The sequence below is a fragment of the Schistocerca serialis genome, chromosome 3, assembly GCF_023864345.2.
Source record: "Schistocerca serialis cubense isolate TAMUIC-IGC-003099 chromosome 3, iqSchSeri2.2, whole genome shotgun sequence".
Classification (NCBI taxonomy): Eukaryota; Metazoa; Arthropoda; class Insecta; order Orthoptera; family Acrididae; genus Schistocerca; species Schistocerca serialis.
The window spans coordinates 835690071-836564618 of NC_064640.1; the positions used below are offsets into that span (position 1 = coordinate 835690071).

General features: G+C 41.6%; 1 protein-coding gene and 1 non-coding gene across 9 annotated transcripts; one reads left to right on the plus strand and one right to left on the minus strand.

Annotated features, from left to right (window-relative positions):
* Positions 1 to 156152: 156152 nt before the first annotated feature.
* On the minus strand, positions 156153 to 747426 carry LOC126470878 (inositol hexakisphosphate and diphosphoinositol-pentakisphosphate kinase). 8 transcript variants are annotated; one of them, XM_050098893.1, is made up of 27 exons: positions 747084 to 747420; positions 626553 to 626750; positions 511054 to 511227; positions 496546 to 496686; positions 474928 to 475018; positions 474463 to 474617; positions 474133 to 474234; positions 455475 to 455665; positions 438044 to 438238; positions 432363 to 432449; positions 431976 to 432164; positions 420970 to 421055; positions 410225 to 410347; positions 375412 to 375646; positions 373396 to 373604; positions 347305 to 347531; positions 347077 to 347213; positions 338562 to 338676; positions 332255 to 332382; positions 321524 to 321641; positions 293236 to 293349; positions 293028 to 293125; positions 280475 to 280656; positions 266164 to 266508; positions 262642 to 262848; positions 213944 to 214079; positions 156153 to 159177 (listed from the first exon to the last, which is right to left on the minus strand). In XM_050098893.1, the coding sequence occupies exons 2-27, from the start codon at positions 626715 to 626717 to the stop codon at positions 158172 to 158174; spliced, it is 4956 nt and encodes a 1651-aa protein (XP_049954850.1). In that variant the 5' UTR covers positions 626718 to 626750; positions 747084 to 747420; the 3' UTR covers positions 156153 to 158171. The 8 variants fall into 8 exon arrangements, with proteins under 8 accessions (XP_049954850.1, XP_049954855.1, XP_049954849.1 ...); XM_050098898.1 differs by having other exon boundaries at positions 266164 to 266286; positions 410210 to 410347; positions 747084 to 747419; XM_050098892.1 differs by having other exon boundaries at positions 410210 to 410347; positions 747084 to 747419.
* Positions 747427 to 829689: 82263 nt separating this feature from the next.
* Trnat-ugu (transfer RNA threonine (anticodon UGU)) lies at positions 829690 to 829763 on the plus strand. The gene has a single exon. It is a non-coding gene; the product is annotated as a tRNA-Thr (tRNA).
* Positions 829764 to 874548: the final 44785 nt, after the last annotated feature.

An 874548-nucleotide genomic window follows, 5' to 3' on the forward strand; every position in this document is an offset into this window, starting at 1 on the left:
TAATGTAGCGGAAGTGCAAAAGGTAACATTTTCAAAGAATATTGTGCCTGACATCTTACTGGAAGGAGTAGGATAAGAATATCCCCAACATAACAGCATTTTGAGGGAAAGATACAGTATTACCTGAAGAAGTACAAGATTTGTAGAAAGTATACAACTTCACAGGAGAAAATATACTGCCTATAGCTAAATGCTTATGGTAATTATTTATCCAGTGTTGTTTCACCTTTCTTTGTAGTAAGGTTGTGTTTCTCCTGTGATGGAAGATAAATCATTAGTACAATTAAGTTATCTGTACATGGATTGTGAAATTGGATTTTGATACGTGTGACAAAGAGTCAGAATTTTATCAGAGTGCTGTTGTGCTGCTTACCTACAGAATGGTGTCAATATCTTGTGCTGAGATAGCACAGATCACTCTAGTACTTAGTTGACAGTTTGTTACAACTCCTTTTTTAATATAATTTCTTTTTCAAAACTGATGACAAACATTACCCTTCTCTTACTCACTGATTGCACACATTGACACTGCAGTAATATTAGAATCTATCAGAATAATTCTTGACATTACAGTGACTTAACAAAACCAACACTCAAATTCCATGAGGGACATGAGGTAGATACCACCCACTGACCTTTAGAAGAACTTTCATAGTGTATTGTAATTCTAGAAAGGAGCTGTTTCTTTCGTACCTAAACATGTAACAATGTTATATATATTCTATTCATTTGTGGGATGTATGAGAACACCAAATGCAGGCTGCAGTAAGGTATGTAACCGTAGAGAATTCAGAGTAATAAGTATGAAAATCTTCTCCCAGAGAAAATTAATGGACTTTGAAGTACAATAAATATTTGAGATAAAATACAATGAAAATGAATATAAAAATGCAACTGAATTTTTGCGATAATAGAAATTCCAGATTAGAAACAACAAATACAAATTATGAAGGGCATTCAATCACCTGAAGATAACTGAGGGATATATACTAATGATAAAAAAATCTCTCTCTCTCTCTCTCTCTCTCTCTCTCTCTCTCTCTCTCTCTCTCTCCCCCTCCCTCCCTCCCTCCCCCCCTCTCCCTCCCTGCCCCCTCCTCCTCCCTCAATGCACATTTTCAGATTTTTATATGTATATAATAACCGTGCATCAAAGAAGTTGTATCTGAGTAGTAGCTATTTCTCAAAAGTTATCACTGTTTTCCAAACTGGATTTTGTATAAACACAATTATTCGGCCATGTCTCTCAATCATATCCAGATGTTCAAGTTGAAGAAAGTGTGCTTTTTCATCCATACATATAAGTTGCTCTTTGGCACAAATCTACAAGTCTTATCACATTCGTTAGTCCTTACAGAGTAGATGTGTACACAGATTCAATAAATGTCTTAACCACAAAAGTCAAACAAAGAATTGAAACTGGCTACAGTCTGAAACAATTTAATGATTTAGGATGTAGTACACATTATCATTTTTGTTTATATATGAATGCATTTTCTGTGATACGTTTCTGAATTAACTTATTAGTAACTGCTAGTAAGTAATGAATCTGTGCTGTAAAGCAGTGCTCTTCAACTAAAAGTTACTGTTCTTGAATAGGATTCTTCTATAATAAGCCTCACATCTGTGACATGCTTACCAATTATCAGTCGAATTGTGCCATTGGCAGAAGTTTATTTGAAAGTATTTCAGATCAAGCCCCTTTAGAACTTTTAATGACACAGCTTGCTAAGTTAGTCCAAGAAAAGCATCCAGTACTGGTAACACAAAGAAAACTGTTGTACTTTTTACTGTATTCTACATTAAAACAGTGACCTAGACGAAATTTAATTAATGAATAAACGAAATATGTGAAACACCGAGTTCGGAATGTATTGATGTAATGCACAGAAATAGCATGCAAGGCAAAGGCTTCAGCAAGGATTAACAGCTCGATGAAGCTGATATATGTGCATACTTCATTTACTTGCACATGCTATGTTTTTCCATTGTACATGTAGCCAAGAATGAAGTTTTCCTGCTTTAAGAAAATCTGTCCAAGATACCTCTATGAGAGGATATGATTACTCTCACATTTCTGTGCCTTGTTTTGGATGTGGGTAAATTTCTATGGCAATAGAAAGGATTACCAGATTACCAACGCAATTTCTGAATTCACAGTGGTACTTCCCACATTACTACCACAAACTCATCAAACATCAACAGAGATTATAAGAGTGCAGGTTAAAAGTAATTTGCATTTTTAACACAGTGATCATAGCATAGAGCTTAAATAGTGTCTGTTGGAAGCAACAGTAGCCATAAAATCTCTAATTAAGCAAAATGGCATGAAGTGGCTTAGGATGAATGGTTCAGAGCACTGGACTGGTAGGTGTTGGTCTCAATTTGAGTAGGAGTAGACACTTCCTTTTAGCTCAATTTTTCCCAAATTGCCACAGGACAGTTACTGGGAACCTGATAACCTTCACAGAGTTTGGTGCATGATGTACTGACTCGCTTTAGAGCTTCAAAACTCAACATGCAGCTCTGACTTCTCTTATTCTAGACACTGTCGTGTTAGTGATAATTAAGGAAACCTGAAGGATAGTATGATCACAAAAAGGTATACACCTCTTTTGTAGATAAGAAACTAATCTAGACAGCAGGACATAATCTAGGCGGGGCCTGCATGGTGAACTTTAGTTTTCTCATTCAAGCAATGAATGCAGAATATTGAAATCATAGATGAGACAATATTGGCTATTTTTAAATTTCTTGCATCACTGAAACTGCACTAATTCATAAGAACATCAGAAAAGAAATTAGCATCTGCTAGTGCACAGGGCTCCACATCTGAAATGTACAGTTGACGCATATTTTAGCACTTGAGCACCCAATTAGCATTTAATGACTACCATGTATCCATTTAAATTTTAAGATCAACATACGTTTACATTTTTAGTACGTGTCAGGAACATATTAAGATCCAAGAAAATTCAGGAGGAAGTAAGCTAATAAAAACTACCACAAAACATGTTAAATGAAGCTCATTGTATTACAAATGCTTTGCTGTCTATAACAGTGAGATAGAGAATGAAATTGTAGAGAAATGTGCAGAAACAGCAGAGAAATCAGTTTCCTGACTTTTATCTTCTACAGAAATAAGTATTCTTCTTTTTTATTTCCTGAAGCATTTTTTAAACAATTTATAGCAGAAAATGTGCTACATATTGCACTGAAAGGAGCAGGCTTTTTCACTAACTATGTAGTTCCATTAAATTTGGGTTGTACAGAATATGTGTGTCAGAATTAACAAACAGAAGAAGAGTAAACAATTTTCAAAATGAGCAGCTCAGACAAAAGTGCTGACTGCACAGTAGTGAAAATTGCCAATGTTATGACTGAACAATGAAAAATCCAGATTGGAATATCTACAATTATGGAAAGGATAGATTGCTACTCACAATAACATGGAATATTGAGTTGCAGACAGGCACAATGAAAAGACTGTCACACACTTAAGTTTTTGCCAAAAGCCTTCGCCAGGAAAAAAAAAACAATGCGCGATTTCTATCTCTGGCTGCACAGTGTTTTTTTTTTTTTTTTTTGGGGGGGGGGGGAGGGGCAATGGGTGCTTGCTTGTGTGAATGCGTGTGTATTTTGCTTTCCTGGCTTTGGCTGAGAGTGGAATGTGCAACAGTCTTTTTGTTGTGCCTGTCTGCAGCTCAACATGTCATCTTTACAGTGAGTAGCAACCTATCCTTTCCATAATTGTTAACATGGTGATTAGTCATATTTCATTTCAGATGTGCAGAGCTTTAATGTGTTGAAAAATATACTGTCTCATTAGTGCTGTTTTTGTGGCTTTCTGTTTATTCTGTACACAGCCTCATTAGTTCTCAGGTTTGCAGTTTAATAAATTCTATTGATTAAACTCACACTGACATGTTGTTTACACCTGATCACGCTACTAAAGGACGTTTAATATTCCAAGCTACAAAACAAAAGAAAATGGAACAAAATATTTTTGATACTGATATATGTGTACCTAATTTTGAGTACTGACAACAGCACAGTGTGAGAGCAAACAAACTTTGCCATTTATTAAGTAGTTCATTATTTTCAATAGGTAATGTCTGAAAGCAATCATGTAACCATTGTGAAAGATAAGATTGATTTGTTAAATGTAAAATCCTAGTATTATTCAAAGAAAACCATAAAACAAGTTACTAGTAAAAATATTAACATAATTAGCTATATATATGTTGTGATTAACTGTTGTATTTCTTAGTCTTTCAACAGAAGTGATCTCTGTAGATAGACTATGTACTAAAGAATTTGTGTCTTTCCCTATTAATTCAGTTCTCAAAGCTTCACAAATATATCATTAGTAGTCTTTATTGAATTAAATATTTTGTGATATTCATTCTAGATTCCACAATACTGTACTGGAATATTCCACACCAATGTAGATACTTTTGGTGATGGGTTACTCTGCATAAACAAGGGCATATGAAAATAGTTTCTGTTATTTGTAATGCAAAATAAATAGAAGATTTGAAAAAGAACTCTTGTTTCATGTTTACATGGTAGTATCATTCCTGAGAAATAAACTAGACACACAATAAAAATTGAAATCCAGATTTGTTAATAGTTTACAATGAAAATATTTGCAAAAACCACATAAGAGTATTATTCCTTGCAGCAAACTGGTTTTGTTGTTGACTATTATTTTAGTGGCCATTACTCTTAAGTAAAACTTCATTTAAAAGGCAATGATTTCAATAAATGAATGTGAAACATTCTTAAATAAGCATATCAGAAGTGCAACGGAATTTTCACACAGCTATTCCCAAAAGGAAATAATATGTATTCTTCATAAGTCACAGAACAAAAAATAAATAGGCAAAAGTGAATAAATGCTGGGTCAGGAAAATCAACTTAAAGAAAGAAATGATGAAGTTAGTCCCTTGGCCTATTATCTCTCCTGGTCTAATGTGGAGTTTCCTTTCCTCTGTAAGTTTAGGAAAAGCCATCTGTCTCTCCACAGAAAAACACACTGAATTTATGTCTATCACTTGTCTCTGTATTCAAATTTTTGTGTAACACAGTTATATTCAGAAGACTGAATCACATTTCTGACCCAATCATCTATATGTCAGATGATGGGAGTAAGGTGAGATTTGGCTTGAGAAGATTTCTCATAGACCACATAAACAGAAAATTGCGTGTACCATCATTCCAATGCTAAGTTAGAAACTATACTGTAAGGCAGAACTGTAAAATGCAATACTTGTATTATATATTGCATACTAACTAAAAATGCAATGACCCACCAGGATAGCCGAGCGCGCTAACGCGCTGCTTCGTGGACTTGGGTAGGCGCGGCAGCCCCGGATCGAATCTGCCTGGGAGATTAACGATGAGGACCGGTGTGCCAGCCAGCCTGGATGTGGTTTTTAGGTAGTTTCCCACATTCCGCTAGGTGAATATTGGGCTGGTCCCCACGTTCCGTCTCAGTTACATGCGTCACAGACATTTGCAACACGTCCACACTATTTACGATTTACACTAGAGGCAGACAGTTGGGGTACACTGATTCCATCCTGGGGGTTACGGGGTGGCGGCAAGAAGGGCATCCGGCCAACCCTAACACTAAAATTGCCAACTCCGTTGTAACCACGCTGATCCTGCAATCAATGTGGGACTATGGCATATGCGAAAGAAAGAAAGAACTAACTAAAAATACAATATTTGTCATAAAATAATAAATTTATGCACCTATGTATTTTAAATCTATCAGAAGAAAATGCTGTTAGAGAGGAGTAAGTGGATCTTTAACATTCAGTTTCAGCACATAATAAAAAAAAGATGTAATATCTACAGGAAGAGAGAGTATTACCCTGTTCTTTAGTCTCTGTTTGATCCTACAGTTGTAGATTAGAGTATGTGTATGAGAAAACCTGTTTTGCTGAACGCTTTTTCCACCTCACTCACTTGGTAAAGCTTCCACACCCAAACCCACATTTCCAGATAATGGCTGGCAATAACTTTGACGTACCAGTAAATAATGAAGTATCTAAATTCACTTAGAGACTTCATAATTTATATGACAAACACACTCCTCTAAAAACAGTAAGAGTAAGAAGAAAACCTGCACCATATCTTACAGACCATGTCAAGCACCTTATGAGTGTCAGAGATACAGGTCACAGGACATACAGATATCACCCAACCTCTGATAATTATCTCATCTACAAGCAACTACACAGCTGAGCTAGTCAACCTGTCAGGAATGGAAAACTCAAGTATGCCCATTTGCTAACAGGACTTTAACAGACAGGCTGTACTGAGGAAAAATCTGAGGTTTACGAATAGGCAAACCCAAACTGCAGCTGAAACTCTAGTTCCTACTGAGGATCTAAACAAGTATTTCACCATACCAATATCTTTACTTGACTAATGCATAGGGGTGCAAATTATCGATTCCATTAAAGTATCAGTGGCTGATTAAAAAAAAAAAAAAAAATTCTGCAGCTGGTAATCCCTAACATGGTCAGGAACTCAACTGCATGGATTCATTTGGCAGCTGCATGGTATGATACTATAACAGTGCAAATGATCAGTTTTCTTGCAATCCCTGCTACCTTAAATATGGACATTTTAACCATTCTGTGACCAGCATATTATCAACAGTTTAGAAGCAGGGACTTGTAAAACCATTACCCAAGAAGGAAAATGCCTTACAGCCTTCCAACTATAGGCCTATTTTCATTCTAACAGTGTTACCCAAGGATTTAGATTATGAAGTTCACAAACAGCTTACTAATTATTTAACATCAAGTAACCTACTTCAGCCATCAGCTCAGCCTATCATCTCACTGGCAAAGACCAGAGACAACATGGAAGACCTAAATTACAGAGGCTAGACATTATAAATGCAGATCTAAATCCACAGCAAGTGTTAGACCGTAAGAAGTGGCATGCACTGACCCAAAAAGCAGACCATGCTCCAACAGGGTGGTGGTAAGAAGAGGAACAACAACAACAACAAGAACCTTTTAGATTAATACCAGTCTGGTTACCACCAAAATTGCAGCACAGTAACTGCTCTTATAAAGGTGGTGAGCTGAAGCAAGGAATGGACAAACAACAGGCGATTATTATGTGCATTTTGGTTTGCAGCAAAGTTTTCAACACTGTTGACTTTGACATTCTACTTGCTAAAATAACAAGTCAATTTTTTTCTCCAAGTGCTGTACATATGTCTAACAAACCTAGCACTGGCTTCCAGAAAATGTAGATTTACTTGCCCCGTCAGAGTGGGTGCAGAGCATAGGTTTGAAGCTTAACCCATCTAAAACGCAAGCAATCTTAGTCATTCACAAAAGACTTATTACCCTCAGTTCAGGGAATCTCATCCACCATTAATCCTAAACATCACAGAAATAACCCCTTTTTTTCCTTCTGTAAAGTACCTGGGAATGGTTCTAAACCATCAATTAGACTGAACTGAATACACACCTGAAGTCTACAAGGAGGTGACAGGGCCACTTCACTCATTACAGAAATGTAAAAAGGCATTTTCTTTCAAGCTTAAAAAATAGCTCATAGAGGCACTAGTAATCCCCATACTTGACTTTGGTGACCCATTCAGCAAGACTGTCATACGAAAGCTCATGCAGGCTGGAACTGGTGATGATTGCTTGTGTACAATACCTTTATTATTATTATTATTATACAATTATCATGGCTACATGCCAGTAAGCATACTCCATACGTTACGTTTGCTCTTCTAAATCACTGCACTCCCTCTTATTTGTCTTCAATTCTTACTCTACTAGCTGAACAGTGCAGCAGAAATATTCATTCTTAACAAAGTAAAATTCTCTCTTTACCACCACATAACACTGCTATGTTCTCTAAATAACTTTTTGTATCAGGTACCTGACTTTGGAACCGTCTGCCTCAAATTACCAGAGAAATTAAATTCCTTCCAAAGTTCAAAATACAGCTAATGGTCCACCTTATATCACAATAGGCATCTGTCTCACATTATGTGCAGTTCTTGACTCTCATCAGTCCCGCACACAACTTTTCACTATGCCTTGTTGGCAGAGTTCTCTATTTATATTCTGTTCTTTACTAACAGCTACTGTAACTGTTATTTCAGTCTTTTCCTGTATCCATTCCACTTCTTATAATACTAAACATGTTTTCAAATGTGATAAGCTAATCTATATAATTGCAAAAGCCCTTTACTATTATTACACTGCCTGAAAAAAAAACATTAGAACACCTGGAAAGACAACATCAGTTTTGATCTGATGATGATATATGCCACCTGGGGGTAGAAGATGTACTGACAATGGTTTCGGCATTGTCTGCCATCAGATACATCTGCATCTACATAGATACTCTGCAAGTCACCGTATGGTGCATGCCAGAGTGTACTTTGTACCACTACTAGTCATTTCCTTTCCTGTTCCATTTGTAAATAGTGCAAGGGAAAAATGACCATCAATATGCCTCCGTATGAACCCTAATTTCTTGTATCCTATTTTTGTGCCTTATGTGCAATGTATGTTGGTGGTAGTAGAATCGTTCAGTATTCGGCTTCAGAGGCCGGTTCTTTAAATTTTCTCAGCAGTGTTTCTCGAAAATTGCATCACCTTCCCTCAAGGGAGTCCCATTTGAGATCCCGAAGCATCTCTGTAACACCTACCTGTTATTTCTACTTAACTGATAACAAATATAGCAGCCCACCTCTGAATTGCTTCGATTTCTTCCTTCAATTTCACCTAGTATGATCCCAAACACTCAAACAGTACTGAAGAATAGGTCACACCAGCCTCCTATATGCAGTCTCCTTTATAGGTGAACCACTCTTTCTTAAAATTCTCCCAATAAACCAAAGTCGACCATTCGCCTTCCCTATCAAGAATGTATCAAGTTTGTCAAGGAAATTTGCTGTATGTAAACAAAAATGACAGTAAAAGTGTTTTTTGCTGTTGCTGATGTTTTGTTCTGATTTAGAGGTATAATTACAGAAGAATGAATTACTAATCTGTTTTTAGAGAATTTACATTACCAATATTGTTTGGTTAGGTTTGTAAACATTTATAACTTGGAAAATTTAGGCCTAGATTGCTTCTACATAACTAGCAAACAATATGAAATGTGGTGAGAAATATGATTTACAAACTTTTGATTAGGTACTCTTTTATGACAAGAGTAGATACTACTGAAGCTAGCAGCTGCCTTCTTTAATGTCAGTGAGCTAAAGTGTATGTCCTCAAAGAAAAATTCAAAAATTCATTCATAAAAGTGAATATAATTAAATTACTCTAATTAGGGCCCATTTCACTGCTTCCTAATTTCCCATAATTTTTTGAGGTAGCTTACCACAGAGTATTGAACCACCTGTCTGAAAATGCCTTGTAACAATGGTTCATTCTAGCTTTCATAAAGGAATCTGAGGCTCAGCTTTAGATAAAGCAAATGATAGGCTTCAATTTATTGATAGCATAATGGAAAATCATAATTTTTGTATTAAAAGGACTGCTTACAAAATGCTTGTAGGGCCTACAGCCTACTGTGATTGCTCAAGTGTACAGCATCCATACTGGGTAGGAATATTGTAGTACTTTGACTTCATAAAGAGAATAGTAGCACAACTCCGAGAGAGTTACTTGGCTCATGAGAGAGCATGTACCAAAAAATTTAAGTTAGCAGTGACTAAAAGAAAGATGCCTAATTTCGATTCAGAAAATTCTAATAAGCAGTTTTTAGTGTGGAATCTCTGAGAATTCTTTAGCCCCTTAGATATTGCCATGTTAGAGACAGACTTATAATGCAAACAAAACCGTTTCCAAATAATTGTTCCAGTATTTAGAACCAATTGTGCCATCTGCCGTACACTTCATAGTGATACTCATAACACAGATGTAAATGTAGAATAACAATGCAGGGCTCACTTAGGTATTAGCAGACTTAGAAATACAGGGTGGTCCAAAAGTACAGAAACACACTGATAAAATCCAAATGGAGTAGCAAACAAGGAAACAGAACCCCTACACACGAGGAACGGGAAGGGAGAAACTTTATAGGCTATGCCACCAACATGGCGGCCGTCTTGAAAGCCACCATCTTGGATTCATCTCCAAAATTTCAAATGAGAATGTGGTCATGGTTCAAATGGTTTAAATGGCTCTGAGCACTATGGGACTCAACTGCTGAGGTCATTAGTCCACTATAACTTAGAACTAGTTAAACCTAACTAACCTAAGGACATCACACATATCCATGCCCGAGGCAGGATTCGAACCTGCGACCGTAGCAGTCTCGCCGTTCCAGACTGCAGCGCCAGAACCGCGCGGCCACATCGGCCGGCAATGTGGTCATGCGACACATCAAACAGATAGAGAATTTCACCAGAAAAACAATGCCATTTTTATTTTAAACATAACTTTATTCATTCTTTGGTTATAGCCAATTACTTGTGGCAGCAGTGGGATGCTCGGCAGCGTATTACGTACTGAGAAGTCATAAAATGGAGTCTGAAACGGTGCAAAGTGACTGTCCCATGCCTGATATGTTACATGTGTTTAATCATTGTTTCCTTATTTACAGGTTACAAAATGCCCTTAACACATTAAGAATGCATTGAAATCATCTTGATATCAGAAGAAAGAAGCACACGGGTCATTGCTGAGGATTTCAACAGTCGTCACCCAACCAGACAGCCCATCGCTCACAGCACAGTTGCCAAGCTTTTGGCCAAATTCCGAACAACAGGTTCTGTTGCAGATAAACCTAAGGCTGGATGACCTAAATCTGCTACTGATGAAGCAACAACAGTGAGCATGTTGGCATCATTTAGCAAGAGTCCTCATCGGAGTATTCGTCGCCTGTCACAAGAATGTGGGGTTAGCCGTACCTCCATACTGCGAATTTTATCGCAGCACAAATGGCACCTGTACAAAATTCAGCTGCACCAACACCTGAACAAGGATGACCCAGACCGTCGGGTACAGTTTGCAGAATGGGCGACAGCTGCAGATAAACCCACATTTCCCCTATCAGGTGCTGTTCAGCGATGAAGCCAATTTCTTTATCAATGGTGAAGTGAACAAGCAGAATCACAGAAAATGGTCCGACACAACTCCACACTGGATTAATGCTTCCAAAATGATTGACTAACAAAGAGTGATGGTCTGGTGTGGTGTGTGGGGTACCAAAGTCGTTGGACCTTTTCTTATTGATGGTACCTTAACAGCCAACAGTTATCTGAGGGTATTCGATGAAGAAGTGTTTCCCTCGTTGTTAACAGAGGACAGGACATTTCCGGAATTCTTCCAGCATGATGGAGCCCCACCACATCACGGGCATGATGTGTGAGCATACCTGGATGTGCAGTTCCCTCGAAAGTGGATTGGTCATAGGGGCGCTGTGGAGTGGCCACCACGTTCACCAGATTTGACTCCTTTGGATTTTTATCTTTCATGTCAAAGCACTGGTTTATTCTGTGAAAATACGGGATTTGCATAATCTAAAGCAGCGCATTTTTTGATGCGTGTGGTCAAATTCAGTCAGATGTGTTGGTCAAAGTTCATCAGGACTGGGTTAGGAGGGTAGCATTAACAATCCAACATAATGGACAATATATCGAGCCATTCCTATGACTGTTGGTGGTCTCTCGTGACTGTGTAACATCGGCGTAATGTCTCTTCGGCACATCACACACATGCTGCCGAGCGTCCCACCGCAGCCACATGCAACTGTATATAACCCAAGAATGAATAAAGCTATGTTTAAAATAACAACGCCACTGTTTTTCTGGCGAAATTCTCTATCTGTTTGATATGTCACATGACCACATTCCCATTTGGAATTTTGGAGTTGAATCCAAGATGGTGGCTTTCAAGATGGCCGCCATGTTGGTGGCATAGCCTATAAAGTTTCCCCCTTCCAGTTTCTCGTATGTAGGGACTCTGTTTCCTTGTTTGCTACTCCATTTGAATTTTGTGAGAGTGTTTCCGCACTTTTGGGCCACCCTGTATTACACAAAAAGCCACAAGGAAAACTTACACTTATTTGTATAAATGGAGCAACTGTAGGTCATATTCTCATGAAAACACACAACATAAAATCTAGGGTAAGCTAGAATTTGTAAATCCCTCATCTTTCCCATGGTAAAATTTCCTTTCTTGAAGTAGTGGAAACTCCAGGTTGGAATATCAACAAATTAGGAAAACATAGATTGTTACTCACTGTAAAGGTGACTATTTGAGTTGCAGACAAGCACAATGAAAAGGCACTTACATATAGCTTTCGGCCAAAGCCTTCTTCAGTAAAGGAAACACACAGATGCTCATTCACACAAGCAAGCACACCTCATGGACACACGACCGCCATCTCTGGTAGCTCAGAATGCATTCTGGTCCTAGCTGCTGGACATGGTGGTAATGTGTACAGAAGGTGCGCTTGCTTGTGTGAATGAATGTCTGTGTGTTCCCTTTATTGCAGAAGGCTTTGGCTGAAAGCTACGTGCAAGTGTCTTTTTGTTCTGCCTGTCTGCAAATTCACATGTCACCTTTACAGTGAGTAACAATCTATGTTTTCCTTATATTCTTGCTTTAAGTAGGGAATTGTGTAAATCAGTTATTCTAAATAATAATCTTGAGTATTGAGAACTCAGTGCAAATGTTCTCTAATCACAAGCTTTGTAAGAATGCTTGGCTACAATTGCAAATTTGTAAGTGATATGTTATCTGATCAGAACTGTCTGGACACTTACTAGTGGATATTAATATGGGGTGTACACACCCTTTTCACCTTTATGATGGCACAAGCTTTGCTGGGTACACTTTCAGTGAGGTGTCTGAATGTCTGTGTAGGAATGACAGCCCATTCTTCCCCATGATATGAAACCAGAGGAAGTAGTGATGTTGGATGCTGGCGTCTGGAGTAAAGTTGGTGCTCTACCTCATCTCAAAGGTGTTCCATTGGGTTAAGGTCAGGACTCTGGGCAGGTCAGTCCATCTCAGGAATGCTGTTATCCATAAACTGTTGTCTCACAGATGCTGCTTTGTGACAGGGTGCGTTATCGTGCTTCTGCAAACGTCATCACCTCTGAACTGAACAACTGCTGTATGCACTGCACAACGGTGTAAAAAGTGTTCATATCCTTCCACATTTAGCATTTTCTTAAGCACAATAAGAAGACCACACACTAACCAGAAGAAACATCCCAATACCATAACACCACCACATTTTACTACTACACTGTTAGCACTACACATAATTCCAGGTAATGTTCTCCAGGCAGTCCCTAAACCCAAACCCTCCCATCAGATTGCCACAGGGCATAGCATGATTCATCACTCATTTTGAGTCATCCATTATGTAGTTGTGTCACTCCTTACATCACATCAAGTGTAACTTAGCACTGACTACAGAAATTAGTGGCTTGTGATGATCTGTTCTTTTTAACTCCCTATGCACAGTTATGGTGCTATCTGGACTGCTGATAGCACTTTGCAACTCACAAGTCATACTTTCCATTGTTTTTTTGCAAATTTTTACATCCACTCTCTCCAGTGCTCAATGGTCTCTCTCTGTCAGTACATGAGGTCTGCCTGGGCTTTGTTTAACTGTTGTTCCTTTGCTTTCCACTTCACAATCACATCACCAACAGTCAACTCACGCAGCTGTAGAAGGGCTGAAATGTCCCTGAAGGATTTGTTACTCAGGTAATGTCCAAGGCATCCAAAGGCAGGGGTGAATGTCACAACAGTGGCAGTGGATAATAGCTGACAGAGTATTAGTGATCATATACGATACAGATGGGAAGCTAGAGAGGTTATTGACATCTAGAAATCACTTTGCTTTGAGAAATGGTTTGCAAAATGGACACACTCTTCAGCATGAGAAGTGTTCATGGTGGTGGTAGGGGTTAAATTGCTACAATGTGGGTAACTGGATGTGGACACAAAACTGGCAATTCTATACCATATGCTTAATGATGTCATCAACACAGGCCCTGTAAATGTGATGGCACACTAGTGCCTTTATTCTCTACATACCCCAATGCTCTGTGTGCAGAAGTCTGAATATACAAGAATGTGTATGGGAGGATCACAACCTGAAATTCAGAGTCATCTGTGCATAATATGATGACATCATCAGTTGTGTCACAGTGCATAAGTGTCCACCATGCTGGGTCTCTGACATTAAGTAAGTGCTGCAATAAACCTCACTGCAAAGCAAACAGCATGCTGAAAAATGGCATTTCGCCTCCTGTTTCTGTAGCTTACAGGACAGTGTCTTCCATTACAATATTTATGATTCTTATCCCAGGTCTTTATGCATGCTAAATGTCTTACTTCATTGGTACTGTTGATGAGCTGTTTGATGTTTTCATCATGAGCATCATCACATTCAAACAGAAACAAAGTATCAATTGTTGTGTTGTCCTTTTGTCTGTTGATAAGGAAAAACAAATTTTTATTTCTATTTTACACGTCTAGGTCTGTAGGACCAAATTGAGGAGCAGTTCTCCAAGGTCATCAAATGTGTCAGTACATTAAATTACAACATAAAAGTAATAATAGATAAAATAAAATGTGTATCAACCCAAAAAGGTCAAGCCATAAGTTTAAGTAAACGCAGCTAACAATATAACTTAGGAATCAGCTTACTTTTCAAGGAACTCCTTGACCCATGAGGAAACTCTTCAGTTTTGATTAGAAAGCACATAGATTACTGCAAAGATTTTTGAATTCTTGTGGTAGCTTATTGAAAATGGATGCAGCAGTATACTGCAAACCTTTCTGCACAAGAATCATGGAAGGATGTTCCAAATGCAATGAAACTAAGCAAAGCAGGCTAATTTTTGTGTCACACGATTACTTACTTCAGATACCTTTCGAATAGTAAAAATAGCAGCATTAAGTCTTTGCAAAAGATCCTGAATGTGGGCTTTCTGTGACAGTTTACTATCTATCTGAACACCTAGAAATTTGAACTGTTCAGTTTCACTAATCATATGCTCATTCTGTGAAATTAAAATGTCGGGTTTTGTTGAATTGTGGGTTAGAAACTGTAAAAACTGAATCTTACTGTGATTTAGCATTAGTTTATTTTATACAAGCCATTAACTTACATCTTGAACTGCACTATTTGAAACAGATCCCATGCTGTACACAATATCCTTTCCTACTAAGCTAGTGTCAAACAGAAATATTTTAGAATTACTACCTGTAATTTTGTAATACTAGTGGGCATATCATTTATATAAATAAGGAACAGGATCGGCTCCAATACTGATCCCTGCCCCCCCCCCCCCCCCCCATTTGACCATACTCCACTCAGACCCCACATCACAGCCATTCTCAACACCGTGAATAATGACCTTTTGCTGTCTGTAATTAAAGTAAGAGTGGAACCAATTATGAGCTACTCCCTGCACTCCATAATGGTCCAACTTCTGGAACAATATTTTGTGACCAACGCAATGAAACGGCTTAGCTGAATCAAAAAATATGCTTATCATTTGAAACCTTTTGTTTGATCCATCCAGTATCTCACAGAGAAAAGAGGATATAGCATTTTCATTGTTAAACCACTTCTAAAGCCAAACTGTACATTCAATAACAAATTATGTCCTATAAAATGATCAATTACCCTTACATACACAGCCTTTTCAGTAACTTTAGCAAACACTGATGCCATTGAAATGGGTCTAAAATTGTCTACGTTATCCCTTTCTCCCTTTTTATAAAGCAGCTTTACTGCTGAGTACTTACATCATTCAGGAAACTGACCATTCTGAAAGGAAAAATTACAAATATGACTGAGTACAGGGCTACCATGTGCAACACTGTACTTCAATATTCTGCTAGGCACTCCATCATCTCCATGAGAGTCCTTAGTCTTCAGTGATTTAATTATTGACTCAATCTCCCTCTTGTCAGTATCACAGAGAAGTATTTCAGAGATCAGTCTTGGAAAGGCACTTTCCAAGAGAGTCATATGATTCCCTGTAGAAACTACATTTTTATTTAATTCACCAGCAATGCAATTATATGTTAGTCTCTCCATTTATCATCAATGTAGATTGAGTGCATATCCACCAATGTCTCATTCATTTAGACCATTGAGAATATTATGAAAAGGATATATTGCTACTCACCATATAGACTAGATGATAAGTTGCACACGGTCATAACAAAAAGACTACTAAATGCATAAGCCTTTAACCAGAAGGTCTTGTTTCAAAACAGACAACATACACACACTCATTCATGTAAATACAGCTCACACACACAGAAATTATTTATGTGCTACTTTGGTAAGTACTGGATACTACATAACATGTGTGCCTGTCTGCAACTCAACATCTCCACTATATGGTGAATAGCAATCTGTCCTTTTGATAATACTGGCATGATTCCATCCTGGACTTTTCATTGTTTCATTTACAGGTGGTAGGCAGTTGTCATCATGTGATGTGAATGATGTTAGATCGTTAAATTATTTCTGACACAAGGCTTGACTGAAACATTTTTTCATGAGCAGAGATCATTACATGTTGTGCTCCATGCTTCAGAATTAAGTCTTTGATAAGAAACCTTGCAATTTCTGGAGCTGTGGCAGGTATTACAGCCTTGGTGGCAATGTAGCAAGCCAGGCAGCCATTTGCTCCCATTTATCTACTTGGGATACTTCTCCAAGAAGCCAATTTCAGACTAATGTAATGGAGCCACTGCACAAGGAATTGATATCAGTTGTCCTGGGTGCAACTAAGGCACATGCTTCCATCATTGGCATTCCTTACAGTGGCTTACATAAAGTCTTGGAGATTGATAGAGCCCTAGTGAATGTCTCCTGCTTCTGATCGTACCAGCACTCTTCAACAGTTTCTCTGATAGCTTGACCTTCCATACAGGTGTAGTACTCCATACAAGGTCACCTGGGTTCTAACTTACAGGTCAGTGCTGAACTGCAAAACTGAGATGACCTTATGTTGGAGTATCATGAAAATACTTCAGTATGGCTGGCCGCAAATCAGATGGGACTATGAACAACCACTTTCATCTCATTAGATCATAATTCCTTTTATACAATGTTCCATCGATTAACCTGAATTTTGCTTTGAAGCATCTTCCTTCTCTAAGGTCTCTATGGTCTACAACAATGCTGGGTCTTCCTTTTGTTCAACAGCAATCAGTCAACATCCTTGTGTTTGTGTCCATTTTTCTATAATACTGTTATGTCATATTCCTGAATCTTCAGTGTCCATCTTGCCAATCATCCTGATGGATCCTTCAGTTTGTCAACCAGCATAAAAAATTGGTGGTCAGTCATAACAGTGAATGCCATATAAATAGGGTTGGTTTATCCAATTAACTGCAAGGCACTCACTCTCATTCATAGGGTAGCTCTTCTTGTACTTGGTGAGAATTTGGAGGAGTAAGGAACCACTCTTTCAGCACTTTCATGGATTTGCAATATAACTGCACCACTATCATTAGTGTGTTGTTCTGTCCCTCCATTCTCTTGAAAAATCACCAGGAGAGGTGAAGATGTTAACATCTCCTCAAGGATACAAAAAGAAAATTTTTGTTCCTCAATCCAAGTAAATCAGATGTTCCCCTGTTGCAGTTCTTGTAGTGGCCATGCCATGCAACTGAAATCCTTTACGAATTGTCTGTAGTTGGAGCACATTCTGAGGAAACCTCTCTCATCACAAATGTGTAGGGGAGTTTGAAAATTTATTATGGGTCTTACTTTTTCTGAATCAGGATATACATTTCCATTATCAAAGTACCCCAAAATTTTTATTTTCTGGATGACAAAAAGGCATATTCTCAGACTCAGTCGACCTGCATCACAGACACAGTACAGCTACTAAAGATACATTGTCCATTACATTGTCAAAGCAGGCTGCCATTGTGTGCTCAAAGGCGGTTGGAGCATTGCACAGAACAAGCAGCATATCTTTGAATTATATTATGAGATGCTGAGTCACAGATAGGCACAACAAAAAGATTTTCACAATTAAAGCTTCTGGCCATTGCAAATGCAACTCACACACATGACTGCAGTCTCAGGCAACTGAAACCTCATGCGAGCAGCAGCACCAGTGCATGGTGGGAGTGGTGACTGGGTTGGAGTAGGAAGGAAACTGGGTTGGGGAGGGGTTGGGATAGTATGGTGAGGGTGGTGGACAGTGAAGTGCTGCAGGTTGGGCGGAGGGCAGGGGAGAGGTGGGGAGGAGGGGGGGGGGGGGGTAGTAGCAGGAAAGGAGAGAAGTAAAAAGACTGGGTGTGGTGGTTGAATGACAGCTGTGTAGTGTTGGAATGGGAACATGAAGGGGTTGGGTGGGTGAGGACAGTGTTTAACGAAGGTTGAGGGCATGAGGGTTACAGAAACATAGGATGTATTGCTGGGAAAGTTCCCACTTGCACAGTTCGGAAAAGCTGGTGTTGGTGAGAAGGATCCATATGGCACAGGCTGTGAAGCAGTCATTGAAATGAAAGCTATCATGTTTGGCAGCGTGTTTAGCAACAGGGTGGTCCACGTGTTTCTTGGCCACAGTTTGTCGGTCGCCATTCATGTGGACAAACAGCTTGTTGGTTGTCATGCCTACATAGAATGCAACACAGTGGTTGCAGCTTAGTTTATAGACCACGTGACTGGTTTCACAGGTAGCCCTGCCATGATTGGATAGGCGATGTTAGTCACTGGACTAGAGTAGGTGGCAGTGGGAGGATGTATGGGACAGGTCTTGCATCTAGATCTATTACAGGAGTATGAGCCATGAGGTAAGGGATTGGGAGCAGTGGCTGTGTAAGGAGGGATGAGTATATTGTGTAGGTTCGGTGGGCAGCAGAATACCACTGTGGGAGGGGTGGGAAGGATAGTGGTCAGGACATTTCTCATTTCAGGGCATGACAAGAGGTAACTGAAACCCTGGCAGAGAATGTACTCCAGTTGCTCCAGTCCTAGGTGGTACTGAGCTACAAGGAGAATGCTCCTCTGTGGCCAGATGGTGGGATTTTGGAAGGTGGTGGGACACTGGAAAGATAAGGCACGGGAGATTTGTTTCTGCTGCTTCCTCCCCCCCCCCCCCGCCCCCCCCCCACCCCTTCCCCAACTCTCACCTGCCCTCCGTCTAACCTGCAGCACTTCAGTGTCTGTCACCCACATCATACTATCCCACCCCTTCCCTGCCCCAGCCTTCTCCTTACCCCTACCCAGTCACCACTCCCATCATGCACTGGTGCTGATGCTCGCAGTGTGGTTTCAGTTGCCTGAGACTGCAGCCTGGTGTGTGAGTTGCGTTTGCATGAGTGTGTGTGTGTGTGTGTGTGTGTGTGTGTGTGTGTGTGTGTGTGTGTGTGTGTGTGTGCATGCACGTATATGTGTCTACTGTTGAAAAAGGCCAATGGCCGAAAGTTTTAATTGTGAAAGTCTTTTTGTTGTGCCTATCTGAGATTCAGCATCTCCGCTACATGGTGAATAGCAACTTTCCTTCTCATAACGTTGTTACATTCCATTGTTTGATTCCTTTGAATTCATAGAGACCTGGAGATTCTACAAAAATAGTCTTTTTCCAGTGAACCACACCACCCATGATCTCCCTGTTTCCTGTCTGTATGTTCTTAGTGAAGAAATATTTCATTCCCTTTAATTTGTGGCAGTGGGTACACATATGGTTTGGTTATTTTATGCAGCTCTTTGTAATGGACCTTTCTTCTTCATGAGGACCGAGAACTCTCCAACAGATGATGGCATTTTGCAACATCTTCTCCACTTCGTTCAGAATTACCGATTGTTCAATTGAAGACAACTTATATGAACGCTGACTGATCTGTGAATAATTTATAGTGTTGATATGGTGTTTCAGATTGACTCATCTGATCTGCCTTGCCTACTGTGCCTATTTCAATGTGCTTCCTTAATTAATCTGGAATCTGTTGGTGGCTAGATACTAGATTTCTCCAGTGGGTAGTGGATAAAGCTAGAGTAGGATGATTCTTTATTGTTGGTGCTGAGCAGACATTTCTGCACTGATTTGGCTGCACCTACATATATATCCTTAGAGGTGAGCTGTGAGTGTTAATTGAAATTCATAACCAAGAATTCTCCTTGTTCACTTATGATAGACATACAGATTGGTTTTGTGTGACCAAGTAACTTTTTGCGCTTGGCTATAGCTTCACAATTAAATTGAGCATCTAGACTGTTGATTATAACTCATGCAGTTGATGATGGTAGGCATTGGTGATGGTGTGATAAGTGTGTCTTTTATTATTGTAACTCTTGCTTTATGGTCAGCAAACATTTATTAAACACAATTTAGCATTCTGCAAAAACAAATTAAATTGTTCAATGGTCCAGAAAAACAGACAATAATAGTTCCTAATTGAAATTAATATCCAACTAAACCATACAATGGTGGAAATCACACACACATCACATCATTATGCAGAAATGCTATACCAGCTCGTGGAATGCAGATAACAGGTCCATCACCTGAGTCACCCTGTAAATCAGAAAGCCCTGCCATAGCCAAAGGCAAGTCAAATCTAGTCCAGTTAAACAGCAGTGGCAGTAGAGGAAGAGTCAGATAATAGCAGCTTGTAATGGAGAAACTGAAAACAAGCCAGCCACAGGGCAGCCTTGTATTGACCAGTTACTGAATTTTATGTGGCATGCCTGCAATAACAGCATTTTTCCTGCCAGAGGCACCATTTTTCAAACATGGGCAATGTTACATATATAAATGTAATCATATATTCCATTTGCATGACTATCAGATTTACTAAATCAGTGGTTGATGACTCATCCAGAGTAATTGTTGTGTGGACTTTTTGGAAGGGCTTCATCAATCTAGAGCTCCAATCTTCCACAGGCTCTGACTAAGTGTAATGGCTGCAGGAAATACCACTCAAGAATAATGTTATGGCTGGATTCTGATAAATGAACATATTTGAAAGCCGTGTACTGTCATTGATAGTTAATTCTCAAAAAACAGGTTCTTCTCACATGGATTTATTTTTTATTTGCAGTTTTCAACGCAATGACCTACAAGTCCTGGTAAATAATTTGCTTCAGCTGGCAACAATAAGATCCTCTATCACTGAAAATAATGCCCCAAAATAACTAGTGCCTATACAGGTTGGTCTTAATGATATATTGAGTATCTAGGCTTAATGTTGCTAACCTATATGAAATGGAACAAGCACATAAAGTCAGTTGTAAGGAAGGAAAATCGCTGAATTCAGTTTAATGGGAGAACCAACAAAGGTATAGCTCATCTATAAACGAGAGCTTGTATAGAGCACATGTGCCACCAATTCTTGTGCACTGTTTGTGTGTCTGAGACCCCAACCAAGTCAGATTAAAGGAAGACATTGAAGAAATCCAGAGGCTTGCTAGATTTGTTACTGTTAGGTTTTATTAACACATAAGTATTACATAAATTCTCCAGAACTCAAATGGGAATCCCTTGAGGGAAGACAATGTTCTGTTCATGAAACATTATTGAGAAGATTTAGAGAACTGGCATTTCTGACAGATCTCAGAACAATTCCACTCCTACCAATGTAAACCTCATGTAAATACTGCAAAAAATGATAAGACAAAATTGGGGCTCATACAGAGCTGTATAGGCAGTTGTTTTTCCATCACTCCACTTGTAAGTGAAATGGTAAAGGAAATGACTAGCAGTGGTGCAAGGTACACAGCATCAAACACCATACAGTGCCTTGCAGAGTACATATTCAGATGTAGATGTCGACACGACTTCCTGACATTCTAGCAACTGACACCCGTGTGGGAGTTCCCTCTGCAGCAGCCTCACCTCCATAGATAGTTGTCTCATTTAGTTTTTCTGATTTTGGCCACCTGGAACCTCTGCACAGTGACAGTGGTGCATCGGGTAGTGACCTTGACCAGGGTATGATGACGGATTTCATTGAACAGGTCAGCTATAGTCATCTGCAGTTTGCCTTACATGCATAGAGCAGTCCTGTTGTTTGATGTCTTTCACTGTAATAGTCCAGAACACCTTAGTACATTATTTACTGTAGCATGCAACATGGTCAGGTTGCCCACAATGGAAACATACTGGTGTGTTACCCTCTGTTCTCCTAATGTCCATTTGTCTGTGCTGTCACTGAACAGGCGAGACAGTCAGTTGTAATTATGTCACTGACAACATTTTATGTTTTCTGAAAGCTGCAACATCAGTATGGGGTTTCCAACTCCATTCCACAATGTCAGTCTGTCTTGCAGAGACAGATGTCAAAAATGGAAAAATCTCATCTTGAATTAGCAATGCTACCTCCATGTGGTTGGGTTTGAATTCAGTGATGCTACTTCCAGCCATCTGTGTCCAACATTAAGTCATCATAAACCCTCATATCTCTTCTCTTGCTACTTTCCATGTTAATGATGTGATGTCCTGACATCGTTTTTCATGACTGCTATCAGTATGACACATGGAACTATGCTAAATATTTTTGTGTAGTATTTTCTGTGCACTGCCTAAATATACTGGTAGCATTATATGAAGTCCTCTGCTGTGGTGATGTCCTTCAAAAGCTGTTCTTTCATAGATGTTTCCTGCCGTTCCCTTGGATGTGAAACTTTGTTCGCTGGGCAGTTTGTAGAAGAGGAGTAGAAAAGAAAGTGTGTAGAGTGTGTGTGTGTGTGTATGTGTGTGTGTGTGTGTGTGTGTGTGTGGGTGGGTGGAGGGGGAGTGTAGAGTCTAGCAGAGATTGAGGCCTGGAGGATTGTGAGGCCAAAGGATGTGTTGTAAGGACAATTCCCACCTCTATTTATTCTTTATTCTGTCTGCCTCTCTTATGTATATTGTTCCTATAGCTATTTCACATTATGTATAAGAGGGACCAATATCACATACAAAACAGTGGTTTTTCCACATGTAAATAAATATTCCCATATGAAAGAATATACATAAATACATAAAATGTTGTAATATAATAATAATTTCCTTTGGTCAGAACAGGAAAATAGGTCTATTATAGATTACACTATAAAAAATGAGAAAAATTGGCCATATTTCTGGTATACAAGAGTATTTCTGGGAGCTGAAGCTGATACTGATCATTTGTTACTGAAATTCAAGATTAAACTTCCTGTCAGGTTTCTGTGGGAAAAACCAACAAGTCAGGAAAATAAAAAGCCAGTTTTTAAATTTCAGCTATTATAAAAACCAGAAATCAGGCATCTATATCAGGTGAGAATGCAGAACAAAATCATAGGTAGAACAAGAGATACAGAATAAGACTAGAATAAGTTAAAGGAAATTTTAATTAAGACTGCTAAGGAAATGCTTCAGATACGAAAACGAAACCATTTGGAGTTATGGAATAATGAACTCAAGCAAGCTATAATGGAAGAAAGGAACCATATCTGATTTAGATTAAATGGGAGAAAGTGGAAGATATAATACAGTATAAAAAAACAAAGAGTGATAGTTGGCAAACCTGCTAGACAAGTAAGCAAACAAAACTGGGAAAGAACTGTTACACAATTAGAATATGATTTAACTCCAGTCTGTAAGTTTGGTTTCAAAATATTCAAAAATTTGCATAATGAAATCAACGACAAAGTAAATATGGATACAGTACCAGGAAAGGAATGATTGCAATATTATAAGCAGCTGTTAGTGAAGGTTGATGAGCCCTTCTATACCAACATTGTGAATGTTGGAGAATACAATGTAATCACAGTGACAGACCTAGTAAGTAGTCCAAAGGACTCCAGGAACAGAAAGGCTACAGGTACAGATGAAATAAATCTGGACCTTATAAAATATTCTAGTGTTAACTGGAAAAAGTTGCTGAATGATATTTGGTGCTTCAGAAAAATTCTAGAGGGATGGAAGGTAGCAAGAATTGTAAGCATATACAAGAAAGGAGGTAAAAAATAATGCTCAAATTATAGGAGAATAGACATTTTAAATGCTGCTTATAAACTCTATTCATCTGTCTTTAGAAGGAAACTCCAGCCAATAGTAGAAACATCTTTATGAGAGAAGCAATGCAGCTTTTGTAAAAGCAGACCCTGTGCACATGCAGCATTTGTTTTGTAACAACTGACAGAAATATATTAGCATACAGCTATTAGTGATTTCCTGCTTGACACAGTCACATCATTTAAATATCTGGGCCTAATGTTGCATAGCAATATGAAATGGAATGAGCATGTGAGGGTTGTGGTAGAGAAGGTGAATGGTCAACTTCAATTTATTGGAAGAATTTTGGAAAAGTGAGGCTCATCTGTAAAGGACACCAGTGTGACCTATTCTTGAGTTCTGCTCAAGTGTTTGGGATCTACAACAGGCCAGATTAAAGGAAGTCATCAAAGCAATTCAGAGGCAGACTGCTAGATTTGTTATCAGTAGGTTTGAACAACACACAAGTATTACAGAGACGCTTCTGGATTTGAAATAGGAATCCCTAGAGGGAAGACAATATTCTTTTTGAGGAAAACTTGAGGAAATTTAGAGAACCAGCATTTGAAGTTGACTGCATAATGATTCTACTGCCATCAACATACATTTCACATAAGGACAATGAAGGTAAGATATGGGAAATTAGGACTCATACTGAGGCATATAGATAGTCATTTTCCCTTTTGCTCTGTCTGCAAGTGGAACAGGAAAGGAAATAACTAAAAGTAGTACAAGGTACCCTCTGCCATACACCATGTGGTGGCTTGCAGACTATGCATGTAGATGTAGAGATAGATGTAGAAAAGACAAGAGAGTTCAAGAAACCACTGTTTCTGCTCTTCCTAGACTGTAAGAAGGTTTATGATAAGGCAGGAGGGATGAAATTGTGGGACATATTCACTGGCTACAATGTACCCCTAAATTTGTTGAATATCATCAAATCACTAAACAATTACTCTATAATTAGTGTAAATGAAGAGTTATTGACAGTAAATCCAAGACTAAAACATGAGTGTGGTCTGTCACCTTTCGATATATGTATCAACAAAGTTCTTGAAGAATGGAATTCTAAAAACCCCAGGAAGCTGGACCCTGGAAGGAACAAATTTATTCATGCTAATTTTTTTTTTTTGCAGTCAACCAACTTCTCCTAGCAAAAACAAAGAAAATGTCTTTAAACTGAATAATGTTTTATAAACTTATCAAATGGTTGTATCTATAAATAAAACAGCAAAATGTGATATCAATGGAGGGAAAACATATAATAAAAGCAAAAATAGTGATAAACAACAAAACAACAGAACAGGTAAATTTGTTTAAATTTCTTGGGGCAGAGATATTGATATACAAAAGTAATTCATATATGGTTCTAAACATACAGAAATATAATGCTATAAATGGTTATATAAAGAGGTATCTTGGTAAAACTATGAGAAAAGACTATACAACATGGTTGCTAAACGTAGTCGTATGTAGACAAGTGAAAACTGGTTCCTAAGAAAATGAGCTGAACAAAGAATTGAAGCAGCTAGGGTAACTTTATGGACTACCACTAAGAGACACAGTACAGAGTGAAGATGTAAGACAACAACTAGACATAAAAACAACAATGACTGAAGGTATTAGGCGCTACCAAAAATATGGTATGACCACATCAAAAGGACACTATGAGAGCGTCTGCCATGGCAAGTATTACGTTTCAACCAAACTGAATAATGAGATATAGGATGAGCAAACCAGTGTTGTTAAGTTCCTTTGGTTTTGAAATGGACCAGCAGTCACTTCAGGAAATGGAGTAGGAAGCAGAAGAAGAAAGAGAAGAAGAAAATATAATAACAATCATTTATCTACATCACTGCCTAGTATATGAGCATATAAATTAGGGCAAATGCTGTTTCTTACAATCATTTCTGCCTATGCTCAGAATTCAATCTTTCTTTTTTTTTAACCCGTAGTGGAAGGTCATTCCTGTTTCCATTTTCTTTACTGAATTTTTTGTGGCATGTTTGCCAGTCGACTGATTAACTGTGCACAGATTTGTTGTCGATGGAAGGTGCCTCACTAAAGTTGGCAGCAGCCATTGATAGCACAGACCTTAGTGAAGTCTCGCTCCAATCTGCAGTGACAAAGGGGAGAGCCTCAAGAAGACATACCCTCTGTCTCAGCACAGCAGTACCCTGCATGGAGGTCAATATAGGGCTGAGCATGAAAGTGCTCTGCCCTAGTTCATGAACTAATATTTCATATGTTATAGTTCAGATGAGCCATCTTCTGGAGCAGTCAGACAACCCTCTGTTATGGCCAGATGATTGTGGTTTCATCTGGCCATAACAGAATATATGGTCAGCTTGTGAATGTGTGCCTTTTCCTGGCTGGAATGTTACCCTAAAGGCTGCAAGACTATCCACTATGTTTATGAATACAGGTCTGCAAACTATGTGTACATGAGCATATAAATGACGGGAAATGCAGTTTCTGTGAATTGTTTCTGTCGACACTCAGAAATTCAGCCTTTGTTATTTATCATTTCTTTGATGGAAAGTGTTTACTTTACTTCATTTCTTGTGATTTTCCATTTCTGTCAGTAGACTCACAGACTGTCAGCAGATTTGTCATCAATGGAAGGTATACTCAGCATATGAATTGTGCCTTTACTAGGCTGCAATGTTACCGGTCAGGCTGCAAGCCCATCAACTATGATTGTGAACAAAGGTCTGCAGACTATGTCTATATGAACATATAAATGAGGGGGAAATGTAGTTTCTTCCACTCATTTGCGCATACACTCAGAAATTCTGCGCCTCCCTTAGTGCAGTGTGTTTCCTGTTTCCATCTTCCTTTACTACATATCATGAGGTTTACCAGTTCTGCCAGTGGACTCGCAAACTATTCATAGATTTGTCATCCATGGAAGGTATTGTTGGATGCGAAACTTGTACTCTCAACAGCACAGAAAGTGGGCCACCCCTGAATTGCAATGTGTAGACCACACATGACTGTATGCAACCAACATCACAAGTCCTCTAAACCCTCTGCAGTGTAGTGATTTGAATATACGGAATGGGTACCACAAGAGACTAGAACATTGCTCTTTATGGCAGTCAGTCCAGATGCAAACCAATACCATTACACAATAAATATTAGAAAACATGTTATAAGATATGAGACAGCCTTTAACACTTGTAAATTAAACTTCATTGCAGTAAGTGACACAGTAGAGGTCTTACCACACTCATTAAATGACATGATGAGTTGTTCATGATCTGAATTTGAGCCCACTGTTAATCAAACAAAGTTTGCACGTCTGATCAAGGCTCAACCAGGCATAAAGAGACATAAAATATTGAGGTGTTAAACAGTATCAGTTTACAAGGCTGAATGTCTGAAACTGGAAATAAATGACAATACATTTAGCACTGCACTGGGAACCCCACAAAGCTCACATTGCCCCAGAGAAGCAATCACAAAAGGTATGTCATAAAGTGCAATGTAAAAGTGTGAAATGCCATGAAGGAAAATTGTGGTATTGGCTGGGGAGCAGAAACTAGTACCTATATGAATTTTTAACTAAGCATAATCAGATGTCATATATTAAATACATTCACCAAAAATTGTGATACTGGAACCTAAAACAATGATAGAAATGATTTTTTCATGGCAGGAATTTGAACCTGGCACCTTTTGCTTGTGTATTATAGCTACAAATAGACATGAAATGTATATCATTCCTTCACCAGTGGCGAGATATGCTTATGATCGGCTACAAGTAACCCAATGAATAGTTCTGTGCTGCCTGAGACTCCAACCTGGCGTATCTTTTCGTTGTTGACCCCACACAGAAAGTTGTAAACTATCAAATTCCCTTTTATTAGTAGTTAGGATCGTGCTATTCATAGAGACCTGGAAGGGCTTGGCATTGTGATGAAACAACAAAATGATGAGACAGAACCATATCAAAAGGTTCAAATTCAGAGAAAAATTGAATCCTAGTCCAGTGATAATATTTCAAAATCTCAAGGTCACTTAAAAAAAGAAATGAAGGTACTATGACCTTACATGATGATTGGTTCATGAATTAAAATAACATTACTACAGTAAGAAAGCTTACTAGAGAGAGACTTTCTGCAAGCAGTGACTTCTGCCTCTGACAGCCAAATGTAATACAACTTTGCTCCAATCAGTAGTGAATGGACATGTTTAAAGTTGATTTGGAACCATGGCACAAGTCAATGTCATCCATTTTGAATGCAAAGCTGTGATATCAAACCCATCCTTTTCTTTTCTAAGCTGTATTCTATCTGTCTGCTAAGAACATTAGTCTGACAGAAGGTCAGAGACAGTTTTGTTCATTTTCTAACCAGCCAGTAACAGGACAATGTTGTGGAAATATGTCTGTGAAAGGGCTCATGAGTTTCTGTCATGGTAAGACCAATTTCAGTGCCATCAGCCAACAGCCACTTGATGCAAACCAGCATCCACCCAAGTGATCGTAGCGCAATGGGCATATACCGTTAGTCTATGATCTTCAGCGGATTTTCTTGTGCTCAAATTAGCAGGTATAACATTATGTAACATTGTGTATGATATAATATTATGCTTCAGCATACTCCATGTCGATTTTCTACGGCATACTGGTATAAGCGTATTTAACTATGGTCTTATTTTGTTCAAGTTTGTAGTATAGCTTACGTCATGTCAACTTGAATATTTTTCATTTTTGATGTTATGAGGAGCATTATTTATACATTAGAAAATGGAGCCTTAGACGAGGTAAAGTCTAACATTTGTGAAATTGTGTTCTGTTTGTGTTTAATAAAAGGTTGAAAGCAGTGGAGGCAATTCAAAACACCTAAGCCCTGTATGGAGTGAGAGCTATTGAGAAACTTAAGTTGTACCGTTTCAACTACCATCATTTTCAGATAAATTAATCACCACATACAGGAAGATAAACAGATGATGCTGAAGAACATTTTTGCAATTTATTACCATGGTTAATGGCAGTGTATCCAATAATTGGCAAGTGTGATGACCAATGAACTTTTGTGTGATACTTGCCTTCAGTAGTCATATTGAGGTTAAAAGTAAAGAAGGAAGATTATGGTACACCATCTCATCAAAACTGAGATTCAGTATCTTAAACTGGGAATGATGGGGAAGGAGGTTGTCTGAACCCATTCAAAGGATTTATCCTGGCACTTGCCATAATAGATTTAAAGAAGTCACCATAAATCTAAATCAGTATGGCCTGATGGCAGGTTGAAGAACTGTATGGTAACTTCATAAGGAAAAAATAGTGGGTACAACACAACAAGCATTATCTGAAATGTTTGCCTGTATACATCCACAAAATGTATTGTTATTGATATATTCAGGTGGCACAAAGAAAGTGTTTTGTGTTACAAAGTGCTTCACAGGGATGTGTTCTTCACAGTTGACATTTGTTGCCAACAAATGAGGTGCCTTGCAGTCGCAGAGTAACAAATATGATCTGGAAGACAGCACCAAAGAGCTTGGTTGTCATACATGCCTACTGCATGTCTTCTAAACCGGCACCTCTGTGTGTTTACACTTCTCGCTCTGTATTGATCAACCACCAGGAAAGTTAGTTTTTGTTTTCTTTTGTGTGTTTAGTTTTGGTTGACAATTTCTCTGACATTTGTTTCTATTTTGTTCAATAACCCAATGGCAACCATTATCAATATGCACTAACCTAACACATCCGGTGTCTCATCATAATACCACACAATAAATGGCTATCTTAATTAAATTTATTTATTTATTTATTTATTTAGTACCTGATTATCACAATCATTATATTGGACTTGTCAAGGTACAGAACAGTATAAAATATTACATATTTACATCATGTACAAAATCTTATCATTGGTATCAACACATTTTTGTAACAAAAACATTATTCTGCCTAATTTGATTGTAAAATTATATACATACATACAGATAGAATAAAAGCTAGCAAAACCCATTGGATGATTTTACTAAAACTATTAAATACCAGTACCTTAGTTAGCTGGGCGTAGTACAGAACAAAAGCTACGTGCATAATTAGATACATGTGTGGACGAAAGAAGATTGGTTTTACCTAGGAATGGCTGATAATTATGAATTTTTGTTTAGTGAATTATGAAGCAGACCTACAGATTTGAGCAAAATTCCAGGTATTCATTAATGCTGTAGAAACTGTTATTTATTAGTAGATTTTTTAGTTTTTTTTAATGTATTAATGTTTGGTATTTTTTTGATGCTATCTGGCAATGCGCTGTACAGAATTTTTTGTTTGTAAACAGCGTTTTCCTGATTTTCTGTGCACATCCCTGTGATAGTCATCCCTGTTCCTTGTTTGATAATTGTGGATCTCACTATTCAAAAGCTGAAACTTGTTGGTTTTTAATGAAGAAGATGCTTTCCAATATAAATATAGATGGTGAAGCCTTGATTTTTAATTCCTTAAAGATACCTCTACATGGTGCTCTGTAAGCAGCATCACTTATCAAACTTACAGCTTTCTTTTGGAGCTTAAAAGACTGCTTTGCAAAAGAGGCATTTCCCCAGAACAGTATACCATACTTCAGAAGACTATGCATGTATGCATAATAAGTACTTAACACTGTTTTAGTACTGCAGCAATCTTTAAGCACTCTTAGTATGTAACAGTACTTACTTAATTTTGTGTTAAGCATTTCTACATGTTTTTCCCATCTTAGATGCTCATCCACCCTTAATCCTAAAAATGTTATGTGATTCTTTTGAGTAATTTGGCTGTTTGATAATGTGAATTTTCAATTTGTCCTGTTTTTGTTCCTTATATGGTTAAAGTTCATCCATACAGTTTTCTTGTCATTGAAAAATAGACAGTTATCTTTAAACCATTTTTTTTGCCGCTTCTGCTGTTTTGTCAATTTTTTACTGCATCTCATAATCATTCTTCCCTTTTATAACAAAGCTGTTAACATCAGCAAATAATATGGTATCAGCTGTTGAAAACTGTTGTGGTAGGTCATTAATAAAAATCAAGAATAACAATGGTCCCAATACCGAGCCTTGGAGCACCCCATAATTAACTCTTTTCTATTCAGAATAGTACACATATCTATCCTGGGAAATTTGTACTCTTTGTTTCCTATCAGTTAAATATGACTTGAACCACTCATAGGAAATACCACAGACACCATAATTATACTGTTTTAACACCAGCAGATTATGATTTATAAGATCAGATGCTTTAGAAAGGTCCAAAAACTACCCACAGATCAGTTCTTTGTCCTCAATAGCTTTGTAAACAAGTTTTAGGAAGCCAGAGAGAGCCATTTGTGTAGATTTACCTTTTCTGAAACAATTCTCTGCATTTACAAGAATTTTATTTTTGTTTAGGAAGTCTAGCAATTCTTTCAATTATTTTCGAAAATACAGATAATAATGATAGTGGTCCAAAGTTTTTAATGTCAAACTTGTCACCACTCTCATAAACTGGTATTACTTGAAGTCTTTTGTTATAGTCAAGCAGTTTTTATAAACTAGTATTACTTGAAGTCTTTTGTCATAGTCAAGCAGCTTTGCAGTACTACAATGTAAACATGAGAACTGTGGCTGTGAGGGTAGTTGCTGACTGAAACACATTTAACAGAGTGTTCAGTGATATGATTTCATTAACAGATTTGTGAATTTTCAGTAGAAGTATCCACAGTATTGTATGTTTCTTACCTCTAGATCTACTGGTTACTGAATATAGTGAGACATCTTATGATGACAAATTTCTAGAGATGTCATTCTGAGTTTAGTATAGCTGTTTGTAGCCCTGTTATGTTGTTTGTAAATGAGAGCTACTGCCTCTTACACTTTAGAGTGAGTCAACATTTTTATGGAGCAAGCAACCAGCTGCAGCATTCATCGCTCCTAATTGCCTTGTGATGCAGATACAGATAATTCGCAATGTACACAATATTAGCTGCAGTTGCTGTGTGAAAGTAATTTCCCCTGTCTGTAAACGTATATTTGATAAATCGATGAAACACCAAAGTGGGATTCATTCAGAATCTTTGATTGTTATACCATGAATATATCAAGTGAATCTCGCAAGATAATTCTCTGTCTCTGGTACCGCGTGCCGCAGAATTTGAATCCGCGCCAGACATCACGGACGTCGAAGACCCACAGAGGTCTCTGCACCATCGTGCTGTGGTGGCGTGCGCCTCCTGGCCTGTTTTTAGTATGAGGGTGCCACAGTGGAACACGTGGTTCCAGAGGTCAATAGCGGTACCTCCGATAGCATACTTAATCGCCTGCCTCGCGCTCAGCCAGCAGTCTAACATCGCGTGTGTCTCAGGACATATCGCCTCAGACAGCGTATTGACTTTCGTGTTTCTATTACAGTGGACGTGGTTGTCTTGTTCGGTTCATTACTCCGTTGTCTGTTCTTGTTGTGTCGTAACGTCCTCTGTTAGTCGTGTCCGTCCTCTGCCGTTGTGCTGTTGCTCACAGACCGCTCCGCGAGTCCCGCCGCGTTTTCGCCACTACTACCCCGCGACCATTCCGGTCGCCGTTACAACATTTTTGGCGACGAGGATGGGATGTGGTGGTTCAGCTGGCTTCCGATCCTGAGGTCCATACTGCGACGTTGAAACTAAACAACCCCTCCTTGGAAGAGATTCTCTGCATTGCCCACTCCTGTGAAATTGCTCAAGCGGCTAGCGAGCATCTTATGGCGCGACCGCAGGTGGTGGCGATCACGGCGACACGACGGGTTTCGCCCTTGCGATGTCGACGTAGCCCGGCCAACAGAGGCTGGCGCTGCCGGGACTCCTCGCTGTCCGACGTCTCTATGGCCTTCGGTCGCCCCTCGTCGCCGGTCACGCAGCCCACTTCCATCTTGCCCACAGTGCTTTACTATGCATTTGCGGGCTGATTGTCCCCACCACTGGAAAGCATGCACGCTGTGTCACAAGGAGGGCCACATCCGATCGGTTTGTCATAGCCGCTCGACTCGATCCAGTCCTGCCCGTCCTGGGCCTCAAGATACCGTCCATGCCCTGCTATCAGTCGCCTCACAGGATGACCCATCAGTGCGGAAGCTTCTCCTCAAGCTCCGCATTTTCACAGAGGATGTCATTTTTCAAGTCGACACTGGGGCCACCGTCTCCCTGATTAATATGGCGACATATACGCAGCTGGGCTCTCCTGCATTGTCGCCTCCCTCTCGCCGTTTGGTCGTCTATGGAGAAGGTTCCATTCCCCTTCGTTGGCAGTTCGTCGTCCAGGCGACGTACAAGCGGGTTCCACAGCTCCTTACCCTCTTCGTCGTCGACCATCCGTCGGCTTCGAATATTTTTGGCCTCAATGCGTTTCAACTGTTGACTTTTCAATTTCCGACGATGTTAAGTTCTATTCTACAGCTGTTGCCTTTCAGTACTTGGACGATCTGTGCTCCGCTTTGGCGTCGTTGTTTGCACCGGATCTCGGATGTGCTTTCGGCTTTCAGGCGCACATCACCCTACGGCCGGATGCATAGCCTCGCTTTTCCCGGGCCCGGCCCCTTCCGGTGGTCTTACGGCCAGCGGTCAAGCAGGAACTTGATCGGCTCCAGGCCGCTGGCGTGCTGGAACCTGTAACTTACAGTGCATGGGCGACACCATTGGCGGTTATACGGAAACCCGATGGGTCCCTTCGGCTGTGTGGGGACTTCGGCGCTACAGTCAATGCTCAGTCCCTCATTGACACTTACCCCATTCCCCGACAGGAAGACCTTCTTGCCAAGGTTGCCGGGGGAGAGTATTTTTCTAAGATCGTCCTGGCTGAGGCATACCACCAGTTGCCCTTGAATGCCAAATCTCAGAACATCATGGTTATTAACACGCCTTTCGGATTGTATAAGTACAAGCGCCTTCCCTTTGGCGTCTCTTCGGTGCCGGCGATTTTACAGCGATTCCTGGAGCAGCTTACACAGCCAATCCCTGCATGTGTGAATTATCTGGATGACATCTTAGTCAACGGGCGTTCCCGCCAGGATAATTTGCAAAACCTCAGCGCCTTATTTCATGCTCTGCAGTTTGCTGGTCTCTGCTGACGGCTGGACAAATGTTGTTTTTTTCAACCGGAAGTGGAATACTTAGGTCACTGGCTTAGCAAAGATGGCATTCGCCCTTCAGGTCGTAATGTCACGGCCATTGAGGCCCTTCCTCGTCCCAAGGACTTATCTGAACTGCAGGTGTTTTTGGGCAAGGTTATTTATTACTTTAAGTTCTTGCCCCAAGCTCCCTCTGTTGCTCAACCCCTCAATCACTTGTGTCTCAAAGGGGTACCTTTTGTTCGGACTCCTGTCTGTGACCAGGCTTTTCTCCATTTAAAGGCGATGCTGAAGTCCACCCCTTGCCTTACACCCTTCTCTCCTGACCGCCCCGTGGCTGTGGCAGCTGATGCGTCAGCATACGGCATTGGGGCCATCCTCGTGCACCGGGATGCCAATGGCTCCGAACAGCCCATCGCTTATGCCTCTGAGACGTTGACCCCATCACAATGGAACTACTCCCAGATTGAAAAGGAGGCCATCCAAAAATTTCACACCTATCTCTTTGGGGCAAAGTTCACGCTCCTGACAGACCATAAACGCTTGGTTACACTTTTCGGGCCCCACTCTCATCTTCCCGAGTAGACGGCTCAATGTCTCCAGCACTGGGCATTGTTTTTATGTAATTACGCTTACACCATCCGGTATAAGCCCACCGCCCAGCATGCTAATGCGGACGGTTTGTCACGTCTCTCAGCAGGCCCCGATCCTGCCTTTGACCAACAGGAGGTCCTCTGCTTTCACATTTATTCCGCCCGCCGGGATGCCCTGGAGAGTCTTCCTCTTATGGCTGCTGATGTCGCTGCGGCTACCTGCCGCAACCCTGTCTTGCGGCAGGTACTCAGCTACGTGGTCCACGGATGGCTGTCCTATGTTACTCATCGGATGCAGTCCGACTTTAGCCCCTGGGGCCATCTGTCCCACAGGCTCTCCATGGTTGATGATGTTTTGTTGGCCACAGAGTCGGATGCCCACTGAGTGGTCATCCCTCCGGAATTGCAGCTTCGGGTGCTCAGTTTGTTACACCGCGGGCACTGGGGTATTTCCCGTATGAAAATTTTGGCTCGCCAGCATGTGTATTGGCCCGGCATCGATGGCGATATTGAGCACCTGGTCTGTGGGTGTACTGTCTGTGCTCATCACCAGGAGAGCCCCTCTCAGTCGTTTGCACCCTGGCCTGTGCCTCGACGGTCCTGGGATTGCATCCAGATCGACTTTGCGGGCCTGTTTTTGGGGTCCATGTGGTTACTCATCATTGATGCCCACTCCAAATACCCATATGTTGTCCGCATTGCATCCACCACCACGGAGGCTACACTCACGGCCCTGTCCCAGATTCTCGCCATTGAGGGTCTGCCACACGCATTGGTCTCTGATAATGGTCCCCAATTCACGGTGTCCTCCTTCCACGACTTGGCAATGGCTAAAACATATCTGTAGCCCCCCTTTCCACCCTTCATCCAATGGCGCGGCGGAGAGGCTTGTCCGCACTTTTAAACACCAGCTGACTAAGGCAGTTGACACATCCCCAACCACATCGGCCGTCACCCTATTTTTGGGCACCTATCGCACTACGCCCATTGACGGACACAGTCCGGCAGAGCTCCTTCGTGGGCGTCAGCTGCGCACCCTGCTCCATTTGCTGATACTGTCCTCCTCCAGCTCCCACTCCTGGCCCTCACGGCGGTATGCCCCTGGCACGGCTGTCTGGGCCTGCGAGTATGGGCGCAAGGTGGGTTGGACACCCGCCACAGTCATCGCGGCCTCTTGGCGGCATGTGACGTCGGACCAGGTGTCGAAAGGGTTGGAGCGCCGCCATCATAATCAGCTCTGCCCTCGTGCTGCCTCGGGACTCGCGCCGCCACCTCTTTCTTTGTTTTTAGAGTTCCAAAAATGCTTCTGATATTCCATATAAGTGGCTTACAACCACAGCTGTGCAACTAGATTCATCATTTCCTGTCTGAAAGGTCACAGATTGGAGTAACTGACAGAACATCACCAAGTGAAATGCAAGTGATGAGTGTGATCCTGCAAGTAAAGTGATGTAGACCTTCTCCAATCTCCACACATACCAAAAAAAGTTTTGCATCACCCAGTCCCCAGAACTCCTGAAGACAGATGTTGACTGTGGATATTGTATCACAGACACAGTCCCTTCGACTGTTCAGAGATGTCACTAATCCTGCCCAAAGATGTAAACAACCATGAGCAGCGCCTGTTGGACAGAGGGGGTATGACAGCCTATCAGTTCCAGTAATTCTACCAGAAAGGATGCACACAGCTCGTGTTGTCTGTAATTCAACCATGCCTAGACGGTCAATACCGTGGTTCGATCACGTCCGCATTGTTACTTTGTGCCAGGAAGGGCTCTCAACAAGGGAAGTGTCCAGGTATCTCAGAGTGAACCAAAGCGATGTTGTTCGGACGTGGAAGAGATACAGAGAGACAGGAACTGTCGATGACATGTCTCGCTCAGGCCACCCAAGGGCTACTACTGCAGTGAATGACCACTACCTAAAGATTATGGCTCGGAGGAATCCTGACAGCAACACCACCATGTTGAATAATGCTTTTCGTGCAGCCACAGGACGTCGTGTCACGACCCAAACTGTGCGCAATAGGCTGCATGATGCGCAACTTTACTCCTGACGTCCATGGCAAGGTCCATCTTTGCGACCACGACACCATGCAGCGCAGTACAGATGGGTCCAACAACATGCCGAGTGGACCGCTCAGCATTGGCATGACGTTTTCTTCCCACCCACGTCCATGTGTCAATACTTGGTGCATACGTAAAAATTACAACAGTCACGGGTGTGGTGAGCATGTTTGAGTTCGACGAAAAAAGAACACAAGGTACAAGAACTGACGAAGATGACGTATCTGAAGTTCTACCTTAGCTGGCGACGAAGGAAACCATTCATAATGACGTAACCACCTGTGAAGATTGATCGCCTGCGCAGCAATAGCTATTTCGCATGGTCAATTCGTGTTCGTCCACTGATACAATGTTGTGCGACATGAGATCCCCTTGAACCCGGATTTGGAATATATTAAAAGCAGTTGGACGGTGACAAAAAGAGGAGAAATGAGAGGACCTTGTGTATCATTCTAATGCTGGTTGAAGAGCGCGACCTAGTAACGATTAGCATTCTAAAACTTGCGAAGGAAACGTGGGCAAACTGAAAAGAAAGCACTGCAACAACAGCCTACTTAACAGTATATCAAGATGAGGGACTTAGTAAATATGAAGAAAGAATACAATATGACTATGAACGACTGTGTAACGAAGATACTGGCTGCTAATAGATTAGTGAAATCTATGACAAAACAATTGCTGGCTTCATGCTTCTAGGACTGCCTCTGGAGAAGGTTGGAGGCCTCATTAGAAGTTTAGAAAGAGACGAGGACAGACCTTGTCATCAATGGACTGGAATACGAGAGAAGGGCCCGGAACCAGGTTCAAAGTCCATTAAGATCCGAGAAGAAGCCAAAGCATATGCAACATAAGGTGGAGGTCATAAACAACACAAATTTGGCCGAAGCCACTATAAAAATCATAAACAAAACCAAGAAAGATGAGAAGAATGCAGCCAGCAGAAACAGACTATGTTACCCCTGTGGTGAAGCAGATCAGATTGCCAAGGAGTGCCCATATTTCCATGTAAAACAAGTAGTGGCTGCACCAAGCAAGCAGAATGCTCCCAAGAAATCAGCATACAGGTCACAGTGCTAAGAATTACTCAAACAGTGAAGACTCAAGTGTAAGTGCAAAGGAAGACGATGAAATAGTGACACTAACCAAAAGTGGAAGATGTGCTGATGAAACAATTTGGGGTCTGGATTAAGGAGCATCACGTCATATGACTAGTCGCCAGGAGATACTACAGGACTCAGAGATCGGCAACTTTGAAGAAGTGAAACTGGCTATGTGGAAAGTTACTAAAGTTACTGGTAAGGGCAGTTTTGTCATGAACGCAGAAAAGTTATGTGGGAGTAAATTAATCCAACTAACAGAAGTGCTTCTGGTGAAGAAACTGGATGGGAACTTGTTGTCTGTTAAACAAATAGACAAGAAAAGAATGTGCATTAGATTCAAAAAGTGTTATGTTAATGTGTCTATTGGTGAGAAGGAAGTGTTGTGAGGAAGGACATCAGGCTGTGCTGTCTATTTAGTGCACTATGAATATTACAAAGTGAATAACAATACAGTGACGTCCCACAACGACAAAACACATCAAGCAGTGGAAAATAAAGGAACAGCCAGACGGGCAAGAATTTTGTGGCACTAAAGACTTCGAGACAGAGAAGCCTTACCCAAAGTATGTGGAGTCACAAAGTATAAAGAAAAATGTGAAGTGTGAGTGCAAGGAAAATTGAGAAGACAGCCTTTCAAACCAAGCTAAACTACTACTGAAAACGTTCTAGAACTAGTACATAGTGTGTGGGTTGTATTAAATACGCATCGTTAGGTGGAGCACATTACTGTGTTACTTACCTGGATGATCACGCGAGATATTCGGTGGTGAAAGTGCTAAAGCAGAAATCTGATGTGTTTGACTCATTTGTGGAGTTTTTGCATAGTGTGAAACAGGGAGGAAACTGCAAAGTGCTATTTTGTCAAAAACTGACATATTGAGCCCGTGGCTGTCTTCAAAATATAGGTTGACTTACACAGAAGATTACAGCAACCAGCCACCTTTCACAATGCTATTTATTTAAACAGCGCCGTTGCCGGTTTTGAACCGATAGGGTCATTTTCAGACGTCTAGTTCACGTTTTACATTACATTTTGTGTTTTGGTTCCCCACCTGACGAAACTTCCTTGGGGTCGTGATGCCCTACAACCAAAACAAGATGTGAGACAATGTCTTTTTAATTGTAATTGTGCCTCAAGACGATTTTAAGTGATGTAAACAAATTATTATTAAACTGAAGATGTTTCGGTTACTTAAAATGAGGAATCCGCGCCATTACGTTCCCGTGCAGGTTGCATATCATCGTGCAACACTGAAAACTGTGTTATGCAAAATTTGGAAATTTGTGGTAAGGGCTTATGGGACCAAACTGCTATCGTCATCGGTCCCTCAGCTTACGCACTACTTAATCTAACTTAAACTAGCGGCTGTATAATGCACTTTTGTATATATGTATGCACATAATAATATACACAAATAATATACACAAAAAAGTGCATTATACAGTTTTCGATATTGCAAGATGATAAGCAACCTGCACGGGAACGTAATGGCGCGGATTCTTCATTGTCGAAACATCTTCCGTTTAATAATAACAATAATTCGTTTACATCACTTAAAATCGTCGTGAGGCACAATTACAATTAAAGAGACGTTGTCTCTCATCTTGTTTTGGTTGTAAGGCATCACCACCCCAAGGTAGTTTCGTCAGGTGAGGAAACAAAACACGAAATGTAATGTAAAACGTGAACTAGCCGTCCTAATATGAACCCGTCGGTTCGAAAGCGGTAACAGCGCTGTTTAAATAAATAAATAGCATTGTGAAAAGTAGCTGGTTGCTGTAATCTTCTGTGCAAGAACCAACCTGTAAACTGCAAAGTTTCCAATCGGACAATGGGACTGAGTACATCAACACCCGATTTGAACAGTAGTTCAAGAAAAAGTGCATATTACACCGGGAAAGCACAGTTTACTCTCCCCCATCCAACAGTTTTGGGGAGAAGGTCTGATGTTGGCGTGCTACATCCGAAACGAGGTAATTTCCTAGAATGTCTGCCTATCGAAGCCACGTGCTTCAAACGATAGATATTAAACGTGCGATTCTAAATCGACCACATGACTGCGGTGGTGGGAGTTATGAACAGTGTTTACAGTGATCACTAGAGCGACGATGAAAAAACGTTGACTAAAATACTTCTAATTACAAAGAAAATGACTTACCTCACTCGTCATCACGTTGTCATAAAAAAATCCATTTGATGTGTATGCCATGAGATGCATTCTGTTTTTGCTGTAACCTGGGTAGACTGCCTATGTCATGTAAAAATATGTGTAGAGTGTCACGTGTGTCAACATTTCCACACGTTATGGAAACACAAATATTGACACAAGTGGAGTTGGCTCTCTTTCTCTTGAATGCCCTTCTCAACTAATGGAAGATATCACAGATTTCCACAGCTACTCGATGTTCTGCAAGTGCACAGTGAGATCATCGGAAGACACGAACTCTACACAATGGTTCACGAACTCGTGGTTAAATCCATCTGCTTTTAATGTCTTGTAGGACTGAAAGACGTCTGTAACCACTTTGCTACCAGGCAGTATAAAGTGCTTTATCAAGCTGACTGAAGTTACCTTGTCTCTGGAGAACACACGTACCACAAAGAACTTCCTGGACTCTCGTTCTATGCCACTGAATAACCAAAGGCGTTCGATTTCATTCTTTAAAAACTGTTGCCTCTTGTTTTTGCTTCTTGCTACTTGCGAATCGTCCACTTCAACAACTTTATTTGGTCCACTGATCGGTACACTGTCGTTCGTGACTATACTTAACAGACTTCTCTGCAAAACCCGAAATAGTGGCACACGGTATTGGTAAGATAAGTTAGTTTCTGATACTGTCAGTTGCATGGTCTACTCTCCAATCCAGAAGGATACAAGAATTATGCTGGTCTGGATCGATAATGTCGAATAGTCAAACCATGTTTTTTTTTTCCTGTTATAAGCATTCTTTTACCACAGTTTCCCCAAGGAAAGTCAGAAATCTTAAAAACTTTGATAGACTTTGCCCCACCGCAGTCTACACAATCTCTCCTTTTGTTAGCGAGCGAGGTGGCGCAGTGGTTCGACACTGGACTCGCATTCGGGAGGACGACGGTTCAATCCCGCGTCCGGCCATCCTGATTTAGGTTTTCCCTGATTTCCCTAAATAGCTTCAGGCAAATGCCAGGATGGTTCCTATGACAGTGCATGGCCAACTTCCTTCTCCATCCTTCCCTAATCCGATGAGACCGATGACCTTGCTGTTTAGTCTCTTCCTCCAAATCATCACCCCCTCCCCCCGCCCCCCCCCCAATTCTCCCTCTGAGACACTCAACAACCTCTGGTTCTTTCAACTTATCCAGGTTTCCTTTCGTCATCCAGTATTAATCCACATTTCCCATAAAAATTCAAACGATTCTCTTCATTGCATAAGCACAGAGTTAGATTTTCTATGTCTGGCAATCGGCCAAAGAAACGTCTAAGGCACTAGACATCCCAACTCATTACTGATAAAATCGTATAGGTTTCCATAGCAACGCACAAATAATTTATCATAGCTCCGCCACCACAGTCTCGTGATCGATTTACAATAGCAATTTCGTTACCTACCATTTGGGGCCCACTGCTTCAATAGGCAAACATTCTTGGGAATTACCGAAATAGATGCTGAACAAGATCCCTTGGTGGAAAAATCCAATAGGAAGTCTGGAAGCAGAAAGAACTTATTAAAGAAGACTTGAAAACGCTGAAGGTGTTTGGCTGCAGCGCCTGGACAAGCACATTGACACCTGACAAACAGGCAGAAGAATGTGTTTATCTTGGAGCAGAAGTAGGTTCAAAAGGATATCGTCTGTGGAGTCTTGGACAAAGAAAAATCCTTCTGAGAAGAGATGTCTTTGAAGAGAGAGTATTCCCTCTGGAAGCTATGGTAAATGAAGAATTGTGTCTCCCGGGGGAAGTAATCATGAAGCAGATGGCAACAGCTGATCCACACAGCAATGAGGTTACAGCAGATGATGCCGAGACAGTGTGGTTGAGCTTCCTGATTTATCAACAAATGGTGACAACACACCACCAAGGTGTGCAGACCCAATAGCAGCGATGCGGTTTAGTCAACAGCTGTTCGAGGAGATGGGAGCCAATCCAGGGTTGGACAAGAATATAGATACGATACTGAAGGCAGTGTAGTTACCAGCAGTGGAGATAAAGATGTATGTGAGGAGTGTGATACCACGTTGGAGTGAAATTTCTAGCGCAAATAGTGAACTAAATGTTGTAACTGCAAGCAGAACGGTCGCGGAGTTGCCGAGAACGAAGCGCAGTGGGACCAAATGAGAGCGGCCAGTGAACAAACAAACGAATAGGAATGGATGGACACGAACAATGACGGACGACCGAGCAAGACCTTACGAACAAGAACACGCAAGAAGCAATGGGGTCACAAGAGACAACCGAACGAATTCCCAACGTCCACTCGTACACGGAAGCAATGTAAACATGCTGTCTGTAGCAGAGATGTCGATAGACTCACGCGAATATCAGACTGCGTACCTGAGCTTTTTTTTTTTTTTTCTTTATTGATTTTCAAATCCCCCTGAAGGGGGCGGGCTGGCAGCAGCTTAGTACGCAGCTCTACAGCCTAAAGACTTTTTTAAAAACGGAAGAAGAAAGAAAGAAGAAAAACAGGCGATAAAATGGTGACTTAAAGTGCAAAATGGCGGAAAAATGCGGAAAGTTAAAACAGAAAGCAAAAGGGGTTGGCAATGTTAATAAAATACACAGGAATCAGACAAGTAACATAGTAGACACACAATTAAAAAACATGGCGACAGTCTGGTTTCTGTTCACAAGAGATAAAAAAATCACACCCAGCGACAGTATGATGGCCGTTCACAACACTTCCCAAAAGACACAACACAGAACACTCACTGTAAAACACTGCACGGAAATGGCGGCACAAAGATGACACTCCTGAGCCAAAGGCAGATGGGGGGGTGGCTGAAGGAGGGGTAAAAACAAGGAGGGAGGAGAGGAAAAAACGAAAAGGGGGGGACCAAGGAGGGAGAAAACTCATAAGGGGGGAGAGGGGCAGGGCAGGGCAGACGCAAGAGGGAATGAGAAGAGGCAGAGGAGGGAAATGCAAAAGGACTCGGGGGAGAGAAGGGGGCAGAGAGAGGGGAGGTGGGGAAAAAAGAGGATGGAAGGGGGGGGGGAGATGGAGCCCGGGAAAAGGACAGAGGAAAGGAGGGGGAGTGAGGATCAGAGTGGATAGGAGGGATAAATGGAGGGAGAGAGGGCATCATCTGGGAGGGGGAGTTGGTGGAAGCCAACTTGGGAAAGGAGATGAAGAGTGTAGAGATGGAGGGTAGGGGGGCGTACCTGAGCGAGAGGCAGGCGGTTAAATACAGGATAGGGTACGTTGCTATTGGCTGCTGGGACCACGTGCTCCACCATGGCGCCCTCTCGTTATACGCGGGCCAGGAATGCGCTCAACCACAGCTTACTGCGTGTAGAGAGCCTGTATAGGGAGAGAGTGGCCAACCAGACGATACAGCGGCCATTTTTCTGTCAAACTGCGGGCGGGACTTTTGAATGGCCAGTAATAGAGTAATGAAGTACACACTCACCGAATCAAAAGCACAAGACAATATGGCGAAATCATTCGTTAAATGCCTTTGTTTATAAGAATAATGCGTTATAATAATTTTCCCACAGCCAATTTACAGGTCTGTTTTCAAATTTAACTATGTATATTGCAAGTTGTTTTATATATAGTAAAAAGCAAAAACGACTTACTTCGCATAGATAAGAGTACTTGGTTGGTTTCCACAAGGCTCCTGTTTGATTTATGTCAGCCCTGTTGACTGCAACTGCCCACTGCTTTTGTCTTTCATCATCGCGTGGAAATGCTAACATGCGAAATCCACCTTTGCCTCTATTGGAACAACCAAATGCAGCACAATGTGGCATCGTTTACGAACGTCTGCAGAACGAATTACAGATGTTAAAATCAATATTGTACAATTACTAACGTGTTTACTTCAAACATGTAGGCCTACCGACTTCATCACAAAACGCTTCATTATTTCAACTCGAATTTAAGATCGCAAACGCTAATTACCTACTAAAAACGATATACAACTAAATCGAACATGCTTGCACAACGCATAACAAGTCTCTCAATAATTCAAATACCTTTTAATCGTTTCCAAAAGTCCTCTGAACTTCAATTCAACTCAAAAGCACGGCGAACATAGGAAGCGCGAGAGACGTTTGGCGCCATTTTTCTGCCAAAGCTAATCAACCAATCACGGGCAACTTCACCTGTGGCCACTTTCCCTATACAGGCTCTCTAACTGCGCGACGACTGTAGAGACTACTGGTAATAATGCCGTCTGGCGCGGATTCGAAACCTGCTGCGCTCGGTACCAGACTAAGCTTATGACGGTCTTCACGTCTGGAGAAGCCGAAGATGTCTGGTTTGTGTCTCTTTGCATGTTTTTTACTACCATGGGTCAAGTGAATCCATCTGATCCAACATCAGTAGAGGCTTTAGCGTCAGTTCACAAGGGCAAGTGGCATACAGCCATGGAGTCGGAGATGAGTAGCAGAAAATGCGACAATACATGGCAACTAGTTGACAGATCAAAAGCTGATCGTGTTATAGTAACTAAGTGGGTGTTTACTACAAAGACAACCAGAGAAGGTGAGATTACTAAATTTAAAGCAAGGTTAGTAGCTTTGAGTTACAGCCAAATATTTGGAGTAGATTGCCGGCCGAAGTGGCCGTGCGGTTAACGGCGCTGCAGTCTGGAACCGCAAGACCGCTACGGTCGCAGGTTCGAATCCTGCCTCGGGCATGGATGTTTGTGATGTCCTTAGGTTAGTTAGGTTTAACTAGTTCTAAGTTCTAGGGGACTAATGACCTCAGCAGTTGAGTCCCATAGTGCTCAGAGCCATTTGAACCATTTGGAGTAGATTACAGCCCAGTAATGAGAGAAAGTAGCTTGTGGGTTCTGATAGTAACTGTGGTATTTAGGGGATGGAAAATCAAAAACATTGCTGTAGAATATGCAATCTGAATAGCCCCATAAGTGGCACTATTTTCGTGGAGCAACCAAAATTGTTTAGTGTGGGGAATAAAGTGTGTTTTTTGAATTAAGAGTTTATATGGGCTTCACTAAGCAGGTAAGGATTGGAATGATTTTTTTCTGCTCTGCAATGAAAACGTTAGGTTTGGAACAATGAAAAAAGGATCCTTGTGTATTCATCTCTAAATAATTTGATCACTGGGTTTCATGTTAATGATTTTTATGCAATAAGTGACAAAGAGAGGTTTTAAACATTCAAGAATGTTTTGAAATTTCACTTTAGCATTAAATAAATGGATGAGCTGATGTTTATTTTAAGGCTTAAGACTGAGCAGTCTCAAGGGTAAGTGAATTAAACCAAACTAGTTACATTCAGCAGACACTGCGAGAATTTAAAATGCATGACTACAAGAGCATAGCTACACCATGTCATGACAACCATTTTGGTGAAGATGAGAATGACAAGCCATTTGATCAAAAATTGTACAATAAGGCAGTAGATTGTTTGTTGTATACATTCATATGTACTCGATCAGATATTTCCTTCATTGCAGGATGTTTCTGATTGGGCCAGAGTAAAAAGTGTTTTGTTATATGCAGCAAACTAAAGATTTGAGCTTATATTCAAATGCCGGTTGTTCTGATCATAGCGCATTTAGTGATGCTGACTCGGCAAACGACCCAGCTAATAGTAAATCTGTAACAGGACACACAGTTTTGTTAGCTGGAGCAACAATAAACTGGAAGAGTAAAAGACAATCTGTTGTAGCCACCTCCACAGCAGAAGCTGAATACATGGCAATGTTCGAGACATGTAAAGAGTTGGAATGATTTGTAGATTTCTTACATGAGATCAAGTGTTCTGTATGTCTTAGACTATCCCTACTGGTAAATGCTAACAACACAGGTGCCATTGAGATTACCAAAAAAAAAAGGGTGTATCAGAAAGAACCAAACATTTCAGAGTGCGCCATCTAAATGTCAGGCAGACTTTTGTGGATAGTTTTCTAAAGTTTAAGTATGTGTCGACTGATGATAATGCTGCAGATATATTGACTAAAGATCTTAGCGATGTTAAAATTGAGAGATTCAGAGACATGTTAGGAATATGTTTAATGTTGGACTACCTTCCTGTTAAATTTTGTCTCATTTGTCTTCTTATGTTAAATAGTGTATTTTTGCATTGTGAAACTGGTAAGTTATTCTCTTATGATGCCCACTGAAGGGAAGTGTTGTAATTAGATTTACTTAATGTGGTGACCATCACTGAAATTCAGCGCCATTTACAGAGCAGTTGGAAGCAAAGTCTTTCTAGTTATGCTTCTCTTCTCTTTATGTGCTTCTTTGATGTAGTTCAAATAGGGCGCGAAAAAACATCTCTGTGGGAAGAATGTAGTGTGACGGTAGTGCAATTCTGTATATTGTATGTGTGTTTTCTGTAATATATTTATCAGCAGTGATGATGTATGCATTTTAATTCAACTGCCCAATCAAGTCCATGTGTCAGTACACACCGCATACTTAAAAATTACAACAGTTACTCTGTGGCTGCAAGGCATCTCATTTGTTGGCGGCAAATGTTAACTACATCCCTGTGAAGCAGTACATATCACAAAACACCTTTTTAGTGCCACGAAATGTATACATTTTGTAGAAGTACACCAGCTGTTGTTTGAGATAATGTGTGGTATGGCCAAGGGAAGGATGGGGCTAGTGTGGACTTTTTTATGATTCATGCTTTATCCTGAAACCATTTGAGGCAAATTTTTTAAATTCAGTATCTCTGGATTCACCAGTTTTCACACTGCCAGAATCATTAAAGCAATTTTTTGTATCTACAATAAAAAATTTACAAAAAAAAATAAAGATGTCCGCAATCTGTCCACAATGTGATCATTGACTGAAATTGCATGGGGTAAAAGTGCACAGTATGTTTTTGATATAAATAAAGCCAAGTTTACCAAAAACGTTTTATTTATTCCTTGATAAATGTAAAACATCAATATTAACCTAAAGAAATCTTTTTTATTTTTTAAAACAAATATTGTACTTTTCAAAATTAACGTTACACTGCAGCATCCTCCTGTATCTTTGTGTCCCAGTTGTTTTTGCAGAAGGCCGGAGACAAATTAATATCAGACCTCTCCACTATTGACTCATCTGGTACAAAAGGGGATACAAATCCAGATCCTTTTTTCCACAGATAGGAAACATACACGTCCTCTTTCCAACGATATGCGCAACTTGCCCAACATAATATTTAAAAGTCTCCTGGGTGGCAAAACGAACCGAAGCAAAATCACCAGACCTCACTTCTTTATCATCTGTCAATATTTGTAAGGTTGGACTTCATTGTCGTCTCTTTCACAACATCCCTCATCCTCAGGTTCCAGAATAATGGACGAAAGGGTTTCCAATTCACTATCTGTATCATCACTTATACTATTTTTTGCATCGATCTTCAGATCCTTCTTGCTCTGGAACAAAGTCTTCTTTAAAGCTGATGCCATTTTACCCACCATTGCTGCTTACAATTCGTGTATAATTGGAATACTAGTGTAAATTGTGGATTTCTTTTGCCTCGATTTTCCTTCTTGCCTTGCGGCTTTTGGGAAATGTCGACAGTCTTCGGGAGATGGAGTTTCAGTTAGGACTGCACCTGACGTGGAAGATGAAGCATCACACAAAATTGCAGGTTCCACAAGAGAAGGTGTGCCACAACTTGACATAGAGGCTGCTGGCTGCTCAGTTACTTCCAATGGCCTAAAATCGTCTTCAGCGAATTCCAACCTATTAAGTGGCCACAATCCAGGCACCCTGAAGCCAGATGCGATTTTTTTTTGGGGGGGGGGGGGGAATGAAAGTGGAAATGCTATGCAGAAAACATAGCGATCTCTGAAATAGTGACTGGGTGACCAGGATGCATTCTCATCCAGTAAGCCATCGCTATTCTTAGACGTTCCTTAAATGGCCCAAACACAGTGATATCTAGTGGCTGCATCCTGTGGGTACAATGTGGTGGGAATGTCAGCAGAGTGATTCCGGCATTTCTGGCCATGCTGATGTGACTTGCCCGGAAGTATGAGTAGGCGATTGTCTTTTGAGCAGCTCATCTGCTTAGCTACATGCTTCAAAACTTCAAGGAACAGTTCGCTTGTCATGTTTCCAGATTTGTTGGCGAATCCAATACTACCATTTGGCGCACCATGCAGAAATTTGTCTTTCATATGGACTCGCGGAGAAATGAACACTGACAATATGGCCATCCCTGAGACTGAACAGAAGGCACACACGGTAACATTTTTCCCCTCTCTCTTGTGATGCTACCATTCCCACTTGCTTCTTACCACGTTCTGCAATAACTTTAGGAGGCTGTATTGAGAGGGAACAGCTTGTTCCACCTCACTATAATTAGCTTGTTCCATCGCATTATACTGTATACTATAAATGTTTGAGATACTTTCATAATTTTTCCAAATTTAAGAAATGTTATGACTAGAGTGAAGAAATGGAGTACTTGTTCATTTAGTTCATAATTACATAAATTTACTTCCTTTCCTTAATCTCTCTACTTTGCCTTGGGTTTGTTAACTTTCAGTTTGTATTAATAGTTCGTCTGCTGGTAGTGGCAAGGTAGAGATGAGGTCACTCTGTAGGTTGGTTAGTGCCAACATACACTACTGGCCTTTAAAACTGCTACACCAAGAAGAAATGCACATGATAAACGGGTATTCATTGGACAAATATATTATACTAGAACTCACATGTGAATACATTCTCACGCAATTTGGGTGCATAGATCCCGAGAAATCAGTACCCAGAACAACCACCTCTGACCGTAATAGCGGCCTTGATACGCCTGAGCATTGAGTCAAAAACAGAGTTTGGATGGCGTGTACAGGTACAGCTGCCCATGCAGCTTCAACACAATACCACAGTTCATCAAGAGTAATGACTGGCGTATTGTGACGAGCCAGTTGCTCGGCCACCATTGACCAGACGTTTTCAATCGGTAAGAGATCTGGAGAAAGTGCTGGCCAGGGCAGCAGTCCAACATTTTCTGTATCCAGAAAGGCCCGTACAGGACCTGCAACATGCGGTCGTGCATTATCCTGCTGAAATGTAGGGTTTCGCACGGATCGAATGAAGGGTAGAGCCACGGGTCTTAACATATCTGAAATGTAGCGTCCACTGTTCAAAGTGCCTTCAATGCGAACAAGAGGTGACCGAGTCGTGTAACCAACGGCACCCCATACCATCACGCTAGGTGATACGCCAGTATGGCGATGATGAATACACGCTTCCAATGTGCGTTCACCGCGATGTCGCCAAACACGGATGCGACCATCATGATGCTGTAAACAGAACCTGGATTCATCCGAAAAAATGACGTTTTGCCATTCGTGCACCCAGGTTCGTCGTTGAGTACACCATCGTAGGCGCTCCTGTCTGTGATGCAGCGTCAAGGGTAACCGCAACCATGGTCTCCGAGCTGATAGTCCATGCTGCTGCAAACGTCGTCGACCTTTACGTGCAGATGGCTGTTGTCTTGCAAACGTCCCTATCTGTTGATGGGATCGAGACGTTGCTGCACCATCCGTTACAACCATGCAGATAAGATGTCTGTCATCTCGACAACTAGTGATACGAGGCCGTTGGGATCGAGCACGGCGTTCCGTATTTACTTCCTGAATCGACCGATTCCTTATTCTGCTAACAGTCATTGGATCTCGACCAACGCGAGCAGCAATGTCGCGATACGATAAACCGCAATCGCGTTGGGCTACAATCCGACCTTTATCAACGTCGGAAACGTGATGGTACGCATTTCTGCTACTTACACGAGGTATCACAACAACGTTTCACCAGGCAACTGCTGTTTGTGTATGAGAGATCGGTTGGAAACTTCCCTCATGTTAGCACGTTGTAGGTGTCGCCACCGGCGCCAACCTTGTGTGAGTGCTCTGAAAAGCTAATCGTTTGCATATCACAGCATCTTCTTCCTGTCGGTTAAATTTCGCGTCTGTAGCACATTTTCGTGGTGTAGCAATTTTAATGGCCAGTAGTGTATATTTAGGGTAAAGGCAGTGGTGATGCACCTGTTTGCCAGGGTAGTTCGGTGTTGGCAACAGGTTCCCCTCCCCTGCGGGGCGGAGGAGAATGACCAGAGAGGGCCGCCATGACAGGGACACTCTGGGGGAAGTTGTTGAACTGAGCGGTCGGATTCGAGGGCGATCTCCATCTTTGCCGCCAAATTATTTGTGGGATGAGGTATAATTTATTATATTGTTATTAATCCGCTCTTTTTCAGGATGGAAGTAGTTAGCGTGTCCTTACGACCATTCGTTTTTTGGAGAAATTTTGCCTGTAAAATTAAAATTTTCAGTTAGAATTTCTTTTCCAGAAGTGAGCATGGGGGCTCACATTATCCACTTGTAGTAATGCAATCAGTTAGTGCCTTCAACACACGTGAGCAGCAAAAGTATCAAAAATCGTATAGTTCCACTTTTAGCAGTAGCGTTTTGTAATTTCAAATATCTTACTGGTCTTGCTAAAGTAATATGGGGCCTCACCCAGCCTATTTAGCTTAACACGTGGTCGTAACTGCTGATGAGAAATTTAGACGATGATTCCGTGTGAAACCTGCTAGGATATGCGTGTGTTTTGTGTGAGTTACTTAAGGCTCTAAGCGTGTGACATAATTTTTTGGCAAATGCATAAATTTTGCGCACGGATCTTTGGTTCGTGACTACCCCCATTTGCAATCAGCAACCTAGACGAGGCTCCACGTCCCAACTAACTAGTAAATAATAGGTTGTGCGTTGAATAGTTGTATAGTCTGAAAATAATAATGAACAGTGGGGTGAGTAGAAGAAAAATTAGCCGTTGGTGTCGATCACCCACGTGGTGTCGAATTGCACCGCCAGCGAGCTACTAGTTCATTCTTGAAAACAGTTAAGGTGCAGATGCTTGAGTGTGTCGCAAATTGTTGATTTGCGTGTGCCAAATTTTATAGAATGTTATATTTTCAAAGAAATAGTTTTTTATGTTTGTGTCTGTTTTGTTTTCCCCCATTTTCCTGCTAAGAATCTTTGCTGTAATTTTGACTGAGGGAACGGTGCTGAGAAGTAATGAAGAGAGCGACCATTGAGGAACCGAAGCGCGGTTCATTCATTCATAACGATTCGGTCCAATTAACAACAAGGGGTGCAAATTTCAGTCACTGTCCAAGCAGACGGACTACAGATGCAGCAACGTAGATCCCTCCCCTTTCCCAATGCACAATATCACAAACGGGACCAGATTTCTGTGAGTATAAGCTGTTGAACTGAGCGGACAAGGCCCCGGGAGTAGACAACATTCCATTAGAACTAATGTTGTTGCTAATCTGGTGAGCAAGATGTATGAGACAGGCGAAATACCCTCAGACTTCAGGAAGAATATAATAATTCCAATCCCAAAGAGAGCAGGTGTTGACATGTGAAAATTACCGAACTATCAGTTTAATAAGCCACAGCTGCAAAATACTAACACGAATTTTTTACAGACGAATGGAAAAACTGGTAGAAGCCAACCTCGGAGAAGATCAGTTTGGATTCCATAGAAATGTTGGAACACATGAGGCAATACTGACCCTACGTCTAGGCGCTTCAGACTGGAACCGCGCGACCGCTACGGTCGCAGGTTCGAATCCTGCTTCGGGCATGGATGTGTGTGATGTCCTTAGGTTAGTTAGGTTTAAGTAGTTCTAAGTCCTAGGGGACTGATGACCTCAGATCTTAAGTCCCATAGTGCTCAGAGCCATTTGTACCATTTGACCCTACGACTTATCTTAGAAAATAGATTAAGAAAAGGCAAACCTACGTTTCAAGTATTTGTAGACTTAGAGAAAGCTTTTGATAATGTTGACAGGAATACTCTCTTTCAAATTATGAAGGTGGCAGGGATAAAATACAGAGAGCGAAAGGCTATTTACAATTTGTACAGAAACCAGATGGCAGTTATAAGAGTCGAGTGGCATGAAAGGGCAGCAGTAATTGGGAAGGGAGTGAGACAGGGTTGTAGCCTATCCCAGATGTTATTCCGTCTGTATATTAAGCAAGCAGTAAAGAAAACGAAAGAAAAATTCTATTAGGTATTAAAATCCATGGAGAAAAAATAAAAAGTTTGAGTTTTGCCGATGACATTGTAATTCTGTCGGAAACAGCAAAGGACTTGGAAGAGCAGCTGAACTGAATGGACAGTGTCTTCAGAGGAGGATATAAGGTGAAAATCAACAAAAGCAAAACGAGGATAATGGAATGTAGTCGAATTAAATCGGGTGATGGTTAGGGAATTAGATTAGAAAATGAGACGCTTAAAGTAGTAAATGAGTTCTATTTTGTGAGCAGAATAACTAATGATGGTCGAAGTAGAGAGGATATAAAATGTAGACTGGCAATGGCAAGGAAAGCGTTTCTGAAGAAGAGAAATTTGTTAACATCGAGTATAGATTTAAGTGTTAGGAAGCCGTTTCTGAAAGTATTTGTATGGAATGTAGCGATGTATGGAAGTGAAACGTGAACGATAAATAGTTTAGACAAGAAGATAATAGAAGCTTTCGAAATGTGGTGCTACAGAAGAATGCTGACGGTTAGATGGGTAGATCACATAGCTAATGAGGAGGTATTGAATAGAATTGGGGGAAGAGAAATTTGTGGCACAACTTGACCAGAAGAAGGGATCGGTTGGTCGGACATATTCTGAGGCATCAAGGGATCACCAATTTAGTATTGGAGGGCAGCGTGGAGGGTAAAAATCGTAGAGGGAGACCAAGAGATGAATACACCAAACAGATTCAGATGGATGTAGGTTGCAGTAGGTATTGGGAGATGAAGAAGCTTACACAGGATAAAGTAGTATGGAGAGCTGCATCAACCAGTCTCTGAACTGAAGACTACAACAACAACAACAAGCACCTTCATTGCGAGAGAATGTTGAATAGATTTCTGATCATATGGGCACCTTCAGTGCTAGATAAGATAGAAGTTATTCGTCTTTCTATATCTATATCTACATTTATACTCCGCAAGCCACCCAACGGTGTGTGGCGGAGGGCACTTTACGTGCCACTGTCATTACCTCCCTTTCCTGTTTCAGTCGCGTATGGTTCGCGGGAAGAACGACTGTCTGAAAGCCTCCGTGTGCGCTCGAATCTCTCTAATTTTACATTCGTGATCTCCTCGGGAGGTATAAGTAGGGGGAAGCAATATATTCGATACCTCATCCAGAAACGCACCCTCTCGAAACCTGGCGAGCAAGCTACACCGCGATGCAGAGCGCCTCTCTTGCAGAGTCTGCCACTTGAGTTTATTAAACATCTCCGTAACGTTATCACGGTTACCAAATAACCCTGTGACGAAACGCGCCGCTCTTCTTTGGATCTTCTCTATCTCCTCCGTCAGACCGATCTGGTACGGATCCCACACTGATGAGCAATACTCAAGTATAGGTCGAACGAGTGTTTTGTAAGCCACCTACTTTGTTGATGGACTACATTTTCTAAGCACTCTCCCAATGAATCTCAACCTGGTACCCGCCTTACCAACAATTAATTTTATATGATCATTCCACTTCAAATCGTTCCGCACGCATACTCCCAGATATTTTACAGAAGTTACTGCTACCAGTGTTTGTTCCGCTATCATATAATCATACAATAAAGGATCCTTCTTTCTATGTATTCGCAATACATTACATTTGTCTATGTTAAGGGTCAGTTGCCACTCCCTGCACTAAGTGCCTATCCGCTGCAGATCTTCCTGCATTTCGCTACAATTTTCTAGTGCTGCAACTTCTCTGTATACTACAGCATCATCCGCGAAAAGCCGCATGGAACTTCCGACACTATCTACTATGTCATTTATATACACTCCTGGAAATTGAAATAAGAACACCGTGAATTCATTGTCCCAGGAAGGGGAAACTTTATTGACACATTCCTGGGGTCAGATACATCACATGATCACACTGACAGAACCACAGGCACATAGACACAGGCAACAGAGCATGCACAATGTCGGCACTAGTACAGTGTATATCCACCTTTCGCAACAATGCAGGCTGCTATTCTCCCATGGAGACGATCGTAGAGATGCTGGATGTAGTCCTGTGGAACGGCTTGCCATGCCATTTCCACCTGGCGCCTCAGTTGGACCAGCGTTCGTGCTGGACGTGCAGACCGCGTGAGACGACGCTTCATCCAGTCCCAAACATGCTCAATGGGGGACAGATCCGGAGATCTTGCTGGCCAGGGTAGTTGACTTACACCTTCTAGAGCACGTTGGGTGGCACGGGATACATGCGGACGTGCATTGTCCTGTTGGAACAGCAAGTTCCCTTGCCGGTCTAGGAATGGTAGAACGATGGGTTCGATGACGGTTTGGATGTACCGTGCACTATTCAGTGTCCCCTCGACGATCACCAGTGGTGTACGGCCAGTGTAGGAGATCGCTCCCCACACCATGATGCCGGGTGTTGGCCCTGTGTGCCTCGGTCGTATGCAGTCCTGATTGTGGCGCTCACCTGCACGGCGCCAAACACGCATACGACCATCATTGGCACCAAGGCAGAAGCGACTCTCATCGCTGAAGACGACACGTCTCCATTCGTCCCTCCATTCACGCCTGTCGCGACACCACTGGAGGCGGGCTGCACGATGTTGGGGCGTGAGCCGAAGACGGCCTAACGGTGTGCGGGACCGTAGCCCAGCTTCATGGAGACGGTTGCGAATGGTCCTCGCCGATACCCCAGGAGCAACAGTGTCCCTAATTTGCTGGGAAGTGGCGGTGCGGTCCCCTACGGCACTGCGTAGGATCCTACGGTCTTGGCGTGCATCCGTGCGTCGCTGCGGTCCGGTCCCAGGTCGACGGGCACGTGCACCTTCCGCCGACCACTGGCGACAACATCGATGTACTGTGGAGACCTCAAACCCCACGTGTTGAGCAATTTGGCGGTACGTCCACCCGGCCTCCCGCATGCCCACTATACGCCCTCGCTCAAAGTCCGTCAACTGCACATACGGTTCACGTCCACGCTGTCGCGGCATGCTACCAGTGTTAAAGACTGCGATGGAGCTCCGTATGCCACGGCAAACTGGCTGACACTGACGGCGGCGGTGCACAAATGCTGCGCAGCTAGCGCCATTCGACGGCCAACACCGCGGTTCCTGGTGTGTCCGCTGTGCCGTGCGTGTGATCATTGCTTGTACAGCCCTCTCGCAGTGTCCGGAGCAAGTATGGTGGGTCTGACACACCGGTGTCAATGTGTTCTTTCTTCCATTTCCAGGAGTGTATATTGTGAAAAGCAATGGTCCCATAACACTCCCCTGTGGCACGCCAGAGGTTACTTTAACGTCTGTAGACGTCTCTCTATTGATAACAACATGCTGTGTTCTGTTTGCTAAAAACTCTTCAATCCAGCCACACAGCTGGTCTGATATTCCGTAGGCTCTTACTTTGTTTATCAGGTGACAGTACGGAACTGTATCGAACGCCTTCCGGAAGTCAAGAAAAATAGCATCTACCTGGGAGCCTGTATCTAATATTTTCTGGGTCTCATGAACAAATAAAGCGAGTTGGGTCTCACACGATCGCCGTTTCCGGAATCCATGTTGATTCCTACATAGTAGATTCTGGGTTTCCAAAAACGACATGATACTCGAGCAAAAAACATGTTCTAAAATTCTACAACAGATCGACGTCAGAGATATAGGCCTATAGTTTTGCGCTTCTGCTCGACGACCCTTCTTGAAGACTGGGACTATCTGTGCTCTTTTCCAATCATTTGGAACCCTCCGTTCCTCTAGAGACTTGCGGTACACGGCTGTTAGAAGGGGGGCAAGTTCTTTCGCATACTCTGTGTAGAATCGAATTGGTATCCCGTCAGGTCAACTGCAATTATGAGATCACTTAAGTAGCGAGTAAAAAAATGGTTATAACATTTGTAAAGTTTGTGGGTAAATAATAAAAATTTCATATGAATTTAACTTCATGGATTCAGTGACTGATAATAACACCCCCATCCTGTGTAGAGAACAATGTTAGTACTAAATTGAAGTCATGGTAACAGGCGTGAAAGAAAATTAACAATGATAGAGAATATAGATCATGTTAGAGCGTTGTAATTAGTTACTTGCCCACTTGGTTGCTTGAGCTCTCCCCCGCGTTATCTGTTGCGAAATCTTAATATGATACCCACCTAATCAATCAAACACTTGCTTCGGGCCAGTCCCCTTTCAATAAATCCTTCCGAGCATTGAACCAAGTGGGTAAGCAGTGTGTATATGAGATGCCTTGACACACACATCCGGCATGCTCTAACATAGATTGAGAGAGAGAGAGAAAAGATAACAATGGGGAAGGTAACTGTTTTCTGGCGACCCCGCCTGGATTATTTAGTGAATGCTAGGTATCTAGGAAATGACCTGGAGGGGGTCTCTGTAGACACCACGACACTCTAGCATAAAATGCGGGTGATATGCGATTACAAGAACTCAGCAAGAGAGTTCTCACAGCCTCTGTCACCTCAATTTTTTTTTAATGGTTCAAATGGCTCTCAGCGCTATGGGACTTAATCTCTTTGGTCATCAGTCCCCTAGAACTTAGAACTACTTAAACCTAACTAACCTAAGGACATCACACACATCCATGCCCGAGGCAGGATTCGAACCTGCGACCGTAGCGGTCGCGCGGTTCCCGACTGTAGCGCCTAGAATCGCATGGCCACTGCGGCTGGCTCACCTCAATTCTCCAACTTCCTACCTAAACGTGGTGCCCCTGTTAAGCCGAGCAACTCAGCAGAAGGCTGGGTAACCAACCCCAGTGGGAAACTGAGTCAGTGAGCAGATAGGAGTTGGAGGACAGTGGAAGGCAACAGAAAACCACCACTGAACTATCCCAAGAAAACCCCATGGCTTCGCTCAGCTCAAAATGTTCCGGAGTTTAAAGTTCCCCGATCAGATCTCCGGGGGGAACCAGGTTGAGAGGAGCTTCACAAAGAGTAAGAAGGTGCAAAGAGAAGCACTGCATAGGAACATGGAAAGTAAGATCCATGTATCAAGGGAAACTAGACATAGTGAAAAGAGAAATGGAGAAAATTAACATCGACGTATTGGGAATAAGTGAAATGAGGTGGAGTGGCAAGGGAGAATTTGCTTCGGATGGCCATATGGTGTATTATTCTGGGCACGATAACAACAGAAGTAATGGAGTAGCCTTCATAGTTAGTGATAAAGTGAGAAAAGCTGTAATGGGATGCAAATATAAAAATGATAGAATGTAATTCAAGTTTATGCGCCTACAACCGATGCTGAAAAGGAAATTATTGACCAGTTCTATGGAGATTTACAAGAATTACTACTGTCAACACCAAAAAAGGATATCGTCTTCATAGTTGGAGATTGGAATGCAAAAGTGGGAAATCAAGCTGTAGAAGGTATAACAGGGAAATATGGTCTTGGTATAACAAATGAAGCAGGACAGAGACTCCTAGAATTCTGCCAAGAAAATTCATTGACTAATACACTGTTTCAACTACCAAAACGACGCCTATATACCCGGACTTCGTCAGATGGCCAACACCGGAACCAAATTGATTACATACTTTGTAATCAGAGGTGGAAGAGCGCGGTTCAGTCAGCTACAACAAGACCTGGGGCTGACTGCGGATCAGATCATGAGCTCCTGATTGCAAAATTTCGGCTGAAACTTCAGAATGTAGCAAAAAGTATCCCAACTTGCAGATACGACCTTAACTTTATACCCTCCAACTAAACTGTAGAGGTGCAAAACAGATTTAATGTATTAGAGCTGGAGGACAAAATCTCACAAGAGATGTGGACAGAAGTAGCTAATACTGTCAAGGAGGCCGCAGAGAAACACATTCCCAACAAAAGGAACAGCAAGAAGGTTAGATGGCTATCAGTTGAGGCACTGCAAGTTGCAGAAGAACGAAGGAAAGCAAAAATCAAGGGAGATGGATCAGCTATGTTTGAATTAAATAAAGATTTTCAGAAATCAGCTAGAACAGATAAAAATATATTCTTTAATGAACAGTGCAAGGAAGTTGAAGATAGTAACGGAATGGGGAAGACAAGAGATATTTATAAGAAAATTAGAGGAATTAAAGGAAAATTCCAGGCAAAAATAGGAATAATAAAAGATAGAAACGGGAAAGATCTGAGTGAAGCAGAGGATGTTAAGGAAAGATGGGCAGAATATGTAGAAGACCTACACAAGAAAGAACTGCATAATGACAGGGCTCCTACTGCTGATGTTAATGTTAATTTAGAACTACAGCCAGATATTTTGGAGAGCGAAATGCAGTGGGCCTTTGAAAATATGGCTGATAACAAAACTAGTGGACGTGATGAAATACCAGCAGAACTGTTTAAAGTCACTGAAAGGATGCAGTGAAAGTGCTGTACTCAATATGTCAAAAAATATGGATCACGCAGCAGTGGCCAGAAGACTGGAAAAGATCAGTATTCATCCCCATTCCAAAGAAGAGAAGTCCTAAAGAATGCTCAGATTACCGAACAATCGCACTTATCTCACATGCTAGCAAAGTCATGTTGAAAATCTTACAAAATAGACTTCGCCAATATCTAGATCGAGAGCTACCAGAAGAAGAAGCTGGATTTAGGAAAGGAAGAGGAACTAGAGATCAAATTGCTAATATTCGGTGGATTATGGAAAAAGCAAGAGAATTCCAGAGAGATGTGTACCTCTGCTTTATTGACTACGTCAAAGCCTTTGACTGCGTCGATCACAACAAATTATGGAACGTACTGAAAAACATGGGTGTACCAGATCACCTCATTCATCTGATACGGAGTTTATACCTTGACCAAGAAGCCATGGTGAGAACTATGTATGGAACAACGAAATGGATAAAGATTAAGAAAGGGGTCCGGCAAGGCTGCACACTGTCACCGTACTTATTCAATGTGTATGCAGAACATAATATGAGGAATGCGAGGTTAGATGAAGGAGAAACAGGAATTAAAATAGCTGGAATAAATGTAAACAACCTCAGGTACACGGATGACACGATCCTGTTGGCAGAAAGTGAAGAAGAATTGAGAACACTCTTGCTGAAGGTGAAAGACGAAAGTGAAAAGGCCGGTCTTAGGCTGAATGTGAAGAAAACGAAAATTATGGCAACGACACCTACCAATTCGTGGGATATAGCAGGAGAAACCAGGGAGGTAGTGACCATATTCAGTTATCTCTGTTCCCAGATCTCTGCTGATGGCGAATGCAGCCATGAAATCCGGAGACGCCTGTTGCTCGGTAGACAGGCGATATCAAACCTTGACAAGGTTATATGGTCCAGAGATATAACACTAGCAACAAAGATCCGTATTGTGAGGGCTATGGTCTTTCCAGTTATGATGTATGGATGTGAGACCTTCACCATTAGAAAGGCTGAACGGCGAAGAATTGACTCCTTCGAATTGTGGTGTTGGAGGAAACTTCTTAGAGTTCCATGGACTGCAAAGAGAACCAACAAATCAATATTGGAGCAAGTAAAACCAGATTTCTCCCTGGAAGGTCTAGTGTCAAAACAAAAGCTGACCTACTTTGGACACACAATGCGAAGGCATGCCTCGCTGGAAAAAACATTAATGCGGGGGAAGATTGAAGGAACTAGAAGAAGAGGACGTCAGAGGATGAGATGGATCGATGGCATCAAAGAAGCAATGTGTTCCAACCTGGAAGGTCTACGGGAGAAAGTGTAAGACAGGAAAAGTGGCGTGATTTGGTTCATGGGGTCACGAAGAGTCGGAACCGACTAAACGAATAGAGAGAGAGAGGTATCTTTTAGAGACAGGGACATTACGTTACTACGAGGGTAATCCCAAAAGTAAGGTCTCCTATTTTTTTATAAGTACAGAACTATGTTTGTGTCGCAGTTGGTCACGCTGTTATGAAGAGTGCTTGCTCCACGTGCTGTGTGTAAACATGCGCACGCTGCTCTGAGGTGCTCAGTCTTTGCTTGGCAGCCATTAAGAATGGAGCTCCCATTGGATGTTACCACCAAGTGGGAATTGCGCACAGTTGTTCGGTTTTTGAACGCAAAGGGCACTGCGCCGATTGAAATCCATCGCCAATTGGCACAAGTGTATGGTGAGTCGTGCATGGATGTCAATGGTCGTAAGTGGTGTATTGAGTTTGCAGCTGGTCGGACCGAAATTCACGACGAACAAAGGAGCGGGAGACCTCCAATTTCTGAGGAGGCAGTGTTGAAGGCTGAGGAAAGCATGTGTGAAGATCGGCGGATCACCCTGGATGATCTCTGCATGTTGGTTCCTGAGGTTTCCCGAAGGACCGCTCACAGAATTTTAACGGAAGCATTGAACTACCGGAAGGTGTGCGCATGATGGGTGTCACTCATGATGAGAGGACCACATGCGGCAACGAGTTGATGCTTTCCGCACATTTCTTCACCGCCTTGCAGCCGAATAGGACAACATTCTGGACTCAATCATCACAGTTGACGAAACCTGGGCATACCACTTTACACCTGAGACCAAGCAACAATCACGCCAGTGGCGGCATCCTTCCTCTCCAAAGCTGTGGAAATTCAAACAAACACAGTCTGCCGGTAAAGTCATGACAACCGTTTTGGGGATCGGAAAGGGGTGTTGTTGGTCAACCAAACGCCCACTGGGACCACAATTAACGCTAACAGGTACTGTGAGAGTCTGAAAAACTCAAACGGGCAATTCAGAACCGGAGAAGTGTAATGTTGAGCAAGGGCGTACACATTCTCCATGACAACGCTCGCCCACACATCGCTCGGCAAATCGTTGCTCTCCTGCAACAGTTTCAGTGGAACATAATCACCCACCCACCGTATAGTCCTGACTTGGCGCCCAGTGACTATCACCTGTTCCCTAAGTTAAAAGAACATTTGGCCGGAAAGCGATTCAGCTATGACGACGAGGTGAAAGAAGAGGTTCATAACTTTCTGAACAGCATGGCGGCGAGCTGGTATGACATGGGCCTACAAAAACTGCCACAGCGTCTACAAAAATGCATCAACAGAAATGGTGATTATGTCGAAAAATAGCCAAATGTTCAAGCTGTAAATTGGTGTAAACCATTGTAGAAATAAACAAGTCTATGTAATTATAAAAAAAAATAGGAGACCTTACTTTTGGGATTACCCTCGTAATTGTTGCTCTTCAAAGGAAATTAAGGGACCGATGACCATGGCAGTCTGGTCCCTTTAATCCCCCAAACCAACCAACCAACCAAAGGAAATTATTTGTGAATTTATCTGTCTCCATGATCTTCGGCGTTGTTGTCTTTCTATACTCAGCGTTGTGTTGCTGTGAAATTTTGGAGGATAATTTTTTATTTTTGTATTCAATTAATAGTATGGGATTAATTTTGGTTGTATTCTGCGGAGTGTTTTTACAGGGGTCTAAAATTGGTTCAGTGGCATAAGTGTAATCACAGGGGCAAAAAGTTGTATAAACGTGGCGGAAGAAAATTCGGGTGAGATGTGCGAAGTGTCTGAGCAGGCAGGAGCGAGCGAGTATAACCACAGTCTAACAGTTGCGACACTCAATGCTGCAAAAGTTGTTACCGTTTGACAGGAGGAACGACACTAGCGCTCCAAGTGGTGAGTAAGGTGAACGTCAGACGCGTCGTACGCATAATGTTTGTTTTGAATCAATTTCACACGTAATTTACGAAATATTTGAGTTATTTTCTTGCCTCAAAGGGCTTGTGTAGCATCAGAAGGCATATATGTTTCTAAAAATGATTCTAAAATAAGAGCAAGTATGGACAAAAACTGTGAAGCGAGTGGCAAGCTACCACACATTCGTGAAGAACCACTTGTGACGTTGGATAGAATTGCAGCTTACCACGTTGATATCAAAAGAAAATAAACATAGAGATTCACACATAAGAAGCACAGACATATACCTCTAAATGCAAAAGCGATCGACAGCTCATTTATCGTTCTGTAGGGCTACTGTATTTGTCATTGTCGCCTCTTGCCACAAGTACGACCTTCATCTTTATATTATTCTAGGTGGGACAAGCAACAGCCAAATAGTGAGAGAAATACGTTGAAAACATTATAATGAGCTGATTACATTACATTTCACGCAAAACCAAATATTTGAATAATTTTCAAACAATGTCAGTGAACAAGGTACCAACAAAATAATATTGTGGGGAAGGCGAGCCAAAGGTTCCGTTTCACTGGCAGGACACTTAGAAGATGCAACAAGTCCACTAAAGAGACAGCTTACACTACACTCGTTCGTCCTCTGTTAGAATATTGCTGCGCGGTGTGGGATCCTTAGCAGGTGGGATTGACGGAGGACATCGAAAGGGTGGAGAAAAAGGCAGCTCGTTCTGTATTATCACGTAATAGGGGAGAGAGTGTGGCAGATATGATACGCGAGTTGGGATGGAAGTCATTAAAACAAAGACGTTTTTCGTCGCAGCGAGATCTATTTACGAAATTTCAGTCACCAACTTTCTCTTCCGAATGCGAAAATATTTTGTTGAGCCCAACCTACATAGGTAGGAATGATCATCAAAATAAAATAAGAGAAATCAGAGCTCGAACAGAAAGGTTTAGGTGTTCGTTTTTCCCGCGCGCTGTTCGGGAGTGGAATGGTAGATAGATAGTATGATTGTGGTTCGATGAACCCTCTGCCAAGCACTTTGTTGTGACTTGGCAAGACAGCCAAGCCACTACGAGGTGAAGCCGAAAGGCGAGCGTTTAAACTCACGCGGGATGGCGTGAGGTCTGGAACAGGTCAGGGATATGAGACTAGCAAAAATAGTACGTATCTGTTGGAATACTTAACTTTAATCCATAATTGGTGAACATCAGTCTGACGGTACATGCATCACAAGATAAATAGCAATTGATAATGGCACCTTGCTAGGTCGCAGCAAATGACGTAGCTGAAGGCTATTCTAACTATCGTCTCGGCAAATGAGAGCGTGATTTGTCAGTGAACCATCGCTAGCAAAGTCGGCTGTACAACAGGGGCGAGTGCTAGGAAGTGTCTCTAGACCTGCCGTGCGGCGGCGCTAGGTCTGCAATCACTGACAGTGGCGACACGCGGGTCCGACGTATACTAACGGACCGCGGCCGATTTAAAGGTTACCACCTAGCAAGTGTGGTGTCTGGCGGTGACACCACACACTTAAATGTAAATTGCAGAGTAGTCATGTAGATGTAGATGTAGACCACACAAAGGTAGCAAGGAAAATTAAGTGACTAATAACAGAAATGAATGAAATACATACCAAACATTATGCTTTTGTAACACACGAATACCTGCACTTAATCTAACTGCTTCATCGTCAAAGCAGGTCTGTGTCGACGATTCACATAAATCTGGCACTGATACATGTAGAGTTGAACTGGCTGCTTCTGTATCATAGGAGTGTTTTACAGCTTTAGATGGCTTGTCGAATCTTTGTGGCAGTTTCCTCTTCATCGTCAGTTGAGGTGGATTACTTGGGATGTCAAACAGTGTGGCTACTGCATTCCACACGAGATTATTATTGTCTGCGTTCATGGACTGGTTTTGTTCGAAATGTAGCGAACAAAACCTAATATTATTATACAGGTAAACTAAGTCATTTTTCATTAGGTCTTCTCGTCTATCAACTAGCCATTTTCTGCTCCTAAAACAAAACATTAATCGTCAATACACATGTAGTTTGCGAGTGAATCCTGACGATCCAGTTTAGTTCAAATGGTTCAAATGGCTCTGAGCACTATGGGACTTAATATCTACGGTCATCAGTCCCCTAGAACTACTTAAACCTAACTAACCTAAGGACATCACACAACACCCAGTCATCACGAGGTAGAGAAAATCCCTGACCCCGCCGGGAATCAAACCTGGGAACCCGGGCGTGGGAAGCGAGAACGCTACCGCACGATCCAGTTTAGTAACATGATGTTATATACCTCTCAGGATCCTTAGGAAACCTAAAAAAAAAAGACACCTGTGGTGTCTTCTTCCTGTTGTTGCTGCAATTTATTGCGCTACAAAAGCTTCCGCTTGTAATAACCATTGTAGAAATCAAAATAAACAACTGTTCGCTTTCACAATCGCGCCGAACTCACAGTTTAGCTTACTGGCCGCTTGGGGTGCTGCTGCCGCGGTAGGCAACAAAATCGAGGCGAAGTGTCGCGACTGTTCTGGTATAACCTTGAACCGGGCTCCGAGGGTCGTGTTTGCGAGGCAGTGGCGACGGGTATCCCGCCCGCGCCGCTGAACAATGAATTGGCCTCCACAGCCAGGACAGGCGTTCCGTTATGCGAGGCCGCGCAAGGGCAGGCGGATAAAAACGACCGCTGCTCGGCTGTAGCCGGCGTGGCTATCACCGGAGAAAAGGGCGCAAATCCCAGCAGTAAAACTCCAGATTGTCTTAGTCTAGCTCTAAGTAAACTAACAGAAGCGAACGATAAACTTAATAAACGTTCTGAAGAGCAAAGTACCGCGTTTAATACTCGTTTTGACGAGCAAAGTACCGCATTTAATGCAGTGCATGCCGAGATAAAGAAATACTTGAATGAGGAAGAACAATTGCTTCGTAAGAAGTTCGAGGATCAGGAGAAAGCAATCGGCGCACGATTTGAGGAGGTTGGCAGCCGAATCGATGCCGTAACCGCGGCAAATTGAGGAATGCGACATTCATGAAAATGTACCTGACCTTAGTGAAAGGACAGAGGTTCGAGTAGCTGCACTTGAACACGATATCTCGGCTAAGGAGAATGGAGTCACTGACAGAAATCTAATGAAAGAGGTAATAAATGAAATCTACGAGGGTCATTCCAAAAGAAATGTTCAAATGTGTGTGAAATATTATGGGACTTAACTGCTAAGTTCATCAGTCCCTAAGCTTACATCGTACTTAACTTAAATTATCCTAAGGACAAACACACACACCCATGCCCGAGGGAGGACTCGAACCTACGTCGGGACCAGCCGCACAGTCCATGACTGCAGCGCCTTAGACCGCTCGGCTAACCAAAAGAAATGCACACTATGTTTTTTTTTTAAAATCCATCTTTTATTCTACATGTTTGAAAGTTTTACAGTGTGTAGATACATCCTTTAGGAACAATATTTTCATTTCTCCACATAATTTCGATCCCTCTCAACTGCCTTACGCCATTTTGGAACCAGCGCCTGTATACCCGCACGGTAAAATTCTGGACCAACCTGTTGGAGCCACTGTTTGGTAGCGTGCACAAGGGAGTCATCATCTTCAAACCTTGTTCCACGAAGAGAGTCTTTCAGTTTCCTAAAGAGATGGTAGTCACATGGAGCCAGGTCAGGACTGCAAGCCGGGTGTTTCAGTGTTGTCCATCTGAGTTTTGTGATTGCTTCCATGGTTTCTTGACTGACATGTGGCCGTGCATTGTCATGCCATATCAAAACATCCTGCTTTTGCCGATATGGTCGAACACGACTCACTCGAGCTTGAAGGTTCTTCAGTGTCGTCACATATGCATCAGGATTTATGGTGGTTCCACTTGGCATGATGTCCACAAGCAAGATTACTTCGGAATCGAAAAACACCGTAGCCATAACTTTTCCAGCAGAATGTGTGGTTCTGAATCTTTTTTTTTTTTTTTTTTTTTTTTGGGCGAATTTGCATGATGCCACTTCATTGATTGCCTCTTCATCTCTGGTGAAAAATAATGAAGCCATTTTTCATCACCTGTCACAATTCTTCCAAGAAATTCATCTCCACCATTCTTGTACTGTTCCAAAAGTTCGCTGCATACCGTTTTTCTTGTTTCTTTGTGAGCCACTGTCAACATCCTGGGAACCCACCTGGCACAAACCTTTTTTAACGCCAACACTTTCAGTATTTTGCAAACACTTCCTTCCCCTATCCCAACGCAGCGTGACAATTCGTTCACTGTGATGCGTCTGTCAGCAGTCACTAATTCGTTAACTCTCTGCACATTGTCTGGAGTGTGTGCGGTACGAGACCTGCCGCTGCGAGGACAATCCTCAACATTGTCGTGCCCGCTTTCATCACGTAACCCGCTTGCCCACCGACTAACTGTACTGCTATCGACAGCAGCATCTCCATACACCTTTTTCGAACTCTTGTGGAGGTAGATTTAAAAACAAGCGGGGAGGATGTATCTACACAGTGTAAAACTTTCACACATGCAGAATGAAAACTGTATTTTTACAAAAATAGTGTGCATTTCTTTTGGAGTGATCCTCGTATGGTGAACAGTCGGAACTGCTGGAAAAAGTTTGTGGGCAGGTGGCGCAATAAGAGAATCAGACTGACAAAGCTGTAGGTATGATATATTCTTTAGCCAGAGCAGTCGAGGAAACCATATTGTGAGTAGATGCATTATCCGATGGGACACAGCCAATAGCGATTAGTGACAGCCAAGAGGTGCAATCGCCACTACAATTTAAGCAAGCTCAGGAAGACGTTAATCATAGGAATCGGGATAATTTAGCAAAACTAATGAAACAGGATAATGTGCAAAGGAACAGTGCAGCCACCTCAAGGAGCGACAGTGAAGTAGGTTCGAATCCCTGGCAGGCTAAAATCATTTTTATCATCATTTTAGGTTTCAGGAACACGCTGCTGGTAATCACATTTAATATCTGATGTCTTGTTGTGCTTAGTTAACAATTCACACAGGTACTGGGTTCTACTCCCTGTCCATCACTACAACTTTACTTCATGGCGTTTCACACTTGTGCATTACACTTTATTGCATACCTTTCATGGTTACCTCTCAGAGGCAATATAAGTTTCATGGGGTTCCGGGTACAACGCTAAATGTATCGTCATTTATTTACAGGTTCGGATATTCGGCCTTTTAAACTGATACTGATGAAAACTTCGATATTTGACGTATCTTTATTCCTAGTATGATCAGACTTCTGAAGTGTTACTTATTGTAATGAAGTTTAATTTACAAGGAATTGTCTTATCTCTAATAACGTGTTTTCTAATATTTATTGCATCCCAGTGTTAGTTTACATCTGGACTGACTAACGTAACGAGCAGTGCTCTCTAGTGGTCTCTTGTGGTAACCATTGTGTATAGTCAGATGACTGCACCCCACAGGGTTTCGGCATTTAGAGGACCTGCGACACATCTACATTATGTTGGTTGCATTCAGCAGTGGCCCACTTTTCTTGCTGTCAATTGTACAAGGGAGCTAATGGTTAAAATTTTCAAATGTTCAAATGTGTGTGGATTCATAAGGGACCAAACTGCTTAGGTCATCAGTCCCTAGACTTACACGCTACTTAAACTAACTTATGCTAAGAACAACACACACACCCATGCCCGAGGGAGGACTCGAACCTCCGGCGGGAGGGGCAGCGCAGTCCGTGACAGGACGCCTCAAACCAAGCGGCCACTCCACGTGGCGTTAAAATTTCCGATGTTGTTACTTGATGAAAGAAATCCTATTCCTGCAACAACATGACGAAGAGCTTTTATGAACCAGTTCTATACTATACTAAACTCGTTAAGTAAGCACAGCAGAGTGGGAACTGTTGATACTGTCTAACAGTAAGACCTATGCAGTCATGACAAGTGACGTCTGCTGAACATTAGCCACTAATGCACTCCATAAATACCCCAGCATTTTCGCTTCTAATGCAGTCTTCAGACAGACTGGTGGCATACATAACGTTCACACTTGATTCCCTGATTACAGTAAAGTGGCGTCTGTCGTAAGTCTGTTGTAGACATCCTGCATGGTACTGGAAAAGATGGCTGCATCACCATAATCACCAGTCGCCTGCCACTGTCACAGATGGGTGGACCCAGGAGTCTTCCCTATCATCCTACATAGGGACATCAGCATTCCTGATACACTCCTGGAAATTGAAATAAGAACACCGTGAATTCATTGTCCCAGGAAGGGGAAACTTTATTGACACATTCCTGGGGTCAGATACATCACATGATCACACTGACAGAACCACAGACACATAGACACAGGCAACAGAGCATGCACAATGTCGGCACTACTACAGTGTATATCCACCTTTCGCAGCAATGCAGGCTGCTATTCTCCCATGGAGACGATCGTAGAGATGCTGGATGTAGTCCTGTGGAACGGCTTGCCATGCCATTTCCACCTGGCGCCTCAGTTGGACCAGCGTTCGTGCTGGACGTGCAGACCGCGTGAGACGACGCTTCATCCAGTCCCAAACATGCTCAATGGGGGACAGATCCGGAGATCTTGCTGGCCAGGGTAGTTGACTTACACCTTCTAGAGCACGTTGGGTGGCACGGGATACATGCGGACGTGCATTGACATGTTGGAACAGCAATTTCCCTTGCCGGTCTAGGAATGGTAGAACGATGGGTTCGATGACGGTTTGGATGTACCGTGCACTATTCAGTGTCCCCTCGACGATCACCAGTGGTGTACGGCCAGTGTAGGAGATCGCTCCCCACACCATGATGCCGGGTGTTGGCCCTGTGTGCCTCGGTCGTATGCAGTCCTGATTGTGGCGCTCACCTGCACGGCGCCAAACACGCATACGACCATCATTGGCACCAAGGCAGAAGCGACTCTCATCGCTGAAGACGACACGTCTCCATTCCTCCGTTCCATTCACGCCTGTCGCGACACCACTGGAGGCGGGCTGCACGATGTTGGGGCGTGAGCGGAAGACGGCCTAACGGTGTGCGGGACCGTAGCCCAGCTTCATGGAGACGGTTGCGAATGGTCCTCGCCGATACCCCAGGAGCAACAGTGTCCCTAATTTGCTGGGAAGTGGCGGTACGGTCCCCTACGGCACTGCGTAGGATCCTACGGTCTTGGCGTGCATCCGTGCGTCGCTGCGGTCCGGTCCCAGGTCGACGGGCACGTGCACCTTCCGCCGACCACTGGCGACAACATCGATGTACTGTGGAGACCTCACGCCCCACGTGTTGAGCAATTCGGCGGTACGTCCACCCGGCCTCCCGCATGCCCACTATACGCCCTCGCTCAAAGTCCGTCAACTGCACATACGGTTCACGTCCACGCTGTCGCGGCATGCTACCAGTGTTAAAGACTGCGATGGAGCTCCGTATGCCACGGCAAACTGGCTGACACTGACGGCGGCGGTGCACAAATGCTGCGCAGCTAGCGCCATTCGACGGCCAACACCGCGGTTCCTGGTGTGTCCACTGTGCCGTGCGTGTGATCATTGCTTGTACAGCCCTCTCGCAGTGTCCGGAGCAAGTATGGTGGGTCTGACACACCGGTGTCAATGTGTTCTTTTTTCCATTTCCAGGAGTGTACTCTGGCAAACTGACCAGGGCTTACCTGAATGGCAGGCCAGGATCATTATACCACACAGATACATGACAACTGTCGTCATGGTTCAACAGATGAAGAAGAACAGAGGTGAACAGGAGGGGACAGAGCACCTTCCAAATCGATTTGTGTAAGTCTAACACACGCGCCATCTTCACTTGCAGTCACAGCACCGCAATATGGCCAGTGGCAGATCCTCCACGGGCAGCAAACTCCCATAGCAGAAGCCAACCAAGAATGCAAAATGCGGCATCAGCTACCTCGAGTGGGCTGAAGGCCGTGTATGACGAGAATCCACAACAGGCATCGACAGCCGATGTCAATAGCGAGTCAAGACACTGATTATAACTAATTCTGGATCTTCTTTCGCTGTGCCTGCCAGTGACAACAGGTTACCGCCATACTTCTGAGAAAAACTGGCAAGGAGTGAACTAGGGAGTGCCTCCTGACAAGAACCATCTCTAGTTATGCCCTCCCAACAGGCGCACTCTTTCAAAACTGATGTCAGGAAAAGGTCGTGCTTCTGATGCTTGCAACAGCAGGTTTAGAAGTCTGTATGAAGTGCTTCATCGCAGAGCCACACCAACAGCTACAAAAATTGTTGTGTGAGTCGCTGACATACTTTGTTGTTCACACAAATATGTTTTGGTTGCGATCAAGTCCAGAATAGGTTGCAGTGAGTTAAGAGTTACTTTTACAAAGCGTAGTGAGCCCATCGATGTATCTCAATTTAAGAGGAATTATAGTGAAGTGTATTTAGTACCAGTAGATTGTAAAATTTGTAATTTGTCTAGCCACAGTGTGCCTTGTGATAAGTTTATCCCTGTAATGTATTCTACTTGTGGGAAGTATGGTTATGCAAAAGAGGACTGTGTTACGTGTCATTGAATGTCGATGAGATGAAGTAATAAGTAATTTCTGGTATTCATGATAGTGTACGAGGGTGAGTCAAATGAAAACCTTAAATTTATAATAACAAATCCAAATTTCGCGCCGTTATCCTGTAAGTTGGTAAGCATGCTACAAACAGCGTGTAGAATGGCCTGTAGGTGGCAGCATAGTGCTGATGCACACATACCGTAGCAGTATCAGTATAGAGAAGGCCGCCCCACTTGTGACTTGCACCAGGGAAGAACAGCGTTCTGTTATTCGGTTTTTGCGTAGTAGGTGTGAAACCTAGAGATGGGCAAACTGAAACACGTAAATGTTTCGAAACAAATGAAACAGTACAATGTAATGTTTCGATACGGTGTTTTGAAACAGTGAAACAGTTTGTGTTTTGTAATCTAATAAACCTACACATTTTATCATCTTGAATGTCTACTGTATAAGTATGTCCATATAAACACAAATGAGGTGCGAGAGCGCTAATCATATCGCAAAAAGTATGAAACTATCACTTAGGCGTCTTGGCAGTTTCATATTTCCTGCAGCAAATGCGCTGCTTTTGTGTCATGTGACTATCATACTTTTCAATTGGCTGAGGAAAGCCTTAGCTGAAGGCAGAAGGACCACCACGAACGGAACTGGAGGTGGGAGCAAACTGCAGAAACAACAGATATGCTACTGGGATTCCCACATTCCATTAGTATGGCTAATATACCCATCCTGCTAATTTCCATGCACACAAAGGGAATCATTGTGGATAATAGACACAGTGACTACAGACTCACAAATAACGCCAAATAATTCGAACAAATAATAAAATATAACAGAAAAAATTTTGTGTTTCAAGGTGTTTAGAACCGTTACTATAAATTTACGATGCATCCCGTTCACCATTACACTATCAGTGATATGTTAGACAGATTGCTTGTAATTATACCTACATCAAATTTATGTACATGTCTAATAACTGTCACTCTACGCCTTTTTTTATTTAAAATGTTGTAGTCTTACTTGCGTTTCTTAATATGATTACTGTACATGAACAGAGAAGCGTATGTTGTAAAAAAAGTGTAATTTAACTGAATGATTTTCACATATTTATTATTTTGAATGCGAATAGTATGCGTTGTTTTATTGTTTGGTTAGTGTTTATAAAGCAGATGTTACGCCATTTCGGAATAGGACAGTCAGCTAGAAACGAAGCTTAATTTTCGGATATCTTAAGCTTCATGCTATTGCTTGTCAAAAGATTTCGACACTCTTGAAAGTGTTTCATGAGGTGGTATGTTGTGTTTCAGTACCTGTGCCGAGCCCGAATCTCGTCCGACACAGAGCGGAATGAAACATCGCTGTTTCGATACAATTAGTCCGTTCCAGGCGCAGGTGGACTGAAACAGTCTTATTTTGAAACAACGATACAGTTTCTGTGTCTGGCTCGAGATCCGAGACAGGGGCGGAATGAAACACCACTGTTTCGAAACAGTGAACCATAGCCGTTCCGAAACACTGAAACAGTTCCAGGTATCGATACACTGTATCGAAACATAGAAACAGTGGCCAAGTCTAGTGAAACCTATTGAAACTCACCGACGACTGAAGGTTCAGAACGGTGATGCATGTTTGTCACAACAGCAAGTCTACGGATGGAGTAGGAAGTTCGCAAATGGTGTGACTTTAGTGAAAGATGCTCCTCGTCCAGGTCAGGCACAACGAGTTCTGACTCCACAGAACATTGCAGCAGTTTCACAAAGTGTCTGCAAGATGGGTACCACAGCAGCTGGCTCCTGAAATGAGAGAACGAGATGTTGATGCTTGTGAATACATACTTCGGCGCTTTGAACGAGAAGGTGATGGCTTCCTTGCAAGAATCGTTACTCGGAACAAAACCTGGGTTCACCTCCGTTTTGAGTGTCTTCCTCATCCACCCTACTCACCAGATCTTGCCCCAAGTGATTTCCATATGTTTGGACCACTCAAAGACGAAATGGGAGGAAGGAAGTTCCGTTCTGATGAAGAGGTACGCCACGCCGTGCATGAGTGGTTACACGGACTATCGAAAGAATTTTTTTCTAAAGGAATTTATGCACTTTGTAAGCGCTGGAGGACTTGCATTGAGCGTGAGGGGGATTATGTTGAAAAGTAATGCAGCTTTGTACGACTTCTGCACAATACATAATATTTAAAAAAATATTTATGGTTTTCATTTGACTCACCCTCATATATTGTGTGTGGTGTAATACTATCATAGAAAAGGGACCTGCAAGAATATGGCACAAACATGAGCAACTACTACGGGGGACATGGTATCAGCTCTGATTGAGCAGGTTAAATTATTAAAGGAACAGATTGAGCAAATGGCTCAGCAGCTACGTAGTCAGATGGAAGATCCTTCACTATCAGGTCATAGTGAAGTTAAATCAATATGGCAGAACCTTCCTCTTCCATGAATCCTGTAGCCGCTTGCCTTATTTCCCTTTTCGTGGCAAAACGTTAGAAAAGTCACTGCTTTTATTCAGGACAGGTTATCTGCAGCCAGACTGTGCAACTGGTCAGAACAAACACCACTGAAGATGGCCAAACTGTCTTGTTGGGTGAGGCTAAGATGTCTGTCATGAATCATGAGGTTCTGAATAAGGTAATAGCATTTACAGAGTTGGCAAATGGCTTAAAGCAACAGTACACAAAACAAAGTAGTGCTCATTTCTTTCGAGAAAAGTTATGCAATTTGAGACGAATGCCAAATGAAACCGTAGAAGCATTTTCAGACAGGATACGCAAATTGTACAACAAAACTTTATTCTCACAGAGTCAGAATGGGAAATCCACAAGATGTAGCAGCAATGCTGTATGTAGTGACTTATCTGCAAAAAATAGATAGTGCTACTAACAAGGGGACCTTCCAGTCCCGGGAATTCAGTTCAGGATGAGACTTCACAAGTTAGTAGTATACCTCAAGGGTATCCGCTCGTAGAAGTCTTAAAGCACTCTATACAGAAAATTTAAAAAATTAGGGCTCCAAAGATTTAACCGAATCTCACACACAGATTATATATCCACAACTGGCCATTAAAATTGCTACACCAAGAAGAAATGCAGATGATAAACGGGTATTCATTGGACAAATATATTATACTAGAAATGACATGTGTTTACATTCTCACGCAATTTGGGTGTACAGATCCTGAGAAATCAGTACCCAGAACAACCACCTCTGGCCGTAATAACGGCCTTCATACGCCTGGGCATTGAGTCAAACAGAGCTTGTATGTCGTGTACAGGTACAGCTGCCCATGGAGCTTCAATACGATACAACAGTTCATCGAGAGTAGTGACTGGTGTACTGTGACGAGCCAGTTACTCGGCCACCATTGACCAGACGTTTTCAATCGGTGACAGATCTGGAGAATGTGCTGACCAGGGCAGCAGTCCAACATTTTCTGTATCCAGAAAGGCCCGTACAGGACCTGCAACATGCGGTCGTGCATTATCCTGCTGAAATGTAGGGTTTCGCAGGGATCGAATGAAGGATAGAGCCACGGGTCGTAACACATCTGACATATAACGTCCACTGTTCAAAGTGCCGTCAATGCGAACAAGAGATGACCGATCCGTGTAATCAATGGCACCCCATACCATCACGTCGGGTGATACGCCAGTATGGCGATGACGAATACACGCTTCCAACGTGCATTCACCGCGATTTCGCCAAACACAGATGCGACCATCATGATGCTGTTAACGGAACCTGGATTCATCCGAAAACATGACGTTTGCCATTCGTGCACCCAGGTTCGTCGTTGAGTACACCACCGCAAGCGCTCCTGTCTGTGATGCAGCGTCAAGGGTAACCGCATCCATGGTCTTCGAGCTGATAGTCCATGCTGCTGCAAACGTCGTCGAACTGTTGGTGCAGATGGTTGTTGTCTTGCAAACGTCCCCATCTGTTGACTCAGGGATCGAGACGTGGCTGCACGATCCGTTACAGCCATGCGGATAAGATACCTGCCATCTCGACTGCTAGTGATACGAGGCCGTTGGGATCCAGCACGGCGTTCCGTATTACCCTCCTGAACCCACCAATTCCATATTCTGCTAACAGTCATTGGATCTCGACCAACGCGAGCAACAATGTCGCTGTACGATAAACCGCAATCGCGATAGGCTACAATCCGACATTTATCAAAGTCGGAAACGTAATGGTACGCATTTCTCCTCCTTACACGAGGCATCACAACAACGTTTCACCCGGCAACGCCGGTCAACTGCTGTTTGTGTATGAGAAATCGGTTGGAAACTTTCCTCATGTCAGCACGTTGTAGGTGTCGCCACCGGCTCCAACCTTGTGTGAATGCCCTGAAAAAGCTAATCATTTGCATATCACAGCATCTTCTTTCTGTCGGTCAGATTTCACGTCTGTAGCACGTCATCTTCGTGGTGTAGCAATTTTAATGGCCAGTAGTGTAGGTCGTAAGTAGCCAGGCAGCAGATAAGTGAAGTAGTTCAGTCATTAGAGTGCTAGAATGTCTGTCAAACAATCTGGGTATGATCCTACCTGCATGCCGGTTGGTTTCATTTTTTTAATTGTTTTAAAAATTATAGCAACTGTTAAATAAAGTTAACAACTAAAGTATTATCAATTAAATCATAAACAAGTTTATTTTGTTTATGGAATGGCTGAAACAGATACTTAAAATGCGAATTACAGTCATCAGAATTTTCTTTTTAAAAAGTTGAATAATTTCAAATGCATTTTTAATGGAGTAAATTAGTTACCACTGTCACCAAGTTCTTGGTGGAGTTTAAGTTACATAATTTTGTTTTTACAATATCATATTCATTTGTCAATTTTGTATTTTATGTGCAAGCACCAGAAGAATGAGTGTCATAAAAACATTGAAAACAAAAATTATTTTGGCATCTTGCACAATTTATGAATGATGATTGTTTACAGGAAGAACGTTTTTTAAAAGACGTACTTCGGTGACACTTCTGAAAACTTCTCTTTCATCAGATAGCCTGTAAGAATTCCATTTCCTTAAAAGTTGGCGATGAAATCTGATGATAGACTATTGATTGTATTTTTATACAGTGTTTACAAGAATTTATTTCTCTATTATTTTCAATAAGATAAGCGCAATTCTGTATACGGTCTATCAGATTTTTTTTACTTGTCTATAAAAACAGACGTGACGTGGTTCAAGAAGTGAAGTACATTTCGGAGGAATCACTTTAATTGTATAAGTAGGTGATTTTTCATCATCCTGAAAGATTTCATTGTATTATTAATGCATTGCTTGTCCACTCCAACAGTAAATAATTAACAGAAACCATTCTCGACCCACATAAGACTTCCAACACCACTCAAGAAGGTCAGTGTACAGTTCTTTCGTTAGCTTCCCAGACGTTATTACAATGTTTTTATAGTTTTGCTCATTTTCTTTTACTGTTTTTAGAACTCAGGGACCAAAGTTACCGGTTGCCTCTTGTAAACAATGTTTCCAGACAAGAGTGAGAGCATACTGAGCAGTATATGTATGCATCATTTTATTCATGTCAGTATGTCTACTACTGCTGTCACAGCCGCTAATAATAATAATAATTATAATATTGATAATGATAATGACGATAATAATAATGATAGGTGCACGAAGTATATGCAGAGGGCTTCAAAAAAATATATCCACTGTTTAAAAGTCCAAATGGTCCAATCAAGTCCCAGTAAGACAACCCACATCACACATTTACTACTGGCAAATTCACGGCTTTATCTACATGGACATTCGGATTTTCGGCGGCCCAGTAGATGCAATTGTGGCGATTTACTGTACCACTGAGTTTGAACTGTGCCTCATCTGACCACACAGTGATCTCTGCAAACTCTTCATCGTTGCGCACCATGTTAGTAAACCACTCGCAGTACTCCATTCTACGATCTGGGTCGTCCTCGTTCATTGCGTGTAGCAATCGTGGGATATAGCACTTCCACTTCGCTGTCTTCAAAATTCGCCGAACACTTGAGCGACTCACTCCAGTTTCACGGGCACACTGTCTCACAGACTTTTGTGGTGAGCGAGTGAATTGTTCTAACACACGATGGGAGCTAGCTGGACTTGTTACTGTTACAGGTCGTCCAAATCGTTGTTTGTGTACATCTTTAAAACAGCCTTCAGCTTCAAATTTGTCTCGAATGCGACGAATCGTTAAACGTGTCGGTGGCTCTGTTTGATACTCATTTCGCAATTGCCGTTGAACCTCGTACTTAAAATACCATTTCAAAACTATCTTCCTTTCATCGAATGTAAACCTTGCGCCAGCCATGTTTACTCGAGTAACTAGGTGCAACTAAGAACAAAACACTGACTAGCTGGCGACTTTCATTGGACAAAACAAAACAACGCAACACAACGCTTGTGTGACGATTGCCGGAACTACAAACTGTTACACTATCACAGATGAGACAACTGCGTCAATTAGTTTGCCAGTTATGGACTTTTAAACAGTGGATACATTATTTTGGGTCCCTCTGTATTTTCTGATATAGGATGTTGTGGGTAAAGGAAATTTAAGGAGACTGCACAACCTAAGAATAGCGGGAAATGAGGAAGATCTGGTTGGAAAGAAGGGTGTACAGGAGTAACGAGTGTGTACAGGGACAATGTCCACCGGATCATTTATGTACATAGAAAGTAACAGCGGTCCTGTCTCGCTTCCCTGAGGCACGCCTTACGATACTTTGCTCATCGAAGACAAGGGTATAGCTAGGAGTGCCCCACGTAAGTGTGGTAGGACCTTTTTTTTATCCTATGGGACTTAACTGCTACGGTCATCAGTCCCTAAGCGTACACACTACTTAACCTAAATCATCCTAAGGACAAACACACACAACCATGCTCCAGGGAGGACTCGAACCTCCGCCGGGACCAGCCGCACACGGTAGGACCATTGTTGTTCTCCATACACATAAACGATTTGAGAGACAGGATGGGCAGAAGTCTGCGGTTTTTTTTTTTTTGCTGGTGATGCTGCGGTGTAGGGGAAGATGTCAAAGTTGAGTGACTTTGGGAGAATGCAGAATTACTTAGACAATATTTCTAGTTGTTGTGACGAATGGCTGCCAGTTCTAAATGTAGAAAAAGTCAGTTAATGCAGATAAGTAGGCAAAACAAACCTGTAATATTCGGATACAGCATTACTAGTATCCTATTTGACACAGCCATGTCACTTAAATATCCGTGCAGAACATTTCAAAGCGATATGAAATAAACGAGCCTGTGAGTGTTATGGTACGGAAGGAAAATGGTCGACTTCTGTTTCTTGCAAGAATTATAGGGAAGTGTGGTTCACCTGTAATGGAGACCGCATATAGGATACTAGTGCGAGCTATTCTTGAGTACTGCTCACATGTCTGGGATTCGCGCCTGTTCGGACTAAAGGAAGGCTCACTGCAATTCAGAGGTGGACTGCTAGATTTGTTACCAGTACGTTTGAACAACATGCAGATATTATAGAGATGCTTCAGGAATTCAAATGGCAAGCCATGAAAAGAAGACGACGTTCTTTTCGAAGAACACTGACTGCAGAACGATTCTACTGCCATTAACATACATTTCGTGTTAGGACCATGAAGACAAGATACGAGAAATTAGAGCTCATACAGAGGCAGGGGAGGGAAGGTAACATTGAATATAACAAGAACAATTGCCTTAGCTGTAATCTGACACAGGATGCTGACATCGGAAAAGGTGTTGATATTAGCGATTTTTGAGTGCGAAAAGGTCAAGGTCGTCAATACCAGCAGTGCTACTCTACTAACCTTAATGGCTGTGGGCCTCACCTTACCCAGCTACCGGGACTTCTTCGCCTACCTGCAGCTGTATGGCTGGATGCCATACTGGTTTCATTGTCTTTCGCTGGTTTCGTATTATAACTTCAGCAATGACATTAGTGTTCTTGCTTGCCACAAACATTTGGTCGTTTACTTACGAATATGTCGCGGTTCACGAAGGTGCGGCTAGGCAGGAACCTGAGAAGACAGCTGCTACTTACCTATTGGTTCTACGATTTCCAAGGATCCACTCACTTACAAGAGCAGCTGGTCTCACTATCACACTCGGCTTACTCGAAATGTGCTGTTGGACATGTAGGAGTCATTTTGAGATCCATTCGCGAGCAAGCCGAGGGCGTGAATGCCATTTACCCCCACCCCCACCACCACACACACACACTCATCTAACCCCACTGTACCCTCTGAAGCCGCCCGCACAGGATGTTTGAGTTCAAATTAGTTTGTTCACCATGTGCTGAACGGGGGCTCCCTACTTCTGGATCAGTTGAAGCCTGTAGAAGTCAGGCTTCGGACCGTGAATGGTTATTGTCTGGCTGCTGCCAATATATTATACCTGTGTTTACTGCAACTGTTACGAAGTAATTGCCATGACAAAGCACTAAGCACACGAGTAGCGACAGCACTACATGAGGAAAGCGCAGCTTTTTACCCATGAAGCTGTACACGCGTTGGGTCTTGGTAGACACAGCTCACTTCCTCTGGTATCCGCGACCATCTAAACACTCAGTCATGATGTCGTGAAAAAACTATGGTAATACACTAATGGCCATTAAAATTGCTACACCAAGAAGAAATGCAGATGATAAGCGGGTATTCATTGGACAAATATATTATACTAGAACTGACATGTGATTACATTTTCACATGATTTGGGAGCATAGATCCTGAGAAATCAGTACCCAGAACAACCACCTCTGGGCATAATAACGGTCTTGATACGCCTCGGCATTGAGTCAAACAGAACTTGGATGGCGTGTACAGCTACAGCTGCCCATGCAGCTTCAACACGGTACCACAGTTCACAGTTCATCAAGAGTAGTGACTGGCGTATTGTGAGGAGACAGTTGCTCGGCCACCATTGACCAGACGTTTTCAGTTGGTGAGAGATCTGGAGAATGTGCTGGCCAGGGCAGCAATCCAACATTTTCTGTATCCAGAAAGGCCCGTACAGGAGCTGCAACATGTGGTCGTGCATTATCCCGCTGAAATGTACGGATCGAATGAAGGGTAGAGCCACGGGTCGTAACACATCTGAAATGTAACGTCCACTGTTCAAACTGCCGTCAATGCGAACAAGAGGCGACCGAGACGTGTAACCAATAGCACCCCATACCATCACGCCGGGTCATACGCTAGTATGGCGATGACGAATACAAGCCTCCAATGTGCGTTCACCGCGATGACGCCAAACACGGATGCGACCATCATGATGCTGTAAACAGAACCTGGATTCATCCGAAAACATGACGTTTTGCCATTCGTGCAGCCAGGTTCGTCACTGAGTGCACCATCCCAGGCGCTCCTGTCTGTGATGCAGCGTCAAGGGTAATCGCAGCCATGGTCTCCGAGCTGATAGTCCATGCTGCTGCAAACGTCGTCGAAATGTTCGTGCAGATGGTTGTTGTCGTGCAAACGTCCCCATCTGTTGACTCAGGGATCGAGACGTGGCCGCACGATCCGTTACAGCCATGCAGATAAGATGCCTGTCATCCCGACTGCTAGTAATACGAGGTCATTGGGATCCAGCGCGGCATTCCGTATTACCCTCCTGAACCGACCGATTCCATATTCTGCTAACAGTCATTGGATCTCGACCAACGCGAGCAGCAATGTCGCGATACGATAAACCGCAATCGCGATAGGCTACAATCCGACCTTTTTCAAAGTTTGAAACGTGATGGTACGCATTTCTCCTCCTTACACGAGGCATCACAACAACGTTTCACCAGGCAACGCCGGTCAACTGCTGTTTGTGTATGAGAAATCGGTTGGAAACTTTCCTCATGTCAGCACGTTGTAGGTGTGAATGCTCTGAAAAGCTAATCATTTGCATATCACAGCATCTTCTTCCTGTCGGTTAAATTTCGCGTCTGTAGCATGTCATCTTCGTGGTGTAGCAGTTTTAATGGCGAGTAGTGTATATGTTTGCAGACCAGCACATTTAGGGATAGTCATATGTAAAAGTAAGCGAAACTGAGTTTCTTGTTCAGTTTCTCTATATGTTGACTGTGTTTCAGTTCACTATTCATCTAAATACCAAAGGATCTTATGGGAATATCCCAAAATGAGTCTGTTGATCAGCTTCTCTATAAGTTGATTATGTTTCAGTTCACTATTCACCTAGGCACCAATGGACTTTATGTAAGGAGTTTCTTGTTTTGTGTGGTCATTACTATTTCTGAGAAGTGTAACTAACTGATTTTACATGTGTGAGGTAATGGTTGAAGAGTTGTCACTTTCAGTGAATTTTCTTGTTTGTATTTTTTTATAAGATTTTTTACACTAAATTTGCTCTTGTTTATCTTAGAACATGATTGGCTAATGATCTAGTAAATTTGATGACAGTGCCTGTTTTTATAAAACGAATATGTGTAACTGTTTTATTAATTGTTCGCCCAGTGGGCATACCATAAGGCTGAGCTAACTCACAACGCAGAAGCAGCAAGCTCACATGGTTGTATTTTATTTTCAACATTTATAATGTTTGGTGTGTTCTAGTTATGATTGTTGTCAAATCTTCTTGGCTGTATCAAGAATGTTGCATCTGATCACAATCACCTTGCCACTTGCAAACCTATACCGTTTTTGGACGGTCCTTCCATACTTCTGGAGTGATACTAGAATCTTGAGATTTTTCACATTTTATCTACCACCATTCTCAGCTAAGTTTTGATTCTGTTAAGTGGCCATTAATGTGACCTTTCTTATAATGGAGGCTTTGCTACTAAGGAATGATCAACACAATACATTTTACTTTTACCTAAGACAGATTTATTATGTACACAATCAAAGACCTTGTCAACAGCATGTAAATTTGGTACTTTGGGGTTTGCACAAATTGAAAAATTACATACTTCTAAAACACTGCTACATGTGATGTAAGTTACGTATTATAAGAAATTAGTGTCTTTTGTGTAATACAGATACCGCTGATGGTGGACAATACTCCAAACTAGTCGGGTAAAATAAATATTAACAGGACGCATCTTCTATCAAACAACTGATTATTAACATGACTATTTTCAGCACATACAAAACTAGTTAGCTATGTAGTTCATTTCATGATTAATAAGCTATATGTACAAACTTTTATCAGAAACACTGAAGAGACCATTATTGACTTAGCTTAAGACAAATATTTAAAGCCAGTAACATGGTTGGAAAATAGACATAAGAGAGAAGTCTCACCTGTTGGCCTGAAAGAAGCAAGGGCATCCTAAACACCGTGTGGAACTGTGTTGATTCACATGGTTCTGCATCACTAATGCTTCATCAGAAAAGGGGTACATGAATAGAGTCGCATATGTTTACAGCAGGGCATGTTGTCAAGAAAAATTTATTAACACTGCACTGAAATGAAAGTCAGATTCAAATTAGATTGCTGCTTTGTTTCTGTATACAGTTTGGAGAACATGCTACATTAATGGCAAGTGTGATGACATGAATGTGTCGCATGCCTTATGTATCATTTTTGTTCTATAATGTCATGAGTAGAACATATTCAGAACAACTGTATAGTCGCAGAAAGCGCAAGTCCAAGAAAAGTTTCAAGCAACAAAATTTAGGAGCTGTAAACAATTATTAAATTTCACTGCACAAAAAATGTTGTGAGGCCTTTACCTACAAGGTTGCCACATTTTGTGAAGTTAGTGGCAGTTCTGTACAGTATTTGTTTAGCTAATACATAGTTTTTGACCTGTCAGTGTACTCATGCTCCGAGCACTTCCGTACGTTTTGAGTACCCAACTGAGGATATGGACATTAGCTTCTCACTTTTGTACAAACGAAAATTATTGGAAAGATGCAAGTTAAGTTAAAGATGCTGAAAAATTTAGGTAGTGACACAGTTTGAAAATTATTTGATGATAATGACGAACTTCTGTGTACACGAGGGAGACTTATGTTGTCTTTTGAGAAAGTGATAAATATTCATGGCCTTTCCAATATCTAATACTTATATTTTTCAAAGTTCTCTCATCCAAATATTGGGCATTACTGTATCCTATGCAACCACTTAACTAAAAATACACAATATTACTGCATAGGAATGACCACAAGAACGCTTTATTGGCAAACAGTTGCGTCTGCGGACACAGAATGATGCCCACAGATAGATTCTTTCACTTTAAGAAAGTGACGCTAATCACATAGGCTATAAGGCGAATGTAGAAATGTTTCGTCTCAGACCCCTAAAGAAATGATCAGGTATTGGCCACCCAAAAAGTAGGGGTTTCTAACGTGCAAATGGTTCAAATGGCTCTGAGCACTATGGGACTTAACATCGATGGTCATCAGTCCCCTAGAACTTAGAACTACTTAAACCTAACTAACCTAAGGACATCACACAACACCCAGTCATCACGAGGTAGAGAAAATCCCCGACCCCGCCGGGAATCGAACCCAGGAACCCGGGCGTGGGAAGCGAGAACGCTACCGCACGATCACGAGCTGCGGACGTGCATCACTGGTAGAACAGCACTTCGAAATTGCTTATGACTGCTTCTTCTGGAATTATTCGTTAGTAACCCACCAGATGTGCAAATGGAAGATACGGACGTAATGTCGCGAGGGCGCTTGCAATGGGAGCACTGCTCATATTGCCGGCGGGTGAAGTAAATTTCCGTAATATCGTAATAGACCACCCACTGGTGATTATTGTCATTCGATTACCTCTTCCTGTTGGCTCTGACTGTTCCGGCGCAAGGAAAGCGCCGGCACGAAGATTTAGAACGTAACCGCTGAGAAGGCTGTGGCACTACGTCAGCCAATAGCCCGCTGACGAGGACCGCAACACGACAGAAGCGACCTCTACAAGATGAGAATATAAGCGCCGATCCTGCCATCCCGAACAATACTAGACGGCACAGTTTAAGTTCAGTACTATACTGTCACTAGGAGAGCACTACGATAGCATTTACTAGTGATCCATATCTATTGCTTATATGGACATAGTATATAGAGAAAGACACTATTATCATGTCACCCAACACTTGCGACACGTGCTTGTACGAGGGTCACACCAAAAGAAATGCACACTATTTTTCTAAAAGTACAATTTTCATTCTGCATGTGTGAAAGTTTTACAGTGTGTAGATACATCCTTCCCGCTTGTTTTCAAACTTAGTTCAACCTGTTCCCGTCAGTGGCGCCATCACAGCATGTCTTCAAGATGGCTGCTACAATTGACGTTCGTCAGAAGCAACGTGCTGTCATAGAATTCCTGTGCTGTGAAAACGAGACACTGGGAAACATCCACAAGAGGTTGAAAAAGGTGTATGGAGATGCTGCTGTCGATCGCAGTACAGTTAGTCGGTGGGCAAACAGGTTACGTGATGAAAGTGGGCACGGCAATATTGGGGATTGTCCTCGCAGCAGCAGGCCTCATACTGCCCACACTCTAGACAATGTGCAGAGAGTTAACGAATTGGTGACTGCTGACAGACGCATCTCAGTGAACGAATTGTCACGCTACGTTGGGATAGGGGAAGGAAGTGTTTGCAGAATACTGAAAGTGTTGGCATTAAAAAAGGTTTGTACCAGATGGGTTCCCAGGGTGTTGACAATGGCTCACAAAGAAACAAGAAAAACGGTATGCAGCGAACTTTTGGAACAGTATGAGAATGGCGGAGATGAATTTCTTGGAAGAATTGTGACAGGTGATGAAAAATGGCTTCATCATTTTTCACCAGAGATGAAGAGGCAATCAATGAAGTGGCATCATGCAAATTCGCCCAAAAAAAAAAAAATTCAGAACCACACATTCTGCTGGAAAAGTTATGGCTACGGTGTTTTTCGATTCCGAAGTACTCTTGCTTGTGGACATCATGTCAAGTGGAACCACCATAAATCCTGATGCATATGTGACGACACTGAAGAACCTTCAAGCTCGACTGAGTCGTGTTCGACCACATCGGCAAAAGCAGGATGTTTTGATATGGCACGACAATGCACGGCCACATGTCAGTCAAGAAACCGTGAAAGCGATCACAAAACTCGGATGGGCAACACTGAAACACCCGGCTTACAGTCCTGACCTGGCTCCATGTGACTACCATCTCTTTAGGAAACTGAAAGACTCTCTTCGTGGAACAAGGTTTGAAGATGATGACTCCCTTGTGCACGCTACCAAACAGTGGCTCCAACAGGTTGGTCCAGAATTTTACCGTGCGGGTATACAGGCGCTGGTTCCAAAATGGCGTAAGGCAGTTGAGAGGGATGGAAATTATGTGGAGAAATGAAGATATTGATCCTAAAGGATGTATCTACACACTGTAAAACTTTCAAACATGTAAAATAAAAGATGAATTTAAAAAAAAAATAGAGTGCATTTCTTTTGGAGTGACCCTCGTAAACCTAAAGTTAAGTATTGTCAATCTTCTTATTTGTGATAAAACTATTAATGTGATTTGCTTGAATTTTTGTATAGCATTCCGAGAACGCAGCATCCTTTGGGCACCCTATAAGCAACAAGTGGGCGGGACATCACATTGGTGACGAGGAGTTACAACCAAACCCCACGCCTGACGGCCATGGAGACTTTTTTTTTTGTTGGCACCTAAATTCTCTCTTGTCTCTAGTTTGCATAGGCCCTTATTGTTTTCACAGTTACTTGTCGTTTTTGCTAATTAGTGTTTTTAGGTGGTAGTTGCAGAAATTTTCTTTGCTTGTGTACATATTTTGCTTGCTTGCCTTGTCTATTTGTTGCATTTGTCACTTCCAACATGCCTACCCAACCTATCCCACCCCCTGCTGAGGCGCCACAGCCGTAAGCGTTAGATGCCACACAGCTAATGCAGATGTTTCAGTAAAAAAAATGGCTCTGAGCACTATGGGACTTAACATCTGAGGTCATGAGTCCCCTAGAACTTAGAACTACTTAAACCTAACTAACCTAAGGACATCAGACACATCCATGCCCGAGGCAGGAGTCGAACCTGCGACCGTAGCGTTCGCGCGGTCCCAGACTGTAGCGCCAAGACCCGCTCGGCCACTAAGGCCGGCGATGTTTCAGTCCCAGATGCAACAAATCTCTACATTACTCAACACGGGGCAGTAGCTACTGGCCAACCCTCCGCACCTGATGTAACAAGCACAACCTACAGCAACACCTACTGCCATTCCACCTTCTCGACGGTTTTGTGAACAAGACGAGAAATGGCTCGAGTGGTTGTACCATTTAGAGGCACACCTACTAACAGTGTACCAGGTACTGTGAATTTTTCATATCTATTATCCAAGGTAGGAAGTGCAGTGTTTCGCCTAATAAACAAAGTTTTTCAAAAATGGTTCAAATGGCTCTGAGCACTATGCGACTTAACTTCTGAGGTCATCAGTCGCCTAGAACTAATTAAACCTAACTAACCTAAGGACATCACACACATCCATGCCCGAGGCAGGATTCGAACCTGTGACCGTAGCGGTCATGCGGTTCCACATTGAAGCGCCTAGAACCGCACGGCCACGCCGGCCGGCAAAGTTTTTTCTCACGCCACTCTGAGTGAACTTAGTTATGAACAGGTAGTAGAGGCACTAGCTAACTATTATCACCAACACGTGAATGTGGAAGTAGCTAGGTATGAATTCTTTAATTGCAAAAAAAAAAACGGCCAGAACAAACTTATCACGAGTGGGTAACAGATTTGCAGGGTATGACAAGGTGACAAGGGAATGCAAATTCAAATGTACTTGCAGTTCTTTATATTCAGATGTTATGTTGCGTGATGCGATCATGTTCAATGTATCCGATGTCAAACTCGGAACAAATTTTTAAACAGTCCGATCCATCATTTCAGCTGGTAGTGCAAATACTAGATCAGCTCGATTCAGGTGCCTTGTCGGCTCCTAAATTTGAGTGGCTAGGTATTTGTCGAGTTGAATCCCTTAGTTGCGATCGGCCCATTCGACGACGGCGGCAGCTCACCATGTCGAGTAAACAAACTTCCACGCCGCATAAGCAGTTCGCTACATAGGTGAACAGAATTAAGTCTTGCCCTCGGTGTTATTCACGGCAAAAACGCCAAGACTGCCCCTCCCAACAAGCTCAGTGTTATGCTTGTAGTAGGAAAGGAGATATACAATCTGTATGTTCGCAACAGGTCAAATATAAGAATTCGGCCCAGTCACAAAAATCTCGTCACAAGCTCCATGTCATTAATGCAGTATATTCCAAGTCTGCAACAAAATGGCCTATCGCTTTCGCATCAAAACTATTGTTCTAAGCTCAGAGTAACTATTCACAAATAGAGAAAGAAGCATTGGGTATTGTTTATGGTGTCACCAAATTCTACCACTATTTGTATGGCAGGAAATTCTACTTACAAGGGAACCTCCCCATCGCACCCCCCTCAGATTTAGTTATAAGTTGGCACAGTGAATAGGCCTTAGAAAACTGAACACAGATCAATTGAGAAAACAGGAAGAAGTTGTGTGGAACTGTGAAAAAATAAACCAAATATACAAACGGAGTAGTTCATGCGAAGATATGCAACATCAAGGGGACTGCGAACCCAGGAGCGCTATGGTCTCGTGGTAACGTGAGCAGCTGTGGAAGGAAAGGTCCTTGGTTCAAATCCTCCATCAAGCGAAGGTTTTATATTTTTATTTTCAGTTTATGTGACAAACTCTTATGTTATCATCACTTTTTTGGGAGTGATTATCACATCCACAAGAAAACCTAAATCGGGCAAGGTAGAAGAATCTTTTTACCCATTCGCCAAGTGTACAAGTTTGGTGGGTCGACAACATATTCCTGTCATGTGACGCACATGCCGTCACCAGTGTCGTACAGAATATATCAGATGTGTTTTCCTGTGGAGGAATCGGTTGACCTATGACCTTGCGATCAAATGTTTTCCGTTCCGATTGGAGAGGCACGTCCTTTCGTCTACTAATCGCACGGTTTTGCTATGCGGTCGCAAAACACAGAAACTAAACTTATTACAGCGAACAGAGACGTCAATGAACGAACGGACAGATAACAACTATGCAAAAATAAAGAAAGTAAAATTTTCACTCGAGTGAAGACTTGAACCAAGGACCTCTCGTTCAGCAGCTGCTCACGCTACCACCGGACCACGGCGCTCCTGAGCTCACATTGTCCATGATATTGCTTATGTGGCCCATGACTACTCAGTTTGTATATTTTGTTTATTTTTTCACATTTCCACACAACTTCTTCCTGTTTTCTCAATTGATCTGTGTTCAGTTAATCAAGGCCTATCCACTGTGCCAACTTAAAACTTAATGTGAGGGGGATGCGATGGGGAGGTTCCGTTGTTAGTAACGGATCACAAGCCTTTTCAGTCCTTGTTTCATCCGACGAAATCGGTTCCTATACGAACTGCACAAAAATTGCAAAGATGGGCTTGGTTGTTGTCTCAATACCAGTACGAGATTGTGTATCGTCCGACAGATCATCATGGTAATGCGGACGCGATTTCACGTCTTCCGATTGGCCCTGATACAGACTTTGACGCTCCTGCTTCAACTTGTGACATCGGTGCTCACAATTCTGAATTGCTTCAGTCTTTTCCGCTGAACTATAAGAGAAGTGCACAGGCCAAGGAAGCTGATCCAGATTTGAACATTTTGCTAACAAAAAATGGTTCAAATGCCTCTGAGCAATATGGGACTTAACATCTGAGGCCATCAGTCTCCTAGAACTTAGAACTACTTAAACCCAACTAACCTAAGGACATCACACACATCCATGCCCGAGGCAAGATTCGAACCTGCGACCGTAGCGGTCGCGCGGTTCCAGACTGAAGCCTCTAGAACCGCTCGGCCACATCGGCCGGCTTTTGCTAACATACATTCACACATCTTGGCCTCGTTCCTTGCATAGCAAACAGAATCTTGTAGTGCGCCGATTCTTTGCCCGTCGGCATAGCCTCGCTGTACAAAAGGGTGTGATTCTTGTTCAAAATGACGTGGAGTTGTTTCAGAGAGACCTTTCATGTGGTCTGTCGCTGAAACCATTCATAAACACAAGTGTAAATATTCACCTTTAAGCACGATGTGGGAGTGGTATAATCGACTAATCGATATGTGACATGTGCAATGTGCTTTTAATTTCTCATATTCTTTACTGCTTCCTTTTCTGCTTTGTTCGCTAATGTGTATGCATGTGATTTTCATATCTCTGCACAGTAAAGTGGAGTTTCTTACACAGTTTTCTATGTACATACTTGATACGTAGGAGATGATGCCCCTGCATAACTGGTGACCCGAAGAGGAAACTGGGGTTAGGTTATCTGCTGAGATTCGCATATTTTAGACACGTACCATCATGACCCTCGCACGTAACCTCGTGCACGTCATCAACGACACTATCCAGGACATAAAACATGAGATCGAGTTTCTACAGCGCCTGTCTCCTGTGCTTCAACATCGGACACAGTAATGCTACGTCAGAGGAGCGCTTCGCACAGCCATACAACAGTGTCGTCTGACATCAAACACAGAGCAGACATCCTCCTGTTCCATTCACAAGTACCAGTACTACTTGCGAGAGCAACAGAATTTTCCCTCGTTGGCTCTCGCGGTCCTCCCACGTCGCGTTTGCGAAATCGGGCCTCGCTATTTTCGCCGGATCAACTGGAAATTTAGTTTCCTATATATGAGAACATTGTGGCCGGATGGTTCTAGGCGCTTCAGTCCGGAACTAAGTGGCTGCTATAGTCGCAGGTTCGAATCCAGCCTCGGGCATGAATGTGTGTGATGTCCTTAGGTTAGTTAGGTTTACGTAGTTCTAAGTCTAAGGGACTGATGACCTCAGATGTTAAGTTCCATATTGCTTAGAGCCATTTGAACCATTATCATGCAACAGCAAATTAGAGACAGTAATCTCGTTCAATGTGGTACTTCATTGGTGTCGGATATTACATTACGACCCCCCTGAGGCACACACTGAACATGGCGGTGATTTCGCACTGTACAAAAGTTATTGATCAAAGGCTCATGTAAATCTTGTACCACGAGAGACATGACGACGAGACACTACCTGATTTGTGGAGACGTTTTCACGGAGAGATTGATACCAGTATTATTTCGAAAGCTTTGTTATTACAGATTAGGCAATAACAACCGCTAACACGAGAGATGCTAACCTTAATTGCCCACAAACGGCAGCCATTATGCAAGTTGCTTCAAGTTGCCGATAGAGTGCACACGTTTCCGACTCGCGCGCCGAGGTGGATGCCACAGCAACTTCTGTTCACTCTGAAGACAGCTGAATGATCCCGGACCAGCCGCATGTGCCTCTGCTTCGCTGCAACTCTGCCTCCTCCCGAAGACAACCGAGCATTCCCGAGGGTTAATGAAATCTCCGCGCTACTGTCGAGAGGATGCCTTCGCAGGTGGAAACATTGCACCTACAGACCGCAACAGGTGATGGCGCGTGTGCTCCTGCACATCCCCACCACAGTCTAGTATTCAAGAGACCACTTAGCAAATGTATGCAAATTCCACAGCCATTTTTGTCACCTGTTTACGAAGTACAATGAGACATGTTCGCACCCAAACTCCAAAACGTGATCTGAATCAGGCACAACACAAAATGAGAGCCACGTACAGCGCCTAACACTTAAGAACAGTAAGCACACTACGTCAAAATGGTGCCGTACCGCTTATTGCAGCATGACTCTGGTCCTGCTAATCACTAAACGCTAAATAACAACCGACCTCTTCTCAGGCTTATTGTTTTAATCGACACGGAATCAGACCTCTGTACCCTGCCGCCACGTTCTACCCGGAGTCAGAGTACAGAATACGGCCTCTTTAATGGCTGGTAATGATAGTGCCGTACGAACATAAGGTCACAAGACTGTGGAGTTTGATACGGTCTGGCTGAGAACTGCATTAACCAGCATTGCTCAGTCTACTTTTGGCGCTGGTTTCTTCACGCAGGTCACTTTGACTGTGCATTTACTAAATGACCCACTGATACACACTGAAGACAGTCGTACTATTCCTGGAGAAAAAACAGCATAACATAACGACCACCTTCTTTACTGGAGAATTTATTCTGAGGCCTTATATATTTTGATTGAGTGTTCAGAGCACCAATTTTCTAAATTCACTATATCTCATTTCAAAGCATACACATCAAAAAAAGTTTTGTATCACCTCGGTTCCCAGAACTCCTGAAGATACACGTTGATTGTGGATATTGTATCACAGACGCAGTCCCTTTGACTGTTCACAGATGTCACTAAACCTGCCCAAGGATGTAAACAACCAAACATGGAAGATGGGAAATTTGTAGTAAGTTCCCATGGGACCAAACTGCTGAGGTCATCGGTCCATAGGCTTATACACATCTTAGTCTAACTTAAACTAACTTACGCTAAGGACAACACACACACACCCATGCCCGAGGGAGCCGAGGGAGGACTCGAACCTCCGACGGGGGTAGCCGCCCGAACCGAACCATGCATGAACAGCGCCTATTAGACGGAGGGGGTCCGACGGCCGATCAGTTCCAGTCATTCGGCCAGGAAGGAGGTAGACGGCTCTTGTTGTCTGTAGTTCAACCATTCCTAAACGGTCAATACCGCGGTTCGACCGCATCTACATTGTTACTTTGTGCCAGGAAGGGCTCTGAACATGGGATGTGTCCCGGCACCTCGGAGTGAACCAAAGCAATGTTGTTCGGACATGGAGGAGATACAGAGAGACAGAAACTGTCGAGGACATGTCCCGCTAAGGCCGCCCAAGGGCTACTACTGCAGTGGATGACCGCTACCTATGGATTATGGCTAGGAGGAATCCTAACAGCAACGCCACCACGTTGAATAATTCTTTTCGTACAGCCACAGGACGTCGTGTTACGACTCTAACTGTGCGCAATAGGCTGCATGATGCGCAACTTCACGCCCGACATCCATGGCGAAGTCTATCTTTGCAACCACGACACCATGCAGTGAGGTACAGATGGGCCCAACAACATGCCGAATGGACAGCTCATGATTGGCATGATGATCTCTTCACCAATGAGTGTCGCAAATGCCTTCAACCAGACCTTCGCTGGAGACGTGTTTGGAGGCAACCCGTTCAGGCTGAATACCTTAAACATACTGTCCAACGAGTGCACCAAGGTGGAGGTTCCCTGCTGTTTTGGGGTGGCATTATGTAGGGCCGACGTACGCCACTGGTGGTCATGGGAGGCGCCGTAACGGCTGTACGATACATGAATGCCATCCTCCGACCGATAGTGCAACCATATCGGCAGCATATTGGCGAGGCGTTCATCTTCATGGACGACAATTCGCGCCCCAATCGTGCACGTCTTGTGAATGACTTCCTTCAGGATAACGACATCTCTCGACTAGAGTGGCCAGCAGGTTCTCCAGACATGAACCCTATCGAACATGCCTAGAATAGGATGAAAAGGGCTGTTTACGGACGACGTGACCCACCAACCACTCTGACTGATCTACGCCGAAACGCCGTTGAGGAGTGGGATAATCTGGACCAACAGTGCCTTGATGAACTTGTGGATAGTATGCCACGACGAATACAGGCATGCATCAATGCAAGAGGACGTGCTACTGGGTGTTAGAGGTGCCGGTGTATACAGCAATCTGGACCACCACCTCTGAAGGTCTCTCTGTATGGTGGTACAACATGCAATGTGTGGTTTTCATGAGCCATAAAAAGGGCGGAAATGATGTTTATCTTGATCTCTATTCCAGTTTTCTGTACAGGTTCCGGAACAATCGGAACCGAAGTGGTGCAAAACGTTTTTTGATGTGTTTATAAAAATCACTTCGTTGGCAGTACAGAATATTTAGTTCGCAACTGTTCCTCAAATATGCACGTCGGCGAATTGGTTCCAGAGGTGAGGAAATTCATAAAGATCGGTTTAACCATCTCAGTTTCTACATTACCACAGAAAATTTCTTCTTCAATCTTCCAAGATTTAAAACTTACCTACGCAACATGATGACGCAAGTGAAAACGAACGACAACGTTGTCATGCATGTACTGGTACATAAACAAGATGAAAAAAACTTGAGGCTATTGTGAACATTTCCATCAAACGATCCCCATTCATAGGAACACATTCTTTATGGGTGAGAATTAGAAATTACACACAGATTAAAAAAAATAAAATCATTCTATGTAGATCGCGGATTTCTTTTTGTATTAATTAATTAGTATGGAATAAGAAGACAATAAATAATAGTTTGTTTACCTTTATCAAGTGATAATCATTCAAAAATACCTGAAATTGGATCTTCAGAAGGGTTAGTTTCCATCATTGGTGAATTGTGGTTTAAATCATCCACATTGAATTTCGAAAGTCAGAACCCAGCTCTCAAATTGCGACCGCCGATCTGCCACAGCAGTGCACGCACCGTGTCGCCCTTACGGCATTAACTGCTTTGCCCCCATTATTGACACTGCTATTACTGTTAGTATGCACGCCCATAATTCGTTAGCGTATCCAGACAGTTCGTCGTGAAAGTGTCGAGTTTTTCAGTTTTGTTGGTCATGATAGCAGTTTCAGAAATATCATCTTTCTTCTCTGAAAAACAGAAGACATGTAAGTGGCTTCTTACGTGTTATGTGGACCAGCGTTTCTTGTTCCTGTGTTACTTAATTTATGAATTTAGTAACGTTATTTGGGATTACTTACCACTTTTACACGTTCTCGTTCATAGGTGACTGGTTTTTGCACTGCATCTGTATAGGTACTGTATGAAGTAGAAAGTATTATTGCATTAATTGTTTTACTTGATAAGCAGAAAGGATTTTGTTGGCCATCCATCATCTTCACGTGGTAAATGATTAAACTAATTGATCAAAGTACATTAATTTTATTTGCTTAGGGAGCGAAAACAAAGCTCTCACGGATGGACGTACTTTTTGATGTAATGAGTCCTCTTGACCAGATTATAGCCTATCTTTCCTTCTATATGACCGTACATCGTTTAATACAGCGTACGTATGTGATTCTGTTTGCATAACCGTCATAAACACCGCTTCACTTACTGACGAAAACAGATGTATCTTCATTGAACGTTTCCCTTTTTCTGAGAATTTCCTTTCTTTCCATATCTGTGTGGAAGTTTTTTGGCACACCTGCGTATGGCTACCTGTATTTACATGTGACATCTAGATATGTTATGCCCATGTCACTGTATAGCCATAATAGAGCAAATCTCCTTTTACATTCACATCAGTATTTTGCTAGTAAACTCCCGATTGTTTAATGAACTGAAATTGCCTGTATAAATCAGTATCAACTGTCTGATTACTTTAAAAATGAGTTAATGCGATAAATATTTGTTGCTAAGCATGTAAACGAGAAAAATTTAGAAAAGGTTTTGAAATTATGCTTGAAGTGTGTTGGAAGGCGGACAGCACTCTCATTATGAGACACAAGATGAATATAGGCTGATTAATTTTGCACTCAGATTTAAGCAAAAACAAGCAAGTTTATGTCACCATATCTCCTGAATTATGTGCCGTACAATGATATAATTTTGCAAGTACATTCGGTGGTATACGTGGACACTGTAGATAAACTGTGGAGTGAATGGAGTCGGTAATGAAGAATTACTAAATTAAAAAGTCATATTTGATGCTGAAGTATTACTGCATGAACTTCGAAAATGTATTGAACGTTAAGGGGGAGGGGGGGGGGGGAGAGGTGTCCGCGAGAAAAAATTTCGTAAAGCTTTGAAATTATGTGGTGTAAGGTTTGTACACTGCCTCAAGCCAAACACACATTTTCTAACTGCATTATTTTCTCATTGTGTTAAACTTTTAATTTAAAAGTATGCCTCTTAATGTGTAGATTATGACAGCATTTAAAATCTTTATTCGGTCAACAATTACGCGGAATACTGAAACTTAAATTATTGTTGCACCTAGAAGCCATTAGTTAGGCAACCTGCAAATCGTAATACATTCCGGGTTCGGGGATTGTCGCTTACAACAGAACATTCCTAGCCATAAATAAACGATGTTGATGAAATTTGGCCGGTATCTACGGGGATTAAAATAATGCAATATGTATTTTTTCGTTCTTTCTCAGTTTCACTTCTAAGAGGTGAAACATATCATGAAAGCTAATTTGATACATTAGGTTTAGAGGGAAAATCCTCCAAACCATGATATATAAAAAAAAATCTGTTTCATATAAAGTATTTAACATTATTGGAAACTGTATAACCAACTTCTGTAAAAATTTGATATTTGGCAATATACTGTACCTCTATCAAGAAAACTGAAAACTTTTGTTCCATCATAGATTAAAAAAGAGTTCACGCCACATTCATCCATACATAATAAAACTGGTTTTAGACACACCGTTTTTGGTAAATAAGCTATACACATTGTGGTGCTGGAGTCTTCTCAAGACACTTAAGTAAAATATCTAAACGTTCATTAGTATTCTAATTAATTGTGTTACTTATTTTTGTTTTATTTTTTAAATTTTATATTTAATGTATTAAATTCATGACTTTTTGTTTTTTTTTTTTAGTTTACCGTTTCACATACAAGTATTTTATTAATTGGAAATAATAAGTAACTCATTATTATGATACAAAATCGTTACAGCAACGTTAATCTGTAAAGAAATGGTTAAAACATACCGTTCTCGTGGGTCGTCACTTAAGGCTCCAAATTCAAATGGTTCAAATGGCTCTGAGCACTATGGAACTTAACATCTATGGTCATCAGTTCCCTAGAACCTAGAACTACTTAAACCTAACTAACCTAAGGACAGCACACAACACCCAGTCATCACGAGGCAGAGAAAATCCCTGACCCCGCCGGGAATCGAAACCGGGAACCCGGGCGCGGGAAGCGATAACGCTACCGCACGACCACGAGCTGCGGACGGTTAAGGTTCCTCTGGGCTGCATCACCATCCCAGAACCAGCCGCAGAGCTCTTACATCAGTGATCTTCACGCAGAATTTTTGCCTACAGGCCCACTACCTCTGTCCATTGCAGTCGGCATCATTCACAGTGCTGCCAATGGAGATCAAAGCTGCGCCATCGTCGACACCAACGATGGTCCTGCATCCTGAGCTGATGTCTGTGGAGGTGCAGCCTCTGGACAGCCACCATGATGCCCCTGGAATTCCACTTGCAGTCAGCCTGACCACAGCATCTATATCACTGGATCCGGGTGTGCACGCTGTGGCTAGTTTTTGGCCGGTGTTACTGGTCACTCACAAGGGGTATACTGGGGCGCCAATAGGAAGCTGGCACCAGCCATTGTTACTCTCCCTGTCTCCTCATCTGCGTCTGCACTCAGGCCTCTCCCCCCCCCTCCCCCCCCCCCCCCCCGCCCGCACCATTGTCATGTGACACAGCACTACACGATGATGGTGCAGAAGTTTCAGGGGGAGGTGTCAGCCATTGTTACTCTCCCTGTCTCCTCATCTGCGTCTGCATTCAGGCCTCTCCCCCCCCTCTCCCCCTCCCCCGCCCCGCACCATCGTCATGTGACACAGCACTACACGATGATGGTGCAGAAGTTTCAGGGGGAGGTGTGTGGTGTCTTCCAAAGAACAAAGCCCCATGTCAAAGTTAGTAATGAAAGATGTCGGCGTAGGCGTGCCCTCAAGATGTTCTGTATATCGTTGCTGCTGGAAGGATACTTTTGTCAGTGCAAACTGCTGCTCAGTCCAGCCTGCAATCATTGTCTGCAACATCTTACTTAAGATACAGCAGCGTGAGTTGTTTTAGAAGCCAGAACTGTATGTCAAAGTTTACAGTAAATTGTACAGTGAAGTCAGACTATCACTCCGTATTGTATCATGTGATAAATTATAATGTTCAGTGACAGTAACAAATACAATGACTGTGGTGTCACCGCCAGACACCACACTTGCTAGGTGGTAGCCTTTAAATCGGCCGCGGTCCGTTAGTATACGTCGGACCCGCGTGTCGCCACTGTCAGTGATTGCAGACCGAGCGCCGCCACACGGCAGGTCTAGAGAGACGTCCTAGCACTCGCCCCAGCTGTACAGCCGACTTTGCTAGCGATGGTTCACTGACAAATTACGTTCTCATTTGCCGAGACGATAGTTAGCATAGCCTTCAGCTACGTCATTTGCTATGACCTAGCAAGGCGCCATTATCATTTGCTATTTATCTTGTGATGCATGTACCATCAGACCGATGTTCACCAATTATGGATTAAAGTTAAGTATTGCAGAAGCTACGTACTTTCTTTACTAGACTCAACTCCTTTAACTGTTCCAGACCTCACGCCAGCCTGCGTGAGCTTAAACGCGTGCCTTTCGGCTATCTCATAGTGGCTTGGCTGTCTTGCCAAGTCACAACAAAGACATCCTGTGGAACTGGATTGTTTCCAAGTTAATTGTTTTAGGTTGTTCAAGTTTTAGTACAGTGATCTAATATTCCGTGTGTATTGCAGTACCTTCTTGAACTCCTTCAGAAGGAAATCCAAGCTTACTCAGATGCATTGCAGTACTGACACCAATGTCTCATATGGTTTTATTGTCCAACGCTACAGTGAGCTATGGCGTTAAAAAATTATTTTCTTCTGTTGGTACGCATTTTGGGTAACACTATGCATACCAAAAAAAGCTTAATTACATGCATACTTGGAGACTATGACCGAAAGCGTTGTCATCTCAGATCTTTACTCATAGGTTCTTGCAAACAGATATGGGTAATCCACTAAATTGTGTTTGACTTGTGGGAGCCTTATGCACTATATTCTACATCAGAGTATAATTCTGGATATTTAACGTGAAAATCGATTACACAAATTCATCCTCATATAAAATACTACAGAACTATTTATCAACACGCTTCACAGAGTGTTACTGGTAAAAAAATTAAAGGTTTTTTTATATTTTCTCAAAACACATGTCAGAAGCTGGCAATGGATTGATACAGTCATGTGTCTCCAGATAGCACCAGCAGGGTCGTAGGTGGGCTCTGCACAATTAGCAGCCGTCTAATGTCTCTGGATGGCCTGTAAGGATCTAATGAGCCCTCACTTGCGGAGTAAGAAATTATTCTCACTAGCATCCATTATTATTATTATTATTATTATTATTATTATTATTGTGTAGTTGTTCATGATGTGAGAGCTATCGAACTCTGAGCGATACTTGATGCTTACATCAATGGCTTCCAGGCTGGCACATGCCTGGAAAATACCTGCGTTATTAAAATATGTATGGTATTCTTTGACACTGGCATCTGATGTGTGGGTAATGGGCTGTAGATAATAGTCATGGTATGCAGTGAGACTCAAAAGCGTTAGTAAATTCTTCTTCTCCTTCAACAGCGGAAGCGACATCTGGTAATGGACCAGTGCATGGACCTGCAATAAAATATAATCCACTACATAAGAAGTGGGGTTAATAGCGGCGCCTACATACAGCTGTGAGCAGATGCCATCTTGCCTAAAACCATGTGACTAGAGATTAGAGTACACATTTCCTGTTGGGTGAAATAGGCAAAGGAGTATGGGTTCCAGCTATAGATAGTCGTTTTGGTGCGAGAAGTCATTCCAGTCTGAGACTTGATAGCAGCAACATCAAGAGCGCCGATGGAATCACCAGATATGAAATGCCATAGTGGAAATAGTGTTTCATCAGGGGCTAAAAATGACATTGATTTGTCTACAGTGATCCTACAGGTATGTATTGACGACGATTTTTTTCATGTTTGTGGGTGCTCATTATAGTTGCATTCTGATTATTCATATCTTCTTCTCTTGTTGCAAATGTGATGGATGTGTGTGAACTTGGTAATGCATTTAACAACTACTCCACGACCAGCCAAAATGGTGTCTACGATGTATTCACTGCCTCTGCAGACACCATCACCACAGCATGGCCCATCACCATTGTGGTGTCAGTTGATGGCACCAGATCTTTTGCTAGCGCAGCTGTGCCCTGGACCTTCATTTCTAGATGTACTCAATGATAATATTGCAATGTAACAGCAGGATATGACGTTACATCACTGCAAAAAACAATGTGAAGGGGTGTTCTTGGACTAATTTTGAAGTTGAGTAAACTACTACATACATCTGAATATATCATTCTTTGTACTTATGCATACTTTTTTTATTTCTTTGCAAATTAGATGCAAACCATATACAGACATGGGCTTGCACCTGCAGCTACTCCACCATCTGACCCAGCTATGATACATTCATCGCCGTAGACCAGTTCGTAGGCAATGTATTCACTGCGCCCACAAACATCACTGTCCTCTGAGTCTGGTATCATCATCATCATCATCAGGAGCAGCACCACCATTGTCATCATGGTATGGGCTGATGGCACAAGCTCATTTGCCATTGCAGCCATACTCTGGACCATCGTGCAATCGTTATGGCCCTTCACAGCACAGGACATCTCTTCAACTTCACTCTGGGCCTAGCAGCTGGAGCCCCTGCCCATTCTGTTATGGATCATTAAGTAAGTTCAGAACCTGCGTTGGACTGCACTGTGGATACTAACGCTTTTGAGGACAGGACATCACAAGTCTGCTATGATATCTCGAATGTGGGCTACTCAGATTCTGCCAGTCTTCTGAAAGCCTGCCAAGCCGTTTTAGAAAGTATACTCCCCGAAATCGTTAAGGACTCATGGTATACTGTCATTAAGTATAACAAAGCTCTACACTATGAGCTCACACATCCTCCAAAAGAGAGCAGTGATGGTGGTGAGGAGAAGAGTATCATCCAGATTTGAAGAAGGAGTTATGTTATATCAGAGAGCTATTCAGTGCAAAGTTGTAGAGAAATTTTGTCAAGAGTATAGTACTTGGTCATTTTTCTGAGATGTAGGAAAGAGGGTCAAGTAAGGCACTCAGCCATGTACTCCATTTCGATGTATTCTCACAGGTCTACAATCCACCTAATGAGGGCTCCAGTTTCATCCCTTTTTCTTCACATGGTCGCTTCTGGCTTATGATAGAAATTGCCTGACAGATGAACAGCATGCAATTAAATATGAAACATCTAATGTCCATAGCATTACAATTTCGAAGAAATATCATTTCCCATAAGACTCCAGGACCTACCAAAGTTCAAGAAGCAGAACCTGAATATTCAATTCACATATACACCCTGGATGTTGGCGATAGCACGCCAAACGATGGCCGTGAGCATATTGTGCAGAACAATGAAGTCAAGTATAAAGTAGTTGGACCCCCTCTACTTTTCAAAATTAGCTAGTCATGCCCCAGACATGCAGATTTGTTGCTAGTCTCCAAGGGTGATCAGCAACACTACACGTGGATCAAAATCATGTCCCACCTACTTTACACTGAAGAGTCAAAAAATAAAGGGGCAATGTTTTTTGCCATATATGCCTCAACTCTTTTACCGCAAGTGGAAGTGGGTATCTAGCAAAGCATCTCATTGACTGCTTGAGCCAGTAACTGGTACATGTGGAAATGACTACTAAGGATAAACAATTCTTCAAGTTTAAGAACGCTCACCACCAGGAGTGATGCCACTTAATTCTTTATGCTAACTTCGATTGCTTCCTAGCTTCCGTGGCACGTTGTGAAAGTGACGTCTCTTCCTCCTATACTACATTCATAGAATGGAATGTACTGAATGTGGTATTGTATCACTTGCATGCTCATATGGCTCTAGTCGCAACAAATCTGAATCTTATAATCCTGTAAGGTGGTTGCTCTCTTAGATCAAAAAACTTAGATGGGAAGTTGATGGGATTAATTGCAAAGAAATTCCAGTGAGCAACTCGCAGGCAAATCATGCTTTGTACGAGCAGGCAGTTGAGTGTTATATTTATGGGCTGCTGCTGGATAGCAAAGCTGAAACTCTCATGTAGAGATCATTGTCAGCTAATGGGAAAGTTCTGTGGTGGAGGTCACAACGCATGCAACTTAGGTGCCAACTGCCAAGGCACATACACATCTTCTTACACAATTTGAGTGGGTATGACGCCCATATTCTCGTTCAGCTATTGGGTGATTCTGGGTAGAATGTAATTCCTGGATTCGCTTCACTTCAGAAACTTACTGAGACAGTGTGTTGGAAGGACACGCATATCACCACAGCCGCATATTCCAATGATGCAAAGTTTAAGCTTGTGACGAAGAATGGGGACTTTCCATACAAATACCTGGATACAATGGAGAGACTCTAAGAAACCACACTACCTGATATAACAGCATTCTCCAGAAAACTAACAGGCATTGCCATAATGGATGAAGAGTATGAGCATTAAGTGAATGTTTGGCAGGAGTTTGGCATCCCTGCTTTAGGAGAATATGCGAGATTATACATAAACACCAATGTACACCTGCTCGCAAACATTTTTGAGAATTTATGGAGTGCATCTATAGGCACATACTGTCTGGATCCTGTCTCCTGTTTCAGTGAGTCAGGGTTTTCATAGAACACAATTTTGAGAAGGACACATGTCAGCTTCGAACTGTTGCCTGATGTTGACATACCGTTCTTTGAACGTGAGGTCCATTGTGGACTTTGCTAGTGTGTGCACAAGTATGACAAGGTGAATAACCCATGAGGGACTGAGGAGTACAGGCAATCTGACGATTAAAGTGATATCGTCCATGTGGTTGTAAACAACCTCTACATGTACACCATGCAACCAAGTCTAGTTGGAGCTGATGAGGGATATGCTCTGGAGATAGAACTGACATGCCCCACAAATATGCATGATGAGCATATATACTTGCTGCTATGTGTGGAGTACTGTAGTGTCGCGGAATAGAAAAGAGTTGGAAACGTGGAATATTGTCAAAGTTTCTTTGCCTATGCTTAGAGCCAGAGGCAGTAGGTTAGCCAACAGGTAAGAGGATTGCACATGTACCTGAATGTGTCGTCACGCAGGGGCAATGGCCTGGTTACACACAACAGGCGAGAGAGAATTGCTTAGCACGCGGGTTTGTGTTAGACGGAGAGTTTCGTAGAGTGTAAGACAGAGGTATAGCGTCAGCTGTATTGCATTTCACAACTCCGCGTAAGTCTGCCGTAACAACACGTAACTCTATCGCAAGAACACCTAAGGGGCGAGTACGACAGATGAAGCAGCAGTATGAGTGGAACGAATGCGTTCATTACAAACGAGCATGACGTCAGGACGTCGCTCTTGCTTCCTTTAAATACGCCAGCTTTGATAGCAACAAGGCACTCACAGTTAGACTTGCAGTTAGATGTGTACTGGGACGCTGCGTAGCGCTCAGCTCGGTGATCAACATGTTAATCTTTATTAAGGAGATGTTGCAGTAAGGGCGGCTCATCCAGCAGCAGACGTGAGGGGACAGTACCGGCTCTGGTCCTCTCTGTTGCCGCTGTCAATCATCAACCCAGGATTAGCAGACATCGCGGCAGACTCGCTCGCCACCAATGCTGAGCCGTCTTCGAGATCGTACGGGCCCTAGGACTGTGCATCCGCCGGATTAACCGAGTGAGCTGACGACACTGGGGGACTGCAGCCCGTTCCGCCCGTCCACCGCAGACGAGTCACCAGGAAGTGCAGGGAAGGAGACGGGGTGGGATAGAGTACACTCTGCACTACGAGAACGCTTCTCGTGCCGACAGCGCCGGGACTCCAACCCGGAGCCTCTTATGTGCAGCGGCCTGCTATCTGCCGAACCAGCCGCCAGCCACGCGCGGCCAAAGTAAGGCCATTCCACACTACGTCACTGCACGCGGCGCTGTGCTAGCAAGACTGGTGCTGCCCGGAGCTGGTGTCATCACTTCAAGCCAGTGAGGACTCGGGGAAGGTCATTGATATCACCGAGCTCAGCCAGCCTGTGTTACGCGGGCTACATTGTACTCGGCAGGAATAAAGGTGCCATGAATTAATAATGTTTCTTTGGCGTTTCTGACGCGTTCACAGTCATTTCCTAGCTTCCTGTCAACTGGAGAGGTCACCACTCGGCCTCCAGTCCACCGTAGGCGTCCAGGACCACCGGGGCGCCTACCGTACCCAGTCCCACGATATGGTTCCATTGTGAAGCTGTTCACAACGCTGGAGAACAAACAGTGTTATATTATTCACTACAGAAATCTCCAGCAATACCTCAGTTTGGAGATGGGACTTCTTAGTATCAACCATGGAATCTCCTTCAAGCCACATTGCTGGGTGAAAGAGTACATTAATGTTAGCACCAACTAGAGGACTCTCACAATGTGTAATTTTAAATAAGATTTTTACAAGTTAATGAACAATTCAGTTTGGGAAAAATCACACGAAATATTAGAGAATATAGTGAAATTCATTTAGTTTATCAGTTGTATGAGCATCCCGTAGCTAGGTATTACATCACCAGGCGAAATTTTAAACAGGTCATCGTCTTCAATAAACGACTAGTCACTGTGGGGATTGGCAAAGTTTCAGTACAGTTCATGAAGCCTGTCTATATTGATGTGTGAAGGATGGACCTATCCAGTTTCCACAGGTACCACATATGAGTTTCAATATCAGTTTGCAAAGCTAAATTTCTCTGATCCCGTGTAACTTTATATTGATACAGACAGTTTCATTTAATGGGTGAAAGGCTGTGATACATATGAAGTTCATTTACTGGGTGAAAGGCTGTGATCCATATGAAGTACGAGGGCAGTTCAATAAGTAATGCAACACATTTTTTTTTCTGAAACAGGGGTTGTTTTATTCAGCATTGAAATACACCAGGTTATTCCCCAATCTTTTAGCTACACAACACTATTTTTCAACGTAATCTCCATTCAATGCTACGGCCTTACGCCACCTTGAAATGAGGGCCTGTATGCCTGCACGGTACCATTCCACTGGTCGATGTCGGAGCCAATGTCGTACTGCATCAATAACTTCTTCATCATCCGCGTAGTGCCTCCCACGGATTGCGTCCTTCATTGGGCCAAACATATGGAAATCCGACGGTGCGAGATCGGGGCTGTAGGGTGCATGAGGAAGAACAGTCCACTGAAGTTTTGTGAGCTCCTCTCGGGTGCGAAGACTTGTGTGAGGTCTTGCGTTGTCATGAAGAAGGAAAAGTTCGTTCAGATTTTTGTGCCTACGAACACGCTGAAGTCGTTTCTTCAATTTCTGAAGAGTAGCACAACACACTTCAGAGTTGATCGTTTGACCGTAGGGAAGGACATCGAACAGAATAACCCCTTCAGCGTCCCAGAAGACTGTAACCATGACTTTACCGGCTGAGGGTATGGCTTTAAACTTTTTCTTGGTAGGGGAGTGGGTGTGGCGCCACTCCATTGATTGCCGTTTTGTTTCAGGTTCGAAGTGATGAACCCATGTTTCATCGCCTGTAACAATCTTTGACAAGAAATTGTCACCCTCAGCCACATGACGAGCAAGCAATTCCGCACAGATGGTTCTCCTTTGCTCTTTATGGTGTTCGGTTAGACAACGAGGGACCCAGCGGGAACAAACCTTTGAATATCGCAACTGGTGAACAATTGTGACAGCACTACCAACAGAGATGTCAAGTTGAGCACTGAGTTGTTTGATGGTGATCCGTCGATCATCTCGAACGAGTGTGTTCGCACGCTCCGCCATTGCAGGAGTCACAGCTGTGCACGGCCGGCCCGCACGCGGGACATCAGACAGTCTTGCTTGACCTTGCGGCGATGATGACACACGCTTTGCCCAACGACTCACCGTGCTTTTGTCCACTGCCAGATCACCGTAGACATTCTGCAAGCGCCTATGAATATCTGAGATGCCCTGGTCTTCCGCCAAAAGAAACTCGATCACTGCCCGTTGTTTGCAACGCACATCCGTTACAGACGCCATTTTAACAGCTCCGTACAGCGCTGCCACCTGTCGGAAGTCAATGAAACTATACGAGACGAAGCGGGAATGTTTGAAAATATTCCACAAGAAATTTCCGGTTTTTTCAACTAAAATTGGCCGAGAAAAAAAATGTGTTGCATTACTTATTGAACTGCCCTCGTAGTTAACTGCAATCCCACAACATTTGACGTGTCTGGATATACGACCATTAGTGATATGACTGCACACCATGTGTGCATGTAATGTGTGTATGTGTGTGTGTGTGTGTGTGTGTCTGTGTGTGTGTGGGGGGGGGGGCGCACGTGCGTGTGTGTGTGTGTGTTTTTCATATCCTCCTCCTGCTAGTCCTCGTTTCCCATATACATGAACCAGTCACATAAATGTGACCACTCCTTCTATGTCTGCAAATATTATATATATACACAGGGTGGTCCATTGATCGTGACCGGGCCCACTATCTCACGAAATAAGCGTCAAACGAAAAAAACTACAAAGAACGAAACTTGTCTAGCTTGAAGGGGGAGCCGGCCGGAGTCGCCGAGCGGTTCTAGGCGCTGCAGCCTGGAACCGCGGGACCGCAACGGTCGCAGGTTCGAATTCTGCCTCGGGCATGGATGTGTGTGTGTGTGTGTGTGTGTGTGTGTGTGTGTGTGTGTGTCCTTAGAATAGTTAGGTTTAAGTAGTTCTAAGTTCTAGGGGATTGATGACCTCAGAAATTAAGTCCCATAGTGCTCAGAGCCATTTGAACCATTTGAAGGGGAAGACCAGATGGTGCTATGATTGGCCCACTAGATGGCTCTGCCATATGTCAAACGGATATCAACTGCGTTTTTTCTTTAAATAGGAACCCCCACTTTTATTACATATTCGTGTAGTACATAAGGAAATATGAATGTTTTAGTTGGACCACTTTTTTCGCTTTGTGATAGATGGCGCTGTAATAGTCACAAATTATGGCTCATAATTTTAGACGGACAGCTGGTAACAGATAGGTTTTTTTAAATGAAAACACAGAACGTAGGTACGTTTGAACATTTTATTTCAGTTGTTCCAATGTGATACATGTACCTTTGTGAACTTACCATTTCTGAGAAAGTATGCTGTTACAGCGTGATTATCTGTAAATACCACATTAATATAATAACTGCTCAAAATAATGTCCGTCAACCTCAATGCATTTGGCAATACGTGTAACGACATTCCTCTCAACAGCGAGTAGTTCGCCTTCCGTAATGTTCGCAAATGCATTGACAATGCGCTGACGCATGTTGTCAGGCGTTGTCGGTGGATCACGATAGCGAATATCCTTCAACTTTCCCCACAGAAAGAAATCTGGAGACGTCAGGTCCGTCGAACGTGCGGACCATGGTATGGTGCTTCGACGACCAATCCACCTGTCATGAAATATGCTATTCAATACCACTTCAACCGCGCGCCAGCTATGTGCCGGACATCCATCATGTTGGAAGTACATCGCCTTTCTGTCATGCAGTGAAACATCTTGTAGTAACATCGGTAGAACATTACGTAGTAAATCAGCATACATTGCACCATTTAGATTGCCATCGATAAAATGGGGGCCCAATTATCCTTCCTCCCATAATGCCGCACCATATATTAACCCTCCAAGGTCGCTTATGTTCCACTTGTCGCAGCCATCGTGGATTTTCCGATGCCCAGTAGCGCATATTATGCCGGTTTACGTTACCACTGTTGGTGAATGACGCTTCGTCGCTAAATAGAACGCGTGCAAAAAATCTGTCATCGTCCCGTAATTTATCTTGTGCCCAGTGGCAGAACTGTACATGACGTTCAAAGTCGTCGCCTTGCAATTTTTGGTGCATATAAGTATGGTACGGGTGTAATCGATGTTTATGTAGCATTCTCAACACCGACGTTTTTGAGATTCCGGATTATCGCGCAATTTGTCTGCTACTGATGTTGTGGATTAGCCGCGACTTTTGGGCATCATCATTTGTTGCAGGTCGTGGTTGACGTTTCACATGTGGCTGAACACTTCCTGTTTCCTTAAATAACGTAACTATCCGGCGAACGGTGCGGACACTTGGATGATGTCCAGGATACCGAGTAGCATACATAGCACACGCCCGTTGGGCATTTTGATCACAATAGCCATACATCAATACGATATCGATCTTTTCCGCAATTGGTAAACGGTCCATTTTAACACAAGTAAAGTATCACGAAGCAAATACCGTCCACACTTGCAGAATGTTGTGTGATACGACGTACTTATACGTTTGCGACTATTACAGCGCCATCTATCACAAAGCGAAAAAAGTGGTCCAACTAAAACATACATATTTCCTTACGTACTACACGAATGTGTAATAAAAATGACGATTCCTGTTAAAAAAAAAAACGCAATTGATAGACGTTTGACATATGGCAGCGCCATCTAGCGGGCCAACCATAGCGCCATCTGGTTTCCCCCTTCAAGCTTGACGAGTTTCGTTCTTTGCAGTTTTTTCATTTGATGCTTATTTCGTGAGATATTTGGCCTGGTCACTATCAATGGACTACCCTGTATATATATATATATATATATATATATATATATATATATATATATATATATATATATGTGTGTGTGTGTGTGTGTGTGTGTGTGTGTGTGTGTGTGTGTGTATGTGTGTGTGTGTGTGTGTGTGTGTGTGTGTTTTTCTTCACATGCTGCTGCTAGTTCTTGTTTCCCCTATACACGGTCCAGTCACATTAACGTGGGCACTACCTATGTTCAACGTCAACGTGCAATAACCACCCACAGATGGCAGGTGACAGTACAAGCAGCTGAGGATATATAAAGTGTGTCAGGGAATGCGGAAAACAGTGCAGTCATTGTCGTAATGCAGAAATGGAGTGGTTTATCTGACATCCCGAAGGGCACGGTCATTTGCTTTCAGGTCGAGAGCAGAAGCATTTCCGAAACAACTGTTCGTGTGTCACCGTAGTTAAAGTATACAGTGCTTAGAAAAACTGCGCTATCCGAAACAACTACCGTGGCAAGTGCAGTGCACCAAGGGCCATAAATTACAGGAGTGAACGACGAGTGTGGAGAGGTGTATGGGCGAACAGATGTGGAATTGTTTTGCAACTGATCACCCAGGTCAACCAAGGGGCTTCAACATTGTCTTCTCAATGACCGTTCAATGAACGTTGCTGCATATGGGCCTTTGCAACAGGCAACTGTTTCATGCACCCACACTGCCTGCTGCTCATTGGCGCTTAAGGCTGGAATTTGCACGCCAGTGCCTCTAGCGGATGTCCACTGAGTTACAATAGGCCACCTTTTCAGACAGATCACGTTTTATGATCCATCAGATAGATGGCTTCTGGCATGTATGGCCCTGCAACAATCATCGAAAGTGTCCAGGCTGGAGGAGGGAGCATTAAGGTCTGGGGAATATTCTGTGGCATTTACTGGATGATTTCGTCATTCTGTAAAGGCACAATAGATCAGCACTAGTATGTGCCTATCCTTGGGGGCCATGTCCACACCTACATGCGCCCTGTTTATCCTCGGCACGATGGCATCTACCAGCAGGACAATTCAACATGTGCCGGCCGGAGTGGCTGAGCGGGTCTAGGCACTTCAGCCTGGAACCGAGCGACCGCTACGGTCGCCGGTTCGAATCCTGCCTCGGGCATGGATGTGTGTGATGTCCTTAGGTTAGTTAGGTTTAAGTAGTTCTAAGCTCTAGGGGACTGATGACCTCAGCTGTTAAGTCCCATAGTGCTCAGAGCCATTTTTTTTTAATTCAACATGTCACACAGCTCATAGTGTATGTGTATGGTTTGAATAGCGCCTTGGCCACCAAACCACCCAGATGTAAACCCAATGGGGAGGCTGTGCGACCACCTTGATTGGGCTGTTGGCGACATGGATTTTCAACCATGAAATTTAGTGTGGTTGGCCATGGCGCTGGAGATAGCATTACTCCACATTCCTGTCGGTACCTTCCAGAAACTCAGTGACTCTCTTTCTGGACATTTACACTGCAAAAGGTGGATATATATTTAAAGTCCTCTTCTCTGTACTAGTTTTAGCATGAATAAACGTATCTGACAGTCACAATTCATTAATAAAGAAATAACTTTGAGAGTAAAACCAGTGTATGTACAGGATGTGTCTAATAAGAGTCGCCAGGAGCATTTTCTCTGGTGTTTCTGCAGATATTTGCCATTTTGTTTCTGAAACGTGTAGTTTGAGTCAGCCCAAATAAACGCTACTCCTCTTTTGATGCCTGGCGTCGATGGAAAGTGTCGATTTGTTTGCTTTGCCAATTATTATATATAAGAAAAGAAATACCTTTGTAAAGAAACTATTGTGAGATACGTCACTAGAAACAAATAGCTTTGTAAATTAAAAGCTGTTAATAAACAACCAAAAATTATTATAAAAAATTGTATTTTAGAGACAGAAATGTTAATAATAAACCATAGATTTAATTTGTTATGTTATTGTTATTATTTCCAAACCCTTTCACTACAGAATTATTGTTTGTACGAGGGTGAGTCAAATGAAAACCTTAAATTTGTAATAACAAAGCGAAATTTCGCCCCGTTATCCTGTACGTTGGTAAGCGTGCTACAAACAGCGTGCAGAATGGCCTGTAGGTGGCAGCATAGTGCAGATGCACACATAACGTCGCAGTATCAGTTTAAAGATGGCCGCCCACTTGCGACTTGCATCAGGGAAGAACAGCGTTCTGTTATTCGGTTTTTGCGTAGTGAAGGTGTGAAACCTATTGAAATTCATTGACGTATGAAGGTTCAGCACAGTGATGCATGTTTGTCACAGCAGCACGTCTACGAATGGAGAAGGAAGTTTGCAAATGGTGTGACTTCAATGGAAGATGCTCCTTGTCCAGGTCAGGCACAACGAGTTGTGACTCCACAGAACATTGTGGCAGTTGGAGCCATAGTGAAGGAAAACCACCAAGTAACACTGAATGACATTGCAGCATGTTTACAGATTAGTGATGACTCAGCACACCACATTGTGCATGATGTGCTCCAGTTTCACAAAGTGTCTGCAAGATGGGTGCCATGGCAGCTGACTCCTGAAATGAGAGAACGACATGTTGATGCTTGTGAAGAACTTCTTCGGCGCCTTGAATGAGGAGGTGATGGCCTCCTTGCAAGAATCGTTACTGGGGACGAAACCTGGGTTCACTTCCACCAACCGGAAAAGAAGAGAGCGAGCAAGGAATGGCGCCATTCCTCATCACCAAAACCAAAGAAGTTTCGAACAGAACCATCAGCAGGGAAGGTTATGCTAACTCTCTTTTGAGACGAAAAAGGCGTCATTTTGGAGCATTACATGCCTAGAGAGACCACTGTCACCAGTGCATCATACACAGATCTCCTAAAAATCATCTGCGGCCTGCAATCAAATCAAAGCGACGTGGATTGATGTCAGCAGGTGTCCTTTTGCAACATGACAATGCAAGGCCCCACACTGCCCGTACAACAGTTGAAACAATCACAGACCTGCGTTTTGAGTGTCTTCCTCATCCACCATAGTCACCAGACCTTGCCCCAAGTGATTTCCATATGTTTGGACCACTCAAAGACGCAATGGGAGGAAAGAAGTTCCGTTCTGATGAAGAGGTACGCCACGCAGTGCATGAGTGGTTTGCAAGGACTACCAAAAGAATTTTATTCTAAAGGAATTTATGCACTTTGTAAGGAGGACTTGCATTGAGCGTGTGGGAGATTATGTTGAAAAGTGATACAGCTTTGTACCACTTCTGCACAATAAATAATATTTTATAAATTATTTAAGGTTTTCATTTGACTCACCCACGTAAGAAACGTATACCTCTCCTCATGACGCACAGCTCTCAGCTGAAGAGGCCTACACAACTGAGCTGGTTATAAGGGGGAGATGGAGGAGTTCGAATCTTATTGGTAAATGAGTGTTACCTGTTCTTTCTTCCAACTACTGCGCATGGGTTTTTGTTCAAGTGATGTACGATAGATTATAGTTAAAAGAGGGGCTAACAAATTCGGTATAGAATCCGCTCTGGAGCTTCGTCAGTTTTAATGATTTCAACTGTTCTTCAGCGCCATTGGCACTAACAATTATTTCACCCATCTTTTCAGTGACACAAGGATTCAATTGGGGCACTTCTCCTGGGTTTTCCTTTGTAAAGGGACATTTAAAAACGGAGTTAAGTATTTCTGTTTTTGCTTTGCTACCCTCAGTTTAAGTTCCTATTTCAGTCGTGAATGACTGGAAGCTAACTTAGATGCCAGTATCAGCCTTTACATATGACTAAAATTTATTTGGGTTTTGTGAAATATAATTTGACAATATTCTGCCTTGGCAGTATTTGAAGGTTTCATGCATGGCTCTATTTATGGCTAAATGGATTTCTATTTATAGCCGCAACCATCGTTTAACACCTTGGGAAAGACGGAAAGTCCTTTGGACTCGCCTTTCTTTCACTTCACTTATTCGGTTCATGTCGATGTATGCAATTTCAAGTTAGGATGACACTGTGACCGATAAAATGTTTATCAAAGAAGGTTGACAATGGTTTTGTACTGAGTTTATTGGTAACTAATTGCGCAGAGTAATTTTGAGGTGATTGGACTGAGTTCATGTTTTGTTGGGTAATTACAGCTGCAGCTGGCCGAAGGGAATCTTGCTGGAGATAGATGGTGAAAAGGCCCCTTCCTTTCCGTCAGTTTGGAGACCAAGGAAGGGTTATGGACACAGGTATAGCGACTAGGCCTGGCAGCCTCGGTCACTACTTTCACACAGAAAAACGCACGTGGGCAGACATGTTCTGAGCAGCAGGGTCACGTAACCATCGGCAGAGATGTGCTCTCGGTGGCCCACAGTACAATATCCCAGAGGTTCACAGCGGAGTTTCATACAACTTCTTCAGCCGAGCCTTGAGGGACCACTGTCTCATGATTTTTCTCTCTCGAGGAAAGAGCATTCTTCAGATTCGAAAGTTATCCATGTTACACTACTGTCCATTCAAATTGCTACACCACCAAGATGACGTGCTACAGACGCGAAATTTAACTGACAGGAAGAAGGTGCTGTGATATGCCAATGATTAGCTTTTCAGAGCATTCACACAAGGTTGGCGCCGGTGGCGACACCTAAAACGTGCTGACATGAGGAAAGTTTCCAACCGATTTCTCATACACAAACAGCACCTGACCGGCGGTGCCTGGTGAAACGTTGTTGTGATGCCTCGTGTAAGGAGGAGAAGTGCGTACCATCAAGTTTCCGACTTTCATAAATGTCGGATTATAGCCTATCGCGATTGCGGTTTATCGTATCGCGACATTGCTGCTCGCGTTGGTCGAGATCCAATGACTGTTAGCAGTATATGGAGTCGGTGGGTTCAGGAGGGTAATACGGAACGCCGTGCTGGATCCCAACGGCTTCGTATCACTAGCAGTCGAGATGACAGGCATCTTATCAGCATGGCTGTAACGGATCGTGCAGCCTCGTCTCGATCCCTGAGTCAACAGATGGGGACGTTTGCAAAACGACAACCATCTGCACGAACAGTTCGACGATGTTTGCAACAGCATGGACTATCAGCTCGAAGACCATGTCTGCTGTTACCCTTGACGCTGCATCACAGACAGGAGCGCCTGCGATGTTGTGTTCAACGACGAATCTGCACGAATGCCAAAACGCCATCTTTTCGGATGAATCCAGGTTCTGTTTTCAGCATCATGGTGGTCGCATCTGTGTTTGGCGACATCTCGGTGAACGCACATTGGAAGCGTGTATTCGTCATCGCCATACTGGCGTATCACTAGGCGTGATGGTATGGGGTGCCATTGGTTACACGTCTCGGTCACCTCTTGTTCGCATTGAAGGCACTGTGAACAGTGGACATTACATTTCAGATTTGTTACGACCCGTGGCTCTACTCTTCATTCGATCCCTGCGAAACCCTACATTTCAGCAGGATAATGCACGACCGCATGTTGCAGGTCCTGTACGGGCCTTTCTGGATACAGAAAATGTTCGACTGCTTCCCTGGTCAGCACATTCTCCAGTTCTCTCACCAATTGAAAACGTCTGGTCAATGGTGGCCGAGCAACTGGCTCGTCACAATACGCCAGTCACTTCTCTTGACGAACTGTGGTATTGTGTTGAAGCTGCATGGGCAGCTGTACCTGTACACGCCATCCAAGCTCTGTTTGACTCAATGCCCAGGCGTATCAAGGCCCTTATTACGGCGAGAGGTGGTTGTTCTGGGTACTGATTTCTCAGGATCTATGCACCGAAATTGCGTGAAAATGTAATCACATGTCAGTTCAAGTATAATATATTTGTCCAATGAATACCCCTTTATAATCTGCATTTCTTCTTGGTGTAGCAATTTTAATGGTCAGTAGTGTATGTTTTCTTGCGGACCTTCCTGTATCTCGTATCCGTTAGGATGATAAACATTTTGCAATGGTGGCTGAAATGGGCCAACATGGCAGGAAGCCCGACACAATGTTGCCAGGACAGCCATTGCGCTTTTTTAGAGTCACATAGGCACCCACGCTTCCTGCGCAAGTGGAGAAACAGGGTCTGGATTTGGATGCAGATGGTGACGTTACAATATGCACTGGGGGGAGGGGGGGGGGAGAGGGGCGCCGTCTGGATTTGGATGCAGATGGTGACGTTACAAGATGCACTGGGGGGGGGGGGGGGGGGACGCCTGCTCAATGTCATAAAAGGCGACAGGATTGGAGAAATGGAATTTGCCCATCTTTTGGAGAGAGGCTGTTCTGAGAATGGAGAATTATCCTGTTGGCGTATGGAAGTGCTGCCACATTGTGATTTGTTGTTTTAGCTTTTCAAGAGTACTCCACGTGGATTGTTTTCGGAAATGATAGTGGAAAGGCTGAGACATTAGGCAGACAGATCCGGGCTCTGGCCACAAGTATATCGATTCAGGCACAGGCATGGTGTTTTCATTTGTTCGGGTCTCGGACCCAGTTGCGGATACAGAAAAACCTCAAGGAGGGGCGCTAAAGATATCTCGAGCTACCTTTACTTTTACCGTAATAAAAATTAATCAAGTCACATGCAAAGTTTAAGAAAGTTTTATGTAAATTGATTATACACATATACAAGACAATGTCATCTTATGATATGTAAAAGTTACAGTTGCGGCTCTCTTCCTTAAATTATGAATTCTATGCGACTATTCTTCCTGGCAAATTGGTTAATTACATAGTCAATAGGACAATCAATGTCAGGGTGAGTGTTCAACAGAGCTAAGCCTTTAAGTCGATCCTCCTTTATTGTCGATGTCATCCATGTCTTTGTACGCCGCAGTGTTGAAAAACTTCTTTCTACTGTAGCAATAGATGCAGGTAGACAAGCAAATCTTTTGTACAATGTGTGTAAAGTAGGATAGACAGATCTAGGACAAACAGAAAACGCTTGCATGACGGAATCACGATCATTAAGGGCGTTTATGCTCGTTTGCTTGTATTGAAGAATCTCTCCCATTAGTCTGATTCTTCTTCAAAGAACAGTAGTTCAAGCACTGATTCAATTTACGTGCCAGATCAATACCGTCATGTTTCAGTAGTTGTGAGGGCAAAAGTATGTTGAATTTTAAATGAAAATGCTACATAGAAAAGTACAGCTACTCGATAACTCGATTCAGTCGAGTCGACTGACGAAAGGAACGAACGAATAGCGTGTGGGCTGACTGGCGAGGGCGGCGTGGGTGGCAATGATGGCTGCTCCGCAAAAGGGGGGAGGGCGCCCCGCACGCCCCCCACATGTATCCGCCACTGGTTGGACCGCGAGGCGAGTCTGGTCTTATATTCGGGCTTGATCCAGAGAAATGGTCGTGGATCCTGGGAGGAGAGGAGATAGACGTTCATAGTTCGTGTCGACGCAGAGGTGTACTGGTCACTGCACTGCAAACTCCCAGAAGTGTAAGGTCAGCATTTCACAGCCACGGCACTGTAGGAAGCTTTAAAGTGAAGTTTCACCATCCACGGCGTGCTCTTTAAAACAGCAGCACTCACTGTCTAATGTATGTACGAGGGTGAGTCAATGAAAACCTTAAATTTGTAATAACAAATCGAAATTTCGCGCTGTCATCCTGTAAGTTGGTCAGCGTGCTACAAATAGTGTGCAGAATGGTCTGTAGGTGGCAGCATAGTGCAGATGCACACATATCGTCGCAGTATCAGTGTAAAGATGGCCGCCCCACTTGCGACTTGCACCAGGGAAGAATAGCAGTCTGTTATTCGGTTTTTGCGTAGTGAAGGTGTGAAACCTATTGAAATTCATCGACGAATGAAGGTTCAGTACGGTGATGCATGTTTGTCACAGCAGCAAGTCTACAAATGGAGTAGGAAATTCGCAAATGGCGTGCCTTCAGTGGAAGATGCTCCTCGTCCACGTCAGGCACAACGAGTTGTGACTCCACAGAACATTGGAGCAGTTGAAGCCATAGTGAAGGAAAACCGCCGAGTGACACAGAATGACATTGCAGCATGTTTACAGATTAGTCATGGGTCAGCACACCACATTGTGCATGATGTGCTCCAGTTTCACAAAGTGTCTGCAAGATGGGTGCCACGGCAGCTGACTCCTGAAATGAGAGAACGACGTGTTGATGCTTGTGAAGAACTTCTGTGGCGCTTTGAACGAGGAGGTGATGGCTTCCTTGCAAGAATCGTTACTGGGGACGAACCCTGGGTTCACTTCCGTTTTGAGTGTCTTCCTCACCCACCCTACTCACCAGATCTTGCCCCAAGTGATTTCCATAAAGACGCAATTGGAGGAAAGAAGTTCCGTTCTGACGAAGAGATACGCCACGCTGTGCATGAGTGGTTGCGCGGACTACCAAAAGAATTTTTTTCTAATAGAATTTATGCACTTTGTAAGCGCTGGAGAACTTGCATTGAGCTTGGCGGAGATTGTGTTGAAAAGTGATACAGCTTTGTACCACACATGCACAATAAATAATATTTAAAAAATATTTAAGGTTTTCATTTGACTCACCCTCGTATATCATGGTAGGTTACGAGTTTGCAGTTCACGATCATAGTCAGGCGAAATAGTCGGACTGCATTATCCATAGTTAAATTTGAAGTCGAAGTTAATTTTCCATCACTCTCCAACTTTGTGGGCCATACATAAGTTCATACTTCATTTCATTAAATAGGTGCTTGTATGTAATAAATCTTGTTTTTGCCTATTCATGTCCAATATAATTCTTGTTTTTTTTATCTGCCATTATCTTGAATTTCATCTGTTATTTCAACAAATACCATTCCTTGGGAACTTATTAAATTCATTCAATTATGTGGGAGATAATAGTTACTATTTTGGAATTTTATGCCTTGTGTCAACTTCACTCCTAGCGGCCCGCGCCGGCCGCGGTGGCCGAGCGGTTCTGGGCGCTTACTGCTACGGTCGCAGGTTCGAATCCTGCCTCGGGCATGGGTGTGTGTGATGTCCTTAGGGTGGTTAGGTTTAAGTAGGTGTAAGTTCTAGGGGACTGATGACCTCAGATGTTAAGTCCCATAGTGCTCAGAGCCATTTTTGTGCTAGCAGCCCAAAGTAGTCATTTGCGTGTAAATATCGTGTTGCCTTTAATTTCACAATAGTGTAACTGAAGAGTGCTTCTGTGCTGTAGAATATTCTGGGTCATAAGCTCAGTAGAGGTACCCCATACACCTTCCCACAAAACGAGACATTTTGTAACCTATTTGCAGTAGTCTGTTTCAGAAATATGGTACGGGTGCAGTCGATGTTGATGTAGCATTCTCAACACAGACGTTTTTTGAGAATCCCGATTCTCGCGCAATTTGTCTGCTACTGATGTGCGGATTAGCCGCGACAGCAGCTAAAACACCTACTTGGGCATCATCATTTGTTGCAGGTCGTGGTTGACGTTTCACATGTGGCTGAACACTTCCTGTTTCCTTTAATAACGTTACTATCCGGCGAACGGTGCGGACACATAGATGATGTCGTGATGTCGTCCAGGATACCGAGCAGCATACATAGCACACGCCCGTTGGGCATTTTGATCACAATAGCCATACATCAACACGATGTCGACCTTTTCCGCAATTGGTAAACGGTTCATTTTAACACGGTTAATCTATCACGAAGCAAATACCGTCCGCGCTGGCGGAACGTTACGTGATACCAAGTACTTATACGTTTGTGACTATTACAGCGCCATCTGTCACAAAGCGAAAAAAGTGGTCCAATTAAAACATTCTTATTTCTTTACGTGCTACACGAATATGTAATAAAAAATGGGGGTTCCTATTTAAAAAAAACGCAGTTGATATCCGTTTGACCTATGGCAGCGCCATGTAGCGGGCCAATCATAGCGCCGTCTGGTTTTCCCCTTCAAGCTAGACGAGTTTCGTTCTTTGTAGTTTTTTCGTTTGATGCTTATTTCGTGAGGTATTTGGCCCGGTCACTATCAATGGACCACCCTGTATACACAGCGATTGTGGATGTGGGACTACCCAGCAAACACTACCCATTTGATAGGTGCCCTGACGTCATCGATGACGTGGTTGTCCATTAACCTGAATGCCAGCTTCCGTGCAGAACACGATTGTACAGATATCTGTTGATATATTGTACGATTATTCCTCGAATTAGACACAAAACGGGGAAATAGAGGTTTGTAGCTTTAATTTTGGTCACGAGTGTACTTTGAAAGGGACAATAACGTCGCTTGAAAAAGATGAAAACTTTGGTAGATAAAAAATCAGTCTCATTAATTTTCTCACACACATCGTATTCCTGCATCTCCTCCCCCCCCCCTCTCTGTCCATCGCATGCACCTCCCTCTGCTGTCCACCCCATCCACCCACCACTCTCTCCATCTCCTCCTGTCCCTCTCTCTGTCCATCTGCTTCTCCCCATCTATCTCCTCCTCACCTCCTCTCTCTCTTCCTCCTTCCTCTGTCCATCCCATCCTTGCCTTTCTTTCTCTCCAACTTATCCTCTTCCCTACCTCAGGTCACTTCCCCTCCTCCCTCATATCTGTGTCAGTCTCCTAATAGAAGGTTGCTGGTTCCTAATCCCCAGCATTTCTTTCCATATAGTAAGTAGTGTGTGTACAAAGTTTGACTGAAATCGATGAAGATGTTTTCATCCTCCACTTTGTCCGTATATGAACGTCACATGCATATCACATATATTTCACACATATTTGTTCACATATTTCACTTGCGAATTTTGCCCAACATTGTCGTTTCCATGCAGCTCAGTGTCTATGACGTTGTCTCTCCTGAAATGTGTCGTACACAGATATAATTTTGTAGATACTTTCAGCGGCTTATGTGGATACTGTCTGTGAAATGTGTTTCGAATAGAGGCAATAACAGAGAAGTAATAAATTTGAACTTCTTACATAAGATGACAGTTTTTCACATACGTCTGTGTTTATCAACTCATGTCTGTTGAACTATGAGTCGTCCAGTGATATAATTTTGAAAGTACATTCAGTGATATATGTGAATACCGTCTGAAAAATGTGTTGTGATATAGCTAGTAGGTAGTAAGCGTTAAACATTTTGCCTTTCATAATTTTGTGGGAGTTGTCAGGGAGAAAAAGTTTCACCAAGATGTGAAATTATGTTTATAGTTTGTCGCTAGTCAGTAAGTGCTCTTAGTCTCAAATAGCGGATGAATAAAGTCTGGGAATCCGCACGTCATGAGCTACACTCCTTTTCCTCCCCCACTCCGCCCATTTGATAGATATGTGGTTCTTACCCCCACAGTAGATTAGATTAGATTAGTACATGTTCCATAGATCATGAATACGACACTTCGTAATGATGTGGAACGTGTCAGGTTAATAAAAGGTGTCTATACAAGATATTACATTACACAAAATTTTACATGACACTTAATATTTAATATTTTGAATTTTTTTGTCGGCGTTGGGGAAATTACCCACTTACTATATCCAGAAATTCATCTAATGAGTAGAAAGACTTGCCATTAAGAAATTCTTTTAACTTCCTGTTAAATGATATGGCTGTCTGTCAGACTTTTGATGCTATTAGGTAAGTGACCAAAGACTTTTGTGGCAGCATAATTTACCCCCTTCTGAGCCAAAGTTAGATTTAACCTTGAGTAGAGAAGATCATCCTTTCTCCTAGTGTTGTAGCCATGTACACTGCAATTACTTTCGAATTCGTTCAGATTGTTAATGACAAATTCCATAAGTGAATATATGTATTGTGAGGCTACAATGAAGATTTTTAAATAAGTGTCTGCAGGATGATCTTGGATGAGCTCCAGCAATTATTCTGATTACACGCTTTTCTGCAATGAACACTCTCTTACTCAATGATGAGTTAAATATGATGCCAGACGAAAGCAGAGAATGAAAATAGGCGTGGTAAGCTAATTTACTGAGATGTATATCGCCAAAATTTGCAATGACCCTAATAGCGTAAGTAGTTGAACTCAAAAGTTTCAGCAGATCTTCAGTGTGTTTTTTCCAGTTCAACCCCTTATCAATGCATACACCTAGAAATTTTGAATATTCTACCTTAGCTACCGATTTCTGATAGAAGTCTATATTCATTAATGGTGTCATTAAATTTAATGTGTGGGACTGTATGTACTGCATTTTGTCAAAGTTTAATGAGAGCCCATTTGCAGAGAACCACTTAACGATTTTCTGAAAAACATCGTTTACAATTTCACCAGTTAATTCTTGTCTGTTGGGTGTGACAGCTATACTTGTATCATCGGCAAAAAGTACCAGCTTTGCATCTTCGTGAATATAGAATGGCAAGTCATTAATGTGTATTAAGAGCAGCAGAGGACCCAAGACCGAACCTTACAGCACCCCATTCTTGATTGTTCCCCCGTTCGAGAAATCACCAGTTTTTTGCATATTATGTGAACTGGTTATTTCAACTTTCTGCGCTCTTCCAGTTAGGTATGATTTAAACCATTTGAGCGCTGTCCCATTCATACCACAGTACTTGAGCTTATCGAGAAGTATTCCATGATTTACACAGTCAAAAGCCTTAGAGAGATCACAAAATATCCCAACAGGGGACTTCCGGTTACTCAGAGCATTTAATATTTCATTAGTAAAAGTATGCAGGGTGTTACAAAAAGGTACGGCCATACTTTCAGAAAACATTCCTCACACACAAATAAAGAAAATATGTTATATGGACATGTGTCCGGAAATGCTTACTTTCCATGTTAGAGCTCATTTTATTACTTCTCTTCAAATCACATTAATCATGGAATGGAAACACACAGCAACAGAACATATTAGCGTGACTTCAAACACTTTGTTACAGGAAATGTTCAAAATGTCCTCCGTTAGCGAGGATACATGCATCAACCCTCCATCGCATGGAATCCCTGATACGCTGATGCAGCCCTGGAGAATGGCGTATTGTATCACAGCCGTCCACAATACGAGCACGAAGAGTCTCTACATTTGGTACCGGGGTTGCGTAGACAAGAGCTTTCAAATGCCCCCATAAATGAAAGTCAAGAGGGTTGAGGTCAGGAGAGCGTGGAGGCCATGGAATTGGTCCGCCTCTACCAATCCATCGGTCACCGAATCTGTTGTCGAGAGGCGTACGAACACTTCGACTGAAATGTGCAGGAGCTCCATCGTGTATGAACCACATGTTGTGTCGTACTTGTAAAGGCACATGTTCTAGGAGCACAGGTAGAGTATCCCGTATGAAATCATGATAACGTGTTCCATTGAGCGGAGGTGGAAGAACATGGGGCCCAATCAAGACATCACCAACAATGCCTGCCCAACCGTTCACAGAAAATCTGTGTTGATGACGTGAGTGCACAATTGCGCGCGGATTCTCGTCAGCCCACACATGTTGATTGTGAAAATTTACAATTTGATCAAGTTGGAATGAAGCCTCATCCGTAAAGAGAACATTTCCACTGAAATGAGGATTGATACATTTTTGGATGAACCATTCGCAGAAGTGTACCCGTGGAGGCCAATCAGCTGTTGATAGTGCCTGCACACGCTGTACATGGTACGGAAACAACTGGTTCTCCCGTAGCACTCTCCATACAGTGACGTGGTCAACGTTGCCTTGCACAGCAGCAACTTCTCTGACGCTGACATTAGGGTTATCGTCAACTGCACGAAGAATTGCCTCGTCCATTGCAGGTGTCCTCGTCGTTCTAGGTCTTCCCAGTCGCGAGTCATAGGATGGAATGTTCCGTGCTCCCTAAGACGCCGATCAATTGCTTCGAACGTCTTCCTGTCGGGACACCTTCGTTCTGGAAATCTGTCTCGATACAAACGTACCGCGCCACGGCTATTGCCCCGTGCTAATCCTTACATCAAATGGGTATCTGCCAACTCCGCATTTGTAAACACTTCACTGACTGCAAAACCACGTTCGTGATGAACACTAACCTGTTGATGCTACGTACTGATGTGCTTGATGCTAGTACTGTAGAGCAATGAGTCGCATGTCAACACAGGCACCGAAGTCAATATTACTTTCCTTCAATTGGGCCAACTGGCGGTGAATCGAGGAAGTACAGTACATAGTGACGAAACTAAAATGAGGTCTAACATGGAAATTAAGCGTTTCCGGACACATGTCCTCATAACATCTCTTCTTTATTTGTGTGTGAGGAATGTTTCCTGAAAGTTTGGCCGTACCTTTTTGTAACACCCTGTATATATAGGATTTTCCGTTGAAAAACCTTTCTGGAAACCAAACTGACATTTTGTTAAAACTTCATTTTTACAAAGGTGTGAAGCTACTCTACAATACATTACTTTTTCAAGAATTTTGGATAAGGCAGTCGGAAGGGAGATTGGGCGGTAGTTGTTGACATCAGACGTATCCCCTTTTTTATGCAGTGGTTTAACAATGGCATACTTCAGCCTATCTGGGAAAATACCCTGCTTCAGAGAGCTATTACGTATGTGGCTAAGAGTCCCACTTATCTCTTGGGGACAAGCTTTTATTATACTGCTTCTTTCCAGACAGTAACTGAAATTGGTCCACTGGTCTAGGAGGAGATGTGCAACATACGCTGGTGTCCAAAATTAAAGCAACAAACCGCTAGTTCCCCGTGTTGCGTTTAATTCACGGTTAACCATGCACAATGTCAACAGATATCCGTACAATCATGTTCTTCACAGTCCGGTCTTGCGAGCAGCTGAGCAGGAAGAATGGGCGTTATTGCCTCAACATGAGACTGATGACATCATACGCAGCATGCCCCGTTGTTGTCAGGCCGGTATTGCTCCCAGATGTGGTAACCCCCCTTGCTGAAAACATTAACCAGTTATCGGAATGTGTGTGCGCCACCGTCATCCCTCGTCCACCTCCTCCAGTTTGCCGATGACACCGCCTTCCTTGCCCTTGCCCCCACCCTGCAGGGCTCCCAACACCTTCTCCAATCCCATCTTGACCGGTTCACCGCTTGGTGCAACCAGTGGTTGCTCAAGGTAAATCCCTCCAAAACCCAGGCGATCATTGTAGGCAAAACCACGCCTTCCTTCCGCCTCCTTGATTTCTATCTCACCGTCTGTGGCCGTCCTATCGCCCTCACTCCCACCCTTAAGTACCTTGGCGTCACCCTCGACCGTCGCCTCTCCTGGACTCCCCATCTCCGGACAATACAAGCCAAGCCATGCTCCCGACTCCGTCTCCTCAAGCTCCTTTCCGGCCTTACGTGGGGTCTGGACCCCTCCACCATCCTTCACACATACACTCCTGGAAATGGAAAAAAGAACACATTGACACCGGTGTGTCAGACCCACCATACTTGCTCCGGACACTGCGAGAGGGCTGTACAAGCAATGATCACACGCACGGCACAGCGGACACACCAGGAACCGGGGTGTTGGCCGTCGAATGGCGCTAGCTGCGCAGCATTTGTGCACCGCCGCCGTCAGTGTCAGCCAGTTTGCCTTGGCATACGGAGCTCCATCGCAGTCTTTAACACTGGTAGCATGCCGCGACAGCGTGGACGTGAACCGTATGTGCAGTTGACGGACTTTGAGCGAGGGCGTATAGTGGGCATGCGGGAGGCCGGGTGGACGTACCGCCGAATTGCTCAACACGTGGGGTGTGAGGTCTCCACAGTACATCGATGTTGTCGCCAGTGGTCGGCGGAAGGTGCACGTGCCCGTCGACCTGGGACCGGACCGCAGCGATGCACGTATGCACGCCAAGACCGTAGGATCCTACGCAGTGCCGTAGGGGACCGCACCGCCACTTCCCAGCAAATTAGGGACACTGTTGCTCCTGGGGTATCGGCGAGGACCATTCGCAACCGTCTCCATGAAGCTGGGCTATGGTCCCGCACACCGTTAGGCCGTCTTCCGCTCACGCCCCAACATCGTGCAGCCCGCCTCCAGTGGTGTCGCGACAGGCGTGAATGGAGGGACAAATGGAGACGTGTCGTCTTCAGCGATGAGAGTCGCTTCTGCCTTGGTGCCAATGATGGTCGTATGCGTGTTTGGCGCCGTGCAGGTGAACGCCACAATCAGGACTGCATACGACCGAGGCACACAGGGCCAACACCTGGCATCATGGTGTGGGGAGCGATCTCCTACACTGGCCGTACACCACTGGTGATCGTCGAGGGGACACTGAATAGTGCACGGTACATCCAAACCGTCATCGAACCCATCGTTCTACCATTCCTAGACTGGCAATGGAACTTGCTGTTCCAACAGGACAATGCACATCCGCATGTATCCCGTGCCACCCAACGTGCTCTAGAAGGTGTAAGTCAACTACTCTGGCCAGCAAGATCTCCGGATCTGTCCCCCATTGAGCATGTTTGGGACTGGATGAAGCGTCGTCTCACGCGGTCTGCACGTCCAGCACGAACGCTGGTCCAACTGAGGCGCCAGGTGGAAATGGCATGGCAAGTCGTTCCACAGGACTACATCCAGCATCTCTACGATCGTCTCCATGGGAGAATAGCAGCCTGCATTGCTGCGAAAGGTGGATATACACTGTACTAGTGCCGACATTGTGCATGCTCTGTTGCCTGTGTCTATGTGCCTGTGGTTCTGTCAGTGTGATCATGTGATGTATCTCACCCCAGGAATGTGTCAATAAAGTTTCCCCTTCCTGGGACAATGAATTCACGGTGTTCTTATTTCAATTTCCAGGAGTGTATAAATCCCTCATCCGCCCTATCCTTTGTTACGCACATCCGGCCTGGATCTCCGCCCCCCTACCTTTTATAAATCCCACCAAATCCTTGAACGCCATGCTCTCCGCCTCGCCTATCGCATCCGTCTCCCCTCCCCCACACGGATCCTGTATGATCTCATCCCCTTCCCCCACCTCCTCCTCTTCCTCGAAAGGATACGGATCCTGTACACCTCCTGCAAACTCGATCCTCCTCCTCATCCGCTTGTCTCACCAATCCTCTCCCACCCCCGCCCGCTGCCGCGCCTGTATTCCCACGTCCCACCCGGTCTCCATCTCTCCACCCTCCTTACCCTCTCCCAAGGTGGCTTCCGCCAGCTCCCCCTCCCTGATGATGTCCTCCTCCCCTTCATCTACCCCTCCTATCAACTTTGATCCTCCCCCCCCCCCCACATCCAGTGTCCTTTCCTATAGGCACCCTCCCTCCCTTCTCTTCCCTTCCCTTCTCTTTCCTTTTCCCCCCGTCCCCTCCCTCCTCCCCTCTTCCCCCGGGATTCTCCTCCCCCTTCCTCCCTTCCCCCTATCTCCCCTGCCCGTGGCATCTCTGCTCTCCCCTCTCCCTCTCCCGTTCCCCTTCCTCCTCCTCCTCTCTTGACAGGTCCCCGGACTCGCACACGCTCAGTGAACATTCGCGCGCCGGAGATCATCGCCATCAGTGTCTCGTGTGTGTGCCTTCGTTTTGTGTGTAGTGTTGTTCGTCGTCACGCCACCACGGTTCACGTGCCGTCGCCATCATCCATGTTATGTGCGCCGTGTCACCTAGTGTTAGTGATGTTTCTCATCCAGCGTGAACGGCTCCATGTTTTTTGATTTTTAGTGTCTACATTTTTTACCCACCGTTTTCACTGTCTTCTCTGTGCCACCTTTATGTACTACGTGTTGTCAAACTCAAGGCTGAAGAGCGGCGTATTGTGCTGCTGCCAGCCCGCCTTTGTATAAGGTGTTTAAAATCACAATAAAGAAAAAAAAAATGTGTGTGCAAATCCGTTAAGTTGGGAAAAAAACGAACAACGTTTTTGTCTACCGTTATGCATCGCAGTTGTTTACGTTATGTGTTCTTTACATTGTTTCTGCTTTACTCTCACCTCTTTGCACTGTTTTGTGGCAAAAGAAACGCAGCCTTACAAAATTTCCGTTTCTTGCTTTAATTTTGGACACCAGTGTACAAAATGGTTCAAATGGCTCTGAGCACCATGGGACTTAACTGCTGAGGTCATTAGTCCCCTAGAACTTAGAACTACTTAAACCTAACTAACCTAAGGACGTCAACACATCCATGCCCGAGGCAGGATTCGAACCTACGACCAAAACATACATTCAAATATACATACATACATTTTTTTATAATATGTATGAATATATGGATATACAGCGTGGTCAGAAACTGAATAAAATTTTCTCGGGTTTCCAACCGCGTCAGTTGCTTAAGACTACACGAGCTTTCATCCAAGCACTCCTTGGCCATTGTCTAGTGGTATGACTGCCAGTGGGGTGTTGGTGCGCCCTTATATACGCTAGCTGCCGGCTGTGACGTCACTGGTGCCCGTGACATTGCCATATATGGGCATGTTTTGAGTCGGCGTTCGATATGCCCTCTTCAACCGCGCGATCGCTGGATCCCACGCAGCGCTGAGCTGCAAGCTACCGTATCTATTCAGGGTGTTTGCGGTAATTTTTATTTCAATAGCTTCCTTTATTAAACTGTCCCAGTAGCCGTTAGCGCGAGCCACGACAGAGGTATCGTCAAATTTTATGTGGTGACCGTTTTCTAACGCATGCTCAGCTAATGCAGATTTCTCTGGATAGCGTAGGCAATAATACCTCTCATGTTCTTTCCTGCGTTGTTCCACAGTGCGCACTGTTTGTCCGATGTACTACTGGCCACACTCACAAGGTATTTAGTAGACTACAGGTGTCCTGAGACCTACTGTGTTTTTAACTGGTCTCAGTAATTGACGGATTTTCGTCGGAGGCCTGAAGATTGATTTGATCTTGTGTCTTTTCAACAGGCGGCTTTTCTTGCCCGACACAGACCCAGAGAATGGCAGCAAAGCAAGTTTATTTTCCTGCTCTTCGTCGGTGGTCTTATTCTGATATTTCGCAGGAATCACTTCTTTCACTTGATGGGCGCTGTAGCCGTTATTCCTGAAAACCTTGCGTGGGTGGCTCAGTTTATGAGGCAGGTTATCGTCGTCAGATATTACTCTTGCACGATGCACCGATGTTTGTAATACTGTGCGCTTCTATTCTGGATGATGATGGCTGGTGGCGTGCAGGTACAGGTCTGTGTGGGTGGGTTTTCTGTAGACGTTGTGGCCAAGGCACCCATTTAGTTTACGGTGGACAAGGACGTCGAGGAAGTGCAAAGCATTATCTTTTTCCACCTCCATGGTGAACTGGATATTACTGTTGATGCCATTGAGGTGTTCCAAAAACTCGTCTAGTTTTTCGCGTCCCTGTGACCAAATCGTGTAGTTTTAAGCAGTTGACGCGGTTGGAAACCCGAGAATATTTTATTTAATGTTATCGCCGCGAGACTCTGCATTCATACATTACGTGGTCAGAAACTGTCTGAGAAGCTAGTCGGGTTGTCGCAAGGTAGCCTGTGCTGAGAAATAACTGTTAAGAAAAAATTCGATACGTTGCACCGTTTCCGATTGATTAGCATTGAAGTTAGCCAATCAGACTACTGCACGCGTAAATTCAAGAAGCCTGCAAGAGGCAGTGTCGCCAAACGCGTTCTTCGTTTGATTTCCTAAAACTGAACAAGAGAGCGATACAAAAGGTGGCATCGAACCTGAGCCAAAGACGTAGCAGTTTTGTGCACTATTATCTACGCTATGAGAACAACTAACACTAATAACAGTACCTGGCAGGCCACTTGCATTTGCATGCGCAGTGACTTGACTGGCTAACTTCAATACTAATTAATTTATACACGGCGCAATGTATCGAATTTTCCCTTAACAGTTATTTCTCATCAGAACCACTCTGTAACAACCTTGCAAGCTTTTCATACTGTTTCTGATCACCCTGTATGCTATTCTGTTTGGTTTAGTTGCCCTTTGTACAGCATGACCTTGGTAATCTGGCCTGCTCGGGTCTATCAATACCAGATTATCAAATGTGCCACATTACCACGGTCATTAGATTAGATTAGATTAGATTAGATTAATACTAGTTCCATGGATCATGAATACGATATTTCGTAATGATGTGGAACGAGTCGAATTTTCCAATACATGACATAATTAGGTTAATTTAACAACATACTTAAGTTAATATAACAACTTTATTTTTTTTTGTGTTTTTTATTTTTATTTTTTTATTTTTTTTAATATTATTTTCTTAATTTCTATCTAAAAATTCCTCTATGGAGTAGAAGGAGTTGTCATTCAGAAATTCTTTTAATTTCTTCTTAAATACTTGTTGGTTATCTGTCAGATTTTTGATACTATTTGGTAAGTGACCAAAGACTTTAGTGCCAGTATAATTCACCCCTTTCTGTGCCAAAGTTAGATTTAATCTTGAATAGTGAAGATCGTCCTTTCTCCTAGTATTGTAGTTATGCACACTGCTATTACTTTTGAATTGGGTTTGGTTGTTAATAACAAATTTCATAAGAGAGTATATATACTGAGAAGCTACTGTGAATATCCCTAGATCCTTAAATAAATGTCTGCAGGATGATCTTGGGTGGACTCCAGCTATTATTCTGATTACACGCTTCTGTGCAATGAATACTTTATTCCTCAGTGATGAATTACCCCAAAACATGATGCCATATGAAAGCAATGAGTGAAAATAGGCGTAGTAAGCTAATTTACTAAGATGTTTATCACCAAAATTTGCAATGACCCTTATTGCATAAGTAGCTGAACTCAAACGTTTCAGCAGATCATCAATGTGTTTCTTCCAATTTAATCTCTCATCAATGGACATACCTAAAAATTTGGAATATTCTACCTTAGCTATATGCTTCTGATTAAGGTCTATATTTATTAATGGCGTCATACCATTCACTGTACGGAACTGTACGTACTGTGTCTTATCAAAATTCAGTGAGAGTCCGTTTACAAGGAACCACTTAGTAATTTTCTGAAAGACAGTATTGACAATTTCATCAGTTAATTCTTGTTTCTCAGGTGTGATTACTATACTTGTATAATCAGCAAAGAGAACTAACTTTGCCTCTTCATGAATATAGAATGGCAAGTCATTAATATATAATAAGAACAACAAAGGACCCAAGACTGACCCTTGTGGAACCCCATTCTTGATAGTTCCCCAGTTTGAGGAAAGTGCTGATCTTTGCATGTTACGAGAACTACTTGTTTCAACTTTCTGCACTCTTCCAGTTAGGTACGAATTAAACCATATGTTCACTGTCCCACTCATGCCACAATACTTGAGCTTGTCTAGCAGAATTTCATGATTTACACAATCAAAAGCCTTTGAGAGATCACAAAAAATCCCAATGGGAGGTGTTCGGTTATTCAGATCATTCAAAATTTGACTGGTGAAAGCATATATGGCATTTTCTGTTGAAAAACCTTTCTGGAAACCAAACTGACATTTTGTTAGTACTTCATTTTTACAGATATGTGAAGCTACTCTTGAATACATTACTTTCTCAAAAATTTTGGATAAAGCTGTTAGAAGGGAGATTGGACGGTAATTGTTGACATCAGATCTATCCCCCTTTTTATGCAAAGGTATAACAATAGCATATTTCAGTCTATCAGGGAAAATGCCCTGTTCCAGAGAGCTATTACACAGGTGGCTGAGAATCTTACTTATCTGTCGAGAACAAGCTTTTAGTATTTTGCTGGAAATGCCATCAATTCCATGTGAGTTTTTGCTTTTAAGCAAGTTTATTATTTTCCTAATTTCAGAGGGAGAAGTGGGTGAGATTTCAATTGTATCAAATTGCATAGGTATGGCCTCTTCCATTAACAACCTAGCATCTTCTAATGAACACCTGGATCCTACTATATCCACAACATTTAGAAAATGATTATTAAAAATATTTTCAACTTCTGACTTTTTGTTCGTAAAGTTTTCATTCAATTTGATGGTAATACTGTCTTCCTCTGCTCTTGGTTGACCTGTTTCTCTTTTAATAATATTCCAAATTGTTTTAATTTTATTATCAGAGTTGCTGATTTCAGACATGATACACATACTCCTGGATTTTTTAATAACTTTTCTTAATATAACACAGTAGTTTTTATAATTTTTGATAGTTTCTGGGTCACTACTCTTTCTTGCTGTCAGATACATTTCCCTTTTCCGGTTACAAGATATTTTTATACCCTTAGTAAGCCATGGTTTGTTACAAGGTTTCTTACGAGTATATTTAACTATTTTCTTGGGGAAGCAGTTTTCAAATGCATTTACAAAAATGTCATGAAATAAATTATATTTTAAATTGGCATCAGGTTCACGGTACACCTCATCCCAGTCTAACTGCTGTAGGATTTCCCTGAAATTTGCAATTGTTAAATCGTTGACTGAACGTACTACTTTGGAGGACTGTTTAGTATTGCTGAATGGAGCTATGTCATATATTGTAACTAGCTGTGCACCATAATCAGAAAGACCATTCTCAACAGGCTGAGCATTTATCTGGTTAAACTTATCTTGGTCTATAAAGAAGTTATCTATCAGTGAGCTGCTATCCTTTACCACGCGAGTAGGAAAATCAATAACGGGTGTCAAATTGAAAGAACCGAGTAATACTTTAAGGTCATTTTTCCTATTACCCTCTTTCAGAGAATCTACATTGAAGTCCCCACAAATAATAATTTGCTTCCCCCTGTCTGACAGATAGCACAACAAGGAGTCCAAATTTTTCAGAAATAGATGAAAATTTCCTGATGGGGACCTATATACAGTTACAATTATAAATGTGCCTTTATTTAATTTAAGCTCACAGGCACATGCTTCTATATGTTTCTCTACACAAAACTTTTTTGTTTCTATACTTTTTGCACAATGATAACTTTTGACATATATGGCAACTCCTCCTTTCTCCATATTTTCTGTCATTACATGTGCAGAGAGCTTATAACCACTTACATTTACCTTATCCATATCAGTAACAATGTGATGCTCAGACAGGCATAGTATATCTATTTCATTCTCAGCTTCTAAATCTTCTAAACAAACCAGAAGCTCATCTACTTTATTCTTTAAACTCCCAATATTTTGATGAAATATACTTACATTATTTTTAATTATACTTTTATGAGAACCTTTCCTTATTCTAACATTTGCAGTACTCTCCTGTCTGAGTTTCTCATTGTGCTTAGGCCTAGTTCCTATACCAGTGGTCACATGGTGTTCAGAGAGGCAGATTATGTCAACTGGGTTGGGTGACTTTAATTCATCAATGGAATTACGTAGGACTGAGATACAACTTGGTGGAGATAAAATTTCTGGTGATTGGTGAAAATTTATAATTGGTAGCTGTGATTGGTGATCCAATGTGCTAGAATTGTGCTGTTTAATTTCTTTCCTAAACTGAAGATTTATTTCAATCCTGACCTCTCGTTGAACTTGAACTTGACATCTTTCTGTCTTACCTATCCTAAAAAAGGTGCTGCTCCAACACCTGGAACCACTGGTATTTTACCATTCATGGCAGTGCCTCCCCCCCTTAAATTTCCTGCTATTACCCCAGCCAGTTTCCCCTTCCCTTTCCTGTTGAGATGTAGGCCGTGCCTGGTATAGTCCCACCTACTGAGATAATCAACAGGAACCACACCAATATGAGCCCCCGCACCCGATCCAAGCAGCCGTTCCAACTCCAAATTAACTCTCCCAACAGAAGAGTTCAAATGAGGCCGGTCATGGCGTCTCAAGACAGATACAAATTCAACATTGGTGTGTCTCGATGCCGACGCAATCTTTACCAGGTCACACTCTATACTGTACCCAGCATCTCTGTCGATGCTGTTCCCTGGCCCTCCCACAATAACCTTATTTAGGAAAAGGAATATAAGCGGAACCTAAAGTTGTAACTTTCAAAGACAAATAGGGTAGGTGTGGGTAAAATTACTCATGGGGCAAAATTGCACATCAAGCTTTCAGGCCCATAAAGCAGAAGGTCACCATTCTCCTACAAGGCAACAGATACGTCATCATCTCCTCAGTTCTGTTCCGGAACCTCTTGGTAGTCGGGCGCCTACAGCTGTAGAAAATGTTTTAAATCAGTTTTCAACGATTTCTTTGCAAAATATGTATAATTTTGATTCAGTTTTTGGTGGACCTCAATCTATTTAAGAATTAGATAAACTCCATTCCAAAAATGGCGGCGGTAAACTTCCAGTATCCACCTTGATCTCCATGACTTTAGTTGTATGTGTTGTTCATAGTTTGCTGAACAATAAAATGGGGAAATGCGCTAAAAGTATGCAGATTTAATTGGGTAGAAGTTCGCGGTGTGTACTTTTACACCATTAAAAAACTATGTGCGGACTTATTCCCCATAACCTGTACTTTCTCTTGTGTAATTTTTCGTTTGTGATTATGTACCTTAGATGCCTCATTATTCACCTTAGAGATAATAAATTGACTTTGTTGTAGATAAGTTCTTGTAAAAGATAAATACTGCAGGATTACACAAGACCATTCACTGTAAAGCAAAAGCATTGAGTTGTCAATAGGAACACACAAAAGAAAGAAAACTTGCTATCTTTCGGAATTATCCTTTCACAAGCTAGAGTAAATACACATACACACACAAAACTACACTACTGGCCATTAAAATTGCTACACCACAAAGATGACGTGCTACAGACGCGAAATTTAACCGACAGGAAAAAGATGCTCTGATATGCAAATGATTAGCTTTTCAGAGCATTCACACAAGGCTGGCGCCGGTGGCGACACCAACAACGTGCTGACATGAGGAAAGTTTCCAAACGACTTCTCATACACAAACAGCAGTTGACCGGCGTTGCCTGGTGAAAGGTTGTTGTGATGCCTCGTGTAAGGAGGAGAAATGCGTACCATTACGTTTCCGATTTTGATAAAGGTCGGATTGTAGCCTATCGCGATTGTGGTTTATCGTATCGCGACATTACTGCTCACGTTGTTTGATATCCAATGACTGTTAGCAGAATATGGAATCGGTGGGCTCAGGAGGGTAATACGGAACGTTGTGCTGGATCCCAATGGCCTCATATCACTAGCAGTCGAGATGACAGGCATCTTATCCGCATGGCTGTAACGGATCGTGCAGCCACGTCTCGATTCCTGAGTCAACAGATGGGGACGTTTGCAAGACAACAACCATCTGCACGAACAGTTGGACGACGTTTGCAGCAGCATGGACTATCAGCTCGGAGACCATGGCTGCTGTTACCCTTGATGCTGCATCACAGACAGCATCTGTTTACAGCATCATGATGGTCGCATCCGTGTTTGGCGACATCGTGGTGAACGCACATTGGAAGCGTGTATTCGTCATCGCCATACTGGCGTATCATCTGGCGTGATGGTATGAGGTGCCATTGTCTCGGCCATCTTTGGCAAGATGGCTGCTGTGTTAGTATTCTTGTTGAAGTGCTCTGTGTTAATTTGATTTTTTTGTGATAACTCTGAAGTTATTTCGCGAGTGTGCTGTGTGAAAGTGACCTTCAACTAAAGGTACTGTACTCAGACCGAAAACTTAGAATTTACTGTCCAGAATTAGCTGCAAACTTACATCATGCATGATATCTCAGTGCATTGTACCTAGAGTGTAAAGTTATTTAATACTGCAAGTATTTTCTCTAACTTCCTATTTAAGACTATCTGGACAAAATAGTTATACTCCACAGTGTTTCGTTCTGCTCTCTAAAATTGTGCTTGCTTGGATGGAAGTTTTTAGGTTATGTGTGGTACGTAGATCGAACTTTCGACGTGGTACATAGATCGAACTTTCGGCGTAGTACATAGATCGAACTTTCGGCGTGGTACATAGATCGAACTTTCTCCATGGTACATAGATCGAACTTTCTCCGTGGTACATAGATCGAACTATTGTTCTGGTGTGCAGATAGAACTAATTGTAGTTGAGTGGTTAGGTGTAACTGATTATTGGACAAGAACTTGTGTAATGTCAATTCCGGTACACTTTCCTTGTAACTTCCTAGCATCTACGTAGATAGCGTAGACGCTGGAGAAGACAACTTGGTCTGAATTAGCGGAGGTTGTGGCCAGCCCGATTGTGGGGAGTGCTACACCTATGCTTAAAATGACGACGGTTTCCAAGGGAAAGAGCTCTGTATCTAAGCGTCGTATTTCTGTAGATATGTCGGAAGCAACTAGAACCATGGACGCGACTCAGGAAAAAATTGCTGTGGTTGAAGACTTCATGGGTGAATTGACAAGTGAACTACGGCAGAAGAAAACGTCGACAGTGATATCAGAAAAATTTAAAAATAAGATTTGGACCTTCGTCTTGACTCAGTCCAGGTTAGAAGGCCAAATCGAGGAGCTCAGGTTAGAAAACCAAAGGCTGAGGAATGAGCTTGCCACTGCCAATGCCCCTGATGCACAGGAGAGAATACAACGCCTGGAGACGGAACTGAAAAGTCTTAAGGAGGAGAATACACGATTGAGAGAGAGTAAGCCAGCCACATTGTCATTTGCCGCTGTTACGGCAGCTGTACCAAAAAAGGTAAACACAACTGAAATGAAGATTGAAGAAGTTAGAGCCAAACAGACAAGTGTTCTCTTCTTCAAAGGCACAGCCAATCAGGATTCTAAGACTGTCAGAGAGACAATAACGAAGACCATAAATCCGAAACTAGACAAAGTCAAAATTAGAGCTATCAGATCGACGGCAAATACTGTCATCATGGAAACTGAGACGGCAGAAGACAAGCGCAAGGTTATTGAAAAGACAGCTGCACTGCAGAATATCAAATGTGAAGAGCCAAGGAAGCTGCGACCTCTCTTAGCAGTTTACCAGGTTCCAACGACACTGACAGACGAGGAATTTCTTGACGAACTTTATGAAATAAACCTCACCGAGCATGTTTCCCCTGAGGAGTTTCATGCTGAGGTAGCTGTGAAGTTTAAGACGGGACCTAAAGGTAAACGTACAGTTAACAACATTATTGAAGTCACGCCGAGAATTCGTTGTCTTCTGCTGCAAAAGGATAGAGTTTACATCCAATTTGAAGCCCTAAGAGTTAGAGAATTTGTTGCTGTCCAGAAGTGTTTTAGGTGTTTGGGGTCTGGGACATTCCACCAGGCACTGTGACAGAGAACAAGCAGGTGCAAAATGTGGGAAGACAGGCCATAATAGGTCAGAATGAAAGGGCAGACGGTAGTTGGGTGCATTCCATGCCATCACAGGAAGAGGGTATGTAAAAAAGCTGGGGGTCCAGACTGTCCAACCTTCAGACAACTTTACGAAAGGCAGATCCAACGTACAGACTACGACTTGAGTAATGTTAACTAAGCCTAACTCTCAAGTGTTTACGAACTACACTAACATTCAGCATACTCATCGGAGATATAGGTCACCGTCTACGAGAGCCAGAGCATGGCGACGTGCAGTGGCATGGAGAAGACAAATGAGTATTTTAGCACAGGGAGAAGGAGATACAGCACCGGAATCACTCTTAGTGGCCATTCAAAACAAATACATTCGCATGACCGACATGTTGGATGATGCTTGCATTCATGGAGCAATGGAGTATCATCTTGCGCGAGAAATTAAGCATGAGTTATTTCAATGGGCAATGCTCCCTTCAGCCTCGTTATTTCGCATAGAGGACTTGGAGGCTCAACTTCTCGTCGAGAACAGTGATAATAACCCAGCATCAGCTTCTGACAACTTCTCAACTGCGGAACCCTCACTGCATTCTTCGCAGCAGGCAACGAGTGAGAATGGGTACTTTGTTACTGACTGTCACGAGGGATCATCCACAGTGTCACCTGAATACGATGTGTCTAAATGTGAGTCTTACATCAAACCTGTTCGCTTTATTTATGGAGGTAGCACACATGATGGATCAAACCATGGGTTGGTGTCCAGAAGTAATGATTCAAATTCTCAGGGTCCTACAAACAAGGAAATAGAAAGAGGCAAAGTACGCAATGAAGGACGTCACATCGAAGATAAAGAGAAGAATACTGAAACTCCTCACTCTGTGGACTTAAAGAATGGTACAGATGAGGAACCAAGATCTGAGGAGCAGGAAGTACCTACCGTGCCATCCAAACATACTGTTGACTCAGTTGATTACTGTGACTTAGAGAATAACATTAGACTCAGTAGGTTAGAAAATAAGGACATATTTCAAACTGCACTACGTCTGGTGACGCGATTAACTCACCCTGAGGGAAATACAATTTGTTACCCCACGACTGAACAGACAGATCGTATGATATTAAGGGTAGAAAACTTGCCAACTGATAAAAGGGAACTTTGTAAATTGCTGGCTATGGTATGTACGCGTCGTGGCGAGGGGCTAAACTTGCATAACGTATACAAAGACCTGGTTCGGGCCCATGGCAGAGTGTATTTCGACCCTAAGGAAACTACTCCTAGGTGTTTTGTATTCACCAAATATTCATCGTGAAATTTATGCAACTTAATTGTATGAGAAGTAGACTGGTTATGGCTGAACTGGGTAGATTGATTGATGACGTTGGAGCACAAATTGCCTGTCTTCAGGAGCCTTATATCCACGGCGGTAAGATTCCCGGATTACCAACGCATTGCACGACAATCACAGGAACAAATGATGCTAAGGCGGCAATTGTGATAACAAATAGGAAGATCAAAGTCACACGTATTGCACAACTGTGTTCTGAGCATGTTGTTACGATTGAGGCATTAATAAGGGGAGACGTTTGGATAATCTCCTCAATTTATGCCCAGTACTCCTTGGAAATTGAGCCCTTTCTTGACAATATTAGGAACATAGTAAATTTTTCCAGACGGAGAAAATTACTAATTTTGGCAGATATAAATGCAAAATCCACACTGTGGCATGCAGACAGGACAGATACAAGGGGACTTCTAGTGAATGATCTTCTCAATGAGTGTCAGCTGGTAGTATTGAATAAGGAAGGACATGGGCCCACATATAGGGGCCATGCTGGTGGCACAAGTAATATAGATATATCGCTTGCGAATGAACTAGCTTATCCCCATGTCGCGACCTGGCGGATTTGCGATGGTGCATCACAAAGTGATCACAATATGATTATAATAGAGGTGGATAACTCTTATCGCTCAAATGCGCAGGCAGATTCATCATGTCACCCACGATTGCTGTTTGAGAAGGTCAACCTGGAGACCTTGTTTAATGTAATAGACAGTTTCAACATTAATGAAGTACAAGGAAGTGTGGATTTCAGAGCTCACTTCCTGGTACATGTGCTGCAAGAGGCGCAGGTCAGGGCCATTCCGTCTGTGAGTGGTTGAAGACAATCTCGTTTCCCCTGGTCCCGACAGCTAACAACACTAAGGAAGAAAGCTCGAGATGCTAGACGATATTACCAACTAGCAAAGACATATAGTGAGAGGCATATAAGGCTGCAACTGTATTTGGCTGCCAAAAATAGGTACAAGGATGAACTGCAGAAGACAAGACAGGTCCATTGGGACAAGTTTGTCAAGGCAAATCTGTCTAAAGACATCTGGGGCGAGCCATACAGAGTGCAAACAGAACGGGTCAAATCACCTCTGATTATGTCAACACTGCGGCAGGCAGATGGACGCATGACGGATGGATGGCGGCGTACGGCAGAATTTCTCTTACATAGGCTGCTTCCTGACGATGATGTAATTGAAGATGACGTTTACCATCGTGATCTTCGCAGGCAAATTGGTGAAGAATACGTCAACGACTTAGCTGTAATTCCGTTTGCGCAGGAAGAGGTTGCATTAGCAATTCAAAACTTGAAAAATAAGAAGGCCTCTGGCCCGGATGGCGTACATGCTGAGACCGTGAAGGCTGCTGCCCCTCTCATTATTCCGTACCTGACAAAATTGTTTAACGACTGCCTACTGGAGGGAAGAGTTCCGGCCACCTGGAAGACGGCTAGTGTCATAATTATCAAAATATCAGAGGATAAAGATCCGACAGATGCCAAAACATACAGGCCAATCTGCCTACTAAACATTTTAGGCAAATTGCAGGAGAGACTATTGTGTGATAGACTTCAGACTCACTGGCAGCTGAGGGGCCTATCACCCCATCAGTTTGGCTTTCGCCCTAAGAAATCTATCGAAGACGCAATAAACAGGGCAATCGAAATTACCAAGAATACGGACTGCAGTTATGTTCTGGCAGTGTTCATAGACATCTCAGGCGCCTTTGACAATCTCTGGTGGCCTGCTCTGTTCGCCAGATTGCGGGACTTGGAAATTCCAACTGCATTGTACACAAACTTTCTTGATTATTGTAGACATAGGACGGTAGAATGGAGGGCAGGAAATCAGACAGTTGTCAAAAGAATATCTAAGGGTTGCCCTCAAGGCTCCATCTGTGGTCCCATTTTCTGGGACATTGTAATTGAACCACTGCTGGACATGATAGATAAGGATAGCAGGGCTTCAGGAGTTGTTGCTTATGCTGACGACCTAATGGTGTTAGTATCAGCGAACTCTCGGAAACAACTAGAGACTATGACTTCTGATTTGCTTCGTGACATTACTGATTGGTGTAAGAAAAACAAACTGACTGTGGTGGCGAGTAAGACTGTGTATATGCTCTTAAAGGGTCAGCTGCTACGTAACCCAATTATTAAACTGAATGACGTGTCATTGAAACGACATGAGGTAACGCGGTATTTAGGGCTTTATTTGGATGAGAAGCAGTCTTTCATACCACATGCAAGAACAATGACGGAAAAAGGACTGAGTATTATGCATAAAGTGGCGAGACTGAACAGTGCCTCCTTTAGGCTGCCGCTGAACTTCATGAGAACGTATCACACTGCTCTATTTGAATCTATTACATGCTTTGCAGCTAGTGTCTGGGCACATCGGCTGCACCTAGGTACTCACGTAAACATAGTTAGGCGTGGCCAACGGAGTGTTCTGCTCCGATTGTCAGGGGCGTTCAATACCACTTCCATCGAAGCCTTGTGTGTTGTACTAGGTGTATGCCCAATTGATCTTACCATCAGGCAATGTGCGGCAGCCTACTGGTTGAGGAGAGGGGAAGAAGGGAAGGTGAGAGATATTACAGGGCAAAATCTAAGGAACATGAAGGATTTAAGAGACTGGAAGCTACAGACATGGCAGTCTGAATGGGAAGCGACAGACAAAGGACGACGAGTGTACAACTTTTTTCCCGATGTACGTGAGAGATTAAGATTGCGACACTGTGATCCTACGCGCGGTATGGTCCATTTCCTGACGGGTCATGGACCATATCCTGCGCACTTACAACGAGTGGGATTAAGAGAGACAGATGTATGTGTGTGTGGTCAAGTCGGTACACCGGAACACGTCGTTCTACACTGTCACAGGCTTTCAAGGACACGACAACCAACTGTGAGTGAGGACTTATATAATCTAATAAGACAGCAGGATGAGTGGGTGAGACTGAACAATTTAAGCAATGAAATTTCAAATGTACTCCATGAACAGTTTAGGGAGGATCGTCCTTATGCACGGGTCAGACAGGGTGCACAGGTTAGGCAGCATCAATGGAGTGACACTGACACAGACTCAAATACACAATCAGACCCAGATGAAGTTGTGAATGAAGACATGGAATGAAGGTTCTGGCATCCCAAGAGTGACTGGCTCGAAGTCAATTCTGAGCCCTCGCACTTGGGTGTTAATGTATACAGATAGATGTGTATTGTTGAAATAGAATTGTATAAATATTATGTATTGTCTGAAATTGTTCTTGTTTTCGTAACTAATGTTAATGTGATGATTGGTAACAAATGTAAGGTACTCCTAAGATTATATATTAGGGCACATTTATCATGAACATGGTAGTATGGTTCTTGTTTGCATAGAGTAATGAATGTAGAGGTTCGAATGTACAGGAACCACATCCACTATGACAGGCTCGAGGATTTGCCGAGCCCTCATATGGGTGTGGCTTTCTGTGGAACCAGAGCTTCCAGTTCTTAGTTACATTGCCTTGGCCATCTGCCAAAGAAATAGATATTAAGTTTATATATATCATGTTAATTTCATTCTTCTTTGATGTCATATATTTCTAAATCTTAAATTTTCTAAATTGTCTTAGAGTTTTTTCTGCATTAACAATATAAATAAAAAAAGGGAATAACAAACAGAAGAAGGTTAGTGGCACACCGAGGAAGAAATCTGGTCCACCTCCACGTGGCTAGGGACGGGCAACAGTGTGAGAACTTTTACGACCATCTAGAAGTTCTCACACCGGCTAAGAGACCATGAGTGCCACTAACGCTACATATTGTAGAAGACATACAACCCACCATAGCTACTAGATGGTGGGTTCTTCTGTAAGTTAAATGGAAAAAAAAAAAAAAAAAAAAGTCTCGGTCACCTCTTGTTCGCATTGATGGCACTTTGAACAGTGGACGTTACATTTCAGATGTCTTACGACCTGTGGCTCTACCCTTCATTCGATCCCTGCGAAACCCTATATTTCAGCAGGATAATGCATGACCGCATGTTGAAGGTCCTATACGGGCATTTCTGGATACAGATAATGGTCAATGGTGGCCGAGCAACTGGCGCTTCACAATATGGCAGTTGATGTACTGTGGTATCGTGTTGAAGCTGCGTGGGCAGCTGTACCTGTACACGCCATCCGAGCTCTGTTTGACTCAATGCCCAGGTGTATCAAGGCCGTTATTACAGGCAGAGGTGGTTGTTCTAGGTACTGATTTCTCAGGATCTATGAACCCAAATTACGTGAAAATGTAATCACATGTCAGTTCTAGTAAATACATTTGCCCAATGAATACCCGTTTATCATCTAGGTGGAGTGGTTGGGATGGGGGTAGCATCGGAGGGAATGGGGGGCATGTGAGAGAGAGAGGGTGGCAGGAAGAAGAGAGAGGGACTGGGGCTGGGTCATTAGCGGCTTCAAGGAAGGCAGTCGCTTTGCCAGCTAGGAATGCATGAGACAGTGGTGGCAGGTATACGGGCTGACGCAATTGTAGCGACCAGTGGGAAATGGTACATGATGAAGGGGACATGGGGACATGAATTGGGAGAGAGGTGTGGCTGGAGCCATCAGAGAGGTGGAGGTCAACATCCAAGAAGGTGCCACATTGGGTAGAGAAGGACCTGGAGAAAAGGATGGGAGAAAACATACTGAGCTTGCGAAGGAGTATGGATAGGGTTTCTTGGCCCTGAGCCCACATCACGAAGATATCATCAATGAACCTGAACCAGACTAGAAATTGTGAGTTTTGGGAGACTAGGAAGGTTTCCTCTAGATGGCCCATAAACAGTTTTAGACAGGAAGGAGTCATGCTGGTGCCCATGGCTGCACTGCAGATTTGCCTCTAAACCTTTTCTTCAAAAGAAAGTAGTTGTGGCTCAGGATAAAGCTGGTAAGGTGTATAAGGAATGAGGTGGTGGATTTGGGGTCTGAAAGACATCGGGAGAAGTATTATTCAATAGTGACAACATGAGGATGTTGGTGTATAGGGAGGTGGCATCAACAGTGACAAGTAGGGATCCAAGAAGTAAAGGGGTGGGGATGGTGGAAAGTCAGCGAAGGAAGTAGCTAGTAGCCAGGATTTGGGCAACTGGTTGGAGGTGTTGGTCAACAAGGACGGAAATTGGTTCAGTGGGAGCACAATAGCTAGTTACAATGGGCATAGAGGATTGTTGGGGTTGATTTTGGGCAGCTTGTAGAAGGTGGGTGTGTGGGGTTTTGTTGGGGTGAGGAGTGAGATGGGCTCAAGTGAGAGGTTTTAGCAGGGCATATGGATTTCAATAGGGGTTGGTGGTTATGTTGGACTTCCTGGATGGGATCACTGTGGCACAGCTTGTAGTGGAGGCCTTTGTCAGGTAGTCAATGTGACTCATCACAATGGTGGTGGCACCTTTGTCTGCAGGATTGATTTCTAGGTCTGGATCTGTTCTCAGGCTGTGTACAGCTGTCTTTTCTTCGCATATGTGCAAATTGAGAAAACTCATTTTCTGCTTACTAATGCCACAAAGCTAAGTATCACCAAATTACGCAAGTTTTTTGTACTGAGATTGACATGCCACTAAGCATTAGAGATATGGTATACTCTGAAAAGATAGTCAACCATTTTCCATTTGATATTACCTAAAATACTCAAAATACTTCACTAAGTGTAAAATCTCTAAAAAATATTAACATGTTTTACAATACTTACAAGGGAACCTCCCCATCGCACCCCCCTTAGATTTAGTTATAAGTTGGCACAGTGGATAGGCCTTGAAAAACTGAACACAGATCATTCGAGAAAAAAGGAAGAAGTTGTGTGGAACTGAAGAAAATAAGCAAAATATACAAACTGAGTAGTCCATGCGCAAGATAGGCAACATCTAGGAGAGTGTAAGCGTAGGAGCGCCGTGGTCCCGTGGGTAGCGTGAGCAGATGCGGAACGAGAGGTCCTTGGTTCAAGTCTTCCCTCGAGTGAAAAGTTTACATTTTTTTATTTATGATCTGTCCGTTCGTTCATTGATGTCTCTCTTCACTGTAAGAAGTTTAGTAAGTTCAGTGTCTGTGTTTTGCGACCGCACCGCAAAACCGTGCGATTAGAAGATGAAAGGACGTGCCTCTCCAATGGGAACCGAAAGCATTTGATCGCATGGTCAAAGGTCAACTGATTCCTCCACAGGAAAACACGTCTGATATATTCTATACGACACTGGTGACGGCATATGCGTCACATGACAGGAATATGTTGTCGACCCACCTAACTTGTACACTTGGCGAATGGATAAAAAGATTCTTCTACCTTGCCCGATACTACGGCACAGTTACCTCGTATCAGATGGATGGACGGACAGATAATAATTGTCTGAAAATAAAAAATTAAATTTTTTACTCGAAGGAAGACTTGAACCAAGTACCTCTCGTTCCGCAGCTGCTCACGCTAACCACGGTGCTCCTGAGCTCAGACCAGCCTTCATGTTGCGCGTGGACTACTCAGTTTGTATATTTTGCTTATTTTTTCATAGTTCCACGCAACTTCTTCCTGTTTTCTCGATTGATCTATGTTCAGTTTTTCAAGGCCTATCCACTGTGCCAACTTATAACTAAATCTGAGGGGGGTGCGATGGGGAGGTTCCCTTGTTAGTAGTTTTCTGTACTACATACCAGATAAAACACAGTTAGAGTTTTTCCTCACAGTAATGTCACAAATTATTACACACATTTTTTGAGAAGATTGGAGATGTGCTGCATCTTGTATTATTGCTGCCATGAGTTTTCTATACTGCCCAAAATTAACACAATATATTATCAAAATTACTACACAGCTTTGTGATTTCTGGCCAGTGGCCATTTCTATAGCAGTATGAAAATACTTATTCACTTCAGTAACTACCCTCTCTGGAAATATCACTGGCTACTACAACCTGCAACTGTAGTCCAGAACATAGCACCAACTTCTAGAGTACCTGCAATGGTAGCCTGTTAATTCCCAGAGAACAAGAACTATGAGTGATTATGATAATAGCCACAGAAAAATACTGATGTCCAGCAGTTATTTCCATAGTCATGCAAATCACTTATGGTCACTCCATTTGTGCTACCTGCCCAAACTAAGGGTAAGTTGACACATGGCATGGTGGCTGAGGGGTATGACTGTACATGTGAAATGCCTTTACGGTCACTCCCACCAACCACTGCGCCGCCACCAACTTAGTTTTTACGGACAGTAGTGGAGTGCATGAGAGTCTAGCACACACTTATATTAACAGTAGCTTGCAGTCTCACAGTTATTTCCATTAGCTATAGAACACCTTCTAGATGGCCCGTTCCTCTCCTTTGTGGCCACATTTCACATAACAAGAAAGCATAGTATGATCTTTGGTCAACAGATTGCGCGATGCAATATTGGCAGTTATTAAAATAACTGGTGGTATCAGATGAGCAGTTATTACAGTAAATTCTGCTTCTCAGTAAATGGTTCTATCAGTTATCTTTTGCCAGCTCTACTGGGAAAGGATAGTGAGGCCAAGTTTGGTGGTAACGAATTCCTGGAAGCTGACCAGCTAATGATTAAGTGTGAGGGGGAGGGGTCACAAATGGATGGTGGTATGAACTGGGAGAGGCAAGGTTCAGTGTTGGCTTTGGAGAGATTGGTGGCAAAGAAGTGTTTCTTTGACAAGTCCACCGTGGTTAAATTTGGGGGTAGGGCTGAAAGTTAGGCCAGTGCTCGATGGGAGTGGCGACTGGGTGGGGATAACAAGGAGGCTGGGGCGGGGAGGGGGAGGGATAGTATGTGGAGGTGGCGGACAGTGAAGTGCTGCGGGTTAGACACAGGGTGGGGAGAGGTGGGAGGGGAGTAGCAGAAAAGGAGAGAAATAAAAAGACTAGGTGTGGTGGTGGAATGACAGCTGTGTAGTGCTGGAATGGGAACAGGGAAGGGGCTGGTTGGGTGAGGATAGTGACTAACCAAGGTTGAGGCCACAAGGGTTACGGGAACATAGGATGTATTTCAGGGAAAGGTCCCATCTGTGCAATTCGGAGAATATGGTCTTGGTGGGAAGGATCCATAAGGCACAGGCTGTGAAGCAGTCATTGAAATGAAGGAGATCACGTTTGGCAGCATGTTCAGCAAAAGGGTGGTCCACTTGTTTCTTAGCCACAGTTTGTTGGTGGCCATTCATGTGGACAGAAAGCTTGTTGGTTGTCATACCTAAATAGAATGCAGCTTAGCTTTTAAACCATGACTGGTTTCACACGTAGCCCTGCCTTTTATGGGATAGATGATGTTAGTGACCGGAATGGAGTAGATGGTGGTGAGAGGATGTATGGTACAGGTCTTGCATCTAGGTCTATTACAGGGGTATGAGCCATGAGGTAAGGGATTGGGAGCAGAGGTTGTGTAAGGATGGATGAGTATATTGTGTAGGTTTGGTGGATGTCAGAATACCACTATGGGAGGGGTGGGAAGGATAGTGGACAGGACATTTCTGATTTCAGGGCTTGATGAGAGGCAATCGAAACCCTGGCAGAGAATGTAATTCAGTTGCTCCAGTCCTGGGTGGTACTGAGTTATGAGGGGAATGTTCCTCTGTGGCCAGACGGTGGGACTTTGGGAGGCGGTGGGAGATTGGAAAGATAAGGAATGGGAGATGACCACGGGTGGCTAGGCTGTACGTAAGGGACTTCTTGGTATGGAATGGGTGGCAGCTGTCAAAGTGGAGGTATTTCTGGTGGTTGTAGGTTTGATATGGACGCAGGTACTGATGTAGCCATCTTTGAGGTGGAGGTCAACATCTAGGAAGGTGGCTTGTTGGGTTGAGTAGGTCCAGGTGAAGCAAATGAGGGAGAAGTTGTTGAGGTTCTGGAGGAATGTGGATAGTGTGTCCTCATCTTCGATCCAGATAGCAAAGATGTCATCAATGAATCTGAACCGGATGAGGGGTTTAGGATTCTGGGTTTTTAGAAAGGCCCATGAACAGGTTGGCATAGGATGGAGTCCTCCCTCAGGCATGGGTGTGTGTGTTGTTCTTAGTTTAAGTTAGTTTAAGTAGTGTGTAAGTCTAGGGACCAATGACCTAAGCAGTTTGGTCCCTTACAAATTCACAGACATTTGAACATTTGAGTAGTGACTGGAGATCCTGATTCATTAATGGAATGGGGTCATTGTGGCAAGGTGTGTAGGTGGAAGTATCTGACAGATGGTGGAGTCCTTCCTTGTGGTTCAAGATAACAGTGGTGGAGCCTTTGTCCGTAGGTAGGATTATAAGATCAGGAACAGTTTTTAGATGGTGTACTGTGGTTGTTTCTGCAGATGTAAGGTTAGTCTGCACGTTGAGGGTTTTGGGGAATGATGGGCTGGTTTAGAGGCAGTAGGGTGGATCATGGTTGGATGGAGGAGCGAACTGAGTTAGGCAAGGTTCAATATTGGTCTTTGGTTGAGTCTGATTGGTAGGGTTGGTGGCGAAAAAGTGTTTCCACTGTAAGGACCAGGAGAAGGAGAGAAGGTCTTTGACAAGCCCTCCATGATTGAATTTTGGAGTGGAGCAAAAGGTGAGGCCTTTGGAAAGGACTGATATTTCTGTGGGGCTAAGGCTTCTGGAGCAAAGGTTCATGACTGTGTTGTGGGTCTGTTTAGGCTCTGGATTCTGTGTGGTGGTGGTAGGGAGTTTTGGAGGGTGGGATAAGTGTAGTAGGTCTGCGAGACAGGGATTGTCAGCTATGAGGGGACGTGGAGGTGGTTTGGAGATTGTTGTAGAGGTTGTGGACAGTGGTACTCCAAGGTGGGAGTAGTAAGCGAGCAGGATGGAGAGCTTTTTGAGGTGGCATTGTGCATATTGCTGCCAAACATGATATCCTTCATTTCAATGACTGATTCACAGCCTGTGTATTATGGATCCTTCCCACCATCAGCAGTTTTTCTGAACTGTGCACATGGGAACTTTCCCTGCAATACATCCTATGTTCCCATAACCCTCGTGTCCGCAACCTTCGTTAGTCACTGTCCTCACCCATCCAGCCCCTTCCCTGTTCCCATTCCAGCACTGCATAGCCATCATTCCACCACCACACCCAGTCTTTTTATTTCTCTGCTTTTCTGCTACTACCCCCTCCCCCCCTCCCACCACTCCACCTCTCCCCTGCCTGCGGTCTAAGCTGCAGCACTTCACTGTCCACCACCCCCACCATACTAATCCTCCCCCTCCCCACCCCAGCCTCCTCCTTACCCCCACCCAGTTGCCACTCCCATCATGCACTGGTGCTGCTTCTCACAGTGTGGTTTCAGTTACCTGAGACTGCAGTTGTGTGTGTGAGTTGTGTTTGCTTGTGTGTGTGTGTGTTTATTTGCAACCCTTTTCATTGTCTTCAGTTGGTGGTGAAAGTATGCACTGTGTACTCTTTCCCCAGGTCCATTACTAATACCTCACAGCATAGGCTAAGAGCACGCAAAATTAAATTTTTAGGAACACTTTTATTACTCCTCTAATAATAATTGGATGACAGTAAAATTTTTACACAGTATACCAAGATTTCAAATTAGGTGTTGAATGCATAACTGATTTAATATTGCTGCAAGTTTTTTTTAATATCTAACAAAACCAAAAATGCATTTGTTGACCTCACCTACGCTAACTCTTATTCATTAAAGACAACAGAAGAGGTTACAGTATTTAAAAAATTAAAAGTATGTATTACTTTTCTGTACAAAAACAAAACTGAATTAAAAGGAAAATTCTGTACTAATCTATTAAATCAGTTTAATGGCCAAACTTTTAGAAAAGTTCAATACACATAAATAATTTTTGTAAGCCAGTTGTGAAATGAAATAAGCTTCACTGATGTGGAAAGATCAAGTAAGAAAATACTGTACATTTAGGTCTAGTGAAAGGAGAGTCACTGATACTACCACAGAGCTAACACAGAAATTGACTATCTTGGTGAGAATATAATCGCTGAGTGATGTAGATAATTGTTACTGATGAGGTGATGCACTGAATAGTTAAGATATTTGTAGAAGACACCCTTCTGTATTGCCAACTGTGCTGAGCTAAAAATATGGGAAAATTGCTTATGCATGCCAGAGTATCAGGTGTGCTGGATTATTGAGTGATGTATTATCGTGGTCTTACTGTAGTTTTTTAAACATTGTATCCACAACCACCTCATGATCATTGATACGCTTTTTGATGTGGACATCCTTTAAGGGGTCAGGTCTATTTGTTACTATTAGATCTAATATATTTTCATCTTGAGGGGGGTTCCAAAAAAAACTGTTCTAAGTAGTTTTCAGAGAAGGCATTTAGAGATGTTTCACAGGATGTCTTGTCACATGCACCACTGTCAAAACTGTAATTTTCCCAATTGATTGTTGGATGATTAAAGTCACCACCAATGATTACAGTATGATTGGGAAACTTAACATACAAGCAAACTGAGGTTTTCTCTGAAATTTTCTGTTACACCAGAAGGTAAGTGAAGTGGTTGATGAAAGGATCCAAGTACAATATTATGCCCACCGCTGATACTGAGCCTTTCCCAAACAGTCTTGAATGCAGCTTCATTTCTATCTCAGTGTGTTTGAGTTTCTGGGCTACTGTGACAAATACACCACCTCAGTTTCCCATCATACTGTCATTTCGGTATAGCTTAAATTGTTCTAAAAATCTCACTGCTAACAACTTAGATTTTAACCAACTTTCTGTGTCTAGTCTAGTCTGATTTGAGCTGCTCTGCTTTTTAGTTCTTCAAGAAACTCTTGCACTTTGTTGTGAATGCTTTGACAGTTAACTACTAACATTTTAATACTCTCACCTATGGTGGACGGCGCATTGTGGAGGGGGGGGGGGGGGGAGATCATTTGAATGTGGCTCTTCTTTCAGCCAGTGGTTACTTATTTTAGTCATATCCTCAGTGAAGAGGGGGGGGGGGCCTGGCCCACCACAGGATATGTAGAGGCTATTCAGAGAAAGCCTGCATCTACATACATTGTGGACCTCCAACTATCTCAAGAAAAAATTAATTACTATGTGTGATTTATTCTCAAGAGACCTCTGTACCCCCTCCATTCAACTGACTCCGTAAAACTGGAGCCACTTTCCAATGCTTAAAAGAATACCATCAAGCCCTTAAGAAGTTAAAATTGGCCCTCCAGTCAGCATCCTGCCTTGTGACATGCCAGCCCCACTTACCACTGGTGTTGGCAACATATGAATCCCCACAAGGCATCGGGGCTGTTCTCTCTCAAAGGTTGGAGGTTGGTGAGGAGAGGCCAATCTTGTCAATGTCAAAGCTCCAACTCAGGAACAGTACGCACAGATCAAAAAGGAAATGTTGGCCATCATTACTGATGTGCATAAACTCTGCATTTTTTGTAGGGCCAAATATTTGGTCTAATCACCAATCATTAACTGCTAAATTGCCACAGTGTACAGCTATTCCCCACCATTGACGGGCTCTATATTGGACAAATTTCCAATATTCCATTCACTATCACACTTCTGTTCAACATTATAATGTGGATGTTCTGTCTCACCTTCCAGTAGGTTCATATCCTGAATGTAACGACAAGGAAACAGTTTGTTTTCAGTTACAGAACCAACTGGAACAATTGCTGGAACATTGATACAGCATGATATTCTGAATATGACTACAAGGAAACAGTTTATTTTCAGTTAGAGAACCAACTGGAATGATTCCTGGGACATTGCTACAGCATGAGCTGCTTCTTCAGTGGTCCTGCAATATGTCTGGTCAGACAGGCCTCCCAAGCTCTCCAGTGCCCATCCACCTGCCTTTCAGTATATTCTTCTTTTTCATCAATGGCACTAAATTCAGGTTTGGCAATGGGTGGTGCTCTTTACAGAAACTGACAAACTGTGCCAGGTGATGGTGCCATCCTCCCTGGGTTGTCTGGTGTTTTAGCTCATGCATCAACTAGGGGATTTCCAGGATGAAGCAACTGGCATGCCACTATATCTGCTGGCCTTGTATGGATGACAAAGTTGCACGGATGGTTTAACAGTGCCCCATTTGCGAGGCCCACCAGCTAGTCCCACTGTAGTCATTTTTGCTGTGGCCAACACTGACGCAGACACGGGACCGACTCGATACCAACTTTACGGACCCTTTCTTGATGTCCATGTGGTTAATCATTGTGGACTTTTCCCACTTCCTGTATGTCATCTTTCTTGGAATGTCTCTTCACAATAGAGAGTACTCCCCACATGCTGGTAACTGACAACAGGCCCCAGTTCACAGCAACCAATTTTACAAGGTTTTGTACCCGAACTGGCAGAAAGTTGTGTTCACAATTTCAAATGCTGAAAACTTCGCAGTTGCTGCTAAATTGGCTTCAGTGCTTAACATTTTCCTAGCTTCTTATAGATTCAAGCCTGTCAATGGCCACAGCCTGATGGAGCTCCTTCGTGGGCATCCTCACAGGACACACCTGGACCTACTCCGACCATGCCTGGAACACAAAGCAGATGTAGGTGAACTATTCAGTGTCAGTGGCCTAGTGTGCTCGTGTGCAGCTGGGCAGAATCTGAGGTTGACCTGGGGGACCGTGGCAGAACAGGGGTGCCAGGCTGTGTTTGCAGATACAATGTCTGAGATGCTGCACCAGCACTGGAGCCAACTTCTTTTCCAGCACCTCAGTCAGCAGCCTCCCACCACTGACACATTGTAGCTCTCTCCATTGCCACATCACAAAGGATGGCCACGTGCTCCTCCCTCTCACTAGCTGCAGGACACGGCTGTACAAGTCTCCAGCCATATGCGAGAAGCTCTGAAACCAGCTGCCTTGGACATCATCCAGGAGCCTTCCATCACCCGCCCTCCTATCTTCTCCTGAGGCACTGGCCACCTCAACATCAATTGGGCAGTTTCCAGTCCTATGTACCAGTATAAGAGGGGAGGGATTTAGTAACCCTGCTAGACGTGCAATTTGAAGATACAGACATATCAATATGTGTAATTTCACTTTATTTGGCAAGGGTGCTCACAAGGAAGCAGTACTTATATTGCCAGCCAGTCGGGTGGGCATATATAGGGCTGCCCAGTACCAGTTTCTTCCTCAACTGCTGTTGTCCAACTTGTGCGAACCTGCGAACTCTGACTGCTGCAACTGTTTACTGTGTGCACAGTGCTACAAATTATGAACTTGTGGTTTCCACTACCTAAAGGCTCAATAGAACTTTCACTACTAAACATGCTTATCAGCTAAGTAGTTCTTGAACTTAATTAATCAGGAACTACTTCATATTGTGGTTCAGATGAGTATTTTGTTCGTGGTTTCACAGACAATTTTAATTTTTTGTTATAAGAGCTAACTGTGTTCAATAAATGTTGTTGAACCTAAGTGAGGGCTATGACATTTTCAAAAAGTTTAGGAGTCAATACTTGAGCATACCGTGCAGTTGCTGGTTGTTAACATACCTCCTTCCTGTGTACTTGTGTTGATGTGTCTAATTGCACCAATAAAAGTCCCTGATCAACAGTTGCTCTCTTCACTGTTGTAGAATAAGGAACACCAGGAAATATTCATTGGGTTCAAATCAAAGTTCACCTTCAAGAGAGGATTTTTCATGCCTAAATTTGTAGAAACAATAAGAGACTATGGTAGTGGAGGAAGAAGAATTGCCAAATGCTATTGCTCAAGGCACTGACTGACACAGACCCATTGAAAGGCATATCTTTTAACACTCACTCAGGTATATTGGCATTCAAATACACTTTTAAATCACAGAAAATAATCAGAAAGAAATTGTTATGTATTAGCTTCATGGCTGTCCATGACAGTACGGTGCACAGCATAATGATGGAGATCTTCTCCTAGGTTGTAATACTGTTATGTTTTCCCAATTTGGATGGCAGATTAGACTCAACACTGTTACCTTTCTGGAAGTGCAATAATAGACCACAACCCAGTCATATGTATTAAATATTTTACTTTACCAGTTGTTAACCCTGCGGCAGGCACGTGGCGGCATACAGTGCCGCCAATTTTGTTTTCGTTTAATAATTACGTCACCGCACAGAGTACACAACAGTGGTGCTAGATGTGCTTTGATTATTTGGTCGCGCGCCAAACTGCATTACTGCGCCGTCATTATATCCTCCAAAGAGCTGTGACTCACCTGTGAAGTGGACGACTGCATCGAGACGGCACTGCGTACCGCACGCGCCTGGTAATGTAAGTACATGTACCACTGTCAAATGTTTTGATGATTAGAAGCTTTGTTTTACAACTCTGTGGGTGAATGATGATTTAGTTATCAACATTGCTTTGGAATTAGAATTATATTATTGTCTCCCAGACCCACACAAAGGAAAGGACTAACACCAGTTGAAATTGAGCGTCTTCTTCTGCAATCATCTGATGAAGAAGATTACGCAGATTTCTCTGACAGCGATGAGGAAGCAGAAATAATTGAAACTGCAGATCATTCCAGCAAATCTAAGCAGTCATGTGTTGACGGGAATTAAGTGTTAGGAATGCCACATGATGCCTGCCATTTTTCTCCGGAGGAAGAAAGTGTGTGATTCTTGATACGTGTTAACTGACTGCCTTATTCTTTATTATTACAACAAAGATTTTATACATATTACACGTTTTTGTTAAATTTTCTTTAACAATGGTAAACAATCGAATCATATCTGTGGTTATAATTTATTTAGAATTTGTTGTGGAAGTAGGGCTTAGGAAATATCCTGGAAACATATGTCAGATATTCTGTAACAATTTTAATTTTCCCATGCACCTTGGATATATGTATACAGATCATATTAAAAGTTGCTGTTAAGAATGATGTTATAAACACTAAATAAATTAATTCCACCAAAAAATTAAAAAAAACTGCTTTTTAATGTATTTAAATGTAGGCGGCACACGTGCCCGCTGACGCAAAAATCTTAAGCGCGCCTGCCGCAGGGTTAAAAGCTTTGTGAATTTCATGTTGTTGAATAAGTTACATGGTTTTTGGGCCACTATTATTATCATCTAATGGCATGAAGTGAGTCAGTCTACAGGCTATTTAACATAATTCACCTTTAAATATAGCTGCATATTGGCAAAATTACATTGGAGTTGGCACAACAGTAGCAAAAATTAACCTGATGTTAAAAGTATATCTGTAATTCCTTTGTACAATGTAAGTTAAAAAAATCTTAAAACAAATAGAAGTTGGCCCACAGTAACATTTTCAGCTTTCTAATTAAAGCACCTAACCCTTCAAACAGATGTTTACAATATGATCATTGGTGAGCATTACATATTATTTGACTGTGCGATTCCATGCAATGAAAAGTTTGCACCTTAAAGATGGGTTTCCCCAAGAATATAACTCTATAGGTAATTATTGAATGAAAATAAGCAAAGTAAGCTGAGTTAACAATTTTTTTTTCTTCAAGATTTGTAATGTAATCTTCTTCTTCTTCTTCTTCTACTTGTGCATTTGTCATGCATCGGTCCAGGGTCAGCATTGATATTAATGGATATGGCACAATTAGTTCAAGGGGAAACTCAATGCCCTTCCTATTGCCACAAGACTTGTAATGTCATAAAGGACAGAATTTGATGAGCTGAATTGTTAAATAAAATTCAGAATTTCTGAATTGTTAAATAAAATTCAGAATTTGTTATTTCAAGTTTAGATACTCATCAATCTGTACACAAAAAATTGAAGATTTTGACTTAGTAATTAACTCTTGTCCATGTACTAACTTTACATTGGTGTTTTAGTCTTTCATGTACAGAATTGTTTATTTAGGGCCATTTTGAAGATAGCAATAATTTTTTTCCGATGATGATATTTATCCTGCACGAGTGTGGTGGTTCCACATTATCATACAAAAAAACTCTTACAATTCAGTGTGTGCATCTGAAATTTACATAATATCTATAATAAATCTGAAAGGTGATCAGAACAATGAGTAGATAATTTGATATGGTGTAAATATGTCTTCAGGTATGAATATTCTGATGAAACGCTCCTCATATATACTAATGCACAGTTATTTGTATGTTGATTTGTTGTTGTCGTTGTTTGTTTGGAGGGAAGAGATCAAACAGCGAGGTCATCGGTCTCATCGGATGAGGAAAGGATGGGGAAGGAAGTTGGCCATGCCCTTTCAAAGGTACCATCCCAGCATTTGCTTGGATCGATTTAGGAAAATCACGGAAAACCTAAATCAGGATGGCCGGACGCGGGATTGAACCGTCGTCCTCCCAAATGCGAGTCCAGTGTGCTAACCACTGCGCCACCTCGCTCGGTGTATGTTGATACATTCAACAATTGTCATATGTTGAAGGATAAAAATGCCTCTCTTAGGTCTGTGTAAACTTATAATAAACTTGCCATAGACTACAAATTATTGACAAACTGCTGAACCTAAACAATGATTCATCATTAGATGGACTGCAGATGTTCCAAGTTTATTTAAAATCAGTTACAGTGAACAGTCGTTACTATTAATCATAATATGTCCATTAATTACAGCTGAAGAGAAACTATTTCAGACAAAATACTGGTGTTGTCAATAACATGCCATATCATAATCATCACTAGCAACAGCTATTTAGCATTCACTGCTCGATATAGGCCTCTTCCAGACGTCTCCAACGTTATGACCTTCAGCTTTTAACTTTCTAGTTTATCCTGCTCTTTTCTTTACATTGTTAATTCATTTTCTATTAGATTATCATCTTCACCCCTTCTCATCATGAAGCATCCAACAAGCCCACCTCCACTTCAGTTTCATAACAGTCACCATCCCGCCCTCATTTCCTATCTTTTCTCTTATCCATTTGTTTTATTTTGTGTCTTTCTTAGTACACTCAAATTGAGTATTTTCACTGCTTACTGGGCAACCCTATTTTTAACTGTTCGCAGATTTAATGTCTATTTTATACTTATATAAGTTAGTACTCACAGTGTAAACTGGTTATAGACCTTCTGTTATAGCACAATGGAAGTTTACTTCTGAATACAACACCTAATTTCCCAAATTAACTCCAAGTCATTTTTACTGTGCTGTTTATTTGTTTAAGTGTCCATCCAACTTTTTCTCACCTTAAGTGTACAACTTCATCAAATGTTACTATAACTTCATAGTTAATCTTTGATACATTCCTCTTGGCAAACCATACATTGTTGTAATCTTACCATACTTAATCTTCAGGCCACTGTCAGACCTGCTGTCTTCAGTTCCTCTATTCACTGCTGAGATTCTTCTGGATCCCAACCAAACAAAACAATACTATCTTCAAACTGAAAGTGATTTGTATAAATTTCATTTATGTGTATTCCTTCTTCATCTCAATTTAATGATTTTTAAGACCTCTCCCACGACAGCAAAAAATAGTTTTTGTGAAATGGAGTAATCTTACCTAAATCATTCCCCCATTCTGAACTTTTAATCCTATTGATGTAATGGAACAGAAGCTGTAGTCTTGTATACATTCTTCAACAATCTGATATTGTTGGACTCTATTCCTCAGTTCTCAGGTGCTGTCAACACAAATGTTATGAGTCCAACACTTCCTCATAATTTATAAACTGATATTTCTTGTTTCCTTATATGACGTTGTTGACAACCTTAAGAGGGTCCATTTTATTATACACACTTCCAAAACCAGCTTCTTCTTTTCCTTCAATAAAGATTAAAGCTTTTCTATATGACCTGTTAAGATTTTTTAAAAATCTTTTATATCACTGATAAATAATTAATAGGCTTGCAGTCCTAAACGTTTTCTCTGCTCCCTTTCTTGTGGTTTACAACAATTACATCATTGTTACAGATATCTGGTATCACCTTATAATGCAAACATTCTATGAAAACCAGTACAAGTACATTTCTACTGTTGTCCCATCATTCCCAGATGTTTTCCTCTTTCTATGCATCAAATTGCTTTTCCCATTTCTTCTGGTAGTACTATCAGAATGCACTTATTCTCACAGTCTATTATCTGAGTATTTGTTTCCTTAGATGAACTATACAAATTTTCAAAGATATCTTCAAACAAATTTCATATGTGACTTTACAGGCTCTCACAGTAGACCTGTTCCAAATACAGATCTCTTATTTTCTGCTGAAAAACATTAAGAAAGTCTGACAATATTTTTTCAAATCAACCTTTAGACATTTTGACACAATTATGGCAGTTACTAGTGTGAGACACGTCTGACGATATTCACATGGCAGCATCGAAACCCATCAGGGCCACTAGCAGAAACCATGCACATGTGGAAAAGCTCTTAAAGTCGGCCCAAACTGACACTTGTTGTGGTCTCTTGTCTGTCCAGCATAAATGTCTGTTTTGTCTTATTTACACTTCCACAAAATTTGTAAGCTTTGGGATTAAGTTCAAGCTTTGTGCTATTTTCAACCAATGATAATGTCTGCAGCACAGAACTGTATCAGTACTAGTTTCACTCTGGTTTAGCAGATAATATTTATTTTTAGTTCATAGCATACCTATTGTAATCATCCCATAACACATTTAATATCTCTAAGGAGGTAAAGACAGAAACTATGACCTAACACTTTATGCAGTTTATTAGAAGTATAGAACAGGGTCATTTGTGTATACGGTGTGAGATCAAAAATTAGTGGGAATTTTTATTTTTCTTACAGAATCTTTATTTATCCATCAACATCAATTTTGTATACCCTTCAGAGTAATCCACTTCAGATATAACACATTTGTGCCAGCACTTTTTCCAATCTTGGAAGCACTTCTGGAACTCATTTTTTAGTAAGGTGTCAGTTCCTTCAGCGATTCCGTTTTTATCTCATCATTGGTGGCAAAAACGACTTCCTTTCATTGTTCTCTTCAGCCTCAGGAATAGGCAGAAGTCATGGAGGGCTATGTATAGCAAATACAGTGTCTGAGGTCCGCCCCAGTAGCTGAGTGGTCAGCGTGACGGATTGCCGTCCTCTGGGCCCGGGTTCGATTCCCGGCTGGGTCGGAGATTTTCTCCGCTCAGGGACTGGGTGTTGTGTTGTGTTCATCATCATTTCATCCCCATCCGGCGTGCAGGTCGCCCAATGTGGCGCCGAATGTAATAAGACCTGCGATATGGCGGCCGGACCTGCCCCGCGAGGGGCCTCCCGGCCAATGACGCCAAACGCTCATCATCATCATCACAGTGTCTGAGGCAACATAACGGTTTCGTTTTTTACCAAAAAATCATTAAAAATCACTGAGGTGAGAGTAGGAGCATTATTGTGACACAATTTCCATGAGTGGTTTTGCCACAATTTCATGATTTTCTTTGGACTGCTTCATGCAAATGGTGCCTCACTTCCAGGCTGTATTTCTTATTGAGTGTATGACCATAAGACAGGAACTCATGACGCATGATCCCACTGGAATTGAAGAAAACAGTGACATGAACCTTCACATGTGATCAAACTTGTCAAAGTTTTTTCAGTCTTGGCTCTTCAGGCAGTTCCCATTGGGGCAATCGGGCTTTGGTTTCGAAAAAATGGTTCAAATGGCTCTGAGCACTATGGGACTTAACATCTGACATCATCAGTCCCCTAGAACTTAGAACTACTTAAACCTAACTAACCTAAGGACATCACACACACATCCATGCCCCAGGCAGGATTTGAACCCGCGACCATAGCTGTCGTGCGGTTCCAGACTGAAGCACCTAGAGCCACTCGGCCACACCATTCGGCTTTGGTTTCGACATCACATCCATATACCCACATTTTGTCACCTGTTATAAGCTTCTCTAGAAGTTCTGGATTGTCACTGACTTCATTTAGCAATTCACACAATGTTGTTTCTGGAACAAACTTTTCTGCTAAATGTTTCATGCCCAAAATATCTATAAAAAAATTGCTTGGCATAAGACAAAGGATATGATGACACCATCAGAACCCTATCTGATAGTAGTATTGCAATTTTCCATAACCATTTTCTTTACTTCTTACACATTGTCGTCAGTAATTAAAGTGCTATAGTGTCAAGAATGGTCATTGTCTTTAACATCTTCTTGGACCTCTTTGAAATGTTTATACCCCTTGTAGAATCCTGTCTTACTCATATTAGATTTGCCAAAAGCCACTGTCAACATTTCAAATGCACTGCTGCACTTTGCTCTATTATTCAAGCAAAATTTAATGCAAATTCTTTGATCCATCTTTTTAAAAAGTAAAAATTCATGAAGTACTCATAAACACATACAACCCTTTTGACTGTCAACAATAAACTAAATTTAAAAACAACTGAAAATGCAAAGATACATCAGGGACATGTGTATCAACAAGACAAAAAAAATTAGAAAATTGGATGTATATAGCCCGTAAAATTAAAAAATTCTCATTACTTTTTTTATCACACCTCGCAACTGAAATATAAAAACTGTTAGATAATGCTGTCTGTATGCTTTATTCAAATATCTTGAACAAACAACAGTAACAATCATATATTATTTACATTTCAGAGGAAACTGTCATATAGTACAGGAAAGTTAAAACTAGTTGTCTAACTCCCACCATTAAATAACAACTCTGCACTACTGCACTATTTACTACATTTCACTGAAGCCATTAAATACTGTCAGTTTTTTTTCTGTTCACGAGTCTTTCCTTCTACTAACTCATAGCACCTCTCCGTGAAAATTATACATACCACAGCCCTTTTATCACCAATATTTTCCATAGAAGATTCATAATTATAATCTTAATCTTTGCATCATAAAAATTGTCCCACTTTCAAGAACAAACATGTTCATGACGCCCAAGTGAGTTGTTTTGCAGCTGCAAATATAATAATCTCTCCATTAAATTTCACTGAAATTTTATTCGCACAGAAAACTCAAAGTCAAGCCTTCAATATCTGTCTTAATACTCACTTGATTACATACACACAGTCAAATGCTTCTGTCACTCTCTTTCCTTCTACTAACTGAGAGTGTTTATCCACAAAAATTATATGTCAGATACACACACAGCACTTTTATCACATATATGTTCCATACAACACTTATATATATAATCCGCATCTGCTTACTTAACCAGATTGTAACAAAATTGTTCTCTCTATCCCTCTCCCTCCCTCTTCCATAATATTACAACAATTCTGTGAGCATTAGATAAAATAATCACAAACAACAAAACATTTACACTTTGGCAGGTAGCATCATACATACAAGGTTTTTCCCAAAAAAACAGCCTTACATAAATCATAAACACTTAAAATTAGCAAACCTCTCAATGGAGATTTTTTTCAGTAAGAGAGAGAGAGAGAGAGAGGGGGGGGGGGGGAGGTGACATTAGGGTGAGAGGAAGAAAGAAGAACATGGAAGGAGGATGAAATGGCAGAGAAAGATAGAGCAGAAAGGAGGAGAGCAAGTGAAATGGAAGAAGAATTGAAGTGTGAGGGAAGAGGACAGAATGGAAGATTAGGGGTCAATGATGTCATCAGAGATGGAGCAAGGATGTTGACCACATGTTTTGAAAGAAACCATACCAACATTCATGTTAATCGATTTACGGAAATGACAAGAAACCTAATTCAGGATGGCCAGACAAGGAGTTGAACCCTATTCCTATCCAAAATGAATGTTATGTGTTGAACACAGTTGTCACTGTGCTCAAAGGAGACTGAATGGGAGCAAAGGGAAGAGGCAGGAGAGAGAGAAGAGGGAGAAAGAAGTGGCTCTAAAAACCACCTTTCATGGATTGCTCTTTTACTTTGGGAGAATTCAGTAGCTATTTGACAAACATTCTCTCCCACTGTCCCCCTCTATGAGACCTTTATAAATGAGATGTTGGTTATCCATCTCACATAGGTAATTATTCAAAATAATTGTGAAACATTTTTCACCATACACTCCTGTAGCTCACATAAAAATAAAGCAACTACATGAATCATCAGTCTGTCAATGGTGCCACAGACAAAATTTGTAGAAACATTTTACTTCTAATAATTCTAGCTAAACTATCTCTTGTTAATAACACAATGTTCTTTACTTTCAGTTCCACGTAATAAAATAGAGCTAATCACTATGATTACAATTTCTATTAATGACAGAACACCGAATCAAAAGAGGAGCCTTAAAAAAATCAGCCTGCAAACACACTGTGCTTGTATATATTATTGCACTATTTACATATCATCAATGAAATGAGCAAGAATTGCCAGTATCATTCCAGCCAATGACAGACCGGAATGCATTGAAGACACTAAGAAAACTAACAAAACTTCATCCTGTCAGGTCTCAAGAACTGTATTTTGATTTTTTCTTACTTTTACCATCACACATCATGTATACTTCCTGCTTAAATTCATGGAAGCATAAGAGTTTAATTCATGTATTATCAGTTAGGTTTCACAAAGTGAATATCTCACTCATATTCTTTGCATATCTAATGAAAACTGTGTCATCTAAACAACATCTTGTTTTTCACTTACATCTAAACTATCAGGAAGTGAATGCAACTGTTCACAGTTTGCAGCTGCTTGCTCCACAACAGCCTCGGATAAAGCTGGCTCCGACTTTATTTTCTCACTTGGTACCTCAATGGCTAAAGAAGAGTCCCACACATGAATGTTATTATCTGACTGGGATCTAGAACTGTCTCCACAATCACTAGGCCACACATACAGTCTGGAGTGTATGGAAAATGGACATTTTTTCTCAGTGTTATGTTCTGGCACAGGCTCTCCCCCCGCCATAGCGTCTGATTCTGCCGGATTACATGAAGCTCGTAGTGCATTGTCACCAAACACCTGAAAGATAGTTTTCCTTGCAGGTGAGGTGGAGGTCATAGATGATGTTATTGTCTTGTCTTCTTCATCTGTAACATCAATTTCAGCATCTACCATATTTTCAGCATCCAATGTATACTCCTCAGGTCCCTGCCTCTCACGAGCTTCTGAAACATCAGTCGTTTCAAGCCAAGATAAAAACTTGGCCCCATCAAGTCCTATACTTCTATCTTTCTTGCTTGCAATAGTGTCCTTAACAGTAAAGGTTCCGAGTGAATCTACAACTGACTTTGCAGAGAAACTCACTACAGCATTTTCCTGAGTTTCTTGTACACTATCTTGTCTTACAGTGCTGGGTACATTCTCTATTACAGTAGAATCTGAAGTATCTAATTCAATGTTAGAGAAGTACCCATCAAATTCAAATTCAGAACTTGCAGAGACAGAAACAGGAGTTACTTCACCACTGTCAGCACCATCTCGACTATCGAGGCCAGACAGGCATTCACTCCCACTGAAGGACCCCATATTTCGGCAACTGTAAATTCCACTCACATTAAAAGTGTCCCTCATTATGGCTCTGGAGGTATCTGCATTTCCATGGTCTGATATATTTATATCACACAAATCTTGATCAAATACTGTTGGAAAAATTTGTGCCATTGCAGCAGTGAAGTCATATCTGAAACCAAAAGCAATGCTTAATAACATAAAAGGCATGTAAATGTGAATATCATTATACTACACGTATTCAGAATTCAGGGATAGTTCAGGTTTGTATTTAAAACACTCATTGCAGTATAAATGGCAATGTTTTAAAGGCTCTGCAATAGTTGATAACACAAGTTAAAAAAATCAAATCCAAAAACATCAAAGAGAAACAAAGTTGCCAAATTTGTCAAAATGAAGAGCACAGTTAGCAAGGAATACCCAAATGTAATAAAAATGTATTTTATACTCAAAGATTCCACGATGAGAAGTTGCAGGGACAAGATCAAATGCTGGACGGGATCGTTATGAAAAAGAAATTGGTATTCAGGTTACAGAGTTATGGGGTAGTTCAAGGCAGTACATGCGTACTAATACAGAGAAGTTACTGTAGGATGTGAGAGAAATCAGTGCTCATGTCAGTATGATTTCATCAAAATCACTGACTTAACTTGTCATTGGTTAGATCTGAGAAATTATAAAATCTACTGCAGACTCTAAGTGCACCTAAAGCAAAGACTAATTTTTTTAAAACACTTGCATTGTATTAGTAGCATAAGCAAGAAAACTTCATTCAGGTTCATGTACAAATTAAATGGTTGGTGACTTATATCTGGTAACGCAAAAGAGGACAGACGTTTAAACTTGAGGAATACTCTTTAAAATTATGGTATATGATATGGAGGGAGGCCCCAAGTTGCATACTTGTATCAATTAACAGAAATTTCCTCATGAGAACTAAACAGTATTTAGAGATGCACCATTGATTCAACAAATAAAGTAGTGGAAATGAGTATACGGGCATGGATATTTGTAGGAAAATTGACATAACTGTTTGGAACTGTTGTGCACAGTGTATATGCAATAGTATGAGATACAGTATATTGACAAATGCAGTCAAATGGTATTGCATATGATGTCAGTAATAAAGTATAAAACAAGAAATCAATGAGTCATGTGATAGAGGATGGAACTCAGCATGAAGGCAGTCAGCTCAGATCAGTGGTAGTGTGCCCATACGTGCCTTTACCACATATAGGAAATGGGCACCATTAGTAAAAGTGCATGTTGTCAACATAAACCACAACTGTGACAATGCCACGGGGAAAACAGTTATCATGTGATGAAAAAGTAAAAATGATTGCCGAGAAGTTGAGCAATTTGAGCAAAGTGAATGATAATTTTGTTGGATTGAGCACATGTTATCAAAAGAATGGAAAATATGTGAAGTAGAAAATTATCTGAGGCATTGAAAAGTTACATTTGTGCAAAGTAAGATCCACAAACCATTATTCTTCTCAAATTGCTGCCGATTTGCAACTGCCATTAACTGCCAGATATGGACAATGAATTTTGTCACATGACAAATATGTCGCATTCAAGAAATGACTGTAGAAACTGCTGTAACACCCAAACATAAACAGGCTAGATTGGAGTTTGCTGAAAAGCCTATGTCATCAACTTTAGAATAGGAAAAAGTGATCTTTAGTGATGAGAAGAAGCTTGCTTTATATAGGCCAGATGGATTTCAGTATTATTGGTATGACCTGAGAACAGAGCAGCAGGTAAGAATGATCAGAAATTTTGGTGGTGGAACTTTTATGATTCTGGCTGCCTGTAGGTAAATCAAGCATTGCTTGCCTGAACACTAGAATAAACTCTTAACATGCACACTTAGATGCTACAGACTGAATTGATAAGAAAGTATGAGGACCTAGGGGATGAAGTTCTAATGTTTTGACATGATAATGCATCTGTGCATGTTTCTGCTACAACCAAAAAGTGGTTTGCATACAAAGATATCCCTGTCTTATCCTAGCCTGCATGTAGCCCAGATTTGAACCCCACAGAAAACCTATGGGGAATACTTTCAAGGCATATCACAGAGGAAAGGGGTTTTAGGCATATGAGCATTGAAAAGAAAAATACAAGAAGTGTGGCCTACAATTTCACTGCATGAACTACAAACCCTCAAACATCAATGCAAAAGAGGATTTTTACATAATTAGGAAGAATGGAAGTTGGACAAAGTACTAACAATGCAATAACACAACAGGACAATGACAGTGTTTATACCAATTTCCATCCAGGAAATGCAAATGCCTTATTTTATAACAATGAAAACAATCAATTATTGATAAAATTATTTACTTGGATAAATAAAAAAATCTACTGACCAAGCAATGGCAGAACACACACATAAAAGACTGTTGTAATTGGCAAGCTTCCGGAGCCAGTGGCTCATTCTGCAGGCAGAAGGGTTGAAGGAGAAGGAAGAAGGGTGAAAGAAAAGGACTAGAGAGGTCTAGGAAAAGGGGTAGATTTCATGAAAGTCACCCAGAACCATGGGTCAGGGGAGACTTACCATACAGGATGAGAAGGAATGACTGATTGTTGGGGACTGCATCGGACAAGATTTGAAAACCTGAGAGCTTAAATGTGGAAAACAGGGTAATTTGCAAGACAGAGATTACTACTAAAACATCATGCATGAGTTAGTAAGAGTGAAAAGGTGAGGTTGGAGGGGGGTGGTGAAAAATAGATGGGAAAGAAATGAAAGATGTAGAAAAATAAAGCAAAGTGAAGCAAAGAGTAGTTGCTTCACTCCATTTAAGTTTTCTACATCTTTCATTTCTTTCCCATCTATTTTTCACCCCCCCCCCCCCTCTCCCACCTCTGTTACAAACAATGTACTTACCCTTTCACTCTTACCAACTCATGTGCAATGTTTTCATAGTAATCTTGCATATTACCCTGTCTTCCACCTTTAAGCTCTCAGGTTTTCAAATCTTGTCTGATGCAGTCCCCAATAATCAGTCTTTCCTTCTCATCCCGTACAGTAAGTCTCCCCAGACCTGTGGTTCTGGGTGACTTTCCCAAAATCTACCCCTTTTCCTTGGCCTCTCCAGTCCTTTTCCTTCACCCTTCTTCCTTCCCCTTCAACCCTTCTGCCTGAAGAAGGAGCCTCTGGCTCCGAAAGCTTGCCAATCACAACAGACTTTTATGTGTGTGTTCTGCCGCTGCTTGGTAAGTGGATTTTTTATCTATCCAATTAAATGCCTTATTTTGTTACTCTTGTAATTCTGTCATGAGTGTTTATGTTGTACATGTATTAAATTTGATACATGTATGCTTCAAACATTGTACTATTAATATCATGGAAACCCTGCCTTTATACTGGTTTCCATTACTGTATGTAACTTCTTCAAGAATATGTCTTCATTTACCTCAATAAATAACAGCAAATCCCAAATTGTGTATTCAATTTTTTTAAATTCTATTATGTGGTCAATGGAAGTGTAAATATCTGTATTAATAGCATATTCCTTCTAAAATTCAAAATTTAAACTGCTGAATATGTCAATGCAGCAGAAGAGGTGAATGGATCCTTAAATACATTACTTACGAATATTGACAATAATGTTAGAAGGAAGGCTGTGAAGCAGTAATTATACTTTGCTTAAAGTAACTTTCTGATTAATTTTTCAGTGAGTCAAAGAGTAGGGGCTAGATATCAATCAATCACAGTACTTTCTTCAGCACCAACAGGTCTTTTGGAGGGTTTTCAGATAAAAATGTGGCCAATGAGTACTTTTCATTTAGTATGGTTTAGTTCATTTTGTTGTTGTATATTTAACGTCAATAACAAATTAAAATTCTTTTGGGAGCTGTAGGGAGAGCCATTATCTCACTTCCATTTGGAGTAAATGTATTTTATATAGTGGCAGTAAACCATGTCACATCATGTAGGACGCTGTCCTCTGGCACTATTCTGAATTCAGTGTCTGTTTCGTATTTATCTTTCTCTACAGAATGTTTTTTAAACTCATGCTACACTCATTCAGTTATCAGTTAAGATAAAGAGGAAGCCTATAGCTTACTCACAAAATGGATGCCAGTAACTTGTTGCCACAATATTTCATTGTAAGGAGCTTTGAAATCTGCCGGTTTGTCCAAAATTTCATGGAACCATCTACATGATGGGAAATTTTTAAATTTCACATGCCTATAGCAAAGTTTAGGACTGCCCTAGTGCCAGCAAATAAAATACAATGAACTACAATACAGTACACCACAACGGTACAGCACCTGCGCCACACACCAGTGGATCTTCTCACTGTAGAAGGAACTTGCATGTTATGGGGCTATGCCCACTTCAGGGTAGAAGGGAGAACGCTTGTCACATTTCTGTGGCCAGAAGGAAGGAAGCCAAGCAATGGCTGGATACTATCTTTCACTCAACACTACTGATTGTCCTTTACTTCCACACACTCTTCTCCCCACTGACACACAGTACCTTGCCTCAACAGGGAGGTCTCTGTCTGTAAGGTACCAGTAACTGTAACTGTGCTACTGTAGATATTGTTCAGTCTTCCTCTGCTATTCCATCCACTGCTCTGTCGCATCAAATTCCGACATGTCCGGGTACATCATTTACATGTTGCAGAGAGTTATGAATGGACTATACTTGCCTTTCTGCTGCATACATGCGCTAGGTGACACATTTTTGTATTCAGAGAGTTGGAGCTGATGTGAAATTGAATACATCTCATCTGTTTCACTGCCATAAAGATTGCATACACACTCGTATCATAGACAAGGAACTCGCACATTAAGTGGATCTCGAGGGTACAACTGGGGCACAGCACAGAGCAACCAATGTTATTCCCCTGCTTCAGCCCATCACTGTAGGTTAGGATACAACTTCAATGCTAATATAAAATAATATTTTAAAAACGCAACATTGGGTAAAGTAGCTTTTGTCGTCTGTTAAATTTAAAATAATTCTGGGTCTCCTTAGCAAGCAGGATGGGTGTCAGCTCCAACCCTGACTTAATACAGATATTGGATTCACTTCACATGCTACTAGGTCTGATTGCACATATTCGAAATGTATTTGTTGTTAATGAGAAATCTGAGAATGCCCTTTCCACAGATGGTCACCAAACCTTAGGAAAGGCTGGCAACTGCAGGCTATACTAGCCTGACACATTAGAAGGAGCTGACAGCAGATGGTTAACGACAGCTCAGCAGCCTCAACAATGGGGCTGTGCAAGGAATTGGTTCTGTTAGCAGCTTTGGTCAGATTCATTGTGAACAACATCTCTGTGATCTTCAGATGCCCATCGGCCTAGCTAATCAATAAAGCTAGCAACCATAATTGGACCAGGATTACAAAAGAGCTTTCTAGTATTGGAGCAAACATAATCTGCCTGCTTCCCAAGACCCATGATTAAGATACTTCAAGTTTTTAGTGTAAGAAACCCAGTTCCTAAATCCCTCAGATGGGTTATCCGTGTCAGTTTGTAATTTTGTAGGAGGCCTAGAAACCCAACTGACACATTCATGCTCAGAACAGAACAGGTGGACTATTCACATTTCCCGACTGGTGAAAGCCCACACACACCATTTGTCCTACTGAGAATATTATGCCTCCATGTCGTCTACTCCTCCAACCTCCAAACCTTTGACTGCTGCATATGCATTTGCTACAGGCCATGTTGAGTACCAAGTTGTTATGGCTTACAGTCTGATTAAAACAAGTTGTCACTTGACAGGCAGTGGGCTGAAGCGGTGGGCTGCACACTCCTAGATCACTTTCAAAAAGTATTAGATGTGGTGTGACTATGCACAGTCAGTCACATGACTTTGTGTGTTCCTAGAGGAAATATCTTGAGAGATAGAGCAATGCAGGAGCACCTCTCATTGCTTTGGGCAAATTGGTGGAGCGCACTGCAGCTGCTCTAAAAATCAGGGAACAATCAGTAATATGACTTGGCAAGTAGAAATATACAAAGATGAAATAGGCAAGTCATCTAAATCCGCAATGCCTGGGAGGAAGAGGTGCCTGGAAGGTCACAAGTCTCAATTCCTTTCAAGAAGATGCAATTTGTTGTGAAATATGTGCATATTATTCAAAGACGGAGCGCAGGAATCTTAAAAAGAAACACACCAATACCACCCTTGTAACAGCTGACCTGTTTTGAGGTGATAAGAGTTGAAAAAGAGTTAGGATCCTGCTATAAATCTATTTGTGGATATAAGTTATTACTGGAATACCAAAAAATTATGATCTGGAACCACCGTTTTCTGAGTGAATTAGTAGGGACAAATTCCAATCATATCAACTGACCTAATGAAATGTGGGTTAATGCAGAACACATTTTACAAAAAGGCTGGACAGATGTTACTGTCAGGGCAGCTCCTATCAGCAGAGAGAATAATATAATTGTAGTGCATGCTGGAACTTCAAACAGTTTCATTTCTAACTATCCACTGTTATTCAGTTCGAGTAAGATTTGTGACTAACACAAAGAGATGAACTACAGTACTTCTGTGAAATGATCTGAAGATTCTGTGCTTCGAAACTCGACAAAAAAAAAAAAAAAAAACTTACCAATAACACTCCAAATTCTTGAGTTATAGGCTACAATATGAGGGCCCCACAACAAAGGCATTGAGGGAAAAAAAAGAGACACTGTAACATACCAGCTGACAGTAGCTCGAAAAGGGCAGAATTATTAGTACTTAAGTCACAACACAGGCCAAAGTATCCAGTTTATCTTGCAGATATTGTAATAATTTTGTGTGGCTCACTGGCCTGGTGCAAATCTGGAATCAGTCATTTTACATTCAAACAACAAATTAATTTGTAAATCTGGCTACAGGCTGACCTATACAGATGTGCATTAGTAATTCCTTTCCATCATCTTTTACACATTATAATAGTAGAAAACCTTCTACGGAATAGGGGGAGATGTCAAGGAGCAACATTTTCAATTTGTTTTCAAATTTTACTTTGCAGTCAGATATTTTATATCACTGGATAACTGATCAAAATTTTTAGTTGCAACAGTGTGCTCCCCTTTTTGTGCTAAAGACAACCTTAACGTGGTGTAATACATGTCATCTTTTCTTCTGGTATTGTAATTATGTAAATCAATGGTCCTACTGGACTGCAGTGGATTACTGGCAACAAACGTCATGAGGAAATAAATATACTGTGAAGCAGTAGTCAAAATGCCCAACTCCTTAAACAGATGTCTACAAGACGACTGTGGATGAGCACCACATATTATTCTAACAGCAAGTTTTTGAGCAAAGAAGATGTTCTTCCTTAAAGATGAGTTACTTCAGAATACAGAATTATTCCATAAGAAATTATTGAATGCAAACACATAAATATATGTCAACTTACTTATTTGTCTCTTCTCAAGATTTGCAATGATTCTAAGTGCAAATGTGGCTAAACTAAGTTGTTTTAGGAGTTCCAAAAATGGTCTTTTTCCAGTTTAAATCTTCACCAACATGGACACCATAAAATTTTGATGTTCCCACCCTATTTATTATTTCCTCACTATGTGTCAGATTTATCAGAGACCATCCACAGAAAGCCAGTCAATGACATTTTTAAGAACACTGTTTATCACGTCTTCTGTTGTGTTATGTATGCTTGGATTGATTACAGTATTACTGTTATCCATTAAAAATTAATTCTACTTGTTGTACATTAGACAGAAGATCGTTTAAATATATGAGGAATAATGGTGGATCTAAGAGTGAGCTCTGGGGAGCCCCATGTGAGATTTCTCCCCAGTCAGCAGAATCTCCCCCGATTATATTGGTTGAATTACTGAGTATAATTTTCTGTACTCTTTTGGTTAGATGTGTATTAACCATTGGTTGGCTATACAGTAAATTTTATAAAACCTCAGTTCATCTAGGAGAGCACTGTGATTCACATGGTCAAATGCCTTAGATAGATCACAGAAAATATCATCAGGTGCTATTCTGTTATTCAATGCTTGTAAAATTTGCTGAGTGAATCTGTAAATGACATTCTTAGTACAACAAGTCTTTTGAAATGCAAACTGTTATTTATTGAGGATATTATTGTTGTGCAGGTGGGATACTGTCCCAAAATACATCACTTTCTGAAAAGTTTTGGAAAATGATGTCAGTAGCAAAAAAGATGGCTTGTTACTGGAATCTCTCCTATCACCTTTCTTATAGAGGGGTTTTAGCAGTTGCCTATTTCAATATTCCTGGAAAAATGATAAAAGTTAGTGATTCATTACATATTTCATATAATACAGGACTTATTATATGGGGACAAATCTTTAGTAATTTGTTGGAAACACCATAATATCCAGATGAGATTTTTGAGACAATATACGAGGGTTGGAACTTAAATAGTGGCAATTATTTATTCACAACTGAAACTGATATAGAAGAGTTACATGTTTTCATCTGTCCTTCAAAGTAGTCACCAGCACTGTGTAGAACCTGTTGCCAGTGATGTGGAAGGTGTACTATACAGTCAGCAGAGCCTGTTCTGTTGATGGTGCGAATGGTTATGGTGATTCTCATGTACAACTGTGATGGTGTTATCCTAACACATTACATTCCTCCACAGCAGACCATCAAAGCACAGAATTACTGTTCACTATTGGAGCATCACCTGCGACCAGCTTTGTGAAAGAAGTGGCGACAATTTCTGCACAACCCACCCACCATTTGCACAACAATGCATGGGTGTATACAACACAAGCTGTGGCTGCTCTGTTCGGTCGATGGGACTGGGAAGTACTGTACCATCCACCATGGCTGTTTTTGAAGTAGTTCTGTGCAGAGTTGGGGAGTGCCCACGTACATAAAAAACAGTATTCCATTTGAGTCCATAGATGTAGCAAAGCACTGCACTGAACAGGTATTAGAATGTTGTGCAGGGGCAGTTGAATTATATTTATTTGTAGGTCCCCTAATTTTGTATATTATTGTGCAAGAAAAAGGATGTTGGAAGATCTCCTAAATTCATATGATCTGATGCACACTGTATTTTTTCCTAGCAGGGTGTAGTGGAACAGTAGCACAAGCATAAACAAATTTTTTATTCATTCCTCATTACTAGATGGGCATTCTCTTAGTAAAAGGGTGAATGGCCTTTCAGACCGTGATGCACAAATTTTAATCCTAAAAGGTTTCTGCACACAAACAAATGTTACATATAATTACAAACTATGTAGAAAAGCTAATTCAATGGCAATAGGTAGTTTTTTAAACCTTGTTAAGGAACAACAGTGGGAGTAGGATGTTTGTAGTGCTGATAACATAGATGACAAACATAATGCATTCCTTAACACATTTTTCATCCTCTTCAAAAGCTGCTTTCCACTAGAACATCAAAAACAGAATACTTGGTAGCTAACTAGTGGGATAAGGATATCATGTAGAACAAAGTAGGATTTATATCAAAATGTTGGAAGTAGTCACAAAATGGTTCAAATGGCTCTGAGCACTATGCGACTCAACTGCTGAGGTCATTAGTCAAGTAGTCACAATCTAGTTACAGTAGCCCATTACAAACAGTACTGTAAGGTGCTTAAAAATGTTATTAGAAGGCAAAGAATGTGTGGTATGCAAATAGAATACATAATTCATAGGATAAAATTAAAACTATAGGGTCAGTCATAAGGAAGTATCTGGCCAGCAGCACATGGTCAACAATATGAAGTCTGTACATTGTAAGAATGTTTCTGTTACTGATAAATCATATACATGTATGATATTTGACAATGACTTTCTGAACATAATTGGTGAATTAACCTAAAACTTAGTTTCTACAGAGAATCATATAACTCTCGTCTAAAATGGATTTCTGAGAGTGATATCTGAAATACTCCTCCATGATTCTCACAAGGAGCATTTGTGTATCTGAATGGTGTGTGTTTCTCTTTTGCTGATGAAGGCTGTGGGCAAAAGCTCTGTGCAAGTGTCTTTTAATTGTGCATGTCTGCAACTTAATGTGTCTTCTTTACGGTAAGTAGCTATCTATTTTTCCTACATTCCTGACTAGGGGGACAGTGAGCCAATAATTAAATCACTGAAGGCTTAGGACTCTCATGAATATGATGGAGTACCTAGCACAGTACTAAAGTACTGTGCACATGTTCGCCCTGTACATACCCATATTTGTAATTTTTCCTTTAAGAATGGTCAATTTCCTGAACAATTAAAGTACTCAGTAGTAAAGACACTTTATAAAAAGGGAGAAAAGGGGCAATGTAGACAATTTTAGACTTGCTTCTATGATATCAGTGCTTACTAAAGTTACTGAAAAAACTATGTATGTAGGGATCATTTCATTTCATGTAATTTGCTGTCAAACGTGCAGTTTGGTTTTGGAAGTGGTTTAACAACTGAGAATGCTACATTCTCTTTTCTCTGTGAGGTATTAGATAAATCAAAGAAAACGTTTTGAATGCTAGGCATCTCTTTTGATGTAACTAGGCCATTCAATTATTTTGATCACAAAATATTGCTCCAGAAACTAGACTATAATGGAACATGGGGAGTAGCTCACAACTAGTTCACCTCTTACTTTAACAAACAGCAAAAGGTCATTCTCCACAGTAATGAGAGTGGCTATGATGTGGGGTCCAAGTGGGGCACAGTTGAGGTGGGGGGGGGGGGGGGGGTGCCCCAAGGATCAGTGCTGGGGCCACTACTAGTCATTATTTATATGAATGATATGCCTCCTAGTATTACAGGTGATTCTCAAATATTACTCCCCTTGTGAGTATCGTGGAGTCTTTCAGATATCAATCTCGGAAATCCATTTTCCAAGAGAGTTATTACTAGCTTGGTAGTAATGGATGTTGTGTGCAACATTGGTACTGTTTCAAATAGTGCAGTTCAAGACACAGGTTCATCACTTGTAGAAAATAAAGTAATGCTAAATCACAGTAAGACTCAGTTTTTACAGTTTCTAACACATAATTCAACAAAACCTGACATTCTAATTACACAGAATTTTCAGGATCTTGTTCAAAGACTTAATGCTGCAATTTTCACTATTAGAACAGTATCTGAAGTAAGTGATAGTTCAACACAAACAGTAGTCTACTTTGCTTATTTTCAATCACTTATGACATATGGTATTATATTTTGGGGTAACTCTTCCCATTCTCAAAGGGTATTTTTGGCTCGGTTCTGGCAATAACTGATGTAAAAGTTCACAAACCTCTTGTTGAGCCCTGTTCAGTAGTCTGCGTATACTGACATTGGCCTCTCAATATATTTATATATTCCTTAACATCAATTCTTGTTAACAGTATCAGCTAATTCCCAAGAATTAGTAGTTTTCACTCAGTTAATACTAGGCATAAATCCAATCTGTACTTGGTTCACACCACCTTGACCCTTCTGCAGGAAGGAGTGCAGTATTTTGCTGCATCCAATTTCAACAAGCTACCACAAGAATTCAAAAATCTTAGCAATAATCCATACACTTTCAAATCCGAAAGAAGTGTTTTCTCATGGGTCACTCCTATTCTGCCAATGATTTCCTTGAAACATTAAGCTAATTCCTGTGTGACATTGTTGACTGGATTTATATAAATTTATAGCTTGTCATCTTTTTATGATTCATAAATACATTTTTTTTCTACCACTGTTTTTCTGCTTTAATTTCATGTACTGGCACATTCCAAGACCATGGAGATTTGCTCCTCAATTTGGTCGTATGGAACGCTGTAAAATAAATAAATAAACTGGCTTGTTTTTTTTCCTCTTGAGTTGTTTGTGCCTATACTTCCTACTATATTTCAGAAATTATCATTACATATCTTTGCTACCCACACATCATCATCATTTACAGCTCTTCAATTCACTTCAATAGTGTTGTTATCATGTTATGTAGCAGGTTGTTCTGTCTCTCATTTCACTACATTCCATGTAGCATTAAGTCTGTAGTCAGAACTGCTGATTTCTGCATGATGTACATGTTCCTTGTTTTTTTTTTTTTTCTTTTTTTAACAATTTTTCTTAGTAATTTTGAATAGTTTTTGTAGTGTGCAATTACTTAAGGATCTCTACTTGGTCTTGCCAATGGATACATTTTCCTTTTCCTTTCAGAAGGTACTTTAATCCCTCTAGTGATTTACTGTTTTTATGTGGCTTAACTTGTGTCCATTCCGATTAGTTTATGAGGAAACCTATTTTCAAATAATGATGTGAATTTATCATGGAATAGATTGAATTTTATGTCAGCATTTGGTTCATTACAAATTTAATCCAGGTCAGCTCCTGTAAACTATTCTTAAAAACATTTGGCCTGGAATTATTAATTATTCCAACTGATTTCTACTGAGGAGTGTCCATACTGTAAGGCACTATGTTATTTATCCTGACAAAGTGTGTATCACAATCAGAGAGAGCACTTGTTACTGGGTAAACAGTTATTATTATCAGTTAGGGTACTCCTGTGTTTATCCATCCATGTTGAAAAGTTAATTGCTGAGATTAAGTTTTAGGATACAAATGTTTCCAGCTCTTTTTTCCTATCAGAAAATCTACATTGACATCACCATAATCTACTAATTGCTTGCTGCTGTCTGACAGATAACATAGTAAACAATCCAGATTCTTCATGAACAGTCCAAAATTTCCCATTGGGATAAATATACTGTTACAATTAAAAATGAACTTTTTTTCAATATTAATTCACAAACACACACACTTCCAAGTGCCAATCACTACAAAATCTATTTGTCTCAATGATTCTGAACTTGGTTTCTGTCTTAATATATATAACAACTTTTTTTCCCGTATTAGTTCTAGATGAGTAAAATGCTAGGATGTAGTCTTTTATATTTAACTTCTCTACCGTTGATGCTATTAGTGCTCAGATAGGCAAAGGATGTCTATCTTTCTGGAGCTCTCTAAATTTTCTAAACAGACAAGAAGCTCTTCTACCTTATTACTCAATCTTCTAATATTCTTACAAAACAAGCTGGCCATACTTTCCATGCAGTTTTAAGCCATTTGTAGACGTCTTCTGTTAATTTAACTTCTTTCATAACAAGGTGTGTGAATGATGACTGTTTAAAATGACATACTGCTACAGAGAATAAAAATTTACATTGACTTACAGCTGATGCCTGTTGAAGGAGGCAACTTAAAAATTGACACCAAAAGACTTGCAAAAAGATGTGAAATCAGTGATGCAGGAAGCATGAAATAATGCAGATATGTTACAACAGTGTGTCAAAGATGTAATTATATTTGTTACTACAAGCCGTGCCACCGACAGTTCCACTCCAGAAACCAACTCTGAATTCAGCAGTGTTCCTCCATTGTCTGACTAGTGTATAGTGTGTACTGTTATTCAGTGAACCTCTTACATCCATTAAATCTTGTGTTTGTCAGTTTACATCTATATCTATATTCTGCAAGCCACCTTATGGTGTGTGGTGGAGGGTATTTTGTGTACCACTGTCAGTTCCCACTTTTCCTGTTCCAGTTAGGAATGGTTCATGGGATGAAAGATTGCTGGTAAGCCCCCACCTGAGCTTGAATCTCCCTAATTTTTACCTTCTAGGTCTTTTTGAAAGTTATATTTAGGAGGATGCAATATATATGTTGATTCTTCCAGGCACGTACATTGTCTGTCCAAATAGTTTCGAGATTAATTTTATTTCTGACACATAACTGATGTCAGCACAATACCTATGGTGTCAACTTGAAACAACTGTAAACAACAGATGTGCATTCAACCAGGCAGTTGTGTGCACACAATGTTAAGTAAAGGCAGTGTGTCTGTCATGTGTCGATATCATAGTGTCAAAAATTACAAGGGAGCAACATCTCTAAGTCAAATGTTCAAAGACATTCTCCAGAATTTTTTGAAGAAGAGAAAAGTGTGTGCAAAGTTTGCTCCAGACATCCTCCCTCCTGAACAAGAACAACCATGTGTACATCAGCTGCATCCTGATTGAAATGAAAACTGCATACAATTCCTTTGTGGAAAAAATTATCACGGGTGGCAAGAGTTAGTGTTATCAATACGAACGTATCACAAAATGACAGAGTGCAGAAATTCACACAATAAGTCAATGCTTTGACAACATAACTGACACTTGAGACAATGTGACTTAACAGTGAAGCACACCATAATGCACAACATCTCTCTTGCAGAGTATGCCACTGTAGTTGGCTGAGCACCTCTGTACACTAATGCTTACTAAATTAACCTGTAAGAAAATGCCCTTCACTTCTTTGAATCTTCTCTATTTCCCCTTTCAGTCCTATCTCATACAGATCCCAGACTGACAAACAATATTCAAGTATAATTCAAATGACAGTTCTGTAAGCTACCTCCTTTGTGGGTGGACCTCATTTCCCGAGCATCGTCCTAATGACTCTCAGTCTGGCCTCTGTCTTACTGACAATTAGTTGTGTATGGTCATTCCATTTTAAATCACTTCATAAGCATAGTCCTAGATATTTTATGGCTGTGACTGCTTTCAGTGATAGCTCTGAAATTGTGTAATAACTAGTCTCTCTGCCTATTTATGTGCAATACATGATTTTGCATTGAGGGTCAATTGTCAATTCCTGCACCAAGTGACAAAGGTCTTCCTGTATTTCACTACAATTTTGTAGCATTGCGACTTCTCTGTACACAACAGAATTATCTGCAAGACGTTTCATGGAACTTCCAATGTTTCTTTCCACTGAGAATAACATTCTGTGTTCTGTTTACTAGAAACTCTTCAATCCAGACATACAGCTGGTCTGATTTTCCACACACTCATATTTTGTTCATTACGTGGCAGTGCAGAATTGTATCAAATACCTTCTGGAACTAAGAAACACTGCAGTCAATCTGGGAACCAGTATCTACTGATTTCTGGGGCTTGTCGACAAAGAGAGCGAGCTTGACTTGACACTATCGCTGTTTTTGGAACTAATGTTGATTCCTACAGAGGAGACTTTCAGTCTTAGAAATGTCATAATACATGAGCACAAAAAACACTGGTGGAAAAAAAATCACAACACCAAGAAGGAGTTGGGCAACATAAACAAAAGTTGGTAGGCATGTTTCTACATCTGAAAGATGTCTATCAAATTTTGCAACCGTAATATAATAGTGGTGCTAGTAGCACCACTATGAGGATGAGGATCAGGTTTGCTTTAAATACACACTTTAATGGTCATGGGTGTTAGCTTAGAGATTGGACATTGTGCATTGGTGTTAGTCAAGAATGACTTTATGCCAACAAAGATGCCATTATCAACACCCCAATGCATTTGAATGAGGTTGTGTTATAGGGCTAAGAAAGCTGGATGTCCCTTCTGCAGTACTGCAGAAAGACTTGGCAGGAATGTAGCCACTGCACATGACTGCTGACAGCAGTGGTCATGAGAATGTACAGTCACAAGAAGGCTGGGCTCCAGAGACCACATGGCACTACCGAGAGGGAAGACCATCACGTTCAGCATATAGCTCTGGCACATCATACTGCATCTGCAGCAACAATTTGAGCACAGTTGGCACCACAATGACAATGAATTGTTAAACAGAAGTTACTTCAAGAACAGCTCTGAGGCAGACATCCTGTAGTGCACATTCTACTGACTAAACCACTGCCATCTGCAACTTCAATGGTGTCAAGCGAGAGCTCACTAGACGGCAGGGTGGAGGTCTGTTGTGTTTTCTGATCAAGGCTGGTTCTCCTTCAGCACCAGTGATGGGCATGTGTTGGACAGGAGGAGGCCAGTCGAGGGCTCACAACCAACATGTCTGTGTGCTAGACACGTTGGACCTACATGTGGAGTTATGAACAGAGGTGCAATTTTGTATGACAGCAGAAGCACTCTTGTGGTTATCCCACCCAGACTGACTGCAAATCTGTACATCAGTCTGGTGATTCAACCTGTCATGATGCCATTCATGAATGGTATTCCAGAGGGTGTTTTCTAACAAGATAGTGCTCACTCACATACCGCTGTTGTACCCCAACATGTTCTACAGGGTGTCGACATGTAGTCTTGGCCTGCCCGATAACCAGATCTGTCCCCAATTGAGCACAAATGGCACATCATCAGACAGCAATTCCAGCATCATCGAAAAACAGCATTAACCGTCCCTGTATTGGCTGACCATCAACGGCCTTGCTGCAGTGGTGACACTGGTTCCTGTCAGATCACTGAAGTTAAGTGTTGTTTTGTTGGGCTGGGCTAGCACTTGGATGGGTGACCATCCAATCTGCCAAACGCTGTTGGCAAGCTGGGTACACTCAGCCTTGTGAGGCAAACTGAGGAGCTACTCGATTGAGAAGTAGCGGCTCCAGTCTCGGAAACTGACATTCGGCTGGGAGAGTGGTGTGCTGACCACATGCCCCTCCATATCCACATACGCATCCAGCGACACCTGTGGGCTGAGGATGACACGGTGGTTGGTCAGAACCATTGGGCCTTCGTGGCCTGTTCGGGAGGAATTTTTTGGTTTTATTATTGACTGACCAAGTGCAACAGGCATGGAAATCCCTCCCACAAACTGACACCCAAGACCGGTACAACACAATTTAATGCATTCAACATCCTGGCCATTATCCTGCCTATTAATGTACCAGCATTTCACATTGGCAATGGCTTATCTTGCACTTACATTAACCTGTGATCTTGCATTGTTAAATCACTTAAATATGGTACTTAGACAAACACATTCACCATATTTCATAATTTTACATTAATTATTTTTTTGGTTTTCCATCAGAGTATTACAGTTTTTTTGAAAGATATTTATGAACATGTTAAAAGTTGGATGAAGTATTCATTAGACTATCAGCAGCACGTATTGAGCTGCATATTGAGAAATGTAATTTTGCAGACTCAAGTCAAGTACTTAAGCAATGTTGTTAGTGAAGAGGATGTACAAACAGTTCCCAGTTTGGTGTTAGCAGTTTATGAATTTTCAACCCCTCAAAATTGTCGTTGAAATGTGAGTGTGCCTTTCAGGCATTGAAAAAAGTATTAATTGAATACCTCGTACAGGTTTTTCGTGATTATGACAAAGACTTCCTCCTTTCTGGTGATGCGAGCAGTAGTGCTCTTGGCTACATTTTCAGTCATAATACAGGTGGTAAAGAGCATCCTGTACCATACGCATCTCAACAGCTAAAGAGAGCAGAACAAAATTACTCTACCACAGAGAATGAAATGTTGACAGTCATCTATGGGATCACTTACTTTCGATGTTATCTATATTGGCAGAACTTAAAAGTTGTATCAGGCCATGCCTCACCGCAATGGCTGTTGGGTTTGAAGGATCTCTCTATCAGGTTGACAAGATGGGCTCTTAAGCTGAGTGACTTCGACTAAAAAGCCATTTAGAAACCTGGGAAGAATACACAAAAGCGGATACTTCGAGCCACAAGGTGACAGTGCTACAAGCACTTGGGAAATGGGTGAGTGAATGGCTGAGACTGCAGGCAGATGAACAGATCATCAGGAGTGTAGGTCACAACCACAGTTCACAATGCACAAGGGCTTACTATGCAACTCAGCAAAATGCAGACCACATACAGTGATTCTGTTGTCACTGAGGAATAAAATATTGCAATGGAGGAGGAGGAGGAGGAGGAGGAGGAGGAGGAGGAGGAAGAAGAGGAGATTAACGTTTAATGCTCAGTCAACAGTTAGGTCATTAGAGGTGAAGTGCTAGCTTGAATTAGGGAAGGAAGGAAATTGGCTGTGCCCTTCCAAAGGTACCATCCTGGCATTTGCCTGAAGCAATTTAGGTAAATCATGGAAAACCTAAATCAGAATGGCCGCACGTAGATCTGAACTATCATCCTCCCAAATGCAAATTCAGAGTTCTTAGCAGTGCGGCACCTCACTTCTTGTTACTGAAACAGCATACAACTGTGTGTTCTTAGGTCACAGTGGTCAAAGAGTGATGGATAGAACCGCAGCTGAAAAATTTTGGAGGAGGATGAGAAAACAGGGCGTGGATCAGTATGTATGAAACTGCATACTGTGTGTGCAATGGTCCAAAAAAATTCCTCTTCAAAAGTTGCTAGAGGTGTCAAAATCTTTTCAAACAAAATAGCTTGATATTTTGGGTTCATTTAACAGAACCCCAGCTGGTAATAAGTATATATTAATGATTAATGTTCATTTTACACAATTTATATCTATGACAGCAATTCCTACCCAGAAGGCTGCTAAGGGTGTTTCATCATTAGTGAATAATTGGATTCTTAAATTTGACATACTAGAAATGTTACTGACTGATAAAGGTACAAATTTCTTACCTGATTTGATGAAAAACCCATGCCATGTACTTCCCATTCGCAAATTATGGCCCAGTTCCTTTCAACCACAAGCATACAGGCAAAAGCAACGCATTGGTAGAATAATCTCTACTATGATGAGTCATTATGTTAACAGCCACGTACAGTTTGGGATACACATCTCCATGGTTATACTGGTCTCTCACCATATGAAGTTGTCTACAGAAGGAAAATGCCATCTCCCTTCGACGTGTTACAGCCTAAGTTATGTTTCAATGTTCAGTCATCAAAGGAATTTGCAAAAAGGGTACATGAAGTTTGGCAAAGTGTCATATGAACAAATATGAAAACTCGGGAGAGAAAATAATGTATGAGACAGCATGTAAGTCAACTTCCACATTCCAAAGTTGGCCAACTGGTGTCAGTTACCAATCCTTATGCACTGAAAGGGAAAGCTAGATAATATCTGATGAAATACAATGGTCCATATCAAGTCATAGAAATTAACTCCCCAGTCTATATTAAGATTCAGTTACCAATTAAAACTTCTATTGTACCTATCAGTACAGTAACACTGTTCAATGGTGCAGTCAATGTCTTATCACAAATTCTGGAACCAGTGCCACACCAGAGCAGACACCCAATGAAAGTTAAGCGGAATGTGCTGTCCATCATTTGTGCTGAGCACAAGCCACCATACACACTGAAGTCTTGAAACTAGTAGTTCATAATAACATATTGTTGCAGTGTATTTTCCATATTGGATTAATTTTTCTTCCCTTTGTTGCATACTATTACACTTATACTGTGTGTTAGGGACTAGCATGACATTCATGAAAGTCATTTGCCCATTTATGTTACTGTCTGGGCACTCTTTTTGGGAAGAGGGAGGGAGGGAGGTGATGGGAGTTATTTTCCCCTCAGGTAGGATAGCAGCATGGACACCTCAAAGAATAATTGCAGTCCTGATGCTACCGTGCATCAGGAAAGAAGGAGTAGGAGGTGCAGTTCTGAACCACCTATTGAACTCCAGACTGCTGTTACCAAGCAACCTGATGTCCTGTTGATGTATCACCATTGGGGACTGCGACTAACTTTCGAGATATGCAAAGTTAGGAACTAGATTTGTAGCTGCAAGATAGATTCGCGGGGTTACATGATGAGGTGCAGAAAGAGTCCATTTTCTCTGAAATTAGTGACAAATATCGAGAATTGAGACTGTCTTATGAAAAGCTAAGAGCATACCTGTTGCGGATAACAGATGTAATGCTGCAAACAGCGATATGGAGTAAAAGGGGATGGAGGAGGGAGCTTGTTAAAAACTTGCTTGGGACAGAAAACAAAGAACATGTGCATGAACTGAAAACAATGATAGGTCTGGTGCAATATACAGTAGGAAGTACTAAAACTGCAGTACAGTGGTACACCACAAAACTCATGAATTTTGAGTGAAATGTGTTGAACCATAGTAAAGTAATATGGGAGATGCCTATGGAACCCACGGAGTGTGCATGGAATATGGTAGCAACAGCAAATAATGAGCTGGCAATAATTCAGAAATGATAAAGTGCACTGGACTATTAAAGATACTGGCAGACAGCATTAATGATGCAAGACTTCAAGGAGGGACAACAAGCATTACATCACGTAATACATGGACAGATCAGCATTAATACCACCATGGTAATTTAGAGAATGGTTACACCAAGCACAGAAGAACTTCCCAGCAGAGCTTCAGCATGTAGTTGGGTTAACAGAAGAGGATTTAGCTCTTTTCTATCATGTAGCAACTGTTGTAGTAAAGACGGTTAGAGCAAGTCTGCTTATATCATTCCGAGTCCCAGTAGTAGGTTGAATCACACATTATCAATATTGCACAATCCACCTGTACCTGATGAAATGGAAAACCATGAATAAGAGGGTGCAACTACAGAGTATGCAAGTGTTGGTGATTTCGGAATGAGAAGATGCACATGCTCTTATGACATTAGAGGAACTGCAAGGGTGCAGAACAGGAAATGTTACCATTTGTCTGACAAGAATAGTCTGAACAGATGTACATTCATGCAAAGTTCAGTTCTTAAGACACGAACCTGATGCAATAAAATAATGCAGAGAAGTGCTGGAAATGCAATTACATTTTCAGAAAGTTTGTACCCATTGGATTTACCCTGTCTTTGCACCACAGACTGTACAAAGATGGGAAGCAAGTGGCCTGGAAATGATGGACCTTCAGAAAAGTGGCATCTTGATAACAAACTGTGATATAGCTGGCGCTAACTATCAGTAACCTGCAACCATTACCAGTATGACCATGATAAGAATACTGACACCAATGTTGTACTGACCAGAAAAGCATTTCAGTATTCTACTTATTCAAAATCTAATCTTTCATAGCGACACATTGAATCTGGAAATAGTACAACCAATAGATGATCTAACTGCCTAAGAAAATGGGTGTATTACTACCAAACATATGTTCGAACACTGCCAATGTTTCCAGGAAAAACAGTGTCAGACGATCATTACTATAAGTGCTTCTACTGCTAGCACAGCTGTGTTTCTTATAACAACTTGTATACTCTATTTATGCTTGAGGTGTAAAGCTGCCATTCCTCCAGACCTACCTTTGCACCACAGACCCATAGAATGGCTTGACATCATAACTAAGTAGTAGGAACAGAAACAAACTGTGTCAATACCTGTTACTAAATTATAGAAAAGTAAAATGAGAGATATTTTGACCATATTAGAGAATAAAACTTAGATTTAAGTGGGAACGCATAATGCAACTCACTATCATGAGATGTTAACTGCGACTGCATGGTATAAACTAGTGTCAATGCAATCTATGTAAATTGCAGTTGTTATGGGTAATCCAAAGTGGAGTTTGGGATGATGTTCTTGACGACAGAAGGATTCTTGTACAGCAAATATCTATTTGCACATAGAAATTTTTGAAGTTATAATTTGGCACCGACGGAAGAGAATCAGATCCGGCTCACGTTGTGTGACACAACCAGCATCTGGAGTGCACAAAGTATGCAATGTTGCAGAAGGCAGGACACTGTTCATGATACATTTCCTCCTCAAGCTGAGCTGTGATCAAGATGCACAAATTGCGCAGTATGGCAGTATCTAATGCATCGTTCTGCAAGCCTTGCAAGATGAAGGCATAACATGTAACCTCTTAGCTCAGCCAGTCCAGTGTCCTAGCACTGAAGCAAAGTGTGAAGGCAAGGGGAATTGACACCTCTGGATAATAAGAGCAAAAGATTGCATTGCCGACTGTGATGATATCATGTCTAGTATCAATACAACCTTTTCGAAGCCTCAATCTCAGGGTTTGGTCATCCCGTCTGTCTCTCTGATTCTGATGGAATGACAATTTATCTTGATACAGGATAACTTGACTGGCGAATTGTGATGTGCTGCCTGCTGACGAAAGAAGACTTCGCCTCAGAGGTTGTAGTCAGCTAGCTGCAGTGGGACTTAACTGCTGCAAGCTGCCACTGCTGCAAGGCCGCTGCCGTGTTTGAAGAAGATGTGGATGAGCCTGGTCCTTCCCTTGATGAAGGGCTGTAGCAACTGACTGCAAACTACCACCTCTAGCCTGTTGTGTAAGACACCTGAGTACTGCTTCCCAGGTTGTGTGTAGTACCGCCTCCATGGCTGCACCCTGTGTCACTGACTTGGGTCCTCGCGTTCCACCTTTATGACATCCGCCATCTGTGATAAGCTGCTGGCACCTGATGAAGCATACGTCTCTTTTAAGAGTGCTGAGGCAGGCTGCACTAGCTGCTGGTGAACTGCGGCAGGCTTGCACTTACAGACTCCTGTCCCAGCCATCTGCACAACACCACTGCTGGTCCTGATCCGCACAACAGCCAGAGCTGATTAAGTGCTGTTTCCATATTCCTTGTCACAAAGAAGTGTGCAAATCAGTGTGCTTTCTGCCTTGTTGGGGAAGACAATCCATTATGTAAATTACTTGTAGTAAATATGATTCCAGACAATGGTGTTTCATTCACCCCTTAGGCATATGATAGGCACCCACACAAGCTCCCAAGGTTAGCCTTCTGTGTCACAGCATCACCACCTCAACTGTTCAGCTTTTGTGCCCACTAAAAATCTTGACCTGAGGGGTGACCGATCCAAAGCAAAGGATCACCAGGTTTAAATAATACATTCAGCAAACTACTAAAAGCCTGCTCTGATCAGTAATGCAAAGTTTTAGCCCACATATGTAATGTCTCTATGTATTAATGTCTCTATGTATTAATGTCTCTATGTATTAATGTCTCTATGTATTAATGTATCTTCGTAGATGGAATGGAGCTCACTATTGTGAAGCCAATCCACAAAAGGGATATACACTACTGGCCATTAAATTGCCACACCAAGAAGAAATGCAGATGATAAATGGGTATTCATTGGACAAATATATTATACTAAAACTGACATGTGATTACATTTTCACGCAATTTGGGTGCGTAGATCCCGAGAAATCGGTACCCAGAGAAACCACCTCCAGCCGTAATAATGGCCTTCATATGCCTGGGCATCGAGTCAAACAGAGCCTGGATGGCGTGTACAGGTACATCTGCCCATGCAGCTTCAACATGATACCACAGTTCATCAAGAGTAGTGACTGGCGTATTGTGACGAGTCAGTTGCTCAGCCACCACTGAACAGACATTTTCAATAGGCGAGAGATCTGGAGAATGTGCTGACCAGGGCAGCAGTCGAACATTATCTGTATCCAGAAAGGCCCGTACAGGACCTGCAACATGCGGTAGCGCATTATCCTGCTGAAATGTAGGGTTTCGCAGGGATCGAATGAAGGGTAGAGCCATGGGTCATAACACATCTGAAATGTAATGTCCACTGTTCAATGTGTCGTCAATGCGAACAAGAGGTGACCAAGACATGTAACCAATGGCACCGAATACCATCACACCAGGTGATACGCTAGTATGGCGATGACGAATAGACGCTTCCAATGTGCATTCACCGCGATGTCGCCAAACACGGATGTGACCATCATGATGTTGTAAACAGAACCTGGATTCATCCGAAAAAATGACGTTTTGCCATTCGTGCACCCAGGTTCATTGTTGAGTACACCATCACAGGTGCTCCTGTCTGTGATGCAGCGTCACGAGTAACCACAGCCAAGGTCTCCGAACTGATAGTGCAAGCTGCTGCAAATGTCATCGAACTGTTCGTGCAGATGGTTGTTGTCTTGCAAACGTCCCCATCTGTTGACTCAGGAGTCGAAACGTGGCTGCACGATCCGTTACAGCCACGTGGATAAGATGCCCGTCATCTTGACTGCTAGTGATATGGGGCCATTGGGATCCAGCATGGCGTTCCATATTACCCTCCTGAACCCACCGATTCCATATTCTGCTAACAGTCATTGAATCTCGACCAATGTGAGCAGCAATGTCACGATACGATAAACCACAATCGTGATAGGCTACAATCCAACCTTTATCAAAGTCGGAAACATGATGGTACGCATTTCTCCTCCTTACACGAGGCATCACAACAACGTTTCACCAGGCAACGGCCATCAACTGCTATTTGTGTATGAGTAATCGGTTGGAAACTTTCCTCATGTCAGCACGTTTTAGGTGTCGCCACCAGCGCCAACCTTGTGTGAATGCTCTGAAAAGCTAATCATTTTCATATCACAGCATCTTCTTCCTGTAGTTTAAACTTCGTGTCTGTAGCACGTCATCTTCATGGTGCAGCAGTTTTAATGGCCAGTAGTGTACAATACAAGTCACTAACTACCATTCCACCTCTCTCTTGATCAAATTTGCAAAAGTCCTTGAGAAAGTACTTCATTCCAGGATTACGAAGCACATCGAAGACTTTGACATCATCAGTAGTAGACAGTTGGTTTCCGAAAAGGTATGTCCACAACTGAAGCCATATTTTCATTTACAAACAATGTATTGGAATTCCTAGATTAAAAAAATTAAGCCTATTAGGTTATTTTGTGATCTTTTTAAGGCTTTCAACTGTGTCCATAACAAAATTCTTCTGAACAAAACATGTCACTATGGCATCAGAGGGGTAGTGGGAAACTGGCTAAAATCCTACCTCTAACACAGTTCTCAATGAGAGCTGCAAAGCAATGGGGGTATGGGTGGGAGGGGGTGGAGTCCGACTGGGGCATAATATTCCATAGTGTTCATCAGGGATCTGTCATCATCTGCTGCTGTATCTCATATACATAAATGACTTACCTTTGTTACACATAACATGCAAGTTAAGTATGTTTGCTGACGATACTAGCATTGTGATAAACAACCAACAGCTCAGTGATAGAGAAGCTGATACCAGCAAATTACTTTCATAACTCTTAACCTGATTCAGAGTAAACTCAATGTCTGAGCAAAATTAATTACATCTAATTCAGCTTCGACCATAGATTCCCACAGGAGATTCCTATTGAACATAACAGTCAGCAAATACAAAGTGTATACTGCACCAAATTCTAAGGCACCCACACAGACAGTTGTGTCAACTGGGAGCATCATGTCCTCCAGTCCATAAAAATATTGTCCTCAGCTACTTTTGGCATTAGAACAATCTCACAATTTGCAGATATCAGCATCACAAAGTCTACTTACTTTGGGTACTTGCCTTCTATCATGTACTATGGAATTATCTACTGGGGTAATTCACTCACATGAGAGAAAAGTTTCTTTCTACACAAAACAGTCACTGGAATAATGTGCAGAGTACTCCCGAGAACCTCCTGCCACAATCTCTTTAAGAAAATTGGGATACTTTCTACAACTTCCTAATATGTTTATTTGATTATGAGTTACATGGTTGACAAGCTTATCCACTATAAAACCAATGAAAGTTTCCATGATCACAGCACAAGAAGGAAGGTTAACCTCCTCTGTGATCTCGAAAATCTAACTCAGGTACAGAGATATGTACAGTGCTTCAGTGTTAATTCCCTGACAAACTTGATCGAAGGCCTAGGTAGTAATGGAGTACTATTTAGAAATAAAATAAAGACATATTAACTTGAAAAAGCCTTTTATTCATTACATGAATTTTTCAACAGAGAAGTATAGACTTTGTACGCATATATATTTCCTCCATGTTTATCAAGTTTTGTACATGTGTTGATTCTTGCACGACATCTTTATCACTTTGGTTCTCTTTAGTTCTGGTTTCATATTTTGTATTTTCCCTGTAACTGTTTTGTAAAATGACTACTACGTTCTCAAAAAATGGCTCAAATGGCTCTGAGCACTATGGGACTCAACTGCTGTGGTCATAAGTCCCCTAGAACTTAGAACTACTTAAACCTAACTAACCTAAGGACAGCACACAACACCCAGCCATCACGAGGCAGAGAAAATCCCTGACCCCGCCGGGAATCGAACCCGGGAACCCGGGCGTGGGAAGCGAGAACGCTACCGCACGACCACAAGATGCGGGCGACTACTACGTTCTATGTAATCTACATTTAAGTATAAATTCTGTAAGTTGTTCCAGATCCTAGAGTCTCTCACACATAAAAGGCTCTACAAAATCCATACATGCTGTATGTAGATATCTATCTATGTACCACACCTCCTCCTAAAACAGTGGACCAATTTCAACCAAACTCGTTACACATCACTTACTGCCTGCAAAGAATCACTGTAGTGTAACAGCCTACCTATGGAAGGGGTGTGGAGGATGGAAAAGGAGTGTAGCCCATGACACACTAGTACTCAGATTTTATTCACCCATTATTTGAGAATGGTGATGTGCAACAAAATTTACACGTAATTGCAATGCTTTATAAAACTTCCTCTCATCAACTACCCTCAAAGAATGATGAAAAGGAAATGTTTATCGCTTACCACATTTTCAACGTTCATGCAGTAAAACTGCTGTATGACGCGTGACATTTTAATTTATTACTTCTTTACTAGGGACTGTATTTAAGACATATTTTGCAGACACTATTCAAATACACCACTGAGTGTAACTGCAAAATTATATCATTGTATGACACACAATTCAGAAGATTTGACATCATAAACATTGAGATGTGTGAAAAACTGCTGCATCATACATGACTTTTACTAGGTATCCACATATGCCACTGAATGCACCTACAAAATTATATCATTGTATGACACACAATTCAGAAGATGAGATGTTGTAAACATTGAACTACATGAAAACAAAACTGCAGGGTGAAATTCGCTACAGATACATGTGAACTGTGTTTACAAATATGTTAAATACATATGGAATAGTTACGATCTGGAAAGTCATACTGTGGGGTTAAGAACCACCAGCCTCGTATTAGCATGGAAGTGATAGTGTGGAGAAAGAAAAAGGGAGGAGGGCAGATGTAGGAGATGGAAGGACATAGAATGAGAAGGAGATTGCCACAGATGGGGGGGAGGAGGAAATGGACAGAAAGAGGGAGAGTGGGAAATGGATAGAAAGAGGGAGAGTGAGAAATGCACAGAAAGGAAAGAGGAAGAGTAAGAAATGGACATAGAGGGAGGGCAGTCAGGGAGATGGACAAAGAGAGGGGGAAGGAGAAGATGGACAAAGAGAGGGGGAAGGAGAAGATGGACAGAGAGTGGGGTGGAGGAGAGGGGGGGATGAGATGGGTTAATGGAAGTTTGGAATAAATCCACACTCAGGCATTGCCGGGTGGCCAGCTAGTATGTATATAAATAAATAAAAATAAATAAACTGTATTATCTCGCAACTTTTACTGCTTGTTTTATCTCTGAATGGTCATGTGTGTGTGTGTGTGTGTGTGTGTGTGTGTGTGTGTGTGTGTGTGTGTGTGTGTGTATTTGGCAGGGAGAGGAGGGGCACATGTGTGTCAAATTTGCAACCTTTTTTTTACAATAATTTTTTTTTTTTTGTGTGCTGCTTGGAGTGTTGTTTGCATATCTATAACTGGGGCACACCAACTGTCACCAGCTTTCTGAGGCCTAAGCACTCAGCTCACCCAGAGATTAAGCTTTTCTAGAATCATAATCAAAAAGTAAACATAGTGACCTGCTAATATTTGTTGCAACATACACAGTAATTTCTCAGTAACTTCTCAACATATTCACCATTTGAATTATAGCATGGAACCAAATTTTTTATACCTGAGTCATGAAACTAACAGCTGTTTTGACATCTCTATACCGCAGTTATTTTCATATTCAATGGATAATAAGTGAGACCTCTCACTATTATTTGCAACAAATCCATTTACACTTTTAACATATGGCCACCTGCTGTCATTTCTCCTTCTAATATTATATTTATGAATCCTGTTGTTTTCAAATTGCAGTTGTCGACAAAATACTTAATAAAAGAGTAAACGTACTGTGAGCCTGTCACTATGCTCAACTGCTTCAAGAGCTGTCTACAAGAGTTTCTGTGCAACAAACACTTTTTTTTCCTTCAATGAAGAGTACCCCAAAATATGATGCCATAAGCCATTAGTGAACAGAAATACGAAAGGCAAAGGTGAAAGGCAAATGTCCCGAGTTCGAGTCTCGGTCCGGCACACAGTTTTAATCTGTCAGGAAGTTTCATATCAGCGCACACTCTGCTGCAGATTGAAAATCTCATTCTGGAAACATCCCCTAAGCTGTGGCTAAGCCATGTCTCTGCAATATCCTTTCTTCCAGGAGTGCTAGTTCTGCAAGGTTCGCAGTAGAGCTTCTGTGAAGTTTGGAAGGTAGGAGACTAGGTACTGGCAGAATTGAAGCTGTCAGGACGTGTTGTGAGTTGTGCTTTGGTAGCTCAGTTGGTAGAGCACTTGCTCGCGAAAGGCAAAGGTCCCGAGTTCGAGTCTCGATCTGGCACACAGTTTTAATTTGTCAGAAAGTTTCATATCAGAGCACACTCCACTGCAGAGTGAAAACCTCATTCACGAAAAGTTTAACTTTGACATTTTTATCTCCACAATCAGTTATTACATACACAAAGGTGACAAAAGACATGGGATAGCAATATGCAGATATACAGACAGCAGTAGTATCATGTACACAATCTATAAAAGGGCATTGCGTTGGCAGAGCTGTCATCTGTACACAGGTAAGTCATGTGAACAGTTGCCGATGTGATTATGATTGCACGATGGGAATTAACAGACTCTGAATGCAGGATGGTAGTTAGAGCTGGACACATGGGACATTCCATTTTAGAAATCGTTAGGGAACTGAGCAGTCTGTGATCCAAAGTGTCAACAGAGTGCCGAGAATAACGGATTTCAGGCATAACCTCTCACCACGGATAACACAGTGGCCGATGGCCTTCACTTAACGGATGGTTGTGTAGAGTTGTTAGCGCTAACAGACAAGCAGCAATGCATGAAATAACGGCAGAAATCAATGTGGGATGTACGATGAACATATCCATCAGGACTGTGTGGTGAAATTTGGTGTCAATGGGCTATGAAAGCAGTCAACTGATGTGATTGCCTTTGCTAACAGCATGACATCACCCTGCAGCACGTCTCCTGGGCTCATGAACATGTCATTTGAACTGTAGATGACTGGAAAACCATGGCCTGGTCAGATGAGTTATGATTTCAGTTGCTAAGAGCTGATGTCATGGTGCAGACCTCACAAAGCCATGGACCCAAGTTGTCACTGGAGCACTGTGAAAGCTGATGGTGGCTCCATAATGGTGGGGGCTGTGTTTACATAGAATGGACTGGTACTCTGGACGGTTGATTACTTGGAAGCCATTTGCAACCATTCAACAATGATTGAATTTTTATGGATGACAATGCCGCATGTCACAAGGCCACAAATGTTCGCAGTTGGTTCAAATAACATTATGCACAACTTGAGCAAATGGTTTGGCCATCCAGATTGCCCAATATGAATCCCATCGAACATTTATGGGACATAGTCGAGAGGTCAGTGTGTGCACAAAATCCTGCACTGGCAACAGTTTAACAATTATGGATGGCTATAGTAGCAGCATGGCTCAGTATTTCTGTAGTAGACTTCCAACGACTTGTTGAGTCCATGCCACATCCAGTTGCTGTACTACACCAGGAAAAAGGAAGTCCAACAGGATCTTAGGAGCTATCCCAAGACTTTTGTCACCTCAGTGCATAATGCAAAAAGTCACAGATTTTTGACATTTCAGAAGTTTTGTAACACCTGATTTCCAGTTAATATTCCTGTCAATACAACCACAACAGAATTCAGAATATGGTATTCTGTTTCATTCAATGATCTATCCTAATCCATTACTTCTAATAGTGTGATCATGCCTTGTAGAGTACAGCACTGCATGTACTGTGTTATTTCCAGATTCAGTTAAACTCCATTAGCAGAAAACCCATCATTAATTTTTAAGAAAATTTTATTTAAATTTCCAGGTCTTTACTTTTCTCCATTAGTCTTGATGACAAAACTTGCATTGTCAGCAACAATATCCATTTCTGCTTTTCAGATATCTGACACATAATTTACGAGGCCTGTTCAGAAAGTAAGCTCCGATTGATTGCCAAATTGAAACCACAGTGAACATCAGAAATGTTTTACTTGTAACAATTAGCTACACCTTTCAGCTACTTCTCTACGTAGTCGCCGTTCTGACTTAGACTTTTGTCATAGTGTTGTACCAACTTTTCAATAGCCTCATCATAGAAGGCAGCCGCCAGTGCTTTCCGCCAATTCTCCACGCTGGCCTACACCTCATTGTCTGTGTCAAAATGTTGTCTTCAAAGACAGCGGTTCATGTGACCAGAGATGAAACTCAGGGGGAGACAATTGCGGACTGTATTGTGGGTAATCTAACATTTCCATTTGAAAATGATGCAGGAGCATCTTCATTGCCCCTGCAGAATGCGGCTGAGAATTGTCGTGAAGACGAAACAGCACGACAGTTATGTAATGTTAACTGCATAGCTTCAGGCGAAATTTCTCACCAGGCCCTCGTACTCGGCGGCAGACACTATTTTCTAGACATCTTTACGCACTCACTGCGAGCTCAGAAATGAGAAGAGCGACGTGATGCTAACTGGGGTTATACTAGAGACACTACCCAACACATCTGTGCAAAGCTTTATCGGAGCTTACTTTCTGAACGCCCCTCGTATATAAAACAAAATCTTGTGCAGACACAAAATTGATCCCTGTGGTACACTTATAATGATTATTCCCCACTTTGAAGCTCAAGTTTCATTATGTAGATTGTCCGAGTTACTTAATGTGACACTCTGCATCCTTTCAGTTAAGTAGAATAAAAAGTGGTATGTTCTGTGGAGAGACCCTCACAGAATCCAAATGGAGACTAAATTGCTTATGCTGAGGTAGGTACGGTGGTGCTCTCATGTTCATAATTTTTTCAGGTATGATAATTACAGTACAGTTTGGAAAAAGTGAAACACCAAAACCAAGAGATGTGATCACAATGAAATTTATTCCACTGATTAGGGGCATGACAGTACACAAATGATTAGTATTACAGACCTGTATATGCATTTTCACTGGAAATTCAGTACAGAGTAGTGCCACCATGTGCTGCAATCAGAGCCACTAACATCATGGCATGGAATCATAGAGCATCTGAACATGCTGTTGGGGAATACTCTGCCAGACAGTTTTTAGGTGTGTCCACAAAGCACAACTTGTGGCTCTAGAAGGACCTGAACGAACAAGTCGCCAACTGATCATATACAAGCCATGTTCAATGGCCAACATGTCAGGCAAACGGGCAGGTCAGGAGAGCCGAGGTATACATCATTCTTCAAAGATGGCTTGCACACTCCTTGCCACATGTGGCCAAGTGCTGCTCTGCTGAAATATGGCATGTGAAATGGCCTGCAGGAGGAGCAGCACCCCAGGCTGTAAAATCTCCCTAACATAGCAGTAGCTGTTTAGATGTAGGAGGCGAGATAGCGAGCAGATAATTATACTTCACATTTGTCCACTACGCTGCCTAACAATACAGTCTGTCCGATTGCATTCACCATGGCGGCATCGAACGCATATGCGGCCGTGACTGTAGGACAAGTTGAAGGGACTGACACTATATTTTACCACTCAGCACACCAGTGTTGGCATTCAAATGCCCACTGCAGATATGTCCACAATGCAGATATGTCCACACCTGTTGCAGCTATCCAATGTCGCACCAACACTATGGGCGAAGCTGTTTTACCCATTATGGCCAAGGGGATATTATGGCAGTCATCTTGTGCTGTGGTAACATTGTGTCATCAGCACTGTGTACAGCCCTCTTCTCTGCACTGGTTCCACATACGCTTCACTGTCGAAGCAGGGTGCCTTATACAAGCTGCAGTGTCCTGGAGACCCATCCTTCTGCCCCGTTTGATCACACTCACATGCTCATGTTCCACCTTGTGATGTCAGCAAGGCATAGTGGCATTTGGTTAGACATTTCCACATTGTTTTCTGCTAATGGAGTTTAACTGAATCTGGAAATAACACAGTACATGCAGTGCTGTACTCTACAAGGCATGATCACGCTATTAGAAGTAATGGATTAGGATAGATCATTGAATGAAACAGAATACCATATTCTGAATTCTGTTGTGGTTGTACTGACAGGAATATCATATCATCAACTGAGCATGCATATTACTGACCTGTCCAGTCACACACAAGAGGACGCTGTTTGGCCTATGTACACACCACCTTCCTGCCATTTAAATTACTTATTATGGTTCCACTGTTATACAAATCCTCTTACTGTTGCAGACCACTGCTTCTGAGTGTTTCACTTTTTACAAACAGTACTGTATTATTAGGCATGTGAGACAAAAAATTAGATGAAGTGTTTCTTTAGATATACTGTGAACGATTAGCTACCCAACAGCATATGTGACGACTGTTACATTTCACCCATTGTTCCAAATAGTCCCAGACATTTTCTATAGGATGATGAGTGCACGATTTAGTAGGTCAGCCAATGTGAAATAAAGTGCCTGAGTATTTGTCCAACCCAGAACATATGTACAGAGCCCTATGAACACAACAATTGTCACCTCAGAAGACAGAAGTGTATGCAGTATACTCATTACAGAGGTGTAAAAGAAAGGGTAATCCTCAGTCACTGGGAAAGTTTATTTTAACATCCAAATTCATGTTCATGATAACCCGAATGAGTCAGCCCCAGTCTGTATAAGAAAAACATCACGAAACATTGCACAACCACCTGTCACCTGAATCACACTCTTTATACACAGCAGGTTAAATTATATATTGAGTTGTCTGTGCTATCTACACCTTGCATCACCCAAAAAGGGACAAAATTGGAAATCGTTAGAAAACTACACACCTCCTGTCAGCTGCTGTGTTGTTCGATCAATAGATGTACAGCTTTATGCTGCACAGTGAGCAATTGTCTTTGAATAGGTACCCTGGCACCCCTACTTTACAGGCTGCCATTACCAAAATGGGGCTTGTCTTCAGTCATCCGACAGTATCGTTTTATGTGCACCAATTTTACGCATTGTTACATGGCTGGGAACAGTACACTACTCCTTTAAGACATGATAGGCTGTCTATTTTGATACACCAAGAAATCAGGCAATTTTATTCAGGGTGGGGTCATAGAGACCAATGTGCTCTTTTCAAGGGATGACTAAAATTTTGTCAGTGAGCTATGACAGTAATGTACTACACACGACTGAATACATTGCGCATATGAGCTTGAAGTAAGGAACGAAGAGTAAGTGGAGCTGCCTATTTGCTATCTGCAGTCAATAGTTACCTAGATTGTGGAGAAGTGGGCCACTGAAAACTCTGCTGTTACAAGAATGATACTGCAAGAGAACTCCTGACTTTTTGGTGTCATTCAGAGAAGGAATAAAAGCTACCAAAGATGGGAAATGTCACACTACTCAGTTTGTTTTGTTATAGTTCTATGAGCTGAGTAGTTGTGCCTGACCAGACAGAGTTATGTTTGTTTGAATGTTTGTAGGTCCTGGTTTTTCTTTCATACCTATTGTGTGTCCGACAAATGCAAACAGTACTTTGTATCAAAATACTAGTCTCAATGCACTTGGCATTTGACAGTGTAGTACCACTTCTGAATTGACCCACCTTGGGAAATTCTGACTACCCTGAATCATATTGGAATGGGCCATGGAAGATGGGCAAACACTCTCCACAAGTGAGACAAATCTTTTTCTTCTTCTTCTTTTTCTTCTTCTAACTCAGTATCATCATGTGACTGGGGTCCAGAACGACAGACAGTTTCTCGTGTTGTATCTACAAGTCTGCATGTGTCTGCAAGGGACCTTTCCAAGATTTTCTGACAGTGATGAGTGATGAGGTAAACTATATAAAAGATATTGACATTAAGCTATAGCTATTGTGATATGTGTTACATTATGCCTGAGAGCTGCATTGATATGTTGATATGTAGTAGTTGGTTGGATGGTTGTAGAAGGGACCAAACTACACGGTTTTCAGTCCCTACGACCTGAGATTAACTAAAACTGATAAAATCCCACATTAAAAGAGGGAACGACAATATCCATAAAATGATAAACTATTTACAGAGAAGGAAGGAAAAGGACAGAATATGAGGTGAGGGAAAGAAAGTGGCTAATGACAGGGGCATGAAGGAAGAAGCACAGGAGACAAGAGAGATGCTCAGGACATAACAGACCCCATGAGGAAAGGAGTGGGAAGGCAGAGGGCTGGGGTGAACCACCCCAGTTGAAGCCAATCCAGTCGGGGTGAAGGGGGAGAGCACAAAAGCCTGACATCCCTCCACTCACCGATAAGGTGGAAGGCCTCTCCCTTAAATAAAGCAATAAAAACCCCCATCACAAATAAAACGTAAAACGACATCCGCCGCTGAAGCATCGTAAGCCAACACCATGAGTAGCGGTTCTGGAAAGCGAAAAGTCCATCGTAGGGTGGCTAAGTTGGGGCAGTCCAATATGATGTGAGCCACAGTCAACATCGATCCACAATGCCAGAGAGGGGGGTCCTCATGACGGAGGAGGTAACCACGAGTCAAAAAAGTATGGCCGATGCGGAGATGGCAGAGGACGACAGAGGCCTTATGAGAGGCCCATAAGGAGGACCGCCATAGCGTTGTAGAATCCTTAATTGCCCTGAGCTTGTTCGGCAAAGAAAGAGTGCTCCATTCTGCATCCCAAAGGCCCAAAACCTAATGACGTAATGCCGAGCAAAGGCCTATTTCTGGAATGCCAATAGTGAGAGATGACCTGGTAGTAGCTAATTTAGCCAGTTGATTGGCAAGTTCATTGCCAGGAATCCCAACATGGCCTGGGGTCCAAATGAAAACCACTGAGCATCCACATTGAGCGAGGCGAGAAAGGGAGTCCTGGACAGCGATGACCAATGGGTGGCGAGGGAAGCACTGGCCGATAGTGTGCAAACCACTCAATGAGTCACTACAGATAGTGAAGGATAGTCCTGAGCAGGAGCGGATATGGTCCAGTGCACGCAAGATGGCTACCGATTCTGCAGTAAAAACACTACAGCCATCTGGCAAGGAGTGAAGTTCCGTGCATCACGCATAGGTGTAAGTAAAACCAGTGCAGCCAGCAACCGTGGAGCCATCAGTATAGATCACGTCTGAACCCTGAAAGGAACTAAGGAGACAGGAGAGCTAGTGGTGAAGAGCCATTGGAGGGACAGAATCCTTTGAATCAATTGAGAGATCAAGACAGAGTTGCGGCCGAGAGACGCACCATGGAGAGGTACGTGCATGAGCAGAGAAGAGACGTGGTAAAGGCAATTGCTGGAGCTTAGAAAAGAGCGACTGAATGTGGACAGCCATGGTGGCCGCCGCTGTGACACGGTGATCTCCGTGTCTGGATAAAGGAGACCATAATTAGGGTGCTTTGGGGTGCAGTGAATGCGGAGCACTTAAGATATCAGCTGTTGCTGGCGCAAAACTCACAGTGGCGGAATCCTCGCCTCTGTGAGAAGGCTAAGTACGGGGCTAGTCCGGAAGGCACCAGTTGCAAGTCGGACCCCACAGTGGTGGATGGGGTCTAGTATCTGTAGTGTCAAAGGCGATGCAGAACCGTAGACAGGACTTCCATAGTCTAAACGAAACCGGACCAACGCTTGATACAATCGCAGGAGAACAGAGCGGTCTGCACCCCAGGCGGTATTGCACAGACACTTAAGAACATTGAGATGGGACCAGCACGTCCTCTTCATCTGGCGAAGGTGAGGGAACCATGTCAACCGGGCATCGAAGACCGGACCCAAGAAGATATGTAGTAGTTCAGTAATCTTTGATTATGTACAGTTATTCTTACAATTCAAAAGCTCTTAATGTATGCCACACAATAAATAAATAAGTAAATAAATAAATGTCATAACTACCCCCACTTTGCCCTTTCCTTTTACTTTTCTCCACATTCCCCTGCTCCACCTCAACTGTTCTAGTTCAGTATTTGAGGCCTCATTCTGTGCCTGAAGGGTACCAATCTTCACCTCTTATTCTGCCATCTTCCTGCTTTTTAAGCACACTCTAGATACCCAAGTGAGAACCTCACTGGGAACCCCTTCTTCTGCCCCACTGCACTTACTCCAGTGAAACCATACTGCCCTATCACCACACACCAATCACATGCTGTAGACTAACTTGTGGCGGCATGCACATTTGTCACACAAAGACACACAATACGGAATAATTACAAAGATCCATGTGATTGTACATATTAGTGTAAATGAAGAACATCCCACAACTGTTTCCACTGCTTCCAAAGTGGTATTCCACTGTCCATCTAATGTAAGAAATATCCTGTTCCCGCCTTATGCTACACCTACTTCCAATATTATCTTACATGATTCATACCCCTGTGGAAGATCCAGATGCAAGACCTGTCCCATGCACCTGTGTAACAGGTCTAGGTGAACTCGAGTTAATTATTGGGCTTTTTACTGATAACATGAATCCGCCATGACAATTTTAGAATCATTTAAAGGATGTCTATGACCATTAATGCAGAAAAATTCAGGTCATGCAAGATTAATTGGAGACGACTTTAACCTACCGAATATAAACTGGGATATCTCTGAATTCATTACAGGTGGTACACACAGGCAGTCTCATGAAGCACCAGGTGATTATAATTAAAATGATGGTAACCTGAGTGCTGCAGTGTGGGCTGTATACCTCAGAGGAAGCTGAAACATCACAGACATGTTCATTAATTGATGTGCTTGTGGAGTATGCTGGAAAGATAATAGTTCCACATTCTGCCACCAGGTGAAAATATGGCAGTATAAGCATCAGAATGTGAAATATTTCCTTTTTTGATCTCAGTATGCTGTTTGTTGCTTGGCGATGCATGTTTATTTCTTTTGTGAAGTGACTGTTGGTGGATAGAGTCAACAAGGTTGAAGTTTCCTGTATGAAATGCTATGGCTATTGAGAAACACATGGCTGGTAAAGATTTTGTTATCAGAATGGCAACAACAGCAGCTCTGCAGTGTAGGAATATGGCTAACAAATATGAGAAAGAGATTTGAAGAAACAGAGAGGGAGGTGCCGCATTCCCACAGCAGTTACTGATGAAGTTGCTGTAGCTATAGCCAACCATGCAGCACATGCCTCAAATTCTGCAGCCACTGCTCGAGCTGTGTCACAGGAATTGCCTCTCCCATTGTCAACAGTTCATAAGATTTTTCAGTGTGTTTTACACTGGTATCCCAAGAAGATTCAGAATGTGCACCAAATGGAGCCCCCAAGACAGGCTACAACTCTATGAGTTTGGTCTTCACTTTTTGGCTCACCTGGGAATGGATGAAATGTGACCAAGAAGTATTCTGTGGATATAAGACACACATTTTACTCTGCACGGTGCCATGAATGCACAGAAATGTCACACATGCGGCTCTACTCTGCCACATGTTGTGTAGGAACGTACACTGCAATCAGCTTACCTGATTGTGTGGTGTGGTTTCATGAGCTCTTTCATTCTCGGCCCGATTTTGTTGAAGAAGACAACACCTCATGGGCCTGTCAGGTGTATAGTGACACCTGCACATTATAAGGACCTCCTTGTTAAACACACGAGTCCAGCTTTGCGAGAATGCAACTGTGTTCACATGACTACTTTCATGCAAGATGTGGCGACACCAAATGTCACTTGCCAAGTGAAAGGTTTGATTCGAGAAAACTTCAGTAACAACCACATCATATCAAAGAAATTTCAAGATGTGTGGCTTTCCAGATCCTCACCCTAAACCCACGAGACTTCTGGATGTGACAATATCTGAAAACATGTCTATCAGGGATGTATCTGGACTCTTCCTGATCTGAAGGAGAGCATACAATGACATATCACTCTGATTACATTGGATATGCTGTGAGAAATTTTCAATCATGCTGTGTTATGGATGGACCATGTTGCTGAATCCGGAAATCATATTTAACAATGATGCAGCTTGTGATCATAACCTAATAAACATGGCAGAATCCCAGTTTACCAAGTGCTTGATCATTTCTCCCCTCTTCCTGCACCCACATCACATTGTGACTGCTTACAACACCATACTTTTACCTCGTGGCAGAGAGTGGAACTATATTTTTTTCCAGCATGTTCCATGAGCGCACCAATTAATGAACATACCTATGATGTTTCAGCATCCTGTGATGTATACAGCTTGTATTGCAGCACTCGGAACACTGTCAGTTTAATTATAACCACCCAGTACTTTTGAACACGTTCTCTAAAAACATGTCCTGAGCAGCTAGTTCTAGAGAACAATGGAAATATAGCAGATCTTGTAGCTACAAACATGCCTGACCTTATTGATGGTGCCAGTATAGGGACAGGGACTAGTAACCACAATGACATATGGCAATGATATTAAGTTAATAAATCCATCAAGTAGACTAGAAGAGTATGTATGCTAGAAACAGCATATAAGCAGTTGTTAGCATCCCACTTCAATGATCACTGGACATAATTTAGTACCAATATGATGGGCATACAGGAATCATGGGCAAGGTTTAAAAAGATTGTAAATTACACTCTGGAAATATGTGTTGAGTAAGTGGATTAAGGATGGGAAAGACATACTGTAGTTTAAAAACAAAATCTGGAAAATACTGAGGAAGCAGAAACTGTTGTACTTTTGGTTCAAAATAGAATGCACAAATGTTGACAGGCAAGAGTCAGTAGAAATTCGTGCATATGTAAGAAGATAGAAGCATGAAATCTACAACAAATACCACTGTCATACCTTAGCAAAATATCTTGCCAAGAACCCGAGAAAATTCTGGTTTTGCATAAAATCGCTAAGTAGGTCAAAGACGTCTATTAAGTCACTCACTGAGAGTCTGTTGTGGCAATAGAGGACACAAAAAGGAAAGCTGAAGTTTTAAATTTCACATTTAAGAAATCATTCATGCAGAAGGATTATACAAATATACCACTGCTTGTTCGTTGCACCGACTCCCGTGTGGAGGACATAATAATAGGCACCCCTGGTGAAGAGAAGCAACTGAAAGAGCTGAAAACAAAGAAGTCACCAGATCCAAATGGAGTTTCAATTCAATATTATAGAGAGTACTCTACAAATCTAGCTCCTTACTCAGATTGTATTTATCACAAATCTCTCACCCAGCACAAGGTCTCAGGTGACTGGAAAAAAGCACAGGTGACTCCTGTACATAAGAAGTGTAAGTGAAAATACCCACAAAATTACTGACCAGTATCCATAACATCCATTTACAGCAGACTCTTTGAACACACAATCACTTTAAACATAAAAAAAAATTCCTCGAGATGCAGAAGCTTCTGCCCACAAAGCAGCACAAATTTAGAAAGCATCACCTGTGCGTAACTCAACTTGCTCTCTTTTCGCATGATATCTTGTGAACCAACAGGTAGATGAAAAGCAATAGGCAGATTTAGGGAAAGTGTTTGACATGGTGCCTCACTGCAGACTGCTAATGAAGGTATGAGCCTTCGTAAGTAACAGAACCCAGTGTGCTGTCCTCGATTTTGTGGGTTCATCAGAGACATGGGTATCAGGGAAGTGTGAAAAGACTGCTCTCATTCTCTGTATACATAAATTATCTGATGGACAAAGCCCAGCAATAGATGGCTATTTGCTGATGACACTATGGCGTACAGTGTGGTGTCATCACTGAGTGACTGTAGTAGGACAGAAGATGAATTAGACAGACTTTCTAGTTGGTGTGATGAATGGCAGCTTTTTTTAAATGTACAAAAATCTAAGTTAATGCAGATGTTTAGGAAAAACAATTCCATAATGTTCGAATAAAACATTAGTAGTGTGCTGCCTGACACAATCACATCAATTAAATATCTAGGTGTAATGTTGTGAAGAAACATGAAATGGAATGAGCATTTATGGACAGTAATAGGGAAGGTGAACGGTCAAATTTGGTTTATAGGGAGAAATTCAGAAAAGTGTGATTCATCTGTAAAGGAGACCACATATAGAACACTAGCGCATCCCATTCTTGAGTACTGCTCGAGTTTGGAATCCCCACCAAGGTGGATTAAAGGAAGAAGGCGTTGGAGAAATTCAGGGTGGGCTGCTATGTTCATTACTGGTAGGTTCAATGAACACACAAGTATTGCAGAGATGCTTCGTGAACTCAAATGGGAACTCCAGGAGGGAACAATATGTTCTTTTCACAAAACACTATTGAGAAAGTTTAGAGAACCAGCACTTGAAGCGGGCTGCTGAACTATTCTACTGCCAACGACATATATTTCGTGTGTGGACCACAAAGATAAAAGACAAGAAATTGAGGCTCATAAGGAGTGTGAATGGAACAGGGAAGGAAATGACTAGCAGTGGTAAAAAATACCTGATACCATGCATCATATGGTAGCATGCAGAGTATGTACGTAGATGTAGATATTCCAGTCCATCGCAACTCAGGCATATCCTATCCTATTACAGGCATCTGTGAAGACAGACACAGACACAGACACAGACACAGACACACACACACACACACACACACACACACAAAAATCATTTTAATTCCTCTGAAAGTGGACCTCTTCTACTGCAAGCTCTTTGCTTTCCACATTTTGGTAGGAGTTAGTATGCATAAAAACAGGAAAAAATCTCTAGCAAACATAGGCTCTAAAATGCATTCCTTAAGACCTATGAACACTTGTTCAGGAGAAGAAATGTGTTTCCTGACAACAAAGATGAGCAAGTGCTCATACCTCTTAAGGTATGCACTTTAGAGCTCATATTTCCCCAGACAATTTTTTTTCTTATTTTGGCCCACACTATCTTTTCCCAAAACAGGAAAAGCAAAGAGCTTGCACTAGAAGGTTTTCACTTATAGTTTTTGACTCTTGTCATTTCTGGACCAGGGTGCCTTAGCTGAAATTTATCCATTTACCCTACACTTCTCTATCATCCCCAAAAGTTTGTAACATCAACATGGTCTCATCCTGCATGTAGCAGTTCAACTCTAAGTTCAGCACAGCCTTATGTGTAGAAATGACCATGAACCACCGGTCCACAAGAATGAATGGCTACTGTCAAACTGATCAATGGCTGCTTCATAACCCCTACCACCTGAATCCCCGTCCCCCCTGAATTATATAGATGGGAATTGTGCTTACAACACATCTTTCAATCCTCCTGTGCTCTATGTCTTCTACTCCCTGTGACACTTTAGTCTCTACTGTTCTCCCAATGCCCCCAATTCACTCATCCTACATGCTATTCCCCCCCCCCCCCTCTCTCTCCCCCCCGCAAATCCCATCTTCCACATATCTGTACGCCACATGCAAGTGCCTTTGCCTGTACCATGAACTGCTTGTCAGTGCCATATCCCTATCACGTCTACTTGCTGCCTCCCTCTCCCAGGCATCAGCAGGCACCTTCCCTCCAATCTGCATCTATATCTACATCCAGTCTCTGCAAGTCACTATATAGCGCATGGCAGAGGGTATTCTGCACCAATATTAGTCATCACCTCTGGTGCCCTGATTCTCCCTTCATCCAATCCACTTCACTCTATGCTCCCCTGCACCCAAGTCAAATTACAGCACCACTACAATAGTGTTTGTTGGGGCAATATGGCAGTGTGTGTGTGGGTGGTGGGTGGGGGTGGGGGAGGGGGAGGGAAGGTGTGGCGCGTGTGCATGTACTAGTTAGATCTGGAGGAAGACATCATGCAAAAGCTTAGCAACATTTTCAGCTTGGTCTGTGTGTATTGACTGTTGAACATGCCTCAGCTACACACTGAGTTGTTACCTTTAATCCTTCCATTAATGAATAGCCTTATATAAACTAAACTTAAATCAAACCTACAGTAATTCCTGTAGATAAAGTAGATGAAGTCTAAGTAGTCTCATACTTAGCCTTTTAAATAACATGTAAACCCACACAAGTAAATTCAGAAGATGATTTTCCCATGTTTATTGGAAACAAATTTTAGCTTCAGTGCATTTTCCATTGATGATAACTTTTCACTTTTCAGAAATAACACAAATGGAAATATGGGACTTAGTTAATGTAAATAATTTAGGATTAAAAGAGAACACTCACCAAATATGAATAGTGGATTGTAAACACACAAGAGGAGTGGTAGCTGGCAGCTCAGAGAGAAGCAGCAGGTGTAAGGGATAGGAATGGAACACACGGGCACCGGAGCTGGTGAGTTCATTCCATGCACAATGACGATGACTGGAACATGACGATTGGGAGGTAGTGACATTTGGTGGTCGTGTCCACATACGATGCTGTGGAGAAGTTTCAGCAGAGCTGATATATGACATGGCTGATACTACAGCTGACATAGGAAGTGCTGGGTGGCTGAATCAGGCAGGTATTACACTTGAGTCTTCCACAGGGATATCACCCCTGTGACAAAAGATTGGGAGTGGGAGTGACACAGGGATTGACCAGAATGTTGTATATGTTGGGTGGGCTGCAAAATCCCACTTTAGGAGGGGTGAGAGGGATCATGGCGATGATGCCCCTAATTTCCATGCACAATGATAGAGAGTCAAAGCCAGGGGGTAATGGGGTGAAGATGGTTGAAAGTGAAGGAAGTGGTTTGTATCATTCATATGAGAGACTAGGTTATAGACAGTTGGTTGGAGATTTTGGTTCACAAAAGTGGAGATTATTCCATTGGGAGCACAGTAACCTGCAACTATAGGGTATACAGGATTGTTGGGCTATAAATTTTGGGAAGCATGTAGAAGGTGTGTGTGTGTGGGGGGGGGGGGGGGGGGGGTTCACTTGGGTGATGACAGCAACAGTAAGAATTCACTGTTTCACCTGTATCTTGGGAGTCAATGAGCAGAATGACAAATGTCGTACAACTACCATAATGCAAAATGGGCACTGTGTTAAGCCACAACAATGTTAATACACTTGTGTCTCACATTAACAGACACACTGTGCAGCAATTACTATCTTTTCTCACATGTGAGGAAGTTCCTATCTGTTCAGCATTATCACAATGAGTAAGAGAGGTCAGCAGTTGTCACACATTAAATCCAATCCAAGACAATACAACATTGTGACATAGAAACACTGAATTCTGTTAGTGCACATGTTGCAAAGCAACTCAACAGAAATATATAAAATAGAAAGAAACATCCCACATGGTAAAAATATGAAGCCACCGTGAAGCAACCATGGGTTGCGAAAGCTGAAATTTGTGTAATTTGTGTGTGTGTTTGTGTGTTTTTTATTGTGTCTATCTACTAGCACTTTCTTGTTTGGTAAGTCGCAGCCATCTTTTTATATATATAATTTTTTTCTCCCCCCATGAACCATGGACCTTGCCGTTGGTGGGGAGGCTTGTGTGCCTCAGCGATACAGATAGCCGTACCGTAGGTGCAACCACAACGGAGGGGTATCTGTTGAGAGGCCAGACAAACGTGTGGTTCCTGAAGAGGGGCAGCAGCCTTTTCAGTAGTTGCAAGGGCAACAGTCTGGATGATTGACTGATCTGGCCTTGTAACAATAACCAAAACGGCCTTGCTGTGCTGGTACTGCGAACGGCTGAAAGCAAGGGGAAACTACAGCCGTAATTTTTCCCGAGGGCATGCAGCTTTACTGTATGATTACATGATGATGGCGTCCTCTTGGGTAAAATATTCCGGAGGTAAAATAGTCCCCCATTCGGATCTCCGGGCGGGGACTACTCAAGAGGATGTCGTTATCAGGAGAAAGAAAACTGGCGTTCTACGGATCGGAGCGTGGAATGTCAGATCCCTTAATCGGGCAGGTAGGTTAGAAAATTTAAAAAGGGAAATGGATAGGTTGAAGTTAGATATAGTGGGAATTAGTGAAGTTCGGTGGCAGGAGGAACAAGACTTCTGGTCAGGTGACTACAGGGTTATAAACACAAAATCAAATAGGGGTAATGCAGGAGTAGGTTTAATAATGAATAGGAAAATAGGAATGCGGGTAAGCTACTACAAACAGCATAGTGAACGCATTATTGTGGCCAAGATAGATACGAAGCCCACACCTACTACAGTAGTACAAGTTTATATGCCAACTAGCTCTGCAGATGACGAAGAAATTGAAGAAATGTATGATGAAATAAAAGAAATTATTCAGATTGTGAAGGGAGACGAAAATTTAATAGTCATGGGTGACTGGAATTCGAGTGTAGGAAAAGGGAGAGAAGGAAACATAGTAGGTGAATATGGATTGGGGGACAGAAATGAAAGAGGAAGCCGCCTTGTAGAATTTTGCACAGAGCACAACATAATCATAGCTAACACTTGGTTTAAGAATCATGAAAGAAGGTTGTATACATGGAAAAACCCTGGAGATACTAAAAGGTATCAGATAGATTATATAATGGTAAGGCAGAGATTTAGGAACCAGGTTTTAAATTGTAAGACATTTCCAGGGGCAGATGTGGACTCTGACCACAATCTATTGGTTATGACCTGTAGATTAAAACTGAAGAAACTGCAAAAAGGTGGGAATTTAAGGAGATGGGACCTGGATAAACTAAAGGAACCAGAGGTTGTACAGAGATTCAGGGAGAGCATAAGGGAGCAATTGACAGGAATGGGGGAAATAAATACAGTAGAAGAAGAATGGGTAGCTTTGAGGGATGAAGTAGTGACAGCAGCAGAGGATCAAGTAGGTAAAAAGACGAGGGCTAGTAGAAATCCTTGGGTAACAGAAGAAATATTGAATTTAATTGATGAAAGGAGAAAATATAAAAATGCAGTAAGTGAAACAGGCAAAAAGGAATACAAACGTCTCAAAAATGAGATCGACAGGAAGTGCAAAATGGCTAAGCAGGGATGGCTAGAGGACAAATGTAAGGATGTAGAGGCCTATCTCACTAGGGGTAAGATAGATACCGCCTACAGGAAAATTAAAGAGACCTTTGGAGATAAGAGAACGACTTGTATGAATATCAAGAGCTCAGATGGAAACCCAGTTCTAATCAAAGAAGGGAAAGCAGAAAGGTGGAAGGAGTATATAGAGGGTCTATACAAGGGCGATGTACTTGAGGAGAATATTATGGAAATGGAAGAGGATGTAGATGAAGATGAAATGGGAGATATGATACTGCGTGAAGAGTTTGACAGAGCACTGAAAGACCTGAGTCGAAACAAGGCCCCCGGAGTAGACAATATTCCATTGGAACTACTGACGGCCGTGGGAGAGCCAGTCCTGACAAAACTCTACCATCTGGTGAGCAAGATGTATGAAACAGGCGAAATACCCTCAGACTTCAAGAAGAATATAATAATTCCAATCCCAAAGAAAGCGGGTGTTGATAGATGTGAGAATTACCGAACTATCAGCTTAATAAGTCACAGCTGCAAAATACTAACACGAATTCTTTACAGATGAATGGAAAAACTAGTAGAAGCCAACCTCGGGGAAGATCAGTTTGGATTCCGTAGAAACACTGGAACACGTGAGGCAATACTGACCTTACGACTTATCTTAGAAGAAAGATTAAGGAAAGGCAAACCTACGTTTCTAGCATTTGTAGACTTAGAGAAAGCTTTTGACAATGTTGACTGGAATACTCTCTTTCAAATTCTAAAGGTGGCAGGGGTAAAATACAGGGAGCGAAAGGCTATTTACAATTTGTACAGAAACCAGATGGCAGTTATAAGAGTCGAGGGGCATGAAAGGGAAGCAGTGGTTGGGAAGGGAGTGAGACAGGGTTGTAGCCTCTCCCCGATGTTGTTCAATCTGTATATTGAGCAAGCAGTAAAGGAAACAAAAGAAAAATTCGGAGTAGGTATTAAAATTCATGGAGAAGAAATAAAAACTTTGAGGTTCGCTGATGACATTGTAATTCTGTCAGAGACAGCAAAGGACTTGGAAGAGCAGTTGAATGGAATGGACAGTGTCTTGAAAGGAGGATATAAGATGAACATCAACAAAAGCAAAACAAGGATAATGGAATGTAGTCTAATTAAGTCGGGTGATGCTGAGGGAATTAGATTAGGAAATGAGGCACTTAAAGTAGTAAAGGAGTTTTGCTATTTGGGGAGCAAAATAACTGATGATGGTCGAAGTAGAGAGGATATAAAATGTAGGCTGGCAATGGCGAGGAAAGCGTTTCTGAAGAAGAGAAATTTGTTAACATCCAGTATTGATTTAAGTGTCAGGAAGTCATTTCTGAAAGTATTCGTATGGAGTGTAGCCATGTATGGAAGTGAAACATGGACGATAAATAGTTTGGACAAGAAGAGAATAGAAGCTTTCGAAATGTGGTGCTACAGAAGAATGCTAAAGATTAGATGGGTAGATCACATAACTAATGAGGAAGTATTGAATAGGATTGGGGAGAAGAGAAGTTTGTGGCACAACTTGACCAGAAGAAGGGATCGGTTGGTAGGACATGTTCTGAGGCATCAAGGGATCACCAATTTAGTATTGGAGGGCAGCGTGGAGGGTAAAAATCATAGAGGGAGACCAAGAGATGAATACACTAAGCAGATTCAGAAGGATGTAGGTTGCAGTAGGTACTGGGAGATGAAAAAGCTTGCACAGGATAGAGTAGCATGGAGAGCTGCATCAAACCAGTCTCAGGACTGAAGACCACAACAACAAACAACAATTTTTTTCTGTTGAGCTGCTTTGCAACATGTGTCCCAACAGAATTCACAAGGATGGAATTGACCGGCAAGTGTCACAATGGGATAAATGTGCTAACAGTTTTGGTGACTATTTTTGGGTATGGGTACTATGTATAACTAAATTTTTGGGTTAATAAAATAGTTACCATTACTTTACACTAGTAAAGTTGTGTGTACACACACACACACACACACACACACACACACACACACACCTGGTCGTATGGTGGCACCATCTATTGGTAGAGAGACTGACGCGTGTGCACCGTATGATGATGCGTAGTGCCAGGGTGGTTTAATGCCGAAGAGAAGGTGGTCACACAAGTTATCGTCCACTACTGAACATGCAGGAGAGTAAGCAGGAACAACAAGAAGTGATTTGATTTTTGGCAGTGGAGAGAGTTGGGGCCATGAAACGTATGGATGGATGAAGGTTGTGTATGGTGAGTACAGTCTGAGTCGTTCAAGTGTTGTGGAATGGTGCAAACGATTCCCTGAGGGGTGCAAGTCACTGGAAGATGATGCTCATACTGCACAGGCTCATTGTGTCATCACGCTGGAAATGGTTGCGCAAGTGAATGCTTTAGTTTTGGACAACTGCAGAATCACCATGGACAAGATCCATTGCTTACTGGGTATTAGCATGGGCTCCGTCCACGCCATAATGCATCAACGCTTGAACTTTCGAAAAATGTGTGCACAGTGGGTTCCCCACCAACTGACCGCCAAACAGCGCAATACTCACTCGAATGGCACTGTCTTTGAGTCATCTGCAACATTATAATGAGGAGGAATACAGCTTTCTGTGGCGTATTGTCACAGGTGACGAAACCCTGTGTCACTATTTTGAACCAGAGAGCAAGTGTCAGAGCAAGCAGAGGAAACGTGTGACTTCACCACCTCCAAAGAAGTCAAAGGCCATGCACACCAGTTCTGGTAAGGTTTTCCTTTTGACCACAAGGGCCCACTGCTTGTCAAGTTCCTGGAACAGGAAACCACCATCAATGCCCAAGATTATCACGCCACTTTACGGAATCTTAGACGAGCCATCAAGTCGGAATGCCGAGGCATGTTGTCCAGTGGCGTTATCCTCCTGCATGATAATGTCTGCTCACACAACGCCAATGCGGTGAAGATGACATTGCAGCAGTTTCGGTGGAAAATGCTGGAACATCCAACATACAGTCCTGACCTTTCATCATGTGACTTTCATGTGTTTGGACCTCTAAAACAAGCTACTCGCAGACATCAATTCACAGCAGACGATGAAGTGTGTGATTGGGTCCAGGCCTGGATCTAGCAACAATAAAACCTGTGGAAGACTTCCAAGTTTGCCTCACCCAAGAAAGCTCATCATCAGGTGAAATCAAACATTAAAACAATGCTGATTGGTTTTCTTGATGTGAGAGGAGTTGTCCATTTAGAGTTCATCCTGAAGGGTCAGGCAGCTAACCAGGCTTTCTACTTAGAAGTTTTGAAAAGATTATGCAACACAGTGTGTGGCAGAAGCAGACTGATTGGTAGTAATCAGGTGACTGGTTTTTCCGTCATGACAATCCCCCTGCTAACATAGACCTATGACAATTATTGACCAAAAATGGTATGACCTCTGCGCCCCCCCCCCCCCCCCCCCACCAAATATTCACCCAACCTTGCCCCATGCAATTTTTTTTTGTTTCTTAGAATGAAAAAGAAACATGAAAGGAAAGTGTTTTGCTGATGTTCCTGAGGTGAAGAAAAAAGATGGAGGGGCTGCCAAGCACCAATAAAGATTAATTCAAATGATATTTTGGAAAACCTAATGAAAGATTATACAAGTGTACTAGTGCAAGTGGAGATTACTTTGAAGGGGATTGTAGGATTGTGCTTGAAAAGTGAATAAATAAGTTACAAAAAATAAGTTCAGTTTCTGTTAGGTACCCCCTCACAAATAATTGAGACAAACCAGAAAAGCAGTCAGAGAGAGAGTGTAAGTCTAATCACGATTTAAATCAAATCAAGCTGACTCAAAGACAGTTGAAAGTAACACTGTAAAAGATGACTCATGCTAAGTTGTGCATTGGTTCACATTTAAAGCAACTCTGGACTCATTTCAGTAACATACATGTGACCCTACTGAGTCTGTATAAATAGTTTTGAATTTCAATTTGGTAATGTACAGTCCTTGGTGGAATATAAATTAGTTAAGGAGTAAAGATATTAACACTACCACACTGCTGAAATTTGAAATAATTTCTTCTGTCGGTAAGGTTAGGTTAATATCAGCAATGTAAGTAATGAGTGCATAAACAATTGCTTCCATAAAAATTGTTAGAGATGATACATAACTAATGCACGAAAATTTTGCATGGCAGAGTAAGAAAGGAAAATTTGAACTATTTGCTGTGAACAGTATGTATATGGAGACTGACAGCTGCCAATAATTATTGAACATCTCCCACAAGAATGTTCTCTAGGCTTGAATAGCAGCAACCACATAATCCATATTAAATTCTGGGAAAACTAGTGGTCACAGTAAGATGATGCATTAACTATCTAATGCCTGCAAGTGCTGCAGTGATAACTGCAAACATGTGAAAAGAAATAGTAAGCACATGTATGACAGTTAGTAACGTCATGTTTATCAGCCAACAGTAAAATGCATTTGTGTCTCAGGGGCTCACTGTTTATGGAGAAGAGTATAAATCCAAAGGTCTGGAGTTCAGTCCTAGGTAAATCCTATGACTTTCTTTTTAACATGGAATTTCTTTCTCCTGTGGCAGTATTTATGTTAATGTGCCAAATGCTGAGTTGCACCGTGTTTTGGAGTCAACGTTAACCTGTAGGTCCCCATATATCTGGATGGGTAAGTCTATTCAAAGGTCTTTGGAACATAGGAGCATACCATCTCCAAAAGTGCCATTTCTAGTCATTCACTCTGGTAGTCAAACCAACAATGCAAGTGTGTACCTCTGTTGCTCTCTGCTTTGTCAGAAACAATGGCTTTATACCTGTAAACTATTCAGATTTGCATTCACACGAAAAGTCACCAAAATACATGGCTCATGAGTAATATTTGTGTTTTCACCATCCTCAGCTAATGGCTGAGACCAGATGCAGGGTGACATCACAGTCGTCTATAGTTTGTGTTCAAAGCCAAACTGCTTGAACCACCTAACAGCCAATGCCAGGTGGGCATGAATTATCACCTGACAAATTATGTTTCCTCTAAGGCATTGGTTATAAAGATAATGACTGTTTTGAAACCATACCAGCTGTGTACTTGCTGTTTTCCTACTGTTCTGGGCCACTGCAATGGGTAGAATTCTGTGATCAAAAGACTTAATCTCTGAGAATTATATGGTTTCTTTTCATTTGCTTTACAGTTATGTGACTATTTCAATGTTTTTTGGCTGCAGAGAAGTTTGTTGAAGGAGGTTAAGAACTTATTTTGAATTATTTTCTGCCAGCTTTACAACATGAAACCTTCAATAACAAATTTTTTTTATCTACAATGTACAATTAAAAAATATGGTCATGTATGAAAATCATGCCAATAGCTAATTTAGTAGTCACCAAATGTTTCTCACGCTAATTTAGATCGACACTGATTCTTGTTCAAATGAGAAAAGTTTAGTGTTATACAATGTAGCAAATTAGTGAGCTGTGTTCAGTTTCTTAACTAAAGACAAAATTAATCTTCAGTCAGCAACATTTGTACAATCAACCCTTTGAGTAATAAAGTTTTAGATGTCAAACAATAGAAACTCTGGATTGAAATACCAACAATATTAGGAAAACGATAGATTGTTACACACTGTAAAGATGACTCATTGAGTTGCAGACAGGCACAACAAAAAGACTGTTATATATTATTTCTTCAGTGAAGAAAAAACACACACACACACACACACACACACACACACACACACACACACACACTCTCTCTCTCTCTCTCTCTCTCTCTCTCTCTCTCTCTCTCTCTCTCTCTCTCTCTGCCTGTTTGCAACTCAACAGGTCATCTTTATGGTGAGTCGCAATCTATTCTTTTTCTTTTCCTAATATTGTTGAAGTGTCAGATACATTTTGCTACCTAGTACAGTCTCTCACAAACCCTAAAGTAGTTCTGTGTTCCTAACCATAAGGAACTTTTCCCTCTCCCCTTCACTAATTTAACATTGTGGGAAGAGAACCCCCTGGGTATCAAATCCATACAGAGTGTTTCAGTACTTGGAATCAAAAAAAGTTTTGTAATGTAAAGCAAATTAGACATAATATTAACAGCTAAAATATGATGCATGTAACACATACACCAATACAGTTTTTTAAAATCCAATGGAGTAGCAAATAAAATGTATATAGATTACACATTCTAACATATTAAGTCGTCTCATTACTGGCTCGCGATAATCGCAACATGAAATAGAAACATTTCGAAGTCTATTGTGAAGTAATGAAATCACCCTGTTCACTTGCACTGTAAAGTCTGGTTTGGAGCTGAAAATATCATTGTATTCAGGACTGATGAATATGGAGTTTAGTCCCATAAAACAACAAATTATCATCATCATCATCATCATCATCATTGTAATATAGTTCTGATTGTTGTAACTTCACACATTAATTATTTATTGTTAGTGCATGTGGATAGCACAAAACAGTAAATAAGATACCATGGTTTCTAGGGCACTATTACAATGGGCTTGGTGGTGAAACAGTGAGACATATTTCAGTTCACCACCAAAATAAATTAAAATATTGATAAACTTTGTGTCATGGAGTTTTTTCTGAACACAAAATATGAAAGGATGGATATCCAAAATCATAGTTTTTTTTAGATTAAGTTAAGGTTGTATAAAAGTATAGCATTTTAATATAAAAATGACAGCTTATACAAAATAACTTCAGGAAATTATCCATTTTACACATATTACAACAGTCATACAAAAATAATTTATTTCCAATTCAGTCAATCCTAATACTATAAAGGAAGTTGATCCTTACAATATTTTGAACGATGAAAAAAAATTGGAAATGAACATACAAATTATATTTTCAATATTCTAAATGGATCTCGTCCAGCGTTTACTTTCTGCGAATCTGTGTAAAACCAAGTGCAGCTAAATACTGTGTATATTTGTGTACATAGCTTAATAATGTACATTATAGGAAGAGATCTGACATGGATACCACAAGGCAGTGCACTCACCAGCATTGTATCTAGCTACACTTGGTCAACAACATAATGTTCTTGTAACACCTCCATCTGATGATGAGCCTGAAGTGGCTCAAAAACATGTTCATGGTTGAATAAATTGTAAAAAGGCAACTGGTTGCATATTTATTAGCAGATAAAATGCCAAGGATCTCATATTGCCAACCAACAGTTCACTTCAGATGTTTTCATTCTTAAAGCATTTCGATTTCCACACATTAGGCAGAAATTATTTGACTCTAGTGGGTAGTTCTGAAGAAGTGCAACTTCAACAATCTGTGTGTTGATTGTGACACATCTCACAGCACATTTGGCATAGGTATTTAAATAGTTCTATTTTGAATTTATAGTTCTAAACAATTAATGACCATAAATCTTTTGAGTGAGATGGTAAATATTGTCCCATGCCTAGCTCAATACAACAAGTTGTACAAATTTGAATAAAAATCATTGGAAGCACTGAAACCGAAGCTCTAAGATGAGGACTCATTTGAGAGAAATGTCTCTTCTAATACTCATTTTACTTCAAACCCATATAAGTGATGTGGGTGGGAGATAGGGAGTAAAGAGCTACATCCCATAAGCTGAATACCACAAGAGTTCCACTGTTGGTTTCAGAAAACCTTTCCGTTTAAATTATTCATAAAAGGACAGAAAAATACAATTTACATTTAACAGATATAAGGGGAGGGAGGGTGAAAACAAATTACTGTAATTAGCAAAAAACAGTTCCAAATTTTACACAAACATTTGTAGCATTACAGATAAAATATACAGTTTTATCTAAACAAACTTCAATACTGTTTGCACCATTTTAATTAAATGAAAAAAAAAAATTTAAAAGCACATACCTACAGTTACCATAGTTCTTTTTTAAAAAATCAGTAATATTTTTTCAGCTTAGCTAACAAATGATGCTTTTAAGAATTTATAAAAACACACTTGCTGTAACTTCTCAGAAAATTAAAAACATTAGCCTTTAAATAACTAGTTTCAAACTGTCAACTGAATGTATATCTTATTTTAAACAAAATTTTCCTTTGCACACTGCAGGATAAGATGTCTTTTGCACAGATATTATCAGAAATAACTGAGTCTATGCACACCAAAGTGTTATGAAAACTGCAAGATATACCAATCATAAATTTATGATCCCTGTGCTTCACATCACATCACAATATCACTACTTCACATTCCAGATGTATGATGATTCACAGCAAAAAATTTTTTTGTTCTTTTTAACTGCCCCCACTTTGACACTTTACAATGGACTAACCTAGTTTGAATTTCTTGTTTGGTACAAAATTTGATCTGAAAAAGAGAACAATTAAATCACTGAAATAGGTGTCTCAAAAACTGCATCAAAGTAACCATAAGTTATGTTAAGAATTCCTCACTGTCCATGTGCATCAACCAGCTTCAAACAGAAATACCATCTTTGATGTAAAGACTGAATCATATTGTGTTGATTAAATATGAAACATTGTGGATGGCAACTGTTACAGGATAAGTAATGCTCAAATATTTTTGATGTCATTAGCAAAACCATTCTCAGACAAGAAGACAGAACAAATGCAATTTTTTGTAAAGAAGAGAAACAATGTTATAGCAATTCTAATTATCTTATTCGTGCTTTCAAATTATTGATTTGTAGTACAATGAAAGACATTTATATGCTTTCACCTACAGAAACAAAACTGAACGTAAGAAATATCTTTACAGTAAAGACTGTACCCGAGATATCATAGAGCAACCTTATTAAATTAGGATTATTGGGTCAAGAACAAAGTAGCTCTAATGAAATTTCATATAGTGATGGAATGTGAAACATATCTGAACACACTAACGACCTGTCAAAATTAATCCAAATGTACATGTAAAATTATGGTAAATAGGGTGTAACAAAACAAAAAGGAGCTGCTGTATTCAAAATCTTCCAGAAATGGTGTAAAATGGAGGGAGGCCCACTGAGTGGCGCCCGGGTATCAAAATTTGCTTATAAAGAGTTGCATGTTTTGAGAAGTGTTTCTAGCAATAATTATTTCTGAGAAAACACTGACTTAGCTATCAACAGTTTAAGCATTCTGTATTTCATTGTAAGATATTTTAAACAATTTAGTGTTTTTAACAGTGACAGATTATAATGATGGCATAGTGGTAACAGAAATAATTATATGTTTAATGAAAAGCAGACAAAAACTGTGATACAGTATTTGTACAAACTGGGCAAGAATCATGGAATGAATAGGTTTCCATTTTGTGTTTATGGAAGAAATTTAGTGAAATGACAGAAAACTCAAATCAGGGTTTCATACTGGATTTTAACAAAGATTCTTGCAAATGCAAGTCCAGTCTGTTCAACGTAATACCATCTCACACTGTGTCTGGTGGTAATATACTATACTACACTATACTATACTATACCACCAATACCACCACCACTATTATGTTTATTATATCTCATGCCTTATACAATGGATGTCACAAGATACCTACTTGTGTGTGTGTGTGTGTGTGTGTGTGTGTGTGTGTGTGTGTGTGTGTGTGTGTCCATGTTCCTGTTCCAGCACAGACATTGGGTTGGTTGGTTGGTTAAGTTATGGGAATAATAGTGAGGTCATCAGTCAATAGTTCAAGAGAGAGTTCATCTGGAGTCAGTGACATCAGCCAGAAATTTGACTGAATTGTAATAGCATGTAGGAGTGGTAGAATCAAGGGTGAAAACAGTATTAATGCCAGAGATGAAACAAGAGAGAGAAAAGTATATAGGTTGGACCAGTAGGCAGACCAGAGCTTCCCCAGGATTCACCTGTGGTGAAACATACCTCACCCACATACCGTTCCCCACAAACTTGCAGTAGGCCTAAGACAGTAACAGAATAAATAATTCCTTCTAGCTGGGAGGTTCATGGTAGTACAGTGAGAAGCTAAAAGTGTAAACACAGACTCTGGGATTATAACAGTTCATTCACATCACATCTGCAAGAATTTAGTGACGGTAGCTTTAAATTTTGGACATGCTCCTTTGACTCATTCAAACAAACATCACCATCATTACCATGCTACCCTCACTCTATCTACTCAGCACTGCCGAGCATTAGATTTTAGTGTGAACGTGAGTCCATCTCAAGCAGTTTCATTTTTCTTGGGTCATTAAATAGTAAACAAAGTTATGTACTTCATGAGTGTTTAATTTAATAGTCACATTCTACTAAACACTACTAAAAATTATGCTATTTATACTACAAAATGTGACAAAATATTAGTGGGACATATCTTCTTGACTTTGTGAGGAAAAGAAGCTCAGCAAGAATTAGTATCAAGTATTTTCTACAGGTCTTTATGTCACATCTGTAAGGTGAATAAATGATCTTGAAATACTTACCCTTTAGTAGTAATTACATTCTCAGGTCTATCACGGTTTTCCACAGTCATTGCATCTCGCATGGAAAACTCAGCTCCATTTGGTGAGGAAGCTCCACTGCTGGATACAAATGAAGGTGGACCACTCCACTGTAAACCTGTGGGATTCAAAACAATAAACAACCTACACACGTAAAATGTTAGCAATTACTAAACAAAACAAGTTTTATCTCCAATTATTATCACTACCTGCTTCTACAGATAAATTAAATTTAATATCTTTAGTTTAATCTTATTCCTCATCAATAAACAACCATTCAAAACATGCAAATTGTGTAAAACTGGAAAGGAGGGAATTGATCCAAATATTGTGATTATTCTGTTTACACAATCAACAGTGATATCTACCTCTACATACATATTCTGCAAGCCACCATATGCTGCATGATGGAGGTTACCTAGTACCACTACTAGTAATTTACTTCCTGTTCCACTTGCAAATAGAGCGAGGGATAAATGACTGTCTCTTTCTTTATCTCCATACAAGCCTTAATTCCTCTTTTATTATCTTTGTGGTTCTTAGACAATATGTATGTTAGCAGCAGTAGAATTGTTCTGCACTCATCTTCAAATGCCAGTTCTCTACATTTTCTCAGTAGCATTCCCTGAAAAGAACATCACCTTTCCTCTGTAACACAAATGCCAGTTCTCTACATTTTCTCAGTAGCATTCCCTGAAAAGAACATCACCTTTCCTCTGTAGCACTCGCATCTTAACTGACCCTAGCGCTAACAAATTTAGCAGCCATCCCTGAATTGCTTCAATGCCTTCCTTTAATCCAACCTGGCGGGGATACCAAACAGTCTAGCAGTATTTGAGAGAGGGGTTGCATTTTACAGATGAACAACACATTCTGAAAATTCTCCCAATATGCCAAAGTTGACCATTCACCTTCCCTACTTCTGTCCTTATGTGCTCATTCCCTTTCATGTCACGTTGCAATGTTATGTCTAGATATTTAATTGTTATGACTCTGTCAAGCAGTACACAACTAATGCTGTATTCTAAAATTACAGGACCGAGCGAGGTGGCGCAGTGGTCAGACACTGGACTCGCATTTGGGAGGACGACAGTTCAATCCCGCGTCCGGCCATCCTGATTTAGGTTTTCCGTGATTTCCCTACATCACTCCAGGCAAATGCCGGGATGGCTCCTCTGAAAGGGCACGGCCGACTTCCTTCCCTAATCCAATGAGACCAATGACCACGCTGTCTGGTCTCCTTCCCCAAACCAACCAACCAACCAATCTAACATTACAGGATTGTTTTTCTTACTCGTCTGCATTAATTTACGTCTTTCTACATTTAGAGCAAGCTGCCATAAGTCACACTAGCTACAAATTTTATCCAAGTCATCTTCAATCCTCCTGTTGTCACTCAAATATCACATTTTCCTGGGGCACTCCTGATGATAGTCTCATATCTGATGAATACCTGCCATTGAGGAAAATGTACTGAGTTCTATTACTTAACTCGGTTTTTAGCAATTCACTTATATGACAAATGCTTGTAACTTTGCTAACAATATGCAGTGGGGCACCATGTCAAACACTTTAAGGAAATCTAGGAATACAGAATATACCCCTTCTCCATGCTTTGGTGGCTATCATGTGAGAAAAGTGCAAGTTGAGTTTTGCATGAACAATGCTTTCAAAAACCATGTTTATTTGTGGACAGAAGCTTTTCTGTCTAGAATAAATTTATTATATTCAGACTGAAAATATGTTGAAAATCTCTGCAGCAAACCTATGTTATGGATATTGGTCTGTAATTTTGTGGGTCTGCTTTTTTACCATTCTCATATACATAAGTCACCTGGCCATTTTTCTAGTCATTTGGGGTTTTGCACTCTGTGAGAGATTTACATTAATGCAAGCTGAGTAAGAAAACCAAACTGGGATTCCATCTGGACCTCATGATTTATTTGTTTTCAACTCTTTCAGTTGCCCCTCTATACCAGACCTCCATACACAGTCTGCACTATAGTCATCAAATGATGGTATGTTTGTACATTCATCCTTAAATGTGAGATTTAAAACTTCAGCTTTCCTTTGGCTGTCTTCTATTGCCACACCAGACTGAATAGAAGCCTCTGACTTGCTTAGTGATTTTTCATAGGACCATAATTTTCCTGAGCCGCGAAGGTATGAAAATGAAAGTTGTATGCTTTGTGCACTTATCTTTTTACAGATGCACAAACTTCTACTAACATTTGCCTTTCATCATTTGTGCATTATGTTTTGAACTGAGACTGCAACAGTCTCTGCTTTCTCAGTATTTTCTGGATTGTACTATTAAACACAATGGCTCTTTTCCAACCTTAATCCATTTACTTGGCACATACTTCTCCAGGGCACAATCTACAATCTGTTTAAACTTTCCAGAATGAGATTTTCACTCTACAGTGGAGTGTGAACTGATATCTGCCGGGAAGTGTTTAAACTTCACCCATAAATTTTCTATGTCCATCATACTGGAACTAAATTATGTCCATTCATTTTCTAGGTGGGATGCTATCAACTGCTTATCTGTTCTTTCTAGCAAAAATACAGTAATAGCCTTCGTGATGGATTTATTAACTAACCATTGTAATTATGATGGGATCATGAAGATGAATCACTGACAGTTACTGAACTAGCTGCTCAACACAGTTTTCAGAAAATGCATCCACAACTACTTCACAAGACTGTCTGTCCATACCACCTGCAATTAATCAATCGACATTCCCAGTTTATACTCTGTAGGTTAAAATCATCTCCATATAATATTGCGTTATCTGGGTATTTCTTCATTACTGAGCACGGAATTTTCTTGAATGATTCTAAAACTGTCAAGGCAATTTATTAATTGAGTTCACCTAGATCTGTTATACATGTCAAGTTAACTTCACAGCTGAACTCAGTTCCAAGCCTGATAGATACAATATTTTTGTCGACTGCAATGAACACTACCCCCTCCCATCCTGCATTATCTAATGTGTCTTTTACGATACATGTAACATGCCTCGCTAAATATTTCAGAGCTTTCTATGTCACATTTTGACCAACTGTTGGTTCCAAGAATAATTTGAATACATCATCTTTCCTGGAGGGTAGTAAATTCAAGAACCTTGTTACAAATACTTCAACTATCTACACCTACCCAAAAAACAAAAATGCTCATATGCACTCCAGAAGTATTATGCTACCCGATTAGCCACTTCCTTTGAGTAGTGCACCTGTGGTCTATCAAGGGGAGTGCTGACAGATCAGCAAATGATGGCATATACATTTTGTCTGTGTCCTCCTGGTCCTTTCTGTATAATAGTTAGCAGATTTGGAAGATTCATGAAGTATTTACCCTGTTCAGTTATCTATGTGGATCAGCAAATGAAGAAAAGCACATATTAATTAACTAACACTATATGAGATTTCATATTCAGTCATTTTTACAAACAGATGGACAGATATACATACAAGCACTGTAGCCCATGAATGTGTGTGTGTGTGTGTGTGTGTGTGTGTGTGTGTGTGTGTGTGTGTGTGTGTGTGTGTGTGTGCGCGCGCGCGCGCGCGCGCGCAAATCTTTCTGAAGAGACATCTATTCTTTATATATTGTAAGTTCTGATTGGCTGAGGATACGGCAGGGAATTGGTATCTGATTTTTCAGAAGTAAACATCCCGAAATTTGTTCAATAATTTCAGAAAACCTAAATCTGTGTGGCCAAGGGGAGGTTGAATTCAGCTTCTATCTACTGCAAGCCCAGTATGTTTTTCAAAGAGCCACTGTATTCAGCATGACAGATACGTGTGTATTTCATAATCACAATGGCAAACAAAAGCACTAATGTACACTATTTGAAGCATATACTGCAATTATGCACAGGAGCAGGTGTGTGTTGTGAATGACGGAGGGAAAGAAATGAAGTTCCAAGAAAGGAAACTATTGCAAAGTGCATACAGAATTTTTATACATATGCAAACTAGTGGACAATATAAATAAGTTTAGTTATTTAACAGTGTTTCACCAGAAAAGTAAGTCAATAGAAAACAAAGTGCAACAACTATAAATTGAACTAGATGCCACAGTAGCTTGGTTGTCTGTGTTACTGAACACTGGTACAAAGGAAATGGAATTGAATACCTATTTTTACCTTCTTATGAATTGGCTTGTTACTACAGCAGAACATTTAAAGATGGTTTGAGGCTCATGTATATATGTTGAAAGCGGACTTCAGTTTATAGTTAGGAGTGATACGATTTCTTTGAGTGAAGAAAAACATTCTGAACTCTCAGGAGTAGAGTTAAAAGAACAAAATACACTTAAAAATCTGTTATACTGTGCTTATATTGGTCTCCTAATGGTGAAATTGAAAACTTTTTCATTAAATTAATATAAGTGCAGGACAAGACAGGTAATCTTAAAGGACATATTATTATTTGTGGAGATGTAAATATTAATATGATGAAAGTGGAGAAGTCAGCAATAGATTCTTGAATATCGTGTACAGTTATGGTATCTCGCAATGGGTAGCAAAAGCCGGAAGGATAACTAAACACTCATCTTCAATAAGTAACCATATTCTAACAGATATCAACCATAACTGTTGTAAGGTAGCTGTTAAAAACCTTGGGGTATCAGACCATTTTGGTCAAACTGCAGAAGTTAAAATATCTAAAAAGAGATAATCAAGCTGATTAGCTACAGTAGGGTGTTTTTGAAATAAAAAAGGTGCAAATTTGCAATGTAGATGACCAGCCAGAAGTATATTCCGGAACACATCTAAATGAAAAATTTAACATATTCATAAATATATTCAAATTAAACTTTGGGGAGGCAATTCCTAAGATAGTATATTATGTTGGAGAATCTAACAGAAAGAATTGGGTAACAAAAGGTAAGAAAATAATAGTGACCCAGCCTTCTTACAGTTTTTTTCTCTGATACTAAAGGGTAACAGAAATTACTGCAGGAAGCAAAAAGAATCTAAAATGATAGGACCATACAGAACTCAAATCAATAAAAGCAAAGCCATTTGGAATAGCATAAAAATAGTTTAACAGATAATCCCAAGGACCTGGTCAACTTAGCAAACAACAACTTTAGAAATGTAAAAACCAAACTGCAAGAAAAGCTTCCAAAAATACAACATTTAGCTATAAAAACTATATGCCTTACACAATGCTGCCGGTACCCACCATTGGGGAGGAAACCAGTATGATTCCTCACACATTTAAGAGTAAAATGTCCACAGGTCTATATGAAATTTCAATTGGTCTACAAAAGACTACATTAGCAGCATTAAAGCATCCCTAACAGACGTTATAAATGAGTCATTCTCATCAGGCTGCTTTATGATTACCTAAGGCATGGAAAAGTTCTTCCCAATCACAAAATACATGATACAGATAATATAGGGAATTAAAGACCAGTTTGCTTACTGTCTTCCTATCCAAAAATAATAGAAATTATTCTGAAACACAGTCTTGTGGATTATTCGCATAAATGACAACATCTGTGCAAAGAACAGTTTGGTTTCAGGTCTAAAAAGGGAACAGAAGCTACTACAGCAAAATTTACAAAGCAGGTTTTAGAAGCCCTAGATAAAGGAGAAAAAGTAACAGGCATTTTCCTTGACCTCAGAAAAGAATTTGGCACAGTTGATAATGAAATAATTCTAGGTAAACCTGAAGCTCTAGGAATAGGGGGGGTTGTAAGGGTTGGGTTGGGTTGTTTTTGGGAAGGAGACCAGACAGCGAGGTCATCGGTCTCAACGGATTAGGGAAGGACGGGGAAGGAAGTCGGCCGTGCCCTTTGAAAGGAACCATCCCGGCATTTGCCTGGAGCGATTTAGGGAAATCACGGAAAACCTAAATCAGGATGGCCGGACGCGGGATTTAACTGTCGTCCTCCCGAATGCGAGTCCAGTGTCTAACCACTGCGCCACCTCGCTCGGTGGGGGGTTGTAAATAAATGGTTTAGATCTTACCTAGAAGACAGAATGCAGGGGGTAAAGATATCCCAAATTTCAAGTGGCTCAAATTATGTGGTGAAACATCTTTCAGTTCAAGAATATTTGAACTTTTTAGTCCCTCAAGTGAGCATGTTACATCCAATACTGTTTCTCATAAACACTAAAGACTTCCCAAAATAAGTCACACAAGGAGGAACCCAAGTTATTTGCCGGTGACAGCAATATAATAATTACAGATAAGACAGCAGAAATGTTAGAAGTAAAAGCTGAAAAAGCACTTATGGTGGTCTACAACTGGTCAAATAACAATAAAGTAGCTCTTTATGTAAAGAACAGTTTGGTTTCAGGTCTAAAAAGGGAACAGAAACTACTATAGCAAAATTTACAAAGCAGGTTTTAGAAGGCCTAGATAAAGAAGAAAAAGTAACTTTTACATAAGAAACCTAGTATAATGAAACTTAAAGTACATAATGAAACCACGGAATGTGTAGCTGGCACAAAAGTTTTAGGTATATATGTTAACCAACAATTAAAATGAGATGAAAGTATAAGAATACTTGGAAAAAGAATTAGCACAGCATGTTCTGCCTAAAAGATATATTCTGGGGTGCAAATGCACAGAATGTGGAAAGTGTGTTCAAACTACAAAAATGAGCCATCAGAAAAATGAGCAAGAGTCATAAAAGGGTCCACTGCATTGAGCTGTTCAAAAAAGGGTCTTCTGACAGTTCCAAGTGAACACATCAATATGCAGCAAACAACTCCATACATGATCATCAAATCAGATATAGTAATTGCTTGTACCTAGATAGAATGAACAGGGCACAGACCCAAACCACTATGTTTTACCAAGCAGTTAAGATGTATAATAAACTGTCAAGGGAGATTACAGACATAAAGGAACTCTACAAATTTAAAAAGCATCTTAAAGAATATTTACTAAAATAGTTTACTCCATTAAATAGTTTATGTTACATCAAGTTATTTCAAATAAGTAACCAGGTTGACCAATTACAAAGTAGACAAAGAGGATGGAATAAGCTTGTAAGAAACACAAGGCATTGTAGTTTGTAATTCACTCCATGCAATGTAAAACCCAAGTGTATTATCAGAGGGTGTTATGATTCATTTCTCTTGTTATAAGCAGGCTCTTTCTGCCCCACGTGACTCAGTGATGAATACCTCTGTGTGTGCGTGCGTGTGTGTGTGTGTGTGTGTGTGTGTGTGTGTGTGTGTGTGTGTGTGTGTGTGTCATTCACGCACATGCACCTGTGTGTTATAATTTTATGAATATCTTACTTACATCCTGTTCCATTTTATGCATATCTATCACAAATGATGCAAACACACACATCAAAAAAAGTTTTACATCACCTCGGTTCCAAGAGTTCCGCAACCTGTACAGAAAATTCGAATAGAGATCAACTTAAACATCATGTCTGCCCTTTTTATTGCCCATTAAAACCTCACATTGCATGTTGTAACACCATACAGTGAGACCTTCAGAGTTGGTGGTCCAGATTGCTGTACACACCAGTACCTCTAATACCCAGTAGCACATCCGCTTGCATTGATGCATGCCTGTATTCGTCGTGGCATACTATCCTCAGTTCATCAAGGCACTGTTGGTCCAGATTGTCCCACTCCTCAATGGTGATTCAGTATAGATCAGGCAGAGTGGTTGGTGGGTCACATCGTCCATAAACAACCCTTTTCAATCACGCTGGTCAAGTGATGATGTTATCCTGAAAGAAGTCATTCAAAAGATGTGCATGATGGAGGCGCGAATTGTTGTCCACAAAGACGGATTCCTTGTCAATATGCTACCGATATGTTTGCACTATCGATTGGAGGGTGGCATTCACGTATTGTACAGCCGTTTCAGCACCTTCCATGACCACCAGTGGCGTACATTGGCCCCACACAATGCCACCCCAAAACAGCAGGGAACCTCCACCTTGCTGCACTCACTGGACAGTGTCTCCACGGTGTTCAGCATGACTGGGTTACCTCCAAACACGTCTCCGATGATTGTCTGGTTGAAGGCACATGCAACACTCAGCAGTGAAGAGTACGTGATGCCAATCCTGAGCAGTCCATTCGGCATGTTGTTGGGCCCAAGTGTAGCGCGCTGCATGGTGTAATGGTTGCAAAGATGGACCTCGCCATGGACATCGGGAGTGAAGTTGTGCATCATGCAGCGTATTGCACACAGTTTGAGTTGTAACAGGCGTCCTGTGGCTGCACGAAAAGCATTATTCAACATGGTGGCATTGCTGTCAGGGTTCCTCTGAGCCATAATCTGCAGGTGGCAGTCATCCACTGCAGTGGTAGCCCTTGGGCGGCCTGAGTGAGGCATGTCATTGACACTTCCTGTCTCTCTGTATCTCCTCCATATCCAAACAACATTGCTTTGGTTCACTCCAAGATGCCTGGACACTTCCCTTGTTGAGAGCCTTTCTTGGCACAAAATAATTATCTGGACACAATCAAACCATGGTATTGACTGTCTACGCATGGTTGAACTACAGACAACACGAGCCGTGTACCTCCTTCCTGGTGGAAAGACTGGAACTGATCGGCTGTCGGACCCCCCTTCGTCTAATAGGCACTGCTGATGCATGGTTGTTTACTTCTTTGGGCAGATTTAGTGACAACTCTGAAGAGTCAAAGGTACTGTGTCTGTGATACAGTATCCACAGTCAAAGTCTATCTTCAGGAGTTCTGGGAACCGGGGTGATGCAAAACTTTTTTTGGTGTGTGTGTGTGTGTGTGTGTGTGTGTGTGTGTGTGTGTGTGTGTGTGTCATCCACACAAAGAAATTTTTCTATAGATGAATGAATGAATAAAATTTAAAAAAATAATAATAAATAAAATCAATGTATCATGATGACTGTTAGGTTTTGTGAGTGACACTTGAGACGTTTAAGGCTAAGCACAAACTGAGACATGTACAGCACATTTGAAGTGACAACACTAGAGCAAGACATGCACATTCCGCATGTGTCATGCAGGTCTTGCATATTTTGAGATGCTTAGACATTCCTTGCTCATACCAGGTGGTGATGCACTGCACTGAAAGAATCGAGGTGCATGCCCAGTAATCTCTCTCAAAGAATTCAACAGAAACTATTCAGTAAAAAATTTAATTTTTACATTAGCTGTATGTGTCAGCTTCCTGATGCAGGACATGTCATCTTGTTAATGGTCACAATAATTGTGACATTTGCATTTAAGTAAGACATTGTGCAAATTTCAGAAAGTTTGCATTGAAAAATAGGAGTCATTGTGGTATTGCTTTTGGTGCTTATTACACTACATGTTGCTGCTTATGAAATTTAGGTAACATATTAAATTTCTCATAATTGGATAGATAAGTAATTTACTCACCCAGTAGTGGCAGGGGAACACACACATAAAAGAACTTACTTATGCACGCTTTCAGAGCCAGTGGCTCCTTCTTCTGGCAGAAGGGTTGAAGGGGAAGGAAAAGGGGTGAAGGAAAAGGAGTGGAGAGGTTTGGGAAAAGGGGTAGATCTCAGAAAAGTCAACCAAAACTGCAGGTCAGGGGAGGCTTACCAGACGGGATGAGAAGGAACAACTGATTGATGGGGACTACACTGGACAAAATTTCCAATCCTCAGAGCTTCAAGGCAGAAGACAGAGATTACTGCAAAAACACTGTGCATGAGTTAGTAAGAGTGAAAAGTTAAGTGCATTGTACATGACAGAGGTGGGAGGGGGGTGGCACAAAATAGACAGGTTGGAAAATGAAAGATGTAGAAAACTAAAATAGACTGAGGAAACGAGTAGTTACTGTGAAAAAATGCTGAGACATAAGAAATTAACATTAAGGCCAGATGGGTGGCAAGAACCAAGGACATGTTGCAATGCTAGTTCCCACCCACCGAGTTCTTAGAAACTGATGTCTGGGGGAAGAATCCAGATGGCGTGTGTGGTGAAACAGGCATCGGGGTCACGACTACCATGTTGCAAAGCATGCCTCGGCAACAGGATATTGCTTGTTGCCAGTATGCACCCTCCGCCTGTGCCCATTCATCCTAACTGATAACTCGGGCAGTAGTCATGCCGACGTAAAAGGCTGAACAGTGTTAACATAACAGCTAGTATATGTTCTTCACTTTGTTTTAGTTTTCTACATCTTTCATTTTCTGACCAGTCTATTTTTCTCCATCCCCCTCCCACCTGTGTTAAGTACAATGCACTTAGCTTTTCACTCTTATGAACTCATGCATGATGTTTTAGCAGTAACCTCTATGTTGTGTATTACCCTGCCTTTCACCTTTAAGCTCTCAGGTTTCAATTCTTGTCCAGTGCAGTCTCTGACAATCGGTCTTTCCTTCTCATCCCATCTGGTAAGTGTCCCCTGACCTGAAGTTCTGAGTGACTTTTCTGAAATCTACCCCTTTTCCTAAACCTCTCCAGTCCTCTTCCTTCACTCGCTTCCTTCCCCTTCAATTTTGCATAAATATAACCTCCTTTTACATTTGTGTTCCCCTGCCACCCCTTGATGAGCAGAATTTTATCTATCAAATTAAACTGGCAAAAATTGATTATTTTTGTTGTCATATTGAATTTTTCATTAGACTTGGGAGGAGGTCTCTCTCTGTCTCCAATCTTGAGAAAATGATATTTATGTAGCATGTGTGCTTCTGATCACTTGCATGTGAGAACGAAATATTGAGAACAGCCCTAATATCTCCAAAACTGATCGAGATATTGAAATTAAATTGTGTCAAATGAATGTACGCAAGGAGGAGAGAATTTTACCAGATACATGGTACTTTCTTATCTAAGGTAACACAACAGAAGCTATAGTTTTTATTTTACTTTTTCAATCCAGTACTATAATTTCTAAGAGTCATCGATAGCTACTGAATAGATACTTTCTCAGTACAAAAATAAACATAAAATTTCTTCTCTTACGTTGCTGCAAACCAACACAGTGAGGTTCTGATCACCAACTTCTTGTTTTATGACACACACTATTTCAGGATTCTGTCATAAATAGCTACTGCAAGGAGAGTTTGTGCCAATTATAACGTATTTTGGCAAAAGAAGCACAATTAAATGTGCCAGCAAGAGAAATGTAGCCATTACTCATAAACGATTACACTTCCTCAAATGAAGAATGTTAATAATTCACCCAAAAATAAATCGAAAATTCTGTTGCGATCTTGGCAGAATCTCCATAACTCATTGTATTTTTAACAGTGAATGACTAGAATGGAAACTTACTAAATGATTTTTTTCCTGTACTTCATCTGAGAAGTATGAAAATAATTATGAGTGTGCCCTTCGGATGGGGTGATGTGCACATGCCAGACAATGGTTTGCCAAACTGACAATGTGTGATTCATGAATAAAAGAGTCATTGTTGAGAAAGTAAACAATTGATCCACTACAAAACATGATGGTCAGTGTACTGTCAGTAGCTGGGAATAATGCGCACAGCAGGAATGTGGAAGCTAACCAGGTGTGCTCTGTCATGAATGCAGGACTGTCTTTGTCGGGTAATTCAGGGTGACTCAAAAAGAAAGAACACACTTCAATGGTTTGGTGTATTAGAGAAAATGGATTAAAGACAGAAACACATTGCACATATCACTGGATAGAAGATGGCTCAAAGTTTTATGTTCTCACAGACACTATACCATATACTCGACATAATCACCATACACTGATTGAGAAACATTGAAACAGCAGCCCATTTCATCCTGCACACAAATCAACAGGTCTCTGTTTATTCAATTGACAGCTTCAACAATATGATTTCTCAGTTGTTGAAGAGTAGATGCCATAGGTGGGAGTATGACTCTATTTTATGTATGCCCACAGAGAAAAAATCGTAAGGTGTGAGGTCTGGCAACCTGGTACGCTAAAAGCAGTGAAAAAGATCTTGTTGTCAGTGTCTCCCAATCCAATGTTGTGGGATGGTGGTGTTAACATAATGCCACACCTCCAGGTGAAAGTGAGGTGGGGTGCCATCATGCATAAAAATCAAATCATTGGAACCTTTGTGAAGTTGAGGAAACAGCAAATTTTACAGTTCCCTCCACAAAAAAGAAGGATCCATAGAATATGTGAACAGAAACAGCACAAAACACTTTCAGTTTAGGTGAGTCTCTTATGTTTGATGCTCTCGTGATCCCCAATTTCGTACATTACGGTGTTTTACTTTACACGGCAGATGAAACGTTGATTTGTTTGAAAAGACGAATCATTTGGAAAAAGTGTCCCCTGTCATATACTGGAGAACTTAAACGCAAAATTTGTAACATGACACACCATTGTTTTCAGGGAGTTGAAGTTCCTGGCTTGCTCATTTTGTGGACTTCTGAGGGCTCCGTATGAACACGTCTCGCGTATGATTGACATTTTCATTAGATGTGCATGGCTGATCAGTGCTCTACCATTTGCATATCCAATGAACTTCCACAAATTTTGTATGCCAGTATAAGTCTGATTGTGCAGACCTGGCTTCTTGCTGATCGATGGCAGAATGTATGTCGCACTTGAGCAACGGATTGACTTCACGCTAATTCCAACATGAAAACTGATTTCTCTTGTGGTGTAGTTGCCATGTTGCTACAAACAAACAGCAGTACAGGTGTGTCAAAACTTTGAACCTTCCTCTTTCTAATGCCATGGTCAATGTGTTTCCATCTTTTATAGTTCGTCTGTAATAAACAACTGAAATCTGTTCTTTCTTTTTGAATCACCCAGTACATTTCAACACATTAAATATATCAGATTACCATACTCTTTCATGATACTGACACTTTCAGAATAATACTAAGCACATCCTTATTAGTGTAGCCTGTTTTATGACAAGTATACTGTTGCTTATATCATGTATGCAAACACTGAAGTGCTTTTTCTTGTCACTGTGTCAATCAAAACATTGTCATTCATAGGGGTTTCTCAACTGTTTCTAGCTTACAGTGAGAAGGTGATGTCCACATGCATGTAGGATAGTGTGTCCTCTTAAATCCATATCCAAGAAATCAAAGTGAAACTTACATACTTGATATCTTGGACACTTTTTACCAGGCATAGAGAGAAATTCCGACTTTTTGAATATTTGTATCAGATTGTTCAGATACACCAGCATATTAGGCAGCACGTAGACAATCTTGTTTCACTGTATAATATTTAAAATTTCTTGCCTTGATTCTTGGTCACGATTTTATAATATTCCTTACTAATTTGCTACAATGACAATGAACCATCTATCTCTTCTTGCAATTTCAAGACACTATGGAGGCAGGAGATATAAGCCAGTGGTGAATGGCTCATCAGTCACTGGATTAAACTATAACTAAATGCAGCACCTTTTACTTCAATATCAGTCACCAAAATTTAGGATAACAGCACATTCCAATACATGAATACAGCACACATGGTTCTGCCAAAAAATGAATAAATTGCTTCTAGATGGCAGTAAAATATACAGTTTTGTTGCAGTTTTTGAAATTTATGATTTATGAGAGCACCAATGCAACATGAAACTTGCGAAAACATTAAGAGAAACAATAGCACTTTTGAAGAAAGCTTACCAAGATGATGATCTAGTCAGGATGCAGTGTTATGAAAGTATCTCCTAATTCAAAATTTGTCATCAATCAACTGTAGATGACCCTTAACAAGGAAGGCTTCCCAGCACAAATTTTTGCACTCACATTCATAAAATTGAGAAACATTAACAAACTGGCAATGATCAAACACCAGTGCAAAGGATGATCATGGGGCACTAGGTTTTGGTTTACAACTATAACACCAAGACTGGTGTCTAGGCATCATAGTGGGTCAGGGAAGTATTTTTACATCCCAAAGTAGCACAAAGATAAAGCTAACAACTATATTCCTGATATCAATGGAGTTGTGGATTTGGAATTTTTGCCTCCATATTGAACAGTCAACAATCATTACTACCCAAGCTTTTTGCATACATTGCAAGTGCCAATTCTAAAAAGAGAAAAAGAAAACCTCAATTAAGGCAATAAAGAAGTTCTGCCCCTTTACACAACACTGATGAAATTATAGTGGATTAATCACTGGCATGGAAAGACACTCAAAAAGAAACTTCTGAGCACTGAATGGCAAAGTGGCAAGGCTACTGAGGCACTAGTGTGAATAGATGAGCTGGAGCACTTTGAAGCATGATAATGTAGGTTGGATAAAAATATTATTAAAAAAATTCAAAAAATTTTAACAATCTGTGTTCGATCTATGTCACACATGTTTAACAGCTGGTAACTTAGAAACAAATTCTCCCTGATTCCAAGACATATAGTATGGTATAAACCTGTTGTAAAATAGCTTCAATTTCTTAAACACAATCACTTTCTAGCTTCAAAAACGAGCAATGATATCATTTTAACTCTAACTGAATACTTTAAATACCAGTATCACTTTCAGTGTTAAGTTCTCTATGAATCCATACATGGACCTCAAACTGTGTAGTGTGCCTGTCTTGCTATAGAGCATGCACTGAAAGGTATTCAAACAGGTTATCACACATATTTATCATAAAGAATCAAATAATGAACGTAAAACACACTACAGCCCAGTTACTCACTGTGGCTTCATGAAATCATGCTGTACTGCTGTGACCCAGTCTTTGGTTGTAAAATTATTAGACTTCAACAAAAGTACCGAAAAGTAGTAGGGAAGTGCCATAGAGTGTTGCTTTAAGAGCCACAGGTTGGTAGGTGCAAGTGTAGTGACATGTGGGTAACAATAACAGATGTGCCAGAGGATTGTACAGTGAGGATAGCCGAGCTCTGTGGTAAGTGGAGTTGCACAGCCGTAACTGTGTAGCAAATGGGGTGGTATCACCACACCAGAGCATGTCTCTTGTTTTCACAAAGGTGACAAGGTGCCTGGTTTCAGTGAAACAACATCAGTGCCACCTAACTACTGTCCGAGGATAGCGAGTTGTACCCAGCATACAACTGTCTTCACATTCCATTGCGGTGACACCAGTAGGGTGAGGGGCCACGAGGCCTACGTGATGCCGAGGGAAGCAGTGTATATCAGTATCCTCATGCCGCAAGCTCAGTTGCGTGCGTAGGCAAGGGGCCATACCGTAACCTACACAGGCTGCTGGTCTCAGAAATGCAAGGTGTCAGGCAGAAGCTGCCAACCGTTCATTGTCCCCAGCCAAGATCAACCAGCAGGGGCTTGCCTGCCTCACTGTGCCATGTACTGAGATCAATAAGTTCTTCATAACTGTTAACAGTGTTTGCCCCAGGTGCTACAGTCTCTCACCATCATTCACTCATCCTCCAGTGTGCCCAACATGCTACAATGAATTCCTGATGAAAATATTGCATGAAGAATCACTCCTAAAAGGAAAAGAAATGAGATATAAATAATTGACAATAACATTAAACTATATAATGAGGTATTCTGATTGAATCACCAACTATATAATTGATTTTGAGTCATACCTACACCTTGCACATTAAATGTAATACAATACTCAATGTATTTGGCCCTTTTGACAGGTGACGAAATGCTGGGCTGTGACTGCAGCCACTACCGCTTCCCAGCCAATGGGTCCCAAAGGGTTCTCGTGCATCCATTGTTAAAAGGTAGTCACTTTGCCAACAACTGTGTCACAAAAATGTTATTGGATGGAACTGGTGTTATCAATGTGTCAGAAAGTGAAGTATGTTCTGGCTGTGCAACCCTTACACTCCAGACCTCCATATTCAGACAAAAGGCACTATAAAAATTTATGCAATTAGTGGTCTCACTCGCCAGTTGCACTTAGATGACACATGGATTAGGACTACACCACAGGTCTAGATGTAGCATAAAAGCTCAAACAAAAGACAAAAAACTTCCTTCAGAAACTGCCACAGCCAATAGTGTTGCCAGTCTGTGCAGACAGCCAGACTTAGAGAATTATCAGTGTGCCCATGTTATTTGTCCCACATCACAATTGGAGGTGACAGATTCTGTGGTGGTCAGTCACTGGGAAGGTTTTATGTCAAAGAATGCATCTTTCCTGAGAGAGTCCTATATTTTTCCTTCAGAAAAGGAAGTAGGTTTCTCTCTGACGACCCTTTAACTTATCATTCTTTTGTTGTTAACTGCTGAAGGCAGAGTTTTGTCTTCTTCATGTCATTTTCTACATTTCTGTTACCCATAGTTCGGTCATTAATTCCTAGCTTTTCCACTGTCTCTCGTCCATGATTTCATTTGCGATTTGATGCAGATAATGCTTAAATGTATCCAATTTCATTTTGGGAGGAAGTACAAGTCTCTCATTTTCTCTCTTATCCCGAAATATAAAAAATACTTTAGTACACTTATTTGTGAAGTCTTTGACCCACCCATACAGATGAATACTTAATATACTAGTTCATAACCCAGACCTAGATCAAATCCACATAGCAGCTTAATGATCATTAGTATGGTTTGTCTGTTTGTTTTCTTCACTAATATCAAAAACAATTTACATTGTATGGATTTGGTCATTGAAAACACTGAAAAAATCAATAGCCTAAAATTAATTTCTTACATAACAACTGACAATGAATTTTCTTTTAATCTAATTACATGTGTTTTTTAGTCTTAAATGCTTATGATTTCTGTATATATTATAATAAAGCACTTCTTATATTATGTAACCTGTTTTAATTCAGGTATTACATCACCATATAAAAAGTTTTATTTTGTAAATAATCTTTTAGTTTTATATGTTATGGAAACTTAGTATATAATTCTATGGCACTGTACAATAAATTCTGCTGCGTTTTAACATTATTTTTGTTCTGTCCAGATGAAAATTAAAGCTGTTTCATAATCAAGCACTAAACAATTTTTAACATAGTAGTCAATATATCTTTACATACATAACACCAAAAAATATATTCACAAGGAACAGTTAAGATTTCCAGCAAGTTTGATACAGCGAGCCATACTGCCACTGTGGGTCATTATACACATTGACCTTTTCTGCAGCATTAATATAGCTTGAATATTTTTCCTATTCACTCCCCCAAAAAATATGCCATGGCTAATAACAGAATGAATACAAGCAAAATATAATGATATGTTACATGAAATATTTCATACTGATAAAAGAATTTGGAGGGGAAAGTATGCTATAGAGATTCTGTTACTAAGTATTTTTACATGCTCTACCCACTTTAATTGACAGTCAAACATGCATTCCAAGAAATTTTGTGCTTTCTATACATTGTGAGTATCCATTATTTATTTTCAGGTTATTGTGATCTGGTTTTTTGTTTAAGTAGAAGTTCACAGTACTTGTTTTCTTTACATGAAATGTGACTTTATTGTTTGTTGTCCACTTATATATACTGCTAAGCATTTCTTCAGCTTTCTCTCTTACTACATTTGACGACTTGACAGTGATCAGTATGTTAGAGGCATCTGCAAACAACGCTGTTTGCCCGTGCTTGATACTTTGTGGGAAATAATCAGTGTATATTAGGAGCAGTACTGGACCAAGCACATTACCCTGCAAAATGCCTCTGTTTATATATTTAGGGTCAGAAGTATGTTGTGTATGGTCCACTGTGTCAAACACTTCAGTTAGATTGAGAGATATATCTTTTGTACAGTTCCCTTTATCCAATGATTCTAGGACTTGTTTTGTCAGATACGCTGTTGCTGATCCAGTGCCTTTCCTTGACTGAAAATCAAACTGGTGATTGGAAGGAGTTTATGTTTATTTAAATAGTTCATAAGTCTATCTTTCACAACAGTTTCTATTATTGTTGCAAAATAATTTTTAGTATTTTCAGTGTCATCCTTTGTGAACAGAGGCAGTAATTTAGCATATTTTAAGTAGTCAGGAGAGCAACCCTGACTAACGGTGATATTAGGCTCTCAATACAGTCCTTAATCAGATAACTTGGTACTTCATCCAAACCTGCTGAAATTTTTGGTTTACAAACTGTTTTGTAGACTTCATCCTTTGTTGTAGGAAACTAATGGCACTCAATGTCGTATGCATTTATTTACGTTTTTGACATAAGGGGCTGTTTGAAATACACTCCTGGAAATGGAAAAAAGAACACATTGACACCGGTGTGTCAGACCCACCATACTTGCTCCGGACACTGCGAGAGGGCTGTACAAGCAATGATCACACGCACGGCACAGCGGACACACCAGGAACCACGGTGTTGGCCGTCGAATGGCGCTAGCTGCGCAGCATTTGTGCACCGCCGCCGTCAGTGTCAGCCAGTTTGCCGTGGCATACGGAGCTCCATCGCAGTCTTTAACATTGGTAGCATGCCGCGACAGCGTTGACGTGAACCGTATGTGCAGTTGACGGACTTTGAGCGAGGGCGTATAGTGGGCATGCGGGAGGCCGGGTGGACGTACCGCCTAATTGCTCAACACGTGGGGCATGAGGTCTCCACAGTACATCGATGTTGTCGCCAGTGGTCGGCGGAAGGTGCACGTGCCCGTCGACCTGGGACCGGACCGCAGCGATGCACGGATGCACGCCAAGACCATAGGATCCTACGCAGTGCCGTAGGGGACCGCACCGCCACTTCCCAGCAAATTAGGGACACTGTTGCTCCTGGGGTATCGGCGAGGACCATTCGCAACCGTCTCCATGAAGCTGGGCTACGGTCCCGCACACCGTTAGGCCATCTTCCGCTCACGCCCCAACATCGTGCAGCCCGCCTCCAGTGGTGTCGCGACAGGCGTGAATGGAGGGACGAATGGAGACGTGTCGTCTTCAGCGATGAGAGTCGCTTCGGCCTTGGTGCCAATGATGGTCGTATGCGTGTTTGGCGCCGTGCAGGTGAGCGCCACAATCAGGACTGCATACGACTGAGGCACACAGGGCCAACACCCGGCATCATGGTGTGGGGAGCGATCTCCTACACTGGCCGTACACCACTGGTGATCGTCGAGGGGACACTGAATAGTGCACGGTACATCCAAACCGTCATCGAACCCATCGTTCTACCATTCCTAGACCGGCAAGGGAACTTGCTGTTCCAACAGGACAATGCACGTCCGCATGTATCCCGTGCCACCCAACGTGCTCTAGAAGGTGTAAGTCAACTACCCTGGCCAGCAAGATCTCCGGATCTGTCCCCCATTGAGCATGTTTGGGACTGGATGAAGCGTCGTCTCACGCGGTCTGCACGTCCAGCACGAACGCTGGTCCAACTGAGGCGCCAGGTGGAAATGGCATGGCAAGCCGTTCCACAGGACTACATCCAGCATCTCTACGATCGTCTCCATGGGAGAATAGCAGCCTGCATTGCTGTGAAAGGTGGATATACACTGTACTAGTGCCAACATTGTGCATGCTCTGTTGCCTGTGTCTATGTGCCTGTGGTTCTGTCAGTGTGATCATGTGATGTATCTGACCCCAGGAATGTGTCAATAAAGTTTCCCCTTCCTGGGACAATGAATTCACGGTGTTCTTATTTCAATTTCCAGGAGTGTATTTACAGTAATTTTGTTTTCATGCTGCTAAAGTAGTTGTTTATATAGTTTGCCAAACCTTTTGGTTCAAATGGCTCTGAGCAGTATGGGACTTAACATCTGAGGTCATCAGTCCCCTAGAACTGAGAACTACTTGAACCTAACTAACCTAAGGACATCACACACATCCATGCCCGAGGCACAATTCGAACCTGCGACCGTAGTGGTTGCGCGGTTCCGGACTGAAGCGCCTACAACCGCTCGGCCACTGCGGCCGGCAAACCTTTTGGATTTTTTATTAGAGACCATTTATCTTTTATTTTTATGTTTAACTGATTCATCATTCTGCTACCAATTTCCAGCTTTACAATCTTCCATACTGGTTTGTTTTTGTTTTTTGCAGATAGTATCAGTTTGGAATTATGAGACCACTTTGCTGCAAGCAACACTTTCCTGTATGTTTGCCTATACTGTTTATAGAAGTGTGAGAAAGATGGATTAGACTGGCTGTCTCTTATGAAACTGAGATACTTCAGTGTTTGGGAAGATTTTTTAAAATACCTATGTCACCTATACATTTTGTTCCACTTTGATTATGGACATAATACTTTACAAAAAGTCTCTTCAAATTGTAGTTTGAACAGAGTCATTTATTTTTTTGAATTTTTCATTTGTATCTACCTCTGTGTATACTACTCCCCATGCTTGATGTGCTCTTGACAAACTTGTGCTGTTTTGGTTCAGAAAATATTCATCTGCAGATACGCATTTGCTTTGTTTTCACTGTGGCAACTTTCATATTTACAATTTGACTGAAGTGGTCAGATAATCCTAGATCTGCTATACCCACACTACAGTTTTCTTTGTCTAAATCTATTAATACATAGTCAACAGTTATAATTGACTGGTTTGTTATTTTTGTTGCACTGTTAACTATTGACACTAAATTGAAACTGAGCAATGCTTCTTAATAAGAAGTCACAGGTAGCATTAGAATTCACTGTATTTATATTTAGGTCTCCACATACGAGGATGTTGCCCTTTGGTGTTTCTGTCATGTCAAGAACATTATTTAGTTTAGATAAAAACCATATTCGTATCTCCACTAGGAGATCTATATAAACATAGAATAGTAAGTTTTCTACACTCATATTGGCTCCTTAATTGTACTGCTGCCAACCCAAAATGTTTCTCTTCACTGACTGCACAGAGATTATTTCTGACATTAAATGGGTAATTTTGTTTCTCAAACAATGGAAACTCCAGGCAGTAATATCAACAGTGCAGGGGAAGACAGATTGCTATTTACCACAAAGAAGACATGTCAAGTTGCAGACAGCCACAATTACAAGACACTTACATTCTTTATGGTAAGTAGCAATCTATCTTTTCCTACATTGTTAATTTTGTTTCTCATAATTGTTAACTTTGTTTCTCATAAATACAACCACCTTCACACCTTGTAGATGTTCTGTTGTATGCACATGTTAAATTGTGATACTTTAAGAGCACATGATTAATTTGCAACTCTCTTCACCAATGTTATGTGATACAAAAAGACAGCTATCTATATGCTCTGGATCAACATCTAGCTGTTGCACTTTATTTGTTAAACACTGAATATTTTGGTGAACAACTGTTAATTTACTACTACTAAATTTCGTGTTTCCCCCAAAAGACATTTTTGAGTTATCAACCCCTTCAGACCATATCAGTTTCCCTTATTTTTTATTATTTTACATATTTCCAGAAGAATTTCACTAAAAGTCATTGTATCTAGTCTATTTAAGTGCACACCATCTCTTCCCAGATATTTGTAACTTAGAAATTTATTAGGGTCTATGAATACTGCTCCAAGTTCGTGGCACTGTTCCCAAATGCTATTGTTTATTTCATCTGAGTAAGCATTACTCAATGAATTTGTGTGTAATATTCCACTGATTACCAAACATAAGCTTGTGTACACACTTTTGGCTGAGCAAATTATATTTTGTATTTTGTTTATTATTTCTATCTGGCTCCAGCTTCGGATAGAGTTCGTACCAGCATAAATTATAACCCTATGAAATGTTTCTTAGGGTCATTATTATTATTTTTGAGGTTGGTTTATTTTGTGTTAATGATATACTTAAAATTTTTGCTCACTTGCCGAGATTGGATGCTAGGATGAACATTGATATCACAATTCAGAGTTGCTACATTGCTCAACATGGAGACATAAATAACAAGAAATTAGGCCTGCTTCATTAAATCACTTTCACATTTGTGCTTTTCCTTGTATGTCAACGTTTTCCAACTATATTTATTTACAGACTAGCTTAGGTACCCTGTTTCACTCAGGTAGATGGTATGACATTGTGTGGTAGTTGTAATAAAAGTATAAACTCTTTATAAAGTATAATAGGTAAAAAATTTTATTGAAAACATATTCTAAACATTTATAATACTTGTTACGTGAAATGCTTCATTTGTTAGGTCCACACTTCTCGTAGGGTGATCTTTTCAAGGTGTTTCTCGTAAGGTGATATTTGCGTGGCTTATTTGAGTTCGCAGTCTTTTATTATAAGATAGTGTCACAATTCTTGAGTCTTTAATCTGTTCATTTCATTGTTCTTCAGTTTCTCTGCTTCTAATAGTGTTCATTCTCATTTGTTGGGAACTTAAACGTGCTTCGTGCTCTTTGTCTATTTCATTTTTTCACTATTCTTTTTGTTTTCATCATTTTGCTTCAGAATTGGTAAGGTCTCCTCCTCTTTTATGTTTGGGCACTGTCTAAAATATAAATCAAATCACCTTTTTATTAATAAATACACTAAGTACACTTTACACACTTTCCACGGTTTATTTTTGATTTATATTCAGTCTCTTTATTACTTTGACTACTCACACTTCACTGTTTGTCTTTATTCACTCAATGCACTACTTTCTTGGTTCCTCCCTTTGCGACTGATAGGAAACTGATGTTTGAACCCACAACAGGTATTGCTTTATATACCCCTATCAAAGGGGAGCCCCACCAGTGGAGAATTCCAGAAAGGCTTCGAATAGTCTTTAATGTTCCAGCACATTCCACAACATCTGAGTGTGTTCTGGAATGTTCCACAATGATTTAGAATTTTCCAGGATGTTTCTGAACATTTTCTACTCTTCCTGAATGCTCCAGATTATTCCCAAACATTCCAGAACATCCCAGAACATTCTGGAATGTTATGCAATGCTCTTGAATGATGTGGAATGTTTTTGAATACTCTCAAATGTTCTGGAATGTTCTCGAAATTTCTAGACAGTGAAACATTCCAGCCCTTATATCTTCAAAAGCACACCCTTAATGGGTTGGGGATAGAGAACCACCACACCATATAACTCCCTTGATTGTACGACGATTCACTTCTGAGTTTTAGTGGCATGTGCATTGTACACTTACTTTTATAATATAAATACTGATTTTCTCTGTGTCTTTTTTTGCTGAAATATGCACATGAGAATTTTCACTGGCCTGTGTGAATTAAGAGATTTACTGAGCTTGATCCAAATCTCCAATATATAGTAAATTTTTTGTTCAATTTCAATTGCAAGTCAGCCCCAAGTCACATGTAACTTTTTCTTTATACTGACATGTTTCACTCGACTAATATAAGCAGCTTCAGAAATTATGTAGTCAAAGGACACAAATTACAAATACCAGTCCATGTACAGTGCCACCATCATGCAATAATACACAGTATTATTTTTGTAACATGTGGTTCTCAGCTACTCGATTTCTAAAGATGTTTAGGTCTGTCGAGTGAAACATGCCAAAATAAATAAAAAGTTACATATGATTTGTAGCTGCTCTGCAATTTTCATTTCTAATGGTCATTGTTCCCCCACAGACAATGACTGCACACTCTAAATTTTTCGTATATGTCTGAAGTCTTGGTACACACTGAAATCCAAATGCCACAATACCACAGCTAGAGGAGCCAAAAGCAAATGGTGGAGACCATTGATAAAGTAGGTTATTGTGTGGTAATTTTTTTTTCTACATTTGAAAGGCAACAACACTGCAATAATCAATACTGAGATGATGAAAGTGTATAGCAATAATGCATCGTCCTACAGTACAAAAGATAGATGGTGCAGACGCTTCCAGTGCGGTCAAATGAGTCTGACTAACCAAGGACGTGGCACAACATCTCTCTGTGAAGAAACACGAACTGCAAGACAGCTGTTCTCAAATAGTAGTATAAAAAATAGTAAAAATGTAGAGTACTGCATTCTGGTCCTAGATGGGCCAATCTGACCTGACCTACCACTGTGCAGCACACTACTCTCCCAGTCATCATCAGGTTTCTCAAACTCAAAACTGTTAGTAATCGATCAAATAGCTTCTCAGTTGGCCTCACGAGGATACGTGCACTGTATCAATCCGCTCACCGAGGAAAGAGCCCTGGCAGTACTGGGAATTGAACCCAGGTCCCCTGCACAGCAGTCAAATGCACTGACCACTTAGCTATGAAGGAAGACTAGTGAAACACATTAAAGGTAATAATGGAAAAATTGGAAATCAGTCACAGACCAACTTCCACATATTGCATGACTTTTGAACATTAAACAGGTTGCCGTACACGGATTCCACGAACAGCTCACACGCAATTCGAGAAGCCTACCCACCAAACAATGCTGCAGCTGGCACACCAATCTTGATGATTTTTTTAACTGCTGAATGACAATGGACAAGTACTGACTGTCCCTTTACAACTACAATAGACAGGAGCAAAGTAAGCAGTGGAAGCTTGTGGATAAAACTCTGAGAAAGGATAGAGACCCAACCATCGTTACACAAGGTGATGCAAAGTGTTTCTTGGGACTGATACAGTGTGGCACTAATGGATTATGCTCATAAGGGATAAACAGTCACAGGAGCATACTAGTAAAATTTCCTGACAAGGTTGTTGGAGGTAGAGATGGGACAACCAACTGTTTTTAACAACCGATTGGCCAGTCATTTGTTTTTTCATTCAGTTGGTGTTTTCAGTCAGCTATATGACTGTTTTCACTCACCCACTGTGTTTGAGTGGTTTCATTCAATACGAGACAAATGACTGACTCAGACCTCTGTTGGTTATGGCAGTTATATGAATGTTTCACTCAATCTCCAGTTTTGAGTGATTTTATTTACATATTTCTTCAGCCCTTTCAGTTAAACATGAACCATAACAAGGACTGACAATTTTTTTTACAAACAAATAAAGTTTTGTATCACAAGGAGATGTGAATAAAAAGTATATTTCTAAAAATATTTTCAAAATATGTGTATTTACTTACTTAAATAGGAATTTTTGCACTTGCGGCATTAAATATCAGTTTTTGTTTGGTTTCAGAAGTTTAATATCTGGTGCTGAACTGTAAATTTATGTATATATAAATGAACAATCCTTTTTTAAGACTTTTTGTTATGTCAGTTTTGTGGTGTCACCGCCAGACACCACACTTGCTAGGTGGTAGTTTTAAATCAGCCGTGGTCCACTAGTACATGTCGGACCCGCGTGTCGCCACTGTGTGATCGCAGACCGAGCGCCACTACAAGGCAGGTCTTGAGAGACTGACTAGCACTCGCCCCAGTTGTATGGACGACTTTGCTAGCGACTACACTGATGAAGCCTCGCTCCTTTGCCGAGCAGATAGTTAGAATAGCCTTCAGCTAAGTCAATGGCTACGACCTAGCAAGGCGCCATTAGTAACATTGCATGTATCTAAAGAGTCTCACTTGTATCGCCACAATCTCCAGATGTACCAAAAGGATGGATTAAAGTTAAGTATTCCAGAAGCTATGTACTTTTCTTTATAGCATTCATTACGTATCCTGTTTCAGACCTCACGCACCCTGCTTTGGCTTAGCGCGTGCCTGTCGGCTTCCTCTCATTGTGTCTAGGCTGTCTTGTCTAGACACAACAATTTTCTTGCCTGTTTGTTCGGTACAAATTTTGCAGTTGATTTTAACCTAACTTCTCAATAAGCCAGACACTTGAAGCCTTCAACATAGCTCAGAACTGGATGACACTGAGACTTGGAGTGTGTCGGTGGGTACTTTGTTTTTCGGTCTGTCTGTTCGGTACGAATTTTGCTGGTTTCAAACTTCCCAATAAGGTAAAGACTTGAAACTTCCAACTTACATAAGAACTGAATGACAAAGCAATATTAACTCACTTTTTTTTCTGGTGTGTAGTGGAGAATACTTTGTGTACCACTGCTATTTCCCCGTTTTCTTATTCTAGTTGTGAATGTTCGGCAGTTAAGAACGATTACTTCTAACCTTCCGTGTCAGCTCGATTTTCACTAATTTTTACATTCATTGTCTTTTTGTGGGATATATGGAGGAGGAAGTGATATATTGGTTGACTCAGCTGAAGAAAAACTGATATAAACCTGAAAATTACAACATATCTCTGTTGTAAACTCGTCATAATTTTTGAAATAAATTGAAGTACTTTACAAACACAAGACTAAAAGACAGAAAATAACTACTTAAATAAAAAACTTTTTAACATACCATGTCTTTAAAACTGACAAAAAAAGTGTCACATAATCTCTCCTAACCCCATACAGATTCCTGATGCCGTACAGATAAACCTGAAAATTTGTACTTGTGAATTTTTAATAGCTATAAAAATACTTGAAAATTGAAAATGAAAAATGTGGGGTGCATACATAAGATAATAGTAAGGAACGTAGAGAGTAAATGTCATTGAGTAAAATAACCAACAAATTCTTAAAGTGCAATAAAATTGTTAGCAATTTATGTGCACTATTCATGTATCAATTACCTATTGCACATGTCCCACATTTTCCGTTTAAATTATACAAGTATTCTCATAGCTATTAAAAATTCACAAGTACTATTTTCAGGACTATCTGTATGGTGTTAGGAATATGTATGGCACTAGAAGAAATTATTTAATGCATTTTAGTTCATTTTAAAACTGTGTTGTATTAAAAAGTTTTCACTTAAATAATTATTTTTAATTTAAACTTACTGAAGCTCTATCTCTCTCTTCTCACTGGTTGGCACCCAACACTGATAATTCTTTTTTGATAAACGCTGAGGTGACTTGAACACAAACCAGACAAGATACAATTTTTTTTATTGGTGACTTGATCAGATGCATTTGAAGCATATGCTGCCACTTGTGGAAGTCCTTTTTCACAAAAAACATTTGTCATCATTTGCTAATTTCCTCTGAATTTCATTGCTTATTACAGTTCCATAAAATTGTATATAGCATTGAATTTATCTTGAGGTTCATGTCTTACTCAGTCATATGATTTTTCCCACTCATGTATATTACTCTGATTCATATATACAAATGTTTACATAATAGCTAAGGCATCTTTGTTTTCATCAGGGTTTTGGTACAGTCTTAGACATAAAAACTGACTGCCAGCCGGCCGCCACACAGACTAAGTCCGAGTCGTTCACATCAGGTGGCCATTAAAACTGACCACCCCTGACAACTCTAAGTCCGGCCGTCTGCACAATCTGACAACACTGTAAGATGCGGAAGTGTTAGGACGAAGTGTTGTCTACTTCCGAGCTAATATGGCTGGAGTGAGCCCATGGTCTTGCGGTAATCGTCGTGCATTCTAAACTTACAGTCGCATGTTCGCGTCCAACAGATTTTTTTTTTACCACATTTCGGTCTAAAGCTATGAGTCTGATTGAACATCGAAGACAATTCGCTTAACATTCTACCCACCCGCAATAACAAGTATTCCAGAAACAATTCCGCAGTATAGCTCGTGGCTGCGTCGCGATCATAACAGCTTACACTCAAGCGTTTCCTCGCGCTGCAGCGGCTACCGGCCACCGGCCAGATGCCACCCACCGCCTGAAATCCGGCGCAGCCCATGTGAAGGTGGCGCCACGCTGTCAGTGTATGTATCAATACCATTTTCGAATTTGAAGTTCTAGTTATCATGTTGCAGTTAAGCATTGGATTTTGCATACTTGAAAATCACGAACTACAGTTAAGCATTGTAAAATTGAGTCGCAAGTGGAAAAAGGTGTAACATCTGCAACACAACGTTTACTTTTGGTATAACAGAGGGGTGAATGTAGAGGAGGCAGCTAGAAAGATTTGAACTGTGTGTGGAGCAAGTGCTTTTGGGAAAAATACGCCAGAAAAAGATATTCTTGTTTCAACAAAGATCGTTCTGGCATGAATGATTTTCCACATTAAGGAAGTCTCGACTACTGATATATGTGACAGATTACCATTTTACCATCATGCGATATTTGCATTCAACAGGCAATGTTCAGAAGTCTGGTGTAGGAGTACTGCATGCTCTAATTCGAAACAACAAAAATCAACGGAGTGACTATTATTGAACGTCATCAGGTCGCTCATTGAGCATTCCTATGCAGTACTGTTACTGGTGATGTGTTATGATGCCCTTATTGTTAACTTCCTAAGAAGAAATGAAAGGCTGAGCCCCACCAAAAGACGTAGACTAGAGCAAAGAGTAGTGTGAACATAATGTTTTACATCTGATAGCTCCAAAAGTGTGTGTCGGACTATGAATTCTGCCCCAAGGGGTGTGTGAAACACAGCTGGAATTTGTTGTCAACAACTGAGACACCTTTTGGTAGCAGTGTAAGAAAATCGAGCAACAAAACTTCATCACCTATGCTACTGCATGATAACTGACTCTGTTGATTTGAGAAACAAAACTATCCAGGAGATTGATAGGAAAGTCTTCTCTCAGGCACTTGTATTGATAGGGAAGTCCTCTCTCATGCACTTGTCCCTCTCGCCATACATTGGTAAAATTTTACCTTTCCCGCTCTTGATCGATCAACCGTCAAGGCAATTCATTTCTAGACGAAAATACTCTTAAAACTACACTCGTTTAATGACATCATTAGAACCAGTGGGTTTCTACAGGCGTAGAATTTGTAAACAACTTTAGGATTGTCAGATTGTTTTAGATACCATGAAAGCAAATTCAGCTGCTGATTATTTTCTCTTTGAAGATTACTGTTGCGATTAATAAACTAATGGAAAATGCAATTAAAATATTCACTGCACTAATACAAATTAAATTCAGCTTACTACAGAAACATCACAACGACAGTCTATCATAATAAAGCATTAAGTGTCTGTGAGACGATTGAGCCTATTTTAACACAAATTAGTAGGATATTACCGACTTTTGACTTCGAAAAGATCTGTATTTACTTCATTTCCTGTATCATTCGCAAGTGTTATGAAAATGTGGCATTTCAACGATAAAATTATGTACTCACAACAACAAAAAATATCTCGGCAGAAAACAAAAGTGGCATTATGAAATTGGCAGTACCGTAAGGTTTTCGCTCTGACACTAAGGGTTACTGTAAGTAGCAAGACGAATTTTGCTCGAGCGTTATCTTACGATTCCCTTATTGAGTTTGTATCTGCCTGCTTGTAGCTCTGCTACAAAAGAATTAAAAATCTGGATTTCAGCGAGTCTCAAAAGGCGAACGAAAGCAGCTTGCACCTGGTAGCCAAGCATGTTACCTAGGAACTGGTTTTTTCCTAAAGTGGGAAGACATCCTTTTGTGGTTGAATTGTTGGCAAATGTCAGTCAGACGTGTGCCGTTGGTCTAAGCGTTTTGGTATGTTGAATTTGTACCAATGATTTTTCTACAGGTTTTTTCTGTTCAAAATAGAGAGTTGAAGTCTCCCATTAGTATTTTCACGTCATCTTGGTGTATTTTGCTCATGGTATTTTCAAGTGTGTCAGAATTTTTCAACATTTTTGGTGTGTTTCTTATTTTCAATGTTGGTGGGGGCATGTGCATTGATGAGTGTATATTTTCACTGGGGCTCTGAATGAGCATAGTCATACGTCGATTGTTGATGTGTGTGATCTCTTTGGTAGAGATAATAATAGATCTGTGTTCGAGAAAAGCAATGCCAAAGATTGGTACGCCTTTCACTACCTTTTGTTGTATTTTGCTCTTGAAGATGCAACGGTTTCCGTAATGCAAGGTTTCGCTGTCAGTTAGTCGTGGTTCGTGAAGAGCAAGGATGAGAATTTTTTGTTGGTCGATTTCATTTGTGAGATTATTTAGTATTCGTGCTTGGATCAATGTATCGATGTTTAGTTTTCAAATGCATGTTTTCTGCTTGTAGGGAAATTTACCAGAGATCTTCGATATTCTCTGCTGTGCTAACCTGGACTCCCCAGAATCCGAAAATCCAACTGCCGCCTGTTGACAGCCAGGTTGTGTACCACCTGGGTAAAGTTGACATTGCTTGAACAGTTCATGTTTGCTTGTGTTTCGTTGGTTTGGCTTGGGTGATACTAGGACTGGACAGGACCAGAGGGTGTTGAAGCCTTTGGAAGCAAATATTTTCAGCCGAGCTCATGGAGCTAACAGACGGTGACCAGAGTAGCAGTGATTTTCACTCAGACGTGCATGGATTTTGGGTTCAACGGATTGAGTAGCCGTTCAGGGTTGTGTTAGTATTTGGTTCACCCCAAGTATTTGATTTCCTCGGTACCACCCATATGGGCAAGGGTTTCCCCTATCAGCCCCACGGGATGATTATGATTATTATTATTATTATTATTATTATTATTATTATTATTATTATTATTATTGTCATTATGTCATCAGCAAATCCGATATGGTGCATCTTCCCACCACTGAAATAGAAGTGCATTGCTTGATTCAGTATTTCCATCACATAAATATGGGTTATAATTACGTTACATTGCTGTTAGTAGACATATTTCTCACTTTTTCTTAGGCAGTTGCTACCTGTTACTCCATCATCATAGGAATTTATGTGTGCAGCATTGTTGCAATACAGACGTTCAAATTATCCAATTTCTGTAATTTCATTTCGATATCAGATCGTTCGAATTGGATTCAGCCAGTCAGGCTTAATGTGGATATCCGAATACGACTCTCATCATTTGATAGACTGGGTAAACCACATTCTTAATCGGACGGTTGAATCTAGATCACTTATTTATGGCAGTGCCTGAATTCTTAAACACTGTGGAAAATAATAATACAATGTGCTTATTACTAATATGTTATTTAAATATAAATATATGAACGAACGAGATAACAGTTTATTTACAGGAGCAGAGCCCCATCCATCATAGCAGAGCAGTGCGAGATTGGTTTCAGAGCCAAGAGAGGATAAAGCTGTTGCCGTTTGTTCCACGATCACCGAGCATCAACCAGATAGAGAATATGTGGGCAAAGGTAACAAGGTCATTGCCATGTGGACCTACAAATGCAAGCGTGCTTTGGACAAATATAGAAAACGTATGGTGGGAAGTAAACCATCACGCTACACTGTCGACGACTTAATGAAATCAATGCCCCTACGCCTTCGAGAAATCATATGTAATGATCGTGGGTGGGTTGGTTACTAAAAGTATACTCGTCCACAAAACCCATGTGGACAATTATCTGATAGTCGGTCAAGCTTCGCTTTGTTGCAGCTCTTTAGATACAAGTCCATTTACTTTCAGTCTCCTCCTTACAATTCTTGCAATGCAAGGTAATTGAAAAATCTCATCCATTCGACGCCAACTGAGGAATTGACTGGTGCATGTGTTGTTCAACACACAGTAGTCGTCACCCTCGCTGGAATCAATGTGTGTGTGTGTGTGTGTGTGTGTGTGTGTGTGTGTGTGTTAACTCCATAGTATTGTTAGCAGACACAGCGCGCTCTTGTTGTCGAGGTTCGCGACAAGTGCACCGATTAGCAGTGCCCAATGCCGCCGCGATTTGTTTGTGTTGGCTGAGCGTGGACACTGTAGCAGACGCTTCGCCATAAACAGAAAGAAATCACCTTGGCTCTGACTGCAGTGAGCGGATATCACTGCCTGCGTGTTCTTAGAGTAACCAACGTGAGACTCTACTCTCAGGTGCCATGGAGCAATTGCAACGGGTATCATGTCATTAGTCATCAGAATATTAACCAGTTATGAAATGTCCACTCTATTTGAATCCCAAGAAAATAGGAACCTTCTCACAAAGGAATGTGAGGTGATATCAAAATTTATCCAACATACAAAAATTAACTGCAGGCTTTCATGTATGCAGTAGTAGCACACAAGGAAGTATTATGTCTTGGAAGCGTATATTTCATTTCCTCTTCTCATAGTAACTCCCTTGTTTTAGTATGAAGTGAGAAAATAAACACGAAAAACTAAAGTTCCTGAGAAGCATATCAGTCATCTCCTCTTCTCGCATCATAACTTTTGTTTTAGTATGAAGTAAAAAAATAAACAGTTTAAGGTTGTGACGCATAATATGACACCAGATTCTTATCGTAGGCGCCATCGGAAACGCAAAAATCAGGGAGCTGTCCATTCTTTTGTCCAACAGTCTGTCTCCTTCCATGAATTACTCCTGCTAATGTTATTGTGCTAATTACGGTATGGAAAAAAATGCAACAAAGACTATTTCCCTTACAGCAGTGGGGATATTTGCAAATGTCTGAAAGAAAAGACACTACGAATCCGGGTTCGAAACTGGTCAGGCACAAATTTTCATCTCACGCCGTTGTTCTGTTTTAATGCGCATGACAGCCTGGACACCATCCTTCAATCTTTAATTGATTAACAAAGCTGTCTATTTCGATTCGTAGTGTCTGTTCTTGCGGAAATTTCCGAAAGAACACACACACACACACACACACACACACACACACACACACACACACATTTTTATCTTAAGTGCTATTCGGAAAATGTTTGGCAACTCATTGATAGTGCCAGACTGGAGCTACATCAACCTACTCATTTCAGTAGATATAGTTGTCATTTTCTGAACAATTCCTGTTTAATAAGTGACAGTGACAGTGTCTCTCATCGTTTACTTTGTCGGAAACCTGCTTCTCTATGCCCTAGCCTATACTATAGCAACGAGTGATTGCTCACATTCTTGATACCTCACTGGATGTGCTACTGGAACTGTAGCCAAAGATTCAAATCCCACTAGAAAAGTATGTTTCAAGTCAGATGGTTTTGCTCCTCCCGTACTGTCATTGAAAACGACCACAACGAAATTAAGTATAGGTATCCTATGAAACCCTTGAGTTCATACTGTGGTGCTGTGAAGATGATAAAAGTAGTTTTTCACAATTATCAGATGACAGATGGAATATGTCATATTTCACTAAATTATGATTACATTATTATCTGTTGATTCACAGGCACTTTTCTGCCGCTTATTGTAACTGTTATTTGAATGTCAGAGCTGGAAGAATGGAAACATCAAATTTTCTCCATATGGAATGTTTGAATTCACCCTAAGTCCTCACATTTCAAATAAAGTCAGAATATCCGTTAGGAAAGCTGAAAACAATAAGCCAGGCCACGCCTGTCTTCTGGTGGATGTGCCAATGACAGTGTTCTCAATAACAATATTGTACAGCAAATATACATTGCCAACTCAACCACTGGAGAAGCTCCAAAACTGTGAATCGCATCTGGTAAATACGCTTTCAAGGTTTCAGTCCGATTAAGTCAGTAAAACACAAATAAGTGCCACAGCTATTAATTTATGACATTTAGTTTGCATTCAGTGCATCGATGTATTACAAGTAATTGCACTCTAGCCCCTAAAACTACTTACAGAAATGCGAATAAGACTCATTGACATATAATGAGGATCTTGCGGCCCTTGTCACCCACAACTGCGAAACGAAGCTATTGGTCACTTCCGAGGTCACTCACAGAACACATCAGCTGGTATCGTTCCTGGCGGTATAACTGAAACTTGGCAACAGCGCAGAATATGTTTGGCAACTCTGTGACCGACAATTTACTTCCTTGATAGCACAGAACTATCCTGCTAAATTCACTTGATATTATCGTGTCATTTCAATTTAACACTGAGTGACATAAGAATATCAGTTAATCCTTTTGAGTCCACGAAAGTCGTTCCACATGGAAAATATAACTACTGTCGCCTCTTATGTTGCGGTTTATCTGCCATAGCACTTACTGGGTCAATAAGACACCACGCCTGGAAGACACCACGCCTGTCCGCTAGCTCCTAGGTAACATGCTTGCCTGTCAGGTGTATGCTGCCTCCGTTCGTCTGTCGAGCCTCACCGAAAACAGCCGGCACGGTAGCTCAGCGTGTTCGGTCAGAGGGTTAGCTGCCCTCTGTAATAAAAAAACTGAGTGAATGGATCAATAACGAACTTCAACGGGCGTCATGGGACGTCCGCCACGAACAAGTGCAACGAACTATAACGAACAAAATGAGATTTAAAAAAAAGCCAGGTTTCTCATTGTTTTGTAGCAGAACTACAAGCAGGTAGATACAAATTCAATAATGGAATCGTAAGACAACGCTCTAGCAAAATTCGCCTTGCTTCTTTTAGTAACCCTTAGTGTCCAAGCGAAAATCCTTGAGATACTGCCAAATTCATAATGCCACGTTTTTGTTTTCTGCCGACATAGTTTTTGTTGTTGTGAGTACATAATTTCATCTATGAACTGCCACATTTCCATAATACTTGCGAAGCAAATCATGTGAAGTAACACTTCACCAACGTGTTGGGAACGTGGAAAAAGCACTATCCCTTCTGGATGCTCTCTGTATCTTCCTGGATGTCGAGTAATACGACCTTCATGCAAATGGTTAGAGATGAAGAACCTAGTGGTGAATGAACTCATAGATGAGCTGAATGTGGGAGACTACCCTTGAAAAGAATAAGTAGACGATCTCTTCACAGTAAGAAAATTTGCTAGTACTGTTAAACCTACGTGCACTGAACATTGTGGAAAAGTATTTAAAGACGTGCCCCACGAAAATTGGTGTAGTATTATTTATGGGGAAGCGTGTCCAGCACACATACTGAAAAATTATGTTTCTCGATGAAACTTTAGAGAGGGTTGTAGTGTATCTAGAGGTAGCCCTGGATGGAAAACTATTATGAACACCTCACATAAAGAATATTTTCCACTGAGAAAGATAATCTTATAAGCACTAGAAGCTGCTGTAGGGTAAACTGAGGTCTAAACCCAGTACGTACTGGATATACATCCCTGCAAAAAGCCCAATGATAATTTATTGGCCTATAATATGAACAAAGTCGAACAGAAGGTGGCTGCTAGGGAGTCTGGCGAAGTGCAGAGACTGGCCTGCTTTCACAAACAGATGGAATTAGCAGGACATCCACTCTTGGAATGGATATTATGCTAGACATGCCCGCCTTACACCTGTGGCTTAAAATGGAGGCAGCGGCAGGGACATAAAGGCTAAAAACTGGAAATGACTGGATATAGTTAGAATATGCGGAATTCCAAATCAGTAAGGCGATGGCTGGGGAAATGCTGACTAACTACACAATAACTTCTAGCTGTTTCAATAAACTTTACCATGTAACAGTTGGAAGCAGGTAGCAGTGGAAAAGCGAACCACAACACCGTGCAGGAGACATAATATAGTGGTTTACTGACAGGTTGAAAACAGATAAAAGTACCAGGTGTGGTGTACTACCTAGAATCTCTTTAGGGAAGATGGCCACAGTATTACACATTTTTTTTTTTCTGTCAGCATGTGCACGGAGGAAAATTAGAGTAGACCCTACAAAAATCGTAGCATCTACTTTTATTCAGACAGCCAAGCAGCTCTGAAATCTGTATCAGCCCCTGCAACTAGATCGAAGGTCGTTGCAGAATGCCGTGAAGCATTTTCTTTCGGACATGTCCGAAAGAACAGACACCACACATATATCCATATACAGGGTGTTTCAGGAGGACTAGTAGATATTTTAGCAGGTGGTAGTACAGACAAAAAAAATTCCATATAAATGCATCCACTTTTTATTGAGTACAGAGATACAGCTGTTAGTACGTAACACTAACAAACTCAAAGCAAAGGCAAATGAGAACATTCAAAGTTGATTTTCAAAAATTCGCCAACCAACTTCAATGCACAGTTGACTTCTCTTGATAACACCACGTGTAGCTCTACTGACGTCGTCTTTGTGTTCTTTTATGAGGGCTGCACTATTCATAACCCGAACGATCAAATCAGCTCTTGGGTTTACTTTTTATTTGTAGACTTCGCCTTTAACCATCCCCGCAGGCAAAAATCCAAAGAGATAAGGTCTGAGGACCTAGACGGCCAAGAAAAGTGCCCATATCTAATGATCCACCTTCCGGGAAATGTTAGGTTTGGATAATGTGTCACCTGATGACTAGAATGTGCAGGAGCCCAGTCATGCTGGAGGAACATACGCATTCTTGTAGCCAAATGAACCTGCATCTCAGTTCTTACGATAGTGCAACAGGTGCGCACTGGTTGGATGTAAATGAAGAGATATTCAAACTCGGCTTGAGTTTAAGGGCGAATGCCAAGTGCATGGCCACGAACAATTGGGAGTGGAAGCTTAATGTCATCGGAACCTTGTTGAAGGACCATGACATGCAATTGTTAGACCGACTGCATAAAGTTCACTTTATAAATACATACATACTTAGCATAATATATCATGTCGCAGCAGTTTTACCGATACTGCAGGTCACTACTCATAAAATATTAGCTGTAGGCTCTCGGTATGTGTGGAAACAAAATATCTTCAAAGTATCCCTCCACACGGCGACTTTGCAGAGGCAAAACAGAGGACTTGAAATTAAAGACATGCTTTTAAACAAATACATGCCACTAAGATAGGCATCACGAAACTTCTGTTCCTCTCGTTAGATCCTGGGGATAGGAACGCTCCTGTTAATGTAGCATGCCAGCCTAGATTACGTCCGAAAGTACTATGGCGATTGGAGCTGTATAAGACTTCCACCAGCACAAACCAACACTAGAAGTGTCTATGATTATATTAGCAGACATCGTCTTCACAAACCAATTCCAGTAAATTAACCTACAAAAAACTGGATGAATGTCTGGAAAAATATCAACAATAAAATTCTACCAACTAGAGTCAGTGCCGTATGGTGCGACATTGTAAATGAAACCATACCCTCAGCGGAAAGATTATGGAAAATCAAATTGAGACCCTCTCCATACCGCGACAAATGTCGGCTTGTAGAAACTGTAGCGCACATCTCCTTATGTGAAAATAGAATCAGAATTTGGAACTGGACTAGGAAGAAATTAGCACTACCAACAGAACCGCAGAAAGTCCTATACCGATAACTGAAGCTTTACAACCCGACTGGAAATGTTACCTGTCCGCAAAGAATACAGTTACTTGTGGCTTCTGGGACAGTTTGTGTTTTACGTCGTAACAAACAGAACTTAGAAGAGTACATGTTTTATATTGCAGAAGAACATTTTATGCTGAGAAGAATAACAAATATAAGGAATGGTTTCAAATTTTTTTTATCTATTGCTTTATGTGGGCTACGAAGAGGTAGAAAGTTTTTTTGATTAGAAGCAGAATACTATTCTTTCACTTTTTTTATTCCTGGAATATTCTTTTACGTTGGTTCTAAAATCAGAGCTGTTCTAATTTGGCAAAACCACTCCGGCTCTGAAATTTTTTTCATTTGTTGAAAAATATATGGCTTCCTTACAGACCTCGTATGCATCCAGTGGAAAATAAATTGTGAATAAATTTCTGAATGAATGTCTGTTATGTATTTTTCCATCACCCTTTTCACTGTTATAAGTTATGTTCTACAAGGAATGCACGCCATTGGAGGCGGCAATATGTAATTCATTTTACCTTAATTACTACTTCAATTTTGTTCCACAATTTAGAGGTATATATGGGTGCAAACATGGAATACATGGGAATAATGCAGCTGCTCAGTGACAGGTATGGGGGAGGCATTGAGGCCAGGCCTCGGATCTTCGACACCTGCCCTCTTTGCCTCCGCCTACCTGGTGCTGAAAGTCATCTCAAACTTTATATATATATAAAGTGCAGTGATCAGCATGTCTGTCTAGTAAGCAGGAGGTCCAGGTTCGAAGCCCAGTCAGTCACAAATATTCATCTCCCGTCTTAGCTGTATTTCAACGCACTGTGACAGTGTGGACGTCGGTCCGATAAGATGCAAGTGTTTTTTGAGGCAATAGAGGTGATTTGTGAACTTTTGTCTTGCCATCAGTGTAACAGGACTTCAACGGCTTCCAACCGTTAGTGATTGCTTTGTGCCGGCGCTAACCCATGTTATATATATATATATATATATATATATATATATATATATATATATATATATATATATATATATGCGAATCAGATTGCAGTTCATATTTAGTCAAATAACGAATGGTCAGTATACAAGTATGCCAGCCGGGTGGCCGAGCGGTTCTAGGCACTACAGTCTGGAACCGCGCGACCGCTACGGTCGCAAGTTCGAATCCTGTCTCGGGCATGGATGTGTCTGATGTCGTTAGGTTAGTTAGGTTTAAGTAGTTTGAAGTTCTAGTGGATTGATGACCTCAGAAGTTAAGTCCCATAGTGCTCAGAGCCATTTGAACATTTATGAAGTATACAAGGATTTATGAACAGTAGAAGCAGGATTGCAGCGAACTGATCCCTTAACCAAGTGCAACATAGAGTACCTGTGTAATGAGTCATTCCAGCTGCATAGCTGAGGGTAATATTTGTTACGCAATTCATTGCAGAATTAATGTAATACCCGCACGATGATCTCTGTAGTCATACTGTATCATTAGCAGCCCATGAATGGAGTACAGTGTGTTAACTGTAAGACGGCAGAGTTGTAAAGGGAGTGCGGGGAGAGGAGGAAGCAAGCATTGGCTGGCGAGGGGAGGGCAGTGGACCCTTTTTGGGGGGGGGGGGGGGGGGCGACAAGGCACACCTACCAGTTGCAGTGCTGGCACTACAATTTGCGCGTCATGCTTACACGAAAGCAGATGAAAGGCTTCTTCCTCTTCACTCATTTTGATAATGTTTAGCAGAACTACACAATAAAAACACGCAGAACAGTACAGCGCAAAACAATAACGAAGCAGACGACAATGGATACCTTGTGCAACACAGTCAGCTACGTAATGTTGGTAGCAGTCTAAACTGCGTGCCTACCGAAGCCTCCCGACATTTACCGACTTCTACTGATTCACGACTAGGGAGAGGTCTGCCATCTAAAAGTTTACACACTGTACTATGTCCATTAAATTGGATTACTCAAGCTGAGGCCAAATAAAGAGAAGTGATGACACCACAACACTATCTTTACTTAAATAGGTAGTCAGCACTAAATTATGTGTGCCACCATTAACGTTACTGTAAGCAGTTTGACAGCATAACACCACCACAACTACTGACAACCTGAGCCATATCATCACGCAGTTGTAACTCGCAGTGATTACAAGTTGCTGATGTTTGTCAAGAATAACGGAAAGCGCCCCTGAAGTTTCATTTCCATTACGCCTCGGATGGAGAGAATCCTAAATAACAGTAATAGGTCACCCAGCGAAGAGAAGAGTCCACGTATTGTCTCAAGTTCTTGCAGTTTGATATTAATGCAGTTCCCGATAGTTTCACACTAACGGGTTCTTTTGGCTATGGGAATTCTCATATGAAATTTATAAAAATGTAATTGCTAGAAAGCTCAAGTACCTTAATAACACCTCATTCTGGATTGAATAGACTCGGAAAGCGACAATAATTTGACGTTTCCATCCACCTCCTGACATCTTTCTGAATGAAGTCTGAAGTGCACGCACAGTTATGTTGCCTGCTGAATGGATTCTGTGCAGGGTTGTGGCAGCTGGCAGCCATTGCTGAATACAGACATTTGCAAAAATCCCCACTGCTGTAAGAGAAATCATCTTTGTTGCATTTTTTCCATACCGTAATTAGCACAATAACATAAGGCTTGTTCTGTTGAAGAACTTGATGGCCACAAGTCCTTAAATAAGAATTTCCTAGCGGGAGTAATACATGGAAAGAGACAGACTGTTGGACAAAAGAATGGACAGCTCCCTGATTTTTGCGTTTCAGATAGCGCCTACGATAAGAATCTGGTATCATATAATGCTTCACAACCTTAAACTGTTTATTTTTTTACTTCATACTAAAACAAGGGTACTACTGCATACATGAAAGCCCAGCACTTAATTTTTGTATGTTGGATAAATTTTGATATCACCTCACATTCCTTTGTGAGAAGGTTCCTATTTTCTTGGGATCCAAATAGAGTGGACATTTCATAACTGGTTAATATTCTGATGACTAATGACATGATACCCGTTGCAATTGCTCCATGGCACCTGAGAGTAGAGTCTCATGTTGGTTACTCTAAGAACACGCAGGCAGTGATATCTGCTCACTGCAGTCAGAGCCAAGGTGATTTCTTTCTGTTTATGGCGAAGCGTCTGCTGCAGTGTCCACGCTCAGCCAACACAAACAAATCGCGGCGGCATTGGGCACTGCTAATCGGTGCACTTGTCGCGAACCTCGACAACAAGAGCGCGCTGTGTCTGCTAACAATACTATGGAGTTAACACACACACACACACACACACACACACACACACACACACACACACACACACACAGACACACACACACACACACACACACACATTGATTCCAGCGAGGGTGACGACTACTGTGTGTTGAACAACACATGCACCAGTCAATTCCTCAGTTGGCGTCGAATGGATGAGATTTTTCAATTACCTTGCATTGCAAGAATTGTAAGGAGGAGACTGAAAGTAAATGGACTTGTATCTAAAGAGCTGCAACAAAGCGAAGCTTGACCGACTATCAGATAATTGTCCACATGGGTTTTGTGGACGAGCATACTTTTAGTAACCAACCCACCCACGATCATTACGTACGATTTCTCGAAGGCGTAGGGGCATTGATTGCATTAAGTCATCGACAGTGTAGCGTGATGGTTTACTTCCCACCATACGTTTTCTATATTTGTCCAAAGGTCGCTTGCATTTGTAGGTCCACATGGCAATGACGTTGTTACCTCTGCCCACATATTCTCTATCTGGTTGATGCTCGGTGATCGTGGAACAAACGGCAACAGCTTTATCATCTCTTGGCTCTGAAACCAATCTCGCACTGCTCTGCTATGATGGATGGGGCTCTGCTCCTGTAAATAAACTGTTATCTCGTTCGTTCATATATTTATATTTAAATAACATATTAGTAATAAGCACATTGTATTATTATTTTCCACAGTGTTTAAGAATTCAGGCACTGCCATAAATAAGTGATCTAGATTCAACCGTCTGATTAAGAATGTGGTTTACCCAGTCTATCAAATGATGAGAGTCGTATTCGGATATCCACATTAAGCCTGACTGGCTGAATCCAATTCGAACGATCTGATATCGAAATGAAATTACAGAAATTGGATAATTTGAACATCTGTATTGCAACAATGCTGCACACACAAATTCCTATGATGATGGAGTAACAGGTAGCAACTGCCTAAGAAAAAGTGAGAAATATGTCTACTAACAGCAATGTAACGTAATTATAACCCATATTTATGTGATGGAAATACTGAATCAAGCAATGCACTTCTATTTCAGTGGTGGGAAGATGCACCATATCGGATTTGCTGATGACATAATGACAATAATAATAATAATAATAATCCCAGGGGCCGATAGGGGAAACACTCGCTCATATGGGTGGTACCGAGGAAATCAAATACTTGGGGTGAACCAAATACTAACACAACCCTGAATGGCTACTCAATCCTTTGAACTCAGAATCCACGCACGTCTGGGTGAAAATCACCGCTACTCTGGTCACCGTCTGTTAGCTCAATGAGCTCGGCTGAAAATATTTGCTTCCAAAGGCTTCAACACCCTCTGGTCCTGTCCGGTCCTAGTATCACCCAAGCCAAACCGACGAAACACAAGCAAACATGAACTGTTCAAGCAATGTCAACTTTACCCCAGGTGGTACACAACCTGGCTGTCGACAGGCGGCAGTTGGATTTTCGGATTCTGGGGAGTCCAGGTTAGCATGGCAGAGAATATCGCAGATCTCTGGTAAATTTCCCTACAGGCAGAAAACATGCATTTGAAAACTAAACATCGATACATTGATCCAAGCACAAATACTAAATAATCTCACAAAAGAAATCGACCAACAAAAAATTCTCATCCATGCTCTTCACAAACCATGACTAACTGACAGCGAAACCTTGCATTACGGAAACCATTGCATCTTCAAGAGCAAAATACAACAAAAGGTAGTGAAAGGCGTACCAATCTTTGGCATTGCTTTTCTTGAACACAGATCTATTATTATCTCTACCAAAGAAATCACACACATCGACAATCAACTTATGACTATGCTCATTCAGAGCCCCAGTGAAAATATACACTCATCAATGCACATGCCTCCACCAACATTGAAAATAAGAAAAACACCAAAAATGTTGAAAAATTCTGACACACTCGAAAATACTATGAGCAAAATTCACCAAGATGACGTGAAAATACTAATGGGAGACTTCAACTCTCTATTTTGAACAGAAAAAACCTGTAGAAAAATCATTGGTACAAATTCAACATACCAAAACGCTTAGACCAACGGCACACGTCTGACTGACATTTGCCAACAATTCAACCACAAAAGGATGTCTTCCCACTTTAGGAAAAAACCAGTTCCTAGGTAACATGCTTGGCTACCAGGTGCAAGCTGCTTTCGTTCGCCTTTTGAGACTCGCTGAAATCCAGATTTTTAATTCTTTTGTAGCAGAGCTACAAGCAGGCAGATACAAACTCAATAAGGGAATCTTAAGATAACGCTCGAGCAAAATTCGTCTTGCTACTTACAGTAACCCTTAGTGTCAGAGCGAAAACCTTACGGTACTGCCAATTTCATAATGCCACTTTTGTTTTCTGCCGAGATATTTTTTGTTGTTGTGAGTACATAATTTTATCGTTGAAATGCCACATTTTCATAACACTTGCGAATGATACAGGAAATGAAGTAAATACAGATCTTTTCGAAGTCAAAAGTCTGTAATATCCTACTAATTTGTGTTAAAATAGGCTCAATCGTCTCACAGACACTTAATGCTTTATTATGATAGACTGTCGTTGTGATGTTTCTGTAGTAAGCTGAATTTAATTTGTATTAGTGCAGTGAATATTTTAATTGCATTTTCCATTAGTTTATTAATCGCAACAGTAATCATCAAAGAGAAAATAATCAGCAGCTGAATTTGCTTTCATGGTATCTAAAACAATCTGACAATCCTAAAGTTGTTTACAAATTCTACGCCTGTAGAAACCCACTGGTTCTAATGATGTCATTAAACGAGTGTAGTTTTAAGAGTATTTTCATCTAGAAATGAATTGCCTTGACGGTTGATCGATCAAGAGCGGGAAAGGTAAAATTTTACCAATGTATGGCGAGAGGGACAAGTGCATGAGAGAGGACTTCCCTATCAATACAAGTGCCTGAGAGACAACTTTCCTATCAATCTCCTGGATGGTTTTGTTTCTCAAATCAACAGAGTCAGTTATCATGCAGTAGCATAGGTGATGAAGTTTTGTTGCTCGATTTTCTTACACTGCGACCAAAAGGTGTCTCAGTTGTTGACACAAAATTCCAGCTGTGTTTCACACACCCCTTGGGGCAGAATTCGTAGTCCAAAACACACTTTTGGAGCTATCAGATGTAAAATATTATGTTCACACTACTCTTTGCTCTAGTCTACGTCTTTTGGTGGGGCTCAGCCTTTCATTTCTTCTTAGGAAGTTAACAATAAGGGCATCATAACACATCACCAGTAACAGTACTGCATAGGAATGCTCAATGAGTGACCTGATGACGTTCAATAATAGTCACTCCGTTGATTTTTGTTGTTTCGAATTAGAGCATGCAGTACTCCTACACCAGACTTCTGAACATTGCCTGTTGAATGCAAATATCGCATGATGGTAAAATGGTAATCTGTCACATATATCAGTAGTCGAGACTTCCTTAATGTGGAAAATCATTCATGCCAGAACGATCTTTGTTGAAACAAGAATATCTTTTTCTGGCGTATTTTTCCCAAAAGCACTTGCTCCACACACAGTTCAAATCTTTCTAGCTGCCTCCTCTACATTCACCCCTCTGTTATACCAAAAGTAAACGTTGTGTTGCAGATGTTACACCTTTTTCCACTTGCGACTCAATTTTACAATGCTTAACTGTAGTTCGTGATTTTCAAGTATGCAAAATCCAATGCTTAACTGCAACATGATAACTAGAACTTCAAATTCGAAAATGGTATTGATACATACACTGACAGCGTGGCGCCGCCTTCACATGGGCGGCGCCGGATTTCAGGCGGCGGGTGGCATCTGGCCGGTGGCCGGTAGCCGCTGCAGCGCAAGGAAACGCTTGAGCGTAAGCTGTTATGATCGCGACGCAGCCACGAGCTGTACTGCGGAATTGATTCTGGAATACTTGTTATTGCGGGTGGGTAGAATGTTAAGTGAATTGTCTTTGATGTTCAATCAGACTCATAACTTTAGACCGAAATGTGGTAAAAAGAAAAAAAATCTGTTTGATGCGAACATGTGACTGTAAGTTTAGAATGCACGACGATTACCGCAAGACCACGGGCTCACTCCAGCCATATTAGCTCGGAAGTAGACAACACTTCGTCCTAACACTTCCGCATCTTACAGTGTTGTCAGATTGTGCAGACGGCCGGACTTAGAGTTGTCAGGGGTGGTCAGTTTTAATGGCCACCTGATGTGAACGACTCGGACTTAGTCTGTGTGGCGGCCGGCTGGCAGTCAGTTTTTATGTCTAAGACTGTATATCAGAATCATCTGTAGTATTATCTGTTTCCATTTAAGAGGTAGAAATGAACAAAGTAAATTTATAAATTTCGAGCTTGGCAACTTCTTAAAACTATCAAACAAGAATAATCTTGAAGATCCAACCCAAGGTTACGTCTAGAGGTAGTATTGTGTGTTGTAATGTGTCTGCACAACCAGCTTATTGTTGACCTAGATGAGTGTGGAGAAATTGCATAAAAAACCACACTCAGGCTGGCTGGCAAAAGCAAGATGGTGCATACCTTCCCAAATCTGACACACAGACACATTTTTAAAATAATACCTCAAAACTGCTCAGCTGAATGAGATAATAACATCCTGTATCCATTTTCAAAAAAGCTGAGCATATATTCGCTCAGTGTTACTATGAACACAAATATATTCCAGGTAATTAACTTAGGCAAAGTTATAATTGTGTAACATTGGGTTTCCCCAGATTGATTCTGATTTTGAGGGTGTCCAGAGATGTACTAGATCTTTATTCAACTGTCCTTGGTAATCCTGGACCTATTTAAACGTCTGGGGAAATTAAGCTCATTAGAGGACCAGAAGATTCTTCAATTTAGTCTATTAAAAATTCAGAGGCAAGAACGCTTGGACACCCTTCTATACACTTAAAGGTCATAACAAACGATCTTCACAACTTTGATCACATATATTTCAGAAATGCTGTTTCTGGCATAATGTTCACACACATGTAAAGCTGTCCCCCCCCCCCCCACTTTAGTTAGTGACTGGCCACCCCTCAGCAGTTGGCACAGTGTGTGAAATGCTTAGTAAAGACCAGATCTAACACCCAGGTGCTGCAAAACCATATTACACTTTTTTCTTTTGGCAGGCTCTCCAGGAACTCTGAGCTCCCACCACTGCAGCAACGAGGACACACTAGTTCGGACATGGCACTGGAATATCCGTTAGATATCTTGTGAAATGATTTATCCCATATTAGAGGCTCATTTCACCTGTATTGGTATGCTGCTAATGAAGTATTTTCCCAAGCAAGCAGTTTATGGAGCAGACAAAACACAGTTTGTTGTAGAAGCTACACATGCATTGTTGATGTCTAGAGTGAACTGTGATGAAACATGAATGTCTTCATATGCTGTTGAAGAATACAGACATGCTGGAGAAAATTTACAGCACTGATAAATACTGTATTTCTGCCTGCACTCCTTCATCTAATACAAATAAAGTTTAAATTAATGTACTTTTTTTAACAAATTAAAGTGATAGTTTGCATTTACTAAATTTGACTAAGACTTTCTTGCAGTATCAAAACTTTTTAATGTATCCCAAATTTGGGCCTATATAATATGGTCACCTTAACACTACGAACTCTGTTAAGCGGCTTCTAGCACCTTTGGTGTGTCTGAACACTATACCACAACCTACACATTTCTACCTCTCCCCATTTCTGAAATATATATGATCAAAGTTGTAAAGATTATTTTGGAATGCCCTACATTTTAAATTCTGGTTTATGGAGACAATGAGAAGCTGCCGACAATTGGCAATCGCGTGCACTGCAATGCCATCAGACGAATGAATGTTTTAAACGTCACTTAACTTTTACTAATGAGCTGTACTGAAACTGACTTAATTTGCATTCATACTCTTTACTGCAAATGACTTCTATGTTTGAACATGAACATATCTATAATGCTCTCTCACAAATCCTTGTAAATCTCTTGTGTAATTTATCTCTACTGATTGGCAGGAGGCACTCTGGTGTTTTCAGTACTGAAATGCAACGAGGAAACATTCCCCCTCTCAAGTTACCCCTGCTCCATGGGGTGCGTGTGTGAATAATTAGATTTGTCCCAGTAGTTACATGTTAATGGCACATAGAACAACTAGACCCACACCAATATATGAGTAAGTTTTAAATGGTGAAAATAAAAATTACTCCATTCAGCACATAATTAAATGAATGAATATAATGCTTATCTTATCTTATCTTAACTTTGGCATACCCCATGAGATGTTTTCACTTACTCCTGGGAGTAGGGCTATCCTCTGGCAGTGTAATGTGGACTGCTTTAGTTCAACTAATGAAAGTACTGCAGGCTGGTTTCACTTAGAAGAATGAATGAATAGTTTAATGAGCAAAAATACTAATGAGTGGTTTCTCTTGAAAGAATGAATACACGGTTCAACTGACAGAAAAACAACTGACTGTTTTCATTTGAAAAGAAAGAATAAACAATACAACCAATATTCAAAGCTACAAAGATGTCAAACGTTTCAATTTGGTTGCATCCATAGGGTGCTTTCACTCAAAAAAAGCAAATGATTAATAATCCAACTGAAATGTTAAACTACAAACAACTGACTCGACTGTTTTCATTCGGTTGATCCCACAGATTGGTTGCATTCAAAATAATGAATGAGAAGTCCAACCAAATGAATGATTGTTTTCATTCAGTTGCTCCCACAGATTGGTTTCACTGGAAAGAATGTATGAGTAGTCGAGCCGACGACATCGATTGAATCCATTCAATTGTTCCCATTGACTGGTTTCACTGAAAAGAATAGGTAAATAATACAACCAATAGGTAAAAAACTGTAACTGAATGACATGAGAGTTTTGCAACATTCGAATGAATTGATTGTTTTCATTCGATTGTTCCCACCATGAGTTGGAGGCATTAAGGTGAAGCATTGTGGGGAAGTGACGTGCTTCATTCTCTGTGACAGTGCCCCAACTCATTCCGCATAGGACAGACAGCTTATTTGTGCTATCAAATTCTGTATTCCCCCTCCCTCTAATTCTCATGCCATGGCACCCAGTGACTTGTTCCTCTTTCCTCAACTGAAGAAACCACAGTGTGTGATTCATTTCCAGAATGACACAGAAGAATTTTAAGCGAGAACATCTACTGAACAGTCAAAAACACATATTGAGAACTAAGGTCTCCGCCAAGTCATTTATCACTGGAAACAGTGTCACCTAGAATGGTGAATATGTAGAGAGGAACTAACCTGAACAACAAGTTTCACTGTTGAGTTCAATTTGTTGAGGTAATAATTATAACTTTATTACTACCCCTCATAACTGCTGGGTTCAGTCAGTGTGATAATACTTCAGAATCAGCCTGTTCATATTTGAAAGTGGTTTCTGCTGTTTGTATGGCAGATGTATGCATATCCTTGAAAAGACAGCCTAGTTCATAACAATTTGCACACCAACTAGGTTTTCGAAGAGATTTTCCTGTGCCATCTGGCTTACCTGTAACAAAATTCTCACCTAAAATATCAAACAGTACTAGTTCATATAGATGTCCACCCCCCCCCCCCCCCATTTCTCTTTAGTTAAAAACACCTAATCCAGAGATGAGCTAAAATTACTGAAATAGATGGCTTTATATGGCCGCCTAACTTTTGTAGTCCCACCCTCAAGTGGCTGTGAATCATTAGGATATACGTGCTTCTGTGTAAAGATTACTTTCGGCTCAGATATAATCTGTTGTTTTCTATTCTTTATCTCATATGTTTTAGTAATTTAGCCATCCAAATTCATTGAACTGCAGACAATCAAGAAGTAGAGTTATCAAACTCAGTTAGTTGAATGAACACACAGTGTTTTAAAATAATAGTGGCTATTCAGAATAAAAGAGATAGGAATCATTCTGAACAATGGCAGAAGAAATCTTTACATGAATACTTCCTGAAGAGTATTCTTATAAATATTACTCAGAAATTCCTAAACAATTAGCACACAAACTAGGTTTTCGAAGAGATTTTCCCGTGCCATCTGGCTTACCTGTAACAAAATTCTCACCTAAAATATCGAACAGTACTACTTTCATTTAAAAAACAATCCATGCTGCTAAACTATACATTAAATGAATGTCTGCAAGTTCCTGTAATGTGTAATTCTCTGTCTCTGATAACCAGTCAGAACTGTTAACAGTGATAAACTCCATTGTGGACTCACCACAGACACATGTGTATTGTGTTTCAATGTAGCTCTATGAACATCAATGAAGCAGGCTGTTGTTTATTATGAAACTATTTATGTTTCCAAACACATGCCTCACAAACACTGCTCATTTGAGATCTCATGCCAGATGGTATACTTATTCTCTATCATTGATTCCTTATCTCAAAATACTTGGTTTAGAATTCTCTGCCATCCATTTAATATTGTGCCAAAATATTATGATAACCTATGTCAGGCATATAAAGGCATTTCAGCCATGGCTATTTGTAAGACACTCTCCTAGAAAAACTAAATCAATGGGTACATTTTTATGCAATGTAACTAACCCATAACAAACCAGTTCCAAAGGAGAATTAATATCTTTATTTCAATTCTACTCACTGATATTTATACCATAGCCAAGATTCTACATATTGCCATCAAATGTTCAAATGATGAGCACTCAACTCACCAATTTCAATGAACTAGGCACCACAAATTATTTGTTTAAAATCTGTGGACTATTTACTAACTACAGGTCTTAAATGGAAGCATTACTTACTACTGCTTGGAGACTGCAATGGCAAGTGATGAAGAACCAGTGACGAATGTGGTGTAGATGGAAAATTTGGAGGCGAAGATGACGGTGAGCGAAACAGAGGTGCAGATGTAACAGTCTCTAGGAAACAATCCAGTTGTTTCAGTGACAGAGCATTGTGTAAAGTCTCTAGAGGCCGTATGGGGGGCACTCCACCACACCCTTCAATTGCTGAAAATAAATAAATAATTAATAATAATAGCAAATACTGTCTTACATAATTTATTTCCTGAAAATCAACACTGCCAAACCAATAGTTATCAACAATAACATGTGGACTGTCATTAACGTTCTCATAACACTGATTTTGTGAATTTCATATCAAATTACTTTTTGTTTGAAAATCTACCTCATTTCATTTCTCAGTAAGCATATTTGCAATTAATTTCCAACCAATGAATAAATGCAAACACACCTCTCTGGTTTGCCACAGGATAACATCATGCACATTTAACAATATTTCATTGATATAACTATTTGACAATTTCAGCTGTTGGTATGGTTAGTCGCCTCTTACAGCAGTGGCAACAACAACAACCACCAGTTGAAGATGCCAAACAGTTGTATCAATGAAATATTATGGGATTTGCACGTTACCCGGCTGCAAACCTGAGAAGTGCATTTGAAGCAGATCCACAGGGAAAGCCTGAAAAGTAACAATGAATAAATAAATAAAAGAAATATTTCTGCATCAAGTGCTTGAGAACAGTTAAAATAATCATTATTTTACAGTGTTCCCTCTTCACATTCCTTATTATGCAAGAGTCAGATTGTGTGTCCTCATATTACTCTCACTAATAAGACCATGCAGTGACTGCTCCTCTTCAGTGATCACTGTCTTCTACCTCCCCATACAAAGATTGTAACTCTCCATACTCTCACTTTAATTCCTATAATATCACAACCAAAACTGTAGCTCCCACAGTTTTCTATTCTTATGACATCTGTGTCCCAGAAGATTGTCTCTTTTTACAAAGTTTATAAATAGAAAATAATAACTGTAAACAGCATTCCGGTTTCTTGTGTTTCTTGGGGCCTATAATAATATACTTTTCCTCAGTGCAAAAGAAAAATGATTTTTGTTTGATTCTCATTAAATGTAACCTTAGTTAGACCATTGCATATCTGCCTATAAATTACTGCTCATCTTTCCTTTTCATGAAGACTGCTAAATGTTCAATATTGAAGATACAATACACAATCATTAAGTGAAAAAATAAATTACGAGATTGATTTACATTTAAGCCATTAAGTTACATTTGATTAAGTACTTTTAGGACGTGATAACTTTGTGACTCCACCAAAACAGGCAGGTACATTAAAAAAAAAGTATCATTCAAAAATTAATAAAAATAGACAAACACTGACAGAAAAACAGAACTGGTCAACAGAGAAATGTGCAACATATATTTACAAACTTCCTTTCATAGTTTCACTTTTGCATTTGTTGAAGTATATGATTAACAAACCTCTCCTAGCACACTCCATTTATCATCTTGAGATTCATGTATGCAGTATGTAAAAATTAAAAAGATCTATCACTCTTGGTCACATTCAATGGAATAAATTTGTAGACACATAGCAACACTACTGTCTATGTGATCTTTCCAATATTCAATTTATTCTTCCTTCTTTACATAGCTGTTACCATCTTAAAAATGTGCAACATTTGCACAAATTTACCTATGAACCAGAAAAACACAGTAGTTTGATCACATTTTTTTGTTAATAGAACTGAGTTCTTATACTGGATGGCAAATGTTTGTAACATCAAAGTGTGCCCAAGTACAGTGCAGCCCAATCAGATTGTTCAGTACAGGAAGGTATTGTCACTGAACAGTTGTAGAGAAACTCTGATTGCCTGACAATGAAACTCCACTTGGTAAAATGAATGACAGTTATGCATATAACAAAGATAAATAACCCCACAGTGTCCAAATATGAGGGTAGTACTTAACTTACAGAGCCAATAACATTGTTTAAATATTTATGGGTAATACTTAGAAACAATAAGAAATAGCATGTAAATATAAAATAAGTAATAGAGAAGTGCATGAAAGATTTCTTTGTTGGATAATTTTGAGAAAATGCAGTACATCAGCAAAGAAAACTGCATAGAAGATTCTAACACACCCAATTATGCACCACTGTTTAGTTTTCTTGTCTAGCAAGTATGACAGCAGACACTACATTAATTCAGATGTGAGGTGTGCTAGGATCACAGCAGTTCAGCATAGCACATAGAAAACTTTTAACGTGTATGTTCAAGGAACTTACATGGGCATCTTTGGAAGAAAGGAGGCATTATTCTCACTGAAAGTATATTTATTTGAGGAAAACTGCTGTGTACATCGTACACACCACATAGGGGTCATGAGCATAAGGTAAAGAGGGATTTAGGTACATTTTTTAGGAATATAGTGAGTCATCACCCCCCTCCCCCACCCCCCAACCCCAACCCCAACCCCACCCCCACCCCCACCCCCACCCCCACCTAGTATACAACTGGAATAGAACAGAAAACCGTCTCAACCATTAACAGTCCAGTGTTTCTGGAGTATTTGTAGGACAACACAGATGTGCTCATGATTCTGTAACATTATACTGCATAGCGAGAATACCAAAATTCTTTGTCACATTGTAACATGCAACCACAAACATCATCACAATGTTTCACTAATGAACAGTATTATGGATGGCTTCATATACAGCTCTCCAGGTGTTTCAAAGTAAAATATAATCCAGTTCTCATTGCTAGGCAAAAGTAAAAACTCAACATACAGCCTTAACACTATTATGATAACATCTTTTAATGATTATCTAAACCAGGAATAAAATGCTCTTCAGGTCTTTGATGATTCACAAAAATGAAATTTTGTTGTTCTAATGAAGTTTTCAACTGAAGGGTACATGACTGACTACAAACTATAGCTGTGAGACTGAGAAGCAAATTGTCTTTCTGTCTATTGCATGTTATGGAAAGCTGTTTAGAGCTTCGTGATACACTAAATAAAATCAACATATGAAGCATTATACAAATTATGGTAGCATATTATGCCACACTGTGCACCCGAAATTGATCAAGTGCTGTATCCTTCAGGGAATGACTTTCTCTCAGGTACAAAATGGTTTCAGAATTGTAAACAAAGCAACAGACAGACAATCTTTAAAAAACTCATACATTGATTAAATGTTTTCACAATTATTTTTTTTTCAATAACAGGAACACAATAGTTTATCATTTTTTCAATCTGCTACTATAGCAAATGCAACCAATACAACGTCAGACAATGCTAAAATACAAAACCATCAATAAAATTGACACCTGCTAAAACACCAGCCAAGAATAATGTTTGGAAACGAAACAAGTCTTTTGACAACCCCTGAACTTGCACATATGTACTTGCGCTTAACAAATTTTATTCATTTGCCCATAACACAGACAAAATTATTAATGAACTATTCAGCAGTGAAGCAGTGACTCACCAGAAACATTAGAAACAGTTGAAACTCGTAAATTGGGAGCACTAGATGACCCACTAATGACTGCAGTGCTGAAAAGGCTCCTTGTAGAAGCACCCACTTTCCTCTGCAGTTTAAATCCAGAACCTTCAACAGGGAATCCCAGCATCCTAAGATAACAGGTCTCTTTCTGTGCGTTGTGCCGCCATGATGCAATACGATCTGAAAAAGATGGTGTAGGGATTGTTTCTACAACAGGTGCGGGTTTAGGCATAAGGCTTGGGGAAGACTTTGAACGCGATAAAGGCGATGGAAGTGTTAGGTAACAATGTTTTCCAAAATTTGTGAATTTTGCAGATGCTCTTTTGACTTACATGTTTAACAAAAAAGTAAGAGTTCCAGAAAAGAGTAGAGATGAAAACATAACAAAATGAGAGAGAATGGGAGTTAAAACATATAGGTACATGAGAAAATTGCGCATTATAAGTTTTATTTGAGTGAGAAACAAAAAATTATGAGAATGGGAATAAAGCAGAGTGAGACCATTAGTAATCAAAGGGTATTAAATTTTTTTATGAGGTCCAAAAATGTAAATCAACATAAATAAGGAAAATTAGTATGGATGAAGACATTAATAGGGGAAAGGGAAACACATATGTTATGTTTAGAATTATATGAAAATTTGAAACAAAATCAGATTAAAAATACAAAGACTTCTGCACTTAATTCATGAAAGTCAAAAGAAGATAAAAACATTACTGAATCAATCACAGAGATATCTGAAATTTAGACCATAGAAAGATGACTAACTTAAATGATAAATGGCTATTGCTGCACAGAAACAATGGTAATACAAACAGTGACATACCACAAAACCCAGATTTTTTACAGCTCTTATTGAGGAATTGGAGTCTATTGAAAAAGGAAAATGGAAGCTGATACTCACCAAATTCATAAGCTGATTTGAGCACAAATAACAGGCTTGAGTGTCAACAATTCACCAACAAATACTTGTTTCAAACATGAAGAGAGGAAATGTGAAAGGGGACACTTTTGGAAATGAGGGAGGTTCTTAAACAAACAACACCCATGACAGACTCAGGAGGATACCCACTGAATAATGGTCACTGGAATGGAATCCAATGCAATAGAGGAGACTATACAAAATAGGGAAATTTAAGACTGTCATCTTGGGCTACATTTCCTTAGTTAACTCTTTTTCTATTTACTCTTATGAAATATATCATCATCTGTGCAATCTACTGTTGGCCAGAGAGCCATTTTCCCAGATACCCAGCTTTCACAGTATTTAAATCGATACCTAAAAGTTGTTGCAACTGAATAGGAAGATACGGAATTTTCAACAGGTGGCTTTTGTAGTCTCTGGGTAATGGTCTCTTGTTTGAATCCCAGATATAAGATGAGGCATCTTTTTCTTTTATATCCTTTTTACTTCAGTTTTTTGTTTTCTCCCAATTTAGTCACATATCTTCAATGTATCAAAAAGTATCTAAGCTATTTTTACTTTGACAAATAGTCACTGCAGCCGCATACAGAGTGAAAAGTATGTGATCTTAATCATATTAACCACTGAGATGTAGATAACCTTCTTTTTCTTTTTAATTAAGGTCTGTGTTTGTTTGAATCCAGAATAGTAGTTCTACATGTTTTGTGCTGCTCTTTATACATTCTCCATAAGTTAGTACATTGTCAGTTAGTTCTTTGCTACTCAAAATCATTGTATACCTAAAAAAATTATAAATTAATAATGTAAAAACATTAACTATTTAACAAATATCAAAAACTTAAGAACTTCGGCGTATGTCCCATTGTGCCTGGTCGATGAAGACTGATTCTTATTCACCTGTAATTCATTTAAATACTCAGAACTATATGTGAAATAATGGAAATTCAACCACTCACCTATAGCAAGTTGGTGCATGGAGCACAGAAACACACAACATAAAACATCATTCATGTTGTCTTTTGAGTTCTAGCTCTTTTTCAAGCACAAGTACACAAATTTTAACACACAAATACCCACATGCCCACTCCAGGGGCCATTCGCCATGGCCAGGGGAGTGTGCATTTGGGTGTCCATGTAGTTGTGTGTGTGAATGTGTGTATTATTGCCTGAAAAATAGCCTTTGCTTGAAAGCTAGAATGAATGCTGTTTTCTGTTGTGTGTTTCTGTGCTCCACACATCAATCTCCTATTGGCGAGTGGTTGCCATTCCCTTATTTTACATATTGCTCAATCTGGGAATTTCCATTACTGTTAGAAATTCAGAACTGTAATCTACAAGTAATTACCTCATATTTCAGCAAACTACTGTAGTTCAACCCCCACAAACCCTATTAAAAATACACATATAGACATTTTGCACCTGTGGCATACTACAACCCACACAAGTGAAATACAGCTCATTTTTTGTACTCCACTCTTTCAGAAACACACTACATATCCAATCTCTGTTTTGAAATAAAAATAAATAAATAGATAAATAAATAAATCCAATTACAAATGTAGTAATATTCTCAGACAAAGCACTACTGCAAGAATAATTTATGGATCTATCTAAACTTCAACATGCCTGCTTCTCTGTATGATACAAAGTTATCAGAACACAGTGTGTCAATGTATGTCCACCACATTTTGTCAAATGACCACCCCTCGTGCTTTCTCACTGCCTCCAACGATAACACTGTAGATAACTACACTAGTGGGACGCTTCAATTTACTCATTGATTACATTTTGGATCCAGTGACTAGCTACACTCCACTCACACGAGTGCCCCCGCCATTTGCTCTGGTTGGACTACTATTGTTCATCAGTTCCTACAGGGTTACCAGTGATAATCAGAGGAAATGCACTACACATTTTTCCAACTTACTCAGTGGTTAACCAGACCCACTGAATTGCTCTAGTAAAAATGCTTCTCTACAGACTGTACGGGCACAATAAACACAATACCGTATTTACTCAAATCTAAGCCGCACTCGAATCTAAGCCGCACCTGAAAAATGAGACTCGAAATCGAGGAAAAAAAAAAATTTCCCGAATCTAAGCCGCACCTGAAATTTGAGACTCGAAATTCGAGGGGAGAGTAAAGTTTTAGGCCGCACCTCCAAATCGAAACAAAGTTGGTCCATTGTAATGTTGTTGTTGTGGTCTTCAGTCCTGAGACTGGTTTGATGCAGCTCTCCATGCTACTCTATCCTGTGCAAGCTTTTTCATCTCCCAGTACCTACTGCAACCTACATCCTTCTGAATCTGCTTAGTGTATTCATCTCTTGGTCTCCCTCTACGATTTTTGCCCTCCACGCTGCCCTCCAATACTAAATTGGTGATCCCTTGATGCCTCAGAACATGTCCTACCAACCGATCCCTTCTTCTGGTCAAGTTGTGCCACAAACTTCTCTTCTCCCCAATCCTATTCAATACTTCCTCATTAGTTATGTGATCTACCCATCTAATCTTCAGCATTCTTCTGTAGCACCACATTTCGAAAGCTTCTATTCTCTTCTTGTCCAAACTATTTATCGTCCATGTTTCACTTCCATACATGGCTACACTCCATACAAATACTTTCAGAAATGACTTCCTGACACTTAAATCTATACTGGATGTTAACAAATTTCTCTTCTTCAGAAATGCTTTCCTTGCCATTGCCAGCCTACATTTTATATCCTCTCTACTTCGACCATCATCAGTTATTTTGCTCCCCAAATAGCAAAACTCCTTTACTACTTTAAGTGCCTCATTTCCTAATCTAATTCTCTCAGCATCACCCGACTTAATTAGACTACATTCCATTATCCTTGTTTTGCTTTTGTTGATGTTCATCTTATATCCTCCTTTCAAGACACTGTCCATTCCATTCAACTGCTCTTCCAAGTCCTTTGCTGTCTCTGACAGAATTACAATGTCATCGGCGAACCTCAAAGTTTTTATTTCTTCTCCATGAATTTTAATACCTACTCCGAATTTTTCTTTTGTTTCCTTTACTGCTTGCTCAATATACAGATTGAACAACATCGGGGAGAGGCTACAACCCTGTCTTACTCCCTTCCCAACCACTGCTTCCCTTTCATGTCCCTCGACTCTTATAACTGCCATCTGGTTTCTGTACAAATTGTAAATAGCCTTTCGCTCCCTGTATTTTACCCCTGCCACCTTTAGAATTTGAAAGAGGGTATTCCAGTCAACATTGTCAAAAGCTTTCTCTAAGTCTACAAATGCTAGAAACGTAGGTTTGCCTTTCCTTAATCTTTCTTCTAAGATAAGTCGTAAGGTCAGTATTGCCTCACGTGTTCCAGTGTTTCTACGGAATCCAAACTGATCTTCCCCGAGGTTGGCTTCTACTAGTTTTTCCATTCATCTGTAAAGAATTCGTGTTAGTATTTTGCAGCTGTGACTTATTAAGCTGATAGTTCGGTAATTTTCACATCTGTCAACACCTGCTTTCTTTGGGATTGGAATTATTATATTCTTCTTGAAGTCTGAGGGTATTTCGCCTGTTTCATACATCTTGCTCACCAGATGGTAGAGTTTTGTCAGGACTGGCTCTCCCACAGCTGTCAGTAGTTCCAATGGAATATTGTCTACTCCGGGGGCCTTGTTTCGACTCAGGTCTTTCAGTGCTCTGTCAAACTCTTCACGCAGTATCATATCACCCATTTCATCTTCATCTACATCCTCTTCCATTTCCATAATATTGTCCTCAAGTACATCGCCCTTGTATAGACCCTCTATATACTCCTTCCACCTTTCTGCTTTCCCTTCTTTGCTTAGAACTGGGTTTCCATCTGAGCTCTTGATATTCATACAAGTCGTTCTCTTATCTCCAAAGGTCTCTTTAATTTTCCTGTAGGCGGTATCTATCTTACCCCTAGTGAGATAGGCCTCTACATCCTTACATTTGTCCTCTAGCCATCCCTGCTTAGCCATTTTGCACTTCCTATCGATCTCATTTTTGAGACGTTTGTATTCCTTTTTGCCTGTTTCACTTACTGCATTTTTATATTTTCTCCTTTCATCAATTAAATTCAATATTTCTTCTGTTACCCAAGGATTTCTACTAGCCCTCGTCTTTTTACCTACTTGATCCTCTGCTGCCTTCACTACTTCATCCCTCATAGCTACCCATTCTTCTTCTACTGTATTTATTTCCCCCATTCCTGTCAATTGCTCCCTTATGCTCTCCCTGAATCTCTGTACAACCTCTGGTTCTTTTAGTTTATCCAGGTCCCATCTCCTTAAATTCCCACCTTTTTGCAGTTTCTTCAGTTTTAATCTACTAATCATTGTAATATGAGACACAATTTAGGTCGAATGAACGACGATACAGCTACAGTAGTTTGGTTCGAGTTGTAAGCTTAGCAGTTAAGCTTTACCAGGTAGCCATTGCTATGCGTCAGGCGCTCCATCCGTATTTATACGGGTACCCTTCCTTTTTCACGTGCTTCGTCTGGGTTGAATTGTTTGCTTATTTTCCTTTGATCTGATAAGTGTCGTTCTCTTTGTTATAGGTGTTTACGTCACACTAAGCTGAAAATGCATTAGTGTACTGTGTCGTGCATTGTTTCTCGCATGATGATAATGAGTGTTTACGGCCTGTCGCTGATCGCGGCACAGCTTGCTTTTGTAGGCGCTACCGCTGCTTACAATTTAAAAAAAAAAAAAAGAGGAATCGTCTCATTAGCGAAATGATGGCAAGAGACTGCCATTTGTTGTTACTTACACTGCTGCTTTCTTTGATAATGATCAACAAGAACCAAATAATAGACAGCGTATGATAGAAGACGTTCTGAACCAGAGTTTAGCGAAAATTTTTCTCCATTTGAAAATCTTTGCAGGTGCCTCTTTAGTATATTACATTCTGCACAGAAATTAGTCATCTTAGATTGAAAAATCTAGTCAACTGCCGTGCTTCATTTCTGTCTGTATCACTATTAGGCATAAGAATAATACGAATATAAACATGACATGATATGTATGTTCTTCAGCGTTTGCTGTTGTCTCACTCTAGTTTCGCAGTTTATTAGGCAGACAGGAATTAAATGAGATAGCAGCAAACACGAAACAATACATGGCAAAATGTTTATATGCGTATTATTCTTATGGTGAAGAGAATACTGCCTATGATTCACAATTCATAAAAGTTCCTATTAGCAACCATCTCTTCTCACAGGTAGTAAAAAATTCAGAACGTAGAGTTGGCCATATTGAAAAACACCCCAAACAGTCTTGCCAGTCGGATTTTCGTAGTACATTGAAACAATACGGAATTTGTATTTACTTCGTTGGATAATGTATGAAAATGCAGTGGTCGAAACTCAGGGCGGAGGAAAAAAGCTCGTCTTCCACCTTTTTTTTTTAATTTATTTATTGACGCATAGGTTTTGGCGCCAGTATTTATCTTTGTGCCTACAGAGCTTGCCCGTGTAGCGCTACATGTATTCGACGGCAGAAGTTGGTTGTGGAAAGTGATGTGTTGGCAAATGTGCCAACAGCTTGTGGATAGAGGAGGCCGAAATGCACGCTATCTAATGCAGATGGGCGTGAATTCTGGAACAGGATAAGTAGTGAATACTAATAAGAAAAGTATGCAGCTCCTCAAATACTTAACTTTTATATCTTCCTTTGGTTTACAACGTTCTTGCTGAGACATTTCATACGATAACTATCAAACTATGTAAGGCTAATGGCGCCTTGCTAGGTCGTAGCCATGGACTTAGCTGAAGGCTATTCTAACTGTCTCTCAGCAAATGAGAGAAAGGCTTCGTCAGTGTAGTCGCTAGCAAAGTCGTCGTACAACTGGGGCGAGTGCTAGTCAGTATTTCGAGACCTGCCTTGTGGTGGCGCTCGGTCTGCGATCACACAGTGGCGACACGCGGGTCCGACATGTACTAAATGGACCACGGCCGATTTAAGCTACCACCTAGCAAGTGTGGTGTCTGGTGGTGACACCACAGAAAGACCTACCCACATTTTTCAGAACTTCCGCTTGCTTTGCGCTCGATTCTAAGCCGCAGGCGGTTTTTTGGATTACAAAAACCGGAAAAAAATTGCGGCTTAGATTCGAGTAAATACGGTAGTTGACATAAATGAATGGCCCAGGACTATAGTAGTACACAGCAATATGATACAGGACATATGATGTAACAGAGATGAGATTATCCTACTTGTTCTTATGTCACTGCTGACGCCAATATTACTTTTTTTTTCTGACATCTTTTCACTGGTAGTCCAAATATGATAGTTACAATAAATTACTGCATCCTTGTACAAGCATTAATTCATTAAACTTTATTACTGGACTTAATAATTCAACAACTGTCAATGAAAACAGTAGGTTTCATACAAAAACATGTTATTTGCAAAAATATTCATGATTTACTATACCTGCAAACTATGTGGATGTAAAATTTCACTGATGCTAAAACCTGTTTATTTTGAGATAAACATAGCTCATTTAAAATCCCTTATTTTCCACTTTTCGATAAACATTTCACTTTTTCCAGATACATAATTTTTCAAAAGTTATTCATATTCAAAATTTTCCCATTCTAGTATGTTCAAACCTTAAAACATACTTCTTTCCTACACCTAGGTGTACAATTTTGTAGCCCTCATTTTTCAGTTTCCTAACAAGTATCGGATTTTGGGAATCCTTGAGCATCTTAAACTGCTCTCCCATTAAAGAGCAGTTTTGCCGTTTTCTACTCATACAAGTCAGTATTTCAAACTTTCTTCATTGCCTATTGTACCCTTCTCTCTTTTAATTTTTCTGTCTTTTATGTTAATATCTAACATGGAACTGCGTAGCATTTTATCAATTTGTAATTTTACAAAATACACACATCTACAAATAGGCATCATGCACAAAGCCTGAATCAGTTGTGGGCTAGCATTCAACCAGTTCAGACACTATATTATTTGTTTGATTCCGTCAGTCAGTAGCTAGCATTCATTATTCAAACAGCCTATGACTCATAATGTAGATTTCAGTCAGTCTGCATTTATGTAGTCAAAATGTGAACACCTATGTGATACTATGTTATTCAGTGTCCAGAAAGAAGATGGTGAAGATGAACATCCACAAGACATGAAGTGAGGTAACAGGTTGGTAATGTTACAATATGACACCTGTTTCACAACTTGTATAATCATTATGCCTATTTAGCACATAACTACAAGCATGAGCACCCTATAAATTCCGATTCTGGTTCAAACCTTTATTAGAGTAGACGATATTTCGGCACAAACATCCATTATGTGTAAATCAGAATTAAGGAATACAAACAGCCTTGAGATTTCTGAATCCAGAATGTTAGTTCTCTGCACCCAAAACCCACCACAGTATAGCAGCCATCACACTAACGTTTCCCTGGTTTTACATTATACGAAGTACACTAGAGTTTGAAAGACACTAAAGTGACTCCCAACTTAAAGATTCCATCAATGCAACAATGAGCAAGACAAATTCACCACCACCACCACCACCACCACCACCACCACCACCACCACCACAAGTATTGCAGATCAATTTCTTGCATTGAAGGACATACTTGTCACACCTCTATACATGCTTAATTTATGTTGATATATCCAGACACTGCCAATTCTTCCAAACTGAGTGACCCTCCAAAAAGTAATCCACCGAAGACCTTTGATCCTTTGCTTCCAAACAACTCTGTGGCTGATAAACATGTGCATTCAGTATCATTATATGTTTATTACTGTATTTGTGATCACAATTCTTTACTTGAAGCTTATGGTCTTTCCTCTGCCTTCACTTACCATAAGCAAGTGAAATTGATGACTCTGTGTTTGCTTGCAAGTAAAAAAACATGTGTCTTTACACCTTCCATCTATTAACACTCTTCCCTTTTTATCTAAGACACCCACAGTTTTTTATTAAAATATGATGGCAGGCAGAGAGAAGCAACATTTCCTTTTTCTTTTTATTGTGACACACGGTCTACAAATTTCCCAAAACTTCACTCTCGTTCTTGTTTGTTATTACTCAAAGAAAGAACCTGCTTGTTGAAACTAAACATGCTATCAGTTATTCTGCTTCACATATGTGGTTTAAAACATGTGTTAAGTGTTTCTTCAACTTCTACCAGTATAATCTATGGTGTAATAGTTCATGAGTGAATGGCCAGATGTCAGTATCCAACAGGTACAATATTTCAGCAAGTGACCACATTGCCATCATCAGATGCAATGACAAATTATTTGCCTAGGAGCTGGAGCATGGTGTGACCACATTGCCATCATCAGACGCAATGACAAATTATTTGCCTAGGAGCTGGAGCATGGTTTGTATCTTCTCCCAACCTCACTCTGGAGGATGTAGACATGATCTCAACTGATCAGCAGTTCCCTTACCTCAATCTCAACACATTCTTTAATGACATAATGTCTTGACAGATTCTTTAATGACATAATGACACAGTCCCACAAGTTAGATGTCTGTGTTGGAACCTTAGCATGGGCGTAATGCACTTCATGTAATTTCAATAGGCAATGTTCTGTGACTGCCGACTAGTCTGGCGTGCTATTGGTGTACGCGGCAATAATCTTCAACAATATGCAATGTTTAACCTATGTATGTTTGCCACATTGGCAGGGAACCTGATAGACCTCAGATTTTTATAGTTCATGGTAGTGATTGCACTACTAAGCAGTGCCTGTGTTTTATTTGGCAGATGGCAGGCAGTTTCACTTGATGTTTCCAAAGAATTCGATATAGGTTTACATATAAGGTGCCACAAAATGGAATATATTCAATGGCTGCATCCTCCTGAGGTTACTTTTTTGTTTCTATTGGTTGTACAGTTTGTTTAGGAGGTAGCGTTCTCTGAATTTGCCACTCTGTGTAGCAGTTGTTGTGGAACACCATCCTCAGAAGTTTAAGGATTTTAGTGAGGCTGTGAGTGCCATGTACCAATGTCTTGAGCACGCCATTCCTCTGCACCAGGTGGTGGCAGCTGACCACATGTAAGTATAGATCAGTGTGCATCTTCTTACGGTACATACTGCCACCCAATGTGCTGACCACTGTTCTTTTTACCAGGACATCCAGAACGGGGATCACTACATCCACTTTGACTACCATTGTAAAATGGATGTTCTGGTGTAGGGCATTGAGATGCATGAGGAAATAATTCATGCTTGTCTCTTCCATGTGGGGCCACATAACGAAAGTGTCATCAATATATCTTACAGAACAGATAGTTTCCAATGGGTTGATTTCACACCCTTCCTCCTCAAAATGTTCCACATAAATGATTGCGACAACTGGTGAAAGTGGGAGATCACTTTTTTGGCATCTTTTTCCTATTGGTTTGAAACTGATGCACTACCTATTAATGGCTATGAAGGGTTAGACATTGCAGACTGTTTTGAAGAGCTTGACTCTTGAGTGGGGTGAGTGATTGGCAACTCAGAAAAAAAAGGAGCAGTAGCTCTTTGGATCTGAAATGGCTCTCCAATGCTGTCAGTGAGAGGAACAACAATTCTAGAACAGGATGTTGCTACAGCATCCCTTGCAACATTCTGAATAAGTCACTATGACGCAGACCTTGCTGTAAAAAAATACGTTATCGGTGACGTGTAAGTCTATGTTTATATACCTTACTCTTCTGAGTAGTTTTGTCAGCCTCGAAAAGTACAGAAAACAAAGAAAGATCAGTCCTTTAGACCTCAGCACTAACACAAAGAAGACTTTCTCACCTCATATTTCTTCCCTCGATTTGAAAAGACAGCTTGCAAGAAGTTGCCATGTCAGCCCGTTCAACACTTTACTGTGAGAGATGATGCTCTGCAGGGCGGAAGTGCTCTGCAGCTCACCTGGGACTGAGCAAGACACAAGAAACTGATTTACTACTCCCGACACAGGAGTCGCCCCACTCTTTGCTCTCTCACCTCAGTCACCAATTCTGTTCCTGGCAGCTGTTCACCATTCTCTGCTATGGTAGCACTCACCACTCCTCGCTTACTGATTCATCTCACAATTCAACTTGCTTCTTTCTTGACTCGGCACTCTCTACTGGAGTTCACATTGTCCCAGATGTTGTTCATTACAATAATAATATGCGAGGTATGTCCAAAAAATTCCAGCACTTTGTTCACAAAATTTTTCTACACTTACCCTTGTATTGTGCATGGTCTCCTTCAAAATATTCTCCTCCACAATTGATACGCTGCTCCCAATGCTGTTTCCCCTTCCAGAAGCAGTCTTGGTACGCCTTTTGCTGGACTGCACCAAGCACCAGCTGCAAATTTTCTTTTATCTCATCTATTGTTGCAAATCTTCATCCTTTCAAGAGGGTTTTCAACTTTCAAAATAAAAAAAGTCTGCACGGGTCGGGTATGGAGAATATGGAGGATGAGGCAGCACAGTGATTTCAGTTTCTATGCAATAGTCACGCACCAACAGGGATGAATGTGCAGGTGCATTATCATGGTGCAAGAGCCATGAATTTTCTCACAATGTTTCAGGCCGTTTGTTTTTCTCACATTTTCTTACAAGCATCACAACTCATCCCAATAGTACCATTGAGTAACAGTTTGTCCCTGTGGCACAAATTCATGATGAACTAATCCTTCAAAGTCAAAGAAAACTATCAGCATGGCTTTGACATTTGATCTGATCTGATGAGCTTTCTTTGGTCTTGGAGAACCTTACCACGACCCATTGTGAAGATTGAACCTTAGTCTCAACATCATAACCATAGACCCACATTTCATCTTGAGTTAGGATTCTCTTAAGGAACATCTCCTGCTCATTTGTGCAATATAAAAGGTCTTCACAGACTGCAAGGTGAAGGTCTTTCTGGTCTTGACTCGTGAGCTGTGGAATGAACTTGGTGGCAATACAATGCATTCCAAGATGCTGTGTCAGGATTTCATGACATGATCCAACTGAAATGTTAGATACTTCTGTAATCTCTCAGACAGTCAATCTTGGATTGGTACACACAATTTCATTGATGTTCCTTGTGGTGTCACCGCCAGACACCACACTTGCTAGGTGGTAGCTTAAATCGGCCGCAGTCCATTTAGTACATGTCGGACCCGCGTGTCGCCACGGTGTGATCGCAGACCGAGCGCCACCACAAGGCAGGTCTCGAGATACGGACGAGCACTCGCCCCAGTTGTACGGACGAGATTGCTAGCGACAATACGGACGAAGCCTTCCTCTCATTTGCCGAGAGACAGTTAGAATAGCCTTCTGCTGAGACCATGGCTACGACCTAGCAAGGCGCCATTTGCCTTACCTAGTTTGAGAGTTATCGTATAAATGTCTCAAGAAGAACTTTGTAAACCAACAAAGAATAAAGTTAAGTATATTCCAAAGCTACGTATTTTCTTGATAGCAGTCATAACGTATCCTGTTCCAGACTTGACGCCAGTCGGCGTGTGTGTACGCGTGCCTTTCGGCTCCCTTCTCAGTGTGGCGTAACTAGCTTGTTACGCCACAACATTCCTGACACAAGCATCCCTGGTAGAAGTCAAAGGGCGTCGTGAATGAGGGTCATCTTTAACTTCCGTCTGGCCATTTTTAAACCATGTGAACCATTTGCAACACCGAGTATGGCTTAAGCACTCATCGCCGTAGGTTTCCTGGAGCATTTGGTGTGTTTCTGTAAAGGTTTTATCAAGTTTCACGCAAAACTTAATGCAGATGCACTGTTCCTCTAACTCCGCCATCGCAAAATTCGCAAACTGTGCAAGCACGTTTTACTCAATACAGCACTGAACAATAACTAAGAGATATACAACAATGAAACTTCTGGCAGTTACACATTAGACACAGGTGTGTGCGGGGACTGCAACTGCATTTCATTCCAACACACCATTGGTGTGAAATTACAAATGTTCTGGAATTTTTTGAAGAGACCTTGTATGTGTGGTATTGTGTGCTATTGGTACCACACCACACCAGCCCACGTCTAGAAGTTGATAGTGATCCATGTGACTGCACTGTCAATCTGTGGCCGGCTCCAAGAGACATTCTCTGCGGCCAGCTCCAGCTCCAAGAGACCTCCTCTGCAACCAGCTCCAGCTCCAAGAGACACATCCTCCTCAGCCTGCATGGCCAGTGTGAAGGACCCCGCACTGACCAGTCCTTACCCATTCTAGTCTCACGGCTCTGTCAGTCAAGTCTAAGAACTATTATTCAGCCTCTGCAACTATTACAGATATCTGACTTGGCCTGTCTTGAGGACTCACATTGGATATTGATCTGCACTTGCTTTTATTCAAGTAGAAGTAGTTAATCGAACACTGTGTGGATCTCATTCTTTTGATTTTCTGTCACAGAACCCACTGAATCCTCAGCATCCGTCAGCTGAACGACCACACATCTGGTGACAAGGGCAAATACTACATTTGGTTGCTACTCATTTCTACTCTGACCATACAAACAATTGTTGATGATATTTATTGTGTATTTCTTGCAGAATTGCATCCATTTGCTGTGCTCGCCAGCTTCTTTATCAGTGTGCATGTGTGTTACAGACCATTAGCTTTGCAACTGACTGTGTTTCTTGTGCTTTGCAGAGGCTGTTCTTTCTGGTGACTTTCATTCATACTTCCTTTCAGCACTGTGTAGTGGTTGTGCTATGTTTCTTGTTCCTGTGGAATGAACTCGGTGGCAATACAATGCTGTGTCAGGATTTCATGACATGATCCAACTGAAATGTTTCAAACTTTGCCAGAAGATGATGAGAATGACACTCATCAAAATGTCGCAGCTAACCCAATGGAAAACCAAGATGATTTCATTATCCTGATTCTAGCTTGCAACAGGTTTTGGAATTAGTGGAACGTCAGGACTTGTACAATGGAAGAGCGGGTGATTTTGATTCTGCTCCTATTTCTGCAGTTCAGAGTAATGGTAAACAGTTTGTACCTTTCGTTTGCATGCTGTGGCATGCAGTGTGTCAGCCAGGGCAGCAATGTAAAAAGAACATGTCAAATGCTTTCTGGAAACCCAGAAATATGGAATCTGCCTGTCGGCCTTCATCCATAGTTCTCAGTATATCATGCATCATGCATATGCAATGTTTAAGTAAATTCTCTGAACTGACAGGAGGATATCTGTGCACAGCTTACAGAAATACATGCATGTTATGTCTATGAAAAACAGTGTTGCTAATAATATTTATGAGAGGAATGTTCTGAGAGATAACCAAGGCACACACACACACACACACACACACACACACACACACACACACACACACACACACACACACACACACACACAAAAAAAAAAAAAAAAAAACACAAAACCTGGTGTATATGAAATACTACCTGCACTTCTCTCTCTCCTCCTATTTTCATAGCTCTTTGAGCGGAATTCACCATCAGGACTCGGTGGTTCATCACCCCCATATGATGAGCTCCTGTTGCTCTGTTGGCCATAAACTTCACATGCCAGACGTAATGCCAACTCTGAAGCCTCAGTACTGCTGATTCCTTTTGCCAATGGTGACCTGCATCATTTATGAATTTTGAAAATACATAACTGCAGTCAACAGTAACCATCACTTAATTATTATTATTATTACTACTTTACACAGTGAAAATTCATCATAATGAATCATCTTCAACTGATTGAAGACACAATGGAAATAACCTCAATGGATAGTTTGTGGATGCATATGCAAGTTCTTATTCAGGTAACAACAGTGCAATAACAAGTGCACGAGAAAATTGTATAACAAACATCGGCACAGTTATTAACAAAAAAGCATTTAACAGAGTAGGTTACTATGAGCTGTGCAGTGAGTTAATTACTACTCTCTCAAATGAAACAGAGCTAATACCAACTACTAGTGTACACATTTGCACACCTAGGCCACAAACTGATTATTGCAAAAGATGATACATGAGGGAAATCACAAATTAATAAAATATGTAACAGGAGATGAAAAAAAACAGATTTTCTGCAGAAACTTTAACTCTTCACTCTGATACTATCAAGAGCAAAGAATCAGTCAAGACAAAGGCACGGCGAGAAAGTATGTGTTAGTGTAGAAAAACATCAAGAGTTCTGTGTGAGGTTTCAACTGGTTTTACTGAATACTCTCATTAAAAATAACAAGGTAAGTAGGTATAGAAAAGCTAAGTCTCTCTCTCTCTCTCTCCTCTCTCTCTCACTCTCTCTCTCTCTCTCTCACTCTCTCTCTCTCTCTCTCACTCTCTCTCTCTCTCTCTCACACACACACACACACACACACACACACACACACACACACACACACACGAACAAACAAACAAACAGAAGGACAATGTAGTAGTAAGTTAAACTTAAGAAATCAAGCATTACACTTAAAACATAACCAGATACTTTGTATGGACATGGATCATAATCTTAACCTAGATAAATAGCAGTGACCCCTGGGAAAGCTAAAAGTGATGTGGGCATTTAACTAGCACGACAGTGCTAGATAACAGAAGGAAGTAACTGAGACAGCAAAAGACATGACTGGTAACAAAAGCTGAGGGAGAAGATACAGTTTTTTATAATGGGTATCCTTAACACCTTGTGAGATACACCAGATTAGTGATGATGTGAAAGAAGTAAAGAAGAATTAAAAGGATGAAATTTGATGGAAGTAATATATTTCTATCTGAAATTAAGTCTAATAAATACCAAGAAGCAAAATCAAAGTGCACGAGAGTCTCATTTACGAAATACATTCAATGTCAGATATACCAGATAAACCTGCCATTTGGGTACAGTGAGGTAAACGGGCAATTTTACATGAAAAACATGTAAACACCCATTCCTGTCAGAGTAATACCCTTGCTGCCCCACTCCACCATTTAGCCACTTTCTCGAAGTCCTTCTTGTGAGCAGGAACCTGATTCTGGAATAACCTCCCACACTATATTAGAGAACTAAATAATGTCTCCTGCTTCAGAAGGGAGTTAATAACATTTCTATTGTAGCAACAATAACGATTACCATTGTCTTTGTATGCCCTTGTTACCCTTGTACATTCTTCTTTCCAACCATACCTTTCTCATTTCCGAGTATTCTTAGCTGGTGCAGTCTCCTTAAATTTCCTTTCCCCAGAACTCGCAATATCAAAAAGCATCTATTTTGTAAACCTATAAATACATTTTATATCTGCCACTATCATCATCATCATCATCATCATCATCATCATCATCATCATCTGTTAGTGAGAGCAGCAGCAGCAGCACAATTACTGCCAGTATTAACTGTATTAGTTCACAGTCAACATTACTTACTCACATTGTAACAATTGACACCCAAAACATTTGAATACCATTTTGTCATACTGAAACTGTTATTTCTTAGGTAACAATGATGCAAAACAGTATTGTGTGTGTGAAACTCAGTTCCGATGTAAGAGAGGGCTTGATAGTTCTAATCAGATCAGGTTATATAAATATATAATAAACAAAATGTTAATCCACTGTGTGATGAAGGAAAGCCTCACTGAATTTGGGGGATATGCAGGTAGATGGAAGGAAAATGGACACATCGTCGCATCAAGTAATGGGAAGATTCACGCACAATAAACGTGTAAGCCAGTAAGGTAATTACAGTTCCATAGAGCATTACATTATTCAATAATTGAAGCCAGATTTGACAAGATGCTTTTAGAGTTTCTGCAATCAGTTGAAACCATAGTAACTAGCAAATTTTATGAACTGATGTCCAAAAATCTAATCTATAGAATTTATAAAAAATTCAGAAAATGTGTCACACAAATGAAGAGAACAAAAGTGGATAAACGTGAGAACTTTTGAACAATCAGCCCTGCCCCTCAACCAGTAAGTTGCCAGATGGAGTAATATACAGAACTGAAATGAAGGTCATTTTCAATTTGAGAAAGGTAAAATGATACCAGGGAAACAATTATAAATGGAAAAATAAAGAAAAACCAAGATATCTTCATGGAATTAGTGAACCTGTGTAAAGCCTAAATCCTAGGAGGAATAAATACAAAAATACAGTGAGTTGTGTTAAGAAAGAGGGCAAAGCACAGCTGCAGCTTATTGATACTGTAACTACTGTTCACCTTTTGTGTCACAGAAGATTGTATTGAAAGAAAACATGAGGACTGGAGTAAAAGTCAAAGAGCAACAGATAACAGTGTGGAGGTTCACAAACTACACAGTTATTGCAAGTAGGGACACTTTCAAACTGATGAAAGGAGTGATCAGGCTACTAAACACAGAATTCAGATTAAGAACAAACAAAGATGAAAGTAACTGTATGGTAGAAATAAGATAATTACCTACTAAGCACCAGAATTAGGGAAGACACAGTAGCTAAACAGGTATTCTGTTTGGAAAGCGAGATTACACAAGATGGTTGAAGCAGATAAAAAATCAAAAACATGATGACACAGGTCACGTAAGCAATATTCTTGGAAATGCCCCTAGGGTATCATACATCGGCACAAAACTGAAGATGTTTCTGGATTTACACCTCTGGAGCATGGCACTGAACTTGAGTTAAAACCAATGAGGAAGAGAAAAATCATGAATAGTATAACACAAATATGTAATGAATTAACTGGACAGAAGGTATGAAATTGAGGGGTAGGAGAAATTATGAATATTGGAGATTGTAATTCACAAAATTTTCTGAGCAGCAGACATGCACATAGGAAAGATAATAAATGTTTAAGCTTTTGGAGAATGTCCTTGAGAGCCAGCTCTCACTTATATGTATGTACATATACATATGCGTAAGTGTGCATTTTTGTCTCAGAGGCTTTTGACCATAGTGCACAGTGATGTATTACACTTTCTACATATATCTGAGATCCATACATCCTGGGTTTTCCAAAGGTGTAAACATACTTGACATACAGATGAAGTCTGTAGTAAATTACAGCTCAAGAAGGGAAGGGGCAATGGAACATTTGCTAATACATCAATTAAGCACTACTCAAACTGGTTCTGGAAGGAACAACTCAACCTGGAGGTAGTAGTTGGAATCTTTATGAGGGAATACATTTAGGACTCTAAAGGTAGGAAATGTAGAAACCTACAGTTCTGCATCCCCATATTGTCTCCCAGTGTTAAATCCCAAAACTCTTCTTGAGTCTCATTACAGAAGATTGGAACTGGGGAGCAGAACAAAAAAAAACCAAAAACAGGATGACACAGGTCACATAAACAGAATTTAACATGTCACCAATGTTTAGGTCTTTGACCTGGAGCATTTGCTCAGTTGGATGAGAACAGGGAAGGAACTTTGCCACGGGCTGTCAAAGTAGATCATCCTGCAAATTGCATGAAGTGATTTGAGGACCCCATGGAATACCTAAACCTGATAGGTTGGAATAGGTTTTACAACTTCACTACTCCTACATGAGAATCCATGCTATATCTCTGAAGAACGCAGAGTCTCATGGTGGTGATATTGAATAAAAACTTCTCTAGTTTCTAGCCACATCAAACCATTAAAACTCCACAAGCTTTCAGCCAAGCCCTCCTTTGCCATTGTGAAGTGGTTTGACTGTCAGTGCATTCTATTTCAAAAAGATTCTGCCACAAACAAAATGGATGCTTTGGCCACAGCGTCTATACAAAACCTAGTCACACAATTCTGTACTTGCATGCCAAAAGCCATCATCACCTGACACAGAACCACACTGTGTTACAAATATTGATGCATCATGCAACAATGATACCAGATACTGATAACCTGCTCCACGAGCTGAGCCATCTATGCAAGGTATTCAGGAATGTGGCTACAATGTTCATAAAATAAATGAAGGGATTTCAAGCAAAAATCTCAATAAGACCACTGATGAGGTGCAGAAAAGAAACCTGCTTTCTTGCCATTCTGTAGCTCTGTGTCAGCCAAGACAAGCTGACTCCTGGAAAGACACAATATCAAATTGATCTTCATGCCTTCAATAAAAATACAATTACTGAGACCAGTTAAAGATGCAGCATGTCTTTGAACACCTGGGGTCAACATAATACCTTGCAAGTGTGGCCAGCCTTATGTCAGTCAGACAAACAGTACGCATCATAGAACAATGCAGGAAGCAGCACAAGAGTTTCTATCACCAGTGCTACTCTGAAAAAACTCCTTTAAGTTGAGGTTACTTTAGAAAACAATAATCAGATAAAATTCAACAAAACTTGTATCATGCCTTGCACTAATAGCTTCTGGGACTGTGTAATTAAAGAAGCCACTGAGATAAAAATCACCAACAAGACCCTTAATAGAGACAGTGGCCTGCAGATCAGCACAACATGTGTGGGGATCCAGTGACTGTGAAGATAAGGTAGATGCACTGAATGCAGAGTCAAGATATGCCTATATATGTTGATGCTGTGAACACCAATGATGTCGCTGACAGCAGTTAGCATATATAAGGGCACACCAGCAGTCCTCTGGCAATCATACTACTTGACTATGGCAAAGGGGTGCTTGACCAACAGCTCATGAAATTTTAGACACTTGACACTGCTGGAAATTGAGAACTTCTTATTCATGCTTTATCTCACTTGGTAGTCTAAACGATTCAGTGCATGTCATCAACATGATGAAACTAATTTCTAGGATATAATCACATAGTCCAAGATAGGTAATATAAGCATTCCTAAAATGAAAGAACATCTCTACATTGAGTGCATATCCACATAATGTCATCAAAATTTTAGCTTGATACATGTTTCAAACTCTCTTGTGGTTCTCCCACAATATATGCTCCAATGAACATTTCCAATAACTTAAAACTTAAGAATTGAAACTGAGTCTTTACATAAGGATTGCTCAAACAACAGTTAGTGGTCCACTACCTGTCCCTTTGAGTCAGAGTCCAGTACATAGTTTTAACTTGTCACAAATGTTCAGCAGATTGTATGCTGCTACAACAACAACAACAACAACAACAACAACAACAACAACAACAAAATCTAACATCTTAAACAAAATATATTTGTAAAGGTAGAAAATAATGATGGATGGCTAACAAACCTGAAAACAATGAACCAGACAAAATGTAACAACCTAAAAAAGTCCACTAACTAGTTTACATAGAAGCCAGGACTTCACATACAGCTATAAAATTTAAAGCATGTTCATCTTATGAACTGTCCTCAAAGCCAAATGAACTGAAGAAAGGAAGGAAACTCAGCACATCTTTGGGTGGAGATCAGCTGGTAAAAAAAAAGCTAAAACAGAGAAATCACAGTTACTGCCTTCTAATGCGGCCAAGTTAGGAACAGAATGAAAAGCTAATTCCCTAATACACACCATATGCTGTTTCTTATTGAATACAACCCACACAAAGTACTTTGCTTCATCTATGAGAAAGGGAGTAAATTTGCATATTTAGATTAACAATATACTTTATAACTGCTAACCATCTGTAAGACATGTAATAGTCATCTTTGTTGAAATGTAACGGTTCTTAGAACCCTGACACACAGATTTATTTTGCACATTCTTCACACAAGCCATTTCAGCTTTAAGAGCAATTAAAAAAACTATAGAACCTGTATAAGTAAACCTGTACGTACCTGACAACCTGGGTGTAGCAGTTGTCCCACATGTTGCATGCTAAGAAATGTGTTGTAACAATGCCATTCCACACCTAAAACCATACTGACTTTGAGAATCTCATAAACCAGACAAGAAAACAAGGCTCTCAACTATGTGATGTTAAAATTCCACTACTGTAGCCAAAAATTGTTTCTCAAAGCTCTATAGAGCTTAATGCATTTATGTACTGGCTGTACTAATCACACACTCCACAGCCCAGATGTTGTTGTTGTTATGGTCTTCAGTCCTGAGACTGGTTTGATGCAGCTCTCCACCCTCTCTACTTCGACCATCATCAGTTATTTTGCTCCCCAAATAGCAAAACTCCTTTATTACTTTAAGTGTCTCATGTTCTAATCTAATTCCCTCAGCATCACCCGACTTAATTTGACTACATTCCATTACCCTTGTTTTGCTTTTGCTGATGTTCATCTTATACCCTCCTTTCAAGACACTGTCCATTCTGTTCAACTGCTCTTCCAAGTCCTTTGCTGTCTCTGACAGAATTACAATGTCATCGGCGAACCTCAAAGTTTTTATTTCTTCTCCATGTGTTTTAATACCTACTCCGAATTTTTCTTTTGTTTCCTTTACTGCTTGCTCAATATTCAGATTGAACAACATCGGGGAGAGGCTACAGCCCTGTCTCACTCCCTTCCCAACCACTGTTTCCCTTTCATACCCCTCGACTCTGATAACTGCCATCTGGTTTCTGTACAAATTGTAAATAGCCTTTTGCTCCCTGTATTTCACCCCTGCCACCTTCAGAATTTGAAAGAGAGTATTCCAGTCAACATTGTAAAAAGCTTTCTCTAAGTCTGCATATGCTACAAACGTAGGTTTGCCTTTTCTTAATCTAGCTTCTAAAATAAGTTGTAGGGTCAGTATTGCCTCATGTGTTCCCATATTTCTTCGGAATCCGAACTGATCTTCCCCAAGGTCGGCTTCTACCAGTTTTTCCATTCATCTGTAAAGAACTCGCGTTAGTATTTTGCCGCCGTGACTTATTAAACTGATAGTTTGGTAATTTTCACATCTGTCAACGCCTGCTTTCTTTGGGATTGGAATTATTATATTCTTCTTTAAGTCTAAGGGTATTTCGCCTGTCTCATATATTCTGCTCACCAGATGACCCGCATTCCTATTGTTTTATTCATTATTAAACCTACTGCGGCATTACCCCTATTTGATTTTGTATTTATAATCCTGTATTCATCTGATCAAAAGTCTTGTTCCTCCTGCCACCGAACTTCACTAATTCCTACTATATCCAACTTTAACCTATCCATTTCCCTTTTTAAATTTTCTAACCTATCTGCCCGATTAAGGGATCTGACATTCCATGCTCCGATCCGTAGAACGCCAGTTTTCTGTATCTTGATAATGACGTCCTCCTGAGTAGTCCCCGCCTGGAGATCCCAATGGGTGACTATTTTACCTCCAGAATATTTTACCCAAGAGGACGCCATCACCATTTATCCATACAGTAGAGCTGCATGCCCTCGGGAAAAATTACAGCCGTAGTTTCCCCTTGCTTTCAGCCGTTCGCAGTACCAGCACAGTATGGCCGTTTTGGTTAGTGTTACAAGGCCAGATCAGTCAATCATCCAGACTGTTGCCCCTGCAACTACTGAAAAGGCTGCTGCCCCTCTTCAGGAACCATATGTTTGTCTGGCCTCTCAACAAATACCCCTCCGTTGTGGTTGCACCTACGGTACAGCTATCTGTATCACTGAGGCACGCAAGCCTCCCCGCCAACAGCAAGGTCTATGGTTCATGGCAATGCACCAAATTTTTTCTGAAAGCAGGTTGGTTTCATTCATGATTCCAATACACCATATTATTCCCCATTCTTTTGGCTACATAGATCTATTTTTCAATATAATCTCTATTCAATGTGACCGTCTTACACCACGTTACTAGGAAGGCTTGTAAGCCCACATGGAACCACTCTACTGGCCAACATCAGAGCCAACGTCTTGCTTCATCAATAACCTCCCCATGATCCACGTAGTGCTTCTCATGGAATGCATCTTTAATTGGGCCAAACAGATGAAAGTTACAAAATACGAGATCTCAGATGTAGGGTAAGTGAGATAGAGCAGTCCAATGAAGTTTTGTAAACTCCTCTTAGGTGTGCAGACTCGTGTGATGCCTTGCATTGTTATGGAGAAGGTGAACTTCATTTGTACCTTGAATGGGTGTGTTCGCAGCTCCAACACTGCAGGCATCACAGCTGCGTGTGGCCGGCTGGCACTTGGGAAATTGGACAGGTTTGCAAGACCCAGTTGCAAGGATGACAAATGCCTCGTCCAGTGACTCCCCATGCTTTTCTTCACTGCCAGGTCTCAACAGACCTTTTGCAAGTGCCTACGAATATCTGTGATGCTCCCATTTTCTGCCAGAAGAAACTTAAAGACAGCTCTCTGCTTGGAACGCACTTCTGTTACAGGCGCCATTTTGAAGGCTACGTACAGCACTGACACATATCAGAGCTTCACGGAAATATAGGGGATGAAGCAGGAATATTCCACAATGTCCCACAACAAATTCTGCATTTTTTCAACCGAAATTGGCCGAAAAAAAAAGTGTTGCATTACTTATTGAATGCCATTCATATAAGGGGCAGTCAAATGAAAACAAAGCAGGTGGGAAAAAAGTAAACTGTTTATTATTTCAATGGTAATTTCCATAACTGTATATACATTAATCCCAATGTGAGACAATATGGTCAATGTGTACATGAAGAACTGTTTGTAGTTGCCTACTGAATGATGATTGTACCCAGGTGTGCACCTCTTCATCCAAAGTGTACCAACAGCCACAAACGTCTTTATTGAGGACTACAAAATATGGAAATCACAGGGGAGGGATTGGAACTGAATGGGGGCTGTGTAAGGGCTTCCCAGCAAAACTTCTGCAGTGAAGTCAATACAACCTTGGCAACATGTAGGTGGGCCCAGTCTTTTCAAGATGTCTATCATTAGATTCTCTTTACATGCTATAAATTGTTTCAAATTTGCAAATGTGCTTAGATACTCATTAGTGTATGTTGGAACATCAGCACAACATTTATATGTTTAAACTGTGCAGTACTTTATTTATGGAATGTTGATGCAACCATTTTTTTAATTACAATTTGATATAACATCACCACGTAACCTTCAGTGTTGTAAAAAGCATGTACACCTAATAATGTTACAAGAACTGATGAAAACAGCATAAATCTGTCGAAATCAGTAACAGCAATACAAAGAACTACTTGCGATCTTGGAAAACTTGATTCTTCAAGAATAATACATTGAAGTGAGTTAAAGTCATGGGATGGCAATATGTGCATATACAGATGGTGGTGGAATCATGTACACAAGGTGTAAAGAGCAGTGCGTTAACAGAGCTGTCATTTGAACTCAGGTGATTTATGTGAAAAGGTTTCCAACATGATTATGGCCGCACAATGAAAATTAACAGAATTTGAATGTGAAGTGGTAGCTGGAGCTAGATGCGTGGGACATTCCATTTCAGAAATTGTGAGGGAATTCAATACTCCAAGATCCACAGTGCCAAGACTGTGCAAAGAATACCAAACTCCATGCATTACTTCTCACCACTGACAATGCAGCAGCTGACGGCCTTCACTTAACAATCGAGAGCAGCAGTGTTTGCCTAGAGTTGTCAGTGCCAACATACAAGCAACACTGCGAGAAATTGCCACAGAAATCAATGTGGGACATTCAATGAATGTATCTATTAGGACAGTGTCATGAAAACTGGTGTTAATGGGCTACAGTAGCACACAACCAATGTGAGTGCCTTCGCTAACAGTACACCATCACCTGTAGCACTTCTCCTGGGCTTGTGACCATATTGGATGGAACACAGATGACTGAAAAACCATGGCCTGGTTAGAAGAGTCCTAATTTCAATTGGTAAGAGCTGATGGCAGTGTTTGAATGTGGTGCAGACCCATGAAGCCATGAACCCAAATTGTCAACAAGGCCTGTGCAAGCTGGTGGTGGCTCCATAATGGTGTGGGCTGTGTTTACATGGAATGGATTGGGTCCTGGTTAAGTTCAAGATATTTGAGACCATTTGCTGTTATTCATGGACTTCATGTTCCCAAACAACAATGGAATTTTCATGGACGACGATGTGCAATGTCATTGGGCAACAATTGTTTACCATTGGTTTGAAGAACATTCTGGACAATTCAAGTAAATGATGTAGCTACCAGATAGCCCAACATGAATACCACTGAACATTTATAGGACATAAACAAGGAGTCAGTTTGTGCACATGATTCTGTACCATCAACACTTTCACCATTATGGACAGCTACAGATTGTTATATTTTTTGGATTACTTCTCTAATTTTTTTTTATTATAAACATATTATTATGTGTACATTAATAGAATAATTTCTATTGTGAAGCATAAAAGGTGTTGGGTAGGAATTAATAACTTACATCTGTATATTTAAAAAGATTTAAAAAGTTAAAAATGTTTAGAATGTAGCCCTGTTTACAAATTAATTTGTGGTGTGGATGTAAAATGACCCATTACAATTTATCTTGCAAAATTATGCACAGAACATGAAACTAAGTAACTAGCTAAGATTATTTCCCAAGAAAAATGAACTCTTAAATGAAGATTATGTACCTTGTTCAGTGTATGTTCTCACTGGTTGTGTCTATTTATCATGAGATTTATCTGCCTTCTGACCAAACAATGATTTACGAGGTACTGGTACAGTTTACAAAATTCTTCAATTGAATGCCACACCTGATAAGTGTCAGCTATGTATGGACAATCAGACCATTCCCTTGTGCCGAGACAATGTCAGTGAACCCCAGTTAACACCTTCGTGGCTGAGTTCCTACACAATATATCAAATTTTCTCTTTGTAAAGAAATACAGGAAACTTAGTTAACAATGGCATCACAAACCAAGCCTGACAACGTCTTTGTAAGGGAGTTTCAGTTTGAGCCACTGTTGTCACTCACAACTAAGATACAGATTTTAAACAAGAAGGAAAAAATGAATATTAGGAGTTAACATTCTGTCAATAACACAATCATTAGCGATGGAGTACATGGTCTAATGAAGAAGGCTGAAGAAGAAAAGGAATCATTGGATAGATGCACAAAGTCTGGAGTTGCCACCTTCCTAAATGCAAGCCCAGTGTCTTATCACACAACCATTTTGCTTGGTGCTTTTAAACAGTTGCCATACTATCCCATCAATGAAACACAAATATATATCTAGAAAACCAAAATGAATAATCATATTTGTGTTTGAACATGTGCTTATGTAATAAGAAAATACAGTAGGCAACCCATCAGAGGGTCTGTGAATGGGTCGTTTGTAACAAGACTTTTACAGAATTTTTACTTTAACATTCTCACTTAAAAGTAATGAAAGCTATATTTGAATTACTATTACTGATTTAGTGTATTGGAATATCACCACACAGTCCACATGTATGCACAACAATCTTGTTCAAAACTGCTGCTAGTATATAAAATTCTGTTGCACAAAGTGAACAAGCTGCACACATCTACATAAAAAATGAACTGCAACAATTAAGTTAGTAGCCAAAAATATCATCTGGTATTGACAGTGGTAAACATCACCAGAGGAAGCAGGGACACATGACAACAGTAAACAGAATCGAACACATGGACAAGTTCTTTCTACAATTGGTTGTTGCTATGGCAGCTGACCCATAAATAACTAGCTCTGTCATTTTGTCATCCTGATCTGGATATGGTCTTTATGCAGCAATAGATGGAAAATGGAAATTAGAGTTTGGCGTCACTGGCCAGGAGGCCCCTTGAGGGGCAGGTCCGGTTGCCTTGGTGCAAGTTTTATTACATTCTACGCCACATTGGGTGACCTGTGGGCAGGATGGGGATGAGATGATGTTGAAGACAACACAACACCCAGTCCCTGAGTCAAGAAAATCCACGACCCAGCTGGGAATCGAGCCCGGGCCCGTAGGATGGCAATCCATCACGCTGACCAATCAGCTATCGGGGAGGACATGCAGCAATAGGTGCATTCCCAATATTCATTAGGAATGAATACCCACTAAGCTGCTTCCTCGCCACACTCTATTTGTATCTTTCAGGGTACATTAGAGAAATTTGTTCACTACTTACGGAGCAAAGAAGTGGGTCTTAAAGTGAGAAAGTCTGATTTTTCTGTATAGATACAGGAAATTTTCTCAGGATTTCTTTATTTATTTATTTTGTATAACAATGAAGCACTAAAATATTTAGGTACTTGACCAAAGTGGTCTGAAACAAATACCTTATAGGTATCGGCTGAGATGAAGTAGCTTTTGAGTTGTAATTCTCTTCTTCTTCATCAGCCTTTTCTGATGGTGGACTATGTGCTGATGAAATGTCCTGGAAAACAAGAGTTTATCAGTTTCATTATGACCATGAAAACACACACACACACACACACACACACACACACACACACACACACACACATACGTGCGGGATACACTTACTGGCTGTGCTTCATACTCTGGCACCTGGATTGCAGTTTCTTCAACTGAGCTGCTTTGGGAAGGGCTTCCTGGTGTTCCTGGGGTACCATTTCCAGCAGAAGGCATTTCATCTGTCTGCAAAAACATCAGATTTCATACGATTGCAAGTATTTTTCTCAAAATTTCACTGTTATCTAACTAAATGTCATAGATAATTTTTTAACACAACATCCAATTACCACATTAAACATAACATCCTTCAACATCATCCATGTGATGTTCACAGTTTCTGTTTAAATTATATGAGGGAACACTACAAAATTAAGGAATGTAAAATGATGCACAAACAAAATGATGAAATAATAACCAATCAATTGTTCTACAGTGAAAAGGTAACATGTAATATAGCCTACCAAAATCTGTGTTTGTCCCCTATGGACTTTGAAGTTCGCTTTGTAATCTTTTTAACCAAAATTTACAATAAATCTCTTGGTCTGAAAGCTGTCTCTATTTCCTAGAAGATAGTAAAAGGCCATACTTTTCTGCAAAACGGCTGTAAACTGAACACCAGGGGCCATCTCCATATACAAGTGACCCATGTATTGCAGAATTTAGAACATACTGGAAGAAATATAATGTCTTACATTGAACAAAATGATAATCTCTGTGGAAAACAGCATGAATTTTGAGAACATTGAGCATATTAACTTCAAAATATGCTCTCCACATGATATTTTAAAAGTTTTGAAATGAGAAAACAATGCATATCAGTGTTTCCTGAGTTTTTATAAGGTTCTGATTCAACACATTAACCCCTCTACAGGATATATGGTTCATACAAGATATCCATCCAGATCTTTGACTTTACTGGAGACTTCTTTGCAAATAGGATGCAGCATGCTATTCAGAATACAAGAAACCTTAACACACACTGAAAACTTTCAACTACACCTCAGTGAAGCATGCAACAATCACTACCATCCACAATATACATTAGCAACATGCCAGATGATATTAGCTGCTGCTTATAATTTCCTATAGCTAATGCTATAATCTCTAAGGCTTTTAAGATACCAAATAAAAGGCACAGACTGATGGAAACATGTCCAGTGTTTTCATAATAAACTACGGCTTTTGTAGAGGTGACCATTTTGACTTATGTACAACACATATGTTTGAACTCTTAGCACTTCCAAAATATAACACTCATTTATATATGGCAATAGTCGTGTGCATTCATTCTACTCTTCTTTTTGTAGATGGGTATGTTTTAAAGCTAAGCTACGTATTGTGTTGGTTGATAAAGGGAATTTTTTTGCAAATTTGATGCACTGCTCGCAAAAACTGACACTAAATGTAGCAGTGCAATTGCCTTTGTGACCGTTTGTTTGAAGACTGGTTTGATGCAGCTCTTCATTCCTGTCTGTCTGTCTATACTGCACAAGCCTTCCCATCTCTGCATGACTACCACAACCTACATACATTTGAATCTGCTTACTGTATTCAAGCTTTGGACCCCCTTTACAAATTTTACCCCCATCCCCCCCTCCCCCCCCCCCCCCCCCATACTTCTGCCCATTTCAAAAGCTTCTACTGTCTTCTTGTCTGAAGTGTTTGTCATCTACATTTCACTTCTGTATAAGGTTACACTCCAGACAAATATTTTCAGTAGGGACTTCATAAAATTTAAATTTACATTACATGTTAACAAATTTCTCTTTTTCAATAGGCTTTCCTTACTTCTGCCACTCTGCAATTTATAGATCCTGTATTTCAGCTATGATTAGTTATTTTGCTGCTCAAACAGCAAAACTACTTTTGGTACCTCATTTCTTAATCTATTTCCCTGCACATCATTTGATTTAATTTGAGAACACCCAATTACTTTGGCTTTAATTTTGTTCATGTTCCATTCAACTACTCTTCCAACTCCTTTGCCCATCTCTGACAGTTTCACGATGCCATCATCAAATTTCAAAGCTTTTATTTCTTTTTCACAAACTTTAATTCCCTTTCTTAATTTCTCCTCAGTTTCCTTTACTACTTGCACAATGTACAGACTGAGTAACACCACAGATAGGCTACAAACCTTCACAATTACTGCTTCCTTTTCAGTTCCTTCAACTCTGAAAACTGCGGTCTGGTATCTACACAGGTTCTGAATAACTTTTGCTCCCTGTATTTTACCTCTACTACCTTCAGAATGTCAAAGAGTGTTGTGCAGCTGACATTGCCAAATGCTTTTCCCAAATCTGCAACATGCTATAAATATAGATTTGCCTGTCTTTAACCTATTTTCTAAGATAAGCTGTAGTGTAAAGTGTTGCCTCAAGTGTGTCTCCATTTCTCTGAAACCAAACAGATTTTCCCTACAGGCCTGTTTCTACCTTTTTTTTTTAAATTTTTTTCTGTAAATAATTCATGTCAGTCAGTTGCACCAACAAATTATTACATCACAAAATCTGAAATTCATTTAGAGTTTGAGAACATACTTACGGATGGAAGAACAGGCTGTTCCCTACCTAAAATCTTACTCATCTCTCCAAAAGAGGCATTCAACCACCCAATCTACGAAATATCCTTATTCATACTTACGGCACAACTTCTCCTAACCTCTTACCACACAGACCATACACCAACAAATGACCCAGGTGTGGGTCCTGACCTATGCAGCCACACAGCTCACCTGTAACTTCTAAACAGCCTTTTACTTGTGCATGACCACTTATTAGCTGTCCAACAGAATTAATGGTGAATGCCAAAGTGCGACCTACAGCACAGTTGACCACCCAGCAGGGAAACATGCTGCTGAGTACAACATCCTCAATTTCAATGGCCGCATAACCCCCCCCCCCCCCCCTCAACAAATTCTCTGAAATAAAGAGAGGGAAGGAGAGGGGGAGTTGGGAGGGGGAGAGGGGAGGAAGTCCGACAGCGCCATCTGGTAGTAGCATTATGAATTAGGACTTCAAAATTTGAAATTCCAACAATTTTTGAATTTTCCACCATTTTGAATTTAGTTAACTTGCGTATCAATTTAATTGCAGTGTTGCCACATCTACAGGTGTTACAAAAGGGTACGGCCAAACTTTCAGGAAACATTCCTCACACACAAATAAAGAAAAGACATTATGTGGACATGTGTCCGGAAACGCTTACTTTCCATGTTAAAGCTCATTTTAGTTTCATCAGTATGTACTGTACTTCCTCGATTCACCGCCAGTTGGCCCAATTGAAGGAAGGTAATGTTGACTTCAGTGCTTGTGTTGACATGCGACTCATTGCTCTACAGTACTAGCAAAAAGCACATCAGTACATATCATCAACAGGTTAGTGTTAATCACGAACGTGGTTTTGCAGTCAGTGCAATGTTTACAAATGCAGAGTTGGCAGATGCGTCAGAGAAGTTGCTGCTGTACAAGGTCACGTTGACCACGTCACTGTATGGAGAGTGCTACGGGAGAACCAGTTGTTTCCGTACCATGTACAGTGTGTGCAGGCACTATCAGCAGCTGATTGGCCTCCACGAGTACACTTCTGCGAATGGTTCATCCAACAATGTGTCAATCCTCATTTCAGTGCAAATGTTCTCTTTACGGATGAGGCTTCATTCCAACGTGATCAAATTGTAAATTTTCACAGTCAACATGTGTGGGCTGAACAGAATCCGCATGCAATTGTGCAATCATGTCATCAACACAGATTTTCTGTGAAAGTTTGGGCAGGCATTGTTGGTGATGTCTTGATTGGGCCCCATGTTCTTCCACCTACGCTCAATGGAGCACGTCATTATGATTACAAACGGGATACTCTACCTGTGCTGGTAGAACATGTGCCTTTACAAGTACGACAACATGTGGTTCATGCACGATGGAGCTCCTGCATATTTCAGTCGAAGTGTTCGAACGCTTCTCAACAACAGATTCGGTGACCGATGGATTGGTAGAGGCCGACCAATTCCATGGCCTCCACGCTCTCCTGACCTCAACCCTCTTGACTTTCATTTATGGGGGCATTTGAAAGATCTTGTCTACGCAACCCCGGTACCAAATGTAGAGACTCTTCGTGCTCTTATTGTGGATGGCTGTGATACAATACGCCATTCTCCAGGGCTGCATCAGTGCATCAGGGATTCCATGCGACGGAGGGTGGATGCATATATCCTCGCTAACGGAGGACATTTTGAACATTTCCTGTAAATAAGTGTTTGAAGTCACACTGGTACATTCTGTTGCTGTGTGTTTCCATTCCATGATTATTGTGATTTGAAGAGAAGTAATAAAATGAGCTCTAACATGGAAAGCAAGCGTTTCCGGACACATGTCCACATAACATATTTTCTTTCTTTGTGTGTGAGGAATGTTTCCTGAAAGTTTGGCCGTACCTTTCTGTAACACCCTGTATACTAGGGATGTCAATAAAATACTGATATATTGATATTTTTCAAAATTTAATACTATATCGATATTTTGCACAAAGAGGTATCGATGCATGTGTGCGATATATCTTCCCCACATATCGCTGCCAAAACGGCACTTTCAAGTGCCAATATTTTTATTTTATATTTTTTTCACAAAAAAATTCACGTAAATGTCTGAAATTGTTCTTTTGAAATTGACGTAGAATGTTACTTTACTTTCACTGAGTCTTATTTCTTTTTGAGCTTTCATAATGTCCAGTCTTTCTCTTTGACTGTGTGAAGTAAGTGGGGGTGGCACAAAGAAGAAGTTTTTATTGTGCTAGGTGGTGGCAGTCTGAATGGAATAACAAAATTTCCAATGTGAAGAGATAGAACACCAGTTGCATTATAAAACAATTTTCAATGCAAATAGTGTGCTATTCCTTTAGATCAGCATTCTTCAAAAAAATTATTGAAAATGATGAACAAAAATCTAAATGACAAGATGTTCTTTGTGGTGAGTGTAGTCATGTGAGGGGAAATGCTGATGTAACTGACGCTCGACGCTACTAACAGAAACTCCAATATTTAACTACAGTACCCAATTTTGACACAATAACTGCCAGGTTGGTAGCGTTTGCAGAAATGAAAAATCTGGGAAATTGACATGAAGTGTTCCAGACAAATCTGATGCACGATGAAGCTGAACAATGAACCTATCAGACACGTGTTATTGTGCCACTTGCATGGAGTCACCATTGTCAGCAATGTGGTTATTGACAAGTGTAAATGTGCATCATTTTACTTTCAATTCTTGCTCTAAAGGGAAGTAGCAGGCTGGTAGCTTGCTGATGTACAGAGTATCTAATAATAAATCAATACTTAAATATACAGCAGTATATTTACAATGTGCAGCCACTATTTTTTCCGTCAATGTATTGATATACCTATACTTTTGTCGATATAGCAAGGGTCCATAATGATATTTTTATTTAAATATCAATGTCTCAGATTTGAGTTATTTTTAAAAATATCAACAGTCCTAATCTACATCCCATGGAGAGGAGGTGGGTCCACCCAAGAAGAGCCACCATCTTGGATAAATTTGGCAACTATGCAGACTGCCTGCATGAAGCTTGTTACCCTACTTATGTGAAACTGGAAATGGATGGATGGAAGTACCAGTTCATATTCGAAGTGGTCTGGAAGCATGATCAAAATTTTATGCCACTTTAGGAAATGATTTCCTGTGCCATTTTCAAGGTATAGTTAACTTCCCAACACAAGAAGTCCAAATGGGGGGGGGGGGGGGGGGGAATCTCCACCAGTCTGACAGTGTTCCCAGTATGAAGACACAAGAGGGTCCAGAACAAATGGACACATTCTGACAACCCACTAAACCATGTACCACAGTGTTGGAAGTTAAACAAAACCAAGAAAATATCAAGCGGCACCAGGAAAATCCTACTTATAGAAGTGAAGAAAAAGATATTTTTTAAGAGGAGGTATTTTCCTTAGTTGGCCCATTAACAAGAAATTAAATGTTAGATGGTAAACAAATGGATGTGGCACACAGTTCATCCTGAATGAGTACAACAGAAGGGGGTACATTTTTGCCAGTGACCACAGATGATTTTGGAAGCAGACATGCTAAAATTCCGCGGGGTACCATGCTCTTCAAACTTCATGGAGTAAATACTGATGAGGTAAGGGCAAAGCAAGAAAATTAGCAGCATGAAAGAACAGTTTACATAAACTCTACCTCAGTTACGTCAACCAACAAATTGGAAATAAAAAAATTTGGAACACCTGTATAAGCAGATCGGAATGTATTGTACTCCGTACGAGCCGAATATGTGATTTTGCTTAAGAAAAGAACCAACTTCCGGAACACTCCTTAACGTGTCATGAGATTCTTACAGGGTCTATAACCTAGAAACTTAATCACTTACCGGTACCTTATAACTTGCAGCCCATAGTAGAGAAAAATATTTCAGATTTGCTAGAAGCAGGTGTAATTCAACCACCTTTCAACCCCTGATCTTCACCCATAGTGACTGTCCTGAAGAAAACCAGTAATAGAGAGAAGCTTGTTGCATTTGTGTAGGTATGTGAGCAGTCAATATGATCATGAAACCAGATATTTATCCCCTTCCAAGGATTGACGACATTTTGGATCACCTTGGAAAATAAAAATTATTCACCACCTTAGATACGCGCTCTGGCTACCACCAAATTCCTATAGCTACAAAATATTGGGAAATGACAGCTTATGTTCTACCCTCTGGGCATTACGAGTACCTAAGCATGCCCTTTGGCCTCTGAAACACTCCTGCTATATTTCAACATTTTGCTGATCTACTTTTAAGCCAATAATGTGTCCAATATACTCGTATAATTCAGCTGTCTTTTCAAGTATGGTGACAGAATGTGCAGAACGACTGAGAAATGTGGTAACTAATGTCAGCAATACTAATCTAAATCTGAAATTATAATAATGCATTTTTGCACAGTCACAAGTGGACTATTTGGGGCACATAATTGCGGCAGATTGTGTGCAACCAGATTTGTGGTTAAAGAATGCAGTGAACAATTTTCCAGCACCGTGGAACATTAGAGAATTGCAGTCATTTCTCGGACTAACAAATTACTATAGTCATTTTGCGGATAACTATGCAGCCACCATGAAACCACTCACAAAATCACTGAAGAAGTGAACTCTTTTTGCTTGGGCAGTGGACTCCAAGAGTGCCATAACTAATTTGGAAGAAATTCTTACTAGTTCGCCTGTCTTGGATTACACAGATTTTGTGCTTCCTTTTAGCTTCCTGTTTGATGCTGGCAGCTGCATTTTAAGTCAAATACAGATAGTGAGGAAAAACCAATTGGTTACACATCACTTTAGCTAAACCAAGCTGAAGAAAATTACAGTGCCACCAAAAAGTAACTTCAGGCACTTGGCCTTGGCACCCGTTACTTTTCGTATTACCTATATATATGACAGTTCACAGTAATTACAGATCATGCGGCTTTACAAAGACTTTTGAGTTTAAAAGATGCCAGCAACTGACTTGTTAGATGGACCTTAAAACTTAGTGAATATTACTACACAATCAAACACAAGCCTGGTAAGTTAGATCACAATATAGATGCCTTGAGTGGGAAATTAAGATCCTGCAGGTGGACGAGGTACTTATTGAGGAATTAAAAGGGTCACAAGAATCCGATACTGAATGTATGAAATCGGCTACCTCATTAGATTTTATTGCAAGAGACGAAATTTTATATAAGAAAAAACTTCTTGGAGAACGGATAGTACTGGAAAAGGCTATCCGTAAAAACATATCGCAACAGTTGCATGATAGCATACAAGCGTGTCACAATGGAAAAGTGCTATGCAAGTGCACATCACAGGTGATTATTGGTGACCACAGGGAAATAAAGATGTCAAAGAATACATTCAACATTGTCTCCCATGCGCTAAGAGTGCAAGGACGAAGACCAAATATACCTCTTCAAACTTTGTCTGAGGCAGAGGGGCCTTTTCAGATCCTATCACTCGATTTAATCAGACCGTTCCCTGTAACAGCCCAAAATAAGAGATCTGTTTTATCTACCACTGGCCATTTCTCTCAATATTTTATTACAATACCTACTGAAGACATCACAACAGAGACAGTTGCTAAAGCATTTGTCATTCATTTAGTACTATCATTTGGATGTCCAGAGGCTATTACAACAGACCGAAGAGAAACTTTATGTCCCATCTTATGGTTCAGGTGTGTTGACTATTTAAATTAAAGAAGTGGCAAACTATGTCAGCTTTGCCTACGAGCAATGACAGGATTGAACCCATTCATGAAACAGTTGTGACAATGTTGTCTTATTACATGAACAGCTCACAGTCAGATTGGCATTGGCTATTGCCATTTGTAATTTCACTGTATAACACCAGGATACACAAAGTAACGGTGTCGAGTCTGTTTGAGGTCGTGAGATTCCTGCAGGAGGTTAGACCAAATCGTGCATCAGCAATGAAGGTGGATTTGTTGGCCATCAAGGCAAGTCAATTGCACAAATGTGTGGTCACCATGCATTTATATAATTTTGCTTAGGTATTGCATTTGTGTTGTTCTTGTAAAGTTACCACTATGCCTTATAGTTTATTAAACATGTTGGTTGTTATCTCTACTACCTGTAAAACACTTCTTCTCCATTGGATTGTCGCTATGGACAGTAAATGGCCAGTCCGTTATGGACTTCTGAACTTCGTCAAACAATGCCAACCACACAACTGTCGCCTTTTGTCCACTGCATGCCACTGTGTGTTCTAAGGTGGTTCGACATACATACTCCGCAATCCACCATATGGTGCACGGCGGAGGGTACCTCGTACCACAACTAGCATCTTCTCTCCCTGTTCCACTCCAAAACAGAATGAGGGAAAAATGACTGCCTATATGCCTCTGTACAAGCCCTAACCTCTCTTATCTTATCTTTGTGGTCTTTCCACGAAATATAAGTTGGTGGCAGTAAAATTGTACTGCAGTCAGCCTCAAATGCTGGTTCTCTAAATTTCCTCAGTAGCGATTCATGAAAAGAATGCCTCCTTTTCTCCAGAGACTCCCACCCCGAGTTCCTGAAGCATTTCCGTAACACTCGTGTGATGATCAAACCTACCAGTAACAAATCTAGCAGCCCGTCTGTGAATTGCTTCTATATCCTCCCTCAATCCGACCTGATAGGGATCCCAAATGCTCGAGCAGTACTCAAGAATAGGTCGTATTAGTGTTTTATAAGTGGTCTCTTTTACAGATGAACCACATCTTCCCAAAATTCTACAATGAACCGAAGACGACTGTCCGCCTTCCCCACAACTGCCATTACATGCTTGTCCCACTTCATATCGCTCTGCAATGTTACGCCCAAATATTTAATCGACGTGACGGTGTCAAGCGCTACACTACTAATGGAGTATTCAAACATTACATGATTCTTTTTCCTATTCATTTGCACTAATTTACATTTATCTATATTTAGAGTTAGCTGCCATTCTTTACACCAGTCACAAATCCTGTCCAAGTCATCTTGTATCCTCCTACAGTCACTCAATGACAACACCTTCCCGTACACCACAGCATCATCAGCATATGGCACATTGCTATCCACCCTATCCAAAAGATCATTTATGTAGATAGAAAACAACAGCGGACCTACTACACTTCCCTGGGGCACTCCAGATGATACCCTCACCTCCGATGAACACCCACCATCGAGGACAACATACTGGGTTCTATTACTTAAGAAGTCTTCGAGCCACTCACATATTTGAGAAACAATCCCATATGCTTGTACCTTAGTTAGGAGCCTGCAGTAGGGCCCTGAGTCGAATGCTTTCCGGAAGCCAAGGAATATGGCATCCGTCTGATACCCTTCATCCATGGTTTGCAAGATATCATGTGTAAAAAGGGTGAGTTGTGTTTTACAGGAGCGATGCTTTCTAAAGCCATGCTGATGCATGGACAGCAACTTCTCTGTCTCAAGGAAATTCATTATATTCAAACTGAGAATATGTTCAAGAATCCTGCAACAAACCGGTGTTAAGGATATTGGTTGTACCTTGGTTCTACATGACTAGCAGGCACTGTGCAATTAATGTGTCACTAATTTTACGTTTGTATGTTACATGCTCTAAGTTATCCAAAAATTAACTGGTACACCCTTTTCAGACTCGTTTCACTCTTTTACTTATTTCTATATATTTTATTTTCTGCCTCTACTATTGAATGGTTTTGTTATATGTTTGCATTATTTCACTATGTTGAAACATTGTCGCTACGTAGTTTTCACCGCTGTCTGGTATGTCAAAGTTATGTTCAAAGTTTATGGAATTTGAAAACTTGCGCTACAAACGTGCAGATCACAAGGCACCATCGGGGAGAAGGCTGTCAAATTGTTTTGAAGGAATCCACAGAAATAAATCACAGAAATAAGGTCCCACTCTAAGCCAAACTGAACTATCCATTGTTCGACCACCACTGAATACGTGCACTGCTCCATGTGCCTGGCCCCTGAGTCGACACTGGTGATGCACCTCACCTTGGTATCTTTTGTGAACTCCGTTCCTTCTTTAAACATGTTGAAGACAGTTTCTCATATGTAACAAATTCAATTGGTCCCTGAATTAACTGGTCGAATTAGCGCAACCTCTGTTCCACGGCATATAAGAATCACCTAGTTGTATGCTGTCGCATACCCCATTCAGGTCAGAGGCGGATACAGAAAAACCTCAAGGACGGGGCGCTAAAGATATCTTGCGCTACTTTTGCTGAAGCTACATGACTCATATAGTTTCCATAATAAGATCAAAGTTATAACTGGAAACATTAAGAAGCAAAATCTAACTGCTTTAAGAAATGAGGACAATCGGATTATTCTCGAATTAGAAAAAATGGCAAAACACTGGGAGAATTACATATCATTTCTGTTTCACAACAAAAGAGACATGACAGTAAATCAAAATGAAGAATCTGGTCCATGTACCTTACAATAAGGAGGTAGAATATGCACTGAAAGTAACAAAGAACAGAAAAGCACCTGTTGGAGACAACTTACCCACTGAAATTTTAAAATGCATAGACCCAAAAATGCTGACAGCCCTATTTACTGATATTTACAGCTCAGGCCAGATCCCAGGTGAATGGCTGAAATCAACCTTTTTCCCATTACTGAAGAAGGCAAATGCAAAATCGTGCTCAGAATTTTGACTGATCTTGTTGATGAGTCATGCTCTGAAAACTTTTCTAAGAATTATACATAACCAAATTTATCTTAAATGTGAGGAGCATTGTGGAGAAACGCAGTTTGGTTTTATGAATGGAATGGGAACCCGAGAAGTGCTATTTGGCATGAAGATACTTATGCAGAGATGCTATGACTATCAGCAGGATATCCATATATGCTTCATTGACTATGAGAAAGCATTTGACACCATCAAGCATGACCCCCTTCTCACAATCTTATGAAAAATAGGATTGGATGGTAAGGACATAAGAATGATTCAGCATGTATACTGGAATCAAAGAGCAAAGGTCAGAATTAATAAAAATTTAAAAACAGAATCTGTGCAAATACTGAAAGGAGTCTGCCAGGGCTGTACACTATCCCCATTACTGTTCAATTTGTATCTGGACAAGAGTTTTCAATCCAGTCAAGACTCAGAATTATTTGGTATAAAAGTACAGTAGAGTCCCGTTAATCCCAACTAATTGGGACTGGACCTTGTTTGTATTACCGATTTGCTCCGGTTAGCCGGAGTTATGGTGATGAGTTTCTAGAATGAAGTATACGAAGCAGATAAGCAGGTACACCATGATAACAAATGGGAACAAGTGTGGAAACAATGGCTCACTCTCACTCCCTGCCATTGTTGGGGTGCAACAGAACTGGGTGCTGGTAAAGCAACCATTTGTGATTGGAAGAAGAACCACATGAAGATTGAACAGTCCTGTGCAACGTCTCCCAGAAAAGCACTCGAAATTCGGTAGACTTTGAAACAGTCCCAGTATTATAAAGTGGATGAAGCTCTTTTCCTTTGGTTAGTGCAGGAAAGAGAAAGGGAAACTCCTCTGAGTGGAGCACTGGTTCAGGGGAAGGCTGTTCACCTGAACAAGTTAATGAATGGTGACGAGTCTTTTAGTGTGTGTAAGGGTTGGTTGGACAGATTCAAAAAAACGTCACGGGATCTGTCAGCAACAGTTACTGGAGAGAAGCTTTCTTCTGACCATGATGCAGCAAAGGAATATTTCACTGAGTTTGAAAAAATGAAGAGAGAGGGAAAGTATTCTCCCCAACAAATTTATAATGCTGACAAGACTGGCCTTAATTTAGGTGACTGCCAACATAAAGCCTGGCATCAAAAGCAGAAGACCATGCTCCTGGTTTTAAAATGTGCAAAGATCGTGTGACGTTATAAGCATGCAGCAACAGTGCTGGTAATTAAAAGCTGCCTTTAATGCTGATTGGCAAATCTGCCAGGCCCAAAGCTTTTAAAAACTACAACATGAAGTCCCTGCTTGTATGTTATTGCAACCAGAAAAAAGCATGGATGGATGGTAAGCTGTTCAAAGAATGGTTTCACAACCAGTTTGTTCCCTCTGTTTGATGGTTTTCTAAGGAAAATAATTTGTCTTCTCGTACAATCCTTTTGATTGATAACAAGCCATCTCACCCTAGCACTGAGGAATTATGTGATGGAGAAATTGTGCTGAAGTTTTTGCCACCGAATGTTACACCACTTCTGCAGAATGGAACAGGGCGTACTGCAAACATTAAAACTGATTTACAGAAACCAATTTTTAAGAATGCTGATCCAAGATGATAGCATTCCTTTAGTGGACAAAATAAAAAAGACCAATGTGAAGGATGTTGTTTATTGGGCTTCTGAGTCAGGGCAGAATATTTCAGAAAATACTCTGAGAACACCGTGAAGCAAACTGTGGACATCTCTTTAATTTCAGGGCAACCTAGTTGAAAATGAAGAGGAAAATTTACTACAAATAATACAGACACTTCCTGGATGAGAAGAAGCTAGTGAAGGAGATGTAGATGAGTGGATGGCAGCAGATGGGGCATGTGTGGAGAACCTTACTGACACTGATTTAGTTGCTGCTGTGACTCAAGACCAGGAAGAAGTGGACTGCTGTGACAGAAGGGACAATGAACCTGAAAGCAACAAAGGAGAGCTGGTGCCACACAGTGATGCAGCAGAAGCCTTTGACCTCGCACTACGTTATTTGGAGCAACAGCCCACTGCTACACCTGGTGATTTGATGTTTATGAGACGATGGCACAACTATGAGTCATATAAAAGACTATCTTCATTATGCCAAAAAACAATGACTGAGTTTTTGTCATCTCTGAGTTTTGTCATCTAAAAAGTAGGGATAAAATGTCCAGAGTATTTTAGTGAGTTTGACAGCTTTTCTTTCATTGATATGCATTGTTTAAACCTAATGTTTTCTTGCTAATTTTTCTAATACATGTTTACTGTACTGTGTAAATTAAAATAGTGTGTATGTACAGCAGTTTACTGCACAGTTTTCCATACTTAGACTAACATTTTTCATGTTTGGATTAAGCAAACGTTTGGATTGTCGGGGTTCGGATTAGCGGGACTCTGCTGTAAATGGAATGAAGATCTGGAACTTACGGTATGCTGACGACACAGCTTTGTTTGTGTTATCCGTAGCTGAGCTACAGATAATACTAACAGAAATTCGTAAAGCTGGTCAGCATTTTGGTGTCAGAATAAATGTCAAGAAAACTAAATGGATGTCAATTGAAAGAACCCCTGGTCAAAACGAGTCCCTAGTCATTAATGGTAGTAAAATCGATAATCTAACCACATTTGAAAGTCTAGGATCTGTGATAAACTCGAAACTTGATTGTGATGAGGAAATTAAGAGTCACTGTGGGATTGCCAAGGAAAAGTTCCAAAAGGTACGAAATGTGCTGATGTACACAGACATGCTGCTCCATCTGAGAATAAGGGTGGTACAATGCTATGTTATCCCCGTCCTACTCTATGGAGCAGAAACTTGGTCAATTAAAGCAGCTTCTGTAAAGAGATTAGAAGCAACAGAAATGTGGTTCTTGCGCCAATAACTAAAAATACCATGGATTGAGAAAGTGAGCAATGCTGAAGTGGTGTGTAGAGGCGGGGTGGATAGAGAACTAATGGGGACAATTAAAAGGGGGCACATTATGGGAGGAAAGAAATATAAATTTCTGCAATTAATTCTAGAATGCAGAATAGAAGGAAAGTGCCCACCAGGTAGAAGGAAGCAATCGTGGTCACAGAATATCAAGGTATGGACTGGCATCATCAACTTTGAAAGAGCTGGTTCAAGAAGCAAAGGAACACCACCTGTGAGCAGCCGATTCACTACAAGTGTATGGCAAGAAGAAGAAGAAGAAGAAGAAGAAGAAGAAGACCTTTACTTTTACCGTAATCAAGTCACAAGCAAAGTTTAAGGAAGTTTTATTTAAACTGATTATAAACATATACAAGGCATTGAATTACTATTATTAATTCTTCACAATCAACTGATCACTCTCACTCTTGACTAATCTTCACACTTACAGTTGCTACAACTAGAACTTTTTACTTATTCATTCTTCATTCTTCATATTTCTGCTTCTGAATGTAAACTAGCTTCCTATTTGGCAAATAGTCTGTATTTATAACGCTACATATCGAAGGCTCTCTATACAAGAAAACAGTAGAATATTCATGACTTTCCTCAAACAAATGCCAGGCAGAATAACGTATCGAGATCACTAGAATGGCTGTGACTTTCCTCGTGGGTATATGTTAGCCATATATGTGCAAGACAGAAACGTATAAAATTTGATGATGTGGACACGCGTGCTACATAGGAAAGTACAACTACTTGATAACTTGATTCAGTTGAGTCGATTGACGAAAGAAACGAACAAATAGCGTGCAGGCTGACTGGCTGGGGCAGTGCGGGTAGCAATGCGGTCGGCCCCACAAGGGGGAGACGGTGCTTATGTATCCCCCTAACGGCCCTGCAAGGGGAGGGGGCACTCCCCCAATTGTATCTGCCACCTGTCTCCAAATCAGAATTTAATTCCTCACACATACCGAGTAACACTACATAATAGCTGACTTCTACTCAAAGAATTCCAACACAATATCGTGGATCAGAATTTCTGTTCTCCTCACAGTTGAAAAAAAAATTTTCCTTGCCACTATCGAACCATTCCTGCTATTCATCCTTGAACTTAACTTCGCTTTCATGCCAGTGCATGTTCTACCTTATCAGTTCCTCGAGATGATAACAACACTGAACTGTTCACATCCTCCGATTAGTTATGGCACAGGAGCACCGACAAAAAATGTCACAAGATCGAGCTCCTCCCCCCCTTATGGTATTCCGCCATATTTCACTTAGTATATGAGCATTTCTGATGTTTTGAACAAAATTTATGTTGTACAATACACAAAGCCACTCGCTCTGCCCACGTGCCTTAGCCAAGTTCCAGTACAAAAGTTATGATGACTGTCATGAACTGCGATTTTGTATTCTCAGTTAAGAATTGTTTTCTTTAATTAAAATTATTATTTTGTACTTGTCTTATGAATTGCTTACTTTTGTGATGTTGAGACAGTTGTTTTTTTTATCATCATGCTCTATTGATCATTTGATACTGCTTTATTGTCATGAGTTATTTTTTACTATCTGTCTATTCAGTTTAACTGGACTTAATCGCCTTGCTTTTGTGATTAAGTAAACTTAGATCGAAGGTAACACCCTTCATGCATCTGTTGTAAGTAATTTATTATTTGTTTATAAGATGCATCAATATAATGAAAATTGCCATGTTTTGCAGTTATTTTATAGTTTTATTAGTCCAACGTATTTAATTTGATACATCATTTTGGTTGATGCTCGAAAATATTTACTCAAATAGTTGACTTGGTGCCTTCCGCACATTAATATATATTCAGTTTGTGTAACTGTTATTTGGTCAATTATATAGTTACAATGTTAATTACAACATGTAATTGGTGGTTTTAGCAAACTCGAAATAAATTTGACTTAAAATACTTTCACACTTCCTGATAACAGTTAGAACACACAGTCGTATTACAAAATTATGTTTCATGATTTTGATCCTGGGTTATCGTCACACTGGCAAACAAATGGTGCCACCCTGGTGGTTACTCGGTCACCGCAAGGATGTTGGGCACTGCGCTCACATCATTCTGCGACAGCCTGACTTGTCTGATGAGGAGGCCTTTCAGCGTCGCACAGCTCGTATTATATTAGAAACTGCCTAATATCATGCAGGACCCCCGCGAGCACACATAAGTGCCGCAACATGACGTGGCATTGACTCGACTAATGTCTGAAGTAGTGCTGGAGGGAACTGACATCATGAATCCTGCAGGGCTGTCCATAAATCTGCAAGGGTATGAGGGTATGGAGATATCTTCTGGACAGCATGTTGCAAGACATCCCAAGTATGCCAATAATGTTCATGTCTGGGGTGTTAGATGGCCAGCAGAAGATTGTTCCTAAAGCCACTATGTAGCAATTCTGACAAGCTGACATGCAGGTTCCCTGGACTCATGAGGCTGTCTCCATACTCATACATGTCCATCTGCTCGACACAATTTGAAATGAGACTTGTCCGATCAGCAATATGTTTCCAGTCATCAACAGTCCAATGTTGGTGTTGATGGGCCCAGATGAAGCATAAAGCTTTGTATCGTGCAGGTACACAAGTGGGCCCATATTGATGATGTTTCATTGAATGGTTCACATGCTGACACTTGTTAATGGCCCAGCATTGACATCTGCAGCAATTTGCAGAAGGGTTGCACTTCTGTCACACAGTATGATTTTCTTCAGTCATTGTTGGTCCCATTCTTGCAGGATCTCTTTCTGGTCGCAAAGATGGAGATTTGATGTTTTACCAGATTCCTGATGTTCACGGTACACTTGTGAAATGGTCATATGGGAAAATCCCCACTTCATCGCTAATTCGCAGATGCTGTGTCCCATAAGTTGTGTGCCAACTACAACACCATGTTCAAACTCTTTTAAATCTTGATAACCTGCCATTTGAGCAGCAGTAATCAATTTAACTATTGCACCAGACACTTGTTGTTTTATATAGGCATTGCTGGCCACAGCACCATATTCTGCCTGTTTACATATCACTGTATTTGAATATGCATGCCTATAAGAGTTCCTTTGGCACTTCCGTATACATAGGATCCATTAAGTCTTCTAGTAATGCTAAAAATCAATCATTCACTTTCTTGACTAATTAAAAAAGGTAAAAGCAATTAAAAGCCCTGACTTCTTAAAAAGTACGGATTATTGTTACGTTATACCATAATCTTTCTCATACGAGTGTTTCAGTTGCCTGTACTCCTCAAAGCTGTCTCTGAAACCACCTCCTGGCAATCCCTGCCATGTAATACCCATGAGCAACCTGTGGTATCGCCCAAAGACTGCAGTGCTACAGCAAAGTCAGCAATGAGAATCAATACCACAGACATTAGCGAGGGCTCACTCTTGGCAACAGCAGCACCCTGTCACTGAGGTCAATATAGTGTCAAGCATGCAAGAGTTAATAACAATATTTGTTTATGGTTCATCTAAATTTTATAATTTTTTTGCTTTAAAATATTTGCATATTGGTACTATATTTTCTATATATGTAAACTAAAGTGTACTATACTGGAAGTTGAAGTTCTTTGTATTGCATGCAACTACTGTATGTAAAATACTACATAAATTTTTTATTAGATTAAATAATTTTCTGATGAGATTATGTGTTTAAAAATATTTGTGTGTATAAACTATTCATGTTGATGTAAATATGGCAATTGTAAGAAATGGTCACGTTTAGGAACAATGTAAGAAATAGGTGTTATGTAAAAGCCAGTGTGCTTTTATTTAAAATAGAAGTGGCTCTGGGGAGTGGAAAAGGTGGCAAGTGCGAATTGGGGTGCTACCTAAAGCAAGTGTGGGGAGTAAGTCATACAGTCTGTAGGCAGCAGTGATTGTGCAACACCCTTGTGGAACAGGAGAAGCTTTGCCTGCAAATTTGCACAAAATTGCCTCAGATGAAGACTGCAAACAGCTTGCACCATACTTGCGAGTTGATGGGCTACTGTACATAAAATTGAATGAAGCCAAGAAGAGAAATTGAGCGCATACAGCAAAATACTTGCAGCCTGTACTGTGGGTAGCGTAGCCGTCGTAACTGTTTGCCACCCTCAAGCCTACAGCCACCAGATAAGATTTTTTTTTGTATTTTACTTTTGTACAGCATGAACCATTAATTTAAACTGTGTTTTAATAATCATTCTTAAACTTTAAAGAAACTGGTTCACCCTGTTATTTCATCCTAATCATACAACTATATAGGGTTCCTTCCTGGTGTTTGATTAATCTGAGCATCCTGTTTTACAGATGCACCATTTAAATTGGTTTTCTGTAAATAATGAGAAAGTTTTCTTAACTTTTGCAAAGTATTATAGTAAAAGTCTGCTTATGTAAATTTCAATCAGAATGAAGCCAAGTTACTAAAATATGTTAAATGACTATACATAGTTAGCTCAAAGAGCAATAGCTTTTGAAAGTAAATTCCAGTACAAAAGAGGGTTTCTTGAAGTGAAATGTTCAGTATAAAAAGTGCGTGCTTTAGTATCTAAGCATTTCAGTATTTAAGTTTGTTGATTATGGATAGTGCTTTTCTAAAGGTACCCCTTTGGTGCTTGTTTGCTACATGTCATATATTCCATTTTTTTTAATGATATTTGTAGTCCCATATTCTTCCTGCAACTCCTTCAAGAATTTCAATATGATAATATCCCTAGTGTAAATGGCTAGATCATCTGCAAAGGTGAGGGAATCTACTCTAATATTACTTCTACCTAACTTGATTGATTGACCTATATTTTGACTTGACTTTTGCTCTCGACATCCTGTAATTACCTTATGGGGAGAGTTCATCTCCCTGTCTAACACCAGTCTTTATATCAATGGTTCAGAAATTTCTCCCATGAATGTAACTTTAGAGTTAGTGCCGGCTAATGTTTCCTTAATCAGCTTTAGAGTTTCATTATCTAGCCCTTGTTTCTCTAAAATCTGGAAAAGAGATTCACAATCAACTGAGTCATAGGCCTTTTTAAAATCCACAAATGTACATACAATATTGTTACTAGAAATCCTTTGGTACCTACAGATTAGTTTCAAATTAAGAATTTGCTCTGGACACGATCTGTTTGGTTAAAGCCTTTATGGTACTCATGAACTTTAGGTTCTAACTGTTCTTGGGCTAGTTCAAGTAAACACTGCAATAGAATCCTGTATGTTACTGGGAGAAGAGAGATCACTCAGTAATTATTAACATTGGTTCTGTCCCCTTTTTCATTAAATGGATGAATTAGGACAGTTTTCCAGTCCTCAGGTATTTTATCAGTTTTGCAGATATGCCCTATTAGTTGAGTGATCTCTTTTACAGTGTTAGGGAAAGCTGATTTTAGTAATTCTCCCATTATACAGTCTTCTCTGGATGCTTTAATGTTTTTAAGTCTCCTAATTTGCTTAGTTATTTTGATTTCATCAGGTTCTTTAGAGTTAGGGTTGGTGTTATTAGTTTGCTGTGGTTGGAATTTATTCGCTGGTTCTGGACAGTTTGATAGTTTATCAAAATAATTAACCAGTACCTTACAATTTTCCTGGTTGTTATTAGTCAAACTGCCATTTTCATTTTTGCAGCAAAGACTTTGAGGTTGGTAATCAGTTAGTTTTGTTTTGCAAGTTTTATAAAAGTTTATTGTTTTGTTCTTTTGGAAGTCTTTTTTTGATTTCCAAAAGTTGGGCATTTTCATAGTTCCTTTTAGTCTGTCCGATTAATTTAGATGTTTCTTTTCTTACAATTATAAAGATGTTGTACATATTTTCTGTTTTGTTACTATTCCAATTTTTGAATGCCTCATACCTAGACTTAACTGCTGTTTCACAACCCATGTTCCACCAAGGGCGTTTTTGTTTCTTTCGTAGCAGAAATAAATTTTGTGCTGTTTTGATGCACTTTTCTTTTACACTATGTCAATTGTTGAATTGTTTTTTGTCAAGTTTGCTTGTTAGAGATGGGCTTATTTTAGCAGTGTCAAATTTTGAGATAACTCTTTTGTTTTGAAGAGTTTTTGAGGTTGAAGTTTTATTTTTATTCATGCTAAATAATGGTCAGAATCAATATTAGCCCCTTTCCTAACTTGGATATTTAAAAGTTTTTGTAGTTATGGTATGAAATTGCTACATCATCAATTTAAAATTCCCCAATAAATGTATTGTGTGCCCACCAAGTTTTCTGTTTATAAGGATTCTTTTTAAAATGTGGTGACACAATTTTAAGGTTAAAATTTTTGCACGTTTCAACAAGTACTTAGCCATTTGGGTTTGTCCATTTGTGTGCAGGAAACCCACCCACCATTTTCTTATATTTTTTCTCTTTACCTAATTGAGCACTAAAATCACCCTTTAAAATTTTAACATTGTTTGAGAGAATGCTTTCTAATGTTTCCCAAACTTTATTAACTTCTTAAGGTTTTTTTATGGTTATCCTCATTGACTGGCATATGGGTGGTAATTAAAGTACATTTAAAGAAACTTTCATTAGTCTTTTTATCAATGGGTTTTACCCCCATTATTAGATTTAAAATATTTTTGGAGACTGCAAAAGCACCTCCCAGATGTGGTGTATTATTAAGTATTCTTTCATCAGTTTTACTTTTTAAAAGACAATAATTCCCAAAATCAGTGGTGTCACTGTCCATCATTCAGGTTTTTTGAAGTGCCAAAATTTGAATCTTCTGTTCTTTTAATGCATCTCCCAATTTATGAAGTTTACTTGGTTGCAAAAATGTTTGTATGTTAAGTGTTGCAAAAATTGTATTTGTTTCGGTTTTAAGTTGGCCAGAGAACTCCACCTACCTCTGTTGAATTACATTGCATTTTAACCTAGCCACCCAGAATTCGAAAGACCAGTTGCACCAGTAATACTGGCAGTGGATTGACCATCTGGAGTAATACTACAATTATCAAAAGGCTCCATGATGATTGTATACCCGGAATCAGGTGGGGCTGAGTAGACTCACAGGGGAACTTGCAGAGTTAAGACTGGAACAGTTAGTTCCAGAATACACATTTCAGCTGCATCACAGGGGAACACATAATGACCACATTGCCGCTTGCTACAAGACAGACAAAAAGTGGATTTGGTTTTGTTTTGTCTAGGTCCGGGACTGCTTATACTGTATTCGCAGCTGTCCACCATATCTGATGGAACTTTTGTTATCTGCCACCTGTGATCTGTCCAATACTCAAGGCAAGGTCAGCTTCTTACACTTTTAGTTACAAAGTATTGAAGACTGGATTTTTATTTTTTATTTTACATGTCCACTTCTGTATCAAACTGAGGAGCAAATCTCCTAGGTCACAGAACGTGTCAGTACATGCAATTACAAAATAAAAGTAGTAACAGATAAAATGAATGTATATGGACACAAAAAGAAGCTTATGTTAATGCAATCAACAATATAACACAGGGATCAGCTTAATTTTTCAAGCAACTCCTCAACAGAATAGGAGTGACCCATGAGAAAACTCTTCAATCTCGATTTGAAAGTGTGTGGATTAGTGCTAAGATTTTTGAATTCTTGTGGTAGCTTACTGGAAATGTATGCAGCAGTATACTCCATACCTTTCTGCACAAGAGTCAAGGAAGTGCGATTCAAAAGTAGATTGGATTCCTGCCTGGTATTAACTGAGTGAAAGCTGATAATTCTTGGGAATAAGCAGATATTGTTAAGAAGAAGCAACAATAAAGAACATACACGTGTTAGAATACCCATACTAATGAACAGGAGTCGACAAGAGCTTTGCGAACTTACACCACTTATTGCCAGACCGCCCATCTCTGAGCCAAAAACATCCTTTGACAATGCAAAGAGTCTCTCGAAAATAAAATACCATACATCACAAGCAAATGAAAATAAGCAAAGTAGACTACTGTCTGTGTCGAACTATCAATTACTTCAGATTTCATTCGAATAATAAAAATGGCAGCATTAAGTCTTTGAAGAAGTTCCTCAAAGTGGGCTTTCCACGACAGTTTCTATCTATCAGAACACCTAGAAATGTGAACTGTTCAGTTTCACTAATCATATGCCCATTCTGTGAAATTAAAACATTGGGTTTCATTGAATTGTGTGTTAGAAACTGTAAAAACTGCATCTTATTGTGGTTTAACATCAGTTTATTTTCTATAAAACATGAACTTATGGCATGAACTGCACTGTTTGAAACAGTACCGATGTTGCACGCAACATCCGTTACTACCAAGCTAGTGTCATAGTCATTGAGAATGACCTTTTGTTGTTTGTTGTTAAAGTAATAGGTGAACCAACTGTGAGCTACTCCCCGTGTCCCATAATGATACAACTTCTGGAGCAAAATTTTGTGATCAAAATAATCAGACGCCTTAGTTACATCAAAAGAGATGCCTATCACTCAAAACCTTTTGTTTAATCCATCCAGTACCTCTCAGAGAAAAGAGAATATAGCATTTTAAGTTGTTAAACCACTTCTAAAATCAAACTGTACATCTGATAGCAAATTATGTGAAATAAAATGATCAATTATCCATACATACACAGCAGTTTCAATAACTTTAGCAAACACTGATGGCATAGAAATAGGTTTATATGGTCTGCATTATCCATTTCTCCCTTTTTATAAAGTGGCTTTACTACTGAGTGCTTTAATCGTTAAAGAAACTGACCGTTCTTAACAGAAAAATTACAAATATGGCTAAGTACAAGGCTAACATGTGCAGCACAGTAATTTAATATTGTGCTACGCACTCCATCATATCCATGGGAGTCCTTAAGTTTTCAGTGATTTAATTATTGACTCAATCTCCCCCTTGCCAGTGTCACAGAGGAGTATTTCAGACATCAGTCTCGGAAAGACATTTTCCAAGAGAGTTATATGATTCCCTGTAGAAACTGGATTTTTATTTAATTCACCAGCAATGCTTAGAAAGTGATTGTTAAATACTGTAGATATATCTGACTTATCATATATCTGACTTATCAATAACAGAAATATTTTTACTACAAACTTACTTTATATCATCGACCTTGTGCAGCTGACTGGACACTTCCGTCATGGCTGACCATATGTTTTTAATTTTATCCAGTGAATTAACTATTCTATTTGCATACCATATACTCCTTGCCTTCCTAATAACACTTTTAAGCATCTTACATACTGTTTGTAATGGGTTACTGTAGCTTGATAGTGACTACTAACATTTTGATATAATTCCTGCTTTGTTCTACATGATATCCTTATCCCACCAGTCAACCACCTAGGCTGCCTTTTACTGCTAGTATGTTGTTTAGAACATTCTAATGGAAAGCAACTTTCAAAGAGCATGAGAAATGTGTTAAGGAAAGAATTATATTTGTCACCTATGTTATTGGCACTATAAACACTCTGCCACTCTTGTTCCTTAACGAGGTTTCAAAAACTCTTTATTGCCAATAGATTAGCTTTTCTACATAGTTTGTAATTATATATAATATTTGTTTGAGTACGAAAATCTTTTTTATTTTAAAATTTGTGCACCATGGTCTGAAAGGCCATTCACCTTTCCACTAAAAGCTATCTAGTACTGAGGAATGAATAAAAATATTGTCTATGGCTGTGCTACTGTTCCCCTGCACCCTAATTGGAAAAAATACAGCCTGCATCAGAGCATATGAATTTAGATCTTCCAAATTCCCATTCTTGCACTATCACATACAAAATTAATATTGAACTCACCTCATATAACTAATTTTTGGTACTTCTTATAAAGTGAACCTAGAACCCTCTCTAGCTTGAGCAGAAATGATCTGAAGTCACGATTTGGGGACCTCCAAATAACAACAATTAGAAGTTTAGTTTCACTAAATTCAACTACCCCTGCACAACATTCAAATACATGTTCGCTGCAGTGCCATGATACATCTGCGTACTCCAATGAAACACTTTTTTTCTTTTACGTACATGGCCACTCCCCCACTCTGCAAAGAACTCCTTTAGAAACAGCCAGCTAATCTGTATCCTGGTAAAGGAAGCCTGTCAATTTTCAAATTATTTAAGTGGTGCTCCAATAAACTGATAATGTCAGAGACAACACCTATAAGCAATTTATTAACTTTATCTCTAATACCACTTATATTATGATGAAATATGCTAATTCCTTAACTATATGGATACATGACCTCCTTTGGAGACATTTCCTTTGTTAGAGAGACTTCCTTGAAGTAAGGATATCTAACAGCTGACTTCAGTCTAAAGAAGGTGCAGCTCTAACACCAACTACTACAGGAATTTTCCCGTGAGTGATCTCACCACCGCCCACTACACTGTCACCTATAAGCTTTGCCAGCCTCCCATTCCCATACCTATTGAGGTGCAGGCCATCCCTACTGAAATCCAATCTACTGATAGACTCGACTGGCACCACTGCAATATGAGCCATGTCCTCAGCCATCAGCACCTTCTCTAGTCCCATGTTAACACGCCTATTACCAGGTCACCCCCTACATCAATCTCCCAATTCCTATCAAGACTATTCCCAACCCCACCCGCAATCACTACCTGATCCTATTTAATGAATTCCTACATAACTCCCCTACGGTAACAGACACCTGAGCCAACCCTGCACTAGGCTTCACAATACTGGTGAACTGGTACTCACTCCCAAACACTTCCTGCAACTGCTGGCCCACACCTCTGCCATGTGATCTACCTAGCAGCAGAACTTTCTTCTTTCTGTTAGAATTTGCAACTGACTTAGGCTCCCTAACTGCCGAGGACTGCTGCATGTTTCCTACACCTACAGCTACAAGAGGCTCCTCTCCACTAAATTATGACAGTTGGTCAAACCTATCAGTTATACACAAAGTACAACTGTCTGAATGTCTCCTCCTCCTCCCCTCCATGTCTTCTTACCAACTGCCAGTTCTCATTCCCACAACCCTTCACCCTCCTCAACCCATCTAGTTCTTCCTTTTAACTTTGTAACTGCACCTAAGGGGCACAGATCTTTTACTCATGCTCCTCTATCAACTTATTTCTGCTACAAATTCTGCATTTCCAGGAGAGGATCTCACTAGAATTACCACTGGCTTCCCCACTGTATTCCCCCCCAATGAAAATACGTTGAACAGATCTGTCACTGAAGCCCACTGCTCACAAACCCACAACAACGCCCACACTTCTCACTCATGGTAAAAGGTTAACGGTTACAGATAAAAACTAAATGTCTATGTTACCTAAGATCAATTACAACAGTAAAACTATTTAAAGAACTAAAAATAGTGACCTCGAATTTCACTCTCTAGTAAGAAAGCAACTACATTTATTAGTACTACTAAACCCCAAGTAATACCAATACCACAAAAACTTCACACAATTCCTTATATTAAAACTGAAAATTCAATGACCACTGGAACACTCAACAAAATTAAACACAATGAACAAAAGTTTTATTGAAATATTTCACTACAAACAATACGAAATTCCAGCTGAAGACTATTGTGCTAAATTGAATGAATGACCTCAACGCACAAACAACTCTGTAAAACACAGTGGACAAAAGTTTCTGAAAGTTTATTATACCATTATTTCACCAGAAACAGCATGAGACACCATTGAAAACTACTGAATTTAATATCTGAATAACAGTGCACAAACAACTTTGTCAGAACTTAGCTTAAGAATCGCTACAGCTGCAACCCAAAGCCCCGAAATGTAAACACACTGCTGATACTTCAATGAACTGTGCAAGCATACTCACAAATAACAAACAACTCTAATCAATAACACAAAAACTCCTTCAGCCACTGTTTAGTGACAGGTCTTTTATCTGTGGATTTCTAAGGAGACAGTTCTTGAAAGGGAGCAATGTCGCAGGTAAACATCGGAGGAGAATTCTGCTTCTCTATACGGGTACAGGGAGGGTTTCCCAAAGATATTTTTGCAGGAACCATGAGAGAGGAGGGTCTGTTACCGCCTGTCTGGTGTACTTGCAGGACTACCAGATTTTGACATTGAGGTTATAAATACACCAGGTACTGCTCACAACCTTACCACAATAGTGCAAAGATCGATGCGGTTGAGACTGGATACAAACCGTCATTTTTTTTCTTTTTTTTTCCAAGCTTCAAAATATGATAGTTGATCTATAATTGCAGTTCATGGATCTTGCGTTCCATGGCTAGGTTAGCACAATTTGGTGATCATGGAGGGTGGTCATTCCCACAAATGACAAAGACTGGTGGTTGCACAGATGTGAATTTTCATGAAGTGGCCAGCCACAGTCTCCACAAACTGGATTGAATGTTCACTGGGAAGACATATGCCCAAAGTATTGGCATTTAAAACACAACATCAGGGGTGGGAAATATGGCTTCACATCACAGTCGTAACAGATGGTTTTTACCTTTACTGGAAGCAAATGCCCCCCCTGCCCCCCCCCCCCCCCCCCCAAACGTGAGGATGAGTGTTCCAGTGCCCACATCATTGTTTTGTGGGCCTTGACATACACAATGTCCGACGTTGATCCCTCACCTTTCCAAATGTTGGTGCAGTTCTTCATCTGTCTGCAGCATTAGGTACTGGCATAAAATTAATACCTGTAATGTGCTGAGCATCTTATGGAATGTGATGGTAACAGGTACATCACCAAGTTGTTTACAAGAGAACACCACCCAGGACTGGGTAGGATCTTCCATCTTAATTAAGATAGAACCTCTTCACAATTTCTAATGGAGGAGAGTTTGCTAAATATGTTTTCAGTATTTTACACAAAACGTTGCTGTAGTAGAGAGAAAGGCTCCTAGATCTGGTTGGATGCAGAACAGGAATTGAGGGGAGTAACTGTCTGCAACTCGCTCTGTTTTGCTTTCCTCTCATGGCGTAGCCATTGAGGGGAGCTAACAATTTTGGTCATTTCATGATACAAAGTATCTGCCACAATGCTGCCTACTCTGAACAAGGTCTCTCCCCACGGGTGCCACCCAGCTAGAGCAAGGGATACGTGGCATGATGACAAGTGCCCAAAGACCTGGTGCCCCAAAGTGACAGGCACTGACATCTCAGTACACGCAAGGAGGTGGTAGCTCGGGCATCAATAGCGCGATCACTGTGGGGCCATACAGATACCTGACAATCCCCCAACATGAACTGGCTACTGAGATGTGTGTCAGGCAACCTTCACTGCATGGCTTGCATGATCTGTACAAAAACATTTGAAAATCCAGATGTGGTGTCTGAACGTAAGTTAACCAAAATATGTGGTGTAAAATAGGGGAACGAAGTGGGAGAAGACAAACTCTATGTTGAATGAGGAATCTCAGTTGTCAGCAGCGAATCTTTCCTAGAGAATAATTCAGAGAAAAGATATTGTCAGTATGTGAAACTGCAGCACAGAAAAAAAAGAAGTACTGCAATAGTTTGGGGCAGAATGGTTGTTATGCACATTCTCAAAAGAGAGTTGTGAGCCTCCTGTAGGAGATTGTTTTAGTGAATTATTTGCTTCACTGTAGCATGTTTATACCTCTACTGGCTTTGACAGTCAATGGTAACCATTCCTGTCAACACACTGTTGCACCTCGAAGCTGACTGATCGCAATATTAGTTCAGGTTAAGTTAAGTTTACTCTCAACATGGTGGCATACAAAAAGCCCAACACCTACCAACCTTGACATTGGAATACCCCTTGCAATGGCCACACACTATCTGGCCACAATTAGATGTACTGATACTGCGTACCTTGCCCACCCTGCAGTCAACGATCAGGTTGACAGCCAGTAAAAGGTCTAATGTCACCTCACTCACATGGTAAATGAAACTATTCTATTTGCTGATGAGTTATGAGCAGAATTTTTTCAAGACAATGGCTATCTGTAATTCAGTCGCTCATGAGTGAAATTGCATTTATTGATGAATACAAAATAATCTGAATGATTGCAATTATCCTTTCCATTTTTTTTTCACATGAATAACTGAAAGCACATAATGTAACCTGAACAAATGACTATTTGTTTCTAAATTTAATTAGCAAGTTCTTTTTTGGAAGGAGTTCACAAACATAAACTGTACAATTGTGGCAGTTTATTTTTGTGTTATTGTAGTGACTTGATCATTACTTCAGAAACTGCTTTTAATCATTAAATTAGTTTACTATTTCCTATTGTTACAGTGCTAAACATTTCAACATTCAATGAGAACAACTCACCACTGAAGGTGTGCTCCCAGTCTCATTTCTGCTGTGTGGCCTGAACCCTGGGCCTGGAGGCAAGTTTTTCTGAACACAACAATTGACACCAGGACTGAAATGTAATTCCACGTGGAACCTGAAATAAATTTAAGCATGGGTTTTAATGCAAATTCCTACAATTAATTTTCATCTGAATATGCAATGAAGCTCTATCACTAACCACAGCAAGAACATCACACATCACACACACACACACACACACACACACACACACACACACACACACACACACACAGAGAGAGAGAGAGAGAGAGAGAGAGAGAGAGAGAGAGAGAGAGAGAACTGGCTCGGAAAGCTTTTTTGGCACTTTGTGACAATGCTATCTAAATCTTGTATATCACCTGGCAGATATTGGTGATGAAGCATTTTTCCTCTGGAGCAGTAACTTTCAATATATGTGAAATGTTCAATGTGTCTGACAACTGCACCTTTCCTATCTTTGTACGACTTTGTTCTTCTGTCACCTCCTCTTCTTTCTTTGGTTGCAGGTGACAAATTGTTCATGGTACTCTGACAAATTTTGTTGAGTCTTTGTTTTCCTTTTTTTTCTGCAAAATCCCCATGAAAGTCACCCTACAATCCCAAATTCTTTCAGAAACTCCTTCACATCTTTTTGGGAATACAAAGTTCATGATTAGTTGCTTTCCTGACACTTTGTCCCCTCTAAGCTCAGTTTTCAAGAAGAAGATATGGTGACTGTTGTCAAATATAGTTCCTCTGCCAGGCTCAGTTACTTTCTTCATAAAAATTTTCATGGATCTGCCATACATTTGGCGTAGTGAGTTCCTTATATTTCAGTTTTCCAGCAGGATATTTACAGTTCAGCATCTGTGAAAACTCTTTCGTTTGGTACATAAAGATCGATGTAAAATAAAATTAATTAAAACCCAACTGATACTAGTTGTATGTCAAAGCAATGAAAGTTCAGGATTATATTTTCAAGAACACTGAACTAATGAGAAAGGTGTTTGAAAGGAAAATTATATTTTAGATTAGCAGAGGTTACCCAGCAATGAAGAGGTTAAGAAGAGGATAATTTATGTGACTAGGTAATTAATTCCAACAATATTAAATCTTCAACTAATAAATATTTGAATATTACTATAAGAAGTGTCCCTCCTTACCGCTTCTTTAACTCAATATTTTGTTACTATTGCTCTATACTACTTCATCTCTTCCTGGAACTACAGTTTGTTGTGGCCTCTTCCCTGTCATGATTGATATCACTCTCAGCACTATTTTCATTGGGCTTGTCGACATGTTGTTCGACAGTACAAGTTTCCTCTTCACTATCCTCATACATTTTAGACTGTCCTTCAGTAAAACTGACCACAAATTCCTTCTAAAATCAGCAGTGGAAAGAGCGCACTGGCTGGTCAGTTTCTCATAAAACAATGTCTTCTCATACTCCCCAATATTGCCAACCTAAACATTTTAGTCACAATGCTCAAAACCACAACTTTTATAAAGTGTAATATCCAGATCTGCATCCATATCCACTGCCGGCAGCCATGATATATTAAGATTTGGCCTCTTTTGCAACCAATTAGAATTTGGCCAGTTTTGCAACCCAACATGTTGAAGACATGGCCATCTTTACAACCACATGCAATTTTCCCACCTCATTTTAAAAGTCTTAGAGCTATTTCTGTGGCCTGATTGATAAAGCATTAGATAGATAGTGATAACTTGTACACGAGGGCAGCTCTAACTCAATGTTTGTTTTTTGGTCACAAAGCCATATTTGCACCTGGGATACTCAAATAGTCCTAAAATTTCCCAGAAAATATAAGTAACACTAATATTCATGAAACACATGGATAGCTACATTTTATTGCAAAAGGTATTTACCTTATCAAGAGTTTGTACCTCATTACAAAAAATGAAATGTGCATAAGGAATATTTTGGCTGGGAGTCCCTTTTCGGGGAGTTCGGCCACCTGCTGCAAGTCTTTTTTATTTAAAGCCACTTGGGTGACTTGCGTGTTGATGATGATGATATGGTGATGAGGAAAACACAACACCCAGCCCCCAAGTGGCGAAACTCTCTGACCTGGCCAGGAATCAAACCCAGTTCTCTTCACATGGCATTCAGCCACATGAATCACTCAAATATGGAGGCAGACATATCAATGGAAATCATAGGTGACAGAGACTCCAAAAGACCTCCCACATTTTGTCAAACTTGTTAGATTGAGAATTTACTGAAATAAGTAATATTTAATTTGTGTCATAATTTACAACTTCAAAACACAACTGTTTTGTATGGCCTCTAACACCAAAATTCTACTTACATTCTTATGTCATTAAATTAACTGGGCAGCGCTCAAAAAGTCACATTTTTAAGAAAACTAATTTTGTAATATGCTCTGTAGAGCAAGTGTCAGAAGTAGTTTCTAGCCAAAGTACCTAACTATTAATGACCCAAACTAAATATGTATAATTGCACTAGAACAAAATTTATATTATCCAAAAGAATTGTTAACATTTGATGTATTTTAACACTAATACTGTTTTCTGATAAACATCTGTCTAAGGAGATCATGTTATAGCAGATATAGTGATACTGGAAGTATTAGACATTCCTGAGGCAAAAGTGACTTGTAATGTGAGTGTCTTAATGAAAGGACATATTTATAATTGCTCCGTATTTGCAACTGATGTGCAACATTGTTGAAGACTGTGGAATGTGTTACACTGGGTAGAATTTAGTCTACCAGTGAATACCTACAGATACTATGACAAACTTCACAGCCAGTGTTTCTACTTGAAAGGCAGCAGAAGATACTTAATATACACTATGCGAAACCTTATATGACCTGGGAAACACACAATGCATTTTCAACTTGGGGGGAGACCAACACAATGAAAAACATGTACAAATATTTCACTTTTCTCCAATTAGCTAACCTTGCACCAATGTAGAATGTAATTCCATGACCTGTGAGTGCACTTGCGGGTTCCGGACAAGAAAGCTGAATGATGGTTTAACTGATGCTGTGACCATGATTTTAATGTGTAGACATTAATAAATTCCATTGTCTGTTGCAGAAGAGACTTTTTTTTTAAATTTTGTCATCAAGAGCAATGAGGGTTATTAACAGCACCAACATGGACAGCTAGCTAAAATGGCAGCTTTAAAAAGATTAACAGTGAAGCCTGAAATATGGGTATCTGTTTTAAAAGAGACAATTAAAGTACACTTCTAATATTTTGCCATATTTCAGTGCTGTGCTTTGTGAAAGTAGGGAACAGTGTCCATGACTGTATATGTCTATATTTTAATTTTTACAGATAGTGGCAGCCAAATCTTTGGATGTGGTTTACCTACCAATGTCATTAGAAGACATTAAAAGGGAATTGGATAAGGGGTATGTGGTAGAACCACATCAAGGAACTACAGAAACAATAGCACTCAATGCATCAGTTTTAGTGTAAGCAGGTGTAGATCAAAGTGAAAGCAATGTGGAATTAAGTTTACAAAATGTATTAGTGTAAATGTGTAAACAGATTAACATGATTTCAGAGTCAAATGGTTGAGTTTCCAAAGAACTTTGCAAATAAGATGACAGACTTCTGAGCATAGAAAAAAAAAGTTCTAAATGAAACAAAAACATTAAGATGTTAGATAACACAATTTTAGAAAGAAACAAAGACTTTAAGGAGGTAGACCAATGAATTTTGATGACGAAAACTGAACTTTTTAATAAAACTGAGAAAGTCAAAGAGGAGTTACATAACCTAGTAGCTGTCATTCCATAAACAGGTAAAAAAACTGGATAAAAGAGTGGGAAGTGTAGAGGGAAGTGTAACTGCAACAACAGAATCCAGATTGGATAAAGTAGAACTGAAAGTTACTGAAGTAGAAAATGACATCAAAAAGGAAATTCTTACTGTAGAAGCTTAAGATAAAGATTAAACTGAAACTGCCAGGATCTTTATTAGCTACCTCGCTTGTACAATAAGCTGTCTTACAAAGCAATATTAAGACAACCATTACCATGACAAAGTATAATTACTAAAAATACTGACACTAAAATTACAGCCTACAAATACACAAGGACCATCAGTGATAGAGGTATTGGCAATGCCTTTCATTTTATTCTTTGCGACACTCACTCCAGTGCCACTCTTTGTTTCTATGTTAATAATGCTATTGAAAACAGTAGCGTGGTGATGTGTACATCGATGACACCCTAACGCAGCATGGCACAGTACCATATGGGTTTTCTGATTCTGTAAAAGAAAACTGTCTGAGTTCTGGCTGTATACACATGCATGCGGTACACCTAAATATGATTTTTATCGCATGTTGCAATTCCATGTAGACATTTAATCTTGAACATAGCATTGCCAAGCCACTCCATGATTATGGCTGGTGCCCATGTCATTTTCTCATGCCTGTACACTGAAATGGGTACCAGATCATTCAGTTTTACAAAATTTTCTCTTGACTATTGTTGAGGCTCAGCATGTGAATTCACAAGTGGTTATTAATTGACAGTGTTTTGTTCCACGGAGTTTCTCTGCCAGAGATTGTGCAACATGTGGGGTGGCTCTGTACTGAGAGAGGAAGACTGATAAAGCATTGCATTTGTTGTACTGTTGAACCAGCTTTGTCATATATGATTTTGAAAGTTTCTACAAATCTTTTGGCGAGTCCATCAGCCTCAGAATGAAACAGTGCAATCCTGAAGTGTTGGTTTCATGAAATAGTTTAAATTCCTAGGAAGAAAATTGTGTGCCAATGATGATAGATTTTGGCAGTCCATCAATACAGAGGATCTTTGATAAATCCTGAATAGTCTTAGCTGAAGATATCTATGACATTTGTATCACAAATGTAGCTTTGGAGAAATCACTGATGAGAAATGGTCCTGCAAAATCAATATGCACTCATGACTGGGGTTCTGATGCCTGTGGACATGGAAATAATGTTGAGGCAGAACTGACATATTTCTAACAGATGTGGCATTTGGTCAACATAATTTCAGTGTCTTTGTCAATACTTTTTCCAGCAGCACTGCTCTCTGGCGATGTGTTTGGATCAAACTTTGTACCAATGGCATTTATGTAGTATGTGTAGTACCTTAGATCCAAGCACTGCAGGAATAATTATGTGTGTCTTACCTGATTCTGAATGTATCAAAATGACATCTCATGTTCCATTAACACTTTAATATTCAGCTGATTAAGTAATTTCTTATCATTAGGACACTCTGAATATACTGTTGATCTTAGACAAAACAGGATCCTTGTGGACAAACTTGGCAATTATATTGGAGTTTATTGGGAAATTTCCCAGTGTCCTGCCTACTGACATCTACTGGAAAGCATACATCAGCTGATGAGTCAAACTTTTTGTTTTGTCCTATTGGCAGAAAATAAAGCTAATTTGCTTTTGCTTGTAGTGCTGTGGACTTTAATATAATTTCAAAGTCATAATTCCGCACAAGAAGTGCCATGAACTGCAAACATTGAGCTGTCCATGTATGAACAGCATTGCTCAGACCAAATGTGGCTGCTAAATATTTGTGCCTCTGAAGAGCATAAATTTACATCCATAAATTTAATCATGAAACTTCTTGATTGCAATTATAATTGCAAGAGCAGCCATCTCAATCTGACTGTAACTTCTTTGCACCTCTGTGAGAGTATTTGAAGCAAACACAACTGGTCATTGAAAACCACAATGTTGATGCAAAAGAATGTCACCTATGCCATAGTCTCAAGTATCTGTGGCAATTGTGAGTACTTTGCTCAGGTCATATGGTGTAAGGCATTTGGCGTAAAGAAAACATTGCTTCAATTTGTTAAATACACATAGGCATACACTATTCCATTTCTGTTTGCTATCTTTACATAAAAATCTGTGCACTTGTGCACTGATAGAAGCTATGTGAGAGAGAAAATTCTCAAATTAATATATTTGCCCTAATATGGAAAGGAACTGCTTGACGTCCTTGGGAGACAGAGGGATTTTAATGGCATCAGTGAGTTACAATGTCAGCTTGATGCAAAGTAGAGACAGTACTTCACTTCACTTTCAAAGAAGATGCACTTATCTTGATTACATTTCAAATTTTCAGCTTGTAGAATTTTGAAAACAGATTCCAATTTCTGCAAGAGTTCCTGTTGAGTTGTACCTCGGACAATAATGCCCTCAAGATAGTTCACAATACTCTCAGCTTCTGAATTAATTGCTCTAAATACTGCTGGAACAAACATGGTGGGCTGGCTATTCTGAAGGTTAGCTGTCTGTAATGGTAGAGAATGAACAGAGAGTTTACTGCCATAAATCTCTGTGTGTCTGAGTGGAGATTTGCAAATATGCTTCTGTAAGATCCAGTTTGGCAAAGTACACAGTACCAGCCAATGTTGGCTTGGGAATAGGATGTGAATCAATAATAGGCTGACAATTAACCATCAATTTTAAATATCTGCAGATATGAAGTCAGCCAATCAGTTTTTGTACAACTAGAATTGGAGTTACCCTTTGGCTATTGGTTATAGCTTTGATAACCTAATTCTGTTCAAGAGGGTTGAGTTCCTGCTTTACTTTATCTTTTAATGCAAAAGGAATGTTGTGTGCTTTGCAAGATTTCAGTACTGCATTCAGCTTCAGTGTAATGTGTGCCCTGTAACACTTGATACTACTTGTTGCTTTGGAAAAAAAAGTTGTCATATTTTTGCAACAACTGATTTTACTTTCCATTCAGAATTCAGCTTGAATTTTGTTCATTCCCTTGTTAATGGCAAACCCCTTAGCAGTCATAAGATCCAATCCTTTCATTAGTTTATTTGAATTTACACCAATGATTATACCCTGTTTTGTAAAGTATTTATACATAAGTGAATACCAAATTTTTAAAGTCTATTAGCTATGGAATTCCTAACCTTCAGTATGCCTGCAGATTAAGAAGTGAAATTGAAAACACTGTGTCAATTTGAAAACTCTGTGACACTTTGATAATCTAAGAGTTAAATAGTGACTTCTCATTGGCTTTAAAGACAGCATTCACATGATGTTTCATATATGAAAGTTTTTGGATTTGGACATGTTCGTTTATGAAAAATAATTAAGTTTTTGCTATTAACCAATGCAGTATGCTTAAGTGTCTCCTGTTTTTGTCAGTTGTGCTTCATTTTGCATACCTCAGCCCTACATGTGGTCTTTTTACAACAATTACAACATCCATTACGATAGAAAAAATTTTTCCTTTTGTGGTTTACGCCACAGTGTGAACAAGACTGCAATTTTGTATTTCAAAACTTGTTTTCTCACTGTGTCAATTGAAGAATGTGCATGCCTTGTTATTTCCAGGTCTGGTCCCAATGATTGCTTGGTAGTGGCTGGCTGTTTACATGTAATGAATTCATCAGCATCTTTACAATGTATTGGTTCTGCAGATACATGCAACTGTTCATGTGTCCAAATCAAAGGCAAGAAGCCTTGCAGAGACAGATTTGTTAGAATAAACAGGTCACCCTTTAATTTATTGCCAGGAGAGGGCATGATAATTAGTGAGTCGTCGTAAGATTCCTTACTCTGTTCATTTTTACAATGAAATTTACATTCCTGCATCAGTTTCTGTAATTGAGTAATCCACTCTACATATCTTTGATTTGACTTCTTGAAACATTGAAAAAAATTTGTGTCTGGCAACATGAACTTTTAAGTCAAAATATTTCACAAGCAGGTCTTAAATGTCAAAGTAAGAGAGGTAGTCACTGGTTCACAAGTATGTGACAATTTCTGAAGAGACTGAAATACAGTGGGGCCTGCATATGCCAATCCTCATCATCAGATATCTGACGTGTAGCACAGTGTTGCTCTAGTCACTGGATAAGCTGTTCCAAGACTCCACATTGCGATCGAATGTCAGAAAGCGTGGTGGTTGAATTTGGTTGTCATACTTGTGTCCTTTAAGTCAGGTCAAGAATGTCGTCAAGAGCTCCTGAGTTGCTGAGAGTTGTAGCAGTACATTTAGGACTGGTTGTAGGACAAACACTAGTTTGGTCATGTCTGAAAAATATGCTGAGGACAGTTTGCAAAATTCACTAAAATCTTCCTGGAAAGGAAGAATCATAGTGTAGAAATACACAATGATGCCACAAATATCAAACTAAAGAATCACCAAATGGTGACAAGAATGCTGTGGGTTTCCACCGATCACTAATTTCCAGTTTTTTGTCTTGTCACCAAACATTGAGTATTGGTGAAAAATTGTCAATAATCTTTAAAGTTTTCCACATCGCCAAAATGTTGACTGGCAAAAATTTTCATCAGCACCAAAATGTTGTAAACATAGTAACTGAATGCTGCTACTGATTCAACCCAACCCTCCACAATAGCAGAAAACTGCCGTAGTTCATAATTTAGCCATTACACAATTGCTAATTAACACTGTTTCACAGGATGCACTAAAACAGAAATATGGCAACAGACTAAGAAATAACAAACAACATTTATTAAGTGTATATTACAAAATGGTACTTAAATTTGATGTATGGCACCAGACGACCTAAACCAGATAAAATGATATCCAAACAACTTTGCTGTCCCTTGGCAATCTAAGATATTGTAAGTATCATTGAATGTAATGTTGGAGACACTCTGCATTGCTCCAACTTCTCCATAAATAGTGTCTGCTAAGTCAGAAGATAAGTCTTCACAGTACCATACTGAGTGGTGCGCAGTCTGAATTGAACTGTCTAGCTGCTAGTTCTTGACTGTCTGAGTGTCTGTGGCATGTCTTGTTTTTGTGCTTGCCGGCAGCAGCATTTCTCATGTCTGCCAGTACGAGGTGGAAGCAATACATTCTGTGGTTAACAGTATTACCTATTGACTGTGCACCCTGTCGGTGAATGTATATGATGTGCATGGAGGAAGCGGTGCAGGTGAAAGGCAAAAACGTGTGCTTCAAAACTCATTACTTGATGCTGAATCCAAGTCATTACTTCATTTGGTTATAAGGAACAAATGGTTTGCCAAATAGGCTGCAAATGAGAAATTCATATGGCGTTCACATATTAGAATACCAGGAGAAAATGTTGCCAGCTTTTAATCAGCTTTAGGATATGATGGTGATACACACACAAAATGAGAAAGAAAATTAATCCGGGATTAAATATAAAATGAAACAAATTACATGAACTGACTGCACCTGTTATCGCAAGAATAACTTACAGCAGAAAGACCTGTTGTGGTGATAGTACCAACAGATACCATTATATTGCAGGAAGAGCAAAAGTTCAAGAATTAGACTGAATTGTAATTGTGCTCTTTTATTTATGTATAATTTCCTTTTGTTACACACAACATGAACCCTATAAGATAATGCCATCTGTTCAGCACTGTTCTATGCACATTTTGATGAGAACTTCAATTAGAAGATGCATGTTACTGCCACTCTCAAACAATTAAGTTGAATTACTTTTGTTCTTGATATAATTGGGCTCTTGGAAACAAATGAATCAACCTCCTGACAAATTTTGCACATTTCCATTCAATAATATCTTTTAGAACAGTTTTCTGTTACGATGTTAAAAATTATCAGGGATAATGGCAAAGAGTAAATGCATCAATTTGAGGTAAGGGAACCTGGTCTAGAAACAACTGAGTTATAAGCCAAAATCATTTTGATACCATCGACACTGGAATTCCTGTACCGGTACTGTTATGGCTAAGATTGCAGGACAGGCAACTTTCAGAGGTGGTAGTATGGACCAAACCAAGAAAAAAATGTCTAGTAAATATGGGCTCTAATATGCATACCTTAAGATCTGTGAGCACATGTTCATCTTCGTTAGTGTGAAACCTCTCTTCTACTGAATAAATGACTAAAGCTCTTAAGGTAGTCATTTTAGAGTCCATATTTACTGAACATTTTTTTCTTGTTTGTGTCCATACTACCTCCTCCAAAAATATGGAAACCAAAGATCTTGCAGTAGAAGATATGTGTTTCACAGTACTGACAATGAACAAGTGGTCATAGCTCATAAGGTATGCATTTTACAGCTTATGTTTACTAGACATTTATTCCTTGTTTTGGTCTATACTATCATCTATGGAAATTGTCTACCTTACAATCTTAACAAGAATAGTACTTGTACATGTATTCCACTGTCAGAGGTATAAGAACAATTTTTGACTCTGTCGTTTCTGGACAAGTGTCCCTTACCTCAAATTGACACAGTTACCCTTCTCTATCATCCCCAAAAGTTTGTAACATCATCACAAAACCACCCCGTATATTTGTATTGCTGTGGTCTTACGGCATCTCTGACTGTGGGTCTTGGTTACAATAATTCATTCACTATGTGGTTCATAGCAGTTAATTTGCACTCCTATTTTCTCATTTCTTACTAGACGTACTGCTGTGTAGACCACTAACACCAAAATAAGACTATGTTCCATACAATAAAAACATTATTCAGAGTCAAAAGGAACTTTATGGCTATTTATCTGCATTACAAACCCAACTCATGAATCCAAACTACTAAATCTTTAAATATTATGAATAAACAACGTAAAATAAATAAGCAACACTGAGACTGAAGCAGTTGTTAGTTGCACACTGTTCAAGAGGAAACAAATTAAATTTAAGGACAAGCTAAGATGAGAGAGAGAGAGAGAGAGAGAGAGAGAGAGAGAGAGAGAGAGAGAGAGAGAGCGAGCAGTGTTACCTTTCTTCTGAAGATGGGTCTTTAGTTGGATCTTCATACAGCATAACTACAATTTGGGACATATAATTCAGTTCCGAGACCATGCTAACATACTCCATTGCCCGGCGCCATTGTTCATCTTTTTCAACCTACAACAGCAGAAATCATTTCAAGGTACATATATATGACGTCCTTATGTTTTTTAAAAAACGTATCAATGACACTGAAGGTTAATTACAACACAGTTACCTTCATAAGTTGAATTGCTGACCAGACATGCAGAGTATTCTGGAATATATTGAAAAAACTTCGCTCTTACCTCTGAAGTTACTGTTGCAGTCCTGTTTACATAACTAAAAGGAGGAACCTGAAAAGTTTTGTTAGTTGGCAGCACTGACGAAATGTGTGTGTATTTTTTATGAGAACAACAACATATTTAGAGGTTCAGTTCAGTGGCACTGAGACAAGCACATTTTAACAACATTCTTTTTATTAAATAAGATTAGATTAGGTGCACTTTTAGTTGGCAGTTGATCCATAGTTAGCAGATCCTCTGGCAGTGGAACATGTCAGAAAAGAAGAATGCACGATAAATGTTTACGAAATATGAACAGACATGCTAATGTACCTTCCCCCGTTCCAAAATGAAATTTCCCTTGTGGATGTGGAATTGATAGGATATAAAAAGTGTCACTTAATATTAAATGTTCAATACACTTTGGTGCATATCATAATTCATAGGCTATTGTAGCCACATATCATCAATAAAAAAAGAAATTAAAAAAAATAAAAAAAAAAAACATTTTGCAGCACTTGTTTACAATGCTCACATTATTGCACAAAACTGATCCAGAAGTCAGATTGTACGTAATATTCACATTATTTTGTATTATTAATAACAGACATATCAATCAGTTCTGCTAAGAAATTCATCAATGGAGTCAAAGGAGTTGGCCACCAATAAATCCTTTAGACTCTTCTCAAAATGAACTTTATTTTTAGTCAGACTTTTTACAGCTGTTGGCATGTTACTGAAAATGTTTATTGCTGAATAGTGGACACCTTTCGGAACCAAAGAAAGTTATGTCAGATCTTTGTACAAGTTATTTTTATTTCTAGTATTGATTTCATGAACTGAGCTGTTGGTTCAAAACAAAGACTTATTTTTAATGACAAATTTTATTAAGGAATAAATTTATTGGGAAGTGGTATACAGTATTCCCAGTTCATTACCAGCCATCTGCAGAGTGTTCTTGAGTTCATACCACATATAATTCATACTGAACATTTTTGGCCTCAAAGAAATTTTAGCTTGGCTTGATGAGTTACCCCAGAAAATAATCCTGTATGACATTATGGAATGAAAGTAAGCATACTATGCCAGCTTCTTTATTTTTATACCACCTTTGTCTGACAACATCATTCGCATAGCAAACAGAGATTTGTTTAGGCACTTCAGCAGTTCTCCTCCCAGTGAAATTTATTGTCCAGCTGTAATCCCAAGAATTTTAACAGTGTCAACTTCTTCCATCTGCTCGCCATCATATTGTAGGGATATGCTGGCAGAAAGGTTTTTACAAGTTCTGAACTGCATATAGTACACTTTTTCAAGGTTTAGTGACAGAGAATTGACTACAAACCATTATTACTGTCCATGAAAATTTATTAGGTGACCTTTCTAGAGCTATACTTTATTTACTGTGTATTGCAATGTTTGTATCACCTGCCAACAAAACAAACTTGGAATCTGGTACTGTTACTGATGAAAGGTCATTGATATACTCAAGGAAAGGTTTGGGGCCCTAAGGTGAAGTGTTGTGGAACACCATATATTAAAATTTCCCAAGCTGGATGATGCCCGACAGCTTAATATATGTCTCTTTCATATTGACACCCTTTGTTTTCTGTCGGAACCAATTTGCAGCATTTCCTGTTACATTGTAATATTCTAATTTACTTAAAAGTGTACTATTCAATTACTCACAGCACTAATATTTGTTTATAGCAAATGAGTGTAGTTTACACTTAATATTATGTCGCAGAAGAAGCAGTGTAGTGCAGTCCCCGTAGTGTAGTGGTTATGATACTAGATTGTTGCATGGAGGGTTGCGAGTTCAAAACTCACCTGAACCGAAAAATTTTAATTTCTATATTCGGTTTGAGTACATTCTAGAAGTATCCACAAATGGCAAGCATAATTGTACTGGAATGTTCTGTAGCTTTATATATACCATATGTGTTCTGGGGGGAAGCAGTTCGCTCTGTGCTCTTGTATGTGCAAGTGCTGAATAAACCTCCATTAAGTGAAGTTAATGTTCATCATTCATCTACTTACACCTTCCTCTACATGACATTATTCTGGTGGAGACGCTGGGTATTGGAACTTGCGATACCGTGCATTATCGACGACACAGTGGCCCCCATCAACAGATCGCAATCTATCAGAGACAGAAGAAGAAGAGGACGTCACGATGACAGCAACTGTGTGCCATCACATGAGACATCCTTCCGGGTTCTCTGGTGATTATGGCCAAGACCCAAACAAGTGGCTGAAGGTATATGAGTGTATAGCCAAATTTAACAAATGGGATGACACCGTGAGTTTGGCTAATGTATTTTTCTACTTGGAGGGCACTGCCAAGTGATGATATGAGAACATCGAGGAGAAGTTCACAAGTAGTCCAGGTGGAACTGCGCAAGTATTTTGGGGACACACAATGACAGAAGTGCAAGGCTGAAGATAAATTAAAGTGCAGGGCACAGCGTCCACGAGAAACGACAACATCCTACATTCAAGACGTCTTGAAGCTGTGTAAAATAGTAGATCCTCGAATGAAGAAGGAAGATAAGGTTGCACATCTCATCTCATGACAGGTGTTGTTGAGGACATGTACCCAGCCCTACTCCTGAAGGGGGTTTTGACAGCAGACAACTTCATAAAATGGTGCCAGTATATCGAGACAATGCATCAAAAAAGAATTACATGCGAGAAGTTTAAATGGTTTCCTAATGTCATATTGGTGCCTGTGATGGAGGAAGAAACTGATTTCACAACTGTTCTTTGTGAGATAGCAAGAGAGGAACTTCTGAAGGCACTTGGATTGCACGGTGAGCAGAAAACCGAGATGCTTAAAGAGGTCATAAGGGAGGAAGTGGAACAGACATTGAACACAATCTCTCGTCCCTCATTTCCCTTTAAGACATTAAAAAAGTCGAGACCCAGGCAAAGTTACCTTCCTACAATTCCACATGAGGAACCTGTTTGGGCACCAAGGAAGACTGATATCTGGAGGACCCAGGATAACCAACCAGTGTGTTTCCACTGCGGATGACCGGGACATGTGGTGCACTATTGTCGAGAAAGGCAGCGCGTATTTGATGATGCCCACACCAGAAGACAGCTGACGTCAACTCCAGGATGACGAAGATGAACAAGAAGATGTGGGTGCAGGACGACGTAGGTCTCCATCACCGCAAACTAGCCGCTGGACAGGACGCTCCCTAACACACCGATCAAGGTCTCCACCACCGTTTAGAAGCTCCAGCCTATCATCTAGCTGCCACAACCTGGAAAACTAAAGGGTGTGACCTTCCTGGGAAGTGAGGCCACCGAAGAGAAAAATCCTCTGCTGTTGATCAACACAAACATGATAGGAAACTATGTTCATATCCTCATGGATGGCTGACCAGCCCAAGTTCTTGTGGACTCTGGAGCATCATATTCAGTCATTTCGGGGAAGTACCATCGCCAGTTGCAGAAAACCGTATTCTTTTCAACATAACATCTCTGCTAAAGGAGGCTAATGGGAAATATGTAAAACCTACAGGAAGATGTCATTCATGTGGGTCTAAGTGGTCATACACAGCCCTTAGTATTCATGGTCTTACAAGAGTGTAGTCATTACATCATTCTCGGATGGGACTTTTTGAAAGTTTCTCAAGCAATTATAGATTGTGGTCACTCGAAGATTATGCTAGATGAGACGAGATACTGTGGACAGGAAGACGCGCACCCACATGTGTGGAGACTGTGTGTGCTGGATGAAGTGATCATTCCCACAGTCAGCACTCAAAAGGTAGCTGTCATGTATCATGCCATGCATCAACCCATGGATCTTTTAGTGCAATGTAAGAGAAACATACCACTGAAGAACAACTTGGTCATCCCAGCCTCTGTCATCTCGTTTAAGAATGGATTTGGTGAATTATGGATAGTTAACTGTCGCCGAGAACCACAGATCCTTCCAAGATGCATGTGCATAGCAAATACTGAGCTGTTAATTGCAGAACAGCTGAGCATCATAGAAACCTCCCATGCTGAGTCTGTGGGCGTAATTAGCACTACCACTACGAGACAAGATCTTCGAGCTCGACTATCACCAGATCTCACTAAGGAACAACAGAAGAAGCTACTTGCCATTCTTCAAGAGTTCTCTCAATGCTTCAATCCACAGGAGAAGAGGAAATTGGTCAAATCAACAGTGAAGCACTGATTTAGCACTGGAGACCATCAACCAATAAGCCAGAGAGCATACCATGTGTCACCAACGGAATGTCAAATAATTCGCAACGTGGTAGAGAAAATGATGAAGAATGACATCATTCAGCCTTCGCAGAGCCCTTGGTCATTACCAGCGGTTCTCGTCAGGAGAAAGAATGGCCGTTGGCACTTTTGTGTTGATTACAGGAAGCTTAAAAAGATAACTAAAAAGGACATTTACCCTCTTCCACGAATTGAGGATACACTAGAGTCTCTGAAGGGGGCTAAGTTTTTCTCAAACAAGGACACGTACTCGAGATACCGGCAAATCAAAGTAGATGCAGCTGATCATGAGAAAACTGGATTCATCACCCCTGAGGGCCTGTATGAGTTTAAGGTAATGCTGTTTGGTTTGTGTAATGCATCAGCAACTTTTGAACGAAAGATGGATAATCTTCTAAGGCACCTAAAGTGGATGATGTGTCTTTGTTATTTAGATGACATTATAGCGTTTTCAGAGACATTTGATGAACACATAAAAAGACTGAGGGCTGTTCTTAAGTGTCTCCAACAAGCCGAACTGAAACTTAATTCAAGAAAGTGTCTCTTTGGGGCAAAAGAAATCAAAATACTTGGGAACCTTGTGTCAAACAAAGGTGTGCGGCCAGACCCAGGAAAGGTGAGAGCTATAACGGAATTTCCTATTCCTAAAAGTATTAGAGATGCGAGAAGCTTCCTAGGATTGTGTTCTTATTACCGTCATTTTATCAAAGACTTTTGTATCAAAGCCAAGAGTTGTTAAAAGCCAATGATAAATTTATCTGGGGTGCTGCTCAACAAGATTCTTTCGATGTGCCACGAAAATCTCCGACGACTGACCCTGTACTTGGTCTGTATGATGAGAGAGCACCTACAGAACTACACACAGATGCCAGTGGGTATGGGATCAGTGCTGTTGTGGTGCAGATTTCAGATGGAAAAGAGAAGGTTATAGCCTATGCTTCTAGGACACCTACAAAAGCCGAGAGAAACTACTTAATTACAGAAAGACAATGTCTTGCTGTGATCTGGGCCATGTGCATATTTCAACAGTACCTCTATAGAATGCCATTCACAGTTGTTACAGACCATCATTCACTTTGTTGGTTGACAGATCTTAAGGATCCAACAGGACGACTCACCAGGTGGGCACTACATCTTCAAGAGTATGACATTACCATAGTGTACAAAAGTGGAAGAAAACACCAGATTCTTTTTACATTACTTTAAAGATGATGGAGTCCATGTCGTACTGGCTCCTCTGTCCAAAATGTGTGAGCGTGTGATAAATACATGGACAACAAACAGTTGCAGAGTTTTTATTGTGGAGTAGCTCACACTACATACTCTTCAGTTATCCATAAGAAATAATGTATGTCACATACTCATATTCAGTATGGCTGCAGTACAACATCTAAGTGATTTTTTCCTAGCAGCATGAAGAAAAGACAATACTTGTAAATATTCAGCAACTTGGTCATCCCAGCCTCTGTCATCTCGTTTAAGAATGGATTTGGTGAATTATGGATAGTTAACTGTCGCCGAGAACCACAGATCCTTCCAAGATGCATGTGCATAGCAAATGCTGAGCTGTTAATTGCAGAACAGCTGAGCATCATAGAAACCTCCCATGCTGAGTCTGTGGGCGTAATTAGCACTACATACTCTTCAGTTATCCATAAGAAATAATGTATGTCACATACTCATATTCAGTATGGCTGCAGTACAACATCTAAGTGATTTTTTCCTAGCAGCAAAAGAAAAAAAACATTTGCAAATTTATTAATCTAGGAAGACAATAATACTTACATCAAGTAAACCACCATATCTCAGAACGGTTAGAAGTGAATGTACATGGCTCTCACTGGTAAAATACAGCCTCGTTCTAACATGGCGACCAGGACTTGAAACACCATGGGAGTATCTGTACATGAAGAAAAAACAATACTTGTAAATATTCAGCAACTGTTTAAACCTTTAGAACAAACAGAATCATGACATTATTTTTGGGACTGAATACTGTACCCACAGTCCAGCATTGCAAACACCAACACTAAAATAACAATGCTGTGGAACCCTGAGTATAAACAAACGTGTCAATAATAATGTATCTTCTAAGATATGGGATGAGGCATATTGAGAAATAGATGTTAATGTCAAATTAAAATTCTTCTAGTGTAAATCCGTATTAAGATTCGAAAGTTGCTTTCCTAAAAATTTATCTAGAAAATCCATTTAAAAAAGCAAACAACACGTGGATAGATAACTAAGGGAATTAAAATCTCATTTAAGAGCAAGGGTGAAATTTATGTGAAGGCCAGAATAAGACTAGATCCAAATTTACTTGGATACTACAAAAAATATTGTAATATTTTAAGGAAAGTCATTAAAAGTCAAGATGAATGTATCTCATGACAGAAATTAATAATGCAGAGCATAAGCTTAAAACAATACGGGATACTGTCAAATGGGGCATAGGACGACCAATCAGTGTACAAAATATTGTAACAAATAAACTAAATGACAGTATCATTACCAATAACTCAAAAGTTGTGAGTACCTTTAATTATCACTTTTTAAATGTAGCAGCAAAAATTGGTTTAAATGGTTAATTTAAACAAGGAATGAAATAGATTAAAAATACCATTCAATAAAATTTTAATCAGCTAGAAGTAGCAACACCATCCTTCACTGATATTAACAGAATCCATACATATTTATAAAAATGGATGGATCTATGTATGTATGTACCACATCTCCACCTAGCCCACAGGGCTGATTTCACCGAAACTTAGTACACATATCTGGTAAGTTATTTATTTTTTTATCAGTATGTATTAATAGGGACAGTAAAACACAAAGAATAGACAGTACTGCAGTGACAATTGAGTGAATGTGAGGGTAAGTACAACATACCTATCAAATAGGTGGGGGTGTAAACACAGTGAAGCTCATGAGACTTAAATTCCCATCCAGTATTTGAGAACAAGATCACTTAGTAACTTGCAAAAAATTTTAAACATAATTTGAAACGTTTATGAAACTTTTTCTTACTGACAACCACCACAAAATAATGAAAGGAAAAAAGTTTATCACTTATTACATTCCCACTGTTCATGCAGTAAAACTGCCACATCAGGTGTGACATTTGAATTTATTACTTCTCTACTACTACATTTCACAGACACTACAAATACAGAATTATCAAAAGTTGTTCCCAATTTAATAATTATTGTCCTTAGTGATTTATGTAATTCATCACTGGCACAAGGAATTTTTCCAGAGAGATTAAAATAACAACTGCTAAACCTCTTCATATGAAGGGTGACAAGGCAAATTGACATCCTTTTCCAAAATATTCAAAACATTAATGTACTCAAGAATGCTCTCACATTTAAGTAGAAACAATTTACTTCATGTATCAGAGTAAGTATTCTAGAAGGGTTGCCAGACTAAGGATGATATTTACACACTCACTCAAATAATTTGATTATGTAGATAATGTTACACACTTAGCATATTTCAAGTGTTATGGGACTGATGGCTTTACATACAACTGGTTTGAATAATACTTAACAGACAGAATTCAAAAGGTTGTGCAGAATAATTCAAATCATGTTGTAAGAGTAAAAAATTTTAATGATTGGTGAACAATTACAAAGGGAGTTCCACAGGGTTCAATTTTGGGCCGACTCCCATTCCTTATGTATGTAAATGACATTCCACTTAACATTCAGCAAGCAGAATAGGTACTTTTGGCAGACAACACTAGTTTTTAATAAATCTCATTGAAGTGAATGCCACAGTAATGATTGTTAATGATGTTTTTCAAATAACCCCAAAGTGATTTTCTGAAAACTGACTCTCACTAAATTTTCAGAAAAAATAATATACTGAGTTCTGTACAACAAATAGTCATACCAACAAGTGATGTAGCACATGAGCAGGAGACAGTAAATAGGGTAAAATGTTCCAAATTTGTGGGTGTACATGTTGATGAAAGCTTGAACTGGAAGATCCATATTATTGAGATTATCAAACAATAACTGCCAGTCTGGGAAACAACCAAATCAACATCCTGACATATTTCCATATTTTCAACCACTAATGTCTTATGGAATAATTTCATGGGGTAACTTGTCACTTAGGAAGAAATTATCAATTGCACAAATGTGAGCAGTAAGAATAATAAGTGGTGTTCACACCAGAGTCATCATGCAAGTACCCCATCCAGGAGTTAATCACCTTAACTGCACCTTCATGATACACATACTTGTTAATGAAATGCATCATAAATAATTTATCATAATTTCATAAGGACAGTGATGTTTATACCTACAACACTAGAGGAAAACATGACCTTAATTACCCATTATTAAAGCTGTCAGTGCTCAAAGGAGTTCAATATGCAGCAACAAAAATTTTGGTTATTTGTCCAATAACATAAAAGTCTCACAGGTGGTAAAAGAAGTCTTAAATCTAAGTTAGTTAGTTACGTATTCCATTGATCAATCTCACAGTAACCGTTATGATGAGGAATATGTCAAGTGCATAAGAAATGCAAACATGGATCAAGATTTTAAGTTTAAAATTTTTATTATCTACCCCACTCCCTTAAATGGCACAAAATGCATATATTATACCTATAGATTTATTTATTCCTATTCAAGAATCCATCTATGGTATAGGAGGACTTAGCAAGGAGATATGATTTCAATTTATTTTTGAAACTATTACTGCTGTCTGCCAGACATTTTATTTCATCTGGTAATTTATATAAAAGTTTTATAGCAGCATATTTTATCACATTCTGTGCCAAAGATAGCTTAAGTAGAGGGTAGTGTTGTAAGTCTTTCTTCTGGTATTATAATCATGAATGTCACTATTGTTTTTAAACTGGTCCATGTTGTTGAGAACAAATTTTATTGCTGAGTAAATGTACTGTGAGGCTATTGTAAGAATTCCTAACATTTTAAACAGATGCCAAGAAGATGTGCAACTATAAGCCCCACACATTATTCTAACCACTTTCTTTTGAGCAATGAATACTTGTGGGCTAAGTGTTGAGTTACCCCAAAATATTATTCTGTATGACATCAGAGTGTGAAAGTAAGCAAAGTATGTTAGCTTGCTAATTTATTATCCTCAAAACTAACAATTATTCTGATTGCAAAAGTTGTTGAACCTACTCGCTTTAGGTGATCCAAAATATGAATTTTCCTATTAAAATTCTCATCTATATGTACATCCAAAAATTTAGTATGCTCTACTCTGGCTACTTACTTCTGTTGATGTGTTATATTTATTGAAAGAAATCTACTCCTTGCTGTAGAAAACTGGATGTACTTTGTTTTTTCACAGTTCAGAGCAAGCCCATTTCGCAGGAAACCAATCAATAATTTTTCCAAAGTCATTATTTGTATCATTTTCTATTGGATTTCCTTTTACTGGATTAATAATGATGCTTGTATCATCAGCAAACAGTCTCAGTTTAGCTCCTTGTTTCAGATGAGACATGAGGTCATTCACATATAGCAAGAACAGAAGTGGACCCATGATCAAACCCTGTAGAACACCTAATGTAATTTCATCCCAGTTAGATGAAGTGGGAAATTTCCTTAACTCACCAAAACTCTATAAAGAAAGTTCTTGCTTCCTGTTCGGTAGATATGACTTACACCACTCATAACCTGTTCCATTTATACCGCAGAATTGTGATTTCTGTAACAATGTAATGGTACACACAGTAAAATGCTTTGGATAAGTCACAGAAATTCCTATTGGTAACATTTTACTATTTAAAGACTCTATTATGTGGGCTGTGAAACTGTATATTGCTGTTTCAGTATTACAGCATTTGTGAAATCCAAACTGTGATTTACTAAGTATGGCAAACCACTCTTGAGTACATTACTTTCTCGATGATTTTTGAAAATGCTGTAAGCAAGGGTACTGGCCAGTAATTATTGACATCTGTGGTGTCTGCTTTTTTCTATCGAGGCTTGACAATGGCATATTTTAACCTGTCTGGGCAAGTAGCTTGAGTTAGTGATGCATTACAGATGTGACTCAGAACATCAGCTGTAACTGCTTCACATTGTTTTAATATCTTGTTAGAGATGTCATCTATTCCCACCGAAATTTATTTTTCACAAGAGGTTGTTAGATGAAAATTAATCTGACTAGGATTTCTCAAAACTGGCTCTTCACTGTACTGCTTGGCTTTTTCTTTTGAACTATTCGCACCATTTTTCTCACCTACTCTTAATAAATGGTTGTTAAATACATTAGCTACTTGTCTACTGCTGGTTAAGATGGCCTGATTTTCTTTAATAGTAATACTACCTACCCCAGTGGTTACTTGTCCTGTCCCTCTTCTAACAACATTGCATACTGATTTGATTTTATTGCTCGAGTTGTTACTTTCATCTCTAATATACATATTTCTTTATTTTCTGGCAACTTTTTATCAGTACGTTACAATAATTTTTATAGCGTACAGTTACTTCTCAGTCTTTACTAATTCTTGCTGTCTCATACAATTTTCTTTTTCTTTCTGAAGGCACTTTAACACCTGCAGCAATACAAGGTTTCTTTGAAAACTGTTTCGTGTTACATTTAGCAATTTTTTTGGGGCAACAATGTTCAAAAAGGAATATAAATTTATCAAGAAATATGTTGCATTTATCATTAGTACTTGGCTCATTATATACATCTCCCCAATTAACATTTCTTAAACTTTCTCTGAAGTGCACTACAGATACTGGGTTCACCAGCCTTACACTTTTACTCAATGCTTTCTGAACTGTACACCCTGGTAGGTTTTGTATGTTAATCATGGTCTGATAATCCATTTATCACAGGGAAAGCATGTGTCAGTTTTACATTCTCTTGCTGTACAAATACATTATCTATTAGAATGCTACTGTCTTGAGCTAAATGTGTAGGGAAGTTGATCACTGATTCTAAGTTATATGTCATTAATAACACCTCTAGTTCACTTTTCCTATCAGAATTGCTAAGAAAGTTTACACTGAAATCACCACAGATTTATGACTTCTTCTTTTTGTCTGACAGACAGCACAATAGGGAGTCAAACTTTTTTATGAATAACTCCCAATCTCCTAATGGGGACATGCACACTGTTGCTAATATCAACACTACCTTATATAGCTGCAGTTCACATGCACAAACTTCAAAGTGCTGATCAACAGAAAGTTTGCTTACTTCTACAGTTTTGCACTTATAACCCTGTTTTGTGTAAATGGCAACTCCTCCTTAGCATGTTACAATTTCAGATCTAGCGTGGGCTAGATCTGAAATTGTAACATGCTAAATTATACCCATTTATGTTGACACTTTCAACCCCCACAGTGCATGGTGTTCAGACAGACAAAGCATGTCAATCTCATTCATATTTTTGAGATCATCTAAACACACTAACAGCTCATCTACTATATTTTTTATTCCCCTGATGTTTTGATGAAGTAAATTGATACTACCCTTAGCTTTATCCTTATTTAGTGTATATGAACCTTCTTTTATTCAATTTTTCTTGAATGTTGTCTGTCTGGACTTTGGCTTTAACCTAAACAACCTGTCTGCCTGGTCCCATTAACCACAGGGATCATCCCCTGTGTGGCTAGCCTAAAATCATGTGACCAACCTAAAATCATTTCTCATGGACTACTATTCCTATTCCATTGACAAATTTCTACTTAAAAATGGGTGGCTGTAATAATAAATAAAAAGTGCAGTTCTGTGAGTATGACTAAAAAATGTATTCTATGTTCATTAAAATTGACACTAAACATGTATTCATATCCTGTTAACTGACTCGTTCCAGTTAAATTAAATTAAATAATCATTCAAATGAGTTAGTTAGAGATTCCATAACTATTTAAAAAGATTAGGGATAGCATCAGTTTCTTACACTGATTCCTTTACTTGTACCCCAATATGACATGATTTCCTGTTTGTCATGGTTTTAGCCAGCTCCCTGCATATCAATGTTTGCCTGGTCTATGGCCTTTCCTCCATGTAGAACTACCTCTCTCATTGTCCTGCTCAATATAAAACTTCCATCTTACTTCTTAAACAGGTCAGTAATTATATATTTACTCTCCGATACTTCTTATTTGATGGGAAGATATACATAATGGTGGTGGTGCATTTGTATTAAGGGTGCACAACAGCTGGATCATTAGCACGAACTATTTTTTACTGTCTGCCTGGTTCAGAGGGACACACATGCTTGCTGTTCTAAAGTAGATAAAGCTGAGTTGCTCATTTACCTGGATTCCCAAAAAACAAGGTATCAAGCTGCATGACACTTCCTTTCCTTGTTGCTGTATAGTGTCAAGGGTATTTTCTACACTTTGCACCATTAGGGCTACTGACAAGATTTGACAAATGGTCAGAGAGCATCTGTCAGCCCCCATGAGCTGTTGCTGAATCATTTTAAGAGCAGTTGCCTTCATATCTCTTATATGTGGGAAGAAGATGTGTTTCTGGTCTGATATGAGGCTCAAGAACTTTACAGATTCCTTGAATCTAAGGGCAGTATCCCCCAATTGCAATTAAGACTTATTAAAACATTACATTTGCAATAAAAATTATGTACACATATATATTTGAGGGAGAATTTGAAGTATATAGTTTTTTTCCCATATTATGTACCTTCTTAATGTTAACTGCAGTTTTCAGTCCATCATGCAGAGACTACAAGAGAGGTAAAAACTGTCTACAAACATGGTGTTTAGAGAGAACTTCAGGGTGCAGGCACCACAGAGTTCTCAAGAATTGCATCCCTTGAGACAATAATTTGAATACATCAGTTTGCAGGATGATCGGGGACACCTGCATGCCACTGCATGACTGTTGACATTATACTATTAGTATGTATTGCAAAGACAGCCACATGCATGCTTGCAAACCTATTTATATGTTGTCGTTGTTGTGGTCTTCAGTCCTGAGACTGGTTTGATGCAGCTCTCCATGCTACTCTATCCTGTGCAAGCTTCTTCATCTCCCAGTACCTACTGCAACCTACATCCTTCTGAATCTGCTTAGTGTATTCATCTCTTGGTCTCCCTCTACGATTTTTACACTCCACGCTGCCCTCCAATGCTAAATTTGTGATCCCTTGATGCCTCAAAACATGTCCTACCAACCGATCCCTTCTTCTAGTCAAGTTGCGCCACAAACTTCTCTTCTCCCCAATCCTATTCAATACCTCCTCATTAGTTACGTGATCTACCCACCTTATCTTCAGCATTCTTCTGTAGCACCACATTTCGAAAGCTTCTATTCTCTTCTTGTCCAAACTGGTTATCGTCCATGTTTCACTTCCATACATGGCTACACTCCATACAAATACTTTCAGAAACGACTTCCTGACACTTAAATCTATACTCGATGTTAACAAATTTCTCTTCTTCAGAAACGCTTTCCTTGCCATTGCCAGTCTACATTTTATATCATCTCTACTTCGACCATCATCAGTTATTTTACTCCCTAAATAGCAAAACTCCTTTACTACTTTAAGTGCCTCATTTCCTAATCTAATCCCCTCAGCATCACCCGATTTAATTTCACTACATTCCATTATCCTCGTTTTGCTTTTGTTGATGTTCATCTTATATCCTCCTTTCAAGACACTGTCCATTCCGTTCAACTGCTCTTCCAAGTCCTTTGCTGTCTCTGACAGCATTACAATGTCATCGGCGAACCTCAAAGTTTTTATTTCTTCTCCATGGATTTTAATACCTACTCCGAATTTTTCTTTTGTTTCCTTTACTGCTTGCTCAATATACAGATTGAATAACACCGGGGAGAGGCTACAACCCTGTCTCACTCCTTTCCCAACCACTGCTTCCCTTTCATGCCCCTCGACTCTTATAACTGCCATCTGGTTTCTATACAAATTGTAAATAGCCTTTCGCTCCCTGTATTTTACCCCTGCCACCTTCAGAATTTGAAAGAGAGTATTCCAGTTAACGTTGTCAAAAGCTATTTATATGCCACACAGGAATTTTTCCAACCCATCCAGATCCAAATCCCGATTCCCTCAACTTGTTCAGTTTCATTGACAATATCTCCACAACTTAACCCAGTGTTATGAAACATTGTCCTCATTCCTCCACAACATTAACACATTCTATCCATTTCATATGGTCTTCTTCCACTTAATTTCCCACCTTCTGGGTAACTAACTGCAATGTGGTGTTCACACAAATATTCAGCTTGATGACTGTGTTAATTTTCACCATTCAAATACTGATGAGCAGTTTTATAATTTTGAATATATATTTCATAGTATTACCTCGGATTTAAACGATTGACAGTTTCTTCGCCAGATTCCTCAATATTCCTTTGCAGATCTGCACGTATTTTTTTGAGGAGCGGTGTACATATGCCTTGACTTATGGTAAGTTTTTCTTGGACTGTTAAGCCGTATTCCTGTTTTTAAAGAAAAGGGACAAAGATTTAATTGAATTAGCAAACAAAGACAAATAGAGTACATTCAGTACCATCAACTGTATATTTATACCTGTGGTATTACAATGTCTGCTAAATACTTTGCATATATATAAAGTTCTTCAGCCTGCTCAAACTGCAGAGTATGTTGATTGTGTTGCAGATCATACTTTATACAGTCATAAATATCAGGTATTTTAGATATGTCAAAAGTTTTATTTTTTGTACAAAAATCTTTTTCTATTTTTCCCCAGCGACGACCCATCAATTCCCATGTTTCACCGTGGTAAAGGACAGCATCTGGAAAGAACAAAGTTTGAGAGAAGAAAGAAACTTCACAAATCTGTTCATCATAAAAATTTTCCACCATTCCTTTACATACTCAAAGAGCTAACATATATACTTTCTGATCAGATTTATTATACTTTATTTCCAAAATATTTTTTTAAAAAATTAAGCCGTTAGAAACCTTTCCACCAGTGTCAAATCTAATAAATGTTTCTTATCCTCCATATATCTGTAAATCTAAAAATGGCTGAAACAAGATACTACTTTACACATGAAATTTGACAAAAAGGTGTGCTTCTTTGGGATGCACAAAATACATAATTATTCGAATGTGTACATGAAATAAATATGGTATGGAAAGTTGTGGCAGAATGTTTGCACTTCAGGGTTTGTTTGAAAGCTAGCCTAGTGTTCAGCCTCCTTTGTGCGTCCGGTGATGATTCGCTGAGTTCTTACCTTTATTAACATTCTAATAAAATGTTAACACATCTTCATTCCAAAAATTCTCCCAATCAACAATGACACACAATTCACTTTTCCTCTCTTTATGAACAGGTTTTACAAATACCACTACTAGTCACAATATATGTTGACCACTTAAATTATTTAATTAGCAACATGTTTTGAAGTTAGACCTCATCATCATGTTACAGTGACAGTACAATAAGTGTTTAACACAAGATTTTTTGTAGAGTCCTGGAAAGTGCTGTGTTCATCCTGTGGAGGAAGAGAAGACTAACCTAATAAGAGGTGATGTCTCTCTGTATGTTGATCTGCTCAATGGCAATATGAAACACATGCAGAAAAACAAGATTGGGGTCAGAGCAAAGCTCGTTTTGATTTAACTAACGATATTTTGATCTTCGTGTTGTCAGTCACATGCAACATCTTCTACATGTTTTGCTGTCAAATCACTGATGTTCATTGGTGAAATACACTCCTGGAAATGGAAAAAAGAACACATTGACACCAGTGTGTCAGACCCACCATACTTGCTCCGGACACTGCGAGAGGGCTGTACAAGCAATGATCACACGCACGGCACAGCGGACACACCAGGAACCGCGGTGTTGGCCGTCGAATGGCGCTAGCTGCGCAGCATTTGTGCACCGCCGCCATCAGTGTCAGCCAGTTTGCCGTGGCATACAGAGCTCCATCGCAGTCTTTAACACTGGTAGCATGCCGCGACAGCGTGGACGTGAACCGTATGTGCAGTTGACGGACTTTGAGCGAGGGCGTATAGTGGGCATGCGGGAGGCCGGGTGGACGTACCGCCGAATTGCTCAACACGTGGGGCGTGAGGTCTCCACAGTACATCGATGTTGTCGCCAGTGGTCGGCGGAAGGTGCACGTGCCCGTCGACCTGGGACCGGACCGCAGCGATGCACGGATGCACGCCAAGACCGTAGGATCCTACGCAGTGCCGTAGGGGACCGCACCGCCACTTCCCAGCAAATTAGGGACACTGTTGCTCCTGGGGTATCGGCGAGGACCATTCGCAACCGTCTCCATGAAGCTGAGCTACGGTCCCGCACACTGTTAGGCTGTCTTCCGCTCACGCCCCAACATCGTGCAGCCCGCCTCCAGTGGTGTCGCGACAGGCGTGAATGGAGGGACGAATGGAGACGTGTCGTCTTCAGCGATGAGAGTCGCTTCTGCCTTGGTGCCAATGATGGTCGTATGCGTGTTTGGCGCCGTGCAGGTGAACGCCACAATCAGGACTGCATACGACCGAGGCACACAGGGCCAACACCCGGCATCACGGTGTGGGGAGCGATCTCCTACTCTGGCCGTACACCACTGGTGATCGTCGAGGGGCACTGAATAGTGCACGGTACATCCAAACCGTCATCGAAACCATCGTTCTACCATTCCTAGACCAGCAAGGGAACTTGCTGTTCCAGCAGGACAATGCACGTCCGCATGTATCCCGTGCCACCCAACGTGCTCTAGAAGGTGTAAGTCAACTACCCTGGCCAGCAAGATCTTCGGATCTGTCCCCCATTGAGCATGTTTGGGACTGGATGAAGCGTCGTCTCACGCGGCCTGCACGTCCAGCACGAACGCTGGTCCAACTGAGGCGCCAGGTGGAAATGGCATGGCAAGCCGTTCCACAGGACTACATCCAGCATCTCTACGATCGTCTCCATGGGAGAATAGCAGCCTGCATTGCTGCGAAAGGTGGATATACACTGTACTAGTGCCGACATTGTGCATGCTCTGTTGCCTGTGTCTATGTGCCTGTGGTTCTGTCAGTGTGATCATGTGATGTATCTGACCCCAGGAATGTGTCAATAAAGTTTCCCCTTCCTGGGACAATGAATTCACGGTGTTCTTATTTCAATTTCCAGGAGTGTATATTACACATGAGTGACTATGACAATTTTCTATTAAAATGACTGTATACAAAATTATTTTAATGTATTAGAAAGATGATTCTGGGGCTATTCGTATATAAAGTTAATTTTTATGTATTTTTTATTTTAAGAATATTAAAGTTGGTGAAGAAATGTGAAAATCTTATACTCCATCATTTCATTTAGGATCTCACTGTTGTACTTTTGACCATGGATGAAAACTTCGATTTTCTGCAAGATTTCCATTTTTCAGCTCTTTTCTTAAGTTACAGTACTTTAAGATCATTGCCTATTCCAACACTGGATGCTATGCCATCAATATGTTTTACTTTAGCTGAATTGTTAGTTTTCTTAAGTCTAAAACAGTCAGTGTGCTCCTTAAAGTGGCTTTTAAAATTTCTGTCCATCTGGCCTATATAGTGTTTGTTGTCATGACTGCCTATAAGTCTACAAATTTTTGATCTGCTCAGTTTTCTCTGTTGGTTGTGAGACGTCACGAACTGGTTCCTCCCTTAAGCAGATCCTGATATCTGTGTTTTTAAACAGCTTGATTATTTGGTCTGAAATGACTCCTAAATATGGTATAATTATTAACAGTCAATACATATTGAAATTGGTTTCTCTTTTCTGCAGAGGCAAACAGCACATCTAACAGAGTCAATCTACTTTGAATCTAAAGAGGCTAAAGTAATACAACAAAAAAAATTGCTTCATGTTTATGATTAAACATCTCAAACAGATGTATACCTATCACTGCAAAATGCTATACACAAAATTGAAAAACTATTCATTACCACGAGGCTAAAGCCGTGGAGATATCAAACTTCTCTCTTTTACCTTTATTGCCTCAGTATAATACTTTTCCAACAATCCAATTGCTTCAACATTTATAAAAGGCCATTTTCAAACAGTGTAATTAAAAGTATGGGCAGACTTATGACATACTGCTGCTGTCTGCCAAGATATGCTGAAATTCGACAGTCACTACCTGACCTGTTCAATTAGTATTCACCTTGCATCTAGCACAGGGCCGGAGCAAGCCCAAGTGCCGCCCTGTGTGAGCTGCTAAATGGCGCCGGCCCTGATCTAGCACTGGCTTTTCTGAACTGCACAGGTGAAAAGCTCTCTCTAACACTTTTTAAAACATTGTGATCCCATTCTCAGCTGTTGTTCCAAGAATGTCCCTCTGTCTCTCTGTATTTACCCTCATTCCCTCATCTTCCATACTACCTTTGAAAGTCTCTCTGTATCTTACTTTAATTACATTTTTAGTCTCACAATCCTCCAAGAAGTCATGTACTTCTCCCTGTGACCATCCTAGTTTATACCTGTGGGGGATGTTGTACACACAGTCTAATCCTCCTCTTCCTCTACAGGACCCTCTCGTTATCCCTCTTACTCTTATTTCTAATGTAGTCCCTTTTTGGCCCATCCACTTCACCTGTGACATCTACTCAACCAATTTGTATGTATGTACATTTATGCATACACATCTTCTGACGAGGAATGAAAATTCAGAAACTGAACACAATCAGTGTTCACTCTTCCTCATACTATTGTTTATCGAGCATTACTTTGATACTGTTGGTCCTTTGCAGTTCTATATTTGTGGGAAAGTGAACAAACAATCTATGCAGAATGTGAAACTAATTCGTAGAATCATTAACAATTTAATAACTAGATTTAAAAAATGAAGAAATATACAGCACATTATGAAGAACCAAGAAATAAGGAAAGTGCAACTACTACCCCTAATATGCAAGCTCTAAAATGTTGATTGCTAGAGACAAAGATATAGCTGGTATAATCGTGGAACTTTCCATTCAAGTCACTATGAATATCATTATGGCACTAACAATTGCAAGTCTTAAGTAAATTGTGTGTGTGTGGGGGGGGGGGGGGGGGGGATTACAGCTGTTAAAATCTCTCATTGATTGACAAATTTCAGGGATTGACAAATCAGTAACTAAAATAATTGGATGAGATGGAAATTTTGGTACCACATAATCTCCTCCCTAATAATGAGATCACAATTGATGAACTAGCTTTAGCCCTTTCATCAGAATATGAAACAATCAATTGACTGATGACCATAGATGTTAAGTCCCATAGTGCTCAGAGCCATTTTGAAACAATCAATTACAATATGATGTAGTACAATCTGTACATCAAAAGAAAAACTAAATTCTGATTGCAGGTAAACACCTCTTCTGAGTGCCCAAAAGGAAGTCTCCTGATTGACGTTACCAGTCACAGTGTATTCTCCATCATTTCCAACCACTCTTCTTCCTGCAAACATATGGCACTGTACCTGAATAGCAGACAGATAGCATGCAGCAAAACAGCACATGGCGTCACAGGATTTTTAGTGCATGCTTCCTTAGCTGTAACAACTGCTTAACTCATTTTCCTGAATCTCAAAGTGCCCTGGTATCAAGAACAAAACCCCTTCCTCAGCCTGTGTAAATGTAGAAGGGAGTGTGGTTTTTCTGGATTTATTTATCTAATCAATATAGCTGCTACACAGTTTTAAAGGACACTGAAGGAGGCAGAGCAGATGAATTTCATAGCACAAATACATATCTCCTGCTCCAATGCTATCAAGATTCCACTCAACTGAGGAGGAGGAGATTTGGGTTTAATGTCCTGTCAATGAGGTCATTACTGACAGAGCACAAGCTCAGACAGGGGAAGGATGGAGAAGAAAATCGGCCATGCCCTTTTGAAGGAACAATCCTGGCATTTGGCACAAGTGATCTGTGTTGACTACTCTGTAAGTATTGCATCGTAGTGGTGGTGGACATTATCAAGCACCACTAAGTTGTGACCACATTCAACACAAATGGTTCATCACTCATGGGTAACTCATGAAATGGATTCCATGGTGAGGTGAACAACAGTTTGCAAAGCTAGTAATTCTTGAACAGCAAAGAACCTGCATCTGTGAAACACCACAAGGAGCTGCCACTACATGTTATTTTATGGTTCCAAAAATATAGTACAGACATTAGTTGTGGGGCTGGTTCTGTACACACATGGTGCAAGCCTAATCCACTGATGACCTATAGCATCAGTGGTCTTGAGGTATGTAGGCCTTATTGATCCACACAATATACAACCACAATCCCATTTGAATCAGACAAAAACTTTACTAAACTTAAGCAGATGCATCCAGCCTGTTCGCCAAGCTTATGACTAAAGCAGTACATTATATCCACTACCTTCAGGGACATTACATCCAGTAATCATGACAGCTTGGAATCAAACATTAGACTCACAAAATTTTTCACACTTAGGAAGGTGTTCTTCTAGACAGGTCAGATAAATCATAATATTCTAAATCAGTACCTATAGTGTACTCATCTAACCAATTTAGTGTGATTTGTAGCTGAGTTTGCAATAGAGAGATTGGAGAAGGGCCAAAAGATTTAAAAATCATTTACAAATAAGGAGCATTGTACAACAGGTGTCATACTACTGAATGACAAAAAAGGTCGCACTTGGAATACTTCCTAAAGTGACTCATCATCCTGTTCAAATATCTCTGACAGATTTTCAATTATTTGGCACCTAAAATAGTTTTTGGATAGGAACAAACATGTGGATACGGCACACAATCACTGAAGCCTCATTTATAGAGCTGCACAAAGCTATTTCACATTGTCTTTAACAGGAAAACCTTTTGCTAGCAAAATTCATGCGAGTCAAGTTGTTGAATTATACAACCAATATCTCCTACACCCACACAGAATGGATAAGGCATTTTCAGGTTTAGGTACACCTAAATACATATAGCTGGATGATGATCAGAAACATGATCTCAACTGCAAGACAGATGTTTTAACCCCTGCATCACACAGCTTGGTAAAAGTGGCCTGAGGACTTTGGAATGGATGGATAATGCATGTGATGTGATTCAGTTAGTCTTGGATAGCTTCCTGACAAATACTATCCAACTGATATTACAATGCCCAGACTGCTCTGCTGATCCACGATCTTAGGGATATTGATTTGGGATTTGCTGTCTGGTAGATGCAATCTCACTTGGCATGTAATGACTGGAATGGAGATCAGCTGCAACTCCCAACTCATCAGAATCTACAAGAGTTAAAGATCATGAGGTGTCAATAGCAGAATGTGACCTTATGGCAGTGCTGATACAGACTGAAACTTGTGTTATGAATACAATGTCTGTTCAACAAATTCCGGAACTTTGTCCACAAAATTTTTCTATGCTTATCTTTTACTTATTGTGCAAGGTCTCCTTTAAAACACTTCCTTCCACAACTGATACACCACTCCCAGTGCCATTTCCCCTCCGGAAACAGTCTCGGTACATCTCTTGCTGGATAGCTTAAAGCACCATCTGTGAATTTTCTTTTATCTCATCTATCATTGCAAATCTTCGCCCTTTCAACAGGGTTTTCAACATGGAAATATAAAAAAGTCTGTAGGGGCCAGGTCTGGAGAGTATGGAGGATTTGGCAGCACAGTGATTTCATTTATTGTGCTGTAGTCACTCACCAACAGGGATGAACGTCCGTGTGTGTTATCGTGATGCGTGAGCCACATTTCAGGGTGTTTTCTTCTTGCAGGCATCCCTATGCATCCTGATAGTACCATCGCTTAAGAGTTTGTCCCTGTGACACAAATTCGTGCTGCACTAATCCTTCAAAGTCATCGAAAACTATCAGCATAGCTTTGACATTTGACCAGACCTATCCTGATGAGCTTTTTTTGGTCTCTGAGAACCTTTCCCGATCCATTGTGAAGACTGAACCTCGGTCTCAACAGCATAGCTGTAGAACCACACATCATCACCAGTTATGATTTTCTTAAGTAACATCTCATTCTAATTTGCGTGAGCCAAAAGCTCTTCACAGATTGCAAGGTGAAGGTCTTTCTGGTCTCAGCTCAAGGGCTGTGGGCAGAACTTGGCGGCAACACGACACATTCCTAGCTGCTGTGTCAGGATTTCATGGCATGATCCAACTGAAATGCTACCTTCTTCTGCAATCTCTCAGACAGTCAATCTTTGACTGGCATGCACAATTTTGTTTATGTTCCTGACATGACCGTTGTCAGTAGATGTCGAGGGGTGTCCTTAATGAGGATAATCTTGAACTTCCATCTGGCCATTTTTAAACAATATGAACTATTCTTAACACTGAGTTTGACTTAAGAACTCATCACCATAGGCTCCCTGCACTTTTTGGTGTGTCTCTGTAAATGTTATCTTGAGTTTCAGGCAAAATTTAATGCAGACGCATTGCTCCTCTAACTTTGCCATCTCGAAATTCATGAATTGTGTTACACAATGTTCTACTCAATATGGCACTGAACAATAACTAACAGACATACAACACTGAAACTTACAGCAGTTACACAATAAACACAGGTGTGTGCAGGCATGCCAATCGCATTTTGCTCCAACACACTACTGGCAAAAAATTATGAATGTTCTGGAATTTTATGAACTGACCTCATACATTGCTCTTGAGATATCCTTGAGATATCGCAAGGCTTTTAGGAAACTTGATTCTTCACGCAAGTAGACAATAATCCCCATGATCTATTGTGTTGAAGTTGTTACCAAGAGGAGTGGACAGTGGAGTTGTGTTCCAGGATCAATGAGAGCCTCCTGGTCTACAGTTTCTTGTGGAAGTATCTAGAAGGAAGATACTTTCATCCATTATGGCATGATATCTGCAGTAGCAACTGTATCAAAGTATGTAACTAGGGAGACAGAAGAGGCATTGTATGTGTTATTTGCAGAGACAGTTACTCCACCTTTGGCCCTAACTCCAATACCATCCACGCAGTGTATGCTATAATACCTAAGTAGATGGTTATCAGAGTTTAATATGCATTAGTTGAAGAAGAAGAAGAAGAAGAAGAAGAAGAAGAAGAAGAAGAAAATAAAATCACCTCTATGCCTAGAGTTTTAGTTTCTCAAACTGTTTCCCAAACATTCAGCATTGCACTGCGGTATGAGGGCCACCTCAATGGCGACGTATTTCCTTCTCCGTCCTCTTCTCCTTATCCCTATGCTGAATCGGGAAACTATGAAAGATGAGGGATTGGATGAGTGGCTCACTGGTTCCCTCAGACAGATTTAGTCCATTGTGTCATTAGGAAAGTCATCAGATTTATCACAAAAATAAGACCAGTAGTTTAAGTCCTTTGACACCAGTTTCTTAAATATTTTGCATTCAGTTTCAAGCTTTAATTTTGTTTAAGACCACAGGGATTCTACCATGGTAGAAATACCTGTAGTTCAGTCTGCCTGCCTGTTGTGTAGACATGGTCAACTATGTACTACTAGTAATTTAGGCTTCATTAGCTGGAAGACATGGACTGAATTGTATTTGGCGCATTTAAAAATATTGCCACAAACTGTGCTCTGAGAAATATGGTGTAGCAATTAGCATCACTGGCTAGCATCACTGGCTAACACACTAATAAACTGTATGTCTTTGTACACTCTGATGACCACACTTTTGGATTTGGACTTTACTGTGAGAACGAGACACTGGTGGAGACACAAGGTACTCCAAAACATCTACATCACTGTGGCTCCAATTAGGCAACATAAAAACTGTTGCCTACATGGACAGGTGCTGGAATACATGCAGTACATCACTCCCACAGTTTGTACATTCAGAAAACCAATGGATTCCAAAACAGCAGTAAGTCAACGGCCCATCAGACATCCATCAGTGTTTTCCAGAGATGTTGGTCAGGATTCAACGAAATGGCTGATAGGATTTGACTGAGTTACCGAATACAACAAGTGGGATGACATAATGGGTTTGAGAACAATGAAGTGAAGCTCATTAGTTGGGACAAATTTTAGGCCAAACTGAAAAAATCATTTGGTGACAACCAGTAGCAAGGTCACTTATTGGAAGAACGACTGAAGAACTGGGTCCAAAATCCTTGGGAATAACACAGTGTTTTACACAGAATATTTTGGTCCTATGCCATATTGTGGATCCAAATACAAAAAAGCCAACAAAACTCACATTTGGTGGTAGGAGTCACTGAAAACATCTACCAAGCTCTTCTGGTAAAGGACATCATCACAACAACCAAAGGAATTCATCAGGTGGTGCCAGCATTTTAAGAAAATGCAACAGAAAAGAGTTATGTGAAAGAAATCTGATCAACTCCCAAATGTGGTTCCTATGGCAGTTGTGGAAGACCATCATGACCTTGCCTCTCATACGCCAGGTAGTGAGAGAAGAAATACAGCAGTTTATGGCTGCAGAATTGTCACACCGAGTATACAAGAGATAGCAGTCATGAATGTCAACCCCCATATGTCAGGGGGCAATAGACAATGTTGAAGAAAAGATGTACACTGATCAGCCAGAACATTATGACCACCTACCTAATTGCCAGTATGTCCACCTTTGACACAGGTAACAGTGGCAACATGTCATAGCATGGAAGCAATGAGGCCTTGGAAGGTTGCTGGAGGAAGTTGGAACCACATCTGCACACACAAGTCACTTAATTCCAGTAAATTCTGGGGACGGACATGATGAGCTCTGACAGCATGTTCAATCACATCCCAGATGTGTTTGACAGGGTTCAGATCTGGTGAGTTGAGGGGGGGGGGGGGGTGCATGTCAATTGGAATTCATCACTATGTTCCTTGAACCATACTCCTGGCCTTACGATACGGCGCGTTATCTCGTTCCAAAATGCCACTGCCGTCGAGAAATGTGATCATTATGAAGGGGTGTACGCTGTCTGCAACCAGTGTAAGATACCCCTTTGACATCATGGTGCCTTGCACGAGCTCCACTGGACCTATGAATGCCCACGTGCACATTTTCCACAGCATAATCGAGCCACCGCCATCCCATTGTACAGGTGTCAAGGAGCTCTTCCCTTGGAAGATGATGGATTTGCACCCTCCATCAGCATGATGAAGAAGGTACCAGGATTCATCAGACCATGCAAAGCTCTGCCACTGCACCAATGTGCCATGCCAATGGTCATGTGCTCATTTCAGTCACAGTTGCTGATGTCACTGTGTTGACATTGGCATACACACAGATCATCAGCTGCGCACACATGCCGTTAGAAGTGTTCGGCGCACTGTGTGTTCACACACACTTGTACTTCGTCCAGTATTAAAGTCTGATGTTAGTTCCACCAGTTTGCTGCCTGTCTAGTTTTACCATTATGTCCAGCCTACAATGCTCAAAATCTGTAATGAGGGGTGGTCGCCCAAAACCAAGATGTCTGGACACGTTTTCACCATGGTTTGGCCATGTGGTGAAGATACTCACCGCAGCACTCCTTGAGCATCTGTCAAGTCATGCAGTTTCCAAAATGCTCATGCTGAGCCTTCAGGCCATCACAGTCTGTACTCGGTCCATCTCAAACAGATTGTGTGCCTCTCCCATTCTACACAAAGACAGTACACTCACAGATACCACATGCACCATGCATGTTTCTCTCTAGCAGTCACTCTTTACCAGGTAATGCTTCTATTGCATGGATGTGTTTATAGTATTAGTAGGTCAGTGGTCGTAATGTTCTGGCTGATCAGTGTATCAGTCTTTAACAAGACTCTCCACTACCAATAGAACCTGCCACGAAGAAGACTGTTGACTAGTGTAATGGATCTGGGAGATGTATTTTTTTTACCAGATTTATCGATACCAAATTGTAAATGTTTTCTTATACTTTTTGTCAGAATTTTTTTATTATAATTTGCCTTATCTTATGTTAATTTACTTATATTTATGAGAGTGAAAGCATATTGATTACTATTAGTAAATGTATCGAAGAATAGCAAAGAGACTGATTACAAGTGGAAGCTTGTGTGTTGTGTAAAATGTCTTTGACACTGGAGTCGTCTTTGACTATAGTCAGTCGGCAGTTAACTCTTGGTGTGTGTTGACGGTAGAAGAATGTGCAGGTCGCCGTCATAAATAATTTTGAATTATGTTACTATTTTTTCTTATACAAACTTTAAGAAGAAACTACATTCGAAGAAATGGTATTTTGAAGCAACAAAAAGGATGAAACACATTGAACCAGGTCATTTCAGCAGCCGACAAAGACGCATTGTGGAATCTTACTCCCAATAGACAACTGAAGCCAGGACAAATATCGCCTTGTAAACATTTAACGGAAAAGGTACTGTCACGAAATATGCCAAATCTAAGTAAATAAAAAAAAGTAGTGACCATATTTCAACTTGTGTCTTAGCCGGGATAGCATATTTCACTAGGATGTACAATACAGCTGCCAAACGACAACCAAGCATCTGATCAGTGTAGGTACTATCAACTCCTACACAAACGCCCAGCAGAACAGATGTTAGGAGGACAGAGAACCACATGCCAGTAGTTTTGTTTTGGTAGGTGCCCTGGACATGTTGTACGCTACTATAGAGAAAGAAGACTAGTGGTCAATGAATACCATCACTGTAGTTCTATTGAAACCCATCAACTGCAGACAATTATAGTTGTTATGTGGGGTGAAGCAAATCATGATGCACTGGATGAGATCATGCCCCAACAAGCTTTACATATTTCCTGTAGCCATACAGAGGTACCAGCCTCTCATCTACCAGCAAGATTCAAAGAAACTAAGCAAGGGACCATCTATGGAGGTGACATCATCACAGATGAAAATCCTCCATGGACAACAGTCATCAAGATGTCTAAGGCTAGTCAACTCCAGAGCATCTTTTTCTGTAATGGTGAATGCTTACCATTGCCAGCTAAGGAAGACTATGTTCTGTGATGTGAAACTGATTGTGCTGAAGGTCAAAAATCGGAAATCTGCACAAGTGATAGGTACATGTGTTGCATGAATAATTATCAATGACAGAACCCAGACTTCTGAATTTGTTTTTTCAGTGGGATGTAGCCACAATGTTATTCTTAGATACAACTTCATGTAGGCATCACAAGCAGTCATAGACTGTGGGAGATCAGAGATCCTAATCAACAATGCTATTACAACACGCAACGTAAAAAATATTGCTCTGAGTGACTATCTGTAACTGAAGACGATGTTATCCAGCCATCATCAATGAGATGAGTTCAAGTTGTCAGTCTAGATGCTCATTTAAACTGTAAAACATTCATCAATTGCAAAAAGCTACATGCCAGTGACAATCATAACCACTCTAAGTGGTCAAGAAGAACTTTGGATCACTGTCACAAGTAGCCACAACTCATCCCTCAAAGTATGAGCATAGAAACAGCTGAACCAGTCCAGAAAGGGCAGCTTACTGCCAGTGTCAAAGACGCATGCTCCACTACCACCACAGACCATGCAGGGGATGATACCACTTTTGAAATGCCAACAGGATCTGGCCTGACCGAGGAACAATGTCAGCAAATGATAGATGTTCCACACAAATTTTCAGCTGGCTTCAAAACTGGGGTGGAGAGAACACAGACCAAGTGGCCCGTGGCAAAACACTGCATCAACAATAGGGATCACCCCAATTAGCAAGTGTGTGTGTGTGTGTGTGTGTGTGTGTGTGTGTGTGTGTGTGTGTGTGTGTGTAGGGTGCCACCAGCTGAACAATGTCTAATTAGGGACAAAGTGGAGAAGATGCTGGTACATGACAGCACTGAACCTTCAGAAGGTGCTTGGTCTTTTCCTGGCAATCCTCGTGAAGAAGAAGGATGGCACATGGCTTTCCTGTGTCAACTACTGATAACATCCTAAACTGCATCAAAGGAGAAAAGTATTTCTCAACTATGGACACAGAGACAGGTTATTTGTGACTTAATCTTGATGAAGTTGACTGAGAAACAGACTGCCTTATGAGTTCAAAGTTATGCTGCTCAGACAGTATAATCCTCTAGCGCATTTGAAAATACAATGGACAATCTGCTTCGACACCTTAATTGGACAATGAGTCTTCAGTATCTGGATAACGATGTCACTTTTTCAAAGACATCTGAAGAATGTCTAAGCCACCTGAAAACAGTGCTGAAATGTGTTAGACTGCAGGCCTCTGCATGAATCTGGAAAAACACTTATTTGTCATCCAATAAACAACAACCTCCGGGCATCTAATAGATGGTGACGGAGTCTGTCCCAGTGCAAAGAAAATAATGGCAGTCACAGATTTTCTGACTCCTCATCACAGCAGTTTTCTTGGAATGTACTTTTAGTATGGGCAGCCTTTTAAGGACTCTTTAGGTGGAATACAGCAGCGAGGATGAAACCTCTGTCGTAGCAGTACACGAAAAGGACGGAAGGAAGATTAGCATGAAAAGTCTCCTGTATCAAGGTTCTTCGCTTGTGAAGACTGGAGCAGAGAGAGGACTAATTTTACTTAAATGAGGTGCAAGAAAGGTCTTCCCTCGACCTTAAGGAAGTAGTAACATCCTCTCCAGTCCACGCATCACAGGATAAGAATACCAAGATGGGACTTCATACCAATGTTAGCGGTTACAGGATAGGTGAATTTCTAGTACAAATTCAGGAGGGTGACAGATGGACCACCATTCTCTGTGCTGGCTGACTAGCCTAATGGAACAAGTGGGTAGTGGTATAAAAAAGCAAATGCAAATACATATATGAGGACTGCCTTTAAGGAAATCACAGAGGCGAGCTCAAAATCTCAGCCATCGATGCAGTAAATAAAATGGAAGGAAGGAAGATTAGCCTTGACAGTTACGGTGACAATGAGGTCATTAGAGACTGAGTGCAATCTCAGAGTAAGGAAGGATGGGGTAGTAAATAGCCCATGCCCATTCAAAGGAACCATTCCGGCATTTGCCTTAAGTGATTCATGGAAATTAACTAAAACTCAAATCAGGATGGCCAGAAGGGGATATGAGGTTATCGGCACCTGTACGGAGATCAATTGAAATGAAGATGGTTAAAATGTAGAAAACATGACAAAATAACTAAAAGACAAATTGAAATAAAATCACACTCACACTCTCCCAATCACACCCACAACCACCTGCTCAATCACACTAGCTGCCATCATGGAAAACAATACCACAAATGGGGAGATGTGCATCAACTGTTAAATAAAACATAACAAAGACTAGAGGAAAATTAAAGGAGATTCACAGCAATATGAGGCTGGTTGATCACTTACCAAAAACACAGATGAGGCAGCCACCCTGATAAAACATTTAAAGTGGCAACCTAAAATTTCAGCAAACAAGTCAGACAATTTGCAAGACTTTAAAACTCATAACACACTTGTTGTCAGCTAAAATAGATGTCAAGTCTGTTGGCAAATGAGCTGCTGCCCTCTGGTCTGAAAATAAAACACAGTCTAGTAAAATGTTGTGTAGTGTGATCTGTATGCCATAACACCACACATTGGAGGGTTTTCTCTCCAGAGTGAGAAGCCATGCATTGTAGGGCTTAGGGCTGTGTACTATATGAAAACGTGTTAGGGGGGTCTCATGCTCTTGGTGCGGCTGTAAGGAGGTACGCCACAACCACATTGTGGACTTAATGAAACACAGCTTATTATCCGTCAGTTCTAGCCACTCTTCTTGTATCTCAACAGCGAGTAAATACCATGCAGGGGGATGATACACTAAACTAATTGAGGACTGTGACATGCCTCCTCAGCTGGTAAATCCGCACTTTCATTCCCTGCAATATCTGTGTGCCCTGTCTATATAGACACATCTTCTTTCCCAGCCTTTGTAGTCAGAGGAGGGTGTCCTGGATATTCTGTAGTACTTTATCTGCTGTGTAAAATTGTTGTAGGGAGTAGAGGACAATCAGGGATTCAGAAGTGACACTGAATTTAACACTCTGAACATGCTGAATCTGCTCCAGTGCCTGCAAGGTCGTGTATAATTCCGCATCAAAGGTAGCAAGGTCTTGAGGCAGTCAGGTCTTGAGACTACAATTGGCAAAAACAACAGAGCAAGCAACAGAGTCCCCCTGTTGGAACCATCCATAAATAGAGCTGCAGAGGAGTAGTGTTTGGTTAAAATGTCGTAAAACTATGTATTGAAAGCATATGCAGGTGTGCAACTCTAAAATCACTCTGGGCTTCTGCAGTAACCAGCGTGGCAGGCAGTTAAAATCCTGGAGTTGAGGTTGTACTTCCTCCACATCAAGTGACACCAGTGCATGCTGCATGCTGATCCTAAGTGGCCTTGTTGCACATGGATGATTGGAGAAAAGGCATTCCAGAGACAGATGAGCAACAGTATGGTGTGCTGGTGAATTTGGCACAGTGTGGAACTTAAATACCTGACATGCATTGAGGAGATACCCTGGCATGGCAAGTGGCAGCTCTCCAGCCTCAGCACAGAGACTGGGTATGGGGCTGGTCCTACAAGCACCTGTGGCCTGCCTAGCCCCTCATTGTGGATAGTGTCAGTAATCTTCAGATAAGAGAGCTTCACTGATCCATATAATGTGCACTCATAGTGTCGCTGCAATCGCACTAAAGCCTTATGAAACTGGAGCAGACGCACCCTGTCCACTCAACATGACCTATGGCTAAGGCACTGTATGATACAAGTGCCTTCTGGGTTCTGGCTTTCAGATCTCTCAGGTTTGGTAACCACAACAGATTGAAGTCAAAACTGAGGCCCACAAACCTCACTGAGCCTTTAAAACATAAAATGGCAACCCTCTGAATCAAGTCTGGTAAATTAAAATTACTACCCTTGCAGCCGATTCCACTAACATCTGCACTTTTAAGTTGCAACTGACGAGTCACTGTTGCAACAGTGGCGGAGGAACAGAAAACTGCAAGATCATTCACAAATAAGGATCACTGTACAGAACTCCTTCCCATAGACATGATATTGTTGATGGTTATGGCAGAGAGGGTAACACTTAAAACAATGCCCTGAGGGACACCATTCTCTTGCTCAAATTGATCCAACAGCAAGACACCAACTCAGCATCCAAACAATTGCTTACACAGGAAAGACCATATGACGATGGGGATGCGGCCACTAAAGACCCACTGACTGTGTCTCCAAGTAGTGCCATAGGCCTTACTGATGTCAAAGAATATACCAAAACAGTGATGTTTACATAGGAAAGACTCCAGAATCCACATTGAGAGCAGCAAAGGAGATGCCTGGTCTCCAATAACCAGACCAGATTATGGTTAACCATTTTCTCAGTGGTGTTTCCTACACATCTACTTAAGGTAACACTCCAGTAACTATTGAGACCTGTGTGGTCCTTTCTCAGTTTGAGGAGAGGTATCAAAACTGCCTCTCTCCATGCCTCTCTCCACAAGATGGGAAAGTGACCTGTTTGCCATACGAAATTAAAACATTGAAGAGGAATTTCCTTAGATTCTGTTGGAAAATGTTGGAGCATGCAATACAGGAGTTGGTCATGACTGGTAGCTGATTCCAGCTCCCACGTGCAGAAAGGGCAGTTGTAACACTCAGAATAGCTGGATCAGAATTCCAACTTGCTCCTTTCTACAGTCACATGGCAGCGGCAAAATGCTGACATCATCTGAGTGATGTCTCCGAGTGTTGTTTTGATAGTCCTGTTTCAGCACTACTGCTATTGGGAAACAACTGTGTTTTAATAGAAATCCTCTTGATGACTTCCCCAACTTTTATACAACAAGTGGAATGGTTAATGGAGTTCGGGAATAGTTGCCATGACCCTTTCTTATTCTCCTTAATAACATGTTGAGTCTCGGTTTTCAGGACTCAAAAGGCTGTGAAGTTGTCTGGTGTTGGGCAGTATTTCAACTGCCGAAGAGCCAAACACGTGTATCTGATTGCTGTGTGGCACTCGTCGATCCACCAAGGTACAGGTTGCCTCCTAAGGTGTCGTGAGGACTTTGGGATGGATAAGTCAGTGGCATGACGGATCACTGGTGTGATGTGGTCCACCCATTCCTGGATGTGGTCACAGAGTTACAACACAGTTAACTGGTTGAACAGCATCCAGTTAGCACTGCTGATCATCCATTTTGATGGCTTCTGTTTAAGTAGTGCTCCATCCAGAAGGTGGATCTACGGTGAGAAGTGGTCACTGGAATTAAGGTCATCAATTTCTTTCCACCAAGCAGTCTGCAAGGGCTGGAGGGTGGAGGTCCACGGCTGAGGACAACCCAATACCAGACAAGAAATGAGTGGGATTGCCGATATTGAGGATGCACAGCTCCTGATACAACATGACGTTCTCCAAGAGTGGACCCCTACGGCAAGTATAATTTGATCCCTATAATACATTACGGATAAGGAAATATAAACAGGTGGGGGAGTTGTTCTGTAAGGTCTATGAGAACCTCAGTGTCTATCACATCCTATGAGATAAGTACAGTGAGCAGATAGTGATCTTCTGACCCACATGAACAGCTATGGCTTGTAGGTCAGTAAGCAAGTGGAGGGCAGAGGAGTGGTGTTCGTGACTGACAAACACTGCAACACCTCCCTTGGCTCTCTCCTCAGTCATGTCATCCTTGCGATGAAGTGTGCAGACCCATTTTACTGGGGCATCAGAAACTATAAACTGCATTTCCTGCAACCACAAGCACAAGGGACATTCCTGTGCTAGGAGTTTCAGTTCCTCCACCTGTGTTCTGAACCTATTCATGTTCCACTGCAGTACAGGAGCCATTTATCATGGAGCTTACACTTTCATTGTGTCTTTCTGCCAGGGAGGTGAGCCCATATTGGTTGGAGGATTGGTCTTGGGGTGAGACGAAAGCCCTATGCTGAAATCGAGATCCGTCACCCACGAAGACAAATCGTGAGAGATGTAAGAGACAGCAAAGTCAACACTGTCAGTCTGCTTACATCTTGTCTCTTGTCAGCAGCTGGTTCTTTGCCTTGAACTTTCATTTTTTGCATCGAGAGGCTTCAGAGTCACAGCCACAGAGCTGGTAGGGGCAGTGCTGGACAGTGGACCAGACTGAATCTTTGGATGAGCAGGGAACTCTGGCACATCAGCCACCATGACCTCTTCTGATGTTCTGAGAGGAGGTGTGGGCTTTGAAATAACTGCAGCGGCACAAGTGCAGTGACAAACTCAGGTACTAGTGCTGACACTAACAACCTTCATGTATGTAGCAGCATCGGCCTTCTGACTTGGCTGTTTAAGAACAGAAGTACAGGAGACAGTGAACGTGGGGGCTTGCATGGCCTTATAGATGGTTTTGGCCTCACCATACAGGATGTGATTTGTTGTTTTAATTTCCTGTATCTTCCTTTCTTCAAGGAAGACACTGCAGTCCCCACTGCGAACAGTATGATCCCCAAAGCAATTTACACTCTTTGGAGGAGATTAACTAATGACTCCAGTGTGGATGGCCTGAACAGATTTGCCTCAAGTGGCTTCTTCCTTACAACCAAGAGTAGTGTGCCCAAAGCACTGGTACCTAAAACTGGGCATTGGGTTGGGGACATAAGGCCAGACACTTAGGCAAAGAAAACCTGCCTTGATATATTCTAGAAGTTCCATACAGTTCAAAGATGGTATGAATGAGTCTGACTTCACTAGATCGCAATCCACCCTTTTCATTATGTTTTGCACATCATAATGCCTTCTTGGGTCCACTCAGCTTTCAGTTCTTCTCTGGGAATGTCAACCAAATCCCTGCAATCATTATACCTTTGCTGTAGTTCAAGATGTGCAGTTCAGTTTCTACTGCATACTCCCCAAGGCACCAATAGCAGCACTACATTGCAGGAATATCACCAACAGAAACAGCTGCAGAGAGACCCCATGTCAATAAACTGGCTAAACAATATTACCAAGAGATTTGAAAAAGTAGATGAATGCATAGGCAGAGGGAGGTGGCCCATTCCCATGGCAGTAGTTGATGAATTTGCTGTAGCTATAGCAGACCATGCAGCACATGCCTCAAATTCTGTAGCCAGTGATCGAGCTGCGTCATGAGAACTCTCTCCCCCTGGTCAACAGTTCAAAACATTTTGCAGCATATTTTACAATGGTATCCCTACAAAGTTCAGAATGTGCACCAGATGAAGCCCAAAGACAGGCTAAAATGCTACGACTTTCCCTTCATTTTTTTGGCACAACTGGAAATGGATGAAATATTCTTTGGATGGACAAGGCACATTTTAATCTGCATTGTACCATGAATGCACAGAACTGTCACATATGGGGCTCTACTCCACCACATATTGTGCAAGAACAACCACAGTACTCAGATTATGTGACTCTATGGGTGGTTTCACAAGTACCTTCATTCTCGGTCTGTTTTCCTTCCATGAGATGATAACTAATCAGCTTTTATGTGTACAGTGACATCTGCACATTATAAACCTCCTTGCACACCACATGATTCTAGCTTTGCAAGAATGCAACTATGTCCATGCCACTATTTTCACACAAGATAGGGTGACACCGCATGTCACTTGCCAGGTGAAAGATTTTTAAATACTCTTCACAGGTTTGCTGCTGGAAGACGTTGTGTAAATTCCACAATATTTCCTTGAAGCAACTGTCCAACATCTTCAGGTGCTTCAACCTTGGTGGTGGCTAGATATGAGGAAATGTTTTGGAATTTGCAAATGTCATCTGGCAGCAAACCTGTGAAGACTATTTACAACACATACACTGTGAAAGCTTGAATAATCTCAGGTGAAAGATTTGCTTTGAGAAATCTTCAGGCAATTTCAAAATGTGTGGTCTACCAGATCGCTCAACCTAAATTCATGTTACTTCTGGTTGTGGAGATATTTGAAAGATAGTGTCTATCAGAAATGTATCTGGACCCTAACTGATCTGAAGGACAATATACAACATATCACTATGATTACACCTGATATGCTGTGAGCAACTGTTGACTGTGCCATGCATGTTGCTTAGTCAGGAGACTATATTTAACATGTCTTGTAGCTTGTGACCATATCCTAATAAATGTGCTGGAACCACTGTTATCAAGTGTGTGTTCATTCCTCCCCTTTTCCTGCACCCACATTACATCATGACTGCTTACAGTATCATCTTTTCACCTGGTTGCAAAAAAAGGAAATATTATTTTTTTCAGCATACTCTGTGAGCACATCAATTAACGAACATACCTACGATGTTCTAGTGCCCTGCAATGTATGCAGACTGCACTGTAGCACTTGAAAGACTGTCAGTTTAATTATAACTGTTAGTTGTTTAATTATAACCACCTAGTACACAATAAACAACAATGATGTTATGATGTTAGTCCCCATCGATAAATGAATATGTTCAGACAATATCTGATATCTGAAGAAAATCTGTAGTAATATATTAGTGGCAGGTACCGCCAAGATTTCATGCAACTGAGCTAAGCATCTCTGACACATTACTGGAACTGGGCACATCAGCAGAGGGTTACACACTCTCTAACCATCAGCCTGGTCTTAGTGGTGGAACTCTCAGGAAATTCTTCTTGTGCAAGATATCTGTGGTGCGTCACTTAGACCAGCTGACAGATCTGGAGGAAATGATTCTGCTAATCTATCAAAGGATGCCAGAGTGAGCATTAACATTGTAATTCACCTTCAATCAAGTACTCATGGTACACTTTATGCAATACAGTCTTTACAGCTGCTGCATCTGCAACTACAACTATCACCACCACCACCACCACCACCACCACCACCACCATCACCACCACAACTATCAATTGCTCAAGCACGTCATCAGTTTTACAATGTAATGTTCACTTGATCATACAGTAACTCCAAGGGCACAGCCCAAGAAAATGTCCAATAAAGTCATGTATATTCTTTGTACGTCTGTCCTTTGAGATGAATGTTCTGAAGATTACTACAATGGGACAACATTGTTTATTTAAGTAACACTACAATCATCAGTAATATGTCAGCTGAGACAATTTAATTTTGTGTTAGGAGCAAAAGGAAAAAAAAAGAAAAGGCTGGCAAATTTAAACTTTTGGTTGGTCATTAGATTTGTTCAAATGACCCTGTCGATGAAGTATTCTCCAGTCTCTTCAGAAGTAACTTACACCATACAGCTTTAATCTGTCAGGTGGGTCAACATCACAAAGAGTACATTCACTCAGACTGTAACATATATATACATCTATATTTGTAATGAATAGGCCACATGCTCCTGCAGAGGAGGAGATGAATAGTGCACCAGAATATTTTTCCATCTTTCCCACTCCATTCCACAGATCGCATGCAAGAAGTATACTCATGACATTTAGTGAAGTATTTGTGTATTGGTGAATAAATGAACACAAGACAGACAGATGGTAAAACCTGGCATCAGAATAAAATCTATGAACTCTCAAACAGCCAAAAGACACTGACGATTTTAAAACAATCATGTGACAAATATTAGTATACCATTTCCACAATCTCTGAACCTGGCATGCCACACAATGGAGGTAAGATATTTTACATAAATGTCTCACTTCCCCCCCCCCTCGCCCCGCTCCCCCCCCCCCCCCCCCAAATCCCCTTCAACCATTACCACCTGCCTGTCCGGGCAACTAAATTCCAGTAACAAGGAATATGTCTTTCACTGTTCATAGTTCTATATATACATCACATACACATTCTACAAGCCATTATATGGTTCATGGAAGAGGCTATCTACTGCCACTGCTAGTCATTGTCTTTCTTGTTCCACTTCTGAAATAAGCGGGGGAAGAACAACTTTTTATATGCTTCTGTATAAGCCATTGTTTCCCCTACCATGTATCTGCAGTCCTTAGGCAAGATTTGTGGTGATGGCAGCAGGAATGTCTGTCACAAATGCTAGTTTTCTAAATTTTCTCATTAGAGATAAGTGGAAAAAATATCATCTTCCCTCCAGGAATTCCCATTTGAGTATTACTATTTTAAAATTAACATGCCTGCTCAGTAATTCTGGAAAAAGTGTTACATATTTAAAAATTTCAAACTGAATCGTCGTTCTCCAAGAACTATGGAATTTCATCATGTCTTTCAAATAAAATAAAATTTCATTGGTCCACAAGAGCAGTGTATTACTGGAAACTAGTGCAAACATTGATTGTCAAGATACTAACAATGGTGTTAAGAGAGTTAAAACAGACTGTGGATGTAAAAACAAAATGGTACTTATGGTGTTAACAAACAGAAAGATATTGAATCTTTGCTGACTGAAAACTGTGAGAAGTCTTATGGTAGGAATGGGAGTAGCAGTAGGTTTGAAATTATAGAGAGAAATTATGTTGCTTTATCAAGTTTTCAAAAATTGCATAAGACTAATCCATGGCTGACTGTAAATGACACTAAAACAGTGTTTTCAAAAATTTGCAAACTTAAGGTGGATAGCACAAAATGTGCACATGTCAAAAATGAGTTTTTAGCTGGTAATAATGCCAAAAACCTAAGTGATAAAATTCGTGACTATGCAAAGTGCACATCACACATGAACTACATAGAAATAATACATAACAAAGACAAAGAAAAATGCATGAGCAAAAGTGTAAAGTTGTGGGGAAAGCAATATCAAGAAAATGTATCACAACTGCTTTGTTGTTGAGATCTGTATATGTAATAGGTAGACAGAAATTATCATTCACATCATGTCCCACACTGAAGTACAAAAGTTTAATGGTTTTTAGTCAGTAATACATTTCATTCTGACCATGCATACCAAAATATAAACATTTGTATGAAAAGAAATAAAAAAGAATCTTGCAAACTACCTTATAGAATTGGATACAAACTTTAGTATCATGACGTATGAAAGTACAACAATTTCCAATTAAACCTCTTTAATAATATATGTAGGTATGTCCTTTGTGGGTATTGCCTGCAATTTTTTTTTTTATGTTTTTGAATTATAATGTGGGAAAGGAAAACTTTTTTTTTCAGTACACTGTTAGTAGCTATTTAAAATAATAACATTAAGTATAATGTACTAAAAACCATCTTTTAGGTATCGTGTCAGGTGGTACATAAACAATGTGCTTGCATCTTACAAAGGTGTAGCCACTCTAAGTGCACTATCATTTACATAAGTACATAGTAGTTGTGCATTGTATTAACCACAAAATGGATCTAGCTGCCCATGACATTGTGAATGATGTGACAGATGTGTGCCAAATATGGACTTTCTTAGAGTCTTTATATTCTGTGTTTCTTCACAGTCCCAAAAATCAGAGACTTCTAAAGGGTATTTCACAAGTATTATCCTCTCAGCTATTAAAATTAGGCCACATTTTTCACATATGCTGAGTTGATTCATCATTTACTGCTGTTCGATCTCTTGTTAAAGTGAAAAATCTAGTGCCCACAATTTTGAAAAACTGAGTCATGATGGTTCCCAGTCAATTCTTGAGAAATCTAAATTTGATAAAATATCTGACGAGTGGTTGCTTATAATGGAATTAGTGTGCTTTATGAGCGCCTAGAAATTCTGCAAAGCATTACCATGCTTTACGGAAAACAGAACTTCTCCAGTCCTTAACGTGCTTATGAAAACCTGAAAAGAGGTGACTCACTGCACATTCAGATGATAGTAAAAGACATGAAATGTAATTGCAGTTGCAAATATGATCAACCATGAACTGTATAATGGAATGATGACAAAGAAAATTTATGCCAGACCAAGACTCGAATGCAAGTTCCCATTTATCACGAGTGGCTGTGTTACCATTGGGCTATTTGAGCATGCTTCAGGGCCAGATACAAACGTTGATATGTTGTCAAGCATGTATCTACAACCTGTGGTCATACATCTGTCATTTATATTCCCGCACAGGGGAGACTTTTTAAATAAAAGCAGCTTACTGACTGTCAGTGGATCAATATGATTTTGCAGTACCTGTGCAGTAATAATAAATTCAGAAATGAATGTGTGTGTTACGGTGACATGTAAATTCTTCATTTAAGTAAGAAGGTGGATTTTCAACTACGTGAAAGCATATGTACATCATTAGTTAAAGATTTTACAACCTATGAATCAAAGCCGCAACACAGTCCCACTTCTGTGAAAGAACTTGTGAAAGCAGACAAAATTATACCTAAATCTATGACTGAATGTGAAAACAGATTTAGTGCCATGAATCTAACACTGACTGATCAGAGAAATTATTTTCAAATTCCAAAATTTTCAAATCTGCTTTTTATTTCACATAATGAACCTCTACTGTTTACTATTCCATATGCTCAGACTTTCATTAACATTCTGCAGTGTGGCACTATGTCAAACATTTTCCGTAAATTTAGGGATATAGAATCTTCAAACATTTTCTGTTAATCTAGGGATATGGAATCTTCCAATTGTCCTTCATCCATGGATCATTTGATTTTTGCACAAACAAAGCTTTCTAAATCGGTGTTAATTTGTGAATAGAAGCCCTCAAGGAAATTAATTACATTGGAATTCTGCAGCAAATTGACATAAGGGTATTCACATGTAATTGTGCAGGTCTGTTCTTTTCTTATATGCAAGAATCACCTGTGATTTTTTCCCAGTTGCTTATGATTTTGCACTGAGCAAGAGATTCACAGTAAGTGCAAGATAAGTAAGGAACAATAGCCAAAGACTACTTTCTTCAAAACTGAACTGTGATTCCATCTGGACCTCATGACTTATTTGCTTTCAATTCCTTCCTCTACTTTTTAACACAACAGATTTCTTTTTCTATGTCCTCCATATGGGAGTTTGTGTAATGGTGTAACAATGGTATATTTGTAGCAATGATTTTTGAATGATTTTTTAAACACAAGATTCAAAACTTCAGCTTTTCTTTTGCTGTCTTCTATTGTCACTTCAGGCTGGTTGACAAGTGACTGAATAGAAGCCTCCAACTCGCTCAGTTACTTTATGTGGGACCAAAAGTTTATAGATTCTTGGCAAGAATTGCTAACCTATGCTGGTGGACGTTTTATGCTTCATGCATTGATATCTTTTTATAGATGCCCATATTTCTACTAACTTTTTCCTGTCAACATTTTTGCATTGTTATTTGAACCTAGAAAGTAACAATCTTCATTTTCTCAGCTTTTCTGAATTTGGTTATTAAACTACAGTGGGTCTTTCCAATCCTTAACCACTTACTTGGCATACTTCTCTAGAGCGTGATTTGTAATTAGTTTAAACTTTGTCCACAAGTCCCATACTTCCATCATACTGGAACTAAATGACATGTATTCGTAGTCTAAGAGGGATGCTAATAACTACTTATCAGCTTTTTCAGTATAAAAACTCTCCAAACCTCTTTGACGGATTTATTATCTTTAGTAACCATTGTTGCTATGATGAAATCTTGATCACTAATCCCCATCTCTATTCTGATGCTCTTGATATGGTCAGATCTGTTTGTAGTTATCAGGTCTAAAATATTCCCATTAGGACTAAAAGCAGCACTCACTGGGTGAAGCACCTCTACATTTTCACACAGCCATGGTAGATTCATTTTACATGCACTCTCATACATAGGGTTTGAGAAACCTATTCAGTAAATCATTACAAAAAATGGCAGTGACTGGAAACTAATGTTCACAATGAGCAATCTGTATGTCAGCAGTCATTAGAGTTCACTATTGACTAAGCCAATGTATCACATATCTAGCGAGTGATAAAGACACAATTAAGAAGCTCACCTTTAGTTTTCACATCATCTTTTTTAATCCTTACAATATTCATCAGTTTTTGAATCAGTTGATGGACATGCTCACAGCACTTAACAGGGTTCTTCACAAAGTCCAATGCAGTGTTGATACTTATTGCATTGCACGGATTAATCTTCTCACGGTCCTCTTTTGTGAAGTCAGCATCCTTTTGCATAAGTTCATGGAGACGAGCTTTGGCCCTGCATTTAATTATACGGAAAAAGCATAGGTCAGAACATATACAGAAAGCGCTTCACTACAAACGTACAGTATTTCCACGTGCACCCCCCCCCCCCACCCCCACCCCACCCCAACCCCCCTTCCCCTGCCCCCATGCATCCATCCATCCATCCACACACACACACACACACACACACACACACACACACACACACACACATGCAAATTCAAGCACTTATTTGTTCTAGTGGCATCAAGAACATCCCATTCCATTTACCAAAATTCAGGTCATCTGGTTCAAAATCAGTAGCTAAACATTCCAGGTTTGTGTCAATGGCAAAGACACTTTTTAATCTTTCTGCAGAACCTTCCTCCCAGCACTACCACTACCACTACCACTACTACTACTACTCACTATCATTGAAAACATTGAAGAGAAAATTGTAGCACATGCACAGAGAATTAGGAGGCACAAGAAGTGGTACAACTTCTGCCATCAGCATAAGCTTTTGACTCAGAATTTGAAATATACTATGAGCTCTTCTACCAGTGAATCACAAAGGCTCTTCAGATATCACACAGAGTGTTAAACTGTACTACCTTTTAATAAAATAAAATAATACAGAAAAATGACAAACAACATGATATTTAGGTGAGGCATGGACAGACTACAGAAAGACGTTTCGTGTACCACATGACTAGATACTGAAATGTCTTTAATTCTAAAAAACACAAAACACTGAAATTGTAACACTCTGGAAACATGATATGGATGATGGAATACCAGGTTATGTATACAAAGCATATAAAGTAATGCCTCTTCTTTTCTCCATAATTAAGTTTGTAATGTAGTAATCATGAATTTTGCACACCTCCTCAATCTTTCTTCTACAGTCTACTCCAATATCAGCATCCTACATCAAAGATGGTAGAATGGTATAAGTTTAGAAAATGGATGACACAAAAACAGCTATCAGTGATTGAGTTCCTTAGTGCCGAAGGTGAAATGCCAAACTGTGTTCTCAGCATCACTAGATGATGTGTTCAATGCAGTAGAGAAGCTCGAGGGCAAACACAGTTGGCTGATGCAATCCAGAGCAGAGCAGCAAGTCAGTGACTGCAGTGACTTCATACAACATCGGGCGTGTCAACTTAATCATTGTGACTGTCTGGTAACAACAGATTGTGTCACTGTTTACCTATCAGAAAAGTCAGTGAGATGGGCATTGTTGAAAAACTGACTACTTCAAGATATTCACAGACTGAGTACTGAACATGTTGATCGACCAGAATAAAAAATCTACGAAAATGTTTGCATCTAATATGTTCTATCACTTCAGAGAGGAACGAGATGAGATGTTGGCAAACATTGTGACTGAAGATGAGATTTTTTCAAGCAGGACTATGGTATTTACCACACTGGTATTGATAAATGACAAATTAATCGTGAATGTTGTAGCTGTTATCCTATGTATATGGCAATTATTTATCTTACAAAATAAAAATAAAAACACGAGGCATAATTTTTTTGTTGACCCTTGTAAATAACGGGCAACAAAGTTTGCAGTCATGAATTAAATAGATAAAGAGCAAATATTTTAGGGTGTTTATATCCTCTTATTTTGCATTTTGCTAATTCCTCTATTCAGGCAACTTAGTAGACATTCATCCAGTTATATGTTCCAGCAATTGAGTCTCAGTGTTACAAAATCTAGATGATATCACCTGAGACTTTTATCTTGTCAATTACATAACAACCAAATACAATAACAAAGAGTCTGATAAGTTTATAAACTGAAATTTTGTACATTATAAACAATTACTTACATATTTTGGTATTTGCTTGATTCACAATCATTGTCTAATAAACCGTTCGTATTTGCGCTTTTCACCATTTGGACCAAGATTGGTGTGAGTTCTCCTTCAAGTGCCAATAAGCCTTTAGCAAAAGCAGCTGCTGTCATTTGCACCCGTCCTTCATCTGATGCATATATTTTAAGATCATGACGGAAAGTTGAATGCAGGCGCAGTAATCCAAGGCCTTGTGTTCCAGCATATTCACCTGTAGGGAAAATGGAACAGTTAAACTGGTGAAACAACTAGATTCCACAAGACACATGAGGCATAAATAAACATATGTTTTGTCTAAATTTACAAATACAAATAACTTATTTCTGTGACAACATTTCACTGCAGTCAACCACCACAGCACTCCGAGTGCTCCATGCACTACATGCAGTTGATTACTACAACATTCATGTGCCAATGTTTGTGTGGTGAGATTTAGTTCTGTACAAGTTTTGAGATACGTGCTGGTTATGTACAAGGTTTTGGGGAGGGGGAATGGGGACATTATGGGCTGTAATGGCCTCAGTGATGAGACCTTCAGTTTATTTTGAGAGAAACCAATTATCACTCCAGATGCAATGCCCGCGGGTGGCTAGGCTGCAAGGGACTTCTTGGTATGGAATGGGTTGCTGCTGTCCAAGTGGAGGTATTGCTGGTGGTTGGTAGGTTCGATATGCAGAGCTACTGATGTAGCCATCTTTGAGGAGGAGGTCAACATCAAAGAAGGTGACTTGTTGAATTGTTGTTGTTGTTTATTATTATTATTATTATTATTATCATTATTATCATTATTATTATTGTTATTATTTGAAGTGAGGGGCATTCGACATCACGGACATTAGCCCCCTGACGAAAAGTCAGCAGATAATCTCATGGGTGGGGACGAAGGCTGTCCCCCCATGTAGAGCAGTTTATAATGTATTAAAGTCTGCCTCCCTTCCCCCCCCCCCCCCCCCTCCAAATTTAGGTATGAGGCCTGACAGTTCACAAAATTTCACCACCCTTGTAACATGGGACTCAGTATCTGCGAAGATGATGGCCAGATCTCAATTGTGACTGAGGGCTGCCCTAATATCAGTATATAGGGCACACACTGCCACAATACGCTGAACTGAAAGTGGCACATCACAAATTCCACAGAATGGTGGATCCTCCTGCCAGAGGAGGAAGTCATGTTTTGAAAGGCTACGGCCAATGCGTCATCTGATAAGCAGAACCTCCTTCCAGTGGTGAGGCTGACCTGAAGTCCGCCATGCCTTTGTGGTCAATTTGAGTGACCATAGTTTGTTTTCTGTCACCTGCAACCATTCAGTCTCTCACTGACGCATGATGTGCCTGTCAGAAAATGAGATGATGGTGTGCACAATGGGATGGGACATTGATGGACAGCACCATCCCATTATGTTTCCTTGATGGCTTTGCTGGCTATGTTGTTGCCCTGCATCCTCATGTGGCCAGGTACCCAGCAAAAGATCAGCTCCTTGCCACACTGCTGAAGCCGTCACAAGGAGTTGTGGATGACCTGAGTCAGCTGGTCTACAGAATGTAGTTGGTGAAGTGCTTGCAGTGCACTAAGTGAGTCGGAACAGAAAAGAAACTTTGTATGGTGATGTCTGTGAACCCCCTCCAGTACCATCAGAATGCCATATATTTCTGCATTGTAATTTGTAAATTGTTCTGGACAACACACTTTAAAAACCATGTTAGAGAAAACAGCAGAACAACCAAGGACATTCTCTTGCTGGGATCCATCTGTATAAACAACGATAAAACTGTGATATGTACTTAAAATGGATGAAAACAAAGTTGTAGAAACATAATCTGGAGTACAAGTTTACTTGTACTGTGTCAAGCTTAAAATCACTTTCGACCTCTCTGAAGATGCCAAGGCAGCAATGTGTTCCATCCCTGTCTGTGTATTTTGATGCCTGATAGATCCAGATTCTTGAGACAGTCTGTAGCACATATCCCAAATAGCTTGGTCATATGGGACCAATTCCTGAACAGCCATTCAAAGGTGGGTTGGGCCACGGAACTAAATGTCAATGACTGAGGTGATGCTGAGATTTTCAGCACTGTTGACGCAAAAGGATACGTCGCCAAAGCCAGAGTGGTGGTTCACCAGACTCTGCACACAGACTCGGAACTGGGCTGGTCTGAAAGACCAGTCGATATCCAAATACCCTCGTGGTGGACAGCATCTAACATCTTGAGGTAGGAAGGACGAGCTGATGCATACACCATGCTGCCATAATCTAAACATGATCGAATAAATGCCCTATAAAATTGGAGGAGGCGGGACTTGTCAGCTCCCCATCTTTTTCCACTAAGGCATTTCAAAATATTCAATGACTGGAAGCCCTTTGTTCATAGGTCTTTCAGGTGTGGGAGCCAAGTTACTTTCAAGTCAAATAATAAACTCAAAAAGCACACAGTTTCTTGAAAACGTAATATATTGTCTCCCATTGTGTGCACTGGTTGGTTAAGACTTTGATGAGCATGGTTAAAATTGACACATGTAGTCTTCTCGGGTGAGAACCGAAAACAAGTTGTACTGCCCCAGGTTTCCAGCCTTCTAATGGTCAGCTGTAGCTTCCTTGTTGTCGTTATAAGATCAGAGGAAGAGTAGAAGGTTGCAAAGTCACCCACAAACTAAGAGCACTTGACAGGGCTCCTGCCTGCCATGGAAATGCCATTGATAGCAATGGCAAACAATGTGACACTGAGGACACTGCCTTGGGGGCCCCCCATTCTCCTGAACCTAGTCAGACAAGGCATCACCGACGCAATATTGAAAATTCCTGTCATCGAGAAAGGGTTGGATAAGAAATGGCAAGTGTCCATGTAGTTGGCGAAGGATGTTGTACCTCCAAGTAGCGTCATATGCTTTTTTGAGGTCAAAAAAGACACAAGCCAAATGGATCTTGTGTAAGAAGGATTCTTGTATCGCCGTCTCCAGTAGAATTAAGTTTTCAAGGGTGGAATGGTAGCATCTGAAACCACACTGGGAGTGGCTCAGGTGGCCTCAGAATTCAAGCACGAGGCGGCAGTTGACCATGCGTTCAAGAGTCTTACCCATACATCTCGTAAGAGCTACACTCCAGTAACTGTTAGGGGCACTATGGTCCTTGCCTGTTTCCAGAATGGAATTAATATTGCTTCCTTCCAAGTCATGGGGTACTATCCATCAAACCAGATCTGACTCAAGCAAGAGAGGAGCTCTCCTTTCACTTAAGGGCACAGATGATGAAGCATGGCATAATGGATCTCACCAGGTCCTGGAGCAGTGTGTGTGGCTGCAGATAAAACTGATTCCAGTTCCCACATGGATAAGAGATGCTTGTAGACTTCTTCATTATGCAAGAAGAAACTGAGCTTCCTCAGCTCTGCAGTCCTACAGAACACCTAAATAGCAGGAGGTTGTCTGGCTGATGTAACAGTAAAGAAGTGTTCAGCTAAACTCTGAGCCATGTCTTCTGGCAAGTCCACCAAGACCCCATTACTTAAATATGCCATCAGGGGATGTGTACCGCCCTTGCCTGAAATCTGTCTCATTGATTCCCAAACTTGCGCAGTGGAAGTGGATAGATTACTGGAAGTCACGAATTCCCTCCAGGAAGCCCTCTTCCGTTCTTTTATCACTCACCCCGCATGTGCTCTCACAGGTCTGAAGGCGTGAAGGTTTCCTGTAGTTGGACATTGTTTGAAGTTCTGCGGAGGTGTTCACCTGGCCCTGATTGCCAATCGACAGTCGTCATTCCACCATGGGATAGAACATCATCTGAGGTGGTTCCTAGAACGTAGGATGGATTCTGCGGCAGCCCACTAGATCTCACAAGTGATATGGGCCACCATCCCATGTGCAGAATTCTTTTGTTCAAAAATAGGCTGTTAACTCTACTGCAACTAATTTGCCCTTTGTATCATCCATCTGCGTGGTCTCCTGTCAGTCACTGTCCTTGTTGGCAGATGGATCCACACTGGGGAGTAGTCACTAGACTGTAAATCTGTAGCCACTTCCAACTAAAATGAGTCTGAAATAGCTGGGGAACAAAACCAAAGATCAGTGGCTGAAAACGACCCTGTAGTTGTGGAAAAGTATGTCATCTCACCGCATTCAGAAGGCAGATATTCTCAGAATTGGTGTGGGAGTGCCCGAAAGAGCTCTGCCAGTGCGTCTGCATCCAATGCATCATTAAGCTGGAAAGTACAAAGAACACACTGTCAAAGGGTGTGAGAACTTTCATGGTCATGGTAAGAGGGGCAGGAGAGGAGTGGCATTTGTCACCAATGAAAACAGCCACTCCACCTTTAGCCCTGTCTACAGTAGTATCGTCCTTCCTGTATGAGTGGTAACCCCATAGAGCAGGTGTGTCTGAAACTTTAAGATGCATTTCTTGTAAGCAGATGCAGAACGGTTTCTCCAGGACCAGAAGCTGTAATTCTTCTAAATGCGAGCGATATACATTTAAATTCCACTGCAACACAGAAGTCCCTGTGGAAGCCATGTTTAGCAATGGTTGTTCTTTTCTTTCTCCCTCGGAGGTGGTGATTTAATGGGAAGGTCAGGGGGAACATTGGCCAGTTTCCAGCTCTCCAGTTCCTCTGATGAAGTCCATATCCTCCAGAGCATAGTCCCCATCAGAGAGGGATATAGCTCACCGATCTGATGGTTTAACTACTGCTTTCTTGGACTTGGAACTACTTTTCGAAGGAAGTTTTTCTTTATTGATGAGAGGAGGTGGTTGCCTGGTTGCAGAGATGTCTTAGTTGGCTTCTGATGGTGGGTAGTGATGTGTGGCTTAGGCGGTAAGCCCATTGCTGACAGCTTTCGAATGACTTCAGTTTCAACTGGAGCATTTTCCCCCACAGGTACCCTGACAAGTGCATGTGCTCGTACTTGAATTTGTGATCTAAGTTTGTGTGGAGGCATCACACTTAGTGATTGGCGTCTTAAGGGCTGATGCAAAATAAGTAGCAAAAACCAGAGGTTTCACAGCTTTGAAAGCATTTTTGGCTTCACCGTAGGGTATGCGTCTTTTAACTTTCAACTCCTGAATTTTCCTTTCCTTCTTGTAAACCTCAAACTTTCTGCTCCACTCTCTCTGGGTGATCCACAGAGCAGTTCACACATTTCTGAGGAAGTGTACAAGAATTGCCTGGTCTGTGAGCTGAGCCTCCACAATTGCCCCACTTAGCCCTCCCATTGCACTCCAAAGTGGTATGGCCAAATCTTTGACATTTGTAGCAACGCATTGGGTTAGAAACAAACAAGTGAACCTTAAGACAGATATAGCCTGCAATGATATGTTCAGGTAATTCCAGAGTACTAAACATTAGAATAAATGTTGTCATTTTTTCCAATTTGCCATTGACTCTCCTCATATAGTTCTGCACTTTCGTGAGTGACACCCACATTTTTCCATTCTTCACGTAACTCCACGGGGTTCATCTCCATTATATCGGAACAGGTAACCACACCCTTACTAAACTTAAGGGTGTTATGCAACTCAAATTTGACTGGGTAGTCACCTTACATCCCAGGACCTTAGGTATGTGGGTTGAAATTAGCAGTTTCAACTAGAAGTGTCCCATTACGAAGTAGTTTGACACTTGTGAGTATAGAAAGGGGATATCTTCTCAAAGGTTCCCTCTGTGCACTTTATTACAATGAAAGTGTTATGACACACTATCGCCCAGTTACCATGATTCTGAGACTTCTTGTCAGGACAATTGACCAACTGAGCTCTCCTTGATGAGCAGGTGACCCAGAGGTTGCTGCTAGAGACTGTTTTACCTCAACAGTCATTCACCTCATTGGCATGCAGCACGCCTTGAGGTTGAGGTTTTTTTAATAGAGATGTGCACCTTCCTTGCTGTCCAGGTGATGAAACCAAGTCCTTCGTTCTCCAAACACACAACATTCCACCGCTGCACTGCATGGTGGTCACTGAAGCACGGCCAAAACTTACATTGACATAGGGCTGGTGGCACTTACCAGTCCCCAGCTCAGGAACCCTGGGGTCATGAAGCCGTACTCAACAATCTAATGCTGAGACCCTGAGGAGGTTGTTGGGTTGAGTAGGACCAAGTGAAGCAAATGGGGAGAAGTTTAATTTCAAACACGTAGCTGAGTCATACAATTATAGCTGGTGGTGATTTTAATTTACTCTCAATATGTTGGCAGAAATATGTGTTTAAATCTTCAGGTGCACATTAACATCATCTGAAATTATGCTACACGCATTCCCTGAAAATTGTTTCGAACAGTTAGTTCATGAGCATACACGAATAGTAAATGTTTATGAAAACACACTTGACCTCTTAGCAACAAATAATACTGAACTAATAATGAGCATCAAAATGGATACAGGGATTAGTAAATGCAGGGTTGTCGTAGCGCAACTGAATATTGTAACCCCCAAATCCAAAAATAAACAAAAAATATACCTATTCAATCAAAACAAAAAAAAAATTGCCTTGATGCCTTCCTGAGAGACAATCTTCACTCTATCCAAATTAATAATGTAAATGTAGACCAGATGTGGGTTGAATTCAAAGAAATGGCATTGACAGCAACTGATAGATTTATACCAAATAAATTAACGATGAAGCTGATTCCCCATGGTACACAAAAAGCATCAGAACACTGTTGCAGAAACAATGAAAAAAAGCATGCCAAATTTAAAAGAATGCAAAATCTCAAAGATTGGCGATCTTTCACAAAAGCTCAAAATTTAGAGCAGACTTCACTGCGATATGCTTATAACAGTTTCCACGACGAAACTTCATATCAAAACCTGACAGAAAATCTAAAGAGATTCTGGTTGTATGTAAAGTATGCTAGTGGCAAGACACAATCAATCCCTTCTCTGCATGATAGCAATGGAAATACTATCAACAACAGTGCTGCCAAAGCAGAATCACGTAATGCAGCCTTCCGAAATTCCTTCACCACAGAAGATGAAGTAAATATTCCAGAAAGATAGATCCTTTATCATTTAGCTACAAAATAGCAGGTCAGCAACTGGAAGCAGTTAATACCATAAATTATCTGGGAGTACGCATTAGGAGTGATTTAAAATGGAATGATCATATAATGTTGATCGTCGGTAAAGCAGATGCCAGACTGAGATTCATTGGAAGAATCCTAAGGAAATGCAATCCGAAAACAAAGGAAGTAGGTTACAGTACGCTTGTTCGCCCACTGCTTGAATACTGCTCAGCAGTGTGGGATCCGTACCAGATAGGGTTGATAGAAGATATAGAGAAGATCCAACAGAGAGCAGCGCACTTCGTTACAGGATCATTTAGTAATCGCGAAAGCGTTACGGAGATGATAGATAAACTCCAGTGGAAGACTCTGCAGGAGAGACACTCAGTAGCTCGGTACGGGCTTTTGTCAAAGTTTCGAGAACATACCTTCACCAAAGAGTCAAGCAGTATATTGCTCCCTCCTACGTATATCTCGCGAAGGGACCACGAGGATAAAATCAGAGAGATTAGAGCCCACACAGAGGCATACCGACAATCCTTCTTTCCACGAACAATACGAGACTGGAATAGAAGGGAAAACCGATAGAAGTACTCAAGGTACCCTCCGCCACACACCGTCAGGTGGCTTGCGGAGTATGGATGTAGATGTAGATGAAGAACAGCTGCCAACATGAGTAACTTCGAAGTAGATATCCTTGAAGTAGTGAAGCACTTAATAAACACAAGTCATCCAGTCCACACTGTATACCAATTAGGTTCCTTTCAGAGTATGTTGATGCAATAGGACCATACTTAACAATTGTATACAACTGCTTGCTCGATGAAACATCTGTATCTAAAGATTGGAAAGTTGCACAGGTCACACGAATATTCAAGAAAGGTAGTAGAAGTAATCCACTAAATTACAGGCCCATATCATTAACGTTGAAATGCAGCAGGATTTTGGAACATATATTGTGTTCCAACATTCTAAATTCCCTCGAAGAGAATGGTCTATTGACACACAGTCAACACAGATTTAGAAAACATCGTTCTTGTGAAAGATAACTAGTTACTTACATACACAAAGTATTGAATGCTACTGACAAGGGATTTCAAATTGATTCCGTATTTCTGGATTTCCAGTTCGTAGTGACTGACAGAAAGTCATTGAGTAAAACAGAAGTGATTTCTAGCATTCCACAAGGTAGTGTTATAGACCCTCTGCTGTTCTTTACATATATAAATGATTTAGGAGATAATTTGAGCAGCCGTCTTAAGTTGTTTGCAGATGAAGCTGTCATTTATCATCTAGGAAATTGCAAGTTGCAAAATGATTTAGAAATGATATCTGTATTGCACGAAAATTGGAAATTGACCCTAAATAATGAAAAGTGTGAGGTCAGCCACATGAGTGCTAAAACGAATCTGTTAAACTTCAGTTACATGATAAATCAGTCAAATATAAAGGTTGAAAAGTCAACTAAATACATAAGAATTGCAATTATGAACACCTTAAATTGCAAAGAACACACAGAAAATGTTGTGGAGAAGGCAAACAAAAGACTGTGTTTTATTGGAAGAAAACTTAGAAAATGTAACAGATCTACTAAAGAGACTGCCTACACTGAGCTTGCCCGTCCTCTTTGGAGTATGCTGTGCAGTCCGGAATCCTTCCGGATAGGATTAATGGAGTACATCAAGAAAGTCCAAAGAAGAGCAGCACATTTTATATTACCGTAAAATACGGAAGAGAGTGTCACCAACATGATACAGTATTTGGGGGGGGGGGGGGGGACATCAATAAAACAAAGGTGTTTTTCACTGCAGTGGAATCTTCTCACGAAATTTTAGTCACTAAATTTCTCCTCCGAATGCAAAAATATTTTGATGATGCTGACCTACATGTTGTTGTTGTTGTGGTGGTGGTGGTCTTCAGTCCTGAGACTGGTTTGATGCAGCTCTCCATGCTACTCTATCCTGTGCAAGCTTCTTCATCTCCCAGTACCTACTGCAACCTACATCCTTCTGAATCTGCTTAGTGTATTCATCTCTTGGTCTCCCTCTACGATTTTTACCCTCCACGCTGCCCTCCAATGCTAAATTTGTGATCCCTTGATGCCTCAAAACATGTCCTACCAACCGATCCCTTCTTCTAGTCAAGTTGTGCCACAAACTTCTCTTCTCCCCAATCCTATTCAATACCTCCTCATTAGTTACGTGATCTACCCACCTTATCTTCAGCATTCTTCTGTAGCACCACATTTCGAAAGCTTCTATTCTCTTCTTGTCCAAACTGGTTATCGTCCATGTTTCACTTCCATACATGGCTACACTCCATACAAATACTTTCAGAAATGACTTCCTAACACTTAAATCTATACTCGATGTTAACAAATTTCTCTTCTTCAAAAACGATTTCCTTGCCATTGCCAGTCTACATTTTATATCCTCTCTACATCGACCATCATCAGTTATTTTACTCCCTAAATAGCAAAACTCATTTACTACTTTAAGTGTCTCATTTCCTAATCTAATCCCCTGACCTACATAGGGAGAAACAATCATCACAATAATATAAGGGAATCCAGAGCACGCACAGAAAGATATAGGTGTTTGTTTTTCCGCGTGCTGCTCGAGATTGGAATAAGAGAGAATTATTTTGGAGGTGGTTCAGTGAACCCTCTGCCAGGCACTCAAGTGTGATTTGCAGAGTACCCATGTACATGTAGACGTAGAAGGTGTTGAGGTTCTGGAGGAAAGTGGATACCGTGTCCTCACCTTCCAAGATATCATCAATGAATCTGAACCAGGTGAGGGGTTTAGGACTCTGGGTTTTAAGGAAGGATTCCTTCAGATGGCCCATGAACAGGTTGGCATAGGATGGTACCATGTGGGTGTCTATAGCTGTACCCCAGATTTGTTTGCAGGTGGTAATGTCTTCAAATAATGGAGGGTGAGGATGTAGTTGGTCATGGAGACTGGGAAGGAGGTTGGCGGTTTGGGATCCATCGGGCATTGCAAAAGGTAGTGTTCAATAGTGGTAAGCATGGGCATTAGGGATGTTAGTGTACAAGGAGGTGGCATCAATAATGACGAACAGGGCACTGTGTGGTAAAGAAACAGAAATTGTGGAGAGTCGGCCTTCTATATAAGAGGATAGGTTGCGGGTAATAGGCTGAAGGTGTTAGTCTATGAGAGCAGATATTCTCTCAGTGAGGGCACAGAATCAGGCCACATTGGGGTGCCCCGGGTGGTTGGTCTTATGGACTTTAGGAAGCATGTACAAGGTAGGAGTGCAGGAAGTGGTAGGGGTGAGGGAGAGATGGCCCTAACAATTTGTGGAGAGACTGGAGATACTGCTGGATTTCTGGAACAGGGTCACTGCGGCAGGGTTCATAGGTGGATGAATCTGACAGCTGGTGGAATCCTTCTGTCACATAATCCTTGAAGTTCAATATAAAACTAATGGAGACTTTGTCAGCAGGTAGGATTGAAAGATCAGGATCAGGTTTTAGGTGGTGGATTGCAGTTCTTTCAGTGGATGTAAGGTTAGTTTGCACGTTGAGCGATTTAGGGAAGGCAAGATTTGATTTTAAGAAATTTTGGAAAGTTAACAGGTAGTGATTTGTGGGCAGTGAGGGTGGATCATGATTGAATGGAAGAGTGATCTGACTCATGCAGAGTTTAACACTGGTCTTTCGTTGAGACTGATTGGTAAGGTTAGTGGCGAAAAAGTGTTTCACTGTAGGGGCCAGGAGAAGGAGAGAAGGTCTTTAACAAGTCCTGAACGACTGAATTTGGGAGTGGGGCAAAAGGTGAGCCCTTTGGAAAGGACTGATGCTTCTGTCAGCCTAAGTCTTTTGGAGGAAAGGTTAATGGCTGTGTTTCGGGTCTGTTTAGGTTCTGGATCTGTGTAGTGGTGGGGAGAGTTTTGGAGGGTGGGGTAAATGTAGTAGGTCTGCGAGACAGGGTTTGTCAGCTCTGAGGGGAGGTGAGGGAGGTTTGTAGGTTGTTGTAGAGATGGTGGACAGTGGTAGTTCAAGGTGGGAGTAGGAAGTGAGCTGGGTGGAGAGTTTTTTGAGGTTGTATTGAGCATGTTGCACACCTCTCCACCCTGCACACTTCTTACTCCCGTCTTGGACTACCACTGTCCACCACCTCTACAACAACCTCCAAACTTCCCCCATGTGCCCTCATAGCTGAGAAACACTGTCTCACAGACCTAATACATTTACCCTACCCTCCAAAACTCCCTCCTGCCACCACCCAATCCAGAACTGAAACACACCCAAAACACAGTCATGAACCTTTTCTCCAAAATACTTAGCCCTATAGAAATATCAGTCCTTTCCAAAGGCCTCACCTTTTACCCAATCCCAAATTCAATCATGCAGGACTTGTTAAAGACCTTCTATCCTCCACCCAGCCCCTACAGTGGAATCACTTTTTCGCCACTAACCCTACCAATCGGACTCAACCGAAGACCAATATTGAATCCTGCCTGACTCAGTTCACTACTCCATCCACTCATGATCCATCCCCACTGCCCACAAACCACCACCTGTTTACTTTCCAGAATTTCTGAAAGTCAAACCTTGACTCACCATCATTCCCCAAATCTGCTCAACATGCAAACTAACCTTACATCTGCAGAAAGAACTGCAGTCCACTGATCCTGATTTTTCAATCCTACCTGTTGACAAAGTCTACATTAGTGTTGTCTTGAACCGTAAGGATTACGTGTTGGAAGGATTCCACCAACTATCAGATTCATCCACCTATGAACCCTGCTGCAGTGAACCTGTTTCAGAAATCCAGCAGTATCTCAGTATCTCCTCAACTCCTTAGGGCCATCCCAAAATCACTCCCCAGAGTCCATCTCTCTCCTTGTCCCTACCACTCCCTGCAGTCCTAGCTTCTACATGCTTCCAACAGTCCATAAACCCACCCACCCAGGGGACCCCACTGTGGCCTGTTACTGTGCCCCCACTGAGAGAATCTCAGCTCTTGTAGACCGACGCCTTCAGCCTGTTACCCACAACCTACTGTCCTATATAAAAGATATCAACCATTTCCTCCACCGACTCTCAACAGTTCCTGTTTGTTTACCACATGGTGCCCTGCTCATCACTATTGATCCCTTTACATTCACATCGCTAATGCCCATGGCTTTACCACTATTGAACATTACATTTCCCAACACCCAACGGATTCCAAACTAACAACCTCCTTCCTAGTCATCATGACCAACTATATCCTCACCCTCAATTACTCCTCCTTTGAAGGCATCACCAACAAACCAATCTGGGGCATGGCTATGGGCACCTGCATGGCACTATCCTATGCTGACCTACTCATGGGTCATCTACAGGAATCTTCCCTTTACACCCAGAATCCTAACTCCTCACCTGGTTCAGATTCACTGATGACATCTTTGTGATCTGGATTGAGGGTGAGGAGACACTATTCACATTTCTCCAGAACCTTTGCTTCACTTGGTCATACTCAACCCAACAAGCCACTTCCTTGATGTTGACCTCCAACTCAATGATGGCTACATGAGAATCTCTGTCCATATTAGACCTACCAATACCTTCACTTCAACAGTTGCTACCCCTTCCATACTGCCTAGCCATCTGTCAACGTCGTATTTGCAATGACGAGCAGTCCCTCTCAAAACATACCGAGCGTTTCACTCAGGCCATTATGGACCATAATTACCCTCCCAACATTGTATAACAACAGGTATCTCATGCCTTATCTTTTCAGTCATCCACCATCCAGTTACAGAAGAGCATTCCCCTTGTGACACAGTACCACCCAGGACTAGAGCAACTGAATTACCTTCTCTGCCAGGTTTTTGACTACCTCTTGTCATGCCCTGAAATGGGAAATGTCTCACACACTATTCTTTCTCCTCCCCCCTGCCCCCCCCCCCCCCCATGGGAAATGTCTCACCCACTATCCTTCCTTCTCCTCCCCCCTGCCCCCTCCCTCACCACCAACAATTGGTATTTTGCTGCACGCCAAACCTATACACAAAATCCTTGTCCATTCTGACACAACCCCTTCATGGCTCAAATCCCTGTAATTGACCTAGATGCAAGACCTGTCTCATACACTCTACCACCACCACGCCACCACCACCACCACCACCACCACCACCACCACCACCACCTACTCCACCCTGATCACAAACATCACCTATCCCATCTAAGATGGGGCCACCTGTGAAACCAGTCATGTGGTCTAAAAGCCAAGCTGTAACCACAGTGCCACATTGCACATGGGAATGATAATCAACAATCTGTCTGTCCACATTCTTGAAAGCTGTGCTACTAAGTTTGGTTTCAGCATGATGGTGCAACACCTCACTTCTCACGTGTGGTTTGGAGACATCTCAGCAGATGATATGGTGAAAGATGGATAAGCCAAGATGGTCCAACCACGTGGCCACTGCAATTGCAGCTGTAGCTCCTATAGACTACTACTTGTGGAATCGTGTACAAAGTTTAAGTTACAAGACTCTTGGAGAGACAGAGGAAGATCTGCTGTGGAGAGACAGAGGAAGATCTGCTGGCATGAGTTCTGGCCACTGCACTATAAATATCAGGTGGGATGGAGAGTGCCACATCAAGCCATTGTGGTAATGCATCAGTACTGTTCTGTATGTACAGTACAGTGGATACTTTTTTGTTTTAGAATAATGTAAGCATGTAATGTTTAGTATTAATACAAACAAATGCACTCAAATGATAAATAGGTGTTTCACTATGTTTGCTTTTGAATTGTTGACTAATGATTTTACTGTGTCATACCTAATTCAGTTCTTCAAGCAAAACAGAATGAGTTAAACATCTGAAATGAAACCACGATAGAATAAAAATGGTATGTTTCAAGACATGGGTTCATATTCAAAATATTATGTACTCACTCCCCTCTACAAGTCTAGAAGTTTGTGACAAAAAAATCCAAATACCCTGTATAAACACTCCCATAAGGAACAATGAAAGATCCCAAATACAGTCAAATTATGTGGCCAATGTAGGTAAAGAAAAAGGCTGTCAAAATGTCACCCACACAATAGTAATGGAAACTGCTGTTAAGTTAGCCTAAAAAATCATGTTATCAAATAAATAACAGTGGCAATGAGAAAACCTCAAGTAAAAAGCTCGGACATGATAGTGGTTACAAGGTGGTTGCCTTTAACTGCTGCAGTATCAACAAAGGTATTCTATAAATATTTATGTCAGCTGGCAGTTGATGGCTGGAGTGCTGACATCACAGTTACAGATAGTATGTATAAACCTGTTTGCCACTGATGCAGCATGTATATATGGATCATGATAACCCATTCAGCATCAAATAAGGCCTGAAGAGTGCATTGAAGTGCCAAAACTAGTAGCTACACAATAAAGAAGATCATAAGGACAAAATGTCAAGGTTATCAGTGCCCTTACACACATTATAAGAAACAAATGTGGAAAAAATTAGTGAAATGTATCAGCTACACTAAGACAATGGGAAAGAATTAAAGATGCTATACAGGTGAGTAAAACACAAGTGAAATGAGAAAAGAGCTAAAAGCAACGCACACGAAAATGCGAAAATGTCACTGGCTGGCCACTTACATAAAAAATGGATGAGCCAGTCACCCTGTGAACAAATTAAAACCTTCTCCCCAAAATTTTGGTAAAAGCAATTGGACAATTCACAAACTTTAAAACCCTAACCACATTCATTTGATCATTATCTAAAATAGATTTCAGATCCATTGGCAAATCAGCCGCAGCCCGGTGTTCAGAAAATAAAATGTACTCCAATAAAATATGGCGCACAGTGATCTGCATGCCAAAAGTGCCACACATTGGAGGGTCCTCTTGCTGGGCAAGAAGCTATGCATCATAGGGCTATGGCCTATGCGAAGACAAGTGAGGAGGACCTCGTCCCATCAACTTGGCTGAAAGGAAGTATGCCATGGCTGAGTTGTGAGCTTGATTATATGGAACTTCTTGTCGGTCACTTCCAGCCATTCAGCCTTCCACTGATATATGACTCAACAGTGAGGTGATGGCACGTAGGGGGATGGCACACTGAAATACCCGAGTATTGTGACACCTCCTTGGCTGCTAGATATGCCCTTTTATTCCCCACAATGTCCATGTGCCCTGGTACCTAGCAGAAAGGCAACTCCTTTCCCAGTCATTGTAGTTGGAGAAGGGCATCCTGGATAGTCTGGACTACTATATCTGCTGGGTACAAACATTTCAGCATGTGAAGGGAACTTAGAGGAACAGAACAGACAAGAAATTTAGCACTGAAAGAATGTCTCACCTGCTACAATGCCTGCAAGATCGCATATAATTCTGTATCAAAGGCAGTAAAGGCTTGAGGCAGTCAGAAAATGACACAGCAACTGACAGAATCCCCGTTTTGACCCATCCGTAAAAATACTTAACGATCTATCACAGAGGATTACTGCTGGATAACATACAAGCAGAATATGAAACAATATGTAAAAAAACTGCATACCATGCGCACAGAGAACTGATCTTAATCATTTGTGTGTGAATCTCATTGCAGAGATTACCAAAGGCCAACAAATCATTCCAAATGATTGGTATGGATATTCTTGGATCCTACGCATGGTAACCTGTTGGGGAATCAATATGTTTCGACAACAACTGATCATTTTTCATTTTAATATCCACGACGGCGATGCTGAATTAGCAAGTGGAGACAGTAGCTTTGGTAATAGTTAACCACTTGGCCTTGAAGTATGGGACACTGGCACTGTAATAACCAATGAGGACACTAATTTTAAGGCTGAACTATGGAATAGTTATGTAGATTTTTATGGACACAATAACAGCAGGCCAGTGTGTAGCACCCATAAGTGAATGGGAGGACCGAATGAGGGCACAGAACCATAGCAAAAATGTTGTTATGTGAATAGTAACCACAGCAACTGAGGCCATCTACTACCACATGTGGCAGCAGTGTGCAATTTGAACGTGCATCAAAGTAGGGGATTATCACCATATGAGGTGGTTTATGGACAGAAAATGCTTCCCCATTTCAAGCTAGGTAAACCAGTGGCATGGGAGGCCATGTAAGTTGTAAATAATTTTGTAAAACATTGAGATACATGTGGTGCCAGGTCCAGAAAGAAAATATAAAAGTCTTAAAGTGGCAACAAAGCAAACAAAAAGTGAGAGCCAAGTTGTCCAAGTAGCAGACTAGGCAAAAGTTAATGTTGAACAAACCTAATGTTCTGAAAGGAAAGACAAACAAATTCATCATGAGATACTAGGGGCCTTATCAGGTGGTCAAAATGATGTCTCTGGCAATGAAAAGTTACAACCCCCAACTCATACCACTGTGATGCACACGAGAGAAGCCCATCATTTAAAGCCCCTGAAGCTCTGGCTCAATTACCAATGGCTTCCTCAAAAGGGGGGAGAGTAGTGGCAGAGAAGAAAGGAAAGACTTGGTGGAATGAGTGAATTGCCTCTACAGTTACTCCAAATTATCCATACGTCTTGAGGTCATGGGGTGGCCTCGTGAACTAACTGAAGATTTCCTCTTCCTCTTGGATGTGATCCATACCCAACTCAGGGGCAATCCTCTGAAGATGACAGGTTCCAGCACAACTCAGGCCACAAAGTACTGAGGAATGGGAATCTGGAGTGGAATAGGAATAGCCATAGTGATGGTTGAGCCTGTTTTGCAAGCTGCAGGATCACAGGGGCTCTTATGACATGCCCTTTGAGTAGTGGAGTACTGTTCTCCCAGCAATCAGATGTGATACTGTCTGACCATCGATGGACATTAAGGATGGACTACAATGCTCGGGCAGTGAAAAATGAAATAGAGCACTTTGATGATACTTTTGAGAAGCTGCATCTTACTGTTTGGGGCATATTGGTGCTGAACGACTCTTAAACAGAATATCAACTATTACAGTCCACTCATGAATGATATGAATGTCTTCAGATTCAAATCCCTCAATTACAGGACTTTTACCATAAGCCTGGCATCAACAGAAGAGAAATGCAAGGGCAGATTTCGAAAACAGTCTTTGGTACAGGTGATGCAGATGACCTTGGAAAAGAGAACTCCATTTTGAGAAAAGTAAAGACTGATTTAGAGAACAATCAAAGAACCACAGAGCTTTCATACCACACATCAAGTGAGGGGAAAGATGTAGTAAACAATATTCATCACCTTCATACTATGGCCATCATGTTAATGTCTCACATCCAGGAGACAATGGTTGGTTAACTAAGACTTGGGCACTGTTAGGGCACACCCGGATGTTACTGACACTCAGCTGACCAGACTTAGACTGATTTGGACTATTGCAGACTGTGTAACTGATGCCTGAACTGAGCTACCAAACTGCACGGAGCATTCATTCATGCTGTCTGTGTGCACCTTGATCCCAGCACTCTTACGACCAGGACTGTCTCTCAAAGGATTATGGAGGATTCAGGAAGCACTATCGGCACCCCAAAATAGCTAGCAACATCAGCGGACAGATCCTTACCCTTGTATTATCATACAGGCAATGTTGACATCATCCAGGATGGAGCCCAGTTATATGTTCAGGTACAAATATCCCTGATGTGCAGAGGGAGTCAGTTCGAGTGCTATGCCATTGACTCCTACCTGTTAACATGTGGGGCTCTGAAGAAGTTCGTACGATTGACAGTGCATGTCATACTACTGATTGCACCTGACACGAAGTCTCACACACTACTTTCTGCATCAGGATTGCTTCAATGCTGAGCCATGTGAGTCACTGCATATCCTACAAAATAGTACATATGGTCCCAGGGTCTTGCAGCTCCATGTGTTCTGCATGGGCAAACCCTTGTATGAGTGTCTGTGGGAAGTGGTAACAAGTAAAACTGAATACTTCCAAACGAAAGGTCTATGTTACTTACACCATCAGTGTCTCTGTGGTAGGTAGGTGGCTGACCCTCCCTATTCAGTATGAAGAGGTTGCATTCATACACCATGCCAATGCATTCATTCACCATGTCAACCACTAGTTGTCCTCTGCTGTCAATTCTATTTGAGTTCCATAAGGGGGATTTCATGTGTATATCCGTTAGAATGAGCAGTCTTTTCTTTTATGAGTGTTGTGCAATGTCTTTTATTTTGTCTAAGAAAGGTTCTATATCAAACGAGCACCGAGCATAAATAGACGACATGAGCCATACATCCTGTCGTGTTATTTCTGCTGGGGCGATGTGTTCAGAGTAAAACTGGGTGATGTGTGTTTCTATAAGGTTTTTACTAACTACTATTATAGCAGATTTTGTGTTTGGTGTACCTGCTATTGTGATGTAATGTAAGGGGAGCCCTGAAATCTTTCTGCCTCGCAGAGAACGTTCCTGAACGGAGATGATGTCTGCTTTTGTTTCTCCTATGAGCCCACCTAGTTCCATGTTTACTAGGGCACTGCCCCGGCAGTTTAGTTTTATTACCTTCATCAGGGATATCTAGTGAAATAAAAACACTTGGATGTGGTTTCTTTAAAATACAGAAACACACATCCATGTGCTCTCAAGAAGTCCCTGTAAAATTTCCCTATGTCTAGGCCCTCTCCCTTCGCACACATGCCTACCCTAAAAGCTTACATAGTTCTTTGGGGTTCGTTGGCAGATTTTCAACTCTTAGGATCATCCTGTCAATTTGTTCTGTAGTTGGGAAGCAGATTATATCCCCATTTTCATGCTTAGTTTGTATTACATGGCGAAGAGCTGTTTGAAATATATCCTTGTTTTCTAGTCTGCTAAGCCGGAGATTAGCTTCTAAATGTTTGTAGTTTACATAACGGTATTCAGCTTTGGGTCCTTGACTGTGCCTGGTTGGTGTTCTTCACTGTTAGTTTGTTGCTCCAATTTTGAGTAATTATGCAGTGCAGCATGTTTTTCCTGCTTTATGGTTTCAGGTAGTGTGGAGTTTGATGTGTTTCTGCTGAACATTTCCCCTGATAGTGACTTCTTGTTTTTGATCTCTTCAGGGGAATTGTTCATGAAAGGTGACTGTTGTATGTCTGTTTCTGGGATGGTTGTGTCTGGTGTTGTGCTGGTGCAGGATGTTTTTTTCTGTTCAGCTACCTTACTGTTTTGTTTTTCGTAGTGACTGTGTATGCTACCTCCATAAACAAAATGATCTGCTACAATATAGGGTCTACATTTGGTTGTATCATATTCTATTTGTTGTGCAGGTAGTGAACAGTTGTCTCTGTGTTTGCCTGTTGTGTTGGATTTCTTGTGAACTCCATGAAATCTTCATTCTCAGGATGTTCAAGGACATCGTTACATTTCTCTGAGCTATCTTTTAGTATTTTGTCTTCCAGTTCATCAACTTGTAAAAGGATACCAGCCTGGAAGAAGGCCCAATCAAACATGTGATGTTTCAGGTACCTGGCCACTTCATATTCAATTGCTCCCTGCATGCACATATCGTCTGTATAGTCGGTAATGCTGAAGTACCTAAACTGTATTGTATCCCAGAACTGAGGTTCTACATTAGTATTAGTATCTGCATTTGGGGATGGTTATAACCCCATGTGTTGCTGCCAGGCAACGGCTCGCCGCCTGCCTCTCATCCTAGTCGATGGTGATTTGTACCTTTGCCTGTTTGTGTTATTAGTTATGTATGTCCCTGTGTGTGTTTCTGACAGTTATGGTAGCAGTCCTTATTCATGGACATTTCCCAGAACATGGTACTTGGTGCACTCTATTTGTCTTTCATAGAGCTGTTTACATGTAGGACAGTCTGGCCCCCCTGCCTTATCGCATGTTCTATTTCTGTGTTTGCATCTTATACAGCCTACAGGATTCTCCTGCCTGCATTCTCTGACTTTTTGTGTCCTGGTGTTGCACATCTCTCGCATACTGGGTGACCAAAGCCCCAGCAGTTAAAACATTTTTGTACAGCAACACAGTCACTGATATAAAAAGATTCAAACTGAATAAAAACCCTTTCTTTTTGAAGCAGAAGTAAACATACTCTTGGTGACACTTCTAAAATATTTTTACTGTCCTTTTGCCCTTCGGTCCTGTTTTAAATTTTATTTTAACCTCACTATGAAACTCGTCTTTAGTGAGGTGTTCACTCAGGTTTATTTAGTAGAGTTTGTCTAAGAATTACTGGTCAGTTAAATATGTTGAGACATTGTGCACTGCCAGCAGAGGTCTGAACTTCTTGGATTCTTCACACCTAATGTCCTTAAATCTGTGCTGTTTTTTTCTATTATCTTTCTCTTGTCTACTTGTGATTCTGTTTCAATTATTATATTGTTTGGGGTTGACCTGATTGATTTTATTTTTAATTGCTTGGGGTTAATTGTTTTAGTGGTGGTTTCTCTAATGTTCTCGCATCGTGGTTGGTTTCTGATTTTAAGAAAAGTGTGCTGGACTATTCAGCGCTATTCAGCTTTTGTTTGTTGAATGCATTCTTGTACTTTGCTTTTAGGTTTTGCAATCGGGCTGGCAGCCACAACTGCTGCAAATGAAGGTGAGAGGAGTTTATTTTCTGACTTTAGTCTCTGATTTTCGTATTTGAGTTCTGCTGTTTCTTGTTCCGGGCCATCATTACTGGAACCACATCCTTAAATACCATCCATTCACTACTGTGCCTACCCAACCTCCGTTTGAAAATTTTACAACGAGAAAATCTGACTACCTGAATATCAGCCAGGATTCAATGCTTCTTGCCTCTCTGGACCAAAAGCTAGCTGTCCAAAATGGTCAGATTTCAATATAACAATTACTTGGGCACATAAGGCAGTACTGCAACAGACATCAGCACAGATTCATTGTGTTAGAAACTTCCATGCCAGTTGCACTCTTAATCTTGCTGATAATAGGTGCTGTCTATTGCTAACTCAAGCACAGCATTGCTTTTATCCTGCCACTATTATCTTTCAACCTGAAGGGCTATACCAACAGTGGCGGCACTAAAGAAGAAGCAGCTTACATTTTATAAAGTTGCGACTGAACTACTGTAAACAGTATAAACCAAAGACTCAACAGAATGTTTCTAGAATGAACTGTTTAAAAAGATTATTAGTTTCACGTTCACCCACAGCAAAGAATTTGGAGGTCCAAGTCATTCTAAGAGGGGAATAGTGTAGCACGAACTGAGGCAAGGGCCCATTGTTGTATTTGTACTACCTGCCGTAGCCCACCGGTGCAGCATTTCACAACATTGCCCACCTAGGTGCCACAATGCAGCTGTCCAGTCAATGACCAGGGAAGCTTTGGTAGCATTGCAACAAATGGCAAACATGATATCTCGGGTGGCCATTTAACAACCATCTTGTCCTGCCATGTACAAATATTCACCACCCGCGAAGCTGGGGGGTCATTGTGACATTGTCCACTGATGTGAACTTTTGTCATGGTGCTGCCATTGTTCAAACACCACCCTGACAGGTCCGCCTGCCTGATGGTCCAGAGCAGTAATGATGGGCTGAGGGCTGAATTGAGCCCCCTCCTGACAATGAGACACTGGGCATCCACCAGCATCAGACACCACCAGCCACATGCAGATCCACAGTTCATACCCAAATGCCTCCACCACCACACAACTGAGTTGTTCACCAGCCAGGTGCCTTTGGCCTAGCCTGGCCAAGCTGCATCATCTGCAGATGAGCCTGCCAGCTGCCCTTGAATGCAAGCATCACAAAATCATCCCACTTCCTACTGAGTCAGACATAGCGATTGCTGTCTTCTTCCCATCATGCACCATGGTCTGTGACTACGAGTCTTCTGCACTAAAGGTCTGAACTGTATTCGAACTGTCTATGATTAATTCTGTCCATCTACCTCTGCCAGAGAACTCTGTCGCCCCAACAGAGACCTTCAACATACTGTGAGTAAATAGTACTTTACTCAAGGAATGTGTATGTAAATGGAGTAGACATCAACAGACAGCAACACACAATGTTAAAATGTCAATATCACATGGAAAACAACAAATCTGACAGCATTGGTCATACAAGGTTTGAAATCATTTATTACAGCAAATGGATTTCAATCACTGTGTGACAGCCTTCAGTGCTAAAAATGTGCGACATATAAAATCAGACATGAAGATCATATTATAAAATACAGGCATATGTCACCTCGAGTAGATTACAATTATGATGTATAGTACATACCAAATATTAAAGTCTTGAAGACTCATGTAATAAAAGCACATATTACAACTTCAACATGGTTCAATGTGGAAGAACATTGTAGCTAACAAACAAATTGTGAACTGAGCTTGCACCTAAGGATCACATGCAGCAAAGCTTGGTACGTGATGTGGACATCACAGTGCCCTCTTCATTCAAATAACACATTACATGAGATATAGTTTATTAAAAAAGGGAACCAAGGAACAGTGAAAACGAATTAAAAATTAAGAACACCATCTTTGCAACATGAGAAATAAGGAATATTAATAATGTAAAAATACATCAATAAGGGAAATTGCACTCAGACATATTAATCAAAAAACCATCAACAGGCATTAACAAAGTTTACATTAGTGTAGTTCAGTCAACCATTGAAGAAATTCAACAAATATTAATTTTGCACACTACCATTTTACATTAATATTCATATTTGTTTTTGCTTCCTCTGCAAATTACAACTTTCAAACCAAACATGTGCAGCAGGTGACTGCAGGATGCTTCATAGAAAGAATACTACAAATATCCATAATTATACATAACAATTCCATCACATAGTTTGATGTTATTAAACACGTACAACAAGATACAAACAAAAATTACTAGAAGGGAAGCTTAACAGATTGAGTGTGATTATAACACACGTACTCATATCATGAGTAATCGTGTGGCACTATAAAAGGGCTTGATTCAAGATGTTAATTGTCCTTTTGACTGATTGGTGGATGTCTCATTTTTGTCAATGCAGTCATATATAATTCAAACTATTCCCAAAAATGGGGGCTCTTCGTTGCTGTCTGCTTATTAAGCAAGATGTAACTGGGAGATTTTTGATTACAGAACATCCCAGTCTCCTCCAGGAGATCGAGATATCTGCCCTTTTCTCCTCTATGCAACAATTTAAGTTGCAAGGTAAGATCTGGAGGAGTATGACCCGCATTAACCGAGTGTGCTGCAAAACTGGACTTGTCAGCTATAGCTCTCCTATCTAATGCCACATACTCACAAAATCTCACTTCCAGCCTCCTCCCTGTCTGTTCCATATAAAAAGTATTGCACTCAGAACGTTGTAACTTATATACATCCGATTTGTGAAGAAAATTAAATTGATATATGTTACTGGTTAGTATTTTTGGGAATACTTCGAATGCTATCTGACTCCTTTGAGAAAAATGACACATCCACCAGTCAATCAATAGGATGATTAACAACTTAAAGTGAGCCCTTACATAGTACCACATGATTACTCACAATATTAGTATACATGTTATAATCAATCTGTTAAGCTTCTCCTCTAATAATATTTATTTGTATCTTGTTCTACATGTCTCACAAGATCAAACTATACAATGAGTGTCTTATGTATAATTATGGACATTTCTGATATTTTTTTCTATGAAACATGCTGAAGTCACTCACTGGTTTGGAAGTTGCCATTTACAGGTGAAGCAAAAACAAAAATGGATGATGATGATGATGATGATGATGATGATGATGAGGTCCCATACTCCGAGGAGCGTAGGGAACGATGCGGGAGACCCACACCGCCGACCAGGCAAGATTGTCCCATTTACAGGTGAAGCAAAAACAGAAATGGATATTAATGTGAAATGGTGCTGCGCAAACTTATTAATTGTTGGATTTCTTCATTTATTAACTGAACTGAAGTCATTAACTTTGTTAATGCCTGTTGATGATTCTATGAATGGTACATCAAAAGGTGCAATTTCTCTTCTTGCTGTATTTTTACATTATTAATATTCCTTATTTCTCATGTTACAAAGATGGTGTTCCTAATTTTTAATTCATTTTTACTGTTTCTTTGTATAAAATCTTCGTCCCCTTTTTTAATAAACTATATCCTTGTGTTATTTGAATAAAGAGGGCACAGTGATGACTAAGTCATGTACTGAGTTTTGCTGCATATGATTGTAAGGTGCAAGCTCAGTTCACAATTTGTTTGTTAGCTACCATGTTCTTCTGCATTGAACCATGTTGAAGTTGTAATATGTGCTTTTCTTACACAAGTAAGACCTTAATATCTGGAATGTACTAGACATCATAATTGTAATCTGCACTATGTGACTTATGCTTATGTTTTAATAATATGGGCTTCATGTCCGATTTTATGTCTTACACTTTTTTAATACTGAAGATGTTCACAAAGTGACTGTAATCAGTTTGCTGTAATAAATGATTTCAAACCTCTTACCATCCCTGCTTCCAATTCTTTTGTTTAAAATACTAATATTACAGTCACTGAGCACATGGTTCCCCATGGAATCTCACATCAAGAATATTAAATGGTGTTCCTGTCCTTGACAGGTTTAACTCTGTTATCTATTGGAAGATGGATACTAATACCATATTCCTTAGCACAAAAGCACAGTCAGCTGTGTGACTACCTGTTATTGCATACAGTACTACGATCACATGTTGCCATAGTAGTAACCATCCTGCCCAATTACGACTGAGCCACAATATCCCTTGAATTCATGTATCAACATTCAAGTATTACCAAGTGTTCAATATTGTATATTAACCCTCAAGTGGGCGTGCCGATTTTTGTAACATGAGCGGGCGTGCAGTGTACTTTTTACACATGTAAGGACTAGCTATCTGTATGTTACCATAAAGATGTCCGAGCAAAATCAAAGTTTAATCTTAGTTTAAATATACAAAGATAAAATAAACTGATAATATATTGAGCTCAATCACTGTTTATTTAAATAATAATAAAATAAACTTTCAGTATATTACTCTGTTACTGCATACAAATATTACCACCTCACAGTAATGACCCACCTGAAGTATTAAACAGTGCAGTTACATCAGATTCCAGCCAACCATTTATTTGATTTATAATTATGTCATAAGTAACTTCCTCACTGTGGCATTGTGCCGATAGCTCGAAATCTGGGGCAGTTCCTTGCATGGATCATAAATTTTTTCTCACCTAGCTTACTGTTTATTTTATATTAGTGCTGCTCAGTTGGTCATATGACAACAACTTATCATTGTGTTAGCTGAAGCAATAATGAAGGAATAGGTACTGGCGCATAATTGTAAAACAGCAATGGAATGGTACAAGACAGCACTATTTGTGGTTGGCACACTTTATATATAGGTGCGCCTGATTGAGGGTTAAAAAGGGTTTTCATTGACTTGAAAATAATACACCTTTTTCTTTCAATATTGATCTTAGTTCCAGTTTTCTCCCCAAATACAGCTAATATTAAAATCAAAGTGCCTCATATTGTATTTTTAGCCCAAAAATTGCAAAATATATTACTCCAGTTGGTTCTAATATCCATAAATATGAAAGAGTGAGGAAGAAAATAACTACTTTACAAATAGTACTTAGGGGCTCCAATGAAGTCACACTGATGTTGCTGATATGTAGGTACTATTTTTCTGTTTCTCATTGTCTCTGTTTCAGAGTTCTATACTTGGGGTTCATGCAATTTGTTTAATCAGCATTTGAAATATCAATGAAACTGTAGAAAACATTCAGTCTTCTGCTGCCATCTACTACTCTTTGTTGGGCTTTCTAAGTGACTATAATTTATTATGCCACCCCTAATTTTCATGCATATCACTACTTGCAAAATGTTTGGGCAAAACTTTTTACATATACATGACTTACCTTGGGGCACAAAAGGCAATGTGGTACCAGTTGTCGGTAAAAGAAGTTAAAATGTAAATATAACCACATTCTCGAACCCACTTCCATGGCCGAGTTCGCTAATGCATGCTTGTATGGTGGTGCTTGACCTGGGGGTAAGTTGGTTTGAATCCTGGTAGTGGAGAAAATTTTCACTGCCAGTATTTAGCTGGCAAGCAGAGGAGAGGTGGTGGAGTAATATTCCTCATCACCAGACTTTTTGCAAATGTTGTGGTTAAAATACCAAACCTCTCCGCAGTGTCTGATGAAGTGAGGGCGCGTGACACTTTTGATAGTGAACCACCAGTCGGATGGGGATGTTAAGCTGGTTCTATTCAACATTTGTGAGGTGTATGCTATGTGCTGGCACCGGCACATAAAAATCTGCCAAGGACAGTACTTCTACTTATGGCATGTAACGGTTAGAAAAATGCACCAATGATGACAGATATCAATCGAAATCAGTTTGCAACAAGATAAATAAATTATATTTCCGTGACTGGTTTCTACATTCCAGAGAATTTTTTGCTATGCAATTATTTGCTCTGCTTCAAATCAGGAGACATTTTATGCAGGTCTAGAATGTTACTATTTTACTCCTACATGCATAACAAAGCTTACTCATACCACAGGATTATTGAAGTGGCACTTTTCCCTATTTGCAGTTCTATCTTTTGCTCTTGCCAACAATAGAAACAAGCAGAATTAAATCTACACATAACACTATACAAATGGAGGCACCTGAATCATGTGCTAATTTTTTCTCAACAATCTCTGCCATGAAACTTCATTTGAAAAAAAAAAAACGTTCCTCCAACCTTTCAACTGAGTTACCCAGCTAGTTATAGGGGTCTCTACAGTTTAACACAGATTCCAATCCATGGAGCAACTCAGAATTTTTCACAGTAACAAACACTGTCAGTATCTGATAAATGAGAGATAAATGAATCGAACTGCAGAGCTTTCTATTTCAGCCAATGAATCAGTGTCAATAAAAGTCTAAAATAGTGAATTGCACATTAAATCATGTTAATATGTCCAAGAATTAACCTAAAACTGACACTAATGAAATGAGACTGCCTTTTATGACCCATACTGACTCGCAGTGCTACTGGATATTGAGGAAGAATGGACGCTGAAGTTACATCTGGCCACTCACATTTAACATTTAGGTTTTCTGTGTTTTCCTGATTAAGGCAATTGGTAGGACAGTTCCTTTGAAAAGGATGTTACCAATTTTCTTCCCAGGGCCTAACCTGATCTAAGAATGCACTCTGTGTTTAGTGACCTCATCCTCAATGGAACATTAAACCCTAATAAACCTACATTCATTCCTTACTGACTCTCGCATAAATGCACTCAAAAGTGTATGTCACATACTTCTATATTACATCTAACCATATTTAAGACTTCATCAATCACATGGACACATGACTGATTTTTCTTTCCGTTAATTAAGGCATAATGCTTAACCCATGTTTGTAGTACTAACTGGTAGCCTGGTGCGACAAATCTACTTAGTTCTTTGCAACTGATTCCTTTACAATGATTGCATAATCAAGCATTTCATCTCTACATCGAGATTAGATTCAAAATGTTCAGCTTCAAGGCATAACCCCCCCCCCCATTTTATGCCTGTGTTACTGAAGCACATCTGCAATTAGTATTACAACAACTACAGCTGGTACTATTGTTACTCTGACTGCCCTTCCATGAAGCAGTGAATGCAACAAAATTTGTTAGTGTGTTTCAACATTATTGTGTCCCTTCTAGTACTTCTGATAGGCATACTTGGCGCTGCTTTAACATCAAATGTCAAATGATTTGAACAAGCAGTTTGCAGTACAACATTTCAATAGATATGTTCCTTTTTTATGTATAACCAGACAGATATGTGATTAGGACGAGGTTTTATTAAGAGGCCGAACATTGCATCTCGACTCAAATGGTAACTGTCAAGCCACTACAATCTGAATGAAACAACTTTACATGCCCTATGTCAAAGACTTTGTAATCACCATTCTAGTGCTCTTAATATATCAATTACACAAATCTGTAACAATATTTTATAAGATGAGTATTCCTGAAACATAAGCCTTTATCTTCATTACATGTTTCTTAATGTAATTATTTTGAACTAGTTTTTAATGACAAGAAATGAAAAGCACCAAGCTCTCATACATGTTTAAAAAGAAGAAAGAAATGAATAATACTACAGCAACCCCCAACAATAACATAAATTATTGATTTTATTGTTGGAAGCTAACAATCATTGTTTGAGTTTAACTGGCAGAAGGAAAATTTAATGTCGGACATAACTGGCTAGATGGAAAATGGATTTTAGTTGTCAAACCATATACAGAACTAATCAAGTCACCTAACTATTCATCTTGCCACATGTCTATGCAATAATACAGGTATATCATCAAATAAAACCATGTGATACTAAAGGCATATCATCAGCTACAAACAACTGTAATCTTGAATGTGGCCTGCTAAGAAAATATACATATACAGGATGAGCAGAAAAGAACTTTACATTTTCAGAAATTCATACAAATTAAACAGCACAACTTATTCACTTCAAGCATTAACATTTTAATATAGTCTCTCTGGAATATTTTACTTTTTATTACTTGTGTTTTTTCCCTACATATAGGCACAATTCTTTTGTTGCAGGCTGCACCCATCAGACAGTGCTACTGTAGAAAATTTCAACTACATGACAACAGAAGAGCTAGTGTGCTATTCATTTAACAAAAAGGTAGTCTGTAACTGCTATTTAACAAGCATTTTGCACACACTTTCATCAGGAATCGCCCAGATCTCCAATTATACGTGGTACAATGAGGCACTTAAAGTAGTAAAGGAGTTTTGCTATTTGGGGAGCAAAATAACTGATGATGGTCGAAGTAGAGGGGATATAAAATGTAGGCTGGCAATGGCAAGGAAAGCGTTTCTGAAGAAGAGAAATTTGTTAACATCCAGTACTGATTTAAGTGTCAGGAAGTCATTTCTGAAAGTATTTGTATGGAGTGTAGCCATGTATGGAAGTGAAACATGGACGATAAATAGTCTGGACAAGAAGAGAATAGAAGCTTTCGAAATGTGGTGCTACAGAAGAATGCTGAAGATTAGATGGGTAGATCACATAACTAATGAGGAAGTATTGAATAGGATTGGGGAGAACAGAAGTTTGTGGCACAACTTGACCAGAAGAAGGGATCGGTTGGTAGGACATGTTCTGAGGCATCAAGGGATCACCAATTTAGTATTGGAGGGCAGCGTGGAGGGTAAAAATCGTAGAGGGAGACCAAGAGATGAATACACTAAGCAGATTCAGAAGGATGTAGGTTGCAGTAGGTACTGGGAGATGAAAAAGCTTGCACAGGATAGAGTAGCATGGAGAGCTGCATCAAACCAGTCTCAGGAATGAAGACCACAACAACAATAAACTGTTTGCAGGAAAAGGTTGCATTTGTGAAGGCTAAAGTCACATTTCACCTCCTGTGTGAGAGAAAAATGTTTATCGCATCTGACCAGCATTCCTGCAAAGGCCACACAAATGAAAATGTGATGCAAGTCACATGGTTCAGATCGTGCAAGCAATCTCTTCCAAAATTCTGCATGAATGTCTGGGCTTAAAACTGTACAGATTGCAGATAGTCTATGCATTCATTCCAGTAGATTAGCCTGGATGATCTGACTTCTGAACCAAGATGTTGGCAAGAATGGACAATGGCAACAATAACTAAAAAAGGTCTATTTTCAGTGAAAAAGCAACATCTCACGCTGATGGTAAAGTTAACTGGTGAAATGTTCATTTTTTGGGAACACAAGACCCCCGTTTCTCCACTGAAAATGAAAGAGGTCAAAATATTCTGTGCAATGTCAGTGGATAAGATTTACAACCCCTCCTTTTTTAAGGAGAAAACTGTCACAGACAATTGCTACTTTGATATGCTTTTTTTTTTTTTTTTTTTTTTTTTTGCAGCTTCTGCCTAAATTGCAAGAAGACTTCCAAAACTCCATCTTGCAACAAGATGGCGCCCCCTTCACTCTTTCACTCGGCTGTGGATGATGGCTTGGCTATGCAGGTCCTGATGACGATGTATGGTGTAGATGTCTACCATGATCGCAAGATGTAACCTCTTGTGACTTTTTTTCTGGGGTTATGTGAAAGACGAAGTATTTGTCCTATCCCTCACAATACCTGCCACAGTTAAACATGTGAATTGCTGCTGCAGTAGAGTCTGTCACCATCAACATATTGTACAAGTTTTTGGAAGAGTCTGTATACCTTCTTGATGTTTGTCGTATGACTCGAGGAGCAGATATCGAGTTCCTGTGATCTGCAAAAATAATCTCTTGACAGGATAAGGTTTAAAGTGAATAAGCTGAACCATTTCATTTGTATGAATTTCTGAAAATGTAATTTTTTGAGTTTGCTATATACCACATTTACCAAATTATAAGACGAGGTTTTCTTTCCCAAATTTGTCATTCAAAAACTTGGGGTCATCTTACATTCACAGATTAAACTATTGCTGCTGAGGTCAATGTTCTTACATTGCTAACAGATTAATATAGATGTCATCTTACATTTACAAATGATGCTTTGGCTACTAAGGTTTCACACAAATTTATTTTGAAGAACTCCAAACAAAGAGTACAGCATAGTAGTGAATTCGTTCGAATAGCTCAAGATTTCCCGAGATGCTGAAGCACTCGATGTGGTATCGACCTCACTCAACCAGTCGTGTGACAATTGGCTCATGGCTTTAGTGCAAGTGATAAGCGAGAAACTATGAACTAGCTGCTACAACTACCTAATGTTCTGTTTAAAAATTGACAGTTTTGTGGAACACAGGAGGAAATAGGATTAAATTCTATAAACTTAAAAAAAATTGTTGTATTTGAACAGGTTTGCAATAAAAGTTCTCATAAATGTATGGATACTGTATACATACACGTATGCCGCTTTTTAAGTAAAGGTAACATCCAAAGGCGAAAATATTTTCCTTTAAAAATCATTATTTGATTCTGAACCCAAGTCAATATTTCATTTGGTTATGAGACATTTAATGATTTCCCAAGTGAGTTGCAAATGAGAAATTAGGTTGCTGTTGACATATTAGAATACCAGAGGAAAAACATCATCACCAGCTTGTTACCCGGCTTTAGAACAAGCTGGTGAAATTCAGAAGAAACAAGAAAGAAAATTATCTGTAATTAAATGTCTAAAAAACTAAATAAATCACAGTAAACTGACTACAATTATCATCATAAGAATAAATTACAGTGGCACGATTGTTGTGAAAATGGTACCAACAGATGTCCCTAGATCGCAGGATGACCAAAAGTGCGAGAAATGGACTGAATCATGATTGCAATCTTTTACTTATGTTTTAGTTGCTGTTGTTGCATATGACATGCATACTAGAAGATATTTCCATCCGTGTTTCACTATTGCTCAAGCACAGCAGCACAGAAGGGTTGGAGGGTGAGTAATGACACTGTCTTGGCTGAGAACTATAATGAGTGTGGGGAGGTCAGTGGCAAGCAGGCAACAATATTCTAGACTGGGGCAAGTGGCGTACTTATGAATTTTGTTTAGAAATGTTTTCTATGCTCACCGTGAGGTATGAAGGGAACGATAGGGGGTGTGTCAGCTGCTGGTTCTGCACAATCAAAGAGGGAGAAGTGGGCAGACAATTTGTTTGGAAGCAAGAGAAATTGTAACATTCTCACATCAGTACAGATGAGACATCTCCTATGTATTTAAACATGTCTTTGTTCTCAGGTCCCACTATAACCACAACCTCAGAAATCACAACATATTCTGAGAAAGTAGCCAAATATTTGTGACAACGAAGATATTAGTTTCACAACTGTCCTATTAAAATGATGATGACCAAAAATAGTGACACCACAGATGACAGTAAACAAAAAGACAGTGACAACAAAAATTAATGTAAATGATTTATTTTTGTTTAATTTATTTCTCCTTGTATTATCAAAATGTTGACAGTGAATAAATGGTGTAAGTCTAGAACAGATGTATTGTTAACTTTTCAGGCAGATCTCATACATGCATGAAAGTTTATAATTTTGATTAGTCAGCATACACTAAAAAATAAGTATTTTTTCTCACAGAGCCTCTAAAAAATTGGGCGGGTCATCTTAACTTCAGGTCTGTTTTATGCTTGGATAAATACCGTACATGCAGCCTTTTTTCCCCCTTAATATCATCATCCTATCGATATTAGTGTTTCTAAAGGCAAACAAGCTAAAAACAAAATACCCTAATTTACAGTCACACAGAATAAGAACAAAGTGTGCACACTTTGTAAGTAAGAGAAGAAAATTTTGTTGCAGTGTAGTTTTCAGGTCCACGACAACAGATGACATGATTTTGAGACCACTTCAATAGTCATAAAAAGGAAATGATGTGGTAAATTTCTATTTTAGTATCAAATGAATTTCAACTGGAGCACCAAATGTCTTCCTGATATGGGCGGCACAACAGTAACTTGAATTATTGATCTAGCTGTCATGATTTAGTAACAATTCTTCATGGGTATAACTTCTGAATATCAGTAAAATGAGTCAACATTCATGTCTTGTAGACACTGTTAAAATAACTATATTCTCCAGCCTTATTATATGCCAAACATAGGACATGCATAGCTTTAGTGATATCTGCTAGAGTCCTATCTTTCAATGCTCCACACATCCAAATCAAATCTAATCTATTAGCTCAAAGCAAAATTCTAACAAAAAATACAGAATCCCACCAAATAATATAAAGCAACTTGAGAAATTAAGAACAAAAAATAGCTCTGAACACTACGCGCCTTAACTTCTGAGGTCATCAGTCGCCTAGAACTTATAACTAATTAAACCTAACTACTGTATTTACTCGAATCTAAGCTGCACTTGTTTCCAGTTTTTGTAATCCAAAAAACCGCCTGCGGCTTAGAATCAAGTGCAAAGTAAGCGGAAGTTCTGAAATATGTTGGTAGGTGCCGCCACAACTAACTTCTGCCGTCGAATATATGTAACGCTACACAGGCATGCTATGCAGGCACAAAGATAAATACTGGCGCCAAAACCTCTGCGTCAGTAAATAAATTAAAAAAAAAAAGGTGGAAGACGAGCTTTTTTTCTCCGCCCCGAACTTTGGTCACTGCATTTTCATACATTATCCAATGAAGTAAATACAAATTCCGTATTGTTCATCTTCGAATGTAGCAGCTACTCAATGTACTACGAAAATCCGACTGGCAGGACTGTTTGCGATGTTTGTCAATATGGCCAATTCTACGTTGTGAATTTTTTCCTACCTGTAAGAAGAGATGGTTGCTAATGGGAACTTTTATGAATTGTGACTCTCATGCAGTATTCTCTTCAGTGTAAGAATAATACGAATATAAACATTTTGCAATGTATTCTTTCGTGTTTGCTGCTATCTCATTTAAATCCTGCCTGCCTAGTAAACTACGAAACTAGAGTGTGACACCAGCAAACGCGGGAGTATACACATATCATGTCATGTTTATATTCATATTATTCTTATGCCTAATAGTGATACAGTCAGAAATTAAGCATGGCAATTGACTAGATTTTTACATCTAAGATGACTCTAATTTCTGTGCAGAAAGTAATGTACTAAAGAGGCGTCTGCAAAGATTTTCAAACGGAGACAAATTTTTGTTGAACTCTCATTCAGAACGTCTTCTACCATACGCAGTTTATTATTTGGTTCTTGCTGATCATTATCAAAGAAAGCAGCAGTGTAAATAACAACAAATAGCAGTCTCTTGCCATTGTTTCACAACTGAGACAATTCCTCCCTTTTTTTTTTTTTATTGTAAGCGGTGGTAGCGTGCACAAAAGCAAACCATGCAGCGAGCGGCGACAAGTTGTAAACACTCATCATCAGAATGCGATAAACAATGCATGACACAGTACAGTAATGCATTTTCAGATAGAGTGACTTAAACACCTATAATAAAAAGAACGGCACTTATCACATCAAAGAAAAATAAGCAATCAATTCAAACCAGACGAAGCACGTGAAAAACGAAGGGTACCCGTATAAATACGGACGGAGCGCCTGACGCATAGCAATGGCTACCTGATAAAGTTTAGCTGCTAAGCTTGCGGCTCGAACCAAACTACTGTAGCTGTATCGTCATTCATTCGACCTAAATTGTGTCTCATATTACAATGGACCAATTTTGTTTTGATTTGGAGGTGTGGCCTAAAACTTTTCTCTCCCTTTGAATTTTGAGTCTCAAATTTCAGGTGCGGCTTAAATTCGGGAATTTTTTTTTTCCTTTATTTCGAGCCTCATTTTTCAGGTGCAGCTTAGATTCGAGTGTGGCTTAGATTCGAGTAAATACGGTAACCTAAGGACATCACACACATCCATGCCCTAGGCAGGATTCGAACCTGCGACCGTAGCAGTCGCTCAGCTCCAGACTGCAGCGCCTAGAACCGCACGGCCACTCCGGCCGGCAATTAAGAACACTAAAGTGCTGTTTTGTGAATACTTGTGATCACAGTTTGTGTTCTTATTACCATAACAGCTTTAGTCAAAATCAAGTGGCAATAACAGCCAGCTTGAATAGTTCACTTTTGTGGCCACATTAAACATATTTTAGTAGCACCAAACATGTCAGAATAGTTCTCACTATCTATAGCATAAAGCTATTTTTTAATAAAATTTCATTACAACAAATGATTAGTAATTTAGAAAATATTCAAAATAAAGAAAATGAAAAATATGGTTATGAACATAAACTGAAAGAAAATTACTATCTAACAACAATAAAAATAAAGCGCCTAATCATACACCACCCTCCATGGTTAGACTTTGTAGTTAATAACAACTGCTACCATTCATGAGGGTATCTGGAGATACGAACCACTCAGATGTCTACCTTGTCCTCCTGGATACATGCAGCGGAAGATCCTTCCCAGCTCTTCGGCTTGTATTCTACCAGCCGGTGTCAATTCACCACCCCATTTTAGAATTAGGACAAGGGATGGCTCTTTGGGCACATCTGTGGAAAAAGAACCCAAAATGAAACTCACTCAACAGCAGCAACAAACAAAATGAAAAGTAATATCTATCCACAATAACATGCCAAGCCATAACTTGGAAATCAAGGGATTGCACTGTCTTCAACAAGTGTTACCACCCTAATAATACTGACTTTAATCTCAACTGCAATGAAATTTGATATGTATTTGCATTTCATCACATTGAAAAGTTGTAGTTAGTTCTGGGTGGTATTTATGTAAGGAGTGCATTAGAATATGTTGAGTAGTTTCAGTTCATATCTAAAAACTAATTGTGACAATGTATGCTCCAATATAGTGACACAATTCGCTCACAGCTGATTCCTTGGTGTAATAAACTCAGCATGTCTGCATGCAGGTTTTTGCAAGTGCAGCTACCATTCTCCGAACTATAAAACCAGCTACTTGCCAGCAGACAGCATAAGGCTGAACATGTATTTTATTGCAACACTTTTGTTGGGCATGGAAACAATGATGTAGTCCAACTGCCATTTAAATAATAGTGAAAATTCGTAATTTCCATTCATTCTACATAGTAATCTGGTATGTAATTCCCGATCATAGGTATACACTGGTGAGAAAATGAAAGATGTAGAAAACTAACAGAGTGAAGAAAGCAATAATCTCTGTGAAGAAATGCTGAGACAGGAGAAAACAACATAAATTAAGGCCAGATGGGTGGCGAGAACCAAGACCATGTTGTAGCACCAGTTCCCACAAGCATGGTTGTGAGAAACTGGTATCTGGGGGAAGAACACAGATGGCACACATGGTGAAACAGGCACTGAAGTCATTACTGTCAGGTTGTAATGCATGCATGCTCTGTAATAGGATATTGTGTGTTGCTAGTACATACCGTCTGCCTATGCCCATTCATCTTAACTGTAGCTTAGTGGTAGTCATGCTGATGTAAAAGCCAAAACAGTGTTTACATAAAAGATTGTAGATAATGTGTCGTTTCACAGGTTGCTCCCCTTTGATAGTATATACTTTGCCAGTTACACAGCTGGTATAGGTGGTGGTAGGAGGGTGCATGGGGCAAGTCTTGCAGTGGGGATGGTTGCAGGAGTAGGAGCCATAGGGTGGGGAGATGGGTGCAGAAGGGGCATAAGGTCTGGTAAGGATATTGAAGAGATTGGGATGTTGCAAAAAGCTATTCTACGTGTGGTCGGCAAAATATCTCGGATGTGACAGACCTGATTTCAGGGCGTGATTTTAGGAAGTCATGGCCTTGTCAAAGTAGCTGATTAATACATTCAAGTGACAAGTGGTGTACTCATAAGCTGTTTTTTTTCTTTTTTTTTTTTTTTGAGGGATCAGCAGTAGTAGGATTGGATGTGATGGCCCAGGAAATCTGCTTTTGAACTAGGCTGGTGGGACAATTACAGCCAGTGAAGACTGAGGTGAGGATGGTGGTGTACTGCTGCAAAGAGTCTGCATCTGAATAAATGCATTGCATTTGCCTTGAATGCCAAGGCCGTATGGCAGGGAATGTTTGATACGGAAAGGATGGCAGCCGACAAAATATAATTGTTGCTGTTTGTTAGTTGGTTTATTTTGGGCAGAAGTGTGTAGCTGGCCTTTGGTGAGAATGAGATAAACATCAAGGAAAGCAGCATGGGATTCAGCATAGGAACATGTGAAATTTAATTGGGAGAATATATTTAGAGATTCCAGGATTTTTAACAGATCAGCCTCACTATGAGTACTGCTGATCCCTCCAAAAAACAGCTTAAGAGTACACCACTTGTCTCTTGAATTTATTAATCTGCTACTTCAGCAAGGCCATGACTTCCTAAAATCATGCCATGAAATGAGGTCCATTCTGTCTGAGATTTTGCCCACCATTCCTGTAATAGCTCTTCATCAACGTCCCAATCTTTGCAATATCTTTATCAGACCTTATGCTCCTTCTGAATACATCTCCCTACCCTATGGCTCCTGTTCTTGTTGCCATCCCCACTGCACGACTTGCCCTATGCACCCTTCTACCACCACCTACACCAGCCCTATAACTGGCAAAATATATATCATCAAAGGGATAACAATCTTTGAAACGACACATCGTATACCAGTTGTTACGGAAAACACTGTTCGGTCTTTTACATCGGCATGACTACAACCAAGTTATCAGTTAAGATGAGTGGGCACAAGCAGAGGGTGTATACTACCAACACACAATATCTTGTTGCAGAGCATGCACAACAACCTGACAGTTGTGATCTTGGTGCCTGTTTCACCACACATGCCATCTGGATTCTTCCCCCAGACACTAGTTTGTCAGAACTCTGTAGGTGTGAACCAGTAATACAACATGTCCTCAATTCTCCCAACTATATGGCCTTAATTTACGTCCATTTCTTCGGTCTCAACATTTCTGCACAGAAAATATTCCTTTCTTCACTCCATTAGTTTTCTACAGCTTTCATTTTCTGGCCTGTCTATTTCTGGCCATTATCTTCCCACTTCTACCACATGCAATGCACTTAGCTTTTTGCTCTTATTAACTCATGTATTTTGTTTTAGAAGTAATCAATGTCTTCCATATTAAGCACTCAGAATTTCAAATCCCATCAGGTGCAGTCCCCAAAAATCAGTGTTTCCTTCTCATCGAGTCCAGTAATTATCACCTCTCTGAGGTGACAAGTGTCACAGGATAGCAAGATGCACAAATACAGCAGTAATATTGCTCAGCCAAGGTATAAAATGGCAATGAATTGGCATATCTGTCATCTGTACTCAGGTGATTCATGTGAAAAGAACTCTGATGTGATTATGGGCACACAACGTGAATCAACAGACTTTGGGAGTGGTCCCATAGTTGGGGCTAGATGCACAGGACATTCCATTTTGGAAATTGTTAGGAAATTCAATATTCCTATATCCACATTGTCTTGTGTGTGGCACAAATACCAAATTTCAGGCATTACCCCTCACAACAGGCAAAACAGTGGCTGACAGCATTCACTTAATGACCAACAGCACCAGCATTTGCATACAGTTGGCAGTGCCAACAGGTAAGTGACACTGTGTGAAATAACTGCAGAAATCAATGTGGGATGTACTACGAATGTATCCATTAGGACAGTGCGGAAAAATTTGGCATTAATGGACTACGGCAGCATATGACTAAACCAAGTGCCTTGGCTAACAGAACGACATAGTCTCCAGCACCTCTCCTGGGCTCGTGACCATATTGTTGGACCCTCTCCTGGGCTCGTGACCATATTGTTGGACCCTAGACAACTGCTAAGTTGTCGACTGATGAGATGAGGCCCACTTTCAGTTGGTAAACGCTGATGGTAAGGTTCCAGTGTGGTGCAGACCCCATGAAGCTGTGGATCCAGGTTGTCAACAAGGCATTATGTAAGCTGGTGGTGGCTCCATAATGGTGTACACTGTGTTCACCTGGATCACTGACTTGAAATTGTTATATTCAGCTTCTTGGAGACTATTTTCAGCCTTTAATGAACCTTATGTTTCCAAACAATGATGGAATTTTTATGGATGACAACTGGACCACAATTGTTCATGATTAGTTTGAAGAACATTCTGGGCAATTCGAGCAAATGATTTGGCCACTCAAATCGCCCGACATGAATTCCACTGAACATTTATGGGACATGATCAAGAGGTCAGTTCATAGTTGGTTAGTTGTATGATTAAAGGGACCAAACTACAAGGTCATCAGTCCCTTTTTCCTCAAACAAACAGATCTACACGAGTCTAGAACAGAGACAGCCTACCGCACAAAACACAGGAGAAGAAAATTCTAAGGTCTACAAAAGGTCAATGAAGGTGAGATAAGGGACAAAAAGAAGAAAGTGAGATAGAGGAAGACAGGCAGGCAAGGTGTCCCATCTAGGGAGCAGCAAGAAATCCCTACAAGCAGAGTGCAATGAGGGAACATACATAGCATAGCGTAGTATCACCTCCCCTTTCCCCCTCCCTTAACAGAGTTCCACCACTCAGGGACTGCCTTGGAAAGACCAATAGAATGAACAGGGCAAGAGCAGCACAGTGAGATGAAAGATGTACAAGTCTATCAGACCACATTCCAGATACCTAGACCTTGATGGCGTAATACTAACTGAAGGTCTGTTTTGGGAATACCAATCTCAAGATACGGTTTACTGGTAGACAGTTTGGCCAGGCTATCAGCAAGTTCATACCCCGGGATCCCGACATAGTCCGGGGTCCAAATGAACATCATTGAGTGTCCACACTGTTCAGGGGCATACAGGTATTTCTGAATAGCAATGACCAAGGGATGACGAGAGTAACACTGCTCAAGGAGTCGCTGCAGATGAGAAAGGGCCCGCCTGTGCAAGAACGGATATGCTCAAGAGCACAAGAGATGGCTACCAACACTGCAGTTAAAACACTACAGCCATCCAGCAAGGAGTCAAGTTCAGTATGTCCTGCATGAGTATAAGCAAAGTGTACATGACCAGCAACCATCGAGCCATCAGAATAGTCTGCTTCTCAACCTGGGATGTGACAAGGATGGCAAGGATGGAAAAAAATTGGTGACGGAGGGCTGCAAACAAGGATAGCATAATTGAAAAGCTGTTGTTGGTACCTGAAGTACAATGGAGAGACCCCAGCATGCATGAGTAAGCTTTTCACAGGGCTAGTTTGAAAGGCTCATGTCGCAAGTTGATCCCCGCAGTAGAGTAGATCCAGTATCTGCAGTGCTGAGGGCAATGCCGAACCACATGCCAGACTCCCAGATTCAAGACAGGATCGTATCAGAGCTTTGTAAAGCTGCGGAAGTGTAGTGCAATCTATATCCCAGGTGGAGTTACTCAAGCAGCGAAATGTATTAAAGTGCAGTGAGCACTTTCACATAAGCTGGCAAAGATGGAGAATTCATATCAACTGAAAATCAAACACCAGTTCTAAAAAGCAATAAGTTTCCACCACACTGAGTAGTTGGTTGTCAAGATAAGCTTCTGGTTGTGGATGAACAGTACAATGGCAACAGAGGTGCATGATACAAGTCTTGCCGGCTGAAAACCAAAAGCCATGATGAGGGACCATGACTGCACTTTTCGTATGGCGCCTAGCAGTTGACATTCAGCAACGCCCACACTAGAGGAACCATAGGGGAGGCAAAAGTCGTCAGTATACAAGGAGGGTTAGACTGGAGACCCCACATCTGCTGCTAGAAAGAGAGGGACACTCAGTACTCAGTACAGAGCCTTACAGGGGGAGGGGGGGGGGGGGGGAGGGGGAGGGGGGGTGGTTTACAGTGGGAAGGGAGTGGACCCCAGAGACCCCACTTGTGTAAGGTAGCAAGCATGTGATGTTGCCATGTAGGGTCATTAGCCCCTTGCAGGTTGAAGAAAATGGCAGATTCCAGGTAAACCAGATCATCAGTAGGGGAATGGCCTTGGCAAAAACCACTCTGGGCTGGAGCCACAAGATCCCTAGACTAAAGGAGATCACACAGCCACCAGCTCACCATGCATTCAAAGCAACTTACAGAGAGCATTAGCAAGACTGACTGGGCGATAACTGTTCATCTCTAAAGGGTGCTTACCCAGTTTTAGTACTGGATCAATGATGCTTTCTTGCCATCGCAATGGGAACTTATCCTCGCTCCAGATGCAGTTAAAGATGGCAAGGCTATGACACTGACAGTCCACCGGTAGGTGCTTGAACATTTAGTTGTGGTATGGCCCTGGCACTGTATCAGGGCAGTGCACTAGAACACTGGCAAACTCCCACTCACTGAATGGAACATTACATGACTCCAGGTGGCATGTAGAAAAAGGTAACTGCTTTCGCCCCACCTGCTGTTTTAGAACACAAAATGCAAGTTGATAATTCTCAGACGGTGATGCTTGAGCACGGTGCAAAGCAAAATGTTCGGCAATGGGGTCTAGGCCAGTGTAGACAGTGCCATTCTAGGTAATAGCAGGTACACCTGAAGGTGTCTGGTATCTGTAGGGATGTCTGATCTTAGCCCAAACATGCAAAGGTCTGATGGTTGAAACATAGCGTTCCCAGCAGTCTTGCTTCTGTCTTAGGTGGTGGACACAGGCACAGATCCGCACAAAGGCAATGAGCTGCTCCATTGATGGGTGCTGCTTATGGTGTTGGGAGAGCCCGCCTTCAATCTCTAATGGCCTCTGTGATTTCTGATGAGACCACCAAGGTACTCTATTATATCAGTTTGGGCCAGAAGAACAGGAGATCACTAAATCAGCTACCGAAAGAATGGCTGTACTTGTATTCTGCACTGTCTCATCGATATCTCCAAGAGGCAGGGAGTCAATGTCAACAGCAGAGGAGAAAGCATACCAGTTAGCACTGTTGAGGGCCCATCTGGGGAGGCGTCCAGTGGAGTAATGCTGAGGGAGGGACAGGAAGATCGGGAAATAGTCACTACTACACAGGTCAATGTGGACCCTCCAGTTGATGGATGGGAGAAGACAAGGGCTGCAAATGGAAGGGCCAATGGCCGAGAAAGTTCCATGCACAATACTGAAGTGTGTGGGGGTACCAGTACACAAGACGCAAAGGTCAAGGTGTGCCAGTGAATTTTCAGGGTGTTTACTGTGGCCAGTGATCGCGGTTCCACCCCACAGAGTGTTATGAATGTTGAAATCGTCCAAGATCAGGAAAGGTGGGGGGACTGAGAAATCAGTGCACCCAATGTATTCCGAGACACTTCACCATCGGGAGGGAGTAAACACTGCAGATGGCAATATCCCAAAATGCTCTTAACTGAACAGCTATAGCCTCCAAAGGCGTATTAAGGAACACAATTTCGCTGCATAGAATGTCTAGGTCAGTTCAGCAAAAATTTCAATTTCAAGTATTCAGTTTTTTAGCTCTCATTGAGAAGGTGAAGGAGACAATCCTTTTAGTCAGTGTATCATCATTCTTTCTGAGAATATGGCTGTAAAATTTCCTCTTTTTCCGAGTGCCAGATTTTCTCCAACTTTTGATATAACTCATACTTCTCTCTCATCTGTCAATACAAACCAAACCAAAAAATTTTCCTTAGTACTTTCCTTTCTTCTTTTTTTGTGTCTTTAGTTAAAGATCCATCTCCAATGATTAACATCTCTGATGCATATAATGCTTCAGGTTTGACTACTGTGATGTAATGTTTCAATTTTGTATTATGAGACACAGATTTTTTTTATTGTACCTATTCTGTGTAATTCTACAAGCTTTTTGTAATTTAATGGTTCTCTCTTTGTTTACTTCATAATTTAATCCAAAGCACTGTATGATTTCTCTGATGTATTTAAATTTGGATACTTGAGATCCTTTGCCTAGTTGTAAACACATGGGCTGTCCACCTATGTATCAAGGAGAACCATCCATGTACTGGGATTTTCATAAGAAATTTTCAGTCAACATTTAGCTTGTATTTCATGGATTTTTTCAAGAGAATTAATCACCTCTTATCTGTTGTTTAAGAATATTGCTAGATTGTCTGTTAAAGCTAAAAATTTTATGGATCCCTGTCACATCACTGTTTTCATATCAAGAACTTCAGACATTTCACCTTCAAATTTAATTTAATTTGTGAGATGGTATCAGCTACTGTTTGTTTAATCAACTGTCTTGTGTTTTTATCCACTTTAAACTCTTGTAGTACATTAAACAGTGTACTTGCATCAGCTGGTAGAAATGCTTCTTTGAAGTCTACAAATGAAATAACCATTTGTCTGCTCTTGTGGATCTGAGAGAGCGTCTTCTGATTGAGACTATGTTACACACAGGATCTACATTTCCTAAAAGCTGCTGGATATTCACCAATAAAATGGTCTCTTTGTGCTTCAGGCTTTTTAAGTATGATTTTTGAATGAATTTTGTAAGTAAATGGCAGAAATGAAATCCCTCTGTGATTATTTATATCAGTTTGATCTCCTTTCTTCTGTAATGGGGCATCAAAAGGAAATACGTATGCACATTTTCTTATGAACATTCTACTTGTTCTTCTGGAAGAGGTACACTGGATAAGCGACTATGTATGTGGTTCCAACATGATGGATGCCCAGCTCGCTCTCCCCATTCTAAAACACGAATACTGAATGAAAAAGTTCTCCAAGTGTTGGACAGAACAGAATGCTGCAGTATAATGGCTGTCCAGGTCCCCTTTTTTGACACCTCTGGATTTCTTACTATGGGGAGCTCTGAAAGATGGAGTCTATCATGAAGTCCCAACTATGCCAGAATATACGTGTTGTCAAATCACCACAGCATACAATGGCATGTCATTCAATGTACTTTCATCTGTCTTTGATTGGATTGTTTTGGGGAAGAGACCAAACAGCGAGGTCATCGGTCTCATCAGATTAGGGAAGGACGGGGAAGGAAGTCGGCCGTGCCCTTTCAAAGGAACCATCCCAGCATTTGCCTGGAGCGATTTAGGGAAATCACGGAAAACCTAAATCTGGATGGCCGGACGCGGGATTGAACCGTCGTCCTCCCGAATATCTGTCTTTGAACGGTGACTGGAAATTGGCCTTGTACTCAATAGTAAGTGGTTAGAGTACACACTTAAGTGAAGCATCAAACTAAATTTTGTTATATAAAGTAATTATGTTGTGGGTTACATGTCATCAGCCAATTTGAATAAAATGTTTTTTTTATTTTATATGTATTATGCCTAATTAAAATTTTTAGCAGTATCTACATACACATTTCCCCCCCCCCCCCCCCCCCATAAGAAATTTTTCACATCTAAGAAGCATTCAGGCATCTCCAGTATTAGACAGGTCAGTGCCCCCTCCTTCAAGTTAATACAATAGTATGGCAATATTATGATAAGGATAGATTGCTACTCACCATATGGTGGAGATGTTCAGTCACAAACAGGCACAACAAAAAGACTGCTAGAACAAGTAAGTTTTTGACCAAAAGGCCTCCTCCTGAAGTGGAGAACACACACACACGACCACTGTCTCTTGCTGCCAAGGCTAGACTGGAAGCAATGGCGCATGATGGTAGAAGCAATCTGAGTGGGGGGGGGAGAGAGATAAGGCGGAGGCTGGGGCAGGGAGGGGGGAGCTTAGCAAGGTAGGGGTGGGGGACAGCAAAGTGCAGCTTGTGGGAGCATACAGGGATGAGGTGCAGAGAGGGCAGGGCAGCTAGGTGCAGTCAGGAAGTTAGACAGTAGTGGGGGAAGGAAGGGAGTGGGAAAGGAGAGAAGTAAAAAGTATCTCAGTACATTGATAGATTAGAAGGCTGTGTAGAGTTGGAGTGGGAACATGGAAGGGAATAGGTGGGTGGGGGACAGTGGCTAATGAAGGTTGAGGCCAGGGGGTTTACAGGAATGTAGGATATGTTGCAATATATTCTACATTCTGATAACCTCCCCTGACCTCAACCTTCATTAGCCACTGTCCGCCACCCACCTATCCCCTTCCTTGTTCCCACTTGAGCATTAGACAGTCTTCCATTCCACCTTTCCTGTCACTGAAGGCTCCTTCTCCCCCCCCCCCCCTCCCCAGTTGCTTGCAGTCTGGGCTTGATGGCCAGAGGCAGTTTTTTCCCCTTTTGTGTGTGTGTGTGTGTGTGTGTGTGTGTGTGTGTGTGTGTGTGTGTGTGTGTGTGTGTCAGAAGAAGGCCGTTTGGTTGAAAGCTTACTTGTACTAGCAGCCTTTCTGTTGTGCCTGTCTGCAACTCAACATTTCCACTATATGGTGAGTAGCAACCCATCGTTTCTATCATACTGTCATTATTCCATCCTGGATTTTCTATTGTTTGAACACAAAAGGTACCTCACTGTGTCATGAAAAGGGTTGTTTATCATTATAATTTACGAGCAACTGACATTTTTGTTTCAGCTTTTATAAGTAAGCAGCAAGGGGGACGACCTAAATGGAAAAGTGTCTGGTGAAATTGTAGTTAATTCCACAAAAACATGGAAATGTACACACATTTTAAATAGATTTCCTAAGTCCCATCTGATGCACAAGACGGCACCAGAAGCCAGCATATGCTGTAATTTCATATCTAAATATCACAATTGACCCAATATCTACATCATATAAGACATGAGGTAGTCTTAGTAGCATAGCCCTGCCTTTCTGCATAAAAAACTGTACTTGTTTCAATATCTTAGTTGACAACAAAGTTCAGAGAATTATCTATACAAAATATTACATGCTCCTCAGCATACTATCTATTGCAGAAATTGTGTTACATTGCAGAAATTGTGTTACATTGCAGAAATTGTGTTACATATTACGTTACTCACCCTGTATATAGGCCTTATGAAAAATCAGTAAATAATTAAACAGTATAAAAAGCTAGCTCAAGTGCTGTCATGTCTTCGTATGAAGCAATAGTGTAACGATTGGAATTCACGATATCCAATGATTTATGGCGCTATATGACGCATTCATTTATTTGGATAGAAGCATATGGGGCCTGAAGATGGCAAAATGAAATGCCGAAACAGGTTGCTTTCAGAATAAAATACTTCAAGTATATGGCTGTTGGTGAATTTTATTGACATTGAAAATCTATCAGAAATCCTCAGATGAGCAAATGGTACAAGCTACACAACACTTGAATTTCACTTGTCATACTGTAAACTTTCAATACTTCTTACAATTACAAAGAAATTTACCATCATCAGAGCTTGAGCCTCGTGGTCTCCCTTTTGGTTGGTATTTCATCTGCACTTTCCGATTAATCCCTGAGAAGTGCCCATACCTGAAGAGAAAACCATACTAATTACCTACACAACCACTACAATAACAAGAATAAATTACTACAGCGATTTATAGAAGGTAATCATTGCACAGTGACAATTGGGAACAATTAATGTAGTCTCTAGCACATATAGTAACTAAAAAAATCATATAATTACATGATCAGTAAAATAAAGTCAATGAAAAATCAATATACATTTTCACAATGACATTTCTTCTTATTCTCAAAGTTTTTTGTGAAGTTGCTCTAGTGGTAGCAATTACAGCCAGAGCCACTTTATTTCGGTGCCCAATGTGACCATCCATATTGCTGCTAAAATTACACTATTCTATACACATTAAATCTGTGTGTATTAGTGTTGTATCTATTTTCAACCAATTCAATCACAGTCAGCAGGATTAGTCACCCTTCAGGGGTATTATGGCATTTCTTTATTGGGATTAGCTTCTCATGCCTCAATTCAGTATGAAGTGCGGTGCATGCAGTGTGGCATTGTGGTAAGCATCACTGGATGGCATGCTAAAAGTCACCAGTTCAAACCAGTGGCAGACTCATGGAGGGGGAGCTAAAGATATCTTGAGCTGCCTTTACTTTTACCGTGATAAAAATAATCAAGACACATGCAAAGTTTAAGGAAGTTTTATTTAAACTGATTGTACACATACACAAGACAATGCCATCTTATGATATAAAAAGTTATAATTGTGGTTCTCTTCCTTAGAATTCTATGCACCTATTGTTCCTCAAATTGGTTAATTACATCGTCAATAGGACAATCAATGTCAGGGTGAGTGTTCAACAGAGCTAAGCCATTAATTCGATCCTCCTCCACTGTCGACCTCAGCCAATTATTTGCATCCTGCAATGATGAAAAACTTCTTTCTACTGTAGCAATAGATGCAGGTAGACAAGCAAATATTTTGTACAGCGTGTGCAAAGTAGGAGAGTCAGCTCTAGGACAAACACACAACACTTGCATAACAAAATCACGGTCATTAAGTGTGTTTATGCTCATTTGCTTGTATTGAAGAATCTCTCCTATTAGTCTCTTTTTAATCACAAAGAGTGATTTTTCTTCAAAAAACATAGGAGAGTAGAACTACTCGATAACTCGATTCAGTCGAGTCGACTGACAAAAGAAATGAACAAATAGTGTGTGGGGGTGATGCAGGTGGCAATATGGGCGGCTCCACAAAGGGGAGGGGGGTGAGGGGGTACCCCCCCCCCCCCCATATGTATCCGCCACTGGTTCAAACCCAACCCCTATGAATAATCTGTTATTTAGTAATAATCATTTCTGATAGGTTCTCAAATACCTTATGTTTGCATATCGTTAAAGCACAGAAGTGCTGCAACAAATAACAAATATGTATGAAAAGGCTACAAACAGAATTGTGGTTTGGGGAGGGGGGGGGGGGCGGGGGCGAGACCGGGGGAAGATAGCCTTGGTGCTTCATTCCTATATGGGCAAGGAACAAGAAGTAAAAAATTTTTGGTTCAGCCAGAACCAGTGGCCATTTGAACATCTGCCATACTGTATTTTAGTAACAGTATATTAAACAAGGCTTGAATGGCGAACAGGAGCTGGCACCCAGGCAAACTGTTCGAATTGACTAATTCCTTCTACAAAATATTTCATTGGGCTGAAATTAATGCTCAGCTAATGGTAGCATTTGCATATGCACTGTTCAAGTTTTACATGCAAAAACAGTCACCCTCGAGTAATACCAGACACGAGCAAGACTGACAGTGCTAATCCAATCCACCGATGTATGAGACCATGTCTAAGACAAATTTTAAACATCTGAAAAATTTTGCTTCACTTGGATTTTATGTCCAAAAAACATGCTTTTCTGAGAGGTTTCTGAAGCATATTCTATTTCTATACTTTAAACTTGCACGAATTGGTTCAAACTTTGCATGAAGACAGATAAATGGATAAAGTCAAAACAAAAATTTTTTATCCAATGATTTTTGTCAAGATACAGTGGTTTTTCATGGAAATTTTTGAAGCATGCCACTTCTATAATTTAAACTTGTATGAATTGGCTCAAACTTTGCAAAAGGTAAATGGATAAGGCTAAAACGCAATTTTTTTTAATCCAGTAATCTTCATCCATTGTCAAGATATTATGGTTTAAAGTCAAGTTAAATGCAGCATGTAAAATTGATTCTTACATGAATTGAATGTGCAGAAACAGTTTAAAGTAAGTCAGACAAATAAAAAAAGCATTCTTATGATAAAACTGAAAACTCGCTTTCAACAATCTAGCCACATTCAAATTTTATAAGCAAAAACCATGTTTTTGTGAGTTTTTTATGTGTGCCAGTTCTTTCTTTCAGACTTGTGTGAATCAGTTCAAATTTTGTAACAACATAGACAAATAATAATATTAGAGAAGGAAAGTTGCTACTCACCACATAGCGGAGATGCTGAGTCACAATAGGCACAACAAAAAGATTCACACAATTATAGCTTTCAGCCATTAAGGCCTTTGTCAGCAACAGACACACAAACACGCACGCACGCACACACAAGCACACACACGCACACACACACACACACACACACACACACACACACACACACAAATGCAACTTGCACACACGTCTGCAGATAACTGCAACCACACTTAGTTATCTGAGACGATAGATGTGTGTGCAAGTTGCATTTGCATTGTGTGTGTGTGTGTGTGTGTGTGTGTGTGTGTGTGTGTGTGTGTGTGTGTGTGTGTGTGCGCGCGCGTGCGTTGCTGACAAAGGCCTTAATGGCCGAAAGCTATAATTGTGTGAATCTTTTTGTTGTGCCTATCGTGACTCAGCATCTCCGCTATATGGTGAGTAGCAACATTCCTTCTCTAATATTGTTACATTCCATCCTGGATTTTCCATTGCTTGATTTTTGCATGGACAAATAATGGTTGTCCTATTGTTCTGTGAAGCTTTATCTGTTGCCACAATGTAAGCAACATGGTTTTCAAGATTCAAGATAACCTATACCAGATCACTTGTCACTCGAGTCAACAAAAGCCTACATCGATTGCCAAGCTAAGGCGGTCTACTGTCAGAATTATGATGGAGTAAAAGTTGGGAACCAGAACATAAAGTGCTCTTAATGTAGCACAACAAAAGATGAATAGATCCTGGGTGGAGTTAGGGATGTAAAAGACAGGAACTAGCTTTTCAAGTTATCTGGCACTTTCAAAGGCATTTCAATCACATCATCTTGACATATTCATGCTTTTTTTTCGAGTTAGCCCTACTTGCTCAGTGCACTGAGCTCTGTTAGACCTACCTCCTGTTATACACATGGTGAGGGGTGTAAGAACAAAAAGCCACAAATTTATGTACTTCTCGAGAGTGGGAGTGTATCTATAACAATAGGAACCATCCCAGAGTAGGGATACATGCATCCTAAACTTTAATGACATGCTGTGTCATACTACATGACATGATAAGTGCCATGCTGGATGACATTATGGCGTGCATTATGTTGTACAACATGACATCACGAACCATGTTACTTTACTTGACACAATTCATTATGTTACATGACATTGGTACGAATACTAACAAGGAAAAGAGCTTTAATATGTCAAGATGTTTTGATTCAAATGTCAAAGCTGCCAGATAAGTAGAAAAACTAGTTCCCTTCTTTTATATGCCTAACTCTGCCCAATACGTATTCACCTTTTTTGTGCTATGATAGGAGCATTGAGCATTCTTCATTTTTGTTCTGGAACATTTGAGGTTTGTAAAAATAGCTGCTCTCTCTGTCCAGTATTTCAGTCCTGTACTTGTTATATGACTGCATTTGTAATAACATGGTTTCAATGCTAAGTGTTGCAGTTTATTGACAATCCCATTTTCGGATCTGGACTCTGGTGTGATTATCATGTGACATTATTCGGTGCGAACAGTAGGTACGTCAAAACATCTAAAACACCAAGGCTCAAATTATGTTATACAAAATGAACTTGGACTGGAATACAAGCAGTACATCATTCCAAATGTCCATATATTCAGTTAGCTAATGGATTCCAAAACAGCAAAAACTCAACAGTACATCACGCATCCATCAGTGTTTGCCAGAGTTGCTGGTCAGGATCCAATTAAAGGGCTGAAAGGATTCAACTGAGTACCCAAATACAATATGTAGGTTGACATGATATTTTTGGCAAATGTGTACTTCTACTTGGATGGCACAGTTCAGCAGTGATTCATGCACCATGAAGAAAAGTTCAATAGCTGGGACAAATTCCATACAAAAGTGAAGGAAATATTAGGTGATAATCAACAGCAAATCCGCTTAGGGGAAGAGCAATTAAAAAACAGGGACTGTCTTGAGGAAATGACATAATCCTATGCACAGGACATTCAAATAACTTACAAGAATGCAGCCGGGAGACATTGTCGACGACCACCAATATTCTCATATGCACTGCCAGTTTTGCCTTGAAAATGACTGGGTGTGCTCCTGTCAAAATATCGACAGTTGTTGACGAAATCATCCAGCTGCATTGTCTTAGTTATTTGAACACTATGTACGCTGAGAGAAACTCAGGTCTACATACAGGATGCTTTGCCCTATGCCACATTGTAAATTTGAAAATGGCAGAAGCTGGTAAAATCTCACACTCGATGAAAATGGTCACACAACACATGTACCAAGCTCTTTTAGTAAAGCATTTCACAGCAACCAAGGAATTCATCAAGTGATGTCAGCTCATCATGGAAATGCAACAGAAGAAGAGTTGGATGAAAGAAGTATGACCAACTCCTGTCTGTGGTCCATATGGCAACTGTGAAAGACTACTATGACTTTGCTTCTCTCTTACATCATCCAGCAAGAGAAGAGATACAGCAGTTTATTGTCACCAGAACTGTTGGACTAAGTAAGCAGGCGATAGCCTCTACGAATGTTATACCCAAACATCACAAGGTAATAGAGAATATTTGAGAAGAGGTATATTGATTTTTAACACCAATCTCAACCACCAATTGAATGCATCAGGAAAAATGGACTCAGCCAAAATGGATTTAAGCTGCAACAATCTAACAACCACCCAGCACGCAATAACAGAGGTGCAACTAACTCTTATATAAAGTCTATGGTCCCACAGAAGAACAGACATTTGGAGGACACAGTACAACATACCAGTTTATTCCCACTGTGGACGTCCTTGCATTTTTATGCTACTGCAGAAAAAGGCATCAAGTTTCGAATGTGGCCATTCTATATCACCATACAGAGGCACCAAATCATGAAAATAAGAGCAGTCACAGATTTTCTGACTCTTCAGTACATTCATGGCATGAGCTGTTTTTTAAAATGTCTTAATGTTACAGGCATTCCATAAAGGACTTCATAACCACGGCATGTCCCTGGAATAATGTACAAAAAAGATCTTTCCTTATCCTTAAGGAGATGTTAACATTATTTCCAGTACTAGCATTATATGACAAGAATGCCGAGACAGAACTTTACACTGATCCTAAGTGCAGTTCTAGTGCAAATTCAGAAACATGCTCAAAATGTGACAGCATATGCTTCCAGAGGAGTCTCCAAGTCATCTAAGATGATATCCCCTACAACCAGAAACAAATGTCATGCAGTTATTTGGATAATTAGCAAGTTCTCACCATATTTATTTGGCAAACAATTCATTGTTGTAATGGACCACCATTCTCTGTGCTGGCTGACTAGCCTGATGGAACCATCGAGATGACTGGTGAGGCGAGCACTGTGGTTTCAGGGGTATCACAATGGTATTCAAAAACGATGCAAGAACAAGCATGCCAACGGCCTTACAAGGAATATGGAACACAGGTGCATGAATAAAATCTCATCCCAGCACAAATGACCTTGCTGCTAAACAGAGGGAAGATCCAGCAATGCTGAAAACCATAGAAGCAAAGAAGGAGAATTCTAATTAATAAGCAAACACTGTGTAAGAGAAACTATGGTCCAATGAAGTGGAGATTGTTGTTTGTCATCCCTGTTCATGTATGGTCAGCTATCCTGAAGTTTCTCCATGGTGTTTTAAGTTCTGGTCACCTGGTATTCATGAAAACCTTTCACAGAAAGACACAGGAATCACTGGCCAGGTCTCTACCAGTCCATTACACATTAAATGATCCACTGTATGAAATGTGATGGATAGAAGCATATACTGCAGTTATCTCCAGAAATTCTGGCACCTTCTCTGTCTGCAGCAGTGGCATTCCCACAAATTGGAATCAACCTCTTGAGGTGGCTCCCAAAGTTGGCAAATGGGAACTGATGGATACTAATCCGCACTGACTATTTTCCATGACACACTCCACGAATTGCATAGTTCCTTGTAAAAGACATCACTTTGAGGCACAGAGAACCCTGTCTGATGTTGAACAGAGAGACTGGGATACAATACTGCCGACTGTGACATTCACACAGAACACAGTGGAGCAAGGCATTAGAGGCTTCACACCATTCTTTCTGCTCCATGGTCACAAGGCCAAAACAATGGATACACTGTTCCTGTGCCAACCACACGATACTCAGGATGAGTAAACAAAACACCTAACAACCAGGCCCAAAGAAGTAAAGCTGTTACCTCACATTCAGACCATGGATGACCCCGATAAAGACCCCCCCCCCCCCCCCCAAGAGCACTATAATACCGAGCACCAGCCAGTGAGAGACAGCTCATGAAACTCAGTATGGATTTCTATGCCCACACATAAAGTGGGAATATTGAAAATATTACTAAGGCCCTACTTTGGTCCATATCATTTCCTTCATCACTTGTCAGACATCAAATATGGAGTCGAGGATTACGATCCTTCATCAAGAAGGCACAAGAGATATCATCCATGTCCTCTGTATGAAGCCCTACTACAGTCCAGAGGTGTATATCGAAATGGGAGGTTCATGGAAACTGAAGACCCAATCGATGATAATGAAGCTTTGTTAGGAGGGGCTACATTTGATGCTCACCATAGTGAAGACAATGTACCAACATAGCCAGAATGTGAGAATCTACCAGACCCACCATACTGGTGACTATTGACAAGACCTACATCCCGGGTGCTGTAGTCAGCTCCAATGAGAACTTCTGAAACAGCTGGTCACTGTTCCTCCAGAAGAGAAATCAATGTGGCAATATGTGGTACGTACAGTGTGGCATAGTGGTTAGCAATGCTGGCTGACACACTGCAAGTCATAAGCTGAAACCTGGCCCCAAGCAATTATATTTTATTTAGTATTTACATTTCTGGAAGGTTCTTGAAATATCTTACACGTTAGTAATGTTTGTATATTCTGCAATATTCTATGCTTGGATAAAATGTAATACTATCTGGCCAAGATTTCAGTTCAATGTTCCTTCAGTGCTAAGTGTTGTATTTCATTGACGACCCCACACTTTTGGATCTGGACTTCAGTGGTGTTAAAACATTACAAATTCATTTACAAAGGGCAATAGGTAACGTTAAAGTCTTGAAATGTTGGTACAGAGCAGAGTTCTGGGAAGCTCTTTAGAGCAGTCACTTCATTTGCAGTGCCCAGTTTTACACCCTGTAATCTGCTGTGGGTTATGTAACTAGTCCTTAAGTAAGGCATCATGGTTGACCCATTTTAAGTTTCTGTAAAGTGTTAGGTGAGATTTCTCTCTCTCAGTCTGCATGGCATACATTAAAATCATCACATCTGCAGAAAGGCCACAAGCAGAATTCTGACTGATGCAAATTAATTTATCTGTCCTCTTAAATGCTATTATATCTATCAGGAAGTAGCTGTGTGTCACAAGAAGCACTGGATCCAGATGTACGGGGAAACAACAGCCTTAAATACTCTGAAAACCAGGATTTTAGTTGCAGTTCTATCTTTGTATCATCCATAACAATTATATGTTCTTACTGTGACATGAATGTTATACTAAGTATTATATTACATCAATTTTGAGTTATTTATAGATAACTCTAATTAAAATTGAACGATTGTATACTTTTTTTGAGTAACAATGACTCTGCGTCTTTCCCACTATTGGCATGATGTATTTGATATCTAGTTTTAAATCAGAGAAAATATATGGATCCACAGTGCCCCAAACGAGTTATGCACTCAAGCCTTAGAAGCATCAATAGGAAAGACAGAGTCTGATGAGATGCTGGGTTTGAGCCACATCTCTGACAACAATTCCCTGAAAGTTCAGCTGGTAGAATAACTTATAAAACTCAGTGAAACTGTGCTGTTAATGGCTGCACATTGGCGGGACTGACAAGCAATTCAGATGTTATGTCCTTTAGTAGAACCACAAGGTTGAAAGATCAATAAGAACTACTACTTACAAGTTCAGTGCTGTGTGTGTCAAACAACCAGAAAATAAGCCTATATCTGAGGTGAAACAATTCAAGGCTTCTGCACCGTGACAAAGCACCAGCTCACACTTCATTGCTGCTTTGGGAATTTCTGGCCAAATACAATAAAGATGGCCAAGCCTGCATATTCACTAAATGTGACACCCTAAGACCCTCTTCTGTTCCCAAAAATAAAGACTATGTTAAAGGACTATCATAATACATCCACCACTACATCTAAATCTACACAATTACTCTGCAATTCACACTTAAAAGAACTTGGCAGAGGGTTCATAGAACCACTTTAGATTATTTCTCAACTGTTCCACTCCTGAATGGCATGCTGGAAAAATGAGAATGTAAATCTTTCTGTGCAAGTTCAAATTTCTGTTATTTTACCACAGTTGAGAGAACTAAAAGCTATCTAATGACCGAGTTCCAGGAATGTTTCAAAGATTGGTCAATGTCCTGGTGCACATGAATTATGCCTAATGAGGACTATTTTGAAGTGGATGACAGTGATGTATGTGAATAAATAAAATTACTTCCAAAAAACTAAAATGTGTGTCATTTTTTAACACATCTAGGGGTGAAGCAATTGATCTCAGATGAGCAGAAAAAATGAAATCTACTCAAACTGAACTTCAAAACATGCATTCTACAAGCATCAATCTCAAATTATGTCACTGTGAACTTCAATCATCTTTGAAAGACAAAATTTTGCAGATCAACTCAAGTTCAACTGCAACTAACCCAGTAACGCTACAGAGGAACTGACTTTGTTTAGCACAAAAATATACTGAAAAGAAATAAATAATAAAGAGGTAATTGTTAACACAAAAAAGTAAGTAAATATGTGAATATGCCACTTCCATACTGCTGTAGCTCAAAATAAATGTTTCAATTTTTAAGGTTCACTTAAGGAAACTATGACCTTTGTAGGTAATGAGTGCAGATAGTAACTGATGCCTCAAAATTTACGTAGATGATCTGCAATTAATGTGATTAGTTTAAAAGCATTTCACAGACACTCTGCAGCAAAGTAGTAAGGTGAAATCCAAACTATTTGCAGTGAACAGTAAAGTGCACGATGTTTGACAACAGCCAATAGTGACTGGACATTTCTTACAAATATACTCTCTAGGATCTAAAAGAAAAAAGCTCTCTAGGCTCAAATAGCATAAATTTGTATCAAATTTTTGAACTATCCGTGCTTGAACTACTATGAAAACTGCGCACGTGTGCCCACCTCTCCCCTCCCCAATGAACAAAAGCAGTAAAAATACGTAATTCAATTAGCAAAATCAAACTTATCAGCCAGTGGTGATACAAAGATGCTACTGGTGGCTCAGTGGTAACACATTTGACTATCATACAAAAGGTCTGAAGTTTGGTCCCAGGCCACTTTTCAGATTTTTTTCTTCCCATTTACCACTTATTTTGCCTCTGGTAATGTTTGTTAGTGTACAAACTGCCAAGTTGTTTTCTTGATCCCTTTCTTTATATTGTCAAAACACATTAAACTTTTACAGTCATGATTTGTCCTGACTTTCAGTGAATTACAATCAATGGCAACTTACTTCCATGACTTTTCTTTGTTGGCACAGAAACATTATCACTTTTTTTGCCTTCTACTGTGTCTCTATACTGACTCAAAATAATTTCCAGCAGAAATCTTTATCAGTGGCAAGGAAGTTTGAACAGCACCTTTTTCTGCTTATTTTTCGCCATCTTTGCAACACCAAATCTTCAATAATAAATTTTGTGTATTTATGATATATAATTAATATCGGCAGTTGGAGCACAATGATCATGTTGATAGCTTATTTTAGTGGTGTTGCCAAGTGTATTTCATGGTAATTTAGATCAACACTGAACCTCATTCAGTTGATGCAAATTAAGTATTATGCAACAGAGTAGAGCCATGAATCGAATTAAGCTTCTGAACTAAAGCCAAATTCCAGTCAATACTGCTTATACAATTAGTCCCTAGTATATTACTATAACTTTTATTATTTCACTACCTCTAAATATTACTAAGTACTATTAACTTCATGCAAACTTCAGTGAACTGACATAAATCTTCATCATCTCAAGAAGTGAAGCTTATACATAATGATTAGTATGTCACAGTCTGAATGTCAACTGTTCTTCATTGCAGTCTCCAGGGAAGCCAATGAGTCAGCACACTGACGGTGTCCATTATCTTCTAGCAGTTACATAAGGCCCTTCTGCAGAAAATCTATAGAAAGTATCAAAATTTTGAGAAGATTTTTTAACTGTTTATTATCTGCAAAATTACTGAGATAGAAAAATGATAAGATCAGATGATATAGCAAGGAAGGGTAGGGTGTAACCTCTCAGACAGTGAGACCTAGAGAAACAAAGCTCAAATGATGGAGAAAGGGCCTTCAAAATACAATGTCTAAGAGATTAGCGTGCAGCATCCCTTGGAGGTCTTTACAGAGAAGGGAACAGATGTATACAAATGGGCAAGCATAAGACCAATCAAGGAGTAATGAACAGCCATACTGAAACACAAAATATTGTTCTACAAAAAAATATCGAATTCATAATTACATCTCCAAAACACTCTTCAGTTGTTCTAATTTTCCTTGTTTCTCTTCAATTTCTGGATCAGCTTCTCTTAGCTCAATCTCACTCAGAAGAGATCGAGCAATGTCCAGTATTTCCTGCAGCTGTTTTGGGCGTTTCAATTTAACATGGCCATCTTTATAACCATCGTACTTTTCAAATATCTCAAAAAACCTGTAAACAGTGCAAATAAAAAATAATGGGAAAACATTGTTTTAAGACAAATTAACTAATTAATAATATGGCAAGGAAATTATATGTTAATAACTTAATTTAGTGTCAAAGTAAGTAACGCACGTTGCGTAATTCTTTCCTAGAACAGGACCAGGAATGTTCACATTGCAAAATTTCACAATTTAAAATGGAACTTACTTTGGATGTCGAACTTCAACCTTCATTTTCTGTTTTGGAGTCCGATCTCCATGTCTAATAATAGCAACAACACATCTCAGCTCCATCCTACAAAATTAGATGATGTTTGAGTTAAGTATTAAAATTTGTAAGTTACTAAAGCAGAATAGTAGTAAGATAATGTTTCACTGCCAAGACAACTCGAAAATAATACATAAAGATTCCTGTTTACATTGACCTCTCAACGAAAATTCTTTGAACAAATCAGGTGGAAAACAGAGTGTATGAGATGATAATATTACTACAATATTTACCTGCACAATTCAAATACTGGATTTTACAGGGTTGGTTTGTGTGTGTGTGTGTGTGTGTGTGTGTGTGTGTGTGTGTGTGTGTGTGTGTGGTGTGTGGTGTGTGTGTGTGTGTGTGTGTGTGTTTAGTTTACAGGCACCCAACAGTGAGATCATCAGTGCCCTGGCAAATATTAACACAAACAAATGTCAGGAAATGGTTAAAAATGTTATCACACAGTGGAAAGCAAACCTACAAAATGTCACTCACTCTTATCTCACTCACGTTGGTCCACAAGCTGTAAGACAACGGAGAAATGGTGAAAGTTGCTATACCTGGTATTAAAATGATAAGAGCTTAAATAACAGCAAAGGGAAATGTGACTGGCAGACCACTTACAAAAACCATTGGTGAGCCAATTACTCAGTTAACACATTAAGAACATCGCCCTAAAATCTTATGAAACAAGTTGAGCGTATCACAAAACCTTAAAACTCTCACTACATTCATTTGTCTGTCACTTAAAATAGAGGGCAGATCTGTCAGCAAATCTGCCACTGTTCTTTGGTTTGAAAATAAAACGTAGTCGGGTATAATGTTGCACACAGTGATCTGTACACCACAATCACCACACACTGGAGGGTCCCCTCGCTGGAGCAAGAAGCCACACATCATAGGGCTGTGGCCTATGCAAAGACAAATAAGGAGCATCTCATGCCACCTACACGTCACTTCTAGCCCCTTTTCTTCCAGTCAACATGCGACTCTTTTGAAACAGCCAGGTGATATTATGCAGGGGCACAGCACACTGAACCAACTGTGGATCACGATGTGCCTCCTTCACTGCTACATCTGCCCTTTCATACCCCACAAACCCCATGTGCCCTGGCTCCCAGCAAAAAGACACCTCCTCCCCAGCCTTTGTACTTGGAGACAGGATATGTCAGATTACTTTATCAGCTGGATACAAGCACTACAGAGACTGAAGCACACTCACGGAGTCTAAACAGACAAGAAATTTAACAGGCACGGTGCATCTCATCTGCTCCAGCAATAAGATCGCAGAAAATTCAACATAGAAGACAGTGAAGTCTGGAGGCAATCAAATCTTGATGATACAACCAAATAACAGAGGCAGATTTGCTGACAGATCTGCCCTCTATTTTAAGTGACAGACAAATGAATGTAGTGAAAGTTTTAAGGTTTTGTGATACGCTCAATTTGTTTCATAAGATTTTAGGGCGATGTTCTTAATTCAACATAGAAGACAGTGAAGTCTGGAGGCAATCAAATCTTGATGATACAACCAGAGAAAACAAAAGAGCAGCCAATGCAATCGCCCTGCTTAGATCTATCTGTGAATACAGCTACCTAGTTGTGGTGCTACCAACATCCTTGCCACAGTGGTAACACTGGTTCCCATCAGATCACCAAAATTAAGCTCTGTTATGCGCTGTTGGGCTTGGCTATCACTCAGATGGGTGATCATCTAGATCTGCCACGTGCTGTCAGCAAGTGGGGTGCACTCACCCCTTGTGGGGCCAATTAAGGAGCTAGTAAAGTGAGAATTAGCAGCTCAGGTTACAAAAACTGACAATGACTGGAAGACTGGTGTGCTGTGCATGTGCCCCTCCATATCTGCATCTAATAATGTCTATCAGATGACGATGATGACACAGTGGTCTATTGATACTGTTGGGCCTTCCAAGGCCTGTTTGGACAGAGCTTAGTAGTTTAGTTTGTGATGATGCTCATTTAAAATATCAGAAAATATTGTATTAAAAACATAAGCAAGAGTGCAATCTGTCCTGTATTGCACTAAATCTAGACTTACTCTGGGCCTCTACAGTAACCAGGGTGGCAGTCAGTTAAAATCCCATATTTGAGCCTGTTGTGCCCCACACCAAGGGACGCCAGCACACACTTTGCACAGATCCCAAATGGCCTGGTTGTCCACGGATGACTGTTAAAGAGGCATTCCATAGCTGGACAAACAATTGTACGGTATGCTGGGGAAGTTCGGGTAATGAGGAATGCACATGCCTGATGCACCATGAGCAGTTGCCAGCAGTTTGTAAGTGGTGTTATAGGGACTGGTCCTGTAAGTGCCCCGGCTGATCACCTCGTGGTGTGTAGAGTCGATGATCTTCATGCAAGAAGACCTCACTGACCTGTACACTGTGCACCCATAGTCCACCTGGAACCATACAAAGGCCCAATACAACTGGAGCAGGTGCACCTTCTCTGTTACCCAAGAAATGTGACTAAGACATTTCAAGATATTTAGTGCATTGGGGCTCTTGCCTTCTTGTCCTTTAGGTGTGGTAACCATGACAGTTTTAAGTCAAAAATAAGGTCCAGAAACGTCACACAGTCTTTGATAGGGAGAATGATGTCCCAAATATGTAGTTCATGGAAAGTAAATATCTGGCAAGAATGATTAAAACAGGCGTGCACATACAAACGTTGCCTCATCTCTAATATCCAGACCAGACAACGGTTGACCATGCACTCTGGAGTATTTCCTACTCAGCTGATGAAAGTGACAATCCAGTAGCTGCTGGTAAATGTTCGGTCCTTTCCTGCTTTGAGGAGAGGTATTGAAATTGCCTCTCACAACAAGTCAAAATATTGACATGTCAGCCCTAGAGAATTAAAGAGGATTTCCTTTGACACATTTGCAAGTGCTGCAGGGTGCTGTAATGGTTTTGGTCACAACCTGGCACTGATCATCAGGCAGTGCCACACCGAACTTCCACATGGAGAATGGGCAGTTTAAAGACTCTGAAATAGTGACCAGAAGTCCAACTCAATTCTCTCCATGGTAGAATGGTGATGACGGAACAGGCTGGCAGTGGCGGTAGCAGTGCAGAATGCTCTGCTACTATCTGCGATGTTGTTTGGGGACACCCCTGTTTCTAGAGTGGGAAGTGGTCATTGGAATGAAGGTCATCAATGAATTCTTACTGAAGAGAGACCACAAAGGCTGGGGAGCAGAAAGAGAGGTTGATGGCTGAGGATGACCAAGTAGCAGCACAAAAATGAGTGGAAGTGTCTGTGTTGAGCAAGCACAACTCATCAAACATTGCCAAGCTCTCCAAAATCTGACACCCTGAGGGCAGGTGCTGATAAAGTCCTACAATACCTGATAGGCATTGAAGTCTACCAGTATGACAAATGGTCAGGGGAGTTGTTATACAAGATTTGTGAGAGCCTCCGAGTCTATTGCACCTTGTGGAGGTAAATACAGTGAGCAAATAGTATCCTCAGACACACAACTTCCAACTGCAACTGCTTGCAGGTTAGTAGCCAAGGGAAGAGCAGAGCAGAGCAGAGCAGTGGTGCACATTATTGACAAATGCAGTGAACCCTTCTTTGGGCCTTTTCCCAATCAAGTTGTTCTCCCAATGAAGTGTGTAGCCGCTAGTACTAGGGCATGAGACACTTTAACATGTGTTTCCCGCAAACACATTCCTGTGCTAGTAGGTTTAGTTCCTCCACATGTGTTCTGAAGTCATTAATGTTCCATTGTAGTATGGGAGCCATTTGTGGCTGGTGGGGGGAGTAGCACTTTTACCCTGCCTTTCCACCAGGGAGGGAAGCCTGTAATGGGTGGAGGCTTATTCTTGGGGTTAGATGAATGCCCCAGGCAGACACCAAAGTCCATTGGCTCTGAAGACGAGATGTCAGAGACAGTGACTTCAACATTGTTGGACTGCTCACTTCCCATCTGTCAGCAGATGCCTTGGACTTTTTGGGCTTGTGGAGGCTTCAGAGACAAGCATGATAGTAGTAGTGGCAGCACTTGGACAGTGGACAACACTGAACCTTTGAAGGTGCAGGGAGCTCCACAACATCAGCAACCATGGCCTTTTCTGATGTTCTGGGGTGGAGGTAAGGGCTTCAAACTAAATGTAATAGCACAACCGCATTGGAAAATGTAGGTACTAGTGCTAACACTAGTAACTTCTGTTTATGTAGCAGCACTGGTTTCCTAAACGGGCAGTTTAAGAACTGAAGCAAATGTGGCAGCAAACATTGGGGGGGGGGGGGGGGGGGGGAGCATGGCCTTGTACATCTTTGTGGCAGACCATACGAGTTGCACTTCATAGTGTTAATCTCCTGTATCTTCTGTTCTTCACATTATATGCTGCAGTCCCTACTCCAGACAGGACGATCACCACAGCAATTCACACACTTGAAAGAAGAACAACAAACAACTCTGTCATGGGCAGCCTTGCCACATTTGCCACAAGTAGCCTCTCCCTTACATCCAAGATTAGTGTCCCCAAAGTGCTGGCATTTAAAGCAGTGCATTAGGTGGGGCCATAAGGGCGCATATTTAAACAAAGAAAACCTGCATTGACATATTCTGGGAGCTCCGTGCTATTGAATGTGATGAACAAACAGATTTGACCATATTACCTCACCCTTTTCATGACATTCTGCATGTCAACAAAGCCTTCTTGGGCCCAATCAACTTCCAGTTCTTCTTTCGGAATTTCCATCAGATCCCTGCACATCACAACACCTTTACTGTAGTTTGAGGTTTAGTTTCAATGGTATATTCCACCATGCTTTTCACTTTCTGCAGGTTTGTTACTTGTTGATAACTAGAAGCTTCAACAAGTGCAACAGATCAACAAATTTCAATGTACTTGCTATGCCCTCTCAACCCTTTTGAATGTAGAAATGATAAACTTTCTCAAAGCTTCCCCCTGTTCTTGTAACTATCAAAAACACATTCTGATCTACAGCATGCATTCTGTTAGTAAAAACTGAACTGCCCTGAACAAATCCAGACTCTAGAGGACTCGACACATGGGGCCTCTAGAGCGATTGGGTGTTGGTACCTACCACAGGCTCACCCATTTTCCTGGGTGGTCGAGGAGAAAATTTTGAGTATTCCATCTCGGTAACACGAGCAGCTAGAGAGAAAAAAGGGTCCACTCAGAGTCCCACTCGCCTGAGTAAGCCTTATATAACTGAGGTGTGGTAGACTCCCCAGGGGTTGCCTACTAATGACTGTCCCATCTCAACAGTCATGCTTTTCATCGGCATGCAGCACATCTTGTGATTGAGAGGATTTTTACAGAGGTTTCTTTTAGCCTCGAAATCTAGGTGGTAAAGCCAAGGTCCCAATTCCCTGTGGTACACAACATTCCACCCCCGTGCAGTACAGTGGTTGCTGAACCATTTCCACTGTTTACAGTGACATAGAACTGGTAGTGCTTGGCAGCCCCCAGCTCGGAAACTCCGGGTTCAGCAAACCTGTACCCGCCAAATAAATTCTTAGCTCCTGAGCACTGATTTCTACAGCATATTCATAAAAACAATAAGAGTAAACATAACATTCAAACATATAATTAATACTTTAATATGCCAAAGTACAATATAAGGTAATTACTCACATTTTTCCAAAAGTTGTTGGCACAATTGGTGGATCATCAAGTTGGAATGGTATAGACCAAGGTATATGGAGTGTTGGGGCAAGCTTACGAAGAATCATATTGCCCAATATTTTGGCACAGTCATCATAATACTTGTTAGAATTTTTGACAAAACTAAATCCATTCACATCACAAACAAAAGATTTTCCATTGGCTCTGAAAAATAAAAACATCCACATCATTCTCTTAAGTATACAAATAGTCCAAATAAAAGAGGGAAAGAGCTTAGACAATGTTGAGGTCAGTACTGATGGAGAAAAAGCTCTGTTCCAAAGGATGAGGCAGGAAATCAGTGTGATCTTTTTCAAGGACCCACCATGGCATTTATCTTTTATTTGTTTCAAACAATGGGAAACCTAAATGAGGATGATAAAATAGATTTTAAGCTTTCTGCTCTCCAATATGAGCCATTATGTTAACTGGCTCAATTAGTTGTTTTTTACAAGACAGCTCTGTTAAAAAGGTTTTTGAATCTTTTTTTACTGTGATGCCTTGGTGCCAATATGGTCACCATACAAGGTCCATTTCACATTTATCTTACTGAATGGGAAAATGTTAATAGTAATAATGCATAGTGAAATGTATGTGCTGCATGAGGCTAGAGTGAATTGCAGAAATGGCAAAACCATTTTGCTCAAATCAGCCGCTTAATGTCTTAAACAGCTGTTCTCGTACTTAAGAGTTTGTTGTTACACTGAGATATTGCATCATTTAGGACAGGCTATTTTCTATCTGTGGTGTGAGTTCCTTAAATAGCACATGTTGCAACTAGCATTTCACACATGTCAACATTACTATGCTAATTTTGGAAACAGAGCAGCCTGCATATACCAATTACATAACTTCAACTACTCTGCTTACATAATTTATAATAATGTCAGCTCTATTTCCAGTATCCACATTGTTAATAGGGGCTCTATTGTTTGGACTTTTCTTGTCAGAAGCATCAGTTTACAAATTAAAAATAAAAAGAACTAAAGTTTATGGGAACATAACAGACAAGTACACTAACAGCACTTTTAATATTTACAGCAACTAACAGAAAAAAATGTACATATATTACAGAAAACATCAGGTTCGCAGGACCAGGTTAGATTAGCTGGCCGGCCGCTGTGGCCGTGCGGTTCTAGGCGCTACAGTCTGGAACCGAGCGACCGCTATGGTCGCAGGTTCGAATCCTGCCTCAGGCATGGATGTGTGTGATGTCCTTAGGTTAGTTAGGTTTAATTAGTTCTAAGTTCTAGGCGATTGATGACCTCAGAAGTTAAGTCACATAGTGCTCAGAGCCTTTTGAACCATTTTTTAGATTAGCTATATTAAGAGCTGCTGAGATGAAGTTCTTGAAGCAACACTAAGTGTTGTTATCAAGGCAGGAATACACATGTATTTTTTGGATCTCACATGTTAGAAGGTACTGGATGTCTACATTTTAAAACATTTGCTTTGGGTCGTGTTGCTTATGTCTGCAGTCACTTCAGGTATGTTTTCATTATGGCCAAGGGCTAGTTCTGATGGTTCCTTCCATAACAATCTTTTAAAGTTAGCAACATCACCACATGCCCACTTTAGGTTGAGTCTGACAATCTTAGTTCTCGATTTCTCTGAGAAAACTACTTCCAGATTTAAGCCTTTGGGCAGCTGGTCTAATACAGTATATTGAGTTTTGATGAGAAATGGAGGACTATTCTCTCTTTGAAGGCAGTTGGATTCTGCCATATTGTCAGTGGAGTGATTACAATCACGTGGTAGGCACTATTCATGGGAGCAGGTTTCAGTCAGTCTGTTACCAGTCTGCACATTTCATAAAGTGCCTCATCAACTTGCTTTGCATTGGTGGATTTGTACCAGCTGGGACAGGCCTATTCTGTTGGTTTACCATCTGGTGGTTTACCATCTTAATTTAATGCTACAGTTTGCTGAAGGATGACGTTTCTGCCATTGATTTTCATTTTTGTGTATCAGAGCCCTGCCCAGGGTAATAACCTAGTATATGGTAACTTGGTTGGTAGATTGTGTGTTAAGGGACTAAACAGCAAGTTCATCAAGTTAGTTGCTTGGATGTTTGATTTAGGGGAGGGGACCAAACAGTGAGGTCATTGGTCCCATCAAATTAGGGAAGGATGCGGAAGGAAGTCAGCTGTACCCTTTCAAAGGCACCATCCTAGCATTTGCCTGAAGCGATTTAGGGAAATCACAGAAAACTTAAATCAGGATGGCCGGATGCAAGTTTGAAGCATCATCCTCCCAAATGCAACTCCAGTGTGTTAAATACTGCGCCACCTTGCTCAGTGGTCATCAAGACCTCCAGTCCTGCGGTAGTTCACCTGGAGTTAGTGATGTCCATGAGGAACATGATCTGATTATGGGAGTAGACAGGAGCAGTAAAATCGAGGCATTGAAGTCAATACTGATGCCAAAGCTGAGAAATAATTTACAGAGAAGTATATGGGTTGGGCTGATAAGTAGGTCAGAATACAGAAGGGGTCTCCCAGCACTGATTCATGGTGAGAGAAACCATACACCGTATCTTACCCAGCCAACCTAATGAAGGGTGAAGACAGTTACATAGCAAAGAAAGCCTTCTAGTTGACAGATTCAGAACAGTAAAACTGAGAAGGCTAAAAACATAGTGGACAGCTGTTGAACCATCAATAATAAAAACAAGATAAGAGAAATAGGTAAGGTAGCACATGGACATCCCCAGGGCTCTACATGTGATGGGAGGTGTCCAACCCACAGCCATCCCACCTCTGAACCAGACATTAAAGAAAACTATTCAACAGAGTGCTGCCCCTAAAACGGAAAACATAGTGAAGCAGAAAATGAGGCAAACCACATTTAAAGCAATTAAAACAGAGAAAAAGAGGGATGAAAAGAATGAACTGGTCAAGGAGATGGGGTCAAAGGTCCCCCACACCCAGCATTCGGCAGGAGATGCACCAGCCATAACCTCCCACCCTGAAAGTAGCTCAAAACCTTATATCTAAGAATAACACAGTAAACCAATTCAACCGTACATGAATCATTCACCAACATTAGAGGCAAACAATTCGGAAGGCCATGTTCAGCATAAAGGGCCAGGAGGAGAGGGCATTCCACCACTATATGTGTTACTCTCTCTAAGGCTTTGCAGCCACAATATGTAGGTCAGTCGTTACATAAGATAAAACTATGGGTTGGTCTGGTATGACTGATCCAGAGAAACAAAGAATGCTGGACTCCTTCCAGGAGGAATGGAAGGAAGAGAGTCATGCAGCCATATTCTCCTTTCTCCTTGATGGTGCAGAGTTTATTAGAGAGGGGAGTATCCCACCAGACGTTTTTTTTATATATATATATATATATATATATATATATATATATATATATATATATGTGTGTGTGTGTGTGTGTGTGTGTGTATGTGTGTATGTGTCTGCTTGTGTCTGTATATGTGTGGACAGATATGTGTGTGTGCGCACGAGTGTATACCTATCCTTTTTTCCCCCTAAGGTAAGTCTTTCCGCTTCCGGGATTGGAATGACTCCTTACCCTCTCCCTTAAAACCCACATCCTTTCGTCTTTCCCTCTCCTTCCTTCTTCCCTGATGAGGCAACAGTTTGTTGCGAAAGCTTGAATTTTGTGTGTATGTCGACCTGCCAGCATTTTCATTTGGTAAGTCACATCATCTTTGTTTTTAGATATATTTTTCCTACGTGGAATGTTTCCCTCTATTTTATATATATATATATATATGGTTATAATAGAGGGAAACATTCCACGTAGGAAATATATATCTAAAAACAAAGATGATGTGACTTACCAAATGAAAGTGCTGGCAGGTTGACAGACACACAAACAAACACAAACATACACACAAAATTCAAGCTTTCGCAACAAACTGTTGCCTCATCAGGAAAGAGGGAAGGAGAGGGAAAGACGAAAGGATGTGGGTTTTAAGGGAGAGGGTAAGGAGTCATTCCAATCCCGGAAGCGGAAAGACTTACCTTAGGGGGAAAAAAGGACGGGTATACACTCGCACACACACACATATCCATCCACACATATCAGTTGTGGATGGATATGTGTGTGTGTGTGTGCGCGCGCGCGCGAGTGTATACCCGTCCTTTTTTCCCCCTAAGGTAAGTCTTTCCGCTTCCGGGATTGGAATGACTCCTTACCCTCTCCCTTAAAACCCACATCCTTTCGTCTTTCCCTCTCCTTCCCTCTTTCCTGATGAGGCAACAGTTTGTTGCGAAAGCTTGAATTTTGTGTGTATGTTTGTGTGTGTGTCGACCTGCCAGCACTTTCATTTGGTAAGTCACATCATCTTTGTTTTTAGAGATATATATATACTTTGCCATACTGCCTGCTTGGTTGTCTTTCTCTGGGTCCCAAATCATATAGGTATCCCAGAACATGAAATGGTTGACTGTGTGCCTAGTGGATTGATTACTTGCCTCCCTCCCAGAAATTCACTTGTAAATCTGCACCTGGGATTGTCAAAGTGAATTTCTGGGAGGGAGGCAAGTAATCAATCCTCTAGGCAAACAGTCAACCATTTCATTCTCTGGGATACCTATATGATTTGGGACCCAGGGAAAGACAACCAAGCAGGCAGTATGGCAAAGTTCAGTGAAAAGGTCTGAATAACAGAGACCATAGGGTGATAAGAGTAACATCAGTTAATGGTCCAGAGACTCCTCACTGCATCACTATCTATTAAAATGTGGTCACAGGGTGCCTGTTTAATACACTGGAGCTATCAGCTCCACCATAAAAATACTGTATTTTCTTGGCAAGAAATGGTGTTCCTGACCAGCAGGAGATGCAAAAGCATAACCCATCCTATCTACAGTTTTAGAGCTGTCAGTCTAAAAGAGGGCAGAACCCAAAGCTTCTGTGGAACTGAACATAACAGGTGCTGAAAGGTTATGGGGGCATCTGGAATTTTACAATACTGAAATGAATCGGTCCTGGCAGAGGGCTGTGGGACAAATTTTTATCCCACTGGAGGGGGAAGAAGAAGAGTAGCACAATCCGCAACCCGAGAAATACAGACAAGGAAGCAGAGAGTGTTAAGCTTCCGCATGCAGCTAGGCTTTAGTTGACAAATATGGGCCAGCCAAGTCAGCTTTTCATCAAAAAGGAGGCCCAAAAAAAGTGGACTGTGCAATAATATCCAAGCACTAGGTACTCAACTAGAGTCTGGGTCAGGATGGACGATATGATGACAGAAATGCATGATCCACATTTTTGCAGAAGAGAACTGGAAATCATACAAAAGCGTCCATGTGGAGGCCCTTTGAATGACACACTGGAGCTGGCATTCAGCTGAGTCTATCAAGTGGGAGTTGTACCAAAAGCAACAGCCATCAACATACAGTGCAAGGATGATCAACAGAATGACAGAGTTCATTAGCCCATCAGCGGCAACGAGGAAGTATGTGACACTTAGTGCACAGCCCAGTGGGATGCCATTCTCTTGGATCTGTGGACAGCGTAGTGAAGCACCACCTCCAAGCTGGAATAACCAGTGGGATAAAAACTGATGAACAAAAACTGGTAGGAGCCTCGAAAGCCCTACTCATGTAGGGTAAGTAAAATGTGGTGACACCAAGTGGTGGTGTATGCCTTATGTAGGTCAAAAGAGACTGTGATGGTGTGTTGACATTTAGAAAAAGCCTGCCGATTACTGTTTCCAACCTAACCAAATGACAGTTGAAGATTACCCCCACAGAGACCACACTGATAGGAGGACAAAAGGCCCAGGGATTTGGGAACCCACCATAAACTATGGGTAACCATCCTTTCAAGCTGTTTGCAGAGCAAATTGGTGCAGCTAAATGGTCAGTCATTGGGGTTTTGCCTGGTTTAAGGAATGGGAAATGATACTCTCATGCCAACAGGAAGGGAAGACACCTCCGAGCAAGTATGGTTGAAGACACAGAGTAGATGCAGACTTTGAGTAACATTCAAGTGTTGTATCATCTGATTATCAATGTAATCAAGGCCTGGGGTCATACTGTGGAACAAGGAAAGTTTCTGAAGCAGTTCCCAGTCAGTTTTTATTTATTACTTTTTTATTTACATGCCAAGTTCTGTAGGATAAAATTGAGGAGCAAATCTCCAAGGTCATGGACCATGTCACTACATGAAATTACAACATAAAAGTAATAACAGATAAAAATAAAACGTTTATGAACCCAAAAAAGTCAAGCCATAAGTTTAAATAAACACAATCAACAATACAACAAGAATCACCTTAATTTTTCAAGGAACTCCTCGACAGAATAGAAGGAGTGACCCATGAGGAAGCACTTCAGTTTTGATATGAAAGAGCATAGATTACTGTTAAGATTTTTGAATTCTTGTGGTAGCTTATTGAAAATGGATGCAGCAGCATACTGCACACTTTTCTGCACAAGAGTTATGGAAGTCCGATTTCTATGAAATTAAAATGTCGGGTTTCATTGAATTGTGTGTTAGAAACTGTAAAAACTGAGTCTTACTGTGATTTAGCGTTAGTTTATTTTATACAAGCCATGAACTTATGTCTTGAACTGCATTATTTGAACCAAGCCAATGTTGCACACAACATCCACTACTACCAAACTAGAGTGTCATCAGCTTTTAGAATGGGAAGAGTTTCCCCAAAATATAATACCATATGACATAAGCAAATGAAAATGAGCAAAGTAGGCTAATTTTTGTGTCAAATGATCACTTACTTCAGATACCATTCTAATAGTAATAATGGCAGCATTAAGCGTTAGAACAAGATCCTGAATCTGGGCTTTCCATGACAGTATACTATCTATCTGAACACCTAGAAATTTGAATGGTTCAGTTTTACTAATCATATGCTCATTCTGTGAAATTAAAATGTCGGGTTTCATTGAATTGTGTGTTAGAAACTGTAAAAACTGAGTCTTACTGTGATTTAGCGTTAGTTTATTTTATACAAGCCATGAACTTATGTCTTGAACTGCATTATTTGAACCAAGCCAATGTTGCACACAACATCCACTACTACCAAACTAGAGTGTCATCAGCAAAAAGAAATATTTTAGAATTTACCCATAATACTAGAGTGCATATCATTTATATAAATAAGGAACAGAAGTGACCCCAACACTGATCCCTGGAGCACCCCCCCCCCATTTTACTGTACCCCACTCAGACCCCACGTCACAGTCATTCTCAACACTGTGAATAATGAACTTTTGCTGTCTGTTCCTAAAGTAAGAGGTGAACCAATTGTGAACTACACCTCATATTCTGTAATGGTCCAGCTTCTGGAGCAATATTTTGTGATCAACATAATCAAAGGCCTTAGTTAAATCAAAACTAGTGTTCGAAACCTTTTGTTTAACCCATCCAGTACCTCACACAGAAAAGAGAATATAGCATTTTGTGTTGTTAAACTGAAAAATACGTGGACAAGGAAAAAAAAATCCGGTATTTTCCGGTTAAAAAATACATTTTCTCCTGGAAGAAAATACACTTTTTTCCATGTTAAGTGACAGAATACTTTCCCTCGGAATCGGAAAACTTATCAATCCTTTGAATGGTCAAGGTTTTGTATGCCAGTGCCCCTTTAGGGAACGAACCTCAGAAAAAATTCCTTTCCAAAACATATTTGATTTGCAGCAACATGTACGCTGCACATTTTTGTATTACGAATTTATATAATCAAATTCCACTAAATACAGAAAGTTAGTTTCCAAAGCATTGAAGTCGAGAATGCGATGCGCTTTTGTAAGCCAATCATAGCTCATGTCACGTGATCTCGCTAGCCGATGGTAGCAGATATTCATCACGTTTACATGGGGCACCCAAAACCGGATTTCATAAACCGATCTCCAAATACCGCTTCTGGGTGACATGTAAACACTTCAAAATCGGTTATGTAAATCCACTTCTGGTGCCTGTTTTCCAATTCCGCAATCGATTTTCGCTCCCATGTAAACGCAGCTGGTATTGAAACGTGCTTGGGCTGTCAGGTTTTGTTTTGTTTTTAAAAATTTCGGCTAATATGGACAAAGTGTCTTATTGTACAGTGAAGGTTAAGTAGAAATATTAGACTGAAGCTGTTTATACCTCGTCTAATGGAAGAGTAATAGCGATTGTGCTGACTAAATAATACACTAGATCTGCTGTTTTCCAGGTGCCGTAGTTAACTGGACTAGCATAATCCGCTTCAGACAGTGAAAGACGGTTTCCAAAATTCGGTTTTCGTCTTTCAGAAGATGTGTCACGTGTAAACATACCTTAGCAATTCAGAGCATAGGACATGTGATCTTGTCAGCCAATAGCAACATCACCGTTAAGTAGCGCGAACACACAAATAGGAAAAGTTAATGGTATAAATTAATGTACATAGTGTAGCTACAAGAAAAGCTACAAACCACCAATTGCAATATTTTCTCGCGACCTATTAGAATTCGTTTCAGCAGTTGTCAGAATGCGCCAGAAAACGGTGTTACTCTGTCTGTGCAGCTACGATGATGTAGGTAGTCCGTATGTCCATTACGTATATAACATTAAGAGAACTTACATTATGCCATAAATGAAACAGGACATCAGAGGATACCCCGAGAGCATCGGAATTTCGCAAACGATAATAAAATGCATAATTCGACTTAAACAGCACATTCGTCTGTCCACATTCACAAAGACGTACGCCTCAAGCTGATACCAAACTTTTCAGTGTGGTTTTCGGGATGCAAATATTTTTGGAGTACCAGTACCATATTATCTCATATTTAGTTCTTTATTATGGCTTAATGTCATACGTACCAAAAGATAACAACGTGCTCTTGAAATTCCACAATCATTTGACACTAGCCAATAGTGTTCCCAATAAATTGACTGCCTCTGAGGAAAAGATTAACTAAGGCCAATTTTTTTTATCAAATCGAAAAAAATAATTTCAGTGTTCTGCAAGGCAATTAACGCCCGGTTGCCAAAAACCAGGAAATAAAATAAAATCAGAAAACTGAAACTAGCTTTAGCCTTCCATAATTATGTGAATGTATTTTAATTCACTTTATAGCTCCCGGCCAAAGAAATCCGTTTTGTTTTCATTTGACCCAAAATCACTGAACATAAATACAGTTAACATGGAGACTACCCCTCATCCCACAACAACTCAAACTGCCCTGCCCATGTCCGAATCTGGCAGCTTGGGCGTGCAAGACAAGTGTTTCTGGGTAGCATCTGGTTCCTTGTCGCTACTGCTGGTACAGCTCGTGCCTAGTTACCTTGGGTACAGCCAATAGCCGCACATGACTCAACTGCGTATGCGCATAAGCCCACTCGCAACTACTCAAATGAACCTAGTGAAACAGTTGTGACGTCACGCCCCTCACAAGCAGTTTGTTGTTACGAATTATTGCATAGTCTTCGTCCTAAAGCCTCTGACATATTTTGCTGTTGGCAGACGTTTGTGTGTGCACTGTGTTTTGTTACTGTAAATGGTGCATTTCCTTTGCAACTTAGGTTTTTTGTTCCTCGCTTATGTTTTATTGCTGCAGCATTACATTGAAGTAGCGGGCTTAAGTAAAATTCTTTGTTGGAGTATCAGTTCTTACTAGTCGACACTACAAAAATTTAACAGAAAACTGAAACAACGAGAAATTCCCGGAATTCTAAAAAATTCCCGTGTTTTTCCCGGTTTTCTCCCGGATGAAAAAATTCCTGGTTACCACTGTGGCAAGGCTGTTGCCCCTAAATAATTGCTAGTTTATTATAAATAAAATTGGTTCCCAGGCATTACATAAGTTCAAATTGAAGTCACATTGTTATTTAGACAGTGTGAGGTCCCTGTAAAACATCATACATAGATCCACCTGACAACACTTGAGAAATTGTCAGGTAATAGCCTGAGAGAGAGAGAGAGAGAGAGAGAGAGAGAGAGAGAGAGAGAGAGAGAGAGAGAGAGAGAGAGAGAGAGAGACTGGCAGAAGTACGGCAAAAAGTTATATGAAATTAAAATTTGGGAAGATGTTAGTCCATGAATAATGTGGTTTGCTGCAATCATTCAAGTATGAAAAAGATTATGATGATGATGTGTGTTTGAAGGGACTAAACTACTGGGTCATCAGTCACTCATCATCGTGAGAGAAACAAATAAGTAAAAAGCGAGAAAAAAATTTGGGACTTGGCTGCTAAAACTAGATAAGCACGTCAAGGAGTTTAAAAGGGCATGACAGTTGTCGTAACACAATAGGTAAAAGAAAAATAGAGTAAACTCAGGCAATATCTTTTACAAAAGGGCCTGAAGGTACAACAATGTGAGGGGGGAAGAAAGTAATTTGTGGTCACTTGGGAGGTGCCTGCCACAGGGGAGGCTCTCTCCCCCATAACTGCCCCTAACACTGGAAATGGAGGAATATTATAGGTTGGAGTAAAATCAGTTCTCCCTCAGGAAATGCAACACTTTGGTAGTGGCTGTTATGTCTTCAGCAAGCGTCTGAGGAACTGAGGTAGGCAAGCTGAGAGCGTGCCGCAAATCGGTCAGCAGAAGTACTCAACATGAACATGCACTATCGTCAGTAAACTACCGCAGCTGCAGTGACGAGGATCCTCCTGATGCAGAAGGAAATTTTCGGTGAGTCTTGTGCGGCCTATGCGTAGTTGTCACAACACAATGGCATCTTTCCGAGACACCTGGAAAGATGTATACCACACCTTAGTGGACCCTTTAATCATTCTCAACTTGTTTTGGGTTGTAGTAGCCTGCCATTCCAGTTCCCAAAGCCTCAAAATATTGCATTGAAGTTATAATTATAAGTTATGCCCGGTACCCAGAAGTCATGTTGACCTCCTGTAGTTGTCTCTTTAGCTAGACGGTCGGCGAGTTCATTTTCTGGAATGCCTATGTGGTTTGGTGTCCAGATGAAGGTCACTGTCTTTCCAGAGCTGTAGAGGTCAGCTAGTAGATCCTGGATGTTGGCAACCAAACGATTTTTGGCATAGCACGCTGTTATGTCGTTTAAGCAACTCATGGAGTCACTACAGTTCAGAAAGTTTGTCGTGGCCTGGAATTTGACATACCGCAAAGCCTGAGAGATGGCAACCAACTCTGCAGTGTATACACTGCAGGCACTCGGCAGAGATTGGTTCTCATGTCTCATTACATGTGCAAAAGCATAACTGACCCTGTCATTCACTTTCAATCCATCTGTGAAGATGTATACCAAATTAGAATAATTGTGGAGAATAGAGAGAAACAGGTATTGGAGAAGGGTAGGATCAGCATCCTCCTTGGGGCCACGAAAGAGGTCCATCCATATCACAGCACAGGGTACAGCCCACAGGGTGTGTCAAGAGGGAGCCCAAGGAACACAGACTAACAAAGGCTGTTGGAGGTCCTTCAGCAGAATATCGAGTCGGATTCCACCTGATCTAGCTGATCTACGCATTTTTGGGTGATGTGCAAACTGTCGGAACTGATGTTTGTGGAATAGAGTTGAGTGACCTAGGAGGGTAGGCTTCTGACATTGTGCTTGAGCAACTTGCCAGAAGCTGCTGTCATCCAACCTGCTGCAGTGGGACATCAGCTTCTGCCAGGAGGTTGACAACAGGGCTCATATGGAAGACCCCCACTGCCAACCACATGCCAGTGTGGTGAACAGGGTCCAGCAAGCTCAGTACAGATGCTGCAGCTGACCCACAGGCAACACATCCATAGTCAAAGCAGGATCAAATCAGCACTTTGCCCACGAGGAGTGACTATGAAAATGGAGAGCACTCAGCTTCTTCATGCAAGTTGCCTTGAGCCGGCAGACATGTGGCAGCCATGTAAGCTCGTTGTCAAATAAAACACCTAAGAATTGGAAAGTTTCAATGGCTTCAAGTGACTGGTTCAAATGTGTGTGAAATCTTATGGGACTTAACTGCTAAGGTCATCAGTCCCTACACTTACACCCTACTTAACCTAAATTATGCTAAGGACAAACACACACACACACACACACACACACACACACACACACACACACACACACACACACACACACACACACACACACCCATGCCCGATGGAGAACTTGAACCTCCGCCGGGACCAACCGCACAGTCCATGACTGTAGCGCCTTAGACCGCTCGCCTAATCCCGCACGGCCAATTAACAAAAATGCACAAGTCATTATTTTTCAGAAGCAAACTGATAGTCATTATTCATGGCCCAGCCATGAACTCTGCAGACAGCCCCTGAAGCTGGTGCTCAGTGGCGTGCAGTGATGCAGAGACATAGGCAAAGATAATCCATGTACAGTGACAGAGAGACTGTGGGGCCCACTGCATTTACGATACCACTGATGACAATAGTGAACAGAGCTATGCTCAGAACCGATCCCCAAGGGTCTCCAGTTTCCGGTATATATTGGGTGCTGACAGATGAAAAAAATCAGAGAGATAGGAAATTATGGACAAAAATGGGTAAACTACCCCAGAAACCTCACTCATGCAGTGTAGATAGGATGTGGTGCCACCAGGTATGTTTCACGCTGTTGGCATGAAGACATTTGAGCATTTGGTTGTGTATTTTGTCACGTCCAGCGGCCATATCTCGATGCTCTGCCAAAGCTCTGTGAAGCTTCCATTCACAAAAAGGGACAATGTATGATAGAGAACCATGTGCATGGAATGATAGCACGCGGCATTCAATAAAGTGTTCCTGCATCAGGAAATGAGGATGGTAATTACTGCAAGCGGACATTTCAGCAAAGTGTGCCATAAAACCTTCATCACGTACCACAGGATCAGTGCAGATGTTACCATTGACAAGGATGCCAGGAAGCACTGTGGGTGGTGGTTGGCCACAAATGCAGAGAAGTTAGTCCATACTTGGGACAACAGGGTATAGGATCACAGAGTTGAGACATACTGCTCCCAACACTCCTGCTTCCTTTTCTTTATTAAAACTGTGCTTTCACCTGGAGTCTCTTGAATGCTATTAAATTATTGATAGAGGGATGGCATGTGTGTCAGTGAAGTGCCCTGCAGCACCTCCTGATAGCTATGGCTATATATTCCACCACTCGACAGGATGAGCTGCAGTTGTAGTGTATCGTTGCTGCTGCAGTGTGAGTAATAGTATTGATAGTATCCTGTACCAATCTGTCAATATCTGTCACACGACAGACTGCAAAAGTGGCTGTAGAGGAGAAATCTTGCCAATTAGCTTTCGGAAGCAACAAATGTGGAGCATGTTCTAGATGTCTGTGAGTGGAGGAGGACAGAATGATAGGAAAATGGTAGCTCTCACGGAGGTCACAATGGACGTACCACTGAATGAGGGAGAAGATACTTGAGCTGCAAACTGTGAGATCAATAGCTGAAAACGTTCCGTGGGCCACACTGAAATGGGTTGCAGCTCCAGTGTTGAGTAGACAGATGTCCAATTCTGAAAGGAGGTGTTTTAGTAGTCGGCCTCTGTGAGACATAGTGCCGCCACCCCACAGAGGCTTATGGGCATTAAAGTCCCACCAATAAGAGGAGGGGGCATGGAGACACGTCATTAATTTGAACAGCTCATGATAATGGAAACATTCATCTGGGGAGGGGAATAAACATTACATATTATCATGTGAACTGACAGGTAGACACTAACAGCTATGACCTCTAGAAAGTGGTAAGGGGCACCTGCTCACTGAAAATGTCAGAGCATAAGAGGGTACAGATCCCACCGGGTGCTCTCTCAACATTAACACAACTGGTACAGTAGGTTTGAAGTTTTTCAGAGCAAGCAGGTATGTTGCCATAAGCCATGTTTCCTAAAATGCTATGCCAGCCATAGAGTAAGTAGCCATTAAATGACAGAGCTCAGTCAAATGGCAATACTAGCCATTACAGCTCCATTGAAGGAACATTAGAGTCAGGTCAGAGAAAGTGGTGAATGGAAAAGATGGGTGTGATTACTTTGCTTACCAGGTCATGTTCCACCTGATTGCGTGATCTGTTGTCCATATGCATAGGCTTGACTGCTGCAGGGCAGGGGAGTAGAACATCTGAAGACTCAGAAAGTAGCTCATCTTTCTGCTTATCCTTCTGAGACTTTGATTTCTGTGAAGATTTCCCCATTTTATCTTCCAGGAGAGAAGAGGACTGTACTTTTATTCAGGCCACAGCCTGTGGCTGCTGGTCCTTGTCCTGAGATGTGGCCACCTTGATAGGTGTCCTCATCCCTGATGCCAGAGGATGCTTAGGCATCTCTGGCCGCACCGATGATGTGGTAGTGACCGGTGCTATAGGTATAGGGGACGATGGAGCTCACGTTCCCTCCTCCAACTGTGAGGCAGGCCCTGGAATATGACCAGGACCACAAGGTATCACATGAGCCCTTGTCGCTGTGTGAAGTGTGGACTGTGACATGACAGTCACAAAATTGGAGACCATATTATTCGAATGAAGTCTTTCAAACTTTTTTCCTTGTAGCTTGTGAAAATAGGCAGTCAGGCATTTTATACCCTTGAATTTCCTTCTCCCTCTTAAACATTGAGCATTGCAGAGAACGAGGAGAGTGCGGTTCTGGACAGTTGTCACATTGAGACGGTTAGTCACAAGGGCTGCCCTCGTGGGATGCCCATCCACACGCCCTACAGACAGCACCATTACACCAGTAGGAAGACGTGTGTCCAACCATTTGGCACTTAAAAAATCACATCAGAGGAGGAAAGAAAGGCCTGGCATCACATCTGTAAACCATGATGTGAACCTTCTCTGGTAAAATGTTGCAGTCGAAGGCTAGCATAAAAGCTCCAGCTTCTGCTCTATTACCCTTGGGTCTCTTCTGGATGTGGAAAACAAAATGGACTCCATGCCCTGCCAGCTTGGAATGCAGCTCTTCATCAATTTGTAGCATTAGGTCCCAATGGAAGATCGCATGTTGAATTCTATTGAGCTTGTTATGAGGAGAAATGGTGACTGGTATATCTCCTAACTTGACACAGGCCTGAAGTGCCTGTGATTGGTTGGCTTGGGATGGTTTGATCAGCAAAGATCCATGTCCCATCTTCTCTATTGCTGCAGCCTCCCCAAACTGATATTTAGCCCAAACTTCAGTAAAATTTGGGAAGTGGAGGTCAAACCCAAAAAGGGGACCAGAATTTAAAATGCCAGACAAGATGAGGAGGAAAAAAGCATTAAAAAAGTGAAAAGAGCAAAAATGTTCAAAAGTCTGAAGAACACTCACAAGACCAAGGTAATGAGCTTGACCAAATAAAAAAGACTCCTATTAGTCGCCTCTTATGATAGGCAAGGAAGGGCTGCAGGTCTATTCTAGCCCCTGACACCACAGGGGGCAATATGAAAAGGAAAATTAATAGAATTTGCACCTTCAAAACAAAATTTGTTAAGCACTACCAACAAGAAAAAAAAGTTTCCTTGTTATAAAGATAAAATGGCAACAATGATCAGATCCCACATGTTCAGTAACACCAATTGCCTCATTGTACACTGAGATTTTTAATTCTTATAGTGGTACTGTTTGCTTTCATGAGAAAGTGAATGTACTAAACCAACCCTGCAGCTAGCAAAGTCCAGTCAGTAATTAGATTTCACACAAGACTGCAATAATCCTGAAAGCTTCAAGATAGAGATCTACTACTACAAGTGAAGGAAAAGTAAGAAAATGGAATACAATGTATTGAGGAGTAGATTTGGAGGTTCACTGTAAGAAGTCTAGAAACTGTGCTACATCCAGTGTGGCTGTTTACTGGATGCTAGGCTAAAGCATAGAAATTACCACCTAACAGTCTGTGGCCTTTGAAATGAATTTTCAGAAATAAATGGCATGCACAGTGCATATGAAAATAGAGACTGCATATGTTTTCTGACAACATCCACATACAGTAAGCTTATTTTGTTTTACCCACTTAATCACTGGTGCTGAACCTAAGTGTGAATTTTAACACTTGTTCCTAGCAAGTGTCCACATATTTAAATTTTGAATCAAGTTCTGAGCTATCACAATGCCTCCATCCTCTTTCATTATGTTCTTGCATTTCAATTATTCTGGTGAAGTAAGGAAAACGAAGAGTTGAAAATTATAGTGGGATATTGGCTGGCATTCCAGTTAGGAAAATGTGATGTAAACAGTTTGGAAACTTTACAAAATTCTGTGAAGATCTATGTATTGGTAAGAAATACAATTTTCTCTTTATTTAAAAAACTGTCCTTGGTAATAAATTCAATTTTCTCCTCATTTAAAACACTGTCCTTCCCTTCTGAAGCTCACATTATGTTATTCAACTAATACTTCAAATAAAAGCTAGATGTGACACCACACACACACACACACACACACACACACACACACACACACACACACACACACACACACACATGTATGTATGAACCTATACGAATTCCGTAGGTCCAGGTGTGCTGATTTCAGTTTAAGATTTAGTGCTTTGTAGTACTGCGCACAAGTATCTCTATGCCACCGTTTTTCAGTTCAACTGACTGACCATATGAACAGTAATTCAGGAATGAAAAGGAATGAGAAACATACTCAAAACTTCTGTGGTGATTTTGCAAACTTGCAGCACCAGCAAAATATGTTGAAACAGCCCCCTTTTTCCTTTTACAGTCTACCCTTTTATTTTAGTGGAAGAAATTACAGTCTACTAACCAGCCTGTTATAATTAACTGTGTTCCTGACACTGTGCTCAAGCAGCTCATAGGTACTTCTTCTACTTCTAAATTATTACTCTGCACATCATTAAATGTTATGTTTCTAGTTAGCAACACGTGACCAAATTCTCTCTTGAATAATGGATATTAATAAAAAATTTCATTTTCACTACTGATCATGAAAGGTTAGGATATTCAACTTTCAATCACTTCTAGATGAAGCTATACAATTCATCGTTATTTACTGACTGGTAATTTTCCTTAAAAAGTGAACGTAATCACACTGAGACCTCTATGATAACCTGAAAAGTTTCAGCATAAATTACACAAGCAGACTGCTCCAACACAGGTGGGTAAAGAATCTTATCAATATTTCTATCTTGTGGCTGCAGAATGTGTGTTCCCCTTGTGTTCTTATCTCATAACAACTGATACACAAACATTCACTCATTTCTAACAAAGATATTGGAATATGGTTCCATCTGTATATCACAGTGAAAATTTTATTTAATTTCAGGTCCTATCAAAATGGAGAAAGATGGAAAGGCTGTGTCTAATCAGTATCATGAGAGAATTATTAGGGAAATATTTTTTCCGATTGCTGTAGTAGTATCCTACTGACAGTTAACTTGTTCACAGAAGAGTGAAAAAGGTGGAACATAAGACACACTAAGAAATGTTTTATATAAAAGTATCACATAATAAATATGCAGTAATACTTGGATGTACGCTAAATTACTTGCTTTATAATGATAAACTTGTGGTATACCTCAGCAAATCAAATCCACAAACAGTCTGTTTGAATGCCAAACAAACTTTTCTTGATATCAGCTTCTCTGCATTGCTTAATATCACAGGATATCTAATTTCCTTTCCTTCACTGTCACGTTCAACTTTGCCATCCAAAGCTGGGGATTTACGTGCTTCTGCATGGGCATAGTCAGGGCCAACAGTATACACCTAAGTGAACAAAAAAGAAACATTAATAATAAATCAATTCCTTTTCCACTATGTTACAGCAAAATGGCAAAATCTGTTTACAAATATTATCTGTTAAAATAACTTACTTAAAAGGCACAAGTGATGTTTCAATGCATGAAGTTAACTACATTCACAATTAAAATTCTGAACAGTGTAGTGCGAGTAGAATCATGGATGGATTGATCCCTATCTCCAAATATAGGTGGACAAGGGTATAAAATGTCCTCTCTGTTCTTACTCATTCTTCAATAACCTTCATGACAATAGCAGATTACCATAAGGATTGACAAAATACACCTGATCATAATCTTGGTTCAAATGATTCACCAAGTACTTGTAGCTAAATAGTTTTGGGTCATTTCTTTGGTGTATTATAATTATTTTGATCAACTTATGTGCAACTTAAACAATAATAATAATAATAATAATAATAATAATAATAATAATAATAATAATAATCAGCAAAGGTTATCGAAGAAATGAATCCCAAACCAAATATGTTTTTCACACAAAAAAATTCTTCTACCATACACCGAGAGCAACCACCCTCACACATGGCTAGTTCCACATGGTTACTGAAGTCAGTGGGACATGTTTTGTTCGGACAGATTCAAGGTTCAGGAAGGTAATTTAGAAAAAAGTCATTAAACAAAGCACTCACACTAAATTTATGAGGATGTACCATGAAAAAAAATTAGTTTACTCTTTCATCAAGGGATATTCTAAGAAAGCAAGTGAACTGCTTACTTGTTTCGATAAGCTGTAAAATCTGAAAAGGTAGGTATCCAATACACTGCAAAGCTGTAGGTAAGTTAAACATAATTGTTAAGCAATACAACTGCAAAGCCAGATGCATTGCCCAGTATCCTTTTTTCGGTTGTGGGAAACTGCCCAAAAAACACACCTCAGCTGGCCAAGACACAGGCCCTCACAATTAATCTGCCACATGTATTCGGTTGGTTGGTTGATTTGTGGGAGGGAGCCAAACAGTGAGGTAATCGGTCCCATCGGATTAGGGAAGGAGATGGAAGGAAGATGCTGGCATTTAGCTAAAGCAATATAGGGAAAAAATTGAAACCTTAAATCAGGATGGCTGGATGCGGGTTTGAACCATCATCCTCCATAACGAGAGTCCGCCATGCTAACCACTGTTACACCTCGCTTGGTGATGTATTCAGTGCAGGGGCAACATACCTCCACAAACCCCAGATGTCGCATGCTAACATGTGAAGCTATACAGGCAGATTTGTTTTATTGAAGAAGTAAAAACATTCACAACAAGTAATAATGGAGATTACTCAGATCTGAACATTTTGCTAACATAATTTGCACCGTTGGCCTCGTTCCTTGCATACCATAAAGAACTTTGTAGTGCATTGATACTTTGCACGTTAGCATAGCCTTGCTGTACAGAAAGGTGTGATTCTTGTTCAAAATGACAGTGGACAGTTACGTGTGCTGATCCCAAAATGAATTGTTGCAGTTACTTCACCAAGGACACTGGGGGATTGTTCCTATGAAACAGTTAGTGCATCGACACTGTACTTGGCAGCGTATGGACACTCAAATAAAACAGATGATGGCACAGTGTCACGCATGTGCGGCAAATCAGTCCACTCTACCACAAAAGTTCTCTGCTTGGCCTAAGTTGCAATCACCACCTTTTAGGAACACTCGTTGGTTGATTATGATTGACTCGTGTAGCAAATTTCCTTTTGCTGTGCCAATGAACTCGACAATGTCACACAGCACAATTCAGGTGTTGTCCTCTATTTCTTGCCTCGAAGGTTTACCTGAAGTCATAGTGTCGGACAATGGTCCTCAGTTCATGTCAAATGAATTTGAAACACTCTGTGAATGCAATGGCATACAGCATCTAACTAGTGCACCATTCCGTCCACAGTGAAATGGCAAAGTGGAACATTTTGTCAGAACCTTCAAGCAGCAGATAGCCAAACTTCACTCCGCACACACCAAGGATCACGCATGGCAACTGTTTCTCACCTATAGTTTGCACGCATGAGATGGACCATCACCGGCAGAATTGCTTCACGGCCACCACCTTCGGACACTGCTCCACCTGCTCCCCCCTCCTCAGAATCCAGCACCAATGGAAAGCCACAAGTATAATTTTGCGCCACATGATATTGCGTTTTACAGCAGCAGATGGTGGGTGCGAAGCAAGATCATCCATTGACTTGGCCTTGCATGTGTCTCATTTCAGGTCCAGATGGCTTGCAGTGCCAACATCACAATCAAATTTGCCACTGTCATGTGCATGGTGATCCTTCTGTGTCTCATCCCCCAGATTCACAGACCTTTAGTATACCATGGCCACAGCACCTGCCAGAGGGTGTCGTCACAATGCCAAGGGATGACCCCACAGAGACGAAACCTTCGCTCCCCCACCTCCTCTCGTTCTACCGATGGAGCTGGACCGACCCACACCACAACACCCGATGCCTTCTACATCTGGTTATTGGCCTCAGGAGGTGGACACGTACCCCGCAGCCACAGTTTCCGGTCCATCAAAGTTTCCACACTCCTGCCTCCCCTGCTGTTGTCATGCTCCCTACATGACATTGGTCCCATCGCTTCAGGGGGGACGAATGTTCCGGCATAATTACAAGTGCTGGCACGACGACGAAGAACAGAAGAGCAGAGAGGGCTGTGAGACTATGTTAGCCAGTAGCATGCTCTCTAGGATGACACCAAGACAGGAGTGGCATCTACATAAATAGAATATAAGTGTTGGGCCATGAATCCGTTTATAACAGGATCTACCTGTAATAGAACTGGCCTTATTGTGTCCATGTGTCATACCTTCAACTGCAGATAACATCAGGTTCAACTGTAATGTATACAATGGACAGTTTGAAAGCTCATGACAATAAACTCCCTCTCAGCAATGGCTCTGTGGCGACAAAAAGCTGGTTCATATCTAGAAATATGTTGTCATTGCGTGAGCTGTTTCACAGGCTGGTCTGAACATTTCCTCTGTACATTCCAACATAGGCTTTTGACCTACTATTTCTCTCTGAAATTGTCTTTTACTAATTCAGCAGAATAGTTGGTGAAGTTCAAGAACTCTTCCCACAATCTCTTCAACAATATGATGGCACATTGCTACCGCCACACAAAATGTCACCCATTTCTCAGGAAATGTGTCTGGACTCTTATCTGTTCATTGGCATATGCCTGTCATTTTCTACAGTGATATTTCTCACTGTACCAGTTTTTTAAAAGATGCATATTCATTGACTATACATCTTTAAGACAAATACCAATAAACCGATGGTCTTGTACACTGTATAAGTGTAAACTGTGTATAAGTGCCCTGTTTTCTACACGTACTCTTCCTGGACTGGCTCCAAATGTGAAAAACTTTTCGTACCACTCCACAGTACTATTTACTATCTAACGGAGCTCAGTAGCAAGGCAGGGAGGTCAACTACCCTATACTCTTATGCTTCCTTGATTTTGTTTTTCATTGGGCTTCTTGTATTCCCCTTCCACCTTGGCATATCTATAGTGCTGGATATGGTCAACAACCACACTTCTGTATTGCACCAATTGTCTGTCAAGCGGCCTATCATTTCACACTTTCTTGATTAATAGTCACCTGCAGTTTTGATATGTCTCACCTGCTTCTACATACAGTACCATTTGTCGTGGGTCCATGGTTGTGAAACCAGCTGAAACATAGCTGGGTTCGAATATCAGTTGTTGACATGAAGGCCTACTTTGTATGGATGGGATAAATAGCCTATCATCACTGAAAAGCTTTTAATGTGGGTAACTTCACTGTTGGATGCCTTACAGACTTTATCAACAGAGCTCCTAATTTTGAATGGAATTCTACCCTGGTTCCAGCAGAGTTGTCACTGAAGTGAAGCATTCTCAAAGGTAACAGCAAACACTGTCAGAACACAAATTCATAAACAACAGAGTAGTTCAAAAGCACATATCTAGCTCAATGACTGTTAACTTGTCACAGCAAAGCAACAAAGTCTGCCAAACACTTCTCCTTCCACTACAACTAAACGTTCTCCGATTCTTGCCTGCCGATCTGCCTTCATGTATGAATAAAGTCACACATAAAATAAAATGTAAATAGATTTTTTAAAAACAATAAAACCTGTCACAAAAGCATGACCCTATCCCAAGAGCTTAACAGTCTATCTTTCAGTTTTTTTTAATTTTAGACACAATTACATAATGTAATAACAAACACACCCAGTTTCAGACCAGACCGTGTGTGTGTGTGTGTGTGTGTGTGTGTGTGTGTGTGTGTGTGTGTGTGTGTGAGGGGGTAAATGTATCAATTTGAGATAAGAAACACCAGTCCACAATCAACCGAGTTGAAAATCATAAGTGATATTCATTTTAACATCTATGACAGTGGACACATTTTACTGAGGTATTTGCTTCCCATATATTAGGAGGATGTAGTATGGACTAAAACAAGAAAGAAATATACAGTAAACATAGGCCCTAAACAGCATACCAAGAGTTATGAGCACTTGATCATTTTTGCTACGGAAAACGCGTCTCTTCTAACAAACAAGTGCTCATAGTTTCTAAAATATGTGTTTTAGAGACCATGTTTACTAGACAATTTTTTTCTTCTTTTGGTCCATTCTACTTCTTTCCAAAATATGGAAAGCAAACAGCTTGCAGTAGAAGACGTCTACTGTCAGACATATCAGAATGATTTTCTGTTGTGTACATAGTTCCGCGTAGTCAGCGCGTACACAACTTTCCCAATAGAGCGCGCCCCGTTAAGCACAACAGCGCAGGCGCAGTGCTCGTCTGTCTCCGCACTACGAGATGGCGCTGTCTTAGACACGGACCAAATTCTGCTTCCGTCGATCCGCGTATTAATATGTCATGCAGCCAATGAGATTGCTGCTAACGTAGAACCTTTTCTTCTCGCAGATCACACTCGCGCAGTGATACCTGAATGCGCGAGGTATTATAATGAGTGTACTGACCTCCGATTAGTCAGTCTGCACCAGTCTGCATTTGTCTGCATTACTCTGTACCAGTCTGCATTAGTCTGTACCAGTCTATAGTCAAGTTTCAGTCTGCACCTAATAAGATTATCATATTCCTGTACATAGCCATGAAGAGAAATGTATAGACACTTTGTCAAGTATCAGAGATATGTGAGAATAAGATTAACGTACCAACACCAAAGGAACTTCAGATTGTCAATTGTAAACAGCATCCAGAATCAAGTTACGTAATATCTATGCTTTTTATTATTTTAATAAATGTGTGTGAAAATTAATCAAGTTCTGTTTAAAGTTGGTCACCTTTAATCTGATACTCTAGGCGTGCAAGTGGCATTTCTATCTTCTGACCTAACGGCAGAAAATAAACACACCACGATAAGACCACGAGACATATTGCTGACACTCGCCTACTTCGTTAGAGCGACAAGTCAAATAATCTGATGGTGTGTGCACCGAAGGTCTTACAGCACACACACCACATTTTCACTTAGTACTTTCTATTTGGTTATTTCTGGACCAGAGTCCCTTACCTCAAACTGATACATTTAACCTTCTCCCTTAAAGTTTGTATCATCATCAGTAGCAGAACGTGACCTAGAAACAGTGCTGAGGTATGTGCTTTGCCCTCCCACTCCCCCACTTCTATTGAATGTCTAGGGCAGATAACTGTGGTACCCCCCCAAGTACCAGGTAAGCAATTTGTGCCTCAGAAGAAGTAAGATAGCAGAACACTTCGAGATAGAATAACTTCTGTTTTGGTAAGTTGGGCAGGTAAGAAGACTTGTTACCTTGTTAAGGATGATTAGGCTTTAATGAACCATTGATGATTTAGTCACTGCTGAAGGAGTAAATGGTCGACTGGACGAGGTTGGGAAAGAAACTGCCCATGTCCTGCTATAAGGGAAACATTTATGCACCGTCTTATGGGGTGTATACGCGGCCAAGGAAAATTATTCCCGGAGTTTTCCCCGGATTTCCCAGTTAAAAATACACTTTCTCCCGGGTGAAAATACACTTTTTCCGTGTTAAGTGACAGTATATTTTTCCTCGGAACTGTACAACTTATCAATCCATTGAATCGTTATGGTTTTATACACCAGGGTAGAATTTCCCAGCACTTTACAAAACGAAACTTAGTGAAAAAAACACGTTTTGGAAAGATCTATGATGCGCAGCAACATGTACTCTGCATATTTTCGTGTTACCAATTCCACCAAACACCTCATGTTACTTTCCGAAGCACTGAAATCGAGATTGCGATGTGCTTTTGTAAGCCAGTCAAAGCTCATGTCAAATGATTTCGGCTGCCAACGGTGGTGGATATTCAGTGCATAAAACACATGATGTAGTCAGCCAATAGCAAAATCACTGTCAAGTAGCGCTGCTACACAAATAGGAAAAGTTAGTGGTTTAAATTAATTACATAGCGTTGCTACAAGAAAAGCATAGTTTTCACATATCATATTGGCCTCGAAGATTAATCAACTTTAAAGAGATTCTAAGCTTTCAAACATAATGTTGATCTTTTTACGCGTGTTACATTTTAAGATACATAAAACAAAGGTGCCAGTAAAATTTTTAACAGCGACATAAATGTCTGATCTTCTGGGCTCGAAATTTTTCTAAACGGTCGTCCTCAAAGTTTTTTTTTTATTTTTTTTATTTTATGAGAGTCAAGCGCTCTGTGATTTAAGAAATTCATCGTACATTCTCCCACATAGTTCATCTTGCGTAAAAGAAATTTACTTTGAAAGTAACACTTTTCAAACCACCATTCGCAATATTTTCCTGCGACCTGTTAGATTCGTTTCAGCAGTTGCCAGATAGTGCCGGATAACGGGCGTCAATCGCGCCTGCGCAGCTACGATGACGCAGGAAGCCCGTATGTACGTACGTGTAAAACATTAAAATATCTTACATTATGTCATAAAGGAAACAAGACATCAGAGGATACTCACAGAGCAGCGGAATTTCGTGAAGCATACTAAAATGCACGATTCGACTTAAAGTGCACACTCGTATGTTCAGATTCGGATGTAAATTTTCTTGCAGTACCGGAATGAATCACTTCGCTTCAAATAAATGGACTGCCCTCAGCGGGAAAGATTAATAAAAGCCAAATTTCTTTAGCAAACGGACAAAAATTACTTCACTGTCCTGCAAGGTGAATAATGCTTGACTATGAGAAAGGTGGAAATAAAATAAAATCTTAAATTAATAACTTATTCTAGCCTTCCGCAATTATGTGAATGTATTTTAATTCACTTGATAGCTCCCGGCTACAGAAATCCGTCTTGTTTCCATTTGACGTGAGATCAATAAACGAAGAGGAAACAGCAAAATCACTAAACGTAAACACGGGTCACTTGCAGTCTACCCACCTTCGCACCACAACTCAGACTGCTCTGTGAATCAGTCCCAGACCCACGGTATTTCCGAACCGTCGCCATACTAGATAGTGCCCCCCGCCCCATCCCTACAGCGTTTGAGTTTAAGGACGCCAAAAATTAAATCGACTTCTCAAAAAAAAATGTTCATTTTGTAGTGCACATATCTCTGAAGAGTCTCATACATAAAATATGTCTTCGAAGAAATTTAAGCCATGTTATTTGGTCCTGAGTGTTCCAAACTGCAGTGCCACGCCTCTTCACACAGCATTCTTCTTTCGCACGTCACTGTATTTCGTTCTGTCGAATTCAAACGTGTTTATTTTGTAATGAATGCCATCAAAATATGCTTAGGACAGTGGAAATTAAAACGTCTTGTGGTGCCTCTCCTGTTCCCAGTCGGCCGGTTTGACATACTGCACCTCTTTTTTTTTTAAAAAAAAAACATCGCAATCAATACTGGATGGGATTATTTGTAACCAAGAGAATAAGAACTCCGCAGAAATTAGCAGTATTTATTGCCTATTAGCTAATAACTTTTGTGTGACATATTAAATATAGGATACATGAAACCAGTAAAGGCAAGACACAAGAAAGACAGTGTACATTTCTTCAAACCTTACGTCCTAGCATTTTTTTCTCTCTAAACTTGCTACAGCTTTACATGGCGTGCTTTTCTTTCTGGGAAAGAATCTATTACCTCATCAAAGTTCGTCAAACGTTCTGCTACATGAAAAAACGAAATGCTGTCTAATATTGAAAAAGCTGTTAATACAAATAGTACCCAGGCCTGGTGTGATTTCTCGAGCTGATTACGTATATTTTGCCACTGTCTGCTAGATAAAACGAAATAGGCCTGTCTAACATCGCAGCCATTGTAATGCACACCAAATAAACGAGACTGTTTTGGAACAAATGGTCATATAATTCACGAAGTACCAATATAAAATGCCAAAGCCTACTTGAAGCAAAAAGGTTTATGTTAGGAAATATTTTCATATTTTATTCATAGGTGCCAGCTTCTCAAGCATGAGATCGAAAAGTAGTGGTACGAAATTTTTCTATAAATTTCGAATTGTCATATTCTTCCATAATTTGTGTGATTTCCCCATTTCTTCTCCTTCCTCGTTCTAACAAACAATCTTGTCATCACTAATTCTGTAACTATTTCTGCCAGTGTCAAAACTAATTCTCCGATTAACTTCACTAATCCTGCCACAGTTACCGGGTTAGTTATCTTGCGCTTAAGCCGTCGGCACACGGACCGTGCTGCCGAACGTTAACGTTGGGCGTGCCCAGTTCAACGTGCTGCTCAACGCTCAGGAATGATGCGACTTGTGCATACGGTACGTGGACCCCAACGTGGTATACGCGATCGCAATGCACTCAAGCGACAGTTGAGGGATGTTTCTAGTTCGTTAATCACACTGTTTACTCAACGGGCGCGTAAAATTCCCACGTTAGCTCTATTAAAATGCACATTTCTTCCATCGTCCACGAAAAGGAAAGTACCATGTTCAATCAATAAGGACACAGGCTTATAAAAGTTCCATTACAAGCAGTGCGTTACAAAATTGGAATACTTTCCGCATAAGATAAACATTATTTCATCATTCCCACATTTTAGTAAAACCCCAAGGTCAGTCTTACTTGATCACTGTTCGTACCCAGTAGCAGAATCTTTGCAACATGTCAATTACGAAGCGTAAAAGAAAAGGAGAAAAAATACCTTTATACCTGTAGCGTAAGCTGTCCTTTAGATTAAGCCAATCGAACAAAGTCACCCCTCAAAAAAAGGTGAACTTGTATTTACATAAAATCAAACATTACAATCTATACTTATATTAAACTAATAATAAAGTATCAGAACCTAATAAAAACACGAATATTAGGAAAAAAAAAATTTGTCGTGTCAGGACGCGAACCACCGCCCCAACAAGAAAAAAACATTAGTATACAATGACGCTATTCATTACGCTATACCAACATCATCTCTGCTGTATCTAATGATAGTACCTTACGTCTTGCTAGAAACTTTAATCGTAGATATGTTATTAACTGAAATTTAATTATTAAAGCCGTCGGCACACTGACCGTGCATCCGAACGTTGAGCGTGCTAGAAACTTTAATCGTAGATATGTTATTAACTGAAATTTAATTATTAAAGCCGTCGGCACACTGACCGTGCATCCGAACGTTGAGCGTGCCGAGTTTCTGACGTCACAGCATGGAATAGCACGCTCGGGAGTCTTTCCGAACGTGCAGAGCAATATCTGGCATCTCAGATATTCTCAGCGTGCGTCTGAGCATTGACCAATGACATGGCACAACGCCACCTACGTCACACGCACGCCGTCTCCCTTCAGTACAGAGTTGTGACGCGCCATATTGTCATTCATTTCAAGCCTATACGTATATATGCCGTTCCGAGCACCAGCAAATTGAGAATCACTGCAAAACTCATTGTTAACTGTGTGATTCGTTCCAATAAAATAATGAGAAACATCATATTCGCGGCAAAATAATTATTGTAACTTGCGTATAATTCGAGTAGGCTATTTGAAGGCAGCGACACACTGAAGATCCACCCAAAACGCATTGTTCTTGGTACAATGTGTTATAATTAAATTTCAGTTAGTAAAATATCTACGATTAAAGTTTCTAGCAAGACGTAAGATACTATCATTAGATACAGCAGACGTGATGTTGGTATAGCGTTATGAATAGCATCATTATAAACTAATGTTTTTTTTTCTTGTTGGGGCGGTGGTTCGCGTCCTGACACGACAAATTTTTTTTTTCCTAACATTCGTGTTTTGATTAGGTTCTGATACTTTATTATTAGTTTAATATAAGTATAGACTGTAATGTTTGATTTTATGTAAATACAAGTTCACCTTTTTTTGAGGGGTGACTTTGTTCGATTGGCTTAATCTAAAGGACAGCTTACGCTACATTATAAAGGTATTTTTTCTCCTTTTTCTTTTACGCTTCGTAATTGACATGTTGCAAAGATTCTGCTACTGGGTACGAACAGTGATCAAGTAAGACTGACCTTGGGGTTTTACTAAAATGTGGGAATGATGAAATAATGTTTATCTTATGCGGAAAGTATTCCAATTTTGTAACGCACTGCTTGTAATGGAACTTTTATAAGCATGTGTCCTTATTGATTGGACATGGTACTTTCCTTTTCGTGGACGATGGAAGAAATGTGCATTTAATAGAGCTAACGTGGGAATTTTACGCGCCCGTTGAGTAAACAGTGTGATTAACGAACTAGAAACATCCCTCAACTGTCGCTTCAGTGCACTGCGATCGCGTATACCACGTTGGGGTCCACGTACCGTATGCACAAGTCGCATCATTCCTGAGCGTTGAACAGCACGTTGAACTGGGCACGCCCAACGTTAACGTTCGGCAGCACGGTCCGTGTGCCGACGGCTTTAGGCGTTATTACGTGTTCGTACAACGCGTTTTCCGCGCTACTCCCACAATACAACTTACGCGCCTGCTAGCCGGGACTGTACAACTGGCACTTACTAGTGTAGCGATCTGGCCAAAAACTTTGCGAAAATTTTATTTTCTTGGATATACCGAGAAGATAACACGTAATCTTTCTTACCTGTTATTCGTGTTAATCGTTTATTTCCACTCTAGTTGTCTGAACCTATGGCTTTCGTTAGTAATTACAACAACGTTGATCATTCACAAACTCAGTCAACAACATAAATAAACAGCGATTGGCATTCACCCGTTCGGTTTTATTCCGCTCAGCTCGCATAGCCCCGTCCCCTTTTGTTTGGAGGAAAGTTTATTTCTAGATGTGACGGTGATTCTCCTGGCAGAAACATCATGTAAAGTACGCACGCATTCAAAACTCAATTTATGATACATTCAGAAATCAACTTAGAATGTGTTGAAAAATGTTCAAGAACCCAGGGATGCGTTTCAAAATCATATGAATAATCGATAGACCAACGTGCGCTAGATGCTAGGAGCTTTGTGAAAAAAGGTTTATTCCTCAAGAACATTAGCTAATTTGCATCTCCCCCCCCCCGGGCAACAAAACTGTGAAAAAGGGTTTTTTTCCTCAAGAACCCGGCCACCCAAAAATTGCCCCCTGGACCTGTTGCGCATGCGTGGATCTGGCAGCTTGGGCGCGCCAGTAAAATTTTCCCTGGTAGGTAGCATCTGGCTTTTTTTTTTGTTTTGGTTTTTTGGGCGCAAAACTGCTATGGTCATTAGCGCCCGGTCCGTGACTTACGAAACAGTAAAAAACCGAAATTGAAACCCAGCAGCAATGGGAACGAAAGTCATAAAATTGGAGAAACTAAAAGCAGAAGGAAGGCTTAAAAATCCACTACAGAAAGGGGTTGGTTGTCCCCAATAAAAGCTTCAAATGACTGACGTCATTTCACTGGCACTAATAAACTTGAGAACGCGGTCGGCTGAGCGCGTGTCATCTGCTAAAATCGACGATATATCAGGCGATAGCTGTAGACGGGAGCGTAACGGATTAAAATAGGGGCACTCAATTAAAAGTGTCTTACCTTCCACAGCTGAGAGCGGTGCGGACAGAGTGGGGGAGGATCGCCGCTTAAAAGATGTCGATGGCTAAAAAGACAGTGCCCTATCCGGAGTCTAGTTAAAATTACCTCCTCCTGACGACGCGTTCGGGAGGAAGAGGTCCAAGCACAAGGAAGAGCTTTCACGTCCCGCAATTTATTATGGGTAAGTGTCGACAAATGCGTGTGCCATAAATGAACAACACGTCGACATAAAACGCTCCGTAGATTGGTGAAGGGAATCGATTGAATAGCTGGCCGAGGAAGAGAGACTGCAGCCTTGGCTGCAATATCGGCCGCCTCATTTCCACAGATACCAACGTGTCCCGGGAGCCAGAGGAACGCCACCGAGACGCCCCCCAGGTGGAGCAAGTGCAGACAGTCCTGAATCCGGTGGACCAGAGGGTGCACAGGATAAAGAGCTTGGAGACTGAGGAGAGAGCTGAGAGAATCTGAGCAGATAACGTACTGTATCCGCTGATGGCGGCGGATGTAGTGGACAGCCTGGAGAACAGCGTAAAGCTCCGCAGTATAAACCGAACACTGGTCGGGAAGCCGAAAGTGATTTGAGGTGTCGCCAACAATATAGTCACTCCCTACACCTAACAATGTTTTCGAGCCGTCGGTGTAAAGAAATGTGGCGTCCGTCATTTGTGCAAATAGAGCAGCAAATGCCCGACGATAAACAAGTGAAGGGGTACCATCCTTCGGAAATCGACAAAGGTCACGGAGCAGGCAGATCCGTGGACGGAGCCAAGGCAGTGCTGTACCCCAAGTTGTCAAGAAGGTTTTAGGAAAGCGGAAGGAAAGAGAATGGAGCAGTTGACGGAAGCGGACTCCCGGTGGTAGTAGGGAGGAGGGGCGGCCTGCATACCCTACATCAAAGGAGGCGTCGAAAAAAAGGTCATGGGCTGGATTAGCAGGCATGGAAGACAGATGGCTAGCATAACGACTCAGAAGGACTGCTTGCCGATTGGACAGCGGAGGTTCAGCAGTCTCAGCATAAAGGCTTTCCACAGGGCTAGTGTAAAAAGCTCCAGACACTAAACGTAATCCATGGTGGTGGATAGAGTCGAGACGCCGAAGAATAGACGGCCAAGCAGAGGAGTAGACTATGCTTCCATAGTCCAATTTCGAGCGCACTAAGGTGCGATAGAGGCGGAGAAGGACCACTCGGTCTGCTCCCCAGGAGGTACCATTCAGAACACGGAGGGTGTTAAGGGATCGCAGACAGCGAGCCGAAAGATAGGAAACGTGGGAGGACCAGCACAGTTTTCTGTCAAACATAAGACCCAAGAATTTAGCGACGTTTGAAAACGGAAGGTTGACAGGACCTAGATGTAAGGAGGGTGGAAGAAACTCCTTACGTCGCCAAAAATTAACACAAACGGTCTTACTGGGAGAAAAACGGAAGCCGGTTTCGATGCTCCAAGAGTGGAGGCGATCGAGACATCCTTGAAGACGTCGTTCAAGAAGGCTGGTCCGTTGAGAGCTGTAGTAGATCGCAAAATCGTCCACAAAGAGGGAGCCCGAGACATCAGGAAGGAGACAATCCATAATTGGATTGATGGCAATGGCAAACAGTACAACACTCAGCACGGAGCCCTGGGGTACCCCGTTTTCTTGGGAGAAAGTACGGGAGAGAGTAGTGTTCACCCGCACCCTAAATATGCGCTCTGCCATAAATTTGCGAAGAAAAAGGGGCAGTCGACCTCGAAAGCCCCAAGAGAACAGTGTGCGGAGGATGCCTGTCCTCCGACAGGTATCGTATGCTCTCCCCAGATCAAAAAATATTGCTACTGTTTGGCGTTTCCGGAGAAAATTGTTCATGATATAAGTGGAGAGAGCAACAAGATGGTCAACTGCAGAACGATGCTTCCGGAATCTGCATTGGGCAGGTGTTAGAAGACTGCGGGATTCCAGCCACCACGCTAAACGGTAATTCACCATACGCTCCAAAACCTTACAGACACTACTCGTGAGAGAAATGGGGCGATAGCTAGAGGGGAGATGTTTGTCCTTTCCAGGTTTCGGAACAGGAACGACGATAGCTTCCCGCCATCGTCTGGGAAAAGTACTGTCGGTCCAAATTCGATTATAAAGGCGAAGGAGGTAACGCAGACTATGGGTTGATAAATGCAGCAACATTTGGACGTGGGTACCATCCGGTCCTGGGGCAGAGGGGCGAGAAGAAGAGAGTGCATGTTGGAGTTCCCGCATGGAGAAAACAGTATTGTAGCTTTCACGATTTTCAGAGGAGAAAGCAAGAGGTCGCACTTCCGCTGCACGTTTCTTCGGGAGAAACGCTGGCGGGTAATTTGAAGAGCTCGAAATCTCAGCAAAGTGCTGACCCATTGAGTTAGAAATTGCGACGGGGTCCACTAATGTGTCATGCGCGACAGTGAGCCCAGAGACCGGGGAGAAACTAGGCGCGCCTGAGAACCGTCGAAGCCGACTCCAAACTTCCGAGGAGGGAGTGAAGGTGTTAAATGAGCTAATAAAGAATTTCCAGCTTGCCTTCTTGCTATCGCGGATGACACGACGGCATCGCGCTCGGAACTGCTTATAGCGGATACAGTTGGTCAAAGTAGGATGGTGGCGGGAAACGCGGAGAGCACGTCGCCGCTCACGTATTGCATCACGGCATGCCTCGCTCCACCAAGGAACTGGGGGGCGCCGGGGCAATTTGGAGGTGCGTGGTATTGAATGTTCCGCAGCTGTAAGAATAACGTCGGTAATATGTGTGACCTCATCGTCGACGCTGGGAAAGTGACGGTCATCGAATGTCGCTAGAGACGAAAAAAGTGTCCAATCAGCTTGGGCAAACTTCCAGCGTCGCGGGCGCATGTAGGGCAGTTGAGGCTGCAGTCTAAGGACACACGGAAAGTGGTCACTCGAGTGTGTATTATCAAGGGCGAACCATTCGAAGCGCCGAGCTAGCGGAACAGTACCGACCGCAAGGTCCAAATGAGATAAACTTGTCATGGAGGCAGACAAAAATGTAGGGACCCCAGTGTTCAGGCAAACTAGATCTGCTTGGTGGAAGACGTCTAGCAATAGTGAGCCACGTGGACAAGGATGTGGAGATATCCACAGTGGGTGGTGGGCATTGAAGTCCCCAACCAGCAAATATGGGGGTGGAAGCTGACCAAGAAGATGAAGGAGATCAGCTCGTGCCATTGGTGTGGACGATGGTATGTATACAGTACAAAGAGAGAACGTGTATCCAGAAAGGGAAAGACGGACGGCGACAGCTTGGAAGGAAGTGTTTAAATGGATTGGGTTATAATTGAGAGTTTCATGGAGAAGAATCATGAGTCCTCCATGTGCAGGAGTGCCTTCAACAGAGGGGAGATCATATCGGACTGGCTGAAAATGAGGGAGAACAAAGCGGACATGGGGATGCAGCTTTGTTTCCTAAAGACACAAGATGACCGGCGAGTAGGATCATAAGAGGATCGACAATTCATCCCGATTGGCTCGAATACCGCGGATATTCCAGTGGATAATGGACATAGGGTGAACAGAAAATGGAGGAATGTGACCAAGGTCGCTGTCAACTCAATGACTGCTAAGAGCTTGCGACCGACAGCATGGAATGGCATTCAGCCGAAGGCAGAAGATCCTGATCCATAGGTTGGTCAGGAGCAGCTCCTGCCACCAGCAATCGGCCGGTTGATCAGCCACCAGCAGTGCGCCTTGGCGACACAGAAGACGGCCGAGGGCGAATTCCGCCAGGTGGTGCTGTAGATGGGACACACCTTGGCGGAGAAGGAGAGGAACTGGGTTTCTTTGTAGCCTTCTTGGAAGTATGATGTTTAGAGGAAGGAGGAACCGATGGTTGGGAAGTTGCGGTACTTAAATCTCTTCACGAGTATGCTCTTTTTTCGAAGTCTTGGTGTCTGACTTTTGGGCTCGAGATTTAGCAGAACTCGACGAAGGGTGAGCCAGAGAGTGGGCAGGCGAAAGTGGTGAGGTTGAACTGGCGATCTTTACGCTGGCCGATCTGACGACCGTGGCACTAAAGGTGAGGTCGCAAGTCTGCATGGCTGCCTCCTTTGTTGGCCGAGGAGAAGCAAGGACAGTGCTGTATTTTCCTGTCTGAGGCACGGTGGGCTGTCGACTGGCGAATAATTTTCGAGCAGCAAAGGTCGACACCTTTTCCTTTACTCTAATTTCCTGGATGAGCTTTTCGTCCTTAAAAACGGAACAATCTCGAGAGGAAGCAGCGTGGTCACCCATACAGTTGATGCAGCGAGGGGATGGAGGTGGACAAGCACCCTCATGGGCATCCTTGCCACACGTAACACATTTGGCCGGATTGGAACAGAACTGGCTGGTGTGATTGAACTGCTGACACCGATAGCAATGCGTAGCGTTTGGGACGTAAGGGCGAACGGAAATTATCTCATAGCCTGCTTTGATTTTCGATGGGAGTTGAACTTCGTCAAATGTCAAGAAGACAGTGCGGGTTGGAATGATGTTCGTGTCAACCCTTTTCATAACCCTATGAACAGCCGTTACGCCCTGGTCAGACAGGTAGTGCTGAATTTCTTCGTCAGACAATCCATCAAGGGAGCGTGTATATATGACTCCACGCGAGGAATTTAAAGAACGGTGCGGTTCCACCCGGACAGGGAAGGTGTGTAGTAGTGAGGTACGCAGCAATTCTTGTGTCTGGAGGGCACTGACTGTTTCTAACAACAGGGTGCCATTCCGCAATCTGGAACAAGACTTTACAGGACCTGCAATTGCGTCGACACCTTTCTGAATAATGAAAGGGTTGACCGTGGAGAAGTCGTGACCTTCGTCAGACCGAGAAACAACAAGGAACTGTGGCAACGATGGAAGAACTGTCTGTGGCTGAGACTCAGTGAACTTACGCTTGTGAGCAGACATAGTGGAAGGTGAGGAAACCATTGCGGAAGAATCCCCCATGATTACCAGCGTCTCCGATGGCGCGTTCCTCCCTTGTGGGGGCCCTCTCTGAGGGCACTCCTGCCTTAGGTGATTGTTCACACCTCAGGTCACACCTCCCGACAAACGGACGGAGGGACCAATCGGCACTTTCGGAAGGTATCAGCTCGGGTAATCACCCCTCCCTGGGCCTGGCCATTACCAGGGGGTACGTACGTGTCCTACCTGTCTACCCGGGGTGGGGAATTACGCGTTACCCCGTCACCGGCTACGCATGGAAGTGCGTGTGTCGGCCTTCAGACACGCACAGGGAGGAAAAAAGAGAAAGGGAAAGGAAAGAAGAGGGGTCTCAAACGCCGCAGCGGAGAAAAGGGCAAAGAGAAGAGGGAAGGAAAAGAGAAGGACAGAGGAAGGATGAAGACTTGCAAGTGTAGAAAGCAAGGAATTTGTAACAGTTTCGAGCGTCCGTCTCCGGACGTAGGCACAAACCATACTCCCAGAGGGGGAGAAAGGGAAGGAAAGAGCCAGGGGTGAGGGGGGAGGGGGGAGGGGTGAAGATGGGGGATGGGGAAGGATGCGGAAAGGGAGGGTACGCAGCCCGGAAAGGAAGGAGGGCCACATTAGCTCGGGTCCCGTGCTCGCTATGCACGTATCCACAAAAGAGTTGTGGACCCCCTGGGGGTGTAGCATCTGGCTGCTTGCTGCTACTGCTTATACAGCAACATTTCTTTAGCCAGAAGTGGGAGAAGGTACTTGCTACTCATACGCGACTCAACTGCGCAAGCGCATGCGCATGAGCCCGCTGGCAACAGCTCAAACGAATATAATGTAAACAATTGTGACGTCATGCTCATCGGAGGCAATTTGCTGGTGTGAAGCAATGCATAGTCTTCCTAAAGCCGTTGACACACTTTGCTGTTGGCAAACTCTTATGTGAGCACTGTGATTTGTTGCTGTATATGGCGCATTTCCTTGGCAACTTCGTTTTATTTTCGTTTTTTTTTCCTCTCTTTCATGTTTTATTGCTGCGGTATTATTCTGCAGTAGCGAGATACAGTAATATCCTTTGTTAGAGTATTGGTTCTTAGCAGTCAATGGTACAAAAATTTAACTGAAAACTAAAACAATGAAAAATACCCAGAATTCTAAAAAATTCCCGATTTTCTCCCGGATGAAAAAATTCCCGGGTTTTCCCCGGATCTTCCGGTTGTCACGGGTCGTCTACACCCTGAAGAATGGTTCAGTTGATAGGCCACATTCCGAGACATCAAGCAAGACCAATTTAATACTGGAGGAAGTGGGCCGGGAAGCAAAAACTGTAGAGGTAGCCCAAGAGATGAAGTACGTTGCAGTAGTCATTTGGAGATCAAGAGGTTTGCAGAAGATAAAGTAGCATTGGGAGCTGCATCAAATCAATCTTCGGACTGAAGACCACAACAACAACAACAGCAACAACAACAACATTGTTAATCTGAAGATGTATTAACATCTAGACATGTAACGTTTCCTTCAAGCCAGTGGAATAAGGGTTTTGTATATAATCTATAAAACTCACCTTCACATCAGTGCCATCAGTTGGCATAAAGTCTTCATAAATGTATGAACCTGTCTTGCGGACTCTTGATTCTGCTGAGTATACACTGCTTCTGCTTCCAATCTACAAGGAAGTAATATTATTTTCTACTTAGAGAAATTATTAAACCTGAAAATCTTAGAATTTAATATACATCTTGAAAAATTAACTAAGTTTGAGATTTATTTATCTATTGCTATCTTTATATTTCAGTCCTCCTAAGTTCTCTGACAGTCACAAATTACTATTTTTAAGCTGTACATACTCCACTGTTTACAAAAAGTCTCAGAAGAGAAAATGGATACTGCATACCTTTCTGAACAGTCTTTGACTTCCTCCCCCTGCTGAAGTTGGATAATATATATAAATATTATGATCTTCAGCAGAAACTGGCTTTTCAACAAATGGTTTATTGAAGATGATCCCATTAACTTCAACATGGTCTTCAGATTCCACAAGTTCATGATCTGGCAAGCAAGCACAAAGAGGAAATGTTTGATTGAGACACAAGAAAAACACACTTTCATAGAATTAAATAGTTATTAGGGCACAAAAACAGTGAAAGACAGTTATAATTAAATTTTATGAAGTTAAAAATCAGTCTTACATTTTAAGGTGTACAGTGGTATTTCTCCATACCACTACTACCAAATTTTAACAAACAACACCCCTTCTGTCATAAAAAATGACGGGCTCAAAAATATGCTTTTAACTAATGATCCTACAACTTAACAGTACAAGGGTTATGCTGAAATTACTATAATAAAAGTAACTTACGTTTTGGATCAGGGGAATCTCTATCCAGGACAGCATAACGTGGTATTTCAATTCCTTCCTTTTCTAAAATGGAATATACCTTTCTCCGATCCTAAAAAAAAAGAAGTTAAAATCTTGCTAATATACTTGATCATGTTTGAGGGGGAGGGCGGGTGTGAACATGTACCAAATTCTACAAAAAACTGAGTGTGCTTTATGTGTATAATATGTAGATGACGCAGTGTCTACAAAACTATGCAAATTATACGAGGCTATGCATTGGCTTTTAAACATATTGCTCAAAATGTGCAGGAGATGTTTGTAAAAATAAAACAATAGGGATCCAGCATTTTGGATGCTGGTATGCAGGATATCCAGGCTAAAATGGATGTTAATAGTCCACACACAGATAAAGATATAGAAACAAAGTAATCTGTGCAATGATAGTATGCAAAAAAGGTGAGAAATGCTCAACAAAGCCAGCTGAAGTAACAGCCAGTGGGTCACCTATGTAATGTTTGTCTTTGACAAAGAGTTAAATGGAGATTGCAACTGTGCACACTGCAGTGTTATTACAAGTGTGGTGCTGTTGCACAATAAATGTGTAATGATAGTTAAACTGTTATCAGCGCTTTCGTTTGACAAAACTACTTGCTCACAGTCCTTTGCCAGCATTTATTCACTGTTGAATGGGTGTGAATTCTAGTGTCATCTAAATGAACCACTGCCTGTGTGAGTATTGACACTATTTTTCCTTAAAGAGTCTATTGTAGTATGCTCTCTTTGTAATAACACCTTGTAGTTGGCTCTGAGCACTATGGGACTTAACTGCTGTGGTCATCAGTCCCCTAGAACTTAGACCTACTTAAACCTAACCAACCTAAGGACATCACACACATCCATGCCCGAGGTGGGATTCGAACCTGCGACCGTAGCGGTCGTGCGGTTCCAGACTGTAACGCCTTTAACCGCTCGGCCACTCCGGCCGGCACACCTTGTAGTTCACTTAAGATACTTATTGTAAGTGGCGGTCAAATAAGAAATAGACAGATGGAAAAAATCAGTAAACTGTTTCTTATTTAAAAATTAATTGCCATAACTGTTAATATATTTATCCCAATGTGAGACAAGCCAGTTAGCACCTTCACAGGAAAATGCTTGCAGTCGGCTGCAGAAGCACGATTTTACCCAGATGTGCACACATTCATCCAAAGCAAATCGACGGCCACAAATGTGTCTTATTTCTCGAGGCCTGCTGTGTTTTAAATCCCTTGTAAGGACATTAAATAATTTTGACCATTAATCCTGCCATAATAATATTTTTTCAGCTTTTCTTATGATTATGAACTCATCTTGACATCACGATAATTTTCAAGCTATCTGCAAAACATATAAAATGTTGGTACAAAATTTTTGTACATTTTCATTAGTTATAAATTAAGTTATAATTTTTGGATTACAATTTGGAAGTACTTTGTTCCTGAAACATTGTTATCACTGGTGCTGTCAAAATTTATTATATGTTAATAAGTTGATGGAGTTTTATTAACCTGCTGTTGCTGAGCACTACTTCTGAGATTATTGCTTTTCTGAACTCTCCCTATTTCGTACTTTCCTACACCTCACCAGTCCTTTTCCTTCATCCCTCTTCCTTCCCCCTAAACCCTTCTGCCAGAAGGAGGAGGCACGGGCTCCAAAAGGTTGCAAATTTCAGTATCTATATTGGTTTGTTCTCCTGCAACTGCTTGGTTAGAGCATTTTTGTATCCATCCAATTACATAATATATATTTCATAATATATTACATAATATATATTTTCATTGATGCATTACATGAAATAAGCTACTTTTTTAATACGGCACTCAAAATGCAATGTAAAAAATACCATTTAGATTAAAATTTACCCTGAAATGTTTTGAAAACTAACTGAGAAATGTGACAAATGCCAAGATTAAGACTGTGACCTATCATTTTTACCTTTGTTGGTATATGAACACCACTAACAGAACTGAGCAGTTTGAAAGCATCAACGTACCTGACACTGTCAGTTGTTCTTTTTTTAAGTACTGATTTGACAATCATACAGCTATCCTGGACCTCTGAACTTAATAAAATAATTGAGACTGTAAATATAACTAGGTAGAATGAGATCTGTTATCAGTTGTAAATTCACACAATGGAATCAAGTAGGTCGAGCAGTACATAGCATGAATTATCATAACGTCTAAAGAACATGAGAACTATTCAACATGCATAGCTCACAATGTGAGAGTGCCGCTACAATTCACATGATAAGACTGCAAATTTTATAACTAATAATGTCACTAGAAATCAGCTACCACTGGGAAGGATACATGGAAAATCCTTTTACTAAATATCTGTTTAGATTCGTGTTCAAATGTATTGTTTAACAACATTATAGTATAAAATGTAAATGCTGGGAGAGCTTCCAGTTTGTAATGGTTACTACTAAAACCTGCCCAGTGAGCCATATGTTGGCACTCATTAAGAAGAACTGTTTTCGATATGGGAGAGGCAGACATTGTGCGGACTTGGCTGCGTCACACAGCATTGTATATTAACAACAGAACACTAAACGGGGGAATGTTACATTGCTACTAAACCATTGTGAAGTTTACTACTCCACCTTTTATTCACAGGAAGTCCAAATTTATAGGTTATGCACTAGTTAATTGCCATTATTAGCTCCCCAATGGTATGTTACATACCAAATTCACCACAAAATGTCCCGTTTTATACCCTACTGCAAACATAAATTTTATGAGGGTTTAGCAATATAGGATTAATAGAGTAATACCTTTAGTTTGATTTGTGAATCTGTTCTTTCCACTTCAAGTCACAGTAGCTAACAATGCATTGACAGCCCATGAATATTTCCCCTTTAGCAATTCCAAGTCCGGTTAGCACTAATTTGCTCTAGATGACATCAGTGTAAGAACAATGTAGGCAAGCAAGAGAGATCAAGATCACACGCAATGGTTGCACACTGAAATTTTTCAACCCAATGTAACCCTAACACCATCCCCTTTCCCCATAAGTCATGATCTAGGTCAATTTTACTTAATCCTATGGCACTGTTCCACATGATAACTGAATGAATGAATACAACATAAGTGTGAACAAAGCATAATAAATTTCCTAGTTAGCCTATCAATGTCTGAATCACACTCAAGTTTTCAAGTGGTACAACATGAACAGCCACCATTTCCTGTTTGAAATGGTTCAGCTAGTTCTCTTCCAGAAATCTGGAATATCCTATGTAAAAGTTAAATGTGGGCGCAGAACTGGAAAGTATTTTCTTTCATAGTCAAGTAACACTTCACTTCTTGTCCAACAACAACATGGTGACCCCAAGTATTTTATTCCATACAACACTCATAAGGATACTCAATTTTACTGCTAAAATGAATTACATTGATTCAGTCAGAAAGGTAATCAACAGCCTAAGAAGATCAAATAACAGCCTGATGTACAAATATATGCATTAAGATCAAAACAACACATGTGTGAACTGTCGCACGACAGAGCCAATAGATCATCAGAATGGAAGAAAGTAAATAATATGTGCAAAGCATTAGGTACAAAAATATCACCTACAATAAATGAACAGCTGCTGAATGAAAAATGTTTTATTGCATACACTGGTGTATGATATAAAATATTGTTCATTCAGCAACTGTTGTGTGGTTTCCTGATTTAACAAAACAGACTTGTACAGTTGCAGTAATACCACAAGAGGAACCCTTTGTTAATGTCCTTTCTCCTAGTAATAATATCCCAGTGACTGTCTCAGTACCACAGCTCAATTCAGGTGTTAAAGTGATCATGGCTAACATTCCACTGTCAACAAGCAGAAGTTCTAAAAAGAAGTTACATTTGATGTGCAAAAAAGTAAATTTTCAACAATTAGATGTGAAAATTGTAACAAAACTGCCACAAAATGTGTGCCTATTGTTGCAGACAGTCATATGAGAGGTATGGCCAAAACTGTAAAAAGCAATTTTAGCAATGCTGAAGTGTGTGGAATCGTTACACGTGGTGCTAAAATTCAAGAACTCATAGCAGGCTATGATCCTGAAAATGTAAAAACCATTTATGTGCTCATCATAGGTGGTACTAACAGCATAGGTTGCAATGAAGATTATGTTGTTATACAAACAATCGAGGAGAAATTTGCAGCACTTCATCATTCCAACATATTTGTTATGAATATTTCAGACAGACATGATTCAATGCCACAGTTCTCTGTCAATGAGGCTCTCACATAAACAACCTAAAACTAACAAAGACTTGCAAGCTTTTTAATGTAACACATTGCAGAAGTAAATAATTGCAGTTGGGAGTTGCATACAAACCACAGGATGTGCCTGAACAGGCCAGGGAAAAAGATATTAGGCACTCTTCCAAATGCACCAATTATGGAAAAAGGAAAACAAAATAACTTCACAATCAGAGCCTATTCCCTTAAATGACTCCATAAATATCATCACGCTAATTTACAGGCTAAAAATATCATACATTCAATTATTATGGATCGGTATCCAAACAGGAACAAGAAAGAAGAAAGAAAATCCAACACTATTGGCAATCTGAATTGAATCTAAAGGCATATGTGGGAACTCCACAACAACAATCAATATCACTGGCAGTCAACCAAGACCACATGCATCTCAGACAGACTGTTCGGCAAATGGTTTCAACCACTGAAGTCATAGCTCTGTTGTACTGATTTAACTACAATACAGTGCACTCTCCTTCAGATATAAGTTGCGTTATCGTACATTCCACATCCTACGTACCACCTGTATTAGAATACTATGTTGCTGACCCCCGATGACTGTGTTTGCATTTATTTCAGAACATCTACAGCTATTGCACAGCTACAATGCTGCCATTGTCTCCCATTGTGCTGTGCATTTCACGCATCTTGAGAGCAGTTCTTGAGCTACTGTATCTGGCGTTATACATAGCATCCTCCAGACACCTCAAGTTACCAAAAGTGATAATGACACACTTCAAAACAGTGATCAAACCCTGAAAATTGGAGTGCTCTGGATAACCTACTCACTGATTTCACAATGGACTCCACTCCGCTCGCAAACTGGGCTACTTTCATGCCACACCAATGCAACCGGTCGGAATCACATTTTTCACTTTGGCTGAGGTGTCGTCCATGCCATGCACAAATCCATTTGCTCTGTGCTTTATGCAGCCGGCTGCATTGTCTTCCAACTTTCATGCTGCACATCACGTGTTTCCACATATAGAGTCAAAATGCACTGCTGTTTTTACTCTACACGTTACCACAGCAACCTACTGGACTAGGGACTCATCTTAAGCTGCCACCTTTTTGGACAGTTTAACTAGGCCTGTGGTCTGGCATTGTGGAGAACATATTTTCTGCATGCAATGTCATCCAAAGGCTGCTAAAGCTGCACTTCTCCACCATCTCACCCACACTCTGGAAGAACAGTTACACCACATAATTTCCAATGGAGATTTAAAGCACATGACTCTGTCAAAATTATGGCATTGGTTACGCACTAAAATAGATTTGCACTTCATGCCCAACCACATATTATGGACATTAGGGGTTGTCGAGCCCCTCCTGCCAATTCAACTGGTTACGGCTGCCAATGAGCAAAGGTTGCTCAACACAGACATCAAAGTTGTGTAGAGATTATTTTCCATCATTCAACATATGCAATGTGTTAATAGTGCAGACAACACTGGCATTGAGTGTGATTTGGAACCACAATGGGTGCACAACCAACCTGTTGCCTACCATGAGACAAGCTGATCTCTCCTAACCTCTCGCCTACTATGATTCAAGCCGATCTTGCCAACTTCTCACCTACCACAAGCCGAGCCAATCTCACCCGCCATTTGCCAACCCTGACATCACCACGATTGGCCAGACTGATGATGTATGCACCATCACAACAAACACCACCCCACCCAACAACTGTGCCACACCTTCATAGAAGCACTTCTTCTGGTACCATACACAATTTGGTGACACTGCTTGCAACTGTTGTCCACCATGCAACTACTGAAACTTAAGGTACGGCTCACAAGAGGTGCACTGAATTGCGGTGGATATCTATGCTGCCTCAACCCTTGGAATGATGATGTTGGCTCTCTCCTGCCTCACTCTAGTCAAGAAAAAAAAAAAAAAAAACACTCTTCATTCTCGATCGCATCAGTGGCCAATGCTTTCTTGTTGATTTTGGATTAGAAGTAAGTACTTCGCTGCCCTCTTCTCCATCCCCAAAGCCTGCCGGTTCAGCCACCTAACTTTGCAGGGCAAATGACTCAATAATCTGACTCTATGGACCTAAGACCTGCACGCTGGACCTGGGTTTTGATGACATCCATTGTTGCAAATGTTAGTGAGCCAGTACTTTGCAGAGACTTCCTTAGAAACTTCTGACTGGTTCCTGATCTGTATGATGGTGTTTTGACTCACACTTCTAATGGGCACTCTGTCACAGATGTCATGAGCCATGCCTCCTCTGCGGGCCGTAACAATGGAGCTGTCCACTTTACGAAACAGCTTCTGCCACTTAACCAAGTACCCAACAGTGAAAAATCACTTTGTATGGCTTATTGTGAAGAAGAATTGTAAGCTCTGGAAATGTGTGTACATTCTGTGACAGAATAGCAAGGTATTATGCCACACTCAGCCACCCTAGGTCGCTTTCAAGTCCAAAAAGGACGTTTTCACAACGTGCATGTCTATCTCCTGGGTCCACTACTTATCTCCAATGGCTATTGGTAGATCCTGTCAGTGTCCGACTGCATCACTTGGTGGGTAGAGGCTGTATCACTTTAGGACATTACAGCAGAATCCACAGACAAAGCATCAGTTACCTCATGTCTATAACAACCAACCGAGGTTGGCAGTTTGAATTGGGTCTTTTCCTTGAGCTGCACAACGTGGGTGACACCCATCAATTTCAAACAGAATATCATCCACAGAGCAATGGGCTCACTGAACAGTGGTATCACACCTTAAAAAGGCTCATGTGCCACAGCGGAAGCTGGACAGAGGCACTGGCATGGGTACTCCTGAGAGAGTATATGGCCTACAAATGCAATGCTGGGGCATCAGTTGCCGAAATTTTGAACCGCAAAGTACTCTCCCTGCCCATTGACTGTATTCCAAGGATCATCAACTACGCCTCCTGACTTGCCCGACTTTGTTTTGCAAGTAAACCGCCACATCTCCCACTTTCCTGTACCACCTTGGCTTCCTCATTCTGCACCTAAAGTATGCCACCACAAGGCTCTAAAAGACTATGAATTTGTGATGTTACGCAATGACACAATCCAACCAGCTTGGCAACCCCCATACTTGGGTTAGTAAGTCTAATAGGGACAGATGTGTGAATGGGGCCATTAGACAGATGGATGCCAATGTCCAGGAAGGTAGCATGTTGCGTTAAGGAGAGCCAGGAGAAGCGAATGGGAGAGAAAGTGTTGAGGTTTTAGAGTAATGAAGGTAAGGTGTCTCAGCCTCGAGTCCAAGATCATGAAGATATCAGCAATGGGGTTTTAGGAGGCTATGAAGGCTTCCTCTAGATGCCCCATAAGAAGGTTGGCTAAGGAGGATGCCAAGCAAGTGTCTATAGTTGTGCTGCAGATTTGTTTATACACCTTCTCAACAAAGGAGAAGTAGTAGTGTGCCAGGATATAGCTGGTAAGATGTATGAGGAATGAGGCAGTGGATTTGGAATCTGAAGGACATTGGGCAAGGTAGTATTTGATGAGCACATGTACAACAGCACTGTCGCACAATCTGAAGTAGCAAAGCCAATAAAAGGACTTCTAAATTCCAACTATGCAGGCACTGATGCTGTCCCTGCAACAATCTCTTAAAGAAAAGTGGTTCATACCTAGTTGAACTACTTATACACTTAAATGACTGATCATTTCATTTCAAGCAGGTACTTTTCCCGATGCACTGAAAACATCTAAGGACTGTTCAAATGAAAAGGTACAAAATGTTGTAACAACCAAACCAGCTGAAATTTGCATATGCTGCTTTGGGATAACATAGTGAGACATTTAGGGATGTGGAAATGTGTGTCGTCACCTCCCCCTAAATTATACAAAGCTGCGCCCTGAGTAGGCACGGTGATGCTCACTGTCTTTATCGAGATCCGACGTCCAATACTCACTAAATTCCTTGAGCATGGAAAAACCATTAACAGTAACATGTACTGTGAGACACTCCATAGCCTACCTAAGTCTATCATGGAGGGAGGGATTCTGCTCCACGATAGCACCCGTCAACATGTCTCCAATGTCACACAAAGTGTAATGGTCGAGTTCAAGTGGGAGCATTTTGAGCATTCGCCCTACAGCCTGGACATGTCACCCTGTGAATTCCATGTGTTTGGTCCAGTAAAAAAATATCACAAAGTGAAGCACTTCAACTCTGGCACCAAACAGAATGACACAATGGAGGACTCGTTCCTTTCACAGCCACAGGAATTCTGGGAACAGGGAATTCTTTAGCTTGTGAAATAGTGGGACAGTTGTGCTCAGGCATCTGATGAATTTTTAATTAAGACTTTAAGTAAACCCACAGTGTTGTTTCACACTTTTGCTTTTGAAAACTCCACATAATTCCATGAAGGTGGGAGACAGAATGTAAATAACTATAGGTCTATCACAATTTCCTCTTGCATTTCAAAAATATTAGAAAAGTTTTGGCAAGGCAAATTGATGGAATTTATAAATGAAAACAAAATTCTACATAACAAACAACATGTATCAAGAAAGAAGAAGTCAATAATAACTATCATTTAAGAGTGCATGAATTTTTACCAAGCCTGTTACACATGAAACAGGAATCAACACAAGTATTTACTAACCTATTGAAAACTTCTGATATTGCTGTCAAAGCTTGACAAGTACAGTATTCAAGGTGTGTCCAACAGTTGGATATCAGTCCCCTCTGAACAATCATATGCAAATAGTAAGCATCAGGCACCCTGTGTAAACCTTCAAACAATTTCTGAACACTTCTCAGAGTATAATCCCATTAAATGTGGTGTATCTCAAAGGACTGTAGTGGGACCACTTCTGTTCCTTTAGTACATTAATGATCTAAGCTTAAATGTGGATCCTCTTAAAATTATTATATTTGCAGATGGTGCCACAATAACACTATAAGGGGAAAGTGGGAAAGAATAAATCCAATTATTAAACACTATCACAAAACAACTTAGGAACTGTGCACAGAATAATCAGCTTTTAATAAACAGTAAGAAACCCACACTATGTGATCAAAAGTTTCTGGACACCTGGCTGACAACGACTTACAAGTTTGTGGTGCCTTCCACTGGTAATGCTGGAATTCAGTATGGTGCTGCCCCACCCTTAGCCTTGATGACAGCTTCCACTCTCGCAGGCATACATTCAATCAGGTGCTGGATGGTTTCTTGGGGAATGGCAGCCCATTCTTCATGGGGTGCTGCACTAAGGAGAGGTATTGATGTCTGTCGGTGAGGCCTGGCATGAAGTCAGCATTGCAAAACATCCCGAAGGTGTTCTATAGGATTCAGGTCAGGACTCTGTGCAGGCCAGTCCATTACAGGGATGTTACTATTGTGTAACCACTCTGCCACAGGCCTTGCATTATGAGCAGGTGCTCGATTGTGTTGAAAGATGCAATCGCCATCCTCAAACTGCTCTTCACAGTGGGAAGCACGAAGGTGCTTAAAACATCAATGTAGGCCTATGCTGTGATTGGGCGATGCAAAACAACAAGGGGTGCATACCCCTTCCATGAGAAACACGACCACACCATAACTGTTGTCACTACACACGCTGGTAGGTAACCTTCACCGGGAATTTGCCATACCCACACCCTGCCATCAGATCGCCACACTGTGTATTGTGATTCGTCACTCCACACAACATTTTTCCACTGTTCAATTGCTCAATGTTTATGCTCCTTACACCAAGCAAGATGTTGTTTCGCATTTACTGGAGTGATATGTGGCTTATGAGCAGCTGCTCAACCACGAAATCCAAGTTTTCTCACCTCCCGCCTAACTGCCATAGTACTTGCAGTGGATCCTGATGCTGTTTGGAATTCCTGTGCAATGGTCTGGGCAGATATCTGCTTATTACACATTATGACCCTCTTCAACCGTCGGCGGTCTTTGTCAGTCAACAGACGAGGTCAGCTTGCACACTTTTGTCCTGTACTTGTTCCTTCACATTTCCACTTCACTATCACATTGGAAACAGTGGACCTAGGGATGTTAAGGAGTGTGGAAATCTCAGGTACAGACATATGACATAAGTGACACCCAATCACTCGATCATGCTCGAAGTCCGTGAGTTCCGCGGAGCACCCCATTCTGCTGTCTCACAATGTCTAATGACTACTGAGGTCACTGATATGGAGTACCTGGCAGTAGGTAGCAGCACAATGCACCTAATACGAAAAATGTATGTTTTTTGGGGTGTCCAGATACTTTTGATCACATAGTATATCACACTAGAATTTCACAATGCTCTGAAGAAAGATACGTATACTCTTTGACATAAAACCTGGCTGGCCACTGCAGAGTCCAGGCCAATGCAAATCACAACATGTTAAAAATAATGTGGCCACACTAATAATACCTCAAGCTCAGCTTCCTGCACAATCTGTCAACACTGTAGGCTGTGGCAGTTTTTGGAGGAAGTCTTGTCTTCTGTTAGAATTATTGTGCAATTTCCACACCCACGGTCTAGCGGTAAACTGCACGTCATCTCAAGGCAACATCTGGCAGTCGAGACCACTCGTTGCCTACATTTTCATAGAGCCTTTCATCATAATACTTAAGATATCAGTGTAATGGCAGTATAGTTACAATATACTTCACTTCTGGACACACCGGGTACAATAGCTCTGTCCAATAAAACATTTTTGCAACAGATTTCTTGGCAGACACTCTGCCTGCCAACAATGCATGCACCAGAGCTCACCTGAGCCCCTTACCTGCGAACCTGTAGAGGCTGCAGCAGCAGTGCTGCACTCCCTCACCTTTTGTTGAAAGCACGAGCTTCTGCTCATCACTCTGGATAGTATAAAATGCTTTGCTGTTATAGAGTGATGCGCCACAAAAAATGCCAATCCTCTGCATTTCATCCTCAATAGTGACGGAGGCAACAGCCCATTTTAATGTGATTAGTATTGTATTACACTAATATGCAAGACATAGTATAGCTCAACATTAATAATTACTTTGTGATCCAATCAGAATACCTAACTACATCATTTAATGTTGTTATTAATGCTTTATACACGGTCCGGCCACATTAATGTCACAACCGCCAATGTTCGACATCAGCTACTTTAATTGAGCTGCTGTCACAAGTGGGAGTCGAATTTTAAAAGACATCCTCTTTGAAATGTAGAAACGAGTCTACCAACTTTTGTTTGTTACACAACTCCTACTTGGTGTTGTGATTTTTTTTCCCCGTCAGTGTATGTGTCCTGGCAACCTTGCAGGAGATGTCATAGTTATCTGCTTCACAAATACCAAATTAGATCATCAGCAAAACAAAAGAAAGTTTCTGAAAAGATTTGAAGCAACTGTCAGTGACACGAATCTGAATCTTGTTTATCATCATTTGCCAATTTCTTATGTTTTGTTTGTGCTTCAACAGTCATACATTCAATTTTTTCTTGTGACTCCACAATGTGAGTTCTTATTCCATGGCATGGATGTATTAGTCTATTATCAACAATGCCTCAATGTATTGGTGGTATTCCTAATATTCTAGTTGTGTATGACACAAGACCGGAAGTAGATACAGTCCACTCCCATCAGTATTTGGTATGATGTACATGAGCAGTATTTCTGGAAGAATGGAATGTTGGATGTTTTCCTAGACAGAATATACACATTTACCTTGTGTCTCATTTTTCAGAGCAACAGGAAAATCACAATAAGGAAATTCAACAATGGAAGACCGGTGATGCAGGCAGAACTGTGTAACGATTCCTGTTGATTTAACACCTCGATAACAGAGGAATTCATGTCACTTTATATTACTCAACAATTGAAGCTATGGATAGCTACAAATTTGTGACCATGATCGTGGTTTACCACTGTCTCAACTACTGGTTGTAATATTACAACTGTGTATGGAAGACTACAAAGGATAACTTTGTTCCGCTGTTGTTTGAGTGAGTTATTGTGATGGATGAATTAGCGTTTTTCTTGCTTATATTTACATAGCTACAGACTCTAACATGGTAATTCTGGATAATCAAGTGCACATTTCACTTGTGACTTTTGATTTCAAATACAATTCATAAGCTATCTGGCAACCTGGATCCAGTACCTCATGGGAGCAGGAACAGAGGTCCGCTTTACCAACACCAAGTCACAGCACACACACCAAAAGTTGCTAGAAAGATTTGAAGGGACCATCAGTGACAAGGATTTTGATTATTTACATCAGTTAGGGGCAAAACAAGAGTAGAGAACATTACAAAAGCAAGGAATGGGCAACTTTTAAAAAAATCTTTCATTGCTTTTGTAATGTTCCCCCTCATGTTTTATGAAAAATGTATGACAGTGTACAGTTGCACTTGCACATTGCCCACATCTACAGTTTAATTCCTGTTTTAATGAACATAATTTTCAGTTTCTTCTCTACTGAAACCTCGAATTGATTACTTCATGGCATAAATAATTAATTAACTCTGCCCCTTCTTGTTTCCATCCTCACCAACATATTCGTGCATTCTCATGACAGTCACGATAATCTATTTGTATGCTGCACATGATTGCACGCAGAGTTAAAGATTAATATTTCTATTATTTACCCCATTCCCTTAAATGGCACAAAGTGCATATACTATATTTATAGATTTATTTATTCCTATTCAAGAATTCATCTATGGTATAGAAGGAGTAGTCAAGGAGATATTATTTCAATTTATTTTTGAAACTATTACTGCTGTCTGACAGACACCTTATTTCATCTGGTAATTTTTATAGCAGCATATTTTACCCCTTTCTGTGCCAAAGATAGGTTGAGCAAAGGATAGTATAAGTCTTTCTTTTTTCTGGTATTATAATCATGAATGTCACTGTTGTTTTTAAACTGGTCCATGTTGTTGAGAACAAATTTCATTAGTGAGTAGATGTATTGTGAGGCTGTTGGAAGAATTCCCAATCTTTTAAAAAGATGCCTACAAGATGTGCGACTATGAACCCCACACATTTTTCTGACCACTTTCTTTTTGTCTAAATGTTGAGTTACTCCAAAATATTATTCCGTATGACATCAGAGAGTGAAAGTATGCAAAGTATGTTAGCTTACTAATTTCTATATTCTCAAAATTGGCAATTATTCTGATCGCAAAAGTTGCTGAACCTAGTCGCTTTAGGCAGTTACTGCGGCTTGATGAAAACATACAAATTCCTGACAAGAAATCAGTTCTAAAAAGAAAAGAAAAGAGATATAAAGCATTAAGAACACATGGTTCAGTTGCATTAATGTGACCACCACCTATGTCCCACATCAACATGCAGTAACCAATCACAGATGGCCACTGGCAGCACTAACACTGAAGAATGCATAAAATGTGTCCAGGGGATACATGGAGAACAGTGTAGTCGTTGTTGTAATGGAGAAATGGAGTAACTTATCTGGCGTCAAAAGGGCAGGGATGGTCATTGGCTTTTGGGCCAAGGGTGGAAACATTTCCGAAATGGCTAAGTTTGTAAACTGTTTGCGTACCACTGTGGTGAAAGTATACCATGCATGGCAAAAGATGCTATCCAAAACTGGCACTGCAGCAACTGTGGTGCACCACTGGTTGTAGATGACAGGGGTGAACGACAGCTACAGAGTTGTGTACAGGTGAATAAACATTCAGCTGCAAAGCAACTGACCACCCGCATAGACAAAGAGGGCTATCGACAGTTTCTCCTCAATGACTGTTTCATGAACGTTGCCGGCTATGGGCCTCCACAACACATGCCTGGTTCACGTACCCATGCCGACTGCTGTTTATTGATGATGCATGCTGGAATTTCAGATGAATCGCATTTTATGCTCCATCAGACAGATGGCCATTAGCAAGTACAGTGTGAAACATCTAAAAGCAAACACCATGCAACAATTGTCGGAAGGGTCCACGCCAGATGAGGGAGCATTATGTTCTGGGGAATGTTTTTGTGGCATTCCCTGGGTGTTCTCATCATTCTGGAAGGCATAATGGATCAACATTGGGAACCATGTGCACCATTACATGCAATTTGTTTTTCCTCAGCATGATAGCATCTACCAGGAGGACAAGGCAAAGTGTCACACAGCTTGCTGTGTATGTACGTGGTTCAAAGAGCACCAGAATGAGTCTACTGTACTCCCCAGGCCACCATACTCCCGGTATTAAAACCCAAATGGGAGTCTGTGTGACCAACTTGATCAGACTGTTCGTGTCATAGAACATCAACTGAGAAACTAGCACTGGGACCAGCATTGCACCATATTCCTGTTGGTACCTTCCAGAACCTCACTGACACATTTTCTGCACATTTTACACCAGTCTGCACTCCAAAACATGATTATTCAGGCTTTTGACTGGTGGTCACATTAATGTGACTGGATGTTGTAACATCAAAAAATGTAGTGAGGTATTCTGATTGGATCACTAACTACAGTGATGTGAAAATTAAAGCAACAAACCGAAATTTTGCAAAGTTGCATATATTTTGCCACAAAACAGTATAATCATGTGATAGTATGTTGTTGTTGTTGTGGTCTTCAGTCCTGAGACTGGTTTGATGCAGCTCTCCATGCTACTCTATCCTGTGCAAGCTTTTTCATCTCCCAGTACTTACTGCAACCTACATCCTCCTGAATCTGCTTAGTGTATTCATCTCTTGGTCTCCCTCTACAATTTTTACCCTCCACGCTGCCCTCCAATACTAAATTGGTGATCCCTTGATGCCTCAGAACATGTCCTACCAAACGATCCCTTCTTCTGGTCAAGTTGTGCCACAAACTTCTCTTCTCCCCAATCCTATTCAATACTTCCTCATTAGTTATGTGATCTACCCATCTAATCTTCAGCATTCTTCTGTAGCACCACATTTCGAAAGCTTCTATTCTCTTCTTGTCCAAACTATTTATCGTCCATGTTTCACTTCCATACATGGCTACACTCCATACGAATACTTTCAGAAATGACTTCCTGACACTTAAATCAATACTGGATGTTAACAAATTTCTCTTCTTCAGAAACGCCTTCCTCGCCATTGCCAGCCTACATTTTATATCCTCTCTACTTCGACTATCATCAGTTATTTTGCTCCCCAAATAGCAAAACTCCTTTACTACTTTAAGTGCCTCATTTCCTAATCTAATTCCCTCAGCATCACCCGACTTAATTAGACTACATTCCATTATCCTTGTTTTGCTTTTGTTGATGTTCATCTTATATCCTCCTTTCAAGACACTGTCCATTCCATTCAACTGCTCTTCCAAGTCCTTTGCTGTCTCTGACAGAATTACAATGTCATCGGCGAACCTCAAAGTTTTTATTTCTTCTCCATGAATTTTAATTCCCACTCCGAATTTTTCTTTTGTTTCCTTTACTGCTTGCTCAATATACAGATTGAACAACATCGGGGACAGGCTACAACCCTGTCTTACTCCCTTCCCAACCACTGCTTCCCTTTCATGTCCCTCGACTCTTATAACTGCCACCTGGTTTCTGTACAAATTGTAAATAGCCTTTCGCTCCCTGTATTTTACCCCTGCCACCTTTAGAATTTGAAAGAGAGTATTCCAGTCAACATTGTCAAAAGCTTTCTCTAAGTCTACAAATGCTAGAAATGTAGGTTTGCCTTTCCTTAATCTTTCTTCTAAGATAAGTCGTAAGGTCAGTATTGCCTCACGTGTTCCAGTGTTTCTACGGAATCCAAACTGATCTTCCCCGAGGTTGGCTTCTACTAGTTTTTCCATTCGTCTGTAAAGAATTCGTGTTAGTATTTTGCAGCTGCGACTTATTACGCTGATAGTTCGGTAATTTTCACATCTGTCAACACCTGCTTTCTTTGGGATTGGAATTATTATATTCTTCTTGAAGTCCGAGGGTATCTCGCCTGTTTCATACATCTTGCTCACCAGATGGTAGAGTTTTGTCAGGACTGGCTCTCCCAAGGCCGTCAGTAGTTCCAATGGAATATTGTCTACTCCGGGGGCCTTGTTTCGACTCAGGTCTTTCAGTGCTCTGTCAAACTCTTCACGCAGTATCGTATCTCCCATTTCATCTTCATCTACATCCTCTTCCATTTCCATAATATTGTCCTCAAGTACATCGCCCTTGTATAGACCCTCTATATACTCCTTCCACCTTTCCGCTTTCCCTTCTTTGCTTAGAACTGGGTTTCCATCTGAGCTCTTGATATTCATACAAGTCGTTCTCTTATCTCCAAAGGTCTCTTTAATTTTCCTGTAGGCGGTATCTATCTTACCCCTAGTGAGATAGGCCTCTACATCCTTACATTTGTCCTCTAGCCATCCCTGCTTAGCCATTTTGCACTTCCTGTCGATCTCATTTTTGAGACGTTTGTATTCCTTTTTGCCTGCTTCATTTACTGCATTTTTATATTTTCTCCTTTCATCAATTAAATTCAATATTTCTTCTGTTACCCAAGGATTTCTACTAGCCCTTGTCTTTTTACCTACTTGATCCTCTGCTGCCTTCACTACTTCATCCCTCAAAGCTACCCATTCTTCTTCTACTTTATTTATTTCCCCCATTCCTGTCAATTGCTCCCTTATGCTCTCCCTGAATCTCTGTACAACCTCTGGTTCTTTTAGTTTATCCAGGTCCCATCTCCTTAAATTCCCACCTTTTTGCAGTTTCTTCAGTTTTAATCTACAGGTCATAACCAACAGATTGTGGTCAGAGTCCACATCTGCCCCTGGAAATGTCTTACAATTTAAAACCTGGTTCCTAAATCTCTGTCTTACCATTATATAATCTATCTGATACCTTTTAGTATCTCCAGGGTTCTTCCATGTATACAACCTTCTTTCATGATTCTTAAACCAAGTGTCAGTTATGATTATGTTGTGCTCTGTGCAAAATTCTACCAGGCGGCTTCCTCTTTCATTTCTGTCCCCCAATCCATATTCACCTACTATGTTTCCTTCTCTCCCTTTTCCTACACTCGAATTCCAGTCACCCATGACTATTAAATTTTCGTCTCCCTTCACAATCTGAATAATTTCTTTTATTTCATCATACATTTCTTCAATTTCTTCGTCATCTGCAGAGCTAGTTGGCATATAAACTTGTACTACTGTAGTAGGTGTGGGCTTCGTATCTATCTTGGCCACAATAATGCGTTCACTATGCTGTTTGTAGTAGCTTACCCGCATTCCTATTTTCCTATTCATTATTAAACCTACTCCTGCATTACCCCTATTTGATTTTGTGTTTATAACCCTGTAGTCACCTGACCAGAAGTCTTGTTCCTCCTGCCACCGAACATCACTAATTCCCACTATATCTAACTTCAACCTATCCATTTCCCTTTTTAAATTTTCTAACCTACCTGCCCGATTAAGGGATCTGACATTCCACGCTCCGATCCGTAGAACGCCAGTTTTCTTTCTCCTGATAACGACATCCTCTTGAGTAGTCCCCGCCTGGAGATCCGAATGGGGGACTATTTTACCTCCGGAATATTTTACCCAAGAGGACGCCATCATCATGTAATCATGCAGTAAAGCTGCATGCCCTCGGGAAAAATTACGGCTGTAGTTTCCCCTTGCTTTCAGCCGTTCGCAGTACCAGCACAGCAAGGCCATTTTGGTTATTGTTACAAGGCCAGATCAGTCAATCATCCAGACTGTTGCCCTTGCAACTACTGAAAAGGCTGCTGCCCCTCTTCAGGAACCACACGTTTGTCTGGCCTCTCAACAGATACCCCTCCGTTGTGGTTGCACCTACGGTACGGCTATCTGTATCGCTGAGGCACGCAAGCCTCCCCACCAACGGCAAGGTCCATGGTTCATGGGGGGGGGGGGGGGGGGTGATAGTATAGTAGACACAATATAAAAAATACAGAACGTAAACAACTGCAACATGCATATCAGCAGACAAAGATATTCCCCGTTTTCTTCCAGCTTAATGGATTTACACACACTTTCCGACAACTGGTTAATGCGCTCAGTATGGGGTATGGCCCCCTCTGGCAGCAGTACAGGCTTGAAAAATGATGGGGTATGCTATGAATGATGTCATCAGTCTCACATTGTGGTAATAACGCCTATCCTTCCTGCAGCGCTGCTCGCAAGTCTTGGAGAGTGGTTGGTGGATGCTGATGATATGTAACCCACGTGCCTCGTGCATCCCAGACATGCTCTATGTTATTCAAATGGGGAGAGTAAGAAGGCCACGCCATGCGTGCAAATAAATCCCATTTCCAAGAAACCATCAACCAAACATGCTCTATGAGGTCAAGCATTATCGTCCAGCAATATGAAGTCCGGGCCCACATGACCTCGCAACCACACATGAGGTCCCACGATCTTGTTACAATACCTGATAGCAGTTACACCTTGTCAATTTAACCATACAATATCATGAAGAGGGGTGTGAGAGGTCAACATAGTCCCTGCCCACACCATTAGGGATCATCCTCAATATCACTCATTCCATAACGGTTGGGTCCAAAAATCATGTTCCACATTCTCTCCAGATGTGAATCCATCAAGAATCAGTGTCCAGCCTAAGTCGGGACTCATCTCTGAAAAGAACATTGGCCCATTATTCGACGGTCCAGGTGGCATGTTGGCGATTCCACTCTAGACGTTCCCTCCTGTGAAGATGCATTGAAGGTACACATACAGCAGGTCTCCAACAATAAAGGCCACTCTGATGAAGCCTTCTGTACACTGTTTGTCTCGCTACAACATGTCCAGTGGATGCTGCAAGGTCAGAGGACAGTTGCCATGCAGTAATAAGCCAGTACTGACATGCCCTTATAGCCAAATAACGGTTCTCTGTTACTGATGTTACACATGGCCAGCCCTGCCCTGGTCTTTGGGATACAGTTTTGATCTGAATAAACTGTCACCACATCTGGAAAACAACAGAACAATTCATAATAAGCCATCGGACCACATCAGTTTGCGACTGTCCTGCTTCCATTCTTTCCATGGCGCTCCACCACAGAGAACCTGGTAGGCATCTTCTCTGTGCCATATTGGACCTTCTGTGACTGTGTACACAATAACTGCAGATGTCAGACTACCTGGAAAAGACCATCCCATTTGACAGGTGCCATGACGTCATCGTTGGTGTGGTTGTCCGTTGACCAGAATTCCATCTTCTGTGCAGGAGACAATCGTATGGACATCTGTTGACAGTTTGTATGATCGTATCGTGAATTAGACTCAGAACAGAGTAATAGTGGTTTGTTGCTTTAATTTTGGACACCAGCGTATATAATTAATTTTGAACCATACTCCTGTCTTACACATTAGTGTAATACAATATTCATCATATTAAAACTGATTGGCTGCCTCTGTTACTATTGAGCTCAAAATAGTAATCATCAACATTTTTTGTGGAGGATCCCTCAACAATAGTAATGCATTTTATAATATCCAGAGTGGTGAGTGGTAGCTGGTGCTTTTGACAAAGGGCAAGGGACAGCAGTGCAGCCACTACCAGTTCCCAGCTAATGGGCTCCGGTGAGCTCTCGTGCATGTGACACAGGTAGATAGTCTGCCAAGAAATCTGTCAAAAAAAATGTTATTGGATGGAACTGTTATTACTGGTGTGTCAGAAAGTGAAGTGGTTTGTGGTTGTGCTATCATTACATCCAAGACTTCAGTATTCAGATGAAAGGCACTATAAAAATTTAGACAACGATCAGTCTCAACTGCCGAACACTATTTTCAAACAACACGTGATTTTACTACTACACCATGGACACTGAAATCGCACAACATGGACACTGAAATCGCACAACAGCTCCAATAGAAGACAAGACTTCCCCCAGAAACTGCCACATCCCACAGTGTTGCCAGATTGTGCAGATAGCCAGAGAGCATTATCAGTGTGGCCATATATTAGTCCCATGTTGCAATCAGCAAGGACACAGACACTATGGCAGCTTGCCAGGTTTTTGTCAAAGAGAGTACATCTCACTTCTCTGTATCAATGATGAACCAGTTGGCAACAGTACAGAAACAAAATTGATGGGATTATGGTTGCAAAACAATGTAAAATGGAATAAGCGTATACTATATGTTACATAAAACTGAGATGATCTGCTACCTACTTTGCCCACTAAAATTCTGCTGTACTGAGAAAACAGAAAGACTACATATCATGTCTACTTTCATTCTCACCTCCAACATGAGGACACATTATGGACACACTCTAAAGCAGCACATTCAAAGTAAAAAAGGACCATTAAAATCGTATCTGGATGCAAACTTGGAGACTCCTGTAAAGCATTATCTAAGATCTCTGGTAAACGAACAATATGAGACTGGAATAGAAGGGAGAACCAACAGAGGTACTCAAGGTACCCTCCGCCACACACCGTCAGGTGGCTTGTGGAGTATGGATGCAGATGTAGATGTAGATATTTCTCCTTTATCACATATTTACATTATGGAAACTTTAAAATAAATAAAATATCTATGGACAGTAGTTTGCAAACAAACTGTGATATTCACTATCACATTACCGAGATAAAACAAAACCTTGCAAATGAACCAAATCAAAACACTGGTGTTCTAAAATGATACTTTCCACATGGGTGTTGAAGTTATTATAATCTTCCCAAAACACAAGACAAATAATCAGGTCAAAAGCTTTGGACAATCTTTGAAGTCATATTTACAGCATCACTGCCTTTACTCCATTAAAGCATATTTAAATGTTAGAAGTGTATTATTTATAATTTTTAATACGTATGCACATAAATCATGTTCACCTGTAAACATATTAATTGACTTGTCCTATCTCTTATTCATAAGCTGTTTTTGTAGCCCACAAGACCAATAAAAATGCAACATAATACAAAGGTTCTTTGAATGGCAAGCTCACACAGCAGCAGTTATACATCCAGTTTTGATAGATATTCCTGTTCACATCCTATGAAGTTAAACATGTCACTGCCACGGAGGTACATAATACATCACTGAATATGAGTTATTAATCTGAAAACTTTTTTTGGCAAATAAACATTTCTAGTGCAATTCACGGTGTATAGAAGATGTACTTTAATAAATATCTGAAAGCTGCAGAGCACCAAGAATTCAAGTTAAACACCAGAGTTATGTCAAATATTTTGTCAAAGAGTGAGAAGCTGCACAGATGTAATAAAAAAGAAATGATCTATGAAGAGTTCCCAGGTTCCTTGGCAAGAGAGGAGAACTGATAACTGTTCAAATAATACCAAAAGACTGAAGAGGTTTAATTGTCATTCTGTCCATGAGAAACGTCAGAAGTCTTTGTCAGTCCTACACAATGGGAAATTCTCCTACAAGAGAAAAAAACAAATATTTTTAAACAAACTCAACACAAAATTATAGAACATGGCGGTGACTCACCTGTATATCATATTGCATATGCAGATTATTAATTATAAAGGGTTTTACTAAATTAGCATACTGAATAGCCTTATCTAATGGAAAACCCTTCGAATGAAAGGAAATAAGACAGTCACACTTTGGCCAAAGTTCCACAGATGTCTGTAAGAAAGAAAGAACAAGAAAGCATAATTAGCACAGTTTCAGCCTTCAGAATAAAGATCATCATAAATAAATAACAGCATTGGAAAGCAGAAGCATGCACATCTTGCAAAAAACAGCATGTTAACACACTGGTAGATATCAAATGACTGTATCAGGCAAACATACAGACATGGCTTAACAAATTACATTTCCTTCTTGTTTTAGTTCTGCTTAACATTCAGTGCCAACACACTAAATATTTCCCCATGTTAAATTGACATTACTTTTTACCTTTACTATCTCTTATTTTTACCATCTGACACTGATGTCAATAATTAGTTTAGACATAGATGTCCCAAAATGAAGTTTTCCCCTCCCTTGACACCATGCTAATAGCTCACATTGCATAAACTAAAACAAGAATAAAAATTTGACTGCAAGTTGACTACCATTGACATATGATAAAATATGCTGATAATAGTAACTATATGCACAATACATCTAAATTTTCTGCAGCAGCAATGACAACATAATCAACAAGCATTACTTTTTAAACTAAAAGAATTAGTGCAGCTTTGTTCTCACTAGATAGACAAAATGGTCTGTTTCACATAGTAAAGTATCAACAAAGTGGCCAAGAGTCAATTATATTAGAATGATTTTTCCTTTGCCTGAGAACCCTGTCACCAGTTTTTCTCAGTTCTGTTCCAGGTTTCATTTTTTTGGCTTAATATCACACACTTATCAGGTCATCATGCTACAGATCATTATTTATAGATTAAGATATAATTTTTACAGTCATTCACATCTGCACAAAACTGAAAATATTCAACAATTTAAAGGCAGAAAAGAATGATTATTGGACATTTTGCTCAGACATGAACCAAAATAAAAGACAGCAGAATGAAAGGACTATGGTAACGCAGCACAAGACACAAAGTAATGGAAAAGTCACAATGACAAAGCACTTTTTATACCAACTCATTCACTTTTCTTTCCACTATCTCCAAATGCCACTTTGTAATTTTACGGGACATGCCACACACTAACAGTCCCTGTTCTATTGCTTAATTGGTAAGCTGGATTGTTTTTATTGTCTTTTTTTATTTCTTTTATGTCAAGCATGTGTGTATCAGTGTGTGTACAGAACCACGGCAACTGAGTATCAAAATAATAACACAGTCCAAGTCACATTTTATTTATTCTCAGAAATTGGTTTCAAGATTAGATGTACTTTTCGTTTCAATAGATCCACAGTGAAGAGATACTCCAGGATATACAATGTGCCAGAAGGACAAGAATACACATTAAATATTTATGAAGAAACACAAATATGTGAATGTACCTTCCACAGATGATAATTAAAATGGTCCTCATGGATGTGGAATAAGTTAAAAAATCTCAAATTCTAATATTTTCATTTAAAAGGTAATAACTAACCTGCCACAAAACATGTAAATGTCCGATACACTGAGGTATACATGATAATTCTTAGTCTACATGTAGCCATGTATCATCAGATAGAGGTATAATTTTACAACATTTGTTACAATGATCACATTAGTACACTGAATTTGTACAGAAGTCAGACTGTACTGGTTCTTGCATTATTTGACATTATTAGTAACATATGCACATCAGTTGGTTGTACCAAGAAATTCATCAGTGGCATAGGAGGAGATGGCCACCAAAAAATGTTTTGGGGCCCCTCTTAAACTGCACTTTATTAGGAGTGAAACTTTTTACAGCTGCTAACACGTTATTGAAAATATGAGTTTCTGAATAATGGACATCTTTCTGGACCAAAATCAGTGACTTTAAATCTTCATGAAGATTATTCATATTTCTAGTACTGGTTCCATGAACTGAGCTGTTGTTTTGAAAAAGATGTATATTTTAATGAGAAACTTCATTGAGGAATAAACATATTGGGAAGCAGCAGCAAATATCCCTAGTTCCCTAAACAGGTTGCTGCAGGATGTTCCAGAGTTCATGCAACAAATAATTCTCATTACACATTTTTGCACACGAAAAACGTTTTAGCTTGGCTTGATAAGTTACTCCAAAAATAATCCCTTATGACAAGGAATGAAATTAAATGTAGCATGCCAGCTTTTTTATTTTTATATCATCTATGTTGAACAATATTCACATTGCAATTACAGATTTGTTGAGGTTCTTCAGCAAGCATTTCTTCATCAGCTGAAAGATCACAAAAAATACCATTGGCCTGTAATTTATTGTCTAATGAATTAAGTGCATTCTTGCTGAATATGTAGACAGCTTTCTCAATATCTGAACCCTCTAGAAATCTGAACACCAACTTTGACAATATATTACTTTCTGTCAGATGATTAAGAAGCCAAAATTGTATAAAATCTTTTCTAAAGTTTTCAAGTGTGCTGGCAAAAGTGAAATTGGATGGAAATTTAGTTATCTTTCTTTATCTCCTGCCTTAAGGCTTAACTAAAGTGTACTTCAGCCATTCAGGGAATGTCCCACTGATAAACAACTGGTTATAGAAAGAACTTTAATATGTTAATGGACTCAGAAACATACTATTTAACTAACTTTGTTGGTATTTTAACATAACTAGTGGAATTTTTTGGATTTCAAAGATTTTACGGATATTACATACTCTGGTGAAATGATGGTCATATTCATATTACTGAAGTTATTCAATTCAATTCAATTCAATTTTTATTATCACATAACATGCCTTATACAATCAAAGATTGTGACATAGGTGACTTGTCAGTTTTTACACTATATATAACAATACTAAAAATACAACAAACTAATAATATACATGGTGTAACATCTTCAAAGAGGTATTTGAATTACAATTATAATGCATTGTTACCATTCATGAAATCTTCTACACTATAGTAACATTTATCTTTCAGATATTTTTCCAGGTCTCTTTTGGTGCCTTTTACATTTGGGTCATCCATATCTTTCCATATTTTATTTACAAATTTCATGCCCATATAGTATGGGGTTTTTTCATATGATTTTAAACGGTGGGTAGGTAACATGTAGCTCGTTCTATGTCTTGTATCATATTGATGCAAGAAGAAGTTGCCCTCAAAAAGTTGTGGGTTTCTTTTCGTGAAAGTGAGAGTTTCATAGATGTATATGCTTGGAATGCTCATTAGATCCAGTTTTACAAATAAAGGTTTGCAGTGTTGCTTTGGTTTTGCTCCCACCATTGCCCGGATGATTCTTTTTTGTAGTCTAAAAGCTCTAAGTAAATTTGTTTTTTCAGACCCCCAGAAAATTATACTATACCTAATGACTGAAACAAAATATGCATTATATACAGTTTTTCTTACAGCTAAATCAGTAGTACTATACAAGATATTCATAATATATACAAGGCTATTCAGTCGACCCAGTATGTTGTCCACATGGCGACTCCATAACAGGTTTTTATTGACTAACACGCCAAGGAATTTGACACAGTCTGCAGTCTCTAATTTTTTGTCCATATACCTTATTTCACTTATAGACTGTGCAGATTGTTTTGTGGTAAAATGAACAATTTCTGTTTTTGTAAAGTTTAATGTTAAGTTATTGTTTTTGACCCATGCCTCCACTTCCCCAAGTGTTTGTTCAATATGACGAATTAGGTCTACCTCATTTTTACAACAGACTACAGCTGTTGAATCATCTGCATAGAGGATAGTATCAGACTGGACCTGACATGGCATATCATTAATATAATATAGAAAAAGCAGTGGCCCTAATATTGAGCCTTGTGGAACACCTAATTGAGTGTTTTTCCAGCCAGAGAGAAATTTCTTGCCATTGATGTTAATAAGTACTCTTTGTTTTCTGTTTGCCAAGTATGATGACATCCAGCTAAGAGATTTGCCTTGAAAACCGTAGCGTGCCAATTTTTGGAGAAGCAGGTCATGATTTACTGTGTCGAAGGCTTTGGACAGGTCACAAAAGATGCCTGACACACACATTCTATCATCAAGACATCTGCTGACTTTTGTGACTAATTCATTTATTGCATGGATTGTGCTGCGGCCTTTTCTGAAACCATATTGATTGCCTAAGATAATGCTGTTAGATGAATTGTGATTTTCAATCTGATCACATGCAGCTCTTTCAAATATTTTTGAGAAAATTGGTAACAGTGAGATTGGCCTATAGTTGCCCAATTCATCTTGTTTGCCTTTTTTGTGTATGGGCCGAACTTCTGCATATTTTAATCGATCTGGGAAACATCCCTCATCAAATGATTGGTTGATTATGAAAGAGAGTGGATATGCAATACTGTGACGGACTATTTTTATTATTTCAGTGGGGACCTCATCCCACCCCGCAGATTTTGAACTTTTTAGGGACATTATGATTTTGATGACATCTGAGATGGAAACATGAGAAAACTTAAAAAATGTGCAATTGCTATCTGTCATATTGGGCTTTGTATTTGGTGGTGAACAGTCACCAAATTTGTTACAGTTTATGAAAAAGTCATTGAATGATTCACAAATGGCACTGGGTTCTGTAACAGCTCTACCATTTATCACTATTTTAGAAGGGCATTTTCTCTCTGCCTCACTGCCAACTTCACTTCTTATAACAGACCAAACAGCTTTTGATTTGTTTTTTGCATTTGAAATGAAGGCGTTATTTGCAGTACGTTTTGCTAGTTTAACTATTTTGTCAAATGTTTTTTTGTATGTGCTTACATACTTAAGAAATTGAGGGCTTTGATTTACTTTTGCCTCCATATGCAGTTTCCTCTTAGTATTACTAGACACTCTAATTCCTTTTGTTACCCAGGATCTACTTTTTTGGGTCCTGGTCCTCACTGTTACAAAAGGGAAGCATTCATTGAATATACCCAAGAATTCAGTTAAAAAGTTATTGTAATTGTCACTTGTGGAAGTGTGTTTGCTGACTGTCCACTTGGTTTGGCTTAGTTTTTTGCAAAATACTTCCACATTTTCTTGACTGAAATTCCTACATCTTTTTGTTGTGCAGACTGAATTTTGCTTCGGTAGTGATACAAATAGTGCTTTATGGTCTGATACTCCTAAATCTAGAAGAAACTTTTCTTTTACATAATAATTATAACTACTTACAATATTGTCAATACATGTTGCAGAGCTTGCTGTAATTCTTGTATACTGATCGAAATTGAGATTTAGATATTTATTTGTAATAACTGGTCTAAAGTATCCCATGATAGCATCCACTGAACCTCACAACCCCATCTTTTCAATAATGGTTATGAAATACTTGTCAAAAAGTTTTGCAACACTCCACACATCTGCACAGGATCTCGGAACACATACTGTCCGGACATTATGAACTACTTCAAAGAAAACATTTTACTGAAAAACAGCCAATACAGATTCAGGAAATATTGTTTTTGAGAATCACAACTAGTTTCTTATTCTCATGAATTAATGAGTGCTAGTGACAGGTGATGACAAATTGATTCCATATTTTTAGATTTCCAGAAGGCTTTTGACACCGTCCCTCACAAGCAACTTCTAATCTTGCAAGTCTTATGGACTATCACCTCAGTTGTGCAACTGTATTTGTGATTTCCTGTCAGAAAACTCCAGTTTGTAATAACTTACAGAAAGCCATCAAGTGAAACACAAGTAATATCTGAAATATCTGGAGCTTCCCAAGAAAGTTCTGAGGCCCTCTGCTGTTCCTGCACTACATAAACAATTTAGGTGACAATCTGAGCTGTCCTCTTGAGATTGTTTCCAGATTATGCCATATTTACTGTTTTGTGAAGTCATAAGATGATTAAAACCACCTGCAAAATGGTTTAGACAAGATATCTGTGTGTCCCGAAGGGTTGCAATGTGAAGTCATCCACATGAGTACTTAAAGGAACCTGCTAAATTTCAGTTAAAGGATAAAACACACAAATCTAAAGGTTGCAAATTCAACTAGATACTTAAGGATTCATATTATGAATAATAGATCATGTTGTGGGAAAAGGAAACCATAGACTGTTGGACACTTAGAAAATGCAACGAATCTACTAAAGAGACAGCTTACACCATGTTTGTCCACCCTCTTCTGGAGTGTTTTCAGCGTGGTGTGGGATCCACATCAGATAGGACTGACAGAGGACATCAAAAAAGTTCAAAGAAGGGCAGTTCTTTTTGTATTATCACAAAAAAGAAGAGAGTGTGCCACAGATATGATATGTGAATTGGGATGGCAATCATTAAAACAAAGGCTTTTTTTGCTGCGGCAGGATCTTCTCATGACATTTCAAATACCAACTTTTTCCTCCAAATGTGAAAAGATTTTGTTGGCACCCACCTCCATAGGGAGAAGTGATCATAATAAGATAAGAGAAATCAGAGCACATACAGAAAAATTTAAGTGTTCATTTTACTCACACACTGTTCAAGATCGAAGTGGTAGAGAAATAGCATGAAGGAATGAATGCTCTGCCAGGCACTTAGTTGCGAACTGCACAGAAATCATGAAGAAATAGATGGTACCAATGTATCATTTACTCTTAATGCCATCTGCCCATCTTCCTGTCTGATTCTACTAGTCATCTCCTTTACTATATCTCATATTGTCTATTTTGTTGCCTGATGTGATTATCATTTCCTCATAATACATTTTCCTTGACATCCATATTACTTTCTTTAATATTTCATAACATGTTTTGTAAATAGCTACAGCATCAACATCAGAGCTGTTTTTGACTGACAGAAAGAGTGTGTTGTTTGTTTCACAAGATACCTTTATCCCTTGAGTCATAAATGGCTTCTTTGTACACACTGGTCTAATCTGGGTTAGAGTTTTGGGGGAAAACAGTATTCAAGTAAGGTATAAACTCTTATTACTAATTATGTAAATTGAAGGTGGATGGGGGATAAAGGAAAGGAAAAGGAAGGAACTAATGATATCAGCTGCATTGTGACTTTATGCAGAATCAGCAGCAACAAGTGAAAATGTGTCACACAGAGACTTGAAACAAGGATCTCCTGCTTACTAGGGAGTTACATTAAGCACTGTGCCATCTGGCCACAGTGTTTATCACAAATTTGTGGACTATCTTGGCATGCTCCCTGGCCAACTCACATTCCCACCTACTGCCGCCTATCCACAGTCCCTATCCATGCTTGCTCATTTTAGAGTCCCACTGGAGGTTCAACATATATGAGCATCTGCACTGTAGGTCATGAATTCATTGGCCATTGTTGCAAATCAATTATAAGAATATGTGGTGTTGGACATGTCTAAATGAACAGACACCACACATTCATATAATTTTATTACTAAAGCAATGTATTTTTAATTCGTGTCATGAGAATGCATACATCACTCCACTTCATGTCTTTGAGCAGTGTCCTAACATAGTTTTTGGCCTACTGACTATTCTCTTGAATTTAGACTTAATAGATTTTATATTCTGTTCAGCATCAACATTTAACAACAGGAACTGTATGTCATGGTCTGAGAGGTTTTGTAATATTATTTGTTCATTAGACATTTCTCCATGTTTGTTTTGTTTTAGTGTGCAGGGTCATGTGCACCCATGTCAGAACTGTAGAAAACAAAGACAAAAGAGGAGTTAAAAATGACTACACGTTAATCCCAATCGAAGGAAGGAAAGTCAGCTAGAAACAAGGACATGGAGAAAGGTCTATAAAATATACCATACAGAAACTGAGGTCCTGAACTAAATATTGTATGTCCTTCGCCATATTGCTATGATGGATAAAAAGAAACCGTGATTGACAGCCCATGCACCATTCACTAAAATGGCCGATAACTCAGATGGCAAACACAAATTAGAACATAAGAGTTTAAAAAAAAGGCATTCCATCAGGAAAAGGTAAACCATGATAGGTTGAGCGAAATGAGCACAAAGTGGTGGGGGAACATCACTTAACAAATGGCGATAGCTAAAAAGACAGTGCCCAATACGCAACCTAGTTAAAATGATCTCTTCACGGCAAGAGGGTCAAGAGGTGGTCGTAAAAGCTGCTGGGAGAGGCTTAATTTCCTGCAGCTTGTTCCCATGAAGGGAGGACCAGTGGTGATACCAAAGTGACACCACCTGCTGACAGACGGAAACACAGAGATCATCAGAGGGAATGGAAGAACTAGCGGGCTGAGGTACGACGACAACAGCCTTGGCAGCTGCATCAGCGCCCTTGTTTCCTGTCGGACTTATGTGACCAGGAACCCCCATAAACATCACAGTGGCTCCATCAAGATGAAGCAAGCAACAGCTTTCCTGGACCCGTTGCGTTAAGGGATGGATGGTGTACAGAACACAGAGGCTTTGAAGGGCATTGAGAGAGTCGGGGCAGATGATGCAATTGAAAAGTCTGTTTTGCCAGATGTACAGCATGGCCTGCTACAGGGCGAAGAGCTCTGCTGTAAATACTCAGCAGTGTCCCATAAGCCAATAATGAAAAACGTCGGTATCAATGATGAAGGCACACCCAAAATGACAGACAGGCCGAGAGCCATCAGTGTACACAAAGGTACCATCTCGAAGTTCCATGCGAAGGTCATGGAACTTACGGTGATAGAGTAAGGTTAGAGTAGTGTCTGGAGGGAGGGAATGAAGGCCAAGGTATACACAGGCTGCCACATAAAGCCAAAGTGATGAAGGGTTCAGACCTATCAGGAAAATGGCAGGTAGCGTGAAGTTAGGCTGCTAGAGCAAGAGCCAAAAGTGAACTCCAGGAGGTAATAGAGAAGGGGGATGTGCCCCATATTGGCAAGCAAAGGAGTCATCGAAGAAGGAGGCATAGGATCGGTGGCCAGGTATGGCAGACAAATGGCACACATATCTACTGAGGAGAAAGCCACAGTGGTTTATCAGCGATAGTTCGGCAACCACTGCATACAGACTCTCAACTGGGCTAGAGTAAAATGTGCCAGTGGCCAAACGGATGCCACGATGGTGGATAGTATTGAGATGGCATAAGAAAAACAGATGTGTAGATGCATACACGAAACACCCATAGTATAGTTTCATACGGACAAGGGACGAGTACAAATTGAGGAGGGTGGTCTGCTCTATTCCCCAGGAAGTATTACTGAGGACAATTAGGACATTGAAGAACCTCGTACAGCGGGTGGCCAGGTAAGAAACGTGGGAGGACCAAGAAAGATTTTTATCAAGCATGATCCCCAGGAATTTTGTAGTTTCAAAAAATGGAAGAGCAACAGGCCCAAGATGTAAAGATGATGAAAGAAACCAATTGCGCCACCAGAAATTCATAAAAACGGTTTTGTTAGTGGAAAAATGGAAGCCGTTGTCAATGGTTGGTTGGTTGGTTTGGGGAAGGAGACCAGACAGCGTGGTCATCGGTCTCATTGGATTAGGGAAGGATGGGGAAGGAAGTCGGCCGTGCCCTTTCAGAGGAACCATCCCGGCATTTGCCTGGAGTGATTTAGGGAAATCACGGAAAACCTAAATCAGGATGGCCGGACGCGGGATTGAACCGTCGTCCTCCCGAATGCGAGTCCAGTGTCTAACCACTGCGCCACCCCGCTCGGTGTCAATGCTCCATTGCATATACACAGTCAAGACATTGCTGAAGATGCTGCTCAAGGGGACAAGCCCATGGAGAACTGCAATAGATCACAAAATCATCACCAAAAAGAGAGAGTCAGAGATGCCCGGCAGGAGACAGGCCATTGTAGGACTTATGGCAACAGCAAAGAGGATGACACTCAGGACTCAGGACAGAACCCTGAGGTAATCTTTTTCTTGGATGAAGGCGTCCAACAAGGCAGAACCCACACGGACCTTTAAAACTCAGTGTTTTAAAAATGTGGCCACGGAAGCCCCAAGTGTAGAGAGTACAGAGGATACCAGTCCTCCACCAGGTTTTGTACACTTTCTCCAAATTGAAAAACATGGCCACAGTCTGGGATTTCTGCAGAAAATCATTCACAACACGGGTGGACAAAGTGATTCAATGGTCAACTACGGAATGGTGTACTCGAAATCCACACTGTGCAGTTGTTAATAAATTGCGGGACTTGAACCACCATACTAGTCGTGCATGAATCATATTTACCATAACCTTGCAAACACAGCTGGTGAAAAAAATGTGATGGTAACTAGAAGGAATGTGTTTGTCCTTACCAGGCTTAGATATGGGTATGACATTGGCTTCATGCCAGCATCTGGGAAACATGCCTTCTGCCCAGATGCAGTTGTACGTATGAAGCAGAAAGTGCTTGCCTGCAGGAGAAAGGTTCTGCAACATCTGAATGTGAACATCGCCCGGTCCTGTGATGGAGGATCAGGATGAAGTGAGAGAATGATCTAGCTCCCACATAGTAAAGGTGGCATTGTAGCACTCACAATTCTGAGAAGAGAAGGGTATCACCCGTGCCTCTTCCACTCATTTCCGATGGAGGAAGGCAGGGTGATAGTGGAAACAGCTCAAAATCTCCGCAAAACAGTGGCCCAAGATGTTTGAGATAGCAATAGGGTCCACTATGACATCCTCTGCTACTGTCAGGCTGGAAATTGGGGAATGGACCTGGGTCCCAGAGAGCTGTCGAAGGATGGCCCACATGAGGGAAGAGGGAGTGCAACTGTGCCATTGTAAGCAGTGGTAAAGACAGAAGCACATGCCACAATTACCTCTGGGGCATCCTGGGTCCAATTCCCCCCCCTGCAGTGGTACCATTCCACCAAAATGGAATTCATCTCTTGGGCAGCTTCCCAAATTCGACAAATGGGAATTGGGGAATAACAGTCTGCATTGACTACCTCACTTGCTATGCTGTCACTAAACCTTTCTGACCTCTGAAGCTCCAGAAATTACAAAGCTTATTGTGGAAAACACCATTCTGATGCATGGAGAACCCTGTGTGATGACTTCTTATTGTAGAAAAGTTTTCCAGTAGAGACTAGTATCAGAGGTGATTTCACACTGCCTACCGCCCACAGATGAATGGCCTAACAGAATGCTTGGATAAGACACCGGCAGGTATTCTCTTGATGTTTGCTGATGCTGAACAGAGAGACTGGAATACAATACTGCCCATCTTGTCATTCACATACAACACAGCAAATGAAGATATTACAGGTTTCACCCCATTCTTTCTACTCCACTGTTGCAATGCTGCAACAGCAATGAATATGCTATTCCCATTTAAACTAGACAATGCGGAGGATCACTACATGAAACACCTCATCACTAGGACCGAAAAGACCAGACAGCTGGCTCGCATGAGGACCTGGATGTACATGAGAGTGAGCTAGTTAGTTAGTTAGTTAGTTAGTTAGCTACATGTTCCACGGATCATTTTAATGATTCTTTTATTGAAATTATGCAGAATGTGTCAGTTTACAGGATATGTATACAAGAATAGTGTGAACATTATTGAACATATTATTATTTTTAATCTTTCTTACACAAATACAATGTTCATTTTTTTGCTACCAGTTTTAAATAGAAATTCACATCAACAGAACAGAAGGAGACGTCCAGGAGAAATGATTTTTAAATCACATTTAAAACATGCTTTGCTATTTGTCAGATATTTTATGTTATTAACCAATGATCAAAAAATTTTGTTGCTGCATATTTTACTCCCTTCTGAGACACGACATCATTTTTCCCCCAGTATTTGTACATATGGATACCACTCATAGTCCCAAATTGTGATGGCTTATTTATGATTAATTTCATTAACAAATATATGTATTGTTCATTTGCAAATACATGTATCATTATGATGCATTTAAAATGCCTTTCTTCTTACATGTATTGTTATGGCGCATTTAAAATGCCTAGCTCCATGAAGAAGAACCTACATGACGTACGTGGATGAACAGTAGATATTATTGTAACTGATTGCTTTTGTGCAAGGAATACTTTCTTTCTATGTGATGAGTTACCCCAGAAAATTATTCCGTAAGACATTAGTGGTTGAAAATATGCAAAATATGACACTATGTTGATTTGTTTGTTTCCAAAAGTAGCAATTATAAGAAGGGCAAAAGCAACTGAACTTAATTGTTGAGAAGCTCAATAATATGCTTTCTCCTGCAGAAGTTTTCATTAATGTGTACAACATAAAGTTTTGAGCATTCTATCCTGTTTACGACTCCTTTTCATGTGCTACATCAATTGTTGATATGACTACTTGTTGTACAGAACTGAATGCACTGTGTTTTTTCTAAATTTAGGGAGAGTCCATTTTCAGAGAACCACTTAATAATTCTTTGGAAAATATCATTTACCAACTCTTTTGTTTATGTCCCTCTAATGGAAGTTATTGTAACACTAGTATCATCTGCAAAAAGTACCAATTTTGCTTGTTGAATGTCAAGTGGAAGGTCTTTCACATATACAAGGTATAGGAGAGGCCCCAAAATTGAGTCCTGTGGGGCTTTGGTGTGCAATTTGTTGGCATGTCATTTGGGAACAGAGTACCAGTCATATCAGTGTGCTACTCCATAAGCATTACTATCACGGGTACTACAGTTTTGACCTTCTGCACTAGGAGTGCTGCTGTTGCATAACATGACAAGCTGTCCCACGAGCTTAAGTAAGTATGTGAATTGGACCCACTCATCACCAAAGATTGCCCACACATGGTATAGGGAGTCTGATCTCACCTTAATTATGCCGCCTTTTTGATTTGGGCACAAAACTTGGCACTCTACAAATACTATGAAGCCCTTTGCATATCACTCAGACTGAACTCCATTTGAACTGAATAACATAAATTTTTAATAGTAACACATCCACATCTCAGTCACTGTTTGCATATGGAAGTATCCATTACCATACCAATAATGTAACCCAGGGTATAGGTAGGGCCTAACAACAGAAAATGACATCGTATAAACTAGCTGGGTGGCAGAACACCATTTGATCTATACAATAACCTGGTCCAGCTTTATGCCACACTTGCTCCCAAACCACTGCCACACGAGTCTTACATCTTTTAAGAGGCCCATGTCAGACCCATTTAATACACTCACCCAGCACACTAATACACTCACTGTGTCACAGGCTTATCCTATCCCATCAGAGAGAAGACTACCACTGGAAGCATTTTGTGGGCATGACCACCAGTCATCTTTACATCCAAATGAATTGCCACTGTCAAATTGCGACCAAGAGCAGTGATGATCACCCAACAGAAAAACATGCTGCTGAGCATAAAGTTCTCAATTTCAACTGCTGCTACACAACCTGTGTTATTTGGATTCCCAACAATACTTCCTCTGAATTACACAGAAGGGAGTTGCCCTTGCAACACAACTTCAACCTTGCCCACAACCTACACCCACATCTACTCCTGTCCCACAACTAGAACTTCACTCATTCAGTACCACACCCTCTTCCATCGAGTCTCCCCTTCCTCTGTTCTATCTCCCCTTCTTCAGCTGTACAAAACTCTCCCCCATTTGAGGCAAAAACAAGCTCACTGGTGGCACATTGTTATCTTGTGCACCTTATGCCTCCCTTCCCCATCATAAGCCACTCTCCCATTCCACAACTCATCTCTCCCCTTGCCTGCTCCACCCAACACAAACCCTCATCATCAAGCAGCGATGGTGGCACAATGTTGTCAGTCATAACAACGTAGCCATACAGGTGACAGGTGTGTGCATATACATGCATGCAAGCGCGCGCGCGCGCCACACACACACACACACACACACACACACACACACACACACACACACACACACACACAGTGAGTGAGAGAGAGAGAGAGAGAGAGAGAGAGAGAGAGAGAGAGAGAGAGAGAGAGAGAGAGAGCAGGGGGGTGAAGGGGGTGGCAGTATTCGGCAGTATTCAAGTCCCCAGTACATGACTGATATTGCCAGTTATGAAAGTAAAAATTTTCACATAGTCTCATTATGCATTTCTTTTCAAACAAAAGCTACTCATTGTTTCCAACAAACCATAATAGTTTATCTCCTTGAAAACATCAACAATATGAAGAGACTGCCTAACTGTATCAGAAATTGTTGTGAGTACTGCAACACAAGCCCGCTAAAATGTACTAAATATATTTACTGTTTCACAAAAATTAATGACTTAGCACTCTTTCAATTGCAACCTCGTCAGCATAAAAAGCACTCTAGCAGCAACAGCAATGGCAATGACAGTAATAGTAATAGTAATAGTAATAGTAGTAGTAGTAGTAGTAATAATAATAATAATAATAATAATAATAACAATAATAATTTTACACAACAGAAAATGCAGGATGGAGTCAAGACAGTATTATGAAAAGGGCGGATTGCTACTCGCCATACAGTGGAAGATGTCCATCCTTTTCATTATACTGTCATTAATATTAATTTAATGTTGAGATGTGAAGCACTGACTGCTTGTTAACTACGAGTGATATACTATTAACACTTACTTTTAGAATAATTTCTTCAGGTATTATCACAATTTTAATAAATTCAAATTCTTCAAGTCTTGTCAGGATTTCTTTCATCGGTTTTGACTGTGATTTCTTTGCCATGGCACATACACCAACAACAACTTGTTTAGTGTCTCCACCGCCATCTTCTCTGTATTCTGTCAGATTGCCCTTTAAGGAAAAAGAAAAAATAATTACAATTTTATGCCAAATAAACAATAATACTCATCCATTAGAGGTTTCATACAGAAAAACCCAAAGCAAAACTAGCACTCCACACACAAACGCTACTTCCACACACATGATCACAGTCTCTGGCAACTAAAGCCAGACTAAGAGGAGCAGCACATGATGGGAAAGGCAAATGGGTGGGGTTAAGGAGGAGGCTGGGGCGGAGAGGGGGAGCAATAGCAGAGCAAGTGTGGGAGATGGTAAAATCTGCTACTGGGAGCATGCAGGGACAAGGTGGAGTGAGGGTAGGTCAGCTAGGTCCAGTCAGGAGGTTAGACAGGGGTGGGGGGGGGGGGGGGGGGGGGAAGGAGGGGGAGCAGGAAAAAGAGAGAAATACAAAGACTGGGTGTGTTGGTGGAACAGAGGATTGTTTAGCTGTGTAGTGCTGGAATGGTAACAGGGAAGGTGTTAGATGGATAAGGACAATGACTAGTGAAGGTTGAGCCAGGAAGGTTATGGGAATGGAGGATATATTGCAGGGAGAGTTCCCACCCACTCAGTTCAGAAAAGCTGGTGTTGGTGGGAAGGATGGAGATGGCACAGGTTGTGAAGCAGTCATTGGAATCAAGAAAATCATGTTGGGCAGCATGCTCAGCAATGAGATGGTCCACTCCTCCTTGGTTACAGTTTGTCAGTGGCCATTCATGCGGACAGACAGCTTGTTGGTTGCGATACCCACATAGAATGCAGCACAGTGATTGCAGCTTAGGTTGTAGGTCACATGACTGGTTTCACAGGTAGCCCTGCCTTTGAAGGGATAGGTGGTGTGTGTGAGTGGACTGGAGTAGGTGTTGGTGGGAGGATGTATGGGACAGGTCTTGCATCTAGGTCTGTTTCAGGGATATGAGCTATGAAGCCTGGGGTTGGGAGCAGGGGTTGTGTCGGGATGGATGAGGATATTGTGTCGGGTCAGTGGACATTGGAATACCATTGTGGGAGCAGTGGGAAGGGTAGCAGGTAGGACATTTCTCATTTCAGGGTATGACGAGAGGTATACAAAACCCTGGCAGAGAATGTAATTCAATTGCTCTATTCCTGGGTGGTACTGAGACACGAGGGGAATGCTCCTCTGTGACCAGACGGTGCAACTTTGAGACATTGTGGATGACTGGAAAGATAAGGCACAGGAGATTTGTTTTTGTACAAGGTTTGGAGGGTAATTATGGTCTGTAAATGCCTCAGTGAGATCCCAGGCTCATCACTGCAGATGCGACGACCATGGGTGGCTTGGCTGTACAGAAGGGACTTCTTGAAATGGACTGGGTGGCAGCTGTCACAGTGGAGGTATTGTTGGTGGTTGGTAGGTTTGATATGGACAGATGGACTGATGTAGCCATCTTTGATGTAGAGGTCACATCGAGGAAGTTGACTTGTTGGGTTAAGTAAGACCAAGTGATGTGAATGGGGGAGAAGGTCTTGAGGTTCTGGAGGAATGTGGATAGGGTGTCCTCACCCTCGATCCAGATGGCAAAGATGTCATCAATGAATCTGAACCAGGTGAGGGGTTTGAATTCTTGGTGTTTACACAAGATTCCTCTAGAAGACCCATGAATATGTTGGCACAGGATGATGCCACATGGGTCGCTTTAGCCATACTCCAGATTTGTTTGTTGGTGATGCCTTCAAAGAAGAAGTAATTGTGGGTGAGGATATAGTTGGTCATGGTGACTAGGAAGGAGGTTGCTGTTTGGAATCCACTGATTGTTGGGAAAGGTACTGTTCAATAGTGGTAAGGCCATGTGCATTAGGGATGTTAATGTAAATGGAGATGGCATCAATAGTGATGAGCAGGGCATTGTGTGGTGAAGGAACAGCAACTGTGGAGAGTCGGTGGAGGCAATGGTTAATATCTTTTATATAGGACAGTTGGTTGCGGGTAACAGGCTGAAGGTGTTCGTCTATGAGAGCAGAGATTCTCTCAGTGGGAACACAGTAACTGGCCACAATGGGGCGACCTGAGGGGTTGGCTTTATGGAGTTTAGAAACCATAAAGAAGGTGGGAGTGGGGGGAGTGGTAGGGGTGAGGAGAGAGATGGATTCTGCAGAGAGGTTCTGGGATGGGCCTAAGGGTTTGAGGAGAGACTGGAGATCCAGCTGGATTTCTGGAATAGGGTCAGTGTGGCAGGGTTCGTAGGTGGATGAATCTGGCAGCTGGTGGAGTCTTTCTGCCAAGTTACTCTTGCAGTTCAAAACAACAGTGGTGGATCCTTTGTCAGCAGGTAGGATTATAAGGCCGGGACCAGTTTTGAGGTGGTGGATTAAGGTTCTTTCTGATGGTGTAAGGTTAGTTTGCACTTTCAGGGATCTGGGAAATAAAGGCAAGGCAAGGTTGAAGGTTAAGATATTCTGTAAAGTTAACATGGGGTAATTTGAGGGCAGTGGGAGGGGGGGGGGGAGGGGGGACGGTTGGATGGAGGAGTGAACTGAGTCATGTAGGTTTCAACATTAGTCTTTGGTTAAGTCTGATTGGTAGGGTTGCTGGTGGCAAAAAGTGTTCCCACCGTAGGGGCCGGTAGAAGGAGAGAAGGTCTTTAACAATTCTTGCACGATTGAATTTGGAAATGGGGCAAAAGGTGAGGCCTTTGGAAAGGACTGATACATCTGCAGGCCTAAGCCTTTTGGAGGAAAGGTCCATGGCTCTGTTTCAGGTCTGTTTAGGTATGTATCTTGGTGGTGGTGAGGGGAGTTTTGAAAGGTGGGGTGACTATAGTAGGTCTGCAAGAAAGGGTTTTTCAACTATAAGGGGATGTGAGGGAGGTATGTAAGTTGTTGTAGAGGTGGTGGACAGTGGTATTCCAGGGTGGAATAAGGAACTGAACAGTGTGGAGAGTTTTTTAAGGTGGCATTGTGCATGTTGTTGTTGTTTCTGGAGGGTTAGAGTTTAAGTGTGTGTTATAGGATCCAGGGATTTGGGATTGAAGACGGACGGACAATGAGTATAGTAATGCATTAGAAAATAGTAACAAAAGAAACAGTTCTGGGTGAAGGATGGAAGAAAAGCCATTAGGCAAACTCAGTCAAGGGAAAAGCCATGATGGAATGTAAAAATATTATGGAAAAGACAGTTGCTACTCACTATATAGCAGAGACACTGAGTCACATATAATCGCAGCAAAAAGACTGTTACAAAATGAGCTTTCGGTCAATAAAGCCTTTGGCAAAAATTGACAACAGAATACACACACACACACACACACACACACACACACACACACACACACAAATACATTGATGCTGTGCATCACTTGAATTTGCAGTAAAGACTGATAGCTTGACAATATGGTCTCATTTCAAACACCAACACTACTCTGTGATAAACACATTCATAGATGATCTGTATTATACTGTCTTTGTTTTTAAAATCTTGAATCAGTTACACAGTAGTAGAACAATTATTTTATACTCCATAGTTCTTAGATCTTTTAAGCGAGCTATCAATGATTTTCTGCTTAATTCTGAAACATACTCAGCAGTATCAATACTGGTTCAGAATATCAGTGCCAGCCCTTACTTCAAACAATGCCTCTGCAATGGCAGTATTAGATACAAGAGTAACTTCACACAGCGAATTTTAATGTTTCATGAAAATATAAATTTCTGTTCTGAATTTTATAGTGTCTCCATTAACACAACCAATTTCCCCCTCATTCTGTCTGGTAAGTCTCCCCTGACCTTGGCTTTCAGGTGACTTCTTTGAACACTGCCCCTTTTCCCAAAGCTCTCCACTCCTTTTCCCTCATCCCTCTTCCTTATCCTTCAACCCTTTTGCCAGGAGAAGGAGTCACTGGCTCTGAAAGCTTGCATATCGAAGACTTTTTTTTTTTTGTATGTGTGTTCTCCTGCTGCCACTTGGTGAGTACATTTTTTATCTATTCAATTACTTTGCAGAACCAATTCATAGATTTTCAGAAACTAGAATAATATGGCAGACATGAAATAACATAGTAGCACACTCCTATGCAGTATTTGGTCATCCACACCAGCAAACATCAGATTAGGCAGATACATTTTTTGTTAAAAAATGTAGGTTTTTTTTTTAATTTCATTTCTGACACACTGTCTTACAGCAAAATGCACAATGTGCACGACACAGATTGGTTTACATAAATTGAGATATATCACAGACCTAGCAAAAACTTGACAAACTACTAGGTCATCAGTCCCAGTCAAACAGACAGGTCTATACGACTGTACATTGGAGATAGCCCACCATGCAAAACCCATGGGAAGAAACCCCCAGGTCTACAAATGTCAGTGAAGCTGAGGTAAGGGACAAAAAGAAGAAAGAGGAAGAAAGGCAAGCAAGGTGCCCCATCTAGGGAGCAGCTGGAAGCCCCTGAAAGCAGAGTGCAATGAGGGGACATACAACCCCCAGCCCCCAAAACTAACCAGAGGTACTTTACTCTGAGACTGCCCTGCAAAGACTAGCAACATGGACAGGGCTAAAGAAGCACAGAGAGACAAAAGATGAACAGATTGAACAGATCACATGGGGGGAGGGGAGAAGGGGGGGGGGAGAAGAGTAAAAGAGCAGATAGGGTGAGGACAGGGCTGGACCAAAAACTCCAGCCTGGTCTGGGCAGAGGAAGCAACAGAGTATTCTGCCAAACCCTCAATGGGCTGATAATCTAAGGGGGTCCTCCCTTAAAGAGAGTGGTAAAGGCCAGCTTCACAAATAAAATGTAAAAATCAGCCAGCCCTGGGGGCATCATCTCCCAACAGCAGGTGCAGTGAGTAGAGAGACTAAGAGTCTGCCGCAGGGTCGCTAGGTTGGGACACTTCAGTAAAATGTGGACCACCATCAAATGGGAGCCAGAACAACAGTGAGGTGGGTCCTCACTAAGGAGGAGATGACCATGAGTCAGCCATGTATGATCAATGTGGAGCCAGCAAAGGATGGTAGAGTCCTCGGAAGAGACCTGCATGGTTGACCTCCGTAGGCTCGTAGTCTCCTTTATCACCCGTGGTTAGTTTGGTGACATCAGAGTGAGCCATTCCGTATTCCAGGTACCTAAAACTTGATAGCATAATACTAATCAGAGGTTTGTTTCTGGATTACCGATCTGAAGAGTTGGTTTACTGGTTGCCAGTTTGACCAGGCTATCAGCAAGTTCATTGCCCAAGATCTCGACATGGTCTGGGGCCGAGACGAGCATCACTGATTGTCCACACTGTTCAAGGGCATACAACGAATCCTGGATAGCAATGACCATGGGAGGGTGATGGTAGCACTAGTTGAGAGCTTGCAAACTGCTCAAGGTGTCATTGCATAAGAGAAAAGAGGCACCAGTTCAGGGACAGACATCCTCAAGAGCACGAGAGAGAGAGAGCTACGAACTCTGCAGTGGAAAACCCAAAGCCATCTGTCAAGGAGAGCAGTTCAGTATGCCTTCCATGAGTGTAAGAAATGACCAGCAACCATCAAGCCACAAGCCATTAGTGTACACTATTTCTGAACCCTAGACTCCCGCATGGGAAAAAAAAAAACTGGTGGTTGTGGGCCTTGGCATGAACAGAATCTTTCAGATCTTGTGATACGACAGATGAAGCTGTGTCCAAAGGATGCACCATGGAGATGTACAGGAGTGGGCCCACCAGAAAGGTGGAAGAGGAAACAACAGAAGTTCAGAGGGGATAGACTGGATGTGGATTGCAATTGTTATCCCTGAAGAGGGCCGCCATTGAAGGAGATGGATTACCGTGTTTGGAAAGAGGAGACATCAGTTTGGATGCTTACGGGAGCTGCGAACATGGGTAACAAAATTGACAAGCTGTTACTGGCACCTGATCCCCAATGGAGGGACCCCAGACTCCATGAGTAAGCTGTCCACAGGGCTAGTTCGAAAGGCTCCTGCTGCAAGTCAAACCCAGCAGTGGTGTACTGCATCAAACATCCACAATGCTGAGGGCAATGCCAAATCATAAGCCAGACTCCTATAATCGAGGTGAGATTATATCAGGGCTTTGTAAAGGTGCAGAAGGGTAGTGCGATCTCCACCCCAGCTAGTTTTGCTCAGGCAGAGAGGTGTATTAAGGTGCAGCCAGCACTTTTGCTTAAGCTGGCAAAGATTGGGAATCCACATCTACTAAGAATTAAAAACCAGTACTAAAACGCAATAAGTGTCCACCACGCTGAGTAGCTGGTCATCAATGTAAGGTTCTGGTAGTGGGCGAGTGATACAACATTGACAGAAGTGTATGACATGGGTCTTGGTTGTGGAATATCAAAAGCCATTTGTGAGGGCCCATGCCTGTGCCTTTGGTATGGCACCTTGCACTCTATGTTCAGCAGAACCCACACTTGCGGAGGAATAGTAGAAGCAAAAGTTGTCAGCATGCAAGGGAGGTGATACTGAGGACCCCACAGCTGCTGCTAGACCATTGATGACTACTTGAAAGGGTGGGACACTCAGTACACAGTCCTGAGGGACCCCATTGTCTTGGATATGGGGGGAGAACTCTGGTCAGCACCAACTCAAACCCGGAATGTAGGGTGTAACAGGAAGTTCTGCATGAAAATAGAGAGCGCACCCCAGAGACCACCACTCGTGTAAGGTAGCAATGATGTGGTGTCACCATGTGGCGTCATAAGTCTTTTCAGGGTCAAAGAAGGCGGCTGTAAGGTGTTGACCTCAAGAAAAAGTTGTTTGCACTGCAGACTACAGGCAAACCAGATTATCAGTAAGGGAATGGCCTTGGCGAAAGTCACCCTGGGATGGAGCCAGAGGGCCCTGAGACTCAAGGAACCAATACATCTGCATGCTTATGGTGTGGTCAAGCAATTTACAGAGAATGTTGGTGAGACTTATTGGTCGGTAACTGTCCATCTTTCTCACCATGGCGATGGGAACTCGCTCTTGCTCTAGAGGCAATTAAAGATTGCAAAGGTATGACACTGACAATCCACGGCAGGTGTTAGATCATTTGGTTGTGGACATGGTCCAGCCCTGGGGCAGGGTCAGGGAAGTAGGCTCAGACACTGACAAATTCCCACTTATTGAATGTAGCATTATATGGCTCCAGGTGGCGTGTAGAGAAATTAATAGCTTTTGCTCCAATCACTGTTTTAGGACATGAAAGGCTGGTTGATAATTCTCGGATGCTGACATTTGAGGATAGTGCAAAGCAAAATGTTTGACGGCGGCGTCTGGGTCAGTGTAGACAATGCCATTCAAGGTAATACCAGGTACACCTGCAGGTGCCTGGTAGCCACGCAGGCATCTGATCTTAGTCCAAACATGTGAAGGAGAGGTACATGGTCTGCTGGTTGAAATGTACTGTTTGCAGCATTCTTACTTCCATCTTTTTATTAGGTGGCGAACCTGGTCACAGTTCCACTTAATAGGCAATGAGGTGCTCCACTTATGAGTACCACTTATAGAGCTGGAGTGCCCACCTATGAGCTTCAATGGCCTTTGTAATTTCTAAGGACCACCGAGGTACTGTTTTAAAAGGGGGCAGGCTTGAGGAAAACAGGATCACAGGATCACTAAATCAGCTGCCAAAAGAATGGCTATAGCTGAATGCTGGACTGTGTCATTGATATGTCCATGTGGTAGTGAACCAAGGTCGACAGCAGAGGTAAAAGATGTTGAGAGCCCATCTGGGGAGGCATCGAGGGGTGTGACACTGAGGGAGAAACAGGAAAATCGGGAAGTAGTCACTACCGCACAGGTCAATGTGGACTCTCCAGTGGGTGGATGGGAAAAGACAAGGGCTGCAGATGGAAAGGTCAATGGCCAAGAAGGTTCCTTGCACCACAATGAAGTGTGTGAGGGTGCCAGTATTCAAGACGTGAAGGTCAAGTTGTGCCAGTAAATTTCTGAGGTCTTTACGATGGCCAGTGACCATGGTTCCACCCCACAAAGAGTTCTGGGCATTGAAATCACCCAAGATTAGGAAAGATATGGGGAGCTGAGAAACCAGTGCAAACAGTATGTTCTGAGACATTCCTCCATTGAGAGAGGGGTAAACATTGCAGATGGTAATACCCCAAAATGCCCTTACTTGAGTAGCCACAGCCCCCAAAGGGGTATTAAGAGTCACAAGTTCACAATATACAGTGAATACAACATATGTGCAAGCATCACCTCATACCCTGTCACAGGCAGCACATTTCTTATAGTACCCCTGATATTCATGAAGGGTTGGGGGTCTGCATTGCTGGAAAGCAAGTCTCCTGAAAGGCAATACAGAAGAAAGGTGATGTGTTTAAAAGATGTCGTAGCTCAGCGAGGTTGTGGAAAAATTCACTACATTTCCACTGGAGAATAATGTTGGCGATGTACAGTGAGGCCATGAAGGGACCAAGGGGGCAGGTTATGCTTTATGGTCACCTTCAGCCACTGGTTGAGCTGTTCTGGAATCAATATTCCTATGTTCCTGGTTCTGTTGTGTGTTGCGAACCGGCCTCAGGGGCTGTTGGGCTCTCTGCCTCAGCCACGGGAGTGGAACAAGCAGGATCTGGTAGTGTGGGGGCACCATAATGTACTTGTTCTCGAAGGACTTTTTCTTGTCTTTCATCTCCTTAGAGAGGTTTCGATGGTTGTGAGGGTTTCTCTGAATCAGTTTCAGGTAAAGAGGATGATCATGAAGCTCTGCAACCAGTAGGCTGTGGCTTCTTCAGCCACTGGCTGATGCTCAGTTGTAGACCAGCAGAAACCTTCAAAGAAATTGTCTTGACACACCCATTCCTGGCGAGAGAAGCCAGAGGAAGGTTATTTGTCTCTGGCTGGGAGATGGGGACCAATGTCCCAGGTGGGTGGGAAGCCACTAATCCCAAATTAGGCTGCATGAAGCAGCAAGAGTGGAGCCCCCAACCATCAAGAGGGCAGGCATGGTTGAGCAGTCCAGAGAGCCCATTGTACAAGGTGTAACAGGTGGGAGTACCATTGCCAAAGAGGGCAACGTCATCATAGCTGTGGCATATGACATTATTTGACATGCCACATGCAAGTGCTTGTATTTCTTCTTGACCTCTTGGTAACTGAATTCGTCCAGAGTTTTGTATTCTTGTACTTTCTTTTCTCTCTGGAAAACTGGGCAATCTGGTGAGCAGGGAGAATTAGATTGGGGGGGGGGGGGGGGGGAGATGCACAGGGAGCATTTACACGTAACACTCAATCCACAATCTCTACATATGGGTTAAACATTACAATGTGAAGACATGCGCTCAAATTTCAAGCACTTGAAGCACGACATGGGAGACACGGAGGGTTGGGGGTCATACAGTCTGACATCGCATTGGTATACCATCACCTTGACTTTTTCAGGCAACAGGTAATGAATCACTCTCAAATTCCAGAATGAAGGCACTGGTAGCAACCCTACTGTAATTTGGCCCCCTATGTACACAATGGACAAAGTGTACACCCCATCACATAAGGTTTGCAGATAGCCCATCATCAGATTGTAAGAGCAGGTCTCTGTGGAAAACGATACTCTGAACTAAATTTAGACTGTTATGTGAAGTGACAGTCATAAGGTGTCACCCACCTTGTTACAAGTGAGCATTGCCAGCGACGGGGCAGGAGATGCCATTTTCATGAGAATTGGCCCACTTTTCATTTAAAGATGGCCACCACTTCCCCAAATTTGTCTCCTATGTTCACCACAAAGAACAAGGGCTTTGTGGCCAAGAAGGAATCATCATCATCAGTCCTAGTACAAACTAAGTATTGTGGGGAGTATTGCTTTGCTTGCCATTTAGCCGTATGTTCCTCCCACGACATACCCAGGGAAGGGTTAGGGTCATATCTCTCTGCACTGAAGGAGGACTGCCCTTTCACAGAGACTGCTGGGGCCATATGGCCATCAGCAAGAGATAATGTCATCCGCTTCATTTGCAGTTGAATCATCAAGGTTCTATCCACTGCCAACGGGGGCTTTCCCCATTGGTGCCACCCATCCTCAGCTATGGCTACCTGGCCAGTAAGCTGTCACTTTGAGTCCCTGTGCCCAGTTACAATGAGCATATACTCCTTGGCAAGCATGGGGAGTTTTCAGCTCAGGCACCAACAGTGTGATCCGTGCATGGTTGGGGGCTAGCACCATGCAGGTAATTGATGAAGCCCTACCACAAGATGGTTACTGTGCTGGGTTTTGGGTGTATTACTATATTTATGGGAAGGGTGCACACACGGAAAGGTACAAAGGGGGGAGCACACACCACATTGGGTGATCTTCCCTGGATGATCCGCACTTCTGGAGAATTTTGAAAACTGGTGGCAGGCCAAACTCAACAATGGGAACCATATGATTATTTGATGAAAAGTTGTGGAATATGCCAGAAGTCGAGGCCCAATCATAAGCCAGGATGAATCAGGGTTGCCACCAAGAAAACCATCTGATGAAGAGGCAGAAGGAGCAAGGGATAGTTGAAGTATAAGCAAGCAGCACTGAAATGGAGTAATGCTGCAAAGGCTATGGCCCCATGGTAGTCAAGCACATACTCAAAAAAAGAGTTGCGAGCCCCCTGGGGGGGGGGGGGGGGTCCAAAGGAAATGACTGCGATTCCTCCTGCAAGGCTACTCTGAATGTGACAAAAGCCTGTGAGCAACATCCCGCCTCCCTATGTTACCACAGGGGTGCTCTATATTGTTCACGCAGTGAACTGTTTACTGTTATATTTATTCACCAATGGAACAGATTGTGAACAGTCAAAAATTATCATTTGTACAAAGAATTCTTTACTTACCACAGCAGCACAAAGATGCAGGTAAGCATCAAGGATGTCACCTACACAGATCCAGACTATCACAGCTCCACAATGCGCATCTGTCTAAAGACGTGCCACCTCACATAACACACTGCTTTACCCGAAGGCATCTCTTCCTTGTATGTTTCATAGATGATAAGTAACTTCTGCCTTCTCACAAAATTCACATCAGTCTGCAATCACTCCACTAGTTAAAGAACAACTTATCGGTGAAGGGAACAGACCTCCATCAATCTGCACTTCATTGCACAGGCAGCCATGTACACTATTAACACTTCCTTCTGGCTTGCTACCTTACATGCCTCACACCTTTGTAGAGGCTCTTGTGCATGGTACAAATTGATACCAATCTTATGACAGTGTTCAGATGTGGTGATTATCATATTCCTTTTAGGATATAAATAAACACCCAGATAAACAATTTGTTTTGGAGTGCACAAGCTTTTCTCCACTCAGCTGTGTTTGTTGCTTACTTTATTTGAACATTTCCCATTTGTCTAGTCATTAGACATTGATTGAATCGCATCTGAATGAGCATGTTACACCTGCCCTCTTCTCTCACTTGCATAGCATTTCTTGTTGTCCTCCTCTCAAATATACAGTTGTTTAGTGCACACACATGATACAGAGTACTGTAATGGCACTTATTTGCAATTGGTGTTCTTGAAAGTACTGCTGTGGTAACACACAAAACTTTCTGTTAATCCTTTTATGTTCTCCTTAGTTTACAAAAATCAATGAGAAGGGAATAAAAGAGTAAGCCTTATGAAAAAAAAATAGCTTTACTGTGAAATTAAACAAAATAATAACCAAAATAAAGGCAGTCTGTTCAGAAATGCCTATCTTTTCAAACCTCTGAAATACAAATTTCCAGAGTCACATTTATGTGTTGCTTGACTCCAAGCATTAAAACAGGCCCACATCCTCATCAGCAGGCTGTCCAAAATGTGTTTGAGATGTAGCTACTCGAGTCAGTCCAACTTTTCAACAATGATCCTCTTGCGATCATCCTATGTTTTAAAAGTGTCCCCGAGATGATGCACCCCATGTTTCCAATGGCGCCAAGGATACTCAAATGGGTTTATGTCAGCAGATACCACAGCTCATTCTATTTGGTTGATTTCCACATCACCGAGGAAGAAACTGATGACCTGGGTGTAGAGTTGTCAAGCATGATCATATACTGAGACAAACCTAGTGCCGAAATGTTGGTTATAGAGATGGATGATAGTTTGGAGGATTCTGGCCCAATAGAGCACAGCCTTCACATTACCCTCAGCAGTGATGAGACACACGTAACACATGCACACAGTCTGAGCCCAAAATGTGACTGATCCGCCTCCATGCCAAACCTGTGGTAGTGCATTTGATTTGTACACAGTGCAGGTTTCAGGCTCACCCGTGTCTCATGTACTGGCCCATACATGCCCACCTGGACACAGAGCCACACTGTCGCACTGCAGCACACTGCACTGTGCCCTCTACTCACGCTATTCAGTGCTTCAGCCTGCTACGAAACGTCTTTCGTCAGTCTGCAACATCCTAAAACTCCCAACTAAACATATGATTTTGACACTGTGCTATGTGATATTTTGTGTCTAAACATTGTTACATTGTGATGTTCAGTGACTCCATCCAACAAGAATTCAATGCCTTTAATTCCATCACCATATGCTCAATTTGCACTACTCGGAAATTAAGAACCTATCCACAGCAAAGGTGTTCTGTAATCTTCTAATTGTGAAAGAAATACCTCTAGGAATACTGTAAAATATTGAATGCAATGACTATAGTAACTGGCACTACAGTGAAGCATGAAAAGTGACACATTTATTGAAATCACTTGAAACCCGACACTGTAAAGATGATCAAAATAACAATAAATGGGAATAAATGCAAGGCTTTATGGGCCATAACATGGCAGAGGTGACAGGCTGATCCAGCAAGTAATCACAGTACACAAGCTGGCATGAAAGTGATGGGTCAGGCCAGTGAGATGCACTGACCTGGTCGGTGTGGTTCAGCCCTGTAAACTCAAATGCACAGCCCCACCAGCCACACAGGGCAGCTTGCAAGGCACGGGCTGGGCATGCTGAAACCTGCACTTTGTGCAAATCTGACTGCCCGAGAGCTGTATTGTCACATGGTTGACTCCAGTCTTCTACAATGATCATCGGCATCAGACAAATCTTGAACTTGTTGGTGAGGAAAACTCTGTGCTACATAACCAGTTTCAGTTCCTGCTGTTCTCTTGGTCAAATGCTTCACATACCACAGTGGTGGTGAGTTTAAACTGTCATTTGTAATGGATGCTCAATAGTGAAACTGATCGTATGAAAATGGTCGAGTAGTGTCCAAGTCGACAACCCCAAACTTCTGCTTCCAAAGAAGCTGTGTGCAGTTCTGTTGCACTTTCCTCGAGATACCTAAAAGCCACAATTTGGAAATCACTGTGATCAGCTAGTGTTGCTGACCACAATCAACATTTACTAGTCAGACCTTCCATGTTTTGTGGTTGAATTCTCTTTGTGGTTGGAAACACTTAACTACACTGGTTTGCTTTAACTGCTCTATGGGAGTCATAAGGGTGGTATAAAACATTTTCAAGCAGTCTATGATCACTCATATGGTTCAGAGGAAATTACAGACATTCAGTTACACACTATAGTGAATTACTATGACCACAAGAAGAGTCATACAAGATCGTTCAAGTTTACTTTTTCTAATAAGTGATAAACAAGAGAGAGAACAAACTATTGCTAACTATTTTACACCTTTGAATCTTATAACTCATTTTTTTAAACTCTAAAATTTACAATTATTTTCAGTGGGATAAAAATGGTGAGGCAGCTGCCAATAGGAACTGGAGGTTAATAAGCAACCAATTATTACTACAATCAATCATTTTTCAGCATGTCAACAACCAATATCCCAAAGAGTGAATATTGGTCGCTACTACTCTTCTGCAGTAAACTACACTCTATATTGTGCAGCTAAGTGGCAGCAAAGGCCCCTGAAAGAGAAAAGGCTCCCACACTTAGTCCCATCATTATATGATTGTCCTTTATACACTAAAGAGCCAAACAAACCGGTTCACCTGCTAATATTGTGTAGGGCTCCCACAAGCATGCAGAAGTGTTGCAACACGACGTGGCATGGACTCGACTAATGTCTCAAGTAGTGCTGGAGGGAACTGACACCCTGAATCCTGCACAGTTGTCCATAAATCCATAAGAGTACAAGGGGGTGGAGATCTCTTCTGAACAGCACACTGCAAGGCATTCCAAATACGCTCAATAATGTTCATACCTGGGAAGTTTGGTGGCCAGCGGAATTGTGTTCCTGGAGCCACTCCGTAGCAATTCTGGACATATGATGGGATGTCACATTATCCAGCTGGAATTGCCCAACTCTGTCGGAATGCACAATGGATGTAGGTGATCAGACAGGATGCTTACGTACGTGGCACATTCAGAATTGTATCTAAATGTATCAGGGGTCCCATATCTCTCCATCTGTACATGTCCTACACCATTACAGAGCCTTCACCAGCTTGAACAGTCCCCTGCTGACATGCACGGTCCATGGATTTATGAGGTTGTCTCCATACCTGTACACGTCCACCTGCTCGATAAAATTTTAAACAAGACCCATCAGATCAGGCAACATGTTTCCAGTCATCAACAGTCCAATGCTGGTGTTGATGGGCCCAAAAAAATGGTTCAAATGGCTCTGAGCACTATGGGACTTAACATCTGTGGTCATCACTCCCCTAGAACTTAGAACTACTTAAACCTAACTAACCTAAGGACATCACACACATCCATGCCCGAGGCAGGATTCGAACCTGCGACCGTAGCAGTCATGCGGTTCTGGACTGTGATGGGCCCAGGTGAGGCATAAAGCTCCATCATGCAGTCATCAAGTTACATGTGTGGGCCTTCAGCTTTGAAAACCCATATCAATGATGTTTCATTGAATGGTTCATATGGTGACACTTGCTGATGACCCTGCACTGAAATCTGCAGTAATTTGCGAAAGGGTTGAACTTCTGTCACGCTAAGAGATTCTTTTCAGTTGTTGTTGATCCCATTCTTGCATGATCTTTTTCTGGCCACAGCGATGCCAGAGATTTGATGTTTTGCTGGTTTCCTGATATTCACAGCACACTTGCGAAATGGTCGTACGGGAAAATCCCCATTTCATCGCTACCTCAGAGATGCTGTGTCCTATCGCTTGAGTGCTGACTATAAAACCATGTTCAAATTCATTTAAATCTTGATAATCTGACATTGTAGCAACAGTAACCAATCTAACAACTGCGGCAGACACTTGTCTTATATATGTGTTACCCACCGTAGTGCCATAATCTGCCTGTTTACATATCTCTGTATTTGAATACACATGCCTATACCAGTTTCTGTGGCGCTTCAGTGCCTTATCTCCATAAGGAACTCTTGTCTCTTTGTATGAGTTTTCAATCTATTAATTCTACTGCAATTTGGGAACCATGCTAATAGCATGGTTACTCCCTCATTTATTCATTCTTTCTGCAGTACTGGGCCTGCAATCCATGGTAGAGGACATTAAGGGATGCAAGAGTTACCCCAGACAGACGTTGTACATGGTCTTTGAAACAATCATCACTGTCACTGTCTGTTCTGGTATGACTGCCTCAGACACCAATTTCCCCTTCGTCATCCTACTGGTAGCTGCACTCACATTTCACAGTGAAATATCCTTGTGCTTTCCACAGATGCCTATCTGGATAGTTATGAGCATGCATTTAGTGTGATTTATGTTTACAAGGGAACATTCCAGGGTGTAAATAAACTATTTTGATGAAAGTTTGTGAGTAAATAGAGGGGTCAAAATAATGCAATATTTATTGTTTTGGTTCTGTCCAATTTCACTTTTTAAGGGGTAAAACACACCCTAAAAAGTAATTTGGCATATAAAGTTTAGAGAGAATCTCTCCAATGGTTGGTTGGTTGGCTGAGGGAGGGGACCAAACAGAGAGGTCATCAGTCCCATGATTTAAGGTGTCAGAAACCAAGGAAGGAACAACACAAACAGCACAATCCAGTCAAGGGGAAGGGAAAAAAGGCAAACAGAGATGTAAAAGGAACAACAAATGTTACATGTGTTGGGGCACCAGCACCATTACCATCACCATCACTGACCTTTCCGATCCCCGCATCGTATCATGATCACGACAACTGGGACCACACCAGGGGAAGATGACACAGGAAAAGGAGAAACAGAATGGCACAAGATGACTAGATAAAATGTAGGGGAAAGGGAGGGGGTAAGTGGAACCTGGTCGGTGTGGAGGCAAGGCCAAGGCCTTCATAACCAAGGAACACCAATTCCAGAGTGAGATTCAGGACTTAAACCTGGGAGGATAAACCACGTTCATGGAGGAAACTGAGAACAGACATAACCATCACCTAACACTTGGGACAAGGAAGGGGGGAGGGTGTGTTTAGTGTAAAGGGCCGAAGGGTGGGGCTGGTGAACCAAAGTATGGACCACCACGAGGGGGGCAGGGGTAGGGGAGGGAGGGGGGGCACAACCGCAAATGGTGCAGGGAGGGGAGGGGACAACTCACTGTGGAGTAAAATACCATGGGTCAATCTAGCCTGGTCGACATGAAGACAATCGGGAGAGGCAGAGAGAAGAATGCCACACGGTAGAATTCTTCATGGCTGCACGAAGTTTATTAGGTGGAGTGGTACTGATCCAACAGAAGACACATGATCATCAGATTTAAAGCCATCAGTGTAAAAATAATGGTGTCCTGAAACTCTCACAAGAGTGCGCGGAACAAACAATGGAACATCATTTGAGCAATGGGGGTTCTCGGATCCTGGAAGAGATCTATCCAAATCTAGGGCTGAGGAACTAACCAAAGGGAGATGGTTGAGATATATCATGGGGAAGTGGACAAGGAGGGGAGATGGATAACGCAGCACAGTGAAGAGAGACATAGACCAACCAGTAAACCAACCTGTGTGCAGTCAGCAGGCAGATAACGTCCAGAAGCCCCAAAAATAGAACAATAGGAGGGGTGAGCAGGGAAAGAGCTGACAGTGGTGGCATAGGAAACTAGGAGCTGGGACTGCTGAACCAAAACATAAGGGACACCAGCATCTGCCAGAAGACTATCGAGAGGTCTAGTGCCAAAGGCGCCACTAGCTAAACAGATACCATGATGGTAAACTGGGCCCAAGAGAAGAAGCATGGAAGGGTCAACTGAACCATAAACTTTACAACCATAGTCCAGATGAGTAAGAATTAGTGGATGATAAAGCTGGAGAAAGGCTGAGCAATCTGCACCCAAAGTGGTCTGAGCAAGGAAGTGAAGGGGATATTGAGTTTACGAAAACAGCCAACCTTCAGAAGGTGGATATGGTGTAACCAAGTTTTTTTTTTTTTTTTTTTTTGTGGCTTTAGGGCGCACAACTACAGTGGTCATTAGTGCCCAGACTACGTTATGAATGCACTGCGAGGCACAAGGTTAAAACAGCAACTAAAAAGGATAACACTATAAAAGGCACATTAACAGGCAAGGGATTAAAAGAAAACAGCATAATCAATTGTCCTTAGACAGGTTTGTCAAGTGGATAAAACGAAGAACGCGAGCAGTTGCTCCTGGGTCATCCACTAAAATGTCATCCAGAGTACATGGCAGGCCAAGATCAATGCGCAGTGTATTAAAATTCCGACAGGACATTAAAATGTGGCATACCCGATCAGCAATTGTCCACATGGGCAGAACGGTGCTGGCGCAGCCGTCAGCAGATGGTGATGGCTGAACCGGCAGTATCCAATACGTAACCGGGCCAAAACGACCTCCTCCCACTGAGAAGGGCGTGAAGAGGTCGTCCAAGCCATGGGGAGAGGTTTCAAGGCCCGAAGCTTGTTTTCAGTAAGTGTAGACCAATCGGCATGCCACAGTGATAAAATGTGCTGACAAATGACCCTGCTAAAATCAGATGAAGGCCCACAACAAGAAGCTGTCCGAGGCTGGAAGACCGCAGCCTTAGCCGCACCATCTGCAGCTTCATTCCCAGGGATACCGGCACGGCCAGGAACCCACATAAAGGTAACCAGAGAACCATCTTCCGCCAGCTGCTGAAGAGAGAGTTGCATTCGGTGCATGAAGGGGTGAACCGGATACAGATCACTGAGGCTCTGGAGGGCGCTCAGGGAATCAGAGCAGATGACATAAGCAGAATGTCGGTGGCAGCAGATGTAAAGAATAGCCTGATAGAGAGCAAATAGCTCAGCTGTGAAGACTGAACAATGACCATGGAGCCGGTATTTGAAACTGTGTACCCTGACAATAAAAGAACACCCGACACCATCATTGGTCTTAGAGCCATCTGTATAAATGAAGATTGTATTAGTGAACTTCGAACAACTTCAACAAACAATGAGCAGTATACTGAAGCTGGGGTAACCTCCTTTGGGAGTGAGCTGTGGTCAAGGTGAACGCGAACCTGAGCCTGGAGCCAAGGTGGCGTTTGGTTCTCACCCACTCTAAAGGTTGCAGGGAGTGAAAAATCAAGGTGTTGAAGGAGGCGACAAAAGCAAACTCCAGAGGGTAGCAGGGCAGATACATACAACCCGTATTGACGGCCGAGACAGTCGTCAAAAACAGAATGATAAGACGGGTGGTCGGGCATTGACAATAGCTGACAGGCATGCCGACAAAGCAGTATATCGTGCCGGTAGGTTAGTGGCAATTCACCAGCTTCAGCACAAAGACTCTCAATGGGACTAGTATAGAACGCTCCGATCGCAAGAGGTAACCCCCGATGTGGTATAGAGTTAAGGTGGCGTAAGATGGACGGCCGTGCAGAGGAGTATACAAAGCACCCATAATCCAGCTTTGAGTGGATGATCGACCGATATAGGCGAAGTAGGATGGTTTGATCTGCTCCCCACGACGTACCTCTGAGAACACGGAGGACATTTAGAGAACGGGTGCAACGGGCAGCCAAATATGATACATGCGTAGACCAGCCAAGTTTCCTGTCAAATGTAAGACCGAAAAATTTTGTTGTCTCCATGAATGGGAGAGCAATGGGACTGAGATGTAAGGATGGTGCGAGAAACTCTTTGTAGCACCAGAAGTTAATACAGACCGTCTTCTCAGCAGAAAACCGGAAGCCATTGGCGACACTCCAGGAGTAAAGACGGTCAAGACAACACTGAAGACAGCACGCCAGGAAACATGTATGCTGCGCACTGCAATAGATGGTAAAATCGTCCACGAAAAGGGAGCCTGATACATCAGCTGGGAGGCAATCCATTATTGGATTGATTGTTATGGCGAAGAGAGCGACGCTCAAAACGGAGCCCCATTCTTCTGGCGAAAGACGTCTGACAGGACAGAACCCACACGTACCCTGAACTGTCGATCTATTAAAAATGCACGAATAAAAAGAGGGAGGCGACTGTGAAGGCCCCCATGTATGCATGGTGCGGAGAATGCTCGCCCTCCAACAGGTGTCATAAGCCTTCTCCAAATCAAAGAACACAGCCACGGTCTGGCGCTTCCGCAAGAAGTTGTTAATAATGAAGGTCGACAAGGTAACCAGATGGTCAACAGCAGAGCGGTGCCTACGAAATCCACATTGTGCATTGGTAAGTAGGCGTCGAGATTCGAGCATCCAAAGCAAACAAGAGTTAACCATTCGTTCCATCAGCTTACAGACACAGCTGGTGACGGAAATGGGTCGATAACTGGAAGGCAAATGCTTGTCCTTCCCCAGCTTAGGAATCGGGACAAAAATAGATTCGCGCCAGCATGTGGGAACATAACCCTCAATCCAGATGCGATTATAAGTATGAAGAAGAAAACCTTTACCCACAGGAGAAAGGTTCTTCAGCATCTGAATATGAATAGAATCAGGCCCCGGAGCGGAGGACCGTGACCGGGCAAGTGCATTTTCAAGTTCCCGCATTGTGAATGGGGCATTATAACTTTCATGGTTCGAGGAGCAGAAGTTAGGTGGTCTTGCTTCCTCTGCCTGTTTTCAGGGGAGGAAGGCAGGGTGGTAATGAGTGGAGCTCGAAACCTCTGCAAAAAATCGGCCGAAGGCATTGGAGAAATCCTCAGGGGCCACAAGGACGTCATTCGCGACCGTCAAGCCAGAAACTGGTGAGTGGACCTTAGTGCCAGAGAGCTGGCGCAGTCTACCCCAGACAACAGAAGAAGGAGTAAAACTGTTGAACGAGCTTGTGAAAGCAGCCCAGCTGGCTTTCTTGCATTCTTTAATAACACGATGACACTGCGCACGTAATTGTTTATAATTAATACAATTCACCATCATAGAGTGGCGTTTAAAGGTGCGTAAAGGGTGTCAACGAGCACGTTAAGCATCTCAACATGCTGTGGTCCACCAGGGGACCAGTAAGCGATGTGGAGAAGAAGTAGTATGAGGGATGGAATATTCAGCAGCAGTGAGAATGACTTCCGTGAGTTGTGCGACCTGTCTATCACAGCTTGCGAAGGTCTGATCCTGAAAAGTTGCACTGGAAGAGAAGAGCCCCCAGTCTGCTTTGGAAATGTTCCAACTAGTTGAGCATGGAGATGGAGTATGATGCAGGAGATGGATAACACAATGGAAGTGGTCACTCGAATACGTATCAGAAAGTGCGTACCACTCAAACCGGCGTGCAAGTTGGGTAGTACATATAGAGAGGTCTAAATGGGAATAGATGTGAGTTGTGTCCGAAAGAAAAGTAGGGGCACCAGTATTGAGGCAGATAAGATTGAGGTGGTTGAAAAGTCTGCTAACAGGGAGCCTCTCGGGCAGGATGCTGGAGAGCCCCAAAGGGGATGGTGGGCATTGAAGTCGCCAGTCAACAAAAATGGTGCAGGTAGCTGAGCAATAATTTGCATCATGTCTGCCCTAGTAATGGCAGATGACGATGGAGTGTAAACGGTACAAATGGAAAATGTAAAAGTGGGGAGAGTAATTTGGACGGCAACTGCCTGCAGACCGGTGTGCAATGTGATGGGATCTTAGTAGATATCATCCCGGACCAGAAACATAACCCCTCCATGAGCCGGAATACCTGCCACAAGGGGTAGGTCAAAACGCACAGAGGCATAGTGTGCCAAGTCAATTCGATCGCATGGGTGTAGCTTCATTTCCTTAAGAGCTACTACGAGCGGACAGTGCAAGCCTAGCAGCAACTTTAAGTTCTCTCGGTTGGAGCGAATGCTGCGAATATTCCAATGAAGAAGTGCCATTGTGAGAAGAAAAAGAAAAAGGAGAAGCAAGAAGGGGTCACCTCGAAGGCCACTGAGGGCCTGGCTTCAAGCAAGCAGTGCCGCCGCTATCAATAGGCGGAGAGTCAGCGACCATTTTTTCAATAGGTTCGTCAGCCACCATGGTAAGATGGCCGGGAGGGGGAGCTTCCTACCCTATGGACAGCCGTCATACCCTACTCAGCGAAGAAAGACTGAATCTCCTCGTCAGTCAATCCATCGAGTGATCTAGTATATACCACACCACGTGACAAATTCAAAGTGCGGTGAGCCTCCACCCAGACAGGGAATGTGTACAGGAGTGTGGCTTGAAGGAGTTTTTGTGCCTGAAAGACGCTCTCAGTTTCCAACAACAAGGTACCGTTATGCATCCTGGTACAAGAATTGACAGGCCCAGCTATGGCATCTATGCCCTTCTGAATAACGAAAGGGTTGACAGATGAAAAGTCCTTTCCATCCTCAGGTCTAGAAACTACGAGGAACTTCAGGGCAGGTGGTAGTACTTTTGTCACTGATGGCTGATCAAGTTTCCGTTTTTGGGCAGAAGTCGAGAGAGAAGAAGAGAAATCCATTGCGGAGGAATCCCCCATGATTGCCAGCGTCTCCGATGGCATGCTCCTTCCTTGTTGGGACCCTCTCAGAGGGTGCTCCCGCCTTAGGTGAATGTTTACACCTCAGGTCACATCTCCCGAGAAATGGACAGAGGGACCAATTGGCATGGTCGGAAGGTGTCAGCTCAGGCAATCACCCCTCCCTGGGCCTGGCCTTTACCAGGGGGTACGTGCGTGCCTTACTTGTCTACCCAGGGCAAGGAATTACACGTTACCCCGTCACCGGCTACGCGTGCGAACACGTGGGTCGGCCTTCAGGCACGCACAGGGAGGAAAGAAGAATAGGAAAAAAAAGGGGAGAGAGGGAGACAAAGGACAGACTGTCTCAAATGCCGAGGCAGAGACCATAGGGTGGAGAAGAAGGCAAGGTAAGAAGTAAGGAAGACAGTAGAGAAGGAGAAGGAAGAAGAAAGGAAACAAACAAAGGAAGGAAGAAACCAGAATAAACGAAAAACCAAAATGGCCACAAATGTAATTCATTGAACCATCCGTCTCCGGACACAGGCGCAAACTAACCCCTTTAGGGGGAGGGACTCCTTTTAGCCGCCTCTTACGACAGGTGGGAATACCTCGGGCCTATTCTTACCCCGGACCCACAGGGGGGGGGGGGGGGGGGGGGGGTGTAACTAAGTAAGATTGTTGTCAAAAAGAAGACCAAAGAAATGGAACTGGGGGACCACGGTGAGGTGTTGGGGTTGAGGTAGAGCTCCGGATCAGGATGGACCTTGGTATGGTGACAAAAATGCACCACCCTCAACTTCAGGGGAGGTAATTGAAAACCATGCAGAACTGTCCATGTGGAAGCATGCTGGATGGTATCTGGAGCTCTTGCTCCACAGAGGCCACCAAATGGGAGTTAGCTCAAATACAGAAATTATCCACATACAAGCAGGGGTGACAAATGGTCCGATGGAGGCCACAAGTCCATTAATAGCGATGAGGAGGAGAAGAAGAAGAAGAAGAAGAAGAAGGACACTTAATACAGAGCCTTGTGTAATGCTGTTCTGCTGCATTGGTGGATAGCTGAAAATGGTGCCAATCCGAACTCTGAATGACAGGTGGCCCAGGAACTGGTGAATAAACATTGGGAGTGGCCCCCGAAGACCTCAGTCATGGCGTGTAAATAGGATAAGATGGTGACAAGCTGTTTCATAGGCCTTACAAAGTTCAAAGAAAACTGCAACAAGATGATGGAACTGAGAAAAGGCCTACAAAATGTGGTTTCCAATCGAAGCAGATGATTGGTTGGAAACTGTCCCTCCCAAAACCCACACTGCTACAGAGATAAAAGGTCCCAAGATTCAAGGACCCAACTGACTCATGAGCCACCATCCATTCAAGTAACTTACAGGGGATGTTGGTCAGACTGATTGGCTGGTAACTATCAAGAGATGATGGAACCTTGCTGCACTGAGGGACAGCAACCCCAATACGGTCTCTCCACTCCAAGAGGAAAATTTGTTGGTGTCAAATATCAAATATCTGTTTAAACACCTAGAGGACATATTGATGTTGTGGAGAACTGAGGTGCTGAAGCAGTAGGTTGTGGATGGGGTCAGGGCCAGGAGCTGAATCATGGGAAGAAGAAAGAGCCACAAGAGGTTTTCATTCAGTAATAGGTTCATTGCAGGATTCTGCCTGGCAAGGTGTAAAACATAACTGGGAAGCTTCAGCCTGCTATTTCCGGAGGAGGAAGGCAGCTGGATAGGAGGCCAATTCCATTGCAAAATGGAAGGGGTAGAACTGATGGATCCATACAAAGGCCACCAGTAACAGCAATTTCTAGAGTAGAAGACCGCCACTGACAATGCTGAGTGTAGCCCACACCTGTGGCATAGCTACAGAAGAACCTAGGGAGGAGACAAAGTGTTCCCAATACACCCGCTTTCTCGATTTGATTGAGTGACAGGCTTTGGAATAAAGATATTTAATGATAATGAGACTGATGGAGGATAGGTGCCACTTAAGATGTTGCAAAGCGTGACAACGACCACAGATGGAGGGTAGCAAAGGCCATACTCCCACATAGAACTGACCGGCAGTAAACGGGGCCCATCAAGCAGGGAACGGCTATGCTGGCACCATGAATTATCTTATCAGAGAGCTCTCTACCAACTTCTTCAACACAATCTGACAAAAGAGGTGTAAACACAACCTGGAAAGTCTATACAGGCCAATCAGCATGCTGGAAAGTCCAGCACAGTAACCTAGCCATCAGGAGGAGGAAGGGAATGAGAGAACCCAGGGGAAGTGGTCACTATCACAAAGGTCATTGTGTGGTGACCAGTGTAGGCAAGACAGAAGGGGGAAGGGGAGTAAATGAAAGATCAATGGCAGAGAAAGTGCCATAGGTCACACTAAAATGAGTAGGGAAACCATTATTAAGAAGTCACAGATCATGGTCCTCAAGAAATTGGTCAATAAGGAGCCCTGACTAGACAAAAAAAAGCACTCATTCACCCATCATTGTGTTTCCAACAGCCGCAACAGCCATGTCTGGAGTGAGGACAATCCCCAAGTTACCGACACTGGTGGCCATGAGCATCGATTCTCTGTCAACATATGGGCAGGCTTTGTTCAAGATCACCAAATAGGACATTATTTGTTGCCTCCCCATTCGACTAGTCCACATTACCTGGTGTTCCTGTGAGATGTGTTGCCACAGTTCTTGGAGACTGAAATGGTTCAAATCGCTCTGAGCACTATAGGACTTGACTGCTGAGGTCATCAGTATCCTAGAACTTAGAACTACTTAAACCTAACTAACCTAAGGACATCACACACATCCATGCCCGAGGCAGGATTCGAACCTGCGACCGTAGCGGTCGCGCGGTTCCAGAATGTAGCGCCTAGAACCGCTTGGCCAGAGACTGTAATCCTTGTTGTCTGTGAAATGATGTGGTTCCATCATGACGGTGCACCAGTCCACATAAATATTAATGTCTGTGAGCACCTGAACAACATGTAACCTCACCAATGGATTGCAAGGGAGGTCCTGTCCCATGGCCACCCTGACTGCCAGATCTCAAACCACTGGACTTTTTCCTCTGGGAGTACATCAAGACGTTTGTGTACAAAACCCCATAAAAACGGATGAAGACTGGCTTGCTAAGGTCCAAGCTGCCTGTACAGCAGCCATCAGGGATCTTTGAGAGAGTGTATCAGAACTTCACGCACATTTGCCATGCATGCATTTAGATTGGTGGCCGTCACTTTGAACAGTTACTGTAAGATATTTTGCTGATATATAATAATTTTTTCATAATGTGGGGCCACAGTCATAATATATTTCTTTAAAGTCATATTTAAAATACACTATTAAATACACTAATATGACAGTATGCCATCTTAGTCACTGTAACATTAAAACACTTGATAATGGCACTTTAAATGCTGAAATCATGATCGTGTAAATGTAATACTGCAAATAAAAAACAGTCTGATGGCGGTACTGACTTTAAAGAAGTTTTGCTGATATTTTGTGTACACTGTGTATGTCCATTAATATGCATTTCTGACCACTGGTTTCATATCTCAATAAAATAGTTGTAGACCCACTACCACCCACTTCAAGTTGACCCAAAAGGTATGGACAACCTGTCTTTGTTATTGACTATGCAGAACTACTTATACCAGCACTTCATTTATTACATTCATTACCATATTATCACTGTAGTTTATGCTGATGTTCAGAGGACCATGTTTGCAATTTGTTGGTCCATATTCCAAAGCATGTTCATGAAATGAAACGAACACACTTCTAAGAAAGTGCTCTTACATCTATACAAAACTTTAAATATTGCAGTACACATTTCTGTTACATCAACAAGTGTGTCAGAGAATCTTTCAGAAATGTGAATGGAAGTAAATGGCTTAAGTGTTCATATGGCATTAACTGACATTTGGTTATAGTAAATTACACTAAGAATGATATGAGGTTTTGGGCACTCTTCAATGCACCATTGCCTTGACATGATAATATTCAAGTTTAAATACAAAATGCATTATGGCCTCTCCCAGTGATAGACTGTTTCCACCCAAACCAACCTCAAACGTACGACATGATAGGTCAGCTACTTCATTTTGATGCCACTTGTTTACAGTATTCATGTGCAAACTAGCTCTTACCAACTCTGATTCCATAAGAAGCCATTGTGCACAATGACTGTAGAGCCATTAAGGAAGAATAGAAACACAGCAATCAATTGCAATCCCACTGTTTCTTTTTTAATTTTTTTATTATTATTCTTGCACATCCAGATTTCAGCTATAAATAGCCATCTTCAGTACATTTCAGTGAGTTAATATCAACAAACTCACAGCAGTACATGGCACCACATAACTTTACTGGTATAGAGGCTGCGGGAACTTTCTTACGCAAACAAGCTCTCCCAAAAAACTGTAGGGCTGTGGCCAGATTATATAGCATCACAGCTGTATATAATCTGATGGTGTGTGGCATAATATGGGTTGTAAAGTAAGGACTAAGGGAAAACAATAAAAGAAGTTTCTACAAGGTGTACAACTTTGCTCCCGCCGTTTTTTCCCCAACACTTGAGGCTTTAATGAAACAAATTGGTTACACATGTATCATTCACAGTATTTTCCATCACTGGCCACTACTTTCTCCCAGCTTTTGGGCAGTGTACGAATACCAAGTCGGAAAAATTGTTCATCTTTTGAAGCGATCCGCGAATCGATCAAATTTGTGGCTTCTTCATGAGATCGGAAGTGTTGGTCAGCCAGGCCATGCGCCATTGATCTAAACAGTTGATAGTCAGTCTGGAGAATACAGCAGGTGGGGTAGGACTTCCCATTTTAACGTTTCCAAGTACATTTTGACCTCTTTTGCAACATAGGGTCGAGCGTTGTCATGCTGCAAAATCATTTTATCATGACTCTCGCTGTATTGTGGCCATTTGTCTTTTAATGCTCTGCTCAAACACATTAATTGCATTTGATAATGAACACCTGTGATTGTTTTACTTGGTTTTAACACCTCATAGTACACGACGCTGAGGTGGTCCCACCAAATGCAGAGCATGATCTTGGAACCGTGAATATCCGCTTTGACGATTGACGTGGAAGCATGGCCGGATTATACCCATGATTTTTTGCATTTAGGGTTATTGTAATGAACCCATTTTTCATCCCCGGTCACAATGCAATGCAGAAATCCCATCCGTTTTTGTCCCTGAAGCAACTGTTCACAAACACACAAACGCCGTTCAACGTCTCTCGGTTTCAGCTCAAACGGGACCCAAGTTCCTTCTTTCTGAATCATGCCCACAGCCTTGAGACATTTTGAAATGGCTTGCTGTGTCACTCCCACTAATTGTGCCAATTCTTCTTGAGTTTGATGCGAGTCTTCACTCAGCAATTTCTTCAATTCTGCATCTTCAAAAACATTCTCTCTTCCACTACTATGCTGGGCTATGACGTTAAAAACACCATTCTTGAAGCGTCGAAACCACTCACGACATGTTCTTTCACTAAAAGCATCCTTACCATACATACTTGAGAGCATCTGATGAGACTCAGCCGCTGTTTTCTTCATATCGAAACAAAACGGTAACACCTCCCACAAACAACAGGAATTAGGCTCTTAAGCTGATATTTTCAATCGAGGACAACTTTATGATGCAGACACAAATTGACTAATGTTTGTATGAGGTTATGTTGACCGAGGTCCAAGGTAAATGCCTGACGTCTGCAATCTGTTTCTTTGGACCGCTACTTACTGTTGTTGCCATCTATCGGCAAACGGTGGAAGCAAAGTTGTACACCTTGTATATTTTTGAATCCATTTGTGTTTTGTATAGAAAGGACAGACCCTGATAAGTTAGTCTGAAAATGTTTCAAATAGCCCAATTGTTAACAATCAAAGTAGAATACCCCCACGGTAGAGTAGCTGATAATTCTGAAGGACAACTAGGCTCTGCATTAGAGAGTAGTGCTCAGCTGGAATGTAAAGCAGAAGAAGAGACAATGAAAGATGTAGGGTCTGCAAGTGAAGAAAATATGTACAATCCAATGAGGACACAGGTTTACAATCAGGCTTGCAAGCCATGAACTGAAATTTCATAGCATTAAACAATACTCCAACCAGACGATTTCAACTATAGATGAAAAGTTTACAGACATTAAAATTCACACTGGCCATAAAATATCTTCATGGACAGACAAACTTAACAAAAGAGTTAATATTGGGGAGCGATAAGCTAGAATGGGAACTGGATAAACTGAAAGAACAAGAGGTTGTACAGAGTTTCAGGGAGAGCACAAGGGAACAATTGACAGGAATGGGGGAAAGAAATACAGTAGAAGAAGAATGGGTAGCTTTGAGGAATGGAGTAGTGAAGGCAGCACAGGATCAAGTAGGTAAAAAGACGAGGGACAGTAAAAATCTTTGGGTAACAGAAGAAATATTGAATTTAATTGATAAAAGGAGAAAATATGAAAATGCAGTAAATGAAGCAGGCTAAAAGGAATACAAACGTCTCAAAAATGAGATCGACAGGAAGTGCAAAATGGCTAAGCAGGGATGGCTAGAGGACAAATGTAAGGATGTAGAGGCCTATCTCACTAGCGGTAAGATAGATACTGCCTACAGTAAAATTAAAGAGACCTTTGGAGAGAAGAGAACGACTTGTATGAATATCAAGAGCTCAGATGGAAACCCAGTTCTAAGCAAAGAAGGGAAAGCAGAAAGGTGGAAGGAGTATATAGAGGATCTATACAAGGGCAATGTACTTGAGGACAATATTATGGAAATGGAAGAGGATGAAGATGAAATGGGAGATACGATACTGCGTGAAGAGTTTGACAGAGCTCTGAAAGACATGAGTCGAAACAAGGCCCCGGGAGTAGACGACATTCCATTGGAACTACTGACGGCCTTGGGAGAGCCAGTCCTGACAAAACTCTACCATCTGGTGAGCAAGATGTATGAAACAGGCGAAATATCCTCAGACTTCAAGCAGAATATAATAATTCCAATCCCAAAGAAAGCAGGTGTTGACAGATGTGAAAATTACCGAACAATCAGTTTAATAAGTCACAGCTGCAAAATACTAACATGAATTCTTTACAGATGAATGGAAAAACTAGTAGAAGCCGACCTCGGGGAAGATCAGTTTGGATTCCATAGAAACACTGGAACACGTTAGGCAATACTGACCTTACGACTTATCTTAGAAGAAAGATTAAGGAAAGGCAAAACTACGTTTCTAGCATTTGTAGACTTAGAGAAAGCTTTTGACAATGTTGACTGGAATACTCTCTTTCAAATTCTAAATGTGGCAGGGGTAAAATACAGGGAGCGAAAGGCTATTTACAATTTGTACAGAAACCAGATGGCAGTTATAAGAGTCGAGGGGCATGAAAGGGAAGCAGTGGTTGGGAAAGGAGTGAGACAGGGTTGTAGCCTCTCCCCAATGTTATTCAATCTGTATATTGAGCAAGCAGTAAAGGAAACAAAAGAAAAATTCAGAGTAGGTATTAAAATCCATGGAGAAGAAATAAAAACTTTGAGGTTCGCCGATGACATTGTAATTCTGTCAGAGACAGCAAAGGACTTGGAAGAGCAGTTGAACGGAATGGACAGTGTGTTGAAAGGAGGATATAAGATGAATATCAACAAAAGCAAAACGAGGATAATGGAATGTAGTCAAATTAAGTCGGGTGATGCTGAGGGAATTAGATTAGGAAATGAGACACTTAAAGTAGTAAAGGAGTTTTGCTATTTGGGGAGCAATATAACTGATGATGGTTGAAGTAGAGAGGATATAAAATGTAGACTGGCAATGGCAAGGAAAGTGTTTCTGAAGAAGAGAAATTTGTTGACATCGAGTATAGATTTAAGTGTCAGGAAGTCATTTCTGAAAGTATTTGTATGGAGTGTAGCCATGTATGGAAGTGAAACATGGATGATAAATAGTTTGGACAAGAAGAGAATAGAAGCTTTTGAAATGTGGTGCTGCAGAAGAATGCTGAAGATTAGATGGGTGGATCACATATCTAATGAGGAAGTATTGAATAGGATTGGGGAGAAGAGAAGTTTGTGGCACAACTTGACCAGAAGAAGGGATCGGTTGGTAGGACATGTTCTGAGGCATCAAGGGATCTCCAATATAGTATTGGAGGGCAGCGTGGAGGGTAAAAATCGTAGAGGGAGAAGGATGTAGGTTGCAGTAGGTACTGGGAGATGAAGAGGCTTGCACAGGATAGAGTAACATGGAGAGCTGCATCAAACCAGTCTCAGGACTGAAGACCACAACAACAACAACAACAACAAGCTAGAATATGATGTAGAGTATGATCAATTTCAGTAAGATGTAATTGTAACAATAGAGTTTGTGGGGACATCAGTGCCAGTGATACTGCTGATCAGAGAGCTTCCAAGGAGCTGTTGAGTACCTGTGATGAGCGAGAGCAAGACAGTTTGGCCTAGTAACTGATATAACATGGTGGTGTTGTATTAAGAAGGAAGGAAAGAAGACTGGGTATAACATCCTGTCGACATTGAGGTCATTAGAGACTGAGCACAAGCTCAGATGATGCCATGGATGGGGAAGGAAATCAGTTATTCTCCTCTCAAAAGAATCATCCCAGCATTTGTTTGGGGTGATCTAGGGCAATCCTAGAAAACCTAAATCCAGATGTCTGGACACAAGTCTGAACCTTCGTCCTCTCGAATGTGAGTCCAAGGTGTTAACCTTGTGTTGTATTGTGCTCTGCGATAATAAAGGTATATTACACTACAAACATCAAAAAAAGTTTTGCATCACTTTAGTTCCGAGCTTTCATCAACCTGTACAGAAAATTGGAATAGTGATCAAAATAAACATCATTTTCACCCTTTTTATTGCTCATGAAAACCACACGTTGCATGTTGGACCACCATACAATGAGACCTTCAGATGTGGTGGTCCAGATTGCCATACACACTGGTACCTCTAATACCCAGTAGCACGTCCTCTTGCATTGATGCATGCCTGTATTCATCATGGCATACTATCCACAAGTTCATCAAGGCACTGTTGGTATAGATTGTCCCACTCCTCAACGGCGATTCGGCGTAGATCCCTCAGAGTGGTTGGTGGGTCACGTCATCCATAAACAGCCCTTTTCAATCTATCCCAGGCATGTTTGATAGGGTTCACATCTGGAGAACATGCTAGCCACTCTAGTCCAGCGATGTCGTTATCCTGAAGGAAGTCATTCACAAGATATGCATGATGGGGGTGCGAATTGTCGTCCATGAAGACGAATGTCTTGTCAATATGCTGCCGATATGGTTGCACTATCAGTCGGAGGATGGCATTCACGTTTCGTACAGCCGTTATGATGTCTTCCATTACCACCGGCGGCATACATCAGCCCCACATAATGTCACCCCAAAACAGCAGGGAACCACCAACTTGCTGCACTCCCTGGACAGTGTGTCTAAAGCGTTCAGTCTGACCGGGTTGCCTCTGAACATGTCTCCGATGATTGTCTGGTTGACGGCATATGTGACACTCATCAGTGAAGAGAATGTGATGCCAATCCTGGGCGGTCCGTTTCGAATGTTGTTGGGCCCATCTGGACCATGCTGCATGGTGTTGTGGTCACAAAGATGGACCTCGCCATGGACGTTAAGAGTGAAGTTGCACATCATACAGCCTATTGCGCACAGTTTGAGTCATAACACAACATCCTGCAGCTGCATGAAAAGCATTATTCAACATGATGGTGTTGCTGTCAGGGTTCTTCCAAGCCATAATCCTTAGGATGACAGCGTCATCCACTGCACTAATAGCCCTTGGGCAGCATGAGTGAGGCACGTCATTGACAGTTTCTGTCTCTCTGTATCTCCTCCATGTCCGAATAACATCGCTTTGGTTCACTCTGAGACACCTGGATACTGCCCTTGTTGAGAGCCCATCCTGCCACAAAGTAACAATGCAGATGCGATCAAACCGCAGTATTGACCTTCTAGGCATGGTTGAACTATGGACAACACAAGCCGTGTACGTCCTTCCTGGTGGAATGACTGGAACTGATCGGCTGTCGGACTCCCTCCATCTAATAGGCACTGCTCATGTGTGGTTGTTTAGATCTTTGGGGAGGTTTAGTGACATTAGATTAGATTAGATTAGATTAGATTAATACTAGTTCCATGGATCATGAATACGATATTTCGTAATGATGTGGAACGAGTCAAATTTTCCAATACATGACATAATTAGGTTAATTTAACAACATACTTAAGTTAATATAACAACTTTATTTTTTTTTATTTTTTTATTTTTTTAAATATTTTTTCTTTTTTTTTCCTTAATTTATATCTAAAAATTCCTCTATGGAGTAGAAGGAGTTGTCATTCAGAAATTCTTTTAATTTCTTCTTAAATACTTGTTGGTTATCTGTCAGACTTTTGATACTATTTGGTAAGTGACCAAAGACTTTAGTGCCAGTATAATTCACCCCTTTCTGTGCCAAAGTTAGATTTAATCTTGAATAGTGAAGATCATCCTTTCTCCTAGTATTGTAGTTATGCACACTGCTATTACTTTTGAATTGGGTTTGGTTGTTAATAACAAATTTCATAAGAGAATATATATACTGAGAAGCTACTGTGAATATCCCTAGATCCTTAAATAAATGTCTGCAGGATGATCTTGGGTGGACTCCAGCTATTATTCTGATTACACGCTTTTGTGCAATAAATACTTTATTCCTCAGTGATGAATTACCCCAAAATATGATGCCATATGAAAGCAATGAGTGAAAATAGGCGTAGTAAGCTAATTTACTAAGATGTTTATCACCAAAATTTGCAATGACTCTTATTGCATAAGTAGCTGAACTCAAACGTTTCAGCAGATCATCAATGTGTTTCTTCCAATTTAATCTCTCATCAATGGACACACCTAAAAATTTGGAATATTCTACCTTAGCTATATGCTTCTGATTAAGGTCTATATTTATTAATGGCGTCATACCATTCACTGTACGGAACTGTATGTACTGTGTCTTATCAAAATTCAGTGAGAGTCCGTTTACAAGGAACCACTTAGTAATTTTCTGAAAGACAGTATTGACAATTTCATCAGTTAATTCTTGTTTGTCAGGCGTGATTACTATACTTGTATCATCAGCAAAGAGAACTAACTTTGCCTCTTCATGAATATAGAATGGCAAGTCATTAATATATAATAAGAACAACAAAGGACCCAAGACTGACCCTTGTGGAACCCCATTCTTGATAGTTCCCCAGTTTGAGGAATGTGCTGATCTTTGCATGTTACGAGAACTACTTATTTCAACTTTCTGCACTCTTCCAGTTAGGTACGAATTAAACCATTTGTGCACTTTCCCACTCATGCCACAATACTTGAGCTTGTCTAGCAGAATTTCATGATTTACACAATCAAAAGCCTTTGAGAGATCACAAAAAATCCCAATGGGTGGTGTTCGGTTATTCAGATCATTCAAAATTTGACTGGTGAAAGCATATATGGCATTTTCTGTTGAAAAACCTTTCTGGAAACCAAACTGACATTTTGTTAGTACTTCATTTTTACAGATATGTGAAGCTACTCTTGAATACATTACTTTCTCAAAAATTTTGGATAAAGCTGTTAGAAGGGAGATTGGACAGTAATTGTTGACATCAGATCTATCCCCCTTTTTATGCAAAGGTATAACAATAGCATATTTCAGTCTATCAGGGAAAATGCCCTGTTCCAGAGAGCTATTACACAGGTGGCTGAGAATCTTACTTATCTGTTGAGAACAAGCTTTTAGTATTTTGCTGGAAATGCCATCAATTCCATGTGAGTTTTTGCTTTTAAGCAAGTTTATTATTTTCCTAATTTCAGAGGGAGAAGTGGGTGAGATTTCAATTGTATCAAATTGCATAGGTATGGCCTCTTCCATTAACAGCCTAGCATCTTCTAATGAACACCTGGATCCTACTATATCCACAACATTTAGAAAATGATTATTAAAAATATTTTCAACTTCTGACTTTTTGTTCGTAAAGTTTTCATTCAATTTGATGGTAATACTGTCTTCCTCTGCTCTTGGTTGACCTGTTTCTCTTTTAATAATATTCCAAATTGTTTTAATTCTCTGAACAGTCAAAGGAACAGTATCTGTGATACAATATCCACAGTCAATGTATATCTTCAGGAGTTCAGGGAACCAGGGTTATCCAAAACTTCTTTAGATGTGTGTATATTGTGTCATTTACATTTATAATACATCTCCTTATACATATAAGGGAAATCCACCACAATTTCAATAATGGAATATTACTGTAATGAACACATGAGAAAGGTTGGCAATGATAGTAGTAGCATGCACAAACAGGTAGAAGAGTTGTGTACAGTAATTAAATACTCTCTAGAAGATCTGTGAATTTAGGTGCACCTGCAATGTGTAGCTGAGCATGAAGCTCTGGAAGCCAAGTATACTGAAGAACTGACTGACATTAAGCAAGAATAGAGATTAGCTAAGGAAAATATTACAAGGAAATAATGGTGGGGAAGGGTTTGAAGCTGCTAAAAACCTTGGATATCTATCCCTCATTTCACAGGAAATTCATACAAAACAATGTGAAATGAGAAAAGGATAATTAGCAGCTCCAGGGTCTGCGGTTGCAAAACCCACATAGCTGAAAACTGTAGCCATTCATCGAAGTATACACCAAGAAAGGCGATCATGGTCAGTACGAGTAAAATGGAGAGAAAAAATGAAAACTATAAGGACTAGAGAGATAATTAGCTTAAACAGTATAAGTAATAAAATACATAGAGAGAAATTTTAAAATGCATGGCACTGCAGTGGGAGAAATTAGGTTGAGGCTATTCAGGGCACATGTGATGGTTAGAGGTACTACTCTTCCCATCCTCACGTCAACATGTCGAACCGACGTTGAACACTGAATTCCATAAAATGTTGTTATAAAATCCACTTGCTCTCAGGAAACACATGACTTTGTAAGCTGTTATCCCATCATCCTCAAGTATCTTGGATACGGAGCAGCAAGGTTGATGGTTTGCCTCAGATCAGCCACCAGGGTGTGCATTGAGAATATGGGCTATTGTGAGATGACTACCACAGCAGCATTGGAAAGAGTTCTCTTGATGAAATTTCCTGGCATATTAAAACTGTGTGCTGGACCAAGACTCCAACTCAGGACCTTTGCCTTTTGTAGATCACTGCTCTACCAACTAAGCTACTCAAGCACGACTCTCGACCCATCCTCACAGCTTTACTTCTGCCAGTACCTTGTCTTCTACCTTCCAAACTTCACAGAAGCTCTCCTGCAAAACTTGCAAGACTAGAACTCCTGGAAGAAAGGATACACAGTTTTAATTTACCAGGAAGTTTCATATCAGTGCACACTCTGCTGAAAAGTGAAAATTTCATTCTAGGTCTCATGATATAGAAGGAACACATGGGTAAGTCTGGTGTGGAGGGTAAGTAGTCAGTACAGTTAGGTTAGGTTAGGTTAGTGTGTTTAATGTCCCGTCGACAACGAGGTCATTAGAGACAGAGCGCAAGCTCGGGTTAGGGAAGGATTGGGAAGGAAATCGGCCGTGCCCTTTCAAAGGAACCATCCCGGCATTTGCCTGAAACGATTTAGGGAAATCACGGAAAACCTAAATCAGGATGGCTGGAGACGGGATTGAAGCGTCGTCCTCCTGAATGCGAGTCCAGTGTGCTACCACTGCGCCACCTCGCTCGGTATAGTCAGTACAGTATGATGGTGTTTTTCTGTGAGGCTTGGAGAGACATATGCCACACCTTGGAGGTGCCCTTGATTGCTCCACTTGTTGAGGATTGTGGCAGCCCACCATTCTATATCCCAGGTTTTCAAAATTTGGTGTAGCAGTTGCAGTCATAGGTCTGTGCCCTGTAATCCAAATTTAAGTTTCTCACCAGTGGTTGCTTCTTTAGCTTTGTCAGCGAGTTCATTTCCCAAACTACCCATGCAGTTCTGTGTCCAGATGAATTTTACAGTGGTTCCAGAACTGTGGGCAGTCAACTAATAGGTCTCAAATGTTAGCAGCTTCTGGGGTAGAACTGACAAGTGGAGGCCATGACATTCGGATCAAAGATTTACTTCAAACTTTCTACACTTACTAGGTCATTAGGACAATGTAATGTGCAAGTAGTACGGCGTACTACTGAGATGATTTCAAGAAAATCTCACAAGAAGTTTTACGAGTCAATGATGTGCCAGTATGTTGCAAACCTGAGCATGAGCTAGCTAGCAGTGGTCGAGCTCCGTAATGATTGGATCGCTGGGTCGAGTCCCACTCGTATTTTTTCTTTATTTATATTTTTTTCAACACTAGTCATATTACACATATTTATTACATGTTTATTACCTTATAAATAAAAAAATATAATTTTAAATTCAGTGAATTAATGCAATCTTAGTAAATGAGTGTTGTAAAAGGATCCTTTCCATTCCACTTGGGACCTGTGGAAGGTATGTTAGCTTATTTGTTTTAGTTGTAAATATTTGTCATGTACTATTGTTTTTCTGGCATATCCCACAGCCTGGAGGATCTTCTCACTATGGATCAATTGGAATGAAAGTAAATCTAATCTAATATAATCTATTTTGTATATATTACATCTGAAAGGTAATATGTTGAGAATACATGGGTATTTGCTTGTACTTTTACTGAATTTCCAATTTTATTTGGCTGCTAACTAATTTCTTACTGTTGCAACAAATATTATGTAACTTTTATTTCTATAGACAAGTTAAAAACTTTATCAAGTGTCTTCAAACCTGTTCATATTTTATTGACAATGAATGAGAAATAGTGTCTTGTGAAGATACTATTAAAATACATTCCATCATACATCACCAATTTTCAGCACCAATATTTACAAAAATATTGTGTTGCACATGGTTTGCACCCAGTTTGTCAGAACAAAGAATTTTTTCAAAATGTGGAAGAGTTTTGTTTTTCCTTAGAAACACTTAAGATTTCTCATGCATGCAGGAAAACTGCATTCATTAGATGGAGTACATGCCATTTTAATTTATATTTTGTGTGCGTTTATGAAAAATATCATCCTGCAACTTGACAAAAGCACATATGATGATTAATCATACATTACCCTCATACTCTGGAATATTGTAACTCATTGTGTTATTGAATAAAGTTATTTAAACCTTCATTTATTGATGTTTGACTTGGGCTTTCGAGACTGACCCTCATCTTCTAAACCTGTGTCTGCAGATTGAAGCATCCCAGTGCAAAGCTGTTCTCTGCACTTTACCTGATTGCAGGTACATGGGATTTCAGAGATCATGACAGGCATACATTTTCAAGAAAACTTTATGCACTTGGTCATTTAGTTATCAATAACCATAAATATAGTATCTGTTGTGATGATAAAAATTAGTGAGCAGCCAAATAACATTGGAAAATCAATAAAACTTCATGCAAATACAAGTGTATTTTTGTCATATTATCTTTCAAATGTAAAATGTATGAAATAATATGACCAGTGTTGAAAAAATTATAAATTAAAAGACAAAAACACGAGAGGGACTCGATTCAGTGATCCACTGATTATGCAGATTCAATTCTAAGCCCATGACAAAAGCACACTCTTGCTCAGGGTCACAACACACCACTACATTACTGATGCATAAAACTTCGCTGGTGATTTTCTCGAAATCACCTAAGTAGTACACCTTACTACATGCACATTGTGTTGCCCCAATTGACTACTAAATGTGTACAAAGTTTGCAATACATTCATGATCCAAACATCATGGCCCTCCTTTGTGAGATATAGCTTGTAAACAGTTCATGGAGTCATTACAAATTACGGAGTCCTTTGTTGAAAGAGTTTCAATGTACTGCAGAGCCCATGGTATAGCAAATTGAGGCAGTCATGGAGAACTGAACAGAACAGGCAGCTGAGACTACTGAGGTCTGCATTTTAGTTAGAGCCATGGAAGGGGTTCATATCGTACGACTGTGACCTTGCGTAGTCTCCAGTCTTACATCAGCTGGATTTTTGGATGATTTGTACTCAGTCTGAACTGTTGGCTGTGAAAGACAGATGATGGTTAGGCAGCTGAAAAATTGTGATCGAGTTAGCCAAGACCTGCTGGTGTTTGATCCTCAGAGCTGGGAAACCAGCTTCCACCAGGAGGCTATTTACAGGGCTCGTAAGGAATGTTCCAGTTATCAAACACACACCACTGTGGCGGACAGGTTCTAACAAGCTCAGTACTGATGGATGGTACCAACCAGTAGGCAACACACAGACAGTCCAGGTGGGGCAAAATTAAAGCTTTGCAGAATCTAAGAAAAACTGTGCAATCTGTGACACGGGACATACTGCAGAGAAATCAGAGTACTAAATTTTCTCATGCAATTTGGCTTGAGGTGGTGTACATATACTCACCATGTTAACTTCCACTACGTGATCAAAAGCATCTAGACACTTGGCTGAAAATGACTTACAAGTTCGTGACGCCTTCCATTGGTAATGCTGGAATTCAATATGGTGTTGGCCCACCCTTAGCCTTGATGACAGCTTCCACTCTCGCAGGCATACATTCAATCAGGTGCTGGAAGGTTTCTTGGGGAATGGCAGCCCATTCTTCACGGAGTACTGCATTGAGGAGAGGTATCGATGTTGGTCAGTGAGGCCTAGCATGGAGTCAGCATTCCAAAACATACCAAAGGTGTTCTATAGAATTCAGGTCAGGACTCTATGCAGGCCAGTCCATTACAGGGATGTTATTGTCATGTAACCACTCCGCCACAGGCCGTGCATTATGTACAGGTGCTTTATCGTGATGAAGAATCCAATCACCAGGGGTGCAAGCCCCTTCCATGAAAAACATGACCACACCACAACACCACCACCTCTGAATTTTACTGTTGGCACCACACACACTGGCAGATGACGTTCACTGGGCATTCGTCATACCCACACCCTGCCATCGGGTCGCCACACTGTGTACCGTGATTCGTCACTCCACACAACGTTTTTCCACTGTTAAATCACCCAATGTTTACTCTCCTTACACCAAGCGAGATGTCGTTTGTCATTTACTGGCATGATGTGTAGCTTATGAGCAGCCACTCGACCATGAAATCCAAGTTTCCTCACCTCCCGGCTAACTGTCATAGCACTTGCAGTGGATCCTGATGCAGTTTGGAATGCCTGTGTGATGGTCTGGATAGATGTCTGCCTATTGCACTTTATGACTCTCTTCAACAGTTGGCGATCTCTGTTACTCAACAGACGAGTTCGACCTGTACGCTTTTGGTCTGTATGTGTCCCTTCACGTTTCCACTTCACTATCACATCAGGAACAGTAGACCTAGGGATGTTTAGGAGTGTGGAAATCTCGCATACAGATGTTTGACACAAGTGACACCCAATCACCTGACCACATTCGAAGTCTGCTCTCTCACGATTTCTAATGACTACTGAGGTCACTGATATGGAGTACCTGGCAGTAGGTGGCAGCACATTGCACCTAATATGAAAAATGTATGTTTTTGGGAGTGTCCGGATTCTTTTGATCACATAGTGTATTGTCAAATAAAAGGCCTAAATATTTGACGTTTCAATAACTTCAAGTAGCTAAGTAGCTGGTTACCAAGGTACAGTTCTGGGTGACGATGTACAGTCCTGATTCTGCAAAGTGCATGACACGAGTTTTTGAGGGAGAAAATTGATACCCATGATTCGAGGCCCAGTTATGTACTTTCTGTATGGATCCCTGAAGTTGGCATTCTGCAGTATGCAATGATGGAGAGCTGTAAAATACAGGCTATAAGGTTCTACACATACAGTGACTATGATACCGTGAGCGCCATTCATTGCGATGGCGATGAGGATTATGCTCATAACCAGTTCCAATGAACCCCAGTTTCCTGTACATATTGGCTGCTGAGTGTTGAACTTTTCCAGACTCAGAATAATTGGAGGGATGAGAAATTCTGGATGAAATGGGTGAACAACTCCACGAGTCCCACTCATGCAGCGTAGACAGGATGTGATGTCACCAGGTGGGACTGTATGCCTTCTGCAGGTAAAAAAACACAGCACACAGATGTTGGTGAGCACAAAAACATTGGGCACTGCAGATTCTACACAAATTGATTGGTCTGCAGTTGACCGAAATTCCTAAGACCCACTTTGAAATTGTGATAAATGTCCTTTGGCTTCCAAGCAGCCACACACTTGTCAGTTGAGCATTCTTTCAAATAGTTTACACAGTCTGTTTGTTAGAGAGATTGATCACTAATTAGTCAAAATTTGAGGGTCTTTTCCTCATTCCCAGATAGGAATAACTAACATTCTCCCACCACTGAGAGGGGAACTCTCCTTCCAGATAAATGCGATTGAAAAACTCGAGGATGTGTTTTAGGCTGCCATTGCTAAGGCATTTAAGCATCTCCTTTGGGATTTTATTGTGTCCATGGACTGGGCCTCAACACACTGTTAAAGTACTGAAGAACTCACATTCACTAAATGGAACACTGTACAATACAAAGCCTTGTGCACATAAGAGTAAGTAATTTTGCTCTGCATGACATTTACAGGTCATGAAATTAGGATGGCAGTACGAGGTGCATTCAAGTTCTAAGGCCTCCGATTTTTTTTTCTCCGGACTGGAAAGAGATAGAAACATGCGCATTGTTTTAAAATGAGGCCGCATTCATTGTCAATGCGTCCCAGAGATGGCAGCACCGTACGGCAAATGGAATTTTACCGCCAGTGGCGAGAATGAGAACTGTTTTAAACACTTAAAATGGTGACGTTTTCCTTACTTGAACAGCGTGCAATCATTCGTTTTCTGTATTTGCGTGGTGTGAAACCAATTGAAATTCATCGACAGTTGAAGGAGACATGTGGTGATGGAGTTATGGATGTGTTGAAAGTGTGTTCGTGGGTGCAACAGTTTAATGAAGGCAGAACATCGTGTGACAACAAACCGAAACAACCTCGGGCTCGCACAAGCCGGTCTGACGACATGATCGAGAAAGTGGAGAGAATTGTTTTGGGGGATCGCTGAATGACTATTGAACAGATCGCCTCCAGAGTTGGCATTTCTGTGGGTTCTGTGCACACAATCCTGTATGACGACCTAAAAATGCAAACAGTGTCATCCAGGTGGGTGCCACGAATGCTGTTGGACGACCACATGGCTGCCCGTGTGGCATGTTGCCAAGCAATGTTGACGCGCAACGACAGCATGAATGGGACTTTCTTTTCGTTGGTTGTGACAATGGATGAGACGTGGATGCCATTTTTCAATCCAGAAACAAAGCGCCAGTCAGCTCAATGGAAGCATACAGATTCACACCCACCAAAAAAAATTTTCCCACACCATATTAGGTGTGCTAACAGGTTGTGTTTTTGGTGTTTACGTATTTTTGTCCAACCCCTGTATGATGAATATTTTACAATGAGGAGCTGTTATTTGATTGCATTTGATTCTTCAACAACACGCATGGCCACATACTGAATTCTACACCATAGAATAGAAAACTCATACAAAACGAACAAACAAGATAAAGCAGAAATTATACAACTACACTGTCTTCAAAAAAATTAGTCAACATGTTGAACTGAGAAAGACTCATTTTCAATGGACATAATTTTTGAGAACTGGAGGAACTGAAACCCTTTGGAACTATTCACCTGAAGGAATAACATTCAATTATTATTATTATTATTATTATTATTATTACTAAACAAATTATTACGTTCCAGGCTAAAGCTGTGTGCCAGACCAGGCCTCACACAGGGATATATGCAAATCTGAAAACAGACATCATTCCACATTCCACTGGAGTGCTCTAAAACTGTTTTTTCATTCAACACTGCTAGTTTCAGGCATGGCTGTGGCTCATTTCCAAGTGCACTAGAAAATGGTCCATGTCCAAAACTAACAATGCTGGATCAAGTCAAATTCTGAAACACATTCCAGTGGGATGATGCCTTTTGCTCAAGTTTATTGAAGCTGTGGTGCTCACCCAGAAGAAACTGAATGCCACCTTTCAGCATTGTGATAGATGGTACTGCAAGACAGCTTCTGATTTCAGTAACCATCAGAGAGAGGTTTTAGATGTCTTGGGTGATGGTAAGAGCCAGTGGGGAATTTCTCACACAGGAATATATGATTTTCATCATTGTGGAATCCAAGCATACCACATATATGACTCAAATCTCAAATTTCACGGTCCCCATCCATTCTTTACTATCTCTGAAGAAGCTCTCATGCAATGCCGCGTAACTATTACCTCTGAGGGTGGATATAGCAGGGAGTTTTGTCTTCACCACAATGTCATGCCCACAGAATATATTGAGTAAAATATAGGTTCCACTTAAGTTTCATCATTACCAGTTTTATCTTTTACAAACAAATAATTATTTAAGGAATTCCAACTATTATGGCAAATACAAAACGCAAACCAGCTCTTTGCCTAACATGTCTTTGAAATATGAAATCTGTAGGTGACGGAAATCTGTGAGACACAACAGGGCCTAACAACAAAAATACAGACATAGAAATTTAGCATTAAATTTGACAGTTCCTGTACAACCTACTGCATGAACAACATAATTTGACAAAGAAAAAAATTAACTCTAATGCAGCATTAAAACTAGTGATAAAAATTAAATATTCACAAAAAGTATGTTTGTGAATGTTCACCCACAAATATGTAATTACATCACACAAAACAGCATTTTCCTTAAATTATAGTTTCATAACCTGTAATTTTAAACAAGTGTTTCACGACATAACACAAGATTGATTGCATTTCAACTTCAAGCATTTCTGCCTATCACACGAGTTAACTTCTGTAACATTCTTTTCTGTGTAGTCCACGACACCTTAACTCACATTAGTGTGACTACTGCCTATGTTCGACATCAATATGTAATAATCAGCCACAGATGGCAGGGGGCAGCATTAGCATTGAAGGTATATAAAGCATGACAGGGGAACATGGAAAACAGTGCAGTAGTTGCTATAATGCAGAAAAGGAGCAATATATCTGATGTCCAAAAGGGCATGATCATTGGCTTTAGGGCCAAGGGTGGAAGCATTTGTGAAATGTTTGTAAACAGTTTGCCTGCTGCATGGTTAAAATTAAACTGTGCATGGCAAAATGGTTCTATCCAAAACCGGAGCTGAGGCAACTGAGGTACACCATGGGCCATTGATGACAGGATAGAATGACAGCTATGGAGTTGTGTACATGTGAATAGACATGCAACTGTTGACCAACTGTCTGCCTAGATGAACCAAAAGGCTACCAACAGTGTCTCCTCAACAACCGTCCAAGGAACATTGCTGTGTACGTGACTCCGCAACAGGTGCCTGGTTCATGTGCCCATGCTGACTGCTATTCATCAGCAATGAAAGCTGAAATCTGCATGTCAATATTGCAACTGAATGTCCACTGAGTGGTGACAGATGGCCTTTTCAGATGAATCAAATTTTATGCTCCATTGGACAGGTGGCCATTGGAGTGTACGAGGAGAACCATCTGAAAGCAAACACCCAACAACAATTGTCGGAAGGATCCAGTCCAGAGCAGGGAGCATTATGGATTGTGGAATGTTTTCTTCATTCTGGAAGGCACAGTCGATCAACAGAAGTACCCATCTATCACTGGAAACCATGTTTACCCCAAAATGCAGTCGTCCCCCCTCAGTACCATGAATCTACCAGCAGGACAATGCAACATGTCACACAGCTTGCAGTGTACAGACATAGTTCGATGAGCACTAGAATCAGTTTATCATATTTCCCCATCCACTAAACTCTCTGGATTTAAACCCAATCAAGAATCTGTGGGACCACCTCGATCGAGCTGCTCGTGCCTTAGATTCTCAACTGAAAAAGCTGGCAAAGGCACTGGAATCAGCATGGCTCCACATCCCTGTCAGTACCTTCCAGAACCTCACTAACTCTTTGTGGTTATTCAGGATTGTTGGTGTGGTGTCACTGCCAGACACTTAAATCGGCCGCGGTCCGTTAGTATACGTCGGACCCGCGTGTCGCCACTATCAGTGATTACAGACCGAGCGCCGCCACACGGCAGGTCTAGAGAGACTTCCTAGCACTCGCCCCAGTTGAACAGCCAACTGTGCTAGCGATGGTTCACTGACAAATTACGCTCTCATTTGCCGAGACGATAGTTAGCATAGCCTTCAGCTACGTCATTTGCTACGACCTAGCAAGGCGCCATTATCAGTTGCTATTGATATTGTAAATAATGTACAGACAAGAGCTACATTCAACATTAATGGATTAAAGTTAAGTATTCCAGAAGCTACGTACCTTTTTTGCTAGTCTCTATTCCTTCAACTGTTCCAGACCTCACGCCAGCCTGCGTGAGCTTAAACGCGTGCCTTTCGGCTTCCTCTCATAGTGGCTTGGCTGTCTTGCCAAGTCACAACAGTTGGAAAGTGGTCACCTTAATGTGACTGGACACTGTATTTCCACAGATTAATTTAAACTTGCTATATATTCTATCACCCAAAGTGCAGTATATACAACTACTAGTCTTCTACCCTGTGAATATCCCCCCCCCCCCCTTTTTCAGTACATGAAAACTTCCCCACTGGCTCCTACCCATCAGCCAAGACATCTAAAACCTCTCTCTGATGATTACTGAAATCATAAGCCGTCTTGCAGTACCATCTGTCACAACGTTGAGAGGTGGTATTATGGATCAAAACATGACAAATGTCCAGTAAACAGGGTTTTAAAATGCACACCTTAATAGATCAGAGCATTTTTCATCTTCACTCCTATTAAACTCATTTGTTCTACTGAAAAAGTGCTCATAGCTCTTAGTCTATATATTCTCTTTTCCTTGTTTTGGTTCACACTACCATCTCTCAAAATATTAAATACTTTTTTTAACGCCCTATTTATACATCCTTTCTAGATTTATTTCAGTATTAAATACCTGTGAGTGTAACCAACACTGGAAACTAGCTGCTAAGATGGGCAAATTTGGAGTACAATAACAAAAACAGGTATGTTGAAAAATTCATTCTGAAATTTGCCCAAAGTGTTTATATGAAATAACAAATCCAAATCCACAATAATCAGGCAAAGATAATAGAATATGAATGCTGTGTTATAATTATTGTGCCAATTTACAGTCTATATGAGTGGTAAAGTCTTGTTCAGATAAAAAATACATTCTTATATAAGCAACTTTTCTGATGCCTATTTTCATTTTTGCTCTTTTTCTTTCACAACAAAGATAAATCATTGAATACTAATAAAAATACTGACACCATTTATAAGTGTTTTTTCTTCCTTATCAATTTGGGAGTTCTTCAAATTTTAGTTTAACACACTATACATTGTAAGTGTGTGAACACCAGTTCAGACAGAATTTTTCTTTTTTAATATTTACATGAAAACTACGAAGTTACAGAAGAATCTTACTTAATCATCTAATGACAAACATGATTTCTTAATTTCTTACAATCTTTTCATTACCAACAATAAAGTTTTAACTACTGGTCTACTGATCCCTCACTCTTCTGTATAATGCAAACAATACAGCGCTTGTACAACACATGGAATATGCACCCCATAAGATACAATGTAACATTGTATTTATTTTAAGATGCTTTCATATTTGTTGATTTTTTTCCCTTTTGCCTCATCCCTTAGGAAAACATATAATGGAGATGAGAAAAGGAATCAAACATGTGGCAAGCGTGTTGTTTGGTGAGGCCAACAAAGAATGGAAATTAGGAAGGCAGATCAGTGGTAATTCAGTGATATAGATGGCAGGACAACAGGAAGTGGACCTACAGATAGAGGCAGCAGAATGCTGGAACTGTCATTCTAAGATATATGGTAGGATAACAAAGATAGTTGAATGGCAGGCACAAGACAAAGTCAGAGATGGAGGTGTGTTGGGTAGGGAGCACGTGTCAGCTTCAGAAATATATGCTAAGCAGAATTATATATAATTTGCTTTTCATAACTATGCAAAAAAGGAGCAGCAAATATACAGAATAGTTCTATGGAAATCCCACTGCACAAAACTACCTCATTTATATTTCTACATTCTACAGTTACTGTTTTAATACATTTGTGTAAAAATGTAAAATCTCTATCGAAATATTCAACAGAAACAACATGACTTCAATACCTGTCTGCAATCAGACAGGCCATTAACACAGCATTTAACATCAAGTATTTGTGAAACAGTTGCTAGCAAAAGAAATTTTGAGATATTTAAATCGTCTTATTTCCCACTGCAATTACAAACTTCAAACACTTACCATTAATCTCATGGTTTCTAAGATGCTTATAAGCATAAGAAACAATCTTTGATCACACCTGGTGTATGGTGCCAATGAATTCATCCTAGTTTTTTTCTAGGCTCTATGAAAACATGTAAAATGAAGCAGTCCTCAACCTGAGGATTGGTTTGAACATAGCAATGCTTTATTGAGTGTTTAAATGAAGCTTCATTTGACATTTTGCCTAAAAATTTTGGGCAGTGTTGCTGAAATAGGAGAGTGCAATGAAACGTGATTCAGCATCATATTTTAATGTTTCTTTGCCATACAACTCCATACGGTCTGCAGCAAAACCAGATTGTCTCAATGATGCTGTGGTACTAAGAACCCACACCAAATGATGGGTAATCTCTTCTATGTTTATACATACACAAGACCTATCTCAAGATAAACTTTAGGCATACAAAACCAATAATGACAACAAACAATAAAATCATTTTAATATCATATGGATGCCAGCTGCTTTGCAATTGCCTGACCAACAAGCCTTGTTACCAAGAATATGTCATCTGCTGACAAAATAACAGTGCTTATGGTATTGTTGTACTTCATATTTATAATCTCATCTGACAACCTTGAATAATTTAGATGTTTTCAAACACTTACAACATTTTACCTTAAGGTGTACTTCTATAGAATAAACTTTAATGTCCAGGATGAAACTTTCACTTGTCAGCCAAATTTATGTGTATGTGGTTTTGAAAAATTTTGAAACTCCCCTGTCAGATTAAAACCATGTGTCAGACTGGGAAGAAGAGCTGAGAACCCTGGCAGGCAAGCAATGCTCTCATCGAATGGCTGTCCAGGCACAAAACAGGTATTGGCAGAGTAGAAGCTGTGATAAGAGAACTGACCACAAAAGCAAGAATGTAAGTTTGTGTCCCAGTCTGAACACAGTATTAATTTTCCAGGAAGTTTCAAAGATTTCAACTCTTATTGTGTTAAATGACATGTATGTCAACATACTCTGGCAAAATCTAACATTAACACAAAAAATAATGAATTGGAAAGGAACAACATCAAGAGGGATACACATGAATAAACAACAACCAAGGCAAGTGGATATAATTAAATTATTAAAAAACTGACTTCAACACAATTTGTGGGGTCCACTGTTTTTAAAAATACAGTCACAAAATGTTTCATTACAGGTAACAACTCTAAATAAAAATAAAATGAGTAGGTGTATGTACACAAATGTTCTTCTGGATAAGCAACATTTATGCATATTATACAGGAGAACAGGTACAACGTTCGTGTGACCTCTGCTTACATTACACTACACCACTAACTTCTTACAAATACCCAAAACCCACTACCCAAAGAGCAAATACAAATATCTTAAATAAAGCACCTACTTCATCTTGACAGTAGACAAGATTGTCATCCCTGACAATCCACTCTCTGAGTCTCCACCAATCCTTCCACCATAACCACTCGTCCATCACTCTCCGTTCGTTAAATGCTACAGATGTGACATTGAAATTCATGTAAGCAACCATTTATCACAAATGTTTGACTGATTTACTTTAATTAGCACTTCATTTATGAACTTCACACTTAAGCATTCATTTACAACACCTGACAACTGGAGACCATAAAAAAGGCTACTCTCAAATTCTCTCCAATCATTTACTTGCAGCTTTTGTCTTCAGCATTTACACTAAATTAAGAACTAATAAAATTATTTTTAGAACCTTGCACAATTTGAAGAGAAAAAAATATCGAGAAATGAACTACCATTAATGGATAAACAAAATCAAAAGTAAAAACTATGGCATAGTCATCATTAGGGCTAGGATTTTTATAATAGGGCATATATTTTCAGCATGACCACCATTTTCCTTAAATACACACAAATGATTGTTATGAAAAAACTAAATGAATTACTGTAATTTGTTAAGTCATACTTATGGATATATAGCCATTTCTCTTAGGTTGGGCATACTTCAGACAGTAAATGATCATATTGATTATATATTCACACTTTCAAGAAGAACATTTATCATGTAATATCTTTCTTCTATGTCACCTCTATTTGTTTCCTGAAAATTTGCAAATATATACCTTCCTCCCCTATTTTCTTTTAATTCACAATATGGACTTTAGCCTTACTCTATGAATAGGTAGTTGCTTAAGACATTCTGGACCCTGGACTGCAGACAAGCGTCTCATTTTGTTATTCAGTCTTTAAGTCAGAAGTGTGTGCAACTTAGTTCAGAAAAAATGTCTAATAAGAAGCAAAGTATTCAACAGTATTACAACAGTACATGTCTCAGTTCAGTAAGAAAGCATTTCTGACTCATGGTAAAAATTCTGTATCGTAAACATAGGAGTAACTGCAGAGAACTCATTTAATGTTCAGCAGCCTGTTGCAACAGAAGAACACAAACTTGGTGTACAACAGATTGAAAATGGAAAAACACTGCTGTAAATGCTCCTAAGGGAATTCCACCAATTTTATTCACCATTATGTGAAGAACTTTGTACAGTCTTCCTGTGTGCTAACATTCCCTTCAGTAACCTGAACCATCAAATATATATCATGAATTCTTAGAAAAATGCACATGAAAATTTTTCCCTATTCTTCCACATTAAGAAATGACTGTCAGCAGAAGCTACCAGAAAACAATGCAAGAATTCAGACAAAAGGTCGTGAATAATAAAATATGGGTATCAACTATTAAAAGCACAGACTCTATGTGGAGAAATATCGCAAATGTCACTGTGGAAACTTCGGAAGAAGGTAGTCCATGTGAAAAGTTTATCAGAAACTGAAAATTTAGAAAAAAAGTACTTTTTTCCAAGATTAGTAAATTGCTTGACAGACCTACACATACCATGTGGCCGGAAGGTATAAAGCATGACGATGTATCACTCTTCGTAATGGATGCTGAACCTTATATGGAGAAAGATGCCAATTCATTAAAACCATTATACAGTAAAATAGTATATGTGACTTGTTTAGCTGATGCCTGAAGGAGAGTTGCAGAAGAGATTTGTAGTAAATTCAGTGATGTTGACAAATTTATTGAGTGTGTCAAAAAGGTATTTTTGAAAGCCCCTGCCACTGTTACTGCCACTATCCAATGTTGTGAAAAGCATCATTGAATCAATCGACAGCAGTGAAGCCTCTTCACAATTGGACTAGAATCAAAGTATAATGTTAAAATTTCAGACAAACTTCCATCCATAAAATAAAATTTTGGATTTATTCCTACCACCATAACTGCTTTGGAGCAATCAGAAGTGCCACCAGTGATGCAGGTAGAACAAGTGATAAAAATGTGAATAAATCAGAAGCTGTTCCGGTAAAGTGGAACACGAAGTATCAGAGAATATAGGGAAAAGAACCATGAAAGGAATCATACAGTGTTCCATTTCAAAGATTTTACTGGGTAAAAACTTCTCTTTTAAATATTTAGATTTAGATGCAAATAATTTTCTAGAAGAACAATGCTTTGTTCACTGACAGTAGGAAATCATTTTTATTTGAAAATTTACACAAGGTATTGATTGTATATTGCAATTCAGAACTCATAAATTGAAGTAAAAGTGAGGATGTATGGGGGGGGGGGGGGGGGGGGGGAAGTCATACCTCAACTACGTTCTGATGTTGTTGTTGTTGTTGTGGTCTTCAGTCCTGAGACTGGTTTGATGCAGCTCTCCATGCTACTCTATCCTGTGCAAGCTTTTTCATCTCCCAGTACCTACTGCAACCTACATCCTTCTGAATCTGCTTAGTGTATTCATCTCTTGGTCTCCCTCTACGATTTTTACCCTCCACGCTGCCCTCCAATACTAAATTGGTGATCCCTTGATGCCTCAGAACATGTCCTACCAACCGATCCCTTCTTCTGGTCAAGTTGTGCCACAAACTTCTCTTCTCCCCAATCCTATTCAATACTTCCTCATTAGTTATGTGATCTACCCATCTAATCTTCAGCATTCTTCTGTAGCACCACATTTCGAAAGCTTCTATTCTCTTCTTGTCCAAACTATTTATCGTCCATGTTTCACTTCCATACATGGCTACACTCCATACGAATACTTTCAGAAATGACTTTCTGACACTTAAATCAATACTGGATGTTAACAAATTTCTCTTCTTCAGAAACGCTTTCCTTGCCATTGCCAGCCTACATTTTATATCCTCTCTACTTCGACCATCATCAGTTATTTTGCTCCCCAAATAGCAAAACTCCTTTACTACTTTAAGTGTCTCATTTCCTAATCTAATTCCCTCAGCATCACCTGACTTAATTAGACTACATTCCATTATCTTTGTTTTGCTTTTGTTGATGTTCATCTTATATCCTCCTTTCAAGACACTGTCCATTCCATTCAACTGCTCTTCCAAGTCCTTTGCTGTCTCTGACAGAATTACAATGTCATCGGCGAACCTCAAAGTTTTTATTTCTTCTCCATGAATTTTAATACCTACACCAAATTTTTCTTTTGTTTCCTTTACTGCTTGCTCAATATACAGATTGAACAACATCGGGGAGAGACTACAACCCTGTCTTACTCCCTTCCCAACCACTGCTTCCCTTTCATGTCCCTCAACTCTTATAACTGCCATCTGGTTTCTGTACAAATTGTAAATAGCCTTTCGCTCCCTGTATTTTACCCCTGCCACCTTTAGAATTTGAAAGAGAGTATTCCAGTCAACATTGTCAAAAGCTTTCTCTAAGTCTACAAATGCTAGAAACGTAGGTTTGCCTTTCCTTAATCTTTCTTCTAAGATAACGTTCTGATAACGTTAATAAAAAGCATACACCATAACATCAAATTCCGTAGTTTAACTTGCTTCTCAAGTGTTTTTTTATTCTTAAGTAAATAGTCCATTACCATAAAATGAGTTACAAATTTATTTTACATCATTTTAATACTGTCAGGTCATAGTATTATGTTATTGTGTATATTTTTGTATTTTTGTATTTTTTTTTTCATAACAGCATTCTTTGTGCATATTTGGTGATTTTTTTTTTGGGTCATAAAAATCCTAGTCCTAGTCATCATTTTGTGTTTACAAATGGAAAACTATTGCAAGTGTCTTTTTTACATACATGTCCTCCTCATAATATATACCGCAATTCATAGATGTCCATCAGGAAAATAAGAATGTAACACTTAGTACAATACAATTATTATACAAGTATGAGCAGAAAGTCTGCCCCAAACTCAAGAACAAAGACACGAATACACAAAACATCTGAATTCATACAACAGTTATCTGTTTTTGTGGTTTCTTTGTGAACAACTTTGTAGTAAAGCTACAAATTTTAAACTATACAATTTGGAATTACTGCAAAAATCAATTATTATTATTGACTAGGATCATTTCCCATATTCCCTCTCCCTAACAGCCACAACGACATCCACAACCACAATCGCCATCTCTCCTCCTTCCCCATCACTATCTACATCTCCTCCCACCACTCACTATCCCCTATCTTATAGAGTTTAACAGAAGGAACCAATGTACCAGCAACACATTTTAATATTTATCTGTTTACCTCTACATATTGAATATCAGTTATTAAACAGTACAACAAATAAATGCTCAGTATTATATTTTTACTTTGTTTCTGATGAAAAATGGTTTTATCTTATAGCTACGCACAACAGTTATGCATGGAAAACAAAAAGGATTTATTCCAGTTTTACACAGTTTCTGTTTACAGTTTTTTTAGTTGCATGAGGTAGTAAGCAAACAATGTTCTAGTGATCTTCAGTCTTAAGAATGGTTTGATGCAGCTCTCCACACTAGTCTAGCCTGTGCAACCTTCTTCACCTCTGCATAACTCCTGCAGCCTACATCCATCAGAACCTGCTTACTGAAGACAAGCCGTGGTGCCCTCAACAAACCCCCCCCCCCCCCTCCGCCTCCGCCACCGCCTCCTCTTCCTCCTCCTCCTCCTCCCCCCCCCCCCCCCCCCTTGCCTCAAATACCAAACTGAGAATTCCTTGATGCCTTAGAACGTGTTCCATCAATCAATCCCTTCTTTCAGTCAAGTTGTGCCACAAATTTCTTCTCCTCCCAACCTGAGTCAGTACCTTTCCATTTGTTACATGATTTACCCATTTGATCTTCAGCATTCTCATATAGCACCAATAAGAGTACATTATTAATTAATAACTACTTACATGGGTAGTCGAAAAGCCCTTCACTTATCTGATAGACCACTTTATTAACATTAGTAAATGTGGTTATACATATAAAGTTACAGTTACACCTGAAACTGTCACAACCTATAAATATACATACATCTCAACTACTAATACTTTCACCCTCACATGAGACATCACCTCTGGCACCAAGACTAGTTTCACACAAGTAGTCAAAACTCAGCTGGTAAGTACTTTCAGATAATCTACTGCACAACTGCATCAAAGACTTTAAATCTTATCTTCATGCCAGTTCAGTGGTTGTATGTAGGGCGAATACAAGGAAAAAAGGAAAACATTGACAATTTTTATTATACTGTGCTCAATGGTAAACTGGCCATTTTTGCAAAGTTTTATGCAGCCACACTGTGCCACAATTCCGTCTAGATGCTCAATTTATTTTCAGTAAAAATAATTCTGTGATTTTAATATATAATAATCCTATTACCATTATGATACTTGCTTGATTTAAAGATTCATGGTCAGATCAATGTTTTGTAGTGATACTAGCAAACTCAGAAATGCTTTGCAATTGCTAATTATGTGTGGGAATGGAATATATGTTCTAATCTCCCCCCCCCCCCCCCTCTCTCTCTCTCTCTCTCTCTCTCTCTCTCTCTCTCTCTCTCTCTCTCTCTCTCTTCTCCACCTCCTCCTCCTCCCCTCTCTCTCTGCCTATCTACTCCTTCCTCCTCTTTACATCCATTTTCTCGTTCCACCTTCTATATCCATTTCCTCCACTATCCTCTGTTCATCTCCTCTCCTCCCCATTCTCTGACCTTGAGTTTTGTTGATTGTTATTGCCAACGAATCTTTGACTGGGAACTGAAGCCAGTTAAAGGAACAAATAAACTGTATAAAGGGGTATGACAGATCTCTCTTGCTGCTGCATCTGGAGATTATTAACGTCAATGACATTACTTCACACAGCTTTAATCTACGAATGGGGAGGATTACAAAGTTTTGGACAGTTCCATTTCTTTAGTAGGATTCAAATCATATGCCAATAAGCCATAACATAAATATACTTTTGTATTGTGCATTTAAGCCGGGGACCTAGAAACGATGGAGAGGCTTCGTCACACTGTAGCCCTCAGTTTGTTCATAATCCCACAGCAGTCCACCTGTCCCACACCAAACCAAGGGTTATTGTGCTGTTCAGCCCCCAGAGAACCAACTTGTGAACGAGTCCTTGATCTGTATTGAATTGCCAAGTAGACTGACAGGAATATAGGAATAATGTATCACATTTTTGTAGATCTTCTACCTACTCCATCAGGTGAATACATACAATTTGGTGACAAAATGATGGAATATCAGCTTACTTGGATGCAAACAAGTACCATCTAGACACCAAATAAACAAATTGACAGTTGGCAGAGGACGACTTGTTCTATGGCAACCATAGTTTCAATGTCTTACACTTTTTGACTGTTTTCTGTGGGAATTTTGAGATGTCAGATTATACCCTTATCACACTGGTCCATCCCGTGACTGAAATACTAAATACATTTATCTGATCACATGTATCAGTCTGTATTGTCACCAATGTACACACTCAAATTTAGCTGGAGGTCAAAATTTTGAGTCCCTTTCATAATTCACTGCATGCTGCATGGTGTGACACTATTATTGAGTTTCTTAATGAAATGGAAAAGCAGTAACCTAGCACAACATCCATTCCATTCTCAAACTTTGACAGTCCACAATGTCCAACCAGGAATTTCCAGATATGGGTTCCTTCTTGAAAAATGAACAGTTTATCATCTTCCTTCACAGCATACAAAGCATCAACAGAACTTTTAACACAACCTGTGTAATATACACTACTGGCCATTAAAATTGCTACACCGCGAAGATGACATGCTACAGACGGGAAATATAACCGACAGGAAGAAGATGCTACGATATGCAAATGATTAACTTTTCAGAGCATTCACCCAAGACTGGCACCGGTGGCGACACCTGCAACGTGCTGACATGAGGAACGTTTCCAACCGATTTCTCATACACAAACAGCAATTGACCGGCATTGCCTGGTGAAACATTGTGATGCCTCGTGTGAGGAGGAGAAATCCGTACCATCACATTTCCGACTTTGATAACGGTCGGATTGTAGCCTATCGGTGATTGAGGTTTATCCTATTGCGATATTGCTGCTCGCGTTGGTTGAAATCCAATGACTGTTAGCGGAATATGGAATCGGTGGATTCAGGAGGGTAATACAGAAAGCCGTGCTGGATCCCAACGGCCTCATATCACTAGCAGTCGAGATGATAGGCATCTTATCTGCATGGCTGTAACTGATTGTGCAGCCACATCTCGATCCTTGAGTCAACAGATGGGGACGTTTGCAAGACAACAACCATCTGCACGAACAGTTCGACGATGTTTGCAGCAGCATGGACTATCAGATGAGTCAACAGATGGGGACGTTTGCAAGACAACAACCATCTGCACGAACAGTTCGACGATGTTTGCAGCAGCATGGACTATCAGCTCAGAGACCATGGCTGCGGTTACCCTCGACACTGCATCACAGACAGGAGCCCCTGCGACGGTGTACTCAACAACGGGCAAACCTGGGTGCACGAATGGCAAAACGTCATTTTTTTGGGTGAATCCAGGTTCTGTTTACAGCATCATGATGGTTGCATCTGTGTTTGGCGACATCGCGGTGAACACACATTGGAAGTGTGTATTCGTCATCGCCATACTGGCGTATCACCTGCATGATGGTATGGGGTGCCATTGGTTACACGTCTCCGTCACCTCTTGTTCGCATTGACGGCACTTTGAACAGTGGACGTTACATTTCAGATGTGTTATGATCCGTGCCCCCCATGAACCATGGACCTTGCCGTTGGTGGGGAGGCTTGCATGCCGCAATGATACAGATAGCCGTACTGTAGGTGCAACCACAACGGAGGGGTATCAGTTGAGAGGCCAGACAAACGTGTGGTTCCCGAAGAGGGGCGGCAGCCTTTTCAGTAGTTGCAGGGGCAATAGTCTGGATGATTGACTGATCTGGTCTTGTAACAATAACCAAAATGGTCTTGCTGTTCTGGTATTGCGAGCAGCTGAAAGCAAGGGGAAACTACAGCCGTAATTTTTCCAGAGGGTATGCAGCTTTACTGTATGGTTAATGATGATGGTGTCCTCTTGGGTAAAATATTCTGGAGGTAAAATAGTCCCCCATTCGGATCTCCGGGCAGGGACTACTCAAGAGGATGTCGTTATCAGGAGAAAGAAAACTGGCATTCTACGGATGGAGGGTGAATGCCAGATCCCTTAATCGGGCAGGTAGGTTAAAAAATTTAAAAATGGAAATGGATAGGTTAAAGTTAGAGATAGTTGGAATTAGTGAAGTTCGATGGCAGGAGGAACAAGACTTTTGGTCAGGTGAATACAGGGTTATAAAGACAAAATCAAATAGGGGTAGTGCAGGAGTAGGTTAAACAATGAATAAAAGAAATAGGAGTACAGGTAAGCTACTATAAACAGCATAGTGAACGCATTATTGTGGCCAAGATCGACACGAAGCCCACACCTACTACAGTAGTACAAGTTTATATGCCACCTATCTCTGCAGATGACGAAGAAATTGATGAAATGTATGATGAGATAAAAGAAATTATTCAGGTAGTGAAGGGAGACGAAAATTTAATAGTCGTGGGTGACTGGAATTCAAGAGTAGGAAAAGGGAGAGAAGGAAACATAGTAGGTGAATATGGATTGGGGCTAAGAAATGAAAGAGGAAGCCGCCTGGTAGAATTTTGTGCAGAGCGTAACTTAATCATAGCTAACACTTGGTTCAAGAGTCATGAAAGAAGGTTGTATACATGGAAGAATCCTAGAGATTCTAGGAGGTATCAGACAGATTATATAATGGTAAGACAGAGCTTTAGGAACCAGGTTTTAAATTATAAGACATTTCTAGGGGCAGATGTGGACTCTGACCACAATCTATTGGTTATGAGCTGTAGATTAAAACTGAAGAAACTGCCAAAAGGTGGGAATTTAAGGAGATGGGACCTGGATAAACTGAAAGAACCAGAGGTTGTACAGAGTGTGAGGGAGTGCATAAGGGAACAATTGACAGGAATGGGGGAAGGAAATACAGCAGAAGAAGAATGGGTAGCTCTGAGGGATGAAGTAGTGAAGGCAACAGAGGATCAAATAGGCAAAAAGACGAGGGCTAGTAGAAACCCTTGGGTAACAGAAGAAATATTGAATTTAATTGATGAAAGGAGAAAATATAAAAATGCAGTAAATGCAGCAGGCAAAAAGGAATACAAACGTCTAAAAAATGAGATCGACAGGAAGTGCAAAATGGCTAAGCAGGGATGGCTAGAGGACAAATGTAAGGATGTAGAGGCTTATCTCACTAGGGGTAAGATAGATACTGCCTACAGGAAAATTAATGAGACTTTTGGAGCAAAGAGAACCACTTGTATGAATATCAAGAGCTCAGATGGAAACCCAGATCTAAGCAAAGAAGAGAAAGCAGAAAGGTGGAAGAAGTATATAGAGGGTCTATACAAAGGTGACGTACTTGATGACAATATTATGGAAATGGAAGAGGATGTAGATGAAGATGAAATGGGAGATATGATACTGCGTGAAGAGTTTGACAGACCACTGAAAGACCTGAGTCGAAACAAGGCCCCGGAGTAGACAACATTCCATTAGAACTAATGACAGCCTTGGGAGAGCCAGTCCTGAAAAACCTCTACCATCTGGTGAGCAAGATGTATGAGACAGGCGAAATACCCTCTGACTTCAAGAAAAATATAATAATTCCAATCCCAAAGAAAGCAGGGGTTGACAGATGTGAAAATTATGGAACTATCAGTTTAATAAGTCACAGCTGAAAAATACTAACGCGAATTCTTTACAGATGAATGGAAAAACTGGTAAAAGCCGACCTCGGGGGAGATCAGTTTGGATTCCGTACAAATGTTGGAACACGTGAGGCAATACTGACCCTACGACTTATCTTAGAAAATAGATTAAGGAAAGGCAAACCTACATTTATACCATCTGTAGACATAGAGAAAGCTTTTGACAATGTTGACTGGAAAACTCTCTTTCAAATTCTGAAGGTGGCAGGGGTAAAATACAGGGAGCGAAAGGCTATTTACAATTTGTACAGAAACCATACGGCCGTTATAAGAGGTGAGGGACATGAAAGGGAAGCAGTGGTTGGGAAGCAAGTGAGACAGGGTTGTAGCCTATCCCCGATGTTATTCAGTCTGTATATTGAGCAAGCAGTAAAGGAAACAAAAGAAAAATGTGGAGTAGGAATTAAAATCCATGTAGAAGAAATGAAAACTTTGAGGTTCGCTGATGACATTGTAATTCTGTCAGAGACAGCAAAGGACCTGGTAGAGCAGTTGAACGGAATGGACAATGTCTTGGAAGGAGGGTATAAGATGAACATCAACAAAAGCAAAATGAGGATAATGGAATGTAGTCGAATTAAGTCGGGTGATGCTGAGGGAATTAGATTAGGAAATGAGACATTTAAAGTAGTAAAGGAGTTTTGCTATTTGGGGAGCAAAATAACTGATGATGGTCAAAGTAGAGAGGATATAAAATGTAGACTGGCAACGGCAAGGAAAGCGTTTCTGAAGAAGAGAAATTTGTTAACATCGAGTATAGATTTAAATGTCAGGAAGTCATTTCTGAAAGTATTTGTATGGAGTGTAGCCATGTATGGAAGTGAAACATGGATGATAAACAGTTTGGACAAGAAGAGAATAGAAGCTTTCGAAATGTGGTGCTACAGAAGAATGCTGAAGATTAGATGGGTAGATCACGTAACTAACGAGGAGGTATTGGATAGGATTGGGGAGAAGAGGAGCTTGTGGCACAACTTGACGAGAAGAAGGGATCAGTTGGTAGGACATGTTCTGAGACATCGAGGGATCACCAATTTAGTATTGGAGGGCAGTGTGGAGGGTAAAAATCGTAGAGGGAGAGCAAGAGATGAATTCACCTAGCAGATTGAGAAGAATGTAGGCTGCAGTAGGTACTGGGAGATGAAGAAGCTTGTACAGGATAGAGTAGCATGGAGAGCTGCATCAAACCAGTCTCAGGACTGCAGGCGACCACAACAACAACAACACGATCTGTGGCTCTGCCCTTCATTTGATCCCTCCGAAACCCTAAATTTCAGCAGAATAATGCACGACCGCATGTTGCAGGTCCTGTATGGGCCTTTCTGGATACAGAAAATGTTTGACTGCTGCCCTGGCCAGCACATTCTCCAGATCTCTCACCAATTGAAAACGTCTGGTCAATGGTGGCTGAGCAAATGCCTCATCACAATACGCCAGTCACTACTCTAGATGAACTGTGGGATTGTGTTGAAGCTGCATGGGCAGTTGTACCTGTACACGCCATCCAAGCTCTGTTTGACTCAATGCCCAGGCGTATCAAGGCTGTTATTACGGCCAGAGGTGGTTGTTCTGGGTACTGATTTCTCAGGATCTATGCACCCAAATTGTGTGAAAATATAATCACATGTCAGTTCTAGTATAATGTATTTGTCCAATGAATACCCGTTTATCATCTGCATTTCTTGTTGGTGTTGCAACTTTAATGGCCATTAGTGTAATATAGAAGACTGCACACTTAACTTGTCCAGCAACTAGCCAATATTTAGTTGCAGTTCCAGGATGTAATCAAATTTTGATATCAATGCACTTCTTGAGCCACTCTTTGACATTGGCTCCCGCTCTCTCCAACATTGCTCTGTCAATCTGAATGACTTCCACACAAACTGCTTCCTTCTTTCTTCAAGTGTATGTGGTTTATGCTCGTATTCACATGACTTGAGATAACCCCACAAAAAGTAGTCACACATGGACAGGTTTTGGGAATGATGAGGCCAAATAATGTCACCCAACACGTAAATGACACAACCATGAAAAACAGTCCAAATTGCTTCCATTGACATTCATGTTGTGTGGGCTGTGGCCCCATCCTGCTGAAACCGAACTTGCTGTATAGGAATATGTTTTCTTCTTAGTCCAGGTAGGAAGAATTCAGTGATCACCTCTCTGTAATATTCTAACATTACAGTTACAGTGCTCCTGTTATCATCTTTGAAGAAGTATGGACCAACATCTGTACTGGTTACAGCACACCAAACAGTAACCTTGGGGCTATGTAATGGTCTCTCATGCATTAGTTTTCGATTTTCACTGGCCTAATAACAACAGTTCTGCTGATTTACCACACGGTTCAAATGAAAATGAGTTTCATCACTCATAAACAAAAGAATGTCATTTTGCTCAAATACGGCCTCTATTCCTCGAGCAAAATTTAGCTGCTGTACATAATCTATAGGCCTCAACTGTTGCACCATGGCTATTTTGTAGGGATGATATCCTAGACCAATATGCAAAATATGCCTGGCTGAACGATTACTGAGGTGCAGTACTCTTTCAACATTTTCTGCAGTGGGTACTGAGCATGGAGGCCCTGACAGTTTTATATTCATCACTGTTCCTCATACATGAAATGATTCAGTCCAACATAAAATGTTGTTATGAGTGGGAACACTATCCCGTCTCGCAAGATTGCAATGGTGTTGAAACTCGTGCTGAACTGGAATGATAAGACTCATTATTACACAAAAAAACTATTGTAAGCAAACACGACATGATGTATGGTCCACAGCTCCATGACCTTGACTAAAAAAATGCCAGGAGCTACCAAACACAAGACCACATCAGTCCACCCACTCCTACTACCTTAACCTTAATACTACCTGCCCTAAAAATGTGTTCTGTCACCCTGTATTAAAATAGTGAGTGTTTTTTTTTTTTTCTTGCTGATAGCCCCAACATTTTATCCAGTGGAATACATATGTTACTCGCAACGCCACCTGAACATGGAGGCGGCACCATCATGTTTACAGGGATGGGAGGCAGCGATAGCGTAAACTGCAGTATTCTTACAAATGAAGTGCTGTCACACATTACACATCTGTATGGGCCACTGACTGAAGTGCCCATTTATAACAAGAATAGAAACACAATGTCTAGCATATCTAACCTTATCTACTAATGACACTTCTCTGGAAATATCCATATAATTACCTTCCCCAGTGACACTGCTATTTTCCATACCGATGTCTGTCGATTCTCGTCTGCCATTTCAGTCACAGATGATAATAGTGGCTGATTATATTATTGCACACTGTTTTGGTGTTAACTTTTCAAGTCACAGCAGTAAAAGATACAGTCACAGCAGCATCAGCAACCTGACTGTGCAGTCTAGTGGTTGGTGTTTTCAGTTTGTAACATCAAGGCTCCGGGTTTAATTCCTGACAAATACTTCCAACATTTTTTCAGGTGGAAGTTCTCTCTGTCTTATGAGGCCAACGAAGAACTACTCAAATATGAAAGAAGTAAAATTGACGCCTAAGTCACTGAAGTAGCATTGAGTCGATATACTTGCACCCGGCTAGGTAATACATGATGTCTATTTACTACCAGCAAATGCATCAGCTGCTATTTTTTTCCAGCTGGAAAATGAGACTCAAGATTCCAGACAAGTTCTATAGGATTTAAGTGTAGATGTTATAGCAGCAGTACGGAGGAACAATCTTCTAGCAAAATTTCATCAACTGAATAAAGAGAAGGTTGAAGCTCCTTAATGTCGAATGTGTGGCTTTCTCATCTATGGATTTTAAATTTTTCTTCTGTCCCTTTCTAAATGGTAGTCCAAAGTTTTCCTGTTGCAGCTAGAGAGAAGTGACCACAAAGCAAAACTCTGCATTCACAACAAAGAAATGTTGTCTGGGACTGTTTGACAATACTCATTACACACTGTCACTTTGAAGCATTTATCCAGTGTAGTGCACATGAATCCGCAGTTCATCTAAACAAACTACAGAGTGCCTTAACTCTAAAGAATCATTTTTTCATTAAAAAAATTAATGTAATATGCTTTTTTTGGAAGTATGTTCTTTTGTCTGCATACAAAGATGCATTCATTCAGGGACCTTTTAAATTCAAATCTCATAGGTAGAAGAGTGTATCTCAGTTTCTTTGCTAGCCTGAAAGTCCAGTACCATGTGACAAAATTTGTGAATTTTTGCAAAGATTGTTTTCTTTGTAGTGTCCATAATACTGCAAAAATTGCTCTCTAATTACTACAATTTGCAGATGCTGAATTCGGAAACAAGCTTAAGAGACATTAAGACAGAATCTGCACACATTGTTAAAAACAACATTGTGCCATTCATCCCTGTGGTTTCATCTTTCACTACAGCACCAGAGGTAGGCTGAATGCTGCTAATGGGGGAAGGAAGCCTGCCAAGCAGCACATTTGTTTGTAGTGCAGATTCTGAGAAACAATTTCTCACAGTTCCTGCAGACTGACTAGGTACAGTATTTGTCCTAATTTGTGTTAAATTCACTGTTGGATCTGGTTACAGCTACTCATCTGATGCAACAGTCTCCATGCTGACACCATTCGAAACTGAGACTGTGAGCACAGTCAGCTTCATTGGACTCCAGTAAGACACCGATTGGGAGCTGAACTTCAGTGTAACAAACTGGAGAGCTCTATGACAGGTCATAACTACAGTCTTAGTTAAATTGATTTTAACTGCATGAATTGTGATCAGAGACACCAAGATACAATCTTTACCCTGCTAGTATGATCCACAAAACAGAGAAATATATCCATCTCATCCTATCCAGTAAATCTCCCTCATCCATAGTTTTGGCCAACTTTTCCAAACTCACCCCTTTTCTTAAACCGCACTAATCCTTTTCCTTCACCCCTCTTCATTTCCATTTCAACTCCTCTGCTAGAAGAAGGTGCCACTGGCTCCGAAAGCTTGGAAATTTCAGTACCTTTATATGTCTTTTCTCCTGCCGCCACTTGGTGAGTAGATTTTTTATCCATCCAATTAGATTATATTTAAAAAACAGAGAAAACTATTTTAACAAGTGAAGTGCACTCAATATGAGCTTACTGCTTTTGTGTCCCTTATGTGGTTTCCAATTCATTCACAGCATGAAATACTGAATAATTACTGTTCCTTGCCTGTATTAGCTCACACAAATAAGGCATTTCTACATCACATGTTTCAATATATTCATTTTTCATTACAGGCTGTCATTTTGTACAAATTAAAGTAACCTTTGACAATGAAACAGTAGAACACATCATGACTGAACTCAATATTAGAGAAAAACAAGGTGGAGAAAAACACTATAAGAAGGGTTAACAAACATTAGTGGCAGTTTCATTGTTATGTGCTAATAAATATTACTCATGTCTGTGTTTGATACCTCTTGAAAGAAATGTAAACAGAAAGTAATGATACATGTCACAAGAAAACAGATTTACAGTAACATACAATACATTTAGGAGTTAGGAACTGAGATTTGGCTGGGACCACATAGACTCAACATTAAGCACACAAGATACAACCATTAAATCATACTTCACTAAACATGAACTACATTCATTTTCCATAATCTCACAGTAGTATAATTCTAAAACATTTAAGTAGCAAAATACAACAAACATTACACAAAAGGAAGTGTACATTAATAATAATTTGGACTGACTGCACATGGTCACAAGGCTTGGACATAAAAATACTTAGTCAACCATAACCACAATTGACACATCTTCCTTTACATATTGTTAGTAACAAAAATATAAAAGTAAAATAACACAAAAACAATGAGATCCTCACAATATTCAGAAGAATGTACAATGTCAAAAAAAAAAAAAAAAAAATCAGAGTACACATGGACAGTATAGTGACAGTTGAAACCTTCACTGGAATTAAATTGCTATTTACAATTATGTACCATCACTTGTTGACAACTTAATGTAGGACATGTATACAGGATTGTAATACCCATGAGAGTAATGCTATGCAGAGAGAAAGTGGAATAAATGTATGGAATCAGCCTTAACAGGGAGTAACACATACAGGAGTTGACAGCAGAAGGAATAGTACATACAACATTTATTCTCTTTGACAACTAGTGCCTATCTGAGGAAGATTATCTGAGATGATATCTACTTGTACAGGTACAGGTAATGGTTGTGGACATAAATCCTAACTGACAATCCAAATTATTAACTCACAATTGCCCAATAGTTTACAGCAGAGAAATCGTCAATTAAAGAACTGATGAACTTTAAGAGAGAAAATTACATACTGTAAAAATAAATAACGGAAAATATAATACTTACGCACATTAGTGTAATCACATGTTAAACCTTTCATCAGGGCACACATATATCTTTTAATATTTAAAAATTATAGCAGTAGTAAATAAGAGTGTACACAATCCAAATTGATAAAGCTCTAATGGACATAAATTCTGACTGTGGAACTCAATGATGATGACTGTGACAACAATGACTGATGTTGTTGTTTTGTTTTTATGGTGATTTAAGACGATTGGTAGGTACACACATGGAAACAAAAATCTATGCAGGTTATTCATTTTATACATATTAAAAGAGATGTCGGCCTGTAGCATGTTTTCCTCTCAAATTTTTATTCTTACTTAAATACTAATTCGCATACAACTTGCCTTTCACCTTCGTTCTTTCTTTGGTTTCCTTGATCAAATTGTTTTTGCGCTTAATTACGTGAATAGTCAGGGGCAGCAATGCAGTTTTATTTCAACTCTTCTCTGTTAGTCGGGAAATCTGTCATTACTTAAGTTTACAGAATTTTGTATCTTGTTGCTTTTGGCTCATGGGAACCTCCAGCTTTGGGAAAGAAACAGGGTTTCCCATGGGCCAGGTAAACTCATGGAAAATCAGAAACTGAGTTCACTGCACCTGCAGGAGTAAACACAAGTCATCCCTGCCAGCCTAATCCATGGTTTGGGCACAAGAAAAGCATTTTGCTGGACAGGTGGACTGAGCGACCAGATCAGACAGTACAGGAAGGCAGGCTTAGGAATACAAAGAGGGGAAATCACTCGAGTTCCCAACCTGCTCCTTGTGGTCTAAGCGACATCTTGTAGAAATTACTGCTTTGTCCTGTTGACTGAAAGACGCCAAATTCTGATACATTGCAATAGCTGTGCCTGAGAAAATTTCCACTTTCAGTTGTCCACGAGAGGGACAGTCCGAAAGATACACAAATTCATGAGAGGTCCCAGAATATTTGCCTCGCCGTGAGAAATTGGTTTTGAATCTTTCCCAGGTGTGAAAGCACATTTCTGATTAGCATTTTGGTATCTAAATTGATTGTGGGAGACAACAGGCTCAATTCCAGTCACCTCATTAGTATGACCATTAGGCCTTTTCAACAAATGGGTGAATAAAGTGCACCAAGTGGAGACACCGAGATTTGATGGGACGTGAGGAGTTTTTCTGAGGGAGACTCATGGAGACTTCTCATTGGGCACTACTCTCAGGACCACCACAAGTTTGATAAGCAGATATAGACCTCTATTTATGCTAAATCGCCAGAGCTTGATTTAACAGTTCACAGGACCTACATAAATTTCTTGTGATTATACCTGAGATGATGACTGCATCCCATGACCACAGCCACAACAGTCTGCCCTACGCCAGCTGACAGCACAATGTAGAGCAACATCATGCAGATACATTTCAGACTCAGTAAGAACGCACTGCAATGCGATTGACTGATGACAAGAATTTCAGCTGTTTGAGGACAGACGGTTTCATTTCTACAATTTAGCTTCCATTAATCTCTTACTGCAACATGCGCTTCATGCAACTGTTTGCATACTTCTTCCTTTTTCTCTCACGTTAAATTCGGGAGGGGTGGGGGGTGGGGGGTGGGGGTGGGGGTGGGGGGGGGGGGGGAGACTTTAATTAAGCACCAATCGTGAATCATCTTTGGAATGATGATTATTTTCTTTAAGATTCTGCTTATAATGACTATTTCCTCCTCCTTATTTGCACAGTGATGTTTATTAATTTCACATTCTTGCTTTTTTTAATATTTTGAGGAAACCATGGCAAAATTAAATTGCTAGTTCTGACTAATTTAACAACAAACTTTGGATGCTACTTGAGTAAAAAATTTAGCTTTATAACTATTATTTATCATCAGAAAGAGTATTCTCACAGATAATTTAAGAATGCAGAAAAAACTGATGATAAGATCAAAGCAGGGCAACAGATGTTGAATTAAGCAAAATTTACCATGTACCATTCTGGAGCTACAGCATGTACATAATCATTTAATCTGAACTGTGAAAGTTATGCAAACTTTAATTTCTAATCTATGGCTGATTACGGATGTGAAACTTTACAATTGAATGAACTATGCTAGAAGTACCAAAGTGTCATCAATTAGTTAAGACAGTAATCTGCACTACAGAAACAGCACTGCAGCAAGGTTGTCAACAAGTTTTACAGTAAGGTGCAATGTTTTTAATTATGAAATCTAAATACAATGTTTTTTATGTATGTATTTATGGACAACACAAATGAATGTTCATTCTTACAAGTAAATTGGTACTGTAAACTAGAACACTTATGAACAGGAAATCAAATTTGAAATCTTCATTTTCTTATTCATTGTGTGTTGTAAATTATTGCCATCAGCTTCAAAATTCTTGTGATCAGCTCTTTACAGATGTTGACTGGTATTTGTTAAATGCAGTCTTTCACAGAAGCCCACCCAAAAAAGCCTAATAGTGTTAAGTCAAACAATTTGGGTTGTTGCTCTTGGGGACCACTGTGCCTTAATCAAATGTCGGATGATAACCAGAGTGCAAATTGCAGTGGAATGCCATCATTTTCATACAATTTTTCTGCAGATAGAGATGAATATCTCCAGTAGTGTGGTTGATATCACTAGTACAAATTGTGAACAATTCTGTCCATTTAAATAAGGAGATTAAATTAAATTTATCATCTACATTACCTGCCCAGATATACAACAAAATTATTTCCTTTCCTTTTGAATGTAATGGGGATTTTCATATGCCTTTTGCTCATAGCTGTGGACATTAAATACTCCCCTCTATATAAAAATAGCCTCAACTGTGAACAGCAAAAAACTCAGAAGGTTCACATTGCTGGGACACAGTAACTGCACAAGATACCAATGCACAAGAATCTGTTCACCTTTGATAATCTACTTTTGAAGCATGTGCCTTTTGGATGAAGTAAGGATGCAAACTGGTTGTATTTGTGGCAGCTCAAACAAGAATGGCATCGTGTACACTGCTGGTTAAAAGCAAAGTTTTGAAATGATGCTGCACCTATTTATGAAATTCAGGAGTCTGCACTGTTCTTTGCCCTCATGCATTAGTCTATTTGTCTCGAGCAGCACAGATGTTAACTGCTGGTAGCGTACTGTTTAGAAAATGCATTGTAATCTCATGCTGCATAAGTAATATGAATGATAGTTCACTGTTAGTGCAACTGTTCATGGTAACAGTCACTATACAGTACAACATACACATCACAAAAAATGTATTATGCAGTAACATGACCACAGCAGCAGCGTCCAAATACTTGGGCAAAACCGCACTGCTTGACCCACCAAACTCCATTTGCTTGGAAGAAAACTTGCACTTCAGTGACTGACAATCTACCAGGGGCATTGTAGGTATCTTAAAAAACTGTGACTATACTGTTACAAAGTGAAAACACATCCATATCACACACAGCCAGAAAATATGGAACATAAATACAACTGATTCGCAGTGAACAGTTTAAGCCTAAATCTTACAAAGAATCTTGTTATGCAATTTAAAAAATCTTACATGTAGCAGATCAATGGGTACACGCTTGATGAGGCTTGATGTGCTACATCCCTGGGCTGCTAGTACGCCAATGCATACCTTCACTCAATACTGCCCTATGGCATAATATTCACAATCAACACTCCTAAGATAAAAAATATTTTGTGGGTGTACTGTTATACTCCCCTAGCATTTTGCCAGCAGTGACAGACATCATAGCATACAAATAATTCTGGCTGAAAGGCAACAGTGTTAAACAGCAATAGGGTATGAATGCTGTTCTTTCCTGATGTTTCTGAATGAACACAAAAGATGGTATTACAGCACAAGCTGCTTAACAACCAGGTTTTGCTGTTTGCTTGTCATCATAATAAGAAATGCAGCTTTACTGAAGATGTCTTCCAAGCTGAAAAGTCTCACAAATGTCACAAATCTACTTGATATGACTGACCTGTGCATGTTATCGATGCAGAAACGTTATATACTGCGGCGACAAAAGTCATGGGATGCCGATATCTACATATACATATGGCAGTAGTATCACATACACAAGGTATAAAATGGCAGTGCACCAACACAGCTGTCATTTATACTCAGGTGATTCATGTGCAAAGGTGTCTCACAGGATTATGGGTGCACGACAGGAATTAACAATCTGAACATGGAATGACAGTTGGAGCTAGATGCATGGGACATTCCATTTCAGAAATCATTTGGGAATTCAATGCTCTGTAATCCACAGCATCAAGGGTGTGTTGAGAAAACCAAATTTCAGGCATTACCTCTCACCACAGAAAACACAGTGGCCAATGGCCTTCACTTAACGACCGATAGCAGCGTCATTTGTCTACAGTTATCAGTGCTAACAGACAGGCAACACTGACTGAAGTAACTGCAGAAATCAATGTGGAACATGTGACGAACATACCCATTAGGACAGTGCAACAAAATCTGGCATTAACAGGCTATGACAGAAGATGACTGACATGAGTGTCTCTCCTGGGCTCTTGACCACGTCAGTTGGACCCTACACAACTGGAAAACCATGTCATGGTCAGATGAGTCCCAATTTCAGTTGGCAAGAGCTGATGGTAGCGTTTGAATGTGGAGCAAACCCAAAGAAACCATGGACCCAGGTAGTCAACAAGGCACTGTGCAAGTTAGTGGTGGATCCATAATGATGTGAGCTGTGTTTACGTGGAATTGGCTGGGTTCTCTGGTCCAACTGGACTAATCATTGACAGGAAATATTTCTGTTCAGCTAGTTGGAGGCCATTTGCAACCATTCCCAGACTTCATGTTCGCAAACAATGATGGAATTTTTACAGATGACAATGAACGATGACGTCACCAGGGCACGAGTGCTCACGATTAGTTTGAAGCACATTCTGGACAATTAGAGAGAATGATATGGCCATGCAGACTGCCTGACATGGGACATAATTGAAATATCAGGTTGTGCACAAAATCCTGCACTGGCAACACTTTCACAGTTACGGATGGCTTGAGGCAGCACAGGCCAATATTTCTGGAGGAGGGGGGACTCCCAACAACTTGTCAAGTCCGGCCGTGTCGAGTTACTGCACTACGCCAGGCAAAAGGAGGTCCAACACGATATTACGAGGTATCCCACAACTTTTGTAACATCAATGTACAGTTATTAATAATGTCAACATTAATAACATCGTTAAGCCCAAGCCGTAGCTAATCGCATGTGTCACTAAAGTGGTCGGGTGCCAGTTTTCAGTTCACTGGAAAATGCATTCAGCTCACAAAGGAGAGGCTTACAAAGCACTTGTGTGACCAATCCTAAAATATTGCTCAAGTGTGTGGGACCCATATGTAAATTCGTTAATATAGACACACACACATTAAAACCCCCTACATCCCTCTTCTGTAAGAACTGCACAGACAAGATATGTCTTAACTGCAGTTCACATTAATAGTTTACCAAATACATTCTGCTTGAGACAGAATCATTTTACTAACCACATTCAAGGCATTTCAACTGCATCAGAGTTCAGATTCTACATTAAACTGTTGGCCCCACCCTCCTGTAAATTTATCGGTTGGGAGAAGATGAGGGCATTCCACTTCCGATGATAGGACTTAATTAGTGAAGTACTTTAGTGTTAAAACGAATCTTAAAATTGATGACTGCTTTTCCTTTACTTTATCATCCTTGTGATACAGACGGTTATTATGCCAAAATCTTAATTATCTGTGATACCCAACATTCACCACTGTATATAACAGTAGTCACTGAAGTATGGACAGACCTTCTGGTAATACAATATCGACAGCTCTGACCTGTCTTCAGCTCAGGCATCTTTTGTTCGACAAAGGTAAAACCAGCAGCTCTGGTTGAGCTCCCTACTGTGCTTGTCATTCAGTACTCCATAGGGAAGCATTACACCCCCTCACCCTCCTGCAGCACAGTTTGAAAGATCATCAGAATAGTGCCAGCAACATGACATTGTTTATGTAGTGTGTACTAACAGTGTTTTAATGTACCTGTGAAACTTCCTGATAGATTAAAACTGTTTTCTGCACTGAGACTCGAGCCAGGGATATTTGCTTTTGTGCAGAAGTGCTTTACGAACTGAAAAATCCCAGCACAAGTCATAATCTGACCTAACACCTTCAGAAGTAGTCTTTGTTTAAGTTGGTGTTTGCATCTACATGACTCCACTCCAGTGCACACACAACTGCTAGGCAGAGGGTTCATAGAACCACTTTCAGATTATTTCTCCACTGTTACACTCTTGAATAGCACAATGGCAAAATGAAGGCCAAAATGTTTCTGTGCAAGCTCAATTTCTCTTATTGTAGTGGGATGGTCATTTCTCCATAGGTGGCATGGAGTCAACAAAATATTTTCACATTTGAAGAAGAGAGAAGATTATTGAAATTTTATGAAAGATTTCTCCACAACGAAAAATATTCTGGTTTTAATGACTGCCACCCCAACTCGCCTTATATATATATGAGGAAAAATAGTTGAAACACACACACACACACACACACACACACACACACACACACACACACACACACACACACATACGTGTGGGTGGCAGTCATTAAAACCAGAATATATATATGTGTGTGTGTGTGTGTGTGTGTGTGTGTGTGTGTGTGTGTATGTAAAAGAAACAACTGTGGATAAAATCGCCAAAATTGTTACGAAACTTCCTGTCAGATTAAAACTGTGTGCTTGACTGAGAATCGAACTCAGGACCTCATTTCCTGTGTGAGCTGGTGGATGGGTCATGTGTTGTGCTCGGGTAGCTTAGTCAGTAGAGCACTTGCCCACAAAAGGCAAAGGTCCCAAGTTTGAGTGTCAGTCCAGTATACAGTTTTAATCTGTCATGAAGTTTCATATCAGTGCACACTCCACTGCAGAGCAAAAATTTCATTCTGTTAAAACTGTTGCACACAGTGAGGATGAAACCTACAAAGCAAACCCATGCGCACTCACTCCCATCTCACTCACATTTACTCATGCAATCACTCTATCTCACATGCCTTAAGGCAACAGAGAAAGGGTGGATGGTGCCACACCAGTGAGTAAAACACATGTAAAACAATGGAGGAGCTAAAAAAATGGGACAGGCAAATGATGTTTGGATACAGTCCTGTTTCAGCACTGCTCCTACTGGGTAAATGACTGTTTTTACCAGAAATCCTCCTGATGGCTTCTCATACTTTTGTAGAAGAAGTGGAATGGTTGATGCAGTCCCGGAACACTTGCCATGAACTTTTCTTGTTCCCATTAATTGCGTATCAAGCCTTGGTTCTTGTGACCCAAAACACTGTGAGGTTGTCTGCTGTTGGGCAGTATTTAAACCGTCAAAGAGCCACATGGCTGCGCCATACCGCTGAGCGGCATTCACCAATCCACCAAGGTACAGGCTGCCTCCTAAGATGACATGAAGACATTGGGATGGATTAGTCAGTGGCATGATAGATCACTCGCATAATGTGGTCCACTCATTCCTGGACACTGTCACAGTGTTCAAAAACAGCCAGCTGCATGAACACTGTCCAGTTAGCCCTGTTGACCATCTATTCTGTTGGATTCCATTCAGGAAATGCTCCATCCAGTAGGTGGATCCACAGCAGGAAGTGGTCACTGCAATTAAGGTCACCAGTTGCTTCCCACTGAAGAGAGTCTGAGGGTGATCCAGCAGCAGCTGAGAAATGAGTAGGACTGCCTGTATTTAGGTTGACCCCTGGGGCAAGTATAGGTCAAGCCTCATAAGACATTATGGGCATTTAAATCACCCAGTAGGAAAAATAGGTTGGACAGTTGTTTAACAAGGTATGAGAGAGCCTCAGAGTTGTTGTTGTTGTTTGTTTTGTTTTAGGGTGCAAAAACAAACAACTAATTTCATACGACCTCATTTCAAAAATGTGGAACACAAATACAAAGAGAGGGGATAAAAACAACTACATGTTAACCCCAATCAACGGAAGATAAGATAGCTAAAACCAGGGACGTGGAGAAAGGTCTATAAAATACACCATAGAGAAACGGAGGCCCAGGACTAAAGTGGCCTTTGCCATATTTCTATGACGGGCAAAAAGTAAAACACGGTTGACACCCCTCACGTCGTTCGCTAAAATGTCCGATAACTCAGACGGCAAACTCAACTGGGAACATAAACAGTTTAAAAAAAAGGATCATTCCATCAGGAACTGGCAGATAGTTAAAAGTTGGGCACAATTCACACAAAGTGATGAAAGAGCACCACTTAACAAATGGCGATGGCTAAAAAGGCAGTGTCCTATATGCAACGTAGTTAAAATGACCTTCTCATGGTGGGAGGGCCAATTGAAGGTTGTCCAAGCTGCTGGGAGAGGCTTAACAACCCAGAGCTTATTCCCAAGTGCCAAAGTGACACCACCTCCTGACAGACAGCAACACAGAGGTCATTGGACGGAATATAAGAAATAGTAACCAAGGAGAGAGCAGAGGAGCGGTGTGTGTTATAGACAAACACAGCAAACCCTCCCTTGGTCTTGTCCCCTCTCAGGTCATCCTTTGGGTGGAGGGAATAGCTCCATAGGACAGTGGAGTCAGTGGTGGCTTTAAAATGTGTTTCTTGTAAATACAAGAACAGGTGTGTGTGTGTGTGTGTGTGTGTGTGTGTGTGTGTGTGTGTGTGTGTGTGTGTGTGTGTGTCACAGGAGTTTCAGCTCTTTTACGTGTGTGCTGAACCCATTATGTTCCACTGAAATATCGGAACCATCAGTCATGAGGCTAGCGCTTTTATCTTGTCTTTTAACTAAAGAGAGGAGCTCATAACAGGTGGAGGCTCACTCTTGGGGCAAGATGATTGCCCCAGACCGAAATCAAGGTCCATTAGCTCTCCATCAGTGGTTGATGCTTGACTTTTGATTTTTTGTCCTGTGTAGACTTTGGAGCTAAAACCATGGCTGTGGTGCTGGCAGCACTGGTCAGTGTACCAGATTGGATCTTTGGATGGGCAGGAAGCTATGCAACATCAGCAACCACAGCTTTTTCTGAAGTTCTGGAGGGGAGTACAGGTGGCAAAATAACTGCTTCAGTAGAAGTTCATTGACAAATGTAGGTGTTAGTGCTGTCACAAGCAACCTCCATTTGTGCAGCACCATTGGCTTTTTGCCCTGGCTGTTTAAGAACTGTAGCACATGAGGTAGGAAATGTTGGGGGCAGCATGGCTTTACTCATCTTTTTGGCCTCACCATGTAACATGTGCTTCGCAATCTTAAGATCTTGTATCTTCCATTCTTCAAAATATAGGCTGGAATCCCTACTCCACACAGGGTGAGAAGCAATTCGCACAATTCAAAGGAGAAGAACATATGACTCTTTCATAGACAGCCTTACCACATTTGCCGCAAATGGCTTCTCCCTTACACCCAAGAGTAGTATGGCGCAATTGCTGGCATTTGAAATGGCACATTGGGTTCAGAATATACGGTCACATAGTTAGGCAAAGGAAACCTGCCTTAACATGCCCACTAAGTTTTGTGCTACTTAGTATCATGAGAAATGACTCAGACCTTTCAAGATCCCCATCTACCCTCTCCATTATTTTTTGCACATTGACTATTATTTTTGGAGCCCACTCATCTTTCAATTCCTCGCTTGGAATGTCCACCAGATCCCTGCACATCACACCACCTTTGCTGTAATTCGAAGTGGTGTTCAGTCCAGTTTTGAGGGCATATTCCCCATGGCATTCAGCTTTCTGGAGGTTCTTAACTTGTTGGGAACTAGTAGTTTCCACCAACAGTGTCCCATTATGCAATCACTTTACTGATTTTAGAGTGCCAGCAATGCCTTCTAACCCTTTTTGAATATAGAAAGGTGAAACTTTCTCGAAGCTGCCGCCTTTCCTTATCACTATTAAGAACATTTTCTGTTTACTTATATGTGTTCTGTTACTAGACCCTAAATTTAGAATCAGGACGACTTGCTTCAAGAGCCCTCTTTTGTCATTGGGTGCTAGTACCTACCAGTGGCCCACCCTTTCTACTGGGAGGAAGAAAAGAAAATTTCAAGAGTTCCATCTTGGATCCATGAGTAGCTAGACCTAGACAGAGCTGTGCATGCCTAGGTAAGCCTTATACAACTGAGGTCTGGTAGGTTACCTGAAGGTTGCGGCTAATGACTGTTCCACCTCAATAGCCATGCATCTCATCAGTGCACAACATACCTTGAGATTGATGGGGTTGTTGCAGAGGTTTTTACCATCCTTGTGACCCAGGTGGTCAAGCCAAGACCCCCATTCCCCATGACACACAACGTTCCACTGCCATGCCGCACAATGATCGTTGAAGCACACTCAGAGCTTGCGGTGACAAAAAGACTGATGGCATTTACCAGTCCCCACCTCAGGAGCCCTGGGGTCACCAAGCCAGTACACAGGAAATGAATACTGAGCCCCTGAGGGTCCAACTTCCATCTCTTATCTGTGACCCCCCCCCCCCCTCTTTTCACAATAATACAGAACATGTTGCACTTTTTTGAATTTTTTTCATGTTCTCAGTCAATTATATCTGGTAAGGATCCAATACCATGCAAGCAATGCTCCAGAAGAAGACTGACTAGGGTTGTGTTAGCAGTGTCTTTAATAGATTTGTTGCATGTTCTAAGTATTCTGCCATTGTGGTTTGCCTCATCAACACCATTTGCTGTGTGATGGTTCCAGTTTAAGTAGTTTGTAATTGTAATACCACAGTATTTAGTTGACTCAACAACTTTTGAATTTGTGTAATTTATCATATAACTGAAATTTAATGATTTTTTTATTAAACTTGTTAAGGACCTCCACACATTTTATTGTTTATGATCAACTGCCTCTTTTAGCACCACAATGATATTGCCAGGTCAAAACCACAATCAAATTGAAATCGGAATGCTGTGTCAATGAAATACAAAACTTAGAACTGAATGGATGCATGGATTGATGGGGTTAAAGGGACCAAACTATGAGGTCATTGGTACCTAAATTCTGTGTATGTCAAACTAAGACAAATGCTGCAAAACTCAGTTGTATCAAAGAATCAAGAAAACAAAGAGATGGAAGGAAGTAGAAGTGAGAGAGGGGTAAATGAGTGAAGGTGGGCGCACTGTCACATCCATAAAGTAGCTGGCAGCCCCTGAGACATGTTATGTGATGGCAGACACACCTTCTGCATCCAACTGGGTGCTTCCACACCCACCGTTACCAGAAGGAAACTAACAACATGGAGCAGCTGATAAAATTTCAGGAAAGAGGACGATGACATGACAGTAAATCAATGACAAATGTAAAATAATAAGAAGAATTAAAAAGGTGGGAAGGGCAGCACAGCCATGCCAGACTACTGAGTGAGGGCAGCCATGGGGCCCCTGGGTTGGAGCAGTTGATGGAGCACCCCTCCAATGCCTCAACTAGCCAACTAGGCTAATGAGCCCTATTTCAAGGGTAAAATGTAAAACCAGATCAGCCGCTTTTGCATTGTCCACTAGCACCAGAGGTAGCATGTCAGCATGTTAAAGGTTTTGCTGTAAGGAGCCCAAATTAGGGTAGTCCAGCAGGATGTGGGCCACTTTCAGATGAGCGCCACACCGACAGTGGTGTGCATCCTAATGTCAGATGATGTGGCTGTGAATCAGCCGAGTGAACTAGTTGTCAAACCAATTTTCTATTATTGTGTTTTATGATGTGTATTATCACATACTCCTGCCACTAGGAGTGAAATTGTCCTGCCACATTCTATTAATCTGCAGAATACCTACATTATTGTTATTGCTGAAATGTCGTAGCATCTAGTTACATATTTAATTTAGATGAAAGTGGGCCACACAGCTGGTATATATATATATTTTTTTAATGGAATTCCTCCAGCTGTACTTAAGATTTTTTATTTACTTCACTACTAGTTTTGGCGTTGTGTCAATGCCATCTTCGTGCCCGTACACTTTGCTGAAATCAGTTGTGTGTGGCTCAGTCTAGAAATCCGTGTGAGATCAACACATGTTGATCTCACTGCAGACTTCTAGACTGAGCCACACACAACTGATTTCAGCAAAGTGTACGGGCCTGAAGATGGCATTGACACAATGCCGAAACTAGTAGTGAAGTAAATAAAAAATCTGAAATACAGCTGGAGGAATTTCATTTTTAATAATTAAAAAAAGTTACATATTTTGTCAGTTCCTGTGGATGTACACTGACAAAGGTAAAACATAGCAGATTCCCATTTGTTAAAAATGGACATTATAAGCCTCTAGATGTTGCGACCAGAAAGCTGAAGTGTTCTGCCAGGTGTCAGTAATTTTTAAAAGAAGGATGGCAGTATCTGGACACAGACATATCTGCAAAAGCATGCAGCTGAATTTCAGCAATATCAAGGATTCAATGCTGATTTCATTAGTAATATTCCAGGGATTTCTCTGGGTCAATGCACACAGATGGATTAAATCCTAGCCCATAACTGGGAAGATCATGTATGCAGCCTCATAGATGAGGCACTATATTCCAAACATTCTTTTTCACTTATTTTCATTCACCATAACCAATGTTTTTCGAAAACCTGCAACTATGTCATTCATGCTTCACGTAATGAAAAAATGTGCCAGTTATGTATTTTTTCAGGTTTGGCACAACGTGTTCTGAAAATTCACTGTCCAGTTCAAATATTTACATGAGTACTGAGTGATGTTTGCATATGTGTTGAGGTAATAAGGTACTGTGCCTGTTCCAATATGCAGAACACCACACACACGCATATCATCACTTGCTCTGTTTGTTTTTTAAATTTAAATAGATTACAAAGATAGGCCAGGATAACACATGAAAACATGACACATGATTTTCGCGTGAATTTTGCACTTGACAGTCAGAATAAATTCTCAAAATGAATTGTGCTAAGTGCAAAAAAATACTTAACTGTTGCAGTGCTTCATTATTTAAGTAATGATTCCCTTTTGGTATTTTATTTAACTGCACTGGTCAGAGAGAGAGAGATGGCATTTATGGTATTTTATACATGTGTGGCCTCAACTGTTTCTCCAGACCACCAAGGTATGAGCTTCCATTGGGAAGAGCATGAAGGAAAGGGTATTGCATCTGCAGTGCAGCAGCAGCAACTTGTACCATCTCATTCATTCCTTTCTCCTGCTTGCTTTTAAACAGCACTTCATGACTGTGGGGTTGTTAGCTTATCTAAGAGACCGATCTGGTAAAAAACTGTTAGTTCTGTGGTTCAGTAGAAATAATGGAAAATAAATTTTCACTCTGCAGCAGAATGCATGCTGATTTGAAGCTTCCTGGCAGATTAAAAATGCATACTGGACTGGGACTCAAACCTCGAACTAGAAGGTAGGAGAAGAGGTATTGGAGGAAGTAATGGTGTAAGGGCAGTTGTGAGTCATGCTTGGATATTTCAGACAGTACAGCACTTGCTCATGAAAATCAGGGTCCCAGACCCGAGACCCATTCTGTCACACAATTTTGATCTGCCAGGAAGCTTCAGGGATAATACAACTGGCAAGTGACCACTATCATAAATGTTCCCATGAACATTCAACCTGGTCGTTTGGAGTGAAGCTAACATTGCATATGGTGAGGTCTACAATAGAGTAGGTACCTTAAGTAACACTAAGACATGTTTGGGTTCCTGTTGTTATTAAACAATGTTTAAATTCCAAATCTTTTCATTCTAATTAACTGTCTTCCACTGGTCTTAACGCTGCCTGTGAAGGAATTGTGTGCCAAAACTGCTTAGTAATAAAAAGGGTGGGAGTTGCACAGCAATATCAAATGGAATGAGCACATAAGGAAGGTAGTATAGGAAATGAATGGTCAGCTTCAGTTCATTGTGAGAATTTTAGGAAAGTTCATCTCATCCATAAAGGAGACCATGTATGGTGTATTAGTACATCCTACTCTCTAATAATGCTCGGGCATGTGTGATCACCAGCAAGTCAGATTAAAGGAAGACATCAAAGCAATTCAGATACATACTGCTGGATAGGTTACGGGTAGGTTCAGTCAGCATGTGAATATTATGGAGATGCATCATAAACTCGAATGGGAATCTCTGGAGAGATGATGACATCCTTTTCACAAAAAACTACTGAGAAAGTTTAGAGAACAGGCATTTGAAGCTGACGGCAGAAATATTCTACTGCCGCTAAGGTATATTTTGCGTAAGGACTACAAAGACAAGAAAACATAAATTATGGGTTGTAAGGAGACGCACAGTCAGTCATGTTTCCTTCACTCTATTTGAGAGTGGAACTGGAAAGGAAATGAGTAGTAGTGGTACAAGGGGTACCCTCCACCATGCACCATATGGTGGCTTGCCAAGTGTGTATGTAGGTGTATACAGAGGTAATTGTTCCACAACACCTGCTATCTCATGGAAAGGGAGAACCTTGGATGGAAAGCAGATGTTGCATACTGTTGTTTGGGTGGAGATTTCGGCATGGATGGTTACTGCTTCTGGTGTAGTGCTAAGTAGCACTTGCAAATTGAAAGTGTTTGATCTACCAGGGTGCATACAGCTCCCAATATCCCTCAGTATTGAATCAATTTTCACAAGATAAGTGATATTATCTAATGTAAAGGACACTGTTTTTGAATAATCTCAAATACTGTATTGTTGCTGATACAGGATTGTGCACACACTTAATTTTCATGCAGCACTGTTCTGAAATTTCAACAGACAGATTCAGCACAAAGAAATGTGCTTGAAACACAGACATTGAAAACATCTCATCACCTGTAAAGCAGGTCTTTGTCCTTCTCGGGTAAAATGTTAACACCATTCCTAATCATTCCAAGTTGGCTTGATTAGTACAAGGTGCAAAATCTCAGTGAAATGATACTTTGAATCATAATGACACTTTCATTGGGGAGGGAAGGTTGAGTTGGAGAGCTGGAGGGTGTGAGCAACTGGTATTCTTATGTCTCTGAATTTATTATATTTTATCAGCTAACATTTTATGAGGGCACGCTGAAAATTAATGCCTCCAAATTTCTTATGTGAAAACTCTTAGAGCTTTTTAAATAAAACAGACTTTATTAATATTCTACACTTTTATTTTTCATGTCTACACATTTGCAAGCCCTCTGTCACTAGAGGGCTCTGAATTATTGTGTGTAACATGGCAACATGTAACACAACTATGTTAGTGCTTGAGTAACTGCATATTGCAATCGAGTTTTGAATTCAAGGAGGTCTTCCACACATGGAGCACCCTCTCCTTTAGCATGACAATACCAGACCATCAGTGCTGTGACATTTGAAAATAATCCAGCACCTTGGATTCACTGTAATTGATCATCCTTCATGCAGTCTCAACTTGACCCCATCCAATTTTCATCTGTTTCCAGAAGTTAATGAACACCTTTCAGGACTTCACTTTGAAAGTGATTAAGTGGTGCAATCAGAGGTGAGGTTGTGGCTTGGTCAACAAAGCCAAACATTTTCCTGTTATACTATCAACAAACTAGTCTCTTTTCGGGAGAAATGTGTTCATTGTCAGGGCAACTATGCTGTGAAATAAATATGTAGCTGTGAAGAGTAAAGTTTTAGAATGTCAATAACATTTGTCTTATTTACAAAGTTTTAAGAGTTTTTACGTAAAAATTCAGAGGCATTACTTTTAGTATCAAATGACACCATCATTTGTACTTCTATTTTTATTTTTGATTACCATGACCAGTTTTGGCCACCGAGGCCACTTTCCAGTGGCAACCTGAACAATTTTTCATTAAACTTTTTCCATTGTACCATGTTTTTTCAGTATTGTTCATGTAGCCATAGAAAATCGCTCTGGTGGGGCAAACCGGTCATACTGCAACTGGTACTATCATTTGATTCCAAGCCGACACTAATCAGTTGAAATCAATTAATCACCTTTTCTTATTGTGGCTACCCCTCCAAGCTTATCCTCAATCTTTTCACAAAGAATAATGGTTTTGTTGTCATAAAGCACTCTCCATTTGCAGATACTGAATCACTTGAGGGGAAAATCTGGAGACTCCTGCCTAAATCAGAACAGCTGGCAGGTATGCATTAGGATAAAACTACTAGTTACACTGAATCACCTGAGATATAGTGGACAGGAATACCTACAGTTTAATAGAAATGTAAATATGATCAAAGAAGCCCACTGTACTCAAATGTACTCAATGGGCAGTTTATTTGACACAACAGAACACAGATGGCCAAGAACCAAACAAAAAATCTTATTAGGATGAGTAAAATACAAACAAAACAAGTAGAATCAGCAACAGCATCAGATTTTGGTTTATGCAGACAAAAATATGCACAGAAGGCAAACAAAACTGACTTAACTTTTACTACCTGTATACCTCCTGTACAAATGTTCCTGGCAGGAACAGTTAATTAAATCATGCAAAAAAATTTCAGCTGACTACTGTTTATCACTACATCCATCAGTCAAATTTTTCCCTAAATATGTCAGAAGTAATACATGAACACAACCATCAAAATGGTTAGAAATATTAGGATGAACTCATGGGGTTACTGCTTCAATATAGCTGACCATAACTGAGAAACAATCAGAAAGTGATAGAAAAATATCACAAAAGCTACTATCACATGCAAAGAAAAACACAGTTTTTCAGCAGCAGATTCATCAGGCTCAAGATCACAGCTGACCTTTCATATCACATCACAGATTGGTGTCAGTAGGACAAACTGTATTGAAAAGTACCCGACATGCCATGTTAGAGGTACTGTATTAAACAAACTTCATTCAAGACAAAATAACAAACAACAAAGGCTTGTAGTATAATACCATAAACTCCCAATATGGTTCTGCCCCACTGTCTACATCAACTATGTAAACATCTGGTACTTGGGCCATTGCAGACTGCACTAAACAGTTTGTCTTGAGACAGAGTTCTGAAATTGCTGTCAGTCGTATACACCTACACATACATACAAAAAATGTTACAACTGTGGCTTTAAGCACAGAATTATAACTTAACAACATAAAAATAAAACTTTACTCAATGAAATGAGTAATTTCTGAAAGACTGCTGATACTGTACTAAAATAATACCTGGAATGAGCAAGATATTTGGTCAACAATAACAGTAAACTTCCACAGCCTGCCACTGTCATCATCATTGTATTATTATTATTATTATTATTATTATTATTATTAAAGAACTTGACAACACACAACAAGGGGATTTGCCTTTAATATTACATAAATACTATTATTTGTGTCTCACTCTTATGGTAACTTATTTCTGTGGACTGCAACGGCTATTTCTGCTTGCATACTTCAAATTGGAATAAGCAATAAGAATGTGTGTATCAGCTTCTTTCTTTCCCTTCTAGAAGCATGGTGGTACCCTGTCTGGATACCTTATAATCCCAGCCCCTCTGAGTCTACCACCAACATTTTATGGTTACTACTTGCTGACACAGCCACAGTCACAGAAAATACGTCACCATTTTGCTCCCCAAATGAGAAGATTAACTCTAAAAAGCTCTCAACGATGGATGATGCCACTCGACTAACTGGTCCTTGCCTGATCTTTGGGGTGAAGCAAGGCATCCTTGCCTGATCTTTGGGGTGAAGTAAGGCATCCATGCCTCAGGAACTTGGTTGGTTGGTTGGTTGACTAAACAGGAAGGTCATCAGTTTGTTTCTCTTGACACACTAAGAAAAAAAAATTGCACCAAGAAGGAATTGTCTGAATGGGACGGAAATCTGTAGATGTGACATACACATACAATAGATTACAATTTCAAGAGAGCTGTATTATTTATTAGAAAGAAAGTGCTTCACAAATTGAGCATGTCAGTAACACGCTGGTCCAACTCTGGCCCTTACGCTAGAAGATATTTGGCTTGGCATTGATTGACAGGAGTTGTTGCATGTCCTCCTCAGCGATATTGTGCCAGACTCTGTCCAATTGGTGCATTACATCATCAAAATCCAAGTCTGGTTGTAGGATGCTGCCCATAATGCTCCAAACTTTCTGATTTGGGGAGAAATCTGGCAGGCATGGAGATAAGAAATAGAAGCTCTGGCCAGATGTATGTGGCCATTACCTTTCTGAAATGTAAACCCACAATGGCCCGACATGAAGGGCAACATAATGGGGTGCAGAGTATCATTGAAGTACTGCTGTGCTGTAAGGGAGCCACGGAATACAACCAAAGGGGTCCTGCTATGAAATGAAATGATATTCCAGACACTCACTCTCAGTTATCGGGCCATATGGTGGGCGACAGTCATGTTGGTGCTACACTGCCATCCAGGGTGTCTCCAGAGACATCTTCAGCTTGGAATCTCACTGCCTGGAGAAGAACTCTCTTCAGTGATGAGTCCCACTACGAACTGAGCCCCGATGACCAGCGAAGATGTGTCTGGAGATGCCCTGGACAGTAGTGGGATAGCAACCTGACTGTTGCTCACCATACAGCCAGACAACCAGGAGTGATGGTCTGTGGTACCATTTCATTCTGTAGCAGGACCCCTTTGGTTGCCATTTGCAGCACCCTTGAAGTACAGCAGTACACCACATTTTGTTGGCCTTCATGGCAAGTCATCCTGGGCTTACACTCCAGCAAGATAATGCCCGCCTGCACATGGCAAGAGTTTCTACTGCTTGTCTCTCCCCACTTCAGAACATTTGGAGCATTATGGGCAGGACCATCGAACCAGATCAGGATGATGATGATCTAATGCACCATTTGAACAGAATTTGGCATGATATCCCTCAGGACATCCAACAACTGTCACTCAATGAAAAGCTAAACAACTTCTTACATAAGGACCAGAGGTGGACCAACATGTTATTGACTTCTCTTTCCCTTGAATAAATCATCCAATTTTTCTGAAATGTTAATCATTTGTTTGTCCATATATTTACATCACATCTATTGAGTTCTGTCCCATTCAGAAAACTGCTTCACGGTATGTCATTTTCATTGTCTTAGTGTGTATTTCACCTAGAGTTAATGATGCCCACCAGAAATTTCATCAAATTATTGAAGTATGTAGGAGTGGTATCTAGGCATTGAAAGCAATATTTATGCAAGAGCTGCGAAATACTTTAAAGAGAAGTAAATTTACATGGATCAGACCAGTATGGAAATCAGAGAGTAGGCCTCATGTGTGGCAAGAGGAACCCCATCAACACTTGATCCTCTCACTTACCTGATTAAAGGCAAAGACTGTTACACAGTAAATAACTTCTAGCTGGGAGGTTTGTAACATTAAAACTAGAATGATAGAAAAGCAACGGCTATCAATTGGACTGATGATAACAAATGAAGTGAGAGAAATAACAATGTCAGTAGGTGGATGGGGCACATGAGTGTCCTCTGGGGCTTTGCATGCAATGGGGGCTGCTCCTAAAACAGCAGTCCCACCTCTTACCCGTTATAGTCAGTGTTCAAGAGGGGAACAGTACACACTATTTATTGTAGTGCTACAATTAAAACAGAAAATGGGATCAGGTACAAAAAAGGGGGTAACTGCATCTGAAAGCTATTTGAATAGGAGTGCTTGCCGCCCAGCTGGCAAAGGAGGTAGGGTCAGGGGTCCCCAGACCTAGCATGCAGTGTGAGATGCAGCGACCTCAACTGCTCCTCCTTTGTCATGAAAACAGTTTGAAACATTACGTCTGAGAATAAAAACCACTTTCAGGAAGAAAACTGAGAACCAGTTCAGCTGTCCACGAGTCATCCAGCACTATTAGAGGTAAAGAATCTGGAAGAACATGTTTAGTATGGAGAACCGCAAGGAGTGTGCATTCCAGCAGTATCTGAGCTACTGTCTATGAGGTTCCACAATCACAATATGGAAACAGTTCACTTTATTTGTGCACAACATCTTGTGAATAACAGATGTGCACGAACAGATCGATTCCATCTTCCAAGACTTCTGAAACACGTTCAACACTGTATCACATTGTCGATTATTAACCAAAATATCATCAAATTGATTAATTTCACAAATATGTAATGGCTTGAGGAGTATTTGTGTACAAGAACTCAGTTCCTTATAAGGGACTGCAAATGTTCCACAAAAATGAGGGAATCATAGGAGGACATTTAATGTTTTCAATGTGCAAAAACTGTTTATCCAATAGGATCTGCAGCACTATAAGACTGTTTGCTGATGATGCTGTTATCTATAGGAAAGTATCATCATTGAATTTGGTAAAAAAAAATCCACTTAGCGTAATGGCAGCTCTCTGCAAATATGGATAAAGTAACACCATGCCTGTAACTCGGACAAAGAACTGTACAGTATCAAATTAGATGTGAATATCCTGAGCAAATTACATAGTGTAAGTACTTTGGGATAATACTAAGATGCAATATTAAATGGGGCAATCATGTAATTACAGTATCAGGGAGGTTGAATGGAAGAATTAGATTTGTTGGAGGGGTTCTGGGAAAGTAGAGTGCATCGGCAAAGAAAATCACATTAACAACATTAGTATGGCCAATTCTAGTGAGTTGTTGCACTGTGTGGAGTGTTTATCAAGCAGGATGATGACAGACATCGAACAAAATCACAGACGTGCTTCAAGGGTTGTAACAGGTTGGTATAGCCCATTTGAAGGTGTAAAAGAAATGCTTGGTGCATTCTTGAATGAAAGATGAAACTGTGTTGAATAAATTTAGAGAAACTTTATTTAAAGAAAAATGTGTAAATATTATGCTCCCACCAATGTGTACCTTACATATGGTTATCTAGAATGAGATATGAGAGATTAGGATGCATGCGGATGTAAAGAGTTGTTTTTTCCCCTCCTCACTCGATATGTGAATGGAATAGGACAGAAAAATCAATAACATCAGCATTTAAAATCTGCAAATGATCTTTGAAGAATTTTGGAAAAAGAGAGAGCCCAGAGGAATGGAAAGTAACCCTAGTACAAACACTGCAAAAAGAAGGTAAGATTAAGATGCTGACAATTATAGAGGCACATCTCTTCTAACAATTGCTTATAAAATATTATCTAATATACTACTGGACAGAGAACTATTCTTCTCAATGGACAGTTGGGCGAATAATGACATCGGTTTGGAAATTTTCTGAACATATTTTCAACCTGAAGTCTTTAACTTGTCACAGATCCATCAACTCAAAAGACATAGTCGTAATATTTACTGGTCTCAAAAATGCCTTTTGACTCTGTCAATACAGAAACCCTTGATAAAGTAATCTGTAAATTAGTGTTAATCTAAATTGCCAAACCTAATCTGTGAAACCTTTAAAGAGAGAAACTCTAAAGTAAAACTTATGGATCTGGTACCCTGACACTTATAAAGTAATACATGTGTTAGACGAGGTGATGACTTATCTCCATTCCTCCTCAACCAAATCTTGGAAAAATATAAAGCTCTGGAATGAAAAACTTTAAAACACAAAATACTACCACTCATGCTGGGAATAAAGACGTCACATTACAATGGCCTGGCATTTGCCAATGATTTTCCTGTACCTTCTCAAAGACCATCAAATACAGCAACACAAGCCAGTTTCCTCCAAAAGACAGCAAACTTGACAGGCTTAAAGGAATCTACACAGAAAAATCAAAATTTATGGCAAGAGGACTGAGTGAAAACTTTTAAGAACAGATTTTGATCCAATAGAAAAGGTACAGGAATTCAGATATGTGGGGGGGGGGGGGGGGGGGTAACAGTCCAAAACAAGTAACAGAAAGATCTGCTGTACAGGAAATGATACATAAGATGAGAAGATCTTACGGTATACTTAAAACCGAAAACTCTTGAAAGAAAGCACTATATATAGTAGTGAAACCAGGAGGTCTATATGCCAGTACTTATTTAGTTCTGAATTATGAATTTTAAGAATATAAATGAAGCTATTAGGTACTATAAGAACTTTAGAATTTTGGAAACTAAGAACACTAAATTTATCAGAACATAGGAAACATATAACATCAGAAACAATGAGAAACATGACATTGCTACTTTTTGGACATATCTGCAGAACAGCTGGCACTAGAGGAACCAACCGGATCTTAAAATATCATTGGTGAAAAAAGGTCAACAACCACCTAGAGTCAAGAGATCAAGAAAGTCTTGGAAAGAAACGTGTGAGATTAGAAGAAGTAATAGAACACAGTACAGCGAGTGTTCATCAGAGAGAAGGGTATCCTCAAGTGTGCCCTGGGGAAGCATGGTAGGATCTCTCGTTTTCGATATACATAAACAATCTGATTGCTAGAATGAGCAGCAATCTGCAACTGTTTGCCGCTGATGCTGTAGGGTACAATAATTGTCATCATCAAGTGACTGTAGGAGGATACAAAATGACTTACACAATATTTCTAGTTGGTGTGATGTTGGCTCACTCTAAATGTTGAAAAACTTAAGCTAATGCAGATGAGTAGGAAAAACAATCTTGTAATATTCGAATACAGTATTAGTGGTGTGTTACTTGACATAGTCATGGTGATTAAATATCGAGTATAATGTTGTAAAGTGATATGAAATAGAATGGACAAATAAAGTTCACTGCAGTGGAGACAAATGGTCAACTTCAGTTATAAGGATGATTATTGGAAAGTGTACCCCATCCTTAAATGACTGTTACAACGCATTCTTGAGTATCGCTCCAATGTTAGGGATATCCACCAGGTTGGATTAAAGGAAGACATCATAGTAGTTCAGAGGTGCCTTGTTATATTCTCTACTGGAACACATGATCAATACATGCTCATTATGGAAATGCTCTGTGAACTCAAATGAAAATCAATGGTGGAAAGATGATGATCTTTTTGTGAAACATTACTAAATAAGTTTAGAGAACCTCCATTTGCCACTGACTGCCGAACGATTCTACTGCCACCAGTGTACAATGAGAGACAAAAAGATTGGCCTGCCTGAATAATTTAGAGTCCAAGAACAGAACTTAGGATGCTAGAATTGTGGACAGTGACACTTCTGAAACTGCGAATGCACTGTGGAGCTTCACCAAATAGAAGCACTATAATAGTTTTGTTACAGTATATGTCAAGATTCATTGCAGTTTAACTCATTGTATCATTTCTTTTGTAAATCATTATTTGAGCACATAGAAACAGTTGAAATACAAGTACTCCACATCGGTAGAATAACTAAAGCATTTCCCTTCTGTTTCACTGGCTGAGTGGCTAGGCTGACAGTTTACGAAAATAGAGGACGAGCATTCAAATTTAACTAGAGTCAATTGTCTTTTTTTATTTAGACCTATGCAGGTAATATTTTAAACCTTAATTTGCTGTAAATTGTGCAGTTGTAAGCTTTTCTAGGTTCCACATTCTTTCAAAAGATTCCATTTTATAACAGTCCGATCTTTAAACAAACAAACAAATGATCATAATAAAAATATTGAAAATGGATGTATTTATTTGTAATTGTTTCAACCACCACATGATATCTCTACAGTTTTTGGCTAAGAGAAACGTATCAGCTGACTGGCATATTTTTCTAAGTTCTTAAGTGCACTTTACACGAGTGAGTGGATGTGCCTTCCAGTCTCTGTTGTTTCAGTTTAATATCCGTGCTTCAACTACAATAGGCCTATTCAACATTACGCTAAAAAGAAAAGAGATCGGTTGCACCTTGATAGTGTTTTAGCTTACTGTACTGGTAGCTGTAATATTTATCGGATCAAATCCCACTGCAGCATTTTCTTTTTTTTTTCTTTTTTTTTTTTTTTAAAAAAAAATCACATCCCATAATGTTTCGTGCTTTATTGCTTTCTGTTATTAAATTACATTTTCTTTTTTCACTTTTTTCAATATTCTCTTCAGTAAATAACTAATTATGGTTTGTAAATTTGGTGTCTAAAAATAATCTTCCTTGGAAAGTAATATTCATCTGAACTCCCATAAAAATAAAAATAATATTCCTTGGAGGGTGATATTCATCCGACTTCCCATAAAAATACAAATAATATAGTAGCAAATAGATTCGTATTTTGAAATTAATATTGTTGGCCTAATAACTATGTAGTCCTTTTACAGAAAAAAGGAATAAAATAAAATGAAGAGTAGGCTATGTATGGCTTCAGCATTTTGTCCACATGCCATTGACATCAAGAACAGCTTGGATGCTTCAAGGCATAGAATTGACAAGACTATGGAGAAAGTCCTCATCCATGGCAATTGTCTCCCATGAAGAATGAAACAAATCCCATAGCGCATTCACAGTTCCTGGAGGAAGGTCTGGCCAATTGTCCCACAAAGTCGTTTTCCAAGTTGAGTCCATACTTGCTCTCTGGGATTGAGATCCGGGGGCTTTGGGGGCCACAGTAGGCACTTAATAATATTCTGCCTCCTTTGAAACCAGTTCTCGATCGAGAAGCTAGTGTGTTATGGATGATTATCCTGTTGGTAATTGAGATGTCCTTAAAGGGTACTAAAGTCAAGCTCCAGAGATGATTAAATTTTCAAGGAAATGTTCATAGCATGCTGAAATGAACTTGCCTTGGATACGTTCCAAAGTTCCTGCACCCATGTAAGACATCCAGCTCCAACATTTCACACTTATGCGTCTACCTCTAGCACATCTGGCCATGAAGTGCACATCATATCATTCCCCATCTGAACAGTAAACCAGAGCTTGGCCTCTGCTCACGGACTCAACTGTGCACTCGTCAGAGAAAATGACTTTCCTCCAATCGACATTTTGCCAGGAACTCACAATTATTGATCCTACCCACAGCTTGTTCTTCAGAAAACGGTTCTTTGATATGAGCATGATGGGACCTGATTCCCTGGTCCTTTAAATCTTCTGAGAGTAGTTCTCAATGTACAAAAGAGTATTGTGGGCTGCCCTGACCAATTCCTCTCATCTCCATGTACAGACTAGCGGCCTTCCAGGTATTGGACATGTCACTATCTTACCATTATCTCTAAATATAACAATGTCCTACCTCAGATACACTAACACCATTTTCAAAGGGAGCAATTATCCTCTCACAAACTTTCACATCAGCCACTTTGAAGCACACCTACAACGTACGCCAATCAGCTGATACATTTCTCTTAGCTAAAAACTATAAACACACCAGATGGTTGTTGCTGTAATTACAAATAAATACATCCATTTTCAATATTTTTACTATGACTATTTGTTTAAGGATTAGACTAAAATAGAATCTTCTTAAAGAATGTGGAACTTAGAAAAGCCTACAACTGCACAATTTGTAGCGAATTAAGGTTTAAAATATTGCCTGCATAGGTCTAAATAAAAAAAAAAAAGACAATTGACTCCAGTCAGATTCAAATGCTCATCCTTTACGTTTGCAAACCGTCAGCCTATACACTCAGCCATTGAAACACATGTGCAACACTCGTCATCGTAGTAATTCTACTGATGTGGAGTTCTTATATTTCACCATTTCTACGTGCTCGAATAATCATTTTCAAAAGAAATGAGATGATGAGTTAAATTGCAATGAATCTCAACACATACTGTATTCTAATTGTTATATTGCTTCTATTTGATGGTGTAAACAACAAGCTGAAGCTCCACAGACTGCTAGAGCTGTGAACCCTGGCACTACTGAACTTGGGCATGTGCAGCACTCAGTTCTTAGACTCTAAATCATTTGTGCTGGGCAATCTTTTTGCCTCTCATTACACATCTCACACAAGGACACCAGAGGCAAGGTAAGAGAAATCAGGGCTCATACAAAAGATTATAAACAGTCATTTTTAATGGTTATACACCATTTAAAATTACTTTGTAATTGATAGATTACACTGCAGTGGAGGGGGGAGGGGGGGGGGGGAGGGTGGCAGTCTTGCAGGTCTGCACCCAACCATACTTCACAAGGCGCTGCATGTACTGGGTGGTTATAATTAAAGTGCAGCTACTCACAGAGGTCCAGTGTGGGCTGTAATTATCATATGGCAGCAAAACTTGGCAGATATGCTAATGTATTAGCATTGAACCAATTTACACTGGAAAAAAATTAGTTCCAATTTTGGCACCCAGGTACAAATATGGCACTGTACACTGTTTGTATTAGTGTGTGACATCCACGGCATCACTCAAAAAGCTTTAACATGAGTGAGCCGTATGGCTATCGAGAAGAGAGACCAAGCACTGTTAGTGAAACTGTTTCATGTGAACAGCAGCAATTATAACGAGAGTTGCCAAGTGAAAGGTCTGAGGAGAAGCCTGAGGTCATTAAATGGTTTAAATAAGATGATAATGAAATTCGAAAATACAGGCGAGCTTGGTGTAGCTCCTGGGAGAGGAAGGCGTCCTATCCCAGTGGAAGTTACTGAATACATTGCTGACCATGCAGCACATGCCCCGGGTACTGTTAGTGCTTGTGCAGTGCCATGGGATTGTCCATACCACGGTCAACACTATGGAAAGCTTTGTGGTCTATATTAAACTGGTACCCATGAAAGATCCAGACTGTGTAGCAAGTGAAACCTCATGATCCACAGCAGTGTTCTGAATTTGCTCTGAATTGGCTGAGTGGATAGTTTCTGGCACAGACTGAAGTTAATGCCATATAGCTAGGCAATACTCTATGGAGTGAAATGGTACTGACGTGCACAAAACGAGCGAGACCTCTCGCCTTTTCGTTATGCTGATCCGCACAGCTTTAGAGTCTGCTACACAGCATAACAGGCAAGGCGACGAAGTGATATCAACATACTATGCACAGGCGTGAAATTGAAAAACTATACGAACTTTGTCAGATTGTTTTCAATCACGTGTAAGACTATATTAATGTTGATTACTGTGTTAAACACAACACTTAAATATACGATATAAATGAAAGAACAAACGCTAAGTAGTATGGACTGTACTAATAAAAATAAATTTCAGCTTATCGAGATAACATAACTGTTTTAGTAAGACAAAGTACCCGAGATCGTAACGAATTAGCAAAATATTACGCGCATTCTGCCGCGAAACGGTATGTGTCAACGTTCAGACCAGTCATACTGCATTGCCGTTGCTGACCTACCATGAATGTGTGCAAATTTAGCAATGCGTGAAGATTCATACCGAAATTCAGTTAAAAATCATTCAGTGCCACGCTTAAGACAATTCCATTATTGACAGAAGCGTAAAAAGTAGGCAGTAATAAATATGAAATTCTACAAGAGTTTCATACTGACATCCACAGGGCGCCGGTAAAGAATAAAGGTAGCAATAAAACGTTTTGGGGGCGCGAGAATTTCTTAAAATTGCTTTACTGATAGTCTATCTGCCTACATCGAGATTAGAACCGAAAACAAACCTGACCTCGCTTGCAGTACCAAACACCTTTCAATATGCTAGCTGACAACCCAGGCAAACAGCCCTCTGTTATGGTCCCAGACATGAATAAGCCGGCAATTTCGCAATGAAAATGGCAAAATGATCTGCGGTTTCTGTTACACAGAGCTTTCTGGACTCAAAAATATGAATTTTCTATCTTTATGTCACCGTTTATGTGACAGTCATTCGGGATGTTTATCGAAATAACAAAATAATGTTATTAGCCAGTAAATTTAGTAAGATAATACTGCACCACCCCAGGAACTAAACGGCGACATAGCTACCAAACGTATTCTACAATGTTTCGAATTCTCCATTAGACTCGCCACAGCCAGAAAACGTTCATTGGCCGAACTGTTTCTTAAGCTAGCTAGCAATGGGAATGCTCGCACTTCTAAAACGCGGTGGCATTAATACTGGGATCTGAATTACCACATGTATAGGCAAATGGATTTTATTTGCATTCCTGTAAACGTGATTTGGATCGAAAGCGTAGCTATGATTAATATGCTGATGTATCGACTGCAACTAGAACATTTCGAATAAAGAGTAGGGGGAATTATTTGTGCGGCCCTCATCTTGAGTAACTGTCGTAGCTATTTTCGTTGTTAGGACTTCGTAACCTACATCGGTAAAAATGGAACCGTACTAGTCCCCCCTTTCTTGACCGTCTATCTTTCTACCCAACCCTTAAAACACGTTTACCTCGAGTACGGTAGACAAGCGGAAATGTATCGTACTTCCTGCGGTATACGGTCCCTTGGTGGCGTAAAAAAGTGAGCTATATCAACGCAGTCTAAAGATACGGCCGTTTATGTAAAGAAAATACGCGAAAGGTCAAAAAATGGCTCTAGAACTATGCGACCAAACTGCTAAGGTCATCAGTCCCCTAGACCTAGAACTACTTAAACCTACCTAACCTAACACACATCCATGACCGGGGAAGGATTCGAACTGACGGCGGAAGCAGCCGCGCGGTCCGCGATATGACGCCGTTGAACGCACGGATAACCCGCGCCGACAAGCTGTTAATATCATCTGGTGTTGCTAGAAAGTTATTCACTTCTGGTTAATGATTTTCTGCGCAGTTCATTTAAGAAAGAATAACTAAAATATATTTGATGTTACGGAAGTGGAAGCACGCCTAATTCATTTCCCCCTGTCTTTATTTATGATGTTAGAAAATGGCTCTGAGCACTATGGGACTTAACATCTGAGGTCATCAGTCCCCTAGAACTTAGAACTAATTAAACCTAACTAACCTAAGGACATCACACACATCCATGCCCGCGGCAGGATTCGAATCTGCGACCGTAGTGGTCGCGCGATTCCAGATTGAAGCGCCTAGAACCGCTCGGTCACTTCGGCCGGCCATGATGTTAGATTCGCAATCTGAGCATACTTAGGCTACTATCCATAACCGCACTTTAGCGTCAAGTCATAGTCACAGATATGCGATTACAACACATTGGCTTATGATTGAGGTATTTCGTTTCCCACGAAGTGGTGGCAGAAGATGCTGTGGCGTCTTCAAAGCGCGAGCTTCGCCAGTACTAGCACATCAGCTGAGCGAACGTTTTCTTCCTGCTGCTAGTCTAATGGACAATGGCAACACCGTAGAATACGTTTGACAACTATGTGACCATCGTTTTACGTTCTTGAGTGGTTCATAATTATGTTAATATGGTTCAAATGGCTCTGAGCACTATGCGACTTCTGAGGTCATCAGTCGCCTAGAACTTAGAACTAATTAAACCTAACTAACCTAAGGACATCACACACATCCATGCCCGAGGCAGGATTCGAACCTGCGACCGTAGCGGTCACGCGGTTCCAGACTGAAGCGCCTAGAACCGCACGGCCACTCCGGCCGGCAATTATGTTAATAAATCCACTCGATATTTTTACGTTCTTTAAATTACAATTGCTACATGATTTGCACTGAAGACGTGGGAAATGTTATTAGATCCAGGAAGCACGTTCCAACAGAAACTGCTGCTTACATTGACATTTATGTAGCGAATTAGTCGTCTTATCCATCACATGGACAACGAGGTTGCTCTGTTTCATAGCTTAGTGGTATTGTGTGTTGGTGGCGTTGCCAGTTTGCATACTGCGCATGTAACACACGATAAAAGCGTTGGATGTCTGCAGTGATCAGTCTACTTGAAAACTGTTTGCTGTCATCGTAATTTATGTAACTTGCTAGTTCTAGTTTCAAACATTGTCTGACTGAGAAAACGTAGGCATGGAGGAGTCAATGAAAGCAATTATTCGCTATTATAGCAAACTTTTGAATCCACTGGACACATGAATTCTCTATATTTATTGTGAGAGTTTGGTTATTCCTCTTGTTATTTACTGTCTCAGTGTCTTCCGTGAGAATAAAATTAAAGGCAGTGGGATTAGGTTCCTGATCTATATCCTGTGTATTAATATTCTGCCCTGCTACGTAAAACTTTAAAGGTTATATTCTTTACGTAAAACAGGGTATCGGTCTCAGTCCTAAGATCGACGATAAACTTCAGAAATACAATTACAGAATGGTGGGATATCGATTATGGCTCCTCACCATCAACAATAGTCGTTACCCATAGTTTTGTATTTGCTATTTGACCGTCGTCACCCTTTAGAGACCAACCTAATCTTTCCACAATGCCATTTTTTTACTTGCTTCTTAATATGTCCTATAACTACAGATTTATTGAAAATATTAACTGTTAAATACACTATTCCACAAATTAAAAACTTCCAGTCATTGTTTATATCTTGACACTTACTACCGTTCACTTTCACTGAAGAAAAGATACGTAATAATAAAATGAAATCATAGATTAGAATGTCAAAGCATACTGTGAATGGTTAAAATGAAATGAACTAAAAATCATCTTCTTGTCTAAAACACGTTACTGTTCCAGAGAACTTCGGCACCTCTCAAAATTTTTTACACCTCTGATGTTTAGCCACATGTGGACAAATAGTGGGTCTCAGGTTGCAGCACTGTTTAGCCGTCACAAAATAAATCTTCAAAAATCAGTAAATAAAACTATTCTTCTACTGTTCCTCCGAATCGCATATACTAACCGCCCTCTGATGCGACAACGGCTCCAAGTCTATTGGGTATTTGATTTTTCTCTTCTTTTTCGGGCCTCCTAACCTCCCCTTCTAGCCCAACTTTTGCTCTCCAATTACGCCTTCATCGGCGACCTTCTCCTCAATATTTTTCGTTTGTGCTGAATTGCTTTTTACCCTTCTTGCATATACACGTGTCTCATGTATTTCTTAGAGACTGCATGAATATATAACGTGAGTACTTCTTTTATTAGCAAATTAAATATTACATATCTTGTTGTGAATTAAGTTTTTTGTCCAGATTCCAATGACTACGTTTCCTTAAAATTATATAAAATATACCTCTGTAAAAAAAAATAACTTGAAACATCTGTTGCAGCAGATTTGTTAAGGTTCAAATGGCTCTAAGCACTATGGGACTTAACATCTATGATCATCAGTCCCCTAGAACTCAGAACTACTTAAACCTAACTAACCTAAGGACATCACACAACACCCAGTCATCACGAGGCAGAGAAAATCCCTGACCCCGCCGGGAATCGAACCCGGGCGTGGGAAGCGAGAACGCTACCGCACGACCACGAGCTGCGGACAGATTGGTTAAGGGCTGGAAAAAAAAAAAGACACTTCAGCTGATGCTGCTTACTATCGCGTATAGCCTCCTTCAGCTTCCACAACGGCTCGAAGTCTGTCTGGCACTGAGCCCACAACTCTAGCCACATAGCTAGGAGATTCAAGTAACTCATTCCACGCGTCACGAATCCCATCAGAAAGCTGTCGGCGAATCGACGGTGACTGTCCCTTTTCCCGTATTTTTCTGACCATTTCTGCCAAAATATTCTCAATGGGATTCATGTCAGCTCCTTTAGGTGGTCATTCCATTACAGTAATATTACTATGGCCGTCGAACCACCCCTTAACCACACGTGCCATATGAATAGGCGAGAGATCTTGTTGGAACATGATCTGATCATCGCCAAATCTTGCTGTCACAGAAGGCAACATCACGTTCTCCAGAGTTTATATGTAATTGCGCGCATCGAGTCTTCCTTCCACTTCCCACAGGAGCCCACACCCTTCGGCCGATATCCATGCCCATACCGTTACCGACTCCCTGACACTCCTTCGGCAACTGTAAATATATTTTGGATTATACCTAGCACCTTTTGGCCGGTAACCAGTATTTTTCCGGTTGATGCCGTAGAGAAAACTTTTTCGTCCGTGAAACTCACTCGCCTCCAAAACTCGAGAGGTTTGTCGAGATTTTCAGCAGCAAAAGCAAGGCGGGCTTCTCCGTGGGAAACAGTCAATGTCTCTTTCACAGCAGCGCTTCTTGATCTCAGTCCACCTTCCCTTGGACGACGAGTGACGGTCTTGCTGCTAACATTGAGACCCAAAGTCTGCTGAATTTGTCGTGCGTTGACAAATCGGTGGTTCTCACTGAAACGGCTTATCTGCCGATCCTGAGCTGCTGCTGTTTTGCGGCGACGGCCATGAGGCCTTCCATTCAGGTTACCACCCTCTTCCTTTCGTCTAATTCACCTGGCTACCATCGACTTGTGATGACCCATAGTTCTTGCTATACAGCCATTTGAACATCCCTCTGTATGGACTGCTGTTATAGCGCTCTTGTCTGCCTCAGCCAGATGGGCCATTTAGCGCTGACTGAATGATTCGTCGCGGTTAACATCTGCTCCTAAAACAGTGCTAGTAGGAAACAGACTGCCTCCTCCACGACCGCAGCCACAACGCAGTGGCCAAGTATGTGCAACACGGAAATCGATGGCATAAGCGAGAGATCGCAATCCCGTACCCGTGTCATTACACAGTGGAGCAACTTTGAATCTGTAATCTCAGAAGGGACTGGTCCGCTCTTGTCATGTCTTATCCTGATAAATATTACATGAAATGAAATGTTTACGTTTGGCATATACGACAGGCCTAACGCAAGAAACATTTCTGAAAAATCTCAGGCAACCTGAAGAATACTCCGTGAATTTTAGCTGTAGAAGGTTGCCTTATAAGAAGGAAAACGTGTTTATCCTCGCTCTCCGTGTTTCCAAGTGGCGCATTTTACTCTGAGGCATACATACACTCCTGGAAATTGAAATAAGAACACCGTGAATTCATTGTCCCAGGAAGGGGAAACTTTATTGACACATTCCTGGGGTCAGATACATCACATGATCACACTGACAGAACCACAGGCACATAGACACAGGCAACAGAGCATGCACAATGTCGGCACTAGTACAGTGTATATCCACCTTTCGCAGCAATGCAGGCTGCTATTCTCCCATGGAGACGATCGTAGAGATGCTGGATGTAGTCCTGTGGAACGGCTTGCCATGCCATTTCCACCTGGCGCCTCAGTTGGACCAGCGTTCGTGCTGGACGTGCAGACCGCGTGAGACGACGCTTCATCCAGTCCCAAACATGCTCAATGGGGGACAGATCCGGAGATCTTGCTGGCCAGGGGTAGTTGACTTACACATTTTAGAGCACGTTGGGTGGCACGGGATACATGCGGACGTGCATTGTCCTGTTGGAACAGCAAGTTCCCTTGCCGGTCTAGGAATGGTAGAACGATGGGTTCGATGACGGTTTGGATGTACCGTGCACTATTCAGTGTCCCCTCGACGATCACCAGTGGTGTACGGCCAGTGTAGGAGATCGCTCCCCACACCATAATGCCGGGTGTTGGCCCTGTGTGCCTCGGTCGTATGCAGTCCTGATTGTGGCGCTCACCTGCACGGCGCCAAACACGCATACGACCATCATTGGCACCAAGGCAGAAGCGACTCTCATCGCTGAAGACGACACGTCTCCATTCGTCCCTCCATTCACGCCTGTCGCGACACCACTGGAGGCGGGCTGCACGATGTTGGGGCGTGAGCGGAAGACGGCCTAACGGTGTGCGGGACCGTAGCCCAGCTTCATGGAGACGGTTGCGAATGGTCCTCGCCGATACCCCAGGAGCAACAGTGTCCCTAATTTGCTGGGAAGTGGCGGTGCGGTCCCCTACGGCACTGCGTAGGATCCTACGGTCTTGGCGTGCATCCGTGCGTCGCTGCGGTCCGGTCCCAGGTCGACGGGCACGTGCACCTTCCGCCGACCACTGGCGACAACATCGATGTACTGTGGAGACCTCACGCCCCACGTGTTGAGCAATTCGGCGGTACGTCCACCCGGCCTCCCGCATGCCCACTATACGCCCTCGCTCAAAGTCCGTCAACTGCACATACGGTTCACGTGCACGCTGTCGCGGCATGCTACCAGTGTTAAAGACTGCGATGGAGCTCCGTATGCCACGGCAAACTGGCTGACACTGACGGCGGCGGTGCACAAATGCTGCGCAGCTAGCGCCATTCGACGGCCAACACCGCGGTTCCTGGTGTGTCCGCTGTGCCGTGCGTGTGATCATTGCTTGTACAGCCCTCTCGCAGTGTCCGGAGCAAGTATGGTGGGTCTGACACATCGGTGTCAATGTGTTCTTTTTTCCATTTCCAGGAGTGTAGTTCTCGCCGGGCGTAATAAGCGACTCGACTAACGAGGGGAACTCGCCAGGTGCCATAAGCTAGTTGTCCGGAAACTTTGCTCAGTGAAGGAAACGACAAAATAAGCGAACATGTGTTTCGGCTTATCTGCAGACACTCGACCGTTTCCGAGAAAACGACGGTCAAAGTTACCAACGCGCTGTTACTATAGAGTAGATACCTTTTCCGCCCGAGAATGCAATTGAAGCGGTGGCTCAGTGGCTATCGTCGTTCCTTCTTAACTTTGATTCCCGAGTTCGAGATCATATTGGTTTTTTATTATTTTTTCATCCTTCTCTATCACAATTATCTACGAATGTTTTTTTCCAATTTATGCTGAAATAATGTTGTCGTTATTCGTCAATTAACTTTCCGTGTAATTAATGAATTAAAAAAAATAATAAACGAATTACAAACTAATGTGAAATATTTTGAACCTCCTTACGACCTGTAAGGTTGCAAGGACATTCACAAATATTTCACATCATTTTCTCATTCGTTTATTTTTTTTAACTTCTTTCATTACACAGTAAATTAATTAACGAATAACGACAACATTGTTTCAACATAAATTGAAATAAACATTCGTAGATAATTCAGAGTGAGGGGAGAAAAAAAAGGAACAACCGGGTTTCGAACTCGCAGCGCAAAGTTTTGAAGCCGTGACGGTAGCCGCTGAGCCAACGCTTCAAATGGCTCTGAGCACTATGGGACTCAACTGCTGTGGTCATTAAGTCCCCTAGAACTTAGAACTACTTAAACCTAACTAACCTAAGGACATCACACACATCCATGCCCGAGGCAGGATTCGAACCTGCGACCGTAGCGGCCGTGCGGTTCCAGACTATAGCGCCTTTAACCGCTCGGCCACTCCGGCCGGCGCCAACGCTTCAATTGAATCCTTACACGCTAAACGGTATCTATACTATAGCAACAGCGCATTGAAAACTTTGACTGCCGTTTTCTCAGAAGCGGTCGAGTGTATGCAGATAAGCCGAGACACGTGTTCGCTTATTTTGTCCCCTCTGTCACTGAGCGAAGTTTCAGCAAGATCGGGGTATGACACCTGGCGGGTTCCCTCGTAAGTGGCGTGCGTTGCGATTCAGTAAACAGAATGCGTCCACTTTCCTCAACTACTCATTGACATGTTTGGAAACAGTTTGCATTATGAGGGCTGGTCTTCCTGATAACAATCTACTAATGGACTTTGCTCCTAATTTACGTTACTGTGTAGCAGACCTACTGCAACGACTTGAACCGGGAATGTTTATTTGGATAGTCCGCTTCTTAGTAGCCATATTTCGCTATCATATTTTCCTTTGTTTCAAAACGGCAAGTTTAGGTGACCACTGCAACTTGGTAAGAACGGTTACAATAAAATACTTTGAAACAGCTACGTGTGGTGTACGAGGAGTGTAATCTGTTGAATGAGGAATGCATTAAACACGAAAGCTGCATCCAGTAACAATACTTAAATTCCGGTTATATGACAAAACACAAGCCGAAATACTGTCAATTCATCTCAGTACAGCTGGCCGTTGTGGCCGAGCGGTTCTAGTCGCTTCAGTCTGGAATCGCGCTGCTGCTTCGGTCGCAGGTTCAAATTCTGCCTCGGGCATGGATGTGTGTACTGTCCTTAAGTTAGTTAGGTTTAAGTAGTTTTAAGTCTAGGGGACTGATGACCTCAGATGTTAAATCCCATAGTGCTCAGAACCATTTGAACCATCTCAGTACCCAGTAAAACTTAAGCTAGAACGATCGCAAACATACTTTTGTGGGGAAGGCAAACAAAAGACTGCGTTTTATTGGCCGCACACTAAGAATACGTAAGAGGTCTACTGAAAAAACTGCCTACATTACGTTTGTCCATCCACTGCTATAGTATTCCTGCGCGGTAAGGGATCCTCGATAGACGTGATTGACGGTGCACGCCAGAAACGTCCAAGGAACGTTAGCACGATTTGTAATGTCACGAAATAGTGGAGAGAGAGAGTCCCAGATTTGATAAGCGAGTTGGGGTGACATTCATGAAAACAAAAGCGTTTTTCGTTGCCGCGAGATCTTTTCACGAAATTTCAATCACCAACATGTTCTGAATGCCAAAACATTATTTCCTCGGGAACTTACACAGGAAGATATGACCATAGTAATAATGTAATTCAGGGCTCATGAGATAAGATTTATGTGGTCCTTTTTCCCGCACGCTGTTAAAGAGTGGGACGGTAGAGAAATAGTCCGAAGGTGGTCCGATGAACCCTCTTCCAGGCACGTAAGTCTGGATTGCAAAGAAATCCAGTAGATATTGCAGACGACTTCGAACTAAATTTGAATGTAGTTTCGTATAAGTTCCGTGATCAAACTATCTGAGTTGCTGGCGAATACAGTTTATCCTCACTAGACAGTATATATTATCTTTATACATGAGGTGAAAAGGGTTTCGCCGGGTGCGGTGGCAGAGCGGTTCTAGGCGCTTCAGTCACGAACCGAGCGGCTGCTTCAGTCGCAGGTTGGAATCCTACCTCGGGCGTGGATGTGTGTGATGTCCTTAGGTTAGGTAGGTTTAAGTAGTTCTAGGTCCAGGGGACTGACGACCTAAGCAGTTTGGTCGCATAGTTCTTAGAACCATTTTTTGACCTTTCGCGTAAATTTTCTTTACATAAACGGCCGTATCTGGTCCCAAGAAGGGCTGAATGTACAAGGAAGCAAAACTGTCACCATACAACGGCCGTTACAGTAGCTCACTTTTTTACACCACCAATGGACCGTATACCGCAGAAAGTGCGATACATTTCCGCTTATTATGTCTACCCGTAATCGAGGTAAACGTGTCTTAAGGGTTGGGTAGACAGATAGACGGTCAAGAAAGGGAGACTAGTATCGTTCCATTTTTACCGATTTAGATGACGAAGTCCTAACAACGAAAATAGCTACGACAGTTACTGAAGAGGAGGGCCGCATAAATAATTCCCCCCCCCCCCACTCTTTATTCGAAATGTTCTAATTGCAGTCAATACATCAGCATATTAATAGTAGCTACAGTTTCGATCCAAATCACGTTTACAGGAATGCAAATAAAATCCATTTGCCTATACACGTGGTAATTCACATCCCAGTATTAATGCCACCGCGTTTTAGAAGTGCGAGCATTCCCATTGTTAGCTAGCTTAAGAAACACTTCGGCTAATGAACGTTTTCTGGCTGTGGCGAGTCTAATGGAGAATTTGAAACATTGTAGAATTCATTTGGTAGTTATATCGCTGTTTATTATCCTACTAAATTTACTGGCTAATAACAGTATTTTGTTATTTCGATAAACATCCCGATGCACATAATGCGAGTGGCCGCCACTGCCGTTGCAACGTACGAAAGGACGTGGCGCAGTGCAAGGTAGAAATGTAAAGCGACAGGTACTGGTCGACTTTACATGTCAGTCACGATCATTCACAGTAGTTTTCTTGGTGACTCCGTCGCTTGCTGTGGAAGTAATCGTCGGGATCGACTTTCAGTGTGCACACCAGGCGTGCATAGATTTCCGCCTAAACTGCGTAACATTCACTCTCGAAGGAAAGAATGTGAACCTAGATTTCGAACGTGGACCAGGCGAGACAGATGTCACTGATCTGTTTAACCCTGATAAGTTTTTTTTTAATTTGCATGTGGGACCATTCCGTGTACGAAGCGTCGAACATCCGAACGCGGTGCAAATAGAAACAATACGAACGACGAAGAGTCGTGGGTTGCACCACATCACGAACATTAAGCTGTGGATAGCATAAAAGTAATAACGCATCTCCTGATAGCGTACGCAATTGGCAATGTCAAACGTAAACAGCGAAGGTCACAGTTAATACAACACTCTGATCATAAACAGTCCATCACTGGCAAGTAAACTGGTCCACTGAATCGATTGTTTCTTTGGTTGTGCTCTGACAAGATTTGTCGTAATAAGTCTCCAAGTTAAATCTAGGCAGGCTTGCGATAGAAGTACTCTCAAATAGGTTGGAACCACGCAGGAACGGGATACACTGTCATAGATACTCTAATAGAGGGGAAACGGAGAAATGAACATATGCAGTGTGGTTTAGGTTATGGAGTAGGATGCGCCGCAAAGAGCGCCATTGCCCGTCGATAAAGATGCTGTGCAGTGGTCTACTGAGCATGAACAGCCCGTAACGGAGGCTGTCTGCGCCTAAAAGTGCGCCATGAATTGCAATGCAATGTGATTTTGTAGAATGGACCCTGATATAAGGAAAGCCCTGCAGTGTGTATTTCAGGAATACGATGAAGACAACCGATGTATAGAAGAAGGATAAAATCAAGACCGCAGTAAAAGAGGAATCGAGGCAGGCGATTAACAACGCCAATAATCTGCGCAAAGAAACCAGAAACAAATAAATGGAACAAGTAATATACATACATCTCAAAAAGTAAATACCTTTTAAATGATGAGTGTAAGCTAATATACTGTTAGAACCGTGTCCTTTAAATGTTGGTGATCTAATACACCTAATAAGAATACATATTTATGTGTGCCTGAAATATACCTACAGAGCCAAAGAAAAGAGCGGATAAATGAATCCAGGAGACAAAGATCTGCTAAAACATCGGCAATTCATTCCCAACATCCTACTGACGAAACAAAGTAAGGGTAACCATGTAATTACAGGCTGGAAACCTTCAAGAGGCCAACATAGAACAACTGTGGTAAAGCTGGTATAGTATTGTGTCGTTCCATGACAATATTTTGTTTTGTTTTGCCCTTAGTGTAAATTTTATGCTTAATTTATCCTCTAACAGTAACTCCATGTACGTATCTTAGACACATGTAGACAAGTAGGTGATTTGTATTACATGTGTGTAGTAACACGATGAACTCGGCCTAAGTATTAGGCAGTGGCATTTTTCATGTAATCACGCCTAAATGCTACGTTGAGTACAGTAGAAGTAGTTGGCTCAGTTCAATATTTCTTGGTAGTTGTGGGAGTAACTTTTAACTAAACACAGAGTAGATTGGTGATGGAATTTTTCCAAAACCACCTGACACCATTTTGATCTCATTTCCAATATATGTGTTTTAACTGTCAACAATGTCATGCCACATTCGTAGAAGTATTTTGTTTTATGAGTCTTCAACGACGTATTTATTATTGTACATCTATGACACCGGTCATAACTAGAACCATTTTCACTTCATTATTTTCATGACTAAAGTGCGGGTCATTTACGATGGCGGCCGAGTTTACATTCGTTCTGCGCATCTGACGTCACAAAACACAGTCAGCCAATGAAAAGAGAACGACGTTGACAGGCCTTGACTGCAGTGCAGACCACGGACGAGTGGCTTCAGTTTTAGAAACGTTCTGTCATAAATAAAGTAATTGAACAAAAGCAATGTCTTGATAGCAGACTTTCTTTTATAGAAGGTATGGAAAAAGCATTCTTCATACCAATTGCTTCATATTCTATTAATTAATTAAACCAAACAAGCAATAAGCCTCCTAATTCAGGCGATAGCAAGGAAAGGTGTTTGCATCATTCTCACGAACCGCTTTTTCCCAATAAAGAACAGCGGTAATTGTTTATTTCCTGTTGTACTTCGACGAAACGTGAATAATTCATAATCATACCGACAGTGTTTGTCGGTATTTTGCGTGACATTTTAGAGTCCTCCAGAAGATGATTCTAACAACGAACTGCGTTAGCGTACTGGTTAAGGTTCTGAGTTCAAACCTTGTTAGGTGCTTAATATTTTGTTTATTTAAAAACAGTATCGAAGTGTCTTACTTTATGAATTTTATTCGTTTGAATGTAATTTTTTGAAATTTCTAGTTCTTTGTCTCTTGGTTATAATCATAATAAGTTTTCGGTTTTTCTAATTTTGTCCCAATGTTTCTTTTAACAGCAATTAAAAACAATGAAAAGGCACACACAAAATATTCATGTTATCTGTTTTGTTTGTATATCTTCTCTTCCGCAGTCACTGTTTTACTATTCATATTGAAATATATTCTTTGCGACAGTATTAAAAGTATTATTTAGAGCAGAATTTCGGCTTGTACGTTGCCGAGCTACTTGATTGTCTGTTGCCGAGCTGCTTGATTGTCTGACGCAATTCTTTGCTTCGTTGCTTTGGCATCATCATATTCAATGTTTTCGTCAACTGATCTATGTTTTGGCAAGTATTTGCTGTCCGTTGTGACAAACACAAATTTTTTTTGCGCATTGCGCCTCACTGACAATATATTATAGTTTCTATGTTTTATTACGTCCACAACTCAGTTTTCTGTACTTCGGCAATTTTGTTTTAATCAGAACCTTTTAGAAAAAAGCGAAATGACTCTGGTATAAATAGAACTTTTATTACTGTCGCGAAAGACGGAATATTTTTCAGTATTACATAAGACACCTATCTGGTACTTAAATGAGATATTGTTATGCAGTAAATTTTATATGAAATTTAGGTAGATTGTCCACATTTCATTCTCAACATTGTGGCAACTAAAATCGACCATACGGAAAGTACACGCTATAGACTTTTGCCTCTGCAAACTCTTCAAAATTTCGTGCAATGGTTTACTACATTTAATCTGCACAATAACTGCGTTGACGAAACAAAATTAAGTCATTTATGGGTGGAAGGTATCAATCAAGAAGATGGGTAAAAATCAAATTTTTGGGCCAAATAGCTTTTGTGAAATCGAATGATAAGTGTGTCAAAGCAGTCGGGGCACAAAGTGTCAGCACATGCGAGCAGTGCAGTGATGACAAAATCGCGCACAGCGCGGAATGCGGGGGGCACGTCTCTGTTGCAGCGAAAGGGTTAATGCGGCTGCGGTGGCTTTACTTCATAAACTGCGCGCTCCCCCCTAAACGTAAGTTTGCGAACAATACTACGGCGCTGCTTCTCTTGGCGCGTACAACTGGCAACGCAGCATCTCCCGCGTCTGGGCGGGTATGCGCGAGCCGCCAAGATAAAAGAATTCAACTATAGCTGTGCTTATTGTCAATAGAGAAATCAGTTCATATTTATCTTGGGTCAATGTTGTAGCTTTAGGAACCTAGGAACAGCCACATAATTTTGTCTTGCCTGGACGACCTTGTTATGTATGTAAGAAAATAAGATATGTAAACTTTGTGAAAAGATGTCACAAGTTTCTCCGCGGACGTAGTACGCCGCGAGTCCACGGCATCCCAGCTCACACCAGGCGTCTACGGCGAGCGTGTCAGGGCGGCAGCAGCGCAGGCGGTTAGGCCGGTATTACACTATCAAATTTTTTTGTCAAAGATTTGATCAAAGATTTGATCAAATATTCCGTCAAATATATTTGACAAAGATCTTTGACGTAGCGCTAGAAGGGGTATTAAACTGTCATCAAATTTTTCGTCAAAGTTCAAGATGGCTGACAACTTGTTATTAACCGCAGCAGTTGCACTTACCGCAATTACATTGTGTGCACATGCGGAAAAGATGTGGGGGGAAAGGAACCATACATACAAGGTTGTCAGTCTTTAATTCCTGGGATTACAACTTGATAATAAATTCAGTTGGGAGGAGCACACCACAGAACTGCAGAAGCGCCCTAACAAATCTGTATTTGCAATTCGAGTGTTAGCAAACATAGGCAACATAAAAATGAAAAACCTTGCGTACTTTGCCTACTTTTATTCCGTAATGTCGTATGGTATAATATTTTGGGGGAAATCCTAAAGTCAAACAAAAGTTTTCAGAGTCCAAAAGCGTGTAATACGTATTATTTGTGGAGTAAATTCACGGACCTCCTGCAGAAACCTCTTCAAAGAACAGGGTATACTAACTACTGCCTCTCAGTATATTTACTCCTTAATGAAATTTGTCCTAAATAATATATCTCTTTTCCAACAAACAACTCAGTTCATACATACAATACCAGGAACAAAAATGATCTGCAAAAGGACTTAAAAGCACTTACTTTAGTTCAAAAAGGGGTCAACTACTCAGGAACACTCATCTTCAATAATTTGCCAGCAAACATAAAAAATTTAGTTACAAATGAAGATCAGTTTAAAACAAGCCTGAAAGACTTACTAGTGACCAACTCCTTCTACTCCATTGACAAAATTTTTAATAGAAACAAATGATGTATTGTATTTACTCATACTATTAGTATTGTTATTTCAGCTTAAAAAAATTGATGTGTTCCACATCCACGAGGATCTCCTCAGCATGGATCTATGGAACGAAAAACTAATCTAATCTGGGTGAAGCCGTGGGTTTTACGACGACACGATAAAAGCATTCAACAAAACTTGTTACGTGAGCTTACAGTGGAAGACGTCAATTCGTACATTAATCACTTAAGAATGGATGAGCATACATTTCTGCATGTGCTCAGTGAAGTGTATCCTCATATCACAAAGCACAATATTCACTCAAGAACTGCTACATCTTCAGAAGACAGGCTCACTGTAACACTCCGATCCCTTGCTACAAGAGAGGGTTGGGTTAGGTTAGATTAGGTCAGGTCAGGTCAGGTCTCCAATCTTCTTAATCTATTTTTGTATTCAGGGTGCCTCATCGGCTTCATACATCTCTATTAATTTTGTAGTTGTCGGCACACACCAATTGTATTTACCCGCAATGTTTATAAAAACACTACAGACGACAGAATGCTGTAGCTTTGCTAGCGCTCCATGTGGTAACATGTCACATTGCAGTGAACAGAAGACAAGCGATTTCTTTGATCAAATCTACAGCGAGGCCCTAGATTTGATCAAATATTGGACGACATTTGACAAGCGGCAACGGCGGCACCACGAGACCCTCGCAGTAGCCAGCTGAGAGCCGGTGCATCCCCCCCGCGCCAGTCGCCTGACGAGCGAAAGGGAACGCGTGACGCATGCCGAGCTAGGTCACCGAACCCAACGCGGCTCTCGCCCAGACGGCCGCTGAAGTAAGGCAACGCCCACTGTCCAGACAACGGCGCCCTGCAACGAATAACGCTGCGCACCTGCGCCAAACTGGGGACGCGCAGTATATAGGGCGTCCAATTGCTGTCTGACGGTACACGAGACACATACGTGCGCCGCACCAACATTAGACGCCGCCGGACGCAGAAGGGTGCGTGTCTCACCATTGGCATGCAGCACCAGAACAAGAGGGCGTGTCTCGCCAATACCACACGCACCAACTGACAGTGACCACGAGATGATGCGACACAGAAGGGCGCGCGTCTCACCACTGGCAAGCAGCACCAGAAGAAGGGGGCGTGTCTCGCCGTTGACGCGCACCAGCAGAAAGTGGCGTGTCTCGTCAATTCCATACGTTCTAGCTGGCAGCGACCACGAAATGATGCGACGCAGAAGGGCGCGCGTCTCACCACTGGCACGCAGCACCAGAAGAAGGGGGCGTGTCTCACCACTGACGCGTACCAGCAGAAGGGGGCGTGTCTCACCACCGACGCGTACCAGCAGAAGGGGGCGGGTCTCACCACCGACGCGTACCAGCAGAAGGGGGCATGTCGCCAATACCACAGGCACCGGCTGATACCAATCACGAGACGATGCGGCAAAGAAGGGGGCGTGTGTCGTCAGACGCATCCCTCCACAATATGCAGACAACTGCCACGCTGGCTTATCGATAACGAGACAGGGCCGACGAACGGCGTTGTCCTGCAAATCTCCACCGTCGAACCGCCCCCATTGAATGGACGCAGTGTAATGGGACGCGAAATTAGTGTTTCGTTTATGTACTTGAAATATTTTGTTATGTTTGTAAAATATTTAAAGTTTTGTATTTTTGTTTTGTATGTTTCATGTTAGGAGAGAGCAGCGCAACTCGCGGAAACAGCATCTTCACTGCCGGAACCAGAAAGAAAATTGCTGGCCACTAGACGTCGCCGGTCAACGGCCAAAGGGCAGCAGAAGATCCTTGACCGGGTTGTTGCGTCGAACCTCCTACATTCAAATAAATAAAAATCTGTACTTTTCCATTGTAATGACTTCACAGAATGTTTAGTTCATGTTGTATTTTGTTCAGTTCTGTTTTGTCGAGTCTGGTATTCACATCTGTATGTAGCATATACGAAGACAATAAAACACTGTATGCTCTAAAGCTTAAATGCGTGTTCGAGAATTATTTATGAAGAGTTATACTGAGGAAGAACTATTACTGAATTTTTCCAAGATATTAATTTTCAGAAGAGTTTGATTTCGATTTTTTGAATCTTAAAGGTTTTACACTCTGATTTTAATATGGGAAAAATAAGATAACTTGCAAGAATATAATTTCCAAGAAGAAATAAACGACATCTAAATTTCAAAAGTTTGCGCAAACCAGCTGGACTGAGTGACGTAATTTTGCACAAACGACTCAACTGAAGGCGTTTTAATTACAGTTTCGTTCAAGAATCTTTTATAGAGAACTTTAAAAGAATTTAAATAATTTGTTTTGAAGTGTTTTGTAAACGACGTATGCGACGAAGTTTGCACATGGTCATATTTCCAACAAAAAATCATTGAGTCATACGCGTCGTTACAGTACAGCAGGAGATGGAACTGGGCGAGAGGCAACGTTGCGGGCTGCTGTATAGAGAAAACAACCTGGGCGAGACAACGGACGTTACACTCAACGCCGCCGCCAGCTCCCCATTTCAGTGTTGTGGTTCCCTAGTAGCCTATCCTCCAAGTCGCCTTTAGAAGAGACGTCCACACCAGCACCCAATACCCAGTGAAACTACCGTGTGACAAAACTGCAGAATAATAGGGTGTCAACGAGTTCATTTCTATGTGTGTTTGTGTACTTGTGTATTATTTTGTATATGTGGTTATTTACGTGTTGACGAGTGAAATAAGGGTCCCAGAGAGGAGCTAAAGTGTTTGACGAGGCACAATATAATAGCAATAATAAAAACTTTTTTGTCAGTTACACTGCTGTCTATGGACTCTGCATTTTAGCAGTTGAGTTAACCTGTCAACATTTCACTTAAGCCCGATTCGGGAAATTCCAGTATAAGTTAATGGGAAGCAGACACGTCAGCTCCTCCAATCAAGGACAAAGATGCACAGCTTTCTTGTCTAATTCCACTAGTCAACAACAGGTTTATTGACAGATTACGACGTTATCATTACTACATTAATGATTTTCCAATGACCACTCTCAATTTCATGCATTACTTAATTATTTTAGTATCATCGCTATTATTTGCTGATTTTGCGCTTTTCACTGAGATTTTTAGGGGGATTTTTAGACGTAATCACAACGAAACAGACTGACAAAGTAAGAGATGTTGGTCAAACATCGGCCCCTGGCCTCTCAGCACATGATGTAATATTCCTGGCCTACTCTGTGCAGCCCCCAAGGATCAAATCGCGTTACATAACTTGTAGGAACATGAAACGTATTGACCTTGACGCTCTAACAGCCGATTGCTCAGAAATCTCATGGCATCAAATAATCAGAAAACCCACAATCGACGGCAAAATTAATGAACTTGGTGATAAACTCACTGCCCTCTATGACAAACATGCACCTGTGCGCACAATCCGTGTAAGAAAATCTCCTGCTCCATGGCTGACAGCTGAATTACGTCAAATGATGACTAATAGGGATGCTGCCCACAGGCGTTTCAAGGCAGATCCGAAACCCGAGCGTTTCGAAGAATATAGAAAGCTACGGAACAGAGTGAAACAATGCATTCGCAATGCTAAAATCAGGCACGCTCGCTCCCTTGTATGCAGCGATCTGACGCCCACGACTCTATGGAAGAATCTCCGTAGCTTGGGGGTCGGAAAGGCAAAATCGGAAACTACTTTTCATGTGTCAGCTAACGAATTAAATGAATTCTTCTCTGCACCTCTGAATACCAGCACAGCTGATAATTACCGTCCACAAGAATCCCCAAACAGGATACCTAACAACGATACCTTCCATCTAAAACATGTAACAACAAATACGGCAAGAAAAGCAATAATGAGAATCTCTTCTGATGCAATAGGCAACGACAGTATCGGTATAACGATGATTAAGAATGTTGCCGATATCTTAGTACCTGTCTTAACTGACATATTTAATTTTTCCCTCGTGAACGGAATATATCCTACTGCATGGAAAAGAAGCCTAATTCGACCCATCCCTAAGATCGAAAACCCGCAACTGCCTAGTGATTACCGACCAATTAGCATACTGCCTGCTGTTTCCAAAGCACTTGAATATATTGTTCATGACCAAATCACTGAACACTTGCATGAATTCAGCCTATATGACAAATTTCAATCCGGTTTCCGTAAACATCACAGCACAAACACTGCTCTAATTAAAGTAACTGATGACCTGAAATATGCCATCGACAATCGAAAGGCAACAATATTGACGCTACTGGACTTCAGCAAAGCTTTTGACACTGTTAACTTTGACATATTGCTCAGAAAAATGCAACAGCTTAATTTCTCTGATAGTGCAATGAGATGGTTTGAAAGCTACTTAAAAGACAGACAGCAATGTGTTGTCTGCGTAAATGAAAAATCTTCCTGGAAACATGTTTGCTCGGGAGTGCCACAAGGATCAGTCTTAGGACCACTTTTGTTTTCTTTATATGTCAACGATATTTCGTCGGTTCTGTCCTCCTGTAAATATCATTTCTATGCCGACGACCTCCAGCTCTACCTAAGCGTCAGACCTGAAGATGTAAACACTGCAATCGCTCAGATGAATGATGATCTGTCTTCAGTAGTGAGATGGGCGAAAAACCTGGGGCTTAAACTAAATGCAAAAAAGACGCAAGTAATCTTAATAGCCCATCAGAAATTAATAAGTTCAGATTTCCGCGAACAGCTACCTCCTATTCTGCTCGACGGTACTCCAATACCATATCAGAAAACAGTGAAGAACTTGGGTGTAACTTTGGATGAGCATCTCTACTGGGCGGAGAATACAGTCGCAGTGTGCCGAAAGACGTCTGCTTGTCTCTATGCTCTCAAAAAGTTTCGGAACATATTTCCACAGGACTTGAAACGCCAGCTCGTGCAAGCACTTGTTCTACCGAACCTGCACTATTGTGATGTGATTCAACAAGGCATGAGTAGTGAAAACAAAAGACGGCTAGAGCTAACCATGAATGCCTGTGTGCGTTACACCTGCAACATTCGCCGATATGATCATGTTAGTGCTTCATACTCCGAGCTAGGGTGGCTGCGGCCGGACAAATTGCGTGACTACCACACTCTATGTCTACTCCACCGACTCCTCATCGCGCAAGCACCCCAGTACCTTGCTTCAGAGATTAAAAACCTGTCATGTCATCATAATCGAAACACGAGGTCACTCTTATTTGGTATCCTAACTGTGCCCACTCACAAAACAAAAACTTTTGCAAACTCCTTCTCAGTTGCCGCTGTCCGCCTCTGGAACAAACTGCCCCTTACCTTGCGCAAAATTCGATCTCCTGCTGCTTTTAAGAAGAAGTTGAAGCATTTCCTACTATCATCCTCACAAAGTTCTCCACAAAATTAATGTACAAGGACAATCCCCTCATCAGTCAAATAGCAAAGCTAGCGTCTCCTATCTTGCTCCTGAGATGCCTTCCTCTTCATCTTTCTCTATTAGCCACGCAATCTTCTTTTCCTTTATATTTCCTTAATTATGTTTCATCATGTCTCTATTCTTCTCCTCCCTTCACCATGAGTCTCCCTCATACTCCCTGCTGCCGGCACTCCTATCTAAAATCTGTCTCTTCAATAATGTCTAATTATAACAGTACTTGTGACCTAAGAATATAAACTCTATATGTATGTATTTTTCCAGGTGTACCTTTCAAATTGTTTATTTCACTTTTTGTACTAGATGTAGTTTAACATGCCTGCTAAAACATATGAATGTAAAATAAGTAGAATGCCTGGTTAGATGTAAGAGAGGGCCTGATGGCCCTAATCTTGCCAGGTTACATAAATCAATAAATAAATAAATAAATAAATAAATAAATAAATATGCCAGCACCATCTGATTTTGCAAATGACATTTCTTTGGTTCATTTTAACGTAATTTCTTTCATTAATTATTTTAACATTATTGCATTTTTTTGTTGATCTTGCACTTTTCAATCAGATTTTTACATGTCCAAGGCAGCACCATCTGATTTTACAAATGACATTTCTGTGGTTCATTTTAATTTAAATTTTCATCACAAGATGAATGATTTTGAATGGTCATCACCTGTTTGGCTAGGATGTTAATTTAGACATTTCCTATGTTATTCACTTGCTATGTTGTTTAAATGTCACCTCCTTATGCCAAGTGGTCCCATATTTGCTCCGCTCGTGACGAGAATATTCGTTCATGCCAGAGAGCAGGACGTTGCAATTTTTTTAACCTCCTCTATAGCACAAACTATTGTTTGTAATTGTTTTCATTTTTATTTTTACGTAAGCATAGAACATAACATTGGTAAAAGAAATGAACCAGAATTGTCCTCCCATGAGAAGAACATTCCGGATCATTTCTTTCTATCCACGCATGGGGTGATGACACGGTACAGCAGTTTCCGCTACATAAGCAGTATGTTTCGCTGCTCGCTCGCACCGGTAAATACTAACGGAGGCGGCTCCGCCGCCAATTTTATTGCACGACGCGGCCGGCCGCGGGTGCAACAGAACCCATGTGGACGGATGGAAAGAAATGTGTCAGGATTCATATTACGTATTTATATGTGTTGTGTATTATGCATTTGTTGTACGTGAATGTGAATCTGCGCATGAACTTTCATAATCCTCTTTACACCTTTCCATAAAGCGTGGCCAAATCTTAGTTGGAAGTAGTTCTGCAGTATAGTAGTGCCAACCTTACTTCTGGGTAGGGGATCAGAGAGACAGCACAGGCAGGTAAAAGTCAAAGACGTTCCAGTGTCACAAGATTTGGGGTGGAGAGGTTGGTCACGGCCAAGTGGTTCGACCATCCCCTCCACTGGGGCCCAGGAAGACCTCTGGGTGCCCGCGATATTCTAGGAGTGTTACAGAAGACGGGTAAGTGAGGAGACATGCCCTCAGTGCGTCTGTCTCGATGTTCACACGTGGAAGAGAGGTATTTGAATATTTGCATTAATTCTTTTATTTCCAGCTTCGGATTGTGCAAGGAAATGAATGTTCTCGTTTAGTTTCGGAAATTTGACCCCCTGTGTTAATGTATCTGGTCCTCAGTTTGCCCGTTATCCTCCTCACATAGTGGATGTCCCATGTGAAATATTGGGAGACTTTGGTGGTATATATTTGGCCAACGCAATTTCGTCTTGCCCGTAGAAATGTGCGTGCAGATTAGTATATAATATACCCGAGCTGTAAGTTGTAAAATTGTAATATCTGTAAACTGGAACAATTGCTACTTCAGCGTGTGGGCCCTCAAACCCCTTGACTAGTATCGTACAGAAAGGGCACGCTCTCTAGGTAGCGCTCTCAAGTTCCCGTCCCCAGTTATCCGTTGCGCAATTTTCATTCAGGGCTTGACGACATCAACTTTCATCTGACGTCCCTAGGCAAGGAGGTTTGACGCTAATCTTTCATTGTCACATAAGCGGTGACATAAAGGTAGAAAATTAATGTTTTTTGAGTCCAGAAAGCTCTGTGCAACAGAAACCGCAGACCATTTTGCCATTTTCATTGAGAAATTGCCGGCGTATTCATGTCTGGGGTAATAATAGAGGGCTGTTTGCCTGGGAAGTCTGCTAGCGTAGTGAAAGGTGTTTGCTACTGCGAGGCAGGGCCTGGTTTGTTTTTCGGTTCTAATCTCGATGGAGGCAGATAGACTATCAGTAAAGCAATTTTAAGAAATTCTCGCGCCCTCAATACGTTTTATTGCTACCTTTATTCTCTCCGGCGCCCTGTGGATGTCAATATGAAACACTTGTAGAATTTCATACTTGTTACTGCCTACTTTTTCCGCTTCTGTCAATAATTGAATTTTGTGATTTGAGACTTTCTCGGCGTATTCCATTCGTGAAATCTTCTCGGGTGATCAGCCGAGTAAAGGCGTCGTCTTCTCGCAACGTTTCGAAGGGTTTCGTACCCATCATCTTCGCTTGAAGATGATGGGTACGAAACCCTTCGAAACGTTGCGAGAAGACGACGCCTTTACTCGGCTGATCACCCGAGAAGATTTCACGAATAATTGAATTTACTTACGTGTGCCACTGAATGATTTTTAACTAAATTTTCTTATGAATCTTCACGTATTGAATGTTGACACAGACCGTTTCGCCACCGAATGCGCATATTATCTTGCTATTTCGTAACGATATGGGGTACTTTGCCTTACTACAACAGTTATGTTATCTCGATAAGCTGAAATTCATTTTTATTAGTACAGTCCATACTAATTAGCGTTTCTTCTTTCATTTATATCTTATATTTACGTGCTGTGTTTAACACACTAATCAGCATTAATATAGTCTTACGCATGACTGAAAATAGTCTGACAAAGTTCAGATAGTTTTGCAGTTTCACGGCGGTGCATAGTATGTTGGCAGCACTTCGTCGCCTTGCCTGTTATGCTATGTAGAAGACTTAAAAGCTGTGCGGATCAGCATAACGAAAAGGCGAGAGATCTCGCTCGTTTTGTTCACGACTGTACATTGTACACTACATGGTGCAGTGAATACAGTGAACAGTTGATGCTGGGGTACTGTCAAAGCACGTGTTATGCATGAAGAGCCACTGCACTCACAGTATGTAACTGTGTGTTGTGGATTCGTAACTAACTTTATTCTCAGTCCGATCTTGTTTTAAGAGAACACACTTAGAGGTGTCCTGTGACATCCGCACATTCTCAAGACGACCTTGTACAGCACGTGATTCCTGCTTTTGAAGAGTGCAACTGCGCAGAAACCATTGTTTTCATGCAAGAGAGTTCATATTAAAATCAACATTATGCCTTTTTCAGTTGTTTGACCTGTTCTGCCCACAACTAGTTCCTAATCTATTACGTAGGGAAACATTTTTAAACATTTTTCCTGCACTCACAGTGCCAGATTTGCACCTGGTGCCCAAATGTGGAACCAATTTTCTTCCAGCTTAAATCTGTTGAAGATTAACAATTAGAAGATTAACAATTAGCATACCTACCATTTTTTGCTGCTATACGACAATTACAGTGCAAAAGGGGCCTCTGTTAGTATCTGCACTTTAGATACAGCCACCTCGTACCTACAAAATGGCAACACAGCAAGCACATGGTGCTCGAGAACGAACTATGACTGGATGGCGACTGGCCCCTACCATTCTATTTGCTGAAATGTCAGTCGCAAAGTAATTTCAATTTGAGTCTAACAGTGTCACTGTATAGTGACTTGCAGAGTATACACGTACATGAAGATATAATAGTAATGGAGAGAAATGTTTAGGGGGGGAAGTTTCAAAAATGAATGGTCTAAAAGGCCAGAATGACTAGAAATCATACAGAAAATGGTCTGAAAAAATGAAAAAGAATCAGAGTGAAACAATGAAGGATAAAAAAAGAAAGGAACAAAGAAAGATAAATATTTGAAATTGGCTCATGGTCCCAAGAAGGGCTGAAAGTAGAAAGAAGCAAAACTGTCACCATACAGTTTATCATTTTACAGCAGAGTTTGCTGTTCAATAATATCATACATAATTTTCCAACTACAAATCATTGTACTCTACTCACGTTAGTAAGCCTTCTACCCAAATATTAGTTTCTATTTCTTATTTTACTCTGTTGATTTACATGATTTTCACTGTATTACTTATTAAATTCCCTTAACTGATAAATATCTAGATTTGAAATAGCTGTTTAGTCATCACCTGTGAAGCATCCAATAGGAAGATGGAATAACAAATAATTAACAACAACTTTCAGATTTAAAAAAAATGCATTCATTACATTTAAATTCTACATAAAATGTTCAGTAATTCCATGAGGTATTCCTAACTTCATAACAATTACTTATCTACTATTTATTATATATTTAATTGTATTGCGACAGTAAAAAAATTGTTGACACTTACCCACGTTTTCACAGCTCTAACTCCACCACCAGCACTAACACCAACGCCAACACCAACCCCACCACCAGCACCACCACCGCCGGCACCTTCTGGTTCTTCGCAATAAAGAGGATTCCTTGAATTTCTCAGCCCCTGGTAACCATGTTCGAGCTCAGTATAGGACATGGTTGGGACTGCTCACGGGCTGAGCCATGTAACCTGAACAAACGTCAACATTAACAGACATGGAAAATCTTTGTATCATGAATGTACAACAGTTTTCACTAATTTCTTTTCTACACTTATTTAATATTAAAGACTTAAGAAAACAATTGGGGAGAATATCTAGCTGCTTTCTGACTTCACAATTTCCTCTATAACTGTTTTAACTTTCTTTGCTGCCTCTGTGTTACTGCAAGAACTTATTTCAAGCAGAGACTATAAAATTTAAACTTTATATGTTTGACTGTATTAGTGAGTATGATTGTTCATCGCATGACAGATTAAAATTCTTTTTGTTTCTGCGTAATTTTTTTAAGATTTTTTTAACATCGTTTTTTTGTGATAATGAGATGAACTACTGAGACAACTTAAAGATCAGGCCAGGTGAACATACGTGTGTGTGTGTAGTGTGTGTGTGTGTGTGTGTGTGTGTGTGTGTGTGTGTGTGTGTGTGCGCGCGCGCACCTACATTTTAATGGCGCCATTCAGCATTTTCACTTTAGCAAACATTGTGAGAAGAAAAAGGAACTATAAGTAGGGTGGGGGGGGCGGTGATCTCTCTCTTCTTAGCATTCTACCTGACTAGCATGAGTTACGGGTGAAATGAAAGGTGGGGGTAGGGGGCCAGTGGAGAGGGTTGACTCGCAAATTTATGGAGTTCCAAAAGTAAGTTCTACATTATTAAGGCGGGCCAAATAACTTTTCCTGAATGCTACACTATACTTCAAAGGGACACAGATATATGGGACTATTTTTTCAATATAGTTACCAAGTCTCTGTAAAGAACAGCCAGGAAGTTCTACACACCATTCAATTCCCCGACAATAGAAATCCGTTCCTCAGTTACTGAGCCACTAAAGTGCTCATCATTGGAAAATCATTGATTGCTGGAAATCGGACCCATGAATGCCTCCACATTATCATCTGTGGTCAACATTGATGGCCTTACTTCCCGATTGGCATCAACTCCATTTGTTCGGACTTGGTCGAATTGTCGGCACCATTTCCCTATGACTGGATGTGACATTTCATTTCGTCCATATACTGCCAGAATTTCAAATTGTTTCTGTTTGCATCTTTTTACTCATAATAATCATACTGTCCCACATACTTTAAATATGGAGTACACTTCTTGTTGCCACGTCATTTCACTGCCACACTGTGATGCACCTTTATCTGTACTGCAGCAGAGCTATGTCTGCAGAAACAAAGAACATTTGACACTCTTGTTGCGTTATGGTCTTAGCATGGGATGTCATGTAGCTTACTTTTGGAAGTCCCCTCATACAAATAGCTGGCAATTCAAATTACAGTGTTTAATGAGTATTTGGGCAGTCTATATAATAGTTGATATACGGGGTGTACATAAAGTCCGGGAACACTTTCAATTATTTATTGCACAAAAACCAAACATTCTACAGGTACCATACATATGTCACTTTGAAGAGAAACCCTGAAAGGTTATTTTTTGTTTTGTTTTTTTTTTTCAGCGTAGTTAGGTAATTTGTCGATAGTCAGCGCTAGTCGCAAACATGGCGGGTTCAGGTGCGGAGCGAGCTTTATGTTGTTGGAGTCCGACAAAGCAAGTGTGCTACAGCTGTTCAACGGATGTTTAAAACCAAGTAGGGTTAGAAGCCACCAACAAGGAAGGTCATTTACCACTGGCACAACAAATTCATTATGACGGGTTGCTTGTGCCCGGCAAAGAGATGCGGACGTCCTAGTATGGGTTAAGTGAGTGTGGAGCGCGTACAAGTGACATTCATAAGGGGGTCCACAGTAATCGGTGCGTCGTGCATCCCGTGAACTCGAAATGGCTCCAATGACTGTGTGGGAAGTCCTGCGACAGAAGCTGTCTATGAAACCATTCAAATTTAAGCTAGTGCAGAAGCTCAATGACGACGACAAAGACAAGCGTTTTCAGTTTTGTTCGCAGTTACAATTGAATAACGATGGGGATGGCATTATTGATTGTTTAATTTTTAGCGACAAAGCCACTTTTCACACTAATGGGAAAGGGAACAGGTATAATTGTCAAATTTGGGGTACAAAGTATCCACACAAATGCATTGAATTTGAGTGTGATTCCCCAAAGGTATATGTTTTTTGTGCCTTGTCACGTCGAAAACTGTACGGGCCATTCTTCTTCGCTGAGAGCACTATCACTTGATATTCCTACTTAGACATGTTGCAGCAATGGCTGATGCCTCAAATGTAATCAGACTGTCCGTTCATCTTTCGGCAGGATGGGGCTCCACCCCATTTTCATCGTGAAGTTCGTGGGTACCTCAACACGGAGCTGCCGTATCGATGGATCGGCCGTGCTACAGGAGATAGCTGTTTCATGAAATGGTCTCCCCGATCAGCAGATCTCACTCCGTGTGACTTTTTTCTGTGGGGACACATTAAAGATGTGGTGTAAGTGCCGCCTCTACTACGTGATGTAGCAGAGCTGCGGGAGACAATATGGGAAGCGACTGCCACAGTCGACGATGCCATACTGGGACGGGTATGGCAAGAATTCGATTACCATATTGATGTCTGCCGGGTCTCTCATGGTTTGCATATCGAATGTTTCTAAAAAAAAACTTTCAGAGTTTCTCTTCGTATACCCTGTATATATACTACGTGATAATGGAACTGGTTTGCAACATGTCCAGTGTGAGGACAATACAGTGTAAGTTGAAGCACGAAGGTAAGAAAACTTTAATTTTTATAATTCTGTTGGGGTTATTGACTTAATGTTGATGGGTGCTCCAGGCAGTGTGTAGTGAGTTAGTGTGTGCTCCAGTCCAATAAGAAGTTCATCAGTGACAAGTGGCCAAAATTTGGAAACAGTTTAATTCACAAATATTTGAAACAAACATAATACACTGTTTATTGTACCTTCTTCTGACACAAATAGCCAAAATGCTAACTAAAATAATCTTGCGATGCCGGCCGGAGTGGCCGTGTGGTTCTAGGCGCTAGTCTGGAATCGAGCGACCGCTACGGTCGCAGGTTCGAATCCTGCCTCGGGCATGGATGTGTGTGATGTCCTTAGGTTAGTTAGGTTTAATTAGTTCTAAGTTCTAGGAGGCTGATGACCTCAGAAGTTAAGTCGCATAGTGCTCAGAGCCATTTGTTTGATCTTGCGATGAGAGAGCCGAGAGGTGGTCAGTCAAACTGTTGGGGAAGTTTAATTCCCTGAAGCTTGTTCCCATGAAGAGAAGACCAGTGGTGATGCCAAAGTGACACCGTCTGTCAACAGACAGCAACACAGAGATCATCCACGGGAACAGAAGAGCTAGCAGGCCAAGGTAAGAGGACTCCCTCAACAGTGAGCAAGTGCAAGGTTTCTTGGACCCGTTGCACTAAGGGATGGACTGTGTACATCACACAGAGGCTCTGAAGGGCGCTGAGAGAATTGGAGAATATGACAATTAAAAAGCCTGGCTTGCTGGATGTACTGGGTGGCCTGAGAGAGGGTGAAAAGCTCTGCTGTAAAAATCGAGTAATGTTCTGGATGCCGATTATGAAAATGGTCGATGTCAATAACGAAGGCACACCCAACATCACGGTCAATCTTAGAACAATCAGTGTACACAAAGGTGCTATCACTAAGTTGCGGGTGAAGGTCGAGAAACTTACAGCAATAGGCTGAATTTCGAGTAGTGTCCTTGGGAAGCAAATGAAGTCCACGGTGAACAAGGGTTGCCCCGTGAAGCCAAGGCAGTGAAGGGCTCACGCCCACTGGGAATGTGGCAGGTATCTCAAAGCTAAACTGTAGGAGCAATAGCCAAAAGCAAATTCCAAGAGGTAACAGAGAAGAAGGGAGTCATCGACAAAGGGGGCATAAGATGAGTGGCCTGGCATGGAAGACAAATGGCATGTGGATGCTGGTATGACAGTGATAGTTCAGCAGTTGCTGCATAGACACACTCAACCAGGCTACTGCAAAAGGTGTTGGTGGCCAATGTATTCCACAATGGTAGATTGTGTTAAGACAGTATAAGATGGACGGACATGCATATGAATAAACGAAATACCCGTTGTCAAGTTCACAACGACGAAGGAACTGGTGTAAATGGAGGAGGATGGTCTGATCTGCTCCCCAGGAAGTACCATTTAGGACATGTAGGACACTGAGGAACTATGTACATTGTGCGGCCAGGTACGACACATGGGAGGACCAAGAAAGTTTCCTACCAACCATGAGCCTTAGGAATTCTGTAGTTACAGTGAATGGAAGAGCAACATGCCCTAGATGTAAAGACACCCAATGTGTCGCCAAAAATTCATACAAACAGTTTGGTCAGTGGAAAAGCATAAGCCACTGCCGATGCTCCACGAGTAAAAGCGATCAAAGCAATGCTGAAGACACTGCTCAAGGAGACAAGTCCGTGGAGAGCTGCAATAGATGGCAAGTCATCGGCAAAAAGGGAGCTGAGATTCCTGGCAGGAGACAGTCCATACTAGAGTTAATGGCTACAGCAAAGATGATGACACTCAGGACACAGCCTTGAGGCACCGCATTGTCCTGGCCAAAGGTGTCTGACAAGTTCAGGCAATCACCCCTCCCTGGGCCTAGCCAGTACGAGGGGGGTACATGCATGTGAACCATACCTGTCGACCAGGGGCTGGGAATTACGCGTTACCCAGTCATCTGTTATGTATAAAACATTGGGCCAGCCTTCGGGAGCACACAGGGAGGAAGATGAAACAAAGAGAGAATACAAAAGGCGAAGTGGAGGAAGGGGAGGAGATGGCGCAAGAAGAAGAAAAAAACAACAAGAGAGGGACAGTTCCAGTTCCGAGCTACCGAAACTTCAGAGAACATTTCAGAAAATACCCAAGACATGCTCCCCAAGGAAGGGGAAAAAGAATAGCAGGTGGACAGATATGCAGCACGGAAAGGGAAGAGGGGCTGCCCAAGTTGGGGCCCAGTGGTAGCCAAGTATAAGCCTATTATAGAGTGGTGAGCGCCCTGGGGGGAACATAGAGCTAATGTTAGTCAAGAATGCCTTTCAGGCGACAGAGACGCCATTATCAATACCTCACTGAATTTGAACGAGGTCATGTAATTGGGCTATGAGAAGCTGGATGTTCCTTCTGTGATTTTTGCAGTAAGACTTGGCAGGAATGTAGCCACTGTACATGACTGCTGGAAGTGGTGGCCACGAGAATGCACAGTCGCAAGACGACAGGGCTCCAGTTGGCCACGTGGCACTTCCGAGAGGCATGACCATGGTGTTCGGTGTATGGCTCTGGCGCATTGACCTGCATCTGCAGCAGCAATTTGAGCAGCAGTTGTCACCACAATGACGTCGAATTGTTACAAATACGTTACTTCGGGTAGAGCTATGAGCCAGGCACCATGTAGCGAGCATTCCACTAACCCCAAAACGCTGCCAATTGTGACTTGAGTGGTGTGAAGCGAGAGCTCATTGGAGGGCAGGACGGAGGTCTGTTGTGTTTTCTGATGAAAGCTGGGTCTACCTCTGTACCAGTGATGGCTGTGTGTTGGCGAGGATGAGGCCAGTTGAGGGCCTGCAACCAACTTGCTAGACACACTGGACCTACACCTGGAATTATTGTCTGGGGTGTAATTTCGTTTAACAACAGGACCACTCTCGTGGTTAGCCCACGCACCCTGACTGCAAATCAGCACTTCAATCTGGTGATTCGAGCTGTTGTGCTGTCATTCATGAACAGCATTCCAGAGGGTGTTTTATAACAGGATAACGCTCGCCCACATACTGCTGTTGTCACCCAACATGTTCTATAGAATGTCGACATGCTGCCTTGGTCTGCTCGACTAGATGTGTTTCCAATCGAGCACATAAGGGGCATCATCGGACGAAATCTGTGTCATGCACAAACAGCACGAACTGTGTTGACCGACCAAGTGCAACGCGCATGGAACTCCGTCCCACAAACTGACATCTAGCACCTGTACAACACAATGCATGCACACTTGTATGCTTGCAGTCAACAATCTGCCGGTTGCACCAGTTATTAACGTACCAGCATTTCTTATTTGCAATGGCTTATCTCGCGCTTATATTAATTTGTGACCTTGCAATATTGATCAGTTTAAATATATCACCTAGACAAATCTATTCTGGAAATTTCATTAATCTACATTAATTACTTTTCGGTGCTGCCGTATCAGTTACAAGCCTGTCCAGGTAGGGCTGTGCATTCTTGAGATAGCCTAACAACTGGACCACAGTAGGTGACTGACGATGCCTGCTAATGACTGTTTTGACTCGACAGGCATCTGTCTAGTGGCAGATATACTGGGTGGTCCGTTCATAGTGACCGGGCCAAATATCTCACGAAATAAGCGTCAAACGAAAAAACTACAAAGAACGAAACTTGTCTAGCTTAAAGGGGGAAAACAGATGGCGCTATGGTTGGCCCGCTAGATGGCGCTGTCATAGGTCAAACCGATAAGAACTGCATTTTTTAAAATAGGAACCCCCTTTTTTATTACATATTCATGTAGTAAGTACAGAAATATGAATGTTTTAGTGGGACCACTTTTTTCGCTTTGTGATAGATGGCGCTGTAATTGTCACAAACGCATAAGTACGTGGTATCACGTAACGTTCCGCCAGTGCGGACGGTATTTGCTTCGTGATACATTACCCGTGTTAAAATGGACCGTTTACCAATTACGGAAGTCATTATCGTGTTGATGTATGGCTATTGTGATCAAAATGCCCAACGGGCGTGTGCTATGTATGCTGCTTGGTATCCTGGACATCATCCAAGTGACCGGACCGTTCTCTGGATAGTTACGTTATTTAAGGAAAGAGGAAGTGTTCAGCCCATGTGAAACGTCGACCATGACCTGCAACAAATGATGATGCTCAAGTAGGTGTTTTACCTGGTGTCGCGGCTAATCCGCACAGCAGTATCAGACAAATTGCGCGAGAATTGTGAATCTCAAAAACGTCGGTGTTGAGAATGCTACATCAACATCGATTGCACCCGTACCATATTTCTATGCACCAGGAATCGCATGGCGACGACTTTGAGCGTCGTGTACATTTCTGCCACTGCGCACAAGACAAATTACGGGACGATGGCAGATTTTTTGCACGCGTTCTACTTAGCGACGAAGCGTCATTCACCAACAGCGGTAACGTAAACCGGCATAATATGCACTACTGGGCAACGGAAAATCCACGATGGCTGCGACAAGTGGAACATCAGCGACCTTGGCGGGTTAATGTATGGTGCGGCATTATGGGAGGAAGGATAATTGGCCCCTATTTTATCGATGGCAATCTAAATGGTGCAATATATGCTGATTTCCTTGGTAATGTTCTACCGATGTTACTACAAGATGTTTCACTGAATGACAGAATGGCGATGTACTTCCAACATGATGGATATCCGGCACATAGCTCGCTTGCGGTTGAAGCGGTACTGAATAGCTTATTTCATGACAAGTGGATTGGTCGTCGAAGCACCATACCATGGCCCGCACGTTCACCGGATCTGACGTACCCAGATTTCTTTCAGTGGGGAAAGTTGAAGGATATTTGCTATCGTGATCCACCGACAACATCTGACAACATGCGTCAGCGCATTGTCAATGCATGTGCAAACATTACGGAAGGCGAACTACTCGCTGTTGAGAGGAATGTCGTTACACGTATTGCGAAATGCATTGAGGTTGACGGACATCAATTTGAGCATTTATAGCATTAATGGGATATTTGCAGGTAACCACGCTGTAACAGCATGCGTTCTCAGAAATGATAAGTTCACAAATGTACATGTATCACATTGGAACGACCGAAATAAAATGTTGAAACGTACCTACGTTCTGTATTTTAATTTAAAAAACCTACCTGTTACCAACTGTTCGTCTAAAATTGTGAGCCATATGCTTGTGACTATTACAGCGCCATCTACCTCAAAGCGAAAAAAGTGGTCCAACTAAAACATTCATATTTCTTTATGTACTACACGAATATGTAATAAAAATGGGGGTTCCTATTTAAAAAATCGCAGTTGATATCCGTTTGACCTATGGCAGCGCCATCTAGCGGGCCAACCATAGTGCCATCTGGTTTACCCCTTCAAGCTAGACAAGTTTCGTTCTTTGTAGTTTTTTCGTTTGACGCTTATTTCGTGAGATATTTGGCCCGGTCACTATCAAGGGACCACCCAGTATATGTGCTACTAGACAGATGCCTGCAAAATATTTCATATGTTTCGCTTACGATCCACTTTACAGTTGGCGTTTCAACACCTCTCCACGACGCACCATTCCTCTCATAGTGTTTGCCACTGCAGTTTGTTGATGATCTCTGTAACAACCTTGCACTTACTACATGATCCCATAATAAATCTGGTATTTTGTGAAGTCACTTCTTTTGTGGATGAATTACACTTCCTTAAGACTTTTCCAATGGACCCCCCTGGCACCAGTTTTTCCTACAACTACTTGTATGTGATCATTCCATTTTAGGTCACTCCTGACAGCTTTCTCTAAAATCCTAGAAAAGCTAATACATGTAAGAATTACTGATCATCTCATGATGAATGGAGTTCTCAGCAAGAGCCAATTTGGCTTTCATAAGGGCCATTCAACAGAAGATGCAACCTATGCACTTGCAAATGAAGTCCTGGAAACCCTTAACGAGAATATGCTAGCAGTTGGTATCTTCTGAGATTTGTCTAAAGCGTTTGACTGTGTTGATCACCAGATTCTCTTGCAAAAAGCAAAATTAGTAAGAATAAGTGGTGTTGCAGGGAACTGGTTACAGTCATATCTCCCAGACAGAAAACAAAAAGTTGTCTTGAATAGCTCAGGTGGAGTATGTTATGTTTCCTCACATTCTGAATGGAGTTCCATTACATGTGGAGAGCTTCAGGAGTCAATTCTTGGGCCACTATTATTCCTGATTTTTATAAACGCTCTACCATCATGTACAAGCCTGCCGTGTAAATTTACGTTATTTGCTGCTGATACCACAATTTTTATGAGCAGTAGAACAGAGAGTAATCTTGAGGAATCCATTAATCACATACTCTCAGATGTGGTGAATTGGTTCAAGGTGAATGGTCTCTCATTAAATTCCCGTAAGACCAGCTTTATTCAGTTCTGTACAAAAACAGAAAAAGAGAGACAGATAAGTGTGATATGTGGTAATCAACCAACAGAAGGAATGGAAACAAAATTTCTTGGAGTGCACATTGACAAGAAAATGAACTGGTCTTCGCATATAATAGATATCTGTAAGACGCTTAGCTCTTCTACGTATGCTTTATGGGTTGTCACTACATGTGTTGAACCTAACACTGCAAAAGTGGCATACTATGGCTATTTTCACTCACTCATTGAATACGGTATAATTTTTTGGAGCAACCAGCCATTAGCAAGGAAAGTGTTCATTGCTCAGACGCGAGCTTTAAGAGTTATGTGCGTGTGGACTGCTGCCAAGAGACTCATGTAGAAATAGGTTTCGAAAACTTAAAATATACACAACCATATTCTAATATATTTTCTCTCTCATGTGTTTTGTCTGTAAAAATATAGAGATATTTCAACCAAACAGTAATTATCATGAGCATAATACACGAAGGAAGAATGACACACAGCGAGCACAGAAATTTCAGCTTGGCGCAAAAGGGTGTCCACTACACTGGAACAAAACTCGTCAATGCTCTTCCTCCTCAAATAAAGCCAGAGATTCATAACAAGATAGTTTAAGAAACCACTAAAAATATTTCTGACAGAAAAAGCCTTTTACAGTCTAGATGAATTTTTAAATAAATACATTGAAAAATTTTAATATTATATAATACAAGTTGACATCATGCCAAAAAAGAATGTTATTTAACTTGAGCTCTGCATCTGTTTGTGCTATGTATCTTTTCTTCTGTAGTGCTTTCATGATTCTAAGAAAATCTGTATTGTCTTTTTCTGTACTGCTGCTCACAGAATTTACTGTATATATTTTTATATAATTATGTACTCAAATGCCTATATATGCTATAAGATTATCATATTGTATTTGTAAAAAACTGACTCGTTCCACGTCCTTGTGAACCCAACACAATTAGACCTATGGAACACGAAATAAAATAAAATCCAGATAATCACTCCTAGGTATTGCAAACTCATTACCGTTTGCAGTGATATGTTACCAATAACACACCGAAGAGCCAAAGACACTGGTACACCTACCTAATATCGTGTGGGGCCCCCACGAGCACACAGAAATGCCGCAACACGAGATGGCATGGGCTCGACTAATGTCTGAAGTAGTGCTGGAGGGAATTGATATCATGAATCCTGCAGGGCTGTCCACATATCCGTAAGAGTCTGAGGGGGTGGAGATCTCTTGTGAACAGCACGTTGCAAGGCGTACAATGATGACGTCTGGGGAGTTTTGTGGCCAGCGGAAGTGTTTAAACTCAGAAGAGTGTTCTTGGAGACACTCTGTAGCAGTTCTGGACGTGCGGGGAGTCGCATTGTCCTGTTGGAATTGCCCAAGTACGTCGGAATGCACAATGGACATGAATGGACGCAGGTGATCAGACAGGATGCTTAGGTACGTGTCACCTTCAGAGTCGTATCTAGACGTATCAGGGGTCACATGTCACTCCAAGTACACACGTCCACATCGTTACAGAGCCTCCACCAGCTTCAACAGTCCCCTGCTGACGTGCAATGAGCCGGCCGTTGTGACCGAGCAGTTCTAGTCGCTTCAGTCTGGAACCGCGCGACCGCTACAGTCTCAGGTTCGAATCCTGCCTTGGGCATGGATGTGTGTGATGTCCTTAGGTTAGTTAGGTTTAAGCAGTTCTAAATTCTAGGGGACTGATGACCTCAGATGTTAAGTCCCATAGTGCTCAGAGCCATTTGAACCATTTTTGACATGCAGTGTCCATGGATTCATGAGGTTGTCTCCATACCCATACACGTCCATCCGCTCGATACAATTTGAAACGAGGCTCGTCCGACGAGGCAACGTGTTTCCAGTCATCAACAGTCCAATGTCGGTGTTGACGGACCCAGGCGAGGTGCAAAGCTTTTGTGTCATGCAATCATTAAGGGTACAAGAGTGGGACTTCGGCTCCGAATGCCCGTATCGATGATGTTTCGTTGAATGATTCGCACGCTGACACTTGTTCATCATTGGACTCGCATTCGGGAGGACGACGGTTCAATCCCGGGTCCGGCCATCCTGATTTAGGTTTTCCGTGATTTCCCTAAATCACTCCAGGCAAATGCCGGGATGGTTCCTCTGAAAGGGCACGGCCGACTTCCTTCCCCATCCTTCCCTAATCCGATGAGACCGATGACCACGCTGTCTGGTCTCCTTCCCCAAAACAACCAACCAACACTTGTTCATGGCCCAACACTGTAGTCTGCAACAATTTGCGGAAGGGTTGCACTTCTGTCACGTTGAACGATACTCTCCAGTCGTCGTCGGTCCCGTTCTTGCAGCATCCTTTTCGGACGCACCGATGTCGGAGATCTGATGATGAACCTGATTCCTGATATTCTCGGTACACTCGTGAAATGATCGTATGGGAAAATCCCCACTTCATCGCTGCCGCGGAGATTCTGTGCCCCATTGCCCGTGCACCGACTGTAACACCACGTACAAACTTACTTAAATCTTGATAACCAGTCATTGCAGAAGCAGTAACCTATTTAACAACTGAGCCGTATTGCCTTATCTCTGCATTTGAATATGCGTGCATGCCTATACCAGTTTCTTTGGCGCTTCGGTGTATAATCTAAAAGTAACAAGTATCTTTGCCTCTTTAAGTGCAATATATTACTTTCATTTGTATTCGGAATCGATTAATACGTTCTGCACCGATTATTTATCGACCTTCTGCAGAATTCTCAAATTTCACTACGGTCTCGGTGATCAGACGACCTTCCTACAATTAATAGCACTGCCCACGTATAAGTCCAACAGAGCTTCTGATATTATCCACTTGATCATTTATGTATGTTGCAAAATGTAATTGTCTTTTAACATTATGACGGTGTCCCCAAAATTAGCTTCTGTCAATTTTGTCCCGTTACGAACGTATCGAGTTCCGCCTACTAAGATGTAACGTATCCAGACACAAATCTGGCCCGAAACGCAGTATATTCTTCACTAAGCTGAAACGTGCATATGTATCAAATGCCTTCAAAAAAGTCGAAGAACCTGGAATCGACCCGAGCACCATCTACGGCGTTCTGGATCTCGTGCACAATTACATGAAGCAGAGTTTCACGAAATCTGTTTGCGGAACCCGTGTCTACTATTATAGGTCGGATTTACTTTCTCCTAAACGGCAATAGTGTGAGAGCATAAAAATGATCCATAACTGTACAATGATCGACATCACCAATGTAAACCTATAATTATGTGCATCTGTCCAATACCCTCTTCTTCAAAATAGAAATCAACTGCACTTTCTTTAAACTGTGAAGTACTCTTGCTTGCTCCAGCGACCTACCACAAACTGCCGTAAGAAGAGAAGCAAGTTCTTTCATATAACCTGTGAAGGTCATCACAGGTGTCTAACCCTGTCCAGATGCCTTTCCACTGTCGAGTGATTTTAGTCAACTTTCTATTCCGCATTACTTCTCACGTGCCATTCCATTGCTCGTGTGATTATTGAGCGAGGATCTGTATTACCTTCCGCACTGAAACAATTTCGGAAGATCAGATTCAGTATTTCGGCTTTCTCTATGTTGCTACGGTTTCAGTACCAGTATGGTGTCTCTGTAACTGTAGCTGATTTCGATCTGCCTACTGACTTCACGTATGACCAGAACTTCTACAGATGTTGGTCATATCAGTTGGCAAAAAAATTCTTTAGAAGTATTGGTCATCTATAAAGCCAATAAGCAGATCCTTAAAAGCGGCAGCAGCCTTTCCTGTAATTGCAGGGGCAACAGTCTAGATGGTTGACTTGACCTGGCCTCGCAACGTCAACCAAAACTGCAGAAACGTAAAACTACAACCGTAATTTTTTCCGAGGACATGCAGCTCTACTGTATCGTTAAACGATGACAGTGTCCTCTTGGGTAAAATAAGCCAGAGTTAAAGTAGTCCTCCGTTCGGATCTCCGGGCAGGGACTACTCAGAAGGATGTTGTCATCAGGAGAAAGAAAACGGACATTCCACGGAATGAAGTGAGTTATGTTAGATCCCTTAACCGGACAGGTAAGTTAGAAAATCTAAAAAGGGAAATGGATAGGTTGAAGCTGCATATAGGGGGAGTTAATGAAGTTCGGTGGTAGGAGGAACAGGACTTCTGGTCAGGGTTATAAATGAAAAATTAAACACAGGTAATACAGGAATGGGTTTAATAACGAATAAGAAAATAGCATCGTGGGTAACCTACTATGAACAGCACAGTTAACACATTGACGTACAAAGATACACACGAAGCCCACACCTACCGCAGTAGTACAAGTTTGTATGACAACTAGTTCCGCAGGTAAGGAGATTGGAGGAAGGTATGAAGAGATAAAAGAAATTATTCAGTTGGTTAAGCGAGACGAAAATTTAATTGCGATGGGGGACTGGAATTCCGTAGTAGAAAACTAGAATTCCGCAGCAGCAAAACAAAGAGAAGGAAAAATTGTAGGTGAATAAGGACTGAGGGAAAAGAATGAAAGGGGATGTCCCCTGGTAGAATTTTGCACAGAACATAATTTAATCATCGCTAGCACTTGGTTTAAGAATCATAAAAGAAGATTGTATATCTGGAAGATACCCGGAGACACGAGAATGTTTCAGACTGATTGATTAGACAGAAATTTAGGATACATATTTTAAATTGTAAGCCATTTCCAGGGGCAGATGTGGACTCTGACTACAATGTATTAATTATGAACTGCACATTAAAACTGAAAATAAAGGAGATGGGACCTGGACAAGTTGAAAGAACCAGAGGTTGTTGAGAACTTCAGAGGGAGCACTGGGCAACAGTTCGATAGAACAGGGGACAGGAAATATGTAGTGAAGACTGCAAAGGATAAAATTGGTAAAAGACAAGGTCTTATACAAATCATTGTTTAACACAAGAGATAGTAAACTTAGCTGATGAAAGGAGAAAATTTAAAAATACAACAAATGAAGCAGGCGAAAGGGAACACAAATGTTTAAAAAATGAGATTGACAGAAAATGCAAAATTACTAAGCAGGAATAGCTAGAGGACAAATGTGAGGATGTAGAAGAATATTTCACTACGGGAAAAATATACCATCTATAGGAAAAATCAAGAGGCCTTTGGGGAAAAGAGAAGTAGCTGTATGAATATGAGCTCAGATGGTAAACCAGTCGTAAGCAAAGAAGGGGAAGCTGAAAGGTGGAAGGAGTATATGGAGTGTCAATACATGGGAGATAAACTCGAAGGCAATATTATAGGAATGCAAAGGACATAAATGGAGATGAGGGGGAAGATATGATACAGCGAAAAGATTTTGACAGAACACTGAAAAGACTTTTAGTCAAAACACGGCTTCGAGAGTAGACGATATTCTGTCAGCACTACTAATAGCCTTGGGAGAGCCAACCACGACAAATCTCTTCTACCTGGTGTGCAAGGTGTATGAGACAGGCGAAATACCCTCACACTTCAAGAAAAATGTAGTAATTCCAATTCCAAACAAAGCAGTTGTTGACAGGAATGAAAATTCCCGAACTATCAGTTTAATAAGTCATGGTTGTGAAATATTAACACAAATTCTTTACAGAAGAATGGAAAAACTGGTAGAAGCCAACCACAGGGAAGATCAGTTTGGATTCAGAAGAAATGTAGAAACATGCGAGGCAATACTGACCCTGCGACTTATCTTAGAAGATAGATTAAGGAAAAACAAACTTAAGTCTAGCATTAGTACACTTAGAGAAAGTTTTCGACAATGTTGACTGGAAATTTCTTTCAAATTCTGAAGGTGGCAGGGGTAAAATAGATGGAGCGAAAGGCTATTTACAGCTCGTACAGAAACCAAACGGCAGTTATAGGAGCACGAAAGGGAAACTGTGGTTGAGAAGGGAGTGAAACAGGGTTGTAGCCTATTCCTACTATTATTCGATCTGTATATTGAACAAGCAGTAAAAGGTAGAGGGGGGGGGGGTAAAGAAAAATTTGGAGTAAGAATTAAAATCCATGGAGAAGAGATAAAAACTTTGAGGTTTGTCGACGACATTGTAATTCTGTCAGAGACAGCAAAGGACTTGGAAGAGAAGTTGAACGGAATGGACAGTGGATTGAATGGAGGATATAAGATGAACATCAACAAAATCAAAACGAGGATAATGGAATGTAGTCGAATTAAGTCAGGTGATGCTGAGGGAATTAGATTAGGAAATGAGACACTTAAAGTAGTAAATGAATTTTGCTATTCGGGAAGCACAATAACTGATGACGGTCAAAGTAGGGACGATATAAAATGTAGACTGGCAATGGCAAGAAATGTGTTTCTGAAGAAGAGAAATTTTTTAACATCGAGTATAGATTTAAGTGTTACGAAGTCGTTTCTGAAAGTTTTTGTATGGAGTGTAGCCATGTGTGGAAATGAAACGTGGACGATAACTAGTTTAGACAATAAGAGAATAGAAGCTTTCGAAACGTGGTGCAACAGAAGAATTCTGAAAATTAGATAGACAGATCACGTAACTAATAAGGAAGTACTGAACAGAATTGGAGAGAAGAGCGCATTGTGGCATAACTTGACTAGAAGAAGGGATCGGTCGGTAGGACATGTTCTGAGGTATCAAGGGATCACCAATTTAGCATTGGAGGGAAGTGTGGGAGGTAAAAAACAGATGGAGACTAAGAGATGAATACAGAAAACAGATTCAGAAAGATGTAGGTTGCAGTAGTTATTCAGAGATAAAGAGGCTTGCACAGGGTAGAGTAGCATGGAGGTCTGCGTCAATACAGTCTCTGGCCTGAAGACCACAACAAGAACAGTTCGCAAAATTGTACTTTCATATTCATTGAAGATTTCTCACAATGCTCTTCTTACAATCTGACTTTGCTCATATTTTGTTAGTCAACTACGCTTTTACATAAATGTGTGATGAACCTTTCTGCTTTCATAGCAACTTTTTAATATGGCTATTGAACAATAGTGGCTCTCATTAATTAAAACTTCCGGGCTGAATTGCCGTGGTCCATATATAAAACTACTTCTCCTTCCTGACGTTTCTTTGCCTACTGCGGGCAACATCTTCTAAGGTGAGTCGGCGACTCACCTTAGATGTTGCCCGCAGTAGGCAACGAAACGTCAGGAAGGAGAAGTTTTATATATGGACCACGGCAATTCAGCCCGGTAGTTTTAATTAATGAAGACGCCGGCCGTGAAAGCTTACATGTTATGAATAGTGGCTCTGTCCCATTTCTCCCACCCATCCTCGGTACATACAGGTCTATGAGGTACAGCACAACGATTTTGAATTTTATCCATTTGTACTCCACATTTTTATCCACAGAGCTAAATATTTGATGTTCACTATTCAGATACTCTGCAATTTGCTTCCTGCCACTTTTGCCGTCATTGATACCATATCTGTCTTAAGGTCAGTAATTCCCTCCTTTATGTTTACCGTTTCGAAAGTCCATGTTTGTTCATTACTGAGAGATTTAAGGTGTTGACATTATGAGAGAGTTTTGTAAGTGCTCGAAGTATTTCTCAGAAAATCTCTCATGGGTTCCTGACTCTGAAACCAGTTTTAATCATAACTCATTCCGTTGCAGGCAAGTTTATGTCTTCCCCGATTACAATAGCATGATTACTTGTGATATTCTCCAAGGTTTTTCTGAGGCCCTCTGAAACTACAGCTCTTGAGCCAAGTGGCCTATGAAAGCATCAAATTATTGTGTTTCGCCCACCTCTAACACTTACCTTCACCTGGATTATTTAACATGCGGAATCTGCAAGAGTCTCTCTGGAGAGTCACAGTTGCTTTATGATAATATGCAGTCACCATTAGCGTCCAGCATATCCTTGCGTTATATATTAAAATTACAGTACACAATTTCGTTGCTGTTCATATTCATTTGTAGTTTCACCCAGCTTCCTACTCCAAATACACTCTTACTCTCTCACTCTCTTTCTCTCTCTAAGCACAGTTGAAGCAGTTTGTAAATCGTGATCTGGAGAATTATCTGCCTAGTAAGTGGATGAAGGACGGAAAAGACTCATCATGCTTTACAAACGAGATTTGGAAACTGCTGAGGAAGCAAAGGCTGTTGACTTCGGTTCAAAAGAGAACGTGCAAATGACATCAAGCAAAGGTTAGTAGCAATTCGTGCATCTGTGAAAAGGTCTATGCGCGATGGTGTACCACCACTGTCATACCTTAGCAAAAGATCTGGCAGAGAACCCAAGAAAATTCTGGTCATATGTAAAATCGCTACGTGATTTTAAGACTTCCATCCAGTCACTTGTTGACTAGTCTGGTGTGACAGCTGAAGACAGTAAAACGGATGTCGAAGTTTTAAATTTCACGTTCATGACATCGTTCACGCAGGAGAATCGTACACACATACTGTCATTTGACCAGGGAACAGACTACCGTATGATTCACATAGTAACAAGCAGTAGCAGAGCAAAGCCGGCGAGATTGCATTTTGTTAGTGCAGGTTGGATACATTCAGGGGCAAACTTGATTGATTTATGATCCATTCTCCGTCCCCTTAACCAATTGTTTTGCTGAATGGTTTGTGACCCCCTTGGGTTGATTCACAAGTTTCCCCAAGTGAGATTCCCAAATATTTCCCCGATTTTCAGACAAGTTTTAGCATTTTCCCCTGACAAATTTTCAGATCTCAAGGATAAGTAAAGATGTAAGTTCACAAAATAAATGTAAGGGCTTCTGTATTTTTCCCCAGATGCGCAAAAATCTGAAGCACTAACATCAACATCTTTTGTAATGTACCGTTTTTAGATGAAGAAGGCAATCCAAATGGTACACGTGTTTCATTAAGACCAGTGTTGTTTTTTTATTTCAATAAAACGAAACACATTTGGTGACAAAAATACGTATTTCCTTGGAGCTGCAAGACAGATTTAAAATACCTTCACTGATTTCAGAAATAAACTCAGAAAAAGGTAGGCTTCCTGAAGGAAGTGTATAAGGCAAAATGGTTCAAATGGCTCTGAGCACTATGGGACTCAACTGCTGTGGTCATTAGTCCCCTAGAACTTAGAACTAGTTAAACCTAACTAACCTAAGGACATCACAAACATCCATGCCCGAGGCAGGATTCGAACCTGCGACCGTAGCGGTCTTGCGGTTCCAGACTGCAGCGCCTTTAACCGCACGGCCACTTCGGCCGGCTATGTATAAGGCAGGAAAGAGTTGTGTAAACCAACACTATAGATGACCACCAATAAAATATTCGTTTCACTATGTTCATTTTTGTCATTTCTTACCCACTGTGTTATGTGCCTTATTTTAGAAGTATTGTCCGATTTCCCATTTGAGAAATATATCAGTACATAGCGTTAAAACCACAAGCAACTGACAATTTCCTCCTCATCCTCCATACCTTCTAATACATAAATTATTTTTGAAGCGCCAAAATATACTAGTATAAACAAAAGTCTATAAAACACCGCAGTGTACAATTTACTGGCAGTGCGACAGTCACAATTCCTGGAATTCATAGCTCGTGGCCTGTAGTCTGCCGAGAAGCATTGCAGTCCTGGGATCTTGGATAAACAATGAAAATTCGCCGCATCATACCCCCCCCCCCCCCCCCCCCACACACACACACACGGCCTGCAGGCAGATCGGCGAGACCAGATCTGACAGGTAGGGCTCGCACATTATTGGGAAACAATGGGCTTCAAATCGGCGACCCAGAGATACTCGGCAGAAATGGCCTGTGGTTTTGGCCCATCATGGAGGTCCAATCACGTTACCAGCCATTAACGTGTCACAGACACTACATTGATCAAATGAGACTGTGGTGATCAATCCACGCAACAGATAACATGCGCAAATACTGTGAGAATCAATACTAATGAGGGTAGGTAGCAACTCACCATAAAGATGATCGCTGAGCCACAGACAGGCACGTAGAAAAGACAATCACACTCTCCCAACTAAATTTTCGGCCACAGCCTTTGTCAGAAAACGAGAGCACTCGCACACACATTCACACACTCACTCATACACACACGACCCCTGTCTCCGACCATTGCATTAACAATTTCTGAGGATCAGATCCAAACAAACGACTCCCCATGCCTCTGTCTCTCACACGTAGTTGCTAGGCTAGTTGCAAGAAGTGATGGCAGCACTGACAGCAAGCTGGGGGCAGTGGTAAGAAGGGGAGATGCAGTAAGAATGAGGGAGTAAGTAAGCTGCGCCCAGCCAGCGACAATGCATTACATCTCAATAAACAATTTCATCTACTGAGGAAAAAAAAAACAAGATTTTCCAGTTTTTTTCAAATTTCCCTGATTTTCCTGACATTAGAAATTCCCTGATGTCCAGAAGTTGTGGCAACCCTGATTTATGACCCTCCGGGGGATAATCCACCCTTCTGAGAAACCCCCACCCATCCCCCTCCTCATCGCAGATACAAGCAAACTTTCAGGCCTTACTTATTCGAATAGCCCCTCCCACTCAATCGATTCGATTGACTAATTAATTAAATCGATCAATTAATTAACTGATGCCCTCTCAGAAATCCCTCAGCCCTCCCATCCCACTCCTGATTTGGAAACTGGTGGGTCCGTGCTGGAGAGGGAGGATCTCATGACTGGAAATTCAGTTACACAGCAAAGGATATATTGTTTACTTATAAAATTCAATTCGCAGTGGTTGGATCTCTTGCTTACCATTCTCTGCTGTTTGAGAAGATGCAGGTCTTGTACAACATATCGAAAAGAAGTAATTAAATCGATCGCTTTTTTATTCTGATCGTGCAAGGAATACTGTCATGATACACTCACCACACGTAATTTCACTGTTAAGAATCCTTCGGTTATAAAACACGTGCCATCTGCCAGGCCGTACCACATGCCAAGAGAGAACAGTACGCCAACTCGGGCGCCGTGACCACAGGCAGCCTCACCATGTGCCAGTCGCCTCGTGCAGCACACAGAACAGAAGCCCTGCTAACCTCCAAACAAAAGCGTCAGCTGGAGGCAACCTTTTGAAACCTGGGTAGCACACACATAAAAGCAAGACCAACACAATTGAGCTGACCTCATGCAGACGATAGCAGCATGACGATGGGGGTGCATAGGGTATGGATTATATACATTCACTGATTCAGCACCTCCTCAGGATACTATCTTTCTACTGGCTAATGCTGAATCAATGAAGGTATATAAACCATACCTCCTCCATCATCCTGCAATCGTCTATGGCGGGGTCAGCTAGATTGTGTTGTTCTCACTCGTGTGTGTGCTACCAGTTTATTTGGCAAAAAATTATGCGATCAGTAGCATTAAGTAGCATCAGCATTGCCAGTGATGGCAAACACCCAATCCAATGGGAATTACCTGTAAGTTAATATTCATATTAAAACACTTACTTTTCTTTGTCTAAGAATTTTGTTGTTCTGGTATTAAATACATTTCGTATCATTGTTTCAAAATCAGTAACTGTAACTCTTTCACTAAGAATTTCATAGTAGTAATAATAGTAGTAGTAGTAGTAGTAGTAGTAGTAGTAGTAGTAGTTGTTGTTGTTGTTGTCTTCAGTCCAGAGACTGGTTTGATGCAGCTCTCCATGCTACTCTATCCTGTGCAAGCTTCTTCATCTCCCAGTACCTACTGAAACCTACATCCTTCTGAATCTGTTTAATGTATTCATCTCTTGGTATCCCTCTACGATTTTTACCCTCTGCGCTGCCCTCCAATACTGAATTGGTGATCCCTTGATGTCTCAGAATATGTCCTACCAACCGATCCCTTCTTCCAGTCAAGTTGTGCCACAAACTCCTCTTCTCCCCAATTCTATTCAACACCTCCTCATTAGTTATGTGATCTACCCAACTAATCTTCAGCATTCTTCTGCAGCACCACATTTCGAAAGCTTCTATTCTCTTTTTGTCTAAACTATTTATCGTCCACGTTTCCACTTCTATACATGGCTACACTCCATACAAATACTTTCAGAAAAGACATCCTGACACTTAAATCTATACTCGATGTTAAAAAATTTCTCTTCTTCCGAAACGCTTTCCTTGCCATTGCCAGTCTACATTTTATATCCTCTCTACTTCGACCATCATCAGTTATTTTGCTCCCCAAACAGCAAAACTCCTTTACTACTTTAAGCGTCTCATTTCCTAATCAAATTCCCTCAGCATCACCCGATTTAATTCGACTAAATTCCATTATCCTCGTTTTGCTTTTGTTGATGTTCATCTTATATCATCCTTTCAAGACACTGTTCATCCCGTTCAAGTGCTCTTCCAAGTTTCCCTTACTGCTTGCTCAATATACAGATTAAATAACATCGGGGATAGCCTACAACCCTGTCTCACTCCCTTCCGAACCACTGATCCCCTTTCTTGCCCCTCGACTCTTATAACTGCCATCTGGTTTCTGTACAAATTGTAAATAGCCTATCGCTCCCTGTATTTTACCCCTCCCACCTTTAGAATTTGAAAGATAGTATTCCAGTCAACATTGTCAAAAGCTTTCTCTACGTCTACAAATGCTAGAAACGTAGGTTTGCCTTTCCTTAATCTATTTTCTAAGGTAAGTCGTAGGGTCAATATTGCTTCACGTGTTCCAATATTTCTACGGAATCCAAACTCATCTTCCCCAAGGTCGGCTTCTACCAGTTTTTCCATGCATCTGTAAAGTATTCGCATTAGTATTTTGCAGCCGTGACTTATTAAAATGATAGTTCGGTAACTTTCGCATCTGTCAACCCCTGCAACTTTGGTATTGGAATTATTATATACTTCTTGAAGTCCGAGGGTATTTCGCCTGTCTCATACATCTTGCTCACCAGATGGTAGATTTTTGTCAGGGCTCGCTCTCCCAAGGGTATCGGTAGTTCTAATGGAATGTTGTCTACTCCCGGGGCCTTGTTTGGACTCAGGTCTTTCAGTGCTCTGTCAAACTCTTCACGCAGTATCATATCTCTCATTTCATTTTCATCTACATCCTCTTCCATTTCCATAATATTGTCCTCAAGAACATCATCCTTGTATAGACACTCTATATACTCCTTCCACCTTTCTGCTTTCCGTTCTTTGCTTAGAACTGTGTTTCCATCTGAGCTCTTGATGTACATACAAGTCGTTATCTTTTCTCCAAATGTCTCTTTAATTTTCCTGTAGGCAGTATCTATCGTACCCCCAGTGATATACACCTCTACAGCCTTACATCTAGCCATCCCTGCTTAGCCATTTTGCACTTCCTGTCGATCTCATTTTTGAGCTGTTTATATTCCTTTTTGCCTGTTTCATTTACTGAATTATTGTATTTTCTCCTTTCATCAATTAAATTCAGTATCTCTTCTGTTACCCAAGGATTTCTATTAGCCTTCAGCTTTCTACCTACTAGATCCTCTGCTGCCTTGACTATTTCATCTCTCAAGGCTACCTGTTCTTCTCCTACTGTATTTCTTTACCCCATTCTTGCCAATCGTTCACTAATGCTCTCCCTGAAACTCTGTACAACCTCTGGTTCTGTCAGTTTATCCAGGTCCCATCTCCTTAAATTCCCGCCTTTTTGCAGTTTCTTCAGTTGTAATCTACAGTTCATAACCAATAGATTGTGGTCAGAGTCCACATCTGCTCCTAGAAATGTCTTACAATTTAAAACCTGGTTCCTAAATCTCTGTCTTACCATTATATAATCAATCTGATACCTTCTAGTATCTCCAGGCTTCTTCCATGTGCAACCATCTTTCATGAATCTTGAACCAAGTGTTAGCTATGTTTTAAGTTATGCTCTTTGCAAAATTCTACCAGGCGGCTTCTTCGTACATTCCTTACCCCCATTCCATATTCACCTACTATGTTCCCTTCGCTTCCTTTTCCTACTATCGAATCCAGTCACCCATCACTATTAAATTTTCGTCTCCTTTTACAATCTGAATAACTTCTTTTATCTCATCATACATTTCATCAATCTCTTCGTCATCTGCAGAGCTAGTTGGCATATAAACTTGTACTACTATGGTAGGTGTGGGCTTCGTATCTATCTTGGACACTATGCTGTTTGTAGTAGTTTACCCACATTCCTATTTTTTTATTCATTATTAAACCTACTCCTGCATTACCCCTATTTGATTTTGTATTTATAACTTTGTATTCACCTGACCAGAAGTCTTGTTCCTCCTGCCACTGAACTCGACTAATTACCACTATCTCTAACTTTAACCTACCCATCTCCCTTTCTAAATTTTCTAACCTACCTGCCCGATTAAGGAATCTGACATTCCACGCTCCAACCCGTAGAACGCCAGTTTTCTTTCTCCTGATAACAACGTCCTCCTGAGTAGTCCCCGCCCGGAGATCCGAATGGGGGACTATTTTACCTCCAGAATATTTTACCCAAGAGGACGCCATCATCATTTAACCATACAGTAAAGCTGTATGCCCTCGGCAAAAATTACGGCCGTTCGCAGTACCAGCACAGCAAGGCCGTTTTGGTTAGTGTTACAAGGCCAGATCAGTCAATCATCCATACTGTTGCCCCTGCAACTACTGAAAAGGCTTCTGCCCCTCTTCAGGAACCACACGTTTGTCTGGCCTCTCAACAGATACCCCTCCGTTGTGGTTGCACCTACGGTACGGCCATCTGTATCGCTGAGGCACGCAAGCCTCCCCACCAACGGCAAGGTCCATGGTTCATGAATACATGTCACCCTATTGTTTCAGAAGTGGCCAACACACAATTGGTGAGCTAGCTGCTGAAAGCCAGTAACATCGCCAGTGGCATCAGCATTGCAAGTAGTACAAATATTTTTACTCTTTGTAATACTATGTATATGTAATAAGTTGCTTTCTGACAAACTTTTGTTCTGTATGTAATATGGTGATATTCCTTTTTGTTATTGTTGTTGTAAACGATTTCCTGGTAGAAGCAGAAGAGAAACAGGGATGGGGTGTGTGTCAGAGATAAGCAGGAGCTATCACAAATCTCCTGCAACTGAGTATTATAAAAAATCTTCGTGTGTGTCTAAGCTTTCATATTTAAAAAAGTAAGTATGTGGTTATACGTGAAATCAGTGAGATGGAGACATGGCTCTTTCCCAATACAGCCGAGGACAAAATACCACCATGGGTGGAGGAGATGGAGAGAGACCTCCGTCAATGTCAAGAGATCCCAGATGACTCCAGGGAGATGCCAAGGGGCCAGAGCAACATACTTGACTTACTTAATTCCTTTGGCCCCTATGGGGGCATAGGGCATCCAGGAGAACTCGCCATCCGTCTCTGTCTTTGGCCATTTGCCTCAATTATGCCCAGGTCTTGCCAACTCTTTTTGCTTCCCCTTCCACTGTCCTCTTCCATGTGCCCCTTGGTCTTCCTCTGCCAGAGCACCTCATTACATATTTTTTCTGGCCACCAGATATTCATGATGCGTCGAAGACATCTATTTATGAAGCTTTGTAACTGGGATGTTATCTTTTTATCCATTTTCCAGCTTTCACTGGCGTACAGAAGGACAGCCTTCACATTTGTATTAAAAATACGGATTTTTGTTTTGTACGTGATATTTCTATTTTTCCATATTGGATAGAATTGTATGAAGGCAGCATTTGCCTTTTTAATGCGGTTTTTCACGTCATCTCCAGCTCCACCATCTTCCGCCACTACACTACCCAGATACAGGAATGAGTTGACAGTCTCCACCCGCTGCTCACCTATTAACAATGGCACCTCCATGTTCCCTGAATTTACTCTCATTTCCTTTGTTTTGCCTATATTTATCTTGAGGCCAGCAGTCTCTGCTTCTTCTTTCAGCAAGTTTAATTTAGCTTGCATATCAGTCATCCTTGGAGCTAGTAAAACTATGTCGTCTGCAAAATCCAAATCCTCCAGACGTTCGTGGATCCCCCACTGGATTCCTCGTCTCCTGCCTGCTGTGACTCTTCTCATAACAGAGTCTAGAACGAGTAGAAAAAGTGTTGGTGACAAAATGCAACCCTGACGGACTCCAGTTGTTACTTTTATGGGCTCTGTTATATTTCCCTTGTGCAGTACACAGCATTTGTAGCCGTCTTATAGATCTTTTATGATGTTTAAGATCTTCTGTGGTATGCCATACTTCCGCAATACCTGCCAGAGCACTTTGTTTCACGGAATCGAAGGCCTTTTGAAAATCAATGAATGCCAGGTACATGGTTGCTTGGAATTCTTTGCTTTGCTCTAAAATGATCCTTAGAGTGTTAATAAGATCAACACAACTGCGTTGGAGCCTTTGTATTTCTTAGTGTTTTCAAGGCAATCCGAATTTCGTCCATTGCGGGGCACTGCAAATTTATATCTTCTCCCTGGACATCTCTTACTTGTTCCTCTTGGTTTTCACAATTTAACAGTTCCTTGAAGTGCTCCTCCCATCTCTGTAGCTGTGCCTGTTGAGTTGTAAGCATCACCCCATCCTTGTTCTTAACTGGTCCTTCATGTCTGAAGTTCTTCATTGACAACCGTTTGGTAATATTGTAGAGCTCTTTCATATTTCCTTGTCTTGCTGCCTCTTCTGCTAATTTTGCTTGCTCACCTATCCATTTCCTTTTATCTCGTCGTAGCAATGTTTTCACTTTTTTGTTCGCCTCCATGTATTCTTTATGCGCTTCGCTCTTCTGCGTTCTTGTCTTACAAAAATTTAACTTCAGTTTTAGTTCTTTCCTGTGGCTGATTTCATTCGATGTAGCATCGGAGATCCATTCCTTCCTTTGATGTGCCTTAAATCCTAAGATTTTTTCTCCCACATCTAAATAACTGTCTTTGATTTTTTGCCAGCATGTTTGAATTCCCTCTTCCATAAAGTTTTCTTCAGAGAGGACCTGGAATCTGTTTTGTAGTTCAAGGGCAAATGTTTCTTTGATCTGTTGGTCTTTTAATCTTGCCACATCTATTTTCTTGCACCTGTGATTGAGCTTGGTTCTATTTGCCACTATCTTCAATCTGAATTCCGCCAAAACTAGGTGGTGGTTACTTCCACGTCTGCCCCTATTTCTCACCGAGCGACGTGGCGCAGTGGTTAGCAAACTGGACTCGCATTCGGGAGGACGACGGTTCAATCCCGTCTCCGGCCATCCTGATTTAGGTTTTCCGTGATTTCCCTAAATCGCTTCAGGCAAATGCCGGGATGGTTCCTTTGAAAGGGCACGGCCGATTTCCTTCCCCATCCTTCCCTCACCCGAGCTTGCGCTCCGTCTCTAATGACCTCGTTGTCGACGGGACGTTAAACACTAATCTCCTCCTCCTCCTCTTCTATTTCTGACATCTAACAGAGAGTGTCGGAACTTGTGGCTTATGACTATGTGGTCTATTCGATTTTCGGTAGAGCAACATAGGTAATACATATTCACTCTGCTTACAAATAATAATAATAATAATCATCATCTGTGTTCTTTCTTTCTTTCTTTGCAGCAGCTGGCGATGTCTGGAAGATTGTACGTGCGTTCATTATTCTTTTTCTACTGTGTCACTATTCATGCAATATGCTGTGGCTCGGGTACGGGGGATGGTGAAGCCTACTTTGCTGAAGTGGCACCTGGTGAGGCTTGCCTTGCAACCAAAGGCACTGCTAGTCACCATATGAGAAGCAACTGCCGCTGCCCCCATACCAGCCCCACTCTGATGGCTAGGGGCAGATCTCCCTCTGGCAGGCATTATCTGCTTGTAATTACAGTATTAGTAATAGCAACAATCCTGTTGCTAGTGGCAGTTCCCTCTCCCGTCCTTTTAGTGAGGGGCATTAGCTCAGTGAAACCTTACTGCAGTTAGAATACTCAGTCACTGCAGATGCATTTGAAGAGCGAATGTCGTTTGCAACAGTTGAGAATCCGGTAGGAGGGTACTTCGACCCTGTTGGGTTTCTAAGAGCGTGCTTTCCTGTCATGGAAACAGAGATGCTCATGGTATTCAATCAGTATCCCGGTTCGTGCTTATGGCCTGAGGAATAAAAGCAAGTCAGTCGAGCAGAACGAGCATTCAGTTGTCAGCCCCCAACATTTTTCAAAATTTGCCGGTGAGTGAAAGATGCATGCAAACATTCTCTGAAGGTGATAATTATCATTATTTTAGGATCAAATACATGCCCCAACTCCTTTCTGCTCAACTGAGTAAGCATGACGGTAAATGGCATGTTTGTTTAAGATGTCTCAATGTGTTGTCCTCAGACATGTTATTAGCAAAGCACGTAGTAGTTTGTGCTTCCAAAGGCCTGGTACATGTTGTTATGCCTACTGAGGAAAACAAATTCAATTAAAAATGCTCACAAACAGGAGCGACACCTGTTTGTACCATATGCCGACTTCGAATGCCTCCTCGCTTCTGTGATCCACTGTAAAAGTGAGCCTACGGCCTGACACATTACATTTACAGAAAAACATGTTCCATATAATGCACTATACCAAACTGTTTCATCCAATGAGTCAAGTCTCCACCGCTATAAATCTTACATGAGGGATAATTCTGCAGTTTGGCTGCTCACCGAGCTTGAAAAACATCCTTGGGAGACTGATCAGCTACACAGCAACAACATTCCCATGACCAAATCTAAGGAGAATACAGATTTGTACACTAACATGGTTGACTGTCGTATTTGTGTGCTGCCGTTAGACAGAAAAGCAGAAACTCCTTGTAGGGTCCATTGTCACACCACAGGGATGTCCAGTGGCACAGCTCACAATATGTGCCATTTGAAGTACCAGTTACAATGGCATATACCGGTTTTCTTACATAATTTAAGTGGGTATAATGCTCACTTTCTTGCTCAGCACTTGGCTGATTTCAGCTGGGAGAGAAATCAGGTCAGTGCTCTGCCTGAGAGCATCAAGAAATACATTTTTCTCCAAACGAAAGACCCCAAAAATTACGTTCTGCTTCCTTGACACGTTATGTTTTATGCAGACACCACTCCAGACACGCGTTAAAACACTTACCTCAAGGAGGATATGCTTATTACTCGTGCCGCATTTCCCAGCGAGGAAAAGTTTCAACTTATGACTAGGAAGGAGGTTTTCCCATATGAGTATAAACCAGGCCACCTGACATTACTGCATTCTCCAGCAACCTTACAGACGATGCCATAATAGATGCAGAGTACGAGCATGCTATTACTGTCTGGTGGGAATTCAACATCTCCACTTTGGGAGGGTACACACAGCTTAACATGGACATACACATGCACTTGCTTGTGGATGTTCTTGAGAAATTCCTGAGTCTATGCATGACCATATATTCTCTGGATCTGACCTTTCCATTACATTGCACTGTGTTTCCTTCAACAGCCAAAGACAACCTATGTTCATCATTGAATTACTGACTGATGCTGACATGCTTCTTTTCTTTGAGCGACGGATCCAGTGTGGGGAAGGGGAGGTGGGTGGTCTCTGCCATTGTCCCCATAGGCATGGTGGTGGCGGTGGTAGTATGATTGGTTTGTGGGGCACTCAACTATGCAGTCATCAGCGCCCGTACGAAGTCCCAATTTTTTCACAATCCAATTTTTTTTCACAATTCATTTAGCCACAGTCACGAATGACGAGGATGAAGAGATGATGAGGACAATGCAAACACCCAGTCCCCAGGTAGAGAAAATGCCCAATCCGGCCAGGAATTGAACCCGGGACCCCGTGAGTCCATAGGCATGCCAAGGAAAATAACAAATGGCTGGGTGACATGTTCAACACATCCTTTGATTACATCATGTACTTGGCTGTAAATAACGTATACAGGCATGTCATGCAACAATCACTGCCGACTGGCGAGTTTTGATGGGTGTCCAACGATGAATTAGGTTAAAAAAAATCAAGGGGATATGGTGGCTGATTCTGATGCGGGGTATGTGCTGGAGGCACAACTCATACACTGTATTAGTAGGCATACTACACATGCCGATTTGCCACTGTGTCCAGAGCAACTAGTTGCACAAGGAGATTCCATGCCAAAACTGATGACAACGCTGGGGAATAAGCAGAGACATTATTCATTATCGTTATCTCCAGCAGTGTCTCAGCTTGTAGATAAAGTTGGTTAGAATCATCCGTGCTTTTCCTTCAAGCAGTTCTTTTAGTTATAGGAGTATATTGATTTAAATACGAGACAGAGAGCTTCCATGATGTGCGACTGAGAAAGATTTTTATAAATTTATGAATAATTCAATTTTCGACAAAAAAATTAAGAATTTGAGGAATAGCATGAAATTTTTATTAGAACCAAATAGGATAGGCGTTGGGGCCCAAGGAAATGCATCAACAGCCCAAATTTTAAGTGGGTCACAGTATTCCATAAGAACTTCGTTGCTGTGGAGATGGCGAAGACTGCTGTAGAGTTTATGAAATGCATTTGTGTGGGGATGTGCATACTAGACCTACCCAAACTCCACACGTACCACTTTCATCACGAGTTTGTGAAAACTCATTTCACAGAGCTTAAATTACTTGATAAGGATACAGATAGTGTCATCAACTGGGTAAAGAACTGCAATCGAAGGTTATCGGCCTTATGAAAGATGGATTGCCGAATACAGTTTGTAGACCTGTGATCAAAAATGTAGCTTATCACACATTGGAAGGTACCACCCAGAGGCAATGTAAGAGTGTGTGTCATATGGCATTGAGAGTCCTCTACATCAAAGACTGTTCACAGTGCTGCACCGCACCTGCTGCGTATGGTACAGGAAACTAGTATTCAACCGAGAGACATGAGGTATACTCTCTGCTGCAGTCAAAAATTGGCCTGTTGCCTCATGACAATAAAAGGGTCATTTGTGATGATAGGACGAACTCTCCCCTACTCACACTATGCCCTTGTAGCGAGAGAAGGGGTTATGAGGAGAAAATGCGTAAAAAAGTGTGTGTGTGTGTGTGTGTGTGTGTGTGTGTGTGTGTGTGTGTGTGTGTGTGTGTGTGTGTGTGTGTGTCACCTGCCACTAGCTATCCAAGACTGATTAGTTTCTAAGTGTACAGAGTCCATCCAAACTACTGTTCAGCCCATGCTATTGGAACTGTAGAACTTAGTTGTAGCAGTGGAAAAAAAATTGCCTCATTAATTTGCAGCATAGATTTATAAAAGAATGTAAACATTCTCATCCAGTGCTACCGAGAAAAATTATAAAAAATATTCTCAACCAGTGTCACTGTTTCTAGCGTGTAAGTTAAACATATCTCTGCATCAAAATATCAAATTGTATCTCAAGATCTGAATTCTATCTCAAAAATTAAACTGTATCTGTGTGAATTCAATAAATGTAAAAATTCGTTAATATACGTCTTTGTTGTTGCTATTTAATAAAAAATACCCCCTACTTCTGTGTGTATATAAAGGTTGTGCATGACATAAATGAGTTTTTCTGAAGATGAGTGCTATTAAGGAAGTGAAGTTTAAGATGGATAATAACTACATACATAGAACAGTTTCATGGGATTATGCCCATCATGCAGCACGAATTGGCTTATGTGAGCAGGAGGCACATGACTGTGTCCGCTCCCAAAGACATATAGCAAACATGTCTAAAATTATTTCTCCTATGCTTGAAGAAAACCAGAGACATAGTATCTGGCCAACACTTTAAAAAAACAGGTGGTGAAGGGACCAAACTTCGAGGTCATCAGTCGCCAACACTGTATACTATCACATGGTGACAGGGCGAAATCAGTACACAAGTATACACAGATAAAAATTCATTTATTTCTCATACAACTTGAAAGTAATTTTAAATTTTCACAAGCAGACACTGCAACACTATTTTCACCCATCTTCTTCTCGAGTCGATGGAAGCAGGGCACACGTAGAATTCCAGGTCTTTAATAGCAGAAAACTTGAAGATTCGATGCATCCATGAGATCTTCTCCTTCCCTTCACATAGATGATGGTACACATATGGTCGAATAATCAAAGCATGGTCACCATATCTTTACAGGGTATGTCAGGATCATCCCACTGACCATGGTAGAAATGTATTAGCCACTTTGCACTCTTCCATGTTTTAGCACACTTCACATCCTAAAAAGACCTCAGCGATGTAATGTTTCCTGAGAATGTGTGTATTATTCCGGCACCACATGTGTACACTATGAGTGCGACATTTTTAAATATGAACTGTCTACAGTCATCATCATAGAAACCCTGGGCATCTGCAATGATGTTCACATTTTGAGATACCATTGTAGAATGCTCTTGGTATGATGCAGAACCTGTTCATTTACACAGCTTGTTGCATAACATCAGTGAGCAGGCAGTAGTTAATCATATGGAACTGTAAAACTGGAGTACATGCTACAGTGTGTCCTGGGAAATTTACTGAAGATTTAAATTCAATTCGGACGTCTATAGGTCCAGATTTAATTGTCTTGTCTGTTTTGACCAGTCTATTAGAATAATTGGCACCACCTCCTTGAATTTCCGTGGATGGAGTAGACAGCGATTCTCTTCATAGTAGAAGCACAGAACCTCACATAATACATGTCATATGCTAGACTGCATAAATTTTGATCCCAATGCAAGTGTAAATTATCATATGGTTAGAGTTCGGGGTTCAGGTAGACTCTGGCATCAGTTGACTTGCTGTTTTCGAATACAGTGGGATCATTTGCTGTATTCCCTGTTCTATTGGTGTGAAACACATCAATGATGAACCCAGGCATCTCCAGCTGAGCAGAGGTTTTAATAGATGTTTATCTGCTAGCAGTCAGCAGCACTGAGTACTCGAAAACCTTCCATGAACGGAAAGGTAACGGTACAAGTACACCAGCATTCTGAGCTTCTAAGAGCTTCCAACACTGCTTGTCCAATACAGTGATGTGGCATTTTTGACATTATTTTATTGATGGTGCTCTCATTCTCCTCTCGAGCTTCTTCAATATATGAGTCACCATCTGTTACACCCTGTACAAGAGTAAGTTCCTGTTTAGCATCGAGAACAATTCGCCACACGTCCTCTAAGTATCCCATAAGCAGTTTGAAAGGTATACACGCAGTAAATTTCTTGTACTCTTCCACTGTTCTATCCACTTGCTTGTCACTGGACCATCCAGCAGTTTCTAAATCCTTCAAATCTGAGGGAGAAGCAGATACATATGTTTTAAGAACTGCATTACAGCAACATAGCGTGTACAGTCAATCTCGATCCCATTAAGTTCATACCGTATCTCATCAAACAGGAATGCTAAAGCATTATGCGTAAGGTTTGATGCCACTGTAGCAGTACCACCCCTCCATCAAGATATATGAAACTCTTGCATGGGAGGGTTAAAGCATCCTGGTGTCGGTTGACAATCCGAATTTCATTGCTCTCTTTAAATAAGGTTGATGCATAAGGTTTATGCGAGTATTGCTGGCATATAATACTCTCTTCATATCACACTGGGATAGTTATATCAAACAACGTCATTGCGCGGTTTCAGATCTACAGATTTAAGAACTCTTGAGTTTGTCTTTGTTATCACCTTGCTGTACGGCTGTGAAGTGCCACACTGTGCGCTGTGCATGTTGGTTTTATACCTTACGTCCATCCTGTCTTCGCTGACAATACGGGGCTGCTCTGATCCCTGACTAGTTGAAGCTCGCTGCCTATGCTTCCCGTCTGAAAAGTTGAAGGTCACTGATTCTGCCTCCAACAAGTCCCTGCCAATTTAAGGCTGCCAATGTTTCTAGGTCTCTGCACGTTCAAAATCACTGTGGGTTCTGCATTAGATGTAGCTGTACAATGCTTTACTCACCGCAAACATCAGCAAGTTTCTTACCCTGCCACACAATACCCAGCACCAGACAGTCCAACGCATGAACTGTTACTGGGAAGTAAATAGCGTCTCAACGATCTAATACCCTGTTCCCACTGATGGGACGAATCTGTATATTGTATGAATCAATCTGTTGTTGAGATATGAGTTTGTTGCAATGTTACACTCGAGGTGGATTGCACTGATAGGGAGTATATCCACTGAGTGGTCAGATCTGTAGAATTTAGTAGGCTCCTTCTTCAAAATCTATCTTTTTCTGAAACCTAGTAGCCATCATATTGATCCTTTCTGATTGAAGTCAACTGCTGCATTAGTCTTTATTTCCAATTTAAGTGTATTGATGTCTCCACATAGCACAATCCATTTTCCGGACCATTTTAAAATTTCGTTTAAATGTCAATATTGTACGCACCAGGTTCTATTTCCAAAATTTCTTTTCCAACATAAGTTTCCAGACGATGTTTATTGTTAGCCTCTGTGATATTCTGAATGCTGTTGTTTGTCTCCAGTTCAAAAAACAGCGCAATACTCCACACACCATTGCTGAAATCAATCTGTGGGAAGTAATTCGCGCGTAATACTGACAATCAGTGTTTTAAAGTCATAATACACGACATTGTAACCTGAACCTTGACTCATGGATGAATGTTTAATGCATCTCCTTATATACATGCTTCTTCATAAACATTACTAGATACATGATGCACATATGCCCAGTATTGAAGTCTTTGCAGCAATGAAAATTGTAGAACACACGTTTTCTGTCTGTAAAGTATCGTTTTAACTCTTCTGGCGGCTGCAAGTCTCCAAATGAGACGAAACAGTAGAAGTCATTTGTATTTTTCTTAACATACGCTATCCAGTGGGTTCCTGGTCCCCCAGCTACATCTAAATTCACAATTCCACATTCTCCCAATTTCCACATAGTCTTCGGTAATGTATCCCGCATAAACACACCATGGAATCTTGGAGTGCTGAATTTTTTCCTGGCAAAGTTGAGCAGATCTGTGTTTGTAAGCAATATGTCCAGTAGAATAGCTAATGAGCTTTTTTGTATGGCTTTATTGCATGGCTTCAGGTACAGTCCTTCCCAATTGCTGCTACTTCCATCATGCGGTTTTGTCTTCTTGCTTCCTCTTCCTGCTCCTGGGAGTACTGGGCATTCTTCACTGTTCTGGCAATAGCCACAACACCACCAGCAGTGAACCCTTTGCTGAGAGACCTGCGAGGGCAGGAATGGGGAAGGGGATAATTCCACCTGATGTCTCTGGTATCGACAGAACCCTGGGTGCCTTAATTGGTCCTTTATGTTTCACAGCACTTTTAGCTGCTTACATCGCTGTCAAGATACGGTTCTTCAAACACATTTGCTGGTGCTTCTGCTCCTTCTTGGTGTTCATCTGTACCGACACAGGACCAGTCAACCAAGTCCCGAGGCTGGCCATGATATCGACTACATCCAGTTTTGGTGTGCAATGGGCTTTCCAGAAAGCATTTGACATGATGCCCCATTGCATGCTGTTAAAGAAGGTACGAGCATATGGAATAGGTTCACATCTATGAGAGTGGTTTGAAGAGTTGTAAGTTACAGAAACCAGTATGTTGTCGTCAATAGCAAGTGTTCTTCAGAGACAAGGGTGTCATCAAGAGAGCCCCATGAAATGCGATAGGACCACTATATATACATAAATGATTTGGCGGACAGGGTGGGAGCAGTCTGCTGTTCTTTGCTGATTATGCCATAGTGTATGGTAGTGCGGCAAAGTTAAGTGACTGTAGGACGGCACAAGATGACTTAGACAAAGCTTCTAGTTGGTATGATGAATGGCTACTAGCCTTAAATATGGAAAAAGTACGTTAATGCAGATGAGTAGAAGAACAAATATGTAATGCTCAGATACAGCATTAGCAGTGTACTGCTTGACACAGACACCTCATTTAAAAATATGGGTGTAATGGAAAGAGCCTATGAGGATTGCAGTAGAAAACATGAATGATCGATGTTGGGTTATTAGGAGAATTTTGGGAAAGTGTGGTTCATCTGCACATATAGGACGCTAGTGCGACCTGTTCTTAAGTGCTGTCCGAGTGTTTGGGATCCGTACCAGGTCTGATTAAAGGAAGGCATCAAAGTAATGTAGTGGTGCGCTACTAGATTTGTTACTGAGAGGTTCGACCACCACCTAAGAGTTACAGAGATGCTTTGGGAACTCAAATGGGAATCCCTGGAGGGAAGGTGACATTCTTTTCGAGAAACACTAATACGAAAATTTAGAGAACCAGCATTTGAAGCTGACTGCAGAACGATTCTGTTCCCTCCAACACACATTGTGGATAAGGATCATGAAGAGAAGATATGAAAAATTAGGTCTCATAAAGAGGCAGACGATCATTTTTCCCTCACTCTGTTTGAGAGTGCAACAGGAAAAGGGTATGACTAGTAGTGGTACAGGGTGCCCTCCACCATGCGCTGTATGGTGGAGTGCAGAGTATCGATGAAGATGTAGATTTAGATTAAAATCTCAGTCATGGAATCAATGGAATGCTGTAGTAGGGGCAGGGTTAGAAAACAGAGATATGGGAGGAGATTCCTTAAGTTCTGCATTAAATTTCTGTTAGTAATAGCAAATTAGAGGAGTAATAGGAGTAACAGACTTGGAGACGGCAATATGGAAAGACACTAACTGAATTACATCAAAATGAGAGAGAACAAAATCAGATATTGGATAATAAGATGTGCCAAAGAGCAAACATGAACTCAAATCACAAGTAAGTAATGACAAAGAGTAGGCTCAAGCTTCACATAACACTTAGTACCAGTCAGTATACAAGGAAGTGGGATACTGAATTACTGAGAAGCGATTATGTGTATTTGAAAGTCTCTGAGGCTGTACATACTGTGATAATTAACACCACAGTATGCAGTTCAGTTGATAAGGAATGGGCATCCCTAACAATGTGCAGTCACAGAAATTGGGCAGACAAATATAGGTACAAGAACGATATCTGCAAAGAAACCTTGGACAACAGTACAAATATTCCACCTGATCGACGAAAGAAGGAAATACAATAACGTTCAGGGAAAGCAAGGCGGCAATATTAACAAGTTTGGAATAGCAACTGCCGGGAAACTAAACTGAAATAGCACTGGCAAAAATGTGAAGAAATCGAAAAGGAAAGGTCTGTCAGGACAGAGTTGACAGATAAGTCAAAGTAACTTTCGGTGAAATTAAAGAAACAAAGGCATAAACATTAAGCCTGCAAAAGAGTTCCACTGTTAAATGCTGAGTATAGAGCAGATAGGTCGAAAGAGTACATGAGGAGTAGGAATCTTTCGTTACTATGAAAGAACATGAAATGGGCATCAATTAGGATGTCATAGGGCATCAACCACCGGAGTCAGAGTTTCATAGAGCTATGAAAGAATTGCTATCAATGGACAGATAACACTCCTGCAGACTTACTAAAATAATTGTGGGAAGTGATGACCAAACAATTATTCAAGTAAGTTAGTAGAATCTATGACGCTATAGAGCTGACTTCTGCAATATCCACAAAAATGAAGAAAAAAAATTGAGATACCTCTTGATAATGGAGGCAAGACTTAATGAAAAGCATGACACTTTCATAGAATATTTCCCTCTATAACAAGCATCCTACAACGAAAATAATGCAAGCTGTTTGATCTTCTCAGGAAGTAGGTATAAACTCTAGGGGAAGATGGCTAATACAGAATACGTACACACAACACCGAAACAAAATGAAAAAGGAAGACCAAAAGAAAAGGGCTATCATTAATAAGGGCTAAGGCACGGACACAGTCTCTCCCTTCCACTGTACAACCTGTCTAATAGAGAAGCAATGATAGAAATTAAAAAAAAATAATAGGAGCAAAGGAGACCACTCACCGAATAGCAGAAGTGTTGAGTAGTAGACAAGCACACACAAAAGAGGAAGAAAACTTGCGAGCTTTTGGAATCAATATTTTCTCGAGCTAGAGAAAACACACACACGCACACACACACACACACACACACACACACACACACACACACACACACACACACAGACGGGGGAGAGACGGGAGGCAGCAAGAGGGGTTTGGAGTGGATTGCTATTGACTGAGGGAGGCAGCCAGTTTGCTGGCAAGGAATGTGGGATAGATGGATGGTAGGTGTATTGGCTAGGCATGTGATGCACTGCTGCTAGAGCCAGTGGGGAATAGCTCACAATGAAGGTGACATGGAGATGAGAATTGGTAGGCCGTGATAGGACAAATGAAGAGGAAACTATTGGATGGAGAGTAAGGGGGGGGGGGGGCAGTGGCTTAACAGAAAATGATGCCAGGTGGGTTATGGATTGGATTACATTGGATTGGATTGATGGGGTAAAAGGGACTAAACTATGAGTCCCTCCATGCTATACGTCTCAAGTTGAGAACAGTCCTCAGAGAGAAAGGGAACAGAACACAAATCCTGATGAACCTGATTGTAACTAAGAATCAATAAAATGGAGAGAGACAAGGAAGTATAAGTGAGAGAAGGGTAAAAAGGTGTAAGATGAAACACTCTACCCAAAAAGCAGTAGGAGGCCCCCAGGACATGTTATTGATGGGAGATTCATCCTCTGCATCCAGCCAATGTTTCCTCACCCTCCATTACCACAAGAAAACTACCAATGAAGACAAGTTGATAAAATCTCAGTAAAGAGAATGATGATGATGGGACAGTAAATCAGTGACAGAGGTAAGAGAATACAAAGAATTACAAAGGGAAGGCCAGGAGGCAGGCTGGAACACTGACCGAAGATAGCCACAGCCTCCCTGAGTCAGAACAGCTGGGAGGCAGGCTGAGGCAATGCTCCAATCCCTCCAGCAGCCAATGAGGCTAATGTGCCCTACCTCACAGAGAGGAGTAGAGACCAGGTTCATGGGTAAAAAGTAAAATCAGACTAGCCACTTTGGTGTCATGTGCATCAGAGGGAACATATCAGCAAGTTTAACATTTTGCCGTATGGTAGCCAAATTAGGGCAGTCGATAATGATATGGGCCAGCATCAGATGGATGCCACACCAACAGTGCGGTGAATCCTCACCTTACAGGATGTGACCATGGTCAGCCAAGTGTGGCCAATATAAATCCACAGAATGATAGAGTCCCCAGAAGCCTGAAAGGAAGATTACCACATGGCCGTGGTCCTCTTTATTGTTCACTGTTAATTCTGAGACGCCAAAGCCCACTATCACAAGTTCCAGGCCCCCAAAAACTGACAGCATCGAGTTGACTGACGGTCCTGTTCTGGTACCCCATACCTCCAAAGTCGGCATCCTGTTAGACAACTTGGCCAATCGATCAGCTTGCTCACTCCCCGGAATCTCAATGTGGCATGGGGTCCAGACAAAGACAACTGACCTTCCAGCATTGTCAGAAAGGAGATCCTGGACAGGTACAACCTATGAGTGTAGAGGGTAGCATTGGTCAATGCCCTGAAGACCACTCAGGGATTCACTACTGATTAGTATGTCTCACCAGCACAAGAATGAATGTGACTGAATGCTCGATCAATGGCCACCAATTTGCAAGGAATACATGGCATCCATTCAGCCAGGAGTGTATTTCACTACACCTTGCACGTCTGTAGGCAACATCATTTCGTATGACCAGTGTACAGCCATCAGTGTATACCACTTCTAAACCTGGAACTGCATCAACACAGCCAGGAAAACGGAGAAAACCATGATGTCAACACAGTCTTTTGATCCAAATGAGAGGCCGAGACATATCTGATGATGGGGTACACACCATGGGGCACACTCAACTGACCCCTCACAAGTGGTGGCAGTGGGGAAAGTTGGATTTCAGAGCAGAGACAGTGTAAGCTAACTGCGATCATGATGGGGCTTCTGTTGTGAGCGGTGGATCTCCCTACCAGGAAAAAGGACACAGTAGTTCAAACACTCAGGGGAGCAACGAATGTTTACTGCACAGCTGAGCAGTAGTTGGCATCTGATCTGTATGGGAGGGATCCCAGCTTGCATGAGTAGGCTGTTGACAGGGTTGGTCCAAAATGCATGTCACAAGTTCAATGTATCAGGTCCACCATCTGCAATGCGGGAGGCGATGCTGGGTCATATGCCAGACTCCCATAATCAAGACTGGACAGGATCAGAGCTTTGTAAAGCCACAAAAGTGTAGAGCAGTCTGTGACCTAGCTGGTGATACTGAGACAAAGCAAAGTATTAAGGTGTGACCAGCACATTTGCTGACCATTTCCTGGAGTTCCTGTGCTCCTGCAATGATGGGCACATATTCCTTGACATATGTAGGGAGTTTCCAGCACAGGCATCAATAGTGTGAAACCTGCATGGTCAGTACTACAGCAAGTACTTGGTAACAACGACCCTCCCACTCCCTACGATGGATGGCTAAGTTGGTGAAGGTGGGGATGCCATCTCAACCAGGCAATGCAGATCAGTTAAAAAAAAAAAGTCAGACCCCACCCCATAGAGCAATTGGTCACTGAGGTAGAGTGTGGCTGGACAGTACTATGGCGACAGAAGTGCATGACGCATGACTTAGCAGCTGAAAACTGGAAGCCTTCCATATTGCACCACCCTGCAGCTGGCGTTCTGCAACACCCAACACAGGTGATGAGCAATACAAGAGGCAACAATCATCAGCCTAAAAGAAGGGCGACATTGTATACGCTACAGCTGCAGCTAGAAATATGGATAACCACTAGAAAAGGGAACACAATACAGAACCCTGAGAGACAACATTCTCTTGTATATGGGGAGTACTGTGGGAAGCACCAGAAAGTACAGTGTGGCAAGAAGTTTCAGAAAAAATTCGAGAGTGGGTCCTCGAACCCCACTCATGCAGGGTAGCGAGGATGTCTTAATGCCACACAAAATTTTTGCAAGTCAAAGAAAACAGCGATAAGGTGATGACATCGGGCAAAAGCTAATTGGAGAACAGACCAAACTGTCAGCTGTAAAACAGGCTTTGCGAAAGCTGCTCTGGGACACAACCAAAAGACCCCAAGACTCAAGATACCAAAACAGCTGTTGGTACAATATAAGTTCGAACAGCTTGCACAGAACATTAGTGAGACTAAGTGGGTGATTGCTGTCCATCTCAAGGGTGTGTTCAACAGGTTACAGTATCAGGGCAATCACACTTCTTCGCCAGTGGGATGGGAACTCAATCTTGCTCCAGATACACATGAGGCTGGTAATGCACCAGTGAATGTTTTGAGCATTTGGCTGTGGATGCAGTCTGCCACGAAGCCGTGTCAGGGAAAGGACTATGGAACTGAGGAATTCCAACTCACTGAATGGAGCATTATATGGTTCCAGATGATGTGTAGTGAAAGGGAAGTGAATTTGTTCCACCCACTGTTTGAGGACACGAAATGCAGGCTGATGATCCTCTTACATAGAGGTGCAAGTACAATACAGAGCAAAATATTTGGTGACAGCATCTGGCACAGAATAGACAACAGCATTTACGTAGACACCAGGTCTGCCTGTGGCATTAAATCCATGGAGGCACTGAATCTTTGCCCAAACCTGCAAAGTAGCGGTACACCATCCAATGATTTAACATACCATTCCCAGCATTATTGTTTGTGTCCTTTTATTAAATGGTGGACCCATGCCTGGAGCAGTTTAAAGGCAATGATGTTGTCTATAATGGCTGTCTTATGGCACTGGACAGCCTGTCTGATCTCTACTAGCCAGAGCGATTAATGGAGTCCACCAAGGTACTGTCTTATAAAAAGGGGGGGGGGGGGGATCGCGAGGAGTAGGGATACCTAAGCTTGCTGCTGATGGAATAGCTGCAGTTGTACTCTTTGTTATCGCCATTAACCCTGTTATGGCCTGTCTCCCGCTGGGCATCTCAGGCTCCCTTTTCATTAACGATTGACGCTGTCCTCCACTCGTTTCCAATGGAGGAAGGCAAGGTGATAGTGGGTGGAGCTGAAATCTCGGCAAAATAGCGACCCAGAGTGCTGGAAACAGCAATAGGGTCCACTATAACATCATCTGCTACGGTCAGGCCGGAAATTGGGGGCTGGACCTTGGCCCAGAGAGCCGTCGGAGGTTGGCCCCGACGGCGGAAGAGGGAGTGGAACTGTTGAAACAATTAGTAAATGGAATCTAGCTAGCTTTTTTGCTATCCCAAAGAATGTGAAGACACCGTGAACACAACTGTTTATAATCAATGTAGTTTGCCATCGTATAACAACGGTTTAGGCAGAGCACGTCACTGCACGCGAATTGCGTTGAAGCGCGCCTCAGTCCACCCAGGGACCGGGAACGGCATGGTAAAGAGGAAGTGCGAGAACTGGAACGTTCTGTGGTAATAAGGATAACGTTTGTAAGACATTCTACCTGGTCATCACAACTGGGGAAATGTTCATCGAAAGTCGCCAGGGAGGAGTAAAGCCTCCAGTCGGCCTTAGAATGCTGCCATTTGGGTGTGCACGTAGGTGGGGCAGGAGTCACGAAATGGATAGCACACGGGAAATGGTCGCTCGAGTATGTGTCAAACAGAACGGACCACTGGAAACGATGGGCAAGCTGACAGTACAGAAGAAGAGATCCAAAGGGGAATAGGTGTGCACTGAGTCTGAAAGGAACGTGTGTGCTTGTGTGTTAAGGCAGATGAGATTAAGTTGGTTTCTCAGCCAAGATGGCATCTCTGGGAAGTTTGCCCTGGTGACACCGAATGATGTAGGGATGTAAATGGTACAAAGAGAAAAGGTGTAGTGAGGAAGGAAAATGCAGACTGCAACAGCTTGAAGCTGGGTTGCTGGGAGATTGTTTGACTATGAACATCATCCCAGACGAGCAGCATTACTCCCCCAGGAGATGGAATGTCGTCCTTGGAAGGAACGTCAAAGCAGACCAGAAAGAATTGCGGGAGCTCAAGCGGTCGTGAGGACAATAGTGTTTCTTGGAGGCAGAGAAAAAGCGGCAGCTGCAATTTCAAGATCAGCCCTAAGCACTCTTTGTTCTATCTAAGGCTGCGAACTTTCCATTGGAGGAGAGTCGTGACGAAAGGGGAGGAGCAAGAAAATGAACAGATGTCACCTCGGCAGCTGCCGAGTGGCAGCCTTTGAAGACTCAGTGCTACAGGGCACAAAGGCTGAAGGATCCTGCTCCACGAGATCTACAGAGGCGTTGGCATGCTCCCTCTGCCGGTCTGCCGAGTCCAGGGCAGAAAAACAGTTGGCAGTGTGCACCAGCGACACGGAGGTCGACCGGGTGAGGGTATGACGTGCAGACACTGTGTAAGAGGATTCCAAAGTTGGCGAAGGAGAAGATCGTTTGCCTTTGTTTTGATTTCTTGGAGCCTTTCCGGTTGACAGAGGAAGACTCAGTTGTTTGTTCTCTTGCGGGACGTAAAGGGTCTTCACAGGAGTATTTCTTCTGTCCTTCCTGGCCTGCCAGTTGTATAGCCCCATGAAGCGAAAGTCTGGTGGCTTGTTGCACAGTTGGAAGAGGTGGGGATGCTACTGTGACACTGGGCGATTTTACAACCATGGTGGTGAATTTGAGGTCGCATGTCTGCGCGGCCAGCCATGTCCTTCGTGGAGCGAGATGTAGCAAGAACAGTACTGTAAGTGCCAGACGATAGAACACAGGGTTTCTGCCTAGCCAACAACTTGTGAGCAATCACATAAGGCACTTTTTGCTTCACCCGGATTTCCTCGATAGCCCCTCATTGATATACATGGACAATCTCTGGAGGAGGCTGCATGGTCGCCATTGCAATTGATACAGTGGGGAGGAGGTGGACAATCGCCCTCGTGGAGTCCCTACTACAGGTTACACATTTGGCCAGGTGTCGACAGAACATTCGAGTGTGGTTGGAACGATGACACTGGTATCAGCACATAGGATTTGGAATGTGCGGGTGGACTGTGATAACTTCATAGCCTGATTTTATTTCTGATGGAAGCACCATCCTATCAAAAGTGATAAAAAGAGTGCATGTGGGCACTAAGGACGCATCTACCTTTTTCATCACCTGATTGACTGCAATGACATCCTGATCAGAGACTTTCATCTGGATTGCTGCCTTTGTCAGACCATCGAGCAGCCTAGTTTGAATAACACCACAGGAAGAATTCAGCGTTCGATGGACCTCGACATGAAGAGGATAGCTGTGGAGGAGCCACGCTGCAAGGAGTTGTGCTTGAGAATCAAAAGTGGTCTACAAAACTAAAGTGCCATTGCTTAAACGAGAGCAAGAGCTTACGGGGCCAGCAATCACACTTTTCTGCATAATAAACAGGTTTACCATGGCACAGGACTGACCACGTTCAGTATGTGAAATGATGAAAAACCATGGTGCAGCTGGGAGGGTCTATGAAACGTGATCTTTATTCCATTTAAGTTTAGTAGATGTTGACTGGGAAGAAGATGATTGGCTCATTGTGAGCAAAAAACCCCATGATCGCCAAGGTCTCCGTTGGCATGCTCCTTCCACAACTGGGGGCACCTCAGAGGGGGCGTGCACACACTTTAGGTGATTGTTCACACCTCAGGTCACACCTCCCGATCACCTGACAGAGGGATCAATAGGCAATTTGGGAAGGTAGCAGCTCAGGCAGTCACCTGTCCCTCGGCCTGGCCTGTACCAGGCGGTACGTGCTAACCCTACCTGTCATCCTGGGGCTGGAAATGACGCATTACCCAGTCAACTGTTATACATCAGACACGTGGGACAGCCTTCAGGAGCCCACAGGGATGAAGAAGAAAAAAGTAACCACAAACACCGAGGCAGAGAAAAGATAGGAGGTGAACAAAGAAAGAAAAAAGGGACCAAACAGTGGAGAGACTGTTCTGATAGCGGCTACTGAAAATGCAGAACACATTTCCAAAAACATCCCAGACATGTTCCTCCAGGCAGGGGAAAAAGAATACCAAGAGGATAGACAGTCAGCACGGATGAGAAAAGATTCTGCAAAGGCTGGTGCCCCACGGTAGCCAAGCACAAGCCTGCCAAAGGGCGGCGAGACCGCTGGGGAAGGGGGAGGGGGAATTCTACCTTCTGAAATACTAATACCGGGAAAAATATCAAGGTGTTCAGTTCATAAGAGGTGAGTACTGTCACCTATGATTTATTAGAATGGGTTGTCAATTAACAAAAAAATGGTTCAAATGGCTCTGAGCACTATGAGACTTAATTTCTGAGGTCATCAGTTCCCTAGAACTTAGAACTACTTAAACCTAACTAGCCTAAGGACATCACACACATCCATGCCCGAGGTAGGATTCGAACCTGCGACCGCAGCGGTCGCGCTGTTCCAGACTGTAGCGCCTAGAACCTCTCGGCCACCCCGGCCGGCCTCAATTAACAAATAAAATAAACAGCATACGAAATATTTTTAGGTGATGCTGAAACGTGTCATTATGAGATAAAATTATGGTAAATGAAGCCAAGTGTAGAACACAAAAAAGCCCTTTGTGGTACTATAAACGAGAAGCAACTAATATGGTGTGGTCGCAAGAGGAGTCACAGAGGAAAATAACTTTAAAATGGATCCTTGGAAAGAGAAAGTAATGAGGTACATCACAGAAACAATGGATGGAAGGAAGGTAGGGTGTGTCAAATGAAAGAAGAAAGAAGGTTGCCTCAGATAAACTACACACAACATGCTGTATGTAAAAATGCCTGGTCCTCGAGATAAACACTCAGTAGCAGATAAGGCATTTTCCATTTCTCACACAGGTAACAGATGATTACGTGGTTTTTGGTTGTCTGAATTAAAATACAGCTGCACTCTCTCAGTAGCTTCATTCTGTCATAAAAAATCTGAGATTGTTGCCATCACGTGTTGTGTTAGGCAAGTAATAAGCCACTGTCTGTACTATGTCAGGTGGAGAACTTAAAATATCCTCCTGATGGACTTCCAAACTCTTGCAGCTGGTGAGGAATAATTAGTGTAATTTATATACTCTTACCATTATTTACTGTGCTTTTGCCTTAGTAACCTGAAATGCTGCCAAGTTCTTTCCCAATGGCCTGCTCTCAAGGCTTCGCCTGTCTGTCCGTTATTTTAGAGCAATATTTGTCAACCCAGCAGGGGTGAAGTATTCTGAAGTCTCTGGTACAAATGCCCGAGCAGTATGGTGGAATACATTTGTTACATGCGCCATCCAAACCTTGATGCTACTTCTATGTTAAAAAATTGTTATTTGCCTACAAATCTTCCATTTCATTCTGCTGTTTAACTATGTTGGTTGCTTCCTTTTATGTTCCCTTCGGTCTGGAAAGTGTATCTAGAAAGTTAAATGTCCACGTAAATGAAGATCAATGTCCAGTTCCCTCTCTACAACATGTGAAACAGCAGACAAACGAAAGGAAAGGTTAATGGCTCAGTTCAAATACATGACTGAACCACTAAGCAGAAGACTGGTTGGTTTAATGATTAAAGGGACCACCTACGAGCTCATCAGTCCCTCCTACCTGGAAAAGGCAAGTCAACAGAAGTACACACCAAAGAATGGCACAGTACATGAAACCCAAGCCAAGAAAACCCCAAAGGTCTAAAGAAAGACAACAAAGCCTAGATAAAGGAACAAGGAAGAAGTAAATGGGGGGGGGGGGGAAGGAAAAAAGGTAGGAGAGATGTCTCGGTCAAGGAGCAGCCACAGGCCCCGAAAGGCAGTAAGTCCAATGGACATACCCACTGCGACTTATCAGAGGCACCCCACTCTACAATACCCAGAAAAGACTAGCGACATGGACGGGGCGAGAGAAGCACAGGAAAACAGAGGATGAGCACCAAGTCAAACAAAACATGTGTGAAGGCAGACAAACAACCCAAGACAGCCACCGGCCGTTTGAGGTAGAGGAGTCAACAGGGTGTCCTGCCAATCGCTCAATGAGCTGAAAAGGCCGAGGCATCCTCTATTAGAGAGTGGTAAAAGCCCCCTTTACGAATAAACTGTAAAATCAAGTCAGCCGCTGAGGCATCATTCGCTAACACCAGGAGGTTGCAAGTCAGGAAGATTATGAGTCCACCGTAGTGTGGCTACGTCACGACAGTCAAGCAAAATGTGGACCACTGTCAAATGGGCACCACAATGACAGTACAGAAGATCGGTTGTAAGATGGCAAGGATGTGGTGGCGCCATTTGGTATCACAAGCTTTATGCAGAGTGAAGAAGACTGCAACAAGGTCTTGAGGCAGGGCAAACACTGTTCGGATAGACTCCAGGGTGACTAAATTATCTGCATTAGAGTGACCTTTGAGAAAACGACCCTGGGACAAAGCCAGAAGGTATAAGGATTCAATGAGCCAACACAGCCTTCAACTCAACATATGTTCAAGTAACTTGCACAGGCCATTCGTTAAGCTGATTGGACAATAGTTGTCCACCGGAAGAGACGATTTATTGAGTTCAAAAACTGGAATAATGACACTTTCTCACCACTGGGAGAGGAATTCCCCATTGCTCCTGAGACAATTAAAAAGGACAAGTATATGACATTGGCTAGCCACCGATAAATGTTGATGCATTTGGTTGTGCACCCGATCTGGTCCAGGAGCCATGTCATAGCAGAGAGCAAGGGCGTTTCTGAATTTACATTTACTAAACGGGGTATTATAAGGCTCCAGGTGGCAGGGAACTAAAGATAAAGTGAGTTGTTCCAGTTGGTGTTTGAGAAGACGAAACACTGAGGCCTGAGCAAAATGCTCAGCTGGTGACCTAGTGGGGATGGGGGGAAGAGGAACCCATGCCGGAGACGCTAGGGGACAGAAAAACCTGAAAGGTGTCTGTGTTTGTGGTGGCAGTAGTAGCTGTTGTTGTTGTTGTTGTTGTTGTTGTTGTTGCTGCTGCTGCTGCTGCTGCTGCTGCTGCTGGTGGTGGTTTTGGTGTGCGCGGGCGTTCAAAGGTGTAGCTATTAGCGCCTTTACAAATATTCAACGAAATGAATATGGGTGAAAAAGCTAAAAACGTTGGCACACTCAATCGCCCAATCACCCAATTAATCGCTCAATCAATCCACTCACTCCACTCACTGCTGCCTCACTCATGTTGACCCACACAATCACTCCATATCACATGTTATAAAACGGGGGATATAGAAAAAGGTGCTACAACTGGGATGAAAACAGAAGTAACGCCACAGAGGAGTTAAAACAATGGCACCAATAGCACAGGGATATGTGACTGATTAATATACATTAAGAATATCATCCCAAAATTTTCAGAAACTAGTTTGACAGATCACAAAATCTTAAAACTTTAACCAAATTAGTTTCAATGTAACGTAAAATAAGAGGACAAATCTGCCGCTGCTTTCTGGTCCGAAAATAAAACACAGTCTAGTAAAATGGGGCATTCATGCGTATGGAACACTGTACAAGACTCCTTACTGTACACATGATACTGTTGATGGGTATGGCAAAGAGGGTGACACTTAAAACACTGCCCTGAGGCACACCATTCAACTGCTCAACACGATCTGACAGCATGTCACTAACCCGAGATTTAAAAAAAATCAATAAATAAATAAAAAGCGAGACAAGAAAGACCATATTAAGATGGGAAGGTGGCCACGAAATCCCCATAGACGGAGTTACACAAGAATACTGTGTCTCCAAGAAGTATCATACATCTTTCTAATGTCTAAGAATATACCCAGACAGCGACGTTGATACGAATCTTGATGAATAGCCACCTCTAGTAGAGTCAGGTCGTCAACAGTGCACCGAAATCTCCAGAATCCACACTGAGAGCGGCTAAGGAGTTGCCTGGTCTCTAACAACCACACCAGACGACGGTTAACCATTCATTTACTCCAGGAGTCTTTCCTACACAGCTTTTTAAGGTGACACTCCAGCAACTACTGGGACATGAATTGTCCTTTTCCTGGTTTGTGGAGAGCTATCAAAATTCTCTCTCCTCATTAGTTGGGAAAGCGACCTGTCTGCCATATCAAATTAAAACATTCAAGAATTCCCTTTGACACGGCTGGCAAATGTCGAAGCATGCACTACCCGATTTAGTCATGACCGCATGTAGTATCATAAGTCTTAGAAAGTTCCAACTGCAGCGCCCACATCGCGAAAGCATAAATGTAAGACTCAGAATGTTGGACTTTAAGTCCAATTTATGGGAAGATTGTACTTTCATAGGGGGCAGAGTGTCATTTTTTTGCTCATAAACATTTCTTCGAGTGTACTTTGCTAAATAAATATGTTTTTAAAGGCATTCTAGCCATTAAAGGCATTAAATATTAATTTACTTTAAGGGCAGCACAAACTGCCAACTCCTTTTTGCCTTCTGTCAACTACTTGAACTTCAAATACTTACTTTGTTGATTTATGAAGATATTCCATGCTCACTGTTGCCTCCCCTGTTCGTGTGCAACTTCCACTTGTTCCTCGTGTTTCTAATGTTTTTTCTATACATCTTTACATTTGAATGTTTTCTTTGTCACAACATTTCTGTAATTGGAAGAGCATACAAGAAATGCACTAGAGGGCCTGGACGAAAGCCAAAAGCAAATTTAGTTAACGATGATAATAGTGCAAATAACAGGTATTTGGTCAGTGAGAGTGCTGCAGGCTGTTGTAGGTTAGAATCAACATGTGTTTCAACTTCCTTAGTGACTGTGAGTGGTATTTCTAGCAATGAAAATATTAGTACCAGTCCTTCCAGAAGCAAGCTGAACACTGATTAAGTGTAGGATATTTTGTAAGAACTAAACATAATAATAAAGAACAGACAAGTGTCAATGTTATCAAAGATACTAAATAGTCATCCTATGCCATATCTTCATTTGCAGCTTGTAAAGTATGTCTTGTTAGTGACACTTTTTTGTTATGAAGAAACCACTGCAAAATACGGACTTGCTAATAAACTATTTCTGAAATGTAGGAACTGTAAAGCTCAGTATTTATTCTGTAGCAGTAGAAATATTGACAGTGGGTATGAAACTAATATTTGGTTTGTGTGTGGATTGCGTACTATGGCTACAAGTGAATTATCTGGTAAGGCACTATGTGCAGTTATGAATCTCCCAAGTGGTCCGACAAGATTCCGTAAGTATATAGGTACGTTATATGAAGCTGCTAAGCATTGTGTCATTGCCTCTATGAAGGTTGCTGTCAATGAGGCAATTGAAATTAATGATAATTCTACAGGTGTTGCTGTAGCTATTGATGGGCCGCGGCAGCATAGAAGGGATACCAGTCTGAATGGTGTAGTAACTGTAACAAGCATGGGTAATGGCAAAGTGCTAGATGCAGAGGTACAGAGTAAGTACTGTCATAAGTGTGACTTTATAAAGGGTAAAGAAAAACTCAAATCTCATAAATAAAGTTCTGAACATAGTGTAAATTTTGAAGGGTCCAATGGGAACATGGAAGCTGCAGGTCCCGTAAACATTTTATCCAGGTCGGTTGATATGTTTGGAATAAGGTATGTAAACTATTTAGAGAATGGAGACATTGAGAGCTTCAAGCATGTGGTGTCCAGAAAGGAATGGGAACCCACCTTTGCAAGTTTAGGAAAGATATGAATGGGATAATAAAGGTAGGCTCACATACAAGGAAATAAGACAGTTTGAGAACTATTATGGTATGGCAATTAGAAGTAACTGCGACAGAGCGAGGAGAGTGAAGCAGGATATCTGGGCAATTTATTTTCGTGAACTATCAACTGACAAGAAGCCTTGTCATGCCTTGTGGCCAAAAGGACCAACCACATGGTGTACATATAACCGGGCTCTAGTGGCTGGTCAACGCTATAGTTATAGGCACCCATTGAATGTTGAAGTGTGCAGTGTAATAAAACCAGTTTTTAGAAGTATGACTGATCAAACCTAATGTGAAAGTGTTTGCATCAAAAAACACACAACCCAAATGAATCATTTGACAGCATCATATGGTCTAAAATTCCTAAAACAGTGTATGTATGTAAGGATAAATTTAATCAGGGTGTTCACGATGCATTTCTGTCAGAGTGTATACACAGACAAGAAAACAATCACAGATTTCCCAGGTGAAAATACATTTTTTACAAGTTAAGTGACAGCGGAGCTGTAAAATTTACCACAATTTTAATGGAAAAGGTTTTATACACCAGTGTAAAACTTCCCACAGGGCGTATACGCAGAGAAGGAGAAAAAAATTCCCCAGATTTCCCGGTTAAAAATACCCTTTCTCCCGGGTGAAAAATATACTTTTCTGTGTTAAGTGACACTATACTTTTTCTCGGAACTGTAACAGTTATCAATCCATTGAATCGTTACGGTTTTGTACACCGGTGTAGAATTTCTCGGCACTTTACAAAACGAAACTTAGGGGGGAAAACACATTTTCGAAACATCTGTGATGCGCAGCAACATGTATGCCTCATATTTTTGTATGACGAAAGTATAAATTCGAATTCCTTGAAACACCTGATGTTACTTTCCGAAGCATTGAAATCGAGATTACGATGTGCAGTCAGTCATAGCTCATACCACGTGATCTCGCCAGCCGATGACAGCGTATATTCATCGCATAGGACATGTGATGTAGTCAGCCAATAGCAACATCATTGTTCAGCAGCGTGACTACACAAATGTGAAAAGTTAAAATTAATATACATGGTGTTGTTACAAGCAAAGCAAAGCGTTCACATATGATTTTGGTCTCTAAGACTAATAAGCTGCAAGAGAATCTAAGTTTTCACATATAATATTGATCTTTTTTGCGCGTGTTACACTTTAATATACATCACGCAAATGTGCCAGTAAAATTTTTGATAACGACATATATGTCTGATCTAGAGATGGGTCGAACTCGTCCATTCCCGTGAACTACTTATTCATTTCACTCTTTGCCGTGAAGCGTTGAAATGAAGCAGTTCATTCATGAAGCACGGAAGCCTGGCGAAGTTGCCCAGTTCGCCGCTCGGACGAGGCTATGCTCGCTTCGCCTCGCTCGTAAAATAAAGCTTCGTAATACTTCATTTTACCTACAGATGGCCGAACTATGCAGTAACGTGCACCCAACGTTTTACGCTCTTACAGCGTCTGAGTTAACGTAAATAGAGCATGGTCGAAGGGGGCAAAGGAAAGATAAACAGAGAAGCCTGTGACATATTAAGAAGGTATTACATTTAATCTTGCTCGACATTTTCTCATGAAGCGCCCAAAAAAGTCTTTATCTGCCAAGTGAAACCTTATTTGTTGTATTCATGGACTGAAAACTAGGGATACCTACGAAATGCAGTCCAATTTTATGTTCCTTTTAAAATTTAATCCAAAATAGAATTAGTATGTTTACCACTGTCACAAAGTCTATATACCCGCGTTAAGTAATTATTCAGAAGTTATCCTGTAGATTTTATTTTTGTTGAGAATAATAACCCTCCAAATTCAAAACGTAAACAGTCACCTGTCGTCATTGGTACGATTTCAGGTAAAATCCCTCTTTATTTTATTCGGAAAGCAGTTTGTGTGTCTGTTCACTCTTATAAAATGGCTAGTAACTCGAGATCGCGTAGAAGTAGTGAAATTTGGGGTTTCTTCGCCGATTTAGGTGATGGGAAAGCAAAGTGAAACTGTTGTTCTAAGTGTATTCCATATAAAGGAGGAAATACATTTAATCTAGCGCGTCATGTTCGAGTGCTGCATCCAACACTGTCATTGTCAGTCAGGCGTTTAGCGCCCCCTGCTCCTGCATCTTCCGATATTTCTTGGACAAATAACCCGGAAAATCCGGAAGCAACATCAGCAATTGCCATAAGCGAACAGCAGTCGGTGCGAGAAAATGACAGTATCACTGCATTATCAGACAGCAGACATCAATATCACGGAACTTTACCTATGTATTTTCCGAAACCTCTTTCGAACAAAAGAAATCAGGAGATAGATTTCGCACTTCTGGAGACTGTGGTAATGGATTATTTGCCCTTCAACATAGTGGAAAGCAAACATTTCCAAAGTTTTGTAGGCAAACTGGATGGTGCTTACAGAATGCCAGCTCGAAAGACCATTTCCAATAAACTACTACAACAACAGTACGCCACGATGAAAGAAACTGTGAGAGTCAAAATTAATTCTGTGGAAGCGGTTGTGCTGACAATGGATGGGTGGACCTCAACCACAAATGAGAGTTATTTGTTGGTGACAGCACACTACGATAAAGACCAGGAGCTGGCGTGTTCCCTACTAGAGTGCTTTAAATACGACGAAAGGCACACGTCAGAAAAACTCTCCAAAGAACTGCGACAAGTCACAAGGGAATGGGGCATTCAAGAAAAAGTCGTGTGTGTTGTTAGCGACAATGCTGCTAATGTTGTGGCAGCTATAAGACTCTCAGCCTGGAAACACATTCCCTGCTTTGCACACACACTCAATTTAATTGTTCAGAATGGGATTACGCACATTCAACCCATTCTGAATAAAGTAAAAAAATTGTTGAATTTTTTAAAAGAAGTTCGCATGCCTGCACGAAACTGAAAAAGATGCAGGAACAGTTAAAAGAGTCAGTTCTGACACAAACAGGACACTGTTACAAGATGGAATTCTACCTATGATATGCTGCGAAGAATAATCGAGGTTAAGAATTCCCTAATGACAGTTATCACTCTGAATTATCCGGATCTTCCAAATCTGACTGCAGAGGACATTGCAAGTGTAACACAAGCCTGTGACCAGTTGACAGTCTTCAAAGACTGCCCTGAGGAAACGTCAAGTGAAAATGTTGTCACTGCTTCTGAAGTTATACTCCTTAGTCGCTCGTTGAAAAAATGGTTTGCAGGTTTGTTAATAACACTGAAATTCATGTAGACGTGCAACAGATGGTGGAAAAGTTAGCTGAAGACCTAAAACGACGATTTCGAAATAGAGACGAAAATTTCAATTTCGCAGAAGCAACTTCATTAGATCCTCGATTCAAATCACATGGTTTTTCTGATAAAAATTCTGCTGAGAAGGGGAAATTAAACCTGATCAGGCACTGTGAGAAATTTGTGGCGAAAACATCCACTGCTACTGCAATAATCTCAGTTCAAGCCACTGAATCTACTTCTAGTCTCTGGCACGAATTTGATGAAGTGTTTTCCAGGCTGCAGAGTAATCCACACCCGAGAGCTGCTGCAATACTGGAAGTGGACAAATATTTACAAGAGCCCCTGCTACAGAGACAAGGCAATCCACTTCAGTGGTGGTCTGAACGGCTGTCAGTATACCCCTCGCTCTTTGAACTTTGACTGTGTACTGTTGCAACCTCCACGCTGTGTGAAAGAGTGTTCTCGAAGGCAGGACACCTTATAACTGACAGAAGAAATCGCCTGACAGGAAAAAAGTGGAACAAATCGTGTTTTTAAACGGAAATCTCTGAACATTCACCAAATCCGTTGATGCTTATTCATAAATATATATAAGTGTTTTTTTAATTTAATTAGGAGTGTGGTGTCACCGCCAGACACCACACTTCTAGGTGGTAGCCTTTAAATCGGCCGCGGTCGGACCCGCGTGTCGCCACTGTCAGTGATTGCAGACCGAGCGCCGCCACACGGCAGGTCTAGAGAGACGTCCTAGCACTCGCCCCAGTTGTACAGCCGACTTTGCTAGCGATGGTTCACTGACAAATTACGCTCTCATTTGCTGAGACGATAGTTAGCATAGCCTTCAGCTACGTCATTTGCTACGACCTAGCAAGGCGCCATTATCATTTGCTATTTATCTTGTGATGCATGTACCGTCAGACCGATGTTCACCAATTATGGATTAAAGTTAAGTATTCCAGAAATCACGTATTATTTTTGCTACTATAAGACCTTGACCTGTTCCAGACCTCACGCCAGCCTGCGTGAGCTAAACGCGTGCCTTTCGGCTTCCTCTCCTAGTGACTTGGCTGTCTCGCCAAGTCACAACAAGGAGAATCCTCAAATTGACATTTAGTGTAACTATTTCAATAATGTGTACGAGATAAACATTCCTACATGAACGATTATCTTTGAAGCGTGGATTCCACGCATCCTTCAGTTCCAGACTCACAAGGTAAGCATTCTATTTTCATGTTGGCTATGCGTGCTCACACAGCCAGCCTCTTCGTTTGTATCTTTAATATTCATTTGTCTGCAAGCGCTGCCAACGCTAGGGTACCCGTAGACGCGAAGTATAACTGAACTTCACAAATAGTCACGGGTAATGATTTCAGCACTGCAGGAAGCAGCTGACGCTGCCTTCTCTCGCCGCTCACCCACCAACCACTCCTAAACCTATCGTTCACCACAAACACCGCGGGATTCGTCGACAGGCAGTTGAGGGAGGATTGAAGTGAAGGGAGAATAAGTGACGTAGCGCCGATGTAGTGGAAGAGAGTGAGTGAACTAGAAAGAAGTTGGCTCAAATGGCTCTGAGCACTATGGGACTTAACATCTGTGGTCATCAGTCCCCTAGAACTTAGGGACATGCCCGAGGCAGGATTCGAACATGCGACCGTAGCAGTCGCGCGGTTCCGGACTACAGCGCCTAGAACCGCATGGCCACCGCGGCCGGCTAGAAAGAAGTGTGGAGTGTGCTCTCTGTGTAGAGTTTGAAGTACCAGTCCACTGAAATTGGGTGGTTAGTTCACACTTCACTGGAGTGAAGCGTTCATTTGAACGACTCATTCACGAGCTCTCCATCACTAATCTGATCATCTGGGCTCGAAATTCTTCAAATACTCGTCCACAAAAAGTCGATTTTTAAATGAGAGTCAAACGCTTTGTGATTTAAGAAATTCATCGTACATTCTCACACGTATTTCATCTTGCGTAAAAGGAAATTGACTTTGAAAGTAACGCTTTTCAAACACCATTCGCAACATTTTCCCACGACTGTTAGGAATATGTTGGTTTAAGCAGCTGCCACAGAGCGCCAGATAACAGGCGCCACCGCGCTTGCGCAGCTACGACGACGCACGAAGTCTGTGTGTTTGTACGTGTAAAACATTAAAATATCTTACATCACAAAAGAAACAAGACATCAGAGGATACTCCAAGAGCATCGGAATTTCGTGAACCATACTAAAATGTATAATTTGGCTTAAAGTGCACATTTGTATCCCAGAAAATGAAATGGCTCTGAGAACTATGGGACTCAACATCTTAGGTCATAAGTCCCCTAGAACTTAGAACTACTTAAACCTAACTAACCTAAGGACACCACACACACCCATGCCAGAGGCAGGATTCGAACCTGCGACCGCAGCATTTGTATCCCAGATTCGGGTGCAAAATTTCTTGGAGTACCAGTACTGAATTATCTGATGTTTGGTTCTTTATTATGGCATAATGCCATACGTGCTAGATTTATAGAAGATGAAAACGTGCACTTGAAATGCAGCGAACAGTTACAACTAGCCAATAGTGCGGAATTAAACACTTCCTTTCAAATAAATGGACTACCTCAGCGAAAAAGATTAATAAAAGCCAAATTTCTTTAGCAAACCGCCAAAAATAACTTCATTGTTCTGCAAGGCGATTAATCTTTGACTGTCAGAAAGGTGGAAGTAAAAAAAACTAGTAACTTATTTTAGCCTTCCGTAATTATGTGAATGTATTCTTCACGGGTTTGCAGCCGGATCATGTCGTCGTCCTGGCACAATATTTCGGCGGACCAGCTGGCCGCCAGCTTCAGGTGAGTTAATGCTAGTGCACTGCCTCGCCGGAACTGAATTCCAGTCACAACGACGGAAGCCTTTATACACCATGAAGAGAGCACCGCGCGTGCGTGAGATGATGGGCAGCGCCTCCAGCCGGCAAGTAGACACGCAGCGCGCCGGTGGGAGAAGGCGGCAGAAACGATAAATCGCACCAGCACTAGTTGGAAGAATCCAATGATCGAAAAGAAGACCGTTGTTGTTTAATGTCGGACAAAATCGGATTCCATTTCTTAGAGGAAAACCTTTATCCCTGTTAATAATATTACTGGATAACCTAATTTCAATGGATTCTTTAAGAACACATTCCCAATAGCGAGAAGCAGGAGAGATCAATTGTGTCTTGTCACACATCATCCTGTGTCCTTCGTTAAGGCAATGTTCCGCCACTGCCGACTTCTCAGGCTGGAACAACCGAGTGTGCCGATGATGTTCCACGCTCCGGTCCTGAATAGTTCGAATAGTTTGACCAATATACTTCTTTCCACAGTGACACGGAATTTCATAAACCCCGGGCCTCCTCAAGCCCAAATTATCTTTAACTGAGCCAACAAGGGCCCCAGTCTTGACCACCGGCGTAAAAACACTTTCAATATTATGTTTTCTTAAAATTCCTGAAATTTTGGATGATATACTTCCCGCAAAGGGTAAATAAGCAACAGATTCAAAAGTATCCTCTATTGGCTCGCGTGACGGACCAAACTGAAGAGCACGGCATATTTGTTGTTCCGTATATCCATTCTGTTTAAAAACAATCTTCAAATGATCAAGCTCTTCTTTCAAATGTTCGTCGTCCGAAATGGCATAAGCTCTTTTGACGAGAGTCCGCAGAACTCCATTACGTTGGTGTGGCGGATGACAGCTGGTCGCATGAAGATAGCTGTCAGTATGAGTGGGTTTCCTATATATACTATGTCCAAAAGTCCCATCATCCTTTCTTTGCACTAAAAAAATCAAAAAATGGAAGTTTACCATCTCTTTCAATTTCCATAGTAAATTTAATACTTGGATGTAGAAAATTAAAATAATCTAAGAAACGATTCAGAGCATCAGTTCCATGTGGGCAAACCATAAAAATGTAGTCAACATATCTCAAAAAACACTTTGGTTTAAGAAACGAAGTTTTGAGTGCCATGTCCTCAAAGTCTTCCATAAAAAGGTTGGCGACTATGGGGGAGAGTGGACTCCCCATAGCCACACCGTCAGTTTGCTCCTAACGAGCAAGTCAGAAGGACCGCAGTACAGACTTTTTAATCGTCGAATAAAGTCGGATGAATTTGATATGTGGTGTTCACATTTTCCCCACATATGACCTGAGGACTGAAGCTAAATATTTGGCCCAATTATAGGTAGTGGCGCCCAAGTTGCTGACAATGGGACGCAGAGGAATATCACTCTTATGAATTTTGGGTAAACCATACAATCTCGGAGGAACCGCCGCACCAGGATGAAGTTTCTTGATGACATCACTAGGTAAGGAGCTCTTCTTTAAAAGTGAGAGAGTCTTCCGTTTTATACAATCCGTGGGATCATTTTTGATTTTTCGATAGGCCGATTCCTATAACAAAAGATCCATTTTGGCCTCACGTGAGAGAATAACCGTGGCATTACCTTTATCAGCCGGAAGAATTATTAGATCCCGATTTTCTCTCAGAGATCGAATAGCAGCCCTTTCACAAAATGGTATATTATTCCGTGGAGTGGGAACTCGACGAAGTTTATAGGCAACCTCCTGCCTGATCTCTTCTGCCCTGTTCTCAGGAAGGCGGGCCACAGCTTGTTCTACCGCACAAATAAAATCCGTACTAGGAGTCCTCTTAGGAGTAGGTGCAAAATTTAAACCTTTTTCGTTTATCGTTTCTGCCGTCTTCTCCCACCGTCGCGCTGCATGTCTACTTGCCTCCTGGAGGCGCTGCCCATCATCTCACGCGCGCGCGATGCTCTCTTCATGGTGTATAAAGGCTTCCGTCGTTGTGGCTGGAATTCAGTTCCGGCGAGGCAGTGCACTAGCATTAACTCACCTGAAAATGGCGGCCAGCTGGCCCGCCGAAATATTGTGTCTGGACGACGACATGATCCGGCTGCAAACCCGTGAAGAATATCAAAAGTTATTACGCCGGGAAAGTCTACGAAATCATATGTGAATGTATTTTAATTCACTTGATAGCTCCTGGCCACAGAAATCTGTTTTGTTTTCATTTGACGTGAGAGCAATAAACGAAGAGGAAACAGCAACTAAACGTAAATACGAGTCAAGTGGAGACTATCCACCTCCCCACTACAACGCACACTGCCCTGTGTATAAGTCCCGGATATACGATATTTCCGAACGGGGACAATACCAGATAGTGCCCCCCCCCCCCCCCCCCCCACCTACCTACCCACTCCCTCCAGCGTTTGAGGTACGACGCCAAAAATTAAATCGACTTTTCAAAAAAATGTTCATTTTGTAGCGCACATCTTTCTGAAGAGTCTGATACATAAAACGTATGTCTTCGAGGAAATGTAAGACATGTTGTGCATCTTCATGTTTTCGCGGCGTAAAGACTGTGCCATAAAATTTCGGGCGTGCAGGCGCATAAATTCAGTTTCTTGTTCTAATATTTCGGCTGAATACCGCACAGCCATCTTCACAGTGAGCCGAGGTGACTAACGCTCCAGCACTGGCTTCGTCCTTTTGACCCGAGTTTAAAAGAGGGAGAGAATGCTGGAGCGTTAGTCACCTGGGCTCACTCTGAACATGACTGTACGGTGTTGAGCCGAAATATTAGAACAAGAAACTGAATTTATGCGGCTGCACGCCCGAAATTTTATGGAACTGTAAGACATGTTATTTGGTCTTGAGTGTGCCAAAGTACAGTGCCACGCATCTTCACACAGCATTCTTCTATCGCACATCACTGTATTTCGCTCTGTCGAATTCAAATGTGTATATTTTGTAAGGGATGCCATCAAACTATATTCAGGGCAGTATAAATTAAAATATTCTGTGGTGCCTCTCCTGCTCCAAGTCGGCCGTTTTGACATCTCGTCCCTATTTAAAAAAATTTAAAAAATAAATAATTAGCAATTAATACTAGATGGGATTACTTGTAACCGGGCGAACAAGAACTCTTCAGAGAATCTGCATTTTTTATTGCCTATTAGCTAATAACTTGCTGTTTTGTGTGACAAAATTAAACATAGGACACAAAAAACCAATAAAGACAAGAGACAAGCAAGACAGTACACATTTCTTCAATCCTAGCAAATTTTTCTCCCTATTCATGCTACAGCTTTACATGGATGCTTTCCTTTCTCTGAAAGAATCTATTACCTCATGAAAGTTCGTCAAAGTTTTGTTACACGAAAAAACGAAATGTCGTTGTCTAATACTGAAAAAGCTGTTAATTCAAATAGTACACAAGACTGGCGTGGTTTCTCGGTCTGATTACGTGTATCTTGTCACTGTCTGCTAGATAAAACGAAATAGGCCTGTCTAATATTGCAGCCATTGTAATACACACCAAATAAAGGAGATTGTTTTGGAACAAATGGTCATATAATTCACGAAGTAGCAATACAAAATGCCAAGGCCTACTACAAGCAAAAAGCTTTATGTTAGGAAATAGTTTCATATTTTATTCATAGACGCCAGCTTCTCAAGCATGAGATCGAAAAGTAGTGGTACTAAATTTTTCTATAAATTTAGTATTGTCATATTCTTCCACAATTTGTGTGATTTCCCCATTTCTTCTCCTTCCTCGTTCTAACAAACAATCTTGTCATCACTAATTCTGTAACTATTTCTGCCAGTGTCAAAACTAATTCTCCGGTTAACTTCACCAACCCTGCCAAAATCACCGGTTTAGTTATCCAGCGTTTATTCTCCGGAAACGCGTTATTACATGTTCGCACGCGTTTTCCGTGCTACTCCCAGAATAGAACTGGAGACTGTACAATTGGCCCTTACTAGCGTAGCGGTCTGGCTAGAAACTGTCTAAATTTCATTTTCTTGGATACACCGAGAAGATAACACGTAATCTTTCTTACCTGTTATCCCTGTTAATCATTTATTTCCACTCTGGAAGATTGAATCTATGGCTTTCGCTAGTAATTATAACAACGCTTATCATTCGCAGACCCAGTCAACCACATAAACAGCGATTGGCATTCACCCGTCGCCTTTTGTCTGCAGGAAAGTTTATTTCTAGATGCGACGGGGATTCCCCTGGCAGAGACATCACGTACACTGTGCACGCATTCAAAAATCAATTTATGGTTCATTCAGAAATCAACTTAAAATGTGTTCAAAAACTAACAGGGATGCGTTTCAAAATCATATTAATAAACAATAGACCAACGTGCGTTGGACGCTAGGCGCTTTGTAAACAATGTTTTTTTCCTCAAGACTATGAATTTGCCGCCCCTTCCCCCTGGAATTGCCACCCGGGGTAGATATCCCGGTTTGCCTCCGCCCCTTAGATACAAGCATGTTGCGCATGTGTGAAGCTGGTAGCTTGGGCGCGCCAGTAAAATTTTTCCCGGTAGCATCTGGCCGCTTGTTGCTATTGCTTATACAGCTAACAGCCACATTTCAGTAGCCAGAAGCGACTCAACTGCGCATGAGCCCGCTCGCAGCTGCTCAAACGAATCTAATGTAAACAGTTGTGACGTCACGCTCATCGGAGGCAATTTGTTGTTCTGAAGCATTGCATAGTAAGCCTGACGCCTTTGACACATTTTGCTGTTGGCAGACGCTTGTGTGAGCACTGTGTTTTGTTGTTTGAATATGACGCATTTAGTTTGCAACTTAAGTTTTATTTTCGTCTTTCTTCTCTCGTTCATGTTTTATTGCTGCAGTATTATTCTGCAGTACCTGGATACAGTAACATCCTTTGTTAGAATATTGGTTCTTTCCCCGTCAAAATCACATTTAAAAATTTCCTGGAATTCTAAAAAATTCCCCTGTTTTCTTCCGGTTTTCTCCCGGATGAAAAAATTCCCAGCGTTTTCCCGGATCTCCTAGTTGTCCCGGGTCGTATACACCCTGTCCCAGCACTTTACAAAATTAAATCCACAAAAGTAACATTTTGGAAAGATCTTTCATGCACGGCTGCATGTACACTGCATATTTTCATATTACGGAAGTACAAATATGAATTCCCCAGACACAGCATATTAGTTTCCAAAGGAAATCTAAATCGAGATGCACTTCTGCCAGCCAACAACAGCTCACGTCGCATCATCTCGCCAGCCAAGACGGGAGCTATTCAGAGTATAGGGCATGTGTTGTACTTAGCTATTATAGGACACGTATTTTCGTTAGCTAAGAGCAACATCACTGTTAAGTAGTGCGAACATACAAATATGAAAAGTTAAAAGTTTAAATTAATATACATACAGTATAGCTACAAGAAAAGCTAAGCTTTCTCGTAGAATATTGGTCTTTCCTTTGCGTGTGTTCCCCTTTATGATATATCGAGCACAAATGCGACAGTAAAATTTTAAATAATGGCATAAATCACTAGTTTTCTGAGCCCAAAATCTTTCTACATTCTCACACGTAACATAATTCACTTTGCATAAAAGGAAATTTACTTTTAAAGTAACGCTTCTAAAACCACCATTCGCAATATTTTCCAGTGACCTGTTAGAAGTGTTAACATTTGTAATGTCACACTCATAGAAAGTAGTAGTTTGAAAGTATTGCACAGTCATAGTCCTAAATCCCTTGACACATTTTGCTGTTGGCAGACACTGTTGTGTGCACTGTGTTTAGTTGTGAATGGTGCACTTTCTTTCCAACTACAGTTTTATTTTGGTACCCTTCACTCGTTTATGTTTTATTGCGGTAGTATTATTTTGCAGTAGCTGTTAGAGTATCAGCTCTTACCATACAAAATTACAAAAATTTGCTTGAAAATTAAAACAACGAAAATTCCAAAAATTTTATAAAATTCCAAGGTTTTCTTCCAGACGGAAAAATTTCCGGGTTTTTCCCGGGGCATATACAACCCATTTCTTTTAACGATGGCAATACAGGGAGAGTTAGGCTGCTTCGAAAGGTAGGCATACAACCTGGGAAAAATATGTTTATGGCATGTTCCGAGTTGGATGCAGTTAGTGTGAAGAAAGCAGATTATTAAGTGTCTATGAATGCTAGGAAGGAAACAATACACTCAGGAATGCCAGGAGGGGCAGGGAGGACGATTAAAGGGACCAAACTACTAGGTAATCAGTCTCTCTCTTTCTGAAACACACAGGCATACGCGACTGTACACCAGAGATGGCCTACCACACAAAACCCAGTGGAAGAAAATCCCAAGGTCTACCAAAAGGTCAATGGCTGAGGATGGTCCAGTAGCAGCCGAGAAATGAGTAGGACTGCTTGTATTTAGGATTCACAGCTCATGAGACATCATGAGGTTCTCCAAGACTCAACACCTGGGGCAAGTATAGTTCCAGCCACATAATACGAGGGGCGTTCAGAAAGTAAGCTCCGATCGGTCGCGAAATGGAAACGACTATGAAAATCCGATAAAGCTTTGCACAGATGTGTTGGGTAGTGTCTCTAGTATAACCCCAGTTAGCATCACGTCGCTCTTCTCATTTCTGAGCTCGCAGTGAGTGCGTAAAGATGTCTCGAAAATAGTGTCTGTCGCCAAGTACGAGGGCCTGGTGAGAAATTTCGCCTGAAGCTATGCAGCTAACATTACATAACTGTCGTGCTGTTTCGTCTTCACGACAATTCTCAGCCGCATTCTGCAGGGGCAATGAAGATGCTCCTGCATCGTTTTCAAATGGAAATGTTAGATTACCCACAATACAGTCCGCAATTGTCTCCCCCTGAGTTTCATCTCTGGTCACATGAACCGCTGTCTTTGAAGACAACATTTTGACACAGACAACGAGGTGTAGGCCAGCGTGGAGAATTGGCGGAAAGCACTGGCGGCTGCCTTCTATGATGAGGCTATTGAAAAGTTGGTACAACGCTATGACAAAAGTCTAAGTCAGAATGGCGACTACGTAGAGAAGTAGCTGAAAGGTGTAGCTAATTGTTACAAGTAAAACATTTCTGATGTTCACTGTGGTTTCAATTTGGCAATCGATCGGAGCTTACTTTCTGAACAGGCCTCGTACATTATGGTTGGTTGGTTTGTGGAATTAAAGGGACCAGACTGCTACGGGCATCGGTCCCTTTTTCCAAGTACTAAAAACACCCACAGAGAATAAAAACGAATAACAGAATAGAGCACAGACGACACAGAACAAGAGAAACTGAGACAAAGACCAGACAAAACGAACTAAAATCACACAGAGTGTGACGGTGGTTGGCCGACCATAGAAATATAAAAGGAAAAGCCAACCACTTAAAACACATTAAAAAATCAGTTTAAAAGCGGAGGCCAAAGGCCAGAATCAACACAAAACAATAAGATAAAACAGAAACACTTAGATTAAATGATAAAAACCCCCTGCCCGAAGAAAACGTAAAACTAAGTCAGCCGTAGCAGAGTCATCTGTTAAAAGGGCACGGAGCGTGTCAGGCAGTGCGAACGACTGCCTGAGCACAGCTAAAAGCGGACACCCCAATAAAATATGGACCGCTGATAAAACGGAGCCGCAGCGACATAGAGGCGCGTCCTCACGGCGCAATAAGTGGCCGTGCGTAAGCCGAGTGTGCCCAATGCGCAGCCGGCAGAGGACAACAGACTCCTTGCGGGAGACCCGCATGGACGACCGCCACACAGTCGTCGTCACCTTGATTGGACGGAGTTTGTTGGGCGTGGGCAGATTGCGCCATTGAGCGTCCCAAACCGAAAGAACTTCACGGTGTAAGACTGCCCGCAAATCAGTCTCCGAGAGGCCAATCCCCAGAGATGATTTACTAGTGGCCTCTTTCGCCAAGCGGTCAACATTCTCATTGCCAGGTATCCCAACATGGCCTGGGGTCCACACGAAGACCACAGAGCGGCCGCAACGCGCAAGAGTATGCAGGGACTCATGGATAGCCATCACCAGACGAGAACGAGGAAAACACTGGTCGAGAGCTCGTAAACCGCTCAGGGAATCGCTACAGATAACGAAGGACTCACCTGAGCAGGAGCGGATATACTCTAGGGCTCGAAAGATGGCGACCAGCTCAGCAGTGTAAACGCTGCAGCCAGCCACCAAGGAACTTTGTTCGGAATGGTCCCCTAGAGTGAGCGCATAACCGACTCGACCAGCAACCATCGAGCCGTCAGTGTAAACAATGCCAGAGCCTGATACGTGGCCAGGATGGAATAAAAGCGGCAGCGGAAGGCCTCTGGAGGGACTGAGTCCTTCGGGACCTGTGCTAAGTCGAGCCGAAGGCAAGGGCGAGGCACACACACCATGGGGGCGTGCGCAGAGGTGCCCGGAAAGGAGGGGGAACAGGGAAAAACCCAAGCCCAGAGAGGAGCTCTTTGACGCGTACGGCGGTCGGACAACCCGACCGGGGCCGACGTTCTGGCAGATGGACGACTGACTGCGGGAACAGGACACGGTAATTTGGATGCCCGGGCAAGCTAAAAACATGGGCAGCATAAGCAGCCAGTAATTGTTGGCGTCGTAACCGCAGTGGAGGGACACCTGCCTCCACTAGTATGCTGTCCACAGGGCTGGTGTGGAAAGCACCAGTGGCAAGGCGTATCCCGCTGTGGAGAATTGGGTCCAGCACCCGCAACACAGATGGGGATGCTGAGCCATAAGCCAGGCTCCCATAATCCAGACGGGACTGGATTAACGCCTGGTAGAGCCGCAACGGGGTAGATCGGTCGGCGCCCCAGCGGGTGTGGCTCAAGCATCTCAGAGCGTTTAGATGCCGCCAACACGCCTGTTTAAGCTGCCGGATATGAGGCAGCCAAGTCAACCGGGCATCGAAAACCACCCCCAAAAACCTGTGTGATTCCACCACTGAAAGAAGTTCGCCGGCAAGATAAAGCCGCGGCTCCGGGTGGACAGTACGTCGCCGGCAGAAATGCATAACGCAGGTCTTGGCTGCCGAAAACTGGAACCCATGAGCTACAGCCCAAGACTGTGCCTTGCGGATAGCGCCCTGTAGCTGACGTTCAACAGCTGCAATGCCAGTAGAGCTGTGGCAGAAGTCGTCAGTATACAGGGAAGCGGAGACAGAATTGCCCACGGCCGCAGCGAGCCCGTTAATGGCTATTAAAAACAGGCAGACACTTAAAACAGAACCCTGTGGTACACCCGTCTCCTGGACGTGGGAGGAACTATATGAGGCCGCGACTTGCACGCGGAAGGTACGATACGACAGAAAATTTCTGATAAAGATCGGCAGAGCGCCCCGAAGACCCCATCCATGAAGCGTAGAAAGGATGTGATGACGCCATGTCGTATCGTACGCCTTCCTCATGTCGCAAAAGACAGCGATCAGGTGCTGACGGCGGGCAAAGGCAGTACGGATGGCCGACTCCAGGCTCACCAGATTGTCGGCGGCGGAGCGGCCTGTACGGAACCCACCCTGAGACGGAGCCAGAAGGCCCCGAGACTCCAGTACCCAATGCAAGCGCCGGCTCACCATCCGTTCGAGAAGCTTGCAAAGAACGTTGGTGAGGCTAATGGGGCGGTAGCTGTCCACCTCCAAAGGGCTCTTGCCCGGCTTCAAAATGGGGATGACAATGCTCTCCCGCCATTGCGACGGAAACTCACCCTCGACCCAGAGACGGTTGTACAGGTCGAGGAGGCGTCGCTTGCAGTCCACTGAAAGGTGTTTCAGCATCTGACAGTGGATGCTATCTGGCCCAGGAGCAGTATCAGTGCAAGCGGAAAGGGCACTGTGAAATTCCCACTCACTGAAAGGAGCATTGTAGGATTCAGAAGTGTGGGTGCGAAAAGAAAGGCTCCGACGTTCCATCCGCTCTTTAGTGGAACGGAAGGCCTGGGGGTGATTCGCAGAAGCGGAACTCATAGCAAAATGCTCTGCTAAGTGGTTTGCAATGACGTCGGAGTCAGTACAAACTGCTCCATTCAGTGAGAGCGCAGGGATGCTGACAGGTGCCCGATAGCCGTAGACGCGTCGAATCTTGGCCCAGACCTGCGATGGAGAGACATGGAGGCCAACGGTGGACACATACCGCTCCCAGCACTCCTGCTTGCTTTGGCGGATAAGGAGGCGGGCCCGTGCACGCAGCCGTTTGAAGGTGATGAGGTGTTCAATGCAGGGATGTCGCTTGTGACGCTGTAGCGCCCGCCGGCGATCTTTAATCGCTGCAGCGATCTCAGGCGACCAACAAGGCACAGTCCGCCGCCGAGGGGACCCAGAGGAACGGGGAATGGCAGATTCGGCGGCAGTAACGATGCCGGTGGTGACCGATTGAACCACCGCATCAATGTCATCATTAGAGAGAGGCTCAATAGCGGTAGTGGAGGAGAACAAGTCCCAGTCAGCCTTATTCATAGCCCATCTGCTAGGGCGCCCAGAAGAGTGACGCTGTGGTAGTGACAGAAAGATCGGAAAGTGGTCACTACCACACAGGTCGTCATGCACACTCCATTGGACAGACGGTAAGAGGCTAGGGCTACAGATTGAAAGGTCAATGGCGGAGTATGTGCCATGCGCCACACTGAAGTGTGTGAAGGCACCATCATTTAAAATCGAGAGATCGAGCTGCGACAATAAATGCTCAATGGTGGCGCCTCGACCTGTTGCCACTCACCCACCCCACAGAGGGTTATGGGCGTTGAAGTCGCCCAATAGCAAGGAAGGTGGCGGCAATTGGGCTATCAGCGCAGCCAGGACATGCTGCGAGACATCACCATCCGGTGGAAGGTAAAGACTGCAGACGGTAACAGCCTGTGGCGTCCACACCCGAACAGCGACAGCCTCTAAAGGTGTTTGGAGAGGGACAGACTCGCTGTGCAGAGTGTGAAGGACACAGAGGCAGACGCCACCAGACACCCTTTCATATGCTGCCCGGTTCTTATAATAACCCCGATAGCCACGGAGGGCGGGGGTTCGCATTGCTGGAAACCAAGTTTCCTGAAGAGCAATGCAGAAGAAAGGGTGAAGGCTGATAAGTTAGCGGAGCTCAGCTAGATGGTGGAAAAAACTGCTGCAGTTCCACTGGAGGATGATATTGTCCATGGCTGAGAAAGGCGTGAAAGGACTGGGAAGGCAATTTACGCCGCTCGTTCACTCACTGCCACCAATTCAGTACCCATGCGAGTGGCATCCATGGCGTCTGAGGGACCGGCGAGATCAAGGTCCTCAGCGGACGCTACGATCTCGACCTCATCCGCAGACGCAGAGCTCGAAGGGTGCGGTGGGGTTGGTGCCACCGCAAGTTCTTTGGCCTTAGGGGTCTTTCTCTTGGACTTCTCTCGCTGAACCTTGGGTTTCACCGGCTGGGAAGGCTTCACCGATTCAGTCTCTGGGACGGAGGAGGATCGTGAAGCCCTACGCCCGGCCACTGGTGAGGACTTATGCCACTAACGGCCGTCATCCTTCCCGCTGGTGGAACCCTGGGAAGGGAGGGTCCCAAGGGAACTCTTACGAGCGAGGGTAGCCAAAGAAGTTAGACGCTTCTCCGGCTGAGAAGCGGGGACGGACGTCCCCGATGGGTGGGAGGATGTTGCTCCTGAGGTAGGTGGTGCAGGAGCAACCGGTGGGGTACAGCCCCCCCACGGGCAAGGGGGCAGGAGGAGTCGTACTGCTTATCGAGCTGGCTGGAAGTCTTAAAACTGATGGGGCTAGCACAGTTGTTGTAGCAGCTGCATAAGAAGATGTCATTCTCACAGGATGGACTCTGTCATATTTCCTTTTGGCCTCAGTATAGGTCAGCCGGTCCACGGTCTTATATTCCATGATTTTGCGCTCTTTCTGAAAGACTTTGCAGTCAGGCGAGCAAGGGGAATGATGCTCCCCGCAGTTGACACAGATGGGAGGCGGGGCACATGGAGTATTGGGATGTGATGTGCGTCCGCAATCTCGACATGTGAGGTTGGAAGTGCAGCGGGAAGACATATGCCCGAACTTCCAGCACTTAAAGCACCGCATCGGGGGAGGGATATAGAGCTTGACGTCACAACGGTAGACCATCACCTTGACCTTTTCCGGTAATGTATCACCCTCGAAGGCCAAGATGAAGGCACTGGTAGCAATCTGATTGTCCTTCGGACCCCGATGAACGTGCCGGACGAAATGAACACCTCTACGCTCTAAGTTGGCGTGCAGCTCGTCATCAGACTGCAAAAGTAGGTCCCTATGGAAAATAACTCCCTGGACCATATTTAAACTCTTATGTGGTGTAATGGTAACGTGAACATCCACCAACTTGTCACAAGCAAGTAACCTACGTGACTGGGCGGAGGATGCCGTTTGTATCAGTGCTGACTCAGAGCGCATTTTTGACAAGCCCTCCACCTCCCCAAACTTGTCCTCTAAATGCTCGACGAAGAACTGAGGCTTTGTGGATAGAAAAGACTCCCCATCAGCTCTCGTGCAAACTAAGAATCGGGGCGAACAACTATTACCTCCATCCTGAGACTTACGCTCCTCCCACGGCGTGGCCAGAGAGGGGAACGTTTTCGGATCGTACTGTTGAGCATTAAATTGAGCCCTAGAACGCTTAGAGACTGCTGGCGGCTGGCCGCCAGCGAGAGATGATGTACCACGCTTCATTGCGCGTCATCCGCCCTGATGCCACCTACTCCGACCAAGGGTCCTCCCCACGGGCACCACCCAGCCGCAGCAATAGCCACCTGGCAGGATGGCCATTGCCAGGAGTCCTGATGCCCCAGGGAGATGGGCATCTACTCCTTGGCATACGTGAGGAGTTAACGGCGCAGGCATCAGTAGAGCGATCCCTGTGTTGTCAGGGGGCTACAACCAACAGGGTACATGGCGGCCCCACCACAACGGACTGGCTACCGTGCTGGATCTTAGGTGCAAAAATGTCCAAGGTCGTCGTCGTAGTTAAAAGCAACACTGTAGAGTGTAGCGTGGTAATCGCACCCAGTGACGTGTTCTCGCCCAAGAGACGAAAAACGAGCGGGACACCATTGCAACGACGAAAAAGCCGGCTAAAGGTCTCAATGCACGACGGATACAGTGCACCATGTAAGGCGCCCTTCCCCAATTGGCTCGCTCTTCGGAATAATTTAGAAAGATGGAGGTCAAACCCGAGAGGGGACCATCACACAAAGCCGAATCATTTGAGACTCCTTTTAGTCGCCTCTTACGACAGGCAGGAATACCGCGGACCTATTCTAGCCCCCGAACCCGCAGGGGGGAATACATTATGGGCATTGAAATCATCCAGTAGGAGAAATTGGCAAGGGGATTGTGCAATAAGGCCTGTGAGAGCCTCACAGTCTATTGCATACTGCAGAGGTAAATACAAAGTGCAGATAGTGATCTCACCCACATGGACAGCAACAGCTATTGCTTGTAAGTCAGTGGCCACGGAGAGAGCAGAGGAATAGTGTGTATAATCGACAAACACAGCAACCACTCCCTTGGCTCATTCCCTAGTCAGGCCATCCATTTGGTGTAGGGTATAGCCCTGTAGTACACGAGTTGGTTGGTATAAGAAAGGGGGAAATGGACCAAACTGCTACGTCATCGGTCCCTTGTTCCGAATATAACAATGCCACAAGGGTGAGAAAAAAACAAGCGAGACTCAACACACAAAACGGAGAGAAAGGAAAAACCACAATAACGACGGAACCACAACAAACACTTAACGGACAAATGGGGAGAAGAAAACCTAAAAGCACTAGGGTGGAGGACAAGAAGGATAAAGAATATGCACTAAAGCTTAAATCAAATTATAAAACCCTCCCTCACGAATAAAACGTAAAACTGAATCACCCGATGAGGTGTTGTCAGATAAAATTAGCGGCAACAAGTCCGGTAACCGAAGATTTCGCAGCAGGGCAGTCAAAGTGGGACAGCGCACCAGAATATGGGCCACTGTCAACCGGGTGCCGCATCGACACTGAGGCGGGTCTTCACGGTGCAGGAGACAGCCGTGGATCACCCAATCGTGGCCAATGCGGAGCCGGCAGAGAACCACACAGTCGCTGCGAGAGGCCCGCATGCAGCACTGCCATACATTTGTAGTCTCGTTAATGGCATGCAGATTGTTGTGCATACTGAGATTCTGCCATTCCGTTTTCCAAAGCCGAAAAACCTGACGGCGTAAAAACGAACGCAGGTCAGCTATTGGAATGCCGGTCTCCATAAGCAGTTTCCGTTTAGCTTGTTTGGCCAGCCTGTCAGCAAGTTCATTGCTTGGGGTTCCGATGTGTCCAAGGGTCCACACAAACACCAATGAACAACCGGACCATTCCAGGGCATAGATGGACTCCTGGATGGTCGCTACCAAAGGATGACAAGGGTAGCACGGGTCGATAGCTTGTAGGCTGCTCAAGGAGTCAGTACACAGAAGAAACGACTCCCCAGGGCATGAATGGATGTGATCAAGAGCAAGAGATATAGCCACCAGCACTGCAGTGAAAACACTGCAGCCATCGGGCAAGGAATGCTGTTCAATATGTCCTCCATGGATGTACGCGAAGCCGACGCGACCATCAGCCATCGGCATAAACCACTTCATGGCCTCGGTACATGTCAAGAATCGAGAGGAAGTGACAGTGGAGAGCCGCGGGGTGAAGTGAGTCCTTTGGGCAATGTGAAAGGTCCAGGAAAAGCCGCGGCCGAATTTTACACCATGGAGGTGTACGTGAATGGACCTCGAGTATAGGTGGTAAAGGCAAGGCGTACAGTTCAGATAGAAGGGATCAGACGTGGGCCGTCGATGCGGGAGATGAACCGCCAGGGGTGGGAAAAGGAGACGGTAATTCGGATGCGCAGGAGAACTACGAACGTGTGCAACATAACTGGCGAGCAGTTGTGCACGCCTGACTTGCAATGGAGCGACTCCCAAGACTCCTGTTTCCGTTGTTTGATATGCTGGCGAACGCGGACACTGAGCCGTTTAAAGGCTATGAGGTGCTCAAGGGACGGGTGCCGCTTATGCCGCTGTAGAGCTCGCCGACACTCCTTAATTGCCTCAGCGACTTCCGGCGACAACCAAAGGACTGTCTTTCGCCGGGGTACCATAAAGAACTAGGGATCGCGTTTTCCGCTGCAGAAACGATCGTTGTAGTTACCTGCTCAACCACCACATCGATGTTATGATGTGGGGGAGGTTCAACGGTGACAGCAGAGGTGAAGGCTTCCCAGTCTCCTTGCTTAAAGCCCATCTGGGCAGGCGTCTGTGGGCCTGACGCTGGGGTAGTGACAGGAAGATGGGGAAGTGGCCACTACTACACAGGACGTCATGTGCTCTCCAGTGTACAGATGGGAGAAGGCTATGATTGCAAACCAAGAGATCACTGGCCAAATATGTGCCATGTGCCACACTGAAATGAGTGGGGGCACCTGTATTTAAGAGGCAGAGGTCGAGTTGCGACAGTAAATTTGCGACATCTCTGCCTCAGCCAGTAAGCATGGTGCCACCCCACAAGGGGTTATGAGCGTTAAAATCTCCCAAAAACAAGAAAGGTTTAGGGAGTTGATCAATCAGTGCAGTTAATACATACAGGGCTACTGCACCATCTGGAGGAAGATACACGTTGCAGACAGTTATTTCCTGTGTCATCCTTATCCTGACAACCACAGCTTCAAGAGGGGTTTGAACGGGCACAGGTTCACTGCATACGGAGTTCAGGACAGACACAAACTCCACCTGACACACTATTATAGTCACTACGGTTCTTGTAACATCCCCTATAGCTGTGGAGGGCAGGGGTCGGCATTTCCGGAAACCAGGTTTCGTGAATGGCAATGCAGAAAGCATGAGTAAAGCTTAAGAGTTGCCTTAGATCAGCCAATTCCACTGGAGGATGACATCGTGAGGCTGGGAAGGCATGAAGCGCGTAAGGGGGCAGGTTATGCCTCAGGGTAGATAACACTGAGTATTTCTAGCCATTTCTGTGGTCGGTGAGGGATCAGTGAGATCCAGATCCGCAGGGGATGCTAACAATGAAACCTCCCCATCGCACCCCCCTCAGATTTAGTTATAAGTTGGCACAGTGGATAGGCCTTGAAAAACTGAACACAGATCAATCGAGGAAACAGGAAGAAGTTGTGTGGAACTATGAAAAAAATAAGTAAAATATGCAAACTGAATAGTCCATACCAAAGATATGCAATATCAAGGATAGTGTGAGCTCACGAGCGCCGTGGCCTCGTGGTTAGCGTGAGCAGCTGTGGAATGAGAGGTCCTTGGTTCAAGTCTTCCCTCGAGTGAAAAGTTTACTTTCTTTATTTTCGCAAAGTTATGATCCGTCCGTTCGTTCATTGACGTCTCTGTTCACTGTAATAAGTTTAGTGTCTGTGTTTTGCGACCGCACCGCAAAACCGTGCGATTAGTAGACGAAAGGACGTGCCTCTCCAATGGGAACGGAAATCATTTGATCGCAAGGTCATAGGTCAACCGATTCCTTCACAGGAAAACACGTCTGATATATTCTATACGACACATGACAGGAATATGTTGTCGACCCACCTAACTTGTAAACTTGGCGAATGGGCAAAAAGATTCTTCTACCTTGCCCGATTTAGGTTTTCTTATGGATGTGATAATCACTCCCAAAAAAGTGATGAAATCAAAAGAGTTTGTCTCATAAACTGCAACAAATGAATGCAACAGTTTCACAGTCGCACAGTTTTCCCTGTGCTCTGTCAAAACATATGTTTTTAACGTTTTCAAATTTTTCCGTGTGTACACCGTCAAATCCTGCATATGTCCAAGCAAATCTGAACATGTCCTGGAACTTTGGAGAGCGAAGTTGATTGTGTGTGTGTGCCTGAACTTTGATAATTGTCTGAAAATAAAAAAATTAAAATTTTCACTCGAGGGAAGACTTTAACCAAGGACCTTTCGTTCCACAGTTGCTCACGCTAACCACAGGACCACAGTGCTACTAATCTGCTACTCTCCTTAATGTTCCATATCTTGAGCATGGACTACTCAGTTTGTATATTTTGCTTATTTTTTCATAGTTCCACACAACTTCTTCCTGTTTTCTCGAATGATCTGTGTTCAGTTTGTCAAGGCCTATCCACTGTGCCAACTTATAACTAAATCTGAGGGGGGTACGATGGGGAGGTTCCCTTGTAAGATCTCCACCGCATCCTCAGATGCAGTACTGATGGAGAGTGGTGGTGTTGGGGCCAAGAGAGGGTCCTGTTTCTTTGTATACTACTACTTAGTTTGCTTGCGCTCTCGCTTCTCTTTGAGGGCTTGCTGGGAAGATTTCTCCGAAGCAGCTTCAGGCATGAAGGAAGACCGTGAAGCTCTTCGTCCAGCAGCTTTTGGCTCTTCGAGTCATGGGCGAGTGTCCGCCGTGGCATTAGTGGAGACCTTGGGAGAGAGGGCCCCAAGGGACCCCTTCCGCATGAGAGGAGCCGGAGGAGGCTGTTGCTTCTCCAGCAGGGGGGAGGGGACAGTTGTCCCCTGCGTGTGTGTGTGGGGGGGGGGGGGGGGGCGCTTGCTTCCAAAGTAGGTGCCTTAGGAGCAACGGAGGAGGATTTATGAATGATGGGCTCCATGTGGTTCCCAAGTAGTGCAGCGACCGTAAACCATAAAATTACCAAATATGCAGCGACCAGTCGCAAAATCATGTTTCATTTATTCACTTTTACAAATCGATTTCAACTGATTAACAGCCATCATCGGTGCTTTCAACCAATATGTGCCCTGAGTAGTGCAGTAGTGAGAGCTTCACTGCAAGTTTAAACGCAGCCAAAACCTCTTAGACAAAAAGAAGCTACACGATGTCAAAGTTAGCATAAGGAGCGCAATGAGTGAAGCGTTCAGTGAATTCTAAAGTAAAATTCTATGTACCGACTTGACAGAAAATCCTAGGAAGTTCTGGTCTTATGTTAAATCAGTAAGTAGCTCGAAACAGCATATCCAGACACTCTGGGATGATGATGGCATTGAAACAGAGGATGACACGCGTAAAGCTGAAATACTAAACACCTTTTTCCAAAGCTGTTTCACAGAGGAAGACCGCACTGCAGTTCCTTCTCTAAATCCACGCACAAACGAAAAAATGGCTGACATCGAAATAAGTGTCCAAGGAATAGAGAAGCAACCGGAATCACTCAACAGAGGAAAGTCCACTGGACCTGACGGGATACCAATTCGATTCTACACAGAGTACGCGAAAGAACTTGCCCCCCTTCTAACAGCCGTGTACCGTAAGTCTCTAGAGGGACGGAAGGTTCCAAATGATTGGAAAAGAGCACAGGTAGTCCCAGTCTTCAAGAAGGGCCGTCGAGCAGGTGCGCAAAACTACAGACCTATATCTCTGACATCGATGTGTTGTAGAATGTTAGAACATGTTTTTTGCTCGTGTATCATGTCATTTCTGGAAACCCAGAATCTACTCTGTAGGAATCAACATGGATTCAGGAAACAGTGAGCGTGTGAAACCCAACTCGCTCTATTTGTTCATGAGACCCAGAAAATATTACATACAGGCTCCCAGGTAGATGCCATTTTCCTTGACTTCCGGAAAGCGTTCGATACAGTTCCGCAATGTCGCCTGATAAAGTAAGAGCCTACGGAATATCAGACCAGCTGTGTGGCTGGATTGAAGAGTTTTAGCAAACAGAACACAGCATGTTGTTATCAATGGAGAGACGTCTACAGACGTTAAAGTAACTTCTGGCGTGCCACAGGGGAGTGTTATGGGACCATCGCTTTTCACAATATATATAAATGACCTAGTAGATAGTGTCGGAAGTTCCATGCGGCTTTCCGCGAATAATGATGTAGTATACAGAGAAGTTGCAGCATTAGAAAATTGCAGCGAAATGCAGGAAGATCTGCAGCGGATAGGCACTTGGTGCAGGGAGTGGCAACTGACCCTTAACATAGACAAATGTAATGTATTGCGAATACATAGAAAGAAGGATCCTTTATTGTATGATTATATGATAGCAGAACAAACACTGGTAGCAGTTACTTCTGTAAAATATCTGGGAGTACGCATGCGGAACGATTTGAAGTGGAATGATCATATAAAATTAATTGTTGGTAAGGTGGGTGCCAGGTTGAGATTCATTGGGAGAGTCCTTAGAAAACGTAGTCCATCAACAAAGGAGGTGGCTTACAAAACACTCGTTCGACCTATAATTGAGTATTGATCATCAGTGTGGGATCCGTACCAGGTCGGGTTGACAGAGGAGATAGAGAAGATCTAAAGAAGAGCGGCGCGTTTCGTCACATGGTTATTTGGTAAGCGTGATAGCGTTAAGGAGATGTTTAGCAAACTCAAGTGGCAGACTCTGCAAGAGAGGCGATCTGCATCGCGGTGTAGCTTGCTGTCCAGGTTTCGAGAGGTTGCGTTTCTGGATGAGGTATCGAATATATTGCTTCCCCCTACTTATACCTCCCGAAGAGATCACGAATGTTAAATTAGAGTGATTCGAGCGCGCATGGAGGCTTTGCGGCAGTCGTTCTTCCCGGGAACCATACGCGACTGGAACAGGAAAGGGAGGTAATGCCCTTACTATATGTGATGTGCTTGTTGTTTTTGTTTCCTGTATCTTCCTTTCTTCAAGGAAGCACTCCCTACTCCAGATAAGGTGATTCCCAGAGCAATTTACACACTCTGGACGAGTGGATCAACCAACTCCCATGTGGGTGTCCTTATCACATATGCACTGAGTATTACTACTAAGGGCACATATTGGTTGAAAGCACTGATGATGGCTGTTAATCAGTTGAAGTCGATTTGTAAAAGTGAATAAATAAAACATAATTTTGCGACTGGTTGCTGCCTGTTTGGTGATTTTTTGGACGAAGATTTGCCCCCTACCACCAAGGGGGCGGATGTATTCAGGTGGCCTAAAGGGCCCACTGTTCGTGGCACAGAGTGAGCAACCACTGGCACTTGGGACGGCGATGGTGATGTAGCTGTAGCATATGTTGACGTCAACTGAATGGGGTGTAATCTTTCAAATCTATGTTAAGCCTCTGTGTAAGTCAACCGGTCCAGGGTCTTTTACTCCATGATTTACCGCTCCTTTTGGATTACTGGGCAGTCTGGCGTGCACATGGAGTATCTGGGTGCAGTGGACGTCCGCAGCCTCGACATGTGGCGCTGGAAGTGCAACGGGAAGACATGTGCCCGAAGTTCCCGCACTTTAAGCACCGCACAGGGGGAGGGACGAGTACAGGAGTGTCAGAGGCCTTAAAATCTGTCTCCTATAAACCCAAGTACATGGGGGTGTGCCTGTGACAGAAGTTTCAGCTCTTCTACATGAGTCCTGGACCCATTTAACTTCCAATATAGTATGGGAGACCTGTATCATGGGAGTTGCACAATTTACCATCTTTCTGCCACAATTGGTCACCCACAACAGGTGGAGGTTCAGCTTTGGGGCAAGATGGTTGCCCCATGGAGACTGCACATTCCATCTGCTAGAAGCAGTAGACCCGTCAAGCAATTTAATCGACATGGTCTGACACTCTACCACCTCCTTTCGCCTGCAGTTGGAAGCTTCCCATTTGCTTTTCAGGTCTAGGAGGCCTTTGTAGGAGCTACCACACCAGCGGTGGAGGCAGTGCTGGATTTTTTACCACATACTGCCCTTAGATGTAACAGGAGCTCTGCAATGGTGGCAACTGTGACTTTATCTGATGTTCTTAAGAGGGCTGTGGACTCTGAAACAACTGCAGCTTGAGAAGTGCACTGAAAAATGCAGGCACTAGCGCTGACACCAGCAGCCTCCATTTGTGTGAAGGGCCGAAACAAGATGTGTATTGAATGTGGGAAGCTGCATGCCCTTACAGATCATCTTGCCCTCACTATCTGGGATGTGCTTGTTGTTTTAGTTTCCTGTATCTTCCTTTCTTCAAGGAAGCACTCCCTACTTCAGATAAGGTGATTCCCAGAGCAATTTACACACACTGGACGAAGCACTCCCTACTCCAGATAAGGTGATTCCCAGAGCAATTTACACACACTGGACGAGTGGATCAACCAACTCCCATGTGGGTGTCCTTGTCACATTTACCATAAGGGGCTTCACCCTTCCTGAAGTCGAGTATCTAAAGTGCTGGCATTTAAAACAGCGCACTGGGTTGGGGACATAGGGCCGTACATTTAGGCGAAACAAACCTGCCTTGATATGCTCCAAGAGTTTCATGTATTTGAAATTAAGGGTGAAGAAGTCATATTTTACGAGATCCCCAGCCACCCATTTTAATACCGGGTGATCAAATAGTCAGTATAAATTTGAAAACTGAATAAATCACGGAATAATGTAGATAGAGAGGTTCAAATTGACACACATGCTTGGAATGACATGGGGTTTTATTAGAACCAAAAGAATACAAACGTTCAAAAAATGTCCCACAGATGGCGCTTCATCTGATCAAAATAGCAATAATTAGCGTAACACAGAAAGAAAGCAAAGATGTTCTTTATAGGAAATGCTCAATATGTCCACCATCATTCCTCAACAATAGCTGTAGTCGAGGAATAATGTTGTGAACAGCACTGTAAAGCACGTCCGGAGTTATGGTGAGGCATTGGCGTCGGATGTTGTCTTTCAGCATCCCTACAGATATCGGTCGATCACGATACACTAGCGACTTCAGGTAACCCCAAAGCCAATAATCGCAGAGGTCTGGGGACCTGGGTGGCCAAGCATGACGAAAGTGGCGGCTGAGCACACGATCATCACCAAAAGACGCGCGCAAGAGATCTTTCACGCGTCTAGCAATATGGGATGGAGCGCCATCCTGCATAAACATCGTACGTTCCAGCAGGTGTTTATCAGCCAGGCTGGGGATGATGCGTTTCTGTAACATATCGGCGTACCTCCCACCCGTCACGGTAGCAGTTTTGCTGTCCAGCGCCATCTGTCGGACATTTCCCATGTCATTCCAAGCATGTGTGTCAATTTTTACCTCTCTATCTACATTATTCCGTGGTTTATTAAGTTTTCAAATTTATACTGACTTTTTGATCACCCTGTATATATTCCACATAACGATCCCATTTTCAGTTCACTCATCTTTCAATTCCTCCTTCAGAACGAAAACCAGATTTCTACATGACAATATGTTTGCTGAAGTTCGAGGTGTTGTGGAACTCCATTTCTATGGCATAGTCCCCTAGCTTTCCATAGGTTGGTCGCTAGCAGGTTCAACCAACAGTGTTGCGTTACGCAACTCCTTCACTAATTTCAATGTACCTGTGGCGCCCTCTACATCTTTTTGAATATAAAAAGACAAAACCTTCTGAAAGCTGCCCTCCATCCACTTCACAACTGAAACACATTCTGGACAGCAGCATGCATTTTGTTGCTGGGTACTGAAGAACACTATATAATCTCTGAGTTAGGAGTCAGCCTGTTGTTGCTTTAGGGTGCAAAACAGCTTATGTCATAAGCTTCCATGTCGTAATTTAAAATGGTCAGTTACTGAATGAATTTAAAGTCAGTAATACTCAGAGCCATAACAACTGGAGAAGGATAGCTAAAAATGATCACTCTCCATTTGAGGAGGTTGCTCAAATGGTTGAAAATTAAATTTCCTTCACCATATTACTATGACGAATAAAGGGTACAATGCAATCTACAGCTCATGCTGTACCTGCTAAATTTTCTAGTAATTCAGATGGCAGACAGACATTAAAGCGTAAAAGATTTTAAAATTGGGCATCGGGTCAGAAAATGCGGGCTGTCAATGGTTTGTTGCAGTAACACGAGAGTGGTGCAGGGTCTCCACTTAAATGATGGTGACTGCAACGACAGCACCCAATACGCAGCCTAGCTAAAAGTGCCTTCTTGCGACGAGAGGAGAGAGAGGGAGTCAACCAAGGCATTGGGAGGTGTTCAGTTATCCAGAGTTTGTTCCTGCATAGAGAAGGCCAGTGTTCATGCCAGAGTGACAATGTTTCTACTTGCAGCAACTCATAGATCTGAAGTGACAGAATAGCTAAAACGCCTAGATGATCTGATTGCAGTCATGGCAGCAGCGTCAGCAGCTTCATTTCTTGACACTCCGATGTGACCAGGGAACCCACAGGAACATCACTTTGGGTCAATCATCAGCGAGTGATGGCTCTCTGCACTATGGGACTTAACATCTAGGGTCATCAGTCCCCTAGAACTTAGAACTACTTAAACCTAACTAACCTAAGGACATCACACACATCCATGCCCGAGGCGGGATTCGAACCTGCGACCGTAGCAGCAGCGCGGTTCCGGACTTAAGCGCCTAGAACCGCGCGGCCACACCGGTCGGCATCAGCGAGTGATTGGAAGCATTCTTGGATTCGTTGTACTAATAAGGGAACCTTCCAATAAGACATGTCGAAACCTACCCGGAAATTTTTTACACAGGAGAAGAGACCAAAAGAAATGCGCTGTCAAAATTTTAGCTGTTAAGAGGCACTGCCAGCATTTAAAAAAAAATAGCTGAAAATTGCTAAATTCGTAACGAGCCAGGCGGCGGTAGAAATGCACACCCCTATATCTCTACCGGCGCTGTAGTAACTGCGCATGCTCAACTAGACGCGCTCTCTCTCTCTCTCTCTCTCTCTCTCTCTCTCTCACACACACACACACACACACACACACACACACACACACAAACCGAGGTCGGCGGTACATTTTGTAAACAGGAAACACGACACAACCCGATCGTAATTAGTCAAGGACGTTTCAGGTTACCGTTCGTTGATAGTTTCTCTGACACTGCAGTACACAATTACTATTCTCTCGAGTTAGTCACTCAAGTAACATTTACAAGTGATCAGTTGCTTTTTGCAGTATTGGTAAGTATTGACAATACAGAAAAAGCTGAATTAATATTTATTGTGCTTTCGTAAGGTATGCTTTACTAATAGTACCTTTTTTCCTTCAAGTTTACAGTAATGTGGAATCCAATTAACGTTCTCAATTTAGCAATGATGCAATATGAAGAACGTGGTTTCCAGTCGAACCACCTACTTCTCCTGGGGACGTACATATGTCATTTGTTAGTTGATTTTCTTGAAATTCATTCGAATGATATAGACATTTGGTTTGAAATCGTGGATACCTTAGAAGAAATAGGAAATAACCGTGACGATCGCATGAATTGTGGTTCGGACGACGTCAGTTGTGCAAACAACAGTTCTGAAGAATACCTTCCAAGCCTAAAAAAAAAAAAAGTACTGCAAGAGCTTTCTACGACAAAGCAAAGGCAGTGAAATAGTGGTTACACGACCGAGGGAAAAAACGCTTAAAGTGTCGTAAAATCGGAGCGTGAACTGTACAAATGGAAGAATGAATTACAAGAAGTAAGAAATACGCGACAAACGGAAACCCGAAACCATCTGAATGAAAGACTTTTTAGAACTGCTCGGGAGAAGCTATGCAGTTACCGATGGAGATCTACGAGACGGGGCCCTCCGAATTGCATCTGACACGAACATTGCTAATTTCCAGGCTTCGTCGAGCTGGCTACGCAGGTTCAAGAAATCGTACAGAATAGGAAGTCGCAAAATTACCAAGTTTACGTCACGTAAACGTGTACAGCGGCTGCCGGTGATATACAGGGTTATTACGAATGATTGAAGCGATTTCACAGCTCTACAATAACTTTATTATTTGAGATATTTTCGCAATGCTTTGCACACACATACAAAAACTCAAAAAGTTTTTTTAGGCATTCACAAATGTTCGATATGTGCCCCTTTAGTGATTCGGCAGACATCAAGCCGATAATCAAGTTCCTCCCACACTCGGCGCAGCGTGTCCCCATCAATGAGTTCGAAAGCATCGTTGATGCGAGCTCGCAGTTCTGGCACGTTTCTTGGTAGAGGAGGTTTAAACACGGAATCTTTCACATAACCCCACAGAAAGAAATCGCATGGGGTTAAATCGGGAGAGCGTGGAGGCCATGACATGAATTGCTGATCATGATCTCCACCACGACCGATCCATCGGTTTTCCAATCTCCTGTTTAAGAAATGCCGAACATCATGATGGAAGTGCGGTGGAGCACCATCCTGTTGAAAGATGAAGTCGGCGCTGTAGGTCTCCAGTTGTGGCATGAGCCAATTTTCCAGCATGTCCAGATACACGTGTCCTGTAACGTTTTTTTTTCGCAGAAGAAAAAGGGGCCGTAAACTTTAAACCGTGAGATTGCACAAAACACCTTATCTTTTGGTGAATTGCGAATTTGCTGCACGAATGCGTGAGGGTTCTCTACCGCCCAGATTCGCATATTGTGTCTGTTCACTTCTACCATTAAGAAAAAATGTTGCTTCATCACTGAAAACAAGTTTCGCACTGAACGCATCCCCTTCCATGAGCTGTTGCAACCGCGCCGAAAATTCAAAGCGTTTGACTTTGTCATCGGGTGTCAGGGCTTGTAGCAACTGTAAACGGTAAGGCTTCTGCTTTAGCCTTTTCCGTAAGATTTTCCAAACCGTCGGCTGTGGTACGTTTAGCTCCCTGCTTGCTTTATTCATCGACTTCCGCGGGCTACGCGTGAAACTTGCCCGTACGCGTTCAACCGTTTCTTCGCTCACTGCAGGCCGACCCGTTGATTTCCCCTTACAAAGGCATCCAGAAGCTTTAAACTGCGCATACCATCGCCGAATGGAGTTAGCAGTTGGTGGATCTTTGTTGAACTTCGTCCTGAAGTGTCGTTGCACTGTTATGACTGACTGATGTGAGTGCATTTCAAGCACGACATACGCTTTCTCGGCTCCTGTCGCCATTTTGTCTCACTGCGCTCTCGAGCGCTCTGGCGGCAGAAACCTGAAGTGCGGCGTCAGCCGAACAAAACTTTATGAGTTTTTCTGCGTATCTGTAGTGTGTCGTGACCATATGTCAATTAATGGAGCTACAGTGAATTTATGAAATCGCTTCAATCATTTGTAATAGCCCTGTACAATGCTATAGAGAAATTCATAGCGGACTTACAGACGAAACTTGCTGTTATCCCCGCAACTGCTATTCATAGCTCTTATCAATCAGTTTTCGTTAAAGAACTGCGTGGACACCGCACATTTATCATTCCGGGGTGAAAAAAAGACGGAGTCGGTTGCACAATCAATGAATGCAATGATAACATTCTGTACGATAATGCCAGTGATAAATATGAGTGGCTTACTGTTTCTGCAGCTGTATATCTTCAAGAATTGCAAAGCAAATCAGGACCAAAAATAAGAAATGGACTGTTTAGTTGCAAAAATTTTGTAATCGACGTATCGAAATATGGAAAAATGAGAAAGAAAAATTTTGAACATTTCGTTCGATACGTATTCCTACCAGCGGCAGGAACTAATTAATTGCTTTTTTTAGGATTCATGATCTGGACATAACGATGAGTCTGTTTTGTGGTAGACGACGAAAAATCTGTAGGTTTAATGTGGCTTCCGCCTGGAACTACTAGTGCGATTCAACCTCTTGATAAAAAATATTTTTTGACAGTGGAAAGCTTTTTTCAGGAAATTATCAGACAACAATTTCCGACACGTCTCTCTCATTTCATGTTTATCGGCGGAGCAGTATTCTTAAGCTTACATCATTTGTGCATTACCAGTTTTCTTCGCCACGCTTTAAGAATTTGATCAAGTATGTCTGGTATGCAGCGCAATATGCAGTATGGAGAACAACGGCCGGGACCGTTTCTGACTCCATCCCAGTTCAGTGTCTAAATAAAACTAGTGGTTATTGAGAAGTGCCTGATTGCATCAATTTTTCCTTTGTCCCGTGTGCCTGGTGCAACAAAAGCGTTTGTTTTTGTCATTCAATAGACACTTTGCATTTTTGTGACGACTACGGGGAATAAACAAAAAACTGTTTCACTGATAGCCAAATGTACAACATTCAAACATTATTATAAGGAATGGTCAACAGGAATTGTTATAAAATGTATTACTGCAAAACACATTTCATTTCGACAAATTACAAGTCCTCAATTATGGAAGTCGTCTGTGACATCAAACACTGCCATGATTTTATTTTCTCTGCTAGCCACTTATCAGAATTACGTGTGCAAGAATTGAACCGTCGATATGAAGTTATTCAAAAAATGTTTGTATAGTTCAAGCCAGGTTTTCACCGGAGCAAACAAGCTAACAAGCACGAGCAAGAGAGAATTCTTTCTGCTGTACCCGGTAGGCCTGTTGCAGGTCTGTCAACTGGACGCTACTGCAGCTACTTACGTGTCCGTAACTTTCCCCAGTACCTAATCGGAAAATGGAGACCTGCAGTTTAACGTGGTATCCGAATCACACGTCTTTCGTGGACACTCCAACATCTGTGAGAAGTGAATGCTCAGACATCGTAGTGAAAAAGGTGTGGTCTGAACGGAATTTGATCCCGCACTCTCTGGATCACGAAGTGCGCGCTTTGTCGCCACTAGGGGAAAAAAAGACCATTAGACCTTACACGCATAGTGGAAATGTTAGCTGGGTCACCTCTTGAGATCACGCTCGACGTCGGTAATTAGTGTTCTTTTTATAAATTTCCCCTCAATGGTAATTAGAAGCCAGAGAACAATGGCAGCCGACATAGAAGGAAAATTTTGAACAAGTGCTAAGGAGAGATGAAGATGCAATTCCGTATAAAGTGCACGGTCTCCACGTATGTCACGCTTCCATACAAATTAAGACATTTAAATTCTTCCTTCCCTGTGCCATTTTGCATAGTCCTTCATGAACAGTGCGCTCGCCATGCAAAATAATCCTCACTTAAAAATAAAGTTTCACGTTTGGGCTCTAACAAGATAGAGCTGTATCCTGTATGCCAAATATTAGCTCCAAAAACTAAAAACACAGCGTTCATAGGCTATATTCGCTACCTCGTGTTCTCTTCCGTTCCCTCTAGTATAAAGCCCATTTTACACTAGGACACTATAGTTCAATTCTTTTATCTTGGCGGCTCGCGCATGCCCGCCTAGACGCGGGAGATTGCTGCGTTGCCAGTTGCACACGATGCACGCGCCAAGAGAAGCAGCGCCATAGTATAGCATAGTTCGCAAGCTTGCGTTTAGGGGGGGAGCGCGCAGTTGATGAAGTAAAGCTACCACGGCCGCATTAACCCTTTCGCTGCTACAAAGACGTGCTCCCTGCATTCGGCGCTGTGGGCGATTTTGTCACTGCACTGCTCGCCTGTGCAGACACATGGTGCTCCCACTGCTTTGACACTCTTATCATTCGATTCCACAAAAACTATTTGGCTCAAAAATTAGATTTTTACCTATCTTCTTGACTGATACCTTCCCCCATAAATGACTTAATTTTGTTTCGATGTTCAACGCAGTTATTATGCAGCATTAAATATAGTAAACCATTGCACGAAATTTTGAAGAGTTTGCAGAGGTAAAGTCCATAGAGTATACTTTTCGGATGGTCGATTTTAGTTGCCACAATGTTGAGAATGAAATGTGGACAAGATACCTATATATTTCATTTAATTTAAGTACCACATAAGTGTCGTATGTAATATTGAGAAATATTCCACCTTTCGCGACTGTAACAAAAGTTTTACTTACACTGGGCACGTTTGGCTTTATTTTAAAGCACTTCAATCAATCAAAAGGAAGTAGACAAAATACATTAAACAAAACTGTGGACTTACAAAAACATTAGGACTTGAATATACTGTCTGTCAGTGAAGTGCTCAGAGCTATGTCAAATATAATTTTGTGTGTGGCACACACAAACAGCATTTATTTGCTAAAACACTGATGAGCCAACACAAACGTTGAATATTGTGCTACCGCAGCACAAAACTACGAAAGGTGACTTGGCAATGGAGGACACAAAATACAGTCCTCTTATGTGCTTCAAAAGAGAGAAACGCGTCTGGTCTAAATAAGTCGCTTATTACAGTTGCAGAAGAGGGATATATTTCAATACCATTGGTAAAACTGCGACTGTGGAACAAAAACAAGAAATAGAACATGAATACCATTGTGTATGTGCCATACCTTTCACCGATGGAAGTGCTTTAAAATAAAGCCAAACGCGCCATGTGTCAATAAAACTTTTATTAGTCGCGAAAGACGGGATATTTCTCAATATTACATACGACACCTATGTGGTACTTAAATTAAATGAGATATTGTTATACAGTATATATTATATGAAATTTAGGTATCTTGTCCACATTTCATTCTCAACATTGTGGCAACTAAAATCGACCATACGGAAAGTATACGCTATGGACTTTTACCTCTGCAAACTCTTCAAAATTTCGTGCAATGGTTTACTACATTTAATGCTGCACATCAAAACAAAATTAAGTCATTTATGGGGGGAAGGTATCAGTCAAGAAGACGTGTAAAAATCAAATTTTTTGGCCAAATAGTTTTTGTGAAATCGAATTATAAGCGTGTCAAAGCAGTGGAAACACCATGTGTCTGCACAGGCCTGAAGTGCAGTGATGACAAAATCGCGCACAGCGCGGAATGCGGGGAGCACGTGTCTGCAGCAGCGAAAAAGTTAATGATGAGGCAAAGCACTAGAAATTTCATTCAAACGAATAAAATTCGTGAAGTAAGGCACTCCAATATTGTTTTTAAATAAAGAAAATTTTACGCACCGCACAACGTTTGAACTCATCACCTTTCACTTGGCAGCCCAACACTTTAACCGTTCCGCTACCTCAGCTCATCAAACAGTTTAACTCAAGGAGTCTAACACCGCACGCAACTACTTATAAACACTGTTGGTATGACTATGAATTACTCACGCTTCGTCGTAGTACAATAGGAAATAAACAATTACCGCTGTTCTTTATTGCGAAAAAGCAGTTCGTGAGATTGAAACAAACACCTTTCCTTGCTATCGCCTGAATTAGGAGTCTTATTGCTTGTTTGGTTTAATTAATAGAATATGAAGCAATTGGTATGAAGAATGCTTTTTCCAAACTTTCTATAAAAGAAAGTCTGCTATCAAGACATTGCTTTTGTTCTATTACTTTATTTATGACGGAACGTTTCTAAAACTGAAGACACTCGTCCGTGCTCTGCACTGCAGTCGAGATCTGGCAACGTCGTTCTCTGTTCATTGGCTGACTGTGTTTTGTGACGTCAGATGCGCAGAACGAACCTAAACTCGGCCGCCAAGATATATGACACGCACATTAGCTTGCAGGCAACTGCGCTTCCGGCCACTGCGCATGAGTGCTGCGCGTTTGCGCAACTCGTTGGTGAAACTGAACACTATTGGCTTGTTCCAACTTTGGCGACACTAATTGCATGAGTTTTGAGGTTGTGTGTGTTCGTAGAGTGGCGACAAACCGAAATATGAAGCGGGGAACGGAGAATAATGTTCGCTTTTTGGATATCTAGGCTATGCATAGGTGTTTGTGGGATTTCAGTCATGGTGATCACAAAAATAAGCAACATATTGCTGCCGCTGAGACCGTCATGTGCGATCATAACATAGATGGTTTGACAATATCTGAGCTGCAGGGCAAAATTTATTGAGTTAGGAGCACATATACAACTGAATTAAGAAAAATACAAGCAAGTGTAATTCTAGCTGTGGCAATGCTCTCGGCTACAAGACTAAAATCTCATCGTTCGAATTGGCCAACTCTTTGTTAATGAATATTGTTGACAGGAGGGAAGGCTATTCAAATTCAAGAAGCTGCATTCTTTACTCAATATTCATCTATTTAAAACGTCGCTGCAGTACTCCCCATTCACACATGCTAGAATTTTGAAATATTGCCACTGTACAGATCTGTCTTCAAGAGAGTAGTTTGCAAACAATTCTCTTCTTAATGCTGCCTGCTTCGATAATTATTTTTGCTAATGTTAATACGTATTACTTTTAATGTTAACAATTATTGGTGTTAATGAAATAGTGTCATCACAAACTAAAACTATTTTATAATATGCCACGTATTCTCGATTGTAATGCATGCAATATGATATGTAATTTCAGTTCTGGCGACAGTGCTTCATGCATTACAGTACCTTTGTTCCTTATTGCATAATTAACTCTATTTAGAAGAAACGCGAACAGTTCTGGTGACATTCTATGATAATTAAAAGAGCTTCTGGGACCTTCCGCTATAAATTATTTCAGCAAGGATGCCGAGCTACCGAGCTGACGTCTTTTCTTCATCCAGTCACGAATCGAAACAAGTTTCTTATTTTTTTCTTATGCAGCAATTCCATACAACGAGCTTTAACTCCATCACATCTCATGCGACGTGCAGCTGCCAAAACTTTCATTTCAGACACGACTCTAGGACCCACAAAACGACGAAACTGAAGTGTATACTGGTATCGCCGTGTCTACAGTCATCTATGAAACCACTTGCGTGCAAATCATTCCACGCAACGAGTGGCGCAACCCAATGTCGTCGTGTAAACTAGCCTTAAACGATTCTACCCATATACAAGCGAATGGTAACGTATTTTCTCCAAATGCTCATTCGCAAGTGTTCGCTTCCATTTTCTCCATTGTAAACCAGGCTTTAGGTGCTTAAAATTGGTGCTTGTGAACTCCTGTTAATTCCGCTACGCGAAGCTGCGTGTGAGATCCGCCGAGTCGCGCGCTAGGCGGGCAGGGCAGTACAAAACGCGGTTAATAAGCTGTTCTTCGTGCACAAAAATGTGTATCCAACATTTTTTACAAAATACTTGCAGTGTCTCTTAGCAGCTAAAATTTTTGCAGTGCATTTCTTTCGTTGTCTTCTTCCTGGGCAAAAAAATTTCAGGGTAGGTTTCGACATGTCTTATTGACCCATTCCCTTGTAAGGATTGGTATGTGAATAGAAGAGAGAGGCTCTGGTGGGCACTAAGCGAACTGGAACACTGGAACATAACATACAATTAAGAAGCCTGTGTCATCGGATGCACTGGGAAGCCTGATAGAGGGCGGAGAGTTCTGCAATAAAAATTGAGCACTGTTCTAGAAGCCAGTATCTAAAATGTTTGCTGCCAATGGCAAAGATACATCCGACACCATGATCAGCCTTACAGGATCAGTGCTGTCTCCAAGTTGCATGCGAAGTTCGAGAACTTACAGTGACAGGTCGAACCTAGAGTAGCGTCATCGGGAAACGAACTAAGTCCAAGAGGAACACAGACCTCTGCATAAAGCCAGCACGGTGAGGGGTTCTCATCTAACGGGAACGCGGCTGGCTGTGAAACTTTAAGCTTCCGAAGCCTGAGTTAGGAGGACTGTCTACACGAGCCCTCTTGTCAGACTGCGTATTGGTACCTACCAGCGGCTCCCCCATTCTGCTGGGAGGAAGAAGAGAAAATTTTGAGGGTTACACCTCAGTCCCACAAGAAGCTTGGGAAACGTTCAGAAAGACAGAGCCCCACATGCCTGAGTAAGCCTTATACAACTGAGGTGTGGCAGGTTTCCCGAAGGATGCCCGCTAACAACTGTTCCATCTCAACAGCCACGCACCTCATCATAACGCAGCACACCTTGAGACAAGGTCTTTTTATATTGGTTTTTACCGTTCTTACGATCCCAGAGGTCAAGCCAAGATCATAGTCACCTGTGACACACAACGTTCCACTGTCAAACTGCAAGGACGTGACTGAAGCATGCTCAGAGCTTATGATGACAGGAGACTGGTGGCATTTACCAGTCTCCAGCTCAGGAACCCCAGGTTCACCAGGACCGTACCCCCAGGGAACGAATGCTAAGCCCCTGAGGGGCGGGGGCACGGGGAAGGGGGAAGGGCGGGGCGGGGGAGGGCGGGGGAAGGAGAGTGGAAACAGGAGACAAGACCAAAAACGAATAGTGGAACTGGCGGAATAGCTGGGTCGTCAAAGGTAAACACAAAGGGATAAAGAGAGGGGGAGGAGCTAGGACGAGGAGGAGTGGATACATCGAAGGAATGCGACCCGGGAGAGAGAGAGAGAGAGAAAAAAGGCTGCAATAGCTCAGGGCCCCATGTGCACCACACACGTACACACGAAAGAGCTGTGAGGCCCCCCTGGGGGGCCCAAACGACATATGACTTCTAATACTATTAAATTCTCTAGAACGCCACTCTAAGGCATGGGTTACTTGAATCCCAAAGCATACTATGCATATTACAGTGTGCGATTTGCAGGGGGGGATGGGGGGGGGGTTTCCCCCCTCTGCATCAGACCATCCCCTCCTCTGGTTTTAGTTTATGCATCCCAACCTGGGATGTTTATTTCCCACGCACTGGAGTAAAACTTTACATATAATTTAAATTTGTGGAGCCGAACACTGGAAGTTTTTAATACAGTCTTAATATTAGTACTATTAATATGTTTGATTATTAATCTTGAAAAAGTGTTATGCAGTAGTTAAGCATTTCAAAACATTTAGAACTAAATGACAAGACGACGCACGCCATATTTCCGTAGCATGCCACAATGTAGCAAGACGTCGCCCCAGCGTAAACGAGGCTTTGGAGCCAGGTCTGTATTGTGTGGTGGATGTGATGTGTTGCATACGAAACTAAAACCTGCAATCAGATCCAAACGTCGTGGAAAACTGTGAAAAGGTGTCACCCTGCAGCAAGATAACGCTCGCCCACATTCTGCCAAACGGACAGCCGACGCAATAAAGGAGTTGAGATTCGAGGTGCTGGAACATCCACTATACAGTCCAGATCTGTCTCCAAGCGATTTTCACATGTTTGGACCCTTAACGGCAGCACTACAGGGAAGTAGATTTGAAAGTGATGAAGACGTCATTTCTGCGGTGCAAAATTGGTTACAGATGCAACCGAAAAACGTATTTTCTGATGAAATAAAAAAAACTCGTAAAACGTCGGGAAAACTGCATTGAAGTCCAGGGAGGTTACTTAGAAAAATAACGCATGTTTCAGTTTTCTATCATCAGAATAAGTACAGCTTTTCACAGATGTGCCTTTACTTTTTGAATTTCTCTCGTATACCTGTATGTAGATGATTTTGTAAATAAGCTTTTCCTATAATGTACTTTTAAAGATATAACAAGGGATGGCTTTTCTGATAGTGCATACGCGTGAATAGTGAGTTTCGGCATTAACATCTATTTATAAATAACTGTTTAACCATGGGTAACGCCACGGTCCAAGCAAGTAACATATGTAATTATACTAACCCCCTAAGACATCCCCCCCCCCCCCCCCCAATGGTAAAAGCACAAATCGCACACTGGCATATTAAGATCTGCAACAAGTAGCAACGATCAGAAGAATTACTTACTATGATCTACAAGAGCATTTTTATCAAATATGCACTGCAGTGTGAAATACACTGTCCAAAGCAATATTCAACACGAGAGGCAACAGTTACTGCCTGCAAACTGAGGGTTAGGGGGACATGGAAAGTGTGGCATGTATTTGCAATGGACAACACCACCTTGTCCCGAGTCTTGTCGACACTGGGCGATCTTTGCCCATAGAAAGGTAGTAGGTTCCAAGCACGTGGGCATTACAAGTTTTAAAGTGTGTGTCACCCAGAGACAGAAAATATCTGCTCTGCCCCCTCATTGTGCTAGGAATCTGAGCTGCTCCATGTGAGTTTTGAATCCATTCACATCGCAACGAATTTTGGAAGACACCCATGAATGAGTATTTTCTTTCCCCACTTGCTCTGAACTGGGGAAACGTGCGGCAGACGATAGAAAAAAATATCAACAGTCATACTTTTTGGTTCCTCCATGGGGACATATATATCCACAACATTGCCTTCACCCTTGGTGATCTTATGGCTGTAATACAATTTTCTTTGGCTATGGCCAGCTTTTGACTCAAATTTCCTTTAGAGGAAATGCATGAACAAGAATTTTTTTTTTTTTTTTTTTTTTACTACGGAAATTAAACATTCTGGTTTGGAAGTTGTGTCTGCTTTGGAGCAATTAACTGTTTGCAGGAAGTCTCCCATTGCAGGTGCTGTAGCAAGTACACGTACTTGTGTCAATCTACATCTACAAAAACATTCTAAAAATCACTGTACAGTGCATGGCAGAGGGTGCCACCTCCCACTACTAGCCACAACCTTACCTGTTCCACTCCCAAATAGAGCGAGGGGGAAAAAAAACTGTCAAAGCCTCTATATTAGTGCAAATTTCTAGCACCTTATCTTCATGAGCCTCATGCGAAATATACATAGCCAGTAGTAGAATCGTTCTGCATTTGACGTCAAATGCCAATTCTCCAAATGTAAACAACAGAACATAACAAAAAGAGCTTGCAGCGTAATACTGAACTCAGGGCAGTTTCAGAGAAGCCAATCTCCATAAGCGGTTTCCACGTAGCCTGTCAGCAAGTTCACTGCCTGGGATTCCGACTTTACCTGCGGTCCAGACAAACACCACGGAATGACTGGACCATTCCAGGGCATAGATGGACTCCCGGATGGTCCCTACCGAAGAATGACGAGGGTAGCACTGGTCGATAGCTTGTAGGCTGCTCAAGGAGTCAGTACACAGGGCATGAACGGACGTGCTCAAGAGCACGAGATATAGCCACTAGCTCAGCCATGAAAACACTGCAGCCATCGGAAAAGGAACACAGTTCAATATGTCCCCCATGGACATACGCGAAGCCGACGTCAGCATCAGCCATCGAGCCGTCAGTATAAACCACTTCATGGCCTCGGTACATGTCAAGAATCGAGAGGAAGTGGTAAGGGAGAGCCACGGGGTTAACTGAGTCCTTAGGGCCATGTGAAACGCATTCGGGAGGACGATAGTTCAATCCCGGGTCTGGCCATCCTGATTTAGGTTCTCCGTGATTTCCCTAAATCGCTCCAGGCAAATGCTGGGATGGTTTTTTAAAAGGGCACGGCCGACTTCCTTCCTCATCCTTCCCTAATCCGATGAGACTGATGACCTCGCTGTTTGGACTCTTCCCCCAAACAATCCAACCCCCCCCCCTCCCTGCCATCCAAGCCATGTGAAAGGTCCAGGCGAAGTCTCAGCCAAGGTGTAAAGTATGGAGGTGTACATGAACCGACCTCAAGTATAGGTGGTAAAGGCAAGGACACCAGTTCAGGAAGAAGGGATCGGACATGAACTGCTATTGGAAGCCCTGACCTGGGCTGCCGATGTGGGAGATGAACCACCGTGGGTGGGAAAAGGAGATGGTGATTCGGATGCACAGGATAAGTATGAACGTGTGCAATGTAACTGGCCAGCAGTTGCGCATGCCTAACCTGAAATAGAGGGACTCCGGCCTCACAAGGACGCTGGTCCTAAAAGCTCCTGTCACTAGGTGAACGCCACAGTGGTGCACTGGGTCGAGTAAACGCAACTCTGAGGCTACCACCAAACCATAAACCACACTCCCACAGTCAAGGTGGGATTGAACAAGAGCTCTGTAGAGCGGCAGCACAGAGCGATCTGCACCCAGCTGGTGTTGCTCAGGCAGCGGAGGGCACTGAGGTGCTTCCACCACTTACACTTCAGCTGAAGGAGGTGAGGAAGCCAAGTCAACCGGGTGTTGAAAACCAGTCCTAAGAATAGATATGTCTCCACTACGGTGAGTTGTCATCATTAGGGTAAAGTTCTGGTTCCAGATGAACAGTATGATGCCGACAGAAGTGCATAACACGACTTTGCAGCAGAAAACTGGAAACCGTGGGCTAGAGCCCAAGACTGCGCCTTGTGGATGGCTCCCGGTGGGTGCCGCTCAGTAACACCAGTATTGGTGGAGCAGTACGAAATGCAGAAGTCGTCTGCACACAGAAATGGTAAGACGGAGGGCCCTACAGCTCTGCTAGACCATTAATGGCCACTAAAAATAGAGATACGCTCAATACAGAGCCCTGTGCGACCCCATTCTCATGGATATGGGGGGAACTATGGGAGGCACCAACTTGGGCACGGAAAGTATGAAGCGAGAGGAAATTTCAGATAAAAATCGGAAGCGGGCCTTGGAGACCCCACTCATATAATGTGGCACGGATATGTCGCCAGATGGTGTCATACACTTTTCGTAAATCAAAAGACGGCAACCAGGTGTTGGTGTCCAGAAAAGGCTGTTCGGATGGCAGACTCTAGGGACACAAGATTATCAGTGGTTAGAGCGACGCTGGCGGAAGCCGTCCTGACATGGAACTAGTAGGCCATGTGACTCCCAGACCCAAACCAACCGCTGACGCACTATACGTTCCAGCAGCTTACAAAGAACGTTGGTGAGGCTGGTGGGCCGATAGCTATCCACATCAAGCGCGTTTTTACCGGGTGTGAGCACCGGGATGATGGTGCTCTCCCGCTATTGTGATGGAAAGACGCCATCGCACTAGATCTGGTTGAAGAGGAGATGATGTCGTTTGCAGTCAGATAAGAGATATTTAATCATCTGACTGTGGATCCAACATGGCTCAGGAGATGTGTTGGGGCAATGTGCAAGGGCATTGAAGAGCTCCCACTCTGTAAATGGGGCGTTATAGGATTCGCTGTGGGGTGTAGTAAACGAGAAGACTTTCCCTTCCAGCCGCCGTTTGAGAGTGCAGAAGGCTGGGTGGTAATTCTCCAACACAGAGGCTCCGGCAAAGTGGTCAGCAATCGGGTTTGCGTCGATAGATAACACGCTATTTATGGTAACACCTGTTGTGGTCTGGTACTTGAAAACACGTTTGCTCTTTGACTAGACTTAGGAAGGTGACGTATGGCACCCAATGCTCGAGACGTACCTTTCCCAACACTCCTGCTTTGTTTGATATGCTGGCAAACACGGGCATGGAGCCGTTTAAAGACTATGAGGTGCTCCAGCGAAGGTGCCACTTACGCCGCTGTAGAGCTCGCCAACGCTCCTTAATTGTTTCAGCGACTTCCGGCGACCACCAAGGGACTGCCTTTCGCCGGGGGCACCATGAAGAGCGAGGGATCGTCTTTTCTGCCACAGAAACGATTGTTGTAGTCACCTGCTCAACCATCACATCGATATTACCATGTGTTGGAGATTCAATGGTGACAGCAGAGGTGAAAGTTTCCCATTCCACCTTGTTTAAACACCATCTGGACAGACGTCCATGGGCCTGACACCGGGGCAGTGACCGGAAGATGGGGAAGTGGTTACTACTACACAGGTCGTCATGTGCTCTCCCATGGATAGATGATAAACCAATGGCCGAGTAGCAACCATGAGCCATACTGAAATGTGTGGCAGCCCCAGAATTTAAGAGGCACAGGACGAACTGAGACAGTTAAGTTTCGACATCTCTGCCTTGGCCAATAAGCACGGAGCCACGCCACAAGGGGTTATGCGCGTTAAAATCTCCCACAAATAAGAAAGGTTTAGGGAGTTGATCAATCAGTGCAGTTAATACATTCAGGGATACTGCACCATCTGGAGGAAGATATACATTGCAGACAGTTATTTCCTGCATCGTCCTTATTCTGACAGCCATAGCTTCAAGAAGGGTTTGAAGGGGAACAGTTTCATTACAGAATGAGTTTAGGACAAACACAAACTCCACCTGACACTCGATTATAGTCACTATGGTTCCTGTAGTATCCCTTAAAGCCACAGAAGGCAGGGGCCCGCATTGCCAGAACCAGGTTTCCTGGAGGGCAATACAGAAAGCAGGCATAAAGCTCAACAGCTGCCATAGCTCAGCCAGGCGGTGGTAAAAACCGCCGCAATTCCACTGGAGGATGACATCATAACACTGGGAAGGCGTGGAACATTCAATGAGGCAGCTTACGCCTCAGGGTCACGTGCTGCCACCGACCTTTTGCCTGAGTAGTCCATATCCATTGTGTCTAAGGGTCCGGCAAAATCTAGGTCCTCAGCAGACACCAGAATCTCCACCTCATCCGCAGACGCAAAGCTTGTAGGTAGCGGTGGTGTGGGTGCCACTGCAATTCCCTTGGTCTTGGGGACCTTCTTTTTGGATATCTCTCGCTGCTCCTTGTGTTTCCCTGGCTGGGAGGACTTCACTGATTCAGTCTCTGGGACTGAGGATGAGCGTGAAGCCCTACGACCAGCTGCTTTTGGGCTCTTTAGCCACTGGCGGATGTCATCTTTCTTACTAGCAGAAACCTGGGAAGGGAGTGAATCAAGGAACTCCTTCCTGGCGAGAGGAGCTGAAGAAGACTTACGCTTCTCCGGCTCAGAACTGGGGACTGATATCCCTGATGGTTGGGGTGGTGTTGCTCCCGAAGTAGGTGGTGTGAGAGCAATAGGGAGGGAAGTGCCCCCCCAACATCAAGGGGGCAGGTGTAGTCTTCTGGTTCTGAGAGGTGACAGGAATGCGAGGAAGTGATGGGGAGACAACTGTTCTCATTGTGGCGGCGTAAAAGGAGGTCATAGCCACAGGATGAAGGCGCTCAAATTTCCTCTTAGCCTCAGTGTAGGTCAGTCGGGCCAGCGTCTTGTATTTCATGATTTTCCTCTCTTTCTGTAAAATCCTGCAGTCTGGCGAGCAAGGTGAATGATCCTCTCCACAGTTGACACAGATGGTAGACAGGGCACATGCAGTATTGGGATGTGATGGACGTCCACAATCTCGATATGTGACGCTGGAGGAGGATGATGGATTTCAGTTGAGGGAGCGCTCGACGTCATGGTCATCAGCGTCCTGACTAAAAGTCAACATGAAATCTCATGTGTTGGGATGAAGGCTGTCCCCACATGCGGAGCAGTTGGTAACGTACTAAAGTCTGCCGCCCTTCCTCACTAGTTTAGGGGTCAGGCCTGACAGTTCACAAAATTTCACCACTCTGCTAACACTGGTATCAGTATCTGTGACGATGGAGGGCAGATCTCCAGCGAGACCGAGGGCTGCCCTAATATCAGAATACAGGACACACACACACAGCCACAATATGCTGAACTGAAAGCAGCACGCCACAAATTTCACAGAATGGTGGATCCTCCCATCAGAGGAGGAAGCCTTGTGTGAAGGGGCTATGCCTGCTGCGCAGTCTGGTAAGTAAAACCTCCTTCCAGCAGCGAGGCCGACACGAAATCTGCCAAGCCTTTGTGGTCGATTTGAGCGACCACAGTTTGTTGTCTGACACCTGCAACCATTCAGTCTCCCACTGAGGCATGATGCATCCGTCAGAAAATGCGATAATGGCGTGCAACGGGATGGGACATTGAGGGACAGCACCATCCCAACATGCTTCCTTGGCAGCTTTGTCAGCCATGTCGTTACCCTGTATCCCAATGTGGCCACGTACCCAGCAAAAGACCACCACCTTGCCACAGCGCTGGAGCTGCTGTAGGGGGTTATGGATGAGCTGAATCAGTGGGTCTACCGGATACATATGGTGAAGTGCTTGCAGTGAACGAAGAGAGTCAGAAAAGACAAGAAAACTCGTATGGTGACATCTGTGAACCCTCTCCAGTGCCATCACAATGTAATAACTCCACATCATAATTTGTAAATTGTTCTGGAAAACGCACTTTATAAACCCTATCAGGGAAAACCACAGAACAACCGAGAGCATTCTCCTGCTGGGATCCATCTGTATAAATAACAGTAAAACTATGGTATACATAAAATAGACGAAAACAAAGTTGTAAAAACCGTATCTGGAGTACAACTTTTCGTGTACTGTGTCAAGCTTAAAATCACTTTGGGCCTCTGAAGACACCAAGGCGGCAGTGTGTTCCATCCCTGGGTGTGTATTTAAATGCCCAAGATATCCAGATCCTTGAGACAGTCGATAGCACGTATACCAAATGGCTGGGCCGCTTGGGGCCAATTCCTGAACAGTCGTTCGAAAGTGGGTTGGATTATTGAACTAAATGCCAATGACTGAGGTGACGCTGAGATTTTCAGCGCCTGTCGAGCCAAATGGATACGTCGCCGAATCCAGAGTGGTGGTTCACGAGCCTCTGCACACAGACTGGCCCGAAAGGCTCTAGTCGATATCCGAATGCCCTCATGGTGGATAGCATCTAACATCCGGAGGTAGGAAGGATGGGCCGATCCGTAGACCACGCTGCCATAGTCTAAGCGTGATCGAACAAATGCCCTATAAAAATGCAGGAGCCGGGACTTGTCAGCTCCCCATGTTTTTCCGCCAAGGCATTTCAAAATGTTCAACAGCCACAAGCCCTTTGTTCGTGGGTCTTTCAGGTGTGGGAGCCATGTTAATTTCGAGTCAAATAATAAACCCAAAAAGTGCACAGTGTCTTGAAAACGTAAAATACGGTCCCCCCTTGTAAGCTCCGGGTGGTTAAAACTCCCACGAGCACGATTAAAATTGACACACATAGTTTTCTCAGGTGAGACCCGAAAACGAGTTGCCTGGGCCCACGTTTCCAGTCTCCTAATGGTCAGCTGTAGCTGCCTCGTCATCGTAAGATCAGTGGAAGAGTAGAAGATTGCAAAGTCATCCACAAAGAGCATTTGACAGGGCTCCTGACTGCAGAGGAAATGCTACTGATAGCGATGGCAAACAATGTGACACTGAGGACACTGCCCTGAGGCACACCATTCTCCTGAACAAAGCAATCAGACATGGCATCGCCAATGCGATAATGAAAACGCCGGTCCTCGAGAAAGGATTGGATCAGAAGTGGCAGGCGTCCACGTTCTTCCCATTCATGAAGTTGAGAAAGGATGTTGTACATCCAAGCAGTGCCATATGCTTTTTCGAGGTCAAAAAACACAAAAACTAAATGATTCAGCGTAAGACGGACTCCTGTATCGGAGTCTCCAGTAGAATTAAGTTGTCAAGAGTGGAACGGTAGCGCCTAAAACCGCACTGGAAGCGGCTCAGGTGACCTCGGGGCTTGAGCAGCCAGACGAGACGGCGCTTGACCATGCGTTCAAGAGTCTTACCCATACAACTGGTAAGGGTGACACTCCAATAACTGTTAGGGCCGCTACGGCCCTTGCCTGGTTTCCACAATGGAATTAATATTGCCTCCTTCCAAGTCGTGGGGTACTGTCCATCAAACCAGATCTGATTTAAACAAGAGAGGAGCTGACCTTTCGTTTCAGGGCACCGATGACGAAGCATGGTATAATGGATATCATCAGGTCGTGGAGTAGTGTCTCTGACTGCAGGTAAAACTGATTCTAGTTCCCACATGGAGAATGGAAGGTTGTAGACTACTTCATTACGCGAGAAGAAACTGAGCTTCCTCATCTCTGCAGTCCAACGGAATACCTGAACAGCAGGAGCTTGTCTGGATGACTTCGTAACAGTAAAGAAGTGTTCAGCTAAAACGTGAGCCATGCCTTCTGGCGTGTCCACCAAGACCCCATTATTTGACAAGGCCGTAAGGGGATGTGGACTACCCTTGCCTGAAATCCGTCTTATTGATTCCCAAACGTGCACAGCGGAAGTGGACCGATTAATGGAAGTTGTGAACTCCCTCCAGGAAGCCCTCTTCCGTTCTTTGATCACTCTCCTTGTATGTGTTTGACAGCAGAGCTGTTTGTCTGGCCCTGATTGACAGTCGTCACTCCACCAAGTTACAGGACGTCGTCTGAGATGCTTACTAGACGTGGGGATGGACTCTGCGGCAGTCCGTTGGATCTCATGTGTGATATGGGCCACCGCCTCCCGTGCACAATCCTTTCGTTCAAAAATAGCCTGTCGACTGTACTGTAACCAATTTGCCCTTTGTATCAGCCACCTGCATGGTCTCCTGCTTGCCACCGTCCTGGGCGGCAGACGAATCCACACTGGGAAGTGGGCCCAGAATGTAAATCTGGAGCCACTTCCCACTGAACTGTTTCTGCAATAGCTGGGGAACAAAAACAAAGATCAATAGCCGAAAAAGACCCTGTAGCTGTGGAAAAGTGAGTCATCTGACCCGCGTTCAGAAGCCGTTCAGAAGCAGATATTCTCAGAATGGATGAGTCGCTCTATCATATGACCCCTGGAGCAAGTAGTAGCCGAGCCCCACAGCACATTGTGGGCATTGAAGTCCCCCACTGGGAGGAATGGGCGTGGGAGTGCCTGGAAGAGGTCTGCCAGTGCGTCTGCATCCAAAGCATCATCAGAGGGGGGGGGGGGGCGGCAGGTACAAAGAACACACTGTGATAGTAAAGGGTGCGAGAACTTTCATAGCAATTGCTTGCATGGTCGTGGTAAGAGGGACATGAGAGGAGTGGCATCTGTCACCAAGGGAAATAGCCACTTCATCTTCAGCCCTGTCTCCTGTACTATCGTCCTTCCTGTGTATGTCGTAGCCCTGTAATGCAAGTGTGTGTGTGACTAGATGTGTCTCTTGTAAGCAGATGCAAAAAGGTATATCCTGGACCAGCAGCTGAAATTATTCCAAATGTGAGCGATATCCATTCAAATTCCACTGCAACACAGACGTCCCTGTGGAAGCCATGATTAGCAAGGGCTGTTCTTTTCTTTTTCCCTCAGAGGCGGTGATTTACCCGGCGGGGGGGGGGGGGGGGGGGGTCAGGACGAACATTAGCCGGTTCCGTGATCTCTGGTTCCTCTAATTGGAAGTCCATATACTCACAAGCATAGTCGCCATCAGAAAGTGAGAGTGTTCGCCGATACAAAGGCTTACCTACCGCTTTCTGGGACTTACAACTATTGTTCGAAGGACGTTTTTCTTTACTGACACGAGGAGGCGGCTGCCTGGGTTGCAGAGATGGCTTATTTGGCTTCTGATGTTGGGGAGTGGTATGTGGCTTAGGTGGTAGGGCTACTGCTGAAAGCTTCAGAACGACGTAAGTTGCAAGTGGAGCACTTCCCCAATAGGTACATCGACAAGTACATGTGCTCGTACTGGAATATGTGATCTGAGTTTGTGTGGAGGCATCACACTTAGCTATTGGTGTCGTAAGGGCTGATGCAAAAGACGCAGCAAAAACTAGTGGTTGCATGGCTTTGTAAGCCTTTTTAGCTTCACCACAGGATATGCATCCCTTTACTTTCAACTCTTTAATTTTCTTTTCCTCGTAAGCCCCACGCTTTCTGCTCCACACTGGGTGATCCCCAGAGCAGTTTACATATTTCGAAGGAAGTGTACAAGAAATCCCTGACTCGTTAGCGGAGCCTCCACAATTGCCACATGTAGCCTTCTCATTACATACCACAGTGGTATGGCCAAAGCTTTGACATTTATAGCATCGCATGGGGTTAGGAACAAACGGGCAAATCTTAAGGTGGATAAAGCCCGCAACGATATCTTCCGGTGATTCGGGAGTAATAAACATTAGAATAAACGTTGCCGATTTTTCCAATTTCTCATTGACTCCCCTCATACAATTCTGCATCTCCCCGATGCCCACATTCTTCCACTCTTCACGTAACTCCGTGGGGTCGACCTCCATTATATTGGAGCAGGTAACCACGCCCTTACTATAGTTAATGGTGTTATGCAGTTCAGCCTCGACTGGGTAGTCACCTAAGGCATTACATCCCAGAAGCTTAGATATTTGGTTGGAATTAGCAGTTTCAACTAAAAGCGTTCCATTACGAAGTCCTTTGACACTTTTCAGAGAACCAGCAGTACCTTCCAATGCCTTGTGAATATAGAAAGGGGTATCTTCTCAAAGCTTCTCCGTTTTACTAGATTACAATGAAATGTTATGGCACACTAATGCCCTGATACTATAACCCTGAGGCTTCCTTTTGGGAGGACTGAACAACTGAGCTGTCTTTGAGGAGTGGGTGTACGTGCTGCCTGACGGCACAGCTGTCCCGTTAGGAGTAGGAGTTGCATGAGAAAGTTCCATAAGGATCCCACGAGACGCTAGGGAAACAACTGTCAACCCAGACAGAGCCCTGCATGCCTGAGCAAGCCTGGTACAACTAGGGGGGCAGTAGGTGCCCCAGAGGTTGCCCTCTGAAGACTGTTTTACCTCAACAGCCATTCACCTCCTCAGCACATAGCACACCTTGAGGTTGAGGTTTTTTTTTTTTTTTTTTTTTTATAGAAGTGTGTACCTTCCTCGCGGTCCAGGCAGTGAAGCCAAGACCCCCATTCTCCGAAACATACAACATTCCACCGCTGCACCGCATGGTGGTTGTTGAAGTATGACCAGAGCTTACAGTGACTGAGGACTAGTGGCACTTACCAGTCCCCAGCTCAGGAACACGGGGTCACCAAGCCCGTACTCAGCAAATGAATGCTCAGCCTCTGAGTGGGTGACACTGGAAGTACAGCGGGAAGACATATGGCCCAACTTCTAGCACTTAAAGCACCGCATCGGGGGAGGGATATATGGCTTGACATCACAGCAGTAGACTATCACCTTGACCTTCTCGGGCAATGTATCACCCATGGAGGCCAAGATGGAGGCACCGATGGCAACCTGATTATCCCTCGGACCCCGATGTACGTGCCAGATGAAATGAACACCTCGCCGCTTTAAATTGGAATGCAGCTTGTCATACTGCAAAAGAAGGTCCCTGAGGAATATAATACCCTGGACCATATTTAAGCTCTTATGGGGCGTGATGGCAACAGGAACATCCCCCAACTTGTCACAAGCGAGTAATGCCTGTGACTGGGCAGAGTATGCTCTTTTTATCAAGACTGACCCAGAGCGCATTTTGGACAAGCCCTCCACATCCCCAAACTTGTCCTCCAAATGCACCACAAAAAACTGAAGCTTCATGGACATGAAAGATTACCCATCAACCCTTGTACATACGAGGTAACGGGGCAAATAAGCTTCGCTGCCATCCTTGGCCTGCCGTTCCTCCCATGGTGTGTCCAGGGAGGGGAACGATTAGGGGTTATATTTCTTAGCATTGAAGTTAGACTTTGCCTGCTTAGAGACTGCTGGCAGCGGACCACCAGCAAGAGATGATGTACTACAATTCACGGCGTGTTATTCACCCTGATGCCACTCACTCCGACCAGGGGCCCTCCCCATGGGCACCACCCAGCCTCAGCAAGGGCCACCTGGCAGGATGGCCATTGCTGGGAGTCCCGGTGCACCAGGGAGATGGGCATCTACTCCAGGGCATATGTAGAGTTAACGATGCAGGCATCGGCAGAGCGATCCCTGTGTTGTCAGGGGGCTACAACCAACAGTGTACATGGTGGCCCCACCACAACAGACTGGCTACCGTGATGGACATGATGTGCAAAGAATTCCATGGTCCTCGTCGGCGCAGGAAACGACATTGCATAGTAGGTGGAGGAAAATGCACCCAGGAGGGTGTCCTCACTCAAGAGATGGAGGATGAGCGGGACTGCAATGCCACGACGAGAAAGTGAGCTAAAGATGTCAATGCACGATGGACACAAGGCACCATGTTAGGCACCCTTCCCCAATTGGCTCGGTCTTCAGGAAAATTTTGAAAAATGGAGCTCAAACCCCACAGGGGACCACCACAAAGGCTGAAAAGTGTGAGACTCCTTTTAGTCCCCTCTTACGACAATCAGAAATACCTCGGGTCTATTCTAACCCCTGGGCCCGCAGGGGGTGCTCACTCTATCAGTCAGACTGTTTATGTATATAAATAATAAGAGCACTCTTATCGCACTTCCCTGGGGCACTCCTAATGATACCCTTGTGCCTGATGAACACCCACCATCTAGGCCAACATACTGCATTTCATTACTTAAAGCATCTTCAAGCCCCTTGCAAAGGTGGGAACCTAAACTGTATGTTCAGACCTTCAACAACAGTATGCAGTGGGGCACTGACTCAAACACTTTCCAGAAATCTTATAATATGGGCTTTGCCTGCTGCCATCCATCTATGGTTTGTAGGGTATCATGTGAGAAAAGGGCAAGCCAAGTTTCACATGAGTGATGTTTTCCAAATCCATGCTGATTTGTGGACACAAGCTTTTCTGTCTCTATGAAATTTATTATATTCAAACTCAGAATGTGTTCAAGAATTCTGCAGCAAATCGATGTTAATGATATTGGTCTGTAATTATTTGGATTCATACTTTTACCTTCCTGATATACAGGAGTCACCACTGCTTTTTTTTAAGGCACTTTAGACTTTGCACTGGGTGAGAGATTCATTATTAATGCAAGATAAGTAAAGGGCCAATGCTGTAGAACCGAATTTAGATTCCATCTGGAGCTGCAACTTCTTTGTTTTCAACTTTTTCAGTTGCTTCTTTATGCCAGGAATGCCTATTGCTACCACGTCCTCTATGCAGGAGTCTGTGCAACAGTCAAATGATGGTATGTTTGTATGATCCTCCTGCATGAATGATTTCTTAAATGTGAAATTTCAAACTTCAGGTTCCCTTCGGCTGTCTTCTATTGCCATTCCAGACCAGTTGACCAGTGTCTCTACAGAAGCCTTTGACCCACTCAGTGATTTTACGTATGATCAGAATTTTCTCAGGTTCTTGGCAAGATCTTTCGCTATGATGATGGCAGTAGTTGTATGCTTCACACATTGATCTCCTTAGGGATGCAAGAATTTCTACTAACTTCTGCCTGTCGAAATTTGTGGAATATTTTTTGAACAAAGTGTGCAATAATTTCTTCTTCCTCAGCATTTTCCGAATAACATTATTCAACTACAGAGGGTCCTTTCCATCCTTAGTCCACTTACTTGGCACTTACAAGTCCAGAATGTGATTTACAATAAGTTCAAGCTCTGCCCATAATTCCTCTATGTCTGTCATATTGGACCTAAATGATGTCCATTCATTTTCGTAGGTGGATGCTAACAACTACTTATCTGCTTTTTCTAGCATGAATACTCTCCTAGCCTTCTTGATGGACTTACTAACTTTAGTAATCATTGTCGCTAAGATGAAATTATCATCACTATTTCCTGTCTCTACACTGACACTGCTGATAGGGTTACGCCAGTTTATAGCAGCAAAGTCTAGAACATTTCCATTGCGTGTTGGTTGCCAAACTAGCTGCCCTAGACAGTTTTCAGACAAAATGCTAAGAACCACTTAACTAGAGTGTCTGCCCATACCGCCTACAGTGAATCGACAGACGTCCCAGGTGATACTAGGTAGATTACAGTTGCCTCCAACTAACACTGTATGAGATGTATATTTCTGCACTACTGAACATAGACTTTCCTTAAATGAGTTTAGAACTATTATGAGGGAATCAAAATGGTTCAAATGGCTCTGAGCACTATGGGACTTAACAGCTATGGTCATCAGTCCCCTAGAACTTAGAACTACTTAAACCTAACTAACCTAAGGACAACACACAACACCCAGTCATCACAAGACAGAGCAAATCCCTGACCCTGCCGGGAATTGAACCCGGGACCCCGTGCTCGGGAAGCGAGAACGCTACCGCGAGACCACGAGCTGCGGACATGAGGGAATCAGGTAGCTGGTAAAAACACCTGATAATTAAATTGAGTTCACCTAGGCCTGCCACTAGCAGCCAGATAACTTCACAGTCAGACTCAATTTCGACCTCTATAGACAATATTTTTATCAACAGCAATGAAAACTCTCCCCTCCTACGGCAACTAATCTGTCTTTTCGATATAGGTTCCATGCCTCACTGAACATTTCAAAGCTTCCTACTTTGGGTTTCAGCCAGCTCTTGGTTACAAGAATAATTTGCATGTGACACCTTTTCTAGAGGGTAGTAACTTCAGGAACTTCGTTACGAATACTTCAACAATTTATTGTAAAAATTTTGACAGTCAAAGTGCCTCAGCTTTGTATGTGATCGATTTTGCTCTCTGCAAGTCAGTTGGTGAATGAGGACCTCAAACTACCACCTAGCCTAAGAAAGCTCCATGTGCAGTCCACAAGTACTGTGCAACATGAGTAGCTGCTTCCTTTGTGTAGTGCACCCCTGACCTATCATGTGGAGTTCTACAACCCTCCACTCCATAACGAAGGTCCAAATATCTGCAGCCATCACCATCTCAGAACTGACGGAACCTCTAGTTGAGCCCTTCCACTCGGCTCCACACCAAATGACCCCTATTGACTCTGGGTGTGATGTTGCAAACTGCAAGCTCCGCTTGCATCCTGCACGAGGCCAGCAGTCTTCACCACTTCTGCCAGCCACCTGTAGGACCTGAGGATGGCCTCATAACCCAAGCAACAACTTGCAGACTACTGCACCCTGCACCCTTGATAGCTGCAGGCAGGCTCCTCTCCATTTCTCTGATGAGGCCCCCTGGCAGCCCTACCGAGTGCTCATTGGAATTCTTTCTGGCCCTGGGCACTACTTCCCTATGGATTTCTGTAACGCGCCTAACATTGGAGCTCCCGATAAATAGTAAAATGAAAAGAGGACTTAAACAGCATAATATGAAGGTATGGAGGATGACATTGCATTCATTTATATGCTTGCGAATATTATGCCTCAGGTTTTAACATAAATTTGTGATTGACATTTCAGAAAGTTCAGTGGTATGTGCCATCCACCGGCTAATCTTAGTTATTCCTCTAGCATCACATGCTCATTGAGTTGCCAGTTTTGTACCTATGTGCAGAGTACTGTCACACACGGTTCACAGCATGCTATCAACACAGCCATTATTTTATTTGAGCTATAGTACTGTAGGTTTCACATTTTGGTATATAAACCGTACAATTAGGTCACGCCTGCAATGGCAAAACGACATGTCTCGAGACCATACTGAAACCAGGTCAGATTAAAGGATGACACCGAAGCAATTCAGAGGTGGGCTGCTAGGTTTGTTACTGGCAGGTTCAGACAACATGTAAGCATTATGGAGATGCTTTGTGAACTAATATGGGATTCCCTTGATGGAAGGTGACATTCTTTTTGAGAAACACTACTGACAAAATTTCAGACAACATGTAAGCATTATGGAGATGCTTTGTGAACTAATATGGGATTCCCTTGATGGAAGGTGACATTCTTTTTGAGAAACACTACTGACAAAATTTAGAGAACTGGCATTTGAAGCTGACAGCGGAACGATTCTCTTGTCTCCAACATACATTGCATGTAACAGCCGTGAAGGTACGAGAAATTAGGGCTCATATGTAGGCATATAGAAAGTCATTTTTCCCTTGTTCCATTTGCAAGTGGAACAGGAATGGAAATGACTAGTAGTGGTACGAGGTACGCTCCGCCACACACCATAAGGTGGACTGCAGACTATCAGCGTAAATATAGATGCAGGAAACTATAGGGGTTGCCATTTACTCCCACATCTTCCTCTGTTACTACTGAGGACAGCCATCCAGTACTTACTTGGCCGGTTGATTTTACATTGGTATTAAAATTCTGTATAAAATGTAGGTTGTTGTTATCCTTTAAAAAAATCAATGTTTCACATTGTAAGAGCTACTTTACAGTCTGAATTTACTGTATTGCTTTTTCCTCCACATTCACCGAGTAATCACAGTGCCAGATTGAAGGACTTTCAGAATAATTAATGCACAGGTTAAAAATATGTTTTGTGCCCTAGACTACTTTGTAACAATTTTTACATTTTCTGACCTTTCTATGTCCACATGGAATGATAAAAATGGCAGCATTTAAAATTCACTGAAAATCCTGGTTCAAGATAGTGTCTTGTAAAAAGGTTATAAAGATGAAGAACAACAAAAGTAAAACAAGGTTAATGGGATGGAGATGAATGAAATGAAGTGGTGCTGAGGGTATTAGAATAAGAAATATACACTAAAAATATTAGATGTGTTTTGCTATTTAGGGAGCAAAAAACTGACAACACCACACACTACGTGATCAAAAGTATCCAAACACCTGGCTGAAAATTACTTACAAGTTCGTGGCACCCTCCATCACTAATGCTGGAATTCAATACGGTGTTGGCCCACCCATAACCTTGATTACAGCTGCCACACTCGCAGGCACACGTTCAATCAGGTGCTGGAAGGTTTCTTGGGGAATGGCAGCCCATTCTTCATGGATTGCTGCACTGAGGAGAGGTATCGATGTTGGTCGGTGACACCTGGCATGAAATTGGCGTTCCAAAACATCCCAGAGGTGTTTTATAGGATTCAGGTTAGAACTCTGTGCAGGCCGGTACGTTACAGGGATGTTATTGTCATGGAACCACTCCGCCACACGGCGTGCATTATGAAAAGGTGCTCGATAGTGTTGAAAGATGCAATCACCATCCCCAAATTGCTCTTCAACAGTGGGATGCAAGAAGGTGCTTAAAACATCAATGTACACAACAACAAGGGGTGAAAGATCCCTCCAGGAAAAACACAACCACACCATAACACCACCGCCTCTGAATTTTACTGTTGGCACTACACGCACTGGCAGATTACGTTTACCAGTCATTCACCATACCCACACCCTGCCATCGGATCAACACATTGTGTACCGTGATTCGTCACTCCACACAACATTTTGCCACTGTTCAATTGTCCAATGTTTACACTCCTTAGACCAAGCAAGGTGTCACTTGGAAATTACCAGTGTGATGTGTGGCTTACGCAAAACCACTCGACCATGAAATCCAATTTTTCTCATCTCCTGCCTAACTGTCATAGTACTTGCAGTTTATCCTTATGCAGCTTGGAATTCCTGAGTGATGGTCTGGATAGATGTCTGCTTATTACACATTACAACCCCCTTCAACTGTTGGCGGTCTTTGCCAGTCAACAGACGAGGTCAAGCCTGTACACTTTTGTGCTCTACGTGTTCCTTCACGTTTCCACTTCACTATCACATTGGAAACGGTGGTCCTAGGGATGTTTAGGAGTGTGGAAATATCACGTACAGACGTATGACACAAGTGACACCCAATCACATGACCACGTTGTAAGTCCATGAGTTCCGCGGAGCGGCCCATTCTGCTCTCTCGAGGTATCTAATGACTACTGAGGTCACTGATATGGAGTACTTGGCAGTAGATGGCAGCACAATGCACCTAATATGAAAAACTTACATTTTGGGGGTGTCTGGATACTTTTGATCACATAGAGTAAGTAGAGATGATACAAAATTCAGAATGGCAATAACAAGGAAAGCGTTTTTGGAAAAATAGAAATATCAGCATCTAATGTAAATGTGTAATTGTAAGTGGAGAACAGCCTCAGTAGGACTAAGAGTAGGAAATGTGCAGCACACTTCAATCCATGTTAGGAAGCCTAGGAATATGCAAAATGTTAGTAAGAAGGAAGTGGTGTTGCTAGGTAGTAGCCATGGGCAAAGTGTAGGCTCTCAGTTACAAGAAAGCTTAGGAGCAGCATACCAAGTGACCAGTATTTTAAAACCAGGTGCAGGGTCAAGTGATGTGATGGAGGACATTGGGCCTTTATGTACGGACGTTCCTAAAGAGGACCATGAAGTGAAAGTGGGTGCACAGGAAACCGTTTGGACAGAGATGAGGCATATGACAGGTGGTGGCCTGGACAAGATAGCTTCACTGACTCATGGTACCAAAGTCAGCTGCTCCAGCATTATGATCATCCACACCTTACTGAAGCTATTAGGTGGATTAATGTGGTGTTAGAGACAGCACTGATGGCAGCCAACTTTGCACATGTTGCTATCGTGCCTGTCGGGACTATCAGTATATCAGATTTAACTAGGCATGGTTTGCACCTAAACATGACTGGAAAGGGAAGATTGGTACAGCTGATTCATGAAAGTACAGGGGGTGGAACTCGGGCCATGCATTGTCAAATACCTGTTGTCATGTGTAGGAGAAGTATGTCTCTATTAGGAAAAATCCAGACAGGTTTTCCTGCCTGAAGAGAATGTCCAGCTGCTTAAAAAATTCTGAAACAATCACTCACAAGACAGACCCTAACACACCACATGACACACACACTTTACATCAAAGAAAAGAAAACCATTGGAAAAACTAACATGGGACATTTCACATACTTAACAGTCCCTCACCAAAACATGCAATCAATTAAAAAATAAAATGCAACAATCTGAAGCTGAGTTCTAATCTTTGAATTCCACAGTAGTTTGTGTCACTGAGCAATCGTATAGAGACACGAAGTCCAACACATAGTGTTATCATTGTATGAAAGGACAGACTTATTGTAGGACTACTTTAAAGGGCAGAAGATTATGGATTTACATCACAAAAAGAACACAGTTAGAGCAAGACATTACCTCAATACAGTTGGTGAAGACAAACTCTTTGAAATATCACCTTTTGGATTAACAGTGCTTGAAATCAGCATGATATTAATCATTTTGTGTATGTATCACCTTTTCTAGATAAAGTATGCAGTACAAAAGTCTGCATAATTTTGTGTGGAGACACACGACCACAAATGAAACTACTACCACCCTCATAAATACCCTTCACAGCTTCATCACGTCACTGTTGGTCACTAGTGCAAAAAGATTTACTACAATGACTGCATCAGTGATGGACCATGTGGCGACGTATATATGGATAGGGGAAAGTGTGATGTAGCTATAAAATATCTTGGTCTATCACACTGTTTCAGCCAAACAACAACAGTAAAAATCAGGCATTGAACTATTATCTAAACTGCACGCCTATAAAAGACTTATTTAAAATCAAAGTACAAATTTTTCAAAGAAGTAGCAAACCAACTGGGAGGAAGTGTATAGAGAAACCAACATAAATGTGAAAGTGTCCAAGTTCTCAACATTATTTACATTGAACTTTAAGAAGAGATTTCTAAAAGAACCTACATCATTATCAATGCCTCACAAAACAAATGGATAAAAGTAGGTACTAAGAAGTCCTCCCAAGCCTCAGTTCCATTAAAAAAGTCATAATGAGTCAGATTCTTAAATTTCTATCATAGGTACAGACATATTTACAGAAAGGTGCTGACTGAAGCAAAAGTCATTAAACGACACACGTAGAACTATGTGATTGTGAATTAATACTGAAAAATAATTCCCTTTTAATTGTAACTGTATATAGATCCACAGGGAAATTTTGAAGTGTTCATGAGGAATCTGGATTCCTTACTGTGCTGTCTGTCACACAATAGCAAGCAGTTAATAGCCCGTGGTAACTTCAATGTAGATTTTCTAAAGGATTCTGATAGGAAAAAGGATCTGGAACCATTATTTGGATCCTAAAACTTGATCTCAGCAATTAAATTTCCCACATTGGTGGATAAAGACAGTAGTACTCTAACCGATCATGTTTTCTTTGGTGAAGCTCAAAGCTAGAAAATAACTGTTTACCCAGTAACAAGTGCTCTCTCTGATTGTGATGCACAGTTTGTTAGGATAAATAACATAGTGACTTACAGTTTGGATACTACACACTGGAAATCAGCTGGAATAATTAATGATTCCAGGATGAATATTTTTACGAAGAGTTTACAGGAGATGATCTGGGACAAAATTCATAATGAACCAAATGTTAACATAAATTTTATCTACACCATGATAAATTCACATCATTATTTGAAAACAGATTTTCACATAAACTAATTAAAAAGGACACTAAACGGCCACATAAAAAATCATAGATCGCTAGAAAATCAGACCACTCCATCTTTCGGCTCAACTTTTTGATATGTTCAACAAAGAATAGGTAGTATCTGTTGCAAAACAGTTTTTCATTTATTTAATTTGTGATGTGTTTCACTCTCACAGGGGCACCATTATGACTACTGACTTACTATCAATATAAACACTGACCAGGTGGGAGCTGAGTAACCTGATGAGTAATGACTGCTACGCAGACAAATGTATGATGCGTGTAGTATCAGTGAGCATGCTGTCCATGTGTAGAATGGGGAAAGCATGCAATCTATCCGAGTTTGACTGAGGGCAGATTGTGATGGCCCAGGGGCTTGGCACGAGCATTTCAGAAACTGCACGATTTCCCAGGTGTGAGGAGTACCGTGGCAAGTGTCTTCAACGCATGGTGCAACCAAGGTGAAATAACACCCAGAAGTTGTGGTGTTGAGCGGCTGGCCACCTTTCGCTACAGATGTTGGGACGTTGTAGGCAAGCAGACTGGTAAAACAGGACAGGTGGCAGGCTGGTGGAACTAACAGTATACCAAACACTCCAAACAATGGCACACCGCAGCCGATGACCCATGCATGTGCCAACGTTAACACCACGACATCAGTAACTACGACTGAAATGGGCATGTGACCATCAGCACTGGACATTGGCACAGTGGCAGAGCATTGCATGATCTGACGAATCTCGATACCTCCTCCATCATGCCGAGGGGAGGATGCGAATCCGTCATCTTCTGGGGGAACAGCTCCTTGACACCTGCCCTGCGAGACGGGGACAAGCTGGCCGTGGCTCCATTATGCTTTAGGGAACATTCACATGGGCACCCATGGATCCAGTGGAGCTCGTGCAAGGCACCATGACACCCAACGACTATCGTACTCTGGTTGAAGACGACATACACCCCTTCATGACAATGTTTCCCTGATGGTAGCGGCATTTTTCCGATAATGCACCATGTCACAGGGCCAGGAGTGTGATGGCATGGTTCAAAGAATACAGTGATGATTTCCAATTGATATTCTGGCCCCCAAATTGCCAGATCTGCATCCAATGGAACACATCTGAGATGCGATTGAACGTGGTGTCAGAGCTTACTGCCTGCCCCCCACCCCACCCAAGAATTTTCCAGAATTAGGTGTGGTGCCAACTTCCTCCAGCAACCTACCAAGGCCACATTTGTTCCACGACATTATTCATGCCAAAGGTGGACATGCTGCCTTTAGGTAGATGGTCATATTGTTCTCGCTGATTAGCATATGTAATTCATTACTAACTCAATGCATTTTTCCAGAGAGACTGAAATATTCTGTTGTTACATCCCTCTTTAAAATAGGTGATAGAGCTGTCAATAACTATCGACCTGTTTCACTGCAGACATTTTCCAAAATTTTTGAGAAGATGTTGTATTGTAGAATAGTATCCCACCTTAGCGATAATAGTATCTTCAGCAAATCATGGTCTGGGTTTCAGAAGGGTTGCTCTACTGAAAATGCCACTTACATCTTCACTCACCAGATTTTACAAGCATTAAACAATAAAATAATGCCAGTTAATATTTTCTGCAACCTATCTAAGGCATTTGATTCTGTGGGTCACATAATTCTAATAGATAAATTGAAGTTTTATGGTCAACCAATGGATAGTAGCATTTCCAACCAAAATAACGCAGAAAGTTGTACCTATTTTAAAGAGGGATGTAACAACAGAATATTTAAGTCTCTCTGGAAAAATGCATTGAGTTAGTGATGAATTACATATGCTAATTCAACAAATATACTCTGAGTGGGGAGGAATCACATATGGGGTCCCCCAAGGCTCAGTCTTATGTGCATGATCATTCCCCAAACATGAAAACGATCTTCCGACTAGAGCACAACAAACAGAATTAGTTCTTTCTGCAAATGGCACTAGTATAGTATTCAATCAAAGCATACATACAGAAACAGAAGAAACAGTAAATAATGTTCTTACAAGTATTATTGGCTGGTTTTGTGAAAATGGTTTCATCTCAGTTTTAAAAAGCCACAACATATTCAGTTCTGCACACTAGGGATACTACACCAATGATAACTAACACATGGTGTGGAAACAATAAATAGAATGGAAACTTCAAAATTCTTAGATGTGCATATCAATGAGAATTTAAACTGGAAAAAATACATTTTGGAATTTCTAAAACAACTTAGAATCATTACAAATCTTGGCGAGGGACAAATCAGTAAATCGACATATTTTTCAGATTTACATTCAATAATGCCATGTAGAGTAATGTTCTTGGGTAATTCATCTTTAAAAAAGAAAGTTTTCTAAATTATCCACTACAGTTCAAAAGGAACAATGATGTACATAATTACAATTAGACAGCAAAGAAAAATGTGGAAACTACTCATTTTATTCCAAAGAAGAAAAAACTATTAGTGTAACATGTAAAAGGTGGTGGGTAGGACTTAGTAACTCCCAACATCTGTATATCTTCTTGAGAGTTAGAGATAGAGAGAGAGAGAGAGAGAGAGAGAGAGAGAGAGAGAGAGAGAGAGAGAGAGAGACTGACTTAGAAGAGATTAGTGTGTAATGATATGCACAAATTAATTTACAATCTATGATGCAAAATGATCCCTGGAACATGTAACAAACAATGCAGAGAATAAAAGCAAAGGGGGTCACAGAGATGTCACAAGAAAGGAAACAGGGACAGACAAACAAAGGCATAACATACTGATGAGGGAGGGGGGAGGATAAAGTAAAAGAAATGGACCACATCACCTAGAAACCTGTGAATGAGATGCCCTGTAAGCTGGAGGAAGTCTGCCCTGGTGATATCTAAGGACTGAGGAATGTGAACGTACAAAGGGAAAAGGTCAAGTGAGGAAGGAAAATGCAGACTGCAACAGCTTGAAGCCTGGTAGTCAGGGAGATGGGTTGACCATCAACGTCATCCTGGATTAGCAATGTGACTCCCCCATGAGATGCGATGCCCTCCTTGGATGAAGGCCAAAATGGACACGGAAGGAATGCAAGAGCTCAAAGAGGCCATGAGGACGCAATTTTGTTTCCTGGAGGCAGAGAACAAGCAGGCACTGTGATTGTAAGCGCAGCCCCAAGTCCTCTGTTGAATCAAAGGCTGCAAACATTCCAGTGGAGGAGAGTCACGACAGTGAAAGGGGAAAAGGGAAAAAATGAAGGGGTGTCACCTCAGCAGCTGCTGAGTGCCAGCCTTCGAAGACTCACTACTACAGGGCACAGAAGCTAGAGGATCCTGTTCCATGAGATCTACAGAGTCATTGACATTCTCCTTCTGTCTGTCTATGGAGTCCAGGACAGAAAAGTGGATGGCAGTGGGCACTGGCGACATGGGGGTCAGCTTGGTGAGTGTATCATGTGGTGAGACCGTCAAAGAGGAATCCAGAGTCAGTGAAGGAGAAGACCGTTTGCCTTTTTTTGACGTCTTGGAGCCTTTCCGGTCGGTTGGCAGAGGAAGACTCAGATGTGTGTTTGCTGGAGGGGTGTAGGAAGTCTTCGCGGGAGTATTCTTCTTGTCCTTTCCACTCTGCCAAGTCTCTTGTCTAGCAGGTGACTTCACCCTGTGAGGCAAAAGTTTGGTGGCTTTTTGCACAGCTGGAGGGAGAGACAAGGGATGCTACCCCACGACACTGGATGATTTTACAACCACGGTGCTGAATTTGAGGTTGCACATTTATGTGACCATGTCCTTCATGGAGCGAGAAATAGCAAGAACAGTACAGAGAGTGCCAGATGGTAGAATGCAGGGCTTGCAACTAGCCAATAATTTGGGAATGACCGGGTAAGGCACTTTTTCCTTTACCCAGATCTCCTGAACAGCCCGCTCATCAAGATACACATGCAAAACTCGAGAGAAGGCTACATGGTCACCATTGCAGTTGATACAGCTGGGAGGAGGCAGCGGAAAATTGCCCTCGTGAGCATCCCTACCACAAGTTACACATTTGGCTGGGTGGCAACAGGACATCTGAGTGCGGTTGGAACGATGACACTGGTAACAGCACATCGGGTTTGGAATGTACAGTCAGACTGTGATAACTTCATAACCTGTTTTGATCTTTGACGGAAGCAGCACCCTTTCAAAAGTGAGAAAAAGAGTGCGTGTCTATACTGAGGATGTATCTACTGTTTTCATCACCCGATGGACTGCAATCTACATTTTTCATCACACAATGGACTGATCAGAGATGTGTATTTGGATTTCTTCCTCGATCAGACCTTCCAGCAGCTTAGTGTAAATAATGTCATGACAAGAATTCAGCATTTGATGGGCCTCAACACCAACAGGATACCCATGGAGAAGCGAAGTGGCAAACAGTTGTTGTGCTTGATAATCAGAAGCAGTCCCTAAAAGCAAAGTGCCATTGCGTCAACAAGTGCAGGATTTCACAGGGCCAGCAATTGCATCAACACCAGCCTGAATAAGAAATGGATTTAGCATAGCAAATGACTGCCCGCCTTCAGTACGTAAAACGACAAGGATCCAGCTTGGAGGGTCTTTGATTCAGGAGCTTCATTCTGTTTACGTTTCGTAGACGTTGACTATGAAGATGATGATCAGCTCATTGCAGGAAAATCTCCACGATTGCCAGTGTCTCCGATGGTGCGCTCCTTCCAACTCCTCCCCCCCCCCCCCCACCTCCCCTGAGAGTGAGGCTGACCTGCCTTAGGTGATTGTTTACACCTCAGGTCACACCTCCCGAACACCTGATGGAGGGACCAATCGGCAATTTGGGAAGGTAGCAACTCAGGCAATCACCCCTCCCATGTGCTGGCCTACAATAAGGGGTACATGCGAACTCTACCTGTCAACCCTGGGCTGGGAATTATGCGATACCAGGTCACCTGTTACACGTAAGACGCGTGGGCCGGCCTTTGGGAGCAAACAGGGAGGAAGAAGAAAAAGAGGAACCTCCAACACTGAAGCAGAGAAAGGATAAGAGAAGGTGAACGTACAAAGAAAAAAGGGACGAAAAACAGTGGTGAGGCTGATCAGATGTCAGCTACTCAAAATGTGGAACACATTCCCAAGGACACCCCAGACTTGTTCCCTGAGGGAGGGGATAAGGAAGAGCAAGAGGATAGATATGCAACACAAAAGAGAACAGATGCTACAAAGGCTGGTGCCTTATTGTAGCAAAGCACTAACACACAAAAGATGGCAACCCCCCCCCCCCCCCAAGGGTTTGAAATGGTTGAAGTACAGGCTCAGTCATGGTAGAATTCACAAAATTGGTACTTAATGCACTAGACAAATATGATTATGTCACTGGCTTATGTGTATAGATTTCTGAGCCTTCTGATACCACTGACCACAAGATTGTATTAAATAAGCTAGAAGCATTAGGAATGAGAGTGGTAGCGAATTGGTTCCCATCATGTCTAGTAGATAAGGTGCAAAGATTAGAGGTACATCTACTTGAAGTACGTCTGAATGTTTAGTAAAACACTTTTCAGAACCAAAACACATGAATATAGGAGTTCTGCATGGTAATATATACAAACCAATACTGTTTGCAATATTCATCAATGAATTTCGCAGTCGTGTCACTCACGGGGAAAAAATTCTCTTTTGGCTGATGACAGAAATATTGTTGTCTTTGAGAAAACTACAGAATTCCTCACAGAGAAAGAAAATGAAACACTCAAGAAAGTTTACTCCTGGTCAATAGGGAATAAAGCAACATTGAAAATAAAGAAGCTAATGCTACAAATTTCAGTTTGAAGAGGGGAAAGTAACACTTGAAATTAATGAAGATTGCAGCTTCATAGACTGTGTAACAAATGCAAAATTTGTAGGAATGAATATTGATTCTGAAGTGATGTGAATGAAACATACATGAATTTGTAAAAATGCTATATTCCTAGTCGAGCTATCTAGTCAAGAGCTCATTGACTCCTCTCCAACATTTTAGGGGCGATTGGTGGCATTTCACAGGATTTTAAAATTGTTGCACTGCTGTTGTAGGCAGGAATGGTAGGAATGAATCCACATAAACCCATGATTGGCCTTATGCCAGCATATAAAATGCAAGTAGTTAAAACATGCTGTACTGAAATTGGTATACTACACACTTCAGAAACTGCTCGATGTTCCAGCTGGAAGAGGAAACTGTCTGTCAATGGACAGTAGCCTGTTGTTGGCATGAGGCTTAACTAATAAGTGGTGGTAGGTTGCAGGAGTTATGCAGAGATGAAAAGGCTTGCACATGATATACCTGTGTCTTAAGCTGCATAAAACCAGCCTTCAAACTGAAAACCACTCCAAAAATAGGTCTAAATATTTTGTCCAGCTAAAGAGGTTGAAGACAGATATGGATTTTAGATTAGCATTAATATCATTTCTTGTTGAAAAGTGTTTCTACAATGTAAATGAGTATGTTAGCTTTTAATATTACTAAGCCCTAATTCATTGTTAGCTTTTTTTTTTTTTTTTTTTAAATACTGTTAACTGATGTACTATCGGTGCTGTGTTTGTCTTTGGAAAGAATATGTCTGCTGTTGGATTTCCGTTTCCTCTCAGTGCAGTGAGACACACCTCTGCTGACATGGGATCTGGTGCTAGTCTAATTGTGATGGTTATAATTTTGGCAGGTTTTTGTGTGATCACGTTTTATACTTTTTAGCAGTGCTACATAATGTGACCATGTCAAGAGTTTCATATCATATCAAAGTTTCACGAGTTACGTAGATCACTGAAACTTTCTGGTAGATTTAAACTGTCTATTGGACTGAGACTTGAACTGTGACCTTTGCCTTTTGCAGGCAAGTGCTCTACCAACTGAGCTACCAAAGAATGACTCAACTTGTCCGAACAGCTTTACTTCCACCAGTATGTCTCCTACCTCACTCCACCACAGAGCAAAAATTTCATTCCGGAGACACTCCCTTGGCTGTGGCTAAGCCATGTCTCTGCAATAACTATTCTTCCAGGAGTGTTAGTACTGTAAGTTTTGCAAGAGAACTTCTGTTACATTTACAAAGTAGGAGACGTACTGATGAACACAAAGTTTTGTGGACAGGTCGTGAGTTGTGCTTGGGCAGTTCACTGGGTAAAGCACTTACCCACAAAAAGCAAAGGCCCTGAGTTCAATCTCAGTCTGGCACACAATTTTAATCTGCCAGGAAGTTTCATATTGGGACACACTCCACTGCAGAGTGAAAATTTCATTCCATTTCATACTACCCACATCACTGATTGATTAATTGTGTATTTTGTAACTGCATGAATTATGTAATTTGTCCATGTAATTTCAATTTTTTAGTAGTGTTTTCTTTTCAAAATTTCTTTGATTTATTTATTTATTGTGCATGTTGCACTTACAATGTAGATGATGTATTTTGTGATTCTCCTCTTCCAAACATGTACCGAGCGAGGTGGCTATTCTAGTCTTAATGTCCTGAATTGGCATTTGGGTGTAATAGGGTTTATTCCCCGTCTAGCCATTCTCACCTGGGTTTTCCACAGTTTCCCCTAATCACTAAGGTGACTGCTGGGATGGTTTCTTTGATTACGCCATGACATGACCTTATCCTATCTAGCTTTGTTACTGATTCATATGTATATATTATTTCTGTAATGTTTCTGACATTCTGACATTCAAGAAGTATTATTTGTTTGCATTCTTATGTCTCACAATGGGGGAAATTTGCTGAATACATTTGGGTAAAATATCTCAATTTAATTGTTTGTCTACATAAAAAAAATTGTTCTGCTCTAGCTACTTGCTACATCAACTGGTGTAACCTGTGTGGGGAGAACAGACCATATCATGTTCTAAAATAAATTTATGGTGCAACTATTGGCAGATAACCACTTAAAGGCAATAACTCAACCTACTGAAGCTGAATCTATTAAATTAGCAATGTCACTAGATCTCAATTAATAGTTAGTTGTGCTATCGTAAATTCAGTTGCATATTATGTAGGAAAATTTCTTTTCATAGTAAGATGGACAGACCTAGTAACCCACCACTGAGTGTGAGTGTGAATGTGTGTGTGTGTGTGTGTGTGTGTGTGTGTGTGTGTGTGTGTGTGTGTGTGTGTGTGTGTGTGTGCGCGCGCACGTGCTCACCACACTGTACCAAACTAGAAAAATTAACAGAACTTCGCTTGTAGTAAGCACATTTATGTAACATGTTTAGTCACTATCTGTAGAATAACACTAGCATTTGTGAGCTACACATAATGCTTTCTAACATATGTTATTTTTCCTGCCCTGTATTAATTAATTTACATGTGATTCTCATACATTGGTATTGCAGACAGACACACACACTACAGCTACCAGTATGATATGTGAAAACAGAATTGCATGTTCACATAAGATAGCAAGTGAAAACACTGCCAATTTTGACAGGAAAACAGTAAATATTTATTGCCCAATACCATACATATTGTAAAGGCCATATAATTAAGAACCCTGCAAGCATCCCATGCATTTTCCATGTGGTTCAGTCCTAAGTAATATTTACAGCTCTTAACTAGCAGTTTCATGATAATCCATTGCTTCAGTTACATGAATTATTCTACGGTGCCTTGTGTTAAGAATGAAATGTTCCAGTGCAAAACAAATAAGATAAATATGTGCCTGCATTATCTGGTATAGTGACTGTTCCTTCTACGAAGATATACAGAGGTACGTGAGCTGCTAACTTATGCCGACCCACATTGCTTTAAAATGTAAAAATACCTTAGGAAATATTCAGTTATGATGGCTGCACAACATAACTACAGCAAAATGGTTGTAACAGACAAATATTTAATGGTGTGGATACTAACTGTGTTACTACTTGTGACTGGGGATTGAAACAGTTTTAGAATAGGCAAAAAAATCCTACATGGACTTTATTATTGACCACAGAGGGATGGTTGTGAAAGACCAGTTTGAAATAGTGAATATTTTAAGTGAATATATTTCTTCAGTGGGGGAAGTTATCAATGACGAAAATAATAGCCTGCAGTATAATTTTAAAGGCATTTATCTAGCCATCACGAATTGCAAAGAAATAATAATCATCATTGGCTCTTTCAAATCTTCCAGTTCTGCAGGTCAGGATGGATTCAATATCAATGTATTAAAACTGTGCAGACAAAATGTGTCTGTACCTCTGCCTGGAGCAGTAAATAATATAATAGAATCACACACCTTCCCATTATAAGTTCTCTAAACACACAAAACTTAATCTATGAAAATCAAAATAGATTCTTAAAATGTAAATCAACTAGCACATCAGATGCTCAGTTAATTGAAGAGGTAATAAGTGACAAAGAACAAGCAATATGTTGCACGTATGTACCTTGACCTTGAGAAAGCTTTTGACTATGTACGAATGCTACTATCCTGCTAGATACATGAGTAACCAAAAACAGCTTGTACTGCTTAAAACTGAGAGTGGTGTTCACAAATCCAAAACCATTAATATAAAATATCAATTGCCTCATGGCTTGGTATTGAGTCCTCTTCTGATTTTGATTTATGTAAATGGCAAAATACTGCACTGAAAGTTCCAAGGTAGTTCTGTATGTGGATGATATATCCATCACGTGTCAAAAGGAATTATTTAACAAACCATAGATCCATTGAAATAATGTGATGAATGAAACTGTTCAATACCTTAATGAAAGCCACTTAAAACATGTCTCACTGAGTTCAATAACAGTGGTTTTAATGATGATATTAACTATAAATAGGCAATGAATTAGGCTACCACATGGATCAATTTGTTACAAAAATCTTTATTTCACATCCATATCCGTTGACTTTGCCAACTCAACAAAATTATCACCTCCAAACTTAACACAGACTTCGGGCTACGCCACAGATCAAACAAGATTTCAATGTGGGTACATTAGTACACACTCTTCTCCGTGAATTAATTCCTCTTTGCTTTCCTCTACAGCTTTCTCAATGTATAGATTGAATAAAATGAACTACCACACCTATTGGCTCCCTTTTATGTACTTAGATCCATAACTGCAGCCAGATTTATGCACTATTTGTTGTTAGTTATAAGCTTATTATCCTGTATTTGGATCAACTTCACAAATTACTGAGATGTCCCATTTTTTAGACTTTGATTATTCCTGCTCAAAATTTTACTCTGAACAGTTAATCACAGCATCAAAATTTAAATATAAAATATTTTTCTGTTACGTGTGCTAGAATTTAAATTCTCTTTCCAGATGAAGAGACATGTCATGATAGTAAAACAAAGGGAATTGGTACATTCGGTTTACATCGTAGTTTCCTTAAGTAACCTAACTGCGCAGAACAAATCACAATGTCCGTGGGGCAATTATCACACAGTTGACATATTCTTAACATGTCAGAATAATTATAAACAATTTTTGTACGTTAGTACTTAACCTATCGGACTGAGTATCCTACAGTTATTCGAATGAGGACTGCGGATGTATTCAGAAATTATGAAGAACTTTCTTCCTGGGATATAGACGTTTACATAGCACTTCTGTGGTTGAAATCAGTGAACACTTACTCAATCACCTGCTTTCTTCTCTGTCCGAAACATCATAGTCAGGCAAAACGATGCGTACAACTACACTTTATTTCTGGAAGTCTGAATATTGTCACTAGACACATAATAATCTATAGTTCGGCCACCACATTACACATCACACAATCTCTCATTTATTCAACACGTAAATGACTTTCACACAACAGTAAAACTTTTGCGGCATCTTAAACTTATCGCGACATGTCCACAAAGTTTTCTGCTAGGCCAGAGATGTACAATGATATCGTCGATAATCTCTGCAATGATAAACGCTTACTTGAGTCGACTATATCGTAGCCACGGTCTATTACGTTTAAAGTTGGACTTATCATAGCTTATGCTACATCAAGCGGGGCATTTAATACGACAACAACGCGTAGCTATTAAATAGACGGCGGGACTCGCAGAATGGACGTCACGTATCACTGTTGGTTAGTTTCATATTCCATGGATCATTGTGTACGGTAAATCGTAATGATGTGGAACGAGTAATGTTACAGTTACATATCAAATTAATATATAAACATGGGTAAATGCTGAATGTTTATAGTTTTATCCCTTGAAATAGACCGATATGAGTTGGCAGTGGCGGCCGCGGAGGGATTCCATTGGTGGTGCCAAAAAAACTATCTGAAAGGTGTGCGAAAAAGATGGGGCATTTGCGATTGATAGAGGCCGCCTTCGACAAAAGCTTGAACTGAAGTGCATAACAATGGATGTAGTTTGGATTCTTTTCTACACTTTTGTTGTGGCTGTCAATTTTTTGTCTATATTAAGAATCTAATTTCTGCTGAATTGTGGTTTTGGCTAGAAATGAAAGACTAAGTACACTCTTCATGTGTCGCTTTGACATTTAATGTACTTTCATTTTAGACGAAATCTGCCCAATATCAGTTATTCCTGTCTTACACCAATGAACATCCCCCCAAGTAACACACAAGGAAAACAAAAAAAACTGCGTTGCTTTCTTCACAACCACAAAACCATTTCTTGTTTTGGTAAATTTCTGGATTGAACTTACGGTATCGATTTTTTGCTTACTGCTACAGATTCAGATTCGGGAGTGGCCTACCTAGCGTTTTTTGTCTGAGAGTCCTGTCGCTAAATGACGTTTTTAATAACTCATTTACTTTGTTCATGTTTGCTATTTTCACAGTCAACTGAATTTTAAAACTTCCTGGCAGATTAAAACTGTGTGCCCGACCGAGACTCGAACTCGGGACCTTTGCCTTTCGCGGGCAAGTGCTCTACCATCTGAGCTACCGAAGCACAACTCACGCCCAGTCCTCACAGCTTTACTTCTGACAGTATCTCGTCTCCTACCTTCCAAACTTCACCGAAGCTCTCCTGAGAACCTTGCAGAACTAGCACTCCTGAAAGAAAGGATACTGCGGAGACATGGCTTAGCCACAGCCTGGGGGATGTTTCCAGAACGAGATTTTCACTCTGCAGCGGAGTGTGCGCTGATATGAAACTTCCTGGCAGATTAAAACTGTGTGCCCGATCGAGACTCGAACTCGGGACCTTTGCCTTTCGCGGGCAAGTGCTCTACCATCTGGCAGGTGATTAAATCGCTGGATTTGGGTTGTACCTGGTCAACACCAAGTGACTCCAGCAAATGCTGTGGACACCTGAAGAAAAGGCATTCCAGAAGTGGACGAGAAACAGTATTGTATGCGAGTGAAGTCGGAGCTGTGAGGAATTTACATGCCTGACGCACCATGAGGAGCTTCCACTGTATGATGAGTGCCGGTTCCCCAGCCTCAGCACAGAGATTGCGTATGAGGCTGGTCCTGTAAGCACCAGTGGCCAGCCTAATATCCTCATGGTAGATATCACTAATCTCGTTGACCTGTACACTGTGCACCAACAGCCTAGCCGCAAATGCAAAAAAGCCCTATAAAACTGATGCAGACATCCCCTGTCTGCTCTCCAAGACCTGTGGCTAAGGTCCTTTATGATATTCAGTGCCTTCTGGGTTCTGGCTTTCAGATCTCTCAGGAGTGATAACCACGACACTATGAAGTCAAAAAAGAGGCCCAGGAACATCACTGAGTCTTTAAAATGTAGAATGGTATCCATCATATGTAAACCAAATAAATAAAAAATATGATGAGAGCAATTAAAATGAACACATCCACACACACTTATCTGCAGGAAAATGAAAACTCGTGTTTGTAGCCCAACCTTGTAACCTCTGCACTGTAAGTTGGAAGTGACGATGCAACACTGAAGGGGGAACAGAAAATTGCAAAGTCGTTCACAAATGAGGAGCACTGTACAGGACCTCTTACTGTGGACATGATACTGTCGATGGCCATGGCATGATACTGTCGATGGCCATGGCAAAGAGGGTAACGCTTAAAACACTGTCCTGAGGGACGCCGTTCGACTGCTCAAAACGATCCAACAGTGTATCACCAACATGTTGTTGTTGTTGTTGTGGTCTTCAGTCCTGAGACTGGTTTGATGCAGCTCTCCATGCTACTCTATCCTGTGCAAGCTTTTTCATCTCCCAGTACCTACTGCAACCTACATCCTTCTGAATCTGCTTAGTGTATTCATCTCTTGGTCTCCCTTTACGATTTTTACCCTCCACACTGCCCTCCAATACTAAATTGGTGATCCCTTGATGCCTCAGAACATGTCCCACCAACCGATCCCTTCTTCTGGTCAAGTTGTGCCACAAACTTCTCTTCTCCCCAATCCTATTCAATACTTCCTCATTAGTTATGTGATCTACCCATCTAATCTTCAGCATTCTTCTGTAGCACCACATTTCAAAAGCTTCTATTCTCTTCTTGTCCAAACTATTCATCGTCCATGTTTCACTTCCATACATGGCTACACTCCATACGAATACTTTCAGAAATGACTTCCTGACACTTAAATCAATACTGGATGTTAACAAATTTCTCTTCTTCAGAAACGCTTTCCTTGCCATTGCCAGCCTACATTTTATATCCTCTCTACTTCGACCATCATCAGTTATTTTGCTCCCCAAATAGCAAAACTCCTTTACTACTTTAAGTGCCTCATTTCCTAATCTAATTCCCTCAGCATCACCCGACTTAAATAGACTACATTCCATTACCCTTGTTTTGCTTTTGTTGATGTTCATCTTATATCCTCCTTTCAAGACACTGTCCATTCCATTCAACTGCTCTTCCAAGTCCTTTGCTGTCTCTGACAGAATTACAATGTCATCGGCGAACCTCAAAGTTTTTATTTCTTCTCCATGAATTTTAATACCTACTCCGAATTTTTCTTTTGTTTCCTTTACTGCTCACCAACATGTGACGTAAAAAAAAGAAAACACAGAGACAGGAAAGACTGGATGAAGGTGGAAAGGTGGCCATGAAAGCCCCACTGATGGATCTGCACGAGAATACTGTGTCTCCAAGTAGTATTGTACACTTTTCTGACGTCAAAGAATATACCTAGACAGTGATTTTAATGTAGAAAAGCCTGCTGAATAGCGCTCTCTAGTATGGTCAGGTTGTCGACAGTGGAGCGAAATCTCCAGAATCCACACTGAGAGCGGATAAGAAGTTGCCTCGTCTCTAACAACCACACCATACAATGGTTAATCATTCACTCCAGAGTCTTTCAAACACAGCTCATTGAGGCGACACTTTAGTAACTAGTGGGACGTGAGGGGTCCTTTTCCTGGTTTGAGGAGAGATATCAAAATTGTCTCCACTAGTTGGCACAGTGATTTGTCGGGAATATCAGATTAAAACGTCGAAGGAGGATTTTCTTGGAAGTTGCTGGCAAATGTCGAAGCATGCAGCACCCAGTTTGGTCATGACCGGGTGTAGTATCATGAGACTTTTCAGCTGTCACATAGAGAAAGGGTAACTGTAATATTCAGAATTGTTGGATCTGAAGTGCAGCTTAACCCTCTCTGCAGTTGTATAGCAGGGGCACTGCTGGCACTTGGCGGTAGTCGCAGCAAAATGCTCTGCCACCGTCTGGAAGATGCCTCTGCGTGTTATGTGGAGATACCTCTGTTTCAACACTGCTGCTATTAGTAAATTACTGTGTTCACAGGAAATTCTTCAGATGGCTTCCCATAATTTTGCCGTGATCTTCCCTTGCTCTCCTTACTTACACATCGAGCCTTGGCTCCCGTGATTCAGAAAGCTGTGAGGTTGACTGCTGTTGGGCACCACTTAAACTGTCAACGAGCCACACGCCTGTCCCAGATTGCTGAATGGCGCTCATTAGTCTAACAAGGTACAGGTTTCTTCCTAACATGATCTGAAGATTTTGGGATGGATGAGTCAGCACCATTATGGATCACTTGTGTGATGTGTTTCACCCATTTGTGGACACTGCTGTGGTGTCCAAACACAGTCAGGTAGCTGAACAGTGCTCAGGTAGTCCTGCTGACCATCCATTTCAGTGGCGTCTGTTTAAGCTATCCTCCATCCAGTAGGTGAATAAACAAAGGGAAGTGGTCACAAAATGAAGATCATAAGTTGCTTCCCACTGAGCAGACTGCAAAGGCTGGAGAGCAGAGAGGTCAATGGCTGAGAATGGCCCTGTAGCAGCCAACGTATGAGTAGGACTACCTGTATTTAGGATGCACAGCTCCTCAGACATCATTAGGTTCTCCAAGACTCAACCCATGGTGCAAATATAGTTCAAGGCACAAAATATATTATGGGCTCTGAAATCACCTAGTAGGAGAAATGAGCAGGGGAGTTGTTCAATAAGGCCTGCGAGAGCAGATTGTGATCTTCTGACCCATATGAACAGCAAGGGTTACTGACTGCAGGTCAGTAATGAATGAGAGAGCAGAGGAGTGGTGTGTGTTGTTACAAACACAGCAACCTCTCCTTCAGCTCGTTTTCAGTCACGTCATCCTTTGGTATAGGATATAGACCCTTAGCACAGGAGTGTCAGTGGCTTTAAAATGTGTTTCCTGTAAACACAAGTACAGGGGGTGTGGCTGTGCCAGGAGTTCAGTTCCTCCACATGAGCTGGCCAATGTGGCCGAGCGGTTCTAGGCGCTTCAGTCTGGAACCGCGCGACCACTATGGTCGAAGGTTCGAATCCTGCCTCGGGCATGGATGTGTGTGATGTCCTTAGGTTCTTTAGGCTAAAGTAGTTCTAACTCTATGGGACTGATGACCTCAGATGTTAAGTCCCTTAGTGCTCAGAGCCATTTGAACCATTCTGAACCTCCACATGAGTCTTGAACCCATTTATGTTCCACTATAATATGGGAGCCGTTTATCTTGGGAGTTGCACTTTCACCCTGTCTTTCCACTGGGATAGGGAGCCCACAACTTAAGGTTCAGCCTTGGGAGAAGATGGATGCCCCACAGAGACTTTGCATTTCATCAGCTCTGAAGCAGGAGCAGAATACCTGTTAAGTCGAATTTAATTGACATGGTCTGACGGTCTACCGCCTGTTTTCGCCTGCAGTTGGAAGCTTCCCACTTGCTTTCCTGGTCTGGGAGGTCTCTGTAGGAGCTAACATAGGATCAGTGGAGGCAGTGCTGGATTTTTTACCAAGCTCTGCCTTTGGAAGTAAGAGGCGCTCCACTGTGGTGCCAACTGTGGCTTTTTCTGGTGTACTTCTCTCAAACAACAGCAGCTTGACATGTGCACTGACAAATGCGCGTACTAATGCCAACATTAGCAACCACCATTTGTGTAGAAGCGTGTGCTGTGGAAATAGGCTCTTTAAGGGCCGAAGCAAAAGGTGTAGTGAACGTGGGACACTACATACCCTTAAGATCGTCTCTGCCTCAGCATACAGGATGCCCTTTGTTGTTTTAATTTCCTGTTTCTTCCTTTCTTCAAGGAATACACAGCAGTCCCTACTCCAGACAGGGCGATCTCTGGAGCAATTTACATACTTTGGAGGAGTGGAGTAACCAGGCCCATTTGGCCTTGCCACATTTGCCACCCAAATGCAGTATGGTCAAAGCGCTTTCATTTGAAACAGTGCATTAGGTTCAGGACAGAAGGCCACATTCTTAGGCGAAGGAAACCTGCGTTACAGTGCTCAGGAACTTTTGTGCTACTGAACGTCAGGATAAATGACTTGGATTTTACAAGATTCCCATTGCTAAGTTGCGTGCAAGGTTCGAGAAACGGTGTTTGGAGTAGTGTCCTTGGAAACTGAACTAAGTCCAAGGTGAACGCAGACCTCTGGACAAAGCCAAAGCAGTGAAGGGCTCTCACCTCTTGGGAACACAGCAGGCAATATGAGGTTAAGCTTCTGAGGCCTGAGTGAGGAGGACTGGGTACATGAGCTCTCTTGTTAGCCCACCCATTACACTGGAGCCGGCCGAAGTGGCCGTGCGGTTAAAGGCACTGCAGTCTGGAACCGCAAGACCGCTACGGTCGCAGGTTCGAATCCTGCCTCGGGCATGGATGTTTGTGATGTCCTTAGGTTAGTTAGGTTTAACTAGTTCTAAGTTCTAGGGGACTAATGACCTCAGCAGTTGAGTCCCATAGTGCTCAGGGCCATTTTTTTGAACCATTACACTGGAAGTAAGAAGAGGAAATTTCGAGGGCTGTACCTCAGTCCCATGAGCAGGTAGGGCGATAAAAGTCCACTTTGTGCCTAGGTATGCCCTATACAACTGAGGTTCCTGAAAAGTTGCCCACAAATGTCTGCTCCATTTCAACAGTCATGCATCTCATCAATGCGCAGCACATCTTGAGATTGAAAGGTTTTTATAGAGGTTTTTTACCATCCTCAAAATTCAGGTGGTCAAGCCAAGATCCAAGTTCCCTGCGACACACAACCTTCCACTTCCACACCATAGTGGTGACTGAAGCATGGGCAGAGCTTATGGTGATAGGGGACTGGCGGCACTTACCAGTCCCCATCTTGGGAGCCCCATGTTCGTTAAACCCGTACCCAGGGAACAAATGCTGGGCTCCTGAGGACAAAAACCGAAGAAAAGGAGATTGAAAACAGGAGGCACAAGAACAAAAAGGAATAGCAGAACCGATGGCATAGCCAGGTCGTCATAAAGGAAAACACCAAAGGGGAAAGAAGGGGAGGAGCTAGGAGGGGAAAGAGTGGATATGATGAAGGGAATGCAGCCTGGGAGAGAAGAAAGGTTGCAATAACTCAGGGCACCATGTACACAAGACACGTACACGCAAAAGAGCTGTGGTCCTCCTGGGAGTCTCTGGTCAGAAGACAGAAGACGTTTAATATTACGAAATTCTCTAGAACTTCACCCTGAGGTACATTTTATTTGAATCCCAACATATATTATGCATATTAAGATCTTCAGTGTTGGGCAATGATGAGTTAAATTACTTAAAAACACGTACAAGAGCATCTCTATCAAATATGCATTGCAGTGACTGTGCAAAGTAATGTTCATCAGCACATGGAAGGCAATGGTTACTGTCTGGAAGCCAAGGGTTAGTGGGATATGGGAGGTGTGGCAGGTATTAGTAATGGAAACACGATTTCGTCCTTGGGTCTATCACTTCTTGGTCATCTTTGCTGGTAGACAGAGTAGGCTCGAAGCACATGGCGTTAGAAGTTTTAAAGTGTGTGTCACACGGAGACAGAAAGTGTCTGCTCTCTCCCCATCACTGTGCTAGGAATCTGAGCTCCTCCATGTGAGTTTTGAATCCATTCACATCACAATAAATTTTGGGAGACACCAGTGAGTGAGGGTTTTCTTTCCCACTTGCTCTGTCCTGTGGAAATGTGTAGCAGAAGATAAGAAGAAATATCACAGTCATACTTTTTGCTTCCTCCATGGGGACATAGATATCGACAACATTGTATTCACTCTTGGTAATCTTATTGTTGTAATAGAATTTTCTTTGGCTTTGGCCAGCTTTTGACTCAGATTCCCTCTGGAGGTGGTTCAGTTTGCGCGAACAAGAATATTCTTTTTTTGTTACTGAGATTAAACATTCTGGTTTGGAAGTTGTACCTGCTTTGGAGCAATTAATTGTTTGCAGGAAGTCACCCATTGAACGTGCTATAGCAAGTACATATACTTGTCTCAATCTGCATCTACATAACTGGCCATTAAAATTGCTACACAAAGAAGAAATGCAAATGATAAACGGGTATTCAATGGAAAAATATATTATACTAGAACTGACATGTTATTACATTTTCATGCAATTTGGGTGCATAGATCCTGAGAAATCAGTACCCGGAACAACCACCTCTGGCCGTAATAACGGCCTTGGTACGCCTGGCCATTGAGTCAAACAGAGCTTGGATGGTGTGTACAGGTATAGCTGCCCATGCAGCTTCAACACGATACCACAGTTCATCAAGAGTGATGACTGTCGTATTGTGACGAGCCAGTTGCTCGGCCACCATTGACCAGACGTTTTCAATTGGTGAGAGATCTGTAGGATGTGCTGGCCAGGGCAGCAGTCGAACATTTTCTGTATCCAGAAAGGCCCGTACAGGACCTGCAACATGCGGTCGTGCATTATCCTACTGAAATGTAGGGTTTCGCAAGGACCGAATGAAGGGTAGAGCCACAGGTCGTAACACATCTGAAATGTAACGTCCACTGTTCAAAGTGCCGTCAGGGCGAACAAGAGGTGACCGTGACGTGTAACCAATGGCACCCCATACCATCACGCCGGGTCATACGCCAGTATGACGATGACGAATACACGCTTCCAATGTGCATTCACCGCGATGTCGTCAAACACGGAGGTGACCATCATGATGCTGTAAACAGAATCTGGATTCATCCGAAAAAATGACGTTTTGCCATTCGTGCACCCAGGTTCGTCGTTCAGTACACCATCGCAGGCCCTCCTGTCTGTGATGCAGCGTCAAGGGTAACCGCAGCCATGGTCTCCGACCTGATAGTCCATGCTGCTGCAAACGTCGTCGAACTGTTCGTGCAGATGGATGTTGTCTTGCAAACGTCCCTGTCTGTTGACTCAGGGATCGAGAGGTGGCTGCACGATCCGTTACAGCCATGCGGATAAGATGCCTGTCATCTTGACTGCTAGTGATGCGAGGCCGTTGGGATCCAGCACGGCGCTCGGTATTACCCTTCTGAACCCACCGATTCCATATTCTGCTAACAGTCATTGGACGTCGACCAACGCCAGCAGCAATGTCGCGATACGATAAACCGCAATCGCGATAGGCTACAATCCGACCTTTATCTACACGAGGCATCACAACAACGTTTCACCAGGCAACGCCGGTTAACTGCTGTTTGTGTATGAGAAATCGGTTGGAAACTTTCCTCATGTCAGCACGTTGTAGGTGTCGCCACCGGTGCCAACCTTGTGTGAATGCTCTGAAAAGCTAATCATTTGCATATCACAGCATCTTCTTCCTGTTGGTAAAATTTCACGTCTGTAGCACGTGATCTTCGTGGTGTATCAATTTTAATGGCCAGTAGTGTAGTTTTATGGTTCACGCGTCGATTTTCTTACAGACGCACGAATTTCTACTAACTTTTGCCTGTTGACAATAGCGCGTTCCTTTTAGAACCGCGAGTGTAACAATCTCTGATTCCTGAGCATTTTCCTACTTTCATTATTCAACCATGGCGGTTCCTTTCCGTCCTCAATTCATTTACTCGGTACATGGCGCGATTTATAATCAGTTTAAGCATCGCCCGTAATTCCCCTACGTCCGTTATATTGGAACTAAGTGATGTCCATTAATTGTCTGAGTGGGATGCTAACAACTGTTTATCTGCTCTTTCTAGCAAAAATATTCTCCTAGCCTTCCTAATGGATTAATTAACTTTAGTTATCATCATCACTATGACGACATCGTGATCACTAATCCCTGTCTCTATAGTGACACTGCTGATATGGTCAGGCCTGTTTATAGCTACAAGGTCTAGGATATGCGTGGGGTTTGTCTAACTAGCTATTCAAGACCATTTTGGGAAAACACATTCAAAAGTACTCACAAAAGTGTCTGCCCCTAACACCTGCAATGAATCCGTAGATGTCCCAGTCTCTGCTCGGTAGATTAAACTCATCTCCAACTTATACCGCGTGATCTGTGTATTTCCGCGCTATTGAGGGTAGACTTTCTTTGAAAGCTTCTACAGTAGTTACGGTGGAATCGGATGGGCCGTAAAAACATTTGATAATTATCTTTAGTTCACCTAGGTCTGCTACTAGCACCCCGATAACTTCACAACCAGACTCAATTTCGACCTCGATAGACACAATATTTTTTCAACAGCAATAAAGACTCCCTCGCCCATGGCGTACAGTCTGTCCTTCCGATAAACGTTTCATGCCTCGCTAAATATTTCAGAACTTACTGCTTTGGATTTCAAACAGCTCCCAGTTCCGACAATAATTTGCGCATGACAACTTTCCTGGAGGGAAGTAACTTCAGGAACTATGTTACAAATACTTCGACTATTTACTGTTAAAATTTTGGCAGATGAAGTGCAATTACCTTTTACGCCGTCTGATTTCATTCTATGTGTATTGATAGACGAGCGCTCATCAAAGGACCTCGAACTACCGCCTAGCCTAAATAAAAATCCTTGTGCACTCCAGAAGTACTTTTCTATCCGAGTAGCTGTTACCTTTGTGTAGTGGACCCCTGACCTATCGCCGGCCGAAGTGGCCGTGCGGTTAAAGGCGCTGCAGTCTGGAACCGCAAGACCGCTACGGTTGCAGGTTCGAATCCTGCCTCGGGCATGGATGTTTGTGATGTCCTTAGGTTAGTTAGGTTTAACTAGTTCTAAGTTCTAGGGGTCTAATGACCTCAGCAGTTGAGTCCCATAGTGCTCAGAGCCATTTGAACCATTTGAACCCTGACCTATCAAGGGGAGTCCTAAACTTCTCCACCACATAACGCAGCCAAGACCGTCACAGAAGCGATGCAAATAGTGAAGCCATTCAAACAGCTGCACGAAAAGAACGACATTTGTGTTATCGACATTCTGTCGACAGCCTTTTTAACAGTTTATCTCAAAATAGCGCAACACCTGATGCCGTATACACCGGACCTGTGGCCAACATTCATGAAAGATGCTTCCTAGTATGAGATTGTGGCAGTTTTATTCCACAAACTGTCTAACGATCAGTCGTTTACTCCTCCAAAACATTGACAGCGGTGCAACTCAGCTATTTCCAAGTTGAATAGGAGACTTGAACAATAATTTACGCCATTAAGGAGTTTCATGTGTATTTGTATGGCAGCAAATTCCACATGTTAACCGGCCACAAACCTTTAACTTCGATTTTTGGGCAATGGTCTAAGCTCCCAGAAATACAGCGCAATATCTGCAGTGGTGAGTAGTGTTTTGTAGTGGATATAACTAGGAAATCCACATTTTAAAAAAATTATGCGCTTTCTGAACGAACTCTTACTTTCAACACTGGAAATATTATACTACAATTCGTTTTGACAACTGAGAGTATACTTTAGTTTAAGTCGTATCCTGGTACGAAGTTACATAGGCATAACGAAGGACAGATTCCGACATAAAACAAATTTTACATCCACAGTATACCGAACCGAGTAAACAAAACAATAATGGAACAGAGGATACACAGAGGTAGTATGCTACAAAAATCCTACTGCTAACATAATAAAAAGAAATCATCGTTGGTGCACGTATGCGATATTTCCAATTCAATCCTTGTTAATGACTAGCGATCTAAATTAACAATACAATTTTCTTTTGTACGTTCCTGTAAGAATTATTTCGAGATCTCCAGATAGAGAATTAAATATTTGTGTGGGTCTTTAAGTACCATCTAGACAGAACATGAGAACAGTATACAAGAAACAGAATTGGGTATTACAGCCATACATAGAGGTACACGAGCATTCAGACACATGCATATAGGAGGTACATAGTGACATTATAGGCTGAGTATTTCATATCCTGCTGAGTAACACGTGGGAATATAGTCAGATAACTGTGATTTGGTCTTCGCCTGGCATTCTGATTACCAAGAGCATTGGAGTAGCGGTGCAGGGATGTTGACACTGTTGATGAACTCGTACAATATTTTATACGTTGCGTTATCGCTGAATGTTAACAAGGTTTGTTGACTGCGTGGGAATACATAAAGGTGGAAAAAAAGTCAGTAGCACATGAGACTGGTAATTGCTAGATTGCTGGTGAGAGTCTAGTTTTGCTCACTATTTTATTCATATTTTTTTTCTATTCAGATGATTAATACATATCTAATTGTCATTTTTGTGAAAAATGCCGATCTTTGAATTTCTAATTATATGTCACACACAAAAATCCAGTGTTTGAACCAAATATAAATTCTTAAATACCAACCTGTGTAAATAAAAATGTAGATCTTCTTTTGTACAGAATCGTAAATCTCCGAAAGTTCTTCTCTGACTGCTTTTAAATTTTGTCACAACGTTGTATTTGAACATACGTGTGTTTTTGTATACCTACTGGAGTACTGTATATATACTCTGGTAATTATGTAATAACAAGTGTGTATTCAAATGTAACATTGTCAAAGTTTCAAAGGAATATATATGCACGAATGCACACACGCAAGCAACTTATGGCACTTCAGTAGGTGTATAAAAACATGTGTATATTCAGATGCAATGTGTCAAAATTTCAAAGCAATCAGTAAAAAACTTTGAGAGATTCGCAGTTTTGTACAAATGAACATTTATGTGTACAGAAACAAGTATGTAAATATTCGTGTATTCAAAATCTTAAATCACTAGAACTTCCTTACCGATTGTGTTGGAATTTTGAGTCCGCAGCTCGTGATCGTGCGGTAGCGTTCTCGCTTCCCGCGCCCGGGTTCCCGGGTTCGATTCCCGGCGGGGCCAGGGATTTTCTCTGCCTCGTGTGCTGACTGGGTGTTGTGTGATGTCCTTAGGTTAGTTGGGTTTAAGTAGTTCTAGGGGACTTATGACCACAGATATTGAGTCCCACAGTGCTCAGAGCCATTTGAACCATTTTTTTTTTTTTTAAATTTGCACAGAACATTGCACTCGAACGTGTGGGTTCTTTTATGCACCTTTCTTTAACATATGTAAATACGTATGTAATATATAAAGGGGAAATGTTATTATCAAAAATCTCGAAAAGTTCTCGACCAATTTACTTTAAATTTTTACACAATGCTCTAATGAACAATCGGATGGACAGAGGTTATGTATAATTATATATGTAGGGTGTACCAAAAAACACTGGCATGCTTTAGGGACATGTTTCTTACACCAAAATAAGGAAAAATGTCAGAAAACATGGGCTCTAAAATGGATACCTTAATAGCTACGAGCAGTTGTTCAGTAGAAGAGATGTGTTTCACATTAGCAAAGGTGAACATGCGCTCAAAGCTCTTAAGGTATGCATTTCAGACCCCATGTTTACTAGACTTTTTTTCCTGTTTGGTTCACACTACCGTCTCACAAAATATTGAAAGGGAAATCCTTGTGATGGAAGAGATCTGTTGCATAGTGTTGAATATGAACAAGTGTTTATAATTCTTAAGGTATGCATTTTAGAGCCTATATTTACTAGACTTTTTTTCTTATTTTGGTGTAAGGTACCTGTCACTAATGCCTGTCTGTTTTTTAGTAAAAACCTGTATATGTAATAGTGCAACATCCTTAGCATACAGGAAATGTTGTATTTGTGTCTTTCTGCCTCATGATGAGAACACTACTACAGAATCTGAATATGTGTAACAACAAACAAGGACCTAGGTCAGAGAGAGGGGGCCGGGAAATGGTCAGGTGGATAGGAGAAAACAGAAATACAACGCGTAAAGGAGGAGGTGGACAGAGAAGGAGGCAGGAGGAAATGGAGAGAGGAGGGGGAGAAGATGGACATGAAAGGTGCAACGAGGTGATGGACAGAAAGAGGGGGAGAGAGGGGGCAGGACCAGATGGAGAGAGAGAATTCAGGAAAAGATGGATAGAGAAAGGGGGGAGGAGGAGAACGACAAAGAGAAGGGGCGAAGGAGATTAGGATATATCTCCAAGTCCAGAAAATGTCAGAAACATGTACTTCCTGTTTTATTTCTTTTCCATTTAACCAGATTGAGCTATAGATAAACAAGGCCAATAACAGCTACTTATTTTGTAAAATATTCTTAATAAAGATCATTTAGATAAAAAAACATAAGAAAATATTTTTTCATCTTTATGTGCACTGAAGCGCAAAAAAAAAAAAAAAAACTGGTATGTGCATGCGTAGTCAAAAACAGAGATATGTAAACAGGCAGAACACGGCGCTGCGGTCGGCAAAGCCTACGTAAGAAAACAAGTGTCTGCCGCAGTTGTTAGATCGGTTACAGCTGCTACAATAGCAGGTTATCATGATTTAAGTGAGTTATAACGTGGTGTTATAATCGGCGCACGAGCGATGGGACACAGCACCTCCGAGGTAGCTATGAAGTGGAGATTTTCCCATATGGCCATTTCACGAGTGTACCGTGAACATCAAATCTCCGACATCGCTGCGGCCTGAAAAAGCCCTGCAAGAGCGGGACCAACGACGTCTGAAGAGAATCGTTCAAAGTAACAGGAGTGCAATCCTTCTACAAACTGCTGCAGATTTCAATGCTGTGCCATCAACAAGTGTCAGCGTGCGAACCATTCAACGAAACATAATCGATATGAGATGTCGGAGTCGAAGGCTCACTCGTGTATCCTTGATGACTGCACGGCAAAAAGTGTTACGGCTCACCTGGGCTCGTCAACAGCGACTTTGGAATGTTGATGACTGGAAATACACTCCTGGAAATGGAAAAAAGAACACATTGACACCGGTGTGTCAGACCCACCATACTTGCTCCGGACACTGCGAGAGCGCTGTACAAGCAATGATCACACGCACGGCACAGCGGACACACCAGGAACCGCGGTGTTGGCCGTCGAATGGCGCTAGCTGCGCAGCATTTGTGCACGGCCGCCGTCAGTGTCAGCCAGTTTGCCGTGGCATACGGAGCTCCATCGCAGTCTTTAACACTGGTAGCATGCCGCGACAGCGTGGACGTGAACCGTATGTGCAGTTGACGGACTTTGAGCGAGGGCGTATAGTGGGCATGCGGGAGGCCGGGTGGACGTACCGCCGAATTGCTCAACACGTGGGGCGTGAGGTCTCCACAGTACATCGATGTTGTCGCCAGTGGTCGGCGGAAGGTGCACGTGCCCGTCGACCTGGGACCGGACCGCAGCGACGCACGGATGCACGCCAAGACCGTAGGATCCTACGCAGTGCCGTAGGGGACCGCACCGCCACTTCCCAGCAAATTAGGGACACTGTTGCTCCTGGGGTATCGGCGAGGACCATTCGCAACCGTCTCCATGAAGCTGGGCTACGGTCCCGCACACCGTTAGGCCGTCTTCCGCTCACGCCCCAACATCGTGCAGCCCGCCTCCAGTGGTGTCGCGACAGGCGTGAATGGAGGGACGAATGGAGACGTGTCGTCTTCAGCGATGAGAGTCGCTTCTGCCTTGGTGCCAATGATGGTCGTATGCGTGTTTGGCGCCGTGCAGGTGAGCGCTACAATCAGGACTGCATACGACCGAGGCACACAGGGCCAACACCCGGCATCATGGTGTGGGGAGCGATCTCCTACACTGGCCGTACACCACTGGTGATCGTCGAGGGGACACTGAATAGTGCACGGTACATCCAAACCGTCATCGAACCCATCGTTCTACCATTCCTAAACCGGCAAGGGAACTTGCTGTTCCAACAGGACAATGCACGTCCGCATGTATCCCGTGCCACCCAACGTGCTCTAGAAGGTGTAAGTCAACTACCCTGGCCAGCAAGATCTCCGGATCTGTCCCCCATTGAGCATGTTTGGGACTGGATGAAGCGTCGTCTCACGCGGTCTGCACGTCCAGCACGAACGCTGGTCCAACTGAGGCGCCAGGTGGAAATGGCATGGCAAGCCGTTCCACAGGACTACATCCAGCATCTCTACGATCGTCTCCATGGGAGAATAGCAGCCTGCATTGCTGCGAAAGGTGGATATACAATGTACTAGTGCCGACATTGTGCATGCTCTGTTGCCTGTGTCTATGTGCCTGTGGTTCTGTCAGTGTGATCATGTGATGTATCTGACCCCAGGAATGTGTCAATAAAGTTTCCCCTTCCTGGGACAATGAATTCACGGTGTTCTTATTTCAATTTCCAGGAGTGTATGTTGCGTGGTCGGACGAGTCTCGCTTCAAATTGTATCGAGCGGATGGACGTGTATGGGTATGGAGACAACCTCATAATTCCATGGACCCTGCATGTCAGCAGGGGACTGTCCAAGCTGGTGGAGGCTCTGTAATGGTGTGGGGCATGTGCAGTTGGAGTGATATGGGACCCCTGATACGTCTAGATACGACTCTGACAAGTGACACGTATGTAAGCATCCTGTGTGATCACCTGCATTCATTAATGTATATTGTACATTCCGTCGTACTTTGGCAATTCCAGTAGGACAATCCGATACCCCACACGTCTAGAATTGCTACAGAGTGTCTCTAGGAGCATTCTTCTGAGTTTAAACACTTCCGCTGGCCTCCAAACACCCCAGGCATGAACATTATTGAGTATATCTGAGATGCCTTGCAACGTGCTGTTCAGAAGAGATCTCCAGCCCCTCGTACTCTTACGGATTTATGGACAGCCCTGCAGGATTCGTGGTGTCAGTTCCCTCCAGCACTACTTCAGACATTAGTCGAGTCCATGACACGCCGTGTTGCAGCACTTCTGCGTGCTCACGGGGGCCCTACACCAATTAGGCAGGTGTACCAGTTTCAGCTCTGCAGTGTATATTACTCTACACAGAAATGCTCCTACAACAAGCACCTTTGTTTAAAAATATACAATGACCGGGAGTGTACCATAAACGTAAAAAAAAAAATACAAATATCCGATTGTTAAGAGGCCTCCTTGTAAATGCCAGAACTAAGAACATTGCACCTGCTCTATCAGGCACAAATTATAGCTTTTTTCAATATCACGGCACTGAGCAAGCCTAGGACTTAAACTAAACCCTACGAAGCCACAGGACATCCTCATGTCACATTGAAAGGTATCGGCTGACATTTTTGTCAAACAGTTCTTCATGTAGTCCTGGACGGTATCCACTCACATCGGAAAAAAATGAACGATTTTAGCATAATCTTCGATGAGTATTTGAACTGAGATGAACAAACTGTCACAGTATGCGTTAAATCTCTCTCTTGCATGTGTGTAATCAAAAAGCACAGAAGAATATTTCCTTCTCAAATTGACAAAAATTAGTCCAGTGTTTAGCCCCACCATATCTTTACTACTGTGATATGTAGTTTAACACTGTGAAAATAGCGAAAACTCAAGACGAGTCGAGCTAACAACAAATTGTTGCGTAATATATCTGCATTCAATACTGGAATGGATATGATCAAACGGGTGACAGGTTTCCCAGTCGCCCGTGTCACCGATACCTCTCCTCACATTTCGAATATCTACTGTCACTGCATAAATGTAATAACATATCTGATATGTCCAACATTTCGGTTGTTCCTATGTGTTATTAAACCTTCTCCATTTCCTTTTTCAGTGGATCTCGACAATTCTGGAAAAACTTATACAGCAATCTGCATCTTATCCATAACCGCTTACCATTCTAGAGGAGATTAAAGCATTACTTGTTACCATAGGCATAGCCTCACTCTGAGCATGTCAGAGCTGCCGACCTTACGACCACCAGTGAGCCAGTACATCTGCCACACTGCTAACTCTGTCCATTCCTATCTATGTTATCCTTTCTCCAATCTCATCAGCTAAACTTACCGATTATTTTATGCTCCTCAGCAGACCAGTCAAGTTATTATCCAGATACGATTATTTGATTCTTTCTATACTGCTACATATACACTCAACAAAAAAAAAGATGCTCCATGAAGGATTTATCCGAATGGGACGGAAATCGGTGATGTGATGTACGAGGGGCTTTTGAAAAGTCCGTGCACAAATAAAAACTACTTATGTGTTTGCGGTAAACCTTTTTTATTTTTCTACATAGTCTCCTTTTAGACTAATACACTTCGTCCAACGCTGTTCTAATTTGTTGATCTCTTCCGAATAATAGGAATTGTCCAAGTCTGCAAAATAGCTATCAGTTGCTGCAATCACCTCCTCGTTTGAATAAAATCTTTGTCCCACCAGCCATTTCTTCAAATTGTGGAACAAATAGTAGTCCGAGGGAGCCAAGTCTGGAGAATAGGGGGGATTTGAAACGACGTGGAATCCTATTTCCATTAATTTTGCGACCACAACTGCTGAGGTGTGTGCTGGTGCATTGTCGTGATGGAGAAGGACTTTTTTGCGGTCCAGTCGGCGGCGTTTTTCTTGCAGCTCGGTTTTCAAACGGTCCAATAACGATGAATAATATGCACCTGTGACAGTTTTACCCTTTTCCAGATAATCGATGGGGATTATCCCTTGCGAATCCAAAAAGACAGTCGCCATAACCTTTACGGCCGAAGGAATAGTCTTCGTATTTTTTGGTGCAGATTCTCCCTTGGTAACCCATTGTTTAGATTGTTCTTTAGCCTCAGTACTAACGTATCCTTGTTTCATCCACAGTGACGAAACGACGCTTAAAGTCCTGCGGATTCTTCCTGAACAACTCCAAACCATCCTTGCAACACTTCACACGATTCCGTTTTTGGTCAAGCGTGAGCAATCGCGGAACCCATCTTACGGATAGCTTTCTCATGTCCAAATGTTTATGCATAATATTATGTACCCGTTCATTCCGGATGCCCACAGCACCAGCAATCCCACGCACCTTAACTCTTCTGTCATACATCACCATGTCATGGATTTTATCAATGATTTCTAGAGTCGTAACCTCCACAGGGCGTCCACAACGTTCAGCATCACTTGTGCCCATATGGCCACCGCGAAAATTTTGAAACCACTTATAAACTGTTCTAATCGAAGGTGCAGAGTCACCATATTGTTTATCAAGCTTCTCTTTAGCTTTAGGCGTTTTACCTTTCATAAAGTGATGTTTACTCATCACACGAAATTCTTTTTCGTCCATTTTTTGACAAGCACGCAACTTCCTTGATTCACACGACTGCCAAACGCAAAGAAGTACACCAATGTGGCTGAAACTTGGTGTGACTTCTTTCCAAAGATGCTACTAACTAAACATGACCTCGATACGCGCCGGTGGTGCCATCTCTCGGACTTTGCACGGACTTTTCAAACGCCTCTCGTACATGTACAAACAAAATTTCCCATTTTCAGAAAAGATTGATAATTTATTGAAAAGATGGAGCTTAACAAATTGAGAAAGTCAATAGCGCTTTGGTCCGAAAATGGTTCAAATGGCTCTGAGCACTTTGGGACTTAACTTCTGAGGTCATCAGTCCCCTAGAACTTAGAACTACTTAAACCTAACCAACCTAAGGACATCACACACATCCATGCCCGAGCCAGGATTCGAATCTGCGGCCGTAGCGGTCGCGCAGTTCCAGACTGCAGCGCCTAGAACCACTCGGCTACTCCGGCCGGCGCATTGGTCCACCTCTGACCCTTGTGCAAACAGTCATTCAGTTTCGCATTGATTGACAGAGTTGTTGGATATCTTCATGAGGGATATCGTGCCCACTTCAGTCCAATTGGCGCGTTAGATGGTCAAAATCCCGAGCTGGCTGTAGGCTCCTGGCTATAGCGCTCCACACGTTCGCAACTGGGGAGAGATCCAGTGACGTTGCTGGCCAAGGTAGGGTTTGGCATGTACGAAGACAAGCAGTAGTAACTCTCGCCGTGTGTGGGCGGGCATCATTATGCTGAAATATAAGTCTAGGATGGCTTGACGTGAAGGGCAACAAAACGGGGCATAGAATAGCGAAGACGTATTGCTGTGTTCTAAGTGGGGCTCATAACTGAAGACAGTTCTACTCCAGTCGTGAGATTCCAGGTCGAAGAGGTGTCTGGGACGCCCTACACAGCTGTGAGATACCAACATGACTGTCGCCCTCTGCATGACCTGACAACCAGAAGTTATGATCTGGGGGTGTCATTTTCTTTTATTGTCATCTGCAGCACACGTACAGGATAGCGGTGCGTCGAAGATATTTCCTGCCCCATTTTGTTGCCCTACATGGCAAGGCATCCCGGGCTTACATTCCAGCAAGATAATGACCTCCCGACATGTCGAGAATTTCTGCTGATTGTCTTTCTGCTTGCAAAATCCTGCCTTGGCCAGTAAGTTAACCGGATCCATCCCCGATTGAGGACGTTAGGCTGACCGGGGTGGCCGAGCGGTTCTAAGCGCTACAGTCTGGAACCGCGCGACCACTACGGTCGCAGGTTCGAATCCTGCCTCGGGCATGGATGTGTGTGATGTCCTTAGGATAGTTAGGTTTAAGTAGTTCTAAGTTCTAAGGGACTGATGGCCTCAGAAATTAAGTCCCATAGTGCTCAGAGCCATTTGAACCATTTTCGAGGCCGTTAGGACATTATAGGCAGGGCCTTCCAACCAGATCGGGATTTTGACGGCATAACGCGCCAACTGGACACAGTTTGACATGATGTCCCTCAGGAGGTCCTTCAACGACTGTGTCAAACAACGTCAAGCTGAGTAACTGCTTGCATAAGGGCTAGAGGTGGACCAACGTGTTATTGACTTTCTCAGTTTGTGAAGCCCTTTCTCTTGAAAATATTGTCCAGTTTTTCTAAGATTGTAAACATTTGTTTGCTGTACATGTACATCACATCTAATGATTTGCGTCCCATTCAGATAATTTGTTCGTGGCGCTTCGTTTTTCTCTCTCTTAGAGTGTATATTTGTGTTAATGTGGTTGTAGTCATTCGACAAAAACGTAACGAGGAAATTACTTAACAATAGTGTTCATTAAATTACCACTGCCATACTGTTTTTTCTCTTTGGCATTATCTTACGATCAAAGAGAGCTGTCACTGACTACAGCGACTGCAAATTTTGTCCAAGTCTTTCCTATCGTCCGACGGCGGTATTTTAATGTACACAAATGTTGTTTGTTGTTGTGGTCTTCAGTCCAGAGACTGGTTTCATGCAGCTCTCCATGCTACTCTATCCTGTGCAAGCTTCTTCATCTTCCAGTACCTACTGCAACCTACATCCTTCTGAATCTGTTTAGTGTATTTTTTTTTTAAAAAAAAAGGAAGAAAGAAAGAAAAAAAAAGAAGTTCAAATGACGTGTGTGAAATCTTATGGGACTTAACTGCTAAGGTCATCAGTCCCTAAGCTTACACACTACTTAACCTAAATTATCCTAAGGACAAACACACACACCCATGCCCGAGGGAGGACTCGAACCTCCGCCGGGACCAGCCGCACAGTCCATAACTGGAGCGCCGCAGACCGCTTGGCTAATCCCGTGCGGTTTAGTGTATTCATGTCTTGGTCTCCCTCTACGATTTTTACCCTCCACGCTGCCCTCCAGTGCTAAATTGGTGATTCCTTGATGCCTCAGAATATGCCCTACCAACCGATCTCTTCTTCTAGTCAAATTGTGCCACAAATTTCTCTTCTCTCAAATTCTATTCAATACCTTCTCATTAGTTATGTGATCTACCCATATAATCTTCAGCATTCTTCTGTAGCTTCTATTCTCTTCTTGTCTAAACTATTTATCGTCGACGTTTCACTTCCATACATGGCTACACTCCATAAAAATGCTTTCAGAAATGACTTCCTGACACTTAAATCTATACTCGATGTTAACAAATTTCTCTTCTTCAGAAACGCTTTCCTTGCCATTGACACTCTACATTTTATATCCTGTCTACTTCGACCGTCATCAGTTATTTTGCTCCCCAAATAGCGAAACTCATTTACTACTTTAAGCGTCTCATTTCCTAATCCAATTCCCTCAGCATCACCCGATTTATTTAGACTACATTCCATTATCCTTGTTTTGCTTCTGTTGATGTTCATTTTCTAGCCTCCTTTCGAGACACTGTCCATTCCACACAACTGCTCTTCCAGGTCCTTTGCTGTCTCTGACAGAATTACCATGTCATCAACAAACCTCAAAGTTTTTATTTCTTCTCCGTGTCTTTTAATTCCTACACCAAATTTTTCTTTTGTTTCCCTTACTGCTTCCTCAATATACAGATTGAATAATATCGGGGATAGCCTACAACCCTGTCTCACTCCCTTCCCAACCACTGTTTCCCTTTCATGCCCCTCGACTCTTATAACTGCCCTCTGGTTTTTGTACAAATTGTAAATAGCCTTTCGCTCCCTGTATTTTAACCCTGCCACCTTCAGAATTTAAAAGATAGTATTCCAGTCAACATTGTCAAAAGCTTTTTCTAAGTCTACAAATGCTAGAAACGTAGGTTTGCCTTTCCTTAATCTATTTTCTAAGGTAAGTCGTAGGGTCAGTATGGCCTCACGTGTTCGAGCATTTCTACGGAATCCAAACTGATCTTCCCCAAGGTCGGCTTCTACCAGTTTTTCCATTCGTCTGTAAAGTATTCGTGTTAGTATTTTGCAGCCGTGGCTTATTAAACTGATAGTTTGGTAATTTTCCCATCTGTCAACACGTGCTTTCTTTGGGATTGGAATTATTATATTCTTCTTGAAGTCTGAGGGTATTTCGCCTGTCTCACACATCTTGCTCACTAGATGGTAGAGTTTTGTTAGGCCTAGGTCTTCCAAGGCTGTCAGTAGTTCTAATGGAATGTTGTCTACTCCCGGGGCCTTGTTTAGACTCAGGTCTTTCAGTGCTCTGTCAAACTCTTCACGCAGTATCGTATCTCCTATAATATTGTCTTCAAGAACATCGCCCTTGTATAGACCCTCTAAATACTCCTTCCACCTATCTGCTTTCCCTTCTTTGCTTAGAACTGGGTCTCCATCTGAGCTATTGATATTCATACAAATGTACCATCAATAAACAATCTCACAGCACTACTAATCCCACCCGCTAAATCGTTTACGTATATCCCCCCGCACTTCAGAAGTCCTGTTATTGGAGCACACAGTAAGTTACTATCGTTTTTGTAGAGTATTCTAGAGCATTCATCGTTCAGTGCAACGTACTGGAGTAGTCAAATATTCCTCGAGCCAATCACATTTTGCCACTATACTCGGTATGACCGTATATGCATTGACCAACGCTTTACGGAATCTACCTCTTGACTGCGTCTGTTGTCGGTATCAGAAAAGCGAGTAGTGTCTCGCACGAGAGGCGGAATCCATACTAATTATTTGAGAGAAGTTTTTTTTCCTTAGAATATTCTCTAAGATCTTGCAACAGACGGACGTCTGCCCTTTATGTACGCAGGTGTGATTCAGGGAGTGGTGAAGGTGATTCTTACACTGTAACTCATTTTTGATTTATTGCTAGAATCCACGAAGTACACCCTTCCACTGGATATTCATTGTCGTTACTCTAAAACAACAAAAGTTATGGAACAGTGTCTCATGGTGAAGGAACAGAATTTTAAAGGCAAAAACTCCTTTTGAAGATACAGCATTAAACATTCATTAACGAGGCTTGGTCAATTAATTCATGTAACAAGCTGTGTGTATTCCCACGCATCGAGAGGAATTTCGAGGTTCTCACGTTTTCTCCCGGGAGCTGATATGGCGGTGAGCTGTGAGAGGAAGTTGCGTTGGGTACGTGGGAAGTGGATATCTGCATGTGGGCTGTGTTTCCTGCAACCAGCTCCTCCTCTGGATTAGCGAAACATGTTAGCGTTGGGGTCTTCGGTGCTATTGGAGCAAGGAGATTGTAAATTTCAAAGTCCCTTTTGCGGGAGCAACTTTCTTTTTTCTATCAACTATTTCTGACAAGTCAGTCTTCTTGAGATACTAAGACAGACCCCATTGGCAGTGCTGACCAAAGCATTTAAATCACAGTTAAATTGAAATTCGAAACCTGCACCCGATACCCTCTCATAGAAGGTATGATTCTTAAAATAATCTCGGTTGCCACAAAGGGCAGAGGTCCGAGTTGCTGGAAACGATGTTTCCTGGTTGGCAATAAAGAATGCACGATAAGTGCGTAGAAGCTGCCGTAGCTCAGCCAGGTAGTGAAGAAATCCGTTACTATTCCACTGAAGGATCAGACTGTCTAAATACTGTGGGGGTATGTAGCAACCAGAGGGGAGTGCAGGTTATCACCCAGGGCCATGTGCAGCCACCGGTTGAGACGTCAGAGAATCTACTGATGTAAATTCTACAGCATATCACCTGGGGAGATCTGGTACAGAGAACTGGACGGTCGAATAATTATCTGTTCCAACATTTGTTCAATTAACTCCTTCAGTATCATACTCTGAGGAGAGACCAAACGATCAGGGCGGCCGCAGGTATTTTTCCCCCCGTGCGAAAATTTCAAGCGCCCGAATATGTCATTAAGATCAAAGCAGCAGTAAGTGACCCATTTGCGGTGCAAAACATTTTAAGCCATAACTCCAAAATTAATATGTCAACTAAGATTAATTTATGTCACCGGCACAGCAAAAACTAAAATCTGTTCAATTGTAGTAGTTCCTTGAGCAAAGAATGAGCGTCTTACTGATTAACTGTTGTATAAACACAGGTTCCTGGAAGCACTTTGCACAGAGACGTTTATCTTCCCATACGGCACATATTCGTCACAGCACATACTTAATACAAAGAAACAAAAGCACGTCTATTCACTGTGCACTGAACTAAGGCCAGGACATCGAAAGATAAATATTTATAGTCGATATAATCTACTATTGTTATTGTGAATATCGATACCAACCATTAATCGATTTAAAAATATCTCAGGGAACAATAAAAATAAAGGGACTGTAGTATGTGCAGCCTCCAACAATTAGTCTGCACAGGTAGACGACATTTGTCAACTTATTTCGCCATTCGATAAAACAAATGAAGGCATACCCTACAACAAATCTACACTATGCAAATGACTGAAAAAGTATGACATACATAAATCAATCAAACGTAAAATTAATGACAAACATGTATGAAACACTTATCTTATATGACTGATATTTTTCTCGTTTTGGCACTAGCGAACTCCTGTATGACTCCGTTCAGATCCAACCCTTCAGCTAGCTCATGTTCAATCGACACCGTTGCCAGCCCAGTCATTCGTGCCTAGCCCATTGTTGATCTCAGGTACGTTTTTATCAGTTTAAGCTTCGAAAAACCTCGTTCTCTGATCGCACCTGCCACCTGTTGCGTCAGCAAAATTCGTAGTGCTATACTTAGATTGGGCGCAAAGCCATACTCTTGCGTGAGTTACAACGTTTCAATTGGCGTTCTACCAGGCTTCACCAACGTTGACACTACTTTAAGTCAACCTTTAAAATCGACAAGACTGATATCCTTGGCCTGTGCGTGATTAAAACTGTCGCTCAGCTGGAACACTTTTCACTTAGAACGTCAGGTGACATGTACTTAATTTTACTAATGTCATACAAGAAATCAGAAAGCTCACTGTGACTTTTGATCTGTTGAAAACTCTCACTGAGAGCGCAGATTATAACATCCAATACTTTAAAATAAAAATCTACTTCGTATTGCAATTCTGGATCTTCAATTTTCTCATCTTCTCCCTCATATTGGATCTGATTCTTCTGCCTTCGCTTTCGTATCTGCGCTGTACCACCTACTACTATATCGAGTTGGGTTGCCAGTTCCTTAGCGTGAAGCAGATAATCTTGGAATTTGGAGTCCTCCATGCAGTTTGTGAAATGCTCTGTTATTTTTTCGAGTAAGTCAACAGCTTTCGATATCTCTGTGGTAATATTTTGTAGCTGTTTGCTGACAACACCGACATGGAGTAATACATCATACATAGTTTGGCAAACTTTAGTTGTGATTTTACGTTCCTTTGTTCAGTGGTAAATGAACAAAGGAACGTAAAATCCCGAATAAAGTTTGCCAAACTACAGGTTCAAAATGGCTCTGAGCACTATGGGACTTAACATCTATGGTCATCAGTCCCCTAGAACTTAGAACTACTTAAACCTAACTAACCTAAGGACAGCACACAACACCCAGCCATCACGAGGCAGAGAAAATCCCTGACCCCGCCGGGAATCGATCCCGGGAACCCGGGCGTGGGAAGCGAGAACGCTACCGCACGACCACGAGATGCGGGCAACTACAGGTTCAAATGGTTCAAATGGCTCTGAGCACTATGGGACTTAACATCTGTGGTCATCAGTCCCCTAGAACTTAGATCTACTTAAACCTAACTAACCTAAGGACAGCACACACATCCATGCCCGAGGCAGGATTCGAACCTGCGACCGTAGCGGTCACGCGGTTCCAGACTGAAGCGCCTAGAACCACACGGCGACAACGGCCGGCTGCCAAACTACAGGCATCATGTGCAACCATTATGTCTATATTTTCGTCTTCGCTTATTTCAACTAGGGCACCCTAGACCTCCCCTTTGTTGTAGTTGAGAGGAGCGGTTGCATCGATCCTATTTTCCCATCTTGTCGTACTTGGAGGCTTCAACGTTTGTGCAGATATATGACCATTCAGGACTGCCCAGCGTCGCATAGATACAGAATAGAAATCATATATTTTTCTCACCAGACAAAAGAATCCTGATGCAGCATAATTCACAATTAGATTTAATAAATGACTATTGCAGAGAACATAACATGCCTTCGGATTTATATCTAAAGTTCTCTTTTGCATTCCTATGTTCCTGCCTTTCATGATATCATAGCCCTGACTCCTCATGACCGCCAAAGGTATTTTCTCTTCTTCTAACTCTTTTAAGACTACCTCTGTGAGTCCCAAACCAGACATATCTCTTACAGGTAAAAAACTAAGAAAATGTTCACTAATATTTACATTGCACGTGTCGAGATCAATAGAAGTCACAGTCACAAAATGCACTGTCATTGTCCTTTGATCAACACCAGAAATATCTGGTGTACATTCCAAAATTAAAGTATAATATTTAGCAGATCTCAATAAAGGCAATATTTCGTTTTTAATTTTCTGATGCAGAATGTGAATTATTTCATTTTGTATGTTTTTACCTAGATAATGAGTAGACATATTTTCACCACACGTTGTTCTCCTTATACACTGAAGAGCCAAAGGGACTGGTAAACCTGCCTAATATCATGCAGGGTCCCCGTGAGCACGCAGGAGTGCCGCAACACGACGTAACATGGACTCGACTAATGTCTGAAGTAGTGCTGGAGGGAACTGACACCATGAATCCTGCAGGGCTGTCCATAAATCCGTAAGAGTTCGAGGGGGTGAAGATCTGTCACGTCTGAAGAGTTTGGTGGCCAGCGGAAGCGTTTTAACTCAGAAGAATGTTTCTGGAGCTACTCTGTAGCAATTCTGGACATGTGGGGTGTCGCATTGTCCTGCTGGAATTGTGCAAGTCCCTCGGAATGCACAATGGACATGTATGGATACAGGTGATCAGACAGGACGCTTACGTACGTGTCACCTGCCAGAGTCGTATCTAGGCGTATCAGGGGTCCCCATCTCACTCCAGCTGCACACGCCCCACACCATTACAGAGCCTCCACCAGTTTGAACAGCCCCCTGCTGACATACAGAGTACATGGATTTATGAGGTACCCGTTCACGTCCATCCGGTCGATACAATTCGAAACGAGATTCGTCCGATTAGGCAACATGTTTCCAGTAATCAATACTCCAATGTCGGTATTGACGGGCCCAGGCGAGGCGTAAAGCTATGTGTCGTGCAGTCACAAAGGGTACACGAGTGGACCTCCGGCTCCGAAAGCCCATATCGATGATGTTTCGTTGAATAGTTCGCACGCTGACATTTGCTAATGGCCCAGCATTGAAATCTGCAGCAATTTTCCGAAGCGTTTGAGATGTTTATATTTTCTCACCTCCACGTTGCAGATGTTTTGAGCGAAACGCCCAGTCGATGCGCTGTTGTTTTCACGTCAATTCTACCAACATTCAGAGTTGTTTAGTTTTCGGGGTTTTGTAAAACTCCTGGATTCATGTCTCGTCGCTGTGTAGGCTATGAAAAGGATTGCGGAAGACTCCCAAATAAATTCCAAAGTACAGTGCAGTTTTAATACCAATATATTTCCAGGACTCCGGTGTCCGAGCCTGGTGAACTGTACCGGTTACATCACATGTATCCAAAGTTGACTTCAAACGACACAGAGTTCACAACAATCAACAAACGAGTGAGCCTACAATACATTTTCTCGCAACCCTAGCCAAAAAACGAGTGCCCCAAGGCGCCTGCGTGACATCTATTTATACTTTTGTTAACAATTACCTACAATGAAAATTACAATTTTATGTAAAATCACAATTAAAAGTTAAACCGAATATGAGATACACATTGCTAAAAATTTACAATCTCAGTGCTGAACAAGGTGAACCTATTTTCAACTTAGTTACGAGTTAATATAACATTTTCTGACTAATTATGTTACAGGTAACAATTACAGTTCTAAATTTGTTTATAACAAATCAACCAGTGCCTGAATTTTAGTGCTAACATGTATCGGAGATTCAATTAACATGCTTCATTTGTATGTTCTATTTAATTTGCTGTAGTAATTTTATATTGATAGGTTTATTGGTACATCCTGACCATGTGCTACATTTCTTTCGATTAGTTACAGTATTAATCTCACATTTATATTATGTTTCTCACATAAGAACAATGTTAATCAGCAAAGCATCGTTTTCGAATTATATGTATACTGAAATAGTGGTTTTTTTTGTATGTAATTTGGAAACAGGTCACTTTAAAATTGAACAATTAGGACTGGTGTTTATCTTTAATGCTCTCCGAGGGGTTCTGATAGGTAGCAATGAGATACAGTAATATTTCACGTTGCACTTCTGTCACGCTGCACGATTCTCTTCAGTCGTCGTTGGTCCCGTTCTTGCAGGATCTTTTTCGGCCGCAGCGATGTCGGAGATTTGATGTTTTATCGGATTCCTGATATTAATGGTACACTCGTGAAATGGTCGTACGGAAAAATCCCATCATCACCACCTCGGAGATGCTGTGTCCCATCGCTCGTGCGCCAACTATAACAACACGTTCAAACTCACTTAAATCTTGATAACGTGCCATTGTGGCAGCAGTAACCGATCTAACAACTTCGCCAGACCCTTTCGTCTTATACAGACGTTGCTGACCGCAGCGCCATATTCTGCCTGTTTACTTATCACTGTATTTGAATACGCGCGCCTGTACCAATTTCCTTGGCGCTTCAGTGTATATTCGAAGAGAACTGAAAGAAATGTACCAAATAATTCTATCAATATTAATAAATGCCCATTGTTGTGATTGAACAGTTTGTCTGAAGTTCCTCTTAAGGGAAGACACTGTCTAGCCAAAAACTAGACAACTGTTATAAGGGGTTCGATTACACCTTTCCAATGCCAGGTTCCTGCATTTAATATCTGCAGAGTTTCTGCATCGACAGTATTGACAGATTTTAATCTTCTGGTGAGCTCCACCCACTTTCGGTGCGCTTCTAAGTGCACTTGGGACATACTGTGGCTAGCTAATGTCTCAGAAACGTGCCGCCAGTTATTATAACCACCAGAAATCAATAATATTTTAATATTCGAAAAGAGTTACAACCTAAACAATAAAAGCTTTTGCACTTGTTTAATTAACTAACCATTTCCTCTGAACAATTTCACCATTGCACAAATTGAAACTGTAATTTTTAGACTACAGTCTGGAAGCGCGCGACCGCTACGGTCACAGGTTCGAATCCTGCCTCGGGCATGGATGTGTGTGATGTCCTTAGGTTAGTTAGGTTTCAGTAGTTCTAAGTTCTAGGGGACTGATGACCACAGCAGTTAAGTCCCATAGTGCTCAGAGCCATTTGTAATTTTTAGAGGTAAAGCGACGATTAGAATCATGCTTAGGACAGCTTTCAAATTCCTTTATCCATTCTGAGGGCCATCTTTTCAATAACGTCGTCCTAACAAAATCATCTATTTTGACGGGCCATTTTGCGGGATCTGAATCAACTACATCACTGACATTTTGAGCATCAGTTGCTAGAATCAGCCGGAATGGTTTCACATGCATCAGAGAGCTTGCATACAATGTCATGTTTACCGTGCGACGTTGAAGGTACGAGGGTATTTCGGAAAGTAAAGATACACCGTACGCCAGAGGAACAGAAGAGTTTTGGCGAGCAAGTTGGCAACACTGGTGTTAACCTTGAACCGTTATCTTTCTCCTCGCGGTCGTTCGGCAGTTGAACGTTGCTTCTGGTTGGAGTAGGGCGTGTTTAAAATGGCTACGCCGATTCAGAATCCCGCCAAATGCGAAGTGCGCTCCGTCATACGTTTTCTTCATGCAAAAGGTCAGCGACCAGTGGATATTCATAAAGAAATTGTTTCTGTTTATGGGAACATTATGAGTCGACTAAATGTAACTAAATGGTGTCGTCATTTCCCTGAAGGTAGGACCGATGTTCATGACAAACAAAGAACAGGTCGGCCATCTGTGATCTCTGATGCCCTTCTTCGGAGAACAGAGGAAGCAATTCGTGCGAATAGACGTCTCACATTGAAAGAATTGCATCAGATCATACCGGACGCGTCAATGACAACTCTTTATGACATTGTGACTGTGAAGTTAGGGTACAGGAAATTGTATGCACGCTGGGTTCCAAAATAGTTAACGGAAGAATACAAAAAGAAAAAGATGGGCTTTGCATTCGACTTCCTCACACGCTATGCTGAAGCAGGTGATCAGTTCCTTGATCACATTGTGACAGGTGACGAGACGTGGGTTTATCACCATACTCCTGAATCCAAGCAACAACCAATGCAATGGCGCCATTCGAATTCACCAAAAGCCAAGAAATGCAAAACTTCGATTTCAGCGAAGAAAATCATGGCTTCTGTTTTTTGTGACAGACAAGGCATTCTTTTGTTGGAATTTGTGCCTCCTGGAACGACAATTAATGCTGCTGCATATTGCCAAACTTTGAAACGTCTTCAAAGGGCAATTCAAAACAAACGCAGGGGAATGGTGACAAGTGGAGTCCGCTTGCTTCATGACAACACTCGGCCTCACACAGCGCTCATAACCAAAGCACTACTCAAACAGTTCAAATGGGACGTATTGGACCATCCGCCATACAGCCTGGACCTTGCGCCCACCGACTTCCATGTCTTCCGTAACCTGAAGTCGCATCTTGGTGGAAAATCATTCCATGACGATGAAGAGATCAAAGATGAAGTTGAAATGTGGTTCCGACAACAGGCGGCAATCTTCTATGACTGTCGGATACAAAAGCTTGTGCACTGACTTACAAATGTTTGGATAATGAGGGTGATTATGTGAAAAATAACAAATAATCCAGTTAATAAGATGTAACTGACGTTTTCTAAATAAATGTTCTATTTAAGGACTGCGAGCCATTGTATCTTTACTTTTCGAAATGCCCTCATACATCTCCATCTACCGAAGGCTTACCCTGATTTACGTCTAGATCTGCATTTGTGCTTGGATCATTCTGATCAAAATCTTCTTTAGGTTCGAAAAATTTATATAACGAAAATTTCAATTTTTGTGTCATTTTCTCTTTCCACTCCTCTTTTCCTATACTGTCTGCCTGAAAGGTGCTTCCTGCCGTCAGACATTGCAACAATTTACAACATTTGCACCAACTTATAGCCTAATGAAAACACATCCCATCACAGTGAGAAAGCGTTTACACACAAAAACAAACAATTTGGCACTGCCAGCTGAATGTACAGCTATCAACTTTTAACACAATCGTTATTATCTTTACTGAACAGCCTCCAAAAATAGTACGGCTGGTGTTGGATCTGTCTTTACCTGCATCATTATTGTTCGAAGTTAATAGACAAAAATAAATTGTGATTGGCAAATAAAATGTGTTTCTAATAAGTGCACCCCACACAGACTTATTTTAGCGCCACAATCCACAGTTCGACCATTATATCAAACACTTAAATCGTTACTTAGCTGTTAAAAAATAGGGCAAGCGACCGTTGTTGCTATATAATGAAAGTACCAACTGAGAGCGGCGTATCCACTGAGCATGGCTGCCAACTCTCAAAAATATTTGCCGCGCAAACTCAAGTCGAAACATCCCTAAGACTCAGTATTCATCATCTAAAACCTCGTGGAAAATATCCATACTTTGCTGTCGATTTTACTTATTTATTTCCAAATTATTCAGCATTTCAAACATAATTTCAGCTTTTTATGAAGCATTCGAAGTTTTAATGCTAATGTCAAACAAACTTATCATTTCACTGTGTGTAATAACAAGATCTACATTTTGTTGCAGAGAAATATGACCCATCAAAACCGTCTTAGGCATTTCAATGTACAACCTGCTTCATAGCTTTTAAAAAATTTTTTTACAATAATGTAGATATGAAACGTGCGTCAAATACCGACATTTAAACTTGTTATAAAGAAATCTAGTACAAATTAGAGAGAAAGAGAGAGGCCATATTTTGAAACATCTTCGTCATCGTATTGTTGAAAATGAAGAACTCCACAGTGAACGTATTATTCCGTTTATAATAGCTCCATGTCATAAACAGACTTGTGGAAGTCTGTGGAAAATTCATACAAATACTGTAACTAAATAGTAGCCAAATACTTAAAACTTCAAGTCCGTTTTTTTTAATTCGCGAACATCGGCGCGATCCGGCTGTTACCTATTTCACGATACCGTTATGGGAACAAGGCAACAACCACCGGTGTTCTACGAGAACCTCTTTTTGAGCAACAGTATTATGTAGAATATAATGTGATTATATACGCATATTTATTTTATATATGCATAAAACTATTGTTTGTATCAATGTGTTCAGTCATAAATATTTCCAGTTTTTTTTTTTTGTGGGAGTCAGCGTTTCTTTCGTAAATCGGGGCACACTGTTTCAGTACCGTAGATAATTTTCAGTAATTATTTTATGAATAATTTGTATTTCCAACTTATTGTCACATTTCTACATTTCTGTATTTATGCAAGACGAATTTGCTACCCCCAACAATCTGCAATCTGCCGTCCTCGTCTATGGCACGGTTGGCCCCCCCCCCCCCCCCTCGTCTCCCCTAAAACCGGCCCTGATTATCATCCTAATAACTAATAATCAATAACTGCTATTCCTGCCGAGGCGAACAAATACATGGACATATCTCGAAATATATGTGTTTATCTTTTCAACTGTCTTAGTATATTTTGAACGACTGACTTTGAAATTAGTGTTCACCCACAAAAGGACTCCACAGACATATCCTACTCAATTTCCTAATCGGAAGGTTCAAATGGTTCAAATGGCTCTGAGCACTATGGGACTCAACTGCTGAGGTCATTAGTCCCCTAGAACTTAGAACTAGTTAAACCTAACTAACCTAAGGACATCACAAACATCCATGCCCGAGGCAGGATTCGAACCTGCGACCGTAGCGGTCTTGCGGTTCCAGACTGCAGCGCCTTTAACCGCACGGCCACTTCGGCCTAATCGGAAGGAATACTCACAAGCAAGAGGAGATGGTGACAGGTGGAGATATATTTGAACTATTAGACATTTAGTCAGAATGGTTGACTTAGCTTCTTGTTTCCTTCAAGAACCATTTGTAATGAGAGTCCATGCTGGGATAAAAATCCAGTGCAATCTCCTCCCATAGTATTTTCTTTTCAGACTCACGTAAGTTTTGTGTTTAGCAATGTTCGCATGTTATTGGGTTCCGCAGAATAACAATGTATAATCGTTTTTGAACGAAGATCCCCTGCTGATATCAAATATAAAGTATGTTTAAGGGAAATCCACCAGCCCCCCCCCCCCCCCCCTTAAGGAATCATATTAATAAGATCGATCTCGGTATACGATGTGTGCATGGAGAGTTAAGATCTGCCAAGCTAATAAATGTTTGTTTCATGGAATGTAATTCACTCTTCGTTTTGTCACAATGTGCATTCCTCAAATTCCATGGACGGTAAGAGACACGTTTGGGAAATGAGTAACAAGTATTTACGACAGTTGTCCAATAAAAATGTGATAATTTTTTGCAATACAAAATTCTCGCTCTAGAATTTAATCTTACGTTATTCTGTTAGCTTAGTGTGTAACAAGGATGCCATACTGGTTTCATTGTTGACACACATAAACACCACTGCTGTCTTCGTCAGTGAGGATCGACGAATAACCGTACTAACAATTTCGCAATAATTGAAAATTTCATTGGATGCCAGCCACGAATTTAAGACGGAAGATTTACTAATAAGATGAGTCTGAGCGCTGTGGGTTCCGAAACTACTGACTCATGAACAAAATGGTTCAAATGGCTGTGAGCACTATGGGACTTAACTGCTGAGGTCATCGGTCCCCTAGAACTTAGAACTAGTTAAACCTAACTAACCTAAGGACGTCACACACATCCATGCCCGAGGCAGGATTCGAACCTGCGACCGTAGCGGTCGCGCGGTTCCAGACTGTAGCGCCAAGAACCGCTCGGCCACACCGGCCGGCGACTCCTGAACAAAAGGACATTCGTGTGCAGTTGAAGTTGATGGTAGAGGAAGATCCGGAGTTTCTTGCAGAGGCAGTCACTGCTGATGGACCTTGGCTGCGTCATTCTGATCCCGATAACAAACAGCAGAGCTCTATGTGGAAATCTCCGTCATCAACCTCCAAAAAAGCAGCAGCGGTTGCTTCTTCTGGGAAGGTCCTAGTCATCTCATTTTTTGCTGTTCCTGGAGTGGTTTTTCAGCACGTTGTAGCTGTACACACGTTGATAACTGGACAATACTACAGGAATGTTCTGAAAACTTTGTTGCAGGCGCTAAAACCCCCATATCTGTGAAACAGTCTGGAAGCTGCACCACGATAATGCATGGTCATCTACTGCAAATGTTGCTACTGAATATCTTGCAAAAATGAATGGGAAGTGCATCTATCACCCTCCCTATAGTCTGTATTTAGCTCCGCTTGACTTCTTTCTTTCCTTTAACCTGAAGTAACATCTTTCTGGGAGTAATTTTCCATTATCAGAAGCAATAGTGAAGGTTGTGCAGGCGATTCCGAAGAAATTTTAAAAAAAAATGTTTCCACCGTATCTTTGTCGACTCACAGAAACTTTTGAATAAGTGCATCACATCCAAATGAGAATAGTTTGAGAAAGACCATCAAAATAATGTTGATGAGCAGAGAAACATTGCCATTAAAGGTATGATCATTGTCCACTGAACAGCTCTCGAATTAAAACCCATTCACTTCTTCGTCGTGCTGATGTCTCAATGTTAATTTCCCTTACCCTTTTCAAATAAATCATTGGGCCAAATGTAAGTAAACTTAGATAGACTTCACATAACATTGCTCGTGGTGTAACTGGAATGCAGTGTGACTCACCCATGTTAGTAAGAATCATTGTGGTTTTCATAATGCCATTACCTATGACAAAATGTGTGATCTGAAAAATAATAAAACAAATATCAGTAAGAATCAGGAACAGAGACAAGAGGTTTTGAACCAAAACACGGGTACCTTTCAAAATAATACAGATTTTTAGTTTTGGTCATAGGATTGTATTTTTTCATTTTCAAACAGAGATCTATAACCATGATTAGTTATTACGACAATATGCAACAAGCATGTGTTATTTTTATGCATAGTGTTCTTCTACGCACCAAAGCACCTACTTAGAAAGAAAACAACATATGATCACATCAGTTACAGTAAATGCAAATATTTTGCATTCTCTTGTTGTTCCCAGCTATTTCCATACTCTGTGTTTAAAGTAATTTGTAAGCCATGTTTGCACTTCTGTAGTGGTCCGTTCTTTTTCTAGTATCAGATCAGATTCCTCCTTCATGGCAGTTGTTTTGCCATATACTCCTGTTTCCTGTTTTTTGGCTTCAATCTGTTCTATCTCCAAGCACTGTTTTAGTACACAAATAATGTTAACTCTTCTTAGACGAGTACTTTATTTAACAGGGAATGTTTCAACTCTGCCTGACACATCGGTTCTTTTTCGTAATGTCTGCGGAATAACATTATTTGCGCAAATCAAACCTAATTCAATAATATCTCTATCTGAGAGAAATGTTGAGAATATTGTCATGGATTTAGAAAAATACCTTTCTCCAGCTTTAACATAACTCTTCTGTATAATAGTTATTTCGTCGTTGTTGGAATCTGTCTTAACAATCTCCAAGTAGTTACAGGTAAATAATTATATTGCAGGTAGACAGAACATAGTCTTTTTCCTGTTATTGGTTGGCTGGAAGATTTACATGAACACCATTCAACTTTAATGTATTCTTATTAATTAGTAGGTAAATTGCAGAATACTGCGTAACGTAGCAAATTATTACGAGTTGTCGTCTTGCAATGAAAGCGTAGCTTGCTGTGAAGCTGGGAGAAGAGCAGATTTTGGTTCTGACGCTGGCTACTGGGCCGAGCGAGCCATGTACTTGCCCGAAGCTTTGTCCAATACGTTACACAAACACTCTATGAATCTGAAGAAATACTATTAAAAATTAATCGGTCTTTTTCGTACTTAGTATGCCAGATTCTGTAGATAATACAACCATACTGTTAAAATTTCGAATTAATAACTTCAATACTTCAGAGATATAAATTTTTACCTAAAACACATAATAACCGTGCTGGCATTATGAAACTGATTAGGGACTCTATGTATTCATCTATAGTATCAATTGAGACTACAACCAAGAGACCGAGCGAGGTGGCGCAGTGGTTAGCACACTGGACTCGCATTCGGGAGGACGACGGTTCAATCCCGTCTCCAGCCATCCTGATTTAGGTTTTCTGTGATTTCCCTAAATCGTTTCAGGCAAATGCCGGGATGGTTCCTTTGAAAGGGCACGGCCGATTTCCATCCCAATCCTTCCCTAACCCGAGCTTGCGCTCCGTCTCTAATGACCTCGTTGTCGACGGGACGTTAAACACTAACCACCACCACCACCTTCAACCAAGAGGATAGGTTCATGTAATCCAATTTTCTATGGTTTCATTACTACAGATTTCTGTCATAGTTGACAGTGCTTTGGAAAATTGTTATATCATCGTTGTTTTGCTGTGTGAGTGTTTTGGAGAGAGTGAGAGTGAATGGAGGAAATACGTTAAGTGAAAATGTGGTATTTTATTAAAAGTATGTAAATTTATGCGTGAGAAAGTTGTTGTGCAATAGGGGATTTTGTGACGTATGACAGAGTGAGGTTGGTTTTGTAAAAGGCAGCCAGAAGGAGAGTTGAATACTAAATTTATTAGTAATCTTTTTTTATAATTTATTTTTTGGAAACGAATCGTATTTTGTTTCCATTAAATTTTATTTAGTTTCAGAATTTCGAGATTTCTAATCTAAATTACTTGTGGTAATCTGATTGGCTGTCATTACAAATACAGCGACTATAGAAGCGCTCGAGACGATCTGATTGGCTACTTAAAATGCTAGCCAATAGGAATTCACTATTTCCCGCAGGTTTGAGTAGGGCTTTGTGCCTCAGCTCTACGATTCGATATAGTCGCTCGCGAGCCGTCTTCTGCTAAGCGCTGAAAAAATTTGCACCAAAATGAAGAAATTCGCATGATTGCTCAGTTCTTGTGTCGTTGACGAAAAACAACTACAGTATTGAGTATTTTGTGAAAGTTTGAGCTTTGTGCTTGATTTATTTTGGCAGATATTCACGTGTGAACATTTCATGAGATACATAAACTCTGTGTGGCGTGTTCCGTGCAGATCACAAGACATTGTGGCGATCACTTAACCCTAGTTTACACGACGACACTGGGTTGCTGGCAGCTGCGCGACCGGCCACTGCGCATGCGCTCCGCGCGTTTGCGCAACTCGTCAGTGAAACTAAACACTTTCGGCGTGTTCCAACTTTGGCAACACTAGTTGCATGAGTTTTGAGGTTATGTGTGTTCGTAAAGTGTAGACAAACTGAAATATGAAGTGGGGAACGGAGAATAATGTTCGCTTTTTGGATATCTTTGCTTTGCATAGGTGTTTGTGGGATTTCAGTGATGCTGATCACAAAAATAAGCAACATATTGCTGCTCCTGAAGCCCTCATGTGCGATCAGAACATAGATAGTTTGACAATATCTGCGCTGCAGGACAAAATTTATTGAATTAGAAGCACATATACAACTGAATTAAGAAAAATACAAGCAAATGTAATTCTAGCTGTAGAAATGGTATTGCCTACAAGACTAAAATCCTATCATTCGAGTTGGCCGACCCTTTTTTTTAAGCGACATTGTTGACAGGAAGGAAGGCTACACAAATCAAGAAGCTACATTCTTCATTCAATATTCGTCTATTTAGAACGTCGAAGCAGTGCTCCCTCACTCACATATGTTAGAATTTTGAAATATTGCCACTGTACAGATCCATCTTCAAGAGAGTAGTTTGCAAACCATTCTCTTCTTAATGCGGCCTGCTTCGAATAATTACTGCTGTTAATGTTAATAATTATTACTGTTAATAATTATTGGCGTTAATGAAAAAGCGTAAACACCAACTAAAACCGCATCTTATAGTATGCCGATAGTTCTCGATTGTAATGCATGCAATGTGATATGTAGTTTCAGTTCTGGCGACAGTGCTTCATGCATTACAATATCTTTATTCCTTATCGCACAATTAACTCTATTTAGGATAAACGTGAACAGTTCTGACGACATTCGAAGATAATTAAAAGAACTTCTTGGGTCTGCCATTACAAATTATTGCCGGCCGGAGTGGCCGAGCGGTTCTAGGCACTACAGTCTGGAACCGCGCGACCGCTACGGTTGCAGGTTCGAATCCTGCCTCGGGCATTGATGTGTGTGATGTCCTTAGGTTAGTTAGGTTTAAGTAGTTCTAAGTTCTAGGGGACTGATGACCTCAGATGTTAAGTCCCATAGTGCTCAGAGCCATTAGAACCTTTTTTTTTTACAAATTATTTTAGCAAGGATGCTGAGCAACAGAGCTGATATCTTTTCTTCATCCAGTCACGAACTGAAACACGTTTCTTATTGTTTTATTATGCAGCGATTCCGCGCAACAAGCTTTAACTTCATCACAACTGTTGCGACGTGCAGCTGCCAAAACTTTCATTTCAGACACGACTCAGGAACCCACAAAACGACGAAACAGCAGTGTATACTGGTTTCGCCGTGTCGACAGTCAAATATGAAACCACTTGCGTGTAACTCATTCCACGCAACGAGTGGCGCAACCCAATGTCGTCTTGTAAACTAGACTTTATTTGCCAGAAGCCTACTGGACGACTGAATGTGTTAACTCGCAAGTAGTCGTAGGTCAGTGATTGTTTAGGGCGTTCAGAATATCGGGTCGGACTAAATATCTTCTAGCTGCTTTTGGGTGTGAACATGTAACCGAGAAAGTCAGTAACATTGCTATAATTGATGTCGGGATACCAAATACGGACTTAATAGCCATTTTCCGTGTTTTAAAGACAATAAATATACTAAAAGGAAATTGTTGACATTTTTTCAAACAACTCATGCAAGAATCCCGAACGCTCGATGGGTTAACTAACTTTCAGCTACTGCCCATGGACTGGAGTTATGTGGCGTTTGTTTGGTAGGCATTTAATAGAATTTTCGTCAACGCTGCTTTTGTCGGCTAAACTAGTATCTACCATCGCAGAGTGAAGGGGCAGACAACCTGAAGTCTATTCAGGTAGGTGGACTAATTGTTTAAAGGATAGAGAGAGATTAACTGGCCCCGCCGCAACTGATGCATTTAGCGGCTGAGAAAAGTAAAGTTCATGTCTAATGAATTTTAAAAGTCACAGTATAATATCTGTGATAGAAAGACCCACGCCTGTGCAGATAAACATTTGAACTGAAGCATCTGTAGAAAGACTTATACCCAGTGCATATATTGTGAACTGTGGACAATATTAGGGTCAGGACACAGCAGGCAGAGGGGTCAGTGAACTGTAGGAACGCCGAAGGCAGCAATTTGGAGCAGCGAGCCGTAGCAGAGCGGCAGCGGGAACAGTTGGCAGCCATGGACGGTGCTGTGGGTCCCAGAGACTGGACCGGAGCTGGCAGTCTTTGTCGGACTGACTGTCAGTAATATCTCAATATGCACACTACGTGGAGAAAAAGCTAAGTAATGTATTACTTCATTCCGTGTGCGTGTTTGTGTGTGTGTGTGTGTGTGTGTGTGTGTGTGTGTGTGTGTGTGTGCGTGGAAAGAAACTTATGAGTATGGAGAAAAGTGATAATCTGTAATAAGTGAAAGGAAGGTGGTTGTAGATTTTGATGATTTATTACTTGCAGATAATAGTACGAGTATGAGAGGAAATTTTAGTTTTGATGTGTCTCAGCTTAATGACAGTGGTTATCCAAATTCAGTATCTGATACTTACGGGTCAATTAATGAACAAGACACGGTGGAAGCTGATGTCAAGTTGGCAGCTGGTATTATGAAAGGAAAAAAATGGGATCAGGTTTTCAAGTCGATGAGAAAAATACACTATGTGATCCAAAGTATCCCGTCACCCCCAAAAACATATGTTTTTCATATTAGGTGCATTGTGCTGCCACCTACTGCCAGGTACTCCATATCAGCGACCTCAGTACTCATTAGACATCATGAGAGAGAGCAGAATTCGGCGCTCCGCGGAACTCACGGACTTCGAACATGGTCATACGTCTGTGCGCGAGATTTCCCCACTCCTATACATCCATAAGTCCACTGTTTCCGATGTGATAGTGACGTGGAAACATGAAGGGACACGTACAGCACAAAAGCGTACAGAATGGCCTCCTCTGTTGACTGACAGAGACCGCCGACAGTTGAAGAGGGTCGTAATGTGTAATAGGCAGACATCTATCCAGACCAACACACAGGAATTCCAGACTGCAACAGAATCCACTGCAAGTACTATGACAGTTTGGTGGGAGGTGAGAAAACTTGGATTTCATGGTCGAGCGGCTGCTCGTAAGCCACACACCACGCCGGTAAATTCCAAACGACGCCTCGCTTGGTGTAAGGAGCGTAAACATTGGACGATTGAACAGTGGAGAAACGTTGTGTGGAGAGATGAATCACGGTACACAATGTGGCGATCCGATGGCAGGGTGCCGGTATGGTGAATGCCCGGTGAACGTCATCTGCCAGCGTGTGTAGTGCCGACAGTAAAATTCCTAGGCAGTGGTGTTATGGTGAGGTCGTGTTTTTCATAGAGGGGGGTTGCACCCCTTGTTTTGCGTCGTACTATCACAGCACAGGCCTACATTGATGTTTGTAGCACCTTCTTGCTTCCCACTGTTGAAGAGCAATTCGGGGATGGCGATTGCACCTTTCAACACGATCGAGTACCTGCTCATAATGCACTGCATGTGGCAGAGTGGTTACACGACAATAACATCCCTGTAATTGAGTGGCCTACAAAGAGTCCTGACATGATTCCTATAGAACACATCTGGGATGTTTTGGAACACCGACTTCGTGCCAGGTCTTACCGACCAACATCGATACCTCTCCTCAGTGCAGCACTCCGTGAAGAATGGGCTGCCATTCCCCAAGAAACCTTCCAGCACCTGATTGAATGTATGCCTGCGAGAGTGGAAGCTGTCATCAAGGCTAAGGGTGGTCCAACACCATATTGAATTCCAGCGTTACCGATGGAGGGCGCCACGAACTTGTAAGTAATTTTCAGCCAGGTGTCTGGATACATCTGATCACACAGCGTATAAGTACTCCTATTCAAGACATAAGTAGGGAACAGACACCTGGTTCTAAAGTTAAATTAGTACCATTTACTGTTACTGAAGCGAAAATATAGCCAGCATTGGAGGCTGGTGAGCAGAAAGTTAGCATTGTAACCATATTTTTAAACTTTATGAAACATACGGGTGGTGTTAGCAAGAGTAGTATGAAGGCAGTGAAATCTGAAATAAGTGGACTGGGTAATGATATAAATAATGATAATACAAAAATAAATGAACTTGGGTCTGATGTGGATGGTAATCTAAGTGGGTTAGTTTCTGAAATTAATCAGGGGTTCATAAAACAGTCAGAACAGTTTGATAAGAAACTGAAAAATTTTAAAGAGGGAATTCATGGCGAAATGGATCACAGAATTTCAGGCTTAAGTGATCCTGTAAAATACGAGGTATCACAGCTTAACGAAAGCATGAAAGGAAAAATCTGCCACTCGGAACAAGAATGTAAGAATGATATTGTAACAATAAAAGGTGAGCTAATTACCCATATCAAGCAAGTTGCTGAAGATAGTAAACAGCAAGGTGAACAGTTAAGTGCTGACTTGAATAAAATACAGGCCCAAGCAGATCATGTTAAAAAACAGTGTAATGAGGATCAAAAAATTCTGGCCGATAAAATTAAAGAGGAAAGTGACAAATGTGAGTTGTTTGGAGGGCAAGTGTGTGCAAGAATAACTGATTTAGAAACTAACTTGCCAGAATTTAGTACAGCAGTAAGTGGTAACCTACAAGAGCACGACACTAGACTAACAAATGTAGATCAGAGAATTACTGACAGTGGTGGTCATGTAATAATAAACAGTGTTGCAGAACCATTTGAAATTGCCTATATTAACCACAGACAGTTTTTGAGATTTGATCTCAAAAAGAGTATGTGTATCCGAAAGAGTTCTGGAGTAATTTTGAGGATTTGTTGCCTAGGTCCTGGAATGACAAACAGAAAATAGGCCTTGTGGTATATAATCTTATGGGAGAAGCCTGTGTTTTGGGAAATTTAGCTATAGACAAGTATGACTGTATGGGAAGTTTTTAACAGGCTTTCTTTGAGGAATACTGGAGAAGAAGAAAACAGATACAAGTACAAAATAGCTTTTCTTCAAGTGAAACGTTTAACCCACAGAAACACACGATTAAGACGTTTGTCCAGAAGTGGGTAACTACACTACTGGCCACTAAAATTGCTACACGAAGAAGAAATACAGATGATAAACGGGTAATCATTGGGCAAATATATTATACTAGAACTGACATGAGGTTACATTTTCACGCAATTTGGGCGCATAGATCCTGAGAAATCAGTACCGAGAACAACTACCTCTGGCCGTAACAACGGTCTTGATACGCCTGGGCATTGAGTCAAACAGAGCTTGGATCGCGTGTACAGGTACAGCTGCTCATGCAGCTTCAACACGATACCACAGTTCATCAAAAGTAGTGACTGGCGTATTGTGACGAGTCAGTTGCTCGGCCACCATTGACCAGACGTTTTCAATTGGTGAGAGATCTGGAGAATGTGCTGGATGGGGCAGCAGTCGAACATTTTCTGTGTCCAGAAAGGCCCGTACAGTACCTGCAACATGCGGTCGTGCATTATCCTGCTGAAATGTAGGATTCCACAGGGATGGAATGAAAGGCAGAGCAACGGGTCGTAAGACATCTGAAATGTAACGTCCACTGTTCAAAGTGCCGTCAATGCGAACAAGAGGTGACCGAGACGTGTAACCAATGCCACCCTATACCATCACGCCGGGTGATACGCCAGTATGGCGATGACGAATACACGCTTCCAATGTGCGTTCACCGCGATGTCGCCAAACACGGATGCGACCATCATGATGCTGTAAACAGAACCTGGATTCATCCGAAAAAATAACGTTTTGCCATTCGTGTACCCAGGTTCGTCGTTGAGTACACCATCGCAGGCGCTCCTGTCTGTGATGCAGCGTCAAGGGTAACCGCAGCCATGGTCTCCGAGCTGATAGTCCATGCTGCGCAAACGTCGTCGAACTGTTCGTGCAGATGGTTGTTGTCTTGCAAACGTCCCCATCTGTTGACTCAGGGATCGAGACGTGGCTGCACGATCCGTTACAGCCATGCGGATAGGATGCCTGTCATCTCGACTGCTAGTGATACGAGGCCGTTGGGATCCAGCACGGCGTTCCGTATTACCCTCCTGAACCCACCGAGTCCATATTCTGCTAACAGTCATTGGATCTCGACCAATGCGAGCAGCAATGTCGCGATACGATAAACCGCAATCGCGATAGGCTACAATCCGACCTTTATCAAAGTCGGAAACTTAATGGTACGCATTTCTCCTCCTTACACGAGGCACCACAACAACGTTTCACCAGGCAACACCGGTCAATTGCTGTTTGTGTATGAGAAATCGATTGGAAGCTTTCCTCATGTCAGCACGTTGTAGGTGTCACCACCGGCGCCAACCTTGTGTGAATGCTCTGAAAAGCTAATCATTTGCATATCACAGCATCTTCTTCCTGTCGGTTAAATTTCGCGTCTGTCGCACGTCATCTTCGTCGTGTAGCTATTTTAATGGCCAGTAGTGTTCTTGTCCTCCATGACTACCAAGTTAGAAACAGAAGAAGTTATAATGGGATTATAAAACAAGTTGTCGTTGTACTGGCGAAATAAAAGAATTTCTGCTCCCAGAGAGGACATTAGCAAGTTCATTGCTTAGCTTACATGGAAAGGGTAGACAATCTTCTGAAGAAGAAAATAATATTAGAGATTATAGGGCTCCTACTAGGCAAAATAAAGTGCAGGTAAACAGAATAGATAGTAAAGATCTAACAATCAAAGAGGTAGGTCCAGAGGACGAGGGAGTTTTACTGGAAACAGAAATTACGACAGTAAAAGGAATCACAGTTATCAAGATCAGCAATCAGTTGAGAGAGCAGAACACCCTTACAGGCAGCTGAATGTGCCGACTGCTACGGATAATGGCAGAGTAGGCGATGAGGAAAACTAGTAGCAGTCTGTTAGGTTGGTAACGCTAGCAGACGGCCAGAACGTAGCAAAGCCCATTGTAAGCCAGCAACCAACACATCAATACAGTAGTGGTCAGGTGCTATAAACATAACGGAGGAAAAGGAGAAAGTGAGAATATTTACTTCTCAGGAAAACGTGGTAGAATTTTGTGAAAAGTTAGATGAAAATCTGGAATCTAAGAACCAGGTTAGGAAGGAACAGGAGTTATTTGAAGAAATTTTGGAGCAGGATCATAGTCTAACTGAGCACTGCAGTACTAAGGAGGATAATACATGGAATGTGGAAGAAAGCAATGCATATGGAAAAAGGTATAGCAGAGGCGGAAGATACACCGGCCGATGAAGTTTTAGGTAGAATAGAGGAGATTCTCTCTGATACTTATGAAGCAGTTTGAGATGTCGAAGGAGCTGTAAGAAGAGTGGAAGAAAGCTCATCGGATAGTGATGCAGTTACAGAAGTAGATGAAGCTGAGGGTTATTTTGAAAATTCTGACAACATCGAAAGAAGTGTTGTAGAATCTGAGAAGATTAGAGGAGGTGAATTTTCGGAGAAATGTTTTGACTTGTCACTGATAGACAGATTAATTAAAGCTGCCACAATTAAAGAAGAAGAAGACTTCATAAATATGTGTGTTATTTCCTCAGAAGGTATAGGATTCGACTGACAGGTAATGCGGGATTTATTGGAAGGACCAAATACTAAACCTGTTGATCAATCATCAGGACAACAAATAATAGAGGTTGCAGTTTACGGTGAAAAAGTTCCTTGCTTACTTGATAGTGGTTCAGATGAATGTGCAGTGTCAAAAAATTTTGTACATGTTATTCGTAATCGGAAAGAGATAGTTTTTATGTCTGTCTTCAGAGTAAACATTGCAATAGCCACAGATAAAAGTAAGAAAGCAGTAACTCACGAGGTCATGTTACCTGTAAAGATTCAGGGTGAACAACTGTACCAGAACTTCCTGATAATTTTGGGGTTAAGTGTGTACATGTTGAATGGAGCACATTTTTTGCAAACTTACAAAGGGAAGGTCGATTTTGCGAATAACGAAGCTCTCATTACCGTAGATGTAAAGTGTTTAATAGAACCATTTCGAGGCAGAAAGCGATATCTGGGAAGTGAGGAATGTCATGTACCTATATGTTGCTGCAGGAGAAAAGAGGATATAGTCGAGTAGAATGAATATGAAGACTTGGTACTCGTTAAAACTAAGGGAAAGTCAAAAAAGCTGTCTGCACAAACCAAGAAATTCACAGATAAATGTATGGGTCCTTTTAGAATAATGGACAAACCTCATGTGAATGCCTATAAGCTAGAGTTTTGTTAAGACAAACAAACCGTTATTACTGCGCAACATTATTGACCTAAAAAAGTATATACAGAAAGATAATGAAGGTAGTAGTAACTAACTGGCCTTGCAGGACCTGCATTCTTCGCGATGTCATATGTTTGATGAACACCAGGCATTCCAAGTTGTTGGCAATGTTATTTCCTTTTTGTTTTCGTATTGTCAACCTCTTCTTCATTCAGAACTTTTGCTATCGTCTGTTCTTTCTTCATTATCTTGTGTATACAGCATACATAGTGTTTTATAGGAATTATTGAGAAATAATATTCGACCAAATTTCAGTACTAAGAACTGTGCTAACATAGTAAATAGTGGATGAGGAACGAGTGAGGAGAATATGTAAGATAATGTAAAACGTAATTGTGATGAAATGTGCTTGAGATGAAGGTGAAGAGGTTGTGTATTTTATGACAACTGCAAACTGAGCCAGTTATTGTAAACGTATTCAGTAATTTTTCATTCATTATGTATTCATACGTATTATGTAAAGTTTACGAAACAGTAGGTGTTAGCGTTAATATGTAAAGATTTTCTAAAGTTGAGAAATGTGTTTACTAGTATTTGAGAGTAAGAGTGGAAAGATTTATGATCAAAAGTCAACAACTTGCATAGTAAAGAGAGATGTTTTTCGACTGTAACACGCTTGAGCGGATTTGGAGTCTGAAGTGCCTTTTAATGATTGCTATTTTGGAATATGGGATGGGTAAAGATACGGACAGTGGAAGTAACATTTACTTTTTATTAGTAAAGATTAGTTCAATTTTTACTGAAGAATATTTTTTCTGAAGAAAAATTTATATTAAATAATACTTTAGGGGAGTAATGTTACTACTGGTTATGTAAAGCCAATGAAATCCAGAAAATTGTCTATGTAAATGTATCCTGTGTGAAACCGTGCTGATCAAATCTGTACCAAACTGAAGAAATTTGCGCATTTGATCGGTTCTTGCACCGTTGACGAAAAAGACTACAATATTGAATATTTTTTGAAAGTTTGAACTTCGTGATTTGTTTATTTTAGGAGATACTCGCCTGTGAACATTTCATGTCATACATAAACTCCACGTGGCGTGTTTCGTGCAGATTACGAGACATTATTGCGAGCACTTACAAGCGCAGCGCGACTCCTCACATGCCAGAGATAAAAAAAATGTCTGTCACAAAATTTTGTCTGGCGTGTATATCCGGCAGAAAAAGGACATTAAAGAGTGGCAATCTGATAACACTGTAACTACACGTACGGTAAATACCTGTGACTGCACGTTTGCAATGTGCTGCACAGTGTGCGCAGTGGATAAAGTTCTGGGTTAGCATGCAGGAAGACGAGGGTTCAATTCTTGGTTGGGGTGCATTTTTTTTTTTTATTTTCTAATTTCATTCTGACATTTCATACTGTAATATACACCGTTTCTTATGTCACATGTACGCTAAATTTACAACATTTTGTAACGATGAACACAACAAATACATGGTTAGACATACAAGAAATAGACAGTTCAAAAAATTAATGGGACCATGGTGATAACACATACAAATAGTAACCGAATTTGGACATTATTCGCAAAGCACGTTGCTAGTCCTACTGGTAACGTAAGGCCCTAACGAAATGTAATGGACCTGAACGAGGCGAGAATAATAGTTGGTACTAATCTATGTGACCATTAGAGGAGGGTACAAAGAAAACAGGTTTCGCTTCTAGTAGAGGAAGTGGAGCGAATAAATTCGAGCACACGGCGTGGAAAGGGCATCTTTCAAAGCTGACCAATTTTCCATTTCTACGATTGTCGTATGTAAGTGCAAATGTTTTCCAGAGGACTCGCTGCAATCGCTGTTGACGATTAAGATGTGACATACCGTACCACTTGAACTATACTTACCAAATTAAAAACATACTCTTGAACCCAGGATCAAACCCTCGACCTCCTCCATGCCAACCCATTACTCTATCCACTGCATCATCTGTACAGCACAAACTTTCTGTGTTGATGGAGGTAGTTACAATGCATGTTGTTACAGTGTTGCCACATTGCCACTCTTTTTCTGCCGAATGTACTCGCTGGATGAAATTTTGTGACACATTTTTTTATCGCTGGCATATGAATACCCTCAGACTTCAAGAAGAATATAATAATTCCACTCCCAAAGAAATCAGGTGTTGACAGATGTGAAAATTACCGAACTATCAGTTTAATAAGTCACGGCTGCAAAATACTAACGCGAATTATTTACAGACGAATCGAAAAACTGGTAGAAGCCGACCTTGGGGAAGATCAGTTTGGATTCCCATAGAAATATTGGAACACATGAGCCAACAGTGACCCTACGACTCATCTTAGAAAATAGATTAAGGAAAGGGAAACCTACGTTCCTAGCATTTGTAGACTTAGAGAAAGCTTTTGACAATGTTGACTGGAATACTCTCTTTCAAATTCTAAAGGTGGTAGGGGTAAAATACAGGGAGCGAAAGGCTATTTACAATTCGTGCAGAAACCAGATGGCAGTTAATAAGAGTCGATGGGCATGAAAGGGAAGCAGTGATTGGGAAGGGAGTGAGACAGGGTTGTAGCCTCTCCCTGATGTTATTCAATCTGTATATTGAGCAAGCAGTAAAGGAAACAAAAGAAAAATTCGGAGTAGGTATTAAAATCCAGGGAGAAGAAATAAAAACTTTGAGGTTTGTCGATGACATTGTAATTCTGTCAGAGACAGCAAAAGACCTGGAAGAGCAGTTGAATGGAATGGACAGTGTCTTGAAAGGAGGATATAAGATGAACATCAACAAAAGCAAAACGAGGATAATGGAATGTAGTCGAATTAAGTCGGGTGATGCTGAGGGAATTAGATTAGGAAATGAGACACTTAAAGTAGTAAAGGAGTTTTGCTATTTGGGGAGCAAAATAACTGATGATGGTCGAAGTAGAGAGGATATAAAATGTAGACTGGCAATGGCAAGGAAAGCGTTTGTGAAGAAGAGAAATTTGTTAACATAGAGTATAGATGTAAGTGTCGGGAAGTCGTTTCTGAAAGTATTTGGCCGGCCGCGGTGGTCTAGAGGTTCAGGCGCTCAGTCCGGAACCACGGGACTGCTACGGTCGCAGGTTCGAATCCTGCCTCGGGCATGGATGTGTGTGATGTCCTTAGGTTAGTTAGGTTTAAGTAGTTCTAAGTTCTAGGGGACTGATGACCACAGATGTTAAGTCCCATAGTGCTCAGAGCCATTTGAACCATTTTGAAAGTATTTGTATGGAGTGTAGCCATGTATGGTAGTGAAACATGGACAATAAATAGTTTGGACAAGAAGAGAATAGAAGATTTTGAAATGTGGTGCTACAGATGAATGTTGAAGATTATGTGGGTAGATCACGTAACTAATGAGGAGGTATTGAATAGGATTGGGGAGAAGAAAAGTTTGTGGCACAACTTGACTAGAAGAAGGGATCGGTTGGTAGGACATGTCCTGAGGCATCAAGGGATCACAAGTTTAGCATTGGAGGGCAGTGTGGAGGGTAAAAATCGTAGAGGGAGACCAAGAGATGAATACACTAAGCAGATTCAGAAGGATGTAGGTTGCAGTAGGTATTGGGAGATGAAGGAGCTTGCACAGGATAGATTAGCATGGAGAGCTGCATCAAACCAGTCTCAGGACTGAAGACCACAACAACAACAACATGAGGAGTCACACTGCGAAGCCCGAGTGCGCGAATTTCGCTTCACCCTGTGTATCTGTGCTCTAAAATTGTAGCTTGTTCACATTAAACAGTACTGTAATCACACCCCAAAGCACTTGTTATCAGATGATAAGTACACTTATTAACAGCAGTGCTCCGCAAGGAATAAAATTATATTTTAATCCTATTGAAAACTGCTTACATCAACTAACCATGGTCAGTTCTACGTTTTGACACTAAAATTAAGGTTTTGTTGCTGGTCAGTTTTTTTGAAGGAAGTGTGAGGATCATGGTGTAATCATATCCATCACATAAAGAGCTGACCTATTTAGGCATTGTCTGTCTCAGTATAGAATGTTGATGTGCAGAGTATCACTTTAACAAAAACAGCTGTATCCTTTGGGCATATACAGGTTGGAGAAAAACTGTGTCACGAAACTTTAACCCTAAATACCTGATGCCCATAGGAATCAAAATTACTAATGTTATGTTGGTCGACAACTCACAATTTTTAAACTACGGAAACTTGGCGCCACGTGCTCCCATTAGCTGCGGGATTGCCCTGTTGCCGGATGCTCTGGACAACACATGACCGAAAATGCTTTGCCTGCCAGAGATCGCGATGTATCCAAGGCGGCACGCACGCCTGGTGGTAGCGCGCCAGCCTTCCACTCTGGGGGCGAAACCGCTAGGGTACCGTCACATCCGTTGTAGTTTCACGATAAAACGTACCGGGAATAAACCCGTCAACAGCTGTTAGTTTGCGAACAGAAAGTCTTTTACAAATTGTGTCGGCCCTGAAAAGGGCCTTTTTTGTAGCTAGGACATTGTTTACTTAAAGCAGGTGCCCGAACTGGCGACCTCTGACGCGACACAAGCTTGGTAACGTCGAGTGGTGTTTTGCCGAACTCTTTAAAAGATTCCATGATTCCCTGATGTGATTGGCGGCATGTTGAACGCGATCCATTAATTCCTCTTCGTTTCTGAGTGGTTCGCGTCTGGGTGGGTGAACTGGAACCTCGAAGAATCCTCACAGCAAAAAGTCTGGTGGCGTGAGGTCTGGTGATGGCGGGAGCCATATCCTACGGGCACCTCTGCCTATTGCCCGGCCGCCGAAGAGCTCATTTTAATATCCGTGCACAGCACGACTGTTATGTGCGGGCGCCCCATTATGCTGCAACCACATGCATATAGTGTGTTAACTGTAAGACGGAAGAGATGTGAGGGGAGTGCGGGGAGAGGAGGAAGCAAGCATTGGCTGGCGAGGGGTGGGTGAGCATTTGGCGGGGGGGGGGGGGGGGGGGAGGCAAGGCACGCCTACCAGTTGCAGTGCTAGCACTACAAATTGCGCGTCATGCTTACACGAAAGCAGACGAAAGGCTTGGAAGTAAAACTCGCTTTAAATGTTGTTCGTAAACGAAACTGAAATCGTCATGTACATTAAAATCTATTTATATAAAAATGAATGTATGTATGTTTGTCTACTATGCGCTCACAAACCATTTGGAAATGTACTGTAATATGAATGAGTTTCGAAATAATACAGTAACCAGTGGTGTTTCCATACAAAGCAATACGATAGCAAGGAAAAATGAAATATAAGGTAATTAGGACGAAATAGAGGGCTCCTTCAAAGTGATCGCGAACAAAATATCTGAAATGGAAACTCACCTTTTCTTGCCAGGCGTTTGTGGTGATACACCAGGATGATTCTTGGAAAACTGTTTGAATCTTCCAATGCTACACATGCTTTGTCCTGTGTATGTAGCAGCTCTCACTGAAGATTTGTAAATGGGGTGAAGCAATTTTTTCTGCTCCCTTTCCCTTTCGCTGCATTCAGTCACACGCAATATAATTTTGCGAGCATCGCTACGTAATACTGGTTTCCTTCTAACCGTAGGTCTACCGGTAGGGGTTGTTGGCGACTCCCGAGATGGGCCAGTAACTGCCTCTTCACTCATTTTGATAATGTTTAGCACAACTGCACAATAAAAACACGCAAAACAGTACAGCGCAAAACAATAACGAAGCAGAAGACAATGGCTACCTTGCAAAACACAGTCAGCTACACAATGTTGGCAGCAGTCGAAACTGCGTGCCTACCGAAGTCTCCCGACGTTTAACGACTTCTACCGATTCAGGACTGGGAGAGGTCTGCCATCTAAAAGTTTACACACTGTAGTCGTATGTCCAGGAAAACATCTTCCAGCGGGTCGGGTAGAGTTTCTTGCAAAAAGTGAATGTAATTTGTACCGGTATGTCGAGGAGGTAGGCGGACCGGCCTTATCAGATGGTCATCCACAATGCCTGCCCAAATGCTGAGCGAAAATCGTTCCTGGTGTCTGTGGAAGTACGTGACGTGAGGATTTCCCCTTGCCCAGTATTGAACGTTTCGAGTTTCGTAAAGGCCATCCCGAAGGAAGGTGCACACGTCGGTAAACAACACAATGGCGGGGTAGTCGGGATCTCGTACAACACGTCGCAGAAACCATCGGCAAAACCCTAGTCTGTGGTCATAGTCTGCCACAGAATTTAGGTCGTGGACAGGGTGGAAACAAAATGGATGCTGGCCGTCATACCTCAAAACCTCCCAGACTAACCGATGAGTGACCCCCATGTCGTGTCCAACCACTCGAGTGCTCGTTGTAGGTGCTTCCTCGAAGCGCTCGAGAACTGTCGGCTAGTCCATAAACAAAAACCATATCACATCGTTCTTCAAACGAATACTGTACCACCATGCTTATCGTATGATTAAATCGCAGGTGACGTCTGTGTTCTTCGAAGCGAAGCTTACGTGTTAATACCTCTGAGTGGCTGGTCCCAGCGGAGGTTCGAGTCCTCCCTCGAGCATGTGTGTGTGTGTGTGTGTGTGTGTGTGTGTGTGTGTGTGTGTGTGTGTTTGTCCTTCGGATAATTTAGGTTAAGTAGTGTGTAAGCTTAGGCACTGATGACCTTAGCAGTTAAGTCCCACAAGATTTCACACACATTTGAACATGTTTGAATACCTCTGACGTGAGATGGAGACAAACAGCAAGACCTATTCGACACGTGTGCGTATCACGTTGAGGCAGTGACCGGGTGAGGGACGTTTGTTTGTGTGAACCGACAACCATAGCGCTGCCCATCAACCGACGAACGGCAGAAGCGCAATCCCACGGCCAACCGGAGCACGTGGCACCAAGTTTCCGTAGTTTAAAAATGGTGCATTGTCGACCTACACAACATTACTAATTTTTGTTCCTACTGGAATCAGGTAACCAGGGTTAAAATTTCTTGACACACTTTTTCTGAACCCTGTATAAATATACAGTAGTTTTTTCATAACTCTAACGTAGGGTTTCTGATTGTGAATCTGTAATGTAATGCAAACTATTGTTATGCATCAAGAAGGTAAGGGAATGGGAGAATGAAATTTTATAAACTCCCAACAGAATGGCATTGCTCAAGCAAATGGAAATATCAACACGAACCAAGCGCTAGGCATAAACATAACGACTCGTTAGTTGGTCACAAAGAAAGGGACATTAGCGGTTCTGTGTGTGAGTGCAAGCAAACTCATCGGAATGGGTTGGATGAGTGCAGACCAACCTGCCTGCATTACTCTCATAACATTACGTAAGAAAGGCTAAGGAGGATGCAACAACATCCATCACGGATTTGACAAAGCAGTTAAGACACTGAAACAAATTTGGTGAGCAAATGTAGCAGAATGGAAGACTGCTGATGACGCATAAAGAGCAGAACCGATTCAGCCATGACAATTGACGTCAACACGTCATAGTACACAGAGAAGTTGCAGCATTAGAAAATTGCAGCAAAATGCAGGAAGATCTGCAGCGGATAGGCACTTGGTGCAGGGAGTGGCAACTGATCCTTAACATAGACAAATGTAATGTATTGTGAATACATAGAAATAAGGATCCTTTATTTTATGATTATACATATGATAGCAGAACAAACACTGGTAGCAGTTACTTCTGTAAAATATCTAGGAGTATGCGTACGGAACGATTTGAAGTGGAATGATCATATAAAATTAATTGTTGGTAAGGCGTGTGTCAGGTTGAGATTCATTGGGAGAGTCCTTAGAAAATGTAGTCCATCAACAAAGGAGGTGGCTTACAAAACACTCGTGCGACCTATACTTGAGTATTGCTCATCAGTGTGGGATCCGTACCAGGTCGGGTTGACACTGGAGATAGAGAAGATCCAAAGAAGAGCGGCGCGTTTCGTCACAGGGTTATTTGGTAAGCGTGATAGCGTTACGGAGATGTTTAGCAAACTCAAGTGGCAGACTCTGCAAGACAGGCGCTCTGCATCGCGGTGTAGCTTGCTGTCCAGGTTTCGAGAGGGTGCGTTTCTGGATGACGTATCGAATATATTGCTTCCCTCTACTTATACCTCCCGAGGAGATCACGAATGTAAAGTTAGAGAGATTCGAGCGCGCACGGAGGCTTTCCGGCAGTCGTTCTTCCCGCGAACCATACGCGACTGGAACAGGAAAGGGAGGTAATGACAGTGGCACGTAAAGTGCCCTCCGCCACACACCGTTGGGTGGCTTGCGGAGTATAAATGTAGGTGTAGATGTAGAACATGTGGAGCCTCTCCTCGGTGCCATAAATACTCCACCTCGCTAAGCTTGAGTCAGCCGATCATTAGGATCGATGACGTTCATGTCACCTGCACTTGATTCTCTCATTATTGTATCATAACATCTTGTGTATGACACTGTTCCAGTACCAGTCATACTCATGTTGCCTTACGAGATGACCTCCTTTCCATAGCCATGGGTGACAAAAGTCAGTCTCCAGTACCAGACCCCACTGATGGATATTCCAGGGCCCTACAATACTTTGACAGCCAGGGGCACAAACTGCTCTTAACTCCAGCATCACTTCTGCCTACCAAACTGATGGGCCTGGATTAGCATTCCATACAATTTCACGGCATCAGGTATTGTGGTCGATCTGTTAGGCCAAGACGACTAGTGACGTGGAAGGGACAGTACTCCCAGAACCGTATGTGCGACACAACACACACTGGCCCTGGTCATCGCCAACTACAAGCGCGCCTTCCATATCACGGGCGATGACCCGATTACTAGAAGTCACCGGCATGAGAAGAGGGCTGATGCAGCGAGATACGGCAGTCTGTGCCAGCCTCTGGGTTCAGCAGATATCCTGTCGGCTTGCTAAACCACCAGCTGCCGCAGAGGATGCGGCAACGAAATACAGGGTCGTCCATTGATCGTGACCGGGCCAAATATCTCACGAAATAAGCGTCAAACGAAAAAACTGCAAAGAACGAAACTTGTCTAGCTTGAAGAGGGAAACCTATGGCGCTATGGTTGACCCGCTAGATGGCGCTGCCATAGGTCAAACGGATATCAACTGCGTTTTTTAAAATAGGAACCCACATTTTCTATTACTTATTCGTGTAGTACGTAAAGAAATATGAATGTTTTAATTGGACCACTTTTTTCGCTTTGAGGTAGATGGCGCTGTAGTAATCACAAACATATGACTCACAATTTTAGAAGAACAGTTGGTAACAGGTAGGTTTTAAAAATTAAAATACAGAACCTAGGTTCGTTTGAACATTTTATTTCGGTTGTTCCAGTGTGATACATATACCTATGTGAACTTATCATTTCTGAGAACGCATGCTGTTACAGCGTGATTACCTGTAAATACCACATTAATGCGATAAATGCTCAAAATGATGTCCGTCAACCTCAATGCATTTGGCAATACGTGTAACGACATTCCTCTCAACAGCGAGTAGTTCGCCTTCCATAATGTTCGCACATGTATTGACAATGCGCTGACGCATGTTGGATCACGATGGCAAATATCCTTCAACTTTCCCCACAGAAAGAAATCCGGGCACGTCAGATCCGGTCAACGTGCGGGCCATGGTATGGTGCTTCGACGACCAATCAACCTGTCATGAAATATGCTACTCAATACCGCTTCAGCCGCACGCGAGCTATGTGCCGGACATCCATGGTGTTGGAAGTACATCGCCATTCTGTCATGTAGTGAAACATCTTGTAGTAAAATCGTTAAAACATTAAGTAGGAAATCAGCAAACATTGCACCATTTAGATTGCCATCGATAAAATGGGGGCCGATTATCCTTCCTCCTATAATGCCGCACCATACTTTAACCCGCCAAGGTCGCTGATGTTACACTTGTCGCAGCCATCGTGGATTTTCCATTGCCCAGTAGTGCATATTAAGCCGGTTTACGTTACCATTGTTGGTGAATGACGCTTCGTCGTTAAATAGAACGCGTGCAAAAAATCTGTCATCGTCCCGTACTTTCTCTTGTGCCCAGTGGCAGAACTGTACGCGACGTTCAAAGTCGTCGCCATGCAATTCCTGGTGCATAGAAATATGGTACGGATGCAACGGATGTTGATGTAGCATTCTCAACACCGACGTTTTTGAAATTCCCGATTCTCGCGCAATTTGTCTGCTACTGATGTGCGGATTAGCCGCGACAGCAGCTAAACCACCTACTTGGGCATCATCATTTGTTGCAGGTCGTGGTTGACGTTTCACATGTGGCTGAACACTTCCTGTTTCTTTAAATTACGTAACTATCCGACGAACGGTCCGGGCACTTGGATGGTGTCGTCCAGGATACCGAGCAGCATACATAGCACACGCCCGTTGGGCATTCTGATCACAATAGACATACAACAACACGATATCGACCGTTTCCGCAATTGGTAAACGGTCCATTTTTACACGGGTAATGTATCACGAAGCAAATACCATCCGCACTGACGGAATGTTGCGTGATACCACGTACTTATACGTTTGTGACTATTACAGCGCCATCTAGAAAGCGAAAAAAGTGGTCCAACTAAAACATTTATATTTCTTCACGTACTACACTAATATGTAATAAAAATGGGGGTTCCTAAGTGCCGGCCGGAGTGGCCGAGCGGTTCTAGGCGCAACAGTCTGGAACCGTGCGACCGCTACTGTCGCAGGTTCGAATCCTGCTTCGGGCATGGATGTGTGTGATGTCCTTAGGTTAGTTACGTTTAAGTAGTTCTAAGTTCTAGGGGACTGATGACCACAGAAGTTAAGTCCCATAGTGCTCAGAGCCATTTGAACCATTTTTTGGGTTCCTATGTAAAAAAAATCGCAGTTGATATCCGTTTCACCTATGGCAGCGCCATCTAGCGGGCCAACCATAGCGCCATCTGGTTTCCCTCTTCAAGCTAGACGAGTTTCGTTCTTTTTAGTTTTTTCGTCTGATGCTTATTTCGTGAGATATTTGGCGCAGTCACTATCAAATGGCTCTGAGCACTATGGGACTTAACTTCTGAGGTCATCAGTTCCCTAGAACTTAGAACTACTTAAACCTAACTAACCTAAGGACATCACACACATCCATGCTCGAGGCAGGATTCGAACCTGCGACGGCAGCGGTCGCGCAGTTCCAGACTGTAGCGCCTAGAACCGCTCGGCCACTCCTGCCGGTCGGATCACTATCAATGGACCACTCTGTATATTCAGAAAAATAAATGAAATAATATTTAGACTATTTTATTGCGTCTGGCAACGCCACACGGGCTCCTCGGCCTTCATTCTGACAAATAGTAGGAGTTTGTGGCCCGAGTATGGGCGGGCTCTAAAATTGGATGTCAGAAGTGCTCCAGCCCAAGACCAATGGAAAATGGATGACGACAGTTTTGGACCCATTTCTGGTCCGACACACCAAAGTCCACAACAGCCATATTGGGTGAGACAGAAAAAGAAACATCGTTAATTGTTCTCAGAGGAATTGTATTTGTTGCCATGTTAAAGGTAGCACTTCAAGACTACGAAGTTACTTTCTATAGGTCTAGTCAGCCGGCTGATGTATCGCAATTGAAGGGTAGTGGTCAGTAATAATACCTTGTTCCGAGACGCTGTAAAATTTTGTAATTTAAGGGATCAAAATGCACCTTGTGATAAATTTATACCTGCAACATGTACTACGTGTAGAAGATACCGTGGATGATTGCTCAGAATGTTGCTCAGAGCCATTTGAACCAATTGAATCTCATTACCCCTTTCTTCCGGAAAACAACAGAGGATGTGGCTGTGTCTATAAACGACGTGTAAGCTACAACTGAGTTAAGTAGCGGGTCAGACAAAACATTTTTTTGAATGACCAAGTTACGTATTGCAGGCGAGGCTAAGACCTATATCTTTTATCATGAAGTTCTTAATGAGGTATCCTCACTTGGAGAATTAGCAGAGTGTTTACCGCAAAGGTAAAAAAAAATAGTACACGGGTTGGTTTTTAGGGAGAAAATCAACAGCTTAACACGGAATGCGAATGAAACGGTTGAGTCGTTTTCTGACAGGCTACGCAAGGTAAGTGCACAGGCATACGAACTGACGCAGAAGCCAGATGCGGACTGGATCATGCTAAAAGAAGCAGAGAATAGGGCATTAGGAGTTCTCCTGAGAGGGATTCTCCCAGCAGGAGGTGCGAATGGAACATCCTGAGGACTTAACCTCAGCATTTCGCATTGCCACACATTTCCAATCAATGGATAGTGCAGCAAAAATGCGTAGTGAGTGAAACACATTTACGTCTGGTAAGGATTGTTACAGTTGTGGCCAGCAGGGGCGTCTGAAGGCACAATGTGGCCAACCACAATGCTTTAATTACCAACGATTCGGGCGTAAGGCTCATGATTGTGAATCTAGAAAGTAGGGGAAATACAACGGGAAAAGGAAGAAGTTAAACACCAGCGAGAATGTTCCTTCCGCACGCTGGGATGCAGGCTAAGCTGTCTATTTGCACCATCGTTCCCAGGACTGATTGCGGTCCTCTGGTCTGGAGCAGAGTGGAAGGTCTAAACTAGAGGCTCAGGCCACTCTGCGACGGTTGTTGTTGTTGTTGTTGTTGTTGTTGTGGTCTTCAGTCCAGAGGCTGGTTTGTTGCAGCTCTCCATGCTACTCAATCCTGTGCAAGCTTCTTCATCTCCCAGTATTTACTGCAACCTACATCCTTCTGAATCTGTTTAGTGTATTCATCTCTTGGTCTCCCTCTACGATTTTTACCCTCCACGCTGCCCTCAAATACTAAATTGGTGATCCCTTGATGCCTCAGAACATGTCCTACCAACCGATCCCTTCTTCTAGTCAAGTTGTGCCACAAATTTCTCTTCTCTCCAATTCTATTCAATACCACCTCATTAGTTATGTGACTACCCATATAATCTTCAGCATTCTTCTGTAGCACCACATTTCGAAAGCTTCTATTCTCTTTTTGTATAAACTATTTTCGTCCACGTTTCACTTCCATACATGGCTACACTCCATACAAATACTTTCAGAAACGACTTCATGACACATCTATACTCGATGTTAACAAATTTCTTTTCTTCAGAAACGCTTTCCTTACCATTGCCGGTCTACATTTTATATCCTCTCTACTTCGACCATTATCAGTTATTTTGCTCCCCAAATAGCAAAATTCCTTTACTACTTTAAGTGTCTCATTTCCTAATCTAATACCCTCAGCATCACCCGATTTAATTCGACTACATTCCATTATCCTCGTTTTGCTTTTGTTGATGTTCATGTTATATCCTCCTTTCAAGACACTGTCCATTCCGTTCAACTACTCTTCCAGGTCCTTTGCTGTCTCTGACAGAATTACAATATCATCGGCGAACTTCAAAGTTTTTATTTCTTCTCCATGGATTTTAATTCCCATTCCGAATTTTTCTTTTGTTTCCTTTACTCCTTGCTCAATATACAGATTGAATAACATTGGGGATAGGCTACAACCCTTCCCCACTCCCTTCCCAATCATTGCTTCCCTTTCATGCCCCTCGACTCTTATAACTGCCATCAGGTTTCTGCACGAATTGTAAATAGCCTTTCGCTCCCTGTATTTTACCCCTGCCACCCTCAGAATTTGAAAGAGAGTATTCCAGTGAATATTGTCAAAAGCTTTTGTCTAAGTCTACAAATGCTAGAAACGTAGGTTTCCCTTTCCTTAATCTATTTTCTAAGATGAGTCGTAGGGTCACTGTTGGCTCATGTGTTCCAATATTTCTACGGATTCCAAACTGATCTTCCCCGAGGTCGGCTTCTACCAGTTTTTCCATTCGTCTGTAAAGAATTCGTGTTAGTACACTCCTGGAAATTGAAATAAGAACACCGTGAATTCATTGTCCCAGGAAAGGGAAACTTTATTGACACATTCCTGGGGTCAGATACATCACATGATCACACTGACAGAAACACAGGCACATAGACACAGGCAACAGAGCATGCACAATGTCGGCACTAGTACAGTGTATATTGTAATAGAACATATTAAAGGCTTTACTTTACCGAAGTATGTGATACCCTCCAAATTCAACCAGTTTAACGAGTATTTATGATTATAGAAAAGTTATTGTGTATGTTAACAATGATTGCACAACATGTCTCCATAAACAGTCAACCCATTAAATCATACTGAATAACTGACCCACACAAAAGTTAATATCACTTGATCACTGATACAGCAAATGTCATCATGTAAAAACACTAAGTTTATCTTAAATAATTAATATGAAGTACGAAAAATAGTAGCCAACTTAGGTATTTTGGATCTCCTTAAATAAAAATCACCCAGTGAAACCTATTTGTTCACTAGGAGTGTTTTCACTCAGTATTCATGTAATCAATCCTATTTTAGACGAAAACCAATGTAATTCTTAATAATTCATGTTACTTACTTATTTATGCAAATTAGAGAAGTCAATTGACAAACTTCTAAAAAATGGCCGTTTTGTAACAGAGAATTATTCTGTCAAGTCAACAAATCTGTCTGTCATTTTCATAACATGTTAAATTATGTCACTCGATGCAAATTAATAACTTATCTGCACAAATTATGATAACAGATGTACATGTGACTTATAAACTATATCTCTTTTTAGTAGTTCTTTGACAATGTTATAAATACAAGCAGCAAGAAGGGTCGAGGAGGCAGTCGGAATGTCACTCTGGTAAAGTGTGTTTGTGTGTTATTGTTTGAGGTGGATAAACAATGCAAAGATCATGTAATGGAAGTACTATTTTGTGTTGTGTCATGGTCTTTGGTGGACAGTGGAATTAAGATGGCCACCAGAGTAATAAATATTTGAAGTTTACATATTTGTTGGTTTCGCTCGTTCTTTATCATCAAAAGCACATAAAAAACACGGGACCTCATGTTTTTAACCCTAGACAACCAGATTTAGAGCCAGCATCAGCATCGAGACACAGCAGCGATCCAGCAAGCAGCAGCGATTACTACAACGCATTTTAATGGCGCCAACCTAACATCAAGTGCTAACAAGCTCCGTAAATGGGAGTGAAATAGCGCGATTACAGCAATTAGCTATATCAACGACTAGGCGACCATTACAAAAGTGGGGGCTCGTCCGGGATCTTTAAGTGCATCGATGATAATAGTGCAGCAATAAATTTCGTAAGTGCTTAGCACTTCAAAAAAAAAAAAAAAAGTTTATTTGTGCAGTGTGGCAACAGTGAAGATATGTCAAACAAAAAAACGTGTGTATGTGAGATTACGAAAAACTATCATCACACCGCTCGGAAGATTGTCAATGGAATTCATCAATCAAGATAAAACCGAATAGATGTGAAAAAAGCCAACAAGAACACCGATCACATCAGAGTATAGCTACATAAAGCAAGGTATTTTGTTGTTGTCATTAAAAAAAAAAAAAAAAAATTTATAGTTAACATGTCTCTACCTGAGACCGTAGGAAATGTAAAAATTGAACCAGGGGATGGTGAACAATTAAACTTAACAGAGTGGCTAGCAGAGTTTGCAACTCAAATAAGCTCGCAACTTAAACAATCGAGTGAACAAGTAAGTTTGAAACTTAAAGAAAACACAGATAGACTGGGTAAGTTAAGTTTGAATTTTGATCTATTAACTATTCATCTCAATGAGAAGTGTGAGGAAATTAAAACTACCCTCAGTAAGGACACTAGCGAACAGCTGATACACTTCAGAAAAGAATTTCAAATTAAAGTTGAAAGTTTAAATGAAAATATACAAGCTAACACAGACAGTATTGCTGTCATCTACAACAGAGTAGATACTGAAGTTGAAAGATTAGATCAGAGAATAGACAAAACATCAGAAAACCTTAAACAAGAGTACAACCTGTATACCACTAATGTAGATACAAAAGTAGAAAAGATACACACTAAATATACACAATTGGAAGATGCATTGATGTCAAAACAAATGTTTTACAATCAAAATACAATGTATGGGCACATCCAAGTGAAATGCTTTCCTGGTGAAAATCTGCACCCTATTGACTTTATTCATCAATGTAAGGATATGTTTGTTGTAGGAATGACAGATAACATAAAAATTAAGTTAGTAAAACGGTTTCTAGAAGGGGAGGCCCTATCATGGGCAAATGAGAATAATGATTCTTGGAATACTTTTGAAGAGTTTGAAGCTAAATTTATTTGCAAATTTTGGTCACAATCCATACAAGCCAGATTAAAGTCAGAATTTCTAAATGGACCAGTGTATAGAGGGAAAGTAGGGGGAATGCAAAAATTTTGCAGAGATCAATTGAAAAAACTTGCTCACTTGAATAACTCTTTTGATATTATGACACAAATTGATGTTTTAAAAAGAAGGTTACCAGAGAGACTGCAGTGGGAATTGGTCCATGGACCAGACGATTCAATGGAAGAGTTCCTGAAATTTGTAGATAGATTAGATAGGGCCTTGGATAGAGAGAATAACCAAAGTTTTGGCTCTGGCAACAATCAGTATGGGGGGTGGAACAGGAATGTAAATAGAGATTATTATGGGAGGAGAGACTTTGAAAATTCTGGAAATAATGCTCCAAATAGGGGAGATAGGAGATATGAAAATGATTTCAGAAACAATACACAGGAGGGAGGATGGAGGAGAGATAACAGGAATGATAGAAATAGGTATTGGGGAAGAGAACAAGATAGAAGGGGGTTTGTTGAAACTAGTGAACAAAACGACAACTACAAACGGACAGACCGAGGGAACCAGCCGGGAAACGGTGGACAGTCCCACTAGATGTCCGTAGTTTTGGGGCTAGACAATATTATGATAGGACAACACATAACCGAAACTGGAAAAGGAGAGGATACAATGTAAAGAGTAAATACCATGAAAATACTGATGTTGTTAGAATGAATAAATTAGAATTTAATAAAAGGTTTTGGGATACTATGAGTAAAAGTGATACAGTTAATAAAAACAGTGTTCAAGCACAGGTAGTTAGTGAAAGTGCAGAAGTTGAAGGTATTGCAGAGTTCCTTAGTTGGGCTGAAAAAGATACTTGTGTTAATAACAAGTCAGACACACCACAAATAGAATCTATTTTGGGGGGTTTATTTGATAAGAAGGGGGATGCCGAAGTGTTTAATGGAGCCAAAGGCCCAATTGCTGAGATTCAGATACATAGGGGGGAAACTGAAGAGGGGGTTGTTGTGGAGGAGGAGGAAGAAGTAATAGAGGGACATTTAAATAATGATCCTAAATCAAGTGATGTTATTGATGAGAGTGTGGAGGAAGAAATAAAAGTATTTGTAGAATTGAAAAGTGATTATGTAGTAAAGGTAAGTGATGTGACAAACATGGGTAATAATGAGGTTAATTTAAGTGAAATGCAGACTAGGGAATGTGTATCTGAGGACAAGCTATTGCCTATTGGGAACTATGAAACACTAATCTATGAGAATGGTAATAATAATAAAGAAAATATAAAGGGATGGAATGTAAATGTGTGTTTTCAAGAAAAAGGGGAAAAGTTTTTGGAAGTTTTGTGGAACAACTATGGAAACTGTATAAACAAAGATGCCTTTTGGAAAGAATTAGCAAAGGTAAGTGCGTATCCTACATGGTGGACAAGAATCCGTAGTGGACTTTATAAAAAATGGGGTGAAAACAGTAGTTTGTTAAGTGACAACACAGTGTTAAGAGGAACAGATGAAAACAAAGGTTTATGTTTAAATGTCAATGCTTTGCAAACAGAGAGGGATGTGTCTAAGTGTAGGAAAGAGACATTAGACTTAGGAACTAAAGAAATTGAAAATGATCTATTGTTTGAAAATACTGAAATAGACAAAGATGTTGAGCTAGGTTGTCCATATGTTAAAGTAAACATTGACAAGTGGGAAGGAAGAGTGTTAGTAGACACAGGAAGTCCTGTTTCTGCCATCACTTCTAGACTTAGAGATAAGCTCAGAAATTCTCAACATTTTCCTGAGATGCCAGTTGTTGGATTAAAAGTGAAAGGAGCTACAGGCAGAGCCAGTAAGGTAGTTAAGAAACAATTATTGTCACTATTGAATATTAAATTTGGAGACATCTTCTTCTTTACTTGCAAGGGGCAAGTTTAAACATGCACCCAAAGAGGCGACAAACATTTATTACTTTCTGTTTGTATTGTTGAATATGGGACATACTTGCACCAAATATAAAAGACAATGTAAAAATTGTTGTGCAAGACCCATCATTTTGTTACTATTTTCTTAAGCATAAGATTTGTGTACAATTTTCTACAGCTAATCAGATGTTCACCAAGTTTGATGTTTGTGTTATGTTGTGACCAATTTAAGTGTCCAATTTTAGTATTAATATGTTCTTGTACTATCTTGACTGTCTCAATGGGAGACAAGTTTTTTAAATATTTTCTTTTTTTTAAAATGCATATTATATTCATACATGTGACTTCTCTAGTGTTTGTGTTTATATATCATGTCCATTCTTCTAATTATGTTTTTTGTTTTCATTTCCTTTATGTGGCTCAAAAAGAGCAGACAGTTGCAATATTTTCCTATGGACATCTGACCTGTCCATCTATGTAATATATTTATGTTCCTTCTATTATCTTGATTATTCTGTGACTCAATGAGAGCTGGCTTTGAAATAATTTACATATATTTTTTTATATATCTTAAGATCGCATGTGATATATTTGTGTCTGTTTTTGATCATTTTCCATGTGGCTCACTGGGAGCAAAGATTAAGTTTTTTTTTTACTTTCATATATTACTAAATATTTTTATTATGCTGTCGTACTGAGAGCCATAACACAAAGTGCATTTGAAAGAACATAACTAAAATATTTGCACGAAAAAGTCATTTTGAAACGGTGTAACGGTCATGGTATACATACACATTATGCATAGTAAAACAAAAAAAAATTATTAAAGTAGTACTTTTCCAAATTTTAAGCATTTCACACATTTGTCCTAGTCGGCTAATATCATTAACAATCTGTAAATGATATTACCCGAGGGGGGTATTGTAATAGAACATATTAAAGGCTTTACGTTACCGAAGTATGTGATACCCTCCAAATTCAACCAGTTTAACGAGTATTTATGATTATAGAAAAGTTATTGTGTATGTTAACAATGATTGCACAACATGTCTCCATAAACAGTCAACCCATTAAATCATACTGAATAACTGACCCACACAAAAGTTAATATCACTTGATCACTGATACAGCAAATGTCATCGTGTAAAAACACTAAGTTTATCTTAAATAATTAATATGAAGTACGAAAAATAGTAGCCAACTTAGGTATTTTGGATCTCCTTAAATAAAAATCACCCAGTGAAACCTATTTGTTCACTAGGAGTGTTTTCACTCAGTATTCACGTAATCAATCCTATTTTAGACGAAAACCAATGTAATTCTTAATAATTCATGTTACTTACTTATTTATGCAAATTAGAGAAGTCAATTGACAAACTTCTAAAAAATGGCCTTTTTGTAACAGAGAATTATTCTGTCAAGTCAACAAATCTGTCTGTCATTTTCATAACATGTTAAATTATGTCACTCGATGCAAATTAATAACTTATCTGCACAAATTATGATAACAGATGTACATGTGACTTATAAACTATATCTCTTTTTAGTAGTTCTTTGACAATGTTATAAATACAAGCAGCAAGAAGGGTCGAGGAGGCAGTCGGAATGTCACTCTGGTAAAGTGTGTTTGTGTGTTATTGTTTGAGGTGGATAAACAATGCAAAGATCATGTAATGGAAGTACTATTTTGTGTTGTGTCATGGTCTTTGGTGGACAGTGGAATTAAGATGGCCCCCAGAGTAATAAATATTTGAAGTTTACATATTTGTTGGTTTCGCTCGTTCTTTATCATCAAAAGCACATAAAAAACACGGGACCTCATGTTTTTAACCCTAGACAACCAGATTTAGAGCCAGCATCAGCATCGAGACACAGCAGCGATCCAGCAAGCAGCAGCGATTACTACAACGCATTTTAATGGCGCCAACCTAACATCAAGTGCTAACAAGCTCCGTAAATGGGAGTGAAATAGCGCGATTACAGCAATTAGCTATATCAACGACTAGGCGACCATTACAATATCCACCTTTCGCAGTAATGCAGGCTGCTATTCTCCCATGGAGACGATCGTAGAGATGCTGGATGTAGTCCTGTGGAATGGCTTGCCATGCCATTTCCACCTGGCGCCTCAGTTGGACCAGCGTTCGTGCTGGACGTGCAGACCGCGTGAGACGACGCTTCATCCAGTCCCAAACATGCTCAATGGGGGACAGATCCGGAGATCTTGCTGGCGAGGGTAGTTAACTTACACCTTCTAGAGCACGTTGGGTGGCACGGGATACATGCGGACGTGCATTGTCCTGTTGGAACAGCAAGTTCCCTTGCCGGTCTAGGAATGGTAGAACGATGGGTTCGATGACGGTTTGGATGTACCGTGCACTATTCAGTGTCCCCTCGACGATCACCAGTGGTGTACGGCCAGTGTAGGAGATCGCTCCCCACACCATGATGCCGGGTGTTGGCCCTGTGTGCCTCGGTCGTATGCAGTCCTGATTGTGGCGCTCACCTGCACGGCGCCAAACACGCATACGACCATCATTGGCACCAAGGCAGAAGCGACTCTCATCGCTGAAGACGACACGTCTCCATTCGTCCCTCCATTCACGCCTATCGCGACACCACTGGAGGCGGGCTGCACGATGTTGGGGCGTGAGCGGAAGACGGCCTAACGGTGTGCGGGACCGTAGCCCAGCTTCATGGAGACGGTTGCGAATGGTCCTCGCCGATACCCCAGGAGCAACAGTGTCCCTAATTTGCTGGGAAGTGGCGGTGCGGTCCCCTACGGCACTGCGTAGGATCCCACGGTCTTGGCGTGCATCCGTGCATCGCTGCGGTCCGGTCCCAGGTCGACGGGCACGTGCACCTTCCGCCGACCACTGGCGACAACATCGATGTACTGTGGAGACCTCACGCCCCACGTGTTGAGGAATTCGGCGGTACGTCCACCCGGCCTCCCGCATGCCCACTATACGCCCTCGCTCAAAGTCCGTCAACTGCACATAAGGTTCACGTCCACACTGTCGCGGCATGCTACCAGTATTAAAGACTGCGATGGAGCTCCGTATGCCACGGCAAACTGGCTGACACTGACGGCGGCCGTGCACAAATGCTGCGCAGCTAGCGCCATTCGACGGCCAACACCGCGGTTCCTGGTGTGTCCGCTGTGCCGTGCGTGTGATCATTGCTTGTACAGCCCTCTCGCAGTGTCCGGAGCAAGTATGGTGGGTCTGACACACCGGTGTCAATGTGTTCTTTTTTTCCATTTCCAGGAGTGTATTTTGCAGCCGTGGCTTATTAAACTGATAGTTCGGTTATTTTCACATCTGTCAACACCTGCTTTCTTTGGGATTGGAATTATTATATTCTTCTTGAAGTCTGAGGGTATTTCGTTTGTCTCATACATTTTGCTCACTAGATGGTAGAGTTTTGTTAAACCTGGCTCCCCCAAGGCTAATCGACGGTATCGGATGCGAATTTCGCGCCTTCCGCTATCGGATTCAGAATTTCAGGGTTCCCCTTAATAGGCAAGGCGTGACAGAGTATGTGTGGCGTTCACATAGGACGTTTTACGGTTAGAGAAACCTTCCTTTTGGATCAGAGAAGATTTCCCTGATAAATTAGCCAGAATGTCCTCAAGAACGTTCGTCGTCGCACATCAGAGATAGCAAAATTTTAGTAAACTGCAGGAGCATCCAAGGAAAGGTACCAGAATTATTATCGCTTCCTGAAGATTATAAAGCATAGATAGAATTAGGAACTAAAAGCTGGTTGAAACTGGACGTTAATGACAACAAAATCTTAAGTTCAGATTGGAGTAATTATCGTAAAGATGAGAGGTGGTATGCCTTTACGATGCACACAGTGACTTGCCCCCTCTCATATTTATATCTTACTCTGAGTAATTCGATTTGGGGAAGTATAGCCGAGTATGGTCATTACAAGGCTAGTACTGAGAACTCAGAAGATATGAATATTTTCCTCTCTAATTGCATGCAGTGAAAAGTAGCTATTCCTTCACACGCGGACTTCCCACACACAGTCTCTCGTCACCCGGATGGTCTGGTGAGAGGCGGGTTCTGCTGATCTTGAAAGGGTTATGCCGACGGGTGTGAGGGAGTCGAGTGGATGCTGTCCAGACGCCGAAATTGTCATAAGAGCAGGGGCGAAACGCCAAAAGGGCCTGAAGGAGAGGCTGAGGTTAGAGATTCCGTTACTTCGCAGAAACTTAGTGAAAACACTTTCTGACGGGCTACCAGTGAGGCGTAGGAATGACTTGTTTTCCCAAGCAGTCTTGGCGGGCAATTTCCTGCGTTTTCTGCGGGATTGGCTTGCTCAGGGGATAGCTCCGTGACATAGCAAAATCGGCGCAGAAATTGGCGCCAAGTATCTCCATTGGTGGAATAGTAGCGCTTCGGCAATGGAGTGGAATTTTCCACCGGTTTTCGAATAGCTGATTGGCACGTTTAACCACGGTCACTGTCGTGGGGGCGGTAATGTTCTGTGTTCGTCTTGTATGGGTGCTCTTGGTGGAGTCGAGTCTCGCCTTTCGGACGGGGTAGGTTACAAGACTGAGCTCTCGCTGCTCTGGGCAGCCTACCTTATGTTGGCTGTCTAATATACTTTCATTTAATTGTAACTGTTTGACGAAGTTGCTGAAGTTTTGAGTTCAACGTAACTTTCCGAGTACAGTTGGCAATTGAGCGTTCTGCGTACAAGCAGCCTATGTTGTCCGTCTTGAGCAGTTTTGGCTAAAGTTGACTGTATCGGAGTTACTGTGTGACTTCGCTTGTTAAAATCAATCACTGTACCATCAGTGATTGTGTGGCCAGCCTTCTTCGTCTCCCTCAGAGGCGCATTTGAATTGCTAGGAAATCTTTAGTCTGGAACAACCAGACCAGGATAATTTTTTTCGGGCTATACTCGCGACATTATCATCAACATGATGGGACGTCGATGCCACCAGCCATCGCCTCCGGTACGCCAGATCATGTCCTTGCAGTTAAGAAGACAGCTTGATAATGTATGTCCGCAGCACCAGCAGATTAGGGAATTTTGCTATGTGATAATCAGTGCTCAGCAGAGTGCGCCTGTTCCCGTCTTTTCTCACGTGGTTCAGTCTTGGGTGTCCATTGTCTGAGTTCTCACTACTGTAGTAGCAATTAATGTTGGGTTGGCTGGATGTTTCTCTTAAGATTTGAGTTGCAAGGAATTGGCTCCACATGCCACTTGGTCATAAATGTTACAAGCTAGTTTATGGACAACATCACCTTCACAGCATTTATTTGAGTATCCAGTTTGACGTATTGTAAATGTTTCATGTGTTTTGAATATTACTTTGAGTTTAGTCATAATAAATCAAATTGTTATTTTTGACAGAACTTTATTCTGTAGGCCGAGCGGTTCTAGGCGCTACAGTCTGGAACCACGGGACCGCTATGGTCGCAGGTTCGAATCCTGCCTCGGTCATGGATGTGTGTGACGTCTTAGGTTAGTTAGGTTTATATAGTTCTCAGTTCTAGGGGACTGATGACCTCAGATGTTAAGTCCCATAGTGCTAAGAGCCATTTGAACCATTTTTTCATTCTGTAGATCGGTAGAGCACCCCTTTTATTTCTCACTATGCTAATGAAACTTTCCTTTATCAAATTAATTTCTATCAAATTAAATTATTGCAGGTGCCAGACTCTTTTCTACTCCAGTTGCAGGGTCGATTACAGTCAGTTCGCGTTTCTTCTTAATCCATGTGCAAGAGCAAAAGTCGGAGTTAGAAAATGGGGGGCTTAGAGCATCATTTCCATATGAAGATTCTAGAAGAATTTAGTGTTAAGTACACTGGTAGCCCCGGCACCTCGCAAAGATAGGTTAGACACCAATGGTGGCGGCGAGTTTACTGCAGTAAAGAATTCGATAAAATCTAGCGGAGTTATCACGGATTCCGATTTTGAATTAATCTGGGTGAAGCTAAGTATCAAAGATCGGTGAAAAATGGTAATCGGGTGCTTTTATAAACAGCCAGGATCAGGAGCCATAGTGATAGAGCGCTTGAGACAGAACTTGCAGAATATCGTCAACAATTTTTCTGATCAAGCCCTTGTAGTACGGGGTGACTTCAACTTGCCGGGAATAAATTGGGAGTGTCATGCTATCAAAACTGTGCCAGAGACAGGGGTTCGTGTGACATTGTTCTGTATGTCTTGTCCGAAAATTACTTTGAGCAAACAGTTTAGATAACCAACAGGCGAGGGCAATGTGTTAGACCTCCTGGCAACAAACAGGCTTGAACTTATCGAATCAGTTGATGTAGAGGAAGGTATCAGTGATCATCAGGCTGTGATAGCATCTATGACAACGGGTCCGACAGTGAATGTTAGCAAATGTAGGAAGATATTTTTGCTTACAAAGAAAGACAGGATATAAATTTCAGACTACCTCTGCAGTCAGCATAAAACATTCGGTGATGAGGACGACGATGTGGAAAACAAATGGAAAAAATTCAAAGAAAGCGTGCAATATGCCCTACACAAATACGTTCCGAATAAGATCTTAAGGGATGCGAAAGACCCACCATGGTATAATAGCCACGTTAGAAAAGTTCACCCACAAGTAAAAACCTAGCTGAAAAACCAAAGCTGGACGAAGCGAAAATGAGCGTGAGGAGAGCAACGAGAGAAGCGTTCAGTGACTTTGAAAGCACAAATTTGTCAACCGATCTGAGAAAAAACCTTAAGAGGTTTTGATCGTATGTAAAATCAGTAGGTGGGTCAAAGCCATCTATTCATTCACTCACAAGGGAACCTCCCCATCGTACCCCCCTCAGATTTAGTTATAAGTTGGCACAGTGGATAGGCCTTGAAAAACTGAACACAGATCAATTGAGAAAACAGGAAGAAGTTGTGTGGAACTATGAAAAAAAAATTAAAATATACAAACTGAGTAGTCCATGCCGAACATATGCAACATAAAGGAGTGTGTAAGCTAAGGAGCGCCGTGGTCCCGTGGTTAGCGTGAACAGCTGCAGGACGAGAGGTCCTTGGTTCAAATCTTCCCTCGAGTGAAATGTTTACTTTCCTTATTTTCGTAAAGTTATGATCTGTCCGTTCGTTCATTGACGTCTCTGTTCACTGTAATAAGTTTAGTGTCTGTATTTTGCGACCGCACCGCAAAACTGTGCAATTAGTAGACGAAAGGACGTGCCTCTCCAACGGGAACCGAAAACATTGGATTGCAAGGTCATAGGTCAACCGATTCCTCCACAGGAAAACACGTCTGATATATTCTATACGACACTGGTGACGGCATGTGCGTCACATGACAGGAATATGTTGTCGACCCACCTAATGGCTTGGTTCAAATGGCTCTGAGCACTATGGGACTCAACTGCTGAGGTGATTAGTCCCCTAGAACTTAGAACTAGTTAAACCGAACTAACCTAAGGACATCACAAACATCCATGCCCGAGGCAGGATTCGAACCTGCGACCGTAGCGGTCTTGCGGTTCCAGACTGCAGCGCCTTTAACCGCACGGCCACTTCGGCCGGCTGTCGACCCACCTAACTTGTACACTTGGCGAATGGGTAAAAATATTCTTCTACGTTGCCCGATTTAGGTTTTCTTGTGGATGTGATAATCACTTCCAAAAAAAGTGATCGCATCGGAAGGACGGATAATAATTGTCTGAAAATAAAAAAAATAAACTTTTCACTCCAGGGAAGGCTTAAACCAAGGACCATTCATTTCGCAGATGCTCACACTAACCACGGGACCACGGCGCTCGTGAGCTTACGATAATCTTGATGTTGCATATCTTGCACATGGACTACTCAGTTTGTATATTTTGCTTATTTTTTTCATAGTTCCACACAACTTCTTCCTGTTTTCTCGACTGATCTGTGTTCAGTTTTTCAAGGCCTATCCACTGTGCCAACGTATAACTAAATCTGAGGGGGGTGCGATGGGGAGGTTCCCTTGTCAGTGCCCACACTTGCACCGAAACGGAAGAGAAAATAGAGAAGGCCGAGATTCTGCATTCGGTCTTCCGAAATTGTTTTACAGTGGAAGTCCATCCTTTCAGTAGTACGAACGTCGAAATGGCAGATACGGATATAACCAATCGTGGAACAGAAAACAGCTACAGTCCCTTAGTTGTGGAAAGGCGTCAGGACCAGTTGAGATACCTGTAAGAATCTACAAAGATTGTGCAAAAGAACTTGCCCCTCTTCTAGATGTAATTTATCGTACATCGCTTGAGCAAGGAAGGGTTCCTAGCGACTGGAAGAAAGCGCAGGTCATTCCCGTTTTTAAGAAGGACCGTAAGACAGATGCACACTACTATAGACCGATATCGTTGAAGTCAATATGTTATAGAATTATGGAACATGTTTTATGCTCAAGAATTACGACGTTCTTGGAGAAGGAAAATCTGCTCTATAAAAATCAACATGGATTCCACAAATAGAGATCCTGTGAAACTTAGCTCGCTGTGTTCCACCATGTGATCCCCAGCGCCGCAGACAACGGCGCTCAGGTTGATGCCCTGTTCCTTGACTTCAGGAAAGCATCTGACACCGTTCCGGACTGCGGTTTATTAAAAATAAAAATAAAATAAAAAACCAGCTTATCGATTATTGGAGCAGATTTGCGACTGGATTCAAAACTTCCTTGCCGGCAGAACTCAACACGTCGCTCTAGACGTGACAAAATCGACAGATATAAAGGTAATTTGCGGTGCAACCCAAGGAAGTGTTATAGGACCACTACTGTTTACAATATACACTACTGGCCATTAACATTGCTACACCAAGAAGAAATGCAGACGATAAACGGGTATTCATTGGACAAATATATTATAATAGAACTGACATGTGAATACATTTTCACGCAATTTGTATGCATAGATCCCGAGAAATCACTACCCAGAACAACCACATCTGGCCGTAATAACGGCCTTGGTACGCCTGGGCATTGAGTCAAACAGAGCTTGGATGGCGTGTACAGGTACAGCTGCCCATGCAGCTTCAACACGATACCACAGTTCATCAAGAGTAGTGACTGGCGTATTGTGACGAGACAGTTGCTCGGCCATCATTGACCAGACGTTTTCAGTTGGTGAGAGATCTGGAGAATGTGCTGGCCGGGGCAACAGTCGAACATTTTCTGTATCCAAAAAGGCCCGTACAGGACCTGCAACATGCGGTCGTGCATTATTCTGCTGAAATGAGGGGTTTCGTAGGGATCGAATGAATGTTAGAGCCACGGGTCGTAACACATCTGAAATGTAACGTCCACTGTTCAATGTGGTGTCAATGCGAACAAGAGGTGGCAGAGACGTGTAACCAATGGCACCCCCATAACATCATGCCGGGTGATAGCCAGTGTGGCGATGACGAATACACGTTCACCGGGATGACGCCAAATACGGACGCGACCATCATGATGCTGCATTCATCCGAAAAAATGACGTTTTGCCATTCGTGCACCCAGGTTTGTCGTTGAGTACACCATCGTAGTCGCTCCTGTTTGTGATGCAGCGTCAAGGGTAACCGCAGCCATGGTCTCCGAGTTGATAGTCCATGCTGCTGCAAACGTCGTCGAACTGTTCGTGCAGATGGTTGTTGTCTTGCAAACGTCCCCATCTGTTGACTCAGGGCTCGAGACGTGGCTGCACGATCCGTTACAGCCATGCAGATAAGATGCCTGTCATCTCGACTGCTAGTGATTGGAGGCCGTTGGGATCCAGCACAGCGTTCCGTATTACCCTCCTGAACCCACCGATTCCATATTCTGCTAATTGGATCTCGACCAACGCGATCAGCAATGTCGCGATACGATATGCCGCAATCGCGATAGGCTACAATCCGACCTTTATCAAAGTCGGAAACGTGATGGTATGCATTTCTCCTCCTTACACGAGGCATCACAACAACGTTTCACCAGGCAACGCCGGTCAACTGCTGTTTGAGTATGAGAAATGGGTTGGAAACTTTCCTTATGTCAGCACGTTGTAGGTGTCGCCACCGGCGCAAACCTTGTGTGAATGCTCCGTAAAGCTAATCATTTGCACATCACAGCATCTTCTTCCTGTCGGTTAAATTTCGCGTCTGTAGCACGTCATCTTCGTGGTGTAGCAATTTTAATGGCCAGTAGTGTATATGGACAAGGTACAGGGACACAGTACTAGAAGTGGCTAAAGAATGTCTTGGAACAGCAGTGTGTAAAAGTAGGATGAAGCAAACAGCTTGGTGGAATGATACAGTCAAGGCAGCCTGTAAAAGGAAAAAGAAGGCGTATCAAAAATGGCTACAAACCAGAACCCAGGTAGACAGAGAAAGTTATGTTGGAGAAAGAAACAAAGCCAAACAGATAATTGCAGCATCCAAGAAGAAATCGTGGGAAGACTTTGGAAACAGGTTGGAGACTATGGGTCAAGCTGCTGGAAAACCATTCTGGAGTGTAATTAGCAGTCTTCGAAAGGGAGCTAAGAAGGAAATGACAAGTATTTTGGACAGGTCAGGAAAACTGCTGGTGAATCCTGTGGATGCCTTGGGCAGATGGAGGGAATATTTTGAAGAGTTGCTCAATGTAGGTGAAAATGCGATCAGTAATGTTTCAGATTTCGAGGTAGAATGGGATAGGAATGATGATGGAAATAGGATCACATTTGAGGAAGTGGAAAAAATGGTCAATAGATTGCAGTGCAATAAAGCGGCTGGGGTGGATGAAATTAAGTCGGAACTCATCAAATACAGTGGAATGTCAGGTCTTAAATGGCTACACAGGATAATTGAAATGGCCTGGGAGTCGGGACAGGATCCATCAGACTGGACAAAAGCAGTAATCACACCAATCTTTAAACATGGAAACAGAAAAGATTGTAACAACTATAGAGGTATCTCTTTAATCAGCGTTGTGGGTAAAATCTTCTCAGGTATTGTTGAAAGGAAAGTGCGAGTATTAGTTGAGGACCAATTGGATGAAAATCAGTGTGGGTTTAGGCCTCTTAGAGGTTGTCAGGACCAGATCTTTAGCTTACGGCAAATAATGGAGAAGTGTTATGAGTGGAACAGGGAATTGTATCTATGCTTTATAGATCTAGAAAAGGTATATGACCGGGTTCCTAGGAGGAAGTTATTGTCTGTTCTACAAGATTATGGAATAGGAGGCAAACTTTTGCAAGCAATTAAAGGTCTTTACATGGATAGTCAGGCAGCAGTTAGAGTTGACGGTAAATTGAGTTCATGGTTCAGAGTAGTTTCAGGGGTAAGACAAGGCTGCAACCTGTCTCCACTGTTGTTCATATTATTTATGGATCATATGTTGAAAACAATAGACTGGCTGGGTGAGATTAAGATATGTGAACACAAAATAAGCAGTCTTGTATATGCGGATGACTTAGTTGTGATGGCAGATTCGATTGAAAGTTTGCAAAGTAATATTTCAGAGCTAGATCAGAAATGTAAGGACTATGGTATGAAGATTAGCATCTCCAAAACGAAAGTAATGTCAGTGGGAAAGAAATATAAACGGATTGAGTGCCAAATAGGAGGAACAAAGTTAGAACAGGTGGACAGTTTCAAGTACTTAGGATGCATATTCTCACAGGATGGCAACATAGTGAAAGAACTGGAAGCGAGGTGTAGCAAAGCTAATGCAGTGAGTGCTCAGCTACGATCTACTCTCTTCTGCAAGAAGGAAGTCAGTACCAAGACTAAGTTATCTGTGCACCGTTCAATCTTTCGACCAACTTTGTTGTATGGGAGCGAAAGCTGGGTGGATTCAGGTTACCTTATCAACAAGGTTGAGGTTACGGATGTGAAAGTAGCTAGGATGATTGCAGGTACTAGTAGATGGGAACAATGGCAGGAGGGTGTCCACAATGAGGAAATCAAAGAAAAACTGGGAATTAACTGTATAGATGTAGCAGTCAGGGCGAACAGGCTTAGATGGTGGGGTCATGTTACACGCATGGGAGAAGCAAGGTTACCCAAGAGACTCATGGATTCAGCAGTAGAGGGTAGGAGGAGTCGGGGCAGACCGAGGAGAAGGTACCTGGATTCGGTTAAGAATGATTTTGAACTAATAGGTTTAACATCAGAAGAGGCACCAATGTTAGCACTGAATAGGGGATCATGGAGGAACTGTATAAGGGGGGCTATGCTCCAGACTGAACGCTGAAAGGCATAATTAGTCTTTAGGTTAGTCTTTAGGTTAGAGGGACCCCCCCTTGGGCGAAACGATAAAATACCTGACGGCTTACCAGAGAGGACATTATCATCGTTGATAAAGAACGTCCGTCCTCAGAGACCAAAAACAGGAAAAGTCAACGTAATATTGGTAAACTGCAGGAGTATCCAGGGCAAGGTTCCTGAATTAGTATCTCTTATTGAAGGAAATAGTGCGCATATAGTATTAGGAACGGAAAGTTGGTTAAAACCGGAAGTGAACAGTAACGAAATCCTAGACACAGAATGGAATATATACCGCAAGGATAGGATAAACGCCAATGGTGGAGGAGTATTTATAGCAGTAAAGAATTCAATAATATCCAGTGAAGTTATTAGCGAATGCGAATGTGAAATAATCTGGGTTAAGTTAAGTATCAAAGGTGGGTCAGATATGATAGTCGGATGCTTCTATAGACCACCTGCATCAGCAACCGTAGTAGTTGAGCGCCTCAGAGAGAACCTGCAGAAAGTCGTGAAGAAGTTTCGTGATCATACTATTGTAATAGGGGGAGACTTCAATCTACCAGGTATAGAATGGGATAGTCACACAATCAGAACTGGAGCCAGGGACAGAGACTCTTGTGACATTATCCTGACTGCCTTGTCCGAGAATTACTTCGAGCAGATAGTTAGAGAACCAACTCGTGAAGCTAACGTTTTAGACCTCATAGCAACAAATAGACCGGAACTTTTCGACTCCGTGAATGTAGAAGAGGGTATCAGTGATCATAAGTCAGTGGTTGCATCAATGACTACAAGTGTAATAAGAAATGCCAAGAAAGGAAGGAAAATATATTTGCTTAACAAGAGTGATAGGGCACAAATCGCAGAATATCTGAGTGACCACCATCAAACGTTCATTTCTGAGGAAGAGGATGTGGAACAAAAATGGAAAAAATTCAGAAACATCGTCCAGTATGCCTTAGATAAGTTCGTACCGACTAAGGTCCAAAGCGAGGGGAAAGATCCACCGTGGTATAACAATCATGTACGAAAGGTACTACGGAAACAAAGAAAGCTTCATCATAGGTTTAAGAGTAGTCGAATCATAGCTGATAAGGAAAAGCTGAACGAAGCGAAAAAGAGCGTAAAGAGAGCAATGAGAGAAGCATTCAACGAATTCGAACATCAAACATTGGCAAACAATCTAAACAAGAACCCTAAAAAGTTTTGGTCATATGTAAAATCGGTAAGCGGATCTAAATCCCCTATTCAGTCACTCGTTGACCACGATGGCACCGAAACAGAGGACGACCGAAGAAAGGCAGAAATACTGAATTCAGTGTTCCGAAACTGTTTCACTGCGGAAAATCGTAACACGGTCCCTGACTTCAGCCGTCGCACGGACGCCAAAATGGAAAATATTGAAATAAACGATATCGGAATTGAAAAACAACTGCTATCACTTAGTAGCGGAAAAGCATCCGGACCAGACGATATACCCTTAAGATTCTACAGTGATTATGCTAAAGAACTTGCCCCCTTTCTATCAGCAATTTATCGTAGATCGCTGGAAGAACGTAAAGTACCTAGCGACTGGAAGAAAGCGCAGGTCGTTCCCATTTTCAAGAAGGGTCATAAATCAGATGCGAATAATTATAGGCCTATTTCGCTTACGTCAATCTGTTGTAGAATAATGGAACATGTTTTGTGTTCTCGTATTATGACGTTCTTAGATAATACAAATCTCCTTCATCATAACCAACATTGATTCCGCAAACAGAGATCATGTGAAACTCAGCTCGCCCTATTTGCCCAAGAAATTCACAGTGCCGTAGACACTGGCGAGCAGATTGATGCCGTATTCCTGGACTTCAGGAAGGCATTTGATACGGTTCCGCACTTACGTTTAGTGAAAAAAATACGAGCTTACGGAATATCGGACCAGGTTTGTGATTGGATTCAGGATTTCCTAGAAGAAAGAACACAACATGTCATTCTTAACGGTTCAAAATCTGCAGATGTAGAGGTAATTTCGGGAGTACCGCAGGGAAGCGTGATAGGACCTTTATTGTTTACAATATACATAAATGACTTAGTTGACAACATCGGTAGCTCCGTGAGGCTATTTGCAGATGACACGGTTGTCTACAAGAAAGTAGCAACATCAGAAGACTCGTACGTACTCCAGGAGGACCTGCAGAGGATTAATGCATGGTGCAACAGCTGGCAGCTTTCCCTAAACGTAGATAAATGTAATATAATGCGCATACATAGGGGCAGAAATCCATTCCAGTACGATTATGCCATAGGTGGTAAATCATTGGAAGCGGTAACGACCGTAAAATACTTAGGAGTTACTATCCGGAGCGATCTGAAGTGAAATGATCACATAAAACAAATAGTGGGAAAAGCAGGCGCCAGGTTGAGATTCATAGGAAGAATTCTAAGAAAATGTGACTCATCGACGAAAGAAGTAGCTTACAAAACGCTTGTTCGTCCGATTCTTGAGTATTGCTCATCAGTATGGGACCCTTACCAGGTTGGATTAATAGAAGAGATAGACATGATCCAGCGAAAAGCAGCGCGATTCGTCATGGGGACATTTAGTCAGCGCGAGAGCGTTACGGAGATGCTGAACAAGCTCCAGTGGCGGACACTTCAAGAAAGGCGTTACGCAATACGGAGAGGTTTATTATCGAAATTACGAGAGAGCACATTCCGGGAAGAGATGGGCAACATATTACTACCGCCCACATATATCTCGCGTAATGATCACAACGAAAAGATCCGAGAAATTAGAGCAAATACGGAGACTTACAAGCAGTCGTTCTTCCCACGCACAATTCGTGAATGGAACAGGGAAGGGGGGATCAGATAGTGGTACAATAAGTACCCTCCGCCACACACCGTAAGGTGGCTCGCGGAGTATAGATGTAGATGTAGATGTAGAAATGATGATGATGATGATGATGATGATGAGTAGTGTATATAAGTGATATAACAGAAAGCATCGGATGCTCCCCGAGACTGTTCGCAGATGATGGGATTGTCCATAACAAAGTAACAACGCCAGAAGGTAGTAACGATTTGCAGAATGTGCTCCAGAGATTTGATGAATAGCGCAGGGTCTGACAGCTGACCCTGAACATAAATAACTGTAACGTATTGCGCACACATAGGAAAAGGAACCACTAGTGTATTGCTGCACTATTGATGACAAACCGCTGGAAACAGTGTCTACAGTAAAATATCTAGGAGTAACTATCTGGAGCGATCTTAAGTGGAATGAACGTAAAAAACAAATAGTGCGAAAAAACAGATGTCAGACTCAGATTTATAGGAAGATTCTTAAGGAAATGTTACTCATCCACGAAGGAAGTGGCTTATATGGCGCTTGTTCGACCCATTCTTTGTTATTGTTCATCTATCTGGGATCCCTACCAGACAGGACTGATAGAAGAGATAGTGGAGATCCAACGTAGAGCGGCACGTTTCGCCACGGGATCGTTTAGTCGGCACGAGAGCGTTACGGAGATGCTCAACAAAATCCACTGGTAGACGTTACAAGAGAGGCTTTGTGCATAACGGAGAGATTTACTATTGAAATTTCGAGAGAGCACTTTCCGGGTAGAGTCGGACAACATATTACTTCCCCCGACAAACATCTCGCATAATGACCATGAGGAGAAAATTCGAGAAATTAAAACTAATACATAGTCTTACCGGCAATCATTCCTCCCACGCGCTATTCGCGAATGGAACAGGGTTGTAGGGCTCAGTTAGTGGTACGAAAAGTACCATCCGCCACATACCATAAGGTTTCTTGAGAAATATGATGCAGGTGTAGATTGGGAAATGTTCCCAGTAAACCGCAGCACTGAAAAAGCCTTCACAGAGGCGGATTGTTGATTGATAGCTTGGATGAATAAGTACAAATTTCTAGTGGATAGTGGGGCAAACGAATCGGTTTGGGTCTGGACCTTGTGGACAAGAGGAGACTGGAAAATCAAAGGCACACATTACACGCAGTAGGGGATAACAGTATAGATTCAGTTGGAATAACTCAGTTCGAGCTTAAATTTGAAAACACATCTTTTCGTGGGCAAATGAAAGTGTTGCCATCTGTGGCTCAGGATTTCCTGCAGTACTTGGATTAGACTTTCTGGTTAGGCATCATGCTAAACTCGATCTTTGGCAACAAACAGTTGAACTCAACAGGAATTCGCTTCTGCTGGGTGCAACAGTTGCAAATGTAAAGTACACCCATTACTGATTATGTGCAGCACCATGTTTCCTTTCACTGTGGCTTCTTTAGCGATTTGTTTTATAATTTTTTTAATATTATTCTGTGCACTATCAAAGGTGTTTATTACTTATGTCATTAACTAGAATATTGGCACTTGAGCATATGTCAACTACTGTCTCTTAACTCTTCCACTTTTTAACAATCTCACTTTTGTCGTGTTCTATTTCATCGCTTTTTATTACTGTAATGCCTTTTATTCGTTATAAGCTCATTACAGACTTCAACTATTGTACCTCCCTTTATTTTACGCTGTTCAATTAATCATTGAAAACTAGTGTATGCCAACATTAGCGACATCTGGTGAACTTACAACACAAACGTCTTGTGGCTGCTATACGGCAACTTATTTTGAACAGTAGTGCTACTGACAACATGACTCGTGCATATGATGCTATTTATATATATTTGACGATGTTGGTGCTGGCTTTGCATTTAACATTTGACGATGTCTCTAAGGCTGCAGTATATTAGGACTTTGTTTTTATAAAACAGGTTTGCCTCTTCATACTTAAAGCGCACAAATGCATTATATGTCAGTAGTACTTTTCATTATGTTCTGTTTTTTGTTTTTAAGCTGTAGACAATCTGCGAGTGTATTTATGTTTTTCCCCATTTTTTGCTGCAGATCTATTGATGGTCATTATAGACCGAAACCGATAATCTGTTAACAAAAAGTTTGTGACCATAGACGTAAATTAAAGTAAACCTATTACTAAGGTAGAGCCAAATAAACTGTGCACAGCGGCATTAAAAGTTGTTTCAGATTTGTTACAGTAGATTCCTCAAAATATTAGTCTATCGCAGTTGCTGACGGGTCTGCAATATGCTAAAAATTCTTATATACAAGTGTACTGAAACCAATACAGGTTACTAAAGAACCTCCAGCCACTGATTAAACAGTTTATACATCAGAAGCTTGAGGAAGGCACAACATAAAACGGTGATAGCCCTTGGTCAGCAAGTATAGTAGTTGTACCAAAAACGTCACCTGATGGAACAAAGAAATACCGATTTTACTGTGATTACAGATTTCCAAATGAACGTACAGTAACTGACAAGGAAAGCATTTCTGAAGAAGAGAAATTTGTTAACATCGAGTATAGGTTTAAGTGTCAGGAAGTCGTTTCTGAAAGTATTTGTATGGAGTGTAGCCATGTATGGAAGTGAAACATGGACGATAAATAGTTTGGACAAGAAGAGAATAGAAGCTTTCGAAATGTGGTGCCACCGAAGAATGTTGAAGATTCGATGGGTAGATCACATAACTAATGAGGAAGTATTGAATAGGATTGGGGAGAAGAGAAGTTTGTGGCACAACTTTACTAGAAGAAGGGATCGATTGGTAGGACATGTTCTGAGGCATCAAGGGATCACCAGTTTAGTATTGGACGGCAGCGTGGAGGGTAAAAATCGTAGAGGGAGACCAAGAGATGAATACACTAAGCAGATTCAGAAGGATGTAGGTTGCAGTAGGTACTGGGAGATGAAGAAGCTTGCACAGGATAGAGTAGCATGGAGAGCTGCATCAAACCAGTCTCAGGACGGAAAACCACAACAACATCCAATCCCTAATATAATCAAAACTTTGGATAACCCTGGGTCAGTGTAAATTTTTTCCACAACAGATCTAATCACCAAATTGAAGTATGTCCAGAAGACAGGCTTAAGACGTAGTTTACAGCATCATCCAGTCACTACCAATATCACAAAATTCTCCTGAAACGTTCGATTACTTGTTAGATGGAGAACTTTAAGGTTTAAAACTGAAAAAATGCATGGTCTATTTGTACAACATCATAGTTATTGCTGAAGGTTTAGACGAACACATGAAATACATAAGTTATGACTAACTGACAACCTCAGCTGCCGACAGGTGTTATTGTTATATCTCGATGTGGACAGCTGAAAATGTGTGCCCCGACCGGGACTCGAACCCGGGAAGCGTGCAAGGGATAAGTCCCTGCAGTCACGCTATTCATCTGTTTCCTCGGTAGCTCAGATGGATAGAGCGTCTGCCATGTAAGCAGGAGATCCCGGGTTCGAGTCCCGGTCGGGGCACACATTTTCAGCTGTCCACATCGAGGTATAACAACAACACCTGTCGGCAGCTGAGGTTGTCAGTTAGTCATAATTTATTCCAGGGAACAGCTGCATGGTCATCAGCAGTAACTGTTCTTTCGGAAAAAAAAACAAGTTACTGTCTTCAAATAAATACATAAGTAATTGATAGATTAAGAACAGCTGCCGCGCAGGATTAGCCGAGCGGTCTGGGGCGCTGCAGTCATGGACTGTGCGGCTGGTCCCGGCGGAGGTTCGAGTCCTCCCTCGGGCATGGGTGTGTGTGTTTGTCTTTAGGATAATTTAGGTTAAGTAGTGTGTTATCTTAGGGACTGATGACCTTAGCAGTTAAGTCCCATAAGATTTCACACACATTTGAACATTTTTTTAAGAACAGCTTGTTGTGGTGTCACCGCCAGACACCACTCTCGGTAGGTGGTAGCTTAAATCGGCCGCGGTCCATTTAGTACATGTCGGACCCGCGTTTCGCCACTGTGTGATCGCAGACCGAGCGCCACCACAAGGCAGGTCTCGAGATACGGGCTAGCACTCGCCCCAGTTGTACGGACGACATTGCTAGCGACTACACTGACGAGCCTTTCTCTCATTTGCTGAGAGACAGTTAGAATAGCCTTCAGCTAAGTCCATGGCTACGACCTAGCAAGGCGCCATTAACCGTATCTGAAGATAGTCTTATTTGTATTATCAAGAGCGATGTACCAAAGAACTATATAAAAGTTAAGTATTCGAGGAGCTGCATACTTTTCTTATTAGCATTCAATACTTATCCTGTTCCAGACTTCACGCCAGTCGGCGTGTGTGTACGCGTGCCTTTCGGCTCCCTTCTCAGTGTGGCGTAGCTAGCTTGTTACGCCACAACATTTGTCTCACATTGAGCATTGACAAATGTTATTTTGCATGTTCACAAGTTAATCACCTTTGGTATATTATTAGCCAAGAGGGAGTGAGGACAGATCCTCACCTCATTTCAGTTGTGCATGATTTCGCAGCTCCACAGACAGTACAACAGTTACAATCACTCTTTGGACTAGCAACTTCTTACCAAAAAGTTGTCAAAGAATTTGCAGAAATTGTGCAGTCATTGACTTGATTATTAAAAAAAGGAATTACGTCTCATTAGACATCAGGGTATCATACAGCATTTCACAATTTAAAAGAGATATTAACTGCAGATTCTGTATTAGTTTTTCTTGTTTTTACCAAAGAATTTTATTATTATATGATGCAAGCAATACTGCTTTAGACGCCATTTTAAGGCAAAATGTAGATGATCAGGAACGCCCAGTAGCATGAGTCTCACCAGATGCACAAGGTTGACTACAGTTATTCAAATACAGAGAAAGAGATGTTAGACTTAATATATAGTATTTTGCTTATTTGTTGTTATTTGTCTGATCATAAATTTAAAGTACTTACACATCATGTGCCCTTGAGTGGTTCTTGGGACTAAAAGACCCTTCAAGTCGACTAAGAAGATCGGCACTCAAACAGAGAGAGTTTTAGTATGAAGTAGTTCACAAGCCTGGGGTCAAACATACAAATGCAGACATGCTCAGTAGGAAAATTAAGGTGTCGTAACTATCCAGGCATTAGACCTAGTAGAAGGCCGCTGGAATCGTGGCCGAAACGTTGGTTTTTCTATAGCAGCAGTAGTTTTTACATTATGACGCGGTACCAAACCCAGAAAACTTTTATGTCGACTGACTCTGGCTGCGGAAGCCTACGCAATTATATCCAGGTCACATTTGACAGACGGTACAAGCAGCTGACAAGGAACATCAGTTCTCTTTCCAGCATCAATCCCGACTTGCGGGGTCTGCTGGTGAATCAGATGTGGCATGTTAAATTTTAAGGGGTGGCTGGATTCCCTTCCTGTCGCCAACCTGTACCGCCAGGGAGGAAGTAGTGTACCCCAACTGTCTGCATCTAGTGTAATCCATGGAATAGTATAAACGTGTTAACATGTCTGTGAGCCGTGTAACTGAGGCGGAACATGAGGACCAGCCCGGTATTCACCTAGCGCGATGTGGGAAACCGCCTAAAAACCACATCGAGGGTGGCTGGCACACCGGCCCTCGTAGTTAACCCGTCAGGTGGATTCGATACAGGGCAAGCGCGTCTACCCATGTCCAGGAAGCAGCGAGTTAGCGCTGTAGGCTACCCTGGCGGGTTGACAAGGAACATCAATTATACAGTACTAACCACAGTTTCTCTGTAGGCCAACAAGATACAGATCATATATCATTGATCCTGCAGCACTCCAAACTGAAGTGTTACTACAAGCACATGACCATGGACTGTCGAGACACTGCGATAAAAGAGCTACTAGAAGAAAATTGCAGAGAGGTTTTGGTGGAGAATGTGATGTAGTGATGTGGAGCAATACATTAGAAATTGCCTTCCTTGTACTCAATGAACAGATGTAATCCACCAAAGGTACAACTCCAGCGTTTACCAGAATCAGAAAAACCTTTTCAAATTGTAGGAATTGATGTGTTAAGACTTATTAACAGAAGTTTGACAGGAAATAAGTATGTACTGGCTAGGATCGAACATTTTTCGACATACCCAGTAACGACACCCATACGAGATCAAAAAGCCATACATGGACAGCCAAGCACAACAATTTTAATATGACAGTAGTTGTTATTAGGACTGCAGCAAGCAGAAAAAGAATTTCTGACAGAGTTACAACATGTTGACCCTTTGGTAAAAAGTAATATAACATTTTTCTGCAATGTTTCTACATTTATTATTTATTCAGATCATGCTATGTATACATTAACATACAATTTCCAGTATTAGGGGGAAACTGTCGTTACCAATGTTTTGCAATCCATTAACATCATTAAAATGGAATCTTATCAATAAGAGTGTTTGGTTCAAACTGGTGAAGCGGTAGTTGTTTTGGAACAAAGGGATACACATGTTGTTATGTCAATGAGATATCTTAATAATTGCATCAAAGGGATAGTCACCATTTGTCCGGCTTTAGCAGCGTATGCTGACAAGCGATTGTCTGAAATCCAATTATTCCTAGGAAATATGGATGCACCAGAGTGAAAAAGGGTAGTGTCAATTCCTCTACCCCACATTCAATGGCTTGACAATCAATGGATCTGTTAAATGCACTATAAGAAACAGTAATAGTAAATTGCTACAAAAATAAAACATTTATGGGTATGACAAAACTAGAGTTAAGTCAGAGAGGATTATTAGTCAATGGAACCAAGTGTGATGCAGTTGGAGATCAGTTTCATCTCCCTGGTAGAATTATAGGTTCCAGGATGATACAGGTACTCGACCTATGTTGTATTGTCCGCAGAAACCTCCATGTGTGTTTCCCACGTAAAACCTGACTCAAGCAATAGATGAATTAATCATTTCACAAAAAGGAAAACTTTTGGTAGATCCAACAGCATGTATGGTAATATCAAGACAAATGTAGATTGAATGTCATTACAATCACTGTATCAATCACTAGTCTTATCGGTGTTCTATGATTTATTTGTGCAGTACATTTTTGACTAAGGAGGAAAAGCCATTTTGCAAAAGAAACAATGCTTCAAGAAATTCCGATGGAGTGGATTTGTACTAGAAAATAAGAGATTTTTAAGGACACAATGTATGAAGAAGCAACCCAGGAAAATAATATTAAACTGGGATAAAAAATTTTGTGCTTAACGGAATCATAGGTTTAGAGCAAATGTAAATATGTAAGATAGCTCACTAGTAGGCTCGGAAAGTGTAAAATTTGGGACAAATTTTATTAAAGTGGAGGAGAGTGTTGTGCATCAAGAAAGTAATGAATTGGGGGAGTGAAATTTTCTAACTGCAAACAGAATGGCATTTCTCAAGCACAAGGAAATATCAACACGATTCGCAGTTAGGTGCCTTGAAGAGGGTTCATCGAACTATCTTCAAGCTATTTCTCTACTGTTCCACTCTTGAACAGTGCGCGGGAAACATGAACACTTAAATATTTCTTTGCGAGCTCTCATCTCACTTATTTTATTATGATAATCATTTCTCCATATATAGATGGACAAGTCATTTTCACACTCAAAGGACAAATTTGTTGATTGAAATTTCGTGAGAAAATCCTGCCGCAACGAAAATCACCTTTGCTTTAATGGTTGCCACCCCAATTCATGTATCATATACGTGGCTCTCTCTCTCCCCTATTGTTGTTGTGGTCGTCAACAACAACAGGGGAGAGAGAGAGCCACGTATATGATACATGAATTGGGGTGGCAACTATTAAAGCAAAGGTGATTTTCGTTACTGTCTCTCCCCTATTTCATGATATTACAAAACGAGCTGCCTTTCTGTGATCTTTTCGTTGTCCTCCATCAGTCCTGTCTGATGCAGATCCTACACCACACAGCAATACTCCAGAAAAGAGTGGACAACAATAGTGTAAGCAGACTAGACCTGTTGAATTTCCTAAGTGTTCTGACAATAAACCACAGTCCTTGGTTTGCTTTCCCACGTCATCTAAGTGATCGTTCCAATTTAAGTTATTCATAGTTTTAATCACTAAGTATTTAATTGAATTTGCAGCCTTTAGTTTTGTGTGTTTTATCCTGTAACCGAAATTTGCTGGATTTCTTTTAGTACTCAAGTGGATGATTCACACTTACCATTATTTAGAGTCAATTGCCATTTTCCTAAATCGTTTTGCAATCTGTTTTGATCATATGATGACTTTAAAATGCGGTAAATGACAGCATCATCTGCAAGCAATCTAAGAGGGCTTATCAGTTTGTCTCTTGTTGTGTACATAGTTCCGCGTAGTCAGCGCGTACTCAACTTTCCCACTAGAGCGCGCCCCGCTAAGCACAACAGCGCAGGCGCAGTGCTCGTCCGTCTCCGTACTACGAGATGGCGCTGCCATAGAGACGGACCAAATTCTGCTTCCGCCGATCTGCGTATTAATATGTAACGCAGCCAATGAGATTGCTGCTAACGTAGAATCTTTTCTCCTCGTGGATCACACTAGCGCAGTGATACATGAACGCGTGAGGTATTATAACGAGTGTACAGACCTCCGATTAGTCTGCCTGCATCAGTCTGTACCAGTCTGCATTTGTGTGCACCAGTCTGTACGAGTTCTACATTTATCTGTACCAGTCTATAGCCAAGTTTCAGTCTGCGCCTAATAAGATTACCATATTCCTGTACATAGCTATGAAGAAAAATTTATGGACACTTTTGTCAAGTATCAGAGATATATGTGAGAATAAGATTAACGTACCAATACCAAAGGAATTTCAGATTGCCAATTGTAAATAGCATCCAGAACCAAGTTAAGTAATTTTTATGCTTGTTATTATTTTAATAAATGTGTGTGAAAATTAATCAAGTTCTGTTTAAAGTTGGTCACCGTCAATCTGCTACTCGAAGCGTGCAAGTGGCATTTCTATCGTCTGACCAAATGGCAGAAGATAAACACGCCATGATAAGACCACGAGACATATTGCTGACACTCGCCTACTTCGTTAGAGTGACAGGTCAAATAATCTGATGGTGTGTGTACTGAAGGTCTTACTGAACGCCCACCACATCTCTCAAATCGTTTCTGTAGATCAAGAACAGTAGAGGACCTATAACACTTCATTGGGGAACGCCAGATGTTACCTCTGATTTACTCGATGACTTTTCGTCAATTACTACGAACTATTACCTTTCTGACAGGAAATCTCGTATCCAGTCGCACAACTGAGACAATAGTCTATGGACACGTTTTTAGATTAAAAATCGCATTTGAGGAACGGTGTCAAAGGCCTTACTTCCATACTTTTAGGTTTCTAGGACATCCCCTGTCGATAGCACTCATTATTTCATGAGAATAAAAGGCTAATTGAGTTTCACAAGAACGATGTTTCCTGAATCCGTATTAGCTCTTTGTCAATAAATCGTTTTCTTCGAGGTAACCCATAATGTTCGAACATAGTATATGTTCCAAAATACCGCTGCATATCGACGTTAGTGGTATGGGTCTATATTTCTGCGGATTACTCCTATTTCCTTTCTTGGGTATTGTTGTTTTCAGTCTTTAGCTACGAATTGTTTCTAGGAGCGAGCGGTTGTATATGATTGTTACGTACGGAGCTATTGTATCTGAAAGGCACCTGACTGGTATACAATCTGAACAGAGGTCTTTCCTTTATTAAGTGATAAGCTGCTTCTTAGTCCTGTTTTATTGCAACTGGTAACGCCATACAGGTTCCTTGGCCTTCATCCTGACAAACAGTAGGAGTTTCCACCCAGGAGTGGGCGATTCCTACACTGCATAGAATATGCAGGAAAAAAAAAGCTTATCTGCTATGGGATAACATTATTTGTGGGGCACAGTAATATTTTATGGTGCTTTTTTCTTAAGACCTGTGGAATAACAAAATGCTCTTTGTCCAGAGCATCATATGCTGATACAATACCTTAAGCATATCTAAATGGGCACAGAGGCTTCTAACAGATACGAGGGTTGGAACATTAATAGTGGCAACTATTTATTTACAGCTCATACAAAATAGATACGTGTTTCAAAGTTTTACTGACCTGCAAAGTAGTCACCAGCATTGTGTATAAGTCGTTGCCAGCGATGTGGAAGTCGCAGGATACTCTTAGCAGTGCCAGTTGTGTTGACAGTTCGAGCGGCGCGGTCTATTGCCCGACCAATTCGTAGCACTTCTGCAGCGAATGCCGTGATGTGTTTCCTTCAGTTAAGAAATCGAGTTGAACTCACGAGGGCTTAAGTCAGGGGAGTGCAGTAGGTGGTATAGCACTTAGCAGCCCCATCAGTCAAACAAATCAGTAACAGTAACAGCTTACACTGTACGTGCTTGAGCATTGTCCTGCAAAATGATGGTCATGTCCTGCAGAAAGTGTCATCACTTCTGTTTCTAAGCTGGTCGTAGGTTGTGTGATGACACTTTCTGCAGGACATGACCATCATTTTGCAGGACAATGCTCAAGCACGTACAGTGTAAGCTGTTACTGTTACTGATTTGTTTGACTGATGGGGCTGCTAAGTGCTATACCACCTACTGCACTCCCCTGACTTAAGCCCTCGTGAGCTCAACCCTATTTATTAACTGAAGGAAACACTTCACGGCATTCGCTGCAGAAGTGCTACAAATTGGTCGGGCAATAGACCGCGCCGCTCGAACTGTCAACAGTACTGGCACTGCTAAGAGTATCCTACGACTTCCACATCGCTGGCAACGACTTATACACAATGCTGGTGACTACTTTGAAGGTCAGTAAAACTTTGAAACACGCATCTATTTTGTACGAGCTGTAAATAAATAGTTGCCACTATTAAAGTTCCAATTCTCGTATTTCATGTACATCCTAATTTAGTGTTAAATGTTACCAAATTCATCATTTTTGACAAGTCCACCAACGTGTGGTCACATTACACTATCATTTATGTTAAATGCAGATACACTGCTGTCTCCATTCATATCCGCATTTTATTCATATATCCTGTTAAAGTAATACGAAAGCCATGTTTTCACATTGCCACCCGCCTTTTCTGTTCGAGTAGCATTTTATGTATGCCTTCCAAGGCAAAGATTTCCACAATAACTTCACTTAAAGGCATAATTTCTTTAACAAGCAACGGTATTAGTCTATTTGATATACTGTTGTTTGTTATTAAGATATGTTCAGTAACAATACGTGCAATGTCCGGTCCACCATATGTTGATACAACATAATCACCTTTTTTAAGCAGATGTAACTGGGAGTAGAGGTTTATAAACTTATTTTTTGTAAACACCTTCTAATCCATCAATTTTCTGCAAGCACACCAACACGTGGCGATTTAGCATTAGTACATACAGTATATGCAGATATGCTGTATTCTCCTTTTATAACCAGGTTTTTCCATGTTCTAAGTGTAACTGTATATGCAAATTATTAAAGATTTTGTCCAAGAAAATTTCTGGCTAGGAGTAGGTTGTTTTCTTTATCATTCAACTGTGATATAGTTTCCTCAGCCTGTGGGAGTATCTACACCTGTGCACGCGCACGCATACACACACACGCACACACACACACACACACACACACACACACACACACACAAATACAGCAGCGCAATAGCTCTAGTTGTTTACTATTGGATAAAGTCAGTTCCTCAAGTAATATTTGCATTTTTGGATCTATAGTGTATATACAAAGTGTTGACAACCACAATTAGACAGTATTCTGTATTATGAACAGAGGTGAAAGTATAACCAAGTGTCACCGTTGTTAGATGGTCATGGAGATAGATTCTGTAGGAATCAGTAAGCATAAAGCTGTATTTAAGAGAGCTAAAGTCAGCACAAGTACATAGTAAGTGCTGACTAGCACTGTAACTCACCCAACATCCGCCACAATCAACGTGTCTTAGTGTATATAAGGAGTGTCTTCAACAGCTAGCACTGAGTTTTTATGCGAGATTTTCCGACTAGACATTTGGAAGAAAGGGAAGAAGTGCCCTTCACAGATACTCCGATTTGGTGGGAATTTGTATCACTGTTGGCTGGTAAAGATAGCAACCTGCACATGGTGTGGTACCATATAAGAACACCAATATTTTTGCACAAATTCTTTGTTCCTTTGCATCTAAATCTGCGTATACAGTATGGAAAAATCTGGATACGAATAGAAAATACAAGATATCATCATTTATTCTATATTCTAATGGAAAGTAGTCACACGTTGGTGTGCCCCATTTGGATTTGCTTCAAAAAGGGGTGGTTATATCATGTCAGTATATGGTGTACTGGACATTGTGCATACTGTTATTACACAGAGCTTAAAAAAAGCAGTGTATCAAATAACTAACATCAATTCTTATTAAAGAAACTATGCCTGTAAGTGCAGTTAATGTGGAAAACTTTGCCATGAAAGACAACTGTAAACTGTTAGTCGAACAAGAACAGAGTAATGGATAAAATTCGGGTATGAATGGGGATACAACAAATTTGCTTTTAGTCGAAAATAATGGACTCGATGATGTAATGATGTTTACTGATACATGAGAGGTATATGATAGATTGGTTTATAGGTGTCTATTCTCATTTTAATCTGCTTAAAAAGGATGGTTATACTCTACCAGCATGTGGTGGACTGGATTAAGTACATCTTTAAAAAAAAAAACAGCACTATAAACTTCTACTGTTTCCCACAAATATTGTCATTCCATACAAGATAAGTAGATGTTTCTTAGGATATTCTACATAGTTTACGTTGCATTAGAGCTTAACAGTAACAAACTCTATGGCAGAGTTAGCAAAAAGCTGTTTTTTTTTTGGTAAGACGATGTACTTCACATCAGCATTGTATATTGAGACAGATAATACCTAGATAGGTGAACTCTTGACGTGATGGCTATGATAACACTATGATCTTAACTGTTCCTTAAACAAAAACTGACCAGCAATAAAAAATCGTGATTTTAGTGTCAAAACAGAGAATTGACAGGCAATACCATGGATAGTTGATGCAGACAGTAGTCTATGGGGCTAGAGACATTGTTGAATTCCTTGCAGGCTATGTCAGAAGCAACATGTACACTCCACTAAACTAGTAGTGACACAAAGCTATATCAGAGTGTATTACATGTAAAATAATCGGATTCTGTCATCACATAAACCATCCACAGTATATCAGTTATAATTCGTTGCCTATATCAATACATCATCTTACTCTAGAAACGTTATACCGATTTTATAGATACATTTAGAAGAAAGCATTATACAATGGAAGTAATTAGAATTTGCGATAGATGCTGGGAGCACTTGATGTAGAAGAGCGATGGCAACACATACCTTTACATTAATAGGGAGAAGATTAAACAATCTACGAACATGATGTCAAGACAAAACTGCCATTTCTCTTATACAGGAGCAATACTACGGCATCAAGAGGGATACTGAAAAAGATTGGTGAGACAGCATCGCAGTCAAACTATACTTTTAAGTTTCGATTTATAACTATAGAATGGATAGTTTGTGTTTGGCCGTGTGGAAGACTGTCTAAATATATTAAAAGCTGTCGATACAGAAGTGTTGTATTAAAGCAGGAGACACTAATTTTTTACTCAATTCAGAACATTGTTTGCCTCAGTGCCATCACAATTCTAAGTGTTTGGTAATAAAATGTGGTACTACTGTGATTTCTAGCAATACACACTAGTTTCATTATTCTTCAGAGATGGGAGACACTCAAAATAAATATATGTTTTGGACATTCTGCATTAGACATAAACTGCCACAAACACTAAGGTGGAGTTAGAAGAAAATGCGATATAATTATATACCTCCAGAGGATGCATCTGTTTTTTGTTAAAGTGAGGTATCAACTTCCTAAATTGAGACAAGTAATAACAAGATAGGACAACTCTTAATATGATGGTTAAATTACACCATGATCTTAAAATTACCTTTGAAAACTGATCAGTACTACACAGTTCCACCTCATCTGTTAACAACTGCGTTTTACGATGTTGGGAACAGTATGCCAGAGGCAATTATCATACTCTGCTAAGCTAGTAGCGAATCAGTTGTATACTGGAGTATATTACATATGTGGCAAAATAAGTGCTGTATCATTTGAGAGATACAGAGACAAGCAAGTGTGCCGGGAGTTACCCCAGTTCTCTGCTATTAGCGCCAAAACGTCATAAAGCGCCTGTGCTTAGCATACAAAGTACTGCTCTATAATCTAAGAACGAAATTAAAAATTAATGTAGCTTTTTCAAGCTTTGTCAACATATGCTTCAGTATATCAATGTTCAAATAGTTAAATCTCAGAGTGATCAGGTGAATATGTTTCCATGAATACATCGTTTCAAATAAAAAACAAGTGGCGCTAAACAATAAAGGTAGAAAGCCAAAACTTGTTCAGGATGTGCAAATGTATGTCACAATCAACTGTTCCAAGTTTCAACTTGATCGGAGCTATATTTTGCTCAAAATCGGCGTTTTTATGAAAAATTGAAGGCAGTAAATAATATTCTTAGTGTTCCGGCATAACAGTAAGGCACGAAGATAAAGAGTGCAAGAGCAAAAGGGCCTGTGAGAAGCCGTCAGCCAACAGCCAGCTGACAAAATGGTTCAAATGGCTCTGAGCACTATGGGACTTAACTGCTGAGGTCATCAGTCCCCTAGAACTTGGAACTACTTAAACCTAACTAACCTAAGGACATTACACACATCCATGCCAGAGGCAGGATTCGAACCTGCGGCCGTGGCGGTCGCGCGGTTCCAGACTGTAGCGCCCGCTGACAAGGACCGAACCCCGACAAAAATGCCCCTTGCCGAAGAGAATATAGGCGCTGCTCCTGCCAGCCTCTGCCGCACAGTATTAGCACAGTATTCGCACAGTACTAGGAGAGCACTACGATAGCAGTGACGTGTGATCCCTATCAATTGCTTACATGGACCTTGTATACAGCAAAGGACTTTGATTGTTTGTGTGTCGCCCTTCACTTGCGACTACTCCTTGTAAGTCCCAAAGTTAAGTATCGTCAATCTTCGTTATTATAATAAAAGCTATTGGAGTGATTTGCTTCAACTGTTGTAGAGCTACCCTAGAAGGCAGCATCCTTTAGGCACCCTAGAAGAGACGGGTGGGCAGGACCCCACACTTAGAAACATGAAAATTCGTATGAAGCTTCAGATTGATATAAAAATTTTAATTATGTGACCCCATTAAGCTACCTCCAATAGTTCTCAAGTAACTAACTGAAAACTAGATTTGAAACAAAAACGTCACTATTTGTACTAGATTAAGTATCAGTTAAATTAATGATAGGCGGTGCTGATTACAGCATTTGATTACATCTATTAAATAGTAAAGGTATAACAAGTTTCAAGACCTTAATGTAAATAAGAATCAAGACAAGGTCTCTTAAAGTTATAGTTCAGAGGTCATCTTCTACTGTCCGTTCTGTTCCAAAAATTCTAGCTGGGCAAGTTTAAATGCAAGGAGCTGAGACATTTTCTGTAATTAAAGCCAACTTAACTCCATTCAAATAAAAAATTACGAAGATTGTAAATTGATACTCGGCAGTGTTATAAAATGTGTCCGAGAAAGCTGCCATTTAGATGTTGCTACTTGGCCATCCACTGCGCCGCTATACAAATACGGCATGAGAGGCAGTGAAGGACACACTTCACAACCCACTATCGTACGGTCCGCGTCAAATGCCGGCGTTAAACGCGTGTTCGGTAAGAGTAGAAAGTGAAATCGCGAGGACTGTCTACCGTCCTGGATCGTATAAATTTCACAAAGGCTTCACTTCGCACTGAGCTATCAATCGCTCTGTCTGCATCAGTCAAGTGCCAGCTTACGCGCTGTCTCGGATGACGTCAAGTTAGTCTGCTGCTAAATGCATGTTTTCGGTAGAAATAGCAAGTGAACTCGCGAGGAATGTACACCGTCCTGGATCGTCTAGTTTTCGCGGAAGTAACTGTGTGCCGCCCGTAGGAAGTGGTGAGGTTATTTTACACTTTTGTGGCGAGCAATTAACTTTGATGATTTGAGGTCAGGGCGAAAGACCATTTTAATTGGGACTTACCTTAGAGATCGCCTCCGAACTGCTCATAGTGCTGCTTATAATAGAGACATTATTATTAGTATTATTATCAGGAACATAACTACATTGTGCGTGCGAAACTTTTAACTGAAAACTTTTATCATCATATTTCCTGATTCCTCTAAGTAAACAGAGTATAGAAACATTTCTTTCAGTGAGCACAAGAAGAATGTGGACTTGCAGACTGGAAATTATGGTCAGTATATTCGCCATTGCTTTCTGGTTTACCGCAAAAATAGTTTTCAGACTCTCGTAGAAGACAGCAAACAATAATTCATATGCACAATACTATCATGGTGTTAGATACCTCTTACACAGCCTTATAGTGACGTCATAGTGTGCAGAAAATTGTTTTTAACACACTAATCATTATGGAACAAGTATCCTTGCAATTATACATGGACTTAATGCTTAGCAATAGTGTTTTCTTAAACAATGCACTATATCAGCGTATTTGTTCAAATGGTAACTATTAAACGTTTAAAGCCTTGTATTTCCATGCTCTACTAGCCATTAAAATCGCTACACCAAGAAGAAATGCAGATGATAAACGAGTATTCATTGGACAAATATATTATACTAAAACTGACATGTGATTATATTTCCACGCTATTTGGATGCGTAGATCCTGAGAAATCAGTACCCAGAACAACCACCTCTGGCCGTAATAACGGCCTTGATACGCATGGGCATTGAGTCAAATAGAGCTTGGATGGCGTGTACACGATACCACAGTTCATCAAGAGTAGTGACTGGCGTATTGTGACGAGACAGTTGCTCGGCCACCATTGACCAGACGTTTTCAGTTGGTGAGAGATCTGGAGAATGTGCAGGCCACGGCAGCAGTCGAACATTTTCTGTATCCAGAAAGACCCGTACAGGACCTGCAACATGCGGTCGTGCATTATCCTGCTGAAATGTAGGGTTTCGCAGGGATCGAATGAAGGGTAGAGCCACGGGTCGTAACACATCTGAAATGTAACGTCCACTATTCAAAGTGCCGTCAATGCGAACAAGACGTGACCTAGGCGTTTAACCAATGGCACCCCATAGCATCACGCTGGGTGATACACCAGTATGGCGATGATGAATACACGCTTCCAATGTATGTTCACCGCGATGTCGCCAAACACGGATGCGACCATCATGATGCTGTAAACAGAACCTGGATTCATCCGAAAAAATGACGTTTTGCCATTCGTATACCCAGGTTCGTCGTTGAGTACACCATCGCAGGCGCTCCTGTCTGTGTTGCAGCGTCAAGGGTAACCACAGCCATGGTCTCCGAGCTGCTAGTCCATGCTGCTGCAAACGTCGTCGAACTTTTTGTGCAGGTGGTTGTTGTCTTGCAAACGTCCCCATCTGTTGACTCAGGGCTCGAGACGTGGCTGCACGATCCGTTACAGCCATGCGGATAAGATGCCTGTCATCTCGACTGCTAGTGATTCGCGGGCGTTGGGATCCAGCATGGCGCTCCGTATTACCCTCCTGAACCCACCGATTCCATATTCTGCTAACAGTCATTGGATCTCGACCAACGCGAGCAGCAATGTCGCGATACGATAAACCGCAATCGCGATAGGCTACAATCCGACCTTTATCAAAGTCGGAAACGTGATGGTACGCATTTCTCCTCCTTACACGAGGCATCACAACAACGTTTCACCAGGCAACGCCGGTCAACTGCTGTTTGTGTATAAGAAATCAGTTCCTCATGTCAGCACGTTGTAGGTGCCGCCACCGGCGCTAACCTTGTGTGAATGCTCTGAAAAGCTAATCATTTGCATAGCACAGCATCTTCTTCCTGTCGGTTAAATTTCGCGTCTGTAGCACGTCATCTTCGTGGTGTAGCAATTATAATGGCCAGTGGTGTGTATTTAGATGAAGATGTTCAAAAGTGAGTATATGAATTACCGAGAAAAAATTTAACACAACTGTAACAAATTCCCCCGAAACTGCAAATAGCAATGGTAGATGTTCATATATTGCAGCACTTGCAGAAAATGCTATTGGCCACAATACTCTGCTGCAAATTTCAAAACAAATTTACAAGTATCACCTGAATTTCACAAATGTACCGTCTGGGAGCAGCGGCTGATAGTTGGTGCTTCATGGTGATCAAATGGCATGCAGAGAATGATTGGTGGGTCCATTTCATGATGGTGGCTACCATAACCCGAAGAGTGGTAGGGAGTGGGACTGGTGGTAGGGGGCAGTTTCCATCAGTGGGAGAATGACCCCAGACTACAGGACTGGGAGTTGTCACTTTTGGACATAAATTATGGTAATTAAGATTAGACATGAACAAACATAAGAGTGCTACTCGGAGAGGCGTGGGGAAGGCAGCCGTTTTTGGTCATAAATTATGGTCATTAAGGTTTGACTAAAACATTTGGTCATAAACTAAATCTTTTTTATTTACAGCTAAGAGATACATATCTATTTGTTTTCATTAGGGTCATAAATTACACAAATTTGCATAAAGATGGTAGGCTAACTGGCCGGTCTGCTTATGTAAAGAGAACACTGAGCTCTTTGTCTTTGTACCACTTCTGCTCCACTACTGGAGACTGTATACATTCTGCCTGCCATTAAGCTGGAGCATTCAGTGAATTTAATTTTGCTTTTTATGTAGTGCATTTTTTAAGCGGATTGAACAGGAAATGCATGTTATAAACATATTTTTTTCACATATTCTCTAATGCAGTAAACGCCCTCAATACCATCATTTTTGGCAAGTACACCAACGTGTGATCATTCTCTGTAAGTATTTACATTAAATTCAGGTTCTTGTATTCCACATTTGCACTTATATTTTTTCCATATATAAACTTTAAAGTGATTTGTAAACCTTGTTTGCACATTGACAATGACCTGCTCTTTTTGCGAGTTGAAGTTTGTAGTTTTCTGTCATGGTAAATGTTTTTGCCAGATACTCAAGTTCACGTTATTTGACCTCAACACCTTTGCATTTCCTGTTTCCTTCAGCGACTGCATTTGAAGGAGTATTTTCTTTAACAGGGACCAGTTTCAAGTCTGTTTGATGTAGACTAACATTATTTGTGAGAAGAACAAGTTTATAATGTTTTTTTTTCGTTTTTTTTTATAAGACCTGTGGAATAACAAGGCACACAGTGCCCATTGCACTAGATGTTGGTACTATATCACCAGCCTATTCTGAACTGATCCATATAGGAGTTCAGATTTATAAACAGACTTTTTGTACATCCGCCAACGTGCTAAACCTCCTCGAAACCATCATTTTCTGCAAGTATACTGCCATGTTCGATGGCGCTGTTCTTTCCGTCCCTCTGCGACCAACCTGCACCTACCTGTGAACATTGTCTCAGCAGATCATCAGTAGGGAAGCCGAGCGAAACCTACTGTACTTCGACGTGAACCAGGCTGCAATTAAAGTCACTGATCTATATTTCGGGAGAAAGTTTTCACACGAAATAAAAGGTTGGAAATTTTGTCCTTAATTAATATATTCCGAAACTTAGGTGAACAAGTACCACTGCCAAACCCATGGTAGTCTTAACACAGTCACTCACAATCCCTTTCACTCACGTTAGCAAGTTTATGGTGTTGCATTTCCCGTAAACGTAATAGCTACAAAAATACGGATTGTTTTTGGTTGAGAATGCTCGACAAATATTAAGCCTTTCGGGACCTAATGTAGTCACAGTTTTTAGCTACCGACCTGCGCAATACGCCACGCGGAATTTATGTCTTTTCTCACCACAAAATTCACTTAAAAATTCCGAAATTTCTACACACCCTTCGGAATAATTACAACACTTTTGATGTATGAAACACTGCTAGATCCGGCAACTTATCACTTCCATCGGAACTACTACTACACACGTCCGAACTGTTTCATGGCTAGGCCCCGACTCTTCTCTAGAATACTCTAAGTCTTCTCTACCAGCAGAGAAAGGCGCGCGATGAATATTGCTTTACCATTGGTCAGTTTACTCAACAGCCCATAGCATAACAACAGTCTCCCGCGTCAGTCCGCGCTTTTCATCAATAATCAATCGCAAAATAGTAAAGCTAACGATTACACTTTTTACCGACGTAATTATCTAATATGCTGAAGTTTTGTTTATGCATAAAGTTATTTACTATTGTTATTTATACCTGAATTAACTTTCCCTTTACCATAAACTTACCTTACAAATCTATTATACAAAAATCCCCTTTGTCCACATCCATACTTCTTCGAAATGTTCCCATACTAAATCCCACTACATAACTCGTTATACAATTATCTTCATATTAACCTTAAATCACACTCATGCACCATTCATACTGCTAAAACACATTTATAACATTTTACATACACAAAAAGAAATAATAATACTTTATGAAAATACTAGAACATTTTATGAAAAACATTGTATTACTTTAGTGCACTCGAGTGGGCACAATCGAAACTAAATCACAGTCCCCTATCCAATACTGTCCTCTATCGGCTGATACATTAACTACATGCGCGTCCAGTCGCGCGTCACCATCTGTCACTATCCAGTTCTGAGACACATCTCCCACTTAACCGCCTCCAAGGCAGGATCGGTATATGGCGCTATGCCTTAATGTGACCACTTTGCATTAGTGTGTACAGTGCATACATATATCTCTTATTCACCATTAGTATCCAGAAGTTTTCCATATTTTGTGTGAATGTATATTCATACAGTTTTTTTGTACAAGACTATTTGTTCTCTAAATCGTTACCCTACCTGTTGGGTGTTGGATTCTTTAGCATACAAGAGTTATTCATATTCTCCCAGTCAGCCAGAGTATCAACAAACTGTTTGCAAGGTCACTTCTTCTGTTTCTTCCGAATGTCTACCCAGGAAGACCTATGTCAATACAATGCTAGTAGTCAACGTCACCCCTTCTGTATACTGAAACACATGGATTGATACGGAGGTGGAGTGTGCTAAAATGTTATTTAACACATCATATGCAGTTGTGCACACTTTATGTGCTTTAAATACAGATTTATGCTTACTAATTCTTTCAAAATCTACCTCCATGAGCATCTAACAATGATGACATTCATTTTTATTTCCTTGTATGTTGATAACACATGAACTGATCAACTACAGCTGCGAAAAATTTCATATATACTTTAAAAACCCAAGATGTATATAGCAGATGGAAATAACGTTCGAGGAATAGTACAAGATATCCGTAGGTGGGAGGGAGACTGTCCTTTGTGAGTAGCAGCCTAACCACCATGGCATAATCCCACTATCACATGAAGGTACGGCATCATCCTACAACATCTGGTTAATGCGCTATACTATATTCTCTGTATATTGCATTCACGTACATCACCACACTACAGTGTTTGTCTAATGTACTGTACTGTCTCGGATGTGAGACTGTTACTTGTTGAGGTGCAATACCCAAATCCAGCAGTGGGATTATGCCGTGCTGGTTACAGCTGCATTTGCGAGGGAGTGTCTCCCTCCCTTCCACACCCATCTTACGTTGTTTGGCAAACATTATTTCCAACTGCTAAATGTATTTTGCATCTTAATAGTATTCTGTGTTATCAACATAGGAGAAAGGTAGAACATAGTTGGATTTTGTAAGAATCAGTGAACATAAATATATATTTAAGACAACTAAAGTCGAAACAGTTGTTTATATGTACTAACTCCTCCTCCATTACAATCGATGTGTTTTAGGGTATATAAGGGGTGGTTTTTACAATTTTGCATATAAGTTTATACACAGAATATGAAATAAATCTGGATGTGAATGGGCAACATAGAATATTTGCATTTACTCTAAATGCTAATGGAAAGTTGTCACATTTTAGTGCACTGGTAAAAAATTATAGATCTGAGGGTGTATACAAAAGATGTGTTTATTCACATTTCAATCTGACTAAAAAATATATCACCAAGAGCTGGACAGAACATATTGCAACTTTTATTCCACAAGTCTTAACAAAGAAGAACATAATGTTGTTCGACAGCTCTTAAGAAAAAGAAGCACTCAAATAAATTACTCCTTTACGTGCAATTAATTAGGAAAACTGTAAATGCAAGGTATTGAGATCAAAAAACGAGAACTCATGTATTTGGCAAAAACAACTGCCATGAAGAAATAAACAAACTGCAGCTTGCCAAAGAGCAGGTCATTGCCAATGTGCAAGCAAAGTTTACATATCACTTTAAAGAGGGTTTGGGAAAAATCTGGATGCAAATGTGGAATACAAGGCTCCACATTTGAACAGTCATTTCTTAAAAGGGCAACTGTACATTGGGATGATAATAGTCGTGGGATACCTCCTAATGTCGTGTTGGACCTTCTTTTGCCTGAATTACGGCAGCAGCTCGCCATGGCATGAACTCAACAAGTCGTTGGAAGTTCCCTGGAAAATATTGAGCCATGTTGCCTCTATAGCGGTCCATAATAACGCAAATGTTGGCAACACACGAATTTGTGCAAAAACTGACCACTGGATTATGTCGATAAATGCTCGATGAGATTCATGTTGGGCGATTCACGTTGGCAAATTATTTGCTCGAATTATCCAGAATGTTCTTCAAACGAATCGCAAACGACTCTGACCTGGTGGATGGTGCATTGTTAGCCATAAAAATTCCATCGTTGTTTGGGAACATGAAGTCCATGAATGGCTGCAAATGGTGTGCTAGTAGCTGGACATTACCATTTCCAGCCAGTGATCGATTCAGTTGGATCAGAGGACCCGGTCCATTCATAAATACAACCCACACCATTATGGGGACACCATCAGCTTGCTCAGTTGCTCAGTGCCTTGTTGACAACTTGGGTCCATGGCTTTGTGGGGTCTGCACCACACTCGAACCCAACCATCAGCTCTTACCAACTGAAATTGGGACTCATCTGATTAGGCCACGGTTTCCACTCGTCTACGGCCCAACCGATATGGTCACGAGTCCAGGAGAGGTGCTGTAGCCGATGTCGTGTTGTTAGCAAAGGCACTCGCATTGGTGGTCTGCTGCTGTAGCCCATTAACACCAAATTCCACTGCACTGTCCTCACAGATACATTCATCGTGAGTCCCACATTGATTTCTATGGTTATTTCATGCAGTGTTGCTTGTCTGTTAGCACTAACAACTCTATGCAAACGCCGATGCTCTCGGTCGTTAAGTGATGGCCATTGGCCACTGCATTGTACGTGGTGAGAGGTGTTGCCTGACATTTGGTATTCTCGGCACACTCTTGAAATTTGTGGATCTCGGAGTCTTGAGTTCCCTAACGATATCAGAAATAGAACGTCCCACTCATCTAACACCAACTACCATACCTCTTTCAAGTCTGTTCTGTTAATTATCGTCGTGTGTCCATAATCACGTCGGACACCTTAACTCACGAATCACCTGAGTACAAATGACAGTTCCGCCAGTGCACTACCCTTTTACATCTTGTGTGCGCGATACTGCCGCCATCTGTATATGTGCATATCGCTATCCCATGAGTTTTGTCTCTTGAGTGTACATCAGAATGAATTTTCGGGTATGAAGAAAAAACTTATTTGTTACTACACTCCTGGAAATGGAAAAAAGAACACATTGACACCGGTGTGTCAGACCCACCATACTTGCTCCGGACACTGCGAGAGGGCTGTACAAGCAATGATCACACGCACGGTACAGCGGACACACCAGGAACCGCGGTGTTGGCCGTCGAATAGCGCTAGCTGCGCAGCATTTGTGCACCGCCGCCGTCAGTGTCAGCCAGTTTGCCGTGGCATACGGAGCTCCATCGCAGTCTTTAACACTGGTAGCATGCCGCGACAGCGTGGACGTGAACCGTATGTGCAGTTGACGGACTTTGAGCGAGGGCGTATAGTGGGCATGCGGGAGGCCGGGTGGACGTACCGCCGAATTGCTCAACACGAGGGGCGTGAGGTCTCCACAGTACAATCGATGTTGTCGCCAGTGGTCGGCGGAAGGTGCACGTGCCCGTCGACCTGGGACCGGACCGCAGCGACGCACGGATGCACGCCAAGACCGTAGGATCCTACGCAGTGCCGTAGGGGGCCGCACCGCCACTTCCCAGCAAATTAGGGACACTGTTGCTCCTGGGGTATCGGCGAGGACCATTCGCAACCGTCTCCATGAAGCTGGGCTACGGTCCCGCACACCGTTAGGCCGTCTTCCGCTCACGCCCCAACATCGTGCAGCCCGCCTCCAGTGGTGTCGCGACAGGCGTGAATGGAGGGACGAATGGAGACGTGTCGTCTTCAGCGATGAGAGTCGCTTCTGCCTTGGTGCCAATGATGGTCGTATGCGTGTTTGGCGCCGTGCAGGTGAGCGCCACAATCAGGACTGCATACGACCGAGGCACACAGGGCCAACACCCGGCATCATGGTGTGGGGAGCGATCTCCTACACTGGCCGTACACCACTGGTGATCGTCGAGGGGACACTGAATAGTGCACGGTACATCCAAACCGTCATCGAACCCATCGTTCTACCATTCCTAGACCGGCAAGGGAACTTGCTGTTCCAACAGGACAATGCACGTCCGCATGTATCCCGTGCCACCCAACGTGCTCTAGAAGGTGTAAGTCAACTACCCTGGCCAGCAAGATCTCCGGATCTGTCCCCCATTGAGCATGTTTGGGCTGGATGAAGCGTCGTCTCACGCGGTCTGCACGTCCAGCACGAACGCTGGTCCAACTGAGGCGCCAGGTGGAAATGGCATGGCAAGCCGTTCCACAGGACTACATCCAGCATCTCTACGATCGTCTCCATGGGAGAATAGCAGCCTGCATTGCTGCGAAAGGTGGATATACACTGTACTAGTGCCGACATTGTGCATGCTCTGTTGCCTGTGTCTATGTGCCTGTGGTTCTGTCAGTGTGATCATGTGATGTATCAGACCCCAGGAATGTGTCAATAAAGGTTTCCCTTCCTGGGACAATGAATTCACGGTGTTCTTATTTCAATTTCCAGGAGTGTATATTTCATGAGTTTCCTCCGAATTTTCCATTCCAGAACACACTACTACCACTCTTATGAGGACAGTTGATGCAAAATCTCTTATATTTAGCAGAATTCTAATCTTGTTACATTTCAAAAACTCACGACTTGTGCCCTTTTCACAAATTTTGAAAAAATGATATATAAATCACAAGAAGTTATTTTATTGACTTTTAAATGGTTGTACATAACCCCACTTTTTTATTGTGCTTGAAAAGGAAATCAGAAAGAAAAACATGTGTAAAAGTTCATATTAGTTCTCTAAGTCGGTATTTTCTTTGGCCAAAGTGTCCTTCAAATGTCCGCATAAAATTTACTGCAGCTATCTTCCACATTCTACATGATTTTGCAAATATTTTACAAAAGCCACTGTAGCTGACTTTTCATATCAAGATATTTTTGCCCAAACATGTAGTACATAATTTTGAGATTTAAATCTGTAGTTAGATAATGATGTACTTTTCCAGCGAAATGAGTTTCTTTCAATGGGAGTGAATTTGTATGTTCATGTAAGTTTAATTTTGAAGCCACAAGTAAGAAAATATTGATGTGTTTGCTTCTACTGTCTATTGGGCTTTGTCCCCTTAACTTTAAATTCTTCAGTCGTTTATTTTGCTTTTCTGTCACAGCATACAGTGAGAGAAATGACTTAAAACATGCCTCATCCCTTTCAGCGCCCACTGACACATGACATTTTAATATGTATTTGTCCTATCCAGTTTTCTTTCTCCCTGTCATAGTCGTTACCGTTTCTACATCTTCTACATCAGCTAAACCCTGGAGAAAAATGTATTGTTCATCCTTTGTATTAGACTATACACCTAGGAAAACAATAGCATTTTGTTATTGTCTCCAGTATTTTGGGTACACTTCATTCTGCACCTACTATGAGAACAGCATTACCTACATAAATTTACTAATAATTTTGCTTCTATTTGCACATTCTTAAAATTATTTTAACTTAGGAGACAAAAATACTAAATGAAATGAAATTACCCGAATTCTCCACTAATTATTTTCTCATCCACGTTCTAAAAAAAAAAAAAAAAAAAAAAGAAGATTAGTGTTTAATGTACTGTCGACATCGAGATCATTAGAGATGAAGCACAATCTCGGATTGTTTCAAGGCTGGGGTAAGAAATTGGCTGTGTCTATTCAACAGAACCATCCCGCCATTTGCCTGGAGCGATTTTGGGAATTCATGTAAAACCCAAATCTGGATCGCCGGACGTGGATTTGAACCGTCGTGCTCCCGAATGCGAGTCCAATGTGCTAACCACTGCGCCACGTCGATGACTGTCTACATTCTTTCCAGAGCAGGTCTGATAAGGTTCTTGCTTTATTATATTTCTCTTATAGCTTTGGGAGTTTGAGTTTCTTTTCCCTCCAAGAACACATTCATCTTTACTGAGGAAACCAGCGTGCTTAAAGTGCTTTCACACAGCAAAATTCATATACAATGAAGCAGATCTGATAATGCATTTTGTGCTCTGAGCTCACAGAGGCCAAGTATTGTATACTATAGAGCATTGTTGAGCACTCCACTGACAAGTGTCAAAATAACAAGCTAACGTGAAGTATTTTTTTAAAAAGGCAGAGTCCAGGACATTTGACCTTTTAACAAAATACGAAGGAAATAATGGAATTTTAAACTTACTTATAATTAAGATATTGCTGCCCTTTTAACATGGATTGATAGGATTACCTTTAAGCTTTCAAAATCAATGAAAAAATGAAAATCATAAAAAGGAATATCTGCTCTATACTAATGGAGATTAGTCATACTTTGGTGTACTTGCCAAAAATGAGGGGGTGGACGGCGATCACTAAATTAGACGAGATGAGAAAAAAATCTTTTCCTAAAACTCATTTCTCCTTGGATCTGAGTAAAAATGCACCAAAGTAAAAAGCAATATCAAACCCTCCAAATTCTCTAGGTTATTCGCAGGTGTAGTGTATGCCATCTCTTTGGTAGGTTTTTTTACATCTTCTATGCATTCCAGTAATAAATCGCTGTACTACTGTGACACATAGCAATGCACATTTGTTTACATGACACTTTGATCATGAGAAACGTGGAAGATAAGTAGACTGTTTGTAATTTACATATTCTGCATCGTTTACGTTGCATTAGAGATATAGTAACAAATACTACGATAGAGTTAGCAGAATGCTGTATAATAATATACGCCCAAAGGATGTGGCTTTTTGTTTGTTAAAATTATGTGCTGCACATCAACATTCTACGGGTGCATTGAAGTCATATGACCTCTGATTTCTTTTTCTCGGCCGGCCAGTGGGAATGCTGCTTTAGGAAACGACCATTGGAAAATCGCTGACGCAACAGCAGCATGGCTACTTGACGGTGCGGTCACGGAGAGTGTCTTCATCGTTGGAAACAGCCAAAATTCGCTGGGAGCCAGGTCACATGACTACAGTGCACGAGTGCGCGTTCACCCAATGCGTTGGTGCATAGTCTTGGTGAAAGAGCGCATATGCAGTAATTTCCAGCCTTTTTCACGCAATAATGGGAGGAATTTGTCCTTCAAAATGTTTTGGTAAGATGCATCTGTAATCGCAGTGCCCTTTGGAACGCAATGAGTAAGGATTACGCTATCTCCGTCCGAGAAAATTGCCACCGTCATTTTTTCACCACTGGCGATTACCCTAATATTTTTTGTGGCGATGAGTGTGTTTGCTTTGCTTCCATTGAGCAGGCTGGTGCTTCATTTCAGGATTGAAAACCGGCATCCATGTCTCATTCATTGTCACAGCCAGTGAGGGAAACTCCCATTCATACCAACATCATGTGTCAACACCGACAACATGCCACATGCACAACTATGTGATCATGCTCCAGCATTCATGACATTCACCCGGAAGACGCAGTTCAGGTCTTCACACAGATTGCATGAAAATGTCAACATAGGAGGCGATGTGTTTCACACTCATTGGGCAACTACTCGATCACACTTTCAGACCAGCTGGTGCAAGGCCGAGAATGTCTTGGTTTGTTGGCTCATGATTTTCTGCCTTCTTTGAACTGTTGGACCCTACAACACACATTGTACACATCCATAACACCATCACCACATTTATCACTCACCTGGCGATGAAGTTCATTTGGCGTCAAGAGAAGCAAATTGAGGTAATGAATGATTACATGCTGTTTATATAATGGAAACGTCGCCATTTTAAGTATCAAAAACAGCCCTCACTCTTGCTGCTGTCGCTAGAGTCCTGTGTGTCGTACAGTGCTTTCACTTCTGTCACATATTCACAGTGAATGCATGCGTATTTTAAAACAAATCGCATATTTCTATCTGTTTCCAGTTCTGAGAAAAGTTTCGATGGTGTTGCACCTCGTATACTGCGATAGATAGTACCCAAGTAGGTTAACCCTTTACATGACAGTTCGCTCAGGTCGCCCAAGGGCTACTACTGCAATGGATGACCGCTATTATGGCTCGGAGGAACCCTGATAGAAACGCAATCATGTTGAATAATGCTTTTCGTGCAGCCACAGGACGTCGTGTTATGACTCAAACTGTGTGCAATAGGTTGCATGATGCGCAACTTCACTCCAGACGTCCGTGGCGAGGTCCATCTTTGCAACCACGACACCATGCAGCGCTATACACATGCACCCAACAACATGCCGAATGGACCGCTCAGGATTGGCATAACGTTCTCTTCACCGATGAGTGTCGCATATGCCTTCAACCAGACAATCGTCGGAGACGTGTTTGGAGACAACCCCGTCAGGCTGAACGCCTTAGACACACTGTCCAGCGAGGGCAGCGAGGTGGAGTTTTCCTGATGTTTTGGGGTGGCATTATGTAGGGCCGACGTACGCCGCTGGTGATTATGGAAGGCGGCGTAACGGCTGTACAATACGTGAATGCCATCATCCGACCGATAGTGTAACCATATCGGCAGCATATTGGCGAGGCATTCGTCTTCATGGACGACAAATCGCGCCCCCATCGTGCACATCTTGTGAATGATTTCCTTCAGGATAACGACATCGCTCGATTAGTGTGGCCAGCATGTTCTCCAGACATCAACGCTATTGCCTGGGATAGATTGAAAAGGGCTGTTTATGGACGACTTGACCAACCAAACACTCTGAGGGATCTACGCCGAAGCGCCACGGAGGAGTGGTACAATATGGACCAACAGTATCTTGATGAACTTGTGGATAGTATGCCACGACGAATACAGGCATACACCAATGCAAGAGGATGTGCTACTGAGTGTTAGAGGTAACGGCGTGTACAGCAGTTTGGAACACCACCTCTAAATGCCTCGCTGTATGGTGGTATAACATGCAATGTGTGGTTTTCATGAGCAATAAAAAGGGCGGAAATGATGTTGATTTTGATCTCTGTTCCAATTTTCTGTACAAGTTCCGGAACTCTCGGAATCGAGTTGACGCAAAACTTTTTTTGATGTGTTTATATAAACAGTGTTTCACACAGTTGAAAACATCATTTTATTCTCTGCAGAATAAAATTTGTTAAGACTTTCTCGCCTACACACTTCCATATTATTTGTTAATATGCACTTTGCTGAGTGAGAACAATATGCCATTCGACTCCAATTAAAGCATATCAGGAACAGCTCATCACACACACAAAAAGCAGTGTAAAGAGGACTTAACCAGAATTGGCAACAGAAGCTATAGAATTTTAATATAAGCACTAGGTATAAGACCATATAAGTGTACTTCAATACAGGAAAAACGTAACACTCTAGAGACACTGTGTCAAGATCAAACTACCTTTACTCCATTACAGGAGCAACAATGTAGCAGCAAGAGGCATATCGGAAACATATGGCATGGAAGGACTTGAAAACATTTCGAGGAAGTATGAAAGTCTTGTGTCTGTACCATAAAAAGTGAAATTGGCAGTCGTTATAGTGGACATTCTAATGATCCAACTGCCAGGACTATTGTACCAACCTTGTTAAAACAACTATTATCTTATGGACGTGGATATAATACAAGATCTTGCTGGTAGTTTTAGCAGAATGGATATGTGACTACCTAAGTGTAGTAACCGCATTCAGCCATCACCAGGGGACACTGGTCGAACAGCTTAGGGCGCCGAAGGAGAGTCGCCAATAACTATGGAAAGAAAACAACAGCAGTGGACAGAAAACGAAGCAACGTAGCAGAATGACATGTATATTACTGGCCATTAAAATTGCTACACCAAGAAGAAATGCAGATGATAAACGGGTATTCATTGGACAAATATATTATACTACAAGTGACATGTGATTACATTTTCACACAATTTGGGTACATAGAACCTGAGAAATTAGTACCCAGAACAACCACCTCTGGCTCTAATAACGGCCTTGATACGCCTGGGCATTGAGTCAAACAGAGCTTGGATGGCGTGTACAGGTACAGCTGCCCATGGAGCTTCAACACGATACCACAGTTCATCAAGAGTAGTGAATGGCGTATTGTGACAAGCCAGTTGCTCGGCCACCATTGACCAGACGTTTCCAATTGGTGAGAGATCTGGAGAATGTGCTGGCCAGGGCAGCAGTCGAACGTTTTCTGTATCCAGAAAGACCCGTACAGGACCTGCAACATGCGCTCATGCATTATCCTGGTGAAATGTAGGGTTCCGCAGGGATCGAATGAAGGGTAGAGCCACGGGTGGAAACACATCTGAAATGACGTCAGCTGTTCAAAGTGCCGTTAATGCGAACAAGAGGTGACCGTGACGTGTAACCAATGGCACCCCATACCATCACGCCGGGTGATACGCCAGTATGGCGATGACTTATACCCTATTCCAATGTGCGTTCACGGCGATGTCGCCAAACACGGATGCGACCATCATGATGCTGTAAACAGAACCTGGATTCATCCGAAAAAATTATGTTTTGCCATTCGTGCACCCAGGTTTGTCGTTTAGTACACCATCGCAGGCGCTCCTGTCTGTGCAGCGTCAAGGGTAACCGCAGCCATGGTCTCCGAGCTGATAGTCCATGCTGCTGTAAACGTCGTCGAAGTGTTCGTGCAGATGGTTGTTGTCTTGCAAACGTCCCCATCTGTTGACTAAGGGATCGAGACGTGGCTGCACGATCCGTTACAGCCGTGTGGATAAGATGCCTGTCATCTCGATTGCTAGTGATACGAGGTCGTTGGGATCCAGCACGGCGTTCCGTATTACCCTCCTGAACCCACCGATTCCATATTCTGCTAACAGTCATTGGATCTCGACCAACGCTAGCAGCAATGTCGCGATACGATAAACCACAATCGCGATAGGCTACGATCCGACCTTTATCAAAGTCGGAAACGTGATGGTACGCATTTCTCCTCCTTACACGAGACGCCACAACAACGTTTCACCAGGCAACGCCGGTCAACTGCTATTTGTATATGAGAAACCGGTTGGAAACGTTCCTCATGTCAGCACGTTGTAGGTGTCGCCACCGGCGCCAACCTTGTGTGAATGCTCTTAAAAGCTAATCATTTGCATATCACAGCATCTTCTTCCTGTCGGTTAAATTTCGCGTCTGTAGCACGTCATCTTCGTTGTGTAACAATTTTAATGGCCAGTAGTGTATGAAGACTGAACAAAACAGCGTACCTAGACGTAGCAATATCAGCAACCAAACAACGATGAGTACAACAAACAATACGAGAGCGTAGTCGGAACACAACTGAGGTCTGGACCCTGCGCTGCTAGCTTTATATAGCGGCCGCAAGAGGGCATGGTCTGCACATATCACTGAGGCGACGTCAAGGTGCATGCATTCTGGAGGGCTTTCAAGCCCATCGAGCTGGGATACCAGACCAACATCAAACCACTACTTCTGTGTGGCAGAAGACGGCTACCAGGGAAAGCGTAATGTTGTTGTAAACTATGACAGTACTGTTTAACGTGAACAAGCTCCAGTTTCACAGTAAAAATACGAGGCGTGTTTTTTTAAGTAAGTACCGTTTTGAAATTTAAAAATGTCTTGCTAAGACATCTCATTAATTTTATTTTTACATGAAAGCTTGTACCTTAATCTACGAACTGACGCCATCACAGTCTGATTCTTCCCTGTTTACGTTGTGTACTGAATGTTCAAGGTGCCTCCGATAATCGTGAGTCCCGCTGACTGGGAAGTACGGGTTGTTATAAGATTTCTTAGTGATAAAGGGCTAAAAGCGATCGATATTCGTCGTGAGATCTGTGCAGTTTACGGAGAAAACATTATGAGTGATGGAATGGTAAGAAAGTGGGTGAGAGCATTTAAATATGGCGGCACAAATGTGCATGATGAACACGGGAGTGGGCGTCCTTCGGTCGTTAATGAAAGTTTGGTGCAGGAAGTGGACAATAAGGTGAGAGAAAACAGATGCTTTACGATTTCCTCCTTGCGGGATGACTTTCCTAATGTTTCTCGAAGTGTTTTGTATGGCATTGTGACCGAGTACTTGAATTACCGAAAATTGTGCGCACGTTGTGTAATGAAAATGTTGACCTATGTGCACAAAACCAAACGTTTAGACAGTTCATTGACTTTCCGTAAGTGGTACCACAACGACGGTGATGATTTGTTAAGCTAAATTGTTCAAAAATGGTTCAAATGGCTCTGAGCACTATGGGACTTAACTGCTGAGGTCATCACTCCCCTAGAACTAAGAACTACTTAAACCGAACTAGCCTAAGGACGTAACACACATCCATGCCCGAGGCAGGTTTCGAACCTGCGACCGTAGTGGTCGCGCGGTTCCAGAGTGAAGCGCCTAGAACCGCTCGACCACCCTGGCCGGCCGCCAAATTGTTACGGGCGATGAAACACGGGTGGCCTATGTCACATCAGAATCAAAGCAACAGTCTATGGAAGTTGAGCAAGGGCATCGTTTTGCTGCAAGACAATGCCCGTGCGCATGTGGCGAATCAGACCAAAGATCTCATCACATCTTCTCGATAGGAATCTTTAGATCATCCTCCCTACAGCCCCGATCTTGCGCCCAGTGACTAGCATCTGTTCCTGCACTTGAAGAAACACCTGGGCGGTCAGCGTCTTCAAGACGATAACGAAGTCAAAACAGTGGTGATGCAATGGTTAACAAGTCAGGCGGCAGACTTCTATGGGGAGGGTATTCGAAAACTGGTACAACGTTATGAGAAGTGCCTCAATGGTTCAAAAAGATTTCGGGTTTGCTGGCAGTCGTCGTAAACTTCATTGGACGATATTTCGGCTGGACAACTGCCAGCCATCTTCAGGTGAGCCGAACGAGGACTGACGAAGCCGTTCCTTTTTTTTTTCCTTTATTGTAATTTTAATCACCTATACAGGCGGGCTGGCAGCAGCACATTACGCTGCTCTTCAGCCTTAAGTGGAACAATAACATGACAGAGGTGATACAGACAATACAAAAAAACGGCGGGCAAAAAATGGAGATACAAAAAAAAACAATAAACATGAAGCCGTTCACGTTGGACGATAAAAACACTAACACTTGTGGACACGGCGCACAAAACATGGAGAACGGCGATGGCACATGTGAACAGTGGAGTCGTAACTGCACGAAACACAAAACGAAGCACACGCACGAGATACTGATGTCGATGATCTCCGGCGCGAATGTTCACTATGCGTGTGCGAGTCCGGGGACCTGCCAAGAGAGGAGGAGGAGGAAGGGGAGTGGGAGAGCGAGAGGGGAGAGCAGAGATGCCATGGGCAGGGGAGAAAGGGGGGAGGGAGGGAGGGGGAGGGGAAACCCGGGGGAAGAGGGGTGGAGGGAGGGGACGTGGGAAAAGGAAAGAGAAGGGAAGGGAAGAGAAGGGAGGGAGGGTGCCCAAAGGAAAGGACACTGGAAGTGGGGGGTGGGGCAGGGTCAAAGTTGATAGGAGGGGTAGATGGAGGGGAGGAGGGCATCATCAGGGAGGGGGAGCTGGCGAAAGCCACCTTGGGAGAGGGTAAGGAGGGTGGAGAGATGGAGACCGGGTGGGACGTGCGAATACAGGCGCGGCAGCGGGCGGGGGTGGGAGAGGATCGGGGAGACGAGCGGGTGAGGAGGATCGAGTTTGCGGGAGGTGTACAGGATCCGTATCCTTTCAAGGAAAAGGAGGAGGTGGGGGAAGGGGATGAGATTGTACAGGATCCGCGTGGGGGACGGGAGACGGATGCGATAGGTGAGGCGGAGAGCATGATGTTCAAGGATTTGGAGGGATTTATAAAAGGTAGGGGGGGCGGAGATCCAAGCCAGATGGGCATAACAAAGGATAGGGCGGATGAGGGACTTATAGGTGTGGAGGATGGTGGAGGGGTCCAGACCCCACGTACGGCCAGAGAGGAGCTTGAGGAGACTGAGGCAGGAGCGTGCCTTGGCTTGGATTGTCCGGAGGTGGGGAGTCCAGGAGAGGCGACGGTCGAGAGTGACGCCAAGGTACTTAAGGGTGGGAGTGAGGGCGATAGGACGGCCATAGATGGTGAGATAGAAATCAAGGAGGCGGAAGGAAGGGGTGGTTTTGCCTACAATGATCGCCTGGGTTTTGGAGGGATTGACCTTGAGCAACCACTGGTTGCACCAAGCGGTGAACCGGTCAAGATGGGATCGGAGAAGGTGTTGGGAGCGCTGTAGGGTGGGGGCAAGGGCAAGGAAGGCGGTGTCATCGGCAAACTGGAGAAGGTGGACGGGGGCTGACGGCGGCGCATGTCCACCGTGTACAAAAGGTACAGAAGGGGGGAGAGGACAGAGCCTTGGGGCACACCGGCAGAGGGGAAAAAGGTGTAGGAATCTGTGTGATGGATGGTGACATAGGAAGGACGGCAGGAGAGAAAGGAGCCGATCAGACGGACGTAGTTAATGGGAAGGGCGAAGGTTTGGAGCTTGAAGAGGAGACCGGAATGCCATACGCGGTCATATGCACGTTCGAGGTCCAGGGAGAGGAAGACTGCGGAGCGAGGGGAATTAAGCTGTTCGGAAAGGAGATGAGTGAGGTGAAGGAGAAGGTCGTCAGAAGAGAAGTACGGCCGAAAGCCACACTGGGTAACGGGAAGGAGGCGGTGCTGGCGGAGATGCTGGTGGATGCGTCGGGTGAGGATAGATTCCAGGACCTTGCTGAAGACCGAGGTAAGGCTGATGGGACGGTAGGAAGAGACGGCGGACGGCGGTTTGCCAGGTTTAAGGAACATGAGGATACGGGAGGTTTCCCACAGGTCGGGGTAGTAACCGGTGGACAGGACTACATTGTAGAGCCTGGCCAGGGTGGAGAGGAAAGAGACAGGAGCTTCACGAAGGTGGCGGTAGGTGACACGATCGTGACCAGGAGCGGTGTTGCGTTTTGTGCGGAGTGTAGCAATGAGATCCTGTGTAGTGATAGGGGCATTGAGTTCCGTGTGTGCAATGTTGTCCAAGTACTGGAAACCAGGAGCGAGGGGAGTGACGGAGGTGTAAGTTCGATCGCGGACATCCGGGAAGAGGGAGTAATCGAACTGGGGATCATCGGGGATGGAAAAGACATCGGAGAGGTAGGAGGCAAAGTGATTGGCCTTACTAAGGGTGTCAGGGAAAGGGTGATCATCATGGAGAAGAGGATAATAGGGGGAGGGTTTAGTTCCGGTAAGGCGACGGAAGGCCGACCAAAACTTGGACGAGTTGATTGGTAGGGTAGCATTTAAATGGGTGCATGTCTGTCGCCAGTATCGGCGTTTCTTAGCCGCGAGCAAATTACGAATGTGTCGCTGGAGTTGCCGGTGGCGTCGTAGTGTGTCCGGGTCACGCGTGCGGAGGAAGGCACGGTAGAGACGACGGGATTCACGGAGGAGGAGAACGGCCTGTGGGGGTAAGGTAGGACGGTGGGGGTGGATGGCGACAGTAGGGACGTGGGCCTCCACGGCCTCAGACAAGGTCTGCTGGAGAAAGGAGGCGGCGTGGGTGACATCGTCAGGGTGGTGGTAGGTGAAGGGGTGGCCGAAGCCGTTCTCCGCTGCAGCTTATATAGTGCGCTGATAGTACTGCCGCGCATGCTTTGCAATTGCGGAGACAGAAGGCCCACACCGCCCAGCGGCAGCGCCCTCGCTAGTGGAACTACAGTACTCAGCTGCCGTCCGTATTCTCGCTGGCCGCAGCTATCGAAGTCTTCTGGCGTCTTCGTCTCGAGCAAATTTCGGAGATGACGGGATTCCATGCGTTATTCAATTGGTAACCACGTTCATTAGATTTCCTGCAATGCGTATTTCAATTGATTCTTTGATCATAGAGTCCCAAAGAGTTTTTGCAGTGGCCACAATCGAAGTTTTGTCGTACTCCATTGAATGTCCGTTATAAATACAATGTTCCGCAACTGCAGACTTACAGGGTTGCAGTAGGCGAGTGCAACGTTGATGTTCTGTTCAGCGCTCTTCCACTGTACACGTTGTCTGTCCTATATAGGCCATACCACACTGACACGGTATTTTGTAGATTCCCGCCTTCCGCAGTAACAAATCATCCTTCACCGATCCCAGCAAATCCGAAATCATAGAAGGCGGACGAAAAACCACTTTCACATTAAAATGATTAAGAATCCTTGCTATCTTGAAGGAGATATTTCCGACAAAGGAAAGGAAAGCTAGGGACTTGGCTGCCGCGTCCTCCTCTTTATCCACTTCCCGGTTCCTGGCTCTAGTTGAGAAGGCCCTGTTAATTTGCTGGGTCGAGTACCTATTGTCTCTGAACACCGCCCTCAAATGTGCCAGTTCCTTAGGCAAATTCTCTGCATCCGACACTGTGTGTGCCCTGTGTACAAGGGTTATAAGTACACTCATGGTCTGGGATGGGTGATGGCAACTTGAGGAATGTAAATATAAATCAGTGTGAGTAGGCTTGTGATAGACAGAATGTGCCACAGTGCCGTCACTCTTCCGTTTAACCAAAACATCCAGGAATGGAAGGCAGCCATCTTTCTCTAGTTCCATAGTAAATCGAATATTCTCATGGATGGAGTTAAGATGATGAAAAAACTCCATTAACTTTTCTTCTCCGTGGGGCCACACTATGAAAGTGTCATCGACGTATCTCCAAAAAAACAGTTGGTTTTCAGACCGCTGATTCAAGTGCTCTCTCCTCAAAATCCTCCATAAAGAGGTTAGCCACCAGACAAGTCAGAGTGCTGCCCATGGCGACACCGTCAGACTGTTCAAAATATTCCTGGTTAAACATAATATAAGTTGAGGAAAGAGTATGTCGAAAGAAGGCAGTAGTGTTCGATTCAAACTGTTGACCAATTAGAATCAAGGAATCCGCACGAGGTACTTTTGTGAAAAGGGAAACTACATCAAAACTCACTAGAAGATCCGAACTACTTAAGTGGAGAGCCCCCAGTCTGTTAATAAACATTGACGGAAATTATGTACAAAAGTAGGTTAAGGTACAAGCTTTCATGTAAAAATAAAATTATTGAGATATCTTAGCACGTCTTTTTTAAATGTCAAAACGGTACTTACTTCAAAAAACACGCCTCATATATATATAACTTATATGTCAGATCACGAGACCAAAAGTGAAGGAAGTTGTTGGTAATCATCTTATCAATTTTATAAAGTGCCCTGCTACTTGTGTGTCCAGAAACTTTTACATCTTCCTTGGTATTTTCAGACTAGACGCTAAGCTTTATTGGTACGGCGTGAAGTCAAGCGCCGGCCCGTCAGTCGGAATCGAGAGAGGAGAGAGGGCTGTGAGGAAGACGTCAGCCAATTGCACGCTACCGACCCCCCTCCAGGACGACAACGCGACACCAGAGACCTCTATACGAAGAGGACGTAAGCGCCGCGCCGACTGGTCGCGGCTCACTTCTACAGCATCATCGAAATAAGGCACTTCAAGACCAGCGACTTAGGAATTGTATATACTGAAGAACATTGTTTATTTTGTTTGTTGCCCTGTGCTTGCGACACATCTGTGTTATTGTCAAAGTTAAGTACGGTAATCATTTCCTTTTGTAATAAAACTCATTAATACGGTTTCTTAGAATGTTGTCTAGCGATCCGAGAAGGCAGGCTTCCTAGAGCCCACATATTTGACGTCAAGGCAGGATTCAACATTTATAACTATACAGGGTGTCCGAAAAGCCTTTCCCTGATTACATAAATTTATAACTCAGGCTAGAAGTTAGATACAAATATGAAACTTGTATCGAATTGTTTACAACTACGAAAGTTTTTTTTCTGTTTTAGGTTCGCAGTACGTAAGTAGTGGATGAGGTGCAGTGCCCAAGAAGCCATGTTAACCAGTCAGGAGAAGGCACAGTGTGTCCTGTGGTACCATGAGACACGATCACCAACCACAGTGCAGAGACACTTCCAGACAACATTTGGAAAGAATCCACCTGATGTCAAGAGCAATTAAAGCCTGGTTCAAGAACACAGGATCGGTTGCTGACCTTCCAAGGTCTGGTCGACCAAGAGCCTCAGCAGACACGGTGGAAGCTGTAAGGCAGTCTTTTCTGCGAAGTCCGAAGAAATCGGTGTGCAGAACCTCACGTGAATTACAGATGCCAAAAAGCTCTCTCCATGGCATTGTACACAAGCGTTTATTGTTTCGTGCATACAAAGTGCAAATCGTTCAGGCCTTGTTGCCCAATGACAGTACACGTCGATATGACTTTGCGGTCGAAATGCTATCACGTATTGAGGACGATGATGGTTATCTCAAACGAATTGCCTTTTCCGACGAAGCGACCTTTTTTTTTCAGTGGAGTAGTGAATCGCCATAATGTGCGCATTTGGGGGTTCACAACCCCCTGGCGAGGTCATGGAGTGCACCAGAGGCAGTCCAAAGCTGAATGTTTGGTACGCGCTATTGCACGATCGGATTATCGGGCCGTCACCAAGTTTACTGATGTGTGAAAAAAACTTTTATAGTTTGTAAACAATTACACACCAGTTTCATATTTGTATCTTACTTCTTGCCTGAGTTATCAATTTATGTATTCAGGGAAAGACTTTTCGGACACCCTGTATATCTTGTTTAGGCGCTGGTCAAAACCACGTACGAATTATACAAAACGCATTACACTGAGCTGGCTGTCAAAATTATATTTATTCTGCTACCGGTTTCGGTCTTATACCATCTTCAGCGGCAGAAAAATGGTTCAAATGGCTCTGAGCACTATGCGACTTAACTTCTGAGGTCATCAGTCGCCTAGAACTTAGAACTAATTAAACCTAACTAACCTAAGGACATCACACACATCCATGCCCGAGGCAGGATTCGAACCTGCGACCGTAGCAGTCGCTCAGACTGTAGCGCCTAGAACCCCACGGCCACTCCGGCCGGCCAGCGGCAGGAAAGTTAGCGGAGATTTATCACACATGTCATACATGCTTTACCATTGTACGTTACTAATGAAAACCATAACTGCCAATATAATCGAAATGAAAAAAATTTCATTTACGCTGTAATTACATATCTGGTTTGATCCATTATAAATAGTTTTTGAAAGCCATAAACAGGCAGCATACAGGTCAGTGCTGCATAGGGCAACAAAAATACCATCGAACCAAGAAAATATGCAACAAGAAATAAACACAGTGAAAAAGATTGCCGTTTCCAATGGTTACAATCTTCCGTGTTTTGTGTTAGCAGAAGAGCCAACACCGTGTTACGAATGGAGGCCTGAATGCAGGCGTTTTAGTTCACGCAGGCTGGCGTGAGGAGGGAAGAACTATACTGACGTGAGGTCTGGAACATGACAAGGAATGAGAATTCAGAAAGCGGACGTAATTAGTTTGATACTTAACTTTAATCCATTAATGATGAACGTCGCTCTTGACGGTACATGATTCACAATATTATTTATCTGTTCAGAATACATTCTTGAAGATAGTACTTATAGTAACTGAATATGGCGCCTTGCTAGGTCGTAGCAAATGACGTAGCTGAAGGCTATGCTAAACTGTCATCTCTGCAAATGAGAGCATATGTAGACAGTGAACCATCGCTAGCAAAGTCGGCTGTACAACTGGGGCGAGTGCTAGGGAGTCTCTCTAGACTAGACCTGCCGTTTGGCGGCGCTCGGTCTGCAATCACTGATTGTGGCGACACGCGGGTCCGACGTATACTAACGGACCGCGGCCGATTTAAAGGCTACCACCTAGCAAGTGTGGTGTCTGGCGGTGACATCACACCATGGTTGACACCATCTTAGATAAAATGAAGGAAAACCCAGGTACAAACTGCACCACAGAAGAAAAAGAGAAAAACAAATGTATATGTAGTATTCCATACATTGGCAATGTACCACAGAAGATTGAAATATTTTCAAAAATCACAGAGTAAAAATTGGGTTTTCTACATCTAATAAGCTACAGCAAAAACTAATACCTAATATAACGTGCAATCATGATCCATATTCAGCTGGAATATACAAGGCAATATGCCAGGAATGCTCCAAGTTCTACCTAGAACAAACAGGCTGAAATTTCAACACCAGGTACACAGAGTACATTAGAGCATACACACACAACAAACACACTACATCAGCAATATCAACACACGTACATAATACTGGACACCCATTTGGAAAAATAGAGCAAAATGTCAAAGTACTCCACCGACTAAATAAAGGACATAAAATGGATTTGCTTGAAGAACTGGAGATATATTCACATTACAGAAAATATGAAGATATATTATTAAATGAAAAACTTGAAAGTGAATGAGTGAATTTCTTCAGATGTTTCCATAATATACTTAAATAAAAAATAGTAAAACATAGAAATAAGCAAAATTGTAAAATCAATATAAGTAATTTATGAGCCAAATTGTTAAGATGAATAACCTCTGTACCAAAGCATATCATAATCTGTGAAAGACCTATAATGTTATCTCTGTGGACTACCTGCAAGAAGATCTTTGTAACTGTTTTGTTTATATAAGATATTTTCGATGTTTAAAGTGTACAAGTTGTGTGTGATGTTTAGTGGCAAATGGCTCTGAGCACTATGGGACTTAACTTCTGTGGTCATCAGTTCCCTAGAACTTAGAACTACTTAAACCGAACTAACCTAAGGACAGCACACACATCCATGCCCGAGGCAGGATTCGAACCTGCGACCGTAGCAGTCCCGCGGTTCCGGACCGCGCGCCTAGAACCACTAGACCACCGCGGCCGGCGATGTTTACTGTGTGTGAGACTCTGCACAAATGGACCATTAGAAAACTGTAAGTACAAATTCTTCTAAATTTCGCCACTAACTTCACAAAAAGAATTTATACCCAAATAAAAAATCGCGTGTTTCTTATCTATTGCAGTAAAAGTCAACGAAATGAAGCAGACTCACACACACTGACATCAAAAGAAATGGCTTGACACACACAAAAAACGCACTTGACAATGGGAATTATTTCTCGAAACGCGTCGTGCGAAAAGTAAAATAAAGAAAAATCGTGACTGGTAGCAGAAGATTTATTTATTTATAAACAAATCTAGTAATTACATATCTAGTAGCAGAAATAGGGAGTTGCAAATATGGGCTTAATACCACGTTCCTTAGGCGAATAACTCTCTAAATTCGGTGATAAGTGTAATTTTATTACGAGCTTACACCAGTGGCACTGTGCACTCGCAGTTTCAGCTTGTTAATACACACCCTATGATCACCGTCTATATTCAGTGTCGTGAAATCTCTGTGAAGACCATTTAATCCAGATGCAATACCATACCTCGATTTATAAAGCAAGTGTAGTTTTTAACACGGATATCGTTAGCGATACTTCTGTGTGCCTGTATAGGCAAGACTGCTTCTTATGCAGGGTAACAGTAACATGGTCGTGGCGATCGTGTTTTTAACGTCTGGTCGATTATAAGACGGAAGCAATGGTACCACATGCAAGAAAAAAAATGAGGCATGTCTGTCCGTCGCAGATTTTCGTTCAGTATTGTTTGGTATCACCAGTATTCAGTCATTGACAAAGTATTATACTTAATAGTGGATGTGTGACAGATTCGCTGTAATCGGTAGACTTGTAAAGCTTGTGTTGGGGTGTAAAGTTGCTGTGGTCATTGTCCCAACATGTGCAAAGAAAATGACTATCCCCAGTCATAAGACAGGTATGGATTTGACATGGAAGATTGCGATTTCAGTGCATCGGTAGCCATAAGGGGGATGAAAGATTTGACATGGAAAATTATCACCAGTCATAAGAATGGTATAGATATTGATATTTTCAGAGCAGCAGGCGTCTGGAGGACATATTTCTGATACACTACAGGCCATTAAAATTGCTACACCAAGAAGAAATGCAGATGATGAACGAGTATTCATTGGACAAATATATTATGCTAGAACTGACATGTGATTGCACTTTCACGCAATTTGGGTGCATAGATCCTGAGAAATCAGTACCCAGAACAACCACCTCTAGCCGTAATAACGGCTTTGATACGCCTGCGCATTGAGTCAAACAGTGCTTGGATGGCGTGTACAGACAGGTACATCTGCCCATGCGGCTTCAACACGATACCACAGTTCATCAACAGTAGTGACTGGCGTATTGTGACGAGCCAGTTGCTCGGCCACCATTGACCAGACGTTTCCAATTGGTGAAAGATCTGGAGAATTTGCTGGCAAGGGCAGCATTCGAACATTTTCTGTATCCAGAAAGGTCCGTACAGGACCTGCAACATGTGGTCGTGCATTATCCTCCTCAAATGTAGGATTTCGCAGGGATAGAATGAAGGGTAGAGCCACGGGTCGTAACACATCTGAAATGTAACGTCCACTGTTCAAAGTGCCGTCAATGCGGACAAGAGGTGACCGAGACGTGTTACCAATGACACCCCGTACCATCACGCCGGGTAATACGCCAGTATGGCGATGACGAATACACGCTTCCAATGTGCGTTCACCGCGATGTCGCCAAACACGGAAGCGACCGTCATGATGCTGTAAACAGAACCTGGATTCATCCGAAAAAATGACGTTTTGCCATTCGTGCACCCAGGTTCGTCATTGAGTACACAATAGCAGGCGCTCCTGTCTGTGATGCAGCGTCAAGGGTAACCGCAGCCATGGTCTCCAAACTGATAGTCCATGCTGCTGCAAACGTCGTCGAACTGTTCGTGCAGATGGTTGTTGTCTTGGAAACGTCCCCATCTGTTGACTCAGGGATCGAGACGTGGCTGCACGATCCGTTACAGCCATGCGGATAAGATGTCTGTGTCATCTCGACTGCTAGTGATACGAGGCCGTTGGGATCCAGCACGGCGTTCCGTATTACCCTCCTGAACCCACCGATTCCATATTCTGCTAACAGTCATTGGATCTCGACCAACGCGAGCAGCCATGTCGCGATACGATAAACCGCAATCTCGATAGGCTACAATCGGACGTTTATCAAAGTCGGAAACGTGATGGTACGCATTTCTCCTCCTTACACGAGGCACCACGACTACGTTTCACCAGGCAGCGCCGGTCAACTGCTGTTTGTGTATGAGAAATCGGTTGGAAACTTTGCTCATGTCAGCACGTTGTAGGTGTCGCCACCGGCGCCAACCTTGTGTGAATGCTCTGAAAAGCTAATAATTTGCATATCACAGCATCTTCTTCCTGTCGGTTAGATTTCGTGTCTGTAGCACGCCATCGTCGTGGTGTAGCAATTTTAATGGCCAGTAGTGTATGATTGGGAGACTTTTCTGGCTTAGCGGTAATAAATTAAATACACAAATCTTCCTCTTGACTCATTTTATATATTAGTGTAAACTGTATGAAAATTCCTACAGCAGTTCGTGAGATCGTCCCACCAACATAAAAACGTGGCGAGAACTTTAATTTATGATACGCGTAGATAATCATCACGCCCAACTCTTTTGTGTGTAGCAGCAATTTTGTGAGTCCTCGGTTATACTTGCGCACTCGTGTACTCAGTCTCCTACCCTAGTAACCTCCACTTGTACCAGAGAAGACTCAAGTGGCGTGTTTACAGTTATGAACGTGCAGTTCAGAGACTGGGCCGGCCGAAGTGGCCGTGCGGTTCTGGGTGCTATAGTCTGGAACCGCGCGACCGCTACGGTCGCAGGTTCGAATCCTGCCTCGGGCATGGATGTGTGTGATGTCCTTAGGTTAGTTAAGTTTAAGTAGTTCTAAGTTCTAGGCGACTGATGACCTCAGCAGTTAAGTCCCATAGCGCTTAGAGCCATTTGAACCATTTTTTTCAGAGACTGGCAAGTCGAGTCTCTGAGCATGCCGTGACGACGAGTTCGGAATGAAGTCATAGGAGACCAGCTGACGAGATTAAAGCGAGTCTGTGGGGCTCATTTCGGATCTCTAGCCGGGGCTGACGGTCTCGGCGGACAGGCCAGCGGACCCGGCCCTGTGTGTACTATGGTCCAATTCGACAGAAATGGCGTGGCGCGCGCGTCTGGGGCGGATGTTGCGCTGTTTTGTGCTACGTCCATGTTAATAAATGAAGCAATTCACACAAACATGGCGTGGCGGGTACGCGTCACTTCGTGGTCCGTAACCACATCCGCTTGTCGCCAGAAGTGGTGCGCTAAAAGAAATGGCTCTGAGCACTATGGGACTTAACATCTATGGTCATCAGTCCCCTAGAACTTAGAACTACTTAAACCTAACTAACCTAAGGACATCACACACAACACCCAGTCATCACGAGGCAGAGAAAATCGCTGACCCCGCCGGGAATCGAACCCGGGAACCCGGGCATGGGAAGCGAGAACGCTACCGCACGACCACGAGCTGCGGACGCTAAAAGAACGCGTGGCTGTTGATGTCCAGGTGGTGAGCTGCTGTTTTCATTAGTTTGAAATCACCGATGTGTCTCAAAATTAAGAAGAAACACAGAAGTAGATATCCTCGCCGGCCGGTGTGGCCAAGCGGTTAAAGGCGTTACAGTCTGGAACCGCGTGACCGCTACGGTCGCAGGTTCGAATCCTGCCTCGGGCATGGATGTGTGTGATGTCCTTAGGTTAGTTAGGTTTAAGTAGTTCTAAGTTCTAGGGGACTGATGACCTTAGAAGTTAAGTCCCATAGTGCTCAGAGCCATTTGAACCATCTGAACCAGATATCCTCGGTGTAACAAAGCAACTTAAATCATTTAATAAAAGCAAGGCCTCCGGTCCAGATTGTATTCCAGTCAGGTTCCTCTCAGTGAATACTGATAAAACAGCTCCATATTTAGCAATTATATACAACCACTCGCTCACAGAAAGATACGTACCTAAAGACTGGAAGATTGCTCAAGTCACACCAATACCCAAATAGGGAAATAAGAGTAATCCGCTGAATTACAGGCCTATATCACTAACGTCGATTTGCAGTAGGATTTTAGAACATATACTATATTCGAACATTATGAAGTACCTCGAAGAAAACGATTTATTGACGTATAGTCAGCACGGATTCAGAAAATATCGTTCTTGTGAAATACAACTAACTCTTTATAGTCGTGAAGTAATGAGTGCTATCGACAGGGGATGTCAAATTGATTCCATATTTTTAGATTTCCAGAAGGCTTTCGACAACCTTCTTCACAAGCGTCTTCTAATCAAACTGCGTGCCTACGGAGTATCGCCACAGTTGTGCGACTGGATTCGTGATTTCCTGTCAGAAAGGTCACAGTTCGTAGTAATAGACGGAAAGTCATCGAGTAAAACAGAAGTAATATCCGGCGTTCCCCAAGGAAGTGTTATATGCCCTCTATTGTTCCTGATCTATATTAACGACATAGGAGATAATCTGAGTACCCATCTTAGATTGTTTGCAGATGATGTTGTCATTTACCGTATTGTAAAGTCATCAGATGATCAAAACGACTTGCAAAGTGATTTAGATAAGATATCTGTATGGTGCGAAAAGTGGCAATTGACCCTGAATAAAGAAAAGTGCGAAGTTATTCACACGAGTACTAAAAGAAATCAGCTAAATTTCGACTACGCGATAAGTCACACAAATCTGAGTGCTGTAAATTCAACTAAATACTTAGGGATTACAATTACAAATAACCTAAATTGGAACGATCATATAGATAATACTGTGGGTAGAGCAAACCAAAGACTGTGATTCATTGGCAGAACTCTTAGAAGGTGCAACAGGTCTACCTAAGAGACTGCTTACACTACGCTTGTCCGCCTTATTCTCGAGTACTGCAGTGCGGTGTGGGATCCGCATCAGGTGGGACTGACGGATGACATCGAAAAAGTACAAAGAAGGGCAGCTTGTTTTGTATTTTCGCGAAATAGGGGAGATAGTACCACAAGCATGATACGTGAATTGGAGTGGCAATCATTAAAACAAAGGCGTTTTTCGTTGCGACGGGATCTCCTCATGAAATTTCAATCACCAGTTTTCTCCTCCGATTGCGAAAACATTCTGTTGGCACCCATCTACATAGGGAGAAATGAACATCACGATAAAATAAGAGAAATCAGGGCTCGCACGGAAAAATGTAAGTGCTCGTTTTTCCCGTGTGCCGTTCGAGAGTGGAACGGTAGAGAGACAGCATGAAGGCGGTTCATTGAACCCTCTGCCAGGCACTTTATTGTGAATAGCAGAGTAATCACGTAGATGTAAAAGTAGATGTAACTGTTTTAAGTAGATGAAGCACAGCTACAACCGTCTCTATAGATATATTCTCAGTAAAACATTTACTTTTTTTGTGAAAAGTTAAAAACCACGGAGTTAAGAATTTCAGGTATCTCGGTGAAGTCATCCACGAGAATGGATTAGAAGAAGAAGCAATTAATGCCAGGATGAGGAAGTTAGACCAAGCATGCCAACTGGCAAAGAATACATATAACAAAAAGTCTATGAGTATAGGGGCCAAGTTCCGACATTATAATACAACTACAAAACTTGAGGGTTCATAAGTGTCCGAAACTTTGACCATGAATAGACAAGGTCAAGCTGAGCGGCTGGAAAAGCGAGAGCGTAGGATATTAAGGAAAATCCTTGGTAATTGATGGGTTGATGGACAATGGCGAATGAGAGCAAATGAGGACTTTTAGAGCAAGACAGAACCTATCACAGCATCCATTAAGAAGAGACGATTGTTATTTTACGGTCATCTCATGAGGATGGACGGTGACCGACTAACTAAAAGAATATGGAGTTTCATCCAATCTAAGAAAACAAGGCCAAGATGGTTCGAAGAATGTGAAAAAGATCTTAGGCAGATTGGTATCTCAGAAAGAGAAATTTCTGACAGGAACAAATTTAGAAGATTGGTGAACAACTGTCAAGGTTTTAAAATGGCATCAACGTCCAAAAGACGGAGAGGACCATTATCCGAAGAGCATAAACAGGCACTTCTTGGTGGGATCAGAAGATACTGGCAGGAAGTCAAAGCTGGAACAAGAACAAAACCTAGACACTAAAATGAATTTGGTTGTTACCACGCAGTCCATAGAGGCTCAACTCGATAATTATAATTAAAAAAAAACACTGCTTCGGGATTCACATGTGTCCTCTGTTATGCAGTCTTTATCATTCAATTGTGAGGAAACTATTCGGCAAAAAATGATTTTTTCACGTATTACAGTCTGACAAGGCCCCGGGAGCAGACAATATTCCATTAGAACTACTGATAGCCTTGGGAGAGCCAGCCCTGACAAAACTCTACCATCTGGTGACCAACATGTATAAGACAGGCGAAATACCCTCAGACTTCAAGAAGAATATAATAATTCCAAACCCAAAGAAAGCAGGTGTTGACAGATGTGAAAATTACCGAACTATCAGTTTAATAAACCACGGATGCAAAATACTAACACGAATTCTTTACAGACGAATGGAAAAACTGGTAGAAGCCGACCGCGGGGAAGATCAGTTTGGATTCCGTAGAAATGTTGGAACACGTGAGGCAATACTGACCCTACGACTTCTCTCACAAAATACAGTAGATTGAGGAAAAGCAAACCTACGTTTCTGGCATTTGTAGACTTAGAGAAAGCTTTCGACATTGTTGACTGGAATACTCTCTTTCAAATTCTGAAGGTGGCAGGGAGAAGAAATAAAAATTTTGAGTTTCGCCGATGACATTGTAATTCTGTCAGAGACGGCAAAGGGCCTGGAAGAGCAGCTGAACGGAATGGCAGTGTCTTGAAAGGAGGATATAAGATGAACATCAACAAAAGCAAAACGAGGATAATGGAATGTGGTCGAATTAAATCGGGTGACGCTGAGAGTATTAG

Coding starts and splice junctions, on each gene's coding strand:
- LOC126470878 (XM_050098892.1), bottom strand. CDS start 626,717: ATGTCCTATACTGAGCTCGAACATGGTTACCAGGGGCTGAGAAATTCA. Junction 432,450..438,043: donor CCAACAACTTTTGGAAAAAT/GTGAGTAATTAC, acceptor CTAATTTTGTAG/GATGGAGCTGAGATGTGTTG. Junction 266,509..280,474: donor GAGGAGAGAGAGAAGTGCAG/GTAGTATTTCAT, acceptor TAAACATGTAAG/TCAAAAGAGCATCTGCAAAA.